Raw genomic sequence first — 1,100,209 nt, 5'->3', positions numbered from 1 at the left:
AATAGGATGTTCAATTCCTTCCTTATCTTGAATTAGCACTGCACCAATGGCGCCTCCTGAAGCATCTGCCTCTAGAATGAAGGCCTGTGTCTGATCAGGCTGTATAAGTATAGGAGCTTTAGTAAACAACTGTTTCCATCTTTGGAAGGCTTCTTGTGCGGAAGTGGAGAACACGAACGCAACACCCTTCTTAAGTAAGGAGATTATGGGTAGGATAACTTCAGAGAAATTAGAGATGAACCTTCTATAGAAACTTGCCAGCCCCAAAAACCTCTGAACCTCCTTCACTGTAGTAGGTTCCTTCCATTCTAACATAGCCTTGATCTTGTCCGGATCCATTTGAATCCCTTCGGATGTTAATATGAATCCTAAATCGGAGACCTGGGTAGCCTCAAATATACATTTCTCCGGTTTAGCATACAATTGGTTGGCTTGCAACCTGCCCAACTCCTCTTTAACCTGTTTGTGATGTTCATCAAGGGTAGTGGAGAATATCAAGATATCATCCAAGTACACAACCATGGACAAGAATAGGAGGTCAGCGAATATCTTATCCACAAAGCTTTGAAAGTTAGCAGGGGCGCTGACAAGCCCGAAAGGCATGACCCTGTATTTGTAGAGATATGATATGATATGATGTGTATAGGCACGTTACAAATGCCATATCATAAGTGTTTCAAGGCGCAACGAGGCAGGGAGGGGGGAACAAGGGGAAGACAGACAACGATCCTACTAGGCCAGGTGTCATTCAGATCGTGCAAGTGCAGGGGTAGGAGGAAGGGAGAAAGTGCAAGGGGAAGGGGAGGGGGGAAGTGCAGTACAAAGTAAGTAGAATAAAAATAAATAAATAGGGCCAGTTGGTGGCAAGTGCAAGGTAAGTGCACACAAGTGCTGGGAAGGGGGGGCTGTAGGGATACAGAGACAGTACCGCAGTGCACGGGTTGCCAGGGAGGCAGTGCAAGTGGAGAGTGGCTGGGCCCAGGACCGAGGTCGGTGAGAGTGGCCCAGTTGCAGATTCAGTGCAGTTTCAGTGAATAATTTAGCAGGGGAGAGGGAGAGAGAAAGCAGAAGCAAAGAGGAAAGTTTTGAGGTGCTTCCGGAACCGGAGATGGTTCTCCTCCAGTGCAAGTGGAGAGTGGCTGGGCCCAGGACCGAGGTCCACTGGCGTTCGAAATGCGGTCTTCCAATCATCGCCCTTCTTGATTCGCAATAAGTGGTAGGCTCCATGTAGGTCTAACTTGGTAAAGTATCGAGAACCACGAACCGCTTCAAGACTGTCCCTTATGTGGCATGGGGTATCAGTCTCTGTTGGTCAAGGAATTAAGACCGCTGTAATCTATACAAGGTCTTAGTTCAGAAGACCCTTTTTTGGAGACGAAGAACAAGGATGCACCTCTTGGGGATTTAGACACTTGAATAAGTCCATTATGCAAATTGGCATCCAGATACTCCTTGAGGGCCAGCTTCTCTGGAACTGAGAGAGGAAACATCCGTTCAAATGGAATTTGAGCACCTTCTTGGAGTTTGATACCGCAGTCTTCAGGTCTATGAGGCGGTAACAACCGAGGGAGGCTATCCTCAAACACCTCCTAGTATTCTTGATATTGCCTGGGTACTAAAGACACAGATACCTTGATAGGTGTGATTTGTTCACTTGTCTGAGAGACATTCTCAGAGTCAGTGAGACAAAAATGTGTACAGTAGGTGGATGCAAAACAAAAGGTGTTGGATTTCCAATCTATTTTAGGATTATGACATCTCAGCCATGGTATTCCAAGTATGACTGGGAAGTGAGCAGCTCTAATTATGTCAAACGTTAAATGTTCAGTATGACTGCCCAATGTCACCTGAATGGGAAGAGTCTCATAATTATGGGTCCGGATGATAAGGGAGTACCATCCACCCCTTCCACAGGAATAGGCTTCTTTTTCTCTCTGAGTGATATCAAGTTGTTCTTTACCCAGGTAACATCCATAAAGTTTCCTGCGGCTCCACAGTCCAACATGGCATGTGTCTTGAGACTCTGATGAGGGGAAATCTGCAACTGTATAGCGAACACCATAAGACAATTGTCTTCCTCTTCTTCTACTGGTTTGGTGTGGTCACAGGGTTTGATGCACAACTCCCCAATACCTCCCCTGTAAAGGTTCGGGGTTGTTCGTTTCCCTGACTTTTAAGAAGAATTTCTGGACAGGTACTTAATTTGTGTTTAGCTGAACCACAGTAGGCACAAGACCTCTTTCTCTTCGCCTTCTTCTTTCCTCGGAGGACAACGGTCCTCTGGTAGCTACTATCTGCATAGGTTCTTCAGTGGATCCACGATCTCTTGGGTTGGGTAAGAAGGTTGGTAACGGGGAGTAATTTCTTCCTCTTCTTCGTTCCTTCTTCCTTTCATTGCAGCGAAATTCAATCTGAAGTGCTGCTGTAGCGAGTTCCTGAAACGTGTTGGGTCTGGGCATTCGTGCCAATTCATCTTTAATTTCATCATGCAATCCTCTGTGAAACAGCGTCTGTTGTGCCGTATTGGGCCATCCTGATTGTGCAGAGTAATGTTGAAATTGTGAGACATATGTATTTACATCCTGTGTTCCTTGTCTGATGTCTCCCATTGCCTCATATGAAACGAATTGCACCTCAGGACGGTCAAAACGGCTCTTGAAGTTTTGAAAAAAACTGTATATAATTAGACATTGATGGATCAGCATTAGTGACCAAAGGAGTTGCCCAAGCAAGTGCATTCCCTATTAGATTGGCAATCAGAAAGCCCACCTTGGATCTATCTGTTTCGTAGGTCTTAGGGTGGAAGGAAAAATACACTAGACAGGCATCCAGAAATTCCTTAAGGTGCTTTGGGTTGCCGTCATACTTTCCAAAGGGGAATGGAAGAGCAGAAAGATCGCCTCGGGTGTCTTCTCGAAGAGCAACTTGTTGGCTCAGAGCGGTGTTTTGATCTTTAAGAGTCTGTACCTCCAAACGAAGCCCCTGAATGGCATTAGCTAGTTCCTGGTATTGTTCCAGGGAAGCCATGGTTGTAAATGAACGTTGTTTACTGTCAAGATTCCGTGATACCACCCCGTTCCACCTCCTCACCTGATTCTTCATTTATGATGTCCAGTACCTTTTCCTTTAGGGTTCCTTTAGTTTCCTTCTTCTTTTTTCTCCTTTTTCTCGTCCAAATAAGGGCGAGCTCCCTCGGAGGACACCCTGACCTATAAATAAACAGGATCAGGGGGAACCCCAAGGAGCAAGCCCCCAGAAATGTCCAGGGAAAAAGCCGATGTGGCAGAAAAAACCCTGATGAGGTGACCTTTCAGTGTGGACCATTGAGGTGATGTCCTTAATAGTAGAAATATTCAGGAACCAGGAAAAAAGGAAAAGTCTCTCTTTCCCTGCTGTGTAGATATTTCAAGGATCACCCTTGACACCCGGTGGCAAGAACAAGGTCTCTGGTATTTTGTCAGGATTGAACACAGTAGTCCAGGCAACCTCCAATTGAACTTGCAGAAACAGGATGGCTTCCAAAAATAACACAAAAGGGAAGGAAGAAAGAGGAAAAGAAGGTAAGTATGAAAAAACGTTACAAGACTAAAATTGAAGATCAGGAAATCAGAACCAACAAGCGAAAGGTGCGAGTGGTGCGGTTTCTGGAAAAGGGTGTCAAAACCGAGGAGACCGGAACAAGAAAATACCCAGGTAAGAATATTTAACAGAAAAGATGTAAATGATGAAAACACCTAGATAAATGTGATAAAAGAAGGATATAGAAATGGATTGTACCAGAACTGGAAAGTCCAGAGTATGTCCAGAGAACGGACAGAAACGGTAAACAAATAAACCCGGAAGTAACGAAGAGTCATTATCTCACAGGGAAAACAAAGGCAGAAAGGCACACGGAAATTAAGGAAAGAATAACTAGAAGAACCGAAAGTAATGCTGAAACGGACTAAATAAATAAGTAAACAGGGAGAGAAGTGGACAGAAATAGTAGGCAAGGAAAAATGGGAGAGCACAGAAAAACGCTAGTACGAACGAGGCGCACAAGCAGCAAGGGTCCTTAGACGGATACAATGCGAAGCGTATCCGGAAGTAACTGCCTATAAACATGCGGCAGCCATCTTGGGTGTACACTAGACCGCTGCAGCCGGTTAGTGTGCACAATTCCTCCCAGTCTCCACTGATGCCAACGCTTCCAGGGACGAAGCGTGACAGTGACTTTAATCTTCATAGAGGTCCGGGACCACACTGAAGCCGCCACCCATGACCAATTGGCCTTCTATAAATGGGGCTTCTTCTGTGAAGTCTGCCAAGAATTTGTTTGGTTTACTGCTGGGAGCATATATCAAGAGCTGTCCAAGCATCGCACCCTTGACCCTAATGAATTTGCCTCCCAGATCTCCAATTTCACAAATGGAGACACCATCGCTATTATAATAACGGTGCCCTCTTTCTTGAATAGACTGGAAGCTACAAATTGCATAATCTGCCAATTTCTGGAGGTGCTAAATGAGTTTCTTGTAATAAGGCAATGGCACACCCCATATCTGAGATTCTTTGAAGGACGGATTTACAAGGGGGATTAAGGCCTTGAACATTGAGAGTAAGGAGTTGTACTTACTAGCATTTACAATTGTATGCTTGTGTTTTGCTTTTCATTTTACTGTGACATTGTGGGGAATTCTTTACTCACTACTAAGCCTTGCTGAGTAGTACGATTTTAACATTGTTGGAATTGCTTTTACTCTCGTATAGCCTTGTTGGGAAGTACTGTTTTTTTGCTTGGGTATGACAAATCCGTGTGGATGCTCTGGACTACATCTCCCAACAGCCCTGCTGTTACTTATAGACTACGTCAGGCGTGTCAAGCACCGGCGTGTCAAAGCAGGTTTTTGCCGGTATTTAAACGACATTTCAGTGACTGACAAACACTAAGTAGCATTTAAAATTGTATGCTTGTCTTTTGCTTTCCATTTTAATGGTATTGTGCGGAATCCTTTACTCACTAATAAGCCTGGCTGAGTAGTACGATCTTAACATTGTGGGAATTGCTTTTACTCTCTTCTACCCTTGTTATGAAGTACTGTTTCTTGGCTTGGGAAATCATTGGCAAATCCTAGTTGCCGCTCTGGACTACATCTCCCAGAAGCCCTGCTGTTTTTATAGACTGTGCCAGGTGCGTCAAGAGCCGGCACGCCAAAGCCTCTTTGTACCAGTTTATGCCGGTTTGTGTTGGGCGTGTAGCACTTGGTGCGCCGGGCTGCTACTTTGCCGACCTGTAAGACTCCGTGCATATAATATTTAGCTGTGGCCTTCCTATTACCCATTCTTCACCTTCTGAGTATCAGTACAACTATCATCCTGAACCCCGTGGAAAGCTGCACGGGAGGCTATTGTCAGCTGGTACATTAATGAGCAAAGGAACAACAATCAGTATACCACAGTTAAAAACAGTTCCATTACTAATTACTACTTTATAACACCTACTCCTGCCCCTCATGAGGAACTTATGGTCTCCTCCTCTGAGACAGCTTTGCTACCGCCTTTAACAGAGTAAATCTTGTTTCATTCTGTTAGTGAGTTGTGCTGTGCCATATATGATGTGCATGGCAGTTATTTCATTGCCAGGGATTCATACAAAGTATTTATTTTTTGATGTATTTTCATTAAAAAAAAACTCTTAGAAATATGTTTGTGGGGATAGGGTAAAGGGGTTGGGGTAGTGTTTACAATATTGGGAAGAGGGCTTTGGTGGGCCCTAATATAAAACAGGTTTTGAAGAGTTTTTAAAAAAAATGCATTGACAAAAAATAATTTGGGACAAAAGTGGTCGATGAAATGACATAGAACAAAGTGTATTATTGAAAACTCCCCTCCGGCTACGATTATTACTGATCAAGTTGGGCCCATGACCGATTCTCCATTGCCAATAAATGCTTTAGATGGAAAAATCGTTAAAGCATCTCTCTTAAACACATGGTCATTAACAAACATGCTATTAATGCTCATGACTGCATTGTGGGAAATGATATAGATCTGTTATGTCTAACAGAAACCTGGCTTAAAGACTCGAGTAGACCTAAAATTGATTGAACTGTACCTACTATGATTTCTTCTCCCAAAACTGGAATAGGCCTCTATCATAATAGCCATGTCAATATCATTCTTCTCTATCATCCCCCAGAAGATATGCCCAGTTTCAATGAGGATAATATTCAATTGCCCTTAAATAAACCAAACTGTGCTACCCTAGTAATCGTGGATATAAAACCTGAACAACATCAAATTCGTTGTCTGGAACAAAGACCCTACCCACATCAAAGGTAACATTTTAGGCTACACAGAATTTGGATGTTAACATTCCTTTTTTGTTTGATAATTTGTATTAAATATATAAATACATTATTGAGAATACAATGTATAAATTACATGCAATTTTAGGAGCTGTTAAATATTTAACAAACATTTAGCATGTTTGGTTATCAATGGAATAATGCATGTAGAATTGATTGAGCTAGTAAGAGAAGAACAAACTGGGTGAACGAACAAGACAAGAGACGTGGAAAGAGGGGGAGGCGGAGGTATTATGAGGAAGATATATATATAATTATTGTAACCTGCAAGTTATTCTAGACAGACTGATTAAGATATTAAATGAACATTTTCCATTTGTTATCAAATCTATGTAAACATGAAGTAGAAACAGTGCGACACTTTTCTAAATGACGAACAGAACAAATGTAATTCCACCAAGCAGTATATGAGGGTTTGGTACAGTCTTTTCCAATTGGAGGTGATGATATGGAATGCGATACTTATAAACCGGTTGAATAAACTTAGATAATGAATCATATGTAGTTAAGGATTTACAATAGTACCAATCCTGAGATTACAGAGTGACAGTGGTTCTTGGAAAGCAGTTTTTTTTTTAAAAGTCTGAACTGGATCTCACGTGAAAACTTATGTTCATATTTACATTGATAAATTAGATGGACAAAATCTGCATTGGGTTAATGGCAAGACAAGCAATTAGTGGAGAATTAACTAGAGATTTTTGCAATTCTTGAAGGAGTAAGATAAGCATGGTGCAGAAGGAAGTACAGTGTTTCAGTAAGGTTGGCAGCGACTGAGGAGGAGTAATATGATTTCCAAATCTCAGACAGTGGGAACTAGAATTGAACTTTCACCCTACTCCTGATTTATGGTCTAACGATAAGAGTTCAGGGAATTGGTGGTGTGATAATCGTTCAAAAAGGGGTATAATTTGGCGGCTTTAGTGGAGGGTCTAGATAGCAATGAAGTCAGAAGGGGAGACAGGAATTTTGGGTTAGATTGGGTAAAGATTTGGTTAATGTGTTGATGAATGATCGGTGAAAGTGGATGTTCGTCTTTAGGACACTGAATTGATGGCATAATTGTACAAAAGGAATTTGTATATTATTGTGAAATAGGTGTTGGATTAATTTGATACCAGAAGAGTACCATCTATTGAAAATATTGAAGTTGGAATTATTAAGGATGCTCCTGCAATACCAACAGAAGATATCCTTTGTTTCAGATTAGGAATAAGAGTTAGATGGGAGCATATTCCATATGGATTTTAAAAAGTGAAGAGAGGGGTAAGAAGTGATCTAAGGCCTGAAGGTGCTAAAAGAAAGTGAGTGAGGGAAAGTGGAGCGAGAATATTGGATTCAATGTTGAACCAGCTAGGAGCATTGTATAAGCAATTTTCATAGTGGTAGAATGTCGTCAATTGTTTTAGCATAAAGGCTTTATGATGGGTTAAAAAGTTGGGGAATTTGACTCCACTGGCAGATTCAGAAATTGTAAGTTTATTAATGGCGATTCTGTTTTTTTTCTCCGTAAAACATAGAATCAATTTTTTTGAAGAAGCTGGTTGGAATAGTTGATGATATCATGGATAGAAAATAAAAGATGGTGGGGATAATCATCAGTCCACCATGATAGGAAAAGAGGAGATATGATATGATATATTTTATTTATATCGCCCCCATACACATGTGTTTCAGAGCGCGACCAAGCAAAGGAGGGGGAAAGGGGAGAACAAAATACGATCTTACTAGGCCCAGTGACATTAAGAACATGCAAGTGCATGGAAAAGGGAAGAGGGGGAAAGTGTGTGGGGGGGGAAGTGGAAAAGTGCGGACAGAGGAGAGAACAGAATAAATAAGTGGGATAAATAAATAAGTGCAGGCAAAAAGGTAGTGCAGCCAGACACGTGGCAAGTGCATGATTAGTCAGATAGGGTATATCTGATAAGTGCAGAGGAAGAGTGGGGGACTGTATGGGTACAGATACAGATCCCAGTGCCAAGGGTGGCCAGAGGCAGTGCAGGAGGGAGACAGGGTGCGCAGGTACCTGGGCCCGAAAGACAGAGGGTGGCCAGGTGCACGTGGTTAGAGAAACCGATCAGCAGGGGAGAGGGGGTAAAGGCAAAAGCGAAGAAGAAGGTCTTGAGGTGCTTCCGGAATCGGAGATGGTTCTCCTCAAATTTCAGAATGGCTGGGAGCTGTTCCAAAGGGAGGTCCCAGCCGAGGACAGAGATCTGCCACCAGCACTTTTCTTTGAAAAACGCCCGACCCTGGAGACCAACCTGAAACCATTTTAGTAACTTTCTCTATCATTAGATTAGTATTACGGGAGATTGTAGTGTGAATATATTTGGCAATATGAAGTCCAAGATATTTGATAGATGAGGGTTGCCAAGACATACCAAACAGAGGGGTATTAGTTAAGTTACAAGCATTGGTGAGGGGCATAATTTGGGCTTGTCCAGGTTAAGTTTATAAGCAGAAACAATGGAGAAATCATTAATAGTGGCGATTAAATGCTGAATAGAAGACCCGGGGTCGGAGAGATGAAGTAATATGTCATCTGCATATGCTGATATTTTAACTGTTGTGTTTTTGATCAGTATACCTTTAATATTAACATTATGAAAGTGGGTAGCCTTGGCAAGTGCCTCTTTGGATTTGGAAACAGGGAGAGAGTAAATTGTTGCTAAGAATTCGGGTAGAAAGGGAAGAGTGTAGAATTTGTCTAAGATTAGTGAAAGGGTATGAAATCTGTACCATTTTAGCGATTGTAGCAAGAAGGTCCAGGAAACGCGGTCAAACGCATTTTTGGCATCTAAGGCAATGAGTGCCAGTGGATGTTTGTGAATGGGACAAGGCATGGAAAAGTAATCTAGTGTTGGAGAAGGTAAAACGATTTTTGATAAAGCCTGCTTGATCTATGTGTATGAATTTTGGAGGAAATATTTTGAGGTGTTTGGTGAGAATTTTAGGGAAGATTTTGGAGTCTGAGTTAATTAGGGATATTGGTCTATAACTGTTAACGTGCAAAGGGTCTTTATCAGGTTTGGGGAATAGTATAAGGAGAGCTTCTCCAAAAGAGCCTAACTTTTGTCCAATTTCCATAAAAGGCGTATATAGTTCTAGGAGTTTGGGAGAAATAAAATAAAAGATTTAAAGAAATCAATGGAGAAACCATCGGGCTTTATCTGGTTTAAGATCTAAGATTGCTTGTTTAATTTCTGTTAAAGATATAGGTCCATTTGGGGATGATAATTCTATAGGGTTATCCAGATTTTTCTTCTTATGCTGTTGGAAGAAGGAATGTATATCTGATCATTTTATAGAAGGGTGTTCGGAGTATAGACAAGAATAGAAGTCTAGAAATGCTTTATTGATGTCCTTTTGGCTAGTTAATCTTTTGCCATCTACAGAGGAGATAGATGTAATAATTGATTTCTCTTTCTCATTTTTAAGATAAGAAGCTAAAATCTTCCCTGCTTTGTTAGAACCACTATAGATTTTGGATTTAGAGCGAAGTATAGAATTTGACGCTATATTAGTGAAGAATTTGTTGAACTCTTATTCACAAGGGTTTTGGCTACATTGATATAAGGATTACTGTAATACTATGTTTCAAGATCTCTAATGGAAGTTAATAAGTCATTATAAATAGATTTAGATTGTCGCTTTTCAGATGCTACATATTGAATGATGAACCCACGCAGGGTAACTTTAAATGCATCCCAATTATTTTGGACCGAAGTATGTTCAGGGTGATTGTGATAAAAAAATCTTCAATAAAAGATTTTTTTTTTCAATAAAGATTTCACGAGTCTGGCGGTAACCCTTAAATGCGGTAGTAGTGCTATTACCACCGCATTTAAGGGTCTGCCAGATCATCACCTTGGCGGATTTCCCCCCAGCTTTCAGCTGTGGGGAAATCTGCTGCAAATTTGCCAATTTTCGGCACATTTACCGCTGGCGGGAAATCTGCCAGCGGTAATAGCACAAATTTTCCCCATTGAGCCCAATGGTGAATGAGGAATTCTCGAATGGGCCCAATGGGGAATGGGCAATAACCGTTCCGCCAAACCTGTGATCCGGTGCTAATAGAGGCGGGGGTTTGGCCGTAGGGCTATTAGTGCCGGCGCTAATAGCGCCGGCGTTACCGCCCAACTCGTGATGAGGCCCTTTGTCTTTTAGGAAAAAATAATTGAATTTCCATCTGGGGAAAATGTAGGTGCATGAAACCATTCTAGGGTAGTGATGACCAGGGCATGATCAGAAATAGAGATAGGGCCAATTTCAGAATTAATTAAGGAGGAGGTTAAAGAAGGATTAATTAATATATAATCTAGTCTAGAAAAGGATTGATGTGGACAGGAATAGAACATGAAATCTTTAACTTCAGGGTGATAAAATCAGCAAAAGTCTATTAAATTAAGATTTTCTAAAAAATTAAAGACATTTTTGTGGGGTTTGGAGTTAATAAAATGGGAAGAGGATTTACAATCAAGAGTAAAATCAAAAATGTGATTAAAAGCTCCACAAACAATTATACGATCAACATTTTTCTGCATTAGTTTCGATTTGAGATTAGAACAAAGGGGGGATAGACATTCACCACAATTACATTCACCACAATTACATTCACCACAATTACATTCACCACAATTACTGGTATATTATTGATAGTGGCCCCTATAATGATCCATCGGCCTTGAGAGTCAATTTCTTCATTAATTAATGAGAAGGTTAAACGTTTGTTAATCAGAATTGAGACACCTTCTTTTTTGTAAACAGCATTGGCAAAAAGGGCATGACCCACCCGTGAGGCTTTGACTTTATTATTCTCTTCATCCAAATTCAAATAGGTTTCCTGAAGACAATCAAGATAAAGAATGAGTTTAGTGAGATTAGAGATAGCTTTGCTGCGCTTGATGGGATGGTTTAATCCTTTTACATTCCAGGTGATGAGTTTAATAGTCATTGTACATCATAAATGGGGTGTTTGAATGACAGTTAATGTGAATATCATCAGAAACAGAATTCCATGGCACATCAGTCAAAAAAGTATTGCAAATTAAATATAAATGAAAGGTTAACAGCTTTGCATAGCAGGTAATCTGATAAACCAGGGGAAATAGGTGAGGGGAGAAACATTTAGGAGGGGGAGGAATCAGACATACATAATAGTTATTGATGTAGAGCAAGTTAATGTGGGAATGATGAGAAACGAGAATAAAGTAGAGGAAAGGGGTCCATATAAGGTAGTTGTAGATGAAAAATATCATGGGGGTTGCAAGGACACACAAAAGAAAAGAGTCTATGGACAAGAGGTAATAATGAAACTGTTGTGTGATGAAAAAGGACAACACACATAAAAAATAATATCTAGTCATGTTCAAGCTAAGTAAAGATAATAACTTGGGAGAACATTTGAAGTTTAGCTATTCCTTAGATAGTAGAGTCAAAAAGAAATGGAGAGAGGCTTTCAAATTTGTAATCCTGAGAGATTAGGTTCTCCAGTTTTGATGGGTGATCTAGATTTTTATCTGGATCAACTAGGGCTGCTAGATGGATCCAAAGGTACTGATGATTCGGAGCTGCTTGGTGGGGTGCTGAATTTGTTTTGTTTGATTTTTGTTCTTTTGAAGAGTGGCTGTGGTGAGTGATGATCTGATGTAGAGGCATAACTAGAAGATTCCAAAGAGGCTGAGAATTCCATTGAGATAGGTTGCAGTGATAGAAGTAAGTTGAAAAGATCATAAGGATAAGTGAATTCATTTGTGGGGCCATCACGGATTGTAATGATCATTTTGGCGGGATAAAGTAGGCCATATCTAATGTCAAGGTTTTTCAGAAGAGGTCTCATATGCAGAAATATTTTCCTTTTGGCTTGTGTGGACTTTGAGAAATCAGGAGAGATAAAAATGTTATGGCCTTGAAATAAAATAGGTGACTTTTTCTTGGCTGCAATTAGGGTTTGGTGCCCTTGTTGGTGTTTTAGGAAAGAAGCAATGAATGGTCTGGGCATAGAACTGTTGGAAGAAGATTGAGGTCTAATTCTGTGAGCTCGTTATAACTCTAAAGGAGGGTTGAAAGTAATTCCTAGGGTTGTGGGGATCCAGTTGCTGAGAAAATGTATAGGGCCATCTAATTCAAGTTTTTCTGGGATCCCGTAAAATCTGACGTTGTCCCTGCGTTTCCTATCTTCCAATTCAGTAACATCAAGTTCCAGCTGCAATATTTTCTGTTGCATATTTCCAAGGCCTTCAGCTCTGTCTTGGACAAAGGCTATTCTTTTCTCAGCATCTCGCTTTAATTTCCTCTTGTATATTAGAGGATCTGGTATCAAGTGTGGTAATTGAGGAGCGAATACCACTAAGTTTGTCAAGTATTTTCTCCATAAATGTGTTGAGAGTAGGATTATCAGACAGAGGTTTAGTAGTACCAGCCATAGTAACTGTGGAGTGTCTCACAATTAGCAGTAGAGAACTTCTATGAGCTTATAGAGTGTGTAATATTTTATTTGGGCACTGGGTGTCAGCACTGAGAAGGCCTTGTCTTGTAATCTGAAGCCACGATATAACGTGGTGTGTCACGCTGACAAACGTGTGGAGGCTGAGAAGGAAAGAAGCAATGTGTTTTATTTTTAGTGACAATAACTCAGAGATAAGTTAGTCGCTGCGCCCCCGCTTTTGGTTTGGAGCAGTATAATTTCCCCAAGGGAACGAGTGTGCAAAGTTCTCGTCAGTCGATGACACCTATCCGCTGATGTGTTGAAGTATGGCGGGTGTTCTTACCAGAGTAGCAAGGCTGTGTCGAGTAGTAGTGCATATGGAATGCAGCATACCTCAAATGTATCCAGTCAGAGAAGTGCCATGGTCCACGATTGCTGGTGTCCGGTCTCGGCTCAGGTGACGAGCGGTAGATCGCCAAGTAAGTGAAATTCATAATTCAGTGCCAAACACGGGTGTACGTATGCAGTCGGTTACCCTAGTGTTCCAGAGTTGTTTTTTTAAGAAAGTGAGTATGTAAAAATGTCCATATTAGTAAGTATAATTCTCTGTTGGAGGGAGCTCCCCATCTATGCCACCATCTCGGTTGCCGCTTCGCCACGCCCCCAGATCTTGACATTTCTAATACCAAACCGTGTATTTGGACCACCCAACTTTTTTGTGGAGTTATGATTTTGTCTTCCACTACATCTGAAGCACAAACCTAATTTACTTTAAAAAATCCTTGGCAGGAACTACAAAAAAATGAAAACCTCTAACCTCATTGAGTGCATCCATACTCGTTCTGAAGCTACTATTGATCTCAGTACTTTTTCAGCATCATACAGAACATACATGACCGATCAGGCAGTACCTATGGGTGCAAAAACTGTAAGGGATGGACTTTCCCACAATAGTTGGTTCACCCCAACTCTTGAAGATCTAAATGAAAAGAAAAGGCTGATTGAATGTACCTGGCAAAATTCTGAGTCAGACATTCACAAAACAGCATGGGAAACCATGAGAAATCCTACAGGTTAGCAATTTATGAAACTAAGAAGAATTTCTTTAATGAGCAGATAAACAGTGCCAAAAATAGCACTAAAAAGCTTTTCAACATCTTAAGAATGATAGAGAAGGCTAAAGTTCAACCTCAAGGATTTAAGAAGGCTGTGCTAGAACGCAACAAGACGTTGCTGATAAAATCTCTACTGCACGTCCAAATAATCAAAAAAGATCTGCTTGTTGACCTGCAGGCCTCTAATATTGAGGCGGCTGATGTTTCTTCTATTAATTTTAAAGAACCAAAACAGGCGTTGAATTACTCTGAATTCTCTTTTAGGGCTGTCACTGTGGCAGAGTTGGAAGAGGTACTGATCAAAATGCACCCTAACTCCCCCCGGCCCCCTCCCCGGTAATGTCTTTCTATCTTAACTGATCATTGAGAACAGGAATTTGTTTGCCACTTGCACGGTTCATTAATGTTTCATTTAAGCATAATAGCATTCCAGACAGTATTAAGGAAGTTATAGTTACTCCTTTGGTAAAGAAAGTAGGCCTTAATCCCAGACGATACCAATCTTAGGCCTATTACCAACTCACATTTCCTCCTAAAGATAGTTGACAAAATAGCCACAATGATTTCTTCTTCCAAAACCGGAAACTTGGTAATGGAGGAGGTGTTTCCATTAGAAAAGTGGCTCCATGCAGCTGCAGGCCCGGCCCTCGTGCTCCTTGTCCTAGAAAACTAAACCATCTACAGGACAAATAGACCAACAGCCAAAGGTGGTGGAGTAGCATTTATTGCCAAGAACCACCTCAACATCAGGGAATGTCCTAACCGGTTCCATGTCATTTCATTGTGGGATGTTTTTTCGCAGGGTTTTTTACCACACATTTTTTAATGAAAAAACCCATCACATTTCTTTAATTATTTTGGGGGGGTTCCCCCCCCAAAACCTCCCATTCTCTTTCATTTTTTTTATCTATTCCCAAACACCCACATATATAATTTTCTAACCCCCCCACAAACATTTGATCGTTTTTTTTCGTAAAAAAAGGTGCATTAAAAAAACCCAGCAAATAAACGTCCCGCGATGAAAGGACATTGTACAGTCCTAACCACACATTCCACTCAGGTGACTCACTATCCATCAAAATTGCCTTGTCTCCCGCAGCTACCCTGAACACTCACCTTATCTACAGACCTCCCGGCCTGATAACTTCATTCAAAGATGATGTAGCACAACTCCTCTCTACAAATACCAAGCCTGGCTCTGAAACATTACTATTGGGGGACCTTAACCTGGGCATTAATGACCCCAAGGATAACAATGCCTTAGCTCTTGCCAACACCATTACTGCATTAGGCTACACACACCGGATCAACAACCCCACACACCTCAAAGGTCGCACACTCGACTGGCTAGTGGACCTCAACGGTAACTCAAACATAATCTCCAACTCCCATTGCCCGTGGTCTGACAATCATATCATCACATTTAATATCACCAAGAACTCTGTGACAGACATCCCCCTTCCCAGGCACCAGCTACCTTATCCAGAAATTCACGCAGCATCACAGTAAATAATATCCTACCCCTGCTACACCCCATCACGGCACACCTTGACCTCCGGACCAACGACCCCTCTGTCATGGTCAACATGTACAACAAAACAGTCCTAGCAGCCATGGATAAAGTAGCACTTCTATCCTTGCACAAAGCTAAACCTCTAGCCCACCTTAATTCATGGTACACTCCCAACCTTAAAACCATGCTTAGCACAAAGAGAATTGCTGAGGCCAACTGGAAAGAAATCCTGTCTGAACTGAACAAAGCAACCTTCTCTGAGGCTTCTAAAAATTACAAGCAGGCTCAGGGACGTCTTTTCACCAAAATGCCAGGGGTAGCGGAAGTGACATCACACGACCCTTGACCCCTGATGACATCACAGGAAGTGATGTCATTTGACCCCACCCCGAAGTGATATCGCGGGAAGTGATGGAACACGACTTTTCACCCGTTGACAAAACAGGAAGTGGCATCACATAGCATTGTACACTACGAAATATATGGTTACGATATCACTATAATGTGATGCACATTTCATACAAGAATGGATCGCCATATGTATCGTTAAGATCAGTGTGTATAGGCCCATATTAGCAAATTACTTTGAATGCAACCAGGCGTCCATGACCAAATGATAAAGCCGGTCAAGTGGCACAGCGAGTAGAGCGCTCGCTTTGACATCCGTGCAGAGCCTGCGATCGCAGGTTCGAATCCCGGCAGCGCCAAACTCAGCGTTTCATCCTTCCGAGGTCGATAAATGAGCACCACACACCGTGGGTAATAATAAGCAGCGCTCAGATACCTAAGGGTTCGTAGCGCTATATAAATGCCAAATTATTATTATTATTATTATTATTATTATGTGTTATTATATAGCACTTACGCTTAAGCGCTTTATATAGAAAAATTATACACCCAATATCACCCAACCTGTCTTGGTACTCATTTATCAACCTCAGAAGGATGAAAGGCTGAGTTGAGGCATTTAAGAACAGACTAAATCAGTGACTCACCCCCTGAAGTGTGCCTGAAATAAACCTTAAATGAGTCTAGGAATTATTGTATAGAATTCCAGAAAGACACATTATTTGGTATTCCTATTCTTTCTTATTTAGGGTCAGTGCTGAAAGTGTTAGTCTTGTGGCACGCCTGTTCGTATTTTTCTTCTTTTTTTTTAAGGGATCTGAACCCGAATGCCAGCCACTCCAGAAGTAAAGAGCCACATGGTGCTGACCACAGCCCAGGAGTATGCATTAAAAAATAATTTTTAGAGGTCGCAAGGGAGACCACAAAGGTCGCGAGGGAGACCTCAGAGGTCGCAGTTGCGACCTCTGGCGACCCCTAAATGCCATCCCTGAGAAGGCTATCCTTCAAACAAAAAGAGCCACGTACAATGAAAGAATCACTAATGTTGAATCAGGGATCAAGGAACTCTTCACCATCTTGAGAGAACGCAAGTCGCCAGTTCTACCACTAGAAGTCTGCCTCAAAGATGCAAACTGGTGCACCGGCATTCAAAAAGCCTTCCTTGATAAAAATAGCCCTGCTACAATCTAAAATCGAAATAAATAAAAATCACCTTAACTTCAACAGACTCTGTCTAAACTGGCGAGCTATTCAAATTCACACCTGTCTCAAATACTGAAGTCCTGAAAATCAGATCCAGCCTCAAACCTTCAAGGTGCAAAGGTGACGTCTGCACAGCCTCGTACATCAAAGACTGTGCGCCTGAACTGCCACTGTTCATCACAAGACTAATCAATGCTTCTTTTGAAAGTAGCACTGTCCCAACCAATAGCAAAGGTGCGTGGGTCCTACCTCTACTACAAAACCTACTCTAGACCCCAACATACCGACAAACTATCGACCTATAACAACAGTGCCCTTCCTCCTCAAAAACTTGGACAGAGTAGCGTATCTCCATATCCAAAATAATCTGGAAACCAACAATCTCCTAGGCCTACGCCAAACTGGCTTCCACCCAAGAGATGGGACTTAAACAGCGTTACTTGACCTGAAAATACAAATGTACGACTTTAAAGACAATGGCAATCTAGCTCTCCTCTTGCTGCTTGACCTTTCTGCAGTGTTTGACCTAGTCAATCATAACATACTTTGTAATCACCAAGCGTCAGCGGCCCAATTCTCACCGAAAGCCATACATTGCATACAGTCCTTCCTTACTTACAGAACCATGAGATTCTTTTCACCTATCTCTGCAGCGTCACCAGCTCCAGTCAGCTACGGTGTACCCCCAGGCTCCTGTGCCTCCCTTATACTCTGCAATATATTCAGGAAACCATTATTTGACCATCTTGATGACTTGGGTGCCACCTACACTAACTATGCAGACCAAACCCAAATCCTCATACCGATCTCTGGTTCTTATGACAAAGACTCTGAATCACTTAACGTAATCTATCAAACCATCCAGACTTGTATGGCACAACATGGATTATGCCTAAATGACAAAATAAACTGAACTACTTCTCATAAGTTCACAATACCGTCTTAACAAACTTTGTGACTCCTTCAACTCCTTCACTATAGACAGCAACACTTGGACTCAGCCCTCACTTTAACCAGACAAGTCAACCCACGGCATCAGCAGCAGCCTTTACGTCTAAGCTCATCAATGCCTGCAGACCTTTCCTGTCACCTGACAGTTGCATTACACTGGCTAGAGCCCTCATCTTGTCCATACTTGACTATTGTAATGCCCTCTATGCTGGTACCAAGAACCACAATATCAAAAAACTGCAGTAGATTCAAAATAACGCCAGAAGAGAGCTCTAAACATCCCTAAAAATACTCACATCTCCATGACTAGACAGAACACCCACTGGTTATCTGTTCAGGAGCAAATCCCTTCAAAACCCTCTCTATGACGCACAAATGTCTTCATAATTTAGCCCCCAAGTACCTGGCAGACAAATTCACCACTAACCAATCTAATAGACCTATGCACTCAGCACTCTCACCTACTCCACACTCCCTGATTCAAGCTCCAGAAAGCTGGAGGCAGCAGCTTCCCAGTGGTAGCAGCCAAACACTGGAACACATTACCAGCCGCAAAAAGGTCAGAATCCTCCTTCTCGGACCTTCCACAAACGTCTGAAAACGTCGCTCTTCACACAGGAACTCCTAAAATAAATCTCTCTCAGCATCCTCTACTTTATTAACAACTAAATGATGGATGATGTAATGTACTTCTCCATGTATATACGTAACCATGTAACTCTTGGGTTTTCACTATTGTCAAGAACAGTGCCCAGATGCCTCTGGGTTGGGTGCACTATACAAATTTCAAAACAAATAAATACATAAATAAATACATAGCCAGGAAATGGTAAGATGCAATTCCAAGAACATCTGGATTCAGCCTCCATTCTGCATGTTAGACGATCTGTCTTCTGACCAAACCATGATACAGAATGTGACCTGCTCGATCTACAGACCCACATGTGGACAGAAGTAAAAACAGACTGTTAGTTCTACTTGACTTGTCAATGGCATTTGATCTCCTTGATCATGAATACCTCCTGTCCACTGACAATAAGTTGGGGTGATGCTCAGAAAACACCTTTGACTGGATTTGTGCATTCCTAAATAATAGGAAATCCACAGTGTGTTGGGGTGATGCCTGTTCCAATCCAGCTCCTATCTACTGCACTGCACCACATGGCTCCTGCTTGTCTCCTGCACCCTTTACCATCTATATTAAGCTGCTCTGAGATATGTTAACCGAAATGGGAGTCCAAATTATGAACTACACAGACGACACACAGTTGTTGTTTGAATTGGACGGTAACTATAAATTAGATGCTGAAAAACTGAATCTATTAAGTACTGGTTCCGTCTCAACAGCTCCATAATAATTTAGCCTTTATATAGCGCTACCTGCATGAGCAGTCTCTGCACACATCTCAAAGCGAGCGCTCTACTCGCTGTGCTACATTTTAGGTCATCACAGACCAGGTCTAAACTTGGCTCTAGGTTTTCAAGCTTTACCATGGAGGACTGTACCATTGCAGTCCAAAACAATGTAAAGACATTCGGCATTTATTTGGAATCATCTCTGGGTGCTGATGCACATCTCAACAACAATGTAAACAACTTGCAATACCACCTAGGATTATCTAGACAAATCAAACCTTTCGTCTCAGATACAAACTGTGATACCCTGGCTGGAGCAACCATCTCACCCCAAATTGATTACTGTAGCGCTCCATGGGTGCCACCAAAGGTACTCTCCAAAAGCACTAAGTGATTCAAAACAATGAAGGTTTCATGGTCAAAAGCATTTCTCGTGGTAAACATATCCCTGAATTCAGGAAAGATCTTCATTGGTTGCCCGTGTCAAGGAAAAGGCAACTCCTTCCCTGTTCTCGAAGCCTCTGCCTGGAATTCATTACCGTTGACTCTACAACCCGAAATAATTCTGTGGCCTTTTCGGAAGCGCTTGAAAACCCTCCTATTTGAATAAACTGGCAGCCGACCCTCTTCTTTCCAGTTGTCCCAAGCTTCATATTGTATCTTATGTGTTTTTGTGCGCTCTGAGCCCTGAGGAATACGGTGTGAAACCTACTTAGAGAGTGGGGAAGTTTAGGGGCTGCTTGCCTAGCATCCACCATTTGTGATTGAAGTGAGCTAATTGTACCCACCGCAGCCACCTTTCAGGAAAAACCACAACCTGCAAATTATCCCCCTTACCACCAACTTTCTAACCCCAGAAAAACTACCAAAGAACCCAATAATCCAAAATAAAGCAAACAATCTCTATACCATCCGCCCAGTAGTTTCAGGCTAAGCCCAGTAGGTGATTAGCTGGATCGAATAAAGGGGCTAGTCCAGAGTCCAAATGTCAGAGCCACATTGCATTGGGTCCCTCCATGGATAATATGTCCCCCATTGGGACTCCTCAACACTACAAGTAGCAGAGCCGACCTGTGCCCAGCATATTGACTGGAGTATTGCGCCTTAGAGGACCTCCTGCCCTACAGGATTTACAAACCATTGACCGTCGCGTGCGTTGCAGTTTCGGCCATGATGATCCGATTGATGGAGTCAACAGAGAGGAAGCCAGTGATGATCAGTGCACTCTGTCTGTTCGTAAAAAAAGCTTCTGCCTCTTGGGGGGTACTAATGGCCTATTTTATGTTCCCCAACGTGAAGGATAGGATAGCTGGAAAGGTCCACCAATATCGGATATTCTTATTTTGCAGGCTTGAGAACCTTTCTTTTCTGTATTGTCACTGCGGCTAGGTCCTGATTAATCTTAATGGAGTTGCCATGAACGAATATGTCCGTAGTGGTGCAGGCCACTGCCATTATGTCTTGCTTGGTAGTGAAAATGTGTACATGAGTAATGACATCAGGAGGTGGCCCTGCTTCCTTAGCTATCGCACGACGGAGTTTATGTGTACGGTCCAACAGCATGATTGTTTCTTCCTGCGCTGGGAGAAATAAGCGAACAACGCACCCGCATATCTGGGAAGCCATTATCCAACACCGTAAAGGGGATCCCCTGCATTCTCAGGTTGTTCCTTCTGGTACAGTTTTCTATGTCTTCCTGTGTAGAATTAAAGTGCTCCCATTTTCTTCTAGAGTAATCCCTCTCTGCCTGAGATCCGATATAGTTGATGCCTGTTTAATCAATAGATTTTCCCATTCTGCTATCCTTTTTTCTGCCGCCACCAGTTTCCCATCTGGGTACTTCACCTTTGTTGCAATCTCCACCATGCAATTGCAGAATTGTTTTTTAATGTCCCCCAAGAAGCTGTGGAGGTCAGATTGTGTGGCCAGTTGGCTTGCATCCATGTCACAATTTCCAGGAGAGTGTATCATGGTCATCACTGTGTTTCCCTTCTTCCCTTTTTCTTGTACATGGAGGAGAGCAGCTATATCACTAGATTTTACAGGTTTTGCTTGTTTGGCCATGTCAACCTGACTGCCAGAGTGTATTGACTCTGGCCTGCAGATCTCGAATGGCTGTGGTGGTGGTTGCACGAGACAACTTCCAATTCACATCAGCTTCTGGCCAATATTGATGAGTAATCCATGCTCTCCTCTGGCCTCCTTTGCATTCAATCTCTCCCTGTGGTACTCTGAACCTCCAATGTCACCTCTCTGGGGGTTGTGCTATACGTCTCCACAGGAGAGTCCTTTCCATCGAATTCCTCAAAGGTAGCTAAGGACCATACCTTAACATATCTTCTGGGTGCTCCTATTGCCCATATTTATGTGTCATGGGTGAGCAACATGTTTGCCAAATGTTTGGTAGTTGTCCTGGGACCTGCAAGAATGTTCAGGGCTCCAGAATGTGGTAAACGTGCCAGCTGGGTTGAGATTGCCCGCCGCTGGTATAGAGTCCCACTCTGGGCTCTTTAACACTTCTCTCTCGGGGATCGGACACAGCCCGTTTTGATGTCCCCTGAGCTCCCTCGCAACTGTGCAGCTCAGAGTCTGCATCACAGGATGGCGAATGCCATCTTTATTTTCAAGCATGCCACCTATAAACTCTGGGAGCCACTAAGTCCCTGTAGCTTTGCTGGCCTCAAGGCCCTCAAGTTTGGCACTGGGGGCTCTGGGCACCCCTCCTTCCTTCCCTGCCTCCGTCAGGACCCTGGATCTGGTCATAACACTAAATGAGCTGAGCACACCACGGAGGCCCTCAAGCGAGTGCCCACATGAGTGGCACTCCAAGCCATGCCCCCAGAATTATTAATTATATTGTTAAGCACCCTACACCAACCTGACAGCATTTCAGATGGTGATATACATGAATTGTTGAAGATGGCAAATCTACCCCGATGGAAAGTCTACTTTGGAAGGACTTAGAGAGTAGGTGTGTATTGGCATGTTGACATGTTGACAGTGCATGTGATGACAGAAGTGTAGTGTTCTTAACCTGTGAGTGCCTTAATCAGTGATTTTCCCAGTGGGGACTACTCAAGGGTACGCCAGCGATGGTGGCTGTGGTCTAAGCATGTGCTTACTAAGACTAATTATGAACTAAACACTAATGTTCGAACATACTGTTAATGAAGTAATGACACTATACTGGATAGGTTCTGCCTCATGTTTCTGTCAAACCATCTCAAAGAGTGTTTGATGAACGAGGCGGCCTGCAGGGAGAACCGTACGTCTAGAGGAGCAACGCTGAGAGCGGTCTGCTGTGTTGGTAAGGGAACTTCAGCTTGTGGAAGGCAGATGAAGTTCCAGCTGGAGGATGCCCGTGATCTAGACCTTCACTTTCTAGACAATGGTCTGTCTTCTGGGGTCAATGAGGTGGTCTGCATGAAGGGACCGTGCACACAGTTGGCTTATGTGAGCGACCAGTGATCCGCTCTACATGAAACACATATTGCTGAAGCAGTCCTCTAAGGAGCCCTGGGGTCAGCCCCCATATGATGAGGATCCATGATGAGGCCGCAGAGCCACCATTTTGAGCTTTTTAATAGCACAGCACAAGGCTATTACCAACCTTTTGCCCTTCACGTTTGTGCTCTACTGTGCAAAATGAGTAAACGCTGCCTGCCATCTGCGCATGGCAGGCAGCATTTACAATTGATCCGTATGCTGGCGCAAAAAGACAGCAGGCTCCAGAGGGATCCCCTGCATTTGTGCCAGCATGAAAACGCGTTTGGGAGCAAATGTTGGGTCAGGTGTACGGCGGAGAGGAAGGGAGGCAGAGAAAACGCAAGTTGCGTTCCGCCCCGTCGCTCCACCATACAAATGGACGAAATTGAACTTTGATGCCCTTGCGTTTTGTCCCTCATTGCTTCATTTGAAGGCACCTTCCACCCGCTTTGCACGTGGTCTTTAATGTCTGGTGTTCCTGGGTCTCCTGGTGTGTTTCCCCTTGTGTGTTACCTTATGTTCCATTTCTTCTTCTTGCTTAGCCATGGATATAACAAGTGGTCTCTCACTTGCCGAAGTTAAAACATCCTTTGCCCTCATCCAAGAAACACTTAGAAACGAATAAACCTATAAGGCAATCTGTGAGGTGCGGGGGCGTCACCGTCTTCTCTGCGGCACTTGAGAAGCCGTGTGGGAGTGGCCATTTCAGTATGGAATCGCCTCCAAATACAAGCCTTCTCGATAGTAGCTGAAAAGGAGTGTAGGTGGGTGTTGGTTCAATAATGCCCTAATGTTTATTTTCATTTTTTCTGAGCCCCTTTAATTCACTGCAGGGGTCTGGAAAGCTCTGAAATTGGCTTTGGCGAGGAGGGACTCCCCAACCTGGTCATAGGAAGTGATTTCAAGCAAGCCTTCGTCCAATTCTTGATAGACAATCAAAGTCACCAGACTAAGGCTCTCCTGGAATGCCACTTGTTTAGTCCACATTCAGGCATATCTGTTCCTAGATACATTGCCTCCCCTACTGGCAGGGAGTTCTCTTTCCTTACACCTCCACACGGGCCTTGGTTTAGGGTTCACTAACCTTTCCTGCTCAGGCAGATCTTCAAGTCATCACATGATCTGAATACAAGCTGTGTTCATCTCAGTAGACTGGCTGAAGCGTTGCCCCAGTCCATGGCGGTGAATACATTAAGTAGAAGAAGGGACCTCATTGCATATCTACTTGAAGATAGAGGTTTTACAGACTCCTTCGATCGCAACTCCACCGGTGACCTCCAACACCATGGATGTAGGAGGCACACAAGTCCTTCGACACCCCATGGGCACACCATCGTGTGGTTTCACACAAGTCCAAAGTTCAGCGAACACAGGAGATGGATGTGCTACAGAATACTGAACTCCTAGAACGGCAACATCTCGCGCCCACATCCGGGGTGAATTCATCAAGGTGTGGAACCCTTCTTAAGTTGAAAGACAAAATCCATAGTGATACAAAAAGAGCGAGCAAAGTCGTATATACCTCTGAAGAGAGCGCCCCAGTGGATGACGTCAGATATTATCCTGCTATTATGAAAGGAGGAGGAATAGCCTAAGACACAGAAGACTTGATCTCTGCTAATATCAACCAGATTCTTTATTTGTTCTCCAACAGGGCATTCCGCACTCCTGTATGCTTGGTCAGAAGAGCACACCTTGCTATTGTGTTTGCTTTTGGTGTGGTGCTCTTTGGGTTCTGATGAGTACGTGCTTATTTTGTATCCTCCTGCGTCAATATTCTGAAGAGAGGGAGTCGGCCCCAACTGGCAATGACATTTGGGATACCGATTCCTTTCTCCCTTAGAGCATGTCTGGTGTCTCTGTGATTAGTTGTGGCAATTGCAGGTTGATGAGCATCTTGGCAGCTGTAGACCTTAAAGTATTTGCATCTTCTATGAAGGAAGCTGAGAAGGTTGCATGCAATGCTTAGTGGCACGCTGAATGTACTTCTAATAGGCTTGACCCTGTCACGGCCCATTAAATGTCTACTTATGCCTTACAAATATAAACAGTCATGCATTTGAGGACTCCCTTCATCAAGGATACCCTAGGACTGGTCTCCTCATCAAGCTAAGCTCATGTTCTTGAAAACACACTTTTAGTTTAGCAGGCGGACAGCTTTTGGGTCAATAAAATCAGTGACGAACAGGGCGGCATCCTGTGGTGCTGGGTGATTATCAAGTGAAAGGTACTCCCACCTTTTCATCTATCTATCGGCACGGGTAGTAGAGCTCAGTGGCAACATGCTCATCTTGACGTCACAGAGCAACACAGGTTCTAATCCCAGGCCAGCGCTTAGAAACTTCTTCGGTATTAAGCACATTATATATAACCAATTCTAATCTATCCAGAAGTATTGTTGTTTCTCTCTGTGCCCCCATTCATTCAAATCATCCTCCTTTCGTGTCATGCTTTGGTAAGGCCTGTGTGAATATGCAGGACATTTATTTTTCCAAGTTTACCACAAAACTTTGCAAGAAGTTGGGAAGTTTTTGACAGGTGCAATTAAATACCCACAAACATGTTTTTGTGATTTAATTAAGTTATCATATGCTATTCACACACTGGGAAGGGCACTCAGCCAATCAGGTGGCTGGAAAAGAGGGTGAGAACTGCCAGTGTCCCGCCCATTTTCCTCCAGCCAACTGAGCCCCCATCCCACTTACCTTCTGTGGCTCCTGGCACCCCATCTCGTTCCCATTGAGCCACCATAGAAATAGAAAAGGGACAAAGTCTTTTTACTATTTCTATGGTGGTGGCCATCTTGTTATTTTGTTTTCATGGGCGATTGGGCTTTCACAATGTATGTGAAACTCGGCCACCATGAAACCATTTTTTACAAGTATGTACACCTCTGGTGGAGCCCTTGGGTGTGAATAGCTACCACCCAGGGGGTATACTGGGCCAGTAATAGCCCTGAGTACTTGCCTAGGTTCAGGTTGACGGATTGTTACCGGCCTGGTATGACCTCTCAGAGTGGGGTTGATAGGTGTATTATTAGCACAATAAATTGTGCTCTAGAGGTGCTGACTTTTCCCCCTCTGCAAACAGCTCTCACAGAAGATCACACTCTACTAATGTATACCCACTGAGCCAAGGAAATGGGTACAGAGCAATGCTCCTGTAAAATACTTTTTGTTGAAATATTTTCTCACAAACCAATGCATTCCAGACCTAAAGGATGATAGAGATGATCATGACATGCACTGGAGGCAGCAGGCAGGATAGAGAGTATACCACTTCCACTTCCTGTTGTTAACTCGTGTTGCCCTGGAAGTGATGATTCACTGCATCTTCCCAATTCGAAGAATCTAGATTCATCCTTTGATCTGCTGTGCGATCCTCACATTTTCCTCATACTAAAACTCAGGAATTAATTATTTCAGGAGTTCTACAATTTAATTTTGCAAGGGATTGGCATTGGGGATGGAGGAGGACAGGACCAAAACACATGTTTGTTTAACTGTATCCTGTCTTTGCAATGCATGATTTGTTTGTGGGTGCGCAGTGCGCTTGTCAGGAATGTCAGGACAGGGTGCTTGTTGGGACAGAACAGCAACAATCAGAAGCACAGAAACAAGCGCAGAGTGATTTATGGCATCAGACACAATGCAAAAGCCACGACACCCAGGCAATGCCCACCCCACAAGAAAGAAAGAATATTACCCAGAGTTACCTGCGTCTGCCCAACTTGTCAGGAAATCAGGATAAGTCATGGAATTGGGTTGTTCCACATTTCCGCTGCCCCCCTCATGGTTGAGACTGGCTCTGGATAACTTGATGGCAGTCTGCTCCACCCACTCTTGCCAAGGCCAGGGCTCTGGTTAGTCTATAGACCTTCCGAAAGAACGGGAGACAATTGTCATGATATCCACTCCTTTTATGCCTAGATAAGGCCAAAGATAGCACGGCTAGGTTAAAGGTTAGGCTAGGTTCCTGCCTGCCGCTCTTTTTCACCACTTAGCAAGCCCCGCCCACCTGGTGCCTTCCTGTTTCCCCCTCTTTTTCACCACTTAGCAAGCCACGCCCACCTGGTGCCTTCCTGCTTGCCGCTCTGTTTCCCTACTTAAGGAGCCCTCCAGCTTCTTTTCTTTTGCCTTCCTTCACCATCACCATCTTGTGGCCAATGCTGGATTTGACTTTTATGGACTTCATTCATTCATGGTGCGTCACTCTTTCTCAACTCTCATGCTGGACTTCCTTTGCATCTTGTACTCATAATGGCCCTGAATCATTCTATTCCCATCTTCATCTTGTATCCTGGCCTGCAACATTATGTGTTACTACTGACTTCTGCAATTGTATTCACTCTCCCCTCTTGCTTCTCCACTCTTTTTGACTGCTTACTCTCTGTTCTCTCCTCCTTTCCCTTCTCCCTTTTCCTATCTCCTCCCCTTACTTTCTTCTATACACTTACTCTATCAGAATTGTCCCTGGACCTAATATGATAACAACCTCGTCTGTTTCCTCCACCTTCCCATTACTGTTTTTTTCCTCCCCACTGTCCCTCTAGCACTATCTGAAATGTCGTCAGGCCTAGTATGATAGTCGCTTGTTTTGTTCCTCCCCTCCCTTTCTGCACCCCTCTCCTTCACCTTTTGTTTTTATCCGGCTCTACCAGAAATGTCGTCAGGCCTAGTACGGTAGTCGCCTGTCTGTTTTCATTTCCTTCCCACTCTCCCACCACCCTTCCTTATCTATGTCTTAGCTCTTGCACTATCTGAAATGTTGTCAGGCCGAGTACGATAGTTAATCCTTACTGTTCATGGCCTGTAAGAATGTCGTATTTCCCCTTGTTCCCTCCCTTGCCTTGAAGCGCTTTGAAACACATTGTGTATAGGCGCTATATAAATAAACAATCATATCATATCATATCATATAACAGAGTGGAGTCCAAGCATACTTGCAGTATAAAGGGGCCATGGAGTCCCAAAGGGTGAGATAGAGGACATACAAATAAGAAAAGTTTGTACTGTGGCAAATCTGGTCATTAAGCATGAGAAGGCCTGCAAAAACCTAATAACACCCCTCCCGCTGGCAGGAAAGACTCAGAACTGGTGGGACACAAGCTGACCGGGTGGTACTAGGGGTCATGTCATGGAGCTCCTCCTATTATTGCTGTTACAGCACAGTACGCAGTTCCTCACTTATTCACTTTAGTATCATTGGTCTTTTGCAGTACTAAAGTCTCGGCCGCAGTATATTCGGGGGAAACAGCAGATTTCATGGACTTACCTCACGCCCAGAACTTGCACATCCCCATTACAGTCTAGGATGTAAGTGAACCGGTGAGTTCAGTCGGCATCTTGCTGCTATTTTCAGGACTCATAACTTTCCAGACCGTACCAATAGGTATGGTAAGCCTAGCAGATCATGAAGAAACGATTTGCCTTGATTTGATTGCAGCGCTGGGGTGAATGTACACTCAGCAAATACACATGTTACGGATATTGAGATATTTCCAGATCTAACAGCCCTACATTTTCAGAATGTTTCGCAGCAAATGAATGGACAGCTTTCAAATAATTAACATGTAAGGGGACTATATCTTTGTGCACTATTAATAGCCATGGAATCTACCAACATAGAATATTGCTTGTACAATAAAACAAGCACTTTACAATAATTTGGGATGTTTATAGGCACTTTGCACGCATTTGTCAGGCATTAACTATGACATGCTCACGTACACGCAGCTTTTACTCTGCAATGGTAACCTATGCCCAACACATGTCCAAGTGCACATATTATTAATAGGAGTTGCCATCAAATGCACAGCGATAACATGCTCTGTTACACACACAAGTGCCTTAGTTTGACATACAAATGTGCAGGCGCTCACTCCATGTCTAGGGGATGGCCATCTAGGCACTCACACCTTTGCCAGGTATTGTGATCACGTGGCTAGGTTCCTACCCTATCACCAGGAACTGCCATCAAACGCCCAGTCAGATCCTTATCTATGCCTTAGCTCTTGCACTATCTGAAATGTCGTCAGGCCTAGTACGGTAGTCGCCTGTCTGTTTCCGTTTCCTTCCCACTCTCCCCCTCCCTTCCTTATCTATGCCTTAGCTCTTGCACTATCTGAAATGCCGTCAGGCCTAGTACTGTAGTCGTCTGTCTGTTTCTGTTTCCTTCCCACTCTCCCCCTCCCTTCCTTATCTATGCCTTAGCTCATGCACTATCTGAAATGTCGTCAGGCCTAGTACGGTTGTCGCCTGTCTGTTTCCGTTTCCTTCCCACTCTCCACCTCCCTTCCTTAACTATGTCTTAGCTCTTGCACTATCTGAAATGTCGTCAGGCCTAGTACTGTAGTCGCATGTCTGTTTCCGTTTCCTTCCCACTCTCCCCCTCCCTTCCTTATCTATGTATTAGCTCTTGGACTATCTGAAATGTCGTCAGGCCGAGTACGATAGTTAATTTCACATCCTTACTGTTCATGGCCTGTAAGAATGTCATCGTATTTTCCATTTTTCCTTCCCTTGCCTTGAAGCACTTTGAAACACATTGCATATAGGCGCTATACAAATAGACTGTCATATCATATCATCATATGCATGTGGTCATGTACCTCATTCGTGTGTGGGAGCACTAGAAAGGCGGGACACTGCGCTTGGTTTGGTGATTGAGATTACCCTGCTGCGTGCAATAGGGTTTGTTTAGGACAGTGAGTTCCTTGGCTGGGAATTGGCACATTTTGGGTGTGAAACCCTTGACACATGCGCTGGGTTAAGTAATTAAGATGAAAGCAAGGTCTCCCCAATAACAAATGAAACGATTGTCGTTTGAGTTTGTGCAACCTGTATTTATTTGGATGGTCGCCAAGTGTTTCGACCCTCCCTTTCATTTTCAAGGCAATAGTGTTAAATGGTGCTTCATTGATAGATCCGTAACTGCGGACCACATGGCGGATGGTAGTCCCAAGGGACACAGACACACCAATGTCTGTTGAGGAGGGGCATGCCTGAGCAGCTTAGTCAGGCTCCGTCAGTCGCTCGAGCGGCTTGCACTGGTGTCGCAGAGTGTGTGTGTGTGTGTAGTGTGAGGGATTGCGCACAATGTGCACATGCATGCACGATGTGAAGGTGTGGGTGCACTGTGAAAATGTTTGTGGACTTGAAGGAATGCATATATTGTGAGGTTGCATGTAAAGTGTGGGCCTTTGTGGAGTTTATATATGTGTCTGGGTATGTATGGAGGTTGTGCGTGTGTGGTGTGTGGGTGCATGCGTATGGGTGGGGCGCATGCTATGTATGAATGGTGCATGTGTGGTATATGTTCAGGTTCATTATGGGTGTGTGCAGTGCAAGAGTGTGAGCGCCCTGGGTGGGTGTGCATTAAGCACTGCACTGTTTGCACATTGTATGGATGTAGCAAAGATAATATTTAAGGAAAAACCACGAGACGTCTCATAATTCATTCTGTGCAGCAAGCGGTTATTTGGCTGGTCCATTTTACATCCTTCTGCCACTACAATGTCTTCCAATTCACACGCACCACAACATCTGGGTGCCCAGCATCACCTGCCCTCCATTGTGTGGGCTTTGTGCATTGATTCCATCTTCCCCCTTGGTCCTTTAATACACAGATTCTTTTACAGTTTTTTATTTTTAATCTTTCTCATCTTCTCTCTTATTCTTTTTCTTCATGACCAGTCCAACACTTGTTCATTTTACCTCCTGCAGTTCTCCTCCTAACCCTTCTCTTGTTTTTGTAATTTATTTAATCCCACATATGTTACTTCTTCTCCTACTGTTTCTGTCTGTAGCAAACCGCATTCTGTTTTAGAACCATTGTATTGACTTCATATACACTTTCTTTTCTTATTTATTTTATTTTAACATGTGTAAAGTGCCTCAGCACGCTACTAAATGATGCAGCTACACACATAAAAACGAAATTGGGAAATGCTGGGCAGGACATTCACCACACACGGATTGAGATTTCATTCGATGTAATTAATCAACAACCAGAGTCAATTAGGCAAAAAGACACGTTTTCCAGGCCTTGCAGAAAGGCCAGTAAGATTCCTCTGCCCTTAAGGAAAGGGGGAGAGCATTCCAATGGAGCCTCCTCCTCTAACTTTTTTGAAGGTTGGAGGACGAGGCGGTTAGCGTGAATTGCTCTCACTGGTCTGGTGGCGATGGATCTCAATGTTCTGCGACAGGTATACCGGGGCAGCATTCGTAAGACATTTGTGCGTGATGGAGAGTGTCTTGAATATAATTCTTTCTCGGATTGGGAGCCAATGCAACTCCTTTCTAGCTACTGAGAGGTGCTCTTTTTTTGGGATGTTAAGAGCTGCGCGCAGGGCATTGTTTTGGATTACCTGCATTTTGTTGATGTTTTGTTTTGGAGTCCCTGCAAAGAGGACGTTGCAGTAGTTGAGTCGCGCTCCTATGATCACTCTGGCGATGGTGAGGCAGCTGCTCGGTGTGAGGAATTGTCTGGCTGCATTAATGAGTTTAGCTGTGTATGCTGCTGAGGAGGCGATCACGTTCACCTGTATGGAGAGAGAGGCATCCAGGTAGACGCTCGGCATTTTTACAGATGCTGAGACTGGGAAGTTGATGCCATCTATTGTGAAGGATGCAAATTGAGCGCTGAGTTTTTTAAGCATGGCTGGAGAACCCAACAGTAGGATCTTCGTCTTGTCGTCATTGAGCCAGAGGTAGTTTGTAGACATCCAGGCTTGGATAGTTGAGTATATTCTATTGAGGGCAAGGGCGTCTGTGTCATAGATGCCTGATAGTGGGAGGCGGATTTGGATGTCATCAGCATAGTTGATTTAGGCTATGCCGATGGAGTCCAGGAGGTCAAAGAGGGGTTTCGTAAAAATGACTCCTCCCTTGACTTAACGACCAGTGTAAATTCTGGAAAATGCAGACCTATGAAATGCATCAGTGAGTCTGACCCCAATAATGCCAGTACCTGGGAAGGTCTGGTTCAAATGTTTGAAAGATTTATATAGCGCCAACGTGACGAATACCCGTTCTCTAATTAGAGATGATGTAAGAACATTTGCTACGAGATCTCTGGTATTTACTGGTAATGAGGTTCATGATTAACTCAACCAGCAGAAACGGGGGGACAGCACCAGAGCCAGACAGTATACTGATATATTTATTTAAAACAGCTCCCCAACATTGGGTTCTCATCTTAACATGTTTCCACCTCGTAAATTTATATTGCAATCTTCCAGATTCTTGGCGATCAGCTTGAATTGTCCCGTTTTGTAAGAAATGGGACGCAATTGGACCTCCAACTACCGACCAATCTCCTTGTTGGGCAGCTTGCGAACAATCTATTGCACAATTTTAGCTCTTATATTCCTTAATGGATAGAAGGAGGCAGGATGCTTCATCCTACCCAAGAAGGTTTTTGCAAAGGTGTTGGCACTGTTGAGCAGGTCTTTAGATAATCCCTTACTGTCCATAAATATGTCTCACGGGAGAAGATACCTTTTTAAATTAGTTTTCATTGATTTAGAAGCGATGTTTGAGAACATCAACCACAATCTTCTCTGGGATGTGTTTCATAACCAAGGGATCCTGCCTCATTTACTGAAGCGCACAAAAGCCCTCTATACCAAAAATAGGAGCATTGTTAGATGGGGTCAGGGAGGAGAAAAACCCAATCCTTTCCCGTGATGAAAGGTATACGGCAGGGATGTGTCTTGCCCCCCTGCTTGTTTTGTTTATTCATAAATTATTTAGCAACTAGGCTCCTTGTTCTACAAACAGACGTGCCACTGTTCAATAAGACCAGACTAAATAGACTATTGTTTACAGATGATGCAGTGTTGCTCACAACTTCTCCACGGCGGGGGCGGGGGGATGAGGAATTCATCAGGATAAGCCGAATGAAGGACTCAGTCATTAACGAAACTAAAAACCAAGGTCATGGTTTGTGGTAAGAAGAAGCTTCCACCAGTTAATATTGAGTTAGATGGCACAACTATTGAAAAGGTGGAGCACTTTGACTACCTGGGTGCTCGCTTTAATGCAACAGGGAATTGGCACTCCCATATTTGAAAATATGAACTGGTCCATAGCAGATGACCAGGTGCTGCCCTGAGCTTTTTTAAAAAATGTGAAGGCAGTGCCATGTCACCTGCCATAGAGGTATATACAACCCAACGACAGACGGCAGTTATCTATGGTCCAGAATTACAGGGCCAATGTAAGACTGACCAGTTCATTACTATTACAAATATTCTTTTAAGGAACTGCTGCCCTATCATTGTGTGTCCCCATCACCACACTTAAAATGGAGCTTGAACAGTTTTGGTCTTGAGTGTTATGCTCAAGTAAGACTAGTTCTTGTATGGATTAGATTATATGAACGAGGAGCTTCGGTATTATAGAGGGGCAATCAAGGAGGATTTAGAGGGAAACCACGCTAGCCTGTCGGTTTGGTTCACACATGTAGAAAAGGTTTTTATGTAGTATTGGTCTGGAGGATGTGTGGTGCAACCCTGAAATGTTTGGCCGCAATCAATACAGGCTTGTGAAGGAATAGTTCTATTGAATGTTTTGAGAAGGGATGAGTGTAGGTCTATAAAGAAGTGCAGAATTGGGATGGGGGCCATAGCTTGATTGGTCTAAAAATCCTAAGGTGCTTAATGTATTTGTTAAATTCTGTCCAGGTACCCTCCCTTTAAATTGCTTCACTAACCAATGGGCAGAGCAAACAGGGTTAGATTAGCCAAAGTGCGAGTATGCAAGAGAGGATGGTTAGCATGTCTTCTTTATTTTCTCTGCATACTCTCTTCTTAGATGCTCATGGCTGCTCCCATTATTGACCATCTATAAGGCCAGAACATTGGCTGATGCACTAGTGTTCTGCAAAGAACTGGAAACAATGTGCAGGGTTTTTGCAGTAACGCGTTTCTTATCCCGAGTCTGGCACGGACACATCAAAGTGCAACAATATTTAGTGGAAAATTAACCTGACACTAGGTTTTTAGATCTTTTCTGATGCCATTTCAATGTGGTGTGTGTCAGCTATTTTAGTCTAAACTGAGTTTTGTGATCACTGGCTTTCATTGTTTGGTTGTTTTCAATTGTTTTCATTGTCCATGTTGTGTGTTGGGCTTTTATGGTTTTGTACTGAAATAAAGCGATTGATTGATCTTGACTAAATGTTCTCCTCTCTTGCTCCGATCTCTGCTGTCACTACTATCCCAGACTGTGTCTCTGATCATTTCTTACTCTCGTTTCCTTTTACCTTTCTTACCCCTTCTGACCATCCTGGAAGCTGTTCCCCCTTTTTCCCAGGGATCCATCTCCTGACTGTTCCATTGTGGCACACTATCGCCATAGGTCTTCTTCCATTTCTTTCTCAAATTATAGAACGTGTTGTTTACCCCCAGAAGGACCACTATTCCCTTCTTCCTGTCTTTCAATCGTCCTTCGCCCTTCTCCCTCCACTGAAGCTGTGCTTCTTAGTGTCACTAATTCCTGTGGCCCTGCCCATCATACGACGCTTTCCTCTGCTCTTGCTATTCTCGATGGATCTGCTCCTGTGCCATTGTGGATGATCCAACTCTTCTCACTGCTCTTTCCTCTTTAGCTTTCTCTGTCCTTCAGTGGTTTCAATCATACCTCTCTGATCACACTCTCTCTATTTCCTGGACTGGTGCTCACTCCTACACGTGTCCTCTTCATTATGGGGCTCCCCAATGGTCGATTCCTGGTGCCCTTCTCTTCTCAGTCTACACTATTCCACTTTCTTCCCTTGTCACTTCATTTGGCCTTTCTTGCCACTTTTATGCGGATGACTCCCAAATCTATAGTTCTTTTCTTCTTTCACTATTTATCTTTCTATCCTCTTCCTGCTTGTCTTCTTGCTGTCCAGTCTTTGATGGATTCCACCTTCTTGCATCTTAACATCTCCAAAACCTAGCTATTTGTTCCTGCTGTCACTATCCCTCCATCATTTGCCCTTCTGCTCTCTCCTTTCTTACTTATTTAGTTTCTATTCATGCCTGTAATATTGGGGTTGTCTTTGATTCTGCACTTTCCTCCTCTCTTCACATTTCTAATGCTGCCCAATGTTTCTGTTTTCTATTATATAACAGCTGTAAAGTTTGCTCTTCTCTTACCTTTCATGCTACCAATCTCTTCATCACTTCTCTTTTTCTTGTGCCAGGTGAATTGCTGTTCAGCCCTTTTTGTTGGCCATTCCAGCCTAACAGCTTGCCTCATTATATTCTATCTTCAAATCAGATGTCTGTGCTTTTGGCCAACTCTCCCCTCGTGTGGCCCCCTCCTCCATATTCCTGGATTCCCACCTGCTGTACTCTTTCCTCTGCATTGTCTTTAGATGTGTTCACAGCCTTGTCCCGCCCTGGCTAGCGTCTCACAATACTATCTACAGGTCATTTCTTACTGTGTTCCTTCTTGTGGTTCCCAAACCTCCTTGCGCTCAATCCCTTTTTTTGTGTTTTTACCTTGTTAGCACCCAAACACTGGACTTCTTTGCATTTCTCCATAAGATGTTCTTCCACACTCTATTTAATTCATTCCAGCCTTAAAGCGCCTTTCTTATCTTCCCTGACTTCACCCTTGTTTCTTTTTTTGTCATGTCCATGTATTACTTTTATTTTTTTATTTTTATATAGCTGAATTTAATCAACTTTTAAAAACAACATATTATATACAATAAAATTGAGAAAAAAATAGAAAAGAGAAGAGAAAAGAAGAAACGAAAGGAAACAAGTTCAAATATATAAAAAAATAACAAGCACAATAAGTACACAATAAATAATTTTAACTTGGCTCATCCGATCATATTCATTTGCTGAGTTTAAAATATAAAAAATTAAAAAATAAGTTTTTAATTAGCTGGGATCTCCCACTTTAAGACATTCTAGAAGGTTCACATCATGTAGAAAACGAATAACATTGATTCTAAGTGATATATTTTTGCCTTCAAGAATCATTTGCCATAATAAATCTGAAGATAAGTTAACATAACCTTTAAGAGTAGATTGGAGAAATTGAATTCGTTTCATATGTAGAGAAGTACATTCAGTAAGCAAATGTTTAAGTGTTTCTTTTTGACCAAGATCTTCACAATGTCTACAGCTATTATCAACCGACAATTTCCGTCTATGTAATATCTTGCGCGTTGGGCAAAGATTGAATCTCAACCTAGAAAATTCAATTCGATGTATAACTGACGGGGACTTAAGTAGATATGGTTCTAATGTGCCATGTTTTTTATGAAACAGAAAATGGTTTTTGAAGTCACACAATTTTGCACAAAGCTCTCGAGTTCTAATCCAATCAGCGTCAAACATCATGGCTTTTGCCTTATTAGGATTTTCAATTAGAGTTTGTAATGACACATCTGCTTCTGCTAGTGCATTAATCGCAGTTTGGCGCCATTTTGACATGTGTAATTCTTTGCTAGTAAACATATGAGTTGACAAGGTGCCTATCAGCATCAAAGTATTCATAGTCATTATGCATTTGCGAAACAAACTAACAATAGACCAGAGGTGTCGAGTATATAAAGAAATCAAACCCAGTTCATGTCTAATCCAAGAAATAGAAATACAATTTGGAAGTCCTAGGCATCGTCTCCAATACAAACTCTCCAGTCTACTCCAGAACGATTCAGGCATTAATTCCTGTGTTTCCGAACCATAAAGGAGAATCGGAGTAACCTTTTGACAATAGAAAGTTACTGCTGGGATAATTGAAAACTTCCCCAGCCTTGCCTGGATGATCTTTATTTGTGCAAGCATCTGGGTCAATTTCCCAGTGATGGTATGCCAATGTGATTGAGTTTTAATATTAGAGATGGTCATACCTAAGTAGGTGTATTGATTGACCACTTCAATTTCACGTTTATTAAGATGCCAATAAAAGGATTTGTTCTGCTTTTTCTGTTTAGCAGCAAAAATGATAATTTTAGTTTTAGAAAGATTAACGGATAGCAAATTTTTTTGAGTGTATGAAGCTACTCCGTCAAGTAAGTGTTGAAGACCAGAAGGAGTTTTTGAGAGAAGAACAAGATCATCCGCATAAAGCAAAGCTGGAGTTGGTTTTAGTGCTAATTTTGGAGGATCTCCCACTGTGTGTGCAAAACTTAAACCAATGTCTGAAATGAAAAAGTTGAATATTGATGAGGCTAACACACATCCCTGTTTCAGGCCCCTATAGGTTTTGATTGGAGGGGTTAAGGTACCTTCACAAGTCAGTCTTATCTGAATTGTTGTCCCTGTGACAGCCAGCGAGATTCAATTTCTGTAAAAGGATTTCACGCGAGACAGAGTCAAAGGCGGCTCTTAGATCAACAAAAGCCAAGTAGAGCGGCTGTTGCTTCATATAATGATCATTTAGAATAGATGTTAGGGAAAAGAGATTGATGGAAGTTCCCAAACCCTGTATGAATCCAGTTTGACAGGGATCACGCCGGAAGTTTCGATGCGTCCATAAATTGAAGTCTCGCAGGATAAATCGTGCGAACAACTTCCCAGGAGCATCAAGAAGGGCAATCGGCCTGTAATTCGAGGGATTAGACCGATCACCCTTCTTGAAGATTGGAACAATTACTGACTGGCACCAAGACTCAGGAATGACACCAGTTTTAAGTATTTGATGAAATATGCGGTGCAATATGGAGGTCCATTCAAGCGGATACTGCTTGAAGGTGTAATTAGACAGGCCATCCGGGCCAGGAGCTCTGGAGGAGCTAGATTTCTGAATGTAAAATAGAATATCCTCCTCCAAGATTTCCATTTGTTCATAAGTTGCTGAAGGTGAAGTGGGGGAGGCTTGGAGTACTTCCGGCAGGGCATACAAGTTCTTAAAATGTTCAATCCAAACGCATTCCAATACACCGTTTATCTGTACAGGGGCCTGTGAATCATGATTTGCCAAGTTTAGTAAGGACCATATAGCAGAAAGATTTTTGGTGGTAATGGCAGATAGCATTGCTTCACCATCATGTTGCAATTGAGTGAATCTATAACACCTCAACCAATTTTTGTATTTGCACTTAATAGTTTTTATAGTAGCAAGTCTAATAGCAGTTGGTAAGTGCGCAGCACGACGCTTTTGGAGATTCACCCAGTTCTTTTGATGTTGTATCTCATGATCAAAAGTGTGTTTGTGAATATGGTGAAAATGAGAATTAAGACCAATTTTAGAGCGAAACAATGCCAAATGAGTGGTGTACGACTCCTGAGGGTTATTTATAGTCCGTTCAGCAGTGATAAGCTGCTTAAATTGGTCCAATTTTTTAGGTGTCCAGCGCAATCGTGTGCGAGCATTATTAACCACAACAGAAGTAATAAAAGTAGATTCTCTGAATACGGGGGAGGCGGAGAGGAAGTTCCACCTAACAGATAGGAGATCGTGATCACTAGTGTCACGTTGAATTATTTTAAAGTTAGAAATTTCCGAAAAAGTGTGCTTATTGACTAATACAAAATCTATAGTTGAAGTTGAAGCACCTCTATGCCACGTGGGGTGAGATGGAATGTCACCATCACAAGCGCCATTTAGCATAATAAGGCCACGATATTTCATTAGCAAGTTCCATTTCAAGTAAGCTTGTGTGGATTTGCTTTTTGAATTCGGGAGACAATTTATGTTGAAATCACCAACTACAAACAAATGAGTAATTTGTCTGTCCTGGAAGATGATATCAAGTAAGTTCTCCAATTCAAAGAAAAAAATGGAATCTAGTATTGCAACCGGATTGCGATAAAGATTTATTAGAGCAACAGCACCCCCTTGAAAGGTAATTCTTACCAATTGTAAAAAGTGATTTGGAGCAAGCCAAGGACTGATTTGAAAGCCCAAACCACATTTCAAAGCAACCATTAGGCCTGAGGACGGACGACCCGTTATCCCAGCTTTAGCTGGGTTCAAAATTACATCATAACCACTCCATACAGGTCTTTCCAACAACCATGTTTCTTGAAAGGCAATTATTGAGTGACTCAATAAAGTAGCATCCATGGTGGACATCAGATGGGAGTAACCACGGGTATTCCAACTGCAAATTCGATGTTCAATGTTATACATTTGCAGTGATGGTTATTTCTGCTGATGCCAGACTTGTGGGTTGGTTTCATGTCTTAAATTAGAGTTAGGATGATCTTGTGAGTACACAAGAGGTTTGGAGGAAGAATACAACCTCAATTTTTTTATTATTGGGGTGTTGAGAGAAGGGGCTATGTTGGGCGAATCCTCAAGATCAGTTGGGTCAAGAGCTAATAAGAAGCCCATTGCAAAGAGCTTCATCTTGGCTTGCCATAAAGAGTTACGAATAAGTGCGGATGAAACCCAAATGCGAACCACTGACCAGTCTTGATCATTTAAAAATTCGACCTGTGAGATGTCCTGTGTGGAGATGCCACTTAATGAGTCTATGTCATTCAATATTGCTAGAACACTAGATCTTGAAAGATCATAAGAAGGAAATGGGGCATCTCTGCATTTAAGAATGAAGCGATGATGCTTATTGAGCGATAAAGCATGTCTAGATTTAAATGGAAGGCATGCATCGTTTATACATTCATTCTTACGATTTTTTTCAATATTGGCAGGGAAGTGGTAGTTATTGCTATCCCTATGTGTTGGGATCGATTGTGGGACGTGTGAATGAGAATAGGGGGCTGAAGGTCTTAGGCTAGATGGTTGATTATGTTGATTTGCTAAGGATTTATAATAGCTTAAAAGCTCTTCTATTGAGTGTCTAATTTCAGCTCGTACATCCGCCAGTATAGTGTCAGTCTGCGACAAGGAAGGTAAGGGAGTTTGTTTAGAATGTTCAAGCGATTGCAAAATGGAAGGTTCGAAACATGTAGTTGATTGTGTAAGAGGTGACTTGATTACTGGCAAGATCGTCGGCTGGCTTGATAAAGATTTAAATTTCAAGTATTCTTCCATGGATTTCTTAATCTCTGCCCGTACGTCTGCTAATATAATATCAGTTTGGGACTTGTTGTCTGCAGAAACTATTTCTGAAGTCATTGCTACGGTTTTGTCTTGTAAAATAGGTTGAGAAATAGGTAATGTATTCAATGTGGGCGAAAGATTGAGGGTCAAGTCGTTGGCAGATACAGTTTCAGTTGAAGGAAGAAGTGAGTTCAAGGGCTCACAAGATTGAGTAACAATAGCTTGAAGTAAGTGATCTAAAGGTTCATGGTCATCATTACGAGGATCAAATTTCACAGTTTTGCATTTTGAGGACTTTCGGGAGTTTTGACGCTTTGTTTTGGTTACTTTGCTTCTGTTGTTATGAACCATTTGAATGCGCTGTAACCGTTTGATGCATTGCTTGGTGTTTGCACCTAAATTAGATCGACTCTTAGTAGTTAAAGGTTGAAGAGTGGCATCGACATGTGAATGAGCATTAAATATATTAAACAAGACCGGTGCAGCATCAGAAGTTGTAGACTTATCTGCGGAGGCAGAGGAAGTCTGGTCAGATACCGGAAGGGAAGCTTCAGGTATGAAGGACTTTAAGGCTTCAACTGGGTGAATAATTTCCGGAAAAGACGGGAGAGCAGGAATAATGGCGTCTGATCGTCGAATGCTCACTGGTGTATAATCTGGGTTTATAAGAAAACAACTAGAATCTGCTACAAAGGGGGAAAGAGAACATTCATCAGTTTGAGTACTCCGTGATGCAGTTTTTATATTGAGTGCAGATACAAGAGTATGAAGCTGAGTTGATTGTTGTAGCATTCTATTATCCAGAGTTTCATATAGTTTAAGCATACAGTTAACTGAAGAGTTAATATCCGCAAGGGCAACTTCAGTTAATGCGTTACAGGGCGGCAAAGCAGAAGCATTAGAGAAGGGCAAAACTGGAGGCTGTAACGGTCTCCTCGGAGTAGGATGTAGAAAAGAAGCTGACAAGGCGATAGAGTTATCGTTTTTCTGATCAAATAAACTAGGGGAAGAATATAGGCTTCCGTTATGAGTCTTTGAGACTTTACAGGGGACATACACTCTAATTCAACATGCTGCGTGGTGTTTATTGTTGCATCCAATGGAGACAATACAGTTTGAGCAGCAGCATCATTAAAGAGTAAATTCTGCGTAGAGGTGGGTGTATGGATCTTAGATTCAAAAGATGGATTAAGAATAACCTCATAAGATGGAACTATGGATAAAATATCGTGAACAACATGTTCAGCGTTATTTGGCTCTGCTGATAAATCAGTGAGCTTCATTACTTCTGGCACAAGTAAGACGGAATTTTTAATAATCTGAGAATCTGTAATTGAAGCATTCAAAGCCTTCAACGGAAGACAAGTTGAATCTGTGCATGGATTACATGGAGACGCAATGGCCACAAATGCGTTAGGTGTAGTAGGCTCACCTTCAATATCGTGATAGGAGTCCTGAGATACTGCATAAAAATCACGAATGTCGGCGGAGGCCATTTTCTTGCCATGAGTAAGAGTGGAGTGTTCGCTTAATTTGCGCTTAAGCGCTATCATGGGCGAAGCTTTAGGCGTTAATGGCTTTAGTTGAAAAGTGGCACTTGATACAGCTAAAATGGCCGGCATCCCTGATTTAAGTGTGTACATTCAAAATCAGGCGATGAAACTAAATTGATAGCAAGAGTCAAGTATAATAAGACGCCACAGCCACACGCTAATGCGCTTAACAGCGTAACAGCACCTTTCTGAAGCAACTTCGTGAAGCGCGCGCTCGAGAAGCGCAGCGTTCACGTTGATGTAGAGAGAGCTGGGAAAAATGGGTGGAGTTTCCTCGACACGAACTCCACACGAACTCCTACACAAACACAAGAAGAAAATGCAGCTAATTAGCCACAGCTGCTATCGGCAAAGTCCATTCACCAAATGGCAACAGATGCAAAGTTGCCGTACCAAAGTCCAGGAGGCAGCAGTCCTCGTAGTGTTTCCCAGCGTAACAGCACCTTTCTGAAGCAACTTCGTGAAGCGCGCGCTCGAGAAGCGCAGCGTTCACGTTGATGTAGAGAGAGCTGGGAAAAATGGGTGGAGTTTCCTCCACACGAACTCCACACGAACTCCAAAGTCCAGGAGGCAGGAGTCCTCGTAGTGTTTCCTAGCGTAACAGCACCTTTCTGAAGCAACTTCGTGTACATTTGTTACATTGTCTGTACATTGCTTTGTCAAAAGCGCCTGGTAAATGAATACATGCAAATACAGGAGTCTTTTTCAGAAATAGTTAGTTGTAAAAATCATACTTCATCATGAAGGAAACCACAGATGTGAGCTTTTGGAATGTGGGGTATGGGACACTTGAAGAATGGGGGTGAAGTCTTCATTTTCACCATATGTTTGAAGGGTCAGAATGCTCGTGGCCTCTCCAAGGCACGTTAGGGGCATTTTGAGGGCCATTTGGAAATATTGAGCAGGGGAATGCTTGCCTAAAAAGCTACTCAAAAGCATTTGTATTTAAACTTATCCGTGTCAAGGGTAGGGCATCAAGCTGAAACATTGTATAGGAGAAGAAGATTCTTTGGCCGTATCTGTCATTTATCTGGGTGCTTTACATCTATTTATTTATTTATTTATGTATTTATTTATGTGCACATTTACAGCAGCGCACACAGGCCAGGCCATAGGCATCTAGGCGCTAGTTACAAGTAGAGCAAACAGAAGCCAGTAGGGGCCGGGCAGGGGGGAAGGTTCAGCACGCAGGTGGGGGGGTAGCTTGTTCCAGAGAGACGGCCCCTGGAGTGGGAAGCTGGTGCCCCCAGCTTTAGCATGATTGAACTATGGGGTGACATATAAGCAGAGGGATTCATGGGTAGATTATGATCCGGTTGATGGTGTGGGGTGATGATAGTGGCAATGTGTTACGAGAATGACAGGGATCAGGAACCAGACCAGGACTCAGTTTACAGGCAGTGGACGATTATTGAGGGAATGAAAACAGAATGGGCTAAATGAATATACTGGTGAAAGGACTTTGTGTTCCACGGATGCCCATTGCACACAGAATTCAGGATAAGTGGGAGACATGTCCATTTCAACACCGGCTCAGAAGCCCCTATCAGCTGACTAAAGTTGGGCGTAACTGTTTCCCTTACCATTTTTTCCTTTCTGCTAGTGTCAAGCTAAAGTGAGCTCAGCGGGTTGAGCGCTCGCTGCTGCGATCTGAGCCTGATCTGCAGGTTCGAATCCCAGCAAGGCCAACTCAGCCTTTCATCCTTCCAAGGTCGATAAATGAGTACCAATTTCAGCTGGGTGATATTGTACGTAAATATGTGCTCTGTAAAGCGCTTTGGATTAAGGCGCTATATAAATAACACATCATTATCATTATCTCTCTCTGAAAGTCTTGTGCTTAAAGGATTGCTGCATGCCTCCTTTCCCTTCTTGTCCCAGGCTCAAGAATTTCCCTTACACTTCCTCTGTCTCTGGGCTCTGGGCTTAAGGGTTTCCCTTACACTTCCTTTGTCTCCCTCTGTGTCTTGGGGCTTAAGGGTTTCCCTCACACTTCCTCTTTCTCTGTCTCTCTCTGTCTCTCGGGCCTTAAGGGTTTCCTGAACAATTCCTCTGTCTCTCTCTGTCTCTCTCTCTCTCGGGGCTTAAGGGTTTCCTGAACACTTCCTCGCTCTTGGCCTGGTGGACTTCAGGGTTTCCTGCACCCTCCGTTTCTGTCCAAGTTGTGGGTTTACGGAATTGCCTGCACCCGTCTTCAGTTTCTGTGTCCCATGCTTCAGCTCGTGGACCGTTCTTTGTTTGCCATGTGTTCTTGTAGACACCAGGGTGTTGCCTTAAAACTACGTGGAGTCTAGAGGTGCTTCCACAGGAATGTAAGGTAGACACATGTGGCCTGGGTTAGTCTCTCCTTTCTTAGTGCCCAACCAAGGATTCTCTGATCTGAAAGATTCTGAGGATGTCTCCTCCTGGATACCTCCCTATTCTGTTTTAATCCCTCCACAATGCTGCACCTCACGCTCTTTCCTGCTCCTGCCCTGGGCCCAACCCCTCCAGGTCACAGTCTTCCCACAACTCATTGCCTTGGGCCCAACTGTCCTCCTTAAACCTTCCTGTGCTGTCAGTCTCCTCCCTCTTCCTGCTCTTCTCCAACCTCCTCTTTGCTTATACACCCTCCTCTTAATGATCACAAACCTCCTTCATATCTCCTCCTGTCACCTCCTCCTGATGGTTACTGGCCTAATGTGTGGCTTCCTCTACCACCTCCCCCTGATGTTCGCCACCCTCCTCCTTTTCTTCTTTTACTGGTACTCAGAATATTCACCATACACCTTTTTAAATGTGGAAAATGTATCCACAAGAAATTCACCTACATGTCATACTTTAAAAAAAGGTTCACATGACACGCTGGTAAAGAGAATAATGCTAAATTAAGAAGTGTGGTGGTGACTAGTTGGGGTTTTCCAGCGTTCCCCCACATTTTGCTACTGCACTGATTTTAAAACCAATAAAAAATCAAAAAGGAAACAATTGGAAATTAAACAAATTAGGGGTAACAACACACTGAACCCTTTTACCACCTCCTCCTTATGCTCACTACTCTCCTCCCTAACACTTTCTGCCATCCCCAATCTCCTCCTGATGTTCACTAAAATCTTCCTAATCTTCCACTATCGTCTTCTCTTGATGTTTACTATCCTCTTCCCGAATTCCGTCTTCCACCTCCTCCTGATGTTCACCAACAGCTTCCTTATATTCCTCTATCATCTTCTCTTGATATTCACCATCCTCCTTCTCACTTCCTCCTTCCACCTCCTCCTGATGTTCACCAACATCTTCCTTAGCTTCCTCTTTCATCTTCTCTTGATGTTCACCATTCTCCTCCTCAATTCCTTTTTCCACCTCCTCTTGATGTTCACCAACATCTTCCTTATCTTCCTCTATAATATTCTCTTGATGTTCACCATCTCCTCCTTACTTCCTCCTTATACCTCCTCCTGATGTTCACTAACATCTTACTTATCTTCCTTTATCATCTTCTCTTGATGTTCACCATCCTCCTCCTCAATTCCTTCTTCCACCTCCTCCTGATGTTCAACACCATCTTCCTCCATCATCTTCTCTTGATGTTCACCATTGTCTTCCTCAATTCCTTCTTCCACCTCCTCTCAGTGGTTAGCATCCATCTCCTTATTTGTTCCTTCAAACCTCCTTCTAATGTTTCTCGCATCCTCCTATCTTCCTCTCTCACCCGTGAGCATCACAAGGGGGAATTGCTGGATACCCAAATGCCTATAGGTTGTAAATGTTACTGGCGACCAAAAGTACAATTTCATGGGGACCTAGGTGATCAAAAGTAAAAATTACAGGGTCATAAGTAGGGGTGGGTGAAATGTGCACTGGTGAAGAGAATAAGAGAATTTTACCCTATATTTTACTTTAAGGATTTTGTGAAAAAAGGTATTATGCACGGCTAATTTTGCCCATGGGAAATTCGTGAGCCCCCCCTTTCCTGCCTCCCCTTCTCTCCTAAGAATGAGAGAGACCAAATGACCAGAGCAACACGCCCGGCAGACCACTATAGCAGTGACTGTTTTTGCAACATTACGCCTCCTCACAGGTATGCGGATGGGTGTCCAGCGCCTTTGGACCAATGCTTCGCTGTATTTATACAGGACACTGAATAGATACCTCTTTTTTAGCATGAGGGAGACGAATCGAGCGGAGTAAAAAGCTCAGCTCACTTATTGAAGAACCTTTGCCTCCCAGATTCATGAGACACGCATAAGAGCTGGTAGGTGGCGCCATCACTCGTATATGCATGTCTGATAACTTTCTAGAAGCCAGAGAGGTGATCCACCCTACTAGGCCGAATGGGACTTTGGGAAAGCCTATCACTCCTGTTCCCCTTCCCTCACTCCCCTTACCTTAATTCCTGTGTCTGCTACAGGACACTAAGCACATCCTATTTACTAGACATTGCCAATGAGGCTTGTGGTAAACAACTGCACAACTGCACAGTACTAACTTAGACAGAGTAAGAGTGTTAAGCAGCTGAGAATAACTCCCAGTTCTTCACCGTTTGTCTCCCTCTAGCGGACGGAGGTACTGCCTGATCCACAACTACGGACCATCTAATGAGCAATGCCCATAACAGAAGCAATCGGGTCCTGAAGAAGATGACCCCAACCGTATTGGTCATCGAAACTCAAGGATCTCTCATGATTAAGATGATGTTTCCATAAGAAAGACTGAACACACCAGACTAACAATGTCCCCTAGATAGGCCCTCAGCCTCTAGAGTTTCCTACACTGTTTGGGTTCTTTTTGTTTTAATATTCCAGAACAAGACCTGATGTCTGGAAGGGCTCTACCCAGTTGGTGAATACATATATAGGACATCCTGGTAAAAGTAACCTTCCACACTACACAGATGAGACAGATTATTTGCTCTGGTGTTTTTATTGAATGTGATTGAGTAAACTATATATTTGTTGATGATATTAGATAGGCAGCGCACCACTGGCCACCTAGGGAGAACTTGCCCTCCCAGGGTGTGGGTGTGCTTCCCTTTAGGGAGAGTCCATGTGTGTGTTTTTGTGACAGTAACTTGTACTCCTATACCTGTTTTTTTGAGTTATAACACGTCTCTAATGGCAGGAATACAATAGAAGTAAGCACGGTGTATAGCTTCGCCCTTGGTGTTTCCGGGGCTGTGGGGGGGGGTCAAGCCCGCATTTCTTTTCAGATACATTTGTTGTTAAAAATTCATTTTTTTCGCATTTGCAGTAACAGATGCAATATTATCACGTAGATCTTACACGTTTCAGGGTTAAAGATGACCAAAAGAATAAAACACAAGCTAACAAGCTCCCAAAAGGAGTATGGACTAACATGCAATCAAAAGTACAAATGCCCGCGCTTTATGTCTTCATAGGAAATGAGAAGTACAGATTACACAGTCATATGTGACCAAAATATCCAGGTTTTTAGGCTCACAGGAAGCCAAAAAGACACAATTTGACAAGGTTTTAGGTGATTAAAAGATATAATTTTTTGAGGACCTAGGCAAACTAAAATACAAATAATAGTGTCCTGGCAACCAAAAAATACAATTTTACAAGGCCATAGTTTATCAAATATACAAAATAACAAGGTAACTATTGGTTAGAGTGAGGGCTAAGGGAGCAGGGAGCATAGAAGGTTTGATGGAGGAAGATAATACTGACCAATTGATTCAAAGTTAAACCCATTGGTCATGTTTGATCTTGCATCTCCTCATACACGCTTCCCACAGTACCTACTTAATTCATTATCATTCTCCTCCAGATGGCTCTTTGTAAAAACCTTTTTTCATATGAAGACAGAACTACTTCATATCATGGGAACAGTAATGTGCGCTATATTTGATCGGATTCTGAACATGTGAGGCGTAACATCCGCTTTGGGATTGAGAAAGAGAAATATGAAAATCTGGTTGAAGAATAAATCATTTTCAGAAAAAGTGAAGCACATTGAATGAATAGTGTGGTTAATCTTGGATGTGGGGAGACATGACACTAGTAGGAGTGGGGGAAATTACTGCTGGCAAACAAGAATAAGTGACATTCTCCTACAATTTCGATTTGCCGGCAGAGAGTGTGATTTCCCAGTTCGCCACATTTAGGTGACATTTATTTTTCCCCCCACATTTGTTTTCTCACACAATTTAGTTTTTTTCACTAAGGTTCATGGTTTGTGATTGACATTAGAAAAAAATGAAATTTCAAGGGAAAAACGCAAGGTTTCAGGCGGGAAAGCATCTAAAAGGGGCCAATTCTGCAACATGGACAAAATTGGCAAATCAGGAGAATTTTGCCCAGAAATCGCCAATATATCTGCAAATGCAAATTTCGACCATTTCACCCACCGCTGCAATCTGGCAAAAGGGTGAGGATATTTTATACTCTAGATTAAGTAATATTAATGACTACAAATTCCATAAGATGGCTATCTGATACATTCTTGATAACTTAATAAGAATTAACACCCGGGGAGAAGGAGCCAGCCAAACAGGTTGCTTGGACCATAGGCTGAGTTCCATGACCCAAGCCCAAGTTTTGTGCAACCACAAGGCTGCTCTCACCAGACTGCCATCTTCCCTGCATTGTCCACTTACATTCAGCATTAATCCCTTCCCCCCTCTACCCCACTACCGCATTTACCTGATAACTTTGGCGATGGCACCACTGCTGCTCCAGACTCCCAAGCAACCGTGGAAATGGAAGACGGGTTCCGCATGGAGCCCTGCCTTCCATCGCCACAGCCGCCATCTCCGGTAATCATTTTGTTTGAATAACTGGGATGCCGCAAGGTGGTTGTTCATTCAAACAGTGCCAATTGAAAGAACACCCAATCCAGAGTGCCAGTTTGGGTGGTAATGGTCCCCCAATCACAATCACCTTCTGTCAAAAGTGAAAATAATTGGTTTGTTGATAGAATTGTGTCTGTTCAAAGTTGTTGGTGCATTATTGATCTGTAATTAATATGTTGAGGAAAATATTCAGAACTTTCATCATAAATTGCATGTGCATATAATGTGCTTGTACAATTATTAATCAAGATTTCTTTTCAACATGGAATATGTATAGCACATTCTTTTCGTAAATATATGTAAATCTTTTGTATAATGAAAATATTTAGATGTTTGATATACTTGTTAAGTTTCAGATACACTTGTTAGGTCTGCCGAGTGAATTAAGAAGGAGTCATTAACTTCTAGGTTTTAAATTAAATTACTGAAACAAAACTATTTTTTAAATAATTCAACTGTCATAGAACAAGTTTGGGCTGACGTCAATCTAAAGGGTCTCTGGTTACCGCTGCTGGCACACCTGAAGGACTTCAAAATCAGGACTGAGATAGTCAAGGAATCAGCAGTCAAGGTGAGCTACCTGACCAAGTCTGTCTGGGGAAGTAGTCTAAGATGGTCAGATTGGAGTGAGAATATCCCAAAAGCTCTTCATTGCCAGAAATTATTTACGTTCTGGGGACTACCATCACTTGGGTAACGTGCTCTGTCTTGAACACAGGGACAGTCATCCTCAAATTTAATTTATAACTGGGTACTAGCATTTCATCTTTGTTTTACATCATTGAAGTTGGATTAACCCTGGTTCTTGTCATCTTTCTCTTCAGATTCTAAAAGCAACCGAACATTTGACAGACTTGAATTTAAAGGGGAAATTCTGCTAACAGGTTGCATACATCCATAGAAACTTTGCAATTTCACTTCCTTCTGTACTCGCAAGAGTAAGGAAGTCAAAACAACATTTATTCAGCAATTAAGCCATCAAAATGCACACAGATTATACAAAAGATTTAGTCATTAAACTCAAAACAGAGAACCATAAAATACTAAAATAGCTTACAGATCAATTCAATTCTCAATAGTTTTCAGAAATAGGCATCAACATAGTGCAAGTACCAAGTTGTTGAGACAGTTCATACATACAATTGCCTGGTTATATAGCCAATCAGATTCCCATCCTTAGACCAATGGGAAGTAAAAACGACCACAGGACCAGAAATTGTCAGAAAATAAACACATACGTTAATAAATACATGGGTTAGTTATTATCTCCCACCCCTAATCCTCAATCTAAAACAGCTGTCTACTAAAATGGGCCCAGGGAGGCCTTCCGAATGTTGAGTGCTTCCTTGATAAACAAGTCAAGAGCCCAACTGAGTACTTTCTCTTTTAACATAAAACAATGCAACCCCAACAACATAGGTTACTATCGTCCCATCACCAATCTTTTCTTCCTAGGTAAGATCATCGAGGACGCATTAGCCTCACAACTGCAGCAATGCATCAACACCAACAATCTCTTCCAGACCTACCAATCCGTGATGAGTCCCAGTTGTAGCACAGAGAAAGCAACCATACTGGTGGTTGACAATGCCCTCAACATCCTTGACAACAGCCACCCTTGCTTCCTGGTTCTACTAGACCTCTCAGCCGCTTTCGACACAGTAGACCACCAGGCGATCACAGACACTCTATATCGGTGCATAGGGATCAGCGACCTTGTCCTACGCTGGTTCAAGTCATACTTTGCCAACCGCCAGCAGTTTGTTCAGATGACTCCCCTAGATCGCCAATGCTACCCGTCACCTGTGGAGTCTGCAGGGTTCCATCCTCTCCCCCATGATATTCATTCTATACATGGAGGCACCAATACACCAATGACACACAGCTATACCTCAAGATCGCCTCCATCAAGGACATCCACAGGCTCAAAACCCACTTCTCGCTGATCCAGTGAAGGATGTCCAGTACATACTTGAAGCTCAACCCCTCCAAGACCAAATTCCTACTCCTCACCAGCAACACTGAGCACCCATACACACAGACCTGGCTTTCAACCATGAACCCTGTGGGCTTCAAACCCAAGCTCACCTACTGCACCAAGTCCCTTGGGTTCCACATCGACAAACAACTCTCCTTCAAGATACACATAACTATGAAGACTCAGACAGATTGGTATCAGCTCACTCTCCTATGAAAATTCAAGCCCTTCCTCCTTCCCTCTCGACATGTTTAGATCCACCGTTCAAGCACTGGTCCAATACACCCTCCTCGAAGGCCTCCCATTGTCTTCCTATGTATCGCTGAGAAGTGTTCTGCACGCGGTTGCATGCCTCATCAAGGGCCTGCGCAGATACAACCACATGCCCCTGGACCTCATCATCCTTCACTGGCTCCCACTGCACGCACAAATCACCTTCAAGTCTTGCTGCATCGTCTATAATGTAACTGGTTGCATGACCTGTAATGGGTGGGCCGTGCAGCCTATTAACTGCGCATAGACCAGGACGCCCCAACAAGAAGAAGTGTGAAAGCAACTTTGAAATATGCTAATTCTGAACATTGGGGTTTTCAGAATGAAAAACAGTGTTTGAGTAAAAGCCACCTTGAAAGACACTAACAGCCTGATTTATGGAAATATGTGCAGAAATCCCACAGGGGCCGCGCGCCGAGAAGGACACTGCGTGAGCTTGAGCACAGAATAAGAAAATGCACTTGCTGCATATTCATGGATCCAAACAAGCATTTCCAGCAGACACGCAAAGAGAATTGAGCTGCATGAGGAACGCTCACAACACGGCCCCAAGCAAACCAAAAACATAGCCAAAGACCAAGCGATCCGCAAAGCTCTGTGTCCACCTCTGACACAACATCCGGCACTCCAGCTACTCTGCACGAGGTTCCAAGTAAGTAATGGATGCACCCCAGCTACTCTGCACGAGGGCCTATGTAAGTAACGGCTGCAGAGGTCCCACGTAAGTAACGGTTGCACCCCAGCTACTCTGAGTGAGGTCCCACGTAAGTAAGTGCTGCACCCCAGCAACTCTGCGCAAGGTTCCCCATAAGTAACAGCTACACCACAGCTTCTCTCCACAAGGTCCCACATAAAATGGCTGCACCCCAGCTACTCTGCACGAGGTTCCATGTAAGTAATGGCTGCACCCCAGCTACTCTGCACGAGGTTCCATGTAAGTAATGGCTGCAACCCAGCTACTCTGTTTGAGGTTCCACGTAAGTAACGACTGCACCACAGCTACTCTGTGCAAGGTTCCACATAAGTAACGGCTGCAGCCCAGCTACACTGCGTGAGGTTCCATGTAAGTAATGGCTGCAACCCAGCTACTCTGCGTGAGGTTCCACATAAGTAACGGCTACATCCCAGCTACTTTGCACGAGATCCCATGTAAGTAACAACTGCACCCCAGCTACTCTGTGCAAGGTCCCACATAAGGAACAGATGCACCCCAACTACTGTGCCTGAGGTCCCATTTAACTAATGTCTGCACCCCTGCGAACCATCCCCCCTGACTCCCACCACACACAAAGTGCTGGCACATACTCCGGTTACACATCAGTGCTCTCAGGTGCACACACTACCCACCAGCCCTCCTCACCACGGCCACTACCCCAGGCAGCCCTCACACCACCCACCAGTCCTCCTCACCTCTGCCACTACCCCAGGCAGCCATCACACCACCCACCAGCTCCCCTCACCTCTGACACTATCCCAGGCAGCCCTCACACCACCTACCAGCCCTCCTCACATTTACCACTACCCGAGGCAGCCCTCACACCACCCACCAGCCACCCTCACCTCTGACACTATACAACCACATCCCCCTGGACCTCATCCGTGTCAGGGCTGTGAGCAGTGTGGCGAGGGGAGTGTACTGTGAAGGTGCTGCCTAGGTGAAGTGTCAGAGGTGAGTGCAGTGTGGGGACACCTCTGACACTATACCAGGCAGTCCCCTGACAGTACGCTCTGCTCTACACACTGCCCTCCGCTCCAACACTACCCCAGGCAGCCCCCTCAAATCCAGACACAACCCACAAGCTCACCTCACCTCCGACACTGAAGCAGGCAGCACCCTCACAGTTCACCCTCCTCACACTGCCCTCACCTCTGACACTTCACCTAGGCAGCACCTTCACAGTACACTCCCCTCGCCACACTGCTCACAGCCCTGACACTACCCCAGGCAGCACCCTAACAGTATTCCACCCTCCCCACACCACCTTCACCTCTGACACTGCCCCAGGCAGCCCCCAGATAGTACACTCCCCTCTCCACACTGCCCTCAGCTGCAACACTACCCCAGGCAGCCCCCTCATAGTTCTCAACACTTCCCATACCGCTCTCACCTCTGACACTACCCCAGGCAGCCCCCTGACAGTGCACACCCCTCCCCACACTGACCTTAGCTGTAACACAACCCCAGGCAGCCCCCTCACATTTCTCCACTCTCCCCACACTGCCCTCTGCTCTCACACTACTCTAGGCAGCACACCCACAGCTCTTCACACTCCCCACACCAACCTTAACCTCTGACACTGCCCCAACCACCCCCCTTCAGTCAAGACACCACCCGCCAGCCCCCTGGCCCCCAACACTAATCCAGCCTGGCCCTGCCACATCACCCCCTTAACAGTGCAATATTTCCCAACAACATACCTCAATTCTCCTGGCCTGCCACCAACATGAAGCACACAGGCCGCATATCCACCCATATACCCAACAACTGGGCGCTCTGATGCAGAATGCAGGTTTTTACCTCCTCACAGGACTCCCTGGTACATCACAACCAGTGACACAGCAACAGGACGGCTTGATTTAGCAGCAGCTACACAGTGAAACCACCATGTTCATGTCACAGGGTAAATCAATGTGCTGCTATCTGACGTATTATTGTGCACATGTATCATTGCGATTGCCTCAAACTGCTGTAGGTGAATGACCTACGAGAAAACTAGTCCAAGACATCACTGACAGGACAGTGACACATGTGATGTTAGTGCATAATAGCAAACAACATGCAAAGAATCAAGGGACTGAGGTCCGAAAACACAGCATTCTAAGCCCCTGCAACCAACATAATTTGAACAGACATGTTCTGGGGAGTTGCAAGGGAATTCTGAGAGAGTATGAGCCAAAAAGATGTATGATGTATACAGCCAGATATAACCAAAGTCACATGTGATGAAAAAGCACCATAGCGGCAGAGGTGCTGCATGACATGAGACCACACACTAAGTTGATGTATGTTGATGGGTAGCCATGTATTGTGAGACCCCCCACACCATCTTATATATAACTGTACAGTCAATGACACCCCTTCTCAGTTTTCCTAACAACCCATGTGAGAGTCACACAGGACATGCATAGCAAAATAAAAATAAAACACATGAACAAAGAGGCAACAACAACTGCGTGATGAACAACGAGAAATTGTATTAACAATATATGCACTAGAATAAATATCTATGTGAAAAGGGGGAAATGTCCAAGGGATAAAATAAACCAAAACAAAGAACCACAAAATCAACTATTTACATGAGCAGCGGTCTTAATACTCTGCCATTACGTACTCAAGAGAAGAGTCAGATTCATCATCCTCCACTTGGAGGTGGGCTACTGTCCGGTCCTGGATGGCTGGCAGGTGGTCACTCATTCACCTCTCCTCCTCCCCCCGCATCCCTGCAAGCCTCCTCCAGAATCTCAACCCACCTCAGTGTCCCTGTTTCCACCACCTCTGCCCAGGTCCTGGCAACCCATGCCACTCTTGCCAGTTGTCTCTCCACGATTAGCTGTATACGCAAATCCATACAGACGCACGCCATATGCCTGAACTAGCGGCGCTCCTACTGGAGTTGACCAAACATTGCTTATTGGCTTGCCTACCCATTTTGTTTGGCCCTGTGTGGCTTGGCCCTGAACAGTCTCATAGTGCTGCTGCCAGGCCAATAGTACCGTGTGCATGAACCCCCGCCATCTGGATATTGCATGATGGGGGGTACAGTACCAGCACTGTCCTGATGTGCCAGCTGCCCCACTGATGCCTCTTCCTGTGACCATCTCCACTGCACTTTTTCTGACTTCCGCCATAGGCAGGGATGTGCTGACAACCAGACTGGGCAGTGTGGGTAGGACAGTAGGAGAGGAGGCTGTGATGGGAAGTGGCAAAGAAGGCCCCCCAAGGACGACTGGGGCACAGAGGAGGCAGTGGAGGAGGGGTCAGCTGAATGTGCCAGACCACCCAAGAGCAGCGCAGATGGGACATTGAGACACCCAAGATTGTGTGATGATGTGAGCAGAGGTCACGAATCTTTCTCACATAATCACTAATCCCGCAGGTACGCCTTGCAATCCCAGCCAGGAGGGCATGTGAAATCTCAGGGGTGATCTGCGTGGCCCCAAAGGCGGGCCCGGCCTGGGTGGAGGCATCCATGACAGTGGTCATGGCTGCATCAGATGGAGCAGGGACAGGAGGTTGGTTAGCTCCCTCGATGGGGCACTGCACATTCTCCTGTCGCTGGCCCAGGGTTGCACCCTGAACACCCTCCTGGATGTCTCCACCCGGCTCTGTGCACTTGCATTAATCTTCCTCCTCCTCCACCACCACCTCCATGTCCCTGGACGACTCCAGAGAGCCTTCCTCCTGGATGGCCCCTCTGTCCCTGTAACCTGGCCCACAGCCACCGAGGAGTCCCCCTCCACAACAACCTGCTAAAACATGCCCCCAGCAGCTTCGCCTGATGGAACTTGCGCTCACCAAGCCAACTCACCCTCTGAAGATGTGGACTCCAGTTGTGCTCTACAATGATGCCTCTGCCCTCTTCCCGAGCTGCCGTAACTGTAGATTTTTTTTCAAAACTTTGACATCAGTAAACGTCATCAATGGATGTCTTGCAAACACACAATTAACAAGTGCAATCATGCATCATGCCACAACCATGAACTGACACACACACAATGCATACATACATGTATGTGCCCTGGCAAATAGCATTGAAAATGTGCATGATTGTAGTGTGAAGGCTCAATCACAGTCATGACCCATGCACATGTGAACAAGGCACATTGTATAGTGCCCAACAGCACATCCCCTAAAACAGGCAACCCTGCTATACCAATCACCAACCAATACAAGAACGACCTTCAGCCATATTCATGGAGACAGCACTAGGTCACCTGCCCACACAAACCCAGTCACCAATGTCCACATGCCACAGCATGACCTGCAAGCAAGCAACATGTACAGCCAGCCATGTCGGACATCAAATTACACGTCAGTTGGATAACCATACTATTATTGCAAGTACACACATACACCCATCTTACAGATACAGGGGAATGATATGTCACATCCCACTCCCAGAAGCGTCAATGCATGAACTCCACCCACGCAGGCATCAAAGCACATGAGTCACTATCATCAGATGTGCCTGCATGGATGCTCTGTCAATTGTGTCACATCTACTTGGACATCATGCACGTCACTCACATGGCCACAACATAGCATGTCCACATTGGTCATGTCCAAACACTTGCTCCATGCTCACACAATGCACATCCACATCAACAACAATCCATGAATGCTCAATCTGGCAATCCTCATGCACATGGCTGCATACAATATCAGACGTGACAAATGGCCTGCATTGGCATGAGTGAGTGATCAGTTGTATCTACCACACACACAAGCCACAACCAGGATGTGGGATCTGCAAACATGCATGCCACACATACGCCCTAGAGCATTGTCCAACATAGGTACTCACCAGCAGCATCCAGATGACTTTTCCAGGCAAAGAGATAGGAGTGTAGGTCCAGCTAGAACCTCTCAAGTACCCGCAGCTGTATCTTGCTGAATCCGTGGCAGCCAGCACAGTAATTCTCCATGGTGGGTTCCATGGAGAGGGCTGCCAGCACCTTGGTATGGCTGTGGGTCTTGAGGTCATCCCAGCATTTCCAGGCCATTACCCTGGCCCGGACTGCCACCCCCTCTGCGTTGATGGCAGCCGTGATGTCATCCCTGATCCTTTGCCCTCCGTTGGTGCCCAGCTGTGTAGCTGGGTTGTAGAGGGCATCATAGGAGCCTCGGACCAGATCCACCAGGATGCCAAGCTCAGTGTTGCTGAAGTCTCAACATGGGGGCGCTGCCCTCCCCAGACGACATGGATGGGGCAGACATGGCACACTCAAGGCAGGTATGGGATTCCTGGGTCCTGGGAAGGTGTATTGGAACAACAGTGGTGTTGGTAGAGGTGGAAGTACAGGAAAGTACAGAGGAGGTGGTTGCAAGGCCAACACAGGAGCCAAGGAAAAAGTGGAGCAGCTGGCACACCAAGACAGTGCATGTTGCAGGCAGGGACTTTCTCTTGAACAGGCAGCAGCACTATAAGACTGAATGAGGTCCAGCAGGGCCAGAGGAGGCAAAATCAGCAGCCATTCAGGCAGGAGGAATAGTGGTGTGCATCCTGCATCCTCAACAGCCAATAGCAGAGTAACAGGCCAAAATGCGTAAGTTACGTCCTGAGTGCAGTGACAATGCACACCTACATGACACCCCTACGTGGCTTATGGCAATGATGCTGTTAGATAAGGCAAGCAACGGGCATCACTGTTTGTGCGTGAAGGTTACGATCCAGAGTCCTATATGTATTTTCCTATGGAAACCTCACCTTTGGGGATCGCATGCCCCATTTTCTTTAGGGGGGTGGTCGCCTCTGTGCATAGGTGCATGTTTATGTGTACTTTCTGGGGCATACGGTTTGTTTGTTTGTTTGTTTATTTATTTGGTATTGCGCGCCAAACCCATTAGGTAGCCGGGCGCAGTAGAGGTCAAGACATCTTAAGCTTGGTTACATAATGTGTACAAAGAAGCATAAAATATACAAGACAGTTTGAAAATAGGCTGCCAGGATGGTTACAGTGGCATACAGAAGGAAGCAAGTTAAGAGACATGCAGCAGAGACAGGAGTGCAAGGTACCGAGAAGGTAAGCTAACAGTCATTTGTTCGTAGCCATTTAATTACATTGAGTCTAAATTTAGGATATGTTTGTTCCTTTCTGAGGTCAAACGGTAGTGTATTCCAAGTTTGTGCTGCAATAACTGGGAAGCTAGATCCTCCAGCTGTAACACGTTTAAATCTAGGTGTTTCCAAGGTATGGGCATTGGCTGCTCTCGTTGGGCGTGTGGACGATCTTCTGTTTATCCTATCAGCAAGGTAGGGTGGGGCCATGTTGTTTAGTCATTTGGAGGTGAGGGAGGCTGTTTTTAGAAGTATCCTTTCAGAAATTTTTAGCCAGTGAACCTCTCTTCTAGCATCAGAGATTTGTTCTCTCCTAGGGATATTCAGTGCTGCTCTTAGGTCGTTATTTTGCATTCTTTGTGTTTTGTCGATGATATTTTTGTTGGCACCTGAGTAGAGAGCGTTACAGTAGTCTAATCTCGACATTACAAGGGCATTGGCCAGGATGATGCAACTCGAGGTAGAGAGGAATGGTCTGCAAGCTCGGATAAGCTTACAGGTATAAGCTGTGGAGGATGCAAGTGAGTTGACTTGTTTCTTAAGCGAGAGAGTGGCATCACGCGTCCAGACATTTTTTATCTCTGGGTGCCACTGCGCATCACATATCACTTTTTAAGTCATCAGAAGCTTTTTAGGTACTGCTTATGCACGTTTTGTGTTTTTGGGTGCCACAGTGTATCACATACCATTTGTTTCCCCTTTTGGGGTACATTTGAGCCTTGCTGGACTACACCTCTATGTCGTACATCACGTAGACTGTTCCCTAACTCACATTGCCCAGGACAATAACTTGGTGTGCCTCCAATTCATCCCTTACATCTGTGAAATGAGTGGAAAGGCCCCAAGAGGGAAAGGGGGCAGGCAGGGTCAGGGTGGGGGTGATGGTGGTGAAACAACAGCCTAAGCCCGTCTGGGACGTTGTGGTGAAACACCTGCACCAGCCCCTGGGGGTCAGTGACATGGTGTGGAGATATCTTCCCCAGTCCCAGGAGGACATGGCAGGCCCCAGTCCAAAGGTGGCCCAGCACCTGGATGCCAATGTGGGTCCAGCCAGAGAGGGCAGCACCAACCCCCATGCCACTCTTGACAGGAAGGGACACCCTACACAGCAGGAAGAGACTCAACCCCAAGACATGACACAGGACACTGGCCCAAAGAGGAAGAAGAACTTCACTGATGACGAGCTCCAGATCCTCATTGACTGATCACCATTGTAACATGTACCTGTATGCGGGGAGCACCCATACACCCGCACAACGTATGGTGCATTTGCAGCATGTCACAGACCAGATAAATGCCTTAGGGGTTGAGTAGCGCACAGCAGAACAGGTTATGAAACGCTGGAATGATCTCACCCGTCACACCAAGCACAAGCTGAGTGTCAACCTGACCTCTGCACTGGCAACTGGAGGGAGTCAGGCAGAGGAGGAGCAGCTGACACTGCATGAAGAGGCCACAAGACAATTCATCCTCAATGAGCAGGTGCAAGGCAGGGGAGGCCTGGAGAATTCTGAGGACACATAAGGTGAGTATCCGTCGTTGCATCTCCTGTGTTTTGCCAACCATGCATTACCCACATCAATCGTGTATTGGCACATCTGGCTGCAATCCTATGACAGCAATGGGTAAAGCATGTCCTGTGACGTACAGACTCATGCCAATTGGCCATCATACTGGGCTTGGCATTTGTGGCACGTGTGTGTGCACCATGTGACACCTACAAGTGCTGTTCATTGCTACATTCTTGTTGCGTTTCACTCTGCACTGCTAGACCGGTGCATGCAGACAAAGTTTAACTTACAGGCCATGTCATGCAGAGTTGCATGTTCTATTTGTCACCTGCTCCTATGGGTTTCCTTGTCACAATGCACATCTCAGCTGTCTGTCAATGCACATTGTCGTTTTCCCAGAGTGTAGTTGCATGAGTGTCCACAGACCACATGCACATTGACTCAATTCCAGTGACACAGATAACCTACTCATTGTGGTGCATGCTCCCTCTTATCCTCCCACACTCTGGGACCACTCCATGTGGCCAATCCCCTCACCCTCTTGTGGATTTGTGGACCTTGTTCACATCGCCCAATCCACTCCATCTCACTGCACTTCAGGTACCACTCATGGGCTTCTTCCTTTCCACACCTTCCTGCAGGTCCTCGTTGTCTGCAGTTCCCTGTCACAGACCTAAATTATTGTGTCATGTGTTTACTGTGGTGGATATTGATGTCTGGCTGTTGCATGTGATGTCATTGAACATTCAAATGTCACATGTGCATGACTCTTCCCCCGGCATGTGTGGCGACTTGACAGTTGAATGTCCCCTCATTGTGCATACACAACACTGTTGAATGTCAATGTGTCCAGGGCTGGCATCATCATAATGTGGGGGTGGTGTGTGGGGGAGGGACACCTGTCAGTAAATGCCATGCATTGTTGCTTACTGGACCAAGTGTGTGAATGGACAATGTCTGCCATTTCGTGTTAGAGTACTCCTTGAAGCATATGTGCATTGTTGTCTCTTTTGACTTGTATCAATATATCTTTCTCTGTCCACGTGCCGGCGAGGATGCACCAGATGCAGAGGAGGCGGACGAGTTGATGTTGCGCCAGACCACCAGTGGGAGATGTAGTGTGGAAGGCTGTGAGAACCCACTGGTGCTCCAGACCATCCTAAATTGTGCTACAGACTATTCAGACTCTTCTGTCTCAGATGGTTTTGATGCTAAACCTGATGTGCATCCCTCAAAGAGGGCAAAGGTAAGTGGTCCACTGTACAGCTCAGGTGGGGCCTGTGAGTCTATGGCAGGGCAGCTCACTTTTCAAGGCCAGTCTGTGATTGTTCCCCCGACTGCAGTGGTAATGGCTGTAAGGCCACCCTCCCATAAATTGGCTTCAGGTCCTGGAGCTGATGTTCAAGGAAGGGTTGCATACCTGAATCCAATGACAGGGGCACCACATCAACGGGCATGGAACCTTTCATCTGTCCGACCATGGTCCCCGCACACGTGGCGGCCATGTGCAGGCTGGAGAGACAGAGTGGGAACAGTAGATGTTGTGTTGGGACATGGGAATGTGTTGGATAAGATCTCTGAGAAGATGGATAAGATGGCCAAGTCCATAACCCTGCCAGTGGCCCGAGAAGAGCAACACCTACATGGCATGCGATCCTCATGCCGCTCTCACAGACTGTGCATGGAGGCGACCATTAAGGGCTGACACGCTGATCTTTAGGCACACATTGAAGCCCTGATGCGTGAAATGTTCACCATGAGGACTGCCATCCATGACGAGCTGTCAGCCACTAGGACACTGATCCATGAGGAGATGGATGCCTTCAGGCAGACACTCCCTGAGCAACTCAGTGCATCATGGGTGAGTGTGCAAAAAGACTCTGCAGCCACCTGTGAGGAAATGCATGGAGACCTCACCAATCTCTCTGTGCTAGTGCATTAAAGGAATGGTTCGGTCAAAAAATGTTATTGTCCCTACGGGTCGGCCATGTGTTTTTAAGCCTAAATCGCTCGATTTTAGAAAAAATTCCTATGGACCTTACCCGAATTTTCATCCATTAAACGCACGCGAAAACAGGCATCAGGGAGATGCCATTTTGTGATAATCCTATCACTTGCCCCATCGCCCTGGCTGACCGGCTTTTGCGGCACTAAATCATATCCCCCGCCCCTGAGCCTGTCATCAGCAGACGCGTACCGCCCATTTCACAACGCCAAAGCACGTCTCGTGTCAACAATCGCTGTGCCTCAGCTAATGACGTGTCACCATGGAAATGGCAGGACGCCTCTTTCCTCAATAAGTATAAACAGACCGTTTCGCAACACACAGCAGCAGAGTTTTGATTCCATTCCTCTGTGTTACTTTGAGTAGTCTGTGACTCGTTTCTGTGCTCTGGTCAGCTACCTTCACCGCTTGTAGCCCGTGTGAACACCTTTACCATCGCTAGAAATTATTTTAGTTTGTTTACCACACAATGGCTACAATAATGCCCTACATGTATGAGCCCGAGCATACCGAGTATACCCAGGAGGAACTACTGGAAAGGGAAACATGCGAAAACGATGGGGCTTCTGACGGCAGTTGGCAGGACGAATCAACTGATGAAGACACTGGACCTAGTCGCATGGACGGTGTTTCCACCTGGTGCACATGCAATTGGTGCGAGCTAATGCCAACCGAGGAGGAGAACTGCTGCTGCTGTGAAAGCTCGGGATGCATGGCCTACATTTCGGAAGGCGAGCCACGACCGCAATTCATCACCGAACTGCCAGACTTCAGAGCAGCCTGCCTCACACGGTCCGTGTTGAGGATAATGATGGTGCTTATGCACGAACTTCACACAGCTGTTCGTCCTCGTAATCCGATTAACGAGTAAGTATACTCTGCTTGTGATGCCACTACTATTTCATGGTCGTCTCCTATATTCAAAATTACATCTACAGATCATTGTAACGCATTAAAGTCGTTCAATTGTGTGCAGTGTCTAGATAGCATTTGTCCGAGCAGAATGCCATTAGTTACAAGAATTGTCATTGACAATAAACGTTTAATAAACTTATCTTGGTCATTTAAAAACAGTTTGTATCATTCTTTTTCATAGGTGGTACCGGCTGGTGGCCTATCGTTCCTTTACATGGTGGCTTCACGGGAGGCTTGGACACCGCGTTCGAAGAGTAATACCCGCCTGTGCCGTTCGTGCCATAAGAGAAACTTTCCCGAGTGACAGCGGTCAGTACAGGGGATTTTCCCTCACTGTGCTGCAACCTGACCTGTACAATGTGTAAAGTCTTGTATTTTTGTGCCATCAAAAAAAGAAACAAAATAAAACACCACATATATTTTAACAACGGTTGTTTCGATTTTTTAAATGAATCAAGTTTGTCTCCATTCAGCAGTCTTCCTGTGCCTTGTCTGCACGCCCACTGGCCCATCCATCCATCCACCCCCCATCAAAGGCAGTTTGCACCTGGGGATGAGCGCTGCCATTCAGGGCTGCAGGGGCGCAAATGGCCAAGGTGCCAAACACCATGTACACTTCAAAAGGTATCCCACGCCCAGGGGCCATCGCTCACATGGCCTCCTCAGACCCCGTGTCTCCAGGCAGGGCTCCCCTTGAAGCAGGCCGCCCCCTGGCAATCCACATAAGTGTGTCTCCATTCAGCAGTCTTCCTGTGCCTTGTCTGCACGTCCACCGGCCCATCCACCCATCCATCCATCAACCCCCCATCAAAGGCAGTTCGCACCCGGGGATGAGCGCTGCCATTGGGGGCTGTCAGGGGCGCAAACGGCCAAGGTGCCAAACACCATGTACATTTCAAAAGTTTCCCATGCCCAGGGGCCATCGCTCACATGGCCTCCTCAGACCCCGTGTCTCCAGGCAGGCCCCCCTCACTCTGGCCGGCCCCCGGCAAACCACATAATACCACGACATACACACGTCATTCATTCACAAACACACCCCTGTTTCTAATACTTAATAAATCACTTGATATGTCTCATGAGAACATCTTTGTGCTTTGCAGGTCAACTCTTGAACGTGCTACCTGAGAACCACTGAGATCTATTCTAATCTGCTCGTCGTCGTGCTATACGTGAACTTCTGTGACCGCTTTGAGCAAACTCGTCAGTGTGCTACCTGTGGCCATCTACCTGTTCTCCTGCAACATACTGCTCGGCTTGCTGAATCCAACTGTTTGTTGGTCAAGGTAAGGCCATGTATCCTAGTCATATTTTGTTGATTTTTAAATGTCTATCTATTTGCGAGTAGAGTACTGAATAGTGCTATGTTCATTGGTCTCATTGCTATTGACTTGAGTTTCAATTATTATGCTATCTATAGATCTATTTATTTTCATCTGTGTCAATTGTCATCGAATTGCATCCTTCGGGGGTCCTGTCTATAATGAAAGCATGTTTCCTTCTCGTGCAAGACAGAACATCCCAGGGAACGAGTGACATGTTCAGAGTTTAGTCACATCATTTATACATTTCTGCAACTTATGCAAATACTAAGCCACACATGATGAACTGGTACAGTTCCGGCAACCAAAACAAACCTTGCATTGAACATTGTATGGTTCATTTACTTTTGTATCACATTTTTATTCATCAAGATGTATAATAATGTCGATATTTACTTTTCAGAATTTTCAACAATGCCTGCCTGTTCGATTAGCGGTTGCCCTTCGAAGACCCATGCTAAATCTGAAGGCACCACAATGCATGTATTCCCGAAAACTGTTGATCGAATAAGAGAATGGGTCAGACATTGCGGATATCCGCTGGTTGAGCTGGAAAGTAGAGTCCAACAAGTATTAGAGGACAAGAGGGGTGATCGATACCGCATCTGCAGCCGGCACTTTTCCTTGGACATGTACACAACTTCTTGGGTAACAAAGAAGAATAAACGGCGAACGACACGAAAATTGCTCACAAATGCTATTCCCACGCTATTCGTCCACATTCTGCCACTGGTGAGTCAAGTGTCCGGATTTGGCTTTAGGCCTTGCGGTAGTGTGTAGGTAGCCGAATGGATTAATTGATATTTTAGGTTTTGTGTCCCTTGTAATACTTTCGACATTGATATGAGTGTATAGCTTTTTGAATAATGACATTTATCAATATATTCTTTTTCGATTTCATAACCCATAAATGAAATTTATATATGGGCACAGGGAACTGTGCTATATTGCGCATTTTCAATGACATCACTCTCAAGTATTGTGTCTCCTTACATGGCAATTTTTAATATTGGCATTTCATTATCAAACAATAATTTACCTTTACAACTGCTTGACTATCCCTTGAATATGAAGCAAGAACATTCTACATCCGTGACGTGTTCGCAGTTATCAACCACTTCTAGCGCGTATCAGGTGATCTTACTTGGCTATTCCACTACAGACTTGTTTTATGCATGTCAAGTAATAGTTTTTATTTATCGTGTAATTATTTTATTGAATGTTTGGTTAGTGCTTTCCAATTGATATACATCTTAGTTATCGTCCACTGGTGTTTGTTTTCAGTTATGATTAGTATTATCTATACTAATGGAAGTACTGTCTTCCAGGGAGATGCTGAAGCGTCCACCACATTGACAACATCCATAGATATTCTTCAGCAGCACACGGTATGGATACTGACAGCTCCATCGAACTAGATCATCAGAGCTGGAGTACTTGTCGTTTGATTGTTCTATACAATGTTTCATTTGTGGTTAGCCATTGATATGTACCTGTGCGGTCGACCCCAAGTGTGTGTTATGTTTTCAATATTGTAATCTTTACTAATGCAAGTAGTATGTTTCAGGCAGTAGATGGAGCGTCAACCCCTGCACTTGATTCAGAGCCTGACATTCAGGTAATTCCAGGGGAAGTGGAAGCGGGACCTTGCATATACGAATCAGCGCAACAGCTTTCGGAAGTGCGCACTACATTTACAACATCCATAGATATTCTTCAGCAGCACGAGGTATGGATACTGACAGCTCCATCATGCGTGATCATATACGTGATTCCATTTGCTATACTTTCTTTCCTATTAACGCAAGTACTGTGTTTCAGGGAGACGACGGAGCTTCCACTATAATAACAACATCCCATTTAGATGATGCAGATGTAAATAAATCGGATAAATAAGTCGATGAAATGTGATCATATTTAGATATTCCATGATTCTTTTAGACAATGCATCATTTGTGGTTATCTCTTTATATGTACCTGTGCGGTCGACCCCAATGGTGTGTTATGTTTACAATATTGAAAACCATACTAATGCAAGTACTGTGTTTCAGGGAGACAACGGAGTTTCCTCTACAATCACAACATCCCATTTAGATGATGCAGATGTAAATAAATCGGATAAATAAGTCGATGAAATGTGATCATATTTAGATATTCCATGATTCTTTTAGACAATGCATCATTTGTGGTCATCTCTTTATATGTACATGTGCCGTCGACCCCAAGTGTGTGTTATGTTTACAATATTGAACACCATCCTAATGCAAGTACTGTGTTTCAGGGAGTTGCTGATGCCTCCTCTCCAATACAATCATTCATGGAAGTCCATGCAGAGCCAGAGGTATGGATGCTGACAGTTCATTCGAACTAGATCATCGGAGCTGAAATACTTATCGTTTGATTGTTCTACACAATGTTTAATTCGCGTTTAGCTATTGAGATGTACCTGTGTGTTCGCCCTCACGTGTGTTTTATGTTTTCAATATTGTGATACATAATAATGAAAGTACTATGTTTCAGGGAGTCGATGGAGCATCTTTCCATGCTGTCTATGCGGATCCAGAATATATAGTCGTTGCAGCGCAAGAGGAAGGGAAAACATGCGGAAACGAATCGAGCAACAGCGTGCAGATGTTGAAGTTCGAGTCAAGAAATTTGCAAAGAAAAGAAACAAAAATAAGGTTAGTTACAAACAGTTCATAATTTTAGAAATTGGTTTGTGCTGGGGACTATATTATGTTTTTTTCCTGTCAATTGTACTATACTTTATCTTGTGTTTAAACTGAACATCCTTTTCCAATCTGTCCTCTAGTTACCCCTGGGTGTACGAACTATACATACACAGACAGTGAAGCAAATGAAAGATGTTGCTTGCCAGACCATTTACACTATGGAGGAACTATTAATTCAGACGCGGCATGTTGAGACTCGAGATGCTTATGTCCAATGGCCAGAACATGAATTGAATGTGTCCGGAGAATCCAGTAAAGTTTTATTGGACCATTGCTGCAGTGCAACCACACCACCAAAACAAGATGATACTGAATGTATTGAAGATAGCTCTGAAGTAGTCGCAGATCAATTCACAGTCTACACCAGCAAAAAAATGCGACCCAAAAAGCTGTCGACATTGTTATGTTCTCCCATCAATGTTGAAGTAACAGATGTTCAAATGACAGAGAATGAACCAGCAGCAGCACCCACCGACGCATCAGAACTTGATATCAGCGATATTTCTTTCAAATGTGGTGATATGTCCTCAACGTCACAGTCCGAAACAACTTTGATGCCGGATGACAGTCTAATGAAAGAGGGCAAATACATAGTATTCGACAGTTGTTTAATGGATATTATAAGTATGCTGAAATGTGGGCATTCCGTTAGAGGGAAAGTATGTGGGAAGCCATTGATTCATGTGACTCGTCAAAAACAAGGCAGTAACGTCAAAATACATGCCGCCTGTAGATTAAATCATACGTTCTCATGGTCTGCACAGCCGATGCTGGGGAAACTGCCAGCAGGCAATCTACTGTGTGCAGCTGCCTCACTTTTTAGTGGGTCCAGTTTTAGAAAGTTAGAGTCTTTCTTTCAGTTTGTGGGACTCCATTTCAGTTCTAAAACGCAGTACTACAAATACCAACATGATTATCTGTTTCCGGCCATTAGTGATGCTTGGAAAATTGAACAATTGTCTCTAGCAAATACATTCGAAGTCGAACGATTCAGGCTAGCCGGCGATGGACAGTGCGACAGCCCTGGATTTTCTGCCAAGTACTGCACCTACCATTTTCAGGACATGGATAGTAAAAGAATTGTGAGTTCAGTGGTCGTGCAGGAGTCCCAATGTACATCATCAGTGACCATGGAGAAACTATGATTTATAAAATCATTGGAATATCTACAATCGAGGGGAATGGACATCGACCTCATAGCCACGGACAGACACGTTTCAATTGCCAAGACCATGAGAGAGCAGTTCCCACATATTAAACATCAATTTGACGTATGCCATCTCGCTAAATCAATCAATAAGAAAATCTCGATTGCAGGGAAAAAAAAGGTTTGGAAAATATTTCACAGTGGTCCCAGTCTATCAGCAACCATCTTTGGTGGAGCTCCAAAACTTGTGAGGGGTCAGTGGAAATCCTACTTGAAAAATGGCGGTCACTGATGCACCACTGTACCAACGTTCACCGCTGGACAGAAAACCAACATTTCCACCAATGTGAACATGGCCCTTTGTCCACAGAGGAGGCACGGAAGAAGAAGTGGTTGATTGCATCTCCACCTACACACAAAGCCATTGAGAAGATTGTTTTTGATAAAACTCTATCAAGAGATTTGAGGGGACTGACTGAATTCTGTCACACAGGAGGATTGGAGGTGTTCCACAATATGTGCCTAAAGTACAGGCCAAAGCGATTGTATTTCGGCATGCAGGGCATGAAACATAGGACTCTACTAGCGGTCTTGGCCCATAACGAGAATGTGTGCCGTGAACAGTCTAGGACTACGGGAAATGTAGGGATGCCTCGCTACACTACGGCCTTTGCAAAAAGAAGTAAGAACTGGCTGGTGAAACCAGTATATGAGGAAATAGAGTTAGACTTTGTTAAATGCCTTATTGTTACTGTACTAGAGAAGCACACACATGGAATTCTGAGCGTTTCTGTGCAGAGCACTGATGCATTGCCACCAAACATTGCCACTGTGCCATGTCCACCCAAAGCAGAGCTGGTTGAGAAGTACAAATCCCGGTTTAAATCATTGTAATCTGATTATCTTTTTGTAAAAAAATGTTATTGTACTGTGTACATACAAAGTATGCTAACCCAAACCACTCCCTTCACCATCCTGAGTGGCCAACAACATGGGTGTCATCTTTGACTTCTCTCTCTATAGACCTAATATCGCTGACCTTGTGAATATGTGTATGTATATATTTTTGTTGCCGTAACTAAGTTTCGCAATCTCATGTAAATGCTGCGCACTGTTAACTGAGGGGAGGCTTGCGTATTGCAAATAATAAAACAAACAAACAATAAATCTCACTTTCAACTCAACTCACCGGCTATTTTATACTTTCCCTGACCTTCCCCCAAAAAGTAAATGTCTCCATAGTTATGGTTCTCTAGGGTTGCAAAGCTCGCGGTCAACAAGGACAAAATTGGGGGCCTTAGAACGCGCCAAGCGAGGAGTTGCAGATGGGAGAGAAGCCAGTTCGCATTTGCACATTGAGGCCTAGTACAAAGATGGAGTCGAAAATTCAAGTTCTCACAGGTGACTTTACAAGGGATGTTGCAAAGTAAGAATGTACGCTCATGCAGAGAGAAGGTCAGCGGAGACAGGGACCATGCCGAAAGGACTTCATTTGAAGGAGGGGGGCAATAAGGCTGAAAATTCTGAAACTAGACCGAGTTTCATGTTAGTTCAGTACATGAAAAATCGTTGGCACGAACACGGTGGGATTTACGGACTGCATTACGCAGAGACACAATGCAAATGGCAAATATAATGTAAATGACTCTTTAGACGCTTTTATACCGGAATGACGAATGAATGAATGAATGAATGAATGAATGATTGAATGATTGATTGAATGAATGAAGATCAAATACAACATTTGTGGGATCGTCTTTCTACCGGGCACATGGGCATGCATGTGCCCATTCGACACACATGTAGACAAACAGTCGTTTCTCAGTGGTTCAACGCTAAAATATCATTAGATTGTGTGTTTACCTTGATTTATTTTGTTAGTTTGCGCATTGCTTTTAGAGCTGAACATACTCCATTGCACTATCCTCGCAAGGAAATAGTTTCAGCTCGGCCGTAATAAATAAAATTAATAATAGTAATAAAGATCGGCTGGTGAGACTAATTTCAATTTTTATGTTTTCAAAACAGGTACATCCTACCCTACTGCGACTGTCATCTGTTCCAGACCCTGGCCGATAGATTTTTCAATCGCCAGCTGCAGCTTCTTGTAAACAACTGCACAACGTTGACCATTTTATGGGACGATCGCCAAGGGCCCATATGCCCTTACGCAGTACTAGCGGCTAGAAGCAACATATCAACCTTTACGGTGGCCTAGTGCCTAGTTGATGGAACAGCCTTGGGGATCACCGTGCGTCCAGAGTGCTTCTTTTAACGAAAACCAACACCCTGTGTACTATAAAGGAACAGAGCGTGAATCACAATAAACTCTTGCGGATTTGCGGATCGAGAGCAAAGAAAAAAATGTCCATTCCGATTTAATATGCCAATTGCTGAATATTCTCTAAACATTGAATGTAAAATAAATGTACTTTACCAAATGTACAATCTTGCTGTTTGATTTTAAACTACTGATTCATATTCTGAATTGTGGCGCGCTGTGTTGTGAGTTGATCTGTGTTGGTTTCCGGGTTCTGTGTGAAGTCGCGTAGAAGACGACTGGGCGCGTTTGCCTACGCAGCACAGTAACGTCACAGAGAGAGGTGGGGAATATGAATGTTTTGATAATGTCAGGCTCAGGGGCGGGGATATGATTTAGTGCCGCAAAAGCAGGTCAGCCAAAGCGATGGGGCAAGTGATAGTATTATCACAAAATGGCAGCTCCCTGGTGCCTGTTTTCGCGTACGTTTAATGGACGAAAACTCGGGTAAGGTCCATAGGAAATTTTTCTAAAATCGAGCGACTTAGCCTTAAAAACACATGGCCGACCGGTAGGGACAAGAACATTTTTTGACCGAACCATTCCTTTAATCTGTGTCATGGCTGGCAGCAGCCAATAAAGACCAGGCCAAGGCACTGCGTGATGTGGCTCCAACACCACATCCTCCTGCAGATAAACCACAGGATGGGGGTCTCAGCACAGACTAGCCTCCTTGTCCACTGTTGCCTTGAGGTCCATGATCCCTTGGAGGTTTTTTTGTTTGGTCTAATTATTGGTCAACTCATGTGGCATTGACATGCACCCTACCCCTCCCCTCTCTTGGGTGGACCACCCCCTGTCCATGATGGTCCTTTTCTTTTTTTGGGGGGGGGGGGGTTTGGGGAGGGTGCATGGACAGAGTTATTTACTTATGTTTGTTCCCCTTCATTCTGCATGGACAGTTTTTGTCGGTTTGTTACATTCCCCAGGCCCGGATGTGGGCTTATTTATTTTGTTTCATTTTCCAAGGTGGATTTATGATTTTCTCAATTTTTTGGGTCCCTTGACATGCGCCGTTGCACTCTCAGGGGCATAATGGATGCAGTTGGGGACAAGCAGCCATGCACAGTGGCGTCAAATGCCATGGTTGCATCGTGGCAAACAGGAGGGCATGTGCAGGTAACATTGCGTTACATGACTCTTAATACATGTGTTCTTGATGCCTGATTGTGAAATGTGGCTGTAGTAATGCATTGTCGCATGTTTTTAGAGTGCTACAGAATCATGCAGTGACTGCACTCCATGAGAGGTCCACCATGCACACTTTTGCATCTGTACTCGCGATGCCCTCTGCCAGGCACTGGCCCTCCTCTCTCCCATTTGGAGGCACAGTTCCTGGTGGAGGTGATGTGGGAATCACATCATGCCAGCTCAGTCAGCAGGTAAATGTGTGCTATGTCTCCCATGTTGTGTGTGTGTTTTTGGTCACCATGCAATTTTCATGCAGTGCACATCTTGACATAGTCGTGGATTTTGTGTGGTGGGGAATGTCTGGGCAGATGTGTGTCTGTACACAAGCATGTGTGTATATGTGCAGTTACACTTCCATGCATGTGCATTGTTTGTGTGGCTGCACTTAGATGGTTGACTCCATAATTTGAAGTATATGGATGACATGTTTCATTGAGTCTGGATGTACAGACTGTAACGCTCACCTGATTCCCGCAGAGGCGCCGGTCTTGACTGGGTGAATGCCGTATCTTCAAAGGTGGTGTGTAACACACGGTTGGCTCTTTGGGCTGGACCTCTGTGCACTGTATGTCTGACTCGAAGAGTAAGATGTCTGCAGATAGAAAATATGGGATTAATGAACTGGGGTTATTGGGTGCCTCTCTCCTCTTCCCTTTCTATTCTCCTGTAGAACCCCAAAGGTTAATGCCCTCACCTTAAGTAAGTGAACGCCGAGCTCTCCATCTGCCTCGGGGCAGGGTGCCGTAACCAGTTTCTTCACTGGATAAGGGTGCAGGCCTCTTGACCTCAGAGGACTGCTGTCCGTCGTTAACTGCACAAACGGTAAGTTCTGGGCACTTCAAATGTCTTAAAAGTCTTTTGCAATGATATCTCTTGTTTTGCAGGGTTCCGGCGATGGCGGATGGCGGGCTGATGAGAGTTGAGGGTCGAACCCGCGTGAGGAATAGAAGCGCCTGGAAGCACATAAGTAAGCGCTTGTAGACTGCTTCACGATGCGCACTAACTGTCCCTTTTATCTTGCAGGTACAAGTTCGGAGCTTTAGAGAAGCTGAAGGGTGCTGGAATACCCACTGGATTCGGCGTGGGAAGGAGTAGTGGCACGTGAGTAATAAAGTTGCCCAATGTCTTTAAACGCACCTTCTTTTGTCTTTCAGATGCGGGATGCAGCGCCGAAGGCCTCCGGAGCGTGCGAAGAGCTGGTAAGCTTTTGTCTTTCAGATGCCGGAATGCAGTGCGAAGACCTCCGGAGCATGCGAAGAGTAGGTAAGCCTTTGTCTTTCAGATGCCGGAATGCAGCGCGAGGCGTTGGTGACAGCCGATGGACCAGGTAAGAGATGCGCTGCCACTGAAGACCGTAGTGCTAACCTGTTCTTTCTTTGTCTTTACAGGTGCTGCTGAAGACTGGATTCCAGGATGGTAAGCTTGTGTTCCCTTAGGCCCAGGATCAGAAGCAGAAGACACAATGAGCGTTCGGCTGCAGAGAATGCAGAATAACACAAAGCAAGATTCATCCATCGGGTGTAGTTTAAATAGCCTCCTGTAGTGCTTAGGTGTCTCCTTCCACAGCCACGCCTAGGTAAGAAAAGAGTTCCTGCTTTCCAGAAGAGTTCCAGTATTCTGAACCTAGGGAGTGGCTCCTGCCCCACCCAACCGGAAAAGTAGTCCCAAACAGAAGAGGATCCGGGGTTCAACTGGCAGGTAAGTAAGCAGCATGGTCTGCTGCAGGAAAGTCCACCCAAGCATTATGAGCCCGGCGCTTCCAGCGCTGGGACTGGGCATCTTTATGAGCCTGGTGCCACTGGCGCCAGGACAGGGTCCAAAAGGTCCCAATTGGGACTGGCTGGCACTCGGAACCGGGGTTATGGGTCTGCTTCCAAGGGAGTCGGGCAAGTCCTGATCTTTTGGAAGCAGAGATCATGACACAGACTGATTGATGGCATGCATTCACTGTGCATCTGCATGACCAACTGTGAAGATGTGTCCTCACTGCCACCCTTGCACTCCCCCTGTCCACATGTTTGCTACCATGCCCTGCAGGGGTACTGCCTGTGCACACTTCTCTTTGACCTGTGACACTTCCCAATCCATTCCCTTCTACACTTCCATGACCTGACAAGACATACCACTGTTCTACAAGTGATACACACATTGATTCTCAAGTATCATCATCCCCCGCTGCAGCGCTTTATGACATAAACTATGCATGATCATTCTGGCCTCTTGTGTGTATTGACTGCACAGGACATGTGTCTCACACTTGATGCATGTTGGGTTGGACAAATAGGCTCATATGTTCCTGTGACTGATTGGTGCTTTGTTACACAATGATTTTGTTGGTTATCTGTACCAAAGTGTGTTGCTTGTCGTTTGGTTTTGATTCCTTCATCATGTCATCTGCCACTGTCAGTGAGTGAACATTGCGTGCCCACATTGTGACCCATGCATATGCATGATTGTCCACTCACCACAGCTTGTCTTCATCTGTTCTCCCCGTGTGGGTTGCAAGTGCACCCTGGGATCCATGCACACTTCCTGGGACAGTCTCAATTATGGTGTGTGGGATGTTGGGGGGTTAGGGAACAGCTGCATATTGTCCGTAGGTTGATTTTCAGTGTTTTAGTACTGGGGTGTATGTTGTTTGGTGTTGGGTCTGTGTATATGGTTGGAGTGCTTTCTTTGCACGGGTGTAGAGTACATGGGTATTTGAGTGATTTTCCTGCCATGGTGTGTGTTGCAGATGTTTCTTCTGATGTGAGATGATGATTGACCTTTCACATGTGCCCATTCTTTGCTAGTCTGCCCTTCACCGTCACCCATTTTTCTCCTTCATGTACCACTAGATGTGGTTCTTGTCCATCTCTGTTCCTTCTGTGCTCTATGACAAGGATCCTACTTAGAGTGGTGCTCAGGTCTCTATCTTCTTCCCTACGGTGGATTGTCTTTGCCCTCACACACTGTGATGTCAGTCAGGTCCGTCCTCATCTCTGCTCCGGAAAGTCTCCTCCTTGCAATGTTTTTTCCTGTCCTTCTCTCTCTCACTCTGTCCCCCTCCACTTCACTGCTTGTCAATCATCACTCTTTGTCTTGTCTCCCTCTTGCACTCTGTGATCCTTGTACACTGGGTGGTGCATGCCTACCTTTGTGTTCCCTACATGTGTTGTCATGGATGGGCAGTATCTTGAAGTAGTTGCAATGCATGTGTTTGCGATTTCCAAATGTATTTGCAGGTGGATGCAAGCCCGGTGGATGACATGTGCAGGTAAGTGAAGTGCACTCAGGGTTTCACTTGTGTTGTGTTTTGTGGCATGGAGTCTGGCAATGTGTGGGGTTGCTTTTATTTAACTTGTTTGGGGGAACAGGTCCAGCTTTGTGGGTGCATATGACACAGGTTGTTGTTGGGATGATTTCTGTATAGATGCTGTTTTCTACCGATAATAGGGTCAGCACTGGCTGCGCGATCCTAGTTGGGTGTGGTTATCACTGTAGGGCTTCAAGAGTTTCGCCGGAGGAGAAATACTGTTTGTGTTGCTAAGCCAATGCTTACACCAGCCCCACAGCCACCAAAGACTATCCGTTTGATGGTTGGACCTCAGTGAATGGCAAATGGAACCTCATTTATAGTGGATCCATAGAAAGAACTCTAAAAAAGAAGACAAACAAAATTGCACATCTGAATGAAATGTGGTAGAAAGAAGTTTTTACCCCTGAAGAATTTCCTTGTTAGTGGTATGAAAGAGTGTAAGGAATGAAACATGTCGGGTATGGTTTGAATGCAGTATGAAAGTAAGCATGGGTGATAGTGATACAGAGTAAAGTGGTTTTGGAACTGGGAGGCACCTCTATATGACATTCTATTGATTTTTCTCACAATTGAACAAAAAGGAAAAAAGAAGAGTGTTGAAAAGTGTTTTACATGATGTGTTTTAAGAAAAATAAATAAATTGCTATTTTTGATAAAAAGCTGGTGTGATATATGACAATATAATGATCATAAAACATATAAGAGAGGAATAATCAAGTAGGGATAGTGGGGAAGCAAGTGACCCTTTAAACATGATGTATTGTTTGAATCAAAGTCTATTGGAGGGCTGTTTATAAGTGGTCGGTAAAAAAGTACCTCCAGTCTCTCTGAGTTATAGTGGGCTTTGTGAGTTGTCATGAGGGTGGCTGCACAGCTGTTTGTGTACTGTGACATGTCTTTAAGGTGGTGGTGTTGGTGAGTGTTTCCTTGCACTTTACACATGTGTCTTGGCTGTCACATGGCTTCCTGTTTCAAGATTTAGCAATATTAATTCCTACCCATACAGGTAGTCCAATCTTCTTCCACTTCTGGGGTTGCTGTGCCAACACCAATCCACACACATACCTGCATTGTTGAAAAGGGTTGTGCTGCAATGTATTACACAGACTCCCCTTGCACTTTCCTTTTGCATGCTCACTTCTGTGTGTGTTTGTCCTTGGCCTTTGTCATTGCTTTTTCATGTCTCCTTGGGTGATTCATGCCAGTTACTGACAGCTGCCTCTGTGTAGTGGTGCCTTATGCAAGATGCTGTCTTTTATGCATTTGGTGAGATTTCTGGTTCACTTCTTCTTGGGCTTAGCATCATCAGCTCCCCAGCCAGTGTTTACTGCAGTGTCACACTGCCATGCTGATGAGTGGATGGCATATCATTGACAATATTACAAAGGTGCTCCTAGGTTCCCATCATTTCACTGTTCTATTTTTGGGGGTCGTCTCAGTGTCATGCTGACTGCAGCCGAATGCATGTTTGTGAAGGTACTATGCCCTTGTACTGCAAGTCTCCCTTTTCTCTAGCCAGCATAACACTGTGTTCCTGACGTTAAATTAGTTGGCTATTATAGGGTGAGGAGGGGCATCTGGCACAGGCTTTGGGATGAGCCCTTTCCACAATAAATATGGATGAAAAATGTGTTGAGTCAAAAACATCTTTGAGGAGTTGCTCAACGAACACCGGCACAGATCCATTGTTGGTTGACTCCAGGACTCCGCTCATGCAGGCATTGTTCATCCTAGAATTACTTTCCAGGTCTTCTTTCTTGGCCATTGCATCTTCCAATTGCCTATGCATACCATTCAAATCGGGGGACATCTTCGTAGAATAATCCACCACTGATGATATTCTGTCTTCTGCTTCATCAAAACTCACATCCTGTTTATCCATCTGACCTTTAAATGGTGACCTTTAGTATGTGAGCAAATCCCTGTTCTGATGCCCACCTCAAGGTGCCGAACATTTGCTTGATGTCCATATAGGTTAAACAAGCTGGCTATTTAAGGGAAAGGAAGGGCAACTGATACAGACTTGAGGATGAGCTCTTTCCACAATAAATGTGGGTGAAACCTGTGTTGGATCGAAAACTTCCTTGAGGAGTTGCTCAACGAGCACTGCCACAGAGCCTTTGTCATGCAGACATTGTTCCTCCGGGACCGACTTTCCAGATCATCTTTCTTGTCCATTGGGGCTTCTAATTTCCTATGCTTAGCATGCATTTTGGAGGAGATCTGCACAGAAGATTCTGCCACTGAGGCGATACTCTCTTCCCCTTCATCAAGGCTTGCACCCTGTTTATCCATTTGACTTTCAAATGGTGGACGTTACATGTGAGCAAGTGAAGTTTGGAATCCAGAGTTCTGATACCTGCCTTAAGGTATACGAATGTTTGCTGGATATCTAGATATGTACTCAAGGTCAGTCAGGGCAGTTTTATCAAGTTGTCTCCAGTCTTATCAGATGCCCAAAATACCTGTACTCTTTTTTTGCATCCTCCATAGCCAAATGAAATCTTGGGCTGGTGTTTAAACGGTTTTCCTAAATTGCATATCAGTTTGTATTTGTATTTATTGTATTTATATAGCGCCTTAATCCAAAGCGGTTTACAGTTTAACAACACGAATACATCAAACATGGAACAGTAGAAGCAATAACAATAAACATGAAGCAAACCAAAAACATGACGACCAGAAGTTAGGATGTCACCCGAGCCCAGGCCAGACAGCTTCCCTGAATGGCACCTGCCACATCCTTTGGGATAACTGCCAAAAAGTCTCACCTCGACTGGACTCTCAGCCTGTCAGACTCTGCCGTCCAATCTAGCTCACTGCAGGACAGTCAGCCCAGGCCAACCTCCCTGGCGCTCTGGAGTGACCACCACTCTCTGGCATCCAAGTGTGACATGGTGAATGAACAGCCTAGGGGAGTGCCAGCAGCCCTGCATGCCCGCCGTCAGCATGGAGCTCGGGCTGCAATCAGGTAGGCCTGGCTCCTCACCAGGCCGCCAGCCGTTGACCACAAGCCGCTCAACCGATTTAGGACGCGAGGCATAGCACGGCCTCACAAGCGCCTCTGGCACCCACCAGCCACCAGGGGAATGTTACTGGGAGTGTGCCAAGTAAGAGTGCAAAGTACTAAGATGAGCTGCCTACTTGACCGGTCACACGCGCACCATCCACTTGTGTTTTTCCAGTAAAAGTGTACAACTACAAGTTTCAGAATGAAAAGAAAAACGTAACTGTATGGCCTACAAACATCTGACCTGGGGATCTTGTGTCTCTGCCATCTGTCTGCTTGGTTGCCCTGAAGACTAACTTATTTTCTCATTGTTTGATTCTGTCATGCCACGCGGTACTTGGCGCCTGTGGAACCGCTGGCGGCGCGGACATTTTCCGGCCGTGCACGCTGGTAGCCTGTCACGCCCACTTTCAGCTCCGCCCGTGCGTATGCGCGCTTACGCGGCCCAGAGTATAAATACAGCTCCTTCCGGGTTGTGTACGCGTTGCAACGCTTCCGGTTTCCTCCGTTAGTGCTGTCTGCCTTTTCGCCTGCTCTCACTCACTGCTGGTTATACCCGAATTTCTATCGGGTCCTTTTCCTATTCCCTTTGTCTTGCCTTCTGCCCTTCTTTTTTCCTTCTTCTATTCCCCCTTCCTGTTTTCTCCTCCTGCCTGCCTCTTTGTGTACCAGACCTAGGCCTGTTTTCTTGGATAGCTGATTCTTCTGATTCGGATACCTCCCTCTGTGATCTCCCGTGTACCAGATCCCGGCCTGTTTAAGGACTGCCTATTCATTGCGCTTCACCTTTGGACTTGGTTCTCCCTGTGAGTTTCCGTTCTACTTACTGCCTACCTTCCTTCGGAGCTTCATCTTAATAACCACGGAATATCTGCTTCAGCCGACTGCATTCCTGCACATTCCAGCTCATTCCGAAGGAGAGTCACGCAGGTCGCTTCGGGGTTTTTTGTGCCTTTTGGCTTTTTCCCCTTACCGGCGTTCCCGGGAGGAGGCACCGGAAACCCTTTTTGGGTAACACGGTGGCTTCCTTCCGTGGGCGCCCCTACCTACATAAAAAAAAGGAGCGACCAAGAAGTAAAGGAAAGAAGGGTACTGGAAGAAGAGACGAAGGTGAGGAGTTAGGGGAGGGTGGCGAATCGGATTATACGTTCTCTGACGAGGATATCACCAATCCTGGTGACAGTTTGCAACGCCAAATTGAAGTTGAGATGGCTACGCCACAGCAAGTACAGGAACTTGTAGCAGCAGTCCAGAACTTAAATATGGAAATGCAGAATCTCAAGGCCGCCAATGCCACCCTTCAGCAACGAATAACAGAGAGAGAACGACCTTCCACCGATCTTCCACCGCTCCCCCTTGTGTCGGGCAAGTTTGATGGCACTCCAAAAAAAGTAAAAGAGTTTTTGGATGCATGCCATTTACACTTCTCATTCCGCCCTCAGACCTTTTCCTCGGACCATGCCAAGGTGGGGTTTATGATAACACACATGTCAGGTAATGCCCTGGCATGGGCTACTCCGTTGGTGAACCTGCCGGATCCAGTCTTACAGGATTTTGATGCTTTCAAGGGCTTGATACAACAAACCTTTCTACGTACTGAAAGTACCTACCTGGCTTCAGAGGATCTGCTGGACATCCGTCAAGGAAATTCGGATCCGCTAACCTACATTACAACATTTAAACAGGTGGCAGCTGAAGCTGGGTGGCAGGAGCAGGCTCAATATGCAATCTTTCGGCGAGGTCTGAGAGAAGACTTAAAGGATGAGCTAGCCAGGATAGAAAGACCTGTATCCTTTGCGGAACTCCTTACGGCAACCCTCCGGATAGATTTCCGCCTGACCGAACGACGGATGGAAAGAAGAAAGACCAAGACAAATGCTCCCCCTCTCCTGGAAACACACCCGTCTCCTTCTGTACCCTTCTCACGCTCCTCCAAAGAGGAGCCCATGCAAATTGGGACAGCGCGTGCTCCGCTTACCCCTGAGGAACGCAAACGGCGCAGGGACGGCTGCCTGTGCATGTATTGCGGAGCTTCTACTCATATGTTACGAGACTGTCCGGAGGTTCCACCCAGAAGGTCGGGAAACGCTCGCCCTCGGTAAGTGTTGGGACTCACTACCGAGGGGCTGGTCCTAGTCCTTAAGTTTCTCTATCTGTGTCATCTCCCGAAATCCCTGAAGACTCTCGTCTTATGGTGCTCACTGTTACCCTCAAACTAGAGTCTACAGAAGTGACTACATTAGCTCTACTGGATTGTGGTGCTGCCGGCAACTTCATCGACATTCACTGGGCCAAACAAAAAGGTCTTAAAAGAATTGCCAAACAGGAAGACCAGAAGGTTGAAGGTGTGGATGGTGAGCCCTTGAGCTCAGGCATGATCACCCACACCACCGAGGAACTCACCTTGTCGATACAACAGCACACAGAAAGAATTATTTTTGACATCATCAGAGCCGCGCACTTCCCCATCATTCTGGGAATCTGCTGGCTACGCAAGCACAACCCCAGCATTGACTGGTCTAAAAATCTATTGAGTTTTCAATCTTCCTTCTGTAGAGCTTAATGTTTACCCGAGCCAAGATTCGAAACTGTCAAGACATCTAATAGTTGTGAAACCAAGTCTGTCCATTGTTTGCCCAATTATCTAAGGGAGTTCACAGAGGTGGTGACAGAAAAGATACCTATTGAACTACCTCCACACCGGCCTGAGGACTGTTGCATCGAACTAACTCCAGGAACTTTAGTACCATTCGGCAGGATGTTTCCTCTGTCACTGGAGGAAAAGCAATATCTCAGAGGTTATCTGGACGATAACATGACTAATGGACTGATCCGACCTTCAAAGTCTCCTGCTGGAGCTTCCTTGTTTTTCGTTTCCAAAAAAGATTCGAAGGACCTAAGACCTTGCATTGATTATCGAGGCTTAAATAAAGTCACTGTTAAGGACCGTTATCCAATGCCTTTGATAACTGAGATCTTACAAGCCGTCCACCGTGCAACAACATTTACTAAGCTCGATTTAAGGAACGCCTACCACCTTCTCCGAGTACAGAAAGGAGATGAATGGAAGACTGCCTTCCGGACTCCGTTTGGGCTCTTTGAGTACCAGGTCATGCCATTTGGGTTGGTTAATGCCCCTTCTATTTTTCAACGGTTTATGGACAGACTGTTCTCCGATTTGTTGTGCCAAACAACTCTAGTGTATCTTGACGATATTCTAGTATTTTCCAACAATGCCAAAGAACACGAGGAACATGTCAAGGAAGTTTTCCTTAGGCTTAAGGACAATCACTTATCAGTCAAACTTGCAAAATGTGTTTTCTCCGCTTCATCCATACCTTATCTGGGTTATATCTTGTCCAGTCAGGGTATCTCAATGGACCCCCACAAGGTGTCATCCATCCTAGAATGGCCTTCACCCTCTTCAGTGAAAGAAATTCAAAGATTCCTGGGTCTGGCGAACTTCTATCGTAGGTTCATTCCCAATTTCTCCCAGAAGATCCTGCCCATCACTACTCTCCTCAATAAATCTTCTGTGCCGTTCAGATGGTCGGCTGAGGCCGAGGATAGCTTTGGGGATCTTAAGAACGCCTTTTGTACTGCACCCATACTTCTACAGCCTGACCAGGAGCTGCCTTTCATTCTGGAGACCGACGCCTCTGCTGCTGCCATAGGAGCTGTCCTTCTCCAAGAGGTTCGGGGAGTAGAGCATCCTGTCGCCTACTTCTCGAAGACACATAACGCCAGTCAAAGAAACTACTCGGTCATTGAACGAGAATTACTAGCAATGAAATCGGCTTGTGTGGAATGGCGGCATCTCCTTCAGGGAGGCAGGTATCCATTTACAATCAGGACTGATCACAAGAACCTGCAAGTCCTGAGGCAATTCGAGTGCTACAACACCCAACAGGCCCGATGGGCTCATTTCTTCGCCCAATTCGATTTTCACATCACTTATATCCCAGGAAAGATGAATGTGTTGGCTGACTCCCTTTCACGGCGTTGTGACTACCTACCCGATTCCGAGTCTCCTCGTGAACACATGTTTCCCCGACCCAGAAGCATCGGAATGGTTTTGACGTTCCTCAGTCAGGTAAAAGATCAATCGGGAGGGCGCTTTGAAGTAGAGAGACATCCCAAAGGCTTGGCGTACGAAATTAGAGATGGTCTTTACCTGGTCAAAGGTAGACTCTATCTACCCACGCCTGCCTTTCGCAAGATGGCCAGGAACTGGTGTCACGACACAAAACTTGCTGGGCATCGGGGCGGTACAGGCACCCTGGAATTCCTTTGTCGTCACTTCTACTGGCCTAGAATGAGGAAGGACGTGGATCGTTATGTTCAATCCTGTATCATCTGCCTCCGAAGTAAATCCCCTCGTCAACGACCTATAGGATTACTCGAACCTTGTGCTGTGCCTGACGGCCCCTGGAGCTCAATCTCTACTGATTTCATTGTGGATCTTCCCATCTCACAGGGGTGCACATGTATAATGGTGGTGGTTGATTCATTCACTAAAATGGCTCACTTTTCCCCTTTGCCCGGAGTTCCCACTGCAGCCAACATGGCCGAAGTATTTCTCCAAGATATCTTTAGACTGCACGGTATGCCCTCTAAGATCATCTCTGACAGGGGAAGTCAGTACACCTCTCATTTCTGGAAGGCTCTCTGTGAGCGGCTGGGGATTGAAAGAGCTCTCACGTCGGGGTTTCACCCCCAGTCTAATGGACAAACTGAACGGCTAAACGGAACTGTAGAACAATACTTAAGGTGTTTTACAAATTCCCAACAAGACAACTGGCACTCGTTATTGGCTCTGGCCGAATTCTCCTACAACAATTCCGTACACTCAGCTCTAAGGGTTAGTCCATTTTTCTGTAATTATGGCTACCGTCCCCGGTCTATTCTTCCTATCTCCTGTCTTTCTACTAATATACCATCTGTAGATTCTTCACTCACCCGCCTTAAAGAGATACACAAGAAGCCTATGGAAAGGCTTCAGGCAGCGCAAGAACGCTATAGGTCCCAAGCCAACAGACATCGTCAACCCGTGCCAGGTTGGGAGGTTGGTTCCAGGGTAATGCTTTCTACGAGATACTTACCTCGTTGGGCCCATCCATCCAAACTATCCCCGAAGTTTTTAGGGCCTTATAAGATTGTACAAAGGATCAACCCTGTGGCCTTCCGTCTTAAACTTCCTGCCAGCCTGAACAGAGTTCATCCTGTCTTTCATGCGTCTCAGCTTAAGCCCTTTCATGTTGATACCTGGAGGCGTCAAGCTGAGAGAGTTACTGTTCCTCAGGATTCCACTCCGGAAGAATACGAGGTAGCTCAAATATGCGACTCCAGATATCGTAGAGGCAAACTAGAATACCTTGTACGATGGAAGGGCTTCCCCTCCTCTGAGAATTCCTGGGAACCCATCTCCCATATTTCTGCCCCTACACTGTTGCGCAAATTCCACTTTTACCATCCGGGCAAACCAGGGGGAGGGTCCCTTGGGAGGGGGCATACTGTCATGCCACGCGGTACTTGGCGCCTGTGGAACCGCTGGCGGCGCGGACATTATCCGGCCGTGCACGCTGGTAGCCTGTCACGCCCACTTTCAGCTCCGCCCGTGCATATGCGCGCTTACGCGGCCCGGAGTATAAATACAGCTCCTTCCGGGTTGTGTACGCGTTGCAACGCTTCCGGTTTCCTCCGTTAGTGCTGTCTGCCTTTTCGCCTGCTCTCACTCACTGCTGGTTATACCCGGATTTCTATCGGGTCCTTTTCCTATTCCCCTTGTCTTGCCTTCTGCCCTTCTTTTTTCCTTCTTCTATTCCCCCTTCCTGTTTTCTCCTCCTGCCTGCCTCTTTGTGTACCAGACCTAGGCCTGTTTTCTTGGATAGCTGATTCTTCTGATTCGGATACCTCCCTCTGTGATCTCCCGTGTACCAGATCCCGGCCTGTTTAAGGACTGCCTATTCATTGCGCTTCACCTTTGGACTTGGTTCTCCCTGTGAGTTTCCGTTCTACTTACTGCCTACCTTCCTTCGGAGCTTCATCTTAATAACCACGGAGTATCTGCTTCAGCCGACTGCATTCCAGCACATTCCAGCTCATTCCGAAGGAGAGTCACGCAGGTCGCTTCGGGGTTTTTTGTGCCTTTTGGCTTTTTCCCCTTACCGGCGTTCCCGGGAGGAGGCACCGGAAACCCTTTTTGGGTAACACGGTGGCTTCCTTCCGTGGGCGCCCCTACCTACATAAAAAAAAGGAGCGACCAAGAAGTAAAGGGAAGAAGGGTACTGGAAGAAGAGACGAAGGTGAGGAGTTAGGGGAGGGTGGCGAATCGGATTATACGTTCTCTGACGAGGATATCACCAATCCTGGTGACAGATTCAGTCCTGCAGCTTGCTCTTATGCGTGATGTGGCCATAATGTATGCTGTAAAACTCACGTTCAGAAAAACAAAGATGGGATGTAATAAATGATTGGCTGTGCATCAAGGAGTCCTACTGGGGTGCCCGGTGTGGTCAGTCAAGTGTATCACCTGTCTCCACATCATGGTGGCCCTGATAACTGCCCTTTAAACTTCATTTATAGCTAGCTATTAACTATAAAGAGATAACACCACTCAAGGTATCTGCCCTGCTTACATTTCGAGGCAATCCTCTATTTCTGCTTTTTCATCTTGTCCATTGACGTCGTGCACTGATCAAAACTGCTTGTAGTGTGCGAAATCGGGGTGTATTCTGCAAATCGAACAATAGATGGCGAACAACGACTGTTTGTTTTTAAAATCAATTCACCCTGCCCAGTATTTACCACTTTGTCACGCTACTTCAATCCAGTTAAGAAGAACGTACAGCAAAAGGGGTCCGGTGATGTTACTGACAGGCCCAGGAGGTCCCTGCCCTAGCATATCTTCCTCTTGAAGTGTTTAATGAAATAATTCCTGATATTTCTCGTATGCTGCATTATAATAATGCTAAATAATTCAGCTTTGGTTTATTAGATTTATAAAGCACACAATACCCACAGGACCAGCTTCACGGCGCTTGTAGCGTAAAATAAAAACAGTGCAAATAAATAATACGCGGGTCATATAGCGCACAGAAACAAGCTGACCTTGACAACCTGCCCGAGCATATAGGCTCAGTGCACACCCCATATAGCACTGTTATGTGTGCGCATTCAGGTCTGCCCACCCCTGTAACCAGCAACCAGACACATTTTCTATGTAACTTTTCCCTCTGTTCTGTTTGCGTTTCTTGCCCTGTACTGTAGCTAGCGCACAGATGCCTCTGGGCTTGTAGAGCTGTACAAATGCCAAATAAATAAATAAATGAACCTGTGAAAAACCTCCAACCTGAAAAATGAAAATGAACCGTATGCAAGTAAAGACGGCTTTCTCGGCTTTAAGAACATCTGTTTTGATGGGCAGAACCTAAGTGAGAATGGGAGAGTGTGTGAAAAGGCAACACCCCAGAACTGGAGTCATTCATACCGAAATGCTTATTTTGGGCTGGCATGGAAAGAAGACAGTGCTCACTGGAGGAGTCTAGAAAGTGTCAGGCTGGTATGGCACAGTCAATGTGGCAAGTTAATGTGGTCCACAATCTCTTGCGACTTCCCAGGGAATAATAGGTGCCTTCTTGCTAATTTCCCGACACGTGCTTAGCCGTCCTACTTGATGTTTGAGGAGATGATGTGGTTACACTTTTTTTGTATGAGGAATCCACATTCTGCCTTCCAACTTTGCTGCTCCTCCTTTCATCATGAAGAATCGCATGCAGAGTTGCAGCATCACTGTAATACTGAAGGCCTGGCACTGCGTCAAAAAACCTGATGAGTTGTGGCTGTTGGTAGCAGGGAGGAAACTTTTGGGGAATTCATTTTGGACTGTGCGAAAAGATTTTGGGGCTTATGGAAGACAGCAGGGTAGACCTCTTGGCAAAACGAGCTGGGATTCTGGCCCCTGTCCTGACTAATCCTCTGACAAAGGTCTTGCTGGGTACTGCCCTCGATGGGCAAAAGACCCAGCAGGCCACTGAGCATAGCGCCTATGAATGTTAGAGTGAGGTTTGAGGCTTTCCCAGCAGGCCACAGAGCATAGCGCCTGTGCATGTTAGAGTGAGGTTTGAGGCTCTCCCAGCGGGCCACTGAGCACAGCGCCTATGAATGTTAGAGTGAGGTTTGAGGCTTTCCCAGCAGGCCACAGAGCATAGCGCCTGTGCATGTTAGAGTGAGGTTTGAGGCTCTCCCAGCAGGCCGCTGAGCACAGCGCCTGTGCATGTTAGAGTGAGGTTTGAGGCTTTCCCAGCAGGCCACAGAGCATAGCGCCTGTGCATGTTAGAGTGAGGTTTGAGGCTCTCCCAGCAGGCCGCTGAGCATAGCACCTGTGCATGTTATAGTGAGGTTTGAGGCTCTCCTAGCGGGCCACTGAGCACAGCGCTTGTGCATGTTAGAGTGAGGTTTGAGGCTCTCCCAGCGGGCCACTGAGCACAGCGCTTGTGCATGTTATAGTGAGGTTTGAGGCTCTCCCAGCGGGCCACTGAGCACAGCGCCTGCGCATGTTAGAGTGAGGTTTGAGGCTCTCCCAGCGGGCCACTGAGCACAGCGCCTGCGCATGTTAGAGTGAGGTTTGAGGCTCTCCCAGCGGGCCACTGAGCACAGCGCCTGCGCATGTTAGAGTGAGGTTTGAGGCTCTCCCAGCGGGCCACTGAGCACAGCGCCTGCGCATGTTAGAGTGAGGTTTGAGGCTCTCCCAGCGGGCCACTGAGCACAGCGCCTGTGCATGTTAGAGTGAGGTTTGAGGCTCTCCCAGCGGGCCACTGAGCACAGCGCCTGTGCATGTTAGAGTGAGGTTTGAGGCTCTCCCAGCGGGCCACTGAGCACAGCGCCTGTGCATGTTAGAGTGAGGTTTGAGGCTCTCCCAGCGGGCCACTGAGCACAGCGCCTGTGCATGTTAGAGTGATGTTTGAGGCTCTCCTAGCGGGCCACTGAGCACAGCGCTTGTGCATGTTAGAGTGAGGTTTGAGGCTCTCCCAGCGGTTGACTGAGCACAGCGCCTGTGCATGTAAGAGTGATGTTTGAGGCTCTCCTAGCGGGCCACTGAGCACAGAGCTTGTGCATGTTAGAGTGAGGTTTGAGGCTCTCCCAGCAGGCCACTGAGCACAGCGCCTATGAATGTTAGAGTGAGGTTTGAGGCTTTCCCAGCAGGCCGCTGAGTATAGCGCCTGTGCATGTTAGAGTGAGGTTTGAGGCTCTCCTAGTGGGCCACAGAGCATAGCGCCTGTGCATGTTAGAGTGAGGTTTGAGGCTCTCCCAGCGGGCTGCTGAGCAGAGCGCCTGTGAATGTTAGAGTGAGGTTTGAGGCTCTCCCAGCGGGCCGCTGAGTATAGCGCCTGTGCATGTTATAGTGAGGTTTGAGGCTCTCCTAGCGGGCCACTGAGCACAGTGCTTGTGCATGTTAGAGTGAGGTTTGAGGCTCTCCCAGCGGGCCACTGAGCAGAGCGCCTGTGCATGTTATAGTGAGGTTTGAGGCTCTCCCAGCGGGCCACTGAGCACAGCGCTTGTGCATGTTAGAGTGAGGTTTGAGGCTCTCCCAGCGGGCCACTGAGCACAGCGCCTGTGCATGTTAGAGTGAGGTTTGAGGCTCTCCCAGCGGGCCACTGAGCACAGCGCCTGTGCATGTTAGAGTGAGGTTTGAGGCTCTCCCAGCGGGCCACTGAGCACAGCGCCTGTGCATGTTAGAGTGAGGTTTGAGGCTCTCCCAGCGGGCCACTGAGCACAGCGCTTGTGCATGTTAGAGTGAGGTTTGAGGCTCTTCCAGCGGGCCACTGAGCAGAGCGCTTGTGCATGTTAGAGTGAGGTTTGAGGCTCTCCTAGCGGGCCACTGAGCAGAGCGCTTGTGCATGTTAGAGTGAGGTTTGAGGCTCTCCTAGCGGGCCACTGAGCACAGCGCCTGTGCATGTTAGAGTGAGGTTTGAGGCTCTCCCAGCGGGCCACTGAGCACAGCGCCTGTGCATGTTAGAGTGAGGTTTGAGGCTCTCCCAGCGGGCCACTGAGCACAGCGCCTGTGCATGTTAGAGTGAGGTTTGAGGCTCTCCTAGCGGGCCACTGAGCACAGCGCTTGTGCATGTTAGAGTGAGGTTTGAGGCTCACCCAGCGGGCCACTGAGCACAGCGCCTGTGCATGTTAGAGTGAGGTTTGAGGCTCTCCCAGGGGGTCACTGAGCACAGCGCCTGTGCATGTTATAGTGACGTTTGAGGCTCTCCCAGCGGGCCACTGAGCACAGCGCCTGTGCATGTTAGAGTGAGGTTTGAGGCTCTCCTAGCGGGCCACTGAGCACAGCGCTTGTGCATGTTAGAGTGAGGTTTGAGGCTCACCCAGCGGGCCACTGAGCACAGCGCCTGTGCATGTTAGAGTGAGGTTTGAGGCTCTCCCAGGGGGTCACTGAGCACAGCGCCTGTGCATGTTATAGTGACGTTTGAGGCTCTCCCAGCCACTAATAGTGAAAGGATGGGCAATGATAATATCTTTTTATGTAGCTCCGCCTATGGTGTCTTCCCACCTGTAAGCACTGTACTGATAAATGTCCTTATTAGCACATTTATTAGTATTCAATTTGCTGACCCCAGACGGATGAAGCGCTGCTGTGTTCCAAGTGTGTCCCACAGCCTGAACACAGCCGTGGAGTGAGCACTTACTCGCTGAACTATTTTGCTGACAACTGCTACCTGGGTAAAATATGTGTGTAAAATGTGTGCACAAAATGAGATTACAGGTGACAACATATTCCTTATTTCTCCCCATCGACCTGAGATATTGCTGATGCAAGGTGGTAAAGTAAACCTGGGTCGTTTTGAAGAAAAGTTCGCCCCGACGGAAACTAAGCATAAGGAAAAACAAAGGCCGAACTGTTAAAGAAACAGGGGGCTAAAGCTTAAGCACACATAGCCCATTAAAGGGGGGTGCAGAAAATCAGTAGTCGAGGAGAGAAGGGAGCATCAACAATCCACCTGTCTCCAATGCACCACCAACCAAAAGGCAGGCAGCCCCCTCTGCCCCGCTTTCCCTCATGGAGTGCCTATGGCCCTTGGTGGCAGGCTACAGTCAATTCACAGTGCTTGTCTGGGCAACTAAGAGAAACCCCACACCATAGACCGAAGAAAATGATGAAAATAGGAAGTAAACTCATGCCACAGATTGTGGACTTGAGATGAAGGAACAAGAAATTGACTACTGAACTGAAAACAATCACACATGATTTGTTAATGTTAATGTTTGTTAATGTTTATTTATATAGCGCCTATACACAGGCAAGTGTTTCAAAGCGCTCAAGGAGGATGGGAACAAGGGGAAAAAAACAACAGTTGCTCAGAGACCTTGAATTTCTGAGCCGATAATATTCTGCACAGGCAGATTAAGTGACTATGATACATTTAACAGTTTAGATGCAGTTTTTTCAAGTGCACATTAAGAGGTGAAGACAAGACAGAACAGACAGAACGATCTACTGGCTGTGCTGTATACAGATTGTTCAAGTGCAGGAAGGGCAAAGGAGGCGCAGGGGAGCAAGTGCACCCAGCCGGTAGAGACTGGTGAAGTGAAGAGAGAGAAACTCTCAGGGATTTATTTCAAGTGCAGTGAGGGGCCCTGAGGCAAGTGCAAAAAGGACTGGCCTGGGTGCCTGGGGCCTGTGCGACCCTAAGGTGCGCCAGGCGGCTAGTCAGTGAGCTGTATGGAAAGGAGGGAGAGAAGGAAGGGCAGAGAGCTAGGTTAGCAGGATACGGTGAGAGAGAAGGAAGAGGAGAAGAGGAAGGTCTTGAGGGGTTTCCAGAACTTAATAAGATCAGGCTCAAGACGTAGGGTGGTATGGAGGCTGTTCCAGAGGGAGGCGCCTGCTGAGGATAAGGATGTCTCACCCAATCTCTGCTTGGAGAACCGGCGCACTCGCACAAGGTGGGAGGTAGATGAGCAGCGTGCTCGAGAGGGACAGTATTTAGGAAGGCAGCGTTGAAGGTAAGTAGGTCCCAGGCCCCAGAAAGCCTTGTGGACAATGCAGAGGGTCTTGAATTTGATTTGTAAACAATGAAGCATAAACAGAAAGATAAAATCCATTTAGACAGAAGTGCAGAGCATAAAAGAGGGCATAATTATGATGGAACAAGAGCCAAAGAAAACATACAAAAAACTATTAATCCTCAGTGGGAAAAGCCACTGGCACTAGGCTACGAAAGAGTTGACCCACTTGTGAAGCAGAAAAAGGAACATGTCCACACACTGGGTCTATAGAAAACCAGAAACAAAAACCAGGAAACGAAAAAGAACACTGACGCGAGCCAAAAGCTGTGAAGGTCCCGGCACAAATCAAATGCATCAGAAAGAAATATGGCAGGTTTCATGGCCACACATTTACAAAGTTGTAATTTCTTCATTGTCATTTCTTCATGGGAAATAGATAGCTGTATGTGGAGGGGTAGGTTGGGTGGGGGTGTCGATAAGGACCCATTGTGGGTTTAGACGGTGGATGGTATGGGAATCCTTTCCCATTAAAAGAAAACAAAAGACATTCCCACAGAAAAACCTACCACTTTGTAAGTTGTGGGGATGAAATCACGTAGACTGTTCTGAGCGGCCACTAATGGGAGATTACACGATGGGGTGTGATTGTTGTCATGGAAACAAGCACTACAGGTCCACTACTCATCTACACACCTACTGAGAGAAACAATATTCAGCATTAGCAACACAACCACTATTACAACTCATAAGAACAGCAATGAATGTAAACCAGGAGGAACCATCATTGCAGCCATAAAAGACCTTGTGAAATGGAGAAGCACCATAGTCCTGTGTAGGAAAATGAAACTGACCAGTTTCTCCCACCGCCAGGCATGCAGGAACTCCACCAGCAGGCACCGAAGCGCCAGATTAAGAAAGTACACATCGTGCAGTATCATTCACACTCTGGTGAAGCACCTCAAGGACACAAGTCTCAATAGTGATGGTGTGCAGTGGTTTCATCTACACAAGTCTGGTTGTGGCACATTGATCGCTGCAGTAAAACATATATATATATATATATATAGAGAGAGAGAGAGAGAGAGAGAGAGAGAGAGAGAGAGAGAGAGAGAGAGAGAGAGAGAGAGAGAGAGAGAGAGAGAGAGAGAGAGAGAGAGAGAGAGAGAGAGAGAGAGAGAAAGAGAGAGCGAGAGAAAAAGAGAGAGAGCGAGAGAGAAAGAGAGAGAACGGGACAGAGACAGAGAGAGAGAGAGAGAGAGAGAAAGAGAGAGAGAGAGAGAGCACGAGACAGAGAGAGAGAGAGAGAGAGAGAGAAATACAAATATATATAGAGGGGTGAATTGCATTAGGCAGGGGTGGGATATAAGGGGGTAGAGGGGATTGACAGGGTGGGGGGGAGTGGATTTAACAGATGATTTTGCCAATTTCAATTTGCCACAAACTAACTTATTTTAACTTTGTGTAGATGAAACTACATACAGTCAGTAGTTAAGTGACCATGTGCAGGCGACCACGAGTAGAACAGCAACAGGAAAAGGCTGAAGTCAAGCCGTGGATAGTACCAAAAACCAAGACCACCCCATACATACGCCCACCACCAGCAAAGACTGTAAAGAAAGCAAACCAGAGCAACATATCCACACCACAGGGCACAGCAGAATCTGACACTGAGGGGGACCAGGGAGGAAACCACAGCCTCCATCCCATGCGGATTCTTCTGAATCCATACAGGGATGAAGAGGAAGAGGCGCCAGCAGAAGCCCAGCGGAGAAGCAGGTAGCATTGCCCTCCAGGACACAGAGGTGCAGACTGCGGAGAGAACGAAAAGAAACTCAGCACGCTCTGTTACAGTGCTGCAACCAAAGACACAGCTAAAAGAATACACGCTGCCTTCACATTCCTAACTGCTCAATAACACTCAACATTGACTCGCACACAGGCACAGTAAGTGGCTGCCATCACAGAATATTAGCGACAAACGAAAACATGTAGTTATTACTGAATACATTACACTGTCCTGATCTTATCGTCCTCTGTGACACATGGCATGGGAAGGCATCATCTGTAGGCTGCAGGAATGGACATAAGAAATTCAGGGTCAATACAGATCTGAGATAAAGCTGAAGCAGCACACAGATGGGTATTCACTTATGTGCACTATGTACATACCTTCCGCAGGATCTCCATATTATGATGGTCAGGACATATTTGGCACTAGCTGTAACCAGACTATCATACACCTGTCTATGGGCCTCATTACGAGGAAGGAGGTAACCATGCCGCTTTTTGAGGCATGGCTACCTCCATTCCGGGTACCAGGTCCGGGTGCCCTGGAGGGCCCAGTATTTCCCCATTCAGGGAACCCTGACCGAGTACATCCCCATTCCCGTTTGAGCCCCCATAGGGCTCAATAGGAATGGGGATGATGCTAACAACGGGCCCGATAATGACGGGCCCGTTGTTAGCATCCTGGGTCGCTCGCGAGACCCGCTAAGGAGGCCTGGTAAAACCAGGCGTCGTTAGCGGGTCCCGCAAGCAGACCTCGTAATGGGGCGGTAAGGGGTTAAGGCTCTGGCACCTTTACCGGCGCTATTAACCGCTTACCACCCTCCTCGTAATGAGGCCCTAGGTCTCTCTCTGCGCTCCTTTTCTCTTTCTGCACTTTTATCTACCTGGAAGTCATTACGACCTTGGAGGTAGCCATGCTGCTATTTGCGGCATGGCTACCCCCATTCCGGGTACCAGGTCCAGGTTCCTGGAATGCGGAAATACCGGGCCATTCCGATCTTGGAGGGCACGGTATTTCCCTATTCCAGGAACGCATCCCCATTGGGGAGCATACTAACAACGGGCCCGTTAATGAGGGGCCCGTTGTTGGCATGCTGATCTGCTCGCGGGACCCGCTAAGGACGCCTGGCTTTACCGGGTCCCGCAAGCAAACCTCGTAATGCGGCGGTAGGGGGTTAACGTGGCCGGCAGCTCTAACTGCCCCGTTAACCCCCTACCGCCGCATTACGAGATTTGTTTGCGGGACCCGGTAAGGACGTCTGGTTTTAGAAGGCGTCCTTAGCGGGTCCCGCGAGTAGACCAGCATGCTAACAACGGGCCCATCATTAACAGGCCCGTTGTTAGCATGCTCCCCATTCCCATTGAGCCCTATGGGGGCTCGAATGGGAATGTGGATGGGTTCCTGGAATGGGGAAAAACCGGGCCCTCCAAGGTCGGAATGGCCTGGTATTTCCCCATTCCAGGAACCCAGAACCCGGTATCCGGAATGGGGTTAGCCATGCCACAAATAGCGGCATGCCTACCTCCAAGGTTGTAATGACCTCCCATGTCTCTCTCATTGTGAGTGTGAGTTGCTTTATAATGTGCTTGCTGGCAAGAGCCACCCCAGCCGTTGTAGACAGCCACCCCACCACAGGAAAAAAAAACACAGGTTCAATGCAGAGATGTTATTTTGCAAAAGAAGCTATTAAAAATGAAATTATTGTATTGTTCTAACATTGTAAAGGAGTTCTTTTTAAAATCGTACAGCTTTCATTACTAATAATCACTTGCAGTGTATATTGTGGTCAAAATGAGAACACAGCACCTGTCTTACAGAGCATTATCTGAGGCTAGAATTATCATACATTTATTTTTCTGATAGGTTATCATTCCAATATGGAACGGTGTACAATCATATAGTACTATTTACAAACACCCCTATGAGAAAGCGTAGTGAAACAAATAGAACAAGTCAGGTTCCTGGCTGTTTTGCATAAACTGAAACACCATTTTTGAATGACTAAAGATCTTTATATTTGACAAATATGGCTGTGATAAAAGGTGTTTTATGCTTCAATCATGAAGAACAAAATCCACTGGGAATGGTGCTCATTTCCTTTTTCACAACACTCACCCTAATATTGAAATATGTGTAACAATTAACCATATAGACTCAGACAGTCTCAATATTTGGATGCAGGGGTAAAACAGCTGTGACATGTGTCACTGCAACGAGCCAGTGGTCTTTTGTGTTTGTGAAGAGAGATGGAGTCTCGATGTGCGCATGCACGGGCTTCCATAGGGAATTCCACATATGGGATTATACAATCAGAAGCTATGGCTTTCCAAACGAAGGGGGACAGACTTCCAGAAGATGTTAACAACAAGCACCCAAACACTGACATAAAATCGATGACCACAATAAACAGCAGTTGAAATAAACACATTAATGTGTGAAATCATGATGTCTTCTCCTCGTAAATAACAGCGCATGGGGGGTCTTTGGTTCAATCCTCATTTAGGGGTCCACTTTGAGTGATTGACTATGCTATTTCTCAGAATCTAGAGAAGCCTACGATCCACCAGAAGTAAGGAAATGTGCATAATTGAACTCTGAAGTTCTGAACTCTGAAAAACAGAAGGCCTTCTCTGTCTATGCCCCAAGACTCTGGAAACTCCTCCTCCTAAAGAACTGACTCACTTCCTCGCTTCTACGGTTCAGGAAAGAGTTCAATACGCTCTTCTTAAAGGAATGGCTCCTCCAGAACACCTAGCTCCATACACAGCCCACTCCCCACCCAAACTGAGACTGGGTGATCTGATCCCCACTGTTTCCTCCCCTGGTTACTTGTAGATTCATTGCTAACTATGGCCCCCCTCGCTTGTTAGATCCCCACTCTCTTGTTTCTATGCCCCCAAACCTCCTTCTTCCCCCTATGATTGCAAAATGCTCCGTTGCTTCTTGAAGCCAGGTCATCGCTCATTAAATACCCTACAAATAATAATAACACTTCTGATATTCAGACATGTACATTCAAAGCATTTGCACTGCAGTGTCTCTGTGTCTTCTTCCAGCCATAAGTGTCCTGTGTTACACCAAGAGTGAAAAGGGACAGACCCTTAAAAACTTTCAGAATCCCTGCAGAAAACTATAGATTTAAATGGGTACCAAGCTGAAGAACACATTATTTGTATTTAGTTGAAGATCAGAGTGATCAATAATTCCCACAGTAAAGATATTATTGTAAAGGTATTACATGAATACCTTTACAGATGGTGGAGGCATCTGTAAAGGTGTTATACCTTTACAGAAGGGTGCCCGTACAATGGCTGAAAGATGAGAACAAGTGTTGAGCCGGTTTATGAGGGTGTATAAAAGTGGGCCAGAGGCCACAGGAAAGAAAAATCAGAAAACAAATAGGTTACTGACAGGTAACATTAACCTAAGTGGGCAAGTGCTTCAAACTAAAGAGAACTACTATTTAAATATACAAAATTACATTATTAAGCATCATAGGAGGTGGTAGTGGGGTCAGGTAGGCAGGATGGGGAGAGGGCAGGTGGAGGCCCCTCTTTAGCAAGTAAGAGAAATTTAAGCCAAGCTTTGAAGGCATCCACACTTGGGCTGGCTTTGATTGCTATGGGCAGTGGGCTCCAGTGGAACGGGGCAAGTGGGGAGAAAGAGAGGAAGTGAGAGGGGAATGGGGGGGCTTGGGACAGTGAGGCTGAGTGCAGTGGAGGATCAGAGGGAACAAGACGGTGAGTAAACTGAGATGCAATTATACAGGTACTGGGGAGCAAGAACATTAATAGCTTTGTAGAGCAGGAGAAGGAACTTGAAAAGTGAGCAGTTGCACATGGAGTGCGAGCCAGCATGTTGTCGGTAAGAAGAAGGTGGGAAGATCTGGGTAGACCAGGGGGATAGGAGATAGGAGAGGGCAGAATATAGATGGATTTACAGGCCGGGAGAAGGATGACTGCCATTTTGAGGACACCATACATTTGTAGAGGAGGTCCCAGATATGGCCTGCACTCCAGCCACCCATTTCGAAATACCAGGAACATACTAGCCGAGATATGTGACGTGTGATGAGCAAATAAACGAGCAGAGAGTCACGCTAGGGCTTTGTCCAGTGCCCATCGGAAAAGTAATACCTGTTGAAGTGCCAATTACCAGACAACCATGGGCAGCACGGTACCCATTGAGACAACCGTACCAACAGCTGACACGACATGAAGACTACTTTTAAACTGTCCCAGAAGAGACCCAAAGGGCCTTAATCGAAGGCGAATGGTGATGACACCAGGGCCCGGACAGACATACAGATGAACGAACAACAACCAAAAGATGACACACTAAGACGAAACACCATGGATAAAGATATCACAGACATAGAAGAAGAGACGATGTCGAAATATTAAGAAACGTAACCATAAAGTAGGATGAAACTATGCAACCAGCTAACGCCTGTACATAGGCTTGTAACGCAAGAAGCTAAGAAAACAGTGCTGCTTGCTATGCTTAGTAGAAGAATAGAGCGACAAGCGCCAACTATATATATCTACCTCAATGAAGCACATTATATAAGTGCAGTCCACTCTACATGAAAGCAGAATTAAGCCCAGGATGGTAGGGGCCAAACAGGCCAGGGTTCATATACCAGCACAAAGCCAGACAAAAGAGCGGAAACGAAACTTAGCAGGAAGCAGCTCATGCCTAGGAATTTGAGGTCATGCCAAGGAAGGGAGGAGAGCGGCAACTCCGAAGAATCGAAATTTAAGAGCATAGCAGCCTGCCCAGGAAGGTCGAGATAAGGAGGCCCAGGCAGGTGGTAAGGCAGAAGAGAGAATCAAATACGCAAATAGATGGAAAATGAAGCAGCTTCACGGTGTACAGACACGTGACCAGCCAAGCGCGAAGAGGTACCAACGTCTGATGTCACCCAAAACCAGAGGATGCCATACATTTCGCTGATAAGAAGCTACAGTTTCGAGGCCATCCTCAGCCAACTAATTGACACATAGCCCTAAAGTACTGATTGATGGAAGGGAGGCAGGGTGAATCTTGGGGCATGCCGCATCTGGGTGAACATTCTGCATGCTGCTAATTAGAGTGGAGATTTATGCTGGGGGGTGTAACTGACCCAATCACAATGGACCAAGTAATCTAGGGTCCTATAGTTAGTAAAACCAATGAGACGTTGTACTTGTAGTGACGTCTAGCTCGAGTGATGTAGAGGGATGGGCGTAGACGCCCACCCGATAAGAGTTATCCAATCCCCACACCCTGTTACCATATACAGATATAGTACCTATACTTAAGTTACCTTTTCCAACCAATAGACTTGCATGACAAACTTTCGAGTGTTACACATCAATGATGACAACCTTTTCCTATAAGAATTGCTGTCTGAATGAAGATTGTGGAAGTTGAAGCGAGACGGGCGATCACATCACTGATGATTTCCTAATGTTTCCCTGTTTTTTGTACTTATCATTAAACGGACTTCCCTTTGCCAAACCATTTGAGTTGTCCTTATTGATTGGTGTTGGAGTAAGAGAATCCTGCACCCCATCCACCTTAAGGTGCAACTATCTCGTCTTAAGGTACTCGAGGGTGAGCTCTGATTCCATGGGCCCGTCAGAGGTTGCTCCGCCCTCCTGTACACTTGGTAGCAGAGGGGATGGTTTTGACCATCGATTATTGATTATTGATTAAAATAAGACACCTATTGACCATCGACACAAAGTAACTCTAGGTCTTCGGCAATATCACGAGTCCTTCGCCATTTGGCCGAGTAGACTGTGAAGCTTCCCGTGGACAATGATAGTTTAAATCTGTCCAAAAAACTGCAGTGGGTCTGAAGGGACCCGTTTTATAAACATAAACCCTTCCATTCCTACGGGTAGCGGAACCGACGAAAGACTAAAGGAGGCGGTAACGGAGGCAGTGATCCCGAGGATCCAGAGAGGAACGATGCGAGCGGTGACTAAAACTAAAAATTGAACGCTTTGGCAAATGTCTTAGGCATTAGAACAAATAAGGGAAAAGGTAACGGAGGGAGGTGGGAAAAACAAAATAGTCAGAAGTAGAGAAGACTGTATATATATATATATAAGGGGATAATGACTCAAGAGTAATTGAGATATTAAAGAATACCAGGGTGGACACCTGAGATAGTAAAGAATACCAGGGGGGGACACCTGAGATATTAAAGAATACCAGGGTAGACACCTGAGATATTAAAGAATACCGAGGTAGACACCCGAGAAGAGAGAGGATACACCTTATTCCTGCGCTTTAATATATCGGTCAGAAGAAACGTGAACTCAGAGTCACATAATGGGGAACGACTAGGCTACTACCAAGTTTTAAAGACTTTGTAAAAGGAGTTTGTTTAAACTCCATGTCGGGGTACAAATTAGAAGCAGAGATATTTTTGTCCAGCTGGTGTCTGTCTAGTCTATCGAGTGTCTGTCATACGTGTTACGTTGTATGTCACATGTAAGAAATTTTGTCTTGTGTTGTTGAAATCAAATAGGGTTTTTTACGCAATTCTGTAGTTGAGAGGGAATCGCACATGGATTGATATTCTTGAGTAAATTGGCGATAAAAAGTTTTGGCGTTCAAAAATTGGATTGGAGCTTGCAGTGTTTGGTGCTCGCTCATATTGTTTATAGTGTTAAATTGCATGGAACCATTGAAAAGTGGTGTTTGAGAGGAAAGTAGAACAGATTTAAGCATGGAAGAAATTACACCATTGGCACACTTATGTAAGCAACTACCGAAACATGCACCCAAGCTTAAGAAATATATCACCGAGTGGGTTAAGGGTACCGCCCACAAGATGTTTATGCCATGGCCACAAAATGGGTCCTTATCCAAAGCCGTCTTACAGCATGTGACGACATACTTGCATGCCACATATACAGGATAAAAACTAGAGAAATGCCTCGCTGTTCTAGAACTTTGGAAAATGTTCGAACAGTTGAAGGAAGAAGAGCCACCTGCTGACTGGATATTAAACGTATGCACGGAGGGGGGTGAGACACCTACCGCGCCACCTGCCCCACCTGAAACAGCAACGAAGGGAAGTAAACATGAGGGTCTCTACCCATTAAGAGAGCTTAAAGCAGCCACAGTGTACAGAAACCCCGGATATGAGTCACCTACTTACAGTAGTGACGAAAACTGAGGGAAGGATCAGGACAAGATTCTTATCTCCTCAGTCCCGAGGGACAAGGAGAGATGAGATGAGAGGAAGGGTCAGGCACAGATTGGTGCATCTCTCGATAAGGAGAGAGAGGGAAAGAAATGGAAAGAAGGTGAAAGCAGAACTGATGAGATAGCATTCGCAAAGGACGAATGGATGGGAGGACAGATATTATTGAAACTCGATGGGAAAGGAAGTGATGATGTGAGACATAAAGAGAGGTTAGACGAGGCGCACAGAAAAGAGAAAGACAAGGAGTCAAGGGATGAAAGGATAAGACGGAAGAATAGACTGAGGCGTGAACAGTTATATCGCGAAGAGCAAGAGAAACAGCTCGATCGCAAACAGAGAGCAGTCTATGCCTTGGACAGACAAAAACAGCAAGGTTTAGAAGAAGAGCAAAGAGTATGTGACAAGATAAGGAGACGAGAGGATGAGGAAGTTCGAAGGGAAAATGAACGTAGAAATGAAAGGAGAAGAGAAGAAGATAAGGTCAGAGAAGAGGCGAGGAAGTGTACAGAATGTGATGATGTCATAGAACGTAAGCATAGACAGAGGGCACGCAATCTCGAATATTTGGAGCAGGAAGTTAAAAAACCAATCCTGTTGTAGAATGGGAAGACATTGAAGAATTCTTTCCTGCGCATGACTCAATACCAGGCACGATTGGGGCAAATATTGAAGATGACTTCGACACCAGAAGCATCGGGGAAATGATCGATAAAATATATGATGAAATGGGACTAGAGCAAATATCCCAAAGGGAAGGGGAAGATGAGCGCTTGGAAAGCACTCAACTCTCTGACACTGAGGATGTCACCCGAAGTAGTGGGAGCAGGAGACTGTCCCTGGGCAGACTAGAAATCAGTAAAAATGATGATGACACAAAGAGTTGCGTGAATTGGGAACAATCAATGTCCGACGCCGGAAAGGAAATGGAGCGCAAGACAAATGAAGAAGGGAGGCGGCGTGAAAAGCGGCTTCCAAGGGACAAATGGGTACGATGGTTGCGTGCTAGTGAGTCTGCACCGAGGACATCAGAATCTGCCACACAATCGGACCAGCATGATGGAACACCCCATGGTCAGAGGGGCGTGTCGGCACCCACCTATGTTGACAGGTTGAGGCCATTGCCAGGCAGACGACGATGTGGGAATATACCAACTGCAATAGACAGGAGAGCTATGAGAGAAGAGAAGGAAGGCTGCGCATTCCAATTTCCGCTATTAGAAAAAGGGGGAGCAAGACCGCAATATATTCCTTGGCCACACATGGATCGAGAAAACCTGAAAAACAAGCTTCCAATGCAGACATCGGGAGCTGGGAAGTGGATACATGAGTTAGAAAAAATGACAGGGGGTGTCACGTTAGCTATAGGGGACATTAAAGGTCTCCTGATCGCCATACTTGGTGACAGAGCAGATGATGTGTGGACACAGGCGGGTTACCCTGGTGTAACCATAATTAACACTGCTCACGACGGAGAACCATTTCATAAATGCAGCGCAGCAGTATGGAAAGCTCTACGAGTGCTATACCCGGACACTTCCGATATGGAAGCTATAATGACTCGAAAAATGAAGGAGTCAGAAGATCCGTTGATTTATATCTAGAATTTCCAATACGCGTGGGTGCTCAAAACGCATGAATCCTGGATGAAATCTATACCAGTGTTTTACCACATATTGTGCCAATGGTTGCCAGAACTGGTACAGAAACAGCTCAAGAAATTGGTAGAGATTGAGGCTAAACCTTGGGCTGAAATACGGTTAACTATCGCACATTACTGTAGATTGTTGCAAGAAAGGAATCGGAAAAATGAGGCAACACGAAAGGGTGAAGAAGCAAAGCTGGTGCAAAAGAAATGATCAAAGTATGCTCCCGAAGGAGCCATGCTAACTAGCCAGACGGAACAGAACATACAACAGGTGGCTAACCCACAGCAGAACAACCAGGGTAACATAGGACTGTACCCGAGGGGAAGGGCATTTAGAGGAAGAGGATGGAAAAGTAATCAAGGAGGTTTCCAGAGTAATCAAGGAGGTTTTCAAAATGTGCAAACGGGCAACCCAGATATGTCAAACGGACAAATAATCCGACCACCGCCAGTATGTTGGCTGTGTGGAAAGATGGGGTATTTGGCGCAAACGTTCAGAAGTCAAGACGTGTGGCAGAATAGCCAAGGAATGGGAGCAGGCACGGCGAATCCACCTGCGATCTCACAACAGGGCAATGCACCGAATCACACAGTGCAGCAGCAAGCACAAGGCGTGCAGCAAAGTGAGCAACAAGGGGTTCAACCCCCGAACATGGGAAAGTTGCCACAAGGGCAATTTCAACAGGCACCACCACAGTCGTCACAGGGCACAAACTCCGGAAGGCGAGGTAGCCCAGAGAGTGGAGGGAATCCACAAGTGTACAGTGGGCCGAACTTATATATGAACTAGGACAGCTCACTGGGAACCCTGATGTGCTCTATCCTATCAGTGACACCAGATCCTAATAGGGAACCTAGGGTGAATGTCGTCATAGGGGGTAAAGAATATTCCTTCTTAGTTGACATGGGTGCAACACGCTCGTGCATATGAGAAGACACATTTTCCTTGTCCTGCGAGGCCATAGATACTCAGTGTTTTACAGGAGCTCACAGTCGAGTTCCCTTTACAGGTGGACTCCCAGTCTCCGTAGGAGAGTGCAAAATGAATGTACCATTATTGTATTCGCGTCAGACCCCAGTAAACATTTTGGGTCAAGACTTAATGACAAAATTGAACATGACAATCTTGTTTACGGAGGAGGGCGTAGTATGCTCCACTAAAGGAATGCATTATTCAAACGTGTGCGAAATGATCAGGACATACTTAGGGCACATAGCCATGAGAGCTATACCATTAGAGCCAGAAGTTTTCGCATATGGCATGCGTGTGCTCATGGCAGGATTGCCAGGCCTCGCAGATAGGACCATGAGAACCCCCGATGAATTTTTATTCAGACCAAGAATACCAATGCATGAAGAGAAGGGACAAGTATTTCCCTTGATGATACATACTGCAGCAGTGCGAGGGAAAGTAGCATTGGTTGAAGGCTACGATGATGAAGGCAGACAATGGTGCGCAATTATCGCCATTGAAGAAGGGTGTCGAGTGATTGACGTCAACGATGACAATCTGTTTGAAGAACAACCAGACTCAGAAGAAACAAGGGTGGAAGTGAGTCTCATATTTTGGATAAGAATGATCAAAAGAGATGTGCCTCAGAGAATGATGTTGGCACTGATACGTCCGGAATACTTTGATGACGACCTGGCCCAGGTGCCTGTCTCAGTATGGACTACAGGACCATATGTCATAGGCCTCCTGAAGGGGGTGGGAGAAGTGAAAATTAAGCTGAAACCAGGGGCAATTTTACCGAGAGCAAGAAAATACCCCATGTCCAGAAAGGCAGATGAGGGGATCGCGAAGACAATTTCCGCCATGATGGACCAGGGCATCTTGGTGACGTCAGAGTCACCATGTAATACGGTGATATACCCTATCAAGAAATCGAAGGGAGGGTCTTGGCGGTTCATTCAAGATTTAAGAGCATTAAACGATATTTTTGAAGCCGAGTTCCCTATAGTCCCTAATCCATCTACAATCCTATGTAATGTACCCACAGATGCAAAATATTTTACGGTGATTTACTTGAAAAATCCCTTTTTCTCAATCCCGTTGCACCATGACTCTCAAGATCTGACGTTATTCACTTTCCAACAAATGCGTCTGAAAAGCATGAGGTTCCACAGGGGTACTGTGAGTCTCCGTCCATTTTCAACAGAGTCCTACAGATGGACCTAAGCATTATTGGATTAGAAAGTGTCGGCTTGCAATATGTGGACGACATCTTGATCTGCAGCTCCACGGAAGAACAATGTAGACGCGATTCTATTCAGCTATTGACTGTAGTGGCTGTGAAAGGTTATAAGGTTGACAAGGAAAAGTTGCAATATTGTCAACAGGAGGTGCTATACATAGGCCAGCTAATCTCACATCAAGGTAAAAAGGTGACTCCAGAAAGGGCTGAAGCCATATTGAACACGGCTAAGCCACACACGATAAAGCAAATGCAGAGCTTTCTTGGCCTATGTAACTATGTTAGAGGATAGGTCTTCGATTACAGCTCATACACAGAGCCTTTGCTTCAAGCTCTAAAGAAAGCCCAGATGACAAAGGAAAAGATTGAATGGTCTGAGACAATGGAAAAAGGGTTTGCTGAACACAAGAGGGCGATTTGTACAGCTCCAGGTGTCGGGATTCCTAATTATGCAGAGGAATTATACCTATTTTCGCACATGGATGGCAACGTTATGACGGCAATGCTCGCTCAAAAAACTTTGTTGGGATACAAGCCCCTGGCATATTACAGCGGGATCCTGGACCCAGTAATGAGAGGCCACTTCCCATGTGAACAAAGTTTAGCTGCTGCAGCGTTCGCCATAGAAAAGGCAACCACTATTGTGATGGGATGTTCTATGATGTTATACATCGAACATTCACTATTCACTATTTTAGAGAAACCTAAAGGCACGTTGACGTCTCAGAGAGATTCTGCATATGAAGTGATCATATTAAATCCATCAATCAAAGTAGTTCGATGTAAAACAGTGAACCCAGCTACATTCATAGCAGAGTCAGTAACTGAAGGAGAGCCGATACATAACTGTGCAAACTATGAAGATTCTATGATGAAATCCCCAGGGTGGAAGAAAATTCCCTGGCGGGACGAGAGATCGTTTTCATTGATGGACCTTCGAGAATCGACCAAGGAGACGGACAAAGATATACAGGTGTTGCTGTAATGAAACACATAGCAAACAGAGAATTTCGAGTACTCATCAGTGCACGAATACCATCTCATTATTCAGCGCAGGCTGCAGAACTATTGGCATTGATACTCGCCATAGAGAATCATGCAGACCAGGAAGTAACAGGGTACAGTGACGCCGCCTATGTGACGTCCACAGTGCATGCAGGACTAGCGCGCTGGAAAAGGAGGGGCTTCCTCTGAGCAAACGGCACGCCAGTGCAGCATGTAGCCTTATTGGACAGTCTGATTAAGGCACTACAGCTCCCAGGGGGCATAGCGGTCGTGAAATGCGGCGCCCACACCAAAGGGACAGATTTCGTGTCACGTGGGAACCACGCAACAGACACAGAAGCCAAGCGCATGGCCTCCAAAAGTGAAACGGTCATGGAAGTGGAAGTGGCATGCACCCATGAGAGAATTATGGTGGCACGAATCACACCTGATGCCTATAGTAATCTGGGGCAGACCAAATAATGGAGCTTCAAGGGGAGGCACCACAGGATGAGAAGAACCTATGGAAACATCGAGGGTGTTCTTTAAACCCCTCTGATAGATTGTGGCAGCAAGACAGCACTGGTAAACCAGTAATGCCTGTAGCCCTACTAAAAATAGCATTGGAGCAATTGCATTACCCACTACACATGTCAAAGAGAATCTAGAAGCAACGCTCGCAGAAGACTGGTTTATACCGAATTTAGCTGAGCATGTTGCATTCTTTATGGTGAACTGCATAATCTGCCAGCAGTTCACTGCTGGGCACACATTAAAAGTAGTGAGAGGAGTCATCCCCCGGCCAAATGGGCCTTTTCAGCACTTACATATCGACTATGTCGACATGATTCAAGTGTGCAACGGGTACAGATACTTAATTGTAGTGGTGTGTCCATTCTCTAGATGGATAGAAACAGGTCCATGTACACACCCAGGCTCTACCTGTGTGGCCAAATTCCTAGTAAGGGAAGTGATCCCTAGATGGGGGGTGTGTGAAGTGATGAGATCAGATAATGGGGCTCATTTTGTAAATTCAGGCTTTGAACAGATTAGCTTGTTGCTTGGTATAAAGCACAAGTTCTCGTCGGCGTATAATCCGGAAGGTAATGGTATTTGTGAGAGGCTCAACAGCTTGTTAAAGGAAAGGATAGCCAAGTTGAAGCTTACTCTAAAGAGGGGATGGTTGCACTGCCTTCCACTGGCATTGTATGCTCTTCGGAACCAACCAGGCTCCGACCATCATTTTACGCCACACAAGATAGTCACAGGAAGGAGAATGAATACTCCCCTAACCCTTAAAGACAGAGCTAGATGTGATGCCCAGCCAACCAGAGAGGTCCTGGGATCCAAATTGCAAAATTATCTGAACTGCATGACATCCAGTCTTACTGTAATTTCAGACCAACTGCAGCGATGACGAAAAGGGTGCAGCACTGCACAAAACACAGCAGGAGCCACTGAAACAGACGCAGTTCAATGTTTACGTGTTCCACTCGTCTTTCCTGGAGATGCGGTATTAGTAAAAAACCACATGAGGAAGAGGTGGGACGAGCCAAGATTCAATGGCCCTTTCATCGTAGAGGACTGCACTCCTTCAGCTGTAAAACTGCAGGGCAGGAGAGCATGGATTTTTCTCAAATGACATCAAGCCCTATATCGGAGAAAGCCCTCTAGCTGCACCCCACCACGAAGAACCCACAGACAACGGGGAAGAAGCTCAGCACGTTCAGAGGAGATCTATGACAAGGAAGAAGGACGCATGTGCAGCAAAGCCAAGACAAAGAACCCCTTGTGCAAGTTGTGGCTTAAACCGGACATTTCCTCTAAGCAAAAAGGGGGATAAGGACATAAAACGGATACTCTGTGCATCCTGGTTACAGGGTGAAGAAGAAAATTGCGCAGGTGAGCCATAACACTTTTTGTTGATACAAACTTGTTAACCAAACCACACTTACGCATTGTTGAGAAACAAGACTCTAACAGACAGTGATCAAGGACTTTTACCTTAAGGGCTAAACACAGTATCCTGAATCATCAAATATCAAGGCCTTGTTTGACAGCATTTATGGTGTCCCCCAGCAGAAGCATCACAGAGGACGTACTCACTTACTTCCAGTTAGTGTTGGCATCATATCCATCACTGGTAGGGAGGGTTACCAGTGTCACAGACTTTATCCAGGATCCTGCCAACAAGAAAGTAATCTGGCAACTACTTAACGTCATCGCGGAAGTCTTCATTGGACTGCCTGAATACAGTGATAAGGACACAAATGCTTCCACCACAGGCGATTATAGATTAAACTCGTCAATGCGCTTTTCTTTCGCATCATAGAGAAGTGCCCAGCTATTGTCGGGAGAACCACAGACACTCTCACGTTTATTCGAGATCCAGCAAACTCTGAACTCTTGAGCCAGCTGTGGACCAAGCTAAGTTATTTGATCGCAATCCACACGTCAGGAAAGTGCAAGCATTGTTCACGTCAAGGGAAGAGCCTATAATCCTGAACCCAGCAAGACAGGACACATATCCCTGTCACCTGAGGACAACCGACTGGTGCACAACGTCCTCTTTCGCCTAATAAATGACTTTCCGGAAATGGTGGGGAGACCTGTCGAGGTTGATGTCCTCACATTTATCAGATATCCGGCTAACGTCGCACAGATGGGAAAGCTACTCCATGGCATCATGCTGCAAGTGGAGCTGTCCAACTTTCAGAGAGATTATATGAGGAGATTCCAGTGAAACCTTCCGCCGAGGGACAGATCGAGGAAGCCGAAGGCAAGCACTTCATCTTTCCGCTGAGGGAGCAGAGACAAGAACTTCACCTTTATTAGTTTTGATTGCCATTTTTTCCCATTTCTTCACATTGAACAGTGTCCAGCATGTCCTCAGGACTGAAGCATATTCAGGGGGTGGACTGGGAACTCACCTACTTTTAATATAAACAGTAAAAGTGACTTATCAAAGTGTTCGCCTAATCTATTTTTCCATAGTCTAGCAAGGACACTGCATCCTGTATCAAGAGACAATCGTCATCCGCAAGAGGGGGGACACTTGTGAAGCACCAGACACTTTATAATACAAACTATTCGAGAACAACAGTGAATTGGGGGAAAAGAGTAAACATTGACATTTTCTTATGATCGAGATGGGGGCCCAGAACAGTAACCTGGTCCTCCCTCAAGCAGAGGGACGCCCCCGCTTATTTGGAAGGAAATGCTCCTGGTTTACCTACCGCGCTATTATGTATCCATGCATTGTGTTTATGATTATTTTTCTCTCATTAACGATCAGAACTGCATTTTCTCTTGCTGTACGAAGCGTTCCAATTTCAATGCACCCACCTGATGATGTACACATGAGTCCCACAAAAGCACCCAGACCCTATATAGTTATTCCAGTCCCGAGAAAATCTGATGGTAAAGTGAATGAACTGAAAATGAATGTAATTAACAGTGACACATACTTGAGGTAACGAATGAAGAAAAGAGCTGGAGACAGGGTCAGCACGGAATTAATGAAAACATAGCACTGACAACTACACGCACCCACACACTGAATGCACATGAACCAGGGCATGTGTCAATGGCCACAGGACCTCAAGCGAAGGCAATAGAGAGCATGACACTGCCTACCGATCAATCAGTCCCAGAAAATAATTAAAGAGACCGAAAGGGATCGAGAGAAAGGCCAATGAAAGAAGACTTAACAAAAGCCCTTAAAAAGACAGAAGCAGCTGTAGGAGAATTCACTGCAAAGACACAAATGTTAATAGATCATTTATTCTCGTTTATAGCTAGAGCGAAGAAACAGCATTAGGAACTGAAAAATAAAACCGCAGAGACTGTACTGACAATCACTCAAGTTCCAACACAAGGAACAAGGACCAGGCCCACGATGCAGCCATACACTGGGCTGGTGGCTAATAAAGGCACTTATAGAGGGCAGCAAAAAAATGCAAGAAGAGAAGGAGAGAATTGCAAAACCTCCACCTACCACATCGATGCAGATAAAGGAACCTGCTCCATCGACCAGCATGCCCAAGAGTCCTTCAGCAAGGAAAAGCCACAAAGCCGCGTTTAGAGATGTAGTTATAGCAAACTATAGGAAGACACTAAGGATCAAGAGGAGCCTGCATGAAGATAACAGTGAACTGAACGACTACCTGGACAGCACAGCACATCTAGGAAACAACATTTGGTACCAGCACATGAAAGAAGTTGGAAGAAGTAAATCAGAAGGAGAATGCTTCGTTTGTGCACTCCTAACGTACAGCATGGGGAAATCCAAGATCTTCATGGCTGTAGAAATCGATGTCCCGATAGCACACTGTCATTCACACGTAGCAATGTGGAACACTAGAGGGCAGTTTATGGGGAGGGATGCCTCATTGATATGGGCAGTTGAAGCACAAACCTAATAGTATTAGTTTAGAAAAATCTAAGAAGTTGTTTTGCTGACAGGTATTTAATTTTTAGGTGCAGAGGAGAGAGATGACACCTTGACACCTTGCTTGCGCAAAATATAGAGAAAACAAACAAGTTCCCAATTTGGGAACTCACGTCCCCTGCACACTTTCGTATGTCTGGAATACCAGACCAACAATTCATATTCTGGATTCACAGTGTTTCAGGTGAATATTTATATTACATATAATAGGAGAGAGACAATTTTGAAATAATAATCGTTCAGTCAAATAGGGTCACAAGAACCAGTCTTCATTTATTCGTGATGGTGAAGCTGTAGAGGGCCCAACGCGTTTCGAGAGATACAACACTCTTCATCAGGGGCAATTCAAATTCTGAAAAAAGATTTTATGTACAATATTTATATTCAATATTAGAAAAGTGCAGCTCTTTAAATCAAAACTTAATTAATAGCAAATACTAATTCAAGAAAACATTCTTCCAATCATCAGATAATGTTAGAACCTCAAAAATTGTTTCAAACAGTGCGTCCCAATATCCTAGTGTATAATAGTTACATATTTTAATTACACATTTTAATGCAGTGGGGATGATTATTGATTGCAATATGAAAGAGTCCTAGATCACATTCTGTCTATGTTTGTCAAAACCGAGGGTCAGTCAGGAGGAGGAGCCTAATTGTAATGTAAAACAGGTCAGTAATGGAAAAAGAAAATAAAGATGTCTAACCTTGTGTTTTTTTATATTTAAGATGCTTCTGTGCTGCATATATCCGGATCATAGGAACCACGTATACAGGATTTGGTGAATTTCTAAACTTGAAAACAAATCCTCACTGTAGAGAAAAGGTAAATGTGAATGTCTGCTCGGCTGAGTGTTATAATTGGTAAAAAAACAGCAGAACTAAAACTTACAATTGTCTGCAGAATGGCATTTAGAAGATGGTCCAATCAAAATAGGTGCATGGACTTAACTATTCTCCAGCAAAGTGCGGGATCTAGAGGAGCAAGTAAAAAAAATAAAAATAGAAGCCAGTTAGTGCTTCAAGATGTAATCAGTAGCTTCTATATAGATGTCTTCCAAAGGGTCGGCTAGACAGAGCCAGAGAAGTCTTACCTGAAGCCAAACGAGTTGCAGAATGGAATTAGGAAAGCGGAACGATGTCCGACTCTATTCGCAATGCTTTGGCGGTTTAAATACAGAGTTAATGAGTGACATCATCACGTGTGTGTCCACGTGCGCGTGTGAAGTCTCGGTGCCAACGAAAAAGTGAGCGGCTTAAAAAAGTGTGCAAAGCATTAGTTCGAACGGAACCATAGACTAAATATATAAAAGCATGGTTGGAAATCCATGTGGATTTATCTTGTATTTGTGTCTACCTTTCTTTACATTAGGATGCCATCACGCAAGCGCGCGGATGACATCATATATGAACAAAGTGTCATCCATTTTCTAGACCAGTTAGAACGGCTCATCATAATACTCTAAGATTTAGAAAGAGGGTTTGATTTTAATGTTCTGGTGTCGTGGGAAAAAGGTCTTTTGCATCTACGTGTAAATTGCTAATGAAAGAAAGAATCCAAAGGATATAATGTATACGGTTACTTGAAGAAAAACGGGGAATTAAGTAAATAAGTAGACAAATGGATCTCTGCCTATAGAGGCTGAAGAGTGCTGTATCACTCGAAACGCGTTGGGCCCTCTACAGCTTCACCATCACGAATAAATGAAGACTGATTCTTATGACCCTATTTGACTGAACGATTATTATTTCAAAAATGTCTCTCTCCTATTATATGTAATATAAATATTCACCTGAAACACTGTGAATCCAGAATATGAATTGTTGGTCTGGTATTCCAGACATACGAAAGTGTGCAGGGGACGTGAGTTCCCAAATTGGGAACTTGTTTGTTTTCTCTATATTTTGCGCAAGCAAGGTGTCAAGGTGTCATCTTTCTCCTCCGCACCTAAAAATTAAATACCTGTCTGCAAAAAAACTTCTTAGATTTTTCTAAACTAATACTATTAGGTTTGTACTTCAACTGTCCACATCTCTCTTTTAACTGAGACAAATTATCCCGATGAAGATGATTATATACAGGACATTAAGACGAGAAACAGAGCCCATACTAGGAATCACGTGATGAGGTATGACAAACCTGAAGTTAAAGGAGCAGCAATTAAATGGGAAGTGAACCCAAAGCTAAATGTCCAAGGAAAAACTCCAGAAGAGCCAAAACAATTGGAAGAACAGAGGCCAAATGCAGATTTGGGGAACAGTGCTTTCACCAGACGGATGGGAGGAAGGAGTGGTGATCTGCCGAGCATGGATGGTCTTTGGTGCCTATAAGGAAGCAATAGAGAACTCTCAGAGGTTGTGCAAACCTTTATGGACGAAACTCACAAAATTACTAACATGGGTCGAAGACAGAGGAGGACCCCTGCAGATAGTGCCACTGGAAAACCCGAAATTGTACTTCAGGAACAATGGCACGAGGAAGATGGGAGAGAATCAGAACTGCGGACGAATCTTTGAAGCTCCAGGAATTACAAATGGAACCGCAGTAATTATGGATCATTACTGGGCGTGTGGATCCAAAGCGTACATAAGACTACTGAAAAACTGAGGAGGCATATGCACAATAGTGAACATCCATGTTCCTGCACTAGTGATCCCAAAAAGCGACCTGAAGATTGACAGTTTCCCGAAAACATATGCTCACCTCAGGAAAAGGAGATCCACTGAGCTTGTATCCTGAAGGAAGAGAGAAAATTACTTTTCTGTCAAATCAGAAGAAGCATTCCATGTGTCAGAGCAACTGAATACTTGAAATGGAGTGAGTTGCCTCATAGTGTAGACCAGTGGTATTCAAACTGTGGGTCGCGACCCCCTAGGGGTCCGCGGGTGCATCCCAGGGGGGCCCTGAGAGCTCAGCATGAAAAAAGATTTTTTTTTTTTTTTTTTTTTTTTTTAGATTGGAAGAAATGGGCAGGGGTGGCCCACATGGGCGGGCTGAAGCATGAAACTGTCTCAGGCAACAATGAAAAAGTGGCCCACAGTTGTAAATGGATATTCATTCCTTTAGTCACAGACTGGGCCTCATTACTACTATGGCGGACCAGTAACAACGGTGCTGGTAAGCTACCGGCACCGTTGCTACCGTTCCGCCATAGTAAGAGTTGTGCTCGTGGGTGCTTGACAGCCCCCGCCAGGTCTGACCTCAGCTCGTCGGATGCACCGGCACCGTTATTAACGGTGCCGGTGCATCCGAGCTCCCCCTTCCCATTTGAGCCATATGGGGCTCAAATGGGAATGGGGATCTACCGGCACCTTCGAAAGGGCAATTATCATGTCCGCCTAACTCGGCATGACCTAGTAATTGCCCATTCGCGGGTGCCAGACCCGGATGCAACTCCAGTGGCAGCCGTGCCGGTTTTACCGGCACAGCTACCGCCAGAGTAGTTATGAAGCCCACTGTTTCAATAGTACCCAAAGGGGTGCTTTGTGTTAAAATGTAAGTAAATTGTGATATATTCAGCAACAATGGTCAACATTACTAACTGCATAGTGGCCCCTCACCCATTATGGAGGAGCTAAGGAGCCAGCCCAGTGAAACAGTGAGCACTCCCTCAGCTGCTTTATCCAGCTAATGGAGTGCTCCTGGGCTGGCTGAACTGTCAAAGGGAAACACTGTTTCCCTTTGACAGTTCAGTTTAGTTCCCCAGCCGCACATGCTCACTGAGCATGGATGCTCATGTGAATGATAGAGTGATTGCTGTATGAATGTGCAGCGCCTTGCATATACACATAATCATGTTCATTGTGTTAGGACCAGTGGGGCCCAGGGGACAGGGATGGTATCTTTTTAGCGGACATCTATCATTCAAAACCCTCTGCCTTGTCCACAAGGCTTTCTGGGGCCTCGGTCCAAAATACCTTCAGCTATTCCTCCGCAAATACCTCCCCTCTCGAGCTCTTCACTCCTCTACCTCCAACTCCCTCAGGGTCAGTCGTTTATCAAAGAAACGAGCTGGGGGTAGATCTCCGTCTTCGGCTGGGGCCTCCCTCTGGAACAGCGCCCTGCCACTCTAAAACTTAAGGAGAACCATCTTTCTTCCTGCACTTATCAGACCTACCCTGTCTGCTGCCTTAAACGTAGCACTTGCAAATTGCTGGCTGCACTACCACTGTTTGTTGTCTTTATTATTTATTTATTGTTATTTATCTGTTTCTCCTCTGCTTCGCACTTTCCACTTCTCCCCCCTTCCATGCACTTTTCCCCTCACACTTGCGCGTTCGCAATGTCACTGGGCCTAGTAAGATCGCTGTTTTATTCTCCTCTGTTCCCCTCCCTTGCCTTGTCACGCTCTGAAACACTTGTGTACGAGCGCGATAGAAATAAAATATCAATGCCTGCCCCCTGGACTCCCAGCAACAATTGCAAACTGTTTGGCTATTTACCCATTTTTTGTTAAAAGTATGCTCTACAATGCAACATTTTAACCTATTATTTAAAAAAAAATTCACAGGGGGAAACCCCCCCGAACCTCCCCTTAATGCCCCTCCACTTAAAAAAGATTCACCAGCCGCCACTGGCCCTCAGACTGTGTTGGGAACGGGATGGGGGAACCGAGGGACTATGGTGGGAGCACAATGGGTGGGAACCATGGGATAGTGATGGGAGCAGAGTGGGGAGAGCCCTGGGTGTGTGATGGGGTGGGGAGAGACCAGCGACTGGGTAGGAGTGGGATGAGGGAGCCCAGCGACTTTGATGGGAGCAGGTGACGGCGCGCAATATATACTGTCCATTTGGCATTTCTGGGGGGTCCCGACCTGCCCAAATTTTGCTCAGGGGGGCCCTGGCCAAAAAAGTTTGAAGACCACTGGTGTAGACGAAGAAGTCTTCCTAATAATGTACATGTCTGATTGTTAGAAATCACAACCAGAATGGTCTATTAATGGAAAGACAGGAGACCGATGACACTGGCGTCGTAGAAGTGGTCACAAGGTAGGCAGGAGTACACACCACTGGCGTCGTAGAACTGGACACAAGGTAGGCAGAAGTACACACCCCCAGCTGAAGACAAGGCAATAGTCAGTATAGTGTAACCAGGAAAACACTACACAATGTACCCAGTAACCTGCTATGTTATATATGGCAATGTCAGTATAAGGACAAATGATATGCAGGCAAATGAATTCACAGAGAGGAGAATCAGGAATTAGGAACTGGCTAAGGCGGAAAACAGAAAGAGTCAAATAAGCGCAATAACAGTCTTACCGTATTGGACTCCTGTCCGACGGTAAACTGGAGTTCAAGAGCAACTGATATACGTGGCAAGTTCCTTTGATGGCAATAACATACACCCAGAAGTCTCTAGTCCGTGTACTTATTTGTCTCCAAATACAAAGTGATTTCCAGGCACTGTGCAAAGTTCCGTGTGAAGCAAGGTGAGCAAGGTAAAGAAGATGAAATCCAAAGACAATCCTATGAGTTTTCCAGGTCAGGCAACGTGCAGGCGGCAAGGTACTCAAACGTGTCCAAAGATAAACCCAAAGTCGGTCCGTGATCAGGCAGGATGCCGGCAACGATGAGTAGAGTCAAAATCCAAAGGCAAAACAGCAGCGGTCCGTGGTCAGGCAGGGTGCAGGCGACAAGAGCAAAATCAGAATCCAGAAATTAAATACTTTAGCGGTCCGTGGTCATAGCAAGGAAGGCAAGAAGGAATATTTCAGAAACACAAATAGCAAGGTCTGTAACGCCACCTAAGGTTGTTCAGAAGCGCCGGCAACTTCAGTGGGAAGAGCTTAAGAAGGATGAATCATGTGACTGCATTGCGTGCTGCCGTCAGCGCAGGGCGGGCCATCCTGCGGTGTAGAGGACGCCAGCGTTGCCAAGCGACCTTCCAGGTGCCAGGCTGCGTTCCAGGTAAACAGATAGTGTTATTCATGCGATCCGCATCCTTGTGAAAAAGCATGCGATTTCGGGCGTGCCTACACTTGTATTTCGCTACTGCCCGCACTTTCCCTACTGCCGTACCAGGACGGCAGGGAAACCTGACAGTATCCTCCCTCAAAGAGGCCTTCACCCTGCGGGCAGACCAGAACCGGGACAGGAGAGCAGGGGCATGTATGTTACTTGCAGGTTCCCAAGTACGATCTTCCGGACCATATCCCCTCCAGTCCACCAAATAAAAACGTCTCCCCTTACGTATCCGTGTCCCCAGAATAGCGCTCACTTCATATTCATCAGAACCGTAAACTCTAATCGGAGGTGGGCGAAATGGAAGTCTAGCAGAAGGATGGCAGGGTTTCACTAGCGAAACATGAAAGACTGGATGGATCCTCCAGGCTGACGGAAGTTCCAATCGCACGGCCACTGGATTGATTACATCCATAATTTGTTATGGCCCCACAAATCGTGGCAGCAACGCCCTGCGACCTGGTATTCGCAGATTGCGTGTGGACAGCCAAACCTTCATTCCCTTCTCATACAGAGGTGCCGGAGATCTATGTACGTCCGCAGACTCCTTCACCTTCGCTTGGACTTGAAGCAGGTGTTGCTTAGCCATCCTGCGTGTTCCAGATAAGTCTCTCACACAAGCAAGCGCCGCAGGAGTATTCAGCGGTGGGTCGAAGTGAATTGGAGGGGAACGTGGATTCATGCCATACATGGCATAGAATGGGGAAACACCCGTTGCAGTACGCAACAAATCGTTTTATGCATACTCTGCGAAGGCCAAGAGAGAAACCCAAGTGCTCTGCCGCTGATTGATGAGACAACGTAGATATTGTTCCATAGTGGATTTCAGACGTTCGGTCTGCCCATCCGTCTGTGGGTGATAGGCACTGGAATATCTAGCGTCAATACCTAGGGCAGAAGTGAGTGCTTGCCAGAAAAGGGAGGTAAACTGCAAACCACGGTCCGTAATAATGATCAGAGGAAGACCAAAACATCTGAACACCTTTTCCAAAAACAGGCCAGCCAAGACATGAGCAGTGGGAATACCCCAACAAGGAATAAACAATGCCATTTTAGTAAAATAATCTATGAAAACCCAAATAGTGTCATATCCTTCCACCAGGGGTAATTCCACAACAAAGTCCATAGAAATCATTGTCCAGGGTAACTCAGGTATGGGCATGGGTCTTAGCAATCCCACGGGTTTGCCATGCGGTTCTTATACTGGGCGCACACCGCGCAGGTTGCCAAATGGTCTGTGACATCTTTCTCCATACAGGGCCACCAATACCAGCGTTTTAAGAGATCCAGAGTCTTCCGAATACCTGGATGGGCGGCAACAGAAGAGTCGTGGCACCATTGCATCGCTTCTAGTCTCGTAGGAGTATCGGGCAGGTAGATTTTCCCTTGTTTATAAGGTAGAGATTGCACTACCTCTAAACCAAGAGTGGTGATCTCAGTGGGAGACGTTCTGACCCAATCACGTATCGTCTCCTTGAGAGAAGGTTGGAGAGTACACCCACAAACCACTTGATTAGGCAAAAGCAGAACCCCATCCATGCTATTGGGTCCGGGATTTCCATGGTTACGAGAGAGTGCATCTGCTTTAGAATGGATAGCCCCGGGGCGATAGGTGATCACAAAGTTGAACATAGAGAAGAACTCATGCCATCGGGCATGACGTGCTGTGGTACACTTGACGGATTGAAGTGCAAGCAGGTTCCTGGGGTCAGTGAATACTTGGACAGGCTCCGGGGTACACAGCAGGTGATGTCTCCATACCATGAAGGCATCTCTCACTGCCAACAACTCATGTTCCGTGATTGTATAATTTCTTTCGTATGATGTGAGCTTTCTGGAATGATAAGCAACAGGGTGGAGGCTGCTAGTCTCCAGGCATTGTTGTGATAATATAGCCCCAAGGTCAATATTAGATGCATCCGCCTCCACAATGTATGGCCGCGTCGGATCGGGGTGTTGGAGTATCGGGGCCGAGGTGAATGCGATTTTAAGGGTCTCAAAAGCATTCTGAGCGTACTCATTCCACCGAAACGCCCTCTTAGAACTGGTCAAAGCAGTAAGGGGGGAGGCGATGGCTGAGAAGTCCCTGATAAAACGGCGGTAGAAATTAGAGAACCCTAAGAAGGATTGTAGTTCTTTCACATTCAGAGGGATCGGCCATTGCAATACTGCGGATACTTTGGAAGGACTCATTTGCACCCCATGATCGGTGATCTTGTAGCCCAGGAATTCAACCTCATGAACATGAAACGTACATTTTTCCAGTTTGGCAAACAAATGGTTTTCCCTCAAGCGTTGTGATACACTCGATACATGGGTAATATGGGTTGCAAGATCAGGAGAGTAGATAAGAATGTCATCTAGATAGACCACTAGGAACTGGTCCAACATGTTGTGGAACACCTCATTGATGAAGTACTGGAAAGTTGCTGGTGCATTGCACAGCCCAAAAGGCATCACACAGTATTCAAAGAGACCATATTTTGTTTTAAATGCGGTCTTCCATTCGTCTCCCTTGTGTATTCTTACCAAATTGTACGCCCCCCGCAAGTTTAACTTGGTGAATACGACTGAGGCGCCAAGTTGGTCCAATAGGACTGAGATCAGAGGCAGTGGATATTGGTTCCTAATGGTAACAGCGTCCAATGCCTGATAGTCAATGCAAGGGCGTAGGTCCCCTTCCCTCTTGGGAACAAAGAACAAGGGGGATGCTGCGGGGGACTTTGATGGGCGAATGAAGCCAGTTTTTAATGACTTATCTATGTACTCTTTTAGTATTAAGTCTTCTTTAGGGGTTAAAGAGTAGATGCGCCCCGATGGTATTTTTGCCCCAGGTACCAGTTCTATAGGGTAATCGTAGCTTCTCTGAGCTGGCAGGATATCGGCTCCCCCTGCATCAAACACATCCTTGTACCCTTGATATTCCTATGGCAAAACCACGTTGATAACTGCCCCCACAATGGGAGCTGAGTCAAGCAAGGCATAACTGGGATTCGATGAATCCAGGCTGGCCTCCAAGCAATTTGTTTCACAATGATCAGAAAGGAACATCACCTCCCCTGTTTGCCAATCAACGATAGGGTTGTGTAACTGCAACCAGGGTAGTCCCAGGATGCACCTGAAATGTGGAGCGGCAATGAGATCAAAGGTAATCTCCTCTTTGTGTCCACAACCTGTGGTCATAACCAAAGTGGCAGTGCACTCTGTTACAGGACCTGAACCAGCGAGGACCCATCAACCGCATTAACAGTTTCTGGACAAGACTTGGGTACAATAGGTAAACCTAACTCTCGAGCATAGGTTCCATCCACGTAGTTCCCAGTGGCTCCTGAGTCTAGGACGACCGACACTTCTCTTAAACCAATCTTTTCCGAGGCTAGGGTAACAGAAAAACAATATGGAACGGATATCTTGGATCCCATAGTGGAAACGCCCGGCAGCTGGACCCCTTCTACTGCCGAGCTTTGGCGTTTCCCTGTTTCTTAGCCGGTTTCTTTGTACAAGCACGCAAAAGGTGGTCTGAGGCCCCGCAATAGAAACACAACCCATTCTTTCTTCTGTGTTCTCTTGTCTCAGCAGACAGGGGACCTCGTACAACCTCTATCTGCATAGGTTCAGAAGATCCTGAGGCTGTAATGGGAGAAGTGACGGATGTAGGAGGGATTGTTCGTCTTTCCCCTTTCCTTTCCGCACGTCTGGAATCAATCTGTAAGACTATATCTAGGTGTTCAGGAAAGGTATTCGGTAGTATCGGAACAGTAGCCAAGGTGTCTTTCAAGGGTTCAGATAGACCTTTGTAAAACAACGAAGCCTTTTTATCCTCAGGCCATCCAGTCTCTGCCACAAGCTGGTTGAATTTGGCCAAGTATGCAAGAAGGGAGAGGTCCCCTTGTTGGAGTCCGAGCAACTCCAAATCTGTTGCTTGGGTGGCATAACGTGTATCAAACACCCGGCTCATCGCCTCTATTAAGGAGTCGCAATTATAGAGCAAATGGCTGCCATCCTCTAACAAGGGGTTGGCCCAAGCGGCCGCTGTACCTCCTAAATGGGACAGTAAAAAGGGGGCCTTAGTTGTAGAGTCCGGGAAGGAAGCAGGCCTACAAAGAAAATGTAGCCTACATTGATTCAAAAAGGTCCGGTATGTCTTAGGATCCCCGTTGAATCGTTCTGGTGGGGCCAAGGGAAACTGGGCAGTCATGTGTACCGATCCTGTACCGGATACTGCCGGTCTAAGCCCGACCCAGATGCCATGTCAGAGGGTGGTACCTGTGCACCAGGAGGTTGAAGACCCACTTGTAGCTCATCAATCCGTCGTTGTGTGGCGGAATGTGCAGCCGTCATGTCATTACGTTGATCGGCCACTAATTGAAAAATAGCAGCTAAGGTCTCGTTCGCTTCCATAATGTATAATGGCTTCTGAATCTGTCAGAGCAACTGAATACTTGAAATGGAGCGAGTTGCCTCGTAGTGTAGACGAAGAAGTCTTCCTAATAATGTACCTGTCTGATTGTTAGAAATCACAACCAGAATGGTCTATTAATGGAAAGACAGGAGACCGATGACACTGGCGTCGTAGAAGCGGTCACAAGGTAGGCAGGAGTACACACCACTGGCGTCGTAGAACTGGACACAAGGTAGGCAGAAGTACACACCCCCAGCTGAAGACAAGGCAATAGTCAGTATAGTGTAACCAGGAAAACAATACACAATGTACCCAGTAGCCTGCTATGTTTTATATGGCAATGTCAGGATAAGGACAAATGATATGCAGGCAACTGAATTCACAGAGAGTAGAATCAGGAATTAGGAACAGGCTAAGGTGGAAAAAAGAAAGAGTCAAATAAGCGGAATAACAGTCTTACCGTATTGGACTCCTGTCCGACGGTAAAACGGAGTTCAAGAGCAACTGATATACGTGGCAAGTTCCTTTGATGGCAATAACGTACACCCATAAGTCTCTAGTCCGTGTACTTATTTGTCCCCAAATCCAAAGTGATTTCCAGGCACTGTGCAAAGTTCCGTGTGAAGCAAGGTGAGCAAGGTAAAGAAGATGAAATCCAAAGACAATCCTATGAGTTTTCCAGGTCAGGCAACGTGCAGGCGGCAAGGTACTCAAACGTGTCCAAAGATAATCCCAAAGTCGGTCCGTGATCAGGCAGGATGCCGGCAACGATGAGTAGAGTCGAAATCCAAAGGCAAAACAGCAGCGGTCCGTGGTCAGGCAGAGTGCAGGCGACAAGAGCAAAATCAGAATCCAGAAATGCAAAACTTTAGCGGTCCGTGGTCATAGCAAGGAAGGCAAGAAGGAATATTTCAGAAACACAAATAGCAAGGTCCGTAACGCCACCGAAGGTTGTTCAGAAGCGCCGGCAACTTCAGTGGGAAGAGCTTAAGAAGGATGAATCATGTGACTGCATTGCGTGCTGCCGTCAGCGCAGGGCGGGCCATCCTGCGGTGTAGAGGACGCCAGCGTTGCCAAGCGACCTTCCAGGCGCCAGGCTGCGTTCCAGGTAAACAGATAGTGTTATTCATGCGACCCTCATCCTTGTAAAAAAGCATGCGATTTCGGGCGTGCCTACACTTGTATTTCGCTACTGCCCGCACTTTCCCTACTGCCGTACCAGGAGGGCAGGGAAACCTGACACCATGCAATCCCGTATGAGCACAGGCTCTTCAGCCTCACCTCATCTGTGTTCAAAACGATCATCATACCAAGATTCCAGGTTGGAGCAAATACTAAGTGGTTGCAAATCACCAGATGGGAATTACTGCAAACCATCAACTCGACAATAAAGGGATTCAATGCAATCAAGGAAGAGTTAAGAGCAATCCGACTGATGACTCTACAGAACAGATATGTGCTTAACATGATCACAGCGATGGATGGAGGAGTTTGTTCAACAATTGGAGAATCATGTTGCACATTTATACCTTCTCATGACGAAGAAAATGGAACTTTTACAGAAGCCATAAGTATGCTGTCAAACCTACAGAACCAGATGATTGATGAAACTGACGAAGTTGATGATGACAGCTGGTTTGGAACACTATTCTCATGGGTCCCACAATGGATGGCAGACTTATTAAAGTTCCTGGGAGCCCTGCTACTGATGATACTATTAGGATTTTGGGTTATCAAGATAATTACCTCACAATGCCAGAAAACTGCGAAGAAAGCCATAGGGATGAAGATCATGATCGATTGTCAAACCAGGATGGAAGCCCAGAGACCTGACTGATGAAGAAATAAGAGAATTTGTGAAGGCCAGCGAATATGCGCCAGAAGGAACAAAATTTGTGTATCCCATGAAATGAAGACAGTACGAAGGAAAATGGATTTATTGTAGCCCAAATGGACAATGCCAGCTAATGACCTGGAACAAAGGCAAACATGTAAAAACAGTAGGAAGTTTGAAAGGAGTGATACAAATTTGGACTCGAAGGAGACACTCCTTCACACCATCATGTACAAACCCAGAAGATGAAGAAGAAATTAATACAGACGAACCAAGTAAGGTGAACTCAAAGGAGGAAGCAGAAGTGGTTGATGAACCGACCAGAGGGGGGAGTGTAGAGGAGGTCCCAGATATGGCCTGCACTCCAGCCACCCATTTTGAAATACCAGGAACATACTCGCCAAGATATGTGACGTGTGATGAGCAAAAAAACCAGCAAAGAGTCATGCTAGGGCTTTGTCCAGTACCCATCGGAAGAGCAATACCTGTTGAAGTGCCAATTACCAGACAACCATGTGCAGCATGGTACCCATTGAGACAACCGTACCAACAGCTGGCACGACATGAAGACTACTTTCAAGCTGTCCCAGAAGAGACCCAAAGGGCCTTAATGACACAAGGGCCCGGACAGACGTACAGATGCACGAACAACAAGCAAAAGATGGCACACTAAGATGAAACACCATGGATAACGATATCACAGACATAGAAGAAGAGACGATGTCGAAATATAAAGAAACATAACCATAAAGCAGGATGAAACCTTGCAACAAGCTAACGCTTGTACATAGGCTTGTAACGCAAGAAGCTAAGAAAACAGTGCAGCCTGCTATGCTTAGTAGAAGAATAGAGCGGCAAGCGCCAACTATATATATCTACCTCAATGAAGCACATTATATAAGTGCAGTACACACTACATGAAAACAGAGTTAAGCCCAGGATGGTAGGGGCCAAACAGGCCAGGATTCATATACCAGCACAAAGCCAGACGAAAAAGAGCAGAATCGAAACTTAGCAAGAAACAGCTCATGTCTAGGAATTCAAGGTCATCCCAAGGAAAGGAGGAAAGCGGCAACTCCAAAGAATCGAAACTTAAGAGCATAGCAGCCTGCCCATGAAGGTCGAGATAAGGAGGCCCAGGCAGGTGGCAAGGCCGATGGGAGAATCAAATACGCAAATAGATGGAAAATGAAGCCGCTTCACGGTGTACAGACACGTGACCAGCCAAGCGCAAAGAGGTACCAACGTCTGATGTCACCCAAAACCAGAGGATGCCATAACTTTCCCTGATAAGAAGCTACAGTTTCGAGGCCATCCTCAGCCAATAGCCCTAAAGTACTTATTGATGGAACGGAGGCAGGGTGAATCTTGGGACATGCCGCATCTGGGTGAACATTCTGCATGCTGCTAATTAGAGTGGAGATTTATGCTTGGGGGTGTAACTGCCCCAATCACAATGGACCAAGTAATCTAGGGTCCTAGAACCAATGAGACATTGTACTTGTAGTGACGTCTAGCATGAGTGATGTAGAGGGATGGGCATAGACACCCACCCGATAAGAGTTATCCAATCCCCACACCCCGTTACCATATACAGATATAGGGCCTCATCACGAGTTGGGCTGTATTCCCGGGTGTAATACCGCCGACTGTAATAGCCCTATCACCGACCGGCCCGGTGGTATTACCACCGGATCACGGGTTGGGCCTTAGCGGTAAATCCCCATTCCTGATTGGGTCCATTGGATCCAATGGGGAATTTTCGGTGCAAATACTGCAGGCTAATATAGCCGGCTGTAATACTGCCAAAAACAGGGATTTTCACTTCCAGAAAAAAGCTGGAGGTAAAACAGCTGATTTAGCGCCCAACTCGTCATAGGGCCAGCCCTTAAATGCGCAGGTAATACCGTTACCACCGCATTCAAGGGCTACAGCCCAACTTGTGACGAGGCCCATAGTACCTATACTTAAGTTACTCTTTCCAACCAATAGACTTGCATGACAAACTTTCGAGTGTTACACGTCACTCATGACGACTTTTGCCTATAAGAATTGCTGTCTGAATGAAGATTGTGGAAGTTGAAGTGAGACGGGCGATCGCATCACTGATGATTTCCTAATGTTTCCCCGTTTTTTTATACTTGTCATTAAACTGACTTCCCTTTGCCAAACCATTTGAGTTGTCCTTATTGATTGGTGTTGGAGTAAGAGAATCCTGCACCCCATCCACCTCAAGGTGCAGCTATCTCGTTTTAAGGTACTCGAGGGTGAGCTCTGATACCATGGGCCCATAAGAGGTAGCTCAGCCTGCCTGTACACATTGTAGTGTAATATAGATTCCAAGAGTCAAAGTCATAGCAAGCATATTTAAAGGAGGAGCAAACACCAGTGAGATCCCACTGCAAATAGACTCCATAGTTGGTGAGCTGTTGAATTCGAGCACAGAAAAACTGTAGAAAGCGTTAAAACTATTCCACAAGATCTAACATACTGTACACTTCTCTATTGCCTGGGCTGAAGGCATTCCATTGCAAAATAGAAAGGAGGCACACATAACTATAGTGCCATTTATCTGGAGCAAAAATAGAGGAGCTTTTCTTCAGCACCCTAAATGAAAGGATAAAGGCGAAAGGCCTCTTCACAAATATAGTGATATCAGTGGAACATGGCGGTAACAGAATTGCTGCCATGTTTTCAACTCCGCCATATCACCATTGTGGAGGTAAAATGGGGGACATTCTTCCAGTTTACGGCTTGTGGTATTTCCCTCAGAATAAGGGAGGAATTATTGCCGGCGTTGAACTCCATTACAGTGAAAAACCTAAATTCAGAACTGAGGATGTATATTCCCTTTCTTCAGCAGTAGATGGCCAAACTCCGCCAATCTCATCATGAGGTCGTAAGAGCTTTCTCCTGGGGAGAGATCCTAAACTGGAGCGAGGTAGGACTCCACACTAGACGCCGCGCAGCAACAAATCTCATGGAAGTAGGTTATTAGAGAGGTACTCACAGACCAAATGCATGGGGCATTTTATTAGAAGTGTTGTTTGTTTGTTTGTTTGTTTGTTTGTTTAGTTTATTTGTAGAGCGCTCCGGACCCGTGGGTAGAAGGGCGCTTAAGGACACGGTTACAGGCAAAAGATACGCATTTACATTTCCAGGTACATCAATTACAAAGGATTTACATAGTACAACAATTTGCATATTATATAGTGCAGGAATGGTTGCGGCTGTTAGATATTCGGAATGATGGTGGATGCTACTCTTTGTTCAATAACCAGCCAATAACAGGTTTACATGCAGGGGACCACCGGCATTACCACTTCTGTGCTGTAGGGTCCCTACGTGCAATTTTAAACACATGTATATGTATTTGTATTGTTTCTTAATGTTCTATAGCGCCTACGCCTAGGCGCTTTACAAAATGTAATGTATTGGTACAATCAAAGCAAAGACGACAAATAAACAACAGGGTTCAAAAAAAGAAAAGAAAAAGACTAAAGCAACCAAAAAGAAATAAATGCATGGATGATCCGGAAAACAGTCAATTTGAGGGTCAAGCAACACAATGAATTATTACATGAGAAAACCAGCCACCACCCAACCAACAGCCACATTTGGGGAAGCAAACATTTTTAAAAGTCCAGTCCATGAGTCCAAATAATAAAGGAAAGGTGGAAAGGGCTTAAATATAATTCATCCCAACCTTCTATACACAAGCCCAGGATAGCCAGATTGAATTCAGGGCATCAGCCTATTAGCGCCAGTCCACCGGCTCCTCCAGAGGTACAGGGGAGGCGGGTGGGGAGACAATGCCAAGTCTCCAACTAACCAGCCCTACAGAGACACAGCCAGAAGAAGCGACCAGCCGCGCCAGGGAGCCAGGTCGCTAGGCAACCATACCCTACACGCAGCGGGGCACCAACAAACACTGGCAGCTCCACGCAGCACCTCCCATGCCAGCCCAGGGCAGCTGGGCACTGCGACCCCATAACCAGTTCCACAACCCTTCTGAGCCACGCCGGTCACCCAAACAACGGCCGCCTCAGTCTGCAGCGCTGCCCAGGCCGCTTCGCCCCTCAAGCCGGAGTTGAGTGGGAAATGGAAGAGTAAAACCAGGGGAAATCGCCTTTACTGTTCACATTTACTCTCCATCTTGTCAAAAAGTAATAGCCGTCTGAAAATTACGCTTTGAGGATGGCATTTACTAAGATTCCTATTCAATCTGGCCGCTAAAACAGGTGCTAAAAGTAGGCATTTTCCTTTGGAATCTATATGTTTGACACATGGATACAAATCTCAGGGGGTGTAAAAAGCAGGGTGCTTACATTAGGAAAGCAGGGCAGAAATGCAAACCTCACTTTTTGACGCGTTCGCTACCTTATAAGCACTTGAAAGATGGGGCAGCGCGGGAAACCACTAGGCCTTGCTTTTACACCTTCATTTCCCACGCGGTCCCATGTAAAATGACCCTGGCAGTGTCACAATAGGACCCGTGTTTAGGCAGTGACCGTCTCCTTTCTCCTCCATAGTTGAGGATTGACTGAATGGCGGTCTTGGTGTAACTATTGGTGAAAGGGCAATGTAGAGGTTCTGGGGTAAGGAACACGACTTTATCACAGTGTGTCCGCCAGCAGCATGTCCACCATGACTCAATGTTTTCAGTGCAAACTTTCGTATGATCAATTCTGGTTGATAGATATATTGCACCTCAGTGCATTCCTTCTGTAGGGTCTATAGGTAGCAACTCATATTTTGTGATAGCACAAGGAATGAGACGTTACGTTATAGACAGACAATCAAGTTCCCTGGCTTCCAGGCGCTATGCATCTCCACAGCCACTCTGGGTGTCTATCTGCTGCAAAGCTCCTTCTGTGTTTACACTTTTTGTCATCATTCCCCAGAACCCCGTGCCAGTCTTCTCCTTGTTCTCCCCCATTTCACACCACAAGTTCCTCACGCTCCTAGTGCAAAGTCATCCATCAGGCTCTCCTGGAGACCCGTGCCCCCCGCGTCCTTAAGAACATCCTAAAAATTACCTGCGCAGGCAGAATTGTACGTTCAATCTTTAACCAGTCCCTCTCCTCAGGAATCTTCCCGAAAGCCTTCAAAATCTCCTGTATCAAACGTCTCCTCAAACAACCCTGGCTCGACCCACTCATTCCCCGGAACTACCAGCCTATTGCCAACATCCTCTTCATTGCCAAACACCTGGATTCGACAAAATATAAACAGCTCTGTCTCTATACAGAATCAAACAACCTTCTTGACCCAGCCCAAACAGGCTTCAGACCGCTCTGAGGAACTGAGTCCTCCTTTGTGTCAGTTTGGGATGACTTAAAAAGAACATGCGAATGCCAAAGGATGTGCAGTGCTCCTGCTTCTCGACCTATCTGCCGCCTCAGACCACACCACACTCACAGACAGATTCACTACTTAGGAATCAAGGACTCCACTCTAACATGCATCTGCACCTTCGTCTCAAATCGCTCACAAATCATGCTCTCCCCACCTTTCTCCTCTCGCCCAGTTCCAAAAGGGGTTCTGCAGGGAGCCTCCCTGCCTCCCCTCCTCTTTAATATCTATCTTAGCCCACTCCCTTCACTCATCCAATCTCATAACCTGTTCTGTTAAAACTATGCTGACGATACCCAGATCATCCTCAAGATCCCAAAATCACCAGCCTCTGCCCGCCTGCACCTCTCCTCCTCTCTTTCTGATATCGACCTCTGGATGACAACCAACCACCTCCTCCTCAACCCTGGCAAAACTGAGATACTAGTATGTGGCATATCCACTCTACTTCCACAACCAATCCTCTGGTCACACTCCCTAGGATGCCCCCTCTCCTAGCCGCAGCAACATCCATTCTGTAAATAACCTTGGATGCACGCTGTACTCTAACGTATCCCTCTCCCAACACATCAACTCCGTGTCAAGAGCCTGCTTCTTCCATCTAGGCGTCCTCGGGCAAATCTTCCCGTACCTCACAGCGAATCTCTGCCATCCTCGTCATCATCCACTCCCGCATAGACTATGCAAACTGCCTTTATCCAGGTGCCCCAGCATTCCAGCTCAGGAAACTCAGAAGAATGTCAACCGCTGCTGCCCATTTCCTCATTGGCCTCCCACATAGAGAACATATTAGCCCCGAACTCAGTGTGCTCCTCTGGCTTCCTATTGGCTGAGGGACTACCTTTTAATCCATGTGCATCACTCGCTGTGCCCTCCACAACATAGTACCTGAATCCCTCCAGGATAAACTCATACACCATCAGCCCATCAGGAACCTCGGATTTGGCTCGGCTCTTCTCCTCTCTATCACCCCATTAGAACTCCACCAGATTGGGAGGATCCTCTTTCTCCATCCAAGCTCCTGCCACCTGGAACTCACTTCCTCTCCACATCCGCTGCACTGATAACCATCTCTCTTTCAGAAAGGCCCTCAAAATTTGGCGTTTCCCACTATAACCAGAAATCCCCTTCCCCATCTAATTTCCATCACCATAGCCTCTTTTCACAAGCACCAGCCTCACTGTTACCGAAACACCAACAAGCGGATGCCAGCCGTTGTCACGGTGGCCTGCACTGCTAACTCAACCCCACTCTTTGCGCACAATCACACATCAGCCACTGGGCCCCCTTCATTCTGACTGGTGCACTCAGATAGATGGATTGTTGGAGATAGGAAATGTGGTGCACCTAGTTGGATTTCTGGGGTAGGAAATGGAACGCACTAGATGGATTTTTAGGGGTAGGAAATGTGACGCACTTAGATGGATCTTGCAGGAAGGAAATGTGACTCACTTAGATGGATTTGGGGTAGGAAATGTTATGCACTAAGATGCATTTTGGGGGTAGAAAATGTGATTGTGACACTGTTAAATGGATTTATTGGGGGTAGGAAATGCGGTGCACGTAGAAGGACTTTGGGGGGTGGGAAATTTGACACACAGGAAGGATTTTAGGGGGGATAGGAATGGTGCAGCACGCTCTTGCTAGCCTGTTCCAGTTACGCAGATATTTATGATGATATCCCCAGCACTCTGAAGATCACAGAGAGAACTGCCCCAGCACACCTGAAGTCCTTTGAGGACAGACTGTCAACTGCTCCAAGAAGGTGTATTATGATTGGCCCTACTCTGCTTAAAGATCTGTCAGGATAGCTTGCCACTGCTCCAGGGCCTGGTAGCGGACCTTACAGTTTCTTGATATTAGACCGCTTATACGCTTGCATTATCTGTAAGGATGACCATGGGCTTGTGCCTAGATATGCAGGTAGACGAGCAGTGCAACTAGAAGAAAGCACATGCATGTTAACACAGGTGTTACACTTAGAGCATTTACACCTTATAATGTTTAGTGCACCCTTGATGTTGGTAACCCTCCATCGCACTTATAGCTGCTTAGGGTAGACATTGTGATGTACAGTGATTTTATGCAGGTAGGCGCATTATAAATGCCATATCATATAATATCCTTGATATTTCACTTAGTAGACTCCTTGGGTTAGCGTTCATAGAACTTGCAAGATATGTAGTAAGAATAAAGGAAACTTGACTATTGCACTGAGAGAATTCCCTGTATCCTAGTTTCTAGGGTAGCCTGTCTGTCCCGCCTAGTAGCGGCTCTAGGACAGCCATTCAATTGCATTTGGCAGACTTGAGGGTAGCCTGTCCATAGTGCCTAGAAAAGTATACGAAGGTAGCCAGCCTTTTCTTTCCACACAGACGATCGGATGACACAGTGACATCAAACGCAAAGCACCACATGAGTTTAAGGTTTGTACAAAAGCCCCATTTCTGTGGACATTTGCCACAGGCAGGCCTATCAATCCAGAAACTTTAGAATGAAGCTAAGACTATGACAAATTCAGTCTGGCTGGTCACATTACCGTTTCACACTAAAACACCAGACCTGCCTCAACAACTCTTCCATTAGAATACAGTGACAACCTATGACAAATTTTGGGCTAGCTGGGTTCATATCAAGTCTCCTGCACTAGCGCTGTGTCGTGACCTCCGTCAGAACCTGTCCACATGCATGGCTTCTTGGGTTGCTTACTGGAGCCTATCCAGCCCCCATAAATCCTAATCTTGCCCAAATGCACACACACACATCCTAAGTCTCCTCTGAGAACTTTCCCATACCTGGACTTCGATCCCAAGAGAGCGTACCTACCACATAGTGCTTTGAGGCCATACAAATGACTACTACAATACAATACAATCTTACTGTGTGGTTCTGTCATCTTCTCCACCTTCCTTAGTCAGCCTTGTGTCTACTTCTTTCAAATATGTAGAAATGAATTAGTAACTACTCTTTCCTCCCAAGATGCCATGCGTCTTTTTGAGGGCGTGTAGTAGCAGAAGCTGCAGCCTTTGATTAACACAATCTTCTCTTCAGATACTTGTACAGTAAGTGAATTGTTTGATTCCAGTTCCAGTTACATGTACATACAATAAAGGGCAGCCATAAGCCCGCCCATACCCTGCCAACTCTCACACCAAACGCAGAACACTCATTCGCACCTGTGGAAGGATGCTCAGCCATTCAGGTGTCTGGAAGTGTGGGCGAGAATACAGTGTGTACCACCTGCCCTTTCCAGCCACCCAAGGCCCTTCCCCGTGTGCTGCCATCTTAATTGTGGGGAGGCAACAGGGAGCTTCTTCCTGTTGCTTTTCCACATCCATCCCTACCCCTCTGCCAATTACATTAGAACAATTTCCCCAGCGCCTCACTTACCTGCTGGACCAGAGATTTGTGCTTCAGTCCCAGGCACCACCTCCTCCTGCCCGTGGCAGCCAACATGGAAATGGAAAAGGGACTATGTACCGTGTCATATGGCAGCAGCCATCTTTTTTTTTTCTCGGTAGATTGGGCGCGCTCAACAGCAGAGAGCCCATCTCTCTTCGCTCGGGCCTGCCTAGTCTCGGGCTGTCAGGCTGTTACCGGCCATGAACGTCCCCCCCCCCCACCCGGCTGGGTCATGATTGCTACATTCATGCTCTCGCAACAAAGTTTCTAACTCGGCTGTCTACAAGACATCACTAACATTCCATGCAGCAGCATTCGTGCTGAGCAGAAAAGCACATTACAAAATGGTGCCCATCTTAAAAGGTTCTTTTCTTTTCAAATGTTCATTATTTTTCATGCACAGATTACAATCGCATAGTGAGTGCTCTATGTGCGACCGTGACAACAAATGGTATATATTCACACCCACTGCCACTTCCGGATTCGGATATATCTAATCCCTGTGGTTGTGGGCAGAGCTTAGAGTTTTTGTCCCTGAGCCCTCCTTTCCCACCCTATCTTTCAGGCTGGGCTGGTAAATCAGATTTCTAATCCCCTATCTCCTGGAAATTCATTTTAAAATAAATGAGTAAATTGCATGGAGGGAACCGCTTACACATGCACTTTCTTGCAAATGGTTCACCTCTATGATTTCTCGTTATTTGCAGAAGGGAGGTGTTAATAGCAGGCAAAATCACCTCTATGCTTCCCTTTTCCACTTCACAGTGGAATGCATGGCAGGCAGCGTTTACAATGGATTCCTATGGAATCTGCCTGTTTTGTTGCTGCTGTAAAAACCAGCTGGATTCAATAGGGATCCCTTAGTTCTACACCTGCATGAAAATGTCATGCCGGTGTAAAACGAGTGCTCAGAAACAACAGAAATGCCCCAAAGTGTAAATAAAAAGTGTTAAGTCAGGTGTAATATCTTTAGACCTGTCTTTGGAACCTTTATTTACACTCTGTGAACTTGGAAATTAAGCACCAGGTACAGTCATCTGTCATCATCGCTCGCATTTCCTTGTGGTGTTTCACAAAAGTGAGCACCCTGGAGGTAGTGTGAATCATGCAGATAGTGTTCTGGGTTTATGTTTGGGTATTTTGCTATTTGTGGAGGACGCTTTTTAGGATGGGTTACCAAGTTGCACTTCACCTATAAGCCGAAACTATTGCATTAGAGTACAGATAGGGAGAAATCGCATAGGAGGGGGGACACACGGCTTGTAGATGTTGTTTGGTTATTTGCCAACCCATTGGCTACCCAAGGGATACTAATGCCTATGGCCATTCCTATCCAGTTCCTGTCCCTCCTCCTTGAGCTTGTTTTAATCAAGACTTACCATTAAGACGTGCACTGATAGTCCCTGCCAGCATTTTTCCAACGCTGTCTTCTGATAGTTAATCACTGAATTGGAGCTGTAAACGTGCTACTGGTGTAATACAAATATCTTAACCAGGTTCGCCTTCAGCCACTCCATTCATAAGCACTACGTGCATCCTCCACAGACGTTCTGTAAAAAAAACAAGCATTGGCAAAGCCAAAAGTCTTGGCTTGTGCATAAGTATCAGGCATTTGCCAGGCACTGCTATTAGATGCCCAGGTACACGCACCATTTTGCTCCTGCTACCATCAATGGCCAGTTAATACCACTATGGAAGTGCCTGAAAAGTGCCTTTCTCATGCCTACACAAAAGCCCAAACTGTTGGCATTGAGAATGATTGTTTATTTTGAGTTTCAGTTCCTGCAGGTCATGTGCAAGATCATGCATGTCTTTTCTGGCTCATAAACTTGCCAGTACTATTCCCAAAGAAAGGAATATGTAGCTTGTTCATTTCACGAGCAATCACTCATGTTCATGTTTCTATAGCAAACAAATGTCCCCACTCGAGCAAAACTAGGAAGGCCCCAGGTGTAGGTGAGAGGATACGCCAAGGTCTAGTCACCATATGCCAGGTTCTGCCATCATATGGTAAACCGATCTTATGGTGTGCCTGTGTGACTTCAAACACTCGTATATTAATGCCCACATATTTGGTAATGCAAAATATGCCTAGGTAATCACACTATATAGCCATGCACCCCAATCATATGCAATGTTGTATGCCATGTGTTGCCATCATATGCCTGGTCCCAATCACCAATTCACAGATGATACTTCAACTGTATACATCAATTACAATGTTTCAGGGGGGCAAACCCTCAAAGAATGCTCCTCAAAGACACTTTACATACAATCTGCAACAAGACCTTGGCACAAAGCCTTCGGTGAGGACTGCACACCATATGCCAATGTGGTCAAACAATTATGCAAATTCAATGATCAATGAAAATAACTGGTTGGTACTGGTGCTGCTTGTCAAAACGATATGACACAACTTAATCAATAAAAATGTCATGTTTTATTAAACACTGTTAGCAGATGCCCGTGGCCAATGCGTTTCGGACCCACTGGGTCCTTCTTCAGGGCAATGCCCACAACAGCAGTGTGCCATGGATCTACCCACCATCGAAACCCCCATAAAACACCATTCAAGACCATCCACTAAATTGTAGAGTCACAAATAGTGCATAATAGCTCCTTAATCTCAACTCTCAATTCTCAACTCTTGCTCTGCTGTCAAGCACTCCTCTGACTTCTGCCACCTCCTTGAAGAACTAGACCTTGATGTCCTTGGTCTTACTGAGACATGGTTCACGGCCAGCTCTGTCACGAGCTTTGACACTCTACTTCCTGATGGCTATAAGATCCTCTCAGCACCCAGATCCTCCCGGTCTGGTGGGGGATAGCCCTGATCTTTCCTGAGTGGATTCCTGCCTCTATCATTCCCACTCAGACCTACTCCTCTTTTGAATGCCTTGTCTGTAGGCTTTCTCTCTCGCCTACCCATTCTCTTACTGTGGTTACCATCTACCGGCCTCCTGGTCAAATCACCTCATTGCTCTATGAGTGGGTGGACCTCTCCTCCTCCCTCCTGGCCTCTTCCACTCAACTATTCCTCCTCGGTGACTTCAATATACATTTAGACTCTCCTTGCTCCTCATCTGTACTCTTCCGTGACCTCTGCGACTCCCTCTCCCTGTCCATCCTCCCCTCTGGCATGACCCACTCTGCAGGGCACACATTCGATGTCTTGATCTCCTCTGAACTCCCCCTCTTCATCCCTCTGACAACTCCTCTCTCCTGGAGTGATCACTCCCTCCTCTCCTCTCATCTCTCCCTCTCTTCCCCGCAAGCCAAGCCTACCCCAACTCTGCCACCTACCTTCTCGGACATCCGGCCCATGAAGCGTGTGTCAGTTGAGGCTTTTGCCGCCACTTTCTCTCCCCCCCACCTCCACCTTTGGCTGTCTCGCATCCTGACACAGCCCTGTCTCTGCTCTACTCTTCCATTTGTTTGTTTGTTTGTTTATTTATTTATATGGGTCACCGGACCAGAAGGTATGAGGGCGCAAGCATTACAAGAATATTCTCAACTTAGTTACAATACTGTACATTATTTACATTATTATACATAGTGGGTAGATGCAGTTACAGTGAGTAGAAACAGTTACAAGGATACAGAGTAACATTGCAACATAGTTACAAATTGAACAAATGTGTAGGGGTTGCAGGGTGTCATTATTGGCTGTCATTATTGGTCTTTGTTCTTAAGCCACTGGAGGTAGTTACGCCTAAATTGGTGGTAGGTTTGAGGTGCTCTGACGGAGGGAGGTAGTGAGTTCCAGTGTTGGGCTGCTTTTACCTGGAAGCTGTTGCCGCCCATTTTCATGTGCTTGAATCTGGGAACAGCGAGCAGGTTAGCATTGCTATTTCTGGTGAGTCTGTTGGGCATGTATCTTGTTATTCTGTCTGAGAGATAACGGGGAGCTGCGTTGTTAAGGCATTTGAGGGTGAGGGAGGCTACCTTAAGCAAAATTTTGTCCGAGGTAGTGAGCCAGTTGTGGGTTCTCCTAGTATTTGAGATGTGTTCTCTTTTAGGGAAGTTAAGCGCTGCTCTGAGGGCATTGTTCTGTAGGATCTGGATTTTATTGGTAATCTGTTTGTTGGCGCCTACATAGAGGGAGTTACAATAGTCCAGTTTAGATAGCATGAGAGCTCTGGCTAGAGTAATGCAACTTTGGGTGGAGAGGAAGGGTTTGGCAGAGCGTATAAGCTTGCATGTGTAGGCTGTAGTGGATGCCATGGAGCTGACCTGTTTATGGAAGGAGAGGGTGGAATCGAGATAGATGCCAACGGTTTTCACTTCCTTAGCTACCTTTACAGGGTTGCCGTCAATGGTGAAGCTGGAGTAGTTGAGGTCCAGTTTGTTTAGGTTCGTGGCTGATCCCAGGATGATGAGTTCAGTCTTGTCATCATTCAGGCATAGACTATAGGAGGCCATCCATGCCTGGATTATCAGGTACACCTTGTTCACCAGGGCCAAATCCGTGTTGTAGTCTCCCGTCAACAGGATGAGGATTTGGTATCATCAGCATAGTTAGTGTAGGTGATACCCAAACCGTCGAGATCATCAAACAGGGGCTTAGTGAACACGTTGTACAGTGTGGGGGAAACACATGACCCCTGTGGGACCCCGCATGTGATGGGAATGGGGTCAGCGGAGGCTGATACGCTTGATGCTCTTGCCCCTGTCATGAGGATCCGTTTGAAGTCCAAAGCCAAGTGCAATTCCTGGTATGACTCTGACCTAGCTACACTTAAACGTAAGAGTAGGGCGGCTGAGAGGAAATGGAGGACTTCCTGTTCATCCTCTGACAAACTGGCCTGTCGCCTGCTACAAAGGCAATACCGACTCTGTCCTCACGAAGAAGAGAGTCCACATTCAAGCTCATGTCTCCTCGAGACATCTAACAACTCGGCCGAACTCTTTAAAATCTGCAAGGAGCTGGCCAACCCTGCTGTAGTATCTACCACACCTGTTGCCTCCCAGGCTCTTTGCAATGCCCTTGCCTCTCACTTCATTTCAAAAACCCAGGACATCCTGTCCACCCTCTTCACCCACACCCCTCCTCTCCCCTCCCCATCTGTGCTTGCTGACCCTCCTTTAGCCAACCCCCCACCATCCTTCTCGTCCTTTCTTCTTTTCTTCCCTGATGAGGTTGCTAGACAAGTCCGATCTATGAAAGCCTTGTCAAAACAGGTTCATCCCTGTTCTTCTAAAACCATCAAGGACCACATTGACACCCTCGCTCCGGCCCTTGCTGATTTTTGCAACCACTCCTTTGCCTCGGGATCCTTCTCCTCCCCTCTGAAGCCCTCCTTTGTGCATTCTCTTCTCAAGAAACCCACAGCTGATCCTTCTTGTCCAGCTAACTATCGCCCAATTTCCATTACTCCCTTTCTTGGCAAACTCCTGTAAAAGTTGGCCATCTCTCAGCTTAACCTTCATTCTAATTCTGTTCGCTGTCTCCATGACCACCAGTCTGGCTTCAGAGCTGCCAGAAGCACGGAAACTGCTCTCCTGAACATCCATGAAGATCTGCCTCCAACCTTGACTCTAACATTCCCTCTGTCCTCATCCTCCTCGATCTCTCTTCTGCCTTCGACACGGTCAACCATACCATCCTGCTCAACCGTCTCTGTGAAAACCTGGGTATCACTGATCAGGCTCTGGCCTGGCAGACCTCGCTCCTCTCAGATCGACCCTCCCAGATCCAACTTGGGTCCCTTCTTTCATCTATCTTCCTCTCTACCTGTGGTGTTCCCCAAGGGTCTAACCTCTCGCCCTGGCTTTTCAACCAATACCTGGCAACTCTCGCCCACTGCATTGCCACTTTCTGCTCAAATTTCCAGTGCTACGCTGATGACACTCAACTCATTTTCAGGCTGCCCTCTGCCACCTCCTCTCCCTCTCTCATCTCTGATTACCTAACTGCCATTCAAGATTGGTGTGCCGCCAATGATCTTTGTCTGAATGCGAGCAAGACGGAGATCCTCCTCATCGGCACACCTTCACCATCCTTTCACCTCACTCTCTGGCCGGCCTCCTTTGGCCCTCCTCCTACCCCCACCTGTGAGGCTAAGAACCTCAGGGTCATCTTTGACTCCACCCTTTCCTCTCTGCCTACATCTCTGAGGTCTCTAAAAAGTCAAATTATTTCCGACTGCACCTCCTCAGAGTTACTTTGCCTTTCCTCTCCTTCCCTCAGAAGCTCATGGCATCCCAAGCTCTGGTTCTCTCTAGCTTGGACTATGGTAACAGCCTCTTTCTAAATCTACCTGCCTCTACTCTCCACCCTCTGCAACTAATACAGAACAGGACTGCGAGACTTGTCCTTGGCCTCAAGCTCTGGGATCGTATCTCTCCAACTCTGAAATCTCTCCATTGGCTCCCAGCGGATGGAAGGATTAAATTCAAAACCCTCTGCATTGTCCACAGGGCTTTTTGGGGCCTGGGTCAAAAATACCTTGAGCTATCCCTCCACAAACACCTCCCCTCTCAAGCTCTTCGCTCCTCTACCTCCAACTCCCTCAGGGTCAGTCGTTTTTCAAAGAAACGAGCTGGGGGTAGATTTCTGTCTTCGGCTGAGGCCTCCCTCTGGAACAGCCTCCCTGCCACTCTAAAACTTGAGGAGAACCATATCCGGTTCCGGTAGCATCTCAAGACCTTCCTCTTTTCTTCTGCCTTCGCTCCTCTTCTCCCCTGGTGATCTGTTCTCTCTTGGCACCGTGCACCTGGCTACCCTCTGTCCTCCGGGCCCAGGTACCTGCTCACGCTGCCACCCTCCCGCACTGCCTTCAGGCCACCGCTTGCACTGGGGTCTATATCTGTACCCATACAGCCCCCCCCTTTTTATTCCTGCACTTATCAGACCTACCCTGTCTGCTGCCTTAAACCTAGCACTTGCAAATTGCTGGCTGCACTAAAACTGTTTGTTGCCTTTATTATTTATTTATTTTTATTTATCTGTTTCTCCTCTGCTTCGCACTTTCAACTTCTCCCCCTTCCATGCACTTTTCCTCCTCCCCCTCTCCCATGAACTTGCGCGTTCTTAATGTCACTGGGCCTAGTAAGATCGCTTTGTTCTCCCCTGTTCCCCTTCCTTGCATTGTCGTGCTCTGAAACACTTGTGAACTTCTTCATGAGGCAAAGCCGACAACTTGTTTCCCATGACATGGCCTGGCACTCCTCCTATATGGCTAGCTATCAACAACATATATCCAAGAACTTTTTTTTTGCCAGCAATGAACTGCTCGTTCCACCATATACTCAGACCTACACTCACATTATTCTCGTGCCCAGGTGCACTCATATCCACATGTGTATTTGTTCTCAATCAGTCCAAGCTTTTATCCAGCTTCCTTAACACAGGCCTTTCAATCAGGGGGGTCTGAAATCCAAAATTCCCCAAAGCATTCAAATGTTTCTGTCTGACTTCCCAACATACACCAAAGCAAGGAGGGTGCGGGTTCAGAAAAACAAGGCGAAACATCTCCCTATGTTTGTTTTAAACCAAAAGTTTGAGGTGAAATTATATCATTGATGAGTGTCATTATGTTGTGAAGTGCGATTTACAGAAGGGGAAGAATTGTGTCTGTGTTCTTTTTAACTCACTTTTATGGTTTATTCATGCCGAGAGAAGTTGATTATGTTGTGGCATGGAGAAAGTGGTGTTTTCAATATTTCCTTGCTAATTTCTATTACTGTTAATTTAAATAAATACCAATATAGTTCCTGTACACCGGCCTGGCTCTTGGCTCATTGTTAGCTCAGGGGCGAGGGATCCAAGGGGCTTGATATGTGTCTGAGATAGGGCTAAAAAGAATCTGTTAAGCAGTTTGTTGAATAAGCACTTGAGTGGGGAGGGAAGGAACTCCCCGTGTTGAGGGTGGCTTCTCAATAAACAGTTACAATAGCGAACACTGGCATGCCACGCAAGAAACTGAGGGTGGCACTGCAAACCTCAAATAGAGGGCAGTGGAACACATGCTCCAGAACCTGGAGGAACGCTCCATCTCCCGTCTTGATGACTTCCTACCCAGCATGCCTGTGGAGTGAGTGCCAATGCACAAGCACCAGGAGACATGGAAATGCAAATGGCAGTGGTATGCGGTATACATCAATTTAAGATAACACATTGCATACCCACCAGCCACTCACCAGCAGCACAAGAACATACAGAGTACGTCGGCTAGGAGCGGCTCCGTACCTGCCGTTTGAGTGGCGTTCCTCATTCTTGAGTCCCGATGGAGGTGTGAATGTGTGCCCTTCCTCAGATGGACGTTCAGCGGTCTGTTCCTGCTTCTTAGCGTGGCGTCAGTATGTGAATCAGACACCTGGACATGTTGCCACCTGTCTATGTTCCTTACTGTGAAATGGACTCTCAAATAAACAGGGTGTCTTTTTAAGTGAAAGCATTAATGGTGCAAGTAGCACCTATAAAACCACAAAATCAGCATGCATGGCTACCAGTGACAGAGGAAGCCAGCATACAATGCACCAATCAGGAGCAGGGTGTCCCTTTTGAGCAGCTGATTGGTAGCGCACTCGTGGAGAGATTGATACAGACACAGTGCTGTGAGAAAGGTAAAGCTCTCTCGAGCCGGACCTAAAATGTGCCCTTTAATATTTCCCTGGAATGCTGGTTTGAAGAAGAACATTTTAGGAAATGGGTTTCAAATAAATGTAGTAGGACTTTGTTCCCTTTATTTTTGACTGAATTCAACCCTTGGACTCTCCCATTCACCAGCACATGAAGTTACCAGAAAGATTGGGGTACAACTTCTTGGACAACAGTTCAATAACTGGTTGGGCTCATCAGTCACCATGTGAACCAGTAAGTGGGGCATTATGGCCAACAAGCAAGACTAGTATTCTGTATAGTGCAAGTTGCAGACCATCCCCAAGGATTCTAAATATATAGACCCCCATTGTTTTGGGTGGGGGTAAGACTCAAAGTGGTTCCACGAACCCATCATGCTCATCTGGGCTTATTGAAGAGGAATTGAATGGCTGTGCACCTCAATCTCAGAGACCACCTTACCCCTCCTCTCCCTCCCCTGGTTTAGGTCAGGAACATTGCACTACTCTTAGTATTGGTACAGAGCACATGTTTCCTTGGCATACACTGTTCAGGTGGGCGCTGTCCCACTTATGCCTGCCTCAAATTATGGATTAATCCACAGAGAATGTCTGGGCACGTCCATTGGGTACCAGGCAGAGATATATCATTTTAGAATAAATAGCTTTTTACCACAGAAACCAGCTGATCTATTTAGAATAGGGGTGTACCGAACTTCAGCTTCGGGTAATAATTTGGCTGAATTCTGGCTGAAAAAAGCTATTAGGCTCTGCCCGAATAGTTTTTTGCTATTCGGCTCTTGCCGAATACTTTGACCTTCTCATTTGAATACAATGCAACATGAAACTCAGTTTGCATAACTGAATAGAATTAGACCAGACAAATTGCTATCACACAGCTGAAAAATATCTTATTTTGTAATCTGCTCTTTAGGACATGTTTTGTTACAAATTCTTAGACATAGCTGGTCCGATAGCACAGCGAGTAGAGCGCTCGCTTTGACATCTGTGCAGAGCCTGCTGATGCAGGTTTGAATCCCAGCAGGGCCAAACTCAGCCTTTCATCCCTACGAGGTCGATAAATGAGCACCATACACCGTGGGTAATAAGCAGTGCTCAGATAACTCAGGGTTCGCAACGCTATATAAGTGCTGAATTATTATTATTATAAAAGGTGCTCATCTTTTATACTTAACCAGCAACAATACAGGAAAATCTTTTCTTTTGGCCAATGTTTATATGCAATGTGCACTTTTTTCAGTTGTAAAAAACAAACTGAAAGAAATGTGCATAGACACTTTCAGTTCCTGTCATGTCACTTCCCATTGCGCACATCATAGTCCCTCCTATTCTTTTTTTATGGACTTGAGTTCTGAGTTTAACATTATCTGATTATTTTACCAGGAATGATAAGTTGCATTTGTTTGTGTATTGGGGTGAAGGAGTGGCTGGGATAAGTGAAAAGTGAGCAGCTTTTATTTTGGGTGTAGTGAATAGTTGTGAGATGGGGTTCACTCATTTTAGATTTCCTCTTGACTTGTGTCCTGCATGAGCCGACATGAACCATTTTATATGTTTCTATGTGAGCTGCAAAGAAGTTTTGAAACTAGACCGCATCGACTTTCTAACTGGATAGAAAATGCAATGCATCTGATTCACAAAGGCAGTCCTTTTGCATTTGTGAAGCCTCCTACTTTAACTGGCACTGAATATGCAACACTCTTCTGTACATTTGGTGCCTTCATTTTGGTTAAATCTGCTTTTTTCTGGCTTTTATACTTTAAATAGAGATGCTACATTAATTACAATGAAGAGAAATAGAAGTATAGAATGCATTTAAAATGGTGCTTTATTTGTTTTTTTTTAATAAGTGTGTTGTTTGAAGTTTGGAACATGATTTATTAAATAAAGCAACTATTCGGCTTAATATTCGGTTTTGGCCGAATAGTTGACAAACTATTCGGTATTCTGCCGAATACTAAATATGCTATTGGGTACAGCCCTAATTTAGAATGCACAATTCTGAATAGCGAAACATGGAGAATTAGTTCACACAGAACATTTTGTGAAATTAAAATGGGTGACAAAGGACTTCACAAGTTCACAGTACTCAGCCTTACAACAGCCAGGCCAAAAGCAGAACAAATTCAAGAATTTGCATTCAGCAAATTTTTCAAAAGCAATCCAACTGGTTCAAAATGCTGCAGGCCGCCTCACCACCAGCACTGTAAAAAAGAGATTCCCACTGTTTTTGAGAGGACTTCACAGGCTCTATAATAAACATTGTAGTTGGTTCAAAATAGTTTATCCGAAATTGAAATGCTTGAAAAAGGCTCACAGTTCTTTAATTGGCCAATAACAATTTTTCCTGTTTGCTGTGGCAAACCTGCAAACCTAGTACTGTGTACGGGGCAGACTTGACATCTTTTTACTTTTTGTTTGTTTGTTTGTTTATTATTTATAATGCGTGTCATACCCAGGGGTAACAGGGCACAGCAGATAAGAATATGCGAGACTTAGTTACACAAAAATTATACCAAATGGTATACACCAAAATTATACAAAAAGTTATACAGGACTTATATACACGTCAATATACATATTGCAAGCATGTGGGGGTTAATTACAAGGAGACATGTTTACATACATAATATACAGAGGACCGAAGCAAGAGATACAGAGTAATGGCTAGTGGCAGGCTAGCGTGGTCATATAGATAGGCCTCACTACTAGGTTAGGAGAATTGGTTGTCGGTTTTTAGCCATATAGTAGTGTTGGCTCTGAATTTGTGGTAGGTTTGGTTCATTCTTAAGCTAGGAGCTAGGTTGTTCCAAAGTTTGGACGCTTTCACCGGGAAACCGTTGCCTCCGATTGTTACCCATTTGAAGCTGGGTACGACAAGACGGTCTTTATTGGCAGATCTTATAGGTCTGGAGGATGTCTGCTTGTGGAATCTCTCTGCTAGATAAAAGGGAGCGGCATTGTTGTGGGATTTATGAGTCAGTGATAGACTTTTCAGGAGTACTTTCTCGTGAGTTGGGAGCCAGTTATGCTGTCGACTAATCTGGGAAATGTGGTCTTTTCGGGACATGCCTAGGGCCGCTCTCAGGGCATTGTTTTGAAGGATTTGGATATGTTTGATAATGGCTTTGGGTGATCCTAGGTAGAGTGCATTACAGTAGTCCAGACGTGAGAGGATGAGAGCTCTGGCTAGAGTAATGCAGCTATTATCTGAGAGGAATGGTTTATCAGTGCGTATCAATTTGCATGTGTAGGCTGTAGACGATGCAAGGGAGTTAACCTGTTTAGTGAATGATAATTGAGAATCGAGGTAGAAGCTGAGTGTTTTTACCTCATGCTCTACTTTTATGATGTTACCATCAATTATGAATGATGAGTATTTGGGTCCTAGTTTTTTTAGGTTGGATTGCGTGCCTAGGATGATGAGTTCAGTTTTATCATCATTCAGGCATAGGCCGTGAGTGGCCATCCATGCCTGGATGATGATATACACTCTATTCACCAAGGCCAAATCCTTTTCATAATCCCCAGAAAGCGGGAGGAGGATCTGGGTATCATCTGCATAGTAAGTATAGGTGATACCAGATCATCGAAAAGGGGCTTAGTGAAGATGTTGTAGAGTGTTGGCGAGACACAGGATCCCTGAGGCACACCACAGGAGATGGCTATGGGGTCAGCAGCCGCATACCTTTGGCAAACCTGGCATATTAATATTGCATACATGGGCAGAATTAGCATCTTTGTACTGTGGCAAACCTGCCATATTATTAGTGCATACATTGGCAGACTTGACATCTTTGTCCTTTGGCAAACCTGGCATATTAATATTGTGTGCTTTGGCAAACATGGTATCATTGGAATGGCAGGTATTCCCTTCAGACCTGTCTGTACTTTCCATGGCCTTTTATGCAATTGCTTCTGAAAATGTCGCAGAAGCCTGCCTAAAGGGTGGGTATTAGGCTTTTATTTGGGACAGGTATTTTCCCCCACCTGTTTGTTTGACTGTACTTCCTTTGGCACAGGTGTTGCCTTTATTTCATTTTGGAAAGGGGAACGAGCCACAGTCCACATGTTGTGAAGCCCCGGTCACCGTAGATCACTTTGCCCCTACATTCTCACCCAGCATTGGCATCATCAAGGGCCAATCAGAAGCTTTTCATTTCACAATCTGTGTTTTTCTACAAAAGTAACATAATGCAGGGTTTGATCTCCGAGAAATGTGGGACTTAATACAGAGCCATCAATAAAGTAAATTACAGGAGAATCAAAAGAAGGAGCGCCGACTGGCGCGCGCAAAGTGCAAAGTGCCTAGGAGGCTTCCTGCGGGGCGCGGGCATCAGATCTAGCGCCGCTCTCAGATCCTGACATGATTGCCCTACTCTGCTGCGCTTTCATTCCAGTCATTGGATTTATCTAATTCACTCATCCTCCCATTCACTTTTCCTGCTTCGGTTCTGAGCTGCCCGAGACGCCATTTGTTGCCATGGTTGTCCGCCGCTGAGCCAATGACCCAGAATGCCTTTGAAGCTGGCGGTTTGCTCCTGGCCTCTGCATGTTATTGTTTTTTTGTAAAAAGGTGAAATGAGTTAGGTCTTTTCAGCCCAGCTCGGCTCCATTTTTAATAGGCTGTGCCTGTCTGGGTAGTGCCATGGGAGGAATTGAGCCTGTTCAGGACAGCTGTGTGTAGACACGAGGCCCACAACAACCACGTGGGTGCCCGGAGTCTATGATGCATTAGCAATGCACGTTGCCCTTATTTACACAGACCATGAGAAGTGGTTTGTTTGTTTGTTTATTTATTTATAATGCGCGCCAGACCCGTGGGTATCAGCGCACAGGAACAAGAATATTTTCAGCTTACAAAGTTACAAAATACATAGTTATAATGTGACAGTAAGATTACAGTAGTGAAAATAGGTATGTACAATGCATATATACACATAGAGAAGTTGGTCAGGAAAGATGGAGTAAAGTCAGAGGTCATCAGTCGAGTTAGGCGTGTGAGTTTCGACTAACAATAGAGATGAGGGGGATGGGGTAGTGGCTAGTGAGATTTCAGAGTCATGCTGTAGAGGTCAAAGTTGGTAGTAATAATGTCAATTCTGAGAGTGGTCATTTTAGTGGTCGGTCTGTCCTCTATTTGTCTAAGGTACCATGTACTTATTTCTAAATCACACCCCCACGCCTCAAATGTTCATCCTTTCAGCCCCATGTGCTACCTTTGCAACAGTTGAGCACAGGGCTGAAGCTGGCAAATGTGGTCAATTACAGCAACATTTTATGTGGAAGGTTGAACCGGAGTTATGTTCCTCGTGCCGTATTTTCTATCTGAGATCATGGCTACATTTGACAGATGTAACAGGCCTTGCACCGTTATCTTTTTAAAAAGCGCATGAGTCTTACTAATGATGCATGCGAGTGAGGGCTATATTAGCTGTTAATGACCTCTCCAAAAGATATAATGCTTTTAGAAGATTCAACTCAACGAGGTTAGAAAGTTGCATTTGAAAACGGAAAAGACAAAGGAGAAACATTGGAATGCTAGGAGACAAGATGTATGATATGTTTTCTTCTGTTTGGGGCAGTCAGAAAGCATAGAATACAGACTGTAACCACCATTAGAACATGCTGTGTTCCCTTTAGCGAATCAGAAACCATAGAATACGTTATCTATCTACCATCAGGGCATGCTTTCTTCTTCTTTTGAGATAATCAGAAAGTGTGGCATCCGGGCTCTAACCCCCTGTAGAAGCCTGCATTATGTGCCTCTCCCTTGTTCTTCTCGCTGCTTCCAGTTCTCCAGCCAATCAGAAAGCTTGGATTGGCGCCTCTAATTGCCTGTAATGTCTACATCTCAAGCTTCCCTTTGTGATGTGCATAGACCTAGCACTGGGCAAGGAGACCATGGACACGGCCTGTCACAGGAAGTCATAGGTGAGTCACCCCTCTCCCCTGCACACAGGTGAGTCACCCTCTCCCCCGCACACAGGTGAGTCACCCTCTCCCCCGCACACAGATGAGTCACCCCTCTCCCCTGCACACCGGCGAGTCACCCCTCTTCCCCACACACAGGTGAGTCACCCCTCTCCCCTGCACACAGGTGAGTCACCCTCTCCCCCGCACACAGGTGAGTCACCCCTCTCCCCTGCACACCGGTGAGTCACCCCTCTTCCCCGCACACAGGTGAGTCACCCCTTTCCCCTGCACAATCTCTAATAGCATTAATGTCCTTACCTCCGGGATATGATATAAGTCATTTAGAACATGCCTGTACATAAATGTTTCTAGGCGTGAGTTCTGTTGGCTGCTGGGTGTCCTTTGCACTCGTTAAAGCCCCTCTTCTTTGGCTCAGTACCACTTACTTGGGCGGCGGTCACCTACCACACATTAGAACCCCATGGTACGGGCTATAACGCCTTGATAGAGGTCTGCAGTCTATGCTTGTCCTTTTTTCGTCTAGTTGTTTCCAGCTCTCCGTTCAGTCGCCACACTTGGAATGCAGACCCCAATTGCCTTTAAAGACTGCCTTCCACGCTTCCTGTTGGGATGAGTACACACTGAGCACAGGCAAGAAGACATTTACAAGCCACAGACCCACTGCCGCCCTCTGCCGAAGCCCTCCTAGATTGCAGGCCCTTACCAGAGGGCACTCTTGCATTCTTGGTGACTTTCGCCATCCTTAGAAGCCCTCGCCTCTGGCTCTGGACCACTAACTTGGTCAGCCTTGACCAATAGGATGCTCTGGTGTGGGCTGCAGCCTCCATCTTTCCTCTCTGCCACTGCTACCTTCTTATTAAGTGGCACCCAGTAGGGAAATGGAGATGGATGTGAAAGGCCATCAGAAATCAGCTATTGAGCTAATGTTGGGACATCCAACTCCCAATTTCAGGTTCCTAGGTATAGAAATCTGTTCCGCTGCTGTTATTGTGAGGTATCTTTGAATGCTGTTGGTTTATTGGTGGACTGGGGTGCACGGGCTGCTAGTTATGGACCAGAGATGCTCCAAATAAAGACGGAAGGGACAATGATTCCGAAGGGGGTTTGGGGGGTCTAGATATGGCAATCTGCCACATTTTGATTACTTCTTCTTTTTTTAATAGCCCTTAACAATGTTGAAGGGAAAATGGGTGCAAGCAAACCCTCTCTCGCTGATGCCCAAGTAGAGGATAGAATCACAGGAAAAAAATAAATAATAAATAATGAATGGAAAAATAAATAAATAAATACAGTGGGCGATTGTGTCGAATGAGAGCGAATGTGAAGCAAGGCGTGGGGTGGGTGTGGCCAAGGACCTAGAAATAGCCCTTTGTATTGTCAGGGGGCCGCTTTTACCCAAGTACCCACATGTAACTAGGGCAACCTGAAGATGCATCAGGTCTCGTGGGGGCCCATTTCAATATGGTGTTTGGTGGTCCCCTTGCTTACAGCTGCGAAAACAGCCGGAGCCCCCCATGTGGTGCTTTAATTATGATGGAGAGAAAGAACTGCAAAGAGGGGGTTATTAGCGTCAGATTATCACGGGGCAGGCAGGCAGCAATCCAGCCGGTAGCTGGAACCCTAAATGTCCACTAAAAACCTCTTAATCAGTCTTTGACAGCAAGCGCTAATGTAGAGGAACCCAGAGTAAAAACGCAACATGGTCATGATAAGGTTGCTGGACACTGCAAGAGGCCCAAGGGAGGTGGCAGCCCGAGGGCACCAGCAAAGGCTGCTGTAACGTGCGTGCTGCAAAGCACTCTTAATTTCCTGAATTAAAGAAGTATATTGCTCTGTCCTAAGACTGTCAACATGGTGGCAAGTCACAGGGGGCCCAAATGAGGTTTGGGGAACATTTCAACTGAAAAAAATAAAAGGCCCTGATGGCGTCCCTGCAGGTAACGCCCGCGGAAATTCATTTAAAGCCTCTTGTTCCACTGAAAGTCACCTTGTTTGTCCTGACCTGTGCATTACCTAGTGGATCTGCCTCCCTTGAGGTCAGTGACCTGGAAGCAGCCTGAGCCTAAAGGATGTGCTAAAGTCAGATTGTCATTGGCAAAGATGGTGCCATGTCTGTGAGGGGTGGGCTGTGCTCTGCCTGAGTGCCTTGCGGAAGAGACACAGAACAGAAGTCAGTTTGCAGTGCTATAGTGTGGGAGCCTACATATGTTCATAGGTGCAGCTGTCACACTTGTGCTGTGGTGCAGGGGAACCCCCACATTTGCTCAACATCTATGAGTTTGATAGTCCTGCAGCCTCTTTGATGCAGGGGCGCAATCTACTCAGGCCTCCAATATTCACGCAAGACAGGCGTTTGCCTCTGATTGGCGGCAATATCAGGAGCCCCTCGTCACATTTTGAGGCCCCACCCCTCTTCGGTTTCGGGGTCAATTAGTACTTTCTTCTTCGGAAAAAAAGGGGATGCGTTGGCCCCACAAGCAGCGAAATAGATGCAGCGGCATGCAGGATAAGCACAGATCTCAGCAACAATCATTCAACCTGCCGAGCTACCTTTTCTATTGTGTGCCTCACAACTCATCAACTTTCAAAATAGTCCATAGTGGATATGGATCCCCATATATGCCAATATCATTGCATTAACGGAGTGGATTTCCTGTAAAGGGCTTAAAAGCAGAAAGGCGTTTCATCTCCGGCAGCCTGAAGAGCACACACGTGCTCACTTAGGTTCTAAAGTGTGCTATGGGACAAGAAGACATGGTGCTGTACAATACGTTTACTAAAGAACTCAAAAGAAAACCTAGTCTAATCCCTAATGTCTAAAATGAAGACCCTACTCTACAAAATAACACAATGGTGCTCAGCAGGACGTCTTCACATAACTCAAATAATTGTCCTCCGTCCAGACCCTATCCTAACCTATTTCCACACTAAATCTAACGGATAAAAGAAAAGTCCAAGATAGCTGGTTTTCTGACCTCCACCCCCTGGTGTTGCCCAACGTCCTTCTCAGCTTCCTGCTGAGCGAAGTAGACAAAACCACTTCTGGACAAAAAACAAAAAGAAATATTGTTGTAGAAAAATTCAGTTATTCAACAGCTTGTCTCTTCTTCTGGAATATATCTGGAAGACCTTGCTGGTTCCCAATGTCCAATCACCATAACACTCCTCCTTCCTACTGCCCCACTGGTGTACCTCGAATAGGCTTAGGGCATGCGTAGGTCGGTAGAACCTTGGGCTTTTTATGGGCTCTGCTCAGGTGCTGGCCCTCTTTTGGTGCCTGTGGATTAAGGTATTGTTCAGTTCTGTCTGCTAGTTGGGCTTCCTCAGCCCTTTGTATCAGCACCCTCTTTCCCATTCAGGGTTCTTGTACTTTACAGCCCCCTGTGAGCTCTGGGTTTCTGTTGCCCTGGGTATTGGTCACCCCCTGGAGAGGTCTTGCTTTTCTCAGCCCTCTTTGAGCTCGGGCTTATAGATATCAGGGTCTGCTCACCCCCTGGAGGGGTTTTGCTTCTTTCAATCCCCTTTGGGCTTCCGCCCTGGATATCGGTATTCAATCCCCCCCCCAGCAGGGGATTTTATTCCCTCTGTCCCCTTTCGACTCGGGCCTTCTGCCTCCCTGGATATCAGTATTCGTTCACCGCTTGGAGGGGTTTTGATTCTCTCAGCCCCCTTTGGGCTCGGGGCTTTTTCCACCCTGGATAGCAGTATTCTTCTCCCCCCCAACCTCCCCGGAGGGGTTTTGCTTCGCTCAGCTCCCCTTGGCCTTGGGATTTCTTCCACCCTTGATACTTGATTACGGTATTCATTCACTGCCTGAAGTGGTTTTGCTTTTCTCAGCCCCCTTTGAGGTCAGGACTTCTTCCGGCCTGGATATTGTTGGACTCTCCAGCCAGCCCCACTTTATAGCTGCATACCTTCTTTGTTGCGGTGGGGCGTGTAGCTGGAGTCAGGATCCCACTCCCTCGTGGTTTTGCGACTCCGCGTCAATCTGTCCGGATATCTTTTCAGCATCCAGAGAGCAGAGGTCAGTCACCAAACCATCTACCATAAAGGGGCCCTATCTCCTTGTAAGCGGGTCATATTCATACGGCCCATAAACATTGGGGTTGTACAGGGAAAGGGAGGTGGGATACCATCCTGACTTGGGTATTCCTTGTCTCCAGAGAATGGGTCACCCCCCCACTGGGATCCCACTTGACCTGACCCCTGGGGAGTCTCAACACCCTAGTCCCAAAGGGGGTGGTTCCCCCTTGGATAGAATGGATGAATTTCCTGTATTCGTTACAGCAGCTAGAAACTGTCTGACAACTGTTGTTATGTCTTGAAGGGCAAAACTAGGTTCCTGCCCCAGTTGCTAAAGAGTAAAGAAGGGATTGAGACAAGTTACTGGAAGGTTGTCGGAAGCGGCCTCTCCTGCATGTTTCAGTTCCCTGTTAGCCTGAGGTGTGGCTTGACGGCCTGACGTGTCTGTACGCTCCTACGTTCCTCTGCTTTCGGCCCTTTCCTCTGATCGAGCACCCGAGCTCGTGTGAGTGTAGTTCTTGTACGGAGCTCAGACTCCTTGCCCCCTGCCTCCTGCCTCCTGCGTCCCACATTTCGTCTACGGCGACATTGTTAGCCTGGCGTTGTGGAGGGAGTCTGTGCCTGCATAGATAGCCTGGTGCTGTGGAGGGATTCTGTGCCTGCATAGATAGCCTGGTGCTGTGGAGGGATTCTGTGCCTGCTATTTCTGATCACTGACTGGGCCATCCTGACTCACGATATATGGATCTGGCGGTATAGTTAGTAAGTGGATGCCATGAGTTGCGCTCTGGGAGTGGTTACGAGTCAGTGTGTGCCCTGTACGTTCCTGGCTCTGAATTTGGCCCCACCAGTGTGTAGAGCTGCTCTGATATTACCTTTGGTGGTGACTGGTGACTGTTGATCTCTGGATCTTTGAGCCAGTGCCCGCTTTTGGGGTTTGTGGTAACTGGCACGCTGTGTAGTGTTGCTCTGATATTGACCTTGGTGGTAACTGGCGGCTGCGGATCTATGGATCTTTGAGCCAATGCCCACTTTTGGGGTTTGTGGCAACTGGCACGCTGTGGCTGGATTTACATCCCTGCCACTCCTGGTGTCTGTGGAACTTATCCATCCCTGTACCTGTTTACGATTACAGGATTTGAATCTATATTTGTTTTTACTCCAATTGAACCTATTTGTTTAGGTGTTTTATTGTTTTATTATGAAACTTAGAAGTAAACTTAAAGGTGGCAAAAAAATCAGGAATGATACCAAAGATGTGGATACGGCTGAAACGAGTAAACAGACAGTGGTTGCCAAAGACAAGACTGACTTCTTTTGTGACCAAATGGCGGTTGCACAGATACATACTGAACCAGTGGAGGCTGCTACATCTGCCAATGATGTGGCGTGTCCCTTGTTGGAATTTGATAACAATCATTCTCTGCTGAATCCTGAACCTGGAGAGGCTAAAGGATCAAAGTCTTGTCCGAGTGACGGGAGACATTGTCTCCATTATTCCAGTGTCTGAAGGAACTATTTCAAGTACCCCACCCATTGTTAATGTTGACAGACTCTTCTGTTCTCCTCGATTTACGGGTCTAGTGGACAGCTTGGCCGAATCTGAAACACAAGATAATGTATCTTTAGATGCTAACAATGATTGTGTGAAATGTAATATTGACTCTAAACTGAAAGATCTGGAGACTCATAATACCACAACTAGTTTTTCTCTAAAGATTTTGCTAAGATTCTGCTATACCATTGTCTCCCAGGTTAGAAACAATGCAGATGCGCTTGAGGAAATGGTGAAAGTAGGCTCAATCCCTGAGTTGGTGGTGAAAACTCGGGTTGAGAGTGTGCCTGCTAATTTAGACCCACCTGCTTTGGCAACTGATCATTTGGAATCTACATTGGTTGAGATTCTTGCTGGAAGTGAGTGTGAGATTATGGATGAATGTCATCTATCCAAGAGAGAGAGGAGAAGGCGGCAACATTTGGTAAAGAAATTAGATTTACACAAGGCTGTTGCAGTGTCTGAAAATATTGGTTAGTTGGTGCCAGATGTAACGAAATACACTTCAAAAAGAGGTAGAAAGCGAGAAGCAAGGAAGGCAAAAAAGCGTGCTCTGAAGGGTGGGAGCCTTACCACCTGGCTTATTAGCTCTAACAAGCCAACATCTAAGGCCCCTAATGTATAAGGTAGCCTGCCTAGCTACAGGGGGCTGAGTTATTGTACCCGATGATAGTACTTTTGATACTACTGATTCCTCTGCCGATAACATGAATGATAGCGATGACGAATCTGTTGAGATTGCTGTGCCAAAAAAGTAATCTAAGGTTAAGTTCTCCGAAGTGGTTAAAGAACTACCTTCTAAACAATTTACGAACAATGTGAAATCGTCCATAGATTATGTTCAAGTAGGCCCTAGGTCGGTGTATCTTCCGGAAAAACAGTTTTCTATCTCAGGCAGTACAAAGAAAACCAGAAAGCTGATTAATCATGGAAAACTGCTTGAGATTCTAAATGCCCAACTCCCTCTGAGAATACTAAAAAGTGGGGATTTTAAGTTCGTTGAACCATGTCAGGGGATGTTTAGTCAAGTTCATTGTTATTCGGAAGCTGTGGTATGTCTTGTCAGGGAACATAAGAATGAGTTAAAAGAGTGCGGCTATTTGCGTGATGCCAATGAAGAGGGATATGACTGCCTGTCTAATAAGGTTACTCCTGATTATTCCAGGAATCCTACTCAGGATAAGGGCCAAGTGATGGATAATGATGTAATAAAATCACATTGGGAATGGCTTTGTTCATGTCTACCTTTGGGCCAAAATAAATATCAAGATGACACCATTATAATATCCTGGAATACGAGAGGACACTGTCATCTATTTGCTGAATTGGGTTCACATGATCTCTTTTGTAATGCCCAAACTGTCCTCTTACAGGAAACATGGCTTTTGCAGGGGGTTGTATTTGATGGCTTTATGACATTCCATAATCTAGCAAGCAAAGGTGATAATGGCAAGCCCTTTGGGGGCTTGATAACTTTGGTATCCAACAGTATTCATGCCTCTAAATGTGAATTGGTCTCCCCTAATCCCTATGTACTGATTGTAAAGATGCATCTGAATAATGGGATGCGTATTATGCTGGTCAATGTATATAACCCTCCGGGAAATGCGTTTACGGCTGTTATTCAACAGAGTATTTATGAGTGATTGCTCGATAAGTGTATTGCTCATGGTGTGACCAACATAGTATTGGGAGGTGATCTCAATTCCAATATACTGCTACATAATTTGGTAGATATGTCGAAAGCTGAAATGTGGTTCACATTCATTAAGGAGATGGAATTATTGGTACTGAATGGAAGTGTTCATGATAAAACTGCTACTTGTAGTAATGGTCGCTATACATCTATGCTTGATTTTATATGCATGAGTGACAAGCTATTTGATAGTTTTACTGGCTTCCAGATTTTGGAAAAAGAATTTAGTGATCACTCCTTGCTACAATGTACAGCTAGGTGGGATAACAGATCTGTAAACAGTGATGCAACAAGGGGATCACTATCTCTAGCCAAGGTAATAGGATCCGCTGGTCGGATGTTAATTTAGCAAAGGCTAGAAAATGGTCCCATGATATAAATATTGAGCACTTGCTCACTTGTTCTGCGGATAACTTAATTGGCTGGCTATCTAAGCACCTACATGATATCATGCCTATTCGAGGCAAGCTTAGACCCTACAAGAATAGTCTCAATAGAACTACAGTGCATAATAGGGTTATACGAGACATGAAAAGGGGGATGCGCAGAAAGCTGCATTTTTGTGACTCTAGTGGCCACAGTCTGGAGATGGTGTATAATGAGAAGAGATTATTAGAAATACATACGGCAATGAGATAAGGAGGTATCTGGTCTCCGAGAATAATATCAATTGGCAGTACATGCTACGTCTCCTCCTGGATGGGAATACTAGGAAATTCGTGGCTAGTTTCAGATCTCTTGGTAAAGTTGGGAACTCTGAGCTAACAATCCCTATTGAAAGCCATACCTGGGTCATGTATCTTGCCAATAAATTTAAAGGTGATACGACTATCTTGGTCAAGAGACCTATTCCCACTTTGACTATATTAAGGGAAGATATTTTTAGGGTAATTAAGAATCTTAAATCCTCTAGAGCCCCAGGGCCTGATGGCCTCTGTAATGTCATCGTAAAGGAAAATCCAGAGGTTTGGTCCAGAATTATGGGGATATTTCAGAAAATCATTGATACTGGTGTCATGCCTAATTCTTGGAAGATGTTGCATATTATTCCTGTCTTTAAGAGCGGCCGTCGGAATCTACCTGAGAACTACAGGCTTCTTGCCCTTACCAACATGTCTAGTAAGATTTTCTGTACTTTAACCCTTCATGAAATTACTAAATTGATTGACAGTAATAACATTTTAGATAAGGCCCAAACTGGCTTTCGCAAAGGGTGCTCTACCAAAGATAATATCTTTATAGTCAACATTCTCATTGAAAAGGCCAAGGGTAAGAATAGGCTGCCTTTATACATGTTATTTGTAGACTTCTCGTCAGCTTTCGACTCGGTTGAACGTAAGAGGCTGTGGTCGAAACTTGAGTTGCTTGGTCTATGCCAACCTACATTTTATGTCTGTAAAGTTATTTATGACGAAAGCAAGGCCAGGATTCGTATAGATAATGGGGGTGCACTGTCCAAACCTGTTATTATCGCTAAAGGGGTAAAACAGGGATGTACACTGGCACCTACATTATATAATCTATTTAAGGCTGATTTTGGCAAAATATTTAAAGCAAAAATGGATGCCTTCCTAAGAATTGGTTCTCATAAAATTGGTTGGATCTGCTATGCAGTTGACATTATAATTTTCGACAATACGTATAGTGGCATCTGCAATAGCGCTAGTGCCATCTGTGAATATGCTAATGCTAATGGCGTTACAATGAACCTTAAATTAACCTTAACAAAACTCAGTTTATGGCAGTGGGTCATAATAGCTGTAAAAAGTCTGGAATACCATGCTCGCTGGGTGTGATAAGGAAAGTAAATTCCTATAAATATCTGGGCCACGAGGTGTGTGGTGATAGAGGAAAAATGAACACGCTGGTACAACAGAATAAAAGATCAAAAGTTATGGCTAGACTTACAGCAGTTACGTCCTTTTGCCAAGAAATGGCTGGCTATAGCTTGCTGGGAATTACCAATATCTATAAGCAGAAGCTTGTGGCCATGTTTTTGTATGCCCTGGAGGCATCTTTTTCAGATTGGTCTGATTGGGCTGACGTTACTGAAGGCACCATATGGCGTAGATTGCTTGGTCTTACCAACTATACCCCTATACAGGCGGTTCGGATAGAAATGGGGCTTATTTCCTTGTCTACCCAAATTGACCACAATCGAGCCAAGCTATATGTGAATATTAAATGTGCTCGTCCGGTACCCTGCTCTATATTCTTAGGGAAGGTCTGGAGGATGGAACGATGGATGCTCTTAATAAATTCGAAGAGAAAAATCTGCAACTTTTCGAAAAAATGTGTTGGACACCTAAGTGGGATCATGTGAAGGTGTGGTGTTAAAATCTTTGAAAAATGTCATAGAGAAGTGGGACTGGGTGGCTAGTCATGACAAGGTTTCCTCCATGAGTTCTTTACATACCTTTCTTAAAATGCCTTTCATCTATAAAGAACCTCAAAGATATCTTAAACGTATGCCCTCCCAGACTAATCGCAGAGTCTTCCTAGATATAAGACTTAACCGTCTTAATATTCTGGGGGTTCGGGGAACGTGGATGTGCCTACCTACTGAAAAATGATGTGCGGACAATACCGTGGTGGAAACAGCAAGACATGTACTCACTTGTTGTCACAAGAGGAGATCTACCTATGACAAATACTTTGCCAAACTTGATTGGGAACAAACTTATATTGAAAGTGACACTTCTGGTTGCGTTGTCTTTCTGGGAGGAGCAACTATCTGATGATTGCCATAACTCAGATCTGGAAAGTGGCAAACGAACAGTTACGTAAATTTGAAGATGAAGTCAAATTGGTAATGGACCTTGAGAATGTAAATGAATAGGGTCTTGCTTAGGCAATATGAATGTAGCTGCGATTCTGGATACTTATTTCTAGGGTTCCAGATGTTTTTTTTTGTGTACATTATGCCAAGTCTGTGTTTACTTCTGTTTTCTTTTTTCTCTTTATTGATGAATTCAATGTATATGTCGGTTGTGTCATTTTCAAATCGCTGTCTTGTTTTATATTTATGAAAGGTTCTATGAACTATAACAGAATAAAAAATAAAAAATAAAAAAGAGTAAAGAGAGAAGTGCCTACTTTTGCTTTTCCAGCGACATGACACATTTGGCCTGATCACGAAATGGGCGGCAGCCCTTAAATGCAGCGGTAACGGTGTTACCACAGCATTTACGGGTCTGACCAATCTCGATTCTGGCGTGTTTACCCACAGCTCAGAGCTGGGGGTAAACACGCTGGAAAAATGCCCAATGCCTATACCGCTGGCAGCATTACCGCACAGTAATTGCACTGAAAATTCCCCATTGGGTCCAAAGGACCCAATGGGGAATGGGGAGTAACAGTTAGCACCCAACCCGTGATCCGGCGGTAATACCGCCAGACAGGTGGGCATTGGTCATTTTTTCAGCGTGTTTACCCCCAGCTCTGAGCTGGGCAATAACGCAAATAAAGTTAGGCGGTATCCCAGCCAGAATACCAACCAACCCGTGATTATGCCCATTGTGTAAACACTAGTGCGGATAAAATGTTGGTGCAAAAACACAGTCAAAGGGTCTCATTATGCTACTGGCGGTAGCCATGCCTGTAATACAGGCACGGCTGCCGCCGGTATCATTTCTTTTCCGGCACACAGGAATGGACATTTACCGGGTCATTACGGCCTTGCCGTAATCGCCCATTCCCGGGCGCCGAAAAATATTCTTCCCTATTCCCATTTGAGTCTCACAGGGCTCAATGGGAATGGGGAAGCCGGATGCACCGGCACCATACGTGAATGGTGCCGGTGCATCCGACATGCTCTGCTCGCTGTAGCCGGTCCGGGAACTACGGTACCGGGAAGCTTACTGGTACCATAGTTCCCGGACCGGCAAACTTGTAATGACTCCCAAAGACTAAGGGGGTAATTCATAGAATTCAGCGCACAAGTGGCGCACGCGGCTGGCGCACAGTGTGCGCGTGCGAATCCCTGCGCCAGCCGCGTGCGCCAAAACCCATTTCCGCGCACAGCGTATTCATGGATTCCAGCCACCAAAACTAGCCGTGGCTCACAGTGGCGCAGCGACCTTGCAGCAGCGCCAGTTACGCCCCCAAGAACGCCTTCCGCGCAGGGAAAAGCCATCAAAATCCCCAATCCAGCGCAAAGGGCTGCGCTAACCCTGTACCAGCACGGCAAGCGGGCTACGTGTATTTCAGGGGTTCGCGTGAACTTACTCACGCGATCAGGCCTGGGGGAGCGGGCTACGTGTATTTCAGGGGTTCGCGTGAACTTTCCCACGCGATCGGGCCTGGGGGAGCGGGCTACGTGTATTTCAGGGGTTCGCGTGAACTTTCTCACGCGATCGGGCCTGGGGGAGCGGGCTACGTGTATTTCAGGGGTTCGCGTGAACTTTCTCACGCGATCGGGCCTGGGGGAGCGGGCTACGTGTATTTCAGGGGTTCGCGTGAACTTACTCACGCGATCGGGCCTGGGGGAGCGGGCTACGTGTATTTCAGGGGTTCGCGTGAACTTTCCCACGCGATCGGGCCTGGGAGAGCGGGCTACGTGTATTTCAGGGGTTCGCGTGAACTTTCTCACGCGATCGGGCCTGGGGGAGCGGGCTACGTGTATTTCAGGGGTTCGCGTGAACTTTCTCACGCGATCGGGCCTGGGGGAGCGGGCTACGTGTATTTCAGGGGTGCGCGGGAAGTTCCACATGCGATTGGCCTGGCCGCGTGTATTTCAGGGGTGCGCGGGAAGTTCCACACGCGATTGGCCTGGGCGCGTGTATTCCAGGGGTGCGTGGGAAGTTCCACACGCGATTGGCCTGGGCGCGTGTATTTCAGGGGTGCGCGGGAAGTTCCACACGCGATTGGCCTGGGCGCGTGTATTTCAGGGGTGCGCGGGAAGTTCCACACGCGATTGGCCTGGGCGCGTGTATTTCAGGGGTGCGCGGGAAGTTTCACACACGATTGGCCTGGGCGCGTGTATTTCAGGGGTGCGCGGGAAGTTCCACACGCGATTGGCCTGGCCGCGTGTATTTCAGGGGTGCGCGGGAAGTTCCACACGCGATTGGCCTGGGCGCGTGTATTTCAGGGGTGCGTGGGAAGTTCCACACGCGATTGGCCTGGGCGCGTGTATTTCAGGGGTGCGCGGGAAGTTCCACACGCGATTGGCCTGGGCGCGTGTATTTCAGGGGTGCGTGGGAAGTTCCACACGCGATTGGGCTGCGTGCGGGTATTACAGGGGTGCGCACGAAGTTTTACACGCGATTTCAGCAGGGTACGTGTATTTCAGGGGTGCCGGGGAGTCCTACATGTGATTTGCCAGTGTGGGTCCTCCCAGGTGTTCCCTGTACACCCTCCACGGCCCCTGCAGGCAGCCCACACCACAGGGGACTACCCTGCATCCCTGGTCATGTCCCGCAGGCAGCCCACCCAACATGGGCATGCCCCCCAGCAAAGGCACATGTCTCCTTGCACCAATGATCACCAACTCATGTCCCCTTGCACCCCCACCCCCAGCATTGCGGGGCACCTGCCAGCAGGCCCCCACCCATGTCTCCCAGCACCCCCACCCCCCCAGTCACCAGGGGCAGCCTCCACCAGGCCCCCACCCATGTCTCCCAGCACCCCCACCCCCCCAGTCACCAGGGGCAGCCTCCACCAGGCCCCCACCCATGTCTCCCAGCACCCCCACCCCCCCAGTCACCAGGGGCAGCCTCCACCAGGCCCCCACCCATGTCCAACTCATGTTCCCCACCACCCCCACCCCCCAGCACTGTGGGGCACCTGCCAGCAGGCCCCCACCCATGTCCAACTCATGTCTCCCACCACCCCCACCCCCCAGCACTGTGGGGCACCTGCCAGCAGGCCCCCACCCATGTCCAACTCATGTCTCCCACCACCCCCACCCCCCAGCCACCAGGGGCAGCATCCACCAGGCCCACACCCATGCCTCACACCACCCCCACCCCCCAGCAGTGCAGGGGCAGCCTCCACCAGGCCCCCACCCATGTCTCCCACCACCCCCACCCCCCAGCCACCATGGCCAGCCCCCACCAGGCCCCCACTCATGTCCCCTATTACCCCCACCCCCCAGCCACCATGGGCAGCCTCCACCAGGTCCTCACAATCCCCAACACACATGCACGTCAGCGTGTAATACCAGGAAAGGGCCATGCGCGTAAGCGCGCGTGGAAACTGCACGTCCGCGTGTAATACGAGGAAAGGGCCTATGCGCGTAAGTGACGTGATGCGCGCAGGTGTTTCCCTCATTGCACGTGATGACAGAACACACGTGGATTTCCACCAATCGCGTGTGAAAGTTCCCGGCACCCCGGAACACACGTACCCAGGCTAATCGCGTGTGGAACTTCCCGGGCACCCCGAAACACACGTACCCAGGCCACTTGCGTGTACGCAAACTCCCCTCCGATCACACGCGATGACACTCGGACCGTATCCGAACACGGGAAACACGCGCACGGCAAAAGACGTGCACAGGCGTCAACGCGTCTGCCACACGAAGGCAGGCGGAAGCGTCCCCGCGCACAGCATAAAAGTGCGCGCAAACAACAAACGCGTATATACAGCTACGATGAATGCCCCATTTGTTGCTGCACTGATCGTGGGACACCGCAGGAGGAGGAGAATAGCCAGGGCACGCATTTTCGCAACACGGACAAGCCTTTTTGGGATGCCTGACGACCAGGTCTATGGCAGGTATAGGTTTCCACCCCATATCATCCTAGACCTGGTCAGGGAGTGGGAAGATGACCTCACATCCCCCACCCTTTGCTCCCAAGCATTGAGCCCCTTGGAGAAGGTGCTCAATGTCCTGCATTTTTTGGCCACTGGGTCATTTCAGCGGACCACTGCCATAGTGGGGGGGTCTCACAGGCCACGCAGTCACGCTGCCTACACCAGGTACTGGCAATCATGACAGCGCGCCCCTCAGTCCGCAGGCACATATACATGCCCAGAACACCCGCAGAAAGGCAGGCCATTGTCCTGGATTTTTTCAGGGTGGCACACTTCCCCAAAGTGCTCGGTGCCATAGATTGCCCCCATGTGGCCCTACGTCCACCTAGGGCCATTGAGCACATCTACCGAAACCGCAAGCACTGGCATTCCATCAATGTACAGGTGGTATGTGATGCAAAGGGAATCATCACCTCTGTCTATGCAAACTACCCTGGCTCCACCCATGACAGTTTCATATACAGAATGTCCGCCCTGAGCCGGGCCCTGGAAGCTGGGCAGCATGGCGACACATGGCTCCTAGGTCAGTACAAATGCCCTTGCACATGCATGCAAGTCACACACAGACAAATATCCAAACCCTAATTATCTCAACTATTATCATCTCCCCAGGGGACAGTGCCTACCCTCTGAGCAACCACATGATGACGCCAATCCGGAACCCCACCACACCACCCCAGGTAAGATACAACGCCGCCCATATTGCAACCAGGGGCATAGTGGAGCGCACATTCGGAGTGCTCAAGTCACGTTTCCGCTCCCTTGACCGCTCTGGTGGGCAACTACTCTATGCACCACCAGTAGTGTGCAGGATCATTGTGGCAGCATGTGTCCTGCACAATGTTGCAACACGGCAGGGCGTCCCGGTGGACATGGTGGTGCCCCCACATCCCCAACCACAGGCGCTGCCCATGGGAGGGGACAGGGCACGTGGCGAGGAAGCCCGGACCCAGCTTGTGGCCACATTTTTCACCTAAACTCCCACCCCTGCGGAGTGCACACAGGCCTGGCACATACCAGGTGACAATCGATGATGACAAAGAGACAGTCAACTGTCACAACCTTACCACCCTGAGATAGTTGCCATGGAAGTGCCACATCGTCTGCATCCCTAGCTACTTAAACACAAGCTATCCTGTGTGACCAAAAGGCACACATATGACATATGACATGATATGGGCCATACACAAGTATTCCAAGGCGCAATGAGGCAGGGAGGGGGGAACAAGGGAACACAGAGAACGGTACTACTAGGCCAGGTGTCATTGGGATCGTGCAAGTGCAGGGGTAGGGAGAATGGGAAAAGTGCAAGGGGAAGGGTGGGGGGGAGTCCAGTACAGGGGAAGTAGCCCGAAAAAATAATACATAGGTCACCTGGTGGCAACTACAAAGGTGAGTGCAGTCAAGTGCTGGGAAGGGAGGGCTGTAGGGATAGAGAGACAGTACTGCAGTGCAGGGGTTGCCAGGGAGGCAGTGCAAGTGGAGAGTGGCTGGGCCAGGGACCAAGGTCGGTGAGAGTGGCCCAGTTGCAGCTCCTGTGCAGTTCCAGTGGAGAATTCTGAAAGGGAGAGGCAGACAGTAAGCAGAAGCAAAGAGGAAGGACATGAGGTGCTTCCAGAACTGGAGATGATTCCCCTCAAGTTCAAGTCAGGCCGGAAGTCTGTTCCAGGGGGAGGGCCCTGCTGCGGAGAGAAATCTACCCCCAGCTAGTTGCTCTGAGAAGCGGATGACACGGACATGCAAGGTGTGCATCACACACACCTGCAAACCAGGCCATGGCCATCACTGTCATGTCACACAAACCCTCCCAAATATCAACATGTCATGGCACGCAATACCCATACACCAATGCAGTAACGATAAGGTACACATTGCCATGTCCTAAATGCACAGTGGCATCGGACACTGCTGCCTGACCCGGAATCAGATGAAATGACAGACCAACAACCTCTCACCCAAAATAAGTCATTTCAAAATGCATTACAACAGTCGTAGACGTAACATCACAATGAATGCCTGTCTACATGCACATCATGCATTGCAAAATCAACACTGCAGCTCATGTGTGCAGTGTCCTACTCCTGCATCACACTGCTCAGCGCACAGCACAGTGAACAGCCATTGTGTGTGATGCACACCCTGAGCATCACATCTAAGTGACAGACCACGTCAAACATCAAATCAGGCATGTACTGGATCCATGATCGGTCACAGAACATGTGCTGCCTGGACACAGTGGGCACCAGAAGGCAAACAGTGTACATGTGTATATGCAAGGGTGGGAGTACATGTAGTGCATCAGAGTGCAAGTGTGTGGTTCTGCAAGGACATGCACTCCACATATGCATGTGCACTCAAGTGACCATCAGTGTTCCCTACACATCACATGTGAACATCCACCATGTGTACACCCCAGCATGTCAAACCACAACTACCCCCTCGCACCTGAAAGGAAAACACAACACATGAACAGGCATTGATCAGCAGAACACAACATGTACATGGGATACCACCATTACTATGTCAGAGTTCCCATCACACTGCAGGGCAAGGCAACAATCAACAACAACCCCCCCCTCCCTCACAAATGACCATGACCCACTGAACAACTGCACCTGGGTCATGGAGCCCCGAAACCTCAATTCCACCTGGCCACAGGATCACCTTTACCCTTCGTCACCATCTCCCACCTTGTGTGTAAAAAGATGCCTGAACCCTCAGAATACACACTCATTTCCGAAACACAAAATCCAAGGCATAAAAACGAACCCAAACACCCTCCAGTAGATGACTTGACGTAGCAGTACCTCACAAAGGCCAAGTACTACCACAATGATGCAACAACCAAGGTAGCACAGCAAAACAATGTCACGACAGGATGTGAGACATGTGTGGTACATGACATAGGATGATGCACCATGAATGGATGTGTACTGTCAGAGGTCCCCTGTACAGGCGCGGGAGTGCCACGAAACAACCACCCCCACCATGTCCCGGGTGCCTGCAAGGTCAAACTCACACAGGCCCCTGAGACCCTGGTGGGGAAGGAGGTTCAGGGATATGCAGTCGGGACAGGTGTTGACACACTGGATGACAGGAATGAGCGGCAGGAGAGGGGAGGTGGAATGACACATGAAACTAGGGAATGCACGAAAATGTACAACCTGCATGAACACATACACAATCCAAACAGACTTGGACATCATTGTCATGGCCTTCTGTAGTCCAGGCTCAGGAGTGGTACGAACCAACCACCCCCTCTAGGGTTTTGGCGCCTGCAAGTTCGGGGCTTACACAGGCATCCGCAACCCCAGTGGGGAAAGAGGGTCAGGGAACGTTGCTTGGATAGGCACGGGAAGCAGGAACACCGGGTAGAGGGTACAGGTTTCAAAATTGCATAGGATCACGGGTGATTAGGGAGAAAATAACATACCAAATTGAACCACACATACATCCATGCATCAGTACACTCCCCAGCAAGCCTATGCAGAGCAGTTTGTAAGAAAAACAACAAGACACTTAGCTCTGGTTTTGAGTGCTGGCCTCCTGCCTGCGCACTCCCAGGTCCGGTTACAGGAGCACTGCAATGCTGCAAAGAGAGACACAGTCAACAACCTGTACGTGCCAATTGCACAAAAACACAACACCAAACATGCCCCATAGCAACAGACTACTCTACAAACAGACAATCTGTGGTTGATGCTTCGTACCCATATATAACATCACCCCTGTGACGGGTCATACACAGTCAATGCAGTAAGGCAGCCGCTGCTGGGTGCGTGGCAAATGGAACACCAATGTGTCACAATTCACACAACATGCAATGTTCCCTGGGTAAGCAGACAGACCATATTGCAAGCCATGACTACAGAGCAAGTTGTGTACCACCATGACCGAAACAAAGTTGGCAGTGCATTTATCATGAAGTACGTGGAAAAGACATGCACTGCACCCGAGTATGTCCCTTGCTGCATGTCCCTGTGAGCTGCCCCTTTCCATGTCTCGGAAGGCTACATGGTTGATACAAGTGGCTCAATGGACCTTGGTGTACCGGAGGGTATGTGCCACTGCCCCTGCATGTGTCCTAGACAACCCTACTATCAGCAGCCATCAGTCCACAAACACATCTGAGCTGCATTGTGTGCTTCAACACCAATATTCGTCTAAGCCTGCATGTGCAACTCGCCTGGTGCAAGCTTTGCTGTGTCGTGGCCCCCCTGTGATGCTCACCTTGCCTTGAGTTCCTTGGAACATGTCAGCAGTACTAGGATGTGGGTCTGCAATCACTGTGCCTCTGCTTCTGCACACATGTGCATGTGGGCACCAACAAATGGGTCCAGAATTCCGTCGTCCAATGGGAAATGTCTGCTGGCAAAGGTGTTCTGGAGGCTCATCCCCCTGCAGAAAGGGCATGTAACACATGATTAATGCTTCAAAGTCATCTGTGTGTGTCTCATCAGGCATCTCATTACTTGACCATGTCAGAGAGTCACATCACAAATCACACCATCAGTCCGTCTTTCACCTACAAAGTGTGGAACACTATCTACAGCATGAATTGCAACAAGCACATGTACAGGAAAGAAATGAAACATACTACACAATGCATAGCAATCAATGTCCACATTTATCATGATACACCCCATCTAGCAAAAGCAGAACAGTGGACAATGACACCTAAATCATCCCCACTAGGGGTGTCAACACAAGTCACACAGCACCAGACATGCCACAGATATGACAGTCCAATGCCCTTGTGTAAAATGCTGTAACACCGAACCATCCTTGCGAGCCCATGGATAAGGGAGGCAGGAGTGGCATATGTGAGTCAAGGAACCCAAGCAGCAAACACATACACAAGACAACCATGAAGGGCCCAGCTGGAACAGACAGTGGATGCCTTCAAAAGCCACAAAGCACCGCACCGTCACATGAAAGCACAATAGACTAGCAATTTTAAACTAAATCAACTATTAACTAATTACACTAACTATGGAAAACCTACATTACCTATTTAAACTAACTATCAAACAGAAACTTAACTAACTAAACTAGAAGAAAAATCAAAAATGGCCACATACGACCCGGGGGGGGAGGGGAGGCACCCAGGAGGGGGGAGGTACAGGGTGCTGCTCAACATCCACATGCGATGATGCTGAGCCAAAAAAAAAACCTCCATGGGCTCAACGCCTGCACAGCACGACCTATGTGGGAGATAGATGGTCGTCCGAGTCTGGCTCATCCTGGAAAGGAGGACGTGGCACAGTAGCCTGGCCACGCCTAGCTGCAGCTTGCCCCTCGTCGGCAGCAAGTCTGCCGGACGGGTGAGCCTGGTTCTGTGTGGCGATGTGACGTAGGTCTGCATGCAGAACCTCCCGTGATACACGTGCTTCCTCTTGCAAGGTAGCACGTGTAACATGGAGTTCCTCCTGCAAGGCCTGGCTGGACAACCGCTGCACCTCCCGGCAAGCCTGTAGCTCAGCCGAGATGGTACACTCAAGCTGTGCAAACTTCTCCTCTGCCCGCTGCCTCTGGGACATCATAAGGACACCCAGAGTGGATCTGAGGGAAGCATACTCCTCCCTCAAGGCATCCATGTGCGCCTCTGCGTGAGCAGCAATTGCTTGACGCAGAGACGACATTTCAGCCTGGCGTGCCCTGTCTGAGGCCGCCATGCCCAGCCTGAGCGAGCGGGCCGTGGACCGTGCCGCCTGCTGCTGGAGAAGCACCTGCCTAGCAAGGGGGAGCACAGATCGGGCCACACGCTCCATGCTCTCAGCGATGTTCTCCATTGCTGCCCCCTGCCGTTCGGAATTGGCAGTCATGTCTTGCTCCCACTCAGTATACAGCGGTTGCGCGCGGCGACCGCGTTGCCGGGCTTGACCCCTGCGGGACCCAAGGACTGGGGGTCCTCGCTGTGTTGGCACCGCCTGCGGCTGCACGACTACATGCCCCCGTCGACGTGATGTCCCAGGCACATCAGTGACTGGTGTGGAGGGTGACCCTGCGTCCCGATCCACCACGGGCGGAGGAACCAAGACTGTCTGATCCCTCAGTGCAGGTGTCGCAGACAGAGGAGTGTCCACATCAGAATCACTCACCCCTGACACATGGACTTGATGGTCATCCAACTCAACATGGACGTCAGAGTCGTCATCAAGGCTGGACTCATAGGCAGCCAGAGACAAGATGGACTGCAGCACTTGGGGGGTTTCGTGGCCTACCACCCCACGACCCCCACTAGTGCCGGGTTGATGTGGCGTTACCAACCCTGTGTCTGGCATGACAACACCATCCTCTGCCTCCATTGCGTCATCACCTGAAAAATAGAGAGGAAAAGGTCAATACACATGTCAGAAGCACACGACACACACACACACCGACAGCAAAGGCATCAGGCAGACATGTGACACACAACATATGACCTGGCATGCATGCTGGGTCTACTTTGAATAGCTTCTGTGATCAGACCTGTTGAAAGGTGGCAGTTTCCATGGAAGTGGGTCTATGCAGTGCAGAAAATGTGTATGCCACTCACTACCTACATGTACAAGCACTACATGGTGTGTGCCAGGAAATGTGAAAGCAGTGCAATGTCAAAATCAGACATCACGTGCATTGTGCATTCAATGTGTACCATGTCCAGAAGCCAAGCACCCCTCCACCCCAGTACCAAAGCAGGGATGCCTAGCATGGTATCAAAAGGCTGACCATACACCTGTGTATTGACAGGCAGTGTTGACTGGCATCAACAGCTTCATGTGATTCAAATGACAACACTGCAAATGATGCTGGGACAGTGGGCAGGACACATGATGGAAACTCCCGAGGGCGCCCACGTGTGAAGAAGACACAACAAGAGTTGGACAGAGTCATTGGCCATTGAACAGGCTGAGGCCTGTGAGCCACACAGATTGTCAGAGCCTAAACATGTGTGCAACGCAGGACTGAGGCACAGTTGACATGGGAAGGCTGATGAGATGGCAGGCAATGTATGTAACCAAGGACTGATATTACAGTGATCATCCAGTCAAGGACACATAGGGGCATGCATGCAATGCACATGGAGCATGAATGGGCACTCATGTCCCTGCGGGACATCTGACCCATGCACAGTACAAGTGAGATACCCTGCATCGAGTACTGTACGACATGGCATATGTCTGGCAGATTCTACGCTGGAAGTTAGCATCTACACAGGACACATGGACAAGAAACTACACATTGGCAAGATTGGAGCAGACCAGTGCAAAGGTGGAACTGGGGTGCAGAGTGGGGGGGGAGGGGCAAGGGAGCATGCCTACATGGAGTCCCGCATGCAGGCAGAGGAGACATGCATGACGGTAGCATTGCATTACTTACACATCAGAACCATGTACACGTCACATGTAGCAGCAATCATGCACAACACATCCCACTAGTGAAACACACACGTCCTCAACAAACACGCATCAACACTCACTGGACTGGGCATCAAAGTCCAGCTTCTCTCCCACTCCTTCGACCAATTCAGGTGGTATGAACTCCGCAACGAGAGCCTCATGCAGAGTGAGTTCTTCCTCCTCTGGTGCAGGCCCACCGCCAGTCACCAGAGTCAAGTTGTAATTTGAGGCACGCTTGGCCTTAGTGCTGCGCTTGATGTCATTCCAACGCTTTTTGCACTCCTGCGCCGTGCGCACCTCATGGCCGAATGAACTGACATGTTCCGCAACATGCTTCCAGTGGGTGTCACGTTGGGCAGCCGTGGTCTGACTATTGGCACCCACTAGCATGTCACGGCTGAGGCCCCGCACGTAGTCCACGAGGAAGTCCAGTTCCTGCTTACAGAAAGGCTTCTTCCTCGACGTGCAGGAGGTCGTGGCTGTGTGTGGGGTCCCAGCCTGTGCTGCAGGTGCAACCTTCCTCCTCTTGGACTGTGGCGCAGACCCTGGCTGGCTAATGCCGCCCTGACCAGCATGGCCAGTGGGTTCGGTGGATTGAGCCAAGGGAGTGGCAGGTGGAGGGATGACCAGAGGCCTGACTTGTGTCAGTGGCAGCTGGGTGCCCACTAATGGACCCTGCGCAGCAACATCAACTGTGGCAGGGTGGTTGGCCGCAACGATCCTGGTTGGCAGACTCACAACCGAGGTGCTGGTGGGTGCATCTGCCCCTGCACTTGCCAACACCCGGCTGTTCGGGGCAGCAGATGACATGACTGCCCCAGGGACACGTGTCTTGGTCTGAGCAGCCCAGCGTGCCCCTATGGTTTCCCCCCTGGCCTGTTGGAGATCTACCAAGGGCTCTTCAAGTGCCAACGCAGCCTGCGCTGGCAGACCCTGAGCCTGGGTGGCGGTGTCCACAGCTGCACCTGCAGCTACCACCACCCTTGGGCCCGTGGCAGTCGATGGAACGGACTGCCGGGTCATATGGGTGCCAGTGCCAGATGCAGGAGCTGCATCCCCCGGAACCACAGGGGGTGGTGGCATGGCTGCACCGACACATGGCACAACATTGTGCTCAAGTGGCGCACCCCTGCCTCTTCCCCCTCTGTGGCTGCCCTGGACACCCTGGAGTCCCCCTACTCCCTGGTCACCACGGCCACGTCCCCGACCACGCCCGCCACGAGGAGTACACCCAGCTGAGGCGCCCCTCACCTTTGGTGGCCTCCCAACCATGGCACAGATGTAGTAGTGCTGGCACAGATGGAGTGGTGCCAATGGGAGGTGTACACCACAATTGACCTGGGCAATTGGGGTGAAGGGGGTGGGGAGCAAGATGTTAACAGCCCCCCTGCACCTGCAAGGCTGTATGTGACCCCGGTGATGTGGTGACGGGTCACGCAACGCTCAGGCACCCCAAAACTGCAGTAAAACCGTGCACGCAACCCTGCAGCCTACGTGCGTGGATTGGACCTCCCGCAGTACGCGGTGGCACCCAGTAACACGAATAACGCGTACGCGTGGGACACGCAGGCTACTATGACATCAAAAATGGGTGCGATACACAGGGGCACCCGCAGTGGGAAAAAGAGCGTGTGTGACTCACCGTCTGACTAGCGCGATGCAGAAAAACACGCGTAGCCAATACCCCCGCCAAAAGAAGAGATACGTCCTTGAGAGCTGTGAAGTTGTGATGGCGCGCGAAACAACAGGAAGCAGCAACACACGTCGGTCTCCACGAAAGGCACGTACAGCGAACTGCTGGGCCTGCTCACCTTTAACCCGTGCTGAGGGAAACGCACGCGCGTCACGTCACTTACGCGCATAGGCCCTTTCCTCGTATTACACGCGGACGTGCAGTTTCCACGCGCGCTTACGCGCATGGCCCTTTCCTCGTATTACACGCTGACGTGCATGTGTGTTGGGGATTGTGAGGACCTGGTGGAGGCTGCCCATGGTGGCTGGGGGGTGGGGGTGATAGGGGACATGAGTGGGGGCCTGGTGGGGGCTGGCCATGGTGGCTGGGGGGTGGGGGTGGTGGGAGACATGGGTGGGGGCCTGGTGGAGGCTGCCCCTGCACTGCTGGGGGGTGGGGGTGGTGTGAGGCATGGGTGTGGGCCTGGTGGATGCTGCCCCTGGTGGCTGGGGGGTGGGGGTGGTGGGAGACATGAGTTGGACATGGGTGGGGGCCTGCTGGCAGGTGCCCCACAGTGCTGGGGGGTGGGGGTGGTGGGAGACATGAGTTGGACATGGGTGGGGGCCTGCTGGCAGGTGCCCCACAGTGCTGGGGGGTGGGGGTGGTGGGGAACATGAGTTGGACATGGGTGGGGGCCTGGTGGAGGCTGCCCCTGGTGACTGGGGGGGTGGGGGTGCTGGGAGACATGGGTGGGGGCCTGGTGGAGGCTGCCCCTGGTGACTGGGGGGGTGGGGGTGCTGGGAGACATGGGTGGGGGCCTGGTGGAGGCTGCCCCTGGTGACTGGGGGGGTGGGGGTGCTGGGAGACATGGGTGGGGGCCTGGTGGAGGCTGCCCCTGGTGACTGGGGGGGGTGGGGGTGCAGGGGGACATGCGTTGGGGGGGAGTAATGCAAGTTGACATGTGGGTTGGCTGGTGGGCATGGGCATGGTGGGTGGGGTGCCTGCATGACATGTGCTGGGTAGGCCCCTGTGGTGTGAGCCACCTGCAGGGGCCGTGGAGGGTGTAGAGGGAACACCTGGGAGGACCCACACGTGCAATTCAAGTGTGCTGCTCCCCGCACACACCTGTAATACACGTACCCTGATGGAATTGCGTGTGTAACTTCCCGCGCACCCCCGAAATACACGTACCCCGCTCAATCGCGTGTGTCACTTCCCGCGCGCCCCCGAAATGAGCGCAGCCCGCTCCCCCAGGCCCGATCGCGTGAAAAAGTTCACGCGAACCCCTGAAATACACGTAGCCCGCTCCCCCAGGCCCGATCGCGTGAGAAAGTTCACGCGAACCCCTGAAATACACGTAGCCCGCTCCCCCAGGGCCGATCGCGTGAGAAAGTTCACGCGAACCCCTGAAATACACGTAGCCCGCTCCCCCAGGCCCGATCGCGTGAAAAAGTTCACGCGAACCCCTGAAATACACATAGCCCGCTCCCCCAGGCCCGATCGCGTGAGTAAGTTCACGCGAACCCCCGAAATACACGTGCCCCGCTCCCCCAGGCCCGATCGCGTGAGAAAGCTCACGCGAACCCCTGAAATACACGTAGCCCGCTCCCCCAGGCCCGATCGCGTGAGAAAGTTCACGCGAACCCCTGAAATACACGTAGCCCGCTCCCCCAGGCCCGATCGCGTGAGAAAGTTCACACGAACCCCTGAAATACACGTAGCCCGGTCCCCCAGGCCCGATCGCGTGAGAAAGTTCACGCGAACCCCTGAAATACACGTAGCCCGCTCCCCCAGGCCCGATCGCGTGAAAAAGTTCATGCGAACCCCTGAAATACACATAGCCTGCTCCCCCAGGCCCGATCGCGTGAGTAAGTTCACGCGAACCCCTGAAATACACGTGCCCCGCTCGCACAATTGCTGTATGTTGCCACTTTTGTAATGCGCAGGGACGCTACCGCCTGCCTTCGTGTGGCGGACGTGTATCGGCTTGTGCGTGTCTTTCGCTGTGCGTGGCTTTGCCCTATTCGGTTCCATGAATACGTGTGGTTCGGGTGCGTGTGGGCGTTCCCTCTGCTTCCCTGCAGTACATCCCCAGTTACGCCCTTGTTTTCGCAAGTTGTTCCCCATTCCGCGCGTTACGCCCCGTGTTCCGCCCACTTTCTAGTGTATGCGCAGAGGTTGTGCGATTTCACTGTGCGCGTCGCGCACGTCTTTCGGGATGTTGCAGTGACGTGTGCGCCATGCACGGGTTTGGCGCACATCCCGAGGAAGACACGCGCAGGGACTTCCATGAATCGCACGCGTGCGCGTGCGCCTCTTTTTTTCCGCTTGCGCCTGCTTGCGCCTGCTTGCGCGTAGATTTTCGGCGCACGTTTGTTCCATGAATCGGCCCCTTAGTATTAATGCATCGGTCTAAAAAAACATATACTTAAGCACAAAGATCCCCACAGTTTTAGGGGAAGAAATTTTCACTTAAGTACACTCTTTGGAAAAAGACATTATTTTCAAGCAAGCATCAACATTTTGCTAACTGGTCTTTAGGACCCCACACAGTTCTGGGCCAGCATACAAGGGACCTTTTTGATCCCCAGGACTTCCCTGAGGAGGACGACGATGACTGTGATAGACAATGTCGAGGACACCGCTGTCCGAGCAACCACAGTAGAGACTTGTAAATCAGTTTGACCACATCTCTGTGTTATTAGCTGTACGTTTAGTTTTGTGCGAATGTTTAGGGAATTGGAAAGCTCCAGCAGCCTCCCAAACCTGGGCCTAATTTTGAGGTAACTAAGTTATGTCACAAAATAAAATCCCTTTCTAAAACTATCTAGTTAAAATCTATGAGGTTTGCTTGTTTGCTAGGTATGCAATAAAAGGGTTACTTTTTTGTTGGAAATTCAAACAATATACAGAATAAGCTACATGTCTGTGCCAGAAAATGGCTATAAGTAAGTGACTTTCTCACACAATTGTCTTTGTTGTCTGCTAGTAAGTCGAAAGTACAGCACAGAAGAGATTTGCAAGGCTTGCACTACTTTGCATTCTGTTACTTTTAGCCTTCCATGCAGGATGTGGACTATAAAGCTACAATCATATTCTTTTTGCTTCAAAAACCTCTAGAAGGATGTATATAGTTTCAGGGTGCTTTATTATGTGATTTGTGTAGGTTGCAAGTAATCTCTACAAAACAGTATTACTGTGGCTCTTGAAAGAGAAAACATAACAAGTATTTGTACCAGCTAGCGAGAGCTTGGAAGAAACTAGTCAAGTGCCTAAACTGCAGAGTGAGCTGAAATCCCGGCTTGGCCATTTTAACCAGAGTTTGTGATCCTGGGCAAATCACATAATCTAGCTGTGCCTCCGCTGTAAACATTCGGGAGTCCAGAAAAGTGATTCACATTGTATGCTTTTCAAACAAAGACTGACACATGGTTTAATTTAATATAGTGCTACAGCATATATAATAATAATATTACTATTATTTATAATATGTAATAATAATAATTATTATTATAATGATCTGTTCAGAACTGTTTTTTATAGCGTAAACCTAGCTCGAGATCAACGGTGCACTTTACAACAGGAAGGTGCCAGCATTGGGCTCAGCATGTTATACAGTAGCCTAGTACTCTCTGTGAAGGGAGGGTGGGTTTTCTTATTCACCCAGTAGGTATTGTTGGTTATTTGTCTATTTAGTTAATCATGCCCAAACCACTTGAATCCTATGTTAGTCTTCTAACTGAAAAGCATAATAAATGATATATCACTTTGTTTAGTGACACTTGTTTTGATCCTCGGCATGCATACCAATAAACTATATTTTATAACCACCCTTATTTGCTGGTGGCTCCCAGTTTGTTCAGTTCCCGCTTCTGTGTCTATTTATTTATTTATTTATTTATTTGCATTTTTAAAGCGCTCAGACAGCCCGGGGGCATCGAGGTGCTGTTACAGGAATATGTATCTTAGTTGCGTATTTATAACGCGCTTAATACCCATGAGGTTTCTAAGCGCGGACCCGGGGATCGAACCTGTGTTGCTTTGTGTCGTCCGCGCTTTGCTGCTGAGCTATCCTCCCAGCTAAACCTATAGACCCCCAGCAAAGATTGATCATAGATGTGAGGCCGTCAACTTATATCTGTTGATGGGGCAGAACAGGACGCTGTTTGGTATGCCCACACTGAGGTATATAATCCATGGATGGTGAAGCTAAGATCCATGGCTATCAAAGAGGGATGGCTCGGTGCCCAATAGATATGAATGGGGAATCAAGGGCCTATGCCTGTGACCCCATTTGCAGTACATAACACAAACAGAATTATATCTAAGTGCTTGAATAATAGGTGTTTTTAAAACTCTAAAAATATACTTAGAGGTAGGGCGTATAGCCAGAGGTCTTAGAATCTATATTTTCCCAACTTTTGAAGAAAAAGAAGATAAAATAGCATTAAATGAGTGGGAACAACTATTGACCAACATATAAAAAAAATTACATGAGTAATCAACCAATGAACCAAAATACATGATTGTGCAATAGTAGAAATCAACCACATCAAAGAACAGATAGGGGCCATGAACCATCCAGAAATCAACTAAAAGAATTGCCAAAATGTGTATTATTACCTATCCAAATCAGTGACCGAATTAAAGTTGAAAAACAAAAGAAGTTCAAAAGAGATGGAAATGAATATAACATGTGATTTGATGAGTCATTTATGAGACATTTATGACCTGATGTAAACTATGGGAAGTACTTGTGAGACATTTAGGTTTTGATGGGAACTATGATCTAACGCACAGGAGGCATTAACGGTTCAATGCAACTATGAAAGAATGAACACACTCAGGATCAGCATCTAACAACTTATGTACAGAGAATGAAATCAATAAAATAGGAAACAATCTACTAAAACATTGTGCATCTTTTTTTCATTCCAATAAATGAGGAGAAGACATGTATTAATTAACGGCCAGACGCAGCAACAAACCCATTCATTTCCAGGATATTACTTCATGAATATTGGACAGACACAATATTTTGGCCTGTGATTTAGCAACAGCATTTTTGATCAAATACTGAGATTATGGCCGAATTTAACATATTAGAACGTATTCATTGTTTCCCTCAAAAGAATCACAGATAACTGTGCTTTTCCAGTGTAAACAAAAACATATCTTTTATTGCTAAATATGTATTATCAAAAAATACTCATAGGCGTCCCACTGCGAGAACGAACACGTCTAAATGACCTGTTCTTTGGGAAGGTACTCACTTGAGAGTCAGCAGCCACACTGTAACTCACTGTACCTTTCACAGAAGTGTGGTGGAGACGTGCCTCTCAGAGAGGCACAGCTCCACCTCACTGATGAGGCTCAACAAGGCTGAAACACGTGTCTGGGGTTGCTGTTGATACTCTTGTTCAGAAGAGAATTGCCATAGCATTTTGGTGCTGGACTTCCTATATAGGCGGGACAAATACTGATATGCAAATTGATATTTCCCTCCTGTGAAAGGTACAGCGAGCTAAAGTGTGGCTGCAGACTCTCGAGTGGATACCTTCGCAAAGAACAGGTCATTTAACCGTGTTCGTTCTCACAGAGGGGCCACCTATGACTATTTTCTTTATTGTTTAAGGGACTTAGGTTCAGTCACCCTACGTTTTCTAGGGTCATCCAGACGTGGCCCCCTTGCTCACTGTGCTCAGAGTGGCACAGCTCCACCTCACTGATGAGGATCAACAAGGCTGAAACACATGTATGGGGTTACTGTTGGTGCTCTTGTTCAGAAGAGAATTGCCATAGCATTTTGGTGCTGGACTGCCCATGTGGGCGGGACAAAGACTGATATGCAAATGGATATTTCCTTTATGTGAAAGGTACAGCCAGCTAAAGTGTGGCTGCGGACACTCGAGTGGGTACCTTCCCAAATATCAGGTCATTTAGCCATGTTTCTTCTTGCAGAGGTACGCCTATGACTATTTTTTTTATTAGATATATATTATGCCTAATTCTTTTGAAAAAATAAAAATCACAATTGGGCTGATACAGGCCTTGTTACCTCTTTGCACTATTAGGCCTATAGTCTTGAATGTATAATGGAAACAAAATCTACACATACAGAAATGCAAAGAATCATAAGGACTTGATGGTCTCCAGTTGCCTGATAAGGAGCAAAATAAGAGCTTAAATTAATTGTGCAGTGAACCCTTGAACATGCAAAAGGCAAAGGGAAAATAAATCCTGGTGCAGAAGAGATGAATGGGCAAGAAGACAGCTACAGGGCAGGTTTATATGTGTTTACATTTTTAAATCTGTAGGCAGGAAATGGAATTGACGAAACATTTTTAAAAAAACACTTGTGCGTAAATACGCTTCTTATCACAGAGATTACAATGAAGCCCTTTGTAAAATATAAAGTTTGCACATTTGCTGATTGGATGGTTAAATAATGGCTGCATCGTTAAACACGAGCTGGATATATTTTGATCAGAATTTTGGATTCCAAATAACAGATGTGCCTCTGATATGTTTGTAACCAAACAATACAATCAAATTTTGCTGAAAACTGTTCATTCTTTTAACCATTTCCCAAACAGAACTTGAACAGACTCGAATTTGATAGAGAATCATTGGAATACAAGATTTCAATAATTTTCTGACACGTGGCTAACAAATGTTTATCAGCTCTCTAGCATCAGGAATCCAATAATTAACTCAAAATTGCTACTTTTTAAAACACATGGTCCACACAATAAATAATTATTAAGGGGAACATATCATGTGGCCTACTTTCGTTTGGATCATATTGAGGTACGAAAATGCCTGAATGTTTCTGCTAGATAGCAGCAATGACATTGTTTTTCAATTTAATACAGGAATTCATGTGTATGAAGGTCACGTTGCCATTTAGTGGACATTTTCAGGAATTTTCGGATTCACCCCTAAATGGGAAAATGATTTCCAGGGGGCAGAAATCAGATTAAATCTGATTTCTGAAATCCCAAAAGCCTAATAATAATGAATTGTGTCTGTTGCCTTCATTTGTTTGTGCATTACATCTTGTGATATTGCCATATAGTACTAACTTTGAGGGAGCTGTTATCATTGAAGGACATTTTATGGCCAGTTCCCAGCTTTAAATATTTATCCTTTGGACATTTTCAAGTGAAATGTTGTTAAATCAAAAACTCCTTGTTGAAAAAATTAAGTGTGTGGTGCACTGTTGTAACGTGAGTCCAGGATGAGTTGGACTGTCAGGTGTTAAATGGTTTCATTGCTTAGATATCCAGTTTAAGGGGGATGTCTCAGCACCAACATTAGGTTTAAATGCAAATAGTTCAGAAAGTGCACCTCAATCAGGATAGGACACGTCCTATGCAAAATGAACCTCACTGCTGGACTGAAAATGATGTATGTTACACAGGGTGGGACACCACCAGTGAAATACTGGAAAGTGGCCCTCAATGCTTCAATACAATTAGTCTATGTTACACAGGGAGGGACACCACCATTGAAATACTGGAAGGTGACCCTCTCTGCTGGACTGAAATGAGTGTATGTTCCACAGGGCAGGACACCCCCACTGAAATACTGGAAGATGACCCTCACTGCTGGGCTGACATTGGTTTATACTATACAGGGCGTAACTCCACTAATGAAAAATTGGAAAATTACTCTCACTGCTGGACTGAAATTAGTGTATGTTACACAGGGTGGGACACCACCACTGAAATACTGGAAGGTGGCCCTCACTGCTGGACTGAAATATGTGTACATTACACAGGGCAGGACAACACCAATGTTATACTGCAAGGCTGCCATTACTGCTGGACTGACATTGGTGTATGTTACAAAGGGCAGGACACCACCACTGAAATAGTGGAAAGTGATCCTCAATGCTTCAATACAATGAGTGTATGTTACATAGGGCAGGACACCACCACTGAAATACTGAAAGGTGACCCTCACTTCTGGACTGGAATTTTTTTATGTTACACAGGATGGGACACCACCATTGAAATACTGGAAAGTGACCCTCACTGCTGGACTGAAACTAGTGTATGTTACACAGAGTGGGATACCACCACTGAAATACTGGATGTATAGGGCACAGGGCGGGAGAATACCATTGAAATACTGGAAGGTTACCGTCACTACTGTACTGACATTGGTGTATTTTACCAACGGTGGGACAGAACAACTGATAAACTGGAAAGTGACCCTCACTTCTGGATGGAAACTAGTGTATTTTGCACAGGGCAGTACACCTTTGGAAAGTTTTAAGCTGTTAGTACAATGTAACATTTGCTCTTAGATGCAGGTTCCTTCTTGGTTCCGTGAGGATATGTGAACTATAAATCTTAAATCAAATCAAATCACCACCATTGAAGTACTGGCAAGAGACCCTCACTGCTGGACTGAAACTCATATATGGGGTGGGACCAAGCCTGATTTGATTTGCATTTGGTCTTTCCCCTGTTGTAATGGTTTGGCAGGTGAAGAATGATGGTCTGGAGGGTTTCCCAGAGCAATGCCAGAGGTTAAGACTAATTCTAAGCCTTCCAGCCATCACCCCTTTTATTTTGCCACAGGGAGGGACACCACCACTGAGATCCTGGAAGGTGACCCTCATTGCTGGACTGCAATTAATGTAAGGTGTACATACAGGGTGGGACACTATCAGTGAAATACTGTAATGATACTGTCCCTGCTCGACTGAAATTAGTGTATGTTACACAGGGTGGGACACCACCACTGACATACTGCAAGGTGACCCTCACTGCTGGGCTGACATTGGTGTATGTTACACAGGGAGGGTCGCCACCACTGAAATAGTTTCCCTTACTGATGGACTGAAATTGGTGTATGGTGCACAAGGCGGGACACTACCACTGAATTATTGTCAAGTTACGGACACTGCTGGACTAAAATTGGTGTATGTTACACAGGGCTGGACAACACCACTGAAATACTGGAAGGTGACCCTCACTGCTGGACAAAAGTTATTCTATGGTGCACAATGCAGGATACTACCACTGTAATATTGGAATGTTACCATCATTGCTGGACTAAAATGAGTGTGTGTTACACTAGGCAGGACACCACCACTGAAATACTGGAAGGTGACCCTAACTGCTGGACTGGAAATAGTGTATGTTACATAGGGCAATACACCACCACTGAAATAGTGGGAGGTGACCCTCACTGCTGGGCTGGCATTAATGTATGTTACACAGAGCAGGAAACCACCAATTAAATATTGGAAAGTGACTCACAGTGCTGGACTGAAACAGTGTATGTTACACAGAGACACCACTAATTAAATGCTGGAAGATGACTTTTATCGCAGTACTCAAAAGAAGTGTATGCTACACATGCCGCGACAGCACTCCTGAAATGCTGGAAGATTGCCTTCATTGCAGTACTGAAATAAGTGCGTGCTACACAGGACGCAACACCACTCCTGAAATGCTGGAAGATTGCCTTCGCTGCAGTACTGAAATAAGTGCGTGCTACACAGGACGCAACACCACTCCTGAAATGCTGGAAGATTGCCTTCACCACAGTACTGAAATAAATGCATGCTACACAGAACTTGACACCACTCCTGAAATGCTGGAAGATTGCCTTCGCTGCAGTACTGAAATAAGTGCGTGCTACACAGGACACAACACCACTTCTGAAATGCTGGAAGATTGCCTTCACCAGAGTACTGAAATAAGTGCGTGCTACACAGGACGCAACACCACTCCTGAAATGCTGGAAGATTGCCTTCACTGCAGTACTGAAACAAGTGCGTGCTACACAGGACGCAACACCACTCCTGAAATGCTGGAAGATTGCCTTCACCGCAGTACTGAAACAAGAGCATTGCACACAGGATGCAACACCACTCCTGAAATGCTGGAAGATTGCCTTCACCGCAGTACTGAAACAAGTGCATGCTACACAGGACACGACACCACTCCTGAAATGCTGGAAGATTGCCTTCACCGCAGTACTGAAACAAGTGCGTGCTACACAGGACGCGACACCACTCCTGAAATGCTGGAAGATTGCCTTCGCTGCAGTACTGAAATAAGTGCGTGCTACACAGGACACAACACCACTCCTGAAATGCTGGAAGATGGCCTTCACCGCAGTACTGAAACAAGTGCTTTCTAAAGACGGTAATATGACAAAATAACTTCTGCTCTACAGGCGGACAAGAATGAGTAGTGCCTAAAGCACCAATTCAGCCCTGAGAAGTCTACAAATCAACAGTGATCCCAATTACTAAGATAAAACAGGCACAGCCAAGAGATGAATCTCCTTCCTCATTTCTGGTAGTGTTTGTGGTAGCGTGACCTGAGTGGTGGCTGTACTCTCAGAAGGGTTGTGGATGAACAGCAAAGTGACACAGTTCCAAAATAAAAGAATAACCAACCGAAGTTCTATAAAAATATACATAATTTTCTAAACAAATCAATTTTACAAATAACTATTGACAAACCTATAAAAACCCACCCCTGCAAAAGAAGACAGAGAAATTCAGAACAAGACTGTAGATGCACTCTGTATACTTCGTTCAGGAGACAGAAGGCAAGAAATGCAACCATGGTTCAAAAGGATATCTTGTTGAAGAAAAAGGTGCAACAAGGCTGGGTTACCAGCCTGTAGGGTGCCACAAGTGTACCCGTGGGATAGGGACTCTCAAAGGTAGATAAGTGTAATGTTTGCCAGTTCGGCAGATTCGGATCTGTCTCTGAGCTGTACTGAGCTGTGGATTGAATCAGGTTCGGGTGTAGCAAGTCATGCTGAGTCAAGCAGTGAGTTGGCGTCAAGTTGGTGTAAAGCGGGAGCTCCGTACAGGTTGAGGTCAGTGTTCAGGATATGCAGTTGGGATGGCTCACCAGGGTCGTTCAAGTGTCGATTTGGTGCGAGATGTTGTTTAATCCTGGTACAGATTGATGAGTGAAGAGACGCTATTGCAGTTTGAGTCACGGTCTGTCAGTGTGATGGAGTGACTTTGGTGCTCTGGTGTAGGATACAAAGAGGCGCTGGTTAAAGTTTGCCTGCAGCTGCGACCTGGTAGCTTGAGCTGAACTGGTAACATGCTGTGCTTGGCAAAATTTGGCAGAGAGACTGTTCGACAGATGCAAATTAGTGGTGCTCGAAGTCTGATGAAGTGCCAACAGCAGCACCGGCGGGTCCAGGGGAGTTGCTAGGTCTGGAAAAGACCCGGGGCTAAGCTGATGTCGGAACTGTTGGGACTGGGGGCTAGCTAGTCTTTTGGCTGTAGCTCCTGAGATTCTATCTGGGGCTACAACCAAAAGATCAGGGGCTATAGCCCCCTTAGCCCCCCCCTAGCAACGCCCCTGGGCGGGTCCCTCTGGCTCGAGTGCACTGAACACAGTTGAAATGTGGTTTGTTGTGGGAGAACAGGGATCCTGGCTTTTGTGGCTCTCCCGATGCTGGGAGACCCACTGCAGGATCTCTAGGACAAGATGATTCCTTTCAGGTTCTGCTCTCCCAGCCTAGGGAGGTTTGGAGGACAGTGGCAGGTTCAATGTCCTCAACAAGAGTAACCCCCAACGTACCCTTGGAGTGGGTCGGGAGCAGAGCTTGCTTCTGCCTTCGAGCACTCCTTCACCTCAATGGCTGAGGGCTTTGGAAAGATCAAGCTCACCCAAAAGAGGTCCAAATTAATTATTACTTTTGTCCTGGGTGATCCAAAAGTGAATCAAACAAGGAGTGGGAGACCCAATGTATTTTATAGGGAAAATGCCCCCACAGGATTGGATGAAAGCAAGCCCGCTGTAAGGGGTCCTATCCCTTTCCTTATGAGAAGTGGACTTTGCATGGTAGCATAAGATCCAAAGTGCGCTGTACTAAAGGAAGTGTAGGGGACCAGAAGGAACAAAATGTACAGTGATAGACAAGGGGGTGGGATCCTTCACAACTTTGCTGAGCTCCCTCTGACTACACTGGCCCCTCCCCCTTCCCAGACCCATAGCATCAAAAGCCCTTTGGTATGCAATACTCTAGTATGAGGCTAGTACTTGTATTTAGGGTGATCCTTCTGATTCCTGGTTCCCAGGACAGCTTCTGCTGAGGGGCTGTCTTGCTGGAGAGACATGTTACCTGACTTCACAAAGGCTCAAACGAGAGGCTTCTCCCTACTTGCTATGGTCCTGCGGGGTGTAGCAGAGACATCCAGTCGAGGGAGAATACACACAGCCAGTCCATGGCGGGCCTTGGCTCACAGAGTTGTCATTTGTATGATACAAATTGAAGTGGCTTTAATAATTACATGAAAAACAATTCACCAAACCCCAACATCAAGTATGGCTTATGTTCAAGGATGAAACTGCCACCAGGATGGTAATTCATCTTAATTATAAAGATTTGGAATAGAGGCGTAGACTTTAAATGTAGCCTCTGTGATGAAGGGACTTTGCTGTCGCAGGAGCTGCCAAGAGGACACCTGCGTCCTCTGAACCTGCCCTGTGCCACTGGAGAGCAGTCACTGCACATCAGAATGCTATACATAATTAGTAATACCTCGATGGAAATGTTGACGTTATACTAGGATATACCAAGGTATTAGTCATTAAACCTTCTCCTTCTTTTTTTGTTGAAAGGTCTAGATCCTCACCGTCATAAGAGATAAAAGCAAGCATAGTTCCTAAGCCTCTCAGAACCTGCAGAACACTTGAATCATTTCTATTAATAGTAAATATAAAATAATTGTTGTATAAATGATATGTTAAGAAGAGTATGGATGGTCAAGTTGAGGTTCAACTGGCGGGAAGTAAGGGTACCCAGACCTAGAGTTGGAAAGCATGCCAGAGAAGGAATAGAAGGAAATGAAGAATGATTGGCTCATGGTCTCGGGAGGATAGCTCAGGGGCAATGTGCTCACCTTGGAATCAAGACGACACAGAGCAACACAGGTTTGATCCCCGGGTCCGCGCTTAGAAACCTCTGGTTATTAAGCGCGTTATAAATAACCTATCATATCCTAACTCGCAGGAAGGTCCAAAATGCTTGGAAGAAAGAAAAAGGCAGGGAGAGGCAGGCAGGGATATAAGAGGAGGAAACTGTGGCCCTCATTACGAGTTAGGCAGTAATTCCATGATAAATCTGCCAAAAATGAATCACCATTACCAGCACTTAGTCAGGTGGTATTTCCGCATGGTTATAAATGGTGGTGGTGGTGTAATTCCCCACCCAATGGGGCTTTTTTGCAAAAATGTCTGCAGCGGAATTAGAGCTGCAGTAATTCCGCCAATTTTGCCAATTTTTGGTCGTTGAGTCGGAAGACTTACCTCCAAGGTTTTGCTGGAGGTAAATACTCCACTGAAAAAAAACCCTCATAATTTATCGTAGTGGTAGTTACTGCCAATTTTACCACTTACCGCCCAACTCGTAATGAGGCCCAATGTATTTTGAGAGAGGGATTGTGTATGGAAGGAGGGGATAGGGATAGAAGAAATAATGTATTATAAATAGACAGGGAATGCATAGGCTGCAGGGCTATATGTTATGAGTGTTTTTCTGGAAAACAAACCTGCCTTGTAATAAAGCAGCCTTTCGAGAAACTGCAAATGAATCGTGTCATTGTTTGCCTCGTACATTGCATAGCATGCATACCATATTGTGTCAATACCCAGTTCAGAGGATTGCAATATGCACTTGATACAAGGGACAAGGAAAGGTAGGGCCAGACTACCAGTGAGATAGAACATCTTGTCCAGCTGAGGAAGGAGAAGGTCCATATTTGGATAATCAGACCTTTTTAAGGGATTGACCAAAAAGGTTTCAAGTGCTTCAGTGTTATTAGGCACTAATTTTGGGGGCAGTGATGGAAAGACAAGCCTACGACACCTAGGGAAATGTTGCATTTGTTGTGCACCTTTTGTGTTTGATGACTGCATACTGCATTAATTGTCTTGATTCTTTAATGTCATCTTCTCCATGTAGCGGTAGTGTATCTACCTAGGATTTATGTTATTAGCTTTGTTAGGGGGGAAATGTGTGGTATCCTCTGTTTACATTGTCCTTCTCTCATACTCACCAGGACATCAGCAGAATGTCGAGAGCGAAGGGTCCTCCGTCTTGCAGGGGAGGTCAGAAAGTATGGTGGGGAGGGAAATGAGGGAAGAGGCACCAACTACTAATATGGAGGGGCAGGCGGACAGGAGGAGATGTTGTGTGTGTGTTACATCTAAGGCTGGGGCAGTGTCTCTCATGCTTCTTGATTACAGCTTCAAAAGCACTTCGAAATTGCTCCAAACTGCAGAGTGGTGTGTTGCAGTATATACAGAGTACTGTTGTCTTCGAAACATATGGATCAACAGCCTCTTTTATCACTTGCAAGGTAGCTGTTGGGATTTTGTGTCCCACAGAAGTAGGCTGTATGGTTACAGCAGTGGTTGAGGAAGTTGAGATGGAGGAAGACAGCCTCCTACAGTACTTACTAAGAAAGGAACAACCTTTCTCAGAGCATTGCGGTGCCTGTATATGGTGTGGTGGCGCATGGAGGTGGTCCCGTAGGAGTACTGTCCAGGTAGTCTACGACTGAGTACAATGTTGCACTCAGTGCATTTCACTTTGGGAGCTTTTGTCTTCGGTACATTCCCAACAGTGGTAAGGAACTGCCACTCCCATGATTCTCTCTGGGTGCTAGAGGTAGGCACTTCCTCTCCCTCATCTTCTTGGTCCTCTTCATTGTCTTTGGAAGTACTGTGCTTTTTTTGTTGTGTAGGTCCTCCAGCTGGTGGTGGTGGTGGCTCTTGGGGAGGAGGGATGGTAATAGCTGATGCCATTTTCAAGATAAATAGCAATTATGCTAATATTCTTCCAAGTATGTGCACTGTGCTAGATTGTTAATGGATAATGAGTTAGAATAGGTCTAGGAGCTGTGCACGGGCACATTTTGAGCTTGAAAGTTCGTAGAGCACCAGGAAATGCAGTTCTGAACTGTCTGCGAAGCACAGACCCGATCACGAGGTGAGGACGCGGTTGTGAACATATCATCATGCCGCGCGTGTGTGCGTGGTCACGTGACACTGACTGGATAGTCCACGATGACGTTAGATGTTTGTGGATTTCGACAAACATAAAAACACTGGAAAAAGTTAGAAAAAGTGTATAGAAGTGTTAAAAATGTTGGGGAAGGGCAGATTTTAAGGTTAAATTTAGTAAATTGGACAAAGATTTTGCTATTTTGGGGTAAACATAATATTCGTAAGCTGTAGGAAATTAGCGTGCACTGGTAAAAACCCATTCACTGAAAAAACTTTGTTAAAGGGACGGTATGGTTAATTTGCACTAATAAAAACCTATTAAATCAATGAAAAATCTTTGTGAAAGGAACGTTATAGTTACAAGTAAAACCGGAAAACCCCCAGAAATTCACCAGTTATGGTAAGGTAAGCAACCATAACTCGCGCTACTGCTAAGACTTACACCCAGGACATGAAAGATGACATCACAAATGTCATTAATGACATCACTGATGACAACACATATGAAATTAATTTTAATAAACAGTCCCTACAATGGGTTGAGTTTATAATGTTGGAAAAAAGATGTTAGGGGTGATTGGGAGAACCCTCATGTACTACTTAATACTTAATGCATTAAAAAATGTACTTATGTAAACAAATCATTATATTCTAGTGTTGTTGTTAGTAGAGCAACCTAATCATTCATACATAAAGGACATGGTTGCAGCATGCACCATTGAAGTACAATATTTTTAATCTGGTAATTTCAGATAGTAAAATAATAAATGCTACCGTATGAGATTTCTGAGTAATGTTAAGCATGGAATGAATAGCTAACAATTGAAAACTTACCACACACTTGTGTTAGTAGAATAAATAAAGATATAAACTCACAATGCATACAATTTAGAGGCACATACCGGGAAACTAAAGTAAGGAAGAAAGAAACAACAGCACCCAAAAATGACAATAACATTACAGTTAATCATCATGTACACAAATTAATGATGTGTTTGAGGCCTGCTTATTGCCCCATGTATGTGCACTATGAGCTCAGATTAAACTCTAAGGAAAGTACGCTAAGAACAAATAAAAAGGTTAATGTGTAGATATATAGCCCCTTTTAAATATTGGAAATTGTCATTGTCAGTAAAAACAAAAAACTAGCCTAATCATGGAAGCAAATGGATATATGTGGCCCAGATATGTGATGTCAACAGTGATGTCATCAATTACATTTGTGATGCCATCTTTGATGTCCTGGGTGTTAGGCTAAGCAGTGCATGGTGGTGGCGCGAGTTATAGTTGCTTAGCTTACCATAATGTGTGAATTTCAGAGGTTTTTTGGTTTTACTTGCAACCATAACATCCCTTTAACAAACTCTTTACATTTTATTTCATAGGTTTTTATTAGTGCAACTTAACCATAATGTCCCTTCAACCTCCACCTCTTTAGAAGTTACCGGGCCTAGCTGACTGCACTAGTAGCTGCATTGGTGTAAAATCAGTGTTCTGGTGTACCTTCCAAGATCTGGGTAGCCAAAGCCCATCGTTTTCTCAGAGACTGCCACTTTTTTAGGGAGTAATTGGTTCCCACTGTAAGTCCGGCAAAACATTGCGGTACAGGTGGCATCATCAGTATATGGAGAAAGTTTGGCAGGACACCCATTTTGCTTATGTTTATTTCATCCCATAAAGTATGTCATATTTATCAACTTGTCGCCATCTGTGCTCAGGGTTGAGAAGTTCCTGGGTAAGTCCAGTTGACCCCATAGCTGGTAAACTGCCTACACATGATCATCTTTAGCAATGCAGAAACTGAATGCCTAGACATGAGAGCGGCAAGAGCTACCGTTCAGTCCATACTTTACAGTTGAATACCTACAGATGCCAGAGTCAGAGCTGATTTATAATGCTAAAAGTTCTAGTGCTAATGCAAAAAGTAGCAGTGATAATTGGCATCCATGTTTTGCACATCTTGCAAGTGGTGCAGTGGTAGATTACCATCACATTGTGTGCATTTCTTCTGAGGAGACCATACATGATGAATTCAAAGTGGCATGCCAGGTATCTCCAAAATTCATCCCCATGTCACCCCATTCAACACAGTGTTGGGATGGAAACGAGTCTATCCCACACCGCTAGGTGCTTGGAGGTGAGGCAAATTCCATATGAGATTGTGTAGTGTGCAAGGGGGGAGAGGACCGCACTAGGAAACTCGGTGCGGATATAATATAGCACGAACAATAGATGTATAACCTTAGAAGGCGCATAGAAAGATACGCCATTTTGTAATTATGGCAGAGGCACAGGCTTGCATGGCCGTGCTGTGCCAGTCTAGCTCCATGGAAGGATTTCACTAGGCCCAGATCATTAAGGCAGAATCCATCCGCACCACCCGTTCTCATGGAAGTTCACTTCCCCCTTGTCCCTTCACTGTTGCAAATACTTAGTATCATTGGGAGGAATGCACCCTGCAAAACCATGACACTACACCAGGCTCCTCGCTGTGCCCATTCATCACAACCAAGCTGCCAGCAGGCCTCTAACCTACACCCAGCAAACCCAGAGCCAGAGCCCACACCAGTGACCCGACCTCCACACACCTGCCTTCCATGATAGCTCCCAGCCCCTAACATAAACCAAGCGACCCTAAAAGATCTAAGCATGCACGAGTATTTCACCCCTCAACATAAAATACATCCTTTGTAACACGAGGTACAGGGAGGGATACATTATAGATCAAAAAAGGGTGGAAAACCTTGGTGCGAGAGGAGCGTCATCAGCAAAGCCCAGAATGTGTGGGTCAGTGTGACTGTATTTCTTCCTAACTTCCCCCTGACACCAGTCCCCGAGCCTCCCAGGTGCATGCCACAGTGATGTAGCAGTAGGCTTAGTGTATCATAGCAGTTTTTGATCATGTAATTTATGAGAGACCTGACCTTCAACCCTCGGGGAGATGAGCCCAGCTCACCCACGTGGGTCCTGACAGATGACAGAGAAGCCAACCAATTGTAGCCTGCCATCCCCTATGGAGCAGGATCATGTATACTGTCTCACCAATCAACTGTGCGGTTTAGACCCTATATGTGATTTCATTAGTGATGCTGTGGCCTCTCACAAAGCACCAACATTCATTCTGGAGCCGGAACGTTCTCGAGCAGCAGAGTCCTTTGCTGAGATTTTGTATTCTGTACAATTAAACCTTGGTATCCTTGCAAGCAATCTCTTGGCTTCTTTCCCTAGAGGGTTATATTCATTCTGGCGGTGTGCATAACAGGGACTTGCCATCAACAGTCAAAAGCTGTTTCCAGAATGACACACACCACATATCACAGTTAGCTCCAACCCCTACTGAACGCTTCCTTCTCACGCTTCAAGCCCCCTCCAGCTTACGTTTTTTACAAGGGTAGCGAGGGAGATTGCAGGAGTAGCAAAGGAGAACACAGGGATCATGACTGCGACCCGTGGCGACCCCCAAATGATGTCCCTGGAAGTGGGGATGGAGGGAGGGAGTGGGAAAGGGGATCAGACATTTTTGGGGGACGGTGGGCGAGAAGGCTACAGGGAGAGGCTCCCTGTTACCTGCCCACATTAACAACAAATAAATGATTGAGCCACCGGCGGAAGGGTCTTGGGTGGCTAGGACAGTGGGCAGGGGATATGTACTCTTGCTACAGAGGAGCTGGGGGTGGGCTGGAGTGATGAACCGAAAATGGAAAAACAGGTAAGAAGGATTTTTAAAAAAATGTTATGCATATTTTGCATCAGTGATGTGCTTGTCAGATGTATGTATGTGCTGTGGGTCAGTGAGGGGTGGGTGAATGAGATGAAATGATGTACTGTGTGTGTTTGAATGTTCTGGGTGGGTGGGTGGGTGTGTGCCTGTGTAGAGAATGCAGTGAGAGTCGATGTAAGAGAAGGTGTATGAGTGAGTGACTGGTGGGTGAAAGAGTATGAATGTGATAGTGTGTTTCAATGTTCTGGATGGGTACGTGTCTGTGTGGAAAATGCAGTGTGAGTGGATGGAGAGACGGTGTATGGGTCAGTGAGAGGTGGGTGAATGAGCAGGAATGTGAGAGAGAGTGTGTGTGTGTGTGTGTGTGTGTGTGTGTGTGTGTGTGTGTGTGTGTGTGTGTGTGTGTGTGTGTGTGTGTGTGTGTGTGTGTGTGTGTGTGTGTGTGTGTGTGTGTGTGTGTGTGTGTGTGTGTGTGTGTGTGTGTGTGTGTGTGTGTGTGTGTGTGTGTGTGTGTGTGTGTGTGTGTGTGTGTGTGTGTGTGTGTGTGTGTGTGTGTGTGTGTGTGTGTGTGTGTGTGTGTGTGTGTGTGTGTGTGTGTGTGTGTGTGTGTGTGTGTGTGTGTGTGTGTGTGTGTGTGTGTGTGTGTGTGTGTGTGTGTGTGTGTGTGTCTCTCTCTCCTTGGGAGACTGGGAATCACTGGAGCATTTTTGACGCATCCTTTCTTGACTTTGCATGTTTTACTGGTATTTCCGGGCAAAGCCAAGTTCATGAGTGTCATTACCTGGCTAGACCGGCATTTTGGTGCAGCCAGTCTAGCCATTGCTTACTGTGGCATAACATTTATTACTCAACATCTTTGATAAAGCAAGCATGATAAGTAGTATTACCTTGCTAGACTGACATTTTGGTGTAGCGGCTTGTATATTTCTTACTGTAGCATGATGTTTTATTAACTGAGCATCTACGATGAAGCAAGCATGATACGTGTGCATATGGGTCTAGACTGGCTTACAATGGAACCAGTTTGTACATGTTTTCTTATTTTGATATGTCACTTTTAATGGCCAAACCAACAGGAGTATTTTATTTACATAGGAGTATTGACATATATTGACAGAGCCAGCTTTGTGCCTAATGCCAGTAATTATGCTATAAATAAAATCTCAAAGCGAACATGAGTATGTTCCTATATGGGAGTACTAGCACATGTTGGTGAAGCCAGCAAGGAAATGTATGGGCACAGCCAGCATGAACATGTTTTTTATACTGGCCTATATTGAAGGGACCGGCATGACAATGCATTGGGAAATGCGTATGTGCACTTTTGGTGACTTGCATCTATTGTACTTTTTCCCCATGAGTTATCCTACACCCTACAAAACTGATTGCAAACTGTCTGTCCTTGTACCCAAATGTTCACAGAAAGTGTGCTGTAATGCACCATTTTAACCCATTATTCTAAACATGTTCTCATGGGAGGACGGAAGAATCCACCTGATCCCCCCAAACCTGTTTTCCTTAGTTCGGGAACCCTCACTATGCTTGGTCGCAATCGCATATTTACACCCTTCAATAAACCAACTCACCGGCCACCACTGGTGGCGTGTATGTGTATATATTTTTTTACAAAAAAACGAAACTCTGGACCACCTCCTAATGAATAGAGTGTGAATAGTCAAACCCATGCCCGGGCTAGCTGCAATACAAAGAGAAAGAGGTTTGACTGGAAGTTGCCTCTGTTGCAGTTACTCAGGGAAACAATGGTTGTACACAACTATCAAAGGGCAGTGAATGGATAGCTCAGGGCCAACGCATTTGTCTTGAAAGCAAGACAATGCCTGCAACACAGGTTCAAATCCTGATCTCATGCTTAGAAACCACTCACTGGTATTAAGCGTGTTATAAAAGAACAATTATAATTATAAGTAGGGTTTCCTATCACAAATAGGAAAGTTCCTAAAGAATGGCATTCCTGAAAAACTATCCCTCGTTCTGCCTAAGTGTTTTTTTTTTTTTACCTTTAGGGGATTCTCGATCAGTATCTTTTCCGTTGAATCACAATTGGCCAACACTTTGGTAACTTCATCCTTCAGTACTGCTAGAAATGTGTTGCCACCCTTCTTTAGGAGAGGCCCAACATCCTCATACAAGGATTTTCTTTTAGGACTCATAATGGAGCCATATAACATAACCCTTCTCAACACCAGATGAGATTGTAGTGATTGTAGGTCCAATGCAACCATGCTACAGGGAGTGACATGGTAAGTTTCAGTACCTTTTTGCAAATAAGGCCTTCCATTCGGACCCAGTTGATGTTACTAGCCAGATTATCAATCTCGATGTCATGCATCAAGACCGGAATCACTTTTCCTTGTAGAATTTAATAAGAGAGAGAAGTGTGCATCTACAGTATAGATGTAGGTTATTTTTCATTTGGGATAATAGTTGGCTTAGTTTACCGTCTATTTCCCACTCTGAATTCTTTAAAGAGGGACTCGCTCTTACAATGAATCCAAGATACTTAATTTCCTTCACTACTCGAAGGCTCTGTGAATCTAATTCCCAACTAAACTTGCATTTCTTTGTCCTTTTTAGGTGATTGCATAACCTGACAAAGGTATTTTAGTGTTGATTGTCAGGTCATTAGCCAGGACATAGTTGACAAATGCTGTGATCAAGAGTTGTAGGCCCACGGGTGTGTGATACAATAAGACAACATAACCATTCATTTTTGTTATGCCCACTGCCAGTGCTACCAGGACACAGTATCTGATAAAGTCCCAGAGATTGGCCGGGAAGAGGTTAACAAGACAAGGAGCTAATATGCATCCTTGTCTTAGACCTTTCTCCATTCTTACGGGGCAGGACAGGTGCCCCCCCCAGGACCAATCTCACTTAAATAGAAGTATTATTGTGAAGGTAAATTAAGATCAAAAGAAGGCCCTCTGGGATTCCCCAATTTTTCAGCTTCCCCCAAAATGTGCCTCTATTTATGGTGTCAGAAGCCCTCGATATGTCAAACCACACACCATAAATAGGAGGATCCTCCTTCTTACTCAGGTTTAGTGTATTTTATATAAGACCATTCAATGTGGTTGACAGACCTTTACGAAAACCCGTTTGGAATTTCGAGATGATCTTGGATCAGTCAGCCAAGTCTTCCAATTCTTTCAAGATCAATCTAGAGAAGATTTTGCTCTCGGCATCCATAAGGACGATTGGATTGTACTTTGAAGGTTCCGTCCGGTCCCCCTTTTTTGTGGATTGGAAATACTATGGCTTAATTCCATGTAGTTCGGCATATCCTCATCTCCATTATATTTTTTAATATATTGAACAGGATAGCGGTCCATGCACTCAATTATGTTTTTAAGATGTCATTGGTAAGGCCATTTGGTGCTGCCGCTCCTGATCTAGACGAGGTGCATATCAGACCATCTATCCTCTATTCATGAAAGTGAATGTCCATTTTACATTCGGCCTTATTTCACAGCTAATTGGGTTCCTTGATTCGATGACCCCCTGGAAATATGTTCTCCAATCCTTTTTCAGAATGACATTCGACTGGGGATGGATTATACTCCAGAAGTTCTTGGAGTTGGATTTTGTTACAGCGTCAGCATGTTCAACCCATCTACACGGTTTCTCTCATACCTTTTTATGTTTAGACCAATTACGATAATTATTACAGAGATATTTCTTAATCTGAAGATAGGTCTCGATATGAGGAACTTTAGATGCCCAGCGTCGAAGTTCTCTTGTCAATTACTTCTTGCGATCAGATGTCTCTTGATCAAAGCTATGTTGATGATTCTTATGCTTGAGGCCTATCTTAGCCCTAAGATTATCCAAGTCCCAGATGAAGTCCTGGAATCACATTGGATTACATAGTTCATTAAAGGCCTGCCCTTACCTCTGTATAGAAGTTCTCCCAATTTACGATTCAGGACCCCCCCCACATTTCTCAAATTTGACCACACGGTTGCCTGCCTTGTTTATAGACAGGACCTGTATGTATAACCTTTCTTCTTTCCCATCACGGCTGATGTCAAAGGATGCCTGAATGGGGATATGATCACTCTTCCCCATATCTTTGATCACCATACTGTTACACGTACAAAGGATATTGGGTGACAGGACCAAGTAGTCAAATGTTGAGCTTGATGTACCACTCCTCCATGTTCTTCCAGGAGGTAGGTCCCCTGCATCAGTTCCATTAGAATTGCCTAGATTCCAATCTTTAAGAACCTACACCATCTAATTTCATTTATGCAGCACCTTTTGTTGGCTGCTCTTAATAGGCAGACATTCAGGCAGTAGGAATTCAGATTACCTTCTACCAGAATGCTATCACCAGGAAAATGGATCTTTACATTTGTAAGAACTTCTGACAAATCCATCAGAAGAATGTCCAGGTCAGAATGCACCATGCTTCAATTAAGCAAAATGCCCCGAGCAGCGGGGGCATTACTGACTCAGGTAATACCCCGAGGCCCATAGTTGACAAAGACCCAAGGGCATTACCAGAGTCGGCAATGCCCACACAGCGAGGGGCATTTAGTTATTAGTACCCTGGCCCGCAATATCTGCGTGACCGGGGCACTAAAAGCATTTTTTTTCCCAAAACGCTGCAGCGTTTCGGAACATAAAAAAAAGAAAAAAAACAACCAAGAAAATGGCCGCCGGGAAAGGGAAAACAGAGTCCATTTTCCCTTTCCATGGCGGCCATCGGGAGCGGACGTGCTGGGAGCAGAAGTGTTCCCAGCGCATCCGTTCCCGAAAGAAGACAGAGAAGAAGGTAAGTGGGGTTGGTAGGGCGGAAGGGAGAGAGGGAAAAGAAAAAAAAAAGGAAAAAAAATAAAACATACCTGGTTCCCCGGCGGGGGAACGATGGATGCCTCCAGCCATGTGGAGGCGCGGAGCAGGGATGGCCCCGCTCAGAGTCTCCATGCGGCTGGAGGCTGCCATCGGTCCCCCACCGGGGACAAAGAAGCAAGAAGGTAAGTGGGGTGGGGAGGGCAGGGAGGAGGGAGGAAAGGGGAAGGGAAAATAAAAAAAGAAGCCTTACCTGAGTCCCCGGCGGGGAGCGAAGGCAGCCTGTCAGCCGTGGGGAGGCTCAGAGCGGGAATGGCCCTCATTGGCTGAGGGTCACCCACGCCCCTCGCCGGGGACAATGGCAGTGGAATCCCGACCGAGGGATTCCCGGCCGGGTATTGCCTTGGCGAGGGCCAATCTGAATGTTTCTTTCATTCTGATTGCGCCCTCGCTGGGGCCTCATACATATTAATGACTGCCACTGATCCTAGATTAACCTTGTCTTTGAATGAAATCCTTCCTGGAAGGATCCCTATTCTTTCTGAAGTCAATAATTTGCAGGATTCAATCCAGTGATTTCGAATGGCCACCAATATCCCCCCCGAGGGTCTTCTTCCATTTAAATTTGGGGCTGCTTTGTGGACAGTGGTAAATCCATCCAATACAAAAATCTCTTGCAGCCAAGTCTCTTGGAAGAGAATTAGGTCATGACCCTGGAATGTGAAGTTCTGCATTTCCTCACCCATGAAGGAACTGGAGCCCTGCATATTCCAACTAAGAAACTTCAACTGAGCATCAACTAAAGGGCGTTTTCCAACCCACTCAATTTCTAAAAGACCTCAGTGAGAATTTCCAAGAGCAATGCCCACAACTTGTTTTTGTCTTCTCTCTTGTTGCCTATCTGGTCTTTCTCCTCAGTCACTCTGGCATCCCTTAGTTTGAATTCACTTCTTTCATTCTTTTCACTGTACAATGAATGATAATGGCTAAATCATTAACCCAATGTATCTGTCTCTACCTAATACATTCAACACACAATTTGTTTGTGATTGCTATAGTGAAGTTATACATGTTTTCAGTGAAAATAAAATCTCATTGGGCCTCATTACGACCCTGGCGGTAAGGGGTTTACGGCAGCGTAAACAGCGCCGACCCTTACCGCCTGATTCCGAGGTCCCTTAGCGCCATGGAGGTTTTAACACCTGCTTTTAGCAGGTGTTAAAATCCATGGCGCTAAGGGACCTTGATGTTAATTACGCCACCGTAATTTACGGTGGCGTAATTAATGCCTTCCCCACTCCCATTATGCCCTATGGGGCAAAAATGGGAATGGGGAAGGGTAAATGGGGATTGGGGACTTACCGCCCCGCCAACCTCGGAATGGGGCGGTAAATCCGCCAACCACCATGGCGTAAACGTAGTTAACGCCATGGTGGTAAAGGTACGACCCAGGCGGTAACTTACCACCTGGGTCGTAATGAGGCCCATTGTCTCTAAACACTACCAGGCTCAAGAAAACTGCCAAGTACATAATAAAGATTAGGTTTAAAATTGCCCTTGCTCCTCCATTCATGTAAATGCATATAATGCTTTACTTGATGCCAACCACCCAGGTAGTCTTATGGCTGAAAAATGTGTTAGAACCATTATGTTGATGTTTAAAAAACTGATTGTACGCAAGCCGGAAAGGTGAGTTTGCATCACCTTCCAGGTCCTATGCATGAAGCACAAGGGCTGCTTCCTGAAGGCCCCACCTTCCTAGTTTGCCAGATGAGGATGTTGAGGATGTTGAGGAGGTGGAGATTGTAGATGGTGAGTTGAGGGGGAAGAAGGGAAGAGGTGTATGAAGTGTGGGATTATTAAGAAGGAGAGAAAAGTAGACAGGAGTGGCTGTGACCTACGTTGGAGAGGGATGGAAAGGCCCTGGCAACTGTTGCTAGGAGAAATGGAGAGGAGAGAAATGATTGTGGGTGAAATTTGGTGTGTGTGTGTGTGCCTTTGTGTCTGTGTTATGTAATGCAGTTGCGGGCCTTGACTCGGATCGGGGGCATACCTGCCTAACATCTGGGTTTTACCCGGAGACTCTGGCTTTTTATGCTCTTCTCCGGGTCTCTGAGGAAGAGCGTGGAGTCTCCAGGTTTTCTGGGCGTCCCTGCATCTCCAATAGATTGTTGTGCTTTGATCTCTTTCCTGCCACGCACACAGTACCGGCAAGTAACGCTGTGTCTGTCTGAGCTTCCTAACAGCACATCTGATGCGAGTGAATGTTTTTTTGCTGCCCACCCTCTCCCCCCCAAATGCGCTCATGTTTGCCTTCAAAGCGAGTTAACTGTAATGAAGGGCAGACATTACAGCCTCCGCTACGGCCAATGTGTGCTAGGCCACATGTGGATAATATAAAAGCTATTGTGGGGTGTTCGAGAGATTTTATTATCACGTTGATAATGCACTCAATTTACACACACGTTCACATTTGAATATATTTATAAATATATATATTTGTGATGGATCCTTTCATATGTTTTGCATGTTTGGTGCTTATTACAATCCTGTTAGTTTATTAAACACATACAACAAACTTAAATATATTGCAACGTGTGGGTGTGACCTTACGAACGTGGGGGCGGGCCATTCTGGTGACGTAGATCTCTGGGTTTTTCATTGTGGAATGTATTCAGGTATAATCAGGGGTCGATCATTTCACGTCATGCAGGAAATTACCCACTTTAATGTTGTTATTGCACATGTTTGCTAAGTGTGTCCTGAAGCATCACATTTGAGAAAGACTCTAGAAAAGTCACCTGGGCATGGATTTCACTAGGGAAGCCACTTCCTCAGGGACACTCCAGATTTCTATTGTGTTCTTCGTAAGACTGGTAAGGCAACGCTCTCTAGAAAGAATGTTATGGAGCTGTAATCAGGTACATTTGTACCACACAGTTTTCTCTGGTATGTTGCAAATTCCGTTTCGGGTCTGTGACCCATATTTCCTGGACCACCTACAAAAGAGGTCACCCAGGAAACACCTCCCACAGAATCCTGCCAGTGCAAGCAGGCCAGGAAGACAGGAGAGGAAGGTGCAGATGAGGTGAGCAGCTAAGTGGTTTGGACGGGGCATTAGAGAGGGCACAAAAGGGGTGGGTGCTGGCTAGTAGGTTATCATGCCAATGAGGGTTCGGGTGGCCATGGCCAAGGATACCAGGGTATGAAGAGGACAAAGCGAGGCTCGGTAGGTTGGGTGGAGATTGTTTAAATTTAATTTATTGCATATTTATAAGGTGCCTATACACAATGGGCCTCATTACGTGGTAGCTGGTAAGGGATTACGGGCACCGGTAAGGTCACCGGTGCCGGTAATCCCTTACCACCCTATTCCGAGGTCCCTTAGCGGATCCCTTCCTCAACGCCTGGTTTTACCAGGCGTTGTGGATGGGACCCGTTAAGGGACTTCAGAGCTAATAACGGTACCGCAAATACCGTTATTAGCTCCATCCCCATTTCCATTGAGCCCTAGGAGGGCTCGAATGGGAATGGGGAATGGTTCCTGGAATGGGGACTTACCGGGTCCTCCAAGGTTGGAATGACCCGGTAAGTCCCTATTTCGAGAACCCGGACCAGGAATGCGGTAAGGGGGTAGCCATGGTACTAATAGCACCATGGCTACCTCCTACCGCGTAATGAGGCCCAATGTGTTTCAAATGGGGTGGTCACCTGGTATAGGAGGTTCAGGGAGTAAAGGGTAAACCCGCCCCAGATGAAATGGAGACATGCCTCTTGATGACCATACAAGGCAGATGTGAGGCAGCCGAAAAAAGGAGGTGTTTTTTTGGATAGCCTCAACTCAGCGACTAATAGACATAGAACTTAAATTGATGGTATTTGACCCAATTGATTAAGACAAAAAAACTTTATCTTGGAATTTCTCTCCAAGTAATTTTGTTTCTATCAAAATCCTAGTCATTTTATTTGGGGTCCCCTCTAGTTGAGGTGTAAACATTTCAAGTTGCAAGCTGCTAGTCAGACATAAAAAGCTCCTTAAACCCTCACTTCTCCATATTCACACAACATGCCATGTCATACTCAAAGAGAGTCAGTTATCACTTGTCATTGGCTTGTAGCAAGTGCACATGTTGGGGGCGGTATCCTTCCCTCTATCAAGGGCATAGACAGGGTAGGGCATGAGTGGGCAAGGCCCACCCAAAATCTGCAAATGACCACTCAGCTTGTCTGTGTGGGCATTTACAGGTGTTGATGACACTGTGTTGTGCCCAACTGCATTAGCTTCAAGCCCCACTTGTTAGACAATCCTGGCTACGCCTCTGCCCTCTATACTTTCTCTTTCACCACCTACGTCCTATGGATTTTATTTTCTAGCTTGGTAAGGTGTAGAGGAGTTCCCAGACATGGCCTGCAACCCAGCCCCTCATTTCGAGGTACCAGAAGCATACTCGGCAAGGTATGTGATGTATGAGGAGCAGATGAAGCAACAAAGAGCTGCACTGGGACTCTGGCCAGAGTATATCAGAAGATCCATACCTGTTGAAGCGCCCTTCACCAGACAACCCTGGGCAGCACGGTACCCTGTCAGACAGCCATACCAGCTGCTGAGACGAAATGAAGAGTACCTACAGACGGTACATAAAGAGACCCAAAGAGCCTTAATGGAAGGCCACAGGAAATTACACAATGGCATGGACAGACTCGTGAATGAACAAAAACGGCTATCGAAGATAGCACGCCAGTGCGAGTAGCTATGAAAATAGATGTAATGGACACAGGGAAGAGACAATTTTAAAACATAAGGAAATGTTGCTACAAGACGAGATGGAAGTAACCAACCAGTTAAATGCGTGTAAATAGGGTTGGAACGCAAGAAGCTAAGAAATCAATACTGCTTGCAATGCTTAGTAGAAGAGTAGAGCGGCAAGCGCTAACCATATATCTACCTCAACAAGGGGCGGAATCGAATCTCAACAAAGAGCTGCTCATGCCGGGAAATCAAGGTCAACCAGAGAAAGGGAGGAGAGCGTCAGCTAACAAGACTCAAACTTCAGAGCATACCAGCCTGCCCCGTGAAGATCAAGATAAGGGAGGCTCAGGCAGGTGGCGAGGCTAAAGAAGAACAAATACACGAAAAGCTGCAAACTGAAGCAGATTCATGGTGAACTAACATGTGACCAGCCAGGCACGGAGAGGTACCACCGCCAGATGTCATCCAGAACCCGAGGATGCCATAACCTTTCCTGATAGGAGGCTACAGTTACGAGGCCATACTCAGCCAACTAATTGACACATAGCCCTAAGATACTGATTGATGGAAGGGAGGCAGGGTGAATCTTGGGACACCCGGCACTTGGGTGTCCATTCTGAATGCTGCTAATTAAAAGTGGAGATTTATTTCTAGGGGTGTAACCTGCCCATTCACAAAGGACCAAGTTATCTAGGCTCCTATAGATGGTAGAACCAATGGGACGCCGTTCTTATTGTGACATCTATCACGTGTGATTTAGAGGGAGGGGCGTAGACGCCCACCCGATAAGAGTTATCCAATCCACAAACTCTATTATCATATACAGATATAGCACCTATACTCAAGTTACCTTTCCTAACCAATTATATTGCATGACAGGTTTTTGTAGAATTAGACGTCAATGATGACGAGTTTTGTGTATAAAAGTTGCTATTTAACTGAAGTTCGAGGAAGTCGGAACGAGACAGGGGATCGCAACGATGCTGATTCCCAACTGCTTCCCTGTTTGATGTACTTGTCATTAAACAGACTTTGCTTGCCAAATTACTGAGTCCTCATTATTGAGTCGTGTAAGAGTAAGTGAATCCTGCACCCCCAGCCCTCACATGGTGCAGCTATCTTGTCTTCAAGGTACTAGAGGGTGAGCACTGACCTATGGGCCCGTTGGTGGATTACTTGCCCCTTGTACACTTGGTAGCGTGAGGATGGTGTCGGCCAGCAATTATGAATTATTGATTAATATAGTTATAAGACACCTATAGACCGACGGCACAAAGTAACTCTGGGCCTTCGGCAATATCACGAGTCCTTTTGCCATTCTGGCTGAGTAGGCTGATAAGCTTCCCTTGGACAAGTCCATAAAAACCTGCAGTGGGTCTGAAGGAACCCGCTTTTCCTAGCATAACCCTTCTCATTCCCATGGGCAGCCAATCGGACGAAAGGACCGTAAGAGGCTGAAGAGGAAGGGGCGGTGATCCCGAAGCTCTGGAGAGGAAAAGATGCGATCGGTGAGTGAAACAACAAACTCTTTACTTTGGCAAATGTCTTATAGGCATTAGAACAATCAAGGGAAATGTAACGGAGGGTAGCAGAGACAAAATGAATAGTCAGAAGTAGAGAAGACTGTATATTTATATAAGGGGTTAATGACTCGAGTATAAGAGAAAAACGTAAGGTTACCGGGGGGGCACCCGAGAGAAAAACATAAGGTTACCAGGGGGGCACCCGAGAGAAAAACGTAAGGTTACCGGGGGGACCCGAGAGAAAAACGTAAGGATTCGCCTTGTTCTTGCACTTTAATACAGCGGTCAGAAGAAATGTGAACTCATAGCCCATATAATAAGGGACAATTAGACTATGGTGACGTTTAAAGATGCATCAAAGGGGTTTGTTTAAACTCCATGACGGGGTATTGATTAGAAGGCAGGTTTATGTATGACCAGCTGGTGTCCATCTAGTCTGTCAAGTGTCTGTCCTATGTGTTCTGTTGTATGATGAATGTAAGAGAACTGTATCGTTGATTGTTTGAGATGAAATTTGATTTTTTCCGATTCTGTGAAGATGAGGGAATCGCCAATGAATTGATGGTTTTGAGTTAATTGATAGTATACATTTTGATGGGAAAGGATTGGATTGGAGCTTGCGTATCTGGTGCTCGCTCATACTAGTAGAGGAATAACAAACTCTATAAATATTGTTGGTAACGGAATTGAACATGGAGGAGGTCACCCCACTTGTGCATCTATGCAAGCAACTACCTAAGCATGCACCTACATTAAAAAAGTACAGCACAGAGTGGGTTAAGTGTACCGCCCACAAGATGTTTATGCCTTGGCCACAGAAGGGGTCCCTATCAAAAGCCATCTTACAACATATGACGACTTATCTACATGCCACATATACAGGCAAGAAGCTAGAGAAACGTCCTGCTGTTCTAGAACTTTGCAAGATGTTTGAGCAGACGAAGGAGGAAGAGCCTCCTGCAGATTGGATATTAAACGTATGCACAGAGGGGGGTGAGACGCCTAACGCGCCACCGGCCCCACAAGAGCTAGCCATCGAGGGAAGTAAGACAGAGGGGCTCTACCCGCTAAGAGAACTAAAGGCAGACACTGGGTATAGCAACCCCGCATATGAGTCGCCTACGTATAGTAGCGACGACAATAAAGAAAAGGACCAGGAAATTAATCTTGCCTCTGCAGTCCCGAGGGACAAGGAGAGACGCAATTATGTAGGAAAGGACCAGGCACAGAGTTGTGCATCTCTCATTAGGGAGAGAGAGGGAAAGGAATGGAAAGGGAGTGAAAACAGAACAGATGAGATAGCATTCGCGAAAGACGAATGGATGGGAGGTCAGATATTACAGAAGCTTGATGGAAAAGGAAGTGAAAGTATACGGCCGAGAGGGAGGTCTGATGAGGTACAGAGGAAGGAAAAAGAGAAGGGAACGAATATGAGGGATGATAGGATAAGAAGAAAGGATAGGCTGAGGCGAGAGCAACTATATCGCGAAGAGCAAGAGAAACAGCTCGATCACAAACAGACGGCAGCCTACGACCAGTACGAACAGAATAAGCAAAGGTTGGAAGAAGAGCAAAGGGTATGTGAGAGGAGAGTGAAGAGAAGAGAAGATGACGAAATTAGAAGGGCAAAGGAACGTAGAAACAAAAGGATGAGGGAGTAGACAAGGCTAGAGAAGAAGCGAGGAAGCGCAAGGAAATAGATGAGGAAGCAGAACGTAAGCACAGACAGAGGGCACGAGATCTTGAATATTTGGAGCGGGAAGTTGAAAAACCCAATCCTGTTGTAGAATGGGAAGACATAGAAGAATTCTTTCCTGCACATGACTCGGTAACAGGTACGAGTGGGACAAATATTGAGGATGACTTCGACACCAGAAGCATCTGGGAAACGATTGATAAGATATACGATGAGATGGGGCTAGAACAGAGATCCCATGGGGGATGGGAAGATGAGAGCCTGGAGAGCACTCAGCTATATGACACTGAAGATGTCACCTGAAATAGTGGGAACAGGGGACTGTCCCTAGACAGACTGGAGATTAGGTAGGATGAAGAAGCTGCAAGAAGTTGTGTAAACTGGGAGTATTCAGAATCTGACTCCGGTGGGGAAACGGAGGATGAGGCACACGAGGAAGGGAGACGGTGTGAAAAACGGCTCCCAGGGGCCTGAGGGGTACGATGGTCAGACGGTAGCGAGTCCGCAAGTAGGACACCGAAGTCTGCCGCGCAGTCCGGCCGACATGAAGGAACACCCCACGGTCAGAGGGGGGAGTCAGCACCTGCCTATGCACATAGATTAAGGGCATTGCCAGGGAGATGGCAAGGCGGGAATGCCACCCCAGCGATAGACAGGAGAGCTATGGGGAAATAAAAGGAAGACTGCGCATTCCAATTCCCGTTGCTATAAAAGGGGGCGAGCAAGACCACAATATATTCCATGGCCACACATGGACCGAGAGAACCTAAAAAATAAGCTTCCAATGCTGACATCGGGAGCCGGGAAGTGGATACATGAGTTAGAGAAAATGACGGGGGGTGTCACCTTAGCTATAGGGGACATTAAGGGCCTCCTAATTGCCATACTTGGTGAAAGAGCAGACGATGTATGGAAACGGGCAGGCTACCCTAGGGTAACCATAATCAAAACCTCCCATGACGGAGCGCCATTTAATAATTGTAGAGCAGCAGTGTGGAAAGCACTGCGAATGCTATATCCAGACACTTCCGATATGGGAGCTATAATGACTCGGCAAATGAAAGAGTCAGAAGATCCATTGATTTATATCCAGAATTTTAAAGACGCGTGGGTGCTCGAAACGCATGAGTCTTGGATGAAATCTATCCCTGTATTCTACCATATATTAGGCCAAGGGTTGCCCGAGCCAGTGCAAAAACAGTTCAAGAAATTGGTAGGAATAGAAGCCAAACCATGGGCTGAAATACAGTTGACAATTGCACATTACTGTAGATTGTTGCAAGAAAAGAATTGGAAAAGGAGGCAACTCATAAGGGTGAGGAGGCGAAGCTGGTGCAAAAGAAACTCTCAAAGTATGCTCTCGAGGGAGCCATGCTGACAAGCCCAGCTGAACCACGCGCACAGCAAGCGACTAACCCATCGCAGAATAATCAGGGTAGCGTGGGAATTTACCCGAGGGAAAGGGGTTTTGGAGGAAGAGGATGGCAGAGTAATCAGGGTGGGTTTCGAGGTAACCAGGGAGGCTTTCACAATAATCAAGGTGGCTTTCAGAATGCGCAGATGGGCAGTCCAGCTACGCCAGATGGACAGATAACCCTGACCGCCGCCAGTGTGTTGGCTGTGTGGACAGGCCATGTGGCGCGCATGTGCGGAAGCCAAGACATGTGAAAAAATGGCCAAGGAGTGGGAACAGGCATGGTGAATCAGCCTGCCGTCCCACACCAGGGCAGTGCCCAAAATCACACAGTGCAGCAGCAGGTGTCAGGATTGCAGCAAGGTGCGCAGCAAGTGGTCCAACCCTCGCACATGGGGAACGTACCGCAGGGACAATCCCAGCAGGCACCGCCGCAAATGTCGCATGGCACAAGCTCCGGAGAGGGAGTCAACCCTGGAAAGGGGGGAAATCAGCAAGTATAGAGTGGGCCAAACTTATATATGAAATAGGACACCTCATGGGGGACTCTGATGTGTTCTATCCTATCAGTGACACCAGACCCTAATACGGCACCTAGGGTGAATGTCCTCATAGGGGGTAAAGAATATTCCTTCTTAGTTGACACAGGTGCGACGCACTCCTGCATACGAGAAGGCAAGTTTTCCTTGTCCGGCGAGGCCATAGATACTCAGAGTTTCACAGGAGCTCACAGTAGAGTTCCCTTTACAGACGCGCTCCCAATCGCTGTGGGAGAGCGCAAAATTAATGTACCGTTATTGTATTCACGTCAGACCCCAGTAAACATCCTGGGTCGGGACTTAATGACTAAGTTGAATATGACAATCTCATTTACCGAGAATGGTGTAGTGTGCTCCACTCCAGGAATGCATTATTCAAACATGTGCGAAATGATCAGAGCATACTCAGGACGTATAGCCAAGAGAGCTATACCTTTAGAGCCAAAAGCCTTTGCATATGGCGTGAGGGTGCTCATGGCGGTATTGCCTGGCCTCGCTGCTAGAACTATGAGGACACCTGATGAGTTCCTATTCAGACCAAGAATACCTATGCATGAAGAAGAGGGACAAGTATTTCCCTTATTGATGCAATCTGTCGCAGTGCGAGGGAAGGTGGTATTGGTCGAAGGATATGACGATGAAGGCAGACAATGGTGTGCAATTATTGCCATCGAAGAAGGGTATAGAGTGACTGACGTCACCGTTGACGATCTGTTCAGAAGAACACCTTGACCTAGAAGAGACAAGGGTGGAAGTGAGTCTCAAATATTGGGTCAAAATGATCAAACGGGAGGTGCCACAGAGAATGATTGGCGCTGATACGTCCAGAATACTTTGATGACGACATGGCCCAAGTGCCTGTCGCGGTATGGACTACAGGGCCCTATGACAAAGGCCTCCTGAAGAGGGCAGGTGAAGTGAAAATTAAACTGAAACCAGGAGCAATTTTATCAAGAGCACGACAATATCCTATGTCCAGATAGGCAGATGAAGGGATCGCAAAGACAATTTCCGCCATGATGGAGCAGGGCATCCTAGTGACGTCAGAATCACCTTGCAACACAGTGATTTACCCTGTCAAAAAATCAAAGGGAGGGTCTTGGTGTTTAATCCAAGATTTAAGAGCATTAAATGATGTAGTTGAAGCCGAGTTCCCTCTAGTCCCTAATCCATCCACAATTCTATGCAACATACCCACTGAGGCAAAATATTTCACGTTGATTGACTTAAAAAATTAGTTTTTCTCAATCCCGTTGCACTGTGACTCTCAAGATCTGACGTCATTTACTTTCAGGCAAATGCGCCTGAAAAGCACGAGGTTGCCACAGGGGTGCTGTGAGTCTCCATCCATTTTCAACAGAATCCTGCAGATGGACCTAAGCAATATTGCAGAAGACAGTGTTGCTTTGCAGTATGTGGATGACATTCTAATCTGCAGCATCACTGAGGAACAATGCAGGCGCGACTCTGTCCAGCTACTGACTATCCTGGCTGAGAAAGGATATAAAGTAGATAAGGAAAAGCTACAATACTGTCAGCGAGAGGTGGTGTACATAGGCCAGCTAATCTCACACAAAGAGAAAAAGGTAACCCCAGAAAGGGCAGAAGCTATCATGAACACGGCTTAGCCGCTCACGATAAAACAACTGCAAAGCTTCTTAGGCCTGTGCAGTTATGTCAGAGCATGGGTCTTCGACTACAGCTCAAATACCAAGCCCTTGCTTCAGGCCCTAAAGAAGGCCCAGGCGACAAGGGAAAAAATCGAATGGACTGAGGCAATGGAAAAGGAGTTTGCAGAACTCAAGGGGGCGATTTGTAAGGCCCCAGTTCTCGGGATTCCTAATTATGCAGAGGAATTCTACCTGTTCTCACATACCGATGGCAATTTTATGACAGCAGTGCTCGCTCAGTGAACCTCACTGGGGTACAAGCCCCTAGCGTATTACAGCGGGAGTCTGGACCCATTCATGAAGGGCCACTTCCCATGCGAACAAAATCTAGCTGCTGCCGCGTTCGCCATTGAAAAGGCGTCATCCATTGTGATGGGGTGCTCCATGACATTGTACGTTGAGCACTCGTTATTCACCATACTAGAGAAGTCAAAGGCATGCTGACATCTCAGAGAGCATCCGCATATGAAGTGATTATCTCTAACCCATCAATCAAAATAGTGCGATGTAAAACTGTGAATCCAGCTACGTTCATAGCTGAGCCAGTCACAGAGGGAGAACCCGTACATGACTACGCAAATTACGAGGAATTCTATGATGAAATCCCCAGGGTAAAGGAAAATGCCCTGGCAGGTGGTGAGATCGTGTTCATTGACGGTTCATCAAGAATCGACCAAGAAGATGGACAAAGATACACAGGTGTGGCTGTGATAAAACACCTAGCGAATGGAGAGTTGCAGGTACTCGTCAGTGCACGAATACCATCTCACTATTCTGTGCAAGCTGCAGTACTATTGGCGCTGATACTCGCCATTGACAATCATGCAGACCAGGAAGTGACGGCGTAGAGTGATTCTGCCTATGTGACATCTACCGTACACGCAGGCTTAGCACGCGGAAAAGGAGGGGCTACCTCTGTGCGGACGGCACGCCAGTACAGCATGCAGCCTTATTGGACAGGTTGATAAAAGCACTACAGCTCCCAGTGGGTGTAGGGGTCGTGAAATGCGGTGCCCACAACAAAGGGACAGATTTTCTGTCACGGGGAAACCTTGAAGCTGACTCGGAAGCCAAGCGCATGGCATCCAAGAATGAAACATGAGCGCATGATGTTAGCACGAGCCACACCAGAGGCCTATAGCAATATGGGACAGACTCAGCTAATGGAACTCCAAGGGGAGGCAACTTAGGAGGAGAAGAATTTGTGGAAGCGTCGAGGGTGTTCCTTAAACCCCTCTGACGGGTTGTGGAGGCCAGACAGCACTGGTAAACCAGTAATGCCTGTCGCCCTACTGAAGGTAGCATTGAAGCAATTACACTACCCTATACATATGTCAAAAGAAAATCTCACTGCAACGCTTGCAGAAGACTGGTTTATACCGAATTTATCAGAGCATGTTGCGTTCTTCATGGTGAACTGCATAATCTGCCAGCAATTCACCTCTGGGCACACACTAAAACTAGTAAGAGGTGTTATCCTCCGGGCAAATGGGCCATGCCAGCACTTGCATATCGACTACATCGACATGATTCAAGTGTGTAATGGGTACAGGTATTTAATTGTAGTGGTGTGTCCATTCTCTAGATGGATAGAAGCAGGTCCCTGTGCACACCCAAACTCGACCTGTGCTGCCAAATTTCTAGTGAGGGAAGTGTTCCCTAGATGGGGGGTGTGCGAGGTAATGAGGTCAGACAATGGGGCTGACTTTGTTAATGCAGTTTTCGAGCAGATCAGCTTGTTGCTTGGTATAAAGCACAAGTTCTCGTCGGCGTATCATCCGGAGGGGAATGGCATTTGTGAGCGGCTCAACGGCTTGTTAAAGGAGGGGATAGCCAAGCTGAAACCTCCATTAAAAAAGGGATGGCTGCACTGTCTACCACTGGCATTGTATGCACTTCTGAACCAACCAGGCTCCGACCATCATCTCACGCCGCACGAGAAAGTCACAGGCAGAAGGATGAGGACCCCCTTACCCCCTGAGATAGAGCTAGATGTGATGCCCAGCCAACAAGTGAGGTCTTAGGGACAGAGATGCAGGAGTACTTGAACTGTATGACATCCAGCGTCTCTGTCATTTCAGGCCAGCTGCAGCGACGCCGAAAAGGGTGCAGCACAGTACAAAATACAACAGGAAATGCTGAAACAGATGCCGCACAAGCTTTATGTGTGCCGCTCATCTTCCCTAGGGATGCTGTTCTTATAAGGAACTTTGCAAGGAAGAAGTGGGATGAGCCACGATTCAATGGCCCTTTCATCGTAGAGGACTGCACTCCTTCAGCCGTCAAAGTCCAGGGCAGAAGGGCATGGCTCTTCCTGAATGACATTAAACCTTATAAAGGAGAAAGCCCTCCAGCTGCATCCAACCACCAAGAAACCACGTACAACGGGGAAGAACCTCAGCACGTGCAGACAAGGTCCATGGCGAGGAAAAAGGACGCATGAGCAGCAAAACAATGACAAAAAACTCTGTTTTAATTTGTGGATTTTAAATAGAACATTTCCCCAAACCAGAGAAAGGTGATAAAGAACAATAATATGGACACTCTCTGCACCACAGTTGCAGGGTAAAGAAGAGAACTGCACATACAAAGCCACAACAACGTGATAAAACAAACTTTTGAAATAGCGCCACGCTCAAGTAGTATAAAGAATCAAGACACTGATAGACTGAAAAAAAAACGGACATTCCCTGAGAGCGTAACACAGCGTCCTGAGGTAACCAGTACAAGACCTTGGTTACAGAACTTATGGTATCTCCCAGAAGAGACCTCAAGTGGGATGTGCTAACCTACTTCCAGCTGGTGGTAATATCATATCCGTCACTCATAGGGAGAGAAACCAGTGTCACAGACTTTATTCAAGATCCTGCTAACAAGAAAATAATCCGGCAACTGCTGACTGTCATCACGGAAGCCTTCGCCGAGTTACCCGAGCACAGCTAAGAGGACACAAATGTTTCCACCGCCGGTAGACATTGATGAGCTCACATTCACGTTGTTCTTTCAAATAATCGAGAAATGCCCAGGACTCGTCGGGAGAACAACTGACACACATACTTTCATTAGAGACCCAAGAAACCTAGCTCAAATGAACCAGTTGTGGACTAAATCAAATTACCTAGTGGCAATCCACGCAACATGGAAGTGCAGCAACTGTTCGAATCAAAAGAAAAGCTTGTGATCAGGACACAGCAAAACAGGACAAATGTCCCTATCTCCCGAGGACACCCAGTTGGCACACAACGTTTTAGTTAGACTACTCTCAGACTATCTGGAAATGGTGGGGAGGCCTGCAGATGTTGACATCATCACCTTCCTTAGAGATCCAGCCAATGTCCCACACATGGGCACACTCCTCCACGGCATAATGCTCCAGGTAGAGCTATCTATCTTCCAGCGAGAATACCTTAGGAGGTTCCAGTGAGACTTTCCGCCGTGGGACAGATCGCAGAGACAGAGAGACAGTGCTTTATCTTTTCTGCCATGGGACAGATCGACGACAGATACACAGTTCTTCGATTTTCCGCCGCAGGACAGATCGAGGAGAGCACAGACAGGAACTACACCATCTTACTTTTTCTTTTTTACTTTTTCCTTTATTTTGCCTTTTTTTTTTTTTTGTTTTTCATTTTCACTTTCATTTTTATTTTTATTTTTACATTTTATTTTTGTGTGATTTTTAGCAGTTCCATCTTTTCATTCCTTCGCATTGAACGGGTTCGAGCATGTCCTCAGAACCAAGGTAAATTCGAGGAATGCACTAGGACTTTAACTACTGTAGATATACATTATGGATGTGATGTACCAAAGTTGCTAGCCTAACCCTTTTCCATAGTCTAGCAAAGGAACTGTACTGCATACCCAGAGATTACCGACAGCACCAACAAGAGGGGGGACACTTGAAAAGCACTTGTCACTTTAGTAGTAATGAACTCTTGAGCTACGAGATCAGAGCAAGAAAAGGAATAAATAACTGACTATGGACTTATTTGAAATGGGGGCACAGAATAGTAACTTGCTTTTACCACCAGGAGAGGGGCACACCCGCTTCCCTGGAAGAAAATGCTGCCAATTATCTTATAGATCCTTTATGTCTATATGTGTAGTAATTATCATTGTGTTTCTGTCATTGACCATCAGAACTGCATTTTTTATCGGTGTACAAAGCGCCCCAATTTCAGTGCACCCACCAAATAATGAACACCTGGGTCCCACGAAAATACCCAGACCATATATAGTTATCCCAGTTCCAAGAAAACCTGATGGTGAAGTAAACAAACTAAAATTACATGTAATTAAAGGTAATTCATACACAATTGAAGTAGCGAATGAAGAGAAAGATTGGAAACTGGGGCAGCATGGAATGAATGAAAATGTAGCACTGACCACTGCACGCACTCACTCACTGAATGCACACAAACAAGGGCAAGTGTCACAGGCTACAGGGCCTCAATCGAAGGCAACACAGAAAACGAGACTGCCTGGCGAACTACCAGTTCCAGAAAATAGTGAAAGTAACCAAGGAGAACCAAGTGAGAAACCAATGAAAGAGGGCATAGCAAAATCCCTCAAAAGAACAGAAGTAACCACAAAGGAACTCACAGAGAAAACACAAATACTGATAGATTATTTGTTCCCATTCATAGTCAGAGCAAAGAAACTGCACGAGGAGCTGAGAAAAAGAACTACAGATAACAGTAAGCACGCCAGCTCAAACGCAAGGAACAAGCACCAGACCTGCGACACACAGCCACGCGTTGGGGAGTTGGTGAGCCAATGGCGGTCAGAGAACCTCTATGAAAGGTTACAAAAGGAAAGGAAAAGAAACAAAAAACCTTCTCCTACCACTGGGCTACAGTCAAGGCAGCCCGCTCTACCAAGATGCACAGAGTGTAAAAGCAGCACAGATGCTTTTAAAGACATAGTAATAGCAAACTGCAGAAGAACGCTGAGTATCAAGAGAAGCCCGCATGAAGATAACAATGAGCTCAACGAACACCTGGACAGCACAGCCCATCTTAGAAATAACATATGGTACCAGCACATGAAGGAAGTAGGACAAAGGCAGTCAGAAGGAGAATGCTTTGTCTGTGCTCTTCTACCATACAGCATGGGAAAATCCAAGATCTTCGTGGCTGTAGAAATGGATGTACCCACAGCACACTGTATGTCACATGTAGCAATGTGCAACATCACAGGACAATTTATGGGAAGAGACACCTCGTGGATATGGGCCAACGAAAAGGAGTACCCGGATGAAGATGGCTAGGACATTAAAACAAGAAACAGGGCGCACACCAGGAATCACGTGATCAGATACGAGAATTCTGACATCAAAGGATCAGGAACACTTTGGGCAATAAACCCAAGATTGAACGTTCAAGGAAAAACTGCAGAAGAGGCACAAATCTGGAAGAACAGAGGCCAAATGCAGATTTGGGGAACAGTGGTTTCCCCAAATGGATGCGAAGAAGGAGTAGTAATCTGCCCAGCTTGGATGGTCTTTGGAGCCTGCCAAGAAGCAATAGAGAATTTGCAGAGGTTATGAAAATCTCTATGGCCAAAACTGGTCAAGCTGCTAACATGGGTCGAAGACAGAGGAGGACCCCTGCAGATAGTACCACTGGAAAGCCCAAAACTATGCTTCAGAAGTAATGGCATGAGAAAGATGGGAAAGAATGTAAAAAGCGGACGAATCTTTGAGGCCCCAGGAATGACACAAGGAACCACAGTCATTATGGACCATTACTGGGCGTGTGGATCCAAGGCATACATACGACTGCCAAAAAACTGGGGAGGCATATGCACACTGGTGAACGTCCATGTTCCCATGCTAGTGATCCCTAAGAATGACCTGAATTTGGACAGTTTCCCGAAAGCAGATGCTCATCTAAGGAGAAGGAGATCTGTGGAACTGGTATCCAGAATGAAGAGAGAAAACTACTTTTCTGCCAAATCAGAAAAGGCATTCCATGCAATTCCATATGAACACAGGCTATTCAGCCTCACCTCAACAGTGTTCACCACAATGCTCTTGCCACACATCCAAATTGGAGTGAATGCTAAATGGTTGCAGATAACCAGATGGGAGTTATTGCAGACCATCAATACCACTATAAAAGGATTTAACGCGAAAGAAGAAGAACTGAGAGCAATGAAACTGATGACCCTCCAGAACAGATATGTGCTTGACATGATCACAGCGATGGATGGAGGTGTTTGTGCAAAAATCAGAGAATCATGTTGCACATTTGTACCATCGCACGATGAAGAAAACGGAACCCTAACAGAGGCCATAAGTATGTTGACAAACTTGAAAAACCAGATGATAGATGAAAGTGATGAAGTGGACGATGACAGCTGGTTTGCAGACCTATTCTCCTGGGTCCCACAATAGATGGCAGATATATTCAAGTTTCTGGGAGGTTTACTAGCAATGTTACTGATAGGATTCTGTGTTATCAAGATAATCATTACACAGTGACAGAAAACTGCGAAGAAAGCCATAGGGATGAAAATAATGGTTGATGCCAAACAAGGGTGGCAACCCAGAGACCTGACTGATGAAGAAATAAGAGACTTTGTGAAGGCCAGCAAATTTGCACCAAAAGGAACAAAGTTCACATATCCTAAGAAACGAAGAAGGTATGAAGGAAAATGGATCTACTGCAGTCCAAATGGACAATGTCAGCTAATGACATGGAACAAAGACGAACATGTGAAAACAGCAGGGAGTATGAAAGGGGTGATACAAATATGGACTCCAAAGACTCACGCATACACACCATCATGTACAAACCCTGAAGACGATGAACAAGACACCGAAGAATCAAAGGAAATAAATGCAAAAGAGATCGCAGAAGTGGTCGATGAACCGACCAGAGGGGGGAGTGTATAGGAGGTCCCAGACATGGCCTGCAGACCTGCCCCTCATTTCGAGGTACCAGAAGCGTACTCGCCAAGGTATGTGATGTATGAGGAGCAGATGAACCAACAAAGAGCTGCACTAGGACTCTGCCCAGTGTACATCAGAAGATCCATAGCTGTTGAAGCGCCCATAACCAGACAACCCTGGGCAGAACGGTACCCTATCAGACAGCCATACCAGCCACTGAGACGAAATGAAGAGTACCTACAGACGGTCCATGAAGAGACCCAAAGAGCCTTAATGGAAGGCCAGTGGAAATGACACAATGGCATGGACAGACTTGTGAATGAACAAAAACGGCTATCGAAGATAGCACGCCAGTGCGAATAGCTATGAAAATAGATGTAATGGACACAGGGAAGAGACGATGTTAAAACGTAAGGAAAAGTTGCTACAAGACGAGATGGAAGTAACCAACCAGTTAAATGCGTGTAAATAGGCTTGGAATGCAAGAAGCTAAGAAACCAATACTGCTTTCAATGCTTAGTAGAAGAGTAGAGCGGCAAGCGCCAACCATACATCTACCTCAACAAGGCACATTATACAAGTGCGACTCCATTTTGTAAAGCAGAAATGTGCCCTGGCAGCCAGAGGCCTAAACGGCCAAGTTTCATAACCCAGCCAAGGTCAAGAGAAGGAGCAGAATCAAAACTCAACAAAGAGCTGCTCATGCTGGGAAATCGAGGTCAACCAGAGAAAGGGAGGAGAGCGTCAGCTAAAAAGACTCAAACTTCAGAGCATATCAGCCTGCCCCGTGAAGGTCAAGATAAGGGAGGCCCAGGCAGGTGGCGAGGCTAAAGAAGAACAAATACACGAAAAGCTGAAAACTGAAGCAGATTCATGGTGAACTAACACATGACCAGCCAGGCGCGAAGAGGTACCACCGCCTGATGTCATCCAGAACCCGAGGATGCCATAACTTTTGCTGATAAGAGGCTACAGTTTCGAGGCCATACCCAGCCAACTAATTGACACATAGCCCTAAGATACTTATTGATGGAAGGGAGGCAGGGTGAATCTTGGAACACCCGGCACCTGGGTGTCCATTCTGCATTCTGCTAATTAAAAGTGGAGATTTATTTCTAGGGGTGTAACCTGTCCAATCACAAAGGACCAAGTTATCTAGGGTCCTATAGATCGTAGAACCAATGAGACATTGTACTTATTGTGATGTCTATCACGTGTGATGTAGAGGGAGGGGCGTAGACGCCCACCCGATAATAGTTATCCAATCCGCATGCTCTATTATCATATACAGATATAGCACCTATACTCAAGTTACCTTTCCTAACCAATTATATCGCATGACGAGTTTTTGTAGAATTAGACGTGAATGATGACGAGTTTTGTGTATAAAAGTTGCTATTCAACTGAAGTTCGAGGAAGTCGGAGCGAGACAGGTGATCGCAACGATGCTGATTCCCAACTGCTTCCCTGTTTGATGTACTTGTCATTAAACGGACTTCCATTTGCCAAATTACTGAGTCCTCATTATTGAGTCGTGTAAGAGTAAGTGAATCCTGCACCCCCATCCCTCACATGGTGCAGCTATCTTGTCTTACAGATACTAGAGGGTAAGCACTGACCTATAGGCCCGTCGGTGGACAACTTGCCCCTTGTACAAAGGGATTTTTGTTATCCCCTCAATGTTGGCTAACAATTTTTCTTTTATATCCAGCAAATGATATTACTGTTGGTTGCTTGCATAGAGGTCTCCGGAGTCTCCAACCCAAATGTTATGCTTTGAACCATTCCTAGGTTAGTGAATAGAATTAATGAATATCCTTCCTTAGAAAATCTCTAAAGTCCCATTCTTGCAATGTAAATAAGTGGTGACGCGAGGGCCCTCTCCATTGAACCTGAACGTCTATAACAACCCTTAAGTCAACCAAGCGATGGTATGAGTGATGGCAATCCCCAATCACAAGGCAGATACAATGCCTTGCTAGATTCTGATTGGTTAAGAGGTTCATACACAACAGGTTAACACACGAGAACATCCTTTGCATAGACAACATGAAGGTACAAGCTCTCAGTGTTAGGTGTTGAGGCCTCCAAACTTCCTAAGCTCAGGAGTCTCTCATACAATTGCTCAGAAATTCATGGCTCTTTATAAATAAGCATTCCCAGTAGCCTTCTCTTGTTTTGTCTAATTTCAGGTATCCAACCATCTCATGCGTCCTTTAGAATTGGTGCCCAAGTATATGTTCATACCTGTATTTACACTGTCACAAAAATCCAAAATTGAATACATTATTTTGTTTATGGCAACAAAAGATGAAAATATTTTACCTACATCAATGTAGATCAATATTAAGTTTCAAAGGTAAAACATATAACATGAAACATTACATTTATTTGGGGGAGTTCAGTACTTCCAAGTCACACTCAGTATTTTCATCTCACATTTGTTTTCCCATTCATAGAGATTTCTACAACTCCAACTATAAACATCCTATTTGTTTACCACATTGAGAATTTTGGTTTCACAAAAATTGTTTTTATCACATTTTTTAAAAAAAATAAGCTTCTAGATTTTTAATGGTGATTTACATTTTCAATTTCCAATTATTCTTCATAGCCCTATTGGTTTTGACCAATGGCTCTAGAATTTCTTTAGTTGTCCCGCTCTTCCTCATGGTGTGTCAATCTTCTGGGAAGTGGGGAATCGAAATTGAGTGTAGCAATGTGGATTTGTCATTGCCTGAAACGACTTGCGGTGTCATCCTGCCGAACCACCACTTAAGAGGTGCATTGCTCCTAAAGGGTCTCACTAGGGAACCCCTGCCTTGAGTGAATTTATGAACACATTTCCAAGAGGTCATTCAATGGGTGCCTGTGGTTTATTCTATTCCCATGACCTCTACTAAAAGCGCAACAATAAGGATATCCACACCGTCCAAAATGAATTGTGGGTGTTGTGGATCCTTCTCATTACTCCTAAAGGTTCATAGAGGGCAGGTTCCACTGACTGAAAACAGGTTAATTCTTGCAGTAATTGTGGTAGCAGAGATAAAGTGGTGAAGATTAAGATTAAGGGTTGAGTGGGGAGAAAGGTGCTTGGGCTAGTTAGGAAGGAGAATGGATATGATATGATATGTTATTTATAACGCGTTTAATACCAGAGGTTTCTAAGCGCAGACACGGGGATCGAACCTGTGTTGATCCGTGATGTCTTGCTTCCAAAGTGAGCATGTTGCCCCTGAGTTTGGGGTTAGAATCATGAGAACTTGCTTCCTCCTACTGAATATCACTTCAGCCGCCCAGAAATGCTACCTCTCCTACCACTGTTACATCTTCTCACTTGCTACCACTTCTCCACTTTTATATTCAGCACTGCCTCTCAGCTCTACCGCCACCTTCTCAAGATGTTATCACCTCCACCTGCAAAGTAATGTTTCCACACTGCCCATCTCTTCCTTCAAGTCCACTCTATCCCCTGCTCTTACCAGTGCCGTCCTACAGACTCCCTTCTCCCCACGCTTCAATCCATTGGATTTTCTGCTCTACAGGCGTCTCTCTGCCTCTCTTCCCAGGTATGATCAGCTCTATCTGTTATTCACCAATCACCTGTCTCCATCCTTTTCCTTCCGGCAACCATCACCAGAATCGAACCTTCTTCTCCAAACACCTTTCACCTTCTATCCTAGAACCACCACACTCTCTTCTTAAACACCCGCACCAACTGGCTAAAGTTTACGGTTTACACAGGGCCTAATATCCACCCCCTGGGCTGGGCCACCTTTGCTGCATTTCACCTGTGCTGTGCAACTGAGACAGGGCAGGCATTGGTTTCTGGTCTTGAGCTCACCTGTACCTGGTTTGGGTTCTGGCCTAAACCTATGTCTGGTCTGTCATCTTGGAATATTCCCCCCACCACTTCCTAAATCCCTGTTTTACTGCAGCATGTGTCCTTCTGACTGTAAAGAATTACACTTGTGTCTACATGGTTCCAATTGGTAAGGAAAACAACGTTGATGTGTATGATATATTGTATCCCTTCTGAGTGCATTCTCAGTCATGAAACAATGGATTCCATCTAGGGGTGTAGCGAATAGTGTTTAGAACATAATAAACAACATTTCATTAAATCAAATCAGGAGACATTCTATTGCATAAGTATTCATGTTTATTAAATGGGCATATAGAGCTCACTACGTTTATTAAAAGCTTGTTAAAAGAAATAAAAAGAAATAACCAACCTTCCATTTGCATACCTCTATAATGGCAATTGCAGTGAAACACACTGAAATGCTGAATGATTACAGGCATGCAGACAAAGGAGAACCTATTCGGCTTTGAGTAATAATTAATTAAGTATTCGGCCGAATAGCTAATTTCAGCCGGAATTCAGCCAAATAATTACTCGAAGCAGATTTTTGGTAGACCCCTAATTCCAACATTTGGGTCCTGCGTCGTAAACTTTCCACCTGACGAATTCTGTCCTGAAATATTGTATCACACGCAGGCTCTGGAAATGGGACGCATGCTCTTTGATGTTCATTTCCTTTGCCGCATGAACTTGTATACATGCAGCATTGTCACATTTCATTTCACCTTGAAATGTTTACTTTGTAATGCTGGTTGTTTTTTTAAAAAAATTATGTCTGATATTTTTATTGTTTGTAGAAACTTCCAAGTGTCTAGGCTAGAGAATACTTAAAACACCTGTTTATGAATTTTTCTCCACTCGGTTTTTAGCTGACCGGTTTCCCTAATAATAGCTGTCGTATAACAGCAGCATCCTAGGCTTTAAGCACTGTATGGGTGTGTTGCTGCTCTCTATGGTGGGGGTCTGCGGACACGACCAATGGGAGATCCCCTGCTCCCTCCTACTCTTTTGTATATTATAGGGTGACCAGACATCACGGTTTTGCCAGGACCGTCCTGGTATTTTCTGCTTGGTCCCGGTGTCCCGAGAGTTTTTCAAGTTTTACAACCCCATCCTGGGTTTGGAGGGACGGTCCTGGTTTTTGCCAGGAACCGATTGCCAAATCCTGAAATTGGGCCCAGCCCCACTCTCCCTGCCCGCTGTTCATGCCCCTCCACTTCCTCCCTGCCGTCTCCCCTCCAATGAGGGATTGTGTCTGTGAACACACGACCTCTGCACTTTGCGATGCAACAGGCCTCTGACATAAAAGTAGGACTATGGTTGAATCAGGGTCCGATTTTGTTTTAGTCCTTCTTTTGTGTTTATGTCCACTGAAACTGTAGTCCTGGTTCTATGGCTATTGCCTGTCCCGTTTAAAAACAAAATATGATCACCCTATCGGTTATCAAGCATGCACATTCCGCTGTTCCCCAGAGAGACGTGAAGCAACATTAGGGGGAATTAAGCTTTATGCAAAAAGCCCATATAACACACACAAAAAAACGCACAAAAAATGAACAGACATTTTGCCAATATGGAAAGATCCTACTGTTATGCATGCAAAAAAAGAAAGTAAGGAGAAAGGGGTAGAGAAGAAACCATCAGCGGGTAGAGATAGGGGACATAAAAACAGTATAATTGCTCGTTTATTTTCAAAATGTGTAGGCATGAGGCTCAGACATTAATTTTATTTTCCCATCGACTGCCCACTCCCAAAACCAATAGAGAGAGCCGGCTCGGTAAATAAAGATCTCAATGCAAGCAAGCATGTTTCTGTTACCAAGGAGACAATCAAAGATCAATGACAATAAGCAGTCAGTACAACCCATCCCATCAATATGGCTCTGAATCGTAAAGTCTCAATTAAAAACATGTGCATGCATCGTTGCAATGATCCTTGATTAAGAACAAAGAACACAGTTTAGAGACAACACAATGTATACCAAGTAAATACACTATAACAAATAATCTCTTGGGGGGGTAAGAACCACAAATCCAGACATTCCGAGTGTGTGCATACGCAATGACGATTTGTATCATCACTAGAGTTCACCTGTATAATGATGAATAACAAAAAGGCATCAATTACAATGGAAGACAATTTGCCAGTGTCATTGAAAAGCGACTTAAGTGGGTTGATAAATACGGGAGGACATTTATTTATTTATTTGTTGGGTATTTATAATGCATCTATACAGTAAATGGTGTTTCAAGGCACAACAAGACAGAAGAGGGGAGGGGGAACAGAGGAAGAATAACCAAAACGGTGCTTCTAGGCATTGTGTCATTCGGATCATGCAAGTGCAGTAACAAGAAGTGCAGGGGACTGGGGGCGGTGGGTGGGAAGTGCCGGTCAGAGCGGAATGCGCTAATGCTAAGGAGGGAAAGAAAGTGGAGGTGGCAGTGGAGAGCACGCAAGTGTTGTGGGGATGGAGGGGTGGGAGAGGGCCCCTGGGCTAGGCGAGTGCTAAGGGGAGGCCAGGTGGACAAGTGCCAGGGGAATGCAGGGAGTGCAGTGGAATGAAGGTCCACAAACTAAGTGCGAGGATGCGGCTGGATGCGCTCAATAGGGGTTCAGGGCCATCCACACTAGTGCAGGGGGAGGGAGCCCGGTACGGCAAGGGTTGGTTAGGGGAGACTGAAGTGATGCGGTGGACTGGGCGAGGAGGGCCTGGTGCCCTCTATAAATCAGAAGGAACCAGGCAGCCAGTCAAAATGTGGCAGAGGGAGATATTAGAAGGGGAAGGGGTGAACGCTTTGGTGGAAGACCCCTCGATGTTAACAGAGCATGGCTATGGCACTCTCTCACCAGAAAGTCTTTGGCCAGCCTCAGGAAAAATTCAGGAAAATCGGCTAATGCCCACCTACAGGGACTCGCCTATAGGAACCCGCCTTTAGGCAACTGCCTATGTCCTCTGATGCTTCATGGGGTGTGTATCTGGCCCTTACTGTGTAACCTGCCTGCCTTATCCACCTGTGGTACTCTGGCGCAAGCTTCCATCCCCTGATCCAGAGAGTGCAGGCAACCGCATAGCGACAAGCCTCCCCTTTCTCCCCAAAACTTTCTCTTGCATAAAACCCCCACCAATCGTGATTTATTTCTTTGCGGATGGAACCGATATTAAAATAGGAAATGACATGTTGATCAGTTAACAAGGATCAGACAAATGCAGCCTCCATATATGCATCTGCGAGACGAATAATTGTGCAATAAATCACGTCGATGGCCGTGCATTGTGGGCAAGCTTTGGGAGATCACAGATCATTTTTGCTGATATCAATGTCTATGTTCCAGTCACAAATAAAAACCTAAACTGGATATTCTTTTAACCATCTTAATCCTTTATCTTACCCGATGTATTATTTTTGAATTAAACTGCCCATCGCTCAAGATGACAGGGGCATTTCAATACATTTACAAAGGGCCGTCTTTGTGTCAGGCAATGCAGGCAGCTGCCTGGAGTGTCAGCCTGTAGGGGCGTCACACCAGCATTCTGAGACTCTGTGCAGGATGCTGCTGCATATTTTATAAAAAATAGAGTTACTGAAAAAATAAATGATCACTGTTGTGTAGTCACCTGCCAACGTCATGGCTGTCTGGCTTATTCCCTTGAGCTATGCCTATTGGTCAATCTTTCCCTTTCTTTGACGTGTCAGACAGGCCTTGCGGCTCTCGCCTACTTTTTGTTGGTCAAAAAAGTATAAATATTTTAGATCATAAACTAATCGGACGGGAAGGGTTTGTGCAGGGTGCATGAATGGTGCGCGAAATAGCCACTTAAGGAGGCAGGACTTCTTGGAAGGAAAAGCTGTTGCCAATTCCTGTACTTCCTTTAAACCATTCACCCAGAGTCATTAATTGTCCAGTGCAAACATAAAGGCTCTTAAACTTAACACCTGCAGAGAATCTTTAAGTGTTAAGAGCTTTTCAAATCTCTCGCCATTTCCAGACACACGATCTGATGAAATCGCTCTCGTTCATGGTTCTGGCTAACACCTCTGGAGCGTGCGCAAAGTCGGCGACACAAAGACCAAACTCCTATAAATGCAAATAAATTAGGCAATAAACCCTAATGAGAATTCTAGCGCCTGAATGGCATACATTTTGCACTAGTGTAGTGCAATTTTTCACCTCATGTGAACTGTTGCAACAAGTAGTTTCTATATAGCGCTACAAACGCGCAGGTATCATAGCGCTGCAATGACAGTTGTTATTATTATCCCACCGCGTAGTCCTCAATTTATCGACCTTAGAAGGATGAAAGGCTGTGTTGGCCCTGCCGGGATTCAAATCTGCATCAGCAGGCTATGCACGGATGTCAGAACAAGCGCTCAACTCGCTGTGTTATCTGACCGGCATTAACGCTATCCATAAATGCAGCCGGGCAATATTTGTCGCCTTGCAAATGTGGGTGCAAAATTTGCACCGCATCAGTCCAACCTTTTCCTAAATCCGAAATGTTTTTGGAGAGCGTCATTGAATATCAGGGAGAATATCAGGGAGATTAGGAACATATGCAATAACCGACTAAATCAGAGTTCACGGTTAACTGTTCGCTGGGAGTGTAAAAAGCGCCATTTGTGGATAGGTGCAGTGGTGGAAGTGGAAAAAAGGAACCAGTGGTACTCTGGCTGCCTGTATCCAAAAAGGTGGGAGTGGGATGGTCAGGCAGATGGAGGGAGGATGAGAGGGTTACGGGCAGTGGAGAGGGGGGGGACCAGGATCACAAACTTTGGCCCAAATCGTTGGATTTCAAGATCTACAGTAATAATGTCTTATAGAGTTTACTTACAAAAAAACACAAATTGCATAATAAAGCCACATGCCAACATGTAAATCACATTAATCCAAAAGAATAACACTGTTGCTTTTATTGTCACATCCTGAGTGGTAAACTACAAATCCCAGAATGCAAGATAATGGCAACCTGAAAGCTCTAGTTAACCCCACTGTACTTTCCCTGCCTGTATAGGGTATAAGTAAAGGCGAGAGAGAAAAAGGTGATCGCAGTGTTTATTAATATATAGTGTCGACTAGTCTGTATGTTGTTTATTGAGTACAAATATCAAAGAGCGATAGAAGTTGTGAAATAAGTTAAGAAGTTGTGAAGCAATAGTAATAGAACGTAGCAAAGTGGTTGGTACCAATCCAAAGGTAGACATCGCTAATTAAGAAATTAGAGGCTTGAGCAGCGATTGATGGTGCACGCTCATATTTGTTGTTTTGAAGGTATTGAAAAAGTGGTGATTTAAGCAAAACTACAAAGGGTGTTTTTTAAATCTGGTATTGGTATTGACAGTCCATTGAGACTTGTCATTATGGGAGATACTCCTCTGATGCACCTATGTAAAACATTGCCAAAACTTATGCCCAAGCTCAAACAGTATAGTTCGGAATGGGTGAAAGGCACGACAGAAATAATGTTAATGCCGTGGCCACAAGGAGGATCATTGTCAAAAGCAGTATTGCAACACATGACTACATACTTACACGCTGCGTACACGGGGAAGAAATGAGAGAAAAAGTTAGCGATTCTAGAACTCTGGATAATGTACCAGGAAGAAAGGGAAGATTCGCCACCTGAGGAGTGGATGCTTAGTCAGCTTAAGGAGGAAGGTGCTGAGCCTTCAGCTCCCCTTGCCTCGCCCGAAGTAAAATGCACTAGTATGGAAGAAATAGGGTTATATTCTTTGAAGGAGTTGAAAGCAGCGACGGGGTACAGTAATCCAATATACGAACATCCCGCTTATAGTAGCAATGATAGTCTAGAGAAGAATAAGAGAACATTTGAGATTTATAAGATAAAACAAGACAAAGAAGAAAGGAGAGAGTTGTCGAATCTGTCGACAGGAATGGATAGGGAGATTAAGAGATGGAAAGGAGAGAAGGATAAAGCTGATGAGATAGCTTTCATGCAGAACGAATGGATGGGAGGAAAGATATTGCTTAAGATATATGGGAAAAGTATCGAGGAAGTTAGGCAAAGAGAAAATAAGGACGAACAAGAAAAGAAAGAAAAGGAACAAGAGAAGAGATTAAAAGAAGATGAGCAGAAAAGAAAGAGCAGGGATCAATGAGAACAGATGTGTCAGGAGAAGCAAGAGAAAAAAGAAGAGCAGGCAGAAGAACAAAGAAAGTATGACAGTAGACAGAGAGCGATAGAAGATAGGGACCAAAGAAAAAGGTAGAGAGAAGAGGAGGAAGTACAAAGACTAAGGGACAAAAGAATACAGAGACAAAGGGAAGAAGAGGAAAGAAGGGAAGGAATAAGGAGAGAAGAATAAAGGCAAGAGGATGAAATAATTAGGAGGGATGCGAGAAAGCAAAGAGAACTAGATGAAATAATAGAACGAAGAAGAAGACATCGGGGTCTTGATACTAGTCTCAGTCATAAGGAACCAGTAAGACCAAGCCCAGAGATACGATGGGATAGAATAGAAGAGTTCTTTCCGATAAAGGAAGTGACAACAGGGGCATCTAGAGTTGCGTTAGACGAAGATAGCTTGATGTGGAAAGCATCGGAGAAAAGATTGATAAGGCATATCAAGAATTAAAGGAAGGTAGCAAGTATGGGAGCCGAGGGAAGAGGGATGAATCCCTTGCATTTCAATCATGAAGCGAAGAAGAGACTCAGTTCAGTCACGGACTGTAAGGTCTGTGTGTGTCTGGGGGAATAGGTTGGTAACAGAGAATATTAAATTAACATAGGAACTTAGTTTCAGATCATATGATTGGTTTATTGAGAGGTGACCGGTTATGTTTAGTTTGTTACACTTAACTAGCATTAAACAGAAGAAGAATTCCCCAAGTCAGCATGGAGGAGATGGAGCTGCGCACTGATTGGTGGAGTGAGGGGCTTCAGAGTTTCACTGATATTCTGTACATCCCAATAGCCTGCTTAGGACATAAAACCCATTCCCCAGCAGCCACAAGACCTGCATCCCTCCTCATCAATGTGTGTTGGGCCACGTTGTGCATTTGTTACTCCAGAGTTCCTTGCAGCACTTCGTACTTGCATTTAAACTTCAGGTAGAAAATAAAGACTCTACTCTGGAAAGAAAACACCAGAACAGCAGATCATCTGCAAACGATTGATCACATCCATCATCAATCCCCTCCCCCACTGTTACCCCACCCTTGCTCCTATACTGTAACCTAGGTCTCAGAAATTCCACAGATGGCCTCAAGAGCACACCAACTCTCAAAGATGGTTCAGGAGTTTCTATTAAGTGTTTTAATAGGGTCCAACTAAGGGCCATCCCTCTCTCTCTCTCTCGTTTTCCCTGGGGCTCCCTTCACCCTAACCCAGACCTCTAAATTACAAGGTGGTCACTAGAGATTGGTAACCCTTACAGTCTATGATCTGGCTGGCTAGTGGTGAAAACCTAAAGGCAACTGCCTTATCTCTTTTACTCCCACCAGGGTCTTCTGGGTAGATCCGAACCTCGGGTCCAACAAGAGCAGTGATTTCAGAAGTGCGGCCTTCCATTCACCCAGGTTTTACTCAATTCTTACCTCTTACACTCTTGCATTCCTTTCCATGATGGTCATTGCTTCCTATCCCTTCCTTCGACTCTCCTGTCTTCCCTTCATCCCACTCTTTTTACCCTACTCTCATCCTCTCTCTATCCCTCTGATCTTCTTCCTTATGTCAACTGTTGCTCTATCTCTCCACTCAAATCATCACAACTCTCTACTCTTCTCCCACTTCTCTCCACTACACTCTCCTCCCACTACTCTGAACTATGCTCTCCTCCCACTACTCTCCATTACACTCTCCTCCCACTCCTCTCCACTACACTGTCTTCCCGCTACTCTCCACTACACTCTCCTCCCGCTTCTCTCCACTACACTCTCCTCCCACTGCTCTCCACTATGCTCTCCTCCCACTACTCTCCACTACACTTTCCTCCCACCTCTCTCCACTATGCTCTCCTCCCACTACTCTCCACTACACTCTCCTCCCACTACTCTCCACTACACTTTCCTCCTGCTTCTCTCCACTACACTCTCCTCCCACTATTCTCCACTATGCTCTCCACCCACTTCTCTCCACTACACTTTCCCCCACTACTATCCACTACACTCTCCTCCCACTATTCTTTACAATGCTCTCCTCCCGCTACTCTCCACTACACTGTCAGCCCACAACTCTCCACTACACTCTCCTCCCACCACTCTCCACTACACTATCTGCACACTACTCTCCACTGTGCTCTCTTCCCTCTACTCTCCACTATACTCTCCTCCTGCTACTCTCCACTATACTCTCCATCCACTACTCTCCAATACACTCACTGCCAACTAGTCTCAATCACACTCTCCTCCCACTACTCTCCACTGCTCTCTGGGCCTACTACTCTCCACTACACTCTTCTCACATTACTCTGCACCCCCTCCTCTCCACTACACTGTCCTCCCACTACTCTCCACTAGACTCTCCGCCCACTACTCTCCACTATGCTCTCCTCCTGCTACTCTCCACTGCACTCTCCATCCACTCCTCTCCACTTAATTTCACTCCACCTGTCCTTCTCTCCCAGTCACATTCCTTGCACTCTCTCTCTCAGTCACGTGTCCCAGTTACTCTCATGTGTTCCCTCTAATCTTGAACTTAACCTCAGTCACTCTCTTCACTCACCATACACACATACACCATACACACACTCTCACATGCAAGTACCACTTTCTCTCAGAAACCAATACCTCACCTTGCAAATGCTCACTGTAATCCTCTTCCACACTCTAGTCCACCGTCCACCGTCCTTCCTCCACTTGCTCTCTCGGTCCACTTTCTCCTCCCTTGAACTCACCAGAATAACCCATAATCCCTTGTCCTTCCTGCCCTCCTTTATTCTCCCTTCCATTGGCTCCAGCCTCAGCTGGTTCCCTGGGCCTATCTCTACCTTGCTTTCCCACAGGGCCAGATTACAGAGATAGGAAACCATAAAGCTACACGCAAGCCCTGCCCCCTTTCCAAACACAGGTCCACCGGCTTCCTATAATGGCATCCGGTACAAAGAAAGTCCATATTCTTGCTAGTATGTTGCATGGCAGGTATTGGGCGATCAAAATTAATTCCCCTACATTTGTAGGAGTGCACCAGTGTTGGTCACCGAGACTGGGGCCCTTGCAACTCCCACACCCTGCATGTGGGGCTAGACTGGCTCTGGCAAACACTCTGGTATGCTTCCTGGCCCAGGCTGAGAAGGGTCCCACTCCCTTTGGTATGGTCAGGTTCTAACTCATCACATTGTTGTCAAAGTTGTATATAAAAGTTAGCAGGCACTATACTTTGAAAAACAACATTTTCATTGAAGGTTGAAAGTTGCAAAAGTGATTTATAAATAGTTCTTACCACTCACATCATTTGTGTGTGCAGAAGAAACCTCTGTGCAGCCTGTATGTCTCAGGTGGACATCTGGTTTGGCTTGGCTCAACCTTTACTCTTCCGGAAGTTCATAAAATGAGTATCTGGGTTGGGTCATTATGCAACCTATTATCAAGCTGCAGGTGATAAGCTGATATTCGATCAGCCATTCCCCCATTGCATTGTAACCAGGGCCGGCCTTAGGGGCATCAGCGCCCTGGGCGAATTGCCGCCCCTTCCCCCGCGCGCCCCTGGTCAACAGGGGGCGGGGCCAGGAAGTGTCACTTGTTTTCCCCTTTTTTAAACCTCCTCGTTCCGGCGAGGTGGTAATGCTGTGCATAGGGTCCCTATTGTTCTTAAAAGCGCTCCACAGCCGCGGGCGCATTCAACAAAAATGAGGCACCTACCAAGCCTTCTACCACTACCCCAGCTCGGGGGAGCCCTTGAAAGACTCCCCCGAGCTGGCATGGTGGGGGCTAATGGCGCCTTTTGTTGCCGAAGGCCCCCGCGGTGGAGGGGCACATTTGGTTACAATGGGGTGCTGAGCACCCTATTGTCATTGAATGCGCCCGCCTGCCGTGCCTACTATGGCTACGCCAGCTCGGGGGAGCCCTTGAAAGACTCCCACAAGCTTTCGTGGCGGGACTAATGGTGCCCTGGGGGGCGTGGTGCCCCGGGCGGTCACCCGACTCACTCCCCCCGCCCCCAAGGCCGGGCCTGAGTGTAACCTTTCTACAAAATATTTCAAGCAACGACTTCATGTCAAACTTGGCTGAATACGCAGGTGTCAGTATGAGAATGTATTCTGCAAGATGGGGAGAGGGTTCCGGAAGTTGGGTAGTGTATTGGGATTAAGTAGCACATCACCAATTGGTCGCCATTGGTAATGGCTTTGGGAACTATTGCAACTGTGGCTTACTTGCACATTGGCAGGGAGTTTTTCAGTGGTTTACTCAATGGTTGCGAAATATCTCATCTTATCTTATCTTGGTTGATGTGTATAGCACCTGTGACCAAATGGTATCCAAGAGCTAATAGAGTATTGCACTCGATGGGCATTCAAAACCGATGTATCACTTATGCAAGGTTCTGCAAACTTTAGCTCTCCATATGCTTGGACTGTAACTCCTATCAACCATAGCCATCATAGTTCACGGTGAAGGGTCTTGGGAGTGATAGTCCAAAACATCTGGAGAAACATAAGTTGCAGCCCCATTGCCACTCTAGGGTAGAGTCAGGGGGACACTTGCCTCCCTTACAAAATGCTGTGCCCCTCCATTGCGACCCTATCCTTAGGACGCAGGTGTAGGCTCAGGTTGCTGTGCTTGCTCCCTCCCTACGGAAAAAAACAGCAGTAAACAGAAGAGGAACGCTGTTCTGGGCTGATGCCTCGGGACAAACAGGAGCCAGGTAGGGGGCTCCTTCTCTGACTGATGGGGGACAGGATGGCAGGTATGGGGCTTGAGTTCTGGGTAGAGTGGGGCAGGATGCCAGGTATGGGGCTTGTTCTCTGGCTGGTGGAGGGGCGGGATGCCATCTATGGGTCTTGGGCTCTCGGTGGAGGGGGGGCAGGATGCCCGGCCTGTTGCTTTCAGTCTTGGTGGTAGGGGGCAGAATGGCAGGTATGGGGCTTGGGCTCTGGGTGGTGGAGGGGCAGGATGCCAGGTATGGGTCTTGGGCTCTCGGTGGAGGGGGGAAGGATGACAGGTATAGAGCTTGCAGTCTTGGTGGTAGGGGCCAGGATGCCAGGTATGGGGCTTGTGCTCTGGGTAGTGGAGGTGGCAGGATGCCAGGTATGAAGCTTGAGTTCTGGGTGGATGGGGGCAGGATGCCAGGTATGGGGCTTGCAACCTTGGTGTTGGGGACAGATGCCAGGTATGGGGCTTGTGCTCTAGTGGTGGTAGGGCAAGATGCCGCATATGGCGAATGCAGTCTTGGTTGTACGGGCAGGATGCCAGGTAAAGGGCATGTGCTCTGGGTGCTGGGGAAGGGCAACATACAAGTTATGTGGCCTGTGCTCTGGGTGGTGGTGGGGCAAAAAGCCAGGTATGGGGCTTGTGCACTGGGTAGTGGAGGTGGCAGGATGCCAGGTATGGTGCTTGAGTTCTGGGTGGATGGTAGCAGGATGCCAGGTATGGGGCTTGCAACCTTGGGGTTGGGGACAGATGCCAGGTATGGGGCTTGTGCTCTAGTGGTGGTAGGGCAAGATGCCGCATATGGCGAATGCAGTCTTGGTTGTACGGGCAGGATGCCAGGTAAAGGGCACGTGCTCTGGGTGCTGGGGAAGGGCAACATACAAGTTATGTGGCCTGTGCTCTGGGTGGTGGTGGGGCAAAAAGCCAGGTATGGGGCTTGTGCACTGGGGGAGGTGGCAGGATGCCAGGCATGGGGCATGTACTCTTTCAGTGGTGGGGAAGGATGCCACACATGGGGCTTACAATTACGGTGGTGGGGACAGGATGTCAGGTATGGGGCTTGCACACCGAGTTGTGGGGACAGTATGGCAGGTATTGGGTTTGTGTTCTGGGTGGTGAGGGACAGAATGACATGTATGGGGCTTGTGGTCTGGGTGGAGGGGACAGGGTGCCCAGTATTAGGTTTGTGGTGTGGGAGGTGGGGGACAGGATGGCAGGTATGTTGCTTGCAATGTTGGTGGTTGGGGGAAGGATACCAGGTATAGTGCCTGCGCTCTGGGTGCTTGGGAAGGGCAAAATACTAGGTTTGGCACCTGTGCTCTTGGTGGTGGGGCTGAATGCCACATATGAGCCGTACAATCTTGATGATAGGGGGCAGGATGCTAGATATAGGGCTTTTGCTCTGGGTGGTGGGGAGAGAATAACAGGCATGGGGCTTGTGTTCTGGGAGGGGGCAGGATACCAGGTATGAGGCTTTCAATCTTGCTGGTAGGGGGTAGGATGCCAGGTATGGGTCTTTTGCACTTGGTGGTATGGGCAGGATGCCAGGTATCAGGCGTGTGCTCTGGGTGAAGGGGGGCAGGATGCCATGTATGAGGGTTGTGTTCTGGGTCTTGGGGGCAGGATGTCAGGTTTGGGGCTTGTGCTCTGGGTGGTGGGGGCAGGATGCCAGGTATGGGGCTTGTGCTCTGGGTGGTGGGGGGCAGGATGCCTGGTATGGAGCTTGTGCTCTGGGTGGTGGAGGCAGGATACCATGTGTGGGGCTTGTGCTCTGGTGCTGGTGGGGCAGGGTGCGAGATATGAGGCGTGCGCCCCGGGAGGTGGGGGCAGGGTGAGAGGTATGGGGCTTGTGCTCTGATGGTGGTGGGGCAGGGTGCCAGGTATGGGGCTTTTGCTCTGGTGGTGGAGCAGGGTGCCAGGTATGAGGCTTGTGCCCTGGGAGGTGGGGGCAGGGTGCCAGGTATGGGGCTTGTGCCCTGGGTGGTGGGGCATGTTGCCAGTTATGGGGCTTGTGCCCTGGATGGTGGGGGCTGGATGCCAGGTACAGGGCTTGTGCTATGGATGATGGAGGCCAGATGCCATGTGTGAGGCTTGTGCTCTGGTGGTGGTTGGGCAGGGTGCCAGGTATGAGGCTTTTGCCCTGGGTGGTGGGGCAGGGTGCCAGGTATGGGGTTTGTGCTCTGGTGGTGGTGGGGCAGCGTGCCAGGTATGGTGCTTGTGATCTGATGGTGGTGGGGCAGGATGCCAGGTATGTGGCCTGTGTTCTGGGTGGTGGGGGCAGGATACCAGGTATGGGGCTTGTGCTATGGTGGTGGTTGGGCATGTTGCCAGGCATGGGGCTTGTGTTCTGGGTGGTGGGGGCAGGATACCAGGTATGGGGCTTGTGCTATGGTGGTGGTGGGGCATGTTGCCAGGTATGGGGCGTGTGCCCTGGGTGGTGGGGCATGTTGCCAGTTATGGGGCTTGTGCTCTGGGTGGTGGGGGGCTGGATGCCAGGCATGGGGCTTGTGCTCTGGGGGTTAGGGGCAGTAGGCCAGGTATGGGGCTTGCGCTATGGATGATGAAGGCTGGATGCCATGTATGGGGCTTGTGCCCTGGGTGGTGGGGACAGGATGCCAGTTATGGGGCTTATGCTCTCTGCTTTGGTGGAGCAGGATGCCTGGTACGGGGCTTGTGCTATGGATGAAGGAGACCAGATGCCATGTGTGGGGCTTGTGCTCTGGTGGTGGTGGGGCAGGGTGCCAGGTATGAGGCTTTTGCCCTGGGTGGTGGGACAGGATGCCAGGTATGGGGTGTGTGTCCTGGGTGGTGGGGCAGGATGCCAGGTATGGGGCGTGTGTCCTAGGTGGTGGAAAGGCAGGATGCCAGCTATGGTACTTGCACTCTGGGTAGTGGCAGTCCAGGTTCATTTCAGTTTGGATTTATGGGGCTCTACCTTAAATGTGGTGACTCTACCAACCATAAAATTGCATCACTGGGGCATTTCAAGCTGTACTGGCAAATTATTGCAGCCCCTGCAAGGCTGTCCATTACCTATGGGCACTGACCAGGCTGAAGAATTAATGGTGGATTTGAGGCGGCACTTACATCAGAAAATGTCATACTGGGGCAGAGATGGGCAAGGATGGTATGACACTGTTGGAACTGGCATTAGTTTAACTGTGATTAAGTAGAGTTGTTAGAAGCTGACAAGGCTATGCTTAATTGGCAGGCTGGCACAATGTGCCAAACATTGCAGTTTTTAGTGTTTTTAAACGATACCCCGGGCAGGTTGTCACTTTTATTACCAACTCCCTGTAATAGAGCAACACGGATCGCCCTGAATTGACAGCACCCTGTGGCATTTGAGAATCACAAAGGTATACTTTGAATTCACCTGCCATTTTGGTGGTAACACTTTGCACCTAATTCTATTATATTGTGGCACTTCTGAACCCAATCCTGTGCACTTCATGCTGTCCTGGCACAATATTAAAACTGGTGTAATTTATACTGACCTATGATGCATAGTTGGCATTGTACACAGAGGTGACTCCCCCTGGCATCTGATGTATTAGAGTATTTAATTTGTCCTACAAAATTGAATGTACATTTATTTTTATCCAACTTTCCCCAAACATTGTGTTGTAGAAATGCATCATATTTACCTTTCAAGGTTCCCTTTTGGCTACTTAACCCATGTCAATTTGGGAAAAACATTCACATGGACAATTTTTAGGTGACCTCCCTTCTTTTGCCAGTGCCCCCCATCCCTAAATTTGATTCCTGGAGATGCCAACGTGCAGCCCCCAGAGTCCTTATGGAGGCTCTACATGAAGTGGCACATTAGAGGGGATGCCGATGCCCCCTCTTGGATGCTCCCAACACCGGCCCCAGACCATTTGACATCGCTATGCTAACCTGCACATTGATATTGATAATGATATTGTATTTGTATTGTGCTCATACACAAGTGTTTCAGAGCATGGCGAGGCAAGGGAGGTGCACAAGGGAGAACAGAAACAACATATTCACTAGGCCCAGTGAGATTGAGAACGCGCAAGCGCAGGGGAGCGGGATGGGGGAAAGTGCAGGGGGAGAGGAAGAAATGGAAAGGGCTCAGCAAAGGAATACAAAACAAAAGTGGTAGTGCAGCCAGCAAGTGCCAGGTTTAAATCACAGGCAGGGGGTGTCTGATAAGCACAGAAAAAGGGGCGGGCTGTAGGGTTACAGATACAGACCCAAGTGCAAGGGTTGCCAGGAGGCAGTTTGACTTTTTTGAGACATCAGAGATGTGGGGAGAAAAGGAGAGAGTGGCTTTGAAGAGGACCCCGAGGTTCTTAGCCTCGCAGGTGGGCCAAGGGAGGCCGACCAGAGAGTGCCAGGAAAGGAGGGTGAAGGTGTGCCGATGAGGAGGATCACTGTCTTGCTGGCATTCAGGCAGAGATCGTTGACAGCACACCAATCCTGAATGGCAGACAGGCAATCAGAGATGAGAGAAGGAGAAGAGGTGGTGAAGGAAGCCTGAAAATAAGTTGAGTGTCATCCGCTTAGCACTGAACATTGGAGCAGAGAACGGCAATGCGAAGGGCGAGAGTTGCCAGTTATTGGTTGAAAAGCCAGGTTGAGAGGTTAGGACCCTGGGGAACCCTGCATGCAGAAAGGTAGTTAGAGGAAAGGAACGACGCCAGTTGGACCTGGGAGAGTCAGTCAGAGAGGAAAGAAGTCAGCCAGGCCAGAGCCTGATCAGTGATACCCAGGTTGTCAAGGAGGCGGTTGAGCAGGATGGTATGGTTGACAAATGGCATGCTTTCTAAATTAAGTGGCTCCGTTGTCATGGTTCAGGATCAAGTCAAAGTTTTCGTATCTCATCCAATGCCTTGGAATGCAAGAACTGTCACTTGTACTATTATAGTGCTGTAAAACGCTGTCCCTGAATCGGTAAAGACTTGGAGCTCATAGTAGTCACGATAGCTAATTTGTAATTTAACGATGCCCAGTCATTCCATATCATGTCTGTCCACAAACCGAAAGGGGAACGCAATGAATTTGCTTCAACACCAAAAAATGCTGAAAAAAGTTTCACAGGAGTCATTAATGTGCCATTAAGTTCCATATAATGGCATCATCTAAAAATTAAAAATCAGACTTGTAATTATACGGCTTGATAGGAAGTGCAAAGTTCAAATAATATTTCCTTTAAACGTATCTGTCCTTAAATATTGACTCTACTAAGTCAATTATTGTGTTTGAGACTAATATCTTTAATTAATCAGATGACACTTAAGGTATAGCAATTCTGTCATCTTTCAGTCACCTGCTTCCACATTTCAATTCAATAAGATTTCCAGGAACCCCCATTAATGCATATAGAATTTGCTGTGTGATGGAAATTGGACATCCTTTCAGCACGAGAAGTAGGCTTCCTCTATAGTTGAGAAAAACCTAGCACTTACTGGGTTTTGGACTTCTGGATGACTATTATGGCACCAACCTTTAGCCCCATTAAGTAAGAGGGAGAGAACCATTGCTTGGTAAATCCGCAGTAAGGTGTGGTGGGAGTGTCCCCCTGACCTTCCCTTTTGACTGCCACCGAGAGATTTTGAGACCCATTGTTTGTATGTCCTAATTTGGGAATGCAGCACTGGGGGGGGGGGGGCGCGGGGGGAGGGGTTCCACTTAACCCCATGTAGAAGAATGCAAGTAGTTCTCTGTGCTGAGACTTTCGCGTGCATGCATCTTGCTTTGATTTCATTTGATTTTGATGTTGTATTAATACTGCACACATCAAATGGAACCGAGCAGAAACCTGCACCTCGGCGCGGGTGCTTGTTTCGAGGGAAGATAGCTCTGTGGCAACGCTCAAGTCTTGAAAGCAAGACCACGCTGAGCAAACACAGGATCGAATCCCAGACAGTGCTTTAGAAAAAAAAAAACAACGAGCGTGTTATAAATAACCTGCCCTTCCACAATAAAGCGAGTTCCTAGATAACTACGGGTTATGTGTGCTGCAAATAAATGAACAAACAAAAATGAAAATCAATCACAATGAAAAACGAAGTGAGATGATGGAATAACCAGCGCATTTTACCCGGTGGAAGGAAGAGAGCGTGTCAGACGATAAAGACTTAGGGTCTGATTCATGGAATATTTTGCACGGTTCAAAGTGAATTACTGCCGACACAAACCCTGATTCATGGAAATGTGCAAAGAGTATTTTGGCAGTGCTAAGCCTTTCACCATTGGTGTGATCTCAACACGCTGTGGGTTGAACGCCCTCGGAGACCGTAGTCCAGGTCAGTGGAAAAATCGGATGGTATGGGGGGGTGTGTGTGTGTGTGTGTGTGTGTGTTTTTTGTGTGGGTAGCTGCATTCCAATGCTAGGAGTGGTGTGTGAGACCAGTGGCATGTGAGCAGCTAGGCGGAATTGTCTTGGGTAGCTGCATTCTAGCAGAGGTGGTGCTTATATATGAGCCTTTAGGTGCAGTGAGGCCGATTTCTTCTTGGGGTATAACTGCATTCTTAAGATCGTTGATGGGTGCATGCTGGTGTATAATTATGTGTGCTGCAGCTAGGTCTAAGTCAATCATGGGGATAGCCGCGTTCTAATTGTTTGTTGGTGTAGAGGACAGAGTCACCATATTGGTAGGTATGTGCGACTATCCGTGCAGTTGGAAAAGATCCTCTGTTCCTGATTACCTTCCTGTGCCTGCCATGATAACCTTTGCTCTATACTATTGGGGCATTCATCCCCCATTCCAGGGGCTGGAACGGGTGACAACGGCCCAGCAGGCCTAGTTAACGGCCCGAGCAAAGCGAGGGTGGATAATGAGGGCTCTGGCCATTATCCCCCGTTCCAGCCCCTGGAACGGGGGATGAAGGCCATTAGCACCCGGGTTACCAAAGCGGTAACCTGGGGTGCTAAAAAAGGATTTTGCTTCGTACAGCATGCCGCACGTGGTGTCCCGCTGTAGGAAGGAAAATGCTTTTCCAAGATTGCCACCATAGAAAGGGGAGAGGGGCTCCTCATGGATCCCCTCTTCCCTTTCCATGGTGGCCTGCAGGAGGCAAAGAGAAGAAGCAGATGTGGCGGCGGCATCTGCAGAAATAAGGTAAGTAGGGTGGGTGGGTGGTAAAAAGAAAATAGGTCGGAGAGTTGAGGGGAAGATGGCGGCAGGAAGAGCCGGCCGTCAGGTGGCTTGGAACGCGGGCTTGTGCCGGCGGTTCAAGCCCGCATTCCTAGCCACCTGATTGGCTGGCTCCCCGACTAGCAAGCTAACAAGGTTTGGTGCTTTGGTTCTCCAGGAACTTCTCCGTCTATTGCGGAGTTAGTTCCTTTAATTTCTACAACTCCCTAACACAATTGTTTTGTTCCTCATCATAGTTACTTCTGGAATACTTCTCAATGGCTTGTAAACTGAGTTTCCAAGTCATAGCTCAAACCACAAAGAGTACAAAATCATGTCTTTTTTTTAAAGTAGCTTTAAACTAAATCATTGCCCCTTGGTAGGCTTTTGCTTTCCCCTGAACGTTTTATTTTCCCAGGAGCAAATTCTCCTGCTGGTTGCCATCAGTTCCTTCCTGACCATCATAGGACATTGCCTTCAATAGAAATGAGCTAGTTGTTGGCAGGGCCTCAGCTGAGCCGACCGGCCAAGCCTCAGACAATAAAAGGCCAATGTCAAGTCGCCCCTGTGGCAAGCGGATCCTAATGGAATCACGCCAGAGTTTCTGTCAATTACCTGGATGATTCCAGATGGCACCGGAAGTAATCTCAGCATGCAATGTTCCTCTTCTCTCTTCAGGCGCTGATTACCACAATGCAGACGTGGTACCAGACAGGTTTTCTGCAATCTATGGTAGACAATGTTATGTCAGATTTTAATTAAATATTTGCTGCTTTGCCTAGGGAGCGAGAGACCAGCCGGACGTGATATAAAAAGAAATATACCCTGTTTTCCCCATAGAATGCAGACCCTTGAGACTATGTGTTAGAGTCAGTGGCCCTCATTACGACCCTGGCGGAAATCGAAAAACGATGGCGGAAATGCAATACCGCCATCGAATAGCGCTCGGTGCGATTATGACCCGTCACCGCAAAGTACGAAGCCATTAGCGACACCGAAGTGAACGCCAACGCTAACTGCACCAAGCACGCGCGCACGCGCCATGCCAAACCGCAAACACCACCATGGTGCAACGGTACGCCAATTCCGACCCAAGCGGACATGTACCTAACGCCATCAGGCATGGCGCAATGTACCATTCCGCCATGGCGAGAAGTACGGCATCGCGAATCAACCGTAAACGGCCCCACTGAGTGCCTGTACACCGCTCCCTGCCCACAAAGTACAACTCCCCGTAGGTGCAATGAAGCCACAATGCAACCAGTGAAATGTACAAGTCACCCATGCATGCCAACGAACAAAAGAAACACAAGAGGGGCCAATGGGAGCTGCAGGGCACAGATGGCACGAATACAGAAGCCATCCCAATGGACATGACCACAGTCCCCCACCAAGAAACGCACGCAAACACAGGCACCAGTGACCACCAACATTCCGAAAATCACATCATTCCACCAGTCCACCTGGCCGACCGGCATCTGTTACACAAAACCCAATCCCCCGCCCCTGAGCATGACAACATTCAAACTGTCATATTGGCAGCCCCCATCCCTGACCTCACGGGCTCCGTAGGCAAACGCGCCCAGTACAGTACCACGCAACCAAACTCCGAAGCTGGAACCCAGTGCAGATCTCCTCACAATACATCGCCCCCCAAATAGGCATATGCCACATCACTTGCAAAGAAGAACGCTACACGGGCCAAATCAGAATAGAAATTTAATGCACATCAAAATCACCAAGCCCATACAGCCATCAGGCCATGAACTCCAAAACACCATTCACCATTGTGGGCTGCTTCCGCAAGAAATGACCAGCCACTACCTGTGTGTCGCCCTGTACCCCCATGGTACACAGAGCCACATTCACGTACGAAAAGGCTACATGGAAGCGCACAGAACCGCAGTATTTGGGAACGGACGGCCTCATCGCCCACGTAGCTATTGCGCATCCCCAACTATTCATATCAATCATTGCTCCCTCGCCATGGCCCCTGTCCCAAGGACATAGAACAATAGAACGTTACATTTGCAGTCAGACCTGTGGGCATCTCCTCGGCGCTAGCTGGAAACCGAAAGCGCCGCCCCTCGAATTCCTCATTTGCAACATCACGTCGAAAAGGCATCTGTGGCCGTTTGAAATCACTAATTATTCCATCGAGTGCGGCTGTGTGTGAAAATGGCAACTGCCTTCACCCACGAATGGGACGCCCCGCCCGTCGTTGCAACTCGGTACAGTGATGCATGAGGGCCCACCGTTACTCGAGTACCACGTTCCACTGACCCCTCACAAGTCAGATCGCGACTGCACAGATAGTATGTGAAACAATGGGACCACAGCAGAATGAACATATCAACCAATCTTACACGGCCATCGGGTACTAATACATGATCGTAATAGCAAGATACAATTCCCCGAATTGCAGCGTTGTGCGCGGGACGTGCTCGGCCAAAGGGGAGAGCAGTTTGCACAGGTGGAATCAATCACCACAGGTGGAGGCCATACAGCCTGAAAACACATAAATTGCACAGCCAGTCTCCTCCCACAACCACACCGAAATGCTACCGGCAGGACTCGCGATGTTGGCCCTGGGGGACCTGATAGCACTGCAAGTGCTCCAACTCCAAGAAGAAGACGAACACCAACTACAACCGGCCGCACGGAGGAGACGCAGGAGGAGGAGGAGGGCAAGGCATGGCCAGCAAGGGCCGCCAGCACAGCCACTACCACCACGCAGGCAGCCCGCAATCCCACGCCTCCGAGCACATCCGTTCAACCTCACTGATGAGCAGATCCACACCCTCTACCGTTTGGACCGGGACACCATAGCCGCCATTGTGGACATGACACAGGCTGACCTTGTCAGCATGATAGATAGCCCAACCGCCATCCCACCCCTACTGAAGGTGGTGTCTGTACTCCACTTCCTGGCCACAGGCACCTACCAGCACACAGTCGGACAGTTGCATGGCATTTCTCAGCCACTGTTCTCACGGACACTATTGCAAGTGCTCGATGCCCTCCTGCAGCACGCAGACGACTACATCTCTCTACCACGCTCGGAGCAGGAAATTACCAACACAAAAGTGGGATTCCATGCACTTGCCGGCATACCGGGTTGCATTGGTGCCATCGACTGCACCCATGTTGAATTGGTCGTCCCACATGCCATGGAGGCCCAGTACCGCAACCGAAAACAATTTCATTCCCTGAATGTACAGATGGTGTGTGACTCCAACAGGATCATTACACATTGTTGTGCCCGATTCCCTGGATCAACCCATGATTCTATGGTCTTGAGGAACTCTACAATACCACGCTACATGGAGCGACACGCAGGGAACAGATCCTGGCTACTCGGTGAGTCTCATTACATGCATGATGATGTGGGGTATGTGAATTGGCATTGACCTGCCAGGAAGGGGGGGGGGGTGTGCGTACGTATCAATGGCATTCCACATCATACGTTTCTCGTCCACATACAGGTGATGCTGGATATCCACTGAAGAGATGGCTCCTCACACCAGTCCGGAACCCACGGGACCAGCATGAGGAGGACTACAACCATGCCCACTCACGTACCCGTGTAGTCATTGAACAGGCATTCGGCCTACTGAAGACTCGTTTCCGCTGCCTCAGCAGGTCTGGCGGGGCACTCCTGTACCGCCATGAGAAGGTTGCAAAGATGGTGATGTCATGCTCCACAACATGTGCGTACGTAGAAATGTGCCCATGCCCCCTGACGCAGAACTGCAAGCACCTGATGATGGTCATGATGAGGGTGGGGATGTGGCAGCACCTCATGGAGTCTGCGAGGCACCGGAGGCCCGTGACATTCGTCAGCATCTCATAGATGCATGCTTCTAGCACTCACGCCTGGTGGCTGATACATGGACACGGGACTCGTGGCACTGCGTGTGTCTGGGACATGCACAATATGGACTGTGCGCCTATGATGGCCTAGTACACAAAGATCAATGTCCACACTTCTCATTGGTTGATCGTGCACTTTTTATGGCATATGTGATATCATGTTGAACACCCTATCGACCCGCCACCCAAGTGAGCCCAACACACCCCCTCCACCCTCCTACCTCCCCCCCGAACACCAGTGTCCAGAGATGCTCATTGTCGGTGGGCTGTCGCTATTGCAAGCCCCCTCTGCGGGTATCAGGGGCACCCCTGCCTGTGGAGCGCAGGTTCCTTCCAGATCTACGTTGGGGGCTGCCCTGGACGGAACTTGCAACGGATGATGTGTCTGCCTGCTCACGTCCATGCATGTCCCTAAGGGTTTGCGAGAGCTCAGTGAGCACACGGCGCACTGCGGCAAGTTCGGCACATACGTCTTTGGACGTCGCATGCAGTTCCCCCCTCAGGCTCTCGGTGCTTCTCTCCATTTGTGCCCTTAGCGTCTCTGTACCTCTCTCTATTTCTGCCCTAAGTGTCTCAGTTGATGTTTCTATGTCTGCCTTAGTGCCCCCACATTCATCGGCATGGTCCTTGAGGAGTGTGGCCAGTTGCTGCTGTTGTTCGATTAACTTGTCCAGGGACTGTTGCCTCTGCTGGCCCATGGCCATTTGCGGGGGTGTCACAGAGGGGCTGTTGTCCTCATGTTGCCTTGCCACAGGGCTTGGGGGGGATGGCCAGTCGTCGTCTGGTGGGTGCCCCTGCGTGGTATCCTCTTGTTGTACGGGATGGAACAGACAGGGGGATTGGGACAGGTCATGGATGGATCTGACTTCGGCATCCCCGTTTTCTGTGTCCGAGCATGCTGCCATCAATGGGGTGTCACCTATGGTGCTGCTGCCACCAGAGGCAGTGCCTTCTGTGGCATCCATTGGGGGGACCTGTGGTGGTGGTGTTGTGGGCATGCTGGCTGCTGGGGTGCCTGTTGATGTTCCCTCCTCTGTGCTGCCACCTGATTTGTGCTGCTGCCGTGTCTTGATGCGTGCAGCTGAGGTGGAGGGTCTCTGGCCGTTGGTCTTGGCCCTCTTTGCAGGTGTGCTGGTAGGGGTGTCCTGTAGCTCGTCGTTTGGATCGGACCCTGTGGTGGAGTAAAGGAGGGCGAGGGTTATTGATGGGTCTGTGGGAATTGGAATGGCATTGTATCACATGCATTGGGGTGGTACCTGAGGGTGATTTGGGTCGGGGCCTTGGAGGTGCTTTGATTTGTGTGTGGAGTGAGGGTGCAGTTGTCTGGCAGCCTGCAGTTAGGGTGTGCCTGCTGCACGTGTAGTGCGTGTATTAGGGGTTTTTAATTATTTATGTATTTATTGTGGGTTTTAACGTGCGCTTGCAGGCCGATGTGTGTGGACGTTCTCCTGGACATGTGTTTCTGTTGCACTATGTGGACGCATGGTACTTCACATGGATGGACTGTGTGGATTTGGCATTGTTTTATCTGGCCCACCTACCTGAATCTTCGGATGTCTGCACTCCTTTCTCCATCCCTCCGACTCCCTCTATGCTCTCCATTCCGATGGTGGAGGCACAGATTTCTTCCCAGGGGGTCAACTTGATGGGTGATTCAGGACCTCCCCCGGTGGCTGTGGCAATGTTGCGGTTGGCAGAGAGTATGCTGCGGACGCGTATCCGCAGGTCGTCCCATCGCTTGCGGCATTGCTGTGGGGTGCGGGGTGCGGTCCCCACCGCACTTACCCGCTGTGCCACCAGAGCCCATATGGCCTTCTTGTTGGCGAGTGCCGTCCTGGTCATTTGCGTGCAAAAGACGACGGCAGCATTCTCCTGGAGGGTCTCTGTTAGCACGGTGAGTTCCTCGCGGGAGAAGTGGACTTGCCGCTTGCGGTCGCACGCTTTCTTCGCTGCTTTTCCCATTATTCTTGGTTTCGCTAGGGTGGTTGACGGGTTGGGGTGTGTTTCAGGGTAGTGATTTTAGTGGTTGTGTGGTTTTAGTGTATTTATAGGTGTGCGCCGGGATGTTTCCCGTTCCGGGCCCATGTTTTTACTTCCGTTTCCGTATATTTCCGGCCACCGTACTTTCCGGGAGGCGCACACTGCGGTGACCGCTAAGAGGGGTGGCGGTATTGCACCTAGGGCGCCGTACGGCGGCGGTGTGGGCCGTTTTGGGGTCATTTCCGCCATCGCGGACTTTGCACTTCCGCCATGCCGTGGTGCTCGTGCCCGATGGGTCGGAATGGGCCGCACTTTGCTCCTTCGTGCAATGGCGGAAACGCTATTTCCGCTGTGGCGCTCCGGTCAGTCGCTTTCCGCCAGGGTCGTAATGAGGGCCAGTGGGTCTGAGTGCCGTAACCTTGGGGGCGGAATGCTTTACTAGACCCCCATCATGTATAAGGCAAACATGGCACCCTACATTGCCACAGAACTCGCCATCTAAGGTGGGACGTGCTCCTCTAGCCGGACCCTTGTGAGAGTGGAGAATAAACTGGCGAGCAATGAAAAAAACAGTAAAAGGTTCCTATACCCCGGTGTACTGTCTCTTACTACACCCTGGTCTACTGTCTCTTACTACACCCCGGTGTACTGTCTCTTCCTACACCCTGGTGTACTGTCTCTTACTACACCCCGGTATACTGTCTCTTACTACACCCCGGTGTACTGTCTCTTACTTCACCCCGGTGTACTGTCTTTTCCTACACCCCGGTGTACTGTCTCTTACTACACCCAGGTGTACTGTCTCTTACTACACCCCGGTGTACTGTCTCTTCCTACACCCTGGTGTACTGTCTCTTCCTACACCCCGGTGTACTGTCTCTTACTACACCCCGGTGTACTGTCTCTTCCTACACCCCGGTGTACTGTCTCTTACTACACCCCGGTGTACTGTCTCTTACTTCACCCCGGTGTACTGTCTCTTCTTACACCCTGGTGTACTGTCTCTTGCTACACCCTGGTGTACTGACTCTTACTACACCCTGGTGTGCTGACTCTTCCTACACCCCAGTGTACTGTCTCTTCCTGCACCCCGGTGTACTGTCTCTTTCTACACCCCGGTGTACTGTCTCTTCCTACACCCCGGTGTACTGACTCTTACTACACCCTGGTGTACTGTCAAAGTGAGAACGGCTCCAAGAACTGAAAACCCTGCACTTTAGTATCAACCGAGGGGTCACTTAGGATCTGCTACTCCTAGGTATACACTGTCCAATGGTATGGGATATCCAAGCTATTGGAACCTATCACTTCACCCGCTTCCAAATTCCAAATTCATTATTCTGTGCTCTATTGCGTCCTCGCTACCTTTTCACAATATCAATCCAAATGCAAAGTATATCGGGGGGCTCTTTTCTACTCAGCGGGTGCACTAGGGGTGTTGGCAGGGCATGAGTGAGCTGTGATCAGAAACCCATCCATCTTGACAGTACTGTTGCTGGAGCAAGGGATGGTGGAAGCACCACTTCTGCTGTTCCATGATGTACATTTCCTAGTTGGCAAAACCTGGCTTGGTTCGACCTGTGCGGGTTTGGTTGTTTCCGCTCTCGGGTTTCTACAGAAAGCCTCCTTCCCATTGGGCCGGGAAATGAAAATGAAAGAGCTCACCTGCCAGCTCATTAGTCTCTTTCACCACCCCCTTCTGTTTTGCTCTCACAAATTCATAGCATATCACTATAAAAACTAACATGTTACATAAATAAACTGAGCATTTGAGTACACATACACAGTTAAAATATTAGCAAAACCTTAGTAATTTTAGGGGGGTGGGGGCAAGGATGATAGCCCCCCCCAACTTTCGTTGCACGCCAGTCTGTCCCCCTCATTTGACAGGGGCCCCTTTCTTGTAGATGTCATGCCCTCTCCCCCCCATTGACATTTTAAGCACTTTTGGGGCTGAACGTAAGCGTCCCCAACCAGCACGATCCTCCCCGCAATGAGAGACAATGATGGACTCTCCCAGAATGGGAATAATGCCAAGACAAAGTGCGGGTGAGCTTAAATGGGAGTTTATCAAACAGAATAGGGCATGCAAAGAACTCTGCAAACTCCGAGAGCGCTCTGTCTGACAATAGCAAAGACAGGCGTATATTATTACAAAAAACGTCATCAAAACCTACACACTATAGGGGGCACAAGTTCAATGGGATTGGGTGGCGACGACTAGCTATAGGTGCTGCTGTGATGTGGTTGGTCTTGGCTGGAGGACGTCACTGGTCAGCCTCGTGGGTTGGGCTGGGCCTGGCGGGTCAGCTGGGTCCATCTGGGCAGTGTTGTTGTGCCATTGTGGCCAGTGTCAGAGATGAATGTCTTTTCCTGACTTCTTTGCCCTAGGCCATGCACACCGCAGTCATTCAGTCATTTGCAATATTATCCTCTTTAGTAAATCTCCCAATAGGTTATGCTACAGGTTAATGCAACACAGGAGGAATGCACCTTGAGAGGGGTTTGATGGCGATTCATCAGTACATGGTTACCAGTGTCTTGTTGACCGGGTACCATAGGTCGTGGGGCTGGGTCTCAGGGCATGGGACAGACGGTACATGTCCTCCTGTCTTGTTAGAAGTCGTTATGAATGTGTTGCTGTAATGTTGCCATAATATTGGGTGTCCTAATTTTACAGGGGCCATTAACCTAAGGTGATCCGGTGGGTTGTGGGGTTTGAGAGAGGGCGCCTCTGGATTTGTGTATTCAGGCAGAGGTTTACTGCTGGGCTGTAAATAATGCAGGTGGCGGGCCGTGGCCTTGGGTGCTGCAGAGGGAACTACAAATCTTTGAAGCGGTTCCAGCCTAGTTGGGGGAGGTGGAGCAGCGTGGCGCGGGCCTCTGCTCTCTCGTCTGGCAGGCTTCGCAGGGAGGGAGGGGGAATGGCCTTGCACATATTCACAAAAGGTATCCTCCTCGTGTGTTGCCGATTTTAGGTGAAAGCATCATAAACATTCGAATACTATACAATACTCATTGAATCATTCCAAAGCTTACATTTTAACTTTGTTAAATGCCTCTCAAATATAGCCAGTCCGAGCACATTATTTGTACACTATGTTTTAACAACTACAACATTTTGTTATATGCATATACATTTACAGTATGTTAGGTAGTAGTGAGGTTGGTGGAGCACATAGAAAACGACTCGCCACCGTACGTGACGGTAGTGGCACATAAGGGGCTTGGACATACACACATGAAGGGTGCATTCTCGCTCTCCTTCACATGAGCCCTCAGTATGGTTGCATTTGTCTTCCTTTGCACTCTAGCAGCATTAGTTTGGTTATGGCGCGGGACCGTGGGGTGTAAACCTTTCAATGATACGCATAACAAATAACCCCCCGGGACGCTTCTACTATTTGTACATAACTGCAGTGGTGTGGGTGCTTCATTTCTAATGCCATGTGAATATGCATTCTGCCATATCTATACATTTTACAGGTTTTCTAATAAAAGAGGTTTGTGGAGAAAATGCGCCCATCGCAGGTAGTTTTGGCATTAGTATTTGGGAACTTTTGCTTTTATCCGAGGGCCATTTTACAGTTCTTTTACCACCCAGGCTCTGCTGGCCGGGTCATGTTGGGAGCAGTGATACACTGCGGAAGGTGAAATGTTACAGTGTTGGTATCTTACACTAGCTCATGTCCGTCTTGTTCGTGGGAACGGGCTCTCAGCGGATCTGCCAGGGAGCTGTGGCCGCAGGGACAAGTGAGACTCTCCAGGGGTGCGGGCCGCGCTGCAGTGCACCGAGCTCACACCATCTTTATTAGACAAAATGGTTCCTGAGGCCTAGCTAAATTCAATATGTTTAGGCAATGTCTTCAGCAGGTGAGCCATCCACCACCTGGGCCCTGGTGGTAAGGAGGGGACGCCTGATGAGCCATGGCCCTCACCGGGGGAGGGGATGTAGGCAAGGGGGTCTTTTGGACCAATCCTCCCCTAGAGGGCCCTGGGCATGGACATCTTTGGGGCCCCCTCCACCGAACCAATGAAATGAAGTGATTCAAAATAAGCATGTTTTTTCACTTTAGTCCCCTTACACTCTTCATTCTTGCTTTAATCAGAATGATAAATAAGTATCATTTGAAGGCCACCATTAGCTTTCTACGAAGAGGTTACTTCTGTTTTAGTATAGATGCAGGAGACGTTTTATCAATAACATCCAGGAAGGTATGCAGCCTGTAGTATTAATGCAGGACTGTATCTAAAAGGTATATGTAACCCAAAATAGAGATCTCGTATTATCTGCCTTACAGAATGCAATAGTGCTCAAGCATTGATAGAGGAGACCAATTGGAAGAAAGGAGAAAGCTACATATACCATAGCGTGGATAGTGGATGCAGATTAGAAGCTACCAGGAAGGTGTCTGTCTCCAGACAGACTGAGAATTCAAATAGTGTTGCCATTAGAGATCAAAGGAACGTGTGCCTGTGCTCACTATTGTAGTGGAAGCAACACTGTAGCCAGTGACACTATGGGTGTGGCTCTTTTGGAGATCATATCCTGAAAAGGAAATCACTCTACAGGGCTCACAATTTTGAAAGGTTTAGGGACTGTCAATTTTGAGAGGTTTGGCACTACAAGATTAAATGCGATGCCCAGGATCACACATTGGTGAAGCTGTGATGTGCGCCAACTCTGCAATTTCTGCATTTGAACACTTTCTTTTCCAGTTCTTACCATGAACTAAAATAATCTATTTTTTTTAAAACGGACTTGGAAATCACATTGCCAAACATCACACTTTTTAAAAACTAAATATTATAGAAGGGAGTTACGCGAAAGGGGAATGATTCTAGCTTCATTCTCTCCATCATCAAGGGAAGTATATAAGTACCAGCATACCAAAAGATGTGATTTAACAGATTTAATCTGGGGTTGTCTTTTGTATTTTAAAGCATTACATACTTCCAAAACACAAATTTGTGAAATTGGAATTTATAAATATGCAGACAAACCTTTCAAAAAAGCAAACCGTTTTTTGTGTCAAACGAGCAGACCTTAAAATATGCTTGCCCGAGGCCTGCAACATCTGGTCCGTTCTCTTCTGTCTACCACTCCTTCCACTCAAATGGCCTCCATAAGGAAAAAGATTAACTATGCCCAGTGGTCGAAGTGAGCAGGAGCTGTTTGGGAGCGCTGTTCCTCTGCTTTTTTTAAAATTAATATTTACTGTTCCTATACTTTTATTTTAAAAAGAAGCCATTTCGGAATGGAAGTGTAGGAAAAAGTTGAAGCTTGTACTGCAGTGTACTGAACGTTAACAGCAGGCGCATGTGTTTGTGGGGTTATATTGCGCGTGGGACGGAGCTTGGCGATGGGGTTTGTCGGGTGTGAGGGTATGCCAGCAGGGAACGTAGTTCCACTATTTCTTTTCATACACTTCGACCACTGGTAATGGGCTAAACGATACCACCAGCATACGAGAAGGCAAACATCACAGAAGACAGCACAGTAATGTAAGAGATATTACATGATTTCACCAGGATCAAGGTATCGTCTGCTGGCAAAGCAGACGATACCTTGATTAGCAGGACCTGTAGTTCAGTGTTCTTTGAGTATCCTTACATCTTGCGCCCCAAATAGTGATTCTGAAATGGTGTCTTGAAAAAAATACCTCTTAGCCACTGCTGTTATGTCGAAATGATAGCTTTATTGTTACTTTTGAAATATAAAGCGAAATGTTACTTCACATCTAACCTTATTGACAATATGGCAATAGTTCAATTGATCACTTTACCAAAGTTCAAAATAGTATGGCATTCCTCTCAATATTTAATTCCCCTCGACAAGTGTTTCTCCATTTACATCACATGGTTCATCAGGAGAGTTAATCTGCCAATCATCTGCGGTTTTAAACAACAAAAATGTGCGAATTAATAAACTTCTTGGGTTGCTTGTTCTTCAGCCGAGCGGGTTGAGCGCTCGCTGCTGTGATCAGAGCATGATCTGCAGGGTTTGAATCCCGGCAAGGCCGAGGTCGATAAACCAGTACCAATTTCATTTGGGTGATATTATATGTAAATATGTGCTCTGTAAAGCGCTTTGGATTAAGGCAATATATATAAATAACACATCATTATCATCAAACAGGAAAATAACACTGGTTTCTCATTGCTTGCCTTTACTGAATTCTTAGTAGTGATAGTTTTTACAGATATCAGCAATGTGTTTTTAATTACTAATATTGACTTGGTCTCTGGAGGGTATTAGTAGTATGTGGGCCCTAAATTCTTGCTGTGAGCAGAATATGTATTTGTCCATGTATGTTAAGCTCGGTCTAAGGAATCCCATCATTATTAGAGGCGTGCACCTGACTACATGGGCCACGTTAGTAATTCCTCGACAGGGATAATCACTTTATGGCAGAAGTAAAACGGGTGGAACTCAAACACATATCAACAAGACTTTCTTAGTTAGGCCTTGGTTGGGTACTAGACAATCATGCGCTGGGAGTGGCTGAACTGAGTTGGAGGCTTTGCTGGGAGGAGTCGGGGTGAGAGGCAGGGGGAGGAGCAGTGTGATGCTAGATTTTGTGGGGCAGATGGGGCGGTAGGAGGAGTTATGACAATGTGAGGGGTGTGTGTAAGATTGGTGGGGTAGGTGCACATCATCCTTTTGGATGGGGAAGCGCCTGCGTGGGTCCGTCCACGCATTCGATAATTTGAAAGAAAGAAAGAAATCATGGTTGATTTACCGGGACCTTACTATAACCCCAAGTCTTGCCCTTTAAACATCTGTGACTGGGTAAAAGAGTCTGCCCTTCCGTTTCAGCATACTGTATGTTCCTGAAATCCCTCTGGAACTGGGAGTACACCAGATCCAGTCACAGATTAAGGGCCTTTTTACACGGACGGCGATAAGGGTTTACCGGTACCGGTATTTTACCGCCTTACTACGAGGTCCCTTTGCGGGTTGGAGAATTTAACGCCTGCTTTTTGCAGGCGTTAAAAACCAACCCGCAAAGGGACCAGGGAGCTAATTACGGCACCGCAGTTTGCGGTGCCGTAATTAGCACCTTCCCCATTCCCATTATGCCCCATGGGGCAAAAATGGGAATAGGGAAGGGCAATGGGGGAAGGGGGAATTACCGCCCCACCAACCTTGGAATGGGGCAGTAATTCCCCTTTCCACCAAGGTGGTGCCGGTATTTTACCGACATGGACCAAGGTGCTAATAGCACCTTCGTCCACCGCCGTCTGTGTAATGAGGCCCTAAGTATGGCTGACTAAAAAGAAGTTGCACAGATGCTCCTCATAAACCATTCAGGGAATAGCACCTTGAGGCCAAGGGGGAAGACAGTTATTCATCAAATAATCCAGTCATGGAAGCCACTCAGGAAAACATTGCTAGCCGCTACTGACGGGGCAAGCCTCATTGCTGCAACACTGCTCAACCCCTGTCGGTTATCCTAACCACCACACAACATAGACCTAGCTTGCTTCTGCTCTGCAGCACCCCAGTGGTCCTCCGTGATGAGCTAAAAGAGCTCGGAGGAGAAGAGAACTCCAACCCCTTCCTCATCCTCGAGCACCAATGGGACACTTTTGTGGTGCAGACATGCAACCTGCCTCTGGTGTGAGGAATTCAACGATCCGTAAGGTGGGCGTGCACTCGCATGGGCTTTTTTGACATTTTACATGAAATTGAATGATGGTAGATCAACCTGCGAAAAATATGTGGTGCTAAAATGCACACATTTTCCTGTTCCTATGCTCACTGCACGACATACGAATAGACCTGCTTCCTCTGTGTGGACACAGCCTATAGGCACAGTTATTCCTGTCATATTTACTTTGGATATGACAGCCAGGAGTACGCCATGTCATCTCAGAAGGGAGAAGGCCAAACCTTCCCCCTTCCATGGCGAGCCTAATTAACTAACAAAGGCTTCATGGATCAGCCCTGTCCTTTTGTTGAGCCCTGTAGCTGGTGGCAGCATTCACATATTAATAAGAGTTCAATTCAAACAGGCCCAAATGGGGCCTGGCTGTAAAGTCTAAGAGGAAACCCCAACACCCTTTCATATGCACTGTGTCAACCTGATGCCAGCTCCCCCCGTTAGTATCAATTGATGGTGAAATGTCATGTCTGGGACTGCGTGTTTACAGTGGTTATCCCGCAGGGAGACCCCATTCAGAAGGTACATGTATGTGGATTGATGAAGCCAGAAAGTCTGGTCTTGCTGCAGCTTCAAGGGAGACCTGCCCCTTTGATCAGGAACCACAGAGAGCTCTATTAACCAGAGGGACCCTTTAATCCACAACAGACAAAACTATATGTGTGGGGCTTAGTATTACATGTTTTCACCCCTTTACCTTTTCTGATGCAAAACACTGTGTGTATGACGTCACGCATACAGGAGATTGTTGGTGGGGACCCATGATTGGTTCATTAAGGTAGGCTTAGCCTACACCAATCCTTCTGGTCCATTTGGCTTTAAAGAGGGTGGAGCCCCTCTTTGGCAGATCATCTGTAGGCTTCACCAGAAGCAGGAAGAATAACTCATCATTGGACCGTGGCTGAAGGGGCAGCCTGCCTTACAGCTTCCGCTAGTGAATGAAGGCCAGGACCTCCAAGAAGGAAGCAAGATCCTTCCCCTAAACATCTCCCAGAGAACAGAGGGAGATACCAAATTTAGAAGACCCTCCAGCAGCTCTAGATCTGGTACCCAGCCAGCACAAAGCGTACCCTGCTAGGCTCTGCAGCAGTTGCCTTCAAAACCCTCTCCTCAGCTTTGGGCCGGACGACACAAGCCCAGTGAAGAAGCTAGGACCAGTGCATCGACAAGCATCTACGGGCGTCCGCCGTAAGGGACATTTTTTAGCTAGTCGAGTCCCTCCAGCTGCCACTGACTGCAACGCTAACTGTTGTTACTCTGCAGTTGCTTAAAGCCATCCACAACATCTCGACCAGTGCTTCAGAACCACCAACCAGCACTGAGACAATGATTCCTGAACCTGAGCTGCTGTGTAGGTTAGCCTGCAGCCGTCCGTCCAGCTTAGCTCGCCAAACAGTTTGCCACATGTTTGCCGCCTGATACACGCAGCTGTCTCCCGTCTTGAACCAGGCACATTGTGGTTCTGTCCCCATGGTCCTTCTCCAAAGACCACTAGAGACATTTTATGACTCATTGCTCCCTTTCTGCTGAAACCAAGTATCCTTGAACTGTTGCAATTATTTACCATACCGACTACGCTACTGTCAGTATCCAGAGTACATCCCTTTTCCTTCTTTGAAACTGTCCGTCCTCTGCATTCCTTTACAGAGTGAATTGTAATTTGTAGTGTTGCTAGAACTGTCTGTTGTGATAAGAATGAAGTAGATAGTTGTATAGAACCTTGTCTTGACAGTCTCTTTTATCATTGGGTAATAATTGTATTTTCACTGTGTTGCAACTAAACAACGATCCACGACCTTTCGGAGATAAGCCTGCCGTTCCGTCCACGGTACCAAAACTGGACAAGGAGGTTTATAATTTGTTTGTGTTTCCAATCTGTTCGGATCCCTTCTGGTGTACTAGAGGTGTGGGGCTGGTTGATGGTTTAGAAACCGATATTCATCCCTGGACCACTGGTGCCCCGGAAGTTGATTCATCACAACTGGCACTGTCCCCCAGTGACAGTAGAATGAACACCCATTCTTGTGTTTCTGACTTTCAATCAAGAGACTCCATGTCACCCCACAAGCTTTGTTGCTCGGCCCCCGGCCCTATTACTGCATTTGGGCAGTGGAGATGGCTAAAACCCTCTGAGTTAATAATGCGACATTGCTCGCAGCCCCGCTTTCTTTTCTCTGGAAAACACCAGCTGTCATGACGTCAGATATAGGAAGTCAGTCAAACTCCCTAATCATCAGTGCCCAAAGTTTGCCAGGGTCTAGCACTGATTTATCCCACCTCCTGAAAGCCCCTTTAAATGTACAGCAGTAACGTCAATTCAACCAAATGCCAGGAGTAGCAGAAGGGCCATCCCACCTCTTTCATCTCGAAAACATCACTGAAGCTTAGGTCATATGACCTATTTTCCCCGGTGACAACAAAGTGAGTGATACCATGAAAGCTTTTAAAAAGCTACCATAAGTGTACGATTAATAAAATAACAAATAATACTTAAGGGGACAAAAGGATGTTGTCGTTTTCAACTATATAATAACTACGGTGCTGCCCCACTATGTAACGCGTACAGTCACAATATGCCAGTACCACACCCAGCTAAACCAGCATTTTAGGTCATTACTGCCTCATATGGCCCTTCGCTGCATCTTATTTATTTATTTTTGCATTTGTATAGCGCGCTCAAGCACTCAGGCATCAGAGGGCTGTGGATACAGGTTACATGAGGCGAGTTAGGCACAACAGGTGGTTACAGGTTACATTGATGCTTTATAGCTCATAAAGCATCACATGCCAGTATAGCCACAATAGGCTAATTACTGACTCTCATGGCAGGCAGTGCTATACAAATGCTACCTACAACCTTACATACCCTATTGTGCTATCTTGCACCAGGATAAGCCTCCTTTGCAATGTATAGGGCCTCATTACAACCCAGGCACTAGGTGGTTAACGGCGCCGTAAAAGGCTGCGGTGCCGTTAACCACTTAGCGCCTTACTACGAGGTTCGCTTTGCGAGACCCGACCTGAACGGCTGGTCTGGACCAGCCGTTAAAGTAGGGACCCGCAAAGGGAGCTCGCAGGCAATTGCGGTACCGTAATTGCCGCTTTCCCCATTCCCATTGAGTCCTATGGGGCAAAAATGGGAATGAGGAAGGGCCATGGTGAAATGGGGAAATACCGCCCCGCCAATCTTGGAATGGGGCGGTATTTCCCTATTTCACCATGGCAGACTCGTTACAACACCGGCACCAACCATGGTGCTAATAGCGGTGTCCAGTCAACTGGTCGACAACAAACTGGTCGACTGCAATTTGGTCGACACCATTTGGTCGAATGCCAAATGGTCGAATTTTTTTTTTTTTTTTTTATATATATGTGTTTTGTGGGTTTTCGTGTGGGGGAAAAAAAATAAAAAAGAAAAAAAAGGGGGTTGGGGGGGGCCCCCCCAAAAAAACCAAAAAATGGGTAAAAAAAAAAAAAAAAAAAAAATTCGACCATTTGGCATTCGACCAAATGGTGTCGACCAAATTGTCTGTCGACCAAATGTTTTCGACCATTTGACTGGTAACCGCTAATAGCGCCATGGTTTAGCGCCGGTGTTGTAATGAGGGCCATAGTCTTCTTATTAGCTGGTAAAATAGCTCAGCGGGTTGCACGCTTGCTGACGCGATCTGAGCGTGATTCGCAGGTTTGAATCCTGACAAGGCCAACTCAGCCTTTCATCCTTCTGAGGTCGATAAATGAGTACCAATTTTGGTTGGGTGATATTGTATGTAAATATGTGCTCTGTAAAGCGCTTTGGATAAAGGTGCTATATAAATATCACATCATTATCATTATGAAAGCCTCTCCCTCACAAGCCCAAGTGGTTGTGATCATTGCCACGGGCAGACTTGATTACCTGGTATCCAGTGAACAGCTTGTCAGGAAAATGCCAGCCGGTGGCGACATTTCCCAAATATCCACCCTCGGTAAAATCAAACACTTTCCCCAAAGATTCTAGGAATGGAGTTTATAATCGTAAATTACACCCCTCCTAGAATATTTGGGGAAAGTATTTTAGGGGTCAGGAAAAGAAATTCGCCCCCCTGATGACATTTTTCAGGCGCCATATCTACATGGAACCGATTGCCCTAGTACTGTGATGCTGTGGCAGGAACAGCACAAAAAGCCAGATACGCATAGAACCCGTTTGTTTTTTAATATTGCAAACATTGCTGAATCCCTCTTTGCGATCTAAATGTGAGGTGGTAGTGAAAATAAAGCCCAGTGAGGTAAAGTGATTTGTCCTGGATCACACAAATTGGTCAGGTGGAGAAGCTGGGGCTTGTTCCTATTTCATGGTCTTCACTTTTCCCAATAGGCCACCAGTCCTGTCATCCCACCTTTAATTTGACACAAAGATACAAAGATTGTTGCTTTGTCTTGCTTCATGGTGGGGTGCAGTTGTTTGCGTTTAATAAAGTGGACATGTGAATCACCAAATCACATTCTAAATGAATCTAAAATTATAAAAGGAATCTTTACTGAAACCTTTTGGGTCATTAATATGAAGCAGAAGGAACTCAATAAATAACGTCATTGTTTTTTTTAATACCTGAGTTCTAAGAGCGGATCCGAGCCTCTGGTGCTTTGCAATGTCTTGCTTTCAAAACCAGCACGTTGCCCCTGTGCTATCCTTCCGTGGTAGCAATAATCAACAATTCTTTGGGCTGTCCATTAATTCCAACACAATGCATACAAAAACGAATTTCCAAACTGTACACAATACATGGAAATAACTGCTTTGCATAGTTTAAAACGTATCACACTTAAGACATAAAGCACAGCACTTAGGCACACTGCAAACACCGAGATGGTGCGCAAACATATACATACACAGAAAACATGTACATGGAAATACAAGTAGACGAAACATACACCCAGTCGGGAATTACTTTTAGACATGCGCCCCACTGTACAAGGTAAATGGGGCAAAACACACAGCAATGTCGAAAGCAAAGCGATTTGTTCAACGCCAAGTGTTTTTGTGAGGACCAGGAGGCCAGGGGTCGCAGTGATGGTCCCAGGGCTACCAACGAGATAACCAGGAGTAGTAGCTGGTACCCCTAGACACCAAGAATGATTTCAGTGATGTGCAGGAAGCTTACAGAATACCTGTGGCTGCATGGAGAAGGTGTGTCAGAGTCACGTGTGTGTGCGCGTGCGTGACGGCAACGTTCGCCGTCGCGCATGCGCAGTGAATAAAGGGGCAGCCTGTGCGGATCAGAAGCCGCCGGGAACCCGTAACAAGCAAACCTGTGTCCATGTGCTTATTTGGTACGGGTGGGCTGGACCTGCTCACAGGGGGGACCCAGGGACATATTAATCCTTTGGCTCCCCCCTCAAATCAGAGATGAAAGCCCCCCCGGAGTTAAGCAACAAGAACATCCAATTGACACTGCAGTGTACCCCTTATTATCGCAGCTCCATCAGCCTCCTGTTCTCTTCTACCCACAGAACAGAATCCTCTTTGAATAACTGTTCAATTGTTTCCACTCTCATAGGTAACTGCACCTGTCAATCATCCTACACCCTCCCAGGCAATCTGATGTCACAGGGTCCAACTATGCCACATGCTGGGAAAAACTGCAAACCACTGCCACCTCAGCTGCTTAATAAAACTGAAGACTGGGGGTGATGTCACCATGAGACAAGAGAAAGAAAAGATTAACCCCCTGGATGCCAGGTTGCAGTCCCAAAGGTAAAACACATGAATGAAAATGGACACCCATGTGCTGACCACAACCTCAGTTTAAACCAGTGCTTACTGTGCCTTAGCGAGGCTCAACTTCACCTCAAACAGGTGTCTGGGGTTGCTGATGGTACTCTTGCTCAGAGGAGATTTGCCTAGCACTTCGGCGCTGGACTGCCCCTGTTGGCGGGACCAGACTGATATGCAAATGGATATTTTTCTCCTCTGTGAAGGGTGCTGTGAGCTAAAGTGTGGTTGTAGACCCTCCTGAGTGGGAGAAATACCATAGAACATGGTATTTGACCCATGTTCGTTCTCAGTGGAGGGGCTCCCACACTCCTTTGTAATTTTCTTAAACCAGTTGCTGGACTAATAATCTATGTTTTAATGTGTGCAGTAAAAACAACATTAAACATATGTATCTACAACACATGAACTACATTCTAAAGCAATGAAAACAAGATATAAAAAATCCATATATGTTTTAACTATAATGTAATGTAATTTAAAGGGACCGTGTACAGTACAACTGGGCTATTTTATTGGCTGCATTGCACAAGGCTCTGCAAGAAAAGCGGGGGATTTTCGTGTGAGTGCATTGGGGAAGGAGGCAGAGGGGAATCCTCAGGTGTTTATGAATATAGTCTGGAAGCACCTGAGTGCCGAGAGCTGGCATGAGTCTACTTTGTGTGTGGCAGAGACACTTAGGAACAAGCTCTATTCAGAGAGGAGGACCCAACACCGATCAAATGAAAGCCAGCATTGCAAGACAAGGACAGGGGGTACTCACCCAATTTATCCTGGCTGTTTCACAATGTTTGGTGAACGTTCTTTTGACCCCATTTTTTTCTTTCTGCATTTCTTAGGGTAGTGCAAGGACATAGATTTCATTGGATGTTAGGGTAGTGAGGATGGCAGAGTGATGGAGGGGCTTCCCCCGGTAAAAAATGCATTGAAATGGCTACCACATTGAGTTGTCCCATATACATTAGCTGCTGCAGGGCGGAGTGAGATAGAGCTAAAATTGCAAGCAGTGGCACTTCTCCATCAAGGTTAAAGTTGCTGTGCTATATTGAGACTACTTTTGTTTGTTTGTTTGTTTTATTATTTGTAATGCGTACAAGACTCAAGGGTATTAGGGCACAGAAGAAACAGGAATATTTTCAGCTTGGGTTACAGGGCTGTACAGCTATATAGAGAAGGATATATATACAACAAGGATAAGGTAAGCATATTCTATACAGTAGAAGAATGAAAAAAACATTTGGTAATTATATACAGGCAGAATAAGGGTAAAACTAACAACAAGATATTGTGTAACGCCAAGCTATATAGAATGCAGATGTTCCTTCCCACTCCAATCAAGGAGCCCTGCAATACTCGCTTAAGTTTTTTTCACGCTGGCCTTACTGAAGACATATATAGAGTCACACAATTATCCCCCCCTGTGCCCAAAGCGAGCCAAGAACCAGGCCGGGTATAGGAAATATATTTGTATTTATTTGGAATATAGTTTAAAGAGATCACACTTAAACTACACATGCCACCTTCTTTGTGGCTTACAATTAAACCTCTGGTTACACAAAAAAATCACACAAGTTGGTTGTGAAAAAACAAATCACAATTCTTTACTTTCTACATATTTCACTTCAAGAAATAATAGACTGGTCAATGAACAGAAGCAATTTACATATTCAGTGCTGTACATTTTTGATTTTTCTGTGCACTTTAGAAAGGCAAGCAGTTTGGTTTACAACATTCGATACATGAGGTCTCACTTTTGCAAGGACCGATACCCCAGCCCTAAAACCCAAGCATAAATTACATGCACCACACTTCTATTCAAAGGCCAGGTCTAGGGAGTAGAGACAGTTTCTGAAGTTTGTTTTCAGACCCCCTCACTTAAAGGCCTGTGTGGAGAATCTGGAAAGAAAATTGGGATCATTTAGGAATGTTTGATGTTCAGACCCCTCCACTTAAAGGCCTGTGTTGGGGAAAATAGACCTATAAAATTCCAACATTAAATTACAGTCCATAGTTATCAGCGCACACTGAGAATGAGCGTTGTTAATTTTGAATTTGAACAAAATTCACCCTGTGATGTTCTGCCAAGTGGAATTCATTCCATTAATATTTGTAGTTACATTTTCTGAGGATCTAAACAGTTTTGCCTTCCCCCCACCCTCTCTCTGAGGGGAAAGGATTTAAGGCAAACAGATTCCCCCACCTTTGGTTTCAATTGATCCAATTCTACTCACATTGAATGCCTATGTTTAAAGTTCAGGAAAGCCAGATGCATTGCAGGGCCCTCTTGGAGAACAGGGCAGTGGTCCACTCTGAAGGATGCCCCCCAGCTCTTCACCATAGGACCCAGTCAGCTTTTAGGCCTCCCCAGCAACAGACAGCTCTGCCCAGATACAATCTCTGCAATCTCTTCTGGTGATTCCTTGTGGCTGTCAGATGGTAATTTTCAGCAGCTCTCTCACCTTTCCTCATAGTGCATACACTTTATATCCCAGTGATGACACCATAAAAATGTCAATACTGGGCAATTCCCCTGCAAGAATTCTCGCAACCAGGATTGGACAGTTACCCTACACTCTTCCCCCAAGTCCAGCCTCTCTCTAAGGATTGGTTTAGGAGTCTGGAGCAGATATATTCCCATTTGCACTCACCTTTTGGTTTCATTTCAACTTTTGGAACAAATTGTCATGAGGAGAAGTCAATGGACGATGGAAGCACCATTAACAGATCCATTACGGTGCTCTGTGCAGCGTTATAGTTGATTACGCTGTCAGTCCTTCATATTGAGGGTAGCCACACCCCCTCAGTGCGTTGCAACTGTTTTTGTTATTCACTCCGCTGATTGCCGTATGGTTCCAGCGTCCCTTGTCTTCAGCTGACTATCACTTTATCTGCCTTCAGTCATCCGTCTTAAGACCTTTTGTGCTTTGTTTTCTTAGTACGCCATCTCTACGGCTCCCCTTATATTTTGGCATTCCTTGCCCTTGTTTCCCGTTTCTGGGTTCATCCTCCGGTCTGTCTTTGCTTCCTCTGCTCTGCACTTGTTGCCGGCTGCTCTCTGCCGACTTTTCTGTCCTCGTTCCCCTCTGCGCCATTCGCAGCACCTATCCCTTTGTCTTACTTTCCCTTCGGTCTTTGTTTATCCCTCACGGAATGCAACCTCACACCATATGCTAATTTCCAACATCTTTATAGTTCTGTTTTTTTGGGGTTTCCTTCCTCAGTTTTCTAGCTCTTTCACTCAGGGATATTATTTCCTCTATTTTACTTGGTTTCTCTCCCTTTCTGGACTACGTTCCTTTGAGCCTATTTAGCTATATCATTCAGTGCAGTTCTGTTTGCTTTGGGATTTTCTACCACTCGGATACTGCTGTTCTTCAATCCGCTTTGGCCCTCCTTCATGAACTTACCAGCCTTGGTCTTGTTTGATTCCTGTGTCCTGCCACCTTCTTGCAACAATTCATCAAAGAAAGGACCTCCGCTGCAACAACAGAAAGACACACAGATTCTTCCATTCCAATCTGCTTTGAAGAACTACAGGGTTTTTTTGTGCCACTGGCTTTTTCCCCTCTTTGGGATGGGCAGGGGAATTGCCACTGTTGTTGCTGTCTGTTCAACAGCAAAACCACTGTGGTGAGTACCCGGAGAAACCCTATCTCTTTTCTAAAAAAGGAACTCTGACCAAGACTGCAGTACAGTCTGGATCTGCTTTATCCTCCTGTGAATCCGACACCAAAACACAGGTGGGCCCCACTGTTGACAGATTGCAACACCCAAAGGACATGTGTATGGCGGAACAGGTCCAGGAGTTGATAAATGCAGTACAGAGACTCTCTGGAGATGCAGGGAGTTATGGCAAAAAATGCAGTTCTGTGTCAGATGGCAGCTGCCAGAGAAGCCCATCAGACTGACCTATCACCTTTGTCCTTGTCAGTTGGCAAGTTCGATGGAGCACCCAAAAAGGTCAAGGAGTTCTTGGATGCGTGCCTGGTGTATTTCACCTTCAGACCTGCTACGTACACCTCCGATCGCACCCGTGTGGGCTTCCTTATCTCTAACATGATTGGAAAATGCCTTAGCATGGGCCACTCTATTGGTTACATCCAACAATCCAGTCTTACAAGACTACAACGCCTTCACTACCATGTTACGCCAGACGTTTCAGCAGCAGGAGATCAAATTCTCAGCAGGGGAAGCCTTGTTTGACATCAAGCAAGGATCAATGGATTTCATGTCATACATTTCGGCCTTTTAGAGATTGGCAGTAGAAGTTGGTTGGCCAGAATCTGTGCAATACACCATGTTCAGAAGAGGTCTACACGACAAGCTGAAAGACGAAATGGCAAGGGTCCCTGGACCAGCAATGTTAGCCAACCTGTTCTCTTTGGTCCTTCAGATATACTATAGAATCATGAAACGACGTTCTGAGAAAAAGAAGAGTCAAACCCAGACACCACCAATCTCAGGACCCTCATCTTCTACAACCTAGGTGGCCTCATCGTGCAGGGGAAGAACCTCTGCAAATTGGCACTACCAGGGGTCCTCTTTCAGCCACAGAAAGAAACAGACATAAGGAAAAGGGCCTGTGCATGTATTGTGCATCAGATTGTCCTCTTCTTAGGGATTGCCCCAAAGTTCCCCCACAGCGTTGGGGAAACGAAGGACCCAGGTCTTAGAAGGAGCCACTTACTGGGGTTCAGTGGAAGCCTCACCTTGTACTTCAGTGTCAGGGGAAGGCGCTCGTCTTATGGTAATCCAAGTCACCCTTCATTGGAAGAATCAACCGAAAAGGAAAGCACTAGCACTCAGTGACAGTGGTGCAGCCGGCAATTTCCTTGACATTAACTGGGCCCAACAAGAAGGCATCCACCTAGTAGACAAGGTGGAGGAACAGAGGGTGGAAGGAGTTGACTACGCTCCTTTAAGGACTGAGCACATTAGAGAACATCCATGTATGCATTTCTCATCATCATGAAACCCTCACTGTTGATGTGATAAGAGCAGCGCATTTCTCCATCTTATTGGGTATACCATGGCTTCGCCTGCACAATTCGGCTATCAATTGGTCCCTCAACACCTTAAAATTGGATTCGGAGTTCTGTATCCAACAGTGCTGTTCTACTAACAAGCCTGAAAGGGCCGCTGTCTCTTGCCCTTCAGGGACTTCTGATTCTCTTCAGGTCCACAACATCCATCCAGTTTTTTAGGCCTTTGCAGATGTATTTGAAGACAGGTTACCCAAGGTCCTACCCCCCACACCACCCCGATGACTGTGTCATCAACCTCTTCCCGGGGGTGTCGGTTCCTTTTGGGCATATATTTTCATTAACCATACCAGACAGACAAGCTTTAAGGACATACCTTGACCAAAACCTTCAAAATGTCTTGATACGGCCCTCTATATCACCAGCTGGGGCATCTTTATTCTTCATTGCCAAAAAAGACACAAGTGAATTGCGCCTCTGCATCAACTATCGAGAGCTAAACAAAATCACGGTGAGAGAACGCTACCCCATGCCTTTAATAAAGGACATTCTGGAAGCTGTAGAGGGATTGTGCATGTTCAGCAAGTTAGACCTTAGAGGAGCCTATCACCTCTTAAGGGTCAAAAAAGGGGACAAATGGAAAATGGCATTTCATACACCTTTTGGACTGTTTGAATATCGGGTGATGCCGTTTGGCCTAGCCAACGCCCCAGCAGCCTTTCAGAGGTTCATGAACCATCTCTTTGCCAATGTATTGCTTGTCTCTGTAATAGTCTATCTGGACGACATTTTGGTTTTTCCTTGACACCTTCACCAACATCAGGCTCATCTTACCGAGGTCATGGAGTGCCTGAGACGCCATCAGCTCTTTGTCAAACCAGAAAAATGTCTCATTGCTGTCCCTTCGGAATCCCTACTTAGGTTTTATCCTATCTGAGTACGGAATGAAGATGGATCCGAGAAAGGTCTCAGCGATCCTCGCTTGGCCCGCTCCCTCATCTGTGAAGGAGGTACAAGCCTTTTTAGGTCTCTCCAACTTCTACAGAAGATTCATTGTCAACTTTTCTGAGCAGGTGCTTCCAATCACGGCTCTTCTAAAGAAGGAAGTTCCTTTTGTTTGGACCCAAGCCGCTAAGCAGGCATTTCAGGGACTGAAAAAAGCCTTTTTTTTCAGTTCCCATTCTTAAACAGCCTGATCAAAGATGGTTCTTCATTATTGAAACCGATGTTTCCGCAGGAGCATTGGGGGCCGTTCTCAAGCAAGAGCACAATGGAGTGTAACACCCGATTGCCTACCTCTCTCGCACTCTCACATCTAGCGAGATCAATTATTTTGTAATTGAAAAGGATCTACTGGCCAACAAACAGTACTGAATGGAGACATCTCCTCCAAAGGTCAAAACATCCATTTGAGATCCGCACAGATCACAGCAATCTCAATGTGTTACAACAAATGGAATGCAGGAACACCAGGCGAGCTTGATGGGCATACATTTTCACCCAGTATGATTTTTTCATAACCTACCTCCCTGCCAGCAAGAATATCCTACCTGACAGCTGATCTCACAGTCCTTCCTCTTTTACCAATCTGCCCTTCAAGGGGGAGATTTTGTTCCCTGAAGTCTGATTCATTCAGACTGTTTCAAAATTTCTGCAGGACGTTAAGAAAGCGTCTCCTGAAACATTACTACCGCTTCCCACACCTGTACGAGAAATTAACCAAGAAGGAAGGCATGTGATTTCATCAAGGAAATCTCTTCATCCCTAACACCAATCTTCAATCATGAGTCCTTTATTGGGGTCATGAATCTTGGATCACAGGACACAAGGACTTCACAGCCTCCTCCAACCTAATCAGATGCATGTTTTGGTGGCCTATGATGCTCTCTGACATCAAGTTGTATGTTTACTCTTGCCCTGTCTGTGCCAGAAGTAAGGGGCTTTCTTCAAAGCCTGCAGGCTTGTTACATCAACCAAGACTACTCACAACCCTGTGGTCACATGTTTGACAGCTTCAGTAAGATGGGCCATTTCACACCTCTGAAAGGGGTACCTTCTGCTCCTGAAATGGCACAAATGTTTTTCTAAAAGACATTGTCCGACTCCATGGCATTCTGGAAACAATCCTTTCTGACAGGGGTTCTCAGTTTACCTCGAAAATCTGGAAGACTTTATGTGATCTCTTGGGTATTGAATGGGCCCTCACCTCTGGATACCATCCCCAGTCAAACAGACAGACGGAACGACTGAACACAACCATGGAGCAGTAGATTCGCTGCTTCGTTAATGAACAACAAGACAACTGGGCATCCCTCCTTCCTATGGCCGAATTCTCTTATAAAAATACTCTTCATTCGGCCACCAAGATGTCACCCTTCTTCTGTTTTTTTGGACGTCATCCCTATTTTTTCCATTGGACAACCTCCTTGTCTCATGTCTACCCAATGTGGACTCTTTCTTGGAAAATATTACTAGAGCCCAAAGAACTTCCTTAACCAATTTGCAGGAGAGTCAAGCCTGATACAAACACCAGGCTGATGCGCATCGGAAACAGAATCCCAATTGCAAGTGGGTGATAGGGTCTGGCTTTCAACTAAGTATCTACCTCGATGGACACATCCTTCAAAGTTGGCTCCCAAGCATTTGGGTCCCTTTGCCATCACAGCCCTCTATAATCCATTGGCTTTTCGACTAAAGCTTCCGCCTCAACTCAGCTGAATCCACCCGGTCTTTCACTCTTCTTTGTTGAAATCTTTCATCACAGATCCACAGCACAGGAAGAGGCCGTTCAAATTGTGAGACAAGGAACTGGACTCTGAAGTCTATGAAGTGGAAAAGATTCTGGACTCTCGATACTACAGAGGTAGATTCCAGTATCTAGTCCGGTGGAAGGGATACTCTCAGGCTGAAGACTCCTGGGAACCAGTGTCAATATCAGAGCTCCATGATGTCTAGGACAGTTCCATGCCCTTCATCTGGGTAAGCCTGGGGTCGGTACTCCAAGAAGGGGGCATAGTGTCATGAGGAGAAGTCAATGGACAGTCTGGTCATGATAGAAGCATCATTAACAGATCCATTACGGTGCTCTGTGCAGCATTCTAGTTGATTACTCTGTCAGTCCTTCATATCGAGGGTAGCTACGCTCCCTAGGTACATTGCAACTGTTTTTGTTACTCGCTCCGCTGATTGCCGTATGGTTCCAGCGTCCCTTGTCTTCAGCTGACTCTCGCTTTATCTGCCTTCAGTCATTCGTCTTAAGACCTTTTGTGCTTTGTTTTCTTAGTACACTGTCTCTACAGCTCCCCTTATATTTCGGCATTCCTTGCCCTTGTTTCCCATTTCCGGGTTCATCCTTTGGTCTGTCTTTGCTTCCTCTGATCTCCACTTGTTGCCGGCTGCTCTCTGCCGACTTTTCTGTCCTCTTTCCCCTCTGTGCCATTCGCGGCACCTATCCCTGTGTCTTGCTTTCACTTCGGTCTTTGTTTAACCCTCACGGAATGAGACCTCAAACCATATGCTAATTTCCTACTTCTTAACAGTTCGGTGAGAAATCTTGTTTTTTCGGGGTTTCCTTCCTAAGTGTTCTAGCTCTTTCACTCGGGGATATTATTTCCTCTTATTTTACTTGGTTTCTCTCCCTTTCTGGACTACGTTCCTTTGAGCCCATTTAGCTATATCATTCAGTGCAGTTTTGTTTGCATCCAGATTTTCTACCACTCGGATACCGCTGTTCTTCAATCCGCTTTGACCCTCCTTCCTCAACTTACATGCCTTGGTCTTGTTTGATTCCTGTGTCCTATCATCTTCCTGTGACCATCATAAAAGGAAGGACCTCCGCTGCAACAACAGAAAGACACACAGATTCTTCCATTCCTCACAATCTGCTTTGAAGAACTAGAGGCTTTTTTTGTGACACTGGCTTTTCCCCTCTTTGGGCTGGGCAGGGGAATTGCCACTTTTGTTGCTGTCTGTTCACCAGCGCAACCACTGCGGCGAGTTCCCAGAACAGACCCTATATCTTTTCTATAAAAGGAATTCTGAACAACACTGCTGAACCATCTGGATCTGATTTATCCTCCTGTGAATCCGACACCGAAATGCAGGTGAGCCCCACTGTTGACACACATCTAGTTATGTGTCAAAACATTGTGATTTACTAATAACTACAATAACATATATATATATATATATATATATATTCTGCTTCTGCTAATCATGGGAAATTTAATAAAACAACAGCCGGGTCCGCACCATGTTGCATGGTTTTAGGCAATTTTCCACCGTTTTTACAAAATGCATAATAGTTAGGAACATGTCATTTACTCCCCACATTCCTAATCTTACGCTGCACCAGCATGGCGATTCTCAAGTTAGGGACATGTTCAGGGCTGCAAGAAACATCTTTCAGCTAGCCATTACAATTCCCTAAGTTGCAGGTGGAAATTATTTAAAAAATGACACAGAAATTAAAGAAACTCTCTGGTCTCCAGGCCATTTGCCACTCTGGGCAGCCTTTGACCAGAGTTTATTTTTTGTATTAGGCTGTTTGTTGTTTGAAGTGTATGCTGCAAATTGTAAATACATGGGATGCACCAGCCAACACAGAGATCCCCCTCCCCATATTCCAGTCATGCACTAGCTAAGACTTTTGTCCTGCACAGAACTGCCCTCAGAGACAGCAGGTCTGGGGAAACTTGGTTTTTGACAGCCTTCGGCAGGCCACATTATATTGCAGCTGTAAACGGTTGGGATGCAAGCTAGGCTTTCAGTGGAAGTGTCCTTTGTGAATTTTGCCCAGAGACCCACTATTTGTCCTTGGCTGAAAGGAACTCACATATTGCATTTTCTAACATTAGCCTTGATTCTTTGACATACAGTGGCCCTCATTACGACCCTGGCGGATTTTTTCCGCCATCGGCGGACTTTTCCGCCATGGCGCAAAGTCCCTTTACGCCATGGCGGATGGCGGACTTACCGCCCCATTCCGAGGTCGGCGGGGCGGTAAGTCCCCATTGACCCATTTACCCTTCCCCATTCCCATTTCGGCCCCATAGGGCTCAATGGGAGTGGGGAAGGTGTTCATTACGCCACCGTACACTACGGTGGCGTAATTAACACCGAGGTCCCATAGCGCCATGGATTTTTACGCCCGCAAAAAGCGGGCGGAAAAATGACCATGGCGCTATGGGAACTCGTAGTTGGCGGTAAGGGGTCGGCGCAGCTAACGCTGGCGCAAACCCCTTAGCGCCAGGGTCGTAATGAGGGCCAGTGTGTTTTACTGATTATGGTTCACTTTGTTTTTGAGCTGAAATTACAGGGCTGTTTCTTTCAGTCAGTAATAAAATACACATATAATTATAGTTGTTTTTCTGTTGAAAAGAGGATGTGATTTGTCACAGTGCCCCACCTTTTGATGGGTGGCAGTTTCATTGAAAATGCTGCATGTATTTCTCAGACAGTTTTTATGATGTGCTTTTCCAATCTGCATTGTGATTACATTTTCGTTTTAGCTTTCTCTGGATTTCAACTGAGAAAGACACCCACATAGTCTAAATGCTGGCAGGTCAATTCCCCAGTGGGCCCTCCAGTTCCGTTGGTTTGGGGCTTTTGATTACACCCCACAAAGTGGTATAAGTAGGAAGATTGCTGTCTTGTAGGAAGGTGGATTGTGCCTCTATGTATGTGAGTTAGAATTGAAGGACCTGTTCCAGAGTTCTCTTGGTTTTCAAGTTTTTTCTTCTGCCCGTTCTTTGCATTGTGTGGTCTTTAGGTTCATATGTACAATGCTTATTTATGTTAACCATAGGGGTTGAATGCCCCTTTATCTGATGGTTCTCCAGGTGTTGCTTGGGCCTGAATCTGGGATGCATGATGCTTGAGAGTGGTCTGGGGAACTTAGATCTGGTCCTGTCTATAAGGTGCCATGCTAGTGATAATATTGAATTAGCTACACATGTATTACAAATAATGTGCAAAGAATTATATCTGAAAGGTGTGTTTTGCCTACAAAATCCAAACAGTAGTACAAGGTCACCCCAAAGATTGGAAAAGTCTACAAATACACACTTTAAATGTATAGTTATGCATGGCCCAGGCCTCATCTGGTTACACAAAAAGTACAGTGAATCCCCAGTGTAGCACAAGAGGCATATAGCTGGCACATACATGTGCCACATCCACACTCATTATCTGACTTTGGTTCGGTCAGACATCTAGAAAAGTGATTAGGAGAGACATAGACCCTGTTTTCCATCCCTGGCCATGCAAGAGCTACTGTGGTAGGTGCAACAGGGACATACAACTACCGTTATGTACTAAGATGTATTTTTAACACACATCCCTAGAAATTGATTGGGAAAGACCACAATTGATCAGTGGTTTCCCATCCCTTCACTGTCGGTTTATCATGTGCTGAAGGTGAAAGGTTAAAATGTAAAAAAGCCCTGCCTCAGCCTTTCATACAATTGAATGCTTGTGCTTGGCTTTTCTTTCTGAGACGGTTGATTCTATCACATTTAACCAACTACAAATCTCACCCCCATCCACCAATCTAACCTAATCTGCAAAGAACATCCTCACCAAGGTCATGACCCTCTTCACAACGTATGATCCCAGAAGCCACTCTGTATCATCTCCTGCTCCACCACACAGTTGCATTTCACACTATTGAACACAACATCAGAGAAATGTTCTTCAACAAATATTTCTGCCACTGCCCTCAGCACACTTTTTGTATTACTTTGATCAAGTCTACAGCATACCATGAGGCTCCAAGTTATACACTCTACCTATCCATTAAAGACATCTCTCATGGCTGAGGACATGACCATTTCCATTATGTAGTATGCACTGTACACTTGTGTTCAACTCCTCAGTCAAATTGTCCAACAGCGTCTTTCCCATTGAGACTCTACTTTGCCTTCCTCTCTTTCTCTAACTTTTTCTCTCTTCTTTCTCTCCTGCTCTGTTTCTGTTTCTCTCTCTCTCTCTCTCTCTTTCTCTCTCTCTCTCTCTCTTTCTATCTGTTTCTGTTTCTCTCTCTCTCTCTCTCTCTCTCTCTCTCTCTCTCTCTCTGTGTCTGTTTCTCTCTCTCTCTCTCTATCTGTTTCTGTTTCTCTCTCTCTCTATCTCTTGCTGTCTCTTCCTCTCTTTCGATCTCTCTTTCTCTCTCTGTTTCTTTCTCTCTCTTGCTCTCTCTTAGTCTATCACTCTCTATCTCTCGCTCCCATCCAAACCTGGATAACCAATTTCCTCTCTGCAGTCTGAAACTGAATTGCTGTACTTTACCTTGTGCTCAACTTTGTTAAGATCCCTTCCCCTGCTTCATCAAGATCAAAGTGTGTCTTGTCTGTTCTATGTTACTTGTCACCGCTTTGAGGAATGGGGGCGAACTAGCGCTTTACATAAATTATAGAATAGAATAAAATAGAATAGAAAGTCCATATACTCAATCATCCCCGTTGCAACAGATCCCGCCATGTCCATCGATGAATCTAGAAGTACAAATTAACAATGATATCAACCTCTACTCCTTCATTACCAAAACTTCTTCATCATCAGAACATCATGATCGGCCAACAAAGAGACACCAATCATACAACTGACAGCACACCGTGCATCCAATCTCACAAAACCACCACTACCGGGACAACTTTCAAGACACTCAACATGGGAGACCTCACCGCCTCCCTAACATCCCTCAAGACCACATCGTACATGGATTGTGAGGTTTGATGGCATCCCCAGGATCAAATAAACTGAAAGGCCATGTTAGGCCCAGGTTTGCAGAAATACCTCCATGTCATGGGAAGGAACACTGGCAGAATGAAAAACTAGCCTCAAAACGTCAATACAACAAATTTTCTTAGTGAATTCAAATGTATGCACTTCTGAAATTGAAGCAAGGAATATGTGAAAAATTAAACCAGACTGCAGAAGAGAACTGGAAAGGCACATAATTTACATGGATGCCAGTAGGACAGAGATATTGCTCATCAGCATTCCTGCACCTTCCTTTCCTGTCACTCTCTGGCCAGCCTCCCTTGGCCCTCTTCCTGCTCCCACCTGTAAGGCTAAGAACCTGAGGGTCCTCTTCCATGCTTTCCTTTTCTACACAAATTTCTAACATCTCTAAGAAGTCAAATTACCAACTACACCTCCTCAGGGGTATTCTTCCTTTCCTCTCCTTCCCCCAGAAGCTCACTGTATCTAGAGCTCTGGTTCTCTCTAGGCTGGGCTACTGCAACATCATCTTTCTAAATCTGCCTGCTTCTACTCTCCACTCTCTGCAACCTATCCAGAGCAGGACTGCAAGACTTGTCCTTGACCTAAAGCCCAGGGATTGTATCTCTCCAGCAGTGAAATCTCTGCATTGGCTCCCAGTGGCTGCACGGATTAAGTTCAAGACCCTCTGCATTATCTACAAGGCCTTCTGGGACCTGGGTCCTCAATACCTCCAACTCTCTCTTTGTAAATACCTTCGTATTCAAGCTCTTCGCTCCTCCATCTACGACTTCCTCAGGGTCAGTCGCTTCTCCAAGCAACCAGTTGGTGGTAGTTATATTTCTTCGGCTGGGGCCTCCCTCTGGAACAGCCTCCCAGCCTATCTGATACTTGAGGAGAACCATCTCCGGTTCTGGAAGCACCTCAAGGCCTTCCTCTTTGCTACTGCCTTCTCTCTTCCTCTGCCCTGCTGATTTCCTGTCTCTTACTGCATTGGTCTCCTGGCTACCTTCTGGTTTCGGGCCCAGGTCCCTGCCCGCCCATTTGCACACCTGCTCTGCCTTCTGGCAACCCTTGCACCTGGGTCTGTATCTGTAACCCTACAGTCCCCCTAACTGCACGTTTGGACACCTGCTGTCTGCACTTACCCGTCCACCTGCCACCTGCTGGCTCCACTTCTTGTTATTGTTTTGATCCCATGTACAGCACTGCCCCCTCCCTTTGCTCTGGCACTTTTCAACTCTCCTGCACTCGCGTGATCTTAATGTCACTTGGCCTTGTAAGATTGTTGTCTCTGTCCTCTCTCCGTTCCCCCTTCCTTGCCTCGTCGCCCCTTGAAACACTTGTGTATAGGCACATTACAAATGCCATATCATATGATATTTGATTTCTCTCTTATTACCCACAGCGGAACCCATGTATTTTATTTCATCTTGTATTACCCACTCTGGAATCTATGTATCTTATTTGTCTCTTATTAACCACACTGGAACCTACGTAATTTTGTCTTCTCTTATTACCCACACTGAAATCTATGTATTTATGTAATCACGTATTACCCACACTAGAACCTAAGTACCTTATTTCTCTCTTATTACCCACACTGGAAGCTATGTATCTTATTGCTCTCTTATTACCCACACTGGAACCTATGTATCTTTTTTTCTGTTATTACCCACACTGGAATCTATGCATTTATGTATTCACATATCACCCACACTGGAACCTATGTATCTTATTTCTCTCTTATTACCCGCACTAGGACCTATCTAATGTGTTCTTCTCGTGTTACCCACAGTGGAATCTATGTATTTATTTCATCACTTATTACCCACACTGGAACCTATGTATCTTATTTTTCTCTTTTTACCCATACTGAATTCTATATATTTTTTCTTCTCTTATTACCCACACTGGAACCTAAGTATCTTATTTCTCTCTTATTAACCACACTGGAACCTATGTATCTTATTGCTCTCTTATTACCCATGCTGGAATCTATGTTTTTTATCTCATCTTTTATTACCCACACTGGAATCTATGCATTTATGTATTCATCTATTACCCACGCTTTAACCTATGTATCTTATTTCTATCTTATTACCAAAATTCTAACCTATGTAATGTTTTCTTTTCTTATTACCCACAGTGGAATCTATGTATTTATTTCATCACTTATTACCCACATTGGAACCTATGTATCGTATTTCTCGCTTATTACCAATGCTGAATCCTATTTTTTTTCTCTTCTCTCATTACCCACACTGGAACCTATGTATTTTATTTCTCTCCTATTACCCACAGTGGGACCTATGTATTTTATTTTATCTTGTATTACCCCCATGGAAGCAATGTATTCCCTGTCTTCTGATTACCCACACTAGGACATATGCATTTTATTTCTGGTGAATATTATCAATAAATTCAATAAATCTAAATATACAATAAAGTTGTTTCTAGTCACAGAAGATGTTCATGATCATATAAAGGAATGAGATCCTTTAAAATGTCATAAAGAACATATTTAATTTACAACACTTTGTTAAGTACTATGGGGCAATTTGAATGCTTATAATTATTATCAAATGGGGATTCCATGGGAAAGCAAAACCCAGTATAGTTTTATCCCAGTGAATATTCTGTAGCTCCTAATAGAAAATAATAGGTTTCTAGTAGCAAAGATAGGAAATCACTACGGGAGTAATTAGAAATGCCAAAGTCAGGGGTCTGCAATATTTATGGCTATGGCTCCCATCACCCCTCACCATTGACTATGTTGGCTAGGGATGATGGGAGTTGGAGTCCTAAATATCTGGAGAGCCAGAGGTTGAAGTTTTCTGGACTATGCTGTAACTCTTGTGGGGTAGCTTAGCATGAACCTACAGGCTTTCCTATAGATAGGGAGCATGATTAGTAAGAGAGTAAGGCTGGTCTAGGATAACTTATAATAATGAAGTGTTAAAGCAGCAATTGCCATGTAAATTGTAGTAGTATTCATGAGACCGTCACAGCACATGGCTCAGCCACTTAACTGGATCTTTACCCTGGGAAGAGATGTAAAGCTCATCACAAACACGGTTAATGACATTTCAAAATATTGTATGTGCACATTTGAATCCTCAAATCAGAAGTGATTCATTTGTAGAGTTCTTGATTCTTTTTTACTTAAATATTTTGTATGTGTGTCTGTACTTTCTGCCAGGTGTTAAAGATTGAGGAGTAGGTATCAGAAACGATGCGCTGCCCAGGCAGATTGGAAATATTCCTGCCCAGAAAATACTGGCATGTCAGATGACTATCCTTAATGACTGCTGCGCTAGGTCATCACTCTGGCTACACCCACCTGATGCAGAACCAGCTACAGGGGTGACAAGGACTGGCATATGGGTGGTAGCAACGTGCCCAGGGCACCAGGGAATGACAGCCCTAAGTGCCACTAACCCAACAACTTACAGATAGAAGATAACATTGAATGACCACACCAGTCACTTGCACAGCACCCCGCCCTCTTCCCTGCCATTACAGCAGCACATTTCACTGCAGATGGCACCTATGCAACAGCCACTGGCCATTCCTTTGTGCAGGTTTCCATACCTGCCCTGAATTCACAGTAGTCCAATCCCAGGCTGTACCGTTGGGCCTCGCTTATGGCAGAGTTGCCACAAACTCTTTCAAAGAGATACTTACCTCACAAGCAGGGGTTGACGGGGAACCCTGGACATGTTTTGAAAGTGATTAGTATATTTTGGGCCCCTTATCCCCATCAAGTACATTTTGACAGGTGGGAATGCTCCCTGCTTCCAAAATTAATCTGGACCCTTTGATATGATTTTTTAATATCAATGTAATATAAACATTATATCAAAATGATAGCAAATTGATATCAAATGTATTTCAGATTTATATAAATGGCTATAAAGTGTGTTTGTGTGTTTTGATTTGATATGTTTTGATGTAAAGTGAATCTAAACGTTATATAAAATGATTTTTATATTTAATGTTGTCAATGACACCCACTTTATATTAAATCTATATAAAACAGTTATAAAATAATGACGTTACCCACTCTGTTTCATATTTCACCTATATAAAAAGTATTATAGAATCATGGTGTGCGGAATAGGACCAAGCCCTAGCTTTCATTTGCACAAAGAATGTCTCCACTGTCGAAAACTTCATAAACACGCTCTCTAAAAATGCTGATAAGGCCTAAACTAGCAGCTCTAAAACAAACATAAAATGCAGATTACAAAATGACCCTATCTCGCCTGAGACAGTTTTGCTTGTAACTTAACCCTTGCCTGCCCCTGCTAAAACACACTTTAACTTCCATATATAAAAATGTAGGCTGGCAGTTAATTCTGCCTGGCCCAAACAAAAAACATTTAGTTTTAAATTCGCTGTTTGCCCTGTTAAATAAAAATACATTACCCCCATGGGCTGTGGTGTTTAACATTAACCCATGTCTTGTCAGCCATTTCACAGTGCCTCATGTAACTTGTGTACACATTTGCTTTCACAGGTTATAGCTTGACTTAGCATTTTAAACATGTTTAAATCATTTTGGGTTTAAAAATGTACTTTCAAAGTTGTGACATTGTGGTGTGTGCAGCCGCTTTAAACACAACCTGGTTATTTACTGGTGTGCATAATAAGACATTAGACATTTTTTAAATTTACAAATAAGGCTTAGCAACATTGCTGCAGGCTGCCAGAAACCTATGGCACATACACGTGTATAGTGTAAGCCTGCCTTATTTAGCCAGACACATTCCAAAGCCAGAATGTGAATATTCCTCACATAGTTTAAAATAAAAGTATTTACACAAGCTACTCTAACAACATCCTACACATGTGGCATTTGTACCACTGCAATACTGTGTCACTTTGCACCTTTCAAACAGGCCCATACTTAAAAAAAACACAATGCCAGATTCCAGAACAAACTTTAAATAAAAGCTGGTTTTCACAACAATGGCATATTTAAAAATATTAACAAGCAGTACATCAACAAGTGTGTTTGACAAAGAAAACCCAAATTCATTCTAGCATGTCCTCCCAAAAATGAATATATTTTGTTTGTATTGCACATCAAATAGCTGGGCTATTATATTTAAAGAGTGTATACATATTTTAGACTTTTAAAACACAGGTTAGTAATGCTTTCACATCCCTTTACAAGGCCTTGTATTTGGCTAGGGTCTTCATTTCCAGCCAGTTTCCACAGATCAAGCAAATCTCCTGAAATCCACACCACTATTGTGGCATGCTTCCAAAGCCTGGGTTTTAAAGACATCCAGTTAGTGCCACCACCCCGCTCTCTCATCAGAACATCCCCCAATATGCATATTTCACATTTAGTCTGCCACTGAAAATCCCCATAGTCACAGTGAGTTTACAATGAATGGGCTCATTCAAATGCAGTTTAGACACACCCAGCACATGACAACTGGAGATTACACGCACCTCGGGGCTAGGGTGACTTTACAATGAATGGGCTAATTCAAATGTACTTTAGATACTTCCAGCAAATGACATCTGGAGATTACACTCACCTCGGGCTTCATTGTAAGGTTGCTTCATTCTGATGTCAGTTTCATATATTGTCTAATACAAGGGCAGATCCAACAGCTGAGTCAGACCCAAGGGTCTCCTGTGACATTATCTGTGAATTTGTTGGGTTGTGCCGCTGTCTTCATAGATAAGGCCGTGGGGGTGTGTGTGGAGGGTGTGTGTGTGTGTATGTGTGTTTGTGTGTGTGTGTGTGAGCGAGAGAGAGAGAGAGAGAGAGAGAGAGAGAGAGAGAGAGAGAGAGAGAGAGAGAGAAAGAGAGAGAGCGAGAGAGATCCTGCCAGCAAAAACAGCTGTGCTAACCCTCTGTATTTTTTAAAAAGACACTTTTGGCTGTCTAGCCTATACAGAATTTGGCACTCTGTACAACACGAATACAGCCCTGAAATATGGCCTTTAATTTTTTGCACTCTGCTGTGAACACTGTATATTTTCAAATGGTTTTGTGCTTGTCTATGGACCTGCAGCTCTGTTGCACTGACTGTGTTTTGCAGCCCAGGTAAAAAGCCAATGCCCCAGCATTTTTGCCTGTCTATATTTTCAACGGTTTAATGTCTGCTTCAAAAATTAAACATGCACGGGTATGTCCACAACATTATAAGATCATTTTTATTCAACTTTTATTCAACTCCCAGACCTATCCTTCACATTATAAAATGATAACAGCATGCCTAGAAAAGCCTCAAGCCTTTTTATATTAAATCTATACAAAATCTGTTATAAAACTCGTATAAAGTTGTGACGTCACCACATCTGCCTTGCTTTATATTACAGCTCTAATAAATCTATGTAAAATGATGAACATTATGGTGCTTATTATAATGCCCACCAGCTTTATATGAAATTAGTCAAAGTTTATATGAACATTATTTAGGTTCTTATCGAAATCCCTGCCAGATCTATATAAAATTAATATAAAGTTTATAAAACATTTTTCAAAGGCTTATCAAATATACAACAACCGCGTTTAAAATCTATGTAAAATTATGACGTTATACCCTAAAGGCACCAAGCCACTCCAACTTCATCAACGCATCACCAGCACCTAACTCCTCACAACTCACAATGCCCTCGACCAAGCAACAGCGGACATGCGCTCTCCCATATTAAAATAATGTGTATATAATGTATAGATTCACTTTATATCAAACCACATCAAAACACACAAGCACACTTGATAGCTGTTTATGTTTATGTACATTTGATATCAATTTGATATCATTTTGATATCATTTTTATATTAAATTGATATCAAAAAGCATATCAAAGGGTCGGGATTAATACCAGAAGCAGGGGGCATTCCCTCCTGTCAAAATGTACTTTAATGGGGAAAGGGGGAAAGGGACTACTAAAGTGTCACCATATTACACATTTTCAGCAAGCCCATCCCTTTTTCCTATGAGAACATTTGGAAATAAAATAGGTTACTACACAAAAGAAGTCCAGGGTGCAGGGGCCTACCGTGAAATCGCCAGAGTTTATGTACTTGAGGCTTCGGGTAGTGAGTTGGATGGGAAAGCTCATACCTACACCCCAGTTTCACTACGGGTAATGTTAAACACACATTGAGAAATGAGATAGCAGGAACTGGAAATGGCGAGCAAGCTATCACGTGTTGTGTGGTGGGATGCATCCTCTTGTGAGCAGGGGCAGACTGGCCTATAGGGAAAGACCATATGCAAATCAGGCTTGGTCCCACCCCAAAGCGGAAGTTCAGCCCAAACTTCTAGGTCACATCCCTTCTACACAAGACTAGAAGCATCCCCAAACATGTTTCAACCTTGTTGGGCCTCATCATTGAGGAGTAGCTTGGGTGGCTAGGCACGGGATCCACGTCTGAGCATACCCGTTCCACTCAGGTTGAATACTGCAAAACAAAAGAGGTGATGGCTGGAAGTTTTTGAATTCATCTTAACCTCTGGCATTCCATTGCTCTGGGCAACCCTCCAGACCATCTTTCTTCACCTGCCAAGCCATTACAAAAGTGGAAGGACGATGTGGTGGCCTGTACCAAGAGATCAAAGAATGGAAATACCAAAAGAAATGCATCGACAATGATGGATGCGGGAGCTGCCTAACTGCTGATATTGTTGGACCTATCCATGGCCTTCGACACCATTGACTTCAAGCTTCTCTTGTCACAGTTGTCGGAGGTTGAGGGGTTGGGGCCAGATGACACCAGTTGATTGGCCTAATTGTTGGATGAGTGGTCTTCTGCAGTTAAGATGGGGATCTGTGTGTCATCCTGGCACACCCTTCCACCTTCTGCTCCTTCTAACTGAGTTCTTCGGTATGGTTAGCCATTCATAGCCAACGACAGCCAAATCTATCCGTTGATGGATAGCAGGCTATACGGAATGTGTACCAATGCTGCGGTCACAATCTACAGGCCGTAACCTTCTGGTTGAGAGATAATTGGCGACAGCTACTTGCATAAGAGAGAGGGGACTTTCTTTAGGAACCCTCCAGTGATGAAACATCTGCCCCGCATTCCACCATTGCAGATTTTATTCCCAAATGAGATCGCTGTCATGACCAAAGTAAAACATGCATGGTTAATCCGGGATTTGGAGATGTCCCTGGCTCCCTAGGTAAAGCCCACAATGGAGAGTGCTTTCTTTCTTCCATTTGCACTACCAAGGAGCAATATTAGTTTCTTTATTAGTCTGGTCCCGCCCACAGGCATGGTCCAGTACCGAAATGCCAGGCAATGCTTATCCGAACAAGAGTAGCTACATCAAAGCCAGACAGGTGTTTCTGCCTGGCTGGTACACCTGTTGACAGGAGAAATGGTTCCATTTGCACTACCAAGGAGCAATATTAGTTTCTTTATTAGTCTGGTCCCGCCCACAGGCATGGTCCAGTACCGAAATGCCAGGCAATGCTTATCCGAACAAGAGTAGCTACATCAAAGCCAGACAGGTGTTTCTGCCTGCCTGGAACTCCTGTTCACAGGAGAAATGGTTATAACTTAACACAACACAGATGAACACCAAATGGTGAGAGGGCCAGCCAGGCTGTACTTACTAACTGCAGACATGTAAGTGACAGTGGTGGCTAGAGAATTTCTTTTCACTGAAGGCGCATTCATATTTCCCACTAAGGAGTGAGAGTGACTCCAACAAACAGCACAGTCCCAACCAACCTAGGTGGATGTGGGGCAATTCACCCTGTGATATTTTTCTAAAATGTTGTATAAAAAAGCACACCTTTTGGGAATAATTGGGCAACAAGTCATACAATTCACAGTCGGTTTTGTAGGGAAACAGGTAAAGAAATCAAATAGATGCCAGGTCACCACAGAAGCATTTTGCAATGGATTTGCATGATGCTTTGCCCGTGATGTATGCCAACACTGTCACCGTAAAACACATTTCTTAATCCCTGTACCCACTGCAACTTTCTGTCAGTTTGGAAGGCATGTTTGTTCATGGTTGCTGTGCCAATGTATGACCATACTGAAAATGTAACATCGTGCCCAGGATGGTTGTGCCGAACAATGCAACTACTGTCCCTGCAGGAATAGGTTTTCACGTTGCTGTACCATTAATGGCACAGATATCACTGTTAGAAGACAGCGGCATGATGGATGTGCCTAGTAATGCCAGTGCTGCCACTGTAACACACACTCATGATGGCTTTGAAACTATAATGGCAGCATTGCCACTGTAACAGCACACTTATGTTGGATGTGCCACTGTAAGGTCAACGTTATGTTGCTGTGCCCAATAATGTCACTTTTGCCACAGTTAGAAGACATTCTCATGCGTGGTGTGTGACCATATGCCAGGGTTGCCCCATACCAATTTACCTATCAGTCAGTGTCCAAGTCACGCCAGAAATGCCATCCGAAATCACTGTTATCATACCGGCCCCATTGCTCCATAAACACTGGCCCTTGTCACCCAGCCCCCATAGACACACAGACACAGAACTCCTTAAATGCACACACACAAGCACACCAAGCTTTCTTTTACTCACCTGCACCCCCAACCGCATCAAACTGCTCTCTGGGATGTTTGCTCCGTGTGGATGGAAACAAAGGAAGGTGCCAAACAGCAGCTCTCCTTCATCCTTCCTCTTTGCCTCTGCCTTTGCCCCCCTTCTCCCCTGTTGATCTGTTTCTTCTCATGGCACTGTGCACCTGGCCACCCTCTGTTCTTTCGGGCCCAGGTATCTGCTCACCCTGCCACCCTCCTGCACTGCCTCCAGGCCACCATCTGCACTAGGGTTCTGTATCTGTACCCATACAGACCCCCTCCCACGTTTCATCTGCACTTATCAGATATACCTTCCTGACTAACTTTCACCTGCCACTTGCTGGCTGCACTACAATGGTTTAAAGCCCTTATTTATTATTTATTCTATTTAATATTTATTTGTTTTTCTCTCCTCTGCTTCGAACTTTTCCCACATTTTCCTTTCCCATGCACTTGCGATTTCTTAAATGTCACTGGGCCTAGTAAGATCGCTGTTTTTTCTGTTATTTCTCTCCCTTGTTCCCCTCCCTTTTTGCCTGGTCGCGCTCTGAAACACTTGTGCACGAGCGCAATATAAATAAAATATTATTTCATTTTTTAATTTCATTTCATCCGTGCTCCTAGAATGTGGGGGTGCCACTATTTTACTTTCCCCCAGAGGCGTATAGGGTGTAAATGAGCAGGAGCCACCCCAATTCCATGTGGGTCTCGCCGTACCCCAACCAGCACGCTCAATGGGCCATGCAAAGCTGGGAAAGCAGACTCCCCCACTCGGTTCTATGTGAAAATGTCCCCAGGAAAATGTATTCCTGCAAAAAAGTAGTCAGCAAAAAAAGTAGTTTTAAAAAATGTAGTCATTCAGAACAAGCAATGCAAAGTATGAACATATTGCCAGTGATAAGGCCGGCAAACAAGCTATTTTTAAATACACAAAAGTAAAAAACGGTAACCCTAACAATGACCCAAACCTCTAATGAACCATACACAATCACCCAAACTCCATTCCTAACCCTAAGCCACAGCCATTATGAGTGATTTTAACGCTTAACTGTCAGACTTGGGGGCACCCTCGGAGAGGCTCCTATTAGAAGGAGCTGGTGGGATTCCCAAGAGAAATCAAAATGTGTGGATTGGCGATCCACGTGGAGCTCTATTAGACTGCCTTTTTCACGCTACAGCTCTTGTCGAAATAAATGGGAGGGGTTCCGGAGATGTTTCCCCAATTACACTTATAGTCTAGCAGGCAGTAATACCCTAATTGACTATTGCCTGGTCGACTGTTACTCTTTTTAGAGGGCGGAAAACTTTGAAGTAGCCCTCGCCCTGAGAGTGATCATAATCCTTTAATCTTTTGTTGGAATTTGGGGTCCCCACTCCCTGTTTTAAAACCTTTTCTTAACTGCGACAAACTGTCTATGGCTCACCACTCGAGAAAATAGCCTAAAGAAAATTTAGCTGAAATTTTGGCTAATGCACAGTCGGTGAGAGCAACCTTTTTGTCGTTGCAGGCACCTGCAAAAGATCCAGTGTCCACTAGAACAGCAAGCAATAAACCAGGGAGTTGTATCTTCAAACGGTGCAGATACTCTTGCACCCTCTCATCCGCTAGCGATGCATAACGATGCTCCGTGGTTTGAAATGGGGTGTCGCAGAGCCAAGTCTGTCTTGTGGTCAGCTGCTATGACAAAAAAATAACATCTGGGGCCAGGGATATGGCTAAGTGTGACTGTAAAAAATAGTTTGGGCATCTCAGTTGGAAAGACTAGAAGAAACCATAAGTGATAGAGATGGAAAAGGTTTTTGGAACCTAGCAGCGTGTGGATTCCGGGAGGGTGCACATGACATCGTCTGCCCTACACCAGACCGTGGGTGGGTTCAGCATCTCAGGACCATTATGTCTGAAGATGGTGCAGCTTCCACTTCCTTACCTAAGGATAATGCAGGTGTTATTGTTTCAGCTGATGAAGTGCAGAGGGCTATTATAGGTGCTAAGCTAGGCAAGGCACTGGGTCCGGATGGCATTAGACCGGAAATATACAAGTGGTTTCCTGAATGGTGGACACCGGTCTTGCTGAAGCAGTTCAATTCGATTGCTGCATCCGTGACTATTTCGCGCTCCTGGTCCCAGAGCCTAATCAAACCCATTTTTTAAAATGACTCACGGTCGGACGCCCATTGTTACCGCCCCATATCATTACCGGATAGCATGTCAAAAAGGTTTACTAACTGCGTGCTGGTCAGGCTAGACATATGGGTCGAGGAAAATAATATACTTCCCAGGCTGGATTCAGAAAGGGATTCTCAACATTGGAACATGTTTTTGTGCTTTCCATTGGACCATGTTTTTGTGCTTTTGTTACGCTCACCTGGTTCCCACGGGGGCGTCGACCGGAACTGGGCTGCTGTTGTTTACACCACCGTGACGTGTAGCACCGAGATGACTGACTGGACAGGCCTGCTCAGCCTAGTTTGTCTGGCTCGCAAGAATATTCTTCTGCAAAGGAGAAGAGGAATTAACCACCCGTGGAATTGAGTGTCAACCCACCTTCCCCACTCCCGTTGTCTTCCCACAGATCACTCTTAACGTCCCCTCCTTAGTCTCACCTGATGGTTTGGAAGGATGATCTCTCCATCCTGCGTCGACCGCAGGGGCGCGTTGATGACCAGTTACTTCACTGGCGTAGAGGAATTGGTGAGTTCCAGTATTGACTCTAAAGTCCAATTGTTCATAAGAGTTCAAATGTCTGCTCTTCACTCTGTCCGATTCCTTGCAGGTTGCCGATTAATCCACTCGAAGATTTCCAAATGGCACTTGGTAAGATTCAGGTAAGTCTATTGTGGTTTTCCCCTTAGGGGCCGGGGTACGGCGATGAAGCAGAGTTGACTGCGCCGACCCGAGATGAGGTGAGTACCTCCCGTGATAAATTAGGTAAGTCCTTGGGGGTAGCTTGTATAGCCTTAGAGAGTCCCCTTGCTCACCTTGCTCCCTTTGTCTCCTTAGGTGTCGGAGGGCGGCCGCAAGATGGAGAGAGCGTGATGGAATGCTGAAGTACCGCCAAGCAGGTGAGTTCAGCGCAGCGCCGTAGGAATGCGAAGCGATGCTTCAAAGACTTCTGTCTTTCAGTTCTGTGGCGAAATGGATCAGGATTCAGGTAAGGATTAAAGTTAAAACTCCTGTTCTAACCTTTATCCTTCTTTTCTTCTTGTTTCAGGAGTCCCAGGACTTAAGCGGGCGTGGCTGAAGACTGGAGCTGCTGAAAACACGGTGAATGTTACGCTGCAGCAAGCAGAATAACGCGAAGCACGTGTGGCTGTCCGGGCGTGGTTTAAATAGCCTTGGAAGAAGATCCAGGTAAGTATTCTTCCACAGCCCCACCCAAGTAACAAAATAGTCCCTTCAGTAAAATAGTCCCTCCTAAGCCTCATTTGGCTTGAGTCTTCATGCAGCATGGTCTGCCTCAGGTGAGTATGCAGCATGGTCTGCTTCAGGTAAGTTATCAATAATGAGCCTGGCGCCCATGGCACCAGGACTGACTTTATCTTTATGAGCCTGGCGCCATAGGCGCCAGGACTGCACCCAAACAGCCCCTAACTGGGGCTTTTGGGCATGCTCCAAGTGGCATGATGCCTGCTTCTGGGGCTGCTGGGCCTGGTCTGGTCTTCCGGGGGCAGGCATCATGACAGCTTTCGACCATCATAGACAAATATGTCAGAATAAGAGGGGGTTTCCTGTATGCAGGATTTTTGGACTTAGCCAAGGCCTTCAACTCTATTGATCGTCCACTTCTCTGGAATAAACTCCAGAGAATGGGCGTCCCAATCCTTCTTTTACAATTGATTGTTTGCCTATATTCTCGCACCAGGGCTTCTATTAGTGGCCATTCGAGAGCAGGTCCCGCAAGTGAGTTGTCTACTAACAAAGGTGTGCGCCAAGGCTGTTCACTGGCTCCGCTCTTGTTGATTATTTTCCTATCAGATTTTATGTCTGCCCCATCCGTGTCAGGCGCAATTCCTCGGCACCTCAATGGGTTAATGTACCCTACCCTACTATATGCAGATGAGACTATACTATTGGACCTGATGCAAATGGGACTCGCCAGTAGCTCGAGTCATGCATCCGATTATTTCAAAGCTAAAGGCCTAAAATAAAATTTGAAGAAACCCAAGACAGTAATGTTTGGCACTAATAAAAATAACTATAATTGCGCCATAGATGACGTGAATTTAAGTGTGGTCGATTCATAGTGCTATTTGGGTGTCACGTTTTCAGGTAACTGTGGTCTGCACATCTAACATCAGTAGAAAATCGTTTAGGGACAAGCCTGGCTGGTACTAGAAGATTTAATAAAAAATATGGCGGCTTCCGTTTTGATGAATGCATTCAGGGGCTGGAAACTAAGGTCTACTCTTCCATGTTATCCGATAGCGAAATTTGAAGAAGCGTGAGTTGCACTTCCATGGATCAATTCTTACATATTTCTTTGAGAGAATTGCTGGTTCTGATGTTCAGCTCCCTCGGGTCCCCCTCTTGCTTTGGAAGGTGCGGTTTTAAACATTGGTGTTCAGGCTGAATTAATACCCAAAGGTTTCTAAGCACTGATCCAGGGATCGAACATGTGTTGCTCCGTGTCGTCTTGCTTCCACGGCGAGCACATTTCCCCTGTGCTATGCTCCTGAGACAAAGGTGATGGAAGAATTAGCAAAAGCAGAGACATATGTCATTTACCCCTGGTATAAGAAATGTTTCATCTTGTGCAGACAATGGGGGATTGCTTTTGATGATTGAGGGAAAGCCTTATGCTCAAACAACAGCTGTTTATGAAAGCTAAAAGAAGAGACTTTGATCTTGCTATAAATAGAATGGAAAACCTACGCTCATTGGGTCACTTAATGATGGCACGTCACTCCCATCACGAGAATTTCACAGTGAGTGTCATTCGCTCACCAGCGCAGAGCCGCATTTTGGCAATGGTGCGACTGAATGTCTTACCACTGAGGGCCCAGATTTCGTGGCAGTTCAATACTAAGTTCTGTGCCTGTGGAAGTGGGGCTGTTGAGGACTTAATTCACTTTTTATTAATTTGTGGAAAACCTTTAAATGTGAGACGCCTGTGGTTGAGAAAACATTTTACTGTCAACACTATCAGGCATGTCTCTGATGCTTTGAACATTGTTAATGATTTATGAAAGTATATTATTTAATCTTTTAAGCACATGGCAAGAACATTTTAACTGAATAACTGCCTTGTTTTTACTAATATTTGTACTGTATATTTTAATAGGATTGTTTTTAACAATTTTCCCTGAGAGCTGCACTTAGCATTCTCAAAACGACACACATATCCACTACTAGACAGAATGCCCTTTGGCTCCCGGTGCAAGAATGCATCAAATTCCAAACTCTGATACTAACACAAATGTCTGTTCAAAGTGGCGCCTACATATATCGCAGGTATATCGCAGGAAAAGTGATCTCAATCTAACCAGCCCACGTGTTCAGCTAACATGAAACTGTTAGCCAAACCTAGATTCAACTGCAAAAATCGGGAGGTAGCAGCTTCCCCGCAATAGCCACGAAACAATGGAATGCCTTAGCAGCCAAACTGAGAGCAGAAAACTCTTTCAGGATCTTCCGTAAACAATTGAAAACCCACCTCTCCACACAGGGAATTTGCAACTAACTCATGCCATACATCTAGTAAAACAGACTAGAACCTTTAATCACTGAACCGTTATTACCAGGTCGGCTTATTTGCCAATGTATGCTTGCGAATAACTGTATTGTCTGGCTATCCTCGTATGCAACTCTGTAACTACTCTACTGTATATGCCAATAACTTTGTACAATGTTTATTTGAACCTACGAAAGGAATGTACCTCACAAGCACCCAGATGCCTACGGTTAGGTGTGCTATACAAATAGCAAAATAAATGAATACATTTGTATTGTATTTTATCTGTTGTTAATGGTGAGAACCGAAATAAAAGTATGTATCTATTTTACCCTAACTTTAATTACAATCCTTATTCTACCCTGAACCCTTACTTAACACTAACCCTTTGACGAGCTAAAGCATTGTATTGCTCCGTGACTTGATCACAAACTGCAAATAACTAGAAAACAAACAGTGAACCTACCTCCACCCCATCACCAGCCACACATTTCACAGCCCTACCCTAAACCAAACTCTTGCTCCATTTCTAACCTTACCCTTATTGTAAGCACACCTCTAACACTCCCCCTAATGCGCAATCTACCCTAACCCCTAGGTTTATCCTAACCCCTATTGTATGCCAATATAGACACCCCCCAACCTCCCTATCACTTTCTTTAACATTTTCCCAAAGCATTACTCTATTAGCCCTGACCTTACCATAACCCCCTACACTGACTTTACCCTGTCACTTAATCTACCCTGACCACTAACCAAACCCCAACATCACCGCCCTCCCACAACTACCCTGACCCTAACCCTTATCCTAATTCTAACCAAAGTCTTTATTCCAAATTCTAACCACTGCGTTTACCCTGACCCCTATCCTAGCCCTAAACCAGACAATCGCAAACCCACTTCACCCTCCTTAACCCTAACCCTTACCTTAGGAGCGCTCTATTTTTAGCTACTTTTAAGCTGTATTTTTTTACTGTTTTTTGCTTCGTGACTTTCTCTCCGCACAGATATGTTTACCCTGACTTTTTCACAGACTACATTTTTGTTGGCAACATTTTCACTCGATACCCCCCGCTCTTGTATCAGCCGCTGTGGATGGTCTGGCTGAGGTACTGAACACAAAGGGTAACTAGCGTTCCCCAGCACACCGGGCAGCCCAGGAGTGCTCTCCCATCTGTTCATTGAGGAGGAGGATGTGCTCACCATTCACAGCCTCCTAAATAGTGGGAGGCAAGGCACTGTCCATTTGCCCATTGTGGACGCAATGCCACTGTCGGGCCATTGAAATGCTGTGGCTCTGTAAGATTCCTTTGTTCACTGGAGTCACTTGATTTTTTTAGGGTAAGGTTTTGAGTGGACTTCCCCTTTAACGTGAAGTGAACGTGTAAGATGGACAAAAGTGGGAAGCTGCTCGGAGGTGGGGGACCTTACCACCCATATGCCCGTCGGTGCAGTGCCAATGGACTGCAGGGAATGACAGGGCCACAGAATGCATGTGTATGACCCAGGGAGAGAACAAAGAGGCAGTCAATGCAAACCTGATTTCAGACATAATTAGGCCTCATTACAAGTTTGGAGGTAGCCATGCCCTTAATAAGGTAGCCATTGCGACCTTGGAGGGCCCGGTATTTCCCCATTCAGGGAACCGGGATCCGGTCCATCCCCATTCCCTTTGAGCCCCTATAGGGCTTAATGGGAATGGGGAGCATGCTAACAATGGGCCCGTTAATGACAGGCCTGTTAGCATGCTTGCCGCTCGCGGGACCCGCTAAGGATTTCTGGTAAAACCAGGCGACCTGAGCAGGTCCCGCGAGCAGACCTCGTAATGGGGCGGTAAGGGGTTAACGGCTCCGGCACCTTTACCAGTGCCATTAACCCCTTAGCGCCCTCCTCGTAATGAGGCCCAATGACTGCATGCCACTGACCTCCAGGGACAGGGGAATGAAATGAGGTCTGTGAGACGTCTTAGTTACAGACAAGTTTATGTGCCAAGTAATGACGTCTGTGATGCTGCAGCGGGCCTGCTTGCTGCATAGACCATGGTGCCGAAGCTGGGATACCCTGGGGGGGTCTCCATTAGGCTGCATCTCAGCTCAGTGAACAACAGGTGGACTGAGGGCTGATTTCATTTGGCAATTATCCCGCTTTTACTTGGCTGCAGAGGTGCTCTTTAATTTAAGACTCAGAGTGGTAAATACAGTCTGCTCTTTTGTTGTGCCACCTTGAAAAATGTGCCAGCCACGGTACCCCACCACACACACGTAAGGAGCTGGGGCGGATTGAGGGCAGTATTGTAGAAAATGTGCAGAAGGGCGAATACAATTTGCACCATAGCAACAATTGCTCTAGTGCAAAACACTATTCTTTGAATTGCACCAAGGCCATGATTGCTCTAGTGGTAGTCCTTTGCCCTGGTGAAAAAAATGCATTGAACTATGTTTCTTGCACTTGTGCAAAATGTCTGTATTATGGCCCTAAACCTTGCCCACTCTTCCACTTTATGTGAAAAATGTGGTTTTGTTTTGGGACAGGATTGTACTGACATTTGACACATCCTAGGCCTCATGCTTTATAATGTCACTAGGACATGGAGTGTGGTAACTCCCACGCTCACACTTAAATAGGGCAACCCTGTTGAGCAGCTTAGACCTCCTTCATTCAACTTGCCCCAAACCGTGACATCCTTGGCTCTCCCCTCTCATTCCTCTGTAATCCTAATTTCCTTCTAGAACTCACCCTTACCATTTTCCACACTATCTGTTTTCTGGTTCACTCCCCCTATCATTTCAGGGATAATCTCACACAACAAACATTATCCAGCCAAATATTTACAACTGTGGAAAGTACATCATTTCCACATCTGTCTCCATGGCCCAAAGCAGCTACAACAACAAACTTCCTAAGAGAGGAGCGGGTCCAGGGGTGGGCTTCTAGAGCGAGAAGAAGAGTCACAAGATGCTCCCATCCCGGCTTGTGTCAATTTCAACAGCCCACAAGCACCCACTGGCCAATCAGTGAGCGAGCCTGAGAGGCGTTCATGAAGCACATGATGAGGGCATTGAGTGTGTTTGAAGCAAAGCGTGAGGACATTGAGTGTGATAGACCTTCTTAGCATCATCATTGCTGAAGGCGGCGGTCCTCCACGGCAACACATGGTTCGAAATCCCACTTGATGAATTGATAACCTGTCGAATTTGTATCTACAAAAATAATAGACCCAGTCATTTAATTACGAAAAACGCGCCCTGTTGTTGACAGTTAAGTCCTATCAATAAACTGCTGGAATGTTCACAAAATGCCCAGATTAATCAGAAAAACAATGTCAAATTCGAAACAATTTATATAGTTGGTAAACATTTCAATTCAATTCTCCTTAATTCTGGGCAAAACCCATAAAAAGCACGAAACAACACAATATAAAACAGCAGAATCACGCCCAACAATTCATCTAATTCCAGATATTACCTTACCGCATCCATAAATAACACATTTTCACACTATTTTAACTTTTGGCCTCCAAGGGTTTCGCCATAATATTGGAAGCAATTAATTACTAAAAATATTAAATCTGTGATGGATAAATGTATCGGTTAAAACTCAACATATGGTTAACTAATAGGATGAAAACTCATAATCACACAATCACCACTTTATATCTCTAAAAATGGCATTGTGGAGTAAAAATGATAAATTTGTATCATGTAAAAATATAAAGTGGGTATACTGAAAGTGTCATGTCAAATCCTTCATGGCTAATATCCCTATCGCAATGATCAGGATAGCTGGGAGAATAGCTCAGCGGCAGCGTGCGCGTCTTGGAAACAAGACGACACGAAGCAACAACGGGTTCGATCCCCGGGTCCGCGCTTAGAAACCTCTGGGTGTTTAAGCGCGTTATAAATACGTAACTAAGACAAAAAAAACAACACAATTACACAACTAAAAAAAACAAACAATTCCTGTAACAGCGCCTCGATGCCTGTGGGCTGTGTGAGCGCTTTATAAATGTTAAATAAAAAATCACCCCCCACCCCCACCTCTTGACTGTCAAAACATTTTTTGATTTTTTTAAAACCAGTCTGCAATGCCATACTCTTTCAAGGAAACTTGCAATGGCGGAAAATTCATCTGGGCTGCTAGCCAGTTTACAGAATTCCTCATGTGGTTGCAAGATTCCTGCTTCAGAGGGTTTTCAGAAAAATCTTCAGATTCTGATGACGTAAATCTTTGTAGTAAGGACATCAAAACCATTAAAGGTTGCACTGTCTCTCTGACTAGGTACCCCTAGAATATGAACTTGGGGCAGCAGGATTCCAGTTTTTCAAAACAACAGGTGCTGGTAGAATGGCCAAGCAGTACTTGATGAATAAAGATCACACGAGAGGGGGCGCTATAGTTCTCATACACAAAATCAAATGTCACCTTCAGAGAGGCTCTCCTCACCACACGTCATGTAACTTTCAATACATAGTGCTCCAGTACCCAATTCTGATATCTAGTTTTAATCTGTACACTAGAAATTGGATTTCTCCACCATTTTAAAATTGTAATTGTAATTGTTTATTTGTACGGCGCTTATACACAAGTGAAGAGTTTCCAAGCGCTTCAAAGGCAGCACTTCCTGAATGGAATATTTTACATGTGAGAACCAGGACAGTGAACTGTTGCCTTCTTGAGACAACATGAATAATTATGCAATTATGGAATTGACCAGTTTTGGCAAGTGGATCAATGGCTTAATGCGACCAGGGCCTCAAGATTCGACAAAGTCAATTCACAATATCTTACAATATATTGCAATATCTTGCTAGAATTGCGGCAGATCGTGGAAGTCCCTACTTTACGAATACATTTTCACTAAGCGCAAGTGATTTTGTGATATTATAGCTCCAAATTCGCGCTCTGTAGAGCAAAGCCGACTCAATTGAGGAGCAATTTTCGTGTTGTCTTGCAAATCTTGTGATTATTAAATCACAATATTAAATATATGTATATATTTAATGAAGCTAGAATAATGCTGCAGTGTTTCTGCCTAAATCTGCTTTCCCATTTGGGGCTCTAGGGCTCCTCGTGGGGAGCCCTAGAGCCCCAAATGGGAAAGCAGATTTAGGCAGAAACACAACGCGGTTGTGTTTGAAAACGCTGCAGTTTTCCTTTCCAAGTTTCTCATGCTCCTCCGAGCATTAGAAACTTGGAAAGAAAAACCGCAGCGTTTTCAAACACAATAATGTTGTATTTATGTTTGCGGTTGCTTCAAAAGCTACCGCAAACATAAATACAATGTTTTTAAAGCTGCGGTTTTATTTCTCCTCCAGCCCGGAAAACTTAGAAAAAAAAACACAGCTAGTGTTTATTTTCATTAAATAAATAGCACTTACCGAGATGCAGCTGCAGCTTTTCTGCCTGTAGTCTCCAGTCCCCTTCCTCCACGTACAGCACCAATGAAGGAAAAACCACCCAGTGGTAGCTTTTGTTTACTACAGCTGGCTGGCTTTTCCTTCATTAGTGCCGCAAAAGCAAAAGCCAGCACAGGCGGGCATCCATTTCACAAAATGGATGCGCCCATGTGCTTGCTTTTGCAAATTTTGAGCTTGAATAGCTCAAAATTTTACATAGGAATTTTTTTTTAAAAAGTGCGAGTATATTTTTTTTAATATTGCCTATCTATTTTTGAAATACACATTTTAGGCGAACCATTCCTTTAAGCGGATCAACAGGGATATAATCTGGCCCAGGAGCTTTGGGAGAGACTTGGCTTTTTATAGCATTCACAACCCCTGCTATTGTGAATGAAAGAGCAGAATCTTTTTTGTCAAACTCCTTGAGCTCTAAATGGACACCATTCCCATCATGCTCCTCATCTCCAATGTCATTGTCAGGCACCAAATTCAGACCTGATAGTGGGAAGGGTCAATCTTCACTTCCAGACAGGATTCTCCAAAACGTGTCCAAGTATTTCGTTTTGATGCCACTACAAGAACCTCCCATTTATTTGCCACATGCAACCCTTTCTTGTTGTTGATTTTCTTGTTATCCCCATGTGATTTGTTTAGTAGATTTAATAGTTTAATTGAGAAAATCCTTCAATCTTTAACATACCAGTTGTTAAATGTCCATACACAGGTAGATTTCTCCTGGCGGGTTCATGACAAATCACGTCACTTCATTTAAAATGTTATCAGCGGAATCACAGATGAATGCGGTCTGGCACTCAGAATTGAGCAGAACGCGTCCCAGTCTAGGCAACAACCTTAAATAAAGTCTTGGTAGGTCTTCGTCCCTATTAAATCCTTCCCAGGTCATGCTCTTGCACCTATCAGTAAAGGCCAGGAGAGTAGACAGAGTATTCTCATCCAAGTTGATAGCTTCAAGGAGCCCCAGTGAGGAGGACAATCTGTAAGGTGTGTGATCGCTTTCAAGCCCTCTCAGTTACCTCTGGGTATGTACCCCTTTTCACTCACTGACGTTTACCAATGTAGAATCAATACATGATGAAGACTAAACATGCACAAAGGTTGCTTTGGCCGGAGGATCACCTGATATTCTGCCATTACAAGCCCTACATCCGACTCGAAGCAATAATTGGGCAGCCTCTATTGTGAAGCTTTTTTTTTCTTTTTGGTTTGAAGTATACAAGTGGCGGTATTCCCAATTATGCATCCTCATCATTAAAGGCATGGTCTAGTAAAAATGTTTATTGTCCCGACGGGTCGGCCATGTTTTTTTAAGCCTAAGTGGCTCGATTTTAGAAAACTTTCCTATGGACCTTACCCGAGTTTTCGTCCATTGAACGCATGCGAAAACAAGCACCAGAGAGCCGCCATTTTCTGATAATCCTATCTTTTCCCCGATCGCCCTGGCTGACCTGCTTTTGCGGCACTAAATCAATTCCCCCGCCCCTGAGCCTGTCATCAGCAGACTCGTACCGCCCATTTCCCAACGCCAAAGCACGTCTCGTGTCAACATTCGCTGCGCTTCAGCTAATGACGTGTCGCCATGGAAATGGCAGGACGCCTCTCTCTTCAATAAGTATAAACAGACCGTTTCACAACACACAGCAGCCGATTTTCGATTCCATTCCTCTCTCTGTGTTACTTTTAGTATTCTGTGACTCGTTTCAATGCTCTGGTCAGCTACCTTCGCCGCTTGTAGCCCGTGTGAACAGATACCAGTACCATCGCTATAAATTATTTTAGTTTGTTTAACACACAATGGCTACAATAATGCCCTACATGTACGAGCCCGAGTATACTGAGGAGGAACTACTGGAAAGGGAAGCACGCAAAAACGATGGGGATTCGGACGGCAGTTGGCAGGACGAATCAACAGATGAAGAGCCTGGGCCTAGTCGAATGGACGGCGTCTCCACCTGGTGCACATGCAATCGGTGCGAGCTAATGCCAACCGAGGACAAGAACTGCTGCTGCCGAGAAAACTCGGGATGCCTGGCCTACATTTCAGAAGGCGAGCCACGACCGCATGCATCACCGAGCTGCCAGACTTCAGGGCAGCCTGCCTCACACGGGCCGTGTTGAGAATAATGATGGTGCTTATGCACGAACTTCGAGCAACTGTTCGTCCTCGTAATCCGAGTAACGAGTAAGTATACTCTGCTTGTCATGCCACTCCTATTTCATGGTCTTCTACTATATCCAAAATTACATCTACATATCATTGTAACGCATGTAAGTCGTTGAATAGTGTGCATTGTCTAGATAGCATTTGTCCGTGTAAAATGCCATTAGTTACAAGAATTGTCATTGACAACAAACGTTTATTAAACTTATCTTGGTAATTTAAAAACAGTTTGTTTCATTCCTTTTCACAGGTGGTACAGGCTGGTGGCCTATCGTTCCTTTACATGGTGGCTTCACGGGAGGCTTGGACACCGCGTTCGAAGAGTGATACCCGCCTGTGCCGTTCATGCCATTAGAGAAATGTTCCCGAGTGACAGCGGTCAGTACAGGGGATTTTCACTCGCTGTGCTGCAACCTGACCTGTATAATCTTTAAAGTCTTGTATTTTTGTGTCATGAAAATAAGATACAAAATAAAACACCACAGATATTTTAACAACGGTTGTTTCGATTTTTTAAATGAATCAAGTGTGTCTCCATTCAAGGATGGACGTCAGACATCTGTGCTCCGAATGGGTGAAGGTCTGGTTGCTGTGAAGCAGGGTGGTCACTATCTATCTAAGCTAACATAACATATTCTCGATAATGCATGCACTAAAACACACTTGTTCAAAGTCTTTCAGTAGGTTATGTCTCAATAAAAGTCACACATATATCTATACTAATATTTACCATTGGATTATACAGTCTTGACCACTATAATACACCGGTTGAAGTGTGGGTCTGTGCTCACAAGAATCTCCGGTATGTGGCATTTGTTAATGATAAGCAACGATATACTATCATTGATATAAAGGCGATATACTGTATATTGATATAAAGGCGGTTCGCGCCGGTGGATGGCGGGGGCATGGGGGGCTGTGACGGGCGCAAACGGCCAAGGTGCCAAACTACATTTACACTTCAAAAGGTGTCCCACGCCAAGGGGCCATTGTTCACATGGTCTCCTCAGACCCCGTGTCTCCAGGCAGGCCTCCCCTAAGGCAGGCCGCCCCCCTGCAATCCACATAAGTGTGTCTCCATTCAGCAGTCTTCCTGTGCCTTATCTGCACGCCCCAGGGCCATCCATCCCACCGCCTTGTATCAAAGGCGGTTCGCGCCGGTGGATGCGCGCTGGCATGGGGGGCTGTGACGGGCGCAAACGGCCAAGGTGCCAAACTACATGTACACTTCAAAAGGTGTCCCACGCCAAGGGGCCATTGTTCACATGGTCTCCTCAGACCCTGTGTCTCCAGGCAGGCCTCCCCTGAGGCAGGCCGCCCCCCTGCAATGCACATAAGTGTGTCTCCATTCAGCAGTCTTCCTGTGCCTTATCTGCATGCCCCAGGCCCATCCATCCCACCCCCCTCTATCAAAGGCGGTTCACACCCGGGGATGAGCGCTGGCATGGGGGGCTGTCAGGGGCGCGAAAGGCCAAGGTGCCAAACTGCATGTACACTTCAAAAGGTGTCCCACGCCAAGGGGCCATTGTTCAAATGGTCTCCTCAGACCACGTGTCTCCAGGCAGGCCTCCCCTTCAAGCAGGCCGCCCCCCTAATACCACGACATACATACGTCATTCATTCACAAACACACCCCAGTTTCTAATACTTTAAAAAACACTCGATATGTCTCTTTGTGCTTTGCAAGTCAACTCCTGAACGTGCTACCTGGGAACCACTGAGATCTATGCTAATCTGCTCGTCGTCGTGCTATCCGTTAACTTCTGTGACCGCTTCGAGCATACCCATCAGTGCGCTACCTGTGGCCATCCACCTATTCTCCCGCAACATACTGCTCTGCTTGCTGAATCCAACTGTTTGTTGGTCAAGGTAAGGCCATGTATCCTGGTCATATTTCGCAGATTTTTAAATTTCTATCTATTTTCGAGTAGAGTACACAATAGTGCTATGTTCATTGGTCTCATTGGTATTGACTTGAGTTTCCATTGCTATGCTATCAATAGATCTATTTATTTTCATCTGTGACTATTGTGATTGAATTGCATCCTTCGGGGGTCCAGTCAATAATGTAAGCATGTTTCCTTCTCGTGCAAGACAGAACATCCAAGGGCTGAGTCACATGTTCAGATTTCAGTCACATCAATTATACATTTCTGCAACTTATGCAAATACTAAGCCGCACATAATGAACTGGTATAGTTCCTGCGACCAAAACAAACCTTGCATTGATCATTGTATGATTCATTTACTTTTGTATCAAATCTTTATTCTTGAAGATTGTATAATAATGTCGATATTTACTTTTCAGATTTATCAACAATGCCTGCCTGTTCGATTAGCGGTTGCCCTTCGAAGACCCATGCGAAATCTGAAGGAACTACAATGCATGTATTCCCGAAAACTGTTGATCGAATAAGAGAATGGGTCAGACATTGCGGATATCCACTGGATGAGCTGGAAAGTACAGTCCAGCAAGTCTTAGAGGACAAGAGGGGTGATCGATACCGCATCTGCAGCCGGCACTTTTCCTTGGACAAGTACACAACTTCTTGGGTAACAAAGAAGAATAAACGGCGAACGACACGGAAATTGCGCGAAAACGCTGTTCCCACTCTATTCGTCCACATTCCGCCACCGGTGAGTCAAGTGTCCGGATTTAGCTTTCGGCCTTGCGGTAGTGTGTAGCCGAATGGATTAATAGATATTGTAGGTGTTCTATCCCTTGTAATAATTTCGATATTGATATGAGTGTATAGTTTTTTGAATAATGAAATTTATAAATATATTCTTTTTCGATTTCATAACCCACAAACGCAATGTATATATATATGGGGGCAGGGAACTGTGCTGTATTGAGCATTTTTCAAGTATTCTGTCGGTTTACATGGCTATTTTTAATATTGGCATTTCATTATCAATCATTAATTGACCTTTACAACTTCTTGACTATCCCTTGAATCTGAAGCAAGAACATTCTACATCCTTGACGTGGTCGCAGTTATCAACCACTTCTAGCGCGTATCAGGTAATCTTACTGGGCTAATCCGCTACATACTTGTTTTATGCATGCCAAGTAATAGTTTTATTCTATCGTGTAATTATTTTACCGAATGTTTGGTTACTGCTTTCCAATTGATATACACCTTAGTTATCGTCCACTGGTGTTTGTTTTCAGTTATAATTAGTGTTATCCATACTAATGCAAGTCCTGTCTTTCAGGGAGATGCTGAAGCCTCCGCCACATCTACAACATTTCTAGATGTTTTTCAACATCAGGAGGTATGGATACTGACAGCTCCATCGAGCATCATCATCAGAGCTGGAATTCTTGTCGTTTGATTGTTCTACACAATGTTTCATTTGTGGTTAGCCGTTGATATGTACCTGTGCTGTCGACCCCAGGTGTGTGTTATGTTTTCACAATTGTAATCCTCACTAATGCAAGTACTATGTTTCAGGCAGTTGATGGAGCGTCAACCCCTGCACTTGATGCAGAGCCTGACATTCTAGTATACAAATCGGCGCAACAGCTTTTGGAAGTGCGCACTACATTTGCAACATCCATAGATATTCTTCAGCAGCACGAGGTATGGATAATGACAGCTCCATCATGCGTGATCATATAACGTGATTCCATTTGCTATACTTTCTTCCCTATTAATGCAAGTGCTGTGTTTCAGGGAGATGACGAAGCTTCCACCACAATCACAACATCTCATTTAGATGATGCAGATGTAAAGGAATCGTTGAAATAAGTCGATGAAATGTGATCATATTTGGATTTTCCTTGATTCTTTTGGACAATGCATCTTTCGCGGTTATCTCTTTATATGTACCTGTGCGTTCGACCCCAAGTGTGTGTTATGTTTCCAATATTGAAAACCATACTAATCCAAGTACTGTGTTTCAGGGAGACGACGGAGCTTCCACCACAATCACAACATCTCATTTAGATGATGCAGATGTAAAGGAATCGTTGAAATAAGTCGATGAAATGTGATCATATTTGGATTTTCCTTGATTCTTTTGGACAATGCATCATTTGCGGTTATCTCTTTATATGTACCTGTAGCGTCGACCCCAAGTGTGTGTTGTGTTGCCTCCTCTACAATACAACCATTCATGGCAGTCCATGCAGAGCCAGAGGTATGGATACTGACAGTTCCATCGAAATAGATCATCACTGGTCGAATACTTGTCGTTTGATTGTTGCACACAATGTTTAAATCGTATTTGGCTATTGAGATGTACCTGTGTGTTCGTCCTCACGTGTGTTTTATGCTAACAATATTTTGATACATAGTAATGAAAGTACTATGTTTCAGGGAGACGATGGAGCCTTATTCCGTGCTGTCTATGCGGATACAGAAAATATAGTTGTTGCAGCGCAAGTGGAAGGGAGGACATGCGGAAACGAATCGGAGCTACAGCGTGCAGATGTTGAAGGTCCAGTCAAAAAAGTTGCAAAGAAAAAAAAACAAAAAAAGGTTAGTTACAAACAGTTCATAACTTTAAAAAAATGTTTGTGCTGGGGACTATTTTATGTTTTTTTCCAGTCAATTCTACTACACTCCATCTTGTGTTTAAACTGAACATCCCTTTTCCAATCTCTCCTCCAGTTACCCGTGGGTGTCAGAACTATACACACACAGACAGTGAAGCGAATGAGAGATGTGGCTTTCCAGACCGTGTACACTATGGAGGAACTATTAATTGAGGCGAGGCGTGTTCAGGCTCGAGATGCTCATGTCCAATGGCCAGAACATGAATTAATTGTGTTTGGAGACTACAGCAAAGTTGCATTGGAGCATAGCTACAGTGCGACCGCACCACCACAAGAAGATGTTATTGAATGTATTGAAGATAGCTCTGAAGTAGTTGCAGATCAATTTACACAATCTACACCCGCCAAAAATTTGCCACCGAAAAACCTGTCGACATTGTTGTGTTCTCCCATCAATGTCGAAGTAATAGATGTTGAAATGACAGAGAATGAACCAGCCGCAGCATCCATAGATGCATCAGAACTTGATATCAGTGATATTACTTACCAATGTGTTGAAATCTCCACAACGTCAAAGGCCGAAACAACGTTGACGCAGGATGACAGTCTAATGAAAGAGAGCAAATACATTGTATTCGACAGTTGTTTGATGGAAATTATAAGTATGCTGAAATGTGTGCATTCCATTAGAGGGAAAGTATGTGGGAAGCCATTGATTAATGTGACTAGTCAAATAAAAGGCAGTAACGTCAAAATAAATGCCACCTGTAGATTAAATCATAGGTTCTCATGGTCTGCACAACCGATGCTGGGGAAACTGCCAGCAGGCAATCTACTGTGTGCATCTGCATCACTTTATAGTGGCTCCAGTTTTAGAAAGTTAGAGGCTTTCTTTCCGTTTGTGGGACTCCATTTCATTTCTAAAGCGCTGTACTACACATACCAACGTGATTATCTGTTTCCGGCCATTAGTGATGCTTGGAAAATTGAACAATTGTCTCTAGCAAGTACATTCGAAGGCAAACGATTCAGGCTAGCCGGCGATGGACAGTGCAACAGCCCTGGATTTTCTGCCAAGTACTGCACCTACCACTTTCAGGACATGGATAGTAAGAAAATTGTGAGTTCGGTGGTCGTGCAGGTAACACAATGTACATCCTCAGTGGCCATGGAGAAACTAGGTTTTATAAAATCAGTGGAATATCTACAATCAAGGGGAATGCACATTGACCTCATAGCCACAGATAGACACGTTTCAATTGCCAAGACAATGAGAGAGCAGTTCCCACATATTAAACATCAATTTGACGTATGGCATCTTGCTAAATCAATCAATAAGAAAATCTCGGCTGCAGGGGAAAAAAAAGGTTTTGAAAGTATTTTGCAGTGGTCACATTCTATCACCAACCATCTTTGGTGGAGCTCAAAAACATGTGAGGGGTCAGTGGAAATACTACTTGAAAAATGGCGGTCACTGATGCACCACTGTACCAACGTTCACCGCTGGACAGCAAATGAACATTTCCACCAATGTGAACATGGCCCTTTGTCCCCAGAGGAGGCACGGAAGAAGAAGTGGTTGATTCCATCTTCACCGACACACAAAGCCATTGAGAAGATTGTTTTCGACAAAACTCTATCAAGAGATTTGAGAGGACTGACAGAATTCTGTCACACAGGAGATTTGGAGGTGTTCCACAATATGTGCCTAAAGTACAGGCCAAAGCGCTTGCATTTTAGCTTTCGGGGCATGAAACATCGCACTCTACTAGCGGTCTTGGCCCATAACAGCAATGTCGGACGTGAACAATCTAGGACTAGGGGTAAAGTAAGGATGCCTCGCTACACTAAGGTGTTTTCAAAACGAAGTAAGCAATGGGTGATCAAAGCAGTCTATGATGAAATGCAGTTCGACTTTGTGAAAGGCCTTATTGTTGCTGTGTTAGAGAAGCACAGATATGGAATTTTGGACATTTCTGTGCAGAGCAGTGATCCATTGCCACCGAACATTGCGACTGTGCCATGCCCACCCGAAGCACAGCTGATTGTGAAGTACAAATCACGGTTTAAATAATTGCAATACGATTGTCTTTTTTTAAATAAATGTTATTGTACAGTGTACCTGTAACCCTAACCCCTACCTTCACCATCATGGGTGGCGAACAAGCTGGGTGTCATCTTTGAATTCTCTCTATTCACCTCATATATGTGTATGTATATATTTTTCTCATGTCTCATCTCATGTAAATGTAAATGCTGCGCACTGTTAACGGAGTGGAGGCTTGCGTATTGCAAATAATAAAACAAACAAACAATAAATCTCACTTTTAACTCAACTCCTGTGGTACTTTATACTTTCCCTGACCTTCCGCCAAAAATGAAATGTCTCAATTTGGGCTGCAAAGCTCGCAGACAACGGGGACAAAATTGGGGCACTTAGAACGCGCCAGCCAAGCGGCCCGTGGCATTTGCGAGAGAAGCCAGTTCGCATTTGCACATTGAGGCGTACTACATAGACGGATTCTAAACTTCAAGTTCTCACAGATGCCTATACTACGTGATGTTGCAAATAAAGAATGCGAAGGACAGCGCCCAGATGAGGCCCACAAGTCGCACTGGAAGTATAAGGGTCTATTGTTTTTTGACCTTGAGACAGGGACCATGCCGAAAGAACTACATTTGAAGGGAGTGCGCAATAACGTAAGAGACGATAAGGCAGAAAATTCAGAAACTAGATCGAGTTTCAGTTTTAGGTCAGTATACGAAAAATCATTGTCAAGAGCACGGTCCGTTTTACAGACTGCATTACGAAGAGACACAATGGAAATTTCAAATATAATGTAAGTAAATCTTTACACGCTTTTATACCGGAATGAAGATTTAATGAATGGATGAATAAATGAATGAATGAAGAGCTAGGAAAAGCAAGTAAAACTGTTCGTAGTGGGCACATGGGCATGCAGGTCCACTGGTCTCACCGATCTCGGTCCTTGGCCCAGCCACTTTTCCCTGCACTACGGGACTGTCTCTGTATCCTTCAGCCACTTCTCCCGGCATTTACCTTGCACTTGCCACCAGCTGGCCCTATTATTTAATTTGTATTTAACTAACCATGTACAGCCCTTCCCCATGTGCGATCAGAAAGACACCTGGCCTAGTAGGATCTGCCCTTGTTCCCCACCTGCCTCGTCACGCCTAGAAACACTTGAGTATAGGCGCGTTACAAATGCCATATCATATATCATATCATTCCTCACGCATGTAGACTGTCGTTTATCATTGTGTGTTGGCCTCGATTTATCTCGTTACTTTTCGCATTGATTTTAGAGACAAACATACTCCATTGAACTATCCTTGCAAGCAAATAGTTTCTGATCGGCCGTAATAAATAAAATGAGTAATATTAATGAAATTCGGCTAGCGAGACTAATTATCATTTTTTTGTTTTCATAACAGGTATTTGATCCCTTTCTGCCACTGCCACCTGTTTGAGACACCGGCGGATGGAATCTTCAGCAGACACCTGCAGCTTTGTGTCAACAACTGGAGCACGATCACCATATTATGGGACGATCGCCAAGGGCCCACATGCCCTTACGCTGTACTAGTGGCTAGATGCAACATATCAACCTTTAGGCTGGACTAGTGCCTAGTTGATGGAACAGCCTTGCGGTTCACCGTGCTTCCAAAGTGATTCTTTTTACGAAAATGAACACCCTGTGTACCATAAAGGAACAGCGCGTGACTCAAGATGAAACGGAACAGTTATTGCGGATACAGATAAAAGAAAATAAATGGCTTCCGGAGTTCATATGTCAATTGCTGAATATTCTCTAAACATTTAATGTCAAATAAATGTACTTTACCAAAAGTACTGTGTTGCTGTTTCATTTTAAAGTACAGTTTCATATTCCGAATTGTGGCGCGCTGTGTTGTGAGTTGATCTGTGTTGGTTTCCGGGTTCTGTGTGGAGTCGTGCAGAAGACGACTGGGCGCGTTTGCCTACGCAGCACAGTAACGTCACGGGGAGAGGCGGGGAATATGAATGTTTTGATAATGTCAGGCTCAGGGGCGGGGGAATTGATTTAGTGCCGCAAAAGCAGGTCAGCCAGGGCGATCGGGGAAAAGATAGGATTATCAGAAAATGGCGGCTCCCTGGTGCTTGTTTTCGCGTGCGTGCAATGGACGAAAACTCGGGTAAGGTCCATAGGAAAGTTTTCTAAAATCGAGCCACTTAGGCTTAAAAAAACATGGCCGACCCGTAAGGACAATAAAAAAAATTACTAGACCATGCCTTTAACACCATCACATGCAGCATTCAAGGGTATAAATAGCAAATTCAGATCAGTCAAGGGGGAGAGCAGTCAACCAAGCAGAATTCATCCTATGTAATAACTCATCTGCTGTAGAGATGCACACATCAACAACTGAAGCTTCTTCCTTCCCTTTCAGGAGGTTCCCAGAATTCTACCCCTTTCTGGCAGCCAATCTGAATGGTCGCTGTGAGGGATGACCGGAATGAGGTCCTCACATCGGATGGAACAGGCTCCCATTGGATCTCAAAGACCTCAGGTCTGTAGACTAAGCTCTGTAGACGTGGATTGCAATAGGCTGCTCACAAAACTCCAGTGCACTACATTAATACAAATTAAATCATAACCTACATTATTCTGGGTGATGAGAGGCTGCCAGGATATCATCCCACACAATTGAATACTACTGCTTAACATTTCTGAGCCAATGCACACAATTGCTCCCCTTCTCTCACATCTATCCTCAGTTCATGGACATGAGTCATGAGGCTGCATTGCCCACAATACTTTCTGAGGCCTTGGCCTAAAATACATTCAGCTCTCCCTCCATAAAAGCCTTCCATCCCGAGATCTTCACTCCTCTACCTCTAACTCCCTCAGGGTCATTCGTTTTTCAAAGAAACAAGCTGGGGGTTGATCTCTGTCTTCAGCTGCAGACTCCCTCTGGAACAGGCTCCCTGCCACTCTGAAACTTGAGGCGAACCATCTCCAGTTCCGGAAACATCTCAAGACCTTCCTCTTTGCTTCTGCCTTCTCTCCTCCTCTCCCCTGCTGATCTGCTCTGTCTCGGCACTGTGCACCTGGCCACCCTCTGACTGTCGGGCCCAGGTACCTGCTCACCCTGCCACCCACTTGCACTGCTCCCTGGCGATCCCTTGCACTGGGGTCTGTATCTGTAACCATACAGACCACCTTCTTTTAATGCACTTATCAGACACAGCCTGTCCATTACCATATACCTAGCACTTGCCACTTGTTTGCTGCACTACCATTGTTTGTTGATTTTCTTACTATTTATTTATCAATTTATTTATTTATTTATTTATTTTCATTTTTTTATTATCTGTATTCTTTGCTCAGCAGTTTCCACTTCTCCCCTCTCCATGCACTTTCTCCTTTCCATCTCCCATGCACTTGAACATCCTCAATGTCACTGGGCCTAGTAAGATCATTGTTTTCTTTTGTATTCCCTGGCCTCGTCACGCTCTGAAACACGTGTATGAGCGCAATATAAACAAAATATTATTATCAATGTATACATTGTTCTTCTTGAGCCGTGATGCACTATCCATGATATTTGGTGGTTGCAAATGATTACAGTCAGCTATATCATTTGCACACAAATGAACCCTTTGTTTTTCCTTAGGACTGTCTTTAATCAGTAAGTTAGATGCTGCAGGCTTAGCAATGGCCTTGCGAGTTCTAGCCATATTCCAGTTTCTTTTAGGTTGCCTGAGCGATTAGTGTAAGAGGATTCAAGATTAAGCCGCACTGCCTTACCTTCTCTTTCCCACTTGCTCTCTTCCTTTTAATGTCTGTCAACTCTATTCATGACAGATCCCTTCTCTCCTTTCCCTTTATTGGCCAGGAGATCTTGTCTAAAGCCATCTGCATTATAATTAAGGCTCCATACTAAGCTCTTTAGCAAGTTTACTTGGTGTAGATTGCCATTTTAATCACAGCATTATTGTCCTAGAAGATCCTTGGCTGATTCAATCATATAATTTAGGTTTTGCAGTTAAACATGAGGGCCTCATTAAAAGTCTGGTGGTAATTCACAGGTAAATGTTATGTTATGTTGATTTATACCGTGCACCACTACCACCCTTAGGTAGTCTCCAGGCCCTTGCGCAGCTCTGCAAGAGAGAGGGGTGGGAAGCTCAGTTGGGATGGGGATAGAGGATAGGTTCAGAACCAGGAGGAACTGGCGTCTGTGAGTGTTGTTTTGCATGCCGGAGTTTGTGTGAGAGGCCTCGTGCTTTGTAACCGTATAGGTAAGATTCAGTGTCTCGGGTGTGTGGTAGTATTTAGTGTTGGTTTTAATGTGTTGTGTGGGGTTGTGGAGTATTTGGTAGTGCACACTGGTTAGATAGAGTCCATAAGGGATCCAGTGTCACGGGTGTGTGGTAGTATTTAGTGCTGGTTTTAATGTGTTGTGTGGGGTTGTGGAGTATTTGGTAGTGCACACTGGTTAGATAGAGTCCATAAGGGATCCAGTGTCACGGGTGTGTGGTAGTATTTAGTGCTGGTTTTAATGTGTTGTGTGGGGTTGTGGAGTATTTGGTAGTGCACACTGGTTAGATAGAGTCCATAAGGGATCCAGTGTCACGGGTGGCCGTAGTTGTACAATAATCCTGTATCTTGGTGTGTAGTTGCATTGTTGATGGTTTTATGGACTATGTGGATGGTTCACTCTATGTGTGCTTCGAAATTTAGAGATAATGGGTGTGAACATAATATTGATTGTGTGTTTGTTTATGTGTAGTGTGGCTAGTCGGAGGTCTGGTTTAGTGGTGTCAGTTATGTTGGAGGAGCAGGAAGTGGAAAATGGGTTAGTAAATTGGTCAGTTTGTTGGGGCCTCTGGCGTGGCTCTTTAGTTGCCGCTTGACGGCGTCTAACCAGGTTATTGTTTGTGGTTCTTTGGCCCATCTTGTCTCCTCTCTAGTTGTTTGTCCGCGGTGTTGTCGTTGTCTGTGTCTGTTCTAGGTTTTCATTGTCTTCTGAATAGCCAGTTTCTGAGCAGTTTCCCGAAGGTGATGTGGTCTTCTGTGCTTCTAACTTCTTTGGGCATGCTGTTCCAGATGTTAGCAATTAGACGTGAGAATGCTTTTCCACCAAATTTCTTTTTTTTGCAGTGTTTGCCTCTATTTGGAGCTCGTCGCTGGTTCTTAGTTCCCTTCCTGGGCGATACTGGCTAATCTTCTCTTGCAGGAATTCTGTTCCTTGTCTGTGCAAGGCTTTGTGGGCAATGCAGAGTGCTTTGAATTTGATTTGCTCTTTTACTTGTAACCAGTGAAGGCTTTTCAGTGCTGGAGTGATGTGGTCTCTTCTGTTAAGTCTTAAAAGGTTCCTTGCTGCTGTAGTTTGCACCCTTTGGAGTTTTTTGGTAAGTCTTTCCAGCATTCCTAGGTAGAGGCTGTCTGTGTAGTCAATTCTTGTGAATCCACTGAATGCCCACCATACTTGCTTACCGTTACCACCACTTGGACCAGCAGGTTTACTACACGATTACAAGTTGTAATATGACAGTGTTAATTCACCATTAGAGCCGCTAGTTCAATTGGGGGCTCATGTTGGAAATATGTATCCCCACAAACAATCGTACTCAACTGTTGCCCATATTGTTGGGCTAGGTCAAATTTCAACACTTCTAATTCACTTAGAGTTCCCATACCATATAGACCGTAGTGTCTATTATAGACATTAAAAATGCACAATCCTAAATGTGAGGCAAGTTCAAAGACAAGACATTGTAAATCCAGGGATTGAGTCTCTACCACAGTAATCTGTGCATTAAGGGCAGTCTTAATCCAAACACTCATCCCCCGCTTGGTCGCCCAACCCCCCTCTTGTGTCTAGCCGCTGGAGTTGAAAACATAGTACAACCCTCAATCATACATTGGTATATTCATTTCAGAATACTTTGAGACAGAAGGCGAATGACGCAGCACGTTACACGGTGTGCCATCCACCATCTGGAACACACGTGTGTGAACCTCTGCACCACTGCACATAAGAAGGCAATGCATTATGGGCGTGGATGGAAATAAGCTGCATTATTAACGTTTGCTTCAGTCGAGCGGTATTGTGTAGGATTGATGATGACCCCTTCCTGCCATTGAAGAATTGTCTCCATGACCTGGAGCACTTTCAATCTGTAGGTTTAACCGGAACAAGTATTGCTCAGCTATGAGATCCAGCAGAGTAAGGAAGGTATGGGGCCGGTTCCCGGAGCCCTAGGACCCGCTCCTCCCCATACTCCACGGCCACCCTGGAGTACAGACGACTATACAAGCCTGTCGACCTGCAGATAACACTGCCACCTACAAGAAGGGGCAAAGCAACACCAGGATTACAAATCACCAACATTAAGGCACTGTAATGCAATTCAAACTATGTGGTTCCACGTCAATATCGCCACAGGGCGAGGGGTCACTGTCCATGCGCACTTATGCAGCAGAACCCCATTGCTTACCACTGATAATGGCTGCCCTGGCAATACAAAGAGCCAGTGTACTATGCGCTACCCTTTTAGAGGGAAACGTTCTGCATGTACCTAATATGCACCTGCCACTCTATAAACACATACAATAGAGCTGACCGGAAGTCGTCACTTCTATAAACAAGGAACGTCCTTGGGCGAAATGATGATAGTAAATAATGATTTGCACGAGCCCTTCGCTCCTCAACCTGTCAAGTCACAAGCTACTCAAAGTGAACATGACCCGCTAAGGGACTCTATAGGCAATTGCCACCAAATTGGAAACTAACAGGAAATGGTTGTACCCCACTCGCTCGCACAAGGCGTAGCAAGCCCATGATGCAATGACCAATCATGCTGGAACATCCGAAGGACTGATAGCAACCAATTTAAAAAAGTAGGGCTCTGATGTGCCAGACTAATAAAATATTGCCTTCGAATGATCTCAACAGAGCCTCAGATTTTTGTCAGCACCCTGCCCCTTAATTTAGCCTGTTTCATCCTACCGATTTGCAGTAGGCTTCCTTTTGAACAGAGGCAAAGACATGCTGAACTGGTGTGGTGTGGTAGGGAACTGGTTTGAGAGCGGAGAACAGATGCTCGAGGATTGGTTGAGTGCTAAACTTAGCTCTGGATGGTCCTGTTGGTTTGAACGGGCTCAAATGGCTCGAATTTCAGTTTGCATTGGTTGGACGGTGAAAACACAGAAATCTTGCCTTTCTTGACTCTTAGTCAATTTCAGAGACTCAAGGAAATGATCTGTCCTTGTTCTTGGGCTGCCACCACGGGGGAGGCTGGAACACACCTTCGGGGTTCTGCAACACAGTGAGGTTGCGGGCAGTACTGTGGCTGGCAGAGATGCAGGTCTTGCTCTAGCAGCTGATCACCCCAAAATGTATGCTGGGGATGGCTAGGGAGCAGAGCTTGCCTCTGCCTTGGACACTCATTCTTCTCTGGTGGAGGGATTTGGAAAGTCAACTCTTTCAACAGAGATCCAATAAATGTTTCCTTAGGTGCTTGTTCCAAAGAGAATCCTGAGAAATAGTTGGAGAAATAGCAAACGCCCACATGTAACTGGACTAAAGCAAGCCTGCTTTAAGGGGTCCAGTCCCTGTCCTTATAACAAGATGACTTTGTCCTCGGACATCACACCCAATGTGCCATGTGTTAAAGGAAGTGGAGGGGAGAGGAATCAAGAATGGTAGAGGGAGAAAACAAGATGGTAGAACCTTTCTGCAGCTGGTGTAAGCTCCCCCTCTTTACACTAACCCCACCCCAATTCCTTGTCAATTGCATCAAATTACCTTTTAGTATGTAGCACCGTGGATGGCGGCTAGTTCTTTTCTGAATGGTGTGTCCTTTGATTCCTGTTTTGAGGACAGATTCTTATGGAGTGGCTGTCTCGCTGGATAGAAGTGTTACCCTATTTTTTTTTATTGGTTAAAGCATGGACCTGGCTTGAGACCAGTGGAGCACTGTAAAGAGTGTGGGTTTACAGCATTTGGGCTGGCATCTTTTAGCAGTAGCGCAGTACTGTGAGGTCTGTGCGTCAGTATGTACGTCCATTGGAATTAGTCCTTGGTCAAGTGTTCTTGATAGAGCCATGTTTTAAGGGATTTGCAAAATTGAAGAATTGTGGATGCATTCCGAGCCAACACCGGGATAGAGTTCCAGAGGGTGGAAGCATGACAAGAGAAGGATTTCTTGCAGGTCCTCTCTGTACCGACGAGTTTTGATCCAAGCCGGTTGGTCAATTTTCTGCATGTGGAGCGTGTGCCACCAGATATGTGGACCTTAGCCACCAGGTACATTGTTATGCTACTTGTGACTATTTTGTGGATGATACATGCGGTCTTGAACCGTATCCTGGCTTAGAGTGGAAGCCAATGTAGTTCATTTAGGATGGGGTAATTCACTCAAATATCCATCCTCCCATAATATGACATGCTGCAGTGTAGTGGACTGCTTTTATAGCAGCTAAGTGAGTAGCTGGGGAGCACTGTCAGGAGAGCATTTCCACCCTTGATGTGCTAGACCACAAGGGCCTGCACTACGGTTGGGAAGTCCTGCGGCGGGAGGAAGAGTTTGATCTTTCAAAGGGTAGAGATTCTGAGCCAAGCTTTTTGGGCCTTATTGGCTGTGTTTTTCTGGAAAAACAGATTGCTGTCTATGTTGAAGCGTAAGGATTTTTCTGAATCTTAGAGTTGTGGATCAAATCTTTCTAGGTGCATATCATTGAGCCATTGTTGGACAAGTTGGTTTTTAGTGGGAGGACCGATGAGGGCAAATTCAGTCTTGCGCGGGTTAAATTTGAGGTAGGCAGTATAAACCCAGGACTGGATGATGGCTAGGTAGTCGCAGAGATGAATAATACCCTGCGTGATATTTACTCTCATTTACAGCTAAGTATCATCTGCATATTGGTGGATGGCTATATTGGCATCTTTGAGGAGAGTGTCCAGCGGCTCCACGTAAAGATTATAAAGGATTGGTGAGAGGATAGAGCCTTGGGGAACTCCATGGGAGACCTGGAGTTGGTTAGAATGCAAAATGTTTATCAGGGCAGCGTGGTGTCTGCCCGAGAGGTAGGAGGTAAACCAATTTAGGACAGTGCCAGAGAATCCCAACCTGTCAGCAAGGAGGGAGAGATGGATGCAGTGGTCGATGATGTTGAATGCAGATGTAGATTTGAGGGTGTGTGGACTCCCGAGTTATGGTTTTTGCACCACTGTTATGCTAGTGCTCTGAGTGAGCGTTTGTTGGAGGCTAGCTCAGGGGTGGGCCATGTGGCGTATGATGTGGTCTTAGCCTAGCTGGATTTTCGGGAGCATGAGTGCTGAATAATTTCAGGAGACCTGAGGCATTCCCTGCGGTTGGGTTTTGAATGAGTGGCTAAATAGCCTGACCTTTGTGAGTCGTAGTCGAGAGGGTGACTGATAATGGAATGGTGGTGTGATCAGACCAGTCAAGTGGGAAAGGGTTGCACAGGTGATGCAGGGGGATGATGTGAAGACTAAGGGCCTCATCACGGGTTGGACAGTATCCAGGTGTTAAATCTGCCGGAATATTGTCCAACGCAATTACCCTGACCACCACTTGGTACAGCGGTATTAATGCCTGATTACAAGTGGCAGTGGTGGTGTAAATCCTCCTTTCTTTAAAGTCCATTGGACTCAATGGGGCATTTTCGGCACAATTCCACCGTGGTACTTGTGCCGAAAATGGGCAGAAAGTCAGTGGATTTACCTGCAGCTCAGAGCTGTCAGTGAATCCTCCAACTTTCTGCCAAACTCATAGTTGGGCGGTGCAGTAATGAGGCAGTAACGCTATTACTGCCACATTTTTTACTACACCACCCAACTCGCAATGAGGCCCAAAAGTCTAGAGTGTTGCCTTTGTTGTGCGTGAGGGAGAGCACAATTTGCTTAAGGTCCTTGGAAGTGGTCAGTGCGACAAGCATGCTTCAAATGTGGTTGCCAGGCTGTGACTTAGGGAAATCCCCAAGAAAGACATTTGAATGTGATGATTTGCCAGAGGAGAGTATGTTGGAGATGTCTGCAATAAAAGAGTCACTTATGTGAGGTGGTCTGTAGATGAGGGGGAAGGTGATGGGTTTCTTGTGCAATAGAGGGAACCGTCAGGCAAGTGATTCAAATTACCTTGTTCTGGGAGAGGGGATGATGGAGCATGGCCAATCGTTTCCATGGATGATTGCCACTCCACCTCCTGCCCTTCCTGGCCAGTCAGCATGTTGGATGCAGTAGCCTTGGGCTAGGATGATGCCGAAAAACATGTGGGGACGATGGGGTAAACCATGTATCCCTGATGAACAGGGCATCAAGGTTGTTATACGAGATGAGATCAGCGATCTCTGCAGCGTGAGCGACTGCTGATCAAGCATTGATCATCATGCAAGGGCGTGTGCATGTGGTCCGTGGGTGTTGGGTGGGGTGGAGGGACAATATTGATGAGGTTTGCTACTGTAGCATGCCTACGCTTCCCCAGGAACTTGGTCATTCGTACCACAGTGAGAGTGGGGATGGGCTGTGGAGGGAGGAGACACATGGTGATGTCTTCTGGTGATTAGCAGTAGTAGTGATTAGGTTGTAGGTCAAATTCAGGATAGCGGGTCAGGCCCATGGCCCTATCCATGAACAGGTGCAACAAGGTATGTCCTTGTCTTCACATGTCCTTTTCTGAGTACACCGGCGATGAGGACGCCTAAGGCGGATTGATGGAATAGGTGGTGGGCGGAGGAACTGAGGGGCAGTGCCTGGTCACGTGACCAGCCTACTCAATGGAGCTGGCCTACAGTCCTTAAGTAGAGGCTTGGAAGACATGAAAACTGGAGGCGGGCATACCCTACCTCACAAAGGATCAAAGAAAGGCAACCACCAGCACTAAAGTCTTGCTGAGAGCAAGAGAGATATTGTGGTTTGAGGGAAAACAAATAACTCTCCCACAGCTGTGCTGGGCTCACTAGGCTGTCACATGTGTGATTTCAAAGTGATGTGACTTGGATAATTATGGGAAATGCTAGCCACAATACCTTAAACTCAGGCATGGCTTATATTTAAAGTGTAATGTGTCACGAGGACAGCAGCAATAATAGTTATATAGTTTTTGGAACAGGGGTGTATGTCTTAAGTGCAACCCCTGAGCTGCAATGACTTTGCTGTCACAGCAACTGTCTTGTGGGCACCGGTGACCCCTGAACCTGCTCTGTGCCACTGGAGAGCAGGTGTTGCAGATCAGGATATTGACCGAGCAGGGTACAAGTTCCTTTTGGCATGGAGCTTATGAAAGGGAGATCTGTTCAGCAAATTCCCCTTAATGAGATGCAATTACCTGTATAATTATATTAATTTAATACAAAAAAGCCTGGGCTGCTACACTTTCAACGGATGGCAATCCATCGCAGATAGTTCATTCGATACTTTCTATAGCCCTATTCATATAATACGAAAACAACCATTTCTGAATGGGGGCATCAGACAGTGGAAGATGAAGAAAAGCTGGCTGTTGTTATTAAGTACATCAAGGCCTGCCAAACTAAAAAGTCACTCTTCTGCCCTTTTTGTAGCTAGCACTTGTTTGGATCTTGGATCCCGGGAGGATAGCTCAGCGGCAAAGTGCTCGCCTTGGAAGCAAGACGACACGGAGTGATACCGGTTTGATCTCCGGTTCCGCGCTTAGAAACCTTTGGGTATTAAGCGCGTTATAAATAACCAATTATATCATGTCATGTACCACACCACGTGAAGAACGCAGAGCTAACACTTACAAATGCTTTTGCTCTGCAAGAATGGGATTGACGAATGTAAAAACAGGTTCTTTGATGTTAAAATCACCCATCCATCTGGAAATGTGACTTTCATCAATTGTTAGATTTACAGAAAATAAAAACATCTTCTTCCTGGGCTGACATCATAATGGGACCAATAGCCTATAGCCCCTCCCCTCCCTCGAGGCAACATTGGATTGTATGAACACATGGGTCACTACATCCATCTTTACAATCACATTTAATTGGGAAAACGTGGTGGTTCTGCACAATACAGGCCACTGGAGAATTGGGTGTTCATTACATAGCCTGATATCAGCGATGGTGCATGAATGGTGGAGTCTAACGACGGCGGTTGCTGGTACAAGGAATAGCCTGAAAGCAAAGACTGTGGGCTGTAGACCAGATTCAGAGCAGGGATGAAGCGTATGCACACCCCTACCGATAGCCTTGGATAGCCCATATGCCCAATAAACATCTTCCCAGAGGGAGTGATGCCCATGAAATAGCCTACCGTGGGAAACAGTGTGGCATTAAGCAGCGCTATATGTATTCTGCAACATCTGCTCAGCAGAGGTGCACGGAATCAGGGAACCCCCCGCCGCCAGCTGAGTTGATGGACATGTATAAAAGCTCGCCAGAAGGAAGAGCGGATCCACAGATCAGCTTTCCAGGAGAATTGAAAAGCCTCAAGCAGAGGAAGGGGGTCCATATAGATCCCTGCTGGGTTCACCTGTTATGGAGCCTTGTGAGCAGTGGTGAAAGGTTTAGGGACCAGATCCCTGCAGGGTATGTTAGCGGTAGAGCAGATTATAGCCGAGGTGATGTATTTATGGACCAGATCCCTCCAGAGTTGGAGCTCTATGGAACAAATCCATGCAGGGCTGGGACTGTGTGGGATATATGCCTCTAGAGTTGGAGCTCTGTGGAAAAAATCCATGTAGAGCCAGGACTGTCTTAACAGATGTCCATAGAGTTGGGGCTCTGTGGAGCAGATCCATGTAGAGCCGGGGCTGTTAGTAACAGATGTCAGTGGAGTTGGAACTCTGTAGAAAGAATAATGTAGTGCTGGGGCTGTATGGACCAGATGCCTTCAGAGTTGGAGCTCTGTGGAACAATTCCATGTAGAACTGGGGCTGTCAGCAATAGACGCCTGTAGAGTTGGAGCTCTGTGGAACAAATCCATGTAGAACCAGAGCTGTCAGTAGCATATGCCTGTAGAGTTGAAGCACTGTGGAAAAAATCCATGTAGAGCCAGGACTATCAGTAGCATATACCTGTAGAGTTGGAGCACTGTGGAAAAAATCCCTGTAGAGCCAGGACTGTCTTAACAGATGCCTTTAGAGTTGGAGCTCTGTAGAACAATTCCATGTAGAACTGGGGCTGTCTGGACCGGATGCATGTATACTTGGTTGATTGTGAACAGATGTTAGCAGAGTTGGTGTTTAGAGAAACAAGTCCAAGCAGACTTAGGGGTTTGAGCAACAGAGCCAAGGATCCAAGAAGTTGGGGAGTTGGCGGGTTATGGAACTGATACGAGCTCAGTGGTGCGTTTATGAAACTGATTCTAGCAGAGTTAGAGGGATATCAAACAGAATAAACGGGAATTGGTGAGTGCATCAATTAGATCCAAGGAGAGGTTTTATATCTATTCTAAAACACCCTCCATAAATAGTGGTTAGCAAATAGATGCCCCCGACAAGGGATTGGGGTGTTGGCAACTTGCACATTTTATTTAACATTCCCCTTTATATCCTGATCCTGAGGCAGGAGGAGAGGCTGGTTGACAATGTCTGCCACCTGGAAGCTTGAAATGTTTGGAGCAAAATGATGTGTGGAGCCACATCCCTAGACACACTTAAGGAAGCCTGGGAAGGGCACAGGGGAACCTCCAAGTCTCTGGCGAAGAGCACCAGATCTCCACTGGCTAGTGCAACCAGAAAGATGGCTAGCTCAGGTGGATGTCCTGGGCATTATGGAGAGTCAGCAATCAGCTAAGGCGTGCAAGGAAAATACTGGAGGCAAGGGGGGTGTATCAGTGAGTGCAGAGTAACCGCGCAGAGCGCTCAAGGAATGGTCATACCGGCATAGCCGATTACAATTTGGGGGGGCTTCAAGAAGGATTTTCTCCACCCCTCTGTGCCATGAGGTCCCATATTTGTTCCCCACAACACCTCTTCTTTAAGAAAAGTCACATTAGAGAATAATATTTTGGTTCCATAAAAAACAGCATAGTCTGCCACCCTAGGAGTCAGGTATATTCCTGAAGTGCCTTGCCAATTCTGTATTCATGACACTATTGTCAGAGAGGCGTTTGCTCTTTGAGTTCCATGTTAAGGCTGGAGCTTCAATGTGCCTCTCATCTGCATTGGAGACCAAATGGAACAAAAAGCTTGCATTTTGATTGGCCGTCTAGCAGTCTACTTTCAGCTACACATGAGATGGGCAGACAAGCTTCCTAGTAGTATGCAAATTATAGCCTCTTATCATGTGTAAAGGGAGGAAGCCTTACTAAGAGCACAAATGTACTATTGATAGGCTTTGGGTTTGAAAGGGCCTAAATAGGATCAGGGGTGGACTGGGAACTAAAGGAGGCCCTGGAAATAATCGGCAAAGTGACCCCATATTACACATTTTGAGCAAGCCCAACCTTTTTCCTATGGGAATATTTGGAAATACCCCACAGAAGAGGACCAGGCTTCAGAGGCCTACCGGGAAATCTCCAGACTTCCCTAAAGCCCAGTCCACCCCTGACTAGGATAGTACGGTGAAATGTTTGGCATTTTACATACATGATGTTCTTGAAATACCAAATAATTTTGAAATGGGATTGAATGCAAAATGTGCACGTGGGGTACTCAGAAAAAAACCATGGGGCAAATTACCCAGTTCGAACCCATGCAGTGCATTCTAAGTGCCATTAATATTCACTGTGATTTTCAACTCAAAATTAGGTGATGTTTTAAAACAAGTGGTATTTAAACCACTTCTGTTCATTCTTAGCGCTGTAGCCCTGAGAGATAAAACTGTGTAAACATTTAATGAATGCATGCCTAGGTCACAAGAAGGCCAAAAATCAAAGTATTTCACAAGCTGGGCCTCATTGAACATGGGCCTCATTACGAGTTGGGCGGTAAGTGGTAAAATTGGCGGTAACTGAGTTACTGAGATGTCGGGGGCATCTATTTGCCAACCACTATTTATGGAGGGTGTTTTAGAATAGATATAAAACCTCTCCTTGGATCTAATTGATGCACTCACCAATTCCCGTTTATTCTGAGTTACCGCCAATTTTACCACTACACCAAATTATGAGTTTTGGCTTTGAGTGGAGGATTTATTTCCAGCAAAACCCTGGAGGTAAATCTTGCTACTCAATGCCAACAATTCAGCGAAATTGGCGCAATTACTGCATCGGTAATTCCACCGCGGTAATTCCACAAAAAAACCTCATTGGGTCCAATGGACCCAAAATAAGTGGGGAATTACACCACCACTTGTACTCAGGAGGAAATTCCGCCTGACCAAGTGGCGGTAACGGTAATTCGTTTTTGCAGGATTTATCGCGGAATTACTGCCTAACTCGTAATGAGGCTCATTATGAGGATGGCAAAAACAAGTGGTATCCCCTAAATGCCATTTGTTTTTAAAATACCACCTAATGATGAATTGGGCTTCCATGTGATATTTACAGCATGGGGGACATAGAGAGTATTGGTGATTTGCACCGCGCATCACTTTCTATAGAAGTACATGCTATCCCAACCGGAAAACAGGCGGTATTTTCAAATGCCACTTCCGTTTAAAATGACCACCATATTCATAATGAGGTCTGGAAAGACTGACGAGGTGCATATATTTACCCGGGAACTCCATGATTTTTACGCCAAAGTTTAAATTAATATTGACATTTCAGAGCAGTTCCACTTTAAATATGTCTCTATATCTGACAAGCGAGTCCATGAATGCGTCACAGCTCTAGTTAGTCCTGGCTATTTTCACAGCCTACTCACACACTTAGAGCGAAACTACAAGTCCCACAATGCAAACTGCTGTTGACCAGCTAAAGGTGCCACACGAGGCAGAGGGGGGCATTTGATTTCTTAGACTGTGCTGTTTGAGGCTCGTCAGTGTGACGCAGTTCACTTGACATCCCTTGAGAGTGGCAAGCATCAAAAAATGCTCAGATAATAACGAGCAAACCTCTATGAAACTGTAAGAAAAATGTATAAAAAAGGACAGAGGGGCGCCCGCAACTCTGCACAGGATGCGAGAATCGGCGCCACCCAGGACACCCGTTGTGTGAATCACCGCCGCCTCCACTCCACAGGTTGTAATTGGAGGCCAGAAAGCCGGTATTTTCAGCCACTATAATTTCGAAGATGGCCATTCAATATTTTCCCTCTCGTCTCGTCTTGCTGAAAGTTTGGCCTATTACATAGATTTCTCCCGCTCACAGCTGATAGATTGAAGCCGAGCTGTCAGCCTAGCCTGCTCCCAGATGTGGCCGCCATCGGTTTCTCTTTCTCAGAGAGTAGTAACTAGCCATTTATGCTAGCATGTGCAAAATGGTATGAGAATTTAACAGCAGTGCCTAGCAACTGCCTAACACTTTTTTATAAGCCAAAACTATTGGCTTTGCCAGTGCTTGTTTTTAACAGACTTCAGTGAAGGACGTGCATGGTGCTTATAAATCGCTTGACTGAAGGCAGACCTGGTTAAGATTTTTATCACACCTGTAGCTTGTTTACTTGCTCCAATTAAGTAATCAATAGGGCTCCTGGCTAAACCCTGATCTACCCAGGTAGGTCAAAAGGAAAACAAGCAAACAAATGATCAGGGTGACCAAACAAAGCGAACACACTTCAGTATTCAGGGCGCGAAACCGCCGTTGCCCTAGCAACGTCCAGTTTAACATAAACTGGACGTTGCTTGAACAAAGGCGGTTTCGTGTCTCTATAGTAGCAAGCGAAGCCTCGCTGCGTTAACACACGTGGACAGCTTTCCTCGCCAGCAGCGTCTCGTAACTCTGATCAAAGAAGTGAATATGTAAACGCAGAACTTCAACCTAGCAGTATATTTATTGGACCCTACCATACGCCTTGGAGGGGACCATTAAAATATCCAGCTAAAGTTAATCAAACGGGAGAATCCAGGAGCAAGAAAGTCTACCACAAAGTGGATTTCGATAATACTGTGTGAAACTATGAAAACATGAGAGAAACAGGACCCCATTACTGAACTCCCCTTTTCGTCCTGATGAAGGCCATCCATTTCTCAGCTCAATAGATCAGCTATCAATTGACCGAAACACCTCTGTGTCGACATACCTCTCAGTGTTTACTGTCAACACTGTCACTACTGTAATTTGGTTTACACTAATGTTCTTCTTGTTGAACTAGATCACCTGATCACAGAATGTTACATGGGACCTTGTTGATTTTTAGATACATGTCCAGGTCAAAATGCATGGATTGAAATGTTATTCTATTATATAATGGCATTTTATCCTCACCATTGTTTGTCCTGTTAAAAGTTTGTCTCACTATGCATGTATGTACTGAAAATTTGGTTAAAACTAAAATATATTTTTCTAACCTCAGAAGAATAGCATTCATTGTATAAATTGAATGAACACTGAAGTGTGTTAATTTCGTTTGTTCACCCTGATCATTTGTTTGCTTGCTCCAATTAAGTCATTGGGCCTTATTACGAGGTTGGAGGTTGCCTTGCCGGTAAAACCAGCAAGGCTACCTCCAAACTCGCATCCGGCACCCGCGAGCAGAACATGATGGTAGCAATGGTACCGGTGCTACCACCCTCCTCATTCCCATTGAGTCCTATGGGCAATTACCGGGCTATTCCGACCCAGCCGGACCCGGTAATTGCCCTTTCGCGGGTGCCGGGCCCGGTACATCCCCATTCCCATTTGGCCCCATAGGGCTCAATGTGAATGAGTAGGGTGGTAGCCACAGTACCGTTACTAATGGTACCGGTGCTACCATCATGTTCTGCTCGCGGGTGCCTGGTGGCTGCAAGGGCACCCGCGAGCAGAACTCGTAGTATGGCGGTATGGTAGCAACGATGCCTGTAGCAATACGAGCGCCGCTGTTGCCTTACCGCCGTACTTGTAATGAGGCCCAATAACTCTCCAAAGACTGCTTTGAAAAAACAGTGGTAAGCACTTTGCAAAGATTGATGGTTAGCTTGTTAAGGGGACCCCCAAAGAGTTCCCAGGAGGATGTATTTTGGGCAGGGAGGGGCTGAAACTGGGTGGGAATGGCCATAGGGATTAGCATGGCCAGGGGTGGTCAATGGGTGGGTAAATAACCAAACCACACCCACAAGCCTTGTGTCCCATTTCTCTTCCTCAGTACACTAATGCAAGAGTTTTGGCTTATAAGTGTTGCAAGCGACACTTAATAAGCCAAACTAAAAATGCTGTATTTTAACTAGAACTCGGAGAAAGGAGTGAAAACTGGCTCAGTGGTTGAAATATTGGAGCTACGACCTTGTCTTTTCAGTTTGATTTGTGCAAACAGGCTTTCTCCAGCACTATATGATATTTGGGGCTGGAATGGGATTTTTCTGTTTAGTGTAAACTTGGAGTTTATCAGGAATGTCAAGATGGGACTTACTGAGATGTAAAACTGGAAGCTCTCTGGCAATGTTTACCTTGCTGATGATAGCAAACGGTAAGTCAAAGAAGGAGCTTACTGAGACGGTCAAAGTGAGCGCTCACAGGCAATGTCAAACTGACGTCTTACTGGGAGTGTATACCCTACATGGGAGCTTACAGTGGATGTAAAGTTTACTAGGAATGCCACATTGGGATCTTACCGTGAATGTCACCTTACTGAAATGTGAAACTGGTAGCAAGTACACTGGGAATGCCACCCTCACTGGGAATGTTGCATTGTGATCTTACCGTGAATGTCACCTTACTGAAATGTTAAACTGGTAGCACACTGCGAATTTCACACTCACTGGGAATGCCACATTGGGAGCTTAACGAGAATGTCACCTTACTGAAATGTGAACCTAGTAGCAAGTACACTGGGAATGCCACATTCACTGGAAATGTCACATTGGGGTCTTACCGTGAATGTTAACCTTACTGAAATGTGAAACTGGTAGTACACTGGGAATGCCACACTCACTGGGAATGTCACATTGGGATCTTACTGTGAATGTCAACCTTACTGAAATGTGAAACTGGTAGCACACTGGGAATGACACCCTCACTGGGAATGTCACATTGGGGTCTTACCGTGAATGTCAACCTTACTGAAATGTGAAACTGGTAGCACACTGGGAATGCCACACTCGCTGGGAATGCCACATTGGGGTCTTACCGTGAATGTCAACTTTACTAAAATGTGAAACTGGTAGCACGCTGGGAATGCCACACTCACTGGGAATGTCACATTGGGATCTTACCGTGAATATCAACCTTACTGAAATGTGAACCTGGTAGCAAGTACACTGGGAATGCTACACTCACTGGGAATGCCAAACTGGGAGTTAAGTGGGAGTGCACGTTTGATGTTACTGGGGATCTGAAACTGGTAGCTTACTGGGAATGTCAAACCTTCAGTTTATGGGATTGTAAGTACTGCTTCTATTTCCCTTTGTAAGGTGGTCTGTGAATACAATGTGGTGGTGTTTTGTCACTAAGCTTATAACATAGAAAATAAAGCTGGATCCATTCAAAAGCTAGAGAATGCAATCTACACTTAGAGAGTTGCCTGAAAAGAAGATGGTCACTGATGGAACCAGGGAGAATGGTGGAAAAAGGCTCAACATGATTTTAGTGAAAAAAGAAATCTGGGTATGTGCAACAACACAAAACTACTCGCCAATTCTGGGTATGTGCAACAACACAAAACTACTCGCCAATTCTGGGTATGTGCAACAACACAAAACTACTCGCCAATTCTGGGTATGTGCAACAAAACTACTCGCCAATTCTGGGTATGTGCAACGACACAAAACTACTCGCCAATTGTGGGTATGTGCAACAACACAAAACTACTCGCCAATTGTGGGTTACGGGGAAGACAGAACTGGGCAAAGGGAGAGGATTTGAAAGCAAGACCCTGTTTGTGGATGAAACAGCGTGCAACAGCAAGCTTTCTCATTATTAAGCACATGGGAGGCTCAGCTGTTTCATATACACTATGCAAGGCACGACAGAAAGCGGGTCTGTTTAAACCTGCGCCAGGAGGAAGACAGTGTTACACAGTTTTTGCTGGGTTGCAGTCCTTAACTGGATACAATTTCCCAATTAAAAGCCAAGAAGATCTGGGAATGCCAGGACTGGAAGATTTGGGAATAGCCCAGTTTGAATGAGTGTCAATATTGGAAGACCTTAGAGAGAAGAAGCATGGAGAGAGCGACAGAGTCCATATGGTCTTCAGGTAAGGTGCCATGCACAACCTTTCACAGTAGGGGTTTTGTGAGTTTTGGAATACCCCATCCCCTTCTCTTCTTGGCAGAGAGTGGCCCCCACATTTTTCTTTCCCACTTGATCGTCAAATGAGCATACAGTACCTGTCAGCACCTTAGGTACATATCAGTTATTGTAAGGGCCCGAATTGTAATTGTAATGGTAGTGGGCTATTTATAACGCACTTAATACCCAGAGGTTTCTAAGCGAGGACCGAGGGATCGAACTTGTGTTGCTCACCGTCCAAGAAGAGCACGTTGCCCCTGAGCTATCCTCCCGAGACCGTGATCTGGCCAAAGCTTTTCTATTTGCTGTTCACCATTCCACCGCTAGGGGGCTCTTTGTAATTCAACTAGGGTGGGAGCACCAACCCCCCCGTGTGCTGGCACTGGCCATGCGCATGCGGCAAGTGGAAGGAGAGTGTGATCTAGGCGTCCTTTCCTGCACAGAGGTGTTCAGGCACCTCCCACACCCCCATTTTTGCATCTGCTGGCCCGAGGTTTGAACCTGGTGTGAGCCTCATCGCCTGGGTGAGTGCCACATCAAATGCACAATCAGTGATACACTGGGCCTCGGGCTTCCAACCACCCAGATTTGCTACTTTAAAAGTGTTCATTATTGTGTACATTTTGCTCGTGTGGCATTTATGTATTTAATTATTTATTTATTTATGTATTTATTTATTTATTTACAAACAGAAACACTCTACTGTGCAGTCCACTTTTCAATAAACTCCTACTACACTACTCTGCCAACCAGAAGTGGTGTTGAACTCAAGCTGCTTTCCCCTCGCTCATCCCCACCCCAGCCATTTATAATTTGCAGCATTACTATAAAGATTGGTATTTGCTTACTGTTTCTTGTTTTGCAATTGCCTGAGGGTGACCAATTCAATAAGGCATTCGTGGAGGAGGAATCGGATCCTGTTCTTTACCATTGGAAGAAAGGGCTCTTGCTGCTTAGCAACCAGCACCATGAAGATGAAGCATACATGAGCTTCAGGCCACTGCCATATGTCACAGTGCACTCAACTACAAACTGGCAATGCATTCAGTTACACAGGGACAATGACTTTCCAGCATTCCATGTGCTGGTACAGTATATTGTACACTCCACACGTCCCCCTGCTGGCAACACCTCCAGCTCCACTCGTGGGCGTTATCCCGACACCGCAACACGGTTGAGGAAGAGACCCACACATTGTGTCCCTTACTACCCCACCTCCTGACCCTACAGCCGGTCAAGTGGCACAGCGAGTAGAGCACTCGCTTTGACATCTGTGCAGAGCATGCTGACACAGGTTCGAATCCCAACAGGGCCAAACTCAGTCTTTCATCCTTCCAAGGTCGATAAATGAGAACCACACACCGTGGGTAGTAATAATAAGCAGCGCTCAGATACCTGAGGGTTCGTAGCGCTATATAAATGCGAAATTATTATTATTACACTTGAATGTTCTTGGCTGTCTGCCTCTGGCTGTTGTGGCAGCAGAGCGGCGCATCCACACATGACTTTATGCCACTCCCCCGCCGTGGACTTGGGTAATGTCCATTTAATGGGATCCCATTAAAGGGGATATTTTGTGTCAGGTATTTTAGACTTTGACCCTCCCCTCAGATGCTTTCACTTTGGTGTCCTATGAAAGCGATCGTTGCCATTGCTTACCTGCTTCCCCCCAAACGCATTGTTATGATAAGATATGATATGATAGTTTATTTATATAGCGCCTATACACAAAGTGTTTCAAAGCGCTTCAAGGTAAGGGAGGGGACAAGGGAAAATACAACCACATTCTTACAGGCCATGAACAGTAAGGATGTGAAATTAACTATCGTACTCGGCCTGGCGATATTTCAGATAGTGTAGATAAGGAAGAGAGGGGGAGAGTGGGAAGGAAATGGAAACAGACAGGTGACCACCGTACTAGGCCTGACAACATTTCTGATAGAGCCAGAGAAACACAAATGGTGAGTGAGAGGGGTGCAGAAAGGGAGGGGAGGAACAAAACAAGCGACTATCATATTCAGCCTGACAACATTTCTGATAGTGCAAGAGCTAAGACATAGATAAGGAAGGGAGGGGGAAAGTGGGAAGGAAATGGAAACAGACAGGTGACTACCGTACTAGGCCTGACGACATTTGTGGTAGAGCCGGAGAAAAACAAGAGGTGAGGGAGAGGGGTGCAGAAAGGTTGGGGAGGAACAAAACAAGCGACTATCATACTAGGCCTGACAACATTTCAGATAGTGCTGGAGAGGGGGTGGAGAGGAGAAAACCAGTAAGGGGAGGGGGGAGAAGACAGACGAGGTTGCTAGCATACTAGGTCCAGGGACAATTCTGATAGAGTTAGTGCATAGAAGAAAGTAAGGGGAGGAAATAGGAAAAGGGAGCAGGGAAAGGAGGAGAGAACCGAGAGTTAACAGTCAAAAGAGTGGAGAAGCAAGAGGAGAGAGTGAATACAATTGCAGAAGTCATTAGTAACACATAATGTTGCAAGCCAGGATACAAGATGAAGATGGAACAGCATGAGTACAAGATGCAAAGAAATGAGAGTTGAGAAAGGGTGACGCACCGTGAATGAATGAAGTCCATAAAAGTCAAATCCTGCATTGGCCACAAGACGGTGATGGTGAAAGCAGAATTTATCAGGACAGATGCCTGCAGAAGTAGGCTTGAGGGGGTTAAGGGGGGAGCAGGGTAGAAGAATCAAGCAAAACAGGCAACACCTGTGTGCGAGAATGGTGGGGGCACAAGGGAACATCATTATTGCCAGTCAACTAATTAATACACAGTTTACAGCAACTCCCAGACAACACTTGTGGTCGTGTACAGATTTGGGAATGTGAGGAAGTGGGGAAGCAAGACATTTTAGTGTTACTTTCAAAGCCATATTTAAAATTAGCTTTCTGAATGGGTCTTTATTAACATAAATAATGCAACACTAAAAGTTGAAAAACTCATATCTCTGATTATGCCAAACTTCTGGGTTGCCAAATGATAAGATTAGCATAGTGGCTCCCAGCAGCAGATATATGGTCAAATATGACACTATTCCGTGGCTTCATTCAGCAGCATTTACAGACTAGAAGCGAATACATGAAATTATCAAAAACATACTTACACATTGCAGAGGGGCTCTCTTGCCACTACACTAATTATGGATTTACAACCTTCAGCTCTCCAGATAAGGTTGACTAGTGCTGCCACTAGCCCCAACACATCATGGTCAATGGTGAGGGGTCATGGGATTTGTAGTGCAAAACATTCAGGAAGACATAGGCTGCAGAACCTTTATCACTACAATATGTGCTTCACGCACAGTCTGGAGTCTTTCCAGGGCTTGCATCCCTTGCACCCGTGGGATTGGTCCCAGAAGAGACATTTTGAAATTCCTGAGCTGCAATATGCAAAATACAGGTTGTTTATGTAGCATTTCTATTCTGACTCTGTGAAAGTGGATATCCCGTCTAAAAGGCTGTAAACAAAGCGACAGTAATATCTTGTGACCTACCTACTACTCTACTTGTGACGTTCCTACTACTCTAACCTTCTCCACTCGCAAACCTCTCAACCTCGCCGTATCTTCCAAACTCTCTCTTGTCTTCTCTGCCCACCTACCCCCGACCCTTCAGCCTCTTCCACCCTTTCTCCCTCTGACTTTGCAAACTTCTTCTCCTCCAAGGTTCTTGCCCTTCGTCAAAAAATCAACTGCTCTTCTTACTCCCCCTTCTCCCTATTCCCCCTCAACCTACATGTCTGACTTCTCGCCGGTCTCCCCTTCTGAAGTGTCCATCCTCCTGTCCAAAGCCCACCCCTCATCTCATCTGCTCCAACTGACCCTGTCCCCTCCCTTCTTATCCCTAAAATCTACCCTCTTCTTATTCCTTACTTAACTTCCTTCTTCTTGCCTTTCCTCAGCTACCTTCCCCTCTGCATTCAAGCATGCCACTATCATCCCGATTCTGAAGAAACCCTCTGCTGATCCCCTTCTTACCTCTAACTTCCGCCCAATCTCTCTTCTCCCATTCCTCTCTAAACTACTTGAACGCCTCGCCTATTTCCAGCTCTCAACTTTTGTCACCAATCTTTCTCTCCTATCCCCCTCTCAATCTGGCTTCCAACCTAAACACTCTTCTGAAACGGCCCTCACCTACATCCTTAACTCCCTCCTCTCCGCTCAACACCCTAAGCTATCCTCTGTCCTTATTCTTCTTGACCTCTCTGCTGCTTTCGACACTGTTGATCACCCCCTTCTTCTCAACAATCTTTCTTCCTTTGGATTCAAAGGCTCTGTTCTTAACTGGCTCTCCTCTTACCTCTCCTCGCGCTCATTCACTGTTTCCTGGGGCAGCCATTCCTCACAAGCCCAGCCTTTGGAATATGGTGTACCTCAAGGCTCTGTTCTTGGTCCTTTCCTATTCTCACTCTACAACTCCCTCCTCGCCCCTATTATCTCTTCATTCAGTATTTCTCACCATTTCTATGCTGATGACTCTCAGCTCTTCCTTTCCTTCTCTTCCTTCTCTCCTATCTCCACCTTAAACTCTCTTCCTGTCTTACTGCCATTAAAAACTGGATGTCATCCCGCTTTCTTTCCCTCAATACTGATAAGACTGAAGTCTTATTCTTCCCCTCCAATTCTCTTTCCCCTCCTTCTCCTCCACCTTTCATTCACTTTCCTCCCTCTAATCTCCCTATCTCTGCCCACGTTCGTAACTTAGGCATTCACTTTGACTCCTCCCTCTCCTTTTCCCATCATATTTCTCTCACCTCTCGCGCCTGTCGCTTCCACCTCTTTAATATTCGCGAAGTCCTCTCCTCTCTCACTTTCCATGCTACTAAACTTTTAATCTCCTCCCTTATCTTCTCTCGCCTCTTCTACTGCTCCTCCTTACTCTTTGGACTACCTACTTCTCATCTCGCCCCCCTCAAATCTATCTACCATTCTGCCGTCCGTACCCTCTGTCTCCTTACCTCCCGAGACTACATTTCTGCTTCCCTTTCTTCCCTTGGCTGGTTTCCTTTTCACTCCCAACTTAAATTTCATTTCCTCTGTTTAGTCTTTAAATCTCTCCATGGTCTTGCTCCCCATTATCTCTCCTCCCTCCTCTCTTTCTACACTCCTTCCCGCTCCCTTCGCTCAGATAACCACGTCCTTCTCACTGTTCCTCCTTCCCTGTGTGCCCCCTCCCGTTTCTGCTCCTTCCAGCTCCTAGCCCCCCTGCACTGGAACTCCTTACCTCCCTCAATCCGCTCTATACTTTTCTTCTCCTCCTTCCGCACTTCCCTAAAATCTCTCCTTCTCCATCCCCCGCCATGAAACCCTCCCCGCTTCTTGCTCCCCCTCCTTCCTTTGTCTCTTCCCTATGTTACTCTACCTCCCCTTCCCTCCACCCACCCCATTCTCGCCCCTATACCCCTTCTGTTTCCCTCCTTCATCCCCTTCTCACCCTTCCCCATTCCCTCTCAGTTTAATTGCTCTACTTACTGTTTTGTTGGTTTGATTCATAATTGTAAATTGCTTCTACTGTTATAATGTTATATGTAACCAGTTGTTAAAATGTACAGCGTTTTGAAGTAAAGCGCTATATAAACATAATAAATACAAATACATGCAGGCGTCAACTGCAAATAGATCTTCCAAGTCAAATCTAGTGTTGCTTTGACGGTTACAATGATGTAATGCTTGTGTGTGTGTGAGAGAGAGTCTATGTATATATATTTAAATAGTTCAACACATCCTTTCAGTTCGTATGAGGCATATTCACGCAACGTGAAAGAAAAAATGTTCACGGCACTCCACTGATCAATGTAAACTTAATTTGATTGAATTATTTTATTGATAAAAGGCTACAGAAACATAGCAGAGCAAAGTAACTCCTGGAAAAATCGCCACGGATTCCACACCGGCCAGGTCTTCATCAGGCTAGTGATACAACATAATCTTTAGCGTTCCATTTAAAAATCACCTTGTGGGAAATCAACATAGTAGATTATAACAACATAGAAAAGGGACTGGTGTGCATAGGCTGGTTACTACTGTCTCAAATCCTGAGTGCCATCTTGGAAAGGTGTTGAATACTCCAACTTATAATATATTGTATGAATACCGGCTCCTACTAGCAAGCAGATACTGCCGACTCGAACGGCAGACGTCTGTATAAGTAAGAAGAATACTTACTGCAGAGTGTCAGCGAGATTTTTAGAAGGATAGAACATCATGAAATGGCCACATGAGCCCACACGGATGCAGCTGTACTTTGACCTTGGCAGTATATAAAGAACCTAATGGAGCACGAGCGCAGTGGTCTCAACATCAATCAAATGGATGTCTATTTGAAAGACACTTCTACCTAACTGAAGGATGATGGATTAAGCCACATTCTGACGAAGTCGAGAAGACCTTTACGCCATGGAACCTTTCAAGAATAATAGCCTTGGGGGCCACTTTTTATCTGCTGTGTCAAATTTCCCCTGAAGAAGTTTTCGCTAATAACAGAATGATGATGACAGAACGAAACATGTCGGGCATTTGAACTCTGTATAATTAACAGTGTTGGGAGTTGTTGCAAAATAGCTTTTCTAGAACCTAATGGTAACTCCAATAGGATTCGAAGAATAAGTCTATTCAGTATTGTTGGGGATTTATCCTTGAAACAAGGGAGTCGCTTAGTTATACCTGACTGCAGATTGTTGTTGTTTTTTATGATTACAAAACCACTATTTTGAGGTTTATTTTAAAACATTCTGGAATGTTTCACAAGTTTGATTGTGTTTGTTATAATAGGAAATAACATCAAGAATGTAGAGATTACATTTCTACCTGATGTAGACTTGTTTTAAGTAGTTGGTTAATGTCTTTTTTAGTATGATATTGTCTATATGACTTAATAAATGTGAAAAATGTTTGCACATTTTTTTTTGGGGTATAAAGAATGTTCTTGAGTAGTCGCAAAATTGCTTTGAGTTAGTAGCCTGTAAGGTCACTGACTTCAAGGGAGTACAACACATAGGCGCTTGAGATTCCTGTCATTGAGAAACACACGTAAGCCACGTAATGGGGATGAATTTCAGAGCCGGTAAACTTACCCCAGAGTCTTTTTCTGTGTTTTGTGGTACCGGCTCTTACTATCCATGCATAGCCTAGTCTAAAATGTGTCATTTCCCACCACCACACAATACTTTTATAATAACACTCTAAAGTGCAATATTATGCAAAAAGTTTAAACTCAACGATCGGCCTCATTGAAATGCAAGGCAGACCATAGATAATACAGAAAGTAACAACAAGGAGGTTGCAGCAGCATAGTTATAGGCATAAAACTCACAGTAAAAACAATGTGAGTTAAAAATACCCTATTATTGAATTTGTTGGTTACCAATTGCTTCATTGTACAAACAAATCAATTAAAACTCAGCAGCAAGAGAATGACAATCCAGTGCTTCTGCAGACCCAGCAGCAGTATATCGATTGCAGGTAATACAAGTCCACAAAGTCCATAGGCAGTAGATAGAACACCAAACAAAACAAAATCTCAGCACATGTGTGCATACTGCTGTGTAGTAACAGCTGTTCATGACAAGTCTCAAGAGACAGACAGGAATTGGACTAATATTGGTTTAGATAAAGATCCGAATAAATCAATGAAGTGAATAATGCATTTGTAAAGGGCAATTGCATAGCTGTAAACAAGAGGAAAATAAAGTGCAACATGCATTACATAATAAAGTACTTCATGCTCTCGAAGAGCGCAATATTGCAGCCCTCACAAAGTGAGCAGTGCATCCATAAAGTGCAATTGCTCGACTTGAAACAGGACAACATGCTCTCAAAGTGCATAGTGCAAATATATTCTATGTTCTGAGACCCAATAGCCAGATCGTACAAAAAACCATTTCACATAAATGCATAATGCATCAATAGAGTAAAGGACTGATATACAAAGTGCAATAGCCAACCTGTAAATCTGTAAAAAGTTAAGCATATGAAACATCACAAGGTCATGTAATCTGTGATCTAAGGGCACGATCTCAAAGTGCATCATGCCTTAGCATCTAAGGTGCTGTAGATCTGGAATGTACACATGAAAGACAGGTGTAACTGTCCAAGTTGACTATAACCTATTGATACAATGTAAACCAATGCATGTCACAGAGAAAGACAAAAATCAATAATCAAAACTCAATCATAAAAATGCATGCAATTCTTTGTCCACATTATGGCCATGTGGTTGTAAGGTATCAAATAAAATGATCCATTTTGATTCAAGGTGTTGTAATTTGAGCTCTCGGTTACCTTTTCGAATATGTTCAAGTACATGGGCCAGACCAAGAAATGTTAAGTTCTCCGGATCCCTTTCTACCCCATCCTGATTATTGATTGCACGATAATGTTGGAGTATACAGAATTTGAGACTGCAAATAGTGAAGCCAATATGGGCCAAATTGCAAGGAACAGTATAAAATAAACTACAAATTTTGTCAAACAAGTAATTTCATGCTTGATCTTCTATTTTACTTTTTGGGCATACTGAAATTCCAAAGTGCTGACCACCAAGCTAAACAATTTGCATTTACCACAGCAATAAAATCAATTATTTCTCCTATGCCGAATAAGCCAGTTAGGAATATCAGAGGTTAAGGGTGATCTTGATGAGTGCTAAGAGAGTCTTCATATTTGGAGCGTTTGAAAAAAAGAAACTAAAGGATGAGACCCAAAAACATTAGAACTGTCACAATCTGATTGCAACATGGCCCAATGCTTTTGCAAAATGTTCCTGACATTGGCAGCATGTGTACTGCATTTAGGAATAAATCTGATTGATTCACAAATGAGACAGCCATGACACCAGTACTCACACAGAGTACTACATTGGGGTACATCCCTCTAGCATATTACAGTGGGATTTTAGACCCAGTTATGAGAGGACATTTTCCTTGTGAACAGTTATTGGCAGCCTCCACGTTTATAATTGAGAATTCTACAAGTATTGTGATGGGCTGCTCTATAACTCTCTTCGTGGAGTATACTCTATTTGCCATTTTAGAGAAACCCAAAGGCACACTGACATCCCAAAGAGCTTCAGTTTATAAGGTGATGATTTGGAACCCAACAATTAAAATTGTAAGATGTAAAATAGTGAATCCTGCCACGTTTGTAGCTGAGCAATAGCAGAAGGCAATCATGTGCATGACTGTGCTAATTATGTTGAATTTTATGATGACATACCCCATGTGAAGGAAAATGCTTTAGCAGGAGGGGAAATTCTCTTTATTGATGGTTGTTCAAAAATTGATCAGACTTGTGGGGAGAGGCAATCAGGCGCAGCATTGATAATACACAGATTAAATGGATAATTTGAAGTTGTAGCACATGCAAGTCTACCATCTCACTTTTCAGCACAAGCAGCAGAATTGGTAGAGCATATTGTTGCACTTGAGAAACACAAAGGGCAGGAAGTAATGGTGTACAGTGACTCCGCCTTTGTGATGTCAACCGTACACGCAGGGTTAGTGTGTTGGAAAAGGAGGGGCTAACTCCATGCGGACGGCACTCCAGTGCAGCATGCATCCTTATTGGATAGGCTTATTAAGGCACTACAACTCCTAGTAGCCTTAGCGGTCATTAAGTGCACAGTGCATACAAAGCAAACTGATTCTATCTCATGCAGGAAAAAAGCTGCAGATGTAGAAGCCAAAAGAGTTGCTTATTCCCCTGATAGTTTTACTTTTGACACTGAGAATATTAAAGAGAAAGTAGTTATAGACCTAATAGCGCAAGACGGGTTTAATAAATTGTCGATAACCCAATTAATGGCGATTCAAGGAGGATGAGCAGGAATTATCGAAACAAAGGAAGTGTTCTTTATCCCCCACTGAAGCATTATGGTGACAAGACAGCACTAGAAAGCCGGTGATGCCAATAGCATTATTAAAGGTCACGCTTGAGCAGCTGCATTACCACACGCATGTAACTTGGGAGAGTCTTGCTACAACAATTGGGGAAGACTTGTGCATTCGGAAATCTGTTTGAACATGTGGCACTCTTTACGGTAAATTGCATTGTGTGTAAAATGTTTACGGCTGGGCATACACTGAGAAAAATTAGAGGGGTAATACCTTGACCAATTGGTCCATTTCAGCATTTACATATTGACTATGTCGATATTCTGCAAGTTTGAAATGGATACAGGTATCTATTAGTGGTGGTGTGTCCCTTTCTAGATGGATCCAGGCAGTTCGGTGTACACACCCTGATGCCTCTTGCGCAGTGAGGTTGTTAGTACATGAAGTCTTTCCCAGATGGGTTGTGTGTGAAGTACTGAAATCCGACAATGGGCCACATTTTGTTAATGAGGTGTTTGAACAAATAGGGCTTTTATTGAATATAAAACACACATTTTCTTCTGCCTATCACCCACAAGTGAAAGGAATATGTGAGAGACTCAACAGACTCCTTAAAGAAAGGATTTCCAAGATGAAATTGACTTTGAAGAAGGGATGGCTATATTGCCAACCCTTAGCTTTATATGCCCTTCGGAATCAGCCTGGTTCAGACCATTATCTCACCCCTCACAAGCTAGTGACAGAACGTCGAATGAGAAGCCCTCTCGCTCACTTTTCTCATGTGCGTTTCAAAGAACCCTTCTGTTGAACAGATTCCTGTGTATGAGAAATTGACCAGGGCCATTTAAATGCTTAGAATATAGATGCGAGGAAAAAACGCATTTGTACAGTGACATCCAAGGAAAATTAACCATCTCTAAAATGGTGCTTTTGCCAAGCACGAAAAGGCCTTTTCGAAAGAGAAATGTTAAAATGATGCCCTGTGCTTGCACAGAAATGTGATGGGAGATGGGGGTTTGCTCTAAATATATGCATTATCTTTATTCCTAAAAAAGACTTGGCTTCTGTTTGAAGAAAGGAAAAAATAAATAAATTAAAAAAATTACTTTGAGGCCAGCAGAACAGGTTTGGCAGGCCCTGGCTTCACAGGGCCCTGCCACCCCTGGGAACAGAATTACCTTCCCAAATGGACCAGGCCCAGGGGCACATGAGAGGAACCAAGAAGGAGAATCTAGCGACCTCGTCAGACGGAGCGGCATTGCTCCAGTATGAGGCAATGGACTGCTAGGACATATAGGTGTGAATTCCTGGTGACACCTCCCCTCAACTCAAACTGAAGGATTTCACTGGTGAATCCATGGCAACCCCGGGTTTAGCTGACCAGAGCCTCACATTTGGCTGAGGTTGGAAAAGACTGCCATATTTGGAAGACAAAGTCAGACCTTTTGATTTCAGAAACTGTTTGGATAATGTAATTTATTTCCGTAATAAAAAGGAACATTGATATGAAATTATGACTGTTTAAATGTCATGTTTGCGCCATAAAAACAAGACATTGTAGGTTTTCCTAGCATTTTGGGGACGCAAATGCCAGGAAAATGTCAATTCTGTTGACAACATACATGGTACAGTTTTGAAAATTAATGAGAACATTACCAGTGATAAGATGTATACAAGTAGGAAATTGTAGAATTGTAGGTGAAATATTTTCCATGGAAATGGCGAAAGATTGGCAGAATAACTAAACAGCATTGCACCGTCTTGGGATTTGGATCAGCATGTTTCATGTAAAATATGGAATCTGCTTGTATAATTTTCCTGATGATGACATTTGTAAATATGAGTGTTTTGTTCCATAACTGATTTTGGCAAAAGTAACTTAGGTAGAACAAAGCACATTGTAAAAAAACACCCACCAGAAAACTGAGTCACCTCCTTCAGACCAATCTGCTTACAGGGAGGAGGTGACATTACAGCCTGACCAACCCGATTTAGAGGTATGTCCAACTTAGTTCGGCCCACCTTATAAAAATACTCTGATGTCAGCCGGCCCATAAAGGTGAAGACATTCAAAGCTCATGACACACAGATTCCAGAAAGATGGCCCTTCCAGAAAATCCGACAGACAGATATTCAAGGAAATCCAGCATTCATAACCCAACATGCAGAGAGCCAGATATTCTACATTCACCCTGCAAGATTACAGATTCCAGGGCCAGGCCAGGTGTAACTGATAGCAGATGCAGGCAGAACCTCTTACCCAGGCTGAACCACTGATCCAGAATTAAAACCTTACAAAATCCAAATAATTCAAGGAGAGCCCAGCTGATGCACCTCGCTATGCAGTGACCAGACTAGGCCCAGTTGTCCCCCTCCAGGAGAGCCACCTCTGTGCAGTAACCAGATCTTGCCTCATTGCCAGAAACCCGGTTTGCTGTCCCAACTACCCCATTCAAGTGCTTGTTGTGAGTATTTCCCTTCCCCAAGTAACCACAAACTGCATCCCTTGCTCTGTTACCTTCTATTATGTCCAATCCCATAGAAATCTTATAAGTGCCCTAGCAAAATCCTTACAATTGTCAGAATCCTCTGTGTGCCCTGTTACAAAGAAAATCTGTAGTAATCTCCATGTGTTAGCGCAATTCCTTCCCAACCATTTCAGTCTGTTGAATATGTCCTTAACACTGTTTGGAATCAATAAATTCCCATCTAAAGGGACACACAGTGTGAAGGGGTTGCAGTTGCAAAGTAACCTGTTTCACGGGAGGCGTTCCTCTTTTCTAGCCACTAAAATATAGTCTCAGTAAAACTTGTCATTTTCCTTTCAAAATGATTTTTCCTGTGCAACTGCTGTCATTTTAAAAGTTGATTTTCCTCTCACTGTAAGAATCCCATACTTTCATCCATTCAGAGTCACCCTTTCACTTTTATATTATACCTGTGATGTGCCTTTGTACTTTAGCATCAAAACCGAATTCCGATTTTGCCTGTTTAGCCCAAATTTCAAACCATTTTGCTATTTTAAACCTGTGAAATGAATCAATTGCAATTTCTCCATGTGTGATTTTGCTGCACTGTGATTTTCCTTCCAAAGTTGATTTCCCGAACTGTATGCCCATTGTTAGTATATTGCCTTGTAGTTTGCTAGTTTTCTGACTTCTTTAATACTGCCATACTCATCTTTGCCTTAATCATTCAACCGCACATGTAAGCCAAATATTTAGTCATTCTGAATGCTATTTTGCCAAATTTCAAGGGTTTTCAAATTCAATTTTGCCTCCCATTCAGAGGTGGAAGGTTGGATTTAAATTCTGTTTGTTGCCTGGTATACCTGACTCCTTGCTACTCCTTTCCACCCACAAACTCGGTTAACAGGGGTTTGAGGGAGTGTTGCAGGGGGAAACATTAACTGTGGTGCTAAAAAAAAAACACACGAAAAATAATCTTGCTTTAATTAAATTGTGCCTTGGGTTTTGTATGTTAAAAGGGCAAACTAAGTGTGTTCCATCATTTTACAGTGTAAGTATCACCACACTGGTGATTGCTGCCCTATATTAAAGTTGTGTGATTTTCATTGGAATTTAAAAATAAATAAATATTGTATCATTACACACCGTCCTGGTTTGTGGTCCATTGTGACCCGGGGTATTTTAAAGGGGGGTGTGAGACGGGTTGGGTGCCTTTTCAAACTGAATCATAATAAATAAAGTGAAAGTGTTTTAGTTGTGCGCTGCATCCTTGGCCAGTATCAAGAGTGGTCTGAGTGTACCGTGCCTTTAACATCCTTAACAACCTTGATATTCACACTTTATTACAGGATCCTAAGAATGGCCCTGTGGTAAGGAGGCTCCTAATTGCGATAATTGAACAGATTTTAAAATTACAGTATAAAAGTAATTTGAGGATTGTATTCAAAATGAGAAATGGAGAAACTAGCACAGTTCTAGAGAATGAACAAGTGCCACAAGTACCAGGATGGTGAAAAAGATGGATGCCAATGTTTTGGTGCTTATTATATGCCTGCACAATTACACTCTTTGCCTTTCTGTTCCTCACTTTTCACAGTCTTTATCGCATTATAATTTCCACTGAGGCAGAAGCCGCTATGGTTTCCCCACTACAAGACCTTCTTTTGATTTGCTTACTTCCACTGAGATAGAAACCCCTATGGTTCCCCCCACTAGGAGAACTGTTTTTGATTTGCTTCATGAGTATTACACAACCTTTCCATTTGTGAGACATAAGAGAAATGCAGAGGAGGACAATGATGGGATAAATACATATCTAGACAATGCAGCACACTTGGGTAATAACATGCGGAACCAGCACATGAGAAAGGTGGGAGAGAGAACATCCAAGGAAAGTTGCTATGTCTGCGCTCTCATACCCTATGCCATGAATACAGTGCAAACTTTCATTTCCAGAGAAATTCCAGAACATGATGCCAGATGCTAAGTACATTTTGCAGCATGCATGAACTGAGGATAATTCCAAGGAAGTAGGGCCACTTTGTGATGGAGATCGAAATGGTCATTTCCGTTCCAGGATGATTACATCAAAACTTCACATATGGAAAAGAAACCTGGATGGGAGAGCAAGATGCTTGTGTATCCTGCAGATGGACAGGAATAAGTAGTTATAAAAGACATGAAGAGAATGGAATGCCCTGATATAACAGAGATAGCTGGATCGCCTGGGTGTTGGGAACTAACTCAAGTGTTAGTCTATGAACAAATAAAGTCCAAAAAGGGTTGGGAAGGAGGACTGATATCCTGTACAACTCATCTTCTGATTTCAGAATATGTGTAAGAGGAACAGAGAGTGAACAATGGGTGTTTGAAGTCATGGGCTAACCATGCCAAATTTCTGACATGAGTAGAAGATGAATCAGGTCCAATGGCTGATTCCACTGGCAAATGTGACATTGTGCTTCCGAAGAGAAGGAAAGAAGCGTGTGGGAGACAATATTGGCTGCAAAACTACAGTTGACGTTTTCAGAATGGGAGCAGGAACAGCTGTCCTGATGGATCAATATTAGGCCTGTGTCCCTAGGACCTACACGAATCTGCCCAAGGATTGGGGAGGAATGTGTTCCCTGGTGCTCATTCATGTTCCAGCATTAGTGATTCCTTAGAGTGACAGTGGATAATTTTCAAAGGTGAATGCCCATTTAAGAAAGAGAAGAGTGCTTGCATTTCCCAATCGAAACAGAAGAGAGATTCTTACTTCTAAGCTAAATCGATAGAAACATTTGATGCCAGTCTGTATGAACATATGTTATTCAGCCAAACTGCTTCCATCTTCACAACTATCTTTATGCCTGTGATCCAGACAATGGCTAATACCAAATGGTTGCAAATCACCAGATAGGAGCTTCTGCTGACAATCAACCCCACCATAAAGGGATTCAAAACTATCAGGGAAGAGCTGAGGGCCATACGATCACAGCGATGGAAGGAGAAGTTTGCGCGAAAATCGGGCCATCATGTTGCACATTCACACCTTCTCATGATGACGAGAATGGGACCTTGACAGAGGCCCTAACGCTGTTGACAACCTTGCGTAATAAGATGGAAGACGAGACAGAGGACATTGCAGATGACAGTTGGTTTGCATCCATATTTTCATGGATTCCGCAGTGGATGGCAAGCATCTTAAAGTTTCTTGGAGCACTATTGCTCATGGTGATGTTTGGATTCTGTGCACTCAAGATAATAATTGCCCAATGTAAGAAGAAAGAAAAAAAGGCAGTAGGAATGAAGATCATGATCAATGTTGAATCTGGGTTTGGACCTAAAGAATTGACTGATGAAGATGTGCGAAAATACATAAAGGCCAGCATCATAGCACCTGAAGGAACAGCGTTTCTGTCATGATCCCTGCCCCCAACCCTCACAGGCAAGTCACTGCAGCCAAGCTACGATTCTCCTTTATGGCCTTTAAGGCCTTGCCACCTCACCAAAGACTCTCCTGGAGTCAGTCCTGGCTCATTTGGCACCAAGCTCATACTCAACGTGAGGATGACATGGGATCCGGACTTGTTAAATGAGCTTTTGTGCAACATGGAGGCCCCCACAAAGCTCAGTTCTAAGAACTGTGCTATGCGGTCTATTGTTTTGGGTGTGGTAAGGCCTTGGAATACCTGGGGCTATATAAGCCACACCCAGGCAGAGTGACACACTTCGTGTTACTCTGCTGTTAGCAGCGTGTCACTCACTGTGTTCAGCTGGGTCTCCCGAGTTCCTTACCTGCCGTCCTGGAGCTGCGTACCTGAAAGAACAACAAGAAGATCTTTAGTGTGATACTTACCTGTGTATCCTGTTCGCAATCCATCGCTCAGCCGGTCCAGTGAACACAACATCTTGGCACCGCATCCATCTCGGGAATGCCGCAACCGGGAAAGAAGGGAGCGAAAACAGCATTAGTAAGTGTTTCCATATTTCAATTCAGAAAGCATCAAGAACCATCAGACGCTTACCTGAATTTGAGGCGCTCTTGGTCAGCACCCATTCCAGAACCTCACAACGACCTACAAAAGAGAGGAAACACAGGTCAGCACAAGAAAAGACAAATAGTGCCGCACATCACGCATTCACTCACCATCTCATGCTCAATCCCAATCAGCACGACAATAACTCCTTCCTGCACCTAGGGGAAGAAACAGAGACATTATCAAGGGAAAGGACAGATTATCAAGACTGTAAAAAACAGCACACTTACCTTAACGAACTGGAATCACAGCAGGTCTGAACTCGAACAGGGCCCGCACCAGTGAAGCAACTAGCTAGCCACGCACCCACACCAGCTACACACCCCTGCACTGAGAAGCAGGATGGAGAGCGCATCACACAACAAAGCAAGGTGAGGAGAAGGCTTAAGGGGAAGGTTCGGTCCTCCAGGGAGGTGGGAGCCAAGCAACAAGTGACAACAGGATTTTAAATCCAATATTCCTGTATTGCAGGCCCAATCCTCGACCGAACAAATTCCAAGGGAAGGGTTCGAGAGTGCGGGTGGTCCAACCAGGGCTGATTGGCGTCCCATGTATATCAGGTGAGCATCACAGATTCTGTATCTGAAGAATCATGAGCAGTGCGTGGGATGATGGGTCTACTGGAATCCGAATGGACAGTGCAGCTACATGACCTGTAGTGTGGATGAACATGTTAAATCAGCTGGCACCTTGAGGGGGGTGATGAAGATCTGGACTTCAAGGAAACACTTTTACAAGAAGACATTTCAAGATGAGGAGACCATTGTTGAAGAGGTGGTCGATGACTCGACCAGAGGGGGGAGTGTAGCGGAGGAGCTGAATGCCTCTACAGGAAGTCCCACCCTCCACTTCCTGTATGTTGAAAGCCGGAGATGGTGCCATGTTTGACACCTATATATGTGCTAATTCCGCAGCGAGTGTTTGAGAGAAGATATCCTCTGAGAAAACCCTATCAAATGTATCCCCAAAGAGATGACAATCTGAGGGAGGAAATCCCCGAAGGAATATGAGAAAGAGCGAACGAGAAGCTGGTGACATCACAAGAGACAAGCATGACGTGTTAAGAAGACTGACTGAAGAAAATGCATGGACCTTATAGAAACTGATGACAAAGTTAAGAATAGAGGAAACTTTCATATGCAAAAAGAGGATTGCATGTGAGTGACACACTGCAGAAAATACAAGCCGTTCAATAACTGTACAGATGCAGTAACGCAAGTATACTAAGTGATCATAGAAGCTCGGTATAAGTAGTGAATAGACTGCAGGCAGAGCTGCCATTGTATAGAAACTGGACATCAGTGTCATTAATGTAGTAATCCCGGACCCATGAAGAGGAAAGGCAGAGGCTTGTGTCACAGCAAGAATTAACTGAAATTGTAGACATGAGTGGCAAGGTTGTCTGGTCTGGTACCAAAACTTAAGGCAGCAAAGGCCGGTTATCTATTCTTGAAGGTAGAGAACGTGAGAAGCTAAATCATCCTGTGTTAAGGAGCTAAGATAGAACACCAAGAGTGCTAAGTTTTATTCATTTAACATTTAAATGCTGCAAATTGGTCCAAATCATGGTCTCCTGTCACGTGAGCCAAGGATGAAAATAGAGTTGGGCATTGAGTTCCAGAACTACGATAGTGCGTGCTCGCACTCCCTTATATTCCCAGAGACAAGACTACTTGGCAAGACCAGGTTTAAAGACAATCTTCATGGCAGAAAGCATGGGTGATGAGCTACGTTGGGCTAATTGGGTGTAGAGGTAAAGTCAAGTCCACCCCCTGGCACCTGGGTCTGAGCTCACATGCTGCTAAGTGAACTGAACGTTCCACAGATGGCACAAGTGTGCCAACCAATTGTAGATGGCCATATAACAAAGTGCCTTATAGTGTAAGAGCCAATAATATATTGTGTACTTACTAGTGTAGATGATGACACATTTTAGAGGTAGGCTAAGTTGTCCAACTGACAGTAGATATCCAATCACAACCTCGTCCCTTATAGAAAGTATACCTAGAAGTTCCCCTTAAGCCTATCACAACCCCTCGTAGGTTTTTCTCATTTGCCGCATAGTATGACATCACTTATGACACATTTTTTGTATATAAATGTGTTTATATGAGATATGCGTCGAAAGCACTGAGCGAACGTCCGTTGATGTCAGTTGTAACTTCCTGTTTTAGAAAATTGATATTAAAACAGTAAACTTTGCCATCTTCCTGAGTGGGTACGATTATTTGGTGTCAGAGTTATTCTGCATCCCATCCACTGCATGTGTGTTATCCAAAGGGCTTTAAGCTCAAAATGTTAAATGGTCACATAAAGGTGGTTGGGTACCACTTTTTCAGCTCTCCCTGCTATGTGACAGTTGCAATTTTAAATATCTCTCTTAGTCGATCTAATGCATGATAGCTGCAGTGAAAATATTTCTCAGGATCTCTCCGGTGACCGACAGCTGCAACCTCAAATATTTCTCTGGGACTCCCTTTTGTGCTGGCACAGGGGTAAAGTATGGTTGCACACAGGAGAGACGCCCTAAAGGCATTGGTGGGGAAGCTCTCTGCCTGTTGGGCTGGCTTCCTGTCTCCTTTTTTCGGGATGCCACTGCTCACTTGCTTGCGCCTTCTCCTGCCTCTGATCTATCTCTTTGTCTTCCACTTCCTGCCCCACATCTGCCTCGTCCTGTGCCACCTCCCGCTGCCCCGCTTCCTCTTGCCCTGCATCCATCTCCTTGTCTTCCTTCCCCTCCTGTCCCACCTGCCTCTTCCAGCAGCCCTGTTTCCTTCAACCACCCCGTCCCATTCCCAAACTCAACACTTCCTCAATTGCTGCTTCCTCCTCCTCTGGACCCCCAGTGGTCACCTCACTGTCGCTGACTTCTCTGACATCAGTTGAAGGTGGCCCCACCAATGACACACTGATACTGCAAACCTCCCCCCTTTCAAACCTGCCCTCCTGCTGTTGCTGTCCATGCTGGGGCGTTTCCACCAAGTCTCAAAATAACAGCACCCCCCAAGCCTACCATAGCACCTTCATCAGGACAATCATGATTGACTCTGCAAGGCCTTAAATCGCATCCCACCACATCCATCCAACTCCTCCTCGCATGAAGAAGAAACTGCTCCCAAAGAGACCTGGTGTGCTATTACATACTGTCTCAAATATAGGGACAGGCAGAACAGCAAAAGTAACATGGAGACATGGGGTAGTTTACCCCGTTTTTGTAGGGTGTACAAAGGGAAAAGATTTCACAAGCGGTTCGCACAGGTTTCAAAAGGGGTTGTCCATGAGTTTTTCAAATTATTTCTCAAAGGGTTTCACAAAGGTTGTTTTGTGTTTTTTCTGGTGGGCGGATACAAATGGGGCCAAAATAAACATCTGTTTTCTCTGTGTAGTGCACGAGCACAATCAGGAACAAAACACAATGTATAAACCCTCACAGGGTAGAAGCTCCCCTGTTAGATGGTGAATATTTTGCATCACACAAGAACAAGTGTAGAGGACACTTAAGTGCATACATGAGTTTTTCATACAATCAATGAATGAGTCCGCTAACATTGTCCCTAGTCGGAAACACACCCTATGTAGGGTTGTGCTGTCCATAGAACTCTGTATAGTGCCAAGAGACCCTCATATGTGTGCGTGCATGTTTAGTTTAGTTGTTGTTGAAACCTTTATTCGGCGTAGGCCTCCTCGGTACAAAAATACAACATTTACATTCAATTTAAAAACCACACTACAGGCTGTTAAAAAAAATCTTCAATTAATAATAACCAGTACATTCTAGAATCAGTGGGAGAAGATTCCATGGTAACAATGCCAGTTGATCAATACCAGTTCCGAAATAAAACACTAGAAATATTAAGCTAGATTAAAACCTTCCTACCTTACTATGTGCATATTTTCTGAAATGAGTGTTGGAGATTGGTCAAAACCTTGGACCATTACACAAAGGAGCCTTACCTCTCCTTATCCAGGCTCTATGAATGTATTTAAAAACAAGTTTATTTTAGTGTAGTTTAGTGTATCATATTGTACTATAGTTTACTTTTGTTATATAGGATTTTACAACGGTTTGATAACGTTTTTTGGGGTAGTATTGGGTGGGGGGCTATTAAGGGAACAGGGTTTAAAAAACGGGGTCCACAATGAACATCTGTTTTCTATCTATAGTGTCAAGACACACCCCTGGGTGTGAGTGTGCGTTTATTCTAGTGCAGTTTTGTACAAGAGGGAGGAGCGACCTCTGACGGGCCCCTGGGATCAGAGCTCACCCTCGAGTACTTTAAGACGAGATAGCTGCACCTTGAGGAGGATGGGGTGCAGGATTCTCTTACTCCAACACCAATCAATAAGGACAACTCAATGGTTTGGCAAAGGGATGTCTGTTTAATGACAAGTACAAAAAACGGGGAAACAATAGGAAATCATCAGTGATGCGATCGCCCATCTCGCTTCAACTCCCCAATTCTTCATTCAGACAGCAATAGTTATAGCGCATTCTCGTCATCATCGATGTGTAAAACTCAAAAGTTTGTCATGCAATTCTATTGGTTAAAGAGAAAACTTGAGTATAGGTACTATATCTATATATGGTAACAGAGTGTGAGGATTGGATAACTCTTATCGGGTGGGCGTCTATGCCCCTCCCACTACATCATTCGTGTCAGACGTCACTAAAAGTACGACGTCTCATTGGTTCTACTAGCTATAGGACCCTTGATTATTTGGTCCATTGTGATTGGGTGGGTTACACCCCTAGGCATAAACCTCCACTTTAATTAGCAGCATGCAGAATGATCACCCAGGTGCAGTATGGCCAAAGATTCACCCTGTCTCCCCTCCATCAATCAGTACTTTAAGGCTATGTGTCAATTAGTTGGCAGAGGATGGCCTTGAAACTGTGGCTTCTTATCAGGAGAAGTTATGGCATCCTCTGGGTTTGGATGACATCAGACGTGGGTACCTCTTCGCGCTTGGCTGGTCACGTGTCAGTACACCGTGAATCTGCTTAATTTTCCCTCTATCTGTGCATTTGATTCTTCCTTTAGCCTTCCCACCTGCCTGGGCCTCCTTATCTCGACTTTCACTGGCTGGCTGCTATGCTCTTAAGTTTTGTTTCTTCGAAGTTGATGCTCTTGTCCCTCTCTTGGGTGACCTCGAATTCCAAGGCATGAGCTGCTTCTTGCTAAGTTTTGATTACGCTCTTTCGCCGGGCTTTGTGCTGTTATATGGATCTTGGCTTGTTTGACCCCTACCATTCTGGGCTTAATTCTGCTTTTGTAAAATGGAGTCGCACTTGCATAATGTGCTTCTTTGAGGTAGATATATAGTTGGTGCTTGCCTCTCTATTATTCTACTAAGCATAGCAAGTTTCCTTAGCTTCTTGCGTTCCAAGCCTATTTACAGGTGTTTAGCCAGTTGCATATTTTTCCTCCTGATTTATGGTTATGTTTCTTTAAAGTTCAGCATTGTTTCTCCTTTTAAGTCCTTTACCTCTTTATTCATATCATTTTGTCATTGTTTGTCCTCCTTTGGTTGTTATTTCGTTCATCTGTAACTCTGTCCTGGCCCTTGTGTTGTCAACATTCGCCTTCAATTAAGGCCTTTTGGGTCTCGTCGGGGACAGTTTGTAAGTAGTCATTTCGTGTCAGCTGTTGGTACGGTTGTCTCAATGGGTACCGTGCTGCCCACGGTTGTCTGGTTATTGGCACTTCAACAGGTTTTGCTCTTCTGATGGGCACTGGGCAGAGCCCCAGTATTGTTCTCTGTTGGTTTATTTGCTCGTCATACGTCACACATCTCAGCAAGTATATTCCTGGTATTTTGAAATGGGTGGCTGGAGTGCAGGCCCTATCTGGGACCTCCTCTACATCCCCCCTCTGGTCGGTTCATCGACGACTTCTTCTTTCTCGTTTGGATTACTCTTAGTTGGTTCTTCTGCATCAAATTCTTCGTCTTCTTGGTTTGTACATGACGGTGTGAACGTGTGTTTCTTTGGAGTCCATATTTTTATCACTCCTTTCAAACTTCCTGCTGTTTTTACATGTTCGTCTTTGCTCCAGGTCATTAGCTGGCACTGTCTATTTGGGCTGCAATAGATCAATTTTCCTTTATAATTTCTACGTTTACTGGGGTACAGGAACTTTGTTCCTTCTGGCACATATTTGCTGGCCTTCACAAAGTCTCTAATTTCTTCATCAGTCAGTTCTCTGGGCTTCCATCCTGGTTTGACATTGATCAAGATCTTCATCCCTATGGCTTTCTTTGCAGTTTTCTGGCATTGTGAGATTATCATCTTAATGACACAAAATCCAAGTTGTATCATCAATAGCAGGGCTCCCAGAAACTTGAATATGTCTGCCATCCATTGTGAGACGCATGAGAACAGTGTTCCAAACCAGCTGTCATCATCAACTTCATCAGTTTCATCAATCATCTGGTTCTGTAGGTTTGTCAGCATATATATGGCTTCTGTTAAAGTTCCATTTTCCTCATCGTGAGAAGGTATAAACGTGCAACATGATTCTCTGATCTTTGCGCAAACACCTCCATCCATCGCTGTGATCATGTCAAGTACATATCTGTTTTGTAGAGTCATCAATCGAATTGCTCTTAGTTCTTCCTTAATAGCATTGAATCCTTTTATGGTAGTGTTAATGGTCTGCAATAACTCCCATTTGTTTTTTTGCAACCATTTAGTGTTTGCTCCTACTTGGAACCTTGGCATGATGATTGTTGTGAACACTGATGAGGTGAGGCTGAACAGCCTGTGTTCATATGGGCTTGCATGAAATGCTTCTTCTGATTTGGCAGAAAAGTAATTTTCTCTCTTCATTCGGGATATCACCTCTACATCTCCTTTTCCTCAGGTGAGCATCTGCTTTCGGGAAACTGTCAATATTCAGTTCACTTTTCGGGATCACTAGTGCTGGAACGTGGACGTTCACTATTGTGCATATGCCTCCCCAGTTCCTTGGCAGGCTTATGTATGCTTTGGGTCCACACGCCCAGTAATGATCCATAATAACTGTGGTTCCGTGAGTCATTCCTGGAGCTTCAAAAATGTATCTGCAGTTCTGATTCTCTCCCATCTTCCTTGTGCCATTGTTCCTGAAGCACAATTTTGGGTTCTCCAGTGGCACTATCTGCAAGGGTCCTCCTCTGTCTTCGACCCATGTCAGTAATTTTGTGAGTTTTGGATATAAAGGTTTACACAATCTCTGTGAGTTTTCTATTGCTTCTTTGCAGGCTCCAAGGACCATCCATGCTCGAAAGATCACCACTCCTTCTTCCCATCCGTTTGGTGAAAGCACTGTTCCCCAAATCTGGCCTATGATTCTCCAAATTTGAGCTTCTTCTGGAGTTTTTCCTTGGATGTTCAGTCTTGGGTTAATTTCCCATCTTATTTCTGCTCCTTTAACTCCTGGCCTTTCATACCTGATCACGTGATTCCTAGTATGAGCTCTATTTCTTGTCTTAATGTCCTGGACGTAGTCGTCTTCATCAGGGTAGTCCGTTTTGGCTGCCCATATAAATGAGGCATCCCTTCCCATAAACTGTCCTCTGGTGTTGCACATTGCTACGTTTGACAAACAGCGTGCTGTCGGGACATCAATTTCTACAGACACAAAGATCCTGGATTTTCCCATGTTGTATGGTAGAAGTGCGCAAACGAAGCATTCACCTTCTGATCTACTTCTTCCAAATTCTTTCATGTGTTGGTACCAGATGTTTCCTAGATGTGCTGTGCTATCCAGGGAATCGTTCAGTTCATTGTATCTTCGTGTGGGCTTCTCTTGATTCTTAGTGTCTTCCTGTAGTTATCTATAACTACATCTCTAAACACGTCTGTGTGACTTTTCCTTGCTGGGGGACTCTCTGGCTTTCTGGTCCACGGCGCAGGTTTCTTTACTCGCATTGATGAGGTAGGTGGAGGTTTTGCAGTTCTCTCCTTCTCTTCTTGCATCCTTTTTCTGCTCTCTATAAGTGCCTTTATTAACCACCAGCCTGTCGCTGGCCCAGTGTATGTCTGCATCGTGGGCCTGGTACTTGTTCCTTGTGTTGGAACTTGTGTGCTGGGCAATGCAGTCGATGCGGTCTTATTTTTCAGTTACTCATTCCACTTTTTCGCTTTGGCTATAAACGGGAATAAATGATCTATTAACATTTGTGTCTTTACCGTGAATCCTCCTACGGCCGCTTCTGTCTTCTTAAGGGCTTTTGTTAAGTCTGCTTTAGTTGGCATTTCTCTCGATTCCTTTTGGCCTCTCTCATTATTTTCTGGGACTGGTTGTTCGGTAGGCAGTCTCATGCTCTCGGTTGCCTTCGCTTGAGGTTCTGTGGCGATTGACACATGCCCTGGTTCGTGTGCATTCAGTGTGTGGGTGCATGTAGTTGTCAGTGCTAAGTTTCGTTCATTCCGTGCTGACCCTGTCTCCAGCTTTTCCCTTCATTTGTTACCTCAAGTGTGTATGTATCACTGCTAATTACATTCAATTTTAGTTCATTTACCTTACCATCAGATTTTCTCGGGACTGGGTTAACTATATAGGGTATGGGTGCTTTTGTAGTACTCATGTGTACACCATCAGGTGGGTGCACTGAAATTGGACCGCTTCGTGTACCAAGGAAAAATGCAGTTTTGATCGTTAATGATAGCAAAATAATGATATGCATAGATACATGATAGTGCGGTAGGTTAAACGGCAGCATTTCATCCCAGAGAAGCGAGGGTGCCCCTCTGCTTGTGGGAGGACCAGGTTACTGTTCTGGGCCACATCTTGATTTTAATTATTTATTTAATGACAATGTTACTGTTTTTCTCAATTCGATTTAGTTCCCGAACAGTTTGTGTCATATAGGTTCTGGTGCTTCACAAGTGTCCCCCCTCTTGCGGGTGATGATTGTCTCTTGATACAGGATGCACTATCCTTGCTAGACTATGGAAAAATAGGTTAGATTAACACTTCGATGAGTCACTTTTACTGTGCATATTCAAAATAGGTGAGATCCCAGTCCAGCCCCCGAATCTGCTTCAGTCCTGAGGACATGCTGGACACTGTTCAATGTGAAGAAATGGAAAAATGGCAATCAAAACAAATGAAGGCGAAGTTCTTGTCTCTGCTCCCTCAATCTGTCCCTCGGTGGAAAGATGAAGTGCTTGCCTCTGCTTCCTCGATCTGTCTCTCGGCGGAAGGTTTCACTGGAATCTCCTCATATAGGGGGTAATTCATAGAATTTAGCGCGCAAGTGGCGCACGCGGCTGGCGCACAGTGTGCGCGTGCGAATCTCTGTGGCAGCCGCATGCGCTAAAATCCATTTCCGCGCACAGCGTATTCATGGATTTTAGCTACCAAAGCCAGCCGTGGCGCACAGTGGTGCAGCGACCCTGCAGCAGCGCCAGTTATGCCCCCAAGAATGCCCCTCGCGCAGGGAAAAGCGATCAAAATCCCCAATCCAGCGCAAAGGGCTGCGCTAACCCTGTACCAGTACGGCAAGCGGGGTACATGTATTTCCGGGGTGCGCTGGAAGTTTTACACCCGATTTTGCTGTCAGAGCGGGGAACGCATATTTTGGGGGTGCGCGGGGAGTCCTACACGTGAATTGGCAGTGTGGGTCCTCCCAGGTGTCCCCTCTACCCCCTCCACGGCCCCTGCAGGCAGCCCACACCACAGGGGCTACCCTGCACCCCTGGTCATGTCCTCCAGCACCCCTACCCCCCCAGCAGTGAGGGGCACCTGCCAGCAGGCCCCCACTCATGTCCCCCTGCACCCCCACCCCCCCATCATTGACAGGCACCTGCCAGCAGGCCCCGACACATGTGCCCCAGCACCCCTACCCCCCAGCAGTGAGGGGCACGTGCCAGCAGGCCCCCACACATTTCCCCCTGCACCCCCACCCCCCCAGCAGTGAGGGGCACCTGCCAGCAGGCCCCCACTCATGTCCCCCTGCACCCCTACCCTCCCAGCATTGACAGGCAGCTGCCAGCAGGCCCCCACTCATTTCCCCCTGCACCCCCACCCCCTCAGCAGTGAGGGGCACCTGTCAGCAGGCCCCCACTCATTTCCCCCTGCACTCCCACCCCCCAGAAGTAAGGGGCACCTGCCAGCAGGCCCCCACTCATGTCCCCCTGCACCCCCACCCACCCCAGCATTGACAGGCAGCTGCCAGCAGGCCCCAACACATGTGCCCCAGCACCCCCACCCCCCAGCAGTGAGGGGCACCTGCCAGTAGGACCCCACTCATTTTCCCCTGCACCTCCACACCCCCAGCAGTGAGGGGCACCTGCCAGCAGGCCCCCACTCATGTCCCCCTGCACCCCCAACCCCCCATCATTGACAGGCACCTGCCAGCAGGCCTCCACTCATGTCCCCCTGCACCATCACCCCCCCATCATTGACAGGCACCTGCCAGCAGGCCCCAACACATGTGCCCCAGCACCCACACCCCCCAGCAGTGGGGGAGGCACCTGCCAGCAGGCCCTCACTCATGTCCCCCTGTACCCCCACCCCCCCAGCAGTGAGGGCACCTGCCAGCAGGCCCCCACTCATTTCCCCCTGCACCCCACCCCCCTAGCAGTGAGGGGCACCTGCCAGCAGGCCCCCACTCATGTCCCCCTGCACCCTCACCCCCTCAGCATTGACAGGCAGCTGCCAGCAGGCCCCAACACATGTGCCCCAGCACCCCCTCCCCCTAGCAGTGAGGGGCACCTGCCAGCAAGCCCCCACTCATTTCCCCCTGCACCCCCACCCCCCAGCAGTGAGGGGCACCTGCCAGCAGGCCCCCACTCATGTCCCCCTGCACCCCCACACCCCCAGCATTGACAGGCAGCTGCCAGCAGGCCCCAACACATGTCCCACTCATGTCCCCCTGCACCCCCACCCCCAGCAGTGAAATGCCGATCTCATGACACAAACCAAAAGTCAACTATGTACATCAACACATGTCTGTCACACAAATACACTGGTTGGCATTACTTGTGTAAACCCACATTTTCACATGCATCAACCCAATGAGCGAATCCCACACATGGAACTAAAAATGGAAAATGTATTATGTGCATAAAATCAAAAATGAAATGAAAGCATACCAAAATATGAAACATGAAATGAAAAGCATGTGAAAAAGATGATTGAATGAAAATGATAACCAATCCAAAAAAATTAGAAAGAGAAACAGTTCAAAGTCACCCTCCAACAACGCAAATCCAAAGGAAATGTGAAAAAAAATCTCCATTGCTTCATGGTCATAATTAAAAAAAACAGAAATCAATCCATAGTCCAACTATTAACAATCCATTGTCTGTAAAAAATAAATCCATTGCTCCATGTCCATAAAGCAAAAAAAAAAAAATGAATACATGATGAAACTATATACAATTCATTGTCCAAGGATGTAAAGGGTCCATGATCCCAACAAAACAAATGAAACATACCTAACAAACTGCCTAAAAATATAACCATATACAAATTTGTGTGGCATTGTCCATTGACCACAAATAAAAGGAAAACGAAAAGGAAACCTAACTCTAAAAACTATTTACAAGGGCAGCGGGCTAGTCCGACGGCTCACTTTTGGATGTCCCGGGCCAGGGCATCATCGAGCTCCTGCTCGATGTCCCGGAGGCGATCCTCTACCATGGCCCCGAGGGTTCGCAGGGATGATGACATCTGGACCTCCAGGTCCCTGCGAATTGCCTCGAGGCACTCGGCCGCCTCAGAGCCCTACGCATGGAGTTCTCCACCCTGACCATCGTGAGCCATGCCTCTTCTGCCCGCTGCCGCTGCGCATCTATAGCATGGCCTAGCCGCTGCCACACGGAAGACACTTGCAGTCCTGGGTCCCCCTGCCCTCTGGCCGATGCCTGCCCCTCCGATGTTGAAAGCCCCGAGCCATCATGCCTCCCACTTTGTTGCTGCTGCTACTGTGCCGCTGCCTGTGCCCTGGCTCTTGCTGCCTGCACATCCTCCTCCGGCTGGGGTGCAGTTGTTGATGTGGCCACCTCTGCTGGACGTCCGACTCCCGACTGTGGCAGGGATGTGTCCTCCACCAGCCTGGCCGCAGGGTCAGAGGCAGCTCCACAGGGTACCCAGGTGATACATGGGTGGGAAGATGGCCTGGAGGGCGACTGGCGCATAGGGGGTTCAGGTGAGGAGGGGGTCGGAAAAGGTCCAGCAAATGGAGGAATCCGGCCCTGGTGAGCTGTCCCAGTAGGTTTACGCGGTCAACGAGGCATTCGAGATGACGTGCAGTGTCCTCACGGAAACACTGCAGGTCACCTCGCATGCCCCGTTGAAGCAACGCGATCCCACTCAGGACAGGCTCAACCCGGTCCCGGATAGCCACGTCCACAGGGAGAGGAAGGCAAGTTGTTGTAAGCGGATCCCCTCCCTGAAAACGGGTCTGGACATAGGATGATGCAGTCACAGGATCGGGGACATGATTACACACAGGCACCTCCGCGGTGGCCTGTGCTGCCTCCTGTCCCTGCCCCTGCACTGCACCACTAGCACCAGTAGAATACCCACCTCCAGACCCTGTGTCTGTCCCTTGCACGGCCTCCTCCTCCACCAAACCCCCCACCAACCTGGATGACTCCGTGCCATCTTCCTCTGTCGGACCCTGTGCAGTCTCAGCTGCCCCTTCTGCTGCTGAGGAGTCCAACTCCGACCTCCGCCTCTTGGACCTACCCTCGGCAGCTGCGGCCTGGGATGCGGTACCGGACTCCTCACTCCCTGACGAGAAGACAACCTGGGAGGGGAGCCGGGTCTTGCGTCTCCGGCTGGCGGCGCGATCCCTGCCGCTGTGCTCCACAGCACGCTCTCCACCCTCTTCATCAGTTGACGCTGCAGACAGGGAGAGATAGGACACAGGCATTAGGGCACTGTACAATGGACTGAAAAACACATGACAGTTGCACATGACTGGCAGTGTCAAACTTCAGACATGGCATCACAATCCCCCAAAAAAATGTAATTTCAACTCACACACATGAGCAATTCCACAGCCATATAACAACAGCCAGCACCATCCATACACATACAACAGCATGAGCATCCAAAGGTGAGCCAGACATCACATGAAACACAGGGAGTGCAGTAGGCATGCACACACGCCACCACACTTACATGCATGTCTACATCTCGTCCAACTGTTGCAGTGATGAGATTGCCATACATGTCAGATCTGCCATTCAGCCTTCTACATATCACTGTCACATGCATCCATGTTGCATCACAGTTGCACACTTGTCAAGTACACACACATGCACATGTACACAGTGCAGATACATGCACTAGGAACCACCATCCATGCCACAACCATGCCATTGTACATACACAGAAATTCAAACATGTGTGCTCCCACACCTGCATTTGTCCAGCATGCTTACCAACACATACACCATCAATGTGTCACACACATGAGAGGACACATGTGGCAGCCTCACGCCCATGTTTATACACATCCCTACATGACCCTATAAAAACACATGTGCAACCTGCACACTACTGGCACACCACGACACGCACAGCGTCCGATCACTCTGCATGTACACTTACCGCTCGACTCCAGACAGGTCTGCCTCTCAAGTATCTGGATGTAGAGCGCTGGGCATATGCGTTCCAGGACCCTCATTTGGTGGTCCGACAGCTGGCCCCGGCGCCCCTCGGCATCCGCTGCCTTTGCGAGGCGCCCGGCCTTGTTGAGGGTCCTGGACCTGAAGTCCTCCCAGCGCTTCTTGACATGATGTAAGTCGCGGACTGCCACCCCCTCCGCGTTGATGGCAGTCACAATGTCCATCCAGATCCTGGTCCGTCCTTCATTGTCGGCGCGTGAACTTCCAAAGAGGGTATCATACCCCCCCAGGACTTGCTCCACCAGGACACCAACTTCCCTGGCACTGAAGCTGGTGGCCCTCTGCCTCTCTGGCTGGGGGTTGCCAGTGCTGCCCGATGGTGTTCTGCTGGACATGGAAACCCCAGAGGCAGGAGTGGGTGGGCAACTGGGTCCTGGGGCTGGGCTGTGGAGCGATGGAATCCCAGTCGGGAGTCTTCAGTTCCAGCAGGGGTGGTCACAGCAACTGCACCCCTGGCTGACGTGCAGGCAGCAAATGGCAGGGCACGTGGGCAGCAGGCAGTCAGGCAGCAGCAGATTGCAGATGGGAGGGTGCTCGGGGATCTGGGGGGCAGGAAAATGGCCTTCAGGGCAGGAGCGTGGTCTTCCGTGTGTGTACGCGTGGCCAGCTTGATACGGAGTGATTTGGCACGTGAAAAAATTGCACGTCAGCGTGTAATTCGAGGAAAGGCCCTTAGCGCGTAAGCGCGTCAGCACACGTACGCAATTTCATTGGACCAAAGGCCCTTAGCGTGTAAGCGCGTCTGTGATGTATCGCGCACGGGTGTTGCCCTTTCGCATGTAAAACTTCCCGCGAACCCCAGGAATACACGTACCCCACTCGCACAGGGCCCTTTCACGTGTAAAACTTCCCGCGCGCCCCCGAAATACACGTACCCTGCTGAAATCACGTGTAAAACTTCCCGTGCACCCCCGAAATACACATACCCTGCTGAAATCGTGTGTAAAACATCCCGCGCACCCCCGAAATACACATACCCTGATGAAATTGCATGTAATACTTCCCGCACATCCCTGAAATACACCTACCTTGCTGAAATCGCGTCTGTGATGAATCGCGCACGGGCGTTGCCCTTTCGCGTGTAAACTTCCTGCGAACCCCAGGAATACACGTACCCCACTCGCACAGGGCCCTTTCGCGTGTAAAACTTCCCGCGCACCCCCGAAATACACGTACCCTGCTGAAATCACGTGTAAAACTTCCCGTGCACCCCCGAAATACACGTACCCTGATGAAATTGCATGTAATACTTCCCGCACATCCCTGAAATACACCTACCTTGCTGAAATCGCGTCTGTGATGTATCGCGCACGGGCGTTGCCCTTTCGCGTGTAAACTTCCTGCGAACCCCAGGAATACACATACCCCACTCGCACAGGGCCCTTTCGCGTGTAAAACTTCCCGCGCACCCCCGAAATACACGTACCCTGCTGAAATCACGTGTAAAACTTCCCGTGCACCCCCGAAATACACGTACCCTGCTGAAATCGCATGTAATACTTCCCGCACACCCCTGAAATACACGTACCCTGCTGAAATCACGTGTAAAACTTCCCGCACACCCCTGAAATACACGTACCCTGCTGAAATCGCGTGTAAAACTGCCAGCGCACCCCCGAAATACACGTACCCTGCTGAAATTGCGTGTAAAACTTCCCGCGCACCCCAGGAATACACGTACCCCACTCGCACAGGGCCCTTTCGCGTGTAAAACTTCCCGCGCACCCCCGAAATACACGTACCCTGCTGAAATCACGTGTAAAACTTCCCGTGCACCCCCGAAATACACATACCCTGCTGAAATCGTGTGTAAAACATCCCGCGCACCCCCGAAATACACATACCCTGATGAAATTGCATGTAATACTTCCCGCACATCCCTGAAATACACCTACCTTGCTGAAATCGCGTCTGTGATGTATCACGCACGGGCGTTGCCCTTTCGCGTGTAAACTTCCTGCGAACCCCAGGAATACACGTACCCCACTCGCACAGGGCCCTTTCGCGTGTAAAACTTCCCGCGCACCCCCGAAATACACGTACCCTGCTGAAATCACGTGTAAAACTTCCCGTGCACCCCCGAAATACACGTACCCTGCTGAAATCGCATGTAATACTTCCCGCACACCCCTGAAATACACGTACCCTGCTGAAATCACGTGTAAAACTTCCCGCGCACCCCCAAAATACACGTACCCTGCTGAAATCGCGTGTAAAACTGCCAGCGCACCCCCGAAATACACGTACCCTGCTGAAATTGCGTGTAAAACTTCCCGCGCACCCCAGGAATACACGTACCCCACTCGCACAGGGCCCTTTCGCGTGTAAAACTTCACGCGAACCCCAGGAATACACGTACCCCAATCAGTATATGCATGCTTTTTATTTGTGCACACTTTTGTAATGCACAGGGACGCTACTGCCTGCCTTCGTGTGGCGGACGTGTTTAGGCCTCTGCATATCTTTGCCCGTGGCCAGGTTTGCCCTATTCGATTCCATGAACACATGTGGTTCGCGTGCGTGTGGGCATTCCGTGTACTTCCCAGCAGTACTTCCCCCATTACGCCTTCTTTTTCACGCGTTATTCCCCATTCCGCGTGTTACGCCCCCTGTTTCGCCTGCTTCTGTTATGTGTGCTGTGCTATGTGCGCTTTCACTGTGCGCTTAGCGCACGCTGTTTGGAGATGTGTGCGCCAGCGTGCGCCATGCACGGATTTGGCGCACAACCAGTGGGAAAGTAGCGCAGCGCCTTCCTTGAATCGCATGCGTGCGCCTGTGCTTGCTTTCTCACGCTTGCGCCTCCTTGCGCCTGCTTGCACTGGGATTTTCGGCACACGTTTGTTCCATGAATCGGCCCCATAATCTCTCTGAAAGTTGGACAGCTCCACTTGCAGCATGATGCCATGGAGGAGCGTTCCCATCTGTGTGATCTCTGCTAAATGTGAGGACGTCAACCTCGATAGGTCTCCCCAACATTTCTGGAAAGTCGGTGACTAGGCGGAAGAGGACGTTGTGCGCCAGTCGGCTGTCCTCAGGTGACAGGGACATTTGTCCTCCCTTGTTGGGTTTCTGGGTTCAGGATTACAGGCACTTCCTTTGGCGTGAACAATCCTTGCACTTTCCTGAAGTGTGGATTGCAACTAAGTAACTGAGCTTAATCCACAGCTGGCTCAAATGTTCAGAGTTGGCTGGATCTCAAATAAACGTGAGAGTGCCTGTGGTTCTCCCGACAATAGCTGGGCACTCCTCTATGATGCGAAAGAAAAGTGTATTGATGAGTTCATCTAGAATCGCCTGCGTTGGAATCATTTGTGTCTTTATCACTGTATTCAGGTAGTTCTATGACGGCTTCCGCGATGACGGTAAGTAGTTGCCAGATTACTTTCTTGTTGGCAGGATCTTGTATAAAGTCTGTGACACTGGCGACCCTCCCTACCAGCGCTGGAAATGTTGCCAATACAAAATGGAAGTAATTGAGTACGTCCCTTGTGAGGTTTCTGCTGGGGGACACCATAAGTGCTGACAAACAAAGTCTTGATATTTGATGATTCAGGATACTGCGTTTAGCTCTTAAGGTAAGGTCCTTGATCACTGTCTGTTAGAGTCTTGTTTTTCAACAACGCTTATGTGTGGTTTGATTTACAAATTCGTGTCAACAAACGTGTTGTGGATTAACTGCACAATTTTCGTCTTGACCCTGCAACTAGGAGACACAGAGTGTCTGTTTATGTCCTTATCCCCTTTTGCTTAGAGCAAATGTCCTGTTTAAGCCACAACTTGCACAAAAGTTCTTCCTGTCTTGGCTTTGCTGCTCATGTGTCCTTCTTCCTCGTCATGGATCTTGTCTGCTGTGGTTCTTCCATATTGTCTGTGATTTATTTGCGATGGGGTGCAGCTAGAGGGCTTTCTCCGATATAGGGCTTAATGTCATTGAGAAAAATCCATTCTCTCCTGCCCTGCAGTTTTACAGCTGAAGGAGTGCAGTCCTCTACGATGAAAGGGCCCTTGAATCTTGGCTCATCCCACCTCTTCCTTGTGTGTTTTTTTACTAACACCGCATCTACAGGAAAGACGAGTGGAACACGTAGACCTTGAACTGCGTCTGTTTCAGTGTCTCCTGCTGTGTTTTGTGCTGTGCTGCACCCTTTTCGTTGTCGCTGCAGTTGGTCTGAAATTACAGTAAGGCTGGATGTCACGCAGTTCAGATATTTGCTCATTTTGGTTCCTAGGATCTCTTGGGTTGACTGGGCATCACATCTAGCTCTGTCTCGTGGGGTTAGGGGAGTATTCATTCTCCTTCCTGTGACCATCTCGTGCGGCGTAAGATGTTGGTCAGAGCCTGGTTGATTCTGAAGAGCATACAATGCCAGTGGAAGGCAGTGCAACCATCCCCTCTTTAGAGTAAGCTTCAACTTGGCTATCCTTTCCTTTAACAAGCCGTTGAGCCTCTCACAAATACCATACCTTCCGGATGATACGCCAATGAGAACTTGTGCTTTATACCAAGCAACAAGCTAATCTGCTCAAAGACTGTATTTACAAAATGAGCCCCATTGTCTGATCTCATCACTTCACACCCCCCACCCCCCATCTAGGAAAAACCTCCCTCACTAGGAATTTGGCCACACAGGTAGAGTCTGGGTGTGTACATGGACCTGCTTCTATCCATCTAGAGAATGGACACACCACTACAATTAAATATCTGTACTGGTTACACACTTGAATCATGTCGACATAGTCTATATGTAAGTGCTGAAAAGCCCCATTTGGCCGGGGGATGACTCCTCTCACTACTTTTAATTTGTGCCCAGCAGTGAATTGCTGGCTTATTTTGCAGTCCACCATAAAGAATGCAACATGCTCAGCTAAATTCGGTATAAACCAGTGTTCTGCAAGCATTGCAGCTAGATTCTCTTTTAACATGTGTAATGGGTAATGCAATTGCTCCAATGCTATTTTCAGTAGGGCTACAGGCATTACTGGTTTACCAGTGCTGTCTTGCCGCTACAATCCGTAGTAGGGGTTTAAAGAACACCCTCGATGTTTCCACAGGTTCTTCTCGTCCTGGGATGCCTCCCCTTGAAGCTCCATTAATTGTGTCTGCCCCAGATTACTATAGACTTCGGGTATGGTAAGTGCCACCATCATTCCCTCATGGGTACATGCCACTTCCACTTCGATGATCATCTCACTTTTGGAGGCCATACGCTTGGCTTCCGTGTCTGCTGCATGGTTTCCTCGTGACACGAAATCTGTCCTTTTAGTGTGGACAGCGCATTTCATGACCACTATGCCCACTGGGAGCTGTAGTGCCTTAATCAGCCTGTCCAATAAAGCTGCATGCTGCACTGGCATGCCGTCTGCCTGGAGGTAGCCCCTCCTTTTCCAGCGTGCTAGCCCTGCGTGCACTGTGGACGTCACATAGGTGGAGTCACTGTACACAGTACTTCCTGGTCTGCGTGATTCTCTATGGTGAGTATCAACACCAACAATTCTGAAGCCTGTGCTGAACAATGAGAAGGTATTTGTGGACTGACGAGTACTCAAAATTCTCTGTTTGCTATGTGTTTCATCACAGCGATGCCTGTATATCTTTGTCCGTCTTCTTTGTCGATTCTCGAAGAACCGTCAATGAAAACAATCTCTCCTCCCACTAGGGCATTTTCTTTCACCCTGGGGATTTCATCATAGAATTCTTCATAGTTTGCACAGTCATGTATCAGCTCTCCTTCAGTGACTGGCTCAGCTATGAACGTAGCTGGGTTCACTGTTTTACATCAAACTATTTTGATCGATGGATTAGATATGATCACTTCATAGGCAGAAGTTCTTTGCGACGTCAATGTGCCCTTTGGTATCTCTAAAATGGCGAATAATGTGTGTTCGACGTATAGCGTCATAGAACATCCCATTACAATGGTTGTCGCTTTCTCTATGGCGAACGCTGTGGCAGCTAAGCTTTGTTCACATGGGAAGTGGCCTCCCATTACTGGATCCAGGTTCCCACTGTAATATTCCAGAGGCTTGTACCCCAACAAGGTTTTTTGCGTGAGCACAGCCGTCATAACGCTGCCATCTGTGTGCGAGAACAGGTAGAATTCCTCTGCATAATTAGGAATCCCAAGAACTGGAGCCGTACAAATCGCTCTCTTGAGTTCTGCAAAACCCTTTTCCATTGTTTCAGTCAATTCAATCTTTTCCTTTGTCACCTGGGCCTTCCTCAGGACCTGGAGCAAGGGCTTGGTATATGAGCTGTAATCGAAGACCCATGCTCTAACATAGTTGCACAGGCCTAAAAAGCTCCATCGTGATTGGCTTAGCTGTGTTCATGATGGCTTCAGCCCTTTCTGGGGTCACTTTTTTACCTTCATGTGAGATTAACTGGCCTATGTATAGCACCGTTAGCTAAACCAAGCTATATGGTCCTCTTTTTAGGGGTCGTGTGGGTGAGGACTAAACTGTATCACAACAAAACACAATCCCACAGCAACGGCTTCCTCCCACTCAGGCTATGAGTTTGTCTGTAGCATCTGCCCGCTATACAAACAAGCTGCCCATTCAATATATAAGCAGACACACAAGGCCTTTAAAAAAATAACACATACTTTAATATCTATCACAATTGTAAAAAAGGTGAAAAACACCAGTGATGCATATAAAAGAACCCCTACAGGTTCACAGAAAAATACACCAATGTCTTAAGTGTGTATCTGAACATCACCCATTAGGTTTGTACAATCAAACATAATATCTGGACACACTTTTGTTGTATATTCTTATTACAATATTCTCCTCTTCTTTGGGAAAAACCAATGTGCCAACACTAGACATGTGTTTCTGGAATCTGTACATTTCACAAGAATACAATCAAGTCAATTTCCTTTGTATTTCTTCACAGATTCTGTCTTCAGGACACTGTTTCTTTGTCACGTAGTGACATTTGAAACGTGTTGCCTTGTTACACATTACATGATACCACACATGATATCTGATATAGATGTCTGTCTTGTTTTAAATCTTTTTTAGATCTATTTTTGGGAGTACAAGGGTGCCCCTGGTATGCAACACGTTTCAAATGTGACTACGTGACAAAGAAACAGTGTCCTGAAGACAGAATCTGTGAAGAAACACAAAGGAAATTGACTTAATTGCATTCTTGGGAAAATAGGATTGTAGATGGATTAGGGACTAGAGGGAACTCGGCTTCAACAATGTCGTTTATTGCTCTTAAATCTTGGATTAAGCGCCAAGACCCTCCTTTTGATTTTTTGACAGGATAAATCATTGTATTACAGGGTGACTCTGACGTCACTAAGATGCCCTGATCCATCATGGCAGAAATTGTCTTCACGATCCCTTCATCTGCCTCTCTGGACATGGGATATTGTCGCGCTCTCAGTAAAATTGCTCCCAGTTTCAGCTTAATTTTCACTTCTCCCACCCCTTCAGGAGGCCTACATCATATGGTCCTGTAGTCCATACTGAGACAGGCACCTGGGCCATGTCGTCATCAAAGTATTCTGGACGTATCAGTGCCAAAATCATTCTCTGAGGCACTTCTCTTTTGATAATTTTTACCCAAAATATGAGACTCACTTCCACCCTTGTCTCTTCTGAGTCTGGTTGTTCTTCGAACAGATCATCATCGGTGACGTCAGTCACTCGATACCCTTCTTCAATGGCAATAATTGCGCACCATTGTCTGCCTTCATCATGGTAGTCTTCAACCAATACTACTTTCCCTCGCACTGCTGCGGTATGTATCATTAAGGGAAACACTTGTCCCGCCTCTTCATGCGTAGGTATTTTTGACCTGAATAGAAACTCATCATGGGTTCTCATAGTTCTATCTGCGAGGCCTGGTAATCCTGCCATAAGCACACGCATGCGATATGTGAAAACTTCTGGCTCTAATGGTATAGCTCTCATGGCTATATGTCCTGAGTACGCCCTGATCATTTCGAACACGTTTGAATAATGCATTCCTGGAGTGGAGCATACTATGCCCTCCTCCGTGAACGAGATCATCATGTTCAATTTTGTCATTTGGTCACAACCCAAAATTTTTACTGGGGTCTGACTTGAATATAATAAATGTACATTCATCTCGCACTCTCCTACGGAGACTGGGAGTGCGTCTGTAAAGGGAACTCGACTGTGAACTCCTGTAAATTCTGAGTATCTATGGCCTCGCGGGACAAGGACAACTTGCCTTCTCGTATGCATGAGCGTGTTGCACCCGTGTCAACTAAGAAGGAATATTCTTTACCCCCTATGATGACATTCACCCTAGGTTCCCTATTAGGGTCTGGTGTCACTGATAGGGTAGAGCACATCAGGGTTCCCAGTGAGCTATCCTAGTTCATATATAAGTTCAGCCCACTGTACACTTGTAGATTCTCTCCATTCCCTGGGCTGCCTCCCCTTCCAGAGTTTGTGCCCTGAGACGTTTGCGGTGGTGCCTGTTGAAATTGCCCTTGTGGCAAATTCCCCATGTTTGGGGTTGCACCCCTTGCTGCACACCCTGCTGCACGCCTGGTGCTTGCTGCTGCACTGAGTGATTTTGTGCATTGCCCTGTTGCGAGATCGCAGGTGGATTCGCTGTGCCTGCTCCCATTCCTTGGCCATTCTGCCACGCGCATTGGCTTCTGGACGTGCATGCTAAATGCCCCGTCATTCCACACAGCCAACATACTGGCGTGGTTGGATTATTTGTCCGTTTGACATATCTAGGCTACCCGTTTGCACGTTTTGAAAGCCTCCTTGATTACTTTGGAAACCTCCTTGGTTACTCTGCAATCCTCTTACTCTAAAACCTCTTCCCCTTGGGTATTGTCCTACATTACTCTGGTCATTCTGCTGTGGGCTAGCCCCTGTTGTAAGTTCTGTTCAGCTGGGCTAGTTAGCATGGCTCCTTCAAGAGAATATTTTGATAATTTCTTTTGCGCCAGCTTCACTTCCTCACCCCTTTGAGATGCCTCCTTTTTCCGATTCTTTTCTTGTAACAATCTACAGTAATGTGTGATAGTTAACTGTATTTCAGCCCAAGGTTTAGCCTCAACCCCTACCAATTTCTTGAGCGGTTTCTGCACTGGTTCTGGCAGCCATTGGCATAAAATGTGGTAAAACACTGGTATAGATTTTGTCCAAGATTCATGCATTTCGAGCACCCACGTGTCTTGGAAATTCTGGATATAAATCAACGGGTCTTCTGACTCCTTCATTTTCTGAGTCATTATAGCTAGGGTTTCCTGTTTTTGGGGTTTCTTTTTTTTTTAACTTCCAGAGGTGTTTTTCCAGTGTTTTCAAAAACTTTCCGAATCTGTGTTTATCCTTGTTTTCCCGTCTGCCCCTTTGAAAAAATCGCGGACAACTGTTTTTTCAGGTGTAAACACAGAAATTTTCTTTTATTGCTTCATTGTGTGCATATGTAGGGTAATCTCTCAGTGCAAGATGTTCTAAACAATTTCATGTTAATCAAGTAATATGTTGCATTCCTACAAGTCAAAATGATTGTAATAAATCATACAATATTTCTTCAAGGACTCTTTGCCCATCCGTGCCCTTTCTTTTCTTACCATAAAAACTTTTATTTGGGAAAACGACCTTTCCACATTGGCACTGGACACGGGCAGGGCCAAAATATCCAACACACAAGCTGATAAATCTGGCCACTGTTGGTGCTTTCCCACCCAATACTCATGCACCCGAAGCTGCATATTCTCAGGCACAGGCTCTGCCAAATAGGCGTTAATCTGGCTGCACACAGTCTCAGTGTCTTTAAATGGTTAAAAATAAATGCATATTTTTCAAAGTTTTGACAAAATTCTTTTTTGCGGAAGGGGTCTAGTACGGCATCCCACAAAGAGGCTTCACTCACTTCGAATGACATGGTGGCTGATGGAATGTTTCGGCACAGCATTGCTTGCCATTTTACATGCATTGTTGCGTAGAATATCCTAAAATTTTCCTCAACAGTCCTTTGTTTTCCAAGTGGCAAACATTCCAAAAGTGCACATGTTACTAGACCAACGTCACTGAAAGTGTCACCCAACTTTCTTTCAAATAAGTGTTTGACCTCCGCACCAATGACATTGTACACTTGGTAAACATAAGTGTTTTCTGATTCCAACCTCTTCATTATATCAACTACAGCAGTCATGTTCTCTTGCAAAAATCTTAGAACACAGTAGACTGTACTTTTATTCACCTCAGTATCAATGTGCGCCCTCAGATCCTCACAACCACCGACTAAAGGATACAGTTGGGATAACCTTTCCTTTCATGCCATACAAAGTGCAAAATGATAGGTATTTGCGTTTCAGTTCACGTGCATATCTAAATAGAGCACCAGAATGGACCACAAAGTCAACTACACCCCTAACCAAATCTGAGGACTTTAAGGCTGCTTTTAAAACTCCATCAAGTAAGTGGCAGGGGTCTTGCATGGGGAAGGCCTTGAAATTGGCATTGCCCTTGGACAGATCATCACATAACTTTTTCATATAACTTGCCGAATCACTACAAACACACACTACATCTCTCCAGTCCTTCCCAAACTTGCTGAGGACTTTCTGGAGTAATGCCGCTGCTGAAACTGCATTGCAAGTTTCAACCACCTCTAAATCTGCCATGATAGTACGGCGCGCCCATCCACTTTTTGGGTCACAAAATGTGAAGAGGACTGCCACTGCTGGATCGCCATGCATCTCGGGCGTTTCATCGACAGTGATTGAAAAGCTTACGTCGCCTTGGACTAACTCTCTGATGTGGCCAATGTCTGTCATAAAAACCTCCAGTAGATATTTCTCATACATTTGAATGGATCAGGGTAATGTTGTGGCTGCTGGGGCCCGTCTGCGGAAAAGATTACCAATCGGGCCATCTGCCTGGTGCAAGCTGGTTCCTGCCTGCACTAAGGCACGCACAAATTCATGTGCCACATCTTTTTCCTCATCACTTTGTCTTTTAAAACATGTCAGTGTCTCTGTAAGGGACATTTGGCACAGACCACTCTCAAATTTTGGCGGATCTTTCAACCTTAAGTGGGTCTTTGAAGAAACGTGCTCAGCGATGCGGCTTGAAGTCTTTCCTTTGACTAATACAATTGTTACTCTGCAAGCCTTGCAAATTAACAATTGTTTTCTGTTGTTTTCCTCTACTGTAAAATCTTTGTGTTCCTGGGCGTAATCCTCAGCGGTCTTGCTTTTGTGGGGCATTGCTCGATGTCAGAGAAGCCTATTGGAACAATTACAAGAGGAGACTACTTACACATAGCAGAAGCATGACATTAACTGCGTCCTTCTGATTCAGTCTCAGGACCTTCCCCTGCAACATGTGGTCTTCAAGTCACATTCTCTCACCCCACTGTCAAGGGCCTATGCCCTGCGCTCTTAATTTTTGCAGGTGTTTTTGTACCAAAAGTGCATTGCTTTCCCTGTGATTTCTATAAACAATTAAATGCAATGAATTAAAAAGACCTCAGCTGCCTACATAATGTTACGCAGTGATGACACGTGACACCACTAATGTTCGCTATTTGGCTGCTGTCTTTTATGGCTAGAGAAGTGCTGCCATGCAGTAATGTAGATAACAGCGAAAGATATCACAACACAACAGCAAGTGCTTGGTCAAACGAACATGGCTGGGCAAACTTGTGTGTAAACGTACCTTTGGTGAATTCAGGTGGCTACTGTTCGGCTTCTTCGGTCCAGTGACTACTATTCTGATTGATTGATTGATGGTGCCAACCTTCTCAAATCCAGTTTTGTTTGCTGCAAGGGAAAAACCATATTAACATAACACTAACAGGTTGTAAAGAGTCCCAGCATAGCAAACTGTCTACATGGCTGAAAATGGTCTCCCCTGGATGGGTACAGCTTGCTCACATCACCCAGTGTGAGAGTCTTTGCCCCGTAGCGAAAATCAAAAGCTGCCATACTTTAATAAATGCGCAGTGTGTGAACATACCTTAAAGTGAAATATAGTTTCATTGACATGTGCCCTTACACATGGGGATTGAGTCAGTAGTGGTGGTGCATGCATTAAGTGGGAGATAGAGAGTGAGTTCCACGGAAGGGCCACACTGTCTAAGGACACAGCAAACAAGAGCTTGGAACACAACAAAGGACCCATCTGGAAATCACGGAATTAAAGACCAGTTAGGACAGACAATGGCTACCAACATACTGGTCATGCCTTGCCTCCTCTCTCAAATTAAATGAAGTCTGTGTTGCAGGATGTGAGGAGCATGAATGCAAAGCAGCCACCACCTGGTGGCCACGTCCATGAGGGGCCTGAGAGGCACATGCCTGGATGTCATTCAGAATTTGTGAGTGGTAAGCCATAGAAAGCCAAAAAAAGCAAATAAAAATGTGACTGTATAAGCTTGAGGAATGTAATCCTAAAGGATGCACCTGCTTTTTCCTGTTTTAGCAGCAGAAGGAGCACCTCAGAGGAATCTGCCTTATCGAAAGGATCCCAGCACAAAGGTTTCAGATTACCTGCATGTTAAAAGGACATTTCAGTGTGGGGTTTCTTCATGGAGTTCCAAAAGCATGCAGGGAATCAGTGGCAAATGGCGTGGATGAGGTGGAAGGTGTGTTCTACTGCCATGCCTGCCCCATTCAGAATGAGGGCCTAGTAATAATTCTACAGCACCTTCCGAACTTACAGATTTCTGGCTCTGACCTAAAGTCAGTGGTAGAAGTATACCAAAATAAATTTAGTGGAACTTTGGTCTCGGTAGGGGAGCGGGTAGGTGGAGTAGTAGTGCAACATGTGGCAAGGTGTTGTGGCAGGGGCATTGAAGTAGTATAAGTGACTACTAAGGCTCCTATTACAAAGTTACACTTGCACAAGGACAAGGATGGACACATCCTCTTTATAGAATGGTGAATATGGTCGTAAAAAGTAGAGGAATGGTAATTAGAAAAAAATTAAAGTACTGGAACACCACTCCCGATAGTTCCCGCTCACTTCGGTCACTGCCTTAAGTGAACAATAGCAGCTGACATATGAAGAATGCAGAGGTGCAGGGTACAGGCAGAAGACCTAGATCCAACATGGTCTGTAGACACCATGCAATGGAGTCAAAGAGCCTCATTTTATAAATGTTCTTATAGCAACTAGAGCCACAAAGTTAAACAGCAGTCTCTTGAAGATTTCTTCCCACTGCTTGCAACTGGAATTCAGCACACAAAGTGCATGACATAGGCGGATCTGGGCCCCCAATTAAGACAACACTAATACTCCGTGCCTTATAAAAAAGCCAGGCCCACAACCTGCACTTCAGAAATTCCTAATTGTTGGGTTAAGGAAAAGAAAAGCCCATCTAGTCTGCGCAATTGGAAAAAATAAAATCAAAAGAACACTTCACTGCGCACGCAACCCAATCTAAGTTGAGAAAAGGAATGGCTGGGTGCAGCAGAATTAATGCAAGCACTCCCTGGCGTTGCACCTTTTACTAAACTGCTGCGCATAGTGATGGGATCCCATCCCCAGAGGGACAGATAAAATAGGGGAAACCCGAAAAGGCTGTACAAGTAGATCTAAATTTCACCCAAAAAATATTTCCTTATTCAAGTGACAAGCTGCAAAGCAAATGTAATTAAAGGTAAATCACACCTCATAAAAAGAAACACATATTAAAACAAAAGCAATCTGCCCTCCCACCTCACCAGATAGGCTGCTCGAAATGAATGCTGCCCTGACTCTCCAAATCATTCCTGAAAAGTATTTCATTACCCCCGCAAAGCATAGAATAAGTAAAAATCCCACTGCTAAAGTGCTACTTTTATATCTTGCTAAAGAAAAGCTCACAGCCAGTATGATAAATGGTCTAGCACAAGATCTATTCAGAAGGAAATTTGCTCCCATTATTAAATGGATAGCTTGAATACCACATCTCCACACATTTAAGCCACCTTATTTAAAGACGTAAACACTGCAGGTATAAAGTATGGGAACCGCTTGTAATCTAGCGGGTCAGAAGCCGCCCCGAAATAGCAGTTGGTGTCAAGATAACCAGGCCCGCGTCCTTTGAAGTTACAAACAGGATCTTATCAGTGCCCAGAATCCCAGATCCCCCATAAACCACTTTAAACACATGCCTCTGCCGACCTTTAACAGAGAGGCCTGCGCTCTAGGGACTGCTGCTGATCCGAACTGCCCCACACCCAAATACAAATTGCATTTTCCACCAGACCCCCTACCCCCAATCACACACCCCGCTCACCTGGCCCGCACAGCCTGCTGGAGTGGTAGGGGTTGCAGCAAGCGCTGCCCTCCGACCCCCTAAAGTTCTAACAGCCCCATAGCGCCTTCATGCACACAGGAAAAGGGCACTCACACGGGACGAGTGCACTCGCATGAAAATGGGAAAGGGTTCAATCACGGGAAAAGGGCAATCATGTTCATGGGAATAGGGCACTCGCAAACGGCAAAAGGGCACACATGCACGTGTGAAGAGAGCACTCAAATGCACAAGGGAAAAGGGTACTTACATGGGCATTGCCAAATGTTCAGTTACTCATTTAGCGCTGCGTCACACATTTGCACCAAACGTGGAATAAATAAGTTTACATCGCGTGTCTCATTAAATGAAAATTGTTCAATTAGTTGGAGAGGTTCTGCGCGCGCATCAACCTATGCAATGAAAACACAAAGTGTACTACTAATAATAAATAAATAAACTAATTTGTCGCGCTTCTCCAAAAGGTTACCGATTTCGAAGCATGGATCTGCTTCTAGGCTGACAATTTCATAGACTGTTTTCAGACTGTTCCTCTGCTCTTTGGTGCTATTTTGTGCGCATGGAACATCATGAAGCTGGTTTCTGGTTCTGTGCGCTTAAAGTACTTGTGTTGTAATATGCATGTGCAGGCGTGGTGCTTTTAAAGTGACATCTTGTTATGCAACCGCTAGCACCAACCTATATGCAGCTTTGAGGGGATGAGTATGAGTGACTTGTCAAAACAGAAAGGCAATGGGTTTAGAGCCTCAGCAGCACTCCATAAAATATCCTGACATGTGTTATTTAAGACTGGTGCCCAATGGAATCTTACTTCTTGAAATCAGGCAGCCCTGTGGGGCCCCCTCCAAGGTAAGGGGTAATTATGGCACCTAGGCTCAGGGGCACGGGTTGTGCCAGTTCTGAGCTCACTAGAAATGGCCCAGGAGTCCTTGTGTTTAAAATGTATGTAAATCAAACGCCCACCACATCGGCATCACACAAAAAAATACATACAACTTACTTTACAAAGGGGGTCAACACGTCCAGCAGAGCAAAAGCGAAGGAAACACTGGAAATTACCATTCAGCAGACTCAGGGAGCAGTGAATGGCTCGAACAAGTGACGCTGCTTATATGGGGTGAGATTTCCCGGGCAAACATGTACGTGCAGCCTAATGACACATGCAGTCCTCAAAGGTCATGACTGGAGAGGGTACTTTATTCCTCCCCCCGACAGAGATGCACACATCATCAACAGGAGCATGCCCCCTGCAGTCCTGCTAATGTTTCCCTCCCAAGAACAATGCCAAAGCTGGGAGAGGCACAAAGAGCTTAACGCTCAACCGAAACCAGAGTTTTCCGTATTGTCCAGCATTGCAGTCTGCAGTCAAATCGGCATTCGGCCACAAGGTGGCAATATGGGATAATAAATTATCATTGCAGCGTTAGTAGCAATGTCAGTTCCAATAGACAATGCTTTAACAAAGCTGCTAGGATAGCTCACTGGCAACTTGTGTGTATTGGAAACAACACACCATAGTTTTGAATCCCGCTCCCAGCACTATGAAATACGGGGTTTATCAGATACTTTCCAGTTATCCCCGAAAACTGGACACCCTAATTATAGCTCCCATATCGGAAGTGTCCGGGTAAAGCACTTGTAACCCTTTCCATACAGCTGCTCTGCAATTATTAAATGGCACTCCGTCGTGTGCAGTGTTGATTATGGTTATGCCAGGGTACCCTGCCTGTGTCCACACATCGTCTGCTCTCTCACCAAGTATGGCAATCAAGAGACCTTCAATGTCCCCTATAGCTAATGTGACACCTCCTGTCATTTTTTCTAATTCATGTATCCACTTCCCGGCTCCCGATGTCAGCATTGGAAGCTTGTTTTTCAGGTTTTCTTGATCCATGTGTGGCCATGGAATATATTGCGGTCTTGCTTCCCCCTTTTCTAATAGTGGAAATTGGAATGTGCAGCACTCTCTCCCTTCCCCCATAGCTCTCCTGTCCAACGCTGGGGTAATATTCCAGCATCGCCGTCTGCCTGTCAATGTCCTCAACCTGTCTGCAAAGGCGGGTGTAGACACCCCCCTCTGACCATGGGGTATTCCTTCATGCTGGTCGGTGTGGACTCGCTAGCGTCTGACCATTTTACCACTTTGTCCCTTGGGAGCCACTTTTCGTGCCGTCTCCCTTCTTCATTTGTCTCGCACTCCATCTCTTCTTGAGAGTCGGACACTGATTGTTCCCAATTCACGCAACTCCTTGTGTCCTCATCGATTTTACTGATTTCCAGTCTGTCCAAGGACAGTCTCCTGCTCCCACTACTTCGAGTGACATCCTCAGTGTCATATAGCTGAGTGCTCTCCAGGCACTTGTCTTCCCTTTCCCCTCGGGATATTTGTTCTAGCCCCATTTCATCATATATTTTATCGATCGTTTCCCCGTTGCTTCTGTTGTCGAAGTCATCTTCAATATCTGCCCTAGTCATGCCTGGTATTGAGTCATACGCAGGGAAGAATTCTTCAATGTCTTCCCATTCTACAACAGGATCAGGTTTTTTAACTTCCCCCTCCAGATATTCGAGATCGCGTGCCCTCTTTCTACGCTTACGTTCAATATCATCATCAAATTCTTTGTGCTTCCTCGCCTCTTCTCTGACCTTATCTTCTTCTCTTCTCCTTTCATTTCTACGTTCATCTGCTCTTCAAGCTTCCTCATCCTTTCGTCTCCTTAGCCTTTTTTCACGTATCCTTTGCTCTTCTTCCAACCTTAGCTGTTTCTGTCTGCATTGGTCATAGGCTGCTTTCTGCTTGCGATCGAGCTGCTTTTCTTCCTCCTCATGATTTAGCTGTTCTCGCCTCAGCCTATCCTTCCTTCTTATCCTTTCATCCCTCAACTCCTTTTCCTTCTCCTTCTCCCTTCTCAGTGCCTCATCTGACTTCTCTTTAGGTCTCACATCATCACTTCCTTTTCCATCGACTTTCAACAATATCTGTCCTCCCATCCATTTGTCTTTTGTGAATGCTATCTCATCAGTTCTGCTTTCATCTCCTTTCCATTTCTTTCCCTCTCTCTCCTTATCGAGAGATGCACTAATCTGTGCCTGATCCTTCCTCTCATCATCGTGCATCTCCTTGTCCCTCTGGACTGCAGAGGTAAGATCCTTATCCTGATCCTTCCCTTTATTGTCGTCACTACTGTACGTAGACTCATATGCAGGGTTGCTATACCCGGTGGCTGCCTTAAGCTCTCTTAATGGGTAGAGTACCTCAGGCTTACTTCCCTCGGTTTCTGTTTCAGGCGGGGCAGGTGGCACGGTAGGCGTCTCACCCCCCTCTGTGCATACATTTAATATCCATTCTGCCGGTGGCTCTTCTTCCTTCGACTGTTCGAACATTTTCCAAAGTTCTAGAACAGCAAGGCATTTCTCTAGTTTCTTGCCTGTATATGTGACATGCAAGTACGTCGTCATATGCTGTAAGAAGGCTTTAGATAAAGACCCATTCTGTGGCCACGGCATAAACATCTTGTGGGCGGTGCCCTTAACCCACTCGGTGCTGTATTTATTAAGCTTGGGTGCATGTTTCGGCAGTTGTTTACATAGGTGTGCTAATGGAGTAATGTCTTCCATGTTTAAATCTGTCTCTAACAATACCTTCATGCAACTTCAACACTCCCGACAATATGAGTGAGCACCAAATACCGCAAGCTCCAATCCAATCTTTTCCTGCCGAAACTTTTGATCACCAATTACTTCAAGAACATCAATTCCTGTGCGATTACCTTTTAACTATAGAATCGCGTAAGAACCCTACTTAATTTCAAACAACAAGGAGACACATTTCCTTACATGTGACAGCCACCAGCTGGTCACAAATATCTCTGCCTCTAATTGGTACCCCGACATGGAGTTTAAATGAACCCCTTTTACGACATCTTTAAACGTGGTAGTAGTCTAGTCGTCCCCTATTATGTGGGCTGTGAGTTCACGTTTCTTTTGACCGCTATATTAAAGCGCAGGAATAAGGTGTATCCTCTCTCTTAATCTCAGGTGTCCACCCTCTCTCTTCTCCGGTGTCTACCCCGGTATTCTCTCTTTTTATTCCATTATTCCCGAGTCATTTCCTCTTATGCATATACAGTCTTCTCTACTTCTGACTATTTTGTTTACTCCACCTCCGTCCATTACCTTTTCCCTTACTTGTTCTAATGCCTAATGACATTTGCCAAATAATTCAATTTTTGTTTCACTCACCGCTTGCATGGTTCCTCTCTGGATCCTCAGGATCACCGCCTCCGTTACCGCCTCCTTTAGTCTTTCGCCTGTTCCGCTGCACGTAGGAATGGAAGGGTTTATGTTTATAAAACGGGTCCCTTCAGACCCACTGCAGTTTTTTGGACAGATTTAAACTATCATTGTCCATGGGAAGCTTCACAGTCTACTCGGCCAAATGGCAAAGGATTCGTGATATTGCAGAAGACCTAGCGTTACTTCATGTTGACCGTCAATAGGTGTCTTATTTTAATCAATAATCAATAATTGATGGTCAAAAACCATCCTCTCCGCTACCAAGTGTACAAGAGGGAGGAGCGACCTCTGACAGGCCCATGGGATCAGAGCTCACCCTCGAGTACTTTAAGACGAGATAGCTGCACCATGAGGTGGATGGGGTGCAGGATTCTCTTACTCCAACACCAATCAATAAGGACAACTCAATGGTTTGGCAAAGGGAAGTCCGTTTAATGACAAGTACAAAAAACGGGGAAACAATAGGAAACCATCAGTGATGCGATCACCCGTCTCGCTTAAACTCCCCAAACCTTCATTCAGACAGCAATAGTTATAGCGCATTCTCATCATCATTGACGTGTGGAAAACTCAAAAGTTTGTCATGCAATTCTATTGGTTAAAGAGAAACTTAAGTATAAGTACTATATCTATATATGGTAACAGAGTGTAAGGATTGGATAACTCTTATCAGGTGGGCATATACGCCCCTCCCTCTACATCATTCGTGTCAGACGCCACTAAAAGTACGACGTCTCATTGGTTCTACTAGCTATAGGACCCTTGATTATTTGGTCCATTGTGATTGGGTGGGTTACGCCCCTAGGCATAAATCTCCACTTTAATTAGCAGCATGCAGAATGATCACCAAGGTGCGGTATGCCCCATGATTCACCCTGCCTCCCCTCCATCAATCAGTACTTTAAGGCTATGTGTCAATTAGTTGGCAGAAGATGGCCTCGAAACTGTAGTTTCTTATCAGGAGAAGTTATGGCATCCTCTGGGTTTGGATGACATCAGACGTGGGTACCTCTTTTCACTTGGCTGGTCACGTGTCAGTACACCGTGAATCTGCTTCATTTTCCCTCTATTTGTGTATTTGATTCTTCCTTTAGCCTTTCCACCTGCCTGGGCCTCCTTATCTCGACCTTCACTGGCTGGCTGCTATGCTCTTAAGTTTTGCTTCTTCGAAGTTGACGCTCTCCTCCCTCTCTTGGGTGACCTCGAATTCCAGGCACGAGCTGCTTCTTGCTAAGTTTCGATTCCGCTCTTTCGCCTGGCTTTGTGCTGTTATATGAATCCTGGCTTTTTTGACCCCTACCATTCTGGGCTTAATTCTGCTTTTGTAAAATGAAGTTGCACTTGCATAATGTGCTTCTTTGCGGAAGATATATAGTTGGGGCTTGCCGCTCTATTCTTCTACTAAGCATAGCAAGCAGTACCGTTTCCTTAGCTTCTTGCATTCCAAGCCTATTTACAGTCGTTTAACCAGTTGCATATTTTGCCTCCTGCTTTATGGTTACGTTTCTTTAAAGTTCAGCATAGTTTCTCCTTTTAAGTCCTTTACCTCTTTATTTATATCATTTCATCATTGTTTGTCCTCCTTTGGTTGTTATTTTGTTAATCTGTAACTCTGTCCTGGCCCTTGTGTTGTCAACATTCGCCTTCGATTAAGGTCTCTTCGGGGACAGTTTTTAAGTAGTCTTCATTTCGTGTCATCTGTTGGTAGGGTTGTCTCAATGGGTACTGTGCTGCCCACGGTTGTCTGGATATTGGCACTTCAACAGGTATTGCTCTTCTGATGGGCCCAGTGTTGCTCTCTGTTGGTGTATTTGCTCCTCATACGTCACATATCTCGGCAAGTATGTTCCTGGTATTTCGAAATGGGTGGCTGGAGTGCAGGCCCTATCTGGGACCTCCTCTACAGTGTAGTGCATTGTAGTGTAATGTAGTCTACTCTAGTGATGTTATAAAGGTTTTTACAAGAGCTTAAGACAAGGGTGTCACAAGGGTTGTTTTTTGTCTGGGGTATTTTTGGGGGGCACTAATAAAGGAAAGGGCTTCATGAAGGGGGTGTTCAAATCTAAGGGGCTTCTCACACTAGCACAAAGAGAAATACAATGTCACAAACAAAAAATCTAATTTCTGAAAGACACAAAATATTATCAGAAATGGCCAAACAGGTTTTCCAGCCCTCTTCTCCCTCGAAGAGCCCTGTATCACCATCTAACAGGAAAGCCCAGCCCAGAGAGAGACAGGAAGCAAGCTGTGCCTTGTGTGGGGTCACTCAACCTCCCTACATATTCCAAGTATTTGTTTGGGCAGTCACATCTCTTAGAGATATTCAATGGCTCTGATTGGCCTGCTGAATTCACACAAGTCGTAGCACTATTCAGAAGCGCCAGGAGTCTTGTTAAAACTTTTCAGTCATCGAAACCCTGAATAAGGTGTCTGGGCTGAATGCTCAATACTCACCACAAAGCAAGGGAAGGAGTTAACATGTAACTGTTGCTGGAGCTCTAGGACTCTGCACCCTGTAAATGTGCCTCACTTTTGTCTCACTGAATCCCAGATAGACCTGGGGTTAGCTAGACTGCACAGGGGTCTTCAGAGGCACTTGCCTTTTGGGAAGCTTCCTGAATTCCCGACCTGTCAATCCATCACTGGGCAGGGTTAGCGTCAGGTTTCATTGTTCACGGAGAAAGGCGGCTGATGGGCGTCCTGTGCTTGCCACCATAGTTCTGGTCCTTCAATCCAGAGCCGCTATACCTTTATTGTGGCAGACAGAGGCACCTCGCTGTGGGCTGCCTACTCATTTAATCGGCATGCAGGCATGTCTTAGTAGGGCTGCCTTTCTTAAAGTGACAGTTCTCAGAATGACTTCTACATTTTTATTGGCACACTGCCCAGGGACTTCATTTCACCAAAATGCCAGGAGTAGCAGAAATGGCATTATACAACCCTTGACCTCTGATGATATCACAGGAAGTGATGTCATTTGAACCTCCCCCCAGTGATATCACAGGAAGCAATGGAACACACACTTTCACCCCTTAACAGGAATTTCATCACATAGCATTGTTCCTAAGTACACTACGAAAAATATGGTTACAATATCAGTGTAATGTGATACACATTTCATATATGAATGCATCACCATATGTATCATTGATATCAGTGTGTAAAGGCCCATATTACTGTGAATGCAAGCCGATGTCCAAGGCCAAATGATGATGATGTGTTATTGCATAGCATTTACCCTTAAGCGCATTATATAGAACAAATGTACATACGTTATAACTCAACCTGTGTGGGCACTCATTAATCAAGCTCAGAAGAATGAAAGGCTGAGGTGGCCTTGCTGGGATTCGAACCTGCAACCTGCAGCTCAAACACACATCGCTCAACCCCCTGAGCTATTTTAGCGGCTATAGATAGCTTACCGCCTATAGTAAAATCAGCAATTACATGTCTGAATGGTCTCAAAGTCAGAAAGCAAATGACCCTCTGTAGTGGATACCATTAACCTGGTAAGTGAGATTTAACAGCAGGCAGTTCATCTGCAGGTCTGGTGCAAAGTTGGCCACATGTCAAGCCTGCGTGAATCTACTTTTCCTGGTTCAGAAGTTTGCAAAATATGTACCATTTGGAGAGTTCATAACTCTGTATTAAAGAATTTAGAGTAGCACAGGGAAAGCACACTCACACAGCATCCCGTACTCTGGGCACTCGTTACCTCCTACATGCAAACAAACATCCTGAACAGCATGCCATGGAGATAGGAAAGATAGACACATTACAACAAAGCATTAATTGTGGCAAAATGAAATCAAGGGCCACTTTATGTGCTATGGTCAAACATTTCTACACTGTACACAAGCTTTTAGGTGTGCCTAGAAACACTTGTGTACAGGCGCATTATAAATGACTTATATCATATCATAACATATATATTATATCATATCACAAGGATTTTGTCAAGTGACCAAGGACACCGTGATGGAATGTCTTGTGATGATCGTAACAGAGACAACAGGAGAAAAAAACATGCTGTAACTGCAACTTGCAAAAAGCAAAAATAGATGCTTATTCGACTCTAAATGCTTTTTGGAGGTTTTTGTCTGCTTTGTGAATTTGAAGTGTTTAGGAACAGGCTAAATCAGTGATTCACCCCCTGAAGTGTGCCTGAAATAAACCTTCCATGAGTCTAGCAATTATTGTATAGAATTCCAGAAAGACAAATTATTTGTTATTCCTTTTCCTTCTTATTTAGGGTCACTGTTCAAAGTGTTGCACTTGTGGAACAAACTGTTTTTTTTTAAGAGGCCTCAACATAAATTCCAGCCACTCCAGAAACAAAGAGCCAAACGGCACTGGCCACAGCCCAGGAGCTTCAATTTGTAAAAAAAAAAAAGAAAATGTTTTTTTTAGTTTTCTTTAGGGGTAGCAAGGGAGACCTCAAAGGTCGCAACTGCGACCCCTGGCGACCCCAACATGACGTCCCTGATTCTGCCAGAAATTCATAGCAGGGCTGTTCTGCTTTTATTGGTGCAGTAGCCAAACCTCACCACAGGGATACTATTCTTGTAAAGGGAGAACACCACAATGTAGTACCAGGGCTGCCAGGAAGGGAAAACAAACCCAAACTAAATGTTGACTTAAGTACTTGACATGCATGACTCCTAGTACTTTGGAATCATGTTACCAGAGTAGAACAATTCATATGAATGGTTAGGTCTTCTTGACAAATGGAAACTTTTAGATAATTAGGTAGTGTTTATTTGGTGAGTTTGAGCGTAGCTGGCAGACAACAAAAGAAGCTGTGAACTCGCAACTCGTACTCAACATCTCTTCTGCCAACAACGGACTAATAACTTATAACCCCCCAAACACATAGCAATCACCCACAAGAATTCCCATCATGTGATCTTTTACAAAAAGACAGCAATATTATGACTCTTGGGCCATAAGTATAACAGAAGTAGTCTTGAGAAATCTCTGGGTGGGCGAAACATATGCCATCTGTTCACCATCACCAAATATAAAATGATCAAATTATCTACACACATGCACACACAATCGGCCTCATTACGAGTTGGCCGTTGCAGGTTAAATGCAGCGATATTACCGCACACTGCTGCATTACCGCAACACCCAAGTGTGAGTTGGGCAGAAACTTGGAGGATTAACCTCTGGCTATGAGCTGGAGGAAAATCCACAATTTTCTGCCCAATTTTGGCGAAATTACCACCGGTGGAATTACCACAGTGGTAATTCCACCAAAATGGCCATGGAGTCCTACAGACTCCAAATAAATGGTGATTAACACCACCATTTGTAATCTGACTGCAATACCGCCAGACCAAGTGGCAGTAACAGCATTTTGGTTTGGTGGTATCTCAGCAGATTTACCACCAGCATACCCCTGAACTCATAATGCAGTCTGCACTGTCTACGGAGTCGTCCAAGAAAAGGTACAGCAGCAGTAAACATAGCTACATAGTGCATTGCATGATTGTATGGTATCTATAAACCGCAAACCAAGCTAGGCAGCGATGGAGCGCTGTACAATAAAAGTAGGTTATAAATTGGGATTACAATCGACAGCTCGCTGTGCAATGGGTATGGGGGGGTGTTTTTCAGGCATTCTATAGTTCAGCATGAATAATCCTTTGGGCAAACCATTGCAGACGGTGATCTGATCGGCACAAGAGGGATAAACACAACGATGGAAACTATGGAGGCCATTTTGTAAAAAGTGAACATTTCATCCAGGAGGCCGCCATCTTAAGCACTTAGTTGCTGTTGTGTTGCCTTCATGCAAGTTTCAACTTTTACACAGACGAAGTGCACAACGAGAGAACAAAACAGGGGAAATTGCCTTTACTCTATGTTTATCCAAAAATGAAAATGCCACCAGCAAGCTACGCTTTGCAGACAGTCTTTACAATAGATTTATTTGGCGTGTGTCTTATTTTAGCAGGTGCAAATGGCCGGTGGATTCCACACAATAGGAATCCATTTGATTTATGCCTGCAACACAATCTCATGCAGGCGTCAAACCCGGAGGCATTTGAAGAAGGAGGAATGAAACATGTGTGTATAGGCGCGTTATGCATGCCATATTATATCATATCATATCACGGGTTGAAAAGCTAAAATCGTTTCGTGTCCTTACTCCTCCTTCAAATGCATTGGAAACTTCGCTGGAGTGTAAAAGTAAGTCATAAACAGCTTACATCTTGCTTTTACGCCATACTCACCATCATAGTCTTTCCGTAGCAACCCTATGGGTATTGTGACATGATACTTTGCATAGGAAGAAGTGGAAACATTGTCCTGTGTACATTTTGACCTGCATGTAAGTTCAACAAATTTTGCTAAATGAATTGTCTGACCACTTCCAAAAGTACATTTAAAGTATTTTTTTAATTTTTTTTATTTTCATGTAGTTTATACAAACTTTTGAAAAAAAAAACATTTCACACAGTTCTCGCAAAAACCCTACACTAAATTACACGTATCTTAAAACGATATAAAGAAAAAAAAAGGATGAGTCTCTGAGTGAAGGGTGGAGACCTTTTGCTCTCAATCTGGTGCACAGACCGACAGAGCTCACATGCCGATCATGCTGGGAGATACCTGCTCCAACAACGACTGCAGTCGGTCTAGAAATGTCGTTATTGCTAGCATCAGTGATTTACTCTCGCAGTTGTGTAGCTGGCACCACCACTCTTCTTCGCTGTAAGTCAGGTGTTTATCCATCTCCTTCCTTAGGCATGTCTCCCGATGTTCACTCAGTTTACTACAGGAGATGATTAGATGTTTTAAACTTTCATCTTTTTTTAGGCAAAATCTACATATTCATTTTTGAATTACATGAAGTGTCAAGGGGTCACTGACGCCAGGTTTCTACTAAGCTGTGGAAAAAGGGATGGCTTGTGTGTTTGTGAAGATTCTGTACTTACCACAGTGCTTAAAGAACTTGTTGCATATTTGGGTCAACCCAAAAAGCCCCACCTATAGAGGTTCAAAAATAAACATTAGAGATTAAAGATTTATGGAGTCTTTTTTTGCACTTTATTTTTCAAGCTTCAATTATTAGAGTTTTCTCAATCAAAACCATAACAGCAATAAGTAAATCAATAATCCTCTGAACAAGAGTACCAACAGCAACCGCAGAAACATGTTTCGCCCTTGCTCGGCCTCATCAGTGAGGTGGATCTGTGCCTCTCTAAACACAGTGAGTTAGGGGCTTCAGTTCTGGATTACCCGTAGTAGGGTTTCACAAAATTGCCTTCTGGGTGGTACCAGACCGATGTGAAACAGGTGGCCTCAGTAAACGCAGAAAGATAATAGCTGGTTAAAGGGTTTTTATAATCAGTAAAACAAAAGGATTTTTCAAGGCTCTCGAGACAGTAGGTAGCCTTGACTAACGGGTGTTTCTAATTGGTCCCTTGACTACTCTTGGGATGCCTCCACCTACTCCAGGTGTCCCTAACACCCGAAATTAGCGCGAGTCCTAGAGATCGGCAACCCCTACTGTCTAATCTAAATCTAACTACAATGTGGGCCCCAAAGACTAAGGCCGTGTCTAATGTAGTCCCTCTTGGGCTTCCTAAGGATGTCCTACTCTAAAAATCCCACAAGAATGATCTAATTGATTTCCTGGAGTTAGCCTACATATTCCCAGACACTCGCTCTTCCACTGTCTCCCTCTTGCCTCTTTTCTCTCCTTTCCCTGATCTTACTCCTCCTAACTTACTACTCCCCTGTCTCCTCTTCCCTCTCTCGGCTCCCCTTCCTTCCCTGTGGGATGGTCACCTCCCTTCCCCTTACTCCCTTTGGTATTCTCACTCCCTCTCCTCCCTCTCTATCTCTCTCTTTCTAATTCCGCCATTCTCCTCAAGTGTCACTCTGGCCTTCTCACACTCTCTCCTTAATCTCTATCAATTTCCACCTCCGCTGGCGTTCTCCTACCTCTAACTTCCCTTTAGAACTCTTTTTTCTGTCGCGCTCACTCCTTTTCTCTTTCACATTCTCTCCCTTTCACATTCTACACTCACACGTCTCTCTGTTCTCATCAAGAAGAGAGCCCTTATCCAAGCCCGCATCTCTGCGGCATCTAACAACTCGGCTGAACTCTTTAAAATCTGCAAGGAACTAGCCAACCCTGCTGCAGTCTCTACCTCTCCTGTCCCCTCCCAGGCCCTCTGCACTGCACTGGCCTCCCACTTCATCTCTAAAACTCAGGACATCCTGTCCTCACTCTCCTCCTATCACCTCCCCCCTCTCTTCCCTGCTCTTCCTCTGGCCCTTCTGCAGCCACCCCTCCTCCCTCCTTCTCTGCCTTTCCCCTTTTTTCTGCTGACGAGGTTTCCAGACAAGTCCGATCTATGAAAGTCTCGTCTAAACAGATTCACCCCTGTTCCTCCAAAACTATCAAGGACCACATCGACTCCCTGGCTCCTGCCCTGGCTGACTCTTGCAACCACTCCTTCCCCTCTGGAGTCTTCCCATCCCCCCTCAAGCACTCCCTTGTGCACCCTCTCCTTAAGAAACCCTCTGCCGACCCCTCCTGTCCGGCTAACTATCGCCCAATCTCCATCACTCCCTTCCTGGGCAAGCTCCTGGAGAAACTGGCCATCTCCCAGCTTAACCTCCATGCTGAAGCTGTTGATAGTCTCCATGACCATCAATCTGGCTTCAGAGCGGCCAGAAGCACGGAAACTGCTCTCCTGAACATCCGTGAGGACCTGCTCTTGAACCTCGACTCCAACACTCCGTGTGTTCTCATTCTGCTCGATCTCTCTTCTGCCTTTGACACTGTCAACCATGCCATCCTGCTCAACCGTCTCCGTGATAACCTGGGTATCACTGGTCAGGCTCTGGCGTGGCTGACCTCTTTCCTTTACAATCGACCCTCCCAGGTCCAACTTGGGTCCTTCCTCTCTGACATCTTTTTCTCCACCTGTGGCGTTCCCCAGGGATCTAATCTCTCTCCCTGGCTGTTCAACCAGTATCTGGCACTCCTTGCCCACCGCATCGCCGCCCTCTGCCCCAACTTCCAGTGCTATGCAGACGATACCCAGCTCATTTTCAGGCTACCCTTGGCCTCCTCCTCTCCCTCCCTCATCTCTGACTGTCTGTCTGCTATCCAGGAATGGTGTGCTGCCAATGACCTCTGCCTTAATGCTAGTAAGACTGAGATCCTACTCATCGGCACACCCACTCCCTCCTTCCCTGCAGCTCTCTGGCCGGCCTCTCTTGGCCCTCTTCCTGCTCCTACCTGCAAGGCAAAAAACCTCGGGGTCATCTTCGACTCCACACTCTCCTTCTCTCCTCATATATCTGACGTCTCTAAGAAGTCACATTACCAGCTGCACCTCCTCAGAGGTATTCTTCCCTTCCTCTCCTTCCCCCAGAAGCTCACTGTCTCCCGAGCCCTGGTTCTCTCGAAGCTGGACTACCTTAACAGCCTCTATCTTAATCTGCCTGCCTCCACTCTCCGCCCTCTGCACTCATCCAGAACAGAACTGCGAGACTTGTCCTTGGCCTCAAGCCCAGGGACCGTATCTCTCCAGGACTGAAATCTCTACACTGGCTCCCAGTGGCTGCGAGGATTAAGTTCAAAACCCTCTGCATTGTCCACAAAGCCTTCTGGGGCCTGGGGCCTAAATACCTTCAACTCTCTCTTCCTAAATATCTTCCTTCCCGAGCCCTACGCTCATCCGTCTCCAACTCCCTCAGGGTCAGCCGCTTCTCGAAGCAACGAGCTGGGGGTAGATCTCTCTCCGCGGCAGGGGCCTCCCTCTGGAACAGCCTTCCTGCCTCCCTGAAACTTGAGGGGAACCATCTCCGGTTCCGGAAGCACCTCAAAACCTTCCTCTTCACTTCTGCTTTCTCTCTCCCTCTCCCCTGCTAAATTCTTCACCAAAAATGCACTGATTCTGCAACTGGGCCACTCTCACCGACCTCGGTCCTGGGCCCAGTCACTCTTCACTTGCACTGGCTCCCTGGCAACCCCTGCACTGCGGGACTGTCTCTGTATCACTACAGCCCCCCCCCAGCACTTGTCTGCACTTACCTTGCACTTGCCACCAGCTGGCCCTATTTATTTATTATTTTATTTCTATTCTACTTATTTGTACTGCACTCCCCCCTCCTCCCCCTTCCCCTTGCACTTTTTCCCTTCCCCCTACCCCTGCACTTGCGCGGTCTGAATGACACCTGGCCTGGTAGGATCGTTGTCTGTTTGTTCCCCCCTCCCTGCCTCGTCGCGCCTTGAAACACTTGTGTATAGGCGCGTTACAAATGCCATATCATATCATATCATACCTCACTATACCATTTTCCATTCCCACTCACTCTCACAGTCACAGCTACACTCTCTGGTACCACACTCTCTCACAAAAGATGTCTCCCCTGCAGCTTTACCCAACTCTTCGAAAGACTGTTCAGCACTCCACTCCACCTTCCATCCTTCACCTAGTCTCTCGGTGCACCCCCACACCTCCGGACCTCACCCAAACACCTTTCACTTTCGCTGGTCGTTACGGGCCTTCTATACCCATGACTGCCTGTTTCTGTTCTTCCTCACGCCCCCCATTGAGTCCTCAGTCCACCCTACTCTGTGGCCCAATCGATACCTGAATTTTCCTTTGGGGTTAAGTCATCATAGGGCCAAGCTACATAAACCCCTCTTCGCCCCTCCCCTTTTTCGTGCATGGCAGATTGAGCAGTCTCTGTGATGATCTCAGCTGAATTTGTTGTGTGTCATTCTGCTCGCTATGCACTGTTGTAAGACTTTTTTTTTCCAGACATTGGAGTGTCAGACTCTCCAATGATGGCGTTGGTTTTCTCATGCCATCTGAGGGACATTGCCGCTGCTGCATGGCATGTTGATCATTGTAGTTCTGAAATAAAGTAGTGAGAACTCGGGCTAGAATTGAGGGCACATGGCATTAAGTGATTGACTCTGGTAGTAGAATCAACAATCAAGAGGATTGGGACTTGGCCTCTACTGTCTCCCCTTACCTCTGGGGTAGGATTGGCTCTGGCATATGCTGTGGTTGGCACCTAAACCAGGTTGGGAGGGGTTTCTGCTCCCCCTAACAAGGTCAACCCCCTTACCCTTTGACATATGCAAATGGATATTTTTCCTCTGTCAAGGCTCGGTCAGCTGAAATATGCTTGTAGACCCTTCTTAGTGGATCTCGCCCATAAAATAAGTTATTTGGCCGTATTGGTTCTAAGTCGAGGGGCTCCCTTTTTTTTGTATATTTTGAAAATCTTGGAGTTTAACCCTAGGTTATTAAGGTTAATCCAGACATGGAACCATTGCTCTCTGTGCTCAGCAGGGTACAGCTTCACCTCACCGATGATGCCCATCAAGGCTGGAATATGTGTCAGGGATTGTTCTGAGGAGAATTGCCTGGCATCTTGGCACTGGACTATTCTTGGACTGGACGAGACTGCTATGCAAATGGATAGAACTGTGAAAGGTACATTGAGATAAAACATGGTTGCAGATCTTCCTGAATGGAACCAACTCATGGAACAAGTTATTTGCCGATGCTCGTTCTCAGTTGAGGGGCTGCTACATTTCTGATTATATCATAACATAACATCATCTTCATGCATTGTAAATCAACACAGCAGTACAAAGAGCTCCACAATATTCAGGAATGCCATGCACACAATACCAAAAGTGTCAAGGAAAAACAACATCTCTGCCCTCTTACCACGTCATGCAAATCTTAAAGGAGACTCACCACATAGCTCAGGGTTGTCCAACTCCAGGCGTCAAGGACCAGAAACCTGACAAGTTTTCAGGATATCCCTCATTAATATTCACGAGAAAACATTTGCATACATTTAGAATCGTTATATGTAAATGTCTCTCATGAATATTAATTAGGGGTATCCCTCTTATTGTCAGACGTAGGTGCATAACAGAAAAAGAGAGTAAACAACGAGCCAATGTGCCTATGTCACCACCATCGTAAACTTCAAGAAAAGGAGAAAATGTAAACAAAAATGTAATATGCATGAATGCCGCTGGCTATGTCCCGATGGAACTCCATCCCTGCAGTGACTATCAATGCACCCTTATGGCCAATAAGGTGCATTGAGCTGTGTGGCCCCAGGCTGTGAAGGCTGAGACAGTGGGAGTAGAACTCCTGCTTGAGACGTTAACCATTAAAGCTTAGTTCCTGTCATTTTTAGAGGATCTGGAGGAGGCCTCCATGTCAAGGAGTGGGGGGGTTGAGGGGGAGGGCCTTATGACTTCCCAAAACAATTGTTTCTTTTTGAAGTCATTCTGCCTTCATAAAGATTTTTTTTCCATTATGGAACTCCTCATCATGTAGAACCGGGCTACTCCCATTATGCTATCCGATTCATCCATTGTGTTGCCATACTGTGACACACTTCTTCTTGACAATCCTCCTCTGCACACTGCTTCTAGTTTAACCTTCACATAACGATTCATTTTTTCCACCTGTCCATTTCCTTGGAGGTGATATAACGTGCACTTTGTATGTCTCACGTCATTGTTCCGCAGCTACTCCTTAATTTATTTGGCGACAAACTATACTCCATTGTCTGTGACTATGGTTTTCGGGTATCCTTCTCTCCTGAATACATCCTCAGAACAGTTTATAGCTGTACTTGTTGTTATCTCCCCATGAAATGAACCTCTGACCATTTGGACACGTAGTCCACTATGACTGTAGCATACGTGTGCTCGGCATTGAGGTGTTCCATTGGTCCTATGAAGTCTACACCTAGTTGGACCCACACTTCCATGGGCCATTCTTCTGTTCCAAATGGTGCTACTCTTGTCAACATTTGCTTGTCTCCTTCCATGCAAAGGGTGCAGTTCTTCAGAGTTCTCTCAGTTTTGGTGAACGACTTCCCTGTGTGTCCTTCATGACCCAGACATATTATCTTACTCCTGAGTTGGGTAGGAGGCACCAACACATTTCCTCCCATTAGTACTCCTTTGTGCTCATGTAGTCCAGTTTGCTTCTCCTAGTAACTTTGAATTTTTGGTACTAGCATTCTTTCTCCTGGCCAGCCTTTCCGAGTGTACTCCAATGCTTTCACCACGTTTTCATCTTTTCCTGATTCTTTGCTGCATTCTTCCAAAGGTATTGTTTTATTTCCATGCTTCTCGTTCTCTATGATGGACGCAACCACACATTCTTCTTTTTGATGCGTCCCTTCTTCCCCCTTTGTTAGTGGTAATCTCAATAGACAGGCCACGTGTCTATTGTCCCACCTGTGTATCTGCCCTTTCTAAAAGTTGTACTCTTCTTGTCTGTCCATAATTTAAACCTTATTCCCCACAGGTGTGTCCAGAAATGGTGTACCGCCCATGTGCACGCTAGCATCTCATTTTATATCATGGGGTAATGTTGCTCCGTGCTCGTCAGTGCTTTTGATGTAGATGCTACTGTGTATGTCTTCCTTGGTGCTTGTTGTATTAGGGCTGCTCCAATCCCATATTCACTCACATTTATGGCTATGATGGTTCCATTTTTTGCATCAAATGGCTTGAGGTTGGTGCTTCTATGATGCCCTTCTTTATATCATTGAATGACGATCTGCGTCGATCTGCCCACTCGTATTCTCTCCTTTTCTCAGTAGCTTCCTCAAAACTTCCGTTTTGTTGAAGAAATCTTTCACAAAATGTGCATGATCTTCTGCCATCCCCAGGAAGGACTTGAATTGCTCTTTTGTCTGGGGTTCGGGGGCTCGCGCGATCGCTTGCACTAGACTCTCCTTCGGTTCCATACCTTCTGCTGAGGAGACTGTGCATCCCAGAAAGTCTAAGTTCTCTTTGTGTGGCTCACAATCCTGTCTCTTCGATCGGAATCCTTTCCTTCTCCGTCTTTGCAGTACTTTCTCCAGAGCAGCATCAAGCTCTTTTTTCATGTTGCCATAGATCAGTATGTCATCCTAAAAAGAATTTAACATTCTCTATGCCCGGTCGTGATTCCTTGGAACCCCGAGGTTGCTGACCACAATCTGAATGGCATGCGTGTTTGCTGATATGTGCCATGCGGAGTCACTAAGGCTGTCAGGTGCCTCGACTTTGGGTATAGTTTGACCTGATGATGCGAACTAGTTATGTTGAACTTTGAAACCTTGCAAGGACTGCATCATCTCAGATATATTTACAAACGAGAAGTTGTCACTCATCTCTTCCTGATTCACCGCTCTTAAGTCTAGGCGCATCCTGAGCTTGTCTGACGCATTCCTCTGTGCTGCTACTACTGCACTGAGCCAGTCTGTGGCTAAAACTGTTTTACTGAGGTTTTCTTCCCACAGTCTCTTCAACATCTCTTGCTGTTCTCCTCTCGCTGTGACTGGCACAGGTCTCGCCTTTTGCTTGACTCGGGTGACTCCATCTCCTAACTTGATGTGGTGCATGTACCCTTCTAGAGTCCTATCGTGCCATCAAATATTTCTGCTTTATAGTATGTCCTGCTGCTCTGTGTTAGTTACCACCATCACTTGTTCTTTGGCATTCAGACATAGCCTGATGTCCAATTCTACTTGATGTGGCTATCCCAGGAGTGCATCTCCTACATCCGTGACGTAGACTATTCCTTTGGTCTGTCTATCTTTGTACTGTATATCTGTCTTAAACTGTTCTAATATCTTTATTTCCTTGCCTCTGTAGGCTCCTGGTTTCGATATGAATTTCTTTAGTGTAGGTACTTCCTTTTTCCATCTCTGTTCGTACTGCTCCTCAGAACTGACTGTAAGGTCCGATCCACCCCGAGCCAGCCATCATCCTTATGGGGTTGCCGCCTACTCGCACTGTACGAAGAAGTCTTCAATCCAATGGAAAACACAACTTACTACAACCACAAAAAACATAGACTAAAGTTGGTGGTACCAATTTTGTTCACTGGGCTCCTACGATTTGAAACCTGATGCCCCTTCTGATCAAAGACAGTGGGCCTCATTACACGGTAGGCGGTAAGGGTTTACCGGTACCGGTAAGGGCACCGGTACCGGTAAACCCTTACCGCCTTACTACGAGGTCCCTTTGCGGGTCCACCCTAAACGCCTGGTTTTTCCAGGCGTTAAGGACGGGACCCGCAAATGGACCTCGGAGCTAATTACAGTACCGCAATTTGCGGTACTGTAATTAGCACCTTCCCCATTCCCATTATGCCCTATGGGGCAAAAATGGGAATGGGGAAGGGCCTTGGTGAATGGGGAATTACCGCCCCCGCTCACCTTGGAGTAGGGCGGTAATTCCGCCATCCACCAAGGCGGACTCGGTACGGTACCGGCGGCAACCATGGCGCTAATAGCGCCATGGTTACCGCCTACCGTATAATGAGGCCCAGTGTCTCTCTCACCACATTTAAAAAACTACTCAAGACGCACCTTTTTGACGAAAGAGAAACCTAATAGCACTGGTTGATGTGTGGATGCTTGAGTATCTTTTTGTTCTATGTTGTCTGTTCTTGTGAGCGACTTGAGGCCTATGGGTGATAGGGTGCAATACAAAAATTTAAATAGATAGACATCACAGTGCGTTTTTGCTTTCTTCCCCTTTTTCTTGATAACGTTGATGCTCAATATTTTGACTGGTTTAGGCATGTGTTGTTCTTCTGACTCTTCACTTTCGCTCATTTCTCTTTCCACTTGTTTCACAATTTTGTTCCTGTAAATCTTTGCAAAATGGCCTATTATCTGACATTCCGTGCATTTCTTCCTTGCGCGGGACATTCTTTGTCATGTGTCGTGTGTCTGCACATACCACACTAGTAGCACTCTCTTGGATTTCTGGGTTCTTCTGTTTTCTGGAATTCTCTCTTTTCAGTGTTCTCCGCTCTTCTGGTTCTGCTGCTCTCCCATCCTACTTCCTCGATGTGCATGACATCTTTCTCAGCTTTCTGTTTTTGTTCCTTTGGTTTATGCAGCGTACTCTTTTCTACACTGTGAGCTTTGTTCAGGATTTCTTCTAGCGTGGGTGTTTTGCATTGCAACATTTCTTTTTGTATTTTTGAACTCCTTCCTCCCACCACACAAATCTCTCAGCATGGTGTCTCGGAAATGGCAACTTGTTGCAAACTCTCTCAGCGCTGTGAGGTCATCATCGACTGATTCATTCACTCCTTGATTCCTTTCATAGTAGTGCAAACTGTACCTCAGTTTGCTCCCCCTGTTCAGTCCTTTAAGGGCTTGTTCGTAAGGGCTCTTTATAGTCGATCTATTACTCTCCTTTTCTACAGGGAAGGTCTGGAATATTCTCTGCCCTTCTATCCCCAACGCATTTGTCAATATGGCTGCCTTTCTTTTTTCACTCAGTTCTGGGAGCCCAAATGCCTCCATGTATACATTCAGGTTCTGTAACCATTGTTGCCAGGGTATGGTTGGCCTACCTGGAGTTTGCAGAAATACTTGTGGAGTTGCTCTCTTCCCGTGCAGCTGGATTATTCCTTCCTTTCTTCACTTGCATCCCATCCTCGTCGCCATTATAGGAGGCTCTTTCAACGACACCCAATGGCTCAGAAAGAGGTTATCAATGGACCTCTTTATTTAACATACGCTGCTTTGTGTAAGATCAGTTAATGAACTAAGGTATATACATATGAGTCCTTATCTGTAGACACGCCTTCCCAGGAGCTGGGTGTCGAATAACTGCTTCCACCGCTCTCTGTGCTCTGTTTTCACGGACATTGTGCTCTTTCCCCGTCACCCCTCCTCTCGGCGTAAGGACGTCAGGCCGCTGGTGTGCCGCACGGTGCCGAGGCGAGTCCACGTCATTGCAGTCACCAGCGAAACAATGGCAGCTGCACCCTATGCCAGTGTAGAAAGGCAGGTGCCACTCTGCCATCCTCTAATGTTTGTTCCGCGCACCAGTACCAAGCGCTGGTGGATTTGTGTGCTCCCTTTCCTCCCCTTCCCCACAAACTCAATGTCTCCAGAGCTCTGGTCCTCTCTAGGCTGGACTACTGCAACAGCCTCTTCCTCAATCTGACCAAATCCTCCCTTTGCCCCTTCAACTAATCCAGAACAGGGCTGCGAGACTTATCCTTGGCCTTTTGCCCAGTGACCGCATCTCTCCAGCCCAGAAATCTCTCCACTGGCTCTCGGTTGCTGAGAGGATCAAGATTAAGACCCTATACATCATTCACAAGGCTTTCGGGGGCCTGGGACCCTGCTACATCCAACTCTCTCTCCCTAAATACCTCCCTGCTATAGCCCTTCGTATTTAGCTCCAACTCTCTGCAGATCAGACGCGTCTCCAAGCAGAGAGGGGGGTAGATCTCTCTCTGTCGCAGGAATCTCCCTCCGGAATGCCTTCCCAGCCCCTCTCAAACTTGAGTCGGATCTCCTGAATTTCCGAAAGCTTCTCAAGACCCTCCTTTTCTCTTCTTCCTTCCCTCTGCCTCTCCCCTGCTAATGTCCCCATCTGCCGCATTGACTGTCTACCTGGTGTCTTCTGATACTTACAGGGCACCAGGCCCTCCTCACCCAGTCCACACCAGCACCTCAGTCTCCCGTGACCCCCCCGACCCCCACTACCTGCATTTGCATTACCGGGCTCCCTCCCCATGCACTAGCCTGACTGGGCCTGCACCCCTGCACTTAGCGTGTGGTATTTCATCCCCCTGCACCCTCTGCATTCACCTGCATTCATCTGGTACATGTCCACCTGGCCTCCCCTTAGCCGTTTCCAAGCCCAGGGGCACTCCCCCACCCTCCCCACTCCCCTGCACTTGTTACTGCACTTGTGCAATCTGAATTACACAAGGCCTAGTAGGAACGTTTTGTTGTTACTCATCCCTGCCCCCCCCCTGTCTTGTTGTGCCTTGAAACACCATTTGCTGTATGGGCGAATGATAAATTCCCAATAGATAAAATAAATAAATATATGCATTATTTGTTGTGGCTTGGTGAGTTGGCCAAGTAGATACCAGAGTTTACAAGTTTAGGGAAAGTTGTGCAATAGTAAGGATTTATTTGTGCATTTTTGTGGCAGTTTAAGGAAGGACGGACAGGCTTGTCTGGGTTACCATCAAGCTAGCCCTGGGTGAAGTTAGGCAGGCCAGGAGCAAAAAAGTGTATTGTGGTAATAACAGAGCTCTCATGTTTCCCATTGCTATGCATGAGAAGGCCATCCAGTCCTGTTCTAACTTGGAATTATGGAACTTGTAGTTTTCCTACATTTCAAATTTGAACTAAAAAACTAGAATTCCCAATTCAAATGGACAAAAAACAGGCATAAATGGCCTTCTCTCGCATGTCCACGGGATACTTGAGAGCTCTGTATGAGGCGCAGCTCTTCAAAGGTATATTGTTAGGGGAAATGAAGGGGCAGATGCTGAGGTCATAAGACCAATGGGTTCATGGAAGAGGAGTGTTAGGAGTGTTTTCATTATTAGTACTGTGAAGGTGCATATCCAGCAGTCCAGAGGTGGTGCAAGTACAAGCTATGAAAATTATTTTAGCGATGCCTTAGGCCCGGGTAGTGTTGCAGTGATCACAAGGTTTGGTGATGTCACCTGGTAGTTAGAATATATATATAGATGTGCCACACATCAGGGAGTTGGTAGGGTGGTGGGTGATGCAGAAAACACATGTGCAGAGGGGTAGTGATAGAGTGAACTTGGGTCAGTACACTGATATTCTTATGTAAAAAGGCAGGTAGGTGAGGCTTGGTTTTTATTATGTAGGTTGAAGTGTATTAAGTAGCATTTTTAGTTGCTGCAGGTAGCAAGAGGACGGCCACATTGTGGCCGGTTAGTGTTGAAAATTGCAGAGCACCATGGTTTCGCCAAAGGCTGCAGTATCTGTTTAATTGAATTGTATTTTCACTGTTGGGCAGAGATCATGGAGCGAAGGTCACAATGGAAAGAGATGCCAAACGGGGCCCAATAAATTGTTACAAGGTAGAATTATTTCATGGCAATGAAGTTGCTCTCCAGACAGCAAGTGCCTTCCCAGGTGATAAACTAATGAATACACAGTGATCATGCATACGGGGGCTCAAATCATGGCCATGCCAAAATATAGCATTTTGGGGGAGCAACATTGACCACAGGGCATTTGGATCAGGAATAAAAGTGTGTGGTAGAATGAATAAATAGAAAGAATTAATTTCTAGCAGCAGGGCCACGTACATGTTTTATCATGCAGCTGTTCATCGGGAGAAGATAACTAGAAGGTTGGACCCAAAGTTGGGGTCATTGCAGGCGGCGAGGGATGAGGGAATCCAATCAGGAGAATGGGTTGGTGTCTTCCATGGTTTTGCCCTGGCTGATTTCCACACCTAACATCATTGGTCGGCTTCGGTGAGATGCTATTGTCTGCTCTGTCCCCAACATAGTGGTCCAATTAGCATTGAGCTTTTAATCAACTTGCGCTACGAAGGATGCCAGACAATCAGTATGTCAAGTTGTGTGCTGCCCAGCAGAGTATGTTGTCATCAAGGGGTGGTACTTCTTAATGGTGTGAAAAATGACACCTCCAATTGGATAGTTAAACATATGTGGTTCTTTAGGGGGTCAGTGACGAGCAGCCAATCGACATGTTAGTGTTATACTAATTGTTGCAATTGTTGCAATCGAGTTGTAAAAACCAGCAACAGCGACCACAACCTGTTAACTTGCTCCTGGCAGGTATTTAAAAGCAAAAAATCAACATACCCTTTAGAAACAGAAGTCAGCACCCAGAGATCACAACTAAGGCTAACGAAACATGACATCCTGAAAATCAGGCTCAAATGGGAAAAGAAAGTGTGGTCCAACACGAAAAACAACATAAAAGAAAGACCAGACTACACACCGCTTCTACTACTCTACACCAAACCGTTGAAGAATAATAACAAAATAGTTCAACCGTCCCACGCTTTCAATAAAGAAGTGGTCGAACAAAGAAAAGCAAGCCGCCGTCTGAAAAGAAGAGCAAGAAAATCTAACACCATAGAAGATTGGGAGATCTGGCACCAGGAGATGAAAAGGTATCGCAACTGGTTAAGACAACATAGGGCGCTGCAATATCAACATGACGCAGAGGACATGATGGAAAAACTTGCTTCTAAAAAATCAAGCGAATTCTGGTCTCTGATAAAAAAAAAGTCAGCCCACACACAGAATGCGCAAATGTGTAACACAGTCGATGAGAAAAAATGGATATCCTACTTAACGGCGGAATTTGAAGAGGTAAAAGATTCGCAACCCCAGGCACCAGGAAAGGAGAACAGAAGCTGGGTAAACCTTACTGATCAAGACGACATAGAAGCAAAAATCAAGAAACTAAAATCTTCCAGAGCTTAAGCAATTTCCCAAGCAGTGGTCAGGGATGATCAGCAAATCTTTGCCGAATGCGAGAACAAACAACAAATCCCAGAGTCCTGGATGAAAGCAATAATTGTGCCCATTTGCCGCGAAGATCCGGCTAACTACAGGCCAATCGCTTTACTCGATGTTATTGGCAAGATCTACGCTTCCCTTCTTTTGGACCACTTTAGAGCATGGGAAAAAAGCGGCCCATCGAAAGACAACCTTCAAACAGGTTTCCAAAAAAATGGATCCACCTCGCTTAATATCATGATCATTAACATTTTAAAGGCAAAGGTGAAAGAAGGGGCGCCAAAGATCCACCTAGCGTTCATTGACCTATCCAAGGCCTTTGACAAAATTCACCGTAACATGCTGTGGACCAAACTAGAAACCTGGAAGTGCCCCAAGTCAGTTCTGGACCCGATCAAAGCACTCCACTCAGAAAACACAGTAAGAGTGAAACTAAGTCAGCAAGGAACCCTCTCTGAAGCGATTAAGGTAAACCGTGGGGTCAAACAAGATTGCCCCCTCGCACCATCTCTTTTCATCTCATTCCTAGGCGACCTCCAACACTCTGAAAATGAAGTCAGGTGCTTCCCGCCAAAAATCGGCAAAACATCTATACCGAGACTCTTATACGCAAATGATATCATCTTAATCGATCAGACCAGAATCGGCCTACAGCGAAAACTAAACAATTTGGCTAAATACATCGCCCAAAACCACCTCGTAATCAATAAAAACAAAACCAAAGTCCTGACGATCGAGAAAGCACCAAACAAGCAATCAAAACAACCAGCATGGTATCTGGAAAACGCAAAAATTGAATCAGTAAAATCTATCAGATACCTTGGCGTCGACCTGGATAGCTCGAGTACATCTTTGACGATGCAAACAACGCTATGGGACAAAGCCAAAAGACTAACAGCACAAATGCTCCACATCGACAAAAAATTCGGCAAGTTTTCCCTGATCCCGGCCATACATTTCTACAAAGGCAAAGTGGTGCCAGCCTTGACCTATGGAATGGAAGTCTCACTCTGCATCCCACCCAAAATCCGGACCAGATTTGAAGGGCTTATCTGGAAGGCAGTTTTAGGAATTCCCAAATCAACATCTATGGCGGCAATCAGGAGAGAGCTAGGCCTAGTATCCCTCGAAGCCATGGTAGACCAAGCCGCTATGGGCTTCTTCAGGAAAACCATCCTAGATGAGCCTTTGCCTGCCTTTACCATCATCAAAGATGAGATCGACAACACAAAATGCATAGCCCTGAAAAAATTGACGGAAAAGAGAAGAGAGAAACTCCAAGAAATAGCGTGTTCTGAAAAAGAGATCAAAGAAAATCCTGACAGAATCAAGGAAAAAAATGGTAATGATGGACTGGATACGAACTCTCGAACTCGCTACAAAAAACAAACTCCTCACACACCTTCCGCCGACATTCACCAAAGTAAAATCCCCGATTAAATACTGCAGAAAATTTCCCGACAAAAGAAAAAGAAAACTTCTCATGAAGGCAAGACTGAACTTACTACTGACTCTAGAAATTTTATGCATCAGAGGCGCCCTAGACAAAACAGAATGTCGCCTATGCAAAAACACAGAGAAAATGGAAACGCTGAAACACCTAATAATAGAGTGTCATAACAACAAACAAAACAGAACAGCCCACCTGCTACCATTGATTGAAAACCCATGGATTTTCCAAGAAAATGAATTATGGAACAGATTAATATCAGGGGATTCTACTAGGTGGTCGGTGGCAATGGCAAACTTAATTGAGATAACCTTCAAACAGATAGGTGACAGACCTCCGCCCACATAAATGGTCTCGCAAAACGGGGTCTACACTCAGAGACAAAGGCAGAGCATTGATGAAACCAGAAACGACACGAGGAACTTTAAATCTCGTCTTAAAATCATGAAAAGACGACAAGAGAGGTTTGAAATTCCAGTAAAGCACCGAAGCTTCCGATAAATATATTAGGGGTTCCCTGAATAAAAAAATTTTTTTTAAAAAAAAGAAATGGTAATTCCGCTTTAAAAAATGAAAAATGTAGCCCGGAAATGGCAAGTTGAGAAAATGTTATCCAGTTTAGTTGCACAGACTTCCTTGCAACCCGTACACTCCATTTTCGACTACTTCTGTGGATTACTTGGGGGACCGCCCCTTTACAGTACATTCATGGGGATGTTTTAGTCTGTAAATGGAGGCAAGCGGGGTCAACGTCTGTTTGTGAACTTTGACCTGCAGCATTAAAGCAACCTTTTCCAATTAAACAGTGCCTCTGGGTTCTGCTCTGTAGTCCAGATTGGTAGCACGAGGGCCTTACTACTGGTTTCTGCTTGTGATCTTGAACTCTTGTGATCTCCATCCATGGAAAAATGCTCCTAATTGGCTTTATAAGGATGTATCAAATCGGATTTGGTCTCAGTTGTGCAATTATTTTGCCAATGCACGGCAGCGATACATAGGGTAACTAGATTTTCAAAATAAAAAACCGTGACAGGCAATTGACATAGAAGTAGGACTACAGTTTCAGAATAAACACACAAAAACATAAACACAAAGAAAGGAGGAAAACAAAATGTGGTCCTTGTTGTATGTGGGTGGCCCTTCTCTGTGCATGTTGGGGACACATGACGCTAATTGGAGGAGAGTGAGAAGGTGTGGGCAGGGGGATGAAAGGCGAGTGGGGATAGTGGTAACCGGCCCAATCTTGGATTTTTCAGTTGTGTCGGCGGAAAAAAACAGGGCAGTCGCCACCTGAACCTCAAATCCCGAGACGTGGTTTTTAAAATGAAAAAAGCCTTGAACACCGAGAACAAGGGGCAAATACCGGAACATCTGGTCACCCTAGTATTACATAGTGAGCTATAGTACTTGATTCTATTCAGTTTTAGGCGTTGTTTGTGCACTTTTTTATTAAAAAAGTTGGTTATGTTCGACGAATTTAAATTTTCCTTTTAATGTGTAAACACAAGTGATTCATGGATGGTATAGTTTAAGCCGGAAAAAAAATGAAATAGGTTTTGTACTGAACTAATGCAAACAAAAATCAAAAGGATTTGTTAATGTTAGATGAAAACTTTGCAACATGGCAGATGTTTGTTTACAAAGGTTAGTAGCATGTACCTGCCTGTTGCCAAGGGAACCGCCAGTTCAATGACGGCCCAGTGCTCAATGGCAGGCTTTCTGTTTAACGTGGCTCTCAAAAGCTTGCAGATAAAGGAACACTAATTGATTTGCATAATAGGTGATGAGACTGATTATAAAGGCAGCAGGCCCAGAAGCGACTCAACCCTGTGTCATGGTCCCCTCGTGGCAGCCTCACAGACACTGTCTCCGGTGCACCTACGCACGTGTCAGGGAGTGCCTCACGCAGATCCTCCTCCCAGCGTGAAGCAAGCAGGTGACCCAGAGTAACTGCAGCAGGACACTGCTCCACAGGCAGTGTTCGGGCCCAGGGCCGGCCCTGGGATTTTCAGGGAGCTGGTCAGCAAAAGGTGTCTGGAGGCCCCCCTTTATTTGCATAACTAGTGTCATCCGTGATATTATAGAATGAGTCTTTAATACAACAGTATCTTGGGAAGTTAAATTAAAAATATGTTGCAATGAGTAAGGCACTGAGACGTCCAGGATATGAATTGTCACTTTTAACATTTTCCTGTGTGCTAATATCAGGAGTGAGTCTTTTCTGAAGCAGCAGACACTGTGATCTGAATACCTTGAATGGACTTTTAATTTTGACAGATAAGGCATGGTTTGATAAAAGGATGTGGCCGGGAGCACACACTTCGGTTAATTGGAGAAGCCAGGGTTTGAGAGCAGTCTGCTATTCAAGAACTTGAGCACATCTCTTCCCAGATGTAACTGGTAGAACTATTGTTTGTAACCATCTCACTGTGAAAGGCATTGCAGAAATATAATGATTTGTGTTTTGCCAACTCAAGTTAATTGCTGGTTTACAGGCATTTCTCAATGGTTTTTATATTTATTGTGGATATATTTGGCCTTATTGTCCAAACTAGCAAACTGCTTTTATTTCAGAAGTTGCAGATAAGAATTATTTTGGCTGCCAAACGAAATAAACTCCAAGCAAGTTTGAAGAATGTCATGTCAGGGCGGGGCCCTGGGGCATTGGGCGTATGTTGCGTCTACTGCAGGATTGCCTTGCAATGCAAAATAGATTATATAGCTTGGAGGTCTAGAGGCAGGGAAGTCATTATTTTTCAGGTCTTCAAATGTTAACAAAATGAACAGGGCTCAAGTCCGAAAAAACATGGGGGCATGAGGGGCTCAATAATGTATGCATAGGCACTGAGTACATGGGGCAGAGCGGGGTAGTGGCACCAGTTCTTACTGCCATGCTCATCTGAATCACTGGTTGTGGCAGGCTTTCTGTCTCCTCTCCTGCTGGGTTCAGGTTTGGTGAAGGGTTAGCATTCATCTTGCAAAATTAACAAGTGCTGCTCACTTCAAAATGGGAAGAGTGCCTCATTACTGAACCATCTGACCCTTGGAGGGGGTGGGCAGGCCAAATCTGCTTTGCAGGTGTGGGAGTAGCATGGGCTCCTATAGCAAAATGTTGCAAAGACAACTCAGCAGGTTAGGTGACTGTTGCTGAGATGTTATATGTTTAGACCTTCCTGTAAATCATGTGGCTTTTTCTATCCACGCTGCAAAATGTGCTGTAAAATGTGTTGCTTTGACCTGAGGATGGGTACAGCTGACTTACGTCACTCAATGTGGGAATATATGCCCCCATAGCAAAAATCAAAAGCTGTCACCCATTAATATATGAGGAATAAGTGAACATATTGTAAAGTGAAATATACCCATTTAGTTCAATTGTCCTTTCCCTTTAGAAGAAAGTAATCAACACTGAAAAAAATAACCTGGGAGAGGAGCATAGTTCCAACAACTATGCTTTCAAGCATAGTTCCAACAACTATGCTTGAAAAGTATAAAAGTTGCCCACCTTTTAAACCCTAGAATTGCTATAATTAAATATTCTAAGGAAAACAAAATCCAAACGAGAGACGTGGGCTTTAATGGCACTTTTATGTGGTCATGGGAGTAAATGTCTGCACTGGAAACATGACAACCTGGAATGAAATCCTAGTAGCAGAACACTTGAGCAAGAAAACCTTTTTTTAATGCTGGAATCAAAAACACCAAGGGGTTGCATCCACCGTCTGAAAAAGGTGGGCGGACCCTGTCCACCCACGTGTATTCTCGACCTGTGCCCTGAAAATCTGCACAGAGCCAGAACCAGAGAAAATAACCCCTCCAGTCTCCAGAACTCCAACCTCTCCTGCCACATTCTGGGCAAATACTCATGACTCATTTGCCCTCTCATCCCTTCCCCTCTAAAACCCACATTTGGCTTTCAACAATACTCTGTTTTATAAAGATAACTTAAAAAGTGGACAAACATAGTAAAGTACTTACACAAATATATAAATCCTTCTAGTTATATGCTAAGCAAAATGTGTACAATTGTGGCATTATCCCCCCCCCCTTGAATGGAAGACTACATATACCAGAATGCAATTCAGCGGAAAGCAAAACAATGGCATGTGGGTTTTCGAAAATGTACTTTCAAGACCTAAACACTCATAGCTGAAGGTAATGTGTGAATCGGTTACCTGTTTGTGTTTAAATGTTTGACAAAGGCATGCTTCATATGTAATGTGAGGAAAATGTTACATTCTACCTAAAATACATGTTTCTGGCATGGTAAATATGTACATGTGAAAACAAGGCAGAGAGTTTAAAATGGTTTTGTGTGATATGTTTAATTCTCCTGGCTGAAGGCACATATTTTAGGCAGCTACTGGTGTTCTGTGCTTTCACAATAAAAATGCCCCGTTGTAGGGAATGTTAAGAAGCTCTTGTCCAAAACAATAGTCTCTTGAATAGGCCATCTCTTGCAAATCGCTTCCATTTCTTTAAATGCTCCTCTTTAAGCAAAAAATTGAGAAGCGGTGCTCTGAGGCCGGCAACATCTAGTATGCCCCTGGGATGGGGCATTGGTCTCGAGATTGTCACAGCCAGAGGCTGGGAGGTGACTCGTTGCCTCACCAAGGCTAACGGAAAGGGAGCCAAGCCTCTTTCATGAAGGTAGGACAGCCGGTTTTGCAAACACATACTCCCTTCTGTGCGTTTAGCAGGCAGCTGGTGCCTGCAGGGCCCCTATGGCCGCAGGGCCCTGGTCAGCTGCACATGCTGCCCATGCCTTGGTCCTGTTCTGGCCCCTAAAGGCATAATTCCCCAGGATAGTGATAAGATACTGGAGGTGCTTATCCAGTCCTGGTTTCTTTCTTTGCATTCAGGGATTTGTAGTTCCATTTTTCCCATTATAAAACTTGGACTACAAGTCCCAGAATGCAAAGAAAAAACAGGACTGGATAGCACCTACGGATTGGAATGTGTCATGTTGGCAACTATGGGATAAGCTCTTGCTTGCATGAGGGGCACAAAAAACACGAATTCCAGGAGAATGACAAACAGTGCCTTATTTCAATTTCTACCGACTTGGGTGCCTATCCAAGAGCACACAGGTGTTATCAACAGTGGCCTCATTGAACGGTTCAGTCTTTTTGCCCAAACCCTTTGAGGATTCCAAACATGGTTTGAATTCGACAACATTCAAGTCTCAATGTAACATCATGGCTGCCATGACTATATTGTTGGCTCATTTTTGGAAGCTGTACGAGTCTATCAACGAAAATGAAAAAGACCAGGCAACTCTCCTCGCTATGATCCATTCAAACATTATTTACATTGAGTCCTTTATAACAACTTTGCAATCCAAAGTGGACCATCAGGAGGAAAGTGCAAATATGATCCAAAGAAAACTCCAACGACACATTGGACTTGGAAAGGGTCCACACAAAATGTCTGCTGAACTCAGTCCTTGAACTACTACAACTAAAATCACTGGTGCAGAATAGAAAGACAGACCTATTTACTACACCCAATTCGGAGGCGCCAAATGTGGTAACTATTGATCATTCCACACCTGTCCGACTCACCAATTGCATTGAAACTGAATAGTCAAAATCAAGATCTTGAGACTAGAGATAGTGGCTCGCCATTCCGATCCCAAACTGAATAAGCGATTGACCGAAACTTCACGACAGAATGGAAATATACTGTGGACTTAGTGAAGAGAGTAACAAAGATCTCGGGGATGCAGTCTACCTCTGTCTCATTGGATACCCAAACCTTGCCTAGTACAACTTCTGATCGACAACCCTTCTGTGTTTTTCAAAACAACAAAAAAACAAAACTTAAAACAACATTATCTACAGAAGCACCTCAGAGGAAGAAATCAAAGAATCTAAGATTGCCCAAGAGCAAGAACTCTAAAGCGGCTTGCGTTTTCTTTTGAAATTTGGCGACCCCACAAATATACCCGCAGTTGATTATCTTGAGCAAAGGCTGGTCTTCTATAAGAAAAAATCAGGCCCATCCACTGGGACTTTCCCTCAACAAAAACTTCAACGATAGAGAACAGAAGGTGGCCAGCTTTGAGGGGATTGAAGAGGACTGTTTAAATTGTGCTGTCTATACGATTGAAGAAGAGGTGGCTTCTGATGGGATGTCATCTCTTTCTTCCCTGCTTGAGGCATCCGACCAACCAACAAAAAAACACATGCAAATTAGTTCAATGTCCTTCTGGGTGGACCAATACGATCTTGACTACACATTCCTCTCCAACAACTGAGGATACAACTCTCCGTCACCAAGTATTGAATCTGGCAAGTCTGTTTCTAACGCTAGAGAAAAAAAGAGACTAGGTGCTAACAAAAAGCCGCCCTACCCAAAACCAAGGTGCCTGTGAACAAATATTGAGCCACAGACTAACACCTAGGGTAAAGACCAAGCTGACGCAGAGCTCTCCCAAAACGGGGAATTTAATAGACCTAAGGACCAAAAGTCTGCTTGGTATAGACCTAAAACAAACATGATAGGAACTTGTATGGTAACTTTGGAACGTTTGTTAATTGCAAAGGTCGGTTTAACTTTGAATCGCTTCAATGTCCTAAGGTTATTCCATAATGTGCCCCTGCCATGCTTCCTCCAATCAGAAGACATTGTGATAGTGGAATTCCTGAAAGGACATATAACTGATAAGGTTATTCTACATTTGCGATCAAATGTTGTAAAAACTTCCCTATTGGAAGTGGCCCATCTTTTGCTTCCAATGGGATTTGAATGCTTAAACTTTCCGGAGAGATCCCCCGCTTCTGATTTAAGTCTTCTTTCATGACCGCACCCCTCTTGTCCACAGATGACAAGACAATGTGATCTTACTCTTAAAGATGAGGGATCAATCAAGAACTATAACTCAAACCTCAATGAAGAGGAGGATAGATAGTGTGTTGATCATTTAAGAAAACCCCAAGGTCCGCTGAAACTACATTTACCAGCGGAAACTCTAACGCGCCCAATCTCATTGACAAACATGGTCACAGAAGAAGCATGGAGAAACTTTTATCAACAACTATATAAACAAAGAAGATGCGCTAATCAGCCTTCGCCCAGGAAAGCATCCTCTGCGTGGTCGCTTCCTCTGGATTTATTAGACGTCGAATTGTTACTTAAGAAGGCGAACCATTCTAGAGCCCAGGTCCAGATGCCATTATGTATATGCTAATATTGATGTATCCCGACCGTAGAACAAGAACATAGTAAAGCTAATTATAAGGCTACCACACTTTTCTTTGTGGGTGTCAAGTTAGATCTTCAATAGTCCAGACTACTTATTTAGAAATGTCTACGGGCAATTAAAGCTGATGGAGGAAAACATACTCAATGAAAAGCTAACTAATTTCTAATGTATCTAAACTGTGGGGGCAAATAAACAAATATACGGTAAAAAGTTGTATGGTGTTTTAATTCACATGTGCTGTAAACAAAGGATGCTGTTTGGCATAACAATACAAAATCACAAAATAATATCTGTGAGGAATCTCAAAAGTGCAGAGAACAAATTAAATCATCATACATCAAATATAATAATAAACACTGTGAACATAAGGAAAACCAATTACGTAACACGCTTCAGTTCCTAATTGTACAGCTTGGTTGAAGTGTCGTTCAGTGTAACATGTGTCACCAAGTATCTATTGCTTGCTAGGTGAATAACGTGGAATCCTGAATTTAGATCAATAATTAGCAAGGCTATCCCAATATATGAAGTGTTTGCTATTCGTATGAGTATTTTGGAAGTGATCCTCTTATATCCTAAGGCTATATTAGGCATATGTCCGGGTCTTTGGGTAAAAGATATCTTTGCCTACGTGGTGTTTGATGGCAAACTGATGGCAAACTAAACTCTTCACGTTTCGGCAGTCATTAAACTCAATTGGCCTGCCTTCATCAGAGCATCAGTTTGGAGAACCTGTGTGAAAATATATAAAGAGCAATCAATAAAGAGACCTCTCAATCAGTGCCTATATGTATTTGGCAGTAATAAAAAATGAATTAAACCTCAAAGTAGCCGGCCTTTATTTTACCTGCCGGTACTTGTATCCCAAGTGTCGAGTCATGTCTGGAGTGGAGCACAACGCAGTCCTTGGAGCTAGTCGCTGTGTGGTATCTGTATCTTAAGTACCTTAAGTACTTATGCACACCTGCGGGAGTTTTCCTCTGGCGGTCCCCCTTTGGGACTACCTGCAGGTGAAAATAGTATGTGGCTTGTTAGAAAAGGGATTGAATGGGTTGAGTACATTGAAGTGTTTTCCGGACCAAATCTGATGTTCCAGTATTTACCTGAGGGTATGGTGGCCCGTAGCTGGTGGTGGTCGTGTCAACCAGGTTATGGCTGGTATGCTAAGAAAACATCTCTTCACAGTTTTAGGAAGTAGTTGGAATGCTCAACCACATCTGCAAGGGATAATCAATTGCATATCTGTGTAAGTATATAAAAGAGTGGCAAGACTGGTAATTTCTGTTCTCTTGGCAATACCTGTTACAGTTTCTAATGTAAGTAGTTACCTGTTAGTGCAAGTTCAATGTTGCATGTTGAAGGATTTTGAGTCAGAAGCGTATTGAGTTTGCTAGTCTCTGTTCCTGAAAAAGAGAACAGAGAGTATGTATTATGTCTGGCCATCCTCAAAAAGGGGACAATAACAGAGCATACTATGGTTGAAATCAGTCTCAGTGATCAAAGGATGATTGCGTGTTCACTGAGAAGTTGGAATATGGTATTCAGGGACGAGTGTTCGCTCCCCTTGAATATGCAAAGTAGTAGCTAGATAATGAACACTTGTACAGGGGCATAACTATGTTCAGTACGGAGCTCCAAGCTGAAAAGCCTGCAAACTTAGCTATAGGTTTCAGAGAAAGGGGCTGCTGAGCCGTAGCTTCTTCGTGCTTCGCAAGCAGCACTGAGCGCACGGCCGAATATCTAAAAGTAAAATGGTCATCATGGAAATGACGCTCAGGATTCCTGCCTCCTTTGGTGCACGTGACGCGGAAGCAGAAATCTCTGGATGGTACAGGGCTCCGTTGCTGTTTGTTGTCACGGCAACCGTCGGTGTCTGTTTGTATAGACGTCAGATGGCATTATGAAGACTATGATCAAGGAAACTCCGGACTTCTGGATTTCTTTTATTTTTGAACTGTTTAAGCAGATTATGAGAGCCGGTGAGATTCCAAATTCTTGGAGAAAAGCAATAGTGGTCCATATTTACAAATAAGGTGACAGGCCGGATACTGCCAAGTACCATTCGATCATGCTTCTGGATGCATTGGGCAAACCATTTACAGCTTTCCTGTTAAATTTATTGCACAACGGATCAAAACAGCTGAAAGGGAGGACCGTAGACAGACTGGATTCATAAAGGATGTAGGCACATATCTGAACCTATTTTTGATAAATCTGTTGAAAGGAAAAGCCTTTAATGAGAAAACTAGATCTACGTGGCATTTGTGGACTTTGATAGCATGGATCACCAACTGCTATGGCCCAAAATGGAGATGTGGAAATGTCTGTCAGATTTTCGGAGGCAATTAAGATGCTCTATGATTCTACCAGTCTTCAAATCTGTCTTAATTCACAAGGTCATCTTACAAAACCAATTGACACGTTTGGCGGGTTAAAGCAGGAGTGTCCCCTGGCCCCCACCCTATTTAGGCTGTTTCTTTCTGCTATTGGAGAGGCTTTGGATAAGATCTGAGTATTCTGCCAAAAATTGGTGGCCAAGGCATTTCAAGACTTTACGCCAATGATCTAGTGCTGGTCAATATGACACAGCAGAGTGTGGATGCCCTCACAGAATATATGTCCTCAAATGGACTGGGGATGAATACCACAAAGTCATCTGCCATGATACTGGGACCATAAGGACCCAGAATTACTTCTTCGCTGCAGTGGTATGTTAAACACTAACCCCCAGGGGGGATCCAACAGGTAACCTACGTGGGCGGTCTGATTAATAACAGCAAGAGCGACCTCCCTCGCCAACAAGCATTGAGGACCAAACTGAAAACTTTGATAGCCCAGGGCAGGCTGATACATAAGAAATATGGTAATTTTTCAGTTTTGCCTGTCCTGACCTTTTTCAAAGCTAAGGTCACGCCGGTGTTATTACGGCACAGAGGGATTTCCTCAAACTCCTTGGGAATTGTGGCCACCTTTAGAAGGACGTTTCTGGAGGAAAGGTTTGAAGCTCCCAAACTTGATAGCAACCTCATTAGTCCGGTTCGAGCTAGGTTTTATTTCCCTGCAAGCATGATCGACATGGAAAACTCTTCCTTTGTATCGTAAATGCCTCTTGCCCTTCCCACCTGGGCCTTACCAAATTCTGGGGCAAGAGCTGAAGAATGATAGAAACATCTTATTAATTGAGTGCAGCAACAGTTGCAAGAGATAACTACAGCATCTGCAGTCGAAGTTAGATGAACTAATCAGTAATCCTGTCAAGCTCAAATGGAAACTATGTCAGGATGATTGGATCCAAGCTATCAAAGAAAGGACTGCTTATAAACTTGCTACTGCCTTTAGAGATGAACATAAGTTATGGGGTTCCCTCCCGAAGCACTTAACCAAGTTTCTCAACAGATTGTATAGGAATCAATTTGTGCGCTTCAGGATGCACCTCCTGCCCACTAAGCAAATTCTGAAACTCTACAAAAAAGTTGGAAGATAGCACAGGGGCAACACACTGGTCTAGGAAGCAAGACCATACAAAGCAACAGAGGCTCAACACAATAGATCCACGCTTAGAAACCAAACTCAGGTACGGTATTCTGCACAGAATAAAAATAAAAATGTAATTAAAGTCACCTCTGCAGACTGTAGGTTCTGCTCTAAAGTAGTGGAGAAAGAAACACTTAAGCACATTACTTTGTTCTGTCCTGGCTTGACTGATTCAAGATCTAAGTTTTTGGACCAGGCAGTTTCTGAAACACAATGTGCAGATGCAGATCAAGTTTGGACCTCTCCAACCTGGAGAGCATTTTTTGACATTTGCTCTGGTAACGTTTTTTAAAGAGGTTTTTGAAATTAATCTAAAATCCATCCAATGGACATCATGGGATGGGTGAACATGAGGTGTCATACTGTATCTACTTGCTACAGAAATATGAGGAATGTTCCATGATAAAAGGTTTGAAATAAACCAAGTATCATGTAAAAGAAACATGGTCGATGTATCTACCCCAAACCCTGATATACTTGTGCCAGATTGGGTAGTCCAATATAACATCTTTTAAGTTTTTCAAATGTATGCATACATATGTTTGCATACAAAGGGGCAATGTGACACCCATGGAGGTGCCTGACATCTGTAGGAAATGTTGTTTTTTATTCTGAGGTAGGAATTCAGGGAAATTAACTCAAGGAGTTCCATTAAGAATTCATTTGAGGCTTTAGGATTATCTCCATGTAACTACATCCACTCTACTGCTTCTTGTCCTAAATTATGAGGAATTGATGTGTACAAACTCTTTACATCTATGGTGAAAAGCATGTTGAATGGTGATGGTTGTAAGCTTGCTAGAATGTTCAAACAAGAGTGGTGTCTTTGCCTGCTCTGCCATCATCTTCTGCCTCCATCTCCCACTTTAGTCACACTAATACTGACAAAGTGCTATCTCTACTGATGAAGGCTAGCCCCTCTTGTGCCCCATCAGATCCTCTTGATCCTCAGTGTTATAAAGGATGGATGACACTTTTTGTAGACTTATATTAGGGCTTCATTGAGTTATATGAAATAAAGACCCCCAGCAGAGTGCCAGAGATTCAGAAACAGCAGCAACAACTTTAACTGACACTTTGGAACGTCCAAAAGTAAACAAGAATGCTCTGACCTCACAGAACTATGAGCAAAGGATAATTCCAAGAAACAGTAACCATTTCTCTGGCAAGTTACATTACAACACATTTCCCCTTTTTCGTATAATACATTAAATGACACCACCAGGACATTCCGAAACACACAGCTCCTTTTCACCACTGCAATTCTGTTCTTATTCCAGACTTGACCACCCACAACTCGCACAGCTCCTTTCAACACAGCCACAACTTTTACAGGTTCCGAATATAAGAGATCTCCCTTTCTCTTAACAACTCCCTTCCTGATTCTTACCCAATCCCTGCACTCTACGCGTAACTCCTTCTTGCCTCGCCTTTCATTCTCGCGCATAACCCAATTCTCCTTCTTTTCTTTTAACATGTTCCTCACTTCATCAACAACCAAATCAGACTCTCTACTCCTCCCCAACCATGGAGGACACACCTTGGAGTATGGCTTGCGTCCTCTCGTCAATTCAAAAGGACACAGCCCTGTGGTTGCGTGGAGCGCCATCCACATGGCCAACATTCTATTTTGAATAGTCACCATCTTGTCAAACCCACACTCCTGCCCCATGCGAATACTTTCCATTACATACCTGTTAATTCTCTCGACAACCCCATTGGTTTCAGGATGATATAAGGCAGACTTTTTGTGTTTTACACCACATTTACTTAGGTATTTTGGGAAACATCCTCCAGTAAACTGTGTGCCGTTATCAGTGAGAATTCTCTCCGGGAGACCCTCACTAGCAAATGTCCCTTGCAAGATGGGAAACATCCTCCAGTAAACTGCGTGCCGTTATCAGTGAGAATACTCTCCGGGAGACCCTCACTAGAAAATATCCCTTGCAAGACATCCACCATGCTCCCGCCGAAATCTCTCTCACAACTCTGAAATCACACCACCTAGAAAACAAATCAAAGACCAATACCACAAACTTTCCCCTACCATAACTCCAAAATGTCCATGGCCAAATCACTCCACACCTTGGATGGCACACCCACATCTACCAACGGTTGCTTCCTTGCTTCTAATCCCTTGCCGGTTTTGATACACATATGACACTTGCTCAGTCGCCTCTCGATATCTCTGTCAAAATCCAGCCACCAGTAGTCAGACCTCAAATCCCCTTTTGTCTTGGAAATACCGATATGCCCACTATGAGCTAAATCAATCACCTTGGAACGAATACCTTCAGGAACCACTGCCCGTTCCCACCTAAACAAAATACCACCTGAAACAGACAACTCATCTCTCACCTCCCAGAACGGTCTCTCATTTTCCAACAGCTCTACCTTCTTAGGCCACACCCAAGTCATCACATAAATTATCACCTTACTCAACACATTGTCACTTCTTCCAGCCACTCCTCCTTAGACACAATTCCATCAGAATTCACAAACACCATCTCCATCTCAACATCATCCAATGAATCATTGTTGTTTACTTTTACTCTCGACAAACTGTCTGCCAAGGTATTCTCCTTCCCTGGGATTACCTACATCTCGAATCTATGGCATTGCATTCTGGTGACCCATCCAGCCACCCTGCGAGAAACCTTATCTAGACCCTTACTCTCAAAGATCACCTTCAAAGGTTTGTGGTCCGTCCTAATAATGAAATCAGTTCCCCATACAAAACCCTTGAAACTTTCTACTGCCCAATAGCAAGCTAACACATCCTTCTCTAAAACAGAGTAACGCACCTCGGCCCCCTTCAGACCACGGGACGCATGAGCAATCACCTCTTCAACCCATCATCACATCTCTGCGAAAGTACAGCACCTAATCCGCCCTCACTGGCATCCACGGTAATTATACTAGTTCTCTTGGTATCGAAAAAACCCAAAGGCCGAGCTAAGTCTATTTCCTCCTTTATCCTTTGGAATTCCATTTCACAAGCACGATTTCACAAAAGCTCAGTGCCTTTCCTCAACAGCTTTCTCATTTCTTCCACTTTCACAGCATAGTTCTCCACAAACTTTTGGTAGAATTCGGTCATGCCGAGAAAAGATCGTAACTCAACCTTACTCGCCGGCCTTTTAACCTCCTTTATCGAGTTAACAAGGCTCTCCTTTGGTCTCACACCCTCACTGGACACCTCATGCCCCAAGTAATCCACCTTAGACATCGCAAACTTCCATTTTTCCTCCCTTAACATGATACCTTTCTCCTCAAATATTTTCAACACAGTGTCTAGAATTCTATCGTGTTCCTCGACTGACTCACCACATATCAACACGTCATCCTGAAAACAGAAAACACCTCTCACGCCTTTTATCAAACTGTCCATTACTTTTTGGAAGACTGACAAAGCCAATGCCAGCCCGGACGGCATCCCCTTAAATTGATAATCTTCTTCATGGGTAATAAAAGCTGTAAGCTTTCTACTACTCTCCTCTAGCTCAACCTGATGATACGCTGAGGCCATGTCGAGTTTGGTGAACACCTTATCACGTCCAACACTCGTCAGCATCTCTCCCATGATCAGCAATGGGTGCCTATCCACCAGCACACATTTGTTTAGTTCACGCATATCAATACACAGCCTCAAATCACCCGACCCCTTCTTGACAACAACCACCGGTGAAACCCATTCCACCCCTCCAGCCTTTTCTATCACGCCCATCTTCAGCAATTTCTCCAATTCCTTCTTGACTCCATCACGCAAAGCTAATGGAACTGGTCTTAGCTTAGCAACCAATGGTGTACTTCCCCTTTTTACAATTATCTGATGCTGCACCCCTTTTATCTTTCCCAAGGTTTTGCTGAAAACCCTGGAATGTCTCGTGAGAGGCGCGCACGACACCTGTAGCACTTGCTCTTCCTCAATGGGATCGAGTTTAATCTTTAAGTTCTTTTGCTCTCTCCAACCTAGCAAAGTCTGTCCCTTCTTGGTAACGTATACTTTTCCATTACAAGAACGCCCTTTGGAATGAAATTTTCCCATCGCATACCCTACCAACTCAATCCTGTCCTGGTTATAACCCCCAGGATTGATATCTGGTTCCAACAATATTGAAACATCACCCTTCAATTCCTTTTCAAACACGACTCTCGAAACTAAGGTAATTTTAGAACCAGAATCAGCCATCATGCGTACCATATGTCCATTTACACTCACCATAGCATATGGGTGCTCACATTCATCCCCATTCTCACCATTGGACACAACATTCACTGTGTTAACAATAACTTTCTGTGTTGGAAGCGTAATGTCTTCCTCCAATGACTTTGCTTCATCTTCCTCGTTGACATACAAAACCCTTTTTTGGTTAAACTGGCCTGACTGGTAATTATTACAACAATTGGCAAATGCCCTCTTCTTTTGCACTTTGCACATATGGTTCTTCGGCCAGGACACACCACTGATGATGCGAAGTGAGTGTTACTAGCACACCGAAAACATAGTCTTTCATCCTTCTTGTCTCCTTGTTGTGGTAGATTTATTCTTCTGTTGTCCTCTGCGATTCCACGGATCGCCAGTCTGTCTTTCCCTGTTCTTCTACTCTTTTCGTCGACCACATTTAGGATATCCGATTTGCTCTCCTTCAATTCACTAGATTCTCCCTTTGATAACTTTGCCACACAAGCCAGAGAATGTTCTACGCGTCTTGCAATGTCTAACACCTCATCAAGATTGGGCTCATCCCTCAGCCACAGCTCTTCAAGAATTTTGTTGGATTTGCTGTGAGTCATAAACTGGTCTTGAATGTGCTCATCAAAAGACTCTTGAAACTTGCATGACAGAGCCAAATGCCGCAAAGCAGTCAGGTACTCCTCCACGGATTCCCCTTGCTCCTGCACACGGGTGCGGAAGTTGAATCGTTCCAATATTGTACTTGTCTTTGGGTTGAAGTGCAAGTCCAACTTGGGTAAGGCACTTGCAAATTCATTCACTGCATCACCACTACCATCTCCAGATGGCTGAGGCAGTGTTTCATAGATCCTTTGGCCCTCGTATCCTAAAAAATGCAGTAGCAGAGCGAGCTTCCTTTCATTTGAGTATTAGTTACCACCTGCGGCCTTGAGGTAATGCATAAAGCCCTTGCGCCACTGAGCCCACAAAATCTTTACGGGATCAGGAGTCAGCATGAATATCAGAGGACCAGCTATGCCTGGCAAAGCCATGTTGAGCTATTTGTCTTCCCAGATAGATGAGACAGTAAAAATAGATCAATGTTCAGCACTTTCGAAACTTACCTGTAAATATATATTATAGTTCATACAGCAGGTGATCTTTATCACTGATGATCACTGAGACTGACTGTATATGATCTCTCAGGCAGGTTGCTGCTAGCCCACTTGTTCAACTTTTCCTGGGAAAATAACCACTTTTTATGTCAAACTCTGAGGGCTATAATGAAGCGTTGAAGCTGACTGCACCCGAATTCACAAATAAACTTGAACAGTCTTGTTCAGCCGTTGCAATCGCGACGAATCCTTGGCAGGCAAGTCATGGATACAATTATTTGCTACGTGACGCAGCGACACTTTTGGCTGCGTTAGCGCCGCACCTCTGGCACTGAGTGTTGCAGCTTGCTGAATAAAATTCCTCTTAGTCTGCTCTTCAGCCCGTACTACACGACACAAATGTCTTTATGATTCATTCAGTACTCTGGTGACTGCAACTTTACTACGCCTCCATGCTGTGAATGTCTCTGCCCCTGGCGTTACGGCTAGATTAGACAGTCTCAAACTGGCTCTCTGTACTACTGCCTGCTCCCCGCACCGGACATTACCCTCTTACTTTGTGGCCGTCTGATAGACCTCGCACACAAACGAAACGCTCCGACACGGCAGGATGAGGGTTAGTATTTCAAATGCGCCTCTACACCATCAAATATGGTAAAGCCCGGGGCTCATCTGGAAAGGATCAAACGAAGTTCATGAGGCCCGCAGCATTCACAGAGGGTGCGGGTGTTACGCTGAGCTTCGGAGGGGCTGGGAAGACGCCAGGGGCACTTACTTGAGGCCAGAGACACACCGGAGCACACGTCCCACGATGGCCGCTTCTAGACTCAGATGGAGTGGAGCGGCATCGATCCCTGTCACTGCTGGGGGTCCTTTCACATCATCCCATCCTTGTCGCCATTGTTATAAAGGATGGATGACACTTTCTGTAGACTTATGTTAGGGCTTTATTGAGTTATATGAAATAAAGACCCCAAGCAGAGAGCCAGAGATTCAGACAAAGCAGCATCAGATTTAACTGACAATTTGGAAAGTCCAAAAGTAAACAAGAACGCTCTGACCTCACAGAACTATGAGCAAAGGATAATTCCAAGAAACATTAACCATTTCTGTGGCAAGTTACATTACAACACTCAGTTAGTCAAGCCTATTGCCCTCTAGTGGCCTCTCACCTCACTGAACTCTTCAACCTGTACTTCGCCTCAGATTGCTTTCCCTCTTTTTTTAAAATGGACATGGTAATCCCTCTCTTAAAAAAGTAAGGGGCTGACATGAACATACCAGCTAACTTTCACCCTGTGTCTCTCCTGCCACGCTACTTCAAAGTGCTAAAAAAAGGGTTGTTTTCAACCATCAATTTCTTAGACATCCACAACCTTCTTGACCCCTTACAAGAAGCTTTCCAGCTTCACTGCCTCTGCTAAGCACTACAAACTATGCACTATCCTAATTCTCCTTCACCTGTCTGCTGCCTTTCACACTGTTAACTACTCTGATCTCCTTAATACTCTCTCTCTTCTTGGGACTTGTGATTGAGCCCTTCCCTATATTGAATCGTACCTGGCGCGTTGTCAAAATGGGAGATGAAAATATAATTATCAAGATAGCAGACAAGGGAGGAAAATAGTGATCTTGAACATACTAGATTATATAAGAATGCCAAAAAAGCATATGAATGCACCAGAATGCTACCTTAAACTCCCAAATATTCCACCTCACTAGATCAGTATAGAAGCAAATGTTCTAATAACTAAATGATGTAGAATGGGTATGCTAATGAATGAAGAAAACATCTTTCTCACAAACAATCACCTTATTATGCCAACTATATACTTTCTCCAAAACGTGCCTTAGGAATACAGCGACTTACCGCAGGTAAGACCAATAGTCAGTGGAATAGGCTGGATAACTTAAAATGTATTGAAATTCATAGATTGATATTTACAACCTAAAGTATTCAAATTACAATCTTATATCAGAGATACAATGCATTTCCTACAAAAACTTCACCAAGTAATCTGACACAGTGAACATATTTTGGTAACACGTGGTGTCACTGAGCTATATACATCTATAGATCATGATCTACTAATTGAGGCACTAGACTATCTCTTCATACAAAAATCAGCTACGTGCATGACATAATACATCATGATGGAGTAAATGCTCACATTCACTCTCAAAAACGATATCTTTTTCTTGGCTAATGAATAATATGAACAATATTATCAACAAACATCAGTAATTGCCATGAATGCATGTTTTGCACAATCAATGGCAAATTTATTACCCTTACCCTTGGTTTGTCATGTGTCTTTTACCTGTTTTTGTAATTGTGGGCTCGGGAGCACACCACTTCAGTAGTCCCCTTCTTTTGTGTGTTACACATCACCTTCAGTGCAGTGACACAGTCCCCCAGAAAAGGGTAACGTTGCCATTAACTTTACTTAGTCATTTAACCACAGATCCAGTACACCCCATGTTATATGGAGTACTGGAAAGGGTTACTTCATATCCCTTTGTATCTGTACCTCCTAGAGCATTGTTTCACTCTTTTAACATTTATACTTGGCTGGTGGCAGTGATATCTACCCTAACTTTTCTACCGCAGTTATACCATATAAACGTGGTATTGTTTTAGGCTATTATATTAGCCTCGAACTTAAACCCGCTTGACCAAATACTTTTTCTTTTGGCTCCCGTCAGGTTTATTCGCCATTTCTTTTTGTTAAAGTCCTTCTTGTATTTTACTTTGTGTGGCAAACCTTCTTTGTTCACTGTCCTTTGGCAGGCTTCTGTTCAGAAGCCCTCCTCCAGGCACCTGGGTGTCTAGGTGGGCTGAATGTGAGGGAGGGGTGTAGTCAACCCCTGCACAGGGTATCCTAGGAAACCCAAGTCGCACTTTGCCATGATTGGCTGAGGTGGTTGTCCGGGCTGGACGACCCCCCTGCTGCATGATTAACAGCCAGGCTGTGTGAATGGGGGATTTGCGCATAAAAGGCAGGTCTCTTGGGCTAGAAGTCAGAGTTGCCACTGGAACTACAAGGAACCGAAGAGAAGCGGAGAAGAAGATGGCTGCTGCAACTACCCCATCCCGGTGAAGCCCTGCTGCAGTCCTGAGCTATCTACCCTTCGACGACTAGAGAAGATCCAGTCCGGAGTATTCTTCCCTTGAGCATGGTGGGGATAACCAGCTCATCTTCCACAGCCAGAGGACCCTCTTCTTGGTCGAAATCGCTGCACATTGCTGTAGTGGTCCGGATGGCCATCTGAAGAACCTCTCCTATTTTTAAGGAGCGCACCTTTTATTCACCGTCGCTGCTGCCGGCTTCATCCCTGTGTGGTGCAGACCCCTCCAGTTGTCCTCCTCCGCACCGAAGCTCCAGGAACCGTGGGTCTGCAGGAAACCAACAGGAACAACTGCCATTGCACCAGCTTCTTCATTGAATAAGGTACTGTGTTCTGCTTGAGGAATCAGGGTGAATTCCTTTTCTTCATCTTCATGGCTTGCCCTTATCTTCCCTCCTTCTTATAACTTTTGCTTCCTCTGTTGACAATATCTAAGTACTCCTGCCAACGTTGAATCTTGAACTATCCGACTGTGTGATCCTCGACAACAGGGACCCGGTTCCACTTGACACTGGCTCCGGCCTATTGACTTTTGAATTTCCGTCCAATAGTGTTCTCTGATTCTGTCTGCCTTGACAAAAGTATTCCCTATGATTTTTGTCCCCAACTCTCTCTGGTTAACTCAGGTGCTAAGTGTGTTTTTGCCCCAGTAACATTTCGTGCCGCGGATACGCGTTTCTTTAGTAAGACCGAACTGCCATTACTGTCAAAAAGTGATCGCAAGTGTTTTCCCGGTAACGTCATTTTGCTCATAACACCGGTTTGTTAAAACATAGGATACTTACCTTGAGTTAGAGTGTACCAAAGTGAATTGGTTGGTTGTAGTGTATTTTACGTGCAGTTTTGAATTAATAGAAGTGTTTGTGTTTATAACAAATGGTTTAAAAATAAATGTACTTATATTTTTTACCTGAAACCTTGAGTCAGTGTTTGCTTGAGTCACAGTAATTGTGGTCCCTTTGTGTAATCTCTGCTACTGCTCATATACTCTTGAGATAAGCCTGCCTGCTCCACTACTAGAAAAAGTTGAGACACAAGAAAAAAAACATTTATTGCAAGCAAAAGGACCAAAAAACAAAGAGAATCCATTGGTCTTTGTCAGCAAATATAGTGTACAGTCATTCAAAATCAAGAAAATAATTCTTAAGCATTGGCCGATGCTAACTTGCAACGACAAATTCCAGAATTTATTTCAAGAAAGACCAGTTTTTGCGAATCAACGAAGCAGTAACTTGAGGGAGCTGCTGGTCAACACCAAGCCCAAAATTACTAAAAAAACTCTGACAAAAAAACAAGGGACATTTCCATGTATGTCCTGCAGTAACTGCAATAACATCATAAAAGGTGACACAGTTATACATCCCAGAACAGGAGAGAAAATAAAAATTAAGGATTATTCTACTTGCATGTCAGAAGGTGTCATATATTGCATCAAGTGCCTTGTGGATTACTATATATTGGTCAGACTGTCAGAAAAGCACGGATAAGATGGAATGAACATAAATCAAATGTCAGAACCAATAATCTCCGTTTTCCAGTTGCCAGACATTTTAATCAAACAAAACATCAGATATCACAAATGCGATTTCAAGTCCTTGAAGTAGTACAAATGACGAACATTAGAATAAGTGCTACCAAAAGACTTGAGCAACGTGAGGCATATTGGATTGAAAGATTGGACACTGAATCGCCCCGTGGGCTCAATGAAGAGTTGAATTTGCATTGCTTCATATGAAAAAGAAACCATCAAAGCTAATATTTCTTAAATTCAATTTGAGTATATATTTCTTTTTCTTCTTTTCGACTTAAAAATTCACAAGGTAATGTAACTGGCTGTTTTTTAAAGGCAGATGTAATGTTTGTTGGCATGCCATGTATGTAGTATATGCATGAGAATTATGTCACTCAGGAGAAGAGTTATCAAGACGTTAACTCTATTACCATTTCGTTTCATGTTAGTCATTTTTTCTTGTCTCTTTTTCTTTTAAATATTTAACTGAATGTTCTAACTACACCCAGTGCTACAGTACCAGGGTAATTAGTATCACATTTGACTATCTGTATCCAAGCTAAACATGAAGGTTGAATTAATTGCATATCTCATGCATTTCAGCATTGTTCTTTGCTACTAATACGCGCTGCTGTTTTTATGTTAATGTTTTCGCTATTCACAGCAACAAGCTATGTGCCAGTCGCACAAACGAGATTTCATGATTTCGTAGTGTGTCTTTAAAAGAATACAATGTAAACTCTCAGTTTCTTTACCTGTAGTGATATAATGACATAACAGAATATGTAGACCGCTCAACCGGCTCATTTTTAGTTCGAAAAGGTGCTTTTTTAAGCAAACACATCTACGTACTCTACATTTTCTGCATTTACATACCAGCATGAACACTGCTTATATTATTTGTTTCCCAACACTTATGAGTAGTAATTAAGCACAAGAAGTACATTGCTGCCACATTTAGTAACGCTGTAATAGCAACAGGCATCTGAGCCCAGCTGCCATGGTAACCATCACCACAAACGAGCAGCAACGTAATGATGTAGCGTCCTCTACAATAACGTTTCCATGACTACGCTCGTGCTGTTCCAGAGCTGTCCGTGGCCGGAGCAAGACAGCAGCGTCTTTGCTATCTCCGTGCGCCATTCGGTAAGCATACACTGCAAACAAGATCTCGCTCAATGAGCTATAATCGGTCAGCTAGGGAGTATATATATTCGTGACAGCTACATTTCTTTATCTAACAGGCGGTTCTTTTTACGATTGTGTACTATTCCGACATCAAGTTGATACACATGCAATTAAGGCATTAGAATCAGCGCGCCTTTTTTTAAATCCATTTTGCATCTCTCAATACGGCAATAAAGATAGCTGTAACACTTAAGGTAAGTGGTTTTAGAACTATATTTACATCGCTTAATAACATTAGGACCTTCAAATCATTTAAGTACCGCAAACATTTAATCTGTCTTTCAGATATGACCATTAGAGCGGCCCCATATGGAGGGATATCTTTTAGAAATAAAGAACACGTATGCCTAGACCACGTGCACTTTATACATGAATTTCCTTTTTACATCTACTTGCACACCGAGGTACGTGGATTTTGCATTTAATAGTACGTGTGATTTTACATCGCTATTCTCACAGAGATTTGAAGTGAATAGTTTTACCTATATGGTTACAACTTTGCTCTTTTATAGATACTTAACTGAGTACAAGTATTTCAAAAGGAATCATATGTGGAAACCAGTGGTCAACTGTTGATACAATTTATCCCAGGAGATAAAAGGGATTATCTTTGATGTGATGGAAAAACGTCATTGTGATGAACATCTAATTAGGACATATATATGCAGGTATTTTTTGTTTTTGTTTTTGCTTTTGAATAGAACAATTTGCGAGATTTGTTGTGATTTCAACGTCATTGTGATGAACATCTAATTAGGACATATATATGCAGGTATTTTTTGTTTTTGTTTTTGCTTTTGAATAGAACAATTTGCAAGATTTGTTGTGATTTGCTTTCATATGAACTCCATATATTGTTATTCTGATGTTCATGATTTTTTGGTTATTGTTTTTCTTTTTTCTCTGTACTATAGAAATTCGCCGTGATGAAGGACCAGTTGAAGGTCCGAAATGCATTGGCATATAATTTCTGCCTCTTTCAAATTGATGAATTAAAATAATCTTCTATCACAAAAACATATTTGAGGGTGATATGCTTTTTTAACCAAAAATTGGAATAACTGATCATCAGGCAAAATTAAGCTTGCAATACATTCATTCTCTAAACATAAATTGAAATAATACCCATCAGTAGTTTTCACTACAATTGGCGACCCAAGGTCTGATGTCATTTTCTTTCTCATCAGACATTACTCAATTTCGTGTTTTCCCAGGATAGTGTATACTGGATTACTTGGTGACGCCATGAACTGCATATTTTGAACTACAAATAATTATAAGCACTTTAGACGAACTTAGCGGTGCCCGCCCCACTCCTCTTTCTTCTCTTGCTGCACTACTGCTACCACTTTAACATAGTTGTACAGGCCTGTACCCAGGGTAAAACTTGTATTGCCACCTGCAGTCTTAATTGTGTGTAGTGGTCCCTAAGGGCACTGCACAGGATTCTGCCTAACAATGATATATTAGTAAGATGCAATAGTACTGAGAAAGAGTTGGAAGAATACACACAATTTCTGAACACTAACAGTTTTATGATACAGCTTACAGATCACCACAGCAGTTCTCGAATACAATTTTTAGATCTGAAAATCTATGTAAAGGGCAATAAACTCAATACCAAAACCTATTGTAAGAGTTCTTCGGCCAATTACATGAAACAAATTGCTATCAAAAGTCTATTGCTGAAAATATCCCAACAGGGGAATTTATAAGAGCTCACAGAAACTGTAGTGAAGATGCTGAAAGAGATTATGAATCCCAGTGGACTGCTGAGAAATTATTAGATAGAGGATACACCAAACAAAGTGTTATGCAAGCAAGACCTATGACATTCAACAAAACAAGAAGTGAATTACTAAAATGAAAACAAAGAAAGCAAAGGAACATAATCCTCAAAGAGTTCATTTTATCAAGAAATATAGCAGTGGCAGCAAACATTTTTATCTGATATTAGCCAAACGTTGATATACATTATTATTGGACAAAGGTTTAATTAACTATATTGACAAAATAGACTACTATAATATATACCAGCACACCTACCCCATATACTTGATTAAGTCCCAGTTACATGATCAACAACAAACCTCAAACCAGTTCATGGTTGAGCAAAAACCAAGATATAATAGGCATTTACAAATGTGGCCATTGTAGTCTGTGCAAATAAGGTAAGAATAATATAAGCTGTAAAACGTTTGATAATGGACCGGACCTACATATAAAGCAATTTTTTAATTTAAAAAACAAATATGTAATTTACATGATTGTCTTTGTATGCAACAAACTTTATATTTTTATTACCATCAGTGAGCACCGAACATGAATACAAGAGAATCTAAGTCTAATAGGCAGTCAAGATCCGAAGATGCCTTTAGCACAACTTTGGCAACAGTGTCATCAGACAAGCCACAAATCCAAGATACAATTCTGGGCAGAGCTCAAGCAAAGACATCCCCCAGAGATGGGGACAGAGAAGTGCAATTAAGAAAACTAAAACCAGAGACATTTGTAAATATTAAACAATAGACACCGCATTGAGTTTGAACTTAATGGTGGATGGCGATCTTAATGTTTTTCTATGAGTTGAAGTTTGTGTGCCTGCCATGCACATTTTTGAAAAGAAGGAAATACTGTGAGGAACCTGAGGGTGTCCTCACTTCCTTTTCCCCAACCTCCTCTGCTCAAGTGGACAGGGAAGGGCCATCACTCTTGGATCCCAACCCAACCTCCTCTGCTCAAGTGGACAGGGAAAGGCCATCACTCTTGGATCTGAACCCAACCTCCTCTGCTCAAGTGGACAGAGCCATAACCAGACAGAGAAGAAACAACTGGGAATTATGCCCCTTTCCATTCAGTCTTTTCCTCTTCCCCATACACAAACTGTCCCACAGTCATATTGCTTTCAGAAAGGGGAGGAAGCAACTGGGAGATATGCACACTTCCATTCATTCACACCACATTGGTACTGGGACGAGAAAGAGGACTATGGAGGAATACCATTACAATGGCCAAGCATGTCCAACTAATAGTTTCAGCTATGGTCCGCCAAAGGGCTAGCACCTGCAATCAATTAAGAAGCTACAGGTGCATAATCTGAGAGGCAGGCAATAGTCAGGGAGAAACCTGCCTGTTGAGAAGAACGTGGTGACCCGACGTGGAACAAGCTGGAGAGGGGCCGGCGAAAAGGACACTCTGTGCTGCAGAGACGCCTGGGCCCGAACGGACCACAAGAGAGGGACAAGACACCTGCAGTGCTTGTGCCATGTGTCCACAGCCAAAGCTGACTCCAGACTCTAGATTGCATCAGACCACTGCAGCAAGGTTCAAAGGCGGCAAGCGCTGCTCGCCAGAGCTCCCGACATGCACAAGGGGAGCGAGAGAAAGCCGGTGAAGAGAAAGAAGACACACACTGGTGAGTTAAAGAAAAAGACCACTTATACTGGGGTGCTCCAAGGGTTGGAATTGGGCAGGTGGAAATGCTGACCGAACAGAAATGTATAGTAATTGAGTATGAAGACCGAATACAAGAATTTTGAATAACGAACAAGCTAAAAAGTACTTTTGAAAGGCAACAACTGTTATTGAATACCGGAGTAAAGAAAATATATGAAAAGCATATGAAAATACCACACAAGTTAAAAGAAAGTGATATGCATTAATGAACACAGTGAAAACAAGTAATACGTCTTGATGGACAATATGAAAGTATGAGCAAAGTGAGAACCAGTAATGAAACAAGTAATAAACATTGATGGACAATGTGAAAGGGTGACCACAGTGAAAGCCAGTAACAAGCACTTATGAACCAAGTGAAAAGTGAGGGCTATGCACTAATGGACAATGTGAAAGCAAGTTGGGGGAAAGGAATAAACACCACAAATTGAGTTGTGTGAAATTCGCATTGTGGCATAAAATAAAAAACTACTAAGGGAAATCTGAATTGAATGTCGAGTGATAACACCGGTTTTAAAGGAGAGAAAACCTGTGTTGGTTGCATGAGATATAAGTTGTACTAAGAACAACCCGATATAGGTGTGAGCCCAGAGTCCCCTAATGTGTGGAAAGCATGGTATGTTAAAGAGAAGCAGAATTCAGTGCCAACTAATGAAACAGGTTCATAGAAAGAAGACATAATTGGATAACAAAATACCAAGGGTTATCCGTTGCGTGACCTGTAATGGGTGGACCGTGTGGACCAACACTTGCACCTAAACCAAGTGACCCTCTTTCGCAAAAGAACCAAGGAAAGTCAAGAGCATAACAAAATGGCAAGGGTGATTGGTTGCGTGACCTTTAATTTGTGGACTGTGTGGTCGACATCTGCACCTTGACCAAGTAAGTTGCAGAAGTTGTTTTGTTTAAGTGCTGAAGTGCTTGAAGAAAGGAACAATCTATTTGAACTAGTGAAAAGCCTGAATGGTTACAATGTTTATCTGGAATTATTATTGAAAGCTGAGAGATCTGAACTGACTGTAGTTTTGAAGCTAGACAAGCTGCCTTTTTGGGGAAGGCAACCCTGAGACTTTGTGAACTGTGTTGAACTTGGGAAAGGGAACCCCAAGCCTTTTGAAATTGTTTCAAACTTGTGGAAGGGAACCCGGGGGCCTTTTTGGAAATCCCTACAGATTGTATTTCTTTAGTTGTGAGGGCATGTGTAGGTTTTGGACACAGACAGACTTTTTGAGTTGAACTTAATGACACAGACTATCCTTAGTATCCTTAGGTGGGGAAATCCCAATTTAGCATGGAGCAACATAGGCCTTACTCCATCCTGACATTTAAGAAGAAGAACTATTCTGTAGAAAAGTTCATCTATTGGCTGTGTCTTACTTCATGTGTCTTACTTCAAATAAAGAGCAGAGTGCAGTGGAGCAGTGGAGCAGCGTGTGTGGGTGTTGCTTTGCTATCTTGTGCTAGTGTGTGTTTTTTCCAGAAGAGCTCTGGATCCTGAGCTAGAGAGCTGGGGCAATTGTAGCATGCTAGCACCCTGGGTACATTGGGCATGTCGCGGAGTTGCAGTGTCTCCCCTGAAATTTGAATAAAACATGATGAGCAGAGGAGGACCTCGTGGCCCTCACGGACCTTACAGTGTGGAGGGGGCCTTTGCACTTTTTTGTGCACAGCACAACAAACACACCAGATCTGGATTTTCCTTTGGGCCCCGTACACAAAGGAAATTGATGATTGAAAGGGCAGAGGAGGATATTTCGGCTTGGAGCTTACCTGCCGTATGACCTGCTGTGCAGTAAAGGACCAAGTAAAGGACCAAGCTGTAAGAAGTAAGGAGTGTTCTTGGTTTTCCTTTAACATGGACTATGACTGCTTCAGTTTGCTGCAGTTGGTTTTGATTTAGCCGACGGAGGGCTCTGTTCCCTGCACACTGGTTTAGTGTTAACTGTGGGCGGGACAAAGACTGATATGCAAATGGATATTTCCCATCTGTGAAAGGTACAGTAAGCAAAAAGCGATGGAGGCGAACTCTCAAAGTGGGAAACAACCACAATCCAGGATATCATGCCATGTTCTTTCTGGAGAGAGACGCCTGCCATCTTTTTGAAAATAATTTGCAAGGAACTTGGGGTTGGTCAAACTGAGTTACCGGGGGGAACCCAGACGTGGACTCCCTGCTCACTGTGCTCAGAGAGGAACAGCTCCACCTCACTGAGGAGGCCCAAAAAGGCTGAAACATGTGTATGGGATTGCTGTTGATACTCTTGTTCAGAAGAGAATTTCCATAGCATTTCGGTGCTGGACTGCCCTTGTGGGCGGGACAAAGACTGATATGCAAATGCATATTTCCCATCTGTGAAAGGTACAGTGAGCAAAAAGCGATGGCTGCGAAATCTCAAAGTGGGTAAAAACCAAAAAACAGGTTATCATGCCATGTTCTTTCTGGAGAGGGGTGCCTGCTACCTTTTTGAAAATGTACTGTTAACTGTGTTTAAATGTGAGGGTATTGTGCTTATATGATCAATTGCAAGTTCGCAGAAACTGGCCACAATTAGATTAGCCTTGATGTGTTTGCTATAATGTTTTAACCTTAGTGGTTTCATTGTGTTCTTTTGCTTTTTCTCTGTTTTTAGGATTTAGTAATTTTGAATGAAATGTGGATTATTTTAGGATCCTTGAGGATATACCCCCGTATATAGCATTTATTTTATTCTTGTTTTGGATTCCCTTTTAGTGTACTATGCACTTGAGCTTTAGTCTGAGCATTTGTTTTGCACATGCCCTCCTCGTGTCTGCCTTTAATACTTTGTAGTTTGCAGTCTTTATTCTTGTTCACCACAAAGTGTCTTTGCACCTTTGCACTTCTGCACTTTGCAATGGACTGAGATGCATTCTTACTTCTCAATGATAGCTCAAAGGGCCTTTAGATGATGACTGTGGGCATTTAGCCTTTCAGCCATTTGCTGGTCTTGGCTAGAAGGCTGGAGAATTTACCTGCCAAACCTTCTAGCATACCTAGTGCCTATCAATAAGCAGTTGATGGTGTCTGTGGGTATTTTACCATTGACCCATCTTACTGCTTTCTTTTCCCATTTTTTGCACGATAATTGTAGACCACCAATCTTTTACCAAAACTCTCCCATTTGGATATTTTCCGGTGGATAGTGGTGGATGGTGTCTGCAGGCTGTTGGCCTTTGAACCATCTTCCCTCCACTTTGCATTTTTGAAAATGGCTCTATGTGATTTTGCCTGTTGATTTGGACACACATATGTGCAGGGTGGCACCCCCCCTACCCCCTGCAGCCCCCCTTGCTGAGTGGGACTGAAGGGGCTATAGGCCTGGGTCTTTTGGTTGTATCCCCCCACTGAAGATCAGGTGCAACAAACAAAAGGCTAGCTAGCCCCGAGTTCCCGACAGTCCCGACATTAGCAGAGCCCCGGATCTTTTCCAGACCTAGCAACACCCCTGCTCCCTTGTACATATCTGTCTGCATGGAAAATCGTAACTGTAATGTGCTTTATTACCCTCCCTGAATATTGGACGGACATCAGCAGCATAAACCATTGGCCCATGACCATGGCAGCAGAATCGCTTATTGTTTTCTTACAAACCAGTCTAGACAATACCCAGAACAAAAATATGTGTCAATGTAAATGTACTTCAAATATGAGCCCTGTTAAAGATATGGTAAATATGTTAGCCAAAGAAGTGCACTCCATAGCTAATGATGTGAAAGGGAAAATGCAAATCATTTCAGATTTCTTATGCAATTTCAAAACCATGATTTGTGGCTCTTTACTAATCGTTTATGACATGTTAAGAGATATCAAAACAAAGGCAATGCCAGTAACTGTGTGTAATCCTCCTACACAATCTAGTGTTGCAACTAAAGCAACCTGTTGCAGTTTATTAGGCCATCACTCTCATCTCAGGGAGTTCCTTTCCCCCCCGCCAAGCAAGGTGGCATGCACCCAAAGCGCTTACACAGATTCAACTTTAGTGAGGCCTCCAACCTGTCTCACACAAGCCCAACAAATACCCTCTGTACGACCAATTAGCTAGGAACCAGGCTGGTGTATGTTAAGAATACATATTTATTTAAGGTTTGACAACATTTAATAATGACCAAACATCAGCCCCCAATGCTGTAGCACTACACAATATCACAAATCCATATTTCTTGCACCAATTGACTAACACAGGTTTCACAGACATTCAGTTGCAATAGGACACAGGTAATATTTTGAAGTTGGCAGTCACAAGTTACATCAGATTTCTTCCAAATTAACCAATACGAAACATGCGACACACGCAGTAATTGCTTGGTTTGGCACAATACTCCTTTCTCCCAGCAACCCCCAACCTCCAGGCATCAATTAGAAATGACTCCTCTGATCTGAAGGCAATGTACAGGGAGTGGGAACACAGTGGCAACATCATTTTGGGTTATCTTATTTGAAAGGCAAAGTCAAGAAAGGAACTCAATGGGAAAATCGTTTTGGGCGTTTTATTTGCATGAAATGCAAAGACAGGAAAGGTACTCAATGGGAAAAATGTTTTTCAACACACATTCAAAGGATATGCAGTGCTTTGGGATTCTGATTTGGGATGCACAGGAATAAATGGAAAATCTTGTTTTGCAACACACATAACAATGAGATGTAATGTTTGGTAATTCTGGTTTCGGATGCCTGGGAATAAATGGGAAAATGTGTTTTACCCCCTCCCTATTCACTTTAAAGGTAGGGTTTTAGGATTACTTCTTTTGGGATTCAGCACCCTCCCCTCTGGACAGAAGTCATGGGTTTCAGAAGGACAGTCACCTAAGTCTTTATTTTTTATACTGGCTCTAACTCAGTGGGCATACATTTTGTTTGTTTTGAACTCTCACAACACTCATCCATGATTTTTCTATACAGGAATTAATTGATTTATTTTAATTAAAGATGCTAAGGATATACATGCTTTCACCCCCTCCCCCACAATTTAATGGACAGGATTATAATAAAATGTGCAAAAGGCCTACCCAGTTTCCCCCCTACCCACCAATGGAAAGGCATAAAGGCAGGTTGCTCCCCACACAATTGATGGTGTTTGGATTAGAATACTTACATGGAAGATTTTGGTTATGGGGCATCCAGGGAAAAACAGCAGGGCTCCTCTGAGGACAGCACATATCTGCTCAAGGGCTTCAGCCAATGATTTTCTCCTGCACCCATACTTCCTCTGGGTCCTCTGATGGGGTCCCAGCTAGCTTCTAGATTTTGCTGTCACTGTCTCCAATGCGAGGATTGAGTTCTCTCTGCTAGTTGTTCCTCACAAGATTCCAGCAGTAGGCTACCTCCAGGAATAAAGAGGAAAAAGCCCTGTTCTGATGCAAAATTGACCACTTATAGGACTGAAGAAATTCCTAGATTATCATAATTTCCACTGCAAGGATTGGCTAGCACTCTCCCTTCACCTCCCACGAAGATGCCCACTTGCTGCTGATAAGACCAGGAATCGGGGGGTGTGTATGATGTAGGCTGAGGGAGGAGAAAGATTTGTCATCCCAAAATGACGGGTGGGGTTTACTTTTCTTTGTGCTGAAAATCTCACATCGTTGCAGCTACCCTAATCTTTCAGATAACTACATGAATCTACATATTTTCGAATTCTACATTTTATGGAGAGTCAGAAAATACAAATTTTATTTCAGCATGCCCTTTCTGAGCAGAGCCACTGTTTTTCACGGTTTGCTGCTGCGCCGAAATAGCTAAAAATGGGACAATTCCCAATTCAAACATTAATTTCACAATCTATCAGTTCACCAATTTTCCAGTTCCTCAGACTTATGAAAATGCCAGAATTATAATTTTGATCATAACAAAGGGTTTCTGACAGGCTTTTTATTCCCTTTAATAAAATCCTGAGGTGAACTCTGTGGGACACACAATGCACTTTCTAGTCCAGAAAAAGTATTCAATGTTAATCAGGAGTTCAATGGAGAAAAACAACAGCAGCAGGTTACATACATGATTCTAAAAGAATTACCTTCTACATTGGCACAATATGTTTATCATATTGTATTGTGTATTACACTTCGGTCTATTGTTCATAAAGACAATCTTTCTTTTTTACTATATGAGAACAGATGTAGATTCCTGCTTGGTTCCATGCAGTCAGATAGGCCACAGTCAACATAGAGACCCAGTGTTCATTTATGCAAAATGAACTAGGTCTTTCTCTTTACAATCTCTCATTTTGTATGAGGAAAATAAGCATTTTATTATCGGTAGACACAATCTAGAACATGACTTTTTTTCTAACAGGTAAGGCGTCATCCTTCCTTTTTGTCTTTCGAATGCAAAGCATTTCAAATGTATGTATTTCCTTCCATAGGCACTTCTGCAGCCTTAAATCTGTCACACGTGCCTTTTTCTAGTTTACACAAAGTCAGCATCTGCAGCACACATGTCTTCTTAAAATCCATTGGACACAGATACAATCACTGTTCTAAGGCACACTCTCCTTCAACTCAGCGACTTTATATTTTACTGAAGTTGCAAATCAGCCCATTTATGTTCATTCACTAGGACCTATATATGCAAAACAATGCTTAGTATTGTTTTTTATATTTCAATGAAACTCTACATTAGCCAGCTTCATTCACACAATGGGGCCTAGCACGGCCTCTCCATCACTAGCACTCGGGGGCTGCATTTTTACCCCACAAGTCCCCCACCCTGGGTCTTTGAGTCGGTTGACGCATAGAAAAGAGCAAGGGAGAGTCTGGTTTTTGTTTTCTTTTTGCTTTGGCTTGTTCCATGAATTTCCTCGTTGGAGCATGCCTGCTCTTATCCTGTTCTGAGGAAGCGGCACTCTGGTCTGCACTACACTCTATTTAGATTTTGTGGTTTGGTCCTGAAACCCCTCCCTATGTGCAACCTCCTACCTCCAGACTGTGAAGGTAAGGAGTTATTGAGTCTGCAGAGAGTAAAAGAGAGGTTAAGTATATTATATAGTACTTCTTTCCCCGGTTAATAGGCACACAATTTGAAACACAACACCACATCACATAACACATTGACATTTATATCCCTTACATGAACATTTCTACACACCTTATTTATATATTTTCTTTTTCTGATTTTTACACATTATATGTACGTATAAATTCCTTTACTCACTGTTAATGTGCAATTTGCTGCATCTGATTATCTTTCCTTTCCTTTCATTCTTCAGTTGGCTCCTGGGCTCCACCCTCCCTGGGATCTTTAATCTGTCTAGAGTCTGGCTGAGGTGACAGCTCTTCAACTGACTGATGTGGACCCATTTCTCTTCAGTGTGTTGTCCTTTAGAGATGCAGATCTTATAGACGACAGGTTAGATTTTATCGAAAATTTCAAAGGCACTGCACCATGAGGGGTAGAACTTCCGCTCCTTGGTCTGATTTCTTTTGGAAATTGTACAGGTAGACCCTGTCTCCTACTTCGTAATCTTTCATGGTAGTTTTTAAGTCACAGTAGGCTTTCATGCCTTCTGTCAACTTTTCTAAATTGCGCTGAGCATAAGCAAAAGCATGCTGAAGATGTTGCTGTGAATTCTCAATGTACTCATGGCTAATGGATGCATTAATCAGGCTATGTTCATGAGTTCAGTAGAGTATATGCTGAGATAGTACCATTTTTCATCCAGTCAAGGGCTCAAATGGAGACATTTTGGTTTGCAGAAGATGGCATCGACCTGATGGCCATTAGGACAAGCGATAATTGGGTGACCCAACTTGGTCCAGAGTCCACCACAAATGTCTTCAAGATGCCCACAATTGTTTTATTGTATCTCCCAACTCCCCCCTGTCGAGGCTGGGTGGTAGGAAATGTGGAGTTTTCTCTCTAACCCTAGTATCTCCCACATCTTAGTCATCACCTCGCTGGTAAAAAGACTTACTCGATCTGACGCAATCCATTGAGGAAGGCCGAAATGAGAGAAGCTGGGTTTGATCATTAGTGTGGCAGCTGTCTCGGCCTTACAGTTCGGGCCGGAAGACATTCTACCCACTTGGTAAACAAGCATGTCACAGTTAACGTGTACTTGTTTCCTCTAAAGGAGAAAATCACTGGCCCGATGAAATTCACTTGCAAATCTGAGCAAGGCAGTGTCATTCACCTTTTCAGTAGGGGAGCTCTGTGTGTGAGAGAACTTTGCTGAAACTGAGCACACACAAGACACCCCTTTAAGTAGATGTTAAGGTCCTGGCCCATGTGCTGGCAATATGAGCAATATTTGTAATGTGGTATGAAACCCCCTATGACCGGCAGTGGCCGCGTCATGGGCGTATCTTAACATCATCCTTCGAAATGAGGTAGATACCACCCACTGGTCAGATCCAGATATGGATCTCCATACCAACAAGCTGTCTTGGATTCAGAACATTTGGAAAACTTCATAAAAACCTGGAGATCCTCCTTCCCAATATAGTTGGATTCTGTCAGAGGAAAATTTACGGGGTCCTCAATATATTGATTAGATTTCCCAATAATTGGGTCCTCTTTTTGTGCAGTAATCAAATCTGCAACTGGGGTTTCTTTACTCCACTGGGCAGTTGAGAGTTAATTGTTGGCATGGGTTTGGGACCTGGTGACAGCAGTGACCTAGATTTCCCCCAACTGGCATTTGGTTTCTATGAGATCCCTGTGAATGGCTCTGGTTTTGGCCAGCTGGTCAGCCAAGTCATTTCCAGCATGAGTTTGGTGAGAGTCCAGTCTCTCCCAGTCTCTGTTAGCCTTGGTGGTGTGGATCCTGCTACTCCATGGTGGAACTTGCTGCTGTGTCTTTAAGGATTGTGAACTGCCTATAATTGGACCTGGAGGTGCATAGCGCCTGTTTGTGAGTCCGGAGAGAGTCCAGTCTCTCCCAGTCACGCCCGGGATGCAACCAGGCCTCAAATGACATGTTCCTCCTGCTCCTCCTCTTCCTCACCAAGGCAAAAGAAGAACAAACATGCCCGCCGCATTGGCTTCTCCCTCCACCCAGCACACGGGGACCCGTAGGCGCCAGCAACAGCGACTCCAGGGTGGACTAATGGAGGAAATCATGAGCCAGACAGCCGTCCTGTGGAGGCGAGTCCTTGTTATAAAAATTGCAGCAAAACACAAGCACCACATATTTCGCATACCTTGTGCGCGACCCATTCAGGCCGCCACAACCACCTCGTCATCTCTGACACGCAAATGCTAGACACAGAAAAAGCCCTTGCTAATATGTCTTACGTATCTCCGCCTATAAAGAAAAGCAGTTCAAAGCTTTCAGACAGACCAAATATACTATCACCATTGCCTTAGGTCCTGCAGATTTCTTCCGCCGAGAAGACTAAACAAGATGGCGATGATAAAACTTGTGCTTTATTATGGAAAGACGGGACAATCAATCACAGATCCATCTGAAATTTTACCCTCTAAAACATTAACAGAATCACATGAAACTCAAGAGTCCTTCCACCGGGTGGCTAGAGACAGTACAAAGCTGATGAACTATGATACGGCTTGCATTGTGGTCAAAACCCCACTGGTTACTCATGTTACTCACATTACAATATCACCTAGTAAATGGCTGTGTAAAGTTTCCACTTTCACATATTCATACTCAAGCATAAACCACATTTCAACGCTATAAATGAAAAGTCTCTCGCAGCAGAATTTGAAGACTGCAATGAACACTCAAAAATAGAAACTGGCATGCCTTGAGTGGTGTTATTGCTGAGTATGGTGAATCTTACTGAAAGTACTACCACTACTACAAACCATAATAAACAAATAAATCAAGGTAAGGCCTATTCAACTTTGCTGGTCATCGATCAATCTATCCAAAACAATCAGACCAAAATGAATGAGAGCACAAAGCAAGGTATTGGTCAGGAAAATCAGGAAAAAGCCAAAGTCAATCACAATTGTGATTTATGTAACGACAATGTGCCTTGAATACAGCAAACCTTTGTGGACACAGTGTCTCAGTTGGGAACTATTACCACAAGATCAGCTTTTATCTGCTCAAGATGACTGTCCATCAACTGATTCAAGCTTCACAACTGTAGCGATCCATCGCTACCATCAGAATTACAGCAAAGCCCACAATGAAGAGGCGCAATTGTCCATGGCTGTGGGAATACAAATCCACAATAATATTATGGCGGCACTATCTATCTCGCTAGCTCCACTCCTAAAGATGTATGATACAATTAATGACCATATCAAGGATCATGCTACACTGTTAGCTAAGATTCACACAAAATTGATTTATCTCAAGACGTTCACTACTAAGGTTCAAGCTCGACTTGACCAAGAGGCCGAAACCTCTGTGATGTGGCAAGCTTGCTTGAGCGATTTAGCAAGTGTTGACCACACGGAGAAAGCAACCATGATGACAGCACTGATGGATTCTTTTAAATGGATTAGAACACAGCTTAATGGATTACCAGTTCACAGACCCCCAAATCCAACTAATAAAGGCAAGCCAGCTGGGGACGATGAAAATGCAGAGCGAGTTTTCAATAGACCTAACAAAGAGAAGAGCAAAAAGACACACTTTGGTTTATCATATCCTAAATTCAAAGAGGGCTAAGATTAACCACATGACCGACACCGCCTTGGCAAGTGAGCCTACACTTTTGACAAAAGTAACAAATCTAAAGAAAGCGTCTTATAGAGCAGAAATGGTCCAATACAATAGTGGCATACAGAATGAGAAAGAATGTATTGTAACCAACACCACTTTTAATATCTGTAATCCATGTGTCCCCCATCAACAAGAGGGCCAAGTGTTTGCAATATTTAAAAAAACATCCTCAATACACTATGAGAGATCTCCTTCGTCCAGGCAAAGGTATCTCTGCTGCACTTGCAAAACAAAAAATCCAAAGAATATCAAAGGTGTCACCAAACAAAAATCAAATGGTTCACATGCATTCCTTAGGAATTTGACAACACCACCACCTCGCACATCGACACGTGACATTAGCCATCAAAACAAGAATACTTCAAGACTGAAAGAAGCCGTGCAACCCACGGAAGAGAACCTGGCACTGATAGTGCAAACCAAAATGGTAGAATCATACGATCATCAAACCGTCACTCATACCAGACAATCTAGCAAAATAACTAATCTGGATGACCACGACTTGATAGATGACCCCTCACTATACTTAGAAGAAGTGGAGTAACAGATAGAGAGTGGGGTTTGAAGTGCCCTCCTACAAATATTAAGGTAGTGGCAGCTCCTGATATAAGAGAGGAACAGACGAAGGCATCCCAAATACCACATTCACCAACGTTTCCAACACTCTCAGAAAAATTACGCCAACTATTACCTAGTGCAACTATGGGCCTCCATCAAAGTAGAGTTGACTGATCAACTTTAAAGAATAACCTCGACCGTGCACAGTAAAAATTAGCAAGTTGACAACCAGCTTGTGACACGTGGAAGTTTGATTTCATGGAACACACAAGGATTCAAACACCTATTTAACAGCACATCAATAGACTTGAATTCTCCCACAATTATTTGTCTACAGGAGACGTGGCTGCATACTACTCCAGCACGGGATGGATACATAATACCTGTAAATCCGGCAGAAATAGGCAGGCAAGGTCAACTCTACGCAGGTCTATTACCATGATCAAACATGGCCACAGTTTTCAAGTGACAAAGACTGTCACCCCAAGCCCCTTTATTCAGTGGACTGTTCTTCAGCACAAGCCTGCAGATGATAATTACCCCACTCATACGGTGGTGATTAATTTGTATTGGAACCCGGTGAGGATTTCTTCTGCCAAGTTAATTAAAACTGTCTGTAGCATCATTGATCAGTCCTATGTAGGCTTATGGAAACCCCACTTTATCATCTGTGGCGACTTAAATATCAAATGTCAAGATAAAGACCAAAAACCACAGAAATTGACAGCATTAGACTCAACCAATCTGTCTTCTAGGAGTCAACTGTGGCTGCAAGAGCAGAGCGATCAAGACTGTGACATGTTAAAGGGTCAAAAAAATTGAGACATACCAGGAAACATCACTTGGAGACGCAAATCCTTCGGCCTCAACAATAGACTATGTCTGGTCCTCCTGACATTTTTTACACAATATTGAGCGGCTTGACATCAGATGCCAAAATCACAGCGATCATGAATCTGTAATACTTACCTGGAGAATCAAAGACAAATGCCCTCCAACACACTAGCTTGGAAAAAGTACAATAAACCAAGGAGGCAATAGGCTAAAGATTACACAAACTTTCATTGTGTCAATCACTAGAAAGTATCTAGACCTTTGCGACTGGAAATTATGTACGCTATGTCCCTCTTTTAGCATGCTACTAAGTGTTGAAAACTGGCTTCAAACAGCCACATTTGACACCCAAGTATCAATATAGTCCAGTTGTCATTGAACCACCAAAACTCTTCGAGCAGATTTAAAACAACTAATGAAAACTTCTAAGATTTCCTCAAAAAATTAAGTAAAAAAAAGGAAACAACGATATAGGAATTGGTTAATTGGTTTCAAACTGATGCGTGATCAAGAGCAGGCAGAAATGATGCTGAAAGTGGTATGAAATCCCAATACAAAAGACACTTGGTCCTTGATCAATCAGACATCCATTAATCAACAAGCACGTACAAACAACAGAGTCTCAGAACAACTTTGGGTGGACCACTACTCGAAAGTCTTTTCATGTGATGAGGCACCACACATCGAACCCCCCAAACTGACACCTAAATCTTGTAATCTATGTATCACCAATGATGATATTAAAGAGGAAATTGCCAAATTAAAACACTCTTATGCAGCTGGCCCAGATGGCTTGACAAACAGTATACTTATAGCAGCACCAGAAAAATAGTCCACATTTATATCAGCACTGTTTAATCACATCAGAGATACAGGTCAATACCGGCATCATGGACAACAGCCATTATCGTCCCAATTTTGAAAAAAGGGGACAGAGCAGACCCATCAAACTATAGACCAATAGCCTTATTGGGTGTAATAGGGAAACTCTTTGCTTCAAATTTACAAAAAAGTGAACAACATGGGCTTCCAAGGAGGATATAATTCACCATTGACAAACAGGGTTTACGAAGGGTGTTGGTACAGACCTCAACCGCTTTCTCCTCAATGCTACAAAACTACAGTCGATTAAAAATAAATCAAATGCATATTTGGCATTGATCGATCCCATACAAACTTTTGACACAGTGAGCAGACCAAAACATTGGGCCAAATTGCGCGCTTGGGTTTTCCCAATCGACTTGCTACAAGCCATCGAAGCTTTCCACACAGATACGTCAATTCAAATACGATTAAATGAAAGAGAATTATCAAAAGTGATAAAGATTGAAAGAGGAGTCAAACAAGATTGCCCATTGGCAGCCACACTCTTTACCTTGTACTTGGCGGACCCGCCAATGGCCTTAAGAATGGTAAAAACCTTTCCAACAAAGATTAATAACCATCTGCTATCATATAGTTCTACTCGACCAGACACAAATCAGACTCCAATGGCTGCTAGACTCCCTGCATCAATATGTGCTTACTAACAATCTGGTAATTAACACCCAAAAATCCCAAATTATAGCATTTGCCAATAAAGGACAGTTCTTCAAGTGGCTAATAGGAGTTGAACAACTACCAAAGGTAGAGTCAATCTGCTACCTAGGTATTTGTTACAACAAAACGATTGGTGAAACAACAAGGATCGGCAAACTTCAACGTGAAATTGAAATGGTAGCAGCTCAGGGAGCAATTCTTCATGCAAGATATGGAAAATGTACCACAATACCACTGCTTACATTTTACAAACAAAAAGTGGTCCCCATATTAACATACAAAATGGATGCATGTTTAAATCTCTCGTGGAAAATTAGGGATGTGCTGGAAGGTAACATCTGGAAAAAAAATGCTACAATCAGTTATTGTTTGGAAATCGCTATCTTTCCTTTGGAAAATTGTTACATCTGATGCAGAGATTCCTTACAGAATACTGAAATCCCAGTTAATCAGACCATATCCTTGGCTCTTAAAGAAGTGGTACAACATTTTTTTACTTCATCTGCTCCATTTGGAGACTTTCTTGGAAACTCTGATGACCAATCCATGTGCGGTGAAACTCAAACTAAGGAAACAAGATTGGATTGAAACCCTCGACCAGACAGCACATTACAAATCCCTGCTAGATTTGTCACACAAAACTCACGACTCTGAAATACTTGCAAATGTTTCCCAGCCATTACCAGCAAAACCAATTTTTGCGTCTGATACTAAACCTGTATGGAACGAAGCACCGATTGTATGCTCATAAACAGCAGAGCTGCAATGACAACATATGTCGTTTTTGCAATCAACCAGACTGCATTAAAACTATCAAACATTTTGTTAAATTCAGGGACTACCTCAATTGCCATCAGGCATAGTAATTGTAGCCACCTGTCTTTCTCATCCTCCTGCCCTCTACTCCTCCCCACCACTTCCCTCCTCCTGTTCAAGTCCGGCACCACCTCAATTGCCGCCAGACATAGTAATTGTAGCCGCATGTCTTTCTCATCCTCCTGCCCTCTCCTCCTCCCCACCCCTCCCTTTCTCCTGTTAAAGACCGGCACTACCTCAATTGCCGCCAAGCATAGTAATTGCAGCCTCATGTCTTTCTCATCCTCCTGCCCTCTCCTCCTCCTTCTTTTCCACCCCTCCCCTCCTCTGTTATATGCTGCCACTACCTGAATTGCCATCAGGCATAGTAATTGTAGTCGCCTGTTCTTTCCCATCCACTCTCCTCTTCCCCTCCCTATTACTGTTCATTAGCACTTACTCTATCATTTGTCCCTTGACCTAGTGATAGCAGCTTGTTTGTGTCTCCCCCTCTCCTACATGTTCTCCTCCCACTTCACCCTCCTGCACTACTCTGAATGGTCATTAGACCTAGTATGTTGGATGCTTGTGTTGTTCTTCTCCGTCTCCCCCTCGCAGTCCCCCTGCTCTTGGTAACTTTCTGGCACTACGTCAATTGTCGTCAGGCATAGTAATGTTACCACCTATTTTGTCTCCTTCCCCCCTGCCTCCCTTTTTGTTCCTAGCACTTCAACTATCTGAAATGTCGCAAAGCTGATTAAGATAGTTATTTTTCACATTCTGAATTGTTTCAAGGACTTGTAAGAATGTAATTGTTATTTCTCCCATGTTCCCAACCTCCTTGAACCGCTTTGAAACACATTGTGTATAGGCGCTATACAAATAAACAATCAATTCAATTCAATTCAATAACAGTGTGTCCTGCACAGATCATCATAAGAACAACCTTCTTACAGAATTATGTCACAAATACTAGGACTGTACTTCTAGATGATTGGTGGATAATGTTCTTATTAGGTGAAAATCCAGCACCAGTATGCGCTGGAGTTAACTTTCTAGACAAAATACCGGATAAAAATTGTCCACCACAAATGAATGAATAAGTTAATTTATATGTTTTTTTTTGTTTTATTCGTTTCTTTTTAATGGAATAACAATGTCAAATGTGAGTGCAATATATTGAAAAGTTGAACAATGACAACATTTTAAGATGCAAGGAGACATATGTACAAAACGTTTGTTTTAAATTAAATCACAATAAAATAAAAAAAGTAAAAATTAATTTACAGTTTTATCTGGTCCCTCTATTTTGGAGTGATCTTTTTCCAATAGAGGGTCTTCTCATTAGAGGGTACCAGATCGTCAATTGATTGGATTAATTTCACATGCTTGAGCGGTTTGTTATTCGCACACAGCATGCCTCGATTTTTCAAATTAATCAGGTGTTCACAAACCCATTCCTGACATAATCTGAATCAGTGATTATGACCAGTTCATTGAATTGGTTTATGTACGGCAATGAAGATGGCTTGATGTACCGCCGTCAACTCTGCCACCTGACTAATACGGGACCCATTTTGTATCCAGCTAAGGGTTCCGAGGCATCATTCACCCAAGGATTCCCAATGCCAGCCACTAGTTTTTTTTCCACGTGATTTATCAACATGTTACGAGCACCCATCCACATAATCTGTGGAAAGCCCCTAACACGTGTCTTCCTCATACGCCTCCACATTGTCATTGGTCCATAGACTTTCCACCTCCAGACAGTTTTCTTGAGCAAAGTCATGCAAGCAGGCCAATCCTTGTTTTGGCCATATCTGACCTCCACATGAAAGCCTTGCATGGACAGAATCCAGGTAGAAATTCTGGAATTACTCACATTCCCTGTTCGGATTTGGTCACTCTGGAAATATTGCAAGGGTTGGTGAGGAGTCTCCACTTTGATGTGCTCCCCCTGGATGAATGGGCGGTAGTTCTTCAACGCCCACACCCTTGCCAGGAGTGCCTTTTCACAATCATTGAATTTTTCATCCACAGAGTCTTACTCGCATACAAGATTACTTTGTTGACCTTTTTAATGCTTTTTGTATAATACAGCTTTTAAGTAAGTATCGGAAAACACTGTTTCCAAGAAAAAGGCCTAGTTCTTTATGGGGCAAGCCAAACAAGGGGCTTCTGAATGGCTTCTGCTTGGTTGTTTTACTGACTCTGATTGTTCCAGACCCCACTCCCACTTCACCCGCCCTTTAATAAATGGACCATGGGTCGTGTGACGTCTGCGTAGTCTTTAATGAACTTTCTACTATAATTAGTAAGTACAAGAAGGCTTCTTAGTTCTCGCAGAGTAGTAGGGTCTTTCAATTTCAATACTGCTTCCACCTTTTTCGCCACCAGACTGAGACCCTCAGGGGTGATTTCATCCCCTAAGAAGTTCATGCGGATCTTACACTACTGTGCCTTTTGAAAGGACAATTTTGCTCTGGCTTTCTGCAACTGCGTCAGAACAAAGCGTATTTCAGCTATATGTTCCTCCGCAGATGAGCTCTTCATTAAGACATCATCTACATAGGCCAGGTTTCCCCTTTCATGCAAATCTGGCATGGCCTTATGTAGGAAGATATTAATTTCATTGCCAAAGTGTATGTATCCAAAGGGGGTTTGGGTCTACGTACATTGCTGCCCCATGAAGGTAAAGGCAAGCTTGTACTGGTCTTCCCTACTCACGGGTAGTGTCCAGTAACGGTTGGTTAGGTAAATGGCAGTATAATTTGACCCTTGGATCTGGGCCAGTACCTGATCGATGTAGGGAAGGGGCCATCTTGACATGTGGACCCATTTATTTAACTCCCTTAGGTCTGCGCAAAATCTCCATTGGCCATTGGGTTACAGTATCCCCATTACCGGGTTGTTAAAAGTACCGTGGATTGGACTAATTATCCCATGGAATTCTAAGGTTTTAATCATCTCTGTGAGTGACGCCATAGATGCGAGAGGTAACCGTTATTGTATTGTGGTTGAATGTATCTTTGTGCATGCACAATCATATTAGTCCACTAAAAAGATATCCTGAAAATCCAGAAACACCTGTTTCAGCTTCTGTTTTTGCTCCTCGGTCTCACAGGCATCGGCGATATTGATTTTTTTCTTCAATGATATTTTTAAAGCCGGGAAAGACCTCTGGCTTGGCAATTTCAGCGGTATCCTCTAGTTGGTTTGAGTGATCTCTTGTAAGGGTGTTGGCCTGGTCGTGAGGTTCCATGGATGGGAGGTAGTCACTGTTAACTTGGAATACCACCTCCTCCTTCCTGAAGTCACAGGTCACCTCTTCCACACCATAAGGGCAGTCAGAGTACACCAAGAAATTCCCCACTTGCCTGGTGAAAATCTTTTCCAGAGGGATACCATCAACGATATGGAAGCAGTCATTTGGAATTGGTCCAAAGATCTCTTTACCTAAATCAAAAGAATAATGTTGGTCGTCAACCGCCATTCCAATAAAGGTGTCTGCACCCAAAGTGATACGTCGAGGGTTGCTGTTATCCACCAATATTCAAATGATGGTGTGTTCTAGGTCAACTAGGGGTGTCGGATGTAAATATAAATCTTGCTGTTGGAGATGATAATTCAAATTTATATAGGCGTCTTTGTTTTTGAGGTTCTGCACTCGCTTAATTTTAGGGGAATTGTAAATTGTCACACATGTCTATGGATGGTAACTTCTCACTTGAACTTCAACCACATATTGCAGCAATTGAGCTGACCAGAATGCTTTCTTAGGGCCTCATCACGACTTTGGCGGTAACCCTTAAATCCGGCGGTCGCGCTATTACCGCCGGATTTAAGGGTCCGCCAAATCAGGACTTCGGCGGATTTCGCCCCAGCTCTTGGCTGGGGGGAAATCCACCAAAAATTTGCGCTATTACCACCGGCGGGAAATCCGCCGGCGGTAAGAGCGCACATTTTTCCCATTGAGCCAAATGGGGGATGGGGCATTTACGAATGGGCTCAATGGGGAATGGGGAATTACATTACCGCCGAACTCGTGATCCGGCGCTATTAGTGCTGGGGAGTTCGGCGGTAGGGCTAATACCACTGGCAGTAATACCGCTGGCGTTACCGCCAAAGTCTTGATCAGGCCCTTAGTGTTGTCAAAGCCCATGGGGTTACCCCCCAGTCGGGACCAGGCTTTGTTATTAATTAGGTCCAAATTAATTGCAAATCGATTGAGAATGTCACTGCCTAAGTAAAAGATGGAAGGGACATCTCTCACAACCCAACAGATATGTTCCATGCTTTTGTCACCAATAGACATTTTTAGTACACACCAAGAGATGTTTGGACGTTGGAGTTTCCAGGCCAACTTCCAACTTATCGATCAATTTAAATGTGGGACTGGTCTGATCTTACCAGAGTTTCCTGAATAATGCCTTGCTGATGAAGCTTCTTCTGTTATACAGGCATACTCTGGTGAGAGCAGGCTCCTCCCCCTCATTTATCTGAATGGGGATAATTGGTCAAACGTCTTTTTGGACAGGACGGTGGCTTGGGATCCATTTTCAACTAGTGCTGATAATACACACTGAGCCTGTACCTTGATGGAAGCATAAAATCTCCTTTCTCGCTCCTCAAGGGGGCAAAGAAAATGTGCATTCTGTGCCAGCTTGGTGGTTAACTTTTTTATATTGAACTCCAACACTGTGATCTTGGGCATTTTGTTGTGTCGGAGTCCGGGAATCAGTAAAAAAGATTTTGCACCCAGATGGGATGGGGAAGTCCGCTTTTCCCTCCCGATTCTTTGCTGTCCCCCTTTTCCTGGAGACAGTTACTCAAACCTGTTTGGGGGGAGGATACCTGCCGGATTTCTGAATCCTCTGGGTGACATTGTTTGGGTTGAAGAGCTTCTTGCTCTGGGTTGGTTTCCATACTTACTCTGTCAAAATCAGGGTCTTTTGGGACCCATTTTTCCTTGGAAGGGATACCTCCATCTCTGAAAGAGAAGTTTTTCTTCCCTGAATCCTCCAGGGATTATTCTCCTTCAAAAGGAATGATGTGGAATATCTCCACAAAGTGAGTTATCTTTTGCTTTCGAGTTATTCTGAGTAGCAGTTTGCAGTTGAGGGTTCTGCTGAGCCCTCAAAATGTGACCCAGGTCTTGAGTTAGTTGTTGGACTTGTTTCTCCAGTTGTGACATTTTTTCTGGTTGGTTGATTCATACCTTTGCTGCTCCCGGAAAGGGTAGCTGTCCCTTCTCCCAGAGTAACTCGGGTATTGGGACTTTCCCTTTTAACCTTCCAGTCTAGGTCTCCTGTCTCCAGGATACGGGAATCTATTGTCCTGAAAGCGGGGAGAGAGAGGAGGGTTGTTAAGGGAATTAGAATTTGAAGGGAATCTGGGAAAGAAACTTAGGTTCGGGGTGGAGTATTACTTCCCACCTGAGTGAAGTTCTGAGGGAAGTTTTGAGGGAGGTTTCCTGGGGAAGTACTTACCTGATTGGACTGCCCTTGTGCCGGGGGAGTCCATAGATAGCACAGGATGGGTTTGTTATCCTTGTATCTTGGACTGATATAGGTGAAAGGGTCAGATGAAGTGTTAGTCTGTTACCCTGCTTGGCTAACACCCTTTTGCATTAGATCCGAGGGTCTCGACTGCCTCTCATTCTGTTTGTTGGTGGGAGGAGTATTTTTAGGCCCCCCATCTCCAATTACAATGTGCAAGTATTTTTTACCTCTGCTACCTTTGCAGCGGCGGGTGTGTTTGATGGTTTGGGGTTTTTAGGATTTTTTGTGTTTTCAGAGGGCTTTTGGACCGAATAAATCCAGTTGGCCTGTTCTATCACCCAATCCATAGTCCTACGCTCATAGAAATCCCTTACTAATTGGGTCATTATATGTTTTGGGAGCACATGAAAATAGGTGTTGATAAACTCTTGGCTATTGGTGTTCACCCGGCTAGAAGTATGTGCAAATGCTTGTTTCTGCTCGTTTCAGCTCCTGCACGATCTCTCTAGGTGCGTGTATGTCGCTGTGCGGGCCTCCTGTGGTTTCCTATGAATGGAGAGGTGTTTTAAAATGGCAGCCTTGCAGAAGGACAATTTTTGATGATCTTGGTCCTCCAGCCCTACAAAGAAGCTAGAGTATTCAGGGGAAAATGGCCATTTGACAAACTCCATAGAATTTCTATCATTATTAATACCAAATTAAGTCATCATTTCGTCATAAAGTTCTAGATGCTCCCATACTGAATATTTGGTGTTCTTATGGCAGGGAGTCATAAAGCTCTTTATGGCCTTTACCTGCCGAATTGGGTCTTTCACAAGACCTCTCATCTGTTTGCCAGACTTTCTTTTCCTCTGCACCTGAGTCCACTCACCCTCTGACTCATTGGTGTTCCATTCCCTGTCCTCTAGGTTCCCCCTAACTCTTTGAGACTGGGAAAACGTCCCATAATGACGCGTTCTGGACACCTCTCCCCTGTGGTTCTGTGTGCTCTCAGGGACATTTCCCTTGTACTCCCCTTTTTGAACAGGGGGGTACTCAGCCTTCTCATCCCTCATACCTTCCGGGTATGGTAGGGAATTCCACCCACCTCCCTGAATGTGTGGAGGTTTTTAAGATGCTCCTTTGAGGTCTAGACTCTGCTTGTTCTCTGTCTGCAAAGCAGACCAGGTGGTCCATTTGTAACCTCATTTTCTGCCAGTCCAACTCCCTGATCTTTTCATCATTTCAGCCCTCATGGTCAGAAGTACCTGCATGGGTATTTTTAAACTCCCAGAGTCCACTGGTCCGGCCACCTTCCCTTATGCTTAGTAGAGATGAATATTCATCAATATCTGATAAGGACGTGCTCAATTTGACCATGCCTGGGTGAGTCCAGCTGCCTCATGTTTCCCTGTTCTTTAGAAGAGGTATGTTTGAAGTGAGATGTGCTCCGTACATAGGAGGTGTTCAGCTGGCTTGAGGTCATCACTCTGTAATCGGAATGCGCTTTTCCATACCGTGACTGGTCAGGGTGACTCAAAGCCTGTTTGTATTTGGCTATTTCACTTTCCAATCCCTCACATTTCTTCTTCTCAGTCCCTATCTCTTGGTAGTATGCAGACACTTGAGTTTTAATTCTGATGCCAGTGTTTGAGTGGCTGCTAGCACTTTACCTGGTGTCATTAATCACTCTCTTAGTCCCTTGTTCTCTTCACAATGGGACTCATTTTCCTTCTGTGAGGCTTTCATCGTCTGCGCATATTCAGAGCGTTTCGTTTTCAGTAGACTAACCTCCTCCCCTTGCGCAATTTTGGCCTGTGTTACCTGCTCGATGTCAACCTCTACTTGCCTCACATATTCCATTAACTTTGCATTTTCTACATTTTCTATCCTAATGTCAGCCAGTTCCTGAGAACAAGACTCGCTTTTCTCCACATCCATCCTTAACTGACGTACATCATGAAATAGGGCACTCTACTAATGACTTCATTTGTTACCTTCTTCCCTCAACTGCTCTCTCTGCTGTTTCAGATCTTGGTGTATCTGATCCAATTCGCCCTGAGAATCAGCCCCTTTAATAATGAACTGGCTGTTTTCAACTTTCAGTTGTTTTACTTGTGATTGACATATGAATATGTCCTCTAAGCAGGCTCTATTATGAACAACCTGCTAATTTAATTTGTGCTGGCTTGCAATCAGATTTTCAACACATTCTTTATACTCCCCTTGCATTGCAGAAAATTGAGTCTATCGCTCTACATTTTCACGCTGCTGTGTTTTCAACTTTTCTTTTAATTGTTCAATAATATTTCCTAACTTTGACTCTTAATGTTGTCTCTGTTGGGCTTCCGCTTTCAAATGTTCTAGCTCTTTCTGGGTTTCATTCAAAAGCTGAGCCTGGTTTTGTACATATTCCACACTATCCTGGTATCTTTCTGCCATGATCAGCATATGGAAATACATATATGCTGTGAGCTGAGCCATTTTAATTTGCTAATCTTTGCTGGTTTGTGTCATGTAAACGTTTGTCAGGGCCTGATGTAACAGCCTGTTATCCTGCCACTTGTCAACATTTGCAGAGATAACCTCCTCCATCATTCTAGCTTGCCGCATTTCATGTTTTATTTCTACCCATTCACCTTTAATAAACTATTTGGATAGGAGGTGATTCCTGGCCATATTGATTTCTACGGTGCTCATTCTGAAATGTGTTCTGCACCTTCTCGAGATGCAAGCGCAAAACCATCAACCCTGTTACTGCTTAGTTTCCACTGACAATGACAACTCAAAAGCAACACTGTTTTATCTATACACCACCCTGGAACCCAGGGTACAGGTCTGAATGGCACCTTCACAATGCAACACAACTTTCCATCAGCTACAATGCATTTACACCCAAATGAATAGTCTGCAGCTACTGCACAGTCACAAGTGAAGACTCTCAGCCAAACCCCGGCCTCAAGCCCCAAGCTTTGTCACAATTTATTAGATGGTCACTCTCAACTCACAGAGTTCCTTTCCCCCGAAGCAAGGTGGCGTGCACCCAAAGTGCTCATACGGATTGAACTTTAGTGAGGCCTCCAACCTGTCTCACACCACCCCAACAAATACCCTCTGTACCACCAATTAGCTAGGAACCAGGCCGGTGTATAGTAAGAATATATATTTAAGGTTGGAAAAAAATGTAATAATGACCAAACATCAGCCACCAATGCTGTGGCACTACAAATTATCACAAATTCAAATTTCTAGCACCAATTGACTGATACGGGTTTAACAGACCTTCAGTTGCAATATGACACAGGTAAAATGTTGATGTTGCCAGTCACAAATTACATCAGATTTCCTACAAATCAACCAATAGGAAACATACAAAACACAAAGTAATGGCTTAGTTTGGCACAATAATGCTTTCCTCCATCAACGCCCAGGCATCAAATAAAATGTCTCCTCTGATCTGAAGGCAAGGTACAGGGAATTGGAAAGGCAAAGTCAAGAAAGGAACTCATTGAGAAAATCGTTTTTCAACACACATTCAAAGGACATGCAGTTCTTTGGGATTCTGGTTTGGGATGCATGGGAATAAATGGGAAATTTCGTTTTGCAACACACATACAAATGAGATGTAATGCGTGGTAATTTTGGTTTAGGATGCCGGGGAATAAATGGGAAATTTCGTTTTACCCGCTCCCTATTCATTTGAAAGGTAGCATTTTAGGATTACTTCTTTTGGGATTCAGGACCCCCAACCCCCTGGACAGAAGTCAGGGGTTTCAGAAGGACAGTCACCCAAGTCTTTATTGTCTGTACTGGCTCTTACCCACTGGGCATACATTGTGTTAGTTTCAAACTCTAACAACATGCATCCCATGATTTTTCTACATGGGAATTAATTGATTTATTTTAATTAAAGGTGCTAAGGATATTCACACTTTTACCCTCTACCCCACAATTTAATGTAAAAGATTAAGGCAGGCAGTTCCCTATACAATTCAATTTCCACAGAGAGGGTGGTTTTCTATGGGGACATTATTTCAGTGAGATTTAATAAAATGTATGAAGGGCCTAACCAGTTTCACCCCACCTACCCACTAATGGAAAGGGATAAAGGCACAATTGATGGCTTTTGGATTTAGTCTACCTACATGGGATGCCTTGGGTATGGGACATCCAGGGAAAAACAGTAGGGCTCATCTGGGGACACCACAGATCTGGTCGAGGGCTTCAGCCAAGGACTTTCTCCTGCACCAGACTTCCTCAGGCTCCTCTGAGGGGGTCCCAGCTAGGTTCTAGATTTCCTGTCACTGGCCCTCATTACGACCCTGGCGGAAAGTGACTGACCGGACCGCCACAGCGTAAATAGCGTTTCCGCCATTGCACGATGGAGCAAAGTGCGGCCCATTCCGACCCATCGGGCACGAGCACCACGCCATGGCGGAAGTGCAAAGTCCGCGATGGCGGAAATGACCCCAAAACGGCCCACACCGCCGCCGTACGGCGCCCTAGGTGCAATACCGCCACCCATCACAGCGGACACCGCAGTGTGCGCCTACCGGAAAGTACGGTGACCGTAAATATACGGAAACGGAAGTAAAAACATGGGCCCGGAACGGGAAACATCCCGCCGTACACCTATAAAACCACAAAAACCACACAACCACTAAAAACACTACCCTGAGACACACCCCAACCCGTCATCCACCCTAGCGAAACCAAGAAAAATGGGAAAAGTAGCGAAGAAAGCGTGCGACCGCAAGCGGCAGGTCCACTTCTCCCGTGAGGAACTCACCGTGCTAACAGAGACCCTCCAGGAGAATGCTGCCGTCGTCTTCTCCACGCAAATGACCAGGACGGCACTTGCGAACAAGAAGGCCATATGGGCTCTGGTGGCACAGCGGGTAAGTGCGGTGGGGACCGCACCCCGCAACCCACAGCAATGCAGAAAGCGATGGGACGACCTGCGGATACGCGTCCGCAGCATACTCTCTGCCAACCGCAACATTGCCACAGCCACCGGGGGAGGTCCTGAATCACCCATCAAGTTGACCCCCTGGGAAGAAATCTGTGCCTCCACCATCGGAATGGAGAGCATAGAGGGAGTCGGAGGGATGGAGAAAGGAGTGCAGACATCCGAAGATTCAGGTAGGTGGGCCAGATAAAACAATGCTAAATCCACAATGTCCAATCATGTGAAGTACCATGTGTCCACATAGTGCAACAGAAACACATGTCCAGGAGAACGTCCACACACATCGGCCTGATAGCGCACTTTAAAACTCACAATAAATACATAAATAATTAAAAACCCCTAAAACACCCACTACACGTGCAGCAGGCACACCCTAACTGCAGGCTGCCAAACAACTGCACCCTCACTCCACACACAAATGAAAGCACCTCCAAGGCCCCGACCCAAATCACCCTCAGGTACCACCCCAATGCATGTGATACAATGCCATTCCAATACCCACAGACCCATTAATAACCCTCGCCCTCCTTTACTCCACCACAGGGTCCGATCCAAACGACGAGCATCAGGACACCCCTACCAGCACACCTGCAAAGAGGGCCAAGACCAACGGCCAAAGACCCTCCACCTCAGCTGCACGCATCAAGACACGGCAGCAGCACAAATCAGGTGGCAGCACAGAGGAGGGAACATCAACAGGCACCCCAGCAGCCAGCATGCCCACAACACCACCACCACAGGTCCCCCCAACGGATGCCACAGAAGGCACTGCCTCTGGTGGCAGCAGCACCATAGGTGACACCCCATTGATGGCAGCATGCTCCGACACAGAAGACGGGGATGTCGAAGTCAGATCCATCCATGACCTGTCCCAATCCCCCTGTCTGTCCCATCCCGTACAACATGAGGATACCACGCAGGGGCACCCACAAGACGACGACTGGCCATCCCCCACAAGCCGTGTGGCAAGGCAACATGAGGTCAACAGCCCCTCTGTGACACCCCCGCAAATGGCCATGGCCCAGCAGAGGCAACAGTCCCTCGACCAGTTAATCGTGCAACAGCAGCAACTGGCCACGCTCCTCAAGGACCATGCCGATGAATGTGGGGGCACTAAGGCAGACATAGAAACATCAACTGAGACACTTAGGGCAGAAATGGAGAGAAGTACAGAGACACTAAGGGCACAAATGGAGAGTGGCACCGAGAGCCTGAGAGTCCAAATGGAGAGAAGCACCGAGAGCCTGAGGGGGGAACTGCATGCGACGTCCAAAGACGTATGTGCCGAACTTGCCGCAGTGCGCCGTGTGCTCACTGAGCTCTCACAAACCCTTAGGGACATGCATGGACGTGAGCAGGCAGAGACATCATCCGTTGCAAGTTCCGTGCAGGGCAGCCCCCAACGTAGATCTGGGAGGAACCTGCGCTCCACAGGCAGGGGTGCCCCTGATACCCGCAGAGGGGGCTTGCAATAGCGACAGCCCACTGACAATGAGCATCTTTGGACACTGGTGTTCGGGGGGGAGGTAGGAGGGTGGAGGGGGTGTGTTGGGCTCACTTGGGTGGCGGGTCGATAGGGTGTTCAACATGATATCACATATGCCATAAACAGTGCACGATCAACCAATGAGATGTGTGGACAATGATCTTTGTGTACTAGGCCATCATAGGCGTACAGTCCATATTGTGCATGTACCAGACACACACAGTGCCACGAGTCCCGTGTCCATGTATCAGCCACCAGGCGTGAGTGCTAGAAGCATGCATCAATGAGATGCTGACGAATGTCACGGCCCTCCGGTGCCTCGCAGACTCCTTGAGGTGCTGCCACATCCCCACCCTCATCATGACCATCTTCAGGTGCTTGCAGTTCTGCGTCAGGGGGCATGGGCACATTTCTACGTACGCACATGTTGTGGAGCATGACACATGCCATGACCATCTTTGCAACCTTCTCATGGCGGTACAGGAGTGCCCCGCCAGACCTGCTGAGGCAGCGGAAACGAGTCTTCAGTAGGCCGAATGCCTGTTCAATGACTACACGGGTACGTGAGTGGGCATGGTTGTAGTCCTCCTCATGCTGGTCCCGTGGGTTCCGGACTGCTGTGAGGAGCCATCTCTTCAGTGGATACCCAGCATCACCTGTATGTGGACGAGAAACGTCGAGACCTTCCTGCCAGGTCATTGCCGCATCACATACCCCACATCATCATGCATGAAATGAGACTCACCGAGTAGCCAGGATCTGTTCCCTGCGTGTCGCTCCATGTAGCGTGGTATAGTAGAGTTCCTCAAGACCATAGAATCATGGGTTGATCCAGGGAATCTGGCACAACAATGTGTAATGATCCTGTTGGAGTCACACACCATTTGTACATTCAGGGAATGAAATTGTTTTCGGTTGCGGTACTGGGCCTCCATGGCATGTGGGACGACCAATTCCACATGGGTGCAGTCGATGGCACCAATGCAACCCGGTATGCCGGCAAGTGCATGGAATCCCACTTTTGTGTTGGTAATATCCTGCTCCGAGCGTGGTAGAGAGATGTAGTCGTCTGCGTGCTGCAGGAGGGCATCGAGCACTTGCAATAGTGTCCGTGAGAACAGTGGCTGAGAAATGCCATGCAACTGTCCGACTGTGTGCTGGTAGGTGCCTGTGGCCAGGAAGTGTAGTACAGACACCACCTTCAGTAGGGGTGGGATGGCGGTTGGGCTATCTATCATGCTGACAAGGTCAGCCTGTGTCATGTCCACAATGGCGGCTATGGTGTCCCGGTCCAAACGGTAGAGGGTGTGGATCTGCTCATCAGTGAGGTTGAACGGATGTGCTCGGAGGCGTGGGATTGCGGGCTGCCTGCGTGGTGGTAGTGGCTGTGCTGGCGGCCCTTGCTGGCCCTGCCTTGGCCTCCTCCTCCTCCTGCGTCTCCTCCGTGCGGCCGGTTGTAGTTGGTGTTCGTCTTCTTCTTGGTGTTGGAGTACTTGCAGTGCTATCAGGTCCCCCAGGGCCAACATCGCGAGTCCTGCCGGTAGCATTTCGGAGTGGGTGTGGTTGTGGGAGGAGACTGGGTGTGCAATTTATGTGTTTTCAGGCTGTATGGCCTCCACCTGTGGTGATTCATTCCACCTGTGCAAGCTGCTCTCCCCTTTGGCCGAGCACGTCTCGCACACAACGCTGCAATTCGAGTAATGGCATCTTGCTATTGCAATCATGTATTTGTACCCGATGGCCGTGTAACATTGGTTGATATGTACATTCGGCTATGGTCCCATTGTTTCACATACAATCTTTGCAGTCGCGAACAGACTTGTGATGGGTCAGTGGAACGTAGTACTCGAGTAACGGTGGGCCCTCATGCATCACTGTACCGAGTTGCACCGACGGGCGGGGCGTCCCATTTGTGGGTGAAGGCAGTTGCCATTTTCACACACAGCCGCACTAGATGGATTAATTTGTGATTTCAAACGGCCACAGATGCCTTTTCGACGTGATGTTGCAAATGAGGAATTCGAAGGGCGGCGCTTTCGGTTTCCAGCTAGCGGCGAGGAGATGCCCACAGGTCTGACTGCAAATATAACGTTCTATTGTTCAATGTCCTTGAGACAGGGGCCATGGCGAGGATGCAATGATTGATATGAATAGTTTGGGATGCGCAATAGCGACGTGGGCGATGAGGCCGGACGTTCCCAAATACATGTTACTTCACAACACTGGAATTACGGGCTGGGGCACTGTGGATTTTGCAGGCTGCATAACGCACAGACTCAATGGATATTTCTAATGTTATGTGAGTAAATATTCAGGCGTTTTTATACCGGGATGAGGGAATGATGAATGGATGCATGGGCAGGTGATTTGATACAGAGTTTGCCATGTACAGGGCTTCTTGGAATCTATCCGCCTCCCCTGCGCTATGTGATGCAGGGCTGCCATAGTGGGACCATCGTCTATCTGGCCTTGTTGAGCCCTCCCTGTCTCGACGCGCCTTCAGACACTTGTGTCCATGCACGTTAACATTCCCATCTGATGGATTCTGTTTTCACAGACGCATGCACAGGTACACTCGTTTGTGATGGTGTCTACACCTCGATATAGATGGTTATGAGTCGCAAGTGGTTTTGGGGTGGTGATGATCCTTTGGAGTGGGCTAGCATGCATATGGCTGTGGATTTAGTGTGATCATTGAAGTGAGTAGTTCGAATGTAGTTCTGATGGCCATTCTGTTCTTTTTCTTTTCTTTTGGTTGACAGGTATCTCCTCCCCTTTTGCCACTGCCATCTGTATGCCACTCCTGCAGATGGCTTTTACTCCCGACACCTGCTGCTTCGTGTTAATCAGTGGAGCAGCATTACGATCTTATGGGACGATCGCCAATGGGCCACATGCCCTTACGCAGTACTAGTGGCTCGGAGCAACATTTCGGCCTTTCAGCTGGACTAGTGCCTCCCCATTGGGACGGCCCTGCGGTTCTGTGCGCTTCCATGTTGCCTTTTCGTACGTGAATGTGGCTCTGTGTACCATGATGGAACAGGGCGTCACACAAGTAGTAGCTGGTCATTTCTTGCGGATGCAGCCCACAATGGTGATATGTGTTTTGGAGTTCATGGCCTAATGGCTGTATGGGCTTGGTGATTTTGTTGTGCATTAAATTTCTATTCTGATATGGGCCGTGTAGCGTTCTTCTTTGCGAGTGATGTGGCATATTCCTATTTGGGGAGCGATGTATTGTGAGGAGATCTGCATTGGGTTCCAGCTTCGGAGTTTAGTTGCGTGGTACTGTGCTGGGCGCGTTTGCCTACGAAGCCCAGTGAGGTCAGGGATGGGGGCTGCCAATATGACTGTTTGAATGTTGTCATGCTCAGGGGCGGGGGATTGGGTTTTGTGTAACAGATGCCGGTCAGCCAGGTGGACTGGTGGAATGATGTGATTTTCGGAATATTGCTGGTCACAGGTGCCTGTGTTTGCGTGCGTTTCTGGGGGGGGGACTGTGGTCATGTCCATTGGGATGGCTTCTGTATTCGTGCCATCTGTGCCCTGCAGCTCCCATTGGCCCCTCTTGTGATTCTTTTGTTCGTTGGCAGGCATGGATGACTAGTACATTTCACTGGTTGCATTGTGTGACTTCATTGCACCTACGGGGAGTTGTACTTTGTGGGCAGGGAGCGGTGTACAGGCACTCAGTGGGGCCGTTTACGGTTGATTCGCGATGCCGTACTTCTCACCATGGCGGAATGGTACTTTCCGCCATGCTTGATGGCGTTAGGTACATGTCCGCTAGGGTCGGAATTCGCGTACCCTTGTGCCATGGTGGTATTTACGGTTTGGCATGGCGCGCGCGCGCGTACTTGGTGCAGTTAGCGTTGGCGTTCACTACGGTGTCGCTAATGGCTTCGTACTTTGCGGTGACGGGTCATAGTCGCACCGAGCGCTATTCGATGGCGGTATTGCATTTCCGCCATCGTTTTTCGATTTCCGCCAGGGTCGTAATGAGGGCCACTGTCTCCAATGCAAGGTTTGAGGTCTGTCTGCTAATTGTTCATCACACGAGTCCAGCAGTAAACTACCTCCAGGAAGTGGAAAAAGCCCTTTTCTGATGCAAAATTGACCCTGTATAGGGCTGATGACACTCGTACATTATCATAATTCCCATTGTAAGTATTGGCTAGCACTCTGCTTTCACCTCCTAGCAAGACGCCCAATGGCTGCTGATAGGACCAGGAGTGGAGGTGGGGGGGTGTGTATGATGTAGGCTGAGGAAGGAAAAAGATTTGTCATCCCCAAATGACAGGTGATTTTTTCTTTTCTGTGTGCGGAAAAATCTCACAATGTGGCATCTACCCTAATCTTTCAGATAACTAAATTAATCTATATATTTTCGAATTCTACATTTTATGGCGAGTCGAAAAATACGAAGTTTATTTCAGCACGCCCTTCCTGGTTGGAGCCACCATTTTTTGTGGTTTCCTGCTCCATTAAAATAGCTTAAAAAGTGGGCATGTCCCAATTCAAACATTAATTTTACGATCTATCACGTCACCAAGTTTCCAGTTGCTCAGACTTATGAAAATGCATGAATCATCATTTTGATCATAAATTAAGTTTTGTACATCACACAAATTTTGTTTTAGAGGGTTGCAACAGGCTTTTCGTCCCCTTTAATATAAATCTTGGATGAGCTTGGTGTGGCACACAATGCACTTTTTATTCGGGAAAATGTATTCAATGTTAATCAATGGCCATTCATAACATGGGACCTACAGTTTCACATTCATATCAAACCCAAGAAGTTTCATTTTCTCAAAAACCACATGACTGGGACATTTGGCTTTTCAGCCCATGTGATTCTGCCCTCCCCTTCTCAGCTTCAAAGGTCTTTCCTCAGAGCTAATACACAATTTCTGGGGAGGTTTGACCTCAGGGGTCATTTATGTTGGTCATGTTATCTGTATCACTGCAGTTCAGATCTCTCTCTCTTTATTCTTTATATTTTGTAACTGAAACATGCCTGATTTTCCTGGTGGGCCCAGCCCCAAAGGTCGGGATCACAGTTCCAGATACCCAGCAGGTCAATGGAGAAAAACAACAGCAGCCAGTTACATGCATAATTCTAAAAGAATAACCTTTTACATTGGCACAATGTGTTTATAATATTGCATTTTGGATTACAACTAGGTCTGTTGGTCATAAAGTCAATCTATCGTTTCTACTATGTTAGAACAGAGGCAGATTTCTTCTTGGTTCCATGCACACAGATAGGCCATAGTTAACATAGAGGGCAAGTGTTAATTTATGCAAAATTAAATAGTCCTTTCTCTTTACATGCTGTCATTTTGTATGAGGAAAATAAGTCTTTTATTATCGATAGACACAATCAAGCACTTGACTTTATTTCTAAAATGTAAGGCGTCATTCCTCCTTTTTGTCTTTCAATTGCCCAGTATTTCAAATGTATTTATTTCCTTCCATGCGCACTTCTGCAGCCTCAAACATGTCACATGTGCCTTTTCCTAGTTTACACAAAGTCAACATCTGCAGCACACATGTCTTTTTGGAATCCATTGGACACCGTTACAATCACAGTTCTATGGCACACTCTCCTTCAACTCAGTGTCTTTGTATATTACTGAAATTGCAATAGGCCCATTCCTGTTCATTCACGAGGCCTTATATCGGAAAACAATGTTTACTACTGGTTTTTATATTTCAATGGAACTCCAAATTAGTGAAAACTAGGGCTCCTGGCTAAACCCTGATCTACCCAGGTAGGTTCATAATTGAAAAAAGAAAATGATCAGGGTGACTGAACGTAATGCACACACTTCACACAATTTTCACTTATAAGAAAAATGACCTTATTTTAGATTGGAAGAACTTTTACCAAATGCTTTAATGCATAAACATTGTTTTAAAGATGTTTCAACAAGACACATATTAATGAAGAGACAATATCTGTGAGTGATACATTGGTGTTTTTCAAAGCAGTTTTGCATGGACCTAAATACAAAATAACATGTACAATCCCTTGCAACATTCCAGGATCATAGTGAACAAATTACATAGAGACAAAGTGCATCATATTACACCATTTGCAGTGTTGACATTTAAGACAGGTAGGGAGTTGACACAACAATGTTTCAGCCAATCATTAGCTGATCTGTGTTGCTGAGGAGTGGATGCCTTCATCAGGACGGGAAAGAAAAAAGGGGATGATGTGATCCTGTTTCTCTCGTGTTTTAGTATTCCACTCCAAATTAGCCTGCTGCATTCGCACAATGGGCCTAGCATCACCTCTCCATCACTGTCACTCTGGGGCTACCTTTTTACCCCACAGACCATTACTCAAACACACCAGGATGGCAATTATACTTGTTTACCTTTGAGGCTATACCAATCCACTCCTCCGGTATCCAGACATGCTGCTACTGGGCGTTCTGCAATTCTACAATACCAGTGAAGGCAGAGGTCTATAGTAGATCCAACACTGGGTTGAACCCCAAACCTGTTACTCTGCATGGTAGTTATTGGAGCACAAACCCACGAACACACAGCGGACAGTGCTCACATCAGCAGTGTCCTCTATGTGTTCACAGGATTTTGCTTGCACTTCAGATTTCTAGCTCTCAGCTGCCGGCAACTTGCTGCATGCTGACAGCAGGGAGCTAGAAATCTGAAGTGCAAGCACAATCCTGCGAACACACAGAGGACAGTGCTCACAGATTTTGAGCACTATCCTCTGTGTGTTTGTAAAGTAGTAGACTGTAGTCGGAATGCAGGGTTCACAAGGTATGATTTATTGCTGAGTTAAACTTTCAAACAGCCTCTCATTATAAACAATGCTTAAATGTGGTTCAGCAAGCTTGCTCGGAAAAAGGGTGATTCAATTCAGAGTTTGCATGAATGTCCTCTTAAACTTGGCTCCTCTTTGAAAGACAATTAATCAGGTCACATAAATTCCTTTCCCCGGACACTAGCTTTCCATTCCTTCGCCAGCTGTCCAAATTGGGTTTAAAAAAAACGAAAAACAGAGAGGGTAAACCCACAGAAACACTGTCCTTTGAAAATGGTTTACGGCCAGACTTTCCTTGTCAGTGAATCCGCTTCGGTAGTGTTCCTGGCGTTGCCGCTCTTCGAGCCTCTCCTGGGGGAGGGTCTGCCTCTTGATAAGGATCTCCGCGGTGCCGAGCCTTCAGCCTCCTAGTACGCCCAGTGTACATCACCTGGGGATTCCTCCCACTTCTCTGTGGTCTCCGGCCAGGGCTGCTGCTGTAATGAGAGACACCTGATGAGTTTCCCGGGGCTTCTTTTAACTCATACTCTGCTCCTCCCCTCCCCTCAGCTTCCACCCGCCTTTCCTGCCCACTTCCCACACCTGCAGCCAGCTTGCCTTCATACCTCCACCCTGCTCTATGCACTGTTTGTCCATCCCAACCTGTACTGCTATGGGGGTATCTGTCACTGTACCGCATGACAGGGCTGTATCTATACCGCTTCCCTTTGTTCATTTTATCTTTTCCCCCACCTGGTCTCCATTTCCCGTGGTGGTTTATGGGACATGTAGATTTGTTCTGTCCTGCTGATGTAACATTTTGGGTGCTGGGTCTGAAAGTTAGAATGGGGCTGTCTTTTATCTCCATTGCCTCTTTGATCTCCTCACAGTGTTCATGGGATTTTGTACACAAATCACATTGCAAACTGAAATGACAATTATATAAATACTTATGTGACCCAAAAATAGTATGACAATAACTTGGTTTTCCATTTGGAATGGAAGAATGCAAGTATCTGAATGCAAAACGATGTCATTCTAAAAAATCTTCTATGTGTTATGCAGCTTTTTGGTGAAGTCATAAAGACACACAAAAACAAAACTTTCTGGAAATGCTATCTGTTAGTAAACATTTTGGACCCGATTAAAAAAATTGTTTTTCAATGGGAAACTCAATGTCAATGCTTCCAGAATATATTAACTGCTTGTAGAAGTGTCTTCCTACCACTTGGGGACTGTCATTTAAACATTCCACCTGCTTGAGAAATGTTAAGCAAGCATTTCTGTTGGTTTAGGGCAATTTTGACATTGCTGGTCGGCTCCACTTTTCTCAGCAAGAAAGTCTTTCAGCTAGGGTGGCTTTTCACCTGTTCTGAAGTGCAAAGACCGCACAACAGTGATGCAAAGTGTTAATTGATTAGCCACCTCCTTTACTGTAACATAATTCTGCTTAAATGTTCTTCTTCCCCTCGCCACTCGGTGAGCAAGGTGTGTCCCCCCCAGGTGACTCTGAGAACCTGACAAAGACATGAGGTTGAGCTCTTGTTGTGACTTGAAGTCTTCTCCAATACCCTCCACTGGAAAGTAGAACAGAATGCCAGTAAGTGTGCTGGCTGAGCTCCCAGAAAGTATGTCTGGGTCAACCAAAGGTGGTTACTTGGCCATTCTGTGATGAAGCTAGGCTTTATGCCAGTCACCTGCACTAATAAACTGTGGTGAGATGTGTGTGTCTCCCAATGCCCCCCCCCACCAATCTTATTTGCTTGCTTGTGCCACAGTGGTCTCTGGTCTAGCGCTTTCCTGGAAGGGATACTCCTAGAGTAGGCGCTACATGCATCTTGTTTTGTCCTCGGTAGGAGAACACTCAGGATCCAACGGTTGCTTTTGTTCCAGTCAGCAGACATTGTTTGCCAATCTGGAGGTTTGCCAGCGTTTTCTGCTCCTGTCCAACCCACCAGGACAGGAATGCCCCACACTATCTCTGCACCTTCGCTGCTGCCCCAAAGCTGCTCCTCGATAAGTGGACATTCAAAGATTAAGGACAACCAACATTGGACATTTTTAAGTGCAGGTAGGCAGTACGGCCAGCTGCAATTAGGATGTGATGATGATGGGTGAAGTGTTTGAGTGGAGGCCGAAAAGGTGAGGGAAAGCGGCAGGTTAACATTTTAGATTTGCTACCTAGGATAGATGGCTGGGTTTAGCAAATGCTGCTGACTGAGCACAGAATGCAATATAGAAGTCACATGTTTGAATCCCATTGAGATGCAATCAGGATTTCATCCATCTGTGACTGACCAGAATTAGGACAATCATGTTTCGGGACATTGTTTTTCTTTTTAGTAGCGCAGAGCTGAAACCTATGTATTCCTTGCAGGTGCAGCGGGAATTGTTCTTTTGGTTGCTCCTAATCTGTGCACATGCATTTTCCTACAGCCCTTGTTGCATCTCACCTACAAGCAATTACATACCTGATGAAGCCTATCTTATACTCACACCTATTTTGACTCATATGCCCGTCTGCATGCCTGATGTAGCCCCAGTAGCATGAGGTGTAGCTTTACCAGTCTTGCATTTGCACCTATATTTACTCATATGCCCGTCTGCATGCCTGATGTAGCCCCAGTAGCATGAGGTGTAGCTTTACCAGTCTTGCATTTGCACCTATATTTACTCATATGCCCGTCTGCATGCCTGATGTAGCCCCAGTAGCATGAGGTGTAGCTTTACCAGTCTTGCATTTGCACCTATATTTACTCATATGCCCGTCTGCATGCCTGATGTAGCCCTCGTACCATGAGGTGTAGCTTTGCCAGTCTTGCATTTGCGCCTATTTTGACTCATATGCCCGTCTGCATGCCTGATGTAGCCCCACCCCCCCCCCCAGTACCATGAAGTCTGGCTTTGCCAGTGTGTGTATGTGCACCTCTTATGCCTGTAACCATATATGTAATCATGCACTTCGCTAATGTACTATGCACTTTCTGTAACTAGCGCCTAGATGCTTTGTGCGCTGAGAGAAATGCAGAAAATAAAAATAAATTATCTTGCAGCCAAGCAGAGCCAAGAACTGATTACTTGAAGTTGCAGGCGCTTCCGTTTTGATGCATTTTGTTGCATCTCTTCGGATGTGTGAGTACCGTATGTTGGAGACGACATATAACTTGTAGGTGTTTGGTTATTTGCCCACCCACTGATTCACCATGTGTATAAAGCATTAGGCATTTCACAGGAACTGCTATAAGGGGCCCACAAAAGCCCAAACTGTTGGCATTGCCAGTGCTTGTTTGTTCTAGAGTTATGAGACCGAGGTGGTGGTCTAATGTTGTTCAATGCTTATTCTGTTCTCCTGGTTTACCTCTGTGTGAACCAGGATGACTTGAAGCGCTTTATACATGAACAGTCAAGTTAAAGTTTGAAGTGTAGTTTGCATTGCTCTGTGCACTAATCACAATAGTTGTTCATTTTTGCCAATAAAGAACCGTAGAAAGATATGCTGCTATCTCTCAGAATATCTCTTGCAATAAATATCGATTTAGAAAGACCGCCCTGTGACCACACAGCGCAGTCTTTCTAAATCGAACTGTCATGCCGCTGCTGAACGCAAGTGCAGGCCAGAGGCATAGGGTAGGGCCTGAGTGGGCAAGGCACCAGAGCTGTAAATGCCCACTCAGCAGCACTGTGGGGTCATTTAAAGATGCTAATGTCAGTGCAGTGGGCCCAACTACATTAGATTCCGGCCCCACTTGTTAGACAATCCTGGCTGCACCTCTGGTGCGCTCTGGGGCTGACAGGCACGGCGAGACAGAGAGAACAAGCCGAGGGAGTGTCAGATGAGTGTGTCTGTAGTGTGTGTTTTAGTGTGTGTGTTATGTGTGCCTGGGTCATGTCCTTTTTTTGCGTTCCGAGGGCTGCACAAAATGTACCGAAATAAATCTGTCCTTTTTAAGTGCGCCTTTCAGAAAGTGAAAAATGTACATGTACAGATCATGCAATGTGGGTATGAAGGTATGAACAGTACGTATGGGACAGAATGCTAAGCTACTCTCGAGACGCAGTACCAACAGGCCATGCCCAGTGGGAATGGAGATTGGAATACTGTTGGGAACACTGAGACTGAGACACAGAACTAGGCTACTCTCCAGACGCAGTACCCACAGGCCATGCCCAGTGGGAATGGAGATTGGAATCCTGTTGGGAGCACTGAGAATGAGACACAGAACTAGGCTACTCTCCAGACGCAGTACCCACAGGCCATGCCCAGTGGGAATGGAGATTGGAATCCTGTTGGGAGCACTGAGACTGAGACTCAGAACAAGGCTACTCTCCAGACGCAGTACCCACAGGCCATGCCCAGTGGGAATGGAGATTGGAATCCTGTTGGGAGCACTGAGACTGAGACACATAACTAGGCTACTCTGCGGGTACAGTACCCACAGGCCATGCCCAGTGGGAATGGAGATTTGAATCCTGTTGGGAGCACTGAGACTGAGACTCAGAACTAGGCTACTCTGTGGCTACAGTACCCACAGGCCATTCCCTGTGGGAATGGAGATTAGGAACATGTTGGGAGCACTGAAAATACGACACAGAACTAGGCTACTCTGCAGGTACAGTACCCACAGGCCATGCCCTGTGGGAATGGAGATTGGGGGAACGTTGGGAGCACTGAGACTAAGACTGAGACACAGAACTAGGCTACTCTGCGGGTACAGTACCCACAGGCCATTCCCTGTGGGAATGGAGATTAGGAAAATGTTGGGAGCACTGAAAATGAGACACAGAACTAGGCTACTCTGCAGGTACAGTACCCACAGGCCATGCCCAGTAGGTATGGAGATTAGGGGAACGTTGGGAGCACTGAGACTGAGACTCAGAACTAGGCTACTCTTCAGGTACAGTACCCACAGGCCATGCCCATTGGGAATGGAGATTGGAATCATGTTGGGTGCACAGAGACTGAGACACAGAACTAGGCTACTCTGCAGGTACAGTACCCACAGGCTATGCCCTTTGGGCATGGAGATTAGGAGCATGTTGGGGGCACTAAGACTGAGACACAGAACTAGGCTACTTTGCAGGTACAGTACCCACAGGCCATGCCCTGTGGGAATGGAGATTAGGAACATGTTGGGAGCACTGAAAATGAGACACAGAACTAGGCTACTCTGCAGGTACAGTGCCCACAGGACATGCCCAGTAGGTATGGAGATTAGGGGAACGTTGGGAGCACTGAGACTGACACTCAGAACTAGGCTACTCTGCGGGTACAGTATCCACAGGCCATGCCCTGTGGGAATGGAGATTGGAATACTGTTGGGAGCACTGAGACTGAGACTCAGAACTAGGCTACTCTGCGGGTACAGTACCCACAGGCCATTCCCTGTGGGAATGGAGATTAGGAACATGTTGGGAGCACTGAAAATGAGACACAGAACTAGGCTACTCTGCAGGTACAGTACCCACAGGCCATGCCCAGTAGGTATGGAGATTAGGGGAACCTTGGGAGCACTGAGACTGAGACTCAGAACTAGGCTACTCTGCAGGTACAGTACCCACAGGCCATGCCCAGTGGGAATGGAGATTGGAATCATGTTGGGTGCACCGAGACTGAGACACAGAACTAGGCTACTCTGCAGGTACAGTACCCACAGGCTATGCCCTGTGGGCATGGAGATTAGGAGCATGCTGGGGGCACTAAGACTGAGACACAGAACTAGGCTACTTTGCAGGTACAGTAACCACAGGCCATGCCCTGTGGGAATGGAGATTAGGAACATGTTGGGAGCACTGAAAATGAGACACAGAACTAGGCTACTCTGCAGGTACAGTACCCACAGGCCATGCCCAGTAGGTATGGAGATTAGGGGAACGTTGGGAGCACTGAGACTGAGACTCAGAACTAGGCTACTCTGCGGGTACAGTATCCACAGGCCATTCCCTGTGGGAATGGAGATTGGAATACTGTTGGGAGCACTGAGACTGAGACTCGGAACTAGGCTACTCTGCGGGTACAGTACCCACAGGCCATGCCCTGTGGGAATGGAGATTGGAATACTGTTGGGAGCACTGAGACTGAGACACAGAATTAGGCTACTTTGCAGGTACAGTACCCACAGGCCATTCCCTGCGGGAATGGAGATTATCAACATGTTGGGAGCACTGAAAATGAGACACAGAACTAGGCTACTCTGCAGGTACAGTACCCACAGGCCATGCCCAGTAGGTATGGAGATTAGGGGAACGTTGGGAGCACTGAGACTGAGACTCAGAACTAGGCTACTCTGCAGGTACAGTACCCACAGGCCATGCCCAGTGGGAATGGAGATTGGAATCATGTTGGGTGCACCGAGACTGAGACACAGAACTAGGCTACTCTGCAGGTACAGTACCCATAGGCCATGCCCTGTGGGCATGGAGATTAGGAGCATGTTGGGGGCACTAAGACTGAGACACAGAACTAGGCTACTTTGCAGGTACAGTACCCACAGGCCATGTCCTGTGGGAATGGAGATTAGGAACATGTTGGGAGCACTGAAAATGAGACACAGAACTAGGCTACTCTGCAGGTACAGTACCCACAGGCCATGCCCTGTGGGAATGGAGATTGGAATACTGTTGGGAGCACTGAGACTGAGACTGAGACACAGAACTAGGCTACTCTGCGGGTACAGTACCCACAGGCCATTCCCTGTGGGAATGGAGATTAGGAAAATGTTGGGAGCACTGAAAATGAGACACAGAACTAGGCTACTCTGCAGGTACAGTACCCACAGGCCATGGCCAGTAGGTATGGAGATTAGGGGAACGTTGGGAGCACTGAGACTGAGACTCAGAACTAGGCTACTCTTCAGGTACAGTACCCACAGGCCATGCCCATTGGGAATGGAGTTTATCAACATGTTGGGAGCACTGAAAATGAGACACAGAACTAGGCTACTCTGCAGGTACAGTACCCACAGGCCATGCCCAGTAGGTATGGAGATTAGGGGAACGTTGGGAGCACTGAGACTGAGACTCAGAACTAGGCTACTCTGCAGGTACAGTACCCACAGGCCATGCCCAGTGGGAATGGAAATTGGAATCATGTTGGGTGCACCGAGACTGAGACACAGAACTAGGCTACTCTGCAGGTACAGTACCCATAGGCCATGCCCTGTGGGCATGGAGATTAGGAGCATGTTGGGGGCACTAAGACTGAGACACAGAACTAGGCTACTTTGCAGGTACAGTACCCACAGGCCATGCCCAGTAGGTATGGAGATTAGGGGAATGTTGGGAGCAGTGAGACTGAGACTCAGAACTAGTCTACTCTGCAGGTACAGTACCCACAGGCCATGCCCAGTGGGAATGGGGATTGGAATCCTGTTGGGAGCACTGAGACTGAGACTCATAACTAGGCTACTCTGCAGGTACAGTACCCACAGGCCATGCCCAGTGGGAATGGGGATTGGAATCCTGTTGGGAGCACTGAGACTGAGACTCAGAACTAGGCTACTCTGCAGGTACATTACCCACAGGCCATGCCCTGTGGGAATGGAGATTAGGAGCATGTTGGCAGCACTGTAACTGAGACACAGAACTAGGCTACTCTGCGGGTGTAGTACCCACAGGCCATGCCCTGTAGGTATAGAGATTAGGGGACCATTGGGAGCACTGAGACTGAGACTCAGAACTAGGCTACTCTGCAGGTACAGTACCCATAGGCCATAGGCCATGCCCTGTGGGAATGGAGATTAGGGGAACGTTGGGAGCACTGAGACTGAGACACAGAGCTAGGCTACTCTGCAGGTACAGTACCCACAGGCCATGCCCAGTGGGAATGGAGATTGGGAACATGTTGGGAGCACTGAAAATGAGACACAGAACTAGGCTACTCTGCAGGTACAGTACCCACAGGCCATGCCCAGTGGGAATGGGGATTGGAATCCTGTTGGGAGCACTGAGACTGAGACTCAGAACTAGGCTACTCTGCGGGTACAGTACCCACAGGCCATGCCCCGTGGGAATGGAGATTGGAATACTGTTGGGAGCACTGATACTGAGACACAGAACTAGGCTACTTTGCAGGTACAATACCCACAGGCCATTCCCCGTGGGAATGGAGATTAGGAACATGTTGGGAGCACTGAAAATGAGACACAGAACTAGGCTACTCTGCAGGTACAGTACCCACAGGCCATGCCCAGTAGGTATGGAGATTAGGGGAACGTTGGGAGCACTGAGACTGAGACTCAGAACTAGGCTACTCTGCAGGTACAGTACCCACAGCCATGCCCAGTGGGAATGGAGATTGGAATCATGTTGGGTGCACCGAGACTGAGACACAGAACTAGGCTACTCTGCAGGTACAGTACCCACAGGCCATGCCCTGTGGGCATGGAGATTAGGAGCATGTTGGGGGCACTTAGACTGAGACACAGAACTAGGCTACTTTGCAGGTACAGTACCCACAGGCCATGCCCTGTGGGAATGGAGATTAGGAACATGTTGGGAGCACTGAAAATGAGACACAGAACTAGGCTACTCTGCCGGTACAGTACCCACAGGCCATGCCCAGTAGGTATGGAGATTAGGGGAACATTGGGAGCAGTGAGACTGAGACTCAGAACTAGTCTACTCTGCAGGTACAGTACCCACAGGCCATGCCCAGTGGGAATGGGGATTGGAATCCTGTTGGGAGCACTGAGACTGAGACTCAGAACTAGGCTACTCTGAGGGTACAGTACCCACAGGCCATGCCCTGTGCTGTGGGAATGGAGATTGGAATACTGTTGGGAGCACTGAGACTGAGACTCAGAACTAGGCTACTCTGCAGGTATAGTACCTACAGGCCATGCCCTGTGGGAATGGAGATTAGGAGCATGTTGGCAGCACTGAGACTGAGATACAGAACTAGGCTACTCTGCGGGTGCAGTATCCACAGGCCATGCCCTGTAGGTATGGAGATTAGGGGAACATTGGGAGCACTGAGACTGAGACTCAGAACTAGGCTACTCTGCAGGTACAGTACCCATAGACCATAGGCCATGCCCTGTGGGAATGGAGATTAGGGGAATGTTGGGAGCACTGAGACTGAGACACAGAACTAGGCTACTCTGCAGGTACAGTACCCACAGGCCATGCCCAGTGGGAATGGAGATTGGGAACATGTTGGGAGCACTGAAAATGAGACACAGAACTAGGCTACTCTGCAGGTACAGTACCCACAGGCCATGCCCAGTAGGTATGGAGATTAGGGGAATGTTGGGAGCACTGAGACTGAGACTCAGAACTAGGCTACTCTGCAGGTACAGTACCCACAGGCCATACCCAGTGGGAATGGGGATTGGAATCCTGTTGGGAGCACTGAGACTGAGACTCAGAACTAGGCTACTCTGCGGGTACAGTACCCACAGGCCATGCCCCATGGGAATGGAGATTGGAATACTGTTGGGAGCACTGAGACTGAGACTCAGAACTAGGCTACTCTGCAGGTACAGTACCCACAGGCCATGCCCTGTGGGAATGGAGATTAGGAGCATGTTCGCAGCACTGAGACTGAGACACAGAACTAGGCTACTCTGCGGGTACAGTACCCATAGGCCATGCCCTGTAGGTATGGAGATTAGGGGAACATTGGGAGCACTGAGACGGAGACTCAGAACTAGGCTACTCTGCAGGTACAGTACCCATAGGCCATAGGCCATGCCCTGTGGGAATGGAGATTAGGGGAACGTTGGGAGCACTGAGACTGAGACACAGAGCTAGGCTACTCTGCAGGTACAGTACCCACAGGCCATGCCCAGTGGGAATGGAGATTGGGAACATGTTGGGAGCACTGAAAATGAGACACAGAACTAGGCTACTCTGCAGGTACAGTACCCACAGGCCATGCCCAGTGGGAATGGGGATTGGAATCCTGTTGGGAGCACTGAGACTGAGACTCAGAACTAGGCTACTCTGCGGGTACAGTACCCACAGGCCATTCCCTGTGGGAATGGAGATTAGGAACATGTTGGGAGCACTGAAAATGAGACACAGAACTAGGCTACTCTGCAGGTACAGTACCCACAGGCCATGCCCAGTAGGTATGGAGATTAGGGGAACGTTGGGAGCACTGAAACTGAGACTCAGAACTAGGCTACTCTGCAGGTACAGTACCCACAGGCCATGCCCAGTGGGAATGGAGATTGGAATCATGTTGGGTGCACCGAGACTGAGACACAGAACTAGGCTACTCTGCAGGTACAGTACCCACAGGCCATGCCCTGTGGGCATGGAGATTAGGAGCATGTTGGGGGCACTTAGACTGAGACACAGAACTAGGCTACTTTGCAGGTACAGTACCCACAGGCCATGCCCTGTGGGAATGGAGATTAGGAACATGTTGGGAGCACTGAAAATGAGACACAGAACTAGGCTACTCTGCAGGTACAGTACCCACAGGCCATGCCCAGTAGGTATGGAGATTAGGGGAACGTTGGGAGCAGTGAGACTGAGACTCAGAACTAGTCTACTCTGCAGGTACAGTACCCACAGGCCATGCCCAGTGGGAATGGGGATTGGAATCCTGTTGGGAGCACTGAGACTGAGACTCAGAACTAGGCTACTCTGAGGGTACAGTACTGACAGGCCATGCCCTGTGGGAATGGAGATTGGAATACTGTTGGGAGCACTGAGACTGATACTCAGAACTAGGCTACTGTGCAGGTATAGTACCCACAGGCCATGCCCTGTGGGAATGGAGATTAGGAGCATGTTGGCAGCACTGAGACTGAGATACAGAACTAGGCTACTCTGCGGGTGCAGTACCCACAGGCCATGCCCTGTAGGTATGGAGATTAGGGGAACATTGGTAGCACTGAGACTGAGACTCAGAACTAGGCTACTCTGCAGGTACAGTACCCACAGGCCATGCCCAGTGGGAATGGAGATTGGGAACATGTTGGGAGCACTGAAAATGAGACACAGAACTAGGCTACTCTGCAGGTACAGTACCCACAGGCCATGCCCAGTAGGTATGGAGATTAGGGGAACGTTGGGAGCACTGAGACTGAGACTCAGAACTAGGCTACTCTGCAGGTACAGTACCCACAGGCCATGCCCAGTGGGAATGGGGATTGGAATCCTCTTTGGGAGCACTGAGACTGAGACTCAGAACTAGGCTACTCTGCGGGTACAGTACCCACAGGCCATGCCCCATGGGAATGGAGATTGGAATACTGTTGGGAGCACTGAGACTGAGACTCAGAACTAGGCTACTCTGCAGGTACAGTACCCACAGGCCGTGCCGTGTGGGAATGGAGATTAGGAGCATGTTGGCAGCACTGAGACTGAGACACAGAACTAGGCTACTCTGCGGGTACAGTACCCATAGGCCATGCCCTGTAGGTATGGAGATTAGGGGAACATTGGGAGCACTGAGACTCAGAACTAGGCTACTCTGCAGGTACAGTACCCATAGGCCATAGGCCATGCCCTGTGGGAATGGATATTAGGGGAACGTTGGGAGCACTGAGACTGAGACACAGAACTAGGCTACTCTGCAGGTACAGTACCCACAGGCCATGCCCAGTGGGAATGGAGATTGGAATCATGTTGGGAGCACTGAGACTGAGACACAGAACTAGGCTACTCTGCAGGTACAGTACCCACAGGCCATGCCCTGTGTTTATAGAGCAGTGAGATCCAAACTGGTTTATGCTGTGACCCCTCAGCCACTTCTCCAGTAAAAGCATTGCTGGGCCCACCACAGCCCCCAAATGCCATTACTACTTATGCTTCTGATTAAAAGCTGTCCCTTCAATACATTTGTATAGGGCCTCGCCCCCTGGACATCGTTCAGGTTCAGCCTAAAGGGGCCAGCCCCACAGTTTGAATATCACTGGTACAGAGGGTATGAGCAATGTGTCTGAGAGACAGAATTAGGCTAATCTCCACATACAGTACTCACAGGCCAAGCTGTGTGAGCATAGAGGGTATGAGCACTGTTTTAGAGACAAAGCTAGGCTACTCTCCAGGTACAGTACTCATAGGCAATGCCATGTTGGTATAGAGGACATGAGCACCATGCCTGAGGAAAATAACTAGGTACAGTATCTACAGGCTAAACCCTGTCGGTACAGGGGGTATGAGAACTGTCTGAGAGACAGAACTAGGTTACTTTCCCGGGTCAGTACTCACAGGCAATGCCCTCTGGGTATTGTGGGTATGACCACTGTGTCTGAGAGACAGAACTAGGCTATTCTATAGGTGCAATACCCACACACTAAAGCCTGTGGGTATAGAGGGTATGAACACTGTGTCTGAGAGACAGAACATGAAAGAGTGCAGAGAACCACTAGCACCACTGATTACAGCCATCATTAATGCTTCTCTCTCCACCGGCATAGTCCCCCATGCTCTCAAAGAAGCCTGGGTCCGCCCATTACTCAAAAAACCTTCACTTGACCCGGACATGCCCAATAATTATAGACCCATAACAACCGTCCCATTCCTGCTTAAGATACTGGACAAAGCAGCATACCTTCAGATACAACAATTTCTGGAAGAAAACCACATCCTGGGTAAGTGGCAATCAGGTTTCCGGCCAAGGCATGGAACTGAAACAGCACTACTCGACCTAAAAATGCAAATTGAACAAACCACAGACAAAGGCAAGACAGCGCTACTCTTGCTGCTTGACCTATCTGCAGCCTTCGATTTGGTAGATCACATGACCCTATGCAGACACCTCAAGAAGGCAGCTCATTTCTCACAGCAAGCTACCACATGGATCACCTCCTTCCTTGGGGGTAGGCTAATGAGGGTATTCTCAGACCAGGCATGAGCCCCCACACCCATCCATTGAGGAGTTCTGCAGGGTTCCTGCATGTCACTGACTCTCTACAACATTTTTACCCTCCCTCTCTTCAACGACCTCGATGATCACGGCCTGACTTATACCATTTATGCCAATGATGCACAAGTACTACTCCCACTCACCGGCTCCTATGAACAGGACACTGCCAAGCTAAGTGAGATCTATGCCATCATCCAGGCTTGGATGGTGGCTAACGGCCACTGTCTCAACGGAAACAAGACTGAAATACTCATAGTAGGTACCAAACAAACACTCAATAAATTGGACAGCAAATACTCCTCCTTCATCATAGACAACACTCCCATCACCACATCAAAAACAGCCAAAACACTGGGAGTACACATAGACTCCACCCTATCCATGTCCCGACAAGTCAGCACCATCACATCTTCGGCAGCTCCTACCACCAAAATCATAAATGCTGTCAAACCTTATCTATCACCTCAAAACTGCCTGTCCATAGCCAGAGCCACAGTAGGGGCTAGAATGGACTACTGCAATGTCCTTTTCTTTGGCACCTCAGCCAAGAACTTAAAGAAACTCAAAATCACTCAAAACAATGCCCTCAGGGCAGCCCTCAGCATTCCCAAAAGGGAGCACATCTCCCAAGCCCGAAAAGACGCCCATTGGCTCCCAGTCAGAGAGCGCATCCTATTCAAAGCCCTTTCCATTACACACGCCTCCCTAGCAAACACAGCACATCCATACCTCTCACAAACCATTCACTGTGCCACTTCAGAAAGACCTACACGCACCGCAACCTGCTCGCCATCCCTACCTTTAAAAGAGCCAAAGCTGGAGGCGCCAGCTTTGCAGTCTTAGCACCAAAAAATTGGAATGCACTACCACCAACACTCAGGAAAGAGACCTCACGCTCAGCATTCCGCGAGTTTTTGAAAACTCAACTATTCCACTAGGCCAGCCACCTTAGACACTTCAGACATACCTTACCTGACCTGTGGGTTCATCCATGTTAATTGCCCAATCTGTAACTGAAATGTATGTCTAAACTGTGGTATGCTCTTGTAACCCTATAAGCTATGCTCTTTGTCTAAGCAAGTATCCTTAAAAAGCGCCACGATGTCCTAGGGCTGATGCACGCTATACAAATGCAAATAAATAAAAAAAATGAAAAAAAATAAAACTGTGTCTGAGAGACAGAACTAGACTACTCTCTAGGTTCAGTTCTTACAGGCAATGCCCAGTGGTTGTAGAGAATAGCAGCACTGTGCCTGAGAAACAGACCTAGGTTACTCTCTAGGTACAGTACCTACAGGATACGCTCTGTGGGTAATGTAGGGAAGGTATGGTATCAAACAGTAAGACAGACACAAGTGATCACAGTTCAAGGGTGCTTATTGAACTTCCATTGGGTTTGAAAAACACGTATCTAAAACTAAATCTAAAGATGGGAGCAAGCTACCACCATGAAATAATAATAACCCAGTCTTAGTGGTGTCTTAATGTTAATGTTAATGTTAATGTTAAAGGATATTTGTAGCGTGCACTATCACCACCGGAGTGGTCCCATGGCACTCTGGCGTCTCTGAAAAGGAAAGGGGAGGGGTGAGTTAGTGGGAATAATCTGGAAAAGTGCAAGAGAGCAGTGATGTGCTCTTGGTGGCCACAACCCGGTTAACTCCATTGGCTGGGCTTGGGGTGTTTTTCAGGGTACAACGTCATTTCATCGCCGGATGTTTTTTCACTGGGTTTTTTACCACAGATTTTTTTCTAAAAAAATCATCGCATTTTTGGGAGGGGTTAAAATAATTATATAAATTGGGTGTGGGTGTACGGGGATATAAAAAAGAAATTAAAGGGGATGTGGTTTGGAGGGGTAACTATCCCAAAAATAAAAAAAATAAAAAATTCAATGAGTTTTTTTAAAAAAAAATCCGCTGTAAAAAAGCCTGCGAAAAAACATCCCACGATGAAATGACATGGAACTGTTTTTTGGTCGGTTGTCATCGTGTGCTGTTGTGCGAGTCTATCTGTGGTTTGTTTTGCTGTTGCAGTGTAGTGATGTTTGTGCGGATTGTTGGGTTACAGGCTTGTGGTTATGTTTGGTTAAAGTTTGAGAGGTGTATGCAGAGGGGTGAAATTGTTGGTGGATTGGTTAATTGGCATTGCTGTCTGGAAGCGAGGCGCTAAACTTTCATATTCTCTCCAGGTGGGGCGCGCGAGCATCTCTGCATCCCCATCCAGATATGGGACCGGCGGACACTCACAGTCCCTTCTACATATTACACCTACTCACATTCATATCCTTGTCCAAGTTCAGCCCCGGCCACCCCGGTCCAACATGTCACTATGTGGGGCAAGTAGGTGTTTGTGAGTCCCTCCAAATTTGGCCTGGATAGCATTCTCAATCCAGTCGGTACGCGGCATCGGTTAGCCAACGCTACTCCATCCATATGTGGCAGAGGACAGCATTCAACGTCTTATCCAACTGTTTATTCCAGCTACCGCTCACAGCCCTTCCGAAGCGTGGCACATGCCAACACTTGCATTCACATCCAGGCACGGTGCCTGTCATCATTCACAACCAAATCTTGACTCGGCCCATGCAGATGTCCAGAACTTAGTTCAAGTGTGGCAACTGCTATGATTCACACAACTCTATTCAAATATGATACCTGGTAGCGATTATAGAACCGGTGAGGTTGTTGGCTTGAGTTGGCTAGGGATGTTGATTCTGTCCTCATGGGGTGTCGCTTGTGTCCTGTTCGACCTAACATTGTCTCTCATGTTATAGTAGGAGTTTCTCTTAGTCGGTTCTGGATGTTTTTCAGTGTCATCCTAGATTCTGTTATCCTGTTGTGTTTCCCGTTTGAGTGTTTAGTTTGTTCAATTTGAATCTGTGATGTTGAAGAGCCAGGTTTTTAGTAGTTTTCTGAATTGTAGGTGGTCTTTGGTGTTCCTTATTTCTTTCGGGATGTTCCAGGTTTTTGCGGCTAGGTGGGAGAAGGAGGATTGTTGCATCAGGCCCTCTGAAATAAGAGACTTTGAATGACTTGTCAAAATAAAAGGGCATATGCGAATAAACCTATTGCCAATCCTTACTTCTAACTAGAAATAGTGTGGGAATGCAAAAGAAAAGTGTTGAAGAAATGATATGTCAGGATATTCAGGCTGTTGGCTTCCCTTCCCCACGTTTTCAGCACGGGACAAGGTGGCACACTCAAGCTCAGCACAGTCTCTGGCTTCTCTAGCACGAGGATGCAGTTCAGCACTTCCACATCAAGGCCTTCTGTGCCAAAGTATCTTTGTCATTCAAAGTCTCTTACTTCAGAGGACCTGATGCAACATAACAAACATCAAAGCTCCCCTCCACCGGCTCAGTCCCACTTTAACACAAAACTTTCAATTGGTCTCCCTCTGCCATGCTCGGACCAAATTCACATACTTTTCAAAACGTTCTTTATTTCATCAAAATTGAAGACTTTAGACAACACAAAACCTTCAATTGGTCTCCCTCTGCTGGGCTCGGACCGAATTCTCGTACTTTTGCAAACTTTCTCTATTTCATCAAAATCAAAGACTTTCGACCGTGCGAGGGATTTTGCTTGACCCATCGCAGGACCAGTTTGATTCACATTCATTTGTTCTCTTTCAATTAGTCATACTCTGCCGGGCTCGGACCAAATGTATCTACTATTATTACTTCTGAGCTGGATAACTTACAGAGACCTTCGATTGAGCACCCACACAGTGCTGGACCACTCCGTCAAAGGTATTGTAGCTTGCTTTAAAGTTCAATCACTCATCAGCAGTTTAACTTCACTCATGTCTCTTATCACACACGTTTTAACAATGTTCATTCCAGCGCCCGCCATACAATATTGCTGCCTGCAACCTTGTCTTCAACACAGACTGGTCTTGTATCGGTCTCCCTAACTCACTGGCTGTGTTGACGTCATTGATGCTGCTTTGTTCTGGGAGCCAAGGATGGTACCACAGTGACTGGTGATTCTCCCCGCCTTGATTATGGAGGATGAGGGCCCGGGGCATACAATGCAGGATTTTTCTGCCTGATTTCCTGGTCCTATGCTTTCTATCCTCATGGTTTCTGGAAAGTAATGGTTCCAAAAGGTCAAGGGAATTTCCCTCATTGCGATCCTCTTCAGTTTTGCCATCTTTCCCCTCTTGCTCAGCTGCCATCTCCAAACTGCTGTTTCCTCATGTGCTTAGCATCGCTCAGAGTGTGCTCTCGTACTCCACCTTTTATCCGTGTGGGGAAATGTAATGGAAGTCAAGTGTCAGTGACTGTCGATAATTGCCTGACCTCGGCTAACCATAGTATTGTGATATGTCAGGAACACGACTCAGGTGTTGGTTTGTTTTCCCTTATAGCGTATAGGGTATAGAGAGTATGAGCACTGTGTCTGAGAGACAGATCTAGACTACTCTCTAGGTACAGTACACATAGGCTAAGCCCTGTGGGTGTATAGGGGATGAGCAATGTGTCTGAGAGACAGAACTAGGCTACTTTCCAGGTACAGTACTCACAGGAAATGCTCTGTGGGTATAGAGGGTATGGGCAATGTGCCTGAGAGACAGAACTAGGCTACTCTCTAGGAACAGTACCTACAACTAAGCCCTGTGGGTATAGAGGGTTTGAGCACTGTGCGTGGCAGACAAAAATAGTTATCTCAATAGGTAGAGAACCGTGTTATAGCACCTGGAGCATTCCAAGTGCAGAAAGGGATTACCAAAATAATTGATCTCAGGCCCAAATAACTGGAAGACTCAAAGAATATGGCAAAGTACTACTTTATTATCAATTCGATAAAGTAGGGAAATCTGGCAAGCATAACAAGTCGCAGCTTACACACACAAATTTCCATTGCACAAAGGCTTTATACCTCGATGGACCTCAGCTATGACGTCATCCTGTGTCGCAAACAGTACAAACCTATTGGGCGGAGGGATTTGTTAAGGGAAGATATATACCTTTAGCTTATTTAGTTGTTAGTAACATCATTGACTGTCCAATCTTCAATAGGTACGCCTGTGACAACCTCTCACTACGTATATTACACATAATAATAATAGGATAATAGTAGCGGATTGACATCTGCCACAATATAAAGTCCATTATCACATAGGCCATCCTGGTTGGCTGGCATGCTCTACCAACCTTGGACATTCAGCTCGTTAGCAGCATATAAGCAAAACGAAACGCAGGTGCGGAGAATAAAAGTCAGACAACTGCCCACTTGGTAAATTAGCCTACCATCTTTCATCAGCTGGGCCCGAACCATGGTTTCTTCTTTGTAGTTGGCCTTGCTAACTGTTCTCTTCTCTGGAAATTTAGGGAGTGAAGGTACGGTGCTATCTTCATCGGGAGCGTTATGAATAGATATTGTTTTCTGGTGTTGCACCATGTGTGAGGAGAGCATGTTTTGCCCCTTCTGTTCTCTTATTTAGTGCTATTTGATTAAATTATACTCAGTGCTATTACTCTCTTTGGCCTCTGGAGACTTGGTTGCTCTGTTTTGCATATGCTTTCTGCATCTTTAATTACCCGATACTTGGCACTTGCAGATGTTTACTCCTTTGCTTAATGTAAGAAAAATATGTCTTACGTACATTGCTTCTCCTCTTCGACTCATTTTGTACCTTACAGTTACTTCTTGCTGTGGCATCCTTGATCCTTAGGCAAAAATGATTATTTGTTCTTGCACACATTTGATTTTCAGTGCCTGTCAGCTCTGCAGCCTTTGTCTCTCCCTTTAGGGTTTTTATCTTACTATTATATGAAACCGACGTCCATCTTCTCATCATGGCTGCTTTACCCGTGTTATATTTTCTACTGCAGCAAACTTCTATATATTTTATCTACCATGCGCTTCTGCGTATATACATCTACTGCACCTCTTCTTACTTATCTTCTCAGTGTATATGGTTTCTGATTATCCACAAGATCATTTACTTTGTTACTTCAATCACATCTTCATTCTTTAAGTATTCGTATATCGTTTCAGTGCATCCTCTTGTCTTTTCTTCATGTTGTCACTTTACACCTGTAGGACTTGACTTATAATTTTTCTATATGTGGTGGTGTCTGCAGACTTCCTTCCACCACTTCACTTCGATGGGTACATTCGATAAGGTTGTCTGAGCATGTAGCGTCTTCCATATCTTCAATGTGGTATTGGGATGATACCAGGTGTCATCCACAGTTCTTTCTTGCTATTCTTGCAATTTGACAGAGGTGAGAGGGCAGGCTCTGTAGATGACATGTACATCTGCTTCTCTAAATTCACCCCTCTGGTCAAGTCCTCGACCACCTCCTCAATCCTCTTCACCTTTTCTTCACACTATGGTTTCTTCAGAAACCCCATCTTTGTCACCCCCTCAGGTCACCAGCATTCTTTATGTGTTCATCCACACTCCAGGTCATATGGCAACACTCCCCAATCGTTTGACAGAATACCCAAAGTCCCATATGATATGATATGATATGATATGATATGATATGATAGTTTATTTATATAGCGCCTATACACAAGTGTTTCAAAGCGCTTCAAGGCAAGGGAGGGAACAAGGGAAAAAACAATGACATTCTTACAGGCCATGAACAGTAAGTATGTGAAATTAACTGTCATACTCAGCCTGACGACATTTCAGATAGTGCAAGAGCTAAGACATAGATAAGGAAGGGAGTGGGAGAGTGGGAAGGAAATGGAAACAGACAGGCGACTACGTACTAGGCCTGACGACATTTCTGGTAGAGCCGGAGAAAAACAAAAGGTGAGGGAGAGGGGTGCAGAAAGGGAGGGGAGGAACAAAACAAGCGACTATCGTACTAGGCCTGACAACGTTTCAGATAGTGCCGGAGGGAGGGGGGGAACATTAAGGGGATGGGGGAGCGACAGACGAGGTTGCTATCATACTAGGTCCAGGGAAAATTCTGATAGAGTAAGTATATAGAAGAAAGTAAGGGGAGGAGGGGAGGAGATAGGAGAAGGGAGAGGAGGGGAGAACAGAGAGCAAGCAGTCAAAAAGAGTGGAGAAGCAAGAGGGGAGAGCGAATACAATTGCACAAGTCAGTAGTAACACATCATGTTGCAAGCCAAGATACAAGATGAAGAAGGGCGGCAAGCAGGAAAGCACCAGGGGGGCGGGGCTTACTAAGTGGTGAAAAAGGGCGGCAAGCAGGAAGGCACCAGGTGGGCGGGGCTTGCTAAGTGGTGAAAAAGGGCTGCAAGCAGGAAGGCACCAGGTGGGAGGGGCTTGCTAAGTGGTGAAAAAGGGCGGCAAGCAGGAAGGCACCAGGTGGACGGGGCTTGCTAAGTGGTGAAAAAGGGCAGCAAGCAGGAAGGCACCAGGTGGGAGGGGCTTGCTAAGTGGTGAAAAAGGGCGGCAAGCACGAAGGCACCAGGTGGGCGGGGCTTGCTAAGTGGTGAAAAAGGGCGGCAAGCAGGAAGGCACCAGGTGGGAGGGGCTTGCTAAGTGGTGAAAAAGGGCGGCAAGCAGGAAGGCACCGGGTGGGCAGGCTTGCTAAGTGGTGAAAAAGGGCAGCAACCAGGAAGGCACCAGGTGGGCGGGGCTTAGGCCAGGTCACCTAGATCCAATTTCACCAGCTCCCCAGCTGCCTTATGTAGTTTTTATGATCTTTGGGATAGTAAAACGTTGTTCCTTGCAGTGCCGGAGGGACTTCCTTTCAAGCGCTCATGGTTGGTGCACTCAGTCTGTGTTTGCTCATCAGTTACAGCACTCACATCAATCATTATCTTCATCCCAATAGCTTTTTCTGCTGTCTTCTTGCACTGTCCTTTGATAATTCTTACAAGACGGAATCCCAGCAACACTAACACTAGTATTGCTCTGAGTAGTTTGAAGGCATTTGCCATCCAGGTTGGAACCCATGAAAACAGGGACTAAAACCAATCTTTATCTTCGCTCTTATCTACTTCTTCCACCATCTTAGCATGCGAGTTCGACATCATAGTTATTGCTTCCATCAGGGTTCCATTTTCTCCATTGTGGACAGGTATTGTAATTCAGACGTGGACCCCTTGCTCACTATGTCTTAGAGAGGTTCAGCTTCACCTCACTGATGAGGCCTGACTAGGACAAAACACATGTCTGGGGTTGCTTTTTGTACTCTTATCCAGAGGAGATGTGCCTAGCATTTCGATGCTGGACTGCCCTTGTCGGTGGGACAAAGACTGATATGAAAATTGATGTTTCTCGTCTGTGAAGGGTGCAGTGAGTTAAAATGTGGTTGTAGACCCTCTTGAGTGGAAGAAATTCCACAGAACAGGGTATTTGACCCATGTTCATTCTCAGTAGAAGGACTCCCACACTCGTTTGTAACTTTGTAAAAGTTGGGGTTTCTCCCTAAGTAACCCAGGGTAATCCAGATATGGATCCCTTGCTCACTGTGTCTTAGAGAGGCTCAGCTTCACCTCACTGATGAGGCCCGACTAGGCCAAAACACGTGTTTGGGGTTGCTGATGGTACTCTTGTTCAGAGGAGATTTGCCTATCATTTCGATGCTGGACTGCCCTTGTGGGTGGGGCAAAAACTGATTTGTAAATGGATATTTCTCTTCTGTGAGTGGAAAACATTTGATAGAACAGGGTATTTTATATTCTCATTAAAGGGGCTCCCACACTCCTTTATGAATGTGCAGCAAGAAGGCCCATTCTTTGCACAAACTCCTCCTTCCGTTGTTGTAATGAAGTCTAGGACATACCTGTTCTGGAGGGCCGTGAGTCTGATGGCCCTCAATTCTTCTCTAATAACATTAAATCCTTTTATTGTTGTGTTGATTGTATGTAGCAGTTCCCTCCTAGTGATTTGTAACCACTTGGCGTTCACTGCAGTTTGAAATCCTGAAATTAATATAGCTGTAAATATCACTGCCATCCTACTGAATAATTTATGCTCATCTGCAATATAATGATAGGCTTCTATTGATTTTGCCGAAAAGTAGTTCTCTCTCTTCTGTCTGGAGATGTTGAGTGACCTCTTCTTCCTCTGGTGTGCATCCATGTTTGGAAAGTCAGTGATGTGGAGATCACTTTGGGGGATCACCAACGCAGGAACATGTATCATCATTATAGGACGTAGTCCTCCTGAGTTTTTAGGCTGCTGAAAATAAGCCTTGGATCCACAGGCTCAATAGTGGTGCATTAACACAGCAGTTCCCCCATTCATTCCTGGTGCAACAATTATTTGCTTTCATCCTTTATTTTCTCCAACTTTGTTCAGTCCCCTGTTTCTGAAACAGAGTAATGCATTCTTCATTGTTAATATGGACACAGCTCCTGCTTCATTTTCAACCCATGTTAATAATTTTGAATACTTGGCCCATTCCTTTAGGTATTCATCATTCTCCACTTGCACTATGTATACTGGTGCTGTCATCAACAAGCGTGCACTGCATGCTAACATTCAGTCTTCCCATCCTGTACTGGTGTCAACTCATCCATATACCAATAGCTGAGGCCTCTCCCAGCATCCTGCCATTCCTGGTGTTTCCCATACTTCTATGCAACCCAGTCTCTTTTGTTTGACACACCTTATCTGTTCTCCAGGCATACCACCAAATGAATATAGGAGCATTCTACTTTTCCACTATAGGTCCTTTTCCATTTTCTTTGTTTTTATGTAACCATCTTCAAATGGAAACATTCTTTTCGACATCCATTGTAGGGTTGCCAGTCTTCCTTCGAAATGTTACTCTTGTGCATTCTGCTAGATGGCTGAGACACTGCACATCATGAATAGGTATTATTCTTGCAATTAATGTTCTGGTTGTGCTCATGGCATAAGGGATGAGAGCACACATGTAGCAGCTTTTGTCTGACGTGCTCCTCCTCACTTCTGTTGTGTGCCAGTACCACATGTTATTCTTTAAATGGGCCAAATTATCAAGATATGCATTTATATCCTCATGGTCTTCCCCAGAATTTCTCTTAAATTGGATAATTTGTTTGGAAATATCAGGGAAAATATCACTCATGCTTTTGTTAGGGATATAAATAGATTGTGTCATTGCTAAACACTCCATCTGTATTATAAAACATCATTTGGTGAAATGTTATAAGTATAGGAAAGTAAAGAGAACACATTGTACAAAATGTAACTACAAAACTTATTGCAAGAATGTGTGTTGAATTACATCCTGTATAGTAGGCGGTTGTCATGATTCCTGCCCCTCATGTCCCCAGCCCTCCAAGATGTCAAGCTGGGGCCAGGCCACGATCACCTACATGGCCCTCAAGGGCCTCTCCATCCCTCCAAAGACCCCCTTGGAGTCAGACTTAGCACTTGGGGCACCAGACTCACTCACCCCCATAGGATAACATTGGGGATTGGACTTGTAGTGCATTGATGGGGATAAGATGGATGCCCCCACATATTTCAGTTCCCAGAACTGCATGTGCAGTCTAGTCTTTTGGGTGTGGCTCAGCCCAGAGACACCTGGAATACCCAGAGACTATTTAAGCCACGCCCAGGCTGAGAAACATGCTTTGTGTTTTCTGCACCTGCAGCGTGACACTCACTGTGTTCGGATTGGTCTCCAGTAGGCCTGCATCTTTCTTCTGCGCTCAGCTCCTGCAAGAACAAAAACACTGTTAGGAACAGCCTTACCTTGCAGTGCTCCTGCCCATCATTCATTGCTCCTTCTGTTCTGCGGGCATCTTCGGTGGTGTCATTTCCATCCCGGCACGCCGCTTCCGAAGGAAAAGGGAAAAGAACAGAAAAAAGGCATTAGTAAGCATTCAGCAAATCTTCGCTTATTTTTAAAGACTGTACGAGCTTCAAACGCTTACCAGAATCCCAGCTGCTCTAGGGGAACTCTGTCTCTGGAACTTCTCATCCATCTGCAAGAGGGAAAAGACACTCCAGACTAGCGTGGAAACATCTAGAGGCGCTGCATACAGCACTTACTCACCGCATTTCTTCTTCATAACCGGCATCCACGCTGAAAACGTTGCGGCACCTAAAAGACACAGAAAAAGAACTCAGTTCAATACAAATACGAAAGGGTCGCATAGCGCTCTCACTCACCTTCAGCGCTACTCATCTCAGCAGCACGTCACCATCCCCGGACGCCGGCCATCATCTAAGGAAGGAAAGGAACGAAGTTAGAGAACTGTTCAAAAGACTCATTATACTTACCTGTCGGACTTTTGCCAGTGAAGTAACTAGGCAGCAACGAGCCTGCATCAATCACTTTCCAAGAAAACAAGGTGAGCTGTGGATCAAAGGGAAGGGTTGGACCCCGGGGAAGAAAGGGTTCAAGCACACAGAGAGACAATAGGGAGTTAAACTCTACCAATCCTGTGTTTCAGGCCCAGTCTCCAGTCGAGTAGACTCCAGGGAAGGGTTTGAGGTCCTAAGAGGTCAGAACGTGCTGAGTGACGTCCCCGTGGATACCAGGTGAGCGTTACAGCGGTCTTCTTGCTAGCAATGTGTACCTTGTATAATGGATGGTTCCCATTCTCTTTGATTTAAATGTACCGTTTTTGTCACTTTTATAGACCACACATTTATAACAGAAATTGTGTATGATTGCAATAATAATCCTGGAAATAATAAGACTGTTTTTAGGATTTCCGAAAAATTTGACATTGTGCTGTCTCACTAGAGCTGGATAACATCGGTATATGTATGTGAAAACAGCATACAAGAATGTGTGCAATGTTACAGGCAGCATAAAGGGTCATGTGCAATCTTCCCAAAGCACTGTCTCTTTTATCCGAATTGGAATATCTGTAAACGGTGCAATATTTGTTTATTTCCATTTAAACCTGGGAAAAACTGATAGTTTAAATTATTGTTTTTATTCCATCTGTTATATGTTTTGGCTCTTGGTGGCGATCTGGTCTGCATTCTTGGAACTTCTCTTACTTCACTGTCAGCGGTTGAAGGAACAGGTGAGGGTCTCCCCTTTGCAGAGTTTTACGCCATTCAAGTGCAGCCAAGCTCTTCTTCCTTCCAGTTTCACAGCGGTAGGAGTGACCTCCTCTACTAAGTACGGTCCCTCAAAATGGGGCTTATTCCAAGTGAGGACAAAGCTCTTCACAAGCACTTGGACGCCTAAGTACAAACTAGGTGCTTTTAGTAAGTCAATAGGATCAACTGTTTGTCAGTCTTCATCAATCTTCTTTGACTGTTAAATCCGATTTTTGATCTGTTGAAAAATAAAAGAAACGCTAGCAGTCATATTTGTCAAGTAATCATGCATCTCGTCGCCTAATGTTTTTGCAACAGTATGGGCATCAGATTTTATTTGAGTGGGAGCATTTTGCGGCCAGTCACCAATTCATGAGGAGTTCGATGGTGATCTGAGTGAGGCTGGATTCTTAGGGCAAACAGAGGAAGGGGTAGGCAAGGTTGCCATGCCTTTTTTAAAGTTCTTTTAATTGTGGCTATTCTTTATTTGAGAGGTCTGTTTAGCTTATCGCAGGCACCATTCGCCTGTAGAGGTACAGTACCTACATGGTAACTCCTGTGGGTATACAGGGTGTGAGCACTGGGTCTGTGAGATATAACTAGGCTACTCTCCAAGTAAAGTACTCACATGCAATGATCTGCGGGCATAAAGGGTATGAGCAAACTGTCTGAGAGACAGAACTAGGCTATTCTATAGGTACAGTACCTACAGACTAAGCCCTGTGGGTATACAGGGTATGAGCACTGTGTCTGTGAGACATAACTAAGCTACTCCTCAGACACAGTATCTGAAGGCTAAGCCCTGTGGGTATAGAGGGGATTGGCAATAGGATTGAGAGACAGAACTAGCCTACTGTCTAGCTTCAGTACCCACATTCTAAGCCCTGTGGGTATACAAGGTATGAGCACTGTGTCTGTGATACATATTTAGGCAACTCTCCAGGTACAGTAGCTGAAGGCTAAGCTCTGTGGGCATAGAGTGTATTAGCAATATGACTGAGAGACAGAACTACCCTACTGTCTAGGTTCAGTACCCACACTCTAAGCCCTGTGGGTATACAGGGTATGAGAATTGTGTCAGTGAGACTTAACTAGACTGCTCTCCAGGTACAGTATCTGAAGGCTCAGCCCTGTGGGTATAGAGGGTGTTAGCAAAATAACTGAGACAGAGCTAGCCTACTGTCTATGTTCAGTACCCACACTCTAAGCCCTGTGGGTATACAGGTTATGAGCACTGTGTCTTTGAGACATAACTAGGCAACCCTTCAGACACAGTATCTGAAGGCTAAGCCCTGTGGATTTACAGGGTATTTGCAATATGATTGAGGGACAGAACTAGCATACTGTCTAGGTTCAGTACCCCCACTCTAAGCCCCGTGAGTATACAGGGTATGTGTACTCTGTATGTGAGACGTAACTAGGCTACTCTCCAGGTACAGTATCTGAAGGCTGAGCCCTGTGGGTACAGAGGGTATTAGAAATATGATTGAGAGACAGAACTACCCTACTGTCTAGGTTCAGTAGCCACACTCTAAGCCCTGAGGGTATACAGGGTATGAGCACTGTGTCTGTGAGACATAACTAGGCTACTCATCAGACACACTTTGTGAAGGCTAGGCCCTGTGGATTTACAGGGTATTAGCAATATGATTGAGAGACAGAACTACCCTACTGTCTAGGTTCAGTAGCCACACTCTAAGCCCTGAGGGTATACAGGGTATGAGCACTGTGTCTGTGAGACATAACTAGGCTACTCATCAGACACACTTTGTGAAGGCTAGGCCCTGTGGATTTACAGGGTATTAGCAATATGATTGAGAGACAGAACTAGCATACTGTCTAGGTTCAGTACCCACACTCTAAGCCCTGTGGGTAGACAGGGCATGTGCACTCTGTCTGTGAGACATAACTAGGCTACTCTCCAGGTAGAGCATCTGAAGGCTAGGCCCTGTGAGTATAGAGGGTATTAGCAATATGACTGAGAGACAGAACTAGCCTTCTGTCTAGGTTCAGTACCCACACTCTAAGCCATGTGGGTATACAGGGTGTGAGCACTGTGTTGGTGAGACATAACTAGGCTACTCTCCAGGTACAGTATCTGAAGGCTACGCCCTGTGGGCATATAGGGTATTAGCAATATGACTGAGAGACAGAGCTAACCTACTGTCTAGGTAAAGTACCCACACTCTAGCCCTGTGGGCATAGAGGGTATGAGCACTGTGTCTGTGAGACATAACTAGGCTACTTTCCAGGTACAGTATCTGAAGGCTAAGCCCTGTGGGTATAGGGGGTATTAGCAATATGATTGAGAGAAAGAACTAGCCTACTGTCTAGGTTCAGTACCCACACTCTAAGCCCTGTGGGTATACAGGGTATGAGCACTGTGTCTCTGAGACATAGCTATGCTACTGTCCAAGTACAGTATCTGAAAGCTAAGCCCTGTGGGTATGCAGGGTGTGTGCACTCTGTCTGTGAGACATAACTAGGCTACTCTCCAGGTAGAGCATCTGAAGGCTAAGCCCTTTGGGTATAGAGGGTGTTAGCAAAATAACTGAGAGACAGAGCTAGCCTACTGTCTATGTTCAGTACCCACACTCTAAGCCCTGTGGGTATACAGGGTATGAGCACTGTGTCTTTGAGACATAACTAGGCAACCCTTCAGACACAGTATCTGAAGGCTAAGTTCTGTGGGTATACAAGGTATGAGCACTGTGTCTGTGATACATATTTAGGCAACTCTCCAGGTACAGTAGCTGAAGGCTAAGCCCTGTGGGCATAGAGTGTATTAGCAATATGTCTGAGAGACAGAACTACCCTACTGTCTAGGTTCAGTACCCACACTCTAAGCCCTGTGGGTATACAGGGTATGAGAATTGTGTCTGTGAGACTTAACTAGACTGCTCTCCAGGTACAGTATCTGAAGGCTCAGCCCTGTGGGTATAGAGGGTATTAGCAATATGTCTGAGAGACAGAACTACCCTACTGTCTAGGTTCAGTACCCACACTCTAAGCCCTGTGGGTATACAGGGTATGAGAATTGTGACTGTGAGACTTAACTAGACTGCTCTCCAGGTACAGTATCTGAAGGCTCAGCCCTGTGGGTATAGAGGGTGTTAGCAAAATAACTGAGAGACAGAGCTAGCCTACTGTCTATGTTCAGTACCCACACTCTAGCCCTGTGGGTATTGAGGGTATGAGCACTGTGTCTGTGAGGCATAACTAGGCTACTTTCCAGGTACAGTATCTGAAGGCTAAGCCCTGTGGGTATAGGGGGTATTAGCAATATGATTGAGAGAAAGAACAAGCCTACTGTCTAGGTTCAGTACCCACACTCTAGCCCTGTGGGCATACAGGGTATGAACACTGTGTCTCTGAGACATAACTATGCTACTGTCCAAGTACAGTATCTGAAGGCTAAGCCCTGTGGGTATACAGGTAATGAGAGCTGTGTCTGTGAGACATAACTAGGCTACTCTCCAGTCACAGAATCTGAAGGCTAGAACCTGTGGGTATAGAAGGTCTGAGCTTTGTGCCTGTGAAACATGACTAGGCTCCTCTCTCAGTACATTACGTACACACTAAGCCATGTGGATATATAGGGTATGAGCACTGTGGCTGAGGGACAGAACAGGGCTATCCTCTACATACAGTACCAACATGCGAACCCCTGTGGGTATAAAGGGTATGGGCACTGTGTCTAAGAGGCAGAACTAGGCTACTTTTGTAGGTATAATACTTGCAGCCTAGGCCCTGTGGGTATAGAGGGTATGAGCACTGTGTCTAAGAGGCAGCACTAGGCTACTTTCTAGGTAGAATGCTTGCAGGCTAGGCCATGTGGGTATAGAGGGTATGAGCACTGTGCCAGAGAGACAGAATAGGGCTACCATCTACATACAATACCAACATGCTAACCCCTGTGGGTAGAGAGGGTATAGACACTGTGTCTAAGAGGCAGAACTAGGCTACTTTCTAGGTATAATACTTGCAGGATGGCCCTGATGATATGAGCACTGAGCCAGAGAGACATATCTAGGCTGCTCTCTAGGTACAGTATCCACAGTCAATGCCCTGTGGGTATAGAGGGTACATACACTGTGCCAGAGAGACAGAACTCGGCTGCCTCTAGGTACAGTACCTGCAGGCAATGCCCTGTGGGTATAGAGTGCATGAGCACTGTGCCAGAGAGACATAACTAGGCTGCTCTCTAGGTACAGTACCTGCAGGCAATGCCCTGTGGGTATAGAGGGTATGAGCACGGTGCCAGAGAGATAGAACCCGGTTGCGCTCTAGGTACAGTACCTGCAGGCAATGCCCTGTGGGTATAGAGGGAATGAGCTATGTGCCAGAGAGACAGAACTAGGCTGCACTCTAGGTACAGTACCTAGTGGCTAATCCCTGTGGGTATAGAGGGTATGAGCCCTGTTATGTTATGTTGTGTTATTATGCACTTATATAGCGCCTTATATACCATTGGTATGGTCTGAAGGCGCTGGTAGGTTGAACTCCCTTGGGAACCGAAGTTCAGATCAGTAGAGAGAGTAGAGAGAGTCAAAGGTGCATCTGAGCACCGGGTATGTGTGCAGCTCGTGCGGTATTCATGTAATAGCTGCTTCTTAGCGGTAGGTGTGGTGGTTGAGAGATCAGGAGAATGTGTTTGTTCTGGCTGGTTTTATCCAGAATGGCTGTGGCTGCGTTAGGCCTGAGGAAAACGCCTGGCTGGGGGGTGTGAAACCAGCAGTGTTTACTTAGAATGATGTGCAGTGAACGGCAGATGTTGGTATCATAGCATCTCTGTGTTTTAGTTGAGTGGTGATGTAAAGGAGAGAGTAAGCGTGGTGGTGTGATATGATGGGTTGTACGCTCTTTAAACGCTCTCTGCATTCTAAGCCATACCATATACATCATGCAATTCTATGCGCTCCAGTCGGTCCAATACTCCTGTCTGCCCCGCGTTCTCTAGTCTGTCCCGCACATGCACTCTTGTTCCGGCCCACGCATGCTCTCTTGTCTGCCCCACGCATGCCCTCTGTCTGCCCCACGCATGCCCTCTGTCCGCCCCACGCATGCCCTCTTGTCTGCCCCACGCGTGCCCTTTTGTCCGCCCCACGCATGCCCTCTTGTCTGCCCCACGTGTGCCCTCTTGTCCGACCCACGTGTGCCCTCTTGTCCGACCCACGTGTGCCCTCTTGTCCGTTCCACGCATGCCCTCTTGTCCACCCCACGCTTTTACACTTGTGCACACCAATCCGCTCCATACACTCATCTGCTCCATACACTCATCCACTCCATACACTCATCCGCTCCATCAACACATCCGCTCCATCCACTCCCTACACTCTTGCGCTCCCTACACTCATCGGCTCGCTGCCCTCATCCACTCCCTACTCTCATCAGTTCCCCTTCTCTCATCCGCTCCCTACTCTCATCCGCTCCCTATTCTCATCCGATCCCTACACTCATCCACTCCATACACTCATCCACTCCATACACTCATCCACTTCATACACTCATCCACTCCATATGCTCATCCACTCCATATGCTCATCCACTCCATATGCTCATCCACTCCATACGCTCATCCACTCCATATGCTCATGTGCTCTATGCAATCATGTGCTCTATGCACTCATGTGCTCTATACATTCGCCAGGTCTGTACATTCATCTGCTCCCGCGATCTACATACTCTCCGCACCTCTGCATTCATCCACTATCCACACTCGTGTGCTCTACATACTTGTCCGCTCCACATATTCATCTGTTCTACACACTCATCCAGTTTACGCTCATCCGTTCTGCATATTCGTCTGGTTTGCGCATTCCTGCATTCTACTCGCTTCTCCGAGGTTTACACACTCATCTGCGCTACGCACTCCCCCTTTCTACCCCCTCTCTACACACTCACCCTCTCTATGCACTCACCCTCTCTACGCACTCACCCTCTCCTCGCACTCACCTTCTCTACGCACTCACCTCCTCTACGCACCCACCCCTCTAGACATCCACCCCTTCTGCGCACACATCCCCTCTGTGTACTCCTTCCCTCTGCACACTCATCCCCTCTGCGCATTCATCCGCCTCTGCGCACTCATCCCCTCTGCGCACTCGTCCCCCTCTGTGCACTCATCCCCTCTGCGCACTCATCCCCCTCACCGTATTCATTCCCTCTGCACACTCATTCTCTCTGCACACTCATTCCCTCTGCACACTCATCCCCTATGCACACTCATCCGCTTCACGCACTCGTCCGCTCCATGCACTCCTCCCCTCTGCACACTCATTCCCTCTGCACACTCTTTCCATCTGCACACTCTTTCCCTCTGCACACTCATTCCCTCTGCACACTCATCCCCTCTGCGCGCTCATCCGCTTCACGCACTCGTCCGCTCCTTGTACTCATCCCCTTTGTACACTCATCCCCTCTGCACACTCTTTCCCTCTGCACACTCTTTCCCTCTGCACACTCATCTCCTCTGCGCGCTCATCCGCTTCATGCACTCGTCTGCTCTATGCACTCATTCCCTCTCCGCAATCATCTGCTTTAAGTACTCATGTTTTTCACGCATCCAGCAGCAATATCCTCTTCTATATATTCATCTCATACACTCATCTGTTCTATACCTTCATCTGCTCTGCACGGTCATCTTCTCTATATACTCATCTGGTCCATACATCCAGTTGCTCCATACACCAATGCGCTGCATATACCCATGCACTCCATACACCCATCCGCTCTATACACCCATCCGCTCCATAAACCCATCCGCTCCATACATCCATCCGCTTCATACACCCATCTGCTCCATACACCCATCCGCTCCATACACCCATCCGCTTCATACACCCATCCGCTCCATACACCCATCCACTCCGTACACCATCCGCTCCATACACCCATCCGCTCCATACACCATCAGCTCCATACACCCATCCGCTCCATACACCGTCCGCTCCATACAACATCCGCTCCATACTCCATCCGCTCCATACTCCATCCACTCCATACACCCATCCGCTTCATACAACCATCCGCTCCATACACCCATCCACTCCGTACACCATCCGCTCCATACACCCATCCGCTCCATACAACATCCGCTCCATACACCATCAGCTCCATACACCCATCCGCTCCATACACCGTCTGCTCCATACAACATCGGCTCCATACTCCATCCGCTCCATACTCCATCCACTCCATACACCCATCTGCTCCATACACTATCCGCTCCATACACCATCCGCTCCATACACCGTCCGCTGGATACATCATCCGCTCCATACACCCATCCGCTCCATACACACATCCGCTCCTTACACACATCCGCCCCATACACTCATCCTTCCTATACACACATCCATCATATACACTCTTCCGCCTTATACACTCATTCTGCTCTATACACTTATTTCACTCTATATCCTCATTTCGCTCTATACACTCATGCGCTCTATAGACCCAACCGTTCTATACATTCATCTGCTTCCGCTATCTACACACTCTCCGCTCTTCCGTATTCATCCGCTATCCACATTTGTGCGCTCTACATACTCATCCACTCCACATACTCATTTGTTCTACACCCTCATCCGGTTTACGCTCATCTGTTCTGCACATTCATCAGGCTTATGTATTTCTGCATTCTACTCGCTTCACTGTGTTTACGCACTCATCCGTGCTACATGCTCGTCCGCTCAACACACTCATCCGCTAAATATGTTTATCCATTTAAAAAAACACTCAACCGATCTACATTTTCATTCGATTTCCACATTCCTTCGAACTATATAGTTATCTGTTCTTCCATTCATGCATTCATCCACTCAGCGCATCTGCTTCACCTGCTTCATTTATTCTAATTATTTCATCCACGCCATTCACTTTGTTCACTTGTCATGCATTCTGTATCTTTCAGGAGTTTAAATCTCGTTACTGATTCAATAAGGTTTACTCTTATTAATCATTTCACTGCTTTGATCTACTTTATTCGTTTAAATCTGGTTGTCCTTCTAGATTATATTGGGGATTATTGGCTGTCAATTTCTTGCATCAGGTAGTTTGTTGGATTGGTATCATTGGGTTGCTGTTAGTCTGTTTGGGTTATTTGGTACATGTTGGTTTTTAGGGGAAGAGCCAGGTTTTCAGCAGTTTGCGGAAAGACGTTAAATCCTCGGTTAGGCGGATGTGGGGTGGGCGTGAGTTCCATAACGAGAGCGCCAAGGCTGAGAATGAGGATCCACCTAACCTGACTGAGTTTGTCTTTGGTATGACTAGGAGGCTGGCTGAGCTTGATCTCAGGGTTCGAGGGGGGTGATAGAGTTTTAGCTTGTCTTGAAGATATTGAGGCCCGGTTTTATGCAGTGCTCGATGGGAGATGCATAAGGTTTTGAAGGTCACCCTTTGGGCTAGTGGGAGCCAGTGCAGCGTCTTAAGGGGTGGGGGGATGTGGTCTCTTGGGCCGAGCGTAAGTAGCAATTTGGCAGCCGCATTTTGTGCCCTTTGGAGTTCATTCAGTTGGTACACGTGGTCTCCGAGGTATAGGGGGTTTGCGTAGTCCAGTCTTGATATAACGATTGATTGGACTGCGGAGAGTCTGTTGGGAAAGGAGAGATATGGAAAGATGCACCTAAGGGTTTTAAGGTGGTAGTGGCAGGACTTTGAGACGTTGTTGACTTGGCGCAAGAGTGTTAGATCAGAGTCAAGGGTGCATCCAAGATTTTTCACTGAGTTGGAGGGGGTCGGTGAGTTGCCCATGGTGGATGGCCAGGGTAGCGGGTGCGGAAGAAGTTCTGAGTTGCCACATAACATGATTTCGTTTTGGAGGGGTTTAACATAAGGTGGCTTTGGGACATCCAGAGTTCTATGTCTAGGAGGCAGGAGGCTAGGTCAGGTCTGGAGTTGGGTTTTGAGTTCTGGAGTTTTAGAATTAGTTGAGTGTCGTTGGCGTAGTTGTAGCACAGGATGTTGTGTGAACGAATTATCGGTGGGAGGGTGATCAAGTAGAGATTGAATAGGAGGGCGGATAGGCATGCTCCTTGTGGGACTCCTGTGTCGACTGTTCTGGTTTGGGAGGTATAGGTGGAGAGTATTGTTATTTGGTACCTATCTTTAAGAAATGGAGCTATCCATTTAAGAGCGGTTCCACGGATTCCTAGGAAGTGGAGGTGGTCTAGGAGGATTGAGTGGGTGATTGTGTCAAAGGCGGCGGATAGGTCAAGAAGGATTAGTGTGGCGCATCCCGCAGAGTCTGCTGTCATTTTAAGGTCATCCCAGATTGAGGTAAGTGTGGTTTCGGTTCCGTGACGGGCTCTGAAAACTGATTGTGCGGGATCAAGGAAGTTGTTGGCTTCGACAAAGGCATTTAGTTGGGAGTAGGCGGTTCGGTCAATGAGTTTGGCAAGGAACCTGGTGTTTGAGACGGGGCGGTAGTTTTTGGGCTCGAGAGGGTTGAGCAAAGGTTTTTTAATTAGAGGTTTGACATGAACCGTTTTGAATGCGTCGGCAAGGATACCAGAGGATAAGGAGGCATTTATGATGGATCTTGCGTGTTCTCCTGCACAGGTGGAAGCGAAAATTTCTTTGAGGGTTGAGGCTGGGCAAGGGTCCAGCGGAGAGCCGGATGGTTTGCGGGCAGATAGAAGTTTGAGAAATTGCTCTGGAGATATTGGACTAAAGGATTCAAATGTTGGTCGGGTAGTGGTCACAGCCGATGGACTGTGCGGTATGGGGGACGTATTGTCTGGTGGATGTAAGAGGGCTAGCTTGGTGGCTAGGGTATTTGTTCTTTCGAGAGCTGTGGTGTAAAAGTGGAGGGAGAGTGAGTCACACAGTGATTGGGAGGGGGTCGGGACGGTGGTGGTGCAAGCGGGTTTGGTGAATTCGGAGATGATTTTGTGGAGTTCTTTGCTTGGATTTTTGCAGTTTAGGATTCAGGAGTTGTAGTGAGCTTTTTTTGCTTTCCGGATTTCGGAATTGTACTGATAGAGGTGTCTGGCCAAGGTGGCCTTGTTCTCCTGGGTTTTGTTATCCTGCCATTCGCGTTCTAGGTATTTATATAGTTGTTTAGTCGTCTTCAACTCTGGAGTGAACCATCTGGGGAAAAGGCCACGGCGTGTTGATGGTTTGCAAGAGGGAGTGAGCCATATCAGAGATGCATTGAGCCACGAGTCAAAGGCGTCAGGGGTTAGTTGTTTATTGAGTTGGCAGGTAGGTGGTGGAGACTGGAGGAGGGCGTTGGCTAGGTCCGGCATGATTATTAATTTTTTCCAGCATTTGCATAGATTTGGAGGTTCGGATTCGAGTATGCAAAGGGGGTCAGGTGAGCGAATGGTGAAAGAGAGAATGAAGTGATCGGACCAGATGATAGGGGTGGGTGGGTTTAAATGAATCCGGGTGTTGGAGCTAAAGATGGCATCAAGAGTGTGTCCTTTATAGTGAGTCGGGCCATTTAAGTGGGGTTGGAGGTTCATCGCGTCTAAACCGTCAACCAGAGAGTGTGTCATAGGGTTGGTGGGGATGTCGAGCCATATGTTGAAGTCTCCAAGAAGGGTGAGATTGGGATGGTTTAGTTGAAGGGTGGCAATAGAGGCACATAGGTTGTTTGCAAATTGCCTATCGTAGCCAGAGGGTCTGTAGATTATTAGGAAGCTGTGTGAGAGCAACGGGGAGAGGGATAGTTTCACGAGGAGAGATTGGCAGGAAGGAATGGAAGGTTGGTTGTCGAAGATTGAGGCGCGGAAGAGAGACTTGAAGACGAATGCTACTCCCCCAGCTCTAGAGGGACGGTTCAGTGGGATGAGTGAGTAGTCATGGGGGAATGCTTCGTTGACGATTGGGGCGAAATCGTCAGAGAACCAAGTTTCAGTGATGAAGACCAGGTCTGGTTTGTCATCGGCGAGGAGGTCAAAGATGCAGTGTCTGTTTTTTTGCTACGGATCGGGCATTAAAGAGGATGCATTTCACCTCGGCACGCGAGGATGGTCTCGGGGCTGGATCGGAGGGGCGTGTTGGCGGAGAGAGTGGAAGCTGGAGAGGGGGCGGACTAGTGTGGGTGATGATCATTTGGAAAAGTGGCCGTGCTGAAGATATGGTGCGCTTTGGGCCGGATTGGGTGATTGCCTGTGTTGGAATGATCGGGTTTGGCTCGGGGGATTTGAAGGTGGGTTGTGGGCGGTTAGGCGTTTCAGTTGCAGATGATGAGAAGTATAGGGAGAGGGGTTTCAGGAAGGGTGAAGCCATGGGCGAAGGAGGTGATTGGGGAATAGCGGAGGTGGGTCGAGACAGGGGAGCTGAAGAGTGTTGAGAGATTGAGGGGGACCAGGTACATTTCCTCTTTAGTTTCTTTGTTGCGATTGGAGTGTGAGAGAGGGCATGGAGTCAGAGGGGGAGAAGGATGCGGCTTCGGTTCTTGGCAGGGCCAGGCGCGCAGTTTTTAGGGAGGGGAAAGGGTGTGGTCGGTGGTGGAAGGTGGCAGGGGTTTGTGGGCCAGGTGGGGGGTGGGAGGTTGTAGAGGATGTCCCTGGTATGACAGTGAGAGGAGCGGCGGGGATGGTTATCCGTGGCTGGTCAGTGGTGGGGTTCAGGGGAGGAGTGGTCTTAGGGTGGATGTTTGCAGGGCGGGATGTCCCCAGTATGATAGTGAGCGGAGCGGGCATGGTTATCCTTGGTTGGTCGGAGGTGGGGTTTGGGGGAGGAGTGGTCTTAGGGTGGTTGGCTCGCCATCGTGCCCCTCTGGCTTGGTGTTTGGAGAGGGGAATGGTAGGGAAAGCGAAGGAGGGTGGGTTGATTGGGGATGAGGAGGGCCGGGACGGGAGGGAAGGCAGATCGTGCAGTGGGAGCAGACTATTGTGCTTGTTTCCAACAAACTTTGGTGGAGTGAGTGCACTCATGCTTAGTAGGTGTTAGGTGTGGTTTCAAGTGCGATTTATAGTTTATTGGACTATATAAATTTGGTGATATCACTGGCTGAGAGTGAGCTTGATTTCAGGGTTCCACGAAGCCGGGTGATATTATTCACTTATTCTAGGTTTTGGTGAACTATTTGTACTAGCTTGCAGGTATTAGGCTGTTTTGAAGTGTAGCTAGCTCTTAGGAAGTGCTAATTAGCGGTCTATTTAGTTGTTGCTACAGCACAGTTACGCTGTTGGGCAGGCTTTCTAGTATGCTGGAGTACAGGTAAACTATTAAGGAGAAATTGGATGTAGGAACACCGCAGGTATGGTTTTAGTTGGACTTTAGGAGGAGTTTAGGCAGGTTTTTAATTGTAGTTCTAGATTGAGTGGGGGTATGCTATTAGGCACACTTCAAGTTCGATTTGCACAATTGTTATTCAGACTGTTACGTGTACTTCTAGGTTCAACTGATCACAGAGATGATGTTGGGTTATTGGGTACTAATAGGTACACTTCTAAATTCGACTGTACACATTACTAGGGCTATTCTAACTTAGGTTTTGTGTAGGGAGGCTGTTGGGCACACTTCTATAATCAGCTTTCACAGAGAGGCTATTGGGCACACTTCTATAATCAACTTTCACAGAGAGGCTATTGGGCACACTTCTATAGTCAACTTTCACTGAGAAGTTTGTTGAGCACGCTTCTATAGTCAATTTTCACAGAGAGGCTATTGGGCACACTTCTAAATGCAACTTTCACAGAGAGGCTATTGGGTACACTTCTATAGTAACTTTCATGGAGAGGTTGTTGGGCACACTTCTATAGTTAACTGTCACAGAGGGGCTATTGGACACACTTCTCGATTTAACTTTCACAGAGAGGTTGTTGGGCATGTCACTTTCACAGAGAGGTTGTTGGGCACACTTCTATAGTCAACTTTCACAGAGAGGTTGTTGGGCACACTGCTATAGTCAACTTTCACAGAGAGGCTATTGGACACACTTCTAGATTCAACTGTCACAGAAGGGCTATTGGGTACACTTCTATAGTCACTTTCACAGAGAGGTTGTTGGGCACACTTCTATAGTCAACTTTCACAGAGAGGTTTTTGGGCACACTTCTATAGTCAACATTCAAAGAGAGGTTGGTGGGCACTTCTATATTCAACTTTCACAGAGAGGTTGTTGGGCACACCTCTAGATTCAAATGTCACAGAAGGGCTATTGGGTACACTTCTGATTGCAACTTTCCAGAGAGGCTATTAGGGACACTTCTAAATGCAACTTTCACAGGGAGGCTATTGGGCACACTTCTAGATGCAACTTTCACAGGGAGGCTATTGGGCACATTTCTATAGTCGACTTTCACAGGGGATATTGGGCACACTTTCTAGATGCAACTTTTCACAGCGGGGCTATTGGGCACACTTCTAAATTCAATTTTCACAGTGAGGCTATTAGGCACACTTCTATAATCAACTTTCCAAAGAGGCTATTGGGCATATTCTAAATGCTGTTTTCACAGATAGTATATTGGGCACACTTCTAACTGCAAGTTTCACAGTGAGGCTATTGGTCACACTTCTAAATTCAATTTTCACAGTGAGGGTATTGGTCACACTTTAAATTTAACTACTAAATTCAGTTTTCACAGAGAGTCTATTGGGCACATTTCTGAATTCAGTTTTCACTGAGCGTCTATTGGGCACACTTCTAGGTGCAACTTTCACATGGGATATTGGGCACACTTCTAAGTGCAAGTTTCGCAGTGAGGCTATTGGTCACATTTCAAATTTTAATTTTCACATAGAGTCTATTGGGCACACTTTTAGTTCAACTACTAAATTCAACTCCCACAGAGGGGCAAATGGGACATTACTCGATTCAACTTTGTATAGAGAGGCTATTGGGCACACTTCTAAATGCACCTTTCACAGAGAGCCTAATGGGTACTTTTCTATTCACAGAGGCTATTGGGCAGACTTCTGTTCACAGAAGTTATTTGGCACACTTCTAACTTTCACAGATGGGCTATTGGGTACATTTCTATTCACAGAGGCTATTGGGTAGACTTTTATTCACAGAGGCTAATTGGGTACACTTCTGGAATCAAGTTACTCAGAGAGGCTATTCGGCACGCTTTTAGAATCAACTGACCCATGGAGGCTATTGGGCACACTTCTATTCACAGAGGCTACCGGGAACACTCCTAGAACCAAATTACACAAAGAGGCTATTGGGCACACTTCTATTCACAGATGCTATTGGGTACACTTCTTTTCACAGAGGCTATTGGCACACTTCTAAATGCAACTTTCGCAGAGAGGCTATTGGGCCCAGCACTAAATTCAACTTTCACAGAGAGGCTATTGGGCACACTTCTATGCACTTTCACACAGAGGCTATTGGGCACACTTCTATGCACTTTCACACAGAGGCTATTGGGCACAACACTAAATTCAACTTTCACGGAGATGCTATTGGGCACACTGATAAGCAACTTTCACACAGAGGCTATTGGGCACAACACTAAAATCAATTTTCACAGAGAGGCTATCGGGCACCCTTCTAGATGCAACTTTCACAGAGAAGCTATTGGGCACACTTCTAGATGCAAAACTTTCACAGAGAGGCGATCGGGCACAACACTAAATGCAACTTTCACAGAGAGGCTAAATGCACTTCTAAATGCAACTTTTCACACAGAAGCTATTGGGCACACTTCTAAATGCAACTTTCGCAAAGAGGCTATTGGGCACACTTCTATTCACAGATGCTATTGGGTACACTTTCTATTCACAGAGGCTATTGGGCACACTTCTAAATGCAACTTTCGCAGAGAGGCTATTGGGCACAACATTAAATTCAACTTTCACAGAGAGGCTGTTGGGCACACTTCTATGCACTTTCACACAGAGGCTATTGGGCACACTTCTATGCACTTTCACACAGAGGCTATTGGGAACACTTCTAAATGCAAAACTTTCACAGAGAGGCTATTGGGCACAGCACTAAATGCAACTTTCACAGAGAGGCTAAATGCACTTCTAAATGCAACTTTTCACACAGAGGCTGTTGGGAGCACTTCTAGATGCAACTTTCGCAGAGAGGCTATTGGGCACACTTCTATGCACTTTCACACATAGGCTATTGGGCACACTTCTATGCACTTTCACACAGAGGCTATTGGGCACAACACTAAATTAAACTTTCACGGAGAGGATATTGGGCACACTTATATGCAACTTTCACACAGAGGCTATTGGGCACAACACTGAATTCAATTTTCACAGAGAGCCTATTGGGCACAACACTAAATGCAACTTTCACAGAGAGGCTATTGGGCACACTTCTAGATGCAGCTTTCACAGAGAGGCTGTTGGGCACAACACTAAATTCAACTTGCACGGAGAGGCTATTGGGCACACTTACATGCAACTTTCACACAGAGGCTAATGGGCACAACACTAAATTCAATTTTCACAGAGAGCCTATTGGGCACAACACTAAATGCAACTTTCGCAGAGAGGCTATTGGGCACACTTCTAGATGCAGCTTTCACAGAGAGGCTATTGGGCACACTTCTAAATGCAACTTTTGACACAGAGGATATTGGGAACACTTCTAGATGCAACTTTTGCAGAGAGGCTATTGGGCACACTTCTATGCACTTTCACACAGAGGCTATTGGGCACACTTCTATGCACTTTCACACAGAGGCTATTTGGCACAACACTAAATTCAACTTTCACGGAGAGGCTATTGGGCACACTTATATGCAACTTTCACACAGAGGCTATTTGGCACAAAACTAAATTCAATTTTCACAGAGAGCCTATTGGGCACAACACTAAATGCAACTTTCACAGAGAGGCTATTGGGCACACTTCTAGATGCAGCTTTCACAGAGAGGCTGTTGGGCACAACACTAAATTCAATTTTCACAGAGAGCCTATTGGGCCAACACTAAATGCAACTTTCACAGAGAGGCTATTGGGCACACTTCTAGATGCAACTTTCACACAGAGGCTATTGGGCACAACACTAAATTCAATTTTCACAGAGAGCCTATTGGGCACAACACTAAATGCAACTTTCACAGAGAGGCTATTGGGCACACTTCTAGATGCAGCTTTCACAGAGAGGCTATTGGGCACACTTCTAGATGCAAAACTTTCACAGAGAGGCGATCGGGCACAACACTGAATGCAACTTTCACAGAGAGGCTAAATGCACTTCTAAATGCAACTTTTCACACAGAGGCTATTGGGAACACTTCTAGATGCAACTTTCGCAGAGAGGCTATTGGGTACACTTCTATTCACAGATGCTATTGAGTACACTTTCTATTCACAGAGGCTATTGGGCACACTTCTAAATGCAACTTTCACAGAGAGGCTATTGGGCACAACATTAAATTCAACTTTCACAGAGAGGCTGTTGGGCACATTTCTATGCACTTTCACACAGAGGCTATTGGGCACACTTCTAGATGCAACTTTCGCAGAGAGGCTATTGGGCACACTTCTATGCACTTTCACACAGAGGCTATTGGGCACACTTCTATGCACTTTCACAAAGAGGCTATTGGGAACACTTCTAGATGCAACTTTCGCAGAGAGGCTATTGGGTACACTTCTATTCACAGATGCTATTGGGTACACTTTCTATTCACAGAGGCTATTGGGCACACTTCTAAATGCAACTTTCGCAGAGAGGCTATTGGGCACAACATTAAATTCAACTTTCACAGAGAGGCTGTTGGGCACACTTCTATTCGCTTTCACACAGAGGCTATTGGGCACACTTCTAGATGCAACTTTCACACAGAGGCTATTGGGCACAACACTAAATTCAATTTTCACAGAGAGCCTATTGGGCACAACACTAAATGCAACTTCCACAGAGAGGCTATTGGGCACACTTCTAGATGCAGCTTTCACAGAGAGGCTATTGGGCACACTTCTAGATGCAAAACTTTCACAGAGAGGCGATCGGGCACAACACTAAATGCAACTTTCACAGAGAGGCTAAATGCACTTCTAAATGCAACTTTTCACACAGAGGCTATTGGGAACACTTCTAGATGCAACTTTCGCAGAGAGGCTATTGGTTACACTTCTATTCACAGATGCTATTGGGTACACTTTCTATTCACAGAGGCTATTGGGCACACTTCTAAATGCAACTTTCGCAGAGAGGCTATTGGGCACAACATTAAATTCAACTTTCACAGAGAGGCTGTTGGGCACACTTCTACGCGCTTTCACACAGAGGCTATTGGCCACACTTCTAGATGCAACTTTTGCAGAGAGGCTATTGGGCACACTTCTATGTACTTTCACACAGAGGCTATTGGGCACACTTCTATGCACTTTCACACAGAGGCTATTGGGCACAACACTAAATTCAACTTGCACGGAGAGGCTATTGGGCACACTTACATGCAACTTTCACACAGAGGCTATTGGGCACAACACTAAATTCAATTTTCACAGAGAGCCTATTGGGCACAACACTAAATGCAACTTTCGCAGAGAGGCTATTGGGCACACTTCTAGATGCAGCTTTCGCAGAGAGGCTATTGGGCACACTTCTATGCACTTTCACACAGAGGCTATTGGGCACACTTCTATGCACTTTCACACAGAGGCTATTGGGGACACTTCTAGATGCAACTTTCGCAGAGAGGCTATTGGGTACACTTCTATTCACAGATGCTATTGGGTACACTTTCTATTCACAGAGGCTATTGGGCACACTTCTAAATGCAACTTTCACAGAGAGGCTATTGGGCACAACATTAAATTCAACTTTCACAGAGAGGCTGTTGGGCACACTTCTATGCACTTTCACATAGAGGCTATTGGGCACACTTCTAGATGCAACCTTCGCAGAGAGGCTATTGGGCACACTTCTATGCACTTTCACACAGAGGCTATTGGGCACACTTCTATGCACTTTCACACAGAGGCTATTGGGAACACTTCTAGATGCAACTTTCGCAGAGAGGCTATTGGGTACACTTCTATTCACAGATGCTATTGGGTACACTTTCTATTCACAGAGGCTATTGGGCACACTTCTAAATGCAACTTTCGCAGAGAGGCTATTGGGCACAACATTAAATTCAACTTTCACAGAGAGGCTGTTGGGCACACTTCTATTCGCTTTCACACAGAGGCTATTGGGCACACTTCTAGATGCAACTTTCACACAGAGGCTATTGGGCACAACACTAAATTCAATTTTCACAGAGAGCCTATTGGGCACAACACTAAATGCAACTTCCACAGAGAGGCTATTGGGCACACTTCTAGATGCAGCTTTCACAGAGAGGCTATTGGGCACACTTCTAGATGCAAAACTTTCACAGAGAGGCGATCGGGCACAACACTAAATGCAACTTTCACAGAGAGGCTAAATGCACTTCTAAATGCAACTTTTCACACAGAGGCTATTGGGAACACTTCTAGATGCAACTTTCGCAGAGAGGCTATTGGGTACACTTCTATTCACAGATGCTATTGGGTACATTTTCTATTCACAGAGGCTATTGGGCACACTTCTAAATGCAACTTTCGCAGAGAGGCTATTGGGCACAACATTAAATTCAACTTTCACAGAGAGGCTGTTGGGCACACTTCTATGCGCTTTCACACAGAGGCTATTGGCCACACTTCTAGATGCAACTTTTGCAGAGAGGCTATTGGGCACACTTCTATGCACTTTCACACAGAGGCTATTGGGCACACTTCTATGCACTTTCACACAGAGGCTATTGGGCACAACACTAAATTCAACTTGCACGGAGAGGCTATTGGGCACACTTACATGCAACTTTCACACAGAGGCTATTGGGCACAACACTAAATTCAATTTTCACAGAGAGCCTATTGGGCACAACACTAAATGCAACTTTCGCAGAGAGGCTATTGGGCACACTTCTAGATGCAGCTTTCGCAGAGAGGCTATTGGGCACACTTCTATGCACTTTCACACAGAGGCTATTGGGCACACTTCTATGCACTTTCACACAGAGGCTATTGGGCACAACACTAAATTCAACTTGCACGGAGAGGCTATTGGGCACACTTACATGCAACTTTCACACAGAGGCTATTGGGCAGAACACTAAATTCAACTTGCACTGAGAGGCTATTGGGCACACTTACATGCAACTTCCACAGAGAGGCTATTGGGCACACTTCTAGATGCAGCTTTCACAGAGAGGCTATTGGGCACACTTCTAGATGCAAAACTTTCACAGAGAGGCGATCGGGCACAACACTAAATGCAACTTTCACAGAGAGGCTAAATGCACTTCTAAATGCAACTTTTCACACAGAGGCTATTGGGAACACTTCTAGATGCAACTTTCGCAGAGAGGCTATTGGGTACACTTCTATTCACAGATGCTATTGGGTACACTTTCTATTCACAGAGGCTATTGGGCACACTTCTAAATGCAACTTTCGCAGAGAGGCTATTGGGCACAACATTAAATTCAACTTTCACAGAGAGGCTGTTGGGCACACTTCTATGCGCTTTCACACAGAGGCTATTGGCCACACTTCTAGATGCAACTTTTGCAGAGAGGCTATTGGGCACACTTCTATGCACTTTCACACAGAGGCTATTGGGCACACTTCTATGCACTTTCACACAGAGGCTATTGGGCACAACACTAAATTCAACTTGCACGGAGAGGCTATTGGGCACACTTACATGCAACTTTCACACAGAGGCTATTGGGCACAACACTAAATTCAACTTGCACGGAGAGGCTATTGGGCACACTTACATGCAACTTTCACACAGAGGCTATTGGGCAGAACACTAAATTCAATTTTCACAGACAGCCTATTGGGCACAACACTAAATGCAACTTTCGCAGAGAGGCTATTGGGCACACTTCTAGATGCAGCTTTCACAGAGAGGCTATTGGGCACACTTCTAAATGCAACTTTTCACACAGAGGATATTGGGAACACTTCTAGATGCAACTTTCGCAGAGAGGCTATTGGGCACACTTCTATGCACTTTCACACAGAGGCTATTGGGCACACTTCTATGCACTTTCACACAGAGGCTATTGGGCACAACACTAAATTCAACTCTCACGGAGAGGCTATTGGGCACACTTATATGCAACTTTCACACAGAGGCTATTGGGCACAACACTAAATTCAATTTTCACAGAGAGTCTATTGGGCACAACACTAAATGCAACTTTCACAGAGAGGCTATTGGGCACACTTCTAGATGCAGCTTTCACAGAGAGGCTGTTGGGCACAACACTAAATTCAATTTTCACAGAGAGCCTATTGGGCCAACACTAAATGCAACTTTCACAAAGAGGCTATTGGGCACAACACTAAATTCAATTTTCACAGAGAGCCTATTGGGCACAACACTAAATGCAACTTTCACAGAGAGGCTATTGGGCACACTTCTAGATGCAGCTTTCACAGAGAGGCTATTGGGCACACTTCTAGATGCAAAACTTTCACAGAGAGGCGATCGGGCACAACACTAAATGCAACTTTCACAGAGAGGCTAAATGCACTTCTAAATGCAACTTTTCACACAGAGGCTATTGGGAACACTTCTAGATGCAACTTTTGCAGAGAGGCTATTGGGTACACTTCTATTCACAGATGCTATTGGGTACACTTTCTATTCACAGAGGCTATTGGGCACACTTCTAAATGCAACTTTCGCAGAGAGGCTATTGGGCACAACATTAAATTCAACTTTCACAGAGAGGCTGTTGGGCACACTTCTATGCACTTTCACACAGAGGCTATTGGGCACACTTCTAGATGCAACTTTCGCAGAGAGGCTATTGGGCACACTTCTATGCACTTTCACACAGAGGCTATTGGGCACACTTCTATGCACTTTCACACAGAGGCTATTGGGAACACTTCTAGATGCAACTTTCGCAGAGAGGCTATTGGGTACACTTCTATTCACAGATGCTATTGGGTACACTTTCTATTCACAGAGGCTATTGGGCACACTTCTAAATGCAACTTTCGCGGAGAGGCTATTGGGCACAACATTAAATTCAACTTTCACAGAGAGGCTGTTGGGCACACTTCTATGCACTTTCACACAGAGGCTATTGTGCACACTTCTAGATGCAACTTTCGCAGAGAGGCTATTGGGCATACTTCTATGCACTTTCACACAGAGGCTATTGGGCACACTTCAATGCACTTTCACACAGAGGCTATTGGGCACAACACTAAATTCAACTTGCACGGAGAGGCTATTGGGCACACTTACATGCAACTTTCACACAGAGGCTATTGGGCACAACACTAAATTAATTTTTCACAGAGAGCCTATTGGGCACAACACTAAATGCAACTTTCGCAGAGAGGCTATTGGACACACTTCTACATGCAGCTTTCACAGAGAGGCTATTGGGCACACTTCTAGATGCAAAACTTTAACAGAGAGGTGATCAGGCACAACACTAAATGCAACTTTCACAGAGAGGCTAAATGCACTTCTAAATGCAAATTTTCACACAGAGGCTATTGGGAATACTTCTAGATGCAACTTTCGCAGAGAGGCTATTGGGCACACTTCTATGCACTTTCACACAGAGGCTATTGGGCACACTTCTATGCACTTTCACACAGAGGCTATTGGGCACACTTCTATGCACTTTCACACAGAGGCTATTGGGCACAACACTAAATTCAACTTGCACGGAGAGGCTATTGGGCACACTTACATGCAACTTTCACACAGAGGCTATTGGGCACAACACTAAATTCAATTTTCACAGAGAGCCTATTGGGCACAACACTAAATGCAACTTTCGCAGAGAGGCTATTGGGCACACTTCTAGATGCAACTTTCGCAGAGAGGCTATTGGGCACACTTCTATGCACTTTCACACAGAGGCTACTGGGCACACTTCTATCCACTTTCACACAGAGGCTATTGGGCACAACACTAAATTCAACTTGCATGGAGAGGCTATTGGGCACACTTACATGCAACTTTCACACAGAGGATATTGGGCACAACACTAAATTCAATTTTGACAGAGAGCCTATTGGGCACAACACTAAATGCAACTTTCGCAGAGAGGCTATTGGGCACACTTCTATGCACTTTCACACAGAGGCTATTGGGCACACTTCTATGCACTTTCAATCAGAGGCTATTGGGCACAACACTAATTCAACTTTCACGGAGAGGCTATTGGGCACACTTATATGCAACTTTCACACAGAGGCTATTGGGCACAACACTAAATTCAATTTTCACAGAGAGCCTATTGGGCACAACACTAAATGCAACTTTCACAGAGAGGCTATTGGGCACACTTCTAGATGCAGCTTTCACAGAGAGGCTGTTGGGCACAACACTAAATTCAATTTTCACAGAGAGCCTATTGGGCCAACACTAAATGCAACTTTCACAGAGAGGCTATTGGGCACACTTCTAGATGCAACTTTCACACAGAGGCTATTGGGCACAACACTAAATTCAATTTTCACAGAGAGCCTATTGGGCACAACACTAAATGCAACTTTCACAGAGAGGCTATTGGGCACACTTCTAGATGCAGCTTTCACAGAGAGGCTATTGGGCACACTTCTAGATGCAAAACTTTCACAGAGAGGCGATCGGGCACAACACTAAATGCAACTTTCACAGAGAGGCTAAATGCACTTCTGAATGCAACTTTTCACACAGAGGCTATTGGGAACACTTCTAGATGCAACTTTCGCAGAGAGGCTATTGGGCACACTTCTATGCACTTTCACACAGAGGCTATTGAGCACACTTCTATGCACTTTCACACAGAGTCTATTGGGCACACTTCTATGCACTTTCACACAGAGGCTATTGGGCACAACACTAAATTCAACTTGCACGGAGAGGCTATTGGGCACACTTACATGCAACTTTCACACAGAGGCTATTGGGCACAACACTAAATTCAATTTTCACAGAGAGCCTATTGGGCACAACACTAAATGCAACTTTCGCAGAGAGGCTATTGGGCACACTTCTAGATGCAACTTTCGCAGAGAGGCTATTGGGCACACTTCTATGCACTTTCACACAGAGGCTATTGGGCACACTTCTATGCACTTTCACACAGAGGCTATTGGGCTCAACACTAAATTCAACTTGCACGGAGAGGCTATTGGGCACACTTACATGCAACTTTCACACAGAGGATATTGGGCACAACACTAAATTCAATTTTGACAGAGAGCCTATTGGGCACAACACTAAATGCAACTTTCGCAGAGAGGCTATTGGGCACACTTCTATGCACTTTCACACAGAGGCTATTGGGCACACTTCTATGCACTTTCAATCAGAGGCTATTGGGCACAACACTAAATTCAACTTTCACGGAGAGGCTATTGGGCACACTTATATGCAACTTTCACACAGAGGCTATTGGGCACAACACTAAATTCAATTTTTACAGAGAGCCTATTGGGCACAACACTAAATGCAACTTTCACAGAGAGGCTATTGGGCACACTTCTAGATGCAGCTTTCACAGAGAGGCTGTTGGGCACACCACTAAATTCAATTTTCACAGAGAGCCTATTGGGCCAACACTAAATGCAACTTTCACAGAGAGGCTATTGGGCACACTTCTAGATGCAACTTTCACACAGAGGCTATTGGGCACAACACTAAATTCAATTTTCACAGAGAGCCTATTGGGCACAACACTAAATGCAACTTTCACAGAGAGGCTAAATGCACTTCTAAATGCAACTTTTCACACAGAGGCTATTGGGAACACTTCTAGATGCAACTTTCGCAGAGAGGCTATGGGTACACTTCTATTCACAGATGCTATTGGGTACACTTTCTATTCACAGAGGCTATTGGGCACACTTCTAAATGCAACTTTCGCAGAGAGGCTATTGGGCACAACATTAAATTCAACTTTCACAGAGAGGCTGTTGGGCACACTTCTATGCACTTTCACACAGAGGCGATTGGGCACACTTCTAGATGCAACTTTCGCAGAGAGGCTATTGGGCACATTTCTATGCACTTTCACACAGAGGCTATTGGGCACACTTCTATGCACTTTCACACAGAGGCTATTGGGCACAACACTAAATTCAATTTGCACGGAGAGGCTATTGGGCACACTTACATGCAACTTTCACACAGAGGCTATTGGGCACAACACTAAATTCAATTTTCACAGAGAGCCTATTGGGCACAACACTAAATGCAACTTTCGCAGAGAGGCTATTGGACACACTTCTAGATGCAGCTTTCACAGAGAGGCTATTGGGCACACTTCTAGATGCAAAACTTTCACAGAGAGGTGATCAGGCACAACACTAAATGCAACTTTCACAGAGAGGCTAAATGCACTTCTAAATGCAACTTTTCACACAGAGGCTATTGGGAACACTTCTAGATGCAACGTTCTCAGAGAGGCTATTGGGCACACTTCTATGCACTTTCACACAGAGGCTATTGGGCACACTTCTATGCACTTTCACACAGAGGCTATTGGGCACAACACTAAATTCAACTTTCACGGAGAGGCTATTGGGCACACTTATGTGCAACTTTCACACAGAGGCTATTGGGCACAACACTAAATTCAATTTTCACAGAGAGCCTATTGGGCACAACACTAAATGCAACTTTCACAGAGAGGCTATTGGGCACACTTCTAGATGCAGCTTTCACAGAGAGGCTATTGGGCACACTTCTAGGTGCAGAACTTTCACAGAGAGGCGATCGGGCACAACACTAAATGCAACTTTCACAGAGAGGCTAAATGCACTTCTAAATGCAACTTTTCGCACAGAGGCTATTGGGAACACTTCTAGATGCAACTTTCGCAGAGAGGCTATTGGGCACAACATTAAATTCAACTTTCACAGAGAGGCTGTTGGGCACACTTCTAGATGCAGCTTTCACAGAGAGGCTATTGGGCTCACTTCTAGATGCAAAACTTTCACAGAGAGGCGATCGGGCACAACACTAAATGCAACTTTCACAGAGAGGCTAAATGTACTTCTAAATGCACTTTCACACAGAGGCTATTGGGCACAACACTAAATTCAACTTTCACGGAGATGCTATTGGGCACACTTATATGCAACTTTCACACAGAGGCTATTGGGCACAACACTAAATTCAATTTTCACAGAGAGCCTATTGGGCACAACACTAAATGCAACTTTCACAGAGAGGCTATTGGGCACACTTCTAGATGCATCTTTCACAGAGAGGCTATTGGGCACACTTCTAGATGCAAAACTTTCACAGAGGCGATCGGACACAACACTAAATGCAACTTTCACAGAGAGGCTAAATGTACTTCTAAATGCAACGTTTCACACAGAGGCTATTGGGAACACTTCTAGATGCAACTTTCGCAGAGAGGCTATTGGGCACACTTCGAGATGCAAAACTTTAGCAGAGAGGCGATTGGGCACAACACTAAATGCAACTTTCACAGAGAGGCTAAATGCACTTCTAAATGCAACTTTTCACACAGGGGCTTTTGGGAACACTTCTAGATGCAACTTTTCACATGTATAGGATGGAGTTTCCAAATGCAAATATATTACAGATGTAGTGATTTTACACTGGTGATGTTTTGTTAGATGAGTGGTAGGGCAATATGGCGTGAAGTAATTGCTTCAGTCCCCACCCTTGCCACACTTACTTATTGTTGGCTTCTTGCTTCTCCTACGGATATCTGCAGATACGACCTGGCGCCGTCACTATAGGGGCCGTCCTTTGCCTCGGGTCCTTAGCCGCAGGGGCTGCACGGGCAGATGGCTGCCCTGGAATGGCAGTAATGGCCTGTGTGACCCGGAGAATTGACCAATCGGGAGGGGTGGAGGGTGGGTGGGCGAAGGGACAGGCGCAGGGATTAAACAAATTTACGAGGTTGCAGGGCCCAGGGGCAGGATATTTTTCAATGCACTCACCGGCTCAGCTTCAGCTACAAGAAGCGAGCGGGGTGCAGTGCAGGCTGTTAGGCCACCAGGCACAAAGAGGATTGACCAATCGGGAGGGGTGGGTGGGTCGAGGGGCGGGAAGCATCAACCAGGAAGGAGGATCAGTGGAGTGGAGGGCAGGTGGGCGAAGGGACATGCACAGGGATTAAACAAAATTTTCAAGTTTGCAGGGCCCAGGGGCAGGATATTTTTCAATGCACTCACCTGCTCAGCTTCAGCTACAAGAAGCGAGCGGGGTGCAGTGCAGGCTGCTAGGCCACCAGGCACACGGAGAATTGACCAATCGGGAGGGGTGGGTGGGTCTAGGGGCGGGAAGCAGCAACCAGGAAGGAGGATCGGTGGGGTGGAGGGCGGGTGTTCGAAGGGACAGGCGCAGGGATTAAACCCAATTTACGAGTTTGCAGGGCCCAGGGGCAGGATATTTTTCAATGCACTCACCTGCTCAGCTTCAGCTACAAGAAGCGAGCGGGGTACAGTGCAGGCCGCTAGGCCACCAGGCACACAGAGAATTGACCAATCGGGAGGGGTGGGTGGGTTTAGGGGCGGGAAGCAGCAACCGGGAAGGAGGATCGGTGGGGTTGAGGGCGGGTGAGCGAAGGGACAGGCGCAGGGATTAAACAAAATTTACGAGGTTGCAGGGCCCAGGGGCAGGATATTTTTCAATGCACTCGCCTGCTCAGCTTCAGCTACAAGAAGCGAGCGGGGTGCAGTGCAGGCCGCTAGGCCACCAGGCACACAGAGGATTGACCAATCCGGAGGGGTGGGTGGGTCGAGGGGCGGGAAGCAGCAACCAGGAAGGAGGATCGGTGGGGTGGAGGGCGGGTGGGCGAAGGGACAGGCGCAGGGATTAAACAAAATTTACGAGGTTGCAGGGCCCAGGGGCAGGATATTTTTCAATGCACTCACCTGCTCAGCTTCAGTGCCAAAGACATAACCTAGCTGCTCTCTAGGTGCAGTACCTAGAGGCTAAGTCCTGTGGGTATAGAGCAGAGGTCGCCAGGCGAGTAGCTCGCCTGAGTCTCTTCAGTCGCCTGCACTGGAAATACTGAAAAAGATATTTTTTAAAGTTAAATTATTCAATGCTGTGTTTTTGCGGTTATTTTCCTTGATCAGGATCAGAACCCTGATCTCTCAATTGCGGGTGGGGAGCTTGGCTGCTGTGCCACATGGGGCTGCTTGCAATTTCCCTGACAGATGTCAATATCACATTCTGCTTCTGCAGGACGCCTGTAGACCAGAGTTGGCCTTGTGCGCCCGACACTGTCTTGCTTAAGCAAGCTGCTCTTGTTTGCCAGAGATGTCAGAGGGGTTGGGGCAGGATCAGGATTATTGTGACCAGTAGCACTGCTGCTCGCCTGGAAATGTTCAAAATAATATTTAAAAAATGGTGCAATTTCTTTTATGTGGCTTCTTTCCGAACTCCACACTGTTCATTTCCACTTTAAATCAATTCCATGACACAGGTACAACCACTTTTAGTACATTAAGCGATCCATAGACACGCTGTACAGTAGAAGCCTACAAGGGTAGCTCAGCAGGTTGACAGACGGATGCTGAGATGTTATATATTCAAAACGAAATGCCGTATCATATCATATCATAACTGTTTCAAGGCGCGATGAGGCAGGAGAGGGGGAACAGAGAGAAGACAGACAATGATCCTACTAGGCCAGGTGTCATTCAGATTGCGCAAGTGCATGGGAAGGGGAAAGGAGGAAAGTGTGGGTGCGAGGGGAAGGGAGGGGACAGTGCAGTACATGGGATAATAAATAACAATCAGTAGTGTCCGGCCAGCTGGTGGCAAGTGCAAGGGTAGTGCAGACATCAGGTGTCAAGTGCTAGTGGTGGAACTGTAGGGGTACAGAATAGTGCCTAAGTGCGGGGGGTTGCCAGGAAGTCAGTGCAGGTGTGCGACTGGGGGGGGGCTGGGCTTGAGAGCAGTGGGGGGTTGCCAGTTGATGAGTGCAGGTTCAGTATCGACCCGGATGTCAGCAGGGGAGAGGAGGAGAAAAGGCAAAAGCAAAGAGAAAGGTTTTGAGGTGCTTCTGGAACCAGAGATGATTCTTCTCAAGTTTCAGGGAGACAGGGAGGCTGTTCCAGAGGGAAGCCCGAGCCGGGGAAAGAGATCTACAACCAAATCGTTGCTCGGAGAAGCGACTGACCCTGAGGGAGTTGCAGGCGGACGAGCGAAGAGCTCGAGAAGGAAGATATTTTGGAAGAGAGAGACGAAGGTATTGAGGCCCCAGGGCCCAGGGCCGAGAAGGCCTTGTGGACCATACAGAGGGTTTTCAACTTAATCCTCACAGCCACTGGGAGCCAGTGCAGAGATTTCACTCCTGGAGAGATACGATTCCTGGGCTTGAGGCCAAGGACAAGTCTCGCAGTCCTGTTCTGGATGATTTGCAGAGGGCGGAGAGTAGAAGCAGGCAGATTTAGAAAGAGGCTGTTGCAATAGTCCAGCCTAGAGAGAACCAGAGCTCTGGAGACGTTGAGCACCTGGGGGAAGGAGAGGAAAGGAAGAATGCCTCTGAGGAGGTGCAGCTGGTAGTGTGACTTCTTAGAGATGTCAGAGATGTGAGGAGAGAAGGAGAACGTGGAGTCGAAGATGACCCCGAGGTTTTTAGCCTCACAGGTGGGAGCAGGAGGAGGGCCAAGGGAGGCCGGCCAGAGAGTGACAGGAAAAGAGTGAGCCTGTGTTTCAATGAGGAGAATCTCGGTCTTACTGGCATTAATGCAGAGATCATTGGCAGCACACCACTCCTGGGTGGCGGACAGGCAGTCAGAGATGAGGGAGGGAGAAGAGGTGGCTGAGTGTAGCCTGAAAATGAGCTGAGTGTCGTCCGCATAGCACTGGAATCATAGAAAAAGTGCTATAAAATGTGTTTGGCCAGGGTATGGGTTGGGCTGGTTCCTTGCTTATATTCAGGATGGAGGTGGGGATAATTCTGCCCCTGCAGTGAAAATCAAACGTTGGCACCCATGAACCCACAGTTTAATTTCCTAAAAACTGCTGTCAGCACAACAGAAGCATTTATTTGTGATTAACCAGTTTGACAAGCATATAACATCTTTATAAATATAACCTGTGCTAAAACACAGAGGGGCACACAAATAACAGAGTATGTGTCCTGTCTGACAAAAAAAAACATTTAAACGGAAACTAGTGAACGCAAGCAGCATTTTTCAATTTGGAAATTACTTTTGTTTTTTTTCTGGAAGTGTGAAATGCGCATTTGGAAAACAATAGTGTGATAGCATGTAGAAAGCTTGCATAAAACGCAAAGAAAGGGCACTAAAATGACAGGATATTTGCGTGGTAGTGCAACAAATATTTGTCTTTTTGAGACAGCTACTAATAAATAATAATGCAACAAAGAGGTTTTTGAAGTTCTTAATATAATCGTGAAGGCATATCTTATTCCATCTGTTTATAGAGATGAAATAATTGGGCCAAAAAAATACTGGTAAAAATTCAGAGGTTTATAAATATTGCCACCCTAGTAGCTCTCCACTGTTGCCCTCCACTACAAGTAGCTCTAGCTAACGTAAAGGTTGGAGACCCCTGGTATGGAGGGTATGAGCACTGTGCCAGAGAGACATAACTCGGCTGCTCTCTAGGTACAGTACCTGCAGGCAATGCCCTGTGGGTATAGGGGGTATGAACACTGTGCCAGAGAGACAGAACTCGCTGCTCTCTAGGTACAGTACCTGCAGGCAATGCCCTGTGGGTATAGAGGGTATGAGCACTGTGCCAGAGAGCCAGAACTCGGCTGCTCTATAGGTACAGTACCTGAAGTCAAGTCAATGCCCTGTGGGTATAGAGGGTATGAGCACTGTGCCAGAGAGACAGAACTCGGCTGCTCCCTAGGTACAGTACCTGCAGGCAATGCCCTATGGGTATAGAGGGTATGAGCACTGTGCCAGAGAGACATAAATCGGCTGCTCTCTAGGTATAGTACCTAGAGGCTAAGTCCTGTGGGTATATAGGGTATGGGCACTGTGCCAGAAAGACATAACTCGGCTGCTCTCTAGGTACAGTACCTGCAGGCAATGCCCCGTGGGTATAGAGGGTATGAGCACTGTGCCAGAGAGACAGAACTCGCTGCTCTCTAGGTACAGTACCTGCAGGCAATGCCCTGTGGGTATAGAGGGTATGAGCACTGTGCCAGAGAGCCAGAACTCGGCTGCTCTCTAGGTACAGTACCTGAAGTCAATGCCCTGTGGGTATAGAGGGTATGAGCACTGTGCCAGAGAGACAGAACTCGGATGCTCTCTAGGTACAGTACTTGCAGGCAATGCCCTATGGGTATAGAGTGTATGAGCACTGTGCCAGAGAGACATTAATCGGCTGCTCTCTAGGTATAGTACCTAGAGGCAATGTCCTGTGGGTATAGAGGTTATGAGCACTGCGCCAGAGAGACATAACTCGGCTGTTCTCTAGGTACAGTACCTGCAAGCAATGCCCTGTGGGTATAGAGGGTCTGAGCACTGTGTCAGAGAGACAGAACTCGGCTGCTCTCTAGGTACAGTACCTAGAGGCTAATTCCTGTGGGTATAGAGGGTATGAACACTGTGCCAGACAGACAGAACTCTACTTCTCTCTAGGTACAGTACCTGCAGGCAATGCCCTGCGGGTATAGAGGGTATGAGCTCTGTGCCAGCGAGACAGAACTAGGCTGCGCTATAGGTACAGTACCTAGAGGCTAAGCCCTGTGGGTATAGAGGGTATGAGCAATGTGCCAGAGAGACAGAACTCGGCTGCTCTCTAGGTACAGTACCTGCAGGCAATGCCCTGTAGGTATAGAGGGTATGAGCACTGTGCCAGAGAGACAGAACTAGACTGCGCTCTAGGTACAGTACCTAGAGGCTACACCTTGTGGGTATAGAGGGTATGAGCACTGTGCCAGAGAGACATAACACGGCTGCTCTCAAGGGACAGTACCTATAGGCTAAGTACTGTGGGTATAGAGGGTATGAGCTCTGTGCCAGAGAGACATAACTTGGCTGCTCTCTAGATACAGTACCTGCAGGCAATGCCCTGTGGGTATAGAGGGTATGAGCACTGTGCCAGAGAGACAGAACTCGGCTGCTCTCTAGGTACAATACCTGCAGGCAATGCCCTGTGAGTATAGAGGGTATGAGCACTGTGCCAAAGAGACAGAACTCGGCTGCTCTCTAGGTACAGTAACTGCAGGTAATTTCCTGTGGGTATAGAGGGTATGAGCACTGTGCCAGAAAGACATACCACGGCTGCTCTCTTGGTACAGTACCTAGAGGCTAAGTCCTGTACCTATGGGTATAGAGCACTGTGCCAGAGAGACAGAACTTGACTGCTCTCTAGGTACAGTACCTGCAGGCAATGCCCTGTGCGTATAGAGGGTATGAGCTCTGTGCTAGAGAGATATATCTTGGCTGCGCTCTAGGTACAGTACCTGCAAGCAATGCCCTGTGAGTATAGAGGGTATGAGCACTGTGCCAGAGAGACATAACTCGGCTGCTCTCTTCGTACAGTACCTAGAGGCTAAGCGCTGTGGGTATAGAGGTTATGAGCACTGTGCCAGAGTGACATAACTCGGCTGCTCTCTAGGTACAGTACCTAGAGGCTAAGCCCTGTGGGTATGGAGGGTATGAGCAATGTGTCAGAGAGACAGAACTCGGCTGCTCTCTAGGTACAGTACCTGCAGGCAATGCCCTGTGGGTATAGAGGGTATGAGCACTGTGCCATAGAGACAGAACAAGGCTGCGCTCTAGGTACAGTACCTAGAGGCTAAGTACTGTGGATATAGAGGGTATGAGCTCTGTGCCAGAGAGACATAACTTGGCTGCTCTCTAGGTACAGTACCTGCAGGCAATGCCCTATGAGTATAGAGGGTATGAGCACTGTGCCAGAGAGACGTAACTCTGCTGCTCTCTAGGTACAGTACCTAGAGGCTAAGTCCTGTCCCTATGGGTATAGAGCACTATGCCAAAGAGACAGAACTCGGCTGCTCTCTAGGTACAGTACATGCAGGTAATGCTGTGGGTATAGAGGGTATGAGCTCTGTGCTAGAGAGACATAACTTGACTGCGCTCTAGGTACAGTACCTGCAGGCAATGCCCTGTGAGTATAGAGGCTATGAGCCCTGTGCCAGAGAGACATAACTCGGTTGCTATCTAGGTACAGCACCTGCAGGCAATGCCCTATGGTTATACAGGGTATGTATGTGCACTGTGCCAGAGAGACAGAACTCGGCTGCTCTCTAGGTACAGTACCTGCAGGCAATGCCCTGTGGTTATAGAGGGTATGAGCACTGTGCCAGAGAGACAGAACTCGGCTGCTCTCTAGGTAGAGTACCTAGAGGCTATTTTCTGTAGGTATAGAGGGTATGAGCACTGTACCAGAGAGACAGAACTTGGATGCCCTCTAGGTAGAGTACCTGCAGGCAATGCCCTGTGGGTATGGAGGGTATGAGCCCTGTGCTAGAGAGACATAACTCGGCTGCTCTCTAGGTACAGTACCTGCAGGCAATGCCCTGTGGGAATATGAGAACTGTGCCAGAGAGAAATAACTCAGCTGCACTATAGGCACAGCACCTGCAGGGAATGCTCTGTGGGTATAGAGGGTATGTATGAGCACTGTGCCAGAGAGACAGAACTCGGCTGCTCTCTAGGTACAGTACCTGCAGGCAATACCCTGTGGAGATAGAGGGTATGAGCCCTGTGCTAGAGAGACATAACTTGGCTGCCCTCTAGGTACAGTACCTGCAGACAATGCCCTGTGGGTATAGAGGGTATGAACACTGTGCCAGAGAGATATAACTCAGCTGCGCTCTAGGCACAGCACCTGCAGGCAATGCCCTGTGGTTATAGAGTGTATGTATAAGCACTGTGCCAGAGAGACATAACTCGGCTGCTCTCTAGGTACAGTACCTGCAGGCAATGCCCTGTGGGTAAAGAGGGTATGAGCACTGTGCCAGAGAGACATAACTCAGCTGCTCTCTAGGTACAGCACCTGCAGGCAATGCCCTGTGGTTATAGAGGGTATGTGTGAGCACTGTGCCAGAGAGACAGAACTCGGCTGCTCTCTAGGTAAAGCACCTGCAGGCAATGCCCTGTGGGTATAGAGGGTATGAGCACTGTGCCAGAGAGACAGAACTCGGCTGCTCTCTAGGTACAGTACCTGCAGGCAATGCCCTGTGGGTATTGAGGGTATGAGCCCTGTGCCATAGAGACATAACTTGGCTGCTCTCTAGGGACTGCACCTGAAGGCAATGCCCTGTGGTTATAGAGGTTATGTATGAGTACTGTGCCAGAGAGTCATAACTCGGCTGCTCTCTAGGTGCAGCACCTGCAGGCAACGCCCTGTGGGTATAGAGGGTATGTATGAGCACTGTGCCAGAGAGTCATAACTCGGCTGCTCTCTATGTACAGTACCTGCAGGCAATGCCCTGTGGGTATAGAGGGTATGAGCACTGTGCCAGAGAGACAGAACTCGGCTGCTCTCTAGGTACAGTACCTAGTGGCTAAGCCCTGTCGGTATTGAGGGTATGAGCCTTGTGCTAGAGAGACATAATTTGGCTGTTCTCTAGGTACAGTACCCGCAGGCAATGCCCTGTGGGTATAGAGGGTATGAGCACTGTGCCAGAGAGAGAGAACCTGGCTGCCATCTAGGTACAGTACCTGTAGGCAATACCCTGTGGGTATAGAGGGTATGAGCCCTGTGCTAGAGAGACATAACTTGGCTGCCCTCTAGGTACATTACCTGCAGGCAATGCCCTGTGGGTATAGAGGGTATGAGCACTGTGCTAGAGAGACATAACTCAGCTGCTCTCTAGGTACAGCACCTGCAGGCAATGCCCTGTGGTTATAGAAGGTATGTATAAGCACTGTGCAAGAGAGACAGAACTGGGCTGCTCTCTAGGTAAAGCACCTGCAGGCAATGCCCTGTATGTATAGATGGTATGAGCACTGTGCCAGAGAGGCAGAACTGGGCTGCTCTCGAGGTACAGTACCTAAAGTTTACACCCTGTGCTTATAGAGGGTATGAGCACTGTGCCAGAGAGACAGAACTGGGATGCTCTCTATGTACAGTACCTGCAGGCAATGCCCTGTGGGTATTGAGGGTATGAGCCCTGTGCTAGAGAGACATAACTTGGCTGCCCTCTAGGTAGAGTACCTGCAGGCAATGCCCTGTGGGTATAGAGGGTATGGGCACTGTGCCAGAGAGACATAACTCAGCTGCTCTCTAGGTACAGCACATCCAGGCAATGCCCTGTGGTTATAGAGGGTATGTATGAGCACTGTGCCAGAGAGACATAACTCGGCGGCTCTCTAGGTACAGTACCTGCAGGCAATGCCCTGTGGGTATAGAGGGCATGAGCACTGTGCCAGAGAGACAGAACTCAGCTGCTCTCTAGGTACCGTACCTGCAGGCAATGCCCTGTGGGTATCGAGAGTATGTATGAGCCCTGTGCCAGAGAGACATAACTCTGCTGCTCTCTAGGTACAGTAACTGCAAGCAATACCCTTTGGGTATAGAGGGTATGTATGAGCACTGTGCCAGAGAGTCATAACTCGGCTGCTCTCTATTTACAGCACCTTCAGGCAATGCCCTGTGGGTATAGAGGGTATGAGCACTGTGCCAGAGTGACATAACTCGGCTGCTCTCTAGGTACAGTACCTAGAGGCTAAGCGCTGTGGGTATAGAGGTTATGAGCACTGTGCCAGAGTGACATAACTCGGCTGCTCTCTAGGTACAGTACCTAGAGGCTAAGCCCTGTGGGTATGGAGGGTATGAGCAATGTGTCAGAGAGACAGAACTCGGCTGCTCTCTAGGTACAGTACCTGCAGGCAATGCCCTGTGGGTATAGAGGGTATGAGCACTGTGCCATAGAGACAGAACAAGGCTGCGCTCTAGGTACAGTACCTAGAGGCTAAGTACTGTGGATATAGAGGGTATGAGCTCTGTGCCAGAGAGACATAACTTGGCTGCTCTCTAGGTACAGTACCTGCAGGCAATGCCCTATGAGTATAGAGGGTATGAGCACTGTGCCAGAGAGACGTAACTCTGCTGCTCTCTAGGTACAGTACCTAGAGGCTAAGTCCTGTCCCTATGGGTATAGAGCACTATGCCAAAGAGACAGAACTCGGCTGCTCTCTAGGTACAGTACATGCAGGTAATGCTGTGGGTATAGAGGGTATGAGCTCTGTGCTAGAGAGACATAACTTGACTGCGCTCTAGGTACAGTACCTGCAGGCAATGCCCTGTGAGTATAGAGGCTATGAGCCCTGTGCCAGAGAGACATAACTCGGTTGCTATCTAGGTACAGCACCTGCAGGCAATGCCCTATGGTTATACAGGGTATGTATGTGCACTGTGCCAGAGAGACAGAACTCGGCTGCTCTCTAGGTACAGTACCTGCAGGCAATGCCCTGTGGTTATAGAGGGTATGAGCACTGTGCCAGAGAGACAGAACTCGGCTGCTCTCTAGGTAGAGTACCTAGAGGCTATTTTCTGTAGGTATAGAGGGTATGAGCACTGTACCAGAGAGACAGAACTTGGATGCCCTCTAGGTAGAGTACCTGCAGGCAATGCCCTGTGGGTATGGAGGGTATGAGCCCTGTGCTAGAGAGACATAACTCGGCTGCTCTCTAGGTACAGTACCTGCAGGCAATGCCCTGTGGGAATATGAGAACTGTGCCAGAGAGAAATAACTCAGCTGCACTATAGGCACAGCACCTGCAGGGAATGCTCTGTGGGTATAGAGGGTATGTATGAGCACTGTGCCAGAGAGACAGAACTCGGCTGCTCTCTAGGTACAGTACCTGCAGGCAATACCCTGTGGAGATAGAGGGTATGAGCCCTGTGCTAGAGAGACATAACTTGGCTGCCCTCTAGGTACAGTACCTGCAGACAATGCCCTGTGGGTATAGAGGGTATGAACACTGTGCCAGAGAGATATAACTCAGCTGCGCTCTAGGCACAGCACCTGCAGGCAATGCCCTGTGGTTATAGAGGGTATGTATAAGCACTGTGCCAGAGAGACATAACTCGGCTGCTCTCTAGGTACAGTACCTGCAGGCAATGCCCTGTGGGTAAAGAGGGTATGAGCACTGTGCCAGAGAGACATAACTCAGCTGCTCTCTAGGTACAGCACCTGCAGGCAATGCCCTGTGGTTATAGAGGGTATGTGTGAGCACTGTGCCAGAGAGACAGAACTCGGCTGCTCTCTAGGTAAAGCACCTGCAGGCAATGCCCTGTGGGTATAGAGGGTATGAGCACTGTGCCAGAGAGACAGAACTCGGCTGCTCTCTAGGTACAGTACCTGCAGGCAATGCCCTGTGGGTATTGAGGGTATGAGCCCTGTGCCATAGAGACATAACTTGGCTGCTCTCTAGGGACTGCACCTGAAGGCAATGCCCTGTGGTTATAGAGGTTATGTATGAGTACTGTGCCAGAGAGTCATAACTCGGCTGCTCTCTAGGTACAGCACCTGCAGGCAACGCCCTGTGGGTATAGAGGGTATGTATGAGCACTGTGCCAGAGAGTCATAACTCGGCTGCTCTCTATGTACAGTACCTGCAGGCAATGCCCTGTGGGTATAGAGGGTATGAGCACTGTGCCAGAGAGACAGAACTCGGCTGCTCTCTAGGTACAGTACCTAGTGGCTAAGCCCTGTCGGTATTGAGGGTATGAGCCTTGTGCTAGAGAGACATAATTTGGCTGTTCTCTAGGTACAGTACCCGCAGGCAATGCCCTGTGGGTATAGAGGGTATGAGCACTGTGCCAGAGAGACAGAACCTGGCTGCCATCTAGGTACAGTACCTGTAGGCAATACCCTGTGGGTATAGAGGGTATGAGCCCTGTGCTAGAGAGACATAACTTGGCTGCCCTCTAGGTACATTACCTGCAGGCAATGCCCTGTGGGTATAGAGGGTATGAGCACTGTGCTAGAGAGACATAACTCAGCTGCTCTCTAGGTACAGCACCTGCAGGCAATGCCCTGTGGTTATAGAAGGTATGTATAAGCACTGTGCAAGAGAGACAGAACTGGGCTGCTCTCTAGGTAAAGCACCTGCAGGCAATGCCCTGTATGTATAGATGGTATGAGCACTGTGCCAGAGAGGCAGAACTGGGCTGCTCTCGAGGTACAGTACCTAAAGTTTACACCCTGTGCTTATAGAGGGTATGAGCACTGTGCCAGAGAGACAGAACTGGGATGCTCTCTATGTACAGTACCTGCAGGCAATGCCCTGTGGGTATTGAGGGTATGAGCCCTGTGCTAGAGAGACATAACTTGGCTGCCCTCTAGGTAGAGTACCTGCAGGCAATGCCCTGTGGGTATAGAGGGTATGGGCACTGTGCCAGAGAGACATAACTCAGCTGCTCTCTAGGTACAGCACATCCAGGCAATGCCCTGTGGTTATAGAGGGTATGTATGAGCACTGTGCCAGAGAGACATAACTCGGCGGCTCTCTAGGTACAGTACCTGCAGGCAATGCCCTGTGGGTATAGAGGGCATGAGCACTGTGCCAGAGAGACAGAACTCAGCTGCTCTCTAGGTACCGTACCTGCAGGCAATGCCCTGTGGGTATCGAGAGTATGTATGAGCCCTGTGCCAGAGAGACATAACTCTGCTGCTCTCTAGGTACAGTAACTGCAAGCAATACCCTTTGGGTATAGAGGGTATGTATGAGCACTGTGCCAGAGAGTCATAACTCGGCTGCTCTCTATTTACAGCACCTTCAGGCAATGCCCTGTGGGTATAGAGGGTATGAGCACTGTGCCAGAGAGACATAACTCGGCTGCTCTCTAGGTACAGTACCTGCAGGCAATGCCCTGTGGGTATAGAGGGTATGAGCACTGTGCCAGAGAGACAAAACTCGGCTGCTCTCTAGGTACAGTACCTAGTGGCTAAGCCCTGTCGGTATAGAGTGTATGAGCCTTGTGCTAGAGAGACATAATTTGGCTGCTCTCTAGGTACAGTACCCGCAGGCAATGCCGTCTGGGTATAGAGGGTATGAGCCCTGTGCTAGAGAGACAGAACTCGGCTGCTCTCTACGTAAAGCACCTGCAGGCAATGCCCTGTGGGTATAGAGGGTATGAGCACTGTGCCAGAGAGACAGAACTCGGCTGCTCTCGAGGTACAGTACCTAGAGTTTCCGCCCTGTGCTTATAGAGGGTATGAGCACTGTGCCAGAGAGACAGAACTGAGCTGCTCTCAAGGTGCAGTACCTAGAGGCTAAGTCCTGTGGGTATAGAGGGTATGTATGAGCACTGTGCCAGAGAGTCATAACTCGGCTCCTCTCTATGTACAGTACCTGCAGGCAATGCCCTGTGGGTAAAGAGGGTATGAGCACTGTGCCAGAGAGACATAACTCAGCTGCTCTCTAGGTACAGCACCTTCAGGCAATGCCCTGTGGTTATAGAGGGTATGTGTGAGCACTGTGCCAGAGAGACAGAACTCGGCTGCTCTCTAGGTAAAGCACCTGCAGGCAATGCCCTGTGGGTATAGAGGGTATGTATGAGTACTGTGCCAGAGAGGCATAACTCGGCTGCTCTCTAGGTACAGCACCTTCAGGCAATGCCCTGTGGTTATAGAGGGTATGTGTGAGCACTGTGCCAGAGAGACATAACTCGGCTGCTCTCTAGGGACTGCACCTGAAGGCAATGCCCTGTGGTTATAGAGGTTATGTATGAGTACTGTGCCAGAGAGGCATAACTCGGCTGCTCTCTAGGTACAGCACCTGCAGGCAACGCCCTGTGGGTATAGAGGGTATGTATGAGTACTGTGCCAGATTGTCATAACTCGGCTGCTCTCTATGTACAGTACCTGCAGGCAATGCCCTGTGGTTAAAGAGGGTATGAGCACTGTGCCAGAGAGACATAACTCAGCTGCTTTCTAGATACAGTACCTGCAGGCAATTCCCTGTGGGTATAGAGTATATGGCCACTGTGCCAGAGAGAAAGAACTCGGCTGTTCTCTAGGTACAGTACCTAGAGGCTAAACCCTGTTGGTATAGAGGGTATGAGCACTGTGCCAGAAAGACAGAACTCGGCTGCTCTCTAGGTACAGTACCTAGAGGCTAAGCCCTGTGCTTATCGAGGGTATGAGTACTGTGCCAGAGAGACAGAACTCAGCTGCTCTCTAGGTACAGTACCTGCAGGCAATGCCCTGTGGGTATAGAGGGCATGAGCACTGTGCCAGAGAGACAGAACTCGGCTGGTCTCTAGGTACAGTACCTAGAGGCTAAGCCCTGAGGGTATACAGGGTATGAGCACTGTGCCAGAGAGACATAACTCAGCTGCTCTCTAGATACAGTGCCTGCAGGCAATGCCCTGTGGGTATGGAGTGTATGTATGAGCCCTGTGCCAGAGAGACATAACTCGGCTGCTCTCTAGGTACAGTACCTAGTGGCTAAGCCCTGTGGGTATAGAGGGTATGAGCCTTGTGCTAGAGAGACATAATTTGGCTGTTCTCTAGGTACAGTACCCGCAGGCAATGCCCTGTGGGTATAGAGGGTATGAGCACTGTGCCAGAGAGACATAACTTGGCTGCCATCTAGGTACAGTACCTGCAGGCAATACCCTGTGGGTATAGAGGGTATGAGCCCTGTGCTAGAGAGACATAACTTGGCTGCCCTCTAGGTACAGTACCTCCAGGCAATGCCCTGTGGGTATAGAGGGTATTTGCACTGTGCCAGAGAGACATAACTCAGCTGCTCTCTAGGTAAAGCACCTGCAGGCAATGCCCTGTATGAATAGAGGGTATGAGCACTGTGCCAGAGAGGCAGAACTCGGCTGCTCTCTAGGTACAGTAACTGCAGGCAATACCCTTTGGGTATAGAGGGTATGAGCACTGTGCCAGAGAGACAGAACTCTGTGACTCTCTAGGTACAGTAGCTGCAGGCAATGACCTGTGGGTATAGAGGGTATGAGCTGAGTCAGGGAGACAAAACTTGGCTGCTCTCTATGTACAGTACCGGCAGGCAATGCCCTGTGGGTATAGAGGGTATGAGCACTGTGCCAGAGAGACAGAACTCGGCTGCTCTCTAGGTACAGTACCTAGTGGCTAAGCACAGTCGGTATAGAGGGTATGAGCCTTGTGCTAGAGAGACATAATTTGGCTGTTCTCTAGGTACAGTACCCGCAGGCAATGCCCTGTGGGTATAGAGGGTATGAGCACTGTGCCAGAGAGACATAACTTGGCTGCTCTCTAGATACAGTGCCTGCAGGCAATGCCCTGTGGGTATAGAGGGTATGAGCACTGTGCCAGAGAGACAGAACTCTGTGACTCTCTAGGTACAGTAGCTGCAGGCAATGACCTGTGGGTATAGAGGGTATGAGCTGAGTCAGGGAGACAAAACTTGGCTGCTCTCTATGTACAGTACCTGCAGGCAATGCCCTGTGGGTATAGAGGGTATGAGCACTGTGCCAGAGAGACAGAACACGGCTGCTCTCTAGGTACAGTACCTAGTGGCTAAGCCCTGTCGGTATAGAGGGTATGAGCCTTGTGCTAGAGAGACATAATTTGGCTGTTCTCTAGGTACAGTACCCGCAGGCAATGCCCTGTGGGTATAGAGGGTATGAGCACTGTGCCAGAGAGACAGAACACGGCTGCTCTCTAGGTACAGTACCTAGTGGCTAAGCCCTGTCGGTATAGAGGGTATGAGCCTTGTGCTAGAGAGACATAATTTGGCTGTTCTCTAGGTACAGTACCCGCAGGCAATGCCCTGTGGGTATAGAGGGTATGAGCACTGTGCCAGAGAGACATAACTTGGCTGCTCTCTAGATACAGTGCCTGCAGGCAATGCCCTGTGGGTATAGAGGGTATGAGCACTGTGCCAGAGAGACAGAACTCTGTGACTCTCTAGGTACAGTAGCTGCAGGCAATGACCTGTGGGTATAGAGGGTATGAGCTGAGTCAGGGAGACAAAACTTGGCTGCTCTCTATGTACAGTACCTGCAGGCAATGCCCTGTGGGTATAGAGGGTATGAGCACTGTGCCAGAGAGACAGAACACGGCTGCTCTCTAGGTACAGTACCTAGTGGCTAAGCCCTGTCGGTATAGAGGGTATGAGCCTTGTGCTAGAGAGACATAATTTGGCTGTTCTCTAGGTACAGTACCCGCAGGCAATGCCCTGTGGGTATAGAGGGTATGAGCACTGTGCCAGAGAGACAGAACACGGCTGCTCTCTAGGTACAGTACCTAGTGGCTAAGCCCTGTCGGTATAGAGGGTATGAGCCTTGTGCTAGAGAGACATAATTTGGCTGTTCTCTAGGTACAGTACCCGCAGGCAATGCCCTGTGGGTATAGAGGGTATGAGCACTGTGCCAGAGAGACATAACTTGGCTGCTCTCTAGATACAGTGCCTGCAGGCAATGCCCTGTGGGTATAGAGGGTATGAGCACTGTGCCAGAGAGACAGAACTCTGTGACTCTCTAGGTACAGTAGCTGCAGGCAATGACCTGTGGGTATAGAGGGTATGAGCTGAGTCAGGGAGACAAAACTTGGCTGCTCTCTATGTACAGTACCTGCAGGCAATGCCCTGTGGGTATAGAGGGTATGAGCACTGTGCCAGAGAGACAGAACACGGCTGCTCTCTAGGTACAGTACCTAGTGGCTAAGCCCTGTCGGTATAGAGGGTATGAGCCTTGTGCTAGAGAGACATAATTTGGCTGTTCTCTAGGTACAGTACCCGCAGGCAATGCCCTGTGGGTATAGAGGGTATGTGCACTGTGCCAGAGAGACATAACTTGGCTGCCATCTAGGTACAGTACCTGCAGGCAATACCCTGTGGGTATCGGGGGTATGAACACTGTGCCAGAGAGACAGAACTCGCTGCTCTCTAGGTACAGTACCTGCAGGCAATGCCCTGTGGGTATAGAGGGTACGAGCACTGTGCCAGAGAGCCAGAACTCGGCTGCTCTATAGGTACAGTACCTGAAGTCAAGTCAATGCCCTGTGGGTATAGAGGGTATGAGCACTGTGCCAGAGAGACAGAACTCGGCTGCTCTCTAGGTACAGTACCTGCAGGCAATGCCCTATGGGTATAGAGGGTATGAGCACTGTGCCAGAGAGACATAAATCGGCTGCTCTCTAGGTATAGTACCTAGAGGCTAAGTCCTGTGGGTATAGAGGGTATGGGCACTGTGCCAGAAAGACATAACTCGGCTGCTCTCTAGGTACAGTACCTGCAGGCAATGCCCCGTGGGTATAGAGGGTATGAGCACTGTGCCAGAGAGACAGAACTCGCTGCTCTCTAGGTACAGTACCTGCAGGCAATGCCCTGTGGGTATAGAGGGTATGAGCACTGTGGCAGAGAGCCAGAACTTGGCTGCTCTCTAGGTACAGTACCTGAACTCAATGCCCTGTGGGTATAGAGGGTATGAGCACTGTGCCAGAGAGACAGAACTCGGATGCTCTCTAGGTACAGTACTTGCAGGCAATGCCCTATGGGTATAGAGGGTATGAGCACTGTGCCAGAGAGACATTAATCAGCTGCTCTCTAGGTATAGTACCTAGAGGCAATGTCCTGTGGGTATAGAGGTTATGAGCACTGCGCCAGAGAGACATAACTCGGCTGCTCTCTAGGTACAGTACCTGCAAGCAATACCCTGTGGGTATAGAGGGTCTGAGCACTGTGCCAGAGAGACAGAACTCGGCTGCTCTCTAGGTACAGTACCTAGAGGCTAATTCCTGTGGGTATAGAGGGTATGAACACTGTGCCAGACAGAAAGAACTCTACTTCTCTCTAGGTACAGTACCTGCAGGCAATGCCCTGCGGGTATAGAGGGTATGAGCTCTGTGCCAGCGAGACAGAACTAGGCTGCGCTATAGGTACAGTACCTAGAGGCTAAGCCCTGTGGGTATAGAGGGTATGAGCAATGTGCCAGGGAGACAGAACTCGGCTGCTCTCTAGGTACAGTACCTGCAGGCAATGCCCTGTAGGTATAGAGGGTATGAGCACTGTGCCAGAGAGACAGAACTAGACTGCGCTCTAGGTACAGTACCTTGAGGCTACGCCTTGTGGGTATAGAGGGTATGAGCACTGTGCCAGAGAGACATAACACGGCTGCTCTCAAGGTACAGTACCTATAGGCTAAGTACTGTGGGTATAGAGGGTATGCGCTCTGTGCCAGAGAGACATAACTTGGCTGCTCTCTCGATACAGTACCTGCAGGCAATGCCCTGTGGGTATAGAGGGTATGAGCACTGTGCCAGAGAGACAGAACTCGGCTGCTCTCTAGGTACAATACCTGCAGGCAATGCCCTGTGAGTATAGAGGGTATGAGCACTGTGCCAAAGAGACAGAACTCGGCTGCTCTCTAGGTACAGTACCTGCAGGTAATTCCCTGTGGGTATAGAGGGTATGAGCACTGTGCCAGAAAGACATAACACGGCTGCTCTCTAGGTACAGTACCTAGAGGCTATGTCCTGTACCTATGGGTATAGAGCACTGTGCCAGAGAGACAGAACTTGACTGCTCTCTAGGTACAGTACCTGCAAGCAATGCCCTGTGAGTATAGAGGGTATGAGCACTGTGCCAGAGAGACATAACTCGGCTGCTCTCTTTGTGCAGTACCTAGAGGCTAAGCGCTGTGGGTATAGAGGTTATGAGCACTGTGCCAGAGTGACATAACTCGGCTGCTCTCTAGGTACAGTACCTAGAGGCTAAGCTTTGTGGGTATAGAGGGTATGAGCAATGTTTCAGAGAGACAGAACTTGGCTGCTCTCTAGGTACAGTACCTGCAGGCAATGCCCTGTGGGTATAGAGGGTATGAGCACTGTGCCATAGAGACAGAACAAGGCTGCGCTCTAGGTACAGTACCTAGAGGCTAAGTACTGTGGATATAGAGGGTATGAGCTCTGTGCCAGAGAGACATAACTTGGCTGCTCTCTAGGTACAGTACCTGCAGGCAATGCCCTGTGGGTATAGAGGGTATGAGCACTGTGCCAGAGAGACAGAACTCGGCTGCTCTCTAGGTACAGTACCTGCAGGCAATGCCCTGTGAGTATAGAGGGTATGAGCACTGTGCCAGAGAGACGTAACTAGGCTGCTCTCTAGGTACAGTACCTAGAGGCTAAGTCCTGTCCCTTTGGGTATAGAGCACTATGCCAGAGAGACAGAACTCGGCTGCTCTCTAGGTACAGTACATGCAGGTAATGCTGTGGGTATAGAAGGTATGAGCTCTGTGCTAGAGAGACATAACTTGGCTGCGCTCTAGGTACAGTACCTGCAGGCAATGCCAGGTGAGTATAGAGGCTATGAGCCCTGTGCCAGAGAGACATAACTCGGTTGCTATCTAGGTACAGCACCTGCAGGCAATGCCCTATGGTTATAGAGGGTATGTATGTGCACTGTGCCAGTGAGACAGAACTCGGCTGCTCTCTAGGTACAGTACCTGCAGGCAATGCCCTGTGGTTATAGAGGGTATGAGCGCTGTGCCAGAGATACAGAACTCGGCTTCTCTCTAGGTAGAGTACCTAGAGGCTATTTTTCTGTAGGTATAGAGGGTATGAGCACTGTACCAGAGAGACAGAACTTGGATGCCCTCTAGGTAGAGTACCTGCAGGCAATGCCCTGTGGGTATAGAGGGTATGAGCCCTGTGCTAGAGAGACATAACTCGGCTGCTCTCTAGGTACAGTACCTGCAGGCAATGCCCAGTGGGAATATGAGAACTGTGCCAGAGAGAAATAACTCAGCTGCACTATAGGCACAGCACCTGCAGGGAATGCTCTGTGGGTATAGAGGGTATGTATGAGCACTGTGCCAGAGAGACATAACTCGGCTGCTCTCTAGGTACAGTACCTGCAAGCAATACCCTGTGGGTATAGAGGGTCTGAGCACTGTGCCAGAGAGACAGTACTCGGCTGCTCTCTAGGTACAGTACCTAGAGGCTAATTCCTGTGGGTATAGAGGGTATGAACACTGTGCCAGACAGAAAGAACTCTACTTCTCTCTAGGTACAGTACCTGCAGGCAATGCCCTGCGGGTATAGAGGGTATGAGCTCTCTGCCAGCGAGACAGAACTAGGCTGCGCTATAGGTACAGTACCTAGAGGCTAAGCCCTTTGGGTATAGAGGGTATGAGCACTGTGCCAGAGAGACAGAACTAGACTGCGCTCTAGGTACAGTACCTTGAGGCTACGCCTTGTGGGTATAGAGGGTATGAGCACTGTGCCAGAGAGACATAACACGGCTGCTCTCAAGGTACAGTACCTATAGGCTAAGTACTGTGGGTATAGAGGGTATGAGCTCTGTGCCAGAGAGACATAACTTGGCTGCTCTCTCGATACAGTACCTGCAGGCAATGCCCTGTGGGTATAGAGGGTATGAGCACTGTGCCAGAGAGACAGAACTCGGCTGCTCTCTAGGTACAATACCTGCAGGCAATGCCCTGTGAGTATAGAGGGTATGAGCACTGTGCCAAAGAGACAGAACTCGGCTGCTCTCTAGGTACAGTACTTGCAGGTAATTCCCTGTGGGTATAGAGGGTATGAGCACTGTGCCAGAAAGACATAACACGGCTGCTCTCTAGGTACAGTACCTAGAGGCTATGTCCTGTACCTATGGGTATAGAGCACTGTGCCAGAGAGACAGAACTTGACTGCTCTCTAGGTACAGTACCTGCAGGCAATGCCCTGTGCATATAGAGGGTATGAGCTCTGTGCTAGAGAGATATATCTTGGCTGCGCTCTAGGTACAGTACCTGCAAGCAATGCCCTGTGAGTATAGAGGGTATGAGCACTATGCCAGAGAGACATAACTCGGCTGCTCTCTTCGTGCAGTACCTAGAGGCTAAGCGCTGTGGGTATAGAGGTTATGAGCACTGTGCCAGAGTGACATAACTCGGCTGCTCTCTATGTACAGTACCTGCAGGCAATGCCCTGTGGGTATAGAGGGTATGAGCACTGTGCCAGAGAGACAGAACTCGGCTGCTCTCTAGGTACAGTACCTGCAGGCAATGCCCTGTGAGTATAGAGGGTATGAGCACTGTGCCAGAGAGACGTAACTCTGCTGCTCTCTAGGTACAGTACCTAGAGGCTAAGCTTTGTGGGTATAGAGGGTATGAGCAATGTTTCAGAGAGACAGTACTTGGCTGCTCTCTAGGTACAGTACCTGCAGGCAATGCCCTGTGGGTATAGAGGGTATGAGCACTGTGCCATAGAGACAGAACAAGGCTGCGCTCTAGGTACAGTACCTAGAGGCTAAGTACTGTGGATATAGAGGGTATGAGCTCTGTGCCAGAGAGACATAACTTGGCTGCTCTCTAGGTACAGTACCTGCAGGCAATGCCCTGTGGGTATAGAGGGTATGAGTACTGTGCCAGAGAGACAGAACTCGGCTGCTCTCTAGGTACAGTACCTGCAGGCAATGCCCTGTGAGTATAGAGGGTATGAGCACTGTGCCAGAGAGACGTAACTCTGCTGCTCTCTAGGTACAGTACCTGCAGGCAATGCCCTGTGAGTATAGAGGGTATGAGCACTGTGCCAGAGAGACGTAACTCTGCTGCTCTCTAGGTACAGTACCTAGAGGCTAAGTCCTGTCCCTATGGGTATAGAGCACTATGCCAGAGAGACAGAACTCGGCTGCTCTCTAGGTACAGTACATGCAGGTAATGCTGTGGGTATAGATGGTATGAGCTCTGTGCTAGAGAGACATAACTTGGCTGCGCTCTAGGTACAGTACCTGCAGGCAATGCCAGGTGAGTATAGAGGCTATGAGCCCTGTGCCAGAGAGACATAACTCGGTTGCTATCTAGGTACAGCACCTGCAGGCAATGCCCTATGGTTATAGAGGGTATGTATGTGCACTGTGCCAGAGAGACAGAACTCGGCTGCTCTCTAGGTACAGTACCTGCAGGCAATGCCCTGTGGTTATAGAGGGTATGAGCACTGTGCCAGAGATACAGAACTCGGCTGCTCTCTAGGTAGAGTACCTAGAGGCTATTTTTCTGTAGGTATAGAGGGTATGAGCACTGTACCAGAGAGACAGAACTTGGATGCCCTCTAGGTAGAGTACCTGCAGGCAATGCCCTGTGGGTATAGAGAGTATGAGCCCTGTGCTAGAGAGACATAACTCTGCTGCTCTCTAGGTACAGTACCTGCAGGCAATGCCCAGTGGGAATATGAGAACTGTGCCAGAGAGAAATAACTCAGCTGCACTATAGGCACAGCACCTGCAGGGAATGCTCTGTGGGTATAGAGGGTATGTATGAGCACTGTGCCAGAGAGACATAACTCGGCTGCTCTCTAGGTACAGTACCTGCAGGCAATACCCTGTGGAGATAGAGGGTATGAGCCCTGTGCTAGAGAGACATAACTTGGCTGCCCTCTAGGTACAGTACCTGCAGACAATGCCCTGTGGGTATAGAGGGTATGAACACTGTGCCAGAGAGATATAACTCAGCTGCGCTCTAGGTACAGCACCTGCAGGCAATGCCCTGTGGTTATAGAGGGTATGTATAAGCACTGTGCCAGAGAGACATAACTCGGCTGCTCTCTAGGTACAGTACCTGCAGGCAATACCCTATGGGTATAGAGGGCATGAGTCCTGTGCTAGAGAGACATAACTTGGCTGCCCTCTAGGTACAGTACCTGCAGGCAATGCCCTGTGGGTATAGAGGGTATGAACACTGTGCCAGAGAGATATAACTCAGCTGCTCTCTAGGTACAGCACCTGCAGGCAATGCCCTGTGGGTATAGAGGGTATGAGCCCTGTGCTAGAGAGAGACATAATTTGGCTGCGCTCTAGGTACAGTACCCGTAGGCAATGCCCTGTGGGTATAGAGGGTATGAGCCCTCTGCCAGAGAGACAGAACTCGGCTGCTCTCTAGGTACAGTACCTGCAGGCAATGCACTGTGGGTATAGAGGGTATGGGCACTGTGCCAGAGTGACATACCTTGGCTCCCTCTAGGTACAGTACCTGCAGGCAATGCCCTGTGGGTATAGAGGGTATGAGCCCTGTGCTAGAGAGACATATCTTGGCTATGCTCTAGGCACAGTAGCTGCAGGCAATGCCCTGTGGGTATAGAGGGAATGTATGAGCACTGTGCCAGAGAGACAGAACTCGGCTGCTCTCTAGGTACAGTACCTAGATGCTAAGTCCTGTGGGTATAGAGGATATGTATGAGCACTGTGCCAGAGAGTCATAACTCGGCTGCTCTCTATGTACAGTACCTGCAGGCAATGCCCTGTGGGTAAAGAGGGTATGAGCACTGTGCCAGAGAGACATAACTCAGCTGCTCTCTAGGTACAGCACCTGCAGGCAATGCCCTGTGGTTATCGAGGGTATGTGTGAGCACTGTGCCAGAGAGACAGAACTCGGCTGCTCTCTAGGTAAAGCACCTGCAGGCAATGCCCTGTGGGTATAGAGGGTATGAGCACTGTGCCAGAGAGACAGAACTCGGCTGCTCTCTAGGTACAGTACCTGCAGGCAATGCCCTGTGGGTATTGAGGGTATGAGCCCTGTGCCATAGAGACATAACTTGGCTGCTCTCTAGGGACTGCACCTGAAGGCAATGCCCTGTGGTTATAGAGGTTATGTATGAGTACTGTGCCAGAGAGTCATAACTCGGCTGCTCTCTAGGTACAGCACCTGCAGGCAATGCCCTGTGGGTATCGAGTGTATGTATGAGCCCTGTGCCAGAGAGACATAACTCTGCTGCTCTCTAGGTACAGTAACTGCAAGCAATACCCTTTGGGTATAGAGGGTATGAGCACTGTGCCAGAGAGACAGAACTCTGTGACTCTCTAGGTACAGTAGCTGCAGGCAAAGACCTGTGGGTATAGAGGGTATGAGCTGAGTCAGGGAGACAAAACTTGGCTGCTCTCTATGTACAGTACCTGCAGGCAATGCCCTGTGGGTATAGAGGGTATGAGCACTGTGCCAGAGAGACAGAACTCGGCTGCTTTCTAGGTACAGTACCTAGTGGCTAAGCCCTGTCGGTATAGAGGGTATGAGCCTTGTGCTAGAGAGACATAATTTGGCTGTTCTCTAGGTACAGTACCCGCAGGCAATGCCCTGTGGGTATAGAGGGTATGAGCACTGTGCCAGAGAGAAAGAACTTGGCTGCCGTCTAGGTACAGTACCTGCAGGCAATACCCTGTGGGTATAGAGGGTATGAGCCCTGTGCTAGAGAGACATAACTTGGCTGCCCTCTAGGTACAGTACCTGCAGGCAATGCCCTTTGGGTATAGAGGGTATGAACACTGTGCCAGAGAGACATAACTCAGCTGCTCTCTAGGTACAGCACCTGCAGGCAATGCCCTGTGGTTATAGAAGGTATGTATAAGCACTGTGCAAGAGAGACAGAACTGGGCTGCTCTCTAGGTAAAGCACCTGCAGGCAATGCCCTGTACGTATAGATGGTATGAGCACTGTGCCAGAGAGGCAGAACTGGGCTGCTCCAAAGGTACAGTACCTAAAGTTTACGCCCTGTGCTTATAGAGGGTATGAGCACTGTGCCAGAGAGACAGAACTGGGATGCTCTCTAGGTACAGTACCTGCAGGCAATGCCCTGTGGGTATTGAGGGTATGCGCCCTGTGCTAGAGAGACATAACTTGGCTGCCCTCTAGGTAGAGTACCTGCAGGTAATGCCCTGTGGGTATAGAGGGTATGAGCACTGCGCCAGAGAGACATAACTCAGCTGCTCTCTAGGTACAGCACATCCAGGCAATGCCCTGTGGTTATAGAGGGTATGTATGAGCACTGTGCCAGAGAGACAGAACTCGGCGGCTCTCTAGGTACAGTACCTGCAGGCAATGCCCTGTGGGTATGAGGGTATGAGTCCTGTGCCAGAGAGACATAACTCGGCTGATCTCTAGGTACTGCACCTGAAGGCAATGCCCTGTGGTTATAGAGGGTATGTATGAGCACTGTGCCAAAGAGTCATAACTCGGCTGCTCTCTATGTACAGCACCTTCAGGCAATGCCCTGTGGGTATAAAGGGTATGAGCACTGTGCCAGACAGACATAACTCGGCTGCTCTCTAGGTACAGTACCTGCAGGCAATGCCCTGTGGGTATAGAGGTTATGAGCACTGTGCCAGAGAGACAAAACTCGGCTGCTGTCTAGGTACAGTACCTAGTGGCTAAGCCCTGTCGGTATAGAGGGTATGAGCCTTGTGCTAGAGAGACATAATTTGGCTGCTCTCTAGGTACAGTACCCGCAGGCAATGCCGTCTGGGTATAGAGGGTATGAGCCCTGTGCTAGAGAGACATAACTTGGCTGCCCTCTAGGTACAGTACCTGCAGGCAATGCCCTGTGGGTATAGAGGGTATGAGCACTGTGCCAGAGAGACATAACTCAGCTGCTCCCTAGGTACAGCACCTGCAGGAAATGCCCTGTGGGTATAGAGGGTATGAGCAATGTGCCAGAGAGACAGAACTCGGCTGCTCTCTAGGTACAGTACCTGCAGGCAATGCCCTGTGGGTATTGAGGGTATGAGCCCTGTGCCATAGAGACATAACTCGGCTGCTCTCTAGGGACTGCACCTGAAGGCAATGCCCTGTGGTTATAGAGGTTATGTATGAGTACTGTGCCAGAGAGGCATAACTCGGCTGCTCTCTAGGTACAGCACCTGCAGGCAACGCCCTGTGGGTATAGAGGGTATGTATGAGTACTGTGCCAGAGAGTCATAACTCGGCTGCTCTCTATGTACAGTACCTGCAGGCAATGTCCTGTGGTTAAAGAGGGTATGAGCACTGTGCCAGAGAGACATAACTCAGCTGCTCTCTAGATACAGTACCTGCAGGCAATTCCCTGTGGGTATAGAGGGCATGGCCACTGTGCCAGAGAGAAAGAACTCAGCTGTTCTCTAGGTACAGTACCTAGAGGCTAAACCCTGTTGGTATAGAGGGTATGAGCACTGTGCCAGAAAAACAGAACTCGGCTGCTCTCTAGGTACAGTACCTAGAGGCTAAGCCCTGTGCTTATCGAGGGTATGAGTACTGTGCCAGAGAGACAGAACTCAGCTGCTCTCTAGGTACAGTACCTGCAGGCAATGCCCTGTGGGTATAGAGGGCATGAGCACTGTGCCAGAGAGACAGAACTCGGCTGTTCTCTAGGTACAGTACCTAGAGGCTAAGCCCTGAGGGTATACAGGGTATGAGCACTGTGCCAGAGAGACATAACTCAGCTGCTCTCTAGGTACAGTACCTTCAGGCAATGCCCTGTGGGTATAGAGGGCATGAGCACTGTGCCAGAGAGACAGAACTCGGCTGTTCTCTAGGTACAGTACCTAGAGGCTAAGCCCTGAGGGTATACAGGGTATGAGCACTGTGCCAGAGAGACAGAACTCGGCTGCTCTCTAGGTACAGTACCTGCAGGCAATGCCCTGTGAGTATAGAGGGTATGAGCACTGTGCCAGAGAGACGTAACTCTGCTGCTCTCTAGGTACAGTACCTAGAGGCTAAGCTTTGTGGGTATAGAGGGTATGAGCAATGTTTCAGAGAGACAGAACTTGGCTGCTCTCTAGGTACAGTACCTGCAGGCAATGCCCTGTGGGTATAGAGGGTATGAGCACTGTGCCATAGAGACAGAACAAGGCTGCGCTCTAGGTACAGTACCTAGAGGCTAAGTACTGTGGATATAGAGGGTATGAGCTCTGTGCCAGAGAGACATAACTTGGCTGCTCTCTAGGTACAGTACCTGCAGGCAATGCCCTGTGGGTATAGAGGGTATGAGCACTGTGCCAGAGAGACAGAACTCGGCTGCTCTCTAGGTACAGTACCTGCAGGCAATGCCCTGTGAGTATAGAGGGTATGAGCACTGTGCCAGAGAGACGTAACTCTGCTGCTCTCTAGGTACAGTACCTGCAGGCAATGCCCTGTGAGTATAGAGGGTATGAGCACTGTGCCAGAGAGACGTAACTCTGCTGCTCTCTAGGTACAGTACCTAGAGGCTAAGTCCTGTCCCTATGGGTATAGAGCACTATGCCAGAGAGACAGAACTCGGCTGCTCTCTAGGTACAGTACATGCAGGTAATGCTGTGGGTATAGATGGTATGAGCTCTGTGCTAGAGAGACATAACTTGGCTGCGCTCTAGGTACAGTACCTGCAGGCAATGCCAGGTGAGTATAGAGGCTATGAGCCCTGTGCCAGAGAGACATAACTCGGTTGCTATCTAGGTACAGCACCTGCAGGCAATGCCCTATGGTTATAGAGGGTATGTATGTGCACTGTGCCAGAGAGACAGAACTCGGCTGCTCTCTAGGTACAGTACCTGCAGGCAATGCCCTGTGGTTATAGAGGGTATGAGCACTGTGCCAGAGATACAGAACTCGGCTGCTCTCTAGGTAGAGTACCTAGAGGCTATTTTTCTGTAGGTATAGAGGGTATGAGCACTGTACCAGAGAGACAGAACTTGGATGCCCTCTAGGTAGAGTACCTGCAGGCAATGCCCTGTGGGTATAGAGGGTATGAGCCCTGTGCTAGAGAGACATAACTCGGCTGCTCTCTAGGTACAGTACCTGCAGGCAATGCCCAGTGGGAATATGAGAACTGTGCCAGAGAGAAATAACTCAGCTGCACTATAGGCACAGCACCTGCAGGGAATGCTCTGTGGGTATAGAGGGTATGTATGAGCACTGTGCCAGAGAGACATAACTCGGCTGCTCTCTAGGTACAGTACCTGCAGGCAATACCCTGTGGAGATAGAGGGTATGAGCCCTGTGCTAGAGAGACATAACTTGGCTGCCCTCTAGGTACAGTACCTGCAGACAATGCCCTGTGGGTATAGAGGGTATGAACACTGTGCCAGAGAGATATAACTCAGCTGCGCTCTAGGTACAGCACCTGCAGGCAATGCCCTGTGGTTATAGAGGGTATGTATAAGCACTGTGCCAGAGAGACATAACTCGGCTGCTCTCTAGGTACAGTACCTGCAGGCAATACCCTGTGGGTATAGAGGGCATGAGTCCTGTGCTAGAGAGACATAACTTGGCTGCCCTCTAGGTACAGTACCTGCAGGCAATGCCCTGTGGGTATAGAGGGTATGAACACTGTGCCAGAGAGATATAACTCAGCTGCTCTCTAGGTACAGCACCTGCAGGCAATGCCCTGTGGGTATAGAGGGTATGAGCCCTGTGCTAGAGAGAGACATAATTTGGCTGCGCTCTAGGTACAGTACCCGTAGGCAATGCCCTGTGGGTATAGAGGGTATGAGCCCTCTGCCAGAGAGACAGAACTCGGCTGCTCTCTAGGTACAGTACCTGCAGGCAATGCACTGTGGGTATAGAGGGTATGGGCACTGTGCCAGAGTGACATACCTTGGCTCCCTCTAGGTACAGTACCTGCAGGCAATGCCCTGTGGGTATAGAGGGTATGAGCCCTGTGCTAGAGAGACATATCTTGGCTATGCTCTAGGTACAGTAGCTGCAGGCAATGCCCTGTGGGTATAGAGGGAATGTATGAGCACTGTGCCAGAGAGACAGAACTCGGCTGCTCTCTAGGTACAGTACCTAGATGCTAAGTCCTGTGGGTATAGAGGATATGTATGAGCACTGTGCCAGAGAGTCATAACTCGGCTGCTCTCTATGTACAGTACCTGCAGGCAATGCCCTGTGGGTAAAGAGGGTATGAGCACTGTGCCAGAGAGACATAACTCAGCTGCTCTCTAGGTACAGCACCTGCAGGCAATGCCCTGTGGTTATCGAGGGTATGTGTGAGCACTGTGCCAGAGAGACAGAACTCGGCTGCTCTCTAGGTAAAGCACCTGCAGGCAATGCCCTGTGGGTATAGAGGGTATGAGCACTGTGCCAGAGAGACAGAACTCGGCTGCTCTCTAGGTACAGTACCTGAGGGCAATGCCCTGTGGGTATTGAGGGTATGAGCCCTGTGCCATAGAGACATAACTTGGCTGCTCTCTAGGGACTGCACCTGAAGGCAATGCCCTGTGGTTATAGAGGTTATGTATGAGTACTGTGCCAGAGAGTCATAACTCGGCTGCTCTCTAGGTACAGCACCTGCAGGCAATGCCCTGTGGGTATCGAGTGTATGTATGAGCCCTGTGCCAGAGAGACATAACTCTGCTGCTCTCTAGGTACAGTAACTGCAAGCAATACCCTTTGGGTATAGAGGGTATGAGCACTGTGCCAGAGAGACAGAACTCTGTGACTCTCTAGGTACAGTAGCTGCAGGCAAAGACCTGTGGGTATAGAGGGTATGAGCTGAGTCAGGGAGACAAAACTTGGCTGCTCTCTATGTACAGTACCTGCAGGCAATGCCCTGTGGGTATAGAGGGTATGAGCACTGTGCCAGAGAGACAGAACTCGGCTGCTCTCTAGGTACAGTACCTAGTGGCTAAGCCCTGTCGGTATAGAGGGTATGAGCCTTGTGCTAGAGAGACATAATTTGGCTGTTCTCTAGGTACAGTACCCGCAGGCAATGCCCTGTGGGTATAGAGGGTATGAGCACTGTGCCAGAGAGAAAGAACTTGGCTGCCGTCTAGGTACAGTACCTGCAGGCAATACCCTGTGGGTATAGAGGGTATGAGCCCTGTGCTAGAGAGACATAACTTGGCTGCCCTCTAGGTACAGTACCTGCAGGCAATGCCCTTTGGGTATAGAGGGTATGAGCACTGTGCCAGAGAGACATAACTCAGCTGCTCTCTAGGTACAGCACCTGCAGGCAATGCCCTGTGGTTATAGAAGGTATGTATAAGCACTGTGCAAGAGAGACAGAACTGGGCTGCTCTCTAGGTAAAGCACCTGCAGGCAATGCCCTGTACGTATAGATGGTATGAGCACTGTGCCAGAGAGGCAGAACTGGGCTGCTCCAAAGGTACAGTACCTAAAGTTTACGCCCTGTGCTTATAGAGGGTATGAGCACTGTGCCAGAGAGACAGAACTGGGATGCTCTCTAGGTACAGTACCTGCAGGCAATGCCCTGTGGGTATTGAGGGTATGCGCCCTGTGCTAGAGAGACATAACTTGGCTGCCCTCTAGGTAGAGTACCTGCAGGTAATGCCCTGTGGGTATAGAGGGTATGAGCACTGCGCCAGAGAGACATAACTCAGCTGCTCTCTAGGTACAGCACATCCAGGCAATGCCCTGTGGTTATAGAGGGTATGTATGAGCACTGTGCCAGAGAGACAGAACTCGGCGGCTCTCTAGGTACAGTACCTGCAGGCAATGCCCTGTGGGTATGAGGGTATGAGTCCTGTGCCAGAGAGACATAACTCGGCTGATCTCTAGGTACTGCACCTGAAGGCAATGCCCTGTGGTTATAGAGGGTATGTATGAGCACTGTGCCAAAGAGTCATAACTCGGCTGCTCTCTATGTACAGCACCTTCAGGCAATGCCCTGTGGGTATAAAGGGTATGAGCACTGTGCCAGACAGACATAACTCGGCTGCTCTCTAGGTACAGTACCTGCAGGCAATGCCCTGTGGATATAGAGGTTATGAGCACTGTGCCAGAGAGACAAAACTCGGCTGCTGTCTAGGTACAGTACCTAGTGGCTAAGCCCTGTCGGTATAGAGGGTATGAGCCTTGTGCTAGAGAGACATAATTTGGCTGCTCTCTAGGTACAGTACCCGCAGGCAATGCCGTCTGGGTATAGAGGGTATGAGCCCTGTGCTAGAGAGACATAACTTGGCTGCCCTCTAGGTACAGTACCTGCAGGCAATGCCCTGTGGGTATAGAGGGTATGAGCACTGTGCCAGAGAGACATAACTCAGCTGCTCCCTAGGTACAGCACCTGCAGGAAATGCCCTGTGGGTATAGAGGGTATGAGCAATGTGCCAGAGAGACAGAACTCGGCTGCTCTCTAGGTACAGTACCTGCAGGCAATGCCCTGTGGGTATTGAGGGTATGAGCCCTGTGCCATAGAGACATAACTCGGCTGCTCTCTAGGGACTGCACCTGAAGGCAATGCCCTGTGGTTATAGAGGTTATGTATGAGTACTGTGCCAGAGAGGCATAACTCGGCTGCTCTCTAGGTACAGCACCTGCAGGCAACGCCCTGTGGGTATAGAGGGTATGTATGAGTACTGTGCCAGAGAGTCATAACTCGGCTGCTCTCTATGTACAGTACCTGCAGGCAATGTCCTGTGGTTAAAGAGGGTATGAGCACTGTGCCAGAGAGACATAACTCAGCTGCTCTCTAGATACAGTACCTGCAGGCAATTCCCTGTGGGTATAGAGGGCATGGCCACTGTGCCAGAGAGAAAGAACTCAGCTGTTCTCTAGGTACAGTACCTAGAGGCTAAACCCTGTTGGTATAGAGGGTATGAGCACTGTGCCAGAAAAACAGAACTCGGCTGCTCTCTAGGTACAGTACCTAGAGGCTAAGCCCTGTGCTTATCGAGGGTATGAGTACTGTGCCAGAGAGACAGAACTCAGCTGCTCTCTAGGTACAGTACCTGCAGGCAATGCCCTGTGGGTATAGAGGGCATGAGCACTGTGCCAGAGAGACAGAACTCGGCTGTTCTCTAGGTACAGTACCTAGAGGCTAAGCCCTGAGGGTATACAGGGTATGAGCACTGTGCCAGAGAGACATAACTCAGCTGCTCTCTAGATACAGTGCCTGCAGGCAATGCCCTGTGGGTATAGAGTGTATGTATGAGCCCTGTGCCAGAGAGACATAACTCGGCTGCTCTCTAGGTACAGTACCTAGTGGCTAAGCCCTGTCGGTATAGAGGGTATGAGCCTTGTGCTAGAGAGACATAATTTGGCTGTTCTCTAGGTACAGTACCCGCAGGCAATGCCCTGTGGGTATAGAGGGTATGAGCACTGTGCCAGAGAGACATAACTTGGCTGCCATCTAGGTACAGTACCTGCAGGCAATACCCTGTGGGTATAGAGGGTATGAGCCCTGTGCTAGAGAGACATAACTTGGCTGCCCTCTAGGTACAGTACTTGCAGGCAATGCCCTGTGGGTATAGAGGGTATTTGCACTGTGCCAGAGAGACATAACTCAGCTGCTCTCTAGGTACAGCACCTGCAGGCAATGCCCTGTGGTTATAGAAGGTATGTATAAGCACTGTGCAAGAGAGACAGAACTCGGCTGCTCTCTAGGTAAAGCACCTGCAGGCAATGCCCTGTATGAATAGAGGCTATGAGCACTGTGCCAGAGAGGCAGAACTCGGCTGCTCTCTAGATACAGTGCCTGCAGGCAATGCCCTGTGGGTATAGAGTGTATGTATGAGCCCTGTGCCAGAGAGACATAACTCGGCTGCTCTCTAGGTACAGTAACTGCAGGCAATACCCTTTGGGTATAGAGGGTATGAGCACTGTGCCAGAGAGACAGAACTCTGTGACTCTCTAGGTACAGTAGCTGCAGGCAATGACCTGTGGGTATAGAGGGTATGAGCTGAGTCAGGGAGACAAAACTTGGCTGCTCTCTATGTACAGTACCGGCAGTCAATGCCCTGTGGGTATAGAGGGTATGAGCACTGTGCCAGAGAGACAGAACTCGGCTGCTCTCTAGGTACAGTACCTAGTGGCTACGCCCTGTCGGTATAGAGGGTATGAGCACTGTGCCAGAAAAACAGAACTCGGCTGCTCTCTAGGTACAGTACCTAGAGGCTAAGCCCTGTGCTTATCGAGGGTATGAGTACTGTGCCAGAGAGACAGAACTCAGCTGCTCTCTAGGTACAGTACCTGCAGGCAATGCCCTGTGGGTATAGAGGGCATGAGCACTGTGCCAGAGAGACAGAACTCGGCTGTTCTCTAGGTACAGTACCTAGAGGCTAAGCCCTGAGGGTATACAGGGTATGAGCACTGTGCCAGAGAGACATAACTCAGCTGCTCTCTAGGTACAGTACCTGCAGGCAATGCCCTGTGGGTATAGAGGGCATGAGCACTGTGCCAGAGAGACAGAACTCGGCTGTTCTCTAGGTACAGTACCTAGAGGCTAAGCCCTGAGGGTATACAGGGTATGAGCACTGTGCCAGAGAGACAGAACTCGGCTGCTCTCTAGGTAGAGTACCTAGAGGCTATTTTTCTGTAGGTATAGAGGGTATGAGCACTGTACCAGAGAGACAGAACTTGGATGCCCTCTAGGTAGAGTACCTGCAGGCAATGCCCTGTGGGTATAGAGGGTATGAGCCCTGTGCTAGAGAGACATAACTCGGCTGCTCTCTAGGTACAGTACCTGCAGGCAATGCCCAGTGGGAATATGAGAACTGTGCCAGAGAGAAATAACTCAGCTGCACTATAGGCACAGCACCTGCAGGGAATGCTCTGTGGGTATAGAGGGTATGTATGAGCACTGTGCCAGAGAGACATAACTCGGCTGCTCTCTAGGTACAGTACCTGCAGGCAATACCCTGTGGAGATAGAGGGTATGAGCCCTGTGCTAGAGAGACATAACTTGGCTGCCCTCTAGGTACAGTACCTGCAGACAATGCCCTGTGGGTATAGAGGGTATGAACACTGTGCCAGAGAGATATAACTCAGCTGCGCTCTAGGTACAGCACCTGCAGGCAATGCCCTGTGGTTATAGAGGGTATGTATAAGCACTGTGCCAGAGAGACATAACTCGGCTGCTCTCTAGGTACAGTACCTGCAGGCAATACCCTGTGGGTATAGAAGCCATGAGTCCTGTGCTAGAGAGACATAACTTGGCTGCCCTCTAGGTACAGTACCTGCAGGCAATGCCCTGTGGGTATAGAGGGTATGAACACTGTGCCAGAGAGATATAACTCAGCTGCTCTCTAGGTACAGCACCTGCAGGCAATGCCCTGTGGGTATAGAGGGTATGAGCCCTGTGCTAGAGAGAGACATAATTTGGCTGCGCTCTAGGTACAGTACCCGTAGGCAATGCCCTGTGGGTATAGAGGGTATGAGCCCTCTGCCAGAGAGACAGAACTCGGCTGCTCTCTAGGTACAGTACCTGCAGGCAATGCACTGTGGGTATAGAGGGTATGGGCACTGTGCCAGAGTGACATACCTTGGCTCCCTCTAGGTACAGTACCTGCAGGCAATGCCCTGTGGGTATAGAGGGTATGAGCCCTGTGCTAGAGAGACATATCTTGGCTATGCTCTAGGTACAGTAGCTGCAGGCAATGCCCTGTGGGTATAGAGGGAATGTATGAGCACTGTGCGAGAGAGACAGAACTCGGCTGCTCTCTAGGTACAGTACCTAGATGCTAAGTCCTGTGGGTATAGAGGATATGTATGAGCACTGTGCCAGAGAGTCATAACTCGGCTGCTCTCTATGTACAGTACCTGCAGGCAATGCCCTGTGGGTAAAGAGGGTATGAGCACTGTGCCAGAGAGACATAACTCAGCTGCTCTCTAGGTACAGCACCTGCAGGCAATGCCCTGTGGTTATCGAGGGTATGTGTGAGCACTGTGCCAGAGAGACAGAACTCGGCTGCTCTCTAGGTAAAGCACCTGCAGGCAATGCCCTGTGGGTATAGAGGGTATGAGCACTGTGCCAGAGAGACAGAACTCGGCTGCTCTCTAGGTACAGTACCTGCAGGCAATGCCCTGTGGGTATTGAGGGTATGAGCCCTGTGCCATAGAGACATAACTTGGCTGCTCTCTAGGGACTGCACCTGAAGGCAATGCCCTGTGGTTATAGAGGTTATGTATGAGTACTGTGCCAGAGAGTCATAACTCAGCTGCTCTCTAGGTACAGCACCTGCAGGCAATGCCCTGTGGGTATCGAGTGTATGTATGAGCCCTGTGCCAGAGAGACATAACTCTGCTGCTCTCTAGGTACAGTAACTGCAAGCAATACCCTTTGGGTATAGAGGGTATGAGCACTGTGCCAGAGAGACAGAACTCTGTGACTCTCTTGTACAGTAGCTGCAGGCAAAGACCTGTGGGTATAGAGGGTATGAGCTGAGTCAGGGAGACAAAACTTGGCTGCTCTCTATGTACAGTACCTGCAGGCAATGCCCTGTGGGTATAGAGGGTATGAGCACTGTGCCAGAGAGACAGAACTCGGCTGCTCTCTAGGTACAGTACCTAGTGGCTAAGCCCTGTCGGTATAGAGGGTATGAGCCTTGTGCTAGAGAGACATAATTTGGCTGTTCTCTAGGTACAGTACCCGCAGGCAATGCCCTGTGGGTATAGAGGGTATGAGCACTGTGCCAGAGAGAAAGAACTTGGCTGCCGTCTAGGTACAGTACCTGCAGGCAATACCCTGTGGGTATAGAGGGTATGAGCCCTGTGCTAGAGAGACATAACTTGGCTGCCCTCTAGGTACAGTACCTGCAGGCAATGCCCTTTGGGTATAGAGGGTATGAGCACTGTGCCAGAGAGACATAACTCAGCTGCTCTCTAGGTACAGCACCTGCAGGCAATGCCCTGTGGTTATAGAAGGTATGTATAAGCACTGTGCAAGAGAGACAGAACTGGGCTGCTCTCTAGGTAAAGCACCTGCAGGCAATGCCCTGTACGTATAGATGGTATGAGCACTGTGCCAGAGAGGCAGAACTGGGCTGCTCCAAAGGTACAGTACCTAAAGTTTACGCCCTGTGCTTATAGAGGGTATGAGCACTGTGCCAGAGAGACAGAACTGGGATGCTCTCTAGGTACAGTACCTGCAGGCAATGCCCTGTGGGTATTGAGGGTATGCGCCCTGTGCTAGAGAGACATAACTTGGCTGCCCTCTAGGTAGAGTACCTGCAGGTAATGCCCTGTGGGTATAGAGGGTATGAGCACTGCGCCAGAGAGACATAACTCAGCTGCTCTCTAGGTACAGCACATCCAGGCAATGCCCTGTGGTTATAGAGGGTATGTATGAGCACTGTGCCAGAGAGACAGAACTCGGCGGCTCTCTAGGTACAGTACCTGCAGGCAATGCCCTGTGGGTATGAGGGTATGAGTCCTGTGCCAGAGAGACATAACTCGGCTGATCTCTAGGTACTGCACCTGAAGGCAATGCCCTGTGGTTATAGAGGGTATGTATGAGCACTGTGCCAAAGAGTCATAACTCGGCTGCTCTCTATGTACAGCACCTTCAGGCAATGCCCTGTGGGTATAAAGGGTATGAGCACTGTGCCAGACAGACATAACTCGGCTGCTCTCTAGGTACAGTACCTGCAGGCAATGCCCTGTGGGTATAGAGGTTATGAGCACTGTGCCAGAGAGACAAAACTCGGCTGCTGTCTAGGTACAGTACCTAGTGGCTAAGCCCTGTCGGTATAGAGGGTATGAGCCTTGTGCTAGAGAGACATAATTTGGCTGCTCTCTAGGTACAGTACCCGCAGGCAATGCCGTCTGGGTATAGAGGGTATGAGCCCTGTGCTAGAGAGACATAACTTGGCTGCCCTCTAGGTACAGTACCTGCAGGCAATGCCCTGTGGGTATAGAGGGTATGAGCACTGTGCCAGAGAGACATAACTCAGCTGCTCCCTAGGTACAGCACCTGCAGGAAATGCCCTGTGGGTATAGAGGGTATGAGCAATGTGCCAGAGAGACAGAACTCGGCTGCTCTCTAGGTACAGTACCTGCAGGCAATGCCCTGTGGGTATTGAGGGTATGAGCCCTGTGCCATAGAGACATAACTCGGCTGCTCTCTAGGGACTGCACCTGAAGGCAATGCCCTGTGGTTATAGAGGTTATGTATGAGTACTGTGCCAGAGAGGCATAACTCGGCTGCTCTCTAGGTACAGCACCTGCAGGCAACGCCCTGTGGGTATAGAGGGTATGTATGAGTACTGTGCCAGAGAGTCATAACTCGGCTGCTCTCTATGTACAGTACCTGCAGGCAATGTCCTGTGGTTAAAGAGGGTATGAGCACTGTGCCAGAGAGACATAACTCAGCTGCTCTCTAGATACAGTACCTGCAGGCAATTCCCTGTGGGTATAGAGGGCATGGCCACTGTGCCAGAGAGAAAAAACTCAGCTGTTCTCTAGGTACAGTACCTAGAGGCTAAACCCTGTTGGTATAGAGGGTATGAGCACTGTGCCAGAAAAACAGAACTCGGCTGCTCTCTAGGTACAGTACCTAGAGGCTAAGCCCTGTGCTTATCGAGGGTATGAGTACTGTGCCAGAGAGACAGAACTCAGCTGCTCTCTAGGTACAGTACCTGCAGGCAATGCCCTGTGGGTATAGAGGGCATGAGCACTGTGCCAGAGAGACAGAACTCGGCTGTTCTCTAGGTACAGTACCTAGAGGCTAAGCCCTGAGGGTATACAGGGTATGAGCACTGTGCCAGAGAGACATAACTCAGCTGCTCTCTAGATACAGTGCCTGCAGGCAATGCCCTGTGGGTATAGAGTGTATGTATGAGCCCTGTGCCAGAGAGGCATAACTCGGCTGCTCTCTAGGTACAGTACCTAGTGGCTAAGCCCTGTCGGTATAGAGGGTATGAGCCTTGTGCTAGAGAGACATAATTTGGCTGTTCTCTAGGTACAGTACCCGCAGGCAATGCCCTGTGGGTATAGAGGGTATGAGCACTGTGCCAGAGAGACATAACTTGGCTGCCATCTAGGTACAGTACCTGCAGGCAATACCCTGTGGGTATAGAGGGTATGAGCCCTGTGCTAGAGAGACATAACTTGGCTGCCCTCTAGGTACAGTACTTGCAGGCAATGCCCTGTGGGTATAGAGGGTATTTGCACTGTGCCAGAGAGACATAACTCAGCTGCTCTCTAGGTACAGCACCTGCAGGCAATGCCCTGTGGTTATAGAAGGTATGTATAAGCACTGTGCAAGAGAGACAGAACTCGGCTGCTCTCTAGGTAAAGCACCTGCAGGCAATGCCCTGTATGAATAGAGGCTATGAGCACTGTGCCAGAGAGGCAGAACTCGGCTGCTCTCTAGATACAGTGCCTGCAGGCAATGCCCTGTGGGTATAGAGTGTATGTATGAGCCCTGTGCCAGAGAGACATAACTCGGCTGCTCTCTAGGTACAGTAACTGCAGGCAATACCCTTTGGGTATAGAGGGTATGAGCACTGTGCCAGAGAGACAGAACTCTGTGACTCTCTAGGTACAGTAGCTGCAGGCAATGACCTGTGGGTATAGAGGGTATGAGCTGAGTCAGGGAGACAAAACTTGGCTGCTCTCTATGTACAGTACCGGCAGTCAATGCCCTGTGGGTATAGAGGGTATGAGCACTGTGCCAGAGAGACAGAACTCGGCTGCTCTCTAGGTACAGTACCTAGTGGCTACGCCCTGTCGGTATAGAGGGTATGAGCCTTGTGCTAGAGAGACATAATTTGGCTGTTCTCTAGGTACAGTACCCGCAGGCAATGCCCTGTGGGTATAGAGGGTATGAGCACTGTGCCAGAGAGACATAACTTGGCTGCTCTCTAGATACAGTGCCTGCAGGCAATGCCCTGTGGGTATAGAGTGTATGTATGAGCCCTGTGCCAGAGAGACATAACTCGGCTGCTCTCTAGGTACAGTAACTGCAGGCAATGCCCTTTGGGTATAGAGGGTATGAGCACTGTGCCAGAGAGACAGAACTCTGTGACTCTCTAGGTACAGTAGCTGCAGGCAATGACCTGTGGGTATAGAGGGTATGAGCTGAGTCAGGGAGACAAAACTTGGCTGCTCTCTATGTACAGTACCTGCAGGCAATGCCCTGTGGGTATAGAGGGTATGAGCACTGTGCCAGAGAGACAGAACTGGGCTGCTCTCTAGGTACAGTACCTAGTGGCTAAGCCCTGTCGGTATAGAGGGTATGAGCCTTGTGCTAGAGAGACATAATTTGGCTGTTCTCTAGGTAGAGTACCCGCTGGCAATGCCCTGTGGGTATAGAGGGTATGAGCACTGTGCCAGAGAGACATAACTTGGCTGCCATCTAGGTACAGTACCTGCAGGCAATACCCTGTGGGTATAGAGAGTATGAGCCCTGTGCTAGAGAGACATAACTTGGCTGCCCTCTAGGTACAGTACCTGCAGGCAATGCCCTGTGGGTATGGGGGTATTTGCACTGTGCCAGAGAGACATAACTCAGCTGCTCTCTAGGTACAGCACCTGCAGGCAATGCCCTGTGGTTATAGAAGGTATGTATAAGCACTGTGCAAGAGAGACAGAACTCGGCTGCTCTCTAGGTAAAGCACCTGCAGGCAATGCCCTGTATGAATAGAGGGTATGAGCACTGTGCCAGAGAGGCAGAACTCGGCTGCTCTCGAGGTACAGTACCTAAAGTTTACGCCCTGTGCTTATAGAGGGTATGAGCACTGTGCCAGAGAGACAGAACTGGGATGCTCTCTAGGTACAGTACCTGCAGGCAATGCCCTGTGGGTATTGAGGGTATGAGCCCTGTGCTAGAGAGACATAACTTGGCTGCCCTCTAGGTAGAGTACCTGCAGGCAATGCCCTGTGAGTATAGAGTGTATGTATGAGCACTGTGCCAGAGAGACATAACTCAGCTGCTCTCTAGGTACAGCACATCCAGGCAATGCCCTGTGGTTATAGAGGGTATGTATGAGCACTGTGCCAGAGAGACAGAACTCAGCGGCTTTCTAGGTACAGTACCTGCAGGCAATGCCCTGTGGGTATGAGGGTATGAGCCCTGTGCCAGAGAGACATAACTCGGCTGATCTCTAGGTACTGCACCTGCAGGCAATGCCCTGTGGGTATAGAGTGTATGTATGAGCACTGTTCCAGAGAGTCATAACTCGGTTGCTCTCTCTGTACAGCACCTGCAGGCAATTCCCTGTGGGTATAGAGGGTATGAGCACTGTGCCAGAGAGACATAACTCGGCTGCTCTCTAGGTACAGTACCTGCAGGCAATGCCCTGTGGGTATAGAGGGTATGAGCACTGTGCCAGAGAGACAAAACTCGGCTGCTCTCTAGGTACAGTACCTAGTGGCTAAGCCCTGTCGGTATAGAGGGTGTGAGCCTTGTGCTAGAGAGACATAATTTGGCTGCTCTCTAGGTACAGTACCCGCAGGCAATGCCTCTGGGTATAGAGGGTATGAGCCCTGTGCTAGAGAGACATAACTTGGCTGCCCTCTAGGTACAGTACCTGCAGGCAATGCCCTGTGGGTATAGAGGGTATGAGCACTGTGCCAGAGAGACATAACTCAGCTGCTCTCTAGGCACAGCACCTGCAGGCAATGCCCTGTGGTTATAGAGGGTATGTATAAGCACTGTCCCAGAGAGACAGAACTCGGCTGCTCTCTAGGTAAAGCACCTGCAGGCAATGCCCTGTGGGTATAGAGGGTATGAGCACTGTGCCAGAGAGACAGAACTCGGCTGCTCTCGAGGTACAGTACCTATAGTTTCAGCCCTGTGCTTATAGAGGGTATGCGCACTGTGCCAGAGAGACAGAACTGAGCTGCTCTCTACGTACAGTACCTGCAGGCAATGCCCTATGGGTATGGAGGGTATGAGCACTGTGCCAGAGAGACAGAACTCGGCTGGTCTCTAGGTACATTACCTGAAGGCAATGCCCTGAGGGTATAGAGGGTATGAGCACTGTGCCAGAGGGACAGAACTCGGCGGCTCTCTAGGTACAGTACCTGCATGCAATGACCTGTGGGTATAGACGGTATGAGCACTGAGCCAGGGAGACAGAACTCGGCTACTCTCTAGGTACAGCACCTGCAGGCAATGCCCTGTGTGCATAGCGGGTATGAGCACTGTGCCAGAGAGACATAACTCGGCTGCTCTCTAAGTACAGTACCTAGAGGCTAAGCCGTGTGGGTATAGAGGGTATGAGCACTGTACCAGAGAAACAAAACTCGACTGTGCCCTAGGTACGGTACTTGCAGGCAATGCCCTGTGGGCATACAGGGAATGAGCACTGTGCCAGAGAGACAGAACTCGGCTGCTCTCTAGGTAGAGTACCTAGAGGCTATGCCCTGTGGGTATAGAGGGTATAAGCACTGTACCAGAGAGACAGAACTTGGATGCCCTCTAGGTACAGTACCTGCAGGCAATGCCCTGTGGGTATAAAGGGTATGAGCCCTGTGCTAGAGAGACATAACTCGGCTGCTCTCTATGTACAGTACCTGCAGGCAATGCCCTGTGGGTATATGAGAACTGTGCCAGAGAGACATAACTCAGCTGCACTCTAGGCACATCACCTGCACGCAATGCTCTGTGGGTATAGAGGGTATGTATGAGCACTGTGCCATATAGACTGAACTCAGCTGCTCTCTAGGTATAGTACCTGCAGGCAATGCCCTGTGGGTATAGAGGGTATGAGCACTGTGCCAGAGAGACATAACTCAGCTGAACTCTAGGCACATCACCTGCAGGCAATGCTCTGTGGGTATAGAGGGTATGTATGAGCACTGTGCCAGATAGACTGAACTCAGCTGCTCTCTAGGTAAAGCACCTGCAGCAATACCCTGTGGGTATAGACATATAGACGGTATGTATGAGCACTGTGCCAGAGAGACAGAAAACGGATGCTTTCTAGGTACAGTACCTAGAGGCTAGGCCCTGTGCTTATCGAGGGTATGAGCACTGTGCCAGAGAGACAGAACTCAGCTGCTCTCTAGGTACAGTACCTGCAGGCAATGCCCTGTGGGTATAGAGGGCATGAGCACTGTGCCAGAGAGACAGAACTCGGCTGTTCTCTAGGTACAGTACCTAGAGGCTAAGCCCTAAGGGTATCGAAGGTATGAGCACTGTGCCAGAGAGACATAACTCAGCTGCTCTCTAGATACAGTACCTGCAGGAAATGCCCTGTGGGTATAGAGTGTATGTATGAGCCATGTGCCAGAGAGACATAATTCGGCTGCTCTCTAGGTACAGTAACTGCAGGCAATGCCCCGTGGGTATATGAGAACTGTGCCAGAGAGACATAACTCAGCTGCACTCTAGGCATATCACCTGCACGCAATGCTCTGTGGGTATAGAGGGTATGTATGAGCACTGTGCCATATAGACTGAACTCAGCTGCTCTCTAGGTATAGTACCTGCAGGCAATGCCCTGTGGGTATAGAGGGTATGAGCACTGTGCCAGAGAGACATAACTCAGCTGCACTCTAGGCACATCACCTGCAGGCAATGCTCTGTGGGTATAGAGGGTATGTATGAGCACTGTGCCACATAGACTGAACTCAGCTGCTCTCTAGGTAAAGCACCTGCAGCAATACCCTGTGGGTATAGACGTATAGACGGTATGTATGAGCACTGTGCCAGAGAGACAGAACTCGGCTGCTCTCTAGGTACAGTACCTAGAGGCTAGGCCCTGTGCTTATCGAGGGTATGAGCACTGTGCCAGAGAGACAGAACTCAGCTGCTCTCTAGGTACAGTACCTGCAGGCAATGCCCTTTGGGTATAGAGGGCATGAGCACTGTGCCAGAGAGACAGAACTCGGCTGTTCTCTAGGTACAGTACCTAGAGGCTAAGCCCTAAGGGTATCGAGGGTATGAGCACTGTGCCAGAGAGACATAACTCAGCTGCTCTCTAGATACAGTACCTGCAGGCAATGCCCTGTGGGTATAGAGTGTATGTATGAGCCCTGTGCCAGAGAGACATAATTCGGCTGCTCTCTAGGTACAGTAACTGCAGGCAATACCCTTTGGGTATAGAGAGTATGAGCACTGTGCCAGAGAAACAGAACTCTGTGACTCTCCAGGTACAGTAGCTGCAGGCAATGACCTGTGGGTATAGAGGGTATGAGCTGAGTCAGGGAGACAAAACTTGGCTGCTCTCTATGTACAGTACCTGCAGGCAATGCCCTGTGGGTATAGAGGGTATGAGCACTGTGCCAGAGAGACATAACTTGGCTGCCATCTAGGTACAGTACCTGCAGGCAATACCCTGTGGGTATAGAGGGTATGAGCCCTGTGCTAGAGAGACATAACTTGGCTGCCCTTTAGGTACAGTACCTGCAGGCAATGCCCTGTGGGTATAGAAGGTATGTATAAGCACTGTGCCAGAGAGACAGAACTCGGCTGCTCTCTAGGTAAAGCACCTGCAGGCAATGCCCTGTATGTATAGAGGGTATGAGCACTGTGCCAGAGAGACCGAACTCGGCTGCTCTCTAGGTACAGTACCTGCAGGAAATGTCCTGAGGGTATAGAGGGTCTGACACTGTTCCAGAAAGACAGAACTTGTCTGCTCTCTAGGTGCAGTACCTGGGGGCAATGCCCTGCGGGTATAGAGGGTATGAGCCCTATGCCCGAGAGACAAAACTCTGCTGCTCTCTAGGTACAGTACTGGCAGGCAATGCCCTGTGGGTATAGAGGGTATGAGCCCTTTGCCTGAGAGACAGAACTCGGCTGCTCTCTAGGTACAGTACTTAGAGGCTAAGCCCTGTGGGTATAGAGGGTGTGTATGAGCTCTGTGCCAGAGAGACAGAACTCGGCTGCTCTCTAGGTACAGTACCTGAATGCAATGCCCTGTGGGTATAGAGGGTATTAGCACTGTGCCTGATGCCGTTTATGCACAGAGTGAGCCGCCCTTCTCCCACACGTGTGCACCCTGCGGATTGTGTGTGCACGGGACTGCATGTATCTTGAGTGGAGGCAAATACAGAAGATGCTGTTGGCCTGGAGTGTGGTGTCACGTTCTCGCTTCTCTCCTCTACCTCTTCCCCTCTGCTCCTTGGCTCGTGCCTCTTTGCCGCGCGCTGCAAGTTTTGTGTTTGTGCTTCATTAAGTAAAGGAAATGTGAAGTGATAGGGATCAGGGCGTGACGTCAGCCCGATGCCTTGCAAGTGGGGCAGCGGCTGCCCTCCCCTCCTGCCTCTCCCCAGTCCCTCCCTCCCGCTCTCTCCGCGGGTCTCTCTCCGGAGCAGGACACTGCGAGCCAGAGGCCGGCAGCTGCTCCCAGCGGTGCCCAGCGGCAGGAGGGGACCAGCTGCATCAGAAGGGACGGCTCGGCTCCTTTAACCAGGGTAAGCGCCCAGCCACTTCACCCAGGCAAATGCATCCCTCACCGCACACTTCCCAACAAGCACACAATTGCCTCCTCCTCCCTGTCCCAACGCTTCTGGAGCTGACACTGGGCACTCCCCTCTCCCCTTAGAAACCAGATAACCAAATACTCACATGTTGCTCAGTGGGTTACCACAAGGGGTCATGGATCAGATACCTAAATACTCACGTGTGTTGCTCAGTGGGTTACCACAAGGGGTCATGGGTTGGATAACCAAATACTCACGTGTGTTGCTCAGTGGGTTACCAGATAATCAAATACTCACATGTGTTGCTCAGTGGGTTACCAGATAATCAAATACTCACGTGTGTTGCTCAGTGGGTTACCACAAGGGGTCATGGGTTAGATAACCAAATACTCACATGTGTTGCTCAGTGGGTTACCAGATAATCAAATACTCACGTGTGTTGCTCAGTGGGTCACCAAAAGGGGTCATGGGTTAGATAACCAAATACTCACAGGGGTAGCTTAGTGGGTTGCCATAAGGGGTCATGGGTTACATAACCAAATACTCACATGTGTTGCTCAGTGGGTCACCAAAAGGGGTCATGGGTTAGATAACCAAATATTCACAGGGGTAGCTCAGTGGGTTACCATAAGGGTTCATGGATCAGATACCTAAATACTCACGTGTTGCTCAGTGGGTTACCAGATAATCAAATACTCATGTGTGTTGCTCAGTGGGTTACCATTAGGGGTCCTAGGTTAGACAACCAAATACTCACATTGGTAGCTCAGTGGGTTACCATAAAGGGGCATGGGTCAGATAGCCAAATACTCACATGTGTTGCTCAGTGAGTTGCCATAATGGTCATGGGTCAGATAGCCAAATACTCACGTGTGTTGTTCAGTGGGTTGCCATAAGGGTCATGGGTCAGATAGCCAAATACTCACGTGTGCTGTTCAGTCGGTTACCGTAAGGGGTCATGGGTTAATGTGTGGCACCTACACACGTGCTCTGGGACCAGCACGAGGCCAGCCTTGCCTTGTAAAGAAGGCGAAGGTGTCTGTCTTGTATTGCTTAAACTTTCTATAATAGTGTCAATGACCACTATATTATGAAGTATAATCACAGTGATAGCAATAATGATAAAGTGTAAACGTTCTAATAATCCCGATACACTCATTATAATAATAATAATAATAATATTAATAGTAATAATGCATTGCACGCACAGGTGCACCGAAAAAAACGGGAAAGCGCCTAATGTAGATTGGAAGCACTAGATAGCGGAGTGGGCGTATGCCCCTCGGCCTTTTATATTTTATTGTTGGATAGAGCGAGAAAAAAAGCTGTGCTTTTGAATTGGGTCATATTATAGGTGCTATTTAAAGCGCTTGGTAGTGGCAGAAAGCGCTATTTCTATAAAACCTTGCTGTGAATCAATGCACCGACACATGTTCACGTTTTGGAAATGGCTGCGTGTGTCGAGCAGGGGCGATGCATTCTAGTGCCATTGTGCAATGCCGTGCACTGTTTCATTAATAGCCAGAGCGTGTGGTGTTGTGTTTGGCAGAGCGCTGTTTTTGCCGTCTGATTGACGCACGTTTCCTTGGCTTGTCACACAATGGGATGTGTGTTTCTAAGTTGTGTCACTTGTAGGCCTCTGGGCGGGTGTGTGGCCGCAGTGGGTGTCCTCCCCCTGACACGAGTGGTGGTGCACGCGAGTGGTGGTGAGAGGGCGCAGACGGGGCATGCCGTCGGGTATTGTTGCAGAGAGAGCGCCACAAGATCGGAGGAGGCGTTCTGCACAGGCAGGTGGTGGGTCCTGCGTGCGGAAGTGGTGGTAATGCACAGGCAGGTGGTGGGTCCTACGTGGTGGGAGTGCACAGGCAGGTGATGGGTCCTACGTGGTGGGAGTTGTGGTAGTGCACACTCAGGTAGTTGGTCCTACGTGGTGGTAGTACACAGGCAGGTGGTGGGTCCTACGTGGTGGGAATGGTGGTAGGGCACAGGCAGGTGGTAGGTCCTATGTGGTGGGAGTGGTGGTAGTGCACAGGCAGGTGGTGGGTCCTACGTGGCGGAAGTGGTGGTAGTGCACAGTCAGGTGGTGGATCCTATGTGGTGGGAGTGGTGGTAGTGCACAGGCAGGTGGTGGGTCCTACGTGGTGGGAGTGGTGGTAGTGCACAGGCAGGTGGTGGGTCTTACGTGGCGGAAGTGGTGGTAGTGCACAGTCAGGTGGTGGATCCTATGTGGTGGGAGTGGTGGTAGTGCACAGGCAGGTGGTGGATCCTATGTGGTGGGAGTGGTGGTAGGGCACAGGCAGGTGGTAGGTCCTATGTGGTGGGAGTGGTGGTAGTGCACAGGCAGATGTTGGGTGCTACGTGGTGGGAGTGCAGTCGGGTGGTGGGTCCTGCGTGGTGGGAGTGGTGGTAGTGCACAGTCAGGTGGTGGGTCTTACGTGGTGGGAGTGGTGGTAGTGCACAGTCAGGTGGTGGGTCCTACGTGGTGGGAGTGGTGGTAGTCCACAGGCAAGTGGTGGGTCCTATGTGGTGGGAGTGGTGGTAGTGCACAGGCAGGCGGTGGGTCTTACGTGGTGGGAGTGGTGGTAGTGCACAGTCAGGTGGTGGGTCTTATGTGGTGGGAGTGGTGGTAGTGCACAGTCAGGTGGTGGGTACTACGTGGTGGGAGTGGTGGTAGGGCACAGGCAGATGGTGGGTCCCACGTGGTGGAAGTGGTGGTAGTGCACAGTCAGGTGGTGGGTCCTCCGTGGTGGGAGTGGTGGTAGTACACAGGCAGATGGTGGGTACTGCGTGGTGGGAGTGGTGGTGGTGCACAGTCAGGTGGTGGGTCCCACGTGGTGGAAGTGGTGGTAGTGCACAGTCAGGTTGTGGGTCCTGCGTGGTGGGAGTGGTGGAAGTGCACAGGCAGATGGTGGGTCCTACGTGGTAGGAGTGGTGGTAGTGCACAGGCAGGTGGTGGGTCCTACGTGGTGGGAGTGCAGTCAGGTGGTGGGTCCTACGTGGTGAGAGTGGTGAGAGTGCAAAGGAAGGTGGTGGGTCCTACGTGGTGGGAGTGGTGGTAGTGCACAGGCAAATGGTGGGTCTTACGTGGTGGGAGTGGTGGTAGTGCACAGGCAGATGGTGGGTCCTACGTGGTGGAAGTGGTGGTAGTGCACAGTCAGATGGTGGGTCTTGCGTGGTGGAAGTGGTGGTAGTGCACAGGCAGATGGTGGGTCCTACGTGGTGGGAGTGCAGTCAGGTGGTGGGTCCTACGTGGTGGGAGTGGTGGGAGTGCACAGGAAGGTGGTGGGTCTTACGTGGTGGGAGTGGTGGTAGTGCACAGGCAGATGGTGGGTCTTACGTGGTGGGAGTGGTGGTAGTGCACAGGCAGATGGTGGGTCCTACGTGGTAGGAGTGGTGGTAGTGCACAGGCAGGTGGTGGGTCCTACGTGGTGGGAGTGCAGTCAGGTGGTGGGTCCTACGTGGTGGGAGTGGTGGTAGTGCACAGGCAAATGGTGGGTCTTACGTGGTGGGAGTGGTGGTAGTGCACAGGCAGATGGTGGGTCCTACGTGGTGGAAGTGGTGGTAGTGCACAGTCAGATGGTGGGTCTTGCGTGGTGGAAGTGATGGTAGTGCACAGGCAGATGGTGGGTCCTACGTGGTGGGAGTGCAGTCAGGTGGTGGGTCCTACGTGGTGGGAGTGGTGGGAGTGCACAGGAAGGTGGTGGGTCTTACGTGGTGGGAGTGGTGGTAGTGCACAGGCAGATGGTGGGTCTTACGTGGTGGGAGTGGTGGTAGTGCCCAGGCAGGTGGTGGGTCCCACGTGGTGGAAGTGGTGGTAGTGCCCAGGCAGGTGGTGGGTCCTACGTGGTGGAAGTGGTGGTAGTGCACAGTCAGGTGGTGGGTCCTACGTGTTGGAAGTGGTGGTAGTGCACAGGCAGGTGGTGGGTCCCACGTGGTGGAAGTGGTGGTAGTGCACAGTCAGGTGGTGGGTCCTACGTGTTGGAAGTGGTGGTAGTGCACAGGCAGGTGGTGGGTCCCACGTGGTGGAAGTGGTGGTAGTGCACAGTCAGGTGGTGGGTCCCACGTGGTGGAAGTGGTGGTAGTGCACACGCAGGTCAGGGCGCGAAATCGATTGATGGGCTGCTTACAGGCAGGGGGCGAAGGTGTGAGAGGATGGCTGTTCACAGTGTGTCATTGGTTGTCTGGTGGTGTGAGAGTGGCTGTGCACAGGGTATCTTATTCTGGGAGGGTGGCTGTGCAAACTCAGTCAGTGAGTGTCTGATGCTGGGAGGATGGCTGTGCTCAGTCAGTCAGTGAGCGCCTGATTCTGGGAGGGTGGCTGGGCATAGTCAGTTTGTGCCTGATGCTTGGAGGGTGGCTGTGCTCAGTCAGTCAGTGAGTACCTTATGATGGGAGGGTGGCAGGGCACAGCCAGACAGTTTATGCTTGATGCTGGCTGTGATCAGTCAGTCAGTGAGCGCCTGATTCTGGGAGGGTGGCTGGGCATAGTCAGTCAGTTTGTGCCTGATGCTTGGAGGGTGGCTGTGCTCAGTCAGTCAGTGAGTACCTTATGATGGGAGGGTGGCAGGGCACAGCCAGACAGTTTATGCTTGATGCTGGCTGTGATCAGTCAGTCAGTGGGGGTGTCTGATCTGGGAGGGTGGCTGGGCATAGTCAGTCAGGGCTGCTAAAGGGATGAGGGATTCACGTTCTCAGTCAGTGGGTGCTCCGGGTTTACCGTTCACGGGCAGGATGGTGCTCCAAGCTCAGGGGTGCTCCGGGGTGAGGGGCGGGTGCGTCGCTCATCACAGGCAGGGGTGCTCCTGGGTGGGAGGCGGGGCTCGTCTCAGGGGTGCCCCATGGTGGGAGGCGGGGCTTGTCTCTGGGGTGCTCCAGGTTGAGGGGTGGGTGGGTCGCTCATCATAGGCAGGGGTGCTCCAGGGTGGGAGGCGGGGCTCGTCTCTGGGGTGCGGTCTGAGGGGCTCTTGCCAGTGAAGGACGGCAACTGATCCTGCCCCTGCGCTCTCTCCACTCTCTGCCCACAGGACTCACAGCCCGTGCCCGGCCATGGCTCTGCCCGACTTCGGACTCCTGGCATGGCTCCGGGAGGGCCGGCAGTCCCGCCGGCTCATCCTTCTCATCGTCTACATCGCCCTGCTCCTGGATAACATGCTACTCACCGTAGTGGGTAAGTGGCCGCAAGCTGTCTCGTGCTACTTGCTTTGGACGGCAGACTGTTCACTCTGTAAAGTTGGGCTATGCAAGTGTATCTGTGTATTCACTTATTCACGCACTCATCCACCCGTTATCTGTTATGCTGCCCTCCGTCCATCCTTCTGTCCATGGTCCACGTGGCTGTCCATCCATCAATGCGCCTATCAGCGTAGTGCCTCCGTTGAATTCATTCGCCTAGCTGCCGTGCAGTAATGCATTCATTCGCCCGTGGTTGAAGTCACCCATCAGTTCACTCATGCCCCCATCAATTAACTCAACATGTCTGTGTGCATCCATTCACCCCTGCTCAGGCGCTCACGCACCCATTCATCCACAAACCCACCTTTCCATGAACCAACACATGTATCCGCCCTTTCAATCATCCACCCAGCTTACATTATTTAAGCATTCATCCATCCATACGTTCATGAAGGCTTCACCCAAGTGTCCAGCCGCCCTACCCTCGTTGATAGGAGCAGGCATGCATCCCTTCACGCACAGGCGTCTTCATTCATCTGTCGATTCACCCCTGCACCCATTCATCGTGCATCGATGTGTTCAAACATGAATGCATGTGTTCATCTATTCATTCAACTGTCCATTAAGTTATTCATCAATCCGCGCATTAAACCATTCGGTCATTAGTTCACACATCCTTTCCCGCTTGGATCCATTCCCACTTGCATCCGCCTGTTGATGAGTTCGCCCATCCGCCCATGCACTCGCCCACTCATTCATCCACCCCCCTCATTCATCCATGCATCCTTCCCCCCGCCTACCCTTGCATGCACCTATCCAAGCGCCCACCAATGCATGCATGCATCCGTCCACTGCCCACCCTTCCATGTACCCATCCACCCGTTCACCAATGCATGCATGCATCCATGCACCCGCCCACCCGTTCATGCACCCATGCACCCGCCCACCCTTTCATGCACCCATCCACCCGCCCACCAATGCATGCATGCATCCATCCACCCTTCCATGAACCCATCCACCCGCACACCAATGCATGCATACATCCTTCCACCCGCCCACACTCCCATGCACCCATCGACCCGTTCATGAATGCATGCATGCATACTTCCATCCGCCTACCCTTCCAGGCACCCATCCACCCGTTCACCAATGCATCCATGCATCCTTCCACCCGCCTACCCTTCCATGCACCCATCCAAGCGCCCACCAATGCATGCATGTATGCATCCTTCTACCCGCCCACCCTTCCATGCACTCATCCACCAGTTCACCAATGCATGCATCCTTCCATCCGCCTACCCTTCCATGTACCCATCCACCCGCCCACCAATGCATACATGCATCCTTCCACCCGCCCACAATTCCATGCACCCATCCACTCGCCCGCCAATGCATGCATGTATCCTTCCACCCGCCCACCCTTCCATCCACCCATCCACCCATTCACCAATGCACGCAAACATCCATGCAACCGTCCACCCACCCACCCTTCATGTACCCATCCACATGGCCACCAATGCATGCATGCATCCTTCTATGCACGTACCCACGCATTCATGCCTCCATCCCGCCCATCGTCATGAGGTCAAACAATTGCCAGCGCTCGCCTTTTAATCTCCAAAAGTGCCCCCCACGGTGTGTGCAGCACGATGACAGTCTCTGCCATAAGGCGAATTGAACACCGGGGACAACGCAGCAAGCCATGCACTTCCCATGCAGGGAAAGAGCTGCGGGCGGCACTCTTCCGGCGGCCTAACATTAATGCATATTTCACCCACACACATCTGTGGAGATATGGGGGTGGGGGCGGGGGTGATATTCTCACTTTGAGGCAGAACAGCCTCTCTGCGAGTTTAACAAGGCAGCGCTTAATAACAACAGCCATCAAAAGCGATGCAGCTCCCTGGCCGCCGGCCCTGCCCCGCCCGCCTTCCTTTCATGTTATCCCGGCGCCCACCTTCCGTTCCCCGACAGATCCTCCACTCAAACTCGCAGCTGGCGCACTTTTCTATCTTCCATTGAATAAACAGCGTGCCCCTTTTATTCCCGTCTCTTCGGTTGATAAGCGCCCTTCACCTTTCTCTGGGTGGCTCAGTGCCTGTCGTGGGGTTCCTTTAGTGAGCTGTAACAGCACAGCCGCACCACCATCGTGTCTTGGGACTTAGGGACAAGAAAAGGCACAAGGGGGAGCAAAAGGAGGGGTGTCGGTGTTCTTTTAGTCATCCCGCTCTAGATGGTCTATAGCGCGGGTATCTTCACGCACCCCTTCCTGGTACTGTTGCCACGCAGTGCTTAGCGCCACGACCTGATTTATAATATTAACACGTGTCCTTTAATGCACGTATAGAGACCAACACAACGACTGACAAACCCCGGTTCAAATCAGAGACACACATCAGAGACACACACAAAACACCCTGCACACAAAACAACTTTAAAATCAGCAAATCCCTTTAGCGTCGCGAGGATCCGCTTCCTTGGCCAGAGAACACGGGGGCAGTCTGCTGGAAATGGGAACTGGACCGTGCGCACCGTATATTTAGGGCTGTGGGTTGGGTTTGGAGGTTTAACGTGAGCGTGTACTGAGCTATGGGGGTACAGTGCAAAGCGGGAATCCGTTCTATTAGCTGTTGCTTCTGAGAGAACCAGAACCCACACTATATACATGCAATAAAGTACAAAAATAAAGCTCCGAACAAGTTCATGACATTTAGTTATACACCCCTGCTGCGTGGATTTGATGAGCCGGGGCTGACATTGGCCAGCTACAATGTGCTTTCAGGTTTTAGCAACACCTAGTAGACCACAAATTAATGTAATGGACTGTGGTGAATGGATGCTGTGTGTGACTACATATCCTCCCCTGGGGCACGTCACTATTCCATCCTTCTGTGTTCTTCTAGCACTGTGAGTTGCTGAAATGTGTACATTCTCTGTGTGTGCCTTAGTTTCAATTGGGTGCCTCAGCTGTCAATTTGAATGAACAAGTCCCAGATGCCCGAGGCATGACAAAACAGTATTTGCTGTGCTCTATTTTTTGTTTTGTTGGACGGATGTATCAGTTCTGTCTTAAATACTTTCATGATTGGGATCACTGGTGTGAACTTTGTTGCACTCCTTTACTCATAGCACAAGGTGCGCACGTGACAGGCGATTCCTATTGGCTGTGCCAGTGCTCTTTTAAGGTGTAACTTAGCCAGTCACCTGTGTATAAAAACGCAACTGAGCATAATATTTATGCTGCTTCTCCATCCCTGCGCCTTTCCACCCTCGCCTTTTCCCTGTCACTACTCATTCATATGCACACAAAAGTGTGACATATTCAAACAGGCAAATCATGCTCCGCGAGCACGTGCGTGTTTCGCCCTGGGATCAGGCGCGAGGGCCGGTACACCACTGATATTTACCCTAGCAACGCAGGCCTTGCCAAGAAACCCCGGACCGTTCTCAGGTTTCAGTTTTGCTCCTGGGGTTTCCCGAGCGCTTGGCGGGCTTTAAAGGTTCTCTTTGCAGCTCAGATGTGGGTAATTGAATTCGGAAAGGGCTGCAGCCTGAGAAGCCAGGGGACAGGCTTACCCTGGCACCACATTCGGAGACGCAGGCATGCATGCCTAACCACCCATCCCCCTGCTTACAACCCCACTTGCTGAAGGACGACCGCTAGAAAGTGTTCTGGTATTTGCTGAAAACAACCCACGTGTTTCCAATATATATATTTATGTATGCATGTTTTATTTAAAACACATTATTAATGAGTTATATATAGTGTGCGCAGACAAAAGGGCGCCTAAGGTACATATTATCTTCAAATTTTTGCTTTCATCTCAATGATTGTTTTAACAGACAAAACACTCTTGTAATAATCCATGTGAATGATGTAATGTATGAGGACATTGTTTGGGAATTTGTTTTGTACATCATGACTTTTTGAAAGGTTGAATTCTGTTTTTTCAGCCAACCAAAATAAAAAAGAAATAAAAATGATGGACATTTTGCACTGGTGCAAGTGCAATTAGCACTAGAGGTGCAGCGGTTTATTGAGAAGCCACCCTCAACACAGGGAGTTCCTTCCCTGCCGACTCACGTGGTTATGCAACAAACTGATTAACATATTCTTTTTTTAGTCCTATCTCAGACACATATCAAGCCCCTTGGATCCCTCTCCCCTGAGCTAACAATGAGCCAAGAGCCAGGTTAGTGTACAGGAAATATATTGGTATTTATTTAAATTAAAAGTAATAGAAATTTGCACGAAAATGTCAAACACCACTTTATCCGTGGCACAACACAATCAACTTCTCTTAGCATCAATAAATCACAAAAGTGAGTTGAAAAGAACACCATCACAATTCTTTACTTTCTACTAATTTCACTGCAAGAAATAATTAAACTGATCAATAACCAAAGCAATTATAAATGTAGTGTCATGTGATTTGGATTTTCCTGTGGGTTTAAAAGGCTATCTGTAGGGTTTCAAGATTGGTACAAATACATATGGCAATTAAGATGTCACCCACACCTTTGGTTTAAAATAAACACATGGTGATTTAGAGTTTGTTTTTTGGACCCCAACCCCTACTCTGAACTGTGCTGGGGAAGTCGGACAGAAAAATTGAAATAATTTGGTGAATTTCGGAATTCAGACCCCCCTCCACTGAAAGGCCTGTGTTGGGGAAGCTGGATAAAAAGGTTGGACTGATTTAAGAACAAAGACACCCATCTTCCTTAAAGATGTTGCGGTCAGCAGGACAAAAAGGATAACATTTCGAATTTTAACAAAAAGCACCCCGTATTGTTCTGCCAAATGGGGAATTCATTAAATTAATATTTTTAGTTACATAGTCTAAGGATCTACACAGTCCCCCTCTCCCCACCACCCATTATAAAGGGAAATGATATAAGGCAAGCAGACTCCCCCACCTTTTGGTCTCCCAGGGACCAGTTCTACTTACAAAGAAAGCCTCTGTTTAAAGTCCAGGAAAGCAAGCTACATCTCAGGACACTCTGGAAAGATAGGGCAGGGATCTAGTTACTCCAATCTCAAAGATGGCCTCCCACTCTCCACCACAGGACCAGTCAGCTTCGAGGCCTTCCTAGAAATAGACAGCTCCACCCAGATTCACTCTCAGCAATCTCCTCTGGGGTTTCCTTACAGCTATCAGGTGGTAAGTTTCAGCAGCCCCCCTGATGGTACATTTCACCAGCTCTCTCTTTTCCTCTTAGTGCAGCCCCCCCCCTAGAAAGGCAGCAATGACACCACCAATGTTGCTATCTTGGGAAAGAACCCTTACAGAGTTCTCACAAATAGGATTGGACAGTTACCCTTCTCTCTCCTCCCAAACCCAGCCTCCCAGTCAGGATTGGTTTAGGGGTCTGGAGCAACATATGGCAATTCCCATTTGAAATCAACATTTGTTCTTTCAAAATGTTGACAAAAACGAGTTATGTATCAAAAACTCTGTGATTTACTAGTAACTGCCATAATATATATATATTCTTTTTCAGTTAAAAGTGGGGCATTTAATCAAACAACAGCGGGATCCGCTACATGTTGCATGACTGTGTGGCAATGTGCTGCTGTTTTCACAAGAAGCATAACAGTTATAACAATTCTTTCCCTCCACTCATTCACCAACTCTCATATTTGGAACATTTTAAGATCAGCCAGAAACAAATCTTAGATGATGCTAGGGAGAATACTCTAGAATGGCTAATGTCCCTTACCTACTGAGTCCCTCAGCAGGTTTTTCTTGGATTTCTAGGATTTTTTTTAACCTGGTAAGAGTGTGAGCCTTTTTTCCCACACTTACATGTGTTTTGCTGTGTGTGTTTAACATTTTTGTGTTCATAGACTGTGAAGCTTCACCTACTCCATAGGCATCATCTTTTTACCGTGTGACACAGCACCTTTAGTGCAGTGACACAGGGTTGTCTTTTTTAGACTTCTCACTTTAAACTCCTATTCTGGGACTGACTACTGTCTCTCAGAACATGTGAAGTTGCCATTGACTTTATTACTCTTTTTAAATTCACTGACCCAGTACAAGCTATCTTCCATAGAGTACTGGAAAGGGTTAATAGTTATCCCTTTTTGTCTGTCTCTCATGGAACATTATTTTGTTCCCCTTTTTTAAAGATGTGGCTGGTGGCAGTGGTATCTACCCCATGTTTCCCACTATGGTCTATGTAAATGGCCTTGGTACTGTTTTAGGCTAAGTTAGTAGCCTCAAACTTAAATCCGCTGGACCCCATTTACTTTTATTTGGTTCCGGCTGGGTTCATTTGCAATTTCTTTTTATGAAGGTCTTTCTCGTGTTTTATTCTGCGTGCCAAACCAGGTTTGGTTCCTTTGTTCACCGTCCTTTGGAGGGCTTCTGGACAGAAGCCCTCCTTCGGCGCCTGAATGTCTGAGGGAGACAGGATGTGAGGGAGGGGTTTGAGACTCCCTGCACAGGGTCTCCTTGGAGACCCATGTCGCACTCTGTATGATTGGCTGTGGTGACTGTCACACCAGGACAGCCACCCTGCTGTGTGATTGACAGCCAGGCTGTGTGAATGGGGGAAAACTGCATAAAAAGCAGGTCTCTGGGGCTTGGAAGGCAGAGTCGCCACTGGATCGAGAGAACCGAAGAGAAGCTGAAAGAAGAGGACCACTACCATGATTTAACCTCCTGGTGAAGCCCGGCTGCGGGTCCGAATCTCCAAACTTTGACGACAGAGAAGATCTGAAAGGAATCTTCTTCCCTTGAGCTGGTGGGACCAAACAGTCCGACAAACAACAAGCAAGGCCTCCCTCCCCATGTCAAATTTGCTGTGCACAGCTGCAGTGAACCGGATAGCCAGGAGGACCGAACCCTGCTTGGGTTTTAAGGAGCGCACCTTTTATTAGTTGATTTGCTCTGCTGCTGGTTTCTTCCCTGGGTAGTGCAGGACCCTACAATCTTCCTATTTCGTGTCAGTCCGAAAGCCGCTTCAGGAACCGTGAGCCTGCAGGATCTGCCAGGAACGACTGCCTCAGCTACAGCCTTCTTCTTCATTTAAGGTACTGTTCTAACCCAGTTGCTCGTCCTGTCCGACCGCGTTGAAAGTGTTTGAAATCTTTTGCCAATCCAAGGGCTTGTCCTTCTCTACTCTTTTAAATAACGTTTCCTTCGACCAACTTCGTTTCGAACTCTTGGCAAAGACTTTATCGTGAACTACTCTGAACTGTGTGATCCTCTTCAAAGACTCTGAACCATTAACATTGGCCCAGTCCTATTGATTTGAATCCTTATTGTTTGCAAGCCTTTTCTAGATTGCCCTGCCTACTTACTTGTTGGTGCTGCTTAATTTTGTATATCCTTTTCTTTCCCTCCGTTTTAAATTGCTGGAGTGACATTTTGCTCGCACTTCATTTTGAGCCCAACTTGTCCAGAATTGATTGGGGGTTGTGTAGTATATTAAGAGTGTGATTTTTCTGCTGCTTTACTTAGTGAATTGTTTTACAACTGATGTGTACATAAATGTATATTCTTTTACTCAGAAATCTTGAATCAGTGTTTGTTTGAACCATAGTAATTGCTGTCCTTTGTGTAACTATTGATACTGCTCACTTTACTCTTCAGATAAGTCTGGCTGCTCAGCCATCACTTCCACTTTACTGTGTAGTACAGGCTTGTACCAAAGGTGAATTTGTACTGTCACTTGTAGTCTTAATTGTGTGTGGTGTTCCAAAAGGGTACCACATATGATTCTGCCTAACGCTGGTGTACAGCGGTGAGGATCAAGTTTAGTGATTACAATTAGAATGCTGCCATTACCTTGGAGCAACTAACCACAAGGCTAAACATCACTAAAAAGCAGTTTTAATCATGCCTAATATGGAAAGCTACAGTCAGGAGATCCTCCTTAGTTACACTGTGGATTATCTAAAACATCTGTGCAGAGAAAGGAATCTCTCTGTGAAAGGCAAAAAGTCAGAATTGATTGAAAGTCTGTTAGAGAAACAAAGTCTGGGGACTGGGTCTGAAATACCTGCCCCTCCAGCAAATTTGGAAAATGATGAGGATGATAATGTATCCATTGATGAGTTAGATGAGGCAGATGTGTCCCACAATATAGGCCTCACTGCTCCTGTGCCTGCTCAGCAACCTCAACCTTTGTCCACTGGGACCCCTTCAGGTCCTACACTCATCCTGAATTCATTGCTCTAGAAAAGATGAGGCTTGAATTGGAATTCAAACGTATAAATGCTCAAACTGAACAAAAGCATCAAGAACTTAAGCTCAGAGAAATGGAGTTGAATCATGCCTTAGAAATGAAAAAATTGTCTATTGAAAATGCTTCTCTCCCAGAGTCTTCTAGGTCTTCCAGTCCTAAGAGACCCTTTATGCCTAAAGAAATTGTTGGTATATATGAAGATAAACATGATAGTTTGAATTGGGTGTCAATGTTTGAATATAAGCATGGGATTCAAGACATTACAGGGAATCTGTTGCTTCCTTGGCTCTTCTCTAGGCTACCCACTGTTGCATCTGATGTTGTGATGGAGTTGGAGGAGGTGAATAGGATGGATTATGAGTGTGTGAAGCTAGCTTTAATTGCTATTTCGGGAAGACCCCTTCCCAGTACGTTAAGAGGTTTAGGACCCTCAAAAAGCATGATGGTACCCCTTGGGCTACCTGGGTATGTGAATGTTTGAAAAATTAGATGGTTGGGCTAAGGGTTACAGAGTAAACAATTATGAAGGTATGAGAAATCTTGTTATGTTGGAGTCAATTTACGATGCCTGCTCTCCTGAGCTCAGAAGCACTTAGCTGATTCTAAGGAGATAGATCCAAAGAAGTTAGCTAAGGCTGCTGACTTGTGGGTTGCCAACAGGGCTACTCACAAGGATTCTGGGGCCACTCAGAAGAAGGATGAGGGAAACAAACAAATATAACAAGGAGAATTCTAATACCTCCAATCCAGAAGAGGTCCCCAAACATAACCAGGGTAAGCCACATGGGAAACCAAATAGGGCTAGTGAATCCTCTGGTGCTCAACCAGAGGGAGGTCAGCAGAAGCCCCCATTCTAGAGAGCATTTGGTAAATGCTATGTTTGTGGGTCAACTGACCATATCAAAGGAGATCCAAGGTGCAAGGGCAAACCTGCAGGGATTAGCACTGCCTCCTTAGCCTTCTCCCCAGAGGAAGAAGTACAAATGGCTAGTGCCCACTTTGAACTATTTGCTGAAGCACCCTTGGGTCTTCAGGCCGCTGTATCCTTAGAGTCCATGGATCTGGGTAAGAATCAGAAAATGGATGTGTACAACTCCATTCCAGAAAACTCTAGAGGGAATTATATGGACAGTGTTCTTGTCAATGGCCAGGATACTCCTGCCAGGAGAGACACTGGGGGCAGCAGAAAAATAGTGGATGAAAGCTTTTTCAAGCCTGAAGATGTTGCTAGGGCACCCAAAGGTCCCACTAAATTCTCTAGAGGCCCTGTCCAGTTGGTTCCAATACTACCAGCTCTCATTCAGTGTAATAATATGACAGTAAGAATTCCTGTCAGTGTCCAGAATGAGGTGCCTGGGAGAGTCCTGTTGGGGAACAATTTAAAATCTCTAGGAGTAGTATCCAGTACCCCCAGGCCTCCCAGTGAGAGAAAACAAAACCAAACCAAATTGGCTAGAGAGGCAACCTTAAGAGACCACTCTGAGCCTGTGGGAACCTCTACAGAGAACCCCACTACAAGCCCTGGTGTTAGTAAGTTGACCTCTAACGCAGGCAAATCTGAGGCTAGTATAGTAGGGAAATGGGAGCGCCAACCAAGCTCCACCATTGCCCATCCAATTGTTAAGTCTTTGATCCCCCCTACTTCTGAGGAAGAGGTGGATAGACAAATTAGACCCCTCTCTAGGCCTGTGAGAAATGGTAATTCTCAAAGCTGATGGAAAACCAGGAAAAATAGGTCTAAGGCTAAACACCTTAAGACTATTGGAGCTTCTACTGAAGACTCCAATGTAAACCCTAGTATTAGGAGAGAAACTTCTAAAATAGGTAAGGTCAGATCTCAGAGGAAGTGGCAGCATGTACTTTGCTTGACCACAGCCCCTCCAACAAAGATACCTGAGACCCAACCTGCTCCTGTGAGAGAGGTGGTGAAGAACCACGGAGGCCCCTCTAGATCTAATGGATGCCTTTCCAAGGACCCCTTGAAAAAGCCTATTGTAGGTTCAGGAGTTGTTACAACTTCTGAGGGACTATTAGAACAGATCCCCTATACATTAAAAAAGAGAGATGTACCACAACAGGTTTGTAGGTCATATAGTCTGCAAATGAAAACCATTGGTAAAAATGTTCCTAGCAAGGGTTACAAAACGTTGCTGGTGTACTCTGCAGGCCATTTAAGCAACTTGCAACAGGAGATCCATCCTGGTGGGGGTTAGATCCTCCTGTCCCTTGGTCTGGGAGATTGGGGGGAGTGTTAGGAAGAATTCCCAGAATGGCTAATTTCCCTTACCTACTGAGTCCCTCAGCAGCTTTGCTGGATTTCTAGGATTTATTTATTTCACCTGGTAAGATTGTGAGCCTTTTTTCCCACTCTTACATGTGTTTTGCTGTGTGTTTAACATTTTTGTGTTCATAGACCGTGGAGCTTCACCTACTCCATAGGCATCATCTTTTTACTGTGTGTTACACAGCACCTTTAGTGAAGTGACACAAGGTTGTCTTTTTCAGACTTCCCACTTTAAACTCCATATTCTGGGACTGACTACTGTCTCTCAGAACATGTAAAGTTGCCATTGACTTTATTAGTCTTTTTAAATGCACAGGCCCAGTACAAACTATCTTCCATAGAGTATTGGAAAGGGTTAATAGTTATCCCTTTTTGTCTGTCTCTCTTGGAACAATATTTAATTCCCCTTTGGTTAAGATTTGGCTGGTGGCAGTGGTATCTACCCTTTTTTTCCTACCGCGGTCTATGTAAATGGCCTTGGTACTGTTTTAGGCTAAGTTAGTAGCCTCAAACTTAAATCCGCTGGACCCCATTTACTTTTATTTGGTTCCGGCTGGGTTTATTTGCCATTTCTTTTTATGAAGGTCTTTCTCGTGTTTTATTCTGCGTGCCAAACCAGGTTTGGTTCCTTTGTTCACTGTCCTTTGGAGGGCTTCTGCACAGAAGCCCTCCTTAGCCACCTGAATGTCTGAGGGGGAGAGGATGTTAGGGAGGGGTTTGAGACTCCCTGCACGGGGTCTCCTTGGAGACCCATGTCGCACTCTGTATGATTGGCTGTGGTGATTTTCCTGCCAGGACAGCCACCCTGCTGTGTGATTGACAGCCAGGCTGCGTGAATGGGGGAAAACTGCATAAAAAGTAGGTCTCTGGGGCTTGGAAGGAAGAGTCGCCACTGGATCGAGAGAACCGAAGAGAGGCTGAAAGAAGAGGACCACTACCATGACTGAACCTCCCGGTGAAGCCCTGCTGTGGGTCCGAATCTCCAGACTTCGACGACAGAGGAGATGTGCAAGGAATCTTCTTCCCTTGAGCTGGTGGGACCAACCAGTTTGACAAACACCAAGCAAGGCCTCCCTCCCCGGGTCGAATTTGCTGTGCACAGCTGCAGTGAACCGGATAGCCAGAAGGACCGGACTCATTTTGGGTTTTAAGGAGCGCACCTTTTACTTGTTGCTTTGCTCTGCTGCTGGTTTCTTCCCTGTCCAGTGCAGGACCCTCCAGTCTTCCTACTTCATGTCCGTCCACCAGTTGCTATAGGAACCGTGAGCCTGCAGGATCTGCCAGGAACGTCTGCCTCAGCTACAGCCTTCTTCTTCATTTAAGGTACTGTTCTAACCCGGTTGTTCGTCCCGTCCTACTGAGGTGAAAGTGTTTGAAATCTTTCGCCAATCCAAGGGCTTGTCCTTCTCTACTCTTTTAAATAACTTTTTCTTTGACCACTTCATTTCGAACTCTTGGCAAAGACTTAACCGCAAACTACTCTGAACTTTGTGATCCTCTGCAAAGACTCTTAACCATTAACATTGGCCCAGGCCTATATATTTTGATCCTCATTGTAGCAAGCCTTTTCTAGATTGCCCTGCCTACTTACTTGTTGGTGCTGTTTTATTTTGTATATCCTTATCTTTCCCTGCCTTTCAAATTGCTGGAATGCCATTTTGCTCACACTTCATTTTGAGCCTAACTTGTGCAGAATTAATTGGGGGTTGTGTAGTATATTAAGAGTGGGATTTTTCTGCTGCTTTACTTAGTGAATTGTTTTACAACTGATGTGTAAATACATGTATATTCTTTTACTCAGAAACCTTGAGTCTGTGTTCGTTTGAATCATAGTAATTGCTGTCCTTTGTGTAACTATTGATACTGCTCACTTTACTCTTGAGATAAGTCTGGCTGCTCAGTCATCGCTTCCACTTTACTGTGTAGTACGGGCTTGTACCAAAGGGGAATTTGTACTGTCACTTGTAGTCTTAATTGTGTGTGGTGTTCCCAAAGGGTACTGCATATGATTCTGCCTAACAGATGGCCATTACAGTTCCCGGAGTCGCAGGTGGATGAATTTAATATCTCTTCAATTGCCTGGAAATTACAAAAATAAATAACGCATGCATGTAATCAGTACAACTTATGGTTACTGAGACAAAGGCCTAAATGATAATACTCCTTTTACATTCATTGTGACTCTTCATGTGGGACAAATGGCTATTTGCCTGGCTTCAGGCCATATGGTCACACTGGGTCAGCCTGTTAGTAGAGTTTTTATTATTCTCTTTGTGTTGGTAGCTTGCTCTTTGAAGCCGGTTGCCTCCATTTTCACACCTTTTGGTCATGCTCCAGCCAAGGGGAACTTGTCCTGCAGTAACTGCCTTCAGAGCCAGCCAGTCTGGGGGAACACTGGTTTTCCACACCTTTAGCATGACACTTTATTGCAGCTGGTAATTAGATGGGAGATGTAACATTCAGACTGGCATTGGGGTATTTCCTTGTGAAGTTGGCCCACAGCCAGCATAAAGGGTTTGCCTTGGGCCGACATTTTTCCATGAAAACAAAGTGGCTTTTTAAATGTCACTGGTATTTTGTATGTGAAACTTTATTTGCATTACATGTTGTCAACACGCACCATGTCTTGTTCCGTGACATGTTTCCTGTTAGCAGTGGTGTATTTTCACCTTTGAACTGCAGATACACATTTCAAGCCGTGTTTGGGGTCAGTGTTTAAAAATTCTGCTTTTCAGGTAAAAGGGACCTATCTTTGGGGACTTTGAAGGTACCCCACATGGCTGCACTTCCAATGCATTATTTTTAGCAGGGCATTGGCAGAGGGAAAGCATTGTCCTGGTACAAACATGCTTTGAAAGAATATGTTTTTTGCACAAGGGACATTTTTGCACGAGTGGTAATTGCACTTACACCAGTGCAACATTTCTGTAATATTGCTCACAATCACAATGTCTTTCTTTTGAAGTTAATTGATTTGACTTGCCCTTCTGCTATGCATGTTTTTTTATTCCTTTTTTGAAAAACCTTGTGCATTGAACTATTTGCTGCATTTGAGGTTAATGCCTGCTTATTAAGTGGCCCTCTTCGATGTTATCAGCCATCACTTCTCACCAAAATGCCAACTTTGAAATAGTGGAGTGTTATTGACTGCAAATGTAGTAAACAATACTAATTTAGTGCATGGGCTCCTTTAGAATCATCCTCTCAGCCAATCAGAATCCTCAGAAGGCACTCTACCATCTGTCGCATAGCGCTGATTCCAAACATTCAGATTAGCGCAGCACATAAACAATTGTCTTTAGCTGTGTGAAGCTGAGTGGAGCATGCACAGTTTAGATTCGCAAACCTACAAAAAACAATACCACACACTCTGTGAAACCTGTATTGTTACTAGTTACATGTTCATTAAACTAAGATACGTTACTTTTTGCGCAATGATCCATCCCCAATGTATATCCTTCTGCTTCTCTAAAGGCAGTAATTTGGGGTCAGGTCATTATCCTGTGATAATGACCCCTCCCTCGATCTATAAAACCTTATTATATTCACACTTATTCCTATAAATATGCAAACTGTGTGTGACCCCACCACTGAGAATGAACATGGTCCAAATACCCTGTTCTATGGAACGTATCACTCTCAGGAGGGTCTACCACAATGTTTTAGCTCACTGCACCCTTCACAGAGGAGAAATATCCATTTGTATATCACTCCTGTCCCACGCTTTAGGACAGCCCAGCACCGAAAAGCAATACTAGTCCCCTCTGAACAAGAGTACCACCAGTAACCCCAAACACGTGTTTCGCCTGTTTTGGGCTTCCTCAGTGAAGTGAAGCTAAGCATCTCTACAGCACCCTGAGCAACGGATACACGCCTGTATTACCCTGGGTTACTAAGGGAAAAAGCCCAAGTTTTACAAAGGCTATAAGGGGGCTCCCACACCCTTGCACATTTCATCCTATAAACAGGTATTGCTGTCTGCAGGGTAATCACACAGTTGTTCAGACCCTGCTTACTGAATACCCACAGTGTTCTGTAGTCTCAGACTACCCATTAAGGGCTCTCGTTTACAGTTTCTGTTTGCCAAACACACTGCATTCCAGTAGAAAGAGAAGTCCATGCCTAATGACAACCTGCAGACCCGTTTGCTATGGTTTAAATAATGGTTGGAACTCATTGGAGGTTTTAGAAATAATCATAGGACCAGGGGCTGTCAGCTTAAAATGGTGTTTCTCCTAATATAATGTCCAGTTTAGCAATTCTTATAATCCTGAGCCCTGTTTCTGCTGGGCCCATGCGGCTTGAACCCAACAATACTGGGATATGTGAGCCTGTGGGGTTGGGATGGGCAGGGGCTTGATCCCAACCCCACAGGCAGGGATTGGTGCCAGCACTATCTTTGCTGCTGCCCACAGACCCACACATGATGCCTCTTATGAACCCTTGCCCCCTGTCCATGGGGAGGGACACAGCCAACAATGGGAGGAAGAGTTGGGCGGGGGAGGTAGGAGGCACCAGCCTTCTGGGGGCCTGGCATGGGCAAGGGAAAGCCTCGCTAATAACACATTGCAGCCTTACCCTACACATGGTGGGTCCGAGTACCAGACCTCACGCCCCCTAAACATGTATATCATTAGAATGATTTAAACAAATACCAAATGATGGGCAAGCACAGGTAGGCTCTCGAGTTGTATTGGTTTACTTGTTGATTAAAGAACATTTGGCACCAAGATGATTTTAAACAGCTTTTCATGTTGCCTGCTGGTATTCCTTTTACACAAGACACACCTAGTTTATCCATGTGGGAATGACCATATTTTTTAACCGTGGTTATATTTTCGTATGTGTGATATTATTAAGCCTTTGTTTTGGTTAATGTAATTCAAATCTGTTAATAACGGCTTATGGGTTGAGCTGGTTGGAACTAATTTTAACCCCAAATGAGGAGACTCTGGTATTTTGAGGCTCGGTACGAATCCCCAACCGCGCCAGATCTCTATTGAGGTTCAAGAGATTTAAACCGAAACAAACCGTTATTTCAATGATTTGAAGCACTTTAATGTTCGGCTGCCCCTAGTGAACATACACATTTTTTCTTTCTATGAATCCGTGAGGCTAGCTTAGGGGTAACACACGCGTCTTGGAAGCAAGACGACGCCAGGCAGCATGCTTTTGTTACTGGGTCCCACAGTCACCCTTTTCCTCGTGACCCTCCCTCCCCCCAATCAAGGTGCCACACAATACATCAGTTATATTAGTTCAAACTAGCCCTATCTATGATTCATACGGATCCACGTAGATCCCTCCCCCTGGGCCAACAATGAGCCAAGAACCAGGCCGGGGTACAGAAGAATCTATATTTATTTAAATTATAGGTTTAATTAATATTTGCACTAAATGATTACACATGCACCTTCTCTGTTGCACAAAACAAAGCTTCAATACAAAACTCAGTTTTCTTTGCATTTTACTGTAGTCTTGTGTCCATGGAAGACAGGCTGATTTGCAATTCCACCCTCTTGTCTTAATTCCACCCTCTTGTCTCACAAACCCCTTTTATGTCAACATTAAATAATACCTTGGCACCTTACCAGAGTGTGAGCATTAGCATTTCTTGATAATGGTTAGATTTAAAACAAAGGCACAGGGTTGGTTTTCAAAGCAATTTATTAACGTGCAGCACTTTTTACGTTTAATTTCCCTGCACACCTGAAAATGCAAGCAGCTTTGAAATCACACAGACTTTTGAGAATATGTTGAGTTGATAGAACCATCCTTCCTCCTTCACCGCAAAGCAATACAAAATCTTTCTTCTTTCAGGGTCACTTACTCTCAGGAAAGAGTGCACATTTTTCAATTGAGAATTACACTGGGTTTTACTTGGCAAACCATTTCACTCCCCGGCACCAAAAATCTAGCCTTCAGTTATATTTACCACCGCTCTGTTTAAAGGCCAGGTCTGGGAAGTGGGGACAGTTAGAAATTTCGGTTTGGGACAAGGACACCCTTTTAGCCTCAGGGAAGTCTGGGATTGACAAAACAAAAATAGGAATAGCCAATTACTTTACATTTCTATACTTAAATTACTGCTAGGAAAGAGGGCACAGTTTTTGAATTCACCTGAGCTCCCCCTGTGTCAATCTACATTGGAGTTAATTACATTATTATTCAGTAAAATGTTCTAAAAGTCTACTCAGTTTGCCCCTCACCCACTATTAAGGGGAAAATATTAAGTCAAGCAGACCCCCCACACACTTGGTTTCGTTGGACAATCTACTTACATTGGAAATCTCTGTTTTTGGCACCCAGGAAAAAACACTAGCATTTCAGGACCCTCTCTAGAGAGGCATTAGTTCAGGGACTTCAGTTAAAGATAGCCACCTGCATGCATCCCTTAGTTCCTGCTCTCCTTGCAAAATTCCCATCTTCTTTTGTCTTCCTCAGTTGATGTCTTCCCAGGCAAAGTTAATCCTGCAGCAATGTTTAGGCCTTACCCAGATAATATTTAGGCAGTTACCTCAGGATTCACCCAGATGGTTTTTAGGTAGGTCTCCTTGAAGATTTTTAGACAGTTCTCTCTTTCTGGGTTATGCAGCCTCATTTTAACTACCCAAGTCAGTCCGGAAATGTTAAGATCAGGAGGTGTTAATTTATTGGCCTTGAATTTTCACTGGACCACTTACGATCCTCTCCTCCCCAGGGTCATCAACAAATAACAAAGTTTGTTTCAGTGAATATATATATATATATATATATATATATATATATATATATATATATATATATATATATATCAGTGAAAAAAACTTTGTTAAAGGGACGTTATGGTTAAGTTGCGCTACTAAAAACCTATGAAATTCAGTGAAAAAACTTTGTTAAAGGGACGTTATGGTTCCAAGTAAAACCGAAAAACCCTTGAAATTCGCCAGTTATGGTAAGCTAAGCAACCATAACTCGCGCCACCACCGTGCACTGCTAAGACTAACACCCAGGACATCAAAGATGACATCACAAATGTCATTGATGACATCACTGATGACATCACATGTCTGTCTCACTATGTTTTCTTTTGCTGACATATCTAGGCCACATGGTTTTCTTCAGTAACAGTCAGAAACTAAGAATTTTATTTTATTTGTAGACATATCCTTCTAGTAGGTTCTTACAGTAATTCCCTTACAGTACAGTCACATAATATGAAACATATACATATGGGAAAACACACGCTTGAAAGACAGCAACCCTTTTTGTGCATAAAGATAATCACTAGACTTATGAGCACTTTCTGATAGTTCTGTTGTTTTTTTTTATGGCTGTACTTTCCCTGTATATGGTCATATTTGTATACATTGTACTCACACTACTTTCCTTAAGGTCCAATCACATCAAGTGATACATATACATAGGGTAAATAGCAGCTTTGAAACAGAGCAATCATTTATTTGCATGAAACTAATCAGTTAAGTTATGAATTGTTTCTGCTACTACTTGTGCTTTTTTGCTAACTTCACTTTCCCTGTATATACCCATATTGGTATGTGTTCTTGTGTCTTTGTGTTTTGTAAATAGTAATGCAATTATGAAATACATGGGTTTTATTAGCTACTTATTACATATTTCACAGTACACAAAAATCTATTAAGAAAACAATTATCATTTAATTATTCAACATATTAACATTACAAATATCATACCTTCATCTTGTACGCTGCACACAATGTTATGTTTCTGTATAAGTAGCTTAGTATACTAGATAGAACCCCATAATAGGATGCTATTTATATCAATGCATTGTTCAATGCACTTATTAGGGTATATTTCTTGCAATGATTCTTGACACTTTTTTCGCAACATAATAAGAATCCCTTCTACACATATTTCATGAGAAGTACATACACATGTGATGTCATCAGTGATGTCATCAATGACATTTGTGATGTCATCTTTGATGTCCTGGGTGTTAGTCTTAGCAGTGCAAGGTGGTGGCGCGAGTTATGGTTGCTTAGCTTACCATAACTGGCGAATTTCAAGGGTTTTTCGGTTTTACTTGGAACCATAACGTCCCTTTAACAAAGTTTTTTCACTGAATTTCATAGGTTTTTAGAAGCGCAACTTAACCATAACGTCCCTTTAACAAAGTTTTTTTCACGGAATTTCATAGGTTTTTAGTAGCGCAACTTAACCATAACGTCCCTTTAACAAAGTTTTTTCACGGAATTTCATAGGTTTTTAGTAGCAAAACTTAACAATAATGACTTTGACTTTATATACATGTCATATGGAACTGATTAGATCTCTTCTTATGAACGTGATGTCCGCAAACTTATTTAATGTTCGCGGACATGTTCGAAGAACAGTACCACTACCTAAAAACTTTGGGGGGGGGTATGTTTGATTGTTATATCATAATATAAGAACATTTAACAAATTCAAAAAGCAGCACACAAACACATTATATATAGTAATACATAAGAAATGTAACCCATATATGTAACACACTAACCATTCATTTAAATACAATATGTTCTGAAATGGAATATATCACAAGAACATAAATTGGCTTCCAACATAATTACCTCACAGACACAACAGAACTGAGAACAAGACCAGACCCACTGAATACATAGGACTTATCTTACCAGAAATAGTAAGTGTACTTCATGTTACTCATATATTTATAAACTTTCTGTATTAGATTAAAAAATATATTATCTTTTCTTTTTTTTTCTCACAGAAATGTCTAGTACTCTGGAATGGCTAGAGGACAATTTCCCACATGAAGAAATGTCACAAGATAGTGAAACTAATGGTAAACACTTTATAATATAAACCATTTAAATATTATTATTTTGTATACATTTAACATATATGTATATTTTTTATACAGAACATAACAAAATAGAAACTACCTCTGAAGAAGCTGTTATGGAAAACACGCTTGACAACATAAAAGAAAAAATTGATTTACTGTTGACCATAATAATTTGAAAACTTTTGTTGAAGATCATTTTAAAACAAAAACTTCATACCATTGCCCCACATGTACTTGTCCCTCCTCACCATATCCCAGTCAATTATCCCCAAACCCTCTCCATAATCCAAAACGTTTTGATGAGATTTCCATCCCTTCCTCACCTAATACCAATCATGTTGAAACCCCAAATTCTCCTGTTTTTGTTTCTGTTTCTGCCTCACCTTCTCTGTCATAAATTATTAATATATGTTAAATAAAGTTTAATTTTTATATTGTATTGTGAACAGTTTCCGATTTTTTTTTAAAACAATAAAAGTGTCCGCGGACAGTGCGAGTGTTCTGAAATGTTCGTACATAATGAAAATGGAGGTGTCCTGAAGAACACCACACCTGTTCGTACTGTTCACTAGCAAGTTGAAACTGTTCTAAGAACACACGTGGTGTCCTGAAATGTTCGTAAAGAAACAAAAATCAAAGTGTTCTAAAGAACACTATATCTGTCCGTAATGTTCGCTATGAACTTAAAACTGTCCTAAGAACACAATTGCTGTCCTGAAATGTTCGTAAATACACGAAAATGATGTGTCCTGAACAACAGTACAACTGTTCATAGTGTTCGCTACCCAATTGAAAGTGTTCTAAGAACACAATTGGTGTCCTGAAATGTTCCTACATAAACTAAATTACACGTGTCCTGAAGAACACTATATCTATCCTTACGGTTCGCTACCAAGTTTAAACTGTTCTAAGAACACACGCGGTGTCCTGAAATATTCGTTTCACGTGTGACGCACTTTTAATTACTTCAGAACCCGAACAGTGTCCATAGGACATCAATGCGCATGAGCTAACCAATCTCCGTGCACTTGGTGTCCTGCGGACAGGCGCTTCCTTCGCAGACTAGTTCGCAAACAGATCATATGACCGCGCCCACGCTCATCGTGTGTCCTGAAATGCGGACACTGTTCGTGTCCCCGAACAATTTAAAAGTACATTTTCAGTTAATCCATAATATTTTTCAATAACATCTCACCATGCCACAAGTCCCACATAGCAATCTTGAGTTTCTATATACCTTTTGAAACTTTCCGATCCTTTTTTTGTGTTCGATCTGTCCGCACACAGTGCGCATGTCCGCGGACCGCGCACAAGCACCCCTATAAAAGACCACGCCCAAGAGCTTATTCCCATTGTGTTTCTGGCTATTCTTCAGAACACAGTGATTTTTGCTGCCACCTGCAGACTACACCATCATCGACATGGCATCCTTGGCTGCTGAACTGCCACTTGGTGCTGCACCTGCTTCAGCACCACCACCACCCCCTCCACCACCACCACCTCCCCAAGGGCCTGAAGAGGGGAACAGGACTGAGGATGCGGAGGAGGAAGAAGAAGATGATGAGAATGAGGTAGAGGAAATCCCTACTACCCGCACTAGGCGTGAGTCTTGGGTGTGGCGGTTATTTACCATTCATGGGAATGGTCCTAAGGCTCGTGCAAACCATGTTACATGCAATGAGTGCAAAATGATACTTAGTCGCGGGAAGCATGGTAACTACAGCTTTGGGTCCACTACTATGAAGCGACACCTGAGGTCATTTCACTCTGGGGCTATTCGCAGGGTTGTACCTTGCGAAGAACGTAGCAGGTTGATTTCCTCTACTTCATCCTCTGTTTCTGATCCTGTCACCACAAGGACCTCTTCTGTGGGACAGCGTCTTTCTTAAGCTGCCTCACAGGCCATACAGAATGCTGATGACCCTTACCTTTCGAGGGTCACAGTTGTATGTATGTACTGTGACACAGTACTCTGCAGGGGGGAGCGACTTCGGAGTGCTTTTGAGACTATCGTCTCAGAGCACGAGAAGACCTGCTCACTACCCAAATAAAACCCACTCTACATCTTCCTCTCTCAGCTCGCCCTTTCTCATCCCTGTGGTTGGTGTCCCCCCTTTACCCTCCTTTACCCTCCTCTCCTACTGTGTCGTGTCTGAAAAAACAAAAAAAATACAAAAATCAAAATAAAATAAGGCTCTTTTCAGAGCCGCCTTTCCCAGTTAAAAAATAGAAGTGAAAATAAATGAACAGGGCTCTTTGTATTTTTCAGAAGTCCGCAAAGAGTTCGCGAACATTAATAAAATTGGGTTACTACTCCATCACAAACATTGTAATTTTCTCTGGAAAGAATTGGTGGCTCTGAAAAGAGCCTTTGGGTGGTGTTTGTAAGTCAAAAATTGTAAATGCTTAACATCTACTTCAAAATCGTTGTTGTAATTCCAAAAAAGGTCGCAATGCATTTTGTACATTTTTTAGAAAAATCTGATTGCCAGCATAAGTAAGATGGACTCCATCTCTGCGAAAAATGTATGTACTACAAAACATAATATTTTCATTGTGAAAAGAAGACATGCCAAAATCTCTTAGAAAGCCACAAACAGCCTTATTAACATTGCGCCTTGCTTTTTCCATTTGTGGACCAAATGAAGAAGAACGAAGCCACATTTGTCTCTGAGCAATCCGTGAAAATATCACTTGCGAATTAGGAAACATGTCCATAACCTTCCTCAGTCCTTCTTTCATAGCAAATTGCAAAAAAAATCCAGTCACATGCCCTAAACTGTTCCCTCCACAATGAATTACAATTATGTCTGGATGTTGCTCTGTCTCTAAAGTAGCACAGAGAGGTAGCAAATCCAACCACTTCATTCCACGTACTCCATGCCAGTGTACTTCCACATGTGGGAATCCAAGATCTACAGCTACTCCACAGCTTTCTGCATGCACCTTCAACCAATGTATCCACGAATCTCCTAAAATCCAAACAATCTGTTTTCTGAAACCCACAGCCATAGCTATCTTTTGTTCTCTCAGCAAAAAGAGTATCTTAAAAAATCTCTCCTGGCACAACACACCCGCCAAACTTTCCTGACCAATCCCTTTCAGTGCTTATTCTCATTTGCATGACTTCTGAACCCAAAAATCCCCAGATGTAACTCCCGATGTCCTGGAACTACCGCCATGTCCCGGACATATCGTAACATGAACAGCCCTTCTACCATTTCCACTACACTCTCTCTGCCATTCCCTCATTGGATGTACCTCACACATCACATGACCATGCACCAATCACATTCAAGACCTCTACATCTAACTGCATCATCATAGATCAGCACTGCAAATGTACTCTGAATCTCTCTGAGTACAAGTGTCATATCATTGGCAAGCAGCATCTACCACAAATACTGTACAAGTCATCAAGATTTCTACTTGCAGCTCCACGCATATCCATATGCATGAACACAAACTTCAGGTATGCATATTTTCTGTATAGTACATGACATAGCTCTCAACCATTTTTGTTTTACAGGCGGGTGAAATCACCCGATTTTGTTTTTAGCGGGTGAGACGCCCATTGGAATGAATGGGCGTGCAGGAGGCTTGGCGGGTGAGTCTGCCCTTTACAAGGCATGTGATACCCGCCAAAAGCGTGTGACTTGAGAACATTTTCAAACAGACTTTTACCTTGTAAAATCTGTTAAATGAATTTACTGTACTTTTTTCAATTTCCTAAAATCAACTACCACTTATACACCTTTATACTTTTTACTTTCTTTAAACACACACACTCAAATCATGTTAAACTAACATTTTTTAAATGAAATATATAGACTACATATATTCAAACAAAATTGCATGCAAACACAATCTATGTTTAAACCTTTATAAAAACTACAATTTCATATTTTTTGTTTTTATTTATTTATTTACTTAATTACTTTAAATTAGACATGACATTGAGGCGCTATTACCTAGAACAGTTTACTTACAGAAATAGTGGTATTCACCAATATATTATAAATTTCACAAGGCATAGTAAAGATATTTTATTTTTGCTACAGTTAGTCATTCAATACAATTTGTTCATTAAGAACATATCATATACACTGAACTGATGCAATGTATCTTATGTAAATAAATTAGTTTAATAGTTTTACAGAAGGCACTGAGGATTTCAATTAAATAAATCAATATCTAAATTAAAACAGTGCTATATACAAACAAAGTTACTAATTTGAAGCTTTCACAGTTGCAGTGAAGACCAGTTTCCTGAAAAGAAGCAGCCGAATTCGAAGAAGAAAGAAAAACTAAGAAGTTACCTGTTAATTAAAAAAAGAAGTAAGTAAAATATCACCATATTATTTATAATATTAATCAAATATACTATAACATTAATACCAGCTATTTTGGTTTCTTAAAATAGACATTTTGTACCATTTTGTCCAAAAATGTCCATGTCGTAAACAGCGATTTACAACCAGAATGGCCCACAAATTTCTATTTTTGGACACACAAATTAGCCAACTGAACCACTACAATTTTCATATTATAGAACAAACAACTGTTTTAATTGTATACATTACATTTACTATTTGTACTTTTCCACAGCACTAGCTTACTTTTTTTTGTCATCTGAACCCCAGTTTAGTGACACATAAATTCAAGAATACCTACCCCTACTAGTTTTAGTTCCCAATGCACAATCACACACCATTACATACATCTTTATCATCTTACTCAAACACTCATGCACACAGCACACATACATTCCAGAACACCCCAACCCATATCTTCTTTATTTTTTTCAACAGACCCTAAAGAATGCCTACCAAAAGACAACTCCGTAGAAAGCAACGCAAATTTAGAGCAAATGAAAATAAAGGTGTCCAACATAAGCATCCATCTCTAGCAGAATGTGTAAAAAAAGTTGAAACAAAACAGCTAATACAATCATTTAGTGAAACACAAGATGTTTCAAGTACAACAACTTCGCTTCCTCTATCAAAATGTAAAACAAACCAAAAAACAATTAACAGAAAATCACCTATAAGTACAGATAAAACTACTTCTTCAAATTTTAATATAGTGCAAAGTAAGCATACCAAGAAAAGTATTTTAGCCAAAATATACCGTCACAAAGTCCTTCAAAATCTTATAAAAACAGGAGAGAAATCAGGTTCATAGCTTAAAACCTATTGCAGGAAATTAATCTTAGAAGCATAGATGGACAGTGCAATTCTTCTCAAAAGAAATTTATTTATTTTACTGTTAAACAAAATGAAACCACTAACAAAACTAATAACTAAATTACAAAAAAGACTTCTCAATAAGCGAAATGTCAACAGAAAGAACTTCTTAAGTATCTGCGGAGGTGAATGGAATCACACTACGAGCACAGAACCATATTTTAATGAAGAAGCGTACAAACAAAAGCAAACGAATACAATTGCCATAAATAGCAGTGGTCGAGGTTATGAAAAAGTGAATAATACCATAATGGAACATGAAGTACTCCTTACAAAAATATGCCCTGAAAACTTAGAATTACCCCTCCATTCAACTGAATCAGAACGTCTAGTGTACAAATGGCCATGCACGTCAATGTGTAACATTCGCAAACAATGTTTCAAATCTTTACACCAATTCCTCAATAAATATGTAAAAAGCAAAGACAAAATCAAAATTAAATTACTGCAAAATATAGATACCTGTCCAGTGCGCAAGTACACAGGACTACAAGGACATTCATTGGCCTGCATTACAGGACCTACTTGTAAAACCACTTTCCATGATATCAAAAGGATATCAACACATCATTCAACTATAAGAAATCTAGTCTATAAACTGTACTATGCTAAAAGTCCTGCTTTAGCACTAGCAAAGTTAAATAACATCCTTCTACATGGTACAGCAAAAGACCTACTTGAAGAAATTCACTATATCCAGAAAAAATATTTTGGAAGTGAAAGCCATTTACAGAATGAAATAGCTTTAAACCAATTAAGCAACAATTCTACACATGGCAACCTTTTGCTAAACACATACAAAAAGAAATACTAAAATTTAAAAGTACATCAGCTGAAGTACCAAACCATGTATGTGTATGTTGCCGTAGAATTTTTTATAAAAGTAACACAAAAACTGTGGACCTATCATACAAAATAGAAGACAATGAAGATTCTAAATGGTTTTAATTAGCTCTATACCTTCTAGCAGAAAACAAATATGAAATAACTGAGCCCTTAATACTTTGCAGTTATTGCACTACAAAACTTGACAACAACCAAACTCCTTCACGTTCTATCACAAATAATTTGGAATTATACCCAGTACCAAAACCTCTACAACAACTTAATTTATATGAGAGCATCATAATTCAAACAGTACACCCATTTCAAGCAATAATACGCCTTCAACCAAAAACAGCAAAATTACCCCCCTCTGAATTGGTAAAAGGCATTTGTGGAAAAGTAGTTTATTTACCATTAAATCTAAAAGAAAATGTGCATACTCTAGGAGTGCAACGTCCAATGCACCAATCTTTAATTATATTAGTAAATGGAGTACCTACAAAAGACAAAAAAATATGGCAACAGCTGGTAGATTTATATAAAGTTAGACAAGCCTTCCAATATCTTAAAGAGAATAATGAATATTACAAAGAAATTAATATTGAAGAAAACTTGAAAGATACAACTGAAATAATTCAAGAAACACAAGAAGCTGGTCAATTTGAGCTACTAGATCCTGCTACAATATCAAATACTTTAGACCAGTATACAATTCATCCTTTGCACTGTAATGACACCGTACAAGATGTACTGGAAACTTACCAAATGCGTCAAACAAAAGGATCGCCAATCAGTATATGGGAAAAAAGTATAGAAGCACGTGCTTTTCCTCTACTCTTTCCAACTGGCAAAGGAGGAAGATATGATGATAGACCTATTCAAATATCAGCTTCAGAATACCGCTCATTACGGATGTATTCTGAAGATCCCAGATTTAGACAAAATGTGGAATACATATTCCACCTACTCTTTGAAAGTGAACTAGCAACTTTATGTTACGGAGTTGCACACATATTAAAATCAGGATCACACTTTCAAAATATGACAGCTACACAATTATTAGAGAAAGTGCAACAAAAGGATGAGGTTTTACAATCAAATATTACAAATCTATTAGCAAATATGCGTGGTACTAAAGAGTACTGGTTTCGACGTCATGGAGATGTACGTTGTATGATCAGAAACCTTGGCCCACCCACTTGGTTTGTTACATTAAGTTGTGCAGAATATGCATGGGAAGATTTACATGATTTCCTACGCATATCAAATAAAAACAAAACAAACATAGATATTCTAACACCTGGAGAACTTTGTTCTTTGGATCCTGTTAATGTTTCAAGATATTTTCACCATCGCTTCATTGCTATGCTACATTTTATTTGTAATAAAACTGTTCCTCCCCTTGGAGAAGTGCAACACTTCTTTTGGAGAAAAGAATACCAGGCCAGAGGAGCACCACATATCCACATGCTTTTATGGATTAAAGATGCTCCTAAATTTGGTCAAGACAGTGCTGCCACTGTTTTACAGTTTATTGAAAAATATGTCACTTGTCAAATTCCATCAGAAGCCACAAATAGTGATCTTTGTGCACAAATTTTACAATTTCAAAGACACAAATGTGGAAAATATTGTTGTCGCAAATACAAAAACAAAGGCAAATACTACACCAAATGCCGATTTGGTTTCCCTAGACCAGTTACAAATACAGGTCAAGTAAACAACCTCATGTCTTCAGTTAGACATACAGTTAAAGGAAAGTCACCTAAAAATACATATTACATAAAAAGAAAAGAAGAAGAAAAATATATCAATGATTATAATGCAATCATTGCCCACTTATGGAATGCAAACATAGATGTGCAGTACATTGCAGACAATTCTACTGCAGTTGCACGATATGTCACATCATACTTAACTAAAGCAGAAAAGACAGAGCTCCAAGACCTCTGGAATGACCTGTCATCAGATAAAACAGTATCTCAGAAATTATACAGCTTGGGCATAAAAATGCTCACCCATAGAGAATGTGGATCTTATGAAGCAGCTGATCGTTTAACTGGTACTTCATTGTATGGTAAATCTGAAAATATAGTATGGCTAAGTCTTGGTCCAGCTAAATCTAGAAAAAGAGTTCTAAAATCATATGAAGATATAGAAACAATAGCCAAACATGATCCCAACAGCCAAGACATTTTAAAAAACAATTTATTGGACACATACTACCCAAACAGAAGTAATACTTTGGAAAACATGTGTCTATACCAAATAGCCCAAAACTACACATACAAAAATAATATGAAACCCGATGAAAACAAAGGTAAATATAGAGTGACAGACTGTGAAGGCAGCTTAGTTAAACTCACTAAACCAAATTTAATTAATCATATCAAATTGTCATTGAAGACTCCTCAACATAAAGAAGTATATTACATGTCCCTGTTACAACTCTTCAAACCATGGAGAAAAGAAGAACAATTACTAGATAACTATGACTCATATGAGGATGCTTTCAAAGCAAATGAAAGCACTATAACTGATGTAAACTTTACACAGTACAAAACAATGTTGCACAATGAACAGCAACATGAAGAAGAACTCCAAGCTCAACTAGATAAGGATACTCCTGACAGTAGTCAACCTTCTGTAACAGGAAGCCAAGAACCACTGGGAGAACCACTAATAACAAATGAGGCAGAATTAGCTATGATAGAAGTAGAAAACACCATATGTCAGTATGAAGATAAGGAAGACTTAACTATACTACAATCAAAACTAAACAATGAGCAAAGTAGCATTTTTCAAGAAGTAACAAAACAAATTGCACATGGTGTAAAACATGAAAATAAAGAATGTTTCTGCCATAATTATAAACATATACTACTGTACGTCAGTGGTGAAGCTGGTTCTGGCAAAACATTCCTAATCAAAATCATTAGTAAGTTCCTTCAACAATTGACAAACAACAAACTGTCAGCTGTTGTCACTGCCCCCACAGGTTTAGCTGCCTACAACATAGGTGGTGTTACATTACACCGATTACTACTATTACCAGTAGAACACCAGAACAAATTAGACTATTACAAACTTTCTGCAGAAGCTGAAATGGAATTACGCAGAGTATTGAAACAAATGAAAATGCTACTAATAGATGAAGTGCGCATGGTCTCCAACCTGATGTTAGCTTTGATTCACCTCAGATTACAAGAAGTACTCAAAACAGACTATGAAGAGCTCTTTGCAGGAAAACACATTATTGTTTTTGGAGATCTGCTTCAATTAACACCAGTAAAAGGTGAACCTATTTTTAAAACATTAGGGCACAAACTCTGCCGTAAAATTGTTGGCAGCATTGGAAATGTCAACCTTTGGCAACATTTCCAATACAGAGAATTAACAGAAAACATGCGCCAATCTGCAGATCTAACTTATGCCAACATTTTAAAAAGTTTGAGAGTTGGTATACTTTCTAAAGAAGCAGAAGCAACATTGAAAACCCGGCACATTAATGCACTTTATGGTGATAATGCATGTGCTACAGATGTTATGGAACAATTAGCCCACAAAACTGTCAATTGTATGGCCTAAATGCCAACTCTTGCAAGCAGTTTCAAATTCAATGAAATCATGCTAAGTAAAGAAATGCAACCAATAATGGAAATTAGCGCCACAGACAAACTAGATGTACATGGTATGACACTACCCATGTGTGACCAAGCCACAACAAGACTAAATAAATTAGAAAAATCAATCTCAAACACAGCAGGCTTAGAAAAGATGTTAAAATTATCCTTAAATTGCAGAGTAATGCTTAAACGTAACCTTGACGTGGACCATAGACTAGTTAATGGAGCACTGGGTACAGTTGTTGGCTTTCAAACATACCCACGTGACAACAAAATTCAGTTTGTCAATATACTCTTTGACAAACTTTCAGAAGTAAAACGGATAGGACGCTCAACAGCTAGATTCCTTCTCTTCAAAGATATGTATGTACGCAGAGAACAATTTTCTCTAACTCTTGCATACGCAGTCACAATTCATAAATCACAAGGTCTTACCCTAGACAAAGCAATGATAGATATTGGTAACACAGTCTTTAAAGAAGGCATGAGCCACGTAGCACTATCACGCTTACGTACACTTGACGGTCTATTTCTAATCAACTTTGATGCAAGTAAAGTAAACGCTGATATTCCTTGCATTTTAGAATATAATAGACTTCGCTCACTATACACTCCCCATCTAAACACATATTCTGTTCCACAAAAACTAAAACATTGTAAAAGAAAACTAAATCAAACTGAAATGCAACAGGATGTCACTGGAAATCCTCCAAAGAGAGTAAAAGAAACTAATACTTCATCAAGTACCACAAACAAAAAAGAATCAATTAGAGAAAGTAAACCAGGTACTTCTTTAAAGAAGGAAGACAAACTCCAAAAAAAGCAGTTAGATACAAAACTACCTGGACCATTTAAATTCTCAAATATAGTTGGTGTAAGTTGCTATGCAAATGTAGCAATGAATATTCTATTTCAATTGCCACCAATTGTTGACAACATTTACTCACACAGTACAAACCCATTGTGTTTGCAAATGTTTTTACTTCACAGAAATGCAGCAAACAATCCTGACAACACATATAGTGTTTTTGGAATAAGACGACAATTGGACTACTGTGCTGGAATGGTGACATTCACTATAAACTCACAGGAAGATCCACAAGAATTTCTAATGTACTTACTACAAGTACTGGAAAACAAAAACATACCTATAAATGAAATCTTTCAGATTTCATACATGTGGAAACATACATGCACTCTCTGCAACAATGTGACACAAGAAGAAATCCCCAATGAACGCTTCATATATATATCAATACCAAATTGTGAATCCATTCCATTTCAGCAACTTGTACAAAATGCAAACCATGGTAGAATATGCTCTACCTGCAATTCAGATAATCGCTCCACGTTAGTAATACAAACACATAGTAAATACGTAATACTAATGCTTCTACGTTACAATGCAGATGGTACCAAAAACAACTGCAAGCTGACTGGATTCACACATGGTCAAATATCACTTGGTAAGAAAACCTTCACACAATAGGTATAATCTACCACGCAGGAGCCACAACCAATTCAGGGCACTACACTGCATAGCATACATAAAAAAGAAATGTGGATGGTTTGAATGTAATGATAGTACCATTACTCTAAAGCAGAGATTACCAGCAAATCTTACAAATGCTTATTTGATGTTCTTAAAACCAAAATTTGATAAATAAACTGTATTTAAACCTTTAAGTAAATTTGTGTTACAAAAATATAAACTGTTAGAATACTCCAAAAGCTATCTAACTGCTCAAAGATTCTACAACAACTAATCAGATAAATGAATACCACTAAATTAGACCAAAAAATACACAGTTAGAATACGCCAATTGGTATCTAACTGTCCCAAAATTATAAATGTGTGTTAAAATAATATAAACTGTTAGAATACTCCAAAAGATATCTAACAGCTCAAAGATTCTACAACAACTAATCAGATAAATGAATACCACTAAATTAGGCCAAAAAATATACAGTTAGAATACGCCAATTGGTATCTAACTGTCCCAAAATTTAACAATATCCAAATAGGTAAATGAAAACCACTAAAATATATTAAAAAAATAGACAGTTAGAATACGCCAATTGGTATCTAACTGCTCCAAAATTGTATAATATCAAAACAAATGAAGAATCTGTTACTGTTCCAAAAAAATACAACAAAGCAAAGTATAAAGCATTAGCCAGAAACAACAAGTGAACACTGAAAACAAACAAACAAATAAACTGTAGCATAACAGAAAAAGGTTTTTTTTTAAATCCAACATGGATTTTTTTTCTCCCACAGACCCAATGATTTTAGCAACAAATACAGAAACTGAGCAAATTGCACAGTACTCTGATTTGTACTCTACTAAATATGAGGGTCGAAAAAAAATAAAAGTATATTGCTTATACAATGTAATAAGTCATTACAAAATACTAATACTAACATGCTATTTTCTTTTATCACAGAAATGAAGAAGAAAAACATGGACTCCCATTACTAGACCAAACAGTAAGTATACAGTAATAAGGACCACCATAGCAGCACATGACATCCATAGTATCTAATACCTTTGTTCCTTATACATTTGTTTTTCACCCAAAGTTATAAACAAATATGAATGTGATATGCTGCGGTGGTTGTTGCCAGGGCATAGAGTCTTGGGTGCATGGCCACCCAAGACTCTATGCCCTGGCAACAACCACCGCAGCATATCACATCCATAGAGTCAAACATTTCAACTATGATCTATGGGAAACTTTTAATGTCCGCGAACAATGTGAGTGTTCTTAGAACACTTTGAACTTGCCAGCGAACAATACGGACACCGTTTTCAGGACACCCCCTACGAACATTTCAGAACAACGCGATAGTTCTTAGAACACTTTCAACTTAACAACGAACAATACGGACAGCGTCCTAAGGACACCCCCTACGAACATTCCAGGACACCGGGAGTGTTCTCAAAAACATCTTCAGAACACCACCATCTTGTTTATTTGCGAACATTTCAGGACACCGCGAGTGTTCTTAGGACACATTCAACTTGACAAAGAACAATACGGGCAGCGTCCTCAGAACACCCCCTACGAACACTCCCCGGACACCGCGAGTGTTCTTAGAAGCGTCTTCAGAACACCCCCATTTTGTTTATTTGCGAACATTTCAGGACACCGCGAGTGTTCTTAGGACAGACTCAACTTGACAGAGAACAATACGGACAGCGTCCTCAGGACACCCCCTACGAACACTCCCCGGACACCGCGAGTGTTCTTAGAAGCGTCTTCAGAACACCCCCATTTTGTTTATTTGCAAACATTTCAGGACACCGCGCGTGTTCTTAGAACACATTCAACTTGACAGAGAACAATACGGACAGCGTCCTCAGGACACCACCTACGAACACTCCCCGGACACCGCGAGTGTTCTTAGAACAGTTTCACTTTGCTTGCGAACAAAACGGACACATTTTGACTCCTTAGAACACCCCCTAGTCAGTTTATTTAGAAAATTTCAGAACACCCGTGTGTCCGCAAACAAATCGAACACAAAAAGAACGTCTAACACATAAAAAACACAACTTTCATCCTATCTCACACACTCCCACCCTCCCCAAACACTCCTACACACCAACACACTCTACAAAATACACATTTTGAACAAAGTTTCAACGCGCTGTCCGGGGACGTCCGCGAATCCAATATGGCGGGCGCTACCGAAAAAACTGACGCGCTTCACGCTCCACGCCGTCCAATCAGCGAAACTTTGCATGTCCGCGAACATCACGCAAGACGATTGGCCAATCAGGACACTTTCCGCTGAGCGAACAGGGAAGTGTATCCGCAAACCGAACACAGATATCACTAATTTATTTTTACCTACTTTTTGGTCATTTTAAAAAAAAACTAGTGGACGAATTTTCACCAAATTTGCAAAAGCACGCTTTCGGGACTAAGCCGCTGCTCCTGGTCCAAATTTGGTGGAAATCCGTCCAGCGGTTTGGGCTGTAGACGCGAGCAAAAAATTTTTCCCATTCACTCTATGGAGAGTGAGTATAATGTATACAAATATGAGCATATAGAGGGAAGGTAGAGTAACAAAAATAAAACTATGACAAAGTGCTGATAACCATAATGATTATCTTCATGCACAGAAAGGATTGCTCTCTTTCAAGCCTGTATCTTCCGCTATGTACATGTTTCATATATGATGTGACAGGACCCCAAGTCTACAAATATAGTACCTTTTCAATTTTTACTTCCTGACTGTTACTGTAGAAAACTATGTGGCTTCGATATGTCAGTAAAGGATAAAAAGGGAGAGCCAGCCATGTGATGTCATCAGTTATGTCATCAATGACATTTGTGATGTCATCTTTGATGTCCTGGGTGTTAGTGTTAGCAGTGCATGGTGGCGCGAGTTATGGTTGCTTATGTTACCATAACTGGCGAATTTCAAGGGTTTTTCGGTTTTACTTGGAACCATAACGTCCCTTTAACAAAGTTTTTTCACTGAATTTCATAGGTTTTTAGTAGCACAACTTAACCATAATATCCCTGACATGTAACATAGAACATACTAACCCCCTCATAGTGATTTTCACGTCCGCGGACTACTGCCATGTCCGCGGACACATCGAAAATCTGAGCGTGGTGAATGTAAATTTAAATAGTTTGCCCCATTTCCCCTTTGAAGTTGGCTCTGAAAAGAGCCGTTTTTTTTTTTTTACAGATGCTTGACAGACACCTGTTATTTTATATTTTTTTTCTTGTTTTTTTTCTTACTTTACTCCTAAAATCTTCACATAACCTTCTCCAAAGCAACCCTTACATTCCAAAATAAAAAGGCATTTCCGGTGAAAGATAAACAAATGCCATCTTCTTTAAAATTAACAGCATTACTGGCATCAATATTCTCATTGTTACAGAAGAACATACCAGCTCTAAGCATGAATGCACACATGCCTCGGTTGATGACACACCTAGCAATGTTTTGCTGAGGACAAAAAACTGAACTATTGTCCCATATTGCCCTAGGTAGTAATCCAGAAAAAATTACTTTCGCATTTGGAAGGATCTTCACTACGGCTTGAACCGAGTGTTCCAAATCAGCCAACAAAGTAGGGGCACTGACGTTGCCCAAATGGAAAGCACCATAGTGCAAAACTACCACATGCGGACTGTTCATCGTGGCCATATCCGCACAAACGTGTACAATTCCCTGTACATTGCAATCAGGCACAGTGCTCCACACCACCTCCACTCCTTTGACATCAAAGTTCTTTGCAACATGCCTGAATTCAGCGTACTGCTGTAAACCATGCACAAACATATCTCCGAGCACCAACACTCTGACTTTCTCCACTTCTGCCATCTTCACCACACACAGTCTCTTTCAACACAAATCCACAACCTCGACATCTGATTGGCTGATCCGTACAGTCTTCTTTCCATGTTGGATTTCCTGGAAAAACCCGGATTTACCACGCCCTGTCCACGAACAGCCGCAGTGTCCGCGGACGGCGTCCACTTTACTCTCTGTACCATTCCCTCATTGCATACAGCTAAGCAATCACACAATACGAATAACGTCCTCAGAACACACCCATTTTGTGAATTTTCGAACATTTCAGGACAATTATCATTTCATTATTCTACATATTAACATTACAAATATTATACTTTTATCTTGTACTCTGCACAAAATGCTATCTTTCTCCATTAGCAGCTCAGTATACTACATAGAATCCCATAATACAATGCTATTTATTGATATAAATGCATCGTTCAAAGCACTAATAACGGTATGATATTTATTGCAATATCCTTGACACTTTTTTCGGAACATTATAATAAAAATCCCTAGTACACAAATTCCATGAAAAGTACATACACATGTGATGTCATCAGTGATTTCATCAATGACATTTGCGATGTCATCTTTGATGTCCTGGGTGTTAGTCTTAGCAGTGCATGGTGTTGGCGTGAGTTATTTTTCCTAGCTTACCATATCTTGCTATTTTCAGGGGTCTTTCGGCTGTACTTAGAACCATAACGTCCTTTAAACAAACTTTTTTTAATATCACGCAAACAATATACAAACATGGCCTGCAAAAACCAACTTCTACAGATGGCTTTACACAGAATGTTGCAAAGTAAGAATTTATGCTCGTTCACAGTGAAGGTCAGCTGCTTCCATTTTTTTCTCGGGCCCGGAGAGGCTGACGAAGCAGACTATAAGGTTTTATTGTGTTTTGACCTTGACAGACAGAGATTGTTATGAAAGACTTCTCTTGAAGGAGTGTTGCTAAAATGTAAGAGAAGATAAAGATGAAATTTCTGAAACGAAACTACTTTTACATATTATATCACTATGCGAAAGATCGTTGGCACACGCGGATTCGTATTTTGGGACTGCACCACTCGTAGACAATGGAAATTGCAATTGTACTGTAAGTAACCCTTTAGATTACTTTATACCAAATATAATTACAATAGTGTAGCATTAAAGACCGCTGAAGTTGAACTTGTTTTTTGAAAGTGGCATAATGTTTTCTACCACGCACTATCACCGCCGAATTGATCCCCTGTCGTTTTGAGGGCTCTGAAAAAGGCAGACGACACAGAGTGGGTTAATATAAATAATTTAACCGGTCTATAGGCGGTAAAGCGCTCTACTCGCTGTGCCACTTCACTGTAGCCTGTCAAGTGGCACAGCGAGTACAGCGCTCGCTTTGACATCCGTGCACAGCTTGCTAACGCAAGTTCGAATCCCAGCAAGGCGAAACTCAGCCTTTCATCCTTCCGTGGTCGATAAATGAGCACCACACACTGTGGTTAATAATAAGCACCGCTTACATACCTCACAGTTCTTAGCGCTATATGAATGGGAAAATATTATTATTTTATTATTAACATACTCTGTTGCACTATCTTCGATAGCAAATAGTTTCACGCCCTAATAAATAAAATGATGATTTTTAATGAAGATCGGCTGGTGAGACTAATTTATGTTTTTTAAAACCGGTACGTGGCCCCGTTTTGTCTATGTCACGATTTACAGACTCCAGCGGATGGAGTCTTCAACTGCCAGGTGCAAGTCCAAATATGCAACTTCATGATCCTCACCATTTTATGGGACAATCGCCATGGACCAATATGCCCTTACGCAGTACTAGCGGCTACAAACAACATACCAACCAATACGGTGGTCTAATGGCTCGTTGTTGGAGCAACCTTCCGATTATCAGAGAGACCATTTACTGCTTTTATCATAAACCAACAACCTATCTACCGCAAAGGAACACCGCGTGGCTCCAAATAAACTTTTGCTGATCGACAGCAGAGACAATAGCAAATCGCTGAATAGTCACTAAACATTTCATGTGAAATAAATGTACTTTACCAAATGTACAATCCTGCTGTTTACTTTTAAACCACCGTTTCATATTCCGAATTGTGGCGCACTGAGTTGTAACCTGATCTAACACTCTCTGTACCGCAAAGGAACATCATGTGTCTCAACATGAACTTTTGCGGATCGACAACAAAGACAAATGCAAATTGCTGAATATTCTCTAAACATTTGATGTCAAATAAATGTACTTTACAACATTTACAATCTTGCTCTTTGCTTTTAAATCACAGTTTCATATTCTGAATTGTGGCGCGCTGTGTTGTGACATAATGTGTGTTGTCTTCCGGGTTCTGTGTAAAGTCGCCTAGTACTGGAGACGACTGGGCGCGTTTCATTACGCACCCTGTAACGTCACGGAGAAAGGTGGGGAATATGAATGCTTTGATAATATCAGGCTTAGTGGCGGGAGATATGATTTAGTGTCGCAAAAGCAAGTCAGCCAGGTCAATAGCGCCAGTCATAGGATTATCACATAATGTCGACGCACACCAGCTGGATTTATCGTTTCTTTAGTGGACAAAAAGTCGGTTGACGCCCCTAGGAAATTGTACTATTAGCGAACAAAAGGAGTGCTCTTAAAACACTTTCACCCTGACAACGAACAATACAAACAACGTTCTCAGAACACCCCCATTTTGTGTAATTGCAACCATTTCGGGACACTGCGAGTGTTCTTAGAACACATTCAACTATACAGATTACAATACGGACAGCGTCCTGAGGACACCCCCAGTTTGTGTATTTACGAACAATTAAGTACACCGCGAGTGTTCATAGCTCATTTTTACCTTCCTTGTGAACAAAAATGACACATACTCCGTCCTCTAAACACCCCACCATTTAGTTTATTTACAAAATGTCAGAACAGCCGTGTTCTCTGCGGACAAATCAAACGCAACAAAAAGGTCTAGCACATAAAAAAACAAAGCATTGAACCTATCTCATACTCCCCAACCCTCCCCAAACACTCTTACACACCAACACACGGCACTAAATACAATTTTTTATCCACGTTTCACTGCGCTGTACACGGTCGACTGCGAATACAAGAAAATCTGACGCGCTCCACGCCGTCCAATCAGCGAACATGTCGCATGTCCGCGGACATGACGCAAGCCTATGGGCCAATCGGGGTGCTGTCCGCGGAGCGAACAGGGAAGTCCGTCCACGAAGCGAACGCAGATATCACTAATTTTTTTGCCTTACATTTTGGTCATTTTTAAAAACAACTACTGGACAGATTTACACCAAATTTACAAAAGCACGCTTTTGGGACCAGGCCGCCGCTCCTGCCGCAAATTTGGTGTAAATCCGTCCAGCGGTTCGGGCTGTAGCCGTGCACAAAGTTTTTTCCCATTCAGTCTATGGGAAAAAAAAAGTTTTGGGACCCCCCCTATAACTTTCCCCCCCTGGACGAATCCTCACCAAACTTTGCAAAAAAATTCAGAGTGACCCAACTACTTTTCTTGCAAAGTTTGGTGAGGATCCGTCCAGGGAGAGCGAAGTTATAAGCCGCCCAAAAAGTGCTCTTCCTATGGAAACAGCAATTTAACCATAACTACATGGCCACTACCGTGGCCATGTAATATATATATATATATATATATATATATATATATATATATATATACATATATATATATTTCTGTTCCCCTAATCATGTCAGACTTATTACACTTATCTCCGCTTTTGCAGAATATTGCATGTGCAAAGAGCGATATTTCATGCTTTACACAACAATTATAAGATGTTATGAACATGATATTTTCTACCCAGATATCTAATTTAATGTGCTACAATCTCCCCAACTTCTGGCTTCATCACATTTTTGGGGAATCTAAAAACACATTTTTGATTGTTACAGGGTTTCCAAAAATCAAACCTAAATACTTAAATAACATAACATGCTTGTATCAAGCATTGAAATGACACCGACGTGGACTCCCTAAAGTATGATTCTGCATACACTCAGATTGACAGCTCTTAATTATAAATATAGTTATATATAAGTATAATAATAATTGCATATTTCTTTCAGTTCCTTGGTCCTCTCGGTTTTATTTCTTTTGAAACATGTGTCCAAACCTCCCTACTTTCTTAATGTTCATTTTAGCCTGCAATTAAAGTCATTAACCAATCCTGCCAGTCAGGGTCTGCAGAATGAGTTCTTATCTTTCAGGCCACATGACTTACCTTTGACCTCTGAACATCATGAGTCAGTTCTGTAACGTGGCGTTTGTCATTCAAATCTTGACCACACCACATTTGGAATCTAAATGTTTATATCTGTAAGAGTTGCACCCACCCAGGGCTGGGTCTGTTGTTGATCTAGTGGCATAGCAACTCCACCATAAATTCCTTCTGCTGTGTCCTCAAAGAGATTTAACTTTCAGATAGTGAGCCAAGCCGATCTGTAATGGCGGAAGATCACTTGAGTGTTCTGAATTGAAATGTACAGTCATACATTTCATGGGCCCATAAGGCCTGTTTAATGTTGTATCTGAAGGAAAATAGCCTTTTCAGTCTGTGGCATTTCATTTTCATGTGAAGCCTTTTATTTATTTTAATAAATTGCATCTCACCATCACTGTTTGGGCCCTTATCATAATATGTTCATTTTGGCAAGGGAACATTTTTCTCCATGTCTTTATCTACAGCTGCGAAATGCACATGCAAGGCCCTTTTGAATCAGATTTTCTTGCACACAGCTTTTCTTTTCCCAATGGGGCAACTTAAAGTGAAACACTGCTGTTCATGTTGTCATTCACAGTGTGTATTTTCAGTTGTTTTCACACTCTGGTTTTACTTCTCGCATACTCCTTAATTCACTTGCAGAAAGACACACACTCTGCATTCACTAGGCACCTTGGTTGTGTTAAAGTTTGAGGCTGGCTTTTCATTCTGCCAGTGCCTTTCCAGAAGAAGAATGTACTTTGAATTAAAGGGCTAAACTGGCCTTTCTGTTAATTTTCCTTGTTGGAAAATAGCCCACAAGCCCCCCTCACTTGTGTCTGTTGATTCCCATCCGGGACATAGCAGGGAAGAGCGGGCATTGTTTTCCAGTTCTATGCCCATGGAGCATGTCCTGCTCCTTTTCCTTCATTAGGTGTGCACACTGTCCACCGCTTCATTGTTTTTGCATTCCAGTGTATGGTCATGGAACCCCGCTGTCTCTTTTGTTTCCTTGGTTTGTTCTTTTTTTGAGTCCCTGGGGTGCTCCCCGGACTTTACCTTCTTCAGGATGCTTACAATTGTCTTGTATCTCTCAACTCCCCTACTTGAGGCCAGTTGGTAGGCAATATGGAGTTTTCTTTTTACCCCTAGCATCTCCCACATCCTTTCCATCACCTCACTGATAAAATGACTTCCTCTGTCTGACTCAGTCCTTTGTAGGAGGCCAAAAAGAGAGAAGATGTGGTTGATCATTAGTGCGGCAGCTGTCTCCACCTTACAGTTTAGGTAAGGAAGACATTCTACCCATCTTTCAAAACAAGCATGTTATAGTCAACAAGTACTTGTTTCCTCTAGAGGAGCGTATCACTGGCCCTATGAAAATGAGCTTGCAAATCTGACCAAGGCAGTGTCATTCCCCTTTTCTGTAGGGAAGCTCTGTGTGTGAGTGAACTGGGTTGAAATTGAGAACACACAAGGCACCCCTTTAAAAAAATGTCGAGGTCTCACACAAGATTTCCAATGTCGTATGAAACCCCCTGTGACCGGCTTTAGCCGTGTCATGGGCATCGTTCAAAATCAGGCTTTTGAAGGAGGTAGTTACTGCCCACTAGTCACATCAAGATCGGGATATCCATACCAACAAACCATTTAGGATACGGAACATTTTTGAAACCTTCAACAACACCCAGAGATCCTCTTTACTTGTAAAATCCGATTCTGTTAGAGGAAAACTCACAGGGTCTTCAATGTGTTGATAGAATTTCCCAATAATCTGGTCCCCCTTCTGTGCAGTGATCAAATCTGCATCTGGGATATCTTTACTTCACTGGGCAGTTGAGACTTCACTGTTAGCATGAGTTTGTGACCTGGTGACACCAGTGACTTGGATTTCACCCAGCAGGGATTCAGTATCGATTAAATCCCCTTGCAGAGCTCTGGTTTTAGCCAGCTGGTCAGCCAGATTATTCCCAGTCTTATCTGGCCCATATAATTTGGAATGATCTCTTATCTTCTTCCAATAAATGGCCATCTCATTAGAGGTCACCAGCCTCATCAACCTACTGGATAAGTTTACCATGCTTAAAGGTTTATTGTTAGCACAAATCATGCCTCAATGTTTCCAGTTAATTAGGTGTTCCACAAATCCATTCCAGACACAATCAGAGTCAGTAATTATGACCAGTTCTTTGAGTTGGTGGTGTACTGCCGTGAGGATGGCTTGATAAAGGGCCATCAACTTTGCCACCAGACTGCTTTAGGGTCCTATTTTGTAATCAGCAGAGGGATATGAGGTATTATTCACCAACGCATTGCCAATGCCAGCCATTTGTTTTCCTCCCGTTAATGCCAACATGGTAGGAACACCCATCCATATAAACTGTGGGTATCCCCTGAGAGGTGTCTTCTTCATTGACCTTGTGTGGGGAAGTTAGGTACGTCCCATATGGTTTTCGGTCCTTAGACATTTGTCATAGAGACAGTTTTCTTGAGCACAATGGGGCAAGTCCGACAATCCTTGTGCTAGAGGACTCTTCTTGTTTTGGCCATATCTGACTTCCACAGGAAAGCCTTGCATGGACCGAATCCAGGAAGTAATTCTGGAATTGCTTCCATTCCCCACCCAGATTCTGTCACTTTATAAATATTGCAAGGGCTGATGAGGAGTCTCTACAATCATGTGCTCCCCCTGGATGAATGGGTGGTACATTTTCAATGACCACACCATTGCTAGCAGTGCCTTTTTGAAATAACTGAATTTTTCCATCACAGACACAATGTTTTTCTCACAGACAAGATTACTTTGGTGACCTTGTTATGCTTTTGGTACAATACCGCTGTTAGACACGTATCTGAAAACCCTGTCTCCAAGAAGAACTCCTTATGCTTGATGGTGGGAGCCAAACAAGGGGCATGGGAAAGGCTTCTTTTCACTTGTTTAACTGCATCAGATTTTTCAGGACCCCATTCCCACTTGACTCCGGCATGTAATAAAAGGACCAAAGGTTGAGTGACCTCTGAGTAGTCTTCAATTAACTTTTGACTATAATCAGTGACTCCAAGAAGACTACTTAACTCATGCAGAGTCGTTTGTCTTTTAATTTCAATAAGGCTTCCACGTTCTTCGCCTGTGGACTGAGACCCTCAGGGGCGATTTTGTGCCCTAGGAAGTACACTTGCATCTTAAACCATTGTGCCTTCTAAAAGCACAGTTTTGTGCCAGCTTTCTGAAAGTGGGTCAGAACATAGCAGATTTCTGCTATGTTCCCTCAAAGTTGAGTTCTTGATCAGAACATCATCCTCATTGCCCAGGTTTCCCCTTTTGCCAAAATCGGGCATGGCCTTATGCAGAAAGATATTCAACTCATTGCTGGAGTTTATGTATCCAAACGGGGTTCGTGCCTACGTAAATTGCTACCCACTGAAGGTAAAGGCAAGCTTGTATTGGTCTTCTCTACTTACAAGTACTGTCCAGTAGTCATTGGTCTAATAAATGGCTGTGTACAAGTTTGACCGCTGGATCTGTGGCAGCCCTTAACTGATGCAGGGAAGTGGCCATCTTGACATGTGGACCCATGTGTTCCACTCCCTCAGCTCTGCACTTAGTCTCCATTTGCCATTTAATTTTAGTATCCCTAGTACTAGGTTGTTAAAGGTACTGTGGATTGGACACATTATCCCACAGGATTTTAAGCTCTTAATAATCTCTGTGAGTGACTCCAGGGATGCGAGAGGTAACAGGTATTGTTTACAGATACTGGAGCCATCTCAGGGTCTGTGGGTATGGTGGTTGAAAGAATCGATGTCCGTCTACAGTCATATGAGTCCACTGAAACAATATCCTGAAAGTCCAGGAATACCCGTTTGACCTTTTGGCTTTGCTCTCCAGTCCCACAGGTGTCGGCAGAATAGATCCATTTTCACACCATCTGCTTGAAACCTGGAAAGACCTTGGACTTGGCAATTTCAGCAGTATCCTCCAATTTGCATTAGAGATCTCTTTTTATGGTGTCGACCTGGACAGGAGGTTGCAGGGATTCGAGGTATTTTGTATTCACTCTAAATACCACCTTGTCCATCCTGATGTCACGGGTCACCTTGTGAAAACAAAGTTAAAATATCGAGGCTGAGTACCCCAAAAGGAAATACACCGAACACGGGTTACAAAGGAACATACAAAGATCTTTATTTCATACTGAACAGTTTTCCAAGAAAAGTAACAGATAGCTATCGGCCCTCAGTACAACACAACGAACTCCAGCGTGGTTCAGTGTATTTAGTGAGAGACGCTGCACATTAGAATTCGTTGCTCTTTTATACCATTTGCGAACATGATGTTCAACCCTACTTCGAGTTAATATTCCTCTAATACATTACTAATCTAGGGCTCATGCCGAGTTCGCACCACTATGTGCATAGGGATTGCCTTTAATACATTCGCCAACAAGCCTACACGGTAACAGTGTATTTTCGGATTTCTCATAAAGGACTTCTCAAACATTAATACAATTTAGTTAAACAAGTGTTCTTAGTTCAGTGTTTGGATACAGTGTTCTTAACATATGCTTGCAGATTAGTTTCATTGGCGCAAGTAATCCTTTACACACATGTCAGTGAAGGACAAGATCTCAGTTCACGACCCCAACAAGTGGCTTGCAGGCAAGTTACATATTAATTACACACAGAGGTCAAGACGGCATGTTGTATTTCGGAATGACATCGTCCACCATTTTAACTCACAGGGTGACTTTACAGAGAGAACCTAAAATGGCAGATTGACCTAAAATGGCGGCTTACATTGATTCTAATGTCAGGACCTTGCAACACGGTTTTCTTCGCAAGTGGCTTATAAGCAGTTTGGCGTAGGCCAATATACACATATTGATTGCAATAGGAGGTACGATATAATTTCTCGTTTGACAACCTCTTCCACACCATAAAGGCAGGTGTTAAAGTTTGAGGCTGTTTTTTTCATTCTGCCAGTTTTACTTTCCATAAGAAGAATGTATTTCACATAAGATGCTATTTCCCAAGATGCTATTAGCTGGATCACATCATTCCTGAGCAACAGATCCATGCGCGTCTTCTCTACCACGGCCTCCGCTGACCCCATTCCCATCACATGTGGGGTCCCGCAGGGGTCTTGTGTCTCCCCCACACTGTACAACGTGTTCACTAAACCCCTGTTTGATGATCTCTACGGTTTGGGTATCACCTACACTAACTATGCTGATGATACCCAAATCCTCATCCCGTTGACGGGAGATTGCAACACGGATTTGGCCTTGGTGAACAAGGTGCACCTCATCATCCAGGCATGGATGGCATCCCACAGTCTATGCCTGAATGATGACAAGACCAAACTCATCATCCTGGGATCAGCATTGAACCTAAACAAATTTGAGATCAACTACTCCAGCTTCACCATAGACGGCAACCCTATCAAGGTAGCTAAGGAAGTGAAAACACTTGGCATCTACCTCAATTCCACCCCTCCTTCCATAAACAGATCAGCTCCATGGCATCCACCACAGCCTACACTTGCAAGCTTATACGCTCAGCCAAACCCTTCCTCTCCACCCAAAGCTGCATTACTCTAGCCAGAGCTCTCATACTACCAAACGGGACTATTGTAACTCCCTCTATGTAGGCGCTAACAAACAGATTACCAATAAAATCCAGATCCTGCAGAACAATGCCCTCAGAGCAGCGCTTATCTTCCCTAAAAGAGAACACATTTCGACTACGGGAAGAACACACAACTGGCTCACTACTTCGGACAAAATCCTGCTTAAGGTAGCCTCCCTTACCCACAAATGCCTTAACAACGCAGCTCCCCGTTATCTAACAGACAGAATAACCAGATACACGCCCAACAGACACACTAGAAACAGCAATGCCAACCTGCTCGCTGTTCCCAGATTCAGGCGAGCGTAGATGGGCGGCAATAGCTTCCAGGTGAAAGCAGCCCAACACTGGAACACACTACCACCCTCCGTCAGAGCACCACAAACCTACCACCAATTTAGGTGTAACTATATCCAATGGCTTAAGTACAAAGACCAATAACCGACACCCAGTAACTACTACAAAAATCTCTTATCCTGGAACTCTGTCGTAATTCTACTGTCTCTATGCACCCACTCACTGTGCCCTTGGATGACAAAGTATATAATAATGAAAATAATGGACTGAACTCTAACTATGCTGAGAATATACCTGTAATGCTTGCGCCCTCATGCCTTCTGGTCCTGATGCGCCATATAAATAAATAAACAAACAAAACAAACAAACAGAGGCCTAACATGGCCTTTACGTTTATTTTTCGGGACTGAAAACATATCACAACACGTAAAGGCTGGACTCTGTCATGAAGCACGACATGACAAAATACTGCTTCTCGCCATATATACCTGTTTCCATTTGTTATGATACTTATCATTGTTATTATTAGAGTATTTATTGAGCATGGACCTAGCTTCATAGGGGGAAATGCACGGTGCAGGAATCAGCGAGGCAAGAGCACAGGGAGCTAATAGTGGGGAAGGTCAGGGTGGGCAATTTGGCAGCGAGGGATCTACAAGCAGTCAGTGGAGGAAACAGGGGAGAGTAGTTCACCCAGTCTCAAGTTAGGTGGGAAGTGGAGGCTGTGTAGACCTGTATGTTAGGGGAGCCATTCCTTGAAGAGGAGGGTCTTGGGTTCCAGAGTTCTGGGGCATAGACAGAGCAGGGCTGTCTCATTGTTCTTTCCATCCTGGACTGGAGGACTTCAAGTCGGCACATAGCTTTGCTTCTTGTAGGCCTTCAGAGCTGTTGGGCTTCTCAATGAGGTAGGTTGGGGACTTCAGGGCGACAGCCTTGTAGCTGATGCAAAGATGCAAAGGAATTAAAGATGATACGCGCGTACAATGGGACACAGTGCAGTTCCATGAGCCCCATATGTGGCATGATTCGCTTACATTCAACCATAAATAACGGGGTGTAGGAGTTACACAAAGCACATAATCGGGGTGTTTTTGCATGAGAGTGAACTGGCATTCAAAACTGTGTTTGTGTGTGGTGTGTGTGTGTGCGTGTGTGCGCATGATATTGGATTGGGATGTGGTCCACTTTAACTGTATTTCTAGACCTTATAGAAAATGGCATCTTCACACGCACAAGCTCAAAATAGTCCCAAAAGTGTCTGTGATTGTGATACATCTTTGAGAGAATATGTAATTGGCTAGAAAATGTGTGATTGCATTAATATTATGACACTAGCCTGAGGTTGTGGTTGGGACCTTTTCCGCCAATTGATGGCTCTCTACTGTCTCGTGCCCAACTCTACAATGATAGAAGTTATTTTCCCCCCCTTGCTTCAATGCTAGCCGTTCTTCCCCTCTCCAATCTCTTTCCCCTATGGCTCCCTCATGCCTTCTCCCATGGCTTATTACCATGGGGTCCTCTTTGATGGTGACCTCAAACCCTCCCGGTTAATCACGGCCAAAGCCACCACAGCCACACTCAACCTCCAAAACACTAGAAAAATCAGCCCACACCTTACCCATCATTCAATTAAAACTCTTTTCTCTACACCTGTGCTTAGCCAACTGAACAACTGTGAGCCTGCTTCTTGGTCTATCCCTCTTCTCTTATGCTCTCCTCAACTTCGGCACATGCAACCTCTCTAACCTGCCGAGACCTCTCCTTCCTGTACCTACTGCCAACATGCTGGAGGGCTGCCCATGTACAATTGTGCGTTTTTTTACATTTGTGGTATTTATCTCTGAATCCATCTATGGTTTTGTCCCCTGCCGGCAGCACCTTGCAGAATGTATCTCACTATACTGTCCCTCTCCAACTCTTGGCTCGACTACTCTTCAGAACCTACTAGTTTCCCGGTGCCTGCTCGCGCTCCTTCTCCCTACTTGCTTCACTCCACTAGAATGTTCTGTTTCGGCCATCAAAGCCATGTCTCCAGCGGAACTCTTTAAAACGAGGCTCATACTCCACCTCATAGCAATAGAAGGAGCCCCTCCCCCTGTCTCCTTTCCAAACAAACGGCCCAACCCACCTCTCTTGCGCTCTACCCTCAGGACTACTCTATGTGATGTATAAGTATGTGAATACTGGCCTCAGGCTCTCAGTGTTACACATATTGTTTATGTCCACCAATCCCTGTCTCTGGAGTATGCGCTCACACTTACCCCTTCACCGCCCGGGATACGCTACTGAATCCAAAATTGGTTTTGTTTTTACAAAATTATATTTACAGTTAAAATGTTAACCTTTATACAAACACATAATAAATAGATGCACAAATAACTATACAAATTCAATAAAGTTTAAAAACCATATAAATCAAGTGCATACCAGCCGTTCAATTCAAATGGGCCTCATTACGGGTCTGACGGTAACCGTGCCGGTGCTACCGACGAGTTGCAGTTGCACCCGTAAAAAATTATCGGCACCTGACTTCCCAGTCCCACCGGGCTATTACAAGTCTGGTGGCTGGGAACTAACATGAGGTTAGTATGTGAATATTGTGTCTTGTGGAAACTAGATGTACAAAATCAAGCACAACAAAGTAATAGAGCACTTTCACAATATAAACCTCAGATGTCTAACAGGTTTCGCCTCTGATAGAGCTGGTTTGATCAAGAAGTGCTCTACTACTTTTTTGTGCTTGATTTTGTACATCTACAAGACACAATATTCGCGTACTAACCCCACCATAGTTCTTATTGCGTTATATCAGACTCCTCGTCTGGTTCTGCTGATTTATTGTTGTTTATTTACAATTTGTGTGAAGATCTCTCCTTTTTTAACAAAGAAATTTTATATAGTTTTTAGTGAAATTTAATAATAAAATTGGTTTCATTTTTCCATAGTGGTTGTTTTTTGACCGTGGCTTCATTCCCTTATAGGCTGTTCGCCATCCCCATAGACACAGGCTTTAGCCTGGTGTTTTAGTTGCTCCTTCTTCTGAATGCAGGCACATTGTTTACCTGATTGTGGCATTTAGAGACAGGGTCACCACCCTCCCTTGTTTTTCCTTCACGCTTCCTTTGATCCCTGAAGGTGGTGTTCCCATAAATAGGATCTCCCCCAACTCTTACACAGAGCCAGGTCTGTGTGCCTGCTGTCCAGAGAAGGGGCCTTCGAAGTCCAGAAGAGGAGTGCCAGATATCCTGAGCCAGAGAATTCCATTGGTGTCGCCCAGGATACGGAGGTGTATTTTGTGACCACTGGAAGCCATTGCAGTCTACTGCCCAGAAGAGGGGGTACAATGGCATAGTGCTGCTGGACACTCAAAGCTGCGAAAGTTCCAAACTGCCTAAGAACATTTCAAGGGACATCCTCACCATCATCACTGACCACGTTTGTCCCACCAGCAAAGGCCCAGAGTTGTTGAGTGCAGGGGAAGGTCCACTGGTGGGTTTCCCATGACCAGAGCCTAATAAAGTCATCCTGAGGGTCCAGACTTTGTGGGGATCCAAAGTCCACTCCAGTAGTCGAGTCCAGGTTGCCAGAGGCTGTCCAGATGTCTGTGTTGCTGTTCCAGCACCGAAGAACTGAAAGTCAGAAAACCATGAAATTCCTTAAACCCCATACCAAAAGTGACCTATGCAGCCGTCTCCACCAGAAGTCATCAACGGGTTTCAAGGGTCTTACTTTTATCTGCCAAGCCTTTAAGGATCCCACAGCAAGCTTCATCTTCACAGGACTTCTACAGTCGGAGAAATCGTCGAAAAAGGAGAGTACCGCGAAGAGTCAAACTGCTGCACTTCAGAAAGAGTTTGGTTCCTTTTTATTTTTGGACTCAGCATCCCAGTGACTCCTTCTTTCAAAGGGGGTCCATCCTTGCAGGGAATTGTCGAGTAAAGCCGAGAAACCCTGCCACTTCGCCTACCAAGGAACCAAAGGTACTGTGAGGAGCAAGAGCATCTTCTAGCCTCTTAAGTTATCCAGGGGTCCCAGATTTGTCTTGGACCCTGTTCTCCTGTGGCCTCTCAGGTACTTTGGGGTGGTAGAACCTTTTAAAAGAAAGCACAAGGTTATTGAACATTATTGGACTGGGCTGTAAAGGACAACTTAACTTACTCCCAAACGTTTCCCTTACAGGTTGCCCAGGTGGGGAGATCCTCACTCACAATTAATTGTCTAGTCTAAAGAAAGCATTCTACCACTGTTCATACCTAACCTGCCTTGCTTTCCTATTCTATGTTGTTACACCTAATTTAAGAATCCACCTGCCTATTTAAACGGTTTGCAGTTAGTGCATCTATTACTGGATTTAAGTAATGTGTGGTACCGCATAGAGTATATATATTTGCCAATAAGTATTCCAAGTACAGACTGTTATTGTTTATATGTATATTTGGTAGAGGTAGAAACCTGATTTTACTTAAAGAGGCTGTGTTATCACCTAACATAGTGTGTGGACATTCTTTTTTGGGGCTTTGGGGGAAACACTGTACTTAAGAACCTGTCAGCATCACCTCCTGAAAGCTTAAGCCTGGCTGCTCATCCATCATTACCAAATTGAGAGCTTTGCTGGGGTGTTCTATGCCTTTACCCTACCATATAGGGGGCAAAAGTACAGATACCCCCCTCCAGTCTTTCCTTTCCTTTTACTTTTTTACTTTAAGTTATTTATGTAGCACAGCCAAGGACCCTTAGACGTTAGAGTGCAGACAAAAAAAAACATAGAATATAATAACAAATCCAAAACAGCAGTGAAAATCTAAAGACAACAATCAGCTCAGTTCGATATAAGTGTTCAAGAAAACAACCACATTTTCAGTTCTTTCTTAAAGAGAACTAAAGAGACCTGGGCTCGCAGCGTCAGCGGCAACAGGTTCCAGGCCTTAGGGGCAACTGTGAAGAAGGCTCCATTCTCTACCTTCTAGGTTCTGCATCTAGGCAGAAACAAATAATTCTGATTACTGGACCTGAGGGTCCTGCTGTTAACCTTCTCAATAATAAGGTCTTACAAAGAAGAGGGCATAAGACCCAGTCTGCATTTAAAGGTGATAACCAAGAGTCTAAACCGAACACAAGCCTCCACAGGGAGCAAGTGCAAGGAGCGTCGGGCCGCCGAGACATGGTCATGGCGAGATAGTCCAACAACCACTCTAACCACTCCATTTTGTACAACTTTGAGTCTATTGGTATCCGTTTTGCAGAGACTACCTCAGTACTCCAACCTTTCCCTAATTGCTCTCGCAATGGTCCCAGCATTCACCTGAGATATAAAAGGTCTAAGATGCGCCAGCAATTTGACGTACTAAACTGATGCTGAAACAATGCTACCCACATGAGCCTTCATGTTCAGCAGCTGGTCCAAAGCCACTCCCAAGATTTTCACTTTCGTTTGTAGAGCGAATTTGACCTCCCTTAATGAAAAACATTTGTAGGCAGGGTCCAGCTTTGCTAGCGTTGCTGGGGTCCCCACTATCATCAACTCATTTTTTTTTACATTGGTGGAATCTCGGAAGAACACAGGCCTGCAAAGAAAATGCAGTTTGCACGGATTTAAAAAAGCGTGAAACATCCGGTGTTCCCCTAGGAATCTTTCTGGTGGGGCCACGGGGAATGGAGTCGGTACGTATACCGAGGCGGGAGGCACCAGAGCCGTGGCACCTCCTGGTGGAGAAGGAGGAATAAGGGCTGCAGCTCCCGCATACCTGAATTTGTCATCAGGTGGCAATGCATGATGCCCCATTGAATGGCGTCCAGGCGCTGGTTTATATCTGTGTTAGCAGTCGTCATTTCTGAACTGAGTACAGTCAGAGTCTATATCACGGCTGCCAACTGGTTTGCAGCAGCATCCGTATTAGTTCAGGTGGGACACAAGAATTCTCAGTCTGTCATGAGTGGTCCCAGGTGAACTAAAAGGCCTTATTTTCCATGGACCAGTCAGAGAAAGTAAATATCACTCCCTGGCCAGCCAATGGAACAAAAGGGAAGGACACACAGGAGCGCCGCCAGGAACTTACCAGCTGTCAAGAGAAGGAAAAGATCAATAACCAAACAAATAAGTGTACAGCAATAATTTGGTTTTGGAAAGTTGATTATCTGTCAAATGCCAGCCGGAAGGACCAACCAGTATTAGCAGGGGAGCAGGATCCAGAGGGAAGGCTGTACCTTTACAGAATGAGGACGCTACTAAAGGAAACCTCCCGGGTAGCACGAGGGGCGTAACTAGGGGAAAAGGGGGCGGGGCAGAGAATGTTCCCAGTTCAGGTCCAATCACCAAATCCAATACAGCAATCCAAGGAGAAGTCTGGAGGTCCAAATACTAGGGGTCTAAATCCAGAAGTGTTCCAGTACCGAGTCCAGGTCCAAAGGGGCAATCCAAAGTCCAATATCCAGGAGGCAAAAAGGCCAAAAGCACAAAGATCCACCAAGACAAAACAGCTGAGAAGCAGGGAGTAGAAGTCTTCCTACGTTTATATAGGAAGTGGAGATGCTCTAGTATGTACTCCACGCATCACGTGACTCCCAAGCAAGCCACGTGATCGTGGGCTTGCACTGGATGTTCCACGGCAGGAGGGTGGAATCCATGATGCGTTAATGAGGTGCCAGGAAAGCTGCTATGGTCGCCGTGGCCACGGGAACAGAGTCTAGTCACGGCATGATTGGGTAGAGAGCAGCGGAGGTCGCTGCCGGAGATCCATAGAACGAGGCCCCCAACGTGAACACAGCGTGTGTGTTACGCTCACCTGGCTCCCACAGGGGCGTCGATCGGACCCGGACAGCTGACAGCTGCAACCTCCTCCAACGTGAAGCGTAGTGCAGAGATGACAGACTGGACTGGACCGCCTAATCTCGTCTGCTTGACCCATAGGAGTTTTCTCCTGTAAGTGGAGAAAGGGATTTAGCCACCTGTGGATTTTAGTAATGACACCCCACTGTTCTCCCCACTAATCACCACCGATATTCACTTTCAGTAAGCTCACCTTATGTTTGTAAATGATGAGCTCTCCATCCTGTGTGAATTGTAGGGGTGCGTAGATACCAGTTACTTCACTGGTTTGAAGGCATTGGAAGAGTTCCGGATGAATATTGACTCCGAGGTTCTAGGTGAGAACCCGTAAGTATAAAGGTCAAAGAGTTCAATATTTCCGATGTTCACTCTTGTACATTCCTTTCTTGTGTTGCAGCTGGGTCCAAGGGAAGATTGTCTTGTGGCAGCTGATGGTGTTCAGGTAAGAGTCTGTATTACCCAACACTGTATGGCAAAAGATGCATGTGTTTAAATTGCTGGTTTCTCTCTCCTTACAGGTGCAGCGTAAGAAGTTGCGGTTTGTTACAGAATAATGCCTCCTGTTGTTAATCAGGTAAGTCTATGGTGGAGAGGTTGTATTTGTTGGCTCTCTCGCTCACCTTATGTTTCTTTTGTCGCCTAGATGGTGAAATTCGGCGGAGAAAATGATGGAGGCTGCGTCGGATCGAAAATAGCTGTGAGGACTGGTGAGTTTGGTGCGGCGCTGCAGCTGGCGATGCAACGCGTGTAGAATAATGTCTTTTTCTGTTCGAAGACGTGATGGATCCGGAATTCAGGTAAGGATTGAAATAATATCTGTTTTCTAACCTTTCCATCTTTTTTCTTCTATTGCTAGGAGCTCTGGATTCGAGACGGGCGTGGCTGAAGACTGGATGCTGACTGCAGGCACGGTGAGCGTTACGCTGCTGGATGCAGAATAACGCGAAGCAAGTGCTGCTGTTCGGGCATGGTTTAAATAGCCTCCAAAGTAGTTCCAGGTAAGAAGTCCCTAGAACCACACCCGAGTAAAAAACAGTCCCTGTAGTAAAATAGTCCCATCCAGGCCTCACGTTGGCTTGGATTCATTTGCAGCATGGTCTGCATGAGGTAAGTAAAGTCTATGAGCCTGGCGCCTATGGCGCCAGGACTGAACCCAGACAGCCCGCAGCCGGGGTTGCTGGGGTTTTATTAAATATCTGGATGCCTGTTCCCGGGGCTGATGGGCTTGATCCGGATGCCCGGGGGTAGGCATCATGACAGCACTCCCCTCCAAGGCCCCTCCTAAAGTTGCTCTTCCCCTTGGTCCTGGTTTGTCTGGGAAGTTCCGATGGAATTTCTTCACCAACCGAGGTGCATGAACGTGGTCACGAGGTTCCCATGACCTTTCTTGTGGTCCGTAACCCTTCCAGTCGATTAAATAAAAAAGTCTTGATTTAACCATCTTAGAGTCCAGGATATTCTTTACCTCAAATTCAGGTTCTCCATCTATTAGGATGGGGTCAGGTGGTTTGGTTAATCTTGTCCCAGGTTGAACTGGTTTTAGAAGTGAAACATGAAAGACAGGATGAATCCGCATATTAGAGGGTAATTCCAATTTGACGGCCACCGGGTTGATAATGGCCTTAATGGTGTAAGGTCCCAAATATCTAGGATTGAAAGTTTGAGTTCCTTTTAGAGGTATGTGTTTTGTAGCCAGCCAAACTTGATCTCCAATCTGGTATTGTGGAGTTTCACTTCTATGTCGATCAGCATTTTTCTTGTATTTCTCCTTTGCTTGTTTCAAGTGTTCTATTGCTTCCTTAAAGGCTTGTGTAATAGTAGAGTGCAGATGAGTCACTGCAGGCATTTCTAAGTGTTGAGGTGAATCAAGTTCTAGGGTTCGAGGATGATGTCCATATATGGTATAAAAGGGGCTTTGTCCGGTTCCTGAATGTACAGAGTTATTGTATGCGTATTCGGAAATCCATAAAATATCTTTCCAATTGCTTTTGGTTTGGTGTAGCATACAACGTAGGTATTTTCAAGAGTCTGGTTGATCCTCTCGGTCTGACCATCAGTTTGGGGGTGGTGACTGGTTGATAGCCTTACGTCGATGTGCGCCAAATGACAGCATTTCTTCCAAAATAGCGAAATTAATTGACTACCTCGGTCAGAAACAAATACGGAAGGAAATCCATGGATTTGAACAATGTTTTCGAGAAATTCCTTGGCCAAAATCGAGGCTGAAGGTAATCCTTTCAAAGGAATAAAGTGGGCCATTTTGGAAAAACGATCTACAATAACTAGAATGGTGTTAAATCCATTACACAGAGGTAGATCTGTAATGACGTCTAAAGACAAGGTGTGCCATGGTGTAGGTGGAATATCCAAAGGTTGTAAAAGGCCAGCTGGTTTTTTCTTCTTTTGTTTTGGGCGCAGATACCACAAGACATCACAAATGACTTTACGTCCTTTCGCCAGGTGGGCCACCAGAATTGTCTTTTAATTTTCGCTTCAGTTTTCGCGATACCTAGGTGTCCTTCCATAAGGGCGTCATGATAATTGGAGATGACTAGTTGTTGTATTTCCTTGTGTGGTAGAAATAGTTGTCCTTGATAGTAAGGCAGGTCATTGATGACTGAATAATCTTGGCCTTTCTTTACCCAGTACTGCAGGGCTGCTGGATCGAAAAGTTGTTGGATTTTTAAATGAATGTCTTCTAGAGGCTGTAGAGAAGTTAAGCCAAGAATTCTTTGTTCTGAAATTATAGGTACCGGTTCCGGGTTCGAATATACTTCACCCATCCCTATTCGGGATAGGGCATCTGCCTTGCTGTTTTTACAACCTGGTCGATAAGTGATCACGAAATCGAATTCGGCAAAGAATAATGCCCACCGAAGTTGACGCGATGACTGGGCCTTGGCTGTTTTCAAATACTGCAGATTCCTGTGATCGGTGATTACAGTGATGGTATGCCTGGCACCGAGAAGATAATGCCGCCAAGCCTTGAAGGTGGACCTGATGGCTAATAACTCCTTATCCGTAACTGCATAATTTAATTTGGGTGCTGAGAACTTTCTTGACCAGAATGCTACTGGATGAAGTTGACTGGTTTCGGGATCCTTCTGGGACAGGACAGCTCCCATGGCTAAACTGGATGCATCGGTTTCAACTATGTATGGAAGCTCAGGGCGTGGATGCTTTAAGACAGGTGCAGATGTGAATTTCGATTTTAGCTCTTGGAAGGCTCTTTCAGCCTCTTCAGTCCATAAAAAACATTTGTTTTTTTGCAAAAGTGCTGTGATGGGGTGTACAATATGTGAGAATTCAGGAATAAATCTGTGAAAGAAATTAGCAAATCCAAGCATGCTTTGTACCCCTTTAACAGAACTGGGTGATGGCCACTTGAGGATTGCGTCCACCTTTCGAGAGTCCATTCGAACTCCTTTTGGAGTCAGGATAAATCCCAGGAATTCAACTTCTGTAGAATGAAAAACACATTCCTCCAATTTTGCGTATAACTTGTGCTGGCGTATTGTCTCTAGGACTGCACGAACGTGCTTCACATGGGCTGATTCTGAGGACGAGTACACTAGAATATCGTATACGACAACACAGATGTCAATGAGTTCACGAAGGACATCGTTCATAAAATACTGGAAGGCTGCTGGTGCATTGCACAACCCGAAGGGCATCACCTGGTATTCGAATAACCCGTACTTGGTGCGAAAGGCAGTCTTCCATTCATCGCCTTTCTTTACACGTACTAGATGATATGCCCCTCGGAGGTCTAACTTAGTGTAGATACAAGCATCCTTAACTTGGTCTAGTATTTCGGGGATCAGAGGCAATGGGTATCGTTTTTTTACCGTAATCTGATTTAATGCGCGGTAGTCTATGCACGTTCTAAGGTCACCTTCCTTTTTAGGCACGAAGAATAGAGCTGAGGATGCAGGAGATTTGGACGAATGAAGCCATTAGCAAGGTATTGGTCCAGATATTGTCGTAGGTGAAGATTTTCGGGTTCCGTAAGGGCGTAGATTCTACTGCATGGAGGTTGTGCACCGGGTACTAGGTCAATTTGACAATCGTATGATCTGTGAGGTGGTAAGGTATTTGCCTGTTCTTTTTGAAAAGCATCCTGAAATTCTTGATATTCCTGAGGTAACTGCACAACTGGATTAGTAACGGTGGCCAGGCTTTTGTTCAAGGTTTTTTCCAGGTAACAGGTGTGTGCACAATCTGGGAAGGTCACTCTCTTCTCTCGCCAATCAATACAAGGATTATGTGCTTCCAACCATGGCATTCCCAGAATTATTTGGAATTGCGAGGCCTTGATTAAATCAAACACAATATTTTCTCGATGCCCATCTTGACCCAACAGTGTCAGCTCAGTAGTGGAATGAGTCACAGTCCCAGAGGCAATTTCAGTTCCATCGACTGTGGTGATGACATCTGAAGCAGTCTTTTTGCAAAGGGGTAGATTCATCCTTGAGGCCAATTCGTGGTCCATGTAGTTTCCTACGGCCCCGCTATCAATGTATGCCCTTACTGCGTGCATACATGATGGCTGCCTTGGATCAATTAGGACCATTGGTATAATTAGGTGGGAGGTCTGAGTGTCCTTCTTTAAGCTCGGCAAGCGGACCTCTATGCTTGTCGGGCGTGGTTGTTTCCTGAATCAGGCTCTATTTGACTTTTGTCAGCAACTCCTACTACTTTCTTGGGTGGTTTTATAGGGCAATCCCGTAGAAAATGTCCTGCGGTTCCACAGTACCGACACAATTGCATCTGCCGTCTCTTTTCTCTTTCCTTTTGAGTTAAGGGTTCTTTAAAACCCCCGATCTGCATAGGTTTTAATGTATCTGTTCCTTTGGGGGTAACATTGGGTTTAACCCACACCCAACTCTCGAACTTAGCTCGATCAGCCTTTCCATTCTGAAGTCGGTGGTCTATCTGGACCACTAAGTCTATATATTCTGCGCAATCCTGAGGTGCGTTCACAACTTGAGCCAAAACATCTTTGAGTTCTCCCCGAAGCCCACGATGAAATAATGCAATTCGTTTCTCCCCAGGCCATTCGGTTTCCACCACCAACCTATTGAAGGTTGCAATATAGGTTAACAGATCCTGATTACCCTGTCGAAGGGATAAAAGTTTGTTATCCAGGGCCTGTCCCTGTGAATGTCTGGTGAATTTTCTTTCCATTCTTCTTAGAAAACCCTGAAAATCCCGAAGAAGAGGGTCATCCTGGTTGACTAGTGGAATTGATCAGTCAGCTGCGCTGCCACTAGGATATGATAGTACAAAGGCTACTTTGGCTTGGTCATTTGGAAAAGCTCCAGGTCTGCATAAAAAGTGCAAGCGGCATTGATTCATAAACACTGCAAACCTTTTTGGGTCCCCAGAAAGCGTTCGGTGGAGCTAAAGGAATAGCCCCTGGTAGGATTACTTGCACAGGATTGCTCGATGAAACAGGAGCTGGGTTTCCCCCGAGTCCAGGTAGGGGTGTTTGCCCAGCTTGATTTTGCAGCAGTTGTCTAGCAAGATCATCTGTGCGTTCCTTTGACACAATCAGTTCTCTCCTGAGGGCATTAGTCTCTTGGCGCGCAGAGTGCACTTCAGCCCTAAGTTCCCCTAATAATTGGGCTAGTTGGTCTGTTTTGGAGGTTTCCATAATGCCCGGGTGGGAATTTGTAGCTAGGCTTCGCGTTCTGTTACGCTCACCTGGCTCCCATAGGGGCGTCGATCGGACCTGGACAGCTGCGACCTCCTCCAACGTGAAGCATAGTGCAGAGATGACAGACTGGACTGGACCGCCTAATCTCGTCTGCTTGACCCATAGGAGTTTTCTCCTGCAAGTGGAGAAAGGGATTTAGCCACCCGTGGATTTTAGTAATGGCACCCCACTGTTCTCCACACTAATCACCACCGATATTCACTTTCAGTAAGCTCACCTTATGTTTGTAAATGATGAGCTCTCCATCCTGTCTGAATTGCAGGGGTGCGTAGATACCAGTTACTTCACTGGTTTGAAGGGTTTAGAAGAGTTCCGGATGAATATTGACTCCGAGGTTCTAGGTGAGAACCCGTAAGTATAAAGGTCAAAGAGTTCAATATTTCCGATGTTCACTCTTGTACATTCTTTTCTTGTGTTGCAGCTGGGTCCAAGGGAAGATTGTCTTGTGGCAGCTGATGGTGTTTAGGTAAGAGTCTGTATTACCCAACACTGTCCGGCAAAAGATGCGTGTGTTTAAATTGCTGGTTTCTCTCTCCTTACTGGTGCGGCGTAAGAAGTTGCGGTTTGTTACAGAATAATGCGTCCGGTTGTTAATCAGGTAAGTCTATGGTGGAGAGGTTGTATTTGTTAGCACTCTCGCTCACCTTATGTTTCTTTTGTCCCCTAGATGGTGGAATTCGGCGGAGAAAATGATGGAGGCTGCGCCGGATCGAAAAATGCTGTGAGGACTGGTGAGTTTGGCGCGGCGCTGCAGCTGGCGATGCAACGCGTGTAGAATAATGTCTTTTTCAGTTCGAAGACGTGATGGATCCGGAATTCAGGTAAGGATTGAAATAATATCTGTTTTCTAACCTTTCCATCTTCTTTCTTCTATTGCTAGGAGCTCTGGATTCGAGACGGGCGTGGCTGAAGACTGGATGCTGACTGCAGGCACGGTGAGCGTTACGCTGCTGGATGCAGAATAACGCGAAGCAAGTGCTGCTGTTCGGGCATGGTTTAAATAGCCTCCAAAGTAGTTCCAGGTAAGAAGTCCCTAGAACCACACCCGAGTAAAAAACAGTCCCTGTAGTAAAATAGTCCCATCCAGGCCTCACGTTGGCTTGGATTCATTTGCAGCATGGTCTGCATGAGGTAAATAATGACTATGAGCCTGGCGCCTCAGGCGCCAGGACTGAACCCAGACAGCCCCCAGCCGGGCTGCTGGGATTTATTAAATATCTGGATGCCTGCTTCCGGGGCTGATGGGCTTGATCCGGATGCCCGGAAGTAGGCATCATGACAGTGTGGTGATGTTCTCTACAGGTCAGTTGGGAGCTTCTGAGCATTGGCCGCATTACAGTTTCACTTTGACGCTGTATTTCTATGCAACATTTCCCAGAAACCAATGTGTTTTCAATATTGGATAAAATAAAATAAATTGAATTGTCATTTATAAAACATTTGATCACACTGGCTGATAAGTGGTGATGCATATTAGAATTAGAAACATCAATATGAATAGTTGATTTATGGTATGCCTGCACGTGGGTACTGCGTTTTAGTGAGATGTGCACATACAGGTCAATTCTTATTTCTGTAAACAAGATATCAATGTGTGTGTAAATATGTATATTATAGTGCAGCGATCGCTGCACTATAGTTAAGTTGAGTATTGAGCTCCATAGGAAACCTGAAAAATGAATTGCTAATAACCTTGAACTCGAGTGATGGATTTGGCTGACATTTTGCAAACAAAGCTGTACTGATGGGCACCCTCAGATTGGACATTTTGGGAAAGATCCATTAAAAAATAAAAATGTTATTAAGAAAGTAAAAAAAACGCTGTTTCTCCCAATTCCCCATTGATTTTCCCACAGCGAAAAGTCAAATTATTTGCTCAAGTACACAGTGAAAACCAACAGGGGGACCAGGTATGAAACAACTTGGGTGGGCATTAAGCTCAACACGATTTCCGGGTGGGCTCTGGGGTTATTCCGTCCAGTAGTTGTTAAAATATCTGACAGAGAAGGGGTGCCCCTCCCTAAAATATAGCTATATCTCCAATGGTGCTTTCAAGCAGAAAGGCTGAGAGGCCTTTCAGAAATAAAAACAGCAGCAATTTCCCCCAGAATTCTATTGCTAATCACCTTTGACTTGCTGGATGGATTTGGATCACATTTTTTTAAAACAAAATATTTGTCAAAGGCCCCTCCAAACTGCACATTTTGGGAACAAAACGTTATAAAAATGAAAATGTTATTAAGAAAACAAAACACCACAGTTTCACAATTTTCAGCCTATTAATTTTCCAATAGAGAAATAGTGCAGTTCTGAAGAGCCGGAGCATGAAAACTGCTTGGCAGATTTGGACCAAATGAGAAACAATTCAGGTATAAAGCATTGACTTAATTTCCTTGACTGGTTAGAGGTAAATGTCTTGACACACTTACCCTCCACAAAAAGGGAGTCTTACAAAGGCACATGATTAACTGATTGAACAAGTTGTTTTCATTGATCGACAATATGTTATGTTATGTTATGTTATGTTATTAGTTCTTGTAAAGTGCATGGTCACCCGAAGGCATCATTGCGCTGGGAGAGAGGGAGGCAGCTTCATGGTAATTAAAATAGAAACGTTTTAACCTGTCTCCTGAACTCCAGATAATTAGGAGTTTTCTTTTTAAAAAGTGGAAGATTATTCCACAGAACTGCTTCAGCAATAGAGAAGGGCTGGTCGCCCACCCGGTCCCTGTTGTGCTTTTGAACAACCAATTGTTCGGAGGTGGCTGAGCGCAGATGACAAATAGGGCAGTAACGCATGAATTTAGCTTGAAGGTATTCTGCACCCCGACCATGAATGGCCCGGTGTACAATGCACAAGGTCTTAAATTCAACCCTTTGAGCCACAGGGAGGCAATGCAGGTTCCGTAATACTGGGGAAATGTGCGCTCAAAAAGGGGAGCCTGTGCCTACCCTTGCGGCCAGATTTTGCAAACGCTGCAGCCGTTTAATCAGGCTCTTGGGTTGGGCCAGGTACAGCGAGTTGCAATAATCAATACGTGATCAAATATCAGATTGTTTCTTTTTTTATGCATATATACCAGAATGAAATGGTGTTTTAGTCACACGACGTAGACCAGTGAGCTTTGTTTAGATTTTTAAATATATATCTATTATTGATTGTGTTTTATAAACATTTAAACCCATGTATCCTCACCTAAATGTATGTTGAGTAGGTGCTTGTGAAGGTGTCAGTTGGATATTGAGAACAACCTTGTAGCTTGGAGGGAGGAATCTGTTTTAGTGGAAGGTTTTGCATATTGGATGTCTTAGACCTCATCCACACAGCCCCTAAAAAGAGGATGAAACAGCTCTTTATAGCTAATGGTTTGAGGTAAATCAATGCACTAGTTTTAAAATATTCAACAGAGGATGGGGTGCCCCCATGCCTTTACACCTTTATATCGTTCTTGATGCTTTGCAGCTGAGAGGTTCAGAGGAGCTAATAGCTTTTGACTTGCTGGATGGATTTGGATGATATTTTCTAAACCAAAGGTTTGTCAAGGGCCGTCCCCAAACTGGACATTTTGGGAAAAATTCATAAAAAATTGAAAAAGTTATTAAGAAAACATAAAAATGACGTCTTCCTCCTACACACATTAATTTTCCCATAAAGAAAAAGTGCAGTGTTTGGTCAGCCAGAGCCAGAAGCAGTTTGGGCACAAAGCAATGACTTAATTTCCTTGACTGGTTTAGGGTGAATCCATCAAGTAGATTTTAAAATATTTGACAGAGACATGGGGGTTGTCCCCTATTCCTTAAAACCTTTGTATCTATTGGCTTTGGTTCTTTGCATCAGAGATGCTGCGATGCTTTTCAGAAATTAAAATCCACCTCTTTTTGCTCTTTGCAAGTGGTTCCTCTGATATTACCAGGAGAAGCCCCAATTTAAAGAACTCCAAATGCTATTTGGAGGAGGAAAAAGGATGCCATCAAACTTTGTAATGAACTCCCCCACAACCTTACAGAGCCTAATAACTTTCTTTACTACAAAAAGAAACTCAAATCCCTTCTGTTTATGTAGTCACTCCTATGGGAACAGTGATTGTTTTGAACCACAGTGCTTAGATGGTCTGGCCATATGCGCTATACAAATACCAATAGCAATCACATCAGGTTAGCGGTTGGGAGTGGGGAAGAAGACACTGTGTGAAGTTGGGGACTTGGGGTGAGTTGGGGAGCCAGTTACAGGTAGGGCATTTTTGGTTTATATGGGGAACACCACATGAATTTCATGAGATTACAGCTGCAACGCCGCAAGATGCTCTCAGAAACAAACGTGCGTCACACAAAGCAATGAGTGATAGTGGGTAATGGGAGAATTTTGGGGAGGGAAAAAGCAAAAGAGTGGGGTGGGGGACTCTGGAACAAAAGGGGGACACATGCCTGTGAGGACGTGGAAGACTTTTTTAATTCTAAGCAATTGTTACTGTTATTGCAGGAATCGGCGACCCGCCACTCCACTGCAGGAATTTCTGTTATTGGAAATGGTTCATGTGAAATTATCGCAGGAATAAGGAGTTACACATCTACTGGACATGGACCAATGGGTGTTTGGTAACAAAGTAATGGTTTGACATGTCCAGAGACCCACTACTGGGCCCAAAAGAAAGCTATTGGTGCAGCAGGTACAGAGGCCATGGCCGAAGGCCATAGCTAGTGAGACCTCAAGAAACTATGCAACATGTTCGCACATGGCCACTGGCCATGGAAGACTCCCATGGCTAGTGGGCCCAAAAGAAAGATATTGGTGCAACAGGTACAGAGGCCACGGCCGAAGGCCATAGCTAGTGAGACCTCAAGAAACTATGCAACATGTTAAGACATGGCCACTGACCATGGAAGACGCCCATGGTAGTGGGCGCAAAATACATTTATTGTTACAACATGCACAGTGGCCTGAGGAAACTAAGGTATAGCAAAACCCTTGAAATTCAGTGAAAATTAAAAGTGGAAAAAATGCTATTTGGCTGGGGGGAAATGATGCAATGGCACCAGGCTAGAGGTGGGGAGGGAGAACAAGGGCACTATGTGCAACTGGAGCGTTGGGGTGCAATGGGGACCAAGTTGAGAGCTGGAACCTTTTCTCATAGACATGGTTATTTGGCAGGATAACCGTGGATATGAAGGAAAACCTGATCAGGAATTTGTGTGTCACACAAAACCACGAGTGTTGGGTGGGAATGGGAGTGGGCAAAGGAGGGGAAAAGGAGTTGAATGGGCTGGGAGGAGCATTCCAAAGGGAGGGAGCACTTCGTGAGTGCCTGGGAGGGCAGGGAACAATTTATATTTTTTGCCATTTTTACGCATAACTGCGGTTATGGGTGGGTGGCGGCCACCTACGTGTAACCACGGGTATTTGTAGTGCACACCAAGATAACTGTGGTTATGGTGGGAAAAGGTTTTTAAAAAAGAGAGTTACGAAAATTGGATTAATACAAAAAAATATATTTTACAGGTACAGTGAGGTGGGGTGGAAAGTGGACACGGTCGAAGGCCGTGGCCACTGGCCATGGCTGAAGGCCATAGCTAGTGGCCCAGTAGTGTTTTCAAATATACAGTGGGCACGGCTGAAGGCCGAGCTGACTGGCAAGGGCCGACGACCCTAGCTAGTGGGCCCAAAAGTCATGTATAGTTTGGCCATGGCCATAAGGTCATGGCCACCTAATCGGTGCAAAAGAAACATATTTGGGGAGCATATGCAGTAGACACGGCCGAAGGCCATGCCCACTAGCAAGGGAGGAAGGCCCTGTCTAGTGACCCAAATAAACCTGTATAGTGGGTCCAAAAGAAACAATTGGGGGAACATGTGCAGTGGCCATGGCCAAAGGCCAAGGCTCATGGCCCTTTAGTGTTTTAAAATATACAGTGGGAACGGCCAAAGACTGTGTTCACTGTGGCCAGTGGGCCCTAAAGACATGTATACCATGGCCACCTAGTGGGTCCAAAAGAAACACATTGGTGGAACATGTACAGTGGACATGGCCAATGGCCATAGCTAGTTGCCCGTAAAACCCATGGTATAACAAAATACTTGAAGTTCACTGAAAAAACTTTAAAGTGCAGTTAAATTGATCAGATTTAACACAACCAAACCCATGAAATTCAGTGGATGTGGGAAATCATGACCCACTTAACCCGGAGCATTTCTGTTGCAAAGCCCATGAGCACATACATATTATAAGAGAAGGGATTCACAATGACATATGATAAGATATGATATGGCATTCATAACACACCTATACACAAGTGCATAGAAAATGAATCAAGACTTTCCACATTTGCTGAATTTCAAGGGTTTAGTTGCATTAAAACTGTTCAACTTAACTGCACTTTAACAAATAAAATGTCAGTGAATATATATATATATATATATATATATATATATATATATATATATATATATATATATATATATATATATATGTATTCAAGGAAAAAACATTAGTTGCAGGGACGTTAAGGTGAAAACTTAATTCAACAAAACCCTGGAAATTCAGCTAAAGCCACCTTAACTTTGCGCCCGTGTTGCGCAGACTATGGCCACAATGATGACATCACATATCACATGACTGAAGACATCACTAATTGCATGTTGTATGGGAACACTGATGACATTACAAATCACTTCACTGATGCCATCACTGGTGACAACACTAATTTCATTGTATATAACTGATTACATCAAGAATGGAATTAGACATAACACCATTTATAGGTTAGCTCATTCAAACTTTTCTTACCATAATAACAATTTAGGCCGTGGACTTGGCCATGACAAAGGCTGGGGCCATAGCTAGTGGTTGATTAGTGTTCAAAAAGACCAATGTGCATGCTTAAAAGCCATGCCTAATAGTCCATTACTGTTTAAAAATATACAGAGGGCAACGTTGAAAGCTGTAGTCATTGGCCATGGCTAAAGGCCATAGCTAGTGCCCATTAATATGTCAGATTATACAGTCGGCATAGGCAAAGGCCATGGCCACTGGCTTAGTATTGTGTTGAAAACCATGGCTAGCGGCTGGTTAGTGTATATAACATACAGTGGGCACGGCCGAAGGCCATCGCTTATTGCCTTTGATTATTTTAAAATGTACAATGAACATGGCCAAAAGATATACAAACTAATCAAGGTCACAGGTCATGGCTAGTGGCCCATTTATATGTTAGAATATATCGAGGGCACAGTCAAAGATTGTGGCTACTGGCCAGTATTGTGCTAAAGTCCATGGCCAGTGCCTGTGCAGTGTATATAATATACAATGGACACTGTTGAAAGCTACATCCACTGGTAAAGGGCAAAATCTATGGTTGGTAGCTTGTTAGCATTTTAAAATATTCAGTGCACACTGTCCATAACTGAAGGCCATGACTAGTACCCATTCATGTGTTAAAAGATAGTTGGCCATGCACAGAATTTCCCATATTAACTTTCCTGCAACTAATGTTTTTCCTTGAATTCCAAAGGTTTTGTTGCAAAGTGTATTGCTCACCTTAACATCAATGCAACTAAAGTTTTTTCCTTGAATTTCAAGAGCTTTGTTATCAAACACATAATTGACATTAATAATGCAGTCCCACACGTTAGACAAAAGTGTGCTAGAGAAAATAGCACTGGATTTTTTAAAAAAGTAATGAACACCAGAAAAATAACCTGAGAGAGGAAATGTTCCAAAAAATATGCTGGCAAAGTATAAAAGGTGTTCACCTTTAAAACCCAGCAAACTGTTGTGAAATATTCCCTGGAAAACTAAATCCCAATACGAAACAAGTGCTTGTGGTCTTGTGAGTAAGCATCTGCACTGAGGTAATGATAACCTGAGTAAAATCCTGGTAGCCAAAAACTTAAGCAAGCTTGCCAACCTAAAGAAAACCCAAGGGATTGCGTCTACCCTTTGAAAAAATGTTACGTTCTTCACCCACATGTGTCCTTGTGCCCTGTAAAGCAGTCATAATCAGGGGGAAATAACTGCACCAGTGTCCAGGATTGCAAACTCTCTTGCCACATCGTGGGCAAATACTCATGACTTACTTGCCCTCTCATCATTTCCCCTCCTCACCCCAATGCCTGGCTTTGAACAGTAATCTGCTTTATAAAGCTAACTTGAAAAGTACACATACCATAGTGTCACTCAAATATATAAATCCTTATAGAAATATGTAAGGCAACAAGTGTACAATTGTGGTATTACCCCCCCCCCTCTTGACTGTGAGACTACAAATACCAGAATGCAATTCGGCAAAACACAAATCAGATTGACACAATGACTTGGTACTTCATGGGGAATATTTTCATACTTGGCCTATAATTTAAGATGTTCAATGATAAAAGGCTAGGTATGAAACTTGTGAAAATCCAAGCAATGACATCATTGTAGGATAATGGTGAATGCTGCGTCTCAAACTCCTTAAGGCTAGGGTTTTCTGGTCGCAGCATTCAGCATAAATGGGATTTTTTAAATTTCATTTCTTTTAAAATAATGTTTCCCAGAGATAGTGTAGTCCTCTTTTTGAATATTTGTGCAGTGTAAGGGAGAATTTGTGGTGTGAGGGTGTGCATGTCATCTGAGAGGGTGTGCATGCAATGTGTGTGTGTTTGATGTGAGCATGTATGTGTGTGCGTGCATGTGTACATGGTGTGAAAATGTTTGTGAGGAATACCTGCATGCAGTTTATAATGCTTTCAGGAAATAAATGTGTTTCATGTTTAATACGTGTTGAATTCTGCAATGATGGTGTAATACATGTCCCATCCTATTTTATAATGTTTCAGTAAATAAATCTTTTTCATGTTTAATCCATATTACAAAATGCAAAGTGCCTGCAGGTTCATGCCAATTGCAACCTCTCACGCCAAAACATCCTTGCACCGAGAAGTGCAAAATGCAAAGTGCCTACAGGTTCATACCGCGCCAATTGTGATCTCTCACGCCAAAACATCCTTGTTCCGAGAGGTCCCTGCCCCAACTGGCTGCATCTAACTGGGCTTGCCCAAACAGAACCTGCGGCGAAACGGTCACGCCATAACGGCGTGCACCTAACTGGCCATGCCGAAATGTCCTGTCCTGTGCTCCAAGCCCCTTGTTTTATGGTCGGTCTCTTGGTGACTGTTGTGATACATCGCACGACTACAACTAACCACATTTAAGCAGCATGGAAATGGGAACTAAATGACCAGCTGCAAGAATAACATATGCCCAGCTAATTTCTGCACCCATAGCGAAAATCAAAAGCTGGCACCCTTGAATATACGCACAGTAGTGCTTAGCTTCAAAGTGAGGACGGGGCCAGCCCCCTTAGGCCATTTTGCTCGGAGTGGTCTTGTAACTTTGCCTCATTTATTAGGCACCATGACCTGAGGGGGCTGGCCTTTTCCTCAGTTTGTAGCTAAGCAGGGTCAGTCATGGTTACTGCATGCATGGAAGACCTGGGTCACCTGTGATTTTTCACTCTCAATGTCAGTGTAGCTGTAAAACTATCTATTTTTTTATTATGTATAAAACATTGCAGGCTTTGAGATCTCCCAATGTTTTTAGTTAATGCCCTGTGTGATTACATTATTTGCCGAGGATCACACACTTTGGTTAAGTAGCATGCTATAAGCCCCTTGATTTATGGCTGGTCTCTTGGTGACTGTTGTGATACATTGCACGACCGCAACTACCCGCATTTAGGCAGCACAGAAAAGGTTAAAAATGAGTGCCTGCAAGAATAACATATGCCAGGTACTTTTGCCCCCATAGCGAAAATCAAAAGCTGGCACCCATGAATATATGCACAGTAAGTGGCCACATATTTTAAAGGGAAATATACAAATGTAGCACAATTTACCTTGTCCTAGAAGAAAGTGTGCAAGACAAAATAGCATTAGATGTTTAAAAAAAGTAATGAACACCAGAAAAATAACCTGAGAAAGGAAATGTTTCAATAAACATGCTGGCAAAGTATAAAAGGTGCTCACCTTTTAAACCCAGCAATTTGTAGTGAAATATTCCATGGAAAACTAAATCCCAATACGAAACAAGTGCTTGTGGTCTTCTGAGTAAGCGTCTGCACTGGGAACATGAGAACCTGAGTAAAATCCTGGTAGCCAAACACTTGAGCAAGCTTGCCAACCTAATAAAACCCAAGGGGGTGCGTCCACCCTCTGAAAAAAATTACACTGTCCACCCACATGTGTCATTTACTGGTGCCCTGAAAAGCAACCACAATCAGGGGAAAATAACTGCACCAGTGTCCAGGATTACGAACTCTCTTGCCACATCGTGGGCAAATACTCATGACTTACTTTCCCTCTCATCATTTCCCCTCCTCACCCCCATGTCTGGCTTTGAACAGTACTATGCTTTATAAAGCTAACTTGAAAAGTACACATACCATACTGTCACTCAAATATATAAGTCCTTACAGAACTATGTTAGGCAATAAGTGTACAATTGTGGCATTATCCCCCCTCTTGACTCTGAGACTACAAATACCAGAATGCAAATTGGCAAAACACAAATCAGATTGACACAATGACTTGGTACTTCATGGGGCATATATTTCATACTTGGCCTATAATTTAATATGTTCAATGATAAAAGTCTAGGTATGAAACTTGTGAAAATCCAAGCAATGACATCATTGAAGCATAATGGTGAATGCTGCGTCTCGAACTCCTTAAGGCTAGGGTTTTCTGGTCGCAGCAGTCAGCATAAATGTTATTTTTTAAATTTCATTTTTTCTCTTTTATAATGTTTCCCAGAGACAGTGTAGTCCTCTTTTTGAATATATGTGCAGTGAAGGGGAAATGTGTGGTGTGATGGTGTGCATGTCATCTGAGAGGGTGTCCATGCCATGCAATGTGTGTTTGATGTGAGCATGTGTGTGTGTGCATGTGTACATGGTGCAAAGTTGTTTGTGAGGGATACTTGCATGCAGTTTATAATGTTTTCAGGAAATAAATGTGTTTCATGTTTAATACGTGTTGAATTCTGCAACGATGGTGTAATACATGTCCCATCCTATTTTATAATGTTTCAGTAAATAAATCTTTTTCATGTTTAATCCATATTACAAAATGCAAAGTGCCTGCAGGTTCATGCCAATTGCGACCTCTCGCGCCAAAACATTCTTGCACCGAGAAGTACAAAATGGAAAGTGCCTACAGGTTCATACCGCGCCAATTGTGACCTCTCACACCAAAACATCCTTGTTCGGGGACGTCCCTGCCCCAACTGGCTGCATCTAACTGGGCATGCCCAAACAGAACCTGCGGCGAAACGGTCACGCCATAACGGCGTGCACCTAACTGGCCATGCCGAAATGTCCTGTCCTGTGCTCCAAGCCCCTTGTTTTATGGTCGGTCTCTTGGTGACTGTTGTGATACATCGCACGACTACAACTAACCACATTTAAGCAGCATGGAAATGGGAACTAAATGACCAGCTGCAAGAATAACATATGCCCAGCTAATTTCTGCACCCATAGCGAAAATCAAAAGCTGGCACCCTTGAATATACGCACAGTAGTGCTTAGCTTCAAAGTGAGGACGGGGCCAGCCCCCTTAGGCCATTTTGCTCGGAGTGGTCTTGTAACTTTGCCTCATTTATTAGGCACCATGACCTGAGGGGGCTGGCCTTTTCCTCAGTTTGTAGCTAAGCAGGGTCAGTCATGGTTACTGCATGCATGGAAGACCTGGGTCACCTGTGATTTTTCACTCTCAATGTCAGTGTAGCTGTAAAACTATCTATTTTTTTATTATGTATAAAACATTGCAGGCTTTGAGATCTCCCAATGTTTTTAGTTAATGCCCTGTGTGATTACATTATTTGCCGAGGATCACACACTTTGGTTAAGTAGCATGCTATAAGCCCCTTGATTTATGGCTGGTCTCTTGGTGACTGTTGTGATACATTGCACGACCGCAACTACCCGCATTTAGGCAGCACAGAAAAGGTTAAAAATGAGTGCCTGCAAGAATAACATATGCCAGGTACTTTTGCCCCCATAGCGAAAATCAAAAGCTGGCACCCATGAATATATGCACAGTAAGTGGCCACATATTTTAAAGGGAAATATACAAATGTAGCACAATTTACCTTGTCCTAGAAGAAAGTGTGCAAGACAAAATAGCATTAGATGTTTAAAAAAAGTAATGAACACCAGAAAAATAACCTGAGAAAGGAAATGTTTCAATAAACATGCTGGCAAAGTATAAAAGGTGCTCACCTTTTAAACCCAGCAATTTGTAGTGAAATATTCCATGGAAAACTAAATCCCAATACGAAACAAGTGCTTGTGGTCTTCTGAGTAAGCGTCTGCACTGGGAACATGAGAACCTGAGTAAAATCCTGGTAGCCAAACACTTGAGCAAGCTTGCCAACCTAATAAAACCCAAGGGGGTGCGTCCACCCTCTGAAAAAAATTACACTGTCCACCCACATGTGTCATTTACTGGTGCCCTGAAAAGCAACCACAATCAGGGGAAAATAACTGCACCAGTGTCCAGGATTACGAACTCTCTTGCCACATCGTGGGCAAATACTCATGACTTACTTTCCCTCTCATCATTTCCCCTCCTCACCCCCATGTCTGGCTTTGAACAGTACTATGCTTTATAAAGCTAACTTGAAAAGTACACATACCATACTGTCACTCAAATATATAAGTCCTTACAGAACTATGTTAGGCAATAAGTGTACAATTGTGGCATTATCCCCCCTCTTGACTCTGAGACTACAAATACCAGAATGCAAATTGGCAAAACACAAATCAGATTGACACAATGACTTGGTACTTCATGGGGCATATATTTCATACTTGGCCTATAATTTAATATGTTCAATGATAAAAGTCTAGGTATGAAACTTGTGAAAATCCAAGCAATGACATCATTGAAGCATAATGGTGAATGCTGCGTCTCGAACTCCTTAAGGCTAGGGTTTTCTGGTCGCAGCAGTCAGCATAAATGTTATTTTTTAAATTTCATTTTTTCTCTTTTATAATGTTTCCCAGAGACAGTGTAGTCCTCTTTTTGAATATATGTGCAGTGAAGGGGAAATGTGTGGTGTGATGGTGTGCATGTCATCTGAGAGGGTGTCCATGCCATGCAATGTGTGTTTGATGTGAGCATGTGTGTGTGTGCATGTGTACATGGTGCAAAGTTGTTTGTGAGGGATACTTGCATGCAGTTTATAATGTTTTCAGGAAATAAATGTGTTTCATGTTTAATACGTGTTGAATTCTGCAACGATGGTGTAATACATGTCCCATCCTATTTTATAATGTTTCAGTAAATAAATCTTTTTCATGTTTAATCCATATTACAAAATGCAAAGTGCCTGCAGGTTCATGCCAATTGCGACCTCTCGCGCCAAAACATTCTTGCACCGAGAAGTACAAAATGGAAAGTGCCTACAGGTTCATACCGCGCCAATTGTGACCTCTCACACCAAAACATCCTTGTTCGGGGACGTCCCTGCCCCAACTGGCTGCATCTAACTGGGCATGCCCAAACAGAACCTGCGGCGAAACGGTCACGCCATAACGGCGTGCACCTAACTGGCCATGCCGAAATGTCCTGTCCTGTGCTCCAAGCCCCTTGTTTTATGGTCGGTCTCTTGGTGACTGTTGTGATACATCGCACGACTACAACTAACCACATTTAAGCAGCATGGAAATGGGAACTAAATGACCAGCTGCAAGAATAACATATGCCCAGCTAATTTCTGCACCCATAGCGAAAATCAAAAGCTGGCACCCTTGAATATACGCACAGTAGTGCTTAGCTTCAAAGTGAGGACGGGGCCAGCCCCCTTAGGCCATTTTGCTCGGAGTGGTCTTGTAACTTTGCCTCATTTATTAGGCACCATGACCTGAGGGGGCTGGCCTTTTCCTCAGTTTGTAGCTAAGCAGGGTCAGTCATGGTTACTGCATGCATGGAAGACCTGGGTCACCTGTGATTTTTCACTCTCAATGTCAGTGTAGCTGTAAAACTATCTATTTTTTTATTATGTATAAAACATTGCAGGCTTTGAGATCTCCCAATGTTTTTAGTTAATGCCCTGTGTGATTACATTATTTGCCGAGGATCACACACTTTGGTTAAGTAGCATGCTATAAGCCCCTTGATTTATGGCTGGTCTCTTGGTGACTGTTGTGATACATTGCACGACCGCAACTACCCGCATTTAGGCAGCACAGAAAAGGTTAAAAATGAGTGCCTGCAAGAATAACATATGCCAGGTACTTTTGCCCCCATAGCGAAAATCAAAAGCTGGCACCCATGAATATATGCACAGTAAGTGGCCACATATTTTAAAGGGAAATATACAAATGTAGCACAATTTACCTTGTCCTAGAAGAAAGTGTGCAAGACAAAATAGCATTAGATGTTTAAAAAAAGTAATGAACACCAGAAAAATAACCTGAGAAAGGAAATGTTTCAATAAACATGCTGGCAAAGTATAAAAGGTGCTCACCTTTTAAACCCAGCAATTTGTAGTGAAATATTCCATGGAAAACTAAATCCCAATACGAAACAAGTGCTTGTGGTCTTCTGAGTAAGCGTCTGCACTGGGAACATGAGAACCTGAGTAAAATCCTGGTAGCCAAACACTTGAGCAAGCTTGCCAACCTAATAAAACCCAAGGGGGTGCGTCCACCCTCTGAAAAAAATTACACTGTCCACCCACATGTGTCATTTACTGGTGCCCTGAAAAGCAACCACAATCAGGGGAAAATAACTGCACCAGTGTCCAGGATTACGAACTCTCTTGCCACATCGTGGGCAAATACTCATGACTTACTTTCCCTCTCATCATTTCCCCTCCTCACCCCCATGTCTGGCTTTGAACAGTACTATGCTTTATAAAGCTAACTTGAAAAGTACACATACCATACTGTCACTCAAATATATAAGTCCTTACAGAACTATGTTAGGCAATAAGTGTACAATTGTGGCATTATCCCCCCTCTTGACTCTGAGACTACAAATACCAGAATGCAAATTGGCAAAACACAAATCAGATTGACACAATGACTTGGTACTTCATGGGGCATATATTTCATACTTGGCCTATAATTTAATATGTTCAATGATAAAAGTCTAGGTATGAAACTTGTGAAAATCCAAGCAATGACATCATTGAAGCATAATGGTGAATGCTGCGTCTCGAACTCCTTAAGGCTAGGGTTTTCTGGTCGCAGCAGTCAGCATAAATGTTATTTTTTAAATTTCATTTTTTCTCTTTTATAATGTTTCCCAGAGACAGTGTAGTCCTCTTTTTGAATATATGTGCAGTGAAGGGGAAATGTGTGGTGTGATGGTGTGCATGTCATCTGAGAGGGTGTCCATGCCATGCAATGTGTGTTTGATGTGAGCATGTGTGTGTGTGCATGTGTACATGGTGCAAAGTTGTTTGTGAGGGATACTTGCATGCAGTTTATAATGTTTTCAGGAAATAAATGTGTTTCATGTTTAATACGTGTTGAATTCTGCAACGATGGTGTAATACATGTCCCATCCTATTTTATAATGTTTCAGTAAATAAATCTTTTTCATGTTTAATCCATATTACAAAATGCAAAGTGCCTGCAGGTTCATGCCAATTGCGACCTCTCGCGCCAAAACATTCTTGCACCGAGAAGTACAAAATGGAAAGTGCCTACAGGTTCATACCGCGCCAATTGTGACCTCTCACACCAAAACATCCTTGTTCGGGGACGTCCCTGCCCCAACTGGCTGCATCTAACTGGGCATGCCCAGACAGAACCTGTGGGGAAACGGTCATGCCATAACGGCGTGCACCTACCTGGTCATGCTGAAATGTCCTGTCCTGTGCTCCATGCCCATTGTTTTATGGTCGGTCTCTTGGTGACTGTTGTGATACATTGCACAACCCCAACTAACCACATTTAAGCAGCATGGAAATGGGAACTAAATGACCACCTGCAAGAATCACATATGCTCAGCTAATTTCTACACCCATAGTGAAAATCAAAAGCTAGCACCCTTGAATATACGCACAGTAGTGCTTAGCTTCAAAGTGAGGACGGGGCCAGCCCTCTTAGGCTATTTTGCTCAGAGTGGTCTTGTAACTTTGCCTCATTTATTAGGCACCATGACCTGAGGGGGCTGGCCTTTTCCTCAGTTTGTAGCTAATCAGGGTCAGTCATGGTTACTGCATGCATGGAAGACCTGGGTCACCTGTGATTTTTCACTCTCAATGTCAGTGTAGCTGTAAAACTATCTATTTTTTTATTATGTATAAAACATTGTAGGCTTTGAGAACTCCCAATGTTTTTAGTTAATGCCCTGTGTGATTACATTATTTGCCGAGGATCACACACTTTGGTTAAGTAACATGCTATAAGCCACTTGATTTATGGCCGGTCTCTTGGTGACTGTTGTGATACATTGCACGACCGCAACTACCCGCATTTAGGCAGCACAGAGCAGGGTAAAAAATGATTGCCTGCAAGAATAACATAAGCCAAGTACTTTTGTCCCCATAGCGAAAATCAAAAGCTGCCACCCATGAATATATGCACAGTAAGTGGCCACATATTTTAAAGGGAAATATACAAATGTAGCACAATTTACCTTCTCCTAGAAGAAAGTGTGGAAGACAAAATAGCATTAGATGTTTAAAAAAAGTAATGATCACCAGAAAAATAACCTGAGAGAGGAAATATTTCAATAAACATGCTGGCAAAGTATAAAAGGTGCTCACCTTTTAAACCCAGCAATCTGTAGTGAAATATTCCATGGACAACAAAATCCCAATACGAAACAAGTGCTTGTGGTCTTCTGAGTAAGCTTCTGCACTGGGAACATAAGAACCTGAGTAAAATCCTGGTAGCCAAACACTTGAGCAAGCTTGCCAACCTAAAAAAACCCAAGGGGATGCGTCCACCCTCTGAAAAATAGTACGTTGTCCACCCACATGTGTCATTTACTGGTGCCCTGAAAAGCAACCACAATCAGGGGAAAATAACTGCACCAGTGTCCAGGATTGCAAACTCTCTTGCCACATCGTGGGCAAATGCTCATGACTTACTTTCCCTCTCATCATTTCCCCTCCTCACCCCCATGTCTGGCTTTGAATAGTACTATGCTTTATAAAGCTAACTTGAAAAGTACACATACCATACTGTCACTCAAATATATAAGTCCTTACAGAACTATGTTAGGCAATAAGTGTACAATTGTGGCATTATCCCCCCTCTTGACTCTGAGACTACAAATACCAGAATGCAAATTGGCAAAACACAAATCAGATTGACACAATGACTTGGTACTTCATGGGGCATATATTTCATACTTGGCCTATAATTTAATATGTTCAATGATAAAAGTCTAGGTATGAAACTTGTGAAAATCCAAGCAATGACATCATTGAAGCATAATGGTGAATGCTGCGTCTCGAACTCCTTAAGGCTAGGGTTTTCTGGTCGCAGCAGTCAGCATAAATGTTATTTTTTAAATTTCATTTTTTCTCTTTTATAATGTTTCCCAGAGACAGTGTAGTCCTCTTTTTGAATATATGTGCAGTGAAGGGGAAATGTGTGGTGTGATGGTGTGCATGTCATCTGAGAGGGTGTCCATGCCATGCAATGTGTGTTTGATGTGAGCATGTGTGTGTGTGCATGTGTACATGGTGCAAAGTTGTTTGTGAGGGATACTTGCATGCAGTTTATAATGTTTTCAGGAAATAAATGTGTTTCATGTTTAATACGTGTTGAATTCTGCAACGATGGTGTAATACATGTCCCATCCTATTTTATAATGTTTCAGTAAATAAATCTTTTTCATGTTTAATCCATATTACAAAATGCAAAGTGCCTGCAGGTTCATGCCAATTGCGACCTCTCGCGCCAAAACATTCTTGCACCGAGAAGTACAAAATGGAAAGTGCCTACAGGTTCATACCGCGCCAATTGTGACCTCTCACACCAAAACATCCTTGTTCGGGGACGTCCCTGCCCCAACTGGCTGCATCTAACTGGGCATGCCCAGACAGAACCTGTGGGGAAACGGTCATGCCATAACGGCGTGCACCTACCTGGTCATGCTGAAATGTCCTGTCCTGTGCTCCATGCCCATTGTTTTATGGTCGGTCTCTTGGTGACTGTTGTGATACATTGCACAACCCCAACTAACCACATTTAAGCAGCATGGAAATGGGAACTAAATGACCACCTGCAAGAATCACATATGCTCAGCTAATTTCTGCACCCATAGTGAAAATCAAAAGCTAGCACCCTTGAATATACGCACAGTAGTGCTTAGCTTCAAAGTGAGGACGGGGCCAGCCCCCTAAGGCCATTTTGCTCAGAGTGGTCTTGTAACTTTGCCTCATTTATTAGGCACCATGACCTGAGGGGGCTGGCCTTTTCCTCAGTTTGTAGCTAATCAGGGTCAGTCATGGTTACTGCATGCATGGAAGACCTGGGTCACCTGTGATTTTTCACTCTCAATGTCAGTGTAGCTGTAAAACTATCTATTTTTTTATTATGTATAAAACATTGTAGGCTTTGAGAACTCCCAATGTTTTTAGTTAATGCCCTGTGTGATTACATTATTTGCCGAGGATCACACACTTTGGTTAAGTAACATGCTATAAGCCACTTGATTTATGGCCGGTCTCTTGGTGACTGTTGTGATACATTGCACGACCGCAACTACCCGCATTTAGGCAGCACAGAGAAGGGTAAAAAATTATTGCCTGCAAGAATAACATAAGCCAAGTACTTTTGTCCCCATAGCGAAAATCAAAAGCTGCCACCCATGAATATATGCACAGTAAGTGGCCACATATTTTAAAGGGAAATATACAAATGTAGCACAATTTACCTTCTCCTAGAAGAAAGTGTGGAAGACAAAATAGCATTAGATGTTTAAAAAAAGTAATGATCACCAGAAAAATAACCTGAGAGAGGAAATATTTCAATAAACATGCTGGCAAAGTATAAAAGGTGCTCACCTTTTAAACCCAGCAATCTGTAGTGAAATATTCCATGGACAACAAAATCCCAATACGAAACAAGTGCTTGTGGTCTTCTGAGTAAGCTTCTGCACTGGGAACATAAGAACCTGAGTAAAATCCTGGTAGCCAAACACTTGAGCAAGCTTGCCAACCTAAAAAAACCCAAGGGGATGCGTCCACCCTCTGAAAAATAGTACGTTGTCCACCCACATGTGTCATTTACTGGTGCCCTGAAAAGCAACCACAATCAGGGGAAAATAACTGCACCAGTGTCCAGGATTGCAAACTCTCTTGCCACATCGTGGGCAAATGCTCATGACTTACTTTCCCTCTCATCATTTCCCCTCCTCACCCCCATGTCTGGCTTTGAATAGTACTATGCTTTATAAAGCTAACTTGAAAAGTACACATACCATACTGTCACTCAAATATATAAGTCCTTACAGAACTATGTTAGGCAATAAGTGTACAATTGTGGCATTATCCCCCCCTCTTGACTCTGAGACTACAAATACCAGAATGCAAATTGGCAAAACACAAATCAGATTGACACAATGACTTGGTACTTCATGGGGCATATATTTCATACTTGGCCTATAATTTAATATGTTCAATGATAAAAGGCTAGGTATGAAACTTGTGAAAATCCAAGCAATGACATCATTGAAGCATAATGGTGAATGCTGCGTCTCAAACTCCTTAAGGCTAGGGTTTTCTGGTCACAGCATTCAGCATAAATGTGATTTTTTAAATTTCATTTTTTCTCTTTTATAATGTTTCCCAGAGACAGTGTAGTCCTATTTTTGAATATATGTGCAGTGAAGGGGAAATGTGTGGTGTGATGGTGTGCATGTCATCTGAGAGGGTGTGCATGCCATGCAATGTGTGTTTGATGTGAGCATGTGTACATGGTGTGAAGTTGTTTGTGAGGGATACTTGCATGCAGTTTATAATGTTTTCAGGAAATAAATGTGTTTCATGTTTAATACGTGTTGAATTCTGCAACGATGGTGTAATACATGTCCCATCATATTTTATAATGTTTCAGAAAATAAATCTTTTTCATGTTTAATCCATATTACAAAATGCAAAGTGCCTGCAGGTTCATGCCAATTGCGACCTCTCGCGCCAAAACATCCTTGCACCGAGAAGTACAAAATGCAAAGTGCCTACAGGTTCATACCGCGCCAATTGTGATCTCTCACGCCAAAACATCCTTGTTCGGAGAGGTCCCTGCCCCGACTGGCTACATCTAACTGGGCGTGCCCAGACAGAACCTGCAGCGAAACGGTCACGCCATAACGGTGTGCACCTAACTGGCCATGCCGAAATGTCCTGTCCTGTGCTCCAAGCCCCTTGTTTTATGGTCGGTCTCTTGGTGACTGTTGTGATACATTGCACGACGCCAACTAACCACATTTAAGCACCATGGAAATGGGAACTAAATGACCAGCTGCAAGAATAACATATGCACAGCTAATTTCTGCACCCATAGCGAAAATCAAAAGCTAGCATCCTTGAATATACGCACAGTAGTGCTTAGCTTCAAAGTGAGGACGGGGCCAGCCCCCTAAGGCCATTTTGCTCGGAGTGGTCTTGTAACTTTGCCTCATTTGTTAGGCACCATGACCTGAGGGGGCTGGCCTTTTCCTCAGTTTGTAGCTAAGCAGGGTCAGTCATGGTTACTGCATGCATGGAAGACCTGGGTCACCTGTGATTTTTCACTCTCATTGTCAGTGTAGCTGTAAAACTATCTATTTTTTTATTATGTATAAAACAATGCAGGCTTTGAGAACTCCCAATGTTTTTAGTTAATGTCCTGTGTGATTACATTATTTGCCGAGGATCACACACTTTGGTTAAGTAGCATGCTATAAGCCCCTTGATTTATGGCCGGTCTCTTGGTGACTGTTGTGATACATTGCCCGACCGCAACTACCCGCATTTAGGCAGCACAGAAAAGGTTAAAAATGAGTGCCTGCAAGAATAACATATGCCAGGTACTTTTGCCCCCATAGCGAAAATCAAAAGCTGGCACCCATGAATATATGCACAGTAAGTGGCCACATATTTTAAAGGGAAATATACAAATGTAGCACAATTTACCTTCACCTTAGAAGAAAGTGTGCAAGACAAAATAGCATTAGATGTTTAAAAAAAGTAATAAATACCAGAAAAATAACCTGAGAGAGGAAATCTTTCAATAAACATGTTGGCAAAGTATAAAAGGTGCTCGCCTTTTAAACCCAGCAATCTGTAGTGAAATATTCCATGGAAAACAAAATCCCAATATGAAACAAGTGCTTGTGGTCTTCTGAGTAAGCTTCTGCACTGGTAACATGAGAAACTTGTATGCAAGATATAAAAAGAATGGATAGCCTGCAATCAACTACAGCTTAATGCAGGCAAAACAGAAATAATTCTATTTAGATCAGAGAAGAAAAATAGAGAGGAAGACACACATTTTACTCCACAGATCTTGGGAGTGAGTATTCCGTTCTCAAAGAAAGTGAAAAACATCGGGTGTATTTGGCAAGAAAATCTGGCCAGTGAAGCCCAGGTAGGTGCAAAAGTAAAAGCAGCATACTATTCCCTGTGGCTGCTTAGAAATGTGCTCCCCTTCTTAATACATCAAGACTTTCCAGTAGTGGTGGGAGCCCTGGTAAATTCCCACCTTGACTACTGTTATAGTCTTATGACAGGGATCCCTAGGAAACAAATGCTAAGACTACAGAGGGCACGGAATGCGGCAGTCAGGCTAACGGCCCATCTGGGTAAAAGAGATCACGTGTCCACAGCCAGGAAAGCATTGCACTGGCTAATGGTGGAGGATTGCATCAAATTCAAGGTGGCATGCCTGGTGTATAAATGTTATTATAAACTTGCACCTCGATACTTGAACACCAGAATTCGCCACTACTACCCATCCAGAGACCTCCGATTAGAAGACAAACTTCTGCTATGTGTCCCGAGGACAAAACAGATCTCTAAAGGTGACAGGAGGTTCTCTGTGTTTGGAGTTTGGGCCTAAGCTGTGGAACCAGCTGCCCTTCAGCATTCGCTCATGCACCACTCTGGCAAGATTCAGAAAAGAACTGAAAACCTTCCTATTTAAATGAACTTACTCCGTTAGGGTTACTTCAGGCTCCCACAGTGATATACTCAATCCTTTAGTTAACATCTGTGCCCGAATGCTGTTATCTGCCTGGTGCGCTTAAGAAATTATTCAAACTCAAACTCAAACTCAACCTGAGTAAACTCCTGGTAGCCAAACACTTGAACAAGCTTGCAACCTAAAAAAAACCCAAGGGGGTGCGTCCACCCTCTGAAAAAGTTACGCTGTCCACCCACATGTGTCCTTGTGCCCTGTAAAGCAGTCATAATCAGGGGGAAATAACTGCATCAGTGTCCAGGATTGCAAACTCTCTTGCCACATCGTGGGCAAATACTTATGACTTACTTTCCTTCTCATAATTTCCCCGCCTCACCCCCATGTCTGTCTTTCAACAGTACTCTGCTTTATAAAGCTAACCTGAAAAGTACACATACCATAGTGTCACTCAAATATATAAATCCTTATAGAACTATGTCAGGCAAAAGTGTAGAATTTTGGAATTATTCCCCCCATTTTGACTGTGAGACAAATACCAGAATGCAATTCAGCAAAAGGCAAAACAATGGTCTGTGGGTGCAAAACATTCAAGGACTGACAGTAGCAAGATTTAAAAAAAAATAATGCGGATGCTGTGTGTAATGAGATATTTAAAACTTTGAGAACTCACAATGTTTTTAGGCAATTCGTAGTGAGATTAAATGATTTGCCATGGAGCACACATTTTGGTTAAGCAGCTTTCTCCAAGCTGTACACCCCTTTTTGGTGCCATCGTTTTGGTGCGGGCCGATTTGTCACGGGCATTCCGCTACAGCACCCTTTTCGGCATGCCCTTTTCGGCACGAAAGCCATTCTGGTGCTGTTGTTTTGGTGTGAGGGATATTTGGACGTGGCTGACATTGCTAAATGCCCTCATGCTAAATAAGATCACAGGACTGCACTGCAACAAACCTCGCCACGTCCCACTTGCGTTGCTTTTCTTTTAATTAAATTAAATTAGTTAAATAAAAACAAAAGCATACAGCCTTGAACCCTGGTAAGCCAGAGTTCAAGACCCAGCATTTAACCACTTGCTTCATGGGGCATACATTTCATATTGAGCCTATCGTTTAATATATTCAACGATAAAAGGGTAGGTATGAAACTTGCCAAAATCCAAGCAATGACATCATTGCAGCATAATGGTTAGGTGCTGCGTCTCAAACGCCTTAAGGCCAGGCCTCTCTGACAGCAGTGCTCAGCATAAATGTGATTTTTTAAAATTTCATTTTTTCTGTTTCATAAAAATGCAGATGCTGTGTGCTACGAGATATTTAAAACTAGAAAAAGCACACAGCATTAAGGACTGTGGACTGTCTGTCATCCATGCTTAGTTACAAAGCGAGGAAGGATTCAGCCCCTTTAGGCCATGTTTTTCTAAGCGTACTTCAAAGGCTGGGCGCATATATTAGACAACTTGGCCTTAGTGGGCTGACCTCTTCCTCACTTTGAAGCTTAGCAGGGTTTGTTCCCGTTACTGCATGGATGGGAAACTCACTTTTGCTGTAAAAATACATATTGTTTTTTTTATTTTTGACTGGCAGACTACAAATACCAGAATGCATTTCAGCAAAAGGCAAAAAATTGTCTCTGAGTGCAAAACTTTCAAGGACTGTCACCCATCCATGCAGTAACCAGGACTGACCCTGTTTAGCTTCAAAGCAAGAAAAGGGCTGCCCCCTTCCTCTAAGTGGTCTTCTAAGTTTGGCTCATTTATCAGGCTACGTGGCAAGAGGAGGCTGAACCCTTTCACACTTTGAAGCTAAGCAGAATCTGACCTGGTTCTTGCATGAATGAGAGACCTGAATAACAAATGAGTCAGCGATTTTTCACCCCTGATGTCACTATAGTTATAATTTTCAAAAACATAACTGCGGGTACTGAACTGCACATACCTGCGGTTTTCTGTAGATCTTTGTAACCTTGGATATAGCTGCGAATATCGGCAAAACAGCCGGAAAAGAAAATGCTTCCCAGGCCATCACCAAGTGCCCCCCTCATCTGTGTCAACTCCCCAGATGGCCTCCTCACTCCCTGCCCTCTCCCTTTCACCCCAGAGAACCCAATGCTTCTGTGACGCATTTTGCTTTCAGATGTCAGCTATTCGCGGCTATAGCCCCTTGCCCTCTCCCTTTCACCCCAGAGCACATGCTGCTTCTGTGACGTAGTTTGCTTTCAGATGTCGGCTATTCCCGTGTATGGCAGAGGCAACATAATGCTTTGTGTTCACACTCGGTCTCTGGATCCCTCCAACTCTCAAATTTCACTCAGTGCTTTCTAGCCATCCCCCCACATCTACCCTCATGGCATTTGTATGTTTTGTGACCTGCAAATAGCTTTTTACTGTGTTTCATTTTCCCACAACCTTGGCTGCAGCTGCAAATCCATAAAAGATTTGACAAAATACAGTGCATGGAACTGAGGTATGTGGACAGAAAGTGGGAGTAGTTTGAGGCCGATGTGTAGACAGTACGCAAGGAGCTGAGGTCACATGCATCGGGAATGGGAGGTGTTTGAGGCACATGTGCGGACATTGTGAGGAGCTGGGTCACATGCATCGGCAGTGGGAGGTGTTTCAGGGACATGTGCAGACACTGTGAGGAGCTGAGGTCACATGCATCGGCTGTGGGAGGTGTATGAGGTACAGGTACAGACAGTGTGAGAGCTGGGGCAAATGCATCGGCAGCGGGAGGTGTTTGAGGGACATGTGCAGACAATGCGAGGAGCTGGGGCACATGCATCGGCAGTGCAAGGTGTTTGAGGTACAGGTACACACAGTGCAAGGAGCTGGGGCACGTTCATCAGCAGTAGGAGGTGTTTGAGGCACATGTGCAGACAGTGCGAGGAGCTGAGGTCACATGCATCGGCAGTGGGAGGTGCTTGAGGGACATGTGCAGACAATGCGAGGAGCTGGGACACATGCATCGGCAGTGGGAGCTGTTTGAGGTACAGGTACAGACAGTGCGAGGAGCTGGGGCTCATGCATGGCCAGTGGAAGGTGTTTGATGTACAGGTGCAGACAGTGTGTGGAACTGGGGAACATGCATCGGCAGTGTAAGGTGTTTGAGGTACAGGTACAGGCAGTGCGAGGAGCTGAGGCACATGCATGGGCAGTGGAAGGTGTTTGAGGTACAGGTACAGCCAGTGTGAGGATTTGGGGCGCATGCATGGGTAGTGGAAGGTGTTTGAGGTACAGGTACACAAAGAGTGAGGAGCTGGGGCACATGCATTAGAAGTAGGGGTTTTTTGAGGCACATGTGCAGACAGTGCGAGGAGCTGGGGGCACAAGTAGAGGACACATGGACCGCCAGTATGAGGACTGTAAGGCACATGACCAGATGTTTTGAGAGGCTTAAGGACATGGATAGTGTCAGTAACCTGGTGCACATGGGTGGACAATGTGAGGAGCCTGGGGTACATACTCAGTGTGAGGAAAATTGGGTATGTAAACAGTCAGTGTTGGGAACTGAAGGTACATGCATAGAGTGTGAGAAGCTGGTGTGTAGGCAGACAGTGTTAGGAACGTGGTTTACATGCACATAGAGTGTGAGGAGCTAGTGCATAGACATTGTTAGGAACTTGGTGCACATGCACATAGAGCGTGAGGAGCTGGTGCATAGACAGTGTTAGGAACTTGGTGCACATGCACATAGAGTGTGAGGAGTTAGTGCGTAGACAGACAGTGTTGGGAACTCGGCGTGCATGCACACAGACATTGTTGGGAACATAGAGTGTGAGGAGCTTGGAGTGCATGGGCCGGCAGTGTTGGAGGTTAGTGTGCATTGCACACTGCATGGGGGCTCTGTCTTCTATCGAGAGCTTTATCTGTCCAGCTTAACCTCCAAGCACGGTAAAGTCAATGAAAAGATGGTGAGTGAGAATACTGCTCTGGCCCAGTGGGTGTCAGTATCGCCCCAGGTTTGGAATCACATCAACAGTTTCACACATTTGGAAATAAATTATTGTATTTCTAACAGTAAAAGCAAGGGAAAGGATAGTGCATAGAGAAAATTGTGTGAGTTTTAAAACTTATCTTATTCAAATCCTGAAATTATGTTCACTCACTAAAATGATTACAAAAGAACTTAGCTACTGGAACATGAATTGACCTATTTTGATTTGATTCCATTTTTATATTTGAATATCTTTGTTAGTAAATATTATGACTGCACATTAATTATATTTAACACACAGTTTAAAATAGATTTTACCCACTTTTGCTACAGGTAAGAAAACTCATCCATGACTGAGCAGCCTCTTTTTTCATTAGGCAGGCCCCACTTCTTTAATGATTTCTTAGCTACTTGGGATGCTGAAGCCGGGCCAAACACTTCTTAGGCAACGCAGATATTGTTTTGCAGTGCATTGCCCCCTTCCCCCTCGATTTCATTTCCCACGTAATGCAGCCACAGTCAGAAACATTCTTTGCTCCTGGCCTCTCTCTCTTGGGTTTGGTCTTAAGGGTTCTGTTCTATCTTGGTTCAGCTCTTATCTTTCCAATCAGACTTTCTCTGTCTCATTGGCGGACACAACCTCTACATCTTTCCCTTTTGTCCATGGGGTACCCCAAGGGTCAGTCCTAGGCCCCTTCTTTTTTTCATTGTACACTTAACAACTAGCAGTATTATCTCTTCTTTTAGTCTTTCACATCACTTTTAAGTGGATGATACCCAACTTTTTCTATCCTTCTCTTCCTTTACTCCCGAAATCCACCACACCCTCACAGCCTGTTCTACCGCTATTATATCTTGGATGTCTTCTCACTTGCTCACTCTTAATACAGAGAGGATGGAGGTTTTGTTCTTCACTGCTAACACTCTCCCACCATCCTCCACCCCGTTCATATCTTTCCCTACCACTAATCTTCCAATCTCTACTACTGCTCGTAATCTTGGTCTCCACTTTGATTTCAATCTTTCCTTCTCTCGCCATATTTCTCTCACCTCCTGCTCTGCTCATGTTGTTTTCATCTTTATAATATACGTAAAGCTTGCCCCTTCCTCACCTTCCAGGCATCTAAACTCCTTGTTAAGCAGAAACCTGTGCAGTTCCCTCTGGGACCACTGCAAAAGATTTAAGATTACAGGTGTTGGCAGTAAACCCACTTGGTAGCAGTCTGTACCACACAGATTCACTGTGGTAGCTGTGGCTGAGCAGTCAGACTTCCCTCAAGAAGAGTTAGGCAGTATATAGAGGATACAGGATAGGTACAGAGGCACAGCAGTACAAGCAAACACTGACCAGAGCTAGGTGTAAAAGTATATACTTATTTATTTTTAAGGCACACTCATAAATTACACTAGCACAGAAAAAGGTAAGTAAGTCAAAACACAGTCACTATTACTTATATGTACATCCCTAGTCATTTGTTGGACACGTCTAAGTTAACACCACTTATTTCCAAACAGAGGTGAGCGCTTAACGTCAGATGGCACTCCAACAAGTTATTAGAAAAGGGAGGGAAAAAGCAGAAGTAATGAAAGCAGCAAGGTAAAACACTTTTCACATAAGGTTAGAAAAGGCAGTCAATTGTGGAACAAGGAGAATTGGTTTGTGGCCCGCTTTAGAGAGAGCCAGGCGAAAATATGCCCAAGATCACACAATGTCACAAGTCTTTGCAGGTGAGTAGAAAAGGTTTTACTGAATTTAGAAAAAGTTTAGTTAGGGTGTCCCAGGCTTACCCAGGTTCGAGAGCCGAGGGCTAAATCTACCCCGTACAATCGGTAGCAAGGGAAGCCGGGCGGAACACAGTACCTTTAAAAGTGGGAAGGATCCTCCAGTGGTGGTAGTTGTTCCTGGTAGTGGGTGCAAGTCACGGCATCCTCCAGAGGAAGAGGTGATCTCGACGTGGAGGAAAGCTGAAGGTCGTTGCACTACCAGGGATGAGACCAGCCGTGGAGTTTTCCGGTCACAAAGGATTTTACCCCTCTTTCGCGGTTGAGGTAAAAAGTGGTATCCCGGTTGCCGGGGTGCTTGGCACGGGCAAGGCGGCCACGAGATGCTTCGGGACGGCGAAAAGAAGGCACCAACTGGTTGTCCCCACCAGTTAACGGAAGGAGACTCTCCGGCGGGAGATCTCCTCTGTCGTCGGAAAAAGTGGTGAGACGGTTCCGCAGGGCTCCACCGGTGGTGTCATCTTGGCAGGTCGGCTCGGCTTCTCCCTCTTCGGCTTCTTAGGTCCTGTGGCGACTTCTGAAGAACCAGTCCCAAAAACCCTGCTTTTATGCAGCAAACCCCCATTCATACAGCCTAGCTGTCACTCAAACATGCTAAGTGGTGAGCGGGGTGGCTCACCACTTGGGCCAATCACACCAGACTGCGACATGAGTTGGCAAGGCAACTCAGTCCAGGGTGCCTAAACCCCCTCCTACACCCCCTGTGGTACCCAGACAGAATGGCACCACTGTGGAGGGCTTCTGTGCAGAAGCCCGCCAAAAGTGGAACAAAGGCTCGACTCGGGTTCAGGGTTACTGAAGTGAACCTAGACGCCATTTTGGCGGCGAGTTCTGGCAAAAAATCCCAACCGGTGAATTTATATTAAATAAATAAACCGGCGGTATCTTTAACATTGCACCAAAAAGTGGTGCATTAAAAACAATGGGAAATCCCATTGGGAAAGATTCCGGTGGAATAGTTCCGTGGTATCCACTGCCACCAGCCAGAACTCGGCGAGGGGGGACGGGACAGTACCCCCTCGACAACAGACCCAGGGGCAATCTAATTGCCCCTACCAGTACTTCCACAGTAAGATGGTTTGTACTGGTTAAGTTCCTAAGTTAAGACTAGTAAAGTCAATGGTGACTTTACAGACCCAGGGAGACAGTAGTCAGTCCCAGGGTGAGGAGTCTATGTTTGGGGGTCTCTATGACACCCCTGTGTTACTGCACTGAGGGTGCTGTGTAACACACATTCAAAAACCAATGATAGCCTATGGGGAAAAAATACCCCCTAGCCCATAAGCACATAGCAAGTCACAGAAACACTCTCAAGTCATGTCCAAGAGTGAGGGTAAAAGAGTCTCACTCTTGGCAGGAGAAACAAATAAACCCCAAAAATCCAGCAAAGCTGCTGGGGGACTCACTAGGTTAGGAAATTCAGCCTAAACAGAGAATTCTCCCTAACACTCCTAATCTCCTCACTGATTTTCTCTCAACTCTTTTACTGTTCTACTACTCTCTTTGGTCTTCCATGCTCTCCTCTTGTCCCACTAAGTCAGTATTTAACTCTTCTATTCATTTACCTTGTCTTCTTCCCAATCGAGAATCTATTTCCTCCTCTCTCGCTACACTTGGTTGGCTTCCCTTCTACTATCAAATTAAATTTCCCTTTCTCTGCCTCATCTTTAAATCCCTCTATGGACTTGTGTATAACTACCTTGCTGTGCTTTTATCTTTCTACAACCTGACCTGTTCTCTCTGGTCTTCCTCTCTCTTTAGACTTGTGATTCCTCGTCCTGCATGTGCCCAGTCTCGGTTCCGATCCTTTCAGCTTCTTCCTCCCCTCAACTGGAATGTTCTTCCACTCTCACTTCGATCTATCATTGTTTACTCTCTTTTTCGTGCTTCCTTGAAAATCCATCTTCTTCAACACCCCTGAATGATTGCTATCTGGATTTCATTGTCTAACTGTTTAACCATTTTTATTGTACCTTATTCTGTTTTAAAATGTGCAGCACTTTGGATTAAGGCGCTTTGTAAAACACACATAAAATAAAAATACAAACAGAGGCACAGCAAATCCACACGGCAGCAGGAGCATCATTAGGGTATACACAACACATTGAAAGCCTTGATGAAGTACATGGACAGTGCGAAACATGAGCCACTTTACTTACCTTGCCCTGGCTCTTATTTTCTTTGCCACAGGAATGAATTGACTGAATGAAGCAAACCCACAACTGGTTGTGGGAATGCATGGCTTGTTCCGCTGCTTCAACATTATACTGTTGACTATCTCCAGACTTTGTGAAGCTAGGTTGTCACCTGTCCACCTGCATGATTTTTTGGCAGTTCTGAAGTACAGCCTTTCCCCTATATTGCTGCGTAGGTTTAATCCTGCTCTGGTCCAGAGCGGGGATTAGGATGTTTGACTTGAAGCTATGGCTTTCCCATCCTTGAGTTACTTTGATAAAGTCTGGGCACTTGTTAGGATTGTGTGTGACCATGTCCGGCTCATCTGGCATATCCCCAACCTGAAGCAGTGTTTGGGATATTCATTAGGTGGGATCGTCACCTCTTCCTTCATGGGGTCCCTGTTTCTAGTTAGGCTCTTTTTAATTCTGCAGGAAAGGAACTCTGGGCAAGTTTCCATTTTAGGTGGCGTGGACCCAAAGAGGGGGATGTATCAGTCACCCTGTGTTCTGGAAAAGACTTTAAGCATTGGATTATGAATTACTATTCAGGCCGAGACAGAAATTGACACCCATTTGGCAATCCAGGCACAGTATTGCAGCCAGTGCTTTAAGTGGGCCAGGCAGTCTCAAAAAAGTGGATCTGAGCTGGGGCCCTCCAAGTCCCACCACGCCATGCCAGGACACATTATCCCATCACGGCCGTAGCCGCGACAGGGGATGCCCCCTTCATTTTAATGTCAGGCAGCTGTGTGACTGACGGAAGTGCAAGCCAGCCACAGCATCGCTGAAACTGGAAGTTGCAGTTTCAGCAACGCTGTGGATGGATGGCACTTCTGTCAGTCAGAGTAACTTCATCTTGTGACCCCTCGCCTGAGGGGTCCCAAGAGGAAGTCATGGTCCCTTTGTTTCCCCTCCCCAGGCCACTGACCCTCGGTGAACACGGGGGCTCCTTTATCTAATCTGCAGATCACAGAGCCCCCGTGTTTGCAAATGGTCAAAACGCCTGAGGCTCGGTCATCTATTGGCTCTGCACAGCACAGATCACCGAGCCCGAGGCATCTTTGTCTGTTGGCAAAGCTTTATAAAAGATGACTTGAATTGTGTACTTTTCAAGGCATCTTTTTTAAACATAGAAATATGTAGCATATTTCTATGTTTAAAAAAGATGCTTTGAAAAGCACACAATTCAAGCCATCTATTATAATTTGTCGATGGACAAAGACACCTCAGGTTTTGTCTGTCCTCAAAGCTTTATAAAAGATGGCTTGAATTATGTACTTTTCAAGCCATCTTTTATAAAAAATAGTTACATATTTCTATGTTTATAAAAGATGGCTTGAAAAGTACACAAACCAGAGTAAGGTATGTATACAAATATATAAATTCTTACATATATTTATATATCTGTTTGCACACCTTACTATAGTTTGTGCACTTTTCAGGCCACGCCCACCATGGAAGCCATGCCCCCAAATGTAGGCCCCCCTCAATTTCTTACCCCACTTAAAGCACTGATTAGAGCTTTTGAATTATGTTACTATCAGACAGATAGATGTGGGTTTCTCTGGTAGCCACAAAGAGTCCTGCTGGTTTGACATCCTGTGAAATTTGTGTTATGTTTTGATCTTATACCTGATGCCACACCCCTGCTCGCTCACCAGAAAAAATACAGCCCGGTAGGGAAAAGGCCCTAAATACTCTTCCAATGATTTATATCTACAACTATAGGAATGCATCAGCAAAGAACTCTGCTACCGTGGAACGTTCTGAGGTCCGTCGAAGTGTGCGGTACATTATAAGCACAAACAGCATCCCTAATGATGTAGGGCCTACACCACATAGGATGCCAGGCTATTGCTCCATATTCATCTGTCTATCTTTGTTCATGTGGGTGCTGCTAGGCTTGTCATCCACGTTGAGCTGACTTAACAATTAATTAGCTTCTCTGACACACAATGTTATTCTTATGATTGTAACAATGCATGTGGCAGATACAAGGATGTGCTTGTGGGGAGAACCGAGGTCAAACTAACTCACACACTCTTCACTCGCTCCCAGACAGATCAGCAACTCCCAAAGTCCTCCACCTTAGTTTTGGGCTATAATTCTGATGCCACCCTGCAAGGCTCTGCACAAATCATGTGACCCATTCCTGAAGTTGCGATAGCGTAGCCTTCTGATCTTAGTGATCGATCGAGGGGTGTAAACGTTTTATGCTCAGTGGTCTGGGTTTGGATGGTGCTGTGCCATGCGGGTATCATGGGATGTAAGCATGGCAAAGCTGGATTTCTCATGTCGGGATCGTTGGGGGCAGAAGGTCCTTTCCATGTGCTCCGTCTGATGGTGCTGCCAAGAGGCGCTCTGCTCCCTTCTCATGACCTTGCAGGGCACAGTCTTCCAGGGGGCAAGGGCCTGTAACTTGCTGAACAATGGAGGAGGTTTTGGATCTCTCAGACCTGGCCTGGGTGAGGGTGGTGTTCACGCTCTTGCAAGGGGCCTAATACTAACACACAAAATATTGTTCCTATGCTTGGGCCTAACTTCTAAGATGGCTGCCACTTGCCAAGATGACTTTTACATCTGCATCTACCATAAAGCTTGTAAAGCATGCACTAAGGTTATCACGCATCCCCGTTCATGTGCACCCTCCTTCCACCTGCTCCCTGGATGTGCTCTATTAGCAACAAGTTTGTGTTTTGTTTCACCTAGTGGGGTGGGAATACCCTCACTCATTCCCAACATTCCCCCTTTCATTAATCCTAAATTAACGAACTCCCCCACAGTGCCACTTGCAGCTAAATCCCAATATATATTTTCCTCCCCCATCTGCACACTATCCCATCTTTTGAAACCTATGCTCTGCAGACATCTCGCAAACTTGCTGCAGACTGGCCAAATTCTTCTGGGGTACACGTCATTATCAGTACAACCCTAATCCCCTGCTAAATCTACCCAGTGTTCTGTGCAATTCTCTGGGTCTGGTGGGGGTGTGGTTATGGTGCCACAAGGGTGTAAAGGGTGGTACATTTCTATCATACTGGGTTTATTGTGGTTGTCTGTCTAGGTACCGGTCTCTGTGGTACCGCGAGGTGCTTTCCGTGCACCCCCGCCCCTGACTGAGACCATCATCATTGTCCGACTGGGCACTGCTTTGGCACAACATTTGAGTCCCATTTAGCACGTGCAAAAAATGACCAAAATAAAGATGATGATCGGTACCAGCATCTTCACACTCGCCCTCAGCCGGATGGAGCCCAAGAAAAAGCCAGATCAAACCAGTCTTCATCTTTTCTTTTGTCATGCGCATTCCCAGGTTGTGCACAGCTTCGATTATCTGTGAGAGGGAGACATTCTCAGCATCTTCAGGAGGCACAAATGTGCAGCATGAGTCCCCAATATTTTGCACACACCGGGCATGGCAGTAGCATATCAAGGACATAGTGGTTGTGCATCGTCATCAACCTCAGTACCTTCATAGCATTGAACCCTTGCTCAGTGTCATTAGCCAGCTGGATCAGATCCCAGCGGACAATCTGCAGCCATTTAGCATTGCCTGCAGCATGCACACCGGGTAATAGCAATGAGGCAAAGAAAGTCTCTGCTTTGGTGAAGAGTCAGTATTTGTCGGTATTTCCCTGAGCAGATTTGATGAATCCTTGGACTGATAGTTAGACCTTTTCTTATTTGCAGGGTGTTATGGCTTTTTGTTTCCCAAGGAGAGTGTGGAACTTTGGTGCTGGCTATAGATTTCTTGTTCCTTTTTCCGGGGTCAGAAAGGAGGTAGAGGCAAATGTTTCTGTCAACCCCCCTTGCAAATGTACTTCTGGGATTACAAGTAGGGCTGAGTGTAGTGTAGCCAGCGTACGATAGCTCCTCCATGATGGTGGGAGGTGCGAGTATGCCTGTTGGCCACGACCCAGTAGTAATCCATCACTGCAGCCATGCCTTTTTGTTGAGATCAGGAATGAGCGACGTCTTGTTGCAGTGTTCATTGGCCCCTACAGATACTGTTCCGGCACTGTAAAAGCAAAGTTCATAGGATTCTTCTCTATACACGTTCACTGGTTTCTCCATTGCCTCAATCATGTTAGTTTTTTTATATGTTCAGTCCATAATGGTGCACATACTGCTTCCACCCCTGCCAGAACCCCTTCTTCGTACCCCACTTGCCCCTCTGCCTTGCAGCTTACTGTTGTTTCTTGCCAGTTGTTGTTTATGTATTTCAGTCCTTGTACCACCAGGTAGGGTTTCTTCATGGTAAGAACTGTGGATATCAGGCTACCTCGCTATTGGTTAGTTTAATACAATGGATTTTCCACACTGGTTTTTGTTTGGTGATAATTTATTGTATTCATCAATGTGTTTATTGCGTAGGCTCCCAATAGTTGTCAGCTGACACGTGTTTCAACCCTTGGGTCTTTATCAAGTCTATTTTTGATGGAGGAGTGCCCCTTGTGGGATCCTAAGAGAAAGCAAATGATTAGGTGTATCTCATTCACAGCTTGGCTCTGGATAGGGCCCTGGTGAACTGGAATGACGGCAACAGTGCGTCCTCGCGCGGGCACTCCACCATCAAAAATAGCCTTGATAAAGACCCAAGGGTTGAAACACGTGTCGGCTGACCACTATTGGGACCAAGAGTCCATGCAATAAACACATTGATGAATAAAATCCATTATCACCAAACAAAAAACTGTGTGGAAAATCCATTGTATTAAACTAACCAATAGCGAGGTATCCAGGATTTCCACAGTTCTTACCACATAGGAGGTGTGGGCTTCACCTCAACAACCAAATCCTGTGACCTTGCACCAAGGAAAAGGAGACCACAACAAAGAACAGAGCTCAGCAAGGAAGGTTCCATACTTAGGGGCCAACACAGAATCAGGGTTTCTTCATGCATTTGCCACCTTTCAGGTATTTGTCACATTGCAGGCTGTATGGATCCACAAGTTCGAGCCTTACATTGTGTGCCTGGAAAGTGCCCCTGAGCCTACATAGTGCAAGATGTACTGTGCATGGGATCTCTAGAATTGGTAGTTCCTGTGGCACTAGGACATTGGGTGCCCCTGACGCATGCTGTATCAACAAACACACATAACAGCTGCATTTCACATTTTATTTCTCCCCACCAAGCTCATGTCCGTATAACAACTGTTAGACATTTCTGGGTGGCACATATCTTCTATGCGTAAATACCAAGTCAATGGTAGGCGTCGTATTTTACCCTTCGTGCTTGTCTCCTTGTGCATTTGGGGGCACCTATATATCCATTAATAACAGTACTAATATTATCTACACTGGTAAAGTTTCTGTTATAAAAGACATTAGACAATCTTGGTAACAGTAGGGACTTAGCAATATATTCTAAAAATCCAGTGGGAGGGGGTACATTTTGATCATGTACAGAATTGTTGACATGTTGATTGGTAAAGTTGGGCCTTGGGGAAAATAAATGTTCAGTTTAATTCAGGTGTATGTTGGATCTATTATTTACATTGTTATTGTAATTTCTCCCCCAACCCCTTCTCTTTTATATGTCCCTTCAATATAAAAGACGTTTCTAAATAAATCCCTAAAATGTACATTGAAATGGCAACAATGCCTGCTATGAAATGCATTGCACACATATATGAGAACAAATCCTAAGAATAATACTATAATTACAATTTTTTATAACATATAATGACTGATTTGAGAGCGCTGGTTCCATCTTCTTCCAAAGGAAAAATGGAGTGAGAGAGAGAGAAAGAGAGAGAGATAGAGACCCCAATGTAAACATAAAAATGTTTAGCAGCTGTGCTTGTGCACGGGTTTGGTGTGGGTGGTGGTGGCCAGTTCAGATGTGAATGCCCTCAGTGAGAAGGCAAATGAGGTAGATGCAAACTACCAGTGTTTTAATGTGCTGGTGCAGCATCTGAAGGTGCCTCCGAACGTTTACTAGGTGGATCCAATAATGGAGACCCTTCACTTTAACTGCCAGAGGAATGAGTTTGTCTCCTAAAACAGCTGCTGGCCTATGTGCGTCTGATGGTCTCCTAATGGGAGATATCAATGTGTGACTGCGGAGACCAGGTACCATTTCATGGGGTGACAAGTGGTGGTCCTTGCTGGGCTGTGTGTGCAAACTAAATAGTGCCAATGGTAGGCAATGCACCCAGTTATTCTTCAATGTGGTTCAACGCTTAGACACCTTACTTTTGAGGAGTCCGTTGATCCTCTCCACAATCCTGTTGGCCCGAGGTGATACATCGTGCACATTCAGTGTTTAATGCCAAACAGTGCTGTAATCTCTTTAAATAAATAATTGAAAAGGTGTGTGCCATTATCCGACCTTAACACTTCACACACGCCCCATCGGTTGAACACTTCGCAGACCAGAAATGTGGGTAAACATTTGGCATCCCGATGTGCACAAGGACTTGCCTCCACCCAATGTGAGAAGGGGCAGACAACAATGGTTAGATAACGGGACCCATGGCACCTCTCGCCCATATCCTCGTAGGCGATATTCAACTCGCGGAATGGTCCAGTAAGGCACAGAAAAGTTCCCCTCCGTGTTCTCAATGTCATTCCTGTACTGAAGCACTGACACATGGTGCATCTAACAACCATGCTTGTTAAATGTTCCTGGGTATTTGGAATGAACTAGTCCTCCTGTATGTCAGCAGTGCTGTGGTGTTTGGTGATGTGGGAGGGGTGGTGGAGTTGATCAAACGCTATTATCAACAATTCGTGTGGCATTACTGTTTTTCCTGTACATTCCACAAGTCAGTAGAGGACTGTGTGCATCCACTTTTTACCCACAGCTGTTTCTCCTCTTCTGGGGCCCTTCACTGTAACGAAAATCACAACCAAAATATCAATTTGTCATGTCCTCTTCCCCGTCAGCTCATGTTGTTTTTCCCCTCCCCTTCATATGCCCCTGCTCTCACACTCCACACACTACAGACACACTATAATTTACACAACACCACTCCTCGGTCCTCCTCTCTACAGAATAAAAACACAAAAACAATAAGCTAAAATAACCAGCTAAAATAACAACCACTACTATTCCTGAGCCCACTAATTATTCAGAGTTCCTATGTATTTCCTTTTTCTCCATTACACATTAAAAGTGGTACCACCATCTCCCCTCACTCAGGAAGGCTCCCGACACTCCTGTTTTCTTTTTCCATAATAAATTCCATAAAAATTCAATAATAATAAAAAACAAAAAAGCAAACCCACACTACACAAACAACCTTGTCTCCACTTTCTCCCAACCCACACCCTTTCCCATATACTCTTTCCCTACTTGTTATCCCTTTCAAGGGGATGCTCACATACGCGTGTTCCCCAAACTCCTCTGTCACGGGGTTACAACACTGGCCTGCACTCTCTTTGGAGCTGCGCCTCGCTTCAAAGAGCAGACAGGAATTCTGCAAAGATGGCTCCTGCAAACCTCTGGGATCTACATGTTTGGGAATGATCAATGCCGGTGGGTGCGGCCCCTTGGGAGAAGCAGCCTAGAAGCCTCCTTCAGTGCAGGGGTTGGTGGGATTACCGTAGGGTCACCAAATGAATGCACGTCCCTGCACACTCACACCAGAAAAAATACAGTCCGCTAGGGACAAAGACCGAAGACACTCTTGCAAGGAGAACAAGTATTTATTTCTACAAAAATAGGAATGTATCAGCAAAGAACTCTGCTTCCACGGATCATTCTGAGGTCCGTCGGCATGTGCAGTACATTATAAGCACAAACAGTGTCACTAATGGCGTAATCATACATAGTACAATTCTACAATATGGATTGGCGGCGGCCTATAGACATATGGCCTGCTCCGTATGGGATGCCAGGCCATTGGTCCATCTTCATCTGGCCATCTTTGTTCACATGGGTGCTGCTGGTTTCGCCATTCGCAGTGATCTGACCTAACAATTAATTAGCTACTCTGATAGACAATGTTATTCTTATGATTGTAACAATTTACCTGGCAGATACAGAGATGGGCTTGGGAGAGAACGGAGGTCGCACTAACTCACACACACTGCACTCGCTCCCAGACAGATCAACAACTCGCAAGGTCCCCCACCTTAGTTTTGGGCTATAATTCTGATGCCACCCTGCACCTCGCAGCACAAATCACGTGACCCATTCCTGAAGGCGCGATAGCCTTGCCTTCTGATCTTAGTGATTGATTGAGGGGTGTAAAGGTTTTATGCTCGGTTGTCTGGGTTTGGATGGAGCTGTGGCATGCGGGGATCATAGGATGAAAGCATGGCAAAGCTGGATTTCTCATGTCGGGATCGTTGTAGGCAGAAGGCCTTTCCATGTGCTCCGTCTGATGGTACTGCCAAGAGGCGCTCTGCTCCCTTCTCATGACCTTGCAGGGCACAGTCTTCCCAGGGCGCAAGGGCCTGTAACTTACTGAACAATGGAGGAGGTTGTGGATCTCTCAGACCTGGCTAGGGTGGGGGTGGTATCCACGCTCATGCAAGGGGTCTAATACTAACACACACAATACTGTTTGCTGCGCTTGAGTCTAACTTCTAAGATGGCTGCCGCTTCCCAAGATTGCGTTCACACCTGCATCTACCATATAGCTTGTAATGCATGCACCAAGGTGATCGCGCACCCCCCCCCCTTTATGTACATCCCTCTCCCCGTGCTCCCTAGAAGTGCTCTATTAGCATTGAGTTCTTGTTCGGTATCACCTGGGGACGGGAGGGGGGTGGGATGACCCTCTCTCCTTCCCAACATACCTTTGCGGCCTTTGCAATAATTTAGTCACTGTGGTTCCCCAGTACTCTGATGTACACCTTGCTTAAACATGTCTCCACTGAAAGTGAGCCTATGGTCCAGCAGATGCTTACATAGTGAGCTGTCTGTCCACGCATTCCTATACGCTCGTGTGTATGATTTGCCCATGGCTTGTTGGTGGCCCCTACTAGGGATGCAAAAAGACCTATGCCGTTAAGATAGCTCTGAGGTTCAGCATTCACTGCTGCGATCTGTGTGTGATTTGCAGGTCGTAGGTTAAAAGATCAGCTCCAGCTCCAGCTCAGCTTTCCGTCCTTCTGCAATCGATAAACGAGTACCAACTTCTCTTGAGTGATATTGTATGCATATGTGTTCTATGTAAAGCGCTTAGGCGTGAGCGCTACATGAATAACATTTTATTATCATGTTTTTTTGGGTCTTCATCAGTTGTATAAGGGCGAGGATGAGGGATGAGGTTTAATTGTTTGCTGCAACATTCCATTACTTTGCACTCTATACACTGCACTCTATACACTGCACTCTATACATTGCACTCTACTTTCCTCCTTGTCAGCTGCATTGTATTATCTCTCCCCTCCGGTGAAGTGCGTGTCCTCAACCACTGCTAGATCTGCTTCAGTGCACCAAACCACACGTCCAATGTGTTATTAGGGGCTTAAAGTGTGAGTGTGTGTACACATGTGCATGGCAGTGTGTGTGTATGTGTAGGTACATCTTTTGCATGTAGGTTTGTGTTCCTGTGTGTTTACATCCGTGTGTGTGTTTGTGTGTGCGAGAGAGAGAGAGAGAGAGAGAGAGACAGAGAGAGAGAGAGAGAGTGAGTGAGTGTGGGTGTGTTTTTCTGGCACACAGTTTCATCGGTAACAGGCCTACACAATGAGTAGCATTGAGGTGGATAGTAATCACAGGACTGTGGTTAAAAACTCTTTATAACACACAGATAACATTTTAAGCAGTATTGTCATTATTAATGTGTTGACTTACATCATAAAAAATTATAAACTGTATTGATATCATTATGAACCGTACAGTACCTATTACCATTAGCGATTTTATTAGTAATAGTTCACGAGCACCGGAGGATAAAGGAAGAATTATAGATATCGTTATTTGAAGTGGCATTTTTTTTTTTTTTGCAGAATAGCCTTTTATTAACACGCTGATAAACGCAAGCTTGGCTCTTTCCCCTCCCACCTGGAAGCTCAGAGTGGGCGGAGCAGCCGGGCCTGCGTGTTCTGTGCCTTGGCTTCCAAAATAACACAGCAATGGGACGTGAAATGACACAAACAGGCCGCCCATGTCAGGCTGTTCCATAAACAATCACATTATAATACAATATCAATAGTTCCGCAGATAGCAATCACCCAAGGTAAATAGGTTTCTTTCATTAAGTTCAGAAGCTGCTTTTCTCCTCCTTGCAGCAGAGGTTGCCTGGCAGGGACACTCGCCGCGTTATTGCATCTCGGTTTCTTTATTCCACTAATAAGATAAAGAGGGCTTAATCTAGGTTTCCAATTCCAAGGTCTCGAATTGTTCTCAGCCAGGTGCTTGCAATACATTCTGATAACGTGGGGCCTGTGAGAGGCGAGTGGAGAAGACCCTCTACTCTGATGTGAGGGTGGGAGTCATATAACAGCTCCCACATGAGGCCAGGGAGGGGCTGAGGTTTTCAATGCTGTCTCTTGGGCTGTGTCCTCCATGCTTGAGGGTGGGTAGGAGGACCTTCTCGGCTCTCCCTTGTGGAGGGTAGTGACGTCCATTGCTCTGTCCTTGGGTGCTGACTTCCACTGATACCTTCTGAGTGCAGGGTGGAGAATAGCTTCCCCTATTCCCTCATGCGGGTGTGCGATGTGTGGCTTCCACTGCTCTTTAATGGGTGGGGGTATGGTTTGCACTGTTCCCTAGTGAGTGAGGGGAGTCATGCTTCCACTGTTGCCTCGTGGGAGTGGGAGGCATATGCGTGGCTTCCACTGCTCTTCAGTGGGTGAAGGTGTGGTCAGAATAGCTTCCACTGTTCCCTTCTGGGTCAGGGAGGGATGTCTGGCTTCCACTGTTCCCTTCTGGGTCAGGGAGGGATGTCTGGCTTCCACTGTTCCCTTCTGGGTCAGGGAGGAAAGTCTCGCTTCAACTGTTCCCACCAGGGTCAAGGAGGGAAGTCTGGCTTCCACTGTTCCCTTCTGGGCCGGGGAGGGAAGTCTGGCTTCCACTGTTCCCCGACTTCCACTGTTCCCTCCTGGGTCGGGGAGGGGGTTCTGGTTTTCACTGTTCCCTTCTGCGTCAGGGAAGGATGTCTGGCTTACACTGTTCCTTCCACAGTTGGCGGAACATCTGGCTTCCGATGTCCCCTCCTCGGTCTGGTAGGGGAGTCATGCTTTCGCTGTTCCCACCTGGGTCAGATAGCACAGTCGTGCTTCCACTGTTGCCTCGTGGGATCGTGAGGTGTGTGTATGGCTTAGATTGCTCTTTAATGGGTGAGGTATGGTTTCCACTGTTGCATAGAGGGTGAGGGGAGTCATACTTCCACTGTTTCCTCGTGGGAGCGCAAGGCATATGTGTGGCTTCCACTGCTCTTCAGTGGGTGGAGGTGAGGTCAGGATAGCTTCCACTTCTCCCTTCTGTGTCAGGGAGGGATGTCTGGCTTCCACTCTTCCCTTCTGGTTCAGGCGGGATGTCTGGCTTCCAATGTTCCCGCCTGGATCGGGAAGGGCAGTCTGGCTTCCACTGTTCCCTCCTGGGACGAGGAGGGGAGTTTGTCCTCCACTGTTCCCTTCCGTCTGGCTTCCACTGTTCCCTCGTAGGTCGAGGAGGGGAGTCTGGCTTCCACTGTTCCCTCATGGGTCGGAAGGGAAGTCTGGATTCCACTGTTAGCTCCTGGGTCCGGGAGGGGAGTCTGGCTTCCACTGTTCCTGCCAGGGTCCGAGCTGGGATTCTAGCTTCTACTGTTCCGTCCTGGGTCGGGGAGGGGAGTCTGGTTTCCACTGTTCCCTAATGGATCAGGGAGGGAAGTCTGGCTTCCACTGCTCCCTTGTGGGAGAGGGAGGTGTGTGGGGTGTGTGCAGATTCAAATGTTCTTTCATGGATGTAAGTCAGGTCAGGGTAGATTACTGTTTCCTCCGGGATGGAAGAGGGGAGTATGGCTTCCACTATTCCCTCCTGGGATTCTGTGGTGTGTGTGTCTTCCACTACTCTCTTGTGGATAGAGATACAGTCAGAATGGCTTCACTTTTCCCTCCTAAATGGTAAGGGAAGTCTGGATTCCACTGTTGCCTCCTGTGAGTGTGAGGTGTGTGGTTTCCACTGTTCACCCATGGATAGCGGGGAGGTCAGTATAGCTTCCCCTATACCCTCCTGGGTGGAGAAGAGTCTGTCTTTCATTGTATACACCTGCGTGGTGGAGGGGAGTCAGGCTTCCACTGTGCCTCCTTGGTAGGGGAGGGGAGTCTGGTTCCACTGTCCCCTGGTGGGAGTGGGAGGAGTGTGGCTTCCACTGCTTTCATGGATGAAGATATGGTTGGGATAGCTTCCACTGTATCCTCCTGAGTGGAGGATGATAGTATGGCTTCTACAGTTCCCCTCCTGGTGATGTGTGTGTGTCCTCCACTGCTTGTTCATGGATGGAGGTGAGGTTAGGATAGCTTCCACTGTTCCCTCCTGGGTGGAGAAGGGGGGTCTGTCTTCCACTGTTCTCTCCTGGGTCGGAGAGGGGAGTCAGGCTTCCACTGCTCGCTCATGGCTGGTGGGGAGGTCAGTATAGCTTCCACCATATCCTACTGTGTGGAGGAGAGTATGGCATCTACTATTCCCTTCCTGGTGTGGTGTGTGTGTGTGCTCTCCACTGCTTGTTCATGGATGGAGATGAGGTTGGGATAGCTTCCACCGTATCCTCCTGGGTGGAGAAGGGGAGTCTCTCTTCCACTGTTCCCTACTGGGTTGGGAAGGGGAGTTTGACTTCCACTGTTCTCTGATGAGAGTGTGAGGTGTGTGTGTCTTGCACTGCTCTGGCATGGACGGAGAGGTCAGGATAGCTTCACTGCTCCCTTCTGAGTGGGGGAGGGGTGTATGGCTTCTACTGTTTCCTTAAGGGAGAGTGAGGTGTGTGTGTCTTCCACTGCTCTGATATTGATGGGGGTGATGTCAGGACAGCTTCCACTGTTCCTTGTTCCTCCTGGGTGGAAGAGGGGAGACATGCTTGCACTGTTCCCTCCTGGGTCAAGGAGGGGTGTTTGGCTTCCACTGTTCCCTGATGGGAGTGAGAGTTGTGTGTGTCTTCCACTGCTCTCGCATGGGTGTCAGTGAGATTAGAATAGCTTCCACTTTTAGCCCGTGGGATGTGGAGATGTGTGGGGTGTGGGTGGCTTCCACTGCCCTTTCATGGCTTGAGTGAAGGTCATAATAGTTTCACTGCTCCCTACTGGGTGAGGATGAGGAGTCTAGCTACCACTGTTCCCTCCTGAGAGTGTAAGGTGTGTGTGGCTTCCACTGCCCGATCATGGTTGGAGGTGAGCTCACGGTAGCTTCCACCATTCCCTGATGGGAGTGTGAGGTGTGTGGCTCCCACTACTCTCTCCCATAGATAAAGGTGAGGTCAGGATAGCTTCCACTGTTCCCTCCTGGGAGTGTAAGGTGTGTGTGGCTTCCACTGCTCGCTCATGGTTGGAGGTGAGCTCAAGGTAGCTTCCACCATTCCCTGATGGGAATGTGAGGTGTGTGGCTTCCACTTCTCTCTCCCATAGATAAAGGTGAGGTCATGATATCTTCCACTGTTCCCTCATGGGAGTGCATAGTGTGTGTCTTCCACTGTTCTTTCATGGATGAGGGTGAAGTCAGGATAGCTTCACTGTTCCCCCATGGTTCAGGTAGGAGAGTCTGGCATGCCGGCGTTCCCTACTGTGTTGGGACAGGTGGTGGCTTCCACTGTTCCCTGATGGGAGTGTGAGGTGTGTGTGGCTTCCACTGCTCACTCCGGGATGGAGGTGAGGTCAGGAAAGCCTAATATTATTTAATCTTTGCCTAATAAATAAGTGTCTGTGATGAGTGCAGTTTTCTAATGGAAGCCCATTCAAAGCTTCACTTTCCAACCCAACTCTATGGGCCTCATTACATGGAAGGCGGTAAGGATTAACGGTCACCGGTAATGGTACCGGTGACTGTTAACACTTACCGCCTTATTATGAAGTCCCTTTGCGGGTTGGTACTTTAACGCCTGCTATTTGCAGGCGTTAAAAACCAACCCGCAAAGGGACCTCGGTGCTAATTACGGCACCGCAAATTTGCGGTACCGTAATTAGCACCTTCCCCATTCCCATTATGCCCTATGGGGCAAAAATGGGAATAGGGAAGGGCAATGGTGGAAGGGGAATTACCGCCCCGCCAACCTTGGAATAGGGCGGTAATTCCCCTTTCCACCAAGGCTGTGCCAGTATTTTACCGGCATGAACCATGGCGCTAATAGCGCCATTGATACACCGCCTACCGTGTAATGAGGCCCTACGTCTTCTTTCAAGATAATTAAAACATGTCACCCAAAAAACCTCTTAACTGTCTCCCATATTTACACAGTGCTTAATTTACACACCCAAAAGTGTTTGCTTTTTGTGTAACTACACATTTTTTTTACATCCTATCGAAGCATGCCTATGTCAAACAATGACTACCAACATGTGGTACTAACACACCACGGGGGTCATTACAAGGTGGGCGGTAAGGGATACCAGGCACCGGTAAGGAGACTGGTGCCGGTAATCCCCTAGCGCCCAATTCCGAGGTCCCTTAGCAGGAACCGTAAGGGACATGTGGTCTGACCTCACGTCCTTTACGGGTCCCGCTAAGGGACCAGGGCGCTAATAATGGGCTTGCTATTCGCGAGCCCGTTATTAGCAGTCTCCCCATTCCCATTGAGCCCTAAGGGCTCAAATGGGAATGGGGAATGGTTTGTTCAATGGGGACTTACCGTTCCCTCCAGGGTCAGAATGCACCGTTAAGTCCCCATTGAACAAGACCGGTGCCGGACATGTTATTGGAGGCAGCCATGGCACAAATAGCACCATGGCTACCTCCAATCTTGGAATGAGGCCCCTATCTTTCGTTGTGTATCTAATTTTTGAAAGCACATTTACAAAACACAAAGGCCACATTTTATCCATACACTGCTTTTCCTTCTAGGACTTGCAGTCTGTATTCAAGATGGGGGGACAATGTTACAATCATAGTATTTGTGCATGATATATTTATACAATGATTTATACGTTTTTTGGAGTTGATTATTATAATCTGGGTACCTTTAAGTCATCTCTATGAAAAACCGTGGATTCTTGAAATCCCTACAGCAGCTATGTCTGCCCACTAAACCTGAGAAAGTATGTGTTCAAGTGACTAAGTTGTAGACTGCTCTCAAATCCTTCCTTCAACACTTAACTGTGGTGTGTGTTCCTGAGCGTGACAAATTGACTTCTGCCTAGCAGGAGTACAAGGAGGAGTAGAGGATAAAACACCCACTCAGCCACTCAGCCCTCACACGTCTACAAACCAAGAGCCAACACTATCATAAAGGTAAAGCAGGCAGAGTCAAGAGCTACACCTCCTTCTCCTCTTGTGGTAACGTGGGCAGAGTGAAGGCTATGCTCTAAAGAGGGGTGTGAATGTGGTTCAGTAGCATCCCAAACAGCAAAGTATAGCATTCCAAAAAAAGGAATCTCCAATCAAGGTTCTATTAACATGTATGCACTTTAGTTAAACACGCCATATACAATGACAACTAACTAGAACAACACTACACAAAGCCCACCCCTGAGGACAGAAAACACAATAAACAAAAATAGTAGATGCAGCACTCTGGGTAATGAATCAGGGGTGAAAGGCAAGCACAAGTAACAATGCAAAAAAATCTGCTTGTGTGCAAAAAGGGTTCAAAGTGACCCAACCAGTCTCTGAGGCCCAAAACATGGACCACAGGGGGCAGTTAGCAGTCAATAGTGCCTTCTTTGCAGTACTTGGTGGTTTGGCAGCACTGAACCAGACTTCTTGGAAATGTGTGAAGATCAGGAGAGGGCAAAAGGCAGCAGCTGTGGGTAATGCTGTTTCAAATGTGTTGAACAGTTCAGGAAACACACTCTATGCAGTTCAATGGTGAAAAAACTAGGATGCCAGCTGTCTTGGCTCTCAGGGTGCTGTTTGTCCCACTCCAGGGGCTCAGGGACATGATGAGTCCATTTCTCATGCTCCCAAACACAGTACACATCTGCAGGGGTCCTCCAACATGGTAAAGTCCTAGATACCTTGGTGGCTGGCAGAGAGGAGGTCTTGTTTCAGCAGCAGATTTCCCCCAATGGTCTCTGCCTTGGAACCCAACCTTCACCTCACAACTGGAGGGCTTTAGAAAGGACGGCTCTCTCAGCAGAGTCCTTCAAAATCTTCTCAAGTGATGATCCAAAGATGCTTCATGATGCTTCATGATGATTCTGAAGATGATTGACAGAAGCGGATGGAGACCTCTTCTATTATAGGCAAAAGTCCCCAGAGGATTGCACTAAAGCTAGCCTGCGATTCAATCCCGGCTCTTTAAATAAATGAGTGGACTTTGCCCTTATGATGTAACACCCAAAGTGCTTTGCTCCAGAGGAAGTGGGGGTGACAGCAAAGAGAAAGAGAGGCGGAGAGAATCAAAATGGCAGAACCCTCCAAAAACTGTGCAGACCCCTCACTGGCTCATCTGACCTCTGCCCCCTTACCTCTCAATAGGATCAAAGGCATTTAGAAATGCAACACGGTGGTGTGAGGCCTGGCTCTCTGAAAATGGGTGTGCCTCTTGGTTTCTATTCCTATGCCAACATCCTGTGGTGTGACAGACCTGGAGAAGAGGGTATTACCTGGCCTCTTCAAGGGAACAAAGAGAAGCAATCCCACAAGGCTACAGTCCTGTCAGAGGACAGGTGTGGGCCTTGTCTGAGGGAATACACATAATCCTTCCACAGCACTGGGCCCCAGGGCTGTCACGTGTGCAAAATCAATTTAACATGGCTGGGATAACTCTGAAAGATGTTGGCCACCATACCCTACCTCTGGTATAGCTAATATGTATGGTTTTATGTGCCACCAGGACATCTTCGGGGTTATGTAGTTTTTGAAGTAGGGGTGCTGAAGTATCCTGGTTCTTGATGACCAGAGATGATGCTGGAGGCAAGTTAGTATAAAAGGAAAGTAGGCTTTATTTGTGTTACAGGGTAAGATAGAAAGAGGGAGGTAGGAGATAATCAATACGCATCCTCTCTTGTCATGTCTCCCATCCTGAATGATCAACTGCCAGTCCTGGAACCTTGGAGCCCAACTAGGTTCCAGGCTACCTCCCTACATTCCGCTGCCTGCATCAGTGCACTTGATACATGGCAGCTACAACCATATACCAGATACTACAGGGGCCTATTTTAAATGTAGTCCCTGCACTGCAGAGACTTGGATGCAGCTTTCAAGATGGCCCCTGTGTCGTGCGAACCTGCTCCGTGCCACTGGTATAGCAGGTGCTGCAAATCAGGGTACTGATGCAGCCAGGCACAAGTATACACTATGTTTGAGGCATAGAGTTTATCAGAGATGTTATTACCTGCATCATTTATTATTTAACATAGAAATAGAAAATAGAAAAACCAGTGCTTTCACCTACTTGCCAACTGGCAACTAATCACACTTGGCAAATAATTTTACCTCACTTTGCCTTATCTTCCAAATGTAGAAGACACTAGAATTTATTGATTTCACACAGCACACTATTAAATAACGCTGCACTAGTTTTACTGCCTGGAACGTCATTTCACAAAAATACCAGGGGGTCGGAAGTGACATCACATGACCCTTGACCTCCAATGACATCACAGGAAGTGATGTAATTTGTCCCCACCCCAAAGTGGCATCACAGGAAGCGAAGGAACATGACCTTTCACCCCTTTAATGAGTCTAGCCATTATTGCATAGAATTCCATTTGTTAGCAAGAGGCCTTCACAAAAAACTAGCCGCTCCAGAAATAAAGAGCCACATGACATTGGCCAAAGCCCAGGAGCTTCAATTTAAAAAATGAAACAATAATATGTTTTCGGTTTATTTAGGGGAAGCAACGGAGAACTCAGGGGTGTCACAGGTGCGACCCCCAAATTACATGCCTGGTTATTGCTTTATAAGGCAATAATAACAGTAGACATTCATATATATTGCAGATCAAAGTAGTGCTTTCTAATTAAATAGTTAATTAAATAAAAGATGGATGCAAATATTCAAAAGAAGCAAGAGAATTTTATGAATATGCATTTGAAGAAATGCATTAACACAGTTTAGAGGAGCAGTTGGATGCATTTTCCCTAGCTCCCGCCCCCTCACTGCCGACATATTGGCAGAGCAGGAGAAGAGCTCTATGTGGGACCCCATGTGTTGCCCCTATACCACATTGAGTGTATGAGAGACAAAATGCACTCAGGCACCATGCCAAATGTACTCTCGTACTGAAAGAGTGGAAGGATGTCAGCATGCACCAATGGACATCATGTAGCACTGAGTGAAATCTGACGAGAGCAGAGTGATGTCATGAAGGAGATCTATCAGGATACACTGAACCAATATGAGAATACTTAACCCCTTAAGTGCCAAGGACGAGCTGTCTCATCCTTGACATTACCTCTGTGGTGCCAAGGACGAGATAGCTTGTCCTTTTTAGCATCTTGTTTTGAGCGATCCCTGCAATGCAGGGATCGCTCAAAACTGTAATCCAACCCCTGGGCTATGTGAGGGGGAGGTCCCCCCTCACTGCCAGGGGACTGGATTACCTTCAATTTCACGTTGGCGTGCATAATGCACGCCGACGCAAAAGTGAATGTAATTTTCACTGCGGCAGCCATTTCGGGCTGCCGCGGTGAAAATGAAAGGTAAGTCTCCACCTTTCTCCCCCTCGATCTCCGGCTGTATTTCAAGCTGGAGATCGAGGGAGGTGTCGTTAGAAAGGGGAGATTGCTTGTGAAAGCATTGCTTGGCGCGGATCGGAAGCAGAGCGCTCGATCCGTGCCCAGCAATGCCCACTAGACACCAGGGAACTGTCTGAGAAGCGGGGGGAGGTGGGGGCTGCTTACAGTAAGCAGCCCTCTCTCCCTCCCCAGCCCCCAAAGCATGGGGGCACATATGTGCAGAAACCTGGGGGCAAATGGCTGATCATCTACCCCCAGGGAAGGGGGCAAAATAAAAATAAAAAAAGGGAAATGCAACAGGGATGGGGGTGGGGGGGCCACTAGACACCTGGGATTATTTTTGCCCCCTGAAAGGGTGGTGGCCCTCCCACACCAAGTGGAAAGGGGGCCACCCCTTGTAGCCCTCCCTGGGGGCGGATTTCTGCCCCCAGGCAGGAGTACATGAGGTGGCCCCCCATCCAATTGGAGGGAGACGGGGAGGGACACCAGGAATGAGTGTGCAGGCCCCCCAAAGGATTGGGCCTGCAGGTTAGGGCCCCCCCTGGGGGCAGATGGCCGATCACCTTCCCCCAGGGAAGGGGGGGAAATGAAGAAAAAAGTAAATAAAAACAAAAAACAAAAGGGAGATTTGGGTAGAGGTGGGGGGGCACTAGCCACCAGGGATTTATTTTATGGAAAAGGGGGGATGGCCCTCTCCCCCACACCCCAAGGGGAAATGGGGGCACCCCTTGTAGCACTCCCTAGGGGCAGATATCTGCTCCTAGGAAGGGACATCTGACCCCAGGGAGGGCTGCATGAGAAGCCCCCCCTCTTACGCTCCCCCAGGGAGGGCTGATTGAGATGGCTCCCCTTTTATTTGGTGTGGGGGGAGAGGGCCACCCCGCTTTACATTGGAACATTCCCCGGAGGTTTAGGGTGCCCCTCAGCCCGCCCTAAAGTGTAGTATACCATTTTCAATGTATTTCTTTGTAGACCGCATTTTAGGGAGGGCTGTGGGGCACCCCAAACCGACAGGGAATTTTTTAATGTGAAGGGGTGGTGACCCCCTCCCGCCCCACCCACAATGGAGTGGGGGCCATGTTATGCAGCCCCAGGGAGGGCTACATGAGATGTGCCACCCCTCCAATTGGGGTGGGGGTGGAGAGGTACACCCCCTTCACATTACGAAATCCCCTGACGGTGTAGGGTGCCCCTCAGCTCACCTAAAGTGCAGCATGCCATTTTCAATTTTTTTCTTTGTTTACCAAACTTACCTTGGCGCAGAGGGGCACATTGGTGTGCCAATCTGGCCCCAGGGTGTCCAAACCTTACTGCCCCACCCACTGGGGGGCCTGTCCCATAGTTTTTGGTGGCCCTCTCCCCCCTCCTCAAATGGAGGGGGGTGTACCTCACACAGCCATTTGTGAGGAGGCCCAAGGAGGCCTGCATGAGGTGCCCCCACCACCCATTTGGGGTGAGGGGGGAGAGGGCCACCAGAAATTGAGGGACAGGCCCCCCAGTGGGTGGGGCAGTAAGGATTGGGCACCCTGGGGCCATATTGGCACACTATTGGGCCCATCTGTGCCAAGGGGAGTTGGGTTACCAAAGGAAAAAAGTGAAAATGGTAGACCGCATTTTAGGGGGGGCTGTGGGGAATTTTCTAATGGGAAGGGGTGGTGATTCCCTCCCCACCAACCACAATTGAGTGGGGGGCCATGTCATGCAGCCCTCCTTGGGGGCAGATATATGTTCCTAGGAAGGGACACTTGACCCCAGGGAGGAGTACAGGACAGCCCCCCCTTATCTGCCCCAAGGGAGGGCTACATGAGATGCACCGGCCCTCCAATTGGGGTGGGGGTGGAGAGGTGCATGATGAATGATATATGGATGTTCTACTGCTTCAGGGAAACTGTTCCAAGGATCCACCATGTCTGCTTGGGGACTGTTCCATTAATTCCTTATTTATGTTAGATACAGTTCCATGGAATCACCATGTGTGCTATGAGTGAGACAGTTCTATGGAGCCTTAGCATATATTGGACGTCTGTTCCAGGGATCCACCATCTATGCTCTGAGACTGTTCCATAGATATTCAATCTATGCTGAAAAGCGGTTCCATGGCTACACCATACATGCAAGGAGACATTTCCATGGGTCCAGCATCTCTAATGGGAGACTGTTCCATGGACCCCCCAATCTAAGCAGGATGACTGGTATATGCTTTATGACTGTTGCCGGGTGACTGCTTCATGGATTCATCATCACAACTTGGAACTGTTCACTGCATCCCTTATGTAGGCATGATATTGTTCCATGAAACCATGGATCCCTGCCTGAAGGCCCATGGACCCACCATCCATACTAGGAGACTGTTCCATGAACCCTCTATCTATACTGGAACACTGTTCCCTGGATCCACCATATATGATGAGAGACTGATCCATGGATCCACCACCTATGCTAGGAGACTCTTCCCTGGATCCACAGTCTATGCTGAGGTACAGTCCCCTGTGTCCACCATCTATGATTTGAGACTGTTCTCTGGATGAACCATCTATGCTGAACGACTTTTCCCTGAAGCCACTATCTATGTTTGGCAACTGTTCCCTGGATCCACCACCTATGCTAGGAGACTCTTCCCTGGATCCACAGTGTATGCTAGGAGACCCTTCTCTGGATCCACCATCTATGCTGAGGTACAGTCCCCTGTGTCCACCATCTATGCTTTGAAACTGTTCTCTGGATGAACCATCTATGCTGAGCAACTTTTCCCTGAAGCCATTATCTATGTTTGGCAACTGTTCCCTGGATCCCCCACCTATGCTAGGAGACTCTTCCCTGGATCCACACTCTATGCTAGGAGACCCTTCTCTGGATCCACCATCTATGCTGAGGTACAGTCCCCTGGGTCCACCATCTATGCTTCGAAACTGTTCTCTGAATGAACCATCTATGCTGAGCGACTTTTCCCTGAAGCCACTATCTATGCTTGGCAATTGTTCCCTGGATCCCCCATCTATGCTAGGAGACTCTTCCCTGGATCCCCCATCTATGTTCAAATACTTTTCCCTAAAGCCACCATATATGATATGAATCTGTTCAATGGATCCCCTATCTGTGCTGACAGAGTATTCCCTAGGACCACGTTTCCTGGGAAACTGCTTCTTGGATCCAGGACCTGTGATGGGAGACTGTTTTATGAAACCCCCACATCAGCTCGGAGAAAATCTGATTGATCCCCCCACTTTGGTGATCCTGTTCAATGTATCCACCACCAATTTTGTAAATCAGGTCTATGGATCTATGACTCCCATCACCCACTAAAAGACAGTCCGAAGGATCCACCGTTTCCCCTGGGAGATTGTTTCATTGATCCACCATCTGCCATGGAATCTCATTTTCAGATGATCAGCCAAATGATCTTGGGTCCGGCTCTTTGTTAGGAACGCTTTCATGGATCCAGAACATTGTCTGGGAGGTGCTTCTATGAGATAATTAAAACTTTTGTGCAAAAGACTTACTTGATTTCCTGCTCACTCTCTTCTCATTCAGCTGGTGAAGGAAATCTGACCTGCTTCAAGTAATCATCAGACATGTGTTGAGTAGCCTCATATTTCATATTCAGGGACGTGTTGCATTCTGAGATGTTTCACAGTTGTGTCAGTTCCCTCGCAGGATTGAGGAGATCTTAGAGGCTGGAATAAGACTCAAAGCCCTCCTTTGTTATCATCCCTTTTCTGCGCTCATGACCAGTTTCCTGTAATGTGATCTCTCAAAGGAACATATTTACTTTTCCCTTGATTCTATGGTCACAGAGAAATATCCCTCGTCTAAGAGCACCCTTCAACAAACCCACCCCACAATCTGGAACAAGAAATAGGTTGTTTCAATTTGACTATTTTTTTTTGTTTAAAAAAAAAATCAACAAACAAAAGGTGGTCCCCTAACTCAGTGTTGTGGAAGGTTCCCACAATAGACATTGTGTCGAAAGAAAAAAAAATGTAGCCTGCCTTTTGCGGTCTCGCTAATGTTTTCATTTAAAATGCAATATTCAACTTATTGTGCATTCTCACACTAACATCCATCCATATATTTAATCAAATATAAATGAATATTCTAGGCAAAATGTTCAAATATTTTACTAGATTTAAAACCACAAATTGGCATTGATAATTTCACAACAATTAAATCAAACAATCTGCTGTACAGATGTCTGTCTTAAACCGACCTCACCCTTGATATCAGACGGTGAGACAGTTCTCAGAGTAAAATTTCAACAGCACAGTCTACTTGATATCTATGGACACTTGGAACCAAATGCAATGTGTCTGAATTTATGAAATATGAGTCGTTACAGAGACATATCTCCAATTTAACCACACAAACCATGACAAATTCAACCCAAAATTTGGAACAAGAAAGAGTCTGTTTTTTTTAAAAACTGAATATTCTGTTTTATTTAAAATAACAAATCAAGATATTAAACATGGTCTGCAGAAAAGAAACACATCTTGCCTGCTAATATCATGCTAATGTTTACATAAAAAGGCACGCAAACATCTGTTCATTTGACAAAATATCTGAACAACTATTCAAGACAATACAGTAAAATCCTCGCCAGTATGAACATTCAAATTATCATGGAATATCCTCTCAAGGTCAAGGGTCTATGATTTCTGTAAGCATCTGCTTCTTTGACTTTGCACTTAGGGATTGGTAAGGCACCCAACATTCTCTTGCCAGAATGGTTTTAAAGATTAGCTAAAAGCCCAGACCATTTTCTAGCCTATGTTTCCAATATAAAGTTAGCTGTTAATGGTATTTTTGAAGTTTGGAAACAGTGTCTTTGTCGTAGGTATATGCAGTATTCAAGTATACATTGAATTTTTAGACTTTACCATCATCATTAGCTGCCATTGAAGCTTAGGGGATGGGTTGGTTTGACCTTTGTCCTGCATGTTAACATTATTGCTGGACTTTCATTTGTTTTGCCTTTTAGTTCATCATTGCATTTCTTCTTGTGTGGTTTTCTTCTGTTCTTGTTCTGGCTTTCTCATTCTTTTCTGTTAATGTGTGTCACCATATCACTTCATGTACCATATGATTAATTATTGTAACGCGCTGAGACTTGAAGCGCTACAGAAGTAAAACAAACAAACAAGTATGCACAGTTGCTTTGGTAATATTGTTCGATTGATGAAAGTAGTATGTTAATGGGATCTAGAGTTTCCTGATTCACAAAAAGGCTTAACTAATCATTGTCCCATGTAGCATAAATATGTGCAGAGCCAGTCGCAGAGGGAGTTGCAGTCTTTGCAGTCCACTCCTTCTACATGCTCCAGTTCCTGAGACAGCAGTCTTTCTACTACTTTCATGCTTTTCTGTGTGGGAGGACTTTAAAAATACCAGCCAGGCCGCAGAGCGGCCGCGGAGACAGTCACAAAGGGAGTTGCAGTCTCTGCAGTCCACTCTTTCTACATGCTCCAGTTCCTGAGACAGCAGTCCTTCTACTACTTTAACACTTTTCTGTGTGGGAGGACTTTAAAAATACCAGCCAGGCCGCTGAGCAGAGTTGCATTCCCTGCAGTCCCTGGCAGGACCGACAGACCGACGATGGATACTGAGTCCTCTACAACCATCTGAGGACCTAATCCTGCGCTGGACGGCTAACTCACAAACAGCTCAAACTGCTAGCCCCCCCCCCGCTGATACAGTTGATCCCGACCACGGCTACTAGACCAAGTGGGCTGAAACCAGTCAACTGGTCACACAAACCGAGACAGGAACACCAGAAGGCTGGCTCTCACGCCACTTTGGAGACACTGAATATGCCAGACCTGTCAGAAACAACGCCATCGGGAATGCTGGTTCCGCACCTCGAACCCCTGCCAGCCTCCGCTGAGTATATGTCCCCTCTGTCGTCAGCCAAAGGGATGACGTGGTTGGGCTCTGCCAAGGCGGAGGAGGTGGGGAGGCCAGCAAGCGCAAGTGTGCGACTTTCACTGGGCGGATCACCCTCTCTCAAAACCCAGCAACCTCTTACCTCAGTAATTGCAGCTCCGCGAGGCACCCCTTCGATCGACAGCAGCACTGGGTTATTGATGCGGAATCTTGAAGCCGAGAGGCCACTGGAACTCCTCGATGTATTTTTGGAGAAGTCCCGACACAAGCCGCATCCAGGACAGAACACTTGTTTGAAGGTGTGCACTTCTGTCGGGCCGGCGACCACGGCCGCGCAGATCCACGTCGGCTCTGACGGTGCTGATCAGCGCCCCCTCTTGGTAGGCGGTGGCTTTGAGGCTCCATCAGAGATCGAGGATCTCACGACAAGGGAGACCTTGGAGAACCCCGCAAGCAACAGCGGAGAACTACACCCAGACGTATGGGTAGATATTGAAAGCACAAAAGGAAGTACACAAACACCCCAACCCAAAAAGACAAAAGGAATCCCAAAATCAAAACAAATGCACTGAAGCAAAAATATTAAAAACAGGAGAAACAAAAACAGCCCAAGATTGCCTAAAGCGCTCATGGGAGTGCTAAAGTCAACTCAACCCTAACCCCTTTCCATGGAAAATAAGGATGTCGGGTGCACTCCTGAGTAGGAAAAAAAAAAGGAACAAAAAATAACACTACACGCTAGCCTTCAACTTCCAAAAAAGCGTTCTTAAAGACCGCACAATGCAATTCACTTAAAGACTTTTTCAAACAGCAAGGCAAACGGAAATACGACATCCTTGAACTGTCAGATACAGAGATCCTGGAAGCAATCCAAGAATCTTCTCCACCGCCCAAAACGCGCAAAACCACTTCTAGTTTGAGCCACATAGAAAACCGAAAGCCCCGAGAGGAGCCCCAAACCGAATACAAAGCCAAATTCCCCATTATCAGAGGAACCTTCAATCAACATCGAGGAAGTCACCGTAGAAGTTAACAGCGAACACCACCCCTCTACCAACCCCATTCTTGCATCATCTGAAGACCCCACAGAAAACAACCGGGAGGTTAACAGTGAAAGCCTTATTCCCGTTAATCCAAAAACGCAGGAATACAAACACGAAAGCCAGCCAGCGCCACCACCCTCTGAGCCCACAGTCTTGCTACGGATGTCAAGTTTGCACGCAATAACCTACCCTTTGCCAGAAAACAAGTCGGGAGCAGCTCTCCTGCACTCGCCTATGGGTCCAACCCCTACGGCAGTCACAATCCAAACCCCTAATCCACTCCCAAGAGAACAGCTGGGTGAAAGAGCTAAACCGGTCAACTGTCACCAACCCCAAAATGATTCTCAACAACTCCAGCCACGTCCGTTCCGAAGAGACAGCGACCGCAGAATATCCAACACCGCCCAGTCCTAAGCCACTTGATCAGTCCTTTAACACCCCCTTAAGGTCCTGGAGCAGAAACAAAACACACAACACCACTCAAAAGGAGACCCCATCCAAAAAGCCAGACATGCTCACAATCATTTCAGCAGTCACAATAGCCCTCACACCTTTTGGTAAACTGTACAAAGCTATAAATGACACCCTGAAAGACCATACAACTGTTTCCGCCATGATGCATACAAAATTGATTTACTTGGAGGGCTACATGACTGAAATTGAAAAAATAATTGAGGCACATAGTAACGAAACGAAAAGGGCATAGAGCCTGAACGTCCTGCAGGAAAAGCGATGGGCATCATCACAGGACATCTCCCCAAAAACAACAACAACCGCGGCAACGCAAACAACACCAGACCTCTCAAACAGAGACACAACCTGTCTCACAAAAGAAACAGAAATTCAATCTCAAGTGACTTTCAGTATCATCAACAGCAATCACGGGAGCGGACCCAGCCCAGCACTCCTCCAGCCAGAACTGTTTATCTTCAGATCAGCCCAGTCTCGCTCTGAAGTAGCCACCTGCATCATAAATGACTCGCCCTTAAAGACGTCAATCATCACCAAACAGCAAAAAGGTGCCACTGCAAAAAAACAACCCAAAAGATAACAAAAACAAACAAACGCTCCTAAAACTTTCAGAATCCCTAAGCCATAAAAGCAGTACATCCACAGATCTTGGGGAAACTGATACTCAGGACTTCTGACTAAACACAAACCTAACAGCAGCACTGCGCGCACCATAAAGCACAAAGGAAGACTATGCCGTGAGGCCCTAACAGCGAATCAACGTCTAGGATCGCCAATTACCATGAAAGACTTCTTGTCTGACAAATAATTGATGAATATTTCGGTGACTCAAGAAGAAGACCTCGACAATGAAAATAAAACTCGGCTTTCTGCTCAAACTCCATCTGGGGCCCGCAGCAAGCACTGTAGACCGTTTCCTGAGCGTCCGAACCGCCCAAGCTCTTCTAGCCATCGGATATCGAAAAGCTCCAATACTTATCAGGAGAGGAGTGAGCATAATCACCAAGATTCTCCTCCACCTTCCCTCTCAAGAAGAACTGAGGGCCAGTCTGAACATCACCTTCATAGATACACAGAACGCTCTAGGAGAACCTCACTTCACAAACAATCTTACTCTAGAAGAACCTCACCTCACAAACAACCTTCCCCTCACTCTACAAACTACCACAAGGTTAATTGCAAGAATTCCTCCAGCCGAGAATGGCTCCATTGACCCGAAGCAAACGCACATCAAGAACCTGGCAGGAACTCACCCAACAGAAAGCCCACTTCAACCATAATTCTGAAATTGGAACAAACTGGCAGAAATCAAGAGGCTCTGATACTCAACAGAGGAACAGTATTGAAAATCCTCCGACACAACAGGTCTCTGCGTCATCTGACATCAGAAGATCTAATTCTAGTGGAACCCTACCACCACGAGGCAAAAGCCAAATGCTACCTACGCATAGGCCAAGAAGACCTACTTCAGAGCGGATTAAAGCTGACTGACATCTCCAGTCACAGCGTCCTCGACACAGCCAAACCCAATAAAAGGAGTATTACCGCAAAAAGATCACATTATGTATCCATAACGGAACTCCTGTACAAAGAAAACAGGTTGCAAACGAGAAAGCTGACACTGGAAGCAAAAAAGGAGTCCAAAACCCTACGACCTACCCGACCACATCATTCAAGTTCTCAGTCCCACCGAGCCAATCCGGCATATGCACCGAGAAAGGTATCAGAACTAACGACGATGCACGTTTGTAATCATCTCCTACACCAAAAAACAAAGCACGGCAACAAAAGCTCAACAAAAAAGAAGTCCCTCCCAAGGCGAAGACAAATGTGTACACTGCGTCAGGACAAACTACATCTTCAGCGCTGCTAAAACAGCTTTGGCCTTGGCTAGCTAAATCATTATCCTCTACCATGAGAAAATAGCAACTAGAGGCCCTCAAAGATGGGCCCCTCGACACATCTTCACCATCTTTTTCTAACTTAACAGCAATGACCATAAAAATCGCCTCCTGGAATACATGCAGACACAAACATCTTATGATCGAAGGAGGCATCGACTTGGGTCAGTTTGACATACTAGCCTTGCAAGAATTATGGCTGACTGAAAAACCAGACTTGGATGGTTTTGACATCGTGTTCACCCCAGCGGTCAAAAACAGGCTGGGACGTCCATCGTCTGGACTTCTATTAGCAGCCCATTCGGATAGCGGTATCAACATCCTCAAAACACTAATGATCTCAACCCACCACCTGGCGATCAGAACAACGTGGGCGAACTATGACCCGATCTCGGCAAACAAAACAAACATCGAAATAGCCATCCTCAATGTGTACTGGAATCCACAAGCCATTACAGACAAACATTTCCTGAGATTGATAGAAAAATTAAATCGACAAAATCTACGCTGACAAACACACTGCCCACGTCATCTAAACGCGAAATGCAAGAAAACAGTTCCCCTGGCTCAGCAGCACAAACAACTGACGACATCAGAGAAAAGAGGCGAGCCCTGGAGTGATCAGATGTCTTCACAAGGCTTTCACAACATTGATTTGGCTTTCCCTGACCCAAATAGAATACCCACCTGGGAGAGAGACAACCTAAAGGGAACAATAGATTACATCTCCGTCTCGGACGCAATGTTGAAACTAATAACAGCTTTTTAAGTAACCCGCACCGCAACAAGTGACCACAACCTCTTAAGAGCCGCATGGAATTCCATCGCACCCATCAATCCTATAATGAAGGCAAATATTGAGTGCAATCCACAGGGAAACCGTTTGAGAATGACCGCCGCAAGAGTTGAACAACTGACGATGAGCTACCAAACTCAATTACACGCCACAGACCAGCTAACAGCAGATATTGATTACCATCCACTGCTGTGTCTCTACCAGGAAAAACCACGCAGACATATCTGCTCTAGAAACTCTGGCACTCATCAGTACGGCAAACAAGTAGTCATTAAGCGAGCTGCTCTCAGACAATTCAAAAGAAAGCTGGAAAATCAAACTCGCCTGCACTACTGCTACAACTGCTACAGAATCCAAGCATTACAAAGCATGGATAAAGTACCACCAAGCTCTCCTCTACCAGAAAGACTCTGAGGAAATACTAAAAAAAGTGGCGGGCAAAAACGCAAGAGAATTCTGTGCCCTCATGAAACCACCAGCCGACCAGAATGCAATCGATCCGTCGAACAGTGTAAGCGAACAAAGATGGAAACTCCATTTTTAGGCTCTATCCCAACAGCCCAAGTCACCTGGCTTAATGCCCCAAGCAAATCATGAAGACCCTTGGGAAGATGTTTCTAACTTAGAAGATATTGCTTCAATCATCAGCAATATCAAAGCCTTGCGAGCACCGGGCACGGACGGAGTGACAAACGTCGATCTCAAAACTTGCCCAGTGAGTGGGCACTCTTCATCAGCTTTGTCTTCAACAGGTGCTCAGCCTCAAGAAGGATCCCAAGATCTTGGACCTCATCGACAGTGGTTCCAATCTACAAAAAAGGTGACAGATCAGATCCACGCAACTAACGGCCAATAGCCCTCCTAGATACTATTGGGAACATTTTTGGTGTGCTTCTTCTAAAGCGATTCTAAAGCTGGGCAACAACTGCTCCCTGTGCAGACCCCTTTCAAGCCGGTTTAAAAAAAAACTCATCAACATTAGTAAACATATTGCGCTTAAGCATAGCCAAAAGCAAAACCCTAGAAGGCTCCACCAGAGTATTTGTGGCGTTCCTTGACTTGACACAAGCTTTTGACCTCGTTGATAGAGACCTACTATGGTCAAAGCTTCTTCGTTGGAACTGTCCGCAACACATCCTTGCCCCGATCAGAGCACTCCATACAGACACAACCATGCAAGTAAAACTGAACAGAAAAGGAGTCCTATCGGAGGAAATACCTACGCGGAGAGGAGTCAAGCAAGGCTGTCCATCTGCACCAGCAATTTTCGTGGCCTTCATGTGTGACCTCAAAGACACATGCTCCACCATCAGAGCTTTTCCTCCAAAAATAGGAGGTACCCCAATGCCACGTCTACTGTACGCTGATGACATCACACTGCTAGACCAAACCCAGATCGGTCTCCAGAGACAACTAAACCATCTGACAGTCTCCAGAGACAACTAAACCATCAGACAGACTGCATCAGCTGATCTAACCTGAAGATCAATAAGACCAAAATCAAGATCTTGATCTGGGAAAAGAAAGTGAAAAGATCAATCTCCTTCAAATGGAGTCCGGAAAAGGTCCAGATCGAAACAGTGAACAAGATCAGATACCTGGGTGTCATTGTCGACAGCTCAAAGACGGAAGTCTGCATGCAAAGACATCTCTGGGCGAAAGCAAGATCATTAACCACGCAGGCTCGCATTCTGGATAAAAAATGTGGACGCTTCTCCCTGATTCCCACTCCCAAATTTTACAAGGCAAAAGTCGTTCCAGCATTAACATACACGGCATGCCCACAATCCCAAAAACTTTCTGGCAAAAAATCGAAGGTTACTTTTGGAAATCAGTGATAAACCTGCCTAAATCCACCTCCATGGCAGCAATAAGGAGAGAACTGGGCCTCGCCTCTCTCAAAGCTACAATAGACTTTAACAGCATCTCCTTATTCAGGAACACAATCCTCCCGCAAGGCCTTCCAATGTACCAATTGATAAACTCGGAACTGACAGCAGGCCGATCTAATTGCCAATCCGTGCAAAATCAAAAGAAAACTATTGGAGCTAGACTGGATTTCCACACTGGAAAAAGCAAATGAAAATAAACTCCTGGCACACCTACCAGACCGGGCAACGAAATTGAACTAAATCCCCCAATTTCTCAAGAGATTCCCTAGTAGACCCATATGACAATTCTTCCTGAGAGCGCGCCTTAATCTTCTACACACCAATGAAATTCTCCAGATCAGAGGCCAATCCGCTTCAAACACATGCAGACTGTGCAAAAAGAGCGACCAAACTGAATCTGTTCGCACCTGCTAACGACCTGCACGGCGATTACCGAAATCCGACCAGCATTTCTACAACCGGTGTTAGCAGCGTACACCTTTCGAGAAGAAGGTGAGTGGTGGCCTCGCCTGAAGAGCGGGGACAAAACATCTTGGACTATTGCCACGGCCAAGATTTTACAAGCAGCACTGGAAGAAGGCAACAAACCGACAGCAGAGTGTACCGCTGCATAAGTCAACCAAGGACTGAAAGACCTAAAACTAGCTAAGCACAACTGATTGGCCTCTGAAGCATCTCCAAAGCACCTTCAAAGCACCATACCTGTAAAATATATTTATTTAGATAAACACAAGTAAAAAAAAAATGCACAAAAATATATATGTGCAATTTAGACCATTTTACTTGCAATAGTAATTTGACAAAATGTAGGTCTATCAACAGATAACATTCTTGCTCTATGCTGTATAATGAATATTCCAACTTTGTAAATAATGTGGCCTTGCCATTTTCTTTATACACACACACACACACACACACACACACACACACACACACACACACTCACACACACACACACACACACACACTCACACACACACACACACACAATCACATTCAAGTTACATAGTTCTTTCATTCAAAGCCTTGAGATATAGCATGTTTCTTTTTTTATTTTTTTTATTGTGCAATAGTAAAATAACAAACTTTTAGCGCATACAGATAGTACACCATAGGAAATTAAAAGCATAAAAGCAATTGCAGCTATTTTACAAAGATGCAGAATCATGAAACAAGGCATTCATTATTTATAAAGAAAATAATGTATCGATATACTTAGAATCAATTGAATCTCAGTGAATTATGACTAGTTAATTTCGATTTTACTTTGTATTGTCTCTGCTAAGAAGCAAAATCGACTTTGAAGTGTTTAAAACCTTTTGTGTAATTTCGAACTTTGACGCCAAAAATCAATTAGGCTGCAGCTTTTAAGATCAAACATTGACCTTTGAGTTTTGATACCTGTGCAGAAATCTTACTCTATTGAATTAATGGGCTTTTCACAAGGTGCACTCGTAAAGTGGAGCAACCACTGCGACAACACCGGAACATGTTAACACGCTGATCAATTGCATTCCAACATTACAATAATCCCATGCTTTGGAGTAAAGGTGTCAAACACCAGTGGAAGTGCATGTGTGAGTGGACGTGCATAGCTTGTGTGAACCTCCTCTGCACAGATGGTGTGGCGGCAGGGTTTAACGTTGGCTTGGCCGTCAACGTGGCAACCATCTTGAAATAAGAAACATGATTCACCCTCTTACGAAGAGGTTATTGAAAGTGCTGGCACTTCAAATGTTCAATACACATTGAACTGATTCACAATCTGTGTACACAAAAGAATGGCAGTCTTATTTCATTAAATTCTTCGTCGGTTTTGATGAAACGGAAACTTGAAAAGAAGAAACCATGATATTTGACAAACTATATTGGGCTATAGACTATACCAAGTAGTAGAATGCGACACATTACATCACCAGGGCCATTTAAAGAACAACTGGATCGTTTAAAATAAATGAGAGAAATAAATAAAGTTAGGAAAGTGAGTGAGCATTATTTAAAGAATATTGCCTGAAGGAGAGGTCATAGTTGTGAGATAATGCTCACTGCAAGTTAACTTTTCCAGCCCATTGGGGAAGGGTCATCTTCCAAGTGCGAATGACCCCTGCCGGGCACTATAAGTCTGATACTACTTTGTGGTATAATTAAATATTGTCGCTTGTTACGCTGCAGCTGGAGTCAGAATGTTCGGAACGAGATCAAAGGCACCACGTATTTGAGATTAATCCTTGTACATCTTGCATAGTGTGTATGGCCTCATTTTGTCCCCTTTCCCGCCCCTTTACTATGGCCGAGGACCAGCATTGCAGAGAGGCTGTGGATGTGAGGCAGGAGAGAACTATATAAAACTTACCAGCTTCCCTCTCACCTCGCCACACAGAAGCCCAAAAGTAAAAGAAATAGCTGGCTTAGAATAAGCCCTCTTCCCCAGCTGTGATGGCACAGCGGTTGAGCATGAATTCCACAATCCTCTGCCATGGCGTCACAGTAGATCCCAGCAATCAGGAAGGGAAACAGATGTGATTGGCTGGAACCCAAGCACAACATACACACACATCTTGTTATAGTTAATGTCACCTCTTACAAGGGATCTTTTCTGATTCTCCAATTGTATTTTGGCAATTCACATTGGATGGACCTCAATTTCTGAACTACGAATTCAACAAAAAACTCACATCGTTATAGCGGTGAAGCCTGACAACTTAAACTTTGGCAATATCTGCTCATTGGAACTCAGACCATTCAGAAAAGTTAGGAGTGTCGGTATTTTTCTGGAATACGGGACCCAGATACTTATCTTTTACTCCAGAATAGTCAAGTACTGAAGCCCGCTTACTTTCAGCAGAAATTGTCTGATTTTGACCTCCCCTCAATGTATTCAGGCTACATCGGCCCCCGTTCAGTCCCCTATGGACTAATAGATCAAATTAGGGATTTCCAATATATGTCCCTATACATTTGCAGCGCCTTCAGATCTTCTCTGCGAGTAGGTTGATTACGAAAACCCCTCTGTGCATTCATAATTCCCATCGGCCAGACCTTCTTCATTGACTTCCGAACCACAAGCCAATACACTTTAAATAGCAATGGGTAGGACATAAGAATCCTTTTTATACATGGGTCAGCTTTCCTACATGACAAATGAGGGTGCCACAACCCTGGTACATAGCTGATGGAACCAACCCCTGTGAGTAATATGCAGGTGCTGATTCTCTTCTGGAGACCCTATATCAAATGACCTCCATTTACTACTGCCGATGATGCAAGAACGTGCCAATTACTATAGAAATTGAAGACTCCCCCTCACCTGTTGCCTCACTTATCTACTAACCATTGTGATTTGATATGATAGGTTATTTATAATATGCTTAATAGCCAGAGGTTTCTAAGCGCGGACCCGGTGATCGGACCTGTGATGCTCTGTGTCGTCTTACTTCCAAGGCGAGCACGTTGTCCCTGGGCTATCCTCCCGAGAGTTGTAGTTGTTTGTGTGCATAAGAGACAAACGGTGCAGCACCATAAAAGTGGCTGGCTACAGATCCCCACACTCCAGAAAATGAAACCCTTGAAGCCCCTGGTTGATGTTCGCATGGTGGTGGAAGACCTCGTCATCTCACACATTGACATAGTAAACACCCCCTTACTGGGCTTCCAGCTGCACACATAGCCCCTTTCAAGGTAGCTCACCATGCAACAGCCCACTTCGTTACAGGTGCCTGCAAATTTATTTGTATTATATCTTCAATGCTGCACAAACTTCACTAGCTCCCACTCTCCACAAAGATCATATTCGAAACTGCATATACAACCTAAAAAGCAGCCTCAAATGGAACACAAGGATACTTGGCTGCTAAAAATGTCCACACCTCTGGACGCTGATGTGCCTTGCATAACAAAACGATAAAAAAGTTAGAGTCTGAGCTAGCCCGTAAAGCGAAGACTAACAAGTAGCCCCCCTGCCACACTCCAAATATCTGGAACTCAATCCCAGCAGCGGCTTGAAACGCCCGTCTTGAAATGCCCGTCCATCCTCTAGTTTTCGTAAAACACCTAAAATGATGCTCTTTCCACAACACCTGCCCGACAAATAAAACCCTTGCCTCTCTCCACCAACAATTCTGCACTACTGTATAAAATGCCAGGCCCAGTGCTGGCCCACTCTCGTTGTAAAGGGCTCAACTGATCTTGAACTAAGTTCATGCTCTTAGCAACATACACACACATTAAATAAGTCTATAATCATTATTCATAAAACATTGCTGCTACAAAGCATCCAAATGAAATAGAAAGTCCAGACAAATCTAAAAGAATTCTAAAAGATGTAATCTTCTCACCTGAACTTTTCAAGGTCATCGTGTGTGTCTATTGGAGAAAAAAACTAAAAAGTCACTTCTAATTATCTTCCTGTTTCATTAATATATTTAGATTTGAAAACATTTGCCAACAGTTCAGGCTATCTAACTAAACCCTACATTTATTTTTAAAAGGTTGTTTTAATATGCCACATAATTTCCCAATTCAGGGCTATCCTTTCTTCTTGCTTGCAGGTGGTAAGAAGGCTTTTATCAGGTATCAGAGTATATTTAAAATATTGTGAAACGCTCTCCTTATTCAAACTGTTTTTAGAGTGGTCTGGTGATTGTAAGCCTCTTCTCTATACTAAAATCACATGTATGTTGATCATTCCATGACAACTTTCTTCCACTTAGTGCTTGAACAACATTTAATAGTGCTCAATTTTCCAATCTTGGTAGGACGAAGGGATGAGTTAGCCTTGCTGGGTTTTGAACCTTTGGCCAGATGACTGAGCACAAACATCTGGCGCACGCAGTTAACTTGATGAGCTGTCAGGCCAGCGGTATGGTGCTGGTTCCTATAACCTTTGTTCTGCTTCCTGGATGATCCACTGTCAATCCCATCTTTCCTTCTTGTTCAATAGATGTCCACAAGGTAAAGGTTTTCAGACAGCTGATATTAAAGTAAAGCATTGGGGCAACACTGAGGAGAGATATTGAATTAAAAAAAATCTTAAAACCACTGCAACTCCTGAAAACCCGACAAGAGAACTTGCTCATTTATCAAATGCCAAAGTGAAAAAGGGGGGTATGCAAGCATTACTTCAATAGCTGATTTACAGGAACTGGTGCGTTCCTCAGCCGGGAAGAAAATAGAGAACAAATTAGGACAGATCACTAGTTCTCACAACCAGAGAATTGTAATGTCTCTGGGCCTCATTACGCTATTGGCGGCATGGCTGCTGCCAAAATAGGGCCCGGGTTCCCAGAATGGGGAATTACCAGGCCATTCCGAGTTCGGAGGTCCCGGTAATTCCTCCCTCCAGGAACCCGGGCCCGGACCTTCCCCATTCCCATTTCAACCCCAATAGGGCTAAATGGGAATGGGGGAGGGAGCAAACAACGGGCCGATTCCGAGCGGCCCGTTGTTTGCTCCCTCTTCCCCTCGCGGGACCCAGTAAGCACGCCTGGTTTGAACAGGCATTACTTACCGGGTCCCGCGAGGGGATCTTGCAATGAGGCGGAACGGGTTTAACGGGTCCGCCTACTATAGCGGGTCGCGTTAACCCGTTCCGCCTCACTTGTAATGAGGCCGTCTGTCTGGGAGTCAACATAGACACGAAACAGCAATCACATCTTAAACAAAACAGACCAGCCTGACTCATCCTCGGGCTCAAACTATGGATTGAATTTCCTTAGGTCTGAAGGCCATCAAATGGTCCCAGGCAGAGAGGCAAATAATTCCCAAAGCTTTGGGCCTCATTTTCGAAGACATGAATAACAAAGGCCCTATTGACCCGAACACACGCATGCAGAAATATGCTCCCAAAACAGAGTTTTGCAACCTTTGACTCTCCAGATGTTTTGGATTACAACTACCAAGAGCCCTAGCCATCTTAGTCAATGTTGAGGGAGCCTGGGAGTTTTTATCCAAAACATCCCTAGAGCTACAGGTTACTGTCCTAACAGCAGGTTGAGTTCTGCACTGAATGACTAACCACACCACTTTTCAATAGATCGAAACATGGAGTAAGATCAGCATCTGCATCAGAGCCAAACACTGGAATAATCTCCCATCCAAATCTAAAACAGGACCCACTGAAAGGAGATAAAGAAATGGCTAAATCCCTGGCTCTCCGAACAGACCCCATCTAAATTCTGAACCCGGGTCCAGTAACAGTAGCGTTGTCTACGCTGAACCCCTCAGGAAAACTGCATTCTGCGCTCACCAGCTGAACAATGAGCACTTCACCTCTTACCTACAAGCTCCTCCAACCTACAGAATGATCCTTATCAACAGAACCATACATGTGCCTTCCTAGGTCCTGAAATGGCTATTTGACATGTCCTAAACCCATCTAATCTGCAAATAGACTGTGCCCTCCCTTCTTGTGCTTCCTTTAATCCTATAACCCTCATCTGGATGTCTGTCTGCCCCACCTAACAAACAGTGAGTGACTGCACACTGGACCTGCAAACATTAAAGAAGTACCAACCCACACCTCGAGGTATACCAGGGGTGCACTGGGGTCCAGAAGAGGCCCTCGGAATAGTTTTAAGTGGATCCATATTACACAAGTCCAACTCCTTTACCATTGTAAATTTGGAAAGAAAGGCCCATGATGCAGAGGCCTACCGTGAAATCTCAAGAGCTCCCTGTAGGCCAGTCTACCCCTGGTTTATGGTAAAGTATACACAATCATGGATTTCATGAACTGCAATACGAGCTACACAATATATGCCGTCATATGCTGTCATCTGACCCGAGTCTTGCCATTCCTAGTCACACCTTGATACCTGATTCCAGGCACTGCATAATTGCCTTTGCCTACCCAGAATATTTAAGCCACTGATATACCTACACCCATAGCCTATTTTTGCAACGGTGGGACTGTACATCCAGGTGCTGCCTGCTTTGTGTTTTAGCCCACTGTACTGCTAAATCTAGGTGCTGCATTCTAGCCTACTGTACTACCAAATCTAGGTGTTGCCTTGCTCTGTGCTTTAGCTCACTGTACTGCTAAATCTAGGTGCTGCATTCTAGCCTACGGTGCTGTCTCAAATCTAGGTGCTCCCCTGCCTTATGCTTCTCAGCTTAACTGTGATGCCTCATTCTTAGGCGTCACCCCAGTGCATCTCAGCCTATCGCGCTGTTCCTTACCTTGGTGCCACCCGTGTATGTCCTCGGACCGCCTATCACCCAGATATCTGCCACCCAGGCCCTACTTTTGAATTCTGAAATCCAGGTGAACCCTGCTTGCACATTGATTTTAGCTCTATCCTTGATTTTGAATTTAGGGAAACCCGTTTGCACATGCATTTTAGACTTACTTTGAATTCTGATTTTAGGTGAACCCGTTTGCACATGCACTTTAGCCTTACTCTTGAATTCTGAATTTAGCTGAACCCTTTGCACATGCATTTTAGCTCTATCCTTGATTTTGAATTTAGCGGAACCCGTTTGCACATGCATTTTAGCCTTACTTTGAATTCTGATTTTAGGTGAACCCTTTTCTGTGCACATGCACTTTAGCCTTACTCTTGAATTCTGAATTTAGGTGAACCCTTTGCACATGCATTTTAGCTCTATCCTTGATTTTGAATTTAGGTGAACCCATTTGCACATGCATTTTAGCTCTACTTTTGAATTCTGAATTTAGGTGAACCCTTTGTACATGCAATTTAGCTCTATCCTTGATTTTGAATTTAGGTGAACCCGTTTGCACATGCATTTTAGCTCTACTTTTGAATTCTGAATTTAGGTGAACCCGTTTGCACATGCATTTTAGCCTTACTTTTGATTTCTGAATTTGGGTTAACCATGTTTGCGCATGCATTTTAGCCTTACTTTTGATTTCTGAATTTGGGTTAACCATGTTTGCGCATGCATTTTAGCCTTACTTTTGAATTCTGAATCTAGGTCAATCCTGTTTGCACATGCATTTTAGCCTTACTTTTAAACTCTGAATTTAGGTCAATCCTGTTTGCACATGCATGTTAGCCTTACTTTTGAATTCTGAATCTAAGTGAACCCTGTTCCCACATGCATTTCAGCCCTATCCTGGATCTTCTGCATTTAGGTGAACCCTGTTTGCACATGCACTCTAGCCTTATCCTTGATTCTTGAACTTAGGTGAACCCTGTCTGCACTTTCATTTCTGCGCAGATTCTAACCTATATCTAGCGTGCCTGCGCTAGTAATGTTTGCTTAGGTTGCCCGACCTACACTAACCCAACATTATGTACCTGCCACTATTCTACACGGTTCTACTCAGAACCATCCTCCACTCGATTACCTCTCATAACATGAACCCAGCTCAATTACAAAACCAGCTACATAACATGAACCCAGCTCAATTACAAAACCAGCTACCTCATGGTAATGTACCCCCGAAGCTAGTTAACATGGCCATTAAACCATGCAGCCTCCAACAGCGGAACTTTAGTCTTCGCGCCAGACTCCCAAGAATTTATGACCCTTTAGCCTCTACCCAACCTGCCTCTAATCATAACAAGCACACCCTGTCTACCACTAACACTCCACTACACACAGTCAACACCGGCCTACACCGTCTACAACTCAACAGTCGAATCTTTAGAGACGCCCCTTCCCCTATATGCCAACATAAAACCCAAACGCCTTCTGACCCACTCGCCCCACTTGGAATAAAGGGTGCCCTATTAAATGCTCGCTCTATGGTAGCGCATGTCACCGAAATAGCAGACACTATCCAAAATGAGAACTTGGACTTCCTGGCCATCACAGAATCCTGGCTCCATCCCGCAGAAGGACCAGCCATCATGCTAGCCACCCCAGACAACTACACTCTTATACGCATAGATCGCACTACGTCTAGAGGTGGCGGCCTGGCTATAATTGTCAAAAACAACTTAACCCTCAGACTCTCCACACCCCATAAAACTAAATCTTGTGAATCCCTCACAGCTAAACTCACTATTGCCAATAATCAAACCATCAAACCATCACCATCCACCTGATATATCGCCCACCAGGTCCTATAGGCTCCTTTGAGGAAGACCTCACAAACCTATTATCTGACAATCTAAAGAACTCCACACAAAGCCTCATCCTAGGCGACTTCAATCTTGGACTAAATGACCCACGTGACCCCAATGCCCTACAAATCATAACACTCTGGAGGAACTAGGATTCTCCCAAAAGATTACAGGCCAACACATAACAAAGGAAGGAACCTCGATTGGATCGCCGCCCATAACTGCCCAATCACTATCACATCTATAATGCCCCAGCTTTGGTCCGACCACTACATGGTATCCTTTACCTAGAAGCCACCACGCCTACCAACAACAGCACCCTAGCCCCCACTGCACCTACTAGAAACAAAGAAAATATCACTGTTGAAAATATCATCCTCCTTATCCTCCCTACTTTGAATTTCATTTCAGATCAATCTGACCCAGCCTCCATGGTAGAAATATACAACGAGGTGATGCTTGCCTCCCTGGACACTATTGCACCACTGAAAATCAGGAAGAGCAAACCCCGCAAACACCTAAATACCTGGTTCACACCCCTACTGAAAGACATTAGACAAAAGAAACGCCTAAGCGCAAAAACCTGGAGATCAGACCCCTCAGACACTAACAAAAACAACTTGAAGAAATTAGCCACCCTGTACAAAAAAGAAATTATTTTAGCGAAGCAAACTTCTTACAACACCCGTATCACTCAAGCCAAATCTAACACGAAAGAACTGTTTGCCATCCTGAAGGAAGTAGAATCTCCCACACAAGCGCCTGACTCCTGCCTCAAGGACAAAAATTGGTGCACAGGCATCCAAAACGCCCTAGCCAACAAGATAACCATGCTTCAGGCAAAGATTAACAATAAAAAAGTGTCCATTACTGCCCCAAACGCGATTAGCACAGGCCCTGCCATAATCCCACCTCCGACGTTGAAACCGTTGGACACCGCCTCCTTCTACTTTCACAAAGTCTCCACCAAAGAAGTCGAGAAAGTCATCCTCACCCTTAAACCCTCTAACTGCCAGGGTGACCCATGTCCAGCCCAAATCATAAAAGATGCCGCCCGCGAACTCTCACCTTTCATAACTAAACTTATAAACGCCTCTTTCACATCAGGCACCATACCCAGCAACCTGAAACATTCCTGGGTCCTCCCCCTCCTCAAAAAGCAAACACTGGACTCCTCCATCCCAACCAATTACCGCCCCATTACCATCGTGCCGTTCCTATTGAAAATTCTAGACAAAGTGGCCTACCAACAAATTCAACACCATCTGGAATTAAACCACCCCCTAGGAGTCCGACAGTCCGGTTTCAGACCACAGCACGGCACCGAGACTGCACTCCTAGACCTTAAGGCACAAATAGACTTACTAAGAGACAATGGCACAACCTCACTCCTACTACTCCTTGACCTCTCTGCCGCTTTCGATCTGGTAGACCATGCAATACTATGCAATCATCTGGTCAAGGCAGCTTGTTTCTCCCAAGAAGCAGTCGCATGGATCCAGTCTTTCCTAGACAATAGGACAATGCGAGTCTTATCTCCCCTAGCTGCTGCTGACCCCGCACCCATTACTTGCGGAGTGCCTCAAGGATCCTGCGTATTACCCACCCTCTACAATATCTCCACAAAGCCCCTTTTCGAGGATCTAGACGGTCTTGTTATCACCTACACCAACTATGCAGACGATACACAGATCCTCATCCGGCTGACGGGAGATTATGATAAGGATTTGTCCTTTGTGAACAGAGTCTACCTCATCATCCAGGCATGGATGGCCGCTCACGGTCTATGCCTGAATGATGACAAAACTGAACTCCTCATTCTAGGCACCTCCTCCAACATCAAAAAACTGGGCACCAACTATGACTCCTTCATAATTGATAACAACACCCTCACTGTAGCCAAAGTAGTCAAAACCCTCGGTTTTACATAGACTCTACGCTTACTTTTGATAAACAGGTGAATTCGATGGCCTCAGCCACCTCCTATACCTGCAAGCTAATTAGAGCAGCCAAGCCCTTCCTCTCACCTAACAATTGTGTCACTCTAGCAAGAGCACTAATCCTGTCAAAACTAGATTATTGCAACGCCCTCTACATAGGCAGCAATAAATACATCACCTCTAAAATTCAAACATTGCAAAACAATGCCCTGAGAGCCGCCTAAACTTCCCTAAAAATGCCCACATATCAAACCTTACGTGATCCACCAACTGGCTATCTACTAAAGAAAAAATCCTCCTTAAAACAGCCTCCCTCACCCATAAATGCCTCAACCATGCAGCCCCGCAATACCTCATAGATAGATTTACCAGACAAACAGCCTCCCTTCCCTTACGAAAAGCCAACTCTAACCTCCTGTTAGTACCCAGATTTAAACTCACCAAATCTGACGGGAGCAGCTTCGCTGTCAAAGCGGCACAACTATGGAACTCCCTCCCAACTGATTTAAGGGAAGATCTCCCTTAAATCAGAAGAGCAATTCAGATCCAACCAGATCCAATGGCTAAAAGTTAATGACATTTAACCTTGCGCTACTGCCATTTGGGATCTCATGTATATTCTGTATCTGTGCTCTGTTCTATTAATCTGTCAATTCTGTATTTTTGTAAGCCTATTGTACATATTTATAGGATCCTCTGACACCATAGGTCTACAGCACTGTAACCACAGCTGTATTCCCTGTTTATTTGCAACATGTAACCTAAGTTGAACAACCCTCTTTCTGCCTTCGTGCCCGAATACCCCCGGGTCTGGTGCGCAATACAAATAAACAAACAAACAAACAAACATATGTTCCAAGATCTACATAGGCAGCACTGTAAGGCCTTTGAAAATCAGAATCTCAGAACATCTAAGCACCATTAGAAACAGAGACATAAGATACCCGTCTGGGAAACACTTTGCATCTGAACATCCAGATAACAACATAGATGGGATTAGATTTTTCGGGATTGAACATGTCAAGATAAGCCAGAGAGGAGGAAACAGGGAGAAAAAACTCTGTCAGTATGAAGCGAAATGGATATGTATTGTAGACTGTTGCAAACACAAATTAAATTTTGACACAGAAATGGGCCACTTTTTCTAGACCAAGTGTGCAACCAATAATTATTTCTATGATGGCATATGTAATGAATGGTTTATCTTAAGTTGTATTTTTTATTTATTTATTTTTTATTTCTTTCACATAATTTTTTCACTATATATCAGCGTGCAAGACTCACCAGCACAAAAATGATATAGGACCTAAACATTAGGATTCTAAAACAATTTTCCATTGACCTAATATAAATTAGTCCGTACCTAGATTCAGGCCAAATTAAGCCCTTCTCATTCAGCAATTCGTATAAATGAAAATACAGAGAATTCTCGTATTAGGGTTCACAAAAGCACAATCAATAACGTCCACCCGATCCAAAATGGCAACCGGGAGGCGTACGCAGCGTATGGAGCGTGGTGACGTCATTACGCAGCGTCGCGACGCTCCAGACGCAACATTTAGAGCAGCCAATTGAGCCAGAATTAAGCAGGACAACAGCCGTAAGGAAATCAGGTGAGCCCAACAAGGTCAATGCCATACAGGAAAATTAGCTAGAGAAACGCTACTTACACTTTTTACACATAAGATTTTCATTTTTGCTACTTTATAGAGCACGAGTGGAGAATTGCTAAATCAGCAACACTTGACTCTGCAGGCAACAAAGGAATGCACCTAGGAAACGTATCACATTTTCAAGCATATCACAAGTAAGTAGTATTGTCTATGTAATTAATCAATGACATTGGACATTCAATGAAAGCAGGGTTTACACAAACCATGGTCATATACAACTTTTTTCTCTTGTTCCCTTTTTTCGTAGAACTGCATTAATGGCAACACAGACAGTGTTCTCATAAATATAAGCTACCTAAATCCCTCCTGAAGAACCATGCACAACATAGCATGGTGAAACACGTGTAGAGGGTGTCAGCTCAAATAACCGACTACAGAGGGAGTTAGCCTAAACAACTAACCACAATATTGAATATAAACAAAGGAAAATATTTTTTCTTCATAGTATGAAATGTAAATGAAAATTAATTGCATTGTTCAAACATCGGTAAATAATGAAAACAAATGGAATGAATTAAATTGAAAAATTGGGAAGAAAAAAAGCATTAAAAATGGAATGAAGTAATTCTGTATAAATTTTCTTTTTGAATACAATTCTGATTTGGAGCGCAACAAGTGGAGTCTTTGTGGTTCTTCTTTCTTTACATACTACTCCTGACATTGGTCAGTCGCAATGTCCTAAGCTCCACATGCAGCAAACAAATAGTTCAACAAAAACACCGACATTATCTCAGAATACCAAGGTAGCTTGCTACAGTTGCAAACAGGCTGAACCAATTTCTTTATTACCTTGAGTCAATACAGCAACAAAAGCTGAGCACCAGGAGTGATACACATCAAATTGTACAAAATGGAACAACGTTTCAGACAAAGGGAACAAGAGGCAGAACATCTATTTTCAGGTGTACCCCCAATAAACAAAGCAAGTGAGGCATCACCAATTAAATCACTCAAACAGGCATTTGAGAAACTAGAATCATTATCCAAGAAGGAACAATCCCGCTGGTGGGAAATAACCACCATGGAAAAATACCTAAAAGTAGGAAGAATACCGAGAGGACTACGTACCTGCATCCTACCAGCTTTTGAAGAAGAGGATGTACAGGATCTTAAAGATTGGGAAGAACTCTTAAAAACAACATCAAAGGAAATGATCCATAGGATTATTATGTATACGAAAAAAAGTCCATTCAAAACTGTTAGAAGAGATAGAAGGGATCAAAAAGACAATAGAAGACCTAAACCTCCCTGAAGCCACCTTTAAAAATTATCAAATAATGGATGAGTATCTGAACATCTTCAAAAAAGAAATCAAAACAAAAAAACAGGCATTCCTACGCGATGAATTGGACTATAAATTCAAACGTGTCTATACATTTCAGAGCAAATTCAGAACACGACCATCAACCAGACAACAACCTAAAAAAAGCAGCGGCCCCTACGAAAAAAATCTGAGGAAACTACTTCAGAATCATCAGAGCCAGACAGTGCAAGTGAAAAATCAGCAGAAACCATGGATGAGGAATGCGCATCAGAAGAAAATACCACATACTCTTTTTTAGAGAAATACCAAAAACACAGGCAAGCAAGGGCCTATCCTCTCTACCAAAGTACACAGCAACTCAGAAATAAACAAATGCAACATGGAGACACAAATGGTGGCCGACAAAGAGGGACAGGAGGGGCAAGATCAGAACAAACAATAGACAATCAAAAAGGAATGTGGACAAGATCCAAAAACTCAAACCAGAAGAAAACCTAGTTCTCAATCTTTCAAATACAGAACTTTCAAAGGAACTCTACTCAGCACTTCACAAAGGGTTATCTTTCAGTCCAACCAACAGACTGGACTTTTTCCAAACACATGTGGACCTTTATAAATTCAGTAGATTACTTAAACTAATGAAACACTTTGCTACTTATCAAAAAAGCCAAAAAGTAAGAACATTAAAACCCCCAATGTCGGAGCTCACGACACAAGACACAGAACATACAGTAAGCCTACTCAACATTGGAGACTCTGAAGAAAGACATACAATGGAAACCTTACTTACAGACCTTGACATAGACACTGGACAAGCAGCATCATCAAAACTCAAATCAAGATCTTCTTTTATTCCGCAAACCACTATGGATAACACAGTAGACATATTTACACTAGCAGTGGAAAAAGACCTAAGAAATGTCTACACACAGAATCAACAAGACAAAAGGAAGCACAAAAACCTCACCAAGAAAGAAAAAATTGCAATTTCGAATCTCAGTAAAAATGACAACATCACAATAAAAGAGGCCGACAAAGGAGGTAAAATAGTCCTTTTGAATACCCAGGATTATATAAAAATGGCAGAAAAACATTTGAATGGCACAACTTGCTATACTAAACTTAAAGATAACCCTCTACCTACGATCATGGCAGAATGGAACCAGATGATTACAGACTGGTATGAGAATGGCCTTCTCTCAGAAGAAGAATTAGACTTTCTGGAGACCAAACACCCGGTACTTGGCACATTCTACTTTTTACCTAAAATACATAAAAGTTACCTAACAATACCTTCTAGCAGACCGATAATTAATGGCATAGGTTCAGTTACAGAACCCATTTCAGCTTACATTGATCGTTGTCTACAACCGCTGGCAGCAAATCTAGCATCATTTGCACAGGACACAAAACATATCATACAACAGTTGGAACTCATAAATTGGGAAGAAAATTACAGATTAGTCACTTTTGATGTTACTGCTCTGTATACCAGCAAATTGCATTTGAAGGGCATGGAAACAACGGAATACTTTCTAAAAGCAAGATCTATCTCATATCTAGAACAGACCAACATGATACTCGAAATGTTGAATTTCGTTCTACACAACAATATATTTCTGATCAATAACATCATTTATAAGCAATGCCAAGGCACCGCCATGGGAGCCAAATTCGCACCTCCCTATGCGAACCTGTACATGGGCAGCTTTGAACTAAAACATGCCTGGCTGCACAAAGCATTCACAGATGATAACAACATTGTATTTTGGGGCAGGTGCATAGACAATATTTTGGTAATATGGAATGGCAATCAAGCAACCCTGCTAGACTACCACAAATATCTTAATAACAAGAATTACAATCTTAAACTCACCATGGAAGAAAGCACTAATCGGATTCATTTCCTGGATTTGGAATTATACATTGAGAACAACAAAATCCAAACAACACTCTACACAAAACCAACCGCAGGAAACAGCATTCTTCATGCCCACAGTAATCATCCACCACACGCAATCAAAAATATACCCTATGGGGAATTCATCAGAATCAAACGCAAATGTACCCAAGAGAATGAAATGAATAAACACAAGGAGACAGCAACTCTGAAATTTCAAAAAAGAGGATACAACAAGAATCAATTGAAAGCAGCATCAACCAAAGCGAAACAACGCAATCGCAAAGATCTTTTACAGAACAAAACAAAAGTTGGGCAAACAGACAAACAAGAAAATAAAATTAGATTTGTTACCACTTACAGTACGGGCAAGATATTGAGGAAGATACTCAATAAACATTGGAATATACTCAAACTGGAGAGTGATCTGAAGAATTTTGTTGAAGACTATCCCCTTATTACTTACCGGAAAGTCCAAAATCTAAAACAAATCTTATGCCCATCACACTTCACATCAGGTGTATCATCAAAAGGCAAAACCCAACTATGGTCACAAGACAAGCTAAAAGGTTTTTTCAAGTGTGGACAATGTAACTATTGCAAATTCGCAGAAAATCAGACTACCCCATGGTAAAGTATACACAATCATGGATTTCATGAACTGCAATACAAGCTACACAATATATGCTGTCATATGCATATGTTCCAAGATCTACATAGGCAGCACTGTAAGGCCTTTGAAAATCAGAATCTCAGAACATTTACGCACCATTAGAAACAGAGACATAAGATACCCGTCTGGGAAACACTTTGCATCTGAACATCCAGATAACAACATAGATGGGATTAGATTTTTCGGGATTGAACATGTCAAGATAAGCCAGAGAGGAGGAAACAGAGAGAAAAAACTCCATCAGCATGAAGCAAAATGGATATGTATTCTAGACTGTTGCAATCACGGATTACATTTTGACACAGAAATGGGCCACTTTTTCTAGACCAAGTGTGCAACCAATAGTTATTTCTATGATGGCATATGTAATGAATGGTTTATCTTAAGTTGTATTTTTCATTTATTTATTTTTTATTTCTTTCACATAATTTATTCACTATATATCAGCGTGCAAGACTCACCAGCACAAAAATGTATAGAACCTGAACTTTAGGATTCTAAAACAATTTCCATTGAGCTAATATAAATTAGTCCGTACCTAGATTCGGGCCAAATTAAGCCCTTCTCATTCAGCAATTCGTATAAATGAAAATACAGAGAATTCTCGTATTAGGGTTCACAAAAGCACAATCAATAACGTCCACCCGATCCAAAATGGCAACCGGGAGGCGTACGCAGCGTCTGGAGCGTGGTGACATCATTACGCAGCATCGCGACGCTCCAGACACAATATTTAGAGCGGCCATTTTGGGGGATGCATCAGACTATCGAATCCGGTGCATCTCCCCAAAATTGAGCCAGAATTGAGCAGGACAACAGCCGTAAGGAATTCAGGTGAGCCCAACAAAGTCATGCCATACAGGAAAATTAGCTAGAGAAACGCTACTTACACTTTTTACACATAAGAGTTTCGTTTTTGCTACTTTATAGAGCACGAGTGGAGAATTGCTAAACCAGCAACACTAGACTATGCAGGCAACAAAGGAATGCACCTAGGAAACGTATCACATTTTCAAGCATATCACAAGTAAGTAGTATTGTCTATGTAATTAATCAATGACATTGGACATTCAATGAAAGCAGGGCTTACACAAACCATGGTCATATACAACTTTTTTCTCTTGTTCCCTTTTTCTGTAGGACTGCATTAATGGCAACCCAGACAGTGTTCTCATAAATATAAGCTACCTAAATCCCTCCTGAAGAACCATGCAAAACATAGCATTGAAAATTGGGAAGAAAAAAAAGCATAAAAAATGGAATGAAGTAATTCTGTATAAATTTTCTTTTTTAATACAATTCTGATTTGGAGCGCAACAAGTGGAGTCTTTGTGGTTCTTCTTTCTTTACATACTACCCCTGGTTTATACTAGTAAACTGTGGGTGTCTCCGACTGGGCAGTAGATTTTTCACGGAAAATATACTGGTGTGTAAATCACTCTGCCCATCCCATTAATCCCAAACTCTGCCTCCCGTTGGGGTTTCTGAGTAGCCACAGTCAGTTTTCTTATTTATTTATAAAGGTCAATCGTCACAGTAGCCGGTGAAGCTCCATCAATGAGATCCAATAGCTGAGCACCATAGAAAGGTGCGGGCCCATCTTTGGCTCTGCATCGGGCGGTTGACTCGTTAAGGAATGACCACTGTATTTGCATTTGAAGTCGCTGGTAGCTGTGTCTGTAAGAATAGACACAGCCTCTTTAATTCAATATGAGCGCCCAGGTGGGTGACACACAAAGCAAGCATTCAAATAATTGAACATTTGTACAACCTCAAATTCCAAGTATCCTATTTAGACTCGCGTGAAGGATCTAGCCACCAAAACAACTCTATCAGATCTCATAGTCCTGTTTATTGCACATGAATATTAAAATAACAATAATACATAATTATGTGGCCTTGTATAGCATTCTCTGCCATTTTTGATGGCCTTGCTACGTGTAGCTCTGTAAAGAAAAAAGGGGAGTATAGTGGCAGAGCGAGGGACGCAGATGCAAAACCTATGATGTTGATTGCTGTAGGACCAAATTACCCAATTTCTGTGTGTTGGTGTGTTAACATGTGATTGGCAGAGTTGTTTGGGAATGTGCTATCCTGAAAGCAAACCCCAAGGACAGAAAAGGGCAAGGCATGCTTGCAGCACAATGTTATAATGTAGGCTTATGAGCTTGTGGAATGATGAGGGTGTCATCGTGTGGAATGTGTGGGCTCAGGTGTTCTACTATTGACAGTTGGGACTAGTCAGTGGAGTTAAGGTGCTTATGGGGTGTGGGGCTGTCCCAGTGTTTCTGCCTTCTGCTTGTTTTAGTGTTTCCCCTACAATCCTGTTATGTGAAGAAGGAACTGGACCTGGACATTAAAGAGTACAACTTACCTTGAGAGCTGTGGAGCCTTCTTTACTACACTGGCGACGAGGATGGGATTGTAGGAGGAAACCGTTGCTGCTGGGGGGGGGGTGCAGTCCTGTGCCACCGGAGTACACTGCCCCCGAAGGAAGCCCTGCACCCCGAGCAGATTAAACTACAGAGGTTGTTCCTGTCCTCTGTGCAGGCCCTGTGCAGGGAGCGCCGCTTAGGATTGGCAGAGGAGTGACTACCGGCTTCACAGATGTTCAGTGTCGTCTGGGGGTCCGTGGCTTAACCCCGAGCAGATCAACTACGGAGGTTGGTCCAGTCCTCTGTGCAGGCTCTGTGCAGGCAGCGCCGCTTGGGAGTGGCAGAGGTCCCGTTTGTTGCCGTGTGGCAATGCTTAGGAGTTGGGAGCGGGTTCCCGAAAGTTTCCAGCGGCTGAATAGAGGCGAGTGGTCAGCAGTCAGCATTGGGCTCGTTCTGGGCATGGAGAGGAGGAGCGGATCCGGGCGACTGTCCGGCGGGCGGCAGTTGTGGGTGCCTGGTCCCTTCCATGGACAGAGTTTAGCGTCCAAGAACCCGCTCCCAATCCTGCCATGAGTCATTATGGGAAGTGCACGGAGGAGGTCTCAGCAACGTTCGGTAGCGTTGTTGCCAGGTCGAAGGCTGGAGGAAGAATGATGACGTCGTCTCTGGCTCTCACTAGGCTGGCCAATTACTGCCAAGGCCGTTGGTGTTCCTGTGGGAAGTGTTCTGCACACGTCAGCATTGAGGTCAATGCTAACTTTCGTAGTTCGTTTCTGGAGGCTACGAATGGCGGTCACGTGATTTGGAAGTACGGCGATGTGGCTGATGCCGTGGATATTTCCTTTTCAGCAATGCGGTCATGGGTGGTGGATGGTCCTGGTCCTGGTGGGGTCTGCCAGCAGAGGATTTTGCACCCCATTCCGAGGAGTTCTTCGTGCTGTCCTGGTCCTGGTAATGGAAGCCCAGCAGAGGACGGCGAACAGTGTGATGGGAGTTTATGTGCCGGCGCTGGAAGTAATATGCGTCCCTCCATACCAAACACCTCGGTGAAAACCTGCGAGGAACAAAAATAATAAAGAAATGCACTTCCACCGTTCTGAGCTGCCCCTCGGAACCCAGGACTGCCACTCCCAGTCACAAAGTTCATCGTAAAACACCACTACCTAACAAAACCAACACCAACATGGCACTAACATCCTCCCACTCTGGTCTGTCCCCCAGAGTCTCAGAACTGCCACTTCTGAGCACAAACCCGCTCAAAAGAGCACAACAAATGCCCAACACCACCGAGGTACCACGCAATTAAACAAACAGTCCACTGCACCAAAATCTTAGAAAGTAATGAACTAACACCCTAACCAACATTAGATCTGAAAAGGCTTATTGACAACTTCACCACTTCACCACACATTACATTATAACACTTCCCCCAGGCTTATGAGCTTGTGGAATGATGAGGGTGTCATCGTGTGGAATGTGTGGGTTCAGGTGTTCTACTATTGACGGTTGGGACTAGTCAGTGGAGTTAAGGTGCTTATGGGGTGTGGGGCTGTCCTAGTGTTTCTCCCTTCTGCTTGTCTTAGTGTTTCCCCTACAATCCTGTTATGTGAAAAAGGAACTGGACCTGGACATTAAAGAGTACAACTTACCTTGAGAGCTGTGGAGCCTTCTTTACTACACACAGCTGTCTGTTAATGAGGGGTTCAGGGAGTACGATAGCGCTAAAGAGAGGAGCTTGAGTCTTAGTTTCTGTGAGATTGGTTAAGCCTGTGATGGCCGTCATTGAGGTATGTCCATATGTGATGTAAGGTGAAAGGGTGAGGATTTAGTGCTCTGTTGTTTATTTGAGGAGGGGATAGGAAGATTGGCTAAGGGAAGTAGTGTCGGAAAGGGTTGACGTCTGAAGTCTAGATGGGGTGTGTCTGACGGTGAAGCGAATACAGACCTCCCTAGAAGCTCCTCAGTTGTTTTAAAAATGAATTCTCAGTCTAGAGCAGCTGGCTGACATCATCTGCTAAAGGAAGGATTGGCCTTGTATGGGCTTGTAAATTGGTGAATGTATCAGGAACCCTCAGAGTATTACCAATTAGACTAATTAACGCAGTGAGTACCATTATGGTGTTGATATGTGACCTGCCTCTCCCACTCCCACCAATACCCAGAAACCTCCTGGAAAAATATTTTTAGTTTGAGCTAAGTGCCACCTATAAGCTGAAACTATTGTATTGGAGTATGGAGATGATATGCAAGGAGGGGCACACATCTTGTGGGTGTTGTTTGGTTATTTACTGTCACAATATATTATGCAGCACAAGCAAGTCAGGGACCTTTTTTCCGCTGCACAGGGTCTGTGGACAATTAAACCGCTTTGCATTCTTACAATCCCCAAATGGTTTTTAAGGAGGCCTCCAACCCGACTTACACCCAACCTCCACCTGCATCGTTTGTCCCAATAGACCAGGTACCAGGCCGGTGTGTTGTCAATGAATACTTTATTAATTTATTATTTTAATATTTAATCAGAACAAAGGTATGACAGCAGCCACTAAGTTCATGGCAACACAATGCACAGGCTTCTAGAACATCACTGGGTTAAAATAGACTTTAATGCCACACAAAATTTGTGTTGTGAAAAGCAATGCCAAATAAATTCTCTCAACAGATTGCAGGAAGGTTAAGTGCTCCCCCCTGTGACAATGGAAAACTTGGTTTTCAAGGATTTAACATTACTGATTTGCGACAGCACACAAGGGTATTTCAGGCTGCTTGCACTAGAGAACAAAGAGGGCTTCAAAACACACAAGCTAGCACAGATAGGAAATTTGCATTTAACACAGGCAACACATGAGAAAGAAAATCCCAAAAAATAAAGGGAATGCAATTCAAAATCAGTGAGCGGGGTCTGATGGAGGAAGAAGGATAGAATAGGTAAACGAGTTTTCAAAGGATAAAATATGTTTTTAGAAAAACGAAAATTTAAATCACATTGAATTTAGCTAGAGCTGAAACTGTCAGGCAAGATCAAGATTCTCACAGTGGGAACAACAGTTTGGGTTTATTATGACAGATGCAAATGGGGATTTGTTTTTAGACACACAATTTAACACATGGAAAAATGTGGTTTTAGCTCGTAATGAGAATAATTCTTTTGGGGCAAAACTTTAATGACTATAACCATTCAATAACAACACTGGGCAAAAGATGGTTGATTTAAAATTACAACAATCTTGCTCTGTGAATATCAATGGGGGAATTAATTGATTTACTAAGGAAAATACTAGGGAAAGCTATCTAGTAAATCCATTGATGGACTTTCCATCGAATTCATTTGCATCAAGGGAATTGCATCGAAAAAATATGCATCGAATGCATGCTTTTAAAGGGTAAAGGGTTCATTTTTTGGTGGGGTTTAAAGGGTAACAAACGGGGGGTTGGGGAAATAACTTACTTAACTATACAAACTAACAAAGGACTTTTCAGGGGGAAGAGAACTATAATCAACAGATACACAAGGGATGTTTTTGTTCCACGGGAAAAATGCCTTAAATGCTCAGAGGAACACAGTATTTGTCAAGTTGAGAGTTACCAAATTGCCCAGACAAATTAACTACTTTTCAATAGAAAAATGACTAAATTTCACAAACAGATAGAATAGAGGATTTTTCCTTAATGACACTCTAGGATAGTGCTTAAATAGATAGCAGAGATCTATACTTACAGAAGAAAAGGATTCTATAGTCATCACTGGCACCAGGGCTCCACTGCCAGGACCATCAAAGGGGTCAATAAAGGCCTCACTCTATCCTCCCAAGAAGTTACTCCAGGTCCCTGCTTCACTCCAGGACCAGACCCAATTTCTACAAGTATAGCTCCAGATTTTCAGTCAGCTGCGCACACAGATTTTTTAGAGAGAAATCTCCAGTTGAGGAGGAGTAACATATTTATAAGCCAAATCACATCATAGCTGTGTCATCCTCCTCGCACAACTGATTGGGCTGTGGTCAAGGGTTCCCTCACCCTCCATAAGCCTGTAGGCTCAGAGAAAGTAGGCGTGATTGGAGCAGTCAGGGGGCGATACCCCCTCAATCATATGACAAAACAGGGGGCTGGATCTGGCTTTGGTACCTAGAAATCTCATATTTTAATAACTACCCTTTCTCCTCATGTTAGGTCACCAATGGCCATATTTCTATATATTATATTTTTCAGGCAGTCACCTAAACTTTGTTTGATGACCATAGGAACAACTGGTTCGATGCTACAATTTTCCCTACTTTTCACCCAAACTATATTACTGAAGAATTGGGCATTCAATGGGCAGAATGCCTATCATCTGTTACACTGCTTCTCAAATTTTTATGATCGTCATATTTACACAGAGATCATAATCAATTTTTCCCTTCTAATTCTTGTTAGGGTGGGGTCCCAAAAATCATTTTCAGTTGATCAGATGCAGCTTGAGAACAGCTTTCCAGAAAACTGCACATGAACATTCTGAGATGGATATTGGGGATTTTACATGGTGAAATGCATATCTCCCCATTGTGTGCAATGGGACACCAACCCCCTCATTAAATCGGCCCCCACATTCTGCCATGTGGGGCTGTGATGTCACGAGTGTTGCTGCTCCTGCTTCAAAGGGTTGATTGCCAGCTACAGCAGAGTCTATGAGGTCCTTAAGTGATTTTGACCATAAAACTGGGAAGGCATTGAATTCCTCAAGCCATCCCCTTGGCAACAGGGTTTGGACAAAGCTAGGATCACACCTCAAGAGCCCACAGCAGAAACGAAAGTGCAACTCCAGCATTTCCCTCACTGCCAGCATTTCTTAAATCAACTATTACAATAGCATTATTACAATATGTAAAAACCTTCACACGGTGGTTGCCTGCAATCCCTGATTGTAGAAAGGCACATAATGCATTTTATAAGACTTTAACTAAATATGTGGAAGCTCCAAGTGTGAACATTTAAAGCACAATTGCCATGATTACTGCAGAAAGTTCCAGCTGTGACCCTTCATTCTGTTGCAGCTTCACATTACTCCATGTGGATTTTGCAAATTGTCTTTGCATGATGGGCTCAGGATGAACAAACTTACAGTTCCTTTATTATATGTTTGCCCCCATTTTCAGGAGCATATATTTAACTGAACAGGAAAAACAGCTTTGGAAGGCATTGCTTTAGGTCATGGGGAAAAAATCCATTCTGCAGTGCAAGTTTGCACACATATTCACATGCTGGATGACGTGTTTTCCAAGATGGTGCCAGACCTTCCTAATTTTTCTCAAAGGTCTCATGAGGTCTTTGTCTTCTGTGTGGCAAGGAACATTTTCAGGCCTCACTGGGCATAGATGCCTAACTTTGCTCCTTCGTGTTTGGGCACGGGCCTCATACTGCCTGTGCTCATGTGCAGGCCTTTTGCTGAGGGGCATATCTCCCCCACTGACTCCGGCCGGTAGTTATGGCATTTTAGGGCTATTTCACCCCACGTTACGCACCCACTGACTGTCATGGCCATGCTAATCCTCATGGCGTTTTCCACCCACTCCTTGCCCCTCCTCTGTTATTATTGTTATTATTTAAATATATTAAGCACTAAGGCCCAAGGGCATCTAGGTGAAAAAAAGACAAACTCGTAGGTCACGAATCACCGGATGACACCACAGGGGTTAGAATAGGTACGTTTTGAGAGCCTTGCGAAAACCAGGGAGATTCGTGATCTCACTAAGCTGAGAGGGAAGAGAATTCCAAAGAGCAGGAGTGAGGACAGAAAAAGGGCATCCCCAACCCGAGCCCTGTAGAATCTAGGGACCATCAGAAGATTAAGTGAGGCAGACCGCAGCCGCCTGGTGGGAGTATAGATGGTCAACTTTGCTTGCCGGTATTCAGCCCCCGATTTATGAATTGTGTGATGCACAATACAAAGAACCTTGAAATGAATGCAACTCTTCACCAAGTGAAATGAAATGATATTTTATTTATATCACGCTCATACACAAGAGACAGTGAAGCGGTGTTGTAGAAGGGTGGAGAAATGGGGCAGTTTTGTGGCTCCCGGTGCCAACCGAGCTGTCGCATTTTGTAACGGCTGCAAACGCTGAATCAGAAAAGCTGGTTGACCCAAATATATTTCATTACAATAAATGCAGTCACCGGCTTGGGTCGAAGTTCCAGAGGACGGAAAGGCAAAGTTTTCCTCAAAATGTTTAGCTTGAAAACACCAGAATTACACACCGACGAAATGTGGTCTTCCCTGGAACCAGATGATAAAAGCTTAATGGCAAGAATCTTAAATAAGTTGCTAAGTTCAGGTCGCGGTCCAAGATAGTCGGGCCAAAAACTAGTCATCCAGAGCATGTTCGTAGGATCACCACCGACCACCAAAATCTCTGTTCTTTCACCATTTATCTTCAACCAATTCTTGGCCATCCAGTTGCCCATCCCAGATAGACAGTTTTGCAATTTTGAAGGAGGATCTGAGGCAGGCGAATTCAGGCAAAAAAGCAACTGTGTATCATCCCCACAAGTTTAAAAGGCGACCCCAGGATCAAAAATAAGGTCCACCAAAGGTTGAAGATAAAAATTCAAAAGGAACGGGCACAAAGAAGAACAGTGGGAAACCCTGCAAGAAAGTGCCACAGGTGCCGAATGACATGGAAAAAGGGACACCGTTTGGGTATTACCCGTGAGAAAGGATCCAAACCAGTTGAGTGGGGGACCAGATAGTCCTGCATTTTCAAGACGTTGGAAGAGAATGACCTGGTTAATCGTATCAAAAGCTGCGTAATGGTCAAGAAGGATCAAAACCCTGACCTCTCCATGGTCTTGAAGCAAAGCAAAATCATCGGGAACTGAGGTCATGACTGATTCTGTGCTCATCAGAGGTCTATAACCAGACTGGAAAAGGGTGTAAAAGATGATGGCATTGCAAAAAGTGTGAGAGTTGGGGGTGACTATCGCTTCCATCAATTTCATAAGAAACGGAAGAAGAGAATTGGGTCGATAGCTGCCAGCAATAGTTACATCCAAATGGGCATTCTTCAACCAGCGCATGTTTAAGGGATGCAGGAATGATACCCATAGTGAAGGAGGTATTAAGTGCTCCACTAAAGAGAGGAATTACTGTTGGCAGCAGCACCTGAATGATCCAAACAGGAATGGGATCCACAGGAGAGGCCAATTTCATCTTTTTACAAGCAGCCGGAACCTCCTTGTCAATAACTGGGTTAAACTGAAACGGCTCAAAAAAGGTTTCCCTTCTGGGAGATTGCAGAGGAGGGGAATCCACTCTGGAATTAAGCTCGAGACTGGCAAAAGATTGTGCTAAAATATGCCTTTTCACTACATTTGTGCATCAGGGCCCCCTGGTGATAAATGTAGGGAAAATGCATGTTTTTAGCATGAGGGCAAAGCTAGTCCTGGTGCATTTAATGTGCCAAACTGCACTTGTCGAGGTGCAGTGGTTTTGTAATGTGTCCCAGTGTTTTTTAAAATAGGGCAAACTTTGCCCTAGTACTAATACCGTGCAAACTTTGCACTTGGACCAGTGCAATGTTTCTGTAATCTGGCCCCAGATCAGCAATCAGCTGTGCAAAACCCTCAACAAAATGATGTAGGGAGTGAGAGGGCGGACGGTAAACCAATAGGCTCATTGAGACAAATTAAATAGAGCTCGCAGAGTAAATGATGTACCTCGGGAATTGGAGTACAGTGCAGGGACGCTAAGGGAATCAGTGGCAGGCCGCCCCCTATCATGAGGGAGGTGTGTCTAAGGGTAAAATATTATAATTTGCTGAGACCATTTGTGTAATGTCCGGATCAGAAGAAGATGTAAACCAAGTCTCGGTCAAACAGAGCAAATCTGGCAAAAAGTCTTCTAAAGGCGTACAAATATCATTGCGATGAGCCCCTGCTGTTCTGGCATGCACAAGGAAGCCAGTAACTAACCATAGCTCTCAACCATTTGTGTCGCATAGGCGCGTGAAAACACCCGATTTTTTTTTGGGCGGGTGAGACGCCCATTGAAATGAATGGGCGTGCAGGAGGTTTGGCGGGTGAGTAAGCGCTTTACAAGGCAGGTGACACCCGACAAAAGCGTGTGAGTTGAGAGCTATGAAGTAACTTTGCGGCAGGGTCACGCATATCACCAGCTTTATTTAGCAAACAGTTGTTTGGAATAAAGTCCTTTACAATTCTATACAACATCTCGCATGCCACAAAAGAGCTCACCATTAAACCAGGGGGCAAACTAACCTCTGGTGGCACTAAGGACAGCAGTTCTGACCGGGAATACTGCTTGGCCACTTTCACTACGTACTGCAGAGGCTGCAGAGATGGCGTTGCCTCGTCCTGACGCACTGCACGGGCCCAAGGCTCGGCCGGAGCACAGACGGGCACAGACGCAGAAGTGCAGCTGGTCACGTGGTGCCGTAACAGAGCCATGATAGAAAAGGAAGAAATACTTCCCAATAGAGTGAACAAGCATTATTTAAAACAGAGCAAGTATAAATACAATTAAGATCAGGGCATTTAATATGAATAAAAACTGGAGCCAGCTATACAGTGCTAACTAACATCCCTTGTATGCAGAGAGTAGATTAAAATAAGACGGAACACTCATAAGAGCAGCCTTACCGATTGTCCACCTAAAACGCATACCCCAGGTATCTCTTTGAGCTAGCTCTTTCAAGTAGTAAAATCAAACTTTAGCTTGCCAGTGTTTTTCTAAGCAGTCTGCTGATAGTTAATGGCCTAATTACAGCTGTAAATAGTTACTGGTGTAATGATCTTCAGCCTCCAGCCACTTCATATCAGTCCCTTGCACTGATGTCCTGTTAAAAACAAACAATGACAAAGCCAACAGTTTTGGCTTGAGGGATTAGATAGGCGTTTGCCAGGAACTGAATCATATGCCCAGGTGATCACACCAATGTCCAGCTGTTGCAATATTATGGCCAGGTAGTATTTACATTAGTGCCTAGCAAACGCCTATCCCATACCTACACAAAATCTCAAACTGCTGGCTTTGCCAATGCTTGTTTTTGCTGTTCTGGCACTCTGCACCACCCAGGATGGAGGAGGGGAACTCAAATGGTTAAATAGACTGACAAAATCGGTGCAAAAAATGCTCATTTTGCATAGCTTTAGTCACAGGGATAACCGCCCCAACCCCCTGCACTCCATGGGATCATAGCATATACATAAGTGTCATTTTTCTGATCAAGTAATCGTGCAATCATTCAAAGAGCATTTATCTTTTCCAAGGAAATCTCCCCCATGTCAGCGATCGCACCATTTTGCATGGTTTCCATAATATAGGGCTGCTTGAAGTAGGGGTGAGATTTGTCAAAAATAAATTAACCCATTTTTATGCACATTTTATCTGAGTGCTTTTAAAATGTTCAAGAGTCCATGTACACACGTTTGCACATCAGTTTTGGGTGAATGTTGCTCGAACCCAATCAGGCTTTAAGTGCAAAAGGCAGACACAATGGGCAGTATATGGAAACTTTGCACTAATGCAGCTTCAGGTAGCACTAGAGCAAGAATTGCCCTAGTGCAAGCAAACACTACTTTTACGGCATTGCAAGGATATCTGTTTTGTACCAGAGCAATTGTTGTACACATTTGTTATGTATCTATTTATTTATTTACCTTTATAGCGCCTGGAACTTACGGGCATCTGGACGCACATATACTCACAAGACGAACACAAAAGACAGGACTCAAACAGGAATCATGTGAAGGTGGTCAATTTCACGGTGTATTGTGCAGGGCACTAATTATCTTAGTAGAGTGGTCTTCGGAGAAGTTTGAAAGGTTTTCTCGTTTTGGTCCATATGTAGGGCCGTGGGCAGGGAGTTCCATGTATGTGCTGCCAATGCGGGAAAAGCTCTACCCAGGCCCTTAGCTATTTTAAATTTATAACCATTTGTGAGTGCCAGATTGGTGCATCATCGATTGCGCCCTGGTTTGTATAGTTCGATACGGGACTTCAAATAGACAGGCTACTGGGCTCAATGGGAATGGGGAAGGCGCTAATAACGCGACCGCAAATTGCAGTACCGTTATTAGCTCCGAAGTCCCTTAACAGGTCCTGTCCACAACGCCTGGTCAGACCAGGCGTTAAAGGAGGGACCCGCTAAGGGACTTCGGAATAGGGTTGTAAGGGATTACCGGCACCGGTGTCCTTACCGGTGCCGGTAATCCCTTTGAGCCCAACTCGGAATCAGGCCCATTGTGTTTAAAGTCCTTTTTGATTATATTGTGGGCTTTTTGGAGTTTGATTGCGAAAGCCAGCTGGACCGATTCACAGTCCTGATCAGTGGGATGGATTGGTTGTATCAGAGCCTTAGGGCTTTCATGAGGTTTCTGTCATATCTCCCCTGGCTTCTCGTTTCCTAATAAAACAATTGGCTTATTTTGTTTGCAAGGAATGAAGCGTCCATGAGGCTTGAGGCCTCCTAGAAATGGAATGAGCTAGTCGCTGTCATCCGGTGTACATCCTGTGTACACTTTGGTTCGCCCCTGTGAAATATTGGGGAAGATTAAATATCTCAGTTAGTGATAGGCCATGCAAAGGTGATCACTTTCAATACTTGTTCCTTGGGGAAACGCCCCAACGTGAATGCTAGGACCAGTGGTCGAAGTGGCCGAGATCTGTTGGGAGCGGTGCTACTCTACTTTAAAACAAAAAAAAAAAAAGGTTTTACTGTTCCTATACTATTATTTTAAAAAGAAATCATTCCGGAATGTTTTCGTTTTAAAATAAAAGTGTAGGAAGAAGTTGAAACGTGCACTTCCTTGCACTGCACTGAATATTCCCTTAAACAGCGGGTGTGTTTGGGGGTTTGGATTTCACGTAGGAGCGGGAGCGGCGATTGGGTTTGTTGGGAGTCAGAGGGGGCGGGCCAGCAGGGAACATAAACTTCGATCACTGCCTAGGACCCAATATTCTAAGTGATGCAGTGCCCTCAAGAGTGTGTGCATGCGGACCCCCACTCGGTCGGCACTTTCAGAAATCTGTTAGAAGGAAGACCACTAAGTTTCAAGGAACTTTCTGTGAATTGCCAAACAAAGACCTCCTGTGCTCTTTCATTCTAATGTCGTTTTATTGGAATATTAGATGAATTCAGATCTTGGTTCAGTAAAGGCGCCAGGAAGAGCAGGAACGAACGGCAAGTAGGCGGGTAGGCACAAATTAACGCACATGTTGGGCAATGACCCAAGTGATGAGTTGAACTACGGGAACTCCATAGCAAAGGGAAGGGCATGAACATTTGGTAAGGTTTGTAGAATTTGATATGACTTCATGAATTAATCTTCTGGTGTGTGGAGAAGCTGAGGTGATGCAAGACTGCATACAGGCGAGGTTTAGTACACAGCCATGCTTGCGTTGTTTCTTTAATTTTAGTGTAGTCTTCATCACAAATGATCAACCCAATCGACCTTTGCCTTTGGAACCGAGTGTTGTAATGCGTAGGGTGCCATGTAGGACCATATGGCTTGAGTGGATCCTGGATCTATAGAGGACCTTCCTCTGATCAGACTTTATGGACCGGTTTCAGGCCTATTCTTTGGTATTTGATGTTTCTTGACCAGTCAATCTGGCAGTCCATTGGAAAGTGCAGCACAATAACCACTCGTTTCTAATATAACATTTTCAGTAACTGGCCGTAGATCAGATGCAAAAAGAAACAAGGTCTTAAGTGGCTGAAGTGGCCACCTTCGCCACTAACCCCTGGGGCGTTTAAGTGAGTGGTCTGTATATGTCACCCACCCAAGGGATTGGCTGGAATCTGAGGGTGGGGGAGGGGAGGCAGGATGGGGTAACTGGATGTGCAGGATGTTAAGTAGGCACCTTAGACCTCAAGTTCCCCATAAATGCTATGTTCCCCGCCCTCCTCCTAGATTTCACTTTCGCTCCACCCTCCTCCTGGTTGCCATCAAAAGGAACTTTCTACCCTTTAACATTAACTCAGTTGCCACTTTATCAGGATTTACTACAGCTCTGAAAAAAAGTCTACTTTCCCCAGAAGGTACCGGTTTCATCCACTGGCATTATCTGCCACCCTGGTCTCCTCCGCCCCACGCCCTCCCACCACTTGTTCATATTCATAAATGCTGCCCATTCTGCAAATGGTAATGTTTGTATATGCCACTTGGCTCTCATTATGTGCCAGTATTGGCCCCCGGCTTTATGTTCCATGCCACCCAGACATGGGGGTGCTCTGCCAGCTCATATGGCCCAATGTCCCCAAATGAAATTGGCAAATCCCTACTCTCTCTGCCCATAAAACCAAAATGCAGAACTCATTTCAGATAATCAAATCTCTTTAAGTACGACTTCACTCATGATACGGCCTCATTGGCCTCATTATGAGTTCCATAGTGCAGTAAAAGTTTAATGGCAATTCCATTACTGTCGTCTTTTCGGAAGTCATGCTAATAGTACCGCTTTTACCGCACCGCCGAATTCCAAGTTTTACCTTCAAATGGTGAAGGCAAACTCTCAGCTTCAATGCCAAAAAGTGGCGGGTTTGCTGTGGGCAGAATCACTTGCCACTGAAAATCCACCAAGACCCCAAATGAATCCTATGGACTCCAAAACTGGGGCTTAACACAGCCCTGCCACCACACGTAATTTAGCGGTAAATCCACAGCACCTAGACTCAGAATGAAACCGTACATCTTAAACCAGCAATCCGTTCAACAACTGTTTCTTCTGTTTCTTTGGGCCGCATTACGAGTTTGGTGGTATCTTGACTGCAAATCCAACACGATTCCACAAAACTGTATTACTGTTATGCCACATGGCCTGGCGATATTACCGCCAGGTTACAAGTGGTTGTAGGTGGTGTTAATCCCCATTAATGTGTTTACTATCAGGTGCGCATTCTATGCACATACTGATGGAAACCACATGTGCAGAGGTGCATCTGAATGAGCCTTGGTGCAGTGTGCCTGGTTCTTCACTGTTTACACAGGTGTGCACTGATCATTAAGGGCCTGATTCACATAGACGTTTTATAATGGCGCAATCCCATTGAAAAATGCTCGGTGAATCAGACCCTAAGGAAACACATATGTGTCTCTCTTAATATTTGCATTAAAGTGCATTCTGGCAGGCCTGCTTTCTCCCTTGTGTGTTTTTAATTACAGCTGTTTCGCATGTTTTTGTTTCTTTATAATTATGCTTATCTTCACTGGGAGATGCAATGTGCTCCAGTCTCCCTTTGTGCCCTGTGTGCCTCTGTAATAGCCTGGGTCCCTGTGTAAACCCGTGTTGATGATCTCGTGGCCTAGTTTCAGTAGCCCTGGTGAGCCAGGTGGCTTTAATGTGGTCGTGATCGCCGTGTCAACATTCGTCATCAAACTCTCTTATTCAGTGGGGGGATTAAGATGCACACAACATCTCAGGTGTCAGGCAAGACTTGAGGCTGCAGGGGAGGCTGGCAATAGGAAAGTGAGTCCGAAAGAGGGCGAGAGAGAAACCAAGAGAAAGGGGTTAGGGGGTGGAGGAAATACGGGATTAAGACAGGTGGCCTGATTCCCAATTCCCAATGGAGCAAACCAGGAGATGCCCTCAGATTTCCTCCTAATTCACAATGCCTAAAACTGGAGCATTTCTGGAGCCACATGGGGCCTCTTTGAGATGCTCGTCTGCAAACACAGCGCACAGGGATGTGCTGGGGGGCCTGGCAGAGAATCCCAAGATGGCGCCGTATTCGCTCCAGGCTTTGCCTCGTGAATGTGGCATGGCTTAACAGGAGCATATGTGAGCTGTCCCGGGCAACTCCTGATTTGCTCCATGGCAAATCTCTGTGAATTGGGCACAGAGAATCGAAGGGCGAGAAAGTATGAAATGAAGAAGGTGAGGCAGGATGAGAAAGACTAGACAACCCGAGTGAAAGATGAGAGAAGGTACACAAAATAGCAGTTTGGGAGTGTGTGTGATGCTGGAAATGCATCGGTGGGACAGGGCCTCCGTTTCCTTGTCCTTTACTGCTTTTTATCGTGTGTTCTGATGTGTTTTGTGGGACTCCTGGCGGTGCAGATCTCTCTTTTGGTTTGGTGTACAGACCCATGGGATACCCTTATGGCACCCATGGGTGGGGGTACAACCCTGTGCCCCTAGTGTATGTTTTTGGGCACCTGTGTGTGGCCCACAGAGCAGGGTACGGGCTGGTGGCAGCTCCGTGCTGAATTGACAGGTGCCCTGAGCGTCCTCCATTTTGGGAAGCCCAGGCCCTGTCATTGGAATCAGTAGATTCCTGATGGAAACAAGATGGCTCCCGTAGCCTCTTGCCTTCCATCGCCTGTTACCGTGATCTTCCCAAAGCCCCGGGAAGCCCTGGCTCTGTCCCTTCCCTTCCCCCTGACTGGATGTTGGGTGGAAGTTCCATATATGGTTGTGTGGGGAAGTGCCGACTAGACTGGCTGGAGCCTTCCCAACGACCGTATGTTGTGGGTACGCCTGTGGGTGGGACCTGGGTTAATGAAGTGTGTGACGAATACGCATTCTGTGTTGTGGATGTCTAGTATCTGGTGTTTGACACAATGACTGAGACAGCCCTGCCCGAAACTGGTATGAATGCAGTGTGTAGTATTGAATGGCTGGGTACTTGTCCGAATCCACATTGTGTGTTGTGAGTGTCTGGATGGAGAATAATGGCCTGAATGCACTATGCGCCTGATTGGCTGACTGACTGCCTGAATGCCCTTCTGAGTGATTGATTGCCTGAGTGTGACCCAGCAGAATGAATGGGAGATCAACTAGTATATCTGGGGTCCTCTCAGTGCTAGAAATCGTTCAGGAGCTGAAGAGAAACCGGAGTTGAAACTGAAGCTTGACCTTGAAGCCCTGCTGGAAGAGAAGAATTCCTGTTGCTCTACTTCACTGATCTGAAAGCGGTTGTGTCTCCAAGAACTGATCCAAGAGAGGACCTGGTAAGGAGACCTCTTCCCGAGCTACAATCTTTGCCAAAGCTCCCTGGTAGACAGACCTACGAAAGGCTGCCGACCGGAGATGGGGACTGCCGCAGAATCCCAAGGAGAAGTGCCCAGACTGTTGTCCGTCATCGTTGATGAGCGCCATCGCCGACCGGAGCCGCAGTGCCCCCGTTGCGTAAGAACATTTGATCCAAGGACGATCTCGTCTGCACCGTCAACCACTTTGTCCCGCCGGAGAAAGTCGAGGCCGTCGACGCACTGAGGAGCATCCGCCAGTGGGTTTCCCGCCACCTAAAGACCACAGAGATGCCGGATGACTCGACGCCCTTGCTGGGCCACAGTTCTTCAAACTCTTTGCGGTCCTGAACTATCGAAATCGAGGTGCCTGCACGCCTCTTCCCTGCAGGACGTCTACGCTCCATCATCGACGAGCACCGCTAGGAACAAAGCTGCCACTTCACCGCCGTAGTTCACCCTGTTCATTGGCAGACGTTTGATGACCCGTGGCTCCTACCTTAAAGGGAGTGCACTCAAGAAGGGCCATCGATTTCCCGACGAGGAACTCTACAACACCAGGTACTTTGGGGTTGCTGAACTATTGGAAAGACTCTTGTGAACAATATATGGACTGGGCTTGTGATATATCTATATTCTACAGGTTGCCCAGGTAGGGGTGATCTCCACACAGAACTGTGTCTAGGTAACAGGGCCAGTATTCTTCCAATTGTTCTATCCAACTGCTTTCCTCTTATATCTATTGTTGGTTTCCTTTACAAACTGATTTGTGTGACATTTAACTGTACAGTTGATGCACTTTAAAGAGATCGAATAGTGATTGTGGTACCACGTGGAACTGTATATATTTGCCATTGTAGATAACCGAGCACAAAGTGAGATATTGTGATATTGTACATAACCTGGAACATTAATTATATAAAGACTGTGTTTTAACTAATACAGTGTGTGGACATTCCTTTGTGGTTGCTTGGGGACTACACTGTACTTAAGAACCAGCCCGTCATCACCTCCTGAGAAGCTAGGCCTTGATTGCTCGTCCATTGCTACCAACAATAGAGAATCTTGGCTGGGGTCCTCTGTGCCTCTCCTCTACCATATAGAGAGCAGGAGTGCAGACCTCCCCCTCTAGTCTTCACAAGGAGGTCTTCGCTTTCGCCATTAGTGACTATTTAGTTCACAGAGCTTGAGGGTACTGAACAATGCTAACACCATAATGCCTTTCTTGCAATTTTCAGGCAGGCACCTTTATCATCCCATCAGCTGCAAGGATCAAGCAGCGTTAGTGGTCAGGTCGGAAATAAGGAAAATGGTTTTAACAGTGGTGTGTTTATTGATCCCCACTGGCGTGAAAAAGAAATTGGTAGAAAACAGTGAAGTGGGTGAAAAAAGTTCATTGGAGAGGTGACCGCGAAGGAAGGAGTGTTAGGGAATGAGAGAAGTGGGCGGACGATGAGCGGGAGTGTACGGGGCGTTATCTGCTGGTAAATTTCAAAATAAACATTTGAAAGATTTACGTTTTTAAAAAGTTTGAAAATTAAATAAAAACAGTGGTGCGGACATGGTTTGCTCTGAGTAGCAAACCCCACCCTTGTTGCCCCCCAGGGCCATTTTCCTATTCAAGGCATCACTCAGATGTGTTTTAAATGGTCCCTGGCAGCTAATGAAGGTACTTATTTGCTTGTTTTAAGTGCTAAAACATGTTAAAGCTGTTTGTGGAACTGAACCATTTATACATGTTATGCACCAACCAACCTGCCTGCCTGTGTCAAATAATGACTGCAAGCATGGCACTTCAGCACACATGCTGTAGGGTATTTCTCAGGCCTGAAAGTAGGGCAACTCATTGGGCCTTGTCACAAGTTGCCCCACTCTAGGTGTGACGTAAGCAACCATCTTGGGTGGGAGGGAAATCCAGTGAAGAGTTTTTTTTTTTGATGGGTCAAACCCGTAAGAAAATTATATTTAATTTAGGTCGACCAAAATGATTTGACCAAATTGTAGACTATCAATAGACTATGTAACAATGTAGAATCAATTAAAAGTATAGAAAGAGGTGTGTTTTCGATATTTGTTTTTCAGGACAGAGCTAGCGACAACTGTACAGAGTGGCAAATAAGGGACTGTGATAGAGACAGCTGTGCAGAGTGGCATATAAGAGACTGCGATAGAGACAGCTGTGCAGAGTGGCACATGAGAGACTGCGATAGAGACAGCTGTGCAGAGTGGCCTATAAGAGACTGCGATAGAGACATCTGGGCAGAGTGGCCTATAAGAGACTGAAGTAGAGACAGCTGTGCAGAGTGGCAAATAAGGGACTGCGATAGAGACAGCTGTGCAGAGTGGCATATAAGAGACTGCGATAGAGACAGATGTGCAGAGTGGCATATAAGACACTGCGATAGAGGCAGCTGTGCAGAGTGGCTTATAAGAGACTGCAACAGAGACAGCTGTGCAGAGTGGCACATGAGAGACTGTGCTAGAGTCAGCTGTGCAGAGTGGAATATAAGAGACTGCGATAGAGACAGCTGTGCAGAGTGGCCTATAAGAGACTGCCATAGAGACAGCTGTGCAGAGTGGCCTATAAAGACTGCGATAGAGACATCTGGGCAGAGTGGCCTATAAGAGACTGAGGTAGAGACAGCTGTGCAGAGTGGCAAATAAGGGACTGGGATAGAGACAGCTGTGCAGAGTGGCCTATAAGAGACTGCCATAGAGACAGCTGTGCAGAGTGGCCTATAAAGACTGCGATAGAGACATCTGGGCAGAGTGGCCTATAAGAGACTGAGGTAGAAACAGCTGTGCAGAGTGGCAAATAAGGGACTGGGATAGAGACAGCTGTGCAGAGTGGCATATAAGAGACTGCGATATAGACATCTGGGCAGAGTGGCCTATAAGAGACTGAGGTAGAGACAGCTGTGCAGAGTGGCATATAAGAGACTGCGGTAGAGACAGCTGTGCAGAGTGGCCTATATGAGACTGCAACAGAGACAGCGTGCAGAGTGGCACATGAGAGACTGTGATAGAGACAGCTGTGCAGAGTGGCGGATAAGAGACTGCGATAGAGACAGCTGTGCAGAGTGGCCTATAAGAGACTGCGATAGAGACATCTGGGCAGAGTGGCCTATAAGAGACTGAGGTAGAGACTGCTCTGCAGAGTGGCATATAAGAGACTGCGGTAGAGACAGCTGTGCAGAGTGGCCTATACGAGACTGCAACAGAGACAGCGTGCAGAGTGCCACATGAGAGACTGTGATAGAGACAGCTGTGCAGAGTGGCAGATAAGAGACTAGGATAGAGACAGCTGTGCAGAGTGGCATGCATATAAGAGACTGCAATAGAGACAGCTGTGCAGAGTGGCCTATAAGAGACTGTGGTAGAGACAGCTGTGCAGAGTGGCCTATAAGAGACTGCGGTAGAGCCAGCTGGGCAGAGTGGCATATAAGAGGCTGCGATAGAGACAGCTGCGCGGGTAGCATATCAGAGACTGCGATAGGGACAGCTGTGCAGGGTGGCATATAAGAGGCTGCATAGAGACAGCTGTGCAGAGTGGCGTATAAGAGACTGAGATAGAGACAGCTGTGCAGAGTAGCAGTCAAGAGACTAGGATAGAGACAGCTGTGCAGAGTGGCAGATAAGAGACTGAGATAGAGACAGGTGTGGAGAGTGGCCTATAAGAGACTGCGATAGAGACAGCTGTGCAGAGTGGCCTATGAGAGACTGCAATAGAGACAGCTGTGAAGAGTGGCAGATAAGAGACTGGATAGAGACAGCTGTGCAGAGTGGCCTAGAAGAGACTGCGATAGAGACAGCGTGCAGAGTGACACATGAGAGACTGTGATAGAGACAGCTGTGCAAAGTGGCAGATAAGAGAATAGGATAGAGACAGCTGTGCAGAGTGGCCTATAAGAGACTGCGGAAGAGACAGAGACTGCGATATAGACAGCTGTGTAGAGTGGCATATCAGAGACTGCGATAGAGACAGCTGCGCAGAGTGGCATGCATATAAGACACTGCAATAGAGACAGCTGTGCAGAGTGGCCTATAAGAGACTGTGGTAGAGACAGCTGTGCAGAGTGGCCTATAAGAGACTGTGGTAGAGACAGCTGTGCAGAGTGGCCTATAAGAGACTGCGGTAGAGCCAGCTGGGCAGAGTAGCATATCAGAGACTGCGATAGGGACAGCTGTGCAGGGTGGCATATAAGAGGCTGCATAGAGACAGCTGTGCAGAGTGGCGTATAAGAGACTGTGATAGAGACAGCTGTGCAGAGTGGCCTATAAGAGACTGAGATAGAGACAGCTGTGCAGAGTAGCATATAAGAGACTGCGATAGAGACAGCTGCGCAGAGTGGCAGATGAGAGACTGTGATAGAGACAGCTGTGCAGAGTGGCAGATAAGAGCCTGAGATAGAGATAGCTGTGCAGAGTGGCCTATAAGAGACTGCGATAGAGACAGCTGTGCAGAGTGGCCTATGAGAGACTGCAATAGAGACAGCTGTGAAGAGTGGCAGATAAGAGACTGGATAGAGACAGCTGTGCAGAGTGGCCTAGAAGAGACTGCGATAGAGACAGCTGTGCAGAGTGGCCTATAAGAGACTGCGATAGAGACAGCTGTGCAGAGTAGCATATAAGAGACTGCGATAGAGACAGCTGCGCAGAGTAGCACATTAGAGACTGCGGTAGAGACAGCTGTGCAGAGTGGCCTATAAGAGACTGCGATAGAGACATCTGGGCAGAGTGCCCTATAAGAGACTGAGGTAGAGACAGCTGTGCAGAGTGGCATATAAGAGACTGCCGTAGAGACAGCAGTGCAGAGTGGCCTATACGAGACTGCAACAGAGACAGCGTGCAGAGTGGCACATGAGAGACTGTGATAGAGACAGCTGTGCAGAGTGGCGGATAAGAGACTAGGATAGAGACAGCTGTGCAGAGTGGCCTATAAGAGACTGCGGCAGAGACAGAGACTGCGATATAGACAGCTGTGTAGAGTGGCATATCAGAGACTGCGATAGAGACAGCTGTGCAGAGTGGCATGCATATAAGAGACTGCAATAGAGAGAGCTGTGCAGAGTGGCCGATAAGAGACTGTGGTAGAGACAGCTGTGCAGAGTGGCCTATAAGAGACTGCGGTAGAGACAGCTGTGCAGAGTGGCCTATAAGAGACTGTGGTAGAGACAGCTGTGCAGAGTGGCCTATAAGAGACTGCGGTAGAGCCAGCTGGGCAGAGTAGCATATCAGAGACTGCGATAGGGACAGCTGTGCAGGGTGGCATATAAGAGGCTGCATAGAGACAGCTGTTCAGAGTGGCGTATAAGAGACTGTGATAGAGACAGCTGTGTAGAGTGGCATATCAGAGACTGCGATAGAGACAGCTGTGCAGAGTGGCGTGCATATAAGAGACTGCAATAGAGAGAGCTGTGCAGAGTGGCCGATAAGAGACTGTGGTAGAGACAGCTGTGCAGAGTGGCCTATAAGAGACTGCGGTAGAGCCAGCTGGGCAGAGTGGCATATAAGAGACTGCAATAGAGACAGCTGCGCAGAGTGGCAGATGAGAGACTGTGATAGAGACAGCTGTGCGGAGTGGCAGTTAAGAGACTGAGATAGAGACAGCTGTGCAGAGTGGCCTATAAGAGACTGCGATAGAGACAGCTGTGCAGAGTGGCCTATGAGGGACTGCGATAGAGACAGCTGTGAAGAGTGGCAGATAAGAGACTGGATAGAGACAGCTGTGCAGAGTGGCCTATAAGAGACTGCGATAGAGACAACTGTGCAGAGTAGCATATAAGAGACTGCGATAGAGACAGCTGCGCAGAGGGGCACATGAGAGACTGCGGTAGAGACAGCTGTGCAGAGTGGCATATCAGATACTGCGATAGGGACAGCTGTGCGGGGTGGCATGCATATAAGAGACCGCGATACAGACACTGTGCAGAGTGGCACATGAGAGACTGGGATAGAGACAGCTCTGCAGAGTGGCATATCAGATACGCGATAGGGACAGCTGTGCAGGGTGGCATGCATATAAGAGACCACGATACAGACACTGTGCAGAGTGTCACATGAGAGACTGGGATAGAGATAGCTGTGCAAAGTAGCATGCACATGAGAGACTGTGATAGAGACAGCTGTGCAGGGTGGCATGCATATAAGAGACTTCGGTAGAGATAGCTGTGCAGAGTGGCACATGAGAGACTGCGGTAGAGACAGCTGTGCAGAGTGGCACATGAGAGACTGTGATAAAGACAGCTGTGCAGGGTGGCATGCATGTAAGAGACTGCGATAGAGACATCTGGGCAGAGTGGCCTATAAGAGACTGAGGGAGAGACTGCTCTGCAGAGTGGCATATAAGAGACTGCGGTAGAGACAGCTGTGCAGAGTGGCCTATACGAGACTGCAACAGAGACAGCGTGCAGAGTGACACATGGGAGACTGTGATAGAGACAGCTGTGCAGAGGGCAGATAAGAGACTAGGATAGAGACAGCTGTGCAGAGTGGCCTATAAGAGACTGCGGCAGAGACAGAGACTGCGATATAGACAGCTGTGTAGAGTGGCATATCAGAGACTGTGATAGAGACAGCTGTGCAGAGTGGCATGCATATAAGAGACTGCAATAGAGACAGCTGTGCAGAGTGGCCTATAAGAGACTGTGGTAGAGACAGCTGTGCAGAGTGGCCTATAAGAGACTGTGGTAGAGACAGCTGGACAGAGTGGCCTACAAGAGACTGCGGTAGAGACAGCTGGGCAGAGTGGCATATTAGAGGCTGCGATGAAGACAGCTGCGCGGGTAGCATATCAGAGACTGCGATAGGGACAGCTGTGCAGGGTGGCATATAAGAGGCTGCATAGAGACAGCTGTGCAGAGTGGCGTATAAGAGACTGTGATAGAGACAGCTGTGCAGAGTGGCCTATAAGAGACTGAGATAGAGACAGCTGTGCAGAGTAGCATATAAGAGACTGCGATAGAGACAGCTGCACAGAGTGGGAGATGAGAGACTGTGATAGAGACAGCTGTGCAGAGTGGCAGATAAGAGACTGAGATAGAGACAGCTGTACAGAGTGGCCTATAAGAGACTGCGATAGAGACAGCTGTGCAGAGTGGCCTATGAGAGACTGCAATAGAGACAGCTGTGAAGAGTGGCAGATAAGAGACTGGATAGAGACAGCTATGCAGAGTGGCCTAGAAGAGACTGCGATAGAGACAGCTGTGCAGAGTGGCCTATAAGAGACTGCGATAGAGACAGCTGTGCAGAGTAGCATATAAAAGACTGCGATAGAGACAGCTGCGCAGAGTGGCACATGAGAGACTGCGGTAGAGACAGCTGTGCAGAGTGGCTTATAAGAGACTGCGATAGAGACATCTGGGCAGAGTGGCCTATAAGAGACTGAGGTAGAGACAGCTGTGCAGAGTGGCATATAAGAGACTGCGGTAGAGACAGCTGTGCAGAGTGGCCTATACAAGACTGCAACAGAGACAGCGTGCAGAGTGGCACATGAGAGACTGTGATAGAGACAGCTTTGCAGAGTGGCGGATAAGAGACTAGGATAGAGACAGCTGTCCAGAGTGGCCTATAAGAGACTGCGGCAGAGACAGAGACTGCGATATAGACAGCTGTGTAGAGTGGCATATCAGAGACTGCGATAGAGACAGCTGTGCAGAGTGGCATGCATAGAAGATACTGCAATAGAGACAGCTGTGCAGAGTGGCCTATAAGAGACTGTGGTAGAGACAGCTGTGCAGAGTGGCCTATAAGAGACTGTGGTAGAGACAGCTGTGCAGAGTGGCAAATGAGAGACTGTGATAGAGACAGCTGTGCAGAGTGGCAGATAAGAGACTGAGATAGAAACAGCTGTGCAGAGTGGCCTATAAGAGACTGCGATAGACACAGGTGTGCAGAGTGGCCTATGAGAGACTGCGATAGAGACAGCTGTGAAGAGTGGCAGATAAGAGACTGGATAGAGGCAGCTGTGCAGAGTGGCCTAGAAGAGACTGCGATAGAGACAGCTGTGCAGAGTGGCCTATAAGAGACTGCGATAGAGACAGCTCTGCAGAGTAGCATATAAGAGACTGCGATAGAGACAGCTGCGCAGAGTGGCACATGAGATACTGTGGTAGAGACAGCTATGCAGAGTGGCATATCAGATACTGCGATAAGGACAGCTGTGCAGGGTGGTATGCATATAAGAGACCGCGATACAGACACTGTGCAGAGTGTCACATGAGAGACTGGGATAGAGACAGCTGTGCAGAGTGGCATGCACATGAGAGACCGTAATAGAGACAGCTGTGCAGGGTGGCATGCATATAAGAGACTGCGGTAGAGACAGCTGTGCAGAGTGGCACATGAGAGACTGCGGTAGAGACAGCTGTGCAGAGTGGCACATGAGAGACTGTGATAAAGACAGCTGTGCAGGGTGGCATGCATATCAGAGACTGCGATAGAGACAGTTGTGCAGAGTGGCCTATAAGAGACTGTGGTAGAGACAGCTGTGCAGAGTGGCCTATAAGAGACTGCGGTAGAGCCAGCTGTGCAGAGTGGCACATGAGAGACTGTGATAAAGACAGCTGTGCAGGGTGGCATGCATATCAGAGACTGCGATAGAGACAGTTGTGAGAGTGGCATGCATATAAAAGACTGTGATAGAGACAGCTGTGCAGAGTGGCACATGAGAGACTGCGGTAGAGACAGCTGTGCAGAGTGGCATGCATATAAGAGACTGCGATAGAGACAGCTGTGAGAGTGGCATGCATATAAAAGACTGTGATAGAGACAGCTGTGCAGAGTGGCACATGAGAGACTGCGGTAGAGACAGCTGTGCAGAGTGGCATGCATGTAAGAGACTGCGGTAGAGACAGCTGCGCAGAGTGGCACATGAGAGACTGTGATAGAGACAGCTGTGCAGAGTGGCACATGAGAGACTGCGGTAGAGACAGCTGTGCAGAGTGGCATGCATGTAAGAGACTGCGGTAGAGACAGCTGTGCAGAGTGGCACATGAGAGACTGCGGTAGAGACAGCTGTGCAGAGTGGCACATGAGAGACTGTGATAGAGACAGCTGTGCAGAGTGGCACATGAGAGACTGCGGTAGAGACAGCTGTGCAGAGTGGCATGCATGTAAGAGACTGCGGTAGAGACAGCTGTGCAGAGTGGCACATGAGAGACTGCGGTAGAGACAGCTGTGCAGAGTGGCACATGAGAGACTGTGATAAAGACAGCTGTGCAGGGTGGCATGCATATCAGAGACTGTGATAGAGACAGTTGTGCAGAGTGGTATGCATATAAGAGATGCAATAGAGACAGCTGTGCAGAGTGGCATGCATATAAGAGACTGCGATAGAGACAGCTGTGAGAGTGGCATGCATATAAAAGACTGTGATAGAGACAGCTGTGCAGAGTGGCACATGAGAGACTCCGGTAGAGACAGCTGTGCAGAGTGGCATGCATGTAAGAGACTGCGGTAGAGTCAGCTGCGCAGAGTGGCACATGAGAGACTGTGATAGAGACAGCTGTGCAGAGTGGCACATGAGAGACTGCGGTAGAGACAGCTGTGCAGAGTGGCATGCATGTAAGAGACTGCGGTAGAGACAGCTGTGCAGAGTGGCACATGAGAGACTGCGGTAGAGACAGCTGTGCAGAGTGGCATGCATGTAAGAGACTGCGGTAGAGACAGCTGTGCAGAGTGGCACATGAGAGACTGTGATAGAGACAGCTGTGCAGAGTGGCACATGAGAGACTGTGGTAGAAACAGCTGTGCAGAGTGGCATGCATGTAAGAGACTGCAGTAGAGACAGCTATGCAGAGTGGCACATGAGAGACTGTGATAGAGACAGCTGTGCAGAGTGGCACATGAGAGACTGCGGTAGAGACAGCTGTGCATAGTGGCATGCATGTAAGAGACTGCGGTAGAGACAGCTGTGCAGAGTGGCACATGAGAGACTGCGGTAGAGACAGCTGTGCAGAGTGGCACATGAGAGACTGTGATAGAGACAGCTGTGCAGAGTGGCACATGAGAGACTGCGGTAGAGACAGCTGTGCAGAGTGGCATGCATGTAAGAGACTGCGGTAGAGACAGCTGTGCAGAATGGCACATGAGAGACTGCGGTAGAGACAGCTGTGCAGAGTGGCACATGAGAGACTGTGATAAAGACAGCTGTGCAGGGTGGCATGCATATCAGAGACTGCGATAGAGACAGTTGTGCAGAGTGGCATGCATATAAGAGATGCAATAGAGACAGCTGTGCAGAGTGGCATGCATATAAGAGACTGCGATAGAGACAGCTGTGAGAGTGGCATGCATATAAAAGACTGTGATAGAGACAGCTGTGCAGAGTGGCACATGAGAGACTCCGGTAGAGACAGCTGTGCAGAGTGGCATGCATGTAAGAGACTGCGGTAGAGTCAGCTGCGCAGAGTGGCACATGAGAGACTGTGATAGAGACAGCTGTGCAGAGTGGCACATGAGAGACTGCGGTAGAGACAGCTGTGCAGAGTGGCATGCATGTAAGAGACTGCGGTAGAGACAGCTGTGCAGAGTGGCACATGAGAGACTGCGGTAGAGACAGCTGTGCAGAGTGGCATGCATGTAAGAGACTGCGGTAGAGACAGCTGTGCAGAGTGGCACATGAGAGACTGTGATAGAGACAGCTGTGCAGAGTGGCACATGAGAGACTGCGGTAGAGACAGCTGTGCAGAGTGGCATGCATGTAAGAGACTGCAGTAGAGACAGCTGTGCAGAGTGGCACATGAGAGACTGTGATAGAGACAGCTGTGCAGAGTGGCACATGAGAGACTGCGGTAGAGACAGCTGTGCAGAGTGGCATGCATGTAAGAGACTGCGGTAGAGACAGCTGTGCAGAATGGCACATGAGAGACTGCGGTAGAGACAGCTGTGCAGAGTGGCACATGAGAGACTGTGATAAAGACAGCTGTGCAGGGTGGCATGAATATCAGAGACTGCGATAGAGACAGTTGTGCAGAGTGGCATGCATATAAGAGATGCAATAGAGACAGCTGTGCAGAGTGGCATGCATATAAGAGACTGCGATAGAGACAGCTGTGAGAGTGGCATGCATATAAAAAACTCTGATAGAGACAGCTGTGCAGAGTGGCACATGAGAGACTGAGGTAGAGACAGCTGTGCAGAGTGGCATATAAGAGACTGCCGTAGAGACAGCAGTGCAGAGTGGCCTATACGAGACTGCAACAGAGACAGCGTGCAGAGTGGCACATGAGAGACTGTGATAGAGACAGCTGTGCAGAGTGGCGGATAAGAGACTAGGATAGAGACAGCTGTGCAGAGTGGCCTATAAGAGACTGCGGCAGAGACAGAGACTGCGATATAGACAGCTGTGTAGAGTGGCATATCAGAGACTGCGATAGAGACAGCTGTGCATAGTGGCATGCATAAAAGAGACTGCAATAGAGAGAGCTGTGCAGAGTGGCCGATAAGAGACTGTGGTAGAGACAGCTGTGCAGAGTGGCCTATAAGAGACTGCGGTAGAGCCAGCTGGGCAGAGTGGCATATAAGAGGCTGCGATAGAGACAGCTGTGCGAGTAGCATATCAGAGACTCCGATAGGGACAGCTGTGCAGGGTGGCACATAAGAGGCTGCATAGAGACAGCTGTGCAGAGTGGCGTATAAGAGACTGCGATAGAGACAGCTGTGCAGAGTGGCCTATAGGAGACTGAGATAGAGACAGCTGTGCAGAGTAGCATATAAGAGACTGCGATAGAGACAGCTGCGCAGAGTGGCAGATGAGAGACTGTGATAGAGACAGCTGTGCAGAGTGGCAGTTAAGAGACTGAGATAGAGACAGCTGTGCAGAGTGGCCTATAAGAGACTGCGATAGAGACAGCTGTGCAGAGTGGCCTATGAGAGACTGCGATAGAGACAGCTGTGAAGAGTGGCAGATAAGAGACTGGATAGAGACAGCTGTGCAGAGTGGCCTATAAGAGACTGCGATAGAGACAACTGTGCAGAGTAGCATATAAGAGACTGCGATAGAGACAGCTGCGCAGAGTGGCACATGAGAGACTGCGGTAGAGACAGCTGTGCAGAGTGGCATATCAGATACTGCGATAGGGACAGCTGTGCGGGGTGGCATGCATATAAGAGACCGCGATACAGACACTGTGCAGAGTGTCACATGAGAGACTGGGATAGAGACAGCTGTGCAAAGTGGCATGCACATGAGAGACTGTGATAGAGACAGCTGTGCAGGGTGGCATGCATATAAGAGACTGCGGTAGAGATAGCTGTGCAGAGTGGCACATGAGAGACTGCGGTAGAGACAGCTGTGCAGAGTGGCACATGAGAGACTGTGATAAAGACAGCTGTGCAGGGTGGCATGCATGTAAGAGACTGCGATAGAGACATCTGGGCAGAGTGGCCTATAAGAGACTGAGGGAGAGACTGCTCTGCAGAGTGGCATATAAGAGACTGCGGTAGAGACAGCTGTGCAGAGTGGCCTATACGAGACTGCAACAGAGACAGCGTGCAGAGTGACACATGGGAGACTGTGATAGAGACAGCTGTGCAGAGGGCAGATAAGAGACTAGGATAGAGACAGCTGTGCAGAGTGGCCTATAAGAGACTGCGGCAGAGACAGAGACTGCGATATAGACAGCTGTGTAGAGTGGCATATCAGAGACTGTGATAGAGACAGCTGTGCAGAGTGGCATGCATATAAGAGACTGCAATAGAGACAGCTGTGCAGAGTGGCCTATAAGAGACTGTGGTAGAGACAGCTGTGCAGAGTGGCCTATAAGAGACTGTGGTAGAGACAGCTGTGCAGAGTGGCCTACAAGAGACTGCGGTAGAGCCAGCTGGGCAGAGTGGCATATTAGAGGCTGCGATAGAGACAGCTGCGCGGGTAGCATATCAGAGACTGCGATAGGGACAGCTGTGCAGGGTGGCATATAAGAGGCTGCATAGAGACAGCTGTGCAGAGTGGCGTATAAGAGACTGTGATAGAGACAGCTGTGCAGAGTTGCCTATAAGAGACTGAGATAGAGACAGCTGTGCAGAGTAGCATATAAGAGACTGCGATAGAGACAGCTGCACAGAGTGGGAGATGAGAGACTGTGATAGAGACAGCTGTGCAGAGTGGCAGATAAGAGACTGAGATAGAGACAGCTGTACAGAGTGGCCTATAAGAGACTGCGATAGAGACAGCTGTGCAGAGTGGCCTATGAGAGACTGCAATAGAGACAGCTGTGAAGAGTGGCAGATAAGAGACTGGATAGAGACAGCTATGCAGAGTGGCCTAGAAGAGACTGCGATAGAGACAGCTGTGCAGAGTGGCCTATAAGAGACTGCGATAGAGACAGCTGTGCAGAGTAGCATATAAAAGACTGCGATAGAGACAGCTGCGCAGAGTGGCACATGAGAGACTGCGGTAGAGACAGCTGTGCAGAGTGGCTTATAAGAGACTGCGATAGAGACATCTGGGCAGAGTGGCCTATAAGAGACTGAGGTAGAGACAGCTGTGCAGAGTGGCATATAAGAGACTGCGGTAGAGACAGCTGTGCAGAGTGGCCTATACAAGACTGCAACAGAGACAGCGTGCAGAGTGGCACATGAGAGATTGTGATAGAGACAGCTTTGCAGAGTGGCGGATAAGAGACTAGGATAGAGACAGCTGTCCAGAGTGGCCTATAAGAGACTGCGGCAGAGACAGAGACTGCGATATAGACAGCTGTGTAGAGTGGCATATCAGAGACTGCGATAGAGACAGCTGTGCAGAGTGGCATGCATAGAAGATACTGCAATAGAGACAGCTGTGCAGAGTGGCCTATAAGAGACTGTGGTAGAGACAGCTGTGCAGAGTGGCCTATAAGAGACTGTGGTAGAGACAGCTGTGCAGAGTGGCAAATGAGAGACTGTGATAGAGACAGCTGTGCAGAGTGGCAGATAAGAGACTGAGATAGAAACAGCTGTGCAGAGTGGCCTATAAGAGACTGCGATAGACACAGGTGTGCAGAGTGGCCTATGAGAGACTGCGATAGAGACAGCTGTGAAGAGTGGCAGATAAGAGACTGGATAGAGGCAGCTGTGCAGAGTGGCCTAGAAGAGACTGCGGTAGAGACAGCTGTGCAGAGTGGCCTATAAGAGACTGCGATAGAGACAGCTCTGCAGAGTAGCATATAAGAGACTGCGATAGAGACAGCTGCGCAGAGTGGCACATGAGATACTGTGGTAGAGACAGCTATGCAGAGTGGCATATCAGATACTGCGATAGGGACAGCTGTGCAGGGTGGTATGCATATAAGAGACCGCGATACAGACACTGTGCAGAGTGTCACATGAGAGACTGGGATAGAGACAGCTGTGCAGAGTGGCATGCACATGAGAGACTGTGATAGAGACAGCTGTGCAGGGTGGCATGCATATAAGAGACTGCGGTAGAGACAGCTGTGCAGAGTGGCACATGAGAGACTGCGGTAGAGACAGCTGTGCAGAGTGGCACATGAGAGACTGTGATAAAGACAGCTGTGCAGGGTGGCATGCATATCAGAGACTGCGATAGAGACAGTTGTGCAGAGTGGCCTATAAGAGACTGTGGTAGAGACAGCTGTGCAGAGTGGCCTATAAGAGACTGCGGTAGAGCCAGCTGTGCAGAGTGGCACATGAGAGACTGTGATAAAGACAGCTGTGCAGGGTGGCATGCATATCAGAGACTGCGATAGAGACAGTTGTGAGAGTGGCATGCATATAAAAGACTGTGATAGAGACAGCTGTGCAGAGTGGCACATGAGAGACTGCGGTAGAGACAGCTGTGCAGAGTGGCATGCATATAAGAGACTGCGATAGAGACAGCTGTGAGAGTGGCATGCATATAAAAGACTGTGATAGAGACAGCTGTGCAGAGTGGCACATGAGAGACTGCGGTAGAGACAGCTGTGCAGAGTGGCATGCATATAAGAGACTGCGATAGAGACAGCTGTGAGAGTGGCATGCATATAAAAGACTGTGATAGAGACAGCTGTGCAGAGTGGCACATGAGAGACTGCGGTAGAGACAGCTGTGCAGAGTGGCATGCATGTAAGAGACTGCGGTAGAGACAGCTGCGCAGAGTGGCACATGAGAGACTGTGATAGAGACAGCTGTGCAGAGTGGCACATGAGAGACTGCGGTAGAGACAGCTGTGCAGAGTGGCATGCATGTAAGAGACTGCGGTAGAGACAGCTGTGCAGAGTGGCACATGAGAGACTGCGGTAGAGACAGCTGTGCAGAGTGGCACATGAGAGACTGTGATAGAGACAGCTGTGCAGAGTAGCACATGAGAGACTGCGGTAGAGACAGCTGTGCAGAGTGGCATGCATGTAAGAGACTGCGGTAGAGACAGCTGTGCAGAGTGGCACATGAGAGACTGCGGTAGAGACAGCTGTGCAGAGTGGCACATGAGAGACTGTGATAAAGACAGCTGTGCAGGGTGGCATGCATATCAGAGACTGTGATAGAGACAGTTGTGCAGAGTGGCATGCATATAAGAGATGCAATAGAGACAGCTGTGCAGAGTGGCATGCATATAAGAGACTGCGATAGAGACAGCTGTGAGAGTGGCATGCATATAAAAGACTGTGATAGAGACAGCTGTGCAGAGTGGCCTATGAGAGACTGCAATAGAGACAGCTGTGAAGAGTGGCAGATAAGAGACTGGATAGAGACAGCTATGCAGAGTGGCCTAGAAGAGACTGCGATAGAGACAGCTGTGCAGAGTGGCCTATAAGAGACTGCGATAGAGACAGCTGTGCAGAGTAGCATATAAAAGACTGTGATAGAGACAGCTGCGCAGAGTGGCACATGAGAGACTGCGGTAGAGACAGCTGTGCAGAGTGGCTTATAAGAGACTGCGATAGAGACATCTGGGCAGAGTGGCCTATAAGAGACTGAGGTAGAGACAGCTGTGCAGAGTGGCATATAAGAGACTGCGGTAGAGACAGCTGTGCAGAGTGGCCTATACAAGACTGCAACAGAGACAGCGTGCAGAGTGGCACATGAGAGACTGTGATAGAGACAGCTTTGCAGAGTGGCGGATAAGAGACTAGGATAGAGACAGCTGTCCAGAGTGGCCTATAAGAGACTGCGGCAGAGACAGAGACTGCGATATAGACAGCTGTGTAGAGTGGCATATCAGAGACTGCGATAGAGACAGCTGTGCAGAGTGGCATGCATAGAAGATACTGCAATAGAGACAGCTGTGCAGAGTGGCCTATAAGAGACTGTGGTAGAGACAGCTGTGCAGAGTGGCCTATAAGAGACTGTGGTAGAGACAGCTGTGCAGAGTGGCAAATGAGAGACTGTGATAGAGACAGCTGTGCAGAGTGGCAGATAAGAGACTGAGATAGAAACAGCTGTGCAGAGTGGCCTATAAGAGACTGCGATAGACACAGGTGTGCAGAGTGGCCTATGAGAGACTGCGATAGAGACAGCTGTGAAGAGTGGCAGATAAGAGACTGGATAGAGGCAGCTGTGCAGAGTGGCCTAGAAGAGACTGCGGTAGAGACAGCTGTGCAGAGTGGCCTATAAGAGACTGCGATAGAGACAGCTCTGCAGAGTAGCATATAAGAGACTGCGATAGAGACAGCTGCGCAGAGTGGCACATGAGATACTGTGGTAGAGACAGCTATGCAGAGTGGCATATCAGATACTGCGATAGGGACAGCTGTGCAGGGTGGTATGCATATAAGAGACCGCGATACAGACACTGTGCAGAGTGTCACATGAGAGACTGGGATAGAGACAGCTGTGCAGAGTGGCATGCACATGAGAGACTGTGATAGAGACAGCTGTGCAGGGTGGCATGCATATAAGAGACTGCGGTAGAGACAGCTGTGCAGAGTGGCACATGAGAGACTGCGGTAGAGACAGCTGTGCAGAGTGGCACATGAGAGACTGTGATAAAGACAGCTGTGCAGGGTGGCATGCATATCAGAGACTGCGATAGAGACAGTTGTGCAGAGTGGCCTATAAGAGACTGTGGTAGAGACAGCTGTGCAGAGTGGCCTATAAGAGACTGCGGTAGAGCCAGCTGTGCAGAGAGGCACATGAGAGACTGTGATAAAGACAGATGTGCAGGGTGGCATGCATATCAGAGACTGCGATAGAGACAGTTGTGAGAGTGGCATGCATATAAAAGACTGTGATAGAGACAGCTGTGCAGAGTGGCACATGAGAGACTGCGGTAGAGACAGCTGTGCAGAGTGGCATGCATATAAGAGACTGCGATAGAGACAGCTGTGAGAGTGGCATGCATATAAAAGACTGTGATAGAGACAGCTGTGCAGAGTGGCACATGAGAGACTGCGGTAGAGACAGCTGTGCAGAGTGGCATGCATATAAGAGACTGCGATAGAGACAGCTGTGAGAGTGGCATGCATATAAAAGACTGTGATAGAGACAGCTGTGCAGAGTGGCACATGAGAGACTGCGGTAGAGACAGCTGTGCAGAGTGGCATGCATGTAAGAGACTGCGGTAGAGACAGCTGCGCAGAGTGGCACATGAGAGACTGTGATAGAGACAGCTGTGCAGAGTGGCACATGAGAGACTGCGGTAGAGACAGCTGTGCAGAGTGGCATGCATGTAAGAGACTGCGGTAGAGACAGCTGTGCAGAGTGGCACATGAGAGACTGCGGTAGAGACAGCTGTGCAGAGTGGCACATGAGAGACTGTGATAGAGACAGCTGTGCAGAGTAGCACATGAGAGACTGCGGTAGAGACAGCTGTGCAGAGTGGCATGCATGTAAGAGACTGCGGTAGAGACAGCTGTGCAGAGTGGCACATGAGAGACTGCGGTAGAGACAGCTGTGCAGAGTGGCACATGAGAGACTGTGATAAAGACAGCTGTGCAGGGTGGCATGCATATCAGAGACTGTGATAGAGACAGTTGTGCAGAGTGGCATGCATATAAGAGATGCAGTAGAGACAGCTGTGCAGAGTGGCATGCATATAAGAGACTGCGATAGAGACAGCTGTGAGAGTGGCATGCATATAAAAGACTGTGATAGAGACAGCTGTGCAGAGTGGCACATGAGAGACTCCGGTAGAGACAGCTGTGCAGAGTGGCATGCATGTAAGAGACTGCGGTAGAGTCAGCTGCGCAGAGTGGCACATGAGAGACTGTGATAGAGACAGCTGTGCAGAGTGGCACATGAGAGACTGCGGTAGAGACAGCTGTGCAGAGTGGCATGCATGTAAGAGACTGCGGTAGAGACAGCTGTGCAGAGTGGCACATGAGAGACTGCGGTAGAGACAGCTGTGCAGAGTGGCATGCATGTAAGAGACTGCGGTAGAGACAGCTGTGCAGAGTGGCACATGAGAGACTGTGATAGAGACAGCTGTGCAGAGTGGCACATGAGAGACTGTGGTAGAGACAGCTGTGCAGAGTGGCATGCATGTAAGAGACTGCAGTAGAGACAGCTATGCAGAGTGGCACATGAGAGACTGTGATAGAGACAGCTGTGCAGAGTGGCACATGAGAGACTGTGATAGAGACAGCTGTGCAGAGTGGCAGATAAGAGACTGAGATAGAAACAGCTGTGCAGAGTGGCCTATAAGAGACTGCGATAGACACAGGTGTGCAGAGTGGCCTATGAGAGACTGCGATAGAGACAGCTGTGAAGAGTGGCAGATAAGAGACTGGATAGAGGCAGCTGTGCAGAGTGGCCTAGAAGAGACTGCGGTAGAGACAGCTGTGCAGAGTGGCCTATAAGAGACTGCGATAGAGACAGCTCTGCAGAGTAGCATATAAGAGACTGCGATAGAGACAGCTGCGCAGAGTGGCACATGAGATACTGTGGTAGAGACAGCTATGCAGAGTGGCATATCAGATACTGCGATAGGGACAGCTGTGCAGGGTGGTATGCATATAAGAGACCGCGATACAGACACTGTGCAGAGTGTCACATGAGAGACTGGGATAGAGACAGCTGTGCAGAGTGGCATGCACATGAGAGACTGTGATAGAGACAGCTGTGCAGGGTGGCATGCATATAAGAGACTGCGGTAGAGACAGCTGTGCAGAGTGGCACATGAGAGACTGCGGTAGAGACAGCTGTGCAGAGTGGCACATGAGAGACTGTGATAAAGACAGCTGTGCAGGGTGGCATGCATATCAGAGACTGCGATAGAGACAGTTGTGCAGAGTGGCCTATAAGAGACTGTGGTAGAGACAGCTGTGCAGAGTGGCCTGTAAGAGACTGCGGTAGAGCCAGCTGTGCAGAGTGGCACATGAGAGACTGTGATAAAGACAGCTGTGCAGGGTGGCATGCATATCAGAGACTGCGATAGAGACAGTTGTGAGAGTGGCATGCATATAAAAGACTGTGATAGAGACAGCTGTGCAGAGTGGCACATGAGAGACTGCGGTAGAGACAGCTGTGCAGAGTGGCATGCATATAAGAGACTGCGATAGAGACAGCTGTGAGAGTGGCATGCATATAAAAGACTGTGATAGAGACAGCTGTGCAGAGTGGCACATGAGAGACTGCGGTAGAGACAGCTGTGCAGAGTGGCATGCATATAAGAGACTGCGATAGAGACAGCTGTGAGAGTGGCATGCATATAAAAGACTGTGATAGAGACAGCTGTGCAGAGTGGCACATGAGAGACTGCGGTAGAGACAGCTGTGCAGAGTGGCATGCATGTAAGAGACTGCGGTAGAGACAGCTGCGCAGAGTGGCACATGAGAGACTGTGATAGAGACAGCTGTGCAGAGTGGCACATGAGAGACTGCGGTAGAGACAGCTGTGCAGAGTGGCATGCATGTAAGAGACTGCGGTAGAGACAGCTGTGCAGAGTGGCACATGAGAGACTGCGGTAGAGACAGCTGTGCAGAGTGGCACATGAGAGACTGTGATAGAGACAGCTGTGCAGAGTAGCACATGAGAGACTGCGGTAGAGACAGCTGTGCAGAGTGGCATGCATGTAAGAGACTGCGGTAGAGACAGCTGTGCAGAGTGGCACATGAGAGACTGCGGTAGAGACAGCTGTGCAGAGTGGCACATGAGAGACTGTGATAAAGACAGCTGTGCAGGGTGGCATGCATATCAGAGACTGTGATAGAGACAGTTGTGCAGAGTTGCATGCATATAAGAGATGCAATAGAGACAGCTGTGCAGAGTGGCATGCATATAAGAGACTGCGATAGAGACAGCTGTGAGAGTGGCATGCATATAAAAGACTGTGATAGAGACAGCTGTGCAGAGTGGCACATGAGAGACTCCGGTAGAGACAGCTGTGCAGAGTGGCATGCATGTAAGAGACTGCGGTAGAGTCAGCTGCGCAGAGTGGCACATGAGAGACTGTGATAGAGACAGCTGTGCAGAGTGGCACATGAGAGACTGCGGTAGAGACAGCTGTGCAGAGTGGCATGCATGTAAGAGACTGCGGTAGAGACAGCTGTGCAGAGTGGCACATGAGAGACTGCGGTAGAGACAGCTGTGCAGAGTGGCATGCATGTAAGAGACTGCGGTAGAGACAGCTGTGCAGAGTGGCACATGAGAGACTGTGATAGAGACAGCTGTGCAGAGTGGCACATGAGAGACTGTGGTAGAGACAGCTGTGCAGAGTGGCATGCATGTAAGAGACTGCAGTAGAGACAGCTATGCAGAGTGGCACATGAGAGACTGTGATAGAGACAGCTGTGCAGAGTGGCACATGAGAGACTGCGGTAGAGACAGCTGTGCAGAGTGGCATGCATGTAAGAGACTGCGGTAGAGACAGCTGTGCAGAGTGGCACATGAGAGACTGCGGTAGAGACAGCTGTGCAGAGTGGCACATGAGAGACTGTGATAGAGACAGCTGTGCAGAGTGGCAGATGAGAGACTGCGGTAGAGACAGCTGTGCAGAGTGGCATGCATGTAAGATACTGCGGTAGAGACAGCTGTGCAGATGGCACATGAGAGACTGCGGTAGAGACAGCTGTGCAGAGTGGCACATGAGAGACTGTGATAAAGACAGCTGTGCAGGGTGGCATGCATATCAGAGACTGCGATAGAGACAGTTGTGCAGAGTGGCATGCATATAAGAGATGCAATAGAGACAGCTGTGCAGAGTGGCATGCATATAAGAGACTGCGATAGAGACAGCTGTGAGAGTGGCATGCATATAAAAGACTGTGATAGAGACAGCTGTGCAGAGTGGCACATGAGAGACTCCGGTAGAGACAGCTGTGCAGAGTGGCATGCATGTAAGAGACTGCGGTAGAGTCAGCTGCGCAGAGTGGCACATGAGAGACTGTGATAGAGACAACTGTGCAGAGTGGCACATGAGAGACTGCGGTAGAGACAGCTGTGCAGAGTGGCATGCATGTAAGAGACTGCGGTAGAGACAGCTGTGCAGAGTGGCACATGAGAGACTGCGGTAGAGACAGCTGTGCAGAGTGGCATGCATGTAAGAGACTGCGGTAGAGACAGCTGTGCAGAGTGGCACATGAGAGACTGTGATAGAGACAGCTGTGCAGAGTGGCACATGAGAGACTGCGGTAGAGACAGCTGTGCAGAGTGGCATGCATGTAAGAGACTGCAGTAGAGACAGCTGTGCAGAGTGGCACATGAGAGACTGTGATAGAGACAGCTGTGCAGAGTGGCACATGAGAGACTGCGGTAGAGACAGCTGTGCAGAGTGGCATGCATGTAAGAGACTGCGGTAGAGACAGCTGTGCAGAATGGCACATGAGAGACTGCGGTAGAGACAGCTGTGCAGAGTGGCACATGAGAGACTGTGATAAAGACAGCTGTGCAGGGTGGCATGCATATCAGAGACTGCGATAGAGACAGTTGTGCAGAGTGGCATGCATATAAGAGATGCAATAGAGACAGCTGTGCAGAGTGGCATGCATATAAGAGACTGCGATAGAGACAGCTGTGAGAGTGGCATGCATATAAAAAACTCTGATAGAGACAGCTGTGCAGAGTGGCACATGAGAGACTGCGGTAGAGACAGCTGTGCAGAGTGGCATGCATGTAAAAGACTGCGGTAGAGACAGCTGCGCAGAGTGGCACATGAGAGACTGTGATAGAGACAGCTGTGCAGAGTGGCACATGAGAGACTGCGGTAGAGACAGCTTTGCAGAGTGGCATGCATGTAAGAGACTGCGGTAGAGACAGCTGTGCAGAGTGGCACATGAGAGACTGCGGTAGAGACAGCTGTGCAGAGTGGCATGCATGTAAGAGACTGCGGTAGAGACAGCTGTGCAGAGTGGCACATGAGAGACTGTGATAGAGACAGCTGTGCAGAGTGGCACATGAGAGACTGCGGTAGAGACAGCTGTGCAGAGTGGCATGCATGTAAGAGACTGCGGTAGAGACAGCTGTGCAGAGTGGCACATGAGAGACTGCGGTAGAGACAGCTGTGCAGAGTGGCATGCATGTAAGAGACTGCGGTAGAGTCAGCTGCGCAGAGTGGCACATGAGAGACTGTGATAGAGACAGCTGTGCAGAGTGGCACATGAGAGACTGCGGTAGAGACAGCTGTGCAGAGTGGCATGCATGTAAGAGACTGCGGTAGAGACAGCTGTGCAGAGTGGCACATGAGAGACTGCGGTAGAGACAGCTGTGCAGAGTGGCATGCATGTAAGAGACTGCGGTAGAGACAGCTGTGCAGAGTGGCACATGAGAGACTGTGATAGAGACAGCTGTGCAGAGTGGCACATGAGAGACTGCGGTAGAGACAGCTGTGCAGAGTGGCATGCATGTAAGAGACTGCAGTAGAGACAGCTGTGCAGAGTGGCACATGAGAGACTGTGATAGAGACAGCTGTGCAGAGTGGCACATGAGAGACTGCGGTAGAGACAGCTGTGCAGAGTGGCATGCATGTAAGAGACTGCGGTAGAGACAGCTGTGCAGAATGGCACATGAGAGACTGCGGTAGAGACAGCTGTGCAGAGTGGCACATGAGAGACTGTGATAAAGACAGCTGTGCAGGGTGGCATGCATATCAGAGACTGCGATAGAGACAGTTGTGCAGAGTGGCATGCATATAAGAGATGCAATAGAGACAGCTGTGCAGAGTGGCATGCATATAAGAGACTGCGATAGAGACAGCTGTGAGAGTGGCATGCATATAAAAAACTCTGATAGAGACAGCTGTGCAGAGTGGCACATGAGAGACTGCGGTAGAGACAGCTGTGCAGAGTGGCATGCATGTAAGAGACTGCGGTAGAGACAGCTGCGCAGAGTGGCACATGAGAGACTGTGATAGAGACAGCTGTGCAGAGTGGCACATGAGAGACTGCGGTAGAGACAGCTGTGCAGAGTGGCATGCATGTAAGAGACTGCGGTAGAGACAGCTGTGCAGAGTGGCACATGAGAGACTGCGGTAGAGACAGCTGTGCAGAGTGGCATGCATGTAAGAGACTGCGGTAGAGACAGCTGTGCAGAGTGGCATGCATGTAAGAGACTGCGGTAGAGACAGCTGTGCAGAGTGGCACATGAGAGACTGTGATAGAGACAGCTGTGCAGAGTGGCACATGAGAGACTGCGGTAGAGACAGCTGTGCAGAGTGGCATGCATGTAAGAGACTGCGGTAGAGACAGCTGTGCAGAGTGGCACATGAGAGACTGCGGTAGAGACAGCTGTGCAGAGTGGCATGCATGTAAGAGACTGCGGTAGAGACAGCTGTGCAGAGTGGCACATGAGAGACTGTGATAGAGACCGCTGTGCAGAGTGGCACATGAGAGACTGCGGTAGAGACAGCTGTGCAGAGTGGCATGCATGTAAGAGACTGCGGTAGAGACAGCTGTGCAGAGTGGCACATGAGAGACTGCGGTAGAGACAGCTGTGCAGAGTGGCACATGAGAGACTGCGACGCTGCTTGCTACCATGGCTGGTAATGCATTTAGTCACTTACTGGACACAGCCCGCCTGGGCAGACAAGCAGAGAGCTTGTTAATCAGGTCTCGCTGTTCCAGGTATCCCGCCTTGGGCCTTGTCTGCAGCCCCGCGCAGGAGCAGGTCTCACTCCGGCGATGACGCACGCATTCTGCGGCCACGGGTGGGGTCTGTGCGGGTGTCTGCAAGATGCAAGCCACCGGAGACACTGCCCTGCACACTGCCAGGTGAACTAAACCCCACGCCCAGGTCGGCAAGGGCACCATTTCATAACTAGTTATTAGTGCTTTCAAGTGGCGACTGCGGCGATGTCACCTCCCTTTGGGCAGGTGCCCACTTCTCAAACACCAACAAGTAAAGGCAGACTTGTTTTAAGCATATGTCTCAACCTGTCTGTAATCCTACTTGCCACATGCCAGTACTAGCGCCGTGATACCGCCGGTCTGGGCGTTACATAAATGGCATAAATAAATAAATAAATAAATAAATACATACATACATACATACATAAGAGTGGAGCGTGGCTGAAAATAAGGATCAGGATTATATCAATATCACTGCTAATACTGCTAATAATATGATGATGACAATTAATATAATATTATTATAATCCTACTCTCCCGCCTCTTGCTTTCTCCTTCCTATCTCTTTTCGCACCTGTCCAGCTACACTAGTACGTTTTGATGCCTCAACCCTCTCTTACCTATCCCACTGGTGCTAATATGGTGGCACTTACCTACCCCTCCCAGTCATCTCCAAACTAAACAATCCATACCATCCACCGCCTGCTTTCCTCCTTCCCTTACTGCCCAATCTACCCGCTCCCCCGCCAGTTTCCTACAAAAAGTACTCTGCCCATCCTTGCCCTCATTGCCTACGCCCTCCTCAGTACTCTGCACTCCGGCTTCAGCAGTACGCACCCCCATGCTACATACTCAGCACCGACCACGCCACCTGCTCTTCACCCTCAATGACCCACCACAAGATACTCTTGCCAGCTACGTTGGGGTTCCGCAATACCAGCACGGTACTCCCTGGCTCTCCTCCCACCTTTTTGCCCAACCCTGTCACACCCTGACCACGTGGTAAGGCCAAAAGTATCCACTCATATTCACAGAACGGGGGTCTGCAACCTTTGGCTCTCCAATTGCTTTGGACCACAACTCTCATCGGCCCTGGCCAGCATAGCTAATGGTGCGGGATCACGGGAGTTGTAGTCCAGGGACTACTTGCCACGTGAAGAACGTGTGGTGCAGTACTCAACTGATTCCTTAGTCTACTTGTCAGATAATACGAGCTGCCGAATCCTTGACGTGTGAGCATTATGCGCGTCACGTGTCCTTATGCGCATGGCCACCACTTGGAGGTCTGAACAAGACTCAGGAGTGAGGTTCAGAACTCCTGCCGCAGAACTTTGGGGTCACGGGAAAGACGTATTTTAAGGGACTTTAATGAACACTTTCTTGATACATGTGAGCCTTGCTGGCTGCACAGGTGTCATCTCGTCATTGCGACCTTGTTCCTCTTTATAGGTTTTTTGCATCCGTCTGAGTCTCGGGCCCAGTGATTTCCTTCCCAATGCAACTTCTTATTTTCTGTACATCCTCTACAATTAAACTAGCTGTTGCTTTTTTGGGGCTGCCACTATCACAAAAGATGGAACTAAGCCTGGCACTAGGGGGTTATTATCGCCTGTTAATGACCCACTACCAATTCATTGCCAGAGGCAAAGCCTAGGGCTATAAGTCGAAAGGAAGGTCATTATCGCAAGTGATAATGACCTCTCCCAAGCTCTATGAGACTCAAAGGCGTTGCTAGCGGGGTTGAGGGGGCCGAGGGGGCTATAGCTCGGGGTCTTTTGGTTGTAGCCCCGGATAGAAGCTCTGGCACTACAACCAAAAGGCTATAGCTGGCCGCAAATCCTGCCAGTCCCGACATTAGCTTAGCCCCTGAACTTTTCCAGACCTAGCAACACCCCTGAGAGACTACTAGCACTTTGCGTAGTGCAACTAAAAATCAAAGTGCGACTAATTTAATTGATATGGACCAAGTAACAGTACACAGGCCTATCACTGTACATGTTCCTCTAAGCCGTACACAGGCCTGTCACTGTACATGTTCTTCTAAGCCGTACACAGGCCTGTCACTGTACATGTTCCTCTTGGCCATACACAGGCCTGTCACTGTACATGTTCCTCTTGGCCGTACACAGGCCTGTCACTGTACATGTTCCTCTAAGCCGTACACATGCCTGTCACTGTACATGTTCCTCTCAGCCATACACAGGCGTGTCACTGTACATGTTCCTCTCAGCCGTACACAGGCCTGTACTGTACATGTTCCTCTCAGCCGTACACAGGCCTGTCACTGTACATGTTCCTCTCAGCCAGACACAGGCCTGTCACTGTACATGTTCCTCTCAGCCGTACACAGGCCTGTCACTGTACATGTTCCTCTCAGCCGTACACAAGTTTGTCACTGTACATGTTCCTCTCGGCCATACACAGGCCTGTCACTGTACATGTTCCTCTCAGCTGTACACAGGCCTGTACTGTACATGTTCCTCTTGGCCGTACACAGGCCTGTCACTGTACATGTTCCTCTCAGCCGTACACAGGCCTGTACTGTACATGTTCCTCTCAGCCGTACACAGGCCTGTCACTGTACATGTTCCTCTCAGCCATACACAGGCCTGTCACTGTACATGTTCCTCTCAGCCATACACAGGCCTGTCACTGTACATGTTCCTCTCAGCCGTACACAAGTTTGTCACTGTATATGTTCCTCTCGGCCATACACAGGCCTGTCACTGTACATGTTCCTCTCAGCTGTACACAGGCCTGTACTGTACATGTTCCTCTTGGCCGTACACAGGCCTGTCACTGTACATGTTCCTCTCAGACGTACTGTACATGTTCCTCTCGGCCGTACACAGGCTTGTCACTTTACATGTTAATCTCGGCAGTACACAGGCCTGTCACTGTACATGTTCCTCTCAGCCGTACACAGGCCTGTCACTGTACATGTTCCTCTCGGCCATACATAGGCCTGTCACTATACATGTTCCTCTCAGCCATACACAGGCCTGTCACTGTACATGTTCCTCTCAGCCGTACACAGGCCTGTCACTATACATGTTCCTCTCGGCCGTACACAGGCCTGTACTGTACGTGTTCCTCTCGGCCATACACAGGCCTGTCACTGTACATGTTCCTCTCAGCCGTACACAGGCCTGTCACTATACATGTTCCTCTCGGCCGTACACAGGCCTGTACTGTACGTGTTCCTCTCGGCCATACACAGGCCTGTACTGTACATGTTCCTCTCGGCCGTATACAGGCCTGTCACTATACATGTTCCTCTCAGCCATACACAGGCCTGTCAATGTACATGTTCCTCTCAGCTGTACACAGGCCTGTACTCTACATGTTCCTCTTGGCCGTACACAGGCCTGTCACTGTACATGTACCTCTCGGCTGTACACAGGCCTGTACTGTACATGTTCCTCTTGGCCGTACACAGGCCTGTCACTGTACATGTACCTCTCAGCTGTACACAGGCCTGTACTGTACATGTTCCTCTCAGCTGTACACAGGCCTGTACTGTACATGTTCCTCTCAGCTGTACACAGGCCTGTACTGCACATGTTCCTCTTGGCGGTACACAGGCCTGTCAATGTACATGTTCCTCTCAGCTGTACACAGGCCTGTACTGTACATGGCCCTCTTGGCCGTACACAGGCCTGTCACTGTACATGTACCTCTCAGCTGTACACAGGCCTGTACTGTACATGTTCCTCTCAGCTGTACACAGGCCTGTACTGTACATGTTCCTCTCAGCCGTACACAGGCCTGTCACTTTACATGTTCCTCTCAGCCGTACACAGGCCTGTCACTGTACATGTTCCTCTCAGCCGTACACAGACCTGTCACTGTACATGTTCCTCTAAGATGTACTGTACATGTTCCTCTCGGCCGTACACAGGCTTGTCACTGTACATGTTTCTCTCGGCCGTACACAGGCCTGTACTGTACATGTTCCTCTCAGCTGTACACAGGCCTGTACTGTACATTTTCCTCTCGGCCGTACACAGGCCTGTCACTTTACATGTTCCTCTCAGCCGTACACAGGCCTGTCACTGTACATGTTCCTCTCAGACCTACACAGGCCTGTCACTGTACATGTTCCTCTCAGCTGTACACAGGCCTGTCACTGTACATGTTCCTCTCGACCGTACACAGGCCTGTCACTGTACATGTTCCTCTCAGCCGTTCACAGGCCTGTCACTGTACATGTTCCTCTCGGCCGTACACAGGCCTGTCACTGTACATGTTCCTCTCAGCCGTACACAGGCCTGTCACTATACATGTTCCTCTCGGCCGTACACAGGCCTGTCACTGTACATGTTGCTCTCAGCCGTACACAGGCCTGTCACTGTACATGTTCCTCTCAGCCGTACACAGGCCTGTCACTGAACATGTTCCCCTCAGCTGTACACAGGCCTGTCACTATACATGTTCCTCTCAGCTGTACACAGGCCTGTCACTGTACATGTTCCTCTCGGCCGTGCACAGGCCTGTCACTGTACATGTTCCTCTCAGCTGTACACAGGCCTGTCACTGTACATGTTTCTCTCGGCCATGCACAGGTCTGTCACTGTACATGTTCCTCTCAGCTGTACACAGGCCTGTCACTGTACATGTTCCTCTCGGCCGTGCACAGGTCTGTCACTGTACATGTTCCTCTCAGCTGTACACCTGCCTGTCACTATACATGTTCCTCTCGGCCGTACCCAGGCCTGTCACTGTAAATGTTCCTCTCGGCCGTACACAGGCCTCTCACTGTACATGTTCCTCTAAGCCGTACACAGGCCTGTCACTGTACATGTTCCTCTTGGCCATACACAGGCCTGTCACTGTACATGTTCCTCTTGGCCGTACACAGGCCTGTCACTGTACATGTTCCTCTCAGCCGTACACAGGCCTGTACTGTACATGTTCCTCTCAGCTGTAGACACGCCTGTCACTGTACATGTTCCTCTCAGCCTTACACAGGCCTGTACTGTACATGTTCCTCTCAGCCGTACACAGGCCTGTCACTGTACATGTTCCTCTCAGCCATACACAGGCCTGTCACTGTACATGTTCCTCTCAGCCGTACACAGGCCTGTCACTGTACATGTTCCTCTCAGCCGTACACAAGCTTGTCACTGTACATGTTCCTCTCAGCTGTACACAGGCCTGTACTGTACATGTTCCTCTTGGCCGTACACAGGCTTGTCACTGTACATGTTCCTCTCAGACGTACTGTACATGTTCCTCTCGACGGTACACAGGCTTGTCACTTTACATGTTCCTCTCGGCCGTACACAGGCCTGTCACTGTACATGTTCCTCTCAGCCGTACACAGGCCTGTCACTGTACATATTCCTCTCGGCCATAAACAGGCCTGTCACTGTACATGTTCCTCTCAGCTGGACACAGGTCTGTACTGTACATGTTCCTCTCGGCCATACACAGGCCTGTCACTGTACATGTTCCTCTCAGCCGTACACAGGCCTGTCACTATACATGTCCCTCTCGGCCGTACACAGGCCTGTACTGTACATGTTCCTCTCGGCCATACACAGGCCTGTACTGTACATGTTCCTCTCGGCCGTATACAGGCCTGTCACTATACATGTTCCTCTCAGCCATACACAGGCCTGTCACTGTACATGTTCCTCTCAGCTGTACACAGGCCTGTACTGTACATGTTCCTCTTGGCCGTACACAGGCCTGTCACTGTACATGTACCTCTCAGCTGTACACAGGCCTGTACTGTACATGTTCCTCTCAGCTGTACACAGGCCTGTACTGCACATGTTCCTCTCGGCCGTACACAGGCCTGTCAATGTACATGTTCCTCTCAGCTGTACACAGGCCTGTACTGTACATGGCCCTCTTGGCCGTACACAGGCCTGTCACTGTACATGTACCTCTCAGCTGTACACAGGCCTGTACTGTACATGTTCCTCTCAGCCGTACACAGACCTGTCACTGTACATGTTCCTCTAAGATGTACTGTACATGTTTCTCTCGGCCGTACACAGGCTTGTCACTGTACATGTTCCTCTCGGCCGTACACAGGCCTGTACTGTACATGTTCCTCTCAGCTGTACACAGGCCTGTACTGTACATGTTCCTCTCAGCCGTACACAGGCCTGTCACTTTACATGTTCCTCTCAGCCGTACACAGGCCTGTCACTGTACATGTTCCTCTCAGACATACACAGGCCTGTCACTGTACATGTTCCTCTCAGCTGTACACAGGCCTGTCACTGTACATGTTCCTCTCGGCCGTACACAGGCCTGTCACTGTACATGTTCCTCTCAGCCGTTCACAGGCCTGTCACTATACATGTTCCTCTCGGCCGTACACAGGCCTGTCACTGTACATGTTGCTCTCAGCGGTACACAGGCCTGTCACTGTACATGTTCCTCTTGGCCGTACACAGGCCTGTCACTGTACATGTTCCTCTCAGCCGTACACAGGCCTGTCACTGAACATGTTCCTCTCAGCTGTACACAGGCCTGTCACTATACATGTTCCTCTCAGCTGTACACAGGCCTGTCACTGTACATGTTCCTCTCAGCTGAACACAGGCCTGTCACTGTACATGTACCTCCATGTTCCTCTCGGCCGTACACAGGCCTGTCACTGTCCATGTTCCTCTCGGCGTACACAGGCCTGTCACTGTACATGTACCTCTCAGCCGTACACAGGCCTGTCACTGTACATGTTCCTCTCGGCCGTACACAGGCCTGTCACTATACATGTTCCTCTCAGCTGTACACAGGCCTGTCACTGTACATGTTCCTCTCAGCCGTGCACAGGCCTGTCACTGTACATGTTCCTCTCAGCTGTACACAGGCCTGTCACTGTACATGTTCCTCTCGGCCATGCACAGGTCTGTCACTGTACATGTTCCTCTCAGCTGTACACAGGCCTTTCACTGTACATGTTCCTCTCGGCCGTGCACAGGTCTGTCACTGTACATGTTCCTCTCAGCTGTACACCGGCCTGTCACTATACATGTTCCTCTCGGCCGTACCCAGGCCTGTCACTGTACATGTTCCTCTCGGCCTTCCACAGGCCTGTCACTGTACATGTTCCTCTCGGCCGTACACAGGCCTGAAACTGTACATGTTCCTCTCAGCCGTACACAGGCCTGTCACTGTACATGTTCCTCTTGGCCGTACACAGGCCTGTCACTGTACATGTTCCTCTTGCCGTACACAGGCCTGTCACTGTACATGTTCCTCTTGGCCGTACACAGGCCTGTCACTATACATGTTCCTCTTGGCCGTAGACAGGCCTGTCACTGTACATGTTCCTCTCAGCCGTACACAGGCCTCTCACTGTACATGTTCCTCTCGGCTGTACACAGGCCTGTCACTGTACATGGTCCTCTCAGCCGTACACAGGCCTGTCACTGTACATGTTCCTCTTGGCCGTACACAGGCCTGTCACTGTACATGTTCCTCTCGTCCATACACAGGCCTGTCACTGTACATGTACCTCTCAGCTGTACACAGGCCTGTCACTGTACATGTTCCTCTCAGCCGTACACAGGCCTGTCACTGTACATGTTCCTCTCGGCCGTACACAGGCCTGTCACTATACATGTTCCTCTCGGCCGTACAGTACAGGTTCCTCTCAGCCGTACACAGGCCTGTCACTGTACATGTTGCTCTCGGCCATACACAGGCCTGTCACTGTACATGTTCCTCTCAGCTGTACACAGGCCTGTCACTGTACATGTTCCTCTCAGCTGTACACAGGCCTGTACTGTACATGTTCCTCTCAGCTGTACACAGGCCTGTACTGTACATGTTCCTCTTGGCCGTACACAGGCCTGTCACTGTACATGTACCTCTCAGCTGTACACAGGCCTGTACTGTACATGTTCCTCTCAGCTGTACACAGGCCTGTACTGTACATGTTCCTCTCGGCCGTATACAGGCCTGTCACTATACATGTTCCTCTCAGCCGTACACAGGCCTGTCACTGTACATGTTCCTCTCAGGTGTACACAGGCCTGTACTGTACATGTTCCTCTCGTCCACACACAGCCTCCCACTGTACATGTTCCTCTCGTGAACACTTGTGTACGAGCGCGATAGAAATAAAATATCAATATCCCGGCCATACACAGGCCTGTCTGTGCTGCTTGTCAGACAGACGCTCATGTCCGAATCTTTGGAATGAGGTCTGTGTCAGAGATTTCAGCTTGCAATCCGTGCATTCTGATTGGCTGAGAGGAGGTCACGATTGACTACTCCATGTGCTAATCATTGTTATATTATAATTCTGTTTACATTTCAATTGTAAGGCACCAGTATCTAGCACGTTCCATTATTTGTTACTCCTGTATAGCATTGTTGGACATTTTATAAAATTAGAGGGAACATTAGTTTTGCAATGTGCACTGCTCCTTACGCCCTGACGTGCTTCTATTCGCTGCGGAGAAAATCAACCCCATAGCTTTTGCACAAGACAAGCGAGGCTTATACAATGAATGACAAACAGCCAGAGCACAGAATTGCATTTTGCATAATCAAGTAACCACATTCCAAAGCAGAACTGAAGATATTGGCTATTGGAGAAGCACGCTCTTCTTTAAAAGCCAGTCCCAGGAGAAGAAACACCTTGCGGCCCATAATGTTGGGCCGCATTACCAATCTGCCGAAATACCGCCATACTCAAATGCTGTTAACACCACTTGGTCCGGTGGTAAGGTGTTTTTTGGTGGCATTACCACCGGTGGAATTACCGAGTGGTAATTCCGTCACTTTTTGGAAGAAAATTGAAGGATTTATCGCAAACATTAAGCTGAAGGTAAATCTTCCACTTACCATCCAAACATCACTGGAAATACCACCCAGTAACTCCTCCACTGGTAGTTCCACCAAACTTGTAACTTGGGGGCCAGGAAAAGTGGCTGTAACTGAATTACCGCCACTTTCACCGTGCACCGGCAAACTTGTAATGAGGCCCAAACGTCAGATAATATTATTCTAAGGGGTTTAGTATTGCGCAAAGCCCCCCCATTTTGGCATACTCTCAGTGCTCGCTCCTGTAGGAGAGAGCGGAGTAGATGTTATTGGGAGGAGGGAGGCAATATGGAAAACCTGACCTGCTGATGGATGCAGGCGCCGGTCTGATCGCAGATGAGTTGTGAGGAAACTTGGGGATGTTTGCATTTAGAAGGAAGGCGCTAGCGCAGGTGTTCTGCTTGGTTTGCTACTAACGAGGTCTGTCCTGAGAGGGATACCCCCTGCACTTGGGGGCTGTTTCTGTATGCCTACAGCCCCCCACCAGCACCTGACACCTGATTTCTGCACTTACCCCTGCACTTGCACCACCTGGCTGCACTTCTTATTTATTATATTTATTGGGTTTTTTTGTTATTTATTTTACTGTTATCCTATGTACTGCACTTTCCCCCCTCCCTCTCTCTTGCACTTGCGCAATCTCAGTGTCACCTGGCCTAGTAAGATCGTTGTCTCTGTCTTCCCTCTGTTTCCCCCTCCCTTTAGGGCAGCAGTATTCAAACTGTGGGGCGCGACCCCCTAGGGGTCTGCGGGTGCATCCCTGGGGGGCCCTGAGAGCTCAGCATCAAATATAAAAAATAAAAAAAATCTTTATTTTTTTTAAATTTAATTAGATTGGAAGAAATGGGCAGAGTGGGTCACATGGTCGGGCTGAAAATGTCTCAGGCAACAATGAAAAAGTGGCCCGCAGTTGTAAATGGATATTCATTCCTTTAGTCACAGACTGGGCCTCATTACAACTATGGCGGTACGGTAACAACGGTGCCGATGAGTTAACGGCGCCGTTGCTACCGCACCGCCATAGTACGACTTGTGCTCGCGGGTGCCTGACAGCCCGCCAGGTCTGACCTGGCAGGCCATGCGGCACCCGCGAGCACAGCTCGTCGGATGAACCGGCACCGTTATTGACGGTGCCTGTGCATCCGAGCTCCCCATCCCCATTGTGCCCTATGGGGCTCAAATGGTAATGGGGAACATCCCATTCCGGCACCCGCGAAAGGGCAATTATCAGGTCCGCCTAACTCGCCTTGACCCGGTAATTGCCCATTCGCGGGTGCTGGAACCGGATGCAAATCCGGCGCCGATTTTACTGGCACAGCTACCACCAGAGTTGTAATGAAGCCCACTGTTTCCATAGTACCCAAGGGGGTGCTTTGTGTTAAAATGGAAGTAAATTGTGATATATTCAGCAACAATGGTCAAAATGACTAACTGCATAGTTAAGTAACTCATCAAACTGGCCCACATTGGCCAAAATGGTGGCCCATTTTGACTGGCCCACACTAGCATTTTACATTTTTGGTACACGCATTGCCCAATAGGCCTGTCCGAGCCTGGCAGCTCATCCATAATGGTGAGGGGACGCCCACCGGGTGGCCCCTCACCCATTATGGAGGAGCTAAGGAGCCAGCCCAGTGAAACAGTGAGCACTCTGTCAGCTGCTTTTTCCAGCTAATGGAGTGCTCCTGGGCTGGCTGAACTGTCAAAGGGAAACACTGTTTCCCTTTGACAGTTCAGTTTAGTTCCCCAGCCACACATGCTCAGTGAGCCGTCTAAGTGCTGGGGCGTTTTGCTTCGCCAGCATTGCGTAGCTCATTGGAAATGCTGGCTGGGGCACTGCATGTCTGTATGTCCGAGGGGGAGCTCCTGCGCCTCCTCGGACATACGGAAAGAGCAGCCTGGAGCAGGCCGTTTTAGCACTCACACGCAGGCCAATGCAGAAGGTACGTTTATGTTCATTGTTTTTATTTAAACATGAGTATGGATGCGTGTATGCTTATGTTATGAGTGAGTGTATGGTGATGGATGCTCGAGTGAATGATAGAATGATTGCTGTATGAATGTGCAGCGCCTTGCATACACACATAATCCTGTTTATTGTGTTAGGACCAGTGGGGACCAGGGGACAGGGATGGTATCTTTTTACTGGACATCTATCGTTCTAAACCCTCTGCATTGTCCACAAGGCTTTCTGGGGCCAAAATACCTTCAGCTATCCGTCTGCAAATACCTCCCCTCTCGCGCTCTTCGCTCCTCTACCTCCAACTCCCTCAGGGTCAGTCATTTTTCAAAGAAACGAGCTGGGGATAGATCTGTCTTCGGCTGGGGACTTCCTCTGGAACAGCCGTCCTGCCACTCTAAAACTTGAGGAGAACCATCTCCGGTTCCAGAAGCACCTCAAGACCTTCCTCTTTTCTTCTGCCTTCACTCCCCCTTTCCCCTGCTGACCTGTTCTCTCTTGGCACCGTACACCTGGCCACCCTCTGGGCCCAGGTACCTGCTCACCCTGCCACCGTCCTGCACTGCCTCCGGGCCACCCCTTGCACTGGGGTCTGTATCTGTACCCATACAGCCCCCCCTTTTTCTTCCTGCACTTATCAGACCTACCCTGTCTGCTGCCTTAAGCGTAGCACTTGCAAATTGCTGGCTGCACTAAAACTGTTTGTTGCCTTTATTATCTATTTATTGTTATTTATCTGTTTCTCCTCTGCTTCGCAATTTCCACATCTCCCCCCTTCCATGCACTTTTCCCCTTCCCCTCTCCCATGCACTTGCACATTCTCAATGTCACTGGGCCTAGTAAGATCGCTGTTTTATTCTCCTCTGTTCCCCTCCCTTGCCTTGTCGTGCTCTGAAACACTTGTGTACGAGTGCCATAGAAATTAAATATCAATATCAATATCAATGCCTGCCGCCTGGGCCCCCCAGCACCAATTGCAAACCGTTTGGCTATTTACCCATTTTTTTGTTAAAAGTATGCTCTATAATGCAACATTTTAACCCATTATTTTAAAACAATTCACAGGGGGAAACCCTTCCTCCCCCGAAACCTCCTTTATTGGTTTGGGCTCCGTCACTGTGCTCAGTCGCTATGGCATTTTTGGGGGAAATAGTTATGTCCCTCCACTTAAAAAAAAATCACCAGCCGCCACTGGCCTTCAGACTGTGTTGGCAATGGGATGGGGGGAACCCGTGGACTACGGTGGGAGCACAATGGGCGGGAACCATGGCATAGTGGTGGGAGAACAGTGGGGAGAGCCCAGGGTGTGTGATGGGGTGGGGAGAGACCAGCGACTGGGTAGGAGTGGGATGTGGGAGCCCAGCGACTGTGATGGGAGCAGGTGACAGCGCGCAATATATACTGTCCATTTGGCATTTCTGGGGGGTCCCGACCTGCCCAAATTTTGCCCAGGGGGGCCCCGGCCAAAAACGTTTGAAGACCACTGCTTTAGGGTGACCAGACGTCCCGGTTTTCTCGGGACAGTCCGGGGAAATCACCCTCCGTCCCGGGGTTTGCATGGTTGGGCAGCTATGGTCATTAAAATTGTAATTATTTTTCACAACACGTTCAGAACGTTGCAGCTGGAGGATTGTCTCGAACCCCCAACCTTTCAGGTACAAGTCAGAACACTTACTGTCTGTGCCCCAGAGACTGGCTTGGAAATGATTGCACAGTAAGCCATGTAGGATCAATTAGAGCAAATGCTTGTTTTGAATTAACATGCCAAGATTCCCAGACAAAACTGCACAAATGAGATCATATACAGTTTATAAAAAGGAGAAGTCCTGGAAATATGACTGGGTGGTGGTTGTGGGGGCGTGTTGGGGGAGGGGCGGTAATTGGTGGGCTGCGATGGGGTAGTCCCTTTTTATGTTGTTGGTCGTCCCCTTGCCTCATAACACCTTGAAACACTTGTGTATAGGCGCGTTATAAATGCCATATTCTATCATATCATACTGGGTCGGGGGTTGTAGGAGGGCTGTGTGCGACCGGCAGGTGTGCGAGGTGTAGCGCTTGCATGGTGTGAGTCTGTGCAGTGGCGCCTGCAGTTTCTAGGTGTCTAGTTCATGTGACTGGTATAGCATGGCTGCTCTCCACATGAATTGTCACTAGGGACATTTCCTGGGGACCAAGAGGTTTCCAATCCTTTTTGGCACAGTGTAAACATAGCTGGAAGTTAAGGTCTAAGAGCAAGGCACAGTGCGTTTAATACCGTGGCGCCTATTTTGAAGTACTTTGAAGGCGAAGAAGGAGCATAAAGCAGAGTGAACATGTCCGCCGTGCTTTCGTCCTCCGTCTTCGAAGCGCTATGCATTTTATGCCTCGTATGAGAACATTATGAAGTAAAACGAACGCATTCCTTTGGGATCTGTTTCCATTCACCACCTGTTAAAAGCAGGCAGGTCCCATTCGCCCATGTTTGGCTGTCCAACTGTGGAGGCTGTCTAGGCTCCCCCTGCATGTAACTGGTTGTGCAAGAGCGCCCTGATGCTGAGGGCTGAGGCGCTTTACAAATGTCAAGATAAATAAATAAATAGCAATCTGCTGAAAGTGCCATTTGCAGGCAGCATTTATTAGTTTTACACGACAGGAGTAAAAGGAAAGGTTGAAGGTGATTTGGCCTGGTTTTACTTATCCCAATTTTTGTTTCGGGGAAGAGGCTGCATGCAATGAATGCCCATTAAAATATTACACCCCAGTGTGTTTCTCTTTGAATATTGCAAAGTGACCTCAATCTTGAATATGATACTGAAATGAATTGTGTCTGTCTATGTCTTGGTATGTGCACCGACAAAGAGGTCATTTTAAAAGTGGATGGCACATATAGAAATAACTCCTGCACGCAAATCAGGTGGCATTAAGCGGACACGAATGCCCTGTACTGATATGTGACGTCATCACACTATATGGAGCAAGGAGTCAGGAGCACTGATGCTCCTGTACAATGTGCAACTTGGAGGCGTAACCAGACTAGATTTATCCCCAATAAAAACAGCAAACATGCTGACGTCATTAGACAGCAAGGGCCTGTTTTTGCTCCATCAATAGCCAACAAAATATGGCAATTAATGGCCAATATCCATATAACTAGAAACATATATTATTATCCCTGATGAAGAGTTAAGATGCAATGATAGGATTCAGACTAAATACAAGAGCTGAAAAAAGCTTTCGAAATGTCCAGGCACCACAGCTTGATGGCAGTTATTGTTAAACATATTGCACACCAATAACTCAAAAAAGATCTGATTAATGCACACACCAATGGTATTGATAAAACTCAGATAAATCCAATCTCTGGGAAAGAGTTACATATTGCAGTCTACACAGGAGAACAAATGTGTATGTGTAAATACTTTAAAAATGTCTCGTGGTCCTGGCCCAGGTGGTCTAGCTAATCTGATCCCGAAGCAAGATCCACTAGGCTGGGCTCAGGTACTGCATTTTCACTTCACTACGATTGTGACATGTGACAGTCCATCCTTGTACCAGGCTTTAAGAAAAAGTGAACATCGTGTTTCCTCTCACTACCGACTTTTGGCACTCTTAGACCCGCTCAGCAAAATGAGTGCTAACATTCTGCTTACAGAGATGCAGAAATTGGTGCTCGCTGAAGGTTTGCTGAATACATACCAGCCAGGCTTTCTGTTGCGTTGCGTGTGCCATGTCATAACAGGTTAGTACTGAGGCCGTTCACCTCACACGCCAGATTAATTGGACATCCACCGTTACACGTTGGGTTTATAGACTACTGTACAGCTTTCCAAAGTGTTGCCAGAAGTTTAGTCTGAGTTAAGCTGTACATGTGGCGGATCCCAATGGAAATACTTAACATGATCATGCATCTGTATGAACACACATGACGGTAAGGACACACATGGTGCCTCATTACAAGCTTGCCGGTCTGGAAACAATTTTGAAATTGAATTAGTACAATATCCAAATTATTTATTTTGTTACTTGTAAAAGGACTGAAACGCGAAATGGGGGTATGAACGATGTCGTGTTTGAGGAGGTTGGCAGTTTTTCATATTTGGGTACTCACTTTTGTAAATAAAAAAGCTCTAAGGGAGTTAAAGAGCAACAAAGATTAAGAGCTCTGACTAAGCTGGCTCAAGGTTTGTTTACAAACTCTGCCAGGTAAAGTTTCATATGATGTCATAGTACTGACCATGACTGGTCATGTTGATATCATAATTGCTGATTTCATTCAGATTCTGATTCTCTGAATTAACTCAGCACTTATGATCAAACTGACCAGTTATGGTCAATCCTCTGATATCAAATGAAACTTTACCTTTCAATTACTTGAAAAACCAGTGTCAAAGTGACTCGGGCTCTACCCTTTTCTCTACATTATCCAATTGGAGAAGGAAGGGCCGTCTCTCTTGAACTCCCTCCCAGGCATCAGGGTTTCTACACGAGCTAGATTGGTCAGCGCAGTGATCTACATAGTCTAGTGCCCTACCCCTTTTTCCTCTATGCCAGGTACAGCCTGAAAGGAATGCTAAGGGCCTGTGCTCAAGAGGTTGCCCCTGCCATTCTATGTGAGTATGAATCGATGAGCACTACTGGCACATTTGGTTCCATAGATTGAAGCTAAAATTAGGTGTTTGTTAATTGGGTCACTTCAATGTCCTTCGATCCACAGTGTTTGACGGGAGCGAGGTGTGAAATCTGTATAGGCTTCTGGGGCAATAAGGAGGAGAAGTGTTTATCTGAAAATGTGTACATCTAATGATGCTGCCATGCTGGGCACCTTAGCCGTAACTATGAGAAAAGCTGCAAGTAATGACTTAGGCAAATTAAAAACATGTATATCAAAAGTTTTTCCAGCTAATCAATTGCCTGTAAAATCGAAACTATTGGAATAACTGCAACACATGTCTTGCTATATGGGAGTGATATCAAAGCATGAAGCAAATAGCTTTTAAAGAAATCCCTTAATGAGTAGGTTAATAATGCTTACACGTGTGTGCACCCTCAGCATTACATTATGTGATTATGATAATATGATATGATATGATATTTGTAACGCGCCTATACACAAGTGTTTCAAGGCGCGACGAGGCAACGGAGGGGGAACAAAGGGAAGACAGAGACAACGATCTTACTAGGCCAAGTGTCATTCAGATCGCGCACGTGCATGATTCCCTAATCTCAGATGACATCAATTATTTATTTAATTAAGTTTAAATTTGCTTCGACATTACATGTCATCGGCAAAAGGGAGAGTATCCCCGCTGAAAAACACACATGTGCGTGTTGTAAGGGTCTTTTAATGCATGAAAGCACTAGAGACGTATTAACAGAAGGTATCGAATCGCATCCCTTGCACATTAAGGATTTGCAGAAATATGTACATGAAATACATCCTAATGAATGCTGGCCAGTTGATAGGTTTCACTGATTCTTGCTGCAATGTTTTTCTGGTTGTGTGTTGAGAACATTTTAGATGAGATATAGATTTCTAAATTGCATTTTGTAATATTTTAATGTGTTTTAATATGTGGATATAAATGGTTCTTGAATTTTATATGCATTGTGAAAGGCTTATTGTTTAACCATAACACAATACAATTATAATACAAAAAGAAAATAGCCTTCCCTATTTGAGGATGGATTAATTAACATGACGGAGTTCTTCGTTCTTCAGTGTGATTATTGTTATTGGTATTTGGCATTTATATAGCGCTCCATATATCATTGGTATGACCTCAAGGCGCTTGTGGGTTGTAGGCCCTTGTGGACCGTAGTCCAGGCCATTGGAGAGAGTGGGGTAGTGTAGGGTGCTTGCGTGCACGCAGTATGTGTGCAGCTAGTGTGAATTGTCTGATGGCAGCTGCATCCTAGCATTAGGTGCAGTGGTAGTGAGAGATCACCTGAATGGCAACCTGTATTCATATGAGGCCTTGAGTGGTGCCATGACATTACTACAGTCATACTTTCATGATAAAATAGAAGGTAGCGTTGGAAATAGACAATCGGCTGAAGGGGCCTACAGTGAGTTGTTCAGTCCATACACATCGGAGAGCAGGATTTCAGTTCTTGAAGCCCTCATTTTCAGTAATTGATAGATGAAGATTGATGGACAGGTGCATCATCAACAACAGTCTTTTGTAAGGGCGTCAGCGTTGAAATGAAAGATGATATCAGTACCAAATTTCCTAAGGTTGCTGTCATGTGGAATTAGCATTACAAATAGACCAACCCAACACAGCGCTCCCGCGCGTGTCGCAGACCTCTTGCATGCGGACTGTATATCGGGGGTCATTATGAATTCAGCTGAAAATTGAGAGCGGAGCGCCGTGAGGCAAAACACAGTTGCCTGCAGACAAGGCTGGAGAGTGACTTTCAGGAACCTAATTGAGGAGTGGGCGTGCTGACTTGTGACGGCCAGACTACTAAACTGCCGACATCGTGCGGAGCGTGGTGAGAGCGGAGCACTCTAATCGCCAGTGCGCAGGGATCCAGGACTTGTGTAACAACCGCTCAGATGAACAATTTTTCTCCTATTAAAGAAGGAATAATCCACACTTCTAAGATCACATAGGTTTTTAATCCTATAAATTCATGTAATACAGAGGCCTCATCAATACCATTATCATTGACAACAGCTGCAGCGCATATCTCAAGTCCACTTCTCGCGCCTTGAAACACCTGTGTATAGGCGCGTTACAAATACCATATCATATCATATCATATCATATCATATCACTTCGGAGATTATCGGGGATTCTCCGTACAGCACCCCTTTATTGATGAATATGTCAACTCACGATTAAGACTTAACTTCTTATTGTTCAACTCCAGGCCCGGTGCCCCGGAGACGACTATCCACTCTGTTAAAAAGAGTGGACACAAAACTTTGTGCACAAGCGGTATAGAGGCAAGAAGGCTTGCTGCCAGAAATGAATCCGGTTCTGTGTGCCTTGGTTTCTTTATATGAATGGTTGAAAACCGAGTCCCGGATCCAATCGACTATAATGAAAGCATTGCTGTTCAAACATGAACACGTTGGGATGCAAAATAAGTAAAGAGTTTTTGGGGTGGAATTCCCCCTCTCGAGAGGCGATCCTCGACTAATAGGTAAACCTGTGTTTAAAAAAAAGGCGGCAATAGATCTCAAATACGAACGAGTATGAAAAACAAGCAATGATGATGTCGTCTGTTTGTGGGGGCTGGCTGTTGACGAAACGCTTACTCCCCTAGAATTTGACACTCAAGGGAGATAGGAGGAAGGAAGCATGATGGTCGACACGACTCCATCCTGCTGTGAGCAAAATGAATCCGGGATACATCAGGAATTGGACCGTGTTCAATGTCAAATTACAACGGTGGTAAGAGGGGCCCCATTATGTCTGAAATATATAGAGCAAAGGACCAACTGACTGCCAATAAAGAGGGAGGAGCCCCTATCAGACAGGGCCCTTCTACAATTCTCGTTGAAACTCTTTTGCCTGAGAACCGCGAAATTACATTGAATAGATCAAATATAATGCGGCTTATGAATAAAATTCCCACCGACTGAGCCATTATGTACATTAACTTGTAAGTGGTTATAGATATTATATTTCAAGAAGGACATTTATTTAGAAAACTAGGTTTGGATGTATCACTGTGCTCAGGTGGAGAGAGTAGGCATAACAACCTAAATAAAGAGTCAGCCCCCTCCCGTGTGAGATCTTGCTATCAACAGATTGTAGAGACCACACGAGAAGAGGAGTCAAAATAAGCCAGACAATGTAGTCCCTACCTGTGATTGGTCCTGGTCAAATGGAGCCTTTCTGCATTCTGGAGAAGGTGACCAGTCGTAGCCTAAATGTGAAAGCTTTCTCATTGTTGAGTTGGAACTCCAGGGGACATCTAAAGTTACTAGCTAATGGCGAGTTAGGCCAACTCCTTCAGAAATGTTATATTGTTTGTTTATAAGAAATTTAGCTAACTGAAAAACAGTTCTTCGATCGTTGGGTCCCACTTTCAAGCAGCTCAGAAAGGTACACGGGGTTGTCCCTGAGGGGCTTTGCTCACTCTGATTAAATCCTGTCCCAGAATTTAATTTTTGAGCACGACAGAGGTTTTGCAAGGTTTTTTAGCATCTCACATAATATTGAAGGATCGGTCATTACATTATGTTTTTTTGTTTTAAAATGTTTACTGGCAGAGGGGGGTCATGGATTTGGACAAAGTATTGGGTGAATTAGTTAGCTTTATTAATGGCTAGCGTAATACATTTAGAAGTGGATCACCGATCGTGTTAGATGATCACTCTGGGGACTTTGACCCAGCAATAAATGTTATCTCAAAGTTGGGCAACTCTAATAGGGGGCTGGGGAATGGATCTAAATGAGTGAGAGCCCTTCAGGATTTAGGACTCAGAATGTTAAATGGTTCAGCCAAGGGAGATATTCCACATAAGGATATGTGAAGTAATGAAACCTTCTTTTCCACCATTGACTATATATGTATGCCAGACCGCGTACACAACATTTGTAATCGCTTGAATGTGACATCAACTTATCTAAGCGATCACTGCATGTTGTTTGCAGAAATGGACCCTGGGGTCATAAATGTAAGGTTTGATGGACCCAGAGATCTCATGGATAATTCTGCTGGAAACAAAATCTACTCGAACCCTAAAAACATTGTCGAGTCAATGCTGCAATATCAAGGTGTTTGGTTGAGACCTCGCTCCATTGGAAAATTGATACATTTTCAGTTGACACTTTTGAACCTTTTATAAATTATTTCCTTGATTTCACTTTAGGTAAAGCTTCCATGAACAATTGGCTAAAATCTAAACATATTGACAGAGAGGTTATTGACAGATTGGTGTTTGTAAGAACATGAACCCTACCCTGAAAGGAGTAGTGTTGAAGTGCGTCCAAACGTTAGTACAGTCTTGAAAATACAAGTCTGTCTTTGTTCCTACTATTGATTTGTCTGCCACATTTGATGTGCTAGATAGAGATCTACCTTGGGCAAAACTGCGAAAATGGGGCCTTCCAGAAGGTCTTCTGTGACTAACAATATGTCTCCATGATGGAAGAGTAGTTCGAGTCAGGTTAAATGCAGAGGGGGTCCTATCGGTAGAAACCTCAACATCTAGTGGCGTCAGACAGGGGTGCATTCTTGCCCCCTGTTTGTTCAATTTATATATGTCAGACATAGGGGAATCTCTTATGCCAGCAGCCCGAGCCTCTCCTAAACTTGATAACTTGAAAGTCGTATGGTTAAGTTATGCAGATGACTTTTGACTGCTCAGAGATTGGATTAAAACGTCTTTTAACTGATTTTAATGGATTTGCTGCCAACCACTCCCTAAAAATGAATCGATCAAAAACAAAAGTTATGCACTGCACCTTAAAGAAGAAGTTGTCCTCTTTCAATTGGTCAGTGCATAATGATTCTCTTGAAAGAGTTGATAGTTTTATTTACCTGGGGGTTCCTATCATTTCAAAACCCCACAAATCACAAATAAGTGATTGGCTGTGTGCACAGGCCACTGCACTACCAAATCAGACAATTAGGTTAGATGCCATATTTGACCGATATTCATTAATACCAATTCTAAAGTTCTTTGAGGGTAAGGTTATCCCAAAGATTTTATACAGAATCGAGATCCATTTCTTCTGGGTACTGGAGGTCTTCCCAAAGGGCAGCTACTTGCGGCGAGTCTTCAATATTCAGACATCGGTGCTGGTGGCTGGCATTCTGTATGAGTTGGGTGTTAACTCTGTGACCAGTAGAGCCAACTGGAGATTCTTACATTTATATAGGAATCTTATTAATCCCGTACCAGAGTCCCTTTATGTTGATCTGGCAAGAATGGTTAGAGATGGGAATTGTTGGATATATTTTGGGTTATACCTATCACTTTGTGGTATTTATTTTATTATGGTGGTATTCAGTGGCATTTTCATGGTGGGGAGAATAATTTTAAAATATTTACTGGTAATTGTTTTTACCAGCGTCACTAAGAATAAACAAAATAACCTGCAACGCGCCTAGATACCTCCAGGTTTGGAGCGCTATATAAATAAACAAACAAACAAACAAAATACTGGACTTGATACACTCTGGATGAATTATTCATGCTTCCTCGTGGTATCTTATGTACGATGCCACACTATGCCCTTTTGGCTAGGTTTCAACAATTGTAAAGCAGGCAAATTGAAATACCACACATTCATTCAATATCTCTAGCTAAACAGTTCACAGCAGTTACTTCACTGTGAGATTGTTTCTTATCACGCACCCGTCCCTTTGTGCATATCGAATAAAATGACTGACTGCAGCAAAAATGCACTAAAACTACAAGTTGCTCTGAAATGTGTTCTTTTTATCATAAAATATAAATATGAAATTTAGACAGAGGAACAGCTATGCCCACATTGTGTTTCAAAGTGCGAATATATTGAAATAACTTTCTGTGATTAACTGTGCCCAGTCTTCCCAAATGCCTTTGGAAACGTGGAACTTGGCAAGAGAAATACACTTTGGAACAAGAAAACAAAATTAACTCTTCAAAGCAGAATTGTAGGATTACATGCACGTTTATAAATAAACATCACCTGCTATATTCTACTTAGCCTTGACTAACTGACCCCATTCAAAGCAGCAGTTCCTCACTTAAACTGATATTCACCTAGTATGTTGGTGACATCTCTGGTTCAGTTCTGCAGGGAAATCCTCATCAATCTTTCCGACTGCCTCACCTAGGGTCACTCAGATAAAAAACCACTTCAACTTCAGACGGCCTGCCAGCACTGAACTCTGCCTCCAGCCATTTCCCTGTTACTCCATCTCCCAGTGCCCAAAGATGTCTGAACTACTCTCCCATTCAAAGCCCTTTTTATTAGATCTCTCTACCACTCAAGGGAAATCCCTCCCCTATTGCAGATCATTCCACTGAAAATAGCATGTGATTTCATTGTTGGAGAGCAAAAGATACATCTCTCCTTGCTTCCTGCTTCATACAGTGGCCTATTTTCAGCAAAACAGAACATTACATTTTTTCATCACCCAGCACAATTCAGCTTGCATGTTTAAATTCCCATTTTATAGAGCATCATGCATTTTCCAAATTTGCCTTCAGGCTATTTCCACATAGACTAATTTGCACTAAATGTTATTAAGGGAATCAGTCACATGTTAGTGGGGTTGGGTTAGTATGTTAGTTCATATTAGCATTAGGCTAGTGCAGCTCAGTCAATTGAAATATCATCCTGAAGCAATGTGCAATTTTAAGCATGTGCTCTGTGGATTGGCATTTATTTAATTCTGCCTGAGACTCACACTCTTGAGTCCAGAAATGAGTTTCACCCCTTGAGACCCTATTGCAGTTAAAACCCACGCTAACATGTGCATGATAAAAGGATAAAGCTTAAATGTATAGTCGCATCACTAAATTTCAGAGCTTCTACAGCTACTCCTACAGAAACTACAGTTTCCGAAAGAACTAACTGAATATAGTGAGAATTTGTTGAGGGAGACTGATACAACTATTGAAGATTTGATTACAAATCCTGCAAGGGTCTATTGCTGTATCAAAGAGATTGGACTAACATATGAGACAAAATGCATGGTTATAAATCTCGTGTCCACCTAGCTACGGATCATAAAAAACGAGGAACGTTAGCTAAAAACCTATCTATTTATCGAGTCGCTGAGTCACCGAGCTAGGGGGTCCTTTTTAAAGTTCTGATGTAATCTGTACCTTGCAAAGAAAATTATGAAAAGATGTGTGGAATCTTTAATTTGTAGATATTTTCTCCTACAGGAATCAGTTGAGGACTGCACGCAGCACTTTAGAAAGTGTGATTATGTTCAACTGAATGTAAGTGGAGAAGATTTGTGGAATGGGTGTTTGGCCGGTATGATCTCATCAATCATAATAGCAATGGTTAGTTTATTTAATCCTCCTCCTGGAATGCTGCTCTCTCCCCCTGTTATACGGCTCTCTCGTACTGGTACGCTGCTCGCTCCCCCTGGTACGCTGCTCTCTCCTCCTCATCTGATCATGGCTCTGCATCTTAAAGGTCTACTGCTTATTGTAGTCTTGGCTCCTCTTCCTCTCGATGAACACTTCCTGTCTGAGAGTCTGCAGAGTGATTGTATGATCATTATTTACCTACAATAAGATATGCTAACAGTCCTAAATATATTAGATGTTTTCTGTACAAAAGTCGTTGTGGACTTTCCCAAAATCTCGACGGAATCTGCTAGAGACCTTCGAGATTTTAGGTGTGTGGAGCGGGACCCCTAGACATGAAAGTATGTGTCGTTTGTGCAAATAGTCCAATGATTTGGAGATGTTACAACATGTATTCTTGGTATCCAGTTCTACATAATGATAAAATTGTATATTTAAAAAAATGTGTTCGTAATATAGATTTTATCGATAATAATCTCTTTGGGAATGGTGTCAAGATGGTAACTAATTAGGCTTGTGTTTGCCCATTGTATTATTTCGGCTACAAATCTCCCCTAGATTAACTGCAGTCGAGGTCCAAAGAACAATTTAACCTTAATGTATTGTCCAAACATTTAATAGTAAAGATGTTCATTCTGTATATTGTAATACTATGTTGTACTTTTGCTTAAGCCAACAGAGTATTTAAGGTTTCATTTTAATCATAGAACACTCTATAATAATAACAAAATAAATAAATAAATGAAATATGTTGCGTCAATTCTGCTTCGGAGGCTGCAGCAAAACTAAGTGGATTCCACAGCGAAGTAAGGCTAATTAGAGAGTCAGTGAGTGTTTGAAGTATGGCACATATACCCCAGCCCATGGGCCCTCCTTAAAACAGACTCACCCAACACAAGCCAACTTTCCCCCCCAATACCCTGAAAAATATTCTATTTGCTCTGTGTTCATTTTTTAAACGCACACCCTATGTCTGCTACTTGTCTGTTGTTTTCCCTTCTCTTGCTGCTTCCTCCCTCCCTCTCTGTGTGGCTCCTTGACCATCGGTTCACCCCCTGCCTGCTACTGCCCCCAATAAAGCCATACTGCCCCTTACTACAACTGATCTCGCCTGACTGCTGCTTCCCCACCTGACCACTAAATCGCCCTGCACCTGTCCATTACTGTCCTGAATGCTACTGCCCTCCTGACCACTAGTGTATCCCACCTGATCACTACTGCCTGAGAACAAATTGGTTGTAGAGGTGCACCCTAAAATAGCATATTCAATAATTGAATTTAAGTAAGAAGTTATATCAATGGATGTAAGTCAACTTAATAGTGCTCCCTGTTGGGATCTATGCTACTAGATCCAACAAATGAAGAGAAAGGGATAATACCACAAGATACTTGAGATACAAACAGGGGCACAAACAATGGCAGCCTGATAGCTGCTAAACACTTTCATGAAGGCACTTTGTATTTTCTAAAGAAATTATTCGAAACCATAAGATTACAACTTAAAAAAGTATTATTAAAGACATTTACCAACATAAAATCTTGTTGATAATATTCAGTGCATCTATTTCATAACAACATGATTCTCATATGATCAAGTTTATATACATTTGCATCAAAAAAGGTAGCAAATTATGCTCAGTTTACATCAATTGTATTAGTCATTCAATGAGCATTTGGAAAACAGAAATAATTCATTCAATTTCAATCTGTTTAACACACAATATGATCTGATATCTAGACAACGAAGTATTGTTGTTGGTTCTTCTGTCCTATACTATGCGTTTCGGGTTAGGCAAACCCTTCTTCAGGTATTGATATCAGATGGTTCTTTCTGAAAAGATTGATATAGAGTAGTATTACTAAATTAATATTATTAGGTTGATCATCAAACTCCTAAATTGATTGAAGAAAAGAATAGAGTAGGGGCTGTGTTGATTAATCACTTCACTAACCTGTTATTGAAATTAGAGATCAGGGTCAATATTCGCAATAGATTCTGGGTGAGATCTCCCAAACCTATAAATAAATAAATAAATAACAGAGAGTACAGTATACTGTAAGATCAGACTAGAATCACATTTTGCCTGTAAGTAGGGTGCGATCTGTAACGGGACCAGTAGCTCGTAAAAGCACTGGTTCCCGCTCACAGATCGCGGGTTTTAATGACATCACTCTTGACTCACCTATCAGGGTGACTGGTGTGGGATTTAACATCCAGGAACTCGTGGAGTATTTCAACTGTTCATACACATCATCTTGAAAGATGCTACAAGCGGCTATGGTAAAAAGACGACGACATTTAGGATGTAATTCTGGGTTAGTCTAAGCTAAAGTGCGAGATGGAAGTAATACGTTCTTTATGGCAAAATGCCGGTACCTTGAGCTAGGTTCAGTGCGCTTTTCTCCATGTACAGACAAGAACAGGGGTGAGCGGAAGATCTCTGCCTTCAGGACATAACTTTCAGGCTTCCAAAACAAAGGAGTTGTGGAGGGCCGCGAAGCAACCATGTAGCTGCGTGCTTAAATTCACACGCGCAGTAGCCTGAAACCGAGTGTCATATGGTAACAGGGCTGCTAGCCTCGTATGCTGTTGGAAATCTGTTGGACAGAGGGGAGAAAGACATCCCAATATTAGTAGGTGAATCTATCGGGCTGTGTCTCTTCTGATAGATCTCTGTTTAATCACGAAACCAAATGTTACCTGCATCCGTAGACGTGAGCTTGCAAACCCGTGTTCCTCGAAGAATGCAGAGAGTTTCCTGTTTCGCCTGCCGTTGCTGCGCAATGTTAGGCGGAGTGTGTGTATCAAATAGACTAGAGGATTTCTTTGAATACAGGGGAAGCTCCAAGGGCAGCCATCTTGGATGGAAAAATGGCCGACGAATATCTCACTACCATCTAATTAGATTGATGGAATATGTATCGGGCAATATTACAGATCGTTGTTATGAGTAGAAAAATGTAATTACAGTTATTCAGGTGTATTAGTCTCAATCCCGAATGTTAACATGATTTTCTATGTGAACCCATGTAGCGTTCTATCACCACTTTGTCATAGGTTTTCATACAAGACTCTATGGAGTACATACCATAGATAGATGAAACTGGTGTGTCAAGTGAGTAAATCAAAACCAACGGTACATAGAAGGCAAGTAATTAGTCTTAATTAAAAAGTTGTTTGCATATAGTGGTATTCCAGATTCATTCCCCGTGGGGACATTGAGTCCAGTTTGTCGATCCAAAATGTTTCTCTTTGTTGGAGCAATCTTTGTAAGTTACCTCCCAGTCTTGGTAATTTTACATGTTCCAAAATTACAAGTTGCATTTGGGCAATTGTGTGCTTCCGTTCGTTGAAGTGTTGTGCTACAGGGGATTTCATGAGTTTCAACCTCACGTTGGATTTATGTTTGCACCATCGCTGTTTCGCTTTCCTGCCTGTGAGGCCAACACAATAGAGCCCACAGGGACATTTTATGCCATAGATAACACTTTGTGTGTCACATGTAGAGGTATGGCTCAGTGCGATCTTGTTGCCTTTATGTGGGTGATGGATAAAGTTGCCTTGCAAAATGTTGTGACAACAATTGCAGTTGTTCCATGGAAGGGTTCCCTTACTCTGTGTCTTCTTTGTGGTAAGACAACTGGGAGAAACTATCGCTAGATCCGAAACTGGAAAATCTTTTTCCGACACCGCCACTCTTTTCTTACAACAAAAGTTGTCAATTTGAGACTGTCTGATTAAATCAGATTTTACCACAAAGAGGACAAAGATCAACAAATTCAAGGTCGAATCCAAATCCATCGATTTTTTTTATTTTCTTCTTTTTGTAAGCTATTTGGCTGCAAATGTATGCGGCGAGAGACCCCCTGCAGCTTCCCCATCCCCCTCACCTTTACTATTACCCTTACCCACCCACCACATATATTTGCGGGCAAATATCCTGCGATGAAACCTCCCTATACCCTTGCAAAGACCACTTACTAGGTGGGCGGCTCACTACTTTGCATGAAGCCATCATACTTGGCAGTGTGAGGCATGGTGAACTGCAAACAGTGCATGTGAATGACTGATGTCCATCATTCGCACCTTGTACTGAAAACTGGGGTATATGTCTTCTGCATGTTTGGAGGCCATCAACAGGGACTAGCATGGAATAGGGCAACCCATAGCACCTGCAAGAAGATATTGCGATTCCCAGGAATGACATGCATTCATGCGTCTGACCATCCCACGCTGCTGTGGATGTATGTCTCTTGAGGGGGTGGAAAGGGGAGTCTGAAACCGACATCCCGATGTCTGCCTCAGCTATGAAGGCCCAACTCATCATCATTGCTTCAACCCAAGCATGCAAAGAATCCCACCCCTTACTTGCATGTGTGTAGGTATTCCTCAACACTCCGTCAACTCTCCCAATGAGTCATCATGTGTCTAGGCAAGTGGTGTAATCTCATGTAGCCCAGTGTCTCACCCCACACCAATTCTCTATGGATGTTTACATGGGTGACTTGGAATGAGAAGTTCATTGTGAGCATAAATTAGGCAATCACTTTGCAGAAGAAATACCCTCCATGTGTGCTGGAGGCCTGATGTGTCCACATGAAGCATCACCTCTCCATTGTCCACCCTTCAACATGTCTATGGAGAGCCACTCGAGTCCCTCTGAAAACTATTGCATCAACCTACCGAGCATTCAGGTTGAGACCACAGAGTCCATGCCTGGGAAAGAAGGCAACAACATCTATTTTTTTATTTTTTATTTCATTGGTTTTAGCGAGGACCTAGCTTGAGAGCAGTGGAGCGCTGTGCAGAGTGTGGATAGCCAGCGTTTGGGCGGCCATCTTTTAACATCAGCGCAGTACTGTGAGTTGAGGGTGTGCATCATTGGAATTGTTGAAAAAGCGATGTTTTGAGAGATTTCCGAAATTGGAAAATTGTGGGGGCTTTCAGAGCCGATAACAGGATCAAGTTCCAGAGGGTGGGTGCGTGATAAGAGAAGGATTGTTCGCGGGTCCTCTATTTGCAGATGAGTTGTGATTCAAGCCGGTTGGTCAATCTTCTGCAACAGGAGTGTGTGCCACCAGATATGTGGAGCTTTGCCAGGAGGTACGCTGGTGTGTTACTCATGACTGCTTTGTAGATGATACCTGCGGTAGAGACCCTTTAGTTATGGTTAAGTTGCTCAACCCATAGACAGAGTACTTTTTGGGTGGCTTATAACTTCGCCCCCCCGGATGAATCCTCACACAAAAAAAGTATATGGGCCTGTCATATTCATTCTGCGAAGTTTGGTGAGGTTTCGTCTAGGCAGAGCAAAGTTATAGGTGGGTCCCAAAATGTCTTTTTTTCCAATAGACGCAATAGAAAAAAAATGTGCTCATGCCTACAGCCCAAACCGATGGATGGATTTTCACCAAATTTGTGGCAGAAGCAGTGGCTTAGTCATGAAAGCATGTGTAAATTTGGTGTAAATCTGTCCAGACATTTTTTTTTAACACTGGCAAAAAGTAGATTTTCAAAAAGTGGGATATCCGGGTTCGGTCCGTGGATCCACTTGCCTGTTCGGTCCGCAGTCAGGCCTCTGATTGGTCCAGAAGGCGGCGTGAGGTCCGCGGACATTGGACATGCCCTCTGATAATAATAATTATAATTGGTTATTTATAACGCACTTAATACCCAGAGATATCTAAGCACGAACCCAGGGATCTAACCTGTGTTGCTCTGTGTCATATTGCTACCAAGGCAGGAGTGTTGCCCCTGAGCTATCCTCACGAGATGATTGGATGGTGAAGAGCATGAGGCGCGTCATATTTTTGGGGAATGCCCGCCAGGTTGGGTTTGCAGAGTGCGCCCGTTGTCCATGAACATTGCGGTAAAAATGTATTAAAAAACACAACATTGCACTTGTCAAACTAATGAAACAATCTCTGGGTAGGTGAGGGGTGATTAGGATGGGATGGGATCTGGGCATAAAAAACCAATAAAACAGGTGTTTTTCTTCTCCGATGTCCGCAAACAGTCCGGGCAGTCCTGTGGTGTTCGCGGACATCTGAGATGTTTGGGGGCATCTATGCTTATTTCTGCATTACAGGGTTGGTGAAAAGCAGTTTTTGGATGGCTTATAACTTTGACGCTACTCAATGAAACTGCATGAAATTTCGAAATCCCATTCTAGCCCTGATTCTGAATGGTTTTGCAAAGTGTTGTGCTGTTGTGTCAAGATGGAACAAAATTGGAAGGGGGTCCCAAAATATTGTAAAGGCTTATAAATGTGGTGCCATTTGACGAATCTGCTATGAATGTGTTTGCAAAGCTTGGTGGGATTCTGTCAAGAGGGGGCTAAATTAGAGGTGGGGTCTCAACATGTTTAGATGGCTTTTAACTTTGTTGCCATTTGACGAATGTGGACAATTGTTTTCCAAAAGATTATAGCCCCAACCTTGAATGTTTGTGCAAAGTCTGAATGGATTTTGTCAAGTGGGGGCTAAGTTATGTGACTATTGTATGTACATACATTTTGACACTTTTGAAAAAGTAAAACATGGGCGGATTGGAAGCAAACCCATGTAAGGAGCACTGGCAAGGACCTGAAAGCATGGTTTTGCTAATGTGTCCGTGTTTTATTTTATGAAAAGTGTCATAATGTAGGTACAAAAAATAGTGATATACCTTTGGTGACTGAGGTATAGCCTGTGGCCATGGGCAGTGGGCAGATTGTCCGGGACATGGCCTAAGGCCATGACCCGGACGATCTGGCTACCAGCTATGACTATGAGGGACCAGCAATGGGGTTAAAGTGGGCATGGCCACCAGGAACCAGCTATGTGGTAAAGACTTTTTTCAATTGGGAAAGGTTTGAAAGGAAAAAAATGTGCTTGTGGTTACAGGTTGAAGTGCTGGTGGAATTGCAGCAAATATGCAAGAGGAGGGTCGGCAAGAACTGGAAAGCATGGTTTTGCAAATATGTCCTGTGTTTTTTTTTAATGTGTAAAATGTAAATACACAACACAGTGATATAATATTGGTGTCTGGCCAATGGGCCTGGCCGTCAGCAATGAGAAATGTGTACTGTATTTTGCTTATTGGGGCCTGCGGAATGGCCGAAGCATGGTTACAGCCTGAAGTGGTGGACTACAGTACAACAAACCTGCGCGATGAGCATTAGCAAGGACCTGAAAGCATGTTTTTGGAAATATGTCTTGTGTTTTATTTTTTCGAAAGTGTAAGAATGTAAGTCGAAAAACTAGTGATATACATTTGGGGGCTGATTCATGGAATTATTTGCGCCGAAAAACAGCGATTTGCGTGCCATTCTACCCGCAAATCCCTGTTTAAAAAATGGGGATTTGCAGGCAGAATGGCGCACAAATCGCCATTTTTCGGCGCAAATACTTCCATGAATCAGCCTCTTGGTGTTTGGGTAGTGGGCCTGGCCCTCGGCAAATGTATATGTGTACTCTGATTTTCTGATTGGGAAATGTGGCATGGCCGAAGCCTATGCCCCATGGATTTGGAGACTGGCCATGATTGCAAGCCATGTGCACTGGCCATTGGCTACATTATTAGGGTATAGTGGACACTGAGCTAGGATGTAGGGTAGGTGCAGTGAATAATAGGGGTGGTTTGGTTCGGCTGGGGTCATGGTGGAGCCTTATGCCGTCGGCAATTGAACAATGATTTCCGTCCCCATCATGCGCTGCTGATAACGACAGACATACGTATGTGTTGCAAAAAATGTTTCTTAAAGGAGGTTTATAGTTCTTCCATATATATGAAAAGAGGAATTATAAATAACTTATATATAGTGATGTAACACCATGAAACATTTTCACTTATAATCACCTATTAAATTGACAGAAAAAACTTGAAGGGATGTTATGGTTAACATGCATCCCACCCTTGGGACTCCTCTGCTCCAGTAGTTACCCAGTGGCGTCCCACCTTGGCATTTCCCTCCTGGGTTCTCATGAGCATTTGCCCATCCGCACTGCCCATTCTATTTATGCACTTCTCTCACTGCACAATGCATATGTGCATTTGTAGGAGCATTGTGTACAAACGCTTTGTATAAGTAAGGGAAATGTAGATGCAAAAGATTTGTAAAAGATTATTAAGTGGCAATTGGTGGGTGGAAGCTTGGTATGGTCATAGGATTATCAGTACAATTTTTGGAAGTGATTGGTGGATGGATGTGCGACTGTTTGAAAGGAAGCATTGAGGGAGTGTTACAAATATAAAATTTAAAAGGGTAGTTCTGTCCTGTGCGATAGTGTGCACATGGCATCCAGGTATTTTAATGATCCATTGCGTGGAAACGGGACTGTGGAAACCGTGGATAGTTATAAAGGTCCATCGATGATGGTCCTTGTTGTATGCTAGAGAAAAGTATTTGGGGCTAAAAATTGTATTTTTCTCTAATATACAATTGTACATTAGCACTGTGGGCGTGTGAGCCAGTCAATCAGGTGGGTAGGAACGCTGTCTTGAACAGCTGGTACAAGCCCGCATTCTAAGCTGCCTGACAGCCAGCTGTCCCTGCCACCATCTTCCACCCCACCCTCCATCCCATATTTTATTTTTATTTTCACCCCCCGCCCCTCCTACTTATTTACATTTGTGATGTCCTCTTCAATGTCCTGGGTGTTAGTCTTAGCAGTGCACGGTGGTGGCGCGAGTTATGGTTGCTTTGCTTACCATAACTGGTGAATATCTGAGGTTATTCGGTTTTTATTAGTGCAACTTAACCATAACATCCCTTTAACGAAATTCTTTCAGTGAATATATATATATATGCCTCACAACCATCATATAGAATAATTAGATGGAGGGAAAGTAGGTCACTATTGGCCTGCCTTTGATTTAAGCCAATAGAAAATTGTGTTTGATGATTTGTAGGCCACAATTTATGGGAACAACAAAACTACAAGTCCACGAATACAAACAGCTGATGTCTGAAAACGAGGGCTGGATGAAGGTGTCAGACAGGTCATGGAACCCCTTTTCAATACTTCAGATTTTGTTGGAACTTTACCCCCTGTAGAATGATCAGGCTGTCCAGGTCAGGTGTAAGATACCCCAACAGTCCTGGCCCCCAGGCCCACATCTCCCTGCAAATCTGCTGTTTGTAGTGCTGCATTTATAATGGGAAAATTAAACTTCATAATTGTGTAAGAAAGCGAAATGTTATGAGATTTAAAAAAACAGGACCAGCTGCACATGTCCAATCTGTCATCCAACAAAAATGACAAACAGGAAGGTGCCTCTGTTTTTGCATGTTTATTCAGCAATGACTGTACAGGACGATGTTGAAGGGTAAAAGTGGCTAGTCATGTCAACATTACCAGCTGTACCACCTTAACCATGCTGTACTCAGAAGTTACTTGAGAACTTGGAATGCAGACTATCACCCAGCTAAACCATCCATGCCAAGCCACTCCACACCTCAGTTTGGAAATCTCATTGTTATTGCACCCCAAACGTTTCTGGGTCAGATATGACTCTGGCATTAGTCTATAACCCAGTAGTCTGGGATCTCTGCTCGTCTTTGTTTTCCTATGAACATATAATACTGGGGCTAGAACTCAATCACGGCAGAGGCTTGAAATGCCCCCACTATCCTACAGTTCCCAAAGCACTAAAAATGTGGCTCTTTCAACAATACCAATAAAAGTTCCACCCTCCTCCACCAAGAGTACTGCGCCTCTGCTTAAAATACTAACCCCAATGCTGGCACCCTCGTGCTAGGTTTGCGCTATTAGCAATTAAATAGCAAGCAGTGGCAATGCCAACAGTTTCGGCTTTTGTGTAGGCATGGGAAAGGCATGGGAAAGGCACTTGCCAGGAGCTGCCGAAGGGGCATTAACTGGCCATCGATGGTAGCTGCTGCAAAATGGTGCGAGTACTTGGGCATCTAATGGCAGTGCCTGGCAAATGCCTAATACGTATACACAATCCAAAACTGTTGGCTTTGCCAATGTTTGTTTTTAACAGGACTTCAGTGAAGGACACACATAGTGCTTACACATCAAGTGGAAGGCAGACCTAGTTAAGACATTTTTATTACACCAGTAGCAGGTTTACAGCTTTAATGAAGTCATTATCTCTCAAAAGACAGCTTTGAAAAAAGAACACTGGCAGGCACAATGAGTGCAAAGTTGATGGTACGGCTTGTTTAAAACGAGCTCAACAAGTTCCCATAATGAGGTGTTTTTGGCACGGAGTGGCAGGAATAGGGTAGGAATGGCCATAGGGATTAGCATGGCCATGGACAATCAGTGGGTGGGAAAATAACCAAACAGCACCTACAAGTTGTGTGCCCCTCCCCCCCATATGCCATATCTACCTATCTGTACTCTAATGTCATAGTTTCAGCTTAATATCCCAAACTAAAAATGAAATGTGGGCCAATGGATGGCAGCTTGTGGTAAATAAGCCATTTCCAGGTGTAAATGTATCACCAGAATGTTTTCCCATCTTAAACAGGCCCGCATTGTTTTTCTCTCTGCATGATTAATAGTTGATGTCAATGATTACTTTACATTTTGAAAGTTGTTTTATTGACCTCAGAAGAATGGAACACTGCATTGGCCTTCCCAAGATTCGACCAGTGGCTTAGAGACTGCACACATCTATGCAGCAGGGCCTTAACTCACTGAGCTATCTTGCAAACATTGGGCCTCATTACACGGTAGGCGCTAAGGGATTACCGGCACCGGTAAGGTCACCAGTGCCGGTACTCCCTTAGCGTCCTACTACGAGGTCCCTCAGCGGGTCCCGTCCTTAACGCCTGGTCTGGCCTGGTCTGACCAGGCGTTAAGGACGGGACCCGCTGAGGGACTTCAGAGCTAATAATGGTACCGCAAATTGCGGTACCGTTATTAGCGCCTTCCCCATTCCCATTGTGCCCTATGGGGCTCAAATGGGAATGGGGAATGGTATTTGGAATGGGGACTTAACGGGTCCTCCAGGGTCGGAATGACCCGGTAAGTCCCCATACCGCCTACCCGGACCCGGTATGCGGTAAGGGAGTAGCCATGCCGCTAATAGCGGCATGGTTAGCTCCTACCGTGTAATGAGGCCCATTGTCTTTGCCTTACATGACCAGGCATGATCGTGAGCACTTATCTGAACACACCACGTAAATCAATTCCTAAATGAGATGTGCAAGTCTAGTTTTTCACCACATTTTTCTACATTTCAAATAGATACTAGTGGAAAATTGATGGGATTGACCGATTTTAACATGCAGGGAGTATGTTCCTTCTTCGAATTTGACATTGTTCTCTGGATGTTGACATATTCAAATCCGGTATGTCTGGGGCCTTTCAGAGAGACTCCTACTTTCCTGTATGTCTGTGTACTCATTTTGCAGCTGCCCATTCTCTAGTATGTCTGGGGCCTTTCAGAGAGACTCATACTTTCCTGTATTGCTGTGCACTCATTTTGCAGCTGCCCATTCTCTGGTATGCCTGGGGCCTTTCAGAGAGACTCATACCTTTCTGTATTGCTGTGCACTCATTTTGCAGCTGCCCATTCTCTGGTATGTCTGGGGCCTTTCAGAGAGACTCCTACCTGTCTGTATGTCTGTGTACTCATTTTGCAGCTGCCCATTCTCTGGTATGTCTGGGGCCTTTCAGAGAGACTCATACTTTCCTGTATTGCTGTGCACTCATTTTGCAGCTGCACATTCTCTGGTATGTCTGGGGCCTTTCAGAGAGACTCATACTTTCCTGTATTGCTGTGCACTCATTTTGCAGCTGCACATTCTCTGGTATGTCTGGGGCCTTTCAGAGAGACTCCTACTTTCCTGTATGTCTGTGTACTCATTTTGCAGCTGCCCATTCTCTAGTATGTCTGGGGCCTTTCAGAGAGACTCATACTTTCCTGTATTGCTGTGCACTCATTTTGCAGCTGCCCATTCTCTGGTATGCCTGGGGCCTTTCAGAGAGACTCATACCTTTCTGTATTGCTGTGCACTCATTTTGCAGCTGCCCATTCTCTGGTATGTCTGGGGCCTTTCAGAGAGACTCCTACCTGTCTGTATGTCTGTGTACTCATTTTGCAGCTGCCCATTCTCTAGTATGTCTGGGGCCTTTCAGAGAGACTCATACTTTCCTGTATTGCTGTGCACTCATTTTGCAGCTGCACATTCTCTTGTATGTCTGGGGCCTTTCAGAGAGACTCATACTTTCCTGTATTGCTGTGCACTCATTTTGCAGCTGCACATTCTCTGGTATGTCTGGGGCCTTTCAGAGAGACTCCTACTTTCCTGTATTGCTGTGCACTCATTTTGCAGCTGCACATGCTCTGGTATGTCTGGGGCCTTTCAGAGAGACTCCTACCTGTCTGTATGTCTGTGTACTCATTTTGCAGCTGCCCATTCTCTAGTATGTCTGGGGCCTTTCAGAGAGACTCATACTTTCCTGTATTGCTGTGCACTCATTTTGCAGCTGCACATTCTCTGGTATGTCTGGGGCCTTTCAGAGAGACTCATACTTTCCTGTATTGCTGTGCACTCATTTTGCAGCTGCACATTCTCTGGTATGTCTGGGGCCTTTCAGAGAGACTCCTACTTTCCTGTATTGCTGTGCACTCATTTTGCAGCTGCACATGCTCTGGTATGTCTGGGGCCTTTCAGAGAGACTCCTACTTTTATTATCCAACATGTTTCTATAAAGGTTTCTTATATGCCACCAAGTGGGTTTATCTTGAGGTTTGATAATTTACACATTCATTTCATTCAACACATAATACTATTTCAGCAATGCAAACAACATTGTATGTTGAAGCAAAACTAAAGACCTGATGCGAGGTAATCATCCGCCTTCATTGCAAACCGTGAATGCATTAAACATGAGCTGAAATCCTGGCTCACCTACTTGACCAAACTATGTAATCCTGGGCAAATCACTTTACCTTGCTGTGCCTTACTTTTCTCAACTGAGCACATTATCACTTCATAAAAGCGATCGTTTTCAGTGTGCACTACACAAAGAGACTCCCTCATGACCGACTAAACAGACTGCAGTGTTGCACAGCCTAGCACAGTAATAGTGGTCATTCATACTGGAACCTCCAGCTCTCCAGGTGCTTCGTACTTTGACTCCCATCATCCCTCACCGTTGACTATGCTGGCTAGGTCTGATGGGAGTTGTAGTGCAGAACATCTGGAGAGTCAAAGGTTTCAGATCCCGGATACAGAGCACAACACAAGATGAATTGCCAGTTTTATGTTCATTTATCGACGGTCATTTTTTTAATGGGTTTTTTGCCAAATGTATTTTCTTCTTTTTGTGGGGTTCCCCCAATTCCCTGCCTCTATTAATGTAACACTATTCCCTACCCCCACCCCTTATATACCCTTCCCCACAACCCCTACGTTTTTCGATTCGTTTTTTCAAAGAAAACAAAATCATCAAAAAACCCATCGAGAATATGATTGTAGGTAAATGAATTGCCCCTTATATAACTCCTCGCAAAGCCGTGTGTGAGCCATAGCCCCCTTCCCACAGAATAAGGAAAGTAAATAGCACTTTCAAGTTTGATAGGTGGGTGCAGGGCGTATGAGTGGGGGCATGGAGTGTGCCATGCCGAATTGTGGGTAGAAATCATGAAGGGATTTAAGTATGGCTGCAACCTGCAAACTTAGGGCATTACAATGAAAGCTAAGAAGGCAGTGCAGTCATGGTGAAATATAGGCCTGGTTCCATTGGAAAATACACAATAAGGTGGTGTTAAGCGCTATTTAAAGGCGCTACATGCATGCGCATAGTTTGTATTTATTCAGGATTTTTTTTATTGTAAAGAGGAGCCGCTTTGGTGCTTGATGAAGACATATGCAACCATTATTCAACTATATAGCGCCTTGGGGGTAGTTATGAAAGGTAAGGCACACGGAAGATTGTTTCTGTCTGCATGCACAGAGCGTGGTGCATGCGTCTCCAAGGAGCTGCATGCCATGTGTGTCCCCCATGTCACACCCAAAGCCTGCGGCAGCTGGGGGTCCTCCTGTACGCAGGGATCCGTCACCCTGGATTCTGATGAGCCGCGCTGACGGCAACGTACAGGTCTGCCGCAGGCCGAACGCAGAGGCCCGACTTGGGGGTCATTAATGGGGGCTGACTGCTGTGGTCCTTTCACCCCAGGAAAATGCCACGTTGGTAGAGCCGGGCCCACGTCAGGACCTGAAGCTGTGTCATATACTTGCCTTATATGCAGTAGAGTGTATTATCTGCTGGAGTGGGGGATGGGGAGGGGGCTTTAGTTTTACATTGCAAGGAGACAAGCAGTGCACGTGTATTTAGGCTGTATTTTCAGTTATACAAACCAACATCACACAGATAAAGCTTGGACATCTCTCCAAGCCAGGCTTTCCAAAGCATAGTCATATAGAACATATAATATGACGTGTAAGAAAAGTCTAATTGTGCACAATTAGTTCTGTGATGGGTCTCCAGAATTTGTGTTATTAATAACGACTGCTTTATAGGGCACACCACAGCCTCGAGGCGCTTGGATAATAAGTGGGAGGAAAGGTGGTAAAACATAGCTCTGTAAGACCACCACAGTGGTGCTGGCTGCAGAATCGAAGTGTGTTACCGTAACACAAATCAGCCTAGGCATTGATACACAAATCAAGAACCTCCAAAGGACGAAAAGCAGGGTCTGGCCAGTCAAAACGTGAGCCTGTGACCGGGGACTGCAATGCTTTGATACAGAAACGAAGACATATGTATCCATTCTAAGGGCAGTGAAATGGTTAACCACTTTGAATAGATGTTTAACCCACTGAGCTATTTTAACGCTTAGACAAGGTGGAACAGGTAATGTGATCCGATTTGGTACTCAAGATGCAGTCTCTTTGTCAACGTTCACATCCCAGAATTAAGGGACCGGTGGAATACGGTGCGGCAGCCATTTTGATGGCGAGCAACATCCCATTTAGCCTCTATACTCCTAAGTAAAAAATTAGTTTTAAACAGGGTTCTGCCAAAGCATCCAAGACGTTACTAACCATCCCAGTTTGAAGCAAAAACAGTGCCCATGTCACAGTGAACATGTCTATGTGCAGAGGCGTTGCTAAGGTGGGCTGAGGGGCTATAGTCCCAGGTCTTTGTGGTGTAGCCCTGGATAGAAGCTCAGGATCTACTATCAAAACGGTAGCTAGCCCCGAGTGCCGACAGTCCAGATATTATCGTAGCACCGGATGATTTCCAGACCAAGCAGGACTGCGCGTACCTGTAAATGATCAAGCCGTGCAAAAGATGTCAGTTGTCACATGCAAGGGAAAGTCTTGCATGTCATGGACACCACCATGATAGGCCTGTTGCCACCTGAAATGCCCAAACAATGCCAGGCAAAGGATCATAACTCATGCATAGCCTTCAGATGCAAAGGTAAAGCCTCACAGGCTCATGTTCTGCCATGATATGCCATGTAGCCTTGCCCGGCCGGTGTAGTGATCGTATTCAAGGTGCCTCACATGCTCAGGTGCTGCCCTCATATGCTTAATGCAGCTTCCAATGCACAAGTCCTGCCCCCCACCCTCATTAGCCTGTTATAGACTCTATATGCAAGCTACAGGTCTATGCACTTCCTCCTGTGTCAAAAGCTGGCTTAAATGGCCACGCACTTCCGCATTATGCTGGGTGCAGCCTCGTCCCGCAAGAAATGTCATCATATGCAAGGCATGACATGAAATGCCCTGGAGCTAGGATCATACACCAGGTGCAGCGTTGAACACCCAAACACTGCCTTCTTATACCAGGTAAAGTGAAAGGGAGAGGTGGGGCCAGCCCTAATACCAACCCTCCAGTTGCCCCTCCTTCTAGAGTGTGGAGTGGTCTTTGCTGGCTATATATTTGTCCATCAATCTCACTCTCATAGCAGGCGAATCTGGTGGAAGGGACTTGACCTGCCTGTCATCGATCTGTTATCAGTCCCAAGGAACTGTACAATACTCATCTGGCTGGTTCGAGGCATCTCTTTACACATATTCAATTTAAGAGACAAAAACAAGGGAAGGGTTGGAGAAAACACAGCCAGGAATGATTAGCTAAGTGCTGTACCTATACCACGTGCCATCAATGCACTTGTGTGGTGTAAATTCATCCCTGAGTGACAGAGACTGAGAGGTTATGCAAGGCCCTACTGTGAGAATGAACCTGGATGATGTTGAAACCCATCGGAATATACAGGCCTGTTCAAACATTGACTTCCGACATAAGGCCAAGTGAAGGAACAAAAATGGGCCCAGTTAAACTTTCCCAAAAATGGACAGGTGTTCAAGTGGAGGAAAATATGCCTGAGAACTGAAAACTGTTGGATGTGACCAATGCATTGCAAAAATGAGAGTTGTGGCTGAAAAGGCTGTTTTCATAAAATATGAAAAGCTACCACTTCATTTAAGGAGACAGATAGCAGCATTTTACACTGACTTCAATGCAGCACAAGCCTTTGATCCAGAAATCTAAAGTGAAGCCAAGCACTTTGCATTTCTCACAAATAAAACTCTTACTGTTCAACATTCAAAATGACATAACTTAAAAGGAGAGGACTACTTGTTGTAGAAGTGAACACTAGTTTCCTATGTTATCTGTGGCCTATGTGTGATTAACACTGAAAGTGAGTCTCATACCTTTTTAATTATATATTAAAGAAACATTTCATTCCTGGTCAGTCGGCCCAGATGCAATACAACATGGAACATGGTAAACACATCTTTTCAATTTAAAATGCTATTCTGTTAGAATTATGTATGTAACATGTTTTCCCAGCTGAGCTGAAAAGTTTGTGCCTCTGAAACTTTGACCTCAAGACCTTTGGGCTGGGCCCACCAGGAAAAGTAGGTCTGGGTTTCAGGTGAAAAAGCAATGAAATTCAAAGAGTTAGATCAAAATTGTGGGAGAGTCAGATACACCAGCCAACAGAATTGACCTCTTGGAATAGCTTGACCCCACTAAAGTGCCTCTCAGAGCCACTAATGGATCTTCAAAGTCTGTGTAGGAACAGACATTACTGATAAGCAGCCATTCAAGTTATGTGACTTGTGAGAAATGAAACTGTCTGGATTTTCTGAAATGTGAAACTGAGGCTTCTATATTAATGTCTAACAATCCAAATAACATGGGACACATTTGCCTTAATAACAGGAGGAATGTGCGTCACCATGAGCTTATCCAGGACTCATAATAAGGATCACAAAATGGCTGTCAGTTCTATGTAAATATTAACCATTTGTGATAGATAAAATTTGAGTTAGGAAGGAAACCATGATCCTGGCCTTCTCATAATTCAGAGGAACTCGAAAGTTGGTGAATGGATTGAATTTGGAATTAGTTTTATCCCAGGAAGGTTGTGCCGAAATTAAATTAGTAGTCCCTGATTCGCCATCAAATGTAGTAAAAATATATATGTTTATGCAGTTATCTGAAAGTTGGAGGTAGTTGCCATGTATTGAGATTTTGAGAAAAAAACAAAATGTAAACTAGACATTTTGAAATGATGCACTTTTCTCCTCCCCCATAATCCATAATACAGACCTCAAAACTACTTGCCCTATCAGCTGGCAGTGGGCAGACTGGTGGGAGGGGAGAAAGAGAGATGTCCAATCCATAGCGTGAGAATATTCATAATAAGTGTCATCAGCACTGTTTAATATCAGTTTAGAATCTAAAGGGACAGACGGGGAAAAAGAGGAGAGCAGACTGACAACAACACTGTGCTGACAAAAAGGAAGGTTGACACCCAGGAGAGGAAATAGACAAAAGACCCTGCAACATTTGCTGGGGACTTTTGCCTGGAAGCTGGCAGACCAATCTGAGAGAGAGGCCTACAATCTGGCTGGAGGGACCTTGCTGTGAATAAAGACCAGAGGTGTGAGCTGCCTACCTATTCCTGAAAGCGGGCCTGAAAACTGGGTGGCCTCCTGAGCTAAGAACAGAGATCTCCCATGTAAGTAGGTATATCCCAAAGCTATCAATTGTGTGGGGAGCTACCTGCCTTAATCCCATTCCATTAGTGGGTTGGCGGGGGGTGGAGGGGACTGTGTGGACCCTAGCCATATTTGACTAAAAATATCACTTAATTAATTCCCTTAGAGAAAAACACCATATCCGTTTTAACCAGAAGTGTGAGAGGAAGCTGTCTGTTTTAACCCATTCCTTTTCATAAGTGGGTGCTCTTCCATTAGATGGAAGGGGGTAAAAGCTCAAAATATAATTTAATTAATTCCCATAGGGCAGCTACCGCAGGGTGATGTTTTTGTCAAAATTAGAAATTGACTTAGATTATCCCAGTACACAGTAAATGACTCTAGTCTTTAATGTATTTGGGTAACCCTACTGTTCATTTGAACGTGCTAGTGTCCCCAAAACAAAAATCCCAAAACCTTGCATTCCCTGTGAAAACGAATTGTCCCAAACACATTTTCCCATTCATTCCAAATTCCCCAAACCCTGCATTTCATTTGAATGTGTCTTCCCCAAACGATTTTCCATTAAGTTAATGTACCAAACCTTGCCTTTCAAATAAAAAGCCGAAACGAAATTCCCATTATATTCACACTCCCTGTAACTTGCCTTCAAACTGATGCCTGGGGGTTAGGGGGCTGCTGGGAGAGAAGAGCATTGTGATAACCCAAGAAATCATTGTGTGTTTTTAATGTCCTATCTGTTAATGTGCAAAGAAATCCTATGTGTGTTTTGATTTCAAATCTTCAAATTCAACCTGCGTTTGTTATGGTAACAGAACGTCTATTAAGAAATACGTGTCAGTCAATTGATGCAGGTAATTTGCATTTGTGCTCCTTGTGTTGTGCCATGGAGATGGTGTCTGGTGTTCTTGTACTTGGCTTATTATTCATTGTAGACACATTGTAGACATGTAAATAAATATAAAGTATTATTTCTATACACCGGTCTAGTTTCTAGCTTAGTGGTGATACAGAGGGTATCTGCTGAATGGTGTTAGACAGTTTGGAGGCCTAACCAAATTTGAATCTGCTAAGCGCCTTTTTGTACGACACCTTGATCAGGGACTGGGGGGGAGGAACTCCCTGAGTTGAGAGTGATCGTCCAATTAACCGTGACACACTACTGTTGAAGACAAACATAAGCACAAAAAGGGACTGTGTTGTGCCTTAAATGTTGACTTGGGGCTGACAGGCAATAGAACTTAGTCATTTCTTGGATGGCATGGTAGTCGGACTGCGTCAGTGTGTCTGTAATGACATTTTGGATTCACCTGTCAGGGCTAATTCTCATCAGGGAGACAACTTACATTTTTCCTTGAATTCACGAGGAAAAATGAGGCAGGAATACCACACCTGAAGAGACTGTGTAAGAAACTTTCCAGCATGTTCTGCCAAGCAGAAGTGTGAATATTAAGCACTGCACCAACCCCTATTTCTGTCCATTTTCTAAAACCACAATCTCTAAATTAGTCAATTACAGATACAGATACTTAACATAGACTGTTAATCACTAGACAGTATCATCTGAACAACCATTTGTAACATAAACAGTGAGGCAACATGCGCTGAGCCTTGTTTTAAATAAACCAAGAATTACCATTCAGTCAATTTGGAAAAAGTCCTCTATTTATTATGAATGTTTTCATGTGCAGTAGATATATGAAATGACTTTCCCAAATGCCTACTTTTCCAAAGTCCTATTGGAGCACGTGCATATGTTTCACCCAAGTGTGGGCTTTCTTAAGAGACTCTAAAAGTCAAATAATTCCATCACATCAAAGAATGTTTGCATGTGTCATCACAAGTTATTAATCAACTCCCAATGAGCATTTCACATAGACACATTAATAAGAAGTTCCCAAAGGTGCGTTCAACCCAAGTGTGGGCTTTCTCAAGGAGAACGACAACCTAGTTGTCATATATATTTTCACCACATAATGATTTTCTTGCATGTTTAATCATATTTCACTTTAGTACATTTCCTTTGTATCGAAATGTGTATTTCACTTGCTTGTTCACATCTCATGTATGTTGTTATTCACCTGAGTTCATTTCCCTTGTGTCAATGACATATGCTTGTCTAAATTGTAAAAGAATGCTTGGAACACCGCAACTGGTTACCTGGCCACCCTTCTGATATCAGGCCCAGGCCCCGCCAGTTGCACACCTGCACTGCCTCCCTGGCAAGCCTCGCACCTGGGGACTGTTTCTGTATCCCCTACAGTCCCCCTACCAGCACTTATGTCTGCACTTACCTTGCACTTGCCACCAGCTGGCCGTTTCTTATTTATCTTATTTATTCTAGTATCCCATGTATTGCACTTGCACCTACCCCTTCCCTCTTGCACTTTCCCCTTCCCATGCACTTGCGCGATCTGAATGACACCTGACCTAGTAAGATCGCTGTTTGTCTTCCCTCTTTTCCCCCTCCCTTGCTTCGTCGCGCCTTGAAACACTTGTGTATAGACGCATTATAAATGCCATATCATATCATATCATAACCCCCGAAAGAAATAAGGGAAATAGAGGATAATTATCCAAGGAAACCCTGAAACATGAAATGATCTGAGAAAAGAAGCCTTAATTTGTGATGCATGATACTCCTGATACTCCATACATATGACATGGAATTACACATGCTAAGAATTAGAGGATAGATTGCACCGTCGACGTAAATATCTGCAGAAGGGGCCAAATATTTTAATTGAATGGACAGTGATACAATTTAGACAACCATATGTTACTGACACAAGGGAAATGCACTGAAGTGAAAAACAACATATATGATGAGATTTGAAGAAACAAGCTAAAAGCACATTTCCATACAAGGGAAATGTACTCAAGTGAAATATGATTAAGCATTAATGTGATGAAACTATATGACAACCAGTGTGTCTTTACCCACACGTGGGTGGAACACACACCTTTGGGAATTGCCTATTAATGTGTCTAGGTGAAATGCTCATTGGTAGCTGATGAATAACATGTGATGACACATGCAAACGTTCTTTGATGTGATGGAACTATATGACCTTTAGGGTCTCCTGGGAAAGCCCACACTTGGCTGAAACATATGCACATGGCCCAATTTGTTGATGTTGGCACTTTGGAAATTTAGGCATTTGGGAAATGTGATTCGCATACCTACCGCACATGTAAACATTTTTAATGAATAGAGGGCTGTTTCCAAATGGAGAGAAAGGCAATTTTTGGTTTATTTAAAACAAGGCTCAGTGCATATTGCCTAACTGCTTATGTTACAAGCGCTCTGCCAAGCACAAATGTTGGCTGCAATTATGGATGGGAATCAAAACCTCGGATGTAGTCACCATGTAGTCAGCTTGTTTCCTGTATAACCAGCTGGTACCATGTGGTGGGTCTGTTCTCTATGTCTATTTGTGATGGACTATTTTCTTTCTAATCAGAACAAAGTACAAAGACGACGTTGACCAATCTGGGTCTTCTCACTATCTCTGTTAAGACCGCATCAAAACGTTCTGTGAATAGTCTACGAATAAGTTAGTTATGATTCGTCTACAAGTAACATACTCTGCCGAACAGGAAAACCAAAAGTCGATTGTTCCAAACAGTTAATTGTCTGAGTTCATTTCTAACAAAAGTCTATTGTCACTATTTATTCTAACAATATTGTCAACCCATATATAGTTATAATGCCTGCCTGGTTATTCAGGAAAGCACACGCTAGCGAGAGAGTTTCTTGCTATAAAAGAGCAGTTCATTTCTTGTGTTCTTCTAAGTGTCAAAATGATTATTTATAAACTGGTATGTCTCTTTTATGACGGCAGGTTCCATGCTACTGTTGTGACTACATCTAGTATTGATGTTACAGATCGCTTACATGGATTATATATGCATTTGTAACTAGCACTATTGCTGGACAACCCTGTGGAAAAGCCAAAATGGACATTGCCTCAAATGTCATATTATGCTTTTCATACAATCAAAACAGTGTGTTACAAAAATTTGCACTATCAAAGAAAAGGAAATTGTTGGGGCTCAGTGAAAGAGGAATGAAAAAGGGTACTTTTTACTGTCACAAGGCGGTTTACATAAACCAAAAGTCTTGACTCATGGCAATTTCCTCTGCTCTCGGTCTAAAAACAAACCTGTCTTTTGTCAACTCAGGAGCAGAGTTCCCTTACTGCATCTTGGTATGAGGGTAACAGGCGCAATCCACCAGAATTTCATTTGTTACAATTCTGCACCGTTGTCTGTCTGATGCCAATGTATTGCTATTGAGTATTTGTTGTCTATATCACCCTTGTATGTTCTTGAACTCTGATCTTTAATGGATTTATGGTAATTTCTATGTAAACTTTGCAGCACATGCATTCAATAATAGAAATTGTGTATGGTGGGAGGCAATTAATACATTGCTTAATAAAATACATGTTTGATGTCCCATAATATAAAGATATTGTTTTGCTGTATGCGATATTGCACCTAAAAGATTCATCTATTTCTGTAGTAACCTGTAGTAACCACAATTCATTTGTTGGGCTGCTCTTTAGAAAGCTAGTACCAGATTGTGCCTGTAAGGTAGGTATATATCTTACTCATTGTTGTGGTAGCGTTGGTTATGGAATAGAATGTTGGAATGTGGAGTGTAGGACATGGAAGGTTATCTAGGGGTTCTGTATATGGACAGTTGAAGATTAGGGCCTCATCACAAGTTGGGCGGTAACGCTGGCGCTATTTACGCCGACGCTAATAGCCCTACCGCCAAACCCCCCGGCGCTATTAGCGCCGGATCATGGGTTTGGCAGAAGGCTTATTGCCCATTCCCCATTGGGCCCATTTGGGAATTCCTCATTCCCCATTGGGCCCAATGGGGAAAATTTGCGCTATTACAGCCGGTGGATTTCCCACCGGCGGTAATCGCACCGAAAATTGGCAAATTAGCTGTGGATTTCACCCCAGCTTAGAGCTGGGGGGAAATCTGCCAAAGCCATGATCTGGCGGACCCTTAAATGTGGCGATAATAGCGCTACCGCCACATTTAAGGGTTACCGCCAGACTCGTGATGAGGCGCAACCGTGTTCATGGGGCCTGTAACTTTGTACTAATGCTTGTATGCAATAAACAAGAACTGTAACCTCTGCTGCCCTAATGTGATTACTTCAGATGGCGACGAGGATGGGATTAGACGCTTCATCCTGATTATGTCCGTGCCTCCTTTGTAACCGTGCAAAGGATTGGCCTAATCAGTGTTGCAGGTACGCATTTCTTTTTCTCCTCCTCCTCCTTCACTCTGCTTTTCATATTGCGAACAAATTACTTTCAATTGAAGTTAACTTTATGGTCCGTGATTGTATTGGATCCTTTCCGTTATATGCGCTGTATAAATGTATGCGCAAGCCCAGTTGCATTCTACGGGCCATTGAGTGCGCTGCAGGAATTGCAAGCCATTGGCTGTTCTCGCAAGCTCAGTGGACAAATACTTTAGAGTAAAGGTCATCAGTATTCAACTTTCACGTGGTGGACATCTTTGTCCCAGGCAATTTATAGTTACAATAACAGTAGCCGGCGCGCCAACACATACACAATGCATTTGATTAATTACTTCGACAAAGAGAACAAGAAAGGATGAATATACAGTGAATACAACATATAATAACAATTATTGCCTTACCACAACGGAAGGTGAATGAAGATAAAGTGAATAAGATTAAGCCAGCATTATAGAGTTTATATTGAAGAAGCAACAGTTTCTCGTGGTACAGCACTGTTCAGAGGAATATCATTATTACAATACATGGAGCAGCAACTGCTGTAATCAATACTACTTATTACAGACAGGACATCATCCTATCACATTTGAGTATAATCAAGTGTGCAGTTAGTCTAAGCACAAAGCAAAGTGTGACTATTCATCCTCCGCAACCATTTTTGGCAACAGCTGGAGAACCACCAATTCCATGGAGAAAGAAGAAGGAATATTGGGGGAATTATGTGGACATTATACATCATGAAAGTTTCACAGCGACAAAGAAGAATTTGTTAAACTCCTTAGCTCCTGAAGGGCACAGGATATAAAGGGAGTTGCCTGCTCTTAGAGTAAGTGAAGATGATGGAACAGAAAGGAATATGAGTAGGTGCTGAAGGTTCTGGACAGTTACTACTTTCCAAAGACCAATGTGGATGTAAATAGATTCTACTTTTACACGAAAAAACAGGAGGATAGTGAAAGTGTGGATGAATATGTCAGTGCTCTTAAGAAATTGGCTGACTTGCAATTTTGGCAGAGGATTAACACAGGATGAATTGATTTGAGATCAAATAATTATTCATACTAATAGCAATGTAGTCAAAGAAAGACTATGGATATGTGGTGATCCTTCACTGGATGAAGCGATGGCAATAGCTAAAAAGGTTGAACACAGAACTACATGCAGCACGGCTTGAGAGAAAGATTTGGTGACTAAGCCTGTAAAAGTGAATGTAGTGAAACCGAAGGAAATACCTAAGAAAATGACAGTCATCAGAGACAAGGACTGGAAGAGCATGCAATCTACAAGGCCTTCTGCCGAAAATGTTGGAGATTATAATGCTAATACTTATTTACGGAAGTGTTTTTGATGTGGCAAAAGAGGACATCATGCCAACTCTCAATTTTGCACTGCGTTGAACAATAAATGTTCTAACTGCGGGATTAAAGGTCATTTTAGCACAGTGTGCAGTAACAGGAAATATAAATGTGTACAAGAAGGAGATGATGATGAGGGGAGGAATAGGAGGTACAGGTAGTCACTATGTTGACAAGTGTCAACAAAAAGACCCACAAGAGCATGTTTTAAGCATTGATGGCATTGTTTCTGAACTTACTTTTGACACAGGGTCTCTGTACGCTATAATAACGAAAGAAAAATGGTAAGAGTTGTGTAGAAGGGGATACAATCCTATTTTTTTTAAAGCCTGATATTAAAGTTCCTGGTGCTTTTGAGGGCTCAGTGATCAAAATGTTAGGCTAAAGGCTTGCTTTACTAGAATCTAAAGGCAGGTTGGCTGAGGTTAAGGTATATGTTGCATCTAAAGGGTTGAATGATTTAGGCTGGGAAGATCAAGCAAATCTTCAAATTAAACTAGGTGCTGATTGCTAAGAGCCGATTTCCATAGTTATGGCTAACAATGAGCATGATGAACTTAAATATGTCAGAGGGAAAGAAAATTAATTATTTCCAAATGTGTTTAAGGAGAGTATTGGTAAACCTCACGGGTATAAACATAAAATACAAGTATAGGCTGGTATTGAACCTATGTCACATGCTGTGAGACATATACCCAAAGCCTTGAGGGAAGCTGTGAAAGTAGAGCTAAGTAGACTGAAGAGTGAAGGGGTGATTGAAGAAGATAATGCTTCTGAGTGTGTGTTCCCTATTTTGGTTGCAAGGAAATCTAATAGTAAGGTCAGAATCTGTATGGATTTGAGAGAGTTGAATAAGGCTATAATTGTAGAGAAGTATAATGTACCTGGAATCTCTGAAATGTTGAATTTAATTGCTGGAGCACATACATTTTCCACGATAGACCTTTCTGTTGCGTATCACCAAATACAGTTGCATCAAGCTTCAAAGAAGTATACCACATTTATTACGCCACATTTGTTAGATGTAATGTCTGGTGTGTATGTTTTTAAGATCACATTTTAATGTGTGGTCAAGGTAGTAAGAACATGATGAGAGATTGTGTAAAGTTTTGAAGAAATTGAAAGAGAAAGGATTGACTGTTGGATACACTCAGTGCAAGTTTGGTAGCCATATAGTGGACTACCTGGGACACACACTCTCCAAAACCAAAATTTAAAGCAATGGAAACTATTGAAAAGGCACCCTATCCTCATAGTAAAGATGAATTACGTTCCTTTTTAGGGTTAGCCAAGTATTACAACCATTAAGAGAACTAATGGAGAAGAATGTGAAATGTATTTGGAGTGATGAACATGAGAGAATTGTGTAAAGAATTGTATTCTTGAAGCACTTTTAATGGGAGGCTTTGTGCCAAGAGGAAAGTCCATCATCACTGTGGATGCTAGTGGAAAGGGTTTAGGTGCTGTGCTGTCACAAGTTGAAGGGGATCAGGAGAAGATCACAATGATTGCCTGCATTTCAGACCGTATGTGTGGGGAGAGAAATTTGCTATTAAAACCAATCACAAACCTTTGGCTGAGGTTTTGACAGTGAAGGGTATGTCCAAAATAACGCCAAGGATTGCCAGGTTAAGTCTCAAGATGTTGAATATAACTTTGAGATAGAATATTTTCCGGGAAAGAGGAATTGTGTTGCAGATTTTGTGTCTAGAATGCCTTTGCAAGGAGAGGCAACACATTCTGATGGGGAGTTTTATGAACACTTTTGTGGACTACTTGAGGCTTTCAGTCAAGAGAATTGGAAAGAAGGTTGTGTAGATGATGACATTTTGATCAAAGTAAAGGAATGTATTGTTGAGGAACTGCCGGAAAAGGATAAAGTGGAGGATAAGCTCAAGGGATATTTCATGGTTAAAGATGAGTTGACCATTGTAGGCGATTCGGTCTTGAGAGGGAATAAGATGATACCTCTGGTATTGTTGAGGGAGGACATTATAATGTGAGCCCATGAGGGTCATCCTGGCATGTCAATAACTAAAAGGAAAATTAGTGGAAAATGTTGGTGGACTGCCATGAATGCACAAGTACAGAGATGTTTGCAGTTGTGTTCAGTGTGCAATAATTGTGATAAGAATATGGTCACCAAGAAGTCACTGTTAACGTCTATACTGGTTCCTGATGGTCCATGGATGGAATTGTCCCTCGATGTGTTAGGTCCATATGAGGGACTTGGCCGTGGAAATAGGTTCTTATTAGTATTGGTAGACAGGTACAGTAAATGGCCGGAGGTTGCTGTTGTAGATTGTTTTACGTCCAAAGGGGTTATTGATTTTAAAGAGAGCATGTTTAGGAGAGAAGGAATTCCGAGTGTGATTTTGAATGACAAATCTCCTTAATTCAGAAGTAAGGAAATTAGTGATTATACCGCAGAGATGGGTTTTCAGTGGAAGTTTTCAGTGGTGTACCCTCCAGAGACTGGCTTCAGTCTTGTTGCTTTTAATGTAGACTTCGTAGTCTAAGAAACAAATATTGTTAGGACTGCAATCTCTGTTGAAATGGAGGTTGCAACTGTTATATTTAAGGTACTTATTGAGTTTATTTAATTCTGGTTGTGTGCCACCCCAGATGACAAATGCTTGGTCAATGAATGCATCTTAACATTGAATAAGCATTATCTGTTGGGCATCTATATACAGTGTTGGCTTCTAAATGTCCAGTAAATATATCTGCACAGTAGGTGCACATTTGTCACTCATACCTGTGCCCTGACACTGTCAATACAAAGTCAACAAATGTTGGTATACAGGGTAAACCAAAGAATACCAATGAACAATGCTTTGTGTTGTAACAACATCAATGAATGAGTTGTTATTGTATGCCTAATGATTTTGAGACATGCTTCATGCTGAATGCTGATATATAGGAAAATAACATTAGACTTCACCAACAGATAGTCCCGAGGCTGGGTGGTGTGTGGAGTTGACAACCTACTACACTGGTATCCTATATCACTGATGGTAGTTTAGGGCAAATATATTCAATTTCCTGTCAATGAATTCAGAGATATGCACGTTCAATGTGTCTTTAGCACAAATAAAAGGTATACACATTGTAAAATGTAAGCCTATATGATGTACCTATGTTAAAAGATGCAATGTGGCCGCTCCCATGTGTAGATTGAAAATGTGTTCATGTTAGTCGTCATTTAGTGCTCCAAGCACATACTAGTTATCAGGTGTGCTTGGTTTTATTTTAGTCCTTTATTCGTTTTCCTGTGCAGCCAGATGTGAGCATTTCAAAAAAGTTGCTATTACTAAATTGGCTGATGGCTTCTTGGACATAATCCTCAAAAATTAATCAGGACAGTATTTCTACCTTTGTCGGCCTATTAAGGAATTATAGACTTTTCTTCTTGTTGGCTTTTCAAGAGATGTTTTATTTATTTCTAAGGTTGAGCCATGTATTGTGAGGACATATGACACTATTAAATCCCCTTGACAGGGCCTTATGGAAGGTATCAATTACATTATGGTGTAGAACATTGAAACAAACTATATCCATATGAGAAATCATTTAAAAGGGAAGGTATTCAGTGTTTTGAGGAACTGAATAAGAGAGTCCTTTGTTTTTAGATCCAATGGAAAACTGTTCCAGAGCTTTGGAACATATACTGAAAAAAGTCAGTCAACCTTTCAAACATAATGGGAGGGCGAGACCACCAATAAGAATTTATCAGGGGAGCGGAGTGTACGCAAAGGCTGATATCTTATACATTTTTCCACCTGGTCTGAGGATGTCAGACTGTTGAGGCATTGCTAGATCAAACAAAGGATGTGAACTTTGATTCTATCTTCTGTAGGACTTCTGTATTTTGGACAATGTTGTGAGGTGTTAGACTGTTCAATGCTTTTATGTGGCAGAAATGTTTTGTCAATGAACCATTTTATAATGTTAATGTTTCTAATCTATATTTATAAAAGTGGACATTTGTGGGTTTGTGGCTTGGAGAAGCGTTGTTCCTTATGTAATTCCACACCGTTTCACCAATCAGCACCACATGTTGCATAGTTAACCATTAGGACCCTGCGGACAATACTGGCTACATGACATTTGGACACCCCATCTCATTCCCCGGATTTCAGCAAAACTCTAACTTTGTTTGTGGGTTTGTGGCTTGGCGAAGCATTGTTCCATAAACAATTCCACACCGTTTCACCAATGTGCACCAAATCTTTCCTAGTCACCTGTTAGGACCCTCTGGACATTACTGGCTACATGTCATGTGGACACCCCACCCCTTTCCCTGGATTTAAGCACAAGTAAAAAGTGTTTGTGGGTTTGTGGCTTGAGGAAGCATTGCTCTCCATACAATTCCACAGTGTTTCACCAATCTGCACCACATTTTGCATAGTTACCTGTTAGGACCCTACAGACATTACTGACTGCATAACATTTGGGCCCCCCTTTGCCCCGGATTTCAGCACCTTCCCACATGAGACGGTTGCCTAAAATCAGCGAAACATCAACGTGGCCGCAGAAGGACCGGTCCTCAACCCTAAAAAAGCATGGGTTCTGGGACATTTTAACCGCAATGCACCACAACGAACTGCACCACGCCAAGGTGAGGCAACAGGTGGGGAGAGAGCACAGTAAGTCCCAGCATGCAGCAGTATACCAACTCTCGCCTCACCCCAACGTCTGCTCTGGGGTATGTCAGCCAGCCATACACGCCCATTATCACTGCAGTTTCCTTCAGAGTCAAAGCACATCAAGCAATCGCGAATCTGAACAGCGACCTACAGGATCATTGATTTTCAACAATTAATTTTATTTCTTTATTTGTTGGTTATTTGTAATGCGCACGATACAGCAAAATTGTGTTTCAAGGTGCCTCAAGACAAGGTGGGGGGGACGAGGGAAACAGTATAAAACAAAAGCAAAGCATTCTTAAAAGGTCTTCAAACATTCGGAACGTGCAAGTACTAAAGCATGAGAGCAGGGGGGGAGGGGTGGGGGGAGCCGTTGGAGGGGAAGTGCAGGAAGGGGAGAAGGAATGAAAAACAGAAAAAGTGTTGCTACAAGGCCATGAGGTGATGTGGATCGTGCAAGTGCTGAGCCATTGAAAAAAGGGGAGATCGGGAGGGAGGAGATATGATAGGTTATTTATAACGCGCTTAATACCCAGAGGTTTCTAAGCGCAGACCCGGGGTTCGAACCTATGTTGCTCCGAGCACGTTGCCCCTGAGCTATCCTCTTGAGACTCCTGAGAGAGGTACTAGATGCAAAAACAAGTTAAAAAGTGCAGGTACAGGTAGGTAAACTGCATTATGGAGAAAACCAGACATGCAGTTGAGACAAGGAGGTATGAATTAATGTAGAGTGGAAAAGCCACGCCCCATGCCATGAGCGGCTACATCAGGCAGGCAGACACGCAATTATGACTAAGCAGGTATGAAAGACTGAAGGCTGGAAAAGCCACGCCTCGTGGCGAGGGGCTACATCAGTGTTGAATGGGAGCACAGTCAGGGAGAGCAATGGCTCATTTCATAGGAGAATCCTGCAGCGTGGGGCTGAAGGTGAAATTCGTGAGAAATGTCTATACAGCGGAAGCAGGCATGTTGAATGTGCCGCACAGTGCATGCTGGGAAAGTCAGAGCATTTGCCGAGGGAGAAGGTAAGACATTGTGCAAGGCAGTCAATCCAGAGTACAAAGTAAGTTAAAAGAGGGGCACAGCATAAGAATAGAAAAGACATATCGTTATGATAAGGATGGATGTAGGAGGTCCAACATGCTGGTATGCAGCAAGGGCACAAGGTGGGAGAAATCCAAGTAACACATCATCAAGGGCTAGAAGACTGAAGCGAGGGAAGACAGATTCCGCACAGCATAGTAGGTAGGCGGAGCTACAATCACTGCAGGAACATCAGGGAGGAGAGACAGAGGGTGCTGCGCGGCCTGCATAGCCTCATCATAATAGGGCATGGGCAGTGCCGGCAGACACGTGTAGAGTGACGGAGATGATAGTCACATGGTCAGACACAATTGGGGGCTGATGCATTGGTGAGCTGAAGGAGGCCGGGCATCTTCAAGGGACAGGAAGAACTGAGAAGTCAAGGAGTAACGAGGGGCAGGGAGAGAATAAATGTGGCATGATACGAAGGCAGTGTGGAATCTTACCTGCCATAAGGTGTGGAAAGTTTGGCAGGGTGCAATGCTGGCTAGCTCGGCCAATGCTATTACTCAGTTTGCTTTTTCGATCATGTGAGGGATGGAGACAATTGATGGGAGTGTTGTAATGTCTGTCCACAGAACCTGTTCGGAGAACAGGTACTTTTTGCTTGTATTTAGATAAGCCCATTTCTAGTTGTGTGAAATCACACCACTGGTCTGGAACAAAGGACAAGCTCTTACTCAGTACTATGAGTGTCTCCTACATATTCAATAAAAGAAAATCAAATATGCCAAAAGAGAGGACAGAACTCAGTGCGGGAATATCTCCAAGAAGAAACTTTATTGAACAGGAACATTTTAAATGCAGTAGTTGAGAACAACGAATAAAAATAATTGATTATTTATAACGCGCTTAATATCCACATGTTACTAAGGGCAAACTGCTCCACGTCACCTTGGCGAGCGCATTGCCCATAAACTATAATCCTGAATGGATTAGCAAAGAATGAGTGTTTCATCATTAAGAAAGCAGATACACGTGCAACAAGTGCTGTTATAGATCAACACCGATCAGCTGTAAAAAATTACAAAACACAAAGAAAAATCTCACTAAAAGAAGAGATAAAAGAAAAAGTGGTTAAGGCACTTGAGCGGGAGAGCAGCTGCAAACAGGAAGCAGAGTTCTTAATATACACGACACCGAGAGTACAAGTGTTTTGTGCAGTCCCAAAGAGCCAAAAAAATAAAGCTCACTCCGCGACCTCAAGATGACCCACAGTATTGGGAGGCTCTTCAGTGTTTGCAGCTCTATCCCAATTTGTGGAACATCATTAAAAAACCTTTGTTCAGGAAATCAAGTCATGCTTAAGGGATACAACACAGATCATTGGGATTTCAATTTGATGGTATGGAGGATTTCATGGTATGTCTGAATGTATACAATGATTAAAAAAGAGGCTTCTTTTATTTATTTTGTATTTGTAGAGCGCACTACAGCCCACAGGCACCGAGGCGCTTTAAGGAAACTTAAGGAGGCTTGCTTGCGGGTTACAATAAGCGGCGTAAGAAAGTATGCTTAGATACATTTGTTAGGTTACAGTTGTTACAAATTTATTTATTTATTTATTTTGAATAAAGTGACAATACTGCTGCTCAGGCAAGAAATGATATACAAGCCATACGGAGTGCATTTGTTATATTTTGTGCAGATATGGCCTTGTAACTCAATCATTTTCATTTCACTGTCATGCACCATGAAGAGATCGAGGGAACAGCTATGGGCTACAAAGTCGTACCATATTTGGTCAATCGCTACCTAAATATGTTTGAAGAGAATTCAGTCTGTAGTGTGGAAAGTCAATTCTTTTACGCATTTTTATTGAGCACAAAAGTAATATAGAATGAAATTGCTACAAACTCAAGTCCTTCATGATAATGTATTCATTGTGCATTTGTAAGGCGCTTATAAATCAAGTGAATTGTGTTTCATAAGCTGTAAGCAAAACAACAACTGGTTCAGCTCAGCCAAGACTCAATGTTACATGTTATTATATGTCAGGAATGTTCTTCTGACAAGTATGTGCTAAAACAGATACATTGGGTTTGTATAAAACAAGGATTTATACTGAACAAATGATGCTCATGCTACAAACATGACTTGTGCAACTGGTTAGAAGAGAGAAACAGTGCTCTTTAACAAATGTATTAACCACAAAACACTACTCAGGACACTGGTAAATACACATTGGATATGGGGGGGACATCAAAGTGAGGAAGGGAGAGGGAGGGAGGCAGGGTTGGCAGAATGAAACCTAAAGAGCTTTAAATGCTGCCCAGGTGTCCCCATATGTCACCGATGACTCTCTTCACTGGTAGCTTTAGATACAAATCCATTGAAGCTGACCAATAAAGCGGATCCACAAACTTAACTAGTGCCTAATTTGGAGAAAGTGCAGGAATTTCGAACAATAATTGATGCAAGCCTAAATGACATCTTATTCCCTAGATGGGAGGAAGTATACAGAAAAGAGAGGCTGGATACCACCTCACATCTGCAAACTACAGTGATGGAAGGTCTTACAATAGCAGTTGCGCCATTTCTAAAGCTATATGAAACAATGAATGAGTCATTGCAAGACCTACTAATGGCTAATCTAAAATCTAAGGAGCAGATTACAAACCCGGAGAGGTTCACAAAAACAATGGAGAGTTCACTGGAAAGTGAAGCGGAGCAAACAAAGCTATGACAAAATTGACTTGGGGACCTTGTCAGAAGCGAGGCAAATGACAAGTCCCTTTTGATGGAAGTGGTCCTTGAAGACTGTAAGTGGATGAGGAGTCTTCCACAATTTGATCAGGAACACCCCAAGCGTGTAGATAAAAGTACTTTAGCAGCAAAAGTCCCCTCTTGGGATTTGGAAGTGCATCCCCATGTTAAGAACAAAAGGGGGGCTATGATGGATGACCCCAAGTCAATCATACCTGAAAGTAAGAAAGGTCCCCTTCAACTATCCAAGAATAAAAAATACTTACTGCAACTTGTTGCAGACGAGACAAAAAAAGGCACCAGCTCAAATGAGTTTGGCAATTGATATTGATGAAATAAATCCCTCAAAATAACATTTCTCAATTTTTCAGGGAGGAATTGAAATACCTAAATCACAGGAAACTCAAATGGAACTAAAAAGGAGGAAAAAAACAAAAAATCAAGCTCGCAATTGTAAACAACAAGGCTCAAGAGGCTTTTTAAGGAATATAAGAACTCCTCCTAAACTTAATGACATTCAATGTGCTAAAAGAGCTGGTACTGCAAGGAAAGCTATTAGAAGAGAGCACTGCAGATGCCAATTTACAATCTGAAGATTCAATGGAAGACTTGTTGACCTCAGATGCTTGCCTAAGTGATTTTATTGAAGTCCTGGAAAAACACAGGGAAGAAGACGCTTCAGATAGCTTTAATTCAGCGGACTGGGAGCAAATTGAGGCCCAGACTAGAACCGTGCCGGCAATAAGAAAAGGAGAACTGCTACCGGCACCCCTGCCCTGGAACCAATAGCAAAGGAAAGAAAGGGGCCATTGAATAAAGAGTGCAAAGAACTCGATTAAACGACCTCAGATGAGGAGTTCTAAACACTTGATGAAAAAAGAAAAGACTGTATGGCGAAAGAAAATGCAAAGAAAAATAATGAAACAAGTAAAACGCCTCGAAACAGAAAGAAGGGAGGAAATGTCCCTAAAAAGATTAGTATCCCAAAACAGAAAGAAGTCAAAAGAAATGAAAATGAAATAATACTTCAATTGGAGAAAATTTCAAACAGGTCAAAAGGATTAATTTTAAATTGTGAGTGTTCTGTGGCAGATTCCAACATTAAGATCAGTCTCCTCGAAGGATATTGTTATTGTGGAATTTCCTAAAGAACAGAGACTTGATTTAGTAATCCTCCATTTGAGAACTGAAACTATCAAAAATTCTCTGTTGGAAATGCAATACAAATTCTCCAAATTGAGATATGATCTAACGGAAATAAGAAAACATGACGTACCCTCGATTAAATCCTCAGCCCATTAGGTGAAAAAGGCATCAGGAAAACATCGAGTGGTGAATTTTTTGGAAGTAGACGAGGTTGGGAAGCCTGCTGTTGAGAAAGAAAACCTCAAGTCCAATATTGTAAACAGGCCTCAAATTAAGGGGAGAGAGGTTGCCCATATGTACAGTTTTACTGTTGATAATTCCAGCACAACCAGAAAAGTGAAATCAAACTTTCAAAGAACAACACAAAATGGAGGTGATTGGTGATGGATTACCAGTGCACTAGTGACTAAGAAAAAACAATAGATCATAAATAAGTCCCAAGAAACTAATCTGCGTATTGCCTCATGGAATACCCGAGGCTTCCAACATTTATACACAGGGGAGGACACATTCCTGGGATCCTATGAAATTGTGTGCCTCAAGGAAACATGGATACGGGAGAAGCCGATATGTGAGGGCTATGAGCTATTCATAAATCCCACCAGAAAAGGTGAAACTGGGCACCCGTATGCAGGGCTATTAATTATGGTCAGACTATCAAGTGAACTTCAGGCGATAGAACATCTAACCTCATATCCCCTTGTAAAAATCTTGACAATGAAACTATGCACTGTAAATAAGAAAGCTAGGATACTACTAATAAATCTCTATTGGAGCAAGAACAAATGATTAAATAAAGACTTCATTGACAGCATCATGGAGAAAATTGATGAAACAATGATAGAAGACCCAAACCAGCTTATCATTCTCTGTGGTGACCTTAACATCAAATTAATAAAGAAAGATGATAAACATCTAGGTGAAAAAGAACTAATCTGGAAGAAGGCAATACAAATTCACTCCATGAGGATGTTAGATGAGTCAATTACAGGAGATTTGAGGGGTGATGACACGTGGTTTTCTGGTATAAACAGCGCCTGTCTGGACTATTGTTTTGTCGCGGGCAATACATGGAAACACATCAAATTGTTGGCAAGTTGACAGACAAATACAGGCGTCAAGTGAATGAAAACCCAGAGGTTGTTCATTACGATTGGCTACTGATGGACTTTAGAACAAAACAAAATTCAATGAAGGCAGCAAGGCCAAACAGAAATCATTCTCATAGTAAAGAGTTGGTTGGAAAAAGGAAAGAATATCAATCCCAGCTATCGCGACTATGAAATGGAGATATGCCAGGGAAAAATGAAGCAATTAGGAAGTGTAAACAAGTATACAAAATTGGGCTGAAGTCAACAAGAGCCCATAGACCAAAGCAAGACGCTGAAAGAATGCTAGCAGCAATTCTCGTCTGCAATCCATGTTACTTATGGGACATCATTAACAACAGAAATGACTTCCAAGTGGCAGTGGCAACAAATCAGGTATCAGAAGATCGATGGATTACCCACTACTCCACTCTCTTTGCTAATGAAGAGGGCATGGAAGAACAAGGAATATCTACTTCATGTCAGTCATGGTCAATGGAATTCAACTGCATTGAAATACTTGGGATGATTAAGAAACTCAGTTCATCAAGGGCAGCGGGGCCCGATGGGGTCTCCAATCAAGTGCTCAAAGAAAACCTAGACAAATGTGCAGAATTCATCTTTTCGCTGTTTAGACAAGTCATGAAAACCAAAACCATTCCATCATCATGGAAAGATGCTGTTATGGTGTCTATTTTTAAAAAAGGAGACCGCAGTGATCCTTAAAATTATAGGCCCGTAGTCCTATTGGACTTGATGGGTAAATTGTTTGCATCAATACTGCTATGTGCCTGAAAATATGGGCAAAAAAAGCGAAGATCCCAGACAAGCGACAAACCGCCTTTGTCAGTGGTGTTGGTACATCTTTAAACCTGTTTATTCTTAATCTGATAAAAATTAAAAATGCCGGAGACCAGAAGCAAAGTGTATATCGGTTTTATTGACCTCGAAAAATCGTTCGATGGTATTAGCCGAGAATTACTTTGGGCGAAACTAAAGAGATGGGGATGCCCGAAAGACCTATTGGAGCTAATACAAGCTTTATACTCTAATACAACAATTCAAATCCAGCTCTGTTAAGATGGCTCCTATCAAAGAAGATAAGTACGTGTTGGGGATCAAACAGGGATGCACTCTTGCACCATTCCTGTTTGTGCTTTATTAGGCAGATTTGATGGAGTTTCAAAAATTAATCAGGGCCTTTCCTCCAAAGATCGAGGATGGAGAAATCCCATGGATTATTTATGCGGACAATTTGGTCTTTGTAGACCTAACAGCAATCGGACTCCAAAGATGGTTAAACGCATTTAAAACCTACTTAGATACAAATGATATGAAGATAAATGTTGGCAAATCAAAGGTAATGATTATGCAACCTGCACACTGTAAAAAAAAAAAAAAAAATGTATTTCGAAAATAGAAAATAACTCACTGGAATCAGCAGATACCATTAAATATCTTGGAATATGTATTAATAAGAACATGAACGAACTTGGCCAATATTCACTAATCAGGGAAAAACTCCTAAAGTTAACAAGTCAGGGAAAAGCTCTGCATTGTCACTATGGGACTTTCTCCCTGTGTCCCACTTCCATCTTCTTTAAACAAAAGGTAATTGCAGTCATAACATATGGGGCAGAGACACTATTGAACTTATCTTGGAAAACCTGGGAGCTATGTGAAGCCTTCTTTTTGCAAAAGTCTTAAGATTACTGAATGCAGTACCTGTAGCTGTAATTAGATATGAGCTGAGACTACAGTCGGCTGCGTCAATTGTTTTGTGGAAATCACGCTCCCTTTTTTGAAAATGTGTTATGGATGATTCTCCCGAACCTTTCGAGATACTAAAAGGGATCCATTCAACCAAAAATAAAAACCTGTCAAGATGGAAAGAGCGGTGTAAAGAACAACTGGACAATCTAAATATTGATCTAGAAACTCTGAGAAGTAATCCCGACAAGTCAAAAAGGCTGGTTTTAGAGAGGGATTGGATGGACACTATAAAGTTAAAAAATCAGAGCAAACTGTGTATCAATATCATTTTGGAACAGAGTAAGGTGAACGAACTGCCAGCATACCTGATGAAATTTCCATCACCCTATTACAGAGACGTACTCCTCCGATGCAGACTAAATATCTTAGCATGTAAAGAACTACTTAGTTCAGGATATAAATAACGGTTCAGGAGGCAACATGCCGCTTTTGTAGAGAGACGGATATCAAGACATCTGCTGTTAAATGACCAAAGAGCCAAAGAAATGCCATCCTTTGTGACAGACTTAGAATGATTTGGTGAGAACCAATTATGGGAGAGATTCCTAACAGCTACAAAAATTGGTGTAACAATAGACACCCTGACATTTCTGGAGGAACTATTGAGAGTCGAAATACCATCTTAAACTAAAGATGAGGATGAGTTTCTCAGCTCCATTGATGAACTGCTTGGGTTTGGAAATGAATGTTACACATATGTATGTTAAAAGTTGAAAGATAATCGACCAATAAAACAATTAAAAAAACAATAATAATAATAATAAAAATAATGTTATCTCTCATTGATAACAGACACAGACCCTCTAACTAATCATCACAAAGGCGTTTCTCCACAGTTTCCATTCCCTTAATATTTATTTCTAGGTTACAAATAAGCCTGATAAAGCCAGAGAACCAACCCATGGGCTAGGCTCATTGTGGCAGGGAGGCCCCTAAAATGAGCAACAACGGGCAGCCAGGCAGCACATAGGCAACAATCATCTCCATGCATCTCTCTGAACCATGGATTGTTGGCCTTTGGAACTTGGTCCTTTTCCAGTACCATTTACATCGGTAAAAAACCTGTGCATATAAATATCGGAATCTTTAACCCTGACACTTCAGGTTAGGGCCAGATGTAGCACGGGTCATATGAAATTGAAAATACTTCCAGAAATTCTTACTTATGTACCCCAGAAGGTTTGGGGCCAGTTGATTTCAGCGTCCATTTCTGGAGCATTCGACTACTGTAACTCTACATTGCTAGCGCAGCCCAAATGTCACGTACATTGTTTGCAGGTTTTACAGAACTCAGCCGCCCGGCTTGCAACAAACTCGCCTAAGTTGGCTCATACTGCCCCATTGCTTAGAAAACTCCATTGGCTTCCAGTGGATGCCAGAATTAAGTTTAAGACCCTGTGCCTAGTACATCGGCCCCTTTAAGGCAAAGGTGCCAGGTATCTTCAGAATACGTCATGTAAACACAAACACTTGCAAGCGTTGTGCTCTGCGGACAGGTTGTTCTTGACTATTCCCCATTTTCAAAAGAGTACGATGGGCGGCCGTGGCTTTTCAGTGGCAGCGCAAAAACATTTGAATAGTCTTCTGTTGCCTTGGCGGGCAGCTAAGGGTTACCCAGCATTTAGGAAACTATTAAAAACGTGTCTGTTCCCATTGAAGGCCTAGCTAATCCTTCCTACCTTTTCCGGCCGCAATAGTAATAGTAATAGAAGAGGGTCTTCTATAACCATGGTAGCCATTTTCGATCAGTATTTTCATTCATTGAATGGGACACGCGCACCCCGGGGTACCAATGGTGTTAACACCCTGTTCCAAGGGCTCGAATGGGGGTTACAGCCCAGAGCCCTCTTTAACTACCCTCCCTTCACTAGGGCCGTTAACTTTGGCTGCTGGCCCGTTACCCCCCGCCTCCGGTTCCAGCCCATGGACCGGGGTATTAACGCCACAATAGCACATGGATTCCATTTGAGAACTCCTCTTAGCCAATCTGAATGTACAGAAAGCATAGATGTCATTGAAAACATCCTTACTTGAATGGCAGTCTATTGAGAGTGATTATAATCTACACGTGTCCTCGAGACGTTGTTTACTAGATCCTTGCAAATTGAGAGCAGCCATATAAATTGGGCACTTACACTAGTGATATCAAAAATGGAAATAAGAGGGTTCCATTTAAAATGTTATTCCTGCTGCTCCAATGTGTTCAAAGATCTAACCTGACATTGCCATGGACTGAGCCTATTTCCTTGTGTCATTGGATCTACATTGGAGCACAGTATTCAATTCAATGTTCCACAAAAAATCCCTAATCTTTTTCAGGCTGCATTTCAAATCGCATCACTGCCATATACAATAGCCCTGCCTTAGCAGCTGTCTTTGGTTACTCTTTATTTGAAGGTGGCCTGCAGTACCCGCCTCAAAAATGGATTTCATCATTGCAACATGTCAGCACTACATTGTAAATATTAACAACTAGATACTGGGGAGGGTGGCGGGGAGACCCAGAAATCCTGGAAAGGTTGACTCGCGCTTGGGATATTATGTTTCAACAGATAGATATTGTTAAGGGTAGTCCCAACAGTATACAAAGAACATATAATTCCAAAGGTGCGTAGGATTTATTCAATGGTATGTACAGCCGACACATGTTTCGACCTCGTAGTCGTTTTCAAGGCCTGTTCCCAGTATTGGAGTATCAATCCTTGAGGGACTGGGTGTCCCTATTAGGATACTTGGTTGAGCGGAATAGGTAATTGAGGTTGTGCGGACTGGGTAGTCGGAAGCCTGTGAGCAGGCAATGGTTTCCCACCGCAAATCGCGGCATGAGTTTAGATTTGATTGTAGCCACCCGGCAGGATTCTAGCTTCAATGTCCAGTCGGCAAACTTGCTTGGAAGATTCTATAACACCTGAAATAGTTAGATTTAGGGTTTAGGGATCAATCGCACAATTGTTTCTCGTGCGAAACACGTGTCGGCTGCACATACCATTGAATAAATCCTTCGCACCATTGGAATTATCTGTTTTTTGTATACTGTTGGGACTACCCTTAACAATATCTATTTGTTGAAACATAATATCCCGAGCACGAGTTAACTTTTCTAATTTTTGATCTTTTCTTCATAATTTACAAACCTCAGTGGGTAGGTTTGCGGAAAAGGTGACCGCTGCCGGCATAGAACACGATTAGATCTCAAATTTAGGGTGGTCAATAGTGCACGGATCCTATATCGAACCCACAAACATAGGTAAGAGTATTTGAATCTTGGTGACCCTTCAAGGCATAGGGGAGACCCTCAAATAACAGTACAGCAGCCATAGGTTTCCATCTGGGGTGTGGAGATGGGAACTGGGTCCCATGGCACAATGCAACACCATGCCCAGGTCGCATCTTATTTAATTTACTCTCCACTCGACCCACTGTCAGTTCTTGAAAGAAAAGGAGTAGGGTGAATAAAGGTCACCAAAATTGATACGTGTTCAAATGATGTATTTATGTATTTATCTTTGATGTGACCTTCTGCTTGGAAACAGTTATTTGATCCAGTGCTGGGTGTTGCCTCTGCAGTGTCAAAAACTCATGATTATAAATGGAGGTCAATTAGGCATCACTTGGCCTCATATGGGCAACAGTATAGATTCATGCATGAAACGTACCGTCAATTAGGGAAGTGCTGATTGGGGCAAGAGATCCATGGAGCATTGGTGTGATTAATTGAATTCTCAGAGCAACATGGGTGTCTCATGATTGTACCACAATCCTATGCCTACAATGAATGTGCCAACAGTGCCAAGTAAAACATTCCCGCCTACATGGGAAGTTGGTACAGTGGATGCAGGGAGTTCATGTCTTTTTGGGAATGGTTCTGCCACTGTCCATCTTTTCATTGCCCAGTACAGACACCCTTGTGTTGGCGTGGCTCTCAATTGCAGTTTTCTAATGGGGGGGGCAATGCTGTGCAACAAGGTTCCACTATTCACCAGCCCCCTCTTTCCCTCTGCAGTGCCCATCATTCCCAGCTACCTGTACAGCATGACGCACGAGATCAATGAGACGGTGCTCCAGACGCCGAGGCCGGCCGGGGAAGCTGCCATGACTGCCACCATCAGCAACTTCCAAAGCATATACTCCTATTACGACAACTCAACCTTTGCAACCGGAAATGTCACAGAGGAGATGACGTTGAGAGGGCCCAATCCAGCCCCCAGCCGGCCACCAACCCCGAATGCCACCAGTGTTCCATCTGACTGCCCCAAGGCGGATTCTGATCTACTGAATGAAAATGTCCGCGTGGGGCTATTGTTTGCCTCGAAGGCCACCGTCCAGCTCCTCACCAATCCCTTCATAGGGCCGCTAACCAACAGGTAGGTGACATTGTTTCCCATAAAGCTTTGCCGGAAGGATTTACGCATTCCAAAGACCTTCCAAAAGGAGTCAACCATTAGATACCTCTTGGCTGGTGTCAGCATCATGCAAGGATGCTCAATGGGCCCTCCAGTTGGATGGATGGATGGATGGATGGATGGATGGATGGATGGATGGATGGATGGATGGATGGATGGATGGATGGATGGATGGATGGATGGATGGATGGATGGATGGATGGATGGATGGATGGATGGATGGATGGATGGGCAGATGAGCATGCAGATGGTTGGGTGTATAGATGAAGGTCTGAATGAGAAGTCAGAAGGATGGATGTAAGGATGATTGCATGAATGAAATGTAAGATGGATGGATTGATGAGAAAATAGTTGGATGGATTTGTGGATGGATGGATAGATATATGGATGGATGGTTGGATGGATGGATGGATGGATGGATGGATGGATGGATGGATGGATGGATGGATGGATGGATGGGCGGCCAGACGGATGGCCGGATGGATTGATGGATGGATGGAAGGACAGTCAGACGAATGAATGAATGAATGAATGAATGAATGAATGAATGAATGAATGAATGAATGAATGAAAGGATAGTCAGATGGATGGATGAATTAATGAATGAACGAACGAACGAATGAACGAACGAACGAACGAACGAACGGACGGACGGACGGACGGACGGATGCACAGATGGATGCATAGGCAGCCAGATGGGTGCATAGGAGGACAGACATGAGAAGTCAAAAGGATGGATGTATAGATGAATATGAATGAAAACTCAGATGGATGGAGAGATCAAAATATGGATGGATGGATGTGTGGATGGATGGAAGAATGGATGGGCAGATGAGCATCTAGATGGTTGGGTGTATGGAAGAATGTATGAATGAGAAGTCAGATGAATGGATACATAGATGAGTGCATGAATAAAAAGTAAGACGGATGGATTGATGAGAAAATGGTTGGATGAGTTTGCGGATGGACGATGGATGGGTTTGATGACGGATAGATGTAGAAAGAGACAGACGAAAGAATAATACGTTCAGTCGGACACCTAGAGGAATATGTTGATATTTGCATTGATTGATTTTGATTTCCGGAGTGACATGTTTTTTAGTGCTTTTAAATGCAGGAAAGAACAAATAAACATTGTTTTTTTCTATAGACATGAAGTGCCAATATGCATAAGGAACATGATTTGAACCCTCTTTAGTAACATCAATATTTACTGCAAGCCCTGTAAATGAGTTGCACACACCTGTGTCTTCCCTGTCGTTTTCCAGGAACCCTTCATCTTTTGAAATGTAAATTAGTGAGAGCATACATTAGCGTATTTAATTTCACAATCTAAACAAGACTAGTCAACTGATGAACAGGACTAATGCTTTTTTTTTGTTAAACGTGATGTTCTTTAATGTATTTTACAACAGCAAATGTTACTTTTATATGGTAAGCATGAGTGTGTTTGGAACATGGTTTTAAACTTCATGTTATTGGATCCAGAATATCACTCTTTAGGCCTCCCTCGTTTGTGTCTGCGATGAGATACACAGGCAAAGACTGAGGTATTCTGTGCATGATATCAAATGGCTCTGAATGTATATGGCCTATCTCGCCAACCTGGGACCACATAGACTAGCCACTCTCACCAATTCAGGACCACATAGTATGGTCACTAGCCTCTCTTGCCAATCTGGGACTACAAAATGTGGTCACTAGCCTCTCTTGCCAATCCGGGACCCCAAAATGTGGTCACTAGCCTCTGTTGCCAATCCAGGACCACATAGACTAGCCTCTCTCGCCAATCCTGGACCACATAGTGTGGTCACTAGCCTCTCTCGCCAATCCGGGACCACAAAATGTGTTCACTAGCCTCTCTTGCCAATCTGGGACCACATAATGTGGTCACTAGCCTCTCTCGCCCATCCAGGACCACATACTGTATCACTAGCCTCTCTCATCAATCCGGGAACAAATAATGTTGTCACTAGCCTCCCTCACCAATCTGGGACCACATAATGTGGCCACTAGCCTCTCTTACCATTCTGGGACCACATAATGTGGTCTCTAGCCTCTCGTGCCGATCCGGGACCACATTATGTGGTCACTAGCCTCTCTCGCCAATCTGGGACCACATACTGCGGTCCCTAGCCTCTCTTGCCAATCTGGGACCACATAGTGGGGTCACTAGCCTCTCTTGCCAATCTGGGACCCCATAATGTGGTCACTAGCCTCTCTTACCAATCTGGGACCACATAATGTGGCCACTAGCCTCTCTTACCATTCTGGGACCACATAATGTGGTCTCTAGCCTCTCGTGCCGATCCGGGACCACATTATGTGGTCACTAGCCTCTCTCGCCAATCTGGGACCACATACTGCGGTCCCTAGCCTCTCTTGCCAATCTGGGACCACATAGTGGGGTCACTAGCCTCTCTTGCCAATCTGGGACCCCATAATGTGGTCATTAGCCTCTCTTACCAATCTGGGACCACATAATGTGGTCACTAGCCTCTATTGTGAAATGACATTCTGTCTGGTGCTGGCAGATCTCTGACCTACTATAGCGCAACATAAGAGCGTTTACCTTAATAGAGACCAGTTTATAGCTAAAATGTTAGCTTTTTATTAAATGAATTATACCTGGAGTAAAAATGAAGTGAAACCGTATTAATTTAAAAAAAAAAGTCATTCATATTTTCAATAAACTTAATAACAAACAAGCAATCCCAACTACCCCGTCTCCCCCTGTTTCACCCCAACTCTGCGATCCCAAGTGCCACATAACCCCCACGCCCCAACTCTTGCCCTCCCTCTCTCTCCCTTCTCATTCCAAGTTTGGCCCGTAATTGTACCATCTTTATTCCTTTCCATTTAGTGCAATGATATACACAAGTAAATATGTTGGGCATTCCCATGACCTACCATGTCTGGTGTATAGTCTATAAATGTTGGTTGAGTTGGTTGAGTGTTCGTTCCATCAGGGAGGTAGGTCACCCGGAGATGTTTCTTGGACGTCCGATTCGTTATCTGTTTTTTGTTCATGTACAATTGCCTTTTCTGCCGTCGCCCATTTCAGTAGGTCCTGGGCCCATTGACCGAGCAAGGGCCCCTTGGGGCGCTTCCATGAGCTGGCCATGTGGCGTCTCGCCAACACCAGGAAAAGACGAGCCACCTTGTTCATATGCTTCCTCCTTTTGCCCCCCGGGAGAACCCCTAGCAAGAAGACCTTGGGTGTTCGTTCCAGCTGTCTACCCAGTAACCCATGCCAGAAGCGGTCTATGACCAGACACTCCCAAACCGTATGCCGACACGCAGCAGAATCCCTCCCAGATCTCGGCCATGTATCTGTGTTGTCTTTATTTATCATATGATGTAGACTGGATATTACTGACCCACGAGCAGATCTTATTCCAAAGCTTCTCATCAATCGCTTCCCTCAAGTCCCTTTCCCTTTTATCCTTCGCCTTCAATTGGGGTCATTTTATTGCATGTCGTTTGGTCCTTACCGACAAATTAGGGTGAAGAACCAGAGTTCTTTGGGCCTTAAGGGCCCCCAATGGGAAGATTACCGACTTCTCTGTGTTTATCCTGTAGCCTGATAGGGAGCCTATACATCCAAGTATGTCCAACATGTATGGGAAATGCAAGCCTGGGTTCTTCACGTAGAGAATGGCATCATCCGTGTGTAAGGGAATCACATGTGACTGGCCGTCCGCCTGCGTCACTAAATTGGTCCCCAAATGTAATTGCCAGGGGTTCCATCGACAACGCAAATAATATGGGGGACGGGGGACAGCCTTGCTGTGTGCCCCTTCCCAGTTGCCACCTAGGAGATATCTCCTTGCTGGTTTTCTTCCTCACCAGCAGAGTTCTGTATAACAGGTGAATCCATGATCGCATGTTCGGGCACAATCCAACCCTCTCTGGTACTTGGATGAGCCATCCCCATTCCGTTGAATCAAAATCTTTGGCTGCGTCCAATGAGGTAGCCGCTAGTTCCAGCACTTCGTTTTCCACCCTCTCTGTCACATGTTAAACTTGTCTCAAGTTCATAGTGGAGTTCCTCCCCCATACACAGCCACATTGATCGTGATGGACCAGGTGTGAGGTCTGTCTTAGTAGTCTATTCACTATTACTGTGCCAAGATTTTTGCGCCCAAATTCAATAGAGAAATCGGGTGAAACCAGGTTTTAGTAATACCACTATTATTGCTTCTCTTATGGATCTGGAAGGTATAATTGTAGAGTCTTTTCAGTTTGGGGACTAAAAAATTGGAGTAGGTTGCGTAGTAAAATTCCGCTGGGAAACCCTCTCCCCTGGCATTTTTCCCGATACTAAGTAGTCTATAGCTACCCTGATCTCTACTTCTGTAATCAGACCCTCTATTTCGTCCGCCATTGTGGCGGTCAATTACCTTAGTCACGTCTGATCCAGAGCATCCCTCATATCTTCTGCATCTGGTGTGTCCCTGCATTTGTATAATTTGAGATAGTAGTCGTGAAAGACCCCATTAATACCTTGTGTTGTGACTAGCACACCCTCCTTGGAACATATCTGGGTGATCATAACCCTTGGTTCTTCCCTATGCAAGAGCCAAGCTAGTAGTCGACCTGCTTTCCCACCCTCTCTGTGTATCTGATCATGTTTCCCTAACCACTCCTCTGCTTGAGCCCGTTCCGCTAGGAGTTCTGCCCCACATGCAGGTCACTTGGCCAATTCGCCCTCCAGATGCATCACCTGTGTCTCTGAGTTGTTTAAGTTATACTGCAGCTCAGAATAATCCTGTGGGTGGTGGCGAGACATTTTCCCCATATGACCTTGAATGCCTCCCAGATTATACAAAAGTTGTCCACTGACATTTCATTTCATTCAAAGTATTCCACTATGGCAATACCAATCTCCTCTCTATAGAGGTCGTCCTTCAATGTCTCCACTCTAAGCCTCCACGCGGGCATCGCCCTTCGTTTCCTCCCCCTTGTCATAGTGACCTGCAGTGGAGCATGATCAGGGAACACCTTCCCCAGGTAAGTAGCTTCTCTGAAATGGATCCCTTCCCACTAAGTTAGAATCTATATGAGAATGTGTGCAGTGCAGGTGCAAGTAGAATCAGCACCCCCTGTCATCTTCCCTTTACTCTCGCCATAGGCCAATTAAGTTGCATTGATTTAGTGACTTCAAGGATAACATCCTGAGGGTCACGGTGGGTCCCGTTTTGTCTAAGTGTGGGTCCCGCAGACAGTTGAAGTCTCCACCCAATACTACCTCCCTTTAGCTATGTCCAACCATCAATCGCACCACTACTGGGAAATATTTGTCTGTGTAACTATTGGGAGCATATTAATTCACTAGGCATACCTCCTTGCCCTCCAAGGAGTCCTTGGGATCAGGGTCCATCCTTCCTCATCCCGAATAGCATTGGACATCTGAATGGGATCCCCCTTGTTATCCATATTAGGACTACCCTGGAGAAAGAAGAGAAGTAGGTGCCATGTAGCTTGCCCCCCCAACTTGCCTTATGTTTTTTTCAGCTCGGCAATCGTTAAGTGTGTCTCCTGTAAACAAGCTATATGTATGCCCCTTCTTTTTAGTGACCCCAATATGTCTCTCCTCTTAGTAGCTTGGCCCATTCCCCTCACATTTCATGTTATTGAAATGTTATTCTTGATTGGGCCCTAGATATTGAACCGTCCTTGCTAAGCTCCGACGATTAATGAGGTGTCCTAATTTGATATTTCCACTAGGTCACAGGATGGGTTTGAGGTGAAGCCTACACCTCCTTTGTTGGAAGTTTGGGGGTTTATCCTGAATAGCGTACGTTTTATTTGTTTTCTCATCACCACCCTACCCCACTTGGGGCATCTATTCCATACCACCTGCCTTGATAAAGACCCACGCGGTCGAAACACGTGTCAGCAGACCACAATTGGGACTATGAGTCCACATGAAACAATGGAGAAATAAATTAATAATTGCATGAAAGACTTACTTTTCTACTTTTTAACAAAAAGGTGTGGTAAATCCACTGTTTTGAGAAAACAAATAAAACGTAAGGTATCTAGTATTGTAACAATCCCCATCGTTGGATGACTCTGCCTGTCTCCCGAATCCCAATCATGTACATTATTGCAAAGGAATACTGTCCCTCTGGCAATACTGGCTCAGGTCATAACTCTCCCCCTTCCTACTCCCCCAATACCTGCCACCAACCCCTTCCATCCCTTCCCGAACCAATAACTTTGAAGAACACGGTGCCACCCTTAAACTGCAGGGTGCCCCGAAGCGAATACTTACAACTTGGGCATTTGGTGGGTGTTCGCACCCCCAAGGGGGTGGGTTCCATCGCTGTCTCGCGCCAGGGGTCTGAGGGTCCAACATCTGTTTTAGGCATTGTCCATAGGGCGGACCTCCAAAGTCTCTCCTGCCGGCCATGTTCCAATGTGTATGTTCCCATTCGATCACCTCAGCTCTGGCCTGTAGTTGGACTCCTAGATCTAGATTGTTCGTTGACAACCTCACCCGCCTCCATCGCCCCTCTCCCATCTTCTCCGTTAGCTGTAGGCTGCTGTCCACCGATACTGTGATCCGTTCCCCTGCTGGGACCTCTGGTTCATACCTCCCTGGTCTCTGCTCTGGATGGCCCCTGGGTTTTAGTTGTTCCGATGTTCTGCACCTCCTTTGGTCCTTAGACATGGTGGTAGACCAATTTCCTTCTGTTTTCCACCACTCCCATGTTTCCTCAGGGGATGTTCACAACCACTGCTTCTCGCCTTCAATGATTTTTAACCTTGCTGGGTAGAGTACCATATATTTCAGGCCATCTTCTTGTAAAATGCATTTTATTTCTTCAAAGGACTGTCTGAGTTGTTGTACATGTCTTGTGTAGTCCAGAAAAATCATTACATGGCTGAACCATTGGCCACTCAAATCCGACCTTGGTGTCTGTCCAGTTGTTGAAGTGAGTTACGCTCCCTGTGTTTAAAGATTCTAGCCACCACCCCCTGGGTTGGGCCACCAGTGGGTCTTTATGTGGAGCCCGTTCCACTGCGAACCACTATGAAATGACTTTAGAGCCCAGTTTGTTCTGTAACTATGATTTCAAAAACAATTCCATGGAGTCGCCCTCTTCCCCCTTTGGTAAGCCAATTCTGCACAAATTGTTTCTCCGCAAGCATCTTTCTGCTTTTTCCATCCATGCTTCCAAAGTTTTGGTCATTTGAAACAGCGCTGTGACTTGTTTTTTAAGCACCTGTATGTCTCCATCCAAAGTGGTGACCCTAATATCCATTACTTTCCTTTTCTCTGCTAGGTTGTGCATGTCGGTGTGGATGAGAATCAGTTCTTCACCAATCGTGCCTATTTTTTGTTCCAAAGCTAATCTAGAGTTTTGCACCGCCAGCAGGATGTCCATGAGTTTATTCTCCAGACCTGAGATGGGGTCCATTTTCGATGTGGGTGATTCTGCGTTTGCCAGGGTCTGGGAGCTGTTCATGGAGGTTGTGTATTTGTCCATTTGTGACTGCTGTCCCTTGCCCCAATTATGGTGTACAGCCCTCTTTCTTATCAGGCAAGAGTTTTAGGTAGGGAGGGGTGATAATGGTCGGAAACTGAATCCCCTTGCGTAGCTGTCTATCTGTTGCTCCCTCTGGGGCTCGCTATCAGCTGTGTGTCCAAGGAGCCGGGTGGTGTAACTTCAGGCATCCAACAGGTGCCTTGTTCGGTCTGCTTTGTGTTGATTACTCTCGGAGTGAGGGGGTGATGACACTGGACTGTGCGGGGCTAAGTGTAATCAGCTCTTACAGGGCTGCCCTCTGGTATGCGCCTGAAACTCCGGTCTCTGCGGCCTGTCTGTTGTAAATGGCAGTCCCAGAAGGCACCACTTTACCATGGTCTCTGCAAGTTCTTTGTACAATTTAGAGATCTAACCTCTTCCAAGGAATCATCCAGGGCCTGGGTGTCGTTGTTGAGATCTCTGCTTCTCACAAGGGCCAAGGATGGCCAAGCGGCTTGTCATCTCCTCCCTTGTTATGCATTGCACTCCGGCATGACCACCCTCTCTGGCCCATGCTCTGGGGGCTATTCTTAGCCATCGCAGGCTCTCTCCACCTTCAGTGTGCTCTTCGCGTATCCCCGGTCATAGTCGAGGTGAGCCCACCTGGGGCATGTACCTTTCACCTTGCCAGGACCTCCCTTGCTCCGTGGGGCAGCTTCTCATGCATAGTCCTCTCTCCGGCCCCTCTGCAGGCAGCGCTACCCCGGGGGGCAAGCTCCCTTGACCCTGCTGCCTTAACTTCTGCAACGTGCTTCCAGGGCCAGTTCACTTGCCCTGGACGGCTTCCACACCTCAGCTTCAGTCAGTTATCAATTGCACGGCAGGCATCCCCCGGTCCGGACGAGAACTGGGACCTCAACAGCTTCAAGTCCGTAGCTGCAACGCAGTCTTTTTCAACAGCCAAGAAGGGTGGCGGACATCTTGTTGGTGCCAGCACGCACCATCGGTCTGGGAATCGCCTGAGTTTTGTGGGATAATTCCTGTCCTGGAAGTGCTATGGCCCCCCTGTCTGAAGTGCCAGGCACTCTGGTCCCGCGGCCTAGCAATTGTGACAGTAACGGGAATCTGGCAGCAGGATAAGTGCAGGATTACTCGGGCGGCAGAGGCTGCAACAGAGTATCACATCCTCATCCAATGCCTGTTGGCCACGCCCGTCAGATTCGGCCAAAAGGACCGAATCCAATTTATCTACCCTTATCTTATCTATAATTTAACTTTTGGTAGTTTGAACTTTTTGTGGTATGTATATTAGGTCTTTTAGTGGGGTAGGTAAAAAAAAGAAACACAAAGGCTGCGGGGCTGCGTGGGTGTCCTCCGCAACACCCCACTCACTATACTATACAGTATGGCGAGCAGGGGTTGCGGGGACACCCCTGCAGCTGACTCAAGGGAAGAAACATTTTTAAAGAAGGACCCTGCGCGCGGTTCACGATCGCAGAAGTGAAAGGGAACTGGTGTTGCACGGACCAGCGAGACTGAAGGAAAAGTAAGTAGGGGAATGCGGGTGTGGGCGGAGGAGAGGTGTAGGAGGGGGGTTAGGGTTTCTTTATATTTGGGGTTGTTTTACCTTGAATGACCGATTGGGAAATGTACGAGCAATTTTGCATTACGTACATTTCTCATTCGGTCATTTCCGTCGCGGTTATTTCTGCCGCGGCAAAACAGCCCCAATTCCACCCCCCAGCATTGAAACCATATTCATTTAATTTGATTGAAAATGGTCAATTCTTACCTTTTTGCTGCAGTATTCTTTACCAAATTGATCAGTTGATGGAGCATGGACAGGGAACCCTGCCCTGGTGTTTCCTATATGCTTGTTAATGCCTCTTACCTGCCTGTCATTCTCTTACTCACGCAACACTATCCAAGCTAATACTTCATATACTTGCCTGGTTTTATTTTTCGACACTTTAATTTGGCATATGTGAAAAGGTTTCGCTTTTTATTTTGCCCTACTTTTTTCGTCACTTCATATATTAGCCCATCACTCTCTGAGGTGAGAACTTCTTTAGAGTCAGGCACCTCCAATGGTGGCTGCGAACTGCCTGGTCTTCTCGAGTAACCAAGCCTTCAACTCCTACCCAAAGAGCATTGTCTGGTGCAGGAGGCAGTACTCCAGGATGCTTCTCTGGAGGGGGAAAAAGTGAGCACTCAATGTGCCAACAGATTGGCATCTGGACTGGGGTTCAATGCAAAGAATGAAGGCAGCCTCCATAGGGCAGTGCTGGCCACTAATACGGTAGGATAGCCGGCCAAGGTGGTGGCAAGGTGTCTTTGTGTCTGACAAGTGCCACCATGCAGTGAAAGCGCTACAGCACTGCCTAGAACGCATCTAAGAGTTAAAGATGCAGTGACCTCCAGGTGCTAAGTGGCAGGTACCAGGGTAGTGGAGAGGTGCCTGCAATAGGGTGGCATGGGGCTGAACAGCACCCTGTATCTTCTGTGCCAGGCCAAGGTCACATTTGGGTGGGCCACCTGCAAATTGGAAAAGAGAATAGGGCGAAAACGATGGCGATTCAGAGAGCAATGGACACGTGTTTGAGACTAAGCTGGTGGAGTTGCACCCAGCGCTTGGAGTCTGGATCCGCCAGTGGTGCGTGCGGGCTGTGTTGATCGGAGTCTACCTTGCATTAGTCAGGGTGGAAGAGCAATCGGCACCATGATGCAAGATGTTGGCCAACTGCGGTACCCAGATAGGTCTGGTACATCTAGGAGAATGCGGAAAAAGAATTGTCTAGCTCCTGTCAATCTAGCTCTTTGGAATGTTTGCTCGCTGTGTAATAAATCCCATTCAGTTCTTGATGTTATTCTCCATCTAAATCTTCATTTCATGTGTATTACTGAAACTTGGCTCTCATCTTCCAATAGCTCGGTTCCTGCCTTTCTTTCAACTTCTACCACTGCTTTAGTGCACACTCCTCGTCCTGTGGCACATGGAGGTGGTACGGGCATTTTCTATTCCTCATCTTTTGTTACCTCTCTTTCACTTTCTCTGCTTACTTTTCCCTCTTTTGAATATTCCTAAACTACCTTCGTAAAAGCATATTCTCTTACTTTTCTACTTGGGTATCGCCCTCTGGGCTCGGCTGGTACTTTCTGCGGTTCTACCTTCTTCCACCCCACTCATACTCTCGGGCGACTTCAATCTCCATCTTTCTTCCATTCATTCTTCACTTCCATTTCCCGCTACCCTTGATTTTGACCACCTCTCTGCTCTGTCCACTCCCCCTTCCCACGTTTCTGGCTCTAGTCTGGATCTTATGTTCGTCTCATTATTGAGCTCTCCTGTTTCTGCTTTGCCTATATATCCGTCCGACCATAATCTTCTTTCTTTCTCTATTTGTCCTCCTCCTATTCTACCTTATCTAGCTCGTTCCAAAGCAACCACCTACTTCCGTCGCAATCTCTGTGCTTTCTATACTCCTTCATTTGTTCCATCCTGCATTTCTGCTCTACCGTCTCATTCTGCATGCTCTGCCCCCTCTGCTGACGATGCTGCAACTTCTCTCTCCTCTTCTCTTTCCTCCTCTCTTGATATCCAGCCTCTTCCTTCTCTCCCTCTCGCAAACCCCCTCAACCTTGTCTCTCTTCCCATCTCCCCTCAATGCGGCGAGTCCTTCGTCGTCTGGAGCGTCGCTGGCGCAAGACCTTCTCCGAGTTTGAGTCCCACTCTTTCTCATCCTATCTTTCTCTCTATGTTGAAGCTCTTCTTGCAGCTAAGCGTGCTTATTACTCTGACCTTCTGCATGCCCGGTCTGCTCACTGCGGCGTCTTTTTCAATCTCTTTCTCGTCTGCTTACACCTCCTACCCCTGATCATTCCCTTCATTCTACTCTCACTGCTTCTGATTTTGCAATGTATTTTTCTACTAAAGTTGCTTCTCTTGGTGGTGCTGCTATTGTTCCTTAAGCCTTTTCCTCTGTCTTTTCTTCCCCCACCTCACAAATCCCTTCCTTTTCCCCCATTACTAAGTTGGAGACCTATTCTCTTCTGATTCCCATCCCACTGGTTCACCTTCTGATCCTATTCCCACTTCTCTAATACCTAAAGTGTATCCTTCTCTTGTTTCCTATTTTACCACTCTCCCTAATACCTCTCTTTTCACATCGATCTGTCCTTCTGTCCTTCTTGCTTTAAGCATGCTTCTATTCTCCCTATTCTGCAGAAACCATCCCTTGACCCCTCTCTTCCTTCTATTTTCTATCCAATTTCTCTTTATTTATTTATTTATTTTACATTTATAAAGCGCTCATACAGCCCGCAGGCATCGAGGCGCTGTTACAGGAATTGTTTGTTTTTCTTAGTTACGTATTTATAACGCGCTTAAAAACCCAGAGGTTTCTAAGCGCGGACCCGGGGATCGAACCTGTTGTTGCTTCGTGTCGTCTTGCTTCCAACATGCGCACGCTGCCGCTGAGCTATCCTCCCCACCTCTCAAAAGTGCTTGAACGATTAGTGTATCTACTTCTGTTAATGATAATTCTATCCTTCCTTCTCTCCAGTCTGGCTTCCGTCCTTGTCACTCAACTGAAACTGCTCTTCCCTGTGTTTGCGATTTATTGCTCTCTGCCCGTTCCACCAAGCACTCGTCTCTTCTTATACTTTTAGACTTGTTCGCTGCATTTGCCACTCTTGATCACACTTTGCTCTTTCTTTGCTGTTTTCTTTTGGGTGTGCTGACTCTGTCCTTGCTTGGTTTGGTTCTTGTCTCTCTGGCCATACTTTCTCTGTTTCCTGGGCTGGTTCCTCCTCTGAAACCTTTCCTCTTCTTCATGGCATCACCCAAGGCTCTGTTCTTGTCCCCTTTCTCTTCTTTTTTCATACTTCTCCTATTGCTGCAATTATCTCATCCTTTGGGATTTCTCACCATTTTTATGCTGATGACACACAACTTTTTCTCTCCTTCTCTTCGTTCACTCTGGCTATCCACAATGATTTAACTTCCTGTTTCCTTGAAATCAAGTCCTGGATGACAGACCACCCCCTTGTCCTGAACTCATCTAAAACTGGAGTTCTCTTCTTTGCTGCCACCACTAAGATATGATATGATATGGCACCTATACACAAGCCTCTCGGCTCAAATTTAGTTTTCTTTCTATTGTGTTCAAATGCCTCTATGGTCTTGCTCCCAGTTAATTGTCATCCTTGGTCTCCTTCTATGTCCCCACTCCCTCCCTTCATTCTCAATCTCAGTTTCTATTATCTGTCCTTCGCCCTCCAAGGACCCTATCCCGATTCCGTCTGTTTTCTCTTCTTGCCCCACACCAATGGAACTCTCCCCTTTTCCCCCTACGTTCTACTACTTCCTACTCTTCCTTACGTACTTCTCTAAGGAACTATCTTCTCCAGCCCTAGTTCTCTCCTTGAAAATGTTTGTAATTGAATCTTTCTTCATGTTTTAATGCACTGGAACTTTTTTCTACAGCCCTTTGCAATAAAGCGCTCTATAAATGCCAAATATATCCAAAATACCAAAACGTGCAGGTAACCTTTAACGATCCTAAACTAAACCCAAACAAGATTGAAATCATCGTCATTCCTTACCACCTGGTACCACATGCACCATTAGCCTGGCCTACAGAAATGGCCACCTGCCCGGAAATCCCATATGTGGTCAAGAACCTTGGGATTGCTAAGAAGAATGGACTTACTCCTGAGCTATAAATAAATGCACTGGTAAAGAATGTTGCTACCACCTACGCTCAATCAGGCAGAATACCCATGCACGTCCTCACCTTCCCACACAGGATACACAGCATCACATCTCTGCTGCTGTCCAGAATCCATTATGCAAAGGCAAACCACTGAGTCCTCTGCTTAGCCCCATTTAGCATATTCAATCTTCTACTCTGTAACATACTATGCAAACAGCAGCTACGCCACCGGGACCCAGCACGCCAAAGATCCCTCCCATCACATTTCGAACCACACAACCTCTTCAGCCAAGTTACCAACCACCCAATGCATCCTAGAACCATGGACTCATAAGGCTCCGCCCTCGAAACAAACGCATCTGCAGCCTCAAACAAATACCAGCTAGAAAGAGACCCACGTGCAGCATTCAGGGGACTTCTGGTCTGCAGGCATTAGCACAACAGCAAAGCTATCTTGCATTTTCCTTGTCCCTCTAAAACAACCTTTTCCACCTCTTTTTCACATTCATGAAGGCACTTGGAGACCATGCGCATGGCGTGGTATATATCCCAGAAAATAACACAACCCATGTAATATCTTCCTTTGCCCCTCAATTTTAGAAAGCAAATCCTCTTATTCCAAATGTCTGTGACTGATGGTGCGAAGCTTAACATGGATGATAATGACATCTACTGGAAAACAGCAGTATTGTCACTCAGCATCTTTTCATTTACTTTAGAGCATTAGAAGGGCAGGTCTGGGGAAGTCAGTTCAGGCAGCCCTAGGAGAGCTTCGACACCGGGGCAATTTTTGGAGATTGCCAGGACTGAGTACCTGCTAGCCCAGGTCCACTTACAGCCGTGAACACACTTCTGGGCACCAGACCACAGTGCAAGTGGTTCCCACTGGGTAAGAAGTCTGGGGTTGAGAGTAAGAGTGGGTGACCTCCCTTTAAAGTGATTAGTGGAATTTTGCAGGTCAGTCAGTCAAAGGTTTGGTGAAATTCTGTGAGAAACTTTCAGAGGTGTGAACTGGTTCCTGACTCTTGCAAGGCACCAATTGTCCCCTCGTGCACGCCCTACAGCACAACCAGCATTTCCCAGACCCTCTAAAACTTTTTTTCGATTTTCAGAGCAAGATCACTGGAAATAGAAGAAAAGTCTAACATGCCTCACTGCCTGCAGGGTCATGTTAATCTACCAGGCCCTGTAGGGAAGTAGGACATGTTATTTGGCCCTATTGGAGATAGCAGAAGCCTGCTCTCCCTCACAGGGACCCTACTTTGGAATACCTGGGGGAACTCTACCTGCCCCAGATGGACCTCTGGGGAAGATGTTAAAGGTCACGGGACTCGAGCCTCTCAAAACATGGGTGGTTCAAGTTTTGCAAGAACTGTCCCGCTCATCCTAGAAACGTGTCAATCCAGGGAATGGTTGACAAAATCACAATGCGTTGAGGGATTTCCTATTTTGAAAGCTAAGTTACTGGCCCAACAGGCAACGGTGAATCCAGATAGAAGAGGAAGGTCAAAGGCCAAGGGTTAGGTTGGCTCCCGACCTAGTGTAGACATGAAAGGCAAGATAGATAAGGCGAAGCATTGGGCTGCTGGCAAATGAGCCATCATAACAGTTGCACTTAGAGTGCAGACCTCAGAAACTGTGCCAGTTGAGTAAAAGGGAATAGTAATGCATGCCATGTTTATATGAGTTCGACAAGTGGTGTGTTCATGTTTGCTCTTTAAGTTCGCCCTGTGACGGCCTATGATTGAAGATATTGAAACAGTAAATGCAATATCCTTATAAAAATGAAATTGTTTTAATTATGTCTCCCCCTTTAATGTTCTTCTTCGTTTTTTTTAAACGGTTCAACATATTTGGGCCCCTTGGAGATGACTTGAGTAAGGAGTGTATAATGTGCTACATGACTTGGTTGGGTTTATCTGATGTCACACCAAATAATTAAGGTGGAGGCAGAGAGCTTCGAATGCAATGTAATGCAACAATGATCATTCACTAAGGCAGATTAGAAATGGGTTCTGTGTTCTTAGATCACCAAGTTTTTTTTCAGTGCTTTTTTTGCCAAATTTATTTGCTGAAAAAACGAATCTAAATTGTTTTGATTTTACTTGGGGGATTCCCCCCACAATCCCCCCCTTCCATATTATCTAGTCCCTATTCCCCACACACCGCTACCTTATAGCCCCTTACCCGCGCCCCATATTTTTTGATGAGTTTTTTTCACCCGTACATTTTCAGCAAAACACTCACAAAAACACAAGGCTGTCAATGTAACGTCATACCGATAATTGTACACATGCAGAGGAAAGGCCTGAAAAGAGAAGGATCGCAGAGAAAGAATCCCTCTCCAGTAGGGTGGTCAGAAGTAAGGATTGTGAGCCACGTCTTCCACCTTCCCAAGCCCTTCTCTCAAACTGTCCCATGGGCCATAGGACAGAAATGCCTTCACCTCAGGGAGAGAGAGTGTGCGGTGCACTCTGATGCATGTTGGCTCAGTGATCACCCTACCCTGCACACAGGAATTGTCAAGAGAGAGAAAGAGAGGGAGAGATAGAGAGAGAGAGAGAGTCAGCATAACCAACTCCCTTCCAATAGCTGCTGTTTATCTGGGTGGAGTCTAACTTTGGTCTGTTGAGTCCCTAATGACCACTGAGCATACAGACTATCAGACTGCCATGCCCGAGTCTAATTACAGGTATGACATTACACTGGGGCCTGACAATCTCTTAATATTGCCACCCTGCTCTTTGTCTACTGGTAGTGGCTTGAGGAGACTCCTGTTGGGGGACCTGTGTCCACCAGCGGGAGCCTCTTCCGACACCATCAGGCTTACGTAATGTATTTGGATTTTGTAGGTGAAAGGCACTTCTACCCTACGGTGTCTCAGTGCTCGACCTTGAGGCAACCGATGCTGAAGGGGAGGCGATTAGAAGAGATTTGATTTGTTTTCTGAAAGGGAGGAGCTTCTTCATATGATGCAGACTGCCTGCTAGAAAATTCCAACGTTGAGCTTCGAGATGTGGGCTTGCATGACCTTGGCTTCTGGCTTGGTTGAATCTTGAAATGGAAGGTAGATCCAAAGAGCTAGATCTACCTTCCTGGGTCCGAAGAGCTAGATCTTATTCCTGGATCCAAAGAACTAGATCTACCTTCCTGGATCCGAATAGCTAGATCTACCTTCTTGGATGTAAAGAGGTAGATCTACCTTCCTGGATCTGAAGAGCTAGATCTACCTTCCTGGGTCCAAAGAGCTAGATCTACCTCCCTGTATCTGAATAGCTGGGTACCTTCCTGGATCCAAAGAGCTAAATCTACCTTCATGGATCTGAAGAGCGTGATCTACTTTCCTGGATCTAAAGAGCTAAATATATCTTCCGGGGTACGAAGAACTAAATCTAACTTCCTGGATCCAAAGAGCTAGATCTACCTTCCTGGATCTGAAGAGCTAGATCTACTTTCCTGGATCCAAAAGTGCTAGATCTACCTCCCTGGATACAAAGATCTAGATCTACCTTTCTGGATCTGAAGAGCTAGATCTACCTTCCTGGAGCTAAAGAGCTATATCTACCTTCCTGGATCTGAATAGCTTAATCTACCTTCCTGGATCCAAAGAGCTAGATCTACCTTCCTGAATCCGAAGAGCTAGATCTCCCTTCCTGGATCCAAGGATCTAGATCTACCTTCCTGGATCTAAAGAGCTTGATCTACCTTGCTGGATCTGAAGAGCTAGATCTACATTCCTGGATCCAAAAAGCTAGATCTATCTTCCTGGATCCGAAAGAGCTTGATCTACCTTCCTGGAACCAAAGAGATAGATCTACCTTCCTGGATCCAAAGAGCTAAATCTACCTTCCTGGATCCAAAGAGCTAGATCTACCGTCCTGGATCCAAAGAGCTAGATCTACCTTCCTGAATCCGAAGAGCTAGATCTACCTTCCCGGATCTGAAGAGCTAGATCTACCTTCCTGAATCCGAAGGGATAGATCTACCTTCCTGGATCCGAAGAGCTAGATCTACCTTCCTGGATCTGAAGAGCTAGATCTACCATTCTGGATCCAAAGAGCTAGATCTACCTTCCTGAATCCAAAGAGCTAGATCTACCTTTCTGGATCTGAAGAGCTAGATCTACCTTCCTGGATCCAAAGAGCTAGATCTACCTTCCTGGATCTGAAGAGCTAGATCTACCTTCCTGGATCTGAAGAGCTAGATCTACCTTGCTGGATCTGAAGAACTAGATCTACCTTCCTGGATATAAAGAGCTAGATCTACCTTGCTGGATCTGAAGAGCTAGATCTACCTTCCTGGATCTGAAGAGCTAGATCTACCTTCCTGGATCTGAAGAGCTAGATCTACCTTCCTGGATCTGAAAAGCTAGATCTACCTTGCTGGAGTATACACTTCCTTGACATGTTTAATATAGGCAGGTAAGGGCCCATAGGTGGATTTGTGAACCAGAGTAAGTTGTTTCAATGTAACACACGATTTTACTGGAAGCCACAGATGTTTGCTAAGTACTGTAGATATATGAATGCATCTTGGTGTGTTTGTTACAATCTGTGCAGCAGTTGTTTGCAAGCATTGAAGAAGAGTAATCTCCTATCTTGGTGCCCCGACATATGAGGCATTAGAGTAGTCTGCTTGAGAGTTGAGTATTGCTCTAGTGAGAGTAGCTCAGCGATTTTCCAATAGTGGAGGTTGCAGCTGCAGCAACAGCATGAGATGGCAATTTGCTGTGCCAATGACAGCATTGACTTAAGCCTTCATTCAAAGGGTAGACTCAAGAATCACACCCAAGTTCTTTACATTTCTTTTTAAATAGGAGTTCCAAAATTAGAGAGGTGGACTTGTGGGTACTGTAGGAATACTGAAGAGGAGAGGAGACAAGAAGGAGTTCTGTTTTCTATGCGTTGAGGGAGAGACGATTTTCCGCCATCATATTGAATATGTGTAATATTATCATTAGAATTTTTACCAAGCGCAAAATTAATTTTTATTTTCATCTGCATGGAGCCAGCTGCCTGATGATAGCTCAGCCTACCCCCAGGTGTTCTGCTCTGCTCACTTGATGTAATAGAGCTCCTAGTATCTTGGAAGCCACTATGTCTGATTGCTTACTGCAAAAGTAAGAACCACAACTGAATCACCAAACTCTGAACCCATTGATGTTGGGCAGAGCACTCTCACTTGTGATATGCCGGTGCAACTCCATGTTACCCAAAACACTTTCGTCTATAACTACCCACGTTAGTATATTCATTACTTGCAGTTGGAGCTGCATCTCTGCGCTTGGCATTTTGGAATAAACTTCAAGCAGAACTTTTCTTGGAGCAATATTGTCGCTTTTATGGTAACCCACAAAAGATCTACGAAATACAAAGTAGGTATCATGCACAAAAATCCACGGCAGCATGACACAAGAAACCACACGTGATATCTTAAATTGCAATATAGATATCATTTGTAATCCGAATCAAGTGCTCTGTAAAGAGAAATGTACTTTGAGGAGATACTGTGTTCCAGCCGTGTATGCACACACATCAAAATTCCATTGTCATGGATGGGAAATTGAAAGCACTGCTGGTCGTACAATGTCATGTGAATATTTTAACTGCGCACACACAATAAACTTCACGTAATGTGACCGTTTTCATATCTATGAATACGAAATGACATCATAACGCCTGAATAGCAGCACATTGTTTATGGTTATGAAATAATTCCCTGAATTTCTGATTTTAAAAACATTGATAAGTGTGCAATGACTTGTCATTTTAGCTGCTGGAACATTGTATTTTAATTAAGATGGCCTTTAGGACTATGATATTATTATTATTATAATTGTGCCCTCTTTCTCTTAGTATTGTGTATCTTAGCCGTGTTTTAGTGATTTTTTTACTGATTGTTGAATTTCGGTTGAATATCTTTTAAAATGTATGTTGATGTAGGGAATCTTTAAATCCAAGCCGCTCAGAAACGAATTGGTCAGAAAAAGCCTTTCCCCCACTTAAACCTTTGCATTATGCAACATACGATAAAGTAGGCCGAAAAAAATACAATTCCCTCTGAAATTGTAGTTCTTAGCAACTACTAATTGACATGTCAAGCGCATCAGCGCCGGCGCATTAGGGGACGGTTTGTGGCGGTTCGTGGCTAGGTGAGTAAACACCTGGTTGGGTTGCTCACACCCGTTTCTTCCAGCCCACTGTTCTTCCCATAACTTGCTATGGCATCTCGTTGTGATCTTGTGCCCACCATCCTAAGAAACCGCAGAATACGATTGCAGACCACGGTGAAAGACACTGGTAATGAAGACAGTGAGCTGTGTAATAATAATATCCTGTTGTCAGCTCATTTCGTAACACCTGCATCTGTTGTTTTGAACCTGAATATGCACTTAAATATGACCTCAAAGCCTGCCATTGCACCTTTACCTGCTCTTTAGCACTGATATTAGTAATTCCCCTTCTAACAGGTATCCCTTGAATTGTGTGCTTCTGAACACAAGATCTTTGGTGAAACACTGCCATGAGGTGGCTGATTGTAATATGCAGTCTAAACCAGATCTTGACGCTCTGACCGAGACCTGGGGTCATGAAGCTTCTCATCATTCCCTTCAGTTAGCAACTCCTATTGGTTACTCACACCTGTACCTGAATAGATTATACAAAAAGGGAGGTGGGGTAGCTTTGATTTTTAAATCCACTCTTAAAATACATGTTTCCAATACACCCAACTTGGATCATTGTGAAGCATTTTTCTTAAAACTCAGTCTTGATTCTATTTCAACCCTAAATATTGTATTGTTATACAGGCCACCTATTCCGACACTCCTGTTTGAGGAACAACTATTAGCGTTCCTGGGAAACTCTTGTATTTTACAATCCTCTACTATCATATGGGTGATTTTAATCTTTGGGCTAACGACCCCATGGACTGTGAGGCTGCATCACTTATGGAGTCTTTTCTTATTTCTGATTTTTTCCAACATGTTAAGGCTCCAACCCATTCAGGGGTAACACCCTGGACTGGGTTCTATCAAAAAATCTTATGATAGTATACATGAAGTTTGAGAATTGCATTTAGTCAGACCACTCCCTCATCTCTTTTGAGATTGCTCTTCAGATGACAATTGCTTGCCCCCAACAGCCTACTATACGGCGTCAATCCCGTAATCTTCAAAAGGTTACCCAGGAAGCTTTTCATGCCATGGTTCCTCCTTTGCTACCCTCCCTTGAGAAAAATATTCCTCTCGAAGACTTTATCTTTGGTATTAGATCAGCTGTATATCAAGCCTTTGAGACACTTGCTCCTTTAAAACCCTTACATATAAAAAAGTCTATTAATATTAATGCCCCTTTCATGCCTGAGATCATTGAAGCGAGAGCACAAAAGCGTAAGCTAGAACGTATCTGCCGAAAATTTCTGACAGAAGCTACAAACTTGCAGCCAAAAACTTTAAATCTCAAATTTTGAAGGCCAAAGAAGTTCATTGAAACCTCCACATCTTAGAAGCCAAATCATGGCCCAAGGAGCTATTTTATATTCTCAAGGAACTCGAAGGATACTCCACCACTTCCCTTGCACCTGTAGATAATACTTGGTGCCAACGCAATCATGATAGCTTTGTCGACAAGATTTGGAAACATCAAGAGAATATAAGTGCTCAAGTAAACTTGTTATCTGTCCCTGCTGTCTCCTCCAGCAATATGGCTGACACATCCATGCCTGATTCCTCACGTTTTACTTTTAAAACAGTCTCAATAGAGGAGGTTACTAATGCTGTTCTTAATTTTAAACCCACTTCGTGCAAAGGTGACATTTTCCCTGCATCGCTTTTTAAAGAGTTAATACCCACCTTGGCTCATGGGTAACCAGATTTACCAGATCGCTCATTTCAAGAGTCTAATGTACTGGAAAATTTGGCTCACGCCACTGTTCAAAAAAGACAACCTGGACCCCGCAGAGTCCAGAATTACCGGCCTATTACAAAAGTCCCTTTTATGGTAACAATACTGGATAAAATACCTGATGTGCAGTATCAGGCATTTGTAGGAAATCATGAGATCTTAGTTGCCCAGCAATCTGGCTTTCTGCCGAATAATGGGACTGAGTCGACTTTACACGACCTGAAATCACATATTACTCGTCTTATTGATAGAGGCAATACAGCATTACTTCTGTTATTAGACCTATCCGCCGCATTTGATCTTGTTGGGTAAATGCTCCCACTCAGCACAGCTTGGTTTAGTTCACTTTTGGGTCCAAGAAGTATGAATGTTACCAAGGATAACGCCAACTCCAATAGTTCCACTCTCACCTGTGGCATCCATCAGGGGTCTTGTCTCTCCCTGCTGTTATTCAATATCTATTCAAGACTTCTACGTGATCTTCTGGTTAAAATGGGCGTCTATTCCGCAAATAATGCTGACGACACACAGATTGTCTTTAAACTCTCTGGTGTGTATGCTGATGATGCTAAGTACATTGACCATATTTTCAACGAGGTACAAAAATGGAGGGCTTTGAATTCCTTAGTTCTTAATAATGCAAACACTGAGCTTCTTATTTTGGGCACCCAACAGAAATTGAAAAATCGTGATGCTTTTTGCCCTCAATTAACATTCAATCGTCAGGTCAGTTATCTTACTTTGGCATATCCACCCTTTCTTGTCTAAAAGAAATCTCATCATGATAGCAGCTGCAATCATAAATTGCAAACTTGATTCTTGCAATAGCCTTTTAATAGGCACCTCCAAGACGAACATTAAAAAATGACTAGTAATCCAGAATGGGGCCGTACGTGCTGTCTGCGGTCTTAAACGCAAGGCACACATAACTGAAGCCAGAAGGAGCCTTCACGGGTTGCCTACCCAACAAAGACTACAGCACAAGGGCTTAGTCACAGTATTCAAGAGTCTTCATGACGAAGCTCCCTCTTACTTGATTACAAGGATTACGAAGAAACCCATATAACGCTCCGTAAGAGGATTCAATTCAACACTACAGCTAAGTCAATGCCTAGTCTGGGATACTGAATGGAAACCCTTATTGATATATCTTTATGTCCAGTTCATGCGTTCTGGATGACTACCCCTATATAACACCCCTCTCTTTGAATCCCCCTGACCCCACTGAGCCAAGAAGTAGTTCTGTTTTGCAAGTTAAAAGGTTTATTTGATAATTTAAACAATAGATATATATATATCACACTTTATAATAATTTAATAATTGAATATCACACTGAATCTGAGCAGTAATCAATAATGGATAGTCTGGCACTAGCACACTTCTTTATAATCAATGATGAGTGGTTATAGGATGGATAAGATAGCAACAATACTTTATGGTTTCAAATGGATGCAAGGTGGAATGAAAATGCAGTACAGAAAATACTCAATATGCGTTCAACAAAACAATGTAATCACTTTTCTCTGGCAATCCCCTCCCCCCTTTATGCAATGCAAGGAAATGGAAGGAAAGCACACAGTTCTCAGAAATGCAATCAAATGTAATTCAGTTCACCCCAGCAAGCTTAGACTACAGATCGGAGTTTTAAACACAGGCCCAAAATGCTTTTACATGTGCTGGCAATGAAGTGAAAAATATGCTAAAAGGCTTTAAATTCCCTCTTGAGGTTCAGGGTGAGTGGTATCAAGTTAATATTAGTCCAGGCTCACTTTAGCAAGGATCTAGGGTGTAACTAGCAGGTTAAACGAATTTTTGGCAACTGAAAGCAAGAAGCTTCTGTTTTCACACGTGGAGAAATTTGCAAATCGCGGCAAATTCGCGAGTGCGTTTTTCGCGATTGCGGCAAAAGTATCGGGAATCGGAATGCGGTCCTAGATTCGTTGAAAAGCTGAGATTCTAAGCTTTCAAAGGAAAGTTACTGCAAGTCTCTAGCACAAACGGTTACGGAGATATGAGCGATTAAATAAAGGTAGTTTTTCGGATTTGGAATGTTAAAATTCAAAGTGACAAGTGCAGCTTGCAACTAGAAAATGACAGGTGACAGCTTTACAAATGACAGGTGACAGCTTTACTCCAGTTAAAATAGCTTGCATTAGATTATTTTAACTAAGAGATTGGTTCTGCACAGTCTTGCTGGGTACTCACACTATATTCTTGAATTAGAATGGGCTTCGCCACGGATCTGGTCAGGTTTTAGACTGGACTCTGGTCTGGTCTCTGCACTTCACAGTGATCTGGGTCAGCTCTCTCTCTCTCTGGATTCTGGAGATTGATGGAGGTAAAGTATGGATTTTCCCGGCAGAGCGTCCCGCAGCAAATGGATTTGAAGGTCCCTATCTGTCCTGTCTGTCTACTTTTATGTGTTTGGAAAGTGGGTGTGTGTGCAGCATCACTAAGCTCTACCCCTCTCCACTTGTCATTGGCCAAGCTTTCATTTCTCCCCTGATTGGGGGAGCTAAGTTGTGTCAGAGTGATGTCATTTTACAGCCTGTAGAAAGTCCACTCCTCCTGTCAACTTGCACACAAATCTAGATTTGAACCAAATACATATTTGCAGAGGTACATATTGTTTTAAAATCATATGCACCCCTCACATATCACAGGAGGTATACCCTGTCCAAATCTGCTCTTCCTGGGGGCTTGGGTTCAAAAATGGCACATATTTCACTTTTTAACTGGTTTCGCAATATCGGACATTACCCCAAATTTATACACATGTGCGCAAGGGGTATGGACATTAAGTGATGAAGTGTCAGATTTTTAACATGCATACATTTTGAGTAATATCCTCTTTTCCGCTAAAACCCCCCTGAACATACCACCGGGTCCTAACACGTCTTCAAATGTGCACCGAAAAATCACAAGAATTATGGCATCATTTAAATAATTATGACAAGTCCGTACTATGAGTTATTCACCTTTTTCTAAACCCATATTCTGGCTACAGGGGTGTGTCTTTTCAGGTCACATGGTACAGAAACCAGTCTTTCCAGTTTCTGCCAAGCTCAGAGACCCTGCCCCTCCCAGCTTCTGCCAAGAGGAAACTGTTTTACGACATCTGCAATAAACCATCTGCCTGGGTGAAGGGGGTTGCATTGTTCAGAGCTCCTGTATTCTGTGGGGGCTCCCCTTAATTCAATTATCAGAGAGATGGCATATCCTTAGTGTGGCCAGCAGGAAACAGCCAGGCCTGGGAAGTTACTTGTGAATCAAGTTTCACTCCTGATGGGGGTAGTTGCCAGGCAAAATTGGAATCTCTTTAAGCCAGTTTTTAGCCACATGTCGTTTCTGTTCCCCAGTTTTCTGCATTCAAATAACTAACAATTTTTTTACATATGCAGCTAGAATGCTGATTCTAAGTTTAAAACTATGACATTTAAACAATTTCAGCCTATGTGACACTCAAAAGTAGGTCACTCATTTCTTTTAAACATTTAGATTTTTAGTGTCTTTCAGTCCAAATTTACTTAAACTGCTGAAATCCACAGCTCAGCCAGTCTTGTTATAAACCTTCAAGTCACTTCAGAATATAACTTTTCATCCTCTTTCCAGATTTTGTATGCCCACAATACTTTATTCTGCCAGATGTCCGCTGGTGTTCAGTGAGATTTTTGGATGTGTTGCAAATAGGCATTTTGAGCTGGCATTCAGAGAAACAAAAGGTGATTTTAAAGTGCGGTTTTTCCTTTGGCACACATTTCACTCATGGCACCCCGGCCCATCCTGCTTGCATTGGTGGGTGGCAAGTTAGGCAACCATTTTAGTGTGCACAACTGCGCGGTTTTCATAGATTCTGGCGCACATGTGGGCTTTTTCGGCCATCTTGGATTTCCTAAGCCCACAGCACCAAATGTTGTAGCATAATAGTCCAAACGTGGGTCAGAACACCCAACAAACCCCCCCGCCCGACGGCACTTGGATTGAGTCGAGGGGATGTCGGGTGCACAAGGGTTTTGACCCGCGCACTGGTATGTCCGCATAATCTTCTTCCAATTCTGCAAATGGCACAGTTCAGCATCTTTTCCTCCATCCGGTCCTGATCGATCGGTTCTCCTCGCCGGTCCTGATGGGAATATTGGGCGGTACCCTGGGCCCCCCGCGTCTCTGCTCCCGGTCTCCGGATCGTCCTCCTTGGCCCATCTCCAGGTTTTCTTTCTCCTAGGACGACAAAGGAAGAGCGGCAATACCTATTCATGGACATTTTTCCCCCACCATTGACATAGTGGGGTTGCATATAAATTTTAGAACTCAGCAGATATGAACATGCACATTTTTTTAAATTAAGAGACAGGAACACATAAACTTGAGAAACACAGAATTTGATAGGCTATATGTAGGATCTTTTAAGTTAGAACTGAATTAATCTGAGACAGTACCCGCTAGGATTCCAGAGAATTCCTCCAGTTGTTGCAGAGTGTGCCTGGGATGGCAACATTTCAACTGGTTTATGTGGACCCACTTGTCTTCCCCCGCTGCCAAAGGACCTTTGGGGATGTGGATTTTGTAGGCCACAGGGGAGATCTTGTCGATGATCTCAAAGGGTCCCTTCCATGTAGGCAAGAATTTCCGCTGTTTTGCCTGGTTTCTTTGGAAGTTGTATAGATAGACCCGGTCCCCCACCTGATATTCCTTCCTGGAAGTCTTCAGGTCATAGTGGGTCTTCATGCTATCAGCCGATCTTTTTAGATTCCGCTGAGCGTAAGCAAAAGCATGTTGGAGGTGTTTCCTTAAATTCTCCACATACTCATGAGTTGTGGAGGCATTTATCAGTGTCTGCTCTTGGGTCCTGTAGAGCAAATGCTGAGGAAGCACCATCTTGCGCCCAGTCATCAACTCAAATGGTGACATTTTGGTTGCAGATGAAGGGGTAGATCTGATGGCCATTAGGACCAGAGGTAATCGGATATCCCAACTTGGCCCAGAATCTGCCACAAACTTCTTTAATATGCTCACAATGGTTCGGTTATATCTCTCTACTGCCCCAGAAGAAGCTGGCCGGTAAGCAATATGCAACTTCCTTTTGACCCCCAGTATCTCCCACATCTTTGTCATCACTTCACTGGTGAAGTGGCTACCTCTGTCTGACTCAATCCTTTGAGGTAGACCAAAACGGGAAAAGATGTGGTTAATCATCAAGGCAGCTGCGGTTTCTGCCTTGCAATTTGGGGCTGGGAGACATTCCACCCACTTGGTAAACAAGCATGTCACAGTCAACATGTACTTATTCCCCCTAGCAGAGCGAATCACGGGGCCTACAAAGTCGATTTGTAAATCTGACCATGGCAGTGTCATCCCCCTCTTTTGGAGAGGTGCACGGTGCGTGAGGGATGATGGCTGAAATTGTGCACACACAAGACACCCCTTCAAGTATTGGTCGAGGTCCTGCCCCATGTGTGGCCAGTATGCAACCTCTCTTAAGATTTCCAATGTTGTGTGAAACCCCCTATGACCGGCGGTGGCCGCATCATGGGCGTGACTTAACATCAGGCTTCGGAATGAGGTAGGAACCACCCACTGATCGTGGCCAGCTTTGGATTTCCTTACCAGCAAACTGTCTTGGATCCGGAACATTTTTGGACATTTCATCAACACTCTTAGGTCCTCTTTCCCAGTGTAATCGGTATCCGTCAGGGGAAAGTTCTCAGGGTCCTCAAGGTGCTGGTAAAATTTACCAATTATTGGATCCCCCTTCTGAGCGGTAATCAAATCAGCATCAGGGGTCTCCTTACTCCATTGTGCAATTGAAAGGTCGTTGTGAGCATTTGTCTGGGACCTAGTGATAGCAGTGACCTGGATTTCCCTCAACAGGGACTCAATCTCAATTAGATCCCCTTGGATGGCCCCGGTTTTGGCCAGCTGATCAGCTAAGTCATTTCCAGTCTTGTCTGGTCCCTCTACTTTGGAATGACCCTTGATCTTTTTCCAATAGATGGTCATCTCATTCGAGGTGACCAGATCATCAATGTTTTGGATCAACTTCCCATGTTTCAAGGGTTTGTTGTTAGCACATAACATGCCTCTGGTTTTCCAATTAACCAGGTGCTCCACGAACCCGTTCCGTACATAATCCGAATCTGTGATTATGACCAGTTCGTGGAGTTGATGCTGGACAGCAGTGAGGATGGCCTGATGCACAGCCATCAATTCTGCCACCTGACTACTTCGGGGACCAATTTTGTATCCAGCGGAGGGTTCTGGGGACTCATTCACCCATGCATTCCCTACGCCGGCCACCAGTTCTTTCTCCCCGTCGTTGTCAACATGGTAAGAGCATCCATCCACATATACAGTGGGCATTCCCTCACACTTGTCTTCTTCAAAGACTTTGTGGGGGGAATTAAGGTATGCCTCCATGTTGTCCTTTATTTTTAGACTTTCGTCCTCGAGACAGTTTTCTCTGGCACAATCATGCAAGTCAGCCAGAGCTTGCGCGAGGGGACTCTTCTTGTTTTGGCCATATCTGACCTCCACAGGAAAGCCTTGCATTGACAGAATCCAGGAAGTAATTCGGGAATTACTCACATTTCCGGCCCGGATTCTATCACTTTGGAAATATTTCAGAGGCTGGTGTGGAGTCTCCACTATGATGTGTTCCCCCTGGATAAACGGGCGGTAATTCTTCAATGCCCACACCGTTGCCAGGAGTGCCTTCTCACAATCGTTGAATTTTTCCTCCACAGAGGATAAAGTTTTGCTCACATAGGAGATTACTTTATTGACCTTGTCATGCTTTTGGTATAATACTGCCGTCAAGCACGTATTAGAGAACCCCGTCTCTAGGAAGAACTCCTTGTTTCTGACAGGGTAAGCTAGGCAAGGCGCTTGTGAGAGGCTTCTTTTGAGTTGTTTTACTGCCTCGGCTTTTTCTGGACCCCATGCCCACTTGGCCTCCCCCTTCAGGAGATGAATCAGGGGTCTGGTGATCTCTGCGTAGCCCTCAATGAACTTTCTGCTGTAATTAGTCAGTCCAAGGAGGCTCCTTAGTTCCCGCAGAGTTGTGGGGTCTTTCAGTTTCTGAAGTGCTTCCACTTTCTTTTCCTGGGGACAGAGACCCTGAGGAGTAATCTCATGCCCCAAGAAATTAACACGGGTTCTACACCACTGTGCTTTCTGAAAGGAAAGTTTTGCTCCGGCGGCCCTCAACTGCGTCAGAACATAACGGATCTCCGCTATGTGTTCCTCCACAGATGAACTTTTGATGAGGACATCATCTACATAAGCCAGGTTACCCCTCGCACCCAGGTCGAACATGGCCTTATGTAGGAAAATATTGAACTCATTACCGGAGTTGAGCTATCCGAAGGGAGTCCGGGTCCATGTGTATTGCTGGCCCCAAAGGTAAAAGCCAGCTTGTATTGGTCCTCCCTGCTGACAGGCACGGTCCAGTATCCATTGGTCAGGTCTATTGCAGTGAATACCTCTGACCCCTGAATCTGGGCCAGCCCTTGGTCAATGTAGGGCAGAGGCCATCGGGAAGTATGGACCCGTTTGTTGAGCTCCCTGAGGTCGGCGCAGAGTCTCCACTGGCCGTTTGGCTTCAATATTCCCAGCACCGGATTATTGAAGGTGCTGTGAACTGGACGGATTATTCCCCGGGACTCAAGGTTCTTAATTATTTCAGTAAGGGACTCCATTGATGCGAGAGGCAAGCGATATTGCTTCACAAACACAGGAGTCATGCCAGGGTCCGTGGGGATTGTTGTTGTGTGGTTGTCGGTGCGGCCACAGTCATATGAGTCTACTGCAAAGAGATCTTGGAAATCCAAGAAAACTTGTTTCAACTTTTGCTTTTGTTCCAGAGTCGCACAGGCATCAGCTAGGTTGACTCTCTCTTCCACCATCTGCCTGAAGCCTGGAAAGACTTCTGGTTTGGCTATTTCAGCGGCCTCCTCCAGCTGGGTGGAGAAGTCCCTGGTCAGAGTGCTGATTTGAACTGGGGGCTTCAGGTGGGAAAGGCAGCCCTCATGGACTTGGAAAATCACCTCATCCCTCCTGAAGTCACAAGTCACATCTTCCTTACCATAAGGGCAAGAAGTGTACACCAGGAAGTTCCCCCCATATAATGGTGCCTGCGGCTAGAGTAATACTCTTTAAGTCGCTGTTATCCACCTCTATTGGAATGGTGTCATGTTCTATGTTGACTAATGGAGTTGGGTTTACCCCCAACCCTTGCTGTTGGAGAGAAGCGTTTAGATGTATGTAAGCATCAGGGTTTTGCAGATATTGTCCTCTTTTAACTTTCACTTCCAGGGAGAATTGTCGGGTCCTTTCTGGGATGGTGACTTCCTCTTTAGCTGAATTTCAACTGCATAAGGTAGCAATTGAGCTGACCTAAATGCGTTTTCTGGATCATCAAAGCCCATGGGATTATCCGCTAATCGGGACCAAGTCTTGAAGTTTATTAGGTCCAAATTAATGGCAAAGCGATTGAGAATGTCACTGCCTAAGTAAAAGGCGGCAGTGACGTCTCGCACGACCCAACAATTATGGACTATGCTCTTGTTGCCAATGGAGATTTTGCGCATACACCTGCTTGGCAGGAGATGTTTGGAGTTGGGTGCTTCCAGGTCCATTTCCCATTTGTCTATCAGTTTGAATGTGGGACTGGCTGGATCTTTTGGGAGTTGGCGGAACATGGCTTCGCTGATGAAGCTCTTACCGTTGTTCACACACGCTCGAGCGAGAACAGAGTCCTTCCCATCATTTAACTGAACAGGGATGAACAACTGCTCTCCAATTTGCTGAATATCAGCCAGGCTCTGAGCTGATTTCACATCTTTCTGGACTATAGGAGTGGGAGTTTCTGATTGTGGATTAGTATAGAATCTCAGAGTGTTTCCTTCCAGCGTGGAGTACCACTTTAGACTGGAAGGAAGGTTGATTTTCAGAAATAGAGAGGACCCCCCATCACCAGTCTGTTGTCCTACTGCTATTACTGTCACGTCTGGAATTTGGCTATTCTGGAAGTGAAATTCTACTTGGTCAGATTTTTGTTCAACCATGTGGCAGGTGCCGTTTAAACTAACATGGTTGACACTCAGTTTTAATTTTATTGGTCGGCTAGTCTGGGTCCAGAGGACCTTGTTTACGCAATCTATTAGGGGTGACAACCTTCTCAGGAGGTCATTCCCTAGTAAACAAGGGGTGCCCTCTGGAGTCACAACTATGACCGGGTGTTTCAACTTGTGTCGCCCAATTTTAATGTCCAAGTCTGCAGTCCCCTCAACGGGAATTTCCTTCCCGTCAAAGTTCTGCAGTTGTCCAGGAAGAGAGGTGAGAGGAATTTGGTAATTCTCTCCCCTTCCTGCATTCAGTTCGTCAAAGGCCCTTCTGGACAGAAGGGTAGCTTGAGATCCAGTGTCCACCAGTGCCAAAATTGTACCCTGCCCCTGTACTTGTACCGGGGCATAGTATCTTCCCTCCTTCTCCTCAAGGGGGCACAGATAATGCACATTTTTGGACAACTGGTGGGCTAATTTTCTGGTTTTGGACATCGCTAGCGAAGAGATTTGGGCAGCCTTCTGTGGAGAGCCTTGGGGATCTGAAAGAAAAAGTTGGCAACTGGAGATCGGAGCCATTGTGGGTTCCCCTGGCTCTGGTTCCGGGCCGCCCCCCCCTTTTGGGAGGCAGTCATCAGGATGGGTTTGAACCAGGGGATTTTCTTGCTGTTGGTTCTGGGATGGGATGATGGGCGGCGGTAGCTCAGTCTCCACATCTCCCCAGTCTGGATTGGCATCCCTAGGGACCCATTTTTCTTTGGGAGGAGTTCCCCCCTCTCTGAAGGAGAAGATCCTTTTCCCAGGATCCTCTGAGGATCCCTCTCCCTTAAATTGGAAGATCTGTACCTCCTCCTCAAACTGTGTCTGTTTGGGTCTTTTGTTTCTCCTACCCCCCCCTCTGCTCCTTAGGAGGCAGACTTTCAGGGGCAAGATATTTTGTTTCCGGTTCCTGGGTTTCCAGGGGCTGTTTACAAGTGAGGAAGGAAGCTTCCTCCAAGGCTTTACACCCCCCTTCCCTTTGTGCCTCCTCCCTGGGAACCGGTGAGTTATCGGGGTGCTGCCCCCGTCATTGTTCTGGAGCACCAGGTCCAGAGTTGGGTGCGTTCTGCGCCGGCATGCCGATCTGAGGGTTCTGCTGAGCCCTCAGTATGTGACCCAGATCCCGCGCCATGTTTTGAACCTGGCGCTCTAACTGGGAAACCCGCTCAGGCTGATACGGGGCCCTGTTTTCTCCCCTGAGCTGATCCCGTGAAGGGTAGCTATCCCTTCTTTGGTAGTACCCCTGGTTAGGAAGATTTGGATACCCCTCCACCCTTGGCCTCCCCTCTCCCGGATTCGGTTGTCTGGGCTCAGGGAATTGGGGAAAGAAGGGTGGAGGATTGTGGGGCTGGAAATTGGGTGGATACCTGGGGAAGAAGTTCTGCACAGGATTTGGAGAATTTCTGCCCTCCGGTGGGAAGTTAGGAGGGAAGTTCCCTGGGTTAGGTGCTTGGCTGGATCCCCCTCCTTGGGCTGGAGGAGTCCACACATAACCCAGGATGGGTCGACTTCCCTTGTAACGGGGACTTACATAATCAGGAGAGCGAGGGACCCCATTTGTGGGGCTGCCTCCCTGGCTCCCTGTCTGTGCCTGGCCCGAGGACCTTCTGGGCCTAGCATTATTAGGTGCAGGTAGGTTTTTAGGCCCCCCTATCTCCAAATCCAAAACGGGGGTGACCTTTACCTCTGCCACCTTGGCAGCAGAAGGGGTGCTGTTGGTTTTGGGATTTTTCTGGGTATTGCTTTTATTTTCTATGGGCTTCTGCACCTCATAGATCCGGGTCGCCTGTTCAATGACCCAGTCTAAAGATCTTTTCTCATGAAAATCTCTCACGAGCTGGGTCATTATGTATTTGGGCAAGGCATGGAAAAATGTATTGACGAATTCTCTGCTGTCTGTGCGCACCCTTGTGGTGGTCTGCGCAAAGGCACGTTTCAGTTCTTGCACAAACTCTTGTGGGGCCTGATCCTCCCCACACTGCAAGTTGTAGGCTGCCTTGCGAGCCTCTTGGGGATTTCTGTGAACAGAAAAATGTTTTAATATGGCCGCCCAATAGGTGGACCACCTGGAATGATTTTGGTCCTCCAGCCCTGCAAAGAAACTGGAGTACTCTGGGGAGAATGTCCACTTTACATATTGGATACAGCTTTGGCTGTCCTTCAAATGGAAAGTCTCCATCATTTGCTCAAACAACTCTAAGTGCTCCCAAACAGAATACTTAGCATTTTTATGATACGGCGTGATGACGCTCCTGATTGCCTTAATCTGCTTTAAGGGGTCCTTAAGCAAGGCCCTTTTTGTCTTATTGGCCTTTTTGGTTCGGGTAACCCTTGTCCATTCATCTTCTGACTCAGAGGCACTGCTCCCAGAGGTTCCTGTCTGTTCTTCCAGGTTTTCCCGGATTCTGCGAGCCTGGGAATGGCTGGCAGAATGTGGGGACCTGGTCTCCTGTGTCCTGTACCGCTCAGAGGAGTCTTCAGATCCCTCCTTGCTGCCAGGATTTGATGGGTACCCCCCCCACTGACCTAACTGGGCAGAGGTTTTCAGGATGCCCTTAATGGGCCTACTCTCCTGGGGTTCCCCATTAAATTGCACTGTGCTTGGGTGCCCATACCCGGATGCCCGCCCCTCCATTCCTGGGTGGTACTGGCCTATGAGCCCCATGCTTCTGGCTGGATAGTAATCTGCCATCCCTGTGGCCCTGTGCTCATGTGCGCCAGGGGACATGGGGGTGGCAGAGTCCAGGGACTGAGAGAGATAAAGGCCTCTGGTACTAGGGCTCCTGAGGTTATGCTCAGGTGTTTCCCTTTCCCAGCGAACTTGGTCTCTATCCGCCCCTGCTCCCTGTTGCAATGCAAGAGCCTGCGCCTTCAGTTCCTCAGTTAAGGCCTTACTAGACTCTATCAGTCTCTCCTGCATCGCTACCTGTTGTTGGAGCCTATCATTGTGCTGGCGGAGAGCCTCATTCTCTCTCTGTGTTTCCTGATTGGTCCTGGAGCACTGGGCCAGTCTTTGCTGCAGGAGGGTTACCTCCTGAGCTGTATCCCTATTGGCCTGCTCCTGTCTTGCCAGAGCCTCCTCCACCCTCCTGGTGTGCTCTAGCAAGTCCTGGTGTTCTTTTTGGAGGTCACCCAGTCCCTGGTGGGCCAGGTGATTTTCTTCCATTTTTCTCCTTAAGTGGCAGACTTCCTGGCCTAAGGTGTCCCTTTCCTGACCAAGAGCTTGAATTTGTGACGCCAGGTCGTCCCTTTGCCTTTGGAAGGCACCAGCTTTCTGGCGCTCCTGATCAAACTCTGCCTGGGTATCCAGGTCTTTCAGGATCAGTTTATTGCTCTCCTCTTTCTCTCTGTCTAGTTGGATTTGCAGGGTGGCTACCTGCTCTGTGCATGCCCTGTTGAAATTGATCTGTTGCTCCAGCTTTTTCTGGCTCTGCAGTAGGGAGTCCAAACTGTCTTGGCGTTCCTTCTGCAAAGCCAGAAATCTGGTATCCTGGTCAGCCTTTTCCTGTTGCAGGATGTCCATATCCCTCTTTATTTTAATGATGTGCTGTCTACTCTCATTTTCTGACTCCTGGCTCCCCTGCAGCCTCTGCTCAGAAGAGACCAGGTCAGATTGGACCTTCTCTAACGCCATCTGTCGCTAGATTTGAACCAAATACATATTTGCAGAGGTACATATTGTTTTAAAATCATATGCACCCCTCACATATCACAGGAGGTATACCCTGTCCAAATCTGCTCTTCCTGGGGGCTTGGGTTCAAAAATGGCACATATTTCACTTTTTAACTGGTTTCGCAATATCGGACATTACCCCAAATTTATACACATGTGCGCAAGGGGTATGGACATTAAGTGATGAAGTGTCAGATTTTTAACATGCATACATTTTGAGTAATATCCTCTTTTCCGCTAAAACCCCCCTGAACATACCACCGGGTCCTAACACGTCTTCAAATGTGCACCGAAAAATCACAAGAATTATGGCATCATTTAAATAATTATGACAAGTCCGTACTATGAGTTATTCACCTTTTTCTAAACCCATATTCTGGCTACAGGGGTGTGTCTTTTCAGGTCACATGGTACAGAAACCAGTCTTTCCAGTTTCTGCCAAGCTCAGAGACCCTGCCCCTCCCAGCTTCTGCCAAGAGGAAGCTGTTTTACGACATCTGCAATAAACCATCTGCCTGGGTGAAGGGGGTTGCATTGTTCAGAGCTCCTGTATTCTGTGGGGGCTCCCCTTAATTCAATTATCAGAGAGATGGCATATCCTTAGTGTGGCCAGCAGGAAACAGCCAGGCCTGGGAAGTTACTTGTGAATCAAGTTTCACTCCTGATGGGGGTAGTTGCCAGGCAAAATTGGAATCTCTTTAAGCCAGTTTTTAGCCACATGTCGTTTCTGTTCACCAGTTTTCTGCATTCAAATAACTAACAATTTTTTTACATATGCAGCTAGAATGCTGATTCTAAGTTTAAAACTATGACATTTAAACAATTTCAGCCTATGTGACACTCAAAAGTAGGTCACTCATTTCTTTTAAACATTTAGATTTTTAGTGTCTTTCAGTCCAAATTTACTTAAACTGCTGAAATCCACAGCTCAGCCAGTCTTGTTATAAACCTTCAAGTCACTTCAGAATATAACTTTTCATCCTCTTTCCAGATTTTGTATGCCCACAATACTTTATTCTGCCAGATGTCCGCTGGTGTTCAGTGAGATTTTTGGATGTGTTGCAAATAGGCATTTTGAGCTGGCATTCAGAGAAACAAAAGGTGATTTTAAAGTGCGGTTTTTCCTTTGGCACACATTTCACTCATGGCACCCCGGCCCATCCTGCTTGCATTGGTGGGTGGCAAGTTAGGCAACCATTTTAGTGTGCACAACTGCGCGGTTTTCATAGATTCTGGCGCACATGTGGGCTTTTTCGGCCATCTTGGATTTCCTAAGCCCACAGCACCAAATGTTGTAGCATAATAGTCCAAACGTGGGTCAGAACACCCAACAGCTCTTTGCGCTCTAATGACACCACTCGTCTTATACAACCACGTTCCACCCTCAATAAAATCGGCGGTGCCAGTTTCAATTCCTGGGCACCCTTCCTATGGAATGCCCTCCCCAAAAACCTAGCTGACAGTGACTCCACGGTCCTCTTTAAGAAGCACCTGAACACGTTCTTGTTGATGCTGAAAGCGGCTGATTGATTTTATATGACTTATTTATTCCCTAATAAGCCCCCCGCCTATGCTTTTTGTTTTCTTAATATGCGGTTTGCTTGTAGGGTCTTATCCTTTGGCCCCTCTTTGACTGTCTTCCATGTGATTCTCCTGTGAGCGTCCTGAAGCCTTCGGGTTAGTGGCGCAATAGAAAAAACTAGATAGATAGATAGATGACAATATCCAGATGTGCTATTTAGCGCATGTGTCAATCCAATTCTACAGCACCTCCTTCGCTCCCTCGCTGAAATTCATCAAGATTGTGCAATGTTAACCTAACCAAGTTCCATTCCCTAGGCATGCATCTTTTCAAGAAAATGACCCTACCATTGTCTAAATTATTTAACTATTGCTGTTCTTTGTTTGGCAGTCAGATTATTGTTCAGACTGCAATACTCTACAAATATCTCTTGGCTTCCAATTACGCCTAGATTTGAGTTCCATTTTCTTTGTCTTCTATTTAAATGTGTTTACGCCTTGGCTCCTGTCTATTTGCATTCTTTAGTTTCCTTATATCACCCTCCTAGGGTTCTTCGTTCCTTATCTCAGGGGCTGATTCTGAGGTGTGTACAAACATGAGAAAGTGTTCTTTCAAGAAGGAGGAACACTTCCCTTACAAACACCGTATTCTGATAAAGAAAGAATGTGATGCAGGGACATCAAAGCCTCAGCTTTTGCACGCGCCTGATTTATGGCTTGACAACAGTCCTAACAACCATCAGGAATGCAGGGCAGCAGCATGGAAGAGATTCTCCTCCCAGCAGCAGATGTCTAAAAAAAAAAGAGTTAAAAAATGACAACTGTGAGGTGTTAAACTCCACTGCACACTTTTCGCTTTTAAAAATATAAACATTTTTTTAGACTGCAGCTTCACTTTCTAGTTTAACGAAAAGGTGAAGAAAACTTTCTTAAAATAGAAAAGTGCCAGTCTTTTAAGAAATGCTCGCAATGCCACTGGAACACGTTTCCCATCACAATGAGAGATCTTAGTAGCTTTTGCTGCTGGAAAGCGCGCCATCTCCCCTCCAATACTTCCAACCACTTCAGAATGGTGGTGCTGGAAACTGGAGGGGAGAGTGTCGTATTTCCACACTCCTTTTATAATGAGCTCAGAATCGGTATCATTTGTCTTCTTACTGTTCCTCGTCCCCCTGTGCGTGTTCTTGTTTTCGTTCCTTCCAATTACTTGTTCGTTAGCTATGAAGCTCTCTTCCACTGGTTGTGACACTCGTGTTATAACCTGGTTCTTTTTTTTTTTAATTCTATCTTTTGCGCTCTGTGTTCACTCATCATGTTTTCTCCTGACTGTTGGTTGCGTCTTGATCTTTATTCTCTTCGTGTTTACTTGTCATTTTACCTTCATTTTGGCACTGTGTCCGTTATGTGCAGCGCCTTGGATAAAGGCTCTTTGCCAATATGATGAATAAATATCTTGCCCTGGGGCCCCCTCATGAGTCTGCAGAATTACCACCAAACTCGGTCACCGCTACCGCCACTCTGTCCCATGGCATTACCGCAGGAACCGAAGTGTTGTTAAGGCGGGGTAAATCCCCTTGTGTTCGAGTCCGTAGGGCTGCATGGGGATTTTCGACAGATTTACTGCAAGCAGTAATATCGCATGGCAAATCCAGCAGGCTTGGGGGAGGTAATGTGGATTCACTTGATCTCCAAACCTGTAGTACAGCAGTGCGGCAATGTAGCGGTAAAGAGGTGGTAACAGAATTACTGCAATGTTACTGCATCAACGTACTTGTAATGCGGCCCCATGTGAGCTATGGCTCTCGGTTAATTGTTCCCTAATTGTGAAGATGTGAGCGATCTGCTTCACTAAACCAAAATGTCTTTATTCGCTTTAAAGGAGCCGCACTACTTTGTTGGGTGCTATGTGGCGACATGATCCTGCCGCACTCTTCTGAATGTCCGAATGCAGCGCTTTCGTCAATCAGTCTTGGCTCACAGGTCACCTGTTTTAATTAGGCGCAGGTGGCCTAGGTATGGAAGTACATCTGCCCCAGTGGCGTGCCCCTCTACTCTCCTTTTGTATTTGACTGCCATTTAGATTGGCTGAAAGGTGAACATTCTAACTGTATATTCGCTGCGATTGGTTGTCTCTGCTGTCAATGTAATGGAAAGGAGACCAGATGCTGTAAGCTTTTCAGAACAGTGTTTGTTTAGGGCTTGTTTGTTTGAAGGGCATGGATGGCTTTTGTGAAATGCTGTCACACGTGTTATCACTTGTAATGACGTCAGATGCACTGCTGCCTCGTGGTCACGGTATGTCATTTGAATTTGCCTTTGCTTTGTAAGGTAACGTAAGTGGACTTGCATAGCGCCCCTCTGCCTCTACCGGCGGCCTCGCTGAGCTGCTGTTTATTGCTCTGTAAGAAGCTTTTGTTGCACTACTGAAAGATACTAGTTTTCAAGATCAATGAATGCACTCCAGCTGGCGGATTTGAAGTGTGAAACATACAAAGAGAGCAGTGCGGTTTCATGAGACTTCGATTCATTGCTTTGCATTAGTGGGAATGTGAAACACGCGGCTCTGTGGTGGAAGGAGGTATTTCAGGCCGCACGAAATGTCAATGGCCGCTTTGTAATTGTAATTGGTTATTTATAATGTGCTTATTACCCAGAAGTTTTTAAGACCTGACCCGTGCATCAAACCTGTCCTAAAAATTAAAGTGGGGGGGCTCATCAACACATGCAATGGGATGTGACATCCCCAGAAATTAGCATCTCAACGTGAAATATGCACATTTCGTTGAATTGGCTTTCCATAACCACCCAAATTACTCAGGACGAATGGCATTTGCCGTTCATAAAATCAACACACACACAAAACCAAGAGAGGATATGTTCTTCTAATAGTGTTTTTGAAAATGTTAACACTTTTAAACTCCAAGAACCAATACAAATGTTTTCCCTGGAACTTGCAGTACCGAAATGGGATATTTCAGCGTTAGTTGATTGTTATTGTTCATCAGGTTGTATGGAGCAGTGGTGAAGTGCCTGTTATTGTTCATCAGGTTGTATAGAGCAGTGGTGAAGTGCCTGTTATTGTTCATCAGGTTGTATAGAGCAGTGGTGAAGTGTCTGGCCTGCACACCTGACAATTGTGGTTTGATCCCTGTGGTAGGCTTTAATGCATACATTCAAATAGGACATTCAATGTTTCTCATTTTGGCTGGGGGGAACTGAGTCCACCTTCTGAAAAGAGTGGGCGGACTCCTCCCCCCCGTGTGTAGCCTCGACTTGAGCCCTAGAACCTGTGTTGCTCCAACAGAAGCACGTTGCCCCTGAGCTATCCTCCCAAGACACTGAAGTTCACATTATTTTGAAAACAAGGACATTTCGATTTCTCGTCCTATGTTTGTTATATTCGAAGCCATGTTAGAAGATCAGCATGTGTGCTGGTTACCCATCCAGTTATTGCAAATCCAAGGGGATATGATGCGGGGGTTGACGGGGACCAGGGTGTGGGGCGGGGCCCTGGGTGGTGGGCGCGGGCCGCAATGATTTCTTATGGGAATTCAGGACGAACAAACACGCCCGGAGCACTTAAAATGAAAGACACAACAGTAGCATGTTCAGAAAGACAGCTCCTCACTGAAATGGTTGCCTCTCATTGACATGAAAAGTGAGTAAAACAGACCACGCTGTGTGCAATACCGACAGAGTGTGTCTGCGAGGAGCTGTGTGTTTTCACTGGTTTCTAGTTGCATGTGAGAAGAATTCAATGCCTGTTGTTTTTTTTTCCGTTGGGCTGCCATCTTTTTTTGTGAGAGTTGCACTGGTATAAAGGGCCGCACCCACCCACCTGTGGCAGCGCCCTCTTTTGGGCAGGGTGAATGTACGCGATGCTCTCTGTCTGTTAGACCACTTTTAAATGTGCAGGGTCGTTTTCAACCTGCAGGCTCAGGTTACATGGAAAGAATGTTCGCCACAGAGTTTGGTTTAGTAAATCAGGTTGTGTAAGGAATTCTATGGAATTCTATTTGCAGTGTACGCGCGCGCGCGCGTGCGCATGTGTGTGTGTGTCTGTTAGATAGATACCTCTATGAGGGTGTGAAAAAACGATGATGTATTCATCCACAATTGGGGTGCTATTAAAACTAAGTTACAGTTTAATTTTAATAGTTGGCGATTGTTTAATGCAATTGTTTCTTGGCACAGCAGCAAGAGTTATTTCCCAACTCAGGTGTCCCCATTACTTCCACTTGAGAAGATCAAAATGAGGCGTCCCCCATGGCTGCATTGAGACCAATGAACTATGGGACCCACACAGATGTCAGCAGCAGGTCTGTTTACCTACTGGGCTATCTTCCTGATTTACTGCAACCTGCAGCGTGCTACAAACAATTTTTTTAGCAACTCAAGTTCTCTTAACTCAACTTTAATCTTTCCAACTGTCTCCAACTTCGCTTGAGTTTTGAGGAGCTGCGGCAGTCGAAGAGGCGGTCCCCCGTAGTGCTAGTTTATCCGGAGCTTAACCTGGACCGCCCAGATCAGAGTCTTCTTGCAGACAGCCACTTTGTCGACTCACTCCACATTCTGCCAGTGACCACGCTGGACATTGATGCATGTGGGTCCTCCATGGGGTGGCTAAACATAGACCTGCCATCAACCATGTAACTTGGAAGGCGTAGCTTAACTCAGCCTCCTACATTGAGCTGTGGCCCCCATTGTCTCTAAACCCTTCTTGTAGTCTGTCTGGGATGTGTCCTGCGATAACTTAATCTCGTTCCACACACTTTCTATAATGTGACACTTAAGGGTGTAACCTGGTCCCCGACAAACACTTGTCAGCCATTTACAACAAATATTAGTCCCGGCCTTCCCTCCCCACTTGAGTGTGAGTAGAGTGTGGCTGGTAGCTGCACTCATCACATCCTTATTCTCAGCCGCCACTCACCGCTCACATGCTTTCACGACCACCACCCTATGGCTTCTTTCCTTCTTGGTCAGTAGATGGGGGATGATGAACGGCACTAGAGCAGTTCTAGGAAATTGTGCATATGACTTCAGAAAAACTGGACCCCAATAGTTTTAGGGAACCCCGCTCACATAAATACCTCCTTTAGGAAGTTGATGGTGAACTAGGTGTTGGGGAAAGGCGTGAAGCACACTTCCACCTTGGCTCTAGGATATGAAAGTGGCAATAGACTCTATTGTTAGACATCATTGTCTACCCTTATGAACGATCTCTGTGTGTACACCTGAGGTTGGGGATACTGCAAATAGCAACATTGCCCACCCTTATGAACAATCTCTGTGTGTACACCGGAGGTTGGGGATACTGCAAATAGCAACATTGCCCACCCTTATCAACGATCTCTGTGTGTACGCCTGAGGTTAGGGATACAGCAAATAGCAACATTGCCCACCCTTATGACAGACCTCTGTATGTACACCTGAGGTTGGGGATACTGCAAATAGAAACATTGCCCACCGTTATGAACGATCTCTGTATGCACACCTGACGTTGGGGATGCTGCAAATAGCAACATGGCCCACCCTTATGAACGATCACCTGTATGTACGCCTGAGGTTGGGGATACAGCAAATAGCAACATTGCCCACCCTTATGACCGATCTCTGTATGTACACCTGAGGTTGGGGATACTGCAAATAGCAACATTGCCCACCGTTATGAACGATCTCTGTATGCACACCTGACGTTGGGGATGCTGCAAATAGCAACATGGCCCACCCTTATGAACGATCACCTGTATGTACGCCTGAGGTTGGGGATACAGCAAATAGCAACATTGCCCACCCTTATGACCGATCTCTGTATGTACACCTGAGGTTGGGGATACTGCAAATAGCAACATTGCCCACCCTTATGAATGATCTCTGTATGTACGCCTGGGGTTGGGGATACTGCAAATAGCAACATTGGCCACTCTTATGAACGATCTCTGTATGTACGCCTGAGGTTAGGGATACAGCAAATAGCAACATTGCCCACCCTTATGAACGATCTCTGTATGTACGCCTGGGGTTGGGGATACTGCAAATAGCAACATTGGCCACTCTTATGAACGATCACTGTATGTACGCCTGAGGTTGGGGATACAGCAAATAGCAACATTGGACACCCTTATGAACGATCTCTGTGTGGACGTCTGAAGTTGGGAATACTGCAAATAGCAACATTGCCCACCCTTATGAACAATCTCTGTGTGTATGCCTGAGGTTGGGGATACTGCAAATGGCAACATTGCCCACCCTTATCAACGATCACTGTATGTACGCCTGAGTTTGGGGATACAGCAAATAGCAACATTGGACACCCTTATGAACGATCTCTGTGTGGACGTCTGAAGTTGGGAATACTGCAAATAGCAACATTGCCCACCCTTATGAACAATCTCTGTGTGTATGCCTGAGGTTGGGGATACTGCAAATGGCAACATTGTCCACCCTTATCAACGATCTCTGTGTGTACGCCTGAGGTTGTGGATACTGCAAATAGCAACATTGCCCATGTATGCCTGTGGTTGGGGATACTGCAAATAGCAGCTTTTACACAATCACGTTCTGGTGCAGGGTAGGGGGCGTGCCGTATGTGTGGGGCAGCAAGGGAAACTATGATACACTATTTGTTAATCAGCCCCTTGACATTAAACTTGAGATGCTCTTATTTGAAATCGCTTTTAAGGGATGCAGGGATTGGCCGGATAGGTGAAGCAATGCAATTCTAAGACAGTCCATACGGCTGTGTTGTTTTTTGCAATGGCGCGTTACACACACCAGGGCTTGGTTACAAAGAGCGAGGGCTATGAAACAAATCACACTCCAAAACATGGCGAACAATGAAGATACTCCCACACAGGAAACGTAAACTGTTATCGGAATGGGGTACGAATTATTGCATATGGTCAATTTCTGTGGAGCTGCAAGCTAAGCTCTCCCCTCAGGAATGATCTTATTCCCCCGAACGATGGAGAGTAACTACGGGGTGGGGGCAGTAATCTGCTGCCCCCTCCCTGGACCTGATTACCCTTTTTATCTCCAACCCCTACACCCTTCATTGACTGCTTGTTTCCCTTTTGACGAGGGCTCTCAATAACGGAACTGATTTTTACTATTGATTTTTAGCATATCTGATTCTAAATTTGTTACATATATCCACCCTGATGGTATGCAATTCTCAAATGATTTGTTGCACTGAAGGTACTTAATTGTTGACTGTATTTTAGAATAATTGGCAGTATAATTCTTTTAGATAGTACGCATTTTACTATATTCCGTCTTTTTTTTTTAATTCAATTTTATTGGTTTTACATGGCGACAAAGCGTTAATACAAACAATGACATTGGGCATTGGCCCGTGCCAACTTCCATTAGAGAACCATAATACTCTGCTGTATACACCCTCCCTCCCCCCTCCCGCACAAGACCCCTAATGATAGGGCACACGATCCACATCACCATGATTATCCTTTTCGGGCAGTTCCAACCGGGCATACAAGGAACAAACATTAGTGAACTTTACTTGGAAAAGTACAATGAGTCTTATGCCACGACCAGTTTCGGGCCGGGTGGAGTGCTCCTGTTAAACTCCTGCCTCGTCCTCTACGTTAGAGAACGCCTCCATGAATTGTAGCCAGTCGTTCTCAACCTGCGTGCTGGAGCCGTGTATTGCTGCTGTTAGTCTCTCCATAAAATAAATGTCCTTGGCCACTATCACCCATTCCCTCCTCGAGGGGAGAGATGCTCTCTTCCAGGTCCTGGCCCGTGCAGCTCTGGCTGCCAACAGCAGGAAGTGTGTCAGGTCCAGGAGTTTCTCCCAGTGGTCGTCCCTGTGGCGGAGTCCAAATGTTAGTGGAAATGGCTCTAATGGGTAAACCCCCTCTCCCGCCTCTTTAAGCCAGCTGAGCACTTCTGACCAGTAGACTTGCACTTTCTTGCAGAACCACCACATGTGCCAGTAGTCGGCTCTTTCTCCACATCCGTGCCAACACAGCAGGACGGTATCTGGGAACATCCTAGAGAGGGAGACCGGGTCATACTACCATCTATGGAGAAGCTTGATGGCGTGGGACTTGTACTGGCATGAGATAGATGTCTTAAATGCCCTGCTACATAATTTCCCCCAGAGCCCGTCTCCAATGGCACAACCCAGGTCCCTTTCCCATTTCCCTCTGAGGCTTTTAGTCATTCCCTCACCGGAGGTTAGCAGTGCTCCGTACAAGAGGGAGATGAGACCTTTCATTTCTGTGTGGGAGTCTAGAATTTTTTCAACCGGGGTAAGCCCTCTTTGTATGCAAGGTTTTAGTTTCGGCTTCATTAGGATGCCCTTGAGGCGAAGGTATAGAAGCGGGGAGAGCCTGCCGATTCCCAGTGCTGCCTCCAGCTCCTGGATGCTTATAAAAGTGTCCCCTCTTACCAATTGGCCTACCCTACACAGGCCCGCGTCGAACCATGACTGGTAGTGTTCATCAGTTTCGAAATAGGGATTGCCTTACTGCCACAGGTTCTACAGGCTAAATATAATGGAACAACAAAAATGAACCTGGGCGAAATGAGATCAGAACATCTGTACACATTTAAACAATACCAAGTATTGTAAAAAAAAATATATATTTATTTATAAGCAATTTACACAAATATTTATTGTTCTCAACATCCACATTTAAACACCACCATTCATTCCATCATTCATTCACAATCTCACTATACATGTCAATATTCCACACTTGGGGTACTTTTAACATCAATTTCAACACCTCTTGGTGATTACATTTAGTGTTAATACAAAAACAAATAGCATATTTCTTATTTGCTGTAACTCAACATATGTTTCGGTCGTCACAATAGGCCCCTAATTAAAGCCGGCAAATATAAGCGACCTTCTTCAGGAGACGGATGGTTCTGTTGCAACCACTCCGAAATGTCAAAAGGTGGAGGATGTCATCAAACCTCAATCTACAAACAAACAATATACATAACATCAGAATTCCGATCTCTTATTTGTTTAGACACAGATATATCTTGTGTGTATATCGCAGTTTATGTGTATACAGATTGGCACTCACCTCCACGGGAAGTAATGGAGACGCGTGTCAACGATGGACTAAATCCTGCAGTGGTGCTAGATAACTCTGCGCCTATACTGCAACGTAAGAGGAGGACAAAGCATCTTAGTAAGCCTGCCCTATAAACAATACACCATTATATATATATGGTATGGAAACACTATCTTACCTGATCAAAAATTCAGGTATGGGGGTGTCTTGCGTCTTTAGTCAATAAATCCAAAGAGGAAAAATCCCTGTTCTCGCCTGAAATGCAACACAGAGACTCAAGACTCAAATATTTTCATCTTGACAACACTGGAGGTAATCAAAACCTCCTATCAATTCGCCTCACCTCATGTGGCCGAGTCCGGATATGTTCTTATTCTGGTACCCCAGTTTTTTCTCACTGCGCGGTGGTTCCAGTTCAATGTTCCTGAAGGGATACATGGAACTAAACGGCATGCTCATATATCCAACTAACTCAGAACATTGTCAAGGTTATGTTAATGCTGCTGTCTCACTCCCCTGCCCCTCCCTACATAAAGTTTTGTGGAGGAAACAGATAAAAATTCCCTTCATGAACCTTTGTACAATCATGCTGGAGGTCTATAACGACCCCACTGTCATATTAGGCTTTTCTGACCCTAAAAATAAAAATAATAATAATAATGGGTCGGTGTGCACAGTGACTGCCAAACAGCTTATAATGCTGATGGAAAACACACAACTGCAGCCTTAGCTGGGCTGCTGCCTTAGCTGGCCCGATGCCCAAAAGGTCTGGCCAATGTGGGATCCTGGGCTGGCCCTCTCCTCCCTCCTCACTGTTCTGGTTTCTTGCACAAACAAGATATCCACCTTCCCGTTTTTCATTTCCCTCCCGAGAAGGGAGCGCTTTGTCGGGGAGTTGAGCCCCTTGACGTTGAGTGAACCCACCCTGAGTGACTCGACCCGGCCCCTTTTTTCATTGATTGCCATTGCTTTTCCTTCTTGAGTATCTTGTCCTCCCGATCATGTCGGAGCTGCCCCGTGCCCATTTGAAGTGTGGTGGATATCGTGCCCCGAGCCCCTTACCGTCAACTCCCACCCCTCCCTCTTCCCTTCTTTGTCCAAGACGCCTGCCAACAGGCAAGCCACCAGGGTATGTGCATGTTCCTGCACCGCAGTTCTCTTGGTAAAATCTGTGTCCCCAGCCGGGGTCGCCTACGAACCAAACTTAATCTTCTCGTTAATCTAACTTTACACTCCTAGTCCCCTTTAGCTTCGGACGTCGGAGTGTTAGGTTTTCTGAAATTTCTCCTGCCCTTTGTCTTCTTCTTCGTGGACCAGGGACCCGCCGATTCTCTCACAGTGTCGCCTGGTTCTTGAGTCTCCATCAAATTTCCCCCTTCCGGGGCGTCCCCCTTAAGCACTTGTAATACTTGCGAGGCTTCTTTGCCACTAATCACTCTATAGTCTACCCCAGCCCGTTCAAAGGAAAGGGCGAAGGGGAAGGACCATCTATATCTGATATCTTGGCTTGTGAGCCACTGGGTGAGTGGACGACATTCTCTTCTGCGGGTGAGCGTGAGGGATGATAGGTCCTGAAATATCTTAATTGTATCGCCTTCAAAGGTAAAGCTCCCCAGTCTTTTTGCCTTCTCCAGGACCTCCATTTTCTCTCTATAGCGGAGGAACTGCACTACGATGGACCTCGGGCAACCGCCCGCACCCCCTCCACCTCGATGCGCTCTTTCCAGCTGGACCTCCTTGCCGCCCTCCAGTGTAAAGAGCTGGTTTATCAGACCCTGGACCTTCGGCCCCACATCCGCTGCAGTTTCCCCTCTCTCTTGAGTCACACCCATAATGCGCAGGTTGTTTCGGCACTCTCTGTTTTCCAGATCATCTATCTTCAAAATCATGTCCTCCTCTCTCATTTCCAAGTCCGTTAGCCTTGCCTCATATTTCAAGTCGAGCAGGTCTGCCTGGAGGTGATTATTTTCCATCCCTTCCATTTTATCCTCCAAGGTGTCCACCCTTCCCTTGAGGTCCACTATGGAGGCTTGAATGTCTGTGCGAATCGCCTTAATCTCTTGGAGAATGTCCTTGAGATCCTCTTTGGTGAGTGCAGCGGGAGGGGGTTCACTGCCTGCTGGCATGGTGGTTATGGTGTTCCTGGGGACCGCACTCATGACCGTGGGGGGCCGGCGGAAGCGCTTGAGGAAGGAGATCACCCCGGGCACTGGGGATCGCTCCAGGGTCCAAGACTTCCGGCGCACCTCAGGGCGGTGCTGCTATCAGGATTCCCCTTGCGAGGGACGGTGTCAGGGTCGATGGTCCAAGGCCTTTTCAGTGGTCGGACTACTGGGAACTCAGGCGATGTGGGCACGTGGCTCTGTGAAAGGCGCTGTGCCTTAGCCGGGGCGGCTGATCTAAGTAGGGCCTCCGAGGTACTGGTCCAAGATGATCCGTAGATTTCAGGCAGCACCGACCTCCCTTCGTAGCGCACCGACCGGGTGGCGTTCCAGTGTATAACTAAGGAGAGGGCCCTGAGGGGGGCTGCCCCTAGATGGCTCGTCCACTCAATTGTCCCTTCCCCCCCCACGCTCTCCTCACCTCCAACTGCTCCCCGTCACTGTGCTGGGCCCCGCCGGGTAGGCCGAGGTGCTTCCGTGGCGTCCACGGGGCCGATGCTTCCGTCCGGGCGTTGTCTGCCGCGGGGCCGCCGTATGCCGGCCCGAACCGGGCCTCCATGTGCTGGGTGTGGGCCGGGAGCCGGCTCTGGGCCCCAGCCTACAGGGAATCTCTTCGGGGTGCTGGAGGGCGCTCCTCTGTGCTGCCCCCGTTACCGATGCACTAATACAGGGCGGGGAGCCCGTGCCGCGTCCTCTTCAGCCTGCGGCTCTCGTATGGTTCACTGTGTCTGTGGGGGCCACGTTCGTATAAGCCCCACTCCGAGCCCCCCACGGTGCGGTGTGTCCCCCAACACGCCTCCGCCAGATATGCTTCCGCAACAGGGGGCGGTGGGGCGCCCGGCTCCACGGGCCTCTTCGCAGAGCCGCGGGGACGGCAGCGTCCGGTGTCGCAGGCCCGCCCCGGTACCCACTGCTCGTGTGCACTCCTCAGGATTCCTCTGTAGTCAGGACCCCTGGCCACGCTGCGGCGGGTCCCAACGGCGGGTGCCCCGGTACTCTCCAGGTGGGGCCAGCTGATCAGGGGACAGGTCTTCTCCGGCTCAGTCCCGTACTCCAGGCGAGGACTGGAGAAGTCCACTAGGCCCTGCGGTGCTATCAGGAACACAATGCTTACGCATCCTGCATGGTCCGCGCCCCCTGGTGGTCTCCATTTCATCTTTTTAACAAAGCATTTTTGTACTTAAAGGTTTTTATGCCGAATAAAAGTTTGTTTGACTGACTGACTCTGTTGTCATCTAATGGGGAGCAGTGGGTCGTCCATGATTTGTCAGCTGACATGCACACGTCACATCCATCGACAAACTCCTTAACCTCTCAGTTCAGCTGTGGGCCCCGACAGGAGTCCTTGATCTTATGTTTGATCAAAATAGCGCCCAGAAAGCCAGCATGCACCAGCTTGATTATACTGGACCTCAGACACAGCAGCGTTGTTAATATCTCACTGTACATCAACACCCCGCGTCTAATGCGATGGCTACGATGCCACCATAGCAATTGATTGAAGTTGCCGAGCCAATTGCTTTTCAATCAGCCAGCTGTTTCCACACACGGCATAGCATTTATCATCTCATGGTCAAACTCTGTGGCGTTCTCCCAGTTTTCCAGCTCAGTCCACTCCCGCAGGCCTCGGAAAGAGTCATGTGTGTGGACTAGGTGCATGCGTTCTCGATCACCATTGTCAGGCGGGGTATCTAAACAAGGGAACATACAGAAGACTTCCAATTCTGCAATATTGTGATATTTTGACTGGGGAAAGTGTAGCCATATAACTTTGAAATGATTCTTGCTAGGCACAGCTACACTTGTCGAAGTCCTTCTTCAGATAAAATATTGACCAGTGTCTTGTGGTCCATTTTCCACAAAAAAAGGATGCCCTTAATGTGTGGCCTGTATCAAGGGGCATCCCGGGATCATGCAGTTACCTCTTACTCAGTCCTTGTATAGTTCTTCTCTGCAGGTAGCAGTGTCTTGGAAACAAGCACGTTAATTTGCTCCTTAAGGCCCCTCCATGGGGTTAAGACAGCCAATAAAGCACTGGCATCAAGATTTAACTTGCTTATATGTTCTGGGTCAAAATACCTCAAAAGAGAGAAAGCAAAAAGCAGTCTTGAATTTTCCAATTGAAAACTTCACCCTTTTCCAGTGTCCATTCATTAAAAAGGTCCTGCCTCATCGTCACAGTTTCCAATGAACCTTCAGTTTCAGGCCAAGAACAAGAGCTGTTGTTTTGGGGGTTGCAGGCTCATTGACACCCCCGGCTGACCGTCCCTGTGTCTTACGTCTTACTGCTTCCTTGGACACCGCCTGTCACAAGTATTTCACTTCTGGGAATTCAAACTTAACTTCTGTGACAGTCATGCTTTTTTTGCTCCAATTTCCCCAGCCTCTTATCTAACATGCCATTATGTTCTGCTTGAGATGCTTTGAATGCTGGATGTTCTCTTAAAATGCCATGCTATTGATCGTGCCCCTGAAGCTGGTGGGTGATCCTCTAAAATAGAGCAACTGCTGATGCCAACAAAAGTGCATTCTTTGACACTGAACCATTCCTCTGGTGTGATGATAGTGGTTAGAGGGAGTGACTCGGAGAGGAACATGACCTGGTTATAAGATGGAAACATGCTTATGGTTGAAATACATTGAAATACACTTTGCCATCCCCAGCAAGGACAGCAGAAACCAAAGGAATTAAATAGTACATTTTGCATAGGAGCACACATAATCTGAGCTCCCCATCTTCTTCCACGCTACAACATAGGGGTCAGCCACAATGCCTTCTTTGTTTTTAAGTTGTGGAGGATGGCTGACAGGTTGTTTCTTGAGTGGCACAGAACATACATTGTACTGGACTGTCATTGCTCCATACCTGAACATGAATTTGTGTGTAAATCCTGAAAACTGCACTAGCCTCCGTGCCAAAACATCCCAATGTTTCACTTGTATGTATTTCAGAGTGTATACCCACATCATTACAAGGACTTGCTCACTAGCAACCATGGATCCTATTTGATTCTTTGCCACCCCAGGATATCTTTCAGCTTCCTGGTCACATAAGCTCTGTTTTGGTTCTTCCTGCCTTTAAATCACAGTTCATACCTGAAAACCCAATCAAGTCTCTCCAGCCATCATTGTATGTGTTGCTATTTCTGCAAGTTGTAGCATGTGCTTCTGTGGGGAAGAACTGTGGTTTCCTAAGTTTCCCCGTCCTCTGGGTCATTCTGTTTGTACACATATTGGAAAAATGTCCCATGGTTGCAGTTGTGGCACACAGTGCCTCCTGCCAGGGACTGTACTTTACTTTATTAAATGTATAATGCGCAACCAGTGGCCCAAAGGCATAGGGGCGCACATCCAAACTGACAAGGACAACAAAACAGAACAAGACTCATTGAAGACAGTACATAAAATCAGTCAATAACAATTCTTAAATTTGTGGAAAAAGATGCCTGGGCTAAAGAATTACAGCAGTTAAGGAAATATGGGAGGTTACTCATTGATGTTCCTGGATCCACAGTAGTAGCACTCGCCCTTGTTCTTGGTTGTGAGGTTTAATCACAGACCAAGCAAATATATCTGAAAGGCCCACTGGAAAAATGATATGCCAGCTTTCAAAAAAGTCCACACTGCAAATGGCCTGGTCATGCAGACTGTGTGTATTTATGCAAGCAATGCAAGGAAGAGTTGTGATCAAATGGAAATGCTGTGTGAATGGCCAAGTGCTAGAAATCAAAAGACCTATCTTTCATTACAAAACGAAAGGTCGAACTGAAAAAGCAGCCAATAATTCACATTTGCAAAAGAAAAGCAAAGGCCCCTTGTAAAATGGACTTGCATGTGCATTTTGCAGTTTTAAATCAAGGAATAAAGACAAAAAGTGTTCCCCCAGTCAAAATAAATCTATCAGCGAAAAGACTTGGTGTGTGGTGTCAAGATGCCATGTATTAAAATGTGTTATATGCTTCACATGCAAAATAGCGGCAACAATTGAAAAAGGCTATTTTGTTTCCATAGGTCACATGTAAATCTCATTTAGGCACGAGACAGACCCTGCTTCTTGCTGTTGGGTAGATTCTCAAGGCCTGCCTGGTACCTTATCTGGAAGGGAATTCTCTATGAACCTGATTTACACCAAAGTGTTCACGACAGGGCCAGATCAACACAGACCCAGCCCTGGATGGGGAAAATGCTTAGAAATATAATGTTTTAGATCAGAATTGTAGTCAACTTCAGATTACAGGACAACATGCCAGATGTCAGAATGGCCTCATGGCATCACAGGGCAGAGGTGAATGGTCTGCTGCATGATAAGGATCTCCTCAGCCCATCAACTTACAAAACAAAAAAGGCTAATGGCTTTTACCCGGCCTTAAACTAACATTCAAGCCAAAAGGCTGCAGCAGTTCAAGAGAAATGAAACCTACAAGGCTCCGGTCACATGCTTACAGAGAAATGAAAGTTACATGAGGAAATGAGAATTAAGATTTGCATACATGCGGAAGATTTCCCATTAGTTTAAATGGACTATCCTAACTAGTGACTTTCTCTGTGACAAATCCATTCATGTCAGCAAATGGTGGTCTACTGTGTCGAAAGCAGCCAAGAGGTTGAGTAGAACCAGAAGGCTGGGGTGGCCATCGTCAAGGATGTTGAGGGCGTTGTCGACCACCTGTATGGTTGCTGTCTCAGTGCTGCATCTGGGTCTGAACCTGGATTGGTAGATTTGGAGGAGATTGTTGGTGTTGATGTGTTGCTGCAGTTGGGCGGCTACCAATTTTTCAATAATCTTACCAAGGAAGGGAAGATGGGTGATGGGGTGATAGTTACCATAGGTTGTCAGGATCCAGAGTGGGTTTCCTTAGTATAAAAGAACCATTATAATTATAATTATAATTATAGTAATTATAATTAATAGTAGAGGGAGGAGTTGTCCTGTTTTTAGGGTCACTGGGAAGGTGCCTTGAGCTAAGGAGCTGTTGATGATCTGCAGGTAGGGAAGGAAAGCTTCTGTGGGGAGGGTCTTGAGGATAGATGCTGGGAGGGGAGGATGTCATCTGTATATGATGTGGCTTTGAGGGTCACAAGGGTTTCTACCAGGTCCTCTGTCGGGAGTGTCTTGAATGTTGTCCAAGGTGTGGAGACTTCGCAAGGAGCGACATGAGGTATGTCTATGGATGCAGAGATGGTGTCTATGTGTTGGCGAATCTTGCTGATTTTGTTGATGAAAAAGGTGTTGATGGCAGTGGATTTTTTTATGGTGTGTGTTATTGCAGGGGTGGGTAGTGGGTTGGCAAAGTGCTTGACCACTTTGAAGAGGACTCTGCTTTGGTTGTCAGCTTCTGCCATGGTGTTCTGATAGTAGGAGGCCTTGTTAGTGTTGATCAGTTTTTCCTGGTGAGTCTTTTGCTGCGGTTGAGTTCTTGGGTGTACCAGAATGCTGATGGTTTTGGTTTGCAGGTGCATTGTTTCAGAGGTGCATGTTGGTCGATGGGCGCTCAGAGGGTGGTGTTGAGTGCTTCCAGTAGAGAGTCACAGTTTGGTTGGGGATGTTTGGGGTGTTTGGTCCATGTAAGGTGGAGGTTGGCGAGGTCTTCCATGAAGGCTTCCACCGGGAACCTCTTGAAGGACCTGATTGCTTGTCTGATGGGTTTCTGCTGGTAGTGCTTGAATGGGGTGGTGTGCAAGATGTTGAAAGGCATGGCTTGGTGGTCAGACCAGTCAAGAGGGAGAGGAGAGCTGTAGTGGAGGGAAGACAGTGTGGTGCTGATTAGGTTGAGGATGTTACCTTTCTCGTGGGTTGGGTCTTTCATGTGCTTTGTGAGGGCGTCGAAAAGGCAGAGGAGATCTTCCTTCATTGGTTTGATGGCCTTGTTGCCTGGGAGGTTGAAGTCACCTAGGAAGATGTTGTTGGTGTACGTGAAGGACATGGTGGTGACAAGGTCAGTGAAGTCTCAGATGAAGGTGGTGTTGGGTTTGGGTGGTCTGTAGATGAGATGGAAGGTGACTGTGTCCGTCGGGAAGAGCGGTAAGGGGCAGTAGAGAACTTCAAAGGAGCCAATGTTTTCTATGTCAAGTCTGGTGCTGGGCCACCAGGGTTTGTGGATGACTGTTAGGACTCCGCCTGCCTTGTTCAACCAGTCTCTGTGTTGGATGCTGTAGCTGTTGGGGACAAAGATGTCTAGGATGTGGGTGGAGGTGGGTGCCAGTCAGGTCTCTGTGATGAAGATGGCATCAAGGTTGTATGTAGTGTTGAGGTTGGTGATGTCTGCTGCATGGGTGATAGCTGAGTGGACGTTGGTGAGCATCAAATTCCATGTTGTGGATGGTGAGGGGGTGCTGATGGGCTTGGGGCTGATGTGGGTGAGGTTGCTGCACTGTGAAATCCATGCCTTAGAGGATGGGTGATGTTGTTGACATTGTAGTTGCAGGGTGATGGCCGATTGGCCTGTGGGGTTGGAGGGAGAAAATACATGTCGGTGCAAGCTTACCTGTTGTCTAAGCAGGGGTTTAGGCATTGGGTCTTCCCGGTCTGACCAGGTCCAAACAGGAATTGCCCTTTTCTTTGTCTGCCCTTCACTTCGGACACCCGGGCATTAGATGCCCTTAATCTAAGAGTTAAGAGCTGAAAGGAAGAGGCAGGGCTAAGAAGGTGGGTGTGGCTTAGGCCACATGACCTAGATCGACTTGAACCTGTTCACCAACGGCAAAGGAAAAGTCGCTGGAAAGCTGCATAAGTAGGGAAAAAGGGCGGAAAAACTGGAAGGGACCAACAGTTTAAAGTGATTGACAGGTGGACGGGGCAAAGGCTACATGACCTAGATTCACTTGCACCTGCTCACCAACTGCAAAGGAAAAGCGACTGGAGTGCTGCTTAAGTAGGGAAAAGGGCGGCAAAACATTCTCAAACACTCAAAGTTAATGTCACGCATGCATGTTTGTAAGGCACACGAGCCAAAAGTAGATCCTGGTAGCTGTTGGTTTCAAGCTAACGAGGCTCCTAGGCTTCAAGCAAGAGCTAAATAGCTCCTGTTGCCAGCAATTTGGAACCCTGCCTTATTTAAACCTAGAACAACCTTTTCAATTATTTTATGATGGAAAGTCATCAGGCTTGCAGTCAGAAACCCCCCAAAAATGGGCGACTCCAAACCCCTTTCTGATGACTTTCCTTGCTGACCATACTTATATAAGGTTTGTATGGAAAGTTAAAACGAAATTTGAAAAAAAAATTCAACAAAAGGTCATAAAAAAAGGAAGAAGGGAAAGGAGTGGGCATGGTAGATATAGGGAAAAGGGATGTTGGAAGGAGGAACCCCACATTAAGGAAAAATGAAAAAGTTGCTGTCAAAGGAAATTCAAATATTTTGCTCATGTTTAGGGGGTCACGAAAATGGGAAATTCGCACTTCTGATATTTAACCAGATTATCATTCAAAGACGGACAGTGCAGTGCACTCAAATTGTACTCTTTAGAAATGCCCCCATGGGAATGGAGAAGAGGGCAAATAGAACCAATGAGGCTTCCTGGCTGCTTTTGATGAAATCAAAAGCATTTTGGGAACATGGAAAAGACTTTAGCATTTTATATTTGACAAATATGACTGTGATAATGGGGCTCTATGCTTGAATCATTAGGTACATGACACACACTGTGCTTGGTGCTAATTTCTTTTTTCACAGCACCCAACCAAACATTAAAATATGTTTAATATTGACACATATATATATGCAGGTCCAGACCATTGCAGGACTTTGCTGTGAGGATGAGGTGGCTCGCATAAAATCCCTCCTCAGAATTTTAGCTGAATCTCAGGGTAAGGATGCGTGCAGCCAATGCTCCTTTAATCCTATAAAGCTATGGGAGGATTAAAATGGGGTACTAGCACCCACCATGGCAAGGATTGGGGCACAAATGAATGTGATCAAACAGTCTGTCCATCTGTTTTGAACTGTTCAAGTATGTTGCCTCAAAGAATCTAAATGCAATATTGTCTGCACTTATTCAGGTGAAGTTGGTCTTTTGATTGGCTCTCCCCTCCAGACACCATAGTGAGGCATCTCTGTGGTCCTCTGATACCATTGGTGGCCATGTTTCTGAGCAGAGTCTTATTCAGGTGAAGTTGGTCTTTTGATTGGCTCTCCCCTCCAGACACCATAGTGAGGCATCTCTGTGGTTCTCTGAAACCATTGGTTGCCATGTCTCTGAGGAGGGTATTATTCAGGTGAAGTTGGTCTTTTGATTGGCTCTCGCCTCCAGACACCATAGTGAGGCATCTCTGTGGTCCTCTGATACCATTGGTGGCCATGTTTCTGAGCAGGGTCTTATTCAGGTGAAGTTGGTCTTTTGATTGGCTCTCCCCTCCAGACACCATAGTGAGGCATCTCTGTGGTCCTCTGATACCATTGGTGGCCATGTTTCTGAGCAGGGTCTTATTCAGGTGAAGTTGGTCTTTTGATTGGCTCTCCCCTCCAGACACCATAGTGAGGCATCTCTGTGGTCCTCTGATACCATTGGTGGCCATGTTTCTGGCAGGGTCTTATTCAGGTGAAGTTGGTCTTTTGATTGGCTCTCCCCTCCAGACACCATAGTGAGGCATCTCTGTGGTCCTCTGATACCATTGGTGGCCATGTTTCTGAGCAGGGTCTTATTCAGGTGCAGTTGGTCTTTTGATTGGCTCTCCCCTCCAGACACCATAGTGAGGCATCTCTGTGGTTCTCTGAAACCATTGGTTGCCATGTCTCTGAGGAGGGTATTATTCAGGTGAAGTTGGTCTTTTGATTGGCTCTGCCCTCCAGACACCATAGTGAGGCATCTCTGTGGTCCTCTGATACCATTGGTGGTCATGTTTCTGAGCAGGGTCTTATTCAGGTGAAGTTGGTCTTTTGATTGGCTCTCCCCTCCAGACACCATAGTGAGGCATCTCTGTGGTTCTCTGCAACCATTGGTTGCCATGTCTCTGTGGAGGGTCTTATTCAGGTGAAGTTGGTCTTTTGATTGGCTCTCCTCTCCAGATACCGTAGTGGGGCAACTCTGTGGTTCTCTGAAACCATTGGTTGCATGTCTCTGAGGAGGGTATTATTCAGGTGAAGTTGGTCTTTTGATTGGCTCTCCCCTCCAGACACCATAGTGAGGCATCTCTGTGGTCCTCTGATACCATTGGTGGCCATGTTTCTGAGCAGGGTCTTATTCAGGTGAAGTTGGCCTTTTGATTGGCTCTCCCCTCCAGACACCATAGTGAGGCATCTCTGTGGTCCTCTGATACCATTGGTGGCCATGTTTCTGAGCAGGGTCTTATTCAGGTGAAGTTGGTCTTTTGATTGGCTCTCCCCTCCAGACACCATAGTGAGGCATCTCTGTGGTTCTCTGCAACCATTGGTTGCCATGTCTCTGAGGAGGGTCTTATTAAGGTGAAGTTGGTCTTTTGGTTGGCTCTCCTCTCCAGACACCATAGTGGGGCAACTCTGTGGTTCTCTGAAACCATTGGTTGCATGTCTCTGAGGAGGGTATTATTCAGGTGAAGTTGGTCTTTTGATTGGCTCTCCCCTCCAGACACCATAGTGAGGCATCTCTGTGGTTCTCTGCAACCATTGGTTGACATGTCTCTGAGGAGGGTCTTATTCAGGTGAAGTTGGTCTTTTGATTGGCTCTCCTCTCCAGACACCATAGTGGGGAAACTCTGTGGTTCTCTGAAACCACTGGTGGCCATGTCTCTGAGGAGTGTCTTATTCAGGTGAAGTTGATTGGCTCTCCTCACAGACACCATAGTGAGGCATCTCTGTGGTTCTCTGAAACCATTGGTGGGCATGTCTCTGAGGAGGGTCTTATTCATGTGAAGTTGGTCTTTTGATTGGCTCTCCTCTCCAGACACCATAGTGAGGCATCTCTGTGGTTCTCTGAAATCATTGGTGGCCATGTCTCGAAGGAGGGTCTTATTCAGGTGAATTCAGTATAAAAGTTGGCTCTCTCAAATCTGCCATTCAGCTTGTCTTTTTTTGGTCAAATCGGAGGATCTTGAAAGGAGGAGATGCACTATAATGGTCAAGTCGGTGACTGCGGAATCAAAAGACCTGATTTCCAATGTTACCCTCTTCAAGCTAAATCCCACTTTGAAATGAACCAAAGACCCATTTCAAATCTTACAAGGCCACCTTTTCCGTCTTTACCGCTGAAGTTTGCCAAAAGAGAATAGATTATTTTCTTAATCAAAAGTACTTGATTGAGACTGAGATCAGGGATAAATCTATTGGCAATAGGATGCTTCTTCTCTTTCCTCATACAAGTCCCCGTGGGATACATTTCAGAAGACTCGGGAGGATAGCTCAAAGGCAAAGTGCTCGTGCTCCCCTTGGAAGCAAGACGACACAGAGCAACACAGGTTTGATCCCCGGGTTCGCGCTTAGAAACGTCTGGGTATTACGCACATTATAAATAACCTATCATATCATATCTAGATTTCTGCCTTTACTACTCTACAATGTACTCTTACACCTCCCTCCCATCCAATGGCTGTATTTCGGCTAACTCCATCAGACAGGTGCCCGGGATTATAACTGAATAATGCCTGCTTATCATCATGGCCTCCCTGTCTGAGGTCGCTTCTCCAAAATTCTAAAGCTCATGACTGTTTTACACAAAAAAGAAAAACATCCTTGGTGAGTGAGTACTGAGTAATTTCTGGCCCATTTACGAGATTACACTATCGGAACAAGGCGATAGAGAAGTCGGTGGCTATTCCGTTGCGAGCTCCTGTAGTTGCCGGAGATTTCATCAGTTAGGATTTCGATGGACGCACAACAAGGTGTCGGCTACTGTCCAGGTGATTGATGGCAACATCCAGATTAGGGATGGCAGGGGCACTTATGTCTCTTAGTGGCTTTTGGGGGCATGGGGCACTTCTTTTCATTGTGCCTACATGCATGGATATGGAAACACTCGTGTACAGGCGTGTTATAAATGACTCATCATATCATATCATGTGGGGTGTTGCCCAGAAATGGTTTTACTGTTTTCTGTCTGGAAGCGATTGATCTGTTCCTGTGGGTTCCTCCAAGTTCCCTTCTTGCCTGTGGAATGTGGAGTGCCCCAGGGGTCTACTACTTGCCCTGTGTTATTCAATATTTATATAGAGTTGCTGGGAGATCTGATCACTGGGTTGGGTCTCTACGTCCATCAATATCCTGAAAGCATGTGTTGATATCTATTTGTGCAACTACATTTGATGTCCAGCGCCAATGAAGATGTCTCTCCAGAATGGAGGCCTGGATGACCCAAGCAAGTTTAAAATGCAATGCTTTGAAATGAGAGTAGTCTTTTTAGAGCCTGGAAAATCATCATAGTCAGCACATTCCTGGCTGCCAGTCTTGGTTCAGCAAAGCCTTATGCTTTCTTTCACAGGGCGGTGTGTCTTGCCTTTCTATTGGACAGAAAGCTCCCTCTGCAAGAAAGCCCACCTAGGTCAGTTCTAAAAAAAGTCCTTCTTTGAAACATCACATGCCCCCCTGACTTGTTTCGATATGCAGTGCAAGCTCTTGCATGGTATTGGCTCGGGAGGATAGCACAGGGACAACGTGCCCGCTTTGTGAGCAAAATGACATGGAGCACCACAGGTTCGATCCCAGGGTCTGCATTTAGAAACCTCTGGGTATTAAGCGTGTTATAAATAACCTATTCTATCATATATTGATGGGGGCGGTGTATGGTCTTTTGGTCGGCGTCTCCAAAGACACACTTGCAGCCATTCATTCAGCCGGTCATTTAAAAACTGTAATATATATATAAATATGTGGCCGTTTCTCCCCATCTGGGATGTTGGCATGCAAGACCCGGATTCTGCGTTTGCCAGCCTAGCTGCTGGGAGAAGCGTGTGCCTTGCGCAGCTGAGATCAGCAAACTCTGGTCATTCTTAAGGTGACACAAGTACACACAGAGACGGGCCTTTACATTATCCGCCAGTGGTTTCTGCAACCTTCAACCTTGCACTTTCAGGCAGGTCCCCTAACTGCAAGGCTCCAAACAGGCACTTAAAACTGATTTAGCTTGAAGTAATTGTGCTGTAGGCCTCTGTTGTCCCCCCCCCCCCATATTTAAACATTATTTGAGATCTTCGAACTGTAATGTAAATAGTATTTTCATTCTTCTCTTGAACAATCTGAATTTTACTTTTCATATATTATGGCATTTATACTGCGCCTATACACAAGTGTTTCAAGGCGCTATGCGGCGAGGGAGGAGGAACAAAGGGACGACAGAGACAACGATCTTACTAGGCCAGGTGTCATTCAGATCGCGCAAGTGCAGGGGAGGGAGGAAAGGGGAAAGTGCAGGGTGGGGGGGGCGGACAGTACAGTACATAGGAAAATAGAATAAATAAACAATACGAGAAGTAGGGCCAGCTGGTGGCAAGTGCAGGGGTAAGAGCAGACATCAGGGGTCAAGTGCTAGTGAGGGGCTGTAGGGATACAGAAAACAGTCCCCAATTGCTCAGGTTATCCACGGCTCGTGAGCCCCTCGGAGGAAGGTCCCCACTTTAAATAGTTTTCAGAAAATAAAACAAATTGCATGTGAGACCAAGCATTTTCTGCGTTAGTGACAGTTATAGTCATCGTATTAAAAAGAACTTGACATTTCATTTCCCCGAGGACAGGGCTATTTATGGCGTATGCCTGGACTATTGTGTAAATCCACTGGAAGTCCATCCTCCAGGCTGCTCAGAGTTTGACTGAAAGAGGCCGACCTCAGAGAGGCCCAAATGCAATGATCTGTTGCTGTGGCATCGGACAGAACTATTGTCTGGCCGGCGCCATCAAGCCGTTAGACCACAGTAGATTCTATACAAGTCTTATCTATAAAACAGAGTTCATCTACTCTCTGCAAGATTCGATTAGTTGTTTTTCTTTTGCAACATACTTTCAATTGTAGCCAAAGAGCAGACCACGATGTGGAATCCCACACATTTTACAGTTTAAGAAACCAGAAGCTGCCCAGGAAGAAGAGGAAGTGTCTCTGACTGATGGGAATGACCTGTGGAGGGTCTGTCTATGCATGATCAACATAACATGACTCTCAATGAGTTATTCTCAAAATGAGTATCACCGTCAAACCTGTCAACGTGGCGAGTAGCAATTGCTATGTGTTTTGATTTCCATCATGGTGTTCTGCAGCTGCTGCGCGGTTGCGGGCGACGCGGCTGAAGTTGCCGTCTCCAACATCAGCGATATCTTGGCGGTTCCTTGCATGGCACTCACTTTTGATCACCAGGTGGTCTCTGTAGGTTGGAGGTCAGTGGATGGTGGCAACAATGGGCATTTTTGTTTGTGTTCTTATTCATCTTATACATTTTACGATTTTTCGAAACCCTCAAGGCCTGCGCGCACACCCTCTGGACAGCAACATATCAGGATGTCCATGTAACAATCTTTGTGTGATTAACAACAAAGCACTTAAGATGTTCTCTCATGTCAAAATCTGTAACCAGACTTGTATTGGAAAAGACATGGTATCATTTGTTTCAAAGAGGTATGAACCAGGATATTAAGGATGGGGCTTCAGTCCCCTATCCACCCCTATGGAGTGGATTTATGTAGTCACACCTATCAATGTTTGCCCTCAAGGAAGGAGAAAGAGAAGGGGCGGGTCAATGGAGATTCAGTTTCTCCTCTGAATCGCCATTAAAATATGTCATGTAGTTCAAATCAAGAAACCAGTTCTAGTCCACGGACAGGAAGAACCTGTTTAGCCTGGCACAGCAGGTGCTCCACTCACTAGTGAATAAATCGGGAGCGCCAGGGTTTATGCCAATATCGCGGTTTGAATGGCCATCTGAACAAGGATTGTGAAACTCTTCCTGTGAGTGTGATTTTAATCAGGAGGAAGAAAAGCCAGTGCGGCAAGTGTCTCTGGCTGAGCCTGTTTTTAAAGTGATGTACAATCCATGGTTGACTATGGTTTTACTAAAGTCAACAATGGACAACGTCTATGGAGCTCCATTAAACATCACAGAGGCTGAATGCCAGAGGAACAGACCTACTGACCCATTTATATGCCAGCAATGCCAAAGTATGGCCCCCAGTCACACACTAACTGGGAACACCAACACCATACAAAGCTGCCAACACACATTTTAAGACATATCAGGTTTTCCTGCTTTGTAAGACGTGTCTGTTTGGTGCAAATCCACACCTTCAAAAGACCAAAACAGTGTCAGAAACCCCTTAACTGCCAGGCTATTATGCAAGTCTATGCAAAACGGACGAGAATACTCGTCCTTGGCACTTAGTGAAACAATCTCAGCGGTGTTAGGTAGAAATATATGTGCCTTGTGGATTATTATAGAAATGTATGAATTCATGAGGGCATAAAATGTAACGTGCTGTAGTGGTGCGGAGGATTGTGGGTATGCAAATAGTCTCAGAAACGGGGAACAGAACGCTCAGTGCTCTATCCGTGTAGCAGATGTTGTCGATCTACCCTGCACTGCGTACGATGTATGCAACCTACTCACATTTCACACTGATTGGGCAAATACAATGATTTAGATTAACTCGTTTTTAGGAGGGAAAGGTAAAACACTGGGCTGGGCTAAAATTATGTTGCATTTGAGAATAGTGTGGTCTCAAAGTTGAGGGGCCTTGGTTAGAGTTCTGAAAAAAAGTAAACCGAAATGTTTGTTGTTGACAGAAATACAAATTCTCCTCCAAAAAATTAGCACGCCTCCACCTTTTAGCCACAAAATAATCGAAGATCTTTATGGATCATGGAAAACGCATGGGGTGATGTACATTTTTGGTTTGAAACCATGGAATCTTCCATCTCTAATGCTAAACATGTTGTCGATCTTCCCTCCAAACTTGGATTTAGACAACTCGTCATTGCCCCCAGGCCAAACTTTGAATGAGTCTTTGATCAAGCAGAGCTGTTGCTTAGAGGAACCCCTCACTATTTCCTTGGTCGGATCACCCCTTCTCTTGTGATCTTAATTCACAATTTACTCTAGGCACTGCTTTTTCTGCCCCCAGCCCCGTGCAATACAGAAGTGGTCTAACATTGCGCTGGGACATCTTCATCCAATCCTCTGCAATAATGTAGTTACTTCCTCAGGACCGAATAATCATTTAACAAACTTTTCCATCCTTTTCGATACACCATTACTGCAGCAGTAGTTGCTTCAAACAAAAAACACAAGTGCAGCTTAATAAACCTTGATTCTCTGATGACTTCAAATGTATTAAAAAATGTCTTCAACAGGCTGATTGTCCTTGTAGAATAAAATTATGATTTGGATTCTAAACATCTTTTTCTTTTAGCACGCGAAAACTAAAAATAAAAGTATTGTTAATGCAAAAAAGATATATTATTCTCAGGCCTTTATCCCAGACACAATATATCTCGGGGATATTTAAGATTCCAAAAGTATTTTCCAATGCTTCTTCTCTTCTGTGTATTGTATTTTACGGAAGCCCGAATGTTGATAGCTCTTGATTTTTGTACTAGTATAAATGCTTAATTTTTATCGGTCTGGTCTCTTATCAAAAATATGTCATAGTTGGTCCCCTCTTGAAATAAACTACCCTCGACCTAAATGATCTTTCCAATTTCTGTCGCATCTCTCAGCTTGCTTAACTAGTAAAATTGTGTCGTCTCAGAATTAATCGCAAATTGATAATGGCCAGACCAGATGGAGATCTAATAGAACAACCAAGTCGGTTTCAGTGGCAGCTGTTGATGATCTTAGGAGAGTGGTTAATGGCGGTGGGGTCGGAGGGTTGATTTTGTTTCATCATTCAGCAGTATTTGATGCCATCGCTCATCCCAACCTTCTATGCTGACTTTACCACCTGGGTACTTAGGTCAAAGCCTTGGCCTATCTACAGTCATTCTTCAAAGGGCATTCACAAGTTGTTGCCCTTCCCCCCTTTGAATCAATGATGGTCGTGGTTGATTGTGGGTTTCCGCAAGGGTACTCCGTAAGCAGGGAAATATCCAGCATTACAAGAGTGGGGTGGGTTGTGCCATGAAAAAAGTTCTGCTACTTTTACCCCAAAATCCAGTGCGCGCTATTCCATGCGGTATCATTCACACCCCCAAGAAACTCTTTTGGTAAAATTAGTGGCAGATGGTTTTTTAACACAAACACATAACAAAAAATAAATCAAACTGCAGGACTATTACAGATGCAGGAAACTCATCTATTACAGCTCTGTCCAGGCTCTTTGGGGCAAAATACATGGAAACCTCCTACTTTGCGTATGGATAGTCCCAACAGAAGTGACTTCACAGAAAAGGACATTGCAAGAGGCATCATCCGTCTTTGATACTTGGAGGCACCATGGAAGTGACTTTAGAATAAGTTGCCATGAGTAAGCCAAGTGGAAAATAACTTTGTGGTATAAAATACCTAAATTACACTATATATATATATATTACATGGCCACGGTAGTGGCCATGTAGTTATGGTTAAGTTGCTGTTTCCATAGAAAGAGCACTTTTTGGGCAGTTTATAACTTCGCTTTCCCTGGACAGATCTTCACCAAACTTTGCAAAATAAGTATATGGCCCACTCTGAATCTTTTAGCAAAGTTTGGTGAGGATTCGTACAGGGGGGGGAAAGTTATAGGGGGGGTCCCAAAACTTTTTTTTCCCATAGACTGAATGGGAAAAAACTTTGCGCACGGCTACAGCCCGAACCGCTGGACGGATTTACACCAAATTTGCGGCAGGAGCGGCAGCCTGGTCCCGAAAGCGTGCTTTTGCAAATTTGGTGTAAATCTGTCTAGTAGTTCTTTAAAAAATGACCAAAATGTAAGGCAAAAAAATTAGTGATATCTGTGTTCGCTTTGCAGACGGACTTCCCTGTTCGCTCCGCGGACAGCACCCCGATTGGCCCATGGCCTTGCGTCATGTCCGCGGACATGCGACGTGTTCCCTGATTGGACGGCGAGGGGCGTGGAGCGCGTCAGATTTTCTGTGGCGCCCGCCATCTTGTATTCGCCGTCGACCGCGTACAGCGCGGTGAAACGTGGATAAAAAATTGTATTTAGTGCCGTGTGTTGGTGTGTAAGAGTGTTTGGGGAGGGTGGGGGAGTATGAGATAGGTTCAATGTTTTGTTTTTTTATGTGCTAGTCGTTTTTGTTGCGTACGATTTGTCCGCGGAGAACACGGCTGTTCTGACATTTTGTAAATAAACTAAATGGTGGGGTGTTTAGAGGACGAAGTATGTGTCATTTTTGTTCGCAAGGAAGGTAAAAATGAGCTATGAACACTCGCGGTGTACTTAATTGTTCGTAAATACACAAACTGGGGGTGTCCTCAGGACGCTGTCCGTATTGTAATTTGTCTAGTTTAATGTGTTCTAAGAACACTCGCGGTGTCCCGAAATGGTTGCAATTACACAAAATGGGGGTGTTCTGAGAATGTTGTTTGTATTGTTCGTTGTCAGGGTGAAAGTGTTTTAAGACCACTCCTTTTGTCCGCTAATAGTACAATTTCCTATCGGCGTCAACCGACTTTTTGTCCACTAAAGAAACGATAAATCCGGCTGGTGTGCACCGACATTATGTGATAATCCTATGACTGGCGCTATTGACCTGGCTGACTTGCTTTTGCGACACTAAATCATATCTCCCGCCCCTATGCCTGATATTATCAAAGCATTCATATTCCCCGCTTCTCTCCGTGACGTTACAGGGTGCGTCATCAAACGCGCCCAGTTCTCTGCAGTTCTAAGTGACTTTACACAGAACCCGGAAGACAACACATATCATGTCACAACACAGCGCGCCACAATTCGGAATATGAAACAGTGATTTAAAAGCAAACAGCAAGATTGTAAATTTTGTAAAGTACATTTATTTGACATCAAATGTTTAGAGAATATTCAGCAATTTGCATTTGTCTTTGTTGTCGATCCGCAAAAGTTCATGTTGAGGCACGCGATGTTTCTTTGCGGTACAGAGGGTGTTAGATGAGCTTACAACTCAGTGCGCCACAATTCAGAATATGAAACTGTGGTTTAAAATTAAACAGCAGGATTGTACATTTGGTAAAGTACATTTATTTCACATGAAATGTTTAGTGAATATTCAGCGATTTGCTATTGTCTCTGCTGTCGATCAGGAAAAGTTTATTTGGAGCCACGCGTTGTTCCTTTGCGGTAGATAGGCTGTTGGTTTATGATAAAAGCAGTAAATGGTCGCTCTGATAATCGGAAGGTTGCTCCAACAACGAGCCATTAGACCACCCTATTGGTTGGTATGTTGTTTGTAGCCGCTAGTACTGCGTAAGGGCATATTGGTCCTTGGCGATTGTCCCATAAAATGGTGAGGGTCATGAAGTTGCATATTTGGACCTGCACCTGGCAGTTGAAGACCCCATCCGCTGGAGTCTGTAAATCGTGACATAGGCAAAATGGGGCCACATACCTGTTTTAAAAAACATAAATTAGTCTCACCAGCCGATCTTCATTAAAAATCATCATTTTATTTATTAGGGCGTGAAACTATTTGCTATCGAAGATAGTGCAACGGAGTATGTTAATAATAAAATAATAATATTTTCCCATTCATATAGTGCTAAGAACCGTGAGGTATCTAAACGCTGCTTATTATTAACCATTAACCAGGGTGTGTGGTGCTCATTTATCGACCACGGAAGGATGAAAGGCTGAGTTTGGCCTTGCCAGGATTCGAACTTGCATTAGCAAGCTGTGCACGGATGTCAAAGTGAGCGTTGTACTCGCTGTGCCACTTGACAGGCTACAGTGAAGTGGCACAGCGAGTAGAGCGCTTGACCGCCTATAGACCGGTTAAATTATTTCTATTAACCCACCCTGTGTCGTCTGCCTTTTTCAGAGCCCTCTAAACGACAGGGGATCAATTCGGTGGTGATAGTGCATGGTAGAAAACATTATGCCACTTTCAACAAACAAGTTCAACTTGAGCGGTCTTTAATGCTATGCTATTGTAATTATATTTGGTATAAAATAATCTAAAGGGTTACTTACAGTACAATTGCAATTTCCATTGTCTACGAGTGGTTCAGTCCCAAAATACGACTCTGCGTGTGCAAACGATCTTTCGCATAGTGATATAATATATAAAAGTGGTTTCGTTTCAGAAATTTCATCTTTATCTTCTCTTACATTTTAGCAACACTCCTTCAAGAGAAGTCTTTCATCACAATCTCTGTCTGTCAAGGTCAAAACACAATACAACCTTATAGTCCGCGTCGTGAGCCTCTCGGGGGCCCGAGAAAAAAATGGAAGCAGCTGACCTTCACTGTGAACGAGCATAAATTCTTACTTTGCAACATTCTGTGTAAAGCCATTTGTAGAAGTTGGTTTTTGCACGCCATGTTTGTATATTGTTTGCGTGATATTAAAAAAAGTTGGTTTAAGGGACGTTATGGTTCTAAGTAAAGCCGAAAGACCCCTGAAAATCGCAAGTTATGGTAAGCTATGAAAAATAACTCGCGCCACCACCGTGCACTGCTAAGACTAACACCCAGGACATCAAAGATGACATCGCAAATGTCATTGATGAAATCACTGATGACATCACATGTGTATGTACTTTTCATGGAATTTGTGTACTAGGGATTTTTATTATAATGTTGCGAAAAAAAGTGTCAAGGATATTGCAATAAATATCATACTGTTATTAGTGCTTTGAACAATGAATTGATATAAATAGCATTGTATCATGGGATTCTATCTAGTATACTGAGCTACTAATGGAGAAACATAGCATTGTGTGCAGAGTACAAGATGAAAGTATAATATTTGTAATGTTAATATGTTGAATAATGAAATGATAATTGTCCTGAAATGTTCGAAAATTCACAAAATGGGGGTGTTCTGAGGAAGTTATTCGTATTGTGTGATTGCTTAGCTGTATGCAATGAGGGAATGGCACAGAGAGTAAAGTGGACGCTGTCCGCGGACACCGCGGCTGTTCGTGGACAGGGCGTGCAACATCCGGGTTTTTCCAGGAAATCCAACATGGAAAGAAGACTGTACGGATCAGCCAATCAGATGTCGAGGTTGTGGATTTGTGTTGAAAGAGACTGTGTGTGGTGAAGATGGCAGAAGTAGAGAAAGTCAGGGTGTTGGTGCTTGGAGATATGTTTGTGTATGGTTTACAACAGTACGCTCAATGCAGGCATGTTGCAAAGAACTTTGATGTGAAAGGAGTGGAGGTGGTGTGGAGCACTGTGCCTGATTGCAATGTACAGGGAATTGTACAAGTTTGTGAGGATATGGCCACGATGAACAGTTTGCATGTAGTAGTTTTGCACTATGGTGCTTTCCATTTGGGCAACGTCAGTGCCCCTACTTTGTTGGCTGATTTGGAACGCTTGGTTCAAGCCGTAATGAAGATCCTTCCAAATGCGAAAGTAATTTTTTCTGGATTACTACCTAGGGCAATATGGGACAATAGTTCAGTTTTTTGTCCTCAGCAAAACATTGCTAGGTGTGTCATCAACCGAGGCATGTGTGCCTTCATGCTTAGAGCTGGTATGTTCTTTTGTAATAATGAGAATATTGATGCCAGTAATGCTGTTAATTTTAAAGAAGATGGCATTTCTTTATCTTTTACGGGAAATGCCTTTCTATTTTGGAATGTAAGGGTTGCTTTGGAGAAGGTTATGTGAAGATTTTAGGAGTAAAGTAAGAAAAAAAAACAAGAAAAAAAATACAAAATAACAGGTGTCTGTCAAGCATCTGTAAAAAAAACAAAAAAAACGTCTCTTTTCAGAGCCAACTTCAAAGGGGAAATGGGGCACACTATTTAAATTTACATTCACCACGCTCAGATTTTCGATATGTCCGCGGACATGGCGGTAGTCCGCGGACATGAAAATCACTAAGAGGGGGTTAGTATGTTCTATGTTACATTTATATGAAGTCAGGGATATTATGGTTAAGTTGTGCTACTCAAATCCTATGAAATTCAGTAAAAAAACTTTGTTAAAGGGAGGTTATGGTTAAGTTGCGCTACTAAAAACCTATGAAATTCAGTGAAAAAACTTTGTTAAAGGGACGTTATGGTTCAAAGCAAAACCGAAAACCCTCTGAAATTCGGCAGTTATGGTAACATAAGCAACTATAACTCGCGCCACCGTGCACGGCTAACACTAACACCCAGGACATCAAAGATGACATCACAAATGTCATTGATGACATCACTGATGACATCACATGTGCATTTACTTTTCATAAAAACTCTGTACAAGGGATTCTTATAATGCTGACCAAAAACTGTCAAGGATCATTGGGATAAATATCATGAGCTAATTAGTGCATTAAGCAATGCATTGATATAAATAGCATTCTATTATGAAGTTCTATCCAGTATACTAAGCTACTCATGCAGAAACATAGGCAGTGTGTGCAGCATACATGATGAAGGTGCCATATTCATAATCTTGCCATGTTGAATACTGAAATGATAACTGCTTTCTTATTAGAGTTTTGCGTACTGTGAAACATGTAAGAAGTAGATAATAAAACCCACTTAATACATAATTATTACAGACAAAACACAAAGAGACAACAACACATACAAATATGAGTATATGCAGGGACAGTGAAGTAAACAAAAACGCAGAAGTAGTAGCAGAAAGAGTTCATAACCTAACTGATTGTCTTTATACAGAGAAACTATTGCTCTGTTTCAAAGCTGCTACTTACCATATGTATGTGTATCACATGATGTGACTGCACCCAAAGGAAAGGAGAGTGAGTATAATGTATACAAATATGAGCATATACAGGGAAGGTAGAGTAATAAAAATAAAACTATGAGAAAGTGCTGATAACCCTAATGATTATCTTCATGCACAGAAAGGATTGCACTCTTTGAAGCATGTGTCTTCCACTATGTATATGTTTCATATGATGTGACTTGACCCTAAGTCTACAAATATAGTACCTTTTCAATTTTTACTTCCTGACTGTTACTGAAGAAAACTATGTGGCTTCGATATGTCAGTAAAGGATAAAAAGTGAGAGCCAGCCATGTGATGTCATCAGTGATGTCATCAATGACATTTGTGATGTCATCTTTGATGTCCTGGTTGTTAGTGTTAGCAGTGCACGGTGGCGCGAGTTATGGTTGCTTATGTTACCATAACTGCCGAATTTCAGGGGTTTTTCGGTTTTACTTTGAACCATAACGTCCCTTTAACAAAGTTTTTTCACTGAATTTCATAGGTTTTTAGTAGCGCAACTTAACCATAACGTCCCTTTAGCAAAGTTTTTTTACTGAATATATATATACATATAGTCATTAGGCTATTATTTTAATGAGCATGTTTTGTTTTATTGTTTATTGGCAAAACCATAACAAAACAAATATGCACCATTTAAAAATACTAAATTCACAATTTAAGAATAGGTAATATAAGAAAAGTTTGCATACAAAATTAACATACAAATAACCACCCAGATAAAACTATTCTAATTTGCACATAAAATATTCTCAGCATAGAGGAAAAGACAACACATTTACGTAATCTAATGTATTAAATTGGTGTCTTTTTTTATTTATTGTAACATGGATTATTACAAACCTTTGTTACAGTTCACCAGAAATTAGCATTTATCAAAAGAACAGGACATTGTTATGCAGCGGTATTCAGTTTTATATGAGAGTCTTTTCCAGTTCACTCAAAGCCCTGTCAAGAAATTGAATTAAACAGATGATCGAAAAATGATTTCCCTACAGAAAGAAGGCCCAAAATACTTCTGCATCAGACTTGTAAGGCGTAGCAATCCATTTTCCAAAATAAAATGTTCGTGAGTCAGTCAGCGCCGTGCAGAATAAGGTTTCATGCTTCAGCTTTTCATATTCTTCTGCTTTGTTACAAAAACGACATCCAGGAGTGGTTGACTGTTTGTAGATGTTGAGCAATTGATTAGGTGGTAGCAGGTTCAGTCTGAAACACAAAAAGTCATTCCTGAACCAAGGATTTGGAAATTTAATGAGATATTTGGGCAACAGATTTCTGGGTTTGTTGGCGCCTCTTACTGCAGATGGGAGCTTAAATGTGTTCTTCTCTTCTTGGGTTTTAATCCAATCGTGTGTCCACAGTTTCTGCTTGGCTTTTGTGGGGTTACGAACTAGTTCACCCCAGTCAGAGTATAGTTGTGTCAGTAGAGCATGACAGCTTTTAAGCCAGCCTTTCAGAAGAGCCTCTGTGCCGTTTGTCAGGGCAACATTTAGTACACGGTAGGGCTTGGCCAAGGAGGAAAGAATGCACTTATGGTAAAGAGACAAGGTTTTCTATTGTGACCTCGCGAGAAGCGAGATTAGTCCTAGTTCGTATCGAATGACCACAGTTGGTATTATATTTGGAAGTCTGAGGAGTTTCCACCAGAATGTGCCTACGAGATTTGAACAAAGTTCTCAGGGAGTAGATATACAACCTTCTGTCCCATGTGGAAGAGCCGGGGAGACTTTTGCTGTGAAAAATGTGAGGATGGGCAGTAGAGAGAATTTACCAAATCTTTTAGGTATGGTTCGCCCTTGCATGAGTAGAGACCTCTGTTTTGTTTTCAAACCTGTCTGCCAGGCCTGATCTACTCTGCTATTGTTAATCAGGGGTCCTAGATAGCAAACCTCACTGATGATAGTGAATGTGGGACCACGTCAGCAGTCACGTGGACCCAGGATCATAATGTTAGTTTTTGTGCGGTTCATTTCCAAACCGTTTTTGGACAGATATTCCTGTAGATGATTCAGGGCTCTTTGCAGACAGATGGGTGTATTGTCGATCAAGACAAGATCATCTGCATAAAGCATAAAGGATAGGTGGTGGGCACCAATTTCCGGCAGGAAACAATGAGTCTTGTTCATTTGGTCCTTCATATCGGACAGGAAGAGATTGAATAAAGTTACTGCAAGCATGCAGCCTTGCTTTAGTCCATTATTGGTATTGATTTTTGTGGACAGGTGACATTGGGCATTGAGGCGTAGGTGTTACCATACAGAGCTCGTATGGCGGACAATAAATCAGGAGGACAGTTCCATGCCTCCATCTTAGGCCACAGCTGTCGACGGGTTCACACTGTCAAATGCCTTTTTTATGTTGATGAAGGCCAAATAGATTTGTCTGTTTTTATGGTGTGCCTTTAATTTGAGTATATTAGGAAAAATATGTTTAACTCTATACCACCTCCTTTAGTGAAACCAGACTGACGTGGGTCATCTCTGTCGTTTGAAGGGATCCAAGATTGGAATTGTCGCAGCAAAAAAGAAGCAAAAAGTTTAACTAGGGCTTCCAACAGAGTGATGCGGCGGTAGTTTGCTGGATTCTCTCTGGGTCCTTTCTTATAGACCGGCACGATAATAGCGGACTTCCAGGAGGTAGGGATTGATTCAGTCACCAAAATGTGAGTGAATAAGTTGAGAAACAAGGGAGCCCATACCTCTGGTGCTGCCTTTATCATTGAATTGGTTATTCCGTCCGGCCCTGGTACTCTCGAGTTGTTTGCATTCTTGATCAGTAATACAGCATCATCAATGGCAAAATTGGTTTCTTAAAATTGCCACACAAACAAAACAATAAAAGTAGAACTCAACCATTTAGATTCACACACTCAGCCCGAGGTATCACCAGGGTTCAAGCTGTTAAAATACCCTCCTACAGCACGAGCCACAGAAGTGCGGTAGCCACCCAGACACCTCAACCATAGCTCTTCACGCTCAAAAAACTAGTACAACATATACAATCTCTAAAATGCAGAGTTATAGCAACTACGGGCAATTAACAAGTGCTTCAGTGTCTCAAGTTCATTTTGATCAACTTACAGAATATGCAATAAGATAACTGAGTGCTAATCAGATTCTGTCTCCTCAGAATCTCCCTTGTTGGATGAAGATTTCATCTAAAACGTTGGAGCACCATTTGTGCACTCGTGTTAGGGAAAATGTGAAGTAAAGTGCGAGTACACACAACTGTTTATATTTGAATTTGAGATGGAAGAGAGATTCATAGCCATGATAATTATTTGAAGTGTAGCACCAATCATGTTGATAAAGAGTTAACTTTACCTTCACTGGATTGTCCTCAGATCGGTTAAACACACGTTCGGGTCTGACAACATTTTATCAGAAAACATGCTGGAGGAATGAATCACTTTTTCTATTTTGGAGCCTATAAGAGTTTTCAAATCCTCATACAGTGTGTTTTCTGGGGCGGGGGGTTTGACATTCAGAAGTAAAGTTGTAAATACTTCCACTTAGTTTGCTCAAATGGAATTAAACTCAAGTTTGTATCGAATTGTGATAGTCGCAACTGCGTTTAGGATGCGCAGCACCTTGCTCCAGATAATACTTTCCAACTTTTGAAGTACATCAAGAACCCAAAACTGCAAAGTTTCCATTCCATAAGTTAATTTTGGAATCACCTTGCCTTCATAGTACTTCAATAATGGAATCATTGTGAGTAAAATACGAGACATCTGAGAAGCTAGGGCCAATGCCCTGTGCTTCAAGTTGTCAATGATATGTTGCTTACTGTCTCTACACATTACAGGGAAACCGAGACACATTAAATTGTCTACTGACTCTAGGAAATCCTCTTTACTCGTTACGCTTCGATCTAAAAGCGGATTTACTTTTGTGCGTCATTATTTGCAAAACATTTAACAAAGACAGGGTGGAGGCAACACCACCACAATCCAGAGGTGACAACCTGTCTAAGAACCAATAAGAAACGAGAATCAAATATGAAACCCCAAAAATGCAACACCACCACGGCAACGCAGTGGGAACGCCTCCCCACGACACCCCCACTAAGGTACCAACGTCGGCTACTTGATGACGAACATCCGGGGATGCTGACCTCGATGGCTCCCCGCCGACTCCCCGCTCACTTCCTCGGAGACCTTGCGTGAGGAAACTGGCCTGGCAACATCATAATTGCACTCCAACACAGCGCCAGTGTTGGATTCCGCAGGATGCTCCACCTTTTGCGCTCCACCAGGGCGCATTCGCCATGAATGCTCTGGTCCAAAGACGGTTGGGGGCCAACAGCTGGCCCAGAGAATGGCAGACAACCCTTGGAAACCATGCTACAGTCAGCCACAAGGCAGTCACAGTCGCTCTGCTCCCCCACTGCAATGACTAAATCCAAAACACTGGAGTACAAAAGTTCAACAAACGCCGCCCACAACACACGGGCAACGGCCCAGCTTAAATCCCCGGAAACGGGCCCAGCCCTCCACGACTCCCACACCAATGTCCAGCTCTGGACCCCAGGACACTCTTCCTGTGCCTGGCCTGGCTGCAGGCTGCCAGATGGGAACTCTTACGCCTCCTCTCGTCCTACACCAAAGTCCAGCTCTGGACCCCAGGGCACTCTCCCTGTGCCTGCCCCGGCTACAGACTGTGCCGATGGGAACACACTTACATCGCCTCCGCCGAGATGTAGGACCCAGCACTGGACCCGGGGTGGTCGCCACAAACCCGCTGCAGACAACAATCAGAACCAGGGACGGGCACTCCTTCTTCCCCCCTCCCACCGGAGACAGCCGCAGAGACGGAGCTATACACAAAACTCCTGGACCGGGATACAACAGTCCACAGGCTCCCAACAGCTCTGCCGGGTGAGACGACAATGGTGGAAGGCAGTGTTCTCTTCAGCTCGGCCGCCCCCTCCTCAGCAGCATCCCATCCTCGTTGCCAGTGTGGCAAGTGTGGCTCAGGGTAAGTGCGACGATACAATGTACAGGTTCAAGGGTGTTTATTGTCCATAGATGTGATCAAGCTAACAAGAGAGGAGAACACTGGACACCTCACCCGGCAGGCATACGCTCCTTCCAACGTCTCCAACTGTCACTACAGAACCCTGTAGCCGGAGCTCACACACTACTCACGCGCACACTCTCCCAACATTCCAGGCACGCACGAGCACCCCACGCCATGGAATACAACACACTCTAATTAGCTTTGCAGGCCCAAGTGAGAGTTCCCCATTTTCAGTACAATGGGCTGGCAGATCTTTCTTGCTCCAGGTTGCACATTCGTGCGAAGCACTGCCTGTGCACCTGAAACTTAGTGCCTTTCCTGCTGTATTTCACCAGAAACTTAAGACTTTCCGGTAGCCACGTAAGTTAATTCTTCCTATTGTTCTTTTATAAGGTCTGGGTTAGGCGTCTCAGTGCCAAGTGCCTCTTGGGGTGGACATAGTGCTTTAGATATGTCCTACAATACCATAGCATAGCATGGTCAAATTACATTGAACACAATCAAGGCTGACCATGATTGACAGAGGACAGCTCGGGTTACCTTTTTTTCTATACCGCTGATAAATGTACAAGGGCCATGGACATAATGATTCAAAAAAGGTAGCAGGCGCTCCTCTCCAGAAAGAACATGGCATGATAACCTGTTCTGAGATGAGAGTTTGCAGCACACGCTTTTTGCTCACTGTACCTTTCACAGATGGGAAATATCCATTTGCATATCAGTCTTTGTCCCGCCCACATGGGCAGTCCAGCACCGAAATGCTATAGCAATTCCTCTCTGAACAAGAGTACCAAAAGCAACCCCATACACGTGTTTCAGCCTTGTTGGGCCTCATCAGTGAGGTGAAGCTTTGTCTCTCTGAGCACAGTGAGCAGGGACTCCACATCTGGTTGCCCCAGGTAACTCAGGGTGACCAACCCCAAGTTCCTTGCAAATATTTCAAAAAAGGTAGCAGGCGCTCCTCTCCAGAAAGAACATGGCATGATAACTTGTTCTGAGGTGAGAGTTTGCAGCACACGATTTTTGCTCACTGTACCTTTCACAGATGGGAAATATCCATTTGCATATCAGTCTTTGTCCCGCTCACATGGGCAGTCCAGCACCGAAATGCTATGGCAATTCCTCTCTGAAGAAGAGTACCAACAGCAACCCCATACACTACAATATACTTTTTGTATTTTTGGAAGGAACTTGGGATTCCCATCTGTGAAAGGTACAGTGAGCAAAAAGCAGATGGCTGCAAACTCCCAAAGAGGTTAAAAACCAATTAACAGGTTATCATGCCGTGTTCTTTTGAGAGAGGGGCGCCTGCTACCTTTTTTGTATCCACTAACATAATGAACCTTGAACAGTTCATGGATAAACATACCATGGACACAATTCAAAGATGGAACAGGGGTGAACATTCATAAATGGGTAACTCTGTTTATCCATGATACAGAGGACAACCAAAGAACAGGGGAAGTTCTCTTGTAGTTTCAGAGGAAAGAAATATTTGTGCTGGGGTGGTGGAAGGAGGCTTGTATTTTTTCACAAAAAAAAACAACCAACAGTCGGTCTAGTAGTGTCGTAGCAAATGCTAGGAGTAGGTGAGATCCTGAGATTAATCTTGTTTGGGATATGTCCCCCTTCAACACATCTGTCCCCAGAGCAGCTTGTTGGTCTGATTCATTCTTGTCTGACCAATGGCAAGGTTCTGACAGGCAGGTATGTTCTTACCCGGATGCCATCACTCAAATTGGTTATAAAGGATGGCCTATCATTATGGGGACATGCTTAGTCTGTGCCCAATTGGAAGCTTCTGGAAGAGGTTTTGGGAATGCGACTTGATTGAGCTCCAGCATGGGTGAAATGGGTGAAATGGCTCCTCTGCCATTGGCACACCGATCCTTTTGGTCGCCTACTCTGCCTGCGGATGTTCGCCCATATATGCTTTGCTTTCTGGTTTGTGCATCCTGTAGGTCTTCTCACTAGCTACCGGTGAGAAGGTCTCTACACTGTTGAGTGTTGCCATAATATTGATTTTGTTCAATGTGTTTGTGAGCTGTATGACAATAACGGTAACTTGATATACTTTTTATGAAATTAGTCTTTACCTCATTGAGCCCCTGTTGGTCTGGTGGCACTTCTTTGGTGGAGAGTTTTGGCCTTCATGGGTAACTCTGTGAAGAGGTTTCCACGCCAGTTTCACAGTATGATCCACCATTTTATGGAGCTGATTGTGAAGCCATTGAACAGAGGGCAGAGCTTAGGCATAATAATGATGGCCATTCTGCTACGCGGGGGAAACATCTTTCTGTTATCGTTAGGCACTAAACCACACATTTTTCAATATACCACCAACCCGCTCCTGTGGTTGGCACCTGCATCCGAAACTACTTGGAGCCTATGTGCGTTGCTGCTACTCCATCTACCCTGCCATCCCACGGTCTATCCTAATCTTCCTATCCTGCCCTAAAAATGTTGTAACTTCTTTTTCACCTCCTCCCTTTTGAACTATGTAAGGCACTCAGAGACCCTCTGGGTAGAGCCAGCGCTGGGCAAACATTCAAATTTGCTAAATTAATAAATAAAATACTTTGGCGAGTCTTAAGTAGGCTAGCAAGACAATACAGAGGCATGCTGGTGTTTCTCTGAGGCCTGGTCCTGATCAGTCTAGGGGTCTTTAGATGGGGGTGTCTGCATCGCCTTTGCTTGCTCCACATATGCTTCACCTCCTTTTTATGGTACGTTTTTGGTTGTGGGGGTCATTTGCCCTGTCTCTGTTTCCCAACACTTTGAAGATGTACCCAGTGGATCATGTTTCTCCGGTAAAACTAGCTACACTTGATATTTTACTGTATCAAAATGCGGCGACTGCCAATGTGACCCAGTGTTTGCACTCAGACACGATGTGGGAACAACATATACAGCAATGTTGTCCATGAAATAACTTGAAAAAAATACTTAATTAGAAATGACCACATATTTTTGGGTTGAAAAACGAACATTCTTTTGGAGTTACTTGCCCCCTTTTTTTAATAATGCAGGGGAGAACCCCCACTGCCCTCTACCTTAACCTATACCCTTATCCCACCCCCCTCTTGTTGTTTTAATAAAAACATTTAAAAAATCCCTGAAAAATTCGACCAAAGAAATTCCGTAATTTCTTCTTAGTTATTTTCATATTTGATTTTTTTCTGCGGATACCATACGACAAGGCCTGCAGTGTGGTCCACACAGACAGATGATTTCTCTGTGTGCTGAAGATGTGGTGTAATTCCTCAGTGATTCCATTCATAACCTACCTCGTGTGATGCGCCAGGTGCAGAAATTCAGGGAATTGAAGACGAACCAAAGCAAATCAGTGGTTTTCCTGCTCACTAGTGGGACTGTGGCATTTGATGACACATTTGGGTTCCCTTGGGAGTCTGACAGTACTCATTACCTGGGAGTAGTCATTTCACGCGACCCGTCCACGCTGTTCAGTGAGAATTACGGTCATGCCGCAGGCTCTCTCCATGACCTGGTGGCGATGTGGCGTTCCCTTCCCCTTACTTGAATTGACCGCATATCGATTTTCAAAATGATTTTCCTGCCCAAATTCCTTTGTCTGTTTCTTCACATCCATTTGTTCCGTTCTACCAGCTTTCCCCGTTTGCGAGGGATAATTTATTTTTATTTATTTATTTATTTATTTGGATTTGTATAGCCCACATCTGCCCGGGGGCATCGTGGCGCTGAAAGCAGTCTTACTTGTTACATAGCATACATGGTGTATAGATAGAGACAGTACAGAGCATATTTACATACAGTTGTGCTTATTTACATACAGTTGTGACATACAGTAGGATAGGGCGGAGTGGAGGGGGTTAGTTGAACAACGTGGTTTTGTGTAGTCTGCGGTACGCCTGGTATGATTTTTCGTTCCTTAGTGCGGTGGGGAGTGCGTTCCAGTTTTTGGGTGCTAGGTGTTGAAAGCTGGACCCTCCGGCGTTACTTCTTTTGAATGTGGGTACATAGGTCTGGTTAGTCAGGTGTGACCTAGTGGGTCGAGTGGATGTATTAAGGGTGATTCTTTCAGAAAGATAGGGCGGAGCCTTGGTGGAGAGGCATCTGTGGGTGACGGAGCGTTGGCGGAGAGGCATCTGTGGGTCATCATAAACCTTGGCCGTGAAACGAGCCAGGGTAGCGCACAGTATGCTGATGCAATCTTATGACAGGCGGCGCTTGGCATTGCCAGATCTGGAACGGTACAGTTTGGCGGCACAGGCACATTAATTGGCATCCTGGTACCCCACACACTTTATTCAACCGCACATTCAGGTGCAAAGGTCACTAGCAGCACCCAATTTCATGCGATCTGCGCTTCTGGGCACCTCCAGGGCTGTGGCAGGTTCTATAAATATCGTAAAAGTCACCAGCGCTATTTGGCACGAAGTGGCCCGATGGATGGGTGTTGATACTTTATACTCGCCGCTACTCCCTGTTGTGGTCAGAATGACAATTACTGATGAGAAGGTCTACGCGCAATGGGTGGAAAAAGTTACAATTCGTACTTTTAGTGATTATTTCATGGAGGACACGTTCATTACATTACAACAGGCCAAGGATAGGGGTGGCACCACCTTGTTGGACCTGTTAATGCATTTTCATGTGCGGAACCAGGGCTCAAGTCGATGGTACACGCGGGGGGACGGAGTCCACCCACTTTATTCAGAGGTTGGACTCAGTCCCCCCAGCTAAAATAGAAACATTGGGTGTCCTCTTTGAATTTATGAATTAAAGCGGTCCTCAGGGATCAAACTACAATCGTTAGGTTTGCAGGCCAAACACTTCACCACTGTACTATATAACCTGATGAAAAATAACAAACAACTAAAGATGAAATATGCCATTTAATTTCTGCAAGTCCCAGGGAAAACATTTGTATTCGTTCTTGGAGTTTAAAACATGCACACCTTTTAATGTTTTCAAAAACACTATTCGCAGAAAATATCCTGTCTTGGTTTTGTGTTTGTGTTGATATTATCAAAGGCAAATGCCATTCGTCCTGTTCGATTTAGGTGGTTATGCAAAGCCAATTTAAGGAAATGTGCATATTTCACCTTCATATGTAATTTATTTGCGACGTCACATCCCATTGCATTTGTTGATGAGTCCCCCCACTTTAATTTTTAGGACTTGACCCCTGTGCGGAAGGCTCTAAAGGCGGCATTTCCCTCGTTTCTGAAGCATCCGGCCACATGGGCATTGCTGCGCGCCCTGATACAGTCACTGGGGCAGCGCCGTTTGGTCTCTCAATTGTACAACAGTTTTAAGTCTAACATTCCGTGGATGGGTGATGGACCTAGGCAGCGATGGATGGAGGATCTGGGTACCAAACATACCACACCCCAGCAAAACTCCATAAACACTTCCTGGGCACCCTGGATAGTTGTGTCAGATGCGGCTTCCGTCCAGCCGATTGTATGTCCCTGGCCTGGAACTGTCCGCAAATATCTCGATACTGGGGGAAGGTAATGGCACGAGCTTCACTCATAGTCGGCGACCACCTCGATTTCTCTTGATGGCTCTTTTGGGTTGTACTAGACACCTACCCTATGCTGCTCGGAGACTGACTGGCCTTCTCCTGGTGCTGGCCCATGGAAGGGTGGCTATGACATGGTGCAGGAGCCCTGCACCCAATATGCAGACTTGGCTGGAAGATGTGGCCTGTCATTTAGTCGCACCATGCCCTTGTATGCCCGTCCACCAGAGGTGTGAGCTCCATATGTCCATACTTGCTCACTGCATAATGACTGACTTGTGCTCTAATGCAATGTTCACGACCTATCTCAATCTGAATGCTGTGTTTCCACAATGTTTGCATCCATTGTGGGCTGCTGTGTGTTCTGGACGTCAATGATGGTGGGATCTTGTTATATAAACAAAATCAATCAATAAATGTTTAAAAACATTATGTCGCAACAGCTGCATAATGCCAAGCTTCCAATCATCCACCTAGGCTTGTCACTTTGAAACAGATGATGCATAATGCCAAGCTTCCAATCATCCACCTAGGCTTGTCACTTTGAAACAGATGATGCATAATGCCAAGCTTCCAAACATCCACCGAGGCTTGTCACTTTGAAACAGATGATGCATAATGCCAAGCTTCCAATCATCCACCGAGGCTTGTCACTTTGAAACAGTTGCTGCAGAGTGGCCAAGATTCATTCTAAAATGGGTGCCCCCGGTTCCGTACAACAGTCAATTTTAGGCCTAATTTTGTGGGCCAATTTTCATGTTTACAAATAGTCAATTGCAGTTCTCTGCGGTGCCACTGGTGATTACTTCTGTGTTCTGAAAAGAAAATTATTCATGACTCCCAAAATCATAGATAGCAAGTTCGGCTGATCTCACAGAGTTTGATGTGACTTAATCAACTCAATGGGACTCATTATGCGTGTGCCGGTACAAATGTCAGAAAGAATGCCAATAATACCAGCTCTGGAATTTTACCAGACCGGCACACTCCAAGTTTCCCGGGAGGGGCTCTGATCCACCGGCAGGGCTGACCTGCCGGTAGATCAGGCACCTTACAGCAAATGATTGCTGCAATCACGGGCACCTGGACTACTGGTGCTGGTGACTGAGAAGAACCCATTCGGACTCCATGGAATGGGAACCTACTGCCGTTGCCGGCACCTGTAATATCCTGGTAATACCAGGATATCAGGCGCCCGTAGCGGCAAAGTGGGTTTGCCGGTAACCCGCAGGAATCATTGGCGGCCGGCAAACCCGTAATGAAGCCCAATGTATTGACATACAATAATCAAAGCTTACATTAAGCATGCGCATACCGTTTACATATCAAATACTATCTCATACGCTCAGTGCTTCCAAGCATGGCTATGAGGGAGTCGGGAATGTCTCTGGGATGTTGGGTTGCAGGAGGAGATGGCAAAGATGGAGAAAACAGGGGCACCATGTTATCACTGTATGAGCCACTGCTGTGGCCTCACCTTGTGCATACCGTGCCCAGTTCTGGAGGGCACATCTCGAGGAAGATGCGGGGGCATGGGGGAGGGGGCAGGTTTAGAAGAGACCAACTCAGATGGTTCCAGGCCTGACTTGGACATCTTTTGGAGAGAGAGAGATCCAAGGGTCTAAATCCGAGGATCCTGATCCCTCTACTCAGAGGAGGGGGATCCAGAGTTCACTGTTTGCAAGCAGGGCGATGGTATTCAAAAACAATAATCTGCCCCCCCCCGCCTAGTCAAAATATTGGTTCCGCCTCACCACACAAAAACTGCTTCTATTTTTTATTACATGTTACACCGTAATCCCTTTTTATAGCTAGCGCCTTGCACCCCTCCTTGACATCCTTTGGGGTCCCAGTAAGGGGGAGGGGGGGCAGGCCCACAGTTTGAAGACCATTGTAGTCAAAGGCATTGGCAACAGGGATTTCTGTGGGTGTCCTCCCCTTTTACCAGAGGATCATACACAGGATCATTCATCACACCTTCCGTATACTTGTGTAGGGAGTACACAGCTTGGATTCCCAATGTCAGCCACGACAGCACACATGGCAGCTGCATGTTGCTCCATTGATTTCAACTTTGCACTTTGCAGTAAAAACAGGCCCAAGTCTTTGAAAGGATTCAGCTCTGCGGGCATCAGGAGGGTGATACCCACCCAGGGGCGCATCGATACCTACATTTCAGGGGGAGGGGCTAACTAGTGATGGGAGGGGCCAGTTCAGAAAGTAGGTGGGGCAAACCTGGAAGATTCACCCCCATCTGTTCTACCCCAAGGGTTGTCTGGCATGGCGCCCAAGTATCAAATGGTAGCGGCACACACAATTACACGCCCACTCACTCATTTGAACATCCCACTCAGCACATACTTGCTCATTTACATGCTCCCCCATACATCATGCACTCATTCACACACACCCATTCCCACATACATTACATGCACACTCCTTGCACACATGCATGCATACATAATGAGCTAACATGCAAAACCCTTTCACGCTGCTAGTTTCGCGAAAGGCTCCGCTCGCCTCTCTGCCTAGCAAATGGCAAGTGTGCACATCAGCCCCTCCCCTCGCATTTGAAAGAACACCTAACATTGTTATATGTTCTCTCGCATCCACTGGGCGGGGTCTGATGTGCTCATTTGATTTTTGTTAGGCAGAGAGGGGAGGGGAGCCTTTCGCGAAACTAGCAGCTTTAAAGTTTTGCTCTGTTTGTGCAAATACATTGTTGTGCAGGAGCACAGTAACACTTTAAAGCCGCCAGTTTCAGGAAAGGCTGCGTTCCCCTCTCTGACGAACAAAAAGCTATGTGCGGAAGCCCCGCCCCTCAGATCACATTTGGTGGTGTTAGGGGGTGGGGCCCGGGGGGCACTGAAGCCTGTTTAGCTCAATGGCGTTGTGCGCCTGTACCCACCCTGTCACTAGCGGCACCTGTGGGATGCAGGAATCGTGATGTGTCATTACAAGTTATGTTGCCCCAGCGCTGCCCCAACCAACCCCACTTCAAACCTGCAGTGGGAAGAAGGGAAGACATGGATTTAAAGAACGCATGTAATTTTCAGCGCCTTTTCCCGCCATCCATTCCACGTTCTCTGTAACGGAATCGTACAAAAATGTCGACCTGCGAATTGCGACGGCCAAAAATGCCGACTTTTTTTTAAACCCCCCCCTTCACCACATATATATGTGTGGGGGTTTAGAGTATAATATTAATACGGGGCGGCTGCGTGGGGTCTCCCTTGCATAAATATGTGGTGTAAAGGGTTAAAAAAAAAGACGTCTGCATTTTCGGCCGTCGCAACAATCACATAGATCCCTCTGTACACGAGGCAGGGGACAGACACACACCACCCGACCCACTGAGCCCAATCTGCCATCAGTCCTGCTGTGCCTGTGACATTTTATGAATTGAAGCTGAGGCGATCCACTCACTATTTCAATAATGCATTTAATGTCCCTCAGGCCTCTCCACCCCTCCGTTTCGCATTGCATTTCCTTGAGGACAAGTTGAGGCGACACAGACCCTGATGCTGCTTTCTTTAGCAGAGCACAGGCAGAAGTGCTGCCTGAGGCACTGAAGAATGACTGTGCAGTGTCGACTGCGGTGCAGCGACAGGCTTGGTGCCTGCAGTCACGAGGGGTTACCGTTACAGAGTGGAATAGAGGAGGACTGGCATAGGAGTACATTGGGAAAATGTTTGCTAGGCCAGTGAATCTGAAAGAACAGTAGGGCTGGGGTAGAGGCAGAGGGGGTCATTAGGAGTTTGCCAGTATCCCGCGCGTAGTTCTGACAAATACCAGCAAATAGACCTACCGTTACCGATGCCTGATATCCCGATATTACTGGGATATTACAGGTGCTGCAACGGCGGTAGTTCCCCATTCCATGGAGCCCCATAATACTCCATGGGAGAATTGCCGGTATTACCGGCACCAGTAATACCGGCTGTTTTTTGCCAGTGAGGGGCCCGATTTACCTCCATATCTAGTAACCTCAGCGGGAAACTTGTAGTTTGGCGGTGCGGGGAAAAGAACATAACGGAATCACAGTGACTTTTCTAGGACTGCCAAACTCCTAATGACCCTAAATGACATGGTAGGAAAAGTCCCCTTCCGGACCCACATTTGCCCACCCCAAAAAATTGAACTGAATCTGAGAAGGTCCTTCTGACCTTTAGGAGGGTAGGACTACCAGGCTGGCACTGGCCTATAGGGCAATAGAGCAATGACCGATGTGCAGGAACAACACGCCCGTTTTAGGGCAAAGTGGACCAATTTGGTGAGTTGTAACTTTATAAAACTTGGGGTTTCAACCTAAGTTACCCAGGCCAATCCAAACGTGGACCCCTTGCTCACTGTGCTTAGAGAGGCACAGCTCCACCTCACTGATGAGGCCCGACTAGGCCGAAACATGTATCTGGGGTTGATGTTGGCACTCTGGTTCAGAAGGGAATTGCCATAGCATTTCGGGGCTGGACTGCCCTTGTGGTTGGGACAAAGACTGATATGCAAATGGCTATTTCTCCTCTGTGAATGGTGCAGTGAGCTAAAACTTGGTTGTAGGCCCTCATGAGTGGGAGAAATACCCTAGAACAGAGTATTTGACCCATGTTCGCTCTCAGTAGAGGGGCTCTCACACTCCTTTGTAACTTTGCAAAACGTGGAGTTTCCCCCTAAGTTACCCAGGCCAATCCAAACGTGGACCCCTTTCTCACTGTGCTTAGAGTGGCTCAGCTTCACCTCACTGAGGAGGCCCAACAAGGCAGAAACACGTGTCTGGCGATGCTGACGGTACTCTGGTTCATAAGGGAATTGCCTAGCATTTCGGTGCTGGACTGCAGCAGGGCAGGACAAAGACTGATATGCAAATTAATATATCTCCTCTGTGAAGGGTGCAGTGAGATAAAACGTGGTTGTAGACCCTTCTGTGTGGGAGAAATACCCTAGAACAGAGTATTTGACCCATGTTTGTTCTCAGTAGAGGGGCTCCCACACTCCTTTGTCAGTTTGGTGAGTTACTTCACTGTGCAGATAGTATTTCTGACCAGTGCTAATTATGGTATAAAATAGACCATTTGAAAGACATTTTATCAAAAACCTCCCCGTTCTCTATTACTCAAGACAGTCTGTGACAAATGGAAAGAATTCCTGTTTGCGACGGTTGCCACTTTTTTCATTAGCGCCTGAGGCAATTGCATGCCCTAGTTTGACACTGCGCTTAGTGAGCCACGTGACACTCAGCCAGTGACAGGTGGGAGATTCCTCCCCAGCCCAGGTGCACTTTTAGAGGGAGGTAATGGACAGCCCCCGTCACGTCCGGCAGAATCTCACACGCGATTTGCTCTGCTTATGCCTGCTGGCCTGTCAGAGCCACCGGCCCAACACGACCCCTCCCAAATTCATGACCACCCTCTCCTCCTGTTGAGCTTTTCTGGTGGTATTTCTAACAGGAGCACTCTCGAAAGGTTGAGTGCCAGAGGGGGCGGGCAGAGATCTGTGGACCTGCAAAGCAGGCTCGGTTATTAGCCCAGATCAAGGTTAATGACACATGATTGGCGCTCAGCTGCAGACGTCAGGAGATGATGAAAGCGGGGTCTCCAGTCTTTCTCCCTCATGCACCAATTATGTCAGATTGACAACATCCCCGTGTACTGGATCACACCACTCACTCCAAAACCAGGAGCTTTCAAGTTCAGATCACGAGCTGACTGATTGCCCGGACATACAATCATAATACATTATTTTTTTATGACATGTGCCCAAGTTTCGTTCTCTCCTTGCATATTGTACAGGACCCTTTTTCATACAATATGAATGCTGTTTACTGCCGCACACTCACAGCCCTTATTGCCTGCAGCCGTGTGTCCTATTTTTAAGTAAAATAATAACTTTGATGTTTGCACTGATGCCTTCCAGACTTGTATCGCTGTATGAAAGTGTTATTATCCCAACTCAAAAGTATTAATTTCATTGACTTTGGAAGGATACATGTCAGAGTCCGCACCACCATTAGCCGGACCAGCAGTGTATGGTTGGTGAGCAGCTCTCAGGAGCAAATGCATTAGCACACTGAGCTATTTTACTTGCTGTGGAGAAATTGTGCCCAAAAGCTAAATGGCTGTTATGTTTTGAACCATAATTTGTGTGCTATAAGACACACATCACCGTTCTGTAAAGGGGTCCCGCTTGTATGCTGCATTTCCTGCACTTCTAAACAGTCAAATAACGATCGATAATATACAGCAATGTAATGGTGCTTAACTTAAGGACTTTGGCATGTTGGAGCGCTAAGTCGGCGCTGTCGGGATTCAACCCTATATCCTGCACTCTGGAAACCGCTTTCTGAGACGACTTAACTCACTGAGCTACTTCGCCAGAAACCGAAAAGGAGCAGGGCATTAACAAGATAAAGGGAGGAATTTTGCATGCACTATGGAAGAGGCAAGAAGGGGCAATCTGGGTGCAGGTTTTCCAAGCCACACAGCGAGTGGCCGACAGTTTCTATGCAGTGGTAAGTGGACCTGGTGCGCTGTCCCGCGCTACCCACGGGTGTAGCTCACCAGAGCCATTGGAGAAGCAACATTATGGAATAGTTACAATATTGCAATTATTATTACGGTTCACATATCACAATGGATGGTTTCCTGTCCACAGTTGGCAAAAAGGGCTGTTGTTCCCAGTGCAACTCCTGCGTTACTACATTTCTGGCAGCAGAGCGACAGACTTTGTAGTTCCCCGCAAATACTTTATCAGACATGAAGTAGACGCCTGAACGAAAAACACTGACTGCACAAGCTACATACACATCTCTATATTTTAATGCAGAGAGTCCTGAGGAAGGCTGCATAGTGCGAAACACTTGTCAAAGTTTCCTTTAATTCCTAAGGCAATAGCTCTTTTTTCAGCTGTGCTCAGTATTCATACATTCAGCTGTGTAATCAACATCCCTTGTTTAACTGTTCGAAGTTCAACATCATTATTTACCACAGTACAGCTTACAAACGCCCCACCTCAATGCATGCAAACCTACCACTTTCGCCTCGCCATCAGAACCCTCGAGTTGGGTAATATTAACAGGAGTTAGGTTAATGGATGGGAAAATGGCACAATAAGAAACGCTATATAACAAAACGTTGTGCTATTATTATTAGCAAGGCGTACAGACAGCAAGCTAGCTCATAGGTTAAGCGCTGACCTCAGACACCTTTGTGAAGCCACAGGTTTTCTAGGCCAAGAAAGTGAGCGCCATCAAGCTGACAAAAAAGAACACCTTTTATCCCAGTTCCTAGAATCGGGAGGATTCTGTCGTGAAGCATTTTCCAAGACCAAATTATTATTATTATTATTATTATTATTATTATTATTATTATTATTATTATTATTATTATTATGTTAAAAAATAGCGAATTTTCAACTTTCTTATGCAAGCCCTGTAGATTCTACTCTCTTGCCCAACTGAGGAATTTGTTCTCACACATCTAATATATACAGGGTAATTACGGGCTTGCCTATACGACCGACGAACGATAGCCCGGTGTTACCGGGATATAATGGGTGCCGGCAACAGTGATAAGTTCCCATTCCATGGAGAGAGAGAGAGAGAGAGAGAGTGTATGTGTGTGTGTGTGTGTGAGAGAGAGAGAGAGAGAGAGAGAGAGAGAGAGAGAGAGACTGAGACAGAGAGTCAGAAAGATAGGGGCAGTGTTTGCCTGGTAAAGCCTACGACCTCATTCCCCGAGTAACTGTCTCCCCTCCAGTGGCATGTCCACACTCTTTTCACTGGGTTGGGCCAGATGAGGCACTGATGTATGCAGGGGTGGCATGAGGTATGAGCGCACACATCCATAATGATCATAGTTTAGGATAATGGGGTGACACTTGGGGTGGCCAATCAGATTTCAAGGGTAGAACGCGCCACCCCAGGCCACTCCATAGACATGCCGCTGCTCCCCTCTAAGATCCACCACCACCGTACAACACACACAAGCCCCCCACAGACAACCACCACAGGCCTAGCCGTTAACACGTCAACATTAGCTGAGCCACAACTAAACCCTGATCTTTAGCCCTGTTACACTCTCCCACATCAGCGGCTAAGCAGTCCCAAATCCCTGTAGTCTATAAGCTCGCCGGGTCTTCCCTCTGGAGAACATGCTCCGACGTTTCCCTGCCAAACCCATAGGAAGGAATTGGCACTCAGGAACCAAGTGCTTCCGACCTGGACCCAGCAACACCACAGGTTCTGCAATCTGCCTTTCCCACTGTCCCACCGATGAACCCCACCCCCATATTTACTTTCTTACAGAGCCGAGCGCAGTGAGGCCACCAACAGTGGCCGATGGGCGCTATGCAAGACCACTTACATTGCATTACAGAAGATGACTGGCATTATATTGTATATAGTGGCCATAATTGGTCTTGACCAAGGGCTTCCAGTCGTCTTTTTTTGGTATCTTTACCAGTCTGTATGCTCCAGCTTAGTGAACCAGGCGGCACCCCGATCTTGCTCGATGAGGACCAGAGCAAACGGTAGTAGGTACCGGTTCTTAATTGTGATCCAGTTTCACTCGTTTTAGTCAACGCACCTAGAAAGTTATCAAGATTTCTTCTATACAAAAAACATCGGCCTCGGCGGGCAAGTTTGAAGGTCAAATTAACCCTTTCTACAGGGATTCATACACATAATCGTAGGAGCTGTGCAGAGATACTCATTTCGCTTCTGTTCGTGAGAATACATGCACAAGTGATTTGCACTCAAGAGTGGCACGCACTGCGGGAATCTCAGGGGCTACTGTGGGAACATCGTCGACGAATGTGGGAGTCTGGCAGACTTGCTGAGAGTGCTAAGGTGAGCAATGCACTTGCTGCTTAAGCTCGTGCATTCTGGGATTGTGATGGGATACCCAAGCCATCCCCAGAATCACTTGTAGGTTGGGGGCATCAATGAGTTGGAAAGGGGTGAAGTCCTGGAGATCAGGGCAAGAGGCACAAGGGAAAGACGAGAGTGATTTCGATCGGCTTGAAGTGGTGTTCCACATTATCTCTGAGCTTTGGCATTTCCCGAACTCAATGTATGACATTCTTATCCAAAGTGGCCATGGTTTCCCCAGAGCACGGGGCCTTCCAAGCATCCCTTATTCCGCTCTTCCGAAGAGAGGGGTCCATGGAGCCAAACCATCTCCATGAGGGTAGCTCTTCTGTGAGCCCGGTTCCTAATGGGAAGTAGCAGATTAGCTAGAAAAGAATGCAAAAGTTGGGCTACTTTCAGATATGACTTTAATAGGAAAGGATGGCCAGTTCCTCCCTCTGCAATACAAGACCGTGCTTGGCTTTTGACCTAGTACATTAAGATCCCACAATGCCACTATAAGCTCAAGCCCTGCTTTGTGGGTCTTTTTAGGATTTTGAAACTCATTTCCCAGATAGCTGGGATGCTTCTGTTACCCGAGCACAGGCGGATACATGCTATGTTTGATGTGTCCCTCCTTGACGCGTAAACTCGTCCTTTTTGCATAGACTTGCATAATAGCCTGGCAGTTACCCTGCTCACCCTGCGCTCCAGCACACTTGCACCTCTGATATGAGGGTTTCCGATTCTGCTGTGCCCCAGAGTCCGTCTATCCTTGAGGGCCACATGTGAGGGTGCAATGCTGGGACACCTGATTCATTGAAAGGTTTGGGGTCCGGAGGATGCTCTTGGAAGCCAGGCCCTTCTGTTCCGTCTCTGTGACTCCATCGCCCTTTCTGAGAGTTCCACTTCCACCAAAACCCGCTCCTTTGGGGGAGGGGAACACTGTGCGGAATCAGCTCAGGTTCTTATGCAGTGCACTGACACCACAGGTCTCGGTAGGCATTGCAGGCAACACAAGTGTTAGCCCATGTCTGCAGTTTCTGTGCTGGTGCCCAGTTCTCGCGAGAAGGCGCAGCCCACCTGTGTAAACAGTTGTCTATGAAAGCTGGCTCTGGGCTGCTACCCTTCACCCTGTAAGGTCATTCGTCATTGGTGTCTCCTTGGCATCCCTGAACTGAGTGAAAGGACTCCTCTGACCATGTTAGTGTTTGTGATTGGCTCTAGCTGACATTTACGACCAAGTCCTCAAGTCACTTGTCAAGTTCTGCGTGCTCTTTTCCGGAGTTCCTCTGCCAGTTTCTGCCATCTACCAGACCATCCAAATGAGTGATTTTAGGGGTATGTGGGTGTGTCAGCTGGCATCGGTCCATGTGCGATATCTGCAAATTAAAATCCTGGCAATACCTTTACGTTAGATAGTATGACTATACCTGCCACATGGAGCTTTGTCTAGCTAAATAGCACTACATATGTCATGTGAGGCTGTACTGGCATAAGATGGTGGAACCTCCATGCCATTTGGTAGGCTCAGAATGATGCTCTATGCATTGTTTAGCAAAAGATCACTACATATGTCATGTGAGGGTGTACTGGCATAAGATGGTGGAACCTCGATGCCATTTCGTAGGCTCAGAATGATGCTGTATTCATTGTTTAGCAAAATATCCCTACATATGTCATGTGAGGCTGTACTGGCATACGATGGTGGAACCTCGATGCCATTTGGTAGGGTCAGAATGATGCTATTTTCATTGTTTAGCAAAGGATCACTACATATGTCATGTGAGGCTGTACTGACATAAGATGGCGGATCCTGGATGCCATTGATAGTGTCAGAATGATGCTGTTTTCATTGTTTAGCCAAAGATCACTACATATGTCATCTGAGGCTGTATTGGCAAAAGGTGGTGGAACTTTGATGCCATTTGGTAGGCTCAGAATGATGCTTTATTCCTTGTTTGGCAAAAGATCACAACATATGTCATGTGAGGCTGTACTGGCATAAGATGGTGGCACGCCGATTCCATTTGGTATGCTCAGAATGATGCTGTATTCATTGTTTAGCAAATGATCACTACATATGTCATGTGAGGCTGTACTGACATAAGATGGGGGATCCTGGATGCCATTTGATAGGGTCAGAATGATGCTGTTTTCATTGTTTACCAAAAGATCACTACATATGCCATCTGAGGCTGTACTGGCATAAGGTGGTGGAACTTTGATGCCATTTGGTAGGCTCAGAATGATGCTGTATTCCTTGTTTGGCAAAAGATCACAACATATGTCATGTGAGGCTGTACTGGCATAAAATGGTGGAACCTAGAATGCTCTTTTGGTCGGAGGTCTGGAAGAATCTTGCTCCTCAAGACTGTTAACCTCAATGACTTGGACCTATACATGAACGTTATGTATGTTGTCAGCAATTGTATTTAACGGTTTTGCATACGCTATTGTTTTAGTGAGAGAAAAATAAAGAACACCAACCATAACTTGAATGGCTCTCAGGTTTTGGGGTCCCTGTCTGGTGCATGAACCTGGGGTCCTATTGTCCTTAATGCAATAGGCGGATGAGCTGATCTGGCCTTGACTGCCGGCGCCTTGCAGATGGAGTCTGACAATTGCCATCATGACAAGTGCAGAGGTGCAGAGAACGTAGGCAACCCCCCCTCCACCCCTCGGATCTCCTCTTTGTCAGGGGGCACTGCAACTTTGTAGCCCTTCGAACCAGAGACAACCCTGGTGAGGATTATACCACAAGGCGGGGGGAATGGGGGGAGGGGAGTCTTGCAGTGGCATAAACTAGCAATGTGAGGGCGCTGCTGGTCGTGTGCCTGCCAATGGCCTGACTGCAGCAGTGGCATAAACAGGCAACACAATTATTGGTAAATAAAATAGTCTTTGTCTATTTTAGTAGTAATGTATTTTACTAAGTGTTTGATTACTATCTTTTTTATATTGGATATGTCCCTTTATGTGATCCTGTTCAGGTCAGTCTGTGGGGCTCATTACAAGTTTGCCAGTATGGAAATAAAAGTGCTGGTAGTTACGTTTACTGGCACGTTTCCGGAGCAGCATACTACAAGTTTGCCGGTGGTGTTACCTGATATAGCGCCAGCCAAGAGCTGGAGATAAATCAGGCCCCCACTGGCAAAATACTGCCAGTATTACCGGCACCAGTATTACTAGTGTCGGTAATACTGGCAAATCCCCCCATGGAGTCCTCTGGGGCTCCATGGAATGTGGATTTACTGGTATTCCTGACACCTGTTATATGCCAGTAATACTGGTATATCAGCCGAAGGGAAAGGTAATACCGTTGCAGGTATCCCACCGTATTTACCAGCGGGATACCGGCAAACTTATAATCCCCCCATCATTTAACATTTACATTTTTATTTGATGGAGCTGTTAGGCACTACTACCATCATGGTTTCAAAGTTCTCCCCGTCTGGCCCACAAGAGAATGTAAAAAGCAGCAACAGATCCATCATGTGAAGAGGTAGAACAAAGTACCCAATTAGCCCCCAGAATTGGTATTTACTTAATCCAAGATATAGGGTGTTGCAATAATGTAAGCGTGAGAATTCCAGAGCCCTGGTTATATTGATTTTATGATTTATGTTCACGTTTAGTTGATCTTTCCTAAAGATTTAAAGTTGGAGATCCTATTTATGTACTAGGCCATTGATTTAGGTTTGGAAGGTGAGTGTTGTCCAAAATCATCAACAAGATTATTTATTTGTTTCGTGGGGTTTGGGGCTGGACACATTAAGATAAGCCTTTTAATGGGGTGGCCAGACCAAATGAATGATGTCTGTCTTAGACATGCTCAAGCAGAGATTATTATCTATGGTCTAACTCTGGTTTGTTTTCAAGGCCTGCAACATGTAGGCTGTTGTCATTGTCACTTAACCCTCTGTAAAGGCACATCTTCTTTTAAGTTTCAGTTAAACCCATTGTCATCGGAAGAAGCTAGGGTGCCGCCTATCTCCTCATGACAATGGGAGATTCACTTGTGTGTTAGTGCTTATTCAAAACATCCATTAACATATGCTTTGTAGGCATAAGCTTAAAGCCTTTCTCTACATTAACTGAATCCATGATCGGTACACAGAGTCTGCGCTTAGATGCCTCTGGGCTCTAAGCAGAATCCAAATATCCACAGACATAGACATGCAGTTTTAAATACTAATCTCTGAGCCAGAAAGAAGCTATTTAGCGAGAGAATGTAGAATGACCACTCTCAATGAAGATGAAAATAAATGTCTTGTTCTTTCTGTAAAACCTATGATTCATTTAAAGAGCTCACTGGGAAGAAAGTCCAGGGAACGTCTTACTGATTCAGAGTTACGGAAGGGAATGGGACCTTTTGGAGCCAACGTGCAATTGTAATTTATTGAACTAACTAGAAATAGATGCCAAGTAAGGATACCCAGGCCACCTAATCTACCAATTTCTCTAGTAAGGATCACCAGGCTCATCTAATCCGTCAATTTTTCTAATAAGGATCCCCTGGCTCATATAACCTGTCAATTTCTCTAAAAAGGATCACTGGGCTCATCTAATCTGTCAATTTCTCTAATAGGGATCACCGGGCTCATCTAACCTGTCAATTTCTCTAATAAGGATCACCAGGCTCATCTAATCGTCAATTTCTCTAATAAGGATAACCAGACTCATCTAATCTGTCCATTTCTCTAATAAGGATCACCAGGTTTATCTAATCTGTCAATTTCTCTAATAAGGATCACCAGACTCATCTAAACTGTCAATTTCTCTAATAAGGATCACCAGGCTCATCTAATCTGTCAATTTCTCTAATAGGGATCCCCTGGCTCATATAACCTGTCATTTTCTCTAAAAAGGATCACTGGGCTCATCTAATCTGTCAATTTCTCTAATAAGGATCACCAGGTTTATCTAATCTGTCAATTTCTCTAATAAGGATCACCAGACTCATCTAAACTGTCAATTTCTCTAATAAGGATCATAAGGCTCATCTAATCTGTCAATTTCTCTAAAAAGGATCCCCTGGCTCATATAACCTGTCAACTTCTCTAAAAAGGATCACTGGGCTCATCTAATCTGTCAATTTCTCTAATATGGATCACCGGGCTCATCTAACCTGTCAATTTCTCTAATAAGGATCACCAGGCTCATCTAATCTGTCAATTTCTCTAATAAGGATCACCAGACTCATCTAACCTGTCAATTTCTCTAATAAGGATCACCAGGTTTATCTAACCTGTCAATTTCTCTAATACGGATCACCAGACTCATCTAACATGTCAATTTCTCTAATAAGGATCACCAGGCTCATCTAATCTGTCAATTTCTCTAATAAGGATCACCGGGCTCATCTAATCTGTCAATTTCTCTACATGGTGCAAGATAATACACGCTCTTAGTCTTCAGGTCTATTTTTGCTCTTATACTTGTCCGAGGTATACCCAAAACCTTGTAGACATTGATCAAAAAAGATGCAATCCAAACCCTTACAGTGAATTTGTTTCATGCCTTTACCACCCTCTTACCCCCTTCTCTGACTTCACACACACACCCATTCACTCACTCATTGATGGAGTGTTAGAGATGAATGATGCAGGCAGGCTCCCTGTCATGAAAATAGATTGATGGAACATTGCTTGAAAAACCTTTACATTGGCCTTGTTAGATGAATCATAATCTCTTGATGTCCCATATGCACATGGCCTCTCTTTATTGACAATTGCCTGCCAAAGGAAGCCTATTCCCCCCGGCTTTTAACATTCTCCAATTTTCTTGTTAGTACAAGCACTCTTTGGAAAGACCCCGGGCAGATTAAGAAAGGACAGAAGCTTCAGAAGAAGACCAAAGTCTCTTCCCGTAATGTACCGTAAAATAATGTACAGAGAAGTACAAATAAGGAGAAGTAATGAAATAAGACTTATCGCTTCCTGCCCGCAGTCATGAATTAGACATCTAGATTGAATTACAGAATGATAACAAAATGCATTTGGTACCTGCTTAATACCAGAGAGAGCAACAACAACAAAAATAACTGGATAAACATGGTATATTTCTAGCACAGGTCAGTCTGGCTGAGCTGATCATCAGGTGAAAAAGCACTTTTACTTCCGGTTTGTCTGTGCCTTTGAGGTGTGTGCTTTTCTGATCATCTACAAGAAGTGTACACATCTCTCTCTCTCCCCTGCTGACCTGCTTTCTGCTACACTGACTGGTTGCTTGGCTACCCTCAGAGTCTCACTGGGTACCAGGCTCCCCCATGATCAGTCTCCCCTGTACTGCCACCATGCCTACCACGCACTAAGGGCTTGTAAATGTAACCCCACAGTCCCCTGCCTGCTTGCACCTACCCAGAGCAGCACTGCTCTGGTTATACTTACTCAGAGCAATGCTGCCCTGATTGCACTTCCCCCTTTCCTCTGCCTGACACTTCCCCCTCTCACTTCCCCTGCATTGTCGCACTTGCACGATCTGATTGACACAAGGGGCCTCATTACGACCCTGGCGGTAAGGGGTTTACGCCAGCGTTAGCTGCGCCGACCCCTTACCGCCAATTACGAGGTCCCTTAGCGCCATGGAGGTTTTAGCGCTTTTAGCGGGTGTTAAAATCCATGGCGCTAAGGGACCATGGAGTTAATTACGCCACCGTAATTTACGGTGGCGTAATTAACGCCTTCCCCACTCCCATTATGCCCTATGGGGCAAAAATGGGAATGGGGAAGGGTAAATGGGGATTGGGGACTTACCGCCCCGCCAAGGTCGGAATGGGGCGGTAAGTCCGCCAACCACCATGGCGTAAACGTAGTTTACGTAACGTAGTTTACGCCATGGTGCTAAAGTCACGGCCCAGGCGGTAACTTTCCGCCTGGGTCGTAATGAGGCCCAAGGCCTAGTAAGATCGTTTGTCTTGTCCTGCCTCTGTCTTCCCTCCCTTGTATTGTCGCACCTAGTAACACTTGCATACAGGTGCGTTATAAATGACTTATCATATCTCTGCGAAGATCCCTCAACCTATCCCTCCAAAAGGGGGGGTTGATTGAAGGACTGTGTCGGAGACTTGATTGGATTATCTTTAATTCTTCATTGCCCTGATTACAGCAGCAGTAGTCAGTGGTGCTCGATCGTCTAAGTTCTAGCCTCGTCAGTGACACTCCTCCCTTTCCTCCCTTCACCCTCCGGAGGAGTCGTATACCCAGAGGTGCTATGTCAACAGTGTTCAGCACAAAAGAACATAGCATTTCCCTAAGACTCTTTCCTTTTGTTCTCTGTGGGTCTCATCCTGATCATATCTCTCCAAATCAGGTGTGTGTGTCTCCTGATTAGGTGGTCTATTTCTGATTGAAAGTTGAACTTCAATGTCGCAGAGGGAGTTGCCTCCACCAGGGATCCCATGCATTGCATGCCTCTAATTCCTCATCATCCGATTAAATTGTCTCACTTAGTTTCGGCTCTTACTTTGATATTTATCTCTTGGAGTGCGAAGTATTTCGGGTGATTGTACCTACATACCATTGTTTCTTTCATGGCTATGCTTTTGCAACTGAAGTTTGACTACCTGTCTTAAACTGCTCTAACAGACCATAAACCTCATTGCGAGCTTGGCAGTAACCCCGTAACACCGAATTTGGCGCCTGACTTCCCGGTGCCACCGGGACATTACAGATTTTGTAAGTTCATATTCCCATGGGAGTGGGGAGACAGAAGCACTGGCACCATTGGTGACGTCCGTGACGACTCTGCAGAGTCAGTGACGACTCTGCCTACCGGGGCCGATGCACCCGGCAGGGTCAGACCTGCCTGGCGCTGCGGCCCCAACAGGCAGACTCATAGTGTGGCAGTCCAGAAACAAGGGTGCCGGTGGGCTTACCAACAGCCTGGTTTCCAGACCGCCACACTTGTAATGAGGCCCCATATCTCCTTCCAATATGTTTGTTTGCCTGGCCTGCATCTTGCAATCTATGTACAGTTTCAATTTCATCTGCTATTCCTGATCTGGTCCAAAATGGATGCCTGTTCTTCAACGCATGCACTTGGGTGCACTGATGTATGGTTCTAACTCTTCTCCCCAGTATCTGCTAAGTGGGAAACTTTAGGGTGCTGCCATTAGGCCTGGTTCTGTACTCTTGTAGCACTTTGCAGACTGCTTGCTGGCCCAAACCACTCTCAAAGTCCGCTTGTCGAAATTGTACTTTTGGGTTTGGCCGTACATTATTTAGACATTTCATGAACTTCTTGCCACGGTGGTGTGCATTGATAAGCTTTAAAGTTGAGGTATTCTGAAAAGGCCCTGAATTCATTTCCAAGATTGTAACCCACTGTCCCATTGAACTACTGCCTTAGTGTAAATATTTAAATGTAACGCTAATATCACAGGGGTGTGTTCTGGAGGAGAGCAACCCGGTCATTGAGAAGACTGAATACTCATTGCTTTGTAGAGGGGCAGGTGGATGCCTCTTCCCTAGTCCCCGCCCCCTCACCACCGTCTTATTGGAGTAGCAGACGAAGAGCTACATTTGGGAACCCATGCACGAGTTTATGCAACATGTCTATACTGTGTCGATTGTATGAAAGATGATATGCACTCAGACAGCCATTCAGAAGATACCCTCACGTTGAGACAGTGCAAGAAGTCACCAAGAAGGATGCCCACTGCCAAAGTGCCAGAATTTAGATATGGGAACCACGGATGAACGCTAAGCAAATGTCTGACGACAACAGAATGATGTCATGAAGAAGATATACAAACCTATGCAGAAACAATATGAAAATACTGACAATGTAACTGAAGCACTAAGAGAAACATGTACCTAAAAATGAAGTAACAGTGCTTATAAGAAGATGAAGTAACTTGCTGACCAATAACTGTAAATACACTGTAGCAAAGGTAGAGAAAGCATATAGAAGCTTGCTAAAAAAGAGGTATATACTTAAGTTTGGGACAACCATTGGAAGGAAATGGGCAACGGCCTGTGTTAAATAATAAACCCAGCTACCTTAAAATACAAGCCTAGGATTGCAAATTGAAGAATTGACGAGCAAGCTGTTTTCGTGTGCAGAATAAGGGAGTACATTGGCCTGAAGTCAAGGAGCCTATTTCAAAAGATGGGAGCAAGGCACAAAGGGAGTTGAATGAACAACCCATGTGCATAAGATATATTTGTGCTACGATTAGGAGGAAGAAGGACATTTGCAGATGCCAAGTATTGAGCAAATACGAGGGCGAAAGCATATGGGCCTCATCACAAGTTGGGCGGTAGCCCTTAAATGTGGCGGTAACGATATTACTGCCGCATTTAAGGGTCTGCCCAATCTCAGGCTGGCAGCATTTACCTGCAGCTCTAAGCTGGGGGTGAATGCACCGCAAAAATGCCAATTTTTGGTGCAATTACCACGCAGTAATGGCACCAGCAGTAATTACTCCGTAAATTCCCCATTGGGTCCAATAGACTCAATGGGGAATGGGGAATTACAGTTACCGCCCAAACCGTGATACAGCGGTAATACCGCCGGAGGGTTGGGCAGTAGCGCAAACACAGTTGGCCCCCCAACTCGTAATGAGGCTATATGTGAGGTCGAGTGAGCAGGTTTATAAAGTCCAGAAAGGGGAAATGACACCCTGTTTAATAAAATCAAATAGCAGAAATTGAGAGGATGAAAAGGACAAACTCGTGGTCTCCTAACACGTGATGAAGAACTCAAAACAAAGACTATTCATTAGAGCTTGAGTTAAGATAGTGGTGTGTTCACACTCCCTCGAATGTCCCAGAACAGTGAGCAAACTATGAGGTCAGTTACAAAAAGATAGACCTTTGCTAAGGTTCAGGTCGATGAAATGTGATGGACTAATTGGGAAAACAAGAGAACAAATTGACGCAGATTGAACACCTAGGTTTTGTTCTGTTTTCATGCTGCTAAGCTGCCAAATGTCCAAGGTTAGATAGGGTTGCCAACCAATCAAAAGGACTGCCATGCACTTACACACATAATGTTGCAGTTATTAGCCCGCTGCCATATTCTCTGCTATAAGCAGGATGTGATGTATGTAGAATTAGCTCAGGGCGTGTCCTACAGACAGGGGCCAGCCAATGAAATATTAACCCATATATATAATTCTATAAGTAGATATGTTGCCCTACTCCAATCCCTCCCGTAGGATGATTTCATAAATGACATATGTGAAAGTATATAAACTCTGTACAAGAAAAACTATGGGCCTCATTCCGAGTTGGGTGGTAAGGGAAAAATGATGCCGGTAAAGGAATACCGGCATCGTTTCCCTTTACGGCCCATTCTGACCCACCACACCGTTATTTACGGCGTCGTAAAGTACGATGCCGTAAATAGCGGTTTAGTGGCACGCGCACGACACGCCATGCCGTAATTAGCGGCATGGCGTAAACCGGAGCTGATCCCAAGTAAAGCGGACATGGAAAAAACGGCCTCCACAAGACCGCAAAGTACCTTACCGCCATGGAGTAAATACCGGCATTGCTGAGAAGGTGTAAAGGACCCTGAGCAGTGTTTCCAAGAGGAACAGGTGCACTCAATCAGCACAGGTGGAGGCAATGGAGTCTGGCACAGCACAAAAGGAGCACACCCACACACCACACCCCCTCCCACACCAAAATGATACCGATTGTAGCAGCATTCCTGGAGCTGGCGGCCCTGCTTGCAAGGCAAGAACAACTACAACAGCAACAACAACAACAACCACAGCCACCACCACAGAGGATACACAGGAGGAGAAGGAGGGTGAGACAGGGCCAGCATGCCCTACCGGTGCAGCCACCATTACCACGCCGGCAGGCCCCAATCCCCCGCATCAGAGCCACCCCCTTCAACCTCACACCAGAGCAGATCCACACCCTGTACCGGCTTGACTGGGACACCATTACCAGCATAGTGGACATGATACATGATGATATCGTGAGCCGCATAGAAATACGCACTGCCATCCCCCCTCTACTGAAGGTAGTGTCTGTTCTCCACTTCCTTGCCACAGGCACCTACCAGCATACAGTGGGGCAAATGCATGGCATTTCTCAGCCCATATTTTCACGGATACTCAAAGAAGTGTTGGATGCCCTCCTCACCCACACAAGGGAATACATATCCCTACCCCAGACTCCCCAGGAGATCTACGACACCAAAGCTGCCTTCCATGCACTGGCAGGCATGCCAAATTGCATAGGTGCCCTCGACTGCACCCACGTTGAATTGGTGGTCCCGCATGCCATGGAGGTGCCGTATCGCAACCGCAAGCAATACCACTCCATCAATGTCCAGATGGTGTGTAATGCCAGTAAATCCATCACACATTGCAATGCCCGATACCCCGGATCAACTCATGACTCCTTGTTTCTGCGGAACTCAACACTACCACGCTACATGGAGCGACATGCCGGACGTCGTGCCTGGCTGCTTGGTGAGTCATCTGAATGGGCCATGGCGTTGCTTTGGGGCTGTGAGTAGTTCTGGGAAGGGGGGGGTTCATACTCCACCGGCCTGGGAAGGGGGGGGGTTCATACTCCACCGGCCTGGGAAGGGGGGGGTTCATACTCCACGTGCCTGGGAAGGGGGGGTTCATACTCTACCTGGCCGGGAATGGGGGGATGCATGCTCATCCCAGTAATCATCTGTGGCCATGCATGACCAGTACAATTTTCCACCATGAGGACACACAAGATTACCTCATTTCCACTTCCATGCAGGTGATGCTGGCTACCCTCTGAAGCCGTGGCTCATGACCCCCGTCCGCAACCCACAGAACAGGCACGAGGAGGACTACAACAGATCCCATACCCGTACACGCGTGGTGATAGAGCAGACCTTCGGGCTCTTGAAGGCACGATTTCGTAGCCTCAGCCGTTCAGGTGGGGCACTCATCTACAGCCACGAGAAGGTGTCCAAGATCACCATGGCATGTGTAATGCTACACAACATGTGCATCCGTCGGAACGTGCCACTGCCCCCTGACGTGGAAATGCCACCACCAGATGACGATGAGGGGGAGGAGGTAGGAATGGCAGGACAGCAGCCGGGTCCCGATGCACAGGAGGGACGTTCTGTGCGTCAAGCATTCATTGGACAATATTTCTGACTCACAAGTCAGCTGAGGGTTTCAGGATGAGAGGACATTGGGCACGGGGTGTGGGGATACATGTACACCATGTACTGTGCGACATTAAAATACACAAGCAAAATGATCAATGTCCACTCTGTTTTAGTGAATGAACAACCAGTGTATTAAAAAGTTTAAGTTTGAACGTGTACAACAAAACCACCACCCTCACCCCCCTCCCCTCCCCCCAACTCCCAACTACACACCCTCACCCCCCTCCCCCTCCCCCCAACTCCCAATGACACACCCTCACCCCCCCTCCCCCTCCCCCCAACTCCCAATGACACACCCTCACCCCCCTCCCCCTCCCAAATGTGTGTGCCAGGATGTTCATTGGCCACTTCCGGAGCCAGGGGGATTCATGTTCTGGCGGCGGAGTGTCCGCATTGACCGGCGGACAGGGCTGGTCTGTGTGGATGAACTTTGTGATGGTGGGTACTCCCACTGGGGCTGTGGTCTTGGGTGTGCTGCCTCCAGGGCATCAGCAATCCGGCCCAGCACCTCACAGAGGCGGTTGGTGTTTGAAGTGATTACCTCACCCAGGGCCTGCAGGTCATTGTGGCATTGTGAATGTGATTGACGGTTGTCCCGTAGGAAGTCCTCCAGCAGGGCTGTGATGCGCTGCCCGTGCACTCCATCCATGGATGGTGTGGCAGATGTGGTAGCCAGCCGTGGTGTTGACCGTGCAGGGCTCTGTGGGCTTTCGGCAGGGGAGGAGGATACAGGACAGGCAGGTGGTGCTCCTTGGCCTGTAAGGATTGGAGTGTCACTCTCCCCAGAGTCGCTGAGTGCGACTTGTGTGTGAGATGGTGTTTCCGGCCTGTACGCTGTGTCACATATCTCCCCCACGTCAGATAGGTGAACCGATGTAGGGCTCTCCGGCTCGTCGATGAGGCACATGGCAGCGTGCTCCCCTGCCACACTGGATTCCTCCGAGTGGACTGTGGAGTATGTGTCCGTTCCCAGTGCAGGCATGGGTAGGGGTGTGGGTGGGGGTTGTGCAGCCTCCATGGGGGTTGCTGGTGCAGATGGTGTTGCCTGTGGCCTCCTCCTTCCTACAGGCTTCCGCTGTCCCCTGCCTGTGCCCCTGGAGGTGGAGGGCTGGGTGGCTTCATGGCCCTCAGTTTCATGTCCGCTGCCTGTGGGGTGGAAGAGAGAGATGGCATTAGCTATGATTTGGGGGTCAGCATCGCTTCAAGGCTATGGTATGAGAATGGTGTTGCAGCGTTTGGGTGACATTTGGGTGGTGAGTGGGACATTGATCTGGGCTAGGATGGTAAATGCATGCAGGTGTCTGGGTCAATTAAGCTGGCAGAGTACTGTGCTGACTCACAGTGACTGCCTCTTTGTGTGCTATGGGCAGTATGGGTTGTAGCCTTGCAAGTGGCATCAGCCTGGGTCTCACTTGTTACGGCATGATTGGGGGGGGGGCATATGTGACATGACTGCTTGCCCATCCCTTGGCGGTGGCTTGAATTGGGAATGCATTTACTGTCTTCACTCATGACACTCACCTCCACCTGCGGATGACGGGGCACCGCACTCCATCTCGCCGACCCCCTCGATGGATTCAGGGCCCATCATGTCGGCACAAGTCTGCTCCCAGGGCATCATCTTGATTGGAGATGCTGGGCCTCCTCCTGTCTCCAGGGCCTGGGTCCTGTTGGCCGATAGGATGGCCCACACCCTGAGACGGAGGTCGTCCCACCTTTTGCGGCAGTCCCTTGTTGTGCGGGGGGTGTTGCCGACAGCGCTCACCCTCTGGGCAACCAGGTCCCATATTTGTTTTTTTCTTGCTATGGTGGCCTTGCGCATATCAGTGCTGAACACCACTTCTGCATTGGCATGCAGGGTGTCTACCAGGACCTGTAGCTCATCCTGTGTAAAGCGCTCCTTGCGGAGGCGTGCGGCTCCTTTTTTGAGTGCTTTCGGCATGATATAGGTGAATGCTGGGAAGTCTCAGGTTCAGAATCTTCCTCCGGGTTCTGTATCAAGGGGATGGCAATGGATTGTGTTTTTAAAGATGGCCGCCGCGCTCCTTCCCGTTCCTGTGCGATGATGTAATTTCCGTATCCGTTAATTAGCGGTGACCGTAATTTACGGTGTCCGTAAATTACGGTCACCGCTAATAACGGATAGCAGAGCTTCGGTGGCGGTGTTGTAACGACCGTCTCGCTTCATGCCGCTAAGGGGTTTTACGGGCCCTTTAGCGGTATGCCGCTAGGGGATTTACCGGCATGGCGGAAAGCTCGTGCCTGCGAAGTCGGAATGGCCTGTAAATTGCGGCGTTGTACCAGACCAGACTCGGTCTTTCCGCCATGCCGGTAAAAACCCATACTTACCGCAAAACTCGGAATGAGGCCCTATGTGTCAACATTGAGCATCGACTTTGATAGCTGTCATATTGCCCTGCTTTCTTTAATTGAGATTAAATCAGTGTTTTACCATTTTCCTTTGATCTGTTTGGTTATTTGGTCTGTGATATTTACTGGTAATTCCATCTAGCACATAGGAGATGCTTCAAGGTGCAAGAGCACAGCATGCTAACAGGATGTATATACTTCCCTGACTTCAGAAAGCCATAGATACCTTTGGCTACCTCCCCACGCCCTCTCAGGTATCATTGCAATCTGTAATGTTAGTGTTTTCTTCTTTTGAGAGAAATAATCTATCCTGTGGCAGTGTCTTTACCACAACTAATCTCCATTTCTCATCTTGTGCAATGTCCAATGTTGTGTTTCTTCTGCTTTCGATCTCTACTGGCCAGATATCGCATAATATGCCCACTTGGGGCACAGACAATTCATTATAGATGGCCTTCATTGCTCGTACCAGAGAGAGAGAGCGAGAGAAAGAGAGAGAGAGAGAGAGAGAGAGGGAGAGAGAGAGAGAGAGAGAGAGAGAGAGGGAGAGAGAGAGAGAGAGAGAGAGAGAGAGAGAGATCATTTCCTACACTGTGGACCTAGACTGGGCCTTAGCCAGACGGTGCAGAAGCCGCGATTGAAAGAGAGTATTTTCTAAGAGACAGAGTGCACACTTATATGAAACTGATACCTGCTGGCGTTATAGCTGGGCTCTGTCAGAGGATAACAGTGGAGACTGAAATTCATGGGTAAAGTCTTCCAGTGTATGGAAGAAAAAAGAAAGCATCTGCCATTGTGGGTTCCCCTGTGCCAGTGTCCGGCACCAGTGCCCGCTGACTATGATTTGCTCATGCCTGTATCTTCCATTGTGGGTGCCCCTGTGCCAGTGCCTGCTAAATGTGATGTGCTCATGCCTCTATCTGCCATTGTGAGCCCCATGTGACAGTGCCCACCAACTGTGATTTACTCATGCCTGTATCTGCCATTGTGAGTCCTCCTGTGCCATTGCACACTAACTGTAATTTGCTCATGCCTAATACTTCCATTGATGGTTCCACTGTACTGGGTATGATCACCCCTCAGGATACCAAGATGTTCATACCAACGGTTATCACTTCCATTAGGCCCTCACCCCCTGCCTCCCTTAAGTGTGCCCTGATCTATTCCCGCTCCCTCCCAGCCCATGCCCTGGATGTTCATGACTTCATCACCAGGCGAAACATTGACCTACTGATACTTTGCGAAACCTGGCTGGGCGAAGCATCTGGCCCAGCCCTTGCCCTCGCCATCCCAGTAGGCTACAATATTTTTAAGCAAGACTGGACCCTCCGGACAGACTCTCCTTAAGGATGAAAACTGGTGTAATGAAATCCAATCAGCGATGCTTGACAAACGTAATACTCTGCAAAGTAAAGTCCTAGCACATCAACAGGCCCTTAAACACCGAATAGCCAGTCTACACAGCAGCACGTCTGCTGAACCTGAATCTGGGGAATTCCCGCCATTCGACTTCAAGGAAAAGAGTGAACCAGAAGTCATTGCCCTCCTTAAATCCATTAAACCATCCTATTGCAAAGGGGACGTCTGCCCTGCTCAACTCATTAAAGATTGTTACCCTACTTTGGCCCCCTTCCTTACGCCTTCATCAATGCATCCATCCAGTCTGGCCATGTCCCAACTGGTCTTAAGGAAGCTTGGGTAGGCCCTCTCCTTAAGAAACCATTGCTTGATGCAAAGGTCCCAGAGAATTATAGACCTATCACCTCAGTCCCATTCCTTCTAAAAATCCTGGACAAGGCAGCCTATCTCCAAGCCCAAAGATTCCTTGAAGCTAACCTTCTTCTTGGCCTCAGGCAGTCTGGTTTCTGTCCAGGACACAGTATCAAAATTGCATTGGTAGACCTAATAAATCAAATGTGTGACTTCTGAGATGCAGGCAAACCTGCAGTCCTGCTGCTCCTTGATTTATCCACAGCGTTCGACCGTGTGGATCATAACATTGCTACCATCTCTCTTATGCGGCTAACTTCTCCCCTAAGGCCTGTGCTTAGATCACCTTGTTTCTTCAGGAAAGGGTTATGAAAGACTTCTCTGACTCAGCCTGTGCCCACCCAAGTATAAAATGTGGCGTCCCACAAGGTTCCTGTATCTCGCCTACCCTATATAACCTATTCACGAGGCCACTATTCAACATTCTGGGATTACAAGTCCGATATGAACAACCTTAATTCCATATACACAACATGGTCCATGCTCAACAATCCAAACCTGGATGGCAGAAAACTGGCTATGCCTCAATAGCGAGAAAACCGAACCTCTGCTGATTGGATCACCGGACACCCTTAGAAGACTGGACAAACAATATAGTTGCTTCATGATTGACAACATACCAATCACAGTATCCCAGGCTGTCAAGAGCTTCGGTGTATTTTTGGACTCCAACCTCACTATGAACAGACAGGTCAATGCCATTGCCATCTCAGCATAACACGCTAAACTGCTCAACGTAGCCAGACCCTTTCTCTCAGAACAGAACTGTCTCACCATTGCAAGAGCGATAATTGGATCCCGTTTGGACTATTGCAATGCCCTCTTTGTGGGGACCTCTGGCAAAAATATCTCCAAGCTCCAAAAAGTACAAAACAATGCTCTCAATGCTGCCACTGGTGTTTCCAAAAGGGACCATATCTCTGAGACTGGGAAACAGGTTCAGTGGCTTCCCGTTAAAGAGAGGATCATATTTAAAACACTTGCCCTGACGCTCAAATGTGTCCATAATCTGGCACCTCTCTACGTGGTTCAAAGAATAGGCAAGCCGATTTCAGCAAGACCCATCAGATCGGCATACACTAATCAAATTATCACCCCTAAAACCCGGAGAGTTCGCGCAGAAGGCACTAGCTTCCGCACCATGGGCGCAACTGACTGGAACACTCTACCCCCCACCCCACGTTAGGAGGATTGACTCACACCTAGCCTTTCGGAAATGGATAAAAATGATGCTATTTGTATAACTCAGCAACTCCTGCACTTGCTATGCTACTGTATGATACTGTATATTTGTAATCACATATGTATGCATTTCCATCTTAGTCATTCTTAGGTTAAATGTATTTGTAACTATAAGCAACCTTTGAACCATTTGTGTACGTATCCGAAAATGTCCTATTGTCAGGCTGCCCGCTCTATGTATGTAACCATGAGCAAGAACACTGAACCAAGCCTTCTTACTTGTAACCATGCCAATCTCATGCAACAGCACCTCGATGCCTTTGGGCTGTAGTGCGCTTTACAAATTCAAAAAAATAAAATAAAATAAAGCTGTAGAGGAGCAGGTCGGACGCAATCCTGCCAGTCCCCACCCCCTCCCCACCGTCGTATTGGAACAGTCGGAGGAGAGCTATAGATGGGACACCCTGTATCATTCCGATACCTCATTGAGTGGTTGAGAGACGTTTTGCACTCAGACAGCCATACAAGGATATCGCATGGAAGAAAGTTACATGGTAGAATGTCATTTGCCAAGATATCAGAATGCATTGGTGAATATCGTGGACGGACGTTAAATGAAATCTTACAAGGACAAAGTGATGTTATGAAGAAGCTATATCAACCTATGCTGAAACAATATGAAAATGCTAAGTAATGAAGTAACTGAAGCACTAACAGTAAGATGAACCTGAAGTAACGCAAGGTAGAAAGAAAATGTTTAAAAGCTTGCTATAGAGGAATATATCATGTGGCATGCACGGCCATATCAGGAAAATGGACGACGGTTTACGTTGAATGTAACCAAAGCTACCTCAGAAACAAGCAGAGGCTGTAAGAATCAGGAGACGTGGAAAGACAGCCTTTGAGAAGACCCGATGATGAGTCAAGGTTGGCCCAGAACAAAGATGTTATTTTTAAAGGATAAGCACAGAGCACAAAGGGAGTACGTGGATAAGCTCTGAATGTGGACCATTCTGTACAGATGGAAGAAGAAGAAAACATCTGTGAGAGCCAAACTGCTGGTCAATTGTAAAAGCATACAAAGTTCATATGAGACAGAGTGAGCAAGTCTGTAGAGGCCAGAAAGAGCAACAGCACCTTGCATCATAAATCAAATAGCAGATGCAAGTAAAACTGCATAAAAAAAGACATTTAATGAGCAGAATAGTGCAGGCTATCTGAATAACGATCCGATCACATAGTCCCTGTAAACAGCTAAATGTAAAGACAGAGGGGCTCTAAGAGTCGACACCTGATTTACCTCCAGTCAAAAGATGGAGGTACGCCAGGCATCCTACAGGCAAAAATAACCTGTATTAACATCACAGTTAATACTGGCAAATCCCCCTCATGGGATCCAATGGGACTCCATGGAATGGGTATTTACAACCCTTACCGCCACTTGTAATCCGGCGGAAATTCTGCCAGACCAAGTGGCGATAATGGGAATTCTGTTTGCTGGTATCCTGGTGGATTTTATGTGAAGATGTCTGTTGGTCACCATCGCTCCCTTCCCTTGGCTCTTTGAAAGTAGGCAATGGGTCTGCCCATTCATCCCACGGAGTGCCGAGGAGGACAGTTAAATTGGTGAGATATATTGTAAATAGGCACTGTGCCCCACCCCTCTGAATCATCTCCTGGGATTGGCCAGACTCCCTAAGCTATCACTCCAATTGGCTGGGAGGTGCCTACATTTTCAGCAACTGCTACCACTCACAGCAGCCCTAGGAGTTGGGCTATTATAGAAGCCAAAAGTACCAGGATGCTTAGCTAAACAAGCCCAAGAAACTGAAATAGGTTACCCTAAGATTGTAAGGGACATTGAGCAAAAATGAGGCCATTCTCTTATGCTATTAATGGGCTTCACAACACTAAATGGGAGATCATTTCTACACGTGCTTGTGTTCCCACTGTCCTCCCTTTCGTTCCTGATGAGTTGATACAGGCCTTGTATCTAGAAACCCCCCCTGCACTTTTTGTAGGCTCAGTCCCACGCCACCCAACCCGTTGCTCCGTGTGGGCATCTCTGCACTCTACCATGTGCTCATACCGCCACCTCTGCCAGGGTCGCCATTGCCAAATGTTGGTTCTGCCTCCTCCTGGCCCTACACACTTTTTATTACCACAGCTTGACCTCCTCCATCCTTTCCGCCTGTCCCCCACCCCATTACCGTCTCCAATCTCTTCTCTGAGTTTCCTCCCTACCCCCCCTCTTCTTCACCTGATCGTCTTCCTGAGAACTCCATCAGACTCCTCTCCTCTTTCTATTTGCTTTCCTTGCCAACCTTTCCCCTTATATTCCCCTTAAGCACCACGCTCCAAAATCTTCCAACCAACTCACTCTCCGGCCCCCCCAACCACCTCTTCTGTTTCAACCTTCCTTTTTCCTCCTCCATCCAGCCTCCGTGCTCCTCTTCCAAGCACCCATTCTCTCCACCCTCTGCCTCCTCTCAACTCAACCACCGCTCCCTGTTTCCAGCTCCTTCCGGGTCTCGCCCACCAACACCTTTCCACCACACCCACCTCAAACCGCCTGCATGCATCTCTAATGGGCCAGTTCACCCACCATACCCAGTGGACGCCCGATGGCCAGTTTGGACACCTGTGCATGTTTTGCGTATCGACAATGAGACTGCGTCAGCAGCATTCCCGCCGTTGGTTCACCGCACAATAATAAATCTCTGCTGCCATACACGGTGGCAAGGACCGAGCCTAAGTCGGGCTCAGCCGCCATCTTGAATGCCACACACAATGTTTTAGTCTCCGTTGATCAGACCATCCTCGCTTTCTTTCTCGTGAACAGACAACGCATGCGCCTGCAACGCCTCCTCTGTTGCTGGGAGGTTGCCATTTGCTCTGTGATTTGCGTACAACTTTGAAGGGTTTTCCTGAACTTGGAATGCCACAAGTGAGTGGCGGGGATCACTCTATAAAGGGGCGTTGCTAAACCGGCTCACTCTACAGACCAAATAACGCCTTAAAGAGGTAGTGACACCACTGGTTGGACACAGGTGGCATTCCCTTGCGTGAGTCGTGGGGGGAGGTGGGCTGGTCCAGGGGAGCCAATCCTCAATCTGTTTTCTCCTGGCTCAGGATCAAAAAGAGTGTATCCGCACCTCACACCCAGTACCCAGCACTGCATGACATAGAGAAGGGACTTCATGACACTTTCTTGGACTCTGACAAGTTCAAGGTTATAAAGGGTTATTTTTACAGTGAGTAGCGTGTGGGAGAGGAGTCCGTCTAAAAGTGCGTCATCTTTTAATTACGTGTAAGGAAGTAGTGAACCTGTCATAAAGTTTCTCACTGTTCATTACTTAACAATGTCGTCTATAGGCTCGTTCATTCTGAGGAAGCACACATCTGTGTAAAGTCAATAATAAGAGACACACTCAAGAAAATGCTGCCTCGTTTATTTACGCTATACCCTGTCCATACATCTTATCATTCGGTTATTTGGTCTAAGTCGCGTCCCCTTCTCTTCCTCATTGAGGATCTGCTGACCAGCTCGGAGGTGCCTCACCACTCACTTTCACACTTACTGAATCATTCAGTGCTCTCTGATTCTATTCCAGCAAGCCACCCCCTTCTTCAGGCACTCATCATTCTGTCTACACAATTCACAAGGAATGCTTAATTCTATCATCCTGCAGGTTAGGACATTGCACGGTCTATGCCCTTCTTCGCCCGCAGTCACAGCAATAAGAGGCGTAGACAGGGTAGGGCCTGAGGGGCAAGGCCCACCCAAAATCTGTGAATGCCCACGCAGCAGTTCTGTGTGGGCATTTACAGATGTTAATGTCACTGCAGTGGGCCCAACTACATTAGCTGCAGGCCTCAAGTGTTAGACAACTCTCGCTACGCCCCTGCAGTACGGTCCTGTCCCATCCAATGATGCTGCACAATATCCTGGGATATGCACTCCCTCATCCTGCTCTGTCTTGCTTTCCCCCAGCTGGTAACCCCCCTGCTGAATTATGCAACACTCCTGTGCACTCGAATGCTGTATCCACATGGTGTGGCCAATTGAACGGAGCCTCCCTATTGATCACCCACAAAATTCTCAGGGACGTGCTTAACTGCACAACCCTGAACATCAGGACTGCCACAGTGCTAGGAGCGCATCCCAATGGCAGACGATAGCTTTATCAATGACTCACAACAGTAACCCCAGCATATTATATAGCAGCATTTCAGGACAGCGATATCACCATCTCAGTACATTACCCTAAATATGGTCTGCATACGTAATAATTTCTTTTGAATGCTTGGAAATGTGTGCAAGAATGTGCACCTTTCTGGGATGTATTGTGGGCACTGCATCATGGAAGAGGTTTAAAGTGGGAATGCTGGCATATCTTTAGAGTGCAGCAATGTAGTAGTGGTGTACATTGAGAATGATGGGGTTTATTTAGAGCACTGCTACTTGAAATGTTTTACAGAGCTTATGCTTGCCTAACGCGTTTGCAGCAGCAGCACCATGAAGGTTTTACAGTGACAATGATGACATATACTGTGAGCACAAGAGTCATGAAAGTGTTTTTACAGTGGAAATGCTGATATATAGTGTGAGCACATGCATTACAAAATTGCTTTTCATTGAAAACGATGGTATATACTGGGCCCAGCATTGTGAGGGTAATTTACAGAGGCTAGAGTGGCATATGTTGTGCTGGGTGCAGCCTCATGAAAGTGTGTTACAGTGGGAATGCTAGCAAATATTTTGGGTGCAAAATAATTCATTCATTACATCATTCAGTCACACATCATCCCTCACTCTCATTCATTGGTCCTCAGATTTAAATGAATTCATCCCCCTTTCCTGCACCCTCTCTCCGCTCCTTCTGCTTTCCCCCCTCAGCATATCCCCCTATGCCTAAGTGTGTTGGTGTGCGTGAAGTCAGAAATGTTTTCACCATAAAATAGCTCACATTATTCCCTTTGTCAATGCTTATTTAACTAAAAATCAACCCTCACAAGCCCAAACCTCCCCTACCTGATTGCATTGCTAACTTTAACCACAATATGCCATTCAAGCACCAACCTGTGAGTAACAACAGCGCCAGCAGCCCCATTGCCTTGGATTGAGCCTGAGTGCTACCACATCTGGGGTGTTCTCATGTATGAAGTCAATCCTCATGGAAAACGCCGGTTCCCAAGGATCATATCATGTATCAGGGGTCAAGTCCCACACAAAAGCGGGCAGACTCATTAACATACCAAATGAGTGTGGCGTTACCAGAAATTAGCATATCAAGGTGCCCCCTGAAAAAAGTGGTGGGACTCCGGCCACACGTGTGTACCCTCGACTTGAGTCTCGACACGTATGCAGTGAACACCTGTGATATACCTGCCACACTCTATGCTAGAGACTGAGTGCAACAATGAGCCGTGACATTGACACTTCCTTATTTCCTCCCACGGGCTGACCCTTAATTGCACACCACCAACCATTCCTGACCCCGGATACACCCCTCAAACATGATGACCTGACTCTGTTTGAATCATCATGTGTATGTGCCTGTGTTATACTAATGTAACATATTATAATTAAACATAGCCAAAGGAATGGAAATTCTGAGTGTTAAGTAACGTTAAGTGGGGTAATGATGTCATGCATAAATATCATAACGGAACATGCTGTTTAATAACCGGTATGCCATGTTATTACTGGTTTACGTGAGCGGAAAAAGCTGGGGCGTCCCTAATCCACCTTCAAAGGTTGGGCACCTACATAGTGAGGGACCATAATCTCATTTTACTTGGTGCGCCCCTGAGCGGCGTGTGCCATGGCGATTGGCCAATCTGTGACCTACACAAATTGGTATAGCTCAAAAATGGTGGCAAGCGCTTTAGCGATGCGCACCGTGGCGCTGCAGGCAGAGCTCTCAGCATGGTGCTCCCTCTCTTCATGGCCGCGCAGCACGAAGGGCAGCACCAGCGCCTGCACCGCTCGCCTCCTCAACCACCCATCTCGTGACTCGGGCCACACCTGAAGATGTGGCCCAGGCAGTATCAAACTTTGCCTTCAACCCCTACTCACCACTTTACCTTGGTTTCATCTCATGCTATGACTTGGGAGTGGGTCATTATCCGATGATAATGACTCACTCCCTCGGTCTATAGTACCATACATTCGGTATTTTCTAAAGCTTCATTATGTCAGCGGCCCTATCCCTGCAGCTTGTAATCCTTATTCATGCACCGTCAATCCCTACACTGATCAATCACAAACCTTGCTCTTTATAAGCAAGCCTACAAGCAAGTGACCTGAACTGCCCCCAGAAACTTCCACTTAGAAAAGAATGTCTCCTTATCATTTTGCTTTTATGTGACACTTACTACTCATAGTGGTTACTTTTTTTTCATTCACAATTTTGCAAGATACGTAGACTGAGGGTCAGAGAGACACACTGATTTTCCCAGAATCCCACCCTTTTGGAGATGTAGGGGATGATGGGATTAGAACCCAAGTAGGTCTGTTGGTTCAAATTCTACAGCACCTCTTGCAACAGCTTGACTAGTTTTACGGCAACTAGTTGGAGGGACACTTTAGTGGTGCCTCAATCTCTTTTTTTTGTTGGCAAATCAGGCGACAGGTGGCAATACTCCTAGAGGACAGTGCCCTGCGAGAATGCCAGGTTCCCAGCCCCTGCAGCCCAGTAGAACACCCGCCCATGCTGGGCACCGGGGCATGACGTTAGTTCTATTTCCGGCGCGGTTACGCTGGGTATAGAAAAAAAAGAATGTCTACTTTCACTGCGCGGGTAGAAACAAAGCCTTCCGTTTCTTGCCTGAGCAGGCCAGCTTCTGCTGAAAAAAGCCCACAACGTGTAAAAATAGAAAAGGGATGTTTTACTATTTCCTGCGGAAGCAGTCGTTCCTGCCCCAAATAGAAAATTGTTGCTCCTATTTTAAACAAGTCAGGTTCTCCCTGGCAAAGCTCACACAAGTGGGTGGCGGTAGAGTAACGGGTGGTCCCAGAAGGTGGGGGTGGTGAGGTGTTTCGAAGTTTGTCACCTTTAAACTAGAGTGATTTGTGAATACTCGTGGGTGTCTGTAAATTGTCAGACCAAGCAAACTTAGTGAAAGCCCACCAACTAAAAAGTATATTTACTATGCAATGGTTAGAAATTGACGAAACGTCCCTTGTTTAGTTGACGACAGGATACAACATATCTTTCAGCCTTTTGTGCGGTCTCTTCGACACCCAGGCCCCAGGAGTGCTCCCTCCCACATCAAATGTTGAAGTCAAGCATTTCTTTGAGGTTTCTGCGAAGGAACCATGACTCACTAGTGGAACTGCTGTTGGTAAACTCAGAGGGAATTCAGTCTGTAGAGTGCTCTATACACATGGTGTACACCGCCTTTTGCCCTGCATTTTTGCACTCCGGTGTGCGAAGTGAGCTGCCTGGCATGATCGAATGCCATGCAGCATTTACTTTTAATTGTGAGCACTGTTTGCCATGCTCTCATGCCATGCAGTGCTTACTTTTAATTGTGATCACTGCTTGCCATGCTCTCATGCCAGGAAGCATTTACTTTTAATTGTGAGCACTGCTTGCCATGCTTGCATTCCATGCAGCACTTACAATTACAAGCAACCTCTGAAACCCTGAGGGTTTCATTTCAATTGGGAACGTTGCTTACCATGCACGCATGCAAGAAGCAGTGTTCCCAATTGAAATTAAACGCTTGGGCAGGGTATAATTGTAATTGTACGCGCTGCATGCCAAGCAGCGTGAATAATGGATCCCTAAGGGTTCTGCCTGCTTTGGCTGCTGCCTAAAGCGGGCAGACCCCATAGTGATATCCAGCATTTGCGCTGGCCCGGCGCAAATGCTGGAGCATTTGTATGGCGGAGAGGAAGGGAGACGGCAGAAATGCAAGTTGTTGTCCACCCCATCGCTCCACCATACAAATTAATGAAAATTGGGGTAACCTTAATGGAAGCAGTAAAAGCCTAGGCTGTTAGGCTTTCCATCAACATTACGCTCCAATTGAACAGGAACCCCAGTGGGGTTATGTGACTTGCCAAGGATTACACAATGTGGTCAATTGGGGATATGAAGATTTGAATTCGAATTTGTTGGTTCCACATATTGCAGTTTGGCAGTAGAATGCATCTCTCTGTAAGTCAACCTGTCAAAATAGAAGACATCTTTCTAAAAGCATGGTGACAAAATAGTCAATGTCACTGCATAACTCAATTTAGAAAGATATGCAGATTAGAAAAGCATCCTTGTTGCTCATCCATGCAGATGCAGGTTAGGCAATACACTGCGAATAACTATTTATGAAACTGACAAACTTGGTGAAATTAACCATGCTTCCGTCTACATATCAATTATAAGAAAATGCTACGTTAGAAAAGCAATAAAATGATTTATAGAAAGAGCCGTCTCTCAGGTTACATGACTGGAGACCCTTTCACAGCTTTATTAAGGCCTGTTCCGCCCCTAACCATGTAATGTATACGTGTAACCTCCGTTGTTGCACAGCACCTTGGTTCTTCGTGAAGCAAGGTCCACAACTAATTAATACCCAAAAGAAGAGAATTAAGTAAATAAATAAATTGCAATTTAAACATCGGCTGGATAGGTTTCTAGAATTATCGACGGAGTGAAAAGGTAACCGGGTAAGCCTGTACAGGGAGACCAATGACATCAAAGGGCCTTTACAGACAGACTGACATCTAAGGCCCATACAGAGAGACAGATATTATCTAAGGCCCATACAGAGAGGCGGATGAAATATAAGTCCCATACAGAGAGGGGATGACATCTAAGGCAAGTATAGAGAGACTGATGACAGCTAAGCCCCGTACAGAGAGACTGATGACATGTAAGGCCCATACAGAGAGACCGATGACATGTAAGGCCCATACAGAGAGACAGATGACATCTAAGGCCCATACAGAGAGACAGTTGACATCTAAGGCCCATACAGAGAAGGATGACATCTAAGGCCTATACAGAGAGACCGGATGACATGTAAGACCCATACAGAGAGACAGGTGACATCTAAGGCCCATACAGAGAAGGATGACATCTAAGACCCATACAGAGGGACAGATGACACGTAAGGCCCATACAGAGAGACAGATGACATCTAAGGCCAATACAGAGAAGGATGACATCTAAGGCCCATACAGAGAGACTGGATGACATGTAAGACCCATACAGAGTGACGGATGACATCTAAGGCCCATACAGAGAGATGGATGACAGCTAAGACCCCTACAGAGAAACCAATGACATCTAAGTCCCATACCGAGAGACAGGTGACATCTAAAGCCCATACAGAGAAACGGATGGCAGCTAAGGCCCATACAGAGAGACGGATGACAGCTAAGGCCCATACAGAGAGGCGGATGAAATATAAGTCCTATACAGAGAGGGGATGACATCTAAGGCAAGTATAGAGAGACTGATGACAGCTAAGCCCCGTGCAGAGAGACTGATGACATGTAAGGCCCATACAGAGAGACCGATGACATGTAAGGCCCATACAGAGAGACAGATGACATCTAAGGCCCATACAGAGAGACAGTTGACATCTAAGGCCCATACAGAGAAGGATGACATCTAAGGCCTATACAGAGAGACTGGATGACATGTAAGACCCATACAGAGAGACAGGTGACATCTAAGGCCCATACAGAGAAGGATGACATCTAAGACCCATACAGAGGGACAGATGACACGTAAGGCCCATACAGAGAGACAGATGACATCTAAGGCCCATACAGAGAAGGATGACATCTAAGGCCCATACAGAGAGACTGGATGACATGTGAGACCCATACAGAGAGATGGATGACATCTAAGGCCTATACAGAGAGATGGATGACAGCTAAGGCCCCTACAGAGAAACCAATGACATCTAAGTCCCATACCGAGAGACAGATGACATCTAAAGCCCATACAGAGAAATGGATGGCAGCTAAGGCCCATACAGAGAGACGGATGACAGCTAAGGCCCATACAGAGAGACCAATGACATCTAAGACCCATACAGAGAGACATATGTCATCTAAGGCCCATACAGAGAGACAGGTGATATGTAAGGCCCATACAGAGAGACAGATGACATCTAAGACCCTTACAGAGAGACCGGATGACATGTAAGGCCCATACAGAGAGACAGATGACAACTAAGGCCCATACAGAGAAGGATGACATCTAAGGCCCATACAGAGAAGGGTGACATCTAAGGCCCATACAGAGAGACAGATGACATCTAAGACCCATACAGAGAGACCGGATGACATGTAAGGCCCATACAGACAGACAGATGACATCTAAGGCCCATACAGAGAAGGATGGCATCTAAGGCCCATACAGAGAGACTGATGACATGTAAGGCCGCATTGCAAAAGCATGCGGTTTGAATGAGTTTCCGATCTTGGTTGAATGAGCGCCAAGACCTGGGGGATACGCAAGCCATGGTCTGGATGAGAAACATGAAGCGGTGGTGCCCCCCCCTCCCCACTCGCCCCCACTCCAGCTTGCCATTACCTGGCACAGAATTGAACACAGGACCGCGCGAAGCAGGATCAATGTTAATTAACAGCTGAAAGCGAGCAGCCGGTGTAGATGCTGCACGGACCGTACAAATTGGCAATTTAATCCGTGGGGAGGAAAAACATTATCTATTTCCTCCCCAGCAATTGACCCCGGTGCTTAACAGGTCAGCGTGCTGCGGAGTAATGCGCAGAATGAAATTTAAACTGACCATCCCCCCCACCCCCCAGAGCTTTACAGGAGAAGAAATATACTGATGGCCAAAAAGCTGCAACCGCATGTGAGGAAGGGATGCCCAATGATATGCCGTGATATTACACATCTCGCGTAAGGGATGCCCAATGACATGCCGTGATATTACACATCTCGCGTAAGGGATGCCCAATGACATGCCGTGATTTTACACATCTCGCGAAAGGGATGCCCAATGACATGCCGTGATATTACACATCTCGCGCAAGGGATGCCCAATGACATGCCGTGATATTACACATCTCGCGCAAGGGATGCCCAATGACATGCCGTGTATTACACATCTCGCGCAAGGGATGCCCAATGACATGCCGTGTATTACACATCTCGCGCAAGGGATGCCCAATGACATGCCGTGATATTACACATCTCGCGTAAAGGGGCGTGGAGTAACCGGATGTAGCTTCACTCAGTGCATGGGACTTGGCCCCAGATCTGGTAAGGAGTCTGGTGAAAAACTCCCCCAGTGGCAATGTGGCAACATTGTATCTGTAAACAGCGCAGCCCATGTTATGCAAATTAGTGGCAAGTACTGCTCAGTGGTGGCCTGGGCTCCTGAGGGTGCTGCTGATTACTAATATAACTGGCATTATTTTCTAGACCCCAGGAGCCTACAAGTGTGAAAACCGGACGTAGAAGGCTTACCCTAGATTTACCTTTGTTAATGCTCTGGGAATTTTAATGATTTTTGGCAGGCAAAGTGGGGATACACAACAGACTAAATGCCCGATTCATGGAAATATTTGTGCAGAACATAGGGACCTTGCGCGCCAAAGTGCTTGCGAAATCCTGTTTGTCGATCCATGGAGTTGACTGCACGGCACTTTTTCGTACCTTGCATGGAATTTGCGCATGCTCGGCACGTCTCTCTGAGCGGCCGAGTGCCTTGCGCGAGACACCACACAGAGTGTGGGCGTGGCTTGCGCAGAGGGTAGTGAAGGGGGCGGACCGCGAAAAACGAGGAAGAACCATGGGAAATGTGGGCGTTAAGAGGGACGACCCGCAGGCAGTCCAAATCGCCCACACCTCCTGGGTATGCGACTGCGCCACTGCCTGAGTGGATACGCACACTTATATTAGGAGTTCACGCTGGGTCAGTAACATCGGATTTCACATAAAATATGGACCGGCAAGTATAACCAGGGTGCCCACATCGAGCCAGCCAAACATCCTCACTCTATATGAGGAGGGCAGCCATGTGTGTCCAGGACAGACGCATGACAATGGGGCAGCAAATGAGAATGGCCCAGAGTAAGCAAGGGCAAAGTGCAGATAATGCCAGTGTGTCAGTACCAGCATTCACCGCCACAGTGATCCTCTATCACGGCTGTAGCCACCAGCCCCGAGCGATCTGAGGAGGCACCTTTCATGGCCCAAAGGGCCAGGTCACACTCGCATATCAATTTTCGTTTTTTGCCTCCTTAGTCCATCCGATAAAGTGTGCTTGCGTAGGTCTGCTTCTTATCAGATAGTGTAAGGCTGCAAAGAAACCTTATATTTCCTACTAAAGCCCTTATCTAGAGCATGAGTCAGCCAATAGCCAGCCAATCGTGGGCAACCATAAACATGTTGCACTGAAACCTAGCCCCATTTTTTGCAAGAGGCATTAAAATCTGTATAATGTTGATCAAAATGTAAGCACTCTTAGATCTTTTGAATTGAATAAAGATAGCAGCCTCTGACCCCATGCTGCAGTCATGTGACACGAGTGGCGACCATCTGCCATATTGGAGATGGATAGTATAAGGGCATCCAAGAAAGGGGCATCCATCTTGTGATTGGCTATATGTACTGACGTACACAGTGATACCATGGGTGACTGCTGGCATGCAGTGGGTCCATTCCTTTATAAGGGTGCTGACGGTTTGATGTACAGAAAAACTGGCATACAGAATGTGAGGTGGGACGCCTTAAATATACATTTTGAAAGAGAAAAACAGCACCGTTTGTAAAGGAGCGGTAAGAGTTCTTTAGCAGCCACCCAAATTACCAGCAGAGAGATACTCGGGGCCCCATCAAAATCCCCAACGCAAGAACGGAAGACTCAACCATAGGGTAAAGTTCACTGTCTTTATTATCTAACAAAAATAACAGGGATCACACTAGAATAGCATCACGTCTCTAGAGCTCTCGTCCTCTGAACGTGTGTCACCCCGTTTTAACCGGGAGTGATGTCACAAAAACAAGTTCTGTCCCCAAAACCTATCGAGGTGGCGGATTGGTCAGTTTAGGTAAGATACAAATAAAATCTATCAGGATTAGTTCAATTATTGGGTAGCCATTTCTGTTGGCTCCTCCTGAGACCACCCCTACATACAACAAATACAAAGTTGCAGGGACGTGGAGAGACTGTTGACCGATACAACATAATATGTCTTAACATGTAAGTAACTGTGGATTGGGCAGAACGTGTCTTCCCAGCCTTGGGACCTTCGGACAGTTACCAGACTGGGTGAACCTTTTCAAGGCGATTGTAATGAGCACAGAGGTGCTGTATGTTCCCTCATGTTGCCATCTCTGATCACCTAAGCCTGAGAGAGTATATTCAGTTGTTAATTCTGAGTAATACCTGTATCCTTCCACCTCTGGTTCGGTGGGAACAGCTTCTCTCCATCTACCTTGAGTGAATAGCCACTATCTTGCTCTTCCAGGTCACGTGTGTCGTGACCACAAAATCGAGCTCTCCTGCATGTAATTATGAGGACTTTAGACTATATTTCTTGCAGGAGGCTTAGCGTCTTGATTGCTTGATTGATTTGTTATTTATTATGTGCCTATACACAAGTGTTTCAAGGCATAACAAGGGAGGGGGAACAGAGGAAGGACAAGACAACGATCCTACTAGGCCTTGTGTCATTGAGATCATGCAAGTTAGCAAACAAGAAGTGCAGGGCAGAGAGGACAGGGAGCAGTGCACCAAGAGCAGCAGGGCCCTGACTTAAGTGCTGGGAGGCTGGGACTCCCAGGGGCAATCCCAACCCGGTAGTGCAAGGTTAGCCAGGAGGCAGAGCAAGTAGGGCAAGGTGACAAGTGCAGGGGGACTGGTAGGGAGGGAGGGCAGGTGTCCTTAAGACTCAGAGGACAACCAGTTAGCCAGTCAGCAGATGCAGCAGGAGCAAGGGAAGGCTAGCAGGGTAGCGGGAGAGAGAAGGAAGAAGAGAAAAAGTAGGTCTTGAGGAGTTTCCGGAATTTACGGAGGTCCAGCTCAAGGCAGAGAGAGGCAGGGAGGCCATTCCAGAAGGAGGCACCTGCAGAGGAGAGAGTTCTACCCCCCACTCTCTTCTTGGACAAGAGACTCACCTGCAGAGAGTTAGAGGAAGACGAGCAAAGGGCTTTAGAGAGAAGGTACCTAGGAAGAGAGAGTTGAAGGTAGTAAGGACCACTGCCACAAAAAGCCTTGTGGACAATGCAGGTGATCTTAAACTTGATCCTTGCAGCCACCGGAAGCCAGTGGAGGGATTTCAAGGCCAGAGAGATGCGGTCCCTGGGCTTGAGACCAAGAATAAATGTTGCAGCCCTGTTCTGATGAGTTGAAGCGGTTGAAGAGTAGAGGTAGGCAGATTGAGAAAGATGCTGTTGCAGTAGTCCAGTCTAGAGAGAACCAGAGCTCTGGAGATTTTGAGCTTGTGGAGGAAGATGAGAAAAGGGAGAATATCTTTGAGGAGGTACAGCTGGAAGTGAAGCGATGGAGAGTGTGGAGTCGAAGTTTACTTCACGGTTTTTTGCCTCACCAGAGGGTGAGGGTAGAGGGCCCAAGAAGGGCAGCCAGAGTGAGAGAGGGAAAGCGCGAGCAAGGGTCCCAATGGGAAGGTTCTCAGTCTTGCTGGCTTTGAGGCAGAGATCATTAGAGATGCACCATTAATGAATAGCAGAGAGACAGTCAGGGATGAGCAAGAAGGAGGAGGCAGAGGGTAGCCTGAAAGAGAGCTCCGTGTCTTCCACATAACACTGAAAGTTAAAGGTGAAGGTGGATATCAGAAGAGACAAAGGGGCCAGATTGATGTTGAAGAGCCAGGGGGAGAGGATCAAGCCTAGGGGAACACCAAGTGTAGAGGGAGGTGGTGGAGAGAAAGGAACCAAGCTGGACCTGGGAGGATCTGTGCAGGAGCAAGGTGGTCAGCCAAGCCAGATCCTGACCTGTGTTGCCAAGAGTCTTGCAGAGATATTTAATCAGGATGTTGTGATTGACCGTGTCAAAAGCAGAGGAAAGTTCGAGGAGATTGAGGACAGAGGGAGTGCTAGAGTCGATATTTGAGAGCAAGTCTTCACGGGTGTTCTGGGGAGCAGTTTCCATGCCTCTGGCTGCTCTGAAGCCTAACTGATGGTCATGGAGACAACCAACAGATTCTGTGTGGAGGGCTAGCTGGGAGATAGCCAACTCCAGGATTTTGCCCAGGAAAAGAGTGATAGAGATGGGGCAAAAGTTTGCCGGAAAGGAGGGGTCAGCAGAAGACTTCTTTAGTAGGGGGTTGAACAAAGGTTTGCTTCAGAAGAGAGGGAAAGTACCAGTAGCAAAGGAGTGGTTACCGAAGTCAGCCAAGGCTGGACCGAGAGAACCAATGTTGTCTTTGATGGTTCTGGAGGAGCAGGGGGTCACCTGTTTAGATGAGACTTTCATCGACCAAACTTGTTTGGAAACCTTCAGGTGTTACAGGAGAGAAGGAGGGGAGAAGGCGAGAAGCAGGGCGGCCAAGAGAGGGAAAGTGGTGGAGAGTGCAGACAGGATGTGCTGGGTTTTAGTGGTGAAATGATTAGCCAGAGCAATGCAGAGGGCCTGGGTAGGTGTAAAGGAGGAGGATACTGCGGTAGGATTGGCCAACTCCTTGCACATTTTGAAAAGTTTGGCCGTGTTAGAAGCCGCAGAGATGAAGGCTTGAATGTGGTCCCTCTTCTTAGAGAAGATGGAGAGTCTGTATTGCGTTTGCGTTTGAAGCAGGTGACAGGCCAGTTTGTCACAGGGTACACCTGAAGCTCCCCACTTCCGCTCAACTACTCTGCACTAGCGTTTCAGTCAGCCAACTCGGGGTTGTACCAAGAGTTGCATTTTGTGGCAGAGTTCAGGCAGATCCTCATAACAGGGGCAAGGATATCCAGAGTGCTAGAGATGGAGAGGTGAAGGTTGGAAAAGTTGTGTCAGAATAGGAGTCCACTGCAGGAGTAGGTGGAGGGGAGAAGGTGGAGCCAAAGGCAGCCACCGACAATCACTTCATAGGTTGGATGACCACAAAGAAAAGTAGCAGTGCTGGGAGGACCTTTGACAAAAGAACAGGAAGTTTCAAATGAGAAGAGAGAAGAAAGTGGTCAGACCAGGAGAGGAGAGCATTGAGAGGATTAGAGAGGGGGGTGCCTGAATCGATGAGAGCATCCAAGGTGTGGCCCGGCTGAGTGAGTCAGACCAGAGTCGCAGAGGAGACTGCGGGGTCCAGGTGGATGTTGAGATCCCCAAGGAGGAGAAGCTGGGAGGAGGAGGCTAGGAGAGAGAAGGAGAGATCAGCCCATTCAGAGATGAAGAAGGAAACCAGGAAAGTTGGTCTGTAGATGGTGGCCAAGGTAAGAGAGAGGCCAGGAGAAATACAGAGCCTACAGGCCAGGCATTCGAAGGAGGATTAGGACTGAAATGAGATGATGGAAGCAGGGATCCACTCAGGAAACATCAGGGCGACTCTGCCTATGGGCATGTTTGGCCTGGGCTCAGAGAGGAGTAGCCCTCAGGGTGGAGTGTGTCAATACTTGTGACAGAGCAGGCCTTGAACCATGTCTCAATAAGAGCGAGAACATTGAGGACCAGAAGTTCAAGGAGGTGGCAGATGTCACAGGAGTGTTTCACATCAGAGCAAGAGTTGAGAGTAGTCATGTGGCGCAGGTTGCCACTTTTGAAAGATTTCCGGGGGTGGGGGTGCATGGGAGAGGAGTCCCCAACAGAAGTGGCAGAGGAGCCAGACAGGTGGAAGGGGGAGGCGGCAAAGGAGCCCAAGACGTGGAGGATATCAGGGGAGTTTAAGAGCTGGAGGACAGGGGTTGCAGAGGAGCCAGCTAGGTGGAAGGTGGAGGTAGCAATGTAGCCAGAGAGGTAGTGGATGGCAAGGGAACCAGAGCGGTAGAGGGAGGAGGAGGCAGAGTAGGCCGAGAAGTGGTAGAAGGAATAGCAGGTGAAGGAAGGAAGTTGATGAGGCGAGGGAGGTTGGGCTGAGGGCCCTGGGCCATGACGGTGCCATTTAGATATACATTAATGATGACTCTGGAAGACTGGAAGGGGGCCATGAGGACCTCCCACCTGGTGCCACCATTAATGGGAGAGAAGGAGGAAGGAGAGGGAAGTGCGACCCTATGAAGGGTACATGGGTCAGGCGGAGGAGCGAATATGAAGATCCAATCTTGGAAACTGGAACCCTTCCATCTCTGCTCATCCTTGACTGGGGTGTGCACTGTGTCTGTGCTGAAAGCTCTCTATGCCTGCCTTTAGCTGCAGTGGGCTGTCAGCCCTTCCATGCATTCGAAGTCTGTCTCCCATCCCTCATTCACTTCAGTGTGCCTATAGCTTCCATATTTGTTCTTATGGCTTTCCATGTTAGTTACAATCAAGCATGTGCAAGCTGGGTATTGGTATCTAGGCATCTTGTTGCGGCTTTGACAACGGATATAGATTATAGGGCGGCAATAGCTGCCCTACATTTAAGGTGAGTCAGAGACACATAGGAACCCCTCAAAACTCTATTGTTAATAACCTTTGATTTGAGTAACGGATTTGACCGAAATTTTGAATGTGCTTAAAAGTCTGTGGGCCCCCCAGACTGCAAAGTTTCGTAAAGATTTGTTAAAAAATAAAAAGTTATTAAATGTCAAAAGTGCAGCCTACTTCCCTTTCATTTTCTCATAGACAAAAAAGGTAAATTTTTGCCAAAGTGCACAGCCCAAACAGCTGGGTGAATTTGGTCCAGATCCGAAACAACTTGGGCATGAAGCGTTGACTCGCACGCCATGCATGGTTTGGGGCTATTCTGTGCAGTAGTTATTTAAATATTTCACAGAGAAGGGACTGCCTCCTTCTCCCAAAAAATAGAAATATCTCCCATAGTACCTTGCAGGATCATGGTTTTCGGAAATTAAACAACTGCCATCTTCTTGTTTTTCTCTCGATGCAAGAGATATTCACGGTTATAACCGAGGTTATGGGAAAATGAAACACGGTAAAAAGCTATAGGCAGGTCAAAAAACATAAAAATGCCATCAGGGTAGAGGGGAGGGTATGGCTAGAGGGCACAGAGTGAAATCTAGGTTATTGTTATGTATTTTTCTATGCTTTCTTTTTTTTAATTTACTTTACATCATTACATGAGTAGTGTTGTACTGTATTGATCATTTAAGTTGATTTATAGTATAAAAACTGAAGTCAGTCCCCCTTTTAACTGACGTTTTGTAACCACGGTTATGGTAAAAGTCAATGAACTGTGGCCGTGGGTATAATAAAAAATGTTTTTATTATTATTTATGTATTTGTGTGTTTATGTATGATGCGTAGTCCTTAAAAGGACTGTTTTGGGGTACACTGAGTGTAGAACTTTAGCACATCAGGAGTACTGTGTTGATGTTATGAAGGAACACTGCATTTCCTTCATTGGTTACATGTACTCCGTCATGTCTATAGAAATTGGGCATGTAGAACTGTCTGTAGTTGTTGGAAATCCATAATTGGTTGTGGTCTCTCATGAATACTGAACTGCTTTATTAAAATTTCTCCGGGATTTCTCAATTTTACCATTAAATCTGGTGGTCCATCTCCATGTTTGCCTTTGAGTGAGATTGGAAAAGATAAAGAAGGTGTCAGGAAATAGTTCCATTAGTTTTCCCATGTCTTGTCTCATCATTAAAGTAAGGGACACACCTCGTACATTCCCCAAACCATTGCCTCCACAATGAATTAGTATGTTGTCTGGGTGCCCTCTACTTCTCAGATTTAACAATTTTGGAAAGACATGGGACCAGCGCATTCCCCGCAATCCAAACCATTTAATTGTAAAATCTCTCAAACAAAGATCCCTGTTAATATTTGGTTTCTCACAAAAATCCAGCAACCAAAACAGACAACTGCCTCCAATCAGCCACACAGTTTTCAAACCAGCCATGATATCTGCAGTATTTCTCTGTTTCCAGGAAAATTATTCCTAGTATGAATTTCTAGCAGTTTGTATGAGCAGGGAATGTATGATGTGTGTGTGTTGTAGTTTCTAATTGGATGATGGTGCTGTTGATATTATTTGCGGCTATACAGCAGCCACCCAGGGCATGGATGTGTGATAGCCGCGGCTATCCAGAATTTTGGGTGGGGTGGCATCTTATATGAATTGAGTGGGGGATTGTAAGAGACTAGGAGAGCGGAGGAGGACTATGAGGAGTGGAGGGGGGCTGGTAGGCATGTTGGGGACAGTTTTTGGAGTTTGATGGAGTGGGAATGCAATTTTGGATCTGTAGTTTTTGCGATTAGCTGCGTTTATCAGCAAACGTCTAGGAGGGGCTTTTTATATAACAGTGTCCATGAAAAGCATGTGCGTGGGTGCGTCAATATTATTCTGCGTTTTATTTGTTGTGGCCGGTACCGCAGGTGTATTTAAAGTCACATCTATAAATTTAATTGTGGATGATACAGTACAGAATTGTATCTGTGTGTCTTATTTTATGTACTTAGTTGTTCACTTATTTGATTTGAAGGTTTGAAGGCCACTTTAGTTTGATTTGGGGCTTGCAGAAAAATGTGCGTGTAGCCGTGGATACAAACCAAGATCAGTAGCCACATCGAATAGCTGCGGCTATTAAAGATGCAAGGTGGGAAAAATAGATTTCTGTCAGTTTCATTGTTTTTTATTGGTTATTGTTACTTGTCTTTTTGTGTAGCTGACTATGATAGGTTGTGGGGAAAATATGACATCCATTTTAGTAGTTTTATTGGTATATTATCCTTTCTTTTGTATTCATTTTGGAAAGTATAAAAGCCACCATTTTCTGCAATTTTATCCTTTTGATTGCACAACTTCCAATCTCAATATATTGCAATGTTTGATTGGCTCGTTCGTTGATGTGCATAAAAGTCAGACGTAAACGCGGAGCTGCAGCGCGTGATTTCATTGGTTTACAGATCATGTGCGAAGATTGGTAGGCACGTAAAAGGAGTTTGACATCTTATTGGCTCATTTCGCATGCGCAATATGGTAGAAAGCATAAAAGTCACGTAAAGGCGCGGAGTCGCAGCACGTGATATGATTGGCTGGCATGTTAGGCGCAAAGATACATAGCAGCAGTGAAGGATGCCAACGTCTATTGGCTCATTTCGCACATGTGGGTAAAGCCCCAGCCGTTGCTGCATGAAGCAGCACATGCATCCTTAATCGACACAGCTATAAAACCTTTAAAAGAAAGAAAGGAAAAAAAAAATATATATATATATATATATACATATATATAAGCTCCAAATCTCCTTTATGGTGGTGCCCAAGCCTGCGACAGCGGGAGCTTCGGAACCCGGTTAAGGGAAAAACCGCAAACAGACCAACCATCGCTATACTTCTAGTGTAAATCATCTGTCAGTGACAAACACTTCAAGCACATTGTTAGGCTGTAAATATTCACCTGAGGAAGTCCCTGAGCAGGGATGGAACGCGTGGCAATGAATCAGCGGCTTTTAGGACTTTGAAACATGCTCGTAAATCTGTACTGACTGTTATGTTTTCACATGATATGGAATTTTAACAAAACATAAAGATATGTTTTAGCACTAAGTATTGGAGATCGAGTGCTTTGTTCATTTTGGCTGTGCTTGAAGTGTTTGTCACTTACAGATGATTTTCACTAAAAGCACAGCAATGGTTGATATATATAGATATATCTGGGCAGTAGTGTTGTACATAGTATTAAAATATATTGAATGTAGTGATGTGATCTGTGATGTCATCATCATGGTCTGTGCAACAGGAGGCGCGAAGTTAAGGCATGTGCCTCGAAGGCACAAGTTAAGGTGGCTTTCGCTGAATTTCCAGGGTTTTGCTGCATTAAGTTCTGACCTTGTCGTCCTTGCAACTAAAGTGATTTAGCTAATTTCATAAAGTTCAAAAGTGATCAGAAATAAAAATAATAAGATATATAATTAATATTTTAAATAATAAAATAACACTTTTTCTTCATCAAGAAGATCACCAACACGAACAAACCAACACAACAACTGACAGCACCCTACAGACCCCATCTCACAAAACCAAAACTGCCTGGACGACTTTCAAAACATTCACTATGAAAGACCTCACTGCACACCCTAGCATCCCTGAAGATCACATCGTACATGGACGACTTCCTGCCAGCCTCCGTACTAATGACCCTTCTGAGTGAATCGCTCCTCCCTTTCCTGACAATCCTCAACAACTCCATAACTCAAGGCACCTTCCGCTTGGTCCTCAAGACCAGACAAACTCTCCCGCTTCTGAAGAAACCAACACTGCACCCTAACAACATCAGAAACTACTGCCTCATCACCCATCTTCCATTTATTCGGTGGGATCCTTGAAAAAGCAGTCAACAACCTCCTTCAGTTCCAACAGCCTGGCTTTAGCCTCAGGTACCATCAAGGTGATCGACAGTGCCCTTAAGATCCTCACTGAAGCTATCCTTGCCTCCTGGTTCTCCTTGACCTCTCAGAAGCATTCAACACAGCAGCCCACCAGACATTAACCAACATTTTAAATCGCTGCATGCGGATCAGTGAGATTGTCCTCAGGTCGTTCAAATACTACGTTGCTACCACCAAGACCACATAAGAAAGGATTCCTCCAGATCCCACCTCTGCCCATCACATGGAGAGTCTGATAAGGCTCTATCCTTCCACCTGTGATCTTCAGTCTTTACATAGAACCGGTCAAAACCCCCCTGGCTCCACACAACATCCACCAATAGACAGATGACATGCAGCTCTACCTCAAGATACCCTTCAGTGAAGACGTGAACAGGCTCAACGTCTGCCTCAGATTAATCCAGTCTTAGAAATCTAGCGTTTATCGGAAGCTCAATCCTGCCCATGCTGAATTCCTACTGACAACCAACAATGCCGAGCATTCAGACTTGCCTCTCTGCTATGAACCTTAAGGGCTTCACAACCCAGCTGGCCACCTGCACCAAATCTCTTGGGTTCGACACAAGTGAGAACTCAAAGGAAAATGGCACGGAGAAAGATTATTCTTCAAAGTGTGTATTGGAAATTGTATTGTACAACGATTATACAGCCACTAAACAGTATCATTCTCAATCATTAATAATTCCCAGATGGCACATCATGAATTCATTACCTTCTGTGTTTTTCCAGTGCCATTGATAGTCTTTGTGCTAACTACATGGTCTAGGACCCAGACCAGCTAAAGCTATGCCACCTACACTGAATCAATCCTCTGGTTTTCAAAGCGGGAGTAGAGTTGTTGGCCTCAAGTCAGTGCAGCCTTTGTAAAAAAAACAGGAAATGAAGCTGAGCTTCAATGTTATCAGTCCTCCTTGGAGATAACTCCTTATCAGCCAGCTTCAGCACGAACCGCAACAGCAAAGGCAAAATCCAGATTAGCTCTCCAGTGAGGCCGGCCCATCCGCCATAATAAGCGCAGCACAACGCTCTGCCAAGCGGCAAGTCTAGAAAGCCCAAAACATGCCTTTGTAGACAGAAACCAAGAAGATGCTTCGTTAGGCACAAGATCCAGGTCCTGAGAATGCCTAATTCAAACTAAATTCTGTAAGCACGCTCCTTCTGAGCAAACATGGCCTCTCAATGTGCCCAAAAACAAATGGTGGCCATCTTGGCCAAGCAAAACTCAATGTTTGTGTTTACAGATAGTAGCTTTGGCATCCGCTCCGGGGGGAGGTACTTCTGCAGTGCCACCACAGCTTAGTTGGGTGTTGCGTCCACCTCCTCACTGTGTCACATGACATGAGAGAAGTGTTTCCATTTAGGGAGGAGATGCTCGTTTGGAGGGGAAGTGCATGTAACTCAGGTTATAGGTTCACGCTTGCACAAGCACACACTCTCTCTATCCTTCTTTCCTTCTCTAACTCTTTCACTCACACTCTCTCTTTCTCTATTGCTCTTTCCCCCTCTTTCCCTTTCTCTCTCTCGCTCTCCCTGCATAACTCTATTCTCTCTCTCTTTGATTCTATGTCCATGTTTCTCTGTATCCCCTCTACCATTCTCTCCATCTTTCTCTCCTCTACCGCGTTTTCTATCACTCTCTAGCCCTCTTTCTCTCAATAACCTCTGCCTTTCTCTCTCTCGCCATTACTCTTGCTGCATGTGTCCCTGTCTCTTCATACACTCCTTTCTCTCTCTCTTTCTCTCTATTTCTCTGTCTCTCCCGCTCTGCAGATTTATCGCTCTTTTTCTGACTGTCTCTTACACACTTTCTATGTGGCCCTCTTTCTCTTTGGCGCACACACTATCCCTCTCTTTCTCTATAACTCTCCCTCATTCTTTTCTCTCTCTCTCCTTCTCCCTCTTCCTCACTCTCCTTACTCCCTCTCTGTCGCTCTTTCTCTCACTCTTCTCTCTCTCTCTCTCTCTCTCTCTCTCTCTCCTTTTACTTCCTCTAACTCACCCTTTCTCGGCTGCTGTCAATCTCTCTCTGTGTTTCTACCTCTCTATGTTTCTCCCCACTTCTTCCCTCTTTTCGCTCCCTCTCGCTCTGTCTCTCTTCCTCTCTCACGCTCCCTCTCATAAGCTTTCTCTTCTTATATATCTCTCTCTCTTTCTCCCTATCCCTCCCCACTCTCTCCCTCTTTTCTCTTATTTTTTTTGGTTTATTTTTTTTGTTTTATTGGTCAAACACAAAATTTCAACCTTTAACATACAGAAATGTACTATTCCATTGTCACATTTGAGTCTCTTTAAATGACCTTCTCGTTACCATGTTTATCATTATACTGTTCGTCACCCTCCCTTAGGGATTGAAAAATCCGTTCCACCAGTTTAAGGGCGACTAATGTCGGGCCGACTTTATCAGCGGTCATCGGGCATTCCTACCACTGTTCCTCGGTGGTGGTATCAAGCGGGGCAGGAATGTCCTTCCAATACAGACTCCTTATTCTTTGGAATTCTGGGCAAGAAAGTGTCAAATGCCTCGTGGTTTCCAGTACTTCAGGGATCCTACAGAAGCGACAGCATGCGTCTTGCATTTTAATCATTCTTCTTAAGCACTGTACTTCTCTTGACGGCAGTAAATTAAGTCTGTAGCACATCAGTAGGTCCCTGTAGTAAGATGAGGGGAATCTTGTAAGGTACGGTGCGTGGGGGTGGGGGGAGAGTGATTAAATTTTTTCCTTTCCCAGACGATGCTATGACAGTAGATATTTTGAGCCTTCTGGGAGTCCGTTTCAACCCAGTCCTTCTCTCGTAGAATTTTCTTGGCCTTATCCGGATTATCTTTGAGTGTCTCTATTGAAATATTGTTCTGTAGTAGCAAATGACTAAATTTCTGTTTCCAGATACAAAAAAGTTTCTCACCCTTGTTGGTTCTTGAGTTTACCAGAATCTCAAAAGGGATTGGAGGATTATCCAATAGACATTTGCGATAGAAGGAGAGTGTTTTCCATAAGACTATCGAGACCATGGATTGAAGTCTTAACTCATGTGTAATTGTTATCACTTTTAGGCAGTTTGGAAGTCTGAGAATTTTCCGCCAAAAATAGGCCTCAAGATTCGCCCATACTGCCCAGGACAGGTTTAGAAATGTCTCGGCTCCGTGGGTCAGGATAGGTACGACCTTTTGGTTGTAGAAGGAGATAATCAGGATCATGGAGTAAGTTCCGTATCTCCGGTGCAGGGCCCTCCCCAGGTTTGTTCATTTAGCTAGCCTTTCCCTGATCAAATTATATTGCACCTGTTTGTTGACATTTATAGTGATTCGGACCCCGAGGTATGTTGTAGTATCAAGGATTTTCAAGATCTGGTTTTAGATTTTCCAAGTGAAGGGGGGCTTTTTCTTTCTGGCGCTTAATGCAGATTGCATTACCAGGATCATTGATTTGTCTGCATTGATTTTCATTTTGTTTTGATCGAGATAATTCTTGAATTCCACTATTCACCGCTGGAGCCCTATTGCCGTTTGATCAATAAAAACAATGTCATCTGCATAAAGAATCCAAGGAAGTTCGGTCCCTTCAAGCTTCGGTGGAAATGCTTGCACTTTTCCCTCAGATGCTTTTATGTCCGCCAAGTATAGGACGAATAAAAAAGGGGCTGGCGCACAACCCTGTTTGATCCCCTTAAACGTCAGACTCTTCTCTGCTGTGTCCCCTCCCTTTGAGACAATTATTTGAATTGATGTATTGGTATAACGCGCTTTTATTGCTTCCAGGAGGTCTTCTGGGCAGTGCGATTTTTCCAGTTTGGCCCACAAAAGATCTCTACTGACTGCGTCAAAGGCCTGTTCAAGGTTTATGAATCCTAAATAAATATTGCCTTTTGTTTCTAGAGCTCGTAGCTTTAGCAAGTTTAGTAGAAACAAGTTCAAAGAGGTGCCCACCCCGGTCATGAAGGCCGTCTGGCGTTTGTCCAAAATACCTGCCTTAATAGCCCAGTTTTTCAAGTCTCTCGGCAAGATCGAGGCGAAGATCTTGCCAATGGAATCTAAAAGGGCAATGGGTCTGTAGTTCCTGGGGTTAGTGCGGTCTCGTTTCTTAAAAATTGGAAAAATCAAGGCTTCCTTCCAAGACTGCGGTATGGATCTGGTTCTCGTGACCTGTTGGAATAGAGTCAGGATAAAATCAGTCCATGCTTCCCCATTTTCTTTTAGCATGTGATTAGAAATGCCATTGGGACCAGCTGCCCTTGAGGAGCTCAATTGTTTAAGTCTTGATGATATGTCTTCCCTGTCGATCTCTATGAGCCAGAGGGAAGGTTTACACTTCCTTTGAGTGGGCTTTGGGGCTTCTTTCGCTTTAAAGAGGGCCGTGTAGTGATTCATCCAAACTTCCATTGAGACTTGGTTGGTAACTAAGGCAGGCTGGAAATCTTTGCCCTTATTTATGATTTCCCAGAGAGAACGTGTGTTAGCGGTGCTGATCGCGACTAACATTTGTACTGCATCTGCCTGTGCTCTCCAGATCTTAGATGATTTTAGCCAGTTTTTATACCGCTGTTTACATTGCTTTGATCTTTCTTCTCTGTCAGGCGAGTTTCTTCGTCGGATTCTTATGAGTTCGGCTCGATATTCCCTTCTCCTTTTGACCAGATCTATGTTATATGCATGTTTTCTTACAATTGCTGTGATTTTGTCTGTGTCTCTCTTAAGTTCAAATTCCTTCAGCATCCATCGGTAGTCCACTGCAATTTTGTTGCTTTTAATGTTATTGTCTAGTTGCGTCACTAATTTAGGTGATGCTTTGATTCGCAGTCTGTTTCTGCCCCATGATAGTTCTATTGGGCATATGTTTTGTTGGGTCGCCTCTTTAGATTTCCACAAAAGTTCCACTTCCACCAGTGTGTGATCGCTGGTAGGCTGTTCTTTACGTTGAATGATTCAATCCACTTAATTGTATTTCCTGCCACAAACCAGTAATCCAAGCAAGCACTACTTAGATTACAAAACCAAGTGTCGGCACCTGGAAGGTCGCCTTGTGTCTGCCCATTTAGCATTGTCATTTCTCTAATATTCATCTCTCTGATCCATCTATTTTCCCAGGTTTCCAGATGTGATCTTTGCTTCAATTGGCCTTTTTTGTCCAAGAGCTTCAAATTCAGCTCTCCACAGATTATGAATAGTTGATTATGATCTTTGAGCATGGACTCATCAATAGATTCCGTGATATCTGAGAGATACTTGTCAAAATCACATTCAGAGGTACTCAGATATGTATTGATTAAAAGGAGTCTGATCTCCTGGCTCCCTCTATCTTTTTACCAATTTTAAAACCTGGACGTATGAGTTGGGTGTTTGATGGTCCAAAACTTGTAAATCAAAGTCCTCTTTAATTAGAGTCAAGAGCCCAGCACAGGGCCTCCCCATCGGGCCTTTCAATTTTGGGGTTAATGAAGGCTTCATATCCCTCACATAGTGGGGTTGTTCTTAACCAAGATTCCTGCAAACATATTATTTCAAACTTGCTCAAAAAGTCGCTTTTACATGAGAATAGATGTCCAAAACCCCTGGCGGTCCATAAGGCCAGGAGAGATCTTCGTTTGATTCCATCCTGCGGGCTCTATTGCTTCTTTTTTTCCAGCCTGATGTTTGGCTTTGTTGCTGTCTTATCGCTCTGTGCTTGTTTCGTGTCATCGGTTCCTAAATATTTCCCTTTTGATCTTGAGTTATCGACCGTGTATCTAAACTTGGTCAGAATACTGTCCTTTAATGGGTGGATGGATTTTACATGGCCATCCCCCCGGAAATATTTACCGGACCTATCCCTGCAGGATTCTTCGGTGCAATGGATTTTTTTGGTTGGGTGGTTTGAAGGATGCCTTTGCTGGTTTATCAATGGATTTATGTCCACTGGTTTGATTTTATGGTTGGACTTTTCTTGCTCGGTTCACGAGGATTCCTTCGGCCGTTGTCTTCCCCCCTCAACCTCCAAGGTACTGAGCCTGAAGCCTATGTCTCGCAGCTTGTCCTTTGTTGACATCACCAAGTCCTTTACTCTCTGTGATCTTAAGTGCATAATGATTACATCCGAGCTGCGTTAGTCTGTAAATTCAATCATTGCTATATCATTGGGTAGTAAGTTCCCAGATGATATCTGCTAATTCAGCAGTATTAGAGTATTTCTTCTATTCAAGAGGATCTTCTAATGGTCTGTTGTAGTCCTTTCTAATTTTACTTGGTAGGAACTTAGAGTCTTTTCTCTTGAAAAATCCGGTCGGGCCGGCTGATCTCCGGGCTTTTTTGTTAACCTCTCTCTCACCCCTTCTCATACTTACTGGTCGGCCTGGGAGATGATGTTCTCTCTCATCGTCTTTGTTGTCTTTGATATTCCAAACATCTTAAAAGATCCTGAGATCTTGTATGCAAGTGGTGCTCAGTGTCATTTCGATTAGACAGTCTTGCTGTCTCAACTTGATGTTTAATTATTGATGTTCTTTTATCCTCCATTTGTCGTAGGAGGTCAATCAGCTTACTGGCCTTCTTCGACAGACTTTTACCATGTGCATACTTCTTTCGGTCTTGCCTTCTTTTCTCAATCTTTTCTGGTGTATTTCTGTCTGTGGACTTTCTTTCCTTTGTATCCACCGGCTTTGAATATTTGTCTATGACTTGCCAGTCTGTCAGTTTGATGTTCTCCCATGATTCCTCCTCCTGATTGTTGTTAATTATTTCAATCAGGTCACTCAAGCAATCAGAAGAGTCCAAGTCCACTAGAGAGACATGGTCACGGTCAGAACCCCTTCATGGGGCTGGTTCAAGTAGGGGCTGGTCGCAAGTCTTTTGACTTAGTTTCATTTCTCTTCTCGGCTTCTTAGCTGGGAGTATCATTTCTTCCCGGGGTGGGTTTTGAATATTCCTTAAGAAAGATTGAGAGTCGTTTGCGTTTCGTTTGGATGCATGTTTTTTTGTTTTCTTTTGAGAGGCCATTGGAAGGGCTTGAGAAGGAGTGCAATCTATGTTCATTACCGTAGGCTGATTCGCTGGATTTGGGTCTTGAAACATTGAATAACTTGGTTTTGCCTCATTGTTGCCCAGTTTAGCATTAGAGGCGTTTTCTGCTTTCCCAGTGCTCGCTTCGCCTTTTCCCAGAACCAGAGGTCCCCTGGCTTGTTTCGGAGCATTCTTTGTAACTGGAGATTTGATTAGAGGCTTCCCTGGCTGATTGTCTAGCAGCCTCATACTCAAGGAAGCATTTATCTCTGTGGATTTCCTGATCCACTTACGGCCTTCCAAAATGGCTTCCATAAGTAGCTGTTTGTCATTTGAGTTCCGACGGGCCAGATCACATAGGCGATTTTGCCATTGGCAAGAGATATCTGATTCCTTCTCAAGTCTTGCGATCAGTCTGTTCACGAAACCAACAAGATCATTTACCTGTGCCTTCACTACCATGCTCGATGCATGGACCGAATATAATGAGTGGTTGATGGTCACATATAGTTTTAGGAAGGGGGCAATAGCAATGTTCAGGGCTGGCATGACTACATTCTGGGTGTGAATGAAGACATCTGTTTTTCCTTTACTACTGAGTTCACCGATTTTCCTTAAGGAGGGTTCATCGATCGTCATACAGTGTGTTTCTTTTTCGAGCCTGGGCGCAGACTCACTAAGAAGGTCCACCATCTTTATGCCCTCTGTACGTGGACAAGTTGCCTCTTGGGTCTTTAAAGTCAGGGAGTGGAGATTCATTGGCACTTCTCCATCAAGTGCTGCTATTTTCTCCTTAATGAAGGATAGACCTCTCTTTTTTTCCGTCATGATTCTCCCCGTAAGGTTCAAGATGTCTTGAATCAGTCTATTAGCCACGCTTGCATTTGACTGTAAAGGCGTCCCTATCCCCGGGAGCCCCTTGAGAAAGGCAAGGGGTGTGGGGTCTGCCAAGATCGAGGCCGGAGTCTCTTCATTACATGTATATTGAGGGCCCTTCAAGCTATAATCCTCAGGATTACCGTATTGAACCTGTGAATCCGATACCCGCTTAAGTGGTTCCTTTATCAGGCCAACATGAGGGGGAGTCACAGATGGATCATGCAAATTCTCCCAAATATCTTCCTCCCACTCGTCACGTCTCCCTCTATGGGGGTGTCATTGGAAGAGCTCCCTCGATTCAGTCGAATGCTTGAATTCAAGTGGCTTTCTCTAGATTGCACTTCTTCTAAGACATTTGGATCGAGGTAGGACTGCAGGAACGTACACACCTGCACGGGTGCCATATGCCGGCTTTCCCCTTCCACTTCATTGTCTATGTCTTGCGCTGCATCCTCTGTGTCCTGTGCTGCATCATGTTGCTTTTTAGTTTGTGGCAGTATTGGGGGGGGAGGGGATTGGTGTAGACGGTCGGATCCTTCACCCCTACTAAACTGGTAGACAAGTTCGAAAGTTCCTGTGTTGTGGTTGTTTTTGTCACCACAACAGGGTCGATCAAGATGTTGGGCTGGTCCGGGAGTTTTAGAGTGAGAGTAGTCTCCTCTATAGCCAGACTCTCTATACGTTCCAGTTTACCATCAGGGAGTGATGGCAGGCCCACCGTCGCACTTGACTCCAGAGCAATGGTGGAGCTGGCGTTGTCAACAGCTCTCTCCTCCTTTAGGTCGTCTAATGACAGTAGGGGCTGGACAGCCAATTTCAGCCCCTCTCCTTCTCTAAGTGCCATTTTTTCAGGCAATAATGAGGGTTCCACATGGGGCGTGTCAACTTCCCTCCCCTCTAGAATAACCAATGATGGTGTGTTGGCTGCTTCCCCCTCGCGGGTCGATGTCCCGACCCTCACACCTTTATCTAAGCTTTTGTTAGAAAAAGTGAGGCGGGAATGTCTCAAGGGCAAAGGGACTTTGTGACTTGGCCATGTGGTAGGCGACAGCATGGGCTGGGAGGTAGGACAGCAGGCAAGACGCTTCCTTACCTGTTGTCGAGTTTTTATCCTGGATTTAGCCTCTGGTACCGTCGAGTCACTCATCACGCACTTTCTTGGTCCTGTAGTGCAGCTCCTCTAGGTGACGATGCAATGCAGCAGGATGGAGAGTTCAGGCTAGCCTTCGCCGGCGCCCCCGGCCACACCGTCAACACCACTTACACACCACTTCTGCTCTGCTGACGCAAAAGTGGATGCTTTTAAGTGGTGAGTTAGGCTGCTTCAAACTCCTCCTATGGAGCCTTAAGGGGACAGGCTCAGGGCGCAGCACAGCAAATCCAATGGGAAAAAACAGCAACGTTACAAATGTTGCAAATGATGCAGTGGTCACTGTGCTGCTGGCAGGGGTCTCCCACCGTCAACACCACGTACGCACCACTTCTGCCTTCTCTCCTTCTCATCTTCTCTATGTGTCTCTGTCTGTCGTGTTAAATTCCTTCTTTGGCTTTGTTTTGGTATATGAAGACGAATCATAAGCAATGATCCAGTGTGTCTCTGTGCTCTGAGTTGCAATGTCTGTGCTGTGCCTCCTGGTAGCCTCTACCGGCAGGAGAGCAGCAGGGATTTTCTGTTGTGGTAAATCTGCTTTGACAAGAAGGACCTAGGGGATCAGCCTGTTGGATTTAACAACTTTATTGCTGTAGTGACATTCAGCAGTTCATGCTAGGATCGTTCCTTAAATGTCATGGAACTGAAAGAAACACCCAATGCAGGACAGGGCTAGTGATAAAGTCCAGTAACAGTGTTTTAATCTCTCTCATAGGAGGAGCGCCGCAAGCGTGACCTGCTCCGTATCATTTGCCCCTTCAATGTCTTTCCTAGCGTGCTTTGCTGGCTCTCGCTGGGTTGCGCTGGATGTCTTGTGAGACTGCGCCGTAGCGCATCTCACAAGGTGCCTACACACCTCCCTTTGATAACACAGCCAAGTTTATTCCATTACAAAGTCATCATACTTCACCGGTCTTCTGTGCTCCCTTCTCGGACGATCTTCCTTCCTACCACCTGTGTCCTGTGCTTGACTTGCTTCATGGGATGTTTCTGACACCTCTCTTTCTGTCTCTCCCTCCGTGATTTCTCTCGTGGTGATTTCTAGGTCTTGCTCTCTTGTGGCATCTCTGTCAGGGCTTTTACAAGGGGGGAATTCCTCTTGGGTTCTTTCTGCTTCACAATGCTTGTCAAACATTGCCACACACTCCATGTTCCACGTGCAGCCATCCTCTGTGCGAACGTGATTAGTCCCTCTGTGGATGACTTTTATTGGTTGACTGAACTTCGAACCCGTCATTTGGTCCTTGCTCGGTAGTCGTATTTTGATCCAATCGTCTTCCTCGACTTCGCGGCCTTGGGTCGTTCTTCTCTTATCACGCCATCTCTTCATGCATGCTTTGCTGTTTTCCAGCCTCCAGTCTACTTCAGCCATGTCTACCTCATCATCTTCTCTCACTCTGGTCAACCATGGTGGTACCAGTGTGGATGCTGCTCTCGTCCCCCTCAGCATTGAGTGATGCCAATGGGCCGCAACAGCGTCCTTGACTGTTTTGAGGGAATCCATACCGGAAGTGTTTGCTAACTGGATGAACCTATTTGCACTCTCCACTAATCCATTGACTTGGCACTGGTACAGTCCGGCCTTGCTCTGTTTTATGTTGCGTTTCTGCAGGAATTACTGCATTTCCCATAACAAGAGTTGTACTCAATTGTCCGTGACAAAACCTTGGTGGAGACCTTCCCTCTGAAAAATTGATTTGAGGACTTCTATGACAGTAACCGTGGTAATGTTGGGGACAAATTCTGTTTCTACCCATTTCGACAGGTAGTCTACCAGTACTATGCCATACCGCTGCTCGGGAGCCATTGCCTCCAATGGTCCTATGAAATCCAACCCCACCTTGTGGCACACTGCTTCTGGGATCTATGTGGGAATCTTCGGGGTTTATCTGGTCTTCAAGCTTTGTCACTGTTGAGACACTCATGGTATCTCTCAATCATGGAGCATATTTATTGGTCCATGGCAGGCCACCAGTACGCCTCTCTCACCCTTCGCCGTGTCATGGTATTTCCTAAAGGCCTGAGTGGGCCCTGCACAGGATGACTCTTCTCATTTCCACTGGCAGTATTACTTCATCTCCCTTGGTGAGCAATTCTTCCACCTCTGAACTTTCTTCAGCCACTTTCCAATACGCCCTCATGCCTTCTGGTATGGCCCTTTCTTCTGGCCATCTGCTCCTAACCCACTCTCTAAGTCACACCATGGTGGGGTCTTTACTGTCCTCCTCGTTCCAATGTCCTTCACTTAACTCTGGGAATTCTGGGCCACTGAGGTCTTGGATTGACGCTACAATGCATTCATCTTGCAGGAACGTGGTGGCTTTCTCTTTGTTCCCAAGTAACGTTGACATGCAGTCCGCCTGGGCATTTCTCCACCCGTCTATGTGGGTCCCTAACCCCGGGAATCCGATACCCGCTTAAGTGGTTCCTTTATCAGGCCAACATGAGGGGGTTTCAAATGTGTATTACTGAAGTTTGGCCGCAATGCTTGCCAACCGAGGTGTAGACGATTTTGTGCTACCTAGACTGAGCACATGAATGAGAGGCTTATGGTCAGTGACCAGTTTGAACTTGGTGCCCATACATAATTCCTGAAATGCTCAACAGCCCATGCACAGGCTAACATCTCTTTCTCCATTGTGGAGTAATTCTTCCCAGCCGTGGACAGGGCTTTAGAGGCAAATGCCACAACATGTTTAGTGTCCTCTTCCTTCTGGGTGAGTACTGCACCTAGCCTGCACGCAATGGCATCCGTGGTGATGACTGTATCCCATGCTGGATTGAACGGCTGTAGGCATGGTGCTTCCACTATCCATCTTTTTATATTGTCTACGGCCTCCTTCTGGGCCTCCAGCCATGTGAACTCTGCACCTTTTTTCAGTAGGTTTCTCAGTGGCATCGTGATTTTGGGAAAATTGGAGCTGAATTTGGCATAACATTCTGCGAGTCCCAGAAAGGACCGCACTTCTTCCTTGTTGGTTGGTTCAGGAGCCTTGATAATGGCTTGCACACGGTTTTGTTTGGGGCTTATACCCTGGGAAGAAATCTTGTACCCCAAATATTCAACCTCTTGTGCCCTTGGGATTCCCATTTCGTATCTCAAAACGACTCTGGTATCAAGTAATTTGGTGAGAACTCTTTTGAGAATGACGTCATGCGTGTGTTCGTCCATAGCATAGACCAGTATATCATCCTGGAAGTAGGACAGGTTTCCTATGTCACGTAGTAGTAAGTCCATTATGTGCTGAAATGCAGACGCAGTGGATGACAAACCGAAAGGCATCTTGGTGAATGGCTATGTGCCAAACGGGGTGATAAATGCTGTGAGTGGCTTGGATTCTTTGTGCAGGTCAATTTGATGATAAGCATCCCTCATATCCAGCTTGGAGAACACTTTGGCTTCTTTTATCATGAGGATGAGTTCATTTATGATGGCCCGGGGCTAGCTATCTGAAATGACCTCCAAGTTAAGGCTGCAAAGGTCAATGCAGACCCTCAAGTCTTGTGAGTTTTGCTTCTTGAAAAGGACGGTGGGGCTCAACTACTCTGTGGCTTCTACCTCCTCAATGGTGCCCTGTTTCACCATTTTGTTGACATTGGTTCTGCGTATGTCCGTGGCTGTAGCTGGCACCGGCCTTACTTTGTGCTTTACGGGGACTCCATTTGCCTTGAGCATTATCTTGTGTAAAAAGTTCTTGATTTTCCCTGGCCCTTCCGAAAACAGTTTGGGGAAAGTCTTCTTGAACTACTGGCACTCCTCATGTATTGACTGTTAACACTTGATCTTCCGTGCTGGGATCCAATTTGATCTTGAGCTTGGCTTAATCATCCCATCCTAGGACTGCTGGGCCTTCCTGGGTGATGTGTATTTTCGTGGTGGTCTCTCTCCCCTTGAACTCCACCTTCCCTTTGATGTACCCTAATAGGTCTACTGACGTACCTCCAAATACTGTGGGTTTGTGGCATGTGCTGAGAAGTTCAACCGTTTCGGTGCCCATCATTTCTGTGTATGTGCGTAGGGGCAGTACGGTCAGATCGGAGCCCGAATCCGCCATGACTCTTGTCTCCATGCCGTTCAATCTGATTGCACAGTGGGGCTTCTCCCTCCTGGCTTGTGGTTGTTTACCATTAACACTGTGGGTCTCCCTTCTTCCCAAGATGAACATTCTCCCTCTGCGTTGTGTTCCGCGTTAATGTTAGTAAATTTTCTATTACGTCACCTGTATACCAATGAAAAATGTCTAATATTTTTGCACACCAAGCATTCTTTTGGGCCTCATCACGAGTTGGTCGCTCTCTCCGGTGGTATTACCGCTGGGGCTATTAGCCCTACAGCCAAACCCCCCAGCACTATTAGCGCCGGATCACGGGTTTGGCAGAACGGTAAATCCCCATTCCCCATTGGGCCCTTTTGGGAATTTCCCATTCCCCATTGGGCCCAATGGGGAATGTTTGGTGCTATTACCGCCTGCGATATTACCGTCTGCGGTAATAGTGCCGAAAATAGGAAAAATCACACAGATTTGCCCCCAGCTGAGTGCTGGGGTAAATCCGCCAAGCCCATGATTTGGCGGACTCTTAAATGCAGCAGTAATAGCATTACCACCGCATTTAAGGGTTACCGCCAAACTCATGAAGAGGCAGTTTGTCTCTTGCTAGACATTCTCTGTCGTTGGCTAAGTGTTTGGTGCTGGCGCACCTGTGACACTTCAGCAGTTCCTTCTTTTCCCACTTCCCTTCTCTTGTGTCAGTCACTTGCTTCTCCTTCTTTTTCCTAAAGGTGATCGCTTGGACTTCTACTGTGCCGGAGCTTCCTACGTACTCTTTCCGTCACCCTGTGGTTTCTTCCACTGCTCTCGCAATCTCTATGGCCTTTTTCAGTTGGAGTTCCTTCTCCAAATGTTTTGCTGTTGGTGTGGACTGTCAGCATGTTGCAGATTAATCCTTCTGCATTATTGCCAAAGTTGCACAGTGCAGCCAGTTCTCGCAGCTTGGTCACATAGTCGTCTACGGGTTCTGACGCTTCTTGTTTGCGATTGCAGAAAGGTATCCTGTGCAGCACCGTATTCTCTTGCTAGCAAAGCACTTAATTATTCTCCTGACGGCCTCTTTATATACGTCATCATTTTCATCGGCCTGCAAACACTCTTTGACCTTCCACACCCAGCGCATTTAATAACATGGCTCTATGCCTTGCCGCTGTGTACCCCACACCCCCTAGTGCTTCCAGGTAAGTAGTGAACAGGGGATGCCATTGCCATGTTTCCCGACATTCAAAAACCGGGATATGGTTTGTAAACTTAATAAACCCTCGGGACCCCGGGACGGCGGGAGAAATACTGGGACAGTTCCAGGAAAATCATGACATCTGGTCACCCTACCGTTCATCCCCTGTTTTCACTTATTGTTTTTGCGGTTGAATGGTCAAGCACCTATTTGTCTGTTTTATTATCAATAAGAAAAAACTCTTTTCACCGTGCTTTGTCCACTGCTCCCTTCTTATCCTGGAATCCTTCTTCTATGTGCGTTTCATTGTTCCCCATTGTTCCCCATGTAGTATTATCCTCAAGTCCTTCTTCTCTGTCCCTTTCATTGTTCGCCATGTGGTCTTATCCTCCAGTCGATCTTCTCTGTCCCTTTCATTGTTCCCCATGTGGTCTTATCCTCGAGTCCTTCTTCTCTGTCCCTTTCATTGTTCCCCATGTGGGTTTATCCTCCAGTCCTTCTTCTCTGTCCCTTTCATTGTTCCCCATGTGGTTTTATCCTCGAGTCCTTCTTCTTTGTCCCTTTCATTGTTCCCCATGTCGTCTTATCCTCGAGTCCTTCTTCTCTGTCCCTTTCATTGTTCCCCATGTGGTCTTATCCTCCAGTCCTTCTTCTCAGTCCCTTATATTGATCCCCGTGGGATTTGTTCCAGAAGTCTTTGGTGTCATTGCTTGAATCCACCTCCAAAAACTCATGTAATTTTCTTTCTAATACTTCTTTATGCTTCTTTCTGAGTATTTGTCGAATTCTCTTCTCAGAATTGGAATGTGGGGTTAATTGATGCTCGGGGCTCAATGATGGCTCAGGGCTGAGATCAGCCAACTCTGCACCTCATCAAGGCACGTAAGGTTATTAATTAGCACACGGGTGACCTCCTGGGTATCCAGGGAACACATATCCTGTTTTAAAAAAAGAAAAGTCAGGCTATGTCGACAGCAGTGAGCCCAAATTCCTAAAAAAAAAAAGAAAACAAATGGGCACCGCAGAATACAGAAAAAGGCCCTTTTCTGTGTTACTGGCAACCATTGCAAGAGTAGGGTGGAGGGCGGTGAGAGATCAAACAATGGGAAACAGCTAAGTGCCTTAGAGAGAGGAGGGGATGGGTGTAAGCACATCCGGGGACATTGGTGGTAGTTGTGGGACTAGGTAAGGGATAAACGGTACAGTGTGGAGATGTGCAGGCAGTTATGGTGGAACGCGAGCGCGTTTATACTGGATAATCAAGCTGGTGTTCCAACCAATGGTATTGAGACGCGCCTCTCAGGGTACTATATTGCATTGTGCCTTATTGCTCTTCGAGTTGTAATGTTAGTTTTTGTTTTTTTCCCACACTGTTTCTCAAATACCATCCATTAGGCTATTTTCCCCACTGATGGGTTCATATTTCAACAGTGGTGTCCTGCTAGGGCAGAGAGCTTGACTTTTAGTTTGGGCTCTTAGGTGGCGCTAAAGCCAAACCTATTGCATTAGAGTACTACTAGGGGGAGTGGCATATGAGAATGGACACAAAGCTTGTAAGTGTTGTTTGGTTATTAACCCACCCATTGACTGCCCATGGCCATGCTTTTGGCAACTCTTTGATTTTGCTTTATTCAAGACTTATCATCAAACTTTGCACTCGAAGTGCATTCCAGTGTATTTTCAAAGAGATATTCTCAGAGTTAATGAGGTTCATTATTTTATAAGTTTCCCGATATCGGGAACTACTGTACTGTGTATGCCATCTGATATCCTGGTGTTACCGGGATATTACGGGTGGCGCAGAAGCCAGTAACTCCCCATTCCCATGGAAGGGGATGCCGCAGTCACAGGCACTGGTAATATCAGTCCCTGTGATTGCTGCAATTGTCTGCTGGTAGGGGCCTGAACTACCGGCAGGTCAGGCCTACCGGTAGGTCACAGCGCCTACCGGCAGACTTGGAGTATGGCAGTATGGTATGGTATTGTTTATTTGTAAAGCGCCTATACGCAAAGCAAGTGTTTCAAAGCGCTCAAGGAGGGAGGGAACAAGAGGAAAAAACAACAGTCATTCAGAGCCCTTGAATTTCTGAACGCTACAAGTCTGCACGGACAGAGTGGGTGCATGGAACAAATGCATATGCAGAGGCAGGGAGGTTGAGAAAGAGGCTGTTGCAGTAGTCCAGCCTTGAGAGAAACAGGGCTCTGGAGACAGTGAGCCGCTGGGGAAAGGTGAGAAAAGGAAGAGTACCTCTGAGGAGGTGTAGCTGGTAGTTGGACTTTTTAGAGATGTCTGAAATGTGAGTGGAGAAGGAGAGCGTGGAGTCAAAGATGACCTCAAGGTTTTTTGCCTCGCAGGTGGGTGTGGGCACAGGGTCAAGGGAGGCCGGCCAGAGTGAGAGGGGGAAAGCGGAAACAGGAGTCCCAAAGCGAACAATCTCAGTCTTACTGCATTGAGGCAGAGGTCGTTTGCAGCACACAATGACTGAATTGAGGATAGACAGTCAGATATGAGCGAGGTAGAGGATGTGTCTGAGGGTAGCCTGAAGGAGATTTGCTTGTCATCCGCATAACACTTGAAGGTAGAGATGAAAGTGGCAATCAGACATGCAAGGGCAGCCATGTAGACACTGAAGAACCAGGGGGATAGGTTAGAACCCTGGGGAATGCCACAGGTTGAAAGAGTGATAGTCGAGAGAAAGGACCCAAGTTCTGCCTGGAATGGGCGGTCAGAAAGGACGGAGGTTAACCATGCCAGAGCCTGACCTGTGATTCCCAGGGTGTCATGCAGACGTGCGATCAGGATGTTGTGGTTTACCATGTCAAAGGCTGAGGAGCGGTCAAGAAGAATGAGGACAGAAAGAGTGTTAGTTTTGAAATTTTAGAGCATGTCTTCACGGGTGTTCAGAAAAGCAGTTTCAGTGCCTCCGGATTCTCTAAAGCCAGACTGATGCTCGTGGTATCATGTATGGAGGGTGAGCTGAGAGATAGCCAGCTTCTCCAGGAGTTTGCCTAGGAAAGGGGTGATAGAGATAGGGTGGTAGTTTGCCAGAATGGAGGGGACGGCAGAGGGTTTCTTAAGCAGAGGGTACACAAGGGAGTGCTTAAGAGAAGGTGGGAAACTCCAGTGGCAAAAGAGAGTTTGCAGAGATCAGCCAAAGCCGGAGCAAGAGAGTCATTGCTATCCTTAATGTTTTTGAAGGGCCAGGGTTCCACCTGTTTGGATGAAGCCTTCATAGAACGGACTTGGCTGGTGACCTCATCAGGTGTGATGGGAGTGAGAGAAGAGAGGAGCAGTGTTGGAGGGGCCAAGAGAAGTTCCAGAGGTGTTGGTGAATTGGGTGGTGTGGAGGAGAGAGAGGAAAGGATGTCTTGGGTTTTTGCGGTGAAGTGTGTAGTCAGGGCCGAACAAAGGTCCTGCCTGGGTGTGACAGAAGAGGGGGCTGCTGCAGGATTGGCCGGTTCCTTACAGACTTTGAAAAGTTTGGCCGTGTTGTTTGATGCCGCAGAGATGCAGGCTTGAATAAAGACTCTTTTCTTGGTGTGGATGCAGAGTCGATATTGCCTTTGAAGGAGGGGGCAGGCCAGTTTGTCAGAGGGTCCGCCCGATGAATTCCATTTCCGCTCAGATGCCCTACACTTGTGTTCAAGGGCAGCCAGATTGGAGTTGTACCAAGAGTTGCACTTTTTGCAAGGCTTCAGTCGGACCCTCATGACAGGGGCAAGAGTATCAAGGTTGGTAGAGATAGAGAGATTGAAGTTAGCGAGGGCTGTGTCAGGGTGTTAGTCAGACACAGCAGTAGGAGGCGGAGAGTAGGTGGAGGCAAAGGCAGCCGCAGTCACTGTTTTCATGGGTCTGGTGACTTTGAGACCGAGTGGCCACGCCGGGTGTGCTGATTTAAGAGGAGAGCTTCAAGTGTGATGAGAGAAGACAGTGGTCCATCCAAGAGAGAGAGCTAGTGAGAGGGATAGAGTGAGGGATGTCGGTAGAGATGAAAGCATCCAAAGTGTGGCCCGCTGTGTGCGTGGAGCCAGAGGGTACGATAGAGAGGGAGAGAGAACCGCATAGGTTGTGGAAGGGTCCTGAGGAGTCAGGAGAGTCCATATGGATGTTGAGGTCACCCAGCAGGAGGGGCTGAGAGGAGGAGGAGAGTAGGGAGGAGGTCAGGCCAGCCCATTCTGAGAGGAAGAGAGTGGACTGTCCTGGTAGCCGATAGAAGGTGGCCATAAGGGGAGAAGATTTCAGAGAGTGAGAGCCTGCAGACTAGGCACTCAAAGGAGTAATAGGCCTGAGAAGGGATGATGGACACAGGTATCCATTCTGGGAAGATCTGTGCCACATCCCCTCCTTTCCCCTTGGGCCTGGGCACAGAGAGGACCTTCTATCCTTCATGGAGGCGTGTGTCAAAGTTTGTAACAGAGCTGTCCTTGAACCATGTCTCTGTGATGGTGAGCACACCAAGATCCATGAGTTCAATGAGGTTGCAGATGTCAGACGAGTGTTTGATAGCAGAGTGAGAGTTAAGCATGGCAATATGGAGACGTTTGCCATAGTTGAAGGTCGTCCGCGGGAGGTGCAGGGGATGGTGGTCCCCTCCGAGGGTGGCAGAAGAGCCAGTGGGATAGTGGAGGGTGGCGGAGGAGCCAAGGCCTGTGCAGAGGAGCAGGAAGGCAAAACAGGCAAGGGAGCCTGTGCGTTGTTACCGGCACCTTATTTCCGGACCGGCAAACTCCTGATGAGCCAGAATGACTTAATTGGAGCTGTAAAGGTACTACTGGTGTAAAAAAAAGGTCTTAACCAGGTCTGCCTGCAGCCACACGATTTATAAGCACTGTGCGTGTCCTTCACTGAAGTCCTGTTAAAAGAAGCATTGACCAAGCCAACAATGTTGGCTTGCGTATAAGTATTAGGTATTTGCCAGGACCTGCTATTAGATCCCCAGGTGCACGCACCATTTTTTCAGATGCTATCGTCGATGGCCAGTTAATACCACTATGTCAGTGCCTGGCAAGTGCCTTTACTATGCCTGCACAAGCGGCAAAACTGTTGACATTGCCAATGCTTGTTTGATGCTGGATCCAGAAAGTGTTTTCTCTCGCTATTCATTTCACCTGCCTCCTTGCCCCCCCCCCCGATAATAGCCATTCTGCATCTACTTCCTGCTTGTTAACTCCACACCTTTTCACTGCAATGTTGTTCTGAATTGCCAACTCCATATGTGCGCGCGCGCGTGTGTGTCTGTTTTTTTTTTCTGGTTGAGTGCTTGGATTGGATTGCATAGTGACCAAGGCAGGACTGTGGTCACTCTCGAGTATCCATTCCATACAGGTCTCGTCCAAGGTTTACCAATCTTTTAGGTGGGAGAAGAGATGGTCAGTGATTATGTGTTTCCACTGCAGAAGGTGTGCATCTGGAACTGTGTGGACAGTGGACACTGCACCTGACTCAAGGGGATGACCTATGGCCGCTTGCCCTTTTGTGCTTTTCCTTAGGTGTGATTAAAGAAAGCTGCCTTTACCTCTCTTCTTCTCACCACTCAGTCTTTATCATTACCTGCACAGGAGGCATTTCTGGCGTTGAAATCTCTTGTAACTATGAAGCAAGCATTGTCTCTGACCTTCATGATTCCACGCACCCTTTTCCCCAGTGCTTTTCAGAAAGGCTTCTGAGGTAGTCTTGCTTTCAGTGCCACTGCTGCCATGATGGCCCCTTCTGCTCCCACCCTGGAGAGAAGACAGGTTTCTCTTCCCCTGTTCCTTCTGATCTTTCTCACTGGCCCTTCACTTTCCTTGCTGGTGGAAGCAATTGCCCTTTGGTGGGCGCATCGTCTTGTGGACAGGGCTGAACTGGGTGCACTGGTGGATTATTTCCTGAGAGGCCCATCGTTTTACTTGGATGAGGCTCGGCCATCTACTCTCAGTGTGGTTCTGATGGACGTGCTGGGTTCTTGCTTTCCCCCTTGGCCTCCGTGTACTAATTCTAGCATTATCCGTGCTTCTAGGTTGATGCTATTGTGTACGGGAATGGCCCCATCCACTACTAACATCTTGCCTTAGACAGAGAGCCCATCCTTGGCTTAGGTTGGAGGGGGCTCCTTGTTGGTCAGGACAATGGGCCTCATTACGAGTTTGGAGGCAACCATGCCCTTAACAAGGGCATGGCTGCCTCAAAACTCGAGTCCAGGTCCGTGGTCCCTGAATGGGTAAATACCGACCATTCCAACTTTGGAGGGCCCGGTATTTCCCCATACAGGGAACCCTGACCCGGACCATCCCCATTCCCATTGAGCCCTCGTAGGGCTCAATGGGAATGGGGAGCATGCTAACAACGGGCCCGTTAATGACGGGCACGTTGTTAGCATGCTGGTCCCCTTGCGGGACTCGCAAAGGACGTCTGGGCTGATCAGACGTCCAGAGCGGGTCCCGCGAGGGGACCTCGTAATGAGGCGGTACAGGGTTAACGGTGCCGGCACCTATACCAGCGCCATTAACCCCTTACCGCCTCACTTGTAATGAGGCCCAATGTCTCGGCAAGTGTATATATCTGCCTTCCAATTGACTAGTAAATCGACAGGCACATCTCTGTCTCTCTCTCTCTTTGCGTTGCGATCCGTGGCCGGAGGATTGCGAGCGAGTCAAAATGGCAAGGTGTACCATCATATGTAACCGCCGGACAATACTCGTCCAAGTCCAGTCCATTAATGGCCCTGGTGCAGCCCATGCAAGCCAGAGTGCTGTGGGCTGCTGTCAGAGAGATGGTGAGAGCGTGCCCACTGCTTCTGCCCACCTGAACTTCTTATAATGATGAAGCCAGTTGGGGCAATGAGTAGACCATAAGGCCACCGGGTCTTGCCCGGTGCGACTACTTATCAACCTTGGCGTCCACACCTCAGAGCTGTGGCCCACCTCGTGACTACTCTGCTGCTCTCCTTAGGAGGTTGGGCTAATTTTGTGTGTCGCTAAGAAATTAATGGTACTTCGAGGTGTCTGCGATGGAGTTGAGGGTGCAATTTCCCTTTGCTCCCTTTGATCTGCGTCCTACTGTTCCCGGACCTCCTCTCCCATCTGATGGATGCTTAGCTCAGGCCTTGGCCTAGACCAGGCCAAGATACAGTCCCTCCTCTGCTCCCAAGCGAATGCAGTGGAAATGGGTTTATGGGTATCTGTTTCGGTGGCAGCTCCCTCCCTGACATGGCACTGTCCCCACTGAAACATGTGAGATAAAGGATTACCCAGATCCACCTGCTTATAGATGGAAGGGGCAGCTGCAAAATGCTTCTTCTCTCTTTCTCCTCTGGGCCGCTGAAGTTGGTTCCATTATGGGAAGTGAAGGTTCAGTCAAGATGGGTTACCTTGGATCTCAGTGCCTCAGTAGGAAAGTTGGATGTGGGTGAGAGAGGCTACGGATAGCAAAACTAAAGCATTCAAGGAGACGGTGAGTGTATGAGGAGAGCAGGGGAGTGGCATGGCAAGCCGCACACAAGACCTTTGCGGCATCGTGTGAAGCGAGGTTTGCGCACTGAAGGCACTTCTTCAGGGCCTTCTTGGCAGAAGACAAGTATCAAAATAAAATACATCATTAAATAGCTGCAAGAGAAGATGGTGTTCTCTGGAAGTGGCCTTTGTGACTTGGAGTCCCTTTCTCTCTTTTCAGTGTCATATTCACTACCAAAGACTTATAGCAAATGCAGCAAGATATTACATTAATTCAATGTTCAGTTCTGAATTAGGGAACTATTTAGAAATTGGAATTCTCCCATAAACCCCAGTCCGATTATTTACTCTACATTAGACAGCATCTGTTATGATGTTCTCTGACAGGGTTCTTTGGCTTTCCAACCGTTTTAGACGACATCACCCAAAGGTCTTATCAGGCATAGTGTATGCGGTGGGATCATGGGAGTCGTAGTCCAAAACATCTGGAGAGAGATGCCGTTTGCAGGCACTCTCTTTGGTACCATGTTTCACCAAAACACTATCTAACATATTCTTCCTCAAAAAAGGACCCAAAAATGTATGTTGCAAGTCTCTAAATTCTCCATGATATAAGCGAACTAAGACCGCCACAGTTCCTGTGGTGATAACTTTTGAGCACACTTTAAGAACTTCAAAGTGTCATGATCTGTCTAGAATGTGTAATTTACATTTTTCATTTTATTTTTTAAAGCACGGTCCTAGCTCGAGATCAGTGGAACATTGTACAGGGTGGGGGTAGCCAGCGTTTAGGCTGACATATTTTAACAGTTGCGCAGTACTGCGAGTTGTGGTCTATGCGTAGGTGTGTGCATCCATTGGGATTAGCCCTTGGTCAGGTGTGGTTGCACGTAGAATGCAAGATTCCCTGTGATAATCCTGAATATTGAAGGCTGCACGCAAAACGACAGATCTTTTCAGCCTTCAACTCTGGGGCAAGCCAGAATTCAGCTGGGTTTCATCCCCCCTGCCCCCTGCAAGCCTCTTGGCAGCTGATCCTCGCCCTCTCCCACCCCCACCTTCTCCGACGCTAGTGGGATTGTCTTGAAATGTGGGGGTTTAACCTCCCGAACAACCCTTTGCTCTCCAGCCATGTCTCTTCCCCGCGAACAACATTCCCCTCAACCCCACCACAGACACACACACTCACTTACAATTACACGTACACTTCCCCACCACAAAGATTCCTCCTCATTCCCCATACAGACACAAACACACACACACACACACATACCTTGCATGCCTGCAGCATCCGTCTTCTGGCCCGGTCGTGCCTGTTAGCCCCTCCTGCATAGACTTGTGTGCGGTGAGAACTCTGGGTGGGTGGCCAGAAATGTATACACAGAATGTGGAATATAACCTGTTTGGTTTAGATTATATGTAAATTGTTTTTTTACCCCTCTTATAGTTTTTCGTTTTCAATAGGATGTAATTGCCCTGTGGGCATGATGTGTGTTAGATACACCGGTTGAAGGAGAAGTGTATAAGTACTAACAGATCCACCTTGGATCGAGATATTTATTCTTTAAGATTGTTAAAAGTACTGATGCGTTGATTGAAAAAGATATTTGCTTTGAAGCAATCTAGGAAACATCACAATAATCATTCATACAATATGAGGATAGGACGAGAGTGATACACAGTGATATACGCTGGGATATGTGTCAGTTTGCGGCTCCTCGGCTCTCTGCACACGCTCGAATGCCGGCGATCCCGGCTTGTTTGAATGTGGGCGGGGTGCGAGCACCGTGGAGATGCACATCTTTTAAAAAAAAACTCTGACATTTAGGAAGCACGGAGAGAACTTAGACTAATTGCCTCATGTGACGGTGTCACGAAGAGTTACCAAGGAGATAGGCCCACGCTCACGCGAGGAGGTGGGACGGGGGGCACACATGTCTTGTCCTATCCCGGGAGATGGGTGGTGCCGTCAGCTCCTTGGTTACGTTGTTACTAGGTCACGCACGGGCACGCGAAGCTGAAGCCCGTTCTACGAGCAGTTCACTCGCGAGCAGAGTCAAGGTAGGAGGTTCTGCTGAGTCACGGCATTCCACACAAGCAATTAAGGTCACTGAATAAGCTAGAGAGCTCATAGTCTTTCTCCCTCTCTTAACAGAGTCACTGCATTGATGTATCAACTTTTATGAGGCGTTTACACATTTACGAGACAACTAAGGTAATGGAATACACACATGGCTGAATTCACACGTTTACTAAAGATAAATGGTAACGACGTCTGCACGTAGAATGTCACTAACGTTCACATTGCACTTTTTTTCTTTTGTATTTCTTTTATGTGATGAAACCAATCTCCTTGCTGGTATGTACATTTAACATTTATGATCCATAATTTATACACATGTGTTACGTGATGAAATTTATGTTGTAATTTAGCCCTGAAGATGGTGCTAGTCACCGAAATGCATTAGCAAGAGCTGTGATTTTTGGTAGAGGAATTGGGAAAACGCCTAATGTATTGTGTGATTTGAACACAAGTACCCGAGTAAAAACTTTGAGAAATGAAGTGGCTGAAATCCCTTTTTTCTAAAAGAATCAAGTTTAATGATTATGCTGAAGTTCAAGAATTATCTAACTCAACTAACAATTGAATATAGCTTCAAGTACCGAATTTAGCCTCCATGCAGGAGTCAAGCAGTGAGCACTGGGTGTTATGGGGTGGTCTCCACTCCGTTTTTCATACCACTATAGTTGTTAAGGTCCGGATGTCATAAGACCTTTTTTTGACCCAGTAAGCTCCATTGAAAAACAAATACCCATTGGAACAATACTAATAATTGAGATTTATTTGAAAAGAGAAATATTCACAAGTGGTGCCCACCTGACCTCCATTGCATTATAACAATGTGTCAGCACACATGAGTTGAAGAGGACAGCGGTGAGACAGAAGATGAGCATGACGAGCAAGTATTGCTCATTGCACGGGGAGTGCTATCTGAACAAGAGTGAGATGAAGCCATGGAGCAAGATCACTAGTTGTGTGCTTTAACTGTAGCCGGCTTTTTGCTCATTGCTAAGCACATTCAAAACAAAATAGGGTAAGGACATGTATGTTATGTTGCCAGCACTGGTAACCTTGCATGACAGCTGAGGGGGTTAAGATCATTGATTCGCAATAGCTCTGTGATAAAGGATAACTTGAAAGACATAGAGTATGTACCTTTCAGAATACTAGCGTAGCAAGAGAATTGGAATAAAGTACTGTGATTGCATTGTTGTGCCACACACCATGAGATGGACGATAATGGATAAAGGCCATGAAGGATGCCAAGGCATAACCAAAACTAAACAACGTTTTGGGAACGATTTCTGGAGGCAACCATTCGATGTCCAGAATGAGTGAATGATGAGGGGTGACTTTTGATTGAGGAGAAGGTAGAAAGCCTGATGACTTTCATAACAAATCAAAAATTGGTAATGAAGAGAAATGGCCTGGATGTAGTTGGAATTGCTCAGGGAGGGCTCACGAGAACTACATGTTGCCTTGGTTGATCATTGGACTGATTGGGTGGACGTTAAATGTATGTGAGAAATCAGAAGGTGTGATTGCACTAATGGGTAGCTGTTTACCCTCTATGAGGGGTGCAATGTGCATTGATTACCAGAGTAACTATGGAGACCATGCACAGGGCTGTAGCATCAGCCCGGATGTAGAAGGCCCTGTTGAAAGATGTCCCATCTATTCGCACCTCCCTTAGTAGGCATGACATGAGAAGGGGGTGAAAACCCAATACCAAGCTGTGACCTCGTGGCTGAAGAGAGAATTTGTGTTATGGTGTACTTAATACCAATAATCTAAACACTATAAAACAAAGTTATTTATGATATCCAAAAAGTGACCAAAGAGATTGAAGAAACTAAGGGTGACTGGGAGATGTCAACAAGCCATTTGCTTTGAGACCAGGATGGGCAGCATGCCATCTCTCTGCAGGTCTTTGAGAAATTCTGTGAACAGATGCCACAGTGTTGTAAAATGCCTAGGAGTGGTAAATGAAGATGGTGATGTTCAGGTACAAAGACATTCTCTGATGATCAGGAGTTCACGTAGAGGTCTGCAACCTTTTGCTCTCTAGATGTTTAAGGCTTCAACTCCCACTAGCCCTAGCCAGCTTACTCAAATGGTGAGGGATCATGGGAGTCGTAGTCCAAAACATCAGGAGAGGCACAGGTTGCAGAGCCCTGAAGAAATCACAAAAACTCTTTTAGATGAAGAATGAATTATAATAGGGTTAGCTCAGCGGCACGCTGGAATGATGAGGCTGGACTGTGGAATCCGGATGTGTGGTTTGAGCTACTCGGAGAGGTACAGTTGAAGACCCTAGAATTCAACATACTTGATCATCTTTCTAAACAGGGCTGCTCCTCTGGCCACAGTCAATTCAATTACTTTAGCCGCAGGGCAAGGCTATTTTAAATTATGCAAACCCTTGTCATCTGCATTATCCCATAGAAATGGAACACACGGCCTTATAGCAACCGTAAGTCTCTGCGGTAGTAAAGAAAGGTTTTAACTTAAGTTTTGAACTTGAAGCTACTGAAATGAACCTTTGCTGACATCTGTTTCTCACAATGGCCCTCATTACGACCTTGGCGGAGAACCATGGTGCTATTAGCACCATGGTCCATGGCGCTAAGTTGCCAACTCCGCCATGGTGGTTGGCGGACTTACCGCCCCATTCCGACCTTGGCGGGGCGGTAAGTCCCCAATCCCCATTTACCCTTCCCCATTCCCATTTTTGCCCCATAGGGCATAATGGGAGTGGGGAAGGCGTTAATTACGCCACCGTAAATTACGGTGGCGTAATTAACAACAAGGTCCCTTAGCGCCATGGATTTTAACACCTGCTAAAAGCAGGTGTTAAATCCGCCATGGCGCTAAGGGAACTCGTACTCAGGCGGTAAGGGTCGGCGATGTTTACGCCGGCGTAAACCCCTTACCGCCTGGGTCGTAATGAGGGCCAATGAGTTAATGTGGTTACCGTGTAGATGGTCCCTCAAACGGACTAGGAAAATAGTCCAATGTATGTCCTCCCATGCTACTTGAAATACAAGCTGCAGGGGTATCAGGTAATAAAATTGCGGCAAAAATGTCTCTGGTAAAAGAAATTGCGGCAAAAATGCTGTGGTTTCACCCGGTAAAGGTGTACCCCATTATACCATTTAAGGGGAGCAGGGGTTGCAGGGGTGTTCCCCACTCCCCTTAAATGGCATAATGGGTCTCGGGGCTGCGGGGGTGTCCCCCGCATCCTTTACATGATTGTGGCGGACAAAACCACAGCAATTTTGCCACATATTTTGGAAACAAGGCCATTTTTGCCGCGATTTTAAGACATGGAACTGCTGCAGGTAGAGCAAATTTTCCCACCACTCAAATTAGTGGGAAGATATAGATTGGTATCAGGTATAGAGGTAGATGGACATCTAGCAGATCAAAGATACATACATTAATTAGAAAAAATACATGACACTTTATTTAATAAGACATGGTGTAAAACACAATTAAAACGTCAATTATACTTCCAAATTGTCATCATATATATATATATAAAAACTATTATAAAAAAAGAGTATGTGACCCAATATTCCTTTGTGATAATCTCTTGCCAAAAGAGTTAATTAGTTGAGAGATTAGAGTCTGTCTCCAATTCTTATCAAGGTTTTTATGAATATGCCTTCAGCGTCTGACCCTTGCATATATTTATAAAGGGTTTTTCTCAACATGTTTCTGTTCAGAATCTATGAATAGTGAACATTCTTCAGGATACATGAATTTGTAGTCACTATTCTATTCCGGGGTTCCAATATGTCCAACTCTTAGGCTTAAGCATGCCCACCTGTGGGTCAGCACACTGTTTAAAACGCACCATGTCAAACGTCAAGGGTAGATTCCTCTTCTGTCTCCTCTGTTGTGATAACCAGCACCAAAATGCAATCAGATTTGCAGTGTGCGCTATATAAATAACCTCATTCACTCACTCACTCACTCTGTCACTCTAGTTAGTGTTCTTCCTATTATAAACCTAGTTTCCTGGAGGCATTCAGCACACATATATACTATTAGTTTCACATTGGAATTTGCTAGAAGATTCCTTCTTTCATTCCCATGGGAATTCCAATGCCTGGTTTGGTATAGGATGGAGAAGGAAGCAGTTCGGTAGCTGCTGTTTTGAATAATTATGAAAGTAATGCTTTCTGCCACCGCCGGTGCATAATTCTGCCCACATAGACTTAATTCCAGGAGAAGTAGGTCTATTTGCCAACCTAAGGGCCAATGAAATGGCTTTGCCCCTTTCTCATCAAAGAGGAAGAACATTGATGACCATGTCTTTTTCAGCTATACTGTGCAACTATGCCCTAAGCTTATAGAAAGATGAAAATGGCAAGCCCTCTAGACCTGCAGTGTGTCCAAGGTGGACTATGCAGTGTACATCCAATACCGTTGTCATGTGAGGGATCATCATGGCCGCAGAGTGTGTTGAACTCACATGGCAGCAATGTTCAGTGGTTTCTTGGGCATCGGCTTGTAGAAGTGCCCAGGACTTGTTGCCAAGTCTCTGGGACACAGTGGCAGGGCTGACTAGGGCAGCTGGAATGCAAAATGAATGCTTTGATCGGACCTTACACAGTTTGGCTTACTTTTCCACACCCAAGAGGTCTGCAGGTCTTCAAACCTTGCTTCACCATATAATGGTCTAACTGGGAAGGACCCCCAGCCTTCATGTGTTCCTTCCTTTGTGTGATCAGGTAGCAATATAGTGCCTGGCAAGGAGGAAGTTGGGTCAGAACGCTTCCTGTTTCAGTGCCTCCATGGTCCTAGGGCTAGAGCACTTTGCATGATCCCGGTTGCATAGGCCTGTGAACAAGGACCAACCGACCGTTTGCGGTCTAGATGCCCTGGCCCCAGAAGCCTGAGACACAACAGGTCAGGCATACAAGCACGGTGTGCTGTGCTTAGGGCTGAGGGGACGTAACATAGCTAATGGTGAAGGAACGAAGCAGCCAAAGGCTGGAGTCCGCAGCAGGTAAATGGAAAGGGGGTGGGAGTGGGTTTGAGTAAGACGGATGATGCCGCACAGCGGTGAGGCCTTCGGAGAGATCCCCTGAAGGCAACCAGGAGAGGCCAGGCTACAAAAGGCCAAACATGCTGAATGCGGCCTTTGGTTCTGGAATCCACAGGTTCGGCCTTTTGCAACCGGTCTTTAGACAAACATCCCAACAGACTTCTGAGAATTAGAGGGTCTTTCTGAGGCATGCTTCTTTCTCCAGTCAGGGGTATAACCCCCCAAAGGTCACACACATGCCTTTGTGTCCGGTCCAAAGGTAGTGCAGTGGCAGCCGCAAAGGGTTACCAGTTTCCAAACAGCGGGGCGGGCGGGGTGGCGGAGTGGTACAGCTCCCTTGATGCTGAACGATTGTGACATCAAAACATCCTCAGTCGTTTTGCGGATCAACGAACTACAGTCCCTCAAAGAGGAAAACTCTCTTCCGGAAGACTGCCACTGCTTCAGGCTCAGGAGTGAGTTACATGATATCAGGAATCCATTGGTGCGTGATTTCAATTTCTGTCAATCAAAAGTCAAGCAATTCTTTTTATTCGACTATTGATCTGTATACTTTTAAACCATGGTTCTTTGGCACAGACTGTATGTAAATACGGGCGTCCGGATAGGCAAATTGTCAGTGCCCACCATGGTTTGGGCAATGCCATTTGGTACAGCGTGACCCTAGCCTGTACAGATATTCTGGCTTTGTGGATGAATTGTACAGATCTCTGGTTGGCCAAACCAAGAGTTGTCCACCAATGAGGCCCTTTGCGATCTCCAGGGGTGTCTGCTCTGATATCGCATGATTTAAGCAGTCACTTGGTAAGAGGGGGTGTAGTACATGTTGCTTAATAGGGTGCTTAAAAGACGAGTTGGCCAGGTTAGTGTGCTCAGCACCTTGAAATGAATTGGTTGAGTCAGTGATGTAAATTATGCCAAAGAGAGAAAGAAGGAGGCATAATTTCTGAAGCCACATTATCACCAACGCATAATTTTGGAAAAATGGTAAACATTGGATATTGTTATGACCAATCGGATGATCCCATCCAGATAAGCGCTTTTTATGGTCCACTTAAGTCACGGGAAGAGGGCAAGAGCTGGCTGTGAGTCTTGTGTCTGTACCGCGCAGAGGAGGGCCACCTGGTACTAACCTGCATTCCCAAGACGGTGGGCCTCATTACAACTCTGGCGGCAGCCGTGCCCTTATTAAGGGCACGGCTGCCGCCAGAGTTGCATTTTTTCCAGCACCCGTGAATGGGCAAGAACCGGGTCATGCTGAACTCGGAGGACCCGGTAATTGCCCATTTTCGGGTGCCGGAATCAAGGGCGTCCCCATCCCCATTCTGCCCGGTAGGGCAGAATGGGGATGGGGACGTCGGATGCACCGGCACACTCAGAGTTGTGCCGGTGCACCCGACATGCTCTGCTCGCGGGTGCCGTTACACCCGCCAGGAAAAACCTGGCGGGTGAAACCGCACCCGCCAGCAGAGCACATAGTATGGCGCTCCGGGAACTACGGTACCGGCATGCTTTCCGGTACCGTAGTTCCCAGACCACCAGGGTCGTAATGAGGCCTGGTGTCATCAAATAAGATTGCACTGCTCGGTTGAAAGAGGAAAGATTCAGTAAGGCAGAGTCACTCCCTGAGGTGACCAGCTCTTTCAATTATAACAGGTTGTTTGGCACTGATTAATAGCCGGTCAGATAGCACAGTGAGTTGAACACTCACCCTGATATCTGTGTGCAGCCTGCTGTGGTAGGATCAAATTCCGGCAGGGTCAAATCAGCATTTCATCCTTCTGAGGTCGATAAATTGAGTACCACTCTGTGGGATAATAATGTATTCTATTATTCTCTCTGACACTCAAGGGTGTGTAGCACTATTTAAGAATTTGATATCATTATTGTTGACATTGAAGATAATCGTGTTCCTTTGGGACTGGCATTTTCAGCACCCAGGTTGGTATTAACTGGTGCCTCTGGAATGTGTGTGAATGAAACTTGGACCTAGGAATATTCTAATCCAGTATTTAACCCTTGCACAAATGTGTGTGAGTCACATTTCCGGGTGAACATTTCAAAGATGCTGTAGGTAATCAGGCCCAGGATACCTAGTGCAAATCAGAGATGCTCCCCGACAAGCACACTTGAGATGCTCACCGACAAGCAAACCAGAGATGCCCAACGACAAGCAAACCAGAGATGCTCACCGGCAAGCAAACCAGAGATGCTCACCGACAAGCAAACCTGAGATACTCACCGACAAGCAAACCAGAGATGCTCACCGACAAGCAAACCAGAGATGCTCACCGACAAGCAAACCAGAGATGCCCAACGACAAGCAAACAAGAGATGCTCACCGACAAGCAAACCAGAGATGCTCACCGACAAGCAAACCAGAGATGCCCAACGACAATCAAACCTGAGATGCTCACCGACAAGCAAACCAGAGATGCTCACCGACAAGCAAACCAGAGATGCTCACCGACAAGCAAACCAGAGATGCTCACCGACAATCAAACCTGAGATGCTCACCGACAAGCAAACCAGAGATGCTCACCGACAAGCAAACCAGAGATGCCCAACGACAATCAAACCTGAGATGCTCACCGACAAGCAAACCAGAGATGCTCCCCGACAAGCAAACCAGAGATGCTCACCGACAAGCAAACCAGAGATGCCCAACGACAAGCAAACCAGAGATGCTCACCGGCAAGCAAACCAGAGATGCTCACCGACAAGCAAACCTGAGATGCTCACCGACAAGCAAACCAGAGATGCTCACCGACAAGCAAACCAGAGATGCTCACCGACAAGAAAGCCAGAGATGCCCAACGACAAGCAAACCAGAGATGCTCACCGACAAGCAAACCTGAGATGCTCACCGACAAGCAAGCCAGAGATGCTCACCGACAAACAAACCAGAGATGCTCACCGACAAGCAAACCAGAGATGCTCACCGACAAGCAAACCTGAGATGCTCACCGACAAGCAAACCAGAGATGCTCACCGACAAGCAAACCAGAGATGCTCACCGACAAGCAAGCCAGAGATGCCCAATGACAAGCAAACCAGAGATGCCCAACGACAAGCAAACCAGAGATGCCCAACGACAATCAAACCTGAGATGCTCACCGACAAGCAAGCCAGAGATGCTCACCGACAAACAAACCAGAGATGCTCACCGACAAGCAAACCAGAGATGCTCACCGACAATCAAACCTGAGATGCTCACCGACAAGCAAACCAGAGATGCTCACCGACAAGCAAACCAGAGATGCCCAACAACGATCAAACCTGAGATGGTCACCGACAAGCAAACCAGAGATGCTCCCCGACAAGCAAACCAGAGATGCTCACCGACAATCAAACCTGAGATGCTCACCGACATGCAAATCTATGTTAATTGGGCTTATTGTTTTTGTATTTGTTGCTTCTGGTTTTATGGCCAGTGGATATTCCAACTGAAGCCCTAGGGGGTTGTTTCGAGGGGCATAGAGAGACTTGTCTCGGAGATTGCTAATGATTCTTTGGTATCCCTTGGTCACAAGGCCAGCATAATACTCACATCAACTAGAGTACTCTTTTAGCACTAATGAGTTCAGGATTCTGTGAGAAGAATTATCTAGGATCGTTAGAGTAATGCAATACTCGAATACCATAATAAAAGTTAAGTGGTGGTTAATGTGGCCAACTTGCCATTTAGGCACCTACTATTTGATGTTAGATGCTAGAAGCCTGTTAAGAGTCTAGCCCCTGGAGAGAGTTTTAAGTTAGAGCCCAATTCAGTGATGCAATGTTCAAGGAATAATTGTCAGAAACGTAGAAGGGATATGCATAAGAACTTTCAGAATAGGTCAACTGTCCCCTCCATGTCTCCAGCTGGGGCATCCTTCCTCTTCCTGTTGAAGAAGACTCCTGAATTAGGCACACGTGTAGACTATCATTAGATAATTAACATTACAATCAAGTGCATTTGGGAGACTTTAGTGTTGATAAATAATATTATAGAATCAGAGAAGGTTGTGATGATTTTAACCAACCTCAACTTTGAAGGCGCTTACCACATTAAGGCAGGCGATTAGTGGAAGGCGGCCTTTTGCATGCTTCTTGGCACTGTGGTTATTGTGTAATGCCATTGAGTCTGTGTAATAGGTTCTCTGTTGTGCAATATGCCTGCTCTCTAATTTTTCTGATCTTTTATGAAATTTTGTTTATAGCGTGCCCATACACAAGTGTTTCAAAGCGCGACTTGTGTCCAATTGGATCATGTTGCGTTAATTTATTTGGATACTGGCAGGATACAGGGCATGTACGTTAGGTTTGGTTAGATTAGCGGCTAATCATCTCTCTGTCAAGCTGGCAAAGTGCCAGTTGAAAAGGAGTGTGTTGAATTTCAGAGGCTTGTGTTGTCACTTGATGGATTTGCAGTAGATCCTACGAAGATAACATCTTTGTTTGAGTAACCTATCCGTGCTCCTGCAAAGGAGAACCAATCCTGAATTGATCCTATGACCAAGGGCCAATGGACCTCAGTAGGCTGGAGGATTTTGCTGCATGGTGTTTTTCCTTAAGTCTGCGGTCCTGCCCCTTGGCCACTCTACACACCATCCTGTTTGGTCCAGAGGCAACACAGGAGCCCTAGGGCAGGTACACTCATTTCAATGAGCCAAGAAGGACTACAAAGGTGCACGCTCCTTGATCCTGAAAAATGACTCCCTTTTAATTTAGGACAAACAACACAGTTATTAATATGCACTGTTATTAATGTGCACATCAAATATCTCTCCTGCAAAACAGTCCCTTCCCACTGAGGGCCAATTTCAAATCCCTGCAAATTGCATAGGATCACACATAAAAATGATTACAGGTGTTCTTACAGATGGGAATGAATAGCAGCCGACAGCCTAGCACTATTCTCCAAAAGAAATCCTTCCCAGCCAATCGGTGCACAGCTTGTCATTTCGGACCTTGCCTTCCATTTCTGATACACTCAGGTGAAGATATGGGAAGGGGGCTCTGTGTTGAGAGGCAAGTCTGGCTCAAGGAGGCTAGATTTCTAATAGAATGCGTACACATGTTTTTTGATTTGTGGAGCTCTAGCGAGCAGGGATGGCACATCAACATGATTTCGGCTTGTTTAGGTGCCCACACCACTTGGATGTGAATTCCAACCCTATTCCAATGTCACACTTTCAGTCATATAAGATAAAAACAAAATATCATTATCCTCGGAAATATGTCTTGGAAAAGAGGATAAGACCAGTAGCTTTTGGGAAAACACTGAGTAAATGAAGGAAGAGATGGGAAAAGACTATTCCTTCTTTTGCTGCAAACCTACATGCCCACTCATGTGACTGAACTATGAAAGGGTCTGTTTACTAACCCATGCTAAATGAAATACCAACCACGTTGGATTGCCAGTGTGAAAAAAAAGAAAAAGTGATACGATGCACCCACTTGATAGCCTCTGACCATCCCCAGGCCAACCCCCTGCCTGCTATAGGCTTTTATCAGGGGGTTTTAACTAAACACAAATGTGTGTGTGGTGGGGGGATAGTACCACACACCTTATTGGGAGACAGGTGTAGGAAGGCACACAATATCATTGTTATATACTTTTACTGAACATTTGATCCACCTCGTACCTGTTTCATACCCCGCTTAGTTGGGCCAAACTCACCCTGATGAGCCCCTCAGTCGAAGGGGCAGAAAGGCAACAGGTAGGGCAGAATGGATTTTCCCCCATATGCCGCTAAGGAGAAAGACACTGGGTTATAATTATAATTGGTTACTCATAACGCGCTAAATACACAGAGGTTTCTAAGGGTGGACCCGTGGATCGAACGTGCGTTGCTCCACATCATCTTGTTTCCAAGGTGAGCGCGTTGCCCTTGAGCTATCCTCCCAAGAGAATAACTGGTACACGAAAGGAAATGCAGACAAAGGCATGCTGGTGCACGGTTCTTTATTTGTTGATTAGTTTCACTTATCCTGTCTTCCAGTACACCAGCAGGGTTTTTAAAGACTTTTGTAAAAAAGGGGGAAAACACAAGACACTATATAATCCTTCAAAAAACAAAAAGTTATTTTAACAGTTCTTTAAAAATGTAAAAAGCCTTTAAGAAATATGTGCAGAGTACTTACCTCGGAGACATCTGGCCAGGGCTATCCCAAAGTCCTTGTTGCTCTTCTGTTGGAGTGTTGGCTCTGGCAGGCAAGCAGTTCTTGGAGTGGCAGGCAGCAGCTGTGTGCGGGGGTGGGGGGGTTCCAATGTCATTGCTCTGGCTGGGCTGCGTTTTCAAGGTGCAGCCCGGCAATCCGATGCAGTGTTGGGGGTGGGGGGGGGGAATTCCTACAACTCTACACAACCTGGGCCACATCTGCTCCGGTGTGGCCCATGGGGAGTCCTGGTGGGCTGCCTGTTAATTTTTTTTATACAGCCAGGGAGGGCTGGAATATTGGACGCTGTGGGGATCCCCGGTACTTAGAGTGCCTGAGGGCCAGGCAGACACTGGAAGGATGCCGGTGAGGAAATGGCGGTTTTGGGCACTCCCTTGCTTGTCAGGGGAGCACATCTATTCAGGTCTGAGCAGCAGCGGTGATGGGCGCTGAGTGGAGCGCCACTCAACCCTCATTCTAGAGGGTTGAGAAACCGTTATAGCCATGGCGCTCCGCGTGCACAGAGTAACAGTGTTTCTAATGGATTGTGTCATCCCATAGATTACTCATCTTTGATATGCCAACATACTGCTTGCAGGTTCGGAAATTTGTTTTGACAGCAGCAGCACTGTGTGGTGTTGAGTCGATGTCCCACAATGGTTCCCATTCCCACGCGCAGATGTGACGTCGACAATGGTATAAATAGCAAGCACAGTGCCCGTTGCCTCAGTTCAATTTTTCCACATGCGCTGCATGCTCTTGAACAATTTCGACTCACCTCAGCGATTCTTCTACACATATCTTTGAGATCTTCTGAGTATGTCTACTCCAAAGACAGGTTTTAAGAAGTGTGCAGACTGTGACTCAAAGATGTTGATCACAGATCCGCACAGGATATGCCTCTGGTGCCTTGGGGAGGAGCACAAGATCATTGAGTGCGGCTTCTGCCAGTCGATGACCAACAAGGCCTTGGAAAAGGGTAAGACAAAACTCGCCCTAGATAAATTGATCTCAAAATATCCATCCACTACTCCTTTGAAGAGCAGGTGGTTGGAAGGCCCAAAAACTCTCCAAACTCTCAAAGCGGTCAAGGTCTAGGAGCAATTTGAGTCATTCTCTCTTCATCTTCATGAAAAAGATCAAAGAGAAGCTAGCGTTTTTTTTTTTTTTCAGATTCCCCGCCTGACAAGAGACAGGTACATTTCCCAAATAAGTCTGCCCCAGCAGCATATTGGGAACATTTCAGTCAGAAAATGATGGATGTCTTTTCAAAGGCAGCCCCTCCCGGTCCCTCAAAAGAGCTGAAAAAGGCTAACAATCCCACATGCTCTCAAACGCCAGTAGGGAACCATTGAAGGCTCTGACCCACCTGCCCAAAAGATGGGGTCAGAAGGCTGCTGAGATGCCTACTTCAGTAGCGTCGACAGTGTTGACCACAGGGAGTGCATCAAAGCCAAAGCCTTCACTATCTTCATTATAGAAGGACTCAAAATCAAAGCCATTGACGACAACCTTAGATCCAACTTCAGGTTTTAAGCCACCATCGAAGAATGACGTTTTAAGTCTTTCGGATCAATCTTCGAGGAAGATGATGACATTGTGCCTTTCAGGTGCCAATGTTTTGTCACACCTAATATCCCTGAAGAGCTAATTTCAGAGGAATCTCATTTGGAGGACTTGTCTACTTGCCTGAAAGAAGCCTAAAGTGGAATGTGTCTCCCCAGAAATAACTGCTCCTCCAAGTGCTGTACACAGGACAGTTATGGACAGGATCATTGAGTATTTGGGTTGGGAACTTCCTGCAAAGGATATAATTCAGGATGACCTCACAGATATCCTTCATAAAGGCCCTCTAAAATAACCTGTGTTGTCTTTCCATTCAGCACTCAAAAACACCATCCTGCAGAACTGGCAAAAACCTGGCACTACTCTTGCTGTCCTCCTCAGGGAAAACTTTGCCTCCTGAGCTGAGGTCTCAACATATCTTGCAGATGGTGTCAAGAATTCAGAATGCCCAATATCTTCCGGCATTCGACTTTCTGAGGTTGCTCGACCTCATGGCATCTTGCATTTTCCTGATCCCAGAAGCCTGCCTAAAGATAAGGTACGTCCAGTGGGCCCTCAGATCCCAATGGTCACAATTCTCAGGCAGATAACAGAAGTCACAAGTTCTTCCCTCACAGGATGGGGATCTCACATGAGTGATTTCACGATCAGCGGACTTTGGTCCACATCAGAATCAAGACTACACTTAAAACATTTCGAGCTGAGGGCGATCAGACTGGCGCTGATGGCCTTTTTGCACTCCATAGAGGGTAAGAACGCTCCGATAATGACAGACAACACAGGGGCAATGCATAACCTGAAAACGAGAGGAGGTGTAGGGTCACTACCACTGTGCAGGGAGGCAATGTAGCTCTAGTTTTGGGTGCTACAAAATGGAAAGTCTCTTTTGTCAGTTTGCCTACCGGAGAAGAGAACGCGATGGCGGATGCTTTGAGTAGGCAGAGAACAGTCTCCCACAAGTGGGAGTTGGCAAAGATCTCTAGAAGGACTTCCTGAGCTCTTTGGGGAAACCCTCAAGTGGATCTGTTTACATCCAGTGTCAACAGGAAATGTGACCTCTTCCTATCCAGCGAATTTCCTCAGACAGGAGCTCTAGGAGATGTGTTTGTGATGGACATGTAATTTTGACTCCGGTACGTGTTTCCAGCAGTCCCCACCTTTCCTCAACTATCAGTAGGTTGAAGAAGTTCAGGATGTCCATGATCCTGATTGTTCCATATTGGGTCAGCAGGACATGGTACCCAGAACTTTTAGACATGTCCATCTGCCCTCCATTCCATCTTCCCCAGAGAGTGGGCCTACTTTCACAAGAGGGAGGACATTTTCTTTGCCTAGAAATCAGAAATCTGAATCTTCACACCTGGTTTCTGGGAGGTTAAGATACAAAGATTGGGAACTCTCGGAAGACTTGATGGAGGCCAGAAGACCTAGTACAAAAGCACTATACCGTTGCCATTGGAACACATTTTGCAGCTGGTGTAGAGCTAAAGATATTAATCCTTTCACTTGCAGTGCTTTCTCTTTTGATACACCTGGCCCATCAGGGTCTACAGCTGGCTGCTGTCAAGGGTTACCTGGCAGACTTCTCGATCTTTAAAGGCTCCTATTTTAAAATATCCAAGGGACTGACAAATATATTCCCACCGGCCCCTTTCATAGTCCCGGCTTGGGATCGAAACTTGATACTGACATGTGTGATGGAAGCTCCACTTGAACCTCTCAAGTCCTGTCCGCTCAGGTTATTAACTTTCAAAACAATCTTTATAGTAGCCATAATTTCTGCTCACAGAGTTAGCTACAAGCTCTATCATGTAAACCTCCTTTCACTATATTTACGAGGGAAAAGGTCGTTTCAAGGGTTTTTTTCCTCCTTCCTTCCTAAGGTTGTGTTCGAATTCCATCTGAAAAAATAAATGTCATTGCCAGCATTTTATTCACCTCCTCATCCTTCCAAGGAGGAAGAGAGTGTGCATGGACCAGACCCTAATAGGGCTCTAAGTATTTATTTTTCCAGATTGACAAATGTCAGGCTGTGTTAGTTATACTGGACACAAACTACGACAGGCTGTGACTAAACAAACTTTGTCACGTTGTATCATTCTGTGTATTTCAAATGTTATTCTATAGCTGGGAAAGATGTCCCTGAAAATCTAACGGCTCATTCGACCAGAGGAGTGGCTACGACTGCAGCCCTGCAAAGAGGATTACCAGTGCAGGACATCTGTAATGCTGCAACTTGGTCTTCGATACACACCTTTTCAAAACATTACTGTCTGAACACCTTGTCGGGTCAGGACGCCAGGTTTGGGAAGTTATTTTACACAATATAAACCAGTAAGAAAAGTCTACTGCTATGAGAGACTATCAAAGATGAGGAATCCGAGGGAGGACACAATCCATTAGAAGAAAAAAATTACTTACCTATGGTAATTTTATTTCTACTGGATGTTCCTCCGACGCATTCCTCCTCGCCCTCCCAGCCAACCCCTCTGACTGTGAGGGATTTTTTTTATAAAAGTCTCTTCTTATGAACACCCATGCAGGGTTTTGTAATCCTCAAATCATCTGTGCAGAAAGAGGGAAAAACTAGAATTGAGGCAAAGGGGCACAGTGCGTGTTATTTATACCATTGTCGACATCACCTCTGCGCACCGGAATGGAAACCTCTGAGGGACATTGACTCGACACGTAAAGCAACCTCTTCTGTTGACATTTTTTCCAAAGCTGCAAGCAGGATATCGTTATATCAAAGATGAGGAATCAGTGGGAGGAACAACCAGCAGAATGAGCATTACCATGGGTAAGCAATTTGTTCTTTTACCCTTTTTTACAGCAAAGGATCACTCCCGTGATCATGCATGAAAGTCCTTTACTCTAATTGTTTTTTCTGCCATTTTCTAAGATCTCCGACGCGCCGGGATCCTTTTCTTCTTTTTTCATTTTTTTATATCCACCGCAAGAGGGTGGGTACATGTCGTTATTAAGATTTAAGTCAAGAAATATGAAAGCATTTGCTCTTCAATAGTTCCGAGTGTAAGCTTAAAGTTTCTCATAACAGAAGTCAGCAGCCCTTTAAATATGGATGGCGGTGTTGTCTGAGGAGTACTTGTGAAATATGTGTGCAAAACGATATGCCATATTTCTGTGTCAGTGAGTATTTCCCAATGAACCATCATTAGGCTTGCACTGCGGAGAAACGACTAGCTCAGTCCCAGCTGCAATAGAAATATCTACGGCATCATTACCAGTTCAGTGGTGCAGTAAACTGATGGCGGTAATTACAGTGTCACCATTTTTTAGGGGGTGAAAGAATTGCCACCATTTTTACTGCCTCACCGAATTCTGAGTTTGGAGGAAAAGTGGAGGATTTACCTCCAGCTTCTGGTGGCGGTAAGTCCCCCACTTTTCCTCCAAAAATCAGCAGATTTAATGCAGCGAAACTGCTGCTCGCGGTAAATCTTTGAAAATCCCCATGGAGTCCTATAGACTCCAGAAATGGGGAATCATCCGCCCTACCAAGACTTAAAATCCTGTGGTAAACCCACGGGACCGAGTGGTGGTAACAGTGAACGATTTTAGTTGTAATGAGGCGGATTTACCACCAAATTACCACCGCACTCGTAAGGAGGCAGTATATGTTGAAGAATTGGTGGGTGCAGATAGACGATTTGTGATTTGTGAGGCACATGACAGCATCGAAGCAACACTTATTTCTTTGTGTTTTCTTCTTTCCTCAGGGTTGGCTACCAGCTTCCAATGTTTGCCGGCTTCTGCATCATGTTCCTGTCGACCATCAGTAAGTCTGCGGTACAATTATCAGTAGGTCATTGCAGTCAGAGTGGGACAATGCACAGAATGAAATGCACTCATTTGCAGAAGATGCTTACCTTCCAGCGGCATGCATACCCAACACGCAGGGATTTACACAGCAAGGTTGTCACACACCTGAAGTATCAGCAATGTCAGTGAGCCCGTCCCATGAAGAGGTAATCCCTCCTGTTAGATGTGACGGCAACTCTTCCAGGAGTTTGACAACTTAGTGAAGGTTGCTTGGCCCGCTTGTACCCAACAGAGAACATTGGGTACCTGAAAGCATCAGTGCTAAACACACTTTCTTAAAATGATAATGTGTGTCCGGCATGAAACTGCTTGACTGCATTTAGTTAAAGAGTGTTGCAGGCATGATTTGGCCAGTTGTGCTGCTTAGACCGGCTCCACACTGTAGGAAATCTCAAGTAGCCGTGTCTATGATTGGCATTGCGTGCTTTTTTGTCTTGCCTTGGTGTAAAATGCTTTGAAGGACTGTGAATTCGAGAATGTAGGGTTCAATGTTTCAGCTCTGATTTCAGCATCCAGACTGAACACAATCACCCTTGTATCAATGCCCACAAAATGTTCTCAACTTTCCACCAGACCACACTGAATTAAACAGGCTGCAACCATCAAAACATTGAGTTGAGACTGATCCCCGAGTCTCTTCCCACTCTGGTCTCCTGCTGCTGGGCACGAGATTGGGTAATTAACTGCAGTTTTAGCCGGAAGCATCTCAGATTTTCATATCCTGTAATGGATCCATCAAGTGCTCACAGATAAATTAGTCAGTGGGCCTCATTACAAGTATGCCAGTAAGTAATCCCAGTTTCCGCCATGCCGGTGCCACTGTTTTCAGCAACCCATGATGCCAGAATCACTGGAGGATTACGTGTTGTGGTGCACACTTATTCTGGCATGCTGGAAACAGCAGTACCGGCATCACGGAAACACAATCTAAATACTCAAAAACTGTCAACACCGTCGTCCTCTGTGCCAGAGCCTCCGAATCCGGCAACACGTTCCCAGACCCACTGGCACCGGAAACAGCGGTCCCGCAATTACCATGACTGGAAAGAAAGCGATCGCCGGAACAGAAAATAGACTGGCAGCCATTAAAAAACACAATCCATTGCAATCCTCAAAGCACAGGTGACATCCACCCCTCCTGACCAGACGAGCTCCACTCGGAGCATGACATCTAAAGTCTGTGAGACCCGAAAGCGGAAGCCACACTTCTTTGAGCCCGAGCTGGACATGCTAGCGGACACCACTGTCCAGCATATATTTATTTATTATTACATTTGTATTGCGCACCAAACCCTCGGGCATCTGGGCGCATAAAAAAACGAATATGGTTACAGGTAATGCATGCTTAAGCAAATGGTTACGTGAGAACAGCTTACGAATTTGGTTACGTGTTCAACAGGCTTAAGAATGTGGTTACAGTTAGCATGCTGCAGAGCTCTTCAGCAATGACCAGCGCAGGCAGGCCCAGCTGTGCTAGAAGAGAATCTTCTTCCAACCTGACATCCTTATAGACAGCACACGGATGTCCATAGTTCTATCTAAAGCTTCTTCTATAACTGACATCCACATGGTCAGAGATGGTCTCCCCTGTCCCAAAAAAACATGTCTACTCTTCATCTCAGCCTTAACCCAACAGGTACACAATTCATCCTCGTTGGCAATAACTAGGGGTGAACCCAGATTGAAGAATGTCTCAACGCCATATTATTATATTGTGGTTCACTCGGCTACATCACTGGTAGTGAGTATCCTTCACATTACCCGTTGCCATGAAAGCATAGACTGTGTGTATCCAGGTTGTTCTACTTTGCAAAATAATCCCCCCACCCCAGAAATGGACGTCAGAACCATGGTCAAAGTAAGATTCCTCGCTCACCTACATAAATCCATGGCCCATGTCCTGGTTGCATCTTATAAACTCTTCTATCTAATTGGTTGTGTTTGATACAGATGTTTCTAATTGGTTTAAATGTGAACTTGGATATTGACATATAGGGACTGTCCCGCCTTGTAAGTCTATTGTGGCTATGCTGTTGATGTGGCTTATTGACTGCTTTTCATTTTGAAGCAGGTTTCATTAACCTGAGGAATTGTAGACATCAAGCAGACACATTGTACCTTTGGGCTTGTTGAGTGGTCACGCAGTTGAGAACCCGGCGTTTCCATCTCATACCGTTCAAGTAGAAGTCTACTTTTGAAAATGGTTTTAGAATGCTCTGAAAGTACACCAATTCTCCCAATGCTCTTCAGTATTTGATCATAGCTGGCTCCCCGGTGTCACGCTACTTCTCCTGAAAAGCATCATATGCCCCGCAGCAAGGTTATTATAATTATAATTGTTTTTTTTATAACATGCTTAATACCGAAGAGGTTTCTAAGCACGGACCCAGGATTCGAACCTGTGTTGCTCTGTGTCGTCTAGCTTCCAAGATGAGCGAGCACGTTGCAACTGAACTACACTACCCGTGTCAAGGTTAATCAAAAGACTCAGGCAATACTGCCACATTGCCTAACCATGATGGACCCTCACTCGTTCCTCCTTCGGACAAGCAACAACTTGAAGGCACTTGCTTCAAGTTGATGTGTGCCGAAAGAGGAACCAGTGAGGGTTGCTCAAAGCCATCACTATCAAAGCTCCACTGCACCTTGTAGAGGAATCAGTCATCTCAGGTGTACAGGAAATCCCAGCATCTGAATTTTGGAAATTCAAAGATACAGCCACGAGACAGACCATATGCCGACAGCTCCGGGCTCTGCAATGACCCCCTTCACCCCTCCCACGACACATAAGGCTGGCACTGGCTCTGCTGCAAGTCTAAAAAGCACTAAGGAGCAACCTCTTCAACAAACACATAATCAAACACCCCTAACACATATAGGCCTCATTACAAGTTTGGCACTGCGCTGGAATAGCTGCCACTTTTTTGGGCGGAAATGGAATTGTCACCAATTGTACTGCACCACTGAATTCCAAGTTTGGCCTTGAAATGGTGGAGTAGTGGTGCTGGATTACAGCTCGCAGTAATTCTGCCAAGATCCCCATGGAGTCCTGCGGCCAATGGGGATTTATTTACATTGCCCTTCCACCACTTGTAATCCTGTGGTAAGCTCATGGGACCAAATGACAGTAGCAGTAAATGAGTTTTTCGGGACTTTTGCAGATATACCGTGGATTTACTGACAAAATCATAAAGAGGCCCATAGACCTGTGGCATGTGCTTGACTGTGTTTCCCCAGTGTTTTGTTTTTATGTGTATCTGGTTTATGGGGGTAACTGTTTGAAGTGTGCACATAGTTATAGGGACTGTGATTAAACAAGGAACAATAACGATTGGTTGACAGAAACTCTGAGTTAGATACTGCAAGGTCCGCCACCGCGCTCCTTGAGAAGGGCACATTTATAGAAGGGGCACAATATGGAAAGGATAATTTGGGTATTCCTATTTTAACATGACTTTTACTCTTTCCACAGTGTTTGCCTTCTCCGGAAGCTACACCTTGCTTTTCGTTGCCCGCTCCTTACAGGGCGTGGGGTCTTCCTGCTCCTCTGTGGCAGGTACGTATAAGTGAGAGAGAACATGCTACACCCCTTTTTGCCTCAGTGATCCTCAGATGTGCATGTAATGAAAGAGTACTCCACATACACCATTCTTTGTAATCTCCATCTGGCTACTGGTGGATGTGCTTTTTCACGATTAAAAATGCAAGACTACAAGCCCCAGAATGCAAAGAAAAATAAGCCCGGTCTGAGCTAATTACAATTGACATGGGGTTATTGTGAAAAACATGGAATGCCCTCACACTGCTTGCAAGCAACGGTCCATTGAGGCCCTGTTTCGTCACTCCCGCTGTTTGTGGGGTGCTGGTGAAATGAAAGACTGGCCAGAAGGTGGTTTGAAAATATGTGGAAAATCTCCTACCCACAAAGATTCTGGGTTTTCAGGGTGGCGAACTCAGCAAAAAAAATAATTCTGAGGAAGTGGAAATGTGAGGAAAGACCAACTGTTTCCGAATGTTTGATTGACCTAAAACAGGTGTCAAGATTGGAGAAAATTATTCTTAGCAGAGACAAGAAATTGAACTTATTTGAACAAATCTGGGGTAGATTTTTGGAACTGTAAGATTGCATTAATATGCACCATGCTTGATGGCTTCTTGAAATCACTTTCTTATGTCAAATCTGTTGGGTTCTCTTATTGTGGTGAACTTAGATGTAGGAGTGTTTAGTCTTATGTTGATGTTTGATTTATGGTTGTTTTTTTATGTTTATAAATGTAATAAACAAGTAAATAAAAAAAGAAAATATGTGGAAAAATATAATGAACTGCAGAAATATTTTTCAGATTTTGAAAAGGTAAAAGATTGTTTCTACTGGTGGGGGGAGTGGGGGGCTGAAATCTACAGAAGACACTGCAAGCATTTATATTATTACTTCTCAATTGCAAAAAAAAAACCAACTACGTTAAAATCTACTTATATATTCCAACATTTCTGAATATTAAAATGTCAGTGTTAACTTTGCTGCCAACCTGTGTAGAGTTTACACTGCAGACCAGTCTTCCTGAATCCAGTAATTCCTGCTTCCTTTATGATTATGTCTTTCACCCCTTCTGTGGGGTGTGGACAAGGCCGGTAACTGGCCATTAGCCCGAGCCTAGACAGTGAGGGCTGTGGGCTTTTACCGGCCATGTCCGCCGCCCAAAGAGGAGGTGGAAGTAATTTTCACCCGGGGCGCGAATGGTCCATTTGCTTAATTCGGGAGATTGGCTCAAATGCATGTGACGCCAATCTCTTAAGGGAAAACAAAAATAAGATGGCTACTTCCCATTTCTATGGCAGCGGCCGGGAGTGAGAGGAGCGCTGAGGCTGGGACCGTAGCACAAAGCTCCGGTCCAGCAGGTAAGTGTGGAGGGAGCGTGGGGATGCGGAAGGGGTTGGGTTTGTTATGGGGGTTGATGGGGCAACAGGGATGCCTCGCTGTTGCCCCCCCACATTCGAAAAGAAAAAAAAGATGGTGCCCCTCAGGGAAGGGCCTCGCGTGGCTGAAGCTACGCCGCTGAGAATGTGTATTCTCGCCCATTGTTCCAGTCACCTGATTGGCTGAGCACCCTTCCCCAGGTGCGAATAGAATATAAATCTTTAAGCTTTTTCCCAAATCTCTAGGTCATTTCTAAAACCTGTGGGAAATTTTGAAAATCTGCCCACATTAAGTAATCAGCGATTTACACACAAATATATGTGCTGCCGATTTAGACTTGCTAAAGGCTGCTAATTCTGTCATGTATTTTTATCTGTATTCATTTGCATTTATTTAGCGCTTCCGGCAAAGTGCTTTACATTGACGGCACAAACACGTAAGCAATAATGACAAAGGGAAAACTTCAACAGCAAAAAAAGAAAGTTAGGTTATTAGCGTGAAATAGTCAAGATTTGGTGGGTTTTAAACCAAAAGAAATGAAAATTGCTAGATGAGCGGGTGATTGAGGGAAGAGAATTCTAGTGTTTTAGAGCCAAAAGAGAACAAAAGCAGGAAGCACAGGGGTTTAGGAAAAGTCAAGAAAGATTGGGATTGTGAGCATAGGGGATGAGAGGGAGAGAAGAAGGAGACAAGAGAGGAACCATAGAATGGAGCAAGACGCAGGTGCTTAAGAATACAAAAGAGAGAAAATGGACATTAATGTGTGAGTGCAAGGGAAGAAAAGAGATGAATAAGAGAAGGTGATACAGGTGTGGAAGGAGAGGGGAAAAAAAGACGGATAGCAGAGTTATAAGCCGAGCGAAGGGGGGTTCGATGAGAAGTAGGAGGCCAATGAGAAGAGCAGAGAAGTAATCAATGCAAGAGAAGATGAGGGTTAGAATAAGATGTTTCGTGGCCTGAAATGATAGAAATGGATGTGCTCGGCCAAATGCTAAAGAGGAAGAAGCGACATGTGCTAGCATGCCAGAGACATGCAAAGACATGCAAAGACATGCAAAGACATGCAAAGACATGAGTCAAAAGTAACCCTGAGATTGCCCACTGAGGAAGAAAGAGGAAGAAGCGATATGTGCCAGCACTGCCGGAGACATGCCAGAGACATGCAAAGACATGGAAAGACATGAGCCAAAAGTAACCCTGAGATTGCCCACTGAGGAAGAAAGAGGAAGAAGCAACCTGTGCCAGCATTGCCAGAGACATGTGAAGACATGGAAAGACATGAGTCAAAAGTAACCCTGAGATTGCCCGTTGAGGAGGAAAGACGAAGAAGGAACATGTGCCAGCATTGCCGAGACATGCAAAGACATGAGTCAAAAGTAACCCAGAGATTGCCTGCTGAGGAAGAAAGACGAAGAAGGAAGATGTGCCAGCATTGCCGAGACATGCAAAGACATGAGTCAAAAGTAACCCTGAGATTGCCCGCTGAGGAAGAAAGAGGAAGAAGCAACATGTGCCAGCATTGCCAGAGACATGCGAAGACATGAGTCAAAAGTAACCCTGAGATTGCCTGCTGAGGAAGGAAGACGAAGAAGGAACATGTGCCAGCATTACCAAGACATGCAAAGACATGAGTCAAAGTAACCCTGTGATTGCCCGCTGAGGAAGAAAGAGGAAGAAGCAACATGTGCCAGCATTGCCGGAGACATGCGAAGACATGGAAAGACATGAGTCAAAAGTAACCCTGAGATTGCCCGCTGAGGAAGAAAGAGGAACAGGCAACATGTGCCAGCATGCCAGAGACATGGGAAGACATGTGTCAAAAGTAACCCTGAGGTTGCCCGCTGAGGAAGAAAGAGGAAGAAGCAACATGTGCCAGCATTGCCAGAGACAGGCAAAGACATGGAAAGACATTAGTCAAAAGTAACCCTGCGATTGCCCGCTGAGGAAGAAAGAGGAAGAAGCAAGATGTGCCAGCATTGCCAGAGACATGCAAAGACATGGAAAGACATGAGTCAAAAGTAACCCTGAGATTGCCCGGTGAGGAAGAAAGAGGAAGAAGCAACATGTGCCAGCATTGCCGGAGACATGGAAAGACATGAGTCAAAAGTAACCCTGAGATTGCCAGCTGAAGAAGAAAGAGGGACAGGCAACATGTGCCAGCATTGCCAGAGACATGGAAAGACATGAGTCAAAAGTAACCCTGAGATTGCCCGCTGAGGAAGAAAGAGGAAGAGGCAACATGTGCCAGCATTGCCAGAGACATGCAAAGACATGGAAAGACATGAGTCAAAAGTAACCCTGAGATTGCCCGCTGAGGAAGAAAGAGGAAGAAGCAACATGTGCCAGCATTGCCAGAGACATGTGAAGACATGGAAAGACATGAGTCAAAAGTAACCCTGAGATTGCCTGCTGAGGAAGAAAGAGGAAGAAGGAACATGTGCCAGCATTGCCGAGACATGGAAAGACATGAGTCAAAAGTAACCCTGAGATTACCTGCTGAGGAAGAAAGACGAAGAAGGAACATGTGACAGCATTGCCGAGACATGCAAAGACATGAGTCAAAAGTAACCCTGGGATTGCCCGCTGAGGAAGAAAGAGGAACAGGCAACATGTTCCAGCATGCCAGAGACATGGGAAGACATGAGTCAAAAGTAACCCTGAGATTGCCCGCTGAGGAAGAAAGAGGAAGAAGCGACATGTGCCAGCATTGGCCGAGACATGCAAAGACATGGAAAGACATGAGTCAAAAGTAACCCTGGGATTGCCATCTGAGGAGGAAAGACGAAGAAGGAACATGTGCCAGCATTGCTGAGACATGCAAAGACATGAGTCAAAAGTAACCCTGAGATTGCCTGCTGAGGAAGAAAGACGAAGAAGGAACATGTGCCAGCATTGCCGAGACAAGCAAAGACTTGAGTCAAAAATAACCCTGAGATTGCCCGCTGAGGAAGAAAGAGGAAGAAGCAACATGTGCCAGCATTGCCGGAGACATGCAAAGACATGGAAAGACATGAGTCAAAAGAAACCCTGAGATTGCCCGCTGAGGAAGAAAGAGGAAGAAGCAACATGTGCCAGCATTGCCAGAGACATGCGAAGACATGAGTCAAAAGTAACCCTGAGATTGCCTGCTGAGGAAGGAAGACGAAGAAGGAACATGTGCCAGCATTGCCAAGACATGCAAAGACATGAGTCAAAAGTAACCCTGAGATTGCCTGCTGAGGAAGAAAGACGAAGAAGGAACATGTGCCAGCATTGCCGAGACATGGAAAGACATGAGTCAAAGTAACCCTGAGATTACCCGCTGAGGAAGAAAGAGGAAGAAGCAACAAGTGCCAGCATTGCCGGAGACATGCAAAGACATGGAAAGACATGAGTCAAAAGTAACCCTGAGATTGCCCTCTGAGGAGGAAAGACGAAGAAGGAACATGTGCCAGCATTGCCGAGACATGCAAAGACATGAGTCAAAAGTAACCCTGAGATTGCCTGCTGAGGAAGAAAGACGAAGAAGGAAGATGTGCCAGCATTGTCGAGACATGCAAAGACATGAGTCAAAAGTAACCCTGAGATTGCCCGCTGAGGAAGAAAGAGGAAGAAGCAACATGTGCCAGCATTGCCGGAGACATGGGAAGACATGAGTTAAAAGTAACCCTGAGATTGTTGCCCGCTGAGGAAGAAGCAACATGTGCCAGCATTGCCAGAGACATACGAAGACAAGGAAATACATGATTCAAAAGTAACCCTGACATTGCCCGCTGAGGAAGTAAGAGGAACAGGCAACATGTTCCAGCATGCCAGAGACATGGGAAGACATGAGTCAAAAGTAACCCTGAGATGGCCCGCTGAGGAAGAAAGAGGAAGAAGCGACATGTGCCAGCATTGGCCGAGACATGTAAAGACATGGAAAGACATGAGTCATAAGTAACCCTGAGATTGCCCTCTGAGGAGGAAAGACGAAGAAGGAACATGTGCCAGCATTGCCGAGACATGCAAAGACACGAGTCAAAAGTAACCCTGAGATTGCCTGCTGAGGAAGAAAGACGAAGAAGGAACATGTGCCAGCATTGCCGAGACATGCAAAGACATGAGTCAAAAGTAACCCTGAGATTGCCTGCTGAGGAAGAAAGACGAAGAAGGAAGATGTGCCAGCATTGCCGAGACATGCAAAGACATGAGTCAAAAGTAACCCTGAGATTGCCCGCTGAGGAAGAAAGAGGAAGAAGCAACATGTGCCAGCATTGCCGGAGACATGCGAAGACATGTAAAGACATGAGTCAAAAGTAACCCTGAGATCGCCCGCTGAGGAAGAAAGAGGAACAGGCAACATGTTCCAGCATGCCAGAGACATGGGAAGACATGAGTCAAAAGTAACCCTGAGATTGCCCGCTGAGGAAGAAAGAGGAAGAAGGAACATGTGCCAGCATTGCCAGAGACATGGAAAGACATGAGTTAAAAGTAACTTTGAGATTGTTGCCCGCTGAGGAAGAAGCAACATGTGCCAGCATTGCCGGAGACATGCGAAGACATGGAAAGACATGAGTCAAAAGTAACCCTGAGATTGCCCGCTGAGGAAGAAAGAGGAACAGGCAACATGTGTCAGCATGCCAGAGACATGGGAAGACATGAGTCAAAAGTAACCCTGAGATTGCCCGCTGAGGAAGAAAGAGGAAGAAGCAACATGTGCCAGCATTGCCAGAGACATGCAAAGACATGGAAAGACATGAGTCAAAAGTAACCCTAAGATTGCCCGGTGAGGAAGAAAGAGGAAGAAGCAACATGTGCCAGCATTGCCGGAGACATGGAAAGACATGAGTCAAAAGTAACCCTGAGATTGCCAGCTGAAGAAGAAAGAGGAACAGGCAACATGTGCCAGCATTGCCAGAGACATGGAAAGACATGAGTCAAAAGTAACCCTGAGATTGCCCGCTGAGGAAGAAAGAGGAAGAGGCAACATGTGCCAGCATTGCCAGAGACATGCAAAGACATGGAAAGACATGAGTCAAAAGTAACCCTGAGATTGCCCTCTGAGGAAGAAAGAGGAAGAGGCAACATGTGCCAGCATTGCCAGAGACATGCAAAGACATGGAAAGACATGAGTCATAAGTAACCCTGAGATTGCCTGCTGAGGAAGAAAGAGGAAGAGGCAACATGTGCCAGCATGCCGGAGACATGCAAAGACATGGAAAGACATGAGTCAAAAGTAACCCTGAGATTACCCTCTGAGGAAGAAAGACGAAGAAGGAACATGTGCCAGCATTGTCGAGACATGGAAAGACATGAGTCAAAAGTAACCCTGAGATTGCCCGCTGAGGAAGAAAGAGGAAGAAGCTACATGTGCCAGCATTGCCAGAGACATGTGAAGACATGGAAAGACATGAGTCAAAAGTAACCCTGAGATTGCCCGCTGAGGAAGAAAGAGGAAGAAGCAACATGTGCCAGCATTGCCGGAGACATGGGAAGACATGAGTTAAAAGTAACCCTGAGATTGTTGCCCGCTGAGGAAGAAGCAACATGTGCCAGCATTGCCGGAGAAATAAGAAGACAAGGAAATACATGATTCACAAGTAACCCTGACATTGCCGCTGAGGAAGTAAGAGGAACAGGCAGCATGTTCCAGCATGCCAGAGACATGGGAAGACATGAGTCAAAAGTAACCCTGAGATGGCCCACTGAGGAAGAAAGAGGAAGAAGCGACATGTGCCAGCATTGGCCGAGACATGTAAAGACATGGAAAGACATGAGTCAAAAGTAACCCTGAGATTGCCCTCTGAGGAGGAAAGATGAAGAAGGAACATGTGCCAGCATTGCCGAGACATGCAAAGACATGAGTCAAAAGTAACCCTGAGATTGCCTGCTGAGGAAGAAAGACGAAGAAGGAACATGTGCCAGCATTGCCGAGACATGCAAAGACATGAGTCAAAAGTAACCCTGAGATTGCCTGCTGAGGAAGAAAGACGAAGAAGGAAGATGTGCCAGCATTGCCGAGACATGCAAAGACATGAGTCAAAAGTAACCCTGAGATTGCCCGCTGAGGAAGAAAGAGGAACAGGCAACATGTGCCAGCATGCCGGAGACATGCAAAGACATGGAAAGACATGAGTCAAAGGTAACCCTTAGATTGCCCGCTGAGGAAGAAAGACGAAGAAGGAACATGTGCCAGCATTGCAGAGACATGCAAAGACATGGAAAGACATGAGTCAAAAGTAACTCTGAGATTGCCTGCTGAGGAAGAAAGTGGAAGAAGCAACATGTGCCAGCATTGCTGGAGACATGCGAAGACATGAGTCAAAAGTAACCCTGAGATTGCCCTCTGAGGTAGAAAGAGGAAGAGGCAACATGTGCCAGCATTGCCAGAGACATGCAAAGACATGGAAAGACATGAGTCATACGTAACCCTGGGATTGCCTGCTGAGGAAGAAAGAGGAAGAGGCAACATGTGCCAGCATGCCGGAGACATGCAAAGACATGGAAAGACATGAGTCAAAAGTAACCCTCAGATTGCCCTCTGAGGAAGAAAGACGAAGAAGGAACATGTGCCAGCATTGTCGAGACATGGAAAGACATGGAAAGACATGAGTCAAAAGTAACCCTGTGATTGCCCGCTAAGGAAGAAAGAGGAAAAAGCAACATATGCCAGCATTGCCGGAGACATGTGAAGACATGGAAAGACATGAGTCAAAAGTAACCCTCAGATTTCCCACTAAGGAAGAAAGAGGAAAAAGCAACATGTGCCACCATTGCCGGAGACATGTGAATACATGGAAACACATGAGTCAAAAGTAACCCTGAGATTGCCCGCTTAGGAAGAAAGACAAAGAAGGAACATGTGCCAGCATTGCCAGAGACATGGAAAGACATGAGTCAAAAGTAACCCTGAGATTGCCCGCTGAAGAAGAAAGAGGAAGAGGCAACATGTGCCAGCATTGCCAGAGACATGCAAAGACATGGAAAGACATGAGTCAAAAATAACCCTGAGATTGCCCTCTGAGGAAGAAAGAGGAAGAGGCAACATGTGCCAGCATTGCCGGAGACATGCGAAGACATGGAAAGACATGAGTTAAAAGTAACCCTGAGATTGCCCGCTGAGGAAGAAAGACGAAGAAGGAACATGTGCCAGCATTACCGGAGACATGGAAAGACATGAGTCAAAAGTAACCCTGAGATTGCCCGCTGAGGAAGAAAGAGGAAGAGGCAACATGTGCCAGCATTGCCGGAGACATGCGAAGACATGGAAAGACATGAGTTAAAAGTAACCCTGAGATTGCCCGCTGAGGAAGAAAGAGGAAGAGGCAACATGTGTCAACATGCCGGAGACATGGGAAGACATGAGTTAAAAGTAACCCTGAGATTGTCCGCTGAAGAAGAAAGAGGAAGAGGCAACATGTGCCAGCATGCCAGAGACATGGGAAGACATGGAAAGACATGAGTCAAAAGTAACCCTGAGATTGCCCACTGAGGAAGAAAGACGAAGAAGGAACATGTGCCAGCATTGCCGGAGACACGCAAAGACATGGAAAGACATGAGTCAAAAGTAACCCTGAGATTGCCCTCTGAGGAAGAAAGACGAAGAAAGAACATGTGCCAGCATTTCCGGAGACATGCAAAGACATGGAAAGACATGAGTCAAAAGTAACCCTGAGATTGCCCACTGAGGAAGAAAGATGAAGAAGGAATATGTGCCAGCATTGCCAAGACATGCAAAGACATGAGTCAAAAGTAACCATTGAGATCGCCCGCTGAGGAAGAAAGAGGAAGAAGGAACATGTGCCAGCATTGCCGAGACATGCAAAGACATGAGTCAAAAATAACCCTGAGATTGCCCGCTGAGGAAGAAAGATGAAGAAGGAATATGTGCCAGCATTGCCAAGACATGCAAAGACATGAGTCAAAAGTAACCCTGAGATCGCCCGCTGAGGAAGAAAGAGGAAGAAGCAACATGTGCCAGCATTGCCAGAGACATGCGAAGACATGGAAAGACATGAGTCAAAAGTTACCCTGAGATTGCCTGCTGAGGAAGAAAGAGGAAGAAGCAACATGTGCCGGCATTGCCGGAGAATTGGGAAGACATGTGTCAAAAGTAACCCTGAGATTGCCCTCTGAGGAAGAAAGACGAAGAAGGAATATGTGCCAGCATTTCCAAGACATGCAAAGACATGAGTCAAAAGTAACCCTGAGATTGCCCACTGAGGAAGAATGAGAAAGAGGCAACGTGTGGGCATTGCCGAGACATGCAAAGACATGGAAAGACATGAGTCAAAAGTAAGCCTGAGATTGCCCACTGAGGAAGAAAAAGAAATAAGCGACATGTTCCAGAATTGCCGAAGACATGTGAAGACATGGAAAGACATGAGTCAAAAGTAACCCTGAGATTGCCCGCTGAGGAAGCAAGAGGAAGAAGCAACATGTGCCAGCATTGCCGGAGACATGCAAAGACATGGAAAGACATGAGTCAAAAGTAACCCTGAGATTGCCCGCTGAGGAAGAAAGAGGAATAAGCGACATGTTCCAGCATTGCCGAAGACATGTGAAGACATGGAAAGACATGAGTCAAAAGTAACCCTGAGATTGCCCGCTGAGGAAGAAAGAGGAAGAAGCAACATGTGCCAGCATTGCCAGAGACATGCAAAGACATGGAAAGACATTAGTCAAAAGTAACCCTGAGATTGCCCGCTGAGGAATAAAGAGGAATAAGCGTCATGTGCCAGCATGCCAGAGACATGGGAAGACGTGAGTCAAAAGTAACCCTGAGATTGCCCTCTGAGGAAGAAAGACGAAGAAGGAATATGTGCCAGCATTGCCAAGACATGCAAAGACATGAGTCAAAAGTAACCCTGAGATTGCCCGCTGAGGAAGAATGAGAAAGAGGCAACGTGTGGGCATTGCCGAGACATGCAAAGACATGGAAAGACATGAGTCAAAAGTAAGCCTGAGATTGCCCACTGAGGAAGAAAGAGGAATAAGCGACATGTTCCAGCATTGCCGAAGACATGTGAAGACATGGAAAGACATGAGTCAAAACTAACCCTGAGATTGCCCGCTGAGGAATAAAGAGGAATAAGCGTCATGTGCCAGCATGCCAGAGACATGGGAAGACGTGAGTCAAAAGTAACCCTGAGATTGCCCTCTGAGGAAGAAAGACGAAGAAGGAATATGTGCCAGCATTGCCAAGACATGCAAAGACATGAGTCAAAAGTAACCCTGAGATTGCCCGCTGAGGAAGAATGAGAAAGAGGCAACGTGTGGGCATTGCCGAGACATGCAAAGACATGGAAAAACATGAGTCAAAAGTAAGCCTGAGATTGCCCACTGAGGAAGAAAGAGGAATAAGCGACATGTTCCAGCATTGCCGAAGACATGTGAAGACATGGAAAGACATGAGTCAAAACTAACCCTGAGATTGCCCGCTGAGGAAGAAAGAGGAAGAGGCAACATGTGCCAGCATTGCCGGAGACATGGGAAGACTTGAGTCAAAAGTAACCCTGAGATTGCCTGCTGAGGAAGAAAGAGGAAGAGGCAACATGTGCCAGCATGCCAGAGATATTCAAAGACATGGAAAGACATGAGTCAAAAGTAACCCTGAGATTGCCCGCTGAGGAAGAATGAGGAAGCGAAGATGGGAAAAGGAGTGATCAGGTGGGGGCAGTAGGGTGGCAGCAACAAATAGGACCTCAGACTTTATGGGGTTCAGATAGATATAGTGGGGGGAGACAATGGAGTGAAGGAAGTCAGCCAAGGAAGAAAAAGAAAGTCAGAGCTGAGTGTCCTCAGCGTAAAAGTGACATGGTAAGATACAATGTGAGTTAAGGGTAGAGGGAGGGACAGTGTAGAGAGAAAACGGAAAACGGACAAGCACAGAGCTTTGAGGCGCTCCATAAAGAAGAGGTTGAGTGGATGAAATGTGTGTGGCCCAGGAAACAGAATAGGTTTGATCTGAAAGAGAGGAATGAAATCACAATGTGTTAAAAAATTGAATTCTTTGGCCATCACCAACTTAAGACTTTAGTGGTCTGAGCAAAGCTAGGACCTCTAAGGAGAACTGTGGGTCCTTAATGGGCAGAAAAGGCCCTCTCCCCGCAGTTGCTAAGGCGTGTTGTACTCATACTTCCTTCCAAAGCAGCTGATATCATTTTGCCTGCGTCAGTGACAACCTGGCTACGTCACGCGGGAAAAGAGCTGCGCGTCGGCGTTGCAAGGCAGGTAGCCACGAGCGGGTAAGAGGCAGCAGGCCTGTATGGCCTACATAGTGATATGACCGGAGAGGCGGTGGAAGAGCAGGTGGTGGAGATACAGGCCGAGGAAGATTCAATTTGCTGGGGCAGCAGCAAGCGAGGGAGAGTTTTGGCTGCACCGAGCCACAAGGAAGCAGAGATTCTATCAGTTAATAGTGCCCAGAAATGCTGCTTCTTAATTGGGTGGTTCACAACCAAAGTTCTGGAAACATGTATTTCTTATACCCTTCAAATTAAGGGTAAAAGAAATATATTTGTGTTAACATAATAATAGATAGATAATAAATGAACTTTAACAAAATACTAAATAAAGCTTTTTAAAAAATAATGAAAGTCTGAAAACCACGCAGTTGTTTTTCAGTTACACTTAATAGGTGATATAATGTCAATCAGTGGCATTGGAAACTAACCTACTTCCAGAAAGGTGGGCGTCTGAGTACACAGGTTGCACACAGATTCTGCAGTATGCTTGTAAAGCAGTGCTGGGTGAATACTTTAGGAGATTGCCGGAATCACCCACATTTTGGAGGATTTTTGTTCCCACAAATATTTCATAAAATAAAAAAAATTCTGGATATTCTCCCGGGATGCTCGAGGTCACTCTGGAGTAAACATTAGGGACATGTGAGGGAGGGGAGGCTTTTGCAAACTACTGGGACTGGCCTCTGTTTTGAGCCCCACACATTGGGGTGACTATGAATCAGATGTGGCCAGAGTGAATGTTATATTTGATCTAATTCAAAGCTGGATGGCACACAATGGGCTTGCTCTTAAGGATGCCAAGGTAGAACTCCAATTGGTGGGTACGCAACCAAGGCTCTCTAAGTTACCATCTATGCATAAGAACTTAAGTATTGCGGGGTGTCCTATCACTGTCCTTCCGAAGCTTAAAACATTGGGACTTTATTTTGATTACACACTTTCAATGAAGGACCAGGTCATGGCAGTGATGTCATCATCTGTATATCATATGGAGCTGCTTTGTCGTATTGGGCAATTATTTAATTCTGTTGAGAACTGCGCCGCGCGTGCCCACACAATGATTGCCGCAAAAATCGATCATTGTGGCAACTTACTGGTGGGCACTTCACAGGGCAATACATCCAAACTTCACGTTTTGCAGATCAGTTCTGTGAGGATCTTGGTCCAATGTCATCAGAGCGCGCACATCACCTCTGCGCGTCGAGCCTTGCGCAGGCTGCCTGTCAAAGAACGCATACACTTTAGGGTTCTTAGCATCACCCATGAGTGCTTATATGGAAAAAATGACCCGGTCATTGAGATCCAACCGGAGTGATCTGCTTACCATGCACCAAATAAAGTAAGGGAGGGCCGGAAAACGCTCCTTTAATTTGACAGCTCCTTTCCTCAGGAATGAATTGCCCTCTCATTTAAGACTGGACCCTTCACTTCTAGCTGTTTAAGAGGTCCCTCATACCTCTTATTTTACTTGCACAGTTGTTAACGCTGCTTCCTGGCCGCTCGCTTTCTATTGGTTGTACCGCTTGGCCTCGCTGTTTTTATCTTGTCCGTTTTCCTTTTTTTAACTTTGGTGTTTTGTAGTTGGTCTTGCTGTATTTCACCTGTTTTATATTTATACACACATGTATTTTTGTGTTTTTGTGGTTGCGCCCGTCTGCCCGTGGGCCTAAGGTGCAATATATATGAATGAACATAAACACAACCTTACATGGTCTGAGCCTTGTCTTGAAACCCCAACCAGATGTCTGAGGGTTTGCACCCCTGGCAGAGCCAGCTCGCTTAATGCCCGCAGGTGACATCTGTACAGCGACACCCTCAGACGATCCCTTTTGGATGTCCACATCCTAGGACAGGGAAGTCCCTGCTGAACTCCACTCATGCTTTCAACAGCAAAACCACTGCTGCACACATTTCAACATCACAAATACTCTCCATGATCATCTCGACACGTGCTTCGTGAACCTACACAACGACATGCAGAGAACAGTCCGAACACAGCATCCGTCGCTTTTACTCGACACGTGCTATAACAGGAGTCCAACCAGTGAATTCATTCAGAGTAAGTGGGGGTTCCAAATTCTTCAAATGTCTTTGTTAAAGTTTGTAGCTATGATGTATCTGCTAAGGTTGTTGCTGTAGACATTTTTACAGACAAGATTGTTCTGCAGATGTGTGCATTGGTTCTGTTGAGAGCTCAGCTCAGGATGAAACGACTCAATAAAAAACAAGAATCAATTAAGGATAAGTCATTCCCTAATTTGGAGACATATTATGTTTAACATTGTAGAGCCAGTACTTAAAACTCACTACAATCATGCATCTTTTGATTTATGGCATTTTCTTTTCTTTATTTAATTTTACTTTAGATAACCTGACAACTCTAGTAAAACTTCTTGATGATCCACTGGAAAACAGTGGAGAACCACGCGTAGCGGTCTTAAATAGAGGTTGATAGAGATACTAACAGTTGATACTTTCCAAGGGGAGACAAATAGATGTTGAAAAAAGTAACAAAAGGAAGCTGTTACTTTCTGAGATGAAGCAACCCAAAATTTGGAACTCAAGAATTTTTGTGATTTAAAGCATTTGCAATCACCCTTCAGACTGTACGCGTCCTTCCTTTCATTTAATAGCAAGTTGGTGCAATTTGGATGACCCTCCCAAGCGACATACGTTTCAATCAGTATTGGGCAGCCACAATATTGGGACATTCATTGGCTTACAACTGCAAAAACATATAGTTAATTAATTTGGACTTGCCAATTGGTTGACCATTGTCTGCAAACTCTTCCATATAAGCAGTGGGACACATGTTTCCCTTCATTTTGTTAGGGTGTATCAAAAACAGAAGAGGTACTTGCAGAGGTGTCCAAAAAAAAGTTGCACACCTTGTATTCTGTACTAATCATACATGTATTAGCAAGAAAGGAATGCTCTTTTTATGACACGCGTGTTTAGTGTGTCCAATTATTTTTTTCGTGGTATTTATTGTTTGAGCATGTTGTAAATGTGTTGTAGTGTATGTATGACTAGCAAAAGACAGGCTCTGCTGTTGGGGTGTTGCATAATACATCATGAGACTGTCACACAATAGGTAACAGAGTGTGAATGATACGGGATGCATCACGTGATCATTTTGCTCGTGCATGGCATATGCACGGTTATGCATGTATGCAGTTAGAAACAAGTCTTTAATGCATGTGTGTGTGGGCATTAAGTCACAATATTTCAAAAGGTTCAATTGGTACAGACTTAAGAACTGTGGGCTTACTGCGCTACGGCACGGGGCAAACCTATTGCATACAAAACTGGGGTATGGTCTCTGGTATGATATGATAGTTTATTTATATAGCGCCTATACACAATGTGGGCCAATTATAAAGAATCTTTAAAATGTAGCTACTCGTTCCAATAGAACTAGGGCAGGAATGTGTGTGAAAATGAGGCTGTGCAGACTAGGCAGAACTGTGCTTGGGGTAGGAGGGGCTTATCCTCCAAAGGGTACGGCGTTGTTACATAGCCAGTAAAGCTTTCGCCAAGTTTTTTGCTGAAAATATTTCATCTAAAACACTCATCGGAATATATAAGGGGGTTAAGTGGTAAGGAGGGTGGTTAATAGGGAGTAAATAATACGAGACGGGCTGCTTGGGCAAACCCACACAAATATAAAAAAACTGTTTGAAGAAATAACGGGGGATGGATGAAAGAACAGAGTGTCGCTGATGACGAGAAAGACCAGAAGCAAAATGGAGGAGGCAGCATTTTAACAGCTGCAGGGTCATGTCCCTTAAAACCGGTTACCCTCCCCCTGGGAAATGGGAGGGCAGGGGGCGGAACAGCACCAAGGCGCCAAAACAACCCAAAAGCCTGCGAAGGGCTAAACAAAAGAAGTGGACGGGGCGAGCCGCCTTGTAAGCAGCAGGGTCCGACTGCAGAAACATCTCGCTCCTGCAGTGGGGCCCTGCTGACTCGCCGTGGCAGAAGGATTTCGTTGTGATTTCGTTGGATTGCGTTGAAGGAGGAGTTTGTTTGCCGTGCCGAACGTGTCGCAGCGGGGCAGTGGAAGGCGTGGCAGGAGCCCAGGATCGAGGAGGCCAGCGTGAGCGGACACGGCTCAGATCTACAATGAAGGCAGGGCAGGAGTCCAGGAGCGAGGAGGCCAGCGTGAGCGGACCCAGCTCAACTGCGCGGTGAAGGTGGGGCAGGAGCCCGGGATCGAGGAGGCCAGCGGGAGCGGACCCTACGCAGCTGTGCGCTGAAGGCGAGGAGGGGGCGTTGTCGAGGAAGGAGCGGAAGGTACGTCTGAGGCCGCAGCCCCGTACTAAGGTCCCGGACTGCCCTTGCGGACATCCGCAGGCGGGCCACAGTGGGATCCCTCACCTCAGGGCCGGCACACTCATCGGTTGCCGCAGCGCTGCACGAAAGAGGCGGGCGGAACAAGCGGACAACCACAAGCGGTTTTTGCTTGGCTTGAGCAGCACACGTGTTTAGAGCTGCGGCCGCATCGGAAGGACTTGGACGCCCAAAGCGGGCTGCCAGGGGCAGGGGCGCACAGACGTGCCCCGCAGTTGCTCGCTGCACATCAAGCCACAACAAAGCAGCGGAAGGGGGGAGCGAGCAGCCAAGCAGGCGCCGGCAGATCGCCCAGAGCGGTCTTGATGCCCAGGGCTAGACCCACCTGCTGGGAGCAGCGGGCCAGTCACAAAGGCCTCAAAAACACACGGAAAGGCCTGTGGCAAGCAGGCGACCACCAAGAGGCTAGGATAGGACAGTGAGCCACGGGGAACAGCAACAGGCTTCCCAAAGGGGAAAGGAAGCGGGCAGGTGGCCCAGCAGTAGATCCACACACAATGGATCTGGCAGCCTTTTTGGAGATGGCCAGTGTGGCGGCAGCAACACATGGGCCGGATTGGATGACGACAATGGTGGCCCAACCGGGCCAGGAAGGGCTCGGACACAGCCAGGTGGTAGAGAACTCACCACTCATGTTTCAGGACAGTGCCAGTGAGGCAACGGTGGTAGAGGTGGAGATTCACAGTGTGGAGGAGGACGAGGAAGAAGAGGTTCAGGTGAAGAAAAGAAAGAGGACAATGACGGCAAAGGCTAAAGCAAACAAGGAACAGGCTAAAAGCACCAAGAGGCCACGACAGAAGGGGAGGGCGCAGGAGGATGTGGCCGTAACGGCTCCTACACCTGCTGAGGCTCCAGGGAACCGTGTGGGGCCCACCCAGCACTCCTGCGACCAGAGCGGTTGACGTAGCTGGGGAAGGAACCACATCCCTGGAGATGGTGAAAGGTATGGTGATGGAATGCATGCAAGCATGGGGAAAAAATGGGCAAGTGCCAAATGTAATTTCTAATGCCAGTATGATGGAAGCGATGGTGAATAGTGTGGGAGCATTGACTCAGCAGGGGACAGCCCAGGGCTTTGGGGGGGCCATTGGGTAGAAATGGGGGTCAGGTATGGTCCCAAGTAGGGGGAATAAGTCAGTTGCCACAGAAGAGCGGGATCCCACCCAGGGGTTTTCTATCAGTCGGTCTGCCTAGCGTGGGTCCTCCTGGGGGGGGCAGTCAGCAATCGCAGATGGCCGCCGCAGCGGGGGCAACAGGGGGACAGGAGTGGTGGAGTCAAGGGCCGGGGGCACCTAGCACCACGGGGATGGCTCAACCACCGGTACCAGTGGCCCCATCAAGTGCGCAAGCGGGCCAGAGTGGATAGGGACTGGGGCCGGGGGCAGTCTTGTCAGGGATTCAGAGCACAGCGCAGCTTCCAGCAGCAGGCCCAACCAGCTTTGGACCAGGGGGAGTTTGGGGTCAGGCAACTCAGTATGGTAGACCAATGCCAGGGTTTGCTCCAATGCGGGCAACAGTGAATTCTTTGGTATGGCATATTCCATGGGCGGTCAAAGAGAGGTTGTGAAGGAAAGAATTTATTGACATCTTCGACTTACTAGGGATTGTGCCCATGTGGGGGGGCTGAAAGAGCTGTCCGAGAAGAAGAAGGAAAAGAGGGACAGGGAGAGCACCAAGGTGGAGCACTCCATTAACAATTGGCTCAAGGCATATAGGATGTACATGTCAGTGATGTTGGAAAGGTATCCACAGGATGCGCTAGCGATGATAGCGTATGAGCAGTATGTGCATGACTTATATCAGAAATATGGCGGCGAGGGGTGGCTGGAGTATGACCGGTTTCAGGCTAAAGATGCAAATATGGCCAGCAATGTTGTGGGATGAGTTGGATGTCGGGGGATACATCGACAAAGTGGTACCCTCCAGGGAGCCAGAGGACAAGCCGCAAGGGGAGAGGTCCCGAGCAGGGAGGGGCAGAGGGGGGTACACGCAGCTGGGGAGGGGGTCCTTTCGCGGGCCCTCCTCCTGGGTGTATCAGGCAGCAGCCCACCAGGGGGAGCAAGAGAACTGCTGGAGGTTTGCAGAGGGGTACTGTTCATATGGTAAAACATGCAGGTACAAGCATCAAAGGGGAGGCAGCGCCGGTCCCCGCAGAGCCACCCCAGGCGAGGCCAAACACAAGGAAAGTAGCAAACCAAAAGAGAAGGCAAACAGCGATTAAAGTACCGGCAAAGCAATGCAACGTGGGGGAAACTGTAAATGACAAAACTGTGATTAAAGGTAACTTACCCACGCCGGTTAACCTCCTTGCCATGACTCCTTTTCTGAATATATATCACAATAAGGTGGATGCAAAGTTGTTGTGGCAAGGGTTCAGGTGGGGTTTTCAGATCCCTGGGGCAGGTAGCCAGGGGGGGAATGAAGCGGCCAACCTACGGTCAGCGTTGGAGAAACCAGAGGTGGTACAGAGGAAGGTGGAAAAGGAAGTTAGGCTAGGAAGAGTGGCAGGCCCATTCCCTGCTCCACCCATGGACAACTTGGTGGTATCCCCACTAGGGTTGGTACCGAAGAAGGAAGAGGGCCAGTTCTGCCTGATCCACCACCTTTCCTTCCCCGAGGGTCAGTCAGTGAATGATGGCATACCTCAAGAATTGTGCAGGGTACAGTACGCCTCACTGGAGGATGCGGTGCAAATGGTAAAAAGGGCTGGGGAGGGGGCTCTGTTGGGGAAAGCAGACATAGAGTCAGCATTTCGATTGTTACCAATCCATAAAGGCAGTTACCATTTGCTGGGTTTCAAGGTGGGCAACGACTACTATTACGACAGGTGCCTGCCAATGGGTTGCGCTATCTCATGCGCTTATTTTGAGGTGTTCAGCTCCTTCTTGGAATTTACAGTGAGGCAAAAAAAGAAGAAAGGGGGGAATTTTGCATTACCTGGATGATTTCCTCTTCATTGGTAGAAAGGGGACTGCGGAATGCAGGGCCCTGATGGAGGAATTTCAGGGGGTGATGGGACATCTGGGGGTGCCTTTGGCACCAGGGAAGACCATGGGTCCAGCCACTACATTGACATTTCTGGGGATTGGGATTGATTCAATAAAGGGCGAGTGTAGGCTCCCGCTGGACAAGGTGCAGAAACTACAGGTCACGATACAAGGCCTGTTGGGGAAAAGCAAGGCGACCCTGCGGGAGTTGCAGTCGCTGGCAGGAAACCTCAATTTTGCGGGGAGAGTAATACCATTGGGCAGGGCGTTTGCCAGAAGTGTGGAACTGAAAACAGTAGGTTTGCAACACGCCTCTCAGCATGTCAGGTTGGGAGCAGAGGTAAAGGAGGATCTCAGGATGTGGGACACCTTCCTAACAGAGTCCAATGGGGTGGCAATCTGGAGGGCAGACTGGGCTAGCAGTCAGAGGCTCAAACTGTTTACCGATTCCTCTGGGTCCCTGGGCTTTGGTGCAATCCTGTGGGACAGGTGGTGTGGCAAAGCATGGCCACTGGAATGGCACAGGGAAGGTGTCACAAAGGACATTACGCTATTGGAACTATTCCCCATAGTAGTGGCATTCAAGTTGTGGGGGGAACACCTAGAGAACAAAAAAGTTGCCTTATGGTCGGATAATTTGGCAGTGGTCCAGAATATTAACACAGAGTCATCTTGCAATCTGAGGGTGCTAAGGCTACTCAGGGAACTCACCAAAAGTCTGTTGGGTTTGAACATTGAAGTCAGGGCACGGCACATTCCCGGTATAAAAAACCCGGCTGCTGATTCTCTGTCTCATTTACAGTGGGACAGGTTCCGGGAAAGCTGCCCGAAGCAAGGAAGGAAATGGCCCCGTTCGAGGATCAGTGGTGGGGGATGATTTGGGTGATCTGAGCTCCTTGGTAGAGGCAGCACTGGCGCCAGGTACAGCTAAAAGGTACAGGGCATGTTGGGATCATTTTACGCAATTCCGAGAAGAGGTGCTGCCAGGCGACCAGGGTGAGAACCCGATACGGGCCTTTGTGGGCTGGTGCTGGAAGACAGGGAAGACCCGGGCATGGGTAGGGTACCACTTGGCGGCCATTGCGCATTACGCCAAGCTTAAGGGGGAGAAGGACCCCACCAAGGTTCACTACATCACGCTGGCCATGAGAGGCTGGGCAAAACAAACAGTAACAAAACCAGATGAGAGGCGGACAATTGATATTTTAAAACTACATGGGTTAATTAAATGTCTGGACACAGTACGTAACGGCGAGGCCGAGAGGGTACTGTTCACAGCTGCCTTTACGGTGGCATTCTTTGTGGCTCTCAGGGTCAGCGAGCTGGTGCCAGAGAATAAAAACGGCAAGGGGAGCGGGTTTTTACGCTTGAGGGACGTTCAGGTGAACAGCACCCAGGTGGTCATCTATGTGAGAAGGTCAAAAACGGATCAGAAAGGGAATGGGGTGGCATTAACACTGCAAGCCATCCAAACAAGCAGAGTATGCCCAGTGGCGGCGGTGGCCAACTTTCTCCAGCGGCGCCAGCCGTCAGAGGCAGAGGCTCCGTGGCTCTTGCACAGAGACGGGTCCGCACTAAGACGCTTCCAGTTTAAAAAAGTGATGGCCCAGGGCCTGGCAAAGATGGGGTTGACGGGTGGCCGGTTTGGGACACACTCATTTCGAATAGGGGCCGCCACCCCTGCGGCAGTCGGGGGCCTGGGGGCAGAGGACATCATGAGGTTGGGGAGATGGTCTTCGGGGTGCTACAAACAAAATATCAGGCCAGAAAAGATATAAGTTAACCATGCCGTTCACTCCACTTGTCATTTCCCAGCAGTGCAAGGAAGGAGGAAGCGCACCGTGTGGGTAATGGGGCACTCGTTCGTCTCAAGGGCCAAGGCGAGCTGGACTCAGCAACAGGAGGAGCTGACAGCCGGCGAGTTCAGGATTGAGTGGCACGGGGTGCCAGGGATGAAGTGGGCTCAGCTAAAGGGGCAGTTGCAGAAATTGCTGAAAAGGCAGCAAAAGCCTGAGGTGTTGGTGATACACTTGGGAGGGAACGACCTGACCAGCCTGGGGAGAGGAGTTTTGTTGATGGTCATTACGAGCTCATTGCAGGAGATCTCGGCGCAGTTGGGCGAAACTGAGATCATATGGTCGGAAGTTATTCCCAGGGCACAATGGAGGGGTGCCGAGAACCATTCAGCAGTTGAAAAATCGAGGAGGAAGTTGAATGGCGCCATTGCAAAGTTCTGCAGGGCAGAGGCTTCCATCAAATCAGGCATGGCCTGATCAACGGAAAGACGCCCGAGTACTTTCTAAAAAATGGGTTACACCTGTCCGCAAAAGGGATGGAGCTCTTTTTCTGGAACATTTGTACCATATTGCGGAAGTTGTGAGTGGGAGACAGGAAGAAGGGGAGCCACAGTGGGCGGGAACCCACTTAGTGGCGTGGCTGTGTTTGGGCAACCAAGCACAAATTATAGACTCCGGATGAGCCAGAAGGAAACCGGAATGGGTCTTCGCTCTTCCGGACCAGCGCCTCTTGGGGGCCTAAACGGCGGGGGCGTCTGGTGGTAACGAACAAGGCTCAGCTTCCCCCAAAAAACGGCGCTCTCCCCACCCACGGACACCTGCACGGGCAGGATAGGCTCAGGTACAAAGGGTCGGGGGAGTTGGGGGCCTACTATACAAAAGTATAGGGGGAAGCAAGGGAAATCCGGCACGGAGCAAGCGCCACACTTGCAGACTGAAGTTCACAAATGTGTACAATAATTCTGTTGTTATGGAAATAAAACTGCGGCCAAGTTTGCCATATGAAATACTGTGTCATGCCAATTTATTGCAGAGAAGTAATAAAGCGCAGCTGGGTGCATGCACAGAGGAATAATTGGCAAGGAAAGCAAAATGGACAAATGCAGTGGTTAAACCTTACACAGGAATGGAATGCAAGTTGAAAGGAAGACTTGGGTTACATTAATGGAATGTGGTACAACTTGTTGGGCATCATGCTTTCACAAGATGCACCTTATGTTGCAAACACAGCGTGTAAAATCTCAAGAAAATGACCAATTCGGGGTTCTAGGTGTGAGAGAAGTGCCTGCCAATCAGTGTTAGGGGGGGCCGGGCGAGGAAACTCGAGACGGCCCCCTCAGTGCTGGGGAGAGCAGCATGTGAGTGGGAGGCACAGCGCCTCTGATGGTTGTCGAGAATCACCCAGTCTTAATCATGGTGCAGGGCGGAGCCTGCTAGGCCGTGCAGACACGGGCCTGCGGGGTGGGGGGTTATGCACCCATGGATGCCTTTAGCATCAGGCTACTGGATTGGCCTGTGTGGCTCCTGGCCACCTAGCTGGCATGAGGGGTCCACATGAACATGGCCTTCAGGCCCCGTGGTCACAGAGTGGTGGCCTGCAGGCCTGAAATGAGAGACAGACTCAGTCATTCCATTCTTGTTGGAGTCTGCAGCTGTTCTGAGGCACGTGCAGGCAGGAGCTCCTTTTATTAGATCAGGCCAGTCATGGCCCATCTTAAAAGGGCAATGCACTTGGGAGGGTCACACATCACAGCCAGGAGCGCAGACTGAATCTGGCAACAATGGTCTGAGTTGCATCCAGTCCACTGGCACCTCTCTGCATACCATTATTTTACTTTCAGACCTATGCTTTGTCGCCACTGACACCCCCGCAGCACTGCTGCACTGGATTGCCACTTCCCGCTCTCTAGTGCCACTCACTTCTCCTCGTCCAGTCCGCTCGCATATTCCCCTTGCACTAGCAGCCATGGAAATAGTAAACGGACTTACATCTGAGCTCCTTTCACCATTTCCAGAAACGGCCATCTTGGTTTGTAGGTTCATTTAATAAGAAAGTAGCACACATGTCATGCGCAAAGCCAATTTCCTTGAACAATAAGCGGTTAGTAACTTGGATTTTTGCAAGGGGTGCTAGCGATATTAATGACTGTGGATTAGGGCTCAGGATCAGCCTTTCACCCTTTGGCGTAGGATACATTGAGTTCCTTTCACTATGTTCTTCCTAGGGAAGATTCCGTTTGTTCTGTTCTTGTATAGAAGGTCAATGTTGTTATTATTTGCAAGTGACATCACTTTCTGCTTTGTCCTCTATTTATGTCGTCTTTTAAAATGTTTTAAATACTCTTCTTGTCCTGTTGTTTTCAGGCATTCTGGGATTTGTAGTCCTTCATTAAAATGTGAGAAAGTAAAGCTGCAAGCCCTTTATTACAGAGAAACGCAGCGCCTGTCCCAACTAATATTGGGCACTTTAGGAGGACAGTCTTACTCTGTTGGCACTTTTTCGCAGCCCCCATCTCAGCAGAGCTGGAGGGCGCAGCTGGTTCTCCGAGAGCGCTGCCAGCTGCCTCCCATTGGAGGCCCAGAAGCCAGCTTTGGAGTCTGCAAACCACATTTCATCAGCTCTAAAGGTCACCGAAAAAGGCCATTCTGCAAACATTTATTTTTGCGCAGCGCGCTCCCCTGCCCCGTTTATTTCCATAGCGCGCGAGTGCACACACTCAGAGGCGACTGGGGCGCCCACCAATCGCGGCGCAGGCTCCTGCAAACACACGACCCCCAAGTCGAGGAGCTCGTCAGCTCTCACAGTGGCGTGGCAGCTGCACGCCCCAACCTCCACACGAGGACAGGTCGAGTTCAGGGGGCCCTGCGATGGGGCGCTCTGTTTTCACAGATGTCTGTTGCTTAGCCTGATTACGTTGCTTTCAGCAGTTTTTGCATTGAAATCAGGGAAGTTAGATTACCCTGGCTTTTGAAATGGGATAGCATCGCGTTGTTTTACCCAATCAAAGATGTGACCAGCAAAACTGACAAGTGTATACCTAACTGTGTGCGTCCAGTCCCCTTTGTGTTTCTAGAGTAGTTTCTCATTGTGGGCACACCTGATATTTGATTTTAATATAATACATTTTGTAATTAATTGATAAAGTTTATTATGGTGTTACCTTGTACATCTATTTGTAAACCATGTAACACTTGTAACTATGTAAGCTGAAAGTATTCTTATATCCTCCTGTACTCTGCGCCTTGATACCTCTGGGTCTGGTGTGCATTACAAATGAATAAACAAACAATATCTGTGGGCTTTATGTTTTTGTTGGTTTAACCTTAACGATTTTGTACATTTCATTTTCAAATAATTCCAAATTTTTTTTACGGTTACGTGATAGCTGTGCACATTTTGTGTAAACGCTGTATATTAATTGTCAGTGTGTGTAATATACATACCTTGCATGTGTATGTACATGTTGTGTAGAAGCCGTGCATTTCCTCTGAGTGCACATGATGCATATGCTCTACACATCCATGGACATTTTACACAGAAGCTGTAAATCCATTCTGAGAATGTGTAATGTATATGCTCTATGTGTCCATGTACCTTTTGTATGGAAGCTGTACATTTATTCTGAGCTTGTGTAATGTACATGTCTGTGTGCTTTTTGTATAGAAGCTGTACATTTATTCTGAGCTTGTGTAATGTACATGTCTGTGCTTTTTGTATGGAAGCTGTACATGTATTCTGAGCTTCTGTAATGTACATGTCTGTGTGCTTTCTGTATAGAAGCTGTACATTTAGTCTGAGCTTGTGGAATGTACATGTCTGTGCTTTTTGTATAGCAGCTGTACATTTATTCTGAGCTTGTGTAATGTACATGTCTGTGTGCTTTTTGTATAGAAGTTGTACATTTAGTCTGAGCTTGTGTAATGTACATGTCTGTGCTTTTTGTATGGAAGCTGTACATGTATTCTGAGCTTCTGTAATGTACATGTCTGTGTGCTTTTTGTATAGGAGCTGTACATTTAGTCTGAGCTTGTGTAATGTACATGTCTGTGCTTTTTGTATAGAAGCTGTACATTCAATCTGAGCTTGTGTAATGTACATGTCTGTGTGCTTTTTGTATAGAAGCTGTACATTTAGTCTGAGCTTGTGTAATGTACATGTCTGTGCTTTTTGTATGGAAGCTGTAGATTTATTCTGAGCTTGTGTAATATACATGTCCGTGTGCTTTTTGGATAGAAGCTGTACATGTATTCTGAGCTTGTGTAATGTACATGTCTGTGTGCTTTTTGTATAGAAGCTGTACATTTATTCTGAGCTTACAGAAACAGTGTATTCATTATGAGTGTGCATAACATACATGTGCCCCTGCATCCCTGTCTGGCCTTTCCGGCCACAGCCCTTTGATGTGGAGCGCCGAGTCCCGGTGCAATCGTCAAGGCCCCATATCGCCGGTCCAGCAAGGAAGCACTTTTCGGTAACCGCTGATCCACAAATGGGTTTCCATTGCCCACGTGTCGTTCCACTGCAGCCCTTGCACGGCCGCTGCTGCCGAGTGCAGGGATTGTTGCCTGCCCGCATGGCACTGTGGTTTTTCCACTACATCGCGCCCCTGACTCCAACTTGTACTTTTGGATTGCCACCACGCTAACTCTGAGCCTTGTGTGTACCCTGTGGTATTGCTCCTTTTTCACCCGTAATCGTGTTCTTCACCATATCTGTCTGCCTGTCTTGTTGCTGTCGTGTGGTACATGACGCTGACTCTCCATGACTTTTAACTTCATTCATGGGCCTGTACCACCCTCATGGCCGGTCCCCCATCCGAGCACTGTTGGTACTGGCGTGGATTCTCTCCTTATGATTCCCCACTGTTTTTGATTCTGATGTATTGTTTGTTGTGCAAATTCCTGTAGCGGCTCTCATGGCTACTGCCTTCCCATTTTTTTCTCCTGTCTGTTTCACCTCGTGCTGCTTTGCTGTTGCCCCACCTTTCCATTATGTTTGTTTTCCCCTATTGTGCCACGCTTGTTTCCCCTCCATGCTTTCACTGGCCGCCTTCTTGCAGCTCCCTCCTTGCTCCCCATAGGCTACCCACTTCCTGACCCCCCGTCGTCTCCTTACTCCCTCCTCTAGTACACGCGGTCAATCTCTGCCCCGCTTCCTTCTCTTCTACCTCTCCTGCATCCTCTTTGTCATTCTCACCCCTGCACAGTACTAATTACTTGTACCTCCGTGCTTGATGTACTCCCTCACCCTAGTCGATGCAGCCCACTATTACCATGTACCCTTTTGTTTTGCATAGTTGATCTAGGCCCCCTCACAATGGGTTGTCCAACTCTTACACTGTGCCCATTGTACCTGCACACGTGATGTAGCACCTTGCTCCTTAGACGTGGCTTCCATACGTGTGCACCCTCTCCATTGCTGTTTCTTAGTATGTGTACTTGCCTGCATGACTGATGTAGCCCCTCATACTATGAGGCAAGGCTTTTCCAGTCTGCAGGCAATCTTACCTGATTTACTTAATTGCAGGTCTGGTTTTTCCATTATGCAGTTTACCAACTTGTCCTGCACTTTTTTACTTGTTTGCATTCATTGTACCTCTCAACCCCCTGCACGTCTCTTCCTCCCCCAACCCACTTTCTTGTTTCAGCACTTGCACGTTCTAAATAGTCTCACAACCTAGTCAGAGTGTTTTGTTATGCTCCCCTTCCTTCTTCCCCCCTTCCGGCAATTCCCCTCCTCTCCCTCTGGCCTGCTCTCATGCCTTTAGCACTTGCACGTTCTGAATGTTTCAAGACATTTTAAGAACATTTTGTTATTGTAGGACCATACGTCATGGGAGCGAGTTCTGTAGGAGCATGTGTGGCAGGAGTGCATTTCATAGTAGCGAATTTCGTAGGTGCACATGTCGTTGGAGCATATGTCATAGGTGCACTTGTAGGAACGTGTGTCGTAGGAGTGCTTGTTGTAGGACCACATGTCATAAGAACACATGCCTTAGGACCAGGTATCATAGGACCAGGTATCATAGGACCACGTATCATAGGAGCACATATCATAGGAGCACGTGTCATAGGAGCACATATCATAGGAGCACGTGTCATAGGAGCATGCATAGTAAGAGTGTGTGTTGTAACACTTTGTTGTAGGACTATATGTCGCAGGAGTGTGTGGTAAGAGGGTGTTGTAGGAGCATGTGGCATGGGAGCACATTGTAGTGAATGTTGTAGGAATGTAAGTTGTAGAGGTTTGTGTACTATGAGCTTGTCGTACAGTGCGTGTTACAAGAGAGTGTGTCATAGTAGCACATTTCGTAGGAGTGTGTGGTAAGAGGATGTTTTGAAGGGGCGCTTGTTGTAGGAGTGTATATGTCGCAGGAGCGCTTGTTGTAGAAACATTTGTCAAATGCTTCACATGTCGTAGGTGCACTTCTTGTAGGAGCATGTCTTGTAAGAGTGTGTCTCCTAGGAGAATGTGTTGTAGGAGCGTGTGCCATAGGAACATATGTCATATGACCACTAGTTGTACGACAAGGTGTCGTAAGAGTGTGTGTCATACAAGAGTGTCATAGGAGCATGTGTTGTAGGAGCAAAGGTCATAGGAGCAGATACCACAGGAGCATGTTTCGTGAGAGTTTGTCATAGGAGCGTGTGTCATAATTGTGTTGTAGGTGCATGTGTCATAGGAGCACATGACATAGAAGTCTGTAGTAAGAGGTTGTTTGTATGATCATGTGTCATAGGAGCACATTGTAGCATATGTCGTAGGAGTGTGGATAATAGGAGTTCATGTACTAAGAACTTGTCGTAAGAGTGTGTGTCATAAGATTTTGTGTCACAGGAGCACTTGTCGTAGGATGTGTGGTAAGTGGCTTTATTGAAGGAGTGTGCATAGTAGGATCGACATACGTGCACATGTAGGTGCACTTGCTGTAGGAGCATGCCTCTGAAGAGCGTGTGTCATACGATCTTGTGTCATAGGCGTATGTTTCACAGGACCCAATGTCATAGGAGTATGTGTTGGAGCACATGTTGTAGGAGTGTGTTTTAGGAGAGAGTGTTGTAGGAGCACATGTTGTAGGAGCATGTGTTGCAGAGGCATGTATTGTGAGAGTTTGTTATAGGAGCATGTGCCATAGGAGCGTGTTTCATAGGAACTCATGTCACAGGTGTGCATATCAAAGGTGCACATGTTGTAGGGGCACTTGTCATAGGAGCATGTCTCATAAGCGCCTGTGCTGTATGGCCGCTTGTTGTAGGACTTTGTGTCATAGGAGTGCGTGTCGTAGGAGGGCCTCTTAGGAGCACATGTCGTAGGAGCACGTGTCGCAGGAGCATGTCGAGTGAGTCATAGGAGCGTGTGTCATATGTGCATGTTTGTTAGGAGCTCATCTCGTAGCAGCGCATGTCATAGAAGCACATGTCATAGGAATCATGTCGTAGGAGTGGGCATTGTAAGAGTGTGTATTGTAGCAGAGTATTGTAGGGTCGTGTGTTGCAAGAGTGCATATTTTAGGAGTGTGTGGTAATAGGGCGTCATAGGTGTGCTTGTTGTAGGAGCACATGCTGTAGCATATGTTGTAAGACCATGGGTCATAGAACCTTGTATACTAAGAGCTTTCCATAAGAGTGTGTGTGGTAGGAGAACATATCACAGGAGCACGTTTCACAGGAATGTGTGATAAGAGGGTGTGTTTTAATTGTGCATGTTTCAGGATTGCATGTTGCGGGAGCACTTGTCGTAGGAGCATGTCTCATAAGAGCATGTGTCGTAAGAATGCATGTTGTAGGAGTGTGTGGTAAGAAGGTTTTGTAGGAGCACAGTTTGTAGGAGCGTGTGTCATAGGTGTTTTGTAGGAGCACGTGTCATTGTGTCAAATCTGGTATTCCGCCTCTGTTTTGTACTTGATAACAGATTAATCGATTCCAGGTTGTCCCACAAAGCTACTCTGAGCTGGAAGATGCCCATAGCGAAAAGGTGAATGCAAGAAGACAACCACAGAGCGCCCTGACAGTAAATAGCAAAAACCACAGGGTAGTCATTTTCCTACACCAGCTTTGGATCGCACTGATTTATTTGGTGTTGTGACAGTGCGAACACTGACAGGGAAGCCCAGAGTTTTCAGGAAGATCTGAGATGACAAAGCTTGTATCGAAGAACACAGGTAGGTAGGTACTTATGAATCCATTTCAGATCAGGCAGGTAAACAGGAAGCAGGCAAACAATGATAGGCAGGCATGAGCAAGACAAAGTCGTTGATGATGAAGGGAATTGTATCATGCGCATATTCACACACAGGTACTATTCCCCCTTCGGGCGATAATGCGTCAGACTCGAACATCCTCATTTCAATCTACTCTACGATCCAATCCTGGATGGCAGATAACTGGTTATGCCTCAATACTGAGAAAACTGAACTTCTGCTGATTGGATCCCCGTCCACCTTGGGCAAGCTGGACAAGCAGTACAACTGCTTCTCTGTCGACAATATTCCCATCAATGTGTCTCAGGCGATCAAGACCTTGGGCGTTTATCTCGAACCTAACTTTACTATGGACAGGCAGGTCAACGCCTTGCATCTTCCTCAGCCTACCACTCCAAACCCATCAATGCAGTTAGACCTTACCTATCTCAGCAAAACTGTGTCACTATCGCAAGGGCAATAATTGGCTCGAGACTGGACTATTGCAACGCCCTTCTTATTGGAACATCAGGAAAAAACATAGCTAAACTACAGGCTGCTCAAATTAACGCCCTTAGGGCCGCCACCGGTCTCTCATGTAGAGACCACATCTCAGGACTCAGGAGGCAGGTCCACTGGCTTCCAAATAAGCAGAGAATCATCTTCAAGACTCTGGCCCTTACCCATAAGTGCCTCCATCATCTTGCCCTCCCTTACCTCACCCAGAGGATCACCAAACCTCTCTCCTCCAGGCCAGCCAGAACACCCTACACAAACCTGATCACCGTCCCAAAAACTCACAAAAGGCATGCCGGTGGAAGCAGCATCCCTATACAGGCTGCTCGCAACTGGAATGCCCTACCGCCTCACATCAGGAGCATTGAACCACATGCAGCTTTCCCTAAGGCGATCAAAACTATGCTTTTTCTCTGATACATTTGCTTAAACCTGTTTTGACTACCACAACACCTGTAACCATGCAACGGTGTCACCTGTATGTTGTACAAACTTCTACCATATCTAATCCTCCATGGGTAGTATTCATGTAACCCAGAATCAAGCCCATCTGATTATGTTGTAACAAACCTTTACCATGTCTAAGAATTTTACATGGGCGACATTCATGTAACCCAGAATCATACCTTCCTAAGCTCATCTTTGCGCCTCGATGCCCATGGGCTGCAGTGCGCTCTACAAATCTAAATAAATAAAATAAATTCAGCATCGGTTAAAGTACTAATGTAAGAAGAACATCTTTCTTTTCCCATTGTGGCATACAAATCATTACCAGAGAGGTTGTGTGTCTCCTATTAGGAGGAGAACGCTGCCCGTAATGTTTCAAGAAGTAGCAGCTGACTTTCCCAAAGTGTTACAAGAATATTTCACATCAAAGAAAGGTTGCATGTAAGACACTTTTTCCCAATCCATGTTAAAGCAGAACGCTGCCTGAATAAAAGGGAACACAAGGATATAAGTTGAAGTTTGTCATCAAAGTGAGATCACGTATGCCTAAATTCATTTCTGAAGTGAAATTGACTCTTGTAACATTCAGAACTAAGACTAAATAGTTGTTGACATTTCTGAAATCACGAGAAGAACAAACATTTCCCAAGCAAGTAGACAAATCTAAGGTGAAACCAGCTCAGTTAAGATCTGAACGCTTGTGAAGTTGTTGAAGCTATTATAAACCCAGATTCCTCTGATAAAAGGGTGACCAGGATATCCAAGGCTGGAAGAGTGGCAATACAGCTTTGGGGTAACTACTGGAAACCAGGAGGTATATATAAAGCTGATATAAAGCTGTGGAAGGGAGCTGGGGGCTTGTTAAAAATAACTAATCAACAATCCGTGAAGCTGAGAGGGAGAAGCAGTCGAGAAGCCAAGACAGATTTTGTGGTAGCTGAAAGACTGGGCAAAGAGGCTGGCCTTTCTTATGAGACAAGAAAGAAGAGTGCCGTGCCTACCCGTAGAGGTCAAAGAGTCTTGTCTAAATTGCCTAATATATTTTCAAAGTATCAAGTCGTAGCAGAAGCAGCAGAACTGTGGTTGTCTATAATCTTGTCAGAATCTCTTTTGAATGTAGTTGAAGCAGTAGACTGTGAGGCAAGGGAGGCTGCTTTCACAGTATCATTTTTAGAAGGGCATTGCCAAGGAGAAAGCAACCCTTTTAGAAGAAGCATCCTGACAAATTATATTGACGAATCTGCAGCGGTTACAAAAGAAGAGTTGTTGTTAAAGCAGAAGTGGTATTTCTTTTGTTTTGAACACAATCAATTCTATCCCGGAAGGAGTTTTTCCTGGATTGCCATTGGTGTGGTTTTCTTCGTGGAACTTGGAAAGGGAAACTTTTCAATGAACGAAGAAGAAACTGTTAACAGTGTATTTTTGTTTGAGTAAACTTTTGTTTCTTTGGAACTTCACAAGAATTGATTTAAAACTTGAATTTTCCTTGGGAGAAATTGACTCTGGACATTCTTGAGGGAACAAGATCTACCCAGGACAAGTAGAAGTCATCCAAGACCCTAGTTATTTGGTAATCCTTTTATTTATGTTGGTTAGGCTTTGTTTTTATTGTTGTTAGGTGTGAAGGCCAGTTTTGTGTATGCTAGGAGATTCTAGGTAGGGTTTTATTTGCATTTTTCTTTTGAATAAAATGTCAAATAGTGAGAAAAATACAAGCAGTTGTACGCCTCACATTACTGACCCCTCACATAGCGCTTAGAATAAATGCACAGCTTCTATATAAAATGAACACGGACATGTAAAGTATGTACATTACACACGATCACATTCAATCTACAGCATTTATATAAAATGTACATGGACATGTAGAGTATGTACATTACACACACTAAGAATGAATGTGCACATTCTATCCAAAATGTACATGGAATGTAGAGTATGTATGTTACACACCCACAGAATATCAGCCATATCCACTGTCTACATTGCAAAGGGGCACCTGCCTTCAGCAGTATCCACTGACCCCACTGCACCGAGTAGGCTAAAAGACTAGGCTTGTGTAGACTGTTGAAGAACCCTGGCTTGTGCAAGTTCATAAGAAGGCATCAGGAAACTTGGGATGTGAGCCCTGTCTGGCTTCAGAACTATACGTCTTTTTTTGTGCTAGCTACCAAGCGGCTAAAGGGTAGGCCTAGTGGAGGTCTGGCGATAAGGCGGGACTCCACTCTTGAGGGGAAGGTGTTAGAATATCTTTGTATATCTGCTTACCTACAGCTTTTGATCTTTGAGATGGAAGGGGGTGAGCAATTCATGCACCAAGTAGGCTAAAAGACTAGGCTTGTGTAGACTGTTGAAGAACCCTGGCTTGTGCAAGTTCATAAGAAGGCATCAGGAAACTTGGGATGTGAGCCCTGTCTGGCTTCAGAACTATAAGTCTTTTTTTGTGCTAGTTACCAAGCGGCTAAAGGGTAGGCCTAGTGGAGGTCTGGCGATATGGCTGGACTCCACTCTTGAGGGAAAGGTGTTAGAATATCTTTGTATATCTGCTTAACTACAGCTTTTGATCTTTGAGATGGAATGGGGTGAGCAATTGATGCTATTTCATTTATATAATAGACTATCGTGCCGACAAAACATGTTACCAATCAAAATTCTATATGAGACAGCCACCTCACGAATCGGAAAAGGCAAAAACAACTTTGTCAAAGTAGCAGGCCATTGAAACATACAAGTAGAACAATTAAAAGACCTTTTGGATCTCTGGGAGGTTCAGGATACTGTGTGGGGTATCCTGGCACTGATATCTGCACTGCACCTCCCAATTGATTACACCCTTTGGCTATCGAAGTGGCAAGAACGCTCTATAATTGTAATTTGAGAGCATGCAATTGCTGGTTCCTCAAGGACCAACCAGCTAAGAAATCAATCACCAGTCCAACTGGTTCCTCACTAATGGACTATATATTAGTCTCGGGTGAGCATTGGGATAGCATTGTTGATTTTGAAATTTGTGCTAAATTAGAGAGTGAACGACCATTATCCCTTGTCTATTGTTATCCGTGCTAGCCCAGCCTCACGATTTGCCCCATGCAATGCATCACTGCAGCATATAATACTCACTGGCCACTTACGGAAACAGGTAAAATGGGCAAGGGTAATTGAATGAGGGTATAAATCTGTAATATATCGGATGATTTTGAGTGATTTAGGGTGTGTCTGTGGTCCAGAGAGCCTATTGCCATTGGTGCTGAGTGTCTTTGATAAAAAATGAAATCTAACATTGTCCCACTGGTCACCGCACCTATGGCAGCAACTTGAAGAAGGGCCCTTGCAAACACAAACTGGTATGATAGAGAATGCCATGCAGCCAAGGAGAAAATCAGAACATGCGCTAAATACAACGCAGAAGCAGTCAAAGCTCAACTGCATGCTATGAGAGCAGGTTACAAGGAATTAATCATTGCAAAAAAGAGGGAGTTTCTTTGTGTTCATCGTCATATATTTCTCATGCCTCTTATCTCGGAGCGTCGGAGGCGCTACCACTCTAAGTGCAGTAAGTCTTTATGCTCTACTCCTCCCATTGTTGGGCTCCTTCCTCTAATCCAGGGTGAGCACGGTGTGTGCACAGCGGTACCGGGTGTGGCTGCTGGCTGTGTGGACGGAGGCGGCTGTGTATGTCTCCAGTACCAGGTGGAGCTGAGTGCTGGGTCCAGAGGGGCTCCTGCTTAGGTTAGCGTGCCAATGATTTTGCTGTCTGTCTCCCCAACTGTCCCCTGTTGAAAACCCTGTTGGGCGCTCCTCTGTAAGTAACTGAACACTTTCCCCCCCAAGTGTTTCCTTTCCCTCTTTATAACATGCATGAGGGGAAGAAAAAAGGGGAAAAGGGCACTTCCAAAAAGTGTGGGCCCACCCGGTCTGATGGGGCACCCACCATGACCCCCCAGGCAAGTTTTAGGAAACATCTCCTACCACTATGCTCATTACCCCCTTTACTTCCCCAGTTGCGAAAAGGGGTGGGCTATGCAGAGTATAGCTGCCACCCCCAGGGCCTCTTCTATGATACAGAAGGGGGATTGTTTGTCCGAGGTTCGGGCATTGAGCCTACGCAGGAGGCAAATACTGTGCTCGGAAAGGGAGGATTTGTCTCTGGATGTCAGTGTTACCAATGTCTGGAATAATGATAAAAACGAAGAGGCCTGTGTCAAGGCTAATCGGACAACTGACGAGGTTGCCAACTTTGCTAATTCATTATCTAATCCAGAGGAGACTCTCTTGTCTCCCCTGTCCATAACAGCCACCTCAGACACAGAGGGGTTGAAGAGTAATCCACAGCTTCAAATTATCCCGGTAGTTGTAGTAATAGCCAATCCGGATGATAACTCCCAGGAGCAGATCACCCCCCATCAATGGATGGTGGTAAAGGCCTATATAATTAAACAATTAAATCTGTGTCAAAACTTTGATGATTTTTATGATTGGATGGACTCCTTGGATAACTGTGTGGGGAATTGTCACATTTTGAAAGTGGATAAACAATGCCAAATGGATTCCTTAACCACTCCATTGATGCAACATCATCTGGCCAGTTCTGACATCCCTGTCCAGTTTGCCTAGCCATCGAGGGATGGGGATAGGGCTCCACCAATTACACAGCTAACACCCAATGATTTGGTTCTTATCATTGGTTATGATCCTACAGCTGGGCTTTTCGCTCCTCCTTCTGGAGTAAATGAGAGGTCGAGAGATCTACACCCTCCATTATTAGTGGACCCTGGGAAGTCCACGCTAGGACCTGGTGACGCCGGTTGTCTATTTTAAAATTAGAGTGAGGAGTTCTACAATTCCACAGCCCAGCGACAAGACTATACGAGACTTTGTCATGGATGATAGGAATTTCATCATTGCCAACATTGAAAAGCCAACTGGGAAAAAACCAGAGATGCACTAAGGAACAAAGTCTTGGCTTTGCTCCATCAACGAACTGGGCCAACGGTGGTTAGACGCATAGATCTGAAAGTCTTTCATAGGTTGGAAATTGACGAGTGGTGAAGCCAGAAAAATAGGGACTGTGTTCTGGTTGGATGTGGGGCTAGTCACTTACCAAGTTTCCTTAGTAACTCCAAGTATGTGCCCAGAGGTTCATCAAATTTGAAACTTGTAGTGGACTAGCCCGACGGTTTGTACTTCTCATTGAGAAGGCTGCTTTAAGATACATATTTTTATGTTATACTAGTTATGCTCAAAGTGTGTTGCTTCCTTTTGTATTTCATGTATTAAGTTGTGTTTTTGTCACAGCGCTCTGATGCCTGCGGGCTTTCAGCACCTTATAAATAAATATGAAAAATAAATAAAAATAAAAATGATACAAAAGGGACAAAGAGATCTTCCCTCTAATTATCGCCCCATCTCATTATTGGATGCGGATGGAAACATCTTTTCAAAAACTATACTTGGCCACCTACAATCCTGGTCTGATTCTAATCAAGTGATAAGCATTCACCAGGTGGGGTTCAGGCAAAGCAGAGGCACCATAGACCAATGCTTTCTCTTGTTCCTCATAATTCAGAAATATGTCTCGTTATTGAAGATGACATTATATGTTGCTTTCTTGGATCTTAAGACAGCATTGGACTCGGTTTCGAGAGATACACTCTGGCATATACTTAAAGCCGACAATGGGCCCACGGAACTAATTTCAATCATCTCCTCATTGTACTCCCAAAACCAAGCAAAGGTTCGATTTGGCTGAAATACCCGTTTTTTTTTTATACCGATGATGCAGCGATTTTTATCAACAACACCATCAGGTCTAAGAAATGCCCTCTCAATATTCAAACTCAAATTAGAGTTTTAAAACTTGAGTTGAATGCTAAGAAATCAAAAATCATGTTCTTTCGGCCCCACTCATCTAAATGTGGGTCGTCATCCTTCAAAATTGATAATGCCACACTTGAACAGGTTAATCATTTTGATTACCTGGGAATCAGGTTTCAAGAATTTGGGAACTGGGCTCCTCGAGTGGTAAAATCAAGGATTTGTGTGCATAAATATAACACAGCTATTAATTCCTTTTTTGTGCGGCATGGTGGTGGAGCGGTTTCCCTGACCCTGAATTTATTCCACAAGCAATCAAATCAAGCAGCTTCCTATGGTCCAGAGGTATGGGGTTACATGGAACGGAACAAGCTGCAATCATGTGAGAGATTCCTTTTTTAAAAGCTGGTATTGTTACCCTCAGGTAACCCTTCCTCCCTAATATATCTTGAGTTGGGGATCTTACCTGTGACGATCAAGGTGAAGTATTACCCAATTAGATATTGGATGAGATTGTGGTGCAAGGAGGGCTGACAACCTTACTATGAGAACCTGTTGAACTTTTTGAGCTTGGCGGGTAGTAGTATGATATGATGTGATATGATATGTTATTTATAACGCGCTTAATACCTAGAGGTTTCTAAGCGCAGACCCGGGGATCGAACGTGTGTTGCTCCGTGTCATCTTGCTTCCAAGATAAGCACGTTGCCACTGAGCTATCCTCCCGAGACAAGGTAGTAGCATGAAATGGTTTGCACATGTGAAATATTGTTTATTTGATTTGAATCTGAGCAACCTATGGGACGAACCAAGCACCTGCTTGGCAGTTGGAAGAAAGACTGTAAACCTAGCTATTAACAGCTGGCAAAGAAACGACCTAATTTGTGATGCTCTGAAATTGTGTGTCGGCTCTGATTATGTCAGTTGCAGATTCCCCAAACCTGGTATAGTATATATTGATTTAATTAGTCCGGCCTTTGAAAGATCCTTGTACCTGCGCTTCAGATTAGGGACGCTGGCGGTCACAAGCATCACTGTTCAATGGAATCCTCAAGACTCTGCCTCGTGTCCGATGTGGAAGACTGCCATTGAAACTGTAATGCATTTTATGTTGATTTTCCAAGTGAGTGGATGCCCTTCGGAAGACTGTGGTCTGACAAACATGTAAATGATAGTTGCTGTACAATGTATGTTAACATTTATCACCATGTCAGTGATAAGCAGAGATGACTGCGTCAAAGTCATTTTCATGCAGGGCATTTTGAAAGGCAGAGGGAAGAGTGATGTGTCAGAGACTATGTGAAATCTGGAAAGGATATTTCATAGTACTTGGCCATATTCTATGGGCTGCAGCGTGAGAGAGGTCAAGGGTGAAATCAGAAGTCTGTGAAACCCCTGGATCAACTGTCTACAGTTGAGGGCTCTGCTGTTAATTATGTGTAGGATAACTGCCTCGAAACTAACATGCAGTTGACATGCAGTTTACATGCATAGTGGTGGAATAGGACACACATACCACCCTTATTAAGTCTTCTTGTCTGTAACCTCTTTTCAGAGTACAGATACGGGGTTGGCTTTGGACATGGTGAGTGCATTGTCATCTATGGAAATTGAGTTTCTTGTCTGTGTCCATGCCATTCTCCTGCAGTGCTGAGTCCTCCAGCGAGACAGTGCTTGCTAATCCCTTGGTTGTTGGCTTATCTGAGTCCCCGGGGAGTTTGATTCCCTGCATGGGAGGATTCTGACCGCCTAGTCCATACTGCTAAGTGTGGTGGGAGGGCTGAAGGAGGGGTAGTGTTGGTTGTGTAAGCGGGGTGCTCGGGCATAGCAGTGTGGAGGTGCTGACAGGGTTGTTTTCGTGTTAGTCATGTGGTTCTCTCTCCGCCTCCCATTGCTACCCTAATATGACACCACCCCTTCCTATCCTCCAAATTTCATTTGTTGTCTTCCCTCTGCATTACAGTGGGAATCCCTTGCATTCAAGAAAGAACAATGGTCACTTTTCATTTCTAAATAACCTCACTGATGCATTGGGATGCATCAGGGGGATACTTAAATGTTTTTGTGCAACGTGGGCACCACCTTCATGTTGAATTATTTGAAACCTATTGCACGGTTTTACCGGAAACCAACAGAGGGAACACGTAGAGCACATTGCGCCCAATTTATCTATTTGGTACAAACCCATCCACCGGTTTTCATGATATGTGTCTTCAATGGAAGTAACTTTTTCTGTATGGGAAAACGAATGGGAGTCAGCCCACAACAGCTTTTTTGTTTCAATAACTTTTGAAATGTTAAACAAATCTTCACACAATTTCCAGTTTGGCGGAGCCCTTGGCAAGCAGTTTGTGTGAATTCATCCAGCAAGTCAAAGGTTATTAGCAATAGAATTTCGGGAATGTCAATTCTAATAGGTTTTATTTACTAACTATAGGACATCAACCGTCGAACATTAATATATTTTTATAAAGGTTAGGATGAATTGTCTTAGGAGTTTCTAAAAGTAACTTTTCTTAAACCATTCTTGAACTATTCTATATAAAAAAAAGTCTGAAATAAAATCCACAATTTCAATGTAAGGCCCCTGCATGGAAGATTTAAAAAAATAAAATCATGGATGCACTCATATTTTTTCTTAATTCTTGATTATGTTTTGAAAATGTAACATGTGGTTTCTGACAGGGAATTTAAAAAATGTTCTGCCCAAACATCTTCAAATTGTACAATTCGATTTTTCTGGATTTATGGCATGCAGTGAGATATTGTCATGAATTGGGGCACTGAAAATTGAGCTGGCAAATTTTGTTTTAATATGTATAACATGTGCAGAAGGAATGTGCATATTTTATATGAACTCTACACATAGGTGTAGAAGACAGTCATTCTGTACATTTACAAGGCTGTTGCTATATGTATGAAACTTACATCAAAATTAGGACTGACTTTGATGTATTTTTGCATATGTATATACGATTTATAGGAGATTGACATTGCATACATATATGCAAAGTAAAACTCCTAAACATTGCTTAGACGTATTGAAAATTCAGATCAAAGTTAGAGCTCACTTTATTGTGAGCTTATATATACAGAGAAAAGAATCGCCCAAGTTAAATCATTCAAGTACTTGGGGATGTGGATCAACCAGCCCAAAACTGAAGAACTGTGGGCAACTCACCTAATAACCAAAGCAAGAACATTAGCACGTCAAGGCCTAATCATACACCAAAAAATGGTAAAGTATTCATTAAAACCCATTATTCTCTTCTACAAGCAGAAAGCAGCCCCAATACTCACATACGGTGGAGAGACTATGATCAATCTCCAGGATGATATATGGAACAAATTTGAACGCATCTTCTGGTCAAAAGTCCTCTCTCTACCAAATGCTGTCCCTGCCGCACACGCATTACATTTGAACTGGGTCTGCAATCCTTGAATTCACTAATAAAATGGAAGCAACTTGGCCTGCTCAGAAAACTCTTGAACAATAACTGTATCCCTGCGTGGGACAGTGTATGCTCTAATTCAACAAACACCAATGCCACAGCCTTGAACAAATGGAAAGACTTTGTTCAAGCACAAAGGATTGACAATGACATTTCGATGGAAACGCTGCTTTACAGGCCATAAAAAGCAAAACTGCAAGTAGCAGAGACTTGAATGGATAAGGACACAAGCTATTAAAAATCAGTACACACTCACGCTGAACTGCACGAGCAACATCAGACTTGCAGATTTTGTATTCAAAAGGACTCCATTGAAACGATATACCATCTCCTGATGGAATGTACTGCTCTCACAAAAAAATGCATCGCAATTGCACAACTATATCTAACCTCCACAAGACCCTTCGAACCAGATGAGCGATGGTCACTCATATTAACTGGAAATAATAGAAGAATGATCACAGCCGTGATTCGCTTTTGGATCGACAGTGTATCCCAACTCTAGTTTGACTACGTCCTCCTGCCTGGCGGATGTAAATGCTCTTAATTTGCTTTTTCCTTCTTTTGTTCTTTTTCTTTCTTATTTTTCAGGTGTAAGGTTTAATTATATAAACCAATGACATTTTTAAAATAAAAAAAGGCATACTATTCAATAGCAGGATTCATGTACGTTTTATATATGAACTTTACATGCACGTCTAGGAGATGTACATGCAGAGTAATAATATATGTCTGAAAGCTCACATCAAAGCCAGGAATGAATTGGATGTCAATTTGCAGCTGTAAATTGCATAAATGTAGGAACTGCCTCTTGTATGTATTGAAAACTCAGATTAAAGTTATAGCTCACTTTAATGTGAGCTTTTATATGCGTAGGTTGCATATACTAAATAAGCAGAATGAATGTACAATTTATATACAAACAGTACACATAAATGTGGGTGATGTACATTTCGTTCATGTACTCACATGACACATCAAAGTCAGTTTTCAGGAGATGTTAATTGTGCACATGCATTCATCTAGGAGTATAAGACATATGCATTTGATGAGTTATATGCCATATACTCAACTTCCAGACACATAGACACCAAACACTCAGACGCCTTAGACAACACACTCTTTCAACACCAGCACCTACACAACCCACACTTACAACACTCATAATTGCTTCACACATTGTTACACTTCACACTCTTATGAGACACACTCTTACAATCACACACACTTATGACACACACACTTTTATGACACACACATACTGTTGCGACAAACACACTTATGACACTCACACCTGCAACACACACTTATGATGCACTGATGACACACACTCTTACAACCCACACTCTTCACTCTTACAGCGCACACATTTTCAACACACACTCTTACCACACACACTCTTGTCACACATAGTGCTACCGCACATACACACCATGCACACACTGACTAAACACACATTTACGATACTCACAATTACGACACACACTTTCAAAACATATTTTTCTTATATAAATAAAACGTATTGGAGATGTAAATTAAGTACATGTACAAACTATAAAAACTTTCTTTGATAGACTCTTAGACATCAAACACTCATATACAGCACACCATACACTCTTAAGACACATGCTCTTATGACATACACACTTACAACACACGTATGATGCCATTCAGTCAACTAAGTATACAAGGGCTAAATTAATGGACATGTTCAACATGAAGTTGTCATGTTTGAAAATATACATTACACACATGTATACTACTATACATATAGAAATTGACATCAAAGTTAGATTAAATGATAATTTTCATATGTATAGATGTAAATTGCATGCATTTATAAAATGTTAATCGAATGGTGTATGCGCCATACGTTCATGCTCTAATAAACTCATATGGCAAGCACTTACACTAAATACATTTCTACAACATACATTTCTATGCCATACTTCCCACAAAACCGCTGAAATGAAATATGAAAAATCTTTTTTAAATCAAGAGTTTAGGTTAATCTCACAAAAAGGTAAAGTGTGCAAAGAGTGGGACCAATATATCCGGCACACTTACTGTATCCCTCTGAAAATTCAACCATGAAACCCAGAAGTATAATCTCACTCAACCACCACAAATCCAACCATTGACATTCTGGCCCATTGCTGAAGGGACCTGCTTACCTTCAGACAGCTCATGAGCAGGAAAACAATGCAGATGATAAACAGTGCTGTGTCAAAATCTGTTGTAAAACATTTATTTTGCTATCAGCAGGCCCTTTCTTATGTGTGAATGTGTAGTCAATTGTCACTATGATGGAACATGTTCTAATTGATGGACCCCACACAGATCCATTCACGTGCCCAATCAGGTTCATATTGCTTGGGGTTTGGCCACGTTTCTGCAGCATTCGGGGGGATATCATAGTAGTTAGAGTCTGCATTCTACTCTTGCTGATTGTCTAAAGAGAGGAAAGCATGCTCTAATGGCAATAAAAGCCTTCTAATGTTGTTCTCTGAAAAACGGACCCTACGGGCCCGATTCATGGAAATGTATGCAGAAATCATCCAAGGGCCGCGTGATGAGAAGAACACTATGCGAGCCTAGGTGCAGAAAGTAAAATGTGTGCACTGCATCCTCATGGAATTCACATCGCAAAGTAACCGTATTCGCAAGTTGCACCCGGAACGCCCTCGACACGCCCACACACACGCATGAGCAGCCAGAACAGTTACCTTTGTGCATTACCACCGGCACAAATTCATGCACAAATTCATGCACCCTTCAAACAGTATGAGATCCCAGTAACCAGGCCTGTGACTCAGAACACTGCACAGGGTCCCCCATAACTGTATCCGGCACACCGACAACATGTGTATACAAATTCGTAACTCAGCAATAACTCAGGAAATCTGCGTGCGAACCCCTGTAAAACGTTCTTGCACCCCGCTACACTGCTTACATCAGCCCTAAATTACATCGGATACCTGATTGAGTACATGCACCCCGAAATCTGACATGCAACAACACCTGCGCGCTGAAAATCGTACGCAACAAGTATACTTACGCCTGCCTTCTTGTTGGCGGATCGTATGAAGGATTTGCATGGCCATTTCCCAGTGGAGAGGTTACACGATCGAATCTATGAATACGTCTCATGCCACCTAATAGTGGGTGTGGCAGGGACTGCCTGCAGACCGTCCCTCAGAACGCCCACTTTTCACAAGTTCTTCCCCATTTTTGGTGTTCCACCCCCTTCCCAGCCCTCTGCTGAAGCCACGCCCACACTCTGCATGGAGTCTCGCACAAGGCCCTTGACGGTTCGCACAGACATGCTGAGTCAGTGCGAACTCCACGCAAGCCCAGCGAAACTACTGTGCATTTGATTCCATGAATTGGCGAAAGCGGTTTTTGCACAGTTGAGCGCATGTACCCTATTTTCCTCGCAGACAATTCCATGAATCGGGCCATAAGAGCTGTTCTTCTGCAGTCTACTTCTATAAATGTGTCATCAATTGCTGTGTGACGGTTGATAATCGTCTGTTCAAATGATGTTTATCGTTAAGTGTTTCAAGACTGCACGTAAAACCATAACAACTTCAGAATTTTAGTAAAGTAGGCGTTCGAGAGGACATACAAGGATGCATTTGCTGTACTGGAATGGGCGACTATGCGTGGGAATTTTTGCAAGGATGTGTTTAGCAGACTGCTGCTTCTTTTGCAGAAATCAATGGCCCTCATTATAAGTTTGCCGGTCCGGAAACAACGGTGGCGGTAACCTTACCGGCACCATTGTTTCCGCACCGGCAAACTATGAGTCTGGTGCCGGGTGCCGTTCCGCCCGCTTGGTGGGTGGATCGGCACCCGCCAGCAGACTTTCACGGAAGCACCGGCACCGTCATTAACCGTGCCGGTGCCTCCGTGCACCCCATTCCCATTGAGTCTTATGGGAATGGGGAGTAAAAGTTACCGCCACCTGACTTACCGGACCGCCGGGGCTGTAATGCCCCAGTGTTTCCGGAAAGTCAGGCGGTGGTAATTCATGCGGGTCTGGCGCCTACCTGCCGGTTTTACCAGCACGGTTACCGCCACATCCACAATGAGGGCCTATGTCTTGATTCTGCACTCAAGCTGTTGCTGGTGACTTGACGAAACAGAATCTTTTAACTAATCAACAGTCCTTTGCTTAAACAGTGTTGGTGATAGCAAAGAAACGAAAAATGTGCTTATGGATGTGAAATCTAGAATGCAATTAAACATTGATTCTTGTTTGATGCAGTTCTGCAAGAGAGAATTTTTACAGCATGGCCAGAAATGATGTGCCCGCCCCTCTAGATGTTTGGACTACAACTCCCATGATCCCTCATCACTGACTATACTGACTAGGGATAGTTGGAGCTGTAGTTCAAAACATCTGGACAGCGACATAATAATCAACCATGATTTAGAGGTTAATAAACACATTTAAAATAAAAAAGAACGTTTTTTTAGCATTATACTGTTAAGTCATGTTGCCATTGCACATGTGTGTCTATTCTTAAGTGTTGTACTTTAAGAACATAAAACATTCATATGTGTTAATTAGGCTGTAAGCATTGTTTGTCTGTAAGTGTACTTTCTTTAAAACTATAGCCATTGAAGAGTATTGATTAGAGAGGCCTTGGCCAGAGATACCATGATGAGACTGGCATCTCTGGGCGCTCATTCTCTGCATTTCTCATGCATTGTCCTCCCTCTTCTCTGCAGGCATGGGAATGCTGGCTAGTGTCTACACGGACGACGAGGAGAGAGGCAACGCCATGGGGATCGCGCTGGGCGGCCTCGCCATGGGAGTATTAAGTCAGTGAGAGGAGAAAGCAAGCATTGCACACAGATCCGGTGTATGGTATTCCAACGAGGGGAGGGGGAGATCGCTGGAAACCTCCTAGCATAAGGGGTCATCATTCATTGTGATGGAATGTGAATGCCTTTTCATTTAGCATATGAAGAGTGTTATATTTCACCAGCATAGCAATGAGATGCCTTAAAAAGGTGGAATAGATGTTCTGCGAGTGATGTTTAATGTTCATAGGGTTGTAAGGTGCACCATTAATGTAAGGTTACATTTTTGTATAGTGCTTTATGTCAGATTCCACATGCTTCTAAACACCCTAATGATATGTGTTGTTGTTACCTGATGTAATGGTACTCAATTCATGAACCTCGTAAGGTCCTGCCAGCATTCCAAAACTTTGCTCTGCAGGCTGAAAGCCTAGCTGGGCCAAGCCTTTTACTTGTTAAGCTATATTGCACATGCATGGGAAAGGAGCACTATGGAAAGAACTTCCCTCGGTTGGATAGCTCAGGGGCAACGCACTCGCCTTGGAAGCAAGACGACACGGAGTAACACAGGTTTGATCCCCTGGTCCGCGCTTAGAAATCTCAGGGTATTAAGCGCGTTATAAATAACCCTAATAGTGTTCTGGCTTCAGCACGCTTGACTTCCCACCCAAGTATGAAGTCTATTACAAGTGTCATTTGTGTCACAGTATAAGTAGATGGGTCCATCTTACACCCAGCTTCCTCAAGGGGTCTGCAACCTCTGGCTCGCCAGACAATTTGAACTACAACTACCCCGAGCCTTAGCCAGCACAGTCAATAGTGAGGGATCATGGGAGTGGTAGTCAAAAGCATCTGAAGAGCCTCAGGTTGCAGAACCCTAAGACACGAAGAGGATAGACCCGTAGCCAAATACACTTCTTCCAAAAATAGCCCTCTAGCACAACCTTGTTCCAAAAAGCCCAGTCCATATTCAGTAAGCTAGCAGGTCTCTATAATAACTCTACAAGGACTTGGTAAATTGTTCAAAATATAAAAAGGGTATTTCTAGGGTGTCTATGCCTTTTTCATCAAGGATGGGGAGGTTTCACCATCTATCTATGCACAAAGCAGAAAAAACACACTTGGTGAACGTTTCAGGATTAAGCTCGTCACATATAAAAGGTTGTAGATATTTCCAGATGACAATAACCCAATGACCACCTAAACATCCATATTTTACAAATCACATTCCATAGTCATCTGGGATTTCAAAAGCCTTTAAAAAAAAGTAAATACCAACTTAGTAGGTGTTCAATGGCAACAGAAACCCACAATGCAAATCAAAATGTAAAAAACAAGATGCAATACATACAAATGACCTAATTATGTTTTGAATCTACAAAAACCTATACATTGCCTATTTATAGTAAGGCAATAATGACTTTCTCCATGATGAGGGCTTGTACGACTCAGTGCAGCCCCCAATAATTGACATTAGCACCCTGGGAAAACCTCCTGGGTGCAGAACATTTACCCATAGAAAACTTCAAGGCGAGATGTCTGCGATCCTAAAAGACAAAGGTGCTGTAGGATTTCTATGGCAGCCGCAACAAGAAGGGAGAGTGGTGGCCAGTGGAGGAGGGATCAGGTAAGGGAGGTTTTAATGATTTTGGCAATGATCAGTACCGGTACCACCCAGTACAGCCAATGGTGACCAGATTTTAAAAACAAAAACCGGGACGGGCCATGGAAATAGAGGTAGGACTGAAGTAAAACTTTAGTCCTACGTCTACGTCGCTGGCCGTTGCCGGGGGGGGGGCGGGCGGTAGGGGGTGTGCTAACAGGCACACTCCTCTCATTGGAGGAGAGTGCCAGGGAGGGGAAAGGGGAAGAATTCGCACAGGAAGAGTTGCGCCAGGACCCGATTTTGGGACCGTAGGCAAAACCCCGGACGGGGTTTGTTAAATAAAAAAACTCCTGGGACCCCGGGACATTGGGTGATTTCCACAGACTGCCACGGCAAAACCCCGATATCTGGTCACCCAGTACAGCCCCAAGGTAATAACTGACAGTAGCACCCCGGAAAAACCTCCTGGGTGCTGATGGTTTCTTTGTTTTGTTGAATAAAAGTATATGTGGGGGGTGAACACCTTTTATCTGCAAAAAACTTCAAGGCAAGTTGTCTGCAATCGAAAAAGAAAAAGGTGCTGTAGGATTTATATGGCAGCCGATACAAGGAGGAGTGGTGGCCAGTGGAATCCAGTGGAGGTATCAGGTAAGTGAGGTTTTAATTACTTTGTTTTGAGGGGGTAGGCAGTAGCTGGTAGCAGAGGGAGCGAGCAAGGGCAGCCAACAGCTGGCTCAGAATGTGGGATACTTTGCCAAAGTCAGCCCACGTTCTCAACAACAGGATTTGTTTGCGGCACCCCCAGTTGGTGATATAGATATAAAAGAAATAACATACAAAAAACTTACATGAATATGCTCAGTTTGGCAAAGGAAGGGCACTGGATGCTATAGACTCACTGTATGCCGTATTGCCCTAAAATTACTTTGAGGCACTTGTGAGTTTTGCAAACATATGTGATGAAGTCACATTGTGGGAGCCAGTTGGGGAGAACCAGGAGGTTCTGTGGGCCACTGGTAGAAGCCCTCTCCACCTAGGGAGCCCTGGAGATACCATATGAGGGCTTCCCAATAGATTGTCTCCTTGCCCCAACCTGGTGTGTGAGAATTTGCGGTGAAGGACAGGGATTAGAACTTTCTTTCGGTTCTGTACATTCAGGCCAGCAGCTGACAGAACACCACAGGAGAAATGCAGACAACATTTGCTGTAGGCATGAGTGGGAGCGAGCGGCGTATAGGCCCGACTTTATTAATGCTGTGGAGTGAGCAGGTGGCTCCCAAAACCCTTAGCACAGGACGTATGTGGGTGTAGATGCAGGGATGCTGATCCCCGGTGAAACAGGAAGCTGTCTCGCTGAGCCATGTACGCGACACAAAGGCCCCGCCTGACTTCAAGATGGCGGACACAGGGTTTATACTCTCAGTCTGTGTCTGGAGAAACAATTTACTAAACAAAGGAAACCCGAGGTAGAGAATGTCACCTCACCTAATAGTCTTACAAGGGAACCAAACAACCTGGGCAAGGAGGCAGAGCCTGGGATGCCCAACCTAGCCCAGGATGCACCCGCCATAGGAACTTTGCCCACCCCACTCTCTGCCATGATTAGGCTAGGTAGAGACCAATCCTGCCATTATCGAACATGATAGTGAGGGAGAATCCCCTCACCGGAGTGCACTATCCCAGGACAGGTAAAAAACATGGAGAACATTCGAACGAGCAGAAGAGGAAAGGAGAGAAGACCACATCCAGACCCTACCCAGGGACAGTGACGACAGCCCATCAAGGAGCTGGTGCACGCCTGTTCGAGCCCAGATCCTGCCCAGGACCAGAGGCTACTGGGAAGAAAGGAGCGTGTGCTAGCCAGAGGAGGAGAGATATGTCTAGCCTGCTGGGGGGTCTATAACTCAGTCTATGGTGTGACCCAAAGAAACACCAGAAATGGGGAAGCATTGCTGTCTTGCTGGAAGACACCCCAAAGCCTACCAGCAGCCAGACACCAGAGGAAGAGCAAAGCCTGTAGCACGTGCCAGCTGTTGGGTGTAGCCTTTGGCTGGGGGGTAAGAATAACTTCAGTCTGAGAAGCACACAGGCAGGGTGGGGCAGGGGGTAAACCTATTGAAAATCATTCATTCAAGGAGCCTATGAAGGTGGCCCACGGCCACAAGTAACAATATCTGGGCCATGAACCAAGGAGAGGAAGCCGGCAAAAAACCGTTCTGGGGAGATCTAAACACCCTGGAACTGTGAGTGGCAAAAAAGACTCAGGGCCCTAAGGGGGTGGGGGGTTTATTTAGATCAGGACAGATACCCTGAACTTGGAAAGTAGGTCCTGTTTTTCTGGGCCCTCTTCACCTGCTTATTTAGTCCTCCATTGTCTTTCAGTTTCCATCCTCAAGGTCCGGGTAGGAGGTCACCCAGCCCACAGCGTCAGAGAGATAATCCCAAGTATTAGACTGATCTTTGGGATGAGTCCTGGGATCCTGATTTGGGAAGAACAGGATCAGCCCAACGCCTGTGAACAGAATTCCCTGCACTACCATTGGTGCCATCTCTTCGTGTTCACTGTTAACCTAACGAGACAAGTAGGCCATCCTCTTCTGTCATGGCTCCTCCATATTTCCTTAGGTGTTCATCCAACCTACTCCGTAGCCTGTTCTGTTACGCCTGGACTCTGGTGATATCGCATATGACATCACTAATGACATTACTTGTGTCTTAAGTAACCGAGATTGTGGGGACTGGGGGCAGAGATAGTGTGTAGAGAGCACAGTTACAGGCACTGACCACAGCATGTCCTCAAATCGTACCTCGTGGGTAGAGTAGACAGTAGAATGGTGTGCGTTCAGTTCAGTACCAAAACACCCTGGGTGTACTGTGGGTAGGTGCACTGCAGGTGGGTCACTGCAAAGTGCATACCCCAGGCGCAGTGCCTCTGAGGCACTGTGAGTACAGTTAGATGACTTCTGGATGGTTGCAGTCCAAGCTTTAGGTTCTGTGGTCAAACGGCAGGTCTTCAACTGGAGTTTCAGATTCTGTGTGTAGGGAGGAGCACTACTCAGGGTATGAGCACGTGGTTACCGCAATGCTGAAAAGCATGTCCGATGTGCAGGAGTCTAGGTCCATGGCCACATTGTAGCAGTTGATTATGGCACTGGAGATGACATATGTGATGTCATCAATGATGCGCAGTGTGATGTCATGTGGGAGGTCCGGAGCAGGAGGCGAGTTATGGTCGCATTTAGGCTGTGGTTTTAGGTTTAGATTTTTTAAGGTACTCTCCTTGTGCTGATGGTCGAATTCCTCACAGCCGTTTCTTTGTAATTCTCATGTTACTTAGAGGGAAAAAGGGACGTGTAACCCAAAGGAATATTGTTATGAAGTTCAACATTCAGTCTAGATTCCAATTTCAGGAAGATCTCCTCCTCCCATTTTTTCTTCTTTTATTTGCTCCTAAATCAATTAAACGACTACATTGCAACACATATGAATTTATTTATTTTTACATTTATAGCAGCGCACCAAACCCTCAGGCATCAGGGCGCTAGTTACAGAGAGTGCGAAGTGGACATTCTTCCGGTGCAAGACCACGCATTAGTTACAGCATTCAGGTAGTTCTTGAAAAGCATACTCTGGCAAAGCCACTTCTCATGGTTTTGGGGGCGGGGCTACATCAGGTATACAGACACTCAAAGGCAAAATAAGGTAATTGTACAGCCTGGCAGCCACGCCTCATGGTACAGGGGGGCTACATCAGGTATACAGACACGCAAAGGCAACATCAGGTAATTGTACAGCCTGGCAGCCACGCCTCATGGTACAGGGAGTCTACATCAGGTATACAGACACGCAAAGGCAACATCAGGTAATTGTACAGCCTGGCAGCCACGCCTCATGGTACAGGGAGTCTACATCAGGTATACAGACACGCAAAGGCAACATCAGGTAAATATACAGTCTGGCAGCCACGCCTCATGGTACAGGAGGCTACATCAAGTATACAGACACGCAAAGACAAAAACAGGTAAATGTACTGTCTGGCAGCCACGCCTCATGGTACGGGGGGGCTGCATCAGGTAAACAGACACACAAAGGCAACATCAGGTCAATGTAGAGTCTGGCAGCCACGCCTCATGGTATGGGGGACTGCATCAAGTATACAGACACACAAAGGCAACATCAGGTAAATGTACAGTCTGGCAGCCACGCCTCATGGTACAGGGAGTCTACATCAGGTATACAGACACGCAGAGGCAAAATCAGATAAATATACAGTCTGGCAGCCACGCCTCATGGTACGGGAGGCTACATCAAGTATACAGACACGCAGAGGCAACATCAGGTAAATGTACAGTCTGGCAGCCACGCCTCATGGTACAGGGGCTACATCATGTATACAGACACGCAGAGGCAACATCAGGTAAATGTACAGTCTGGCAGCCACGCCTCATGGTACAGGGAGTCTACATCAGGTATACAGACACGCAGAGGCAAAATCAGATAAATATACAGTCTGGCAGCCACGCCTCATGGTACGGGAGGCTACATCAAGTATACAGACACGCAGAGGCAACATCAGGTAAATGTACAGTCTGGCAGCCACGCCTCATGGTACAGGGGCTACATCATGTATACAGACACGCAGAGGCAACATCAGGTAAATGTACAGTCTGGCAGCCACGCCTCATGGTACAGGGAGTCTACATCAGGTATACAGACACGCAGAGGCAAAATCAGGTAAATATACAGTCTGGCAGCCACGCCTCATGGTACAGGAGGCTACATCAAGTATACAGACACGCAGAGGCAACATCAGGTAAATGTACAGTCTGGCAGCCACGCCTCATGGTACGGGAGGCTACATCAAGTATACAGACACGCAGAGGCAAAATCAGGTAAATGTACAGTCTGGCAGCCACGCCTCATGGTACGGGGGGGCTGCATCAGGTATACAGACACGCAAAGGCAAAATCAGATAAATATACAGTCTGGCAGCCACGCCTCATGGTACGGGAGGCTACATCAAGTATACAGACACGCAGAGGCAACATCAGGTAAATGTACAGTCTGGCAGCCACGCCTCATGGTACAGGGGCTACATCAAGTATACAGACACGCAGAGGCAAAATCAGGTAAATGTACAGTCTGGCAGCCACGCCTCATGGTACGGGAGGCTACATCAAGTATACAGACACGCAGAGGCAAAATCAGGTAAATGTACAGTCTGGCAGCCACGCCTCATGGTACGGGGGGGCTGCATCAGGTATACAGACACGCAAAGGCAACATCAGGTAAATGTACAGTCTGGCAGCCACGCCTCATGGTACGGGAGGCTACATCAAGTATACAGACACGCAGAGGCAACATCAGGTAAATGTACAGTCTGGCAGCCACGCCTCATGGTACAGGGGCTACATCATGTATACAGACACGCAGAGGCAACATCAGGTAAATGTACAGTCTGGCAGCCACGCCTCATGGTACAGGGGCTACATCAAGTATACAGACACGCAGAGGCAACATCAGGTAAATGTACAGTCTGGCAGCCACGCCTCATGGTACGGGAGGCTACATCAAGTATACAGACACGCAGAGGCAAAATCAGATAAATATACAGTCTGGCAGCCACGCCTCATGGTACAGGGGCTACATAGGCAGACATGCAAAGCAAAAATCAGATAAATGTACAGGTGAATTGCTATTATGAAAATAATACATTTGAAGCACCACTGGATAATGTGTATCCTTATTGTTAATGGCACATAGGTGTTCCAGTATTCTAACCTTGCATTTCCTCATAGAGCTCCTATATAGATTTTCTTACAGAGCCAAAGTAATCCATATGCAAGAAAATCATTGATATCATTAATGAAATGAAATCTTGTGCAAAGTGTTTTCAATTAATGTTGTCCACCTCGAATATCAACCATCCATTTATATCATTAGAAACAACGCTAAACTAACCACATTTGTAAAACCCGATAGGTTTTTGTAAACATGTCTTCTTAGTTCTCACCTCCTGAAACATGCTATTGGTAACTTGATCCCTTAAAATGCTCCTTCTCTTGCAGCAAACACTAGGGGGCTGGTTCACAGAAGCGTTTTATAATGGTGCAGTCCCATTGAAAAATGCTCCTCTGTGCATCAGGTCCTAGGACTCATTATTCATGCTACTAAATGAATGGGCGGAGCAAGCATGGAGACCTACATTAGTAACTGTTACTCTTCTATGAATCCCACTCTACAAATTACCATGAATGTCATCAATCACAAGTTCAAAAAATCAATCTGTCTCACTATCATTTATAGTAAAATGAAGATTGTATTGATTGGAATTCAGAAACTTAACAACATCTTATAGATTTTGCTTATTTCCTTTCCATACAATATACAGATTATCTATAATGTGCAATTAAGAAACATCATTTCAGATGTTAGCTGGGAATGCCATAACTGTTCATTGTATTCCATCATAAGGTTTGAGTACAAAGGGGCACATTTCGTGTCCATGGCAATAACTTGGACTTGACTTTTAAAAAGTTTGATTTAAAAGTAAGTAATTCTGGTGCAAAAAAATAAACCAATCTGTCAAATCAATAACATGCCTGTGTGGTCTCTAAAGTTAGACGATTCCTCTCTCAGAATAGAAATGGTCCATAAAGCGAGAGGCCATTATGATACTATGTAATGTTACATTAGTGTGATTTATAACGCGCTCCGCTGCCATCTTCATGGTATCCAGGCGCTCTGGTGGATCTGAAAAGCAAGGAGGTTTGGGAGGGCGTAGTTAGCGGGATAGAGAGGGAAAGCGATAGAGAGCTTTGATGTGCTCTTGTGAGCTTCAGTTCGGAAAAACGGTCTCTGTGTGCTCGGTTGGTTTTTAGTTGGTACGAGTTAGGTCCCATTTGTTGTATAAGTGTGTGTGGCATGATTTGTGTGTAATTAGTAACATTTTCTGTGGCATGTTGTGTTTAGTTGGGTGTTTCCGAGTGTGTGCGTTTTGTGTTGGTTTTAGGTTTCTGCTGCGGTAGAGCTACGTGTGCTTTGTTTGGTGTTTAAAGGCGAGTATGTAGGATATCGGAAAGTCTTTTGTAGGGTTAGTTAGTGATGTTACTAGTCTGCGCCCTTCTGTGCGATGATTATGTTGCTCTGGCAGGGTTCATACTCTTCTATGGTGATTTGTGTTAAAATGCTTTCTTTAGTTGGGGTACACAGGTTTTGGCTCATTAGGTTTTGGATGTTTCTGTTGTGTTGTGTTAGCTGTTTCCATTCGACAGTGTTTCCTGTTTAACTCTGTGAGTTAAAGAACCATTCTTTTTTAGCACATTTTCTGAATTTGAGGTGGTCTTCTGTTGTTCGTATTCCCTTAGGGAGTGAATTCCAAAGTTTTGCTGAGATTCAGGAGAATGCTGATCCATCAGATTTCCGCTTTGAGTACTGTTTTGGTTTGAGGTGAATGTCGTTGCTGGACCTTAGTGTTCAGTTTGGTTTGTAGATGGACATTCTTTCCTGAATGAATTCCGCTCCTTGGCCATGGATTGCTCTGTGGATTATGCAGAGTGTTTTCAAGAAAATTCTTTTTTTGACTGGTTGTAGGGTTGTCAGTGCTGGTATCATGTGCTCTCTCTTAGTGAGTCGGAGGAGCAGTCTTGCTGCTGCATTCTGTATTTGTTGCAGTTTTTTGGGAAGGAAGTCTGGCATTCCGAGATAGAGACTGTTGGCGTAGTCTATTCTTGACATGACGAGTGAGATGATAGCGACTGTTCTTTGTGGGAAGGTGAAGAAAGATTGAAAGATAGTATCCGCTTGATTGTGTTTAGGTGTAAGAAACACCTTTTTGCTACTGTGGAGACTTGCCGTTCAAGTATTAATTCATTGTCCATTAATATTCTGAGATTTCTAATCCCTTTGGAAGGTTCTGTTATATTTCCCATTTAGATAGGCCATGGAATATGGTGTTGGTTCGATGGGTTGTTGGGCGTGATCATGATTTCTGTTTTGTCTGGGCTCAGTTATGGCTGTTGGTACTCCTCCAATGGATTACTTCTGTGAGGCAGTTGATAAGGGTTGAGTCCTGTTCTCCACTAGTGTTGATTTTGTAGATGATTTGGGTGTTGTCTGCGTAGTTGTAGCAAGTGAGGCTGTGTCTTTTGATTTGGTTGATGAGAGGGGTCATGTAGATGTTGAAGAGCAGTGTTGAGAGTGATGAGCCTTGTGGAACTCCGCACTTTCTTGTGCGGGGTGCTGAGTTGAATGGGTTTAGCCACATTGTTTCTGCTCTTTCTGCTAGGAAGGACTTTATCCATAGTAAGACTGTGTTGCCGATTCCTATTTCTTGAAGTCTTTTGATGAGTAGTTGTGGTGGACTGTATCGAAGGCTGCTGATAGATCTAGTAGTATTAGTGTCGGTGTGACGTTGGAGTCTGTGTTGGTTCTTATATCTTCCCATATAGATAGCAATGCTATTTCCGTTCCTCTTATGGGTCTGAATCTGACTTGTAACTCATCTAGTATCCGATTGTTTTCTATATGTTCCAGGATTTGTTCGTAAACATAGCTTTCTAGAAGTGTTGGCGGATATGGGATGTTTAAAATTGGTCGGTAGTTGGTTAGGTGTTCTGTGTTTCCCGTTGGGGCTTTGAGGAGTGGCTTGATGTCAATCATATTGTGCTTTTATATCGCACTTCATGGCGGTGTCCAGCCGCTAAACACAGACCTGGGTATTCAACCTGTGCTTCTGCCACATCCCATGCTTCCTACCCAAGACGCCAGAGCTGCTGCTTGATTGAGAATTGCCCAGTGGTACCAGCATAACTAGTTTGGAAGGGGTCCCTTTATCACCCTCATCTGACAGGAACCCTTAGGGATTTCCTCGCCTTCTTGTACATGAGAGTTGGGAAAAGCAGAGATATCACCCACCAACCCTGAGCTTGAAGATGGCTGGCGCTGGCACCAATTAGGGCAGGAGATCTGCGTTCTCGTAGAACATACACAGACCGATTCCCATCTCTAGGCAGGCCTTGGCTGCTCATGTTCTAAATGGGGAGAAGCAGTGCTTCCGCAGCATTTTTTTACTTTGATCTTATTGGTGTGAAAGTTAGTATTTGAAGAATTCGTCTATGAAAGATTATTGGCCTTTTTAAATGTGGAATCTAAATCTGACCCAATATTGTGGCGTCGCCTCGAGGCACTACAGTTCTAGCACCTTTACAATAAATTCTCTCTCTTAACCTTCCTACAGCAAGGTGTCATCTCTCCAAGACATGGGGGCTTCATACCGAGTTTGGCGGGATTTCGGTGGTAAAGCTGCCGAAATACTGCCAAAATCAGTTACCGACACTAGGTCCAGTGGATTTACCAAGAGAGACGGGTGGTGTTAGTCCCCATTTTTGGAGTCCATAGAACTCAATGGGGTTTTTGGCAGAATTACTGCAAGCGGTAATTCTTCGGCGGTAATTGCACCACATTTTGCCGTTAAAGTGAAGGATTTACCTCTAACAACAAACTCAGGATTTGTTAGAGCAGTAAAAATGGCGGTAATTCCGTTACCACCAATAAAAAGTGTCATAACGGAATTACCACCCACTTTCCTACCGCTATGCCATACTCTGAATGAGGCCCATTGTTTTAGTTTAGGTGCTTTCAAGAGACTAGTATTTGATTAATGTTACCCCATGCAACAACCCTTATCTTTTCTTCTGCAGTGGGCCCCCCGTTTGGGAGTGTGATGTACGAATTTGTCGGCAAATCTGCCCCGTTTCTTATTCTAGCGGCTATGGCGCTTTTGGATGGAGGTGAGTATGGATTTAAAACCTCTGACAGCGAAACGGTGCTCACATTTAAGTTTGAACCACTTTTTTCAGATGTTCCAGAAAAAGCATGTTACAAGTCCCTACTTGCAAACCATGATTATCTGTGCCAGGGTTCTCTTAGATGTTTGGGACTATGAATCCCATGATCCGTCACCACTGGCAATGCTGGCTAGTGCTGAAGGGAGCTGTAGTCTAAAACATCTGGAGAGACACAGATTTAAGTCCCCTAATCTATGCAATCAGCAGTTGTGGTCATCATTCTGTTATGTTTCATTTTCTGCACTCTTGTTTCATTATTGTGGTGTCATTTGTTTCACGTATTCTATTGAACTTTAACCTTTTTAATTAGTTAACATTGTTGAATATAGTCGTGAGTGGGTGGAAATGGGGGCATGGCATGTGCACTCTTGTTTGTTTCCATGAAGTGGTCTAAATCTGGGTCCAGTTTCCGACTCTAATCTTAGCGTACAGGAAGCACGTCTTCTGCAACAGCTAATCTGCAACAGCTAATGCGCAACAGCAATTCTCCACAATGAGTCGTGAGTGCATTGTCCCTTGATTACGGATGCCTTCATCGAGAGACTGAGACTTCGACATATAGGGACATTTTATTTATTTATTTTATTCATATTTGTATAGCGTGCAGCAGCCCAAAGGCATCATGGCACTTGTTACAATGTTCAGCGAATTTCATTTTAGTCTATGTCACTTCAGTAGATGGATAGTCCATAGTATATTTGCATCACAGGTTAGAAACCAAGTAAATTACCCACAGTTTTAGTTTTGGCTATTAGGTGGCACCTATGCACCACCTATGAGCGAATCTGGTGTATTGGAGTACCTATATGAGGGATTTGGGATGTGAAGGGGGACACATAGCTTGTGGGTATTGTTTGCTTATGTATGCACCCATTAACTGCCCATGGCCATACTAATACCATGACCACTCTCCCACTATCTGCTTGGCCCTGCCCATCATGGGATCTCTCTGAATTAGCTCTGTCAGGTAGTAATACCAGACCTGGTTCTGTTTGGGGTCTGCCATTGATATTTCACAGAAGTCTTCTGATAGCTAAGGTCTTCATTTTCGTTGTAAATGCACTCCTGGTGTACTAAAAATGTCTTAATCAAGCGAGCCTTCAATCGCTTCATTTATAAGCCACATCTGTGCCCTTGCATCTGTTCCTTGCACAAATGCCTACATAATACCTATACAAAAGCCTAAACAATTGTCTTTGCCAATGCTTGTTTTAAACTGGACTCCGGTGCAAGGAACAGATTCGAGGACACATATATCTCATAACCAGTACTAAGATGATGCCATCTTATAGGCAGGTAGTACCATCATTGCAGTGCCTGGCAAACATCTATCCCATACAGACACAACAACCAAATCATGTTGGCTTTGCCAATGCTTGTTTGCTGTCCCTCTTTCACCCTAACAGCTGGTCTAGTACTTGGACCTAGTGCTGTAAAAATGATATTGCCTCCCTTTCATAGGAGGTCTTTTATTCCTCAACAAACTACTTTACCCATATTCTCGGGAGATGAAACTGCGATCTCCACATTTTTCAAACATGTTCAGCAGTCATTGTGGTGTTAATGTGGCTTCTATGATTACTCCATGGCACAATAACATCAATGTATGTGGTGACAGTTCACAATGATTTCACACTTGAGTCAGCAACATTTCTACTTAAATCTACAGCGCTCCAAGCATGGCTCTTCTTTGCAACTTAGCCTTAAAGTTGTCCTCTTCATTTGTACCTGTGTTGTCATGCAAGGCCTCTGTAGATGAATGTTTTCGCTTTAACACTAATGTAATGCAGTGTCTTTCATGTTTGTAACAACTCTGCAATCTCTTAAGGTAAGGAATGCGCCCAGATACCTTTGGGTTAGGTGCGCTCTACAAATGACCAAATAAATAAACAAATAGATCTGTGATTCCACCCTTTCTTGGAACTGTTTCACAGTCGGTTCTACGTGATTTTATGGAATAGAATTCATCAATTTCTTTTTTACTGATCGATTTTCCTGCAATTACGTCGGGGGAGACCCCCGCAGTCCCCTCTTTAAACCTCCTACATTTCCTATTCACATTAACCCACATATATTTGGGGCAAAATCTGATCAAATACATTTGATGAATGCTCCTTCGATTAATTCTACTGTGGCAAAAACTGGCGTTACTCCACAGCCATGACACTTAAGAGTCAATTCTGCAGCAAGAACTGGCGTTACTCCACAGCCATGACACTAAAGAGTCAATTCTGCAGCAAGAACTGGCGTTACTCCACAGCCATGACACTTAAGAGTCAATTCTGCAGCAAGAACTGGCGGGTGACTGCACAATCCAGTGACTTGTGAGCTTCAGTGTCTAGAGAGGAGAAAATAGGTGGAAAAAATTGATATCAATGGAATAAACTAATAATATAAGGGTCTTATTTAGTGCTTCATAGGGGATTCTTCCGGCAGCTAAGTGCTGTAATCAGAGCTGTTGGTCTTACCTGTTACTTTATTACACTACAAGGTCTGTAGGAGTGGCTTGCGGGATGTGGAGTACGCTGTGCGCAGATAAGTTGCTCTACTTTGAATCGTATGCAACCCAAGACAGCGGACAGCGTTTTGGAATATATACAGTTCATTGTGGCCAAGTGTGTGTGCGTACTTTAATTTAAGAAAGCAACATGCAACCGGCTATCTAGAAAAAAACGAATAAAAACACACCGCTATGTAGAGAACACAGTAAATGCAGAACACAGGTCATGGCACTCTCGGTACTGAAGCACGGGTATCACTGAGATCTTTCTGCAGGTGGATGGAGCTGCCTGGAACAGACCATGCTGGAGGGGTGCCAAGGAAAGCCATGTTTTTCAGCCTGCTGGTAACATTGGCTATGCTCTCCTATCACGGAGATCTTTCTGCAGGTGGATGGAGCGGCCTGGAACAGACCATGCTGGAGGGGTGTCAAGGAAAGCCATGTTTTTCAGCCTGCTGCTAACATTGGCTACGCTCTCCTATCACTGAGATCTTTCTGCAGGTGGATGGAGCGGCCTGGAACAGACCATGCTGGAGGGGTGTCAAGGAAAGCCATGTTTTTCAGCCTGCTGCTAACATTGGCTACGCTCTCCTATCACGGAGATCTTTCTGCAGGTGGATGGAGCGGCCTGGAACAGACCATGCTGGAGGGGTGTCAAGGAAAGCCATGTTTTTCAGCCTGCTGGTAACATTGGCTACGCTCTCCTATCACTGAGATCTTTCTGCAGGTGGATGGAGCGGCCTGGAACAGACCATGCTGGAGTGGTGTCAAGGGAAGCCATGTTTTTCAGCCTGCTGGTAACATTGGCTATGCTCTCCTATCATGGAGATCTTTCTGCAGGTGGATGGAGTGGCCAGACCATGCTGGAGTGGTGTCAAGGGAAGCCATGGTTTTCAGCCTGCTGCTAACATTGGCTACGCTCTCCTATCACTGAGATCTTTCTGGAGGTGGATGGAGCGGCCTGGAACAGACCATGCTGGAGTGGTGTCAAGGGAAGTCATGTTTTTCAGCCTGCTGGTAACATTGGCTATGCTCTCCTATCACGGAGATCTTTCTGCAGGTGGATGGAGCGGCCGGGAACAGACCATGCTGGAGGGGTGTCAAGGAAAGCCATGTTTTTTAGCCTGCTGGTAACATTGGCTGTGCTCTCCTATCATGGAGAACTTTCTGCAGGTGGATGGAGTGGCCAGACCATGCTGGAGTGGTGTCAAGGGAAGCCATGTTTTTCAGCCTGCTGCTAACATTGGCTACGCTCTCCTATCACTGAGATCTTTCTGGAGGTGGATGGAGCGGCCTGGAACAGACCATGCTGGAGTGGTGTCAAGGGAAGTCATGTTTTTCAGCCTGCTGGTAACATTGGCTATGCTCTCCTATCACGGAGATCTTTCTGCAGGTGGATGGAGCGGCCTGGAACAGACCATGCTGGAGAGGTGTCAAGGGATCCATGTTTTTCATGGAGCGAGATTTAGTTCTCGCCTGCACCTCTGGTGGATGCTTGGCTGGCCAGTAGGGATTGCTCTCCCCTCTGTCCGGGTGATATCTGACCCGCATTGCATGCTGGGAGAAGGTTGGACATCCACTGGTCGCCAGAAGCATAGTAGAGAAAATAAACGTTTAGATTGTGCTCAGTTAATTCTCGCGTCCCCCATCTGGCTGCATTAGACTTGAGATCCCTAACGCGGTGTCTGCTTCCTGCATCAGTGCCGAATCAGTGGCGGAGACACCCAGCAGTGTGAACATTCTCCCTGTGTAACCTAACCTGAGCCACAGGCTCTAGATCAGACTGGGCCCTGCTGTGAGGAGGGTCACACTGCTGGGTCCTGTATCCTCTGACAGGGCACTACTGGAGGAGGGTCACACTGCTGGGTCCTGTATCACTGACAGGGCACTACTGGAGCCGTACAGCAGTGTCTCCGTCCTTGAGGAAGCTCACACACCTTGATCCCAGCTGGACTGGCATGGCCTTGCTTGAGGAAGCTCACACTGCTAGAGCCGTACAGCAGTGTTTTCATCCTTGAGGAAGCTCACACACCTTGAGCCCAGGCGGACTGGCATAGCCTTGCTTGAGGAAGCTCACACTGCTAGAGCCATACAGCAGTGTTTTCATCCTTGAGGAAGCTCACACACCTTGAGCCCAGCCGGACTGGCATGGCCTTACTTGAGGAAGCTCACACTGCTGATGCGGGGCACTGCTGGATCCCACGGTAGTAGTCCACTGAAGGACGTTCTCACTGAGGCACAGTATCACTGACATGGCAGTACTTGGGGAAGCTCACACTGCAAGAGCGGGACACTGTCAGGTATGTCCACACTGCTAGGTCCTATAGCAGTGTCCTACTGAAGGAGGTTCACACTATCGGAAGCCTATATCACCGACAGGTGATGGAAGATCACACTTCTGGAGGGGGGGCAGTTCCACTGCTTGGGTCTTATGTGAGTGACAGGCCTCGGCTTGGGGCAGCTCATTCAGGCCCACGCTTTATATTTAAATCCACATTCGCTGTTGGCACTCGCAGCCCATTGCAGCGTTCCACGGAGAACACGTCTCCTTGCAAGAGAAAAGGCCACAGGAGCTATTCACCTGCACCCCAAGAAAGTGAAGGAAAGGGAGACGGTTATGCTGAAGTTGTACCATGAAGGATGTGATAGAATTGCATGGCTGCACCTTGTTCAGTGAAAAAGAAAATGACCACTGATGCCCTATTAGCCAATGAGGACCTTTTCTTTCTAGGCTGAAGCTCCAGGGATAGGTGCATTATGGGTCCGTCAGACCCATGTGCAACCAGGTGGCTTCGGATTGGCTGGTCCAGAGGCTGGGCACCGGACACACCTCAGAGCATCAACACCTTCTGGCATCTGGGCTCCACGTGACCTTACGCATCTTCCCTTTCATCATCAGCTGAGTCAGAGGAGTGCACGTGAGCTCGAGTTGCACATGCGCAATGGTAGTTCTTCATTTAGATCCTCATGCCCAGGACGGCCATGGCCACCTTCTGTGTACAGGCCACTGGCCACGCAGAAGGACCACCACACTAGCACGCTCTGGACTCCAGCGGACTCTACTAAGGTGCATCACTGCCCCCACAGCACACGGGAGACCTTCCCCTCAGATCTTCCCGGACGGATTCTAGTGAGAATTCAATGTCTACCTCACGAGCACAATTCTGGCTCGAGACATCCGTGCCAGCTGCCTCCTGCCCGGCAGGAGCTTGTTCACCAGACAGTCTACTTGCCAAGCACATCCTTTAGGCCCAAGGGCCTGGCCTTGCGCTCAGAGAGCCCCAGAGGGCAGGAGAACACGGATCTGTTCTGTGAGCGGGTGGCCAGCTGGATTTACCAGTGCGCCCTCATCAATTCCATCGTGGTGATGAACTGGTGTTCACCGCGGGTAATGGAGTATGCAACAGTCCCAAAGACTGGGTGCAGCCATCAGGGACCTGTTCAGAATCGAATAGGCCAATCTGGTGTGGACATCAGGGGCAGGTCCAGTCACTACTGAACTCGTGACAGCACCCAATGTCTGCATCCCCTTCACGCCTCTCCTGCCATCCCTCAGAGCAGCTGGCGACACCGGGCCACTGCAGTCTGTATTCTTTGCAGGGAACCCATTACTTTGGCTGGCAGGCCCAAGTAAATACTATTACCAAAATGCAACCTGGCCACAATCAAGGCATTCATCTGGTGGGGGGGAGGAAGAAATTCGAAGACATGTTTTCTGTATTTTTTTATTTTTTTTACCAGTGATGACACCTGCGGACAGAAGGTTAGATCCGAATTCATCAAGTAACCTACGTTTCTTATCCTCGGTGAAAGGGATGGGCAGGGACCAGCAATCTGACGATTCCTGGGGTGCAGGCAAAGGTTGCCACTTGCCAACAGGAACCATTCCGGTTTGCAGGCGCTTGTGCTGCCCTGCTTTAGTATTTGCCCTCGTGGGACTTGTACTGCAGTTCTGCGTTTCTCATTATACATCCTGGCATACAAGCCCCAGAATGCAAAGCAAAACACTGAATAAGCACCCACAGACCGGAATGGAGCCTATTGGCTAGTATAGGCAGTGGTTGTTTCAGTTGTATCGGGCCCCTCCTGCCAATCAACCCTCAGGGCTGCGATTACCCTTCAGAGAGTTTCACAGAGGCAAAGGTGGAGCCTCTTTTGTGGATTCTATGTCATTTTACCCACAGTCGTTTTTTTCGATGGATTTTTTTACTGAAACAAATTTACAAAAAGCTCCCATTTCCCTGTTATTAACTCCATCCCGACCTCCTCCCCACCCCTTTTAACCCCTTACCCACCCCTCCAAATATATATTTCAATGCGTGTTTTCGATGGAATTGTTTCAGTACAAATTCCAACGAAGAAACGGTTGGCAAAAGAACGTTGTACCCTTTTGTTGCCAAGAGTTTGGGGAATCTTGTACCCTCCTCCTCTGGGCCGCCTTGTTAGTATACAAACATTGGCCAACTCAGTGCCCAAACAGGATTCTGTTTAATACTGCATGCATCATCTACACAGCAGTCACGAGTAGCACACCATCGTACCTGGCGGCTAAGCTCCACATATCTGGTGGCATATGCTCCTTGCGCAGCAAATCGACCAACCACCTTCAATCACAACTCATCCACAAAGAGAGGACCCACCAACCATCCTTCTCTTGTCATGCACCCACCCTCTGCAGCTCGATCCTTGTGTCGGCTCGAAATGCCCCCACAATTCTCCAATTTCTCAAATCTCTCAAAACATGGCTCTCAACAACACCTGACCAAGGACTAATCCCAATGGATGCACATACCGACGCACAGACCGCAACTCACAGGACTGCAATATTGTTAAAATGCTGGCTACCCACACTCTGCACAGCGCTCTGCTAATTTCGAGCTGGGTTTGTGCTTTGAACAATTAAATAAAAACATGGTCTAGATTTACATAAGCGCTGGTGGCCCGTGGATTGTCTACTTGCAACACCACAAACAGTGACAATGGCCTTCCTTGTGGTCCATCAGTGTGTAATCCATGCAGACTCTGTCGTGTCATGAAACACAGGAACCAGAAGCAGGACCGGTTTCCACCTCCTCGCACTAGAGCTTTCCTAGGCTTTGCAATCACACAGACGCTTCTGCTCCTTCTGGGCCACTGCAGGCTCCCTGCAGCAGGAGACCCCCACTTCACCCTGAGGCCTACCTTCCATGCCATCTGTAATAATATGGGGTACCCTTGCACCTGCAGGGGAGGTCTTAGGGCCAGATGGATGGAATATTTGCACGATCAAAGTGACTTTGCATTGCTGAAAAGTGACTTAGCACTGCCGACACAACCCTTGATTCATGGAACTGTGCAAAGTGTATTTTAGCAGTGCAAAGTCATTTTGTACTGCAAAAATGACCACTTGCACTAACTTTGCACTGCGAAAATACACGTTGCACAGTTCCATGAATCAGGGTTTGTGCCGGCAGTGCAAAGTCACTTTTCAGCAGTGCAAAGTCACTTTAAACAGTGCAAATATTCCATGAATCGGGCCCTTAGGGTTTGAACCCTGTGTGCAAAGAGGTGGCTTCGTTAGAAAAACAATCAGAAATAGGGAGGGTTAGAAGATGGCAGAGTTGCAGAAATAGGGAGGGTTAGAAGATGGCAGAGTTGCAGAAATAGGGAGGGTTAGAAGATGGCAGAGTTGCAGAAATAGGGAGGGTTAGAAGATGGTAGAGTTGCAGAAATAGGGAGGGTTAGAAGATGGTAGAGTTGCAGAAATAGGGAGGGTTAGAAGATGGCAGAGTTGCAGAAATAGGGAGGGTTAGAAGATGTTAGAGTTGCAGAAATAGGGAGGGTTAGAAGATGGCAGAGTTGCAGAAATAGGGAGGGTTAGAAGATGGTAGAGTTGCAGAAATAGGGAGGGTTAGAAGATGGCAGAGTTGCAGAAATAGGGAGGGTTAGAAGATGGCAGAGTTGCAGAAATAGGGAGGGTTAGAAGATGGCAGAGTTGCAGTAATAGAGGGAAATCAGCCAGAGATGGAGAGTTAGAAATGAATAGACCTGGGGGATGAAAGGACGACAGGTGTAGACACATGAGCAGATATAGAGCAACAGTGAGGGTGTAGAAGCAATCCAACAGGTGGAGGCCCGGGAGAAACATGAACCAGGACCAGGTGGGCATCAGGCTGAAGTAGGGATACAAAAAAGAACAGAAACAGGAAGAGTAACAAGGGACTGTGGAAAAGGCAACGATACTGAATACAGTAACAAAACAAATGGGACTGCGCAGGGTCGAAAGGTCCTTTTGCAGTGGTCTACAAACGTTGGTTCTTCAGATGTTTTGGACTACAACTCCCGTCAGCCTTACACAGCCTAGTCAATGGTGGATGATCATGGGTATTAGAGTCCAAACCATCTGGAGAGCCACAGTTTGAAATCCCTTGTCGTAGGATGAAAACAGATGTGTATTGTGGGTAGGATAAGCAACAATGGATATGAGAAAAAAGTGGACTTGGGAGGAAAAGGCAGGGCTGAACAGGCTCTCTGCTGTGTGTCACAATTGCACCCTGAGATCTTGTCGACAGGCGCAAATATTGCCACGAGTGTTGCTAATTCCATTCTGCATGGATTTTGAATAAGAGTACTGGCGGTCTTTGATTATTGATCAGTGTGTCACCAGTAGTTGAGTGATGCCTGTCTTTGCTTTTTCCTGCAGCTCTGCAGCTGTTCATACTGCAGCCATCCCGAGTCCAGCCAGAGGTAAGTCCCAGGATGCCATGCCAGGTCTGCTGCCCCTGTGCATGCCCCGCCCAGCCTCACCTCTGCTTTTCTCTTACAGAGTCAGACTGGCACCCCCTTGCTGTCTCTGATGAAGGACCCCTACATCCTCATTGCAGCGGGTACGCAAGCTCTTACTTCTTCACTCTGGTTCCTTTGTGATTTTACTAGATGCGGTAACATGGGTGTTGCTAGGTCTGGAAAAGATCTGGGGCTATGCTAATGTCGGGACTGTCGGGACTCGGGGCTAGCTAGCCTTTTGGCTGTACCCACTGAGCTTCTATCTGGGGCTACAACCAAAAGACTCGGGGCTATAGCCTTCCCCCCTAGAGACGCCTCTGTAGGGTAAGGCCACTGACACAGAATGGGATGGGCACACTGTAACTGTACAAAGGGAATGTAATTGTGGGCGGTGGCAGTCTGTCCTCTCTGCCAATCACCCGGATTCATAGCAGTACCTACTAGGGGATAAAAGACATCTCTGGTGCGATGTCCATTCCATCACTTACCTCAGTGCAAAGGGTTACAGCTAAGGTGGCACAGGGAGCTGCTGCCTCTTATTGGTCAAGGCCATCTGTGGAGAATGATTGGTCCCAAATCCCGGTCTCTATGGGAGCGTCATGTACAGTGCACATGTCCAGCATCACTGGTCCATGAATAACACACAGATGCACCTGAATCTGGGTAACACCAACCCTCACATCGGTGCTCAGGCTGGAGTATTTTAGACTGGTATGACGTTACTCACTCGGGGGTATATGAGGAACCCATTACCATTGTCCGGGTCCGCACTCTGCCTGCCACCACACCGACTGCAAACCCTGCAGCCTACCTCAGTGTCATTTAGCCTCAGAAACAAACTTGCGCTTTCAGCCCTGAAGAATGCAGATGAGTAATTTGCAGCAGAAACCGCTCGACAATTTGAGATGTAAGTGCCTAAAATTTAAAAACGCGCTAGATTTGCTTACTGTGTTTCAGAGACAGCGTGTGCCCAGCACCTGGTGGTCTCTGGGGATTAAGGTAACATTGTAGAGACCCACTAGGTGTAAGTTAGTATAAGAATTGGGTTAGTGATTGAATAACTGGGAATCCACGGTAAAGGATGACCCACTCCCTCCTTTTAGATAAGGTCTAAATGACTGGGCAAAGATAATAACATGTCGTCTTACAACCAACCTTTTTTTCTTTATTGTGATGCTTGCCATCATTGACATCAAATATGTGAGTAGTACTAAAGATGTTACTGTAAAAACAGGGTTACTAAGCAGGGCCCGGCATGTTCTTGGTCAATGCAGGTGTGTAACACACCTGCCTGCCATGTCAACTTGGAGAAAAAACAAATATGGCAATCAAATGAATTCATCAAAGGCAGACTGCAGCTTCCAGTGTCATAAATGACCTCACCCCAAACCATACACATTCACACCTCAACATCACATGACGGATACCGACCGCCAACGCGCCAACGCTCAGTGCCCGGTTTCTCCGAACTGAAGCTGCCAACAGCACATCAAAGCTCCCTTGCTCGTCTCCCTCTGAACCCACTAACAGACCTGTAATCCCCCTTCCATTGCAGATCTGCCAGAGCGCCAAGAGACCACACAAGTGGTGACAGTGCGCCATAAAATACCCATTAACATTACTGAGGTGGGCAAATGGGAAGTGGCAATGATAGTCTAGAAAACTTGTTTGCACGGTGTCTCTGCTGATTACAGCCCCCCACCTCTCGTGGAGGGGAACAACTCCAAAAACAACACTAGGAGTATGTCAGAAAACATCTAAAAATCTTCTTCCCCTAACTGCACCACATCAGGAGCCTGGGAAAATCAGGTGCACTAAATTATACTCAGTAAACGTGCACATGATGCATAACCAAAAAAGTGATGGGTGGAAGGTTTGGAATTAATCTGAACCACTGGCACTGCTCTGGGCAACCCTCCACAGCCCTGTTTTTACCCCGTCTGTGCCACTGAAAAAGGGAAAAAGCCATATGTTAATCATCAGCCTGCCTTTGCCACCAGTGGGCACAGTCCAGCAGAAACTGCTAGCCCGTGTCTCCTCTGCACAGAAGCACAAGCAACCCCAGACATGTTTCACCACCGGTGGGCCTCATCAGGGAGGTGCAGCTTAGTTCCCAGTGGTGCAGCGAGTACATGACCCACTTCTGGGCATACTCTCTCCCAGAGGGAGCCAAACTATAACCAAAAACGTGATGGGTGGAAGGTTTTGCATTAATCCTATTGTTGTAATTTTAATTGGTTATTTATAACGTGCTTAATACCCAGAGGTTTCTAAGCGCGGACCCGGGGATCGAACCTATGTTGCTCCACATCATCTTGCTTGCCCCTGAGCTTTCCTCCCGAGAACTAAACCACTGGCATTGCTCTGTGAAACCTTCCACACCACCATTTTTTAGCCCCTCCTGTGCTATTGTAAAATGGGACCAGCCATATACAAATCAGTTTTGCACTGCCACCAATGGACACAGTCCAGCCTGACTGATTTGCATATGGCTGGAGCCCTTTTGCAATGGCACAGACGGGCTACAAAAACGGTGCTGTGGAAGGTTGCCCAGAGCTATGCCAGTGGTTATGAATAATACAAAACCTTCCACCCTTCACATTTTTTTGGTAATAGTAAACGTGTACATGACCAGCAGCTGAACCGAGTAAGGTGCTCTAAGACACTTTTGCTAATTAACACAATTTCACAGAAACAACAAATATGGAGAAAAGGTCCTCAACAACCGAACATTAGACATTAAAACAACATATAAATACTGCAATGAACCTGGAGGCCATAGTGTTGGTGACATGACGTAGGCACATGATGTCATGCTACAAATTGTGCAACAATGTAATAAATGTGCCTAGTGGTCGCAAACTAAATGTGCAGACAGCAGCATCAAACTTGGATGTGCAGACAGCAGCGGCATCAAACTGGATGTGCAGACAGCAGCGGCATCAAACTGGATGTGCAGACAGCAGCGGCATCATTTTTATTATTTTTATTCCCTTTCTGTATTTTTGACTTCATGATTGGTAAATAAGGAAAATATGACAAACCCATATGTAGCCTTTCAATAAAGGCAACAGTAAACACAGCAACAAAAGCCTTTCAAACGTGACAGCAGTCACTACAGAAACGGGAGTCAATATTCACTGCAATTCCAGTTTTGTCAGTTACTGCTGCATGTCCAGTGTCCTAACTCTGCCCCTACTTAACTTGTGCACATATAAGGCAGTGTCTGAAGACAATAGTGTTGGAACATTTGGTTAATTAATGACTCAGTAATTTTGTACATTTCCAAACATAAGTCAAGGTCTGTTTGCGGCAATTTCCTTTTGTAGGAAAATGGCGGTAATTCATGTTTACCGTCTTTTTCGCTTAACCTTAGAATTAGGTGGAATTCACAAAAGTGTCCGTGTGAATCACGGTTCAAAGAAGAAGCAGGCCATCAGAAATGTTAAAAATATGGAAAAAACATACCTTAACACAGTGGTCTTCAAACCTTTTGGTCCTGGGGCCCCCCCTGAGCAAAATGTGGACAGGCCAGGGCCCCCCAAAAAATGCCAAATGGACAGCAAGTCAAAATCACTATGAACTACAGGTTGCTGCCAACGCACCCTACGCCCCGCCCAGTATAATGCCTGACCTCTCCAACTTGCTCCCATCACAGTCTCTGGGCTCCCTCATCCCACTTTTACCCCAGTCCCTGGGCTTCCCCCACCCCAGACCCTGTGCTCTCCCCAACCTGCTCCCATCACAGTCTCTGGGCTCCCTCATCCCACTTTTGGCCCAGTCCCTAGGCTTCCCCCACCAATGTCCCTGGGCTCTGCCAACCCTGATCCCACCACTGTGCCATGGCTCCCCCCCGCATCCTGCTCCCACCACAGTCCCTAGGCTATCCCACCCCACTCGCAGCACAGTCCCAGGGCCAGTGGCAGCTGGTGAATTTTTAAGTGGAGGGGCATACATACTTCTCCCAGATATGCCATAGCAACTAAGCGTGGCGAGGAAGACCAAGCCAATCAAACAGGGTTCTGGGAGGTTCTCCCCATGGGATTATTTTTTAAAATAATGGGTTAAAATGTTGCATTTCAGAGCATGCTTAAAAAAAACATTAAGTAAAAAACCAAACAGTTGGCAATTGGCGCTCAGGTGGAGTAGTGGGGCCAGGCGGCAGGCATGGTATTTTCTACTGGACATCTATGTTAGATGTCCAGTAAAAAGATGCCATCCCTGTACCCAGAGCCTTACAGCGCCTAACACACTCACACAATCAAAGTGATTATGTGTGTATGCAAAGTGCTGGGGGGCATAGGGGGAAAGCATGGTATTTTTTACTGGACATCTATAATCGATGTCCAGTAAAAACATAACATCCCTGTCCTCAGGCTCCACAGTGCCTCAGAAGGAGAGCTGATTTTGGCACGGTGGGCATAGGGAGCAACCCCCCAGCCCTCCACTCGCCAAACCAGCTCCACGGACCAACACAAAAACACACACACACATTCATACAGCAAGCAAGAGCACCCATCACCATACACTCACTCATAACACGAGCATACACGCATCCATCCCCATAAATAAATAATAAATGAACATAAACTTATCTTCTGCCACGGTCATGACGTTTCCTCCCCAGTGCTCCAGCTCCTGCATCATGAAAAGGAATCGGGAAGCAAGAACTTCCTGGTTCCTGCATGCAGAGGCCTGAGTGTGGGTTCTGAAACACCCTGCTCCAACTTGCTATGTCTGTATGTGCGCTGGAGCTTCCCCTCGCACATACAGACATGTGCAGTTCCTCAGCCAGCATTTCCAATGAGCTATGCAAGACTGGCGAAGCAAAGCGCCCCCAGCCTTGCATGGCTCAATGACCATGTGCGGCTGGGGAACTGAACTGCCAAAGGGAAACACTGTTTCCCTTTGACAGTTCAGCCAGCCCAGCAGCACTCCCTCAGCTGCAAAAAACAGCTGAGGGAGTGCTCAGTTTTTCACTGGGCTGGCTCCTCCTTAACGGATGAGGGGCCACTGGGTTGACGCCTCCTCGCCCATTTTCTTTTTTTTAATTTTCAGGCTGGGCATCCCCAAACCCCTCCCCACCCTCCCCCGGGAATGTGGCTGTGCCCCACAGTTTGAATACTTCTGCCTTAATAGAACAAGCTGAGGGTGAAATATTTCTGAGCATTCTTGCACCCCTCTTTACATCTCTCTTCTTTCCTTTCTCCCAGGATCCATATGCTTTGCCAACATGGCAATCGCCATGCTCGAGCCGGCGCTGCCCATCTGGATGATGGAGACCATGTGCTCGCGGAAATGGCAACTGGGTAAAAACACTTTTTTTACTTTGCTGAATGCAACGATCTGTGTTTGACTTGCTCGGCCCACAGCAGCGTTCACATATAGAGCCGGTTTCCCAAGACATCCTTGCCAGCGGTCATGCGGCCCATTACGCGTATTTGTAAAGGGGAGTGTTTTAAAATCTTTGTGTACGGTTAGATAAGGTTACAGTGCTGCTTTGCAATGAAACCTTTGCTATTTACTCTGCATTGCTGGTTTGCCGTTGTGTGCCGTGAACCTTACAGTGCATCTCACCAGGGAGCGCGGCTGGGCCGTGCGCCAGCTGTGACCTAGCTATCCTTCCCATTTTATTACAAGGAGAGAGGAACCACTGAGACCAGGAGTTCTGAGACACTGAAATGCAGTTGTGTGGGCCCCCTAATTTGCACATGTATTGACATCACCAGAGGTGACATCATAGAAAGTGATATCACAGGGCGTTACACCAGTCTTGGATACTTGAGGGCATTTTGGGACGGAAGTTGGCCGGAGTAGACCTATATATAGGTTGTGCACTATATGATATATATATATATATTTCTGAGGCTTGTGGAATCTGCTTAGATCACATGCTGTGCATAGGCCGACATCTAGTGGAAGCTGCGGAGTATTACAGTTTGTTTTTCGAAACTCGAAAATGGGCAATCGTGACACCGGGAGTTGAGCACATCCTACTCTCTAGGCCAGAGGTCTTCAGCCTTTGGATCTGCAGATGTTTTGGACTACAACTCCCATCAGTCCTAACCAGCATTGTCAATGGTGAGGGATCATGGGAGTTGTGGTCCAGAACATCTGCAGAGCCAAAGGTTGCAGACTCCTGCTCTAGGTACTTCACCACGTATCTGCTGAGCTCTAGTTGGTAGAAATATCAGCCTGGGAAAATATCCTGTGGTTTTTCAATTCTACTTGCAAATTGATATCATGTTATGTTACAAAGCTTTTACACTGTGACAGAACCCCAACCCACCAGTCTCAGAGCCTCTGGCTAAACTGTAGATTGACACATTGTGCCCCCAGCAACGGTGTACAGACCTTGCTCTGCTGAAGGAGAAATGAGGAAGGGAACGATAAGGGGATAGGATAGAGAGGTGCAAGCGGTAGAGACACAAGGGAAGGAAGGGTGCTGCAGGGGAGGGGAGGGGAGGTGATATGATATGATGATATGATATGGCATTTATAACGCGCCTATACACAAGTGTTTCAAGGCGCGACGAGGCTAGGAAGGGGGAACAGAGGGATGACAGAGACAACGATCTTCCGAGGCCAAGTGACATTGAGATTGTGCAAGTGCAGGGTATGGGGGACGGGGAGGGGAAAAGTGCCAGGGGAAAGGGGAGGGGGCAGTGCTGTACATGCTTATGTGCACGTTTTCGGATGGCATGGGAGTATGTCTGTCTTGTTAGGGAGACAATAATTGTATAATTGAAAAAGAGGAGTGTGTCCTCAGTGTTTGTGATAATGGGATTGTGTTACCAGACAGATCCCAAAAATAGGAAACTAGCAGACAGTGTAGTGTTTGAATGCATGAGGGATTAACGAATGTGCTTGGACAACCTTAGAAGCACGGTGGCTTTGTTGCCCTGGCATACCTCTCACCAATGGCGAGCTCCAGCCCAGAGTGGCATAGTCAAGAGATGGCTGAGTACCACAAAGGAGAGAAATTGACTGAATATTGACCGCCTGGCACCTTGAGAATGTGCTGGTATTATTAGGCGTTTTCCGTGTGTGTGTCCTCCTGGAATGTATTTCGTTTCCAAGATTACCTCATAGGTCTGGAGAGTGAGATGTCTAATTGGCCTGAGTTTTCCATTCAAATAAATGGGACCGATAGCCTTAATTCTCACAGATCAAGAAATTGAAGTGCACTTTACACCAAGTCTGTTTCCAGCAAGCCACAGGTGTGGTAACAAAGCCAACCAGAGCACTGGCACATCACAGCACCAACAAGCCCCCACAGCTTGTAAGCCCCTTTCCAGACAAGGCCATCATGTTTAAGTGCTGCCAAGAAACAGAGAGCAATTTGCGGCAAATGCATGCTTTCCCCCCTGTGATGTGATGGATCCAATGCAGGCGTCAGTGCACTCTTGAGGCTTTTAATGTAAAGCACTTTAAACACTTGGGCGAGGACCGTCTGCATGCTTTTGTGCTACAATTAGTGCTACTATGATTCCATTAAGTGTACATCAAATTATCCAGCCAGCTGTCAGTTTAAAGATACATTGCAAAAGAACGTGTGTGATGCAGCCACCTGCTTGTAGTCATTGTTTAACAAAGACATGCAGCTTTTTCTTCATCAAGATGGCCAGACAGTCTGAAATTACCCAAAAATGAAAACCCTTTTTTGTGTGCGTGTCCAACAAGCAGCCATCATTGAAAAACGGAACTTTGCAAAATTGGGGGAGGGTTATTTTGTGATGCCTTTTGTCTTGAAAGAAGGTGCGAATTTGAGGAACTAATTGGAGGTGTGTGTGTGCTTCCGAGGCAGTCACTGCTCTTATCACCCAACATTCACTTATATTCGGGCCAGGGCCCAGGTCGAGGGTACATGCGGGTGGACTGTGTCCACCCACTTTTTTCAGAGGGCGAACGCCATCCCCCGTGGGTACTTTAAAAACTGTAGGTAAAATGAGATCTGGTGGGGATTCGAACCATGGTCACCAGGGTCCTACGTTGGGCGCCTCACCACTACACCGCAGGACCGGATGAGAGAGCAGAAACGACTGACGCTGAAATGTCACATATAGGAAGTGTGCACCCCAGGGAAACCCTGGGCATTGATTCTTGGGTTTCAAAGTGCACATCTGTTCTAATTTTGCAAAACTAATAGAAGAAAATATCCTCTTTTGTGTTATATTTTGTTTGTTGGTTTTCTGAAAGAAAATGTCTAGTCACCCGTGCACTTTATTCCATTATGCAAAGCCAATTAAAAGAAATGTGCATGTTTCACTGGTCTGCTCATTTCTGGTGACATCACTCCGCATTTGGCATGTTAATGAGTCCCCCAACTTTCTTTTTTTTATGACGTAAGCACTGATTGGGACAAGTCGTCAACTTGAATGGTCACACCAATTATCCATTTCCCGCTCAAAATTGTGTCTGTCCCATTTAAAAGTGCTGCTTATAACAAAATGACCTGTTACAAAAGGAAGTGTGAGGCTCGTCCTTAAGTGCTTGGAGAGTGGTGGCCCATACACTGTGTACGACCCGCATCCTCCTAATGACAGCTCAGCGGCCAGTGGGCACTGCAAGGCTTCGATGAGCATATGGTCCTGTGCGCTGCACAGACTGCCCATGCTTTGTGCCTACCCTGGAGCAGTGAGCCCCAAGCATCTCAACATATTCCCCCATGACAGCTGCCAGCTTGCCTGCTGCACTGCTAGACTGCACAGGTGCCATTGCAACAAGGCTGGCGGACAGGGACCAATTCAAAGTGCAGCCCTTTCAATGGGGATCTGACCCGGCTTTTATGTCTTAGAGGGTCACAAGGAGGAGCACAGGGGGGTGGCACATGTAGCACCTTGTGAACTCTTAAAGATTCCCTTGCCAGCAGTCAACTTGCCCCAATATGCTCACCCATCAGTCCCTGATGATTCCTTTGGGGCGGGAGGGGGGTGCACTAAAGGGAGCACGCCCTTCCTCCAGGGTGGGCTGCAGAACCAGGGGTCAAGTGACCTGACAGGTTGGGTGTCCCTATGGTCACATGAGCAGGTGAAGGTGTCCCCTAGGAGAAGATGGGGTACATTTTTTAGATCAAGGACCACTGCATCCATGATCCAGCCAGAGAGTGGCAGCCAACTCTAGCGCCAACCAGTTCAGGAAATTTCCTCTCTTCACCTTTTTTAGAGGTGAGTTGGCATCCACGTGATCGCCCGGGAAGAAGGCATGGCTAAGGTGGCACCCGAGGGATCTCCCAGCCTGGTGACCTCACAGCTATGGGTGGAGGGAGCCTTGTGTTTGTGTTGTAGGGTGGTATTCCGAGTAGCACTCGCACCCTTCATATTTAGGAGCTCATCATTGGCTGGATTGGGATTAGGGGAGAGAGATGCAGGAGCAATGGGATGTTGTTTCTGGGTACATCACATCACCCACCATGCTGGGTTCCATGTCATTTCATTGCAGGATGTTTTTTCGCTGGGTTTTTTACCGCACTTTTTTTACCGTAAAAACCCATCGACTTTTTGTTTAAATTATTTTTGGGGGTTCCACCCCAAGCCCCCAATTTTCTAAAAAAATTAGATGGGATTTTTCAAAAAAAAATTGCAGTAAAAAACACTGCGAAAAAACATCTGCAATGAAATGACGTTGTACCCCATGCTGTACCCTGTGTCTGCCGGCCCACCATGAGAAAGAGGCAGGCTTTGAAACCACTAAAGTAGGTCTTTTTTTATTTTTTATTTTTTTATTTTATTGTTTAAATCGCGAACCTAGCTCATAATCAGAAGAGCGCTGTACAGAGTGTGGGTAGCTGACATTTGGGCTGGAATCTTTTAACAGTAGTGCAGTACTGTGAGGTCTGTGCATCCGTTGGAATTAGTCCTTGCTAAGGTGTCGTTGAAAGAGCCATGTTTTGAGAGATGTGAGAAATTCGAGAATTGTGGGTGCATTCCGAGCTACTACCGGGATAACGTTCCATGGTGCGGGTGCATGACAAGAGAAGGATTGTTTGCGGTTCCTCTCTTTGCAGACGAGTTGTGATTCAATCTGGTTGGTCAATTTGCTGCGCAAGGAGCGTGTGCCACCAGATATGTGGAGCATAGACGGCAGGTACGCTGGTGTGCTACTCGAGGCTGCTTTGCAGATGATACATGTGGTCTTGAAGAGTACCCTGGCTTGGGGCAGAAACCAATGTAGTTAGCGTAGGATAGAGGTAATTCAGTCAAAACCTCTGTGCTCCCGTAATAAGACGTGCTGCAGCATGGTGGACTGCTTTTAGGAGACCCAAGTGAGCAGCTAGGAGCCCTGTCAGGAGAGCATTTCACCTATCGATGTGCGAGACCACAAGGGCGTGCACTACGGTCTGGAAATCCAGCGGCGGGATAAAGGATTGGATTTTTCGAAGGGTAGAGATTCTGAGCCAGGCTTTTTGGGCCTTCTTGGCTATGTTTTTCTGGGAAGACAGATTTCTGTCAATGGTGAAGCCTAAGGATTTTTCTGAGTTTGAGAGTTGTGGATCAAATTCTTCTAGGCGCATATCATTGAGCCATTGTTGGACAAGTTGTTGTTTAACGGGCGGACTGATGAGAATGAATTCAATCAATGGTGAGTTTAGTTTGAGGTAGGTAGTCGACATCCGGGATTGGATGATGGCTAGGTAATCGCAGAGAGGAATGATATCCTGAGCGCTATTTACTCTCATGTACAACTGAGCATCGTCTGCGTATTGGTGTATAGCTATATTGGGATCTTTGAGGAGAGTGCCCAGAGGCTCAATGTAAAGGTTAGAAAGCATTGGTGAGAGGGTGGAGCCTTGGGGGACTCCGCAGGAGACCTGGAATCGGTTAGAATCCAATGAGTTCATATGGACAGTCTGGTGCCAGAGAATCCTATCCTATCAGCAAGGAGGGAGAGAAGGATGCGGTGGTCGACATCGTCGAATGCAGCCGAGAGGTCAAGGAGGATGAGGAGACATGAGTCGCACTTATCCATGATTTGGAGAGCATCATCCACCACCTGGATGGTGGCTGTCTCGATGGTACACTTTGGGTGTAACTCTGACTGGTAGTCATTTGGGAGGTGGAGTTGTTTGATTCTGGCGAGTAGTTGTGAAGCAACTGCTTTTTTCCAAGATTTTGCCAATAAATGGAAGTTTCGTAATGGGCCGGTAGTTGGCCAGGTCGTCTGGATCTAGGGTTGGCTTTTTCCAAAGAGGTCATATGAGACTAGTCTTGAGGGTGTCCCGCAAGGATCCTTCTGCGCGGGAGGCATTGATGATGCTGAGGAGTGTATGGCCTGTCAATTGTTTAATGATGGAGGCCGGAATGATATCGTCAGAGTAAGAAGTAGGTTGGGGGGAGGATCTGGGGGAAAGAGGAGATCATTCTGTTTGGGGGAGCAGTGTGTGTGGCGTGGTGCAGGGGATGCTAATGCTGTGACATGTTGATTCAATGGTCTCTCGAATTTTGTCTATTTTTTCAATAAAAAATATGTTGATTCCCACGCATTTTTCCTGAGTTGCTGGTACCTCGGGTCGGGTAATTTGTGGAGTGTGGCGTTAAGAGCAGACAGCTTATAATCTGCAAAGTTGAGGGATTCAGTTATGGTTAAGATGTGTATGTTTTGGGATAACGCCCTTACCGGGAAAACTCCAAACAGATGTTGTACTCCGTGCTGAATTTAGGCGCAAGCGATGAGCCACTGTGGATTCAAGATGGAGGCGGAGATGAGAATGTCCGGAGACCCCACAGTTAACAAGAAATGGTTCACTCCACCAGGTTAAGGTATCAGTGATGGCCCCCAGACAAACCATCCCTAGGAAACTCGAGGGTGACACTCACAGCCACAGAACCCCACGCACAGTTCACTTTATAATTGATTTGAAAGAGTGACAAAGACTTTGAGATGAATGTGTGACTGTAATGTTTATTTTGCAAAACCAATACCATTGCTACTTGGCGGGGAAAAAAAGAGATTGGTGAATTGTGTTGGCAAGATGTTTGTACTTGTACAGTCAATTGGCTTGGAGACATTGAAAATGTGGTTTATTTTGCCCGTTTTCCTTTTTTATGGTTATAGATTGTTTTAAATAGTTCATCTACTGTTTACATGTTTGCAGGTGTGTATCATTTCGTCGAATAATCACTGCCCTTGTGTGCATTCTTACTCTGCATACAGTATGGTCTGTGCTTGCTTCTTGGAAAGTTGCAAGCAGACACTATTGGGAACGGCCCTCTTTATTTACACAATTGTGGAGTTTTGGATAACCTGGGCACAGCCAGAACCAGGGTACTGTCGCAACCTACAATATTTCAACACAAGAAAGCCCACAAAGCCATGCACACATAGTTGTGGTATTTTGTATAGCCTGGGCGACAAACAGAATCGGAGTACGGAGGTGAGTTACAATATCGCACTACAAAAAACACACAAAGTCATGCAGTGCACAAATAGTTGTGTTGTTTTGTAAAGCCCGAGCCACAACCAGAATCTGGGGACTGAGATGTTTTACAATATTGCACTATAGAAAACACACATAGCCAAGCAGGGTGGTATGCAATGTCCGGAAGAGCACATGTGAAGTTTTTCCTAAGAACATGTAGTATTTCTGTAGCATGCGGAGGCGTGCATATGGCGTCTCAAGCTTTTCCACGTGAGTGACATATGACATCCAAAACCTATTGGCTTTGTGTGGGGGGGGCGCGGAGGGGGGTGATCATATGGCTTCGTTTGCCCTTAAGCGTGAGGTCATTGTCAAGCAACAGCTTCCCGTGTCTCTTGATATTGAGGTACGCTCTACGCCCACTGTTGCACTTCACGTGTGACCGTCCAGTTGGGCTGGACTACATCAACCCTAATCCTTTACCCCTGATGATACTGGCTGGGGATCATGGGAATTGAAGTGCAAAGCATGTGGGCCACGTTGCCTGCGTCCTTAACGTCTACCTAGCACTCTCCCCCTTCTTCCCTCCCCCTTCTTCCCACTCCTCATCCACTTTTCTTCCTCAGTTACATCCCCCTCAGCCCCGCCCGCACTGCCCCCTCTGCCTCAGAGTTACAGCGATAGCGAGCCGACCCCTCCGCCCATGCAGACAGACTCCCTTATTGCCTTCGATGGCTTATCAGTCTCCTCTGCCCAGGCGGATATTAAAGGGTGGCCGGATATTGGAGGGGGGCATTGGGCTCCGCTACACGCGCCCTTATCACACTGCCCCCATCTGTGCCGATAGCGGGCATTGCACGTGGTTAAAACTCTGTTCTCTTTTGCAGGCGTCGCCTTCATTCCAGCCAGCATCTCCTACCTGATCGGCACCAACATATTTGGGGTGCTGGCGCATAAAATGGGGAGGTATGTATAAGGAGAGCGTGGACTTACACCATGGCAAGCTATGCAACATTCTGGCGCCCTGCCACTCATACTCTGTGACTCACTCTAATTCATGTAAGTTTTGTACTAGTGTCTCTAATTATTCTGATTGAGGGGCGTTCTAACCCTCAGCAGAGGTGGCCATGTGTCCGCCGATTAAATCATGCAAAGACATGTACAGTTCCTCTGAAACGTTATCAGCATTTGTTAATGAGCTGTTGTGCTTTTTTCATTCTTTCGTCCATCTTCAGGTTCCATGCACAATAAATACACACAGTGCCACGTGATTAACATGAATAAGAACTCGTCTTAAGTAGACATACATGCAAATCAGAAAGTAGCCTATAACACCGCCCTTATTCATGTAGACATAGTGAAAAAATCACTCTCACATTTGGATAGTGTTAGGGGGTGAAATTGTGGGCATCTCTGAAGCACCTTCGCCATGTGTTCCGTAAAAGGGTTAGATATGACACTTTGTGCAAGAAAAAATGTACAGTCACGGTGTGGTTGGCTACTCAATATGAGGACAGAAAAGGTACAAAAACAATTGGGGGCGGGTGTACTGCAATACCCCAGGTGGTAATACAGGATATTTTCTGCTGTTCCTGCCATGGCGGTGGTAGGTCTGAAATGGGAACCTCAAATTACCACCGGAGGTAAGCCATTAAAAAAAACTCTGGCTTCCGTGATAAGGTCCTCAAACACACTGCCCAGTGCCAAGCTAGAACTATTAAACCTAACTACACCCTGCATCTCTCTGACTAACCCACACATAATGCACCCCACAGCTCTATGACTAACCCATCCACAATGCACCCCACAGCTCTATGACTATCTCATCCACAATGCACCCCACAGCTCTATGACTAACCCGCCCACAATGCACCACGCAGCTCTCTGACTAACCCACACACAATGCACCCCAGAGCTCTATGACTAACCCATCCACAATGCACCCCACAGCTCTATGACTAAACCATCCATAATACACCCTGCAGCTCTATGACTATCCAGTCCACAATACACCCCACAGCTCTATGACTATCCCATCCACAATGCACCCCACAGCTCTATGACTAACCCGCCCACAATGCACCACGCAGCTCTCTGACTAACCCACACACAATGCACCCCACAGCTCTATGACTAACCCATCCACAATGCACCACGCAGCTCTATTACTAACCCATCTACAATGCACCACACAGCTCTATGACTAACCCGTCCACAATGCACCACGTAGCTCTATGACTAACCACATAGCTCTATGACTAACCCATCCACAGTGCACCACGTAGCTCTATGACTAACCCATCCACAGTGCACCACGTAGCTCTATGACTAACCCATCCACAATGCACCACGTAGCTTTATGACTATACCATCCACAATGCACCCCGCAGCTCTATGACTAACCTATCCACAATGCACCAAGCAGCTCTATGACTAACCCATCCACAATGCACCATGCAGCTCTATGACTAACCCATCCAAAATGCACCACGTAGCTCTATGACTAACCCATCCACAATGCACCACGCAGCTCCATGACTAACCCATCCACAATGCACCAAGCAGCTCTATGACTAACCCATCCACAATGCACCACGCAGCTCTATGACTAACCCATCCACACTGCACCCCGCAGCTCTATGACTAACCCATCCACAATGCACCCTGCAGCTCTATAACTAACTCATCCACAATGCACCCCACAGCTCTTTGACTAAATTATCCACAATGCACCCCGCAGCTCTAGGACTATCCCATCCACAATGCACCCCACAGCTCTATGACTAACTTATCCACAATGCACCAAGCAGCTCTATGACTAACCCATCCACAATGCACCACGCAGCTCTATGACTAACCCATCCACAATGCACCACGCAGCTCTATGACTAACCCATCCACAATGCACCACGCAGCTCTATGACTATCCTATCCACAATGCACCCCACAGCTCCATGAATAACCCATCCACAATGCACCAAGCAGCTCTATGACTAACCCATCCACAATGGACCACGAAGCTCTATGACTAACCCATCCACAATACACCACGCAGCTCTATGACTAAGCCGTCCACAATGCACCACGTAGCTCTGTGACTAACCCACCCACAATGCACCACGCAGCTCCATGACTAACCCATCCACAATGCACCAAGCAGCTCTATGACTAACCCATCCACAATGCACCACGCAGCTCTATGACTAACCCATCCACACTACACCCCGCAGCTCTATGACTAACCCATCCACAATGCACCCTGCAGCTCTATAACTAACTCATCCACAATGCACCCCACAGCTCTTTGACTAAATTATCCACAATGCACCCCGCAGCTCTAGGGCTATCCCATTCACAATGCACCCCACAGCTCTATGACTAACTTATCCACAATGCACCAAGCAGCTCTATGACTAACCCATCCACAATGCACCACGCAGCTCTATGACTAACCCATCCACAATGCACCACGTAGCTCTATGACTAACCCATCCACAATGCACCACGCAGCTCTATGACTAACCCGTCCACAATACACCCCACAGCTCTATGACTAACCCATCCACAATGCACCAAGCAGCTCTATGACTAACACATCCACAACGCACCACAAAGCTCTATGACTAACCCATCCACACTACACCCCGCAGCTCTATGACTAACCCATCCACAATGCACCCTGCAGCTCTATAACTAACTCATCCACAATGCACCCCACAGCTCTTTGACTAAATTATCCACAATGCACCCCGCAGCTCTAGGACTAACCTATCCAAAATGCACCCTGCAGCTCTATGACTAACCCTTCCACCATGCATCCTGCAGCTCTGACTAACCCATCCACAATGAAACATGCGGCTATGACTAACCCATCCACAATGCACCCCACAGCTCTATGACTAACCCATCCACAGTGCACCCCACAGCTCTATGACTAACCCATCCACAATGCACCACACAGCTCTATGACTAACCCATCCACAGTGCATCCCACAGATCTATGACTAACCCGTCCACAATGCACCCCACAGCTCCAACTATCCCATACACAATGCACCCCACAGCTCCATGACTAACCCATCCATGATACACCCGCAGCTCTATGACTTACCAATCCACAATGCACCCTGCAGCTCTGACTAACTCATCCAGAATGCACCACGTGGCTCTATGACTTACCCATCCACAGTGCACCCTGCAGCTTTGTTACTAACTCATCCACAATGCACCCTGCAGATCTTTGACTAACTCATCCAGAATGCACCATGCAGCTCTATGACTAACCCGTCCCCAATGCACCCTGCAGCTCTATGAATAACCCATCCAAAAGGCATCATGCAGCTATGACTAACCCACCCACAATGCACCCTGCAGCTCTATGACTAACATGTCCACAATGCACCCTGAAGCTCCATGACTAACATATCCACAATGCACCCTGAAGCTCTATGAGTAACCCATCCACAATGCACCCTGAAGCTCTATGAACAACCCATCCACAATGCACCCTGCAGCTCTATGATTAACATGTCCACAATGCACCCTGCAGCTCTATGACTAACTCATTCACAATGCACCCCACAGCTCTATGACTAACCCATTCACAATGCACCCCACATCTCTACGACTAACCCATCCACAATGCACCACGCAGCTCCATGACTAACCCATCTACAATGTACCCTGCAGCTCTACGACTAACCCATCCACAATGCACCCTGCAGTTCTGACTAATCCGTTCACAGTGCACCCCACAGCTCTACGACTAACGCATCCACAATGTGCCTTGCACTTCTTTAAACCCAACACTCACCCTCAAGCTGTAAACTAAAGACATCTACATATGCAAAAGGTACCAGTAGCAGTGAAGTTAAATAACAGCAAAAACATGCTACACACCACAGAACATATTGCCTCCAGTTGATTTCAGAAAATAATGCTGTGCAGCTGTGGCACCTGTGCACTTTGTGACTAATAAAATATCTTGCATTCCAAATCTATATGACTGACACATCTCAAAATGCACCCGTCAGCTGCAGAGCAAGCAGACCCATGCCAGCTGCAGAGCAAGCAGACCCAGTGCTGAAAGCTCCGAGCATAGGTCTAACGGATGATGACCTGTGTGGGACGAGTGCACTGTGCAGGAAATTAGAGCAACACGTGTCTAGGGACCCTCTTGAGCTACATCACCAACACATCTTGGCGCTATTCTGGGCGACCCCCTTGTTATCTGTGGTGCACGCCGGGCGCAGCCTTCTCAAACACTGCTCATCACTTCAGCCATGGGGGAATCCTTGCCACTCAACGGTGGGTGAAGCACCCACACCTCCATGCTCTGACCACCAGCAGTGCGCTGCAGGCATGGCTTCGAGCACAGAGGTGTACAGACACCAGGCACTCTCTGCGAGAGTGCAGGATGTGGGCTTGAGAGCCTACTCGATCTGTCCAGGAAGGGTCCAGGACCAGAGCCCGAAGCTGCTGGGCACCTCACCAACTGGGTGAGCCCTAAATCACCACGGTGCCAGGTTTCCATCGGTTCCACCATTGCGCTAAATGAACAGCCAATTCACCACGTGAGATCATTATGTAGGTATTAAGTAAGAAGAACATAAAATCCTTCAAATGGCACATCGAAAATTCGCCTGTTGAAGTGGTAAAACTCTTTAAATACTTGGGGGTGTGGCTGGACAACTCAAAAACAGAAGCCTCAATGAAACAACACCTATGGGACAAGACCCGAAAACTAACCACACAGGCCAGAATAATCGATCGAAAATACGGGCGGTTCTCACTTCTCCCTGTTATTAAATTCTACAAGGGTAAAGTAATACCAAGTTTGACGTATGGTTGCGAAGCAATGCTAGCGATTCCTCCGGCAATTTGGCCTAAACTGGAAGCATATTTTTGGCGCAAAGTCCTTCAACTCCCGAATTCCACAGGAATCTCGATCATCAGAAGAGAATTGGGAACTCTCTCCTTAAAAGCAACAATCGAAGCTGGAGAAATGGCGCTTTTCAGAAAAATAATAATGCAAGAATCTCCTCCACTATACAAAATAATAAACTCTGAAATCACTGAAGGACGAAGCAAGGCCATTTCCTGCTAGACAGCAAAACAGCAAGTATCTCTGGCCAATAATGGTTGCAGCGAAGAAGACCTAATTCAAAATCCTACGAAAATAAAACGCAAGATGGACCAACTTGATTGGATAGAGACCTTAACACTGGCTGGAAAAAACAAACTCATCTGTCACGTGAACTTTGAACCAAAAAAACTACATACACCGAACAAAGTTCTGAAGAGATTTCCAGACAAGTTATTAAGATTCGTCTTCTTGCGTTCTCGCCTTAATTTACTGCCGACAAATGAAATAAGGGCTATTAGAGGCCAATCTCAAACAAACCTCTGTCGATTGTGTGGAACGACACATGAGCCAGAAACCATAAAACATCTTCTTCTGCATTGCCCCGAAACAATAAAGTGGAGAAGAGCCTAATTGAGACCACTAATAGACAGTGACTCCTTGTATGAAGAAAAAACTTGGTGGAATCGACTGATGAGTGGATCGAGGACAACTTGGGCTTTGGCAACTTCCAAAATATTAAAGAATGCCTTAGAGTCTTGTCTACGCAAATCAGAGGGGCCAGAAGGAGCAAATTCCAGTTTACCGAAAGGTGCAAGTCGAGCAAGAAATCCAATCAGACTTTTAAGTTCAAAAGGGTAACTGCAAAGCCCAAACTCTAACTTCAAGTCGAATTAAGCTTGCGAAGAAAGAACAGAAAAGAAATGTTGATAGACTTGTTCGTCCTGTTTTTGCAAAATCATTGAATTGATAGAAGCAAATAATAAAAAACATTTTTTTAAAAATTAGTTATTGTTTTAACTTACGCCTTGCTTTCTGACTCTATTGTTATATACTCACATTTCATTTTGGATCTGGGAAATAAATTCTGGATAGAAGAGCCATTGAAGGTGTCATGTATTCATTGTTACCTGTTTATTAGTTGTGTTTATCTCTTCTATTTACACTAAATATTGGTCCTTGTGGTCTTTTTGAGATTCAGTCTCACACTTGCATTTCTGTTTTAACCTTCGAGAACTGCATATCCCAGAATGCTTTGCCCATATTGGGAAATACTACACACAAGTAAGCAGAGCTTGCAGAGGTGTGTAGGAAGGCTTCCCGTGCAATACACAGAAACAATCTCCACTTCTCGGTGAACTCCCTCCCCCCCACCGTGTGCTACCCATTCACACCTTTCAGACTGCGTGATGAGTCGCACGCCCCCGTTTGGTGAGAGTGATAAAAGCAGTCTTTTTAGTCACATAGGCGCTCAGGCTGCTGTTTCAACAGTACATATTGTTAATATATCTGTTTATTATTTCCTGTTTGGAAACAGAGACTCTCGGAGATGCATTTCTGTTATTGTTATTAGTGGACTACATGTCCCACAATGCATGAGGCAGATTGGTAAATACTAGTCACAACTCATGTAGGCTGACCTTCCTTGCTCCATTCTCAATGACTTCTGCCAGCACACACACTGACCCATCACACATGGCATGGTGGCTGCCAGCAAGCAGGTGTAGTGAGCTCAGAACTATTGGTGTACAGGGATTGGCCTAGCACCTGGGTTACGACTCGGCTGAACCCAACCCAGCCCCCCGAATTCTAATCAAAGAAATGTCAGTAAAGAGACTATGCAGAGCTCTTCAGACACACACCACACCTAAAACACACCAGGTGAACAACCCCAGTTCAGTGCACTACGCACATTCTCAGGGACTTCTGGAAATCCCAATGACACCCAACTCAAAAGTCACACAGAAGCTACTTGATACTGTTGGTACTCACAAGACTGCACCAGCCTCGTAGTAATTACAGTAAATACTGCACCACACCGCAGGGTACCTGGGCTGGGAAAGAGCCAGTCACACGCCAGGTGAGCCTCCCAAATAGCACCGCTCCATGGCGAGAGTGGAGAGGAGCCAGTCACGTCTTATTAGAACCATCAGTGATGGAACAAACAAATCAGCTAATCAGATCTCATATCTAGCCACAGGGTGCACCCCATCCTGATCAATCGACTCCGTGAGGTGCTTGGTATCATGGATCAGGCCATGGAGTGGCTGACCGCCTTCCTCTTGGACCGCCCCTCCCAGGTCTAACTTGGTTCCTTTCTCTCCGCCACCTCTCTCTCTACCTGTGGCGTTCCCCAGGGCTCTAAACTCTCAGCCTTGTTTTTCAACCTCTACTTGGCCCCTTTGCCCACCTGATCTCTTCCTTCTCCTCTAACTTTCAGTGTTATGCAGAGGAAACTCAGCTTTCCGCGATTCAGGATCTATCTCCTCGGCTGGGGCCTCCCTCTGGAGCAGCCTCCCTGCCTCTCTCAAACTTGAGCAGAACCACCTCCGGTTCCGGAAGCAACTCAAGACCTTCCTTTTCGCTTCCGCTTTCTCTCTCCCTCTCCCCTGTGGATGCACCTGACTGCTCCGCGCACTGGTCACCTGGTCACCCTCTGCACTCGGCCCCAGGCTCCTGCATGTCCAGTTGCCCTGGCACTGCCTCTGGGCTCCCCAGCACTTGAGGGTCTGTATCTGCAACCCTACAGTCCCTCCTCTGTGCACTTAAGATCCACCCGCTGACTACACTTGTGAGTTAACTGCACTTCTCCCCTTCCCTCTTCCCGGCACTTGCGCGATCTGAATGACACAAGGCCTAGTATGATTGTTTTTTTGTCCTCCCTTTGTTTCCCCCTGCTTGTCTTGTCGCGCCTAGAAACACTTGTGTACAGGAGTTTTATCAATGCCATATCATATCATAGCTTACCTGGCAGCTAAGCTACAAACCTCAGGCACCTTTGGATTTATGGAGAAGGATAGTCATCCTGCGATGAACCTTCCCCAGCTTCTGCCACTCCACCGTCCCAACTAAGGCCCTCTCTGTGGTGCACCACCAGGCTGGTCTGGCTGCTCGTCTCAATTCAACTTCTCCCTTTTCTGATTGAGTTTAACAAAATGTGACCAACATCTAAACTCCAAAATAAAGAAATGCACCACAACAGTACATTTTGGCCCTGCAAGCCATGACCCCAGGATAGCCAGCATTTACCCTTACAGTGAATATCACTTGTACAGCCTCCAGCTGCTCTAGCCATTTCTCTTAACCTTCAACCAACCCGCTTTGGCCCTGCAAATGGTTATCTTACCTGTACCTATTTTGTCTCCTCATGTCAGGGATGACTGTACTGTTAGCTCAACTAAAACAGTGTTATTTTGTGCATCCAAGAATTTGTCAGAGAATTAAGTAAAGAAGAAAGTCTTCAGTGCCTTCTTGAAAACTGGCAGAGAGAAACACTACTGGACTCCAGGATACAATCAGATCAATACAGATATGACATAATGATCAATGAAGGAGAAGAAGAGCTCAGTTATCGGGTCTCCCCAGGTCTTCTATCAGGGCCTCCTGCACCTTGGAGAGAAGGTAAACATTTGCAACCCCTGCAAATGAATTCAACAAACATGTGACCTCTTCTCAACCAGGGGCCCATCGGTATGGCTATGGGGTTTCTAAAACACATAATTGCACAAAGGTATCTTCGCACTGAAGTCCAGAGGATTGTGGGCAAAACGGGGTAAACCCTGAACTCACAAGAAGTAGAAGAGCCAGGACTTTATGACTAAACACCCTGAATTCACAGGAAGCAGAAGAGCCAAGGCTTTATGGCTGAACACCCTGAACTCACAGGAAGTGGAAGAGCCAGGACTTCATGGCTACACACCCTGAACTCACAGGAAGTGGAATAGCCAGGGCTTTATGGCTAAACACCCTGAACTCACAGGAAGCGGAAGAGCCAGGACTTCATGGCTACACACCCTGAACTCACAGGAAGTGAAAGAGCCAGGGCTTTATGGCTAAACACCCTGAACTCACAGGAAGCGGAAGAGCCAGGACTTCATGGCTACACACCCTGAACTCACAGGAAGTGAAAGAGCCAGGGCTTTATGGCTAAACACCCTGGACTCACAGGAAGCAGAAGAGCCAAGGCTTTATGGCTGAACACCCTGAACTCACAGGAAGCGGAAGAGCCAGGACTTCATGGCTACACACCCTGAACTCACAGAAAGCGGAATAGCCAGGGCTTTATGGCTAAACACCCTGAACTCACAGGAAGCAGAAGAGCCAAGGCTTTATGGCTGAACACCCTGAACTCACAGGAAGCGGAAGAGCCAGGACTTCATGGCTACACACCCTGAACTCACAGGAAGCGGAATAGCCAGGGCTTTATGGCTAAACACCCTGAACTCACAGGAAGCGGAAGAGTCAGGACTTCATGGCTACACACCCTGAACTCACAGGAAGTGGAAGAGCCAGGGCTTTATGGCTGAACACCCTGAACTCAAAGGAAGTGGAACAGCCAGTACTTTCTGGCTACACGCCCTGGACTCACAGGAAGCGGAAGAGACACCCTGAAGTCACAGGAAGTGGAAGAGCCATGGCTTTATGGCTACACACCCTGAGCTCACAGGAAGCAGAACAGCCAGGACTTTCTGGCTACACACCGTGAACTCACAGGAAGCAGAAGAGCCATGACTTTATGGCTAAACACCCTGAACTCACAGGAAGTATAACAGCCAGGACTTGCTGGCAACTCACCCTGAGGTCACAGGAAGCGGAAGAGCCAGGACTTTACAGCTACACACCCTGAAGGGTATCAGGTAATATTATCCCCATAAATAATGTCATCATACATATAATCAGTGGGAAACGGCATAGGCAACATTATTTATGGGGATCATTTATGGGGTAAAAATGAGCAGGGGTTGCAAAGGTGTCCCCTGCTCCCTTTAAAAAATATGGGGGTTGCAGGGGTGTCCCGCAGGTTCCATGGGGTAATATCACCGCAAAAGAAAAAGGCCCCATTCTTGTATAGCTACATTTTTGCAGGAATATTATCACATGGAACCCCCTGAAGTCACATGAAATGGAAGAGCCAGGACTTTATGGATACACACCCTCAAGTCACAAGAAGCGGAACAGCCAGGGCCTTAGGGCTACACACCCTGACGTCACAGGAAACAGAAGAGCCAGGACTTTATGGCTACACACCCTCAAATCACAGGAAGCGGAACAGCCAGGGCCTTATGGCTACACACCCTGACGTCACAGGAAACAGAAGAGCCAGGACTTTATGGCTACACACCCTCAAGTCACAGGAAGCGGAACAGCCAGGGCCTTATGGCTACACACCCTGACGTCACAGGAAACAGAAGAGCCAGGACTTTATGGCTACACACCCTCAAGTCACAAGAAGCGGAACAGCCAGGGCCTTAGGGCTACACACCCTGACGTCACAGGAAACAGAAGAGCCAGGACTTTATGGCTACACACCCTCAAATCACAGGAAGCGGAACAGCCAGGGCCTTATGGCTACACACCCTGACGTCACAGGAAACAGAAGAGCCAGGACTTTATGGCTACACACCCTCAAGTCACAGGAAGCGGAACAGCCAGGGCCTTATGGCTACACACCCTGACGTCACAGGAAACAGAAGAGCCAGGACTTTATGGCTACACACCCTCAAGTCACAGGAAGCGGAACATCCAGGGCCTTATGGCTACACACCCTGACGTCACAGGAAACAGAAGAGCCAGGACTTTATGGCTACACACCCTCAAGTCACAGGAAGCGGAACATCCAGGGCCTTATGGCTACACACCCTGACGTCACAGGAAACAGAAGAGCCAGGACTTTTTGACCACATGAAAGGACATGTGATCCCGAGTAAGACACAAGGAAATAAGAGAGCAGTTCCAGAGAATAGAGGGCTAAACATGATAACATAACAGTTTGTCTTGTAGATAGTTCTTGATGCCGGATTCTTCCTGCTTCTATGCTCTTTAATAAAAGGTGTTATTTATACCCTATACTTTATTGTACTTGATTTTTCAAACCCGGAAGGATTCGAACTTGCGATATGTGAACCTCCCTATATCAGAGACCAGCGCTTTACTTGTGAGCTATGGAAAGAACAGCCACCCATACATCTGAAATGGTAGTAAGGCAAGGCCAGCAGCGTGAGGTGTGTGGAACCTCCTGTACAAGCAGAAGTTAAAAAAGCACAGTTTATTCACCAGAATGACAGGGCACCATTGTGAAGAGTCGACACAGGGTGGATGCAATTGAACACTCCAGACACAAGTGTCAGTTCCTCACCAGAGGAACCTCTATAGAGATATGGGAAACCATAAAGAGGAAAGCTCTTCAGAAACAGTGTCAGGATGAAAGAACATATAAACCTGGTGAAAGGGCCGAACCAAACAGAACCTAGTATCCTTGTCCACCATCCACTTCCCTATTCTAACCAACAAGATTGCAGGTCATCAAAGAATTCCAAAGCCAAGGTTGCCACTGCGCTTGCAATCTTGTATTATTGTATAACTGATCAATAGAATTGAAGAGCTGTAAACCATACAGGAAGAGAACATTATTTATTTGACAAGTTAGTTTGGATACGTGCAAATTCTATAGCTCATGTAAAACAGACTCTTGTATTGAAAAACTGCTTTTTAACAGACTGCTTATGCAGTGTAGCCAGGGAACCACATTGGTGCTATTTTCCCTATTCTCTTTCTGTTAAGGGTATTCGTAAAGAGTAAAATAGGGGTGTACCAGACTGACCACCTTGGAATAACCACCTTCCATCAGAGAATATTTTATATGATTAATTTAGGTTTTGATAATATGCTTGGCTAACTGAGACAAGAGTACATATATTATAACGACTAAAATATATTCTGTAAGTGATAATTAAAAATGAACCTTGTAGCCTTTTGAAAAGAGCCAGTTAAAATTATTACAAGTGATAAATAATATAAAACTAATGCGGTTGTAGACCATGCAGCCTGGTCCTCTGGTCCATGGCAAAGCCTGACAGAAGCTCAGCATCCCCCGCAGAACCTATCCGCATGCCATTCACTTCCTCCCGTAATGGCCGACATTCATGCCGGACGAACGCAATGATCTGATTTCAGATTCTCAATTTCCTGTTAGGGATCATAGTGGATTATTTTTGCATATTTCATCAGTTTCTTTTTTGAATAATTGCTTTAGCATCCCACCCCACTGCACTGTATTGCCCACTGCACAACCTTGTTGGTTACCTCCTCAGTGGCTGGTTGACATTATGTGGGCTAACAGGAAAGTCAACCAGCCCTTTTTGCATGTTCTAGACTTTTAATTATCAACAAGTGTACAATTTGTCTTCTTGAAAATGTGCTGTTTTTTCCCAGTTTTCCAGGGAACACACTGCCCAGTGCCAAGCTAGAACTATTAAACCTAACTACACCCTGCATCTCTCTGACTAACCCACACATAATGCACCCCACAGCTCTATGACTAACCCATCCACAATGCACCCCACAGCTCTATGACTATCTCATCCACAATGCACCCCACAGCTCTATGACTAACCCGCCCACAATGCACCACGCAGCTCTCTGACTAACCCACACACAATGCACCCCAGAGCTCTATGACTAACCCATCCACAATGCACCCCACAGCTCTATGACTAAACCATCCATAATACACCCTGCAGCTCTATGACTATCCAGTCCACAATACACCCCACAGCTCTATGACTATCCCATCCACAATGCACCCCACAGCTCTATGACTAACCCGCCCACAATGCACCACGCAGCTCTCTGACTAACCCACACACAATGCACCCCACAGCTCTATGACTAACCCATCCACAATGCACCACGCAGCTCTATTACTAACCCATCTACAATGCACCACACAGCTCTATGACTAACCCGTCCACAATGCACCACGTAGCTCTATGACTAACCACATAGCTCTATGACTAACCCATCCACAGTGCACCACGTAGCTCTATGACTAACCCATCCACAGTGCACCACGTAGCTCTATGACTAACCCATCCACAATGCACCACGTAGCTTTATGACTATACCATCCACAATGCACCCCGCAGCTCTATGACTAACCTATCCACAATGCACCAAGCAGCTCTATGACTAACCCATCCACAATGCACCATGCAGCTCTATGACTAACCCATCCAAAATGCACCACGTAGCTCTATGACTAACCCATCCACAATGCACCACGCAGCTCCATGACTAACCCATCCACAATGCACCAAGCAGCTCTATGACTAACCCATCCACAATGCACCACGCAGCTCTATGACTAACCCATCCACACTGCACCCCGCAGCTCTATGACTAACCCATCCACAATGCACCCTGCAGCTCTATAACTAACTCATCCACAATGCACCCCACAGCTCTTTGACTAAATTATCCACAATGCACCCCGCAGCTCTAGGACTATCCCATCCACAATGCACCCCACAGCTCTATGACTAACTTATCCACAATGCACCAAGCAGCTCTATGACTAACCCATCCACAATGCACCACGCAGCTCTATGACTAACCCATCCACAATGCACCACGCAGCTCTATGACTAACCCATCCACAATGCACCACGCAGCTCTATGACTATCCTATCCACAATGCACCCCACAGCTCCATGACTAACCCATCCACAATGCACCAAGCAGCTCTATGACTAACCCATCCACAATGGACCACGAAGCTCTATGACTAACCCATCCACAATACACCACGCAGCTCTATGACTAAGCCGTCCACAATGCACCACGTAGCTCTGTGACTAACCCACCCACAATGCACCACGCAGCTCCATGACTAACCCATCCACAATGCACCAAGCAGCTCTATGACTAACCCATCCACAATGCACCACGCAGCTCTATGACTAACCCATCCACACTACACCCCGCAGCTCTATGACTAACCCATCCACAATGCACCCTGCAGCTCTATAACTAACTCATCCACAATGCACCCCACAGCTCTTTGACTAAATTATCCACAATGCACCCCGCAGCTCTAGGGCTATCCCATTCACAATGCACCCCACAGCTCTATGACTAACTTATCCACAATGCACCAAGCAGCTCTATGACTAACCCATCCACAATGCACCACGCAGCTCTATGACTAACCCATCCACAATGCACCACGTAGCTCTATGACTAACCCATCCACAATGCACCACGCAGCTCTATGACTAACCCGTCCACAATACACCCCACAGCTCTATGACTAACCCATCCACAATGCACCAAGCAGCTCTATGACTAACACATCCACAACGCACCACAAAGCTCTATGACTAACCCATCCACACTACACCCCGCAGCTCTATGACTAACCCATCCACAATGCACCCTGCAGCTCTATAACTAACTCATCCACAATGCACCCCACAGCTCTTTGACTAAATTATCCACAATGCACCCCGCAGCTCTAGGACTAACCTATCCAAAATGCACCCTGCAGCTCTATGACTAACCCTTCCACCATGCATCCTGCAGCTCTGACTAACCCATCCACAATGAAACATGCGGCTATGACTAACCCATCCACAATGCACCCCACAGCTCTATGACTAACCCATCCACAGTGCACCCCACAGCTCTATGACTAACCCATCCACAATGCACCACACAGCTCTATGACTAACCCATCCACAGTGCATCCCACAGATCTATGACTAACCCGTCCACAATGCACCCCACAGCTCCAACTATCCCATACACAATGCACCCCACAGCTCCATGACTAACCCATCCATGATACACCCGCAGCTCTATGACTTACCAATCCACAATGCACCCTGCAGCTCTGACTAACTCATCCAGAATGCACCACGTGGCTCTATGACTTACCCATCCACAGTGCACCCTGCAGCTTTGTTACTAACTCATCCACAATGCACCCTGCAGATCTTTGACTAACTCATCCAGAATGCACCATGCAGCTCTATGACTAACCCGTCCCCAATGCACCCTGCAGCTCTATGAATAACCCATCCAAAAGGCATCATGCAGCTATGACTAACCCACCCACAATGCACCCTGCAGCTCTATGACTAACATGTCCACAATGCACCCTGAAGCTCCATGACTAACATATCCACAATGCACCCTGAAGCTCTATGAGTAACCCATCCACAATGCACCCTGAAGCTCTATGAACAACCCATCCACAATGCACCCTGCAGCTCTATGATTAACATGTCCACAATGCACCCTGCAGCTCTATGACTAACTCATTCACAATGCACCCCACAGCTCTATGACTAACCCATTCACAATGCACCCCACATCTCTACGACTAACCCATCCACAATGCACCACGCAGCTCCATGACTAACCCATCTACAATGTACCCTGCAGCTCTACGACTAACCCATCCACAATGCACCCTGCAGTTCTGACTAATCCGTTCACAGTGCACCCCACAGCTCTACGACTAACGCATCCACAATGTGCCTTGCACTTCTTTAAACCCAACACTCACCCTCAAGCTGTAAACTAAAGACATCTACATATGCAAAAGGTACCAGTAGCAGTGAAGTTAAATAACAGCAAAAACATGCTACACACCACAGAACATATTGCCTCCAGTTGATTTCAGAAAATAATGCTGTGCAGCTGTGGCACCTGTGCACTTTGTGACTAATAAAATATCTTGCATTCCAAATCTATATGACTGACACATCTCAAAATGCACCCGTCAGCTGCAGAGCAAGCAGACCCATGCCAGCTGCAGAGCAAGCAGACCCAGTGCTGAAAGCTCCGAGCATAGGTCTAACGGATGATGACCTGTGTGGGACGAGTGCACTGTGCAGGAAATTAGAGCAACACGTGTCTAGGGACCCTCTTGAGCTACATCACCAACACATCTTGGCGCTATTCTGGGCGACCCCCTTGTTATCTGTGGTGCACGCCGGGCGCAGCCTTCTCAAACACTGCTCATCACTTCAGCCATGGGGGAATCCTTGCCACTCAACGGTGGGTGAAGCACCCACACCTCCATGCTCTGACCACCAGCAGTGCGCTGCAGGCATGGCTTCGAGCACAGAGGTGTACAGACACCAGGCACTCTCTGCGAGAGTGCAGGATGTGGGCTTGAGAGCCTACTCGATCTGTCCAGGAAGGGTCCAGGACCAGAGCCCGAAGCTGCTGGGCACCTCACCAACTGGGTGAGCCCTAAATCACCACGGTGCCAGGTTTCCATCGGTTCCACCATTGCGCTAAATGAACAGCCAATTCACCACGTGAGATCATTATGTAGGTATTAAGTAAGAAGAACATAAAATCCTTCAAATGGCACATCGAAAATTCGCCTGTTGAAGTGGTAAAACTCTTTAAATACTTGGGGGTGTGGCTGGACAACTCAAAAACAGAAGCCTCAATGAAACAACACCTATGGGACAAGACCCGAAAACTAACCACACAGGCCAGAATAATCGATCGAAAATACGGGCGGTTCTCACTTCTCCCTGTTATTAAATTCTACAAGGGTAAAGTAATACCAAGTTTGACGTATGGTTGCGAAGCAATGCTAGCGATTCCTCCGGCAATTTGGCCTAAACTGGAAGCATATTTTTGGCGCAAAGTCCTTCAACTCCCGAATTCCACAGGAATCTCGATCATCAGAAGAGAATTGGGAACTCTCTCCTTAAAAGCAACAATCGAAGCTGGAGAAATGGCGCTTTTCAGAAAAATAATAATGCAAGAATCTCCTCCACTATACAAAATAATAAACTCTGAAATCACTGAAGGACGAAGCAAGGCCATTTCCTGCTAGACAGCAAAACAGCAAGTATCTCTGGCCAATAATGGTTGCAGCGAAGAAGACCTAATTCAAAATCCTACGAAAATAAAACGCAAGATGGACCAACTTGATTGGATAGAGACCTTAACACTGGCTGGAAAAAACAAACTCATCTGTCACGTGAACTTTGAACCAAAAAAACTACATACACCGAACAAAGTTCTGAAGAGATTTCCAGACAAGTTATTAAGATTCGTCTTCTTGCGTTCTCGCCTTAATTTACTGCCGACAAATGAAATAAGGGCTATTAGAGGCCAATCTCAAACAAACCTCTGTCGATTGTGTGGAACGACACGTGAGCCAGAAACCATAAAACATCTTCTTCTGCATTGCCCCGAAACAATAAAGTGGAGAAGAGCCTAATTGAGACCACTAATAGACAGTGACTCCTTGTATGAAGAAAAAACTTGGTGGAATCGACTGATGAGTGGATCGAGGACAACTTGGGCTTTGGCAACTTCCAAAATATTAAAGAATGCCTTAGAGTCTTGTCTACGCAAATCAGAGGGGCCAGAAGGAGCAAATTCCAGTTTACCGAAAGGTGCAAGTCGAGCAAGAAATCCAATCAGACTTTTAAGTTCAAAAGGGTAACTGCAAAGCCCAAACTCTAACTTCAAGTCGAATTAAGCTTGCGAAGAAAGAACAGAAAAGAAATGTTGATAGACTTGTTCGTCCTGTTTTTGCAAAATCATTGAATTGATAGAAGCAAATAATAAAAAACATTTTTTTAAAAATTAGTTATTGTTTTAACTTACGCCTTGCTTTCTGACTCTATTGTTATATACTCACATTTCATTTTGGATCTGGGAAATAAATTCTGGATAGAAGAGCCATTGAAGGTGTCATGTATTCATTGTTACCTGTTTATTAGTTGTGTTTATCTCTTCTATTTACACTAAATATTGGTCCTTGTGGTCTTTTTGAGATTCAGTCTCACACTTGCATTTCTGTTTTAACCTTCGAGAACTGCATATCCCAGAATGCTTTGCCCATATTGGGAAATACTACACACAAGTAAGCAGAGCTTGCAGAGGTGTGTAGGAAGGCTTCCCGTGCAATACACAGAAACAATCTCCACTTCTCGGTGAACTCCCTCCCCCCCACCGTGTGCTACCCATTCACACCTTTCAGACTGCGTGATGAGTCGCACGCCCCCGTTTGGTGAGAGTGATAAAAGCAGTCTTTTTAGTCACATAGGCGCTCAGGCTGCTGTTTCAACAGTACATATTGTTAATATATCTGTTTATTATTTCCTGTTTGGAAACAGAGACTCTCGGAGATGCATTTCTGTTATTGTTATTAGTGGACTACATGTCCCACAATGCATGAGGCAGATTGGTAAATACTAGTCACAACTCATGTAGGCTGACCTTCCTTGCTCCATTCTCAATGACTTCTGCCAGCACACACACTGACCCATCACACATGGCATGGTGGCTGCCAGCAAGCAGGTGTAGTGAGCTCAGAACTATTGGTGTACAGGGATTGGCCTAGCACCTGGGTTACGACTCGGCTGAACCCAACCCAGCCCCCCGAATTCTAATCAAAGAAATGTCAGTAAAGAGACTATGCAGAGCTCTTCAGACACACACCACACCTAAAACACACCAGGTGAACAACCCCAGTTCAGTGCACTACGCACATTCTCAGGGACTTCTGGAAATCCCAATGACACCCAACTCAAAAGTCACACAGAAGCTACTTGATACTGTTGGTACTCACAAGACTGCACCAGCCTCGTAGTAATTACAGTAAATACTGCACCACACCGCAGGGTACCTGGGCTGGGAAAGAGCCAGTCACACGCCAGGTGAGCCTCCCAAATAGCACCGCTCCATGGCGAGAGTGGAGAGGAGCCAGTCACGTCTTATTAGAACCATCAGTGATGGAACAAACAAATCAGCTAATCAGATCTCATATCTAGCCACAGGGTGCACCCCATCCTGATCAATCGACTCCGTGAGGTGCTTGGTATCATGGATCAGGCCATGGAGTGGCTGACCGCCTTCCTCTTGGACCGCCCCTCCCAGGTCTAACTTGGTTCCTTTCTCTCCGCCACCTCTCTCTCTACCTGTGGCGTTCCCCAGGGCTCTAAACTCTCAGCCTTGTTTTTCAACCTCTACTTGGCCCCTTTGCCCACCTGATCTCTTCCTTCTCCTCTAACTTTCAGTGTTATGCAGAGGAAACTCAGCTTTCCGCGATTCAGGATCTATCTCCTCGGCTGGGGCCTCCCTCTGGAGCAGCCTCCCTGCCTCTCTCAAACTTGAGCAGAACCACCTCCGGTTCCGGAAGCAACTCAAGACCTTCCTTTTCGCTTCCGCTTTCTCTCTCCCTCTCCCCTGTGGATGCACCTGACTGCTCCGCGCACTGGTCACCTGGTCACCCTCTGCACTCGGCCCCAGGCTCCTGCATGTCCAGTTGCCCTGGCACTGCCTCTGGGCTCCCCAGCACTTGAGGGTCTGTATCTGCAACCCTACAGTCCCTCCTCTGTGCACTTAAGATCCACCCGCTGACTACACTTGTGAGTTAACTGCACTTCTCCCCTTCCCTCTTCCCGGCACTTGCGCGATCTGAATGACACAAGGCCTAGTATGATTGTTTTTTTGTCCTCCCTTTGTTTCCCCCTGCTTGTCTTGTCGCGCCTAGAAACACTTGTGTACAGGAGTTTTATCAATGCCATATCATATCATAGCTTACCTGGCAGCTAAGCTACAAACCTCAGGCACCTTTGGATTTATGGAGAAGGATAGTCATCCTGCGATGAACCTTCCCCAGCTTCTGCCACTCCACCGTCCCAACTAAGGCCCTCTCTGTGGTGCACCACCAGGCTGGTCTGGCTGCTCGTCTCAATTCAACTTCTCCCTTTTCTGATTGAGTTTAACAAAATGTGACCAACATCTAAACTCCAAAATAAAGAAATGCACCACAACAGTACATTTTGGCCCTGCAAGCCATGACCCCAGGATAGCCAGCATTTACCCTTACAGTGAATATCACTTGTACAGCCTCCAGCTGCTCTAGCCATTTCTCTTAACCTTCAACCAACCCGCTTTGGCCCTGCAAATGGTTATCTTACCTGTACCTATTTTGTCTCCTCATGTCAGGGATGACTGTACTGTTAGCTCAACTAAAACAGTGTTATTTTGTGCATCCAAGAATTTGTCAGAGAATTAAGTAAAGAAGAAAGTCTTCAGTGCCTTCTTGAAAACTGGCAGAGAGAAACACTACTGGACTCCAGGATACAATCAGATCAATACAGATATGACATAATGATCAATGAAGGAGAAGAAGAGCTCAGTTATCGGGTCTCCCCAGGTCTTCTATCAGGGCCTCCTGCACCTTGGAGAGAAGGTAAACATTTGCAACCCCTGCAAATGAATTCAACAAACATGTGACCTCTTCTCAACCAGGGGCCCATCGGTATGGCTATGGGGTTTCTAAAACACATAATTGCACAAAGGTATCTTCGCACTGAAGTCCAGAGGATTGTGGGCAAAACGGGGTAAACCCTGAACTCACAAGAAGTAGAAGAGCCAGGACTTTATGACTAAACACCCTGAATTCACAGGAAGCAGAAGAGCCAAGGCTTTATGGCTGAACACCCTGAACTCACAGGAAGTGGAAGAGCCAGGACTTCATGGCTACACACCCTGAACTCACAGGAAGTGGAATAGCCAGGGCTTTATGGCTAAACACCCTGAACTCACAGGAAGCGGAAGAGCCAGGACTTCATGGCTACACACCCTGAACTCACAGGAAGTGAAAGAGCCAGGGCTTTATGGCTAAACACCCTGAACTCACAGGAAGCGGAAGAGCCAGGACTTCATGGCTACACACCCTGAACTCACAGGAAGTGAAAGAGCCAGGGCTTTATGGCTAAACACCCTGGACTCACAGGAAGCAGAAGAGCCAAGGCTTTATGGCTGAACACCCTGAACTCACAGGAAGCGGAAGAGCCAGGACTTCATGGCTACACACCCTGAACTCACAGAAAGCGGAATAGCCAGGGCTTTATGGCTAAACACCCTGAACTCACAGGAAGCAGAAGAGCCAAGGCTTTATGGCTGAACACCCTGAACTCACAGGAAGCGGAAGAGCCAGGACTTCATGGCTACACACCCTGAACTCACAGGAAGCGGAATAGCCAGGGCTTTATGGCTAAACACCCTGAACTCACAGGAAGCGGAAGAGTCAGGACTTCATGGCTACACACCCTGAACTCACAGGAAGTGGAAGAGCCAGGGCTTTATGGCTGAACACCCTGAACTCAAAGGAAGTGGAACAGCCAGTACTTTCTGGCTACACGCCCTGGACTCACAGGAAGCGGAAGAGACACCCTGAAGTCACAGGAAGTGGAAGAGCCATGGCTTTATGGCTACACACCCTGAGCTCACAGGAAGCAGAACAGCCAGGACTTTCTGGCTACACACCGTGAACTCACAGGAAGCGGAAGAGCCAAGACTTTATGGCTAAACACCCTGAACTCACAGGAAGTATAACAGCCAGGACTTGCTGGCAACTCACCCTGAGGTCACAGGAAGCGGAAGAGCCAGGACTTTACAGCTACACACCCTGAAGGGTATCAGGTAATATTATCCCCATAAATAATGTCATCATACATATAATCAGTGGGAAACGGCATAGGCAACATTATTTATGGGGATCATTTATGGGGTAAAAATGAGCAGGGGTTGCAAAGGTGTCCCCTGCTCCCTTTAAAAAATATGGGGGTTGCAGGGGTGTCCCGCAGGTTCCATGGGGTAATATCACCGCAAAAGAAAAAGGCCCCATTCTTGTATAGCTACATTTTTGCAGGAATATTATCACATGGAACCCCCTGAAGTCACATGAAATGGAAGAGCCAGGACTTTATGGATACACACCCTCAAGTCACAAGAAGCGGAACAGCCAGGGCCTTAGGGCTACACACCCTGACGTCACAGGAAACAGAAGAGCCAGGACTTTATGGCTACACACCCTCAAATCACAGGAAGCGGAACAGCCAGGGCCTTATGGCTACACACCCTGACGTCACAGGAAACAGAAGAGCCAGGACTTTATGGCTACACACCCTCAAGTCACAGGAAGCGGAACAGCCAGGGCCTTATGGCTACACACCCTGACGTCACAGGAAACAGAAGAGCCAGGACTTTATGGCTACACACCCTCAAGTCACAGGAAGCGGAACATCCAGGGCCTTATGGCTACACACCCTGACGTCACAGGAAACAGAAGAGCCAGGACTTTTTGACCACATGAAAGGACATGTGATCCCGAGTAAGACACAAGGAAATAAGAGAGCAGTTCCAGAGAATAGAGGGCTAAACATGATAACATAACAGTTTGTCTTGTAGATAGTTCTTGATGCCGGATTCTTCCTGCTTCTATGCTCTTTAATAAAAGGTGTTATTTATACCCTATACTTTATTGTACTTGATTTTTCAAACCCGGAAGGATTCGAACTTGCGATATGTGAACCTCCCTATATCAGAGACCAGCGCTTTACTTGTGAGCTATGGAAAGAACAGCCACCCATACATCTGAAATGGTAGTAAGGCAAGGCCAGCAGCGTGAGGTGTGTGGAACCTCCTGTACAAGCAGAAGTTAAAAAAGCACAGTTTATTCACCAGAATGACAGGGCACCATTGTGAAGAGTCGACACAGGGTGGATGCAATTGAACACTCCAGACACAAGTGTCAGTTCCTCACCAGAGGAACCTCTATAGAGATATGGGAAACCATAAAGAGGAAAGCTCTTCAGAAACAGTGTCAGGATGAAAGAACATATAAACCTGGTGAAAGGGCCGAACCAAACAGAACCTAGTATCCTTGTCCACCATCCACTTCCCTATTCTAACCAACAAGATTGCAGGTCATCAAAGAATTCCAAAGCCAAGGTTGCCACTGCGCTTGCAATCTTGTATTATTGTATAACTGATCAATAGAATTGAAGAGCTGTAAACCATACAGGAAGAGAACATTATTTATTTGACAAGTTAGTTTGGATACGTGCAAATTCTATAGCTCATGTAAAACAGACTCTTGTATTGAAAAACTGCTTTTTAACAGACTGCTTATGCAGTGTAGCCAGGGAACCACATTGGTGCTATTTTCCCTATTCTCTTTCTGTTAAGGGTATTCGTAAAGAGTAAAATAGGGGTGTACCAGACTGACCACCTTGGAATAACCACCTTCCATCAGAGAATATTTTATATGATTAATTTAGGTTTTGATAATATGCTTGGCTAACTGAGACAAGAGTACATATATTATAACGACTAAAATATATTCTGTAAGTGATAATTAAAAATGAACCTTGTAGCCTTTTGAAAAGAGCCAGTTAAAATTATTACAAGTGATAAATAATATAAAACTAATGCGGTTGTAGACCATGCAGCCTGGTCCTCTGGTCCATGGCAAAGCCTGACAGAAGCTCAGCATCCCCCGCAGAACCTATCCGCATGCCATTCACTTCCTCCCGTAATGGCCGACATTCATGCCGGACGAACGCAATGATCTGATTTCAGATTCTCAATTTCCTGTTAGGGATCATAGTGGATTATTTTTGCATATTTCATCAGTTTCTTTTTTGAATAATTGCTTTAGCATCCCACCCCACTGCACTGTATTGCCCACTGCACAACCTTGTTGGTTACCTCCTCAGTGGCTGGTTGACATTATGTGGGCTAACAGGAAAGTCAACCAGCCCTTTTTGCATGTTCTAGACTTTTAATTATCAACAAGTGTACAATTTGTCTTCTTGAAAATGTGCTGTTTTCTCCCAGTTTTCCAGGGACTTGTTCATACTGAGAAGGCATGTGCATATTGATATTGTTCACGCAAGAGCATCATGCATTTACACATTTGTTGTTGTCTGTTGAATTTCATGTATTTAACTTAGTGATTACCCTAAAAAATTGATCCCATCTGATGCTAACCGAGCTCTGTCTTTAGTTCAGCAGGATTCCTCGGTTTTGCCATCCTATGCTAGTGGCACATGGTATGTTCGTCTGATAGATTTAGCTCTGCCCCTGGCCACTTTTTATTAATGCAAGGTATTTTAACCTACTTTTGATGATTAACCCTTAAAATTTGAGGTGCATTCACACAGGTGGAATTTATTTAAACTATTCTGTGTGTTGTGGCACCTGCAGGTCATTTATGAAGAGCTGGGTGTCCTGAGAAAACATTATGTAATATGTCTGCTATTTAAAATTATTGCATTTGGGGTGATGCACGATGTCACAACGAGCACATATCAGTGTTTTTTTTATGGTGATTGTACAATATGTACATTTATTTTTACTTGATACTCCTGATGAATGTTCCACAATAGGGATGTATGAGAACTGAAACATGTTGAGGAGGAGATTGAAAAACCGTGAGCTACATAGTATAGACGTCGGGTTGACTTACACTATAATTTAAGATACTCAGATGGACAATCACTTTGAAAAACTTCTCAGATATGAGTCTGTTGTAAAGCTTCCAGTGTTTCAGACTTTAATTGAATTCAGAAGGATATGTACCTCCCAAAACAGATGTGTTATGGAGAAATAAATACCCTTTTTATGAAAGGGTTCAAATGTTTAACATTATTTTAAATTGTTAATAGTGTGAATAAAGTAGTTTTATATGGTATTAAAATTATGGACACAGCATTAGTTATTTGACCCGCTCCATAGTGGATTTATGGGAACACAATTAGAGTATGAAGAGCATAAACTCGTTTGTTGAATACTGTTTTAAAAATAACTTAAAACATTCTTGTTCAAGCATCATCATCGAACTAAATTCGGCATTGGCTGCCATTTCTTGAAAGTATAGTCTCTAGTTTTTGTATTTTTATAATGTGGAGAATTAATTTGTTAGAATATCATAACTTTGGTAGTATGCATTTTCTGTTATCTTTTTTAAAATCTATTTTAAAATACTTTTTTGCAGTGGTCTGATGCTCAAGGCAAAGTTAGTGCTTTAGCAAAACCTCTACTATAACATAGGGGGATAGGGTTATCTCAAATACTAACATGACCTAGCATTTCATTGTAGATTATTTATTCCTGCTTTTAAGTGCTCCACCATTTAGTATATTCATTAGCCAATTTAACAGTAATCAATGTATCCGTGACATCACTTCCTGCCATCTTGGATCAACCCCATCTCTAGCAGAACCCCACAAGAGGCTCCTCTGGGAACACCAATCAGGAAGAAACTGCCTCACCCCAGCAACACCAGGGTCAATATCAGAGAGACCAACCACTGATAGACTAGGTGAGAAGGTGACAAGAGCGTGTGTCATCCCTTCTGGACTTCCTAGGGGTGTCCAGCCAGGGGTGCCACAGTTAAGGGCGGAACATTGAAGGGTGAAGACCGGCCATTGACCGGCCTCTTTGCTTCTTTGCCTATGAGCCTTTGTTTTCGCCATTCTCTCTGTTGCATCTGTGAGTACCCCACGCTCCCTAATTAGTTTACTGTCTCTCCACACAGTGCTACTCACCTATTATGCATTACCTCCTGCTCCTCCTGCTGCTACTCACCTCTCTCTGCTCATTCTCCAATCACGCTACAACATGCTCTGTTCCTATCCATATTTTAAAACTCAAAACTCCCACTACTCCGTCTTCGACATCTTTCCAACAAACAAAGCTGATGAGCTGACCATACCTCCTCCAACACCTATCCACCTCACCTCTCTCCCTCTGAGACTCAACTTGTCTACTCTTCCTTACCTCACCAATTGAACATTGCACTCTGGAATGCTCAGTCTGCATGCAACAAAACTTCCTTCATCACTGACCCCTTTCACTCCAGCTCTCCTCCCCTAGACCTTTTTGCTATCACTGAAACCTGGATTGCTCCATTTGACAATGCTACACTGGTGGCCCTACATGACTCCAAACTACCCTTTATCCACTCTCCTCGACTGACTGGCAGAGGTGGAGGTGTTGGACACCTACTCTCTTCCTGCCTCAATGCCTCATAAATCTCCAATGCCACGTCCTCTCCTACCTCTTTTGAATTCACCCTCTCTACAATTTCTCTGCCTCACTCGGTTCACATCATCTCTATCTATCGCCCCCTCCTGGTCCCACTGGACCATTCTTTGACGATCTTGGGCAACTCCTTGATTCTCTTTCCATTAAACATCACCTCATTCTCTTAGGTGACCTTAACCTTCCCTCTCCAACCACTTCTCAGAAATCTGAACTTCAGTCTTTCCTTAGTGACCACACACTCCGCTCTATCCATAACCTACCTACCCACTCAGGGGGTAACACTTTGGATCTCTTATTCATCGCCACATCTCTCTCAGCCACTACTGCTACTGTCACACCATCCATATCTGATCACTCTATTGTTTCCACCACAATCTCCTTTCCACCCTCTGACCTTTCCTCACCACTTGCTTCACCTAAAATGTAATTTAAAGCTTCTGCCATTCCCCCGTTCTCTCTGGCCCACAGTTCTCACCCTCCTCCTTCACACCCAACGCCTCTTCCACCAACACTGCCTTTTTCCAGCTTCCTATAACTACTATATGACTCATTCTCCCCTCACTTCCCATTGCTAACTTTCACCCCTAAGTCTCAGCATCCTCAACTATTGGTCACCCCATTCATACGCTCTCTCGGTACAGACATGCATTGGCTGCTGCGCAAATGGAGGCGTACACACTTGCATTAGGACCTGCAACTCTACTTCTCTCCTCCGAACTCTCTCAAGTCCACTCTTGATAGAGTGAAAAGGGAATTCTACCTAACCCTCATTGACTCTCATGCCAACCATCCTCACCGGCTACAGGGCACTCTAAACTCACTCCTCACACCTCCTACTTCTATGACTATCAACTCCACTCCCACAGCTAATGACCTAGCTGAATAATTCGATACAAACATTTCTGAAATTAGAGACTCTCTCCTGACCTTCCTCACACTCCCTCCCCCTAAATGTTACACTCTGCCCACTCTACCATCATCCTCTCCCTCCATCTCCCACTTAGGTCACAGTAATACTGACGAGAGCGCTATCTCTACTGATGAAGGTAACACTTCTTGTGCCGCATCAGACCCTCTTGTTCCTCAGATAGTGAAGTCTATTGCCCCTATAGGGCCCCTCACGTTGCTGAACTCTTCAACCTGTCCTTTGACTCTGCTTGTTTTCCCTCTGTTTTCAAAACAGCCACAGTCAGCCCTCTCCTAAAAAAGCAAGGGGCAGATCCAAACCTTTCCGGCTTACTTTCTCACTGTGTCTCTCCTTCCGCACTACTCTAAAGTGCTCAAATGAGTTGTGTTCAACCATTTTAACAATTTCTTAGACATCCACAAGAGCCCCTATAAGCAGGTTTCTGCTCCTGTTACTCCACGGAAACTGGTGTCATGAACATGTCCAACTTCATCATCTCTTCTAAGCACTCAGACTTATCATGTATCCTAATTCTCCTTGACCGGTCTGCTGCCTTTGAAAATGTCAATCTCTCTGATTGCTTTCATATTCTCTTTCTTCTTGGGATTTGTGATCGAGCCCTTTCCTGGATTGAATCCTACCTTGGACCTCAACAGTTCTCTGTTTCCTGGAACAACAACACCTCTCAACTCACTCTTCCACAAGACTCTGTCTTGGGTGCGCTCCTCTTTCCTCTACACCTCTGCTCTTGGGGCACTAATCTCCTCCTTTGGGTCTTCACACCAACTCTTCAGGGACAACACCCAAATCTTCTTCTCTTTTCCTGAACTCTCATTTGATCTTCCCGTCAACATTTCCAACTGTCTCTCTGCCATTAAATATTGGATGGGTTCGCACTCTCGAGATGTTAAACTCTACCAAAACAGAGGTGCTCTTTTTCCCTTCCAAAAGTTCTCTCTCGTCTCTTGCTCTGCCTATCTAGTTGCCACCTGCCACTCTCCCCTACTCTTCTTCAGCTAGAAACCTCACAGTCATCTATGACACTTCTCACACCATCTCTAATTTCATCTCCAAAACTGGAACAGCAGCTCGCCTAAACCTCCTAAATATTAGGAAAATCAGGCACCTCCTTCCTTTCAACACAGCCAAGCAGCTCTTAACCACTCTTGTCTTCTCTTAACTTCACTACTGTATCAGCATCCTCTTTGGTCTCCCTAATGATGATTTCTCTCCTGTCAACGGGATCATTAACCTCGCCTTCAGGACTCTGTTTGAACTCCCTAACTTCACACCTACTTCCTCGTACTGTCAAAAGGCTGGATGTCTGCCAATGCAGTACAGGGCTAGTTAAATGTCTTCTCCTGGTTAACAAATCTATCCAAAGTAAAGCATTGCTATATCTATCCTCCTCTATCCAACTCTACAAGCCTTCTCGTAATCTCTCCTCTGCCTCCTTTCTCTCTTCTTGCTCCACTTGCATGGAATTCTCTTCCCCCGGGCATCCGAGAAACAGTCCACACGGATTTAATCAAAACCCAAAATCAAAGCCTACCTCCTCACCTCCGAGTTACCTTCTTAACCTACCTCTCATTTGCCAGCTAGCTAACATATTTTTCTCACCTCTAACCTGCCTCTGTCCCCCGCTTCCTCTGCCCCCACTCTAGCACTTCCCCTATCATGGTCACATCCCGAGCACAGCTGGCCGAACCGCCTACCTGCACTTTAGAGTATCCAATGTTGGTTGACCTTAATCGATTTATGTCCACTTATGTATTGTCCCTGGTGACTGTTCCATTCACTCCCCTCCACAACCCAGTCATAATGTCCCTCAAACTCACCCCATTATAAGAAACTCAATGCTTCCTGTCAAATCTGATTTCTTATCTTTCGTATGTCCTTTTGTGATTAAAAGGGCATTGTTCCTCTGGAATATAAATACAGTAATTAAATAGAAATGTGTACACAGATGTCAGAGGAGAGTGCTTAGCTCACTGAATTATTTTACTACTAATCCACCAACACTGGGGAAAGTTCCAGAAAATATAATCCCGGGTTCTGGAAAACAATTGTAAACTCAATGAACCAGTAATGCAGCAAAGACCTGTTTAATCAAGTTGCACAGAGAGCCCTTGTCCAATCTCTTGTGCATGAAGGATTAAGGGGCCGAAGGTCACAGGAGTCCTGGGGCACATGAAGCGCTGAAGCAAGAACACAGACCAATGAGGCCATCCCGTGCAGCCTCTTTCTCGCCCCAAGCTTCAGAGCAGAAGATATAGGCTTGGTTTTGGGAAGATCCCCTAGACTTGGGATTCTACACATCCTTGACAGGTGGATGATTTCAGGCATGGAATTAAAAACTAGTTCTGCAGAGTTCTGATTATAGCCATGTCACTGATATTTACAATATAGGAGTCAATGTAAAAACACGGATATAAGGCTGGATACAAGATAAACAGCTGCTTCCACTTTAAGAAAGGATTGTGTTTGACAGACAGGTGCTAAGCAAATCGTGAGGCTATAATCTGGAAAATGTTTATGATCTTAATGGCTACTTCTTAAATCTGTGTCAGAACCATAGGAGGTAAAACGAAATGTTTTTATTAGCGTTTTTTGTTTCCTTTCTCTGTGTATGTGCATGATTACAGGTACTGGTTACTTTAAAATACAGAAGTCTGAGCTATTTTAAATGGCTTATTATTGTCAATATTTTTTTAAGATTGTATGACCCTTTGCAATCTTACATGGTGAAATTGATGCCTCCAATTCGATGCTTTTGATGTTTTCTTATATTGTAAAATCTATACATTATAAAGACAGGAACAGTTAAAGTGTTTTTAAGATGCATAGGTCGAACACAAACATTTTTCATTTAATGAAAAGATTCCCAGTTTCATGTTGAAGTTTTGTGATGTCTTAGTTCCTTTTGAAAAGAAAATGGTATCAACTACTGCACATGACTCACATTTTAAGAAAAATGGAAAGCCTTTTCTCAGGGACATTTATTGGACAGAGATGAGGGGTGGGGGCGGGAAAGAGGTAGAGGTATGAAGGGGGGAAAGGAAGGGGCCTACGTAAATCACTTTGTGAGGCTCGTGAGGATTGGCGTGATAGTTTGTTGGCCCGTTGTCATAGGCAACCATTGTTTTAGAATATTAAATTAACCCTTTGTATCCCTCCTGTTATCTTTTCCGTTTCCATCCCACTCCCCGTGTTTCAATATGTGTGTTTATAGGTTAGTATTTTGATTGTGTTTAATTATTTTCTGTTACAGTTAAACCATTAGCACACTTGGTGGGGTAGCCAGCCAGTCATGAGGCTTGAAATGCGCACTTACCCCCTCTCCCCCATCCCTTCTCTGCTCCCTGCACTTGCACGTTCTGAATGCTCACAAGGCCTAGTAGGTACGCCTCTGTCTTTAATTGTTTTAATTGATTTTCATTCCCATGCCCCCTCCTTGTGTCCCTGCAGGCACTTTGAAACACAATTTACTTGTATAAGCACCTTACAAGTGCACAATAAATAAATAAATGCACGCTTTATCTGTTTAACACTCGTGCCTTGGTGAGGTAAATTAAGGACGGCGACGAGGAGGCAATCTATGTGTTTGTGATGGAATGATTTGATGAAATATTTCTTCCAGCTCACACAGTGCTTTGTTTCTTCTCTTTGCAGGTGGCTTTGCGCTCTGCTTGGGATGGTAATCGTTGGAATAAGCATTTTATGTGTGAGTAAATATGTGTCTTTAAAATAACAAAAAACAAGTAACAGTCCAACTAATACAGTTAGCATGCGTGACTTTTTTCAGGCGACATTGTCACATGAAACCGTTAGCATGGTTACATGTCTTTCCATCGATTTTTTTGCATCGAAAATATTTTCCATCAAAACTTTTCCATTGAAAACTTTACCATCGAATCACTATTACTATAATTAAAAGTGAACATTCATTGAAACTGTTTCATTGAAATGAATAGATGGTAAAGATTTCAATGGAAAAGCGCTAATAGCTGTCCAGTGCTGAAATCGCTTCTATGCGGTTAAGCACTGGACAGCTCCCTCTAACTTGTGTAGTGTCAGCGAGGGCACTGGACACTTATTTCATTTTTTAATGGGGGTCTCCCCCAAACCTCAAATAATATAAAAGTTCACAGTCCAGTCAGAGGGAGCTGTCCAGTGCTGAAATATATTCAATATAGTTGCAATGCATTTCAGCACTTGACAGCTCCCTCTAACATGTGTGGTGTTTAGTTTTTCCAACCCCACGTTTACAAAACTGAACCATTTCCCCCACCCAAACATCAATATATATATTTTTTTTAAGATCCATACACCCTCTTTCCATCGAAATGTAATAAATGGAATGCTTTTCCATCGAAATTCAATGAAAACAATGTCAATGAATATTCATTTCGATGGAGAGGTATTTCAATCAATAAATTTCGATGGAAAAAGTGTCTATGGATCTTTTTTCGGTGGAAAGACTGCATACCCGTTAGCATGTACCTAAGACATTTGACACTTGCTGGGCAACGACCGTGGCCCAAGTTAAATTACTGTCTATCAACAATCTGCATGAGCAATTCACGTGTGGTTTCGCGTTTCGGGGTCGATGCCCCATGTGGCGTATGGTGTCCAGAGAATAATTCTGAAATCTTGACCTTAGTGAGACACACAGCTGATGGTGATGAAGTTCCATTTGCTAGTCAAACAGCCATGCACTGCTTTGCGGCTCGTCAGAGGCATAGACAGGGTAGAGTCTGAGCGGGCAAGACCCACCCAAAATCTGTAAATACCCACACAACAGCACTGTGTTGGCATTTACAGATGTTAATTTCACTACGGTGTGCCCAACTACATTAGCTTCAGGACCCACTTGATGGACAATCCTGACTACGACTCTGCGACTCGTCAAGACATAAGGAATCTTTAGTTGGTCAAGTGCTAGCTCAACAAAATGGCTGCCCCTGCCCAACGAGCCCATACCCTTCTCACAAACATGTTTTAAGTTGAACCAGGCCCTCCCTTTTCTTATCGCCTCTTGGCAAATGCACCTTGCATGGTTTCCAACGTGACTCGCTTGTGATAAGGACTAATCTAAGGCTTTTGGCACGTGTGATGAAATCTCGTACCTGACCCTGGGGGTATAGGTTGGAGAGGCCAATGGGGCCCTTGGCCAGTGACCATTAAGCAATGCTGGGCCTGGGGGCAATGCACCTAGGATCCTCAGGTTACCCCACCATGGCCTTGTAGCTTAGTAGGGGCTTGTCACATGGGGTTCAGCCATGTCCCTGTCCCTTTAAGGGACGCTCTTAGTATTGACAAACCCATTAAAGCATTAAACCTAATTTTCGCCAATGACGTGAAAAATAAGGCCTATGTCAAATTAGTGAGACCCTCGTTCTGAAGGGAGGTTCTACAAAGGCATCCATAGCATTGACTTTGGTCATATCGAGGCCACTGAAAATGCATGGGTCAGCAAGTCCTCTTTCTAACGAGAGAGTGATTTGCCAATCGCTGCGTTCAGGAGAACACAGTGCTGATACACACAATACAAGTGTACACTTGACTACGTTGCCCCAGGTAACCTCCATTTTTCTGTGCTGCGTAATTGAGTGAGCAATGCCGGTGAGATCAGCATAGCGCAGAGCCATGCAAGAGTTGTCCCGTTCCACGTATTCCCTAAAAGCACTTCCAAAATGGTGGCTGGCCTGCGTGAAAGCTCAGACTGTATTGCCAGTCAAGGAGAGGTGGAGCAACGAGAGTAGCAGGGAAGCTGTGGATCATTAGAGTCCACCTAATCCCTCTCCAAGTCACATGATTACAGTCATCTGAGGGCAGTCCACGTAACCGCTATATAAACCTCAGGGAAATGCCATGATGGACAGAGAGGAGGTGAAGAGTGAGAAGAGGCAAGAAGAGAGGAGGTGAAGAGTGAGAAGAGGCAAGAAGAGAGGAGGTGAAGAGTGAGAAGAGGCAAGAAGAGAGGAGGTGAAGAGTGAGAAGAGGCAAGAAGAGAGGAGGTGAAGAGTGAGAAGAGGCAAGAAGAGAGGAGGTGAAGAGTGAGAAGAGGCAAGAAGAGAGGAGGTGAAGAGTGAGAAGAGGCAAGAAGAGAGGAGGTGAAGAGTGAGAAGAGGCAAGAAGAGAGGAGGTGAAGAGTGAGAAGAGGCAGTCCAACTCCAGGACTCAGGGGCTGGAATCCTGACGGGTTTTCAGGATGTCCCTCATTAATATTCATGAGGAAAAATGAGCATACATTTAGAATCATGGCATGCAAATTTATCTCATGAAAATTAATGAATTAATGAAAAATGTTGAGGCCTGCAGTTGGACAACCATGACACAATAGAGCAAGAAAGCTAGAGGGAGCTTTGGTGCTCTGTGTCGTCTTGCTTCCAAGGTGAGCACGTTGCCCCTGAGCTATGCTCCCATGCACCATCAAGGCTCATTAGAGGCCACACTCACACTGCCCCTGCCCTGAACACCAACGTTGAGCTGAGTACCACCTGAATCCGGGAGAAATGAGCGAGCAGTGAAGCTACCCCACATCACCCCTGCCCCCTAAGGTGGTGGCCATTTTGTAAAAGAAACCATTCTAGCTTAAGGCAAGGGATGCGCTCTTCATGGTAATGTCATGTTAATAGCTTTTATAAAGCGCCACCTTCACCAATTAAGGCATCATGGCACTGTAAAGAACAGAGGAAGGGAGCAGCTGAAAGTAGGAGAGAAAAACAAAACTAGAAAAGGAGAGCTTTGAGATAACGACGGAATAAGAGAGAGCTTTCTGTGGCACTTAGGGGACGAGGAAGTTTGTTCCAGAGAGCTGCTGTTGCAGCCACTGAGAAGGGTCTTCCTCTCACCGCTGAGCATTTAAACCTAGGTACCTGAATCAAAAGTGCGTACTCTGATCTTAACCCCTCAAGTGCCAAGGATGAGTATGGTCGTCCTTTTTGCATAGACTTGCATAATAGCCTGGCACTCTCGAGAGGGGATGTAGGGTGAAACCTTTCCTGGAGATATTCTGCGCCAGTGCCCCAAAAGGCACGATGACCCTACCTGCGCGATGTATTTTTCCCAGTGTACTCATCTATAGTTACAAAGCAGTATCTGGGTTGTTGCAAATGCTTGAACGGGCATCTATGATTGTTTTAACCTTTTTATGATTTTGCTGATACAGGTTCCATTTGCCAAAAACATCTACGGTCTCATTGTGCCAAACTTTGGCGTGGGATTCGCAATTGGTGAGTAATTGACCCTGAAGAAGTCATTCTCTTCCTATTAAGAGCCCTGCTATTGATTCAGTCTAACCTCCACATAATTGCATTCCTTATGCATGCATAAAATAACCCAACGCCATTAAGCGGCCATTGCCGCGGGCCTGCTAGTGAGTCATGGGTGTTCAAGGGGGGTCTCTGAATGGAAATGTACATGCCTATAAAACAGTAACTTCGTATGTATTCACAAAACTTTAAGTTGTCCTAGAAACATTTGCAAACAGTATGACGTCACACCAGAATGAATTATTTGTGGGTGCTGGATCCGAGATGTGAAAGTGAATAAAAGTGCAAGGGTGCCATACAATGGTATATGTGGTGGAAAATATTTTAGATTAAGAGAGAAGTTTATACACTTTTTTTTAGTAAAATGGATACAAAAAATCCTGCCATGGAGAAGGGTATTCCGGAGCAAGTTGCTCCATGCCAGAGAACATGTGTGAATCACGTGTAACTTACATCAGCTTGCCTACAGTAGTTAGCTACACCTGATGTTATTGTAAATACCATTATCAATTCTAAATTACACCCAGATGTAGGAGTAACTTACACATCACCTTACTTCACAGGGGAAATGAGGCTGGAATCATTCCATTATAGACCGCCTCTCGGCCTATCAGAATTCAGCTATAATCTCTGATATTGACCTCATTCCAAAGATTCTGAATTTTAACTGCATGCACTAATATAGCCTTATAGACATCAGGATGTGGTCATTATCGCTTGGGGTAGTAAAACGTGGCCAACTTGTAGACCTTAGCTTAGCCTCTCCCAATAACTTCTGGGCAGGTCATTAGCCATCTATAATGAGCCTTCCTTCGTCTATAAGGATACATTGTAACACTGATATGTTGGTGAGTCATTATAAACAATGGGTCAGCAGAGAGCTTTAATGACTGTTAGCACCCTTTGACGGGTGTGGCAGCTAATCACGTTGCTCCAATCCCGGGCTGAATCTATGGATGCATGCCTGGGTTCAGAGCAACCCGAGTCCTGTATGCACCTGCTCTCCTCCCGTCGCTGCTTTCCCTCCTCCCCTGCCTCCAGCCCCCAAACTCTGAACACCCCAACACACCCTCTCCTTACCTGAAAAGGGCCCCTCTGCCCGGGACACACCTTCTACTTGGCTTCTTGTTAAAGCCATACAAACGGAAGAGTGGGTCCGATCGGAGCACCGCCTTCCATTTCCATGGCAATCCTGACTCTCCCCAGCTGCTGCTGAGAATGAAGCAGCATGACCGGATTTCTTTTTAATTAATTTGCTATTAACACTTTGAGGGTTTGCCTCAGGGTGTGTTAGAAACCTGAGGGTATTCTCCCAGAAGACCTCGAGAATCCCTTATTCAGGTGGCCAAGAAAGGGCCGACACTCTCTTATCCCAACCCTGAAGGCAGACGAGCTGGAAAAGATCACTTAGGTAGGGGAGCCCGGGGTTATGCTCAGGAGAATGCCCAAAGGGAGACACGGTATGTTACCAGGGAAGAAGAAGAAGAGGAGGGTGAGATCCATGAGACCTTTATGGGCTGTGCCACATCTGCCCCCTTCCTCCCAATGAATCTCTCAAACTCCCTATCTTCCCGTTTTCTACCCGACTACTCACAATCATTCTTCTCAGTGTCCCTCAGATAATTCATTCCCGAACACCCTATCTACCATGATAAAACACTACGGTTCCCACAATTCCCTCCATTCATTTCCTGATCCCAGTTATTCCCGTTGGCTCACAAACCCTCCTACTCATTTCAAAACCCCTCCAAAATGAACCCTTCCAAGATCACCAGTTCTAATTCCATATAGCACTGTTTCCCCAGCCTACCACATAGGATATTCCAAGATACTGCCCCCCTTTTTGGACACAAACACTTTCTCACAACACAAAAGACAATGGACTAACACCACAGTCATTTACCTGACATGTCCCAATACAAGGGTCAGGCAAAGTCAGGCAATTGACCAGAATCTCACATACCTGGAGCCCTTTCCCTTCCCCAGATGGATAAAAGGTGGAGCACGAGAGCACAGGACGAGTAAGGCAGACCTCACGACATGAGAGCTAGCTCAGCATGGCAATTCAAGAGGAGGCGAAAGACAGCGAATACCGAGAGGGTGACAAGGAGAGAAGTGACCTTGCCCTTTCCTATCAAAGCCTGTGGAACCTCCACAGACGGAAGCATAAGACCGCGAACAAAGGCCAGCGTGTCTTGCAGCAGATGTCGATGGTACATGAGACCCTCCTCCACTGATAGGAGAGATAGCCAGGGAGAGACGTTGGTCTCTGTGGTACCATTCTTGACTCGAAGGAGAAGAAAGCCAAGCAGTTCATCACAGCTGGTGAATCAAGGGGGAGTCGATAGGAAACCAGGCTGTGTTGAACGAAAAGTAGCAGACTTATAAGTTGAACTTTGGAAAGCTTAAAGGAACTTTTGAGAAAGTAAGGGGAAAGCCAGCAACAGAGGCGTCCAGCACCACGTGGGTGCTCATGCAGAAAACTCTTGGTGATTACCTGAATGTAGAGACTACCATAACCAGAATGCCTTGGGAAGAGGTGAAGAGAGGACAAAGTGGTCATACAGGGGTCTTATAAAATCCTCTGTACTGTCGAAAGTCTTTGACCGACAGATGATTGTAAAGAAGGGAAATGAATCCTGCATGGTGAAATCCGCACATGAACTGTTTGATGAAAGTTGGCAAGAGTGAACCCGGCGGAGGGAGGCTAACAAGAGGGGACGAGGTCTAAAGTCCCGAAAAGCAATGTAAAGGTTGGCGAAAGTGAACCCGGTGGAGGGAGGCTAACAAGAGGGGACGAGGTCTAAAGTCCCGAAAAGCAATGTAAAGGTTGGCGAAAGTGAACCCGGCAGAGGGAGGCTAACAAGAGGGGACGAGGTCTAAAGTCCCGAAAAGCAATGTAAAGGTTGGCGAAAGTGAACCCGGCAGAGGGAGGCTAACAAGAGGGGACGAGGTCTAAAGTCCCGAAAAGCAATGTAAAGGTTGGCGAAAGTGAACCCGGCAGAGGGAGGCTAACAAGAGGGGACGAGGTCTAAAGTCCCGAAAAGCAATGTAAAGGTTGGCGAAAGTGAACCCGGCAGAGGGAGGCTAACAAGAGGGGACGAGGTCTAAAGTCCCGAAAAGCAATGTAAAGGTTGGCGAAAGTGAACCCGGCAGAGGGAGGCTAACAAGAGGGGACGAGGTCTGAAGTCCCGAAAAGCAATGTAAAGGTTGGCGAAAGTGAACCCGGCAGAGGGAGGCTAACAAGAGGGGACGAGGTCTGAAGTCCCGAAAAGCAATGTAAAGGTTGGCGAAAGTGAACCCGGCGGAGGGAGGCTAACAAGAGGGGACGAGGTCTGAAGTCCCGAAAAGCAATGTAAAGGTTGGCGAAAGTGAACCCGGCAGAGGGAGGCTAACAAGAGGGGACGAGGTCTGAAGTCCCGAAAAGCAATGTAAAGGTTGGCGAAAGTGAACCCGGTGGAGGGAGGCTAACAAGAGGGGACGAGGTCTGAAGTCCCGAAAAGCAATGTAAAGGTTGGCGAAAGTGAACCCGGTGGAGGGAGGCTAACAAGAGGGGATGAGGTCTGAAGTCCCGAAAAGCAATGTAAAGGTTGGCGAAAGTGAACCCGGCGGAGGGAGGCTAACAAGAGGGGACGAGGTCTGAAGTCCCGAAAAGCAATGTAAAGGTTGGCGAAAGTGAACCCGGCAGAGGGAGGCTAACAAGAGGGGACGAGGTCTGAAGTCCCGAAAAGCAATGTAAAGGTTGGCGAAAGTGAACCCGGCGGAGGGAGGCTAACAAGAGGGGACGAGGTCTAAAGTTCCAAAAAGCAATTAACTGTGTATCGTAAAGGTTGGCGAAAGTGAACCCGGCAGAGGGAGGCTAACAAGAGGGGACGAGGTCTAAAGTTCCAAAAAGCAATTAACTGTGTATCGTAAAGGTTGGCGAAAGTGAACCCGGCAGAGGGAGGCTAACCAAAGGGGGCGAGTCCTGAAGTCCCAATGAAGAGTGTGTTGATAAGGTGCACCAAGTCGAGGGAGACTCACACTGCATTTTTTGAAAAGACATTAAGATTCATGAAAGCAGGAAATATTGCAAGATAAGGGGTAGTGAAGTGTCCCCCTTGTCATTTCGGTCCGAGGCCGGCCGAGGGAGATCCAGGGGTGGAAAGTCATCACCCAAAATTCCTTGAGAAAGGAACTGTTTAGTTGTTTTGTGGAATACGATTGTTGAGGGGTCTGCGCCCGGAAGAGGGGGAGTCAAGGGTGAAGCCGTTATCCAAAGTAAATGTGGAATAGAACTTTGTGTTTGTTTGTTGAACGCATCAGGCCCTCAAAGGCAAGAGACGTTTATATGAAAGGAGACTTAACCGTCGAAAAACCGGATAGCTGATACGGAACTGCTGGCTCGTGCTGCGAAAGCTCGAGTGTGTGCTGTGCTCCAAGGTCCCACCTTATCCCGTGATAAAAACGTGGGGAAGAGAGACCTCAAGGCAATCACAGCCTGACTTATTATTTGGGAACACTTATTGCTTTATTGAACCCTTATGCAACACTTTTTGTGTAATTAGTTGTAAGGAATTGGCAATAGGTTTTTCTTAGTATATGCCCTTTTATTTTAACACAACGCCACAAGGACTGCCTTATTTTTCATTTGATGTTCGACGCTTGCTCCCATCTTAGATTTAGGTTTAGCTTAGGCATTTTTCAACCCTGCATTTACAGTTTAATAGACACCCTTGAACTGTGATCACTTGTGTCTGTCTTCACTGTTGCCGCCATGAGTTGCTTATGGGTTCTAATAGCAATACAAATGTGTTCTGCGGGCTTCACTGGCCCGGTAATGGCGCCGTTGCCAGCCATTAAGGCTCTCAGTTTGCTCTGGCCTATAATTTGGGCCTGGACCGTTATCGGCCGGCGAAGCCCAAAAAACACGTTATTATTGCTTAATTAGGTCAAAAGCTTGCGGTTTCTCTCCCAACATTCTGCCTCAGTGCTCAGTCTCTCCCTTTGCCAACATTCCACCAGGACAATGCCCCCTGCAAGGTTCCGGACATATTCTCAGAATCTTTTCTTTAGTTTCTAAACTGTGTTTAGTCTTCATTTCTGTTTTTGCCATTGTATAATGGTATTGCATGACTGTGGGTGACGGCGGTAGCAGAAGTTATAATCCCTTGCCCTAGTTATGGGGCCGATAATACCTGCTACAGCCCATCAGCCCCTCCCCCACCCCAAAGTCTCATGGTGTGCCTTAGCTATATCTGCTGAATAGTAAACTCCAGACCAGTGTAAAATCTTCCTGTGGTCGTGCTGGAGCCAATCTATCTAGACCTGCTGGGATTCACTTGTGCAGCCTTTTCCATCATTATTGGCCTGTCTGTGCCACCAAAGATTTGCCCCATTTCTATAATAAACACAAACCTTACCTAACGTTGCCCATGGGGTGAAACCCCATTATAAAAGCAGCCTTTCCTCTGCATGGATGTGTGCCTCAAAGTTTCAGGAAATATTGATCAGTCACTAATTTCCCTCAATCAGTTTCTTTCCACACTGTGAATTATGTGTGCGCTTTGTATGCATGCAAACTAGCTTTCCCGAGAGATTATTGGTGTGTTGTTCTGGTGGATCTCTCCGATGGGTCAGTAGTTCCCAGTGATCCCAACTCTTGAACTTTCCTATAGCCGTGTTATTAGTTCTATGAAAACTGTGGGCCTCATTTACGAGTATGGTGGTGTGGTAAAAACTGGGCAATGCAGCAGTCATTCTGTTACCGCTGCGTTAGCTCCACCTTGCCAGCACAAATCATCAAAATCAGTGGAATAACTACCAGCCGAATTATCACCGATGGTAATCCTGCAGAAATCCCCATGGAATCCTACAGACTCCCAGAAATTTGGTTTTTACAAAACCCTAACACCACTTGTAATCCGGCGGTAAATCTGCAGGACCAAGTGGTGCCAACGGTAAAACCATTTGGCAGTATTTCTATGGATTTAACACCGGAATACCGCCAAACTCATAAGGAGGCCCAGTGTCCTCTCCAGTTCTGATGCAAGCACACAGTTACCTTTCTCAGATTATAAAGGGATCCGTTTTTTTGTTGTTTAAACCTACTTTGAGCTACGTGTATTTAATGATGGGGTTTTATACAGCACTGTTGCTTTCCAGGGTGCTTCAAAGGGTGAACGTGGGGGTGGGGGTGGCGTTGAAGAAAGAATTTCAAATAAGTATGGCACAACATAAGCTTGGATGTTGTAGGTCTAAGGTAGGCAACATGGCACCTTGCAAAGCCCTGAGGGGCTAAGAACCTCGAAAAGCAGTAGCAACGTGTGGCTCTCCAGATGTGTTGCCCCCTGTTTTTGTGGGATTAGTAATTGAGGGGGTCTCTGGTTAAGTGGTAACGAGAGCCCCCCTCACCTAAGGGGGGGGCTGGTAAAAGAAGTAGAGCTGGAGCGCATTGACATCCTTGGATGCGCCCAGCCCCGCCTTTTAAACAAAAGAAGGTGATGGGCTCACCAAAGGTGTGACACCAGTGTGCCCCAGCTCTCACATGCAGCAGGCAGCCCTTTCATTCAAGGAGCCGTGTGGTAGGCAACGCTTTTACCATAAGCTCCTTGAATGAAAGGTCTGTCTGCTGCTGTCTCTGTGCTCAGAAACAAAAGGAGAGCTAGGCAGTCCAGCCCTCCTCCCGTTTGAGTACAGAGACATCAGGCAGCCCATGTACCCAAAGCGCTGCATAGTTACACAGGCTGCTTGCAGCTGTGAGTGCTTCGGTTTAGAAGAAAGAAAAGGCAATGCCTTTCCTTTTTTCTAATCCGCAGTGCTGACACCTGCAGGCACTCCTTGTAACTGTGCAGCGCTTCAGCTACACGGGCTGCCTGAGGTTTCGGTGCAGCGAGGATGGGTCGGTGGTGTGTGCCCTGGCAGGGCCCCAGCAGAGGAGTACTTTTTGGAGACTGCCAGGGCTCTGCCCTGGCTAGCCCCGGCCCACTTAAAGCCCAGGTTGTCCCATACTCCCATATTCCATCAGCATTGACTATACTGGTCCGGTATGATGGGAGTTGTGCATGAAATTATCTGACAAGCCACAGGTTGTATTCCACCTTTTCCAGGTTTGTTGCCTCTCGGTTCTTTAGAAGGTCCCTGTGTGTGAGGAGCAGGTTCCAAGAATGTGTGCAGAGGGTTTAAAGCTGGATATGGCAACATGCAAGCGTGGGTGCCTGTTATATCGACAGCTATATAGATGGGATCTTTTTGTGTTTCCCCTAAAACAGGGATGGTGGATTCCTCCATGATGCCGATCATGGGTTACCTGGTGGACCTACGCCATGTGTCCGTCTACGGGAGCGTGTACGCCATCGCGGATGTCGCCTTCTGTATGGGCTTTGCTCTAGGTAAGAAGTCCTGAGTCACATTTCCTGGCGACAAGTCTAGCTCTTTCCTTGTACGTTCCGCCAGATGTGCCCGGACGCGCAACATGGGAAAATGAGCAGTGGGACCCCGTGATCTCTTGAATATAGTGATTAGCAGGTCAGTTCATGCCACAGGCGCAATTTACGTGTGTGATGATATATATTGACAGCGTGACTTGGCCAATAGCTATGATCTGAGACTGTGCAGCTCTTTTTGGAGCGACACCACTTTGCGCAATTGCAGTAACAGTTCCTGGGCCCCAGGGGTGTTGTTAGGTCTGGAAAAGATCTGGAGCTACGCTAATGTCGGGACTGTCGGGACTGGGGGCTAGCTAGCCATTTGATTGTTGCTCCTGAGATTCTATCCGGGACTACAACCAAAAGACCCGGGGCTACATCCCCCAGACCCGTCCTAGCGACGTCTCTACTGGGCCCATCACATTTTGAGCGTTCCCCAGAGAAAGATAAAATGCCCTCAATGCATTCAAAATCCATTGGTAAGATAGAAATCATGCATTAAGCGCACAGCAACCAACGTTCTGCTTCAAGGAGCTCAGCATTATACATAACGACGGCGACAACAAAAGCACAACAATCAAACAACTTCCAGAAAGTCCAAGAACGCAGTCACGGTCGCGATAAGCAGAGCCAGCGACACAACTACAAATGGACGCTCCTGTGTTCCTGTGTTATAATGTAAAGGCCTTCCATTGGCTACCTGCCCACAATTTGATAGCATTTTAAATACTAAAAACAGTACATTTGTATATGGGTTTGCCCAAGAATATCGGTCTAGCATGGCACTTAGTTAAGCAGAAATACATTGTGCACACCGTTGAAACTGCTCACCTTTAATAGTTCTAAATAATCACCTCTCCCCTCTAGAAATAAAGAAGAGGGCAATTGAATACCCTTTCCGGTTTTAAGCACTTCATAAATAAACAAATGCCCTAGTGCAAGCTGGGGTTTCTTATATCCGATAGAGATGCCATGGGGCACCGTTTGTAGTAATTTTAAAGGTGCAGACACCTTAAATTGAAGGATGGAAGGCTTTGAATTAGTCATAACCACTGGCATTGCTGCGACAGCGTCATTTCTTCATTTCATAACTTCACAGAAGGGGACAAACCATATGCAAATCCGTCTTGGTTCTGCCCCCAATGGGAGCAATCCAGGTCGGACTGAGTCGCCCCATCCCCTCTGCACGAGGACACTTAACCCATCAGAAAAGAGGGCTCATGGTTACGGCCTTGCTCTACCCAGGTGGGTCAATAATTAACAAAAACAAATGAACAGGGTCACTGAACCCGATGTATACACTTCTACTCATTTTCACATAATGGACTGGATTGCTTTCCTTTTAATAAAGATTTATTACACAACATGCATTATATTCAACTTAGGACATATTTACAGGACATTCATCAATTTGCAAAAAGTATCTTACATATGATGCGTTGGTGTTCACCCAAGATATTTAACTCGGATCACAGTACATACCCTTCAATCCGTGAAGGATAACATAAGGACAAAATGTACAAATTCAGTGAGGTGTAGTTAATTACACAACTTAAACAGTGTATGTGTTGGAACCTGTTCATTTGTTTTTGTTACACCGTTAACCCAGACATGTGGTGGCCTGCAGCTGGATTCTTTTAATGAATGGAAGCTGGCCCGAACAATGCCAGTGGTTGTGATTAATTTGAAGCTCTGCATCCATCACTTTTTGGTGTAGTTCTAATGGTGGAATGTCAGAACAGAAACGTACATCTTGGTAGAAATCAACAAATGCAATATATAGGAGATCAAACGTGGTCTCAAGCTGGTACACGGCACTCACCTGGGTGATAGGCGGTGCAGTGAGGAAGTCGTAGTTCTCCCTGGCAATCTCACAACGGCAAGGAAGCAGTCCATCTGTTGAGCTTAGTTTCGGGCCATCCCTCTCTCTCTCCTTTCCACTCAGGGCTGATGTGAAATGTGTTTGTTTTCTCAGACAGATTCATATGTGTACAGACTGTAAGACTTTGCAAATTCATAGACTTGATTTAGATTTTGCACATTTGTAGTTATGGTAACAGGCTGTACAGTCAGAGGTTGGTAATAAGTGGTCTGTCAAGCTTTGCACACCCACGGTAACAAAAACATAAAACCCATGTATCCTGTTTACACATTACAAGTATGTTAAGAGAGTTTCCCATTCACAGCTATCTTCACGGCTATGCCTCAGACATTAAATATTTTCAGATTAGTTAACGGCAATGCGTGAGGCTTTCGATAGTCACAGATATGTTAATGGCTCCCTTTCAGGCATTCAATATTTACAGCTATGTTTACAGCCACCTCTCACTCATTTAATATTCATTGATATTTTAATGGCTCTCTCTCTCTCATGCATTCGAAATGTACAGCTATATTTACAGCCACCTCTAAGTCATTCACTATTTATAGATATATTAACGGCTATGTCTCAGACATTAAATATTTACATATTAGCTAACAGCAATGCATGAGGCTTTCAATATTCACAGATATGTTAATGTCTCTCTCTCATGCATTCAATATTTACAGCTATGTTTACAGCCACCTCTCACTCATTTAATATCTCTCATGCATTCGATATGTAAAGCTATATTTACAGCCACCTCTCAGTCATTCACTATTTATAGATATATTAACGGCTATGTCTCAGACATTAAATATTTACATATTAGTTAACAGCGATGCATGAGGCTTTCAAAATTCACAGATATGTTAATGGAGCGCTCTCAGACATTCAACATTTCCACCTATGTTTACAGCCACCTCTCAGTGATTCAATATTCATAGATATATTAAAGGCTATGTCTCAGACATTAAATATTTACAGATTAGTTAACAGCGATGCGTGAGGCTTTCAATATTCAGAGATATGTTAATGGCTGTCTCTCAGGCGTTCAATATTTACAGCTATGTTTACAGCCACCTTTCAGTCATTCAATATGTATAGATCCATTAACAGCTATGTCTCGGACATTCAATATTCACAGCTATGTTTACAGCCACCTCTCAGTCATTCAATATTTACAGATATGTTAGCAGTTACCTCTCAGGCATTCATCAGTATTTACAGATATGTTTACAGATATCTCTCAGGCATTCAAGATTCACAGATGTGTTAGCAGTTACCTCTCAGGCATTCATCAGTATTTACAGATATGTTTGCGGATATCTCTCAGGCATTCAAGATTCACAGATGTGTTAGCAGTTACCTCTCAGGCATTCATCAGTATTTACAGATATGTTTATGGATATCGCTCAAGCATTCAATATTCACAGATATGGTATGGCTATCTCTCAGGTATTCTATATTTACATACAATGTTATGGCTATCCCTCAAGCATTCAATATTCACACATATGTTAGCAGTTACCTCTCAGGCATTCATCAGTATTTACATATACGTTTAAGGATATCTCTCAGTCATTCAATATTCACAGATATGGTATGGCTATCTCTCAGGCATTCAACATTCGCAGATATGTTATCAGTTACCTCTCCTGACCTTCCTTAGTATTTATAGGTATGTTTATGGATATCCCTCAGGCATTCAATATTCACAGATATGGTCATGTGCTGCCTCTGAGCCTTTGCACATTTGTAGATATATTAAAAGGCTGTTAAGAAGTTGTGCAGACTCACAGGTTCCCAAGCATGCCCATATGAATGTCAGAGTGTTTGTCCTGCTTTGCACATGCATATATCTGTTCATAGGGTCCCTTTTAGACATGTATAGATATAACATGCTTTCGGTCCGGCTTTGTGCACACACAGGTTGATTAAATGTTGTCTGTCAAGCTTTGGACATCCAAAGATAAAAAATAAAACAGCCTCTCGATTTCTTTTACCACATTGCATGTATGTTCCCAGATGTGTTGTCACGCTGCCTGTGATCCTTTGAGCATTGGCAGATAGGTTAACAGGCTGTCGTGTGGTTTTGCACATGCACAGGTGTGTTAACAGGCTATGTGACATGCCTTAGATAGCCATATGTATGTTAACAGAGTACCGGTTAGGTGTTGAACATGGATGGGTATGCGAGCAGGGTGATTGTCATTCGTTGCACGTTCATAGCTACATTAACAGGCTCCCTGTTGGACTTTGCACATTTGCATATATGTCAAGAGGCTGGCTGTGCAAATGTGCACATTCACAGAACGGTAGTAAACGGCAAGTCAAGCTTTGCACAGCCATGAATATGCACAGCAATCCATGCATCTTGCTTTGCACATTGACATGTATGATACCGTGCTGCCTGTGAGACTCACTATTTACGGGTAGACTGACAGTCGGTCGGGCAGTTTTTTCACATTGCACAGATATGAAAAGGAAAGGCTGTCTCTCCAGCTGTGCAGATGGGCAGGTGTGTTATTGTAAGAAATAAGTTCTTCTTCCAGTGGCTAACACCCTGGTGCCAGGCTTTTTGGGAGAGGGAATGTTTGTAACTAGCACAGAAACTCCTTAACTCCTAGGTCAACAACCCTCCCCTCCAACCCTCCCCTCTCCCCCGCCCCACACGGGTGATCTGCTCCCCCATTTCCTCCCCTGTTTGCTTGTAGATGCCTTGCTGGAAAATGTCCCTCCCTCCCTCTCCCTCCCATTGTTAGCTCACTGCTCCTTTTTCTGATCCCTTGTGACCTGCTTCCCTTGATGTCTACTTACCCTTATACTTGTCATTTGTATAGTGCCAATTTTACCATTGCTATAGTTTCAATGCACTGTTCTTATGACTTATAAAGCACTCCGTTGGTTCCTTAAGACAGGTCTGTGCAGAGTAAACACGCTAAGAATAATGGCGCCAATCGTAATAACGAATACCTTGAGACGCGCTATCACATGAGGCCTGGCCACGCGGTTATGAAAAGTTGAGACCAGCACACACTGGGGTATGATCCCGGGAATTATAAATCAGGTTTGTCATGCAGATGCCCCCAGCCTCAGCTATGCAATAGACATTTAAAAGACAAGTCTGGCGGTGCAGGAAAAAAGTGGTGGAGGATCTGTTACCGCCGCTTTTTTGGTGTGTAGGATTTGGCAGATTTACCACTGGCAATATTTCGGCATGGTAAATCTGCTGATTTCTGGAAGAAAAGTGGCAAATTCAGCTTGTTGCTGGAGGTGAATCCTCCACTTTACCTCCCAAAATCAGTGGATTTACCACACGGTAATTCTTCCATCAGTAAATCTGGTAAAAATCCCTGTAGCGTCCTATGGACTCAAAAAATGGGGAAATACAACACTGCTACTGCCATTTGTAATGCCGTGGTAAACCCCCGGGATCAAAAGGCAGTAACGGTAAAGAATTACCACCATAATGAGGCCCAAAAGACTGGAATAGACTGGGCCTTGCGCCGGTGGCATCTCTAGGGCCTGTAAAAGACAGTTAGAGTGACCCACTTCTTACCAAGATATTCGGATTCAAAATAAACTGTTGACAAAGTAATTGACCAGAATGAGTGAATAAAGTGTTGCAAATTACTGTCCATAGGAATACCTGCTCATAGCAGTGCATTGTACCAAAATGACTTTAAGAAGCAATGGGGCACCCCCTGCCTCCCCACGGTATTATAGGGGTCCAAAAATAGACAGATGTCCTCATTAGAAGCTTGGAGGTAACCCATAAGCTGTAAATTCAGCAAGGCGCTATTAATACTAAAAAAGTGAAGGTATTGCTGCCGCCGGTGGTAGTCTCTCCATTCCAAGAACTTCAGAATGGCGACTGACAGACACTAATAATTAGACGGATATGCCACCTCGTGAAACCCTAATTGCCTTTGCAGGTATTACCACCAAAAATACCTCCAAACTCATGAAACTGAAGGTCTCAATCTAGACACGTTTGACCGAAGCAAGACACCAGAGTCAAACCCTCAAGGAGGTGAGGCGCCTCGCCTGAAGAGGGGGGGGGGGTTCCCCCTGTCTTTTAGGGCCACAAGACACGATTTGAAATGTTCACAGGTTCTTGCCAGCATTTTGATGGTGGGTTTGGGCCAGTGCTCCCTCCTCTTTCACAGGTTCTTGCCAGGAGGTTGAGGGTAGGTTTGGACCAGTGATCCCTTCTCTTTCACGGGTTCTTGCCAGCAGGTTGAGGGTAGGTTTGAAGAGTGACCCCTTCTCTTTCACAGGTTCTTGCCAACAGGTTGAGGGTAGGTTTTGACCAGTGATCCCTTCTCTTTCACAAGTTCTTTCCAGCAGGTTGAGGGTAGGTTTGGACCAGTGATCCCTTCTCTTTCCCAGGTTCTTGCCAGCAGGTTGAGGGTAGGTTTTGACCAGTGATTCCTTCTCTATCACAGGTTCCTACCAGCAGGTTGAGGGTAGGTTTGGACCAGTGATCCCTTCTCTTTCACAGGTTCTTGCCAGCATTTCGAGGGTAGGTTTGGACCAGTGATCCCTTCTCTTTCCCAGGTTCTTGGCAGCATGTTGAAGGTAGGGTTGGACCAGTGATCCCTTCTCTTTCACAGGTTCTTTCCAGCATTTCGAGGTTAGGTTTGGACCAGTGATCCCTTCTCTTTCACAGGTTATTGCCAGCATTTTGAGGGGGGGTTTGGACCAGTGATCCCTTCTCTTTCACAGGTTCTTGCCAGCAGGTTGAGGGTAGGTTTTGACCAGTGATTCCTTCTCTATCACAGGTTCCTACCAGCAGGTTGAGGGTAGGTTTGGACCAGTGATCCCTTCTCTTTCACAGGTTCTTGCCAGCATTTCGAGGGTAGGTTTGGACCAGTGATCCCTTCTCTTTCCCAGGTTCTTGGCAGCATGTTGAAGGTAGGGTTGGACCAGTGATCCCTTCTCTTTCACAGGTTCTTTCCAGCATTTCGAGGTTAGGTTTGGACCAGTGATCCCTTCTCTTTCACAGGTTCTTGCCAGCATTCCGAGGGTAGGTTTGGACCAGTGATCCCTTCTCTTTCACAGGTTCTTGACAGCATGTTGAGGGTAGGTCTGGACCAGTGCTCCGTTCCCTTTCACAGGTTCTTGACAGCAGTTTGAGGGTAGGTTTGGGCCAGTGATCCCTTCTCGTTCACAGGTTCTTGACAGCAGTTTGAGGGTAGTTTGGGCCAGTGATCCCTTCTCGTTCACAGGTTCTTTCCAGCATTTCGAGGGTAGGTTTGGACCAGTGATCCCATCTCTTTCACAGGTTCTTGACAGCATTTGAGGGTAGGTTTGGACCAGTGATCCCTTCTCTTTCACAGGTTTTTGCCAGCAGGTTCAGGGTAGGTTTGGACCAGTGATCCATTCTCTTTCACACGTTCTTGCCAGCATTTCGAGGGTAGGTTTGGACCAGTGATCCCTTCTCTTTCACAAGTTCTTGCCAGCATGTTGAGGGTAGGTTTGGACCAGTGATCCCTTCTCTTTTAAAGGTTCTTGCCAGCATGTTGAGGGTAGCTTTGGACCAGTGATCCCTTCTCTTTCAGAGGTTCTTGCCAGCAGGTTTAGCGTAGGTTTGGACCAGTGATCCCTTCTCTTCCACAGGTTCTTGCCAGCATTATGAGGGTAGGTTTGGACCAGTGATCCCTTCTCTTTCACTGGTTCTTACCAGCATGTTGAGGGTAGGTTTGGACCAGTGATCCCTTCTCTTTCACGGGTTCTTGCCAGCACGTTGAGGGGAGGTTTGAACCAGTGCTCCCTTTGCTTTCACAGGTTCTTGCCAGCAGGTTGAGGGTAGGTTTGGACCAGTGATCCCTTCTCTTTCAAGGTTCTTGACAGCATTTTGATGGTTGGTTTGGACCAGTGCTCTCTTCTCTTTCACAGGTTCTTGCCAGCATGTTGAGGGTAGGTTTGGACCAGTGATACCTTCTCTTTCACAGGTTCTTGCCAGCAGGTTTAGGGTAGGTTTGGACCAGTGATCCCTTCTCTTCCACAGGTTCTTGCCAGCATTTTGAGGGAAGGTTTGGACCAGTGATCCCTTCTCTTTCACAGGTTCTTGCCAGAAAGTTGAGGGTAGGTTTGAACCAGTGCTCCCTTCCCTTTCACAGGTTCTTGCCAGCATGTTGAGGGGAGGTTTGGACCAGTGATCCCTCCTCTTTCACGGGTTCTTGCCAGCAGGTTGAGGGGAGGTTTGGACCAGTGCTCCCTTTGCTTTCACAGGTTCTTGCCAGCAGGTTGAGGGTAGGTTTGGACCAGTGATTCCTTCTCTTTCACTGGTTCTTGACAGCATTTTGATGGTTGGTTTGGACGAGTGCTCCCTTCTCTTTCACAGGTTCTTGCCAGCAGATTGAGGGTAGATTTGGACCAGTGATCCCTTCTCTTTCACAGGTTTTTGCCAGCAGGTTGAGGATAGGTTTAGACCAGTGATCCCTTCTCTTTCACAGGTTCTTGCCAGCGGTTGAGAGTAGGTTTGTACCCGTGATCGCTTCTCTTTCACGGGCTCTTGCCAGTAGATTGAGGGTAGGTTTGGACCAGTTATCCCTTCTCTTTCACAGATTCTTGCCAGCATTTTGAGGGTAGGTTTGGACCAGTGATCCCTTGTCTTTCACAGGTTCTTGATAGCATTTTGATGGTTGGTTTGGACCAATGATCCCTTCTCTTTCACAGGTTCTTGCCAGCAGGATGAAGGTAGGTTTGGACCAGTGATCCCTTCTCTTTCACAGGTTCTTGCAGCAGGTTGAGGACAGGTTTGGACCAGTGATCCCTTCTCTTTCACAGGTTCTTGACAGCATTTTGATGGTTGGTGTGGACCAGTGGTCCCTTCTCTTTCACAGGTTCTTGTCAACAGGTTATGGGTAGGTTTGGACCAGTGATCTCTTCTCTTTCACGGGTTCTTGCCAGTATTTCGAGGGTAGGTTTTGACCAGTGATCCCTTCTCTTTCACAGGTTCTTGCCAGCATTTCGAGGGTAGGTTTTGACCAGTCATCCCTTCTCTTTTACAGGTTGCCAGCATTTCGAGGGTAGGTTTGGACCAGTCATCCCTTCTCTTTCACAGGTTCTTGCCAGCATTCTGAGGGTAGGTCTGGACCAGTGATCCCTTCTCTTTCACAGATTCTTGAAGGCATGTTGAGGGTGGGTTTGGACCAGTGATCCCTTCTCTTTCAAAGGTTCTTGCCAGCAGGTTGAGGGAAGGTTTGGACCAGTTATCCATTCTTTTTCACAGATTTTTGCCAGCATTTCGAGGGTAGGTTTGGACCAGTGATCCCTTCTCTTTCGCAGGTTCTTGCTAGCATGTTGGGGGTAGGTTTGGACCAGTGATCCCTTCTTTTTCACAGGTTCTTGACAGCAGTTTGAGGGTAGGTTTGGGCCAGTGATCCCTTCTCTTTCGCAGGTTCTTGCCAGCAGGTTGAGGGTAGGTTTGGACCAGTGATACCTTCTCTTTCACAGGCTCTTGCCAGCAGGTTAAGGGTAGGTTTTGACCAGTGATCCCTTATCTATCACAGGTTCTTGCCAGCAGGTTGAGGGTAGGTTTGGACCGGAGATCCCATCTCTTTCACAGGTTCTTGCCAGCATTTTGAGGGTAGGTTTGGACCAGTGATCCCTTCTCTTTCACAGGTTCTTGCCAGCAGGTTGAGGGTAGGTTTGGACCAGTGATCCCTTCTCTTTCACAGGTTCTTGCCAGCATTTTGAGGGTAGGTTTGGACCAGTGATCCCTTCTCTTTCACAGGTTCTTGCCAGCAGGTTGAGGGTAGGTTTGTGTCATGCCGCGCGGCACTTGGCGCCTGTGGAACCGTGGACATTATTCTGCCGTGCATGCTGGTAGCCTGTCACGCCCACCTGCAGCTCCGCCCGTGCGTATGCGCGCTTACGCGGCCCGGAGTATAAATACAGCTCCTTTCGGGTTGTGTACGCGTTGCAACGCTTCCGGTTTCCTCCGTTAGTGCTGTCTGCCTTTTTGCCTGCTCTTCCCTCGCTCGCACTCGCTGCTGTAGTACCCGATCTCTATCGGGTCCTTGTCCTCTTCCCCTTGTCTTGCCTGCTGCCCCTTTTTTCCTTCTACTATTTTCCCTTCCTCTCTCCTCGCCACCCTCCTTCTCCCGTCCCTTCTCTGCTTCCGTCCTTCCTCCTTATTTTTCCCCTTCCTGTTTTTTTTCCTCCTGCCTGCCTCATTGTGTACCAGACCTAGGCCTGTTTTCTTGGATTGCTGATTCTTCTGATTCGGATACCTTCCTCTGTGATCTCCCGTGTACCAGATCCCGGCCTGTTTAAGGACTGCCTATTCAATTGCGTTTCACCTATGGACTTGGTTCTCCTTGTGAGATTCCGTACTACTTACTGTCTACCTTCCTCCGGAGCCTCATCCTTTCTACCACGGAGTTCAGCTTCAGCCGACTGCATTCTCCCAGCATTCCAGCACATTCCGTAGGAGAGTCACGCAGGTCGCTTAGGGGTTTTTTGTGCCTTTTGGCTTTTTCCCCTTCCCGGCGTTCCCGGGAGGAGGCACCGGAAACCCTTTTTGGGTGACACGGAGGCTTCCTTCCGTGGGCGCCCCTACCTACATAAAAAAAAGGAGCGACCAAGAAGTAAAGGAAAGAAGGGTACAGGAAGAAGAGACGAAGGTGAGGAGTTAGGGGAGGGTGGTGAATCGGATTCTACGTTCTCTGGCGAGGATATCACCGATCCTGGTGACAGTTTGGACCAGTGATCCCTTCTCTTTCACAGGTTCCTGCCAGCAGGTTGAGGGTAGGTTTGGACCAGTGATCCCTTCTCTTTCACAGGTTCTTACCAGGAGGTTGAGGGTAGGTGTGGACCAGTGATCCCTTCTCTTTCACAGGTTCTTGCCAGCATTTCGAGAGTAGGTTTGGACCAGTGATCCCTTCTCTTTCACAGGTTCTTGCCAGCATTTTGAGGGTAGGTTTGGACCAGGGATCCCTTCTCTTTCACAGGTTTTTGCCAGCATATTGAGGGTAGGTTTGGACCAGTTATCCCTTCTCTTTCACAGGTTCTTTCCAGGAGGTTGAGGGTAGGTTTGGACCAGGGATCCCTTCTCTTTCACAGGTTCTTGCCAGCAGGTTGAGGGTAGGTGTGGACCAGTGATCCCTTCTCTTTCACAGGTTCTTGCCAGCATTGTGAGGGTAGGTTTGGACCAGTAATCTCTTCTCTTTCCCAGGTTTTTGCCAGCATGTTGAGGGTAGGTGTGGACCAGTGATCCCTTCTCTTTCACAGGTTTTTGCCAGCATGTTGAGGGTAGGTTTGGACCAGTGATCCCTTCTCTTTCACAGGTTCTTGTCAGCATGTTGAGGGTAGGTTTGGACCAGTGATCCCTTCTCCTTCACAGGTTCCTGCCAGCAGGTTGAGGGTAGGTTTGGACCAGTGATCCCTTCTCTTTCACAGGTTCTTGCCAGCATTTCGAGAGTAGGTTTGGACCAGTGATCCCTTCTCTTTCACAGGTTCTTGCCAGCATTTTGAGGGTAGGTTTGAACCAGGGATCCCTTCTCTTTCACAGGTTTTTGCCAGCATGTTGAGGGTAGGTTTGGACCAGTTATCCCTTCTCTTTCACAGGTTCTTTCCAGGAGGTTGAGGGTAGGTTTGGACCAGGGATCCCTTCTCTTTCACAGGTTCTTGCCAGCAGGTTGAGGGTAGGTGTGGACCAGTGATCCCTTCTCTTTCACAGGTTCTTGCCAGCATTGTGAGGGTAGGTTTGGACCAGTAATCTCTTCTCTTTCCCAGGTTTTTGCCAGCATGTTGAGGGTAGGTGTGGACCAGTGATCCCTTCTCTTTCACAGGTTTTTGCCAGCATGTTGAGGGTAGGTTTGGACCAGTGATCCCTTCTCTTTCACAGGTTCTTGTCAGCATGTTGAGGGTAGGTTTGGACCAGTGATCCCTTCTCCTTCACAGGTTCCTGCCAGCAGGTTGAGGGTAGGTTTGGACCAGTGATCCCTTCTCTTTCACAGGTTCTTGCCAGCATTTCGAGAGTAGGTTTGGACCAGTGATCCCTTCTCTTTCACAGGTTCTTGCCAGCATTTTGAGGGTAGGTTTGGACCAGGGATCCCTTCTCTTTCACAGGTTTTTGCCAGCATGTTGAGGGTAGGTTTGGACCAGTTATCCCTTCTCTTTCACAGGTTCTTTCCAGGAGGTTGAGGGTAGGTTTGGACCAGGGATCCCTTCTCTTTCACAGGTTCTTGCCAGCAGGTTGAGGGTAGGTGTGGACCAGTGATCCCTTCTCTTTCACAGGTTCTTGCCAGCATTGTGAGGGTAGGTTTGGACCAGTAATCTCTTCTCTTTCCCAGGTTTTTGCCAGCATGTTGAGGGTAGGTGTGGACCAGTGATCCCTTCTCTTTCACAGGTTTTTGCCAGCATGTTGAGGGTAGGTTTGGACCAGTGATCCCTTCTCTTTCACAGGTTCTTGTCAGCATGTTGAGGATAGGTTTGGACCAGTGATACCTTCTCTTTCACAGGTTCTTGCCAGCATTTTGAGGGTAGGTTTGGACCAGTGATCCCTTCTCCTTCACAGGTTCCTGCCAGCATGTTGAGGGTAGGTTTGGACCAGTGATCCCTTCTCCTTCACAGGTTCCTGCCAGCATGTTGAGGGTAGGTTTGGACCAGTGATCCCTTCTCCTTCACAGGTTCCTGCCAGCATGTTGAGGGTAGGTTTGGACCAGTGATCCCTTCTCCTTCACAGGTTCCTGCCAGCATGTTGAGGGTAGGTTTGGACCAGTGATCCCTTCTCCTTCACAGGTTCCTGCCAGCATGTTGAGGGTAGGTTTGGACCAGTGATCCCTTCTCCTTCACAGGTTCCTGCCAGCATGTTGAGGGTAGGTTTGGACCAGTGATCCCTTCTCCTTCACAGGTTCCTGCCAGCATGTTGAGGGTAGGTTTGGACCAGTGATCCCTTCTCCTTCACAGGTTCCTGCCAGCATGTTGAGGGTAGGTTTGGACCAGTGATCCCTTCTCTTTCAGGCTGGCCATAGCCGCAAATTTCTCCTACACAGGGGCGAGGATAAAATTAGGCTTATAGGTGATGGCTCAGTATGAGGGAAACACCTGGATTCCAGGGCTCTTCATCCACTTAGCTGCTGGGGGGCACTTCAGAATTTGTTGGAGTGCTAGGAAGCTAGTGAGAGTGAAGTGAGAGTAAGGAGAACCAGGAGGGGGGGGGTATTCCTCCCGAACCCACTGTTTATGGGACATGATCCCAGCAGGACCTTGGCATACAGGTGATGACACCCACCTAATATTTAAGAAAGGGTGGGCCTACCCTATGCTCTTTGGTGGCACCATTGATAGGTGCCAGGAAAAAAGCAGGCAGCACCTTGAAGCTAGAGTAAGGGGGGGGCCTGGAACAGGACCTCCTCCCCAAACCATTGATGATGCAAACAAGAGTCAAGCAGGACCTGTGGGTGCAGGTGAGGACACGACCTGTGGGTGCAGGTGAGGGCACCCGTCTCTGATTTAAGGAAGGGCGGGCCTGCCTGGTGTCCATCAGAGGGAGTGGAGGGGGCACCCATCGCCTCACCACATCAGAAAGCTAGTGCACGCTTTCCTTCTCTCACTCCAGGTCCATGCACAAGTGTTGGGTTCGGTCTCGGGGTTTACACAGCATCGTCAAAGAAATTAATTTTGAAGTTCCAGCTGGAGTGAATTTAGGCAGCTGGGGAGTTTTAAAGGGGTCTCCATTTCACTGTAGGGGATACATGTTGAAAGTACCCCAGGATTATGATAGGAGATGCCGGCTGAGCTGCAAACTACCCCTCACGTAGTGCAGCTATAAAATGTGAACAGAAGCCTCTGTACCACATTCAGATGCAACCCTACAAGCCAAGCCACCCCTCCCCCTGGCAGACAGTGCCCTGGGATCGAAACAGTTGCAAATAAGCATTCATTTAGAATCATTATATGCAAATGTATCTCATGAATATTAATGGAGGGTATCCTGAAAATGCAACATGGATCCAGCCCTCGAGGCCTGGAGTTGGCCAACAAGACGGCAACAGTAGCAGGTTCCCCAGGAACCACCGTCACAAACACTGTGGCTCAAGAGGACACACACACCCTACCAACCACAATGCAATGTTACACTGAGAGAAACACTTATTCCTGTAAGGGATTAAACGATGGCAACCCAAAGTACATCTTTCTGTGCAAAGTACATTTCAAACGGGTTGCAGCTCTGTATAGGGGTGCCAATGATCCAGAAGCCTTTTGCAAGTTTCAACAGCCATGTCCTTTTAGGGGCGGTCTGCCAACCAAAAGAGGCACTGGAAATAAATAATGGGAACAAAAAGAGGCCCTGGAAATAATTCTGAAAGTAGCCTCATATTAGACATTTACAGCAAGCCCAATGATTTTCCTATGAGCAAATTTGGAAATACCACACAAAAGAGGCCATGGGTGCAGAGGCCTGCAGAGAAATCTCCAGAGGTCCCTCTAGGCCAGTCCACCCCCGTTTCCTTTACTATCATGTGTAATTGTAGGCCAGAACTGGGGGTTTCAACACACAGCCATTGAACCCAATAAGGAGTTCGATGCAATCCAATGGGTATTGGGTGAGCTATGAAGGCTACAAAAGACCTCTTAAAGAAACACTGGCCTTTCTCCTTTCAGAACACAGGAACACACACACACGCTTCAACATTTAAAGTCAGTGAACGGGGCCACTGCCATCTACACACAGTGGGACACCATCACTACGAGACACACTGCTTCACCTGTTTGGCCAGAGTCTGTTGTGCCCCATACAGAAAGGTGCAGCTAGTCTGTCACCCTCCAGGTCTTTCCCATTTCTCACAGAACATCATCAACATTTCAAATGAGGTTGGGGCTGCCACACTTCTTACAGTTCTTGTGTGGCGTGTAGGAGTTCCACCTTCACAGACTGAACCTAAAGAGGTCTGGGAGGCCTTGGGTGGTCACGGGCACGGCCCCTTCATACCCAACACCTCAGCTTGTGTGTCACACCCTGCCCATGTCCAGGCTTTTTATCAAGAGGGGTGGAGCTCTAGAAATGCAACTGCAAGCTGTCAATCAAGGAGAAATGTGTACTCATGCCAGTGCCCACATGCCTTCAGGAGAAAAATGAGTTAAATCGACTTGCCTATTTTCCTGTATCTGCCAAAACTGAGTGTCAAACACCAGCGTGAAATGATGCTCACACACATATGCTGTAAAGTTTGCTAACAGCATTTGTCTTTTACCCTTCTTTTTCCACCAGGCCCATCTGCAGGGGGCGCCATTGCAAAGTCCATCGGATTCCCCTGGCTGATGACCATCATTGGAATAGTGGACATTATGTTCGCCCCCCTCTGTTACTTTCTGCGGAGCCCCCCAGCCAAGGAGGAGAAAATGGTGAGTATGGACTCCTGGGGACAAAGCAAGAGCTGGCTCGAGGGAAAAGCTAAACTCAAAGCATGCACAGGTTGCACTCAACATCATGCATCTCCACCATTAGTTGGTGTGCTCGTTTTCCCCAATATGATTGTCTAGGTTACCCACCCCTCCACCTCTTTACCTCTCTCTCCATATATTTATTTATTTATTGTAATTGGTTGGTGTTTTAGTAACGCGCCTAATGCCATACCTGATTCGGTTTCTAAGCGCAGATCCGGGATTCGAACCTCTGTTGCTCTGCGTGGTGCATTAACCCTGTCACTGACCTCTTTATTGGTAGATGGTACCGTCATCATTTATAAAAAAATGTTCTGCTATTGCCATTGTTCTGCCTTTTGTTTTGCATGACTAAACTACTATATCGATCTTCCTTTCCCAAACGTTATACTCGTTTGCTGATTATTAAATATCAGTTTTCTGGGGCCTGGCTTTATTTAGAAGTGCAGTTTAGAGACCTGTATGTCTCCCCGACATATTTTCCAAATGTGCCATAGGGATCATAATGGAACATGTGTCAATGGAAAGGTTCCTTCTCAGAGTTTATTCCCATAATAGCAAATGATAAGTGCTTCAGCACATCCATATTTATATTTCCAGTGGTACAGGTGTACCAGCTAAGTAGTGGAACTGGGACTCCGGCAGGGAGCAGCATTTTTCAAGGGGTGCAGTCACGCAGCTTGACAGCCAATTGAGCTGAAACAGATTTCAGTTTAGTTGTAACTGCTATTGGTTGGTAGAGTGGAGAAACGCGCTTTAACTTCACAAAGAACACTTCCGTAATGGTAAAAATGGGTGCAGAGAGTAGTGGAACTGTTAACGCTCCCAACCGTTCCCCCTCACTTCGACCACTGTAGTACTTCACTTTTTAGGATGGTCATCATAGCAGATCTCCCTCACTTACTGGACGCTGCCTGGTTGGATTATGTTCAAGAGCAGAGGTGTTGCTAGGGGGGGGGAGGGGTAAGGGTGCTATAGCCCCTGGTCTTTTGGTTGTAGCCCCAGATAGAATCTCAGGAGCTAGAGCTACAACCAAAAGGCTAGCTAGCCCCCATTCCCGACAGTTCCGACATCAGCGTAGCCCCGGGTCTTTTCCAGACCTAGCAACACCCCTGTTCAAGGGGGTGGAATTGTATGTTACAACCATGCAAGGTAGGCTTGAAATGAGACACGCACTTTATGAGGGTGAACCTGTACTTTGCACCCCTTTAGTAAACAGTACAGCTGATTGGCCAGATGAGCTTTTGTTGCCGAGGATAAAAAAGTCACATTAATAGCACATTTTTAAACATTGGGAGTAAGGAGTTTGGGGGTGCATTAAAAAAATGTCAGCACACCCATTTCTGGCCCTTTCTTTGGTAGTAATGAATTGCTGCCACTTATCACAGCGCCAAACTACGAACATTTGGTGGTCAAGTCGAGCAGATACCACCAGCATGTCACTGGAGGAACCTACTTCACTTTAAATCCAAAAGACAGAGCAGTTACCATCATGTGCAGAACTAGCACGCATTTTACCCCCCCCGCACCCTCGAAATCCTCTCCCCCCCCCGGCCCCCAACCCCCAATGGCCTATGGACTACAAGAATGGAGACAAACTCTGCCGCAGCATTATTCCCAATCTGGAGGGTTTCGCCAGATTATGTATGCCTGGTGGTATTTCTCAGGTAAATCCGCCAAACTCATACTGAGGCATGTGGATTCCTGCTTCAAAGCGCTTTAATGATCATAAACACGGTCATTGCATCCCGCAGTGCCACTCGGGCTTTCTGCCTCGGAAGGGTAAAGAGCGGAGCTGACCCGGTTGTGATTCGAATTTGTGATTGCAGATTAAACCACAAAGCTCTGAAGCAAGCAGTTAACTCGATGAGCTGTCCTGCCCCCGGTCTTTTGGTTGTAGCCCCAGATAGAAGCTCAGGGGTTACAACCAAAAAGGCTAGCTAGCCCCCAGTCCCAACAGTCCCAAAATTAGCATAGCCCCAGATCTTTTCCAGACCTAGCAACACCCCTGCTTGCCAGTTAGTATGACGGGCAACAGCAACTACACGGTTTAACAGTTTATCCTCAATTATAAATCAAAGGGTTGCACTTAAACTATCATCTAGTTTGAGGGAGAGGCAATATCGGAGAGAGTAGAATTTCAGGTATATGGTGTTGCTGCATGACAGTACAGCCACGTTAAGCTAACACCAGCCTTCTATGCGCTCTACCAACACTCTATTTTACAGGGATTTGTGATTATGGAAGGACTACTGAGGTTAAGTGCTGTTTAGACGGTAGCATATCTTTAATGTGCCCTGGTCAACATATGGAGCCCATCGGAGAGCAGAGTGAGGGGTGAGAAGATCAAACATGTGAGCACCCACCACCAGCCATGAAGCCAGAAGCAGCGCAGATATTAAAGGGCTCGTAGAAGTCCTTGGCACAGCCAACCAAAAGGCGCGTTCTCATGCCAAGCGCAAGATAATCAAATGTCATTATAACGGGGGTCATTTTAACGTGGAAGCTGCCGGAGTCGGTATTGCTACAAAACATCGAACACAAACACTGCGAATGCCATAACATCGGATTTTTTCCATCGGATTTTAACACATAAGAATGAAAAGGTAGATGGGGTTGGGGTATTAATTAAGGTGGGGGATGTAGGGGTGGCTGCGGGATCGACCCCAAAAATGAAAATGAGATGTTTTGGCACTCAAAGTATTATTTTTTTAACATGGTTTTCACATACATCCCAGGAGTCCCTCAGAAAATGCTATATAAGAACACAAATTATTGTTATACCCGAGTCTTAGATGAATTTATAAAAATCCTGTGCAGGATTTACCCATCCGTCCTTCTGTAGAAATGTAGTGAAAACATAATGAATGAATTAGATGCTAATCATGGTTCTTAATTTTGAATTGAGAATGGAAGCTACAGCCCAGTCATGAACCCCAGGAGACAAACTGAAGATCTGTCCATTTGGCCTCAGTCTTGGAGGTCATTAGCAGACTGGCCAGGAACAGTAGGAGAGTCAAGAGCCAGGTTTCTGGGGTTACATTTAAACTGATGAATTGTAGTCTAAGTCTCGGGGGGATAGCTCAGGGGCAACAGGCTCGCCTTGGAAGCAAGATAACCCACAGCAACACAATTTCGATCCACGGGTCCGAGCTTAGAAACCCCCGGGGATTAAGCACGTTATAAATAAACAATTAAATAAATAAATAAAATACATTTCTGTCCTAAGATTAGGCCCCAGAAATCTTCCCTGGTGTCACCCTTGGAAAATTGGAACCTCTCAGTTTTAGATCTATAACCCCAAATTCTTGACTATGCGGCCACCTCCAGGACACAGGAGTCCCCTTCCGGTATCCAATGATAAGGTCGCCAGGGAGCGACATTTCCCCAAATTTGCACTCCTACGGCAGTCAACCACTTTCCCCAAATAGTCCAGGACTGAAGTTAGAATAGTAATGAATGCCCGTCCTAGAATATGAGGGGGGGGGCTTTTAAATAAATGGTGGTATAGGAAGTGTTGCCATTAAAATGTCACTACCATTCTGTGAGTTTGGGCACTGGGCATGAGGTATTTTGCTCTACAAGTGCCAAAGACTGGAGAGACGAACACCTTAGAATTTCCACCTGCAGCAATTCATCCTAAAATCCCCAGAGAGTCTTATGGACTCAGAAAATAGGGATTAGCACGGCCGTTTTGCCACTCGTGATTGGGATAGGTGATATGCACAAGCTTGGTAGTCCTCTTTTTTTGGGGGCTCAGTGGGCGAGGACCAGAAATCAATGATATCTATAGCGGTTCCGCACTGGCTAACCTCCCTTGCACCTACAAGGATGAGACCATATTCATACCATACAACAAGGCAGGGGAAAGGAGTTTTAACTACACCTTATGCCATGTTCAAAATACATATTTTAATTATTATTTTGTCCAAAAACAATTCATAATAAAAAACAGTAAAATAAATTCACTATTGTGTACCCATGTCAAGTAGGTTTAAGCAACACATCTTTCATCAACACCACCTTTCCTTTGTCTCTTTTGAGGGGGGTGATTCGTGAGGTTAGTACTGGACAGTGGGGGCAGGTATTGTATTCTAAGCCCCTAGTCTACTTTAGAGCAAGGGTAGAATATTGTCCTTTCATGCGTCAACACATATTAGTGTTTCTAGGTCCACTTAGTGACGCCGTGTGTTCAGGTGATTTCTAATCACGTGGCTTCGTGGGCCCATCTTCAGGACGTGTGCTTTTCTTTTCTTGTGAGCACATTCATGCCTCAATCAACTGTTGTTTCACACTCCTCTTGTTTTCGGGCGAATACAACTGTAAAAAACCAAAAATATTTTTGGTTGTTAATAAGTAAAATATAAAAATACTGCAATCCCTGTCTAGAGTTTGTAGATTTGTCACTAACCTATTTCCTATATGTGGTGCGGGGAGCCCTTTCTAGGCGCGTGTGTCTACGTGGTGGGCCAGCAAGTGAGTAAAATTACAAACATATGTCTTCAATCTTTTGCATTCATTTAGTAGTTTCCTAACACAAAAATACAGAGCCGATTCTTTAGAATCTGAGCATGGTCTTATTCTTTAGCAATATTTGCCTTTTGATAAATATGTCCTTTACCTCATTTTCAGAACGGGGAATAAATACACAGGCCGTCTGCGGTGTTGTCGATTTATTTATTTCATTTGTTCTTTTGTGGATGTCGTGTCAATCCCATTCCACTCGCACTGGTTTTTTCTCTGCAGGTGGGTCACCATTATTATACAGGGCTTGTGTTGTTATATTTTTGGGGGGATAAATGACATTATTGTGGGGAAAAGTCTGACTTACTTTGTCCTACGTGCAGGTGACTCCCAGCGTTTCCTCCGCGTTCTTCTCACAAACCCAGGAGATCACGGGGTCACATGACGGTCTTCTTTTTGATTCTCACACGGTGACATCATAAGGTCACGTGTTTTTTCGTTTGTCCGCCATCTTTGGAATGCTAATAAAAAAGGAAGTGATTTGAGGGGACCATTCATTTTCTGGCCGTATCACATGGATTAGTTCCATTAGTTTATACTTGGTGCATTTATTACTTACATATAATTACATTTATTCAGTTGGGGGGTCAAAGTATACTTTTGTAGGGATTCTATATTGCATCTGTTTGCGCTTCTCATTAGTAGTAAATCTTTTGAAGCGCTGCAAGGGAAGTTCGATCTTGGTTTAGGTTCACAGATGATCATTGTATCATATCGATGTAGGTGCTTTATCTATATACGTGTCTTTAGTGAATAAATAAGCCGCACTCAATGGCGATATTTAGGCCATCCTTTACAGAATTTAGATGGTAAATCCATTTCTGTTCCAATTTCCGTAATTTCATGTCTTGATCTCCACCACGAGGATGTGCAGGGACAGTTTCAATTATGAACCAATATATATCTTCCTGGTTGTGATGTGCCTCGGTATAATGTGCCACCAGTGGTTTGTCTATTATGGCATTTTTTACACATGACCGGTGCTCACAAATCCTTTGTCGCACCAGTCTTTTTGTTTTGCCTATATATAGCAGACCGCAGGGGCGTCTTATGCCATAAATTGCCCACTTCGTGTTGCAGTTTGTAAATGATTTTAAACTCCATTTTCTTCCTTTCAAATCAATATCTTTCATGTTACCTGTCAATCGACATACAGAGCAATTGCCACATTTGAAGTGGCCAATGACTTGTGGAAGGCCCCACAGGGTGGTTTGTGTTTGAGAAACTTTTTCTTTTGTATTGGGGTATGTATGAACCAATTTGTCCCGTAAATTCGGCATTCGTTTGAATGTGAAGCAGGGTTTGTTAACTTTAAAGTCTTCTGTTGTTACCATTCCCCAATTTTTTTACAATCAATCTCCATAGATCGTGGCTAATTGGAGAAAATGTGGACACACGTAATCTTTTCCTGTACAATTTTTGGTTGTTTCACAAGACAATCTTGTCTATTATTATGTCGAACCTGTTTCAACGATCTACGGATAATGTGGACTGGATATCCTCTTTCTTTTAGTTTTGTACTTAACTGCTAACTGTTGATTTCATAATCGTCTTTTATACTGCAGTTGCGCCTGATGCGCAAAAATTGTCCGTACGGAAGATGTTCATGTAGGGATTGAGGGTGGAAGCTGTTATATAATAACAGAGTATTTTTGTCCATCGTTTTTTTAAAAAAAAAAAGTAGTACTCAATTGGTCAGATAATGACTTATAGATTTCTAAATCCAAGAAGGCTATTCTATTTTTGTTAAATGTCATAGTGAACTTGATACATGGCTCCTGCATATTTAACTAAGTTAGAAATTCTGACAGACTGCTCTGACTGCCTCCCCATAGTACAAAAATGTTGTTGATATAACGATGCCATGACTTCATTTGGGTTTTAAATGGGTTTTGATCTGCAAACACTGATCTTATTTCTAAGTCATCCATGAAGAGATTGGCCAAGTCTGGGGCAAAAGTAGCACCCATACTTGTACCATGCATTTGTTGGTAAACTATTCTGTCCATCAAGAAGAAGTTGTAAGTGAGAGCCACTCTTATGCATTCGGCAATTAAATTTGATGGAACGGTCTTGTCAGATCTTTTTTCGAGATGCAAATGCATGATTTGTATACATTTTAATTGGGGGATACTCGTATATAATGATTCAACATTGAATGTACCCAAGATGTCTTCCACCCCTACTGTAAGAGTCTCCAGTATTTTGATCATGCTTGTTGTATCTTGTACGCATGACCTCATTCCTTCGACAAAAGGTCTCAGGAATGTGTCAGCGTACATTGATAGGGGTTTGAGTAGTGAGCCTATCGCGGCCACAATAGGTCAGCCTGGTGGTACCGCCGCGTTTTTGTGCATTTTTGGGAGGCAATAAAATGCTGGATTATTGCATTTCGCCTTATCAAGAAGGATTTCTCATTTTCATCAATACAGCTGCTATCAAGGGCGTGGGCCATAAGGCTATTAATTTCTTCAGAGATTCTGCATGTTGGGTTATTTGGTAGTTGTTTATAAAAATTCCTGTCATTTAGTTGTCTTTTTATTTCTGTATTGTACAATGAGGTAGCCCATAATACAACAGCTCCGCTTTTGTCAGCTGATATGATCAAAAATTATTGATTGTCCTCAAGGTTTTTTGGGCACACCTCTCCTCATTAGATAGATTATCTTTGTGTCTATTTTTTGTATTTAACAGGCATCTAGTTTCTTTCAGGATTTTCAAAACTGAGAATCTCAGAAGAGATCATTGTAGATGGCGCAGTGAAAAATGACGGAGATTTTACACCAGAAAAACTGACCTTACTTGCATCAGGTTCTTTTGCATCTCTAAAGAAGTATTTCAATCTTAAAATGCAAAAGAAATTGCGTAATCAATCTCTGTTTTAAAGTGATCTGCCTCAGACACTGGGACAAAGGTAAGTCCTTTACTGAGCACCTCTATTTCAGTGCAAGAAAGAATATGGTCGCTTAGATTGAAGATCGGGATTGTCAGTGTTGAGGGGGCAGTTGCCATTGGCGTGTTCTCATGCCATGATTCCGTGGCTGGCGGGTTTTGCGCCGTTTGCCCTGTCCCCGATAATGTTTTACTCGTCTCGGGTTTCCTCCTCTGTTTTGCAGCAAGCTGCTGTTGGACCCTGAATCGCTGCTGTTGGATGAATTTGAAAAGCTTACAAAGTGTCTGTATGTTCTAGGGTTACTTGGTTTTCTGTTGACATTCTGGTTTTGATTAGATTGTTGGTAAAAACCAGGCACCAAATATGGGTAAGTAACTTCTTCTTTATAGTTCTGAATATCCCTTTTCAGCTTCCAGATCTTTTTGTCAATTGTGAAGGTTTTAAATTTCACCATTTCTTCATTGATTTTGTCGAGTAGTACTTTGGTATCAGGGATGGTCACTTGTAATTGGGTACATGTTGTCCTATTGCAGGCTGTGGTAAAGGTATTTACTGCCAATCCTAATGATGCCCTTAGTCCGTGCCCTCCTACTTACAATTTGGAAGCAGGACAAAGTATGGAGCAAATGGGTTTTAGTTTCTTTTTCTAAACATGTTCTTCTTAGATGCTGCGGAGAACATTTCGATCCACTTTTCAAAATCAGCAAGCAGGGGGGCTTCAATTGATTGACAATCCAGCTGGCCCTGCTCCTTATTACACGCGCACAAAAGGGGCTTGGATCCATTTTTACTTAAGTGCCACATAGAAGCTAAAACTATTGCGTAGGATTACAGATATGAGGGAGAGGAATCCGAGGAGGGACACACAGCTTGTGGTGTTTAACTATTTACCTACCCATTGACTGCCCATGCCATACTAATCCCTATGCCATTCCTGTCCACTACCTACCCCCTCCCTGCCCAAAATAAACCCTCATGGGATATCTTTGAGCTAGCTCTATCAAGCAGCAAAGTCAAACTGTGTGCTGTTTCTGGCCTACCTGTGTTATTGCTAATAAGTCTTCTGCGAGGTAATGGCTTAGTTGCAGTTTTAAATGCACTTCTGGAGTAAGAAGGACGGTAATATGTGCTGGAGAGAAAGGAGCTAATGGCTGCTGGTGATAAGTGAGCTTATATGTGCTGGTGAGAAGGGAGCTCAAATGTGCTGGAGAAAAGGGAGTTAATATGTGATGAGAGAAGGGACTAAGGGAGTTAATTTGTGCTGGAGAGAAAGGAGTAAGGGAGTTAATATGTGCTGGAGAGAAGGGACTAAGGGAGTCAATATGTGCTGGAGAAAAAGTAACTAATATGACCTGTCAAGAAGGGAGATAAAATGTGCTAGAGAGAAGGCAGGGATGGGCTGGAAAGAGGGGAGCAAATATGTGCAAGAGAGAGGGGAGCTAATATGTGCTGGAGAGAGGGGAGCTAATATGTGCTGTAGAGAGGGGAGCTAATATGTGCTGAAGAGAGGGGAGCTAATATGTGTGGGCAGGAAGGGAGCTGATGTGTGCTGACAAGAAGGGAGATAATATGTGCTTGAGAAAGGGGAAGTGATATGTACTGTCAGGAAAGGAGCTAATATTTGCTGGATATAACAGCATTAATATGTGATGAAGAGAAGGGAACTAATATGTGCTAACAGAGTTAATATGTGCTGGAGATAACGCAGTAATGGAGTTAATATGTGCAGGAGAAAACGGAACTGATATGTACTGTCAAGAACGGAGCTAAAATGATGTGCTGGAGAGCATGGAGTTAATTTGTGCTGGAGAGAAGGGAGTAAGGGTGTTAATATGTGCTGGAGAAAAGGGAACTGATATGTACTGTCAAGAAGGGAGCTAATATGTACTGGAGAGAGGGAATGGAGCCAATATGTGCTGGAGAGAGGGGAGCTAATATGTGCTGGAGAGAGGAAAGGGAGCCAATATGTGCTGGCAAGAAGGGAGGCAAAATGTGCTGGAAAGAAGGGGGCTAATAGGTGATGGAGAGATGGGAGCTAATATGTGCTGGAAAGAAGGGAGCTAATATGTGCTGGCAAGAAGGGAGCTAATATGTGCTGGCAAGAAGGGAGCTAATATGTGCTGGCAAGAAGGGAGCTAATAGGTGATGGAAAGAAGGGAGCTAATATGTGCTGGAAAGAAGGGAGCTAATATGTGTTGGCAAGAAGGGAGCTAATATGTGGTGGCAAGAAGGGAGGCAATATGTGCTGGAAAGAAGGGGGCTAATAGGTGATGGAGAGATGGGAGCTAATATGTGCTGGAAAGAAGGGAGCTAATATGTGCTGGAAAGAAGGGAGCTAATAGGTGATGGAAAGAAGGGAGCTAATATGTGCTGGAAAGAAGGGAGCTAATATGTGTTGGCAAGAAGGGAGCTAATATGTGCTTGCAAGAAGGGAGGCAATATGTGCTGGAAAGAAGGGGGCTAATAGGTGATTGAGAGATAGGAGATAATATGTGCTTGAAAGAAGGGAGCTAATATGTGCTGGCGAGAAGGGAGCTAATTGGTGCTGGCAAGAAGGGAGCTAATATGTGCTGGCAAGAAGGGAGCTAATGTGTGCTGGCAAGAAGGGAGCTTAATGTGTGCTGGCAAGAAGGGAGATAATGTGTGCTGGCAAGAAGGGAGATAATGTGCGCTGGCAAGAAGGGAGCTAATGTGTGCTGGCAAGAAGGTAGCTAATGTGTGCTGGCAAGAAGGGAGCTAATATGTTCTGGCAAGACGGGAGCCAATATGTGCTGGAAAGAAGGGAGCCAATATGTGCTGGCAAGAAGGTAGCTAATGTGTGCTGGCAAGAAGGGAGCTAATATGTTCTGGCAAGACGGGAGCCAATATGTGCTGGAAAGAAGGGAGCCAATATGTGCTGGCAAGAAGGGAGCCAATATGTGCTGGAAAGAAGGGAACTAATGTGTGCTGGCAAGAAGGGAGCTAATGTGTGCTGGAAAGAAGGGAGCTAATATGTGCTGGCAAGAAGGGAACTAATGTGTGCTGGCAAGAAAGGAGCTAATGTGTGCTGGCAAGAAGGGAGCTGATATGTGCTGGAAAGAAGGGAGCCAATATGTGCTGGAAAGAAGGGAGCCAATGTGTGCTGACAAGAAGGGAGCTAATGTGTGCTGGCAAGAAATTGAGCTAATGTGTGCTGGCAAGAAGGGAGCTAATATGTGCTTCTTTCGCTCTAGGCCATCCTGATGGATCATAACTGTTCCATGAAGACTAAAATGTACACACAGAACGACACCCATTCGTACCCCACTGGTGAAGACGAGGAGTCGGAGAGTGACGAGTGACCCCGGCACCGCCGCCGAGCCCATGCGGCTGCAGTTCCAAAATAAGTATTTTGTTGTACAAAAATGCCGTGTTTCCTGTGAAACATCTCATCACGCAAGGGGATACAAACACATGTCTTAGTCGTACTGTATTGAGAGTGGTGAATAGTCAACGAAACCAAAGCGCTTTTTCCGTTCTTATCCCATGTTTCGAAGAAACGCAGCCACCACTTAAACGGGAAGTGTCATCTATTAGGGAAGGGCTCCGCATCACACATCAAAAATAACTGGAGCCTTGGACCTCCACCCACTCTAAAGATGTGACTATGACCATATCTTCTGCCCTGTTGGGGCAGCTAGATTAGTCTACGATTGGGGCAAGAAGTGGGTTGTACATTAATTATCAAAATGTACTGTGGCTGCTCAAGTGACCCGAGGATGTATGTATCTATGGGATGTATGTCTTTACCCTCCCCCGCATTCATTACACCAGACATTCACTCAGTCACATTTACTTCTTGGTACATCTTCTGCCATCCTTTGACCCCGACCCTAACCTTTAGCTAACCTTAACCACATGCGCTGCCAAGTAAAGGCATACATGGAAGCCAAAGGAAATGTCTGACGAAGTGAAGGCAGACTCAGTAAGTTCAGGGGAGGTTCTCTAGGGGAAGTAAAGGGGGGATACCCCAATTTGTGGTCTTGCAGGTTTGTTGCCCTCGCTGCACGTGGCTCTGCAAGAGAAGAGGGTGCTCTTTAGTTGGGTCGAGGGAGCTGCAGATGAGACACCTATGGTGCATATGGGTGCAGGTCGCAAGTGCCCGGGTCCTGAGTGTAGATGTGCCATCTCTGTTTTTTGCGGTGGCACCCGAAGGGGAGAGCCCAAGAGCTGAGAGACTACCGCTGCTTTGGTCTGTTTAGCCGCTGATGTGAGGAGAGTGTGTGATAGGGATGAAGACATTAGTGATAGTTATCACGAGGTGCTGACGGCCCCTAATTCAGAGGCACTCGTCAGGTGGCAGGCAGTTTGGTGTAAAAAATAAATAAATATATATATAAAGAAGTAACATGCCTAAAAGGGAAAGTTGGAAGTAAGGGGCCGAAGCAAGTCACTACATGACTATAGAAACATGGGAGGGCACCAACATGATACAGCTGCCCTCACTGGGCTCTTTGGCTGACACCTCCATCCTGGCACCCTACGCCATCACCTTGTGCCATGCACCGCCTGCAAAGGTCAAAATGAAACACCTTTGCCTACACTCCTTTGTTCAGGCATTCGAGGTCTAAGGGGGGAAATACTTGTTTTTGCCAGTTGTGCAAACACTTGGCTTGTTTCACTATTCACCGTCACATGGCCATTCCTTTCTGGCCACTGATGATTGATGGTGGCTAATATGAATTAGGAAGCAGTCACGTGTTGTGCTATTGAAGCGGGTCCCATTATGTGCAAATCATTCATTCATTCATTGAACGCGAATCAACAAACAGGAAATAAGACTCGCGGCCAGGGTTTCCAGGATCCAGGAATCCCAAAACGTCTCCACTTCGAAGTTCGTATATCCCGACGCGGCTGGGACTGAGTACTCCTAGTGAAGCCAGTACACCTCTGTCCAATTGGGGTCATGTAACTAAGTTGGCTCCTGTTGAACCCACACAGGAAAAGTCCAATGCCAGATGTCCAACCTGAACACGTTGTGTGACTTTGGGCACATCTCCTGTTGCTTTGGTTCCCTCATTGACCACAACTGTCAGTGCGTAGACGCAGAATTGTTACCTCCGATGAGCTGTTGACTCTGCCACAGAAGCACCGTTACAGTTGGTACACAGTTGTGTAGGCAGCCTCTGCGTGGGTGTTCAAAAGTGAATTCCCCTAATTCCAGAAGCTTTTTAGTCTTTTCATTAGTTAGTGTGGTTTGTGATGACCTAGTTCACGAGCGTTCACAGTGCATCTGGCATCTCTGATGAAAAGCCGTCCACACTCTGAATTCTCCAAAGCGCCTAGAAGTGGTGCAACCCACCGTGTGAATGAGCACAGTGCTTTCTCGCTAGTGCCCCTCTGGGACTGAGTAGCCTGGGGACAAAATTGAAGTGAAAATACTAAATGAAAATCACGGTAGATAGGTTAGTCCTTTCCCCCTGAAAGTTCTAAAGAGGGGGGTATGGGGGGCGTGCTATTCTGCTCCCATGTGTGATATGCCGAGAGCATGGTGGGAAGGAGGTTATGCACTATAACTGACAGCTAACTTATAAAAAGGTTGCTTCTGGGGCACAAGACCCCGCGATGACACTTCCCCTTTAAGACTCACTGCCAACAGCCTTATCGATGAAGAAAAGCTTTTTTAGCCGTTTCTATAAATAGTGTTAAAACTTTATTTTATGTATTTCATTTTATTATTATATTATACAATATATTTTTGATTAAAGACTGTATGTGGTGTGTAAATCTGTATAAAGTTGTCAACCAGAATGGAGTGCAAGTTTATTTTAGTTTTCACCTCAGCATTATTGAAACACGTTTCCACTATTAACATGCTGGGCTTCGGCCCACAGGGGTCACTTGAGGGAAACCTAGTGGTGCAAAACACTAGTGCAATGGCTGGTGGAAGATGGAACTTCTGTATGAATACACGTCTTCCTTGGCAATGCGGCCTTGCTCTTGGGATGAGCTGAAATGTCAACATTCCGGGCGTGCCTTGGTTGCAATCATTTGCCTCTGCTTGCAATTTAATGGCAAGAGCCCCAGATGTCCGAGGCTTGAAAGAACACCGTTTGTTGTGCTCTACAATTATGTTGAGAGTGTGCGCCTGTTTTCTGTGAAGCACTTTAAAGGATCATTATCACTTGTAATAGTGTGAACTTTATTGCTGTCCTTGACTCATGGCATGACGTTTATGACGGCATTTGAGGCTACATCTGACATATGGAAACCAACACCGGTTGGCATTGCCTACCCCGCAGCTGGGTTCCAGTAATACCTTATGTGTCTCACTGCATCAGACATAACATGAGAAACCACTGTGTAAGTAACACACATAGAAGCCATACACTCCCAGGACAGCAACACATCCTACCTCACTGATGTAGAACGGTACATATCAGGAAAGGGGCCTTTAGTGCTGGTTAGAGCCCTGGATCACTACCTGAACAATGGTGGCCCTTGAATGCAATAGTCAGCAGCCAGGCTTCCATAAAGTAAATAGATCTGACCAGCTGGGCCAAGCAACACTGTTCGTGTTTTTTCATGCAGGTCTATTCATTATAAAGCTCTATTAGCAATTGGCATGGTCACATGCTTTAGAGCAGGGGTCTCCAGCCTTTACGTTGGCAAGAGCTGCTTCTAGTTAAGGCCCAATAGGCGGGAGCTAAGGGTGCGGGAATGCCCACGAGTATGAGAATTTGCACCAAGAATGTTTAGGGCATTTTATTTGCTCTTTGTATGAAAAAAAGAACATATGCCTTTACCATGATGTTAATAACTTTAAAAACGGAAGCTGGGTGGACCTGTCTGACGAAGTGGAAAAAGAAAGGTCAATCTTAAAACTGACATTGTCGAGAGCACCTGGTCCGGACGGGCTGGCAAATTCTGACCTAAAGCAACATCCGGAGGACTGGTCAGCGATTATGAGCATGATATTCAAAGACTGCAAAGAACGGAAGATCCTCCCCAACTCTTGGACCCAGGCAGTCATTGTTGCTATTTTCAAAAAAGGTTCCAGAGAGGATCCCTCGAACTACAGGCCTACAGCGCTCCTCGATGTCATTGGTAAGGTCTTTGCATCAATCCTTTTGACTCTCTTCCAGAAATGGGCACGATCCTCTCCATCTGTGGACCCTTTACAAACGGGATTTCAGAAAAACGCAAGTACAGGGGCAAACATAATGATCTTGAACATCATCAAAGAAAAGGTCCCCTGTCAGGCGCCCCTTGAGTTTTCCTCGCTTTCATAGACCTATCTCAGGCCTTCGACAGAGTCGATAGGCCAAAATTGTGGAACAAGCTTAAGGCATGGAACTGTCCCGAAGAAATTCTTGGTCCTATAATCGCCCTTCACTCCAACACCAATGTCTCTGTACGATTGAACCAGTAAGGCCTACTATCCGACCACATACCTCCCCATCGAGGAGTGAAACAGGGCTGTCCATTGGCTCCAGCACTTTTTATAGCCTTCCTTGGCGACTTTAAAGACTCCCAAGCCTCGATCAGATCGTTTCCACCCAAAGTCGGAAACACAAAGGTCACTAGACTACTTTATGCAGACGATCTGATAATACTGGATCATACACAGGTCGGTTTGCAACGTCAACTCGACAACCTTGTGCAATACACAAAGGACAACAATCTGGAAATCAATAAACTAAAAACCAAAATTTTGATGTTCCAGAAACAAGGGAACAAAAAAAAAGAAAGAAACCTTACAGTGGTCGATACATCAGTCAAAAATCGAAATTGTTTCAACATTTAAGTACATGGGAGTAGAAATTGACAGTTCTAGAAAAGCTCTGAGAATGCAACAAGTACTATGGACAAAGACCAAAAACCTAACTGCTCAATTACGTGCAGTCGATAGGAAATACGGTAAATACAGCTTGATACCAGCCATTCAGTTCTACAAGGCTAAAGTAATCCCGGCATTAACTTACGGAATGGACGAAACACCTGCAATCCCATCTACGTTGTGGACTAAACTGGAAGGCTTCATTTGGAGAGCAGTACTTGGACTACCCAAATCGACATCCTCTCCAGCAATAAGACGTGAACTAGGTCTACTCTCACTAGAGGCAGTCGTGGCTCACAGTACCGTCCAACTTGTCCGAAAAATTCGACATCCAGAGAGCCTCAAAATATACCGCATGATTGCTAAGGAAATTGCCACTGGAAGGAACAAATTCCTAAATGATTGGGTTAACACACAAAAGCTCACACTGCAGGAGATAGCCTGCTCTGAAGAAGATCTCCTCCAAAATCCGTTAAGAATCAAAACAAAAATGGAATGGGTGGACTGGATAAAAACTAACGAGAAAGCAGTTTCAAACAAACTCCTAGGTCATCTCCCACCAGTCTTTAATAAACTCAAAGAGCCAATGGGATACTGTACAAAATATCCAAGTAGACTCGCAATGAAAACTCTACTAAAAGCACGCCTAAACCTGCTGCCAACCCAAGAAATCTTAGCAATTAGAACATCATCTAAAGAGAAAGCCTGCAGACTCTGTAAAAACCCTCAAACCATAGAATCGATCAGACACCTCTTGATGGCTTGCCCGACAATAGAACATGAAAGGAACACCTTTTTCGGCACCCTGTATACTAACTCTTTCGTTGATGATGAAAATACATGGTGGAATCGACTCATCACAGGAGCGCAAACCAGATGGCTAATAGCATCAACAAAGCTCCTAAACATCGCCCTGGAGAAGGCTTCCCAACCGCAATAGGCAAATCCCTGTAGCTGGTCTGAAGAAGAAGATTTTTAAGATCTTTAAGACCTTTAAGAATCCTTAGAACCCTTCGAACATTGGACTTTATCTTATTTGAACTTCACCAACAGTATCTTCACTAATTCCGATGGAGACGAACACTAAAAAACTTATCAACATTTATACTAGCAGCAACTACGCAAATCTCATTTTTCCACGCTCTTCTATGAAAATTCGTTTTGTAAAAATCTTAAGATTATATACAAATAATAAAATGAAAAAATAAAAAACATCTTTATTTCATGAAGTTTTAATAGTAGCTGTCCCCTAAAAATTGCCAAGCATGTCAGGCATCACAACATTCAATGTGAAGGTGGACACTGCAGGCTATCCACCAGTGACATGTAGCTTGAAACCAGAGCAACACCCAGATGCTGACAGATGGGAGCAAAATTTTAATTTCAGGAAGACTGTGTCGCAAATAGGCAGATTCGCAGAGATGGGCAATCCCACTGGCTGATAGTGCAGATGCCCACCATACTATAGTGTTTTCACCTACCCAGATAACAGACACATTGAGGGCACTTTTTAAAATCTCTTTCAGCAGGCTCAGCCATGGTAGTCACTGTACACTTCACAATTGCACCATCTATAAAAGCACATTTGTTTTTCATCAGATAATTAGCAACTCTGAAGGATGCCTCTCTAACAGCATTCACATTGCAGCGTTTATCTACTTTTAGGATCTCAGACAGGTTCCTTTGGGAAACTGATTTTCAAAATGTGCATATATTATTACAAAATGCCTCTCAACATTACTCTTTTTTCTGCACCCTAGCTTGGGCACCCTAGATTAAAGATGCACATTTATTTGTACACTGTAAGAAAAAACAATCAGTTTCTCACTCTGGATTTAAATGGTACATCTGTTGCCTTTTGTCCAATGGTGCGTCAGGATCTGCATCCAGGATTTCAACAGGGGTCTTTCAATCAATGTTTTCCATGGATTTCACAAAAATTCAGCATAACTCATGCTCTGCTTTGTCAAAAATCCACTGCCAGGTTAGGATATCCAAAATTCATGCCAATTGCAGACATGCCAGATCGCATCATTTTGCTAAGGAAATGTAAGCCAAAGCCTAATTTGTTCACTACCCTAAAAGGGGTTTGTGAAACACAATTGCAAGATTGAAAAAATTAACACTTGGAAACAATGTGATAAAGTTATATGCAAAAGAAAAGTGTAAATCCAAGGACTAAAATACCATGCAGTTTTATAGCAATGACTTAAAACGTGAAGGAATCATTTAACAAACCAACCGGACAATATACAAATTGTTATATTAAAATTTTGGGCAAAGAGGGTATGGTTGTAGGGAGGGACGAC

At 45.8% G+C, this 1,100,209-nt stretch overlaps 1 protein-coding gene across 3 annotated transcripts; it reads left to right on the top strand.

The window, feature by feature from the left end:
* Positions 1-532,680: 532,680 nt before the first annotated feature.
* On the top strand, positions 532,681-1,095,871 carry SLC18A2 (solute carrier family 18 member A2). Of its 3 annotated transcripts, none has more exons than XM_069611911.1 (16): positions 532,681-532,805; positions 537,839-537,981; positions 777,224-777,584; positions 944,422-944,480; positions 947,997-948,080; positions 991,933-992,025; positions 1,003,315-1,003,404; positions 1,012,644-1,012,687; positions 1,012,767-1,012,827; positions 1,017,940-1,018,035; positions 1,025,972-1,026,050; positions 1,056,410-1,056,461; positions 1,059,912-1,059,975; positions 1,067,265-1,067,384; positions 1,082,513-1,082,646; positions 1,093,315-1,095,871. In XM_069611911.1, the coding sequence occupies exons 2-16, from the start codon at positions 537,861-537,863 to the stop codon at positions 1,093,420-1,093,422; spliced, it is 1,566 nt and encodes a 521-aa protein (XP_069468012.1). In that variant the 5' UTR covers positions 532,681-532,805; positions 537,839-537,860; the 3' UTR covers positions 1,093,423-1,095,871. The 3 variants fall into 3 exon arrangements, with proteins under 3 accessions (XP_069468012.1, XP_069468011.1, XP_069468013.1); XM_069611910.1 differs by lacking the exon at positions 532,681-532,805 and adding an exon at positions 537,288-537,352; XM_069611912.1 differs by lacking the exon at positions 532,681-532,805 and adding an exon at positions 537,558-537,575.
* Positions 1,095,872-1,100,209: the final 4,338 nt, after the last annotated feature.

The sequence above is a fragment of the Ambystoma mexicanum genome, chromosome 8, assembly GCF_040938575.1.
Source record: "Ambystoma mexicanum isolate Mex_15411 chromosome 8, UKY_AmexF1_1, whole genome shotgun sequence".
Taxonomy (NCBI): Eukaryota; Metazoa; Chordata; class Amphibia; order Caudata; family Ambystomatidae; genus Ambystoma; species Ambystoma mexicanum.
Note: the sequence above shows the minus strand (reverse complement) of the source record. Positions and strands in the feature narration are given on the sequence as shown.

Coding starts and splice junctions, on each gene's coding strand:
- SLC18A2 (XM_069611910.1), top strand. CDS start 537,321: ATGCTTGGAGGGTGGCTGTGCTCAGTCAGTCA. Junction 777,585..944,421: donor ATAGGGCCGCTAACCAACAG/GTAGGTGACATT, acceptor TTCTTTCCTCAG/GGTTGGCTACCAGCTTCCAA. Junction 1,003,405..1,012,643: donor TATGGCGCTTTTGGATGGAG/GTGAGTATGGAT, acceptor TTTTTCCTGCAG/CTCTGCAGCTGTTCATACTG.